The sequence below is a fragment of the Stenella coeruleoalba genome (assembly GCF_951394435.1).
Source record: "Stenella coeruleoalba genome assembly, chromosome: 11".
NCBI classification, from domain to species: Eukaryota; Metazoa; Chordata; class Mammalia; order Artiodactyla; family Delphinidae; genus Stenella; species Stenella coeruleoalba.
This window is the reverse complement of record NC_137157.1, coordinates 25,507,308-26,634,824: the sequence shown is the minus strand read 5'-3', so window position 1 is coordinate 26,634,824 and position 1,127,517 is coordinate 25,507,308. Positions and strand designations below refer to the sequence as shown.

Genomic DNA, 1,127,517 nt, shown 5'->3' with positions numbered 1-1,127,517 from the left:
TATGACAAAAAGAAATAGTCTCCTTTTCTACTTCTCCCTAGCCTGGTGCCTTTTTTTCCCAGAAACCATTTCTCTTTCTAAATTTCAAAGTTTTAAATTTTCTGATGGTTGCCTCCACCTTGATAAATAATTTGCTATAGTGCTGCCCTTTCATGTTGTACCAGCTTTACGCTTTTTACACTGACTTCCTGTTACGATATGAGAGTTTTACTTACTTAATCCCTCCTCTAATCCCTCACCCTTCACATACTTACGTCACTATTTTCAGTTCCCAGGTTTTGAAATTTAAAACACTGTAATTAAATTTCTATTTATCTTATTACATCTTATCAGTTGAAACCAGCTCTTGCTAAAGAGTCAGGCTTTAGAAAAGCAAGGAATAAGAATTGTTCTGGGAATCCAAAAGGAGCAGGGATTAATGCACTGTCTTTAGGGTACTCCCCTATGTGAATCAGTGGGGATTCTTAAATTACCAGGAAGAGAAAGTCTGATTGGCTTACATTGGGCCACACGCTCACCCACTGGCTAGAGAGTGTAGGTCATGTGGATGAACAGTCTCACTGAGCCTGTATGTTGTGGAGGAGAAATGACCCAAGGGGAAATTGAGGTGCTAGTACTAGCAGAGGGGGTTAAGGATGCTGGGTACTATACTCCTCGATTTGTAAGGCATCCTATATTACATAGTCACCCCTTCCTTCCTTTCACCTCTCTCTTTCCTTCTTACATCTCTCATTTGAATTTGTAATTTTACACTAACAAGATTCATAATACTCCTGGTCTTTTCTGTGTGTGCTTTGTCTTGCTGATTTTAAAAATTAGAAATCATTAGAGTCTTTACAGTATTATCTTTCTGGAGAGCAGAGTAGTGTGCTATGATTACATTTATCTTCTTACAGTTTCTAATTTTTCCTGGAATTTCTAATTGCCTTAATTTTTGTATTCTCTGCCTTTATCATCTGCTTATGCTCCTAAAATGTCTCCAGCATACTGTGTAGTTTATGGAGGTTCTTTTCTCCCCGGAGCCTTCCTCCTGGAACTCTCCATTTACCTACCTCCTCTAATGTAGCCTGATGGTCTTCTGGGACCGATAATTAGCTGTTGTTTTCCTCCCCTTTGGTTCTCCTTTAAATCGGGCACACCATCCCCTGGATCTTATGACTTACTGTTTCTTTTTTTTTTTTTTTTGCGGTACGTGGGCCTCTCACTGTTGTGTCCTCTCCCATTGTGGAGTACAGGCTCTGGACGCGCAGGCTCAGCAGCCATGGCTCACGGGCCCAGATGCTCCGCGGCATGTGGGATCTTCCTGGACCGGGGCACGAACCCGTGTCCCCTGCATCGGCAGGTGGACTCTCAACCACTGCGCTACCAGGGAAGCCCAACTTCCTCTTTCTTGATTTACTTCCTCGTTTGACTGGAGCACATCTTCTCAAGTAACTCTCAACTGCAGAATGGATAGGAGGTAAACTTTCTGAGCCCTGCATATATAAAGATATCCTGCCATCATTATTTAATGACATTTTATCTGGGATAGAACTCAAATCAAAGACCATTTTTCTTCAGTTTTAAAGATATTGTTCCATTTTCTTTCAGCACCCAGTGCTGCTATGCCCATCGGTTTCTTTCTTTTTCCTTTGTAGATGACCCTTTTCTCTCTCTGAAGCTTTTAGGGTCTTTATTTTTGGTGTTCTGAAATTTCACAGAGATGTATCTAGGAAGGGTCTTTTTAAATTCTCACCTTTCAGTATAGAAACTCTTGTCCTCCATCTTGGGAAATTAATTTGTATTATTTCTTTCTCTCCTATTTCTCTGTTCTCTCTCTGGAACTCCTATTGGTCACATGTTGGATTTTCTGCATTGATCCTCCATGGTGCTGATTTTTTTCTCTCAGATTTTAGGGAATTCATACCAAGCGAAGGAGACAGTGGTGTCATGGAGCGTAGCACATATAGAGTTGGATGACTCACTCAACATACCTTCTAGTTCACCTTCCTCTGCTACAGAGTCTGGACAACTAAAACGTACGTTTCCCAGAACCCCTTGTGGCTAGATGTCAGGTACGTAGCCTACATTCTTCTAATTGGTTGTGCTAGTACAGGCGGAGGTGGAAGTGATCAACGTGAGATTGCAGCAGTGCACGGGTGATGGGATCTTCTGATGAGGAAAGTGGTAGAGGTGTCTAGTTATTCTGAGGCGGTAGTAGCCATGCTTACATCCTCAGGTCTACACTGGCTGATCAGTGCTAAGCAGCAGCTGTTGCCGTGTTTCTCTCAAGCAGCTGGCGTGGTCGGGCTCTTTCCTGGCTGTTATGTTTAGGTAGGTAGCATTCACACCTGGATCTCCATCCCTCCCCCAAATTCTGGGAGCCACCCAATATCCTTTAACAAGTCACTTTCTGCTTGAACTCCCCAGAATGGGTTTTGTTGTTTGCATAGAGAAAACTTTACATGGAGACATGCTCTAGATTGTATGGTAACAGAGGCAAAGAGGTCTTCTCCTTCCTGAAATGAAAGAAATGATTTCGTAGAATGAATGGCAACTGAGCAGAGACTATTAGGGTGAGTAGAAGTTAGCTGAATGGGCCATGGTAGAAAGAGATTTCAGATAGAAGCGCAAAAGTGAGTGAGCCCATATACATTCATTCATTGTTTATTTAATATTCATGAATACATACTACGTTCTAGATACTGTGCTAGTTTCTTTGCACACAGCAGTGAGTAAGATAACCAGGATTCCTGCCTACGGGATGTTTACATATTTCCAAATTGTGCGTGTAGATTATGTTACCTTGAAAAAATTTAGATATGGAGGTCACAATAAAGGAATTGTGTGTCCCTGTTCCCATTAAGTACTTGCATCTTGGGAGGTAAAGAAGAATAGACTTTCTTACCTGCATTCCTATAAGTAGTGGTGAGATAATTGTCAGAATACTGGGCATATTTGGTTTTATCTGGGTGATTGTCCTTTTCTGAAGAAGGATGGTCTTGTCTGTCTTCCTTAATCAATGTCTTAAGTGTTGTGTGTTGGTGCTGCAGAAAATCAGGGCTAGAGGAAGAAGACAGGCATTGAAGAGAGGGATAAAAACAGGCCAGTGCCAAGGCCCACTTTTCCAAGTCAGGTTTCATAGTGAAAACTAGAATGTTCTCACTATGAAAACTCTGGATGCCCACTCTCATTTCAGTCTCTTGGCTTTGTTTCTTGGACTCCAAATGGCCAAGACCAGTGATGGCATGACAAGCCCCAAGGGACAACACGTGATGACTGGGGCTAATGCTCCTGGATCCAAGGAAATTTTTAAAAAATTTTTAACATCTTTATTGGAGTATAATTGCTTTACAATGGTGTGTTAGTCTCTGCTTTACAACAAAATGAATCAGTTATATATATACATATGTTCCCATATCTCTTCCCTCTTGCATCTCCCTCCCTCCCACCCCTCCAGAAGGTCACAAAGCACGATCCAAGGAAATTTGCAGTCAGTCACCTCTGTGTGCTGATGATCCCCTTTCATACCTTGGCTTCATGCCTTGGCCGGGTTTTGGTTTTTTTATTATTATTTCTGGCCGCGTTGGATCTTCGTTGCTGCGCGCGGGCTTTCTCTAGTTGCGGCGAGCGGGGGCTACTCTTCGTTGTGGTGCGCGGGCTTCTCATTGTGGTGGCTTCTCTTGCTGTGGAGCATGGGCTCTAGGCGTGCGGGCTTCAGTAGTTGTGGCTCGTGGGGCTCTAGAGCGCAGGCTCAGTAGTTGTAGTGCACGGGCTTAGTTGCTCTGCGGCATGTGGGATCTTCCCAGACCATGGATCAAACCTGTATCACCTGCATTGGCAGGCGGATTCTTAACCACTGCGCCACCAGGCAAGTCCCTTGGCTGGGTTTCTAATTCATTAATGACTAGAAAGATTATGTCCCTTCCTGATTCACAATGAGTTATTGTCTATAACACCATCCCTACTTTTCTTTGGCTTTCTCCCTTCTGGAAATTGGCAGTTATATGTTCATTAATTAAATCATGAGAACTGGTGGGGATCCAATGGCATTGGCAATCCACGAGGCAAATTCCAGATTCCAATAGTTAGTTGCAGAATCAAATTTTCAAAGATTTCATTGCTAGGACATTTTGTGAAGCCAGTTTACCAAAAAATAATAGTTAACATTTATAGAATGCTTTTTGAGTGCCAATAGCTGTGATAAGCATTTGTATTCATTTTCACCTTTAATCCTCACAACATCACCATGGCAGAAGTATTCTCACTGTTGCCGTTTTAAGATGATGAGGTTGGGGGTGGTTAAGTTTAAACTGAGTCAGTTAATAAGTGGCAGGGCCAAGATTAGGACCCAGGGCAGTGAACTCTAAGGCCTGAGCTCTGATCCACTCACCTCTGTTGTCTCCTGTGGAGAGCTGGTGTTTTTCTTCTGATAATTTACTCTATGGGACATCCTTCTTCACCCCTGAAATAGAGTTTGAACAAAATTAAGATTTACTTAAGCCAAAGGTTTGATCAAATAAGAATTGACCTTAGTCAGACTAGTTTCATGTGTAGGCATAGCTTAAAATGAAGCACTGAAAGGTCTTTCTCTGATTGCTCTGATGGGCATAAATTCTGCATAAATTACAAAATTTATGGTTCTAAAATAGTTTGGATTTTAACACAATAAATGAAAGAAAAGGCAGTGACACATTCTTGAAATCTAAATTGTAAGTATATCCTCTCTAAGGTACCCTCAGGTTACAGGGTGATATTTTATAATGTTCAGTGATAACCCATGAGTGTTGCTACTATTTTAACATGTAGATTTATTTCCAAGATGTCTAAATGGCATATTGCAGAAAGACAGCTGGATTTTGATTCTTAAAAATCTGGAAATTAAAAAAAAAAATCTGTAAATGATGGAAATGGTTTTTTGGATTTAAGTGAGAACATCCTCCCTGCTAAAACAGCACTCTGATTAGATTCGTTTCTAGAACTGCATTACTAACACATGGAAATGGTATACATTTGTTGCTAAACCATCTGCAGATGGTAGGGGTTTTTTTCCCAGTAAACACCAGGGGCTGTGATAGAGCTCTTTAGAACAAATGGGCTCAATTGTGCAGCCTCTTCATATGTTGCATAGCCATGTCCTGCTCATTGAACTGGGGCCCTAGTTCTTGAAAACAAAGCCTATTTAACATTAGCGACGGCATCTTGAAAATTGAGAGCTTGCTTCATGGTAAAAGATAACTGGTCTACCTTGTCCTATTCAGCAAGATAGGGACTGCCATAACTCGATGAAAAAACAAAGTAACAAACTATTGGAATCACAGACTCTTTTAAGAACTGAAATGTGCAGTACGCATCACCCGGGAGAAACCTCTACAATGTCTGAAAGGTGCTTATTTCCTCTGCTCTGGCTGAATACTTCCGCTGATAAGATACTTACCACCCTGCTGAGATGGTCAACCAGAGTTTATTGAACACCTGTGATGTGACAGGCTCTGTGCTAGGTACTGAGGATTTGGAGGCAAACAGTATACCCATCCCTGTCTTCCTAGCCCCTGCCCTCATGGAGTCAGTGATCTAGTGGGGGAGGAGGCGAGTAAGCAAGCAGTTATGGTACGTGTGGGCTGTTTTAGTCACCTCCTATTCACCCTATTGCTGAAAGAGGGATTCCCGACCTAGGGTTATGGGGTTGGCTGAATATGCAACACTCAGCACTGGACAGCTGAGACTGATAGCAGTTTATCAATCACATATCCTCACAGCCTGGTGGGGGGCAGGGGAAACCACACGCCATACAAGGTCACACAAGGATGGCACTCAGGAGCCGAGTGAACCATCAGGGGCTGTGAGAGGTAGGCTTGTAGTATCAAGAGGGTGAGGAGGCCCCTGGTTCCTGCAAGAGGATGTGATTGGCTTGTTTGACGAGTTCTGTGAGCTGCCAGGAAACTGAAACCCACTGCTCAGGGATTAATGGGAACTGCACCTGGGGGGTTTGATAAGGAGGGCTGTTTGACTAGGGGAATTATCCATGGGAGTAGAGTGGGGAGGGGAACTTGCCATTATGCCGTTTGAGGCCCCCCTGATTTCACCAGACATCAAGGCAGCATGTAATATTGAGTGTCAAATTTAGTTCTTACACCATAGGGGATTCTAAGGAGGGACAATTAAAACAGGACTTGGGGATGGGGCCTGGGTAGGGGAGGCCGGGGCAGACAATCCTAAGAAAGAGAACATTTAAACTGAGACCCAAAGAATGAGTTGCAATCAAACATTCCCAAATGTGGGTTCCCTCTACAGAACAGCAAGGTGAGAGGGAGCCCAGCCTGTGCATATGAGGGGGTGGGATGGGGAGAGGGAGACTGAGAGAAGTTAGCTCCCCAGACTCTCCCCCCAGGCATGTGTCAGGGGAGAGCAGTGAGAGAGGGAACAGGAGCGCCATCAGGGCCCTGTAATGTGGAGCCCACCTGTCGGCATCATCAGACAGGTAGCCTCCGTGAACCAGAGGAAGGGTATATAGCAGGCGTGGCGCAGACTGGGAGAACTGGAACACAAAGCCCCCATCCATGTAGGAGGCCCTTTCCATGTGGGAACCTGTGCCCAGAGTTACCAGATACCCTGATTTTTCAAGAGAAGCCATACGTTTGGATTTGTACACAAAGTTTTCAAAATTATAAACATTGGCTGTACTTGAAATTTAGAAAAGCACTGTGTGAGCCAAGCAAAACCTATCATTCCACAGGCTTCTGGTTTGTAATCTCTAAGGAAAAGCCTTGAAAGCCATGAGAAAGAGTTGCAAGTTTACCCTAAGAGCAACGGGAGATTTAGGAGCAATGGGGATCTACTGCAGAACTTCAGAAGGGACCAGGGCAGGATCACACCTGTATTTTAGTAGGTGGGCACCTATTGAAGACCAGGTGGGAAGCTAAGATGGCAGCGTCTCTGTCTGACCTGGGGAAGTGACTATGAAGATGGAGCAGAGTTATTTTCATTCAAGAAATGTGTAGGAGGTAGAAGTGATAGGACATGGATGTCTGGGGGAAGGTAGGGGAAAGGAGTCAAGTCTTTGACTTATCACATTATCAGGAAGTTATTAAAAATCTCCGTCTAGCAACCTCTGGATGTTGAAAGCCATCAAGACTCACCCTGAGCCTTTTCCTCATTATTCCATATGTAGGGGCTGAGGTAGGTAGTAACTAATGGTGTGAAATGTGCAAAATCCTTTCAGCCTAGAACTTTGAAACCAGAATGAATATGATTTTTTTTTTTTGGCAATAAATTTACTTGCTGAGCTGTAGACCAAGATTTAAGTGAATTTTCGTTTTCTGGGTTCTCACAGAGTGATACAGGGGCCAGGCTATCCCCAGAGGCCTGCTGGGTACCATGGGGATTCCAGACCATGATTAGAAACATACAAGGTAGATAGTTCACATGATGGTTAATCAAATTCCTTATCAGATGTTCATATCAAACTGTTTCCAACTGAAACTGAACATGACTAATTTAGCCATTGCTCTACATTACAGGGAGATGGGAATTTAGCACAATCCCCTCCTCTTCATAAACGCCCTTGATATTATTTAGATTTTGCCCTCAGATACAAATGTATAAGTTGTTTTAGCCTCCCAAGTATAGGCAAGTGAGAGGGCCAGCATCCTGCTTGGATGAAGGAGGGAAGTGCCTTAAATGTACTTTGAGCTGCAAACTCCCAAACCGTGAAGGACAAGAGCCAGTTTAGCAGATAAAAACAGCAGGTTCTATGCAAAGAATATTCTTGGAGGTTTTCTAGAAAGTCCACATCCCAGATATGTGTGGAAGAAGAGGAAGGGTGAAGGATAGTCCAGAGCACACAGGAGATCCTTGGCTTGTCCCAGATCTAACAGGAAAATCAAACACGTGTCAACAGAAACGCCTTCATCCTCGGATTGAAACGGAATAAACCCTGAATGCTGATTATTTTTCATTTTTCTTATTCTATTGTGTTGCTTTTTCTTAACAAAACAAGTTTATTGGAGAAAATTAGAAAATAGTTCATTGTGAAAAATTACAAAAGAAGATACATAGAAAGAAAGAGAAGAAAGCAAAGAAGGGAGGGAGGGAGGAAGGGAGGAAGGAAAGAATAGATTAGAGAGAGGAGAGCTCTAGTAATTCCACTGCCAGAGGCAACCACCTTGAACGTTGGATGTATATCTTTTCAGTGTTTTTTCAGTGGACCCAAGTATTATTAATTTTTTTCCAAGAGTGGAATTCTACTCTTAATAGGATATAAGAATATCAATCAACTCACTCAGGTAACTTAATTTATGTCATAGGCTTGTGTTTTCTTGGGGGAGCAGGGATGGAAATGTAATCTCGGGTCAAAGTCTTCTCACCTGCTTCAGTGCTCAGTCACCAGTCCATACAGTGTGCTGCTGAGCCCTTTCTTGTTGCAAGAACCCCATCCTTTTAGCTATGTTTGTGCCCCTCTTGGGTCATTCCCAGCTGCAAGAAACTCAGTGAGCTTGTCTGAGGGGCCCTATTGACTGCATATCACTCTCAGACACAGAGGTCAGTTCACCAGGGCCCAGGACATGCTCCCTGGTTACCTAAAGCCCTTCCTGCACACACACATCTCTGGACCATTTCTTCTTGCTCTTTACCACCTGCCCAGGCTGTGCCTGGGATGAAAATGCAGGCTCTCCTTTCCCAGGGCCTACAAGTGCCTGTGGAGTCATGATTTTCCTCCTTAGTTGACCCCCTCCACCCAGCATCTGAAGAGAATTCAGAAGAAGCTTTCCTCTTCCTCAAGGGACCTTCCAAATCTATTATTCATCCTCCGAATTTTTGTTGTCGTTGTTGTTCCTCTTAAGGGCACAGCTTTCAAAAGAAAAAGTCAGGAGAGGGTCCCATTTTCTCTCTTCTGCTGTTCAGTTCCCATCACTCAGGCAAAAACTCCAAACAGCCTCCTTTGAAGGGTAGAAGGGCCATGAGATGAACTATTAGGAAGGTGGAAGGAATGCCAGATACAGTTTTACAGCGGGGTCACACCACTGTGCTTATAGGACCCTAGGGGTCCCAGTTCCTCCTAGCAGGCTGGGAGGTCGCAACCTGGAGGACAGCTTTCTAAGAGGAGGCATGGGGGGGGGCGTCCCCTTGGCTGTTCTTTCTACCCAGGTCCTGTGGTCCATGCTCTTGCCCATCTGGATGCAAACACACAGGGGGCTTCCTGGGTCCTAGTCCTTGCCCCTTGGAGCCCAGAACAAAGGTATCCATCCAAGAAGAATCAAGTTTTCTTTTTTTTTTTTTTCGGCTGCATTGGGCCTTCACGGGCTTTCTCTAGTTGCGGCGAGCGGAGGCCACTCCTCGTTGCAGTGCGCGGGCTTCTCACTGCGGGGGCTTCTCGTTACAGAGCCCGGCTCTAGGCGTGTGCGCTTCAGTAGTCGTGGCATGCGGGCTCAGTAGTTGTGGTGCACAGGCTTAGTTGCTTCACGGCATGTGGGATCTTCCCGGACCAGGGATCGAACCCGTGTCCCCTGCATTGGCAGGTGGACTCTTAACCACTGCACCACCAGGGATGTCCCAAGTTTTCTTTTCTCGCCTCTCACCCTCACTGTGGGGATGGAGGTAGGAGGGGAGGCGAGGGGAGGAGGGCAAGCCCTTGAAGGGATATAATCTCCTGGAGAGAAATGCACTTTCTAACACTAATGTAAATATGATTCATGCAACTCCCGCAGCCAGGCTCCTTTTATTTCCCTGACTCGGAAACGCAGGCTGGAGGTTCTTACTTATCTTCCATCCCAGAAGGGGACCCCGAGCAGGGCTTGGTTCTGTTCCAGTATCTGAAGTAGAAACCACAGCCTTGAGACAGTGCCAAGGCAGCCAATTAAGAAGGTGTTGACGACACTTCCCAGGAACATTTTTCTAGATGTTTAACTTTGACCAAAAGTTTAAGCTTCTAATAAACCCCAGGAAGCTCACATTTTCCAGGGAATAGTGCCTGGGCTCTTAAAAACTTCCAAGAAACTCCGATTCTCAGAAGACTGCAGCCTTCGAACTCACCCGCCCATTCAAGAGCTTTCTGGACAAAAACAAAGGCGGTGAAAGCCGTGCTTTCTCATATGCCCTGAGAGTTTACACAACTAAAGTCAGATAAGAAGCCTGGCGCCAATTAGGCCACCGCACTGGCTTTGGGAGGCGAGGCCCCGCCTTCAGTCCCGCGCTTGGCCGCTGGGTAGGACAGGGCTGGCAGTGGCAGACAGCAGCAGTGTCTGTCAGCCTAAGTGGCTGGGGTCGGTGCCGGCCGGGCCTGGCTTCCTTTATCCGGAATTTTCTTAGTGTCCTTACTCAACTTTGTGTCCGATTCAAAGCTACCACAACCTGGCTATTGAAATCTGAACGTATATGCCCATAGACCCGGCAGTCTTACTGGGAGCCCTGCAGGGTGGGCTTCCATCTCCCATCTTACAGATGAGAGAAGTCTCAGAGGAGCTAAGGGGTTCACAAGCCAGAGATGAGACTTGAACCTGGGTGCTGACTCCCACTTGGGAATTCTCAGGACTAGGTGAGAGCAAGAGAAGGTCTTGGCCAGGGAGCTGGGGAGGGTCCTGCTGCACCTGGCACCAATCTCCCCACGTCCTGGGGTGGTCTGGAAAGTGCAAGAGGAGGGGCCAGGCTGAGTGGGAGCAGGGGGGAGGGGGCATTGGGGGTCTCGGGATAGAAGCTTTTTTATCAAGTTGTTCAGAAGTAACTGAATAGTTTCACAACTGGTACAGCCAACCTGGTGTGTAATGGCAAATATGAACCCTGGTCATAAACACATGAATTGGAATATCGAGTAGTGGGATAAAAGTGGGAGGGATCAGCTCTCCAGGTGGGGAGTGGAAAGATTAACAAGATGGTCCATTAAACCATCGGAAGGAGGGGAAGGGAAGGGCATTTCAGGGAGGCTGGAGGGCAACAAGCAACAGGGTCTGCAAACTGTTTGCTGCAGCCAACTGAGGGGGTGGGGCACCAGGGAGAACATTTACAAGACCTGAGACTGGAGGGGTGCCCAGAGACTTGGCACGTGACGTCTTGACTGGGGAATTTTGGTAAAACATTTTATGCTTTGGACACTTGTAGACATTTGTGGGTTGTTTCTTGTCTCTAAGCACAAGTTATTAAACTTTCAAAAACAAAAAGTTTTTAACTGAATATTCTGTAAAAGAGACATCTTCATCCCATGACGATCTCCACTGCATCTTTGGTGACCTGTGTGCCCACTGAGTGGCCCGCTCGCCACTCCTCATTGGCCTTATCCTGCTTCTTCATCTCACCTCCCAACAATCTTGCTGGAACTGGATCCCCTTTAAAACCCCAGACTGCTTAGGTGAGCACCTGACTCCTGCCCACATAGTCCCAAGCCCCCACCACCACCAGGGGCTGGGGGCTGCTCTCCTTCCTCAACCATGGGCTGGGGATTTGCTGTGAATAAAGTTATCACACCATGAATTCCTACCTGCTTTTAATCCCTCCCATCGCCTGGATTCCCACTGCCTCATTCCATCTGATGAATTGGATCCCCTTATACACCAACTCCTGCAGAACGCACACCTGAGGTCAAGATGGGTAACCGTAAAATGTGCTTCCTGCCATTCCTCTCAGGGGCTGGGCTGCAGCCAGGCACATGTCTTCAGTCCTCCACCCCTGTCCCATCAACTCCAGATGTCCCACATATCCTACTCGTCTCCACTCTTGTTAATGAAGACACATCATGCATTGTGTAAGGGTCTCATGAAGTTACAAAACAAGGACAAGCCGAATGGAATCACGCTTATCTGAACAAAATGTCCAACTCTCAATGCAAATATTTAGATGGGTTCCATCTTTGTGAATTTGAGTGCTCTTGAAGGAGAAGGTCAGCAGTGCCCCAGGCAGTTTAAAAGCCAAGTAGAGACATGTCTTCAGTGCAGGGAGGGATGTGATTAAGTCCCTGGCTTTTGCCAGTTGTTCTTTGCTACTCATTTTTAATGCTGATGACCTAGGTTTATAGACTCAGAGAGGAAGTAAGATGTAGTAGGAAAATCACTTGACTGGGTGTCCTGAGGCCTGAAGTTTCGTCCTGGCTATGTGTACCCTAATCCAGCTGTGTTGCTCCACCTCAGATCCCTTCTCCTCTTAAGACTTTTGTTCCTTAGCCTTAAATAAGGGACTGGGGGTTTGATACTCTTTCTAAGCCGGTGATTCTCATTCTTTTTGTGTTTGTAGCCTACTTTCAAATAGCAGACTATGGAGTAGCAATATTAAAAACTTTAAAAGACTCAAAACAACACTAAAAACGTTGGCAATCACCAAATACACTTCAGACTCCAATACAGCAGTGTCTCCCAGTGACTATAAAATCACCCACAGTTACGGTTCAGTCTTCAGCTGTACTTCACCACTTTATGATTTTTTGGGTCTTTGAACTGTTTACTGCCCTGACCTGCTTCTCTTATGGACACAGAGTCAGAGCTCTCACGTGTTCTGGAAGCTCCGTGACTTTTCATTAGCCCGGGCTTGACATCGCACCCGTGCCTCTCAAAGCCTGTTTGCTCCAAGTCACGTGATCCACATATCTCAACGTTCCATCCGACGCCAGAACTAAAGTGACTTAAGGACTCAGATATAACCCAAACTGGTTTTCCACATTGATCAGACTTAGGCTAAATATGGAGACTGCTCTGAGGGCCATGAGAGCTATGAAGTCCTATATTTCCATGAATTAAAACAAAAAAAGTAACATTTTGAGAAAAGAACTAGTTGAGGTGGAGTGCTTAATTAAGGCACTGAGTCCAGACCAGATGAAGAAAAAAATCCTCATGGGTGAGAAAGTGAGCTCAGAGGGCCCAGAGTGGCCTAAGGAGCTTGCAGAGTTTGAGAAGCATTAGCAGAAAGATGAGCGGAAGGAATCACACAGAACGTGAGTAGCCAGACATAGACTCTCAGTTTCTCTGTTTCTAACAGTTATATATATATATATTTTTAGAAGGTGGCATTTAAAGTTTTTGGTAACGGGGCAATTATTTTTAGGTTCTGTTAAAAGATAAACAGGCATATTAGAAATTTTAAGAGTTTTAAAATTTGAGCAATGTTTGAGCAAACATCAGGCAGCATCCAATCCAGCAGATGGGATCCTGGGAACACAGGTGTGTGGGGTGTCCCAGAGGGTCTCACCCTGGTCACTAGAAACTGTAGAGAAGGAAAAATAATTTTCCCTCTATCCTTTATGGTGAATGCCTGGCTGAGACCTTTTCTCTAAGGTGCCTCGTGAATGGATAGGCTTATCCGGGTTAAAAGTTCTCAGCTGTGGCCACTGTAATTAAAGATTTTCCTGGGTAAGGTTAACCTGCTCATTCAGCCTTAAAACAAAATTGTATTCACCTGACGCCTCACGTGAAGGGGCCAGTCCAGCTGAGTCAGAACCGGTCCCACTCTGAACCCAATCCGGTTTTTCAGTCGGACCCACTCCAGCTCTGGCCATTTCCTAACGGAGTCTGGAAAAGAAATGCTCAAAGCCTGAAAGCTCCTCAGGCAGAAGCCACGGAGGCTCTGCGAGGGACGGACCCAGCACCTCCTGAGGCGGGAGAGGCAGCGAGCTCAGGACTCAGCAGGTACCACGTCTGGTTGCTCATTGCTCCTGGGGCCGTCGGGGGTCTCCTTCGGTCCCCGCTTCTTACTGTTACTAACAGAACTGTTAAAAGATAAACTGAGGCATAGTAAACATTTTAAGAGTTTATTTGAGCAAAAGTCAGTTTGAATTGGGCAGCATCTAGTCTAGAAGACAGAAAGGAGCTCCAGGGAGCTGTTGAAAATGAAAGACAGGCAGAAGGGAGCAGGAAAGAGGAAAGTAAACTAGGCCAAGAAGCGGTGGGTTAATGCAGTTACTTTCCTTCAGGGGATGGCAGGGGCCTGTCAGGCAGACAGCCCCACTAGTGCTGATCAGGTGGTTCCTGACTGACTGCTTTAAGGTTCCATTTCTGGCAGAACTGAAACTGAATTAAGTCTCAGTTTGGTGACGGGGGACTTAGCATAAGCGATTCCATTTGGGGCCTGTCGTCTTGTTTTTAAGTTCTTAAATATGATTGTTTTGGGGGTACCGAGTTGTGTGTTCCATTGTATTCCTATAAATTATTTTTCATTTCTTCAAACGCCCTTTCCAGACATTGGCTGGTTGGTTTATGGTTCTGGGCACAGAAAATTATGATCAGTTTAGTGGCTGCTTAATACAGATTGCGTTTCGTTTGTCAGAACGGTGAGGACCAAAGCTTTTCAGAGCTAAGCAGGAGCTAGATCAAAGAAAATCCTTATTTCACTCTCATAGGGTGTGACTTATCTTTAAATAACAGAAAGTGGACATTTGGAATCAGGTTTTTGTCATAAAAATGCTTTCTTCTGGGAAAACAAGTTACCCAGCCACCAACTCACATTTGTGCCAAGAAATGGTGTGGGGTGTAGCAAAGGCTGTGAGCTTTCTTTCCCTCTCTAGTGAGCCTTATGCATTGGTTCAATGATGATATTTTAGTGTCTCCTCTGTGCTAGATGTGTGCCAGGTGCTGGGGGTACCTTGGTAAGTGAAAATGGCCCTCGTGTAGCCCAGCTGGGAAGACGGGCAATTGTGTAAACGATTTCCTTAAACTGTCGGGAGTGTTACAACCAGGGACACAGACACGGAGTCGGGGACAGGAGGAGGGACACTTAACCTGGTCTGGGCAGCCAAGAAGACCTCCATAAACAAACACCTGGGGGCCAGGAGACGTGAATAAGTGAGGGATGGGCAGTGGAACAGCACGTAACAGGGAAAGGAGATGAGGTTCCCAGCAGGAAGTGAGCATGAGAAGTTCGGTCTGGGTGGAACAAAGCATGTCAGATGGCATTGCCAGGAAGGGACCGTGAGGGGGAAGCAGCAGACAGATCACAGAGGCTAACTCATCAGCCAGCTTAGAGTTTGTCCTGTGTTCCAGGAACCATGGGAACCACTGGAGGATGTTAGGTAGGAGACTAACTTGGTTGGATTCGTGTGTTTGAAGATTCCCGGGAGAGGATTGGCGAAATTGTGTGTGTATTGGTAAATCCGAGAGTCTATGTGCAAGGCTGCTTTCTCTCTTTTTTATAGTGAATTATCACTTATGTAAGGAAAAATATATAGTGTGTGTACGCATGGGTCATCTCTGGAAGGACACATAAAAGGCACAATGATTGCTTCCTGGAGGGGAGCTGAGGCCTGAGAGACAGAAGTGGAAGGAGACTGACTTTCCATTGCATACCTTTTAACACTTTAAAAATGATGTGACTCTGTTATCCAATTAAAAAGTGGTTTTAAATCTGAGCATTGAAGAATTCCTTAAAGGGGATCAAGTCCAGTTCCCAAGGCAATGGAGGAATCCTTTCTTCATTTTCCCTGATAGACAGGCGTCTGTGTCCAAACACTTTCTTTGACAGTTTCAGGGCTGAGAAGTCAAACGTCTAAAATTCATTCTGCATTGAGCTAAAGTCCATATTCCCTTCCCCCTCCTCCTCCCCTCTCCCTCCCCCTCCTCCCCCTCCCTCCCTCCCCCTCCCCTCCCCCTCCCTCCCCTCCCCTCCCCCTCCCTCCCCCTCCCCTCCCCCTCCCCCTCCCTCCCCTCCCCATTGGCGCTAGCTCTTTCTCTGCAGTGCTGAGCCAGCCTCTTCCTCTCCCAGCCTTTAAATCATTTGCGGAAGGATATTGTGGTTTTCCCTAGTCAGAGGTAACAAGCAAAAAGCTGGCGGGTCAGGCAGGTGATGTAAATGAGCAAAGCAGGCCTCGCCAAGACCGCGCGGGCAGTGCACCCTTTCACCTGGAGACACGACACAATGAGGGGTGGTGAGCCCTATGGCAGCGAGACAGAGAGAGGTAGCAACTGTTCCTCTCCAAGGAAATACTGCCCTAGAAGGAAGAGGGCCAGATGTTGCCGTATCTTCCCAGGGATGTCAGAAACTGAAAATTTATTTTAAACACCTCAATTTTAAAATGTTGGCAACTAAGTTAGTTTTTTTAAATGCTGAGCAGACCAAACAAAATACATGCATAGCTGGGTGTGGCCACTAGTTTACCATGTGTCCTGTCATCTTTCCTCCGGGTACCATGAGAATTTCTCATTTTGTTGTTGGATTTGCAATGGGATGCTTGTGCCTGCATCATTGTCCAAATTGGCCTATTTATCAGTCTTTCTAGAGCATTAGAGGTAGGAGTCAGGCAGCTGGGTTACAGTTCTGGCCAAAGGCACTGTAGGACCTTGTGGAAACCACAAAAGCACATTTTCCTATGTTTGCGTTTCCTCACTTGTTAACAAAGAGAAGACCTGGATCCTAGTGGGGCTGCTTTACAGACTGTCTCAATGAGTTTCCCCTCTTTGCTGAGCTTCAGAAAGTTCTGGAGCTGGAAGTCTGAGATGGGGGTGCCTGTGTGGTTGGATGAGGCCTCTTTGCAGGGTCACAGACATCTCCTCCTGCCCTCAGCTGGTGGAAGGGCCAGGCTGCTTTCTCTTTTCATTATCCAGCCACAAGTTTGATCGATTTCAGTTGGGGAATTGAAATAGGGCTCTTCATTTGGATAAAATCAGCGAGCAGGGGCTTCTGCTGATGACTAGGTACTGAGCTCCAATTCCCAAGATTTTGAGAGACTGTTAGGCAGTAGCAGGAGACTTATTACTGAACTGTGCTCAGGCACGTGTTTTGCCAAAGCTGCCTCCAGTGCACTGTCAGTCGGCTGCCTGCCTCCTAAGAACCTTCAGGGGAGCCTTGCCCCTTCCTTTCACTGTCCCATGTCTACCCCTCCAGTTCTGGAGAGTTCGTTCCCCAGCCCTAGGCCAGAGGCAATGTGGACGACATTGGTGATGCGGAACCCCAGCTCCCAGCTCCCCCTGCCTCTCTTATACCTGTCTTCTTTCCCATCTTATTCTGTTCTTATCTCTCCAGGCACCCTCACCTACCTCCCATCTGTAAATAGCATCAAGAGTCCCTGAAGACAACTCAGAGCACTTTTTTAGCTGCTTCTAGTTTCCCTTTTCCTCTCTCCTGCTAATCCCTGTTAGGGTTGGGTAAAAACTAGCAATTACAGCATTTATGTACCATCCCTGCCTGGTTGCCATATAGCACAGTAAGGATGACTATGCACATCTGTGATAGTGCATTTTACGTGTCCATTTGATGAATCGAGGGGTACCCAGGCATTTGGTTAAAGGTTATTTCAGGGTGTGACTGTGAGGGTGTTTCCAGAAGAGATTAGCATTTGAATCAGTGGAATGAATAAAGTGGATTGCTGTCCCCCGTGTGCGCATTAGGCAATCCATTGAGGGCCTGAATAGAACAAAAGATGGAGGAAGGGAGGATTGCCTCCCTCTGCCTGACTTCTGAGCGGGACGTGCATCTTCTGCCCTCAGCGCTCCTGGCTCACCAGCTCTCAGCATTCCAGCTGCACCACCAGCGTCCCCAGTTCTCCAGCCTGCGGATGGCAGATGGTGGTACTTCTCGGCCTCCTTCTCAGCCAGTTCCTTATAAAATATCATATATACTTGTGACGTATGTATTAATCATATGATATTTTATATATGTATATACATAGACATATATTTCTTTACGTTTGTATACGTTACGTGTCATGACATTTAGTACAAGGAGTTGACTATAGGCTATATGGGATATGTATCTCCCATTGGTTCCATTTCTCTGGAGAGCCCTGACTAACACAACAGCATTAAGTGTGTTGGATTAATTTGGGCTTCAGTTGATTGGTCATGGTGCCATGTTGCCCATAGATGTTCAGTCTTTGCTGTCATTGCTCATGTAGACTGGCTGTTTTTATACAACTTTAAACAAAATGTAGGGCAAGGGTCACAGTCAGGTCGCAAAGTAGGAGCTAAGCTGCATCCCATCTCAAAAACTGTGGGGCAGTAAAGATGACTGTTAGGTGTATATTAAAGTTATAACGATTAGTGGGCTTCTGGGAGACATCCTGTTGAATGATAAATGAATGAATGAATGAGTGGGAATGGGAAGCTGCAATGCTAAGATTAATACTCATTAACAAAAACAGAGTGAGTCGTGCCCTGGGTTAGTGAGAAACTCCTCCTGGGAGAGGAAAGAATCCAAGTGCCTTCATCGGCACTGGTGCCCTGGTTGATGGCTCAGGGAAGAGAGTTTTTGAATATGATACTGATGGGGCTGTGCAATGAGCCCTTGGCCTCTGAGCTTCTTGTCCCAAGTTATCCTAAAGAAGGGATATAAAAATGGAAAGAGTAGGCTCCCATTTGGAAGTCTAGAAAGCATGATCATATCTTAGGAGCACACCCTCTTCTAAACTCCAGGGCTTTGGCAGGGCTAACAGTGATACAGCAGCAAAGGAAAATGACCAGATCATTTGAACTGTGGGGTTAAGGTAACAGCAGAGATCAAGAGGTGCAGGGGCAGTTGGAGTATAGCAGTAGCCACAGGGGAAGGCAGGAAGCCACACAGGGAATTCTGGAAGAAGGGGAAGTGGCTTGGGGGGCTTGTAGTCTCAATTGTCTCATGGGGTTGAAGATCAGGGTCACTCATATTATGGCTGTCACCAGTGCTTTCAGTCATTCATTTATTTTTAATTTAAAAAAACTTGTTTGAGTATCTTACAAGTGTCAGAAACAGTGGATGTGTTGGCCTAGGCCAGGGGTCAGTGAATTTATTCTGTGAATGGCCAGCTGGTCAACTCTGCTGCTGTGGCACAAAGGCAGCCATAGACAATAAGTAAACAAAGGTTCGCCTGTTGAAAGTATTCCAGTAAAACTTTATTTATAGAAACAGGTGGTGGGCCAGATTTGGCCCATGGGTTATAGTTTGCTAACCCCTAGTTTAGAGAAACAGTGTGCTGGTTATTCTCCGGTGCCTCTCCAGATCTAATCTATAGCCCTTTCCACGTGCTCTCTATCCCAAGAGGCTGACTTCTGCAGACTCTGTCACCCAGACTTCTTGCCCTCTGGCTTCTGATTAGATTTGGCCAATGGGAGGCACTGGCAAGAGATCAGAAGTTGGGAGGGGAGAGAGGTGGAGGAATTTAGTCTCTCTACTTCCTGTCTTCCGGACTGTGCTTTGGCAATGGCTGCGTTCCTCTTCCTGTGGCCACAGCTCTGACTGGTAGTTCATACCTATGGCTACACCTCTCACCCAGGTGCAGTATCGGCTCTTCTCCTTGCCCTTCAGCCCTAAAAGTGGTACTGGTTTCCCACTATTCCCAGCCCTGAGAGCTTCTCCATCCCTTGTTGGTTTCCATACCACTGCCCACACCTCATGTGTGGGTCCCTTCATTAAACTTTCTTCAATTCTCCCTTCAAGTGTGTACTCTCTTCCCTGCTGGGTGGTGTCTGAATATGCCCTTGTTGTGGACATTCACTGTTTCCAGGTGTAACAGTGTTGGTTCCAACCTCAAATCCAGGTTGAAACGTGATCTAGGCCAATAAGCACACTGAATCACCCAAGCCATAGTAATTGGTTCTGAAATGGTCTCATAAACCAAGTTGTCCCCACTGGAGGGAATAACAGTATTTGTGGAGAAGCTACCAAGCAGTGGTGTCTATTCCACTGGATTTGAGCCTGGGAGCCTATGAATTTGGAGCTTCCAGTAGCTATTTAGTGAAACCTGAAGACAAGGCCCAACACCAAAGATGGTAAAGTCCAGAGGTGACCTTGTTTGTGGCCCTGGAACTAAATCCACTCCTCAGTGTTTTTGTCAATGAGACAATAAAGTTCCTTATGTTTTCCTAAGCCAGCTTGGGTTGAAGTTTCTGCCATTTGTATCCTAAAGTTTAACTTAAAAAAACAAAACAAAACCTGGGACCACTTTACACAAATTTCGTTATACTCACTGAATTATCTACACAGAAAACCAGCCTTATTTCATCTTTGGATTAGATACACATTAACACGGTGTAGTGAAACATACTGGATTTCAGTAGTGACAGCAGCTAGGGAGATGGTTTGCCATCATCCCACTTCCAAAGGGAAATAACTGGAGCCCAGCTGCATCTTTGCAGAGATTGCCTCCCGTGCCAGACAGACACACCTCCCAAGCCATAATCCCACCCACTTTGACACTTGACAATAGCAAAAAGAGAAAAATCTTCATCTGAATGAACGGGGAGATTGGTGCTATTGTTGGCAAGACAACAAGTTGAAGCCTGGTGTTTATTAACTGTTGTAAACAAATTGTGAACTGGTGCCAGGAACCAAAATAGAGACAACTGGGCATAATAAACATTAATTCTCAAAGAGATCATCTAACAACCTAAAAGATCTTTCGTGGACTCCAAGGCATTAATTATACTAGACCTTGTTCTGTTCATTAATTCATTTAAGAATTTGCTGAGTAAATGTCAGCCTGATGCAGTACAGGCACGGCAAATAGTTCTCATTTCTTGTGCCAATTGTGGTTGCGGCTGCCCAGTGGGCTGTGTTGAGAAAGATTGTGAGGCCAAATCTGGGTTCAACAAGAATGAATATTATAGTTGATTAAATGTGTCTTTGGTGGAAGTGGAAGAAAGGGGTGCCCAAGGAGTTTGTCATCTCTGTGAGTTGAAAAGGGCCTTGCCTAGAGTAAGAAGGAGTAGATTTTGGGGTAAGTCACTTCCAGTCTATGTGCCTTTATTTCTGCAAATCTGTAAAATCGGGGAATTGATCTAAATAACTTACAATGTACCTCCTTGCTTCCCTTATTCATTTATACATTCTTTTTTAATTGAAGTATAGTTGATGTACAATATTATGTTAGTGTCGGGTGTACTACATAATGATTTGATATTTGCATGCATTATGAAATCACCACAATAAGTCTAGTAACCATCTGTCACCATACAAAGTTACTACAATATTATTGACCACATTCCTTATGCTGTATATTACATCCCCATGACCTATTTATGATGTAACTGGAGAGTTGTACCTCTTAATCCCCTTCACCTGTTTCATACATCTGCTACCCCGCTCCTTTATGGCAACCCATTTGTTCTTTGTATCTATAAGTCTGTTTTCATTTTGGTTTGTGTGTTTTTTGTTTCTTAGATTCCACACGTAAGTGAGATTATGCAATATTTGTCTTTCTCTGTCTGACTTATTTCACTTAGCACAGTGGTTGCGGCCTTTTTGGCACCAGAGACCAGTTTCGTGGAAGACAGTTTTTCCACAGATGGAGGTGGGGTGGGGTGGGGGCGATGCTTCAGGCAGTAATGCAAGCGATGGTTCAGGTGGTGATGCAAGCGATGGGGAGTGATGGGGGGCAGCAGATGAAGCTTCACTCGCTTGCCTGCCTCTCACCTCCTGCTGTGTGGCCTGGTTCCTAACAGGCCACAGACCGGTACCGGTCCGTGCCCGGGGGTTGGGGACCCCTGACTTAGCATAATACCCTCTATATCCATCCATATTGTTGCAAATGGCAAGGTTTCATTATTTTTATGGCTGAGTAATATTCCATTGATTGTACCATATCTTCTTTATCCATTTTTCTATAGATGAACACTTAGGTTGTTTCCATATCTTGGCTATTGTAAATAATGCTGTAATGAACATTGGGGTGCATATATCTTTTTGAGTAAGTGTTTTTGTTTTCCTCAGGTAAATACCCAGAGGTGAAATTGCTGGATCATATGGTAGTTCTATCTTTAATTTTTTGAAGGCTCTCCATACTGTTTTCCACAGTGGCTGCACCAATTTACAGTCCCCCCAACAGTGCACGGGGCTTCCCTTTTCTCCACGTCCTTGCCAACACTGACTACTTGTTGCCTTTTTGATGACGGCCATTCTGACAGGTGTGAGGTGGCATCTCATTGTGGTTTTGATTTGCAAATCCCTCATGATTAGTGATGTTGAGCGTCTTTTCGTGCATCTGTTGGCCATCTATATGTCTTCTTTGGAACATGTCTATTCAGGTCCTCTGCCAATTTTTCAATTGGGTTGTTTTTTTGATGTTGTTGGGTTGTACGAATTCTTTGTACATTTTGGAAGCTATCCCCTTATGAGAGGTATCGTTTGCAGATATCTTCTTCCATTCAGTAGACTGTCTTTTCATTTTGTTTATAGTTTCCTTCGCTGTGCAGAAACTTATATGGTCAATTAATCTGTGACACAGGAGGCAAGAATATATAATGGGGGAAAAGACAGGCTCTTCAATAAATGGTGTTGGGAGAACTTGACAGCTACATGTGAAAGAATCAAACTGGACTACTTTCTCACACCATATACAAAAATAAACTAAAAATGGCTTAAAGGCTTAAATATAAGACCTGAAACCATAAAACTCCTAGAAGAAGATACTTATCCATTCTTTTATTCATTGGCTTATGCTTAGCAGCTAGGGTTGATATTTGTCCTTGTGTTTGGGGTGATACTCCATTTTATGAATGCAGTTCTTTCTAATGTAGAAACCAGAAACTTACTTTCCCACCATCCTATGTAGTAAGAATGCAACCATGGAATCTAGGTCCACCAAATTCAGGCGTATCTGTTCTGAATTTGTTTGGAATCTGGTGATGGTTAGAGGTAAGCTCTGCACAGAATCCATCTGGCAAGGATGAAGACAGAGACATCAGTTTGTTGAAGCTGCAGTCTCAGAGGGTCTGCAGGTAATGTCCAGTGCTTGGCTGTGAAGGGAGCTCCAGCTGGGGGGACCCCTGATGACTTCATGGGAGCAGCTCTGCAGTACAGGTGGAGACATCTTTCCTGGATGCAATCCATCTGTGGGCCTCCTTTAGTGACTTTAGCTGTTTAATTCTTTTTAAAATAAAATCTTTTTACTGCTGAAATGAGCCAGAGTGTGTTTCTTAGTTCTCAAAAAGCTCAACAATTTATGATCAAGAGTGAATGCCTTCAAACAGACTTTTTTTCTCCTTTAAAGGTGAAAATTTTAATTCTCTTTTATGAATTATAAAGAGTATGCTTAGCTAATACTTTATAGTATATTTTGTTCTAATTATCAGTAAGATAATTGTTGCAGATGGATAAATATGAATCTTATGGGGAGATGTTTCTCACTTTTATCTTCTTCATTACTCTAAGTGCACTAAAGAAAACGAAATTCCTTCAGTATTTATGGTTCACAGTTTTAAATTGCGAAAAGGACCCCTCTTCTAATTATTGTTAGTATGATTATCAGCGTTTGCAGGAGTGCTTGGTTAGGTTTCTATACTTCAATTATTTTCTTTCTTTTTTTTTCTGACTACATGTTAGATCTCTTTCTTTTACTTTAACCTTTGCTTTCCACTGCTTTTTTTTTTTTTACATCTTTATTGGAGTATAATTGCTTTACAATGGTGTGTTAGTTTCTGCTGTATAATAAAGTGAATCAGCTATACATATACATATATCCCCATATCTCCTCCCTCTTGCATCTCCCTCCCACCCTCCCTATCCCACCTCTCTAGGTGGTCACAAAGCACTGAGCTGATCTCTCTGTGCTATGCGACTGCTTCCCACTAGCTATCTATTTTACATTTGGTAGTGTATATATGTCCATGCCACTCTCTCATTTTGTCACAGCTTACCCTTCCCCCTCCCCATATCCTCAAGTCCATCCTCTAGTAGGTCTGTGTCTTTATTCCCGTCTTACCCCTAGGTTCTTCATGACATTTTCTTTTTCTTAGATTCCATATATATGTGTTAGCATACAGTATTTGTCTTTCTCTTTCTGACTTACTTCACTCTGTATGACAGACTCTAGGTCCATCCACCTCACTACAAACAACTCAATTTAGTTTCATTTTATGGCTGAGTAATATTCCATTGTATATATGTGCCCCATCTTCTTTATCCATTCATCTGATGATGGACACTTAGGTTGCTTCCATCTCCTGGCTATTGTAAATAGAGCTGCGATGAACATTTTGGTACATGACTCTTTTTGAATTATGGTTTTCTCAGGGTATATGCCCAGTAGTGGGATTGCTGGGTCATATGGTAGTTCTATTTGTACTTTTTTAAGGAACCTCCATACTGTTCTCTATAATGGCTGTACCAATTCACATTCCCACCAGCAGTTCAAGAGTGTTCCCTTTTCTCCACAACCTCTCCAGCATTTATTGTTTGTAGATTTTTTGATGATGGCCATTCTGACTGGTGTGAGATGATATTGTAGTTTTGATTTGCATTTCTCTAATGATTAGTGATGTTGAGCATTCTTTCATGTGTTTGTTGGCACTCTGTATATCTTCTGTGGAGAAATGTCTATTTAGGTCTTCTGCCCATTTTTGGATTGGGTTGTTTGTTTCTTTGTTATTGAGCTGCATGAGCTGCTTGTAAATTTTGGAGATGAATCCTTTGTCAGTTGCTTCATTTGCAAATATTTTCTCCCATTCTGAGGGTTGTCTTTTGGTCTTGTTTATGGTTTCCTTTGCTGTGCAAAAGCTTTTAAGCTTCATTAGGTCCCATTTGTTTATTTTTGTTTTTATTTCCATTTCTCTAGGAGGTGGGTCAAAAAGGATCTTGCTGTGATTTATGTCATAGAGTGTTCTGCCTATGTTTTCCTCTAAGAGTTTGATAGTTTCTGGCCTTATATTTAGGTCTTTAATCCATTTTGAGCTTATTTTTGTGTATGGTGTTAGGGAATGTTCTAATCTCATATTTTTACATGTAGCTGTCCAGTTTTCCCAGCACCACTTATTGAAGAGGCTGTCCTTTCTCCACTGTACATTCCTGCCTCCTTTATCAAACATAAGGTGACCATATGTGTGTGGGTTTATCTCTGGGCTTTCTGTCCTGTTCCATTGATCTATATTTCTTTGTTTGTGCCGGTACCATACTGTCTTGATTACTGTAGCTTTGTAGTATAGTCTGAAGTCAGGGAGCCTGAGTCCTCCAGCTCCGTTTTTATTCCTCAAGATTGCTTTGACTCTTCAGGGTCATTTTTGTTTCCATACAAATTGTGAAATTTTTTGTTCTAGTTCTGTGAAAAATGCCATTGGTAGTTTGATAGGGATTGCATTGAATCTGTAGATTTCTTTGGGTAGTAGAGTCATTTTCACAATGTTGATTCTTCCAATCCAAGAACATGGTATATCTCTCCATCTATTTGTATCATCTTTAATTTCTTTCATCAGTGTCTTATAATTTTCTGCATGCAGGTCTTTTGTCTCCTTAGGTAGGTTTAATCCTAGATATTTTATTCTTTTTGTTGCAGTGGTAAATGGGAGTGTTTTCTTGATTTCACTTTTAGATTTTTCATCATTAATGTATATGAATGCCAGAGATTTCTGTGCATTAATTTTGTATCCTGCAACTTTACCAAATTCATTGATTAGCTCTAGTAGTTTTCTGGTAGCATCTTTAGGATTCTCTATGTATAGTATCATGTCATTTGCTAACAGTGACAGCTTTACTTCTTTTTTTTGAGAAGGATAGGTTTGAGAAGGATAGGTGTTAGCTTTTCTCTACCTCCATTTTCTTTAATTTTCTAATGATTAGAAGTAAATATCTCATGAGGGGGAATTGCCACAGCAAAGAAACTCACTTGACTATTTATCTTTATGAGAGTTTCTTTAGAAAATTTGAAACATACTCCCCAAACTCTATGGGCAAGAAAGACCACATTGCTTCATTTTCTTTAATCAATTGAAATTTCACTTCAACTTCCAGCCTACAATACTGTTGAAAAACAGGTGTTTAGTAGTCATGTGTCAAAGTAAGCTTAAGGTGCTCTCTACCTCCTTCATATTATCCATCAACAAACCATCCTCCCATTTGAAATAGATAATATTTTCTTGACTTTTTATGCTAAAGTGGTATTCACATGCAAATTGAAATTTTTCTAGAACCTGATTGTTGCTCTTTGTGTGTGTGTGTGTGTGTGTGTGTGTGTGTGTGTGTGTGATGTCTGATCTTATTTATTTGTTACTCTTAGAATATCTCATTTTTGACTGGACTCAGAAGGAGAAGCTCTCAGAGAGGACAGCCTCTGTCTCTTGGCATTCTGTTCCTGGCCTTTCTATTTGGCCTTCTTCATTCTCTTGGCCAAAAGGTTAGCATATTCTGAAGCCTCTTCCTTATTTTTCTTAGTACGCTGTTTCTTCAAAGCAATATGCCAAAGTTTGTGTTGCAGAACACGTGGAGTAACAAGACGCTGAATCTTGGGTGCTTTGGTCCTAGGTTTCTTACCTTCTTTGTTTAGGGGCTTTCTCAAAACACACTCTTTAGAGAGATTGAAAAGTTTGTGGATTCTGCTAGCTTTTTTGGGCCCCAGGCGACGAGGCACAGTAGTATCAGTGAGTCCAGGAATATCTTTCTCCCCTTTCTTTACAGTGACCAAATTGAGAATGCTCAGATTGGCATCCACAATGCAACACCATACAGATTTGTGCTTTCTTTCTCCAGTCCTCCTTGGTCTGTAACAGGAATGCCCCTTACTCAGTAGCAGGCGGACTTGGCCATGGGTCAGGACACCCTGCTTCATGGGGAAACCCTGTTTGTCATTCCCACCACTGATTCGGACCACATAACCCTTCCGTTCTTCACCCAGAACATCAGCAGCAACTTCTGTGGCATACGCTTCTCATAAAAGGTACGAAGTTTTCGTTCATCGTCCACTTCAATGAGCTTCTGGCAGCCAGTGGCCAGGAAAGAGATGTTCAGCTTCATTCTGAAGCGGCCAACTGCCACCGAGGCGCCACGAAAAAGAGACCCCCTGATTGTTGCTCTTATGGGAACAACGTATGGGAATTTTGGAGCCTAAACATTAGAGGCTTCTTCCTCCTCTTGTCCTCCTAGCCCTTCCTCCCCTAGGGACTTAGATTCCTAGGGTCCTACAGCAGAGCAAAAACTTAATGGATACAGCTTCCAGTTCCAGCTATGATAGAAAACAGGTATCAGATTGGTTTCAGAAAAATAAGTATCAGATTGGTTTCCCACATCTTTAGGATCTCCTATGCATAGTGTCATGTCATCTAGTATCATAGTATCATAGTAACTAGTAACTAGTATTTTTCCAATTTGTATTCCTTTTATTTCTTTTTCTTCTGTGATTGTCGTGGCTAGGACTTACAAAACTATGTTGAATAACAGTGGTGAGAGTGGGCAGCTTTGTCTTGTTCCTGATCTTAGAGGAAATGGTTTCAGTTTTTCACCATTGAGAATGGTGTTGGCTGTGGGTTTGTCATATATGGCCTTTATTATGTTGGGGTAGGTTCCCTCTATGCCTACTTTCTGGAGAGTTTTTATCATAAATCGGTGTTGAATTTTGTTGAAAGCTTTTTCTGCATCTATTAAGATGATCATATGGTTTTTATCCTTCAATTTGTTAATATGGTATATTACATTGATTGGTTTGCATATATTGACGAATCCTTGCATTCTTGGGATAAACCCCACTTGATCATTGTGTATGATTCTTTTAATGTGCTATTGGATTCTGTTTGCTAGTATTTTGTTGAGGAGCTTTGCCTCTATGTTCATCAGTGATATTGGCCTGTAGTTTTCTCTCTTTGTGACATCTTTGTCTGGTTTTGGTATCAGGGTGATGGTGACCTCGTAGAATGAGTTTGGGAGTGTTCCCCCCTCTGCTATATTTTGGAAGAGTTTGAGAAGGATAGGTGTTAGCTCTTCTCTAAATGTTTGATAGAATTCGCCTGTGAAGCCATCTGGTCCTGGGCTTTTGTTTGTTGGAAGATTTTTAATCACAGTTTCAGTTTCATTACTTGTGATTGGTCTGTTCATATTTTATATTTCTTCCTGGGCTTCCCTGGTGGTGCAGTGGTTGAGAGTCTGCCTGCCAATGCAGGGGACATGGGTTCGTGCCGCAGTCCGGGAAGATCCCACATGCCTCTGAGCGTCTGGGCCCATGAGCCATGGCTGCTGAGCCTGCACATCGGGAGCCTGTGCTCCACAACGGGAGAGGCCACAACAGTGAGAGGCCCATGTACAGCAAAAAAAAAAAAAAAAAAAAAAAAAAAAAAAATATATATATATATATATATATATATATATATATATATATATCTTTCTGGTTCAGTCTCAGAAGGTTGTGCTTTTCTAAGAATTTGTCCATTTCTTCCAGACTGTCCATTTTATTTGCATATAGTTGCTTGTAGTAATCTCTCATGATCCTTTGTATTTCTGCACTGTCAGTTGTTACTTCTTTTTCATTTCTAATTCTGTTGATTTGAGTCGTCTCCCTTTTTTTCTTGATGAGTCTGGCTAATGGTTTATCAATTTTGTTTCTCTTCTCAGAGAACCAGCTTTTAGTTTTACTGATCTTTGCTATCATTTCCTTCATTTCTTTTTCATTTATTTCTGATCTGATCTTTATGATTTCTTTCCTTCTGCTAACTTTGGGGGTTTTTTCCTTCTTTTTCTCTAATTGCTTTAGGTGTAAGGTTAAGTTGTTTATTTGAGATTTTTCTTATTTCTTGAAGTAGGGTTGTATTGCTATAAACTTCCCTCTTAGAACTGCTTTTGCTGCATCCCATAGATTTTGGGTTATCGTGTTTTCATTGTCACTTGTTTCTAGATATTTTCTGATTTCTTCAGTGATCTGTTGGTTATTTAGTAGTACATTGTTTAGCTTCCATGTGTTTGGTTTTTCACAGTTCTCTTTCCTCTAATTGATATCTAGTCTCATAGTGTGTGGTCAGAAAAGATACTTGATACAATTTCAGTTTTCTTAAATTTACCAAGGCTTGATTTGTGACCCAGGATATGGTCTATCCTGGAGAATAGTCCATGAACACTTGAGAAGAAAGTGTATTCTGGTTTTTTTGGATGGAATGTCCTATAAATATCAGTGAAGTCCATCTTGTTTAATGTGTCATCTAAAGCTTGTGTTTCCTTATTTATTTTCATTTTGGATGATCTGTCCATTGGTGAAAGTGGGGTGCTAAAGTCCCTTTGTTGTGTTACTGTTGATTTCCCCTTTTATGGTTGTTAGCATTTGCCTTATGTATTGAGGTGCTTCTAGGTTGGGTGCATATATATTTACAATTGTTATATCTTCTTCTTGGATTGATCCCTTGATCATTATGTAGTTCCTTCTTTGTCTCTTGTAATAGTCTTTATTTTATAGTCTATTTTGTCTGATATGAGAATTGCCACTCCAGCTTTCTTTTGATTTCCATTTGCATGGAATACCTTTTTCCATCCCCTCACTTTCAGTCTGTATGTGTCCCTAGATCTGAAGTGGGTCTCTTGTAGACAGCATATATATGGGTCTCATTTTTGTATCCATTCAGCCAGTCTGTGTCTTTTGGCTGGAGCATTTAATCCATTTACATTTAAGGTAATTATCGATATGTATTTTCCTATTACCATTTTCTTAATTGTTTTCTATTTGTTTTGGTTGTTTTTTAATTTGCATTCAATTTATTAAAATTACAATTTAAATTAGCTCTTAAACCTTCAAAGAGAAATTCTATTTAATAAATGCACATATACATCTAATATTTTTGTTAAAAAACATGCAGTTCTTCCTTGTTCTTTGATCAATGCTCAGTTGAGTTGTAAGTTTCACAGATTAATTTCCCCTATACATTTGGCACCATTTATAAACCTGATTAATTCAATTTCCTTAGACATTTTAAATTACAATTACAAATTTTAACACATCAAAATCCCTCAAGCATTTCAAACACTTAACAAGAAAGATTTACAAATCTAATAAGCAACAACTTCTTAACCACTTCTTTAACCACTGCTTATAAACGTAAGAAGTCTAAATTTCTAGAGTATTAAAGTATCAAATATTTAAATATTGTATACAAACAACTTCTCTTAGTTATCAGTTTAAAATCACAGGTACAAAATGTGCATCCCTCAAATATTTCATCTTGAAATCAAAATTCTAACACCCAATAAATAATCCTGAAAAACCCAAATTACAGCCTGTAAGTTTAATGTCAATCACATTTTCTTTTTTTTTCACACACACACTGTATTTTATTTGTACAAGAGATAACTAAACTGACACCAAGCATTGTAAATGGATGACCACAACAAAACTAACAATGATTGCAATTACCAAACACGAAACACACTCATACTATGTCATAATATTGACATTCAGTCCAGTAATCCTCCACTGAAACAGCTCCTTTACTTTGCAGTGAAAATTGATTGGTATATTTTTTGCCTCTTAGTTCTTGTGGGATTTTTTTTTTTATTGAAACAGAAAGTCAAAAAAATTATAATCATCCTCATCAGTTCACTCAGTCTCATGTAATTAATTTTTTTTGACCTTGATCTTTTGTTAGCACTTTTATGAATTCATCAGTTTTCCGTTAGAGTTCTGAAAATGCTTATTCATTCAGTTCAGCATTATAGTCAATAACCAGAAACTTGTACTTGTCAGAGTCTTTTCCGTGAATTACTTGAGGATGAAACACTTCTATAGGAACATATTTGCAAAAGTATCAGAGTACACCCAGAACTGTCTGTAAATGATAAAAGACTTAAAAATGACCCTGGTTAAAGATTTGATGAAAGTTCATAATAATGCAATTGACAAGGAAATTTAGTTATTTCTGAGGTATGCATTTTAAAGTAGTAACTAGAATTATGACTTACAACATTATATTGGAACATAAGATTTTTAGAAATTTCATGTAATGTCTGAAACATTTATATTAACATATTTCCATACAAATAACCCAAAGAAACTTTAGTATTAGTTGTTTTTTTTGTTTTGCTTTTTTTTATATGGCAGGCTCTTATTAGTCCACAATTTTATACACATCAGTGTATACATGTCAATCCCAATCGCCCAATTCAGCACACCAGCATCCCCACCCCACTGCAGTTTTCCCCCCTTGGTGTCCATACGTTTGTCCTCTACATCTGTGTCTCAACATCTGCCCTGCAAATCGGTTCATCTGTACCATTTTTCTAGGTTCCACATACATGCGTTAATATACGATATTTGTTTTTCTCCTTCTGACTTACTTCGCTCTGTATGACAGTCTCTGGATCCATCCATGTCTCAACAAATGACTCAATTTCGTTCCTTTTTATGGCTGAGTAATATTCCATTGTATATATGTACCACAACTTCTTTATTCATTCATCTGTCTATGGGCATTTAGGTTGCTTCCATGACCTGGCTATTGTAAATAGTGGTGCAATGAACATTGGGGTGCATGTGTCTTTTTGAATTATGGTTTTCTCTGGGTATATGCCCAGTAGTGGGATTGCTGGATCATATGGTAATTCTATGTTTAGTTTTTTAAAGGAACCTCCATAGTGTTCTCCATAGTGGCTGTATCAATTTACATTCCCACCAACAGTGCAGGAGGGTTCCCTTTTCGACACACCGTCTCCAGCATTTGTTGTTTGTAGATTTTCTGATGATGCCCATTCTAACCGGTGTGGGATGATCCCTCATTGTAGTTCTGATTTGCAGTTCTCTAATAATTAGTGATGTTGAGCAGCTTTTCATGTGCTTCTTGGCCATCTGTATGTCTTCTTTGGAGAAATGTCTATTTAGGTCTTCTGCCCATTTTTGGATTAGGTTGTTTGTTTCTTTAATATTGAGCTTCATGAGCTGTTTATATATTTGGGAGATTAATCCTTTGTCCGTTGATTCATTTGCAAATATTTTCTCCTATTCTGAGGGTTGTCTTTTTGTCTTGTTTATGGTTTCCTTTGCTGTGCAAAAGCTTTTAAGTTTCATTAGGTCCCATTTGTTTATTTTTGTTTTTATTTCCATTTCTCTAGGAGGTGGGTCATAAAGGATCTTGCTGTGATTTATGTTAAAGAGTGTTCTTCCTATGTTTTCCTCTAAGAGTTTTGTAGCGTCTGGTCTTACATTTAGATCTCGAACCCATTTTGAATTTATTTCTATGGTGTTAGGGAGTGTTCTAATTTCATGCTTTTACATGTAGCTGTCCAGTTTTCCCAGCACCACTTATTGAAGAGACTGTCTTTTCTCCATTGTATATCCTTGCTTCCTTTGTCGTAGATTAGTTGACCATAGGTGCGTGGGTTTATCTCTGGGCTTTCTATCTTGTTCCATTGATCTATGTTTCTGTGTTTGTGCCAGTACAATATTGTCTTGATTACTGTAGCTTTGTAGTATAGTGTGAAGTCAAGGAGTCTGATTCCTCCTACTCTGTTTTTTTCCCTCAAGACTGCTCTGGCTATTCGGGGTCTTTTGTGTCTCCATACAAATTTTAATATGATTTGTTCTAGTTCCATAAAAAATGCCATTGGTAGGTTGATAGGGATTGCATTGAATCTGTAGATTGAATTGGGTAGTATAGTCATTTCCACAGTATTGATTCTTCCAATCCAAGAACGTGGTATATCTTCCCATCTGTTGGTATCATCTTTAATTTCTTTCATCAGTGTCTTATAGTTTTCTGCATACAGGTCTTTTGTCTCCTTAGGTAGGTTTATTCCTAGGTATTTTATTCTTTTTGTTGCAGTGGTAAATGGGAGTGTTTCCTTAATTTCTCTTTCAGATTTTTCATCATTAGTGTATAGGAATGCAAGAGATTTCTGCATTAATTTTGTATCCTGCTACTTTACCAAATTCATTGATTAGCTCTAGTAGTTTTCTGGTGGCATTTTTAGGATTCTCTGTATATAGTATCATGTCATCTGCAAACAGTGACAGTTTTACTTCTTTTTTTCCAATTTGTATTCCTTTTATTTCTTTTTCTTCTCTCATTGCTGTGGCTAGGACTTCCAAAACTATGTTGAATAATAGTGATGAGAGTGGTCATCCTTGTCTCATTCCTGATCTTAGAGAAAATGCTTTCAGTTTTTCACCTTTGAGAATGATGTTTGCTGTGGGTTTGTCGTATATGGCCTTTATTATGTTGAGGTAGTTTCCCTCTATGCCCACTTTCTGGAGAGTTTTTATCATAAATGGGTTTTGAATTTTGTCAAAAACTTTTTCTGCATCTATTGAGATGATCATATGGTTTTTATTCTTCAATTTGTTAATATGTTGTATCACATTGATTGATTTGCATATATTGAAGAATCCTTGCATCCCTGGGATAAATCCCACTTGATCGTGGTATATGATCCTTTTAATGTGTTGTTGGATTCTGTTTGCTAGTATTTTGTTGAGGATTTTTACATCTATATTCATCAGTGATATTGGTCTGTAATTTTCATTTTTTGTAGTATCTTTGTCTGGTTTTGGTATCAGGGTGATGGTGGCCTCATAGAATGAGTTTGGGAGTGTTCCTTCCTCTGCAATTTTTTGGAAGAGTTTGAGAGGGATGGGTGTTAGCTCTTCTCTAAATGTTTGATACAATTCACCTGTGAAGCCATCTGGTCCCGGACTTTTGTTTGTTGGGAGATTTTTTTAATACAGTTTCAGTTTCATTACTTGCGATTGGTCTGTTCATGTTTTCTGTTTCTTCCTGGTTCAGTCTTGGAAGCTTATACCTTTCTAAGAATTTGTCCATTTCTTCCAGGTTGTCCATTTTATTGGCATAGAGTTGCTTGTAGTAGTCTCTTAGGATGCTTTGTATTTCTGTGGTGTCTGTTGTAACTTCTCCTTTTTCATTTCTAATTTTATTGATATGAGTCCTCTCCCTCTTTTTCTTGATGAGTCTGGCTAATGGTTTATCAATTTTGTTTATCTTCTCAAAGAACCAGCTTTTAGTTTTATTGATCTTTGCTACTGTTTTCTTTGTTTCTATTTCATTTGTTTCTGCTCTGATCTTTATGATTTCTTTCCTACTGCTAACTTTGGGTTTTGTTTGTTCTTCTTTCTCTAGTTCCTTTAGGTGTAAGGTTAGATTGTTTACTTGAGATTTTTTTTCTTTCTTGAGGTAGGCTTGTATAGCTATAATCTTCCCCCTTAGAACTGCTTTTGTTGCAACCCATAGGCTTTGGATCATTGTGTTTTCATTGTCATTTGTCTCTAGGTATTTCTTGATTTCCTCTTTGATTTCTTCAGTGATCTCCTGGTTATTTAGTAACGTATTGTTTAGCCTCCATGTGTTTGTGTTTTTTACATTTTTTTCCCTGTAATTGATTTCTAATCTCATAGCGTTGTGGTCAGAAAAGATGCTTGATATGATTTCAATTTTCTTAAATTTACTGAGGCTTGATTTGTGGCCCAAGATGTGATCTGTCCTGTAGAATGTTCCATGCACACTTGAGAAGAAAGTGTAATCTGCTTTTTTTGGATGGAATGTCCTATAAATATCAGTTAAATCTATCTGGTCTGTTGTTTCATTTAAAGCTTCTGTTTCCTTATTTATTTTCATTTTGGATGCTCTGTCCATTGGTGTAAGTGAGGTGTTCAAGTCCCCCACTATTATTGTGTTACTGTCCATTTCCTCTTTTATAGCTGTTAGCTGTTGCCTTATGTATTGAGGTGCTCCTATGTTGGGTGCATATATATTTATAATTGTTATATCTTCTTCTTGAATTGATCCCTTGATCATTATGTAGTGTCCTTCCTTGTCTCTTGTAACATTCTTTATTTTAAAGTCTATTTTATCTGATATGAGTATAGCTACTCCAGCTTTCTTTTGATTTCCATTTGTATGGAATATCTTTTTCCATCCCCTCACTTTCAGTTTGTATGTGTCCCTAGGTCTTAATTGGGTCTCTTGTAGACAGCATATATATGGGTCTTGTTTTTGTATCCATTCCACAAGCCTGTGTCTTTTGGTTGGAGCATTTAATCCATTCACATTTAAGGTAATTATTGATATGTATGTTCCTATGACAATTTTCTTAATTGTTTTGGGTTTGTTTTCATAGGTGTTCGTTTTCTCTTGTGTTTCCCACTTAGAGAAGTTCCTTTAGCATTTGTTGTAGAGCTGGTTTGGTGGTGCTGAATTCTCTTAGCTTTTGCTTGTCTGTATAGCTTTTGATGTCTCCATCAAATCTGAATGAGATCCTTGCTGGGTAGAGTAATCTTGGTTATAGGTTCTTCCCTTTCATCACTTTAAGTATATCATGCCACTCTATTCTGGCTTGTAGAGTTTGTGCTGAGAAATCAGCTGTTAATCTTATGGGAGTTCTCTTGTATGTTATTTGTCATTTTTCTCTTTCAATAATTTGTCCTTAATTTTTGCCAATTTGATTACTATGTGTCTCAGCGTGTTTCTCCTTGGGTTTATCCTGTATGGGACTCTCTGCGCTTCCTGGACTTGGGTGGCTATTTCCTTTCCCATGTTAGGGAAGTTTTCGACTATAATCTCTTCAAATGTTTTCTCGGGTCCTTTCTCTCTCTCTTCTCCTTCTCGGACCCCTATAATGTGAATGTTGTTGCATTTAATGTTTTCCCAGAGGTCTCTTAGGCTGTCTTCATTTCTTTTCATTCTTTTTTCTTTAGTCTGTTCCACAGCATTGAATTCCACCATTCTGTCTTCCAGGTCACTTATCTGTTCTTCTGCCTCAGTTATTCTGCTATTGATTCCTTCTAGTGTAGTTTTCATTTCAGTTATTGTATTGTTCATCTCTGTTTGTTTGTTCTTTAATTCTTCTAGGTCTTTGTTAAACGTTTCTTGCATCTTCTCGATCTTTGCCTCCATTCTTTTTCCAAGGTCCTGGATCATCTTCACTATCATTATTCTGAATTCTTTTTCTGGAAGGTTGCCTCTCTCCACTTCACTTAGTTGTTTTTCTGGGGTTTTATCTTGTTCCTTCATCTGATATCTAGCCCTCTGCCTTTTCATCTTGTCTGTCTTTCTGTGAATGTGGTTTTTGTTCCACAGGCTGCAGGATTGTAGTTCTTCTTGCTTCTACTGTCTGCCCTCTGGTGGATGAGGTTATCTAAGAGGCTTGATGGGAGGGACTGGTGGTGGGAAGACCTGACTGTTGCTCTGGTGGGCAGAGCTCAGTAAAACTTTAAACCACTTGACTGTTGATGTGTGGGGCTGTGTTCCCTCCCTGTTGGTTGTTTGGCCTGAGGCAACCCAACACTGGAGCCTACCTGGGCTCTTTGGTGGGGCCAGTGACAGACTCTGGGAAGTCTCACGCCAAGAAGCACTTCCCAGAAGCTCCGCTGCCAGTGCCCTCATCCCCACAGTGAAACAGAGCCACCACCCGCCTCTGCAGGAGACCCTCCAACACTAGCAGGTAAGCCTGGTTCCGTCTCCCCTGGGGTCACTGCTCCTTCCCCCGGGTCCCGATGCACAGACTACTTTGTGTGTGCCCTCCGAGAGTGGAGACTGTCTTTCCCCCAGTCCTTTTGAAGTCCTGCAATCAATTCCCACTAGGCTTCAAAGTCTGATTCTCTAGGAATTCCTCATCTCCTTGCCAGATCCCCAGTTTGGGGACCCTGAAGTGGGGCTCAGAACCTTCACTCCAGTGGGTGGACTTCTGTGGTATAAGTGTTCGCCAGTCTGTGAGTCACCCACCCACCAGTTATGGGATTTGATTTTATTGTGATTGTGCCCCTCCTACCGTCTCATTGTGGCTTCTCCTTTGTCTTTGGATTTGGGGTATCTTTTTTGGTGAGTTCCAGTGTCTTCCTGTTGGTGATTGTCCAGCAGCTAGTTGTGATTCTGGTGTTCTTACAAGAGGGAATGAGAGCACGTCCTTCTACTCCACCATCTTGGTTCCTCTCTTGGGTGTGTTTTTGTAGGTCTTTTCCTTCTCTTGTGTTTCCTGCCTAGAAAAGTTCCTTTAGCATTTGTTGTAAAGCTGATTTGGTGGTGCTCATTTCTCTTAACTTTTTCTTGTCTCTAATGGTTTTAATTTCTCCATCAGATCTGAATGAGATCCTTGCTGAGTAGAATAATCTTGGTTGTAGGTCTTTCCCTTTCATCACTTTTAATATGTCCTGCCACTCCCTTCTGGCTTGCAGAGTTTCTGCTGCAAGATCAGCTGTTAACCTTATGGGGATTCCCTTGCATGTTATTTGTTGCTTTTCCCTTGCTGCTTTTAATATTTGTTCTTTGTATTTAATTTTTGATAGTTTGATTAATATGTGTCTTGGTGTGTTTCTCCTTGGATTTATCTTGTATGGGACTCTCTGTGCTTCCTGGACTTGATTGACTATTTCCTTTCCCATGTTAGGGAAGTTTTCAACTATAATCTCTTCACATATTTTCTCGGACCCTTTCTTTTTCTGTTCTTCTTCTGGGATCCCTGTAATTTGAATGTTGGTACATTTAATGTTGCCCCAGAGGTCTCTGAGACTGTCATTAATTCTTTTCATTTTTTTTTTATTCTGCTCTGCGGTAGTTATTTCCACTATTTTATCTTCCAGGTCACTTACTCGTTTTTCTGCCTCAGTTTTTCTGCTATTGATTCCTTCTAGAGAATTTTTAATTTCATTTATTGTGCTGTTCATCACTGTTTGTTTGCTCTTTAGTTCTTCTAGGTCCTTGTTAAATGTTTCTTGTATTTTCTCCATTCTCTTTCCAATATTTTGGATCATCTTTACTATTATTAGTCTGAATTCTATTTCAGGTCGACTGCCTATATCCTCTTCATTTGTTTGGTCTGGTGCGTTTTTACCTTGCTCCTTCATCTGCATATTTCTCTGTCTTCTCATTTTGTTTAAATTACTGTGTTTGGTTTCTCCTTTTGCAGGCTCTAGGTTAGTAGTTCCCATTGTTTTTGGTGTCTGCCCCCAGTGAGTGAGGTTGGTTCAGTGGCTTGTGTAGGCTTCCTTGTGGAGGGATCTGGTGCCTGTTTTCTGGTGAGTGGGGCTGGATCTTGTCTTTCTGGTGGGCAGGGCCACCACATCTGGTGGTGTATTTTGGCTGTCTGTGAACTTAGTGTGATTTTAGGCAGCCTCTCTGCTATTGGGTGGGGTTGTGTTCCTGTCTTGCTAGTTGTTTGGCATGGGACATCCAGCACTGGAGTTTGCTGGCCGTTGGGTGGAGTTGGGTCTTAAGGTTGAGACGGAGATCTCTGGGAGAGCTCTCGCCAATTGATATTACGTGGGGCCACAAGGTCTTTGGTGGTTCAGTGTCCTGAACTCGGCTCTCCCACCTCAGAGTCTCAGGCCTGACACCAGGCCGGAGCACCAAGGTCCTGTCAGCCACATGGCTCAGAAGAACAAGGAGAAAAAAAGAAAGGAAAAATAAATAAAAATTTAAAAATAATAAATACAAAAAAAATTTTAATATTAAAATAAAAAAATGAATAATAATAAAAAAGAAGAGTGCAAGCAAACCAATAAACAAATCCACTAATGATAACAAACACTAAACACTAAACTATGATAAACATAAAAATCAGAAACAAATCAGTCGCAAACTGCAAACCCCACATCTAAAGTTGCTCCCAAAGTCCACCATCTCAATTTTGGGTTGATTTGTTGTCTATTCAGGTATTCCACAGATGCAGGGTACATCAAGTTGGTTGTGTGGATTTAATCCCATGCTTCTGAGGCTGCACGGAGAAATTTCCCTTTCTCTTCTGTGTTCGCACAGCTCCTGGGATTCAGCTTTGGTTTTAGCCCCACTTCTGCGTTTAGGTCGCCCTCAGGCATCTGTTCCCTGCCCAGACAGGAGGGGGTTAAAGCAGCGGCTCATTAGGGTGCTCTTGCTCATTTAGGCCAGAGGGCCAGAGGGATACGGTGGTTATAATTGCAACGCGGGGCGAGCCTGCAGCGGCAGAGGCCTGCACAACGTTGCAACAGCCTGGGGCACACCGTGTGTTCTCCCAGGGAAGTTGTCCCTGGATCATGGGACCCTGGCAGTGGCAGGCTGCACAGGCTCCTGGGGTGGGAGGGATGAACTGTGGATAGTGAGGTCCTAGCTGATAGCCACAGCTTGCACCCATCTCTGAAGCTCATGTAGGTGGTGCTCTGAATCCCCTCTCCTCGCGCACCCCGAAACAATGGTCTCTTGCCTCTTAGGCAGGTCCAGACCTTTTCTCGGACTCCCTCCTGGCTAGCTGTGCCACACTAGCCCCCTTCAGGCTGTTTTCATGCAGCCAACCCCAGTCCTCTCCCTGGGATCTGACCTCCGAAACCCGAGCCTCAGCTCCCAGCCCCCACCTGCCCTGACAGGTGAGCAGATAAGACTCTCTGTCTGGTAGTGCTGGTTGGCACCGATCCTCTGTGCGGGAATCTCTCCACCTTGCCCTATTGCTGCACTCTCCTCCATGGCTCTGAAGCTTCCCCCCTGCCCACCCCCGGTCTCTGCCAGTGAAGGGGCTTCCTAGTGTGTGCAAAGTTTTCCTCCTTCACAGCTCCCTCCTAGAGGTGCAGGTCCCATCCGTATTCTTTTGTGTCTGTTCTTTTCTTTTTTCTTTTGCCCTACCCAGGTACGTGGGGAGTTTCTTGCCTTTTGGGAAGTCTGAGATCTTCTGCCAGTGTTCAGTAGGTGTTCTGTAGGAGTTGTTCCACATGGAGATGTATTTTTGATGTATTTTTGATGTATTTGAGGGGAGGAAGGTGATCTTCATGCCTTACTCCTCTGCCATGTTGAAGGTCCCCTTCTGGGGTCTTCATTAATATTACCAAGGACCCTCCCCTTGGGATTCATGGCCTTCCTAGCATAAGAGAGATAAGATGGATACAGCCTGGCTAGAGAATCTTAGAGGACTTCATTGAGTCCATAATGGTGGCATTGTTCCATGTGACCTGCAAGTACACGTGATTTATGACTTAGACCATAGAGGCTATGTCATAGTAGACCATGTGACATCACAACCTCAAGTTAAAGGTATAAACACTCAAAACAGTTTTTACAGGTTAAGCCTCTTTGCCTCACTTAGATGTTTTCTCATACTTGTCTCCTCAACTTGGCCTCCTTATCGTCATCTTAATCACTTACACACCATAGTAAGCGGTGAGGCCATTGTGAGTGGTGATGGTCTCAGCACAGATGAAAACATGACCTCTGCCCCAATTTGGAGATGTCTGTTAATGTTGGGCAGGTCTCACCTGGTGATCTTATTGTCCGAAGGTTTCTCAGCCTCTTGGTACGTACAATATCAGTTTGTAGCATTGGAAAAACCCCAAATGGATCACGAGTCTCCAGATATCTCAGCTGCAAGGACATTATTTAGAACCTCCTGAGTCTTATTCAATATTAAGCCAACTCCAAAGTTTTCATAAACCTTAAATATTCTAGCTCTTTCTGTGTAATCATACTATGATCACAATTGGAGACTGACTATACAACATCATATCTGAAAGGGAATTTGGGTTCTAAACAGTGGTGAAAGCACCCTCCAAGGGAGCCAAGGGAAGGCATACCCACGCCAAGTTGCGTTTTTTACCTACCTCAGCCCTTTTAGCTCGTTCTATTTCCATTTGAGGAGTTCCACTTGTAAAGTGTCCACAGTAGTTACTTTCTTTTGGTCTTTTTTGTGGATGACATAGTAGATGTTCCCTCTCCCAGGAATTTGAACAGTGGAATTGGGTTATGATTCCCTACCCCCCCCCAACCCCCGTTCTAGTCAATGGCCTCTGCTGATGATTGCTAGGCTATTGGCTCAGTTTCTATGGTTTAGTCTTTGGGGTTTTGCTAGAGATATCCTGGCAGTCAGTATCTTCCTATTTTCTGGAGGGAGTTGAGTTTGCTCACTCTCCCCCCACCCCCGATTTGGGTTGATCTATTCTCAGCTTTAATTGCTGCGTTCATGAAATCTTGCCATGATCATTTCTGTAACCTTTGCAGTATTCAGAGATGTTTGACCACAGCAGCCGCCAAGGTTCTGGCTCATGCTTTAGTCATTCCTTGACTGGACCATTCTAAGACTCCTGGCTGCCCTTCCCATTCATTTGTCAAAATGCTATGGCCTATTTCAAGAATTTTTTTTTTTTTCAGTTTCTCTGTAAGTTTCATGTTAACTTGTCCTTTGGTCAGTTTCATTGCTTATCTTTATCTGAAGATTATTTTAACTTCCTACTTGTTGGACAATTGCTATCTCAGGACTGTCACATTGATGTAGTAATCAAATTTTGGCTTGGTGTTCTGGTATATTTCTCATAAATTCTTCTGTTCTATTTCCGCTTCCCTCAGTGACCTTCTCAGCTGATGTCATATTTGGGCCGGTTACCCCAAGAAATGGGAGAAGTTGGATATGATGACACTAAGCAAGCATCCCTAGGCCATGTTGAATTATAGAATGATAGAATCTTAAAGTTGGGAGGGTATCTACAGTTTGGTTAGTTCAACTTGCCTCCCAAAGGTAAGAATTTATTCTACGGCAGCCATAATCCCCTCTTCTGCTTGAATCCTTTCAAGCAGGGTGAACTCATTAGTTTGCTAAGTAAATTGCTCCCTTATTTCCAGTTAACTGATAACGGGAATTTTTCTTTTTCTTTCATCAAAGAAGGTAAGCATTCCTTGATGTGTGGCCACACCACTCAGCCTCTGCCTCCATGGTCATATTGCCTCCTCCTCTTCTTTCTTCTGTGTCTCTTATAAAGACACATGTCATTGGATAGGTCATAGGGCCCACAGGATAATCCAGGACAATCTCCTCATCCAATATCCTTAAATTAATCATATCTTCAAAATCCTTTTTCCAAATAAGGTCACATCATAGGTTTGGGGAATTAGGACATGGACATACCTTTTTTTTTGGAGGGGGACAGTATTCAACCCACTAGAATGGTGAGTAGTCTTGAGCGTTACAAAGTTCACAACTCAGTTGATTTTTATCTTTAGGATGAACTTGATTTTACGTGTAACCTTTTTCTTTTAGTGATCAAGTGTTTTATATAAACCCAGAACTCAGTGAAGAGATTTCACTTCCACGGTAGCACTTTGTGACTTAAGCAAGTGGCCAAATGTAGGTCCACGCTATCATATCAGGAAAGCAAAAAGAGTAACTATATTACAAACCAAAAAAAAAACAAAAACAAAAACCAAGAAAACCCTCTCCTCTTTTTTACTCTTTTTCCCCATAGGATTTGTGGCTCATCAAGTGTAAATCCTTTTGCTAAGGTTGCTCATTCAGACTATGTTGGTGTTTTTGGAGTTCTCCTTATTAAAAAAGAAGTCAGACTTTCTACTTTATTTAAAATGGAAATTTTCCACCTAACATTGGGTTGACTGAGGTCTTCTGGGAAATTCTCCTGTGCAGCCTCTTTACCTGAAACACAAAGTCTTTATAAAAGATACTCTGTGATTAAAGAAAAATCATCATAATTCCAAAGGACTTGGCCTATAATTAGTTGTATTTTTAAGTGATTTGCTTTACTGTTTTTTGGAAGAATTAAATGTAATTTGTATCTCTGGGGTGAAAAGATCAACTTCTTCATGTATATATTTGTCTTTTGCTAGTGTTTGGTAATCGTTAATGAGGCACATTTTTCTTGTTCACACAAGTCCCTCTTCTTGGTGTGAAAATATACTGACATTTGCTGCCCCTTCTACATCATGTGTAAGTGATGCAGGAAGGGAAAAAGGGAGACTTAGTAATTTGTTGTCATGGAAATGAGTTAGTACAAAGCTGGTGGTTTGAACTATGACTTGAGATGCTTAGGAGGGGGAGGAGAAAGGATGACAACATCTATATCATCATGAAGCCAAAATCCTTAGAGAAATACTGGCAGGTTTTTGTCCCCTCTCTCTCTCTGTTCCCCTCATGTGAATATTCAGCTGTTGAGCCTTCGTTGATCTAACAGAACCAGACAAGGTCCCCAGTGTTCTTAAGCCCTCTGAGCGTGGCACAGCCAAGTGTGGTATTGAGCAGAGACAGCATTCAGTCTGTGTGTTTTTTGGACAAGTGCAACTCCAGTAAAAGACCAAACATGGAGACATTTGTATCAGCTCCCCTTCACTCCCTGCAATTAGATTGAATGCCTGACTTCCAATGATACCCCTTTTTCTAGGAATGACCCTAAATCACAGAGCTGTCCTCTGTGGCCGTGTCTGGATGATTGGCCTTGACTTTTATCATTAGATACCACTGGTACAGGGCTGGCACCCTGAATATGGGCCCAAATTCAAGTTGGCCAGTCGTGATAATTTGTCTTTCTGGTCGTGGTAGTTGGTCTGGGAGTGGCTCTCTAAGCCAAACCAGACCAGCCAAAATTGTTCCCCAGAACTTTTCAAGCTGGAATTAAGACCATTGGCTCTAATTTGGAAGTAAAGATGTGAGATGTGAGTCCTGGCACCTGAAAGTGGCCATGTTGAACACCTTTTCAAAGGAATCCTTATAAGAGAATGAAGTGTAGAGTGGCAGATGAGAGCTGGAGACAAAACTCTACCGACAGATTCTAAGTCCCCCATCCAGTTGTCCCCAAGGTCCAGCTGCACTTCTATCCTTGCCTCAGTTATGAGACTGTACCTGTAATAAAGTCCTGTTGCTTGACCAGGTGATTTAGAGATGGAATTCTATCCCTGGAAATCATGAGAGTTTTAACACTTCTCATCTTTTTTGGCTGTGACTGAAAGCAGAGCTCTTTATATTTTTCATATCTCCTACAGCACTTTCACAGCCATTATCATATTCTACCCCTGAAGAGCTCTTGGAGGTAAGTGAAGCCAAGTGTCACCATTGCCATGTTAAAAGGAGGAGGCAGCTGCATTCCAGAAGGATTAAGTGTTTTGTTCAAGGCTGCTGAGTTAGTCCAGGACAAAACCAGCCTAAAAATTGGGTTGCCTGACTCTCAGAACTTTATCTTTGCTCTACTCACATTTGGCTGAAAACAAATGGGTCTTGTGGCTTTCTCTTCTGGCTCTTAGTCTGAGGAAACAGAGAAATGGACCTGGGAAATGCCCCTCTAGCTGTCATATGTGGACTTGTAACAGCCATACAAAGATCATGATGGGACATAGGGGCAAGGCCCTTTCTTCTGCCTTCTCACCAAGTGGAATGAAAGAATTAGATGCTCAATACGAACATAGTCTGGTGAAGGAGGTCAAGAATATGACAAGAGCAATGTGGGTTAAGGCTGAGGAGGATAATCTGACCTGAGGGAAAAAAGCAAAAAATGTATGTTTCTACCATCCATATATGCCTCAGGAGAGGTTGCCATCATGGCTGGGGCCATTTTCCAAATGAGGAGAAGGGATGTCTCCTTGCCAGGAGGGCTCGGCAGGCTCCTAGGAGGCAGACATTTGCCTGAAGAATTACTTGGCTGTATTGTTAGATGTGGTCAACTACATTTCCCTTTCAAAAAGGTAAGGAATCAGAAAGGGCTAGGGTTTACAGACAGTTCTTCCCAGCCACACCCCTGAGAAAAGGAGCCACTGAGACTCCATTAGCAGGGGAAAGAAACAGTTGGAGGGTGTCTTCTGCCAGTGATGAAAACCAGGTGGACCTAGGAATATACTGTGAGGCTCCTCTTTCTAACTCAGGGCCCTGAAAAGAGAAAGAAGCTTTATTGATAGTAGTTGACTTGTTGGTTTTTAAGGGCCCCCAAAATTCGGAAATGAGAGCAATGGGACTGACTTTCTGAGTGCTAAACTTTAATAACAATATATGTTAGATTAGATGGGAAAGGTCAATGAGAAAAGACAGGCTGGCTTCCAAGGCTCTTGATCTGGCTGGGAGACACGGGACTCCTCTGATGCTCTGATGGCCAGTTTTGGCTTGAGAACTCCGTAGCTGCCTAGGCAAACCTTCTTTAGACAGCATGGCAGTTTAGAATGCTTCCATCCAACCTTCCTTCTCACTCCCCTTCACTCAGAGTCAGATTTTCATCTTATTTCTTACACATACAGTCTTATCTCGGTATCTGCTTCTCAAATGCCCCCAGATTAACAATGAGGCATGTACACGGCCAGGATTCCAGCAGGAAAGAGATGAAGCACTCATATTGGGATCCTTTGAGTAGAGTTTGATAAAGAAGCTATTTTCAAAGGTATGGGCAGGGTATAGAGAAACCACAAGGGAGAGTGTAGTTGCTCAGGGCCTTGTAAGGCACTCTTCCCCATCTTAGGCCTGAAGGAGCAAGGAGAGGGAGGGGGCACTCACTGGAATCCAGAGATTGAGAGGCCCGTGGAGAGAGACTTGCCTTATGGGAGCTGGAAACTGCAAAAGGAGGCAGCCCTCAGCAAGACCCCCAGCTGGAGGAGCTAAAGGAATCAGTACTCTTGCTTCACTGTCTTTCTCCCTCCCATCTCTTGCTGGTGCTCCCATTGGCCCAACCTAACCGGAAACTGCAGGGAAGGTAGGCCTGTTGATGCAGTTCTTAGAGGTCAGCTGTATGCATCCTGCAACAGGGAGGAGAAAGACGGGGAGTGGATCCGGAAGACCTAGAGGGACATCTCTAGCTAACAGACAATAGCAACCTTTTGTGTGGTGATAGCAAACCTTCCCTCTAGGCTTCCCTGCAGCAGCGGCGGCAAAAGAGAGCCGCAGCCTGGCAAATTAAAGTGCTCTGGCACTCTTCCCACTGCATCTCTTAGCCTCAAACTCCCCCCTGTGGTAGCTTTATCCTCAGGCTAGTGGGTTGATAACCGTAGCCATTTCTGGTGTCATATCCAGTCCCTACAGTGTCCGGAGATAGAAAAGGCCATCTCTTGTGATTCACTTAGGCATGAGAAAACCTTTCTAGAAGACCCCTAAGGGAATCCCCTAGGCACATGGCCACCCAGAGGAGGGAGATTTCTGAACAAGCTTGGGGTTCTGCTAGGAAGGAGGAAGGGGCTGCTACATCCATTTTCTACATAGCAAACAGTGCTCATTCAAATGCACGAATGTGAGCAGATCACTTCCTGCTTAAAATCCTTCACTGGCTCCCACTACTCTCCTGCAAAAACCCCACATTTTTATATGAGCACATGAGGCCCTTCATGCTATGGCGCTAGTCTACCTCCTCAGCCTCCTTGGCCTGGGCTCCATCCTGCAGTCATATCGAACCACTTGCTCACACAAATCAGCTATGCTCGCTCCTCTATCACTTGCTTCTGGGCTTCCGCTGTGTCTTCTGTCTGGAGAACACACTGCTGCTTCTGCTTTTCTCAGCTTATCTTGGGAAACGCCCCACAGCTATCACTTATTCTTGGGAGACTTCCCCGGCCCTGCTGTGTGCTCATGACACACTGTGCTTTCCCTTATGGTATCTGTCTGTATTCAGATGAGCAGGAATCTCTCCTTCTGGGATCTATGCTTCAAGAGGGAGAATTTTGTACCTACTAAGAGGAGCTTCTGATGTCCAGGCTGAGAGCTGAGGTTCTAGCATCAGACAGCCTAGATTTGACTCTTGGCTTCACTACTCATAGCTAGTGACCTTGGGCAAGTTATTTAAACTCTCTGGGCTTCTATTTCCTCATCTGTAAAGAAGGAACCATAATAGTAACTACTTCATAGGATTATTGTGAGGGTCAAATGAGATGATTCGTGTAAAGCACACTGGCTGGTACCAGGTCCGTGCTCCGTAACTATTTGTGTGATGAATGGTCATATGGTAAATGGAGCTGGGCCTTTCCCACTGTTCTGGGAGTGCTACGGGGTACTCTGATATTCTTGTCCAGACAGGAGACTTCCATGACCAATCTTAAGTATGTGATTGAGGAGAATACAGGAGTATGTTGGCCTCTCAAATAACTCTCTTACTAGTCTGTCAGGTTGCTCAAATTCTGCCGTTACAGATTGATTCTTTAAAATTAGCGATCAGTCCATACTAGCTCACTCCCCGCTCCAAAAGACACAGCCTTGTCCAATTGGTCAAGGTATAGGCGCCAAGTGCTACTGGACTTCAAAGGGGAAGAACTCTACATTGAACTGGGAGGACAGGTGGTATTTAGACAGGTGGAGAGGGAAGGAGACAATGACCCAGATAATGAGGAGAAAATCAAGGGCAGGAGAGTTCATGGGTAGCATGTGACCTCTGGGTGACTGGAGGGTCCCATAGGGAAATACTTGGACACAAAGGTACCCCCCTTGAAAAACGTGAATTCACTTAAAGTTGATATCACAGAATTTTAGATCCCGAAAGGAAATTTTTAATCCCCTTATTTGAAGAAACTGGATCTCAGAGACATTAAATATCTTGACCCAAATCACCAAGCTGGCAAGAGAGAAAGACTATAAATCCAGATCCGCTACCAAACCGGCTCTTAATTAGCTTAGTTTCATTTCTTCTTAATAAGCAGCTGAGATAATGGAGTGAGAGAAATTGGGGTATCATTGTGGGTGGGGAGAAAAGCGGAATCTTCGAGGAAGTGGAGAGGTAGGGAACGTGAGTCTCTAACGTTAAGCCTCTTTTTCTAATACCCTTGTCTTTCTGAACCGTCTAATCAGTGTGTTCCCACTGAGGCGTGAATGACCCCAAAGCCCAAATCACCGCGCTCCAGGGGTCTGTCGTCAGGAGGAATCTATGTTGCAGGGACCAGCACTGAGGAAATCTTGAGTTCTAGTCAGTTTGTCCGTGGATCATGCTATAGCCTCGGAAAAGACATTTAGCCAGTGGAACCACATAAAACATTTTACAGGGATAATTCTTAAGACATTTGGGGACAGTCGCTCTATTACAACCCCCTTCCCGCCCCGAAGGCTTCAGTTCTTCCAGTTGAACCCCTCCCATTCTTTATGGTTTTTAGTTTCCAGTTTAGCCTTGTTGCCCTCCTCTGGTTGGGTTGCAATCTGTCAGGGTCTCTGTTCAAGGCACCATGAATGGCACATAAAAATTGCAGGTGTGTAGGGGCTTCCCTAGTGGCGCAGTGGTTGAGAGTCCGCCTGCCGATGCAGGGGACACGGGTTCGTGCCCCGGTCCGGGAGGATCCCACATGCCGCGGAGCGAAAAAAAAAATTGCAGGTGTGCAAAGGATGAGTACAGTCCTCTCTTTGTCATGCACTCTGTACTTCCATTAATGGTGGGTAAGTACTGGGCCTGTTGGACAATTTTGTCTTATCCGTACTTTCTTGCCATGTGCTGATCCACTTGGCTACATATGTATCCCTCCAGCTGGGCTGTCATGGACTACAGATCCCTCCAATCTCTCCAAAAACAAATTCAGAAGAACTTTGTTAAATGCCTTGCAGACATTCAGAGCTGTTATGTGAACAAAAGTACCTCGGTTTACCTGTCTACAGTCACAATCAAAATAGGAATTGATATCTATCTATCTATTTATTGCTATTTATTTAGGCCGTGTTGGGTCTTCGTTGCTGCGAGCGTACTTTCTCTAGTTGCGGCGAGCGGGCTTCTCCTTGCAGTGGCTTCTCTTGTTGCAGAGCATGGGCTCTAGGCCAGCGGGCTTCATACTTGTGGTTCGCAGGCTCTAGAGCGCAGGCTCAGTAGCTGTGGCACACGGGCTTAGTTGCTCCGCGGCATGTAGGGATCTTCCCGGACTAGGGCTCAAACCTGTGTTCCCTGCGTTGGCAGGCGGATTCTTAACCACTGCACCACCAGGGAAGCCCAGGAATTGCTGTTTGTTCTTTGTGAGCTTACCTTGGTTCCCGCTGGTCTTCTTCCCCTTTTCTAATACTCAAGGATCTTCCTGTATAAAACGGGAAGGTGCTGGATCACCTCCAGGCTCACCAGGCTCTCATTGTCAAGACCCACCTGCTTCTCCTCTTTTAATAAATTGTTTCCTGCCTTTGGTTGTCTCTAGTTTTCTGACATCACCTCTATTTTTCTGATCATCAAGAGGATTACCCAAAGCAGTTCAATCATCTCACTGCAAAATGCCTGATTATGTGACATGCAATTTTTAATACATTCCTTGTAGAAGTTAGTATATAATAGGGGCAGGTGTTGTAACAAAGACCCCAAATAACAGTGAATTAGAAAAGATAGACACTCTCCTCCACCCCCAGTAATGGCCCAGGTGTAAGCAGTCCTATCCTTATGACAGTGCCAAGGATCAGAATCCTTCAATCTTGCTATCGAGTTGCATCTCTATAGAGTGGCCCTTGCCCACATGGTTCAAAATGGCTCATCACATCACCTCAGATGCCATCTATGTAGCAGAAGGAGAAAAAAGGGAAGAGGAAGGTACATACCTTCTCTCTGAGTACAAACCTGAACTTGCACATGTCGTTTCCACTTAACAGCCCATTGGCAAGAATTTACAGACCTGGGCATCCAGCTGCAGAGGAAACTTGAAAACGTTGTTTTTACGTCAGCTGTAATGCACCCATCTAAAAATGTGCGGCTCTGGTTTTATAGCAGAAGACGGATATTGAGCAGAAACTGCCGTACTCCAATCCTGCTTCCTTTCTGTATCTCTTAAAACTTCCTCCATTCTCTCAGATCTGAAACTAAAGCGTTAATTCTACTTTTTCTATGTCTTTTCTGGTCACTCACAAAATCCTGTTCATTTTATTATATTTTAATCAATTCTTAAAATATTTTTTAGCCATGCCTTTTTTCTATTTCACACTTATCGCCATCTGAATACAGATTCTCATCCTTCTTTGGCTTTGTCATCCCCATCCAGAGGTCCAGACTGATCACCTTCCATCTGCTGACTGCTTGGTAGGAAGGGATACAGGCACAGTCTCTCCATTGGCAAATGGTATTGGGCAGAGTTTTCTGCCGCCTTTAATGTGGATGCCTCCTTGAGTTTGGAATTGGGGGCAGTGGATGTTCTGACTTGGTCCCTCCTCAGGAGGGATAAGGAATCACTGCTTCTACCACTATGACCTTCTGCCCACATTCAGCTAATTCCCAATGACCCTGGCTCCACCCCGAGTTCCTCCCAGAGAACGGTGCCCCAACAGTTTGTCATTCTTTTGCCCCCTTTGGGAAATTGTGTTTTCCCGTTTTGTCATTTCTTGTCCAGACTACAAGAGCCTATTAACTCATGTCTCTGAAGACATACTGTCCTCTAATCCACTCTGTTCTGAGCCAAATTAATCGCCTTAAAGTACTGATTACATTTTTTAAAACTCTTCCACTTAAACATTTCTAAATGGTGGGTCATTTATCACAGCATGCATGGCAAATGCATGTTGCCTCGTTCAAGGCCAACCTCACTAATCAAGATACTCTTTCCTGCTTGACCTAGATGAAGCTTTAGAATCCTTTTTCCACAGTTGGTACTACCAACTAATTGGAATTGGCGTGGGAGATAAATCTGATTTATCACCTCTAGCCTACAAAATTATTTCCAAAAGTTGGGTTTTAACAGTCTTCCATCTCTGAACATGAATTATATGCTGTTCAACAAAATCTTGCCGTTCAACATATGCGGATCCTGTTTCCTCCAATAGACTATACGTTCCTCATTCTGTTTTTGTTTTTTTCATTACATGTCTGGGTCCTGCTCACAGAGTTGAGGCAGGTGCCGTTTGCAGGCATCCTCAGGTCAAAGAGGAGATGCTGAAGGTGCTGAAACCTGAGCTGATGGATGAAGGAAACAAGACCATAAGGAAAAATCTAAATTCTCTCAAGAAAGGCAGTGCCAGGCTGTAATTAGAAAACTGGTGCCAGGTGTGGAGTCCAAGGACCGAGGCAAGGTCACATGTGGAGAAGGCAGAGCCCAGGGGTCAGAAGGGAAGCGAGCTGGATTGCAGAGTTCAAGTAGGGACAAGGCAAATGATTCAGAACTAAGCTTGTGGGACTACTTCTTGGAACTGTCAGAACTGCCGCTGTGCAGGATCAGCTGATAACACAGAATCATGCATGTAACATGCATTAATGCAGAGATAAATAAAGATAATCATAAAGTAATCCCTTCCAATCCTATGTTGAAACACCATGTTGAACAATAAATTTCTGTCGTTTCAGTCTCTTATATCCAGTTTTACACAAAAATATTGACTGGGCAACTTTCCTTTAAATTCTCATCTCTCTCGCTTCTTAAAGACTGTATTTAAAGCCAGAGTGGAAAAGGTAGCTCTCAACATATGCGCTAATAATAAAGCAGACCCTAAGTGGCAGATGGAAACAGGACCGGCTCTACCCAGGGACTTTTGCAGATTAGACCCCCACGAAGCCTTTGTTGCCCCTCTGCTCCTGCCAAGCCTGAGGGACAGGCTTCTTGCTGCAGCCGCCTTTGCAAAAATTAACATCTTGCTCCTGCCAAGAAAGCAGGTGACGCACTCAGCAGCTCTTCTTGGGTTTGCTTTTTTCCACGGCAGGAACATGTGCCCCGCTGAGTGGGCATTTGTTTGTATAATCAGTAGGATGGCAAAAGCAAAGGTAAGGAGACGAAGGTGAGTCAGGAAGGAGACAACAGCACCAGGGAGCCAAATAAAACACCAAACAGCCAGGTGATGGAAACAGAGCCAGCCAGCATTCCCTCAAGTGAATGGAAGCAAGTTGACTCATGCAACCCTGGGAACAGCTAAGAATGTTTGTATGCACACAATGAATCCTCTAACGTGTAAGTCAAGCCACCAGCTATAAGTAATCTTGTGCATTAAAGCAAATTTGAGTATTTTTTTAACATCTTTATTGGGGTATAATTGCTTTACAATGGTGTGTTAGTTTCTGCTTTATAACAAAGTGAATCAGTTATACATATACATATGTTCCCATATCTCTTCCCTCTTGCGTCTCCCTCCCTCCCACCCTCCCTATCCCACCCCTCCAGGCGGTCACAAAGCACCGAGCTGATCTCCCTGTGCTATGCGGCTGCTTCCCACTAGCTGTCTACCTTACGTTTTGTAGTGTATATGTGTCCATACCTCTCTCTCGCTTTGTCACAGCTCACCCTTCCCCCTCCCCATATCCTCAAGTCCGTTCTCCAGTAGGTCTGTGTCTTTATTCCTGTCTTACCCCTAGGTTCTTCATGACATTTTTTTTTCTTAAATTCCATATATATGTGTTAGCATACGGTATTTGTCTTTCTCTTTCTGACTTACTTCACTCTGTATGACAGACTCTAGGTCTATCCACCTCATTACAAGTAGCTCAATTTCGTTTCTTTTTATGGCTGAGTAATATTCCATTGTATGGATGTGCCACATCTTCTTTATCCGTTCATCCGATGAAAATTTGAGTATTTTGAACATGAGCTAATGAGATTCACCTGTATGGTCATGTAGCGCTCAGAGCTGGGTAAGCACGGCAAGGTTAAAGGAGGAATCTGGGGATGTCCTCAGGAAGTGCCTTTCTTCGTGGCCTGCAGTTTCAGCCACGTGGTGCTCCATGTGGTGTGTGAACATTGGCAGTAGGTTGGGCTGGATGGTGTTTGCCCCACCCTACGCTGCCCTCAAGTCCTCCTTTATTTACAGTGCTGTGACCGGGACAATGCCTTCTGGATACAAGGACTAGAAGGGGTGCTTATGGTTCTTTCCACTTTGCAATGGACTTTCATACTGATTGTGGAATGTAATGCGCTAGGATGACCTGCTGCTGGTTGTTATTGGTCAAACTGGTAGTGGACGTTTGTTGGCTTTTGGCAGGCTAACATCTATTCCATATTCCCTTGATAGTAACACCTGGCTCCTTTTGAAGATCTATTTCTCTGCCGTGGGTACAGCTTGATAAGACTGTAATCAAGGTGCCCTGCTCTGCCTCAGCTGTGGAGCAGGCACATGACCCATGCCACTCATTCCATACAGCAGTGGCTCCCAGGAAAGAAAGCCAGGTGTTCTTGACACCGTAAAGGTCTATAAGGTTTCTCTGGTGGCAGGATTGGTTCTCCAGCCATTTCTGAATTTGGTTCTAAGCGTCTATTCTTTTTTGCTCTTTCATATCCTTCCAAAAATCTCCCTTTTTGCTTAAGTTGCCAAGAGTTGGTTTCTACTGCTTGTAACTGGAGACTCCTAACTGATATAGATTCATGCACCCAAAGTTTCCACTACAACAAAGATGCTCACCGGAAGGGAGATTATTAGTAAACCCAGCAAGCTGATTACATCTACGTGTTCTACAAGGCTTGTTACACCAAGTCTTCTCTTCCTTACTATTCCTGCCTTGAAGTTTCTTTTCTGATTAATTTGTTGTTTATTTCAAATCTTTTATCAAATATTACCCAAGCTATAATAAATGGGCAGTATGTCATCTGAAACCTTGCTTATCCACAAATATCTTTCACCCTGACGGGTCTTGCAGGGGTAGGGGTGGAGGGTATTTTGTTTCTTATAATATATGAGGTACGTATTTGACTATCAGTGTGTAAAAAGAAAGGTAATCACTTGTGGAATAGAAAAATACAGCAAAACATCCAAAAATAATGAAGAAAAGGAAACAAGAAATAATAATAACACATTTTATTGAATTAAAGGCATCATCAGTTGTCAGAAACTCTATGTACTACTAAGAAAGAAAAAAAGGGTTACCAATCAGTTTAAGGGACGCTATCCCAACTTCAGAGGTGTTGCAACAAATGCAAAAAGAGTATGTTTTAAAGGGGTGAAGTTTGGTAATAAAAATGATAACTAAATGTGTGGAGCCCTAACTATATAATATATCCTGTTCTAAATGTTTCACATGTTATAAATTCATTTAATCCTAACAATCTGATGAGGTATTATGATGTGGTAACACCACTAACATCTATAGGTAGCCAAACAGACAGCTTAGGCTTAATGAAAATTCAAATTAAAGATTTTATCTGAACTGACAATTTTATGTTTTAATCAAAGCAACAATTAAAATTGTGTGAGAGGGCTTCCCTGGTGGCGCAGTGGTTGAGAGTCCGCCTGCCGATGCAGGGGACGCGGGTTCGTGCCCCGGTCCGGGAAGATCCCACGTGCCGCGGAGCGGCTGGGCCCGTGAGCCATGGCCGCTGAGCCTGCGCGTCCGGAGCCTGTGCTCCGCAACGGGAGAGGCCACAACAGTGAGAGGCCCGCTATCGCAAAAAAAAAAAAAAAAAAAAAAAAAATTGTGTGAGAAAGTATTGCTCTGACGTTTTCTTTCAGGAGATCAATTTCTAAAATGTAACCTTATTTCATGCTCAAAAATTCATTCTTAGTTTTGTTTCAGTCCTTACCATTTAAAAAAAATATATGCCATTGTTTCTAATCTCTGTTCTATAAACCTTAAAAGCCCTTGGGCCAAAAGCAACAAATATTTTAATTCCCTACCTCCATTCCTCGTTGTGTGCATTGAAAAGCAGTGTTACTCAGCCATTCTCTAAAGATACTACTGGTGTGAAGGGGTTGTGCTGTAACCTGAATAAATCCCAGGGCTCCAGTGGCCGGTCTCAACACAGTGAACATTCAGAGAAACACAGTCCAGTAATGAGGTGTGATTGCTATCTTTCCCTTTCTTGCATTTCTCAAAAGACATTGAGAGACCTAATTCATAGTTCACAACATCATTTCTTAAATTTTTCTTTTCCTGATTCTTCTCCTTCTAAAATTGTCTCACATCTCAAAGCTTCCCCAAGACCTCTCCCATTCTTTATATTCGGCTCCTCCCAAACCATCTGGATTCCCCTACACTTGTAGGATCTTCACTTTTCCTCCTCTCCTCCTTCCTTTCCATTATTTTAAATTTCTTTCAAGAAAGCTGCAGCCCTGCCTGATGGCAATTACCTGTTCCAGTTACTGAGTCTTCCACCCTTATGGGTAGTTTGGTTTGTGTAGGAAGAACCATGAGGTGAATATCAAATTCAGGGAGAGATGCTGAATAAACTTAGTGAGAAGTTTTCATAGAGGGTACAGGTCAGGAAAGAGGCAGGACATTTCCTTCTACCTTAATGATATTTTGTTTCTTCCTTAAAAAAATGTATCGTCACTTATATTGATAAACACTAGGTACCTCTTCAAGATTACATTAGCATATTAAAAGCACTGAGAAGTCTTGCAATAAAGAGTTCTATTTATCTTTGTTTTATCCAGTATTTCTCAAATGTGTTTAAAAATGAATCTGTTTTAAGATTGACCCCACCCCCTCCCACATACACACATAAGTACCCATGCAATGCCATTTGGATAAAGTGGCCTTAAATTACAAAAGATATAACAGAAGTAATTGAAGGCACACTTGGAACATACACATAGAATGGTAGGATGGATGTTTCAATGAGGATAGCCATAGTTTGAATGTGACCTGCCCTTTTCACACAACATGGAAAGCAGTGCCACGTGGCCTCTCATCTTGCAGTTGTGACAAGATAACTTTGCTAGAATAACCACTGACTGAGTTTGTCTGGCCAATATTTACACAGATCCCAACTGGTTCTGGAGAGCAGTTGTCCTTGAATTTGATTTTGCCAAGATGTTTTGTGTTATTACCTTCCTGGGTATCTTGATTTACCTTGGACACTAGCCAGACCCTAGAGCTAATGTTGGATATTAGCCCATTAGCTCATTAGCTGTTAAATAAATGTAATGTCCTCGGGTGTGGAGGGTATGATTAGACTGTAGATGGGCTTGTCCATAGCTAGAGGTAATAGGTACCTCGGTGTCTGAGCAGGTCTCCATGTGGGATCATCTGGAATAGATTGGGAAATAGCACCTGAAGCCACATGTGCCCACTTAGGCATCCAAAGAATTGCATAGATTCAGAAGGAGGGGCAACAGCTGATGAATAATTTTCAAACTGGTGAAGTTTTTGCTGGATCTAATCACACTGGAAATCTTCCTGTACAAAGGTGTAGCCGATTGGTTGTTAAGTTTAAAAAAAAAAAAAAAAGAATAGATAAACAAGTTTTAGACAATCTAAGAAGCAGATTTGAATAATAAGACTCTTTTATTGCCTACTTTACTTTGAGCTATTGTTATTTGGAGCAATGCTGGAGGCCAAGACGCATTCCCATATCACTGCTTGAGCTCGTAATTTGTTTAAGTTTTGTGCCAAGTCAGTATAAATGACTGTATTCACTAACATTTTCATCTGAAATTCTTTGGAAGTTATTGGATATCTTAAAGAAATACACAACCAAAAAGTTATTCAACTTAATGCAAAATTTGGAAAAAATGTCCAAAAATAGTGTTTACTATGTTATTTGTTTACTATGTTATATCCATATATGGTAATCATAGTGCTATCCACAAAACGTTTCTGGTTTTTCTTCGGTACACATGGCAGGATTACATTTCTTTGCCCACTTTATGTTAAGTGAGGCCACAAAACTAGCTTTAGCCAAAGAAATGTAAACAGCAGAAAAACAAATAACATGATGCTTCTAGGCGGAAATTTTAAAGACCATTGTGTAATTTTCCATGGTCACTTTTCCTTCTGCCTGGTCCTAGAGTGAGAACACTATGTAATACAGCCCCTAGCTGACCCACAATAGACAAATAGAGTGAGCAAGAAATTAAGTTGTTTTAAGTCACTGAGATTTGGGGGGTGTTTGTTACTGCAGCTTAACCTGTTCTGGCTGATATACTGTGCAATGGAACACTGAACAGTCCATGAAAATCACAGAGTAGAAAAATACTAGATAATGAGAAAATGTACAGTACTATATTAAGTAGAAATATTAATTTTAACAAACTTTTATTCAGTCATTGCAAAACATACATGAAATAGGGGTTCCGGGGGTAGATGGGATCTTCAGAATTTTAAAGTTGGAAAATATTCCATTAAAATGGTGCCTCTGTGGTGAAGACTAAAGGTTGATCTTTGGGTTTAACTGCCTCTTTGGGGACACTTTTAGATTTGGATCTGAAAGGCAACTGTATATTCTTTTTCCTTGGAAAAAAATCATGGTCTCTTTCTGGGATCAGGAGAGGGCACTGGACCTCTCCTCCAAGGGGTGGTGAAGCTGATGATTCCTGGTGTCAGGGAGTGAGCCCACCCTGGCCACAGAGGAGTCAGTTGGTGGCCAGGCAGGAACCATCCTGGCCATGGACTCTGAACCCAGACCTCAAGCTGAGACTCTAACAAGAGCCAGCTGACCTAGGAATTGGAGGGCCTGTCTTGCAGTTTGAAGGAAATAGCCAAGGAATGAGTGTTTCCCTTCCTTAGGCTCCCTGTGGACATGTAAAATCAGTCAACCACAAAGGATATCTGACTGCAGCAGGGCCAGCAGGGGAGGGTTCAGCCTGAGAGAAAAAGAATGGAGGACCCTCAGCAAGGGTGATGTTCGAAGTATTAAAATTCAGAAGTCCCAGGGAGATACAGGCAATACTCAACATCCAGTGGGTGTGCACTCATCCCTTTCTCTAGGGGACAATTCTCAGCTCTCAAAGTGCCCTGAGACATGTTGTCACAATGACAAGGCAGGAGAAAGGAGGTATATGACTGGGCTGTACCCTGTCTCACTTTTGTGCTCTCCCTGGAGGCAAAAGAGGATGACAAGTAAGAAAAGCTCACCACGGGATGCTCTTCTCTGAGAACACAGGCAGTCCCAACAACATAAAGAGAAAATAATTATCTGGAAAGGCTTCAGTTAATAGTGTCAGATGTAACCTTTGTTCCAATATGAAATGTCTGCACTAAGACATCACCCAAGACCTAGTGCTGTCTCTACAGGAAAGCTTTTGAACTTAGAGGCGGAAGTCAGTACTCACCCCATCTTCTCAGAGGACGGTGTTCTTTCTAAGGCAGCCTGCCAAGGACCCCCAAATTAAGCAGGGGTCTTGAGGCTCTGTCTCCTAACTGTTAGCAAATTAGCCCTTTCTGTATTGCTCTCAAAAATCCTACTGCTAAACTCGTGCAATTGCCACTTCTGATGTACATTAAAAATGTGAAATAATTACCTCAAAGCCATGGCTATGAAGCAAAAATAATCAAAATACAAGTTGGAGAATTGGTGTGAATAAAATGTCACGTGAACGGCAAAGGTGGAGAGTACGTATGCATGTGCATGTGTGTGCGTGTGTGTGTATTTAATAGAGAAATATCCATTCAAGAGAGCATTAACAGTAGCTCCAAGAGCTTATATTTGGGAGTGAGAGTGGAAATCCACATTTTAGTGATTTTCTTTTCCTTCTTCACAGACAAATGACATTTTTTCAAACATCTATTCTGCAAGCAAAAAGGAGAGGGACGTACATCAGTGTTAAGTGCTTAGAAGTGGAATCATGGAGAAAGGCTACCCACTTAACTGATCTCAGCTCTATGAAAGATTGTAGGGTTTGAACTATTTCTGGCCACATCGAGCATCTGTGATAAGTGGGAGCGAAGTCCTTAAGTGGACTGGGCATTTATGCATTTGGTAATTTGCCTTGAGTCAGAAAGTCTAGATACCCCCTTCCCCCTGGAAATGTCAAAACTGTGGTTCATTACTATGACCTTCAGGACACTTTTGAAACAGGAGAGGCAAAGACCATCTGGAAGACCCCTGAAGTGAATAGGCCCAGTAGATCTCGATTCAGGCACCTAAAGCAAAGTGAAGGCGCAGTGATCTGACATCTGGTTCCCACAGGGGCCGGGCCTCACCTGACCGGGGGAGAGGCAGCCTGAGGGTCCAAGACTCCAGCTAGATCTGGGCACCACCAACTTCCTACCTGGGCAACGTGGGAATGGTAATTTAGTCTCTCTGTGCCTCAGTTCGTTCATCTAGCAAGCAGGCACAATCATTTTAACAGCTGGAACAGCTAACATTTTTGAAGAACAGCCTATGTGCCAGGCACCAGAATAAATGCTTATTCATTTACTCTTCTTGGCAACCCTGTGAGGTAGGAAATATTAGTATATTTTACCGATTCTGAGATGTTCATTTTCTTCTTTCATATTTTAACATTGCCTGTTATCGGGATGCATCACATAATTGATAAGAAAACATATATTTCATAGCTTAATTTATATTTTAAGTTTTTTCTTAGTTGCACATACACAGGTGGTGTGTTGGTTTCTATGAGGAAACCGAGGCCCAGATAAGTTAAATAACTCTGGAGAGTTAGGACTTGAATCCAGGCTGTTCTAGAGTTGACTTTCTTGTAAGGAGCTAGAGCTCCTGGTTCCTCCACTTACTAGCTGTGTGATCTTGGGCAAGTTCTTAACTTCTCTGTGCCTCAATTTTTTCATCTGTAAAATGGTGATAATAATAATAGTAATGCTGCGTAGGATTGTTATGGAGATTAAGCAAGTCCATACACATAAAGCTCAAAATAGTGCCTGATGTGGTAAGTGTTCAATAACATTTAGCTATTATTAGCTTTAATTAAAGTGAAAACCAGCATCACTTGTGAATAGAAGGCAATAGGAAAAAAAGGGTGTAATTAGTAAAAGAAGAATATGTTTATCGGTGTGGCCCTAAAATCCTCTGGGATAGAGGTGTTTACCATAGTTCGGGAAGTGGTTTTTTGTTCTGTCTCTCTAAAACTGAGAGAGCAGGTAACAGTGAAATGGGAGAATGGGCTGAGGGGGATGGTCCTTAGAGGTGAGGGAGAAGGGGGAGGTGAGACACAGGATTTGCCTGAGGAGTGGGAATAGCATCGGTGCTCATGCTGGACGTGGGCACAGCTGTTTGGGAGGAGATGTGCCGCAAAAAACGGTGGCTGGACCCCGACCAGAACGAAAAAGTGTTTTCAATCTGCAGATTAATATTCATTAGTAAGTCAAGGAATCCATGTGGTGGATCATAACCAGCATGTTTAGAAATACAGGAAACAGGAAAGGAAGTGAACACAAGGGAAGGCAAGTATCAGAGGGTATCATGTATCATCACAATAAACATTGGTTTTGGGAACTTGGATTTCACTTAAGAATAAATAGGTGTTTGCAGTGGGTTCTGATGTAAAATGTATTTCTCTTGTGGGTCTCAGTTCAGAAGTTTGAAAGCTAGCGGATTAAAGGATACAAGAGTAGGTGTTGGCTGAAAAATAAATACACGGTTTATGTTTAGTGTGTTTTCTATTAAGAACCCCTGCTTCTGCAAGAGTGTAGCCTTCTGAAAGCAATCAGGGACTCAGACACACCTTAAGGCCCCTATAAAAGAGTACCCCAGGGGCTTCCCTGGGGCTTCCCTGGTGGTGCAGTGGTTGAGAGTCCGCCTGCCGATGCAGGGGACACGGGTTCGTGCCCCGGTCTGGGAAGATCCCACGTGCCGCGGAGCGGCTGGGCCCGTGAGCCATGGCGGCTGGGCCCGTGAGCCATGAACGCTGAGCCCGCGCATCCGGAACCTGTGCTCCGCAACGGGAGAGGCCACAACAGTGAGAGGCCACAACAGTGAGAGGCCCGCATACCGCAAAAAAAAAAAAGAGTCTCCCATTTTGCATCTCTGCCTTGAGGAAACTCACCATCCCTCCCCCATTCTGCGGCTGACTTTGCCTCTCCTCGGCTCAGCCTTTTTGCTTTAGACCCAGTTCCTGCCCATGCTTCCCACATCCCTTCCGATGTCATACTCCAAGCCTAACCTGCCCTAGGACAAGGCCAGCTCTTGTTGATCCACAGAGCCTGGAACCTCCACACAGGATGCTTGGTTACCTTGGGAGGCTGAGCTGTTTGCCCTCTTTTAAGATTTTGTCAATGTCATTGAAGTATAAAGGGAAAAGAGATGGAGAAGTCACACTCCCCAGGAGTGATACCAACTCAGGGGGCCCGAGTCTGAACAGCTTGATTTAGCTGTCATATCAAGGGGTAGATGGGAGTGGGTCCTAAACCAAGAACCGTCTCTCAGATTAGAAACAGGTAAAGCAGCTGTGGAAGCATAGGTCTAACCTTATGTATACTAAACAGTGACTAATCACAAGTATTAAGTCTTCATCTGCCACTGAAATTACCATTGTTTTAAATGTGCACAAGCAAATTTCAGAATAACATGGGGTGAAAATGCCTGTTAAAATTTTGGGAGGCTCCTTTACTGGAACATAGCACAAGGCCGAGTGCAAATGGTATGAAGCTACTCTCAGCAAGATGCAGGGCATGGAATCAGCCATTCCCTCCTTCGCTCCTAAGGCCATGTGATGCTGCACTATTCAAGCTACAAGAACTTGTGTGTTTTCTGAATTATTTTTATCTTCCAGGTAAAACAATTACTGGAAATTATCAGTCAACCTCATAGGGGGGTCCCATAAGAAAAAGCAGTGAAAACTTGTCAATATGTAAAATTGGAGGTTGTCAGACTATCTTGCAGAAGGTGAATGAAACACAGACATTGGCAGATTCAGATTAGTTCATTAAAATCCCCCCAAGATTAAAGAAAATGCAAAACCTGTACATCACTGAGTATAACAAAGACTTCACATGCAAGAATTCCATAATGGAGGCATTTAAAACTCAGCCACTGTAAGTTCATGTTGTCTGTAATTCAATTAGACATTATTATCAGGTGACTTCTTTTTGGTTAGTATTACACCATTAACCTTTTTCCATTAACTATTTATTCTTCCTATTAATATGAAACAAGAATAAAATTAACTTCTAGAACATATCCCTTTTTGTTTAAGAGAAAATTGTTTCTTAGATAAGCATTTAAAAGTTTGCACATATAGGAACCTAATTATTGAGTAAATTGAGAAATGACTGTATTCTTAAGTCTTGTGAGAAATCCAGGTAGAAGTTGGCAGCAGGCAGGAGAAAACTTTGGCTAAATCTCTGGGCTCTTAAGGGATAAAGGGCAAGCTATTCCAACCTGAGGAGCTGAGCTCGGAGGAGACCCATGTTCCTTTATGGACATTCCTCAAAAGCATTTCTGGAACTCCTCATTTGTAAGCTCCTTTAGAGCCTGCAGCACATTCTGAGGGATTTCTTTGGAGGTGACCAAACTTCATCCTTTGAGAATGGGTTTCAATTTTTTGAAATGGCCAGAAGTTAAGTTAGAGTCAGATCAGGTGAAACCTGGTCAGGTGGGTTAAAACAAGCTACAACTTCGAAGTGACAAAGACTGTCCTCATCTAGTTCATAAACAGACCCTGTAGGAAGGAATACACCAGTTCATTAAGGTGCATGGAAAATGGCCTGAGGGTAGGAGGAGGGAATAACCAAGGAAAATATTAATCTCAGTGGCGTGCAGCCATGATGAAAGTGAATAAAACTGACATCACGTTTTTCTGTGTGCCTTTAAAGTTTAACAACAAGGGGGAAAATGAAAATAAGGAATGCATTCCATCTCTCTAATGAGATCTGAGTTCCAGGACAACCAAAAATTCTAGAACTGAGAGTCAGGAAGCTCTCCCAACAATGTTCCGTTCTGTGGGTAACTCTTCCTCTTCAGGACTGAGGAATGACCAACTCAAATTAGGGAAGGACAATGGGAAGAGAAAAGCAAAGTTCAGCACTTTCTTGGTTGACATAAGCACACATGATATAATAGGGAAAATTGGAAAATAGAGATAAGAAAAGCCTGGCACCAAAGGATAAAACCTGTTAATATGTTTTGGTATACTTCCTTCAAAATGTTTATATATAATTTGTAAGTGTAAATATATATATATGTACATATAAGTAGACATATACACATAAAATGTATTTTCCTCCCAAATGGTGCACTATAGGTGCTTTTTAATAGTTTTGCTTTTCCATTAACAATAAAATGTGAATATTTTACGTCATTATAATTTTAGATGGCTACTTTGCAGTATATTCATTGATGGATCATAATTTATTTAACCAAATCCTAATTTAAGACATATTTTTTACAGGTTTTTACTGTTTATAAATAATAAATGAGGTTTCCCTATTTGGGCATAGAGCTTTAAGCATTTTTCCAATTTCTTCCTCCCCACAATGAAGAAAAGTCTATTGTGTTTTCCTTCCCATATAAATTGAACATATTCATTGCCAAAAACAACAATAAAAAAAATCAAACAGTACCTTGAGAAAAAACTAAAAGTCACCTGAAATCCACCTTTCTGAGAGAAAAACTATTAACATCTCTGTTACCATCCTTTCCCATAATTCTTTATGTATTATGTACACGTAGATATATTTTTACAGATGCACACATGCATATACTATTCACATAAGGTTTTAGAGGGCATTTTGAAAGGGGTTGGTGGTATATAATTCTCTGTATCTTAACAGCATATAATGGAAATTTCCCCTGGTTAAGTAGTATCTAGATCATTAATTTTTAATTCTTGCATAATAATCTACTGTAAGTATTATTACAATTCATTCAGCAATTTTTTTATTAATGGACTTTTGATTTGCTACCAGCTTTTTATTATTAAAAATAATTCTGCAATAATCATCCTCGAATATGTGTACTTAAATACTAGAGCATTTATTTCTATTCTATAGAATCCCAGGAGTGGGATTGCTGGGTTGAATTGTATATGCATTTAAATTTTTAACAGACATCATGAATTGCCTTTTCTCATTTCCACCAGTGATGTGCGAGAGTGCCCTGCCTTGCCTCCCATCTCTGCTAATAATAGGTGCTATTACACTTTTATGTTTGCCACTCTGATGGGTAGCCTCATGGTAATTTAAATTTTCATTTCTCTGTCTATTGTGAGAAGGTTGAACATTTTAGTATACTTGCTTTTCTGTCAATTGCCTCTTCATATCCCCAACCCCAGTTTTGCTACTGGTTGATGGTCTTTATCTTATTAAATTATGAGCTTTCTGTATAGCATAGGTAGTAATTTTTATCTGGCATTTGAATTTAAACTATTTCCCCTAAATTGTTTGCCTAGTGACTTTGATTTTATATCTCTTGCACTACAAATACCCCAAATTTGATGTGTATGTGTGAGAGCAATATTTATGTGTGTATATGTACTTCACATATTCTTGTCTTAGAAAGATTTCTCCAGTGCCTAGGAGTACTGAAGGTACTCATTTTTTTCCCTAAAATTGTTATCATTTATTTTTACTTTCTATAATACATCAGGAATTTATTTTTGGAATTAATGTAAACCAGGGGTCTCAAGTTAATTTTCTTGTAGGAGTATAACCAATTGTGATGAGACTATTAATTAAATTTCTCCACCATGAAATACACACACACATCTCTAATACTGAGTTCTCTATTATGTTTTACTGATTTTTTGGTACAGTCCTATGCTACTACTGTATTTTTTTTATTATAATGGCTTTTAAGTAGTTTTAACTTAGTGTTTTAATACCACCATTCTTTATTCATCAATTTAAGAGCATTTTATCCAATTAAAAATAACATTGGGGGCTTCCCTGGTGGCGCAGTGGTTGAGAGTCCGCCTGCCGATGCAGGGGAAAAGGGTTCGTGCCCCGGTCCGGGAGGATCCCACATGCCGCGGAGCAGCTGGGCCCGTGAGCCATGGCCGCTGAGCCTGCGCGTCTGGAGCCTGTGCTCCACAACGGGAGAGGGCACAACAGTGAGAGGCCCGCGTACCACAAAAAAAATTAAAAAATAAATAAAAATAACATTGGGAATCTACTGGAGTTGCACCAAATTTATATCTGTTCAGGAGAACAGATTTTTTTATAATAATAAGTATTCCTTTCCAAGAGGATAGTATAGATTTCTATTCATTCAGATCAGATTTTTGCCCTCCAGTAGGATTTTATTTATTTTTATATAAATCCTGTTTCTTTCTTGTATAATTACCTATCTATTTTATGATTTTTGGCACTATTATGAGAGGACTATCTTCCTCATTTCCATTTTTATATGGGTGTTGCTCATACAGAAAATGCTAATAATTTTATATCTTTATTTTGTATCCACGCAGTTTATCAAATTCTTTAATTACCTCTACTTGTTTTTTCATTAGAGTTTCTTAGTGATAGCAGGTATGAAATGATATTATCAGCAAAAAATTTCACCTCCTTTTTTCCATATTTCTATAGTGAATTTTGTGTTTATTGCATTTACTAAACTCTCCAGACAGTATTAAATAATCATGATGATAGTAGGCATTCCTGTCTTGTTTTTGATTTTAATGGAAACAGCTTTAACCATATAAATACAAACATATTAGCCCCATATTATTAATTAATTATGCTGCAATAACAGAACAACTCTAAAATATCAGGGCTTCATAGCAACACAAGTTTAGTTTTAGCTCACATAACACATTGGCTGCTAATAGGTTGTGGTTCTGTTCCATGAGTCTTTTTTTTTTTTTTTTTTTTGCAGGGGGATCTAAACTAAAGAGAGAGTATCTATCTGGGATGTGTCATTCTGTAATAAAAAGAAAACATCAATGGCCATACCGTGAAATGGTTCTTAATGCTTCTGCTCAGAAGTGACATACATCATTTCTACTCACATTCATGGGCCACAGCAAATCACAAGACGAGGCTTAATGTCAATGTCATTCGAAAGAATACCCCAAAGAGGGAGAGCAGCAAATAACTGGAAATAAGAATACAATCTACCATGTCTACCCCCAGGTCAAAAATATTTTCTTTCCTCCCTTTCATTCACAAAATAAACATACCCATTCTTCCCCAAAAGTCCCATCTAATTATGAGTGTCAAGTCTATTCAAGATTTTGTAGTAGTCCCTACATCATATTTGGATGTGGCTCCTCTTGATCTTGAAGCCTATAAACTACCAAAAAAATCTACCTGTCTCTCTCCATATATATACATATACACCCTCAATACTCCCAACATACAGTGGTAGAAAACAGACATGGGACAACCTCTATTCACACTCCCATTGAAAGGTGGGAAGATACATTGGTCACTGACCCATAGCAATTCTGAAATCCCACCCAGGAAATGCTGCAAGGACCTCAAATCCTGGGTAAAGGAGTTCTTTTTAAAAAAAAATTTTATTGAATGAAAGATTCTTTAAATTCTACAGTGTTTTACAATTTTCAGAAGTTTCACACACATGATTTCCTATAATCCCATAATAACCCTAAAGGGGAAGTTCTTGATGAGACCTTATCTCTGCTCCCCATAAGTAGCTTTCCAGTCCAAGTAATTATTGATAGGTGTGTACTTATTGACATTTGTTCATTATTTTCTGGGTAGTCTTCTAGTTCTTCTTTCTTCCTTTCTTCTTCTTTTGCTCTCTTCCCTTGTGATTTGATGACTATCTTTCATGTTATGTTTGGATTCCTTTTTCTTTTTGGTGTGTGTATCTATTATAGATTTTTGCTTTATGGTTACTATGACGTTCATGTATAACAACATATGTATACATATATATATGATTATTTTAAGTTGGTGCTCTCTTAAGTTCAAACACATTCTAAGAACCTTGCATTTTTACTCTCCCACCCCACTTTTAATGTTTTTGACATTATATTTTACATCTTTTTATTTTGTGTATCCCTTAACTACTTATTGTAAATATAGATGATTTTACTCCTTTTGTCTTTTAACCTTCCTACTAGCTTTATAAGTGGTTGATCTACTACCTTTACTGTATTTTTGCCTTTACCGATGAGAATTTTCCTTTCATAATTTTTCTATTTCTAGTTGTAGTCCTTTTCTTTTCTCCTTAGGGAAGTCCCTTTAACATCTATTGTAAAGCCAGTTTAGGGGTGCTGAACTCTTAATTTTTACTTGTCTGTAAAACTCGATCTCTCCCTCAAATCTGAATGATAGCCCTTCTGGGTAGAGTATTCATGGTTGAGGGTTTTTTCTTTCATCACTTTGAATGTATTGTGCCACTATTTTCTGGTCTGCAATTCTTCTGCTGAAATATCAGCTAATAGTCTTATGAGAGTTTCCTTGTACATTGCTAGTTGTTTTTCTCTTGCTGCTTTTAAGATTCTCTCTTTAATTTTTGCCATTTTAATTATAATGTGTCTTGGTATGGACCCTCTTTGAATTCATCTTGTTTGATACTCTCTGTGCTTTCTGGACCTGGATGTCTGTTTCCTTTCCCAGATTAGGGAAGTTTTCAGCTATTATGTTTTTTAATAAGTTCTCTCCTCCTTTCTCTCTCTCTTCTCCTTCTGGGACCCCTATAATGAAAATGTTAGTATGCATGAAGTTGTCCCAGAGGTCTCTTAAACTATACTCATTTTTTTTTAATGTTGAGCCTTCTTTTAATTTATTTATTTTTATTTTTGGCTGTGTTGGGTCTTTGTTTCTGTGTAAGGGCTTTCTCTAGTTGTGGCAAGTGGGGGCCACTCTTCATCGCAGCGCGCGGGCCTCTCAATGTCATGGCCTCTCTCGTTGAGAAGCATAGGCTCCAGACGCGCAGGCTCAGTAGTTGTGGCTCACGGGCCTAGTTGCTCCACGGCATGTGGGATCTTCCCAGACCAGGGCTCGAACCCGTGTCCCCTGCATTAGCAGGCAGATTCTCAACCACTGCACCACCAGGGAAGCCCTATGCTCATTTTTAAAAATCCTTTTTTCTGTTCAGCTAGAGTGCTTTTCACTACTCTTTCTTCCAGTCTGCTGATTCATTCCTGTGTATCATCTAATCTATTATTGATTCCTTCTAGTGTATTTTTTATATCAGTTGTTGTATTCTTTGGCTCTGTTTAGTTCTTTTTTATATTTTCTAACTCTGTTCATCATCTTTCTTCTCCCAAATTTATTAAGCATCTTTATGGTCATTACCTTGAACTCTTTATCAGGTAGATTGCTTATCTCCACTTTGCTTAGTTCTTCTGGGGTTTTGTCTTATTCCTTTTTTCAGAGCATAGTCCCTGTCTCCTCATTTTATCTAATTCTCTGTGTTTATTTCTATGTATTAGGTAGGTCAGTTACATTTCCCAATCTTGGAGAAGTGGTCTTATGTAGGAGACATCTTATGGGGCCCCACAGCACATTCCCCTTTGGTCACCAGAGTTGGATGCTCCAGGCGTGCTCCCTACGTTGGCTTTGTGGGCCCTTCCGTTCTGGCGGAGCTGACTACTGTGGACACACTGGTAAATGGGGCTACCCCAGCCTGGTTGACTACCAGGCCCAGTCTCATGTGGTGGCCGCTGGCCTGCTGGTAGGCTGGGCCAGGTCCTGGGGCTGCTGGCTGCCTGGCCCAAGGGGGACAGAGCTAGCGCCAGCCTGCTGGTGGGCACATAAGCCCTCAATGCTGATAGGCTAGAGGTAGGACTATAAAAAGCACTTGCCAGCACCATTGTCCTCATAGTAGATTGAGCTCCCCCAAATAGCTGCCACCAGTGTCTATATCCCCAGGGAGAGTCCCAGTTGCCTCCTGCCTCTCTGGGAGGTTATCCAAGTTAAGCAAGTGACTCTGACCCAGACTTCTTTCAAATTACTGCCTCTACTCTGGTATTCAGAGCATGTGAGATTTTGTGCACACCCTTGAAGAGCAGAGTCTTTGTTTCCTACAGCCCTCTGGCTCTCCCATATACAAACCCTGCTGGCCTTCAAAGCCAGACGTTTTGGGGGCTTATCTTCTCGGTGCAAGACCCCCAATCTGGGGAGCCTGATGTGGGGCTCAGACCCCTTGTTCCTCGGGAAAACTTGTGCAGTTGTGATTATCCATCCATTTGTGGGTTGCCTACCCAGGATATGGGTCTTGACTATACCGTGTCTCCACCCCTTCTACCCAGCTTACTGTGGTTCCTTCTTTATACCTTTAGTTGTGGAAAATCTTTTCTGCTAGTCTGCAGGTCATTCTCGTATATAGTTGCTCTGTAAATAGTTGTAATTTTGGTGTGCTCGTGGGAGGAGGTGAGCTCAGGATCTTCCCACTCCATTATCTTGGCCACACTTCCATTTGCATTAAATTCTTGGTAGTTTATTAACATCCATTTTATTAGTCTCATTTTTTATCTTCAGACACACTAAAATTAAACTTACATGTTTTCTTTATGACTAATCTCATATACTCTCATGATTCAAGCTACGACTACTTTTAAACTGAAGCCTTCCACATTTTCCTGAAGCTTCAGGCTCAGATATTCAACGTGCCTTATGGATACAACTAGCTCAATATGCCTGAACTTGTTAACATTTCTCTAAATCAATAATGACTATATTTTTCTCAATTATTTGTACCACTACCCTTCTGCATGTAGATGCTCAAGCTAGACACATAGGATTAATCCTTAACCCCTACCTGCTCCTCTCATCCATATCCAATTAAACACCAAATCCTGATTATACCTTCTAAATAAAATTTACCTTCCATCTTCTCCATCTCTGCTGTTGCTGTCCCCATTTTACCTTCACATCTATAGCAGATCATTATAAATGTGCAAGACTTTCCTTCCTTCTCCCTGCTGCCAGCCCCATCCCACCCCAGATATATCCCACAAAACCTCTGGGTTGATTTATCTAAAAAGCACATCTCACCATATGGTAACCTCACTTAAAAATCCCTCAATGCTCCCTATTTTCTACACAACCTCGATGTAGCCTATAAGGGCTTTTATATCCCCTCCTGAAGAGGAAATCAGCTAACATTAATAAATTAGTGTGAACCATTTAATGAGTTATTCCATTAATGTGTCTTTGTACTTAAATACACATGGAAAGCATTGGGTAGAGAAAGGGGCTAACATGCATTCTCTGCCTACTGTGAACCAAGTCCTGTGCTAAGGTTTTATCATTTCATTTAATCATTATAACATGTTTGTGAGATGGGCAGTTAGGAATGCTTTCAACTACAAGAATCAGAATATCTCACTGATGGTAGTTTAAACCTCAAAGACAGTTAATTCCCTCACATTACAATAAATGTAGAAGTTGGCATTTCGTCAGTTCTATGATGCCATCAAAGACTCCCAGAGTCTTTCTACTTTTCCATTCTGCTATACCTAGCAAATTGGCTTTTCATCCTTATTCATGTTTCTTCATAATACAAGATGGCTAATGAAGCCCCAAGTTTCAGAGAAAAGAAAGAAAAGAGGTAATACCAGTGAACTCTCTTTTCAGGCCTGGCCCCTTTACAAGGAAGCAAGAGTTCTCTCAGAAGCCCCCACCAGGTTTCCATTTACTTCTAATTGGCCAGAACAGGGTCAATGGCTACCCCTGTCTGCAAAGGAGAGGAGAGAGCAAGAACTTCGGGTCTTCCAGCCTCTATAGTGAATTGCAATAAGAGACAGGGGGAGTGGGAGTGTCCAGAAAGTAGACCCAGGTTAGTGATTCCACAGGTATCATTATCTCCAGTTTATAGATGAGGTCAAGGTTGCCCAAAGTTCTACTGCTGGTTAGTGATAGGTTCTGGATTATGAATTGAGTTTTGTTTCCAAAGTTTGTACTGTCTTCTTTATACTACTGCAGTCTCTCCATATACTCTAAGAGTAGAATTTCCGATATTTACACATGATTCAGTGACATTTCTTGGCACCTGCTATTTCCCCAAAATCACACCACAACATATTCTCAGGCATTGGATGGAATCACCTAGAATGTTCCAAAGATGAAGCACCCTCCTGCCTCTTTGATGAAGCCACATGTAAACTGTGTTCCTTTTGTAAATGGAAACATTAGGGACTACATTAAGCCTGTATTAGATTGGCATTGAATTATAATACTTAAAAAGAAATTACATTCAAAGTATTTAAACCCGTACAGCATGCATTCTCTAACCTTCCTGATCCCCAACTGAGAATCCTTGCCAAAATTCATCATTTAGTTGTGAGTAAGGTTTGGGACATAGTCATCCTGACCTTTGGACAATTCACTTAGCCTAATGAATAGCCTGTAACTTATTTAGCAATGATAGTTAAACCTCCTCTACTATATCAAAGAAAAAAAATTTTAATACTCACCTTAGGGGCAGATTCATTTCAACATATAATTTCTAAGGAGGGAAAATCTGCATATGAAAATTTATATCTTACGGTTCTTTCATTCTTGCTTTCATAAAATGAGAATCCACAGGGCAATAGTCCAATTTTTGGCTTCTGAATCACTAGGATTTACACCTTTTATTAGTTATTGTGCAATGATTGTGACATCACAATGGAAAGATCATGACTTCAGCTCCTAAGAAGTGGAAGAAGTGTATGTGTACAGTAAAAACATAAAATGTGTGCTAATTCTAACTCCCCTGGAAATCATTCTTTCCTGACAGTAATTTTCAGTTCCACCTGCCGAAAACTAATTTTAAATAAAAATGAAACTGCAGGCAACTTAACAGTCAGGGTTACAAAAAAGGTCTCAGGAACTTGTAGATGGGAAATTTTTTCATATCTCAAATCTTTTTTCTTCTGAAGCAAACCAATCTCAGCCATTAAAATGGACTAAAGAGACCTGCATTCATCATCAAAGACTGGATAATCAAGAACCTTCATGCCACTGTCTGAGCACCATTAGGTTAAAAATTCGTGCATTGTTTCCAGCCTTACTAATAGTTTTAATGATGTCCTCATTTTTCTTTCAAACTTAGTCAATTTTCCTATGATGGAAACATATTACTATTGAAGAAATAAAATGCCTCGCATAGAAATTTACAGCTTTGAATGGGGAATAGTTATTTCTTTATGCAGTTCTTTTTCACAAAATCATTTGAAAGAATTGAGTTTCTATTGTTATGTGAGTTTTCTCGTGAGAATGATGTTAGAAAATACAATTAAAACAGGCATATACATAATATATAAAATCTTGAGACTCTCTGTAATAGATGGTACAGAGGTAAAAGAAACACATTACAGAAGCAAACCCTGCAGCATTCTTCAAACTTAGTTTATGCCACAACAAAATGTTGCTATAGGAACATTAAATCTTCAACAGTATTCCTGGAAGTTAAAGTTCTGCCTGCATACTTGCTTCCAGATGCTGTCTTCCTTGCTTGTTCAATAAAATTTGGCATTTATCATATAGAAGATTTTATCTTGAAACATACTATGAAAACTACCTGGGACCTTGAATGCAGTGCTCACAATGGGGAGGAAAATATTAATGTAACGAGAATGTCTAGTCTGGTAGATGTCTCAGGATTTTGGATTCAGTGCCTGTCAGCCTGATGGTTTTTCCTCTTCCCTCATCAACACTCCCTATAAAGAAGTAGCTCTAATATAGGATTAATCCTTAATAACTGGGTGATGGGAAATCACTCTGTTCATGCAATTGTTCATCCCTGTTAAGCAGGTTAAGTCTTCTGAGTACCAGTGAGAAAATCAAGTTTTCCTATAATTCAGGGGCTTTCTTTAAGAGTAATTTTCCTCTAGTAATTATACAGCAGTTTGATCTCAGAAAACAGACTGATTAATTAGGAAGCAGCTAAATGAGTTCTTTTAAAATGTCTAAAAGTGTTCCTGCTTCTTCTTTTCTAATCCTCTTCAGTCAGCTTTTTAAAAATCCCCTTAAATAGTGAACGCATAACAATTACATTGGAACTCAAAGAATTACCACTGGCCTTAGTTTAAGAAGGGATTTAAAATCATATAGAAGAGGAATACTCTATTTATTTAAAGTCCCTCTGTCAGATATTTCCCACCACAGACACCACTCACTTCTCTAACTTCCTCTCATCCTATTGTTTTACCTCATTTGACTGCTTTGACCACTACTGGAGAAAACCAGCCCATCTCCATCTGAGCATTTGTCCTCAGGCTGGGAGCTCAGCCTTCCACTGAGATAATAACTTCTTTCCTTGCCACCTCTTGCTCACAATCACAGAATATCCAAATTTTAATAAACATATATACATACAGTAGAAGGTATTGTGTCTTGTGCCCTTGAAAAAAGGGGGGAGCCCCATTCCTGAAGTGTGGGTTGTATATAGTGACTTCCTTCCAAAAAGTACAGTATGGAAAGGAGTGGGGTGGGGGGGCAAAAGAGTGATCTTATAGTGGAGAAACCGGATAAACTCTACTTCAAGGCAGGTAATCAAGGTCAGCATCAACAGTCGTAAATCACATTAACAGTATGTACCATTGATATGATATGATGAAAATGGCTCTAACCTCTGATCTCATTCCGCCAAAACTTATAACGCTAGGCTAATCATGAGGGAAACATCAGAAAAACCCCAGTAGTGGGGTATCCCATAATATGACTAACCAGTACTCCTCAAAACCATCAAGGTCACCAAAAACAGGGAAAGTCTGAAAAACTGTCACAGCCATGAGGAGCCTAAGAGGACATAATGACTAAATGTAATGTGGCATCCTGGGACAGAAAAAGTACGTTAGGTAACAATTAAGGAAATCTGAGGGAACTATAGACTTCAGTCAATAATAATTTACTGACATTCATTCATCCATTGTAACAAATGTACCACACTGATGTAAGATGTTAATAAGAGGGAAACTGTGTGCCTGCTGGCAACTGTCTGTACTCTCTGCTCAATTTTCTGTCAATCTAAAACTGTTCTATAAATACATTCTATTAATAAAAATAAGGGACAGATGGGAAAGGCTGGGGAGTATGGGTAGCTAACAAGGTATACAAAGCTTAGTGTTTGCTGTCATTGAATTTGGGACCAAAGTGGGTCTCTGGGAGGATGTGAGGCACCAAGTCCCACTGGGGACCTGGTCTGGCTGAGGTAGACTAGACGCAGGTAAGGATGAGAACCAAGTGTTCTCCATCTCTGTGCCTCCAGTCCAGCACAAAACCATCAACATGAGCACTGGCATTCATCAGGTATCCACTATGGACCTGACACTGCACTAAGTGCGTTAGGTACATCGTCTTACACAGGTATTAACCTTAGTGTACATGTGAGGGCCACCGTGGTATAGAGAAGTTAAGTAGCTTACCCAAGGAAACAGCTGGTAAATGGCAGAGCCAGGATTTGAACTCAGGCAGTTTGACTTGAGAGTACCGTACTGTGTACCACCAGCAGCAGACTCCCAATAATTGCTGGCAGTATGAAATGATTTTCTGTTGTCACGTGTTACGTTTCAGGTGTGAATCACTGGTTTTGAGCACTAAAATTCCCAGACTACCTTTGGCAGACCCAGTTGATCCTCAGCAACAGAAGATTTAGAGTTCTGGGGTTTGGCTATGGAGACAGGTCACTAAAAGTCTGTGACATATAGCAATTTATGATATCACTGAGACATTGACCAGAATTGCCCTGCTGTGAGGCTGGATGGTGAGGTTCTGTTTAACAGCGGTCACTTATTTTGGGTGTTCTCAGATCTAACCCCTGAAAACCTGGATCCTCAGATCCGACCTCCTTGGCTACAGCATTCAGCAGTTCAGCATCCCGATGGAGGGTTACTCTTCAGTGCAAGGGCTTCGGAGTGATACTAATGACAAATGTGTACATGGATGTCTTACCTTGATGCCTAACTGACGGTTCTCACAGCATTCACTGCACATGTCATTAAATAGATATGAGCTGTAATTGAACACGTGACCAAATACTTTTCCTGTATGCTTGGGCATCGTGGTTTCCCCAGGACAATCCATCTTATGACTGTTAGCCCCACATAATTATTAACAGTGCCCTCTTTAGCTTTCAAAAGTGTCCAAGTTTGAATGATAACTTACAGAGCCACCATATCTGTAACACAGAGATAATCTGTCACTCCCCAGCTAAAAACTCTAGAGACCATGCCAACTGCTGTTGCAATATATCGGTGACAGCTGGGCCTCTTGCTCCTAGAACTTCGGCAGAGTGAGTTCATCTGAAAAAAAGTGATTTTGAAAAACAAATCAGGATTTTCAGGGGTGTGATTATTCATTCATTCCACATGAGTTAATGGTTTTGCAACTTTCATCAATTTCAACTATATTTCTTTTGCAACCAAAGAGTGTAACCATTGCAAAAAGCATATTTATTAAAAAAAAAGAAATATACTTTGTGACCATCACCTGAGCTCCAAAACCTAGATGGCTGCCCTTAAGAAGTGACCGATGACATCGTCCTCTTTGAGGATGGTCAGCATGGTCATGTGTGACGCCACACCGAGCACCAGGGCATTAACAGCTAGCCTCTTGGAACAGGGCCAAAAGCAAGGAAACGCTTTAGTACAACCCGAATTGTCTTCTCTTTTAAAAGTGTTGGCAGTTCTCATATTTGACATACATCCTAAATTTCTTTTCTGGGCTCATGTACCTGGTCTTATACTGAGTGTACAAAATTTGAGAGTGCTGCCCCATCACCTATCATCATAGACCTCTTCTCTAGTTCTTTACATTTCTATCTAGGTCATTTTGCCCTGTCCATCTCTATCATTTGCAAGATTAACAAGACTGCTGAACATTATGGGGTTTCACTTACGAAATCTTTTAAGCTATGTACCAGCTGTTAATTCCTATAATTTGCTTTCTCTCAATAATTTTAAGATTTGGTGCAAAAGCCTCTTCTCCCAGGGTCACAAATTTGTAGCAGCCTCCAAGAAATCCAAATACACACTCACTTCTAAGCCTCAGCTAAAGCTGTTGATAAAATGTTGTCTTCTGTGTGGTAAAGGCCCCTGCTGCTAACTAACTAATTGTAAAATATAGATCAGACCAAGCTCTGGAGACGGTAATGGTTGTACAATAATGTGAATGTACTTGATACCACTGAACTATACACTTAAAGTGGTTAAAATGTATATTTTACCACAATTTAAAAAAAAATATATATATATATACATATATTTATCACATTAGTCAGGAGCGGTGGGACACAAGGACCGTGTGTGTGTGTGTGTGTGTGTGTGTGTGTGTGTGTGTGTGTGTGTGTGTGTATGTAGATGCCACCCAGCTTGGATGAAACAAAACAGCCAAGAATGAGAAAGGGGCAGTCGTCCCCGGAGACTCATTTGCCGACTGTTAGATGACCTAAGCATGCGAGGAACTTTTATAAGGATAGATTTGAAAATTGTCTTACAGGGCCAAACAAATGATTGGTTAAAGGCTGTCATGGAGCCGCAAAAGACAAAAGTAGATAGACATCATCCTAAAGATGCCACCAGCTGGTAAATGTTCAACAAATATTTATTGCACTCTTGCTACCATATTTCATCAGATCTAACACAGTATAAATTATTAAGCCATTTATGGAGTACACATGTGTTTATTATATGACTTTCTGTTTTCTTGTATTTCTGAAATACTCAACTATTTAAAAGCTCTAATACTATCACAAATACCTTGTGTCCTGGTGTGATGTAAATTTACTTTATTTACATAGAACCCAAACAGGAAGGGTGTATAGAATATCACAAAGAAGCTAAGGAAATAAACAGAAGCTCTAGCTGTGGAATGGAGAACAGTTGGAAGGTAGGGGAGAAAGTGCAGTTAACAGTTAAACTTTGCCTAAGAAATTTCCTAGAAAATACCTATTTTTTGCATGAAATAAAATCAGATGTTTTTGACATGTTCTAGGAAAAGGTAGCTGGCTAAAAAATCCTAAGGTCCAATACAAATCTAGACATAGCATCTTCTAACTCAAAGCCCAGGGCTCATGAAGCTAAAACAAGTGGCTACACAGAAATCTAAAGGGGAAAAAATGTGTCACAGGTCACAATAATACCCATCACCATGGACTCCAGAATATCAAAGTTACAAAGGCTCATATGTAAGAATCCAAAATAAATCACTAATGATCTAATGATTAACTGCATGGGCTTTGGTATCATACAGACCAGTGATAAATCTAGGTTTAATTGCTCAATTGCTGGGGTTTTAGAGAAGTTACTTAAAGTTAACTCTCTAAACTTAGTTAATTCATCTGGAGAGTTAACAGCTCTCCCTATGTACCTCATAGGATCGTGGGGAAGCTTATACATGAAGATATATATGCAGCATCTAACACACAGCGCCGGGTACATAGTAAGTGCTCAATAAATGTTAACTAGCATTGTTAATATGCTAAGACATTATTCATGTAAGGTGCTTAGTCTAGCACCTGGCACATAGTACGTGTCTTATAAATGCTAGTTGCTGTTGTTATTATCCCATGTCATAAGCAGACTGATCTTGGTCACTGTCTTTTATTCTTTCTATTTCATTGCATATGTACTGCGTTTCCTACATCATAATCCAAAATTAGGGCTCGGGTTTAAGGAAATAGAAAAGAAATATTAGCTTTCATACTAAAAATGGTTGCTCAGACCAGCTTTGATCAGGGCTCTCTAGCTGGAGTATCAGCAACTGTTCCTGCCAAAAGTGAAGTAGTACTTTAATTATCATTTGCCTAATTAGCACATTTCTCCTTGTTGATATAGATTCATCAAGAATTTGTGGGTGGAAGCAGAGTTAGTAGGACAAGCACTCCTAGATCCTTGGCCTAAATACTATTCATTCATGATTGGAGCAAATATTATTTGCCAGCCATTGTTTTAGGTACTGGGATTCAGCAGAGAACAACAACAAAAAAATATTACTCCATTCATATTCCTTACTTGGTGCTTTTATATACCTTTAAAAGGACCTATATTCTATATTACTAATTCTCATTCCAGCTGTATCTAATCTATTAACTCACCCATTGAGAGTTTAATTCTAGCCATTTTGTTTTTCTCTTCTAGAAATTCTATTTGTTTTATTTCTAAATCCTCCTAGTCTTTTTTTATAGTGTTAGTTGCTTTCTTGTGCTTTCAATTCCTTTTTATTTTGCTTGAAATATTTTAAATATAACTAATTTTTATATCCTGTGTTGGATAATTTCGTTTCCTGAAGTTCTTGGAGAAGGTGTGTGGTCCTCCTTCTATTACTTGTTGTTTCTGCCGGTAGTAGCTTACTTGTACATGTTTGCAACTTTGGATTGTGAGCACAAGTTAACTGAGTTTTATCTGTAGGAATCCTCTGAATCTTGGACTGAAAGTTTATCCCTCCAGGAAAAATGTTTTTCTCCTCTGCTAAAAGCCTGGGAATATTATAAAGCTGTGGTCACTTTATATTAATTTCCTGCTTTAGAATTTCCAGGACAATGTGGTATAAATGTGAATCCAAACCCACGTGCTAACAGGTATATATGGTCACTACTTTTGACGGGATGTTTTTACTCACTCAGAACCTTGGCCAAGACAGACACGTTTATTTCTCATCTCCCTTGTGGAGCAAATGTTTTCTAGCCCACTCTTTCATGGAATGTGTACCTGTAAGGGTCCCAGATTTATACAGCATTCTCAGAACCACCCCTGACTTTTGCAAGGCTAGGATCTTGTCAGTTATGACAAACATGATAGGTTCCTTGCTCTCGCATATCCCAGCCTTGCAAGCATGAGTGTTGGCACTGTTGCTTGGGTTAAGGAGACACATCACCCAATTAAGCAGCAAGAACTTAGTGAAATACATTTGAAAGTTAGAGCAAGAAAGTCATCTAAGAAAAAAAGCCTTTTAAGTAATGAAGGAGAGATGTTCAGATGTCACTCAGACCAGGTTATATTCATTTCCCAATCAAAGTTGCAAAATCCTCTAGAATCTTCACATCGCAGGGGAGCGCATCTTATAAGTAGTGTTTTTCATGGAGGGAGTTATCTGACCTATAGATGTCAGAATCATCTCAGAAGTCTGCTTTAAAAAGTAGAGTTCTGGGGCTTCCCTGGTGGCGCAGTGATTGAGAGTCCGCCTGCTGATGCAGGGGACACGGGTTCGTGCCCCGGTCCAGAAAGATCCCACGTGCCGCGGAGCGGCTGGGCGCATAAGCCATGGCCACTGAGCCTGCGCGTCGGGAGCCTGTGCTCCGAAACGGGAGAGGCCACAACAGTGAGAGGCCCGCGTACCGCAAAAAAAAAAAAAAGTAGAATTCTGAACTCCACTCTCCCATATTCTGATTCAGTAGTCAGAAGTGGAATCTGGAAATCTGTGTTTTTTAACAAGCACCTCCCTCTGGTGACTATTAAGCACAGTGAAGTGGGAGAAGCCCTAGCGCAGAGTATGTTTGCATTTGAAAGAGTATGTTGCCATAATTTCAGGATCCCCGCTGATTCATGCAGTAGGAATAGAAAGGGCCAAACAATAGAAGATCTGGGTTAGTTCTTGAGGTTTAAAGTCTCTAAGTCTCTGCTGTATTAACACCTAAACTCTGAGCCATTACAGAGAGAAACAGAGCCAGACAGACAGACAGAAAGCCCACTGTAGTAAGTTCAACAGCCTTGATCCAAACACGTGCCCATCTGGATTCTCATGACATCAGACTTGGACCACTGGAGGTTGAAAAATGCCTAACAAGAGTCAGAGAAATATACCCAGGACCATAAAAGAAGAGCTTCTGGAGTAAGAACAACACTGAAACCTCACTCCAGGCCCTCCTGCAGAGAATCTGTCCGCACTGTAATTCAGAAGGGGATTGGCCATTAGTGCCAAAATCGTACTGCCTCTAAAGCCATCTGTCATTTACTGTCTGTTTCATACAGCATATTTTGTTTAACCATTACTTAACAACATGTATTTCCTCCCATTATGTGATTTTAATCCTTATCCCTAAATTAGGTGTTTATAAAATCTAAGCTAAAAGCATACCTTCTGGAAAATTTATATAGCAACACCCAGAATCCCTGTAATGCTGCCCAGAGCAGGTACATCTCCTGAAATGGTGACCAAATAGGGACCCCTGGGGCACTAGTAGGAAGGAAAATGCTGCATATTATGTGAAGTGTGGGAGGAGAGGACGGACCCATAATCAATAGGATTAGGCAGGTGATTAGGTTTATAAAAAAAAAAAAATTGCAAGTGCAATGGTCCTTTAAGGAATGCCATTAAAATGAAGTATTTTAAAGAGTGCCATCCATTCGGAATCATTTTGGGAAAAATTTGAGAGGAATTTCAGATGAAGAACCTTGCTGTGATTGTTGCCTTAGGCCCCATTTTTGGTTTACAAATTACATGCCATTTTACAGACAACTAAAGAAACACGATCCCACTCTATTATTCTGTGACCCCGTGTTTTAACAGTTCCATATGGTTAATATCAGTTGGCTGATTTCTTTAGAAACCATTAAAAATCTTGCCAGACACACAGGAAGAAAGCATGTGAGCGTGTTTTCCTGTTGCTGGTGACACTTCATCTCCTGCCCATCCCTTCAGTCTCTAACAAATTACTCAGCCTGCTGGAGCAGGATCCATCAAAGGCTGGGGAATGACAGCCCTTGTCTGAGACATCCTCTCTTGCCACAACTAAAATTGGGCCTTTAGGCAAACGATAACACAGAAAGAGGTCTGCTTTGTTTCTGTGGCACCAAATGACAGTATTAAGAAATGAAGCCAATGTGAAAACCAGCTTGAAATGCAGTACACCATTCAAGGTAACGGAATGGACAATACGTCAATAATATGTAGACTCATTTGGGAGGATGTATTGGCAAGTTAGGCTAGATTTTGCTGTAGTAACACCCATCCCCAAATCCCAGGGACATGATTACTAGGGTTTACTTCTCACTCATGCTTTCCGTCAGCGTAGGGGCAAGTGCAACTCACTGCCAAGTCATTACTCTGAGCCCCAGGCTGACAAAGAAGGAATTATCTGGAAAGTTGTTAAGCAGCATGGCAGAGGGAAAGGGAGTGTCCTAGGTTTTTTACATACATTGTCTTGTTTAACCTACCAGCCATCCAGTGAGATAGGTAGTAATATCCCTATTTTGTAGATGAGGAAATACATTTAGAGCAATCAAAGAACTTATTCAAGGTTACCACCTAATGAGTGGCAAAGGGAAAATTCAATTCTAGGTCTGTCTGAATGTGGCAGGCAGGCTCTAGGATGGCCCTCAATAATCCCCACACCCTGGGATTCATATCCTTGTGTAATTCCCTCCCCCTGAACGTGGACTGGACCTAGTCCCTTGCTTGCAATGAATAGCATATGGCAATGTTGCTGTTGTGATAGAATGTTGCTGCCAGTTTAGGTTATGAGAGATGGTCACTTTCACCCTACTTGCAGACCCTCTTGGCTTTCCCTTGCTAGCTTTGACGAAGCAAGTGGCCAGATTGGGTAAACCCACGTGGCAAAAACTAAGGGAAACCTCTGTCCAAGAGCCCTAAAGGAGCTGAATCCTGCCAACAGCTATGTAAGTGGGATTGGAACGTGATCCTTCCCCAGTTGAGCCTTCAAATGAGACCTCAGTCCTGTTCAGTACCTTCATTGCAGCCTTGTGAGAGACCCTAAATTAGAGAATCCAGCTGAGCCATATGCAGATTCCTGACCCACAAAACTTTGAAATAATAAGTATGTGTTGCTTTAAGCCACTAAGTCTGTGGTGACGTGTCACGCAGCAATAGGGAGACCATGCTGTTTCCGCTGCATGAATTCGCCTCTTTTTGCCAGAGCATCCCACCCAAGACTGTTCTCCTTCTTACATTCCTTGTTTTGGTTGGTGATCTTTATAGCTGTTCTTCTAAGTCATCAACTTGCGAGTTACCCTAGATTTCACCCACTGCCTCCCTTTCCACATATAAAGAGTCACCAAATCTTGTAGACACTAGGTCCTGTACATCTAAAATCCTGTTTCCTCTTCAGTCCCACAGTTTAAGTCAGGGCATAATCATCTCTCTTGCCTAGACTTTTTCCATGGTCCTGAATGGAGACACCTGCACCCAGACTTGCTCCCCTCGAATCCATCCTCAGACGTATCACTGCCTCCCACACTACTTCTAGGACAAGTCTACACTTTATGGCATCCTAGTATGACATTGTAATTCGATGATGTATTGTGCTACAGACTTCCTGTTACCTCCAGAACCTTCCTCGCATCCAGGCCCCAGAAAAAAATGTTCTATATACTGCTTCAGGGAAGGATTGTGAGACTGAAACAGGAAAACAAAGTCATCAAAATCCTGGCTTTAAGAATTTGGACCAAAATCTTGAAGGACTCAGAGCATATATTTAATACCATGTAGTTTTTAAAGGATATATGCTAGGTCCCAATCCGTTTTCCCCACCCTAGACTAGATAAAGCTTCTGTAGACTGAGGCACAGGAAGGATGCAGGGAAAGTGTGAGACCTAAGATATCTGTGTTGCTGAGAAGGGGCTCCACTTCCTGACTCACTGTCCCCATCTCAGTCCTGGAGAGAAGAATAATAGAAACCACAGGTGGGTTTGGGGGATCAGAGAACAGAGAGACCTGCACCTGGATTCCAGGACTGGGAGGAGGGGGCAAACAGAGGGCAAGCCTGGCAGAGTTCCCTAGCACCAAGCCCTGCCTATGAGCACGAGAGACACAGCTGAGTATGGTGCCTAGAAAGACAGACAGGTGGCCATCTAAGTAGACTCTTGATAGGAGACCACATGGAAAGGAGGGAATATTAGTGGATGCCAGTATAGACAGATGGAGAGGAAGGACAGCCTCCCTTTCCACATGTAAAGGCCACTCCCAGTCTCTCTGCCCTCCAAACTTAGACACAACCTAGGGAATGGGGAAGGGTCCCCAATTAATGGAGATTTAGCATCCACTCCTGGGCAGGAGAGAGATTTGAAATATAGGTTTCACCCTCTCACCAAGATTTTTCTAAAACTCTTTCTGTTTCTCCCCCTACTTGGAGAGAAAGCATTTGAGAAGCCAAGTGTCATCCTAAAAGGTTGGTGCTTTGGGTAGGAATTTTATTCTTGAGACTTGTAGAATGATGTGAGAAGACTCAAGAAAAAGAATCACCCCAAGACTCAGCCCCAGACATCCTGCCTCCTCCAGCCCTTCCCTAAGAATTGTCTCTACCACATCCCTTCCCTGCCTGCTCCTCCTTTGGCCCCAGGGACTTGCCCCATGAATTCTACTCCATCCATCTATAGAGTCCTGGAAAGAATCACATCCATGAAAACCACTTAAGGTCACACTCCACTTGTCTCTTCTATTTGGTGCAAGAAACAGGCAGGGAAGAGGACACTCAGGCTCCTTCTATTTCTTTTTTTACCCTTTACCACAAAACTCTCTATTGCCCAAACTATGACTAGCAAGCCAGACATTTCCTTGTAAGCAACCCCAATTCCTTGGCTCCCACTGGGCTTTTGTAAGAATCTAGGGGCCTAAGGAGCCCAGAGTGGAATTTTCTGGATTTGAAAGGAAGTTGGAATCGCAGCCCCTGGGGAGTTGTGTCTATCACTGTTTCTGCGATGACATGTCCAGAGCACAGGGACAGAAGGGTTTATGGGCTATTAGAAAATAGGAAAAAAACAAGCCAGATAACTATTCAGTTAGAAGTTAATTCCTGATGCTCCTAACCACTCCATCCAATGACCTTTCCATGGGAGAGAATGATGGATCCTGTACAACATAATCAACAAGCACAGTTTCAGTGAGACATCTGATACTTGGTCTTTTGGTCTGGTCCTAACAAGTATTTAGATGCTTGTGTGATTATAAACCTGGGACCATAAAGGAAACAGTGGAGAAGGTGTGCTGTCGTTGGTGTGTGCGTGTGTGCGCGCACGTGTGCATGTGTGGGCATGTATGTGTCATCCCCATTAACTAAGGAAACCTAACGGCAATGTCAGCCTCAGTACAGGATAACTAGCTGCTGTTTCTGTTTCCTCCTGTCATGGACCTGATTTCCCTTTTTTCCCTGACCTTCTCATCCACTTTTAACCTGCATTCCTCCTCCACCTCAAGGCAAATCCAAACTCCTCTCAACCACAGTTCTCACTCACTTCTTCTAGTCTCTGTCTTCTCATTCATCACATTTTGGAGAGTGAAACAACCCTTCCTCACTCCCTCCCTTGTCCCCTCCTAAAGGGGGTCTGCTCTGTAGCCAACCAGCTCTGCTTTTCAGAGAAACTGCCCTGTGGAGCCAGAATCCCTGTATTCGTTTCCGGTGTCTGCTGTACCTAAGTACCCAACCAGGTGGCTTGAAAACAACAGAAACTTATTGTCTCACAGTTCTGGAGGCTGGAATTCCAAAATCAAAGTGTCAGCAGAGCCATGCACTTAGCACCCTCCGAAGGCTCTAGGGGAGACTCCTCCCTTGCCTCTTCCAGCTTCTGGTGATGGACATCAGTCCTCTGCATTCCTTGGCAATGACATCAGTCCTCTGCATTCCAGCTGCATCCCTCCAAGCTCTGCCTCTGTCATCACCTGCTGTTCTCCCTGCATCTCTGTGTCTTCATGCAGCATCCTCCTCTCTGTATGTGTCTGTGTCTAAATGTCCCTCTTCTTTTTTTTTTTTTTTTTGCGGTACACGGGCCTCTCACTGTTGTGGCCTCTCCCGCTGCAGAGCACAGGCTCTGGACGTGCAGGCTCAGCGGCCATGGCTCACGGGCCCAGCTGCGGGATCTTCCCGGACCGGGGCATGAACCCGTGTCCCCTGCATCGGCAGGCGGACTCTCAACCACTGCGCCACCAGGGAAGCACTGTCCCTCTTTTTATAAGGGCTCTAGTCATAATGGATTAGGGCTGACCCTAATGACCTCATCTTAACTCTACATCTTAACAAGATTATATCTGCAAAGACCCTATTTCCAAATAAGGTCACATTCACAGATACCAGGGTTTAGAACTTCAACAATTCAACCCTCACAGACCCCATATCCATCTCTGAGTTAAATTAAAAACAAACTAACAGAGACTCATCAGGATGCTGATTCAAGAGCAGAAGGCTATGCAGGCCCAGGCAGGAAGCTGGAAGTCTTTGGTCAGGGAATTCTAGGAAGTGCCCTAATAGGGATCTAGAAAAGAAGGAGTCTAGGCTCTTGATGGGCACAGCCTCTCAACCCATAGACGCTGTACCCTGTAAGGATGAGTGCAAAAGGGAGAGGATCTGCACAGGGCCCTCCAACGAATGCCCACCCAAGATACAGTCCTAGGAGGACTGCATCAGCATCACCTGGGAGCTCCTTAGAAATGCAGAATCCCAGGTCCCACCCCAGACCAATTAAATCTGAATCTTTGGAAGTGAAGGCTGGGGTAGGTAGCAAGTATCTGGGTGTTCCCCAAGCTCTGCTATAATTCTTACGCATGCTAAAGCTTGAGTGCTGCTGCTTGGAAGCTTGGTTCCCAAGACACAGTCCATCTTGTCCCTCTAAGGGTCTATGAGCATCTCTAACGGAAGATGCACATCCTCTGCTAGCCACTCAAGTGATGGGGATGTCATTATGTAAAAAGGCAGCCCAGTGCTTTGGTGAAAACATCTCTAGAGGCAAAATTGCATTTCTTGTGTTGAGCAAGAATCTGCATCCCTGTAATTTCTACCTCTTGGTTAATGTTATTCTCTGGAACTCCAAAAGAAATCCGTTCTTTTTTCCAAAAAGAACAGATTGAAGGTATTCAAAAATAGCTGTCATGTCCTCAATTTTTTCCTCCAAAGTCCACCTTTCTACACCCATGTTTTTTAATGTAGAGGAGGAAGGTATGACGTAAGGAGTATATCAGGATGGAGTGCAGAACATTGTTGAGTTTGTTTTTGGTGAAGACATTTGATTTGAAACCTTAAATGATATTAAAGCAGAATATGAGGTATTTATTTATTTTGGGCTGCATTGGGTCTTCATTGCCGTGGCGGGCTTTCTCTAGTTGTGGCGAGCGGGGGCTACTCTTCATTGCGGTGCACGGGCTTCTCATTGCGGTGGCTTCTCTTGTTGTGGAGCATGGACTATAGGCGTGCAGGCTTCAGTAGTTGCAGCACGTGGGCTCAGTCGTTGCAGCATGCGGGCTGTAGGGTGCGCGGGCTTCAGTAGTTGTGGCGTGCAGGCTCAGTAGTTGTGGCTCGTGGGCTCTAGAGCACAGGCTCAGTAGTTGTGGTGCACAGGCTTTGTTGCTCCGCAGCACGTGGGATCTTCCTGGACCAGGGATCGAACCCATGTCCCCTGCATTGGCAGGCGGATTCTTAACCACTGCGCCACAAGGGAAGTCCCAAGGTATTTTTTAAATGTTTATCAAAAAGGACCATATGTTAGAAATGACCTTCTTAGTTAGATGACAGAAGGGATAAGGATCCCAACTCTTTTTTCCCAGATCCCTGCTCACAGAGGCAAAAAAAAATCTAAGACTTACTCAGCTACATACCTACAAAGATGAGAAATATTGGAGAGAAAAATGTGGGAGATTTTGAAATGGGAAGAAGGCATTACTGGCTATCTTTTATGTGGAGTGTCAATGACCATCAGATTCCTTAAATGTGCATGCCTTTGTTTGTCTTTGACTAGGCTGTATACAACCCTGCAGAGACAGAAGTTAACTTGTAGAGAATAGACAGTAATGCAAATAATTCTTGTCATAGAAATGCTAGTTTTGTCCACTGGAATGCAACTGATGTTAGTCTCTCTGCATATTGCCCCATTCTGCTCTTTACATTATAAATTCGTTTCCCAAATTCCTTAGCAGTCCATATATATGTGGTATATTTGAAAAAGAGGTTATAATACCTTCCTGGTTCCTTCATTGATTAATGAGTTAAATAAATCTTAGACACTTGTTTATTTTTTATTTGGATGAAAGCCACAACTGTACCTTATTTTGAAAATTATCCTTTAGCAATGGTTTTCCTTATAACCACTCATCTCTCCATCCATCTTTTAGCTTTTTTAATTGCTCACACTTTGTAGATATAGAAGTACCTAAAATTCCAATACTATTATTGTTATTGAAAGGAGACCACTTCCAGGGCCCAAGAGTGGGCTGTCGTCTAAAACTCAGAAATCAGTTATCTGAGGAGACACACGTACTGACAAAGCAACAGACTTTATTGGGAAGGGGCACCTGGGCAGAGAACAGGAGAATAAGGGAACCCAGGAGCCCTGCTCTGTCACGTGGCTCGCAGCCTCAAGTTTTATGGTAATGGGGCTAGCTTTCTGGGTTGTCTCTGGCCAATAATCTTGCTTGTGGGGCTTCCCTCGTGGCGCAGTGGTTGGGAGTCGGCCTGCTGATGCGGGGTACACGGGTTCGTGCCCCGGTCCGGGAAGATCCCACATGCCGCGGAGCGGCTGGGCCCATGAGCCATGGCCGCTGAGCCCGCGCGTCCGGAGCCTGTGCTCCACAACGGGAGAGGCCACAGCAGCGAGAGGCCCGCGTACCGCAAAAAAAAAAAAAAGAAAGAAAGAAAGAAAGAAAAAATCTTGCTTGTGCACATGTTTGGTCCAATTCCTGGAGGCACGCACATCTCTCAGTCAAGATGGTTTCCAGTGCGAGGGTTTCTGGGAGGTTGGCAGGACATATTATGGGCTGGCAACGCCCCCCTCCTTTGGGCCCCTCCCGAATTCTTCCAGCTGGCTGTAGCTTGTCAGTTCTTTGTTCCTTATCGGGACCTCCTGTTGTGACATAACTAATGCAAGCAGTCATTATACTGCTTGGCCAGGGCAGGTGGTTTCAGTCAATGGTTCCCTAGTATTATCAGCTGGAACTGGGCTGCCTGAGCTCAAAATCCAGAACCTTAGTCAAATTACTTGACCTCTCTGTGCCTCAGTTTCCTCACAAGGTTTTGTGATGAATAAATGAGTTACATAAGTAAAGTATTTAGAAAAGGTGTGTGGAACATAGAAAAAAAAGCCTGTTACTTTTTTCTCCTTCAGGCTGCAAGGAGAAAGAGAATTTGTCTCTCACTCTGGACCTGCTGCTTCTTATGGGTCCTAAAACCATGGCCAGCTCCTCTGTTTTTTCTGTGAATGAAGACCAATTTCTAATTGAGGACCCTTTTGGTATCACTACTTTCTAATTTTCTCCTCTGTCAGGGTGTTAATATCAAGTAAGGATTTATATCACAGTTTTTATCTGAGGGAACTCAATCTTTTTTTTTAACAGAATGAATTTATCAAATCACTACTCACCCTTATAATAGCCCTTCAGATGGATCAGATGCCTTTACTACCTTTCCTTATTCTGAACATCCCATTGTAGCAGCTGCCAGGAGCCTGCACTCACCTGGGCAGGAACATCAGTCACCCTAGTAAAAGTGGGAAAACGCTGCTGTCTTTTAGGTGTAAGATTAGGGAACCCACCTGAATTGTCCTGTTGGGGGAACAAGGAAAAAGAGTTTGTTTTAGCTTCCTTAATCTGTTTCTGAGCTACGGAACTCCTCCAGAATTGAGCTCTTAGATTCAAGTCTCCAGCAAAGACTGTTCCTGGAATAGTATTCCAAGTCTCCGGTCCCAGTTTTATCACTCAGGATGGGCTTGGCTTTGTTACTGTAACAAAAAAGAACCCAATCTCAGTGCCTTGAACAACAAAGGTTTATTTCTAGCTGATGCTACATGTCCAGCAGGTATCGGTAGTGGTCTTGCTCTGTGGCATCCCCCCAATCCAGGACCCGGGCTGACAGAAGTGCTACCATTTGGGGATTCTCTGGACTCCCAGCACAATGAAGAGAACTTGGAAAATCGCAGAATGGCTCTTACATATTTTTGTCCCGAAGTGACCAAGATCACCTCTGCTCACCTTTCACGGCCATGCCTAATTTCAAGTGTGGGCCAGTGTGCCTCTCCCATGTGCTCCGAATGGAGGGGAACGGGATATTAGACTTTGATGGACGTGGTAACGTTTACCACACCAGCTATGGCTCCTAAGCGTTGACTGCCTTACCGCTCTTGTCCGGATTTCTTTGCTTCACTCTCAGCATTTGGCACAGGATGTAATTTCGTTTCCCTTGGCCTTGCTTCTAACTTGACAACAGCCCTGGTATTATCTGAAATCTGTGGGGACTGAGCTCCCCAACAGTACACATTTGCGTCTTCAAACTTCAAGCGTTCTCTAGCAGGCGCCTTTGGTATTGTCGAGTGTAAGCTTGTTTTTCCTTCCAAGCTCTGCCTCACCCAGCCCCAACCTGGGTCTAATTGTAAAATGCATCTGCATGTTTTAAAGCTCATTATGTAAATGTCTCAGAGTCCATGTCCATCAACAGATAATTAAGGGACTACATACATATTTATGAGTTGGCTTAATATTGCTTTAATGAGGAGGTTTACTAGAAGTACCAAATCAAGGAGGCGAGAAGAGAAATGATGGTAACGAAGAGTTTCATCAGTTTCTGGTAGTCCTGAGGGCCGTCAGAACACTCGGCACCTCACATTTCCTATCTGCCCACCATACATGGGAGGAAGAACCTGGGAAAGAGGTAGATAATGTCAGTCAACGCTTCTTTGAAAATAAGGCTGTACGTCTTTTTTCCTGAATAAAAGCTATTTGAGGAGCCAGAGTCTCATGTTTTCACCACCTGTAAAAGCAATGTCACTGCGGGGGCGTGGTCAGAGACTTGACGTGGCAGCCCCCAGCTGATGCAAAACCTGCAGAGATGAAGCCCTCACACTAGCTCAGGTGGCTTCTCTGTGCAAATTAGAAAGGAGAGGAGGAAAACCAACGGGAAACCCGTGCCTCCCTCTAGCAGGCAAAGCCCTCCAGGTGCATGGCTTAGTGAGGAGACGGTGCTTTATGGAGAGACGTTAAGTGACCTTGCCCCAGGTAGATGAAGCCTAGTAGTGCCAGGACACACGGCTAGGTGAGCAGAGAGTGGGCTAGAGTTTAGGCTTTCCTTACCCTGCCAGCCAGGCTCCTTTGTACAGCACATAATCCACACAACCACAGAGGCAGCCCTGTCTAGAAAACTCGGACGGAGCGACTCCCACCGAGAGCTGGCCTGAGTTTATAGGAACAGAAGACCCTGCCCCACTCTACCTCCCAACTTGTCCCTTCAGTTTACCCAGTGGCAGCTCACCCCCACCTTTGGGGCCCCTCTATTGTCCCTCTCTTCTCTACCCACACACAGTCCATCGGCCAGGACTCCGTCAGGTGGCTCCGCCAGGTCACAGAGGAAGCTGGGAATTGTAGTCTTGCTGGGTGACCGGGAGGACAAGGAAACGGGGTTTCTTGGCCACAGAGCACTGGCTCTGCCACCGTCCACCCATCTTTTCACTCTCTGTTCATCCATTTCCATTATGACCCTCACGCAGAAAGTACAGCCCTCATCCTGAGTAAAGCACCCCAAAGGCCATCCAGTGATGCAACCAGCTCCAGGGGCTGATCTTGGTGACGCTGTGCGGTCCTCTTCACCAGGTCCAGATGTGGCTCCTGCAAGCTGGTGACCAGGGAACTAGAAGGCAAGTCATCTGCCTGCACCACTCCCCACACGCTGGAGGAGTAGGGACAGGAAGGTAAAACTCCCATTCAGTAAAGGGAAGGATGGAAGAAGGAGTCCTTGACCACAGCAATTCTGAAGTTTCTTGACTTGATCTAATTCTGGTCTCTGGGAAACACTGCCTTGTCTGTCATCCTCCCTGGCATGTCTGAACTAGATGCTGACAAGCACGGTCTCCTTGGAGGCTCCCCAGCTTTGGGACCCTGATTCTTCCTGGAGTGAGTTTAGAGGCCTGAGATTGTTTTACAACCTCGACAATCAAAGAGCTTTTCTTCTTTTCTTTTAAATTCAGGCTTGTGGTTTCTCTGACAAATGTAGTAGCTCTTCTATTTGTATTTAGTCAGTGTTACATGTCAGGGACCACATCCACCTCCTTCCTAGACGTACTTCTCTAACCTGATTTATGTCTTTGCTTCCTTATACCTCCCGGTCTGTCTGTCTGTCTCTCCCTCTCTTTTAGTAAAAGGCACACATCACGTCTTCCCACATTCCCACATTCCATTGGCCAGAATTCACATGTTCCATTTAATTGCAACAGAGCCGGGAAAATAGGGTGTCACTATGAGTCCAAAAGGAAACAGAAATGGGGTTTGAATCCATATCATTGCTTCTTCCTCATCTGACCTGGGAGGTAAGTTATCCTGATTGGTAGCCTCTATTCAAAGCACATATTTGGAGTGAGGTAAGCCTTCTCTGAGAGAAGAGGGGTATTGTTTCTAGAAGAAAATAGGATTTGAAGTAGATAAACAGATTCCAACCCGGATAGAGCTTAAATATTTTGAAGGGCAGAAAGACCTAGCATGGAATCTTGACTTCAATATTTATGAGGCTTGGAGGTCTGTAAGAGAGTTACAAGAACTTTCTGGGCCTCAGTTGCCTCATCTGTAGAATGGGGGTAATAACATAGACTGTTGTAAACTTAGATAATGTTTGTCACGTACTTGGCACAACACGATGCAAGAGGAAACATCAGTATATGAGAGAGTAGAGGAGGGTACAAGCCTCAGTCTATGTATTCAGTTGTGTTAAGAAATATAACTTTATTTTCCTATATCTGAACCTAATGTCTATCTTAAATCCCCCTTTCCTTCTGATGATGGAAACTTCATCTCAGTCGATTCACAGCTTCTCCCTGGGTTCTGTGTAAGTTGCAGGGAGCTAATGTGGATTCAGGATGGCAGGGTGAGAAGGCAGCCATCCTTCTGTGTTGTTGCTTGTCTGTGGTGGCATCCACTGAGATGACTTTGCATGTCATTTAGTCTTTGTTCTGTGTGAGTCAGAGCTGGGCCCTCCCTTCTTCCTAGCCACCAAGCATCTGCAGATCTGTCAACTCCCTTGTGTCATGTCTGGGTTACTCCACAGTACACAGGATACACAGTATTGCCAACGACATCCTGGGACCCCAGAAACCTCTGTAAGTTTGCCTTGGACCTGTCTTGACTCACTGAACAAATATACCTTCTGCTTTCATGCCTTATTGGCTTAGGGACTTCTGGAGTCTTCCCATCCCCCAGCAATGAGGCTCACATCCATTCTGCTCTTGGTTCCCCAATCTTATCTGCAGAGTCCATCATTCAGCGTCAACCAACTTCCTGGGGAAATGTCCTAGCAGAATCTAAGACTGAGCTGCCCAGTGCAGTGATCATTCAAATTTAAATTGGGTAAAATATGCTAAATTAGCAACACTAACCACATCTCAAGTGCTCCGTAGCCGTACGTGGCTGGTGGCTACCACAATGTTTGTTATAGAACACCTCCATCGTCCCGGAAAGTTCTGTTGACAACACTGCTCTAGGACCTCTTCCTTGTCTGGTCCTACCGCCATCCCCCGCCATCTCAGAATCTGTATCTGGCCTGGGGTGGAAGCCTTGCTCTTACATGATCGTACAATCTCACACCATGCTGTTTCATATCTAGGTCTAGGCTTTGAAACTCAGAAGCCAAGAACTGACTCTTTTGTTCTCTGTGTTCTACTGCGTCATCTCTTCCCTGAGGCACAGAGGATGGGATGCCTATATTACCAATAGAGTGAGCAACTGGTCCAGTTTGCCGGGACTGAGGGGATTCTTGGGACATGAGACTTTTGGTTTGAAAACCAGGAAAGTCCCAGATGATCCAGGACAAGTTGGTCACCTCGGTTACAAAGAACCACAAGTTACCAAGGAATGCGGAAAAAAATACCAGTCTTTATAACTCACAGTTACTTCAGCTCTGTAGCTAATATTAATCTGATGAGGATTTCACTTTACCCTTCAAAGTTAGATTTGGATATTATATTTCTTCTTCTCTTTCTACAAGCTTTCCTGCCTCTCTCCCTCCCTAGCCCTGTCACTTGCACGGATTTCATTGGTTCCACCTGGTATTTATTAGCTGTACATCTTCAGATCACCTTTCCCCTTGCCCACCTCCCTAGGGTAACTGTTTGAATATCTGATAGTTTGCCCTTTCTGGAAATCTATCGATCCTGGGGTCATAGGAAGGAGTGAGCCACATAAAAGACTTCTATAAGGCAGACAGAGCCAGCTCCAAAGAACCCCTTTGGGCATTAAAGTAAGACCTTCAGTAGATTGTTAATAGCTACCTTTTGGCCCATTTCTAACTCACACAGTGACAGTTTCAAACACAGAAGCTATTACAGGGCTCAGGTCTAAGAGAAGAGACTGCCATGAACTGCTGTCACTCGCCGTGTCCCTCTCCATCCTCTCTCTGACATTTTCCTGCTCTGGCTTATTAGTTTGTGTGAACTGTCTAAAAATACCTTGATAGCAGAAGCTCAGAGGGTTGAAGAAGGAAAAGGAGTCATTCAGTAAGACCGTGAATGTTCTTCTTTCACCCACTTCCTTCCCTCAGCAAGATTCAGACCTGAGGAGACTTAAGTTCTATCAGACACTCTGACCCATGAATGTGACCTGTGCTGTTCTCTGTTCCTGGAAAGTCTCTCTCCCTCCATTAACTTTAACCTGTAAGGTGCAGAAAACATGCATTTTTAGCAAACGCTCCAGATACTTCTTTAAAAATAAATTTACTGCTATATAGGTCACATCCCATCCAATTCACCCATTCAAAGTATACAATTCAATGGCTTTTAGTATACGCAACCGTTACCACAATCAATTTTAAAAACTTTTATTATCCCCCCAGAAAACTCCAGATGCTTTGGTTATCACTCCTCAATTCCCACTCCTCTGTCTCTGCTGTAGGCGATCACTGATCTCTTTCTGTTTCTATAGATTTACCCATGCTGGACGTTTCATATAAATGAAATCCTGCAATACGTGGTCCTTTGTGACTGCCTTCTTTCACTTAACATAATGTTTTCAGTGTTCTTCCACGTTGAAGCATGCATCAGTACTTCATTTCTCTTCATGCCTGAACAATATTCCATATTTTATTTTCCCATTCATCAGTTAATGGATATTTGCGTTGTTTTACCACGTATAATATTGCCTATTATAAATAATACTACTATGAAGACTTGGGTACAAGTTTTTGTGGGGACATATGTCTTCATTTCTCCTGGTTATATGTCTGGGGATGTAATTGCTGGGTCATGGGGGTAATTCTATGTCTAACTTTCTGAGGAACCGTCAGATTGTTTTCCTCAGTAGCCGCACCATTTTACATTCTCACTAGCAGAGAACAAGGGTTCAGATTTCTCCACATCCTTACCTGCCTTTCTAAATTCTAATCATCCTAGCGGGTGCGAAATGGTATCTCATTTTTGTTCTGATTTACATTTCCCTAACGGCTAACGCAGGTTCTTCTTATACTCACTGAAGTTTGAGAACCTTTGATATACTGCCCCGTAGTATGTGATGGAGTTACCTGCTTTATGGTCCTTACTAGAGAGTAAACTTGCAGAAGGCCTGGAGTGCATTACATGGCTACCTGGGTCCCCTGGGAAACAGTGTTTCCCCAGTGCCTGGCCCATTATAGATGCTCCATAAGTAAGAGCTAACTTCTATTGAGGGCCTGCACTGTGTCAGGCGTAGGTTACACAAATCAATTCATTTAATCACAACAACAACCCTTTGCGGTAGGACCTAGCATTACTGCCATTTTACAGATGAAACAATGGAGGCACAGAAAAGTTAAATAACTTGCCTGTATTTGAATTCTTGTTGCATGATGCCAGACTGAACTGCCTCCTGCAGTAAATATCTCTTGAATAAAAGAATGAATTCCAAACTCTGAAAGAAGGAGGAGACAGCAGACTGAGAGGCAGACTCCCTCCGCTCTCCATTCGCCTGAACAGCCTTCTTTCCGGAAGAACAGCACTAGGAATTTGAGGTGCCTTTTCCTCTAAGTGACATCATTACACTTCGCAAAACCCCAATTCCTAATGAAGGACATATAAAGGGGCACAGGCTTGGATTTTTTTAAGCCAGGTGTATGCTAATGCTGAGTCCCAAGCCCATCAGGAAGTAGCCGTGGTGGAGAATGGAAACAGACGCATTCTGGTGCAGACTTGGATTCTAGGGATGCGTTGGCAGTGAGGTTGAAAGGTAGGAAGACGTCTTTATAGCTTTGAATTGAGCTATTTCATATCAAATGTCTCCTTTTGAGAGCAGGCATGCTAAAGATCAGCTCCGAATAACCAACATGATTTTCCACATCCTGTACAGGGTAAATCCTTCAACACATCCTACCAAGGGCAAATTAGAAAAAGGTGCTCCTTCAGTCCAAGCCAAGGTGCATGGGTTAGTAAACTGAGCATGGGCTGGATTTCAGCCCACACCAGCCCACTTGGCTGGGCACCTTTGTGCAGTGCCCAACCTGACCAACCATAAGTGGTCTGTAACTCTCTGTATAGTAAAGAGTCTAGCCCTGGTGAATGCGGGAATCTTGGCAATTAGGGAGCCACTAACCATAAATCAAGTAATGGATTGATCAAAACCTCCTAGCTCTTTATAATCCAGGTGAAAGAATCAACTATAGGAGCCAGCAACAAATGATTGATAGAGCCTTTGACACAATGGGGTACAGAAGCCAACTAAACCCATGCAGACAGAATCCAAGCCAAAGCCGTAACTCAAAGCCAACTCATTCATCTTGACTTCAGTACCTAATCCAGAAAGCCAGGGTGCCCTTGGAGCCCTGAAAGATAGAATACAACACCAACGAAGAACTGAAGATTTGGAGCTCAGGACTGCAGGCAAACTGCTTGCCATGGAGCCAGACCAACTTCCAGAACACATCTTGCTTCTTGGGCAATTGACAGAGCCATCTATGACACAGGCTTTGCGAGGTGGCCGCGCCCAACACCATGTATGCCTGCCAGGAAGCAACTCCAGGAAGCAGGCCATGGGGAATGGGAGTGGGTGAGAGGCTGTGCGAGGTGCTCGAGCATCTGTCAGAGGAAATGATGACATGGCGCAGCATCCACTGCTATCTGTGTCTCTCCAAACGCCCAAGCCCACTGACACACAACTCCAAATGACGTGGCGTAATTGTGGCTTGCCGAGGGACTGTGGTCACAGACGGAATAGCAGCGTTCAGAGAGAGAAAGAGAAAGACGGGCAGATTCCACATGGACAGAGAGGAAGAGCTATATGTTGTAGTGGGCAGTACACAAACAGACCCAAATCTAATGACAAGAATATTTATAATAAATAATAAAATGACGAATAATTTGCTAAAGCTGTGCTATGCCCTTTATTCATATTATCTCACCTGTATTTTAAGGCACATAACAGTCCTAAGAAGTGAGTATTATTTGTAAGCTTCTTATAAGTGAGGAAACTGAAGCACAGAGAGGGTAAAAACTTAACCAAGATCACACAGCTTATAAGTAGTAGAGCCTGGATTTGGAGCCCTGCAGTCTCACTCTAAAACCCAAGCTCTTAACTGCATCCTTATTTTGCTTTGCAAAGGACTATCTGTTGGTATATATGAGGTCTCACCTATGGGTATATGAAGCCAAAATGGGTCTTTGAAGCCACTATCATACACACTGTGCATTTTATACATACATACAAACACACATAAACACATATATCTTTTCAAGAAATATTTATTGTGTTCTGCCCTTTGATGTGTTTAATATTGCCGACAACTCTAGGTTGTTAGGAAGGAAACATGGTCCCTGCCTACGACAAATTGTTTCTAGACATGGCTGCAATAGTGGCTTTCATCACTCATGTCTTTTGCAATGAGACTCCGTCAATCCTCTCATCAGTAGGTGGAGTCTATTTACCCTCACCTTGAATCTGGCTTGGCGGTGTGACTTGCTTTGCTCAATAGAATACAGTAGAAGAGATATTCTGAGACACTAAAGTACAAAGTTTAAGAGCACTGGCAGCTTTCACTTTTCTTACATCTCAGCTGCCATGTAATCTGACTACCCTGAGACTGCCATGCTGTGAGGAAGCCCAAGCTAGCCATGTGAAGAGAGGGTGGCCACGTGGAAGAGAACCAAGGCACCAGATATCTGGGTGGACTTCATGGACCTTTCAATCTATAGTCAGAGTTCTCCAGAGAAACAGAACCAACAGAAGGTAGGTAGGTAGGTACATAGGTAGGTAGGCAGATAGGTAGGTAGATAGACAGGCAGACTAATCTAAGGAATGGGTTCACATGATTATGGAGGCTGGCAAGCCCAAAATCTGCAAGGTAAGCCAGCAGGGGAGACCCAGGGAAGAGCCAGTGTTGTGGTTCAAGTCTGAAGACCATCAGGCTGGAGACCAGGGTAGTACATATGTTTCAGTTCAAGTTCAAATGTCATCTAGTAGAGAATTCCTTCTTGCTTAGGGGAGGTCATTGTTTTGTTCTATTCAGACTGATTGGATGAGGCCCACCCACATTATAGAGGGCAGTCTGCTTTACTCAAAATCCACTGATTTAAATGTTAATGTCATCCAAAAAACCTTTGTAGAAACATCAGAATAATGTCTGACCAAATATCTGGGCACCACAGTCCAGCCAAGTTGACACACAAAATTAATCACTACATAGTCCAACCCAACCACCGGCATAATGCAGTTGAGTGAGCCCTGCCTGACACCGTGTGGAAGGAAAGACCCAACCAGCTGAGCCCTGCCCGAATCCCTGATTCACAGAATCATGAGAAACAGTAAATTACTGGTTTCAAGCCATTGAGTTTTAGGGCTGTTTTTCATAGAGCAATAGAAAACTGCCCTAATGGAACTTATAATTTAGTAACCTTAACAAGTAAGAAAACACATAGATGTATACTTATACATTTAATACATAGTAAGGGGGGAAGAACAGAATGGAACTGTTCCTTCATTGCATTTATTAAACACCTAATAAGTAAAAATTTCAGGGCATTGGTAACAAGATCATCCTTTTCCAGTCTCTGACTCTTAACTTGCAGTGATTACTGGCAAATCACCTTTCTGGACCTTGGTTTCTCCATCTGTGAAATGGGCACAGTAGCAGTCATCCTCTCTGCCTCATAGGCTCTTGTGAAGATGAAATGAGACAAGAAACAAAAGTGCTATGATTGCTGAAAAGTCCTCAGCAAGCTGTATCATAACAAGATAAACGTTTCCTTGTGCTAAAAATGCAAAATTGCTTTAAAATTTATGGCTGAAATGGAAACATCTGGCCAAGGAAACTTGAAAGAAGCAGAAACCTTTCTGACCAAAGCAATTGCATATAATAGCTGGTCCCTGGAGTCTCCTCCTTCAGCTCTGATTTGCCCATTACTTTGAGTTGTATTTTGAAATATGTCAGCCTTGCTTGTTTGCACATCTGCTTTTTCTATTTTTACTTTTGACCAGAATAGAGAAAGAAAGCATTATAAATGGTAAATATCCATTCTTGGGCATTCGTCATATATATATATATACATATATATATATATATATATATATATATCTCCATGAATTTATTCACCAATATATCTTTTAATTGTAGTTGTAGAGCAAAATGGAGTGAAGCATAATTGTATAGGCATTTTATAAGCAGCCTCAGCAAGCAATTCTACAGGTGAATGAGATTTCCACCTGCGTTATGAAACAGTGAATCCAGGAGCCAAATCCAACCATGCCTTGTCCCTGTTTAAAAACTCCTTAGTGACATCCCTATGCCCTCTGTATAAAGACCAAGTTCCTTGTCATAGCATTGAGGTCCTCCATGATCTGGCTGTTGCTTTCCTCTCCAGCCTTGCCTCTCACTACTCACGTTCTTGGGTTTCATGACCTGTTAATGCAGGTGTCTCATCTCCAGCCTTTGCATAAGCTTTTTCCTTCTCCCTAGCACACCAGCCCCCTTCCGTCTTTGCCAAACTAACTCCTTCATCCTTCTTGTCTAGCTTTAGATGATCTGTCTGAGAAATCTTCCCTAAACCCCAAGACTGGGTTTGGTATCCCTCATCTGTGACCCCTTAGCACCTTACCTCTAAGGTAGTTTCACATTATAATTTCCAGAAGGCTAAAGACACAACTCTCACACAAATACATCATGAACCTATGTCAAAGATTCATTTAATTCATTAATGAGGGTGCCAGCAGGGTAATAAAGCTGGATCAAAGGAACATAAGAGAAACTGATTTATACGGGGTCAGTGAAAGAAACAATGCTGATGTAAGATTGCTATCTTAGATCCAAAATTGGATGTAATATAATGTCCCATAGGCAATAAAATCATAACCCTTAGGAGCTGTCTTTTCCAATGGACAGAAATCATCTACATCTTTACCGGACAAAAATGATTTGCAATGTATCAATTTCCTACCAATTAAGATCTAACCTTTCAAGGACTAGATCCTAACTTATGTAGTAATAGTTAGCCAAATCAAGGCTGTCAGAAGACCTACGGGCTGGCCTATTAGACAATACTTTAGTATGACATTGAAAGGATACACTGTCATCTTTCTGGAAGTTTTCTTTTTATTACCAGTAGCATTCAGACTCTGTATTATAATGACCTGTTATCTTGTCTGAAATTCCCAGCAAACTGAAAAGCTTCTTAGGGACGAGGTTGTGTTTTGGGTCACTCTTGTAGCCTCTGATCTTAGCTGAGTCTGTAGTAGGCGCTCAGATTATTGTTGGATGAGTTAAAAGATTTCTTCTTGGAGGATTAAAGTAACCCCCTCTTAGGAGTCTCCCACAGATCAGGCTGCGAGCGATAGAAATCTGTGCAGTGATCGCAGCCCCCGTACCTCTCCAAACCCAGCTGAGTGTGGCCCGAAGCCCCTTAAGCATTTCTCCAGCTTCCCACGGCTGCACAAGCCCAAATTGTTGCCCTGATGGTCAGACGTGGAAAGCAAACTAAAAGAAGCTCATCTCCTGTACTGTGTCTCCATTTAAGAATCAGGAAAAATGGGGTCCTTCCCTGTCAAGCCCCCTGCCCATCCACAGTCCCAGCAGGAAGGCTAGAAAGCTCAGCCCTCCCAAGCTGGCTGCCTCACATCTTTGTGCCGCTGCTGGGAGCACGAGGGCTCGTGCTATTCCTGGATTCACCTCCCCGGGGACAGCTATTGGGGCTGCAGGTACACCACTCATCCTCCTAATAGGCATATGGGGCAGCCCGGTTTTCTCGCAGATAATGAGCCTGTACAATTTAAATCAAGACTAATTTATGCATTTCAAATACTTGTTGCCAGGATAGGGAAACCGCCCTATTTGTGACTTGTTTTTATTAGCACAGGAGGCAGATAAAACATCGTCAACTGATGGGAGGAGGGGCGGAGGCAGGCCTGATTTTCAGTTATTCAGGGTCAGGAGTGTCCAGAAAAAGGAGGGAGTAGGGGTGGGGTATGCTCCAAATAATTTTAAGTTTTGAGGGGTCAGTCTGGAAAAAAAACAGACTCAAAACAGCGTAAGTGAGGGTGACTATCACCTTACATAACACCTTTGTCAATCTTGTGGAGAAATTGGAAAGATGTCAGGAAAGCAGCGAGTTATCTGGGCAAGAGTTTGAGACTTTTTGCCAAAGGGTAGGTTCCAGTAAGCCCACGGGCACTGGTAGAAGGTAGATTGGGACCATGTGAAAGGAGAGAAAGCAGAGAAAGAACAAAAACACAGGAACAAAGGCCTGTATTTCTTAGGAGCAGAGTAGATAGATAACTCAAAATCTAGGGAGTGGGTGAGGTTTGCCATTAGAGCACCCAGTTTCTCATTCTGGGCCTTTCCCTACCCTAGGGAACCCCTTGCACCCTGTGTGCTCCTTCCTATGCCCTCTCCCAAAACCCTAGCCATTTGCCCCTTCACTGTGAATTGAAAGCTGTGAGTTCTCCTCTTGCAGTGGTACTCACCCTTCAGGTTTTTCTCTCTGAAAAAGCATTCAAGTGGCCATAGAATTTATCATCCCTCCAGGGGTATTTTTAGCATCCTTTAAAATTACACCAGAACAGTAGGTATAAACCAGAACTGTCCCAGAAGGGTCCTGGGCAAACCAAACCTAAGGTCATCCTAGAAATGCAAGGCTCCTGTTTAAGGAATTGTGGGCATCACTGAGCATGTGGAAAGAGGTCTTTGATTCTTTCCCAAGGAGAGGGTAATGAAAGGAAGTGGAAGGGAGCAGAGATGTATTAGGATGCTCCCAATTGCACATAACAGAGTATTCAGCTACTGTGGGCTTAAATTAAAAGGATTTAATTTTTTCACATAACAGCTGATCTAGAGGGAGATGATTCCAAGCAAGATCAGTGCCTCAACCTTGTCAGGCCTTCTCTGAGGATCTCTTGCCACTCTCCCTCATTATTGCAAGATGGCTGCCAAGGCTCCAAACATCACGTCTTAACAAAAGCATATTCAAAGGTAAGAAGAAGGAGATGCGGCTTTTCCTCATATCTCTTTTATCAGACAGATTTTATCTTGCCCAGAATTCCCCCAGCAGAGTTCCCCTCTGTTATCAGTTTAATTGGCCGATATTGGGTCACGTGACTATTGCCAGAGCTGCAAGGGCAGCTGTAAAAGTAAGAACCTACATTTTCTGCCTCTGTAATAGGCAATGGATTCTGCTGGCTTGAAGAAAGTTTGAGCAACTGACAGTGTCTACAGCAGTGAGTTGCTGGGAGGTTCAAAGGGGACAATTCATAGAAAGCTCCCTGCATATTTTTTGACATAAATGTCGATTCAATAAGGTTGGCAATTTATATCAATTTATACAGTCCTGGACAGAGAAATTTTTTAAAGAATGAGAGCTAGGAGTATAGATCTAAAGGCAGGTAATTTTGCTTTCTCTGCCTGTCCTTCTCCATTTTGCAACCAAGAAGGCAGGCAAGATTCAGCCTACACTCAGCCTTTGTGCCCACCCCACTTCAAGACAACCTCTGGCTACAGAGCTCTTATCTTTCACAGACACCAAATTTTCCATCTCAGCCTGCATGAACGGAACACGAGAACGCCCTACAGCCTGTATTTGCTGCGTGTTTCTGCGGATGCCAGTAAAGCAGGACTTCTAGTAATGGGATCAGTAACCTGAGGAAGAGAACTGAAAAGGCAAGTCTGAATCTATCCCGCCTGTTATGTTCCAGTGAACAATGAAAGCGCAGTAATGAGAAACACTGCCTTCTGACATGTTTGAGCCCGTCCACCCCTGCTAGGTACTATTATTAGCAGCAATATTAATAAGTGCTTCTGACAGGCAGTAAAGGTTCAGAGTGCTGGAGAGTCGCAGAGTGTGCCAGACACATAAACCGCCTGCCCCAGGCGGCTCACGATCATGAAGGATACAAGACAAGGCCCAGATGTCAGAAAACACAATGACCAGGGAGCAGTTCTTGCGGGTGAAGCAGGGAGATTCTTTCAGAGCTGTGCTGGGAGCGAGAGAGGCTTTAGCGCCGGCTAGCTGGCTGGCCATCTCACTAGAGGAGCTCTTCTTGGGAAACCATTGGAGAGATGATAGCAGACAAGTGACAGTCCACTTTGAATGTCACCTCTACCACCTTGGAGCCTTGAGGGAAGAGCTAAAGATGAGTCCAGGGCTTCCCTGCTGGCGCAGTGGTTGGGAATCCACCTGCCAATGCAGGCGTTGCGGGTTCAAGCCCTGGTCTGGGAAGATCCCACATGCCACGGAGCAACTAAACCCGTGCGCCAGAACTGCTGAGCCTGCGCTCTAGAGCCAGCGAGCCACAACTGCTGGGCCCACGTGCCACAACTACTGAAGCCCACGCACCGCAAAGAAGAGTGGCCCCCGCTCGCCGCAACTAAAGGAAAGCCTGCGCACAGCAATGAAGACCCAAAGCAGCCAAAAATTAATTAATTAATTAAAAAAAAAAAAGATGAGTCCAGCCCTCTAGCTAACTGAGGTTAGGCTGGGACAGAGACTGCTAACTGTTCCCCAGAGGCTAGACTCTTTCTAACTTTTAAAAACACAACTCTCTGAGTTAGCAGGGAACTCTTGGAAATTGGACTCCTCAAGTGATAGCTAGAGACCACCTGTCCTAGACGCTGACCTCCGACCAGTGGGTTGAGAACAGAAGTCATGCCTGTGCCTTGCAAATCACGGCTTTTTTATACGGGAGCTCCAGGCCTCCATTTTTTCCCCCGCCCCTGCTGTCACCTGCTGGGGGATGGTACCACCTGGGGCTACTGCCTCAGACCCAGAGAAGGAACCCACAGTCAAAGATGGCAGCTCTGTCCTCTCAGCATCCAGTCCTCCCAGCTCCCACCCTCTCACCCTCCTCTGCTCCATCAGATGGAAGAAAAACAAACTTCTGCCCTACTTAAGCCACTGTATTTTGTGGTCTCTTTCTTATAAGAGCTTATCTCATACCGCATTCCCAGGCCTGGCTCTGAACTCAAGGAAGAGAGCCAAGACTTACATTCGTAGGGGGTTAATAGTTTACACACATCACCTTTATCCTACTCTCCTCTTGCTCCCTCACCCACCCAGCTCCCCTGAACTGCCTGCTCTTCTGTTCCTTGAACTCATTTCTTTCCCATCTCAGAGCCCTTGCCCTCTGCATTTGTTTGCTAGGGCTGCAGTACCACAGACTGGGTGGCTTAAATAACAGAAATCTCTTGTCTCACAGTTCTGGGGTCTGCAAGGCCAAAATCAAGGTGTCAGCAAGGTGGGTTCCTTCTGAGGTCTGTGAGGGAAGTGTCTGCTCCAGAGCTCTCTCCTTGGCTTGTAGATGCCATCTTCTCCCTGTGTCTCTTCATATTGTCTTCTCTCTACGTCTGCCTGTGTTCACATTTCCCCCATTTATAAGGACACCAGTCGTATTGGGTTAGGCCCCACCCTACTGACCTTATTTTTACATAATTACCTCTGTAAAGACTCTCTCTCCAAATAAGGTCACATTCTGAGGTACTGGAGGTTAGGACTTTAACATATGAATGTGGGGGAGATACAACTCAGACCATAACAGCCCTTCCTTTAGAACATGAACTTCATTCACTGGTACAGAGAAGGTAGTCATTAATTTTTACAGAATGAATCAATATATAAATATTCATCATTTTTATTATATCAACATCATGATCATTTTCAATTAGATGTCTTTAACTGGCATTTCTATACTTCTGTAGTTGATATTAATTGATATTTACTTGACACATAATAATTAATATGAATAATAATATCCTGGAATTATGGAAAGATCCCAAAATGCAATTTGAATAATTGGACAGGGATTACACTAAGCTCAGTATAATTTTAATGTTGATTGTATTTTATTAATATAAAATTTGGTCATTCGTGGATGGTTTTATAATAACCACCAAATATCAAGAATGTTTGTTTTTACTCTAGTCTAAAAGAACTTGAGGGTTTAAGTAACATACCAAAAACAGGATTTCAATAAAATGAGAATAAAAACAGATAAAGTTGGATTAAGCAAAAAGAAAGAAAAAAAGAGCAAATGTTCTGACCATCAGAGTCATTATAATTGCTCTACTAATATGTGGAATCTAAAATATGACACAAATGAACCTATCTATGAAACAGCAACGGAATCATGGACATAGAGAACAGACTGGTGGTTGCCAAGGGGGAGGGGGTTGGGCGAGGGTGGAGTGGAAGTTGGGGTCAGCAGATGTGAGCTTTTATATACAGAATGAATAAACAACAAGGTCCTGCTGTATAGCACAGAGAACTGTATTCAATATCCTATGATAAACCATAATGGAAAAGAACACCTTTTTTTTTTTTTTGTGGTACGCGGGCCTCTCACTGTTGTGGCCTTTCCCGTTGCGGAGCATAGGCTCCAGACGTGCAGGCTCAGCGATCAGCAGGCAGACTCTCAACCACTGCGCCACCAGGGAAGCCCGAAAAGAATACTTTGTAAAAGGAATGTGTATATACATATAACTGAATCACTTTGCTGTATAGCAGAAATTAACACAACATTGTAAATCAACTATACTTCAATAAATAAATAAAAATTGCTCTACTAGAGCATAAAATTATATTCAACATTTGGGCAACACAGCAGCAGATACAAACAATACCTGAGAGGAAGATTTATAGCAGTACTTCAGGAGACAGAAGATTTTTACCTCATAGAGAACTCAGAGAAGTTTCCACAGGGGCCAGTCTAGAGGGCATAGCTGTCCCCTGCATCATTCAGTATCTTCTACACCAGTTTTATTCAGAATTCAGAAGAGGAATTTAAGCTGTTTCTTGTACCCAATGTCATAAAAGTCAAGCAACTACATTAAAACGTAATTTAGCGAAGGTGCATAGTGCAAGTATGAGGCCTTCCACCCAAGAGTAGCACTTAGAATACACAAAAGAGTAGCTACAGGGCTTCCCTGGTGGCGCAGTGGTTGAGAGTCCGCCTGCCGATGCAGGGGACACGGATTTGTGCCCCGGTCCGGGAAGATCCCACATGCCGCGGAGCGGCTGGGCCGGTGAGCCATGGCCACTGAGCCTGCGCGTCCGGAGCCTGTGCTCCGCAACGGGAGAGGCCACAACAGTGAGAGGCCTGTGTACCGCAAAAAAAAAAAAAAAAAAGAGTAGCTACATACCACATCCCTTAAATTCTCTCTCCTAAATCTCATTTCCATTCAACCTGGCTCTTTGCAGGAATGGGCTCAAGTGCAGTGCTTAAGGGAATCAGACATCTGGATTTGAATCCAAGCTCCACCACATCTGAGCTGAGTGACTTCAGGTAAGTTACTTACGTATAAAATGAGGATGATTATAATGCTTATTTTATAGGTTTCTGGTGAGGATTAAATTAGATAACGTACATGAAGCTCTTAATACAATACCTGGCACATGGTGAGAACTCAATAATGTTCGTGGTTATTAATAGCAGTCTATTCTTGGATCACAGGTACATAAATATACTTTGGAAACCACATGGGTGAGTGGTAGAGTTCACATTCCCTTATGAAAATCAAAGTGCTCCAGTGGGCTTCCTGCTTGGATGGAAGTCTCCATGGTTATGTAAAGGAAGGGTACTGCAGAATCTGTTCTCCTTTCACCAGAACACCTCATTCTCTGACAGAAAACAGGGTGTTCACTCCATTGACAACTTTCCAACAGTAATGCCCTCATTATAACCCCTAGTTTCATTTCTTGGCATTAATTTACTTGATTAAATAGAAAGCAAAGAGACTGTAATTTACCCAAGTCTAATTAAACACACACACACACACACACACACACACACACACACACACACGTACACACTTTAGTATAGATAACCCATCTGTTGTACAGCAAAGAATTTGACTTGCCTTTGTCCCTGGATCCTGGGAGGGAGACTCTGATGGGGAATTCCCCATGTAATAGGATTGTCTTTGTTATTCATGAGCATTTTGGATCACAACTAAGGTTAATCTAAATGCTGAAATGATTGAGGCTGGGAGCTGAAAGATCAGAAAGATCAACCATGTGATTAGAAGGTTGGGGCTCTGAGCCCCTTCTGTCAGTGGGAAAGGTGTGTCTGTTTCATAACCTCCGTGGCCAGGGAGTTACACATAATCAATTTTGTTCACGTTCCTCTGATAAGAACTAGTTGTGTGGCCTCATCTGGATGCAGGTGGGGCTGGGAAATGTAATTCTTGTCGGCGCTGCTCTTCCCAGAGTTCTATAATTTGGGAAAGTGGGCATAAATTTTGGTGGACTGTTAGCCATCAGAAATCGGTTAAAGGGTAGACCCATGACGTGACCCAAACAACCAATCAGAGGACGCCTGTGGGATTGATATTGGAAAGCTAGGAGAAAAAGAGAAGCTTTGGGGGTGGGGTGGGCAGAGGAGATCTGAATTTGGACTTTTGTAGCCATGTTCTCTGCGATGAGGTCAAGGTGTCTGCAAAATGAAAACAGGCAGAGAGGAAGAGACAGAGACAGAGGGAGAGATTCAGAGGAGGAGACAGAGAGACAGAATTTGAAAACGAGTGAATCCGGGTGGCCACAAGAGAACTGGGGCTTTGTCAGTGACTAAATTAGTGGCCTTGAACAAATTACTTGACATCTGAGATCCACCGAGATCTGCTGATACCAGTTTTCTTATTTGTTTCAATACCCTCATCAGCCTTTTTTATTCTGTTGTGTCCTTTCCAATGTCCACCTGCATAATAATGCATCTTTCATTCATCATGCCTCCATTTTTAAGGTGGAGCTCAGCTGAGAACTACAAATGTATTTTTATTTTAATGTTGCCTTCTTATTGCTGCGTATGCAGAACCTGCGTGAATTGTTGGGTTTTCTTTATGCCCCCAGCGCATGGAGGGCATCAGTCCTTCTGTGTGGCTCACTCGCTCCGGTGCCCCCGGGATGCAGGCGACGTTGATCCCCGCTCCACGTGGTCTCAGATCGCTGTGCTCTGAAGTCGGGTTTGTGTCTCTAGCAGCGCTACCCATTCCCTCGGCCAGCCTGCTGTCACTTCTCGCTGCTGCTAATCTCCTCCCTAACAAATGCTCAGTTGCTTAGAACAAGGTCCAAGAATGTGTCCTTGTCTGCCCTCCCTTCGAGTAAAGTACAACTATGCCCCCAGAGACCCTTTCCATTGACTTCAAAGTTAAGTTCTAGGTGCTTGGTGGCCGGCATTCCTAGAAATATGATCCCAGAGAAGCAGGGCATTATTGAAATGCCTGCCTGTTTACCTATTTAGCAAAAATACGACATGCAAGTCATAAGACTAAGTTTACAAACCACTCTCTTCTTAAGCGATTAGGCTTCCAGAAATCTTTGGCCCCTGAAAGTTTTCCATGAACCCGGACAGCCGATTGGAAGAGAGACAGACAGATGCCTGCTGAAGATTTAATATATACTCTTCATCCTCAGTAGGGCTTGGAGGTCCTCCCCTCAGGGCTCTCTGGAGAAAGCCCACACTCGTGTGCTGTCAACAAGGTCAAAATGAGCATCAGATCTCTTGGGGGATATTTAGAAATAGAGATCTGAGAGTTAGAATGAGTCAAAGGAGGTGAAATAGTACATGTTTATAGAGTGGTCCTCTCTCCCTGAGAAAGGGTGGGTAGTGATGGAGAAGTTGTGTTTACTAAAGAGCCAGATAGTAAATATGTTTTAGGCGTTGCATTCTATACACAGTCTTGGTTGCATATTCTTCTTACTCTTATTCCTCTTTTTTTTGGTGTTTTGTTTTTTTTTAAACAACGCTTTAAACTGTAAAAATGATTAGCTCATGGGATGTACCGAAACAGGCCAGATTCTGCCCACAGGCTGTAGTTTGCTGACTCATGTTGGAGCACTGAGATGTGAGTCCTGGACTCGCCACCGCTGGCTGTATGTATGTAAGCTTTCCAAGACTCAGTGTCATCACCTGTAAAATGAGAGTATCACAGGCTTTTGACTGGGGGGCTCTATCACAATGCCCAGCACCTAGTGGCATTCAGTCCATGAAGAGTGGCTGGTGTTGCTATTTCCTGATTTGCCACAGAGTCTTGTTTTAATGTGGTAAATCCATACAGTGGAATATTATACAGCCTTAAAAAGGAAGGAGATTCTGACCCATGCTACAACATGGATGAACTTTGAGGACATTATGCTAAATGAAATAAGCTGGTCACAAAAAGGCAAATCTAGTACGATTCCACTTATAGGAGGTGCCTAGAGTAGTCCAGTTCATAGAGACAGAAAATAGAATGGTGGTTGCCAGAGGCTGTGGGGGAGGGGGAATGGGGAGTTATTGTTTAACGGCGACAGAGTTTCAGTTTTGCAAGATAAAGAGTTCTGGAGGTGATGGCAGTGACGGTTGCACAGCAGTGTGAATGTACTTGATGCCGCTTAGCTGTACACTCAGAAATGGTTAAGATGTTATGTTTATTTTATGACAATTTGAAAAACACATAGGAGATATATATCTCATATATGGAAAAATAAAATAGGGGAGTAGGGAGTGTTATAAGGGGTGTGAAGTTTTAAACAGGGTGATTGAGGGAGGCTTCCCTGAGGAGATATTTGAGAAAAGACCTGAAGGACGGAGGGGAGAAACCATATGGGTTTGGTGAGCAGAAGGGTGTTCTAGGTAGTGGGTATAGTAAGTGCAAAGGCCCTGAGGTAGGAGTGTGCCTGGGGGATTGGTGGGCTGGAGCAGAGCAAGTGAAAGGAAGATGAGATCCAAGAAGGAAGAGGAGTATCAAGGTGGGAGACTGAGGGGACAGTTGCACAGGATTTGGGCCACTAGAGGCACCTGACTCTTCCTGTCAGTGAAATGGTCAGGTATTGCAGGTTTTGAGCAGAGGAGTAACGAGAGCTGACCTATATTTTTTTTTATTGAGGCATAATTGACGTACAATATTACATTAGTTTCGGGTGTACATCATAGTGCTTCAATATCTATATGTGTTTCTAAATGGGTGCTGACCTATGTTTTAACAGAATCTCTCTGACCACTATGTTGAGAGAAGACCCGGGGACCAAAGGTGAGGCTGGGAGACCAGCCAGGAGATTATAGCAATTATCGAAGCCAGGGATGATGGAGGAGTGAACAGGGTGAGAGTGAAGGAGAGACTTGGTGGGATTAGGGGTATATTTTGAGACAGAGTCAACAGGATGTGCTGAAGGATTGGATGTGATGGGTGAGAGAAAGAGAGGAGTCAAGGATTTCTCCCAAGTTTGGGACCTGAGCCCAAATTTCCGTGGTTTACATGACACATTCATATTAATTATCTCATTTGCATCTCACAGTCAAGGCCTCATAGAGGTCGCAATTCCAGGGCTCAGGCTTGGGAGCTGCCAGGCCTGGGTTAGAACCCTGTTTCTGGTACTCGCTAGCAGGGTGGCCTAGGCCAAGACCCTTAACATCTTTGAGGCTCAGTTTCCCCACCTGTAAAACGGAGATGCTGACATTTAACTGATTTGTTATTGTGAGGCCTGCAGCCCCTGGGACCCAGGAATTGGTCACTTGTGGAGCTGTTATTCTTTTTTCCACACAACTGGAATTAGAACATGGCCCTTTGCCCCCAGTCCAGTGTTCTTTCCCCGAGTTCTCTTTTCTCCATTTCTCTTTTCTCAATTGATCATTCTTGGGAATAACATTCCATTTTCAACATTTTAATTATACTCGATCTCATTGAAGAAATGTTTTCTTAACCAATAGACTCTTTTCTGGGAGTCCAGGACAGTTCTGGAGTTGGGGCATGGTTATGTGTGTGCTTGGGGGTGAGGGGGCAGCTCTTTGAATGAGTTTTACTTGGTTTCACCCCTTTTCAAGCAGAAACAACAATGCTCCAGCCTCTTCTCCCCTGGCTTAGGGCGTTGGGCTGAATTGACCAGACATTTTAACATTTATCAAGCACTGCCTCACTCTGACCAAAGACTTAGTTCCAGAATAACAGAACAGAGAACACTTGCCTCTCCCTCCTCCCATAATTTAGTGCACAGACAAGGAGATGGGAAGAAATATTGACACCATCACACGGTGGACCATGTGGGGCTTGAAGGAGGGGTGTGGGGGGTGGGTAAGCAGAATGAGCACTGCACTGGGAGTCTTGGCCCCTGGTGCACGCTAGCTGTCAGTCACAAATTGCAGCCTTTCCGAGTTTTCGAGTCTTTGACCATAAAATGAGAATTACAGTATCTGCCCCTGAACCTCATGGAGGATCAAATTAGAGAAAGTAGGTGAATGAAAGCTGTCATAGGTCATGAATAATAATATTGATTAAATTCAAATGCATAGGCCATAATCCCAAGCATCTTCTGCTGTATCTCACATCTCCTTCATTAGGGTTACCTGGGGTTGCTTAATAAAGTGCTGAATTCTAGGGCCCAGTCTGGCCCAAGTCTCCTGTCCTCTCCTCCCACCCCATTCCCACCGCCACCCGGCACGAAGCAATTCTTAAACACGTTAACGCTTAGATCTACTGGTCCAGGAGCTAACTTTGATGGAATAGAAAAAGGGATAAGGTATAATTAAGTGCCCGGAGATTCCTGGCATTCACATACCTGTAATACAAATGATGGATTTTATTCATCACATTTGAATCTTCCCAGTGGGTGGTACATAGAGTTCCATTTAAAATAGCTGGGTAAGGCCACTCGTCAGAATTTTAAAGAGGCAATGTGAATTGTTACACGCTTCCCTTCTGAAGGGACGAAAGGGAATGTAGAGCCTTTTTTCTAAAGATGAATTTCCAATGTTCTTTCCATGTGTTCCTTCTTATGCCCCAGAACACTCAGCCCTGGCTTTTCTTGGTACTTTGCCAAGTGCCACAAAATCAAGGACTTGCTGCTTTTATGCCAGCGTTTCAGAACTGGGCTCTTCTCCCACAGCCATTCCATCGCTGTGGCCAAATTAGCGATCACACCTGCCTATTGATCTGGGCAGGTGCCCAGAGGACAGCCTGTCCTGGTTGAAAGCAGGCCCTGAAGTTTTTGCTGCACTCTGACTCGTCAGGACCCAGAGGCCTCCAAAAGCCAGATGGGTGGGCCCTGGGGGTTTCTAAACCCTCCGCCTGCAATCTTTTAACCAGACAACAGGCCCATCAGTTCAGTGGCCAATCCCCAAGTTTTCAGCTGGGCATTTCTCCATCTACTCAGGAGACAAGAAGCTTTGTGGACACACAGATACTCCAGAATCTACCTGGAATACATGTGGCAGAGGAAGAGGGCGGGGGGGTTGTAAGAATGGCTTGCAGCACTTAGAGATTTGTTCCTCGTACGGTAGGCACAGGTCCTTTGCTTCTCTGAGCCTGTGAGCCCATGTGAAATGCCCAGCGACTTCTCTCCGCAGATACCACATGCACACACACGCATGCACACACTGCCAAGCGCTATAGATGCAAAGAGGCAGCCCTTGGCTGCCTGATCATGGGCCATCTCATTGGTCCCTAGAAATGAGGAGAAACAGACACGCTGCCTGCTGAAACAGAGCCCAGAGCCTGGGGTGACCTGAGGAAGATAACACCCCTTCACTCAGGACACACAGAAACCTTAGAAAAGGTGTGAACGTACGCTTGTGTTGAGGTTATCTCGATATCTGGGGGCCAGGATCACCCAACACATAGCTGCTTTACATTATTGTTTTATTATTATTTTCACAGCTCCCATGGATCCACTGTGGGCCCCCCCACGCACATTGCCCCCCATCTGGAATGCCCTCCTTCTCCCTAGCTGAGCCTTCTCCATCCTCCTCAGGGCTCGCCTCCGCCATGCTCTCTTCCCAGGCCACCGGAGGCCCCACTGACCTCCCACATCCAAGAGGTCCTACGGGTCATCTTCCTCATATTTTTCTGTGCATGTGACCCTTCCATTCCCAACTAGGTTCTGTGGCAGGCACCGCGCCCGGTGTCCTTTGTTCCCTCCCGTCCCCAGCACGACATTCAGCCCCAGCGGCTGCTTTCTCAATGCCTGCTGACTCATGAGCACGAGCTGGGACATGGAAACAATCTTTAACAACCGAATGGAGTAAGGCAATAGGCTTTGTGAACATAAGATACTACCTGAATGAAAGATGAGAAACAAACCTTGGCAAAACCAACCCAGTAGGATTATTCCATCATTCTGCACCTAAAAGAATGAGAGGCAGAGAGCAAAATGCAAGTCCCAGTGACATCAGCCTTGGCAGTCCCTAATGGAAAGTGACCCTGCCAGGGCCCTGCTCCCTCATTCAATCTGGGAACGCTTTCCATTAACGCTGTTAACCCTGCACAGCGGTCAGGGGCAGAGCCGGCCAGGCCAAATGTGCTCTGTTCCAGTTGCTGAATCATCTCCATCTCGTTTGCCCTTCCTAATACCTTCAAGAATTAGAAGAAGCAAAGGAGGGGGAGAGAAGCACGGAGGACTATCAACTTTAGCAAATCCTTAATTGGAAGCAGTTTGGCCGGTTCCTTCCATCCCTGGGAACTCTTTCCATTAAAAACATTTCTCTACCACAGCCGTGTTTTAGAATTACCATTGTATCCTCAGCCCAAAGGAAAATTCTCTCCACCCCCGACCACATACTGTGAGCGATTTCCTTCTAAGGGCGTAAAATCACTCTTCTCAGTGTACCGCTGGATGACTTGACATCAACCAAGAAACCCAGTAACATCCTGACCTTCTGAAAGCAGAGTGGAAGATCAGAGAAGGCTTTCCTTGCTGCCCCCAGGACTCACCACCATCAAAAGGCACACAGAGGCCCCAGAACTGAAGTTGGATGAAAACACCAAGGAGGAAATGAAAGTCAGATATAACCGGGAAGTAGGCAAATTCAGTCTTCTCTGAGCTGGAAAATTAGAGCCAAGGGAATTCTATTATTAGGGGAAGCTCAGTGACCTCTGTTCTCAAGTCTGGGTGGGGGAAGGTTGCAAAGAAGACTACACTGCCCTCTATTGGGGGCCTATAGGCGCGCAGCTAAGGGCTTTTCATTCATGGTCTCGACTGATTGATTAGCCATTGCACAACCCTTGGGAACGCTTATTAGCTGAAACAGACAAACAAAAACAAAAAAAAACAACTGAGAACATAGACATCAAGCAACTTGCCCAAGGTCACGTAACTAAGATGCAGCACAAGCAAGGATGCTAAACCAGGGATAAAGGACTTCAAGTTTCGTTTTCTTGCCATTTATCTTTATAGATAATCTTTCCATCTTGGACTCAGATAGCTCATGCTCTGAGAGTCTGCCAGCGATTCTCTCTGGCATGGTGGTTCTCAAAGGTAGCTGCGTATTCGAATCACCTGGAAATGCAGCACTAACCTGCGGAGTACTCAAGCCCCACAGCCGGAAAGTCTGACTTCAATGGATCTGGGGTGGATCCTGGCTTAAGTGAGTTGTAAGAGTTCTCCAGGTGATTCTGATATGTAGCCGGTACTAAGAATGTCTGCTCCAGCTGCAGAAGGGATGGAGACAGAAATAGATGGCCCTCTCAAACCTAGGACATAATAGTTAATAGAGAGCAGGTTTGGAGGGCTTCTTTAAAGAAAAATCACTTTTGAAGGATGCGAGCTCAATAGTGGAATGTCACAGTTATGCTTTGTGATGTTGTGGTAGGTGAAAAATAGATCCCCAGAGAGCTCCACGTCCTATTCCCTGGAGCCTATAAATATGTTACCTTTCACGGAAAAAGGGACTTTACCAATGTGGTTAACTTAAAGATCCTGAGAGGGGGAGATTAGCCTGAATTATCTGGGCGGCCCTGATGTAATCACAGGGTCCTAATAGGGAGGCAGGGGAATCAGAGTTAGAGAAGGAGATGTGATGACAGAAGCAGAGGTTGGAAGGTGTGAGGAAGGGATCCGAGGATGTGGCAGCCTCTAGAAGCTGGAGAGGCTCCAGAAGGAATAGCCTTGCCAACACCTTGACTTTAGCCCAGTAAGACTGCTTTTGGACTTGTGACCTCCAGATCTGTAAGAATAAATAAATTTGTATTGTTTTAAGCCACTAGGTTTATGGTCATTTGTTGACCATTGGTCTATAGGAAAAAATGCAGATCCTGTGTAACTTACTCCACTTCTCAGAGGTTCTGTTTCCCCATCTCTAAAATGGGATCATCTGACGGCAGTAGGGTAGTTTTGAGGGTTAAATACATTGATTAGAAACAAAATGCTTGGTACGATGGCTTATAAACAGGGCTTACTGTGATGACCATGGATAGAGGTCTCATGAGGCAGAAAGTGATGTGAGAAGAGAGACTTCCAGCTGCGCCCAAGTACATTTCTACAGGACAAGGGATTGAGGCAAATGGAACAAAATTAGCAAAAACTGGTGCAAAAGAGCAGCGGCAGCAGGATTTCTCAGCCCGTTGGCCTTTGGGAGATGTTTGCACCTGCCTATTCTGAACATCTGACCATATTCCCAGAGCTATTGGGTCTACCCCCCGGACCTCATCTCCTTCACTGTAAAATACACACAACAAGAGAGAAAAGGGATAGGAATCATCAAGACACCAAAAAGACTCTACGATACAGGTTCCCCAGTATTTCATTCACAGTCCATATCCAGCCAGCAGGTCAATTTCTGAGCTTATAGACAATTTGGGGTTCTTAAACCCTCTCAAGAATAAAATATGTTTTCTACCTATTTAGTTTTGGTGGAATTATAACTAGTAATGTGTACTGTACCACTCACTAGACGCGTGACCTTGGACAAATGACTCTGTTCCTCAGCTTCGTCATCTGTAAAATGGGGCCAAGGATAACACCCACGTGTAGCGTTGTTATAAGCATTAAATGCTTTCTCCATGCAGAGGGCATTGTGAAGTGCCTGGCACACTTTCGAGTGCTCAGCAAGTTAGCTATTAACTTTCCTATCAGGGTCATTTTTATTTGGGGCAAAGAAGTGAGGGCAGGTGAAGGGAACCACCCACTTAGAAGACCTGACATGAAAAACAGTAATTTCCACACCCTTTGATTGTTTTACTCAGTTTCTTTTAAGGAGCTACAAGAGAAAGTAGTCTAAAATCAGAGCCATATACAGTCACTTATTGAGTGCCTATCATGTACCAGGAATTCTTCTAGGACCTGGGAACCTAAAGATAAACAAGATCCATTTCCTATTCTCAAGGAATGTCCAGTCTAATGGTGGGAAGAGGCACAGTGAATTTCCATCACAAGACAGCAAGATACATGCTAGAATTGGGGTAGGTAGGGTGTGATGAAGATGTGCTTAGGAGAGACCTAAAACTTCATGTGGAGGAGGGGGCATCAGGGAGGCTTCCTGGAGAAAGGACATCTAAGCTGGTGGAGTGAGATACTATGTGAAGAGTTTTAGAAGGAGCCAGCTCTTCTGAAGACTTGAGGTCAAGAGCAAGCAGTGTTTTTAGGAAACAGCAAAGAGTCAATATGAGCATGATGCATGGGGCCACGGCCAGAAAAGTTGGGGTGAAGGTGGGGTATTGAGAGATTTGGCTGGAGATCTAAGGGCCATTCAGAGCACAGAGCGACTTAAGAACCATGATAAGAAGTTTGGATTTTAGCTTGAGGACATTGAGGAGTTGCTGAGATTCTGTAATAAGACACGAACTTCAGAAAGATCACTCTCAGAGGAACAGTGGAAGAGGGACAAGATGAAAGTCAAAAGATAATGGGAGGTGACTGCAATAATCCTGGTGGGAGAGAACGGACAATGGAGCCGAAGTACTGGCAGTGGGGGTGATCAGAGGTGGATAGATTTAGACATATTAGGGCAATAGTGCTGCAGAGTGTGTGGTGAGATAAGAGAAAGGGAGGAGAAAACCCCCTGATATCCACTAAGTCAGGAAATGCAGGAACCAGCAGTTTGAGTGTCAAGTGATAAGCTCCAATTTAGACATGTTGATCTGAACACAGTGAAGGCCTGGAGGACCTTCAAGTGGTTTTATGTAGTTGGCAGTAAGACATGAGTCTGGAGTTCAAGAGAGAGATCTAGGATGAAGACCTAGGTCTGAGAATCATCAGTCCATAGGTGATCTACTTGAAACTACAGAAGTAATGAGACCACACAGGGAGAGTGAAGAGCAGGTAGAGAAGATGGTCAATGATCTAAGGTCGGGCAAAGGAAGAAAGGACAGTCAGAAAAGGGAGACTAAGCCTAAACACCCCAAGAGATCGGGGCAGCCAGGAAGTCCAGGAAGTGAGTGCTTTAAAGGAAGGAGTGGTTCACAGTGCTGAGTGCTTCATTGAGGCCAAAGGAAACAGGGATATGGACTTGACTAATTCAAGGCCATTACCAACTTTGGCAAGAGTGGTTCCAGTAGAGGGATTGGGGTGAAAAAGCCTGATGGATGTGGGCGAGAAGTAGAAGACAAGCAAGTGGAGAGGGCAAATGGGGACCTCTCAAGACGAAGACATGACATTCTCTTGCAAGAGCTTTGTCTGAGAAGGACAGCAGAGAGATAAAGTAGTAATTGGAGGGAAGCAGGAGGTAGAGGGTTTTCTTTAACATATGAAAAACTTGAGAATATTGAAATGCTGCTGATGAGGAAAAAGGGAAGAAAGGAAGGGTTGATAGTACCATGGATCTTCATTATTATCAGATTCTGTATTTGCAAATTCTCCTACTTGCTAAAATTCACTTGTAACCCCAAAAGCAATACTTGCAGCACCCTCATGGTCATTCCTGGACATGTACATGCTCAGAACAGCAAAAAGTATGAGTCTCCCAATACGCTTCTTTCCAGCTGAGGTTGAACAACTGATGTTCTGCCTTCTTGCTCCAGCTCTCATGCTGTAAACGAGCATCCTTTTCACAGTATATATAGTGCTGTGTTTTTCATATTTTGGTGCTTTTTGTTGGTGATGTCACTCTTTAAAGTTGCCTCAAGTGTGGCGCTAAAGTATTATCAAGTGTTCCTTAGTGCGGGAGGGCCATGATGTGCCTTATGGAAAAAAATACATGTGTGAGATAAGCTTCTTTCAGGCCTCAGTTATAGAGCTTTTGGTTATGAGTTCAATGTTAATGATTCAACAGTATATATTAAGTAAGGTGTCTCTGAACAGAAACACACATAGAACTAGGTTATATGTTGAATGGTTGATAAAAATGTTGTGACCAGAGGCTCACAGGAACCTAACCCTGTATTCCCTCTAGGAGCAGTGGTGCAGGATTCACGAATTCAGTGTTCACGGTGACCTTATAGAACATAAATATTGTGAATAATGAAAGTTGGCTCTCTAAGAGAAAAGGAGAGTCGGGAAGAGGTCTCAGAAGTGGACTTGGGGTGGGCATGCTTTTGGGTAATGGAATGGTCATCTAGAGTCCCCGATCTTGTCATCCAATAAGTTTACTAGACCAAAACATTCCTTTCCAATAAAAACACAGGCAATAAAAACACATGGATAAAGAAGATGTGGCACATATATACAATGGAATATTCCTCAGCCATAAAAAGGAACGGAATTAGGTCATTTGTAGAGACATGGATGGACCTAGAGACTGTCATACAGAGTAAAGTAAGTCAGAGAGAGAAAAGCAAATATCGTATAATAACGCATGTATGTGGAATCTAGAAAAATGGTACAGATGACCCGTTTGCAAAGCAGGAATAGAGATATAGATGTAGAACAAATGTATGGATACCAAGGGGGAAAGGGGTGGGGAGAGAGGAATTGGGAGACTGGGATTGACACATATACATTATTGATACTAGGTATAATATTGATACTAGGTATAAAATAGACAACTGATGGGAACATACTGTATAGCACAGGGAACCCTACCTAATGCACTGTGGTAACCTAAATGGGAGGGAAGCCCAAAAGGGAGGGAGTATCTGTATGTGCATGGCTGATTCATTTTGTTGTGCGGTGGAGGCTAACACAACATTGTAAGGCAACCATACTCCCAAGAAAAATTTTAAAACACAAAACAAACAAAAAAAAACACAGGGAGATAGTTGTCAACCGGGCTTACTCTGAACAAGCGGTCCTGGTATATGAAGAGCAAGAGGATGAGGAAAGGAGGGAAGTGATATCAATAAAAGGACATTGAAACTAAGACGTGGGGAGAGAGGGGAGGTCTCCTTTTGTTGTTCTCTCTCTACATTGTACAATTTATCAAGCTAAAGTTTATCAAGTTAAAAATCCTTTTCTGAGGATTTCCCAGGGAGTCTCAGGTTTTACCTTCCTGCCCTTCTGGTGACACCATATTTGTTTTGACCCCTCCTCTAAAACAGTGTTGTTCAGTCTTGTCTTTGCCCATACCCGGATTAAGGAGGAAGTTAACTGCAGACGTTGAGACTTGGTGTTACACAGTAATCTCTTTTTTATTAACTCATCCCAGCAGTTGAAAACATTGGAAAAATACTATTAAAACACTGGAAACAAAAACAAAAACAAAATACTTCGCAACCAAGCACATATCCTGTGGGAAACGCTAAGAGCCTTTCTCTTCCCGCCACCCTTATCCTATATTACAAGAGCAAGTCTTCTCTAACTACTCCCAAAGTGAGGTCAAAATCAAGGGGAAAAACTACTTTGTGTTAAATGGTGTCGTGCACATTTTGAAGATAGGAACAGGACGTCAGACAGGAAGAAAACGAGTTCTCAAATATTGATCATCCTTGCTAAGCTAGGTGAAGTTACAGTGAAGTTTTAATATTGGGGGAAACGGACACCTGATGTATTTCCATGTCCGGTCACAAAAGGCGGATTCCTTCTGTTGAGAAGTATAGGAAATCACACTTAATCACACTTAAACCACACAATCATAAATTGTGATTTATGATTATTCAGAGAGGATGGGCCAAAGCTCACTTTTGTTCTACTGTATAAAATCTTTTCTTAGCAGATTATCAGTGTAAACAAGTTCAATTTATTTAACAAAATATACCTTTTGGGGGAAGATCATAAATTTAATAGACTGGTAATACTGAGGAACCTTTTTGATCTTTTTTAATTAACAGACTTTATTTTTTAGAGCAGTTTTAGGTTTATAGAAAAATTGAACAGAAAGTACAGAGAGTTCCCGTATTCCCCTTCTCCCTGCCCTCAGAGACAATTTCCCCTACTATGAACATCTTGCATGTCCAAATGTGGTACATTTGTTACAATTGACAAACTGATATTGATACATTTTTATTATTAATAAACCAGGGTCCGTAGTTTACATTAGGATTCACTCTTTGTGTACAAAATATATTTTTAATGTGTTTTAGAAGCATAGAAGTCAGAATAGTAAAGCTAACCATTTATAGAGGCATCTCTAGGTCGCAATGCACTGTCACTTAAAGGGAGCTGAAGTTCAGAGAAGCCAGTGACCTGCACACAGCTGTTTAGTAGGAGAGACAAGATAAGAACCCAGGTCTTCTTACTTCGTCTCCAGTTATGCTGGTGCGAATATTTAAGATACCAGTCTTAACCCCATGTCTTCCTTAAATTCAGGTTTACATTTCTAAGCAGAGGATTTAGGTGCACTGCTAGTGTTTCCACTGAGAAACCACTGTGACAAGGTGAACAAGATGACACTTGGTCAAAGGCTTGGCAGGTGGGGGGACACAAGTGTTAATCCGTCTTTTGGGCTTGAGTATTTAGGGTCCATACTTGCTGCCAATTTATGTGTCTGTTTCCTCCTCTCCACAGGACACTTTAGGAGAAAAGGAACCAGGTCTATCTTGTTTACTGTTGTCTCCTTTTTGCTTGCATATTACTTGGAATATAATAGTACGCAAACAACAGTTATTAAGCAAATGAATGAAAGGATGAATGAAGCATGTATATTAATCAGGGTTTTCCAGAGAAGTGGAACCCATAGTGTGTGGTGTGTGTGTGTGTGTGTGTGTGTGTGTGTGTGTGTGTGTGTACAGAGAGAAAGAAAGAGAGATTGATTTATTATGAAGGATTGGCTCACCTGATTATAGAGGCTGAGAAATCCCGTGATCTGCCATCTGCAAGCTAGAGGCCCAGGAAAGCTGATGGTGTCGCTCCCACTCAAAGCTGAAGGCCAGAGAACCAGGGGAACCAATGGAGTCAGTCCCGGTCTGAGTCCCAAGGCCCAAGAACCAGAAGCACCAACGTGTGAGGGCAGGAGAAGGTGGATGTCTCAGCTCAGGCAGACAGGAAATTCACCCTTCCTCGGCCTTTTTGTTCTATTCAGACCCTCAGTGTATTGAAAAATGCCCACCCGGATCCGTGAGGGCCACCTTCTTTACTCAGTCTCCTAATTCAAATGCTAATCTCTTCCAGAGACAGCCTCACAGACACACCCAGAAATAATGTTTGACCAACTCTCTGGGTATCCCTTAGCCCAGTCAAACTGACACGTAAGATTAACCAGCACAGATGAATGCTGTCATCTGTAAGTGATAATAGCCATGTGTAATTGCCCCTGGGATCCCTTTCTGATATTTTCCCTTTTGCTTTTCTGATTGTTTTCCAATTACTATTTCAAATGACCTTTTCTACTTCTTACGATATTTTGGTCCTTACAATTTCAACCACATCCTATAATTGCAAGATAACTTGAACCAACACCAAATTTCCCAGTCATTTTCTTTCCTTGCTATATAACAAGGTTCAGACACAAGCTACCATTTCTCTTAAGATAATATTTATACCTTTGAGCTGCTTCCAGTACCAAAATCCATGTGCATGTGGGCACGTCAATGCAAATAACTTTTGCCTGGTGCCCTCTCGTTACTATGAATGGCAGAAGGAGCTGATGGAAGACGTACCCTGTGCAGAGTCAGCAAATCTATGTTCTAAATCTAAGTTGTACTTACAGCTCTCTTAAGTAATGGAAACTTGTTTCCCTTTGGTTTCCTTAACCACAAAATAAAGATAATATCACGCATGCTTAGGATACCCCCTAAAACTATTTTTCCCATATAAATGTTCAAAAAGGGATGTTAAAATGCTTTGGGTATTTCATTAAGCTGTTTATTAGTTTTAGTAAACACTGACTCCAAGGCGCTAAAGCAAAGGTTACAAACTGGTAACTTGAGGGACCACATTGAGTCAATAGAAGTGTTTTGTTGGTCCAGTAGTGCTAATTTTTAAATTTAAGTCAGTTACTGAAAGGATTAAGATTTGAGAGACTTCACATTTATATTCCGGCTTCCTTTGAAAAATCTGAAGATTTGGCACCCTCAGTCCACATTGCTGCTTGGCAACAACTTGCTGGAGCTAAGCAATGATTGCTTCCTTGTAAAGGCATAGGAGCCCTGTAATTTGCCACAGCCCCCACCACTCCGTAGTCTACAACACCTAGTCTTGGCCACAGCCCCCACCACTCCCTAGTCTACAACACCTAGTCTTGACCACAGTCCCCACCACTCCCTAGTCTACAACACCTAGTCTTGACCACAGTCCCCACAACTCCCTAGTCTACAACACCTAGTCTTGGCCACAACCCCCACCACTCCCTAGTCTACAACACCTAGTCTTGGCCACAGTCCCCACCACTCCCTGGTCTACAACACTTAGTCTTGGCCACAGCCCCCAATACTCCCTGTTTTATTGCATCCAGTTGCTCAACTCACTTCTTTTGCTGTCTGGTTCCTGAAGGCATTTGAATTTGGAAGTTTCCTGTTTTAAAGGGATATTACACAGCACATAGTTGACTGCCCAAGTTGCAGCTATCAGATTGATCCTATTCACAAATAGTTCCAAAGAAGAAAATCTATAATATTACCTGGTAATCCATTGGGACATTGGAACGTCTCCCTTCTATCCAGAAATTTTTCGTCACCATAAATAAACCAACAAGAATAATACAAGTTTAGAGCTAGATGACATCTTCTAGCTCATCTGGTCCAATCCCTTTATATACCAGTTGAGAAGACTAAAGTACTAGATAGTGAAGATGCTTGCTTAAAGCCCAGTAGCCCAACAGATGCAGAACTAAAGCCACAACTAGACCCCCAGTGGAAAGCTTTCCAGGGTAGGCATAGAAAACAGCTGCTTACTTTTCTTTATGAAAAACACATTAAGCTTGGACTCAAGAACAATAAGTGTTTTTTCTCTTGTTCTAGGCTTTAGATTCTCAGACAGCTGATTTTCCTAACCTTAAATACCATGAACACTCTCCTTTGAACCCTGTATTCGTTTCCCAGGGCTACCATAGCCAAATGCCACAAACCAGGCAGCTCAAAACTGCAGAAACCTGTTCTCCCACAGTTCCTCTAGGGGCTAGAATTATGAAATGAAGATGTCAGCGGGGCCACGCCCCCTTTGAAGTCTCTCAGAGTGACTCCTTCCTTGCCTCTTCCTAACTTCTGGTGGCTTCCTTGCCTTTCTGGGCTCGTAGCTACATCCCTCCAATCTCTGCCTCTGTTGTCACATGGCCCTCTTCCTTGTGTCTGTCTCTGTGTCCTCTCTCTCATAAAGACATCAGTCATTGGGGCTTCCCTGGTGGCGCAGTGGTTGAGAGTCCGCCTGCCGATGCAGGGGACACGGGTTCGTGCCCCGGTCCGGGAAGACCCCACGTGTCGCGGAGTGGCTGGGCCCATGAGCCATGGCCGCTGAGCCTGCACGTCCGGAGCCTGTGCTCCGCAATGGGAGAGGCCACAACAGTGAGAGCCGCTCTGTGGCATGTGGGATCTGCCCGGACCGGGGCACGAACCCGTGTCCCCTGTATCGGCAGGTGGACTCTCAACCACTGCGCCACCAGGGAAGCCCTACCTTCATTTTAATCATGGTGAAGAAGGTGTTTTTTTTCCTTTTCAGAAGTAAGTGGGGCACAACTAAACAAATAGACTATGCATGTTTCCTAAAATACGCCAGCTACGGATGAGATGCCCTCCTAGATCCGTGATCCTTGATCTTTCCTCTAAACACGCACAGCACCCTCCTGACGGTACCACCCATCACCCCCCCCCCCCATAAATCAAGGTGAGGGTGGAGAGAAGATGACACGTGACAGTCTGCCTACAGGAGCACATCAGAATCCTCAGGGCTGTGCCAAGAGCTGCTAGTGATTCTGACCTACATCCAGTCCTGCTTTGGTCTCCTTTCTATGCCCAGGAGAGCGACTTGCACACAGTAAGCCTCAATAAATTGTTCCCGGAGATGACTGAGAATAATACAAAATTAGGCATAAACATCTGGAAGGGACCCTGGCAATGAACAACTCTGGGGTTTGAGCTTCACTACCCGCTAGGTGTAAGCGTATTGTCTGGCCAATGAGAAGTGAACAGAAGTGCCGTGTGAGACTTCCCAGAAATCTCCTTAAAGGGAAGGAGCACGCCTTTCTTCCTTCCTTCCTCCACCTCACTGCCTGGAACTCACCTATGATGGCTGGGGCTCCAGCAACCATCTTGGGCCAAGAAAGATGGGTCAAAGGACCCTCAAGAGCCCAAATGGTAGGACAGAAAGTCGAAGGATTTCAAGTCTCTGATGACTTTGTGAAGCTGCCTGCAGCCCAGGCTGCTTCCCTCCCAGACTTCCTTGTGTGTGAGAAGAGAAAGCCTGGGGGTCTTTATTCTTAGGGCTCTCTTATAGTCAGCCGAACACAGTTCCTCACTGATACAGCATCATAAAGTGATCCCTATAGGAAGGTTATAGATCAGGGAAGGGATGCAAGTCATAAAACGAGCCCAGGCCTGGAGGTTAGAACCCCTCTTTCCGGTCTTTGCTATGCTAATTATGCCTTTAGCTCCATGAACTTAAGCAACACACTTCACCTCTATTTACTCAAATCTTCTCTTTAAAAATAAATAAATAAAACTTCCTCCCACAGAGTTATGATGGCTAAATGACATAAAGATGGGAAAGTTGGGTTTTTTAAAATAAGTATATTTATTTATTTTTGGCCATGTTGGGTCTTCATTGCTGTGCGTGGGTTTTCTCTAGTTGCGGCGAGCGGGGGCTACTCTTCGTTGTGGTGCACGGGCTCCTCATCGTGGTGGCTTCTCTTGTTGTGGAGCACGGGCTCTAGGCGCACGGGCTTCAGTAGTTGTGGCTCGTGGGCTCTAGAGCTCAGGCTCAGTAGTTGTGGTACACAGTCTCTGTAGTTGTGGCTCACGGGCTCTAGAGCGCAGGCTCAGTAGCTGTGGAGCGTGGGCTTAGTTGTTCCGCGGCAAGTGGGATCTTCCCGGACCAGGGCTCAAACCCGTGTCCCCTGCATTGGCAGGCGGGTTCTTAACCACTGCACCACCAGGAAAGTCTCTGGAAAGTCTTTTGAGATGGTAAAACCATTCACCATTGTTACGGTTGGTTGTAGTAATGATGCTCTACAGAATAATCCTTCCATTAGCCCATTTCCTGTTAAATGGGTCAATTCTAGACTCCCATGTTCTGGGCAGTGATGTTGACATTAAAACTGAAACCATAGAGCTTAAGAAATCACAAGTCATTTTGATAGAGCACAGACAGTTTTGCAAGGACCTTTCTCTTCACTGGGGAGTGACCGTCTTCTCATCAAGGGAGGCAGAATCATCAACGATGATCAATCCTTTTACGCTGACATTTACATGGAAGATGGCTTAATAAAGCAAATTGGTGACAGTCTGATTACCCCTGGAGGAGTGAAGACCCTCAAGGCCTGTGGGAAGATAGTGATCCCTGGAGGCACAGATATTAAAAAAAAAAGAACTGAACAGTGGTTAACAAAGCTAGAATTCTTTCTAAAGAAAAGAAGGTGGGAGAAAAGCGGGCATTTTGAAAGTCTTCAAATTATAAAGTAGTTGTAAAGAGTGATCAGCTGTTTGCTATGACCTCCAAGGATGCAGGCTTCTGGTTAGAAGAATAAGTGTTCCCTGCTTGGGCACTGTCTTCGACCTGGTTCCCTAAAAGCAGAGATTGGTGGTCTTCTGGGAGAGATTTCGGGAGGAGAAAGTAAGGCACTTAGGGAAGTGGGTTAGAGCAGGAGAAGAAGATAAAGATGTGGGTTCCCCTCAAGTCCAGCCTCAGCCTGATCCCCAAGGGGACTCTGGAGTTTACATAACATCAAGGAATTGTGTCACCTCAAGGCAAGAGGACCAGAATTTTAGACCTCAGTATCAATCAGGCACTGGGGCAGACCACCCCTGAGAGGGTGAGGGGACAATAATCTCCCAAGTGTCTCTGAGTGAGGAGGTCCCCGTGGGCTGAGGACAATTCTTGAGGAGGGTGCAGCTGAGATCCCATAGCCAACACTTACAGCAGCTATGGGATGCATGCACTGGCCCATGACGGGGGAGCTGGGTTGTGTCCCCCGGCGTCTACTATAGGAACAGAACACTGAAACACTGGAGTGGGTTATGGAGGAAGCATCTGTCTACTTCTCTAGAGACCCTGAAAAGTAGAACCAACTCACCTGTGTGGCAGAGTGAAAATAAATGGGCTTGCCCTGAAGAGATGGGTGGATGAGACACTCTCACAAGAGACCGTGGGGCTCTGCAGTTCTGTTTCCCGGCATCCTGGGAATTCAACTGCAAACCTGGCAGAAATGAGAACGTGTGGGACTCGAGAGCTCCATCCTGAGAGTGCCCCCCGATAGAGAAGAGAGATGAATCAGGGAAGCCTTTTCTCCTTATGCCTTATTCTTCTTTCCCCGATAGTCAGTGGCCACTGTCAGAGGCAGTTTGGAGTAATCATTAAAAAGGCAAAGTCTACAGTCAACCCCCTGTTTGTTCTGCCCTTAGACTAGTTAGCTCAGCCCCCTAAGCCTTGCTCTCTCCAGCTGTAATAAGGACAGTTCTTGTGGCAGAGGCGGCTGGCTGGCCACCCATCCACAGTGCAGGTGTGTGGCTGCCCAGTCAGCACCTACATTTCCAAGTCCCCCTTGTGGCCACATGTGACCGATTCTCACCAATGGGGTGTGAGCAGAAGTGACTGTCCCTGACCAGAGTGGTTAAGAAGTAGGTGATTCCCCTACCAATTCTTTCCCCAACCAACTACTGAAAGGAGAGAATTCTGAAAACTTAGAGGAAGGCATAGGCATAGGTGGAAGGAGCCTAGATTCCTACATCACACAGAAGGCTGCGTACCCAGGATTACTCAGAATAGACTGAAGTGAGTGAGAAATCAGCTTTTCATCCTGTTAGAACTCAGAGATTTGGGGATTTGTTAAAACTAGTGTTAACCCAAACTAAAACAATTGTAAATTCCTACTTTAAGTTTGTCATGGATTGAGATGACATCTGTAAAGAATTTTAGGCCCCTTGATAATGTCTATCATCTTTCCTCACAAAGTACCCCCAAATGAACTGAGTCTATTGAAAGGTGATAGGTGGGTGTTTCTCAATATTTTGTTGAAGAATATGCAAATGCGGCCACAAGACAAATTCCCTAGCCCCTCTTAAAGTCTGATATATAGAAATTCTGGAGCACTGAGCACTGCTTAGCAACCTGGCAGATAATCAGCACTTATAATTGTTAGTTAAGAGTATTAACAGAGAAGGGATAGAATTTTTATGCAAACAATAAGAAAAATCAATAGCTACTGAATGTTTACTATATATTAGATACCATACTAAGAAGTTGTGTATGTTATTTATTTAATTCTAGCCATAAAGTGATTGAGGGAGAGACACTTTATCCCCATTTTACAGATACGAAAACTGAGATTCAAAAAAGTTAAGTAACTTGCTGAGTTAGTAAGTAGCAGAACTGGCTTTGAATCCAGGTCTGTTCATTCCCAAAGCTGTGTCCTTTCCTCTCTACTATGATGTATCTGGTTCCAGGGCTGCCCCTCAGAGTGTAAGGACTCTAGTCCCTGGGGGTAATTTAATCACCACAAAACCATAGCCAGATCCCTGTCCCGTGACAGATTTTTTTTTTTTATCCCCTTAAAGTCAGCCGCCAGTCCCAGAAAGTTTTTTTAAAGTCATGATTTATATAGGTCACCTCACGGCAACATTTTCAATCTTAATTTTAATCACCCTCCCCGCCACGCCACGAGAAAACTTACAAGGGGAAAGCTTGGAGAGGTTAGTGATTTCTGACCCCCACATTAAAGACACTGTCCTCAGAAGTCCCCTCTGGCTTCCCAAGTGAGCTCTTGGCGTCTGTGATTTTCCGCATCACCGCTGAGAGCTGAAAAGGTTTGGACTCTGCCAGACGTCTCTGCACGGGAGGGTGACCTAGACAGGCCCTTGGGCCAGCTCAGTAAATCAGAGGAAAACAGAAGGCCCAGATGCTCTATGTCACACTGGGAAAGGTAAAGGCCTTCTCAGACCATGAGTGTATCTATCACGGGTGGCGCAGTGTGACAGACAAGAGAAGATGGGTGGAGGGGGCAGGGGGCCAAAGCACTGTCTCCTCCTAAAGAACACAGGGGGCAGTGTTCTCTGCAGAGAACCTGGCTTGAGTCCACCGAGCTTTCCTATTCCAATCGTTTGTACCTTTAAACCTTCACAACATTGCTTTTGTAGAGAATAGGTGTGCTCTCAGTGCTAAATTCTGACCTTGGTCTTTAATAGCAACTCAAGGCAAGGGAAACAAGGAAAGTGTTACTGACACTTATACTTGGCATTTCACTTCCTGAGTTTCTCCACAGCATTGGGGGTTTAAGGGTGTAAATGAATCCTGTTTCTCCTCCCCTCTGGATTCTGAACCAATGGGGAAGTAATACACAAGAATCAAAGATCACATGGATGACCTTCTTGCCGAGAAGGCTGGTTTGAAGACCTGGCTGGGATCCAAGGCCCAAAGAAGCATCTTCTCCTCCCACTAAGAGGAAACCACGCACTGGTCACAGGATAAACGACCATGGGGCATCGCATACAGGACCCGCGGCAGAGTGGAGGAAAACTGGGGACCTGTGGGCAGGCAGAAGTGCTGAGCAAGGTGGGTAGGCACCATGCCGCCTCCCCATCTTCCCCAGGAAGCCTAGAAAGAAGGGCTGGGACTGTTCCTCCAGTTATATTCGCCAGGGAGGAGTGGAGGAAGGGTCCGCTCTTTTGTAGGGAGTGGGGCAAATAAGCTTTCCTTCCAACAGACTGCTGAAGACAAGGAGAAAGGATCCTTGAATTCCGGAGGCGGTTTAGAAGCCCTGGTGGACGCCCAGAGCAAGAAAGCCCATCTGGACCTCGGAATTAGCCACACCATCTCCATCTGCCAGCCGCCCCAGGTCTCCTTTTCTGCACCAAGAAGCTGACCAGATTTGCAACTGTTGGCTGACTAGCTGGGACACATCAGCATCGATGGATCCAAGTCACCTCTGTCAGGCTCCTCCAGCCGGCGCCTGCTGGCTGTCTTGCCACGTCCCCTCTCCTGAAAGCATTGCGCAGCACTGACATTTTGAAGTAGTGTTTTTCCTGAATTTACTGCATTTTCCCTTCTTGGAGGTAATAGATGGGCTGCTTGGCTTCCCTTCGATGCAGACACTGCTCTGTGGTCGCCACAGCTCCAGAATGTGTGAGCAGATTAGGCAGGGTGAGAATTACAGCATCCTGGGCTCCACATGCTTCCCTGATTGGCGTGTCATTTTCCAATCTGCTAGCACTTCACAAACAAAACATTATTTTAATTACTTTGAGCTATACTGATGGGTCAGATTTTTCTCTGCTTTTTTTCCTTTCTGCTCCGTGTGGCATCCCTGTGCTGTCTCCCGTAATGACAGACCTCCGGTTACAAGGCGTGCCGTGGGAGGCCAAGGAAAGGCCCCTTCCCATGCCTTCTCCCAGGACCTTGGGATCTTAAGAAACTGGTCCTGGCTCCTGGCCAAGGGTTGCCCCGTTGAGCTTGTTTTGATACCCAAAGAATGAAAGATTTCCAAAGCAGGCTTGACTTGCAGGTTTGGTTGATCTGATCTTCTACCCACCATAAATGATCTCTTACTTAAAATACTATGCATTTTAAACTGTCCTGTTGCCCAAGCAGGGTGGAATGTTACAGAAGACGCCACGTACGTGCAGGGGTTTAACGCAATGGGTTCCTCCTTGTGCGATGGCCATATTCCTGAGAGGCCAGGCTGCTGCTGGGGAGTCCAGGGGAGCCAGATCCCACGGGAGCCAACAAGAATTGTAGACAAATATCCTTAGGCTGAATAATAGCGATAGTATCTTGAGTTTGTCTCGCTTCCAGAAACTTCATAAGAACAAAGGGGTGTTTTACCTACATGTGATCTCCCCTTCACAGATTTTTTTTTTTTTTTTTTTTTAATGAGAAAGTATCTTCTAAAGAGTCTTTAAAACATCCCCTCAGCCCGCCCAAGTTCAGGCCTGGGCTGTTTCTCACCTGGATTAGCCCCAGGTCCCCCCCTCAGCTCTTGCCCCCCGCCCTCCCTCCCTCTCACGGATGCCAGCTTTAATCTCCTAGTGCCCAGTGTTAATCATATCTGTCTCCCGGTTAACACTTGTCAGAGGCTCACCTTCCTAAAGGGAGTACAGGTGCCCCAGTGTTGGTCCAAGGCCTGCCATGAAGTCGCCCTGACAGCTTCCTCCACTGTGCCCGCCCCACCAGCACTCAGCCCTGCTCAGGGGTAAGACTCCATCTGTCCTCCAGACACGCACCGTGCACCCCTCATCCTGCCTGGACAGCCCCCGGTCCCTCCTCCTCCCAGAATCCTGCCCATTGTTCTAAGCCAAAAGCACCACCCTCTTCCAAAAGCCTAGCCTGTTCTTCTAGGCAGACAATTTCTTCAGGTGTCCGTGTGGATGCACTATATTCTATTTCCATTCTCTGTCCATCTGTGTGCATGTCTTAACCTTCTCTCTCAGGGCATTTTCTCCATCTGTTCATCTCATGTCCTCCATGGCATCCAGCACAGCTTCTTACACTTAATTGTTGCTCAATAAGTAGTAATTGAATTGATTTGGACTTAGCGTCGATACTTTCTTATCATGTGCACTGAAGTACTATCTCCCTGAGTATTTTCTATCCTGGGTTCAGAAATTATAAGACCCATTTCCAAATGGCATCAAGATAGAAAACTTGTACTCTTTAGTTTAGAGAATAATTTCTGTTCTTTTCATCAGATTTTAGGAAGCGGAGAGGCAGGGGGTGGGGTAGGGGGCTAGCAACTTCGTGGGAATTTCAAGAGCTTTGAAGTTAGGTTTGAATCCCTGCTCCATCCCTGACCACCTGTGTGACGTTGAGCAAGTTCCTTAATCTCTCTGAACCTCAGTTTCTCTTCTCTGAAATGGAGACAAAAGTACCTATTTTATAAGTTTATTTATGAGAATTAAATTCGAAAGTTTCTGTTAAGCTCTGACCCAGTGCCTAGTATATAGTAAGTGTAAATCATTCCCATCATCATCCTAATCCTAGGTGTAAATTAGTTTTCATAATATGACAAGATTATAACCTGATTGAATTGGAGGATATTAGCGCAAGAACACTCATTGAACTGTGCCATAGGCAGGTGTTCAAACGTGTGTTAAAAGGTACAAGAGATTTGCTGAAGTCAAAGTGAGATGCAGTATAATCGTGGCAATGAGACACCCTGTTGCTGGGACCCTGCTCTCCCGGGGTCGTCCACAGACTGACTGGAGCCTTATGTCGGCATCTGACTCTGCAGGCGCCTGGCTTCACAAGCCAAGCCCCTGCGGTTGACCCAGCCTGGCCGCCCTCCACTCCCGCACTTAGAAGGACCCCAGGCTTGGCTTAATGCTCTGCTGTCATCAACTTGAAATTCTCCCTCATTTTCTAATGGGCTCTGCATTTGCATTTTGCACCAGGTCCCAAATTCTGTAGCCAGTCCTGCTTACAGGAATGTGAGGGGTTATACTTACTTCATTTTCTGCCCCTACTGCCTGACACATCATGCGCTCATACCTGGAATGCATGAATTTCACTTCCACAGCCATCTGGGTGACAGCTGCTCATACACCTGCTTTTACCTAAAGTTTTACATTTAAAACTGACAAAGTTAGGTATGTTTGTGCCTCAGACTTTGAATTTGGTGAAATAGGACATTTGCAATTTTCTGCAGAATCTCCATACAGAAGGAAGAGAGCAGCTAGAATGTGGGGGACTTCGCCACCTGTTTTAAACATCTCAGTTTTACCTTTTTTTTTTGTAAGACCTCCAACTTTATTTCTCTTTTACTATTTTTTTTTTTTAAGACACATTTTTGGACTAGAAGAGTAGTTTCCTGTCATGGCACATGGCTGAAATTCTATTATCAGATGCATTTCTTTTTTTAATTTAAAGCTTTGACTCTAGGGAAAGTTAGCCCGCTAAACCTTCAATTCAGCAAGTGCTTATTGCTTGCTAGATGGATACGGCACCGGGAAGATGCTAACGTAAATGATGTTGCACATGCCTGAGAGGATGTGAGTCTGACTGCAGCATTGGTTACCACATGAATCCACTGAACTGACTCCATTGACCTGGCCGGCTGGACTGGCGTCTCCTTATTTCCTCATATACATTCTTTCTAAAGTTTATTTGGAAAGAAAAGTTGAATTTCATGGACTATTTTTTTCATACAAAGTGATTCAGCTTTCTCCTGCCATTAGGAAAGTGTGTAAACAAAATTTATAGGAACATGTAAGTAGTAGTTAATTCCAACTTAAAGGATCATTACCTGTTCTTTTTATTCACTGGATTGTAACCTAGGTTCTCTCCCACTCCAACACACACACACATTCACACACACTCTCCTTTCCTTGAAATTGTTTTGGGACCAACTGGCGCTCTGATGTAAACAACTTTATAGCAGACATTTTAAAAGCAATTCAACTACAATTTCTGACGGCTGCTAGACAAGTAAAAGATACATCTGAAAAGCGATTCAGATATACATTTTTTACATTTGTGGATATATACATTTGTGGTAAAATACACGTAACATAAAATTTACCCTTTTAACCATTTAAAAGTTTACAACTCAGTAGCATTAAGTACGTTCACATCGTTACGCTGTCAGCACTCCATGCATCTCCGGAACTTTCCCATCATCCCCAGCTGAAACCTTGTACAATAGTCCCCCATTCCTCTCTCCCTCCAGCCCCCGGTGACCACTATTCTACTTTCTGTCTCTATGAATTTGACTATTCTGCATATCTCACATAAGTGGAATTGTACAATACTTGTGCTTCGGGGTCTGTCTTGTTTTACTTAGCGTGATGTCTTCAAAGTTTATCCATGTTGGAGTATGTATCAGAATTTCATTCCTTTTTAAGGCTGAATAATATTTTACTATAGGTACATACCACATTTTGTTTATCCATTCATCTGTCAGTGGAAATTTAGGTTGTTTCATATATATATATGCATGCCACAGTATTCCCTTAGAGCCTTTAAATTTTACAATATGCAAATCTTTCTGATGATGTGTCCCATTTCTCTCAGCGCCAGTGAGCCAGACAGCCCTTCTTTCCCCCTCACAGCCTCAGAGGTCTTCTGTGATAATGAAGAAAGGAGAAAAGAACACCTCTCCAGAGGGAGGTCTTTGGTCAAACCTGAGCTTATTAGAGGTGTCTCAGAAATGTCCATTTACAGGGAACTATATTCAATATCTTGTAATAATCTATAATGAAAAAGAATATGAGAAACTATATATATATATACACACATATATATCTATATATATGTGTGTGTGTATATATATATAACTGAATCACTTTGCTGTACACCAAAAACTAACACAACACTGTAAATCCACTATACTTCAATTAAAAAAAACAGAAATATCCACCGAGCCCCTACCCAGCAGGAACACAAGCCTTATGAAACAGACCCAGATGCTTTCATCAATGGCCTTACACTCCCTAGAGATCACTTCCGCACAACCCCAATGGACCCCAAACCATGGCATCAGGTTTGCAATGAAGCTGACTCGGGCAAGTGGGATATGGAGCTCCTCTCTGAGGCAGGAGAGTAGTTTTTCATACCTGGAGCTTGGGATACATGTGAGATGGGAGTGGGTGGCGATAGTTGAAGTAAATACCCGTGTCAATGGCTTCTCTGTCCTGGAATGTGCCAGCTGTGACCACAGCCAAGTCAGGACGAGGCCTCAACAGGCCAACCACCCACCCGAACACTGAATAGTGTCTTTGACGGAGTTTGGTGATAGTTCTTCTCCTTCTCCTCCACTCAGTCCCATTCATCACATATCTGCAAGCACCTGCTGCTTACAGGCATGCTTCCCGGCATCCAGACTTGGCTGGTGCCTCTGTCTAGGTGGGATGTGCACCCTGCACGGGCAATACCCTGGGGTGGGGTAGGGGTGGGGGTGGGGGTGAGCGGGTGAAGCTGCATCGCCTCCTTCATGGGGAATTGCTCCTCCCTATTCCATGTGTCCAGTATATAGTTGGACGGTCACATCCAAAGCTCAGAAGAGAAAATGTATGTGGAAATACAGATTTAGAAGCATAGGTGTAGGCGGCACCTGAAGTCTTGAAATGGAATCAAAAGTCTTGGGGAATGTATGTGAAATGACAAGAGAAGAGCAAAAACTGATCTCTAGGAAACATCAACATTTCAGGGTGAGCAGGATAAGAAGAAACAGGGGACAGGGTAGAGAGGGCCAGGGGAGAGGCATGACCAAGGAGGGGGGAGAGTCTATCAAGAAAAAGGGCATGGCCAACAGTGCCAACTAGAAGTCCACCGCCAGAAGCTGCACTGTGAATCCAGCTGGTGATCCAACCATTGGCTGGTACTCACTGTTGCCCAGGCAACGACATCCTGTTCTTTGAATAGGTCTGGCTTTGTGTACTGAGGTAGCAGGGAGAACAGGAAGATACCAGAGGTGTAGGACATAAAATTGGTGAAGATTCTGATGAAGGTTAACCTCAGCAAAGTTAGTAAAGGACTGTAGGAATTGGCCAGCTGCCAAGAATGGAGGAGAAAATATTCCAGACTGAGTGGGTGGTAAGGAAACATCCTGGGAACTGCCAGTAGTCTAATGCGCCTGGATTGTTGGGTGCATGTGGAAAAGGCATGAGAGATGAGGCTAGAGAAGATACTGGGGTGAGATGACAACAGGGCTTTTAGTCTTGCTAAGGAGTTTGCATTTTCTTTCAAGGCAATAGGGATCCCCAAGGCATTTTACGCAGAGGGCTGATATGAGCACATTTGCATCTTGGACTGATCACCCTGGCAACAGACAGAGGCCGTTGAGTTAATGCAAGGTGAGAAATTACGAAGGGCTGTGGCATTGAGGATGGATTTGTGATATATTAAGGAAGAAGAATTGTCAGGGTATTTTATACGTAGTGGCAAAAATTAAAATTTGACCCCTTAAGTCAGGCTCAATGGCAAAGACTGCTAGTAACAGAATCTGTAGTTTTGACTCCCCCAGCTAAAACCTGTATATCCCATCTTCCTTGCAATTATAAGGGCCATGTATCTAAGTTCTGTCCAATAACTTATAAGTGGATGAGTCTTATTCTGGGAACCTTCTTTATAAGTTATCTACCATCCACCCTTTGCCCCTCTTCGTTATCCTTTTCCCCCTCCTGCTGGATGTGATGGCTGGAACTGGAGCAACCGTCTTGGACCTTGAGAAGACCATGACCTTAGGAATGGAGGTTCAGCATAGCAGGGAAATTAGACAGAAGGAGTCCCCGGGTCCCTGAGAGCTTCTTGGAGCAGAGCTGTCCCATCAATCCGAGAGTACCTAGCTTCAGACTTTCACAGTACAGATCAGCTTTTTTCTATCTTGTTTAAGCCACTGTTATGTTGAACTTCTTTTAGCCTTTTACCGAATTAACTGGCCCTGATCCTAACTAATAAAGCTCTCACTTTTAGCTGTTCGCAGAGTCTCTAACCCTGGGAGCTGTTAGTCTGTACCACTGCTCAGCCTTTAGCGTATTCCTTCTGTCTCCAGTGCTTTTTTGCATCCTTGGCTGAACATCCAGCCCTATTCCTAGTAGGTGCTTAATAAATACTGAGGAGAAGGAGGAGGCAGTACCCAGAATTGTTGTTTTCAGACCTTGTTAGTCATCGGGCCTCAGGAGAAATTTGTAATGTAAATTTCATCATGCAAACTAGTTAATGCCTTGCCTAGTGGCCCTCAGCCCAGGAGCGTGAAGGAGAAAAGAGGAGAGTCCAGCAAGAGTCTGACTCTATTACCTCACCTGGGGATGTGCAGCCTTGAAGGCACTGACTCATCTTTTCTGGGGCAGGGGTGGGAGACATGATTTGTATCAGTTGGCAGGGAAGACAGCATCAGGGTGAATAAGGAGGAAAGTTGTGTCTAAGGTTCAGGTGAGGGCTTCAGCTGGTTCCCTGCTGGCGCCCTCTCCCAGCAGCCTCTGCTTCTCCTTTGTAGCATATCTCTCAAAACAAATTAATGTTTCCTGCAATTATTTGTTCAGTATATCTCCCCTACTAGAGCATTAGCTCCACCCAAATCAGGAACCAAGCCTGCATTCTTCACCCCAGTATCTGGAGCACAAAAGGCACTCAATAAAATACTTGTTGAGAAATAAATGAATCAGTCCACCTTTTCACGCAAAGAGGAAAGAGCTTAACAAACAAAAGGGTTACATGGGAAATCTCCTTTGCAAATTTTAAAGGAAAGTATTGTATTGATAGAAAAGATTTTTCACTCTGTGGATGAGCCCTAGCAGAAGTCTGGACCCTGAGCCAGCTTCCTTAGCTCCATTTCCATCCAGTCAGGTAAGCTCTCGATTACCCAGCGCTGTAGGAAGTGCAAAGGAATTTTAATATTCACTTAATGTTCACAAGATGAACAGTAAGTCCGCTGGGAGCAAAGGAAACAAGATATTCAAAGGCTATAAGCAAGGTCTGACGGAAGTGACTTTGAAATTATCCCCAGGTTAGGGCTGCAGGCACCTGGGGTTGGAGGTCCAGCCTGGACCAAGCCGGGCCTGGGGCGGGTGACCGGGGAGTGGGTTTGCCCAGCGGGGAGGGGGCGCGGAGGGGGTGCGCCCTCTGCCGGGGGTGAAGGAAAATGCGTCCGCACAGGCGTTGTGTCCGTCCTGTCTGTCCCGAACCTCTCGAGAGTAAATATTAACTTATTCCAGGGGGAAAAGTGGAGGGGAAGAAAAAGCGTCTCAAACTCTCGCCCAGGAAGTGTTCTTCACAAGTGTTTTCCGACTCCCGCCCTTACAGCCCCGAACTTTTCCAGGCTCAAGGGGGACTGACTGCGGTTAATTGCGGGTACTGACGGCCCAGGTCCCGGGAAGCCGGAGTGCTCCCCCCGCTTCTCATCTTTAAAGTCCAAAGAAAAAAGAGACTGCTTGAGACGATCAGAAATGGCAGGTCTTATCGGGCCCTTAGGACCCTCTTGTGACCGCGTCATCTTCCCCTTTCTGGGGTCTGGGGCGCAGAAGCAGGTGCCTTTTCCGTGCCGGAAAAGAGGCTAAGAACGCCCCAAGCCCCTGGAACTGGTCCTGGGGGCACACTGCGGTGCAGGCCCCGGGACCAGCCGGGACACCCTCTAGGCCAGGAGGCGGGGCCCACCTGTGCCTCCTGGCAGCAGCCCAAAGCTGGGAGGGGCGCTCGCACCCACGTGGGCGCCGAAGCCGGCTCTGTTCCCCGCCCTCCGCTCTGGTTGCAAAATCTGGAGACTGAATTAGATGGTCAGGTGGCCCTAACCCTAGAAGTTCTCGATTCTGTTGTCGTTTTTTTAGACCCAGATTGTGTCAGTGGAGGGAGTTGAGGAACAGGGGATGCCTTGGAGTGTGAACCAGAAGAAAACAATGGGTGGGGGTCATCTAACCAGCTCCCTTCACTAGAAAAGCCTAAACTGCTTTCCAAGATCCGGGGCTCTCTTTACTGAATCGGGAGTGACACCTAGTGGCTGGTTCTCCGCGGGATTTCCGAGGCGGCACTTGCCCACTGATCGCTAAAAGCCTTGGGAGCATCGGGTACCATTGATGTTTCCCGTTTTCTGGCCCCCATCAACAGCACTTTTCGTGCAACTTAGGCAACTCTAATGAAAATGCTCTTCTTACCTGGAGACCTGGCTTGGGCAGCTGGCTCACTCTCAGGCGGCAAATACAGCATGTATTGAGCTGGATGCTGTTGTAGATGCTGGGGATACAAAGATGACCAGGGCTTAGTTCCGGCCCTCAAGAAATTCACAGCCCAGCTGGGGGGAAATGGAGAGGTTAGAACAGTGGACAAATTTTAAGTGTGTTGGATGCTGTGGGGGAATCAGAGGTGGACCTAAGTGCCTAGAGGCATTGAGGAAGGCAGAAATCCTTGAGCTAAATTTTGAAGATTAGGTGGTATGGTAGGCAGAATTCTAAGATGGCCCCCAAAGTTCTCAGCTCCCCCTGAGCCCCACCCCCACATTCCCCCAGTTATTCAATCAAATACCAATTTAGGTGCTGTGGTAAGAGATTTTGCAGATGCAATTAAGGTCCCAAATCAACTGATCTTAAAATCTGGAAATTATCCTTGGTGGACCTGACCTAATCAGGTGAGCCTTGAAAAGCAAGTAGGCTTTTCCTGGCAAAAGAGATTTGAAGCATGGAAAGGATTTATCACGGGCAAGATTCTCCTTTGCTAGCTTTAGAGATGAAGGGGGCCAGTGGCAAGGAAACTGGGCAGCCTTTAGGAGCTGAGAGCAACCCCTGGCTGACAGCCAGCAAGGAAAGAAGAGAAATTAAATTCTACCAACAACCAGTGAGCTTGGAAAAGAGCCCTGAGCTCCATGTGAGAACACAGCCCTGGCTAACACCTTGCCTGTAGCTTTGTGGGAACCTAAACAGAGAACCAGCCACACTGTGCCCAGCTGCTGACTTTGTGGTAATTTGTTACACAGCCATAGAAAACGAATACAGATGGTCATTAGAAAGAGAGCGACTGCCTGGACAAAGGTTCAGAGGCATAGAGCAACAAGGTGTACTTGGAGAACTGAAGTCATTCGGTACAGGCGGACCATGGGGAGCAAAGGAGATGGTGAAATGTAATATCAAGAACCGGGCTTTGTCACAGAGAGACTGTGCCCTCGGGCTAGTTAACTTAGCTCTCTGCGCCTCAATCTTCTTAAAGGTAAAATGGGGCTAATGATAGTAGTTAAAATAAAGAGTTGTTTAGTGGGACAAATGCACATGGAGGATTCAACACAGTCTTCAGATATGGTGAGTGTTTAAGAAATGTTGGGTAGTAATAGTTGCAGTAATTAATCATGTGGAGAATGGATGAGAACAAGAAGAGGCTAAGTGATGTCGTTTCTTACAGAGTCATTGGGGACACCCATATTGCGATCACCCAGGGGGGCTTATTAAACATGCAGACGCCTGAATCCTGAGTCCAGGCTGAACTAGACTCTCTGGGGCTGGGGACTGAGAATCTGCACTTTCAAGAAGCATCCCAGGTGATCTTTCTGAGAATCACTGAGCAGGAGATAAGAAGACTTGTAACCAGGCCATTGTAATAATCTAGGGGAGAGTGAGTGACAGACGGAAGCAGCCAGGGCATTGGCGGTGAGAATGGGAAGGGGGGGGGGGCGGCAGACTTTGAGGTGGGTAGAATCAACGGGGCTGGAAAACGGATCGGAAGGGATGGCGAGGAAGAGGGAGGGCAGAGGATGAGAAGGTAGGTGGAGGCGGTTATGTTGACTCAGATGGTGTCACAAGAGTCCAGGCATCCGTGGGGCATCCAGGTAGAAAGGCAGGTAGACAGTTGGAGAGTCTAAAATGGAGGAGATAAGATGGGGCTGGAAATGCAATTTGGAATGTCCATGAGTACAGGAACCATGGGCTGATGCCCACAGAATGAGAAGATGGTCAAGAACAGACCTTACAGTGTACCGGTGTTGGGGGCAGGGGTCTAGGATCCCGAGACAGGGCCATCAGAAAGGCTGACGGGGTGCTCTGTGGGGAGGGGTCCGAGAAGGTGGCTGTCCCCAGTGTCCCCACCTTGGAGCAGTCCAGATGGAGAAAGTGTGAATGCGTCCCTGAGCCCCAGCTACTAGCAGCTCCAGGGCAGGATCAGTGAGGCCCACTTCAGTGGGGTGAGGAGGGAGGAGGCCAGACCCATGGGAAGCGAGGCAGGGGGTACTGTGCTTCAGAAACGTGGCTGTGAAGAAAAGGAGAGGATAGGACCTAGAGGGCTCGCAGCCCTTCCCCTCGCATTCCACGCTGTGAACCCGACACAGAACCCACATACGTGGCTGCAGCTGGGCCTGTGCCTGCCAGACTGTGCAGGGAAGCGGGCAGGGGAGGGTCTCGAAGAAAGAAGGGGTGCCTAGATGCCAAGGTCGAGGATGCAGATACATTTATGAGTGGGACCCACGAGGCAGAAAGAGGAGTGAGGTGGAGACATCCTTGACTCTTCGGAGAACGAGACATGGAAAAGATGAGAATCAACAGGCCCGAGGATGGCTGAGCTGCGTCAAGGGCCCAGCTGGGCTAAGAGAAAAAGAATCCTGTGGGGAGTAACTGTGCGATTTGGGGGAAAGTGCCTCGATTATGCTTTGCCTCGAGTAGCTCAGCGGTACTGTGGGAACAAGGGTACCACTTACCTTGGAGCGTTGCTGCAAGAGTTCCCTGCTGGCACCCGTGGTGACTGGCACAGCAGCGCTAATAAACGGCAGCTGTCCTGAGGATTCTAACAGTTGTCATTTCATAAGTCAGAGAATGGCCGTCTGTTCAGGACCCTCTGATCGCTTCCCATCCCACACAGAGTGAAAGCCAGTGTCCTTAACTCTGACCGGATCCTACTGTCTCTGGTCAGTTCTCTCTGCTCCAGCCACGTAGGTCTGGGTACCGTTCACCAAGCACGTCAGAGCCTTTGCCCTCACTGTTCCTTCTCCCTGCAACACTCTTGTCCCGGTCATCCCCCTGGTTCACTCCCTCCCCTCCTTCAGGACTTTGCTCAGATGTCACCTTCTCAGCGACACCTTCCTTGATCTCCCCAGTTTGGCTCGCAACACCCTTGTCCATGCCCCTCCCCCCTCCCCTGCTATATTTTGCACCAGAGTGCTTTCCGCCATCGCCACGCTCCAGGTTTTTTCATTGGTCTCTCCTCAAAGGGACGCGCATCTTCTGTTCACTGCAGTATCCCCAGAGCCTACAGCAGTGCCCAGCATCTAGTTGGCACTCAGCAAATATCTGTCGGGCAGGAAGGAGTGATCCCTTCTCTAAGCTCTTGGCTCAAATGTCACCTCTTCAGAGGGCCCTCCCGCTGCCATTTAAATAGCACCCCCTGCTGTCACTCTCTGTACCCTCTCTTTACTTTGCTTTTCTTCCTCAAACTTCTCCACACCTGGTATTATTTTATATTTGTCTGTTTGCTCATCGTCTCCTCAGCTGAGTCAGCTCCCAGAGGGCAAGGATTTAGTTTAGTTCACTGTATATCCCAAGTGCCCATCACAGCACCGGCTACAAAGTAAGCACGTGACATGTATTTGTTGAATGACAGTGTTATCATTGGTTTTTTTTTTACTATTAATAATAATAGTAATAGTTTTACTATTATTAGTAATAATAATTTACTGTATTGTTGGAAAGCAGAAGGTAAGGAGCGGCTGCCCTGTGAAGAGTGGACCAGGGCAGAGGGAGGAAGGCGGCCTCTGGGCAGGACATCCTAAATGCATTGTCTGGTGGAAACTAGGAGAGGGAACGAGGATCCTCACCCCCGTCCCCAGCCTGGCTAAATCCCCACACCCAGCACCCTGGGTACAAAAGGCATGGACGGCACCACAGGCAGCAGCCAGAGGGGTTTCTTTTCTCTTCTCCTTCTCCTGGGAATCCTGGAACGGCACACACTCGTGCTCTATAGATGTTCGTGCATTGAATACACAGCAACTCCCTGGAATTTTTTAGAAGGAGTAGCATGAACACCAACATCCAGTCGGTCTTCTCTTGGACAGGTACCAAGCAGCACTTCATTTTCAGAGTGAAATTCAGTAGCTAAGGCAAGCCCTGGGGTCCCCCACTCAAGAGAGGAGAGCAAGGACGCAGAGAACAGATACGAGAACCCCTGCCTTGTTCAAACACTAGATCCACAGCCTACCTGGATGATGTCTCTGTGTCTCAGCTTCCTCATCTGTAAATGAGGATAATAGCAATACCTACCTCATGAGGATGTTAACAAATATATGTTATATATAAATATTTGTATACTGATTTTTTAAAAACAGTTCCTGGTATATGCCAAGAACTATGAAAGCCGTGAGGATTTACCCTACTCGTAAGCTAACAGAATTGCCTGCTACTCTTTTGTAAATGCTGACTGATGACACAAGACTCCTGGTCAGAGGCAAAGAATGAAGGACTTTATTACTTAACAACAATAGCAATAGACAGAGCGTCAGCCCTTGTGCCAGTTCCCTGACTTTGATTCCCACAGAGGAATGCAAAGATGGTAACTGCACATACAGTGGGATGCATTACAGGAGTGGAACCCTGGGCTTAGGGAACCCAGATATTTTGTAACAGGCAGGAACCATGCCTGCTCTTTGCTCCAGAAGGAGACACAACCTCTAACTCCCAAGGCTGTTCACTAACAAATATCTTTGAAAAGATATGTCAGAACAAAGGGAGTCAGTGCCCCTGCTTAGGAGATACGCAGAAATACAAGAGATCCATGGAGAATTGTTTCCCAAGAGCACGTGGTGAGAACTATTATTATTATTAATAGTAATAATACTATGGGAAAATGTACCCATACTACATAACTTCACTTCTTTTGGTGACTCTGAAATTATTACAAAGCAAGACATGGACTAAAGAGAAGTTACAAAGAGTAATGACAAGTCATGGCATTCGAGTTAAGGTTCAGCGGCTAGACTACCAGGTGCATTTCACAAATGGGTTTCTGTGGGGGGAAAAAACTGCTGTCAGTAGTTGATTATGATATTGGGCAAATAAGTCTGCAATTTCATGCTGAATAATCTATCACTCCCTATCTTAAAAACTCAGGCACTCACTCAATCTTTTTTGACAGGCAGCATGTATATTCTATTGCCAGAAAGGAAGGCAGTCGTCAAATTCCAATTTTTCTCTTTGAAAAGTGAACATTTAACTCAAATATAAGATCTGGAGGAACACATAGACCTTAATTACAAAGCGCAATTCAAGATTTGTGATAATTAATAAGCTGATGAAAAATTCATTGGAATTCAGAGAAGAATGAAGGGGATAAATTGACCAGTGTTAATACTGAGTTCAAGAAATGTTTAAGTCTATTCAAACAGGCAGCTACTCCTCTGTCATAATTTAATCATTCATATGATTATTTCATTTTGCATATCAAAAATTACGCAGAGAGGGACTTCCCTGGTGGCACAGTGGTTAAGAATTGCCTGCCAATGCAGGGGACACGGATTCGAGCCCTGGTCCGGGAAGATCCCACATGCCACGGAGCAACTAAGCCCGTGCGCCACAACTACTGAGCCCGCGCTCTAGAGCCCACAAGCCACAACTACTGAAGCCCGTGCGCCTAGAGCCCATGCTCCGCAACAAGAGAAGCCACCGCAATGAGAAGCCTGCGCACCGCAACGAAGAGTAGCCCCTTCTCGCTGCAACTAGAGAAAGCCCGCGGGCAGCAACGAAGACCCAACACAGCCAAAAGTAAATAAATATAATTTTTTTTTAAATTATGCCGGGAGAATATTTCTTTAAACTTTGTGATTTCTAACAGTTATACTACCATGTTAGAGATTTTTGAAGAAGACCAGCTTAGCTACCTGAAACAGGAACTTTTTTAAAGAGGTGAGAGAAGACATCAGTTTGAATCCTGGCTTTCGCCATTCACTAGCTGTGACCTCCAGCAAATTCTCTGAGCTCTTCGAGCCTGTTTCCCTATTCAAATGAGGATGATAGAGATGCATGAGGTTGTGATGAAGGTGAATGACTGTTATTGTGAATTAATCACATGCCTCCTCCCTTCCAGATTCTTAACCAAACCAGACCAGGAACCAGATGGAGATTGAAATGTAGGAACTGGCTTGTTATCAATACAGCTTGATTGCTGAATAAGATGGTACCCAGGCTGAAACTGGACTTCCTGAATCCACCCTCCCCCTCCCACACCAGCTGCCCACCCACCCATCCAGTCCTGGGACCTGGCTGCGGGGAGAGTGGGTCTGCGGCGTGACATCCAGACGGCCGCAGGGAGAGTGCTAGGCTGTCTCACCCCTTGTGGGGAGCAGGAAAGAGAGCAGCCAGCGAGAGGGTGAGCCTGTTATTTTTCTGTCCTTCCTGTAGAATGTTCCGTCTTCTTGAATATCCATTGGTGCATTCAATTTCATTCATTCATTCAAATTATTGCAGTGTCTCTCCAAGAATCAGTAGAGGAGATTATACCAAAAAAACAAAAAAACTGTGAAACACCAGAAGTACCTGGCCCATACTAAGCACTTTTAAGTATTGGGTATTATTATTATCATCATCATCATCCAACTTTGTGATTTTGCCATATCCTAATAGCACTTGGTCTATCATTAATATTTTCTTTAAATCAAATTCACCAGCCTCAACACATATATATGGAGTCCAAAAATCATGATTCTGAAGAACGTAGGGGCAGGACAGGAATAAAGATGCAGACGTAGAGAATGGACTTGAGGACACGGGGAGGGGGAAGGGTAAGCTGGGACGAAGTGAGAGAGTGGCATGGATACTACCTAATGTGAAATAGATAGCTAGTGGGAAGCAGCCGCATAGCACAGGGAGATCAGCCCAGTGCTTTGTGACCACCTAGAGGGATGGGATCGGGAGGGTGGGAGGGAGACACGAGAGGGAGTGGATATGGGGATATATGTATATGTATAGCTGATTCACTTTGTTATACAGCAGCAACTAACACACCATTGTAAAGCAATTATACTCCAAAAAAGATGTTTAAAAAAATAAATAAAAGGGAAGAACAAATTCACCAGCCTCCTGAGCAAGTGTCTGAAGTTGCAGGTTGGAAAGGCTAGTTATGTTATATAATACACAAGAAAATAAAATACATAATTATTGAAATAAAACCTGATCATCTGAAGACCTTCCACAATCATTTCCACTCCCAGCACACCTGGAGAAACACTATTCTATGCAGCAGTTCGATCACACGTCCATCTGCCTGCAGAGATGGTACGCTGCGTGGGGACCGGCACCAAAGCTTGGTTCATTTTTTAGTTTGCAAATAGTTTGCAAGTACACGTGACAGTTCATCCACCCTCAATAACTGTTTGCGGGATAAATGAATGAATGTAATTAAATGCATCAACCGATGTTCAAGAAGCCAGAACATTCTACACAAAGGACAGAAAGTAACAGGCAAATCGAGAAGCGCAGTGAGGCACCCTCTCCCTCTCGGCACCACCAGCCCCGGGAAGACTGAAATGACCTGCCCTCCCATTTTCTCTCTCCTCTTACAACAAACTAACCTCCTGGCTTATTTGACAGCAAGGTGGAGGGGGGTTTAGGTTGGAGTGAATCTTGCAGTTGTAATGAATCAAAAATGGGAGGAGAAATCAGATTTCAGCAATAGCAGAATACTCTCACTGTTTAAAAAGCCCTCGCCCCGGAGGCTGGAGAAGATTAGAAACGGATAATTTATGTTGAAATCTGGCGAAGCCCTCCACAAAGTCCTAGTGCTTGTCCCTGCCTTTTGACTGACAGATATGAAAATAGAAACTGATTTGAAAACCTAGGGCTATTTAACTAGAGCAGCATTAATTTCTCTGTTAGAAACAAAGAAATTGCCTGGGGTGGGGCGGGCAGTCACCACAAAGAAACGGATGACGCTGGTAGAAGGCCACGCCTTTTTCCAAATATTACAAAACTCACACCAGCTCTTCAAGTTTGCGTGACCTTTCTAAGCTTCCCAGACCTCACACTGGCAAAAATCATTTTTTTTCCATGCTAGTTAAAATGCCCTCAAGCTACAGTCATTAGATCTGCTGGACAGCGGCATCATTCTGATATTATCGGCTCTGTCTTCCTGTTTTCATGAATAATGTATAACAAGGAGCTATCGGAAATGGATTCTTCCACGGCTGACGGTCTTGCCACCAGACAGGTCCCTGAATTCTCAGTCATTTCATCTGCAGCAGCAGCAGACCTCCTTCCTCTCCTCCTGGCTACCTCTGGCTGCTTGCTAGGCACGGAGACCCTTCCAAAGACACCCCATCCCTGCTTCTCCCTGGATAGTAAGAAAATTGGGGGGCGCAGGAAGCGGTGCCCACCACCTTCCTTCCTTTTCATTGTTGCTCCGTGTCAGAGGAGTAGTGCCGGAGCTACTGATGCCAAGCTCATGCGGTTTCATTCCTGGCCCTGCCCTGTGTGGGCCAAGCCAGCCTTGCTCTGTACTCAGAAGCCTGCCAAGAAAATGCTTCTCCTTGGGCACAGGGGCAGCTGCAAGAGAACCTCTACCTGTGTGTTCTCATCCATGTCTCTATGTGCTCGCATCTGTCATATCTTCACAAAGAAGAGAACCATCTTTCAGCCCCATCCCTTCACCCACTCGTTCATTCAACATATTTTTATAACCTGCGAGGCTTGCAGTGACCGTAGATTACAGAAATGACTAGAAAATGTACAAAGAAGAGCATCGATTGTGAGAGTGTATAACAGAGGGAAGTAGCCGAGTCGGGGAAGGCAGTAAAGGATGTGAGACAAGGGCCCATACGGCAGTGGATGTGGGTTAGGGGTGGCTAGGCGGTAGCGTGTGCAAAGGGCCTGCCGCGGGAGGGGCAGGGCCTCGTTACAGGAACTAGAAGAAGATGCGGCCCGAGAGCACAGTTTGCGGACGGGTGCTGGGGCTTCTCTGCCCCTTTGATCCTGGTCTGCTTTCACCTTCCCGACACTCTCCCCACCCCTGGAGTCTGAGAACTGCTGAGTTCTGACTGAGAACACGAGCATGGTCTCCATCCTGAGGAACTGCTTTTATAAATTTTTAAGAAAGTTTTCTAAAACAAGATGGAAGAACGGAGCAGCCATCATCACTCCAGGAAGACAAGGACGCCTTCTCTGCCCGTGTCAGGAGGGGAGCTCCAACCAGCAGCTTCGTGACGTTACCTGCTAAGGGTGCCAAGGACTGAACCTTGAGGAAAGTCTGTATGTCATTTACACCCGAGGCAAGGTGCTGGGAACAAGGGCTCCTTCTTGTCCGCGTCTATTACTCTGGAGTGGAACACTCTTTGTACCGTTCACTTTATAGAAGCTAGTCCCACCCCCCACCCCCGCCGGCCCCGCTCGTTCACAGTCACTTCATCCCAGCCCTCCTGTGGGTCCACTTCCAAGGAGTTTCTTCCCCTGGACTCAGCCCTCAAGCATTCTAACTGAAAATGCCACCTCCTCCAGCACCCCGGGTCTGAAGCCTGGCTCCGCTACCTGCTGCTTCGTACCCAAAACAGGGGCTTCGGATTAAACCACAGAAAAAGCGCCAGCCAGCGTGAGCAAGAAAGCAGCAGGAGCCCGAGGCCTCCTGTGAACAAAGAGTCTGATTGTTTTCATGCAAATTGTTTTTAGTAGGAGGGAGATAACAGGCAAATGAAATATGGGAGATAGGCAGAGATTTTTTTTCTAAACCAATGGAAGGGGCGGGGAGTTTTTTAATAAAACCACAGCTCGTCGTTTAACAGTGAAACATCCAGCTCCCACGTTTCTTATCAAGTGCAAGAGAATTTCTCCTCTCTACTCTGCCTCCCCTTCCTCCCCTCCCAGCCCAGCACCAACATGTCTCTTTCTGCTTCCCCGACAGTCCGTCTTAGCCTTGTCTGAAACAGTCTGTTTCAGAATGTTAGTGCTTTCTAATAATGAAAAGTGTATCACGAGAGAATGATTTGAAGTTGTAGGCAGAATGAGCAATATTAATTCTACTAGTTGTTTATTTTTAACGTACTTAGGAAACACTGTGTCTAGCACATCAAATCCGTGATTTTATTATAGGCTGTGGCAGCCTCCGTTTTAAAAAGCGCGTTAATATAGAGCCAATAAAGAGAAAAGTATTAAATACATCATGATACGAGTGGTATACAAACGTGCTAAAAACTGTAAAGTGGTGCATGCGTGTATGACGGTTGGAAAACATGAGTGGGAATTCTTCTGCACATCCAAGGCGGTTCCTGGGGAACGGCCAGAAAAGCCCATGGTTCGTTGCAGTAACTTAGATACAGACATTTGCATTTCCTTTTGGATCCTAAGTGAGTCTTTACAATTATGAATCCCGGGACATCCTGAAGTCTAAGATCTGAGTTCTCAAGCTGGTAGAGTGTGTCTCAAGCAGGGAGGAGTGTATTGTTTTAAAACTCAGGGCATCTCACATAAAATTCAGGTTTCCTGTTCTCTTTAAAAACTGGAATGTCGGGCTTTCCTGGTGGCGCAGTAGTTGAGAGTCCGCCTGCCGATGCAGGGGACGCGGGTTCGTGCCCCGGTCTGGGAAGACCCCACATGCCGCGGAGCGGCTGGGCCCGTGAGCCATGGCCGCTGAGCCTGCGCGTCCGGAGCCTGTGCTCCGTAACGGGAGAGGCCACAACAAGTGAGAGGCCCACGTACAGCAAAAAAAAACACAAAAAAACCGGAAGGTCTAGCATGCTGTGTCTCCATCCCTGCACGGCAATAATCAGGTGACCACAGGCCCTGGGTGCCGCTACTCTCTGATGCAAGGCACTATAGGTTCACTTGTGTGACCGGGGCTGCCCGAAGAGCAAGGGTAGAAAGAGGGTTCCTCTTCTGTAAGTTTCCTCTTCCCCTGCTTCTCAACTTTCTCTTTCTCCCCTAGCAGTCCGTCCCACCCATATACGTGCACTCATAAATGCATCTCCAGGAAATGGATATGAGAGTCAAACTTCCATCTTCTTCCACTGGTTCCCATGGCTATACTTGCCTGAGTGGTGGCCCGAATTCCCTGACAGTTTCTAGGCTGATTATTTATTATCTCTTAGCCATTTGACTCGCAGAAGCTCATTTGAAACCACTTTATATGTTACTTTGGTATAGGATGTGGGGCAGAAGTAAAAATTTAATTTTCCTCCTACTTGTTACATCATAAGAGAAAGGACACATGATTTGGAGCCAGAGGGTCTGAGTTCAAATCCTGATTCTCTCATTTCCTGGCTATGTGATCTTGGGCAAATTATTTAACACTCTGGCACCTCAGTTTCCTCATCTGTAAAAGGGGATAATAGTATCTATTGCCTAGGATTTTTATAAAGATTTATGCGTGAATATATATAAAGTACTTAGAAAAAAGTCTGGCTCACAGTAAAGGTTATAAAAATGTTACCTATTATATGAGTAATAATCTTCCATGCTATGAACTATCACCAGGATAAGCTTTAACTCTGTGCCCTAGATACAATACTATTAGTCATATTTCTTCTATCCAGCAGTGCTTTATTGCTGTCATGTAAGTGTCAGGCATTACCTTGAACATTGAAAATACCAAAAATTAAGATAGTGTCCTTGCCCTTCAAGGAGCTTCCTATCCCTAGTGGATTTGGAATTTAAGATTAAGTTAAACTAACATTATATGATGAGTTTAAATAAATATAAGGTTAAATTAAGCAAACGTCATATGACAATTGTTTAAATAAGTAGGAGTCTTCCAGAGAACAAAGAATTGACTTATTCTAGATTCAGTCTACAAGAATCAATCTCCCAAAGAGTTAGAGGCAAATTAGCGTTTTGAACTTATGACAGAAGAATGGGAGCCAGAGGAAGCTGGTGGGGGCTATCATGAGAGGATGACCACGGGTATGTGAGACAGACAGACAGACACACACACACACACACACACACACACACACACACACACACACACACACACACACACACACACACACACACACACCATGTTTGAGGGAACACAGGCTGGTTTAGGGATTGGGGGGAATGGATCCAAGGTTCAGAACAGCTGGGATCTCTTCAGTTCTATTTCTTTGTGTGACTTAAAGTCAATTGAATTTCCTCTACCTAAGTTTTCCAATAGCAATGGAAGCACGTTACACATGCTTCCATTGGAACATGTTTCTTGTTTATTTGTAGCAATGGAACATGTTTCTTGTTTATTTTTAAGTACTTCGGAATAATCAGGGTGATATGATGCATCTGTCAGGTGGTCACTACCAGGAATGCATAGTCTGAGGGAGGTCAGCTAGCGTTGCATCAGAGACAGCCAACTTCAGAGGCAGCTAGAAGTTTCTCTGTGATCGGTACGTCAATCAACAATCAATGATTTGCGCATTGTTTGCATGTTGAATATCAGCATTTGTTTTCTACTGCTGAAATTAGGGACTTGTTAATTTGCATGATTCATGTGAGAAATAATTCTCATCAAAGACATCTGATTAGGTTTAAATGGTTCAAAGACAGCCCCCCTCCACCTCCCCACTCCCCACCCACACACACCTGGAATGAATAGGGAATAAGAATCCAGCCAAGCCCTAAAACCCTCACCACTGGGACAGCACCTGAGGCTTGATCCCTAATCAGCTTCTGACCATTGGCGTCGGGCATTTCTGATGGCATGATGCCTGCCGGGGGCACAGCATCCGGCCTCAGTAACCAAAAGGGACAGAGAGCTGGAACCTCACAATTACTTCATCAAGGTTTTAGGCCTGTGTGGCTGAAGAATTTTGGTCTGAAAGTCGAAGTGTGGTAGAACTTGGCTTGAACTTTGCCTTCGGTTCAGCCAGGGCGTGAGGTCTGGGGGTAAGAGAGAATTCTCACCATCTCGGCTTCTTCAGTGGCCGCTGTTACCGTCTAAAGAAGATCTAATGTCGGTTCCCAAGAAGGGGTGGGACGATGCAGGCTCCAGGGCCCTGCCCAGATGACCTTCTTTGATTTTTCTCGGGCTTCTCTTTCCACCCAGCCCTACTGTGTGGGTCCTGAAAGGCTCAGAGATGTGACAGCACCTGGCAGAGGTTGGCTGGTGTCTTTCGAGTGCTGGTATGTGAAGGAAAGCTTTCTGTGATCATAATTTGGTCTTCAAAGGTTTTCCATTTGCCCCTGGCTCTTCCCAAGGGTTCAAGGAAGGTCCATGCTGTCCTTGTTGAGACCAGAAAGTCCCTTCCAGGGCTTCCATGATCCAGCTTTACCCAGTGAGGGGCCCACATCAGTGCTTCTCAGTCCATCTCCAGGCTGAATCAGAGAGGGGGTGGGACAGGCCAGAAATAACAGTGACTTATCCCAGCTTGCCCAGGCCTCCCAGTGCACCAACGTTAGAATGCTGTTCTCTAACTGAAATCTGGCCACACTATGGGAAAGATTAACCTCAGTCCACCCCTCAGAAGGTCTAGCATCACCGTCTAACAGAAATTTCCACCATGATGAACAGGTTCTCCATCAGCGCTGTCCAATATGGTAGTCACTCTCACACGAGGCGATCAAGCATTAGAAATGTGACTAGTGTGACTGAGGAACTGAACTTTAAGTTTTATTTCATTGTAATTAATTTAAATCGAATAGCCACATGTAGCCAATGGCTACTGTACTGGGGACCAAGCCCAGAGCCTGGCCACTGTCCCCATCCCTCAGGACCTTCTCTCAATCCTCAATCAGTTTGATCTGCCACCAGACTCTGTCTCCCAATCTCTTGTTGTGACCTGAGTCACCTAGCTCTGTCTTCTCTCTTCAACTCTCTGGAGTGCTCTGGCTTGGGTGGTTAAAGGAAAGAGACCCAGTGCTTCATAAACATTCTCACAACAGAGGTAGGCAAGAGGTTAGGCCTCTAACAAATGGGATATTAATGACATATGGGACTCATAGAATGAACACGCCCCACTTGGCACTAAGGAATCCAAAGGTGTTATTCATAGTAATAGTAATAATGCCTAATACTGGTATCTTTGTATAAATATGCCATCACAATGCATCCTACATATAAGGCAAGCAGAGAAAGAATTAGACTCCCCATGTCAAGGATAAGAAAACTAAAAGTCAGTTCAGCTGCCAGGATCACATAGCAGGTAATGACAGGGATGGGACCAGAACCGGTGTTCAGGCTCCTAACTCCTCACCATTGGAATAGTTGTATCCGCTGTGATTAGAGAGGAAACATGCATGGAAGAAGAGAGAAGACCATATCAGCCCAACAGATTGACAGTGTCTTTAATGAGGCTCTGCTTTGGGACCTGCAGGGAGCCAGTTTGGATATACTGCATATTATTTCATTCTCTGGCATTGTAGAAACCCAGTGGAGTTAGGGGAATCTAGGTGTGTATCTGCCTTCCAGAGCCTCTAATGGGTCACCTTGATCCCTCTTGGATTCTTACTGTATTCTTTGGCATCTTATTAACAAATATCCTTCCAACAGGATATCCTGCCCTTTGCACAACTCCAGAGGGCGCCTTTATACACAATACAATATGCAACGCAGTAGTATCGCTCTAATAGAATTTACTTCTAAATGGAACAAACCAGGTTTCTTTCCTTATGCTTCAGTTAAATTCATTTTCATACTATCTTGGGTGCTCTGATAAAGCACGTGTTAAACTAAGGGGTTTGCAACCTTGGCTGTTCATCTGAAATTATAGTGCTTTTTACAAAATACACATTCCATGTTCCATTCCTTGAGACGCTGGTCTTGAGCCTGAAAACCATCTGGGTTTTCTCTAAGTTCCCTAGATGATTCCAGTGCTGAGAGCTGAGACTCACAGAACAATGGACCAGGAATCAGGACACTCACGTTCTGATTTTCCCCCACGACCACCTCCCTGATCCTGTTTCCTATTCTGTAAAGGAGAGCTATGAGGTCTGCCCTTCTTTTATTAGTTTTAAGCATGAGAGCTTGTGTGAAAGAACTTTCTAAAGTAATCTGTGTATTTATGGTAGGAGGGAGTTAGCAGCTAGTGGTCAAGCCCCACCTGCAAACAGGCCTGGGGTTCAGTCACTTGGAGACATTTTCACATGGCTTCCCACTGCCAGCTTGCTCCGTCACACCATGCTAAAACTGGGCAGAGAGTGGGTGGAGCTCAAAATACTTTGACTAGAGTGTAATTGTGTGGGCAGCTTCCACTTTGGCTAGGTAGTTCTGGACAAATAGAAGCTAGCCTGCAAGCAGCTATATTTATTTCCCAAATAGCTGGTGAGAGCCCGTAGGAATTTTAGACATTCATTTCAGTTTTATCTGTTTTGAGACCTTTAGGCCACGGGGATTAGAAAGCTCCAGGCATGAATCAGGAGAGAGAAGTACACAAGTTGTTTATCGCCAACCTCAGAGGTAATACTCAGGGTAAACCCACAGCCATTTGATGTGGGAATGTTTTAAATGGAGAAATCAAATGCAGGAAAGATACTACCCCCCTTACTTTTCATTTCAAGCATCTCTCTCACACACACAGACACACACACACACACACACACACACACACACACACTCTCTCTCTCTCTCTCTCTCTCTCTCTCTCTCTCTGTCTCACACTCACACACACACACACACTCTCTCTCTCTCTCTCTCTCTCTCTCTCTCTGTCTCACACTCACACACACACACACACACACACACACACACACACACACACTACCCAGAATCGGGCTGCTATTGAACCCTAGCTGTATACATATTATAGACTTACACAAATACTCAAAGATGTTCCCAATACTTTCTTTTCTTTTGAAACTTCATAATTTTACCTCACTGACAAACAGATCTGTTTCATTTCTGTAAATTACATTTTGCGCATTCAGTGCATCACAAATTGGGCATAGCAGGAAAAAGAAATGAATTAAGGATCATAATTTTGCAAAAGATGAAGATACAGGAGCCCCTCCATCCCCTCCAGGGCAGGCTCCATGTGCACTCTGGGCTATTACATAAAAGTGGACCAGGCAGCCTGGCTTCCTGTCTGTCAGTTTCCAGGTGGGACCATTTTATTGTGGTTTACACGGCAAGATCAGAAAACTTCACTTCCTCTTTCTCTTTGCCGTCCTTCCCTAAGTTCTGTTTGTGTTTCCCAGTAATCCAAGGATATTCGCTCTAGGATTCCCTTTTTCATTTTTCCTTTCCTCCATATCTGGCATTTAACTTCAAGACATCCAGTCCATTCCTGTGTCTCACTCTGGGTGTCTGAACCTGTTTGGGGATTTTAGGGTGCTGTTGATAACCCAAAACTTTGAGGTTTTGGCATGTACTTCCTGCCTCATCAGGAAGTTTCAAAAAGGAATTGTTTTTTTACCCTCAAATTCTATCTTTCCCTCCACCTTTACACCCCAGCTGCTGTCAGGGTAACCTCCCCTTTCATTTCCACCCCTTCTCTTTGTAAACCTGATCAAAATAAGGAAGTATATGGTGAGGTAGGGCTGGTTTAAAATTCTCTGGAGGTGGAAGACACAAATCCTAGGATCCTGGAAGAAGCTGTAAGAGAATACAGTGTCTGTTTTGTAATTGTGTGTGTGTGGGGGGGTCACTCTTCTAAGTGCTGGTGTGCTTTTGAGAGACAAGTATCTTGTAGACCAAGTGGATGCCATGCTGGCTGGTGGTAACCTCCTACAGCATTCATTTATTTATTCAGTCATTTATTCCATTCATTCATTCATTCCATTCATTTATTCATGTGTGAATAAATGATACATTCGTTTGTTCCATTTGTGCACTACAGGTACACTGATACATTCATTCATTCACCGAGCATCTAGTATGTGCCAAGAATTTTGCTAGGAGTTGAGGATAATGGGTAACACAACCAATTCCTGCATTTAGGGAGTGAACAGTCTCGTGGTAGAGATACTCAGAGCTGGGTAAACAAAGAATGACCCATGCAATTACACACCATACTAAATGCTCTAAAGGGAAAGAGGGAATAATATGAGGGAACCTAATATGAGTGAGAGGAGGCATGTCTGAGCAGATGCTGAGACCCGGAGGCTGCCGCGTGAAGAGTTGGTGACACTTGTTCCAAGCAACAAGGACAGTAATACAAGGACTGAACTGAAAACCTCTAGGATATAAGTTTCTACCCTTCTTTCTCCCCAACTCCTCAGGTTTCTCTTCATCCTGGCTCTTCGTTATTTCTACTAGTAAAGTACAAGAAACACTGAGCACCATTCCTGGCACGTACAATAACTAACACTATATGCAGGTGTTAGTCTAATCGTGTTACATGCATTCACTCATTTAATCCTCGTAACAACCCCGTGATGGACATTCTGTTCACGTCTCCATTTTACAGAGGAGGAAACTGCACGAGGCAGTATGCAATCATGGTCACTATTAATATTAAAACTAGTAATTTATTCAACAGTGGCATATTAAGCATTGTCAGGTTCCTGGCGGACTGCATTTTGTTCATTTCTAATCTGTTCACTGCCCATTTAGACCCTTTGGAAAATCTATTCTTCAAGTTACTGGTGGTGGAAAATCTTTTAACACTGCTGATCAGGTTTTACAGACAAACCATTTGCTGATTTGTCTAGCCAGCAACACCTTCTTTAATTACATTCAGTTCAGTAAATGTTTATTGAGAACCTAATAATTGTCCAGGAAGACCCTAGAGATTGCCAAGACCGGATCCAGAAATTCAAAATCAAAAAGAAAGAAACACACACAAACAGCTGTAATAGGATAGGATGTACGCGCCGCTTGTCTTATAATTTAAATACCAATACAAGTGAAGACTGCTGACTGGGGAAAAAATGTCCTACATCCAAGTAGATGACCACCCAGCAGATGTGTTCTTTACTTCAGGCTACTTTAAAAAAAAATAATAAGTGTGTCACTAGTCAAAAGACTTTCCAACGTGAAGCTGTAACAACATCATATTTTGGAATGTGTTGCCCTCATAAATCTGATTTGTCTGAGAATTGCCCCTCCAATCACCTAGTTTTTCTGAATTACCTACCGTTTAGATATAGATTTACCATCGAATAGATTTTTACCTTTTTAAACAAAATTTACAGGTGTGGAAGCTAATCTTTGAAGACATACCTTCTAAACGAAACAGTAATTGTTGAAGGAGAATTGGTGTCTGGTGTGCTTATTCCTAAGTGGAGAAGGAACTTCATTTTTGCAAATCCATGAAACAGCGATCCACCCTTCCCAACTGTGTTAGGACACTTCCCTTTGCACTCTCTTCTCCTCTTCTCATTTAGGTAAGGACTTAAAATAAACAGGAAAGGGGAACTGTGCACCAGCCCCATGGCAACCAGCCTGGTCAACTATGATTACGGCTTTGTATTTGAAAAAAGAAAAGATGAAAAATTACAGGAGTTCCTCATTTGTATTTTAATGCACACAAAATTCCCCTTCCAGAGGGACCTGGCCTTGCCGCTCATCCATTTTCAAAGAAGCCTAGCTTCTCTAGGCTAAGAGCATGAATTTCTGCTTCCTGAATCATTGCCTATGTCGGAGATGTCCACATCTGATGAGGCAAGGATACCACAAGGGACTGTCAAGGATCCAGCAACTACTAAATCAGCAGAAAACACAAGAACACCAGTGGAAGAGAAACACATTCCAAGAAGAGTTAATGGGAATGAATTTAATAAAGGTCTTTCCCAACTAGCATCCTCGAAGGGCCCTTTCTCTATTCCTGTTATCGAATCTATCTCCCTAAGAACCTAATTTTTTTAAGGAGCAGAATATAAATTGTAGTATAATTACTTGATGAGGGAAATGCCATTCTAGACCTGTGTCCATCGACAGCAGGAAAACACACACTGACTCTGGCTCTTAACTCCGTCACCAGGTGTTCAAGGGACCTCAGAACAGCAGTTTTTAACTGGGGTCTGTGAACGTGGATGGTAAAGCAAAATGACATCTTTATTTTCTCGAACTGAAATTTAGCATTTCCTTCCATCACGATTGTTGGCAACAAATTGGAATAGCAATAGCAGCACCTGTGACTTTGTCAACACGAGAGAGATCACAGATCTTTTCAAATCACATGACAATTGTTGCCAATACCTTGATTCATACTTATCTCTGCTTTACATCATGATTCAATATTAGAGGTGCTGCTAGATCTTGTTATTTATAATGTTACTAAAAAAGCACATCTGTACCGTGTCATGATTTTATTATTTTGTAACTGTATTTCAACATAGTTGGCTTCCTTTGTAATCCTATGTATTTTTTTAATTTTTGGGAAAAAAAGTTTTAAGATCTAAAACTATTGTGAGAAGAGGCAATACACTTCACTAGATTGTCAAAGAAGTCCATGCCCTTCCCCCTCCCACACACACACAAAATGTTAAGGGCCCCTTAGACTCTCTGCATCGTTCCCCTAGCTTAAGGTGATTTCAGTATTGCCCCATTGCAAAAGCAGAGCTTCCATGCAGAGAGGGGCCTATAAAATGAATCATTTAGTGCATTTCATTGTGCCTTTCCCTTGGTTTAGTTACCTCTTTCCCAATAACACACCTTAACAAAAACCTCAAATGCAGTACAATTGTGAAATACGGAATCATTTGATCTTCAAACCGCTGGTTAAAACTGCATCAGCCTTCAGCTGTTCAAGAGCTGACTATCTGAGCGGTGAATTACCAAGGTCCCCTTTTCTCCCTGGTTTCCTCTTTGGCTGTTTACCATGTGGCTCTTTTACTATAGGTCACAGGTGCACTGACAGATAGGCAGGGCACCCGAGGGGAAATGACATTCAAATCTGACAGTTTTCCTACATCACTAAGGAGTTGTGAATGGGCAGAGGTTGAAAGCATTGATTAAATTAAGATTCTTGGATTACCTGTGGATTTTAATTACCATGCCTTCCCTGTCCCAGTGTGCTCTGTCTCCCCCACCACTGAACTCCTGTAGCTCTAATGAGACACTTATCAGATGCTATTTTGCATCTCTGTTATCTTTGCAGTGCATACGCTCTTTGAGTTCACAGATCCTGTGTTATCCTTCTCTTGGGTTGCCTCTGGTGCTTGGCAGACAATAGACCTGCCATAAGTATATGTGGCTGAATTGAATAGCTGTCGACTGTGCATATTATTGGGCCTTCATGCTTGAAGATGCCAGTGCTAACATGATTATTTTCTATCTCGGATTTGTTTATGCAACATCTATTCCACAAATACTGAACACTTACTATGTGCCAGGCATCATGCTAGACATTAGAGACAAAGACGAATATAACTAATTCCCCCAAGGAGTCTAGAGCCATAGGGACACCAGACCAATACATATTGCAATGGAAGGTAATAAGAGAAAAGATAGGGTTATGAACCAGGTGTGTTGGTGAAACCAAGGAGAGGATGGTCAACTCTGGAAAAAAAAAAGAGAAGATGCTAGAGTGAGAACCCAAAGGATGAGTTGGAATTTAGCCAATGGGAATAGGGAATGAGGAACCATAAATCCATCAGTATTGCAGCAGCATTCTTTACCTACCCAACACCCATTTCCTCCCCTTCCCTCCTACTTCCCTGCTAATAGAACCTTAGTTTCCAATCTGGGATGATCTCAAGGAAGGTAAGCTCCTCCCCCAGACGCAGGCTCATGAGCCAACCAAGCACCAAACACGGTCATCCCTTTCTCTTTGCCAGCGATTGGTCCAGAGTGGGCACATAACCACATTCTAGTCAATGAGTTATAAGGGGAAGTCGGCTCAGGGCCTTGCATTTGTACATAGAAAGACAGACAGAGTCTGGCTAGGAGAAAACTAGCTTTCTCCTTCTTGTCTAGAAAACTGTTATGATATCTGCAGCTGTGGCAGCTATCTTGTGACAGCAGAAAGATAATAAGAGCCCGGGGGGGCTCTTTGATAGTAACACTGAATAGCAACCAATCCTGGCAACTGGACTCCTTGTGTGGGGAAAAAAAATTAACACCTACTTGTCTGTGCTACAGGTATTTAGATTTTTCCCCCCTTATAACTAAACACATCATAACATATACATAGCTTTTGTAAACTATTTTTCACAGGTCTCCCCAGTGGATGCCGATGAGGTCACATGACTAATACCCCTGAGTTTTATTGTCTGATTATCCTCGACCTGCATAATTCTAGATTCAACTTCTTTCTTATTCAATCTCTCCAATCACTTTAGGAAGACCCGAGGAAACATATTTGAACGTGGCTTCCTCCCTGCTACTCTGTATCTCCCCTGACACTGAAACAGTATTCTCTGCAAAGCTAGCAAGAAAGCCCTTCTCTCTGATTTTGTGTTTCACTCTATCACTAGACCCCAAGATGGTGGGGACGCCTTGAATGTCATAGGCCTTCGGTCAAAGTATACCTCCTAGGGCTTCCCTGGTGACGCAGTGGTTGAGAGTCCACCTGCCGATGCAGGGGACACGGGTTCGTGACCCGGTCTGGGAGGATCCCACATGCCGCGGAGCGGCTGGGCCCTTGAGCCATGGCCGCTGAGCCTGCGCGTCCGGAGCCTGTGCTCCGCAACGCGCAACGCGAGAAGCTACAACAGTGAGAGGCCCGCATACCACAAAAAAAAAGTATACCTCCTAGCTCCTGCCTACCCCTGCGCTCTACAGGGGATTGTCTGAGGAACAGGAGGCATACTGTTTTCATCTACTTTTCTTTGTGTCTTTCCACAAAAGCCTAACGTCAGCCTCTTCCTTTAGGCAGAACAGAACAAAACAAAAGCCCCCAGGCATATCAACCAGTGCCAACAGATGCCTCAGAGTTCAGGTTTACTGGCCCTGCACAGTTACTCGCCAATTAGCTCAGCCCAGAGCACAGTTACAGGTGCGCATGAAGGCACGGGAACAGAGTGTTGCAAAGACAGGCAGTCGGGGACCTTATACGTCAAGCTAAGAAGTGTAAGCAGTAATTTCTAAGCCAGAGCTTCCCCAAAAATATGGCATATGGTATGCTGAGATACTACCCTGCCCTCTCAGCCCTTGGGACTGCTGGGCAGAGCCTGGAAGCCAGCACCCTTAGGCTGATCACTTCTAGCAGCAAGTAGCCTTGTGTGGATCTAGGATGGTGGATCCAAGCAGAGTGGAGCCTGATGGGGCCGTGACATAAAAAGACTGGAAAACAATGCAGAGGCCTTGAAGGAGTTTTTAACGGTAAGAAACCTAATCAACTCTCCATCTTGGAAGAAAATGAGAAAGCAATGCGAAAGCTGGACAGGAGGGGGTAGACAAGGAGCCTGAGAGCAGGAATACCAGTCTCACCTACAAAGGCCCAGATGTGAAGCGATGAGGGGCTGCACTAAGGAGTAGGAATGAGAGAACAGAAGGGATCTGGGATATGAGAAGTTGTAAGGAGATGAAAAATCAACAGACTTGGACTTACAAGCTGATTAGATACATTGAGGGACGTATCCAGGATGACTTCCAGGTTTTGGATTGAGAACCTGACTGGACAGTGGTGTCATCCATTAAAACTAGGAATTTGTGGGGGAAAGTAGAAGAAAGCTGGTTTGAGATGCATGTGTAACGTTCAAGGAAGGTGGCCACTAGGCATTTAGACATACAGATCTAATGCTCGAGAGATCACTCTGGTGTAGGGATTTAGAGTCTTCAGCAGGTAAGTGATGGTGGAAGCCCATTGCAATTGGTGATATTGAGAGGGAGGACAGAGCCAGCATAAGAGAGGACCAGAGACAGAGCAAGGGAGAGAGGCTCAACCCAAACCAGCTCAAGTCAAAGGACCAAGACTGAGGACTCAGCCCGGTGGGCCTCAATCAACCTGTGTATGTGTGTGTGTGTCTGTGTCTGTCTGTCTCATCTCTGCTTCTCTTTGAATGTTTGCCTCGTTGCCTCCTATTTCAGACTGGACTTTTCTACTAGGTGGAGGACAAAGTCACTGGTAGCCCCAGATTAAGCTATCCCAGTAAAAGACCTTTTTCTCTCCCACTGTTCATATAATAGTCCCTGGAAAGAACTCTGATTGGCTTTGCTTGGGTCACATGACCTATCCTTAGACCAGCTGTGGGGCATTAGCATTTGCCAGACCTAGGTCATGTGCCCTCATCTGGCTGGGGGTACAGGGACGGGTTCTATTACCAGAAGAACAGTGACAGTAAAGCTTTCAGGGCAGATAAATATAGTTACCATGGTTGCCCACACATCAACACTTAAAGAGGTAGGTAGAAGAAGGGGACCAGTGAAGGAGACAGAAAATTGACATGTCAGAGTAGATGATGGGCTTTTCAGAGGCTGAGAAATGTGTCTTATTCATATCTGTTTCCTCCTTCCCCCCTCTGATATCTAGTGTTATGCCTATAATCAACAAGTGTGTATGGAATGAATTCATAAACGTTCTACATGGCAAGTAGTGGGTATTTTTCAAAAGACATAACAAAGACTGACACCCAGAAAATCTGATTTGGACAATATACAAAAGTGCTTTTTTTTTTTTTTAAGTAGCTGACCACCACCGACATAGTTATTAATAGATTCTCTGAAAAGAGCCAATCTTTTTCATGATTCGGTTGAAGGCACCATATCAATATGGACCAAAATAGTTACAGTTGAGAATTTGATTGTCTAATGGAAATCAGGTGGTGGTATCGTAAAGCATGTTCAGTTTATTGCTCTGTTCTAAGGCTGACTGTAATTTCATGCTGCATTTGCAAGCCTGCAGGCAGACACCTTAATTACTATGGACACCAGACAGAAAGAGGAGTGCTAGTCAAATCTTTATTAATTGGTGACATACTTCCAACTTCGGGGAACAGATGCTAGGAAGGGATGTAAGAAAGCTTGTAATCCACAGCACCCACCACCTCCCCTCAGGTAGTGAATATGGATGTTATTTTCTTATCAAGTACCTTTTATAACCACTAGGGGGAAGCCTAGGGTGTATCAAAACTTGGCTTTTTCTAAGCATAATGGAATGATGTACCCTTGAAAACTTACTTGTCTGTTGGTGGGTGTGACCTCCATGCTGTAAGGGCTCAGAGATCTGGCATATTGTCATATTTTTCAAACAAATTAGAGAATATCATTCAAGGTATGTTAAAGGGTGGCAACTATTTAAATTCTCACTGGATTTAGAAGGCATCCACTAACAACTTTAGATGAAAATTTGTATTATAAACAGAAGTTTCTACCCTGAAAAGGAGGGTCTTTATTTGTTAGAATCTTTGCTTATTAAAAAATAGAGAATGCTGAATCTGTGCCCTTTCGATTTTAAAGAGCTTAATTTTAAATACCTGTTAGGCACTAGTGTGACCTTAAGGCTCAATGGAGTTCTTAAAGTATTATTGGCACTCCGTTGATAATTATTATACTTCTTCTAAGCATGTCTAACATAAGTACAGTATAAGACTCTTCCCTTTTTAACACAGAGCCATTTTCAAACAAAGTTTGAAAGATGCTGTAAATTAACAAATAATCCAAATACAACGCTTGGACTTGAATTCAGTGGTTGCTCCCCCATAGTGTCAATAATATTTTTGTGTGTGTGTGGCTGGATATTGCTTTTTTCCTTTTCTGTTCTCTGCCTCTACAGAGATAATAAATTCACAAACTGGTAAATATGTATTGTACATAAGCTAGATTAAGTCGTTGTATCTGGGGCTGTGAGTTCCCCAAAGAATGACTCCCTGACCCTAGAGTTTACAGTGTGTAGAATGCAATTCAACCGATATGTGTTGACCACTGTGCAAGGCCCAGGAAGCTCCACAGGGAGGGAACCATCGGTCTGGCTCACTGCCACAGCCACAGCCATGAACACGTGCTTAGCACATGGTAGGTTCTCAGGAAGTATTTGTTAAAGGTATGAGCAAGTAAATGAAGGAAAAGTTTGAGGCATAAAGGGAATTATGGCAATAAACTGAATAAGACACCATCCCTGACCTCAAGAAATCTACAGTTGAATAGAAGAACTATATACACAACTATGTATAGTGTAGAATGTAAACTGCAAGATTTAAATATTTTCATAGACTGGCAAAATGCTATTCAAGTTTGGGGGAGGGAATTCACAACCAAGTGGAGAAATCAGTTCGGTTAAACAAATGCAACAGGCAGATTTAAGTACACTGGTAGAAGGGAGCCTGGCAAGGAAGAGATACTCGTTACCATTTTGGAATAAATGAACAAACGTTTACTATACACCAGGCCCTGTGCTAGTTCCTGGGGGCACAAAGATGAATTAGAACTTGATTTCTATTTTAATTTCATTTAAAAAAACCAAAACAAAAAAAAAGCTCATAGTCTAGTACAGAGCTTCTAGTACCCTTTCAAGAATGACTTCCAGGAGAAAGTGGCTTTTACCGGGTCTTGAAGGATGAATAGGAGTTTGCAAGGTGGAGAAGAGGGAAAGGATGTTTTAGATGAAAAGTACAGCATTTGCAAGGGCATGGAGGCATGTAAGGGCCTGGCTTGTTTAAAGAATATCTCATTGCTAAAAATGGAAGATAGTACCAAATATATCCCTAGCTCTTAGCAAAAAAGCCCTATATAGGGAAGTTCCTTAGTAAATACTAGTTGTTTTTGACAATAATGATGGTAAGAGCCAGGAGATGAGCATAAGTCTTAAGTACTTGTCAAACCTAAGTAAATGTGCTCAGTACTGGGTATATGCCCAAGAAATGCTGTTAAAATTCTTTCCTAAGGATGAGACCTGAAATGAGTGTTATGGGCTGAGTTGTGTTCCTCCCACCCAAACCACCCTCAAATTCATCTGTTGAAGTCTTAACCCCCAGTATCTCAAAATGTGACTGTATTTGGATATGGGGTCTTTAAAGAAGTAAAATGAAGGCATCAGGGCAGACCCTAATCTAGTATGACTGGCATCCTTATAAGACAAGGAAATCTGGACATTGTTAGGTACAGAGAGAAGACTACGTGAAGACACAGGGAGGAGATGGCCATCTACAAGCCAAGGAGAGAGGCCTCAGAAGAAACCAACTGCCACACCTCGATCTCAGACTTGTAGGCTCCAGAACTGTGAGGAAATAGATTTCCGTTGTTTAAGCCACCCAGTCAGTGGTACTTTGTTATGGCAGCCCTAGCAGACTAATACTGGGTTAACATAGCATTAGAGCCCTGGTATCTAGTAATGGTAATAATAATGATGATGATGATGTTGTCATTTAATATGCTTGAAAACCCCATGAGGTTAGATGCTACTATTTCCAGGCTACAGTGAGGGGGCTGAGGCTCAGAGAGCCCAAGGCTACATGGTTTTGGGGTGGTAGGGTCACTGGGTCTGGAACCTAGGCCTGACTAAGGCTACCACTAGCCTTATAAAGTCTTTGTGCAGAGAAAAGGCATCTCTTCCTTGGGGCACACCCAACCCCACACCAGGGTCCAGGGCTTGATGAGCAGAAGGCAGGCCAGATTTCAGTTCCTCTTGTCCCCTGGGCCGGAAGCCCTTGTACAGGTCTCACCCTTTGCGGTGGCCCACTCTGCAGCCCAAGCACTGAGTCATTATACTGGGCTTCCCAAGGGGCTGGGGTGGCTAGAGGTAATACCACCAAGGAAGGAAGAGGTGGGCACATAAAGTGATTCTGAGAGCTGGGATTGCAAACCTCACCTACTCCACGGTTGGGCATGCGAGAACTCAGGTCCATGAGTTCTGGGTTCCAGTGGGTGGGCTTCCAGTGGTCCTGCATCCACAAGGGGGCCTTGATTCAGCCCACTTCTGCTAAGTGGCCTCAGAACAGCTCCGTCTCCAGTTCTCAGTAAGCAAGAAATCCAATTTGCTGGGATCACATACCTATCCTATCGCCAATACCCAACCCCCAACCCCCAATCAAAGAGACTGAGAAAAGCATCTTTGACTATTTTGACAATGAATGTAAGTGTGCCTCTCCTCACAATTAAAGCTGAATGTTCCAAATTGCAGCTTTTGTGGTGGGGAAAGAAAAGGCCTCTGACAGTGTAAATATTTAATCACCATTAAGAATGTCCAATAAAGGAGGGGAGTCTGGTTTCAGATTGGCTGGTTCAGACGATTAAAGCACAGAAGTCATAGCAGGGTAAAAATAAAGTACCCACTAAAAAAGTACCGGCCTGGGCTTCCCTGGTGGCGCAGTGGTTGAGAGTCCGTCTGCCGATGCAGGGCACATGGGTTCACGCCCCAGTCTGGGAAGATCCCACATGCCGCGGAGCAGCTGCGCCCGTGAGCCATGGCCGCTGAGCCTGCGCGTCCGGAGCCTGTGCTCCGCAACGGGAGAGGCCACAACAGTGAGAGGCCCGCGTACTGCAAAAAAAAAAAAAAGTACTGGCCTTAGAACTCAAGATGGTTTCTATTTCTACTCCATAGAACACTGTGTGGGTCACCTGTCCTTGAGCCATGAAGGAACCAAGAATATCTGATTTATCTTTAAATATTAGTGGGGGTGGGGTGGGGTGAGGTCTGGAGATGAGGAAGGATGGCAGTCTCTTAATAATCCTGTTTTGGGAATCATGAATAAAAATGGAATTTCTAGACTGTATGGAAGGGACTGCTGAAGTTCAGACTTAAGGAGAAATGTCTAAAAAGGAAAAAGCAGTATGTTCAGTTTCGTGTCTTATTTGAAAATAGACTTCAAGTGTTCAGCAGTGTTTTAGAGATCAGAACCACCGCTGCCCCCCACCACCTCTTGAACCCTTAGCCCCCAGGAGTTCTCGGTTTACTTTTAAGGTAAAGCTTTTAGTTTTATGATTTAGCTGGAAAAAATATATAATCCCACTCAGTCAGGTTGCCATTTGTTTGTATTACCAGGTTGAACTAGCATAGGACAGCCTGTGCAAAAGGAAGAAAAATGGAGTTTTTCCAAATCCAGATTTGGGGGAGCCAACACTTGGAAAGAAAGACCAGGAGTTCTATTGTGCCTAGCAGTGTTTCATGCATTCTATCAGTGGACAGACAGAAGCACAGATCTAAATAGCCTTCTAGGTCACTTCTCCATCCACGCTTGGAGGGAGGTTGGTGCATCGGTTAAGGTTCTGGCAGAAAACAGGTGACACAGGCAAATGGGTTCGTTAATGAAGGGATGGTGGCAGAGGTATGGATGGGATGAAGAGAAACCTCCAAGGGCTGGCAACAGGGGAGGTGTTGGTTCCCACAGGCCTGAGGAGTAGGGTGAGGGACGCTGATAACCCAGAGAAGGCTGGGACTGTAGCTGTGGCTGTAGGATAGGGCTGCCCAGAGGATCTGTGGCCTTTGAGAGGGACACAGCCAAGGCCAATGGACAGATCACTGGGAGAATAAATATCTGGATGTTACCCTAGCCACCCACCCCTGCATTTCCTGCTGGGGCCTCGCATTGGCTGAACCCAACCGGCAGCCAGAAAGCGAGGGAGATGTCCAGAAATGTCAAACTTGTGGGTATAGAGCAGGATGGAGAAGAGTGGGGTCTGTAGAGGTAAATGGAGAATATCCAGCACAAATGGGGAAGAACAAACAAATAGGGAGGATTAGAGAAGGGGCAGAGGGCGAGGTAAATGCTCAGCCTTCCACTGGGTTTGCGCTTGGATTCTGTGCATGAGGCTGTTTGGATGTCCATACTCCCAGCGCCTTCCCCACGGCGGATGACAAGTGGGGTCGCCCTCATCACGGGCACCACGTGCTGAGCTTCCCAACAGCAACAACCCAGGCCCAGAGCTGATGCCAGTTGCTTCTTGTCCACATTGGTGGAAATATTTTCTAGGGAGCGGCAAGGCCATAAAAATGAGAAGGGGGCGCCCGCTTGGTGGCCAGCAGCAGACCACTCACAGCCAAGTCCAGCGACTTTATTGTCAGCTCAAGCATCTCCCTGTCAGAATCTCAAAGAAACAGAAATATGGGTGACTGTGATGTTATCCGCGTGTTTATCTTATCTTCTGCTATTTGTTTCAAGAATTCAAGTTCTTATTAATATGAGAGCCTGGTTTCTGGCAGCTCTTCTCTTTGAATGGGTTTATGCCAAGCTGCCAGTTATCAAAGGATTCAGGGCCGAGAATTACGCTGACGGGGAGCCTCAGAGCTGTGATGGCAGAACAGAGACATGGGAAAAGACACTGTATTAAAGAGGGATCGGCGTTTCGTGTCTAGTCCATGATGCCCTTTTGGCTCCGTATTTCAAAAGAGCAGCAAGAAAAACATGAGCAGGGATAGACCTGAACCTTGTGAAAATCAGAGACAAGCTGGTGACCAAGAGACTGCTCAGCAAGTTACAGAGGTCCCCCAAGCCCGGAGTAATAATTTACAGATGACGTTGTGCGCTCCATGCAGGGTGAACTCCAGTCGGTCTGGAGAAAACACGGCGATGGCTGATGATCTAGCGTATTTTGCTTTCAGCTGTTAATGGTCTCAGACTCTTAACCACTGATGGTTTTGGTGAATGTTTTGGAGAAAGGGATCAAGAGAAACTTCATGACACTGAGTATATTACATGAGAAGGGGGGTACTAGGGTGGCAGGGTGATGTCCTGGACACCACTGTCTCTTAAAAACATCTGGCCTTTTACATCCTTTCCATAGGCAATAGTTCATCTACCCTAAAGCTGAGTGAAGGCCCTTGTTTAGCTTAAAGGGAGTCATTGGATCTTGAGTAAAGAATTGTTACTCTGCACAATTGTATGTCTGCTGGTGAATGACCATGAGGACAACATGATGTCCAAAGGGCAACTGTAATGTTGGGAGTGAACCCAATTCCACCTACTGAAGGAACACCACTGCGCCTTCATCTCTTTAACCAAAGGCACGGGCACCATCACTGAGGTTAAGGGTGATCAGCAATTGTCTGGGGCCATGTTGGGTGGGCAGGGAAGACGAGGCACCGTGTTCCTTCAGCCACATCTTAACTGTGCCTTTGACTGACTTTCCATGTCGATTGAAGTGTATTCACCTCGTCTCTCAGCATCAATTCAAACTTATTAAACGGCTCTTCATCTTATCTGCTTTCAGCCATCTACTCATCAGCAGACTAGAAAGGAGCCTGGCTCATTTCTTTTTCCTGTCAGTCACAAAGGGGGCTAGAGGCTCTGATAAAGTCCTCGATGTGGAAGACCACATAGACTTAGCAAAGCTGTGGAGAAGGGAGTGGCCTGTCTTAAGTCCTAGACGGAGAGCACTGGAACTATTCAACCCACTGGGTGGTGTTTCCCAGATGCCTCCCAGGGGGTTGTAGCTACATAAATAAGGTATAAAGAGAATTCATTGGCCGCCAGAACTAATATTCTTGGTGACTTTTCATCTCTGCTGGCCCAGTCATCCCTACAGACCACTGTCAGAATTTTTTACGTCAGAAAGTAAACTGAAGCACCAATGATAGCCATCTTACGACTGTGACCAACTGCCTGCCGACCGGTTGTTAATGTCCTGAGCCTCAGCAGGAAACCACGGGATCTATAAAGTCCTGTCCGGCAGAAATGAGTCTGGATGTGGATGGTTTGGTTAACCCGGATTGCCTTTGGTGCCTAAGGGAGTTGATATTTTCTCATCATGAAGACTTTCCCATCTAGTGAACGCTACAAATAAAAACTGCTCCGAATCAGTCTGAACTGCCTGTTTCCGTGGTAGCAGGCCTCTGTCTGGAGGATAAATCTGCACCATCTTCCTTTTTTTGGGTTTCAGCCAGTTGTGTTACAAGGAGTTCTGAATGTACGATACGTGACACCCAACAGGATGGGCTCCATCAGCTGGAGAGGGGAGTGTTGTCACCGATGGGATTTGCACCCTTGGCCAGACAGCGGTGTCCAAGAGAAAGTGATCAAAAACATACGGATTCCACATGCCTAAATATTTATTTTGGTTGTTCATGTTTCCCACCGTTTTCAAATGTGAACTTGTGTCCTGAAGGTGGAGCTTTAGTACACAGGAAAATTGGAATGGGGCAAACATGTTTGTACAAAACAGGGTAGAATCAGCAAAGAACACAATAATATGCTTCCTAGTCTTCTATATTTTTCATGCCAAAAAGTAGGCACAGATTCTGATTTCTTTCACCATAGGAGCCTGCATACAATTAAATGGGAGAGAAAAGAAGCCTGCTCTCAGGAGCGGGGCTTATGCCCAGTAGAATGGCAGGAAGCTGTAGCCATCAAAGTCACTTATGCTTCTTGCTGGTAGGATTTTTTGAGATGTTGTTTCTTTTTCAAAACGAGGCAGGAATGAATTGAGTAGTGATCAAAATGCCGCACCACAGAGTATGTTTAATCCAAATAGCTCCCAAGATGGTCGGCTCCTGATTGTACCAACTCTACGGGACTTAGAGAAATGACTTGGTTACCAGTGAAGTCAAACTATCTCCAGAATGGAATTGAACTGTTGCTTCTCAGCACATAACAACACTGCCACAGCCGGCTCATGACAGCAGTGAAGCTCATTGTGTTTCTTCATCATTCACGGGGAACATTGTCAAAATACTGGCACGTACATCCCCTACTATGCTGTGAAGGGTTCTATGAGCTTCTGCAGCTGCTTCTGAGATTTCCGGCAGTGCAGAAATTCTTAAAACATTTCAGGTGGGTAGGGAATGGGGGGAGGAAGGCCTGATTATTCTGGAGCAGAGAGCATCTGATTAGCCTTGCCTAAGATCTCCTGATTCGCATCCACCTGGTAGCTCTAGGCCTTCCCCTTCCTCTCTCCTCACGGGTACCCCACCCGCTCTCACTGTAGCAGAAGGAGCCACCTGACACTCGTGGGAAAGCATTTGCTGCCTCCCGGCAGGCAAACATAATGTTATCCAACTTCAAACAAGGAAATGATGAATGGAAAGATGACCACTCTGAATTCAGAATATGAGCGCTACTGCTGGAATGATGTGAGTCTTTAACTGCACGTCTAGGGCCGAAGCCCCAGTTCCTCTTCTGCTCCTTGCTTCACATCACCCTCCTCTCCTCAAGCCTTCCAGACCTCCTCCTCCTGCCCTATCCCTCAGCACTGGGGAGAACTTGGAGCCCTGCTGTAGAAGTTTCAAACCTGCAACAGCTGCTCCTTCAGGAGCATGTGGAGGAAGCCCACGCACCCCGCCCCACCCCCAAACAGATTCTACCTAGAGCTGGGAAACTGGGAGGGGAAGGAAGAAAGGGGTTGCGACCAATTAACCTCCCTAGGGGCTCTGGCCTGGAAATAGCCTGAGATGGGACAGAGATCCTTTCTCAGGGGTGCATAGGGTCCTCGGGGTCCCCCTGCTGCACCCCCTGGATCACCCGCTAGACGGTAAGGTTGCTGGTGGTGCTATCAGCTGCCTCAGGACGCTGGGAGGTATTGTGCATCCTCTGGGGCCCCTTTCTGAGAAATCATGAACCTACCCCCAGGTGTGCAATGATTCAGATATTCACTGTGCTGCAGAAATTCTTGGTGGTTTGGGGGGCAACCCAGCTGGCACTTGCCCCCTGGGTGAGTTGGTGAGACCTCAGAGTGTCCAAAGGAAAGAGGTGGGAAAGGAGGAGACAGAGGGAGAGCCTCTAGGGAAATAAGGGTACTTGGCTCTGAGATTAGAAGGCTGGGCTGGCGAGGTAGGTTGGAATATTTAACTTGGGGAACTTTTCTGTCTCACCTGCTAAGAATGATCTCCAGGTAGTACTGTTAAGATCACAGGTGGAACTGTGGCTAGAGGGGGTGGTGTAAGCCCTCCTGGAGCTAGATGGAATTCGAATCTCAGTTCCGTTGTTTGCCATCAGTAGGACCCCGGTAAGCTCTGTAACCTTTCCGTGATCATTCTCCTCTCTATTAAATGGAGGTGATAATAACAGTCACTAATTAATAGGGTTGTTACGGGTATTAAACGAGTCTTAATCCACGTAGTGAATTTAGAGCAGGGCCCGGCAAGCAGTAAGTGCTCAATGAATATTAGCCATGATCATTCAGGTTAGATGATGAGTAGAACTTTCAAAGCGCTAGGCTTGAAAGCCTGGGACTCCGTTGCCAAGGGAGATTGGAGAACCTTTTCAAATATGGGAGCTCTGGCCCCAGGGATTGTCCAGACCAGAATCTTGGCCCCTGCCTTTCCTCCACCCCATTCCTCTGACCCGGGGAAACCCATCCCCTGTCACAGGGGCGCCTTGGTCCCTTGAGCCTCCGGCTCGCCACCGTCTCCCGCGCTCCTCCCCAGGGCCTCCCTCCCGCCGCTCCACACCTGTCAGCCGCCCTCGCAGCCTTCCAGTGGCCCGAGATCCGGGCCTCAGCTGCAACCCTTCGGGGTCCTGGGTCCCAGTTCCCCGAGCCTTGCGTATCCCCCCGCCCCCGGCCCCGCTGCTCTCGTAAACAAAACCCGAACGTTGGAACAGCCCCGCAGGCGGACAGGCGCAGGAGCCAGCTCGGTGCACTGTTAGCGCGCCCCGGGAGCCCCGGGCGAGCCAAAGGGCGATGGTGGCGGCCGCGGCGGCAGCGGCAGGCGGCTCAGCTTTGTTATGAATAGATGAAAGAGGCCACCTACACAGTAACCCAAATTACGAGACCTCCCTCCTCCCTATCTCACCGAATCAAGAGGGGAGGGAGATGGGCGTGGAGGGAGGGAGGGAGGGCGGGCGGCTAGGAGGCGGAGGGCGGAGGGCGGAGGAGGAAGAGGATGAGGAAGGGGGCTAGTTGCATCCCACTTTCACAATGGGAAAGTGAAACGCACAAGCGCACCGAACCTCTCCAGCCCTCCCCGCTTTCCTCGCTCCCCTCCGCCCGTCCCCTCCCTTCCCCTCCGCGCCTCCCCTCGAGCGCCAGCGCTGCACAGAGAGGAACTCTCCGGAGAAGGAGGGCGAGGAGGAAGCGGCACCGGAGCGCGCAGGGCTTGCCGCCGCCGCCGCCGCCGCCGCTGCTGCACAGGCTGCCGGAACGAGCCCGCCGCGCGCCGCCCTCCCCGCTCTCCTTCCCGGGCGAGCTGCTGGGATGGGGCGGCCGCAGGAGCCCGAGCGCGCGCAGGAGCCGCCGCCGCCCGCGTCTCAGTCGCCGCGCGCCTGAGCCGCCGTCGCCGCCGCGCGCCCTGCCCGGGGGCGGCCCCCCCAACCCCATGGAGGTCTCCCGGAGGAAGGCACCGCCGCGCCCCCAGCGCCCCGCCGCGCCTCTGCCCTTGCTTGCCTATCTGCTGGCGTTCGCGGCGCCCGGCCGGGGCGCGGACGAGCCCGTGTGGCGGTCGGAGCAAGCCATCGGAGCCATCGCCGTGAGCCGGGAGGACGGCGTGTTCGTGGCGAGCGGCAGCTGCCTGGACCAGCTGGACTACAGCCTGGAGCACAGGCTCTCGCGCCTATACCGGGACCAAGCGGGCAACTGCACGGAGCCCGTCTCGCTGACGCCCCCCGCGCGGCCCCGGCCGGGGAGCAGCTTCAGCAAGCTGCTGCTGCCCTACCGCGAGGGGGCGGCCGGCCTCGGGGGGCTGCTGCTCACCGGCTGGACCTTCGACCGGGGCGCCTGCGAGGTGCGACCCCTGGGTAATCTGAGCCGCAGCTCCCTGCGCAACGGCACCGAGGTGGTGTCGTGTCACCCGCAGGGCTCGACGGCTGGCGTGGTGTACCTCGCGGGCGACACGAACAGCTGGTACCTGGCGGTGGCCGCCACCTACGTGCTGCCCGAGCCCGAGACGGCAAGTCGCTGCAACCCTGCGGCGTCCGACCGCGAAACGGCCATCGCGCTCAAGGACACGGAGGGGCGCAGCCTGGCCACGAAGGAGACGGGACGCCTCAAGCTGCGCGAGGGCGGGGGTAGCCTGCACTTCGTGGACGCCTTTCTCTGGAACGGCAGCGTCTACTTCCCCTACTACCCCTACAACTACACGAGCGGCGCCGCCACCGGCTGGCCCAGTATGGCGCGCATCGCGAAGAGCTCCGAGGTCCTGTTCCAGGGCCAGGCAGCCCTCGACTGCGGCCACGGCCACCCCGACGGCCGCCGCCTGCTGCTCTCCTCCAGCCTGGTGGAGGCCCTGGACGTTTGGGCGGGCGTGTTCAGCGCGGCCACCGGAGGGGACCAGGAGAGGCGCTCCCCCGCCACCACGGCACTCTGCCTCTTCAGGATGAGGGAGATACAGGCGCGCACCAAGACCTGCAGCTGGGACTTCGAGGCTGAGAACCACTGCGTAAGTCCTAACCCCGTGACGCTGCGGGGAGCGCTCCTGCTGCGGAGCCGCCGGCGAGGCAGAGCCGGAGGGAGAGGGTTGACCTTTACCAGGTCCCGGATTTACACAGCCCGGCGGCGGCCGCCCGACGGCCGTTGTCTTACGGTCTCCGAGACCTCGGGCTACTCTAAAGCACGGCCAGAGGTCCCCGAGGGAGTGTAAGAAGGGAGGTGGCGAGGGTAGGAGTTAGGCTCAAAACTCTGGTGGCTGCATCCCATTGCCATCCTTCTCTGTCCAAACATGGGCGCTTGTTTGGGTCTGAGCCTCGCCGCGCCGCTCCCCCGCCCTTCCCTAATCTCTTCCCCAGGTGTGTGGTCTTAGCGGGCGTGTGGCTTTGAGCCTTGCCCTCAACGGCGTTACCAAACACAGTGCCCTAGGCAGAGAAGCCCCAGAACCTAAAGGACTTGCCACACCCCAGTCTTTGTGCCCCCCATCTTCCCCCCACCAACCCCGTAACACGTGTGATGTGGTCTGAGGAGTTGGTAGCCTGTTCGACATGGGTCAGCGCTAGCCTGGAACAGAGGCTCAGGCTTGCGGGAACACAACCCTCAGCGTGACCCCGTGCAAGGGGGCGGGGCTGTGGCTCCGCTGAGCGTGAGCTGTGATCTCCAGCTGGGGGGAGAAGCTGAGCAGGCTGGAGGTGGCTTTGTGGGTAAAAAGCCTCGCCCTAGAGGGGAGAGCAGGAGAAAGTATTAGGGTACTTCAGGCAGTTTCTGGGCTCCAGATTGCCTGACTAGATCGCGCGGCTCAGAGGCACCACCCTCCCAGGCAAACGGCAGAGGTTTCCCCTGGGTTCCCAGGGCAGCCACAGCTTGACTCTTGAGATGGGCATTTCTTTGACTGGAAAATAAAGCGGCGGTTCAAGAGGATTCAGTTGATGGGGATTATGGAGCCATTGTGCAGTTCTCCGTGGCCGTCTTCCTTCCAAGGCTGCTGGCACGTCAAGTCCGCATATGGCTCCTGAGAGGGGAGCCTGCTGAGCGCCTCCTTTATAACTGGACGGAAATCAGAGAGCAGAAATGAACGGCTACAGGTGTTGCCATTGTTTTGATATGAAATGCGTCAGAGAGGAAGGCGAGAAGTCTCCACTTGGAAAAACGTGTTGTGTTGGTACATTTGTTGTGTAAGCATAGAGGGGACGTTGGCTGTAAGGTATATTAATAAGTGTATGGAAAGACACTCCCATCCCCAGCCACGCAGAGCACATCTTACCAAATATTAGCCCTATTACCCAGAAGGAAAAAACAGGTCTCTTGCAAGGCCCCTTAGAATGGTCATTTGCTTCTTCCTCCTTGCCCACTACCTGTGTACTGGGGCACACGCATAATGCCTTCATTTAGTTACTGCTGTAATTATTTTAAAGCATAAATAACACATAATGCTCCCTAAATGACTCCGTCTTGCTATACAAGTATAATTTAACATTTAATATCTGTCTTTGTGAGAGCCTTATTATGTAACAGTTCAAGTTTGGCAAAAATCATCACCTTCGACCTCTCCGTTGAAAGACTTGAAAGTAACCCCTACATATTACTTGGTGTCGAGCTTTAGGCACACTTGGTCTCCGGGGTTAATGACAAGACAGCTCGGAGGCCCGCAGCAGGTGATAACAGTGGAAGTCCAAGCTTTGCCATCTGACAGCTGTGTAGATGCGTGGAGCCAAAACATTTCTCTTTACCGCCTTTCTCTACCCACTGGGGCCTGGAGGACTTAGTTCCCTTCCAAGCCCAGTAGGCACCCTGAATGCACTCACTCAGAAGCCACATTTTGGCTTGATCAGGTGTTCCTGCTTGCGCTGGGATGAGGGGAAGGGAAAGTCAGAGAGCTGTTGATCCATCTTCGCGGGGAGCTTCTGGGAGGTAGCTGCCCCTTGGAAATCAAGCAAGGGATAAACACTTGCGGCCAAAAATCTGGAATTGGAAAAAGAAATAATTAAGGTAGGTCCCTCCACAGCACGCCTTGCTGCTGCTGTTCATGGAGAGCTCCCAGCGTGCTCAGAGCTGCGGATTCTGAAAGACGGGGTCTCTACCCCCTGAGCTTGTCATCCGAGTTAAATAATATACTCCGGTTCAAACAATAGCTTGTCACAGCTGCACAGGTAGGAGCTTGGAGTTTTGCAATGATTCTTTAAGTAAATTCCTTGCTGCTCTTATGAATTAAAAAGCCTTAGTGGGATTGAATTTCAGGAGAGGTTTTGAATGAAAAAAAAAAAGGCGGTCGTTTTGATGAAAACGCTGACAATTTTCTAATCTATTAAATAGGCAGGTAAGAGACTTCCACAAATATTTGTGCTCTGTGCTGGGTGCCACTGATTCTGCCATTGAAAGGACGGTAGCAGGTGGCAGCCCCGTTTAATGGGGCTATGGGATCAGTGTGCCCCTGGTTGTCACTCAGAACAATGATGTCATTGGGTTGCATTTGTTCTGTGTTTTATTTTCAGGTTTTCAGTGTGTTTTGGAAAAGGCATGCTGAATTACAGGTGCCTAAGATAGACAAAACTTGAAACACTCCAGAGGGAGCCTCAGTAGATTCTAACAGTGGTTCCTCCAGAGCAGACACAGTCATTTTAACGGTAATCCTCAGGCAGCAAAGCACCAGGGGCTAGATTTGCTTGCCTCCTCCCGCTACCCCTGGATGACTCGCTCTTATTTTCCATCTTCAGTCAACCATGGGTAGGAAAGTGACAGGAGTGACTGGGTTGTGTTTTCTCATTTCTTGGTTCTCTCCTTATCTCTTGTCGGCTGATTTGCTGGCCCTCAGCTTCTCCCGCTAAAGATTAATTTACAAGATGCTTGTGCAATGAGTGTGTCCTCAGCCGTTCACACGTTGGGCCGTGACTTTGTCTGTCTTGCCTCCAACTTTGAATCTCCTTTCACAACTATCGCGGGAGAGCTTCAGCCTGTGAACGTGCCCAGGCCGCCGAATTCTGTAGACACTCTCTAATAATCCGGCACTTCCTCATACATTACTTCTTTTGAGGCCCTCATCAAGTCTAAGGTTGATTCTCTGAGGAACATTCTCATTTACCTGATGAGGAAGCTGATCACTTAAGCAACTTGCTCAAGAGAGCAAAGGAAGCGTCAGGGCCTCCAGCGTAAACCCAGGTCTCACAATATCTACTTCTGTATTTTTTCCACCACTTTGGTGCTTCAGACTTTCCCTTCAAAGTCCCCTAATTAGCGGCAGTAACCAACCTCCCCTAGGCTATGGGGCTGAGGCTGGAGGGTACCCCTTGAAGTGTGTTTTAAAACTTAAGGTGATTTTTTTTTTCATTCTATTCCATAACATATCTATGTGCTTGGGTTAACATAAAACGTGAATGTTTCAAATGATGTACAAGTTAACTTCCTCTTGTTTCTGAACTCCTGTTACCCTTGGCATATGGTAGAAAAGTGTGTACACTTTTCAGTTTTGAAGTCTGATTGTTCCAGATTGTTTGGCCACCATAGTTGGGTCCTGGGGTTGCTTGTGGTTTAAACGTGGTGGTCACCCCCTCTATAGTTACTGAGGGTGGCATGTTTCCTACTGTGTTGGCCAACAGGACTGACTCTTCTAGTTCATTCTACCACTTGTGGAGGGACACACCTGCTTCCTCCACACTCACATAATTCCAAAGCCTGACATAATTTAACTGTCATGCAGACAACCACAAAACACTCACATGCTCTCCAGCAGACAGTAACCCAAGACACTTCTAGCTACTGCATGCAGAAGTGATGTTCCAGGGCCACTCAGCAGTGACCCCTATTGACCTCAAAATCCACAGCCTTCCTGCAATGTTTATTTCTTCTTTAGTTTCTGTTATGATCCTGTCTAGCCACTTTGCAGTCTACGGACTAGATGGTGAATTTTACCCCCATACACACATGTGATATGCAAGGGAGATTTAAAAAGCCCAACAACCACTTAGAGGGAAAAGCCATCATAGCTCCTACTGCTGGATGACTGTTATGGCCAGGCTTTGTGCTAAGCACTTCACATGCCTTACTTTTGGTTGATTCTCATAATCACCCTATGGGGCAAGGATTGTAGTTTATGTTTATGATTTTATGATGAGGAATTGAGGCCTGGAGAGCTTTGGTTGGTTTCCACAACTGATACATGGTAGAGGATTGAGGATCTGGGCCTGTAACACACAGCCGTGGACAGTCCAGCCTCACAGACATTGGGTTCTGGTGTCAATCCTGTCCTACATGGAGCCTGCTAGGCCCTTGCAACTGCTCTGGGATCAGCTGTTTGCTGGGCATAAGACAATAGAACAGAGAATCCTTGAGTGCCAACGGGGTTTCTGGGTCTGCATGTTTGAGCACTTGAAATTCAGACTTTGGGAGGGTTGTAGTTCCTCAGTGGTCAATTTCTAGGTAGTGCTGGCACCTTTTGTATTCAGGCTTATAAACGACCTCAGAGAGACTTACAGGACCTTAAAGGAGGGCTCCCAGCTTTTGTTCTCAGACAGAAGAACTAGCTCATAAACTAAATCCAGAAATCTCAACCTGTTAAGTCTGGGTTACAGGCGCTCTTGTCTTTATTAGCAGCCACAGTTAAAATACAAGCCCCAGAAGGTCAGGAACCTTGTAACGTTTTGTTCTCTGTTGAACCCAGAGTACCTAGCATAGCACCTTAGGAAATACTTGTTGAATTAGTAAACGGGGGATCATGTTGGGGATGCTACCTGTGGTTGGCAGCCACACTTTCCTGAACCTGGCCACCTCATACTCCCTTAACCATTGTCTTTTTCTTGGTGTCTGATGTGTTGGGGCCTCTTTCTTCCCTAGTCCGAGCCTAACTGGCATCCTCCACTCCTCTGAAATCCCCATTCATTGGGCTCACCAGGCTTCTGGTCCTGCCAATCTGGGAGTTACCTTTGACCATAGAAACCCAGCATGGTTGCCACTTTTGTGGTATAATTTAATTGCGTGATCGTGCTTTTCAGCGGACAAGAGGAGAGGGCTCTGTGGTGTAGGGCACAAAGCCCCTCAAGAACTTGTAGGGTTCTCAAGCGTAGCCTCTGGACCAGCAGCATTCAGCATCACCTGGGAACTTACTAGAAATACAAACTCTTGGGCCCCAATCAGAAACTCAGAGTAGGGTGTGGGACTGGCAATCTGTGGTTTAACAAGCTCTCCAGGTGATTCTAATATACATTCAGCTTTTAGAACCACAGCTGTAAGGTATCAGTTTCCCTTGTCGTCCACCTGAGGCACCTGGGATAAGAATTTGTGCCACTGTTTTCATTGCAGCTTTACTTAGGGTCATCTAAAGTAACCAGCTAATTCCACTACCCTTATATTCCTTATCCTCTTCTAATTGCCCAAAGGAAATACCTAGAAAAACTTCTGAAGTCTTAACTGTTTTTGAGTTTAGAGTCGGAGTCTCAAGAATCTATAGGTCATAGTTAAATTAGCTCCTTCACCCTTTCGGACAGCAGTCTATTTGCATTTCATTCCAGGATGTGGGGTGCGGGGGAAGATGTCTAGAGCCTTCTACTGTGCTGTACACCACACCACAATTCTCTTGAAGGATCTGGTCTTTACGAAAATCAATTCTGATACCAGTTTCAATCCTAATTAGGCACGGTTGGTTGCGTGAAACAAAGATCTACATAAGCAAGCTCAAACAAGGGGATGGGGCATTTAGTGGATGGAAACAGGTGGGATTACATGGAGATCTAGGAGGAGAAGCAGTACTGTGCAGTGGTTGCCTGCACAGACGCGAGCCAGGTCGACTGGGACCACAGCTGCCACTTCCCAGTTGTGTGAACTTGGGCAGATTATCTAACCTTTCTGTGCTTGTTTCTTCATCTAGAAGTAGGGGTCCTATTTGTTTCATAGGATTTGTGTCTGGATTGATGAGTTAATACGTATGAACGCTACCTGACCTATAGTAACTGCTGTGTATGTATTTCCTATCATGACTATTTGGGAGTGCTAGGATGGGGCTGATACAGAGCGGGAAGGGGGTCTGGACTCCCGGCAGTGGAAAGGGGTGTAACAGCAGGAAGTGTGATGGGTGCTCATTCTAAGGTTTCATCGTCAACGTGACTTAGCGTGGCTGCTTCCCTCAGTCCTGCTACGTAGTGACCACCTCGGCTTCCTCACACATCTGCCCCTCACCCCCTCCACCTGAATGTGCCTCAGCCTTACCCGATCCCCCCACTCTGCCTTTCAATAGCATTTAACCCTCTGCATTGGCTACCAACTGGCAACAGCTTTCTCTGTTATTTAGTTCAAATGACCAGGAAAGAGAGAGAATGGGGTCCAGCCCATCCTTTCACTCCAGATTATGAGCCCTCGTTCAGGGTAGGGATTCATTGCCCTTGGGGCAGGTACTGACCCCAGGTGCAGTCAGAAGAAGGAAGCCCATCATGCAGTGGTCCCCAGTAGGCGTGTGGGCGGGCTGCCTTGGAATGGGAAGGTGGAAGAGCCACACCGTGATCGCCATGTTGACTACAGCAGCATGGAATCATCTCTACCTCCCTTCAGGCTTCTCCGTGGCCTACCTCTGTCTTCCTTGAATGTGTGGTGGCACATAGCTGATGATCACTGAGGGCTGCTCAGAGAACAACCGAAGTCCACTGGGGCACAGTCTGTAGGCATCCTGGGCCTAACTTGTTTGTGGGAGCAGGGCACGGTAGTGGGAAGATTTTTTTTTTAATCAATTGCGCGCATAGTTTTTCTTAGCATTTTCATCAAGATAGAAAATTAATACTAATTTATATACTATCACAAAACCAAATAGAAGTGTGACTTAAGTTTTACTGTTTCTGTAGTTGATGGGTTTGACTGTCTAATCAATAGTTACACGTGGTGTCTCCTCAGAGGAGTTACGAGGGGGATTTGACCCCAGCAGTCCCCACTCCACCTCTCTGGCCAATGTTCTTATCGCAGAAGTCGGCAAACTTTTTCTGTAAAGGTCAGATCGTCAATATCGTGGGCTTTGCAGGCCACATACAGTCTCGGTTGCCATTGCTCAACTCTAACACTGAAGTGTGAAAGCAACCCTAGGCAACATATAAATGAACAAGCACGGGGATGTTCCAGTAAAACTTTATGGACACAGAAATCTGAATTTCATGTATAGTTTTCACTTGTCATAAAATATTATTCTTTTGATTTTTTTCAACCATCTAAAAATGTAAAAATGATTAGCTTGGCAGGGGGTCGTTCAGAAAAACAGGCAGCAGGCTAGATTTGGTCCACAGCGGGTGGTTTACCGACGCCTGCTGTAACAGAAGGGGTGAGAGTAAAACAAACCTTCACGTTGCCCTAAGAGATTGTGAGAGATTTAGCAAAAAGGTGGTGCAGAAACCCCAAGAAGGAGTGTCACACTCAGCGTGGGAGGACCTGGGAGGCTTCAGAGAGGTGATGCTGGAGCTGTGGCTTAAAGCCAAGTAGAAGAGGCAAGAAAGGGAGTTCCAGAGACAGGGCACAGCTTGTGCACAAGAGGGAAGTTGAATAAGCTTGTGAACCGCAGGTAGCTCGCCCTGGCTGGGGAGTGTCCAGAAATGAGCATGCAGGGCCAGATGGCAAAGGGCTTAATAAGACTGGCCAAGATGGCTGGATTTTATCCTGATGGTCAGTTGTTTTCAGACTTTCTAAACCTGGGCTTTAAATCTTAAACCAGAGGCTCAGTATGAGAAAAAGGCTAATAAATCATCATTGACCTGCTGTTCTGGGTGAGGCCATTGCCAAGTGCCGGGGCTCAGGGTGAAGCAGGGGTGGGGAGGTTCCCAGAATCCTGCAGCTCGCCCTCCCCCCACCCCCTGCCTGTCCCTGTGGCATCTCAGAGGAACTGGGACTCTGCTGAGCAGGGTGTGAAAGCCATGGCCCATGGCTGATGGAGGACAGCAGCAGGGCTCTAGGCAGACATGATCTGATTGTGTTCTAGAGAGATCACTCAGAAGAATGGATGAGGCAAGATGAGAGGCAAAACCGCTGATTAGAAGGACCAACAAATACTTCTTGAGTTCCTACTATGTGCCAAGCACTGTGAGGAAATATTTGTACCAACGATCAACAGAGTAGACAATAAACATGCAGCAGATAAAGAGGTTATTTTTATATTAAAATGATAGCTAGCACTCCTAGAGCACTCACTTCATACCAAGTATTGTCCTAAGTCAGCACTTTACCAGTATGAACTCGTTTAATCCTCACCACGACTTTATGAGATGGGTAATGTCATTACTTCCACTTTACAGATGAGAGAATTAAGGCCCCGGCTGAGATGGGGGCCCTGAGAGAAATAACAGGACGTAAGAGAGCTGTGTTAGTTGAGGTGTTGGGGAAAGTTCTCTTTAAGGAGGTTGTGCTGCCACCAGGAAGATGAGAAGGGATAGCTGTACACGACCCCAGGGGGAACTGCGGAGCAGTGCAGGGCCTCGAAAGGGGAAATGACTTGGTCATTCTGAAGAAGCAAAGGCTAGTGTGGTCGAGTTAGGGAGGTGGAGAGGGGAGAGTGTCGGGGAAAGAGGTTGGGGAAGGAAGCGGCAGCGGATCCTGTAGTCCTGGTGGGCAGTGGGAAGGAGCTTGTATTTTTTTCTGAAAGCTTAGAAGAGCCTTTGAAGGGAAGCGACACCACTGGATTTGAATTCCTAAATAAATGGCTGCCCTTTGGGGCATGAATGAGAGATTGGCCCCAGCAGAGGCAGGGGGATCTCGAAGTAGTCCAGGTGAGAAATAACGTTGCCTTGGTCTAGAGCAGTGGCCGCAAGGAACGTGGAGAGAAAGAGGTGGATTGCGTGGGCTGCAGTAATCCACGTGAGCATGTTGGAGACCTGAACTGAGGCGGTGGCAGTGCAGGTGGAGAGGAGGGGTTCAATGAAATAGCTTTTTAAGGTGTAGAATTGAGAGGTGTTGGTGACCAATTAGTTTAATTTTCGTCGAGTTTTAGATATCTTTGGGACCTGCAGAAAGGGCCATTAAGCACGCGGTTGGCCAGGAAGTGAGGAATTGGGGATCCACTCTGTCAGCCTCTATGGAGTGCCAGCCGTGGGCCAGGCTCTGTGTTGGGCTCAACACGGTGCCATTGGGGCTGTAACTGCCTTGAGGGGAGTGGCCAGGGGCGTCTCATCAGTGTTTCCCAGGCATCCAGAATGCCGTCTACTGCACGGTGGGCCCTCAGTAAGTATTTGTTGAACTGGAAGGAAGGTGCTCTCCATCTAGTGGAGAAGATGTGGTTACGGCTCGGCGAGATAAGAGCGTCCAAGAGGAGCCCAAGCCCCGGGAGCTGTGTTTATAGGAGGAATAAAAGCCAGGTAGCCTAAAGAGAGGGGAGTTTCCCTGTGACTCCCTCACCAATGAGGCCGGATTCCTGGTCTTTCCCTCCTGCCCCTCCAGCCTGGTCTTGGAAGAGTCTACTCGAGAAGGATATTCTCTAACACATCAACTGTTCCTAATTATTCTGCACTGACGTCCTTCTGAGGTTCCTTTGCCATCAGCGAGCAATCTTAGAAATTGGATTCCACTTGCTGGTCCTTCTCTGAGGCATCAGGAGGGCTAGGTGGCCCAGAGCAGCTGGTAGTTATAGGTGTCACCCAGTCTCAGTCTCCTGGGCTTAGCAACATCTCTGTGCCCCTCCCTCCCGTGGAGCCCTTGTGCTGTGGACCTCTGGGGAAGCCTGTAGATCCCTCCTCAGAGCAGTGGTTTTAAACACATAAAATAAGAAATGAACCAATTATATTGATCTACAGATATATCAAAATGTTTTTTCCAATTTGAAATAGAGTAATATATCTTAGCACATTTAAATAGCAAGACCTAGCAGCGGTAGCTACCATCATTTCAAAGTAGCGATAAGCACAAACGATATTTTGAGATACCTGCAACAACTATAAAATGATATGAAAGTATCTGATTTCTTTTGATGACAAAGTCACAGGTTCAGTTAATATGACTCTGGTCTGCATTCATAATTAAATGAAATGCTGAATTTCAGTCAGAGTTCGCTAAAATAGGATTTTTTTCTCATCTGGTTTCATGGATTCCCGGAATTCTTTGCAGGAACTGTGGATGTCAGTGCGGTCCCCACTCGAAGCACTCATTCCGTTACTGTGTGTGTCAGAAAACCAATGACAAGATGCTGCATTTTGTTTCAAAACTCATTTGATTGGCTTAGTTTGACAATAGGGAGTTCAGTCCCACCTGGATTTTTACAGGTCAGGTTGGCCAAGTGCTCCATAAATGGACTGGATGGAGCAGGTGGGTGGGTGGAGAAGCCTCAGAAAGGTTAAGTGACTGCTTAGAGACAGCTCATAAGTCATAGAGCTTGAACTTGAACCCACATTTTTCTTTACCCTAAATCTCTTGTTCTTTCTACTCTTGCATGCTACCACTTTGTTATTCAATATTTCTATTTTAAAGAGTTAGCCAAATGCAACAGTTCACAGGTTATGCTGTTCTAATCATGGGACAAGAACAGTGCTATTATTCTTCACTTTGGTTAGAGGATACGAAAATACCTAAAGTATTTTGTTTACTTAGAGCCTCATTTTAAGTACACTGAGTCTATAGACTGTCTATAGATGGAGATGGCAAAAGACCTAGGGACTGTCTTTTGCAAACTGTCAGTGAACTATGGATGTGAAATTTAGAGAAGGCCAAGCTACATGGCAGCAGATGTGGGGTAGTTTAGTATTGTTCCCCAAGGCAGAACCAAGGCCCAGTGCTTGCAAGGGACAAATTTTGTAATGAACTTTTGTAGAACTTTGTAATGATTAGACCTACTTAGCAATGTACCAGGGTTGCCTGGTGAGATAATGACTGAAAGCATTCGAATACTGATCCATGTATTCGTTCATTCATTCAATAAATATTTATTGACAGCTAACAACATGCCAGATGCTGAGGTGTATGCTGCAGAGGGTAGAGTAAGATAAACTATTGTAGAGTTTAGAGTCTACTGGGAGACAGACATTAAATAAAAAAATTTAAAGCAATGTAATTATAATTATTTTCAAGGAAACAAATGGAATATTATGATTCAGAATAACTACTGGCATAGGGATAGGATGATCTATAGTCATGTGTCCATGAGGAGGTGACATTGAACTTGAAACCTGAAAGACTTAAAAAAAAAAAACAGCCTACAAGGTGTGAAGAGAGGGGAGGTAGCAGAAATAGCATATGCAAAGGTCCTGAGGCAGAAAGATGGGAACATGTTAAAGAGTCTGAAAGAAAGACACTGTGGGAGCTGAAGCAGAGTGAAGGAAAAGAGTGACAAGGGATGAGTTTGAAGAAGTAGGCAGGGACCAGAGCAGATAGGACCTGGGGAAGCATTTGGGTTTAATTCTAAGTGTGATAGAAAGCCGTTGAAGACTTTTAGTCAAAGAAGTAACGTGGCCTACTTTATACGTTAAAGAATCACTCTGGCTACTGGATGGAGAATAGATTGTAGGTTGAAAGAGAGAAACCAGGAGGCTCTTGCTGTAGATCAGGTGTGAGATGATGGGGGCTCGGACTGGGTGGAAACCATGGAGATGGAGAAGATAGATGTAAGATTGCTGGGAAATTCAGCTGAGATTTTTCAGGTATTGGGTGTGGGGACTGATGGAAAGAGAGGAGCTGAGGGTGGATGTTGGTACCATTCACCATGATGGGGAAGATAGGGAGGGAGAGAGTTGGAGGGAAGAAATGTCTAGATAATCATTTTCTAGCAACTCTGAAATCTTGGGAGCGATTCCACAGGTTCTCAAAGAAGAGGATGCCATTTATTTAGAGGGTATTTAGCAGTGCGAGAGAGGGAGGTTTTGCAGAAGTCAAAATGATGGTGGGGGGGCACTACTGGTATCCTTGGGCAGGTGTCAGGGATGCTAAAAGTCCTGCATCATGGAGGACAGCCCCCATAGTGAAGAAATATGCCATCTAGAATGCCAGTAGCTTCCTCATGGAAGAACATGGTTGAACTGTGTCTCTTCCAACTCTAAGAATCTAGCAGAATGCATTTTTTTACACTATCAGCAATTCATATATTTTTGTGACTTGTTCGAGTCAGGTTGTCTTTTTGTAGGTAATTGACTGAAAGTAGCCACATGGAAGGGATGGAGATTTAGATGGGGGATGGAGTGCAAAGCAGGAAAAAGGAAGGATAAATCTTGGAGAGTGGGACTTTGGCAGTAGGAAGGCCTGGGAGGTTGGAGGACACTGGGGCCTTGGAGGGAGGGAAGCAGGTGGAAGAGCCCGTGGGAGGATGTGAAATACAGACCTCACCACTTTGCATGTTCCCCGTGGCTCAGCTGCACGCCCCCCATGCTTGCCTGGTATAGAGGCTGCCCAGGTATGTCCCTAAACTTCCCTTCTTTATTCCTCCTGCACACTTTGAACTTTTCCTTTGGATCATTTGAGTCCCCAAGGTTAATTCTTCCTTCAGATCATCAGATGCCATAAAGTTAGAACCCGATCAGTGCGGTATACTCTAGAAGAATAAGGAAAAGCGACAGGCGCCTTAACGGCCAAGAAAATCACTATCTACCTTGGGCGAATAGTTGTTCTTTCCATTCTCTAGCTTGATACAGATAGTTTTCCAATTATTTCCACACACATGATTTCATTTGGGCCTCAAGACAATGCTAATAGACAGGGCGTGTGTATTATTGGGTCCATTTTACAGATTCGGTTATTGATGTTCAGGGACTTGCCCAAATCAAGCAGCCTGTCAGGGACGGAGCAGGGCCAGATCTTGGGCATAGGACTCCTGCTGAGGTTTCCTAACTGCAAGTAGGCCCCTGGGTAAGTAATGATGAAGAAACTGCTTCCCTTAAGTGTATGCCAAAGAGGAATAGACTACAAAATTAACCGCCCGAGAGGCTTTTTATCGATGTGTAAGAAGTTCCAGTTGGTATTTGCCCTGGCCCCATAAAGAAAACCCAAAATGAGGAAGTCCTTTCATCACCTTGGGCGATCAAAGACTTGACTTTTGCTGTCTCCCCAACACTTGAGGGGCCACTTTTGTGCACATTTTCTCCAGCTGTTCCCATAATAGCTGCAGCGTGGCTGTGAGCGGCTGTGTGATCCTTGCTGAGTCAGGCCATCTTCCACGTGGTAGGGGCGGGGCCACGTGGTACTCAAATCCAGAGCGTGCCATTCACACCCTAGAGTTCATGGCTGGTGCCCCCTGGAATTGGGCAGTGCACGCTGGGGGGTGTTTATGGTCAATGAAAGATTTATGAAGGAGCTACAAGGAGGTCAAGCTGTTTCCCTTGTGATGTGCCCAGTATTCCCTGAATACTCTCTCTCACACACACACACCCAGCACTCACCCCTTCCCAGTAGCCTTGGTTCCGCTTTGGTGTGTCAAGCCCAAGGCTCTCTCTTTTTTAGCCCAAACATCATTTGAGACAAGGTAGCTTTTTCCTCAAACTGAAAAAAGTTTCCCTCTGAGAGCGGGCTCAAGTGTAGGCGGGACGTGTGGTTAGACACGGCAGGCAGGAGACACAGAGTGACAACTCTGAGGGAACCAAGAAAGCCCAAAGGGGAGACAAGGTTTAGAGCTAAATCAAGATCGGATTTTGTCGCGAGATGCAGAACTGGCAAAGGCATCATTACAAGGCATTAACCTTGTTACACACAGAAGAACAAGCAGAGGCCTGAATTCAGAAATAAATTACACGTAATAAACTAGACAGAATAGGCTGAGAGCAACATTAGTGATTATGCCCTAAAGGGAGAGAAGGGCACGATAGAAAATAGGCCAAAAAAAAAAGAGTGAAAATAATCTCTGGACACAGGGGGCCGACTGCACTATTTTCTCCCTTTTTCTACTTGGCTCCCCAGGTATTAATTTCACTTTTGTGAGCAGGTTTCTCTGGAGCCTGTCTTTCTTTTGTTTGCATTTGCTGAAATGAGCAAAAGGAAGCCATTCAGAGGGTTCCTTTTTCCATTCACAGGGACCTGTCCATTTCTGTGTGTTTCCAGCACAAAAGAAGCCATCTCCATTCAGCCAGAGCAGCCCTTCGAGTTTACTTGAGGTCCAAGCCCGCTCTTTCCTATTTTCTTCCAGGCTCGCTGTTGTAATTGGCTACACAATCCTGACCGTGGCCAGGATCCTCCAGGGTGAGAGGAACAAGCGCTTGGCCGGTTCCTGGTCCTTTGTAGCTGAGGAAAAGCTAGAGTCTAGTGCCATGTCCCCAGCCATGACTCTCATTTCTTACACAGGGACTTGCTTTGCGTTGCAGGCAATTAGCAGTGGCTTAAACCGTAACATCATTGTTAGTAAAAAGTTTAAAGCTTGGAAGTCTGAGCTCAGTGGTGTCCTCAGGAGCTGAGGGTCTTTTGTCCTTCCCTTGCACCAATCTGTTGGTTTTCATCCTCCATCTTGAATGTCATGGAAGCAAAAATGGCTGTCACCACTCTGCACGGGGAGCCTCACATCACAGATTCCGAAGGGAGGAAGTGAGGGAAGAGGGGCAAGTGAGTTCTCCTCAAGAGCCTCCTCTTATCAAGGAGGAAGCTTATTCCCAGAAGCTCCTCCAGTGGATTTCTTGCATCTCACAGACCCAAACTGGGCCACATGGCCACCCCTAGCTCTAAGGGGTAGGAAAGCAAGTACCAGGCAACGGGGAATGGGATTACTGTGTGGCTTAGACTAATCATGGTTTCCCGGGCTTGGGTTTATTGCTACCTGAACAAAATTAGGGTTTTGTGGCAAAGGAGGAGGTGGCCATAACTGCCACAGGGGTGGCATCAACCGTTTGGGTTTTTAAATAAGGTCATGATCGCACACATGGACTGTGTGTTACTCTGTGCCAGACGCTGTTCTTCTAAGCTTTACCTGGGCTTGTGTCTTAACTCATTCAGTCCTCATGATGAGTCTATGACATAAATGCTGCTATCATCACTTCCATTGCATAGAGGAGGAAACTGAGTCACAGAGAAGCTAAATAATGTGCACAAAATTAGTTAGAACGTGACAGAGCCAGGACCGAAAGCCTGGAGGTCCGGCTCACTACCCTATGCTATCCTTATTGAGTCGGAGTATTATAAAATATTCCAAGCAGCACACAGTAGGTGCAAGTTACTAATAATAATAGCAGCTAGCATGTATCAACATGTTATTATTACTGCCATCATTATTATCTCTCCCTCATAACTACCCTACCGATCAGACACCATTGGCCTTATTCACAGCTGAGAAGGCCAATCCCAGCAGGTTCGATAAATTGCCCACCTCACCCAGGGGATGAGAACCAAGCTTGAATGCAAACCTAACTTCTCTGACCCCTAGTCCCAGGTGGTTTGTTCTATGCCACCAGCTCTCAAATTCGGGAACATTGATTTAATGGCCCTACTACTAACCCATGCTATTGATCCAGGACTTAATCTGGAAAACTTCAATTACTGAGAAACAGTCAGAAGCCAGGGAAGGAGGCTAGAGAGGATGGGACAGTAATTTAGAAGCAATCTTCTCCTTGTTCTTCTTCGGCTTTTGAGCCACTTCTGGGATTTTTTGGAGTCAGTCTTTCACAAACAGAATATCTCATCCCGCCTTAGCCAAGGCTAACTGTGATGTCACGGTTCTTAGCTAATCTAAATAGCTACAGTTATTAAGCACCTACTGTATACGTGGGAGGACACTATCCCATTTGGTCCTTGTGGATGGATAATCAACAGTCCACAGTCATTACTCTGTCTGTGTCGTGGGATGAGGGAAAACGGAGTCCTCCAGCCAAGGATAGTGGTGTTAGAACATTCCAGATGCCCGGGCAGAGATGACGTCCAATTCTCTGAGTTAAGCACTTCTGAGATGCTCAAATATTTAATAAAAAGAAGAGGCGTGGTCAGCCGATTTTAAGTTTGAACAATTTTGGTTTTATTTTAAAGCAAGATGTGTGGTGTGGGTTTATTTTTTTTTACATCTAAAGGTCACCGACTTTTCTTTTTTTCTGCTCATGGTCACGAGGTATCCTTACCTAAACAGTGATCTATTGTTCTGATTCTTAGGCCCACAGAGGTTTTTTTTCTCAGCTTCATTTTAACAGGACAGTTCCTCATCTTCCCCGACTGTATGAAAAGTATATTTTTAACAGGAAAAAAAAAAGTCTCCAATGGGTTTTCTAAAAATCTTCTTAAGCTGAGTTCACTATGGAATACTGTATGCAAATAAGCCACGTTCTCTTAGGTTATGACATCTTTTCCTTGAGCAGAGATCACGACATTGGCGAAATCCTTGCCAGCATGTCTTTTCCTCCCAGCGTAACTTCAACAAAGAAATGTAGACGGCACTTTAAAGGCTTCAGAAATCAATTTAGTCCATGAATCCATTTAGTGTAGATGTTAATGAAACTTGGTGGGTTTAAAAATAATGAATATTTAATAAGACATAAATTGAAAGACATAAACACTGTCGGCAGTAATATAATGAGGTTAATAAGTCTTAGCCTCCCCCTTCCTACCTCTCCCCTCTCCAAACGGGGCAGTTTTAGGAGTTGCGGTGATGCTTACAGAAGTTTGCTGGCTCTCCTATTGGTTGAAGCGTAGATGTGCCTTCGCCAACCTTAGTACAGTTGGGAACCAAACTCTGGCAGATAAAGTATGCTATCGCACTGTGTTCAGTAGCTGCAGAAGGCAACGACTCTTTCTAGCTCCTATCTTCCAGAGATTTGTGTAACAAACTCGGTTTCCTGTCGTTGAAAGCAGGAAGCAGCAGGAAGCACTTCATGCCTTTAAACAAGGAAGAAAAAGACATTTTGGTCGACACACTGTCTGCTCTGGATTTAAAGAGGGGCTTTATTTAATGATCAGGAGTGAGCATGTGATTCCATGTGCTCAGAACCTCAGACCGTTTAAATGCCTTCAGGTTGAGAGTTAGGCTTTCCATTTCTTCTTCAAGAACATCAGCACCGGGTCCAGCCCTTGTGCTTGGTTCCTCTTTAGCCCTGCGGCTCTGTCTTACCTACCATCCATGACTCTGTCTTTCCCTCTTTGCCCTCTGAATGACCTACCCTGTCTTTGGGCTAACACACTGCACTCTTCTTATAAATCCAGAGTCCCTCCTCTCTGCCATCACACCCAATAGGATGGTCTGTCTCGTATCTCTGGAAGTGGCTTGTTTAACCTCACAGAAGCCAAACCCTTGTTAAAATAAATTTCAGCATGATCCTGCAAACAGCCATGTATAAGACTGTCTCCCTCCCACTTCAGCGGTGGGCTCTTTTTTGGCAATAAAGGGGAACTCAGTTTCATATATCAGCTGGGGGAGTGTTAAATGGATGGCTAGCTCACTGCTGGCAATCAGTACATGTTAATACACAGTAAACAAATGGCTTTCCATGGGTTGGGCAAGCGTGGTGATTCTGCCGATAAAGGGGATAAAAGGTTGTTCCTGGGGATCTTGTCTAAGAAAATGTATTTGGGGCTCCAGTAAGGATCCTTCCCAGGTGGGCATGAGTGACATTTTATCATCATGAGAATTATCACTGTTAAAAATTATCTTTTTTTTATTTGTGCGTTTGTGTGCATGTTCAGAGTGAGAAGGATCAACCTGAAAGAGTCCAGCCAATCGCGTCATCTACCTTGATCCATTCCGACCTGACGTCCGTTTATGGCACCGTGGTAATGAACAGGACTGTTTTATTCTTGGGGACTGGAAATGGCCAGTTACTTAAGGTTAGTTTTCTGTGCCTTCTTCCATGTCGATTTTAGTATTGATCCATTTTGTGCTTTTGTATTTTGTATTTTTTATTGCTTCTGGGTTATACACAAGACCATACCAACTGCTTTGTGAACTGCTCGGAGACACCTCCCCTCACGGAAATGGCCTGAAAGAAATTTCTGGAAATCTATTTGTAATAACCTCCTACTCATGTATGGAAGTGACAGACCCCTTGATTCCTGGGAACTTGCCAAGACGGTTCCCTTCCTTACTCACAGGCTGCCTGGGTGAGGCACATGGGGACCTGGCCCTTACTGCATCCAGGCTCACCCTCCTAAGACTTTTAACTTTTCAGTTCTATCTCCTTTATAATGGAAATGTACAAAGCACCTGATTTCTCACAACTTCAAAGAGGTAAAAGATTATAGGGCTAAAAAGAAGAAATAAACAGATGTTCCTTCTCCCCAGCCCACCTGCCGCCCGCGGAGGGGGTGGTTCATTTTCTAACCTTCCTACCCACACCCACCACAGAGAGGTTAGAAATCTCAAACCCTCTGAGGCTCCCCTCGCCTTTTATCTCTGAGAACTGTTTATTTCCACTGTGCGGATACACCACTGGCCGAGCTGAGATTTTTTATTCACTGGGGGAAAGGTGCAGGGGGAAGGAGAAGAAAATAAACTCAGAGATAACACATGACTCGTCTGAAATTATATAGCAGTTATCAATTTCTTCAGCAAGCGTTTACGGAGCACCTTCTGTGACCTCCACCAGCATTCGTGGTTGAGAATTGCACTGTTTCTTTCACCCTGGGCGGATTCTCCTTTGCCTTTCTATAGCCAGTCAATTTACTGTCAGCTCGGATTCTAAACTGAATATTAACAGATTTGTTTTCTCAACTGATCTCCCACTGATAACTAGCTGTGTGACTTGAGGTAAATCTCTTAACCTCTCTGAGCCTCCATTTCCTCATCTGTAAAATGAGATTGTACTAGATGACCTAGGAAACCGCTTCCTCTTCTGATCGTCTCTAATTAGCCAAACCTGCTTGCTTGCTTGCTTTCTCCCAATGTGCCTTGTGTGCTGCTCCCACACCTTCGCTCACACTGTACCCCTTTCCTGGATTGCTCTCTCTTTTTCTCTGCTTTACTGAATCCTGCATATCTATGCTTTGGCTCAACTCAAACTCCGCCTCCTCTCTGAGGACTGGGAAGCCTGGAGTGATCACGTTTCTCCCTCATCTCCTGAAATACTCATTGTCTGTGTCATTCTTTTGGCTCATTACAAATGTCTTGCTTTGATGCCTAACCTTTGCACTTGTGTTTGTCTTGCCTTCCCAGCTTGATTTTGAGCTTCTGGAGAAGGGGGCCGGGAATTCCCACAGCCTGATACAGTGCTGAGTGCCTGGTAGATAGATACTTGATTTAATCTGTTTTCTTTGGAGGAAACCCAGTAACATATGGGAGGGGGTTTGTTTGTATACACATGCTTTTAAAATATACGTTGATCATCTTTCCTTTTGTATTAGCTTTATTTCCTGGGGGAAGGTAAATACCCACCAGTCCTTGTATACAAGTTGCTCAGGGCCGTGAGGCAATGTCTGGACCTACACCAAGCTGGTCAGACTCATTGGACCCGTTCGCCTGGCGGAAGAAGTTTCCATCAATCCTTACTGGGTCTCCTTGCCAGTTATCTCTTCAGATTTGGGATATTTTTGACGAGTGTTTTGACAAGAACACTGTTTCCCCAAAGCAGAGCCAACCAAACTGTTAGATGGTAAATTGGAGGTGAAGGAACACTGGCTATAAATAGTTTCCCATGGGACGGCCTGGTTTCGCCTGTCCTGTTTGTTCACCCCAGCAGTTCGTGTGCAGCTGGCCGGTGTTTAGCGATGCTGTGCTACCAAGGGGTGGAACTGAGCTGCAGCTTCAAGGCTGCTGAGGAAGAGACGGCTGACCCAAGTCTCACTTTCCTCGGCATCTGTACGGGCTACCCTTTCCAAAGCCACATCTGTGGCTGTGTTCTTAGGGTTCCAGTAACAAGGGCAGGTTGGTTTTCTGTTTGTTTTGTGACTGCTAACATTTATACAGTGCTCATCACTCTCCCTGTTCTCATTCAGTCCCCTCCACCACTCAGTGAGGTAGACACACTGTTCTCATTTTACAGATAAGGGAACCGGGGCCCAGAGAAGCTGCACCATTTGTCCAAGGTCACCCGTAGCAGAGCAGGGGTTTGAACCAGGAAGCGCTTCAGAGACCACACTGTTATGTCTCAGGCTACACTGACTCGGTAGCTTCTGCCCCAGGCACGGGCAACCACTCTGTGAGAGTCCTCTGGGGGGAGTGGGAAGCATGTTGCTAGGGAGTCACATGGCGGTGGGAGTGGAGCGGGTTCAGGGTTCTTAGAAGCTCAGGGAAGAATCCCAGCTTGAGAAGAAGGCAGACTGTCTGGCTGAGGGAATACCTCACTGGTATGATAACTTCTTGGGAGTCAAACCCCACCCCCAGCTTCCCTCAGGAAGGTTCTACCCCTCAGGAGGAGGTTGGGAGGGGAGAGTGTGAGCTGACTGGGCCCTGTCAGGCTCCCGAGGACAGCCCAGCCATTCCCAAGACTCCCCTATGTATCCTGCGTACAGATGCTTGGGAGCAGCCCCTGAAATCACCCAGAGTCCTGAAGCCCCAGGATTGTGTAGACGATTTGGAAGGCACAGAGGATCTCCAGATCCCTGTATTCAAACACTTCAAGCTTGTCCCTTGCCAGACTCGTCACCAGAACTGTTAGAAAAGACGAACATTGATAGACACAAGCTTGGCTTCTTCAGCCACAGAGTGGAGGTACTAATGAGCAGAGAAAAACAAAGGCCAACCCAAGGCAGCCTGCAGGAGCAGGAGAAGAAGGGGCTTGGATCACCCACAGCCTGACTCTTCAGTTTCCCTGGTGATCAAGAGTTGACGGCCTTTCGACAGACGCCAGGCACTGTACTATATGCCTGGTTGGAGGAGAGGCAGGAAATAGCATTTGGGGGCCAGTTGCTCTTTTTGACCAACACATACACGGACCCTCTGATTTCCTAAATCTCTGAAAACCTCACAGAGTTTTCATAGAGTTTGGTGCAATTTTAAATATCATATTACTGAAATGATTTTTTTCTTATTGTAAAAGTAATGCATGCTCTTGGAGAAAGTTGCAGAGTAGCGGGGTATGAGGGGAAAGCAAAGAAAAAATACCCCTAGTTTTCTTATGTAGAGGCAGCTGCTGTCAGCATTTTAGATTCTTTTTTTTACATAGTTGAGGTCAGACTCTATTCAGTTTTGCATCCTTTTTTTCTTCAGTTAATGAGGGAAAATGCTTATATTAAAAAGTTACGGCAAACTGTAAAGTCTTTTAAAATATCATATATATCATATATGATATATATATATCATATATCATATATATCATATCATATCATATTCTATTATATGGAAACATTATTTTGAGCTTAAGCCGAGATATTGAATCACTTTTAAAGTGACTTTAAAGACATGCACTCTTCCGAGTCATAGTCATCTGGCACTACCTCTGAAGGTAAGATTTTATTGATGATGAGCGGAAAAATTAAAGGTTTCACAATATGCTAATACCTTTACTGCCCTCTTCTACTTTTATTTCTAAATCCCTTTGTAAGGTTTTAGAAAGCCTGAAGGAATTTGGAACTGAAAGCGTCCTTTGCGAATATCTCATCTGCCCCCTTATTGTCGACTTGCCATCCTAGTGGTTGTGAGACAGATGATGTCCAGTCACTTTTTCCTCTGGATATTTCCTCATTTTACTTCCTTTCTGAGCATGATTGCATGCTATAATTTTTCAGTCGTCAGCATCCTCACTGAGATCAGCTGAAAAAGTAGAGCCACACTGAACTCCGTTTTTGGGAATTCACATCCCACGTGTTGTGTGGCCAGGATTCTTGTAAACACGTGCTCTTTCTCCAGCTTGTGGTACAGACTACGGTGCAGTTTGGATTCCTTTGAGCTGACTCTGTTGCATGTAGAAAATGGTCCTTATTTCAAGGGCAGAATTGAATATTTTGAACTTTTCCAGGTGGTAAAATAAGTAATGAAATTTGAAATAACTTCACCCATGCCCATTAACCTTCCTTGTAAGCAAAGAAGAAAAGAAGGCAGTAGGCGAGGAATAATAACAGCTAACATTTCTGAGCTCTTACTATGTGCCGGGCATTAGAACCAGTGTCTGCATGGGTTCACTAGTTCAATACTATTAGCGTTCCCACTTTATACATGAAAAAACCCGAGGCTCTGAGAGGTTAGGTAACTTGCTCAAGGTGATTTGAGTGGAAGCAACCAGTCTCCCAAACAAACTGCACTGATAATTCAGATGTGTTCTCTAGAGCTTGGGAGAGTTTGTGGAACTGGTTTTTATTTTGTATTTTCTAACGTTGGAATATCTGGGTTAACATCAAGATGCAAGTATTTGAGGTTTCTTGAGAAGGTTCTATGGCTTCTGTGGTTTTAGGGACAGCTTGCTGACAACCCAGCTGAGTGCAGACTTCTGTGTTAGAGGAAGGCAGAGCCCTCTCCGCTTGGGGCTACAAGTAGCTCCTGGGAGCCTCTCAACCCCCTTAGGAACCCCTGCTTTTCCCCAGTGGACTCCTTTAGAGCAATGGTAGGAAATCTGTGTTCAAGTTGATTTTTAGAATGGCTCCAGCAACAGGAGGCTAGGGTTGGTTTTCTCCAACATCCTTAGGCCTAAAGCAGGGTTCAGGATTAGGAAGCCGTATCATGCCCTTTCCCCATATCCAGCAGAGAAGCACCACGCCCACGCTGAGTCCGGACTGGCTACCTATGTAGCTCTCCAAACTCTGCTCCTACTAGTGGATGTCATTTATCCAAACCATGGAGTGAGATTCAGCCCATTTCCAGAAAGTTCTTCCTGCCTCCAAAGTGTGTAACCTTTTAAGAGTCTGCCTTTGACGCTGATTTTTAAAGTTTTCGAGTGAAAAATAAGAGAAAACAAAAACAGGTCTTTTCTAAAGCCAAGCTCTATTTATACTCCCACAGAATGTTCAAATAAGGAAGAGGAGGCCATGAGAAGCCCAGGACAGGACCTGGGGTTGGAAGTGGGGGGGGCATGGACGCTGAGCTGAGGGAACAGACCAAAAAGTAAAGGTGGTGGGAACTGTCAGAACTTGAAAGTGGGCTCCGTGGTTGGCTGTTGAGAAAGTCACATTCAAGTTTACCCCCATCTCACTCCTTCCAGTGTGTGAGTGTGCAGGGACTCCCCGATTCGGAACAAATTCGCCCGTGTAATCCACAAATCTAGAACTCATGGTTCAGGCTGTATGCTTCTCTTACTACTTACATCAAAATCAGTAGATTGGAAACCAGAGAGTAATTTGCTTTAATCTTTATATTTCATTTTTATTATTACTCCTACTTACTGAAGCACAGTAAATGCTATTGGATAATTATCTTGCTTTCCTCGTGTGTGTGTGTGTGTGTGTGTGTGTGTGTGTGTGTGTGTGTGTGGTTTAAGTCTCCTTTGCAGCATTTCTTAGAAACTGTTGATGGAAAAAAAAAAATAAGTGAGAATTTTTGGTTTACCCTTTACCTGGTCAGCCTCACAGAGTGAGGTATAAGAAAAGAAATTTGGTGTAAAATATTTTAGCATTTTGAACACCCATGGCTTTCCCATGTCATGTTAATAGTAAAGAAAAAAAAAGAAGTAGTCTTTTGTTTAATTTTTCTCCCCCTCATTTTCCTCACCAGGCTGTCTTTTCCGTGGACGGTGTTGTACTTGTAATGCAGCTAATTGTATGGTGTGGAAGTCTCACACACCATACATTTCAGGACTGTAGCTGGGAGGGTTGTTGTTGGTTTTTTTGTTTTGTTTGTTGGTTGGTTTTTTAGTATGCAGTGAAAATCCCAAGGCTAGTTAATCGCCTGCCATGAGGCTTCAGGAAGATGTCAACAGAAACAATATGTTGACACTCACTGAAGTTCTCCATTGGGGAAAATTTGTTTTCCACATGGGCTGCAGCTGGAAAAATCTGAAGAGCCCTATAAAATCTTGAACGCTACTAGAGTATGTTTTTTCATTTAATAAATATTTATTGGGCACCTTTTATGTGCCAGGCACTGTTCTGGGTGCCAAGGATATAAAAGTGAACAAAACCAACAGTGCCCCTGCTCTCATGGTGGGAAGAAAAAGACAGAAAACAACTAAATGGATTAACCAGTAATGAAGTCATTTCTCATGGTGATAAGTGCTGTGGAGAAAACAGAGTGATGTGTAGAGAGGGACCGTGGGGTACGGTAGAAAGGTGACCAGGGAAGGCTTCTCAGAGGGGGTGACATTTGAGATGGATGAAGGGGTATGTAAGAATATACATGGCAGAGGCTCAGGTTGACTTCAGATTAGATCCATATTAAGGTTGTATGCTGGAAGCAATAGATGAAAATCCACATCATGCCTGAGGAGTGTGTGTGTATTGAATGCATTTTCTCTTATGCAAAATTCAACCCATTTTGGGTTTCTGTGACTCACCGTTACTTCCTGAATCGCTTCACTTATCGTATTCTTTTCCGAGGCAGCCCAGCTCCAGTCTTGCTGGCTTTCTTTTCTGTGTTGATGTTGATGTGACTTTTGCAGTTAGAAGATCTAAGTGTTCCACCGATGCCCCTGTGCTGGGCTGGGCTCTGTGGGTTGGGGGGTGGGGTTGGAGGTGATATTAACAGAAATCCAGAGGAGGAGGAGATCCTTCCTGTAGTCATCTGAGACGAGGGCCGTGCTGAAGCAGAGACCCCAGTCCCTCTGTGCAGCACGTTGCTTTAGTAAAATTAAAGATGTGATGAAAATGGAAACTTCCTTGGGGGTACAGAGATCCTTCTCTGCATAATCTAGAGAAAAGGAAAACCATTGGACCCACTTATCCTCAAACACTTTTAAAATTTAAACTGCATGTATTTATTTTTAAAGACAATACATTAACAGTGTTCAAAACTCAAAAGAACCAAGAAGGTCACCCATTCTTGACTTCTGGGGCAACCAGTGATAATGGTTTAGAGATATTTTATATATGTCTGCGAGCAAAAGGGGGAAGATAGTCTTTCTCCCCTTTTATTAAACATATATGTTATATATGTGTATATACATGTATATATACATATTTAATATAGCATGGTAAACATAACATATAATACATAAAGAGCTTTCTGATTCTTTTCATTGCTAAATAGTATTCCATTGCTTGCACCATAGTTTAGTTAACCAGGTCCCTATTGTTGGACATTTCAGTTGTTTCAGTCTTTTGCTAGAACACATGATGCTGCAATAAATACCTATTACATGTATCATTATATATGTATGTATGAGGGAGGGTGGGATCTAAGGGTATGTGCTTTATAATGTTGAGAGAGAACGCCAAATTACCTTCCAGAGAAGTCTCACTCCCACCACAATGAAGCATACCCCTTTAAACCCAGCACCTGCAGTTATCAGGACAAGCTTCACTGCTGGCCTCTCGAGGTAGCTTGTTCAGGAAACTGGTTGGCAAATCCTGGTACATGTACACTTTGGTAATTTAAAGAGAAAAAAAAGCAAGCAAGAAAGGCTTCCCTGCCATAAGTCCAAGTTCTAGAGAGAATACTGATGCCTCATCTCTAAGGTATCAAGTAAATAAATCTGTATTGACCCAAATAAGATCTTTCTAGCCCCTTACCCATCTGTATCCACCATGCTCCAAAAATAAATAAAATAAAATAAGCTCTAATAACAACTGCAGTGCAGCTCCTAACTCACTTAAAATGGATGAGTGGTGGTGTTTTGTATATTGTTTTTATTTACTTCTAAATTTTAAAGCAAATCCCAGACACTGTGTCATTTCACCCCCTACATATTCCATTATGCATCTCTAAAAAACTATGATCATTTCTTTAAATCACCATAATCATAAAGCTGTGATTGCAAGTAACAAAATCATCAGTAATTCTTCAGAATTATCTAATATCAAGTCCATGTAACTAAATTTTCCTGATTGACTCAAGAATGTCTTTTTAAAATTGTTTGGTCCAAATTGGTATCTGAACAAGGTCCTCAAATGACACTGAGGTTGTTCTGTTTCTCTTAATCTGAGTGACCTCCTCCTATCCTGTGATTCACCTCTGTTGACTTTTTGAGGAAAGGAAGTCTGTTGTCCTGTGGCATGTCTCCCACCGTGGATTTGGCTGTTCGCTTTCTTGTGGCGCCGTTTAGCTCGTTCCTCTGCCCCTTCTGTCTCCTGATGCTAAATGGAGGTTAGCACTAAGGCTTCATCAGATTCGGCTTCAGCTTTGTTGGCAAGAATGCTTCATAGGTGTTTCTGCCAGATGATGGTTTTAACGTGATGAATTCATCAGGAGAGATCTGGGCAGCAGCCTTCTCCTGAGCCTCACTTGAGAATGTTTCTATCGATCTTTAAATCTGGCTTCCTATCTCTCCCCCTCTATACAAGCACTTTCCAAGAACCTGATCAGCTGTTTGAATCTGAGCTGATTAATAAAGAATGTGAATTAGAGATGGGAAGACAGGAGCCTGGCAAGTCCACACTTGGTCAGTGCCTGCCTGATGTCTCCCTGGACTCATAGGTTTCTGTAGGCCAGGGTCTCTAATAGAACTTTCCATGATGATGGAAATGTTCTGTATCCGCACATACAATATGATAGCCACTAGCCATATGTGGCTAGTGATTACTTGAAATGTGGCTAGTGTGACTAAGGAAGTGAATTTTTAAGTTAATTTAAATTTAAATAGCCATGTGTGGCTAACGGCTACCATATTGGATGGTGCAGCTGTAGAGTCATTTATAAATGACTTGAGGCACAGACCTTTCCACCTCCCTTTGGACCTAAACGCTGCTTTTCCTTTTGGAAAAAGTCATACTTAATCTATTTAGTTACATTGATTTTACAGAGCTGCCACTGAACTTAGTGGTTCATGGACTCCTAGTGAGCTACTAGTTGCACCAAATCCACCTGGGTTTGACTCAGAGCAGATAATGGAGGGAAGTCACCATCGCAGGACAAAGCCAGACTCAGGCCACATCCTGAGCGCGTGCGGGATGCTCTCCCTGAGCCAAATTAATTTTTTTTTTTTTTTTTTTTTGCGGTATGCGGGCCTCTCAGTGTTGTGGCATCTCCCGTTGTGGAGCACAGGCTCCGGACGCGCAGGCTCAGCGGCCATGGCTCACGGGCCCAGCCGCTCCATGGCATGTGGGATCTTCCCGGACCGGGGCACGAACCCGTGTCCCCTGCATTGGCAGGGGGACTCTCAACCACTGCGCCACCTGGGAAGCCCTAATTTTTGATTAAATAGCAAAAATGTGCTTGCCATCAGGATGTGTGGTACAGGCATATTATTGCTCAGTAGATGTGTGAAAGTAGACTGAAAAGAATCCCAGGTGCCAGTTTTTTCTTTTCAAATCATATGCCCAATGTAACTGATGTCCACAGTGGTAGAGATATGAATATAGATATCATATCTGGATGTTTTCAAACTGACAAAATGTTGAACATCTTCACTTTCAAAAGCATTGTATTGTCTGGGGCAGAGGGGTAGGTACCAAGATGATTAAGACATGGTCCCTACCCAAGAGGTGCTTGTAATCTAGTAATAGGTTATTATCCATTGAGTATTGTTGATGTGCTAAGCATTATTTGTAATTCTCATTTGATCCTACAACACTGTTTATAAGGAAGGCATTGTTAGTTCCATTTTAGAGGTGAGGAAATTGAGTCCCAGGGAGGTTAAGTAAGTTGCTAGCTCAGAGGAGCACATCTACTTGAAGGGTAGAGCCAGGATGCAAATCTGAGACCAAGCTACCATTATATTTCTCCAGGATTAGGGTAATCATCTTCCGAGGAGTCTTCCTATCCATGCTTCAAACCCCACCTTCTCACCATGTGTTTCCTCTGCTCAAAGCCCTGCAGTGGCTCCGCATCTCTCACCTAGAGTAAGAGGCAAAATCTTTACACAGGCCAACAAGAACCTATATGATCCCCCCTGTTACCTCGCTGTCCACTCCTCTCTACCTCACTTGTTCTGCTCAGGCCATACTGGGCTGCTCTCACTTAGGGCTTTTGCACCAGTGGGTCACTCTTCTAAGAGTATGCTTTATCCACATATATCTAAATGACTCACTCCAGCATCTCCTGTTAGTCTCTAAATAAAACGTCACCTTCTAATGAAACGTAATGCTGAACACACATTTTCCATCTTTTTACCCCACTTAATTTTGACCTATATCACCTGCTAACGTATTTTTTTTTTATATTGGAGTATAGTTGATTTACAGTGTTGTGTTAGTTTCTGGTGTACAGCAAAGAGATTCAGTTGTACATGTATGTAATCTATTCTTTTTCAGATTCTTTTCCATTATAGGTTATTACAGGATATTGAATATAGTTCCCTGTGCTATACTGTTGGTCCTGCTAACATGTTTTTTGTTTTTTGGCTGCGTTGGGTCTTTGTTGCTGCGCACAGGCTTTCTGTAGTCGTGGCGAGCGGGGGCTACTCTTCGTTGCGGTGTGCGGGCTTCTCATTGCATTGCGGTGCCTGCTGACATATTTTATAATTTACTGATTTGTTGTTAATTGTCTATCATTACACTCCCCCCACCCCAGCATGCACATGAATGTAAGTTCTATAGGGCAGGATTTCCCCACCATTTGTTCACTGCATTTTTGCAAACACCTACAATGTGGCAGATACATATAGTGGATGTTCAAGAGATGTTTATTGACTAAAGATGAGTGAAACTCAGGTATGTCCAACTTCAAAGCCACACTTACTTGTATTTTATATATAAATATGTACCTACTCGTTTAGGTCTGTTAAGTTGTCCTGGTTACTTGAAAACACAGAACTGTGTAGACCCATAGAGGAGAATCAGAGTAACCCATGCGGGTACCTGTCAGGCTGCCTGCCTTTAGTTTTAAGATCACTTGGCATAGCACTAATGACGCTGTCACTTGTGGCTTCTCATAAGACCAGTTTTGGACAAAGAGCTTCCACATATGAGGATACTGCCTCAGCGCCGAAGAGTGGCTTTGTGTGTGTGTGTCCGTGCACCATGACTTTGTCCCCTACAAAAGCAGAAATCCAAGCTTGTTATCACCAGCCTTGTTGAAGGCTGAGATATGAGCCGATGATTAAGGAACGTGGTACCTTAGCCAGTGTATGTAGTGCAGAAGAAAGGATGTAATCTTAGGATTAAGCCATAAGTTTTGCCACCCTGAAATTCAGATTATTTAATAGAAGTCATATTTCTCTTTTTTAAAAAATAGGTTATTCTTGGTGAGAATTTGACTTCTAATTGTCCGGAGGTTATCTATGAAATCAAAGAAGAAACACCTGTTTTCTACAAACTCGTTCCTCATCCTAAGAAGAATATCTACATCTATCTAACAGCTGGAAAAGAGGTAGGCAGAAATACTAGTTACTCTTTCTGTCTTATGAATACAAATTGTTTAATTGGTGTCATTATCGAGTGGTGAAGCTTTTCCTTTGAGCTACTGAGTTTAAACACTGCTGCAGGCTTCAAGAAGACGCGCAGTGGTTCACAGACATGGAATTAAAAACCTTACTGTCAGTAAGTAAGCAAGAATTATTACCTATGTAGACAATTTTATTATTGGCTATATTTACAGTGCAAAGTTTTCAGAGAAAGGTATGCTTGCAAATGGCAGTGTAATCAGCGAGGTAACTGAATTTACACATTGATCGTGTGGGCATTGAATGGCTAGATGCATTTATGAATATACCCGATGGGATTGGCTTTGGAATTCGGGGTTAATATCAGGCCATAGTCTCATACACATTCATGAACCGGGAAATATGTGGCACTCACCCTCCCTCTCTTAATTTATCTGGCTGTTTTAGTTTTGCTTCTTGCTTCAGCTTACTGAAATAAAAAGGAAACCTTTTTACATTTTATTCATTTTTACAAAGTGCTTTCACCAAGGGAAGGAGGAGGGAAACTAATTGTTACTGAGTCCCTACTGATGCTGTGCTAGTTACTCTTCCAAAGAGGGTCTCTCTAGATGCATAGAATTGTACACACACACACACACACACACACACACACACACACACACACACCGCAAAGTATAATAAACAATGTTAATGAAATCTGTCAATAATCTAGTGAGATAAAAATTAACCTTGTTTTATATATGAAGAACTAGGACTAAGAGAGGTTAAATATCTTCTCAAGGATATAGATAGAGCCTTGTCAGGGCCAGGACTTAAATTCTACCTGATGTTAAAGCCCATGATAAATAGGATCAAACCCCAAATTTGTGAAAACCGAACAGGCAATTCTGGCATGGTTGTTTTGACCCATGACCATTTGAACATACAAGTGCAAAGAAGATAAGTGAGACGTACATAATTACATAATGGATATAACAGATGCCCTCGGCCCACCCTCATTTTCCATTCTTTTCCTCTCAGTCATCCTATGGAGAAGAGCAATGACATCCATCTCCATGTGCTGGCCACGTCGCAGCACTTTTTCGCTTCTGACACTCCTAAAAAGGCTGTATTGCCTTTTGCATGTTGAAATGCCAGTTACTCAAAATGACCGCATTGAGATGGCCAGTGGATCTCATATACCTTTGTTCTTCACCATACAGAACCTTTTTGACGAGCTTGCTTCAACATTTAAACACTGTCTATTATATTTCTTCCCCAGGGTTCTCGTATTTGAAAGAATTTTGTCTACTCAACAAACTGCACTTATTAAGTAACAATTCCCATTCTCAGGCGTTATTTTTCAAGGGCATCTCAAAACGGCCACTCAGAGCGCTGACTGTGCTACCACACGGAGCTGATAAAATTCCAGCTCAAAGCAAAGACACTTGCAGCCTTGCCTGGTCTGTGCATGTTTTTCCAATCCGCTTTTTGAAACATTGCAAATAGCTCATAAATCCTTTCCCAGACCCCAAACCTGTAGGCTGAGAACCACAGTGAGAACCACCAGTAGTTGATAGGTCCTCACTTTCTGAAGGTGAAGAGTTCTAGTCTGGCCATTCAAAGCCTGAAGTCCGGAGAAGAGTTTTCCGCTGGGCATCAAAGCAGGTTATTCTTACCGTCTTCACTTAGATTCACTGCTAGAGATCCTATTAGTAAGACTTTGGTTCTCTGGTTGAGCCAGTATAAGCCCTAGAGAGACAAAACCTAAGGAAGGTCCCTTCCTAGACTCTTGGGGAGATAGTAACAGCCAAACTAAAATGCCCTGCTACATCCATGGAATACTTGGTCATTAAAACAACCGTATGGAAATAGATGCATTGCTGTGGAATAGGCCCTGTAAGTGTGTTCAGTTAGAGAAGCAGGTCCAATGTAGTATTTATGGTGGCCTTTCTTTCACATAGTTATTTGTTTGTGTGTTTAAGTACATGTAGAGTCGTTCTCCTAGAATGTTCTAGAGACTCATTTTCCACTCAATGTTCTGAGCAAAAGTGGTCCCAGGAGCAGATGATACTTACTGTACCACTCCTAGAGTATCATAATAGAGCATTCAAAGGCTCTCAGAAGCCTTGTGCTAAGGAAACGTTTGCTTTTTCCCTGTGAGGTTTCACAGGTTCGTTGGACCGTGGAAACTTTTTCTCATGTGGTAGCAATAGCCAGCATTTATTGAGCGTTTATTATGTGCCGGGCAATGTTGGTAATAACCCCGCAAAGTCAGCAGCACTATCACCGTTTCACACATGAGAAAACAAGGTTGGAGAGATTCCGTGACATTTGTGAAAATCCCCCAGAATTACGAAGATGTGCTGTGAGCTACAGGGAAGTGTCCACATTCTGGTTAATTCTGGCTCAGGCTGGTGGTCCGCCCGCCACATCTGTCAGCGGCGCCGGGGACTGTGAGCTGATGGGCGGTGGTTATCCTCCACGACGTCAGCTTGGAATGGAAGGGTATTCCTCGGGATAGCCCCTGCTTTTCTCACAAACCCCTTCTAGAACTCTCTATTTCTCTATATGTTTTAAGAAGTTACTTATGCTTTCTAGCAGGTACAACTTCCTGGCTTAATGAATTCCACAGGTTTCCTGACTACGCTGTGGGATTTTGCCTGCAGAAAACGCAGCATGTGAGGCTCAGGTCCTCCCTGCCTCCCCCGCAACCCTGTTTGGAGGCTCTGCCGGCCTCCAGGGCGTGGGTCTGCCCAGCACCCGCGCCCACCTCAGGGGCTGCTGTTTTCTGACAACCGGAAGAGGCAGCTCTAGGGGCCAGGAATGATTGGAAAACTCCCCGTTTCTTTGATTTTCACCTCCAGTGGAGGGAGTGTGAGCGGGGAGCCAGGAGCGGAGGTGATGGGTCACCCCTAGGAGGGGTGTGGGAGGGTGGTCCTCATTTCCATGTCAAGTGCCAACCTCGTGCCGACACTCCAGGGCAGAGCCTCTTGCTTTCCCCAGACGCTCATCTTCAAGGTGCCATTGACTGTTGCTGAAAACCAGGTGACCTGATTCCACGATCCTTGAAAATCACTACCGGCAGATCAGAAACCTGACTGTGGATCAGGCTCACCTGGGAGAGCTCTTGAAAAGGCAGATTCCTAGGCCCCACCCCAGACCTACTCAGCTAGAGCCTCAGCGGCAGGGGTTCTGGGAATCTGCCCTTTCCAAAGCTCCCCAGGAGACGCTGATAAACTGCTTCATACCCTAGAACTTGAGAACCGCTGCCCCATGTCATTACACGGATGTTCGGCGTCTGAGTGGATAAATGTCTCTTTGTGGCCCTTCATCAGATAAGGTGTTGTAGTTTTTCTGGTGTTGCTCATAATTCCGTCTGAACTGCTGTCACCTTTATTTTTAGGTGAGGAGAATTCGTGTCGCGAACTGCAGTAAACATAAGTCCTGTTCGGAGTGTGTAGCAGCGACAGACCCTCACTGCGGTTGGTGCCGTTTGCTGCAGAGGTATTTCCTGAGTTCTTTCTCACCAACTCACGATTTCGAAACAGTGGCATGCGGCTGCACACTTGTTGCCCTACTTTAAGGATCCGTGCCAGTGACCTGGGGGAACTGATCTCTGCGCCAACTAAAATACCAGTGTGTAATCTGAATTAATTCTCAGTGATGTTCCCAGTTGTGTCGGTGCCACTGAATCATTTGACCTGAACCACTGAGAGGGTCCCCAACGTGGAGGGCAGAGGTTGAGGGGGGTTGGGGGAAGGATACCGGCGTAAGTTGGAGCTGTCCCTGTAGCTTTTACTTTCTACAGAGTTCTCCAAGACTGGAGAGAGATGCAAAATGTTCTCTGTCAGAGGACATAAAAGAATAGGCGTGTTTGAAAATTTTCAGATGAATCCTCGTGATGTCACGTGTTTGGTTGGCTCCGTGGAAGCCTGATTATTGATGATGTTGTCTCTGGGTGCGCTGTACAGCTGTGCACAGGCCTGATGTGCAGTCTCAGTCTCCGGGCAGAATCTGCCCAGCCTGGTCTTGAATTACGATGTTCACGACCCATCTAGGCCCAGGGCGACTTGTAGCGGCTTCCTCGCCATGGCAGCTCCCAACGTCGCTGGGACCGGCCTGGTTGGATTCGCTGTTGCCATGGCAACCCAGTACTCGGGCTTTTGCTATAGAAGCAAGGAAGAGAGAGCCTGAGCTGCAGCTCAGGCAGGGGGAAAAAAAAAAACACATAACAGTGTCTGTCAGTTTGGTGCTTTCAGTTTTTAAAGGTGAAAAAAATAAGAAAGAGTAGAACAGGTGCAGAGAAGCTGAAGGCTAAACAAGGGGCAATTTAGGGAGAGAGAAGAAGACTGGGGGTAGAATTGGGGAGCCTTTGGGGGAAGAAGGCAAGAGCAATGAAGGGAGAGGGGGAAAATACAATATAAGCAAGAGGTTCGGGAAACAAACTAAAAATATGGGGCTGGAATTAATTAAGAGTTCATGGAGGAAGTCTGAAGCTGAGATGCAGCGAGACACATGATTGCCCTTCCTTTTGCTGGGCCTCCTTGCCGGGCTGTTTGCTTCAGAATCATCGGCAGACAAAAGAGGCAAGGCCAGAAAGATTCTCATGAATAATTGTAATTGGGTGGGAACGTTTTCTTCTTGTCGCTTGCCTAAGACTAGAGTTTAAGAAATTAACCGATCGTGAGCAGCACTGCATCGCCACACACCCACCAAGCAGGTCTGCCATAATCTTTCTGATCTGTTCCATTTATGTAGCTTCTCTGTCTATATTTGTAGAGCTCTGTGCAGGAGTTAATTCAGTGACAGCAGTGGAGATGGTGGTGATGGTCACAGTGGTGATGGTGATTAAATAGCCACGCGTAGCAGCTAGTGGCTACTCTTTCGGCAAACACAGGTCTGGCGTTCATAGGAGATGTCCGAGCTGGTGATAGGACTTTGGGGGTTAGTAGTATTCTGATGGTACGTCGTGAAGTCTTCAGACCAGATGAGGGAGGGAGTGTAGATTGAGAGGAGGATTAGTTGGAAAACTGAGCATTGAGGCGGTACAGTGTTTAGGGGTCAAGGAGATGAAGAAGTAACAGATAGGGAGAGAACAACCAGAGGGGAAGCGGAGAGACTAAAGAAGGTGGCCTGCTAGAAGCCCAGGGAGGAAAGGAGGATGGGAGTGGTCCATTGTGCCAGATGGTGCAGAGAGGTCAGGCAAGAGAGGAAGAGAATTGAGCCACTGGGCTTAGCAGGCGTTGACTGGTACGGTGGCAAGGACAGGAAGTGTTGCTAAAGCTGTAAGAGAAAATTAGAAAATTAGAAAATTTCCTCAGCTGAGAAAGCAGAAAAATGGAGTAGACGTTGGAGGAAAAGGTGGAGTCCAGAGAGCTTTGGGGTTTTCTTTAAGATACATGAAATAGCAGTGTGTTTTTGTACTGTCGGGAAAGTTCCAGTAGAGAGAGAGAAACTGACGATACAGGAGAGAGAAGGGAGAATTGTGGGGTGTTGTCTTTCAGCAGATGAAAGAAAATATGATCTTGTGTACCCGCGGGGGACCCAGCCTCAGCCAGGAGCATGGGACCCTTCATCCTTGGTCATGGGAGGGAAGGTGAAGAATATGGGCTCAGGAGCAGGTCGGTGATGGAAGCACGCACAGTGTCTTTGCATGTGGCTTTACGTCATTTTCAGTAATGTAAGATGGGTGAGGTGAGGGAGGAAGCCCTGGAGTTGGAAGGGAGAAGAGAGAGAAGGTATGGGACAGAGTGGAAGAGAGAACAGAGCCGGGAAAGGGAGAACAGTTGCCAGACGACATCAGGGCTCACTTGAAGTTAGTGGTCTTGCTTTTGAAGTGAGAGCAGTAAGCATGGGTTTGCTTCCACAAGCCATGTTTGGCTCCGTGGGCATAGAGGTAGGGTAGTGGAGAGTTAGATTAGCCAGAGATGGGGCTTTGCCAGGAAATACATTCAAGCGGGGAAAGCGGGGCCCAGAGCTGAGGGTGCCTACGAGGGATGGACAGTGATATGGATTGGGGTACTTACAATAGTGGACCCTGGGCTTCAAGCCAGAAGTGAGCTCTAGGGAGGGACGTGAGGACACGAGAGGAGTGAGAGTTGTGGAAAGGTAGCCAGCTCTGTGCAGAGGAGGTTGTTTTGGGGTTTAAAACTTGTTGGAGGGCTTCGCTGGTGGCACAGTGGTTGAGAGTCCGCCTGCCGATGCGGGGGACGCGGGTTTGTGCCCCGGTCCGGGAAGATCCCACATGCCGTGGAGCGGCTGGGCCCGTGAGCCATGGCCGCTGAGCCTGGGCGTCTGGAGCCTGTGCTCCACAACGGGAGAGGCCACGGCAGTGAGAGGCCTGTGTACCGCAAAACAAAAACAAAAACAAAAACAAAAACAAAAAAAACTTGTTCGACCTGGGGAACTGGAGAAGCGGTAGTGGTCAGACTATGGGGAACTTGAAATTAAGGTCATGGTGGGGGCGGAGTTATTGGTACTGGCAAGGTCTGGGGTGTGATTGTGTAGCTGAAATAGGATGAAGGACAAGATCATTGGAGAGAGGGTCAGGGAACTGAGGAGGGGTCAGAGTGTTCGGTGGACCAGTCACCAAGAAGGACTATGGGAGCAATGTTGGAGAGACCAAGGAGGCACACAGTCCAGAAAAGAAAGGAATTGCCCATGGGCGGGGTGGGCCATGGATGCTCTTGACGAGGAGAGGCCGGGGGGTCTGGCAGGTGGCCCGATGGTGTGAGCTTCCGAGCTGGGGAGTGCAGGGGATGGGGCCAGGCTTGGAAAGAAGGGAAGAAGATTCATCCCGAAGAGGCAGCAAGAGACAAGGAGGACCACTGTGATGAGGGAGAGGAAACAGCCAGCCCTTGGTGGGCTGCAGGGAAGCAGGGTCCTCGGGGAGAGAGCGTGGTAAGCAAGTCCAGCAAGATGGTGAATGGAACAACTGGAGAAGTTGAAGACATCAGGACTGTTATTGATGATGGGCTGTGATAAAGGGATCCAACCTTCTGGAAAAGCCTGCTCACGGCTTCCGCTGCTTCTGCTCTTGTCCCCTCACCCCCACCCCAAGAGGAGTGGTCTTGTAAAAATCTAAACCGGATCATTTTACTCCCCAGCTTAAAAACCTCCACTGGCCTCCGTCGCAGAATTCAGTCTGACTCCCTTGCTCCCAGGGCCTGAATACAGGGCTTCCCAGAATCGGGTCCTTGGTTATTCTCAGACCTCTCATGCCACCCTCTCCTTCGTTCACTCGACCCCAGCCACACGGGCTTTCTTTCTGACTTAAGAATATGGCAGGCTTTTTCCTGCCTCAGGGACTTTTCACCTGCTGTTTCCTCAGTCTAGAAAATTCTTCCCCAAATGCTTCCACGGCTGGCTCTTTCTTGCTCATCAGGTCCCAGCATACATGTCTCCCTGCAATGACCCAGTCTGAAGTAGCCTCACCTCAGTCACAGTGACGTCACTGTTTAGAGGCTTCCTGGCCCCATCACTATTTGAAATGATCTTTCTCTGCCTCTTCCTTTATTAAAATGTAAGTTGCATGGGAATCTCGTCTTGTTCATGACTGTATCCCCAGAATCTAGAATGGTACGTGGTGTATAATAGGTGCTTAAAAAATATATGTTAAATGAATGGAGTACACTGAGTGATTGGGAATCTCTACCAATGGCAGGCCGAGACGTGTGCATTAAGTATGTTAAAACATTCCGGATTTGTGGACTGATGGCCCTTCCCAGCCACGTCGCATCACTTGGTTTCAAACTGGCTTGGTTCTGACCTGAGATGAAATAAAACTAAGCCTCAGATCCGTGACTCATGTTAAGCTGTTAGTACCATTCAAAATTAGGAATTCTAAAAGGGGTTGTTTTCTTATAACTGTAGAGCATCCCACTGTGTTTATTGTAAGTGTCACAGATTTATTTAGAAAAATAATTTACGTTCTCTGTTGAGAAGGTTGGGCTTTATTTCATACACGTCTAGAAAGTGGATTTGTTGAGGTGGGGGGGGGGTGCAAGAAAATGATCTTAACTTTCTTTTGATCGGACGTTAAGAATAGGCATCCAGTATAAGCAGACAAAAAGCAATTAGATAAACAATGAGCTCTAAAAAGTCTAGTATTTTATTGTTGGAACCGCAAATCCAACCTATGCTGAATTTGTCTGTGTGGGTGGAAAGTGAATTTTTTGCAGGCTGAATATCTTGGGTTTGGAAGCAGCTTCTCAGTTTCTCCCATATTGCAAAGCACAGCACATGTGTTTAGTTATGGATTTCCACAAAACTGGCAATCCGGAACCAATGAGCGGGTGAGGTTCCAAAAGTTCATTTGCAAGTTTGTTTGGCACTCGGAGTGCATTTTCCCATAGAAACAATGTCATAAATTAAGGACTGATTCCCAAGTCAGCCCACAAAATTCAGTTTATCTAATTTCAACAAACATTTATTGAATCTCTACCAAGAACCCAAGAACCCAACGTGGGAAGTGAGATAACTAGGTGATACTGAGAGAAATCAGATGCCGTTCTCGGCCTTAAGGAATTCACATGCCAGCTAGGGAGACGGAGACGTCCATGGCCAACGTTCATTCATTCAGTCATACATCCCATCGACAGATATTTACTGAGCGCCTACTGTGTGCTTGGGATACTGTTCTTTCTTGCCCGCATGGAGCTTGCAGTCTAGTGAGGGATAGAGACAGTGTTGGTAGTCAGGTTTCTGCTCCAGTAATACTGTGTTAACAAACAGATTGTTAGTGACTTAGAAGACCAAAAATTTGTTTTTCTTGATCGTGGGTCAGCTTCAGCAGTGGCTGCAGGTGGAGGGTTTGATTCAGGTCTCCTTCACATGTCTCTCATCCTGCACATACTCTCCTCAAGGCAGGCAGCAGAAGCACAAGAGCCCAAGCTAAACTCTGCAGCACATTCAGAGCCTCCGCTCATGCCGTGTTTGCTGATATTCCATTGGCAAGCAAGCCACACAGCCAAGCCCAGCATCAGCGGGGTAGCGAAACATACGCTTTCTGCTCTAGTGGCCAAGGGTATGGGTGTGTTATTCCAGTACAGGAGAGATTGCAGAACTGGGAACAATAATCCGGTCTACCCTAAAAAGTTAAGGAGCTACCAATCTACTAATAAGTAAATAGAGAATAATAGGGTTAGCACAGAGGACGTGGAGGATTCCACGGGGACACATAAAAAAAAACAAACAAACATCTAACCACCAAATAGCAAGTGTTGGCGAGGGCGTGGAGAAAAGGGAACCTAGTGCACTGTTGGTGGGAATGGACGTTCGTGCAGCCGCTATGGAGAACACTTTGGAGGTTACTCAAAAAACTAAAAATAGAACCACCAGGTGATCCAGCAATTTCACTTCTAAGTATTTTTCTGAAGAAGATGAAACACTAGTTCAAAAAGATACATTCATCCCTATGTTCACTGCAGCAGTATTCACAATAGACAAGATATGGAAGCAGCCTAAGTGTCCGTCGATAGACGAATGGATAAAGAAGATGTGGTGTATATATGCACAGTGGAATACTACTCAGCCGTTAAAAAAATGAAATCTTGCCATTTGCAGCAACATGCATGGACCTAGAGGGCATTATGCTAAGTGAAATAAGTCAAAGAAAGACAAATATTGTATGATTTCACTTATATGTGGAATCTAAAAAACAAAACAGATGAACAAAAATAACAAAACAGAAACAGAGTCGTAGGTACAGAAACAGGTGGTGGCCCAGGAGGAAGGGGTTAGGGGGATGAGTGAACTTGGTGAGGGAGATTAAGAGGTACAAACTTCCAGTACAAAAAAATTAGTCATGGGAATGAAATGTACAGCATGGAGAATATAGTCAATAATATGGTAATAACTTTGTATGGCAATGGATGGTAACTAGACTTGTCGTGGTGATTATTTTGTAATGTATAGAAATACCCAAATGCGCCTGGAGCTAACATAGTGTTATAGGTCAGTTATACTTCAGTTACAAAGACAACAACAGGTACAGCGAAAATGAATCAATCAAAGAAAAGTAACCTAAACTTAAGGTCAGAGAAGGCTTCCTGGAGGAAGGGATGTCTAAGCTGAGCCTGAAGTGTGAGCAGATATCATCCAGGTAAAGAGGAAGCGGGGGAAGCTGAGGGAACAGACGGTGCCAAGGCTGGAAGCTGGAGGAGCGCCTGGCCTAATGGACAGTAGGGGAAGCGTGCGGTCTAAAGAGCGTTGGTTAATGAGGGCGGCCTGGTAGGCAGGGGCAGGGGAGGAGGGGTCTTAAAACCCACGTTAAAGCATTTGAATTTCGTTGGAAAGAGTTTGGGAAGCCATCCCAGGGTTTCAGTCAGAAGACAGACTAGATCATTTGTGTGTTTCAGAACAAGCATTCTGGTGCAAGGTAGACTACAGATGACACCGCTGGAAGCCAGCAGGTCCCTTAGAAGGTGGTTGTAAACCAGGAAGAGATTGGGGTATGGATAGTGGGTATGGAAAGAAGTAGGTGGACTTAAGAGCTATTTGGAAGATAGAATTGACAGGACTTAGGGATTAATTGGATCCCCCCTTGAGTCTGACACACTAAAAATAGGGCCATAAAATGAAAAATACAATATCAAAGTGGCCACCGTTTTTCTGGAAGATGTATTCTTTCTCCCTCGATCTGAGTCCTCACAAAGAAAGTAAAGAAATGATACCAAACATACACTGGATTCCTACTGTGTTCCAGGCCTTGTACGAGGCACTAGGTTGGAGCCCAAAGCATGGGTACCCAAGTCAGATGGAGAAGGACTCCCAAGAGATGTGGAGCTGAGTCTCATAGGTGCAGGGGCTTTGCTGTTGAGATGATAGGGCAAAGAGTGTGGGTATCTGCCTTGTGTACCAGAGGGACAGAGGTGTCACTGACCGAGCCGGAATGTCGGAGAACTAGCCAGCTTGGGGTGCCCAGTGATGCAGGGGGATGACTTCCACACTGGCAGCAGGAAGAACGCAGACCTGGAGCCAGTGTGTGGTGTCGAATCCAGGCTTCTTTGTGACCTGCAATTTCTTATCTTCCCTGTGCCAGATCTCCTCTTCTGTAAAGCAGGGCTAGTAACGGTGCCTCCCTTGCAGGGTTGCTGAGAGAATTAAACCGGATGATGTGCATAAAGTCCTAGGCACAGTGCCTGTTCATAGCAAGCACTCAAGTCATGTTAGCTACTACTATGGCGGAAGCCCAGAGGAAGGAGCCGTTGGTTGTAACCTAGGTTGGGAAAGGCTTCAGAGAGGAGGTGGCATTAAAATTGGGTCCTGGGGAAGAGGAAAAAAATGGGTCTTGGGGCCTGAGTAGACGTTCCCTGAGGGAAGGAGCGGGTGAGAGGTAGTTCAGGGAGCGGAACCAGCACAATAAAGAGATCATTTTATTCTATTGTTTTGGCCATGCGACCTGTGGGATCTTAGCTCTCCGACCAGGGATCGAACCCGCACCCCCTGTAGTGGAAGCACAGAGTCTTAACCACTGGACCACCAGGGAAGTCACTACTATAAGAGATCTTTTAGGGGATGGCAAATTGAATCATGTTACCCCAGCGCTGGCTTTGGAAGCAAGGAAGTAGATGGGAGGGACCACGATGGGAAGGGCTCTGAGTTTGGACTCTATTAGTTGGTGCTGGGAACTTATTAAAGGGTTTTCAACAGAGGACTGGCACGATAATATTTGTGTTTTTAAAAGATGATCCTGATGGCATTGTATATAGAACATGAAGTGCGTTAACCCAAGCATTAATTGTACCACACCTGCCACTCCTACCCCCTCTAGGGTCACTGTCTTCTAGTATATTTTATAAAGAGTGAGTTGATCTCACTTCTCTTCCTGAGTCATCTACTTAGCGGCTGTTTCTCCAAATTTCACATACCTCTCCACTTCTCCCACCACCACCATGGGCTCCACTTGCGGTCCCAATCACGTAATGGAACCAGGGCTGGGTCCTCTTCAGAAAATGGGCCACATAGGAGAGGCCACACTCATCTTTATTGTCCATCCCAGAATGCCCCACCCTGCCCAGGATGTGTTCAGGGCGGGGACAAAGCCCCCAGGTGTGCGAATTATAAGGTATCTGTGCGCTTCCCTCACTTGTTTGTATAAATTTAACATTTACTCATATCCTTCTGCATGCTTCCACGTTTACAGTTAGAAGACTTCCAAGCAGCCCCTGGTAGCAGTTTTTAGGTTTTCATCTGCTGGCTGGCTGTTCAACACGTGACACTGTGAACGAGGTCATTTCTCAACCTGGTCTGACAACAGACTTTCTGAAAGCGTTGGGGTAGCAGAAGGGGATTTGAACACTGGAGAGAAAAACTAAAATCTGCCTGCTAAACATATTCATCCTCAATACCCCAGAGTAATAAGCAAAAAGAATTCAATGATTTGCTTATGGACAAATCCAGTTCCTTGCATTGCTCTCCTGTCTTGAGGTCTGTCTTCCCTCTCTCTCCCAAGAGACATTCCTTCCTCAAGCCTCCCCAGGGCCAATCAACCACCCTAAGGCCTATGAGCTGCTATTGCCTGAAAACTTGACCAAGACAACGCCTGGTGCATGGTAACCCATCGCCACATTCTTCTGAAACCTGAGTTACTCTGGTTCAGTCTGCCATCGTGAGACGCGGGCATTATGTAGCAGAGAAGGCCCCTGAGGGCTTTTCAGTAGAGGAATCCATCAGAATGTGGCCACTTATCCTTCAGAAAGCTATTACAGGGCCCCTTCTCCAGGAAGCCTGCCTTGAGTCCAGGCCCAGCCAGGAGGCAGGGTCACCATGCATGGAGGAGAATATGCTTATCACACATCAGATGCTGTGCCCTGAATGTTCCATGCATGTTCCGTTTAGTCCTCCTGGTACCTTGTGAAGAAAGTACTATTACAATTCCCACTTTTGAGAAGAGAAAACAGCCTTAGGTTTCTATATTCATTTCCTACTGCTGCGGTAGCAAATCACCACAACCTTGCTGGCCTAAAACAACATACATTTATTATCTTGCAGTTCTGGAGGTCAGAAGTCCACGGTGGGTTTCACCTTGGGCTAAAACCAAGGTGTAGAAAGGTCTTCATTCCTTCTGGAGGCTGTTAGGGAGAATCCGTTTCCTTGTCTTTTCTAGTATCTGGAGGCAGCCTATGTTCCTTGGCTTGTGGCCTCTTCTTGCATCTTCAAAGCCAGCAGTCTAGCCTCTTCAGATCTTTCTGGCTCTGAATTCTGTTTCCGTCATCACGTCTCTTTTGCTGACTCTGACCCTCCTGCCTCCTCTCATGCAGCCTCTTGTGATTACTTTGAGCCCACTTGGATAATCCAAGATAATCTCCCCATTTTGAGATCCTTAATCACATCTTTGAAGTCCTTTTTGCCATGTAAGGTAACAAGTCCCAGAGATTAGGACATAGACATCGTTGGGGGCCATTAATCTGCTTACTACAGGTTGTGTAAGTAGTGGAACCAGATTTCAAATCTAGGCTCAGCTCTAACTCCCAAGCCAGTACCTTTCCCTACCACTATAGTGAAAGGGAGGAGAAACAAAGGAGACATTATCCCTCATGGTGGTGGGAGGAGAGGGCAGAGCCTGGTCCAAATGGACCCACCATGGATGACTGGTTTAAATATGGAACTCCGGGCCAACCTGAGTTATAGAAACCCTTCCAGCTTGAAAGTTTAAGCATCCGTGCATTCACTTAACAGATCTTTACTGAGTACCTAGTGTGTGTCAGACACTGTTCTAAGCACCAGGATTCTCTAGCAGTGAACAGCTCAGCCCCAAATCTTTGCCCTCATGGAGGTCCTTCTAGTGAGCCGTGTTAGTTTCCTAGAGCTGCCATAGCAAGTGGTCACCAACTCAGTGGTTTCAAACAATGCAGATTTACTCTCTCACAGTTCTGGAGGCTGGAAATCCAAAATCAAGCTGTTAGCAGGGCCACTTTCCCTCTGAAGGCTCGAGGGCTGAAACCTTCCTCTGCTCTTCCAGCTCCTGGTGGCTCCTGGTGTTTCTTGCCTCTGGCAGCATATCTCCAACCTCTGCCTCCATCTTTATGTGGCCTTAAATGTCCTTCTCCTCTCTCTTGGCAGAACACTAGTCATTGAACACCTTAAATCCAGGACGATTTCATCTTGAGATCCTTAACTCGTTACATCTGCGAAGGCCCTGTTTCCAAATAAGGTCACATTCTGAGGTTCCGGGTGGATGTGAATTGTGGGGACCACATTATTCGACCCACTACGTGAGGGGGGATGGACAGTGTGAAAATAAAGAAGAAAATAGCATGTCAGATGCAATCACTGTTAGGAAGAAAAATAAAGCAAGGAGAGGGTAGGGCATGCTGACTGGAGGCAGGGGAGGTTAGTTTCAACCGGAGGATCCTGGAAAGCCTCACGGAGAAGGGGACAGCTGAGCAAAGACCCAAAGGAGCACACTCCACTTTGGGGATGGCCCCCTTCGTAGGCTATGACCTCATCTAGCCGAGTGGCTGGGAAGACAGTTTGAGGTGAAAGGTGGTTCTAATTCTGCATCTGTCCCTCCTTTCCTTCTAATCCGGGATGTGTCCTCGTGCCTGAAGTCTGTGCAGTGACACTCCTTTATGGTCCAGTGCAGCTCTAATGGCAGCGTTCATCATAATAATGGGGTTTTGGGGTGGCCCCACCTCCTTGTGTGAGGACCCCATTGTGCCAGCTAATTGTGTAGAAGCAAGTAGGACAGCTGTCTGTGGGGTGGAAGCAGTGGGGAGCAGAGAGGAATATGTTATTCGGGCCTGGGGGCATCACTGAATTACCCTGGCAGAGGCCAAACCCGGGCATCTGGGTTACCGAAGATGCTGAAAGGGATTTGGGGGCCTTCTCACGCTGGGAGGGGCGGGTCTTGGGTGGACATGAATCCCCTGGGTTCTTCATCATCTTTGTCAGCTGTTAGAAGAGCTGGGAGTATTTCAAAGCAGAAGGTGAAGAGGGGTTGAAACTATGAAGGCGCCCAGCTCTTTGCGCCTGGACAGCTGACAGTGGCTGGCACAGGGAGAACGCTTACCGTACTCAGAAGCCAGTTTTGTTTTTGGTCCAACCTCAGCCTCCAAACTACTTATCTTCGCATCTCTTTAATTGATGTAGCCTGACTCAAGCAGGTACCGTTAGGAACACTCCTTTTAGTAAATATATGTTTTAATGGAATAGATTTTTTGTTTTGAAATGACCTTATCTCAGGCAGCAAGCAATTTTGTAAGTATGTATCGATTGGCTTTTAAAAATTCTTCAAATGTTTTCACTTGTCTTGGTGACCTAGTACTTGTCCTGTTCCCAGCAACTCCTCCACATTCAAACAGATGTTCATATCTTCATTGGAAGCCTTCCTGCCAGTCTTTTGTGTTTTTGCTCTTGTGATGTTTTGTAACATTTGGGCACTTGTATCCCGCTCTATGGAGAATGGACCATTCCTGAAATGCCCCATGTGGGATTCAGTATTGCTCTCTGGAAGATGGGGTTGTTACCGCTGCCAGCTGTTTACTGGTGGGGAAACTGAGGTCCTAAGAGGCTAAGGAATGTGTTCACTGTTACAGAACAAATGTGTGGGAGAGCAGTTTGGAACCCAGATCTTCCTGACTCAAGAGACATCATTTTCCCATCTTTATTTCCTTGCTACCTGTTTTTTACGAATGCCTCCCTTAAATTCTTCAGTTCAGGGTTTGCGTTTGGAAATTAAATCACCAATTTTTAGTGCACTCATCACCCACCAAAGAACCACATGGGGTGAAGGCCACAGCTCCCTTTTGTGTGAGTGTTTCAGTCTGCAGATGTGTTTTACGTGTGCTAAATAGCTCCAAGTTTCAAGACAAAGGTTGGTTTTCCACCACGCCAGTTAACTGGCCAGCCCAGTGAACAAAAATCAATGAAACAACTTAATGCTGGTATCATGGAGACATAGACAAGAATTTAGTGACTTGAAAATTTAATTCTTAATCCAATTTAGCTAACGCTTGTTGAATACCAGGCCAGATACTAGGCCCTGGGGAAACAAAAATGAATGAGGCTCTGCCTTGGAGAAGCTCACAGGTTAGTGTGGGAAGCAGGCACTGACCAAATAATTTCAATACGCCATGGGAGGTGCTCTCATAGCTGGGGCTCAAGGCATAGGGAGACCCGAAGAACCCTTGGGAGGAGGAGGGTTGTGATTAAGAAACTTCCAAGGGGCTTCCCTGGTGGCGCAGTGGTTAAGAGTCCGCCTGCCAATGCAGGGTACATGGGTTTGAGCCCTGGTCCGGGAAGATCCCACATGCCACAGAGCAAATAAGCCCGTGCACCACAACTACTGAGCCTGCGAGCCACAACTACTGAACCCACAAGCCACAACTACTGAGCCCGCGAGCCACAAAGCCTGCACACGTAGCCCATGCTCTGCGACAAGAGAAGCCACCGCAATGAGGAGACTGCACACTGCAACGAAGAGTAGCCCCCACTCGCCTCAACTAGAGAAAGCCTGTGTGCAGCAACAAAGACCCAACACAGCCAAAAATAAATAAAAATAAAATAAATAAATTTATTTTTAAAAAAAAGGAACTTCCAAGAAGCCGTGAGCTGTGTCTGCCTCCTTACATGGAAAAGGCAGGATGATTGTTGACCTGGTGTACGTGAGCAATGCAGAAGGCAGTCTGGTTACCCCTATTGCCCAGATCCCTCTTGCATCTCTATGATTTTGTGTGTGTGTTTGGCTTATGTCATCCAAACCTTTTACCTAAATTCTGTTTCACTTGCCTGTGTAATAAATATAATAACAACGATTTACTGAGGCATTATTGGAAGCCTCAGTTAAATAGATGTACGTTTTTGAAACAGCTCCATGAGATAGAAACAATTATGATCTGCGTTTCTACAGTTGGAAAGCCGGAGACACAAGTGTGAGGGCATGTGATTTGCCCAAGGTCACTGGCTTGTAACTGGCAGACCCACTCTACTCTCCCCTTCCTTCACTGAAGTCTAGCCAGTCTGGTCTTTAATCAGTTCCTTGCAGAGACCAAGCTTTCAGTGAACTCAGGGTCTTGGCACACGCTGTTCCTTCTGCCTGGAATGCTGTTCCCACTACTCTTGATGTGGCTGGATTGTTTTCATCCTTGAAATCTGAGCTGAAATGCCATCTTTCTTGACCAGCCTATCTGAAGTAGTTCCTTCCTGCTATATTTTTGATTTCTGCAGAAGACTTACCTCAGTTTGAAACTATTTAAATTATTGTCTGCTTGTTTGGTTTTTGTCTGTGTGCCTCAACAGAATATAAGCTCATTAAGAGGGGAGCTTTAACTGGCTTAGGTATTCATGTGTCCCCAGTGCCCAGTGTTTGATGTCTTGTGGGCACTCAGACAATATTTGTAGAAGGAATACTAGATATGGCACTAGGCCCTGGGGGTGCCAAGGTGAATAAGGTTAGCCTTTTCCTTGGGGATCTTATAGTCTGGTCAGAGAGACAGGCAATTAGCAACCAATGCATTGTGCTTTGTAACATTTGTAAGGTGCCCATGGGGACACAGAGGAGGGCACGACTGCTTTGCCTGGAGTCTGGGTAGGTATGGAGGAGGTGACATTGAACTAGGAACACCATTTCACCAGTATTGCAGGCCCTGGGGCATTCTGCACATGCCAGGAAGAGCTGGGCAGTTTTCACTGCATGTGTTTATTAAGTAACTGCTCTCTGTGAGGCACCACGCACTAGATATTAGCGACCGTTGTATTTAGGAGCTTGTAGGCTAGAGAGACAGACTTATCAACCCATGATTGCCTGGGGATGAGTTTGGAGAGGAAAGCAGGAGCTCGATCATGGTATTGAGTACTGAGATGAGTGTGGAAATGTGTGTTCTAGGCCACCGGTCATGAAAGTGATGTAAGTAGAGGCGTTTGGTGTAAGTGAAAGGGTGCCACTGAGGGTTCCTAAGTAGGAAGTGGTGTGATCAGTTCTGTCCTTGAGAATACCTAGATGTTGTTGTGGAGGCTGACTGTAGGCAGGGAGGAGGGAGGCCCATCAGAAGGCTGCTGCAGGAGCCTAGGTGAGAAGTGATGGGTGAGGCGGACTGCAGGAGATAGTATAGAGAAATGCTTGGAATTAATAGGTCACAATCAACTGGTATGAGAGACGAGAAAAAAAGAGTAAAAAAAGGTCCGAAGTTTTCTAATTTGATCTTCCGTTTGGATTATTACTCATTAACTGAGATCAGGCAGTGTTTCCCAACGTGCATGGCTAGAACTTCTAATCCCTCAACAAAAACGTTGGAAGATGGTGCATCATCTGTTTCTGTCTTGGAAAGTTACAAAGCGCACAGGCATATTCAAGGCTCTGAGAAGTCCTGCAATAGAGAAGACCATTAATTTTATTTAGTGTTTCCCAAATTTCTTGACCCTCCTTTAACACTAACACCTAAAACAACCCGAAGGACACACTTTGAGAAATGCTGAGAAGTGGAATAAAACCTATATTTTCCCGTAAGGCCCAAGCTCTGGGAGGACATATTTACTTTTATCTTGGCATTCATGACATTGCTGTGCCGGAAACCTTTGAACATTTTGAGGCATTGGCACAGTAGTAAGAGTATGGATACCAGTGCCAGACTGCTGAGATTCATAGCATGCTAACCTCTCCGTGCCTCAGTTTCCTTGTCTTTGAAATGGAGCCGATAACAATACCTACTCCCTGAGGTGGTTGTAGGATCAACGAGTTAAGTCCCGGAAAGTCTAGAAACAGTGCCTGGCCCCTGGGGAGGGCTCAGTGAGTGAGAGCCCTTATGAGGGGCATTACAGGGTAGGAGATGAGACCATGGACTCGGAAGCTGCACTGCCTGGTTTGGTATCTCAGCCGCTCTGCTTCCTAACTCTGTGACCTTGGGAGAACAATATGGAGGCTTCCGTGCCTCAGTTTCCCCCAGCTGTAAAGCAGGGAAATTTGTTGTACCTACTTCATAGCTTTGTGAAGAATAAGTGGATCGAATCATGTGAAAGAACGTCTCTTGGCAGGTGAGGTGTTTTCACTTAAAAAAAACAAATCTTCTAAATTGTCTCTGTTATTAGCATCATTTTCTTATGTAGACTGGATCTTCATCACTGGAGCTGAAATTCAGTTTTTCAGCTTTCCCGGCAAGTTATTTTGGTCTCGTATTTTGGCATCCCCCTTGGCTGACTCTGGAGGCCTGCAATTCAGAGTTTAGTTTTTCACAGTGACTTCCAATTCTCTTCTTTTCAGTCGAGATTGGTTTCTCCATCTTGTGGACTGACAGCATTAATGAAAGCCCCCTGATTCTGGGGACCACGTGGCCCTTCCTCTGGACTCCGTGCCTTTCTGAAAAATGCAGACAGCTGTTTCAAATCACTTAGCGGAAGACCTTTGCTCTTGTGGCAAAAATCTACCCACAGGATGGACACAGTCTCCTGTTTCCTGAGAGAGAGGCTGGATTGTTTCCTTGTTAAAAGTTTTCTGATATTGTATCGGTAGAGAATCTTTGGAACAGGTCACACCACTGCTCCCATTCAAGCCAATTACCAGATATTTAGTTATCAGTTTACTTCAGGGATTGTCTGCTCTTGGTGAACAATTAGATTAGAAGATGCTGATGAAATTCGAGTGGCAGGAAGTAGAAGTTACATTTCTGAGTTCAGAGTTTCTATTTCAAGTTTGAGTAAGTGCTAACTTCTTACCGAGAGATTTTAGCCTAATAGAGTCAGATTCTCAAGGTCCCCCAGCCCATCCCGTGGGCATTTCACCTGCCTGGAAACTTCAGCTCATTTCCAGAGGTGGGTCTCCCTGTTCTTTATGTTGGCATGAAAACAATAATTTAAGCCATCCCCATTAAAAAAAAAATAGAAATACTGTATAAATACAATACTGTAACAATAAATTTAAAAGTCGATCCAGCTGGGCACTGTTCCCAGACTACCAGCTGAGCAGAAACACAAATAAGTAAAGAAGAAAAACTGCTATACGAAGCAAATGGCTTCAATCTCGTTGTTTTCTGCTACTCTTATACTGCAGATAGATAGAACTGAAGTTACATTACAGATAAACAGGTTTTGTGGGCTAACCTGGAGACCTAATCACTGTTTATAACATTTCTGTGGGGAGAAAAGTGTATTCCATATTACAAACAGATGGTTTGCAAGCAAACTTCTGGAACACAATAGATTTGTGAGTTGGGGCCTCCTGGAATTTTAACCTCTAGTTGGATGTTTTGTATTCAGGGCTAGTGATGTGTAAAAATTCAAGGCCTCTCAGGTTCCCCCCCACCCCGCCCCTGTTTTCCTCCCGAATCCTTGCTTCCCCTCTTCGTCCTGGATGCGCTGTCTCACCTTCTCTATTCATCTGTTCCTGGGGTCCTCATCTCTGTCGCCTCATCCTGGCACAGCCCCCTCTCCAACCACTGTTGGGGCCCCAGGAAGCCAGGAGGAACTCTACATGTCATCGTGTTTGTGCACCTTATTAAATGGCAGTTAGGGCTCACAGGAGGCCCTGCAGCCAAGGGGCCAAGCGTGGGGCTCTGAAACCAGACTTCAGCCACTTGGGGCTGTGCACCCCTGGCACGTTATTGCACCTCTCTGAGCCTCCGTTTCACCCCTGTAGAATGAGGTGGTTGTGAGGACTAATGGGGGAAGACTAACTGTAAACACTCAGAACAGTGCCAGGCATGGGGCAGTGTTCCTTCCAGGCAGGTACATGGTGGAGTAGTTACTCAGGGACATCAGGGTTTAGACAGATTTCCACAAACTCAGGAAGCAAACCCACTGTATGCAAATGCTTTCTGAATTCCAAACAGCAAACTTAGAAACAAGTGTCTGGAATCTCCCTGTTCATGAGTCGGGGCCGGGGTAGGTTTTGAATGAACGTTACGAGTTAGGGGTCTGGGAGGGTTGGTCCACGTACTCGAATAGTGTGAGTGACAATCTCAAACTCTTATTATTTTGAATAGATTAAGCTCTACAGCAGATTTTATGAACAAGCCTGTTAAATAGTTTCATTCACTAAATTGCATCCACGGTTCTTTAACCTAGCAAAGGTTTTTTTAAATTAACTTTTGGGTTTGGGGATTTTTTTTTTTCTTCAGGCAGTTTTTTTCTTTGCATTTGAGCTGGCTGTTTCCTAATTTGCAAGTAGGCTAGTGTCTGCACATTGGCCTTATTTTGTAGGCAAGAGAGCTAGCTGGAAGTAAGGACTAGAAAAATAAAGTACTGGTTGGGAGGCGTAGGACTTTTGGAGAGATCCTCCGTAGAGAGTGGGGCAATAGCATAAGATAAGAAAAGCAAACATATCTCTGCCATTTTTTTCCAGAATGCGCTCATTCTAATTTGAATCCCATTTTCCTCCTATCTGTGGCCTGAAGAAATTGTAATGAAGCCAGTTAAGAAATCAGCCTATTTGAGACGGCTTCATTGAGGATCCGCCTCACCGAGAGCCGAGTCTGACAATGAGATTTTAATTGTATTTGGGCAAAGGCTTAAGTGTCTATGCACTTGACCCTTGCTTTCGTGGATGTATAGGAATAAGAGTGATGGCTTTCAAAAGGGACCATTTCAAAGTAACTGGTTTTGTTTACTAAAACGTGGGAGCTGTAAGATCTGTTCCCCCTCCTGAAGAAATCTGTGTGGGTAACGTGCTGTCGTGAAGATTTTATAATCTGCCGTACTGGAGAAGTAATAAGATATTGTTGTTGGTTGACCATCTGGTTATTCATTCTTGGTGTCACAGTTTGCTTTTTTATTTTTATTTTTCAGCTGGTGAGAAGCAAGGAATGAGAGTTTAGAAATCTCAGAGGTGTTTTATAAACCAGGAATTTATGTTTAGTTGCTTAACATGGTTAAATTTTGTTTTCACCTTATACAAAATAGGAATTGAAAGGTCCATGTATATATTTTTTTTCTTCTTTTTTTTCCCCCCAAAAAGACAAACTGAAAACCTCAACTTCTAATCTGTTGCCTCTCTGGCCCCAGATTCAAACTTTTAGCTTACATTAAAGATAGTCTCTTGACTGCAAGTATAAGTCAGACATAAATCATAAGGAAACTCTAGAAAGAAAAATCACCTACAGAAAGGACCTGTAGAGATTTCATGTTTCATCCATTCATTCAAAAATATTTATTGAAACCCTAGTATTTGCATACCATGCTGCCAGACACTGAAGGATTTATAGAAGAAATATTAAAGACACTTTCCTTTCCTTTGAGGATCTTACAGCTTACTTGGGGGGAAATGACACAGACATATGAAACAGTTAAGTTGTAATTCAAGGCAGCATATGATTAAATACCCAAATGTGTGGTGCTGACAAGAGATGCCATAGGAGGTCAGAAAAGGGACTGATAATTCAGTGGCACTACCGTTTTCTGCCTACAAATTGGCAAATTGTAGCACTATTTGTATGAAATATTTTACACTTGTTTTTTTGGCAGCCTTAGGCCTTGACTCCCAGGCAGTATTAAGAGCCTACAAAAATATTTGTACGCCAGTCACTCTAGAACTGACTTTTTTCTCTTTTTTTTTTTGCCTTTTTTTAGGCAGAGGAAGTGCCTTATACAAACCAGAATGCCTCTGAGAGGCAGGTAGTTTTTGACAGTCATCATCACTTCCAAATACAAAATAGGAAACCAACCTCATCATTCCGTGTTTCTATCCAGCCGTACGTGTACCTCCATCGCAAACTCTCCCTGATGTTGAAAAGGAGGTTTAATTTGAACTTAATGTCTGTGATGGACGAAGTAGTCATCAAGGGTCAGGTGAATTTATGGCTTTGGAGAATTGCTGATGAAAGTCCCCGCGGTCATGAGAAGGAGAAGGAGATGACACAGGTGGAGGAGAGTTTGGGCACAGATGTGCTCCCTGAAAGCAGGGCTCCCCAGGATGGTAGAATATGATGACATGCTGAAAGTATTGCACTTGGGGGTGATGGTTAATGAAACTCGCTGGCTTCCTGTTCTATTTTTGTCATATTCAAATTAGCTCAGCGCTCAAAGATGAAGCCATGGGGCCTAAATTCTTAAGAATTAAAAAAAAGAGAGAGAAGAGGAAGAAGAAGAAATAAAATGCTTGTGAAGTCAAATGCACTGTTGGGGACCACACCTCACTCCACTCACATCCTTTCAGGGACTCCCCAGAGCTGAATGTGGTTATTATTTAGTTGCTTTTCAATCTCACATGATTCATGAATTTTCGGTTTTTTTAAAAACTTACTGTCACTAGTTCTCCTCCACCCCTTCGTTTTAACCTTGGGCCTCGAGGAGGCAGAGGTAACAGATGTTTTGTTCTTTTCCTTGATACCGTTCAGGGGATGTCTGTGGAGCCCAACACCATTCGGAAATCACAGGGCCCTTGGTGTTCATTCTTCTTGTTAAGTTGGCGGCCCTGCTGGTGAGGCAAGAGTTTCCAAGTTCGCGTGACCTAGAGTGACAGAGACAGGTGTCAAGCAAAGCGGTGATCTCACCTTTCAGCTTATGATGGTGTTTATCAAAGTAGTTGGCCCTGAAAAAAAAAAAAAAAAAGTAGTTGGCCCTGACCCCAGCCTAACATTTATTTGGGGGCATCCTCTGAGCTGGCCGACTTGGCAAAGCGGCCCTGGCAAATGTTTTACCCAGTATCTTTTGATATAATTTGACATCTGTCGAAATAAATGTTATGTAGCAGATGGTTCTGGAATGTCTTATCAAATTCTTGGGAAGACTCTGCCCTTGCAATATGTTTATTTGATTATCATACTGCAAAGCACAAAATGGTCGCTTTCATTTTTTTTTAACAACAAAAAAAGTTACACAATGGGTTGATATTCTAGAAATGAATCGCAAACCTAAAATGTATACAATGTGTGAACCCTTTCTTGAGCTGTTCTGTACCAGGTTTTTCTAGAAGGGGGCTCTTTAATTGTAGGATGCAGGGGAAGCTGTGTTTTGGATGTATTTGGCAATGTTATCTTGAGAGAGATGGCTCAGGAGTCTAAGTTCAACATGTCCACATTTGTTCTCTGCTCTGAGACATGATGGAAAAAATGCTCTGCTGGTTTCCTGTTGCTTTTCATGGTTTTCGCATCGTGTTCTTATTCTTTCTTGAAATCAGTAATCCACTATATAAAGCCTGGCATTTTGAACCGAAGCCAAGTATGAGAAAGTTTTAACTGATGCATGTGTGCTGCTACCCCCCCTTTTTTTTCTTTTTTGATAGGTGTACTTTTAAAGAAGATTGTGTGCATTTAAAGAACTCAGAAAACTGGCTGGATATTTCATCTGGAGCTAAAAAGTGCCCTGAAATTTACCTGTTTCGAAGCAGTAAAGATAAGGTAAGAGGAAAGATTTTTAACTGGTCTCTACTGTCTCATTTTACACAACTGACGCCAGCTTCCTTCTGTGTGTAAAATATCCATTAGTGATCAAATAAGCTTAGTTATGAGATCCTCATTGTCAAATTATCAAACTCATTTAGTTAACTGATACTTAGTGCCCACCAGATGCCATACACTCTGCAAGGTGATGGGGAGGTAGCAGAGAATAAGACACATCATGGGCCTGCCCTCATGGAGTTTGTCATCTTACACAGCTAAAGATGACCTTTATTTGTTGAAATTAAGGAAAAGATGGACTACTAATGTCTCAGAAAAATACATTGATAGGGACTTCCCTGGCAGTCCAGTGGTTAAGACTTTTGCCTTCCAATGCAAGAGGTGCGGGTTGCAATCCCTGGTTGGGGAGCTAAGATCCCACATGCCTCGTGGCCAAAAAACCAAAATGTAGAACAGAAGCAGTATTGTAACAAATTCAATAAAGACTTTTAAAAATGGTCCACATCAAAAAAAAAAAATCTTAAAAAAAAAACCCACATTGATTAAAAAAGAGAGAAAAAAAATAAGTTCAGATTCATGGTCAAGATTCCTTAAATGTGTCTTAAGTGTCGAATTTTGCTGTTTTATGGTTTCTTTTCCTGATGTGTTCAGACTTCTCTTGACAACTGTCTTATGTGCATGGCTTCAGGTGATGTTGACAGAGAGGGAGAGAAAGCAATGTGGGCAGTGAATATCCCAAGGGGGTGTTCCCTGGAAAGTCCATGGGCTCTTGCTATGGCAGTCCCGCCATGGGCAGCACGGCAGCCCTGTCATTGGATGAGAGAAAGGTAGCAACGTGAGCATATTCAGGCATTTTCTGATTCACATACCAACTGCGCCCCATGGGAGAATGGAATTCCTGCCTTGCAGTCTCGGTGGCTGGAAGGAGACATTTTCTCCCTAATTACAGCTCTTGTATTATGGATAACTGTACAGAATCACCATCAGCAGCCTTGACCTGTCTGTCGAGCTCACTCTGTTTTATTTGAGTGCCACATTAACAAGGAGATGGGTCACTTTCTCTTTCTCCTTACACTTTGCCATTTCAAATAGCAAGAACCGTACCACTTAAGATGATTTAACATTTAATAAAGGAGAGCCAGAGCATTTAATGAGGGATAAATAATAAAAAGAATCAAGCTTTCAGGTCATAACTGATCAGAACTCATGGATTTCAAGTTATCTGACTGTTGTCACTTTCTGTTGTCCTCGTGTGGGTGGCAGTGTGGAGGATGGGGGGGGGGGCAAAAAAAACCTGTCGAAGCCTTCATCCAAGCCTCCATCAGCCCTGCACCAGAATGAATAGATTCTGTGAAAAGGATGCTTACGCATCGAAGTATAGGTATGGCCAAACTTTTATTTCTCTTATCAGTCTGCAGAATAGCCGACTTTAGTGCTGATAGAGACTGGTAGAAAATACCATGATCATTGAATACACCCAGGACTCCGATGAGTTAAGATTACACAAAGCTTTTTTTCTTTTATCATTTTGAAAATGTTAAGGGTAGTACTTCGGCTCAGTGAGGTGAGGGAAAGTAACTTGTTCATTGACTGAAAAGTGCTGCTTTGCACAATTTGCTGACCTATCCTTGGGTTCACTAGTATAAGTTAATCACCATTCACATCTAGTCTGGAACATTACAAAAGATGTTTACCACCCAGAGAACTATGGGTGCTTTCTTCCCCACCCCGAGTCCCACTGTGGTTTGCCCTAATCCCTCTAGAGTCTTCCCACAAAGCCTTTACCTCACTCTCTCCAGCTAACCACCACTCTCAAGGTAAAGGAGATAAGAGTTTAGTAATTTGAGTAAAGCTATTCTTTGAACCCAACTTTGGGCTGATTATTTTAGTAATTTCGATAAGATGTCAGTCTCCATTTCTTGGTCATATTATTTCAAAATATTTCCTATCTTGATTGTTAGCTGTGACTTGCCTGAAAGTCTTAGATCTTTGGTTATTTAAATAATTCCTTATCCCAGACCCATAGAGATGGAAGTCTATGGTTTTCCCCGATTCTATCTATTAGCTTGGTTCAAAGAGTGTTTGCTCACTGCCCATCATATACCTAATAACATTCTAGTAACTTTCATGGTATGGGAAAAAAAGACCCATATAGTACAGAGACTCTGTTTCCAAGAAGCTTTGTCTCTTTACACAAGACAATGAGAAGACAGTGTATCCTCATCCTCGTTATGAAATTGGCATTAAAAAGAAAGAATTAGAGCAATTCCGATTGTCTTGGAGGGACTTCATGAGATTTTGTTGAGTAAAATCATCAAGATGCAGAAAAGTATGTATAGCATGATCTTGTATTGATCCAAAAAATGTCCCTGTGTATGTTCATGTATGTATGGCTCTATATGGTTATTTGAGCATGGAGAAAAACATGGAAGAATTCGTGCTAAGTTGTAAACATAGGCTCCCCTGATGGAATGATTCATGTGGTGGAGGAAAGGTCAGAGACAAGTAAAAACAAACAAACAAAAACACAAACAACTGAAATCCTCATACACACAGACAAACACAAAAAGGGATGCGTGACATCTCATTTTGCATTATGTAAAATTACATGTTTGTATACCTATAAAGAGATTTTTAACAGTCAGTAAAAATGGCTTATACTGATAAAAACAGAAAAAATGTAGGAATAAAAGTATTTCCCACAAACAGCATGGTTCCTAAAGGAGAGACTAGAAATGTTCTTTTACACATCAGAACAGAAACATCAATTCCATCACTGATACAACCAACATTGTTTCTAAAGTTGTGTCCCGTGTAGTAATACAAGAAACAAGTAATAGAAATAATTATTAGAATGGAATAGACAAAAATATCATTATTTGCTAATCTTAAGTGGTTGTATATCTGTAAAATCTAAATATATTAGCGTTTAAAACTTTAATTGTTCAGTAAACATTCAAGTAACAATAACCTTACTACATGTAAGACAAACTGTTAACATCCATTAATGAAAGATCCCATTCATTAAAAACAACAGAAGTACTCAGGCACAAACTTGAAGAATGAGGTATATACCCTGTATTTTCAAATCATTTTTACTAGGAGATACATGTTGAAGCCAGCTACAAAAATAGTGATTTTGGCCATGCGACAGCTTGTCTTAAGCAATAGTAATAGTAATTAGATAGTGAGGCAGTGGTCTATTGATGCTATTTATAATTCATAATAGGAAAACCTTATCAATTAAAAGCATAAGCAAATATAAAAACAAAGACACATAAGGTATTTTCTTGGAAGATATGAAAAACATCTTAAATATATCCAGACATATACTATGTTTCTTGGTGGGAAGAGATCATAAAAATGTCACTACTTCCTCAATCTATTTTCTAGATTTCATGCCATCCCAGTGAAAATTTGAATAGACTGTCTTAAAATTAATATAAAGTTCATCTGGAATAATAATATGAACTGGTCAAGAATATCCAAGATATATCTTGAAAAAATAAAATTATTTAAGCAAGACCATTTCCATATGATTGTAAACACATATATAGTGGCAATAATTTGGCCCATGACTCTGGTTTAAAAATAAGAATATAGATCCATGGAATAGAGTAGAAAGCTCAGAAATAGATGTAAAAATTTTGGGGCTTCCCTGGTGGCGCAGTGGTTGAGAGTCCGCCTGCCGATGCAGGGGACACGGGTTCGTGCCCCTGTCCGGGAGGATCCCACATGCCGCGGAGCGGCTGGGCCCGTGAGCCATGGCCGCTGAGCCTGTGCGTCTGGAGCCTGTGCTCCGCAACGGGAGAGGCCACGACAGTGAGAGGCCCGCGTACCAAAAAAAAAAAAAAAAAAAGATGTAAAAATTTTAAAGAGCATTGTCGTAAGAGGAAACAAAAGAATTATTTCATGAAAGTTGATGAAATAACTGGCTTACAATGTGGAAACATAGTTTAATTCACCTTTTTTACTTTAAATATAAAATAAATTTTAGGCTAATTAAGAAATTCATCTAAAAACCTAACAGAAACTAACTGAGCATCAGATAATTTGGAAGTATAATTTTCTGGCTCTGAAGGAATATATTCTGTAATAGCAAGAGAAAAATATTCATATACTTGACTTTTTAAAAAAATCTATACAAGGAAAAATAAGAGATGACTAAAGCACATACTTCAGGAAAAACATTTATGACAGGCAAAATATTAATCGCTAGATATGAAAGCTAGGAGAAAGTAAAAAGAAAAATCTAGAGACACCAAAAAGTAAGTGGGCAGAAGTGTATATTCTCACAAGAGGAGGTTTAGAGGGTTGGATATAGATATGGAAGTATGTTCAGCTTCACCAGATATCAAATAAGTACAAATTAAAGTGAAAATAAGGTTTGCTGACACCTAGTGATGGCGATGCCAATTAACACAACCTTTTTGGAAAGCAATTTGGCGATATGTTTCAGAAGTCATAAATATATTCATTCTGCTTGAAGCACTAATTCCAGGCTTAGGCTTCTGAAGAAGTAATTTGAAAGAAAACCCATAAGCTTACAGATGTTATTGCAGCGGCATTTATAGACTTAGAAACTTGGAAATAACCAAACTGGCAATAAGAGGAAAGGTTACGTAAAGTAAGGTCTGTCGATAGAATGATAGAACGTTATGCGGCAAGAAGTTCTTTGGCCCCATGGACATTACTAGATAATTGACACTCAAACTTCATATCTCATCTGATTCTTTGGGTCTTCATTCCGTCTTTATCCAACTTAACTCAAGACAGAGTTATTAACTTGGCAAGGATTCCCACGTTGGGTTCATCAAGCCAAGGTCTCAGCTTTTTAACCATGCTTGCCTGGAAGCCAAAGTCGCACAAAAATACCTTCAACTCCCTGGCTATCCTCTTCTTCCACGGCTTGAAAACACTTACTGTCTCCTATTTTCAGATCAACTCCAACTTCTTCTGCCCCATTGTTCCCCTGAAACTGAACTCCATGGAGCCATTCCAGCAGACACTATAAGTCCTCATCTTACTTGGCCTCTTGGCTGCATTTTTGAAACTCTGTCTTCCATCACCTTCCATGGTGCACCTTCTCCATGCTCTCTTCTTTCCTTCTTGACTATGCCTCGACCTCCTTTGCTGGCTCCTTCTCTCCCTGACTCTAAATGTTGGAGTTATTTCAGCCCCAGGTTTGGCTCTTCCTCTCTTCTGACTCTGTACTTTGTCCACAGACAATCTTATCCACTCCCATGGCTTGATATACCATCTATATGTTGATGTCTCCTTTATCTCCCACCCAGATTGCTTCTGGGCTCCAGGCTTATTATATCTTCTTAATTATCACACAAGCATCTTGAACTACACACATCCAAAAATTGAAGTCTTGATTTTTCCACCCAGGGTCTGCCTCCTGCTCGTGTGTCCCATTGCAATATACAGTACCTCTGTGTCCAGCCATTTGCTTACCACATCCACATGCCCCACTTCCAGTCCTGCCCCATGCTACCTCTAATGGGTATATTGAAGCTGTCAATTCTTTCCATTTCTATTGTACCATCCTAGCCCAGGCTTCTATCCTCTCTTAATGATCTCCATCCCGTGTGACCCTCCGGTTTTCATCTAGCAGACTTTCCCACACTTCTGCTAGACTATAAGCTCCTTGAGGGCAAGGACGGTAGCCGCTTGCTTCACTGAAGTAATCAGTGCCTTGTGTAGCACATGGCACCTCCTAACAGCTTGATAAATGTTTATGGAATAAATTAATGCAATGATTACAGTTATGTAAATGCTATGTATATGAGAACTGGAAGGCAATGTGGAAAATTTAAAACAGTTAGTGAAAATAGGACTTTAACAAGCTTTCCGGTGCTTTTGTTATGATGTTTGAGCAATGAATTCAGTTTAAGACATACATGTGTACAGGATAACAGGTGATAACGGTCATGCGCTGAGATGTGCGGTACAGGGAGAAATGCAGGGGTGAAGCATGCGTGAGAGTTCAGCCAGGTGTTGAAGATGAGCTGCTGGGGATGGTCTGGGGTTCAGTAATATGTTCAGGTCCCCTGGAGAGGGTTGGACTTCAGTCCAGTGGAAGTTGGACTCTAAGAACTTGCGTTCCAGCATGATCCTATGGCTCAGAAACAGGATTTTTTGAAAATGGAAAGATGGGGGTGAGATCCCAGGGCTAGAAGAGATTTAGCAAGCGTATCAGAAGATGAGAGACAGTGGTCTTAGCTGGCTGTGCAGAGTCTGGGCAGAGGTCTGAAGTATAACAGAAGATGGACACCTATCACTCTCCATCGTGGGTGATAAGGTTACCACTTCCTATGGTCCCAGCTTCCTAAAATTTAGCCCACCTCCTCACCAGATCCCCTGCATGCACGTGATGCAGAAGTGGTCTCCCATTGGCATATTATTTTTAACTTTCCTTTTTCTTTTTCTTCTTCTTCCTCTTTTTCCTTTTTCTTCCTTCTTTCCTCCCTCCCTCCCTCCACCCCTCCCTCCTTCCTTTCTCTCTCTCTCTCTCTTTCTTTCTTTCTTCTTCTCCTCCTCCCTCCTAAACATAAACAAATGAAAAAAAATTGTGTATTTGGATGAGAATACTTAATATCATAAAGATATAAAATCCCCTAAAATTAATGCATGTATTAGTACAATTCCAGTTAAACTCACAGTCCCCACACCCCATTTGCGTAAAATGATCTTAAAGTTCATATGGAAGAATAATGTTTAGGAAATGCTAAGAAAATTATGAAAATAAAAATAGAGAGAGTTGGGCTTCCCTGGTGGTGCAGTGGTTGAGAGTCCGCCTGCCGATGCAGGGAACGCGGGTTCGTGCCCCGGTCCGGGAAGATCCCACATGCCGCGGAGCGGCTGGGCCCGTGAGCCATGGCCGCTGAGCCTGCGCGTCCGGAGCCTGTGCTCCGCAGTGGGAGAGGCCACGGCAGTGAGAGGCCCACGTACCGCAAAAAAAAAAAAAAAAGACAGTTGCCATAAATATATTTAAATCCACAGTAGTAAAAATTTGATGACATTGGAATAGAATTAGATCAATAGATAATTGGAACAGTGCAAAGTTCAGAAATAGCTTGCAGGTATATGGTGATTTAATATATGACAAAAGGGGTAGTTCAGTGGGAAAAGGAATTTTTTTTTTTTAGTAAATGGTTGTGACATAGCTGATTAACCATCTGGATAAAAATAAAGTTCGACCCTTATCTTACACTATACATAAAAATAAATTCCAGATGGATTAAAGACATAGTTTAAAAAATAAAGCAACAAAGATGGTGGAACAATATTATATTTGTCCACAAGCAAGACTTTGGGAGGAACTTTATAACCAAGACAAGAAACCCTGCATTTGATTACATAAAAACACATTGTGTAGGGTAAAAGATAACACACATACAAATTGCAAGACAAACAGATCAGGAGAAAATATGTCAGAAATACAACAGATAAGGATTAATATCTGTACTATACAGAGAGCTCTTAAAATTGATAAGAAAAATACACACAAAGCAGAAGAAATGGTCCAAGGATATGAATATGCGATTCACAAAAGAGCAAATTAAATAGCCAACAAAACATCTCTTACTTTATATTGGCAATCTAAGAAATTCTCCTTCTATGGCAAGTCAGAGGTGAGTTCATTTAAGGCTCTAGGATGGATGGAAATGATGGAAAAAGACCATAATTTGGTTCCTGAAATTTCTTCCCCACACAGACGACTGTGACTGTGGTGGGAAGCTTCTCTCCAAGACACTCGGAGTGCATGGTGCAGAACGTGGACACCGGCAGGATGCTCTGCAAGGGCAAAAGTGTATCCAATGAGACCTGCACCTGCAGCATCCCGACCAGAGCAACCTACAAAGGCAAGTGGACTCTTGCTGTTTTTTTTGTTGTTGTTGTTAGAAAATGAAGCAGGCAGGAGAAACTTCTGAGTCCAGATTGCCCAGGAAACAAGTTAAATGACAGAATCTGAATAGTCCCACGCTGTAGACTCTCTCTCCCCCTACCCCTTGCTTCCCACTTTTCCCCTCAGTCCCGCTCACCTCTGCTCCACTCATCACAGGAGTGCAGGACCCCACAGTCACATGTGGCTGGAGAATGGTAAGTTGGTTAGGTGAGTGGAGTCAAGCCAGAGACCTTTGGGCTGACCTTACATGGATGGTTCAGATATTTCAGAGATCTGAACATCTGGGAATGCCCTTGATGAGATGAGAAAACAGAACGGCCAATATTTTATCATCTTAAGTTCATTGCATTCGTTCATTCATACAGGACGTATTTATTGAGCATCTACGTGCCAGACACTGTGCTAAATGGTAGGGAGTCAGTGACCGAAAACACTCACCTGGTCCTTGTTCACAGTATTTAGAGCCTCTTGGGGTAGAGATGAGTAAACAGCACCTTACAGTGCAGTGGGTAGCATGCAGGGAACATAGCACACCATGGGGAGCACATGAAAAGGGCACCTAACTGGACTTGTGGGGGCAGGTGAGGATGCAAGGAAAACTTTCTGGAGGATGAATAGGGTTGAGCTGGACAAAGAAGAAGGGGAAGAGTAATGCAGTCACAGAACAACTAGTGTGATGGCCAAAAGGAGAGAAAAAGCTTTGTCTGAGGAGCCAGAAGAGGTTCTATATGGCCAAGGCAAATAAGGTAGAAAGCAGAATGATAGAAAATGGATACCAAAGAAGGTACAAAGTGTCTGGCACAAAGTAGCCATTGATGATCAATAAATTTCTGTTGAATGAATGGCCGCAGGTGGAGAATGGGACAGGAGGAGGGAAGGGCTGAGTTCTGAAAGGTCAGAGAGAAGGGAAGCTGTGGCAGTGACGGGGTGATGGGACTGAGAGCTGGAACTGTTGAAGACAGGTAAGGGTGGAGCGAAGTGGGTGGATTCAAAGGATGGTTAGGAGTTAATACAATGGACAGACTGAGGATTCATGAGTCCCTCTGGGTCTCATGAATATGAATATGCGATTCACAAGTCTTGCTCACCTGTAACATAAGCTTCGGAAGTATTTGATTTTTTTTTTTTTCTTTTTTTTGCGGTACGCGGGCCTCTCACTATTGTGGCCTCTCCCGTTGCGGAGCACAGGCTCCGGACGCGCAGGCTCAGCGGCCATGGCTCACGGGCCCAGCCGCTCCGCGGCATGTGGGATCTTCCCGGACCGGGGCACGAACCCGTGTCCCCTTCATCAGCAGGTGGACTCTCAACCACTGCGCCACCAGGGAAGCCCCGGAAGTATTTGAGATCACCTTGGAAAGCTAGTTGATTGCTTTTTAAAATTTTTTTAAATCTTTTTAAAAAACTTGAAATATAGTTGATTTACAGTGTAGTTGATTGTTTTTACAGCCTCCGTCAACTGAACCCAACCCTTTGTCTGCCCTTTTCTCTGGATGCCTTCCATATTCTGAGCAGGCAAACAAAACCACTTCCCACCTCTTGCATTCAGCCAGCCAGTGGCCATTGCCAAACCTTTGTCTGTGGCCTGTAGTGGCTTTGCCTCTTTCACCAAATCCTGTCTCCCTTCTGCTTTGAAAAGTCACCTCTTCCGTATAGCCTTGACAGATTCTGCTCTAATCATCCCGATCGTTCCAGCACCCTCTGGGTTCCCCACCTGCACCCCAATCTTGGTACCCAGGTGCTGCATGGAACTTGAACCACTCAGAGGGTGTTTCCTTGACTATACTGTCACTGTGCTTTTTCACCTAAGTTATTTTATCTCTTCTAGAATAACTGCGAATGCTTCCAGAGCAGAGAGCATATATATTCGTTTCCTTGTGATATTTCCCAGTAGTGTTTTGTGCACAGTTGATACTCAGGAAAGTACAACTCTTGCTAGTCTCCATCACTGGACACTTGTTGATTCCATTGATATGTGTTTTCCCTGGGAGTCCCTCAGTACTTACTGTCCATATGTTCATGCTACTAACAGTTATCAAGTGTCTGTTCAAATGCTCTTGCTGAGAGGTCACGCCAGCCCTCCAAACCTTCTTGTCTTTGGAACAGAGGATTATCATTTCACATATACCCGCTTTATGTGAGCAGAATTTTATGTGGCATCCTGGCTTTCAGAATGAATATTCCTGCTGAAGAGAACCCCTTAAAGTAAGGGTTCTCAGACTTTTGGACTCATATACTAATAATATTTCAGTTGAAAAATGAGGGGTGCCAACAAAGTTAGGCCAACTTCTTAATTTGTCAAGGAAAGACTTTTCATTTTAAAAGCATCATCTGCTCTCCCCGTTAACTCATAAAAGGAAGAAGATATTAATCCAGAATGGGTGACAATGAAGATATCACAGAGTAGCACTGGTCCCTGGCCACAACAGGATTTGAAAGGCACCGCTCCAGGCGGCCGCATCAAAACCTGGCTATACACAGTCAGTACATGGGGAGATTACAGACAGATTCCGGACATCCCCCAGCTCTGCTGAGTCAGCATATCTAGGAGTGTGGCTCTGGAATCTATATTTTCACCAATTTCTCAAGTGATTCTGATACACAACCAGATTTAGGGATCACCTAGGGTAGAGTATGTAGGTTAAAGAGGTACAGGAAATATGCCATTTCTCTCATGCTGATTTAGCAGAGTTTTTATCTTATTACTTTATTCTTCGGGGGTTTTCGAACCCATGGGTAGGTTTTCGAAAGCAAATAAGAAAACCTTCATCATAGATTTGGCAACAGTTGACTCCAAGAAGATCATGGCTCTCAGCCCATGGGAACCACACTTTGGAGTTTGTTAGGTAAATATCCGTAGTATGGATTTTTCTGAAGGTGCAGGATTTCTTCTCTAACATTCCGGTTATCATGTTCTAGGCAGTTCTTGCTCGGTGACTTGTTTTATTCTTATGCTGTGGCCAATTACAAGCTGAGATAGTGATCCCAGGGAGAGTACGAGCTGTAAATGGGCTGTGAAATGGCTTTTTCTTAGTGATTATCCGTGGGAGGCCTGGAACGCGAGGTGGGCCCGGGTCTGTTTGGAGGCGTGTGCTGTGCACTTCGGCTGCCTGACGTGAATGGCCCCCGGGAAGGAGCCACGTACCGATTGAAATGTTAGCGAACAGCTGGCACACCCCGCCCTCTTTGTGGAGGAGGCAAAAAATATTTAATTTTTGCATTTACAGCTTTGCTTGATGATAGCAGGGCTCCACCGTCAATGACTTCTTTTTCCCCTTTGCTCCAGATGTTCTAGTTGTCAACGTGACGTTCTCCTTCAGTTCCTGGAGTGTGTCAAAAAGATTCAACTTTACCAACTGCTCATCATTAAGAGAGTAAGATTTTATTTAACATGTGAATATTCTCTCATTGGTTTTAATGTATTTATTTGCTTTACTCTTCGATTTCCTGAAGACCTCTTTTGTGGAGGAGAACTTTCCAAGGTGCCTTTTGGAGCACGGCCTAACGGGAGACAGGAGAGCCTCTGAGCTAATAAGCTGACTTGTTCAAGCCCTGCCAAGTGAGGTGGAGCAGAGAAGAGGCCAACAGCTGTGCTTGGGTGTATTTTACCCACAGGGAAATGCATCCCTCCAACCAAGCGGTGGCCTTGAAGTAACAGGCGAAGGGGTGCCGCTAGGTTCTCACCTGATCAGACTGGCTTTGGGAATTTGAGTCAAGGAAGAGAGTCTGAGCATGAGATAAGGGGAAGTCACGGTCAAGGAGAAGCACAAGAGGAAGTCTCTGTCATCAAAAGAACATGTTAATTGTGACCCACGTTTTTGTACTGCGTTTGGCCCTGTTGAGCTACGTACCCCCCTGAGTTAGGACCACACTTCACTCCTTGCTTCTAAAGCAGACGGAAGACAGAGGAAATATGTCTCCCAGATTCCTGGTTTTCCAGCTGCAAGATGGGATGGATGTTCCCATGGAAACAGTGGGAAGCTGTATTATTAGTGATTCTATAGCTCTTTCAGTGGTTTGCTTGACCAACTGTGTGAGTACCAAACGTGGGTTTCTTTGGGTCTGGTCTGGGAACCATTGTTTCTTCAGGGTAAAGGCATTTGAACTCGATGCTGAGTTGGGAGGTCACCCTACAGCTATATGAACAGGAGCCGCTGGACTTCACCTTTACCACCGCGGCACTTTGAAAGAGGGATTGAATTCAGTGATTTCTAACAAGCAGAACGAATTCAGGGAGGAAAAACACCAAACTTGATACAGAGAGTCCATGAAAATGGGGAAGAAAAAGAAAAAGGGGGAGAGTTACATAGATCTGTGTAGCTCAAGGAGAGTTTAAACAGAACACAGCTCCTGCACCCACGCCTGTAAGGCCTGGTGAGAGGAAGCGCCTTGCCCCAGGTCCGCAGCTAGGTAATTAAGAACCAGACCTCAGACCCACAGCTCCCCAGAGGGGGAGCACCCTTTCCTTGGGTACCTACTTCCCCTTCGAAAAGCACTTAATAAAGTCATCACACTTGAGGGGTAGCGATAAGAGCGCACGTCACAAACCTGCTTCTAGCGCACTTCGGTGGCGGGTGAACCCTTAGGCGAGCCTGTGCTTTCTTCTCCCACCGAGACTGCCATTTCTGTAGGTCAGAGTCTCAGGATGCCTTGGCATTTCTGGAACAATACATGAAATGCACATGTGTCCCCTCTCCCTGATCTAGTCCTCTCACTGTCCCCGGGCTGAGCCTTCCTTTTGCCTCCTTTGGCTACCTTTCCAAACCCACCTCGATTTCCATTTTTATTGTTCTTGCTTTAACACTGATTATCCTATTAAGTGCTTTTCAAGTCTTCCGCTGTTATCCATGCATGGTTGTTTGATTAGTAGACACAGTTCTTCCTTAATTTGATTAAAAAGCAAACACTGGCACCCTGTTTTCTCTGCTCGCCAGGTAGCACTTTTAGTTTCCCGTCTTCCAGGCATTTGGCAGTGTTTCTGCTCCAGTGAGTAAGGGTGGGTTTATGGGGGGGCTGGGGGAGATCAGTCTCCAGAGGGAAACTTACCTGAAGGTAGACAAATAGCAGAACTGGATTCAGAAACAGATTCAGTGGGTTCCTGTTATCTACTGACATACCCGGTGACCCCAGCTTCAGGTTTCCATGGCAACCCCCCAGCAAGTGTAATGATGGTCCGTCAGCCCCGAGGGCTGCCCAGAGCAGGGCATAAAGTCAGTACTATATCCCTAGCCCCAAAGGACTGTCCTCTCTCCCCTGGGTGCCTCACAGTCTATCCAGGGATTTTTTTTCTTCTTTTAAATGCTCGCATGCAGCATCACAGAGGGAAATTCTAGGATATGAACGTTTTCCTAAAAATGTGGGAATTAAGTTGGTTTTCTGTGTTGCCAGATGCCCAGTATGTATTGGAACTGGCTGTGCTTGGTGTGAAAGTGAGAGAAAATGTATCCATCCCTTCACAGCTTGCGACCCTTCTGATTACAAGAGGAACCAGGTAAGGTGACATTTTCAGTATTACAGGGTTTAACCAAAAATAAATATTTGTGACCACCTAGCCCCAGCCTGTCTTTTGCCTTTATTTCAAACTTCGAATTTCCACCAGTTCGGATGTTGAAGGGATATTCTTCATTTCAGGACCTCTGTCCAGTGGCTTCTGAGAAAGGGGCCCCACCCAAGACAGCAGGAGGAGGAGAATCCAAGGAGAAGACAAGTAACAGAACCACCCAGGGCTTGCAGGTCAGACCCTGTTTTCATATCGATAATGGGAAAATCCCCCTTTGAATGGCAATAACATCTCCTGCTACTTTGGGTTCCTTTTAAAAATTCCCTATTTTACTTTCTACCCAAATTCCCTTTTTTACCTTTGGTTTTTAACCAAGTTGCATTTAATTGGTCAATACATCAGAAGCTGCACACTCGCATAAAATAAATTAAAAATCTGTAATTATGAAAAATGAAGGCCCGGTAAAAGTAAAATTTTAAATCTGACTTCGTGGCTCTCAGGGAGAGTTAGAAGGAAGTATAGAGCACACAGCACTGAGGGGATTTCAATGTTTAACCACATGTTATGATTGCATTTTGGGGGGGGCGGGGTATGTGAGGGCTAGGTGTGTCTATGCAAAATATATAAACGAATCTCTTTGGATTATTTTTCTTTGCAGAGATGATCTAACCAGTAGTCAGTAGTGTCAAAACAAAGAGTTGTGTCTATGTAATAAATATACATTTCTCTTCACTTCTCAAAACTGTTTTTCATGGAAAAATACTTTCCATGAAATTTCTTTGGAAATTCCTCTTATTTTCTTCACAGTAAATCACCAAGCTCAACTGACAGACGTGTTTGAAAAGAGAGAACATGACCATGTAAACATTTCCGGGTAGATGCATTTAGTACACAAATGCTGACTTCATTCATTTGATGGAAGTTAATTGAGCATCTACTATGTGGTGAAAAACAAAAAAAGGACAAGTTCTTGTTCTTATTAACCTTGGGTCTAGTGGGAGCAGACAAATTAAAAACAGTAACATGCTTTGTTCTTAAAGGCTCAGTTTTCTGTTTCTTGGCTAATCTGTGGCTTTGATGTATCCATTTGCTGCTACTTAAGGTCAGGTGCCAATATAAATAAGTAGCACATTTGTAATCACTACCAAAATGTTGAGAGTAACTTTAGGTGAATTTAGCAACAAGCAAAGGGAATGTGAATCAAAATGGATTATGAAGTTAATTAAAGGCATTAGAAAAGCTTGGTATGCCAGTATCTTCAGACTTTTATTAAAGTCTTTGAGGTTTTATTAAGTGATGAGCCGCATTTCTCTTCCCATTGGTTTATGAAACTAAGGCATAGTGACAGGTGTTTGAATCAGAAAGGCAGTGGCTTTTAAAAAAAAAATTAAACTTCTCTTTTGTTGTTGTTTCAGTTGTTTTTTTAAAATTTCGGTAAAATACACATAACATAAAATTTACCATATTTAAGTGTACAAGTTCAGTAGAGTTAAGTACATTCACATTGGTGAGCAAGCATCACCACCATCCATCTTCAGAACATGTTTCATCTTGCAAAACTGAAACCTCGTACCCATTAAACAATAACTCCTCATCTTCTCTTCTCCCAGCCCTGGCAGCTACCATTCTCCTTTCTGTCTCTATGAATTTGACTGCTCTAGGTACCTCAGTTAAGTGGAATCAAACAGGATTTGTCTTTTTTGTGACTGGCTTATTTCACTTAACATAATGTCTTCAAGGTGCATCCATATTGTAGCATGGGTCAGAGTGTCCTTTAAGGCTGAATAATGTTCCATTGTTTGTATATATTACATTTGCTTATCCAGTCATCCATTGATGGACACTTGAGTCGCATCCAGCTTTTGGCTATTGTAACTCATACTGCTATAAACAGGTGTGTACAAACACCTCTTCAAGACCCTGTTTCAGTTCTTTTGGGTAGGTACCCAGAAGTGGAGTTGCTGGATCATATGGTAATACTATTTTTAATTTTTTGAGGAACACCATTCTGTTTTCCTTATTGCTCTGACGTTTTACATCCCCACCACCAACAGCGTATGAGCGTTCCACGTTCTTTCCAGCACTTGGCTGTTTTCGTTTTTTTATAGTATCCGTCTTAAATGGGTATAAGGTGGTATTCTCTTGTGGTTTTGATTTGCATTTCCCTACTGATTAGTGATATTGAGACTCTTTTCGTGTGCTTATTGGCCATTTGTGTGCCTTCTATGGAGGAATGTCTATTCAAGTGTTTTGTCCATTTTATAATCAGGTTTTTTTGTTGCTGTTGAATGGTAGGAGGTCTTTATATATTTTAGATATCAACCTCATATCAGATATATGATTTGCAAATATTTTCTCTTATTCTATAAGCTGCCTTTTCACTCTGTTGATTGTATCCTTTGATGCAGAGAGGTTTTTAATTTTATTGAAGTGCAGTTTATTTTTTTATTTTCTTGCCTGTGCTTTGGGTGTCATATCCAAGAAATCATTGCCAAATCCGATGTCATAAAGCTCTTATTCTAAGAGTTCTATAGTTTTAAGCCTTATATTTAGGTCTTTGATCCATTCTGAGTTAATTTTCATATATGGTGTAAGGTAAAGATTCAACTTCATGTCTGTGTGGGTATTCAGTTTTCCCAAGACTGTTTGTTGAAAAAAACTGTCCTTTCCCCCATTAAATATTCTTGGCACCCTTATCAAAAATCATTTGACTATATATGCAACAGTTTACTTCTGTGCTATATATCCTATTCCGTTGATCTATATGTCTGTTCTCTTTTGTAATAAGACACTGTTTTGTAATAAGTTTTGAAATCAGAAAGTGTAAGTCCTTCAACTCTGTTCTTCTTTTTCATGATTGTTTTGGAAGAAAAATAATTTATTTTGAGGTAACTGTAGATTCACATGTAGTTGTGAGAAAATAATACAGAGAGATCTCATGTATCTTTTACCCAGTTTCCCCCAATAGTAACATCTTGCGAAACAATAGCACAATATCACAACCAGGATATTGACAGTGACAACAGTCAAGATCCAGAACAGCCCTGTCACCTCAAGTCTCCCCCACGTTGCCTGTCTATAGTCACACCCACTTTCTCCCTCCCACTCTCTATTTCTGACCCCGGGCTACCACTAATCTATTCTGCATTTCTATAATTTTATCATGTCAAAGACTTTAAACAAATGGTATCACCCAGAGGTACCCTTTGGGGATTGGCCTTTTTAACTCAACATAATTCTCTGGAAATTCATCCAGTTCTTTTTTTTTTTAATTTTTTAAATTTATTTTACTTTTGGTTGTGTTGGGTCTTCGTTGCTGTGCACGGACTTTCTCTGGTTGTGGCGAGCGGGGGCTACTCTTTGTTGCGGTGCGCGGCTTCTCATTGCGGTGGCTTCTCTTGTTGCGGAGCATGGGCTCTAGGCACGCAGGCTTCGGTAGTTGTGGTTCGCGGGCTCAGTAGTTATGGCTCGTGGGCTCTAGAGCGCAGGCTCAGTAGCTGTGGTACATGGGCTTAGTTGCTCCGTGGCATGTGGGATCTTCCCAGACCAGGGCTCGAACCCGTGTCCCCTGCATTGGCAGGCAGATTCTTAACCACTGCGCCACCAGGGAAGCCCCATCCAGTTCTTTTATGCATCAATAGTGTCTTCCTTTCTATCGCTAAGTTGTGGTTCAGACAATGACTTTTTACATTTTTATTTTAAAGGAAAAAGTAAGGTCACAGCATCCTGGTTTCCTGTATTGTGTCTTACGGAACCTTTTGACACCATGTGGTTAAAAGAACTGGGGCCACCAAGGGAGCAGGAGGCGGCGGTAATGAACAAAGCCCAGACCTGTCTTCAGTGCTTCTCTGTGAATAACCTTTGTAGAAAGACATCTTTTATTTTTAATTAATTTTCATTGGAGTAGAGTTGATTTACAATGATGTGTTAGTTTCTGCTGTACAACAAATGAATCAGTTATACATATACTTATATCCACTCTTTTAAAAATTCTTTTCCCATATAGGTCATTACAGAGTATTGAGTAGAGTTCCCTGTGCTGTACAGAAGGTCCTTATTTTATATTGGGTTGGCCAAAAGGTTTGTTCGGGTTTTTCTTTAACATCTTACGGAGAACAAAACCTGAACGAACTTTTTGGCCAATTCAATGTATAGCAGTGTGTACATGTCAATCCCAATCTCCCAATTCACCCCCCCTCCCCCGCTTTCCCCATTGGTAACCATAGGTTTGTTTTCTACACCTGTGACTCTATTTCTGTTTTGGAAATAGGTTCATTTGTACCATTTTTTAAGATTCCACATATAAGCAATATCATATTGGAGAAAGACATCGTGTTGATACTGAAATGTTTTCTTTAAATACGTGACTCAGTTGAGAAACTCAGTTTTGGTTAATAGGGAGTGGAGTAGTATTTGTCTCCGGAGGGATTTCTCATGCTTTGTGAGACACTGCTGTCTTCTCATCATCATGCGGAATGTGTAAATCCAGGTTTCCAGTTTGATGCTCATGCTGGCCTTGAATGAAGCACTGAACACTCTATTCCTAGCAGAGAAGCTTCGAGGGCTTTCATTCAGTGCATCGCCCACATCACATACATACTGAGTGCTTCCTCCGTGCCGGGCATGGGGACGCGAAATGTGAATGATACAGACATAGTCTTGGGCTTCCTGATGCTGAGCTAGGGTTGATTCTTTCTGCAGGTGTTTATCGAGCACCTAGTAGATACCATTACACTGAGCTCCGTGGATACCACGGGGGGTGGGGGGGGGCATGTCTTGTCCTCAGTCTCAAGAATCTTATATGTACATGAGCACATAGATAAGAATACAAGATAAGAAAATATTAACCTAGGGAAGGTACCAGGCCGTATACAAACCCAGAGAACCTCTCTGTGCCTGGCTTAGTCATTCCTGATCATTTAAACCCAGTGCCTGGCGGGTGAAAGCGCTTAATCAGTGTGGTTGGATAAGTCTTTGATTGATGGATGGATGGATTGACACAAGATGGCATTTCAGCCAGCAGTTGAGGGAAGGGACATGTGGAGACAGAGGAGTGGGTCTTCTAAGCAGAGGGGCTAGCACTGCAGAAGCATAGTGGGTCACCAGAAAATTCCAGGGTACCCATTACGGGAGACCCTAAGTGATTCGATTTGGCTGGAGCAGAAGGATGCAGGAAATTATGGGACAAAACAAGATTGAGGGCTTCCCTGGTGGCGCAGTGGTTGAGAGTCCGCCTGCCGATGCAGGGGACACGGGTTCGTGCCCCGGTCCGGGAAGATCCCATGTGCAGCAGAGTGGCTGGGCCCGTGGGCCACGGCCGCTGAGCCTGCGCGTCCGGAGCCTGTGCTCCGCAATGGGAGAGGCCACAGCAGTGAGAGGCCCGCGTACCGCAAAAAAAAAAAAAAAAACAAGATTGAAATGACCCTGGAGCCTACACCAAGCACAGGGCTCTTCAAGACATTTTTTTTTAATGCATGAATTTGCTCATCCATGGATGTGGCATTTATGAGAGAGGGTTCCTGGCTCAACCCCTGTTATGCCCTGTTGCCCTCACACTGTTTCATGACCCTATGTCCCATCCCTTGACCGTGACCTAAAAGCACATATTGTCATGTACCCGGGGGCTGCGTTAGGAAAAGCATCACCAGAACAGGGAAAATAACTCAAAAATCTACATTTGCCCTTTGGATGGGCAGTATTTTCAGCTGTAAGGGCCAGTCTCTGTCAGAGACGGTTGGCCCTGTCGCCCTGCCCTAACCTCTTTTCCTTCCTTTTCGGAACAATCTTATATCTGGTGCCTCCACCTGCTGAGAGAAGAGGTGGCTGCTCTTCTTTCCTGTTGTCAAGGAAAGGTTGTGGAGATCTGTGATATGATGTTGTTCTAATATTTGTTACGCTTATCGCCGCCGGGTAGAAATACACCATACAAAATCATGTTCTCCTGCTCTCGGAGAATATATATTCTTTCTCTTCCTTGTGACTTCTCTTCTCTTCCTCCATCACTTTTGATTGCATTTTAACTTCTCCCAGGCAATCCAAATCACCTCTTTCAGGGTCCTTGCCTTGAAAATGAAATCAACTTTATTATATACCTTGTTGAGTAGCTTCTGTGGGCCTAGCACTGTGCTGGGTGCCGTGGGGTTCACTGCCAATTGCTCCTTTATTCACTCATTCGTTCATTCATTCATTCAAAAAGTGTTTATTAAGCACCTACTATGTGCTGGGCAGGTAGGCAAAGTGTGTGCCCTTTGGAGTTTACGTTGTAGAACTTATAATATTTTAAAGGAAGTAAGATTCATTTTCATGAAGCATCTGAGTGTGCGCAATGGAAAGAGTTACGCACAGGAAGGCCAGAATGTGCTAAACTGAGTAGTGGCGACCCGTATTTGTGCAGCCTGTGCTATATCCTGAGCTCAAAGTGCCTCTTTATTTGAGCCTCACGATGGACCTGTTTTCCCCATTTGATAGACAAATGTTGACTTGCACAGGGTCAGTAGGTAGTAAATGATAGACATGCGATTTGAACCCAGGCAATCTGACTCCAGGGCCCACAGCTTTAATCACTGCTCTATACTGTGTGACCTCAGTGTAGTATTGATGATAGAAGTCAGTCTGGAAGGGACTTCTTCTCTTGGCATTAGGCTGGCACGGCCTGCCCCATCCATGGCCTGGGCAGGCTGTCAGGGGGGTGCGTTAGCATTGAAGCCCTTGGGACGAGGGGGGTGGGCTGGGGCACAGTCAGAGTGAAGGAGTTGGACCCAGGCAAGGCTGGCATCTTTTCCAAGACGGGGAGAGCAGAAGAGCCTTCAGATGGGAAACTGAGGCCTTCAGGAGAGGGGAGTGGCAAGTGTCTCACGGTGAAGTTGCAACTCAGCAAGGGGGTGGGGTTTGAGTGGTGGGGTCTCTGCTAGAGGGGAGACGCTACCCTCCCTGGTCACAGAGTCCTGGGCACCCCGTCCGGGTCTCAGGAGTCCCATTCGGGAAGATCAGTGACGAAGAGTAACTACTTTATAAACTGGCCTCGGCAGCCTCGCCTTCAAGTCCCCCAGGTCACAGAAGCAAGCCTTAATCTCTCTGCACAGGGCCTTGGTCTGTCACCTTCTTATCTCCAGGTCCATCTCAGTTGGCATTCTAACTCTTGACAATTCCTGGACCAAATTGCATTCCAGTCTCCCAAGGACCTGTCCCTGGGGCCCCCACCAAGGGGCATTCACCTGGGGGCCGAGCAGCGGATGGACACAGCCTTTTCGTTCTATTTACCGCTTTCATTTTTCCTCGGCGGGATTGTATTTTGCTGTTTTCTTTCCACGTCTCACCTCCTTTTACACTTTACCGTCTCCACTGCTGGTTACCACTCTTCTCAATTTATACATTTCATTAATATATTACTTCCATCCTTTTCGGTCATTAATAAAGATGTTAAATAATTCTGAACCGAATACCCCTGTGGGGCCCTACAGGACACTTTCCTTTAATTAGTTGTGCTACCTTTCATCTCTCTAATGTCCTTTGGTTTCAGATTTCCAGCTGGTTTTCAATTCATGTGACTTTTTATCCGGTCCCGTTTGAACTAATTTCGCAAGTGAAAATCTGAGAGATGTTTTACTGAGTGTTGATTCAGGTCCGGGGCTATGGAGAGCTTTGCTATATTCAGATTTTTTTTTTTAAGAAACAGAATAAGAGAGTACAATTTGGTCTTAATAAACTGAGCCTTCCTAATGTACCTCTTTCCGAGATACATTCTTTTCAATCATCGTGGTAGTTTCTCCATTAATGTCATGGTAATTTGAATTGTGTTGACGTCAGACTTCACAAAAAGTGCTCTTACTGTCAGGAGTAATCCTCTTAGACCTTTCCAAAGATAACTAGTTCTTAGTGATTGTGCTATTTCCAGTGTCTTATAATGACTTTGTTTTTTAAAAATAAATAAAAATAACTGGCTATTCTGTAATTACCTAGTTAGCCAGTTTCTAATGTGCTTTTTTATACCAAACAGGGAGTGATTTAAACTTGTGAGCAACCCGAGCTCATAGTATTTTATGAAATAATTTTAAATTGTGCAGCCGTTTAAAAATAACTCTTAAGTCTTTAAAATGTAACTGACAGGAAGTGGACTATTCTGAGGTTAATTGCTGGGCAACCCAGGGCGATAAGGGTTACAGCCAATGGTATTTTGATTTGATAAATAAATGGAAATCCTTGGACATAGGATGAGGGAGGAATTTCACTGTAGGGCTGTAAGGAATTATCTCTTTGCATCAAGCTAGATTATGTTTTTAAATTAACCCCTTGTATGTGTCAGTTTATGGGACCTGCTACTTCATTTCGGGTTGTGAATTAATTTTTGATTAAAATACAGAAATAGATCTAAAATGTTGAGTGTGTGGAGAGATCATTCTTGGCCTTTTGTCTGTAATAGATTTTTAAAGGATATTTATCAGTAAAAATAGAAAATGTTTTATTTCTAAGACTTGTTGTAGCCAGGTAGTACAGCCATATAAGAACCCTGTTTTTTTTTTTTCTCCTTGTATACCTGTGCTGTTTATTTAGTGAGATCCCCTTGGTAGCTCTTTACTGCACTTATTAAGATTAAAAGGGGTTCTCCAAGCAAGCAAAGGACAACTAATCTGACCCTCTTTCCAAGCAGACAAGAAGCATCTGCTTTCATGAGATAGGCCAGGGCTGGATCCCATCCTAGACAGCCAGTGGAAACTTCTTGAAACAATAAGGTTTTAAAACCAAATCCTTTTGAAGCTGTCTCTACCCAAGAGGAAATAAAAAGTTAATGAGGCGTGGGGCTTCCCTGGTGGTGCAGTGGTTAGGAATCCGCCTGCCAATGCAGGGAACACAGGTTAGAGCCCTGGTCCGGGAAGATCCCACATGCCGCAGAGCAACTAAGCCCGTGTACCACAACTACTGAGCCTGGGCTCTGGAGCCTGCGAGCCACAACTACTGAGCCCACGTGCCACAACTACTGAAGCCCATGAGCCTAGAGCCCGTGCTCCGCAACGAGAAGCCACTGCAGTTAGAAGCCCGCGCACCTCAACAAAGAGTAGCCCCCGCTCGCTGCAACTAGAGAAAGCCCACGTGCAGCAACAAAGACCCAACACAGCCAAAAATAAATAAATTAAATAAATAAATTTATTTTTAAAAAGTTAATGAGATGACGTGGCGGGTCCTCTGATGGTATTTGTAGAGCCGTTTAAGGAGCAAAATATAATCCCCTTTAGAAAATCTGTTTTAGGTTAGTTATAAGGCTCTCTTCAGCCTCTCATGAGAGCGAAGAAGTAGCATTTACTGGGCATGTTTGAAATTTTGCGTGAGCAGACATCAACAGTCTAAGAAGTGAGAAGGGCTATCTTCAAAGAAACCTGAGAATCATAGCTGACTTGGATATAAATGTGAGTCTGCACTGAGGTTTAACATAAAGCCTCTTGCCTCCCTAAGAAGACAGTGGATCCTCTAGTACAGGGGTTGGCAAGATTTTTTTCTTCAAAGAGCCAGACAGTTAATATTTTAGGCTTTGCAAACCACATGATCTCTGTCGCAGAGACTCGGCTCTGCCGTTGTAGTACAAAAGCGGTGACAGACAGTGCATAAATGACGGGCGTGGCTCTGTTCCCAAAAAACTTTATTTATGGACACTGAAATTTGAATTTCATGTGTTTACACATGTCATGGAATATTATTCTTCTTTTGACAGTTTTTCCATAGGCTGTACAAGAACGAGCAACGGACTGAATTTGATTTGCTCCAGGCAAATCCAGGAGTTTGCCCACCCCTGATCTAGTGCACGCAGAGGTTATGTGTCCTCCACAACACCTAGCGCTGTGCTAGGGATCCTGTAGGTGTTTAACAAATACCTGTTCACTTAGCTGTCATCATGTCAGAGCAAAGAGTAAGCCTTTTGCTATCCAACACACACTTGGCATTTGCAAGGGATTTATCTTGAAGTCTTCGCTAATCCCCCCCCATTCCAAGTACCACTCTTGCAGATAATTTCCCCCATAAAATGCAGTCAACTCTAACAGCATAATTAAAGTGACCCTTTCGGGCCCTTTGTGATTCTATAAATACGGGGCTCAAGTCCTTTACTAAAGTGATTAAAATAAATTCTGCCACCGAAATCAATTCTCTGTCGTATTACATCATTACTGTGATGACATACACAATGAATTTACCTCAATCTGCAAAACCGATCCATGGTGATAATGAGTGATGGTGACTGCTTTACCATATAGCACGTGGGTTTCTCAAGGACCAGAATGATAAAACATCCTTTCAGCAGGATGGGCAGCCCCAGCAGTGCAGCAAGTCCGTCGTGATGAGCATTATACATACAAAGGAGCAAAGGACCCTGGGCTGCTTGAAGAAGCAGGTGGTAGGCAGGTGCTGGATGTGACTAAAGCTCCCCCAGTGCCTTAAGTGGCTTCCTCCTAGACGTTATCCTCTAAGTGGATACACTCTGTGTTTATGATTTAAGCCGAATTTCACATGATTAAGCATCTCTGGACCTGGGGGTCGTTTTCAAATATCAAGAGTGCGAGTATGAAAATTCACTCATGCTAAAGATCCGCTGAGCTTTCTATTGGCTAGAATCTTAGAATCTTGTCCTGTCTGGTCCATATTGTAGAAGAACATAGACTTTCTGGAAATGGTCTACAAAACAACTACTAAATGATCAGAAAGACGGTGGCATCTGTAGAGAAAAGTGAAAGAAATCAGGATTGTTTTGTCTTTGAAAGGGAAAATGATTCTTGCCATCAAATAGAGGGCTTTTTTAAAAAGGAGAATTTGATTAAACGTTGCAAATAGAGAAGTAAGGTGCATAAATCTACATGAGATGGGGCCCCAGGTACGAGGGATTCCAAGGGAGACTTTCTTGATAAAGAAAGGCCTGATAAAGCTTGTGATGGGTACCAAAGAGAAGATGGTATCTGCAAACCAGAGAATGGAAATGGTTGGCCCCAGTGGTTTAGGCATGCAACTACTTGATATTAGGTGACTTAGTTGATTTCCTGAGATTTTTTTTTTCGCTGCAGTATACTCCTTGATTCAAATAACCTACTGAAACAAACAAAAACTAGGAACTGCTTTCTTGGGAATTAAATTTATCCAGAATGACATTTATTCCAACTTAGTGATGAGTCTGGTGCTGACTTACAGTCAGTGGACTGCTCGTCTTTTCCTTCATTTTGCTATGTTGTGAGCCTGCAGAGGCTGGAAGGCAGTGAGCAGTTTTGAGACTCTAGTGATAGCTCACTCTTCAGACAGAATGTCAGACTCTTCAACTGTATTTTCAACTGTCTCGTGAGACAAAGACTAATTGGTTTGACCTCATGCTGTCGCATGTTGAGAGACATGAGTCTTCAGCCCTCTCCCTTGAATTCACTGATTTCATTAAACACTGTCTGCTTGTGTTTGCAAAATGTTGTAATTTCCCAGTGATTTCTTCGAACTGCAGCACATAAACAGATTTTTTCAAACAGTGCCATTTCTTAGCTTTGATCTTGTGTTTGAATCTTTTCCTTCCAATAGGTCTTCTACATTGAGTCCATTGAGCCACAGAAAATATCAACCTTAGGGAAAAGTAATGTGATCGTCACGGGAGCAAACTTTACCCAGGCATCGGATATCACAATGATCCTGAAAGGAACCAGTACTTGTGATAAGGATGTGTGAGTTGAAATATGAGTAATTTATTCTTCGTAATGTAGTGAAAAGCTAAAACTTACATCAAAGGAATAGCACTGTGATTAGAATCTTTATATAGTTAATTTATTTCCATGTGCCAATTTGAGCCAATTAGTCTGCATATTTGATATAACATAATTTCAATAAGTGAAATAATTTAAGCACCACATTTAAAGTTAATTGTGGGAGAATCTGTCCCATGTTACCCGCAAAATCTCAGTATACAATAATTCCAGGATGTTGCCTCTTGGGGTCTTATTTTGTTTTCATGAACAAAATCAAGTGATTTGAGTAGCAAACATCATTTTGAAGATGATCCACTTAGAAAAATAGTTGAGCACTTTGGAATTTTACAGGAAAATAGGACGACACTTTCAATGTATTACAGTTGAAAAAAAGAAATTTTCTGATCCATTGTATGCTTTTTATTTATTTTTATTTATTTATTTTTAATTTTTTTGCGGTACGCGGGCCTCTCAACAACTGTTGTGGCCTCTCCCGTTGTGGAGCACAGGCTCCGGACGCGCAGGCTCAGCAGCCATGGCTCACGGGCCCAGCCGCTCCGCGGCATGTGGGATCTTCCTGGACCGGGGCACGAACCTGCGTCCCCTGCATCGGCAGGCAGACTCTCAACCACTGTGCCACCAGGGAAGCACCCATTGTATTCTTTTTGGGCTTCTCTTTATTGGATTGGTTTCAGGCTCGAATAATAACTCAGTGGAACATACATTAATTTAAAAAAGAAGAAGGAAAACAAAACACCCCAACACTAATATCTGGTCAGTGTACCATTTGAACATCATTATTTCTATGACCTGTTTCCCCTAACACATCCTTTCAATGAAGCTTTGAGAGAAGAAAGTCTCAGTATTTCACTAACACTCTTGTGCAAATGCTACCCCACAAAAAGAGAGAAAATAATAATAACATAATAGGGCTTCCCTGGTGGCGCAGTGGTTGAGAGTCCACCTGCCGATGCAGGGGACACGGGTTCGTGCCCCGGTCCGGGAAGATCCCACATGCCGCGGAGCGGCTGGGTCCGTACGTAAGCCATGGCCGCTGAGCCTGCGCGTCCGGAGCCTGTGCTCCGCAACGGGACACGCCACAACAGTGAGAGGCCCGCGTACCGCAAAAAAAAAAAAATAAGAATAATAACATAATAGATAATTTGAGTTTTCTGCTTGTTAGTGTTTATAATTGTGAGCTAAGTTGAAGTAAAAGATGTTGCAGTCTACGTGAAGTGTAATACTGACTTTGTTCTCATCGTGGGAACGCGCTGAAGACAGTCCACTGAAGCGTGGTGTTTTGGTTCTTAACTACTGAAACAGATTTGTACAGTGTTTGAATCTGCCACACTTACTGAGTTTTCTGTTTTAATTCATTTGCTGCATTTAACTGCCACCCCCTTCCCCTCCTAGCAGTAAATTTGGGATGTCTGTCATTTTGATGGAAAAAGCTGCTCACTGGGGGCTCTGCTCTGTTCTGCTATTTACCAGAATTATCAGGCACACATTAGTGGCTGTATTTGTGCGACCCAGGTATTTTTGTACCATTTATCCTGGCTAAATACCCCCCTGCAAAAATCTTTCATTTTGTGTAGCAAAATCTGTGAAGTTAGACACCTGTGTGTTCACTGAAAGGCAATCAAATTCACTGGAAAATAAGTCGTTTTTCCTAGCATTACCGTGTTTCTGACTGTTTATGCTCTCATTCCAATTCCGAATGTGTCTTGAGATACTGCAGTTATTAAATTAAATGACTAAGAGAGACCTTTCTGCATGTAGCATTTCAGTAACCACATCTGTGTGGTGAACCCAAGTTCATGAGCAGTAAACATAATACCCAGTTAATCCCATATCTGAGTTCATGCCATAATCCTAAAACTCTTTTATTATGGTATTTTGTAATGCCTAATTACTCTGAAGAGAAAAATATAAGGATAGTAGTGGAAGGACCCATATTTCTGCCTCCTTCAAAAATTGATAAATAAGTGTGAATATTAATGATCAGCCATTTTACAATGAATTTCCTAGAGCTTTGCTCTGAATATAAAATCTTAGAATGTAAATTTGAGGTGGTATAAGTACAAACCGACTCAAATTTTTTTGAATTTGCCTTATTGTTAGAATCTGTTATTACTACTTAAAGGCTACGTGCATTAAAGTAGATAATCGTGCACGTAGCCTTTAAGTAATAATAATAGATTCTCACGTGGCATAATTATACTGAGCATTATTCAGACAGAACCCATCTTCATGACTTGCGCTTTAGAGGCTCATTGTAGACGGGATGTACAGAGGAAGCTGCAGGTTACAGAGGGAGTGTTGTAGAAGGCTTTGTTTTGACTGCTGAAAGGTGTTGAGGGCACACTCTGCAGATTTCAGGAGCACCTAGGACAGTCCCAGCTAAATTCCAGTCTGGAGCTCCTCGGGAGGCAGCTTGGTTCTGATGCTGATTGATTCTGAGACCCCTGGGCTCTTGGCATGGACTTTAGTTTTGCGCCCTCTGCTCTTTGAACAGCAGAATCCCCATCTCTGCCTGGGGTTGGGTTCTACCACACCCCTGCCCCGGTGCTTGACTGGGACTTCTCTTTTTTCAAGCTTTTCATCATGGAAATTTCCAGTCATACACAAGAGAAAAGAGTGTAACAAACCTCTCTGTACCCTTCCTCCAGCTTCAAAACTTAACATTCTGCCAATTTTGTTTCATCTATCTCCTCCGCATTTTTGGAAGTGAAGGAAGGATGGCGGCTGGAGTTTTTAAAAGATGTACCAGGACTTCCCTGGTGGCGCAGTGGTTAAGAATCCACCTGCCAATGCAGGGGACACCGGTTTGAGCCCTGGTCCGGGAAGATCCCACATGCCGCGGAGCAACTAAGCCCGTGTGCCACAACTACTGAGCCTACGCTCTACAGCCCACGAGCCACAACTACTGAGCCCGCGTGCCACAACTATTAAAGCCCGCACGCCTAGAGCCCGTGCTCCGCAACAAGAGAAGCCACCACAGTGAGAAGTCCGTGCACCGCAATGAAGAGTAGCCCCCGCTCGCTGTAGCTAGAGAAAGCCCATGCGCAGCGATGAAGACCCAATGCAGCCAAAAATAAATAAATAAATTTTTAAAAATTAAAAAAAAAAAAGTAAAAGCATATCCCAGGATATCTCACCATATCCTTTCACTCATAAGTACAATACTTCAGTATATATGTCTAACATATAGCCTTAGCATACTCAACAAAATTAATGACAGTTCCTTAGTATACTTTAATACCTAGTCCACGTTCCACTTCCTATTAGGGCTTCTTAAAGGCAAGGGTTACGTTTCCTTCTTTCCCCACTTCTAAGGGAAATGCAAATAAAAACATAAAAATGCACAAAAGAAAGAGGAACCCAGCCCCCAGAGAATACCCATACTGAGTAAGTGGACCCTGATTAATCGGCAGTTGCCTGCGGCTGTTCCGATAGTTTGGGAGCTGTTGTAGTTCAAGTGAAATTCATATCCTGTCCCCTTGGGTAATCAATTGCACTAAGGTCCGTGTCATTGAAGAGTTCTTTTCTACCCCTTTCTAGGATACAGGTTAGCCACGTGCTAAATGACACCCATATGAAATTCTCTCTTCCATCAAGCCGAAAAGAAATGAAGGATGTGTGTATCCAGTTCGATGGCGGGAGCTGTTCTTCGGCGGGATACTTGTCTTATATCGCTCTGCCCCTCTGTTCCCTCATATATCCTGCTACCACCTGGATCAGGTACTTTCTAGAGCATATTTTTCTCTTGTTGTGGTTAACAAGGTCATATGCATAAAGATCATGGATTTCACGCAAATAAATATAGAAATGATAGTCATATCTAAATTCTCCTCACAGAATTTCCTCTGTAGGATTTATTCTTAGGAAACAAAGGTATACCTGATAAGCAGCTTGCTTTCCGTTGTCACAGTAAACACTATGAGTACATCTTGTTTTACTCTTAGCTGTGGCTGCTGGGAAACTCACAGCTAAAATGTTTGCTCAGACTCTGCTTTACGTTCAGATCGTATTAAACCTTAGGCATTTGAAAATTTATGTTCAATTGTAGTAACTAAACCTAGGTTTCTGTTACAAATACATAACCCTCTTCATTACATTTCATTCCTGCCCATGACACAAAGCTGCTTCTTTCTTACATCTTTCAATTTATAACCTTTAGAGTAAGCTGTTTTGAATAATTTGAGGAAATATTGGGAGCTATCTAATGCAAAACAGTATCTACATTTCAAAGATGTGCCCTAAGTGAGAGACGGACATTCCAGAGAAGCTCTTGTCAGGTGACTCTTACATTAAGAAAAAAAAAACAACAACTCCCCCTTAGCTGAATTTAAATTCACATTCAGATTTTAGAATAGAACCCTAAAGATAGTTTCTCCTCCTAACACAGCATGAAGCTAACTTTCAAAGTACTGTCTAGGTGAAACTACAGATGCAGCTTTGTTTTAAAAAAAAAAAGAAAAAGAAAAAGAAGAAAATCACTTCTGATATTGCTGTTTAAGATGAAGTGAGCGGTGGATGTATTAGGCTGCTAGGGCTGCCATAACAGAGCCACAGACTGGGTGGCTAAATCACACAAATGTATTGCGTCACATTTCTGGAAGCTAGAAGTCCAAGAGCAAGGCGCTTCCAGGGTTGATTTATTCTGAGGCCTCTCTCCTAGGCTGGTAGAGGGCCATCCTCTGTCTGTGCCTTCACAATGGTCCTCCCTCTGTGCTTGCCTGTGTCCTAATCTTTTTTTATAAGGACACCTGTCGTGTTGCATTAGGGCACACCCTAATGGCCTCATTTAACCTTAATTACCTCTTTCAGGGTCGTATCTCCAAATATAGTCACATGCTGAGGTACTGGGTGTTGGGACTTCGATTCTGCCTGTAATAGTGGCATGAGGAAAGCTGAAATGTCCAAACCGATGCTCCAGCATGGCACTCTCTGCCGTGGGTCTCAATCCTTCCTATAAATAAAAGCAAACATCGATGCGGCACTCCCCACATGCCTGGTGTGTTGGATCTGTTGACTCAGAAATCCTCACAAGCCTAAGGGGTCCGCTATGAGTAGCCCTTTTTGCCAATGAGGAAACTGAGGTGGGGAGCGTTCAGACAACTTGCAGGTTCGGGGCAGTCTGGCCCAGGGTGCTGTGCTCTGAGCCACCAGTGTTCTCCTTCGTTGTAAAATAAGAGGATTCTTTGTTGTGGCCTCTCCTGTTGCGGAGCACAGGCTCCGGCCGCGCAGGCTCAGCGGCCATGGCTCACGGGCCCAGCCGCTCCGCGGCATGTGGGATCCTCCCCGACCGGGGCACAAACCCGCGTCCCCTGCATCGGCAGGCGGACTCTCAACCACTGCGCCACCAGGGAAGCCCAACATGAGGATTCTTAATGTCCAGTCACCTGTGACATTCTGAGCCCGTGTCTCTTGGCAGAACATGGCTCTGCAGTCTGACCGGTGGTGGAGCACACTTGGCCTTGGTTTTCTAGTAATGGTGACAGGCTGGCACGAGGCCAGCTCAGCTCTTCCCTCTTGTGGCTGGAAGGTTCAGGGCTTAATGTCGTCCCTCTGCCCTACACAAATTGGCCTGCTCGTGCCCACCTCCTGGTCTTGTCATCATGGGCTCGGCTGGCCGATGGAGCTGACCTATCCAGGCTCCTGTCCCCTGGAATGAGCGTCTCAGTGACCTATGTGAACGGGAAAGGGTGGCCAGAGCTGTGGACAGCTGTTTATTTCACATCTAATGACCACTTTGCTTAAATGCAATTATGTGCTAAGAATATGTGAAATTATTTGGCTTAGTTTCAGAGAGATAGGACATAAATGTTACTTATGTGGTTTACCAATAGGAATTTAGACTTATAATGTCATTTATAATTTTACCTTGTCCAAAGTATTCCCTGTCTCCCTACATAAAATATAATCGGTAGGTTGGGAGTTTGATTTTGAAAGCTGTTAGATTGAAGTCTTCATATAGATTAAACAGTAATCAAACAAAATTCTATTTAGTGAAATCTTTTCAAGGTACAGCTGATGATCTAATTATATGTGGAAACATGACACAGCAAAACTCAAAATTCTATACAAGAATTTGGACATTTTCTTAGACTTAAAACGGGATCCAACCTGAATTTTTATATTTATGTATCTTAAAAACTGTCAGTATCATGAAAAGACTTTTTAAGCTGTCGTGCGTTTGAAATTAGAATTTATTAATTTGCTCTCAAACATAACTGAGTTTAATATTGAGTACGAATAAATGGATGGTTTTATTCATAAATGCAAAATGCCTGTGTGTTTATCTATGAAACTCCTCTCATTGCTTTTTGCCTTGCAGTGGTGGTCAAAATATAACCATCATGGGTCGAAATTTTGATGTAATTGACAACTTAATCATTTCACACGAGCTAAAAGGAAACATAAATGTAAGTCTTCAGCTGCTTTGTAATAATAGTTATTTTCAAGGATGATTTTGTTTTCATCTCACTCAGATATGTGGGGGTGTATTTTTTGTTCCTGTGCCTTTGTGCTGTCATCAGCTTTTACCTGTTGCATGATCTATAATAAATACCATCTGTACTATAATGGAAATAATAAGACCTCAGACTTGGAGTTGAGAGTTTCGAGGTGTGGCACAGAGGGAAGAGAGGTGATACGACAAGACCTGCCATCTCCTCCCTGTGTAACGAGTCACCTTGATGAGACAGTGTTTGTGAATACGTGTGAGAATGCCTTGTGAGTGGCTGAGGTGTGATGGAAGGAAGAGCATTCCTGTGGAGAGTAGGTGGTAGTGGTCCCACCACACAGAGCACGCTGTGGTTCAGAGGTGAGGTGACCTGTGGAAGTCCCAGAGATGCTGTCAAGTGCTTCTCCTTCTCTTGCCCTTGTCTCTTTGACCTGGCTTGGTGCCTTCCTTCTGACCTCACCTCCTCTTGCCTTTCCTGTCCCCGCACAGGGGTCTGGCCCTCAGCCCCACTTAGTTCTTAGCCCAACACGATTCACACACGGGCCTCGTTGTGGGAAATGATGAACTTCAGAGACAAGTCGGGGCCTCTGAGTGCACTTCTAGGCTCTTCTCGAAGGCTCTCCCCATTCTCTCTTCCCCTTTCTGTCCCTCCTTCATGAGAGATGTGAAGATAACAGCCTCTCTGAGGCCCAGCCGGACCACTACCTGCCAAAGCTGGCAGGCATGTTAGTGGCCACAGACCCGGCCTCCGCTTGGAACCAGGGTGGCTTCAGGTCTAGGTCCAGGAGGCCTTCCTAAGTCCTCCTAGATCCTTGTCATACACATGTCCGAGTCCTGACACCCTTCAGAGCCAGTTCCAAGCCTCATGTTGTATCTGATTCCAGGCCCCATCTCCATGATGTCAACACATCCTGTTGAGTGGTTCGTAGAGACTGACCCTCTTACCAGAGGCATTGCCTGCATTTGTGAGTGAACTTGCTCTCCCTTCCCAGTGCTGTCCCTATATCAAGTAGAATTCACTGAGCACCTACTGTGGGCCAAACATTTTCCTGGCTGCAGGGACAAAAGGTAAAAAAGAGAGTCACGCTGCCTTCACCGAGGGAGACGGGTAATCTACACTGGGATGGAAAGCTGAGCGCACAGGCCGTGTTGAAGTTCTAGGTCCTCCGGTTCCCTTCCAGCTCAGATACCCCACTGTGTGTTTTCACATGAAAGAGAAATTAAACTAGAGCAGATTTCAGCATGTCTGTGGAGTGGAGCGGTATGAGCAGGTAGAAGCAGGGGGGCAGAGGAGACACTCACTCACAGGCCCCTGATGGGAATATTGGTGAGTCCTGCTCTGCTGGAGCCGAGAGGATGGGTCGGGAATGAGCCAGAGGGACGGCTGCAAAGCCACGCTGGGCCGGAAGAGAGGATCAGACTGAAAAGTCTGCCCTTAACTCTGTAGGCAGTGGGGAGGGATTGAAGATCTTTGAGCAGGGAGTGACGTGAGGATAGGTACCCTTGATGAGGATGATTTTGGCGATGGTGCATAGGATCGTATGGAGAGGCAGTAACTGAAAAAAAGCCTGGGAGACCCATAAGGATGCTCTTGCAGGTATCTAGGGATGGTGGGGAGATGACGGGTCATCTTTGTAGCGTGGTCGTTAGAAGGAGAATGTGAACGACATCCTGGGAGTGGGGGCACAAAGGAAGAAGAAAAGAGCGCCTGAGATGGAATCTTGCAAACAGCTTAATTTTAAGGAGTGAAAGAAAACAAGATGGCCAGTGAAGGTGGCCAAGAAGTTGCTCAGAAACTAGAGAAAAAGAGCATTTCGGATGACACTGGTATGGAAATTTAGAGAGTAGAGAATGAGGTTAGGGTGACCCTATCACCAGGAATCTTTCTAGAAGGCATCTTCAGCAGAAAGCCAGCCTGCTGGGGTTCCGGCTGTTGAGAGGGCTGAGGCAGTGGGTTTTGTGGTTTTCTTCATGTCGCCAGAGATGTGAATGAGAGATTCAGGGCCGTCGTTTGGAAAGGCGTTAAAGGTGAAGGGAGGTTCTGCTTGTCCACATCTCAGTGCCTTGCATCAGGTTTTCCCACCTGTTGCTTCTTCCCACCCTCTTTTTAAAATTCCAACATTAGTTAGACAGCAAATAACATAGAGGAAAAATCCCCATCTGGCAAATTTCCTTTTAGGAGCCTTAGCTGCTCTTCTTGAGAACGTTTGTCAACTTCCCCTCTCCCAGCAGCTTTCTCTGCCCAACTCTCTGCACACCTGAAAATGACAGTATTTACGTTCGCTTGTTTGTTTTAAATAAGCCTGTAAAGTGGGCCACCCTTTCTGCGTGGTTTCCCATCTTCATGCTCTTTCTTTCGTGGGAGCTGTGTTGTCCCTTTTACTTTTGTTTTCCTCTACTTTTTGTTAGGCCTGCAAAGCCTTTTCCTCTTGTGGTTAGTGATTTCTGCTAAAAGCACAGGGGTTCGGCAACACAGAGTGATTGAGCCAGCAGACGCAAGCCTGCAGCCAGCCTTGCCGAAGAACTGGCTCCTCCCTTCCTGTAGTTTCCCAGGACTCAGCCTTGACGTCTTGAAGGACACACAGGCCCGTTGGTGCAGTCTTCCCCTTTCTCTAGCTGACTTCTCTTCCGAGTACCCTTTTTTCCTATTGTATCACCTTCTTCTTTCATTATTACTAATAATATTAATAATCATATTAGCATTTGTTGAGTGCTCTTTTGCATGGATTTGTAAGCATTTTTGCATGGATATTCTCATTTAATTTAGTGAGACCTCATCTCATTTAATTTAGAGTTAATTCAACCCCATGAGGTGGGTATGCTGTTATCCCCATTTTACAGAGGAGAAAACAGAGGCACAGAGAGGTTCAGTTGCCCAGGTCACTTAGCTCTTCAGTCCCAGAGCTGAAATTCATTAATGAAGCTGTCAAAATGCTCTTTCCTTCTCCCTCAGGTCTCTGAATATTGTATGGCGACTCACTGCAGATTTTTAGCCCCCAGTTTAAAGAGTTCAAAAGGGCGTACAAATGTCACTGTGAAGCTCAGGGTCCAGGAGACCTACTTGGATTGTGGAAGCTTGCAGTACCTTGACGACCCCAGATTTACAGGGTACCGGGCTGAGCCTGAGGTGGACACAGAATTGGAAGTCAAAATTCAAGTATGTCTCTCTCATTTCGGGTGGGAGGATGTGCTCCCCTCCACAGGGAAGGTGTCTTATGTTTGTGAGTTTCCACACACGCCTTGACTTCTTCATCTTCACCTTGTTCTTCACAGAAAGAAAATGATAACTTCAACATTTCCAAGAAAGACATTGAAATTACTCTCTTTCATGGAGAAAATGAGCAATTAAATTGCAGTTTTGAAAATATTACTAGAAATCAAGATCTCACCACCATCTTCTGCAAAATTAAAGGCATCACTGCGGCAAACAGCATCGCCACCTCTTCCAAGAAAGTTCGCGTAGGTTGCCTGACAGTCCTACCCGTCAGTTTTACCTTATTTGGTGTGGGGCGGGGGGAGGGGGGATTCCTTGGCTAAACCAGAAGCCAGAATAGAATCTTTTATGGATCGTTAGATCTTCACTTTCAGTGAAGATAAACAAAGCTGGTATTGTAGGCCCAAACGCTATTCCTCCAGAATAGCTTGCAGAACCCACCCCTGTGCCATTGGAATGTCAAAGCACTGAGCACACCATTGTTTGTGACACTAATGAGTCTTGATAGCTTTTGTTCTAGCCATACGTTTAGACCGCAGCCTCTGCAGCAGAATCTCTAGACCCATTGACGAGCGAGCTGTCATTCTTTGCCCAAACGCAGAGGTGGCATGTCTTGGCAGACACCCAGAATGGGGGCTTCCCTGGCACACTGAAAGTGGCAGTGGAGTCTAATGGGGACCAGATAATCTAGGGGTCATGGGCTGCTTCCTCCACCATGAAGTCAGACTCACTGCATTTAATCTCTTCCCAGACACGTTTGAGGGTCCGTCCCATCACTGGTATATTTATGTCCCACAATAAAGACAGGAGACCGTGGTGAAGGGAAACATATTAGAAACCTCCGTTTATAGTATTCATGCCATATGAGACTCTGCACAGTCTATATCCCCCCCTCCAAAATGCTTTATGATCTAGAGTCATAAGTAATTGGGTAAAGGATAAGAAAAAAGAACATCAACTGGAAGGCAAAACAAAATGTGTTTGTGTCTCAGCTGCACCAGTTAATAGCTGTGTGGCCTTAAATAAGTTGGCTTTAGCTGAACCTCCCTTGGTCCGTCTGTTGTACGGTAAAGAGGGTCATAATAATTATAAAATGAATAACAGCAACTAAACTCACAAGGGATCCCACGTGTCTGGTTAGTTGAGAAGAGCAAATGGTAGCACCCTTCATTATCCAGGACTAGTTCCCGAGTGCCTGCACTGGGACATAGGGACATAGCAGAGAAGAAGACAGACCCGCCTACCCCCCCCACCCCCCAAAATATCTGCCTTTATGGATCTTACCTAAAAAGGCAGGTAGTATAGAAAATAAATTGAAGATGTGTTAGATGGTGGTAACTGTTATGAAGAAAAATGAAGCAGGAGGTGAGGGGCAGTGCTGCAAGGTTTACGATGGCGGCCAGAAAAGGGCTCCCTGTAAAGACGACGTTTGAATCAGGACCTCAGGGATACGAGGGGCATGAGCTGTGGGCCATCTGGGGTAGAGTGTTCTAGGCAAAGGGAACCACAGGTTGCAAAGTTCCTGGGTCAGGACCCTCCCTCGTGCTGTTAAAGGGCAACAAGGAGACCAGTGTGGCGGAGTGGAAGGAACAAGGCGGGGAGTATTCCAAGGAGGTGAGAGCATTAACAGGGGGAGCGTGGAGAGCCAATTGGGGGTCATTGTGGGGACTTGGCTCTGAGCTCCAGGAGTCCGCTGGAGAGCTCTGAGCGGGAGTGCCAGGAACTTGCTTACAAACAAATGCCGGCACGTTTCATCTTCACGACAACCCTCCGAAGAGGCGTAACAGCATCGCATTTTAGAGATGGGGAAAGTGAGAGCTGCACGGATAGGTGACTCACGCAAGCTCCTACAGCTGGGAAGGACAGCAAGGGGGAGCTCCCTGGCGGTCCAGTGGTTAGGACTCGTGTTCTCACTGCCGAGGGCCCGGGTTCATTCTCTGGACTGGGACTTAGAACCTGGGCTGTCTGGGCCCGGAGTCTGCACTCTAGCCACTTTGCACAGATACTTCCACAGGGGCAGCCGTGGCTCCCAGGATGGTAATGTTCCTCAATACTTATATGTATGTCAATGCAAAAATAAGGCTTGATATAGAGTTTTTCCCTTTACAAGTTTTACAAACTTTTATAATCAAAACCTAAAATTGGAAAAGCCCCTCAGGGATCATCCTGGCAGCATTGCCAAACTGGTTTTTCCCACAGAATGCTTCCTTCAAAATAGGCCCATCAAGAAAACACAAGATGTAGAAGAGGTTAAAGAGTTGGATTACTTCCTTAGTCCAGGGGTAAGAGGGTGTCTTACCCACAGGTTACTATCTCCTTATCGCCCCCATTCCTGCAGTTTAAAACCCCCAGGGCAAAGAGGACCCAAGTGTAAAATCTGTGGGTCTAGCCCTTCAACTGATTGGAGCTGAATCCAGAAACCAAGGCACAGGGAATGTTCTTGATTGGCTGAAATTCACATAGCTAATCTGCCCAGAGACGGGACTTGAACTCGGATATCCTACCTAGCTTGCCACCTCTTTTTGTATCTTGGAGAAAACCATTTGGGGGGAAAAATTGTGTACCTAGATGTGGTCCCCACCTCGACCCCACCTCTTTGTCCCCTTAGGTCAAACTGGGAAACCTGGAACTGTACGTCGAGCGGGAATCGGTTATTTCCACTTGGTATTTTCTGATTGGGCTGCCCGTCTTGCTAGTGATTGTCATTTTTGGTAAGTGCCCTGTTTAATTTTGTCAGAGAAATTATTCCCTGGGGCCTCGGCAGGCAGGAAGGCTTTCAGCCTTCAGGGGCTGTTTGCTTCAGTTAAGTATCAATGGATGAAAACCCAGATCAAAACTTTGGGAAAAGACTAATAGGTACACGTGGAGGACTTTCTAAACATTTTTTAGGATGCTTCATTGATAAAAGGCTGGATTACAAAGATGGTTGGTATCTTGGTGTTTGAGAAATATAATCCACTTTGCTTCCCTGAACCTGTGAATTGTGATGACAAATGTCCCATTTACATTATTTCCTCAGAATTCCTCTGGGATTTGGGGCTCTAAGACTTGGTCATCTCATCCTGCCTTCTCATCCCAGCAAACCCCGCCCCTCACCCCTACCCCAGCCCTGTCTTTCCTGGCAGAACTGTGTTTTGGAAGTGTGATCTGTACCATCTATTAAAATGTTCCAAGGCTCATCCAAGCACAGTGATCCCATGGTGGTTGCTCACTGGGTGAAATCTGGCCAACCGATGTGTTTTGTTTGGCCCACTTAGCATTTTTAAAAATTTGAAGTAATTGACAACATTTTAAAATTAGGCGATTCTTGAAAATTTGAAAGATCTGGATCATTGGATCCTAATTTTTCCATAATATCAGTTTGCTGGAGCTGAGGAGCAGCTACCCCTAGAGAGAGGGCAGGTGTTCACTGAGCTTTTGCCATAGTCTCCACCACTCCCTACTGTCTCCATCCAGGCCACTTACCTCATCTGAGGACCTGGTCCCTGCAGCCATTCAGTTTTTGACCTCTGTTTCTGAGCTGCTTTTCATTTTAAGTCTGTTTCCTCTTGTCCTCCTTAAAAAAGAGAACTCTCCTCCAAAGCTATGGAGCCCATCATATTCCTTGATTTAATGCAGGCATCGCCTCTCTAATGGTTTTCGGTTAATAGTTGCTAAGGTCTCCTTCCGTATACTCACTCACTCACTCACTCATTCATCTATCCCTGCACGCACTTACCTGACGTTTATTGAGCACCTGTTATGTTGCTGATAGCTGTGCAAGGCTTTGGACTTAGGGAAGATGAGTTCAGTCCTGGTCCTTTCTCTTGGCTAGTTCCCAGTCCAGTGAAGGAAGGATTTGTGTGTATTGTTAACTAGCCTAATGGAATGAATTCATTTTGCAGAGACCCTGTTTTGTACTGTTGATGATCATTTCAGGTATTTTTAAAGCTCTCTCCAAGTTATCCACCACTCTTAATGCAGCTAGAATCCAGAATTGGGCCTGATATTTTAATAAAGTCCTGGCCGGTGCTGGCTTCAAATAAGATTACTTGTAAATTCTAAACGCTGAGCTCGATTTTGAGAATCCGCTGCTGTCAGGCAGCTCTAGGTAGAGCAGTCTCATCATGGAGTCACATCTACTTTGTGACTTCCCAGAAACCTCTGATCTCTTCCTGGGCTCTCTGCGCATCTTCATTCCTCTCCCTTCACTTTGTCGGTAGAGATTGTTTATGCTCTTTCAGGTGAAGTGGGCTCCATCTGACACATCACTTTTGGTTTCATTGGTATCTGCAAAGCTGTTTAAAATTCTCCTCCCCTTCTTACCATGATTCCATGGAGGCATGTGTCCTTAGCAGCTTGAGTAAGTGTACTCTTCAGACCATCGATCACATCATTAGTGAAAACACTATACACACCTGGTCTAAGGCTGCCACCTACAAAACACCCCCTGTAGCTTCCCCTGGAGATTTCAGCCAGGAAAAACTCCCTGCTTTGTGGGCGTGGCCTGCTAGCTCCATTTTCAGGCAGTGAGCTGGTGCTGCCTAAACGGTGGTCTGAGTGCCAGCGGTCCCAAGTGATGCTCCTGGAAAGAGGGCTCCACAGTCAAGCAAATTTGAGAATCCCTGCCTGCTCCACCCTCTCTTGAAGATACATGATGCACGTTATGATTAAGACTGTTGACTTTATGAAGTGGTCCAGCACACAGCTGTATTGAATTTTGTTTCCTCCAGCATCATTCACATCTAGCAGGATCCTTTTATCATGAAATTTCTATTAAAAGAGGAAAAACTTCCGAGAATAATAATGAGAGTTGACAATTGCTACATATGCTTTTTTAAAAATAAGATCTAAATGTTTTCTGTGAGTTACCTCCTAGAATCCTGTCAGTGTCACGAGGAGGCAGGCACTTTACTAGATAAGGCAGCCAGGCACAGAGATGCTAAGGAACTTCCCTGAGGTCGCACAGCTAGTTAATGACAGAGCGGGGACATGAACCCGAGTGCCGCACTTGTTCGGTTTACTGCATCTACAGCATAGTTAGAAGCAAAATGAAGTGGAGAAAGAAGCAATATCCAGATACAAGCGTTCACTGGGGACCACTCATCCTGTCACCCCATTTGATCTATGCAAGTTTGGCTCATGTAACTCACTGTGGATGTGTGGGGTTTTTTTCTGCATTTAAGGCTCAACTTTATTTCTCTAGGGATGTTTAGAAACATTAAAAAAGAACAGAACAATATTAAGTGGCCTGTGGCTGTAGGGAAACTTGGCTTGTTTCATTCCTTTTCAGCCAGCTGGGATCTTTGGTTCCAAGTGAAGGTTATTGGATTTAGTTTTTTACTTTGAAGATGAGTAGGGGTTTTTGGGGGGTTTTCTGTTGCATTTGAGCATCTTCATCTGTAGAGTGACCCCTCACTGGGAATCTTTCTTCTTAGAAATTCCACCTCTTCCAGGCTAGCCTTTCTCGCTCTCCCTCCGCCGCCTCTTCTGTAAAGGACTGTACAGGTTGGTTCTGTTTTCCTTTTTGTCAGTCTCTTGCTGGATCTCTGTCTCCACAGCGGCTGTGGGAGTGACCAGGCACAAATCGAAGGAACTGAGTCGCAAACAGAGCCAACAGCTGGAGCTCCTGGAGAGCGAGCTCCGGAAAGAGATACGTGACGGTAGGCTCCAAAATTTTATTTGTAGAAAAACAAGCCCCCCCCTTTTTTTTTTTAACCCTTAAACGGAACCAGCCACAGTAATGAGAGCTGTTTGTATAGAAGACAACTGAACAGCAGGGTCTAGGCCTGGCTTTGTGTTTTATTTCAGCTCTTCTCTGCAGCCAACCAAGTAATTATCTACTGTTTCTTCTTTAATGAAAACCAAGGTCATACTCCGTGTTAGACAAAACAGCAGAAGATCTTATCCATTGTTTTCTGAGTTAAAATATTGCTCTTGGGATTCTGTTTTGCAGGCTTTGCTGAGCTGCAGATGGATAAATTGGATGTGGTTGATAGTTTTGGAACTGTTCCCTTCCTTGACTACAAACATTTTGCTCTGAGAACTTTCTTCCCTGAGGTAAAAGAGCATCGATCATATTCCTAAGGTTGAGTCTTGAATAATAATGAAGGTGCTTGTTGCTACTGTCAAAAACTGTGTTTCCTTCCAAGGCAGCGGTAGATAATGTGCTTGGTACAGAATAATGGCTTAAATCTCAGCAGAGCAGGGAGGAGGATAACTATTAATTGGATTGATTAGGGTATAAAGCAGTGATGGGTCACTGGCAATTACTCGTTGTCCAGTAACAAAAACCTAGGAGGGACACAAGTTCAAAGTGATGATTTTTTTGCTTTATTTTACTACCAGTTTAGAAGTGAATTTGTAGCTGGGAAGTGAGCTAGTTTATTTAAAAATCAATAAATCGTGGGCTGGCCAGTTTGTTGTGTTTATCTGCATGACTTACATTGCAGCTACTAGATTATTCACTATTACTTCTCAATTGGAAATGAAAAGTACTGTTGGCCAAGAGGGAGAAAAGTAGACACGTGTAGAATCTGAGTTAATAGCAGCCATTTTTAGCAATGTAGAGTTTTTATGGTTCTCTCCAGCAGTTATTCTTCAGCTGATCAGTTTGTGTCATCCTCATTTAGTGGAAATAGCTGCATGAAATGATTAATTAATTTGTTCTGGGATCCGAGGAGTCGTCTGCTTAACCCTTTGGGTTTTCGGTCTCACGTTCTAACACCTCCATTTTCTCACCCACTCGCATAGTCTTCCTCATTTACCCTCCCAAGTCTTTGGCGAGGTACACTCATCCTCCTACCATCACCTCCAAGTCCCTGTACCCCAGTTCCTCCATATTGCCCTCTTTTTTTTTTGTCCAGAACGGGTGACCACAGCAAGGCCCAACCTCTGGAACACATCAATACCAATTACATATGACATTTAAATCTAGACTTCTAAGCAAAGCCAGAAAATCTCTCCAGGCCAAAAGAGAGCTTGTATCACCTTACCATCAGCTTCTCAGCTACATTTGGCCAGAAGCCTAGAGTTCAGAAACCCAGACACATGCAGTAAGCAGTTTCCAGTTTCTCTATAATTCCAGAAGCAGACACCATGATATGTGATGCTGTGTCTGGAGGGTGGGAATACCTCCACAAAACACCCACCATATTTTCTTTTTTTTGTCCAAGCCTTAGTGTTGTAAATCAAGAAGGCTAGAAATAAGACTTTAGCTTTTAGTACTTGTATTTTTTTTTAAGTTATCCTCCAATAATAGCAGGCACCACGACTTGCCATTTGCCACCTCCTTCATTTCTATGGCAGAATACTGCCTAGGGAGGGGAGTTTAATTCCCTGAATCATGATGACTGTGCAGGGCCTCAGCAAAGGTTGCACCAAGAGTCCTATTTCCCAGCTATCTGAGATCCCCATTAAGAATTTAATAGCAATAAAAGGAGAGATTTCTACCATCTACAGGAGTACTCTGTGGGCTTTTATAGTTAATGATTGCCCTTGAGTGCTGAAGAGAGTAATCTGTGGCCTGAAAGAAAAAGTTTTCCTATCTTCTAAATTCGGTCATCAAGAGCAAGGTAGAGTGATGAATGCAAAGGAATGCTGTTGCGAGTGTTTAAAAAAAAAAAAAAATTCCTAGGAACAATGCTGTGTTATCTCAGAAGAGAGAGGTGCAAGAAGGCAAACTGATTTAACTCAGGGTTATGTAGAATCTTGAAAGACAACTGGGAAAACTATAGAAACTGATGTCAGAAGAAGACACAGGAAAAACAAGCATACATTTTTCAGAACCCTATTGAGAAGACCTAAGTTAAAACTGAATTTGTCACAATTAAGAAAAGATCTAGAGAACAAGGGAAGATACTCCATTAGAACAACACCAGTTGAAATGCGTTCTAGGCTGAAGGTAGGTCCTGCTGTTGAGCGGCCCTTTACTGATAGATCAGGAGCCACATCCTCTAGGCCTGGAGGTTGGGTGGCGGAGGGAGACCTTGGGTGATCAACACCTACTCGGTTAACAATAGGCAAAGCCCAGAGGAGATGGTAGCTTCTCAGAGACCAAGGCATTACCGGTAGTTCTTTGCCCTGCTAGTTGGTTTTTGGCTTTTAAAGCCTTGCTTTTCATTATATTGGCATCTTTGTTGTGCTGAAAATAGAAGAAATAAGGGTAAGCAGAGCACCTAACCACCTAGAGGAGAAGAATTTGAATGAAAGGAGGAAGGAACATTGAAACCCAGGGAGCCAGAGCGGTATTTCTCTATTTAAGGTCAAGAATCAGTCTGGTTTTTTTTTAAGTTTTTTCTTTAATTAATTAATTTTTGGCTGCGTTGCATCTTCGTTGCAGGGCACGTGCTTCTCATTGCGGTGGCTTCTCTTGTTGTGGAGCACGGGCTCTAGGCGCACGGGCTTCAGTAGTTGTGGCTCATGGGCTCTAGAGCGCAGGCTTAGTAGTCGTGGCGCACAGGCTTAGTTGCTCTGCGGCATGTGGGATCTTCCCGGACCAGGGCTCGAACCCGTGTCCCCTGCATTGGCAGGCGGATTCTTAACCACTGTGCCACCAGGGAAGTCCTCAATCTGTTTAAATTGCCTATTGGCATAAGGTTGGTTCAGCAGAAAAATATGAGGAACTAGAAACTGCAAACCCAGGGTCTGATTTTTCTGCTTATTACCAGGGGAGAGTATGAGGTAATAGTTTGAGGTCTTCTACTTGGGCTAACAAATTTGAAACTATAAGGCAAAAATTCTCTGCAGAAGAAATTTACTTAAATAAGATATAAAAGTAGCCCAAAGTTTCAAGTATTACCAAAAAATTTTTAAATAAATGAATGTTTGAATTTATATTTTCATCCTGTTGACTCATTTAAAGTGTTAGCATGCTTTTTAAAATGTAGTCGTTTGATTCCAATATGATTTATGATATTGTACATTAAAGGAAACCCCAAAGTTTATATTCAAGAGCTACAGAGCATAACACTTTAAAATATTTTTACAAACCAGCAGGGCAACAGCATTGTGGTCTAGTTTGCTGTAAATTAGTGATTAAAAAAAGAAAGCAAAAACCGATAATGATAGCTGACATGAAGAACTTACTGTGTATTCATTCATTTTATTTTCACACCTAACCCGTGAGGTGAGAATCATTATTGTTCCCATTTTTCAGATGAGGAAAGTCAGGCACAGAGAGGTTCAATGACTTGTCCAAAGTCATGTGACCAGTAGGTGATTAAAACCAGGATTGGAACCCAAGTTGTTTGACTCCAGGTTCTAGCTTTTACCCACCCCCCTCCACCCCTTCTTGAATGACAATGTGTATCCAGACAGTAAATGCTTCTGAGCTAAGACTTGTATAAACTTACCAACACAACTCAGTATTTATCCTTAGAAGGTAAATTGCTTGAGGAGTGGTCTGTACATTTGCATAATCTTTCACCACCACTTCTTTAACTTTTGAGTCAGTTCTTTTAAAGTGGGAGATGCCTTCACCTACCAAAACCAGAACTGATGCAATGATAAATATTCTTAGAGGCTTTCAGAAGTCACTGGTGTTTCTTGAGAGCTGAACAATTATTTATTATGTAGAAGATATGCTGTGAACATAAGCCCAGGGGCTCTTCAGATTAGCAAATAGTGTCTCTATTAAAATGGACTCGGGTATTGTGACAAAAATACACTCTTCATTTCCTTTGGTTGTTATGAATAATAAAAGTGTCTCCTTCCTCTCAGTCAGGTGGCTTCACACACATCTTCACCGAAGATATGCATGTAAGTCTATAAGTTTTCATTTTTCGCTCATGACTGCCTGACTTTCATAGTGTTATCATCATCTCCATTATTACTTTGAATTGTTATTGTGGGTATTTTGGGATCACGAATTTGATATTAAATAATTCATTGTCTTGGAAAACCCATTGTGGATCTACTTTCTAACTTTAAGTTTATATATTATCTATATTATGTTATATTTTTTTCAGAACAGAGATGCCAACAACAAGAATGAAAGTCTCACAGCTTTGGATGCCCTAATTTGTAATAAAAGTTTCCTTGTTACTGTCATCCACACTCTTGAAAAGCAGAAGAACTTTTCAGTGAAGGACAGGTATCAGCCCATTTGTTTATACTTTGAAAGCCATTAAGCAGAAAGAATAAAACCTGAGCCTCTCATTTTGTTTTGGAACTACAACCTGAGCTTGGTATCTGAGGACATGCATCTCTCCAGAGGCTGGTTGATTTGGGTCACCATGCAGTCCTGATGTTTCTTTCCATTTCAGATCACAACGCTCTAACACAAATTCTATTTTGAAGACACACACACATGTGACACCCCCCCTCAAAAAGCACCCTAAAAAAACCCAATACCAAGAAAACACATGAGTCCTGAGTCAAAAAGCAGAAGTGTGCTGTTTTCTATTTTTAAAAACACCCTGAAAATTCAGGGAAGACATTCACTTCTTGTTACCGCTCTAGTTTAAAGTCAACTAGAAAATGCTGAAAACCATATAAAATGACCGGAAGTTAACATTGCTGTGTGGTTTTTATGGATCGAGGACAAAGGTAGTTGAAACTTAGATGTTAAAAAAAAGCACCCACAGGGCAGCACCCCGTTAGCATCCCATTGCCTGACCCCTCAAGTTTCCTTGGAAACTGCTATCGGCACCAGGCAAGCCACAGCTGATGATTAACCTGCTTAATCAAGACTCTGGTTTTTTTCAATATGCTTTTTTTCCATCATCTGTATATCTTCTTTTTTTTTCTCTTTCAGTTTTATTGGGATATAATTGATATACAGCACCGTATAGGTTTAAGGTGTACAGCATGATAACCACAAACATCTCTTTTTCTGAGTTTGAGGTTTGTTTTGTTTTTTTTCAGATCCCACATATAAGTGAGATCATACAGTATTTGTCTTTCTCTATTTCATTTCGCATGATGCCCTCAAGGTCCATCCATGTTGCTGCCAACGGCAGGATTTCCTTCTTTTTAGGGCTGAATAGTATTCCATTGTATATATGTACCACATCTTCTGATCCATCCGTCTGTTGATGGACACTTAGGTTGCTTCCGTGTCTTGGCTGTTGTAACCAAGGCTCTATTTTTAAATAGGTGTCTGTTTGCTTCCTTCTTAACCATTGCACTGCAAACTAAGCTGGTCTACCTAACCAGCATCCTCGAGGTGCTGACCAGGGACTTGATGGAGCAGTGCAGTAACATGCAGCCTAAGCTCATGCTGAGACGCACAGAGTCCGTGGTGGAAAAGCTCCTCACAAACTGGATGTCCGTCTGCCTTTCTGGTTTTCTGCGGGTAAGTGTCGCATCCCTTGGTGGCGTCAGAGCTGACTGTATAGGCAGCTGTTTTTAGCAGATGCTGATGTCTTTGCCAGGATAAATCCTGAGCACTCTGTGGTGTCAGCATTTAACCACTTTTAGTCTTGGTCCTTACTAGGAGCACATGGAGGGGAAAATAAAATTTGTTTTTTGCTGTAACTGGCCTAGGCAAGTACAATTCATTTAGAATTTCCTCGAGTAAGACTTTTTAAAAATTTTATTGTAGTGAGGACAATTAACGTGAGACCTACCCTCTTAACAGATTTTTCAGTGTACAAAACGGCGTCATCTATTGGCACAATGTCGTATGATAGATTTCTAGAACTTACCTTACATAACTGAAACTTTATACCCCTTGACTTTTGCATCCACCTTCACGTGGTTAATGAACGTGTGCTGAGTGGAGGGCATATTTCAAATGCTGATGGAAACACACTGTTTTCAGGGCCTCTGAAGCATCTTGGAAATAGCCATTTACCTACCGCTACGCTCTCTGTAAGCTAATTACATTCAATTCCAACCAGTTATCCCATATGAAAGCAAGTCTCCAAAAAGCCGCCCGCCCCTTGAGTTCACTTTGTTACAGTTAAGTGAACATGGTTATAATCTAATTGAATCTTAAAATCTTTTCAAATGTGAACTTGGCACAGATTCCATTGGTTAAGAGGATAGGCCCTGGAGCCCGCTGCCCGGTTTGAATCTAGACTCCATCCGCTTACCAGAGGCCCCAAGCAGGTTTCTTGACCTGCCTGAGCCTTGGGTTTATAACCTGTACAACTGGAGGAAGAATATTTTAGGGCTGTTCTGAAGCACTGATGAGAAAATGTATCCAATTGCTTGGCACTGAGTAAGCACTCCATAAATGATGCCCATTATTATTATGAAATATTAGTAGGAAAGGAAGTGTGTTCTGTTGAACCCAGGCTTCATTCAGCCCTCCGAGGCCCCTGGTGCAGGACGCTCTTATCCTTCTTCAATTTCACCAGCCATCCAGATTCCAGCAAAACTACATAATTGTGTGTTTGTAGCTAGTTCTGAAATCTAATTAAAGTTTGAATAAGATACACTGCTGTGCCACAGGTTTTAACAGTGCTACTTAAGTTTAGATCCAAAAAGCAGTGCCTTAAATAGACTGTGCTTAGTTTAATGTTTAATGTAATCTTACAAGTAGATGCACAACCTTTTTTTTTTTAACCAACCCTTTTCTCTCCCAAGGCAATGCCTATTTATTAAGATTAATGAAATCTGCCTTCTTTGCTGTTTACTTGGTATAAATCATCACACACTTTGGGGAGATGTGGAGCGCTTATTTCTGGGGTGAATATTTTTGGCTTCCTCCATCCTAGCTTCAGCCGCAGCTGCTCTGAAACAGAGGCAGCAGGACCCTCACCCAGTTCCTGGGTCTCAGTCTCAAAAGGCAGCTCCTGCCTCACCACCTACCGTGCCACTGAGTCAGAAGCTCAGGGTGGGGCGCAGCAGTCAACGTTTCCAAATTCCTGCAGGTGGTTGCACCACCCAGCCTTTGAGAACCTGGGGGCAGTGGGAGGAGCGCTGGCCTAGGAGTCTTGGTTAGAAGCAGCAGGTTCGGGCTGTAAGTTCATCTCGGCCCCAGCTTGCTGCGTGGCTCCAGGTACGGCCCTTTCCATCTGGGCATCCGTTTTCTACCCACCAAATGAGGCGCGTGGCCATTGGTTTTAACTCCCTTTCCAGTTCTTTCTCTGGGACCTTGTGATTCTTTTTCTGAGCCCTCGAAGCCTAGTCAGAGCCTTGCCCTTGCTGCTCTTGGGCGTTAAAAAGGCGAGGCGTCCCCAGAATCTGCGCTCTGAGTCCAAATGGCCCCCTTGAGCAGAGGATTCCTCGTCAAGGTTTTGCAGTGCTGACTCAGGAGTGTCTTGGGCACTTGGGGTGGTGAGGGGCCAGCGTGCTCCCTGGGAGGAAGTGGCATCCGGCCCGTCGGCGATACTTTCATTTTCAGTGGAATAATTCCCTCTGACGTGCAGGGCCGGACCTCCCCAACCAGGTGCCCAAGGGTGTGGGACTCTGACGGCCTGGCCCTCCTGCTCTACCCATCCTCCCAAACATCGGCCTGGGTGCCACGAGCACTGTGACCTCCAGGTAACTTCCTCCTCTGTGCCTCCAAGGCCCTGTGGGTCAAGTAATCATAATAACTACCATTTATTGAATGTGCCAGCCACCATGCTAAGAGCTTTGCTTCCTTTTTCTCACTGAATCCCGTGAGGTGAGAACCTTTAGGACCGTTTTGCGTACTGGGGAATTGGGGCACACAGGATAGACAAGACTTCCTCCCATAGAGGAAGATCCCATAGCTCGTGTGACAGCACCAGGGAGCTCTTAGCCACCCGGCTTAATGCCTCCCCAGGAAGGCAGCTCACTTCTTCCAGGCTTAGGGAGGGATTTGGGGCTGGAATGAGGTCACAGGTGCAGAAGCCTACAGCTCAGCCGTGGTCAGAGAGTCTGGTCTCACGAAGGAAAGGATGGTGAAGGGGCCAAGCTTAATTCCCATCACAGGATGGGAAGGGCAGGGTTGGTTCCATACACGGGGCTCTGCCCCAGGCCGGCTCCCTGGGAAGCTGTGTGCACCCTGGTCTGATGAGACGCCCAAGCCGCCAGCAGGTATGACTAACTTAGAACTTGTGTTCAGCGGTGACAAAGAAACGTCGTGGCTCCGTCGTTTCCTAAGCTGGCCACGCATCCGGATCCCCCGGCAGGTGTTAAAACTACAGATGCCCAGGCCTCATCTCCAGAGATTCCGTGTCTAGAGTAGGGCCCAGATATCTGAATTCTTCATAAGAGTCCCAAGGGATTCTGGTGATGATTATCCAGGTTTAGAACCACGGGTGTGGGTAACGGTGCCAGATGAGATGTTACTAATCTGAGTCTAGCTGCAAGCTTGTGGAGAATTCTTACCACAGAGCCATCGAGTCTGGAGCTGTCACTCCACACAGCCCAGAAGAGCCCACCGGCCCCCTAACGCCGACCTCTGCAGGTGCCTCCAGCCCCCTCCCAAGGGCACTTACCCCCATCTCTGATGTGGGCTGGAAGCAAAGAGAGAAGTGAGGTTCTAGGTTTACGGTCGGGATATTACCTAAGGGGGTGGAGGGAGAGAGACGAGAGCAGTGTGGTTGTGAACCTCTAAATAAAGGAAGTTTCTCATAAGAATTGAAATGTCATGTTCTAGTCCCAGCGCTCTCCCCACCTGGGAAATTTTTGAACATTCCAACCCTGTCCTACAGTAAGGAAGCGACTCCAGGACATGTCAGGAGGGGAGAGGAAAGTGATACAGGGCCCCAGTGGCAGGGAGGGCAGCAGAGGAGTGACAGGAAGCCCGGGACCAGGGAGGGCTGTGCTTTTGCAGTCAGTATAGAGGATGGTACGGGGCGGGTAGGGGTGGGATCCAAGAGACCTCAAAGACGTCTTAGCTTACCTCTTCAAGGGAAAACAGGTGAGAGAGCCAGTGGAACCCTCCTTTCCAAGCCAGATGCATTGGCTGTGAAGCTTGACTTTGTAAACTGGTGCTTCAAGCCCTAGTCACGTGGCTGGCTTCTCGTCATCACTGAGGCAGTTGGACTTGCTGGTTCTGGGCCTGGCTCTTCTTCCCCCTTAAATTCAGTTTAATGTCCTTTTGATTACAGAGGGTTTATTTACTTAGCAAATACTACACGATGGATCGTCAAGCCAGGGCGACATGCTTTGAGAGGCTGCATGAAAGCAGGAACACACAAGCCTCCCCCTTGGGCTCCTCAGGGTCCATTCAAGCGCGAAGTGACTACAGAGTTCAGGCGTTTCAATAACAGCAGGGGTGGCCACCCCTGGTCCAGAAAAAGGTGCAGAAGGAAGTCATCAGGATGGGCCAGATGCTTGGGAAGATCCTTAGAGTAAGGATCTGGAATCGGCTCTGGCCCAGGGGAAGGAGGTGCGGTACACTGTGGCCTGTACCAGCAAAGGTGCCCGGGTGGGACTGTGCAGGCTGGGTCTGGGAAGGAGCCGGGGCTGGCCGCCTCACGGTCAGGAGGGGAGGCTGCAGACTGCAACTGAAGGCCACCTCCTTCGTGAGAAGCTGTTGACACCCAAAAGCTTCCTCCTAGGTAAATGTATAAAATGTTTTTATGTTTATTCTGGTTACCAAGGCTAATCGTTCTGCATTTTTTTACATGCCATTTATTTTTAGCGCGCTGAAAAAAAAAAGGGCAGTTAAATAGGAATGTAAAGAAAGGTTAAATCTCTACCAACTGTTCTTAGGCCAACTGATGAGCACTGGGCTACCACAGAGAAGCTTAAGCATAAAAGAATGATCACCTCTGTAAATGCCATGAGAGTGTGCATGTGCGTGTGCGAACACGCGTGTGTGTTGGGGGAGAAGAGGCAGTTTCCTGAGTTTTGCTCCTAGTCCTAAGTGGAGCAAAGTGTATTTTCTTGGGAGGTGCATGTTGACTGTTAGAAAACACTGCCGCCTGTCTCCTGTCGTAGGGCCATAAACTGAAACTTTGATCCTCTGGAAAGTACAGTGGATTCTGCCGAAAGCTAACTGTCACTTTTGCGTCTTTTCCAAGGAGACTGTTGGAGAACCGTTCTATTTGCTGGTGACGACTCTGAACCAGAAGATAAACAAGGGCCCCGTCGATGTAATCACTTGCAAAGCCCTGTACACGCTTAATGAGGACTGGCTGCTGTGGCAGGTTCCGGAATTCAGCACTGTGGTGAGTTTACGATGAAGCTGGTGGGGTAGAGAGTGAGTTGGGAAGCGTCGCTTGAAATGATCATTCCTACCACAGGAGGCCTCATACGTTCAGTTTATTAAAACCGTAGTTGATAAAATATTAACACGTGTTCACATAATAGATTTTAATTACTCGGATTGGGGGAGAAAGTATTGTCATGATGCCTGGGGTACTCCTCCATTTCCAAAGATTTTAATATCAGGATGGTTTGTAGCTTTCAGCATCGGCAAAGGAACTGCAAAGCACTCCCTACTCAGCGCTTATAATTGCAATCAGAATTTCTCAAACGGCTCTGCTCTGGAAGACAATGTGTGAAGATATATTTCAACCAAATTGAGGCCGTCTTATTTTAGAACGATAACACAAGACAAATTCCACTGTGTTCCCCCTGCAACATGACGCCCTTACTTTATTTTCATGGATTAGTTACAAATGTTTGGTGTCATGCACTTATCGTTCTGTGATCTCACAGATATTTTTAGAGGAATGCTGTAAATCACGACAGGAAGATGATTGCTTGGCTGCTGGAGGGTTTCACCCATTTAAGATCTTCCTTTTCACCCGTCCCCACTCCACCCGCCCACTCTCTTCCTTTCCTAAAGGAAAAGAGACCAATTTTTTGCACATTCAGGAATTTGAGAGAGAGAGAGCCAAGCATGGCAAGTATCTCCAAAATTACTTAGGATTTTTTTGTGCTTTTCTGTTAACAGAGACTTGGAAAAGGGATTGCTGTATTTTGGTTTGATCTTTAGCTTTTGCAGAGATTCCGGGCTGCTTCACAATCTCATTAGTGGGGAAGGAGGAAAAAATTACAGTGGGGTTTTTGTGTTGCTCAGTAAAGGGGCCGAGGCTCCTGCGGCTTTGCTCTGGATGGCAAGCACTGCGGTGTCATCCTGGAAGAATTCATCCCCTAATTGGAGAAGGCACTATGGTGCTGTAGGCTATGTTATGGTTGTGTCCTCTGGTGGGAGAAGAGTCCCTACATCAGCTCTTTCGAGTCCTCGGTCACCGCTGGATGGAGCTGACCCTCCACTGAACATGGCACATGCTTGGCCGCCATCCACAAGGTGGGAGGCGGAGCAGAAGGTCACCAGGTCTGACTCCTGTCTGTTACTCCCATCTGTGTCTGAGGGGGGGTGGAGTGCGGTGGTTCTCTGATGTTAGCATGCATCAGAGTCCCCGAGAGCTTATTAAATGCCAGTTGGGAGGCAGCACCCCAGGGTTTCTAATTGCGTGGGTCTGGGGTGTGGCCCAAGAATTTGCATTTCTGAAGAGCTTTCTGCAGCTGCCGCTGGTCCAGGGCCACACAGGGAGAACTACTGATATAGTTGTTACTGAGTGTGGACTCTGGAGCCAGGCAGGTTTGAATCAAGCCTCTGCCACTGGCTAGCTGTGCGACTTTGGGCAACTTTGGAAACCTCTCTGTGCTTCCGTCTCTTCACTTGTAAAATGGGGATGATGATCATGGTACCTGCCTATCTCATGGATGTTGTGAGAATTAAGAGTTGATATTCTGTAAAGTACTTAGACCATTGCCGGGCACATGAGTGTAAAGAGTTATTAAATTTAATTCAAATCTCCTCGGGCGCTTGTTAGAAATGCAGATCCAGATAGACCCATGCCTGGGCCTTCCGTCTGGACTGACTACATCAGAATCTCTGGGGGTGGAGCCCAGGCACGGATAGATGTTTTAAATGCTCCAGGTAATTCTAATGTGCATCCTGCAGGAGGAACCCCACTGGTACCCTGGAGGACAAATGATGAACTTGCATCAGGGCCTATTGACTCTCCTTTTACTGATTCAGGGTCTTGTCTTCAAACCCAGGGCCTTGGTCCTAATGCAGGTGTTCATGCTTTTACTTTGAGACATTTTAGGAGCCCCACAGGTTCCCAAAGAGAAATATTTGCAAGTGAATATAGGTCAGGGGAATCCAGCAGTGTTTCACTTTCATGAAAACACGAACCCGCACAGGAAGGAGAGGAGAGCAGAAGACGGAACTGGGAGTGGGGAGGACTCAAATGCCTGGAGCAACTTTTGAGGTTTGAGTCCTTTCTAATGCTTTACGTCGGAACACTTTTCCCCCTTTCATTTTGGAACGTTATTTATTTCACAGTCAATTAAGACCATGTGTTTCTGATGTGTTAACACTCAACTCATCATCAAAATGTTTCTTGATGCTGAAGACATTTGTGTCGACTTGGATTCTTTTTTTCCTTTGTAGCCCCTGGGGAAAAGGTTGACGGAAAATTATGTTTTAAGAAATCCACATAAATCTTCCTTTCCGAACACGGATTTGCCGGTAGATAGCGTTGAGACTGGGAGAGGGGTGGGCCACTTGTTTCTAGAGCCCTTGACTTTGAAATTGAGTTTTAATGCCTTTCCTTGGACCCGCCCCAAACCTCTTTCATGGTGGATGGTTATACTGGAAGCTCCAGAGCAGCTTGATCCGGTCTGTGCTTGTGTGACAAAATGTTAGCAGAAGGTCGATATAAAAAATTTAAGGTTTTTCATTTCCTTTCAGGCAAGTCCCCTCAGCCTTAACCATCATCTTTTAAATTTTCTTCCTTCCTCTCTTTCCCACCTCCCCCTGCCCTTTCTCACTTTACCCGCCTTCCCCACGCATGTACACCCAGTGATCTGAAGTCTTGACTTTCTAAATTTGCTGAGATGGTTTATGTATTTGAAAACCAAGGTGTGGTGAACGAATTCGATTGTGTGTGTGTGTGTGTGTGTGTGTGTGTGTGTGTGTGTGTAAATATTTTCAAGGAAAAAAAAGGCAGGGAAAAAAAATCAAGAGCAGCCACCCAAACAACTTGAAATGACAGAGCCTGGTACCGTGGCTGGGACACATTTAAAAAGAGGCCCCCAAACTCCTGTTTGGCCAAATGGTGAAAACCACAGCGCCTCATCTAACAGCCTCAAAGTCAGGTTTCACTCCTCTAAAATTAGGATGTGTTCTCCCTGAGGTGTAGGGTGTTTTCTAGAACATAAAGGCAACATGCCAGTTGCTTATACATGAAATCATTATACTAACACATGGGCTCCAAGAAGTAATTCTTTGTTTGCTGTGCCCTGGGAGGAAAATTCCTCTGCCATTTCTTAAATGTAAGCAAAGCCCCATAAAGTCACTTCCTCTAGGGCCAGAAGAAACCATCCTCCGCCAGCAAGGCACTGCAGGCTGGTGTTCAGTGAGGCAAACTGCCATTACATTCTCCTGCTCCGGGCTAGGAGCATCAGGGGAGGGTTTGTACACACACACACACACGCACGCGCGCGCGCACACACACACGACTCCTCTAACATCCAGGGATTCCGAGTTGACAGCTAGAAGAGAGATAAGCCCTATTGCTCTAAGGTTTTTCCTCCTTTGCAAACTTTCAGGCACGTTCGATTTTGTGGCTGAAGGATCTCGGGCTCTCCCTTAGGGTGGGCTGTGTCTATAGAGTCGTTCTGGAGCGGATCGCCTGAAACTTCGGAGAATCGAGTGAAGGTTGAGGATTTCAGTTCCGGGAAAGTGTACCACATGGGAGAAAGGACATTTGCTTCACTTTCAGGAGGCGACGAGAAAACCCAATAACTCATGGCAAGTGTGCTGAATTAGCAAGAGAAGGTTGACTTATAATCAAAGTTAAGCGAGAAATGGTTTTTTGAACTCTTAAACCCAGGAAATGAGCCTGCCAATCGACTGTATCAGAGATAGCATCTTGGCGCCCTGGGAAACAGTGTTCTGACAAACATAATATTGCCCTCGTTCTCATATCTATGAGAAAGTCTTTAAGATTATTAGAAAGTCTTGGAAAAGCACAGATACTCGCTTACAGAAATCTTGATGCCTCAGCTATGATTTATTGAACGTTTCCACCAGCCCACACTAGGCTTTTCCCCCAATAGTTACCACGTTGCGGACAATCCTGGTTTGTAAAATATTTCACCTCTGACACAGCCCTAGCTATCCCTAGCAAGAGTTCCTCATCTGCAAGCTTCCTTCAACGCGGCCGCTGGGCCCTCCACTCCCCAGCTCCTTCTGTTCCATTTAGTTGGTCCTTTCAGAAGATCCATTATCCCCATAATTAAACAACCCACCGTCCCGATTAAGTCATTCTCTGTTACTTCAATTACATCCCATTGTTCATTAAACCCTGATGTTTGCACTTCAGCAATCTTGTTTTTAATACTCCTAGCATTTGTGGAGAAACAGTAAAGTTAATTAACAATTCTTGAGCTTTGTTTTTCTTTTTCTCTCTACCATAGTGCAGATCATTTCCATTATGACTTGCAATAATACTGAAACCATTACTAACTCCATAGTTACTGTTCTGAGCTTCTGATCAGAGAAGCGAAACCATTTTTTATAATCATTTGAGGTAAGTCATCCTACTTGACGGCAGGCAGTGGAAAATGAAAAATTAACCTTAAATGAGTGCTTTAAATGATTCTCCTCTTCATATTCTTTCTTCTCACACCCATAGTCTTGGGATTAGAAAATAATTTCATTACCTGAATACACACGTACTTAATTTTCCTCTTTATGGCTCAAATATGACTCTGTTACTTCATCGTTAAGGATTCTTATTTATACTTGTTCCCCTCAGAGAATGGTAACTTTTATAGCAAACCATGGTGGAGATAAAGGCATTTTTAATTTATTTATTTATTATAAAATTTGTTTTATTCATTTATTTTTGGCTGCACTGGGTCTTCGTTGCTGTGCATGGGCTTTTTTCTAGTTGCAGCGAGCAGGGGCTGCTCTTTGTTGCGGTGCGCGGGCTTCTCATTGCGGTGGCTTCTCTTGTTGCACAGCACAGTCTCTAGGCACGCAGGCTCAGTAGTTGTGGCTTGCAGCCTTTTAGAGTGCAGGCTCAGTGGTTGTGGCTCGCGGGCTCTAGAGCGCAGGCTCAGTAGTTGTGGCGCACGGGCTTAGTTGCTCCGTGGCATGTGGTATCTTCCCAGACCAGGGCTTGAACCCATGTCCCCTGCATTGGCAGGCGGATTCTTAACCACTGCACCACGAGGGAAGCCCAAGGCATTGTTTTAGATTTGTCTTTTATGGCATTGTCAAAGTCAGCATTCCATTTGAAGTTACTGTTATCTAGAGCAGGAATCAGCAAACAACCACCTGTGGGTCAAATGTGGCCCTGCTGCCTATTGTTATAAATAAAGTTTTATTGGCACACAGCCATACCCATTCATTCACTATTGTCTATGGCTGTTTTCCTGCTGCAGTGGCAGAGTTGAGTAGTTGCAATAGAGATGATAACAGACCTCAAAGTCCTAAATGTTTAGTATCTGGCCTTTTACAGAAATTTTGCTATCCCTTAATCTAGAGCTTGACATAATAGAGAAAAAAAACCCTAGAATCCACTCTGCTGCTCACCCCCCAAAATCTTGGCCTGTTTCCTCTCCTTCTAGGGACACAGCAGTGGAACTGCCTCACCACTATCCACAAAGCTGAAACTTATGGGCACTCTGCCAAAAAAACCCAGAAAACTGTGAAATACATTAAACCTAAAATACTGGAATCAATCATTTTGGGCTAAATTGGACAGATTCTCACTTGATTTTTGCATGAATAAGTGTTAGTAAATGCTAGCAAGTGTATAAGACTGGTGAGAGAAACTTAAATTTGAGGAAATTCTCTCCATTAACTTAATTTTTTTCTTCAAAATGGAAAAGGCCTTTCTCCCTCAGTATTCTGTCAGAGGGTTAAATACCCTGACCCAGGAAGCGTGGGGCTCTCAGTCTTTGGTGGGGAAAGGAAAAGGCGGGTGGGGGAGGGGAGGTCGGGCCGGCAAGAGCAGCGTTAGAGGGGCGGCTGGTAGAATGTCCCAGGGCTGACTCAGCTTGAGAAAAACCTCAGGTCAGAAGCTTTTCTGAGACTTGGACTTTTAACTCTGGGCTCTTGCTGCTTCTACTGAACTTCTGGAAGTGGTTTTCTTCTCTCTAATTCAGTTTAGTATAAGAACCAGACTTTTCTCTTGACCTTCATTTGGCTCTGCAGTGAAATTCGAAATGTATTTTATAGGTTTTATTTAACGAAAGCAATTATTGGCCTAAGACCGTCTATGATAAAGTCGCTGGCTTGTAATAAATTCTTTTAAAATTGATTTGTAGGTTTTAGAAGGTACTACAGAAAGGATGCAGCAACATCCCTGCCCTTATTAGCTGAGAATGTGGCTGATGAGTTAGTGAGGTAGCTGCATCAGCCTTTCCCCACTAAACTGGGGAAAATGGGCGGCCATGCCTCTTCCCCCGCTTTTGATGTGTCCTCTTAGCCCTCTGCAGCTTGTTTTTTCTGCCTCCCCAATGCCTGAAACTGCCAAGTTGTGTGAAGGGCCCATGGGTAAAGCTGCTAGTAAAGCAGGAATGTGGTTGTATGTCGGGGTGCTGTGTTGTTCAGCTCAGAAGAGGTGGGGTTTGGAGTCTGACCGTCTTGGGTGTGAATCCAGGCTCAGCCGCGTTACAAACTGGCTGTGTGACCTTGGGCAAGTCACTCAACCTCTCTAAACCTGTTTCCTCATCTTTAAACAGGTGGATTATTTTAATTAAACCCTAACCTTGTACATTTTTTATGAGGTCAGGAAATAATATCTGTAAGATGTCTAGCCATCATGCCACGGAGTAGGTACTCATTATTTATTTATAACAGCTTTTCTCGTCTGAGCTGTTTTTCTTATCAACAGTATGGTTGAAGCAGAAACGGTCCCCTCAGCATTGGTTGGTTATTTGGTTGGTTGGTTATTGATGATGGGTGATGCAGGGCAGTTGATTAGCTGCATCCGTTGTCATTAAAAGCTTATGTCACTATTGAAAATGTTACTCATAACCCCTACATGTGGGCTTTTACAACCTATAGCAGACAGTATCCCCCTGGACAGATGTGAACAGGAGACCACAATGACACACCTGCCCAGCTAACTTGGACTGCAATCCTGCACATCTAAAAGGGCTGGACTGTGACCTGCTGCAAAGGACTGGGTCCTTCCAGTCTGGTCCTTTCTCTGGCTTTGGTCCCTGTGCCTTCAAGATAGCCTTGCCCTTCTAAGAACCCTTCTTGATAATAGAGAAGGCATTGTTCCTGAATCCATTGTTCCTTGAGACCCAAGATACCTGTGGCTGAAGCAACAGCGGAGTTTCTCTCTCTCCCACATGAAGTTCTGAGGTGGGCAGCCCAGCACTGGTGGGCGCCTCTGCTGGGATGTCCTCGCAGACCCCAGCTCCTCTCTTGCTGTCCTGAGGTCACCTCATGATCTAAGGTGTTTGCTCCCTGCCAGCCTCCTTCCACATTCCAGCCAGCAGGACATATGCTGAGCTATAGAAAAGTTGACCGACGGTCACCAGCTGTCTTTTAAGGAAGTTTCCCAGGGGCTGCCACATAACACATCTGCTTAATTTCATTGACCTAAACTTAATCACATGGCCATACCGAGCTGCAGCAGAGGCTGGGAAAGGTCGTCTTTATTCTAGGTGAACGTGAGCCCCATAAAAATTCCTGTCAGTGGGGCCCAAACCACAGGGTGCTCCAGATTGAGTGGGTTCCATGGGGTCCCATGCCAGCCAAGGTAAGGAGGTGGAGCCTCCTCTGCTGTGCCCAACCTGTCTGCTTGGATAGCGTTTATTGAGAACCTCAGGCAGATTGGGACTGCCCTTCGGAAGTTGATCACCTCGACTGGCCTTTGGCTTTGCAGTTAAGAGTGTGGACGTATCCTAGTTATGACCCTCAGCAGCTCTGCGATCTTGGACACGTTTCTGAACCTCTGTGTCTCAGCTTCTTCATCTGTTAAATGACACTAATAATAGCGCCCTCTTCAGACAGCAGTCATGAGGATTAAATGAATTAGCAAAGCACACCCAGCACATGGTGAGTGTTCAGTAAGTGTTGGCTATTATTATTAGAAACCTCAAATTGTATTACCTTCCTCAGCTTTTGTTTCTGTAAATAGTACAGGGCTTCTCCCTGACATGGAAGGTGGTGGTTTTGGAAAGGCAAGCATGGTTCTTCAAGTCCTCTACCCTCTATTCTCCCCAAAGGAAATGGGATTCTTTATCTAGACTTCCTAACCTCATAGCCTGAGTAAGAGATTGAAGCTTGCCGCACATCAGTCTAATAAGAGTTGAAGCCAAGTATCTCCATGGTCCAGAGGCCTCCTCCTGTACTGTTGTACATGTTGCTCCTTTCCAGACCCAGTTCAAGTGGCCCTTCCTCCATGCAGCCTTCCTTGATTTCTCTCCCTTTGAAAACCCTCCTCCAAGCTAGAGGTAATATCTCTCTGAACCTCTAAAGCACTCCATCTATACCTACTGTTTTCTTCCTGGTATTAGAATTTGTCGTGTATATCCCACAGTTGTTGTATCAGTCTTCAAATACTTCCCAGGCAGGATCAGTGCCAGCTTCTATTGTATATCACCTGCAATGCTCTGCACACAGTACGTGCCAAGTAGGTGGGTATCAATGAAAGTAGGTGGGTATCAATGAATGACTTTGTCTACCTCAGCGTCAACAAAATGAGCTCTGTCAGATTGGGTGCAGGCAGATGTAAGTAAGAGAAAATATGACTATTGGTGTGTGAAATCCTAAGAGCATGGAATTGCACTTAGAGCGGGAAGTCTGGAGGTAAGCAGTCCGAAGGTAGGTCCATGTACTCAGCAGTGTCAGGGCTCTGGGTCACCATCTCCTTGCTCCTCTTGGCCCTTCCTCTTAGTCACAAAATAGCCGCCACAGCTCTAAGCACTGCTCTCCCCTTTTGTAGAAATGCTTTCCCTTTATGTTTCATTGGGTTTCATGACCAGTCCCTGGTGAATGAGGAGAAGGGAGCTGCCGCCAGAAGAAGGAAGAGAGAAGGCTGCTGATTGTACAGTCAACCATATCTGTCGCCCCAGCTTTGCTGACACTTTCGTAGCCAGAGCAGTTCCTCTTAACAGAGGGGCAGAACTGGGGGGAAGAGACCAGGGTGCCTTTTAGGATGCTTTTGCCTTTTGTGGGTCTTGACAATTAATCACCGTTCCATAGGTTTGAACCGTGCTTAGTTTACAAAACATTTTCAGGCTTTGAAAGGCAGGCTCAGCAAATATTTAAAAACATGGAGCTTGAGTTCCTGCTTCTACCTTTTTCTTGCTGGGTGATCTTGTACAATGTACTTAATCTCTCTGTACCTCAGTTTCTCATCTGTAAAATGGGAATAATAATAGGATATGTTCTATGTCATAGGGTTGTTCCTGAGATGAATTTATGTATATTAATACACATCATTTGTCCTGGTGCTTGGCACACAGGAAGCACTCCTTAATTTTCTGTTATTACATGTCATGATTTAGTGATCCTGTCACTCCTTCGAGATAAGAACAATGAGAATTTTGAGGCTCAGAAGAGCTAGAGGACTTGCCCACGCTCCCACAGCTAGCTAGCAGGAGAAGGGGATGATCCAGGTGGCCTGGTGCCAGTGCTGGGGACCCTCAACCCTCCTGTCCTCTCTGCTCAAATTCTCTGGACACTTACTGAGAGTGAAAGAGTTGCGTCTGGTGGCTGAATATTGCTTCAGAGGCGGTGCTTTGGTTCCCAAGTATATTGTGAATCATCTGAGAACGAGGACCGTGTCTCATGGTCTCTCCTAACCCCGGCCCCTAACACTGAGTAGCGCACAGGAAGGACTCTGGTTAAGTGGGTTTTGAAGGGGAGGTAGCACTTCTGGGGGGATCTTCCTTGATGGGGAACAGAGGCCCAGCGTGAGCTTTTCAAGCCTGGGGGTCGGGTTAAGAGGCAGGGCCTGCTCTGAGATCCCCCCGCTACTCTTACACATTCAGAAATTGCTGTTGGGGCGCTAAGCGTTAGCGGCATAAAAAATGAACACAAATCAATTTGTGTCTGAATTTACTCTCAGAATTCCCTGCGGACGCTATAGAAGGCCATTTTACCTTTTTCCCACCCAGCTAGCTGTGAAGGCAGTGGCAGATTTACATTATTTTACATCCAGTTAAGGGTTTTTTCCCCTTTTGGTTATGTTTTAAAGGAGAACATTTATTGCCTGTAAAGAGGTGTTTTTGTTGAAGACAATAGTGCCCTTTAGGTAGTCACAGACTGTTATTTCGCAAATACCTATAAAACTATTAAACAGGCTGGGGTCGCTGTAGCCCTGATTAAAAGGGCCTTTTCATTTGTCTTTATCTTTGGAAGCCCTGTGAAATACATTAACCACCACTACTGCTACTGGCGAGACCAACTCATAGAGAAATACAGGGAGACACGGGCAAGTATACTCAGACCGTACAGGGCAGGACTGACGTTTGCCCCTCCAGGAATCCCGTTTGTGCTGGGAATGCAGCTTAGGACTTTGGTTATAGTCTGATCTAAGGTTCCTGGCGGTCCAGAGGGTTCCTGGGCTGTAGGTGGGACAGAGAGGAGGAGGGAGGGCCCAGGGGGTGGGAGGGACCGAAGCTGAGTGGTTCAAGTTGCCACCCCTGGCTCTCCATTTACAAGCCGGGTCCCTAGAGGCACAGGCCTCTGTTTCCTCACTCAAAAAGTGGGTATAATAATAATACACCCTCCTGCCCCAGGATATTGGGAAGATTAAAAGAATCGTGTCTTGAAATGTGTTTGGCAGGGTGCCAATAAATGTCACTAAAAAAGGAGGTGAGGAGAGGGCTCTGGCCTGAGGCTTCTCTGCCGTGGTTCTCAACCTCCACCCTGCTTCTCGCCCACCCAGTATGTCAGTGTTTGCTAGCTATCAGGAGTCCCGCATCCCTGCCCAGTGAGCCACTGGCCCAGAACACCAATGTGCTCTGAGAACAGGCAAGGGAGCCACTCTCTGTCCCAGAAAAAAGAAACTCTCACAGGCCAGACCGAGACCACCACTTAACCTCAGACTCCAGCCTCCACTGATTCGGAGTTTCATCTGAAACTCGGTGAGGACTGCACCAAGGTTTACGCTCGCATAATTATAGACTGGATTGGAGGGGCAAGATGTAAAGGCAGTAAAAAGAAGTCGTGCCTCTGAGCACCTCCCCAGAGCTTCAGAAGCCCCTTCTCCGTGTCTGGGGTCCTTAAGTCCTATCTCCTGAGTCAGACACTGTTCTAGGCGCGACGTGATTAATTCAGTTCATCATCACGGGAACCCCGGGAGGCAGTTACTGTTGTTGTTCTGACTTTACAGGTGAGAAATCTGAGATACAGAGAGATTACCCAGCTAGTTAGCGGTGGGCTGGGCTTGAACCCAGGAGTCTGACCCTGGAGCAGGTGCTCTGCCCCGTTCTCCTTCGGGCAGCTTGCTCTTTACTCTGATAGAGATACTGACCGTGGAGTCAGGGTCCCAGCTGCTCAAGGCCGCCTGAGTCTGTTTCCACATGAAGGCATACTAATACTAACAATAATCATAGTGATAAGTTATATGAAATAATAACATGCCTTTTATTATTACTGTTATCATTATCATCACCATCGAGCCTTTCCCAGCAGCCTGCCCCGTGCCAAGCCTTTGGCATGCGTGATCTTATTTAATCTCGATAGAAACACTAGAGGCCAGGTACTGTTCTTTTTTTTGTTTGTTTTTGCGGTACGCGGGCCTCTCACTGTTGTGGCCTCTCCCGTTGTGGAGTACAGGCTCCAGACGCGCAGGCTCAGTGGCCATGGCTCACGGGCCCAGCCGCTCCGCGGCATGTGGGATCCTCCTGGACCGGGGCACGAACCCGTGTCCCGAACCCGTGTCCCCTGCATCGGCAGGCGGACTCCCAACCACCGTGCCACCAGGGAAGCCCCAGGTACTATTCTTATACCCATTTTAAAGTTGAGTTAACCCTAAGGGTCCCCATTTTCCACATTATTTGTGTTTTCATTTTTTAAACATTTCCATTAGTTAATCATTTTACATTCCCTCACTGCAGCCAGGCTCAAACACACGAAATAATCGTGCATTTCACACCACACCCAGGTCCCTCTGGCTCCATGATTACCAGGGTGGCTTAGAATCTAAACTGTATATTGTGCTAATTACAAAATACTCTCAGCACTTCCCTGAATCAGTTCCCCCAAGGATCCTGAGTATGTAACTTTGTTGTTTTAGATCGCTTTATTCTTAGGCAAAGTAAACCTGAAATTGCTCTTAAATTCCTTTTGAAATATTCCCTAGTTCTGTGTTTTCACACATTCACCAAGGCCTTACTTCTCCCATTAGACTGATTCTGAGGTTTTGCTGCACTGGGAGAATGTTAACTGACAAAACCATAAGTAATGGCACTGAAATGTAATTAATGCAAGAATTACAGTACAGGGTGGGGATCTCAGTGTTTTAATGAGAGCTCAAGAAACTGCCTGTCTGAAGCAGTTGAAAGTGGAGGGGGAGAGGCACGTTACTGTAGGTAATGCTGCATATTATGAAGTGACCTCTTTGGCATGATCAATACGGAGACCTCATAACCTACTAGGACTCTGTGGTCCTGTAATTTAAAAGATAGTCACCAGTCTGCCCTCATCTACTGTGGAAGCTTTCCAATTTTTTTCTTTTTTTGAGGATGAAATTAGAAATCACCGTTTTTAGAGTATTTATATGTGTGTGTGTGTGTGTATATATATATATATGCATATATATATATATTTTACTCTCAGATATATTTATTCAATGCTTGCTCTGTAATGAGAGTTTTACCTTTCTGTTTTCCTTTCCATTATCCCCGAAAAGAATGGATTATGGAAAAAAGTTTAAAGTGGTATAATGCGATACGGTGTTTGCTAATGTGCTGTCAGAGGTATTAGTAGGACTCGCCAAGGTTTGTGTCTTTTATGATTGCCTTTCCGATTGCAATTATCTAATAGACTTGGAAACCTGTTTGTGTTCTTGCAGGCATTAACCGTCACCTTTGAAAAAATCCCAGAAAATGAGAGTGCAGATGTCTGTCGGAATATTTCAGTCAACGTTCTTGATTGTGATACCATAGGTCAAGCCAAGGAGAAGATTTTCCAAGCATTCCTAAGCAAAAACGGCTCTCCTTACGGACTTCAGCTGAATGAAATTGGTCTTGGTAAGGTGATACGGGAGCTGTTTTGTCCCAATCCCCTGATGAGCATCCTTTCCACCTTCCCTCCTTCCTGGCCCCCCGCATGTAAGCTCTGTTTGGTGAAGCTTACTAGCCTGGGTTGTTCCCAAACGGCATGTCTAGAGGCCAGGAGACTGCATGGTTCTCCCATAGGTATCATGACTCCTTTTCCTAGAAAGCAGGATCCTTCAAAGATGCTGTTTTGTTTTTTGTTTTTTCTTCAATATTATGTTTGTAAATCAGATTCATGAGATTGCTAACCCTGAGACCAAATGAATTCACCTTGCACCAAGAAGTACAGAAAGGTGTCAACCTCAGGCCCTCTGTATGTGTTGTGTTTCACATTGGCATTTGATTTGTTTGTTGTGACACTGAGTGTGTCATTAGCGGGTGGCTCAGACTCTGGGTGTGAAGGCTAGAAAGGTCATCTTCCTCTCTGCTAATCACATCCTGCATTAAGTATAGTCTCCATCCTCCCCCAACATGAAACAGCATCTGCTCTGAATTCATTTTCGGGCTCTATTGGTATACTGCAAAGGCGAGCATATGCGTGAGCGAGCTAACAGGGCTCCACTTCACTCAAATGTTCATCAACATTTTAAAGTTGAGCTCCACGCAGCCCTCCCAGGAGACTGTCGTGGGATTTTATAGCAGATAATGGGACAGGAAAAAAGAGTAAAATCGCCAACAGTGACAGACAGCATAACAAGGTTCATCTCTCTTCCACGTACAGTTGTAGCCTCCACTAAGCAGGCAATTAAAATCATCCCACCGGGCCCTCTAAGTCAGACTCTCTGCTGAAAGGCCATTGCGAGAAGCCTGGGGGCGGGGTCCGGCACATTTGAGTGAAACCATGCAAATGTATAGCAACCCCAAGACCTGGCTTCAAGGAAAGCAAGGCCACTAAAGCACCTCTCAGCCACCTCTCTTCTGCTTCCTTCGGTTGGCTGGACTATTGGGCACTTCAAGACCATGTGAGCTCATTTGGGTAGACGCAGGGGCAAAGGGCAGCCCCGGCCAGGAAACCATGACGTGACCCAGGGCCATCAACTTCCTTGCCCTGAGCCTACGTCTCGAAGTATTGCTCTGACTACCAAGGAGGTGCCCGCTTGGAGCAGAGGACTATGGGAAAACGGCCCGGTGGCCTCAGTCCTGCCACTGCCTGGTCCGTAGTATCATCCTCACACCATCCAGGGTTTGTGCCCATCAGGTGTTCCTGGCCTCCAATGTAGCAGAGGCAGGGAGCAGGACGAGCCCACTAGAAGCTTCCCGTTACAGTCTGATGGCAAATGGCTTCTGCATGTCTGCTCATCTTCCAAACTACCTCCGCGGCTAGCCCCAGAAAACTAAGGCAAAGCCTTAGAAACCAGCCATAAATTGTGTTAAAATCCAATACGAGAAGCAGCTGTGCTGAGACCTCTTATAGCAGAGGCTCACAAACTCCAATGCCCAGAGGGGCAGGAAGTATTATAAATAAGGGGTGTCAGCCCACCTGGGATAATGGGAAGTGGTGGGACCCGACTTAACTGGAAAAAGACACCTGCCACGTAAGGGGGCAGTGCTACTTAGCTTCAGCCCATGATTGCCACGGGGGGCCGGTGTGGTCAGTGTTACCAGATGATCCAGTTTTTTAAAAGAGAAATCACAGATCCTAATTTTTATGTGCAATCTTCCAGTCTTTAAATGTTGGTGCTGAATTGACATTAGAATAGTAATAAATGAAACATGGTGCAGGTTCACAACAAGAAAAAAACCCACATCCATGGGCCACATTCTGACCCTAGGGCACAAGTTGGCCACCTCTGTAAAGGAGTTGAAGCCCATGGCGTTGGCATACGAGCCCACCAGCGCACCGCACACGGGGACCGACGGAAGATAGTTCCCAGAGCACCTGCTTGTGAACACACAGGTGTGGGCATACAAGCTTGCTTTTGGAATTTTCTGAAGAGCTGAGTCTCTCTGAGGATGCCTTATTTCGTCTTCCTTTCCAGGCTTGGCCTCAGAGTAAAAGCTTCAGGGAAAAGTGGTCTTACACGTCAGAGCCCTAAACACAAAACAAAACCGAAGTCAGGCTACCAGTCTGGCTGATATGTCTTCCAAACCACTTTATTTGTTGTAGCTAGTTAGCAACATAAATAATAATTGCAAAAGTGACAGGGTAGCATTTTACATTCCTCATTGTCATGTTAAAAGAGAACAACATGCTCTTTCTTTTTTTTTTATTCCCAGAGCTTCAAGTGGGCACACGACACAAAGAGCTTCTGGATATTGACAGCTCCTCTGTAATTCTTGAAGATGGAATAACCAAGCTAAATACCATTGGCCACTACGAGGTAGGAAAAGATTTAGCACCCACCAGCTCCTTCCTCATCCCCAACCCTAACCGGATTAGATCATCAACAGGACCACATAAATTCTTATTACGAGACTCTCACCCATTTTCTGGAATCATTTGCAGGTTGCTTATTTCTGGGTCAGAAGTTTTCCTTAGTTGCTCGTGCTCTGCTCATTTCCCGGTACCCCCTCTCCCAGAGCTGCGATTTTCATGTAACCCAGTCATTCTCCATCCTGCGGTTTAGGTCGGAAACTTCACCCTTACCAGATTCTCTGGCCTGTTCAGTGGAAGGGGTACTGTTCAGCTTGACACTGAACAGAGCCTCTAAAAGTTCTAAGTTGCACTGCTGTTCATCAGTGAACTTTGTGTAGGGTCCTTGGTTTCTGAAGAAGATCTCCATTTCCTGTTTGTTTGAAACATTCAGCGATGCCTCCTTGGCCTCTGACCCACATGCTGGGTGAGTGTTGAGGTGGGTGAGGGGAGTACGTGAGCTGTCAGAGAGCTGAGTGCCCGAGAAGCCTGCCCAGAACCAGAGAGGGGACGCAGGGCAGGTTTCGGAACACTCCGGCAGGCTGGGAGTCATTCAGCAACATTATCAAATCTTTGTTGAGTACCTACTCTGCACTAAGAGCTGGGGCTGCACGCAAGAGGAACAGAGGCCAAGTCTCTGACCTCACGGAGCCCTTGGCCCCGGAGAGAAGGGGTGGAAAGGGAAGAGGAGACGAGGAGTAAGGCAACACCTTACTACTACTAATACTAGCACTGTTACTACAACACGGTGTGATAGTGCTGTGACTCGGAGCATCCGAGAAGGCTTCCTGCAGGAAGCAGTGACTCAGCTGAGACCTGAAGAGTGAGCAGAACTTAACCAGGCCAGCATACCCAGCAGGGAAGGGAGTGCATGCTGCTTCTTCTGCAGTAAGACTTTTAGACTGGCTAGAACTTGAGAGGGACAGGGGTAGCAGTGAGAACCAATAACAGCCAATGTTTACGGAGCCCCTACGCTGTGTCAGGTGCTGGCCTCTGCCTTTCCCTTTATTTCAGCTCATTCTATCCACAGCGGTCCTACGAGACAGGGACTACTACTAACCTGCTTTATAGATGGGTGCACTGAGGCTCGGGGAGGCTTCCTAATAGCTAGTCCGTGGCAGAGGCAAGATTGGGATCCAGATTGTTGGGCTCTAGGGTCCACGGCTTAACCAGTACCTGCCGTGGTTTCTCACGGAAGAAGGCCAGAGAAGTGGGGAGGGAGGGGAGAAGGGGACCGTGCAGGCCCAGCAGCTTCTTCAGGAGTCTGGATTTTATCCCCAGCACAGTGGAAAGCCATTGGGAGATCTTAAACAGGGGAGATTTGCGTCTCAGAAAATGACTGTGGCTGTGCGTGGAACATGGATATAAGAGGTGCAAACCTGGAAACAGGGAGACTCGTTAGAAGAACCTCAGGTGAGAAATGATGTTGACCAGGAATGACACAGTGGCCCTGGAGATGGAGCCAAGCAGATGGGCAGAAGGTGGACACCATGAGCTGTGTGGCTGGGAGAGAGACTGCGGCAGGGGAGGGGTCAGGAAGGCATGGGGCTGGCTGGGCAGATGCACAGGTGCTCTTGCGGAGACGGAGAAGACAGGGGAGTGGCTTCCCAGGCCCCTTGGAGAGTAGGCGCCCCGCCTTTCATGGCTCTAAGTCCCAGGGAGATGTGTCTGCACCAAGAAGGTGTTTGGGGCCTGCCCGGCTTTCCCCTCACCCGGAAAGAAGCTGAGGCTTCTCCTTGAGCAGAGCTTCCTGGACGGCAGCTGGGAACAGAGGGCACCGCAGCCTTGGGCTCCTTGGCTGAACGGGTCTCAGAGCCGGTTTGGAAATAGTTGCTTTGGGTGACCCGTGGGTGGGTGGTGCCCCTGCAGCCTTTGCTGGAGGGCACCAAGCAGAGAACGTGGCAGGTTAACAACTTGCTCCTGTGCTCCCCCTTCTGCAGCTTAGACTTTCCAACCTTGGGATCATCTTGCCGAGAGCTGTCGAGCTTAGCCTTGGGAGTTTATAAAAATCCCCAGGGAACTTTCTGAAAGTATGTATTCCTGTCGGCGGGCCACATTCGGACAAGCAGTGCCCCAGGGGAAATATAATGGATGGAAGGAGTCAGAGGTGGAAGTGCCTAGGGGAGGGGGCTTATTATGGCATCAGTCTGAAGTTCAGAGTTGCAGCCCGGCTGCAGTCTCCTCCTCTCCCTGTATCTGGGGAGTGAGCTTGTCTTGGCAAGCCTGGCAGAAACACAGCCACAAATGCCCTCCTTTCGCGTCTTGACTAATGTGCTGGCGTTGCTCAGCTGTGCAGGGAGGGCTGGACCACCCTGGTCAGGCTTCTCAGCGTCCCCTGGCAACTGTGTGGTTGCTCAGCTGTGCAGGGAGGGCTGGACCACCCTGGTCAGGCTTCTCAGCGTCCCCTGGCAACTGTGTGGCATGGGGTGGGCCCCAAAGGAAGGGGGTGTGGCCACTCACTGGCATTAATAGGAAAAGGCAGGCCAAGACACTCCAGCAGGGAGAACGAAGAACCACCACCGCCGTCTGCAAGGCAAGGGGAAGACTGTCAGGGGAGATAGGACATCAGTCTTCACTGGAGACATCGGCTGCACTAGACACCTATCTGCTTAAGGATGATAATGAAATTAATCTGGCCTGTAGTCACTTCCCATCCAAATGATTTATTGGCCTCATACCCTAGCATTGCCACATGGTGGTAATAAATGACAAGACTAGGACACAAGGGCTTAAAGGATTCTCCTTATGTTGAAAAAGCTAAGCCGTAAGGCAAATAAACGCAGAGAGCTTGAAGGAAACTGGGGAGGTCATCGGCGCCGTGCTCTCTGTGCCTGGACCATCTCAAATGCCCTGGTTCTCAAAGGCTGCTTGAACGAAAGCGCCCAGCACCGCCCTCGGCCGCCTGCATCTGCGCTCCATGTGGCAGCACCCCTGCACAGTCAACGTTTGGAGTCATTTGACAGGGCTGAGCCGAAGCTCGCTTTTGCCCCTGTTTCATTAAAGAAAAATCTTCTCCTCAAACACATTTCCCTCCAAAGAGACAGGATGCTAATTATCACTCTTATTCATTTACTAAAGCGCTCTAGTTTGAATCACTGTAGGTGCTTGAAAGTGAAAAACTATATTTCAGTTAAAAATAGGGTCTAACTCAGAGTTTTAAGTGATTAAGACTCATCTCCCTCCAATTAGCCCAAATTAGTTAGGTTTTAAAGTTAATCTTTAGTGACGGCCAGTTCCTCCTGCTATCTAAACAAAGTCCCCTCTGCTGGAGTGCGAGCCTCTCTCTTCTTGCCTTGTTCTGTCCTTAGGGCAAATAGAGTGTAGCTGGTCTCCTCTGAATGATTTACTGTCTGTATATTTGAAGAACAGGTTTCTAGAGGGGATCTGAAGGCAGAGCAAAAACATAGCATCTCATGGACCAGATTGCCAGCAATGCCCTGTCACCAGCAGGATGGCATCCTTGCCAACCCTGGGCGTCGGCACAGTTGCTCTCCACAATGATGACAGTGGCAGCTGGTACCCAGCACTTGTCGTGTGCATAAGCGTGATTCACGTTGACACAACCTGTGATGAAGGTGCTTTGATTACCCTCATTCTCCATCAGATGAGCACGGAAGAGGACAGATTTCTGCTCCAGTCTCGTTCTGTCCCGGGCAGACAAGGGGTAAAGCCGATGCCTTTACAAACACGTGAAGCCACAGGCGTTTTCTCCACTATAAAGCACTCCGCCCTGGTGCTTCCTTAACCGGCCACCTCTGTGTGTGTGTTCCCTGTGAAGGGGACTGTGCTGTGCTCTGGAGCTGACGAGATCAGTTGTGTGTGTCTGTGTGCGTGTATAGAGGGTGTGGGGATGCTTGCCCGGTGGGACTGAAGCAGGGTGGCTTCTCCCAGTCCAGGCTTTCTGCACCTGCCCCGCCGTGTGCCCTCTTGCTGGACCATGTTATTGCACCCACACGCAGCTGTGGGGTAGCATCAAGTGTGCAGGACAGGTGTTGTGTCCGGCAGGAAATGTTCTCTACAGATCACACTTCTCGTTCTGAGCTGTGAGGTTTTGAGGGCAGAAGATACGTTTAACCACCGTGTCACTGAAGCATGTTCCTCCTAACGGGAGCGCGCCGGTGCCCAAGTGGTCACTTCTAACGCCAAAGTTGTCATTCACATGACATTTAAAGCTCATAGGAATGTTCCAAAGGGTCTGCTTGGGTGAAGTCAGTGGTTCTTCAGGTCAGGTGTCTCATCTGTGACTCTAAGGGGCTTGGACTGTCTCTAAAGGTCTCTTACAGCATGAATGACTTCAGATTCGTACTTACTAGACACATGGAGTGCTTCCTGTATACTGGGCACTGTTCTAGAAGCTCTTACAAAGAGTAAGTCCTTTAGTCCTCTGTATAGCCCAGTGAGGTAGACACTGTCATTATTCCCATTCTGAGGCCCAGGGAGGCTGAGAAACTTGGCCATGCTGCCATGCTCTCCTCAGTGACGGCCCGAGGCTGGAAGCAGATGAAAAAGGAATTGCACAGAGACCATGGCTCTGCTCAGGGCCACAGGGATAACCTTGCTCAGAGCCAGCCTTGCAGCTTGTGCTCCTAGCCTCTGAAGCAGCCTGGCTGGAGAGCTTATGAGAAATTCTGGTAGTTGCCTTCTGTGATGTCAAAATTAAAAGGGTAACCTCTTTTCAGATCTTATGATGAATCTCACGTCTGTGAGTTTATCAAAATGCTTCCTTCTAATCCCACTCTGACATCCTTTAAGGCCAATATTCCTTGAAGGCGACAGTAGTTACCTTCTTTCAGAAGGGAGGCCTCTTTCAGGCATCCAAGAGCTGACAGCTCCAGCCCAAAAAACGCCTGGGGAGCTCAGGTTCCCAATCGCCCGCACACTGGTGGAGGCCAAGCTCCCTCCCTGAGACTAGCTCAGGGTTCCAGCAGTCCTCAAAGGGGTGTTTGCTTCTGGCCCAAGGCTAATTCCAGGCACACAAGAGAGAAGCAGGAGCTGTACTGTCATTTTCACTAGTTTCAAGAATCCTTCAGAGCTCTGTCCTGGGTGTCAGGAACATCCTGGGTGATTTGACGTGTCTGTTGAGAATGTTCTGATGGGCCCCTTCCAAACAGTCCAATGAGCACCGAGCCTCCTTTTCTGAAGAACTGAGCAAGGTTATCCCTCTGGCCCTGAAGAAGAAAATAGATTCCTTTTTCAGCTGCCTCCAGCCTTGGGGTGTCAGTGAGAAGAGCTGAGGGGAAGGCGGGGAGAGCAGTATTGATGAGTGGTTGCTGGGACAACACGAGTTGAATAGGATTCTGTTTTCACAAAATACCATTTTAGGAATGAGAGACACCAGTAAGGGCTTCCACGTGGTGCTTTGTATTGACTATTGTGTTTTTAGACTTAAGGAAAAAGTATCATGGTATTTCAGACCCTATTCATAATTTTCCATAAAACTCTTAGGCTAAAGTTCCAGCTTTCCTCTTGGGCTCAGTCATTTGAAATGGCCAATATCTGACCATTTTTTACTTACAAAGATGGCAGTTTCATCAGGTTAAGTATAAGTCCAACCTTCCATTTCTAGAAAATCTGTTTTTATGGCATCATCTTCAACTTGTGGCATACAGATAGTATTTTACCACGAAGAAATCCCGCCTTTACTTGCAAATGGTTTGGGGGATATGTAGCTTCTGTTTGTTTGTTTTTAATAAATTTGTTTTTATTTTTGGCTGCGTTGGGACTTTGTTGCCGCACGCGGGCTTTCTCTAGTTGCGGTGAGCGGGGGCTACTCTTCGTTGCAGTGCGCAGGCTTCTCACTACGGTGGCTTCTCTTGTTGTGGAGCACAGGCTCTAGGTGCGCGGGCTTCAGTAGTTGTGACACGCAGGCTCAGTCGTTGTGGCTCGCGGGCTCTAGAGCGCAGGCTCAGTAGCTGTGGCGCACGGGCTTAGTCGCTTTGCGGCGTGTGGGATCTTCCTGGACCAGGGATCAAACCCGTGTCCCCTGCATTGGCAGGCGGATTCTTAACCACTGTGCCCCCAGGGAAGTCCATAGCTTCTGTTTATTTCAGGAGCAACTTTAAATTGATGACATGGGTCCATCTCTCCCTTTGTGGTCACAGCTCATAATTCTGATGGTGGAAAAGTCTGCAGTCCTCTCCACCTCTTTCCGACACGGGCCAGCCATCACTGGAGGGGTGTGGCCTCGTCGTCGTTTTGAATCTTGGAGCATCATGAGACTGGAAGGAATTGAATTTGAAATTGCCTGTGTACCAGTTCTGCTCTGGGCTGGAGAAACATTCCTGCCACAGATCCATCTAGTGACATTAATCTTTCGTTGATTTAATTTGGTTTTCATTCTTAAAGTAGGGGCCAAGAGGACGCTCCCTGCCTCACGGGAGTACAGGAGGATTAATGATCCACTCTTAGGAAAGCATTTGGAGCTCCTCAGATGGAACAAACAGCATCATAGTTTTAACACTTCGGATTCTGTGGCACTTTTCAAAAAGGCATTTCTGTCCTTAACTGAGCAGCAGCTGACTTTTGTGCCAAATAGAAAATGGAAACCTCTCCCCCCACAAACATCTGTAAACAAACTAGTTTTCTGTCTTTACAACAATGTTAAAGTGTCACGTGGGGGAAAAATGTTCCAGCCCTAGAGCAGCTGTGAAAGTTAGCAGTACACTTGCACACATACATGCTCAAACACACACACAACTCAGCCGCTAATAAAATGCTTTTACACTTGCTCTCAGGAGATGATTTCAGAGTAAAATTTCCCCGGTACAGGCTGCGTGTGCGATGTCTTAATGCCCGAGCGCTGTGTCAGCAGCGAGTCGTTGTCAGCTCTTGAAAAGACGTTTGAACTCTTGGCTGTGCTCCTCCTTGGAAGGTCCATCCGTGGTGTCTGGGACTATAAAGCAAGGGTGCTTGCTTTTGGAGAAACAAAGCATCTGACAGTAGCAGAGTATTGGCGTAACACTCATCAGGGTCCATTTGGGATTCATTCTTTGACAATTACCCAGAATGAATCACCAGCTTCCTTTTTTAAAAAGGTATTTATTGGCTTAGAAACAGAGCATATCCAGCTCTTCATGGGGAGGAATTCTGTAACTATGTTCAAACATTCTCATAAACTCGGCGTCTGAGTATTGCTAGGGGGGTGCCTGCACAGAGCGTTTACTTTAATTGCATCAAATATGGAGGAGAGCTGACAAATCAGCCAACAGGGTCGCTCAGTGAATAGCTCAAGGGGAGAAGAGAGGACGTTTGGTAATAATGGCAGAGTCCAGGAGCTCAATAAGAGTTTAGAATCCGTGCTCGAGATACTTTGCAGAGGCCAGAGGGCCCCTGCCAGCCCCTGCCCAGAGCCCCCTCCCTACAAGATGTCCTGAACACCAGGAGTTGGAGGCCTCTGGCCTATACTTAGTGGCTGGCTGGACCCTGTGCTCAGGGGCCCCCTCTAGGGCTGGCTCTCGTGCGTGTGCCTTCCTCTGTGGGGACAACCTGCAAGAGATTAGGCTTTAATCCTTTGGTGTTTGCTGAACAGGTTTGTACATTCTGATAACCGGTGTGCTGCAGGCCAGAAGAGAAATTCTAAGGTTCTACTTTTTTCCAAGCGGAGGGAGGCCAGGTCCAAATGAATATTAGAATTCAGAGCAGCCTTCGCGCTTTCAAGTGCGATGTTCAGAAATGACAGGGTTGATCTTTCAGCCACATCCCAGAATGAAGGTGAAGATTTGTGTATCCCTGACCTGCCTCTTCTTATGGCCCATTTGTCTTAACATTTTTGTGGACCAGCCCCTCAAAACAGTTTACTCCTCCCAGGAAGCAAGGCCTGCTCTCTTGTCTCTCAGCATCTAGTCCCCCTTGGCCTGAAGAGGCCTTCTTCCCCTGGTTGGGTGTGGGGAAGGGGTGCACAGAAGGCCATTGGGGCCCGGCTTCCACGGTCCCAAAAAGCCTCAGATGAGAACTCTTGACCTTATCTCCAAAAGAGGCTATACATTGGTGTTGAAATTGTGTGTCAGTGTGGTAAAAGCATTTATTTGTCAACTGCGTACATTTAAAATCTGTGACAGTTTTTTAACAGCTGTGTTGAGATATAATTTATATACCACAAAGGTCACCTCTTCAAAGTGTACAATTCAGTGGTTCTTGGAACATTTGTGGAGTTGTGCAATCATCACCACAGTCTAATTTTAGAACATTTTCATCAACTCAAATAGAAACCCTGAACTCATTCAGCGTCATTCCTCATTCTTCCAACTCCTGTTTTAGGCAACTAGTAACCTACCTTCTGTTTGTATACATTTGCCTATTCTGTACAGAATTGGATCTTTTGTGCCTGGTTTCTTTCCCTTAGCAATGTTTTTGAGGTCCATTCATGTAGCATGTGTCAATACTTCTTTCCTTTTATTGTATAGCAATTTTTTTTGTAGTGTATTCATTCAGCAGAATAATAGTAATTTAAAAAGGATGAACTACTGGTCGCTGCAACACCACAGATGAACGCTGTAGACCTTATATGGACCCCATGCTGAATGATTCCATTTACATGAAGTTCAAGAACAGATAAAACTAATCAATGGCAATGGAAGTCAGAAAAGTGATTACCCCTGGATGAAGATGGGGTGCTTACTGATTGAGAAGCATAATAGGGGTACTTCTTGGGACCTTGAAATATAATTTTATATCTTGATGTGGGCGGTGGTTACACGGTATGTACTTAAGTGAACGTTCTTGAGCTGTACACTTAATAGTAGCACTTTCCTGTAAGTCATGCTTCAATTTTAAAGTTTTTATTTAAAAGTACATGCATTTTTATGATTTTTACAAGATTCTTTTAAAAAATAAGCAATACCTGCAGAAAAGAAAACAAATTGTAAGTGTACTACTGGATGAATTATAAAGTGAGCCTATCTTATTTATAACTTCCACTCAGGTCAAGAAACAGAGCACTGTGGGCACCACAGAAGCTCCCTCCTGGACGTTCCTAATCACCACCCCCCTTTCTCTTCTCCAAACAGTTAAATCATAGTTTCGACTGTTTTAGCTAAATGAGAATGGAATCACACGGTATGCATTCCATTTTGTCAGGCTTCTTTGGCTCACCGTTCATCACTGTGAGGTTCATGCATGTGGCAAGTAGCAGTAATTTGCTCACTTTCATTGTTTTATCATAGCCTGTTTTATGAATATACCCCAAATTATTTATTCATTCTACTGTTGATGGTTATTTCCAGTACGGGGTGTTTACAAAGTTTATCTCAGGATATGTACAGGTGTATACCTAGATGTGAAACTGCTCTGTTACCAGTTTATAGGTTTTTGAAAACTTGTTTCAGCATTTCTTAATATAGTAGTAACCCCCAAAATGAAAACGGCCCGAACATCTCCTGTCCCCTAGAAGCTGAGATGCCTCCCAGCACAGCTGGGTCCTCCCCTGGTCCAGGGCTGGCCCACCTCCTATCGGCCCCACAGCATCCTTTGAGCACTTGCCTCCCTGTATCTCATGGCCTCGGTCTGCCACCTTCACAGGACCGCAGACTCTTTGAGGGCAGAGACAGTGTCTTGCTTATCATTATAGCCCCAGCCTCCAGTGCCCAAAACATAGGAATTCTTAAATATTTGATAGAATAAGTGAGAGAATATAAGATCCACCCAGCCATCTAATTCCTGGGTAAAGTTGAGAAATACATCAAATTTTGAAAACTCATCTATTTTTTATCTTTGCTTTCAGATATCAAATGGATCCTCTATAAAAGTTTTTAAGAAGATAGCAAATTTTACTTCAGGTAACAGACATAATGCTATTAACCTTTTGTTCTCACCCCACTTTATAAAGCATCACTTTTTGCCTCTCTCGGATGTACTGTCACAAAGATGAGATTGAGTGGTTGCCAGGTAATTCTCTGAGAGAGTGGAGGAAAGCATTTAGATCTGTTTCTGGTTCTGAGAATGTGAAACCTGCAAAGAGGGGGACAGGAAACTGTAAACAGTGGTTGCCCCGGCTGCCCGACACTGAGGAAGTTGCTGTCATTAACCACCCTAAGCTCAGGGCAGAATCTTAGCCACTGTAACTCTTTTCCAACTCCTCAGTAGGATGGGGGCTAACCGAGGGGATCCCCCTGGCAAGCTGAGCGAAGCCCGCAGATTATCACACAGCCCTGGAAGCTCTGAACACACAAGATAATTCACTTAGCCCAAATCTCCTAGTGACAGACCAACTACAGAGGGGGCTTTGTGAAAAATTACTAGGCCAGTCTCTGAACTCTCTTCTACCTCCCCGCCAGCCTTGGGGCAGGAAAACACTGTGACAGTGCCTTGAGGAAATCCCTAGGTCCAGGTTCCAGGTTTGTCTCCAGAGAAATTATATCCACGCAAGACAGTCAGTCCTCAGCCCCCAGAAAGGTTCTGGGTCTCACCAGCAGGACCTGTTCACACACACAGCTGGAGGTGGGACTTTCTGATTCCTGGATTCAGTGCTAGGAGCAGCCTGGTAGGTCCCAACATCTGGTGAGTGCAAATGAAGAATGCAGGGCTCCCAATTAAATAGGATAACTTGGTAGGTTGTAGGACACCCTGTGGGGAACCCTGCCCACCCCACATTCCCCCATCCATCATTACGTCAGGCTATAGTGAGAAACCACCTTGCAGAAGGCGGCTATCTTTCTGGTCTAGGGGGATTGGTGTCTTTGTGCTGTTAATAAGTGCAAGAGCTGTGTATTTTAGGCTTTAATGACTGGTTTTTTGAGAGCTTGTTATTTAGAGATCTTGCATTTGGATCACTTAATGGGACTTCAAGGCAGTCAAAAACACCTCTGCCTCCTCCCTGTCCAATCCAGTGGACACTGGATCACCCTCCAAACCCTTGCCCCTCTGTCCTTTCATCACCCACTGCGTGACAGTCCCAACCCAGCCCTGGATGAACCCAACTTCTCACCTTTCCCGACCCTACAGCTGGGCAGCCACAGGGGAAAGGCCCACGACAGCACAGTTGGAGTCACAGTAAATTCCCGTCTTGACCAGGACCCTCCACGTAGCCTGTTCCCCCCCCCCCCGTGCTTCTGCTTCTCGAAGCAACCGACTGTGTTCTCCATAATCCCACCTTCTCTCCTCGAAGCTCTGACGCCCCACTGCTCCCCTGACTATCAGCAGATGACTTCACCCAGTGCTTCACAGAGAAAACAGAAATCAGAATTCCCTCAACAGTGTGCACTAACCCTGCCTCCCTGCCTGTGCCATTCCCTCCTCCTTGCTCCCCTGACATTCCAGGGCTGCCCTTCCTCCCAGCAAGGCCTGTCTCTCACCTGGGCTTTGGATCCCACCCTCCTTTCCGACCTTCTGAGCATTCCTACGCCACCACCAGTGATCTCTCCTCTCACCTGCACTTGCTTTCCTTCGCTCGCTACTGTATTTTTCCACAAGCATTTCAAGGTATTCTAGTCTCTAATCTTCAAAACAAAAAACCAAGTGCTTTAATCCTTCCCTTCCCTGCATTTGCCACTCCCTTCACAACCTCGTTTCTTCCCAGAGTGTCCTCACTCTGTGCTGCTCTCCCACCTGCTCTATGACCTCCGCCTTGCTGCCCTTCTCTCAGATCCGAGATCGCCTTCTCTCCCACCACAGGGCCTTTGTACCCATTCTCCTCCCCCATTGGCCTGGCTCATTATCCATTCATTTAGGTTCAGTCCCGACATCCCTTCCTCAGAGAACCTCCCAGGCTAGGTTCGTCTCTTGTTACATACTTTCCTAGCATATAATTCTTCTCCACAGTTCTTATCACAAGGATATGAATTAAATAATTAATTGTGTAATTAGTAAGTCTCTCTCATTGGCTAGGATGTGAGTTCCATTAGGTGAGAGCTAGGTCTGTCTTATTCATTGCTGTTTGCCTAGTAGCCCCTGGCACACAGTAGGTGCCCCAGCTCTAGCTGACCTGAACCTCTCCTACCCCACCCTGAAGTGATCGGTCAGCCTGTTCCAGGGACAAGGAACCTGCTTCCCACTCCAGTCCCTGGCCCATCCTGTCTTCAATAATGTTCTTAAGGTCTTAAGACACAGCAAGGAGGTTGGGGGGGGGTGCTGTAGCTATGAAGAGCTCAAGTAGGAGGGCTCAAGTAACCTCTTCTGTTTATAGCACAAATGGGGCATCTTATGAGAAGGCCAGTTACCGTGGCTGTTGTTTTAATGGACTGTTTCTCTCCCTCTTTCTGTGGCGTTCAGATGTGGAATACTCAGAAGACCACTGCCATTTGGTGAGTTCAGGCTTTCTTGTGCTCCTGCTGAAGCGGATGCCTTCTGCAGCACGAACGGTCTCCTTGGGTAATGCTTCTTCTACTCTGTCTTCCCTTTAGATTTTACCAGATTCGGAAGCATTCCAAGATGTGCAGGGAAAGAGACATCGAGGGAAGCACAAGTTCAAAGTTAAAGAAATGTATCTGACAAAGCTGCTGTCGACCAAGGTAAACTCACTGTTCTGGGAGCGCTTTTACGGCTACCTTGGGGGTGTATGATGTGTTTGACTTCATTTCCACTGAAGTGTGAAAATGCTACAAATCCCTTGTGCCTTCTAGCAAAGCAAAATGAAAGTTTGAATTGTAAACACTTCCTACCCCCTTCTTCTTCTGTTTTTACAAACTGCAAAGATAAAGCACTTTACAAATTTCCACCATAACATCTTCAGTCAGGGATTTAATATTGTTCCCAGTCCCTTTACCCACCATTGCACTATTGTTATATTTTTAGGTGGACAGCATAATTATTCCTTTTTGTTTACTTGTTATTATAGGTGAGCAATAAAACTCCCTCTTTGAGTTGCAAATAAAATGAAGAGGGGGGAGGTCATTTTAAAACTAAGAATTCTGTTCGCATATAAAAGTGTCAGATATGAAAGCCCATGGAATACCAAATTGGGAGCAAATTTTACTTTATCTGGCTTTTAGTGGGATTAATGGAAGTCTGTGGTGATCCTTTTTTTTTTTTTTTCTGAAATGACTCGCAATGTAAATGCTATTATCTAGTGGGTAGAGGACAGCCAGAGCCTCTTGATTTTCTCATCTGTCCCACAGAGCTCTGCCTATTTTGTTTTAGTAAAACACTCAAATGCTTTGGAAAGTACACAATAAAACCCTATGATGGAAATACATGCAACAGGAAAAGTTCTGGGAACCGAGCAATACCACTTGAGTTTTTCTAGGCTGAACATAATAAAAGCCAACCGTCTGGGGCTTCTTGGTTTATGTATACAGACCTCCAACTTACATTTCAACTGCTAGAGATGTCTAAGGTAGCCTCCCTGTTGACTAAACAGTGTTATCAGCAAGAAGCTTATGAAGCAGATCTAAACCTGGGCATGGATTTTCAGGACCTTTGTCTAATACTGTGAGTGTTGGCCTCATTTGTCGATTTTACATACTTTCTGTTTTGTAACTTAGATTTCATTTTTCATTGTGTTTTCAAAACCACCACCCTATTTTTTTAAATCTTCCAAGTCTGATGTGCTCTGTCTTTCAGGTGGCAATTCACTCTGTGCTCGAAAAACTTTTTAGAAGCATTTGGAGTTTACCCAACAGCAGAGCCCCGTTTGCTATAAAATACTTTTTTGACTTTTTGGATGCCCAGGCTGAAAGCAAAAAAATCACAGATCCTGATGTTGTACATATTTGGAAAACAAACAGGTGGGAACAAACAGTAGGTGATTACTGTTTTCAAGAACCTGGGTCAGAATCTTAACTAAAAGAAGGGCATGGATGGTTACAGAAGGATTCATTTATCCCTATCTTAGAGTTTTTTGGCTTGGTAAGCTATCATGTCAAAGCAGTTTCTTGTTGTTACTATTTTTAAACAATAAACAAAACCATTCCTGTGCTGAGACTCCTAGTCTTTAGGACAAAGAAAATAATTATCTTTAAACAAGTTTAGCTTGACCAGTAAAAGATGAGAAATTAATATTTTGTGGTTTTATCATACAATTTTCCATTAGAGAAGACTCTTAAATTTGTCCCTCAGAGAATTACTCTTTGCGGTTTCCAAGCTGTCTATTTTGTATAGAAATTTCTCCTTTTATTTGATCAAATGCCATGAGAATTAGTCAAAGGGGGGGTGTATTTTGTTTTGTTTTTTAATACTTTAAGCTGAGGCAAGGCATCCAAATTAAAATTTCTCCTCAGTAAAGAAACATGGCTCATTACCTCTAATTGAAATACTCTGTGCATGAGGTGAATGAGAGTTAGTTATGATGTAATAGAACTTCTCAGTGCAGCCTCAAGCCCTTCTAAGCATTGGGGTGAAGCCAGACCATTTTAAATAAGTGTTAAAAGCTCCAGGTCTATCCTAAGTCTCTACTCTGGCTCCCTCCCTCCCTTTGTTCTAGCCCCTCCTTCCCAGGCCCTGCTTCTCCCACACCAGGCTCCGGTGCTGCAGGCGACAATTTCACTGTGAAGACAGCAGCACACGAGCAGGGGCACTAGTCAGGACAGGAGAGCTACCGAGAGGCCCAGCAGCCCATATGATGGAGGGAATTAGCTAGGCCACAGGACCCTGAATGACTTCCAAGTTCATATGCAAATATCTGAGTACCGACTGTATACCAAGTACTGTTTGTTAGGTGTTGGAGATAAAGTAATAAACAGACAGAAATCCGTGTTCTTACAGCGCTTGCATTTTAACAGGTAAATTGTAGTACGTTAGAAGTCGATTAGTGCAGTGCACAGAGTGGGGAAAAAAGGACAGAGACAGGATAGGTGGTCAGAGGCCTCAGGAGATGACATTTGGATCAGGTCTTCAAAGAGGGCACAAACCATGAGGCCGTCTGGGGCGAGACCGTTTCAGAAAGACAGACAAAAGCGAAGTCCTGAGGCACAAGCCTGCCTGGTATGCATGAAGAAGAGGAGTGACGAGGCCAGTGGAGTTGGGGCGAGTAAGGTGAAGAGTAGTAGATGAGGGCCCAGGCCTAGGTCATGCAGGGGTTTTCTCCAGAGAGGGGTGGAGAGCCACAGAGGGTTTGGAACAGAGGAGACACAGGACCTGATTCTGCTAGTACCTGTGGGAGAATTAACTTTTGGGAACTGGGGGGTAATAATCTAGGTGAGAGATGACAGTGGCTTAGGCCAGGGTGTAGCACTTAGAGGGGGTGAGAAGAGGTCAGGTTCTAGAGATCTGATGAGACGTTCTCATTGGTAACCATTAGCTAATATAATCTGGAACTTTTTGTGGAGAAAGTTCTTGTCTTGTCAAGGGCCACTTTCAGACTTCTCCAGTCCTCCCTTTCAGTAGCTCTGACAGTTTAACCCTTTCTTGTGCTGAGTGATGCTGCCATCTGTTGCTTGGTATATTTGGCAAAGCAGACTTGCATACTTCAATGACAAGGACAAAAACACCCGTTTACAAACTGTGATAAACAGAGCATCTGCCTCATATGAATGGCTGTATTTGAAGAGAGATTTCTCTCTTTTGGAACAGCCTCCCTCTTCGCTTCTGGGTAAATATCCTGAAGAACCCTCAGTTTGTCTTTGACATTAAGAAGACACCACACATAGATGGCTGTTTGTCAGTGATCGCCCAGGCGTTCATGGATGCGTTCTCCCTCACAGAGCAGCAACTTGGAAAGGTAAGGCCCAGCTTTAGGATTTCCTGTATGTATTTCTGTCTTCCTCGTAAACATTCAAATAATAAACCATACCAGCTAAAAAGAAAGTCAGTGATAGTCACTGAAAATTTGCTTTTCTTCAAAAAATCTCTCATTTATTTCTATTTTTAACCTAGTTTAAGTGAAAACCAAAATAGATCATCTCCACCCTACTGCAGACTCCGCCTGTGAAAACCTTTTGTTTTTCTTTGTTTCCTAGAAAAATCATCTACAGGCACTAATAAACTATGAACCCGAAGTATGAAACTATTGAAATTTGCCTAAATTAATTCCATCTGAATATACCTAAAAGCGTCTATTTGAATACAACAAATTTCTGATGGGGAAGAAAATCTTGCCTGAGATTTCTAATACCTCTAGTTTGTCAGTTTACAATCAAATCAATATTGTAATAACACCCTGAAAGGAATTCAAGGCAAAGATCAGGATGAGGCATTCTGTGCTCTGGGGAAACTGGCAGAACTGGCCCTCAGTTAGATATTTTCAAGAGAAAATTTTATGAACTCAGTTTCTTGAAATCTTCCCATACTTAGTTAATGGTTTTAGTGCATTTCTAAGATATCTGTTCCTCACAAATAGCAGTAAACTTCAACCAAGATGTGCACATTTGACTGCACATCCCCCCTCCCTCAGATCACATATACAGGCCTCCCCCCCTTACCTCTTCCAAACAGTGCTCACAGCTTTCTGAGAGGCTATCTCCTGGGTCATAATCCTCAGGTTGGCCTGAATACATTTTTCCATTTCTTTCTTAGATTGACTATTTATTAATTTTTCTTTGACAGTAGATGTTAATTTTGTCAAAATTATAACTTTTAAAAACAAATCTTCATTTAAATTTTAATATCACTGTTAAAATTACTTAAAAACATTCAAACTGCCAGGGAATTTTTGCAAAATGAGACATCAGAGCCACCAATACTAATGACCATGCTCTTTCCTGAGGACACTGGAAGAGCTTTATAATCTAATAAAATAGAAGGGACAAGCAGGAAAATCTGCCACTGCCAGTTACCTACCACGTTCATGGTTATATAAAGGGCTCAATCAGACCCACACTCAAACCTTTTATAAATGCCAGAATTCACTGGTGGGTGAGGATGAGAGCAAACGTTTTAATTCAGGCTTTTTACAACTATTAGTAATGAACTATGATTGCAGTAAGTTCCATTGTTACAGTAACTCAAAATCATGCAAAAATAATAATTTCAGTTCTTTTATAAGAGGAAGGCAGAATATATTAGCATTTAATCTGCCTGAAAATAACAGTGACTCACCAGAAGTATCTGGATAGCAGTCAGTCAGGCAGTCAACAACGTTTATGAAGGCCTGCTGTGTGAAGAGTCCTTGTTACCACGAGATAATCGTGGTGGAGGTTCAGCTACACTGGTACTCTTATCAATTCCCTATGGTTTTTTAAAAACTCTTTTGGCGGTGGTTGTTTTTCAGGAAGCACCAACTAATAAACTTCTCTATGCCAAGGATATCCCAACCTACAAAGAGGAAGTCAAGTCTTATTACAAAGCAATCAGGGATTTGCCTCCATTGTCATCTTCAGAGATGGAAGAATTCTTAACTCAGGAATCTAAGGTATTGTTACAAAGTAAAAAGACTGTATTTGGATATTTCTTAAAAAAAAAAAAAAAGCCACTGCAGAATCTCTCAACAAGGCTTTATTTCTTTAAGAAACATGAAAATGAATTTAATGAAGAAGTGGCCTTGACAGAAATCTACAAATACATCGTAAAATATTTTGATGAGGTAAGATTTTAAATAACATTTTAAAGAATAGATATGAATCAGTCACCAGAATTTGGTTATAAAGCATTCTGTAGGTCTCAGGACAGCTCTGGCATCCCAAATGGCCAGAAAGGGAGGCCAGGAAGCCTGTGTGAGATGGGGGATCCTGGCACCAAGCCAGACCCTGCGCGTGGCTGCTGCCCCTCATAGTTTTATTATGCTGCTCGCCTTTGGACCAACCATTTAAATTTGAGTTAATGGGGCCTGTAGCCATACTGGCATACTTAACTTTGATGAGTAAGTAGTGGTCCTAATAAAAGGGGCCTGCTTATGCTTGGTTGTAATCTGCTAAAATGAAAGCTAAGCTTGTTAAATCGCCTAGATTCTGTATTCAGTAGTTAAAGTATGACATATTTTCTAACTTAAGCAACTATTTCAATAAACCATTCTCCTTTATGATTAATCCTCCTTAATCTGGATTTTTTTCTTTGGGAATTCACACAGACACAGTCATCAGATGCGCTGTTTCCAAATATGTTAATTCCCCCTTCCCTGATTCCCCCCACTCAGTCATGCTGGGACAGGCTATCCATGTCAATGGTGAGAATAGCTCACCAATTCCATTTGCTACTTGAAGATCAAGTGAAGCACTAAGGTAGGGTAGAGGCAATGAGTTCCTTGAACATGATAAGCATCCCTCTTTCCAGGGGTCAGGGGTTAGAAGGGAAGCACTGGGGAAGGGAGGGGAGAGGAGGGACTACACTGCCCAGGAGGGGAGGGGAGGGAAGGGAAGGGAAGTAGACGTCTCTGACCAGGATGCCCCTGCCTGCTGCATTTAAGAAGAAATACTTGCCTGCATGTTGGCTGCCCAGGAATGCTTGCTGTGCTTGGAATGGCTGTAACATAATGCATAAAACAGGGCCTTGAAATTCTGGCCCTATATTTATAAGCAAATAGTTTGGAATTTCTTGTGAGCTTCTATTTTAAACCTAAGCGTTGTTGATCCTGTGATAATGACTTAGCAAAACAACTTGCAAAGTGAGTATTAAATGATTGAAGAAAATGTTGGCATCTGTTTCATACAGATTTTACCACTCACAGCATCAGGAATGCAAAAAAAAAAAAACAAAATTGTAATGCTAAAACCACAATATCTAAAATAACTGTTCTAATTGTCAACAGATTCTAAATAAACTAGAAAGAGAACGAGGGCTGGAAGAAGCTCAGAAACAACTCTTGCATGTAAAAGTCTTATTTGATGAAAAGAAGAAATGCAAGTGGATGTAAGCACTCTGGGGCCTGGCTTAATCTGGTAAAGTTCTTCAGACGACTTGGGAGCAAAATGGCTGCTTAAGCTACTCTGTGTCGTTAATTTTTTAAGTTTGCACATAGGTTCCACTTTGAGCACTGTCTTTTTTAAGAGAGCAAGGCACATGCACAGCTTTTAGAAAGCATACCAAGCACTGTGCCTGTGTGTGTACTGTGGGAGTGCTTCTGTACATAGAGTTGGAGTGGTTGTCACAAACAGCCTCCTTGTTCACAGAGAATACAGGGCCAGTAAGCAAGGGTCGGTATTGTAACTACAGTCTCCACTTAAGCACAATGATATACGTGGTTTTGTTTGAAAACTACAGCTGTGTAGCACTTGTGACTACACTGCACCTCTGCAGACAAGGGACATTGCCAGTGATCAAAACAAAATGTGAAATGAGTCATCTGGAAACAAGGTAGGGGTGTTAGGGCAACCTTGAGGACTTGCAGCATTGAAACTTTCCCCGGTAGTTCTTGGAAAAGCTGACCGCAGAATTTGGTAGTGTGTACACTTAGCATTTGTGAGTGTGTGTGTGTTTTTAAACCAAAAACTAACAGTGTTGCAACATTTTGAAAGGGCTCGTGTTTTTTCAGTGGTCACCGACTGTACTCCATCAAACTCGCCTCCATTTCACTAAGGAACTCTAGAGCAAGGAGAGGGAGTAGGCTTCTTTAAATGCGACAGCATTTTACCCAGACACTTTAAAGTATGTACGTTTTCTTCATTTTATTTTTTTCATATTAAATGTATTTGATAGTGGACAGGTTGGCTATTGTAAAAAAAAAAAAAAAATCAGTAGCTTCTTTCTGTCTAAACACTTCGATCAGAACTGTCTGTGGAAGAGTAACTCACTCCTCTAATCCTACATCTCTATATTACTATCTCCTTGCTTTAGATTTCTGGTGAACCCTGTGGTTATAAATACTTGTGTGTGATTAAAAAAAAAATACATTTTACATTTCATGAAATTGCTGTTCACACTGGAGTATTATATATGAATATATATATTTGAGGCCCATGGCCTGAAAAATATTAGTATACAACTTGGTATCTTAGTCTTACGATGTACTTTTTGAGAGTATTCCTCACAAGAGAAAGAGTTTAAAAAAACCTGTTTTATTCATGCCTTTTTTTAAAAGAATTCCCTATCTAGTTATACTGTAGTCTTTTTATTGCTGATTTTTTATTCCTGAATTTTTGCTGCTCATGACCAACTTTAATACCACTGTGTTTTCCTTCTATTAAACCAGAAGTAAAAAGTGTAATTGGCAACTCTCAAACTTTCCTTGTGGCACCTTTACCCTTGGTGCTCGAAATCCCAGATTGAGGAAAGAAATTTTTTCAAGTAGCAAATAAAACATTGATCACACATTCCTTAAAATCATTTACCAACACTGTATGGGATATCAGGATTTAAATGTGAGTTTGTCTTAAATGAATGCAGTTCTTTTTGCGCCTCACTCTCTGGTAAAGGGTGAGAGGTGACACCTCACAAACTGATCAGAGAAAATAAGCATTTATTGCCCTGATTGATAGGCACCTTCCCAATCCTGTCGCTTTCGACTATTATCTGTCCAATGGACACACCTCAAAAATACTACCAAATAGGTTATTTATAAAGGTGAGAGGTCTGGTCCCCATCTAAGGCTGCTATAGTCTTGATGTGAAGGGGTTCACAATAGTAGGAGAGTTGAGAGCCAAGGGTAGGAGAGTTGCCCAGAAGACTTCCCTTCTTTAGGGTACAGAAATGCTAAGAAATCTCAAAGGATCAGTTACAGCTTTATCTAAGTATTCAGTAAATGCTACATGAGGGTGTCCCTGTCCAGCTCTCTGGCACATGAGTCCTGTGTGGAGACTTACCTTCTTTTCCAGGGACTGTGCTGCTGGGAACTTTGGGCAAGTCACTTACCTCTTTGTGCCTCAATTTCTGTATAATATTTCTAACCTACCTCACTGAGGTGGTGTGAAGATTCACTAATGTATGTAGCGTGTTTGTCAATCCTCCAGTGAAGAGCACTATCTGGACCACATTAGCCAAATGCAGTAAATGGCCAAATTAGATGTGTGCTGAAGACAATCAGTCACTGGGTCTATATTAAACAGCAACCAGAGAAACAAATGGCAAACATTGTCTATTTTCAAGTTTCTTTGCATATTTTTTTGGTGCAAAACCATTTATAAACAACTTTCTTTTTCTAACACTAGTGTCTACAGCAGCATTTAAAAATTAATTCTGTTACCTTTTTCTGTATTAGGGATTTAAAGTCTATTTCTTATTGTATACCTGATTGAAGCCGTTCTTGGAGATGAATGTTTTAAATGTCTATATCCAAAAATAAACATTTTGATGTAAATGTGGACTGTTTTTGTCTTTTTCCTCCTTCAAAATTTCTAGTTATAATAGATTTTTAAATTCTGAGTGGCTCCATGGAAATTAATTATTTTTCAAAAACAAAGTGTCACTGGATACGCTCTGTAAATTAGCAGCTATATATATAGTAAGTAAATCTAGTTTCTTCTAAATGATGTTAAGGCTGTGCAATTTCACTCCTGGCCTCCACTATCAATTAACTTTGACTTTTGAATGTGAGGACTACTGGATAATGAACATTCCACTTAGTCCGGCAGACTTGAGCTTTGCCTTGTTGACGTGAAGTTATTCCAGCAGAATGCCTTAAAAATGTTACATAAAAAAGCAAAAGGGGGAGGGGGGGCTTCCCTGGTGGCACAGTGGTTGAGAATCTGCCTGCCAATGCAGGGGACACGGGTTCGAGCCCTGGTCTGGGAAGATCCCACATGCCACGGAGCAACTAGGCCCGTGAGCCACAACTACTGAGCCTGCACGTCTGGAGCTTGTGCTCCACAACAAGAGAGGCCGCAAGAGTGAGAGGCCCATGCACCGCGATGAGGAGTGGCCCCCGCTCGCCGCAACTAGAGAAAGCCCGCGCACAGAAACGAAGACCCAACACAGCAAAAATAAATAAATAAATAAATAAAATTTAAAAAAACCAAAAAGCAAATGGGGACTTACCTGGTGGCACAGTGGTGAAGAATCCACCTGCCAATGCAGGGGACACGGGTTCGAGCCCTGGTCCAGAAAGATCCCACATGCTGCGGAGCAACTAAGCCCGTGCACCACAACTACTGAAGCCCGCGCCCCTAGAGTCCGTGCTCCACAACAAGAGAAGCCACCGCAATGAGAAGCCCACGCACTGCAATGAACAGTAGTCCCTGCTCCTGCAACTAGAGAAAGCCCACACGCAGCAACGAAGACCCAATGCAGCCACAGAAATAAAACATTTATAACAGTTTGGTTAGATCCAAAACAGGAGGAGGAAAAGTTAAAAACCAGCAATATTTCTAAAGGGACCCCACTGGGTGCAAGTTTTACAATGAATGGCCCTTGTTTTATACAGCCACAGGATTTAATTTGTACTTTGTTATTTCCTATCAATCCTAACCCAACGAAGCCAAAATTAGTGAGATCTTCTACACTGTATGGTTAAAACAAAATTAAACACAAAACAATGCAGTTAGAAAAATGTTAAGTTCTTTAATAAATTATGTGCACACAGCTTTTAGAAAAGGTAGTGTTTTATAATATATATCTAGATATCTTATTTTTTTATACTAACTTTAAAATTGTCATTTTTCAAGAACTAGAGGTTTATAACTCATATATAGTAAACCAGAAAATGTTCACTGACCCTGTTATTGCCAAGCATCTCAAAGAAGAGGAAGAGGGAATTCAAGATGGGCATGTTTTAGGCAAAATGCCAAAAAATTCAACAAAGTAAGATTAATAAAATAATTTAAAAACTTGATTCCCTAATGAGTTCCTTTTATTCATTTATTTCACATTCTCAAAGGGTTGTCAATAATATTCTAAGTATCTCTGAAGCTGCTTTAGTGCTTCACTTATCATTAGTATAACCCTAAAATCCTGACATTCATTCAATACATCATGTACTGGTACCTTCTCTTGAGGCATATTCAAGTGTTTTGGCAAACAGTAATGAAGTATCTAAATACCACATACGTTAAAACTTCAAGCCTTATTGAGTCACTGATTTCATCCCTTTTGATCTGCCTTTTCTCCAAGAAAATCATTCCCCAGGAAATCCAAGTTCCTCTAGTTGTTTTCTTTGTGTTGTTTCTAGTTCTTCTAGTCTTTTGCGAAGTAGAGAGAGTTCTCTTTGATGCTGCTCCTCCTTAAAAGCACAGAAAGAGGGGAAAAAAAAGAAAAGAAAAAGCACACCAAAAAAGACTTAGAAAAACTGGTGGAAAAATAACCGTTAGGCAGTGGCCTCAGTGCCTCTTTTATTCAGGCCTGCAACACCTGGCAAGAAAAGGATGACCATTTTAGCAGTCTAAGAACACCAGCATGGTCTAGACTACCAACTAGTCCTTGCTTCTCTCCTGCCTCTGGCTGTAGCCTTCAGCAAAAACCCGAAGTCTGTTCCTCTCTAGGTGTAAAATTCACCAGGGAGTGAATTAGATAACAGTAATGTAGGGCCCAGCTGTACTTATATGGCAACTTTCTAATGTGATGAGAGTTTAATAGCAGTTTATTATATAAACAAAGCACTTCGTTTGAGATTCAATTCGGTGACTTACAACATTAAAAATCTTCAGTGCTTTCAACATTACAAAATGTCATTGCTTAATAACAGTTCATCTTCTGAAAATCATCCAATCAATTTGATTCCATCAACATCTCAGGGATCTGATAAAGTAGAACCATCTCAGGTTTTGGGATTAGATTTAGGTATGAAATTCAACTCTCACTTAGCTATGACCTTAGTCAAGTCACTTCACCTCTCTGACTCAGCTTCCTCACCTGCAAATTGGGAATACCAATACCTTCCCTCAAAGCATTTTTCATTAGGATTAAATATTGTATGGAAAATACATAGTGCAGTACATTTGCGTAAATGTTGGTAGTAATTAGCATTGTATGAGTGACTACAAACTCAACAGTTATTCAAAGACTTATCAGTTAAGCTTCTTCCTTTCAACTGCCCAACAGGAGACTTTACTCGTAGCACCATCGCTAAAGGATAGGATAGACTCAAATCCACTATGCCTCTCAGCAGACTTTTCTGGTAAAGATTTAGGTTTTTAACTATTTAAAGAGGTAAAAACGTATGGAAATATTTATCTAACTTTCTTCCCTAAAATAAATGCTCATACCTGCATATGAGGAGGAAAGGATAGTTCCATGCCTGGAATCACAGTTGGTGACTGAAAGCTTCCAGGATTGATGGATGCTGTTGAAGGTATGTTAGGACCCAAAATTAAACTTCGAAATTCATTATGTCTTCTCTGTATATCCTTTAGTCTTTTTTGAAGCCTTGTATGTTCTTCAAATGGAACATTTTGTCTTAAAAAGAAAAAGTGTTTCTGTTGTTTAATACAGTTACATTCTATTGAAGAACGGTATGAGTCATAGAACATAATTTTAATTGGAAGAAAAGAATTTCTAAATTATAAGATTTATCTATATATAATATACACATAAAATTTGGTTTATCTAGAAAGATAAACAGAAACATGATATGACATCTTAATTATATACGTTATTGTTGGCCCTGCAGGCTATCAACTGATTTTAAAGTTTTATTTGCCAATTAATCAAAGATTAAAAATCTTTTGATACTTTTACTTTCATTTCCACTTTACTCCACCAACCCATGAATCCTAAAACTAAAAGGAGACTCCTTAAACCAAAAGGGTGCCTTATTTTACTGCAGGAATCAAATAGAAATAGAGAAAATGCCAGGTTGAATCTTTTTTTTTAAAGGGAATTATTTGTTTGTTTGTTTATTTATGGCTGTGTTGGGTCTTCATTGCTGCATGTGGGCTTTCTCTAGTTGCAGTGAGTGGGAGCTACTCTTTTTTGGGGGGGGCTACTCTTTATTGCAGTATGTGGGCTTCTCATTGCAGTGCATTCTCTTGTTGCAGAGCACAGACTCTAGGGCTTCAGTAGTTGTGGCGCACGGGCTCTAGAGTGCAGGCTGAGTAGTTGTGGTACACGGGCTCTAGAGCACAGGCTCAGTAGTTGTGGCACACGGGCTTAGTTGCTCCACAGCATGTGGGATCTTCCTGGACCAGGGCTCGAACCCGTGTCCCCTGCATTGGCAGGCAGATTCTTAAACACTGCACCACCAGGGAAGCCCTAGGTTGAATCTTATGAATGCCATTTTTGTAGGTGAAATATGGTCAATTTTCACAGATCACCACCTTTTTGGACATAAATTTCCTGACGATTAATCACACCAGTAATCAAATATAGTTTCAAAACCATTCGAAGTTCTAGGCCATCTGTGCCATAGCTGCCCAATCTTGAATTGGTAACACCTCCTCCATAACCATTCATTTTGAAATATTAAGTTGAATTTTGTTTTAGAATGAATTTGGTGGCTTCTTACTTTGGAACAGAGAGTATTATAAAGTTGGCATTTATTCCACAGTCTAGAAACCTCTTGGATGTTCTAAAAAAAACACAACTGTTCACATTTTGGTAATAATTATACCCAAGAAGACCAGTGCACATTATAAAAAAACATCACTGCTTGCTATACAGGCAATTCCCATTACAGAAAAGTCTGATACTGTCTAAATGCTGAAGACAACTACTAATTACCTGAATTTGAAAAGATTTTATTAACTTGAATCACATGGGTCATACACTGCCACTACCACTATCTTAATATGGTAAATCTTCTCTGCTCAAAAATGCTAATGATGCAGATCATTAGCTGTGCTTGGATGTAAATGAAAAACGAGAAGCTACTGCCCAATATTTTCCATACCAAAAAATAAAAAAACTGAACTTTGATTCAAAGTTGTGGCCACAATTTTAGAACTTGTAATCACTAAACTGTCTCGTCTCAGCAGCAAGGATTCACACCACTCCTGGCTACCAAAGCCAGTGACTGACCTCTCCTGTCAGTCCCAGCTGTAATACAAATGCATGTGTTAAAGACCTTTTGGTTTGAAGAAACATTCAATCAGAAAAAAAAAGCAAAGATAATGAATTAGGAGTCTAATGCATAGTTTTAGAATTCTTTTCAATGTATATTTTAAAAGAAACCCAAGTGCATTATACTCAAACAAAGTTGTATAATATCGAAATAGCCACATGGGGTATGTATACACACAAACACATTACCTATTTAACACCTGATTTTCTGTTTCTAATTCTTCTCTCTTTGCCTCCAAGACTTCTACCTTTTCCTGCATTCTCTTCAACTTGTTTTCATGGAGAGATTTTCTCTAGAAAAAGAGAAACAATTAATATGAGCAAGTATGGTAATACATACTCTCCTATTTGAACAAAGCTATATAGTGAATATTTTACTCACCAAAAAAATTTTACTTAGAGACGAGTATTTTCAGGGAATACTAGGAGCAAAGATTAGTAGATATGATGCTTACTAAAAATTTTAAAGATAATAAAACACAGATCTACCTCATATCCTCAACGTGACAAACAGAACCATTATAAATGTCAAACCAGAAAATTGATATCAATAAGGAAATTGTGCAAATAAAAAATCTAGGAAGGGAAGGAGTCAAATTTTACTAATGAGTTTACCTGTCACCTCATAATCATGACTGTTCATTTTCCCAGAAGATTATCATGGGTTTAAAACAACTATAAATTTAAAATTTAAAAGCATGTTTGCAACTGATAAATTGCTACCAAAGTAGTAAATTAAAGGATCAGACAGATAAGATTGATTATGGATGCATCTCAGTTTGAAAGCATGCCTTTCTAAATATTAAAAAGAAAAAAATTTAAACTTCACAAAGGAAAAATTTTCTAATATGGAAAAATCTATGTATAATGCAAAAGTAGTAAATGAAAAAAGGTAACACTTTTTCAGTTTTATAAACAGGTCGTTTTTATTTATTTATTTTTTTTTTACAGAAAAACACCTATAAATGTTGACCATCACTTAGTAGCTCCAGACCTTTTAGATTTCTGGTTTCTCACTCTTTACCTAAGTATAACAGGCTTACAGAAAAATGCACATAATGTAAATGTAAAGCAAAATGTAAAACCACGAAGCAAATGCTGGTGTTGTTACCTCACAGGTCAAGAGCACTGCCGTACCAAAAGGGCCCCTACCCTTCCCTCCTTTCAATCTCTACCCCCTCTGTCCTCTGAAAAGGTAACCAACTAATTTACTTCCAAAGCTGTAGTTTTGTGTATTTTTGAACTGCATACAAATGGAGTCACAGTGCACATTCTTTTACAGATGGCTTTTTTCTTTCACTCAATACTGCGAGATTTATTCATGTTACTGCTTACGGGTATAGCTCATTCATCGCCTACCCTGGCCCAGGAACCACCCTTCTGTCCTTTATTAGCACAAGTATGTATATATGTACAGGTGACTCAGGACTCTGTCTATTCATTCACCCGCCCACATCAAAGAAATCATACACTATATACACTTCTGTTTCTGGATTTTTTGGTGGTTGTTCAACATTTTATCCCTATGACTAAGCCATGTTATTGCATGTCACAGTTCCTCTCTACTGTTATGCTGTTATCCATTTTACAAACACACTATATTTTATCCCTTCTCCTACTGATAAGAATTTGAATTGTTTTCTACTTTGAAGCTACTATGAATCAAGTTTTATGAACATTCCTGAATATGCTTTTGGTAGATATATGTCCTCATTTCTCTTTGAGTATATACCCAGGAATGAGTCATACAGTATACATATGTTTTATCTTTAGTAAAAACTGTCAGTTTTCTAAAGTGGTTCTAACTAATTACTAATTACAGGCCCACCAGCAATATACAACAGTTCTAATTGCTCTACATCCTTACCAACACTTGGTGTGGTCGGTCTTTGAAAATTTTAGCTACTCTGGTGGAATAGAATAATATGTCACTGTAGCTTTAATGTGCATTTTCCTGTTAGCTAATGAGGGTGATTACCTTTTCTTATGCATACTGACCATCTGGATTTCCTTTTTTTGTGAAGTGTTGTCTTAGTCTTTTGCCTGTTTAAAAAAAATTTTTTTTGAGTAATCTGTTTCTTATTTGTAGGAGTTCTTTATATATTCAGAATACGAATCCTTTGTCAGATATTTGTGTTGCAGATTGACCTTCTCTCAGTGTGTGGTAACATTTTTTCCCATAAGAGTGTCGTGTTATAAAAAGAAGTCCTTAATTGTAATAAAATCCAAATTATCAACCATATCTTTTACAGTTAGTGCTTTTTATGTCCTGTTTAAAAAAACTTATCCCAAGATCTTAAGATTTTCTCCCCAAGTTTTTTTCTAGCAGCTTTATTTTTTTACTTGTCACATTTGGGTCTGTGGTTCATTTTTATCTAATTAGGTTGGGTTAATGATAACCAATTGACTCCACATCATTAAAGGACTATCCTTTCCCTATTGAAAGGCAGTGGTACTTTGTGGTAAGTCAGGTGTTCATATACTATTCCTGGACTGTATTCTGTTCCATTTGTCTGTCTATCCTTATGCCGATACCACACTGTTTTAATGACTGTAGCTTAAAGTAAATCTTGATACCTAGTAGTGTTAAGTCCTCCAGCTTTGTTATTTTTCTTCAAGATTGCCTTGGTTGTTCTAGTCCTTTGTACTTTCATATGAATTTTAGAATCTACTTTCCAATTTCCACAAGGAAAACTAATGAAATTTTGATTAGGACTGCATTCAATCTACAGATCAGTTTGGGAAGAACTGACATCTTAATAATATTGAGTCTTTCAAATCAAGCGTGGTATAGTTTCCCTTTATCTAGGTCTTCTTTAGTTTTTCTTAGCAATATTTGCCTATCTTTTATTAGATTTGTTCCTAAATATTTTATATTTTTTATGCTAATGTAAATGGTATATATTTTATTTTCTAATTGTGTATGTAAAGAAAGAACTGATCATCACAGAAATGCAAGTCAAAACCACAATGAGATTATCACCTTACAACTGTCAGAATGGCTATTCTCAAAAAGACAAGAAACAACAAGTGTTGGTGAGAATGTGGAGAAAAGGGAACTCTCACGCACTGTCGGTGGGAATGTAAATTTATGCAGCCACTATGGAAAATAACACGAAGGTTCCTCAAAAAATTAAAAATAGAACTACCAGCAATTCCACTTCTGGGTATTTAGTGAAAAAAAACAAAAACACTAACTTGAAAAGGCATATGCACCCCCCATGTTCATTGCAGCAGTATTTACAACAGCCAAGACATGGAAGCAACCTAAGTATCCATCAATGGATAAATGGATAAAGAAGATGTGATATACACACTGGAATATTATTCAGCCATAAAAGAGAAGAAAATCTTGCCATTTGTGACAACATGGATGGACCTTAAGGGCATTTTGCTAAGTGAAATAAACCAGACTGAGAAAGAAAAAATACCACATAATCTCACTTACATGTGGAATCTTTAAAAAAAAAAAAAAATAAATAAGATCAAAGATACAGAGAACAGACTGGCAGTTGCCAGAGGCAGGGACTGGGGGCTGGGTGAAATGGGTGAAGGAGGTCAGAAGGTACAAACTTCCAGTTATAAAATAAATAAGTTCTGTGGATGTAAAGTACAGCATGGTGACTATAGTTAATGATACGCATTGCAATATTTGAAAGTTACTGAGCGATATCTTAAAAGTTCTCATTACAAGAAAAAAATTCTGTAGCTATATATGGTAATGGATGTTAACTAGACTTATTGTGGTAATCATTTTGCAATATATATATATAAATACCAAATTTTCTCTATGGAAGGTTTTAAATTAAGGAGTCCATTTCCCTAATGGATACAGGACTATTTAGATTTCCTAATTATTCTTGTATTAGTTTTGTTGAGATGTTCAAGGAATTTGTTCATTTCATCAACATTGCATAATTAACACAGTTGTTCTTGTAATAGTCTTTTTGTTTTAATATCTATAAGATGTATAGTGATACCCCTTTTTCATTCATTATATTGTCCATTTGTGTTTATTCATCTACCTACCTACCTACTTTATGAGGAGTTTGGGGAGAAGCCATTTTATCAATCTTTTCAGATTGATCAGCTCTTGGCAAGTTAAATTTTCTCTATTGTATTACCTCTGCTTCATTGATTTCTGCTCATGCCTTGCGGAGGCAGATGAGGATGCTGTTAAATCTATACACAGAGTTCATAATTCAGTTACTGTGTTTTTTAGTTCTAAGCCTGCCATTTTAAAAAATGTCTTCTAGTTTACTGATCAATTCTCAAGCATTTATTTCTGAGCATCTACAACACGGTAATTTTAAATTCTGTATCTGATAACTCCATTACCTGGATCCCCTATGGGGGGTTTCTTTATATTGATTGTTACTTCTCTTGATTTTCAATGTTATTTCCTCATGCAGCTATTTTTAAAATTATTAATAGAAATTTGTTAAAATTGATAAACCAATACTGATACATTATTATCAACTAAAGTCCAGTTTACATTGTCACTCTTTGTGTTGTTCAGTTCTATGGTTTTGTCAAATGCATACTGTCCTGTACGCACTATTGCGGTACCATACAGAATAGTTTCACTGCCCTAAAAATTCCCTGTGCTCTACCTATTCATCCCTACTTCCTACCCCACAAACTGTCAATCACTGATTTTTTTTGTCTCCATAGTTTTGCCTTTTCCAGAATGTCATATATTTGAAATCTTTCAGTATATATAGTCTTTTCAGACTGGCTTTTTTCATTTAGCAATATGCATTTAAGGTTCTTCCATGTCTTCGCATGGCTTAATAGCTCATTTCTTTTTGTCACTGGATAATATTCTCTTGTATGGATACAGCAAAGTTTTTTAACCTTCACCTACTGAAGGACATATTGCTTGCTTCCAACTTTTGGCAATAATGAATAAAGCTGATACAGACGTTTGTGTGCAGTTTTTTTATGTGTGTGAACATACATTTTCAACTCATCTGAATGAATACCTAGGAGCATGACTGCTGGACTGTATGGCCAGACTACATTTTAACTTTGTAAGAATCTGCCGAAGTGTCTTCCAAAATGGCTGTACCATTTTACAACCCCACCAGCAATAAATGAAAGTTTCTATTGTTCCATATCCTTACCAGCATTTGGTTCTGTCAGTGTTTTGGATTTTAGCCATTTTAATGGATGTGCAGTAGTATCTCTGTTTATTTTTTATTTAGAGCTAGACACTACATTTTAAAAACTGAGGAAATAACTGAAGCCTACAATGCTAGTTTCCCTTAAAGCAGATTTACATTTGTTTCTTGCAGGCAGCTAGGAACACTAACAACAGGGGTTAATTTAATCTAATTTTAAGGACAGATGATCTGAAGCTGTGCTTCAATACTTGCAAGGGCCAGGCTATTTGCAGTTAGTTCACTCTTAGTCCAAGGGCATACCCCCTTCATGGTCTCAACCCACAGCACTAGTAGACTCAGACCTGAGACCCTCTCTCTGGCAGATTCTGAACTCCAATTTTTGGTCCCCAAGCCCTATGAGGTTGTCAAAAGCTTTGCTTCACTTCTCAGCCTCTCAAGCTGTCTCTTCCAGAACTGGCAGCTTCCTCTAAGGGAAAAGCAGCCCCAAATGCTGAGCTCACCTCTCCAGGTTTCCCATCTCTCCAGGATCTTGGCCTCTTAATTCTTCACTGCCCTTCATGGAGATATTTTTAAAAATATTTTGTCTGATTCTTCTAGTTCTCATGTGGAGAGCTGATCCACATATTTCCTAGTCTGTCATTATCAAAAGCATATGCTCCTTTTAGGTATTTTAGTTCAACTAACAGCAGACATTTTAAAGATCGAAATGCTTAATACTTCATTATTATATGATTATATAAAGCTGCAATCTTAAAATCTAGTTCTATTTCTCCATTTGTACTGCTCATTTAAATTGTAGTAAAATACCAATTTTTTCACTATCATCTTCAAATCTTAAGCATGTATATTTATACACACACACACACAGAGTGCACACTTAACTGGGCCCTATATTAACCATAGTTAATACAAAATACAGGGATTTCTGAAGGGAATTCCAGTCATAAAATACAAAATCTTGAGAAAAGGCTTTTTTAGAAAGGATAAGAAATGAATTAAGAAGAATCTGTAATTCTATAGGAATGTGGATTCCCCTGATGGTTCTCCAGCAGGGGAACTGATGGGTGAAAGCATTGTTTTGAAAAGATTAATATGGTATCAGTGTATAGGATGGACTCTGAAGTTTGCCTCTTAAGAGGCAAATCTGGAGATAAGCTTCCTGAAGACAGGGTTCAGGACAATGTTGCCCCATCCTCATCACTGTAAAAACAACCAGCCATTTACTGAGCACTACTCTTTGCCAGGAACTGAGTTAGAATGCAGCAAAAGAACTGGATAGCTGGTTGACTAGTAGACCCAATGAATGCCTTAGACCCTAACATTATAATCATTTCTTTGCAGCACCCTCATTATCTTGACCCAAGCCAAGCCTCCTTCTTCTTCTTCTAACACACACACACACACACACACACACACACACACACACACACACACACACACACACACACACACACACACACACACACACACTCTGACCGGTCTCACCTTAAATTAACCAGCACTAACTTCAAATGGGCCCCCCTATTGGTACCTGGAAATCCTACTAATTTCCCTAATCCAATCACTCTCCCAAACTCTTACATTCTTTCACAACTTCTTGTCTCTTCTCAAATCTGTTAGACCTCCACTCTTCACAGTCTGAGCTGGTGACCCAGATTCTTTTTTGCATTGAGAAAACAGCAGCCATCAGTAGAGAATTTCCACTACATCCATGAATTTATCAGGAACTTACAATCATATATTTTGTCTTTTTTCCAGGTACAATAGATACATTGTGTTTCTATCCCTTCCCTCTCTGAATTGAATCTAATGCCCTTCTGCCTACTAAAAGATATCATCCCTTCATTTGCCCCCTCTTTCTCCTGCATCATCAATTTTCCCCTTGCTACTGAATCATCCTATAATTTCTCCCTTCTTAAAGGAAGCCTTTGCTCCCACAATGCTAGCTATTACCCCAGTTCTCTGTTCTTCACAACAAAATTCCTTCGACAAACTATACTCCATTTCAATCAGACCTGCATACCTACTACTCCACAGAAACAACTCTTGACAAAGCCACCAACAATTACCATATAGTCAAATGGATTCTTAGTCTTCATCTTACTATTTTATCATCTTACCACTGTGAAATAAAATTCATATTTATGGCAAGACAAGAAAAATTTAAACATAAAAATTCTTCTCTGCGCTTTGGCCTCCCCTCTCCCCTCACTGTGCCTTGTGTATCTGCATTATGCATTGACCATACCTCCCCCATCAGCAGGAATACCTGCTCAACCATAAACAGCAACATTCTCCTAGCATCAGCAAGACAATGCCTTAAAAGAGAACATTCCTTCTAGATTATAAAGGGTCACATGACCCACCACAATGGCACTAAAATCTGGATTTTGTAAACTGTCAATAATAGGTCATTTAATGTACAGCCCTCTGTCTCAAAAAGCTTATATAAACTGTATCTTGACTTCTAACGGGCGGAACAGTTCTCAGAGCTTTCTGAGATGCTCTTCTTGGGTTTTAACCCTCAACTTTGTCTTGAATAAAATTTTCCAATTCTTTCTTAGGTCGCCTGATTAATTTTTCGTCGACACTATAATGTCATTCGACACAGCTAATCCTTCTTGAAGCATTTTTCTTCATTTGGCATCTAGTACTCTCTTGGTTCTTTTCCTATCATATTGGCCACTCCTTCTCAGTCTCCTCCTTAACTTCCCAACTTCTAAAGTCTGGAATTCCTCAAAACTCAAACCTGTTCTTTTCTGTCTTCCTTCACTTTCTAGGTGACCTTATTTTTTAATCCCATTGCTTTCAGTATCACTTACATGCCGGTAAGTCCCAAATCTTTATCTCTAGCCTAGTCCTCTTCCCTGAAGCCCTGATTCATGTATTCACCAGAATGCTTAGTATCTCCACTTGGAAGTCTAATGGGCATCTCAAAGAGTTAATGTGTCCAAAAGAGGCATCTTTATTTTATCCCTAAACCTGTTCCTTCCAAGGTCTTTCCCATGTCAGTAAACAGCAATTCTATTTTAACCACGTGCTCAAGCCCAACATCTTAGGCATCTTTGATTTATCTCTTTAATACCCTGTAACCATTGTAAGTTCTACCTTTAAAAATATACAGAATCTGACCACAAGTCTGCTACTAGCTCTCTACATCTCTCATCTGAACTACCAAAAAGTGGTCTTCCTGAGTCCTGTTTGCCCCTCTACACAACAGCCAGAGATTCTCCTGAAGATATAATTCAGATTACAGCATTTCTCAATTCAAAACTCTCCAGTGTGTTCCTATCTCATTCAGAATAAAACCCAAAAAAAGCCCCTACATCACCTAGCCTCCTACTACTTCTGTCCATTCCAGTTACCCAGGTCTCCCTCCTTGTATTCCTTCAACATACCAAGCAGACCCCTGCCTCTTTTACTTTCTATTCCCTCTGGAACATTCTTCCCCTACATACAAAATATGGCCTCCCCCTTCTTTCCCCGAGGTCTCTGCTCAAACGTTACTTTATCAGAGGCTTCTCTGATCACCTATATAAATGCCCTCTATCCCCCTTAGTTTTCCTCTTAGCACGCATCTCCACCTGACACTTGTTCCTTTACCCCGTGTCTCCCATCCACTACAACATAAGCTCCTCAGTGCAGAGTCTTTATTTCTGTATCCCTGTGAATAAAACAGTACCTGGTATAATACACAGTAGGTTCTCAATAAATCTGTTGAGTAAACTGCCTAAACGAATATAGAGAAACCTCATAGTGAAGAGAGTCTGAGCTAGGATGTTGCAATAAGAATAAAAAGAAATGAGGTGGGGAAAACGTGAGATACATTATAAAGGAAGAATTCACAGGCTCTAGTGACTGTACTGGGTAGAACAGTGTCTCCGAAATATTTATGTTTACTCAGAATCTCAGAATGTGACTATGATATAAGAAGAAATATATCTGGTCTTTGCCCTGGGCTTCTGGCACAGAGCTCCTAAAACACATGGAATTTCCTGAGTCATAGGAGCATCTTTTGCTATTCATAACCAGCCCTTTTCAATCATACCTGAGTTAATACTAATGAGTTAACTTAGGGTGGGACCCCTAGGTAATCTCAAAATAGAGCTAGTCACTAGAAAGACCAAGTGGTAAGAAGGTAGGAACTTGCAGCACTATTCCCACCTCCCACTCTCCACCCTCCACTTCTGGGAGTGGCAGTACTGGAGATTGATATCTATTAAAAACTCTTGAACAAGGATACCTGGAAAGCTTCCAGGATAGTGAATACATTGATTTGCTAGAAGGGTGGCACTCCCAGAGAGGGCACCCCTCCCCCTCCATACCTCGCCCTATACATCTCTTCTATTTGGCTGTCCCTGAGTTGTATCCTTTCTAATAAACCAGTAAATACAAGTAAAATGTTTTCCTGAGTTCTATGAACCTGGGTGGGGGGTGTTATGGGTACCCCAATTTATAGTCATTGGTCAGCAGTGCAGATGGCTAAGGACCTGACACCTGACATGGAGTTAGTCTTGAGGCTGAACCCTTTAATTTGTGGAATCTGATGTAGTGTCAGAATTTAATTGAATTATTGGCACCCAGTTGGTGTCCAGAGAATTAGATAATTGGTTCTTGGTGTTGGAAAACACTCCAGAGTGACCTTATCTGAAAAAAGGGTAAAGTTAAGATGAGGTTATACTGGATTAGGGTGGGCCCTAAATCCAATATTGACTTGTGCCCTTAGGAAAAGGGAAAAATCTGGATACAGAGACAGACACACACCACGTGAAGAGAGAGGCACAGACTGAAGTGATGTGTCTGCAAGCCAAGGAACACCAAGGATTGCTAGCAACCACCACAAGCTAGGAGAGAGGCATGGAACAGATCCTTCCCCAGAGCCTTTGGAGGGAGCATGGCCCTATCAGCACCTTGATTTTGGACTTCTAACTTCCAGAACTGTGAGATTATAAATTTGTTGTTTTAAGCCACACAGTTTGTAGTAATTTGTTATAGCAGACCTAGGAAACGAATACAGTGACTGATTATATTTGGGGAAAGGGAGCCCTTAGGATGAATCAAAGGTTTGAAGACAAAGTAACTGGAAGAATGATATTCTACTGAAAGAAATGAAAGTCCACAGGACAAAGTGGCTGTAAGAAATGATTGTAATTTTGATTTTATCAGTCCAATACAATCACAGGTCTATCAAATGGATGCCTTAGTGTTACACACATTACAACACAAAAGAGTTAAAGAAAAATCAAAAGAATACTGATGCAAGAATCAAAGCTGAAATTTTCCTTTTATCACCTTCTAGCCAAATTCAATGAACTCTCTTTAATAATAACGACCATTTACCTTTGATTCCTTTCTTTTCCTGTGGCTTCTATAACACCATACTATAGCTTCTACTTCTATGACCATTCCTCTACTAAATCCAGCTCCTCTTTCCAAGTCAACTTAGTTCTTAGTCCTTTTATTCTTCAACAGTTCTCAAAATCTCAAGTGTCTAATTATACATCCCTAAGCTGAATTACTGATCTCCACGCTTTACATTCCATTATTTCTGTTAATCTACATGATATCTTCACTTAACAGTCTAGGACAGGACTTCCCTAGCGGTCCAGTGGTTAGGACTCTGTGCTTCCACTGCAGGGGGCACGGGTTTGATCCCTGGTCAGGGAAGTTCCACATGCTGCACAGTGCAGCCAAAAAAAAAAAAAAAAAAAAGTCTATATGGATGCACTACCATCAGTTCATACCTGACATGTGTTTAGTCAAATGTATCTTCTCTTTCTGCTCAACTGACACATGGTCTTTATTCCATCATGACAACTCCTCTGTATCCTCTCATAGCTAAAATACTTTGTATTTTTCTCTTTCTTCTTATTTAGCACTATATTCTGTTCATTTTTTCCTTTGGAATACTTCTAGGAGTCATCCTTCACCTTCATTCTATATTGCAAGCCCAAATTCCAGACTTCTTACCTCATTTTAAGATTATTATAAATAGCTTCCTGACTAGTCTCCCTGTCTTAAGGCTTTCTTCTCTCTAGCACAGTAGTTCTCAAACTTTAGTGTCCACACAGATCACATGGAAATGACTAATAGATTCTTTAGGTACTGCATGCTATTTTATTTCTCCAATTAGATTATATGGTCATCAAGGGCAGGAATTAATCATGGCTTCTATTTTCCCCTCGGTGTATAACATAATGCCAGGCCACACAGCATATTCAATAGATATTTTATAACTTCAAGACTATGGTTCATTTCTTTCTCAAAACCGTTCATAACATCTAACCAAGAATTATTTTAGAGATATACCTTAGAATAAAAATAACAAGTTCTCATTTCAAGCACCTCAAAAGGAAAAGCACAACTCATTGTCCTCATACCAAGAGATCTCTCTTCATACTCACATTTCAACAGAGTGTGGGGAACAACATACAGAGAAGTCATCAATTACAGAAGGACATTCCAACTCAAGATACCCGGTCCAACTTTTCCAAACAAATCAACACAGCAAAATATCATTGAACAAAGACTCTACCTAAAAACACTTACCAGAAATGACATAATCTCTGTGCTTAGGAGGTTGGAGCTGTAAATGAAGCCATCTTACCTAGCCTGGGGAAAAAAAAATAAAGCTGCTACTCCCCAGTTGTAAGAACCTCTCACAGGAAAGTAACTCTAAAGGACTATGATTTCCGCCCTAGAGTTAATATTTTGTGACTTAATTGAAGTCTTACTACACAAGAAAGTTATGATCTTTGTCATCTAAGAAACTTAAAAAAGTCTGTTGCAATTTTACGAATAATATTTATGTAATCTTATAGCCAACAGTTTCATACAGAAGCACTATATTTAACTTGAATGGGAGAAGGGTTTTGAGTTTTAAAAATTAATTTTATAGTGATCATTCTGCCACAGGAAATAAGACTCATGTGGATTATGGTTATAATGAAGAGAAAAGCAGTAAAGTATCTCGAATCAAAGAAAGGGGGAAATTAAAAGAGTTAACAGTGCAGAAAAAGCACAGGATTAAGAATAGAAAAATGTAGACTTTAGTCACAGCGTTCCTAACTAGTCAATGATCTTGGCTCCCTACCACTTCAGTTTTCAAATCTGTAAAAACTATCTGAATGCTAAGATCCCCCAGCCCTAAAATTATACATACTTATATACTTTTTACAGTATTTCTATGTCACATGTACTATCTGCTTTTCCACTTTAATTGAGGTAAAGTTGTAAGCCTACAGGGCAGTGCTCCACATAATGGGACAGCTCTGGGTCATAATTTTTACTGAATTGAGTTTAACAATTTCCTGCAACTTAAAACCATTATCCACAGGTCACATTTTTAAAAGTAAAACAGGTGTTTACTATATTCACCCCCATAATTTGGCAGTTATTTCAGTAGGAAAAACATTCATCCTAGGTCAATACTGATGAAAGGTTACTTCGCACGTTTCTTAAAATATCACCTCCTGGGCTTCCCTGGTGGTGCAGTGGTTGAGAGTCTGCCTGCCAATGCAGGGGACATGGGTTTGAGCCCTGGTCTGGGAAGATCCCACATGCCGCAGAGCAACAAAGCCCGTGAGCCAAAACTACTGAGCCTGCGTGTCTGGAGCCTGTGCTCCGCAACAAGAGAGGCCGCGACAGTGAGAGGCCCGCGCACCGCGATGAAGAGTGCCCCCCGCTCGCCGCAATTAGAGAAAGCCCGCGCACAGAAACGAAGACCCAACACAGCCAAAAATAAATAAATAAAATTAAAAAAAAAAAAAAATCACCTCCTCCCCTTTCTGGTATACCTATGATTAGTTGATAACCTCTCTCACCACTGGATGTCACTTTTGCTCCAAAAGAAGTCAACCCAACCTAGCCTCAATAATTAGAATCTGATCTCTAAGACACTTATCTCTAAAACCCCAACAAAAAAGTTTTTTCTGTGAAAGATAAAATCAGCTCTTACAATTTCTTATGATTTCTAGCTAATCTGGCATCAGATGCTTTTAGGCTTCAAACAGTACAAGGAAGCATAAGTAGGATTTCGGAGATCATTCCAAGCCATGAAATAACTTCACTAAAATCCCATCAATACCCATACGCTGCTCAGTACTTATATGGAAAGAAAGAGAGAGAAGTGATACAGGGGGAAAAAACAATGAAACAACAACATAAGTATTTATATTTGAGTATAAAACGCTGGGATCCTATATCGTTAAGTGCTATTTTCTAATCTCAATGTTATACTACTTTTAGCATAATGGAAAGAGAAAAGCAGCATTCATAAAGCAAGAAAGTGGGGAAGTAATGACTTTAAGACTTCTCATGTTGTCACTCCAACTATCAGGATGAATTTGGCAGTTATATCTAATAATGTAAACAGGTAACTAAAAACTGTGTCCTTGATTTCCAAATTCAGAATATGTAAATGATACACAGTTCTCTTCTCTTATGCAAATATGAACAGCTAACCTTACCAATAAACATACAGACATTAAGACACCGGTGTGCCTATGTCTAGAGTACAAATTCCTCTCATTTCAGACCTCCTCACTTCCCCACAACCAATGCCACTACTAAAGGAACTTATAAAATGGAGACATATCCAAATCATTTGTGGGATTTTTTTTTAAAATACTTCCTTTCCCTTCCCCCAACACACATGCGCCAATCTTACTAAAAATAACTGCTGAATCGCTGCCATGGAGAGCCATGGTTACTGATGGGGCTATGCTACATTCCTTGGGTTTGTTGAGTAGAAAAAAAGTTGTAAACCACTGACTTAGATGAATCATCTGGTTACATTAGTTCCATGATGCCCTGGATTAGTTCCAAGAAAAGAAAGTTTTTAGGTTCTGGAGAAAATATGCCTGCAAAGATGAAACTTTAAAAAGATCATGGCTGTGGGAACTATCATGGCTGTTTCAGAAGCCAGGGGAGTCCTAGTTCCTTCTGCTGGGGCAATGAGATACTTGCTTCTATATTCCTGAGTTGGAAACAAAAAAGTATTGTAACCACAAAAACAATGTTAAAAGTATTAGTTAAGCACAGTTGAAACAGGCCTAATCACCCTGTAATTTAAGTGCGAATGAGTTAAATGACACTTGTATGGGCTGGTCTAGAAACTTTATCAATGAAAACCACTGTCTCTGTGGAAAAATGCATACTCTGAAAAACTGACTTGTACACAACATTTAGAAATAAACCTGTTGAGCAGTTTGCATTTTCCCAATTTATCTTTACAATGTGACAGCAAAATGTCATGTTTAAATACCAAACTGAACATACCCGTAAAGTCTCAATTTTAATTATACATCTTATTCTCCTAAAATAGTTATGCTTTTACTCTATAGAAATCACTTTAATGAGAACCACTTGCCTTTTTTTGGGCAATTGCAGCTCGCTGCAATTTCTCCTTAGCTTGATTATACTTTTCTTCTCTGTCAGTGATACGTTCATGAAGCCTATGCTTTTCTTCCAACCACTGTATTTGCTTCTCTTCCAATGCCCTGTCAGAAGAACGTACGCAAAACATGAGATGTTAACTCTTAGAAGAGATATTCCCGCAAGTATAATCAAATCACTACCTACTTCACCCACAGCCTTCATAATCCAACACAGGCATTCTTGCATGGCCACGTATCTGCTATCACCACCATTACTGAGTATTTCCTATGAGCCAGCCACTGGGCTTAGAACAGTACGTGTACTACATCATTTATTCTTCACAGTAACCCCTGAGTTAGGTACGTCTATCATTTCCATTTTATAGCTGAGGAAACTGAGGCTTAGAGCTGTTAACTAACTTGCTTAAAGACTTATACCTAGTTAACGGGGGGACAGGACAAACAACTGATAATCAGCTTGAAACCATGATACCACCAAGCTATTAAAAACTGGGCCTAATAAAGATGGTTTAAAATCAACCTTGGTATCAAGTCTTAATGTGGTATGTTTCCTGGCTAGAGTAAAATTCATATAAATGGTATTTTATAGTAACATCATAACAACTTACATCTTTAAAGCTCTTCTGTATACTTTATGATTTTTAGTATCATCACTACAGGCAGTACAAATGAGATATACAAACCCTGAGGAGTCAGACTGCATGACTAAGGTCAAACAGATTTTAAGTATCTTAGCTGGGATCAAAATCACATTCTATTGACCCCAAGTCCAGCTATTTTCTGCTATATAATCCTATGAATAACATTCAGAAACCAATAAGTTAGTTACATTTGCTAGCTATACTATGACTGGAATTCTTAAGCACATTTCAAATCACTTGAGGATCCCAAGATACAAATTCCTATTATTTGCAAAATATAAGCAAAATAATTTGGACCCTGTGGAACATCACAACACATTATGAACAGTTATCTTGCTTACTTCCTTTTCTTGAAATTCAACCACATATATGAGTCCATGGACAAGCCTTAAAATATTAAATAATAGAAAAATAAGGAAAAGGTTTTATGTGGCAAGGTAGCCTTCAGAAGAAAAACTGTGAAAATAATGTTTCATAGATTCAAAAACTTATAATAATGACATGTTATAATAACAAAGCAAATACAAAATAGTAGTTTTCTACCATATATAAACAACATTTTCCAGGGAATATAAGATCTTGGTCACCAAATTCATCTCCCTACCAGTTTACTAGACTGTCTACTACTAAGAGATTTCAAAATCAAAAAATATAAACAAGTAAATGAACTTTTCAAAGGGAAAATCCAAAAGATTATAACTGTAATTCTAAGAAGTAAGCTATACACATCAAAAATTTTGTTTCTGTTCTCTGGCATTCAGAAGAATTTAGATATTTGAAGTAAGAAATGTATTGATTTACTCAATGAATACATAAGTGTTTCTTTGAAGGTTTTCCTAATACTGTGGGGTCAGGCAGAATTTTAAAAGGTTTTCTTCCTTAGATGTCTATTTTCTTTTCTTTTTTTTTTTTTAAATCAATTCAAGAGTCCATAAAGCTCATCTCTAGAAACAGAAAATACATTACCTAAGACCACTGTACACTGTCAATGCGGTATTTGTAACTAGTTCCCAAAATACAGTCAACACTGGAATCATCATTAAAAGAACTATATATAATATAGCAGAAAGAAGAAACAGTTTGTACATAAAAAAAAAAGAGCAAACTCTACTTTTCAACTTCTAGTTGTGCTTTTTCAGCTTGGCTTCTTAAATTTCGGCATTCCTGTTTTAACCTCTCCACCATTTCCTTCAGTGTTTGGTTTGAATTCAGCAACTCATTCTCTGACTGTGCAAGTGAGGTCACTTGGATCTGCAAACTACTGATTTGCTTAAAAGAGAAGAAAGAAGAGAAATATAAGGCCACTAAACAAATGCAATAGAATATGAGAGACACAGAGGACACTAAGCATCTTCCCTCACATATGCCACACCCAACTGATGTGCCCTTCAGGACACCCTGAAATGAAATTATAAAAAGCACCAGCATTAGAGAAATGCAAATCAAAACTACAAGGCGATATCATCTCACACCGGTCAGAATGGCCATCATCAAAAAATCTACAAACAACAAATGCTGGAGAGGGGGTGGAGAAAAGGGAACCCTCTTGCACTGTTGGTGGGAATGTAAATTGATACAGCCACTATGGAGAACAGTATGGAGGTTCCTTAAAAAACTAAAAATAGAACTACCATACGGTCCAGCAATCCCACTACTGGGCATATACCCTGAGAAAACCATAATTCAAAAAGAGTCATGTACCACAATGTTCACTGCAGCTCTATTTACAAAAGCCAGGACATGGAAGCAACCTATGTGTCCATCGACAGACGAATGGATAAAGAAGATGTGGCACATATATACAACGGAATACTACTCAGACATAAAAAGAAAGGAAACTGAGTTATTTGTAGTGAGGTGGATGGACCTAGAGTCTGTCATACAGAGTGAAGTCAGAAAGAGAAAAACAAATACCATATGCTAACACATATATATGGAATCTAAAAAAAAAAAAAAAAAGGTCATGAAGCACCTAGGGGCAAGACGGGAATAAAGATGCAGACCTACTAGAGAATGGACTTGAGGACACGGGGAGGGGGAAGGGTAAGCTGGGACGAAGTGAGAGAGTGGCATGGACATATATACACTACGAAATGTGAAATAGATAGCTAGTGGGAAGCAGGCGCATAGCACAGGGAGATCAGCTTGGTGCTCTGTGACCAGCTACAGGGTGGGATAGGGAGGGAGGGAGATGCAAGAGGGAGGAGATATGGGGACATATGTATATGTATAACTGATTCATTTTGTTATAAAGCAGAAACTAACACACTATTGTAAAGCAATTATACCCCAATAAAAACGTTAAAAAAAAAAAAAGGCAGCAGCATTAGGATCGTATCTTAATATAACCAGAGACCATCAAGAACCCTATTCCTCAATCTGCCACTGAGTCCTCTCTCTTCTTCCCCAAATAAGCAGGCCAGAAGAGGTACTAGAAATGGGGAGAAGTGTCATTAGAAGGAGAGCAGGGAGGTGAACAAAGAGAATCCAAATATTAGTCTCCTAGCCTCCGAGGAAAGAACAGATTTTAAAAGGTAAGCTGGGAAAGCTACTAAGAAAATCCATTCTCCCACTCCTACAACATTGTGATTAGCAACCCTTCCAAAGGTTCTGCTCTCTGAATAGTCAGGAATCATAAATGCAGGTAGGATCATTCTCACATTGTTTTTGAGTAGTTTTTAAGCATTTTATAGAGTGTTGGGCAGAAGAAAGATGCTCTGAGAAACCTAATGAATGGTAGGGATTCCTTGGCCTCTAGAACCATTTATCAAACTGGGAAATGTCAGGCTTCTTCATCCCAGTTTACCTTTATCTGGGAGTACTTTTTCTCATTAAAAGTAGCTAATTATCTAGTTACAGATTAACAGGCTAGGAGATTCACATTGCTCTTAAGTCTTATCCAAATAATTCATTTGGGACATATTTACACCTAATTCTTGCAAAAGCCATTTTACCAATTAATAAACAAGTATTCATTTTTCTTTCACTTTCTTCTACCTCTCTAAGCCATTCTCTTGAGAGAAGTTTGGAGGCAGAGAGTCAAGTGACTTCAGATCAAAAGAATCCATTACAAGACTCAAGAGCCAAAAGAAACCAGATTCTTTACGCAATAAATGGGAAATAATTCCATTACTTCCTGATGGTAGCAAAGCCACATACAGAACTGTATAGGTCCAAAGAGCAACTGTCAGAAGAATAAAGTAAAAAGGTATGTCTCAGATTTCTATTTTGGAATGAATTTCTCCATGAAGAACTATTCAGTCCTTTTAACTGCAGCGGTAAATATAAAACCTGTATTACAGCTGGTTGAACAAGCAACTTTCAAAGAGCTTAATACTTCTCCATATCTACAGGATGACAGAAAGCCCAATGTCAATGAAACTAGATAACTTCTCTCAGAGTATCACACATTATGCCCTCCTACTTGGAACTTAGAAACCATAACTATACATGCAAAGCAATGCCAGCTAGCATGCAAGCATAAATCCTAAAAATGGAATTTTCACTCCTCATAATTTGTTTTGCCCATATAAATCTTTCCCGAACCCAAACAACTTTAATTAAAATATGAATTTCCTTCCATAAATACAACTCTTAGATTTCATAGGGATATAATAAAAAATAGCTCATGGAATAAGAAATGCAAAGTTACAAGTCAATCACACAAGTAATTCAAAATACTGCCCTTTAAACTATAATTTTAAAAAAATTCATCATGAGCCACAGCATATAAATATCTTAAGAAAAACAAAAGAAGCTTACTAAACAAGAGCTTAAAGAGGTCTAAACACTTTATCTTTACATATCAACTTCATCAATTCATTATCAATTGGAGTGATATTTTCAGAATATTTATATATACAATTCCAATAAAGATTCAAAAACAGATTTAAAGAAGCACTTAAAAAAATAAAAGCAAAATGTTTGCTAAAATAATACCTGTTTCAGGTCAGAATTTTCATTTTTTTCTTTCTCTGCATTTTCAATATTCACAATTTGTTGTTGAAGTTTTAACCTAAAAATCACAACCCAACAAAAGACATTATTAAAAATCCATAGTTCATATATTTCACTGAATTAGACAATCATATTATTGAGTGCCCATATTGACACAAGGCACTGTGCTATATAAAGTGATAGATTCAAAGACAAAGATTTTGACTTCAGGCAACTAAGCTGTGTCCACATATAATTAAAATGTAACAAATTTCTGCTTTTGCTATGGAAAAATCTACAAACTATGGGCATAGAGAAGATGAGAAATCAAGTCTATCTCGAAGGATGAGAGACTACTACATGGAGATAAAACTCTGGTGGGTAGGATCTTGATAAACACAGGGAACAGCCTGAAAAAATGGCTTTGGTGGAGGAGTGCCTAGTGGGTCAGTAAGGCAGGAGAAAGGAGTCCAGTTTAGGAGAAGCTATCTTATAGCCATACAGTATTTCACAATTTACAAAATGCTGTCAGATATACTGCTACTTCACCTTCACTCTACTGGGTTATAGAGCTCCTAAATGTATCCTAAATGCCTACCATGATGTCTATAGTATAACAGGCATTTAATTAAGGTTGGCCAGTTGTAATAATTTCTCATAACAGTTGTATGGAAGTAAGCAGAGTCACCTTTATAATTCCAGATAATACAGAAGAAGAGGTTGAGGCTTAGCAAAGTTAGGCCCAAATCACACAGCTACCAAGTAGCCAAATCAAGATAAGACCCAGGTCTTCTCACACCCAAGTAAGTATCTCTGTCTCCCACTTCATTATGCCGTAATTATACTGATTTTAAATTCAGAATTTAAAAGAAAACTATCTAGTACAGACACCATACTGTATTCTATAAAATATGAGTTTTCATCCCTGAGATGAATGCACACTTACACAATTTGTGTCCTTTTCAAAAGGAATGATACATTCTCAGCCAAAACCTTAAAACACAGTGTATCCCTGGTGACCAAGGGACTAACTAACCTCATGAGAGAGACTATACACTTAATTAGCTCTGACAGGATAAGCCCTCAAACTTCCCTTTTAAAAATCCTTCATTTACCTCAAATATAATTTGCTTGGCACGTACTAGATATAGTTTAGCATTATTAGCATGCCTTTTCAACCCAATTAGAAATGCTTCTTGGGAAGACAATATTCTCAAAGGCCTAGGGCTGTGCTTTAAACACTAATACCCTGAGAAAACCATAATTCAAAAAGAGACATGCACCACAATGTTCACTGCAGTACTATTTATAATAGCCAGGACATGGAACCAACCTAAATGACCACTGACAGATGAACGGATAAAGAAGATGTGGCACATATACAAAATGGAATATTACTCAGCCATAAAAAGAAACAAAATTGAGTTATTTGTAGTGAGGTGGATGGACCTAGAGTCTGTCACACAGAGTGAAGTCAGAAAGAGGAAAACAAATACAGTATGCTAACGCATATATATGGAATCTAAAAAAAAAAAAAGGTACTGATGAACTTAGTTGCAGGGCAGGAATAAAGAGGTAGACATAGAGAACAGACTTGATGACATGGGGTGGGAGGGTGAAGCTGGGGCGAAGTGAGAGTAACATCGACATATATACACTACCAAATGCAAAATAGTTGGCTGGTGGGAAACAGCAGCATAGCACAGGGAGGTCGGCTCGGTGCTTTGCGATGACCTAGAGGGGTGGGATAGACACGGTGGGAGGGAGGCTCAAGAGGGAGGGGATATGGGGGCATGTGTATGCATATGGCTGATTGGCTTTGTTGTGCTACAGAAACTAACATGGTATTGTGAAGCAATTATACTCCAATAAAGATCTATTAAAAAAAAATTCAGTAAGTATCTGTTGTTGGACTGAATGAACCAACCCAAATCCTGGATTACACATTTTAAATGCACAAGGTGGTTGGACAATATGATATGGAAGAAACAATAAAATACACTGCTCCTGAGATATTTACATACAAACACCAGAAACAATGGACCTAAAGGAAGAGGACCAGTCTTGCTCTTCCTGTGCTCCTTTGACAGTACCAATCATACTCTTATTCTGTAATTCTAGCTATACTATTACTCCCTCAAACTTTCTGGGCATTTCTCCCTTAAATGTTTAAGGTTGTTATTAACTTGGAGCTTTTAGGTTACCAAGTTAATAAAGGTTTCTTTCTACAAAACCATGGAGATGAAAATAGGGGAGAAAACACCATGGGTCCTACCTCCAGTCCAGAGTTAGAAAACTTAGGCCCCAAGTATATCTCAGCTCTGGTCGAGATTTTGGATACACATGATAAATCAACAAGAAACAAGACCGAGTTATGAAAGCGTTAGTGGCCTGAATACTTTCTAAATAATTATGTAGATATGAAGAGAAACAAAAATGCCCTACCTATAAAAACTGAAGCCAAAGAAACCATTGGTGAAGAGTATCTGACTATCATTAAACATGAAAGGAGTAAGAACACCATTTTGGCAGACTATAAGAGATGATCTACAAAATTTTCTTCAGTTCACTTTGCTGAAGCAGTGCTGGGTTAGAATTCATAACTGATAGGAGATTTTTTATTTTTTTTAAGAAGAAAATTAGTCCATGATTTAAGATCATTACATTTAGGATTCTAAGGGATAATTACATAAGTAACCTTAGGGGCTTCTCTGGTGGCGCAGTGGTTGAGAGTCCGCCTGCCGATGCAGGGGACACGGGTTCATGCCCCGGTCCGGGAATATCCCACATGCCGCGGAGCGGCTGGGCCTGTGAGCCATGGCCGCTGAGCCTGTGCGTACAGAGCCTGTGCTCCGCAATGAGTTAACATACTGCTCAAGAAACTATCATTCAAATCTTTTTTTTGTGTGTGATACGCAGGCCTCTCACTGTTGTGGCCTCTCCCGTTGTGGGAGAGGTATTGTAATTACCTGTATTACCTGTAATTACCTGTATTAAAAGGTATTGTAATATTTTTGTCCATAAGGGACACATTTAAAATAAAACAATAAATAAAGCTGAAAATAAAGTGAAAAGATGTACCACAAATATGAACAAAAGGAAAGAAACAGTAGAAATGTTAATATTAAACCATATAAAATTCAAGATAAAACATTAAAGGAAAAATAACAAGTAGCCATGAATATATATGCACCTAAAAAAATCTACAGCAACAGTTGTCAGAAATCTATGAAAAAACAGATCAACAATTGTAAAATAAAACAGGAGTAATAACAATATCAAACAAGGTGGAATTCAAGCAAAAAAAATTAAATGACAAAAAGAAAAGTGCTTTTAAATGCTAAAAGCCACAATTCATAATTAAAGTATAACTGTTATGATTATCTATATACCAAATAATATATCAATCACCTACGAAGCAAAAAAATTACAAGAAATTTAAGGAGTCATAGATAGAAACACACTAACACAATAATAGGAGACTAATATATCACTCTTTGTACAAGACACATGAAGTGGACAAAAAAAAGTATACAGAAGACCTGAACATCATAGTTAGTAAGGTAGATCTTATGGATGTATATTTCAAACTTTATACTCATAATTGAGTACTTTCTTTACTAGTCCTTATGTAACACTCATAAAAATCAATCATGTATTACAGGTCTGAGACTGAGATAAGGCAAGTGAGGTGCCCAGAGTGAAAAATTTAAGGAGACTCACCCCAGGTTTCCTGCAAGTCCAATGTCAACACATAAGAGTGAGTACCTCTTTAAATTTTGCACCCTGGGTGCCTCACTGGCTTTACCGTAGTCCTGGCCTTGATATATTAGGTCACAAGGAAAACATTAGAGTGTTCCATAAAGCAGAAATAACAGAATCAATACTCTGACCACAATGAAATAAAACTAAAATTTAACAACAAAATAAACAAGAAAGCCCTATCACCTGGAAATTCAAAATCCTTCAATCACTTACCCGTGATTGTATTTGGAGACAAGGCCTTTAAAGAGGTAACGAAGGTTAAATGAGGTTATATGGGTGGGTCCTAATCCTACGACTGGTGTCCTTATAAGAGGGAGAAGTACCAGGGATACATGCACACAGAGGAAAGCCCCTGTGAGGACACAGTAAGAAGGCAACCAATCTGCAAGCCAAGGAGACAGGCCTTAGGAGAAACTAAATCTGCTAACACATTGAGCTCTGAGGCTTCTAGCCTCCAGAACTGTAAGAAAATTAATTTCTGTTGTTTAAACTACCCTGTCTATGGTATTTTGTTGTGGCAGCCCTAGAAAACTATTAGTTTCACCTTCTATTAAACAACTATACCTTCTATTGCTTCTTGGGTGAAAAGGAAGATGCAAATTGAAATTAGGGAATTTCTAAAAAATAATGATAATTAAAACACTGCATATCAAAATCTATATGATACATTTAAAAAGCAGTGATAAGAAAATTCTCAGCATGATACTTTTACCAATAAAGATGAAAGAATGAACATTAGTTGAATTAAATTCCCAACTCAAAAAATTTTACTCCAATAAAGATCTATTGAAAAAAATACTATCAAAAAAATAAAACCTACTTAAACCCTCAAAAAAACACACCAAAACCAAAAAATGAACAAGTAAACTAAAAGGAAATACAATATACAACATGACGTTAGAAAACTAAGAACCCACAAAGCAGCTAGTAGAAAATACGTGACTTCCGTAAGGTCATAGGATACAAGGTCAATACATAAAAATCAACTATATTTCTTAAACATTTTTTATTTCTTTAATGTTGTATCTATTTTATTTATTTTATTTTTGGCTGCACTGGGTCTTTGTTGCTGTGCGCGGGCTTTCTCTAGTTGCAGCGAGCGGGGGCCACTCCTCGTTGCAGTGTATGGGCTTCTCATTGTAGTGGCCTCTCCCGTTGCGAAGCATGGGCTCTAGGAGTGCAGGCTTCAGTAGCTGTGGCACACAGGCTCAGCAGTCGTGGCTCACGGGCTCTAGAGTGCAGGCTCAGTAGTTGCGGCACACAGGCTTAGTTGCTCTGTGGCATGTGGGATCTTCCCAGACCAGGGCTCGAACCGGTGTCCCCTGAGTTGGCAGGCGGATTCTTAACCATTGTGCCACCAGGGAAGCCCCTCAACTATATTTCTATATGTCAGCAATAAACAATTAGAAAGTAAAATTTTAAAACATAACTCCACTGATAATTGCATAAAAATGCTTAGAATTATAATGTAACACAATATGAGCATGATATATACAATGAACACTACAGAACTCTGATGACAGAAATTAAAGATGACCTGAATACATGGAGAGATAGGCCATATTCATGGATTGGACAGACTCAAAACTGTTGAGATGACAACTCTTCTCAAACTGAGCTACAAATTCAGTGCAATCCCAATCAAAATCTTAAGCCTTTTTGAAAATGGTTATAAGCTGATTATTTACAAGGAAAGGCAAAGGACCTAGAAGAGCCAAAACAATCTTGCCAAAAAAGAACAAGGTAGAAGACTTGCACTACCTGAATCAAACTTACCATGAAGCTACAGTAGTCAAGAGAGTGTGATATTGGTGTCAAGACAGACATACAGATAAATGGAATAGAACAGAGTCCAGAAACAGACACACTCACATATGGCCAACTGAAACCAACAAAGGTATCAAAATAATTCAGATATGGAGATCTGGGTGAAAATTATATGGGAATACTCTGTACTAGTTTTACAATGTTTTGTTGGCTATGAGATTATTTCAAAATGAAGTTTAAAAAAATATGCATATATAACCTAATACTCTGAAGTTCCCTCCTGGCCGACTCTTCTGCCATCTGTGAAGCTCGCAATCTCTCTTCACACTGATCCTTTTCAGATTGCCTCCTGACATCATGTTCCACTTTCATTTTCTCTAAATCCGCTAATCTGCTCTCAAGTTCTAGCCTAAAACAACAGATGATAATTATATTACAAGAACTACAATAAGGATGATATGACAGCAAAATGTTTTCATTTGCAAGGAGATTTAACACAAAATAAGGTAATTAGGTACTTACTTTTCATTTTGTAATACCACAAGTTTTTGGTAACCTTCTTCTTTGGCAGCTTGTACTTTACGTATTAATTCACGGTCCTTTTCTACTAAAAGCACTTTGTGGTGTTCAACAGCTGATGTGAGAATTTCATTGTCTGACTGTAATCCTAGTATTTTTTTTTAAAGGAGAAAACTGTACTGTATTCAATGTTATTAAGAAGAAAAATTGCAATTAACAGCAAATATTCGTAAGCTGATAAGACAAAAGAATATAGAAAGTAAGTCTCTCCAGATACACATCTCAAAGATCTTTACTTTGTTGGTAAACTTTTCTTAACGAAAAAGACTACTACTCAGACTTAATTTGTCATTTTATTAAGCACTCACACAGAAACACTTTAACAAAAGGTTATATACATTTACTCATTTGGATCGTGAGAGCTGGGGACATCAACCTGGGTAATACTGAAAGAGGTTTAAATACTTAACTTTTAAAAGGGTTCTGTAACCTAAATCCCACAGACAGCATCATCATAAAGCTAGCTGGAAAGCAGAATGAATAAAATCACAGAAGCTTTTGAAACTTATCAGAACTGTTAGATATCTAATACAAATTGGACACTTTCAAGTTTGTCCAATGAATTCACAAATTTTCCTCGTAATGAAATGACAAGTATTTTGCATATGGAATAACTAAGACAAATTCATATCTAACTCAAAGTTTAAAAAGAATGCAAAACTGGATCTCAAACTCTTTAAGTTCCAAAGAAAATATGCTCCCTAACTCTGTGAAAATCCATGAGTCAACATCAAGTAGAAATTAATAATGAAAATAGTCACTCATCATAAGCTCTGTCTGAAGCTGAAACTAGAGGCCAGTTCAACTAGAGACCAACTTCATGACAGCTGCAGGTCCAGGCAGCTTATTTAAGTACTTAATAAAAGTCAGAAATAATATAATTTCTGAGAAATCTTGATGAGAAGGACATTCTAAGACTAAATTGGAGTTTAAAAATAAGCTTAGGCTGAACTAGGCCCAATAACTGGCCTAGGGTCTACATAAAAAAAATTTTAAACTTAAAAATTGGACCTGGAACCCACTTATATATTCTTTAGATTTTAAATGGTCTGATATTAATAATCACATGATCTAAACAGATTTTAAGTTATATACCCAGGAAGTATGGAATCCTATCTATAAAGTTTCACTTAATTTATGTATTAATCAAATAACAATGATATAACCATAAGATTGTTTTTTTAAAAGTTACATCACAGAATGAACATTTAACATACAAATAAAAACAATAGATATGTGTGCTCTAAAATTTAAATTCAATTAAGCTTAAAATTGGAAATAAACTTCAGTTTGATCTATTTTAGTAATTTGAGTTTATATGTGAAAGTAACAGTAAAAAGCATGGGAAATCATATATTACCATCCAGTTCAGTTTGAATTTTATTCCTTTCTCTTTCTAGCTCACTCTTAGCTCTTGCTGCCTCCAGTTTGATGTCTGTTATTTCTAGTTTGTTTGAATGTTTAAGTTCTTTTACCTGTTGATAATTAGAAATTGCAATTACTATTGGTCATTTTCTTGCCACTAAATGCTAACCCAAAAACATTAGTAGAAATGAGAAAACACTTTGGTAGCAGAGTATAGAGTATAAGCACCTTCCAGTAGGGAAGATGCTTCAGTTCCTGGAACAGTACTCAGCACCAAGAAAACAGTCTCTTCCTAACAGAATTGAGTCATTTCTTTCAATAGCAGGTGGGGTCATCGGGCTTAATCTTGCCTTTAAAGGCTTAACTGCAAGTACCTATAATCTAATAGTCAATGACTGAAACATCCTCAGGGAAAAAAAAATTGAAACCTTCCTCTAAAAAAAACTGCTGGTGACAAAATGGCATTTTAGGTATAAGGAACAGCATATAAAATGTTATAAAGGTAGAACGCCACCTGGTCTGCTTGGAAAACAATGAACAATGTGTCATAGATAGAGCAGAGGAAGATGTGAAAACTGTGGAGTGGCAGGGAATAAACTTTATATGCCATACAAAAGGGTTGTATATCCTCTTAGCTGCTGAAGGTGGCACAATCAACTTTGTTTCAGAAAGTTAACTCTAATTGCAAGTGTGCTGGATTAAGAAACTGAAAGTAAAGAAACCAATTAAGAGGCAAAGGACTAACAAAGGGGACAAGAAAGAATAATCTATTGAAGTTGGTGACTAAATAGTGTGTGTGTGTGTGTATGCTGGTAGTGGGATAAACAAGTACAAAATGTATGAATCTAATTTAAACCTTTATTGCCAAAACCTGATTCTTTTAAAGCCCCAAGGTGAATGTAACTAACTGTCAATATTTTCCATATAATTAACCACATACCAATCTCAGCTTTTCCCTGAGACATTCCTTTTGAAAGCTGAATAATTATAGTTCATAAGTGGTATTCCTTAGGCTTCCCTCGAGGTGCAGTGGTTAAGAATCTGCCTGCCAATGCAGGGGACACGGGTTTGAGCCCTGGTCCGGGAAGATCCCTCATGCTGCGGAGCAACTAAGCCTGTGCGCCACAACTACTGAGCCTGCACTCTAGAGCCCGCAAGCCACAACTACTGAGCCCACGTGCCACAACTACTGAAGCCCACGTGACCTACAGCCCATGCTCCACAACAAGAGAAGCCACTGAAATGAGAAGCCCGCACACCGCAACGTAGAGTAGCCCCTGCTCACCGCAACTAGAGAAAGCCCGCATGCAGCAACGAAGACACAATGCAGCCAAAAATAAACAAAAAAATTTTTTAAAGTAGTATTCCTTTGTTCATTCAATAAATATTTATTGAGCACCTATTATGTGCCCTAGCACTGTCTTAGGAGCTGGGGATACAGCAGCGAACAAGAAAGCTTTGTCTCTCTAATCATCTGTACTACTCTCTTAACAGTTTCCATATCCCTGCCCTTTGGTGAGGGGCTTCTAAAATTAGGTACAGTACTATATAATGAGGATTTAACCAGTACGGATATAAAGGTTAGATAAACCTGCATTCTGACATATTATACTAATGTATAAAACCATGAAATCAGAGGAGAAAATCACAAATATATACAAGCCAAATCTGTAAAATATAAGATGGTGGTAACAAGAGGGTAAAGGATAATTTACTTGAGTGCAATAAAAGGCTATAAAAACTAGAGATGGGAGTTAGAAATAAATCAGGAAGAGGTCCTAGAGCCAAAGAGGGTGAAGATGAGAAACAAGTGTCTTACTGGAGGAGACTCCACCTATGAAAGGTCTTGGAAACATAACAAGGTTTCCTGCAAATTCCTCACTTAAAGGAAACAAGAAAGTCAAGTACTGTGCTGCCTTTGTACTGCTAATAACCACACTAAGACACAAATTAACCTGTAGATTTTCAAATGACACAACACAAAATGAATACCTTGTGCTGACATCAGATTTGCATTTTTAAATCTTTCTGAAGTTCTTTTCTATGAAAGCAAGTCTCATTGAACAATGTTTACAAAGCAGCTTTGAAATACTTTCAGAGCAGCTAAAAAATTGTATTTATTTTAAAATTTAAACTTTCTATAGATTGGGTTTTTATAATTTCATGGACAGAATTTATAAATGCTTTAAAATTTGGAAGAAATACAACTACAATGAAAATCTACTTTCTATGACAAATGTAATCATAACCTGCTATTATACACTAACTGTAGAAGGTTTGAATGACACAGCAGTTCATTAGCAAACCACATTGTAGCTGCTTTATATATGAGGTGGAAAATCAGAGCCATCTTATTTTGTAGAATCTTTCAACGAGAAGAACTACAAAATATATAAAAAACATATTTCTTAATTCATTCACTGAGATTTACTGAAATGAGAAAACATTTTTCAATTAAACTATAATCAGTGAAACTGAAAGAACACTGATCGGAAGTCAAACGACAAGTCTATCTTCAGAACTACTTCTATTATTAAAGTAGTGGTATATGCTCAAGCAACATGCATTCAAATTAACTTATTTATGGACCCGGATGAGTTTTTCTTTAGTGCCACATTTCTAAAATACTGAATGCACTCACACTAATAGTAATTAACTTCCAAAATGATATTAAAATTATTTTATTTATTAAAAATGGAAAAACGTATATGAATATTTATTAGATATGATGAATAAAAACACTTTCTATGAGTAATATGAACCAAATCCCAAATAGTTATAATAAAGTTTCTTTCTGCCTCTAGATTCCTAGTTCTTAACTTTTGTAATCAAGCATCAAAAATCCTAGGAAAACTAGGGATCTTTTCTTAAATAAAATGCACAATGTTAAAATGCTGAAAATAATTTGAAGAGATTTACACTTCCGTGTGCCAAGCTACCCTGTTCTGCTTTTATTTTTCCACAATATGTTTTCCATGTAGATTCTGGTCTTTACATTGTGAATTTGCTTTATGCTTTTGATACAACAGAAGTACTCAGAATATTAGCTAGTACTAATAAAACTTTAAGAAATGTAACAAAGTAGCAACAGTAAGCATTTTATAAGGGTTCAGAATCTATTACACACACACACACACACACACACACACACACAGAGAAAACAATATACATAAGCCAGAAGTTCAAATAAAGTTGAAAAAATGTATTACTCAAGAAGCTCTTGATGTAAATTCCAAAGAGACAGTACTCAAACTCTGATCTTTTTCAAAGGTCTGAGATGGTATGACCTCATAAACTTAGCTAATAAGGTAATTCTGTGGGATGACTTCCTTAAAACTGTACATTTTATTGGAGTTCTAAAGCTCAAACACCTCATAACAGGAAGAATTTATCTCATTGAATATTAGATATCTTTAAGGTCATCATTTTTAGGCCATCTTTGGTAATACTTTTTAATCCAAGACACCGATAGTCACAATGACATAACTCTGTTCAAAAACCTAACAAACATTTACAAATTTGAATAACTTAGACAAATACACCCCAGGTGTTCCTCTGCATTGCAAACAACCATTTGTGAGAATTGCAAAATGTGGATGAAAATTTCAAGTTGCAAAGATAACTGTGACAATGTTTGAAACATTATTTTAAAATTTAACCTTCCAATGAAATCTTTTTATATGCAAGATCTCAAATGAAAACTTGGTTTGTCTGAAGTTGGTGGGTGGTTTTTAATAAACCATTTATATGCATAACAATGCAAGTATGCCTTTAAAAAGACAGGCAACTCTTAGCAATGTGTGTTAATAAACATACAATCTGGAAGTGTAAAAGAGTATGTATTTGCCATAGAAAAAACTGGGTAGACTATCTCCCAAGGGTGGCATCTAATACATCTAATATTATGGCTTTGGCTTTTCAGGCACAGAAATCAAATTTTGTCACCACACTTAAAGACCACTCTCAAGGTTGAACTCACATTACTAAAGTTTACAAAGAGTGATCTATAAAACCAGAATGTCAGTTTATTAATTGCGAGAAAAAACTATAATGGAAACTAGAATACTCTAACTCTGAAGAACCAGTGCGTTCTCTCTCCCTGTAGACAAAATTACAGAGGAAATCACATAACAGTCAGAAAGTTGCTTAGGGCTCATGCAGTCAGAACAAAAGGAATGGGATGAATCGATTATTTCATGGCCACAAACTAAAATAGATTGAGGTATTCCTTTCCACAGTAAGAATGATCTCTTCAATGGGACCAGAATACTCACACTCTGCCAACTAAAACTCTCTCTTGCCTCTGTCATAAACACTGTTTGACTGTGGACAAGGAATTTACGATGAACGCATTACTCCTCTAGATAAGTTCATATATTTTTACTAGGCTACAATAAATTCCCTCTGGTCTAGAAACCATTTTGTTTTTTAAGGTGATTTTACATAACTCTGCTCTGACAGAAATATAATACATGATCTCACTGATTCAGACATCAGTCTTATTTTCAAGTTCTTAGAGCTGACCCAAGTACTACTAATAATAGCTAATATTCAGGTGATTATATATTAGACCTTATGCTAAGTGCTTTATGCATAATATCTCATTTAATCTCTGCCACACTCTATAAAGTAGGTATTAGTCTGTTTTATAAAGGAAAATGCTAAAGTCTTCAGAGAGAAATTAAATTGCCCAGGTCACACAGCTAGCAAGGGGAAGAAATGGAATTTGAATATGTCTGACTCCAGAACTGATATTCACTGCGGTATTCTATAAAATACTTTCATCATTGCTATCCTACTTCTGGTTACTGGATTCCTTATATACATTGCATTTGAGGGGGAAAAAAACCTCTAAGTTCCTGGGAAAAAGGTGTTCAAACCATTATATTCTTTTAAAAATAACAAATGCGGGCTTCCCTGGTGGCGCAGTGGTTGAGAATCCACCTGACGATGCGGGGGACACGGGTTCGTGCCCCGGTCTGGGAAGATCCCATGTGCCGTGGAGCAGCTGGGCCCGTGAGCCATGGCCGCTAAGCCTACGCATCCGGAGCCTGTGCTCCGCAACGGGAGAGGCCACAACAGTGAGAGGCCCGCGTACCGCAAAAAAAAAAATAAATAAAATAAAATAACAAATGCAGATCATGCTGCTGCTATTAATTTACTCATTTAACAAATATTTATTGTCTACTGTGTGCCAGCACTGTTCCAGGAGCCAGAGATACAACAGTAATAAAAGCAATGTCCCTGCTGTCTTGGAGCTTATATTTGAGGCAAAGGGAGAAGAAAAGACAAAAATAAACAAATATATCAGATGGTGTTAAGAGCTATGAAGAAATATAAAGCAGGTAAAAAAGATAGAGAATAAGGCAGAGGAAGAAGGAAGATGGTATTTTACAAAGTGAAGAAAAAAAAGTCCTCTCTGATAAGGCAACATCAGAAATGGGTGAGGAGGGGCTTCCCTGGTGGTGCAGTGGTTAAGAATCCACCTTCCACTTCAACTATGAATGTTGACTACAAACCATCGTAGTATTAACAGTACCTGCGACAGATATTTTCATATCATATTACATTTTTTGTAGATATTTCAAAATATCATTAATACTTATCACTGCTTCAAAATTACAGTAATTTTTAAACTCATCATGAGATTTGGTTTTAATGCATTAATAAACATATTTCTGTATCAAAAAAACAAACAAACAAACAAAACACAGAATCCACCTGCCAATGCAGGGGTCACGGGTTCGATCCCTGGTCCGGGAAGATCCCACACGCTGTGGAGCAACTAAGCCTGTGCACCACAACTACTGAGCCTGCGCTCTAGAGCCTGTGAGCCACAACTGCTGAGCCTATGTGCCACAACTACTGAAGCCCACATGCCTAGAGCCCATGCTCCGCAACAAGAGAAACCACCTCAATGAGAAGCCTGCGCACCACAACGAAGAGTAGCCCCCGCTCGCCACAACTAGAGAAAAGCCCGCATGCAGCAACGAAGACTCAACGTGAGCAAAAATAAATTAATTAATTAAAAAAAAAGAGAAATGGGTGAGGAAGAAAGCTATATACATATGTGAGGGAAGACCATGCAAGGCGGGCAAGTGCAAAGGCCCTGAGGTAGAAGTAAGCTTGCTCAAAGAAGAGTGAGAAGGCCTGTGAGGCTAGAGCAAAGTGAACGGGAGGGAAAATGGACTATGACGGCTGAGCAAAGATTGCAGGGGCCAGATCACACAGAGCTCTGACAGGGTAGAGAGTAAAGAGACCAATTAGGAGGCTATTGTAAAAACTGGACTAGAGTGGTCACAATGAAAGCCGTTAAGAATTGGTCAGGGGCTTCCCTGGTGGTGCAGTGGTTAAGAATCCGCCTGCCAATGCAGGGGACACAGGTTCAAGCCCTGGTCCGGGAAGTTCCCACACGCTGCAGAGCAATGAAGCCCGTGCGCCACAACTACTAAGCCTGCACTCTAGAGCCCCAAAGCCACAACTACTGAGTCCTCGTGCCCCAACTACTGAATCCCGCACGCCTAGAGCCCGTGCTCCGCAACAAGAGAAGCCACCGCAATGAGAAGCCCACGCACCGCAAGGAAGAGTAGCCCCTGCTCACCGCAAGTGGAGAAAGCACGCACGCAGCAAGGAAGACCCAACACAGCCAAAAATAAATAAATAAATTAAAAAAAAAAAAGAACTGGTCAGTTTCTACATGTATTTGGAAGGTAGAATAAGATCAAAAAAGAGACTTCAATGTAGGGAACTAAGCTACTGAAACACAAAATTCCTTTGTCATTATACAGTCTCAAGCATTCTAAAGAATAAAGCAAATACTTAAGACAACTTACTTTACTGGTCAATGTATTTATTTCCCGTTCAGCTTTATGCAATTTACTAATTAAAGTAGTGTTTTGTTCATTGCTTGATTGTAGCTCTTTTTCCAAGCGTTCAGCCTGTAGTTTAGCTGACTGTTTTTCAGCCTTTTATTAAAATAAAATATTTTAAAATTTGTTGACAATTTTTCAATTATATAAAAACAAAATAAACACTATTTAAATAAATGTAATAATCATACTACCCAAAATTATTCAAAACCTCAACAATATTAACATATACCGAAGTAACAAGAGTTTTCACAAAGCAATTGGTAGAATTCATATGCAAGATATTTGCTCCAGGAAATATGCAACGAAGTTATCTGGACAAACAACTTATCAACAGCCTCCACCAAGATAAAACCCACACACTTCTCTCATGAGAGAGAGAACCTAACACACTCACTTGATACCTATTTACTACTATTGTGGACATAATTCAAACAAGCATTTTGGTGGATTTCAAGTACACAGCAGATATGAAAAAGCATATTACAAGGTAGAGGGGAGGGCTTACGTGTAGTAGTAAGAAGTGAGAACTGAAAATCTAAAATCAATGGAGATTAGAAAACAATCCCCAAGAGATTAAAAATTCAAAATCCTCGACTAATCTGGAGCTTCTGGAAGTATGGGCAAAGAACTCAATAGCTCCTGAACTCATCACATAATATTCTTAATGAAGTAAGCTGTCAAGAAAATTTCCAGTTGGTAATACTCATAGTACTCTTTAATTAGAAAGGGAAAACTAAATGCTTTTTAAAAATACTTCTATTCAAAATAGTTAAAATGAAAACATTTTGCATTTAAAGGATAAGCTTCAGTTCTGCAACAGCTCATTTCCTATATATCTTAAATATGATAAGGAGTGTATTCAACAAATAATTCAGAAAAAAAAACCCCTATTTTCCTCACATAAAAAATGATACTCTTCAGGCACAATGATAGACAAAAAAAAAAAATCAAAGAAAGGCAGGCTACCTGTCATGTGCATATTTTCATTTCATCTGACAAATGATAAAATGAAATACAGGCTCTTGTGAAAGAACCTCCCATCTTTTGTCATCATTCAACTGGTCCTGAAAATAATCACTCTAAATGACCTCAATGCAAAGTTTCACATTGAGATCACATACCATACTCAATCGCAGTCATCCCACTGTCACTGTGTAAATACGTTAAGGATAGAAGGATGGCAACATAAACACTTCATTCTGAACTGCCTCACGTCTAAGGTCCAATGATACTGACAATTTAAATTCAGGAAACCACTAAATACTGCCAGAAGCTTCATCCAAAAAATAAAAAGGTGACTTCTACTCTTCAAAACATATTAATGTACTTCTTGTACCAGTTTGCTGTCCAGAAAAAAATCACTACTTTGGATTTGGATATTGGATTTTAATTACAAACTAGGTGCACACTAATTTCCCTCCAGTTCAAATTACCTCACAACTATTCTGAAGAAAACAAAACATTTTGGACTGCTCAAAATAAAATTTTAAAAACTATCAAACTAGTATATTTGCTACACGTAAGACACTAAGGACTAGGAGGAATAAGCATTATCTCAATAAAACTGTAAAGGGGTCCAGAATATGCCACTGTGGAATAAGAATTATTTGGAGCTGAAGGTTTCTGAGAATCAACAGACACAGGACAAAGTTTTTTCCTGAACTCCTCTTATCTGTCTAAAAGTAGAGCCTCTAAAAAGAATGTAAGTGTTAGAAGTCCCCTCCGCAGGGGTTTCATAACTAGGGAAGGCCAACTTCTATCACAGAAGACAAGAAGTCAACACCAGGATAAGAAAGCACCTACACAAACAACATCACAAAATTATCATATCTGCCATTTGTTTTCCTAAGGGCCCGTTTATCTTTCCTAAAAGTCATTTCTTTTCCTGTAAGTGTCCTTTCTCCCCCTCTCTTTTCCTTATTAGAATGGTATATACGCCCCAAACTACTACTGCCTCTTTGAGTCACATTTTTCTGTGAACTCCTGTTTACGTACATGAATAAAAATCTATCTTTTCTCTTGCTAATCTGTCTGTTGTCCGTTTAATTCACAACCCTTAAACTCTGAACCTAAGAGGGTAAAAGAAAAGTTTTTCCTCTCCAACGACAGAAACAAGAACTTTCATAGGAGAATACCTCTAGGAGTACCAGCTTAGCTCTGCCAGCTCTTTTCTTTCTCTAATGAACTCAGGGAAATAATTCAGTAAAGGCTTATATGCATTAGTAGCCAAGTTCAATTTTGTAACTCCGGCAAGAAGCTGTCATAATATAAGTATGGTATTTCTGTTGAAACAGGATTTATGATTTTAAGATCTTGAATCCCAGTGTAAGGAAATAACTAGAAAGAAATTGCTCTTTCTGGTTTGAGATGACTTTAGTCTTCAGAAACTCCATTTTTTTTTGAATTTTGCATATTCTACTCTGTGGCACTGTAAAAGTTAAATCATTTCAGATAGGCAACGTGACTCCCAAAGAATAAATAATCCCCTTGTAAATATGGTAGCATAGCTATTGCTTATGAATCAAGAGCTTTCTTCTTTACAAAAAGTATATATACTCTTGGGATTCCACAAATGCGTCAGCGTTAGATTGGTGAGCAGACATTTATGCCCTAAAAAATCAAAGGCTTGGGCTTCCCTGGTGGCGCAGTGGTTGAGAGTCCGCCTGCCGATGCAGGGGACACCGGTTCGTGCCCTGGTCCGGGAAGATCCCACATGCCACGGAGCGGCTGGGCCCATGAGCCATGGCTGCTGAGCCTGCGCGTCTGGAGCCTGTGCTCCGCAACGGGAGAGGCCACAACAGTGAGAGGCCCGCATACCGCAAAAAAAAAAAAAAAAAAAAAAAAAAAATCAAAGGCTTGTCAACTGCACTTTAAAAAAAGTACGCGATAGTCTACCGGGAAGCAATTAAAACCTTACCTCCAGGGATCTGACTGTAGCCTGCATCTCAGCCAACTGCCGCACCTGAATTCTCTGGACATTTTCTACCTGAGCACCAGAATTTTCTTTTTCAGCTCTCAATTCTGCTACTTCAGCCTCTAAACCTTTTAATTTCTGACACAAATGGACTTTTTCTCGAACAAGTTGCTCCACTCGTTTGCTGTCTCTTGTGGGGTCAACACTAAGCAGCTGGTTATGTAGTTCTTCTTTATCTTTCTCCAGTCTTGCAATCTGATGACAATTTGAAAGAAAGCATACAACCTTAAATTATCGAATTTTCAGCCATGAACATGCTTTACAAGTCAGTAAATTAAAATTTAGAATTGTACAATATGAAAAAAAAAGCTCAGGTGGTAAAATGAAGTAAAAAGGAAAAAAATCCTAAAATGTCACATTCTTCATTCTGTACTTGGCATGACTCAAATGTGAGGGCAAGGACCTTGTCCTATTTTCCCTCCATCTCCCCGTGGTGCCTAGCACAGGGCTTCATCAGTTGCTGACTAAAATTCAAAATTATAAGTAATACTATAAAATAATAATTAAAAATATGTCAAGTATTTTTAAATTCATCAGAACATTATAAGGGTTTATGCAAGATCATATTGATCTTGCATAAACTGATTACTCCTAAGCTTTTCCTCATGTGACAGTAATTCTTGGGCTATATCTATACTAATAAAATCATCTATTCCAAGGCAACTTAATTTACAAAAAAAGCTGCTTGTCCATATAAGTAACAACAAATGTGACTGATGAGAGCTTTTAAATAATAGCTGAGAGTTTCTTAAAGCCCTAGTTGTAGTGATGGCCTAGTTCTTAATTCTCAGATCCAAGAAAGAGCTGAAAATCATTACTCCAGGGCATGTAGACAAATCACCAAGGAACTTGTTGAACAAAAATACCAGTGGTCTTCTCATTCACGCCAACCATCACTGACAGAGCTCATGTGCCCCCAAATCAGGGGATTTCAAACTGCTTCCTAACCTCTGAGGCACTTCAGAGGCCCCTTACCTCCAGGAATGAGGGTCCAAACAATCACAGTAAAACTCATTCTTTTGGGCTTCCCTGGTGGCGCAGGGGACACGGGTTCGTGCCCCGGTCCGGAAAGATCCCACATGCCGCGGAGCGGCTGTGCCCGTGAGCCATGGCCGCTGAGCCTGCGCGTCCGGAGCCTGTGCTCCGCAACGGGAGAGGCCACAGCAGTGAGAGGCCCGCGTACCGCAAAAAAAAAAAAAAAAAAAAAAAAAAAAACAAACCTCATTCTTTCCCTCTGCTGATCTCGCCAACTCCCTATCCCCTACTATCACCACCAACAAACCTTTGTTGTTAACCACAGCAGCTCCTCTTTTTAGTCTCTTTTTATATATGGGGTTTCTTCAGGTGATTTAACTTAAAGATTCAGTTGTTTAAAAAAAAGAAAAAAGAAAGTTAGAAGCCACTGCTATAAACAGCACCAGGGGTTGTTGTAGCCAGGAGGAGCTTAGCAGGCTCACTCTAAGCCAAAAGGACTTAAAGTAATGCTCTGCAGCCTGGGCAAAAATGGCCCAAGGGACAACTGATTGCTCACTTTGCTATAAGTGAATCTAAGAAGTGTGAGACCTCCACCCCAGGGCAGAATGTGTTCCTCATCTGTAAAATGGGAGGTTAGAATGAGGCCCTCTAAGATCCTATTCAGTTCTAACATGTAGTGATTCCAGTTAGGTTTTGGACATTAAACTGAAGCTGAATTAAAGATGTCAATGGGAAATACAGGTAGAGCTATCCACAGAAGGCAAATGCCATTTCTTACCAGAAAATAAAATTTATTATAGAAGGCAGCTGTAAAATTCAGGGTCAAGCCCTCAAAAACTCAACTAATTAGTGTCTCCTATTTTTCCTCCCATCCTTTACATAAACATTACCCCCAAGGTTTGGTCCCCAACTACCTTTTTCCCTCCATATTCTCTTTCCTTCAGCCAGGTGTGTGACTTTGTGGAAGTCACTTTTTCACTTTGGCATCAGTTAAAATGAAGGGCTGGGCTGGAAGATCTTTAAGAAACCACTTAGCTTTTGCATGAGGAAATCCAAATATTGTTCCACTGTGCTATATCAGAGGTGTGGCAGCTCATCGATATGAAACTCGGGTTCAAACAATGGTGCCCTTTACTGAGTACTTAATATGGATCAAGTGCTGAGCTAAGTGTTATATATAAAATTGCATTTAGTAACCATAATTTATCCTGTAGTCTTCATTTTACATATGGGATCAGACAGCTAATGTTCATGACCAGCATGCTTCCTATGTTATTGCTTCCTCCAGTAGTTTTAAAAGGCATCTATGTGATAGTTGAAGTGAGAGCTGAAGCTCTGGACTGAGCTAGCTAATACCAAATTCAGGATTAGATCTCACATTTATGACTCCTTAACAAGAGTTCTCTACCAAGTCACTCCTCCCAAAACTGGTAATCACTGCCTTCTAACTTCTCTATTCATTCGTTCATGCAACAAATATTTATTGACTACTTACTGCATAGGCAGCACTGCTCTAGGTATTAAGGGTGCATTAGAGAACCTAGCAGATAAGCAGAGACAGCCAGCCGGCTCTCAGTATCTAACAGGATTGGTTCCAGGACCTGCTACAGATACCAAAAACCAAGGGCTCAAATCAGTCCTCTGTATGGGCGGGTTCTACATCTGCCGATTTGACCAACCATGGATTGTGTAGTTGACCCTTGAACAACATGGGTTTGAACGGTGCAGGTCCACTTATATGCAGTATTGTATGTGTATTTATTTTTTAAAATCCAGGTATAAGTGGACCCGCACCGTTCAAACCCCATGTTGTTCAAGGGTCAACTACAATCATAAAACCTCTGTTCTGGAGGAGCTCATATTCAATCACTGCTATCCATCCTCTGGGTAAAGATCGTGGACACAGCCTCCACTCTCCCCTTTTCCTCCAATCTCAGATTCACATGTCCTCTCCCTTGAAGTCCTGAATTCCCTAATGACATATGATGTTCAACATCTTTTCAGGTGCTAAGTTGCCATCTGTATATCTTCTTTTTTTTTTTTTTTTTTTTTTTGCTGTACGCAGGCCTCTCACCGTTGTGGCCTCTCCCATTGTGGAGCACAGGCTCGGGACACGCAGGCTCAGAGGCCATGGCTCATGGGCCCAGCCGCTCCGCGGCATGTGGGATCCTCCCGGACCGGGGCACGAACCCGTGTCCCCTGCATCGGCAGGCGGACTCTCAACCACTGCGCCACCAGGGAAGCCCTGTATATCTTCTTTGGTGAGATGTTTGTTAAGGTCTTTGGCCCATTTTTTTAATCCAGTTGTTTGTTTTCTTATTGTTGAGTTTGAGTTCGTTGTATATTTTGGGTAACAGTCTTTTATCAGATATATCTTTTTCAAATATTTTCTCCCAGCCTATGGCTTCTCTTCTCATTCTCTAGAGTGTCTTTCAGGGCTTCCCTGGTGGCGCAGTGGTTGGGAGTCCGCCTGCCGATGCAGGGGACGTGGGTTCATGCCCCGGTCCAGGAGGATCCCGCATGCCGCGGAGCGGCTGGGCCCATGGGCCATGGCCGCTGGGCCTGCATGTCTGGAGCCTGTGCTCCGCAGCGGGAGAGGCCACAGCAGTGAGAGGCCCGCGTAACGCAAAAAAAAAAAAAAAAAAAAAAAAAATAGAATGTCTTTCAGAGTGGAAAGTTTTTACTTCAATGAAGTCTAACTTATTATTTCTTTCATGTATCAAGTACCATATCTTGGTGGTGTATCTAAGTCATCACCAAACCCAAGGTCATCTAGGTTTTTCCCTACATTATCTTCTAGGAGTCTGATAATTTTAAGTTTTACATTTAGGTCTATAATCTATTTTGTGTTAATTTCTGGAAAGTTGTATGGTCTGTGTCTAGATCCACTTTTTTTTTTTTGCATTTGCATGTCTAGTTGTTTTAGCATCATTTGTTGAAAAGATAATTCTTCTCTACTCTGCCTTTTCTCCTCTGTCAAAGAACAGATGATGCTATTTCTATGGGTCTATTTCTCAACTCTCTGGTCTGTTCTATTAATCCGTTTGTCTGTTCTTTTGCCAACAGCACACTGTCTTGATTACCATAGCTTTATAGTCAGTCCTTCAACTTTGTTCTTCAATATTGTGCTGGCTATTCTGGGTCTTTTGCCGCTCTCTATAAGCTTTAGAATCAGTTTGCCAATATCCACAAAACTTGCTGGGGTTTTGATTGGGATTGTACTTAATCTACAGATTAAGCTGGGAAGCACAGACATCTTGGCAACATTAAGTCTTCCTCTCCATGAAGGTGAAATACCACTCCATTCATCCTTTGATTATGTTCATCAGATCTTCATTTAGATCTTCTACATATTTTTTTAAGTATTTCATTTGGAGGGGGTGCTAATGCAAATGATGTTTTTAATTTGATTCCACTTGTTGATTACTGTCATATAGGAAAGTGACTGCCATTTGTATATTAACCTTGTATCCTGCAACTCCACTGTAAAAGCTGGATTAGTTCCAGGAGTTTTTTATTGATTGTTTCAGATTTTCTGCACAATCATGTATCTATAAGCAAAGACAGCTCTATTTCTTCCTTCCAAATTTGTATGTCTTTTATTTCCTTTTCTTGTCTTATTGTATTAGCTAAGACTCCAGTACAATACTGAAAAGGAGTGGTAAGAGGGGACATCCTTGCCTTGTTCCCTGATTTTAGTGGGACAGCTTCTGGTTTCACACCACTAAGTATGACGTTAGTTGTACTTTTTTTTATAGATGTTCTTTATCAAGTTGAGGTAGCTCTCCTCTAGCCCTAGTTTGCTGACAGTTTTATCATGAATGGGTGTTGGCTTTTATCAACAACTTTTTCTGTATCTATTGATATGATGATGTGATTTTTCTTCTTTGGCCTACTGATGTGATGAATTACATTAGTTCATTTTCTAATGTTGAACCAGCTTTGAACGCCTGAAATAAATCCTACTTGTTCATGATGCATTATTATTTTTATACATTGTTGATTTCAATTTGCTAATATTTTGCTGAGGATTCTTTATTATTTTTTAATTTTATTTTACTTATTTTTGGCTGCATTGGGCCTTCGTCACTGCACACGGGCTTGCTCTAGCTGTAGTGAGTGGGGGCTACTCTTCGCTGTGGTGTGCGGGCTTCTCATTTTGGTGGTTTCTCTTGTTACGGAGCACGGGCTCCAGTAGTTGTGGCTCCCAGGCTCTACAGCACAGGCTCAGGAGCTGTGGCACACGGGCTTAGCTGCTCCACGGCATGTGGGATCTAACGACGTGGCATCGAGCATTCTTGCATCTTTGTTCATGGGAGAGTCTGGTCTATAGTCTTCTTGTAACGTCTTTGTTTGGATTAGGTATTAGGGTAATGCTGGCTTCATGGAATGAATTAAGAAGATTCCTTCTGATTCTATCTTTTGAAAGAAATTGTAAAGACGGGGTATAATTTCTTCCTTAAATGTTTGGTAGAATACAACTATGAACCCAGTCCTTTTATCCTGGATGTCAGACATTCTGAAGTTTATTTTTATTTTATTTCATTTTAATGTTAGGTTCTTTTGTATTCCTTTAGGTACATTTAAATCTTTGTTCTATTATTCAGTTAAGTTACTTAGGAATAGTTTGATCCTTTCAAATCTTTCTTTTACACTTGTTAGGCAGAACCAGAGTAGCCACTATTGTGGGGCTAATTTGGCCCTACTACTGAGATAAAATCCTTCTGAGTCTTCTATGCAATGCACCACGCATTAGGCGGCCTTTCCACTCTGGTGGACATAAGATGAGGCAATCTCTCAGAGCTCATTTTATTTGTTTCCTTCTTTTAGGGATCACTGCCTAGTACGTACTACCTGTTTTCTAGTGTCTGAAAACCACAGCTTCCTATATTTTGTCCCAGTTTTTAGTCAGTACCTTAAGTTAAATTCAGTCCCTAAAACTCTACGATGGCCAGAAGCAGAAACCCCCAGACTACCTAGATTTGATTCCTGGCTCTACCACCTACTAGCTGTCCAACCTTGAACCAGTCTCTCAGTGCTTCATGAGCGTTTTCTCATTTATAAAATGGGAATAATGATTATCTAATCTCTAGGGTTGCTGACAAAATTCCAAGAATTATAAAGTGCTTCTCCCAGTAAATTAAATACAAATTTGTTTTCTTTCACTTCTTCAACTTCTGTAGCTTCTCACTTACAAATATGAAATCTATTTAAAAATATCTACTATATTTATTATGAAAATTAGTACTATGATTAATGCTGTCAGGTACTAATAGTGATAATACCATTAATTTGAATGTTTACTATTTGTCAGGCATTATGGTAAACATTTGGCACATGAAATTTCAAGTTCCCTGATCTTTGTTTCTAAAGTCAAGTTAGCTTACCTTTTTATATTCCTATTATTCCAAGTTTCCCCTTTTCCCCTATATGTATTAGAATTGATTTTTCCTATATCAATGATGGAAAACAAAACCATTTTCTCATTTATTTACACTAAGAAGAAGGTAGCACTTAAATTATTTACAGATTTAAGTTCATATTTTAATCTAATTTTGGAAGATAACATCTCCTTTCCTTAAACTCCTTACTTTCTCCTAGTAAGAGAAAGACAGTACTAAGAACTTTCTCCCCATGACTATGTATTTGCCTCCAGACATAAATATGGAAAGATCAGACGATGGGATGCAAGAACTGTTGGGAAATGAGGTGATGTTCAGTGTCTTTAGAAGAATTCTACTCAAACTGAACAAGAGAATAGGGATAATAAACACATGCCTTTTTCAGGCCCCGAGAGGTCATGAGTGTAGTAAAAGATAACTAACTGTGACTGATAGGAAAAGCTAGGGCAGAGAGCACCTGAAAGCAGAGCAGTCAGAATGATGGTGAGATGAAGATGGGGGATGCAAGCACTGTAATGAGATATGTGCCCTCAAAATACTTAGAGGATCTAAGTGCAGACCTGACACTGAAAACTCTAACATGCTCAAGTAAAGGACAAGATCATACACTCAAGAAATCTGAGCACGTGGAAATTTAAATAATGATAATAGCAACTACCATTTATTGAAGGCTTACTATGTGTGGTCTAAGCACTTTACACACATTAATTTATTAAATCCTCAAAACAACTCCATGAGATAGATACTACTGACAACACCATTTTATAGATGAGGACACTGATGCACAGAGAAGTTAAGTCCGTTCCCCATGTCATGCTAAATGAACATCTGAAATGTTTAAAATTTTACAGGCAAAAAGTTAAGTTTTTGAGATATTCAAAACTGCTTTCACAGAAAAGTTTAATGAGTAAAATTTCACAAAGCCCTTCTTAAAAGTTTGCTAAAATCAATTCCAGAGAATTCCAACTGTGAAGTAATTTAATTTTAATTTGGGAGACTTTTATCTATTGTAATGTATCAATAGTTCAGAGTAATCTGAGAAGGGTGTAAGTTAGAGAACTTGGAATATTTCAGATAACGGAACCCACCGGGACCTAAAGCAGCACTCCAGATAGAACTTCAAAACCTATCAGAACAAAAAAGAAGTGTTTTGAGAGATTTCATGATGTCTACCGACATACATGTCAGGATAAGGACCCAAAGAAGGAGCGCATTATCAAGTTCTGTGCTACCAGTGCTATAATAAAAAAACAGCATGTGGTAACAGGGACCCAAAGAAGTTCTCCTTCTTTGCCATAGGAAATTTGGCTTCTCACCAGCCCCATACAAGCCAAGGTAGAGCTCAGCCAGTTTGGAAAGCATGATGGAATAATCTCGGAGACCTGTCACTATGTACTGTGTCACTGACAGGTCTTCATATGATGCAGTGCTCACTGCCCTCTCTCAAGATCTTAGTATCTCCACTGGATTACTCTTTCACTCATTCAGGCTACATTACAATCATCTGTACCTAAAACTCTTTGTACTGCTCTTCATTACTATTTGCAGAATAATATAAAATCAGAGTCCTAATAAAATATAAACACACTAGTACCACTTCCAAATAACAACTATATATGTAACTTCAGAATTTCATCTGTATACAGTCAAATGCACTGAGAAATCATGCCATTATCTTTTTCATAAAGATATCTTCTTTCATATACTTTTTAAACTTCAAAATATCATGAGGGACATGTGAATTCCTAGAGTGCTCCTCAGGAAAACACTGACAAAATCTTCCTCAAGTATTCCCCTATGAAACAAAACACTAAAGAATATTCAGTTATTTCTTTTATCTGTAGAAGTGAAAATGTACAGTATTGTGTGATTCCTTAATTAATGCAAGAAAATCCAATTATTTTTAATACACCAAGCTAATATATTTTATACCAGTTAAAATTGTAAAGTTGATAGATGGCAAGAGTAGGCTTTACTTTGAAGTTTTACTGCTGTTTTGTGTCCACATCATCTCACTAGTTTTTACTTTAACTGTAAAGAGAAACTGGAGTGTAAAGATAAGTGATGGAATGAAAGCAGACACCCAATTATCCACTAATTAATATTACTCCTGCATAATCAACTAGGAAGTAGAAAGGAGAAAACTTCAGTCTTTTTTTTCCCCCACAACTCACACACACACTGTATTTTATTTTTACAAGAGATAAGCTGACACCAAGTATTGTAAATGGATGACCACAACAAAAGCAACGATGACTGCAATTATCAAACATGAAACACACTCATACGAGAACTTCAGTCTTATTAGAAAGTTTTACTTTTCTAGCCTTTACTAATCATAGCTTCTTAGCTAGCCATTTATCTCCAGATTTCTAAGAATGTCATAAGACATTCCAATTAGAAAATTATTTAAGATGCCACTGGCACCTTAAAATTTTTAATGAATATCATTTGGTCTTTCATGGGTGAAAAACAGAATAGGCATCAGGTTTCAGATGCAGGTTTCATTCTTTAAAAACACAATAAAACTAGAAACTACAGAATACAAATAATCATTACCAGATAAACATCAACATTAGACTTTAAAAGCAAAGTATAAAATAAAGCATCACTATCTTCAGCCTCAGTAGTTACTCTTCAATATACTAAACCCACATTTTAGGTTGGAAATCTTTTTATCATTCTTTTTTTTCCACAGGAAAATTTTTATATGTAGTTCCTTTAAGTCTATCATAATTACAGACTCAAAATCTTTCACAATCTTACATAATATAAATCAATTGATCTCTCTACAATATTACAGTGGTTAGATGGCCCCTAATTAGCATAGCAACCTCAAATCATTAATAATTTGAAGCTTAAAACTCTGGGTAGGAGTTGGGGTACCTGAGCTCTACTGTTAACTTGGCTCCTGAGTTTCTGTGAGACTTTGGGCAAGTCACTTATCTCGTGCTTCAGTGTCGCCATTTAAAATGGAAAAAATAAGACGGTCCTGCTCCATATCACTGACCATAATGGACATGAGATCATATGTAAAAAAAAATAAATAATTTTTTTAATGAAAAAGACTATAATTATTTATAGTTTTTTGGTACCAAATTCTTAATGGACTCAAATGATCCAAAGTTCATTCAACTTCTTACTTTTCGAACAATCATGGAGGAATTTGCTCACTGATAAGAAGAAATCAGTCTGATCCAATTAGTAATTGGTAAAGGAAGGAGAGTATATTTTAGCTCTTAATTCCAAATAAAGTCAATGCAATAAATGTATTATGAAGATGTGTTTGTACATAGAATGCTTCATGTAAGTACGGACAACAAGCTATTTTTTAATAAATTCAACTAGCATTAGATTTCTTATTTGAATATAGCAACATAAAACTGATATTTCTCTCTTTCCATCCTGAAAAATCACCTAAAAGCAACATGAAGAATAAGAGACACAAACCTCGTTTTTGGCAAAATTAGGAGACAAACGACAAAATGAGAAGAGAGGCTGCCAAACTTAATAGATAGAGAATAGGGGTATAGGCTATAGGCATCAGAGACAGAATGTTGCAGTTGTAGATGCCAGAAAGAACGAAGTGATGGTGATGGGCACACCCTAATGTATAAACCCCTTGTTTGTATCAGTGGAAACAAGGAGCATGGGCTGAGAGCCAGAGCTCTCCTGAACATGGTTTGATTCCAATAAGTAGAGGGGAACAGTGCTAAATAAGCAATCACACAGACAAACTGTATTTGCAAAGAGAAGTCTGTCTCTGCTATCTATCTCCACTGACTGGGGCAAAATAAATTTTCTTCATCTTTTCCTCTTTTAACAGTCCAAAAAGAACATTCATCAGAAAAATGTTGCTATAGAGCAGATGAAAATCATGACAAATACTTAACCATTAATTAATAAAACAATTATGCAATCAACTTTAGGTTGAGATTCACAAAAAATATAAAATCATAAAATTTTATTGACTAGCAGGATAAAGACTAAACTAGTATAATCAGTCACTCACCTCTGATTCATATTTTATTTTTTCTTCTTCTAAAATACGTGCACATTCTTCTTTCTGGTGTTCAAATTCTGATTTGAGAAATGTATGCTCATAGCGAAGTTTATTATATTCAGCTCTATACTTTTCTACTTCCTAAATTAAAAGAAGATTATAATTTATCACAAATTTATAAATGAAATTTGTACTCACTTCAAAAATCACCTTTTCAAAAATTTTAAATTGTTTTATATTAAGAGCCATTCTAAAAGTAAAAAATTAAGCTTAACAGAAGTATAAACAAATCTTGGAAAAGTTCTCATGACAAGAATGCTACAAACAGAACTAGCATACTCCTGAAAAGGTATCAGTAAAACAAATTACTCTTCAATTAATCTTATTTCCTCACTGATTCTAATAATAAAAATGTATTAGCATGTCAAAACTTTTGACCTCTGGGCTTAATAAAATAATATTTAAAAATGTAGCACACCTTTCAAAATAGATTTTAAAAATTAATTCTGTAATAAAATATAAAATACCCCCTTAAAAGTCAAAAAGGATGAATTTTAAGTAGGTAAATGATTATTTGAATGTTTAGTACAGTAACTCAAGGTTCAGTCAAATGTTACAATGATAGTCCAATTCAACACACTAGTCTGAAGTATATATGTAGCACCAACTCTCCTGACTAACCAAGAACACATGCAATGCCTATGCTCTAAAATTCTGCTGCCTAACACTTCAAAAGCTGCTGGCATTCTGAATCTCAATAAAAACTCAGGTAACAGAGCAGGAAGACGGAGACACTATTCCAACATACATCAAGGAATTAACAAGGAAAGCATGCCTCCTAAAATACTCAGCTCACTATAAATCTTTAGTTGAAAGATTTCTAAGCCTGTTTACAAACCAAGAAAGTGGGTTTTGTGATTTTATCAGAAACATACTTTTTAAAAAAAAAAAAAACATGCTTTTACTTAACTTGATCACCTACCTCAGATTTAAGTAATTTTTTATAATCCAAAATCAAATCTACTCCTAAACCATAATGCTCTGGTTACCCATCAGGATGATATTGAAAAGATGACTTTATCAAGCCAGAAAATCATTTATAAAAGAGGATTCCCACAACTGTTTTGTGCAATGACAGCATCACTAGTCTACAACTTTCCAAAGGGGACCATTTTGAGGGGGACAATATTCATTCGTATGTATAAGGCCCAGTATGTTTATTAAATAAGATAACGTATAAAATGTCTAGGATAGTACATAATATAGTCAATATCTGTCATCTCTTCCTGTTCCCTTTATTAAACATTCAGTCACATCATACCAACATTTCATATGAGGAGACTGATCTCAATCTGAAGAAAAACTAACAAATTTTTACTTTTCTGAGGCTGCATGAAATTCATTCTTTCATTCAGCAAACATTAATTGAGCACCTGTTGTATGCTAGGAAGTGTTTTAGGAACGTGGACTCTAACAGTGAACAAAACCAGATAAAGGTTCCTCCTTTCATACAACTTACATTCTAACAGTTGTAAAAGGGAAAATTTTTAAAATAAGCACAATAAATATTATATAGCATATTAGAAGATTATAAATACTAGAGAAAAATAAAAAGTAGAGCAGGGTAAATGGGTATCCAAAAGTCTAAAGAGTGACAGGAAAGGCAAGTTGCAATATTAAAAGGAGGCAGGGGTTGGTCAAAGTAGGTCCTACTGGAAAGGTGAAATTTCAGCAGACTTGAAAAAGATGAGAATATTAGCCAAGAGATATGTGGCAGGAATAACAGCTAGGGCAAAGACTTGAACTGCACCGTTTCTGAAGTGCCAAAGAAACACCAAGAAGGCCAAATGTGGACACAAGAATGGGATCTGATCGTGTGCAGTCTTAAAGGCTGCTATAAGGACTCTGAGTAAGAACGGAAGCTGTTGCAGGGCTTCTGAGTAGGAGAATGATGCTTTTCCTCAAGCTTTTCACAGTCACATGTAGATAAATGCACAGTCCTTCTATACAAATTACTTACTTCATCCAGATGCCTAAAACATTCTCTCATTGGAGTTTCTAGTTCTTGTTGTATTTCAGCTCGTAACAATTCCAACTTTTGTGGACTTAATACCTAATATGTAGAGAAATATAGAACAATTCTAAATATGAAATCACAAATATTAAATTGAAGAATCAGACAAATTTCAAAGCTTCTCTCCTAATTATGACAATGAAATTAAACTAATAGAAATTTCATGATATACCTAATTTTACAATAACCATTATATAAATAGAACCATCATTTGAAACAAAGAAACTCAATTTCAAGCTCTCAGAGATGTCCAAAATTCCATTAACATGAGGTAAAGACAATTACTGATTATTATTATTGTTATTAATAGGAAAAACTATGTTGGCAGCTAAGATTATCATGTTGGATACAGTGGCTGATTCTATTTTCTAAAGCAAGCAAAATAAAGGTATAACAATTTGGTATACCACAGGAAATTCTTCAGACTTATTTTCAATCAGAGAAAGCTGATATTTACCAGCAAAATTACTTTAGGCTCCTCCATGTTATACTCTTATAGAACTCATATTTCAATAAGTATTTACGTAAGCTCCTTAAAAGAACACACAGTTAGTCTTTAGTCATCATGTGTTCCCAAAACCTCGCACTACTGCCTAGCACAAAGGAAACACTCGATTATTTCTTGAATCAATTAATTAATGAATACTAGTTGTAAAAAAAAAAAAAAAGACCTAGTTTGTATTTACATTAATCTCTGAAAACTAAGAATAATATTTATTTGTTTATTCATCAATACTCCAAATATTCGAAAAACTTTACTGAATGAATGCCTACTATATGTAAAGCATTGTGCAACATACTATAATCTACATAACATACTGTTCTAAATTCCTTACATGCATTAGTTTATTTAATCCCTACAACAATCCAGAATATAAGCTACATTATCATACCCCTTTTTATCAAAACTGAAACACACAGAGTCAAACTTGCTAAAGATTACAAAACCTCAAAGGAAGTATATCTCTCCCCATAAAAAGTTCACACTTTCAAGTGAAAAATAATTTATACATACGAATACCTATAAAAATAGGCAATACAGGCTTACCAGAAAGGTAAAGATGAACAAAAAAGATATTTAGGACAGAAAGAATGGCACATCAAAGGAATGGGAAAACTAAAGCTTAGGTAGAACCCAAAACCGAAAAATGGATAAAATATTAAATTCCCTGGGGAGAAAAATGATCCTCAAAGGTGACCTAAAGGCATTTTAGGTAGAACCACCCTAAGCACTACAGAAAATTTAGAATCCTGCGCCCCTGTGTTAATGTTGGTAGTAATCTCTAGACTCTGTGACACCAAGGCCATGCTGACACACTTCCATTAAACGCCACCTTGGAGAGCTGCATCCTGGCTGGAAACAAAAGGAAAAGAGGTGGGAGCCACATAGTGGAAGCTTCCTGAACACCAAGTTCATATTCTTATAATTTACTCAGTATTTAAAAATTTTTTCCTTTTACTTAAAATGAATAAATTACATAAATAAAATAATTCAAACAAAATAAAATATAATATTAAAAAACTAAGTCTTCTCACTTCAGTCATCTAGTTTCCCTCTTAGGAAGCAACCACTGTCAATAATTTATGTACCCTTCTTGAAGCAGTACACAGATATATAAGCATATATACTACTTCTAATTTTTCTATAAAGAAAGGCATACCATACACATTTTTCTGTACCTTGCTTATTCACTGAAGGTGAATAAGCATTACCATATGTATATTTTAGGAAGAAGCAAGATGAATCAAAAGTTTTGGTGGGAGAGAACTGGTGGCTATGGGAAGGAGAGGCAGTGAATGGGGCTAAAGAAACCAGATGGAAAGATCCTGTTATTATGGTTTATGATGTCAAGAGTCTATAATAATTTCAAGTCCAAAGTGAGAAGGAATGGTAATTAAAAAAGAATAAGTAAATGTTATTTGGATGCTTTTTCAAACAAACCAACTTTAAAAATAACAACAAACAAGCAAAACTGTGAGAAAATTAGGAATACGTGAACAAAGACACAACACTAAGAGGTTCAAAGAAATAAGTACTTTAGGTATGTAAATGGTATTGTGGAAACACTTTTGAGGAACTGCTTTGGTATATAATAGAGATGTACACTAAAATATTTAGGGTTGAGATGATATGATTTGCTTCAAAATAATCCAGAGGGGTTGAGAGACAGAGGCAGAAGTGTTAGAAGATAAAACAAGACTGGCTCAGAGATGGTAATTACTGATGCTGGGTGATGGGTATGTGGGGATGCATCGTACCACTCACTATACTTCTGTACTTGTTTGAGATTGCCATAATTAATTAAAATATTTTAATTAAAAATAAAAGTGCTGGGCTTCCCTGGTGGCGCAGCGGTTCAGAGTCTGCCTGCCAATGAAGGGGACACGGGTTCGTGCCCCGGTCCGGGAAGATCCCACATGCTGCGGAGTGGCTGGGTCCATGAGCCATGGCCGCTGAGCTTGCGCGTCCGGAGCCTGTGCTCCACAACGGGAGAGGCCACAACAGTGAGAGGCCCGCATACCGCAAAAAAAAAAAAAAAAGTGCTTCCACTGCCAGCAGATGGCATAGAGACCAGGTTTACCCTCCTGCCTGAAACAAACAAAAGACTGAACAAAAAAAACCACGATGGTTTTCAAGACATTGGACATAATGAAGCAAGGAAGATCCCTAAGAGACAGAAAACACAGAAGGTGAGCTTTGCAAAAGCTTCCTGGCCATGGCAAAGGACCACCTGAAAGGATTAGAGGGATGAGTATTTAGAGCTCTCACAGAGTTCCTTTTCCCAAAAGCCAGACTTAAAACTTCATTCCAGAGAGATACGAGTAGAGTACTCAGAAGGCTCTCAGTAGTGGGAATAATTAGCACTAAACACTAATCTGTTCTCACTTAACAAATCTTAAAAACAAATCTCAGAATGATAAAACTGTTTCCAAGGAACTGTGTCCCAGAACAAAGCTTAAGAATATTTACCAGAATACAAAAATATCTAGCACTCACCAAAGTAAAATTCACAATGTCTAGCATCCAATAAATATTTACCAGGCATAAAAGACCTAAGAATAAATTTGACCAAGGACGGGAAAAACTGTACACTGAAAACTATAAGACACAGATGAAAAAAACTGAAGATACTCAAAAAATGGAAAAATATTCCATGCTCATGGATTGGAAGAATATTGTTAAAATATGCATACTACCCAAAGCAATCTACAGATTCAGTGCAATCCCTACAAAATGCCAGTGGCAGATTTCACAGAACCAGAAGAAATAATTCTAAAGTTTGTACGGAATGACAAAAGACTCTGAATAGCCAAAACAATCTTGAGAAATAAGAACAAAGCTGGTGGTATCACACTCCCTGATTTCAAACTATACTACACAGCTATAGTAATCAAAACAGTATGATACCGGCACAAAAACAGACACATAGATCAATGGAACAGAATATAGAGAGCCCAGAAACAAGCCCATGCATATATGGACATTTAATCTATGACAAAAGAAAAAAATACACTGCAGAAAGGACAGTCTCTTCAATAAGTGATACTGGTGGGAAAACTGGACCACCACATGCAAAAAAATAAAACTAGACGACTATCTTACACCATATACAAATTAACTCAAAATGGATTACAGACTGGAATTCAAGGCCTGAAACAGCCTCTTCAATAAATGATATTGGGGAGGAGACTGGTTCAAGATGGTGGAGCAGAAGGATGTGCGCTCACTCCCTCTTGCGAGAGCACCGAAATCACAACTAACTGTTGAACAATCATCAACAGGTAGACACTGGAATTCACCAAAAATGATACCCCACATCCAAAGACAAAGGAGAAGCCTCAATGAGACGGTAGGAGGGGTGCAATCACAATAAAATCAAATCCCGTAATTGCTGGGTGGGTGACTCACAAACTGGAGAACACTTATACCACAGAAGTCCACCCACTGCAGTGAAGGTTCTGAGCTCCATGTCAGGCTTCCCAACCTGGGAGTCTGTCAAGAGGAGGAGGAATTCCCAGAGAATCAGACTTTGAAGGCTAGCGGGATTTGATTGCAGGACTTTGACAGGACTGGGGGAAAAAGAGAGTCCACTCTTGGAGGGCACACACAAAGTAGTGTGCACATCGGGACCCAGGGGAAGGAGCAGTGACACCACAGGAGACTGAACCAGACCTACCTGCTAGTGTTGGAGGGTCTCCTGCAGAGGCGGGGAGTGGCTGTGTCTCACTGTGAGTACAAGGACACTGCTTCAGAGCCTGTGCTCTGCAATGGGAGAGGCCACAACAGTGAGAGGCCCGTGTACCACACACACACACACACACACACACACACACACACACACACAAAGAAAGCTGGAATAGCAATACTCATAGCAGATAAAATAGACTTTAAAACAAAGAATGTTACAAGAGACAAGGAAGGACATTACATAATGATCAAGGGGTCAATCCAAGAAGAAGATGTAACAATTATAAATATATATGCACCCAACACAGGAGCACCTCAATACATAAGGCAACTGCTAACAGCTATAAGAGAAGAAATCGACAGTAACACAATAGTAGTGGGGGACTTCAACACCCCACTTACACCAATGGACAGATCATCCAAACAGAAAATTAATAAGGAAACACAAGCTTTAAATGACACAAAAGACCAGATTTAATTGATATTTACAGGACATTCCATCCAAAAACAGCAGATTACACTTTCTTCTCAAGTGTGCATGGAACATTCTCCAGGACAGATCACATCTTGGGTCACAAATCAAGCTTGAGTAATTTAAGAAAACTGAACTCTTACCAAGCATCTTTTCTGACCACAACGCTATTAGATTAGAAATCAATTACAGGGGAAAAAAACATAAAAAAACACAAATACATGGAGGCTAAACAATACGCTATGAAATAACCAAGAGATCAGTGAAGAAATCAAAGAGGAAATCAAAAAATACCTAGAGACAAATGACAATAAAAACATGACGATCCAAAACCTATGGGATGCAGCAAAAGCAGTTCTAAGAGTGAAGTTTATAGCAATACAATTCTACCACAAGAAACAACAAACATCTCAAATAAACAATCTAACATTACACCTAAAGGAACTAGAGAAAGAAGAACAAACAAAACCCAAAGTTAGCAGAACGAAAGAAATCATAAAGATCAGAGCAGAAATAAATGAAATAGAAACAAAGAAAACAATAGCAAAGATCAATAAAACTAAAAGCTGCTTCTTTGAGAAGATAAAATTGATAAACCATTAGCCAGACTCATCAAGAAAAAGAGGGAGAGGACTCAAATCAATAAAATGAGAAATGAAGAAGTTACAACAGACACCGCAGAAATACAAAGCATCCTAAGAGACTACTACAAGTAACTCCATGCCAATGAAATGGACAACCTGGAAGAAATGGACAAATTCTTAGAAAGATATAACCTTCCAAGACTGAACCAAGAAGAAATACAAAATATGAACAGACCAATCACAAGTAATGAAATTGAAACTGTAATGAAAAATCTTCCAACAAACAAAAATCCAGCACCAGATGGCTTCACAGGTGAATTCTATCAAACATTTACAGAAGCGTTAACACAAATCCTTCTCAAACTCCTGCAAAAAGTTGCAGAGGAAGGAACACTCCCAAACTCATTCTATGAGGCCACCATCACCCTGTTCACTGTCACTAAAACCAGACAAAGATACTACAAAAAATGAAAATTATAGACCAATATCACTGATGAATATAGATGCAAAAATCCTCAACAAAATACTAGCAAACAGAATCCAACAACACATTAAAAGGATCATACACCATGATCAAGTGGGATTTATCCCAGGGATGCAAGGATTCTTCAATATACGCAAATCAATCAATGTAATACACCATATTAACAAACTGAAGAATAAAAACCATATGATCATCTCAATAGATGCAGAAAAAGCTTTTGACAAAATTCAACATCATTTATGATAAAAACTCTCCAAAAAGTAGGCACAGAGGGAACCTACCTCAACATAATAAAGGCCATATACAACAAACCCACAGCAAACATCATTCTCAATGGTGAAAAACTGAAAGCATTTCCTCTAAGATCAGGAACAAGATAAGGATGTCCACTCTCGCCACTATTATTCAAGATAGCTTTAGAAGTCCTAGCTATGGCAATCAGAGAAGAAAAAGAAATAACAGGAATACAACTTGGAAAAGAAGAAGTAAAACCGTCACTGTTTGCAGATGACATGATACTATACATAGAGAATCTTAATGATGCCACCGGAAAACTACTAGAGCTAATCAATGAATCTGGTAAAGTTGCAGGATACAAAATTAGTGCACAGAAATCTCTTGCATTCCTATATACGAATGATGAAAAATCTGAAAGAGAAATGAAGGAAACACTCCCATTTACCATTGCAACAAAAATAATAAAATACCTAGGAATAAACCTGCCTAAGGAGGTGAAAGACTTGTCCTCAGAAAACTATAAAACACTGATGAAAGAAATCAAAGATGACATAAACAGATGGAGAAATATACCACGTTCTTGGATGGGAAGAATCAATACTGTGAAAATAACTATACTACCCAATACAATCTACAGATTCAGTGCAGTCCCTATCAAATTACCAATGACATTTTTTACAAAACTAGAACAAAAATTCTTAAAATTTGAATGGAGACACAAAAGACCCCGAATAGCCAAAGTGGTCTTGAGGGAAAAAAACGGACCTGGAGGAATCAGACTCCCTGACTTCAGACTATACTACAAAGCTACAGTAATCAAGACAATATGGTAACTGGCACAAAAACAGAAATATAGATCAATGGAACAGGATAGAAAGCCCAGAGATAAACCCATGCACCTACGGTCAACTAATCTATGACAAAGGAGGCAAGGATATACAATGGAGAAAAGACAGCCTCTTCAATAAGTGGTGCTGGGAAAACTGGACAGCTACAGGTAAAAGAATGAAATTAGAACAGTCCCTAACACCATACACAAAAATAAACTCAAAATGGTTTAGAGACCTAAATGTAAGACCGGACACTATAAAACTCTTAGAGGAAAACACAGAAAGAACACTCTTTGACATAAATCACAGCAAGATTTTTTTTGATCCACCTCCTAGAGTAATGGAAATAAAAACAAAAATAGACAAATGGGACCTAATGAAACTTAAGTTTTTACACAGCAAAGGAAACTACAAATAGGATGGAAAGACAGCGCTCAGAATGGTAGAAAATATTTGCAAACAAATCAACGGACAAAGAATTAATCTCCAAAATATATAAACAGCTCATGGAGCTCAATATTAAAAAAACAAACAACCCAATCCAAAAATGGGCAGAAGACCTAGATAGACATTTCTCCAAAGAAGACATACAGATGGCCAAGAAGCACATGAAAAGCTGCTCAACATCACTACTTACTAGAGAAATGCAAATCAGAACTACAATGAGGTATCACCTCACACCAGTCAGAATGGGCATCATCAGAAAATCTACTAACAACAAATGCTGGAGAGGGTGTGGAGAAAAGGGAACCCTCTTGCACTCTTGGTGGGAATGTAAATTGATACAGCCACTATGGAGAACAGTATGGAGGTTCCTTAAAAAACTAAAAATAGATTTACCATATGATCCAGCAATCCCACTACTGGGTATATACCCAGAGAAAACCATAATTCAAAAAGACACATGCACCCCAATGTTCATTGCAGCACTATTTACAAAAGCCAGGTCATGGAAGCAACCTAAATGCCCATCGACAGATGAATGGATAAAGAAGATGTGGCACATATATACAATGGAATATTACTCAGCCATAAAAAGGAACGAAATTGGGTCATTTGTAGAGACATGGATGCATCTAGAGACTGTCATACAGAGTGAAGTAAGTCAGAAAGAGAAAAACAAATATATTAATGCATATATGTGGAACCTAGAAAAATGGTACAGATGAACCAGTTTGCAAGGCAGAAATTGAGATACAGATGTAGAGAACAGACATATGGACACCTAGGGGTGAAGTGACGGCAGGGAGGGGGGATGATAGTGTAATGAACTGGGAGATTGGGATTGACATATATACACTAATATGTATAAAATGGATAACTAATTAGAGCCTGCTGTATAAACAAATAAATAAAATAAAATTCAAAAAAAAATGATACTGGGAAAAAAGTCAGTCTCTTCAGTCAATGATACTGTGAAAACTGGACAGCCACATGCAAAAAATATTAAAAGCTAGACCACCATCTTACACCATACACAAAATTAACTCAAAATGGAATAAAGACTTGAATTCAAGACCTGAAACCATAAAATTCCTAGAAGAAAACATAAGTGGCAACCTTACTGATATTAATCTTACCAATGTTTCAGTGGATCAGACTTCAAAGGAAAGAGAAACCAAAGCAAAAAACAAACATCAAACTGAAAAGCTTCTGTACAGCAAAGGAAACCATAATCAAAACAAAAGGCAGCTTACTAAATGGGAGAAGTTATTTGCAAATCACCTATCTACAACTCAACAACAAGAAAAAACCAAGCAAGCCAACTTAAAAATGGGCAGAGAATGTGAATAAACATTTTTCCAAAGAAGACATAAGGCTGGTCAACAGGCACATAAAAAGATGCTCAACATCACTAATCATCAGGAAAATGCATATCAAAACCATGAGATATCACCTCATACCTGTCAGAAATGGTGATTATCAAAGAACAATGAATAACGAGGGTTGATGAGTATACGGAGCAAAGAGAACCCTGTTACACTGTTGGTGAGAATGTAAATTGGTGCAGCAACTATGGAAAACAGTATAGAGCTTCCTTAAAAAAATTAAAAATAGAACTACTATATGATCCAGCAATTCCACTTCTGGGTATTTATCTAAAGAACATGAAAACACTAATTCAAAAAGATATATGAACCCTTATGTCCACTGCAGCATTATTTACAATAGCCAAGATATGCAAACAACCTAAGTGCCCACTGATGGATGAATGGATAAAGAGAACATTATGCATACACACACATACACAAACACACACAAACAACAAAATACTACTCAGCCATAAAAAAGTGAAATCCTGCCATTTATAACATGGTTGGACCTTGAGGGTATGATGCTAAGTATGATGCTAAGTTTCTTTGTCTGAAATAAATCAGACAAAGAAAGACAAATACCATATGATTTCATTCATATGTGGAATCAAAACACACACCAATGAACAAACAAACAAAATCAAACAAAAGCAAACTCAGAGATACAGAGAACAGATTAGTGGTTACCAGAGAAGAAGGGGGTTGGGAGGTGAGCAAAATGGATGAAGGGGGTCAGCTGTATGGCGATGGATGATAACTAGACTTGTGGTGGTGGTAACTCTAGTCTATACAGAGGTTGAACCATAGTGCTCTACACCTGAAACTTAAATACAAAAAATTTTTTTTTAATTTAGCAGATATGTAAAGAAGCCTGAAAATACTACCCACAATAAATAGGAAAAGAAAATCAACCAACCAACACCAACCCAGAAGTGACTGAGATGCTAAAATTAGCAAAGACATTAATATAGTTACTATAACTGAATTCCACATAAAGCTACAGTAAAGATTGAACATGTCAAGGAAAATATGAAAAAAATCAAAATTGGACTTCAGGATAAAAACTACAATTTCTGAGATGAAAAATGCACTATAAAATGACTGGCAGATTAGACACTGCAGGAAAAAAGATCAGAGAACTTAAAGACATGACAACAGAAACTATCCAAAATGAAACAAAGAGACAAAAAAGATTAAAAATAAATAAACAGGGATTTCCCCTGGTGGTCCAGTGGTAAAGAATCCGCCTTAAAATGCAGGGGACACGGGTTTGATCCCTGGTCAGGGAACTAAGATCCCACATGCTGAGGGGCAAATGAGCCCACACGCCACAACTACTGAGCTCATGTGCCTCAACTAGAGAGCCTGCATGCCGCAAACTACAGAGCCCACATGCCACAACTAAAGAAGAGAAAAAGCTGCACGCCACAACTAGAGAGAAGCCTGCATGCCGCAACCAAGAGCTCATGCGCCGCAATGAAAGATCCCGCGTGCCGCAACTAAGACCCAACACAGACATAAATAAATAAATTTAAAAATAAATCTTTAAAAATAAACAAACAGAACATCAGTGAGTTATGGGAGAACTTTCAGTGGCCTACTAGCAAAGTCCCCAAAGGAAATCAAATAGGAGGCAGAAAAAAATATTGAGATAAAGTATCTAAAATTTTTCTAAATTTGATGAAAACTATAAACCCACAGACTCAAGAAGCTCATTAAACCTCAAGCACCAGAAACATGAAGATATGTGCAAAGGCAGGTCAAATTACTGAAAAGCAATAAAGAAAAAATCTTAAGAGCTGACAAGAAAAAAAGACACACTAGATAAAGAGAACAAAGATAAAGCTAACAACAAATTTCTTATGTGACACATAAGTGAGAAGACAGAAGAGCAACATCTTTAAAGTATTAGGGGAAAAAACTGTCAATCTAGAATTCAATACTCAGCTGAAATACCTTTAAACACCATTTCTTACATATACATACAAAAGCTGAAAAAATTCTCACCAGTATTTCTGTACTATAAGAAATGTTAAAGTCCATAAGATGGAAGGAAAATGATACTGATGGAAAAATGTATCTACACAAAGGAAAAAACAACACTGCAATTGGTAACTACACAGGAGTCTTGTGATCAATGAGGTCTCTGATAAAGAAAAAAATCTATGGTTAGAGATGCTTATCTCATAAGAAACTTATTAACAACAAGCACACACATTAAAAAATCTATCTTCCTCCCCTCTCCCTCTCTCTCAAAGCTGACATACACCAAAGACATAGAATTAGAGGGTTAACTCAATGTCATATTAGGAGGAAATTATGCTGTGTCTTACATTTCTAATGGAATACTGCCACTGCTTGTCTGAAAAGAAACTTAAAAGAATGCTCTGTCATACAACCGTCTATGTGTCATTACCTATACTAAATATATAAAAAATCTTCAATACTCCAACATTTGTCATATTAATAATACAAAACAATATTAACGCATATATGTGGAATCTAGAAAAATGGTATAGATTAACCTATTTGCAGGGCAGGAAAAGAAACACAGATGTAGAGAACAGATGTGTGGACACAGCAGGGGAAGGGGCGGGTGGGATGAACTGGAAGATAAGGTTTGACATAAATACACTACCATGTGTAAAACATGTGTAAAACAGATAGCTAGTGGGAACCTGCTGTATAGCACAGGGAGCTCGGCCTGGTGCTCTGTGATGACCTAGATGGGTGGGATGGGGGGTGGGGGGAGGGAGGTACAAGAGGGAGGGGATATATGTATACATATAGTTGATTCAGTACATTGTACAACAGAAACTAACATAACATTGTAAAGCAATTATACTCCAATAAAAAAATAATAATAATACAAAACAGACCAGAATTTTTCAAAGAATATTTTGATTTAAGGGGGCAAATATTGCTGTGCCAGAGACTCTTAAAAGATTAATGACAAACTGAGTATTAAATTTTGCTCTGAGCTTCCTAGCAGCCAAATAAAATGGTAAACATACTGGTTTACACAGTTTTCATTACCTGGCACAAAGAAAGCATATAAATGTTTGGCAAAGTAATTTTTTAAAACTTTTTTCAGAAACATATAAAATGACTCCCATATCTTTAAAAAAGGTTTTGCTCACATGTTACATAACAACAATGTAATAGCTAACTTGTTGTAACCACTTACGACATCAAAGCACCATACTAATAATTTCTAATCATTGATTCATTGCAACTTTACAATCATCCTATGAGCTAGGCACTATTATTATCCCCATTCACTACAACTGCACAAGTGATGCAGAAATATTCTTTAAATGAATGTCTTTTACATTGTTTTTCTATGAAGCCAGAGATACTAAATTCTAAATGTGAAAAGGCATTTTGCAGGTAGACAATACATGTGTATTTTTAAAATAATCATCTTTCATAAAACCTTCATTGAAGTATTTCTTGCTGATTTTACTTTGCTGAATTTACTTAACTCACAATTTGTACAAATTGCAAACACCCCCTGAAGCAAATAGCTAAACTGCTTCAATACATGTATTTATGTATAAATGCTTCTTTCAGTTATTTCTGCCAGGTAAATATCACATAGAAATCAGATATGTTTATTTTGAAAAACAAACTTTAACAGATAAATTTTATTTATCAGCAAACATTTGGGAAGCTATCACATGAAGAAATATCCAGAGTTATTTTGTGTAGGTCCAAGGAACACTGCAATAACCAACAGGGAGGCTACAGGGAGGATGATTTCCTTTCAATATGATAGAGAAAATGCTTAACATCCTCCAATCCATAAATGGAAGTGTATCACTTTACAATTCACTAGGTTCTCTAGCACTGAAAGCACTGAAGCACAGAATGAAGAGCTCTGTGTCCTAAGAGTTCCAAATGGGAATTCTGTTTTGAAATTTATTGCCTCACAGTTCTGGAAGCCAGAAGTCCAAAATCAAGGTGTCAGCTAAGTGTTCCCTCTGAAAATTGTAGGAAGAACCCTTCCTTGCCCTGTCCTAGCTTGTCTTGATGTGCTGGCAATCCTTGGCATTCCCTGGCAGCTGCCACACTTCAATCTCTGCTTCTGTCATCATAGGACGTTCTCTCTGCTCCACCACCACCCGTGTGTTTCCGTCTCTATGTCTTTTCTCTTCTTCTTATTAAGGACATCAGTCATATTATATTAAGGGCCTGTCATACTTCAGTACGACCTTATCTTAACCTAAGTAATTTCATCTGTAAAACCCTATTTCCAAATAAAGTCACATTCTGAGGTACTGGGAGTTAGAACTTCAACTTATCTTTTCGGGGACACAATTCAATTCATGACAGATATGAAAGAGAACTAGATGATTATCAACTCTAAGATGCTAAGGCTCTAGATACCTATGAGACAACAAGTGCAACATTATACTATATATGAATAGAACAATCCCAACTCGCTCATTTATTCTACTTATTCATGTCATTCATTTAACAAATACTTGCTAGGCACCATCCTGAGCACTGGAGACACACTCCACCTGCCGTCGTGGAGTCTGTATTCCAACAGAATAAAAATTGCCATCATTTATGAGTAGCTACTATGTGCCAGACACCGTACTGAAAATATACAGGTTATAATCTCATTAGTCCTTACAGCAACCCGTTAGATAAAAACCTTTATGCCCTTTATCACGTGAGAAAACTAAGGAATAGAAACATAACTATTTGTTGAAGGTCATCACCTTCCTGGTGAAATGACCCTTTTTTTTGGTTATAAAAACGTTCTTTTTATCTTTAATGATACTCTTTGTCTTGAAGTCTATTTTATCTGATATTAATATAGCCACTCTAGTCTTCTTAGGCTATTTTGCATGTGCTTATTACAAATAAGCATGTCTACATGTTACTCTCAAGAAACAGTGATTACACCTTCAATGCCTGAAAAGAATACTTTGAATACCTTGGGTTTAGTGCTCACAGACTGCATTCATATAGGCCTCAATTTCTGCAAAACAAATTAATCCACCAATTCTAAAGGTTTAAATTATATTTCCCTCTTCAACTCACATTTCAGAGGTTTTTATTTGTTTAAATGTCCTAAATATGTATACGTAGGAATGAAACAGTAAACATGGTGGAGGGTCCAACCCAAGCTTAAGTGGTGGTGTTTCCAACAATGGAAGATTTCGAGATAATACGGAATGACAAACTCCTTTAACACTGCTGTCAAAAGAATACATGAATTGGATAATATGCCACACTGGATGACTTGAAAGATGGCTTTTCACTCTATCAACCCATGACTCCAATATTAATAATGCCTTCTTGTAACAAGCACTAGATCAATACTTAAATCCTATACACCTTTATTTTTAAAAATATTTTTAAATTGTGAATTTTTATCAATACAAACTGGCCTTTCCTCCAATTATTCTGAAGAGTAAGATATTATTTAAATCAGAACAGGAAATATAATACAAACTTACCTAAAATAACAGTTTTGTGGCTAAACCCTACAGGGTAGCTAACATTCTAGAGTATATGAAAGAAGATTAAGTTATACCACCTAGAGATACAACAAAATATTCATTAAGAATATAGGGAAAATTTACCAAATTTACCAAAATTATTTATTTCCACTAAATATCTGACTACTTTTATACTAATTTGAATATATTTTCTTACCTGCAGCTTCATTTCTTCTAAGTCTTTAGTTTTCTCTACTAACTCCCCTCGTAGCTCTTCAAGCAGCAGCTGAAATTTTTCCTGGTGAGTTTGCTTTTCATTTAATAGGCGCTTGAGCTCATTTTGTGACTTTATGTACTCATCCTGCAACCTGATTTTTTAAAAAGAAGAATTTAAGTGTATCCTTTGCTTTCTAATCGCATTACTTTATGTGAAGTCAACCAAAACTACAGAGCAAGATCAACATCATATATTTATTAAACTTACAAATATAATTGCTTTACAGTTTCATTTATTATTAACACTGTAATTTCTGAATGCAATTTTACTTTGAAGGGAAAAAAACATATTTAGCCACCTAGATACATTTAATTTTATATGTCTTGCTACTTTCAAAACAAGACTTTTACAAATTTATAATCCACTTGATTTAAAGAAAATTTACTTGTATTTTAAAAGTTTTAAATGTATATTGTATACTGCAAAATAACAAAATTATACTGTATGTTCCAGAGCAAACATTTAGAGAAAATAAAAAATTTTAATCAAGCCTCTCACTTCCAAATTTAAGTAATTTATTTACCTTGTGTGTTCAGCTTTCAGAGTCTGATAATTAGTTTTATGATGTTCACATCGTAACCGTTCATCAATTAACATTTTTTGGAACTCAGATTGAGAACTTGTCAGCCCACTGTCTCCACCAGGAGGAAAAATGGTGGGAAAAGTGTCCATATTGGTAAGTGAGCTGACAACCATGTAAAAGCAAGTCTTGCTTTCTTATTGTCTTAGTTTTCTTTTCAAGAGTATTTTTCACTTTCTTCGTGCTAAGACAGAATCTCGGGAGGCCAAATTATACCTGAAGAGAGAAATACACTTAATTAGTGATCAGTGAACTCCTTCAGTATTATATACTTTTTATCACTTATTATTCTCCTTATCATTTCTATAACAAACACAATTTTCAGATTTTCAGTTGTTCATAAAATTCAAGAATAAAGTTGAATCATACCTTAAATTTTCTTTACTTCCATGCAGTTTCTGTGCCCATCAAGGTCATATTTTCAAGTATTAGCCTAACTAGATGTAACGACTCTTCCAGTATAGGTAGTCCCAGAGTCACAAATCACCAATGTTTCCTGAAGTTACTGAGGTAAACTTCAAGAGTGGATTCTGGTACGAAATCCATACTCTGAAACCAGGGGAAAAGCTATTTGGAACTTGATAAGTGTCTGGGGAGAATCACAGTCTTCACAAAGATGACCTTCAGCATGTAATTATGTCTGTGATTAATGCTACAAAGGATCTTTTATTTGACACAAGGTGACTGCACTCAGGCTGCAGATTCAGAGAATAAATCAGTCAACATATAAATATTGATCATCTATGTATTATGCACTGTGCTAAGAACAGGAAAGTCAATCACCTCAGCTATCCCCAAAAGCACCAATCCAGGATTATGAAAGTAACCAAATATTTGCTCTATCTAGAAGTAAAATATGACACAGTGTTCTTACTGTAAATAATTAAAAACAAAAAATTTAATCAAAACAATTCTGTCCCTTTTAACTTCATTCATCTTTTTCAAAACTATTATATATATTTTTTCCTAACAGTACCTCCCTTAGTCATGGGTAATTATGAATTACCTTTTCTTACTACAAGAGACCATCTTTAGCCTACACAACCCCACCATTAAATTACTGAGTCTTGCTTGAACTACATCATTTCTGATAAATTAACGTGATGTCTACGTATTACATAAGAACACTTTTAAACTAAAATTGAGGTTGCTTTGGTTTCCTGCTTTATCTATTTTAACAGAGGGGTAAAAGTCCTTCAAGGACACTTTACTCCTTATTCTTCGGTTAAATGTGCACAAGGATTCAACCTTTGCAAATGCAGAGTGCACTGTTTGTAGTAGCAGCTGCCACAACATTATCCTGTCAAGAATATACATTTGCCATGGAATTAATAAACTGGATCATAAAAGTGGCATGTAATTTTTTTTAATTAATTAATTTTATTTATTTATTTTCAGCTGTGTTGGGTCTTCGTTGCTGTGCACAGGCTTTCTCTAGTTGCAGCAAGCAGGGGCTACTCTTCGTTGCGGTGCCCGACCTTCTCATTGCAGTGGCTTCTCTTGTTGCGGAGCACGGGCTCTAGTCGCGTGGGCTTCAGTAGTTGTGGCATGCGGGCTCAGTAGTTGTGGCTCGCGGGCTCTAGAGCACAGGCTCTGTAGTTGTGGCGCATGGGCTTAGTCGCTCCGCAGCATGTGGGATCTTCCCAGACCAGGGCTCGAACTCGTGTCCCCTGCATTGGCAGACGGATTCTTAACCACTGCACCACCAGGGAAGCCCTGGCATGTAATTTTGATTCTGCTCTTTGATGCAAATTAATTTTTAAGAGACAGAAATATACAATAAACATATCTAATACTTTCTAATAATATCACCAAAAGGCATTATGAGGTTTTAGTTTTAATTAGCTAAAAGCTTACAAGTCAAAAGTTACCCTTCAGTCCTACTACTAGTAAAAGAAAGATTTCCAAGGTAAAATGAGTATCTTTTTTCCTCTGTATTCCAATTAACTTGACAGTGAACATTCTCACTGACCCCTACCCTAAAATGAGAGTTAAGTCCTCACAGAAATAAAATTTACAAAGACCTGAAAGTTTCTGGAAAATAAAATTAAAATGATTTATCTCCTTCCCTCTTGGCACTGAAATATTTACTAGACGTACTTTCCAGGACTTCACTAATTTCAGAATATCCCTTTGTCAATCACCACCACCATTACTTCATCTCCAATTCTAGTTTCTATGCAAGCATACGTGTACTGCCCCCTTGTATTTTCCCAAGCCAGGAGGATTTCTCCTGTTCCAAGTTGATGTTTGCAATTTCATTACTTTTTAATATGTTAATTTTTTGAATAATAAAGCTAGAATATACCAACATACATCACCAGTAGGTACTACACCCAAATGCATGATATACTTTCCCCTCATACCACAAAAAATACGTTAATTTGCGTGCGTGCGCACGCGCGCGCGCACACACACACACACACACCCCTATAGTAAGCTTTCTGCAAAGTTACCTGTATCAAAATGATAAATCTGCTTATCCCCTGGCCCAATCCTAGGAATTTATTCTATGACAATAGCTGGATGAGTACCCAAATGTAATTATAAGAATTTTCTTTGTGACTTTTTTTAATTAAAAAAATGAAAAAATCAGAAATAAGCTAAACTTCCATAAATAAAGGTTTATCTATACTATACATTAAAAAGGACAAGTTAGATCTGTCCCCACAGCATGGTGAAGAGTATAAATGACAGATACACACACACATATGTTTACATACACATAAAAAGAGTCAAATAGTGGTACAGCAAGCAGCGAATAGTGGTAACTTCTGGGGAAATAATAATGGGGGGACTCCCTGACAGGAAAACTTGCACCTTGCACTTTCAACATTTTACTGTTAAATTTTATTTTTAACAACTACAAACTGTTTTCCAGATAATGAACAATTCTATCACCCTGTATTCAAATTATCTTAAACCAAATTCATTACCCTTGCTTTCAATCTACCTTCAACATCCTTACTTTCCAGCTTCTGATATTGATACCAGTATTATGCTACCATTCATCCACACTTACAACCTCAAAGTCTTCTCTGCTTTCTCTCTCAACTTCCCATGTATGAACAACAAATACTCTTTCTTTAAAATGCATTCCATTCTCTCCATTCCTACTTATCCACAAAAAGTCAAGCTTGTATCATCTCATAACTAGACTATTAGAGCTTTTTATTATCCCTGCTTCCAATATTTTCTCCTAGTCTACCCTCCAAACACTGCCAGATTAACAGTCAGAAACTGTTATTTGATCTCTCATTCTCACTCAAAAGCTCCCATATATGAGACAAAATCAAAACACCCAGTCTTGCAAAGCAATACACAATCAGCCCCAATCTACCTTGTGTAATCTCATCTCCTACCATCTGCCAAGAATATTCTACTCCAGCTAGCCCCTGAATAAACATGCACATCACACCTTTGTTCACACAGATTTTGTCTTAGTTTGTGAACCCTATACTAATGAAAATGGACTCTAGTATGCACGATAATCACTAACTGTTCTCTATTTCTGTGATGACTGAATATAAATAGGCTTAAACACAGTAGTTAGATACTGGAAAGAAATCCTTGACTCAAAGTTATGAGCCCCTGGGTTGCATTTGCCAATAGCCTTTTCCAGAATTTTCTCCTCTAGGAATAGTTAAGAATTACAGAAAACTATCTGCCAATTTGTGTGAAACTAACCAAGGTCAGAATGAATTTTTTATCTGTTTTCAAGTACTCTGCACATATAACATATCCAGTTCTCTAATTCAGTAGTAATCAACTTATCAATAATAATCTTGAAAAATATAGTATGGTAGTCCTCCAAATAGATATCTAGTGTCATAGATAGAAAGGCCTCATAAAATAATTCTTTCTCTGACCTTCAAAAGTGGTCCATCATTCTATATTCAAGGTTACAAAGAAAGAACTTCTATTTTTTTATACTAATTATATAAGGACGTTTTAAATGGAAACGTCCTTAGCTAAAAATGGAAAACCCCAACTCAGTTACCATATAATCTATCTCTTATACCAAGAAATCTGAAGACAGTCTTCTATTACCAGTAATAGAGGATTAAGTAATTTGGATCAAGCCTCCCGCTAAGGACAGCAAGAAAAGCTGGATACATACTTTTTTTAAATCAGCTTGAAGACACTGGAAAACAAAAGAATAAATATTTACTGAGATGGGAACGGGGAAAGATATGGATGCAGAAAGATGAGACTGGCACTTGGAACCACCATTCCCCTAGAGGTATCTGCCAATTCCAGAGAGGTAGCTGGGAGACTGAATGCCCTGGGACAGTCTTTAAATTCAACGAAAGATATATTAAGTCAGCAAGGAGTGGAGAAGCCCTGGTGAACACCCTTCATTTCGGATAGAGACTTCAAAGGCTGCCTCTTAGGAATAAGGGTAATTCAGAAGAAAGATATTAGACTAGACCTCAAATTGCTCTAAAAAATAAATATGTGACACATACACACATGTAAAAGTTCATGGGAAGATAAGGTAACATGAATTAAAGCCACAGAAACAACAGACGACAAGCAGACACACAGGGTCTCACTATTAAAGAGTCATCAGACAATGGATCTAAAAGAATTTTTTAAATTCTAATTGTGTACAAAACAATAGAAAAGAAGGTTGAGAAATTTGGGAAAGGATTAGAAACCATAAAAAGAAACCAATGGAAACTCTAAACTTGAAAAATGTGATAACCAAAATCAAGAGCTCAACTGAGTGGGTAAACCAGCCCAGATTAGACATAGTTTAGGAAGTAATTGGAAGACAGCTTAAAAGAATATGTTCAAGAAAAAGTAGAAAGATAAACAAGGATGGAAAATATAGAAAAGAAGGAAAGAAATAGAGAATAAAGTTAAAACGTCACTTTAACAGACATGAAATTGGAGTCCCAGAAAGAAAGGAGAGAACAGAGCAGAAGCAATACCTCAAAAAAAAAAAGAAACAAACCAGTTTGACATCATCCCCAAACTGAGGAAAGGTTTGACATCATCCCCAAACTGAGGAAAGGTATCAATTCTCAGATATAAAAAGTCCTACAGGGACTTCCCTGGTGGTCCAGTGGCTAAGACTCCACGATCCCAATGCAGAGCGTCCAGTTTCAATCCCTAGTCAGGGAACTAGATCCTACATGCCACAACTAAGAGTTCACATGCCGCAACTAAAGATCCCGCATGCCACAACTAAAAAGATAATATTGTATATGTTGCAACTAAAGATCCCACGTGCCTTAACTAAGACCCGACACTGCCAAATGAATAAATACCAAAAAAGAAAGTCCTACAATCCCCAAGCACATAAATAAAAAGAAATCCACACCTACGCACATCACATTAAGACAGCTAAAAACAAAAATAAAGGGAAGATCTTAAAATCAGGCAGAAAGAGACAAGGTGCCTGTAAATAAGAGCAACAAAAAGACAGAAGTGACTTCAACAGTGAAGGCCAGAAGACAATGTACAGTGCTGAAAGAAAACAACTGCCAAACTAACATTCGATAAATACAGCAATACTACAACTTTGAAAAATGATGGTAAAACAAAGACATTTTCAGAGAAACAAAATAAATTCATCCCTAAAGATGTACACTAAAGAAACAGTCAAGGACGTTTCATACACAATGAAAATTCTTAGATGTGAACTTGACAATGCAGAAAGGAAGATTAAAGGAAACCATAAATATATGCATAATTTGAATTGAATATTAATTGCATAAAATATTGATAATAGCTTGTGGGATTTTAACATATACTGACTTAAAATACATGATATAAATGGTATATAAGACAATAAAGGTAGAATTACAAGTGCAAAAGAGTCCTTGCACTGTATGGGAGAAGAGTAAAAGTATCAATTAACATTCTATTTTGATAAGTCAACAATACACATTGTAAAGGAAATGGGTTGGCAAACTACACTCCATGGGCCAAAGTTGGCCTGTAGCCCTTTTTGTATGGCCCCAAGCTAAAAAATGTCACCTCCTTTTTTAAGAGTTAAAATAAAAAGAATGAAAATAGATGTAAAAATCCTCAACAAAATATTAGCAAATCAAATACAGCATGTTTAAAAAGAAGTATACACCATGACCAAGGAGGATTTATTCCAGGCATGCAAGGTTGGTTCAATATTCAAAAAAATCAATTACTATAATCCATTACATCAACAGCCTAACGCAGAAAAATCACATGATCATATCAATAGATGCAGAAAAAGCATCTGACTTTTTGCATCTGACAATGCAACACCTATTCATGATAAAAACTCTCAACAAATAAGGGACAGACAGATACTTCCTCAATTCGATAAAGAACATCTACAAAAAATCTACAGCTAACAGCATACTTAATGGTGAGAAAAATAGCATTCCCAGTAAGAACAAGAACAAGCAAGGCTGTCCCTTCTCACCACTCCTTTTCAAAACTGTAGTGGATGGCACTCAGCTAACATAGTAAGAAAAGTAAAAGGGATACAGGAAGAAAAGGAAGAAATAAAACTATCTTTGTTTGCAGATCACATGATCGTTCACAAAGGAGAGCCAAAAGAGTCAATTAAAAAAGCAATTGCCCTAGGGTCTTCCATGGTGGCACAGTGGTTAAGAATCCGCCTGCCAATGCAGGGGACACGGATTCAAGCCCTGGTCCAGGAAGATCCCACATGCTGCGGAGCAACTAAGCCCATGTGCCACAACTACTGAGCCTGCGCTCTAGAGCCCTCATGCCAGAACTACTGAAGCCCACACACCTAGAGGCTGTGCTCTGCAACAAGAGAAGCCACTGCAATGAGAAGCTCGCACACTGCAACAAAGAGTAGCCCCCGCTCACTGCAACTAGAGAAAGCCCAGGCGCAGCAACGAAGACCCAAAGCAGCCAAAAATAAATAAATTAATTTTTTTAAAAAAGGCAATTCCCCAAACTAATAAGCAATTACAGCACAATTGCAGGATAGAAGATTAATATACAAAAGTCACTTTCTTCCAACAGCAATAAAAAAATGGAATTTGAAACTTAAAACAATACCATACACATTAAAACCCCCCAAAAATGAAACAGGTATAAATCTAAAAAGATATGTATAAGACTTATGTGAGGAAAATGATAAAACTTTGATGAAAGAAGTCAAAGAATAAACAATAAATTATTTTAAACATCTTTACTGGAATATAACTATTTTACATTGCTGTGTTAGTATCTGCTGTGTAACAAGTGAATCAGCTATATATGTACATATATCCCCACATCCCCTTCCTCTTGCGTCTCCCTCGAACTCTCCCTATCCCACCCCTCTAGGTGGTCACAAAGCACTGAGCTGATCTCCCTGTTTTGTGGGGCTGCTTCCCACTAGCTATCTATTTTACATTTGGTAGTGTATATATGTCCATTCCACTCTCTCACTTCGTCCCAGTTTACCCTTCCCCCACCCCGTGTCCTAAAATCCATTCTCCATGTCTACATCTTCACTCCTTTCCTGCCCCTAGGTTCTTCTGAACCACTTTTTTTTTTAGATTCCATATATATGTGTTACCATATTGTATTTGTTTTTCTCTTTCTGACTTACTTCACTCTGTATGACAGACTCTAGGTCCATCCACCTCACTACAAATAACTCAATTTCGTTTCTCTTTATGGCTGAGTAATATTCCATTGTATATATGTGCCACATCTCCTTTACCCATTCATCTGTCGATGGACACTTAGGTTGCTTCCATGTCCTGGCTACTGTAAACACAGCTGCAATGAACACTGCGGTACATGACTCATTTTGAATTATGGTTTTCAAAGGGTATATGCGCAGTAGCCGGATTGCTGGCTCGTACGGTACTTCTACTTTTAGTTTCTTGAGGAACCTCCGTACTGTTCTCAATAGTGGCTGCATCAATTTATATTCCCACCAAGAGTGCAAGAGGGTTCCCTTTTCTCCACACCCTCTCCAGCATTTATTGTTTGTAGATTTTTTGATGATGGCCATTCTGACTGGTATGTGGTGATACCTCAATGTAGTTTTGATTTGCATTTTGCTAATGATTAGTGATGCTGAGCAACCTTTCATGTGTTTGTTGGCAATCTGTATATCTTCTTTAGAGAAATGTCTATTTAGGTGTTCTGCCCATTTTTGGATTGGGTTGTTTGTTTTATTGATATTGAGCTGCATGAGCTGCTTGTATATTTTGGAGATTAATCCTTTGCCTGTTGATTCATTTGCAAATATTTTCTCCCATTCGGAGGGTTGTCTTTTTGTCTTGTTTATGGTTTCCTTTGCTGTGCAAAAGCGTTTAAGTTTCATTAGGTCCCATTTGTTTATTTTTGTTTTTAGTTCCATTTCTCTAGGAGGTGGGTCAAAAAAATCTTCCTGTGATTTATGTCATAGAGTGCTCTATGTTTTCCTCTAAGAGTTTTATACTGTCTGGCCTTATATTTAGGTCTCTAATCCATTTTGAGTTTTTTTGTGTGTATGGTGTTAGAGAGTGTTCTAATTTCATTCTTTTACATGTAGTTGTCCAGTTTTCCCAGCACCAATTATTGAAGAGGCTGTCTTTTCTCCATTGTATATTCTTGCCTCCTTTGACACAGATTAGTTGACCATAGGTGTGTGGGTTTATCTCTGGGCTTTCTATTCTGTTCCATTGATCTATATTTCTGTTTTTGTGCCAGTACCATACTGTCTTGATTACTGTAGCTTTGTAGTGTAGTATGAAGTCAGGGAGCCTGATTCCTCCAGCTCCATTTTTCTTTCTCAAGATTGCTTTGGCTATTCGGGGTCTTCTGTGTTTCCATACAAATTGTAAAACTTTTGGTTCTACTTCTCTGAAAAATGCCATTGGTAGGTTGATAGGGATTGCATTGAATCTGTAGATTGCTTTGGGTAATATAGTCATTTTCACAATACTGATTCTTCCGATCCAAGAACATGGTATATCTCACCATCTGTTTGTATCAACTTTAATTTCTTTCATCAGTGTCTTATAGTTTTCTGAATACAGGTCTTTTGTCTCCTTAGGTAGGTTTATTCCTAGGTATTTTATTCTTTTTGTTACAATGGTAAATGGGAGTGTTTCCTTAATTTCTCTTTCAGATTTTTCATCATTAGTGTATAGGAATGCAAGGGATTTCTGTGCATTAATTTTGTATCCTGCAACTTTATCAAATTCATTGATTAGCTCTAGTAGTTTTCTGGTAGCATCTTTAGGATTCTCTGTGTATAATATCACGTCATCTGCAAACAATGACAGTTTTGCTTCTTTTCCGATTTGGATTCCATTTATTTGTTTTCTGTCTGTGACTGCTGTGGCTAAAACTTCCAAAACTATGTTGAATAATGGTGGTGAGAGTGGGCAACCTTGTCTTGTTCCTGATCTTAGTGGAAATGATTTCAGTTTTTCACCATTGAGAATGTTGGCTGTGGGTTTGTCATATATGGCCTTTATTATGTTGAGGTAAGTTCCCTTATGCCTACTTTCTGGTGGGTTTTTATCATAAATCAGTGTTGAATTTTGTCGAAAGATTATTCTGCATCTATGGAGATGATCATATGGTTTTTATCCTTCAATTTGTTAATATGGTGTATCACATTTATTGATTTGCATATATTGAAGAATCTTTGCATTCCTGGGATAAACCCAACTTGATCGTGGTGTATGATCCTTTTAATGTGCTGCTGGATTCTGTTTGCTAGTATTTTGTTGAGGAGCTTTGAATTTATATTAATCAGTGATATCGGCCAGTAGTCTTCTTTTTTTGTGACACCTTTGCCTAGTTTTGGTATCAGGGTGATGGTAGCCTCACAGAATGAGTTTGGGAGTGTTTCTCCCTCTACTACATTTTGGAAGAGTTTGAGAAGGATAGGTGTTAACTCTTCTCTAAACGTTTGATAGAATTCGCCTGTGAAGCCATCTGGTCCTGGGCTTCTGTTTGTTGGAAGACTTTTCATCAGAGTTTCAATTTCAGTGCTTGGGAATGGTCTGTTTATATTTCCTATTTCTTCCTGGTTCAGTCTCAGAAGGCTGTGTTTTTCTAAGAATTTGTCCATTTCTTCCAGGTTGTCCATTTTATTGGCATATAGTTGCCTATAGTAGTCTCTCATGATCCTTTATATTTCTGCAGTGTCAGGTGTTACTTCTCCTTTTTCATTTCTAATTCTGTTGATTTGAGTCTTCTCCTTTTCTTGATGAATCTGGCTAATGGTTTATCAATTTTGTTTATCTTCTCAAAGAACTAGCTTTTAGTTTTATTGATCTTTGCTATTGTTTCCTTCATTTCTTTTTCATTTATTTCTGATCTGATCTTTAAGATGATTTCTTTCCTTCTGCAAACTTTGGGGCTTTTTTTGTTCTTCTTTCTCTAATTGCTTTAGGTATAAGGTTAGGTTGTTTGAGATTTTTCTTGTTTCTTGAGGTAGGATTGTATTGCTATAAACTTCCCTCTTAGAACTGCTTTTGCTGCCTTCCATAGGTTTTGGGCCATCGTGTTTTCATTGTCATTTGCTTCCAGGTATTTTCTGATTTCCTCTTTGATTTCTTCAGTGATCTCTTGGTTATTTAGTAACGTATTGTTTAGCCTCTGTGTGTTTGTATTTTTTACAGTGCTTTTTCCCTGTAATTGACATCTTGTCTCACGGCAATGTGGTGGGAAAAGATACTTGATACAATTTCAATTTTCTTAAATTTACCAAGGCTTGATTTGTGACCCAAGATATGATCTATCCTGGAGGATGTTCCATGAGTGCTTGAGAAGAACGTGTATTCTGTTGTTTTTACATGGAATGTCCTATAAATATCAGTTAAGTCTATCTTGTTCAATGTCTCATTTAAAGCTTGTATTTCCTTATTTATTTTCATTTTGATTGATCTGTCCATTGGTGAAAGTGGAGTATTAAAGTCCTATACTATGACTGTGTTACTGTCAATTTCTCCTTTTATAGCTGTTAGCATTTGCCTTACGCATTGAGGTGCTCCTATGTTGAATGCATATTTACAATTGTTACATCTTTTTCTTGGACTGATCCCTTGATCATTATGTAATGTCCTTGTCTCTTGTAATAGTCTTCATTTTAAAGTCCATTTTGTCTGATATGAGAATTGCTACTCCAGCTTTCTTCTGATTTCCATTTGCATGGAATATCTTTTTCCATCCCCTAACTTTTAGTCTATATGTGTCCCTAGGTCTGAAGTGGATCTCTTGTAGACAGCATATATATGGGTCTAGTTTCTGTATCCATTCAGCCAGTCTATGTCTTTTGGTGGGAGCACTTAATCCGTTTACATTTAAGGTAATTATCCATAGGTATGTTCCTATTACCATTTTAATTGTTTTGGGTTTGTTATTGTAGGTCTTTTCCTTCTCTTGTGTTTCCTGCCTAGAGAAGTTCCTTTAGCATTTGTTGTAAAGCTGGTTTGGTGGTGGTGAATTCTCTTAGCTTTTGCTTGTCTGTTAAGGTTTTAATTTCTCCATCGAATCTGAATGAGATCCTTGCTGGGTAGAGTAATCTTGGTTGTAGGTTTTTCCCTTTCATCACTTTTAATATGTCCTGCCACTCCCTTCTGGCTTGCAGAGCTTCTGCTGCAAGATCAGCTGTTAACCTTATGGGGATTCCCTTGCATGTTATTTGTTGCTTTTCCCTTGCTGCTTTTAATATTTGTTCTTTGTATTTAATGTTTGATAGTTTGATTAATATGTGTCTTGGTGTGTTTCTCCTTGGATTTTTCCTGTATGGGACTCTCTGTGCTTCCTGGACTTGACTATTTTCTTTCCCACATTAGGGAAGTTTTCAACTATAATCTCTTCAAATATTTTCTCAGTCCCTTTCTTTTTCTCTTCTTCTTCTGAGACCCCTATAATTCGAATGTTGGTGCATTTAATGTTGTCCCAGAGGTCTCTGAGACTGTCCTCAGTTCTTTTCATTCTTTTTTCTTTATTCTGCTCTGCAGTAATCATTTCCACTATTTTATCTTCCAGATCACTTATCCGTTCTCCTGCGCCTCAGTTATTCTGCTATTGATTCCTCTTAGAGAATTTTTAATTTCATTTATTGTGTTGTTCATCATTGTTTGTTTGCTCTTTAATTCTTCTAGGTCCTTGTTAAACGTTTCTTGTATTTTCTCCATTCTATTTCCAAGATTTTGGATCATCTTTACTATCATTACTTTGAATTCTTTTTCAGGTAGGCTGCCTATTTCCTCTTTATTTGTTTGGTCTGGTGGGTTTTTACCTTGCTCCTTCATCTGCTGGGTATTTGTCTGTCTTCTCACTTTGCTTAACTTACTGTGTTTGGGGTCTCCTTTTTGCAGGCTGCAGGTTCGTAGTTCCCACTGCTTTTGGTGTGTGCCCCCAGTGGGTAAGGTTGGTTCAGTGGGTTGTGTAGGCTTCCTGGTGGAGGGGACTGGTTCCTGTGTGTTCTGGTGGATGAGGCTGGATCTTGTCTTTCTGGTGGGCAGGAACGATTTTAGGCAGGCTCTCTGCTAATAGGTGGGGTTGTGTTCCTGTCTTGCTAGTTGTTTGGCATGGGGTGTCCAGCACTGGAGCTTTCTGGTCATTGAGTGGAGCTGGGTCTTAGCATTGAGACAGGGATCTCTGGGAGAGCTCTCGCCGACTGATGTTACGTGGGGCCGGGAGGTCTCTGGTGGTCCAATGTCCTGAACTTGGCTCTCCCACCTCGGAGGCTCAGGCCTGACACCCAGCCACAGCACCAAGACCCTGTCAGCCGCACGGCTCATATAAGTGGCATCATACGGTATTTGTCGTTTTGTTACTGGCTTATTCCATTTAGTACAATGTCCTCAAGGTTCATCCATGTTGTAGCATATGTCAGAATTGCCTTCCTCAGGAGTCTCCTCAACAGTCCACTTGGCCAGCGTGTTCCTCTCCCCAGCCTCACAGAAGTAACCTTTGTTCTCTCCGTTCCTTTCACTCTTTGGCCTTACCGTAATAGAGACTTTCCACGCCTTAACTATTTTTTTTTTTTGCTCTGGGTATCCCTCACAGCACGTGCTCTTTGCCAGTGGTTACCAACTTCCTTTACAGTTCCTGTGCTAGGCTCTGAGGAGCCTCCTCCCTCCCACCTCGGGGCAAAGGGCAGGCAACAATAAAATGTTTATATTCATGGATAGGAAGACTAAATATGGCCAAGATGTCAGTTCTTCCCAACTTGGTAGATGAATTCTATACCATCCCAACAAGTTATCATGTGGATATCAAGAAACTGATTCTAATATTTATATGGAAAGGCAAAAGATCTAGAATAGCCAACATAATATTAAAGAAGAACAAAGTTAGAGAACTGACACTACCCAACTTCAAGACTTACTATATAAGCAACAATAATCAAGACAATATATCAGCCAAAGAATAGGCAAATGGATCAATGGAAAAGAACAGAGAGTCCAGAAACAGACTAAATTATAGTCAACTGATCTTTGACAAAAGAGCACATGCAAAAATAACACACATAAATAATATGTGGATCTAGGCACAGACTTTACACCTTTCACATAATTAGCTCAAATGGACTACACACCTCAATGTAAAATGCAAAACTATCAAATTCTGAGAACATAGGAGAAAATCTACATGACCTTAAGTATAGCAATGACTTTTTAGATACAACACTATAGGCAAGATTCATGAAAAAATATTGACAAGTTAGACTTCATTAAAATTAAAAATTTCTACTCTACAAAAGGCACTGTCAAGAGAATAAGAAGAGAAGCCACAGACTGGGAGAAAATATTTGCAAAAGATATATCTGATAAAGGACTGTTATCCAAAATATACAAAGAACTCAAACTCAACAATAAGAAAACAACTGGATTAAAAAATGAGCCAAACATCTCACCAAAGAAAATATACAAAGGCAAATAAGCACATGAAAAGATACTGCACATCACATGTCATCAGTGAATTACAAATTAAAGCAACAATGAGATACCACCATGCACCTATTAGAATGAACTAAACCTAAACACTGACAACGCCAAATGCTAGTGAGGATGTGGAGCAACAGAAACCCTAATTCATTGTTCTTACCATACAATCCAGCAACTGCACTCCTTGGTATTTACCCAAATGAGCTGAAAACTTACATCCAACAAAAACTGGCACACAGATGTTTATAGCAGCTTTATTCATAATTACCAAACCTTGAAAGCAACCAACGTGTCCTTCAGTAAGTGAATGGATAAACTGTGGTATATCCAGACAATGGAATATTATCCAGCCTTAAAAAGAAATGAGCCATGAAAAGATATGGAGGAATCTTAAATGCATGTTACTAAGTGAAAGAAGCCCATCTAAAAAAGGATACATATTGTAGGATTCCCATATATTCTGGAAATGACCAAACTATGGAGACATTAAAAAGATCACTGGTTGCCAAGGGTTAGGGGAAAAAAGGGGATGAATAGGCAGAGCAGAAAGGATTTTTAAAGCAGTGAAACTATTCTGTATGATACTATAATTATAGAATACATGCCAATATACATTTGTTAAAACCCACAGAATGTACAACACCAAGAGTGAACCGTAATGTAAACTCTGGACTATGGGTAATAATGACATGTCAATGTACCACTCGGCTGTGGGATGTTAACAGTGCAGGAGGCTGTGCATGCAGGGGCAAGTAGTGGGTACATTGGAGCCCTCTGTACTTTCTGTTTGATTCTGATGTAAATCTAAAACAGCTCTATAAAAGGAATGAAGGAAGGGAGGAAGGGAGAAAAGAATACATAACAGAAACCATGCATGGCCTGAAGAGCCTAAAATATTTGCTATGTGACTCTTCATAATAAAAGCTTGCGAACCTTTCTCTAGGATAACCATTAACGCATGCTAAAAGGGTGGAAAAATTAAAATTACTCAAATACTCTAAAAAAGGGTTTCTCAACATAGAAGAGAAGTTTGGAAGGAAAACCATAACTCAACTATATGACTTTTTTATAAGACAATTGTAAAACATAAGGGCACAGAAAGGTTGAGATAAAGATAATACAAACATCAATCAAAAGAGATGGTGGAACTATATTAATGTCAAATAAAGTTGATTTTAAGGCAAAATGTACTACTAAAGATGAAGGATACATTAATAATGATAAAAGGTTAAGTACACCAAAAAGATGTGACAATTTTAATTTATATACAGTAAATGAAGAGGTCAGAACTACAAGGAAAAAGAGACAAATTCACACTCTTAGGGGGAGAATTTAACCACTATTCTTGGTAACCAATAGAACAAGCAGAAAAAAATAATCAGTAAGAATACAGACAATTTAAACAACACAATTAATCAACCTGACCTACTGACATATATAGAAAACTGTATCCCATAACTATAGAATACACATTCCTTGTAAGCATACACATAACATTCAGAAATGACCACATGCTGGGTCTTAAAAATATCTCACATTTTTTAAAAAAGCAAACTTATACAGAATGTTTTCTGACTACAGTGCAATTAAACTAGAACTCAATACCACAAGATAACTGGAAAATTATATATGCTTAGAAATAATACATTTCTAAATAACTTATAAACCAAAGAAAAGGTCACAATAAAAATTAGAAAATATCTAGAACTAAAGAAAACAGATTAAAACTTGAGGGATAAAGACATCTGCTTCCAGGAAGATGGAGCAGGTGTACATTACCCTAATCCCACTAATACAACTAAAAGTCCCAAATAGTATATATATGACATACATAACATGACTCTGAAAAACGGAGACTAGAAGGCAGACCAGCCAAGGACCCCGGACATAAGAACCAACACAATGGCATGCTCCCTGGGTTTTCTTTTTCCCTCACTTATGCCCAACTTGGAACTGAAGAAGCTGGCAGTGGGTTCACATACACCACCACCCCAAAAAAAACCCTGTTTCTCTAGCCAAAGTAACAAGAAAGGGGAAGCCCAGCAAGACAAAAAAATTTTAGACAGTATCAACTTACTACAGGCAAATACAACCAAAAAAGTTGTGGTTTCACCCCCATCCACGCAAGCAAAGGCCAAGTGGAGAGGCCAGGTTGTAATGAGTTACCCCAATACCCTACCTGGATAATCTACAAGCAGTAGGAAGTTGGGACTTTCATCTCTGCTGAGAAGTAATAAAGCCCCATGCTCCTGCAATGTTAGTGGAGACCACATGGGTCACCTGAACTTTCACCCCACCAACAATAATAAGGATTAGCACATTCCTCAATCTGCTGAACTGTCAGAGAAGGTCTAGTGGAGAGTAAGGGCTGGCACTACCACTCAGTAATAACAAGGCTACCCTTTCTACGGTGTCAGTAGAGACCACATGGGAAGCAAGAAGTCCTCGCCACCCAACAAGAAAATGATGATCTTCCATAACTCAGGTGTCAACAGAGGCCAAATGGGAAAACTAGACTTTTACTCTCATCTGGCAATAATGAGGTAGCATTTCCCCCCTTTTCTCCCACCAGAGAGGTGTCATGAAAAGCCAGCTAAAACAGGTTTAAATAGGATCCAAAGTCTCATAACATAAAACCCCAAAGGTCCAGGTTTCAATAGAAAATCACTGGTCATACCAAGAATGAGGAAGGTCTCAAATTAAATGCAAAAAGACAACTGCTAGATGCCAACACTGAGAAGACAGAGATGTTAAAGTTATCTGACAAAGATTTTAAAGAAGTCATGATTAAAATGCTTCAGTGAGCAATTACAAACAAGCTTGAAATACATGAAAAAAGAAAAAGTCACAGCAAACAGATACAAGTCTCAGCAAAGAATTGAAGATATAAAGAAGAACCAATGGAAATCTTAGAAATCAAAAATACAATGACCAAAATAAAAATCTAAGTATGAGCTCAACAGTAGAAATAAAGATAGACAAAGAGGAAAGAATGAACTAGTAGAATAGAAATTACTCAGCTTAAACAACAGATAGAAAATAGACAAAAATAACAGATGCTCAGGGACCTGTAGGAATAAAATAAAACGTCTACCATTCATGTCATCAAAGTCTGATTCCATTTATATGGAATATCCAAAATAGGTAAATCCATAGAGACAAAGCAGACTGGCAGCTGCCAGGGGCTGGGGGGAGGGAATAGGGTAATGGGCACAGAGTTTTCTTTGATGTGATAAAATGTTTTGGAACTAGATAGAGGTGGTAGTTGTACAACGTCGTGATTGTACTAAACGCCACTGAATTGCGGTTTTGTTTTATGAATTTCACCTCAATTATAAAAAACTTCAGCAAACTAGGAACTAAAAGGCACATCAATTTGATAAAAGGTGTGTTCAAAAAGAATACAGCAAACACCATGACTGATTTCAAAATCTTCAATGCCTGCCTTTGAGAATGCAATCAAGACAAGGATGTCCAATATCACCAATTTTATTCAACTTTGTACTGAAGATCTGGAAAAAGACAAAGGTATAAAAGGTTAAGAGAAAACTGGAAAAGGAAAAATAAAACTTTATCTACAGATGTTCTGATGGTGTATACAGAAAATCCAAAAGAATTTACAGAGAAATCATTAGAAAAAGCAAGTTAGTAAGGTTGCTAAGTAGATTAACATACAAAAATTAATTGCATTCTACATACCACCAACAAAATATTTTAAAGACATTCTTTGTTTATGGGTCCTCTGGGTATTCTCTTTTGTGAAATGTTTATTTGAATCTTTTGCCCAATTTTTTCTACTATCTTTTTATGTACTAATGTGTAGGAATTCTTTATAAAATTAAAATCACAATGAGAAAACCAAAAAGGTTGATGGTAACAAGGTCAGAGAGAATGGGAAGCATGATAGCATATCCACTTTGGGAAAAAAGCAAGCATTATCTAAAGTTAAAGAAATGCATATATATTATGACTCAGCAATTCCTCTACTTGATATATAACTAACTGATATGTGAGTACAAGTACACCAAGAGATTTCTGTTGGAATAATACTGTTCACAGCAGTATTATTCCTAACTGAAACCTAGAAACGAATTTCCATGAACAGCTGAAGAACCAAACTATGGTATAAAGGAACTAGTACTATATGGCAATGTAAAGCCACAGATGGACTCTATATAGGTGGATATCACAAATACACTATGCAAAAGAAAGACACACACACAAAAGTACTCAATTATTCCAAACAACTAAACTTCAGAAAAAATAAAAAACAGACAAAACGACAGTATTTGGAGAATACATGCCTGGGTATGTTTAGGTTGTGATTAACACAGAAAGTCAGGATAATGTTACCTGAGGAAGGCTGGTAGTGTTCTACTTCTTGATCTTTGTTGAGGTTACACTTTGGTTTGCTTTGTAAATCCCTCAGATGGACATTTTTCTGCATTTTTTTTTACATGTATATTATAATCAACTTTTTAAAGAGGTCAAAATTTTCCATTTTTAAATTCAAAATTCTAAATTTTCATTCAAAAATTAGTCTCAGTATTATCAAGGACCCTGGTCTTTCCCATTCTTCTGCCAACATCCTGCTGTCTTAATTCTCCTCTCAGTTGTGAGGGTACCACAGTTTCAGATATCACATGGATACACAACAATGTGTAAAAGGACCATTTCTTCCACCAATTCTGTTTATTTAGTCTTTTTGTTTCTAAAGTAAAATGTACATATAATGAAATGCATAAATTTTAAGTATACAATTCCATGAGCTCACAAAGGAAGAACCTAAGACTATTCCATTGTTTAAATATAACACATTTTGTTCTCTTACTGATGGGCATTTGGATTGTTTCTGGTTATTATGAATAAAGCTGCTTGTACAAGACTTTTTGTAGACACGTTTTCAGTTGGTGACAAGTGTAAATATATGAGTGGAACTGCTAGATCATGGAGTATATGTTTATAACAAACTGACAAATCTTTTTCCAAGTAGTTGTACCATTTTCCATTTCAATCAACATGAGAGTCGTTTCCTCCACATTTTTGCCAACATTTGGCGCTGTCAGTTGTTAAAAGACAAACTGAGGCACATTAAAATTTTCAAGAGTTTATTTGAGCATACATCCATTCCAATTGGGCACCACCTAACCGAAAGCAGTAGGAGCATACCACCAATAGGAGCTAGTGCAGAGGGTTTTACAGAGATGCGGAACCAAAGCAAGGAAAGCATTTGGTTGGCTACAGGTTGAGGAGTTTTCTTATTTGGAAAACCCTAGTTGGCTGTAATTGGTTGTTCTTAAATTTCACTTTCTGGGATTCAAGTGCATTGATTCTGGCTTAGGTTTTGGTTTGCTTACATAGGCTACCAAGGCATTACAGCCACCACAGTCTAATGGCCTCTTTAATTACTTTAACATTGTCTTTTTTTTTTTTTTTAACATGGTCTTTTTAATTTTAGCTATTCTAGGGGAAGTATCTCATTGCGGTTTTAATTTGCACTTCCCTGAGGCATCTTTTTTTTTTTTTTTTTTTTTTTTGTGGTACACGGGCCTCTCACTGTTGTGGCCTCTCCCGTTGCAGAACACAATGCGCAGGCTCAGCAGCCATGGCTCACGGGCCCAGCCGCTCCGCGGCATGTGGGATCTTCCCGGACCGGGGCACGAACCTGCATCCCCTGCATCGGCAGGCGGACTCTCAACCACTGCGCCACCAGGGAAGCCCTGAGGCATCTTTTTTACGTATTTAATGGCCATTCACAGATCTTCTCAATGAAAAGATCTTTGCTTTAAGAAGGATCACAACAAAGACTGTCTACCTTGCAACTTACTAGAAACAAAACAAATTTTAAATTCATCTCAGTGCCCTGACTTACTGGTGGCTTCGTGAGCACAAACTGCTGTTTTCTACCTCCATATCTTAGCAAATACTAATTTCCTTGCCCTGAAGGTCTTTTCTATCCCCTCTGCACTCTGATCTAGTGAATTCCCAGTCAGCCTTCAAAACCTTGCTCAGGAATGCATTACTTCCTCCATGAAGTATTCCTGACTCTCGCAAACTTATTATGTAATTATTCTATCTTCTATCTTGTAATTTTTTAATATATGTAACACAGGCAATGTAACTTCGCCCAAGGGAAGAAAACCTGTCTTACTCATATTTATAACCCCCACACCTAAAACAAACACAGGTACATACTGGCTCAAAAATAGTAAATGAATGTGTTCACCATTCTATGCTACTTTAGCCTCAATTCACTTCTCTCATCCATATTCAGTAACTGAGGCTTCTGTATTGGGCTGAATGCTGGCCCAAAAAGCTATGTCACTTCTTAATCTCTGTAACTTATGACAATGATATTATATGTCAAAAAATGTGATTAAATTAAGGATCTTAAAAGGAGGAGCTTATCCTTAATTATATGAGTGGGCCCTAAATACAATGACAGGTATCCTTATGAGAAAGACTAAAGGAGGAGTCAATATGACCAAGAAGGCAGAGATCAGAGAAATGCAGCCACAAACCAAGGAATGCCTTAAACCACAAGCTGGAAGAAGCAAGGAAAGGATTCTCCCCTAGAGCCTTTAGAGGGAGTGTGGCCCTTGATTTCAGACTTCTGGACTCCAAACTGTAAGAGAATAAACTGTTGCTGTTTTAAGCCACCTAGTATGTGGTAATCTGTTACAGTAGCCACAACTAACCAATACCCTGGCTCTCTCTTCAGTCTACTTTTTCATAATGAATTTTAGCCAGTCTGAAAATTTCCATCAGTTTTAAATTCTTACCACAGTCAGACTTTTTGGATTTTAGCCAGTCAATAGACAGGTATCAATTACTCACAGAACATCTAAATATGTATTAGGCATTTGAACTATATAATAAAACAAACAATTCCTATTGTGTGGAGTCTATCAAATAAAGAAACTCATAATGCAAATGTTTTAAAGTACACAATTCAAACAATAATGAAAGGTAAAGCAGATTATTTTGATCAGCCTGTTAATCAGTAAGCACTTATGAGATGGACTAGTCTCTGTGAAAGGCAATTTTTAAGACTCAGCATAACCCTTCTCCAAATACATCTTCCTATCTTTGCAACTATTACTATCACATAACCACACCCACGTCCTTCCTCCCATATCTTTAGACCAGTCCCAGCTCCACAGACCCACACATGACATTTTCTTTTGCACAGGAGCTGTATTTCTTAAGCAGTGGTACAATGTCTGCCCAAGAGGATGGTAATTCAAAATATTCTAAAAGCACAGCTGCTGATGCTCATGGAAAGCTTCCAAAACACATTCCATTAAAAAGCACATGCTACGCCTTTGAACATTTCAAAACAATGCTCTAAATACTACATGCCCCCAAAGTGAATGTTGTTTTTTAAAAACAACATTAAAAGTCTAGAGAGAACCTACATCCAGCATTACTTCACTTATAAACAGAACATTAAAAATGAGTTTCCTTAATATCCAGAGAGAATCCTATACTAGTCACCCAAACAGCCTTTGGACGGCCATCCTAGGATGTCTTGTATACAAAAAATGTCACCACCTGACACCCTGCCAAAACCTGAAGTGCAGCTGGGAGCAGACCCTTCAAAGTCCTGGAAAGGCGCCAGGCCCTGTGATTGTGATTTAGAAAGAAACGGGAGGGTAAGGAAGGAGAAAGGGAAAAAGGTATGTATTAGAGTGGTTAGCAATCAACCACCAAAGCACTCTGAATTAAAATGTTATTCTATTCTTATAATTGCACTGTCTGCCTCCGCATAGCTTAATTCGCACAAAAGAATTCTGGAAAGTATGATATAGTAACCAGTCAACCTCAAATGCTTAGAAATAAATTATAAAAGTCTCTGAAAAGGTGTGATCTGAAAAACAAGGATGACGCTTGCACAAACCATACTTCAAATTCATTTCCATGTTTCTTAGTGTAAGCTCTATTACATATAATAGAGGGGACTTTGCAAAAGAGTTATGAGTACTTAATACCTTTGTGCGAGCTACAGAGTCTTCTTTGCTCACAGTCCCGTATTTCTCCTGAAATAGAAAAGGCTACCATATGGCTCCTAACACAAAATGAAGGTTGTCTACTGATCCAACAACATGTCCTGGAAATTATTTGTTTTTTAAATAAATTCTGATTTAATTTATTTCCATGAGATTTATGCATTATTCTGAAAAGTTAAATAAACTTTAAAAATTGATGAGTTTAACTGATATTTTTACTGGAGTTAATGTAAACATTCCCTTTTTCATATTTGAGAATCTGCCAGAAAGAAAGTATAAAGTTTTTCAGAGCCAGAAAAGGGAGATAAATACAAGTCACACAATACAGGTTAACCTTAAAACCATTTATTTAAAAGAAAAAAAAAAAAAGCAATTAAACAATCAGTACCTACTGAGTGGCTACTATATCATATTTACTGAGTGGTCCACTTCCTAACAGGGTTCTGAGGGAGATACGTAAATATGCAGACCATCAAGTCCAGCTGACTTCTCAGCAAGGAAGAACCTGCCCATATTCAGAGTACTATGGACATTTTCTAAGTGCCTATTCTATGCCAGACACTTTGTTGGGTAGAGATACAGAAATAAATAAAAGAAAATTTGTGCCCTCAAAGAGTTCATAGTGGGGCTTCCCTGGTGGCGCAGTGGTTGACAGTCCGCCTGCTGATGCAGGGGACACGGGTTCGTGCTCCGGTCCGGGAAGATCCCACATGCCGCGGAGCGGCTGGGCCCGTGAGCCATGGCCGCTGAGCCTGCGCGTCCGGAGCCTGCGCTCCGCAACGGGAGAGGCCGCAACAGTGAGAGGCCCGCGTACCGCAAAAAAAAAAGAGTTCATAGTGGTCAAGGAAACATACATGTTGATCAACAACTGCTAACTAAACAAAAATAAGAGAAAATTTACAATTTATTAAACCCTTACTGTACTTAAAAAAATTTTTTTTTGCCATGTGGGGATATTACCTATTTAAAATAAGTGAATTCAGAAAGTGTCAAAACTATAAAGCACTGTAATATATTTATAGGTAGTATGGGTGCACTTGAAAGAGAGGCAAAATTCTGCTGGAGAAGCTGTCAGGGACGACTTCACAAAGAAGGAAATCCTGAGTTAAGACAAAGAAAGGGATGCAGGGAAGAAACACCAAGTACAAAGGCACGGAGATGGAGAGAAGATCACTGGAGGTGCAGGGGAGAGATGTGGGGAAGCATTATCAGCCTGAAGAGGTGGGGCAGAGCCTTGAAGGCAATGTGCAGAAGACGGGAGTTCATCCTGGGGTCTAGGAGAGCCAAGGAAAGGTTTTAAGCTTGTGGTAGATGACCGACAGTACAGGGTAGTTTCAGATTTGTACTTCACAAAAATAACTACCTTATCCAAGGGGCAGAAGAGATTTGAGGTGGGGTGGGGAGTAAGAAAATGAAAAAGAGATCAAAAGTCCAGGAAAGCAATGATGAACGCCTGAACAAAAATAGTGGCAGCAGGTAGTCAACAGGCAATAGTCCTGAAAATGAATTTGGAGGCAGAAGTAACAGGAGTTTGTAGTTAGATATTGACACACCTCTCAAAAAAAGAAAAACAAAAAACAAACAAAAAAACCACCTCTTTCAAAGACACTAATTAAAAAGGAAATCAGGACAGTTTTTTGTTTTGTTTTAAATAAAGTACAATCCAGTTAAAGCAGAAGACAGACTGTTTCAAAGATTACAATTACTTCAAACACTAATCTTTCATATGAACAAAGAATCAAGCACAGGGACCTTTGCAAAAGCATCCGAGTAAATGCAAATATCATCACAGTATCTCTAAATACCTACTTTTCTTCTATAGGGATTTCACAAGCAGAGGGGTAAACGCTAAAGCTGGCTCTGTCAGGAACAAAGACATAAAATAAGTATTTTGTTCCTTGAATGTCCACCTGCTGTTACTCCTCCTCATTCTTTCCTTCAAACCATCATCTCTATAGCAACACACTCTTAAGACATTTGTGGGTGGAAGGCATATGTTTTTGCAAAAACATGAGAACTCAAGAACAGGAGCTACTTAATTTTTTCCTTTAATACAAGAGATATACAATATATCTTAAAAGACAACTGCAAAACATGAAACAGAAAAAAAAACCCAGACTTAAAAACACAGGAAATGTAAAAATTGGTGTTGCACATATTTACATGGAATTTATTTTTATAGGTTACAATGACACCTTGTGGTAAGACTTTTTAAATTATGTAAGTTATCTTGGAAAATATTTTATAACAGAGATAATAAAACTGGTTTAGAAAATAGGAAAGACCAAGACCACAGTCTTGAGGCAGTATGAACATGTACAATAATCCATCTGGAAAATTAAGGACACAGAGGTTCCTCAAAAAATTAAAAACAGAGCTACCATATGATCCAGCAATTCCACTTCTGGGTATCTATCTGAGGAAAACAAAAACACTAACTCGAAAAGACATATGTAACCCTATGTTTACTGCAGCATTATTTACAAGACTCAAGACACAGAAACAACCTAAGTGGCCATTCATGGGTGAATGAATAAAGAAAATGTGGTGTATGTATGTACAATGGAGTATGACTCAGCCATAAAAAAGAAGGAAATCTTGACATTTTCAACAACATGGATGGACCCTGATGGCACTATGCTAAGTGAAATAAGTCAGAGAGAAAAATAACATGATCTCTTATATGTGAAATCTACACACACACACACACACACACACACAAAAACAAGCTCATAGATACAGAGAACAGATTGGTGGTTGAAGTTGGGTGTGGCGGTGAGGGGAGTAATGAGTAAACTGGCTGGGTTTTTTTTTTAAGTTTAATTAAAAGAAACAATTAAGGGCAAAAAAATAAAACTTAAAAAAAATGCCACAATATTAGGGAGGCAAAAGCATCTTACAAAACTATAATTATAAAGTCATATACTATTCCCTTCACTTGAGCTAATAAAATTATTAGTATAAGTTTTGTTTTGTTTTTAATGATGCAAAAATAAACTACTTTTGTAATCTGGGACAAAAGTGATAATGTTGGCAATACCTTTACATGAGAGTATAGACACATGGCTTATAAACTATGAAAATAACTGTGTCATTATTCCTTTCTTACCAACTGAACATAACAGATAATAACATGAAAAATTTCAATCTTAATCCAATAATTAAGAGAATAATTTAAACTATCTTTCATCAAGAGTTTACTACGTTTACTAAGCTATGCTAAACACTAGTAAACATAAAGAAACCTTATCAAGGCAGTTTGCACATAATCACCCTTAAGAACCTCTTTGAAATATTCTTCTCTTAGCATATACAAACCATGATCACCTCCTATCTCTCTGACCCTTCTTGTTCACCCTTGTATGTTCTTTCTCCCATTCACCATGAGAATCTCTAGTCTGTTGTTCCATCTCTACAAGAAAAGTCAACGGACTTCCCTCGTGGCGCAGCGGTTAAGAATCTGCCTGCCAATGCTGGGGACACGGGTTCGAGCCCTGGTCCGGGAAGATCCCACATGCTGCGGAGCAACTAAGCCTGTGCGTCACAACTGCTGAGCCTGCGCTCTAGAGCCCGCGAGCCACAACTACTGAGCCCATGCGCTGCAACTACTGAAGTCCGCGTGCCCACAGCCCGTACTCCGCAACAAGAGAAGCCACCACAATGAGAAGCCTGTGCACTGCAACAAAGAGTAGCCTCCGCTTGCCACAGCTACAGAAAGCCTGCACGCAGCGACAAAGACCCAACGCAGCCAAAAAAATTTAAAGAAAAAGTCAAGTTGCCTCTCTCACAGCTTGATTTATTACATCTTATTGAATGACACTCAAATTTATAACCACGTTCCTAACCTCTCTCTCAGCTCAAAACTCTTACTCTACTACATGTCCCATCTATAACGGAAGCTTGGCATAACAAGAATGAAACCCTTTAACTTCAAATTTTCTACCTGCCTCCTTAAAAAAAAAAAAAATCACTACTACCCTCCCCTTATTTCTTAGCACACAACTTATTCCCCCTCTCCTATCAGTAATACATTATTAATCCTGTTGATTCTTCATCTGTCTGTTGATTTTAACCATTCTTTCCCACCACCCTCTAGTGCAAAAATCTCAAATATTTTACATTTGGTTTATTTTAACAGAAGCCTCCTCAATAGTGTCCTGGATTTTGGTCTTTCCTCATCCTTACATAGACTGCAAATTATCCACCAGGACAATCTTGCTCATGAACTGTTTCCATTATTATAACTCCTAATTATAATCCTTCCTATTGTTTACTGAATCAAATCTACACTTCTCAGCCAAACTCAAAGCCCTGCATTAGCCAGCTCCCTATACAAATGCAAACAATTTCATTTTGCTGCCCCACAGGACCCCTTTGCTAGAGCAAATTAAGTTGCTTCTCTCTCATACACATGTTGCTTATTCTTACCTTCACAATATCGTTCATATACTTATGCCAAATTAAAATACCTCCTTAACTTTTCAACTAATCCACAAATCAAGGTCAGAGTCAAACCTAAAACCCTACAGTCTGAACAATCATGAAACTATTTTCAGAGTTGATAGTTAACTCTAAAAGTGAATGTAAACAATAGCTTCTGCCCTTCTTTCTGCTTTCCTTGGGCTTGCCTCAGGATATTTATTCTAAATTCTATCACATGGGTATTTTTCCCTTCTAGTGATTTATAACTATGTAAACTATCTTTCCAAAGAGACTATGAGTTCCTCAAAAGAAAACTACAATCGCCTTCATTTTTGGTTATCTCCATAGCTCCCAATTCCAATAAATCTAGTTAATGACAGAAAAGTGATCCACAAAATTTCTGTGATATGAATCCTACTTTCCCATAGGCTTACAGTGTAATTTAAGAGAAAACTTGGGGAAGAATGTCATCAAGAACACCATTTGCTAATCAATTATGCATGCCTTATGATAGTTATCAATCAAGATATTTCTGCCTCAAAAAACCAAAATTCTAGGGAAGTGTCTAATAATCAAAAGCTTTAAAAATGAACATATCCTTTGACCTAGCAATTCCACACATAGGAAGTACTCTTAAGAAACTAATCAGAAATATGCACAAATATATATGTTCAGGAACCTTCTTCATTTATTGTTTAATAACTGTTTACTGAGTGCATTCAAAGAGCCAGGAAGGAGTGGAAGACAGAATTAGGTCCCTGCCACCATGATGCTTACATCACAGTGCTATTTATAATGGAAAAAGAGGCTATAAAAAAGCATGTTTAATAGCAAAATATACCATATTCATGGATCAAATTACTCAATATTAAGATGTTAATTTCTCCCAAATTCAACGCAATGCCATTCAAAATTCCAGCCGACTTTTTAAAAATAGAAATTAACAAGCCAGTTATAAAATTTATAGAAAAACACAAAGGACCTGGAATTGCCAAAACTTTGAAAAAGAACAAAGTAGAGAACTTGCACTGACTTCATGACTTATTAAAATGCTACAGAAATCAAAACAGTGTGACATTCATATCATGACAGACACATAAACCCATTAAAAAGAGAGGAGAGTTCAGAAACAGACACAAATATACATGGTCAATTAATTTTTGACAAATAGCACAGTCATTTTTATGGAGAAAGGATAGTCTTTTCAACAAATGGTCCTGGGACAACTGCCTGTCCACATGCAAAAACATAAACTTCAAGTCGTACCTCACACCATACACAAAACTGAATCAAAATGTGTATGTAAACACAAACATAATACAATAAAACTCTTAGAAGCAAACACAGAAAATTATTTTGATCCTGAGTTAAATATTTGAGTTAAATATTTCTTAGATACAACACCAAAAGCATAATCCATAAGAGAAAAAATTGAAAAACTGGACTTTAAAATTAAGAACTTCTTTAAAAGACACTGTAATGAAAATGAACAGATAAGCAGGGCTGAAGGAATAATTTATAAATCATATATCGATAAAGGACTTGCATCCAGAATACATAAAAAATTATCAAAACTTAATAACAGGGGGACTTCCCTGGTGGCGTGGTGGTTAAGAATCCGTCTGCCAATGCAGGGGACACGGGTTCGAGCCCTGGTCTGGGAAGATCCCACATGCCACGGAGCAACTAAGCCCGTGTGCCACAACTACTGAGCCTGCACTCTAGAGCCCGCGTGCCATAGCTACTGAAGCCCGCACACCTAGAGCCCGTGCTCCGCAACAAGGGAAGCCACCGCAATGAGAAGCCTGCGCACTGCAACAAAGAGAAGCCCCCGCTTGCCACAGCTAGAGAAAGCTGGCGCACAGCAACAAAGACCCAACGCAGCCAAAACTAAATAAATAAAGCTAAATAACAAGAAAACACCTCAATTTAGCAAAACAAACAAAACAATGGGCAAAAGATTTGAATAGACACTTCACCAAGGAAGATACATGGTTAAACACGTGAAAAAATGTTAAATATCATTAGTCTTTAGTGAAGTGCAAATTAAAAACACAATGCCATACTACTTACTATACACCTATTAGAATGGCTAAAATTTAAAAGGCTGATCACAGCAAGTTATTAACTAGAATGCAGAGGAACTGGAACTGTCATAAACTAGTGATGGAAATGTAAAATAGGAAAATCGTTTGGGGAGACACTTTGTCAGTTACTTAAAAATTAATCATACACTTACCATATAATCCAGCCATTTCATTTACAGGTATTTAACCAAGAGAAATGAAAACAGAGACTTTTACACAAATGTTCATAGCAGCTTTGTGACTCAAACATGGTCCAACAGAGGTAAATGGATAAACAAATTGTGATATATCCATACAATGGAACTATTCAGTAATAAAGGGATGCATTAATGTGGGTGAATCTCAAAAATAATTATGCTAAGTGAAAAAAATCTAGACAAAAAAGAGTATATGTTACATGATTCCATTTACATAAAATTCCAGGATATGCAAACTAATCACAGTGACAGAAAGCAGATAGGTGGTTGTTTGGGAATAGGAGTGAGTGGCTGGTGGAGGTGGGGGAAGGAGGAAAAGATCACTAATGAGGAAACTTTAGGTCATGACGAATATATTTAATACCTTGATTGTGGTAATAGTTTCACAGGTGTATATGTATAACAAAACAAGTTGTTTACTTTTAAAATGTACGATTTATCAATTTATCAATAGATAAAGCTATTTTTAAAAACAAACAGCATGGGGGCTTCCCTGGTGGCGCAGTGGTTGAGAGTCCACCTGCCGATGCAGGGGACACGGGTTCGTGCCCCGGTCCGGGAAGATCCCACATGCCGCGAGCGGCTGGGCCCGTGAGCCATGGCCGCTGAGCCTGCGTGTCCGGAGCCTGTGCCCCGCAACGGGAGAGGCCACAACAGTGAGAGGCCCACATACCACAAAAAAAAAAAAAAAAAAAAACAGTATTAACTTTAGAAAAAAGATTTTCCTAAAAGAAAACTCTAGGCCCAGATGATGTCACAGTTAAATTTTTCTTTAAAAAAAAAAAGTTATGAAAGAATATTTAATAACACTGGTAAATGTTTGTTACAGAAGTAGAAAAAGCAATTATAAAATGTTGTATAATCCTTATTTTGTAAAAAGTATATTAAATGACTATATATGCACAGGAAAAGATACAGGATAGGCACTAAAATATTACAATTACCTCTGGATGATATGTTTGATTTTATTAATTGTTCATTTCCTGAACTTTTCTTATTTTACAACAAACATAGGTTATGTTTATAATCAGAGGGAAAATGTCACTGAGGAAAAAGGAGGAACCTCAAAGTCTACTTGAAGACCAAAGGAGGAGGAAAAAAGTATCCCCTTTTCAGATCAGAAAACAGTGACCAAATATAAAAGATTAAGATGAAGTTCCAGCCCCCACTTCAGGAAATAACCCAGAAGTCCTCAAATTCCATTCCCTTCTATGCAAGTTTATGCCATAAATACTCAAAAATATACTAAAAAAAAAAAGTGGTTGTTGTCAGCCTCAAATCCATACTCTACAAAATTAACCAAATCTATGGCTCAGCTTATTTCCCTTATCAATATAACTGCCTGTTATCTAAATACAATAGTAGTTTTCAAACAATTTTAGCAATAAGTTTTTTTTTAAATTAAATCTTATAGAATCCAATATTTAGAAACACTATATCATTTTATTCATGTATATTAACAAAAATTTAAGGTCATAAGATGTTATTCTAAAGACATATCAGATCTTTTATTCTCTATCAGTTAATATGCTGCTGGTCTCTAGTGTTTTAAAATCCAGCTCATAGCACATCTGAAATACACACACACCCCCAGAGTCTTTTATTGTGGCTTTGGAAGTAGTTGAAAATGTAATTAAACAAAATTCAAATCAAACTTTGACAGAATCCTAAAGTACTTTCCAATCACAGTTTTGCAGAATTGGTCAATAAAGGTTAATCCAAGCTTTTTAATATAGTATACAAAACCCTTCAAAATCTGGGCCCTCTCTACCCTTCCATCCTTATCTCTTACAACTCCCTGATATGTACTTATGCCCCAACATTAAACTGCTTATAGTTCATTGAACACACCACACGTTTTCTCACCCCATGCTGATCTCTCTTCCTAGAACACAATCTCCTAATCTCACCCTTCACTCATCTTCATATTCAATTCAGTCATTACTTCCTTCTGAAAGTCTTTCCTGGATGCTTCCCTTTTTCTTCCCCCCCAATCCATTCTGAGTTAAGTATCCTTGAGAGCTCTTCCATAATGCCACATATTTATCCCTATCAATGTATTTACTTCACCACATTATAATCAGCTATTTGAATACCAATCTCCTTCACTAGGCAAAGACCTCCTTGGGATCAGAGATTATGTCTTAGTCATCTTTATACCCCAAAACCCTACGCAATAGCTGGAACATGACAGGTAGTCAATAAACACTTGTTGAATGAACAGTAAGCAGTTCCTTCCACTGATCAAAAGGATAAGGAAAGCAAGAAACTACTTAGAGCTTGTAATTCCCCAGCCCTAAATGCCATATAATTCGATGCTTGAAGAAAATCAGGAAATTTAACTCAAGTACATTTGGAGCGATCAATAAATGTCTAATGCTGTGCAAAGGATTATGAGTAATATAAAAGAAAGATGGGACTTTATCCTCCTGAGAGAAGAATTCCACACATAAACCAAAAAACAGGCCTCTGATTTCCAGCATGAGAGAAGGAGCAGGTCAACAAATCCTCTCCACAAAACAGCCAAAAATCAACCATATCAGTGCTCTGGAATTCAATCAAAGGCATTCAACAAACTGAGAAGTGTTTATTCACAAAAATAACTGAACTCTGGGTAAGAACATGAGTCTACAGCATTCTTACCTTTTGGGTGCTTAGGAGTTTAACAAGGGTAGGGCAGACTAAAACAGCAGCTTCACCACCACTACTTGAAGGTAATCTGTTGAGCCAGTGCATTGTCAATTAAAGCAGAGATCTCTATGGCAGCTAACAGTGAGGGCCAGTGGCACCTTTAGCCTGAGGTTGCAGGACTCCAAGTAGCAAGCAACAAACTGGCAGACTAGCTGGGAATTTTACAGGAGTTTTGGGAGGTGAGAAAGCCTAAGGGGTTTAATAAATTATTTACCAGCCCACATTAAACAAAGACTGTAAAGACAAAAACAAAGACAGTCAAGACAAAAACAAAGGCAGTCTCTTGTGCCCCAGAAACTGGAGCAAGCCCAGGTCACTCACACATCCTTAGCCAACAGAGCACATGCACAGAAGAGATGCAAGAGAGGTTGGTGGAAAGTAAAATCCAGGGCAGACATGAACATGACCTGTGTTTGAATACAATGCCCAGTCCACACAGATCCATCAGCAGTATTAGCCATATTAGTACTAGTGCTGGCCATATTAGTCCAGGCTGTTTGAACACAACCTCTGCCCAATCCTCGGCTGAACACTAAGTTATGCAGAAATAGTAAGCCAGGTTTAAAAATAAAGAAATAAAACAGCAGAGACATCAGGAACCACACAATGTAGGGGGAAAAGACTTCACAAATTTAGACCAGACAAGTTACTAAACAAATGAACAGAAAAAAACATCAACCTCTGAGAGAAAGGTCAAAACACAGAGTTGCTTCAAACTATTATCTAAAATGTCCAGGAGAGAATTCCCTGGTGGTCCAGTGGTTAGGACCCTACACTCTTACTGCCAAGGGCCTGGGTTCAATCCCTGGTCAGGGAACTAAGATCCCACAAGCCATGCAGTGTGGCCAAAAGAAAAAAAAGCCCAGTATTCAAAAAAAATTATAAGCAAAAACAAAAAAACAGTATGACCCATTCCCAAGAAGGAAAACAGCAAATAGAAGCTGTCCCTGGGTATTCCCAAATATTAAATTTGGCAGACAGAAAGTTCAAAGAAACTATAATAAGTATGTTCAAAGAACTAAAGGAAACCATATTTAAAGAATTCAATGAAAGTATAATGACAATGACTCAGGACTGAAAATCTCAAAGAGGAGACAGAAACAGTTTTTTTAAACGGAGATTCTGAAGTTGAAAAGTATAATTATTGAAATAAAAACTTAGGCGGGGTTCAACAGCAGACCTGAGATGACAGAAGGCAGAAGCAATGAACCTGAAGATAGATTAGGAAAAAGTATCCACCCTCAAGAACAGAGGAAAATAAAAGAGATTGAAGAGAAATGAATTGAACTTCAGAGATCTGAAAGACAATACAAAGTGTATCAACATACATGTAATGAGAGTTCCAGAAGAAGAAAAAAGAGACACAAATGCATAAAAGACCTTGAAAAATTAATGGCTGAAAACATCCCAAATTTAAAATATTAATTTATCTATCCAAGAAGCCCAGAAAATCCAACACAGAGATCAACACTAAGACACACCACAGTCAAAAGGCTAACAGACAAAGATAAAGAAAAAATCTTAAAAGGAGCAAGAGAAAAATGACTCATCCGATATAAGAGAATAATAATATGATTAACAGGTGGCATCCCATCAGAAACAATGAGTCCAGGGAGGGAAAAATGGAATTTAAAACAAACAAACAAAAAAGCTTTCAAATAAAAATTCTATATTCAACAAAATGGTTCTTCAAAAATGATGGTGAATTAAAGATATTTCCAGGTAAAGACTGAGAGAACTTGTTGCTGTCAGAAATGCCTGATGTGAAATACTTAAGGAAGATTTTCTGGCTGAAAAAAAAATCACCAGAAAGTAACAAATCCACTTTTATTTTAAAAGAAATAAAACATGCTGGAAATTGTAATTATATAGGTAAATGCAAAAAAAATAAAAAACTTCTAAAAATATAATTGCTCTCATTTCTTTTAAACAAATAATTAAATTAATTAGCAAATTAGCATTAATTAAAATACTGTGTTGTTGGGTTTTTAATATGCATGCATAAAAAAGGAAGAGGAAGGACTTCCCTGGTGGTCCAGTGGTTAACACTCTGTGCTTCCACTGTAGGGGGTGTGGGTTCGGTCCCTGATTGGGGAAGTTCCACATGCCACAGTGTGGGTCAAAAAAAAAAAAGGAAGAGATAAAAAGACCTATACTGGAGCAAAGTTTCTATAATTTACCAGAATTAATTTAGTACTATTCTGAAGAAGACTGTAATAGGTTAAAACACATATTATAATCCCTAAAGCAACCACAATGAAAATAACATAATATAGTAAAAGAAATCAACAGAGGAATTAGAATGGCACAATTAAGATAACTGATAGAACACTCTACCCAAAGGCTGCAGAATTCACATTCTTTTCAAACACACATGGAACACACTCCATCATACACTATATGTTGGGCCATAAGTCTCAATAAATTTAAAAAAATAAAATCATTAAAGTAAGTTATCTGATCATGATGGATTTAGAGATCCACAATAGAAAGATATCTGGGAGCACTCCCAAATATTGGTAAATTCAACAACACACGTCTAAGTACCCATGGATCAAAGAAATTACAAGAAAAATTTTCAAAATATATTTTGAATTGAAGTAAAACAAAAAACAGCATATCAAAATGTACAAAATGCAGTTAAAGCAGTGCCTAGAGGGAAATTTACAGCTTTAAACACATATCAGGAAAGAAGAAAGGTTTCATTCAATAGTCTAGGTTTCCACCTTAGAAAACTAGGAGGGAAAAAACAGCACACTAAGCCCAAAGCAAGGAGAAGAAAGAAAAAAGGAAATATCAGAGTGGAAATCAATGAAACAGGGGAAAAAAAAAATCAATGAAATAAAAGGTTGATTCTTTGAAAACATAAGCAAAGTTGACAAACAGCTAGATTCACCAAGAAAATAACAGAAAAGATATAAATTGCCAAAATAAAGAATGAAAGAGGGAACATCATTACCAACCTTACAGTAATTTAAAGGACTTTTTAAAAATATGAACTTTATATCAACAACAACTTAGACAATTTATATGAACTGGACTAACTCCTGGAAACAAAAATATCAAAACTCAAAAAAAAATAAAATAAAGAAAATCTGAATAGAAATATAACAAGTGAGGAAACCAAATTCGTGATTTAAAATCTTGCCACAAAGAAAAGCCCAGGTTCCCACAGTTTCACTGATAAATGTCATCAAATAATTAGAGAAGTAATAGCAATCTTTTGGAAACTACTTCAAAAAAATAAAAGGGGAAACACCATGCAACTCCTTCTATGAGGCCAATGTTGCCCTGATACCAAAGCTAGACAGAGGCATCATGAGAAATGAAACCAACAGACTAAAATCCTTCATGAACATAGAAACAGAATTTCTTAACAAAATTTAGGAAAACTAAACTCAGCAATATATAAAAGATTATATAGCATGAGTAAATGAAACTGATCCTGGGAATATGGGCTTAAGCTCTGAAAGTCAATTAAAGTAATATACCATATTAACAGGATAAAGGATAAAAACCATATGATCATCTCATTGGGTGCAGAGGAAAATCTGACAAAATCCAATACCCATTCATGCCTAAAATCTCTCAACAAATTATGAACAGAAGGAAACTTCCTCAACCTAATAGAGAGAAATCTACAGAAAATGTACAGGTAACATCACACTTAATAGTGAAAATCTGTGTACCTTTCCCCCAAGACCAGGAGCACTCTCAACACTTCTATTCATCTCTCACTGGAGAGTCTAGCCCATAAGATAAGGCAAAAATAAATGACAAAATGTAGTAACATTCAGATTGGAAAGAAAGTAGAAATGATTTATTCACAGACATGATCACCTATGTAGAAACAATATATAAAAGTTGATTGTATTTTTAGGTACTAGCAATGAACAATCTAAAAATCAAACTACAAAAACTCCATTCTCATTAGAATCAAAAACTATCAAATTCTTAGGAATAAATTTAATATAAGTACAAGACATATAGAAAATTTTAAAACAGCATTGAGAGAAATTAAGATCTAAATAATTGGGAGACATTACATGTTCATGAATTGGAAGACCCAATTTTAAGTTACCAATTCTTCCCACGTTGATCTATAGATTCAATGCAAATTCTATCAAATCCCAGCTAATTTTTTGGTAGAAATTGACAAGCTGATCCTAAATTTCATATGTAAATAGAAAGGATCTAGAATCACTTTTGAAAGAGTTAGGGGATTTAGACTACCCATTTTGAAACTTAGTATATAACACTACAGGAATCTAGACAGTGTGGTACTGGAATTAAGTACAGGAGTATACATAGAACATAATTAAGACTAGCAATAAACTCAAGTTATAAGCAACTGATTTTTTACCAAGGTACCAATACAATCCAAGGCGGAAAAGAATAGCCATTTTAACAAATAGTGCTAGGACAAGTTGGCATCCACGTGGCATGAAAATAAAAAAGAACTTAGACCTTATCTTATACCATACATAAAATTTATTTCAATATGGATCCTAAATCTAAATGAAGGAGCTAAAAAAAAAACAAACCGGGCTTCCCTAGTGGCACAGTGGTTGAGAATCTGCCTGCCAATGCAGCGGACACGGGTTCGAGCCCTGGTCTGGGAGGATCCCACATGCCGCGGAGCGACATGAGCCACAATTACTGAGCCTGCACGTATGGAGCCTGTGCTCCGCGACAAGAGAGGCCGCGATAGTGAGAGGCCCACACACCGCGATGAAGAGTGGCCCCAGCCTGCCACAACTAGAGACAGCCCTTGCACAGAAACGAAGACCCAACACAGCCATAAATAAATAAATAAATAAATTTTAAAAAAGAAAAGACTAATTTTAATAAAAACAGGAGAAATCTTTGTGACCTTGAGTTAGGCAAAAAGTTCTGAAACACAAAATCAAAAGTATAAGCCATCAAACTAAAAAATGATAAATTAAGCTTCATTGAAAACTTTGCACTTCAAGGACACCATTAAGAATAAAAAAACAACAAGCCACAAACTGGCAGAAAATCTTTGTAAATCTCTGATAAAAGACCCTTATCAGGAATATATAAAAAACTTCTACAACTCAATAAGAAAAAAAAAAACAGCTAAAAAAATGGGCAAGCGTCTTGAATAGATGTTCCACCAAAGAAGACTTAATAAATGGCTAATAAGCACATGAACAACTCAACATCATTTGTATTTAGGGAAATGTAAATTAAAATCACAAGACTCTACTAGTCACCCAGTGGAAGGGCTATAATCAAAAAGGCAGATGATACCACGTGCTGATGAGACTGTGGAGAAACTGGAATCCTTGTACATTTTTGACTGGAATGTAATTGGTCACTTTCGAAAACAATTTGGCAGTTTCTCAAAAGATTAAAAACTAATTCTGAACTGTTGTTAGAACACTTCTGTAGAGTTTTCCTCCCATCAACTAATTCTCCAACTATCCTCCATACACCAACTTGAGTGTCCTAAATTTTTTTTTTTTTTAATATTTAGTTTGGCTGCACTGGGTCTTAGCTGCAGCACATGGGATCTTCGTTGCGGCATGTTTCAGTTGTGGCACGCGGACTTCTTAGTTGCGGCATGCATGTGGGATCTAGTTCCCCAATCAGGGATCGAACCCAGGCCCCCTGCACTGGGAGCATGGAGTCTTACCCACTAGACCACCAGGGAAGTCCCCAGTAGTCATTCAATTTAATTCAGTTCTGACACTACCCAGAAGTATTGCAGACCCCACAGTTTAAGGGCTCAGTTTCACAAGGCTGCTCCCATTTCAGACACAAGTCCCGGGTTGCTACCTACACTTCTGACCAACCAGCTGTAAGTCAGGGGTTCCACAACCCTCTCCTCAGGTTTTATAATTTGCTAAAACGGCTCACAGAACTCAAAACACTTTACTTACTATCACTGCTTTATTATAAAGGATACAACTCAGGAGCAGCCTAATGTAAGGGTTGCATGGTGCAAGGTATGGGGAAAGAGGCACAGAGCTTCTGCCCTCTGGGAATGCCACTCTTTCAACACCGGTATTCATCAATTCAGAACCTCTTGGAATTGCACTGTTCAAGAGTTTTTATAGTAGTCTCCATTCCCTTTTCCCAGAGGTTAGTGGGTAAGGTTGAAAATTCCAGCCATCTCATTACTTGGTCTTTCTGGTGACCTGTCCCTTCTGAGGTGATCTAGGGATCCCTTCTAAATCACCACATTAGCATAAACTTAGGTGTGATCAAAAGGGGCTCATTATGAATAACAAAAGATATTCCTTATCACTCAACAAATTCCAAGGGGTTTTGGAAGCTCTGTGTCAGCATTCAGGGACAAAGACCAAATATATCCTACAACTTACCATATGACTCAGCAATTCCACTCCAAGGAATCTACCCAAGAGAAATGAAAATATATGTTCACACAAACACTTATGCAAATCTTCATGGCAGCATTATTCATAATAGCCAAAAAGTGGAAACAATCCAAAATGTCCATCAACTGATAAATGGATAAATGTGACATATCTATACAAGAGAATACTATTCAGCAATAAAAAAGAACAAAATACTGATACATGCTACACAGATGAACCTCAAAAATATTAACTGAAAGAAGCCAGATGCAAAAGACTAGTATACATATTTTTTATTCCATTTATATGAAATGTCCAGAAAAGACAAATGGATAGAGACAGAAAGCAGCTAAATGGTTTGCTGGGACTAGGTTGGGAGGTGGATTGACTGCATACATGCTTGGGAGAAACTGGGGAGGTTTAATGAAAATGTTCTGAAACTGTCTTGTGATCATGGCTGTATAACTCTATAAATGTACTAAAGATCACTGAATTGTATGCTCACAATTGGGTAGAAAAGTTATCTCTTCTGAACTTTAGAAAATGTGATGATTGGACTGCTGTAATCAAGCCAAAGTTCAAATAGCCAAGCAAACAGAAAGAATCCAGGTTCTTAATGATGTCACTGAGCCACTGATTTGATAATCCTAGAACCACCTATCTGCAGACTTCTTATACATGAGTCAATAAAACTTCCTTAAGGTTAAAAATAAAAGGATATGAAAGTTCTGAGGGATAGAAGAATATGTTCATTTCATTACAGAAAATTTGGAATTATCATCTGTATAGAAAGGCATCAAGGAAAAGGCAGGAATTCGGGTGGATCTTGAAGGATAAAAGATTATGATGAGGGGTACAGGGGTGGGGAGAAGAGGCAAAAAAGAAAGGTGTTTAGAAGAGTGTAACAGTGGAATGGATAAAAATTAACATTTAACAAGTGCCCACTATAATTGAGTCAGGTATTACAACATGTATCTTTTAATCCATATGACTCATGTGGGAAAAAAAAAAAAAGTATCATTTTACATATGAAGACATTGAGGACCCTAAAATTAAGTAATTTTTCCAAAAAGCCAAGCAGCTAGTAAAGTGGTGGAGCCAAGATTTTAATCTTCAATCTCAGGATTCAGGCTCCAAAACATATACTTCTTCCTCTATGTTATGATGCTAACCAAAGACTTAAGCCATCCCCATTCGCAAGTTCAGATCTTTGTAGAAAGCATCTTTGCAAAGATGGGTTTGCAGTTATAGTGCTACACAATGTTTCTTGACTAGCAACTTTCACTTAATCAGTATACTAAATGTGATATTCATTCCTCCCTTGGCTTCCAAAACTCTACCCTTCTCTGGTTTTCCTTCCTATTCTCTTTCTCCACCTCCTTATTACATGCTGATGTTCACCAGCTCTTGTCTACACCCAGGATTTTAAATACCACTATGGCTGATGACTTCTGACTCTGTCTCTCCAATTCAGAGAAACTCCCCAGTTTTCCTTGATGGATTAACTCCCTCCAGGCCAGGTTGAATACTTCTCTGTACACTCTCAAATTACCCTTACATAATTCTAATGAGGCATTCCTCAGTCATAATGTATCATGTCTGCAGTTCTAAGTCAGATGTCCTCCCTACATGCCCCCAGAACACACCCTTATTTATCTTTATAGCACTTCCCAGGTTATATTACAAATAATGACTTAATCCATTTCTCCTACCAAACACGCTGCTTGAGACTTGGCACTATGTCTTATTCACAATCTAGTACCTAGCATAGTGCAAGACACATAATGGGCACTCAAACATTGACTAAACCAATGAATAGAAGAAATAAAATTTGCTTTAAATTGGAAGGATACAGTTTCTCAAAGAAATCTTCAGGAATTTATTTTTTGAAATGGGAAAATAGGCCAAGAAAGGTTAAGTAACTAACTTAGTCAAGCCATGGTCACCTGAGTCATAATTCTCTTCCCATAAAATCATGGTGCCTATTAATTCATGCTTATTAATCTATGCTCTCTATGAACCTCCAGAAGTAATATAAAAATGTTTTCTAGAGAAGAACCATTTCAAATTCATCCACTCCAGCTCTGGCTGGCTGTATCAGTTGTGTAGAACTCTGATGTTAATTATTACTTAACAGTTTTTCTGTCCAGAATAGACTAATCTTTAATTGAACCAGTCTTTTCACATGTCCTTCACACACCATAATTCAATATATATTTATCATGCATCTCTAGGAGGAAAACATGAAAGTTATAATTTGTCAGTACTCAAAAAATATATACTTAATTATATTATACACAATTTCAGTTTAACAATACCTCAAATGTCTGCCTTAATGCGATTCAGTTGAGAAAGACAGACTGAATGTGAACACTAGAGATACACGCTGCAACTTCATGGGGAAAATCCCTGGAGTCCAATGCTACTGTTGCCAATGGTTGCTATGCTATACTGCACAACAACTCAGAAGCTGAGACAGCCAGCTCACTAAGAAACAACTGAATCGAACCAAGATTTATAAATGTACTCTGAGACTCAACTTTTTTATACCTTTAACTGAAGTAACTGTTTGTCATAAGCATCAGATACAGGATTTACAACAAGACTATAAAAATTACCTAGAATTTATTTAAGGACATATTTGGAGAGTGATAAGCACTTTCCAGAAGAGAATGGTTAGGTTTAGGTTCCTTCTAATTCCATGAATTTTAATCCAAAAGTGATTTGAAGTTACAATATACAGAAAACAAATAACTGGACACTTCATGACTTTAATTTCTTTCTTCCTGGATTATATCTCAAACTTAAAAAAAAAATAGTGCTAGACTACAGTCTATGATCCTTCCATGACCCAGAGAGGCACTCCTGACAGAAAAATATAAAACTTAGAACTGCTAATTTATGAGGGCCAAATAAAAGTACTAATATAATTTCATAAATTAAGTCTTTACTAGGTAAAATGGAAAAGGGCAAAATGGGGAAATAGGAAGAGAGGAATGGAAGGAGACAGGGAGGAGGAAAGAAAGGAAAGAGCGGGGGAAGTATTTTTTTTAAACCCAGATTCTACTAAGGAAGAACCAGGAAACTGACCAAACTCCCAAGCCCACTAGGGAACAGTGCTAGCATTCCTGAGGGAGTCCTTACTGCTGACATGGTAATGGGAAATTCTCAACTATTCACACTTTCTAGTAACAGAAACTTTACCTCTAATTCCAGTGAATCCCGCCTCTTTAATCCCCTTTCTTATGGTTAACAGTTGCCCTTCCTCCCTCAGTTACTCTCAAAAGATTTTCTTTTAGTTGCACTACATTATGGGAGGAAGGAAAAAAGTAGAAATATACATTCCTTATCTCTAATAAACATTCATTCAGCAACTTCTATTTGGAAGAGATTAAAGATACAGCTCACTGAGATCTGATTTCCTGTGCCTAAAAAGCTTATAATCTAGTTAGCAAGATAAGACATACATAGAAATGATAAAACAATACAATATAAAGTATCAAATGGTAGGACTGACAAATACACTCTACAGGATTTCAGAGGTGGAGTTTAGGACATGTTACCCCCAAATCTGCCGCTCTGGTATACTGACGTAGTTAAAGGCACTTGAGAAACAGCAGATACAAGAGGAGCACTCTGACCCTCCTTTTTCTTCCAGAAAGCAGGAGATAAAACTCCCATGTGAAAGGTGCCAGCCCTGTACCAGGAGGACAAAAGACATTCTTATTGCCAGAGATGGGGAATCAAAGCCGAGAAATGTGTACAAACTTGTTAAACTAACCCTTATCTTCCTAGTCATTTCTCTACAATTTACTCCTCCTAGCCCAAAACTCTGTCTTGTCAATGTTTCACAAACTTGTTCTTTGTCTAAAAGATATAGACTGTCCCCAACTTAGGAGTTTTTCAACTTTACAATAGTGCGAAAGCAATTCACGTTCAGTAGAAACCATACTTCAAATTTTTAATTTTGATCTTTCCCCAGCCTAGCGATATGCAATACAATACTCTCTCATGATTCTGGGTGGCAGCAGGAGCAGCGAGCTGCAGCTCCCAGCAATCAAGAGGGTAAACAACCGATACACTTACAACTGCTCTGGACCCATACAACCATTCTGTTTTCACTTTCAGTACAGTATTCAATAAGTAACATGAGATAATCAACACTTTATTATAAAACAGGCTGTAGGTTAGATGATTTTGCCCAACTGTAGGCTGATATAGGTGCTCTGAGCATGTTTAAGGTAGGCTAGACTAAGCTATGATGTTGAGTAGATTGGGTAGGTTAGGTATATTAAACCCATCAACTTATGATAGGGGAGGTAACCCCACTGTAAGTCGAGGAAGACCTGTAAAAGCTTTCTGCTCTGGTCTTCATTCTGCATGTACATGTAAAAAATTTTTAAAACGTGTATGCTTTTCTCCTGTTAATCTATATCAATTTAATTCTTAGGCCCAGCCACAGACCCTAACAGGGTAGAGAATTTTTCCTCCCCTGCAGAGTTGAACTTTATAGAAAGGGTACAATTCAGATTTTAGGAAAGAAGGAAAGAAATCAGGCAGTGACATGAAGACTGGTAAGGAGAGCAGAAAGCACATAGTAGGTTTAGAGGACGGTGAAGAAACCAGTCTGGTCAGAGTACAGCTTTTCTGTAAAGAACATAAACTTGAAAAGGCAGAGTGTGATGAGATTCTGAAGAGTTCAGATTAAGAAATGTGAACTTCAGTCAGCAGGAAAGAGTACTTCTGGAAAATTTTTACACAGATACATATAAACATTCCCTAAAAGTACACACAGATTAGACAACTTGAGAAAATTACTTGCTGAACCTAATACATTATGTATGACAAAGTTAAAATAAAACTCATTTTCTTTAGGCAGAGAGAGTACCTAGAAAACACACATACACACACAAAATTCTGACCATTCACTAATCTGTTAAGATTTCATTCTTCTAAGCTTCTTGAATTAGAACTTCTCATGACAAAATGCTGACTTCTGATTACTAAGGATTTTATCACACAACGTGCATGAATCATTCTTGATTTTTCTTCTTTGCTTGTCTTTCCCATTCTTGAATATTTCATTACTTCAACATCAGCATGCAGGAAAAAGAGGGAAAGGACTAAAACAGAATCTACGGATTTTTGAAATACAGTCAGGGCACGATGTAAAGAATATAAAACTTCAAGTTCCGATTCCCATTACTAATAGTTTGATTTCAAAGAAGTCATTCAGTCTCACGGTGTCTCAAATGTTCTCACCTACTTTCTTACATACTTGAAAGGTTACTGCATTCAAAATATCACAAAAAAGTGGTCTAAAAACTAACTACCAGGGCTTCCCTGGTGGCGCAGTGGTTGAGAGTCCGCCTGCCGATGCAGGGGACGCGGGTTCGTGCCCCAGTCCGGGAAGGTCCCACGTGCCGCGGGGCGGCTGGGCCCGTGAGCCGTGGCCGCTGAGTCTGCGCGTCCGGAGCCTGTGCTCCACAACGGGAGAGGCCACAGCAGTGAGAGGCTCGCGAACCAAAAAAAAAAAAAAAAAAAAACCAGCATAACTCATTTTATTGTGCTTCACTTTATTGCACTTCAGACACTGCATTTTTTACATATTGTAGGTTTGTTGCAACCCTGCATTGTCAAATGATGGTTAGCACTTTTTAGCAATACAGTATTTTTTAAATTAAGGTATGTACTTTTTTTTTTTTTTTTTTTTTTTTTGCGGTACGCGGGCCTCTCACTGTTGTGGCCTCTCCCGTTGCGGAGCACAGGCTCCGGACGCGCAGGCTCAGCGGCCATGGCTCACGGGCCCAGCTGCTCCGCGGCACGTGGGATCTTCCCAGACCGGGGCACGTACCCGTGTCCCCTGCTTCGGCAGGCGGACTCTCAACCACTGTGCCACCAGGGAAGCCCCCGTGGTATGTACATTTTTTAGACACAATGCACATTGCACACTTAATAGACTACAGTATAGTGTAAACATAACTTTTATATGCACTGGAAAGCAAAAACAAAAAATTCATGTGACTCGCTTTACTGCAGTCGTCTGGAACCAAACCCACAATATCTCCAAGGTATGCCTTTACTTGCCATACAAATTATATCATTAAGGGTTCAATGAGTAGAGTAAGAGTGAGATTACTGGCTAAACCAAGGTTTAAAAACCACCTGTGAGGGCTTCCCTGGTGGCGCAGTGGTTGAGTCCGCCTGCCGATGCAGGAGACGCGCGTTCGTGCCTCGGTCCGGGAAGATCCCACGTGCCGCGGAGCGGCTGGGCCCGTGAGCCATGGCCGCTGAGCCTGCGCGTCCGGAGCCTGTGCTCCGCAACGGGAGAGGCCACAACAGGGAGAGACCCAAGCAAAAAAAAAAAAAAAAAAACCACCTGTGAGCAATAAGTGTTCTCTCAATGCTCTATGTTACCCTAAATTGGTATCACCCTACTAGTTGATACAATTCCTAAATATAACCACACTTCACCTGGTTAGAAAATACTCAAAGGAAGGGGAACACCTGACATAGTATGTCCCCAAAAACCAAAGGGTAACTCAAATCCATTTTTAACTCTCTGTAGAGTCCTATACGACTCTAAAATGTAAAGCATTCTAATAATCCTAAACAAAATGCGTTTGAAATCACAGCTCAGTACAAAAGGTGAGTATGAACTATAACCACCTACAGGCTAAACTATGAATTCAGAGAACTCTGAATCCGGATAATTGCAGGATAGATACATTTAATTATATTCTAGTTGAATATTAGACTTGTTTACAGAGATGTTGCTTGGTAACAAAAGCTGTGCTTTAACAACCCACTCAGTTTTAGATCTACTCAAGTATTTTATGCTCATAGTCTGAACACATTATGAACTGTATACTACTGATATGAGAAACTAAGGACAAGTTTCTTGTTATCCTAGACATCTTGGAGATTTTACTAAAATAGTTTCATCGTTACAACTAATGTGACCAAAGGCTTTTAAAATACTTGACAATAGTTATTTTTAAGAGCTAAGTACCCATTTTTTTGGCCAAAGTTGGACACTAAGGATACATCAAAATGTCCATGAGAGCCCAGCATGCATTCACATATTCTAACGTTATCTTTGTAATGACAGCCAACATCACTGTTAGAATTGTCTTCAGGGTCAACGAAAATGGCAGCTTATTTTTTTTCACAAATGAAACTGGAGGTACCACACGTTTAGCCAGCTTTTAAACTGAGGCTACCCAAGCACCACTGGAGTTCATCAAAAAGCCCCACAGAGTTTCACGTGCATTTAATCGGCTACAGAACATCCTCCCAGCCTACTTTTCTAACACCCGCTCCACCTGCTTTACGGGAAAAATAAAAGAAGAATTCAAGGGCAAGTTGTAAAGAAAAAAGCCATGAGCATTCCAAACCACGGACAAGACAGCGTTACGTACCAGACTCACACTCGGACCTTGCAACGTGCGCACAGAAAACTTAACAGTGACCGGTGTTCCGGCCGCACTCGCCAGGTGGACACCTCCACTGCTCCAGCCACGGGCGCCTACGGCACTCTTCCCGCCGGGGCACTGGGGCCACGGGAGACGGTCCCGCACGCGGGGTGCAGGCCCAGCCCGTCACGCCTGGCGAGGTCTCGGCGGCCGCTCGCGGCGCAGGCTGAAGAGCAGGAGCCGCAGGGCCAAGAGCGCCCCTCGGGCTCCCGACCCCTGGAAATGTGGGGTATCCCGAGAGAGCTCCGAAGGCGAAAAAGGCAGCGGCGGCAATGGAGATAAACCCCGCTCCTTCTCGGTGGACTGGCCTTCTCTGGGGTGCGGGGCCGGAGCCGAAGTCCGACTAGGAAACAACCCCGAGCCCGCCGCCCGCCACCCTTCAAACCCCGCAGAGCGGGCTGAGTCCAGAGACCTAAGGGCGCGCGAAGCAGGAAGTCCCGCCCCCACGTCGACGTCACCGACGCCGCGGACGCCAGCCGCGGCCAGAGGCAGTTAAGAGGGAGGCGGCGAGCGAGCCGAGGCTGGGGTAGTGGCCAACCATAGTGGGAACGGCGGGGCCAGGTTGGCGCTCCGAGAAGCCTCTTGGGGCCGCGGAGATCCCTAGAGCCGAAGGGAACGCACAGTCCGGGGCCCGGCACTTGCCTCAGGGAGCCAGAGTGACGCGCGCGGTTGAGCGGGAAGCCGCTCCCCCTCGCCTCCTCCCCACGCAACGTCTCGGCGGTTTCTCCCAGTTTCGCGCTTCTCCTGCGCTCCGCTGGCTCTTCCGACACTTTTTCTTCCCTGAGGGCACTGATAGTGGTCCTGCCGCCACCGCCGCCTGCCTTCGTGTCCGACCGTGCAGACAGAATGAGTCTCGAAGTCTCCTGCCTACCGCGTCGGCCATGGGGCCTGGGCCCACGAGTGCGGAGCCGGCGCAGCTTGCCAGGCGGAAACGGCCAGGTCAGGAAAGAGGCCCATGCGCGAGTCCCTCCCCGCACCGCACGCTCCAAATCTCAAAACGTGTTAGCTCGAGTACAGGGCCCACTGGGCTCAGTGGTATCAATGAACTATATGTTACAAATCATTGGTCAGTGGGAAAAAGATGATCTGAGGAATTACTAAACGCTGGGGCCCGGCTTTACATCTGTTTCATTTGTTTAATACCAGATGACAAGAATTTAAATGTAAAGAATGAAACCATAAAAATATTACAAGGAGATCTAGGTGACTATAATCTTGAGCTGAGAAAGGCCTTTTCTAAGTATGAAGCAATAACCAGAAACCATTAAAGAAAAAACTCGATAAAAACCACATAAAGATTATTATCTACACACAAAATGGAATATAAATTTGTATCATGTGGAAAAAGAAGGAAAATATTCCTAATACACAAAAAGCTCATAGAATATCAATTTTAAAACTTAACACAATAAATAAAATTGGCAAAGGATATCAGTAGGACGTTCTTAAACCAAGAAAAACAAACTTCTAATTAAATGAAAAGATGTTCAACTTGCAAACATCCTTTTTGTCTATCAGTGCAGATAGGAGGTGGGGATACAATTACTGTCATGCCTAACTGGTGTGACCTTGAAACTGGTACACGTTAATTACCAAAATTTAACAAAATAATTAGGCTTTGCCCCACCAAACTCATTTTCTAGTCATGCGCTCTAAAGAAAAGAAAAAGAAAACAGATTTACGAGGATGTTCCTCACCCCCTTTTTATAATAGGTGCTTATGGAAACAATGTAAGTACCATCACTAGGACACTAGTTAAATACGTTATGGTACCTACATACAATGAAATACCCTTGAGCCATTAAAAACGATGATGTAAATCTCTTTATTTACACAAAAATACGTCCACAGCATATAGGTTTGTTTTTCCCCCTAAAAAGCAGAGTACAGTTTAGCACGAACAGTGCTTCACCCAAACATGAGTATGCATGTGTATGTATGTGAATGTAAATACAAAAAGATCAAGAAGGATGTCAGCCAAAATGCAACTGATTTTTATTTTATCTTTTGACCTTTTCTATCTTGTTTGAATTTTGTATAATGAATATATCATTTTTACAAAAACAAAATTGTTTTAATTAAAGATGCCAGTGAAAAAGGGCCAGTTTACTACAGACCCTCACAGGTGGATAACCAATGTGAAGTAATTATATTTGGGATCTAAGTCTCAGCTTTTTAAGTGTCCACAGATTTGGTTACATTAATTTACCTAGAGTTGGACAAACTTTTGTCATTTGGACATCCTGATCTGACTCCCAGATTGGACTGGGTATCCTTCCTGTGTGCTCTCTCTATGCCTCTCATGGCATTTGCCACAATGAACTATAATTCCCTCTTTCTGTCACTAGACTGTTTACTCCTACCACACACACACGTCCTTTTTCTGCCATGTTATGTGCTTATTTTCCCCTGATTCCTTTTCTGTCATCTACTTTATTTTTCTGTGCATAAGTTTTCATTTTAATGTAATTACACAGATATTAAAGGGATAATTTCAACAACTTTATGCCAAAAAACTTAAGTGAAATGGACACATCAAAGTCTAATAATAACACAAATATGAATTCCAGCTGCTTCAAATTGTGATATTTACATTGCTAGTGTGAGTGTAAAATTTAGGGCAGTGAAAATATTCTGTACAAAATTGTAATGATGGATTATGTTATTATACATTTGTCCAAACCCAGAGAATGTACAACACCAAGACTGAATCCTAAGGTTAATTATGGATTTTGGGTGATTAGATGTGTCAATGTCAGTTCAGCCTTGGTAAAAAAAATGCACCATTCTGGTGAATGATGTTGATAATGGGGGAGGATATACATGTGTAGAGTGGGGGGGTATATGGGAAATCTCTGTACCTTCATCTCAATTTTGTTGTAAACCTAAAACTGCTCTTTTAAAGTCTTTTTATAAAATGAACATCTAAGATGTGTGCATTTTATTCTATGTTAATCATACCACAATAAAATATATATTTTAAGTGCTGATAAAGATGATTCCTTTCTGTTAACTGAAATACCAATGTCTGCTAGCAAGGTCACTTAATTCCTTATATCAAGATATCTGAGAAATCTAACTAGTAATCATAAAGTTGTTAGGTGCACCCATATTCAGAGCAAAGGAAAGTATATGGTCCTGAGGGGTAAATCCAAACTGCAGAAAAGCTTGATAAGCTATCAAGCAACAACAAATGTGTTTGTTTACCATGGCAGATAAATGAAAGAAATAACTGCTATAAAAATGAAGGCTTTGATATCATGGAGCTAATAAATTTGCATTACACATACAAGAGTGGAATAATGGGGTCCTTAGGAACCTAATAGGAAATTGTTTTATAAGTTTAAATTTTAAATGAGAGAAAGTGAGGACATGTGGAGTATTTGATTAAGAAAGAGTGATTTAGGATATGGGAATTCTTTCGATAAAAAGAAGGCATTCCAGTATTGCTTTTCACATTTAATACTTTGTTGCCAAAGCCAGAAATAATGTAAGAAGAATAAGCTTGTATTTCAGAATGTCAAGGAAAAAAAGTTATATGTCGTATGGCTCAGTGGTAGACAGAACTATTTTTGTCTTCTTAAAATTTCACATACCTTCTCATTTTCTCATCTCTCCTTTCCTATTTCTCTTTCATCATTCTACTTTTCCTTCTTGTTCTCTTTCATCCTATTCATTTTTTCTCTTTTTCCTCCTTTAGATCAGGCTTTTTAACTTTAGTTTCATGATTGACCTCCTAAGGAGTCATTTTAGGCATTTTTATCCTAATTTTCCCCCCTACCCACTATGAGATCTTAAACCACAGATATCCTGTATATCTGTTTATCTACTGTGGCTCTTTGGAGGGCCACAAACAATTGTAATAACTAAGGTTTTTTGCCCATTGAGAATGCATGCTCCAGATAATAAGCTCTTTGAGGGGAAGGATCACGTTCTGTTTACTACGGTATGTTCTCTGCTTAACATGTAATGCTTGGGACATAGTAGGCAATAAATATTTTAGATGATTATTTATTGAATTAAAAGTGAAAATGATCTCTGCTACAAACTTATGGGTCAACTAAACTAAAATTCTTGGATCTTTTTCAGACAGTGCTACATACTACTGACTACTCCACAATACCTCCACATTCCAAGAATGTCTTCCTGAGACTATATGCTTGTGACTTGATAGAAACTTGGAAAGCATGGAAAGCACTCTAATCACAAAAGCAGTACTTTTGTAGCCAATTCCAAGAGCGGGTTACTTATACAGGAGCTAATTTCATCTATCATAAATGATCTTTCTCCCTAGCTTCAGTTTCAGAAGGTGATCATTTCCTAAATTTTTCTTTAAATTCTGAGGCTATACAGCCTCTCTGGTACTTAAAACCCACTATTCAAGTTTATCAGTTTCAGCTGAGGTCCAAGAATTAGATTAGAGAATGAAAAGAAGGGGAAGACACTGTAGGAGAGGGAGAAAATAGAGAAATCATTAAACTTTTCTGTTTCTTAATTGTTTTACATGTAAGAGCTCTTCTAGCTCTAAAATTTTGATCTTGATGATTATGCTCTAAGTGGTTCTCAATAGAAGCATTTTGGCAATCTGTGAAGGTGTCATTAGTTACCTCAAGATTGGGGGGACAGTGCTACCAGCATTTGTGGGTAAGGCCAGGGATGCTAAACATCCTGCAATACATGGGACTTTGTTCAGATCAGGTCCTTGGAAAAGTAGATGCCAAGACAAATTAGGTATGCAAGAGATTTACTGGGGGAAAATAACTGTTAAGAAAAAAGGAGAGGGCTTCCCTGGTGGCGCAGTGGTTGAGAGTCCGCCTGCCGATGCAGGGGACACAGGTTCGTGCCCCGGTCCGGGAAGATCCCACATGCCGCGGAGCGGCTGGGCCCCGTGAGCCATAGCCGCTGAGCCTGCGCATCCAGAGCCTGTGCTCCGCAACGGGGAGGCCACGACAGTGAGAGGCCCGCGTACCGCAAAAAAAAAAAAAACTGGTATGCAAACCCTGATAAGATAGTTACTTAAAAAAAAAAAGAAGTAAAAAAAGAAAAAAGGAGAGAGGAAGTAGTAGGCCAGGAGTGCCTTCAGACTGATGCAGTTCTGCTACCCATGAAACGAGCGAGAGAAGGAAGCAAGGACAGGTAGGAAGAGCCTCAGACTGCCATTCGGCTCTGAGAAGTCTTGGCCAGACCAGTGAGGAGTCTCAGAACAAAGACTGACCATTTGAAGGGTCCCAATTTGGGCAGGCGTGGCCTGGCTCTAATACACCTGCTGTGCTCAGTTTTTTTTTTTTTTTTTTAATTAATTTTATTTTTGGCTGAGTTGGGTCTTCATTGCTGCACACGGGCTTTCTCTAGTTGCGAGGAGCGGGGGCTACTCTTCATTGCGGTGCTCAGGCTTCTCATTGCGGTGGCTTCTCTTTGTTGGAGCGAAAGCTTAGAAGAAGGAGGTTATTGGGACAAACTACATCCCCATTACTCAGTTGGTCTCAGGGACGTAACTGCTACGCATCTTCCTCCTCCTCCCTTATCCAGTTCAAAATCTACTATTCTTTACCTGTCACCTCCACAGGTCTTAGTAGCTTACCTGGGTATGACCCAAATGCCCTCTTAATGAGAACGTATATTTACTGGTAATTAGACACTTCTCAGGCTGGGATTGCTGCACATGTCCTTCCACAGTTCCAATTAAGTATCAATAAACTTCCAGATGGATCACATGGAGTCCACATATATTTTTCCTTCCCATTATATGAAAGCAGCCCCTCCTCTTCCTGTTGGTCCAGGTCAGTTACTCTTGTCAAGATGGGGACTCCTCTTCTTGCCCCCTGGTGCCTGGACACAAAGAGTTCAAAGTGCCCAAACAGTAGCCATAGCTATTACTTCAATGGAACCCTTGTGTTCCCTGACAAAAATGCACTCCCTTTGGGGACCAAGACTTCTAAACCTGCAAAGCCCAGAGTTTTGGGAACAGGAAGCACAAAGTCTCTCAATGACTCAATGAGGTGTTAAGTGGGGCCACTTCTGCTCCCTCCCCTGGACTCATATATTCTTCCTATTAGGGGCAGTGTCATTCAGAGGTCTCTGATTTAATGTATGTACTGCATCCTGAAGGATGGCCCTCCATCCTTGCAGAATACTGCCTCTAAACTGGCAGCTTACCTGTACCTTCAGTAGGTTGTCCAGTGTTCTTATCAGGCTGGCAGCTTCTGGATAGTGTAATAGGTGATACAACCAGTAGATGCCTTGGTCATGAGCTCATACTCAAATCACCTTTACTGTGAAGTGGTTCCCCTTTTCTGATGCTATGTTGAGCTGGATCTCATGCCAGTGGATCTGGCCTTCTGCAAGCTCCTAGATAGTGGTACAGCTGAGGCTGTGCAGGCAAAAAAGGCAAACCCATAACCAGCAGAGGCATTTATCCCTATGAAGGTGAACCAGTGGTCACTCCAGAATGGAAAGGGCTCAGTATTGTTGACTTGCCACCAAATGGCTGCTTTATCTCCTCAAATAATAGTGCCATGTCAGGGACTCCGTGTTGGTCTCTGTTGCTGGCAAGCTAGACCTTCAAAGGCAGAAGTAGCTCAACTTGGCCTTGGTAAGTGGGAATTCATGTTGTTGGGCTCATGTGTAGCTTCTATATCTGCAAACATGGCCATTCCACTCATGTGCCCACTGTGCCAGTTCTGGGGTAGGCTATGACAACACGTGGCTGACATCAACTGGTAGAATCTTTTCGTCTACTTGGTTGTTTCATTCCTTTTCCATAGTTAATGCTTTCTGGTCAGAATGAATATAAGATACAAAAATCTTCACTCTTAGGCCCACTCTGTTTGACCACATGCCTCTACTCCAGACCTCCCTGTCTCCAATCTAGGCATCTGTATAAATTCTCACCACCAGTCACTTCCTCTTCCACTCAAAGCAGATGACCAGCTATACTGCTTGAAGCTCTGCCCTTTAGGAAGCTTTTCTCTCTCCACTGTCTTTTAGGGACACCACTGAATGTGTTGTAATGTGCTGCCGTCCATTTTTCAGGTCCCACCCATATACCAAGCCAACCCATTCATAATCAAGCTTGAGTTTTTTTCTCCTCCCTCAGCTGGTCAAATATGACCCCCTATGTAGCCATACAGCCTGAGCATGGGGTACTGGTGCAAGCATAGTGGGTGGTACGGGGGTCTGGACTACTAGCTCATGTTGTTTACTCATGCCTTCTCGTCCTATTGGAGTTTGATTGTGAATGCATCATTTCCATATTATGATGAACTGCTGCCGGGCCCATCAACTTTATGACTGGGCATATCTGACAGAACTCAGCTCATGATGGGTACTTCCAGACACATGATAACTTGATGCCCCACAGTCAAGCTTTCTGGCTCTACTAGGGCCCAGTACCATGCCCGGGGCGGTTTCTTGAAAGGAGTAAAGTCCTCTGCTGCAGATGGCATCGCCTTGCTCTAAAATCCCAGAGGCCTATATTGTGATCTCCCACTGGGACTTGCTGTAAGTTCCACACTGACTGCTGCAGAGCCCAATGCTGTTCCAGGCTGCACAGAACTGTCACCCAGGACATGAGCCAGAGCAATATTCCTAGGTGTGGAATTCGCGCTTCCAGAACCCAAAGAGGCCCATCAGATATCGTGCTTCATTATAGTAGGTGACGCAAGATATAAAAATGTGTCTTTTACTCTGGAGGGGATGATATTCAAAAGTAAAAATTGAGTATAAATACATTTGAGGACTAGTTTATAAAGTAAAGGAGTTAAATTGAGCACCTATATTCCCCTTCCTGTCCAAATTGTATTTCCTATACAAATATTTGAAGAGAAAGTTTTAATTTCAAGTAATAAATACAGAAAAAATTATAAAAATTAGAATATTACCATTTTGCATCTCTTAGGGAAATAATGAACAGAGGCCATGATCAAGTGGCTGCTAAGACCATTAGGTAAAGGGCTGCTCGTAAACACTGATACAGAAGAGCTCATGCTGTCAGCATTTGAACCCACTAATCAGCCTTTACATCAGAAAAACAGCCAGATATTGATGCGCTTTCTGGTGTGATACAATGAGCAGGGCATAGCACCACCTGTGAAATACCCCTGACAAAAAAATCAAACTTGACTATGATCAAGCCTCTAGATCTAACAGCTAGATTACAGTAAATACAGAGGTAGAGGGAACATGACAAAACAACAACATAGGGACACAATCAGCAAAATCCTGAACGTGGGAAACTCTGTGACAAATGATCCAGTTTCTTTAACAAATAAATGGCAGGAAATAAAAAAAGAGAAAAATCATCATAGATTAAGAGAGTTTTAAGAGACATATCAACCTAGGGCAGTGTTTGAACTGACTCAAACGAATCAAGTATAAAAAGACACATGAAAATCTGAGAAAATGTAAAACTCTCAATATTTGCTGATATTCAGGAATTATAACTTGTTAGCTGACATAGTGGTATGTGATTATGGGTTTTTTAAGTAAAATATTTGTGAATGAAATAATATATGAGTGTTATCTGGGCTTTGCCTTCAATAATCTGAGAAGGTGGGGAATGTTGTGTAGATCAGTGGTTCTCAAACTTTAGTGGAGCTACAAATCAGCTGGAGAGATTGTTAAAACACAAATTCCTGGGCCCTGCCGCAGAGATTCTGGTTCAGTGGTCTGAGGTAATGCTAATGAATTTGATAAAAACGATTGGCCATTTATAACTGATCACAGTTGAAGCTGGGTTCTGATAAGTACGTAGTTCATTATACTTTAATATGATTCTGAACCCAATTTCAGTTGTGTGTATGGTGAGTGGGGGAAGGAGTTCCCACAGCACCGAGCAATTCTCCAGACATTAGCTGGGTGGCCTACAATTCAACTCAATTCTGACACAGCCTACCCAGAGACAGCATCAGATTCCACAGGTTAAGGGCTCAGTTCCACAGACTGAGCAAACGCCCTTCCTTCAGAGGCCAATCACAAGCCCAGGTTACCACCTGTACTTCTGACTGACTGGCTATAGACTGGAGGTTCCCGTGACCCCTTCATCAGATTAGATTAATTTGCTAGAGAGGCTCACAGAACTCACAGAAACATTTTACTTACTAGATTACCGGTTTATTATAAAAGGAGGTAGCTTAAGAACAGCCAGATAGAAGAGATGCATGGGGCAAGGTTTGAGGAAAGGTCACAGAAATTCCATGCCCTCTCAGAGTGCACCACTCTCCCCAAATTTCTCTGTGTTCACCAACCCAGAATCTCTCTGAACCCCATCCTTTTGGGTTTTTATGGAGGCTGCATCACATAGGCGCGACTAATCATTGGCCATTGGCAACAGGTTCAACCTCCAGCCCCTCTGTCCTACTCGGAGGTAGGGGGAGGGGCAGGACTGAACGTTCCAACCCTCTAATCACCTGTAGCTCCTCTGGTGACCAGCCCCCATCCGTAGGTACTTTCCCAAAGTTGCCTCATTAACATAACAAAAGACACCTTTGCTGATCTCTTAAGAAATTCCAAGGGTTTTAGGAGTTCTATGCCAGAAATGGGATGAAGACCAAATATGTTTCTTGTTGTAAATCACAGTATCACAATTCTATTCTCTCTACTTCAGCATGTTTGAAATTTTTCATAATAAAAATTTTTTATAAAATGCATACGCCAACACCTGACAACTTCATTATACCTGCCAATTTTTTCCCAAGGACTTACATATTTTAATACGATATTTATTACAAATTAACCTCATTTTATTTATCCTTTATAATACAGGTAGGGCATTAAATTGATTTTTTTTAATGATGTACGTAGGCAGATTGCACTATATATGTGTTTCATTTGCAGACGGTTAAAAATATTTATTATAAAATGGGAATATTGAGTCCAATAAGGGTGACAGCTGCTAATCTAAGACAGTCTGTGGAGAAAGGAAGGCTATGGAGAAGAGCAAGCCTTGGCAGCTGAATGGGCAGCTTCAGTGGTAACCAAAGCAGGTACCTCACCAGACCTGCCAGGATTTCTACTTTCCTAAAAAAGAGGCTTAACAATTCAAAGTATCTTGAGTTCTCCCAGGACATTTTCTTGTTCACCATTTGGGATTTCCTAACTATTCAAGATGGGAAAATCATTCTGAAGACAAATTGATTCTTCTCCAAATAGCAGCAGGCTAGTTATTAACACTCCAGAAACTTGTCAGAGAGCTTCATTTTCAATAGACGACTACCCAGCCCCAGACAAGAAACAGCTGAGAACTGTTTGGGACAGATAGTCAAAGGCAGTGCCTGCACTTTGGAATCATCAAGGGAACTTAAAAAAATACTTATATCTGGGTCTCACCCTTCTGACTTAATTGATCAAGAGTAATTAGGCATTGGAAAATTTAAGTTACTCAGGTGATTCTAACCTGCGACCAAGACTGAGAACCATTGCTAGAAGACTGAAGCAGTGGTTCTCAAAATTTAGAGGGAATCCAAATCACCTGGAGGGGGTATTTTTGAACAAGTTCCCAGGTGATACTGAGGCTGCTGGTTTGGAGACCACATTTTGAGAACATAAAGCACTCTGCTGCACACTCTAAGGACAATGGCTGTCTCAGGGAAAAGCACTTGTGCAGTTGAGTGCTGAACTTGACACTTTTTTATAGAACACCATTTTTATTTGAAAGAACGCTGACAAAAGTTGTACAGACTTGGGTATTTGGGAGACATTTTCTCAAAAAGTGTGCCAGTCACTTCAAGGAAAATAAGTGATGCTATTTGATGCCAATGACAAAATTCGAACTTGCAAGTGGAAACTAGAAATTTGGAAAACTTGCATCCACCATCATGCACTTGACTACATACCAGTACTTGAAAGATTTCTGTGGTAAGGTTGGTAGTGAGATTAGTGAATGTGATTTTTTTTGATATTATATAATGAAATGTGTCAATATTTGGAAAATCTGCATAACTCAGTGAACCAGTATTTTCCAAACGAATGGTGCATAATGTTCCCAAATCATGTATGGGTGACAGAGTCATTCAAAGAACAAGTTAGACCAACTGATTTTAATGTCACAGAATATGATATAGTTTTAGATTCCACATTGCAACTAACCTTTAAAAACTAGTACCTGTGGAGGTCTGGTATAGTACAAAGAATATCCACAGTTATCTGAAAAGGCCACTAAAATAGGGCCCCTTTTCCAACTACATTTCTGTGTGGGGCCAGATTTTCTTCATATACTTAACCCTCTGGGGGCAGAAAACGTTTCCCTTTGTCCATTCTACGTTCTTTGGCTGGCCTAATATTAAACTGACATAAGACTGATTAGCAGGAGAAAACTTTAATTTTGTACGTACGGGAGCCCACATAGACCTGAGAGACTCTTCAGCTGTCAGGTAATTAATGCTTATATACCATCCTGAGCTAAGGAGAAGAGGATAGGGGTGTGAGGTCTCAAAGGGAAGGAAGATAATTCACAGGAAGACAAGAAGAGCAGATCTATGGTGAATAAATGTTTGCCATGCCATGCAGATAAGTCTTTAGGATATAAAAAGTTATTTTTGGTAACAGTGCTCTTCTTGGTACAAGTTCCCTATCGGAATGGTTTTAGGCAGTTCAAGGGGAGGTAAAAAGCTCTTCCTGAGTCCACTGGGCCTCGACTGTCTTCAGCTCTTAATAATTCACATGCTTGCCCTGTACCCCCCAAAACGAAAAGCAGAATATCACAACAGACTGAATGCAGAATCAGATATGAGAAACCAGTTGTCTTCTATTAAACCAGACATTAAAGAGATTTGAAAAAAATTTGTGAAATATCACTCTTCTCACTTTTTTTTGTTTTGGCAAATGTTTAATCTTCATAAAGTTTCCTTTAGGTTACATGCAGTAACTTACTGTTATTTTAAAGTAAATTAATAGGGAATCCCAGGTGGTCCAATGGTTAGGACTCTGTGCTCTTGCTGCCAGGACCCGGGGTTCAATCCCTGGTCAGGGAACTAAAATCTCATAAGCTGCATGGTGTGGCCAGAAATAAATTAATTAATAAATATTTTTGTAAATTCTGTTTTAATTTCTAATAATGTAAATATTGCCAGATATAGGCCATATAAACATAAGCTCATTGAAGTCCTCAATAACTTTTAAAAGCATAAGGGAGTCCTAAGACCAAAAAATGGAAATGCTGTTCTAGAGTTACAGGAGTATTCTATTTCTTGAAATTGCAGCTACATAGATATTTGTTTTACAGTTATTTCTTAAAATATGTGTACAAATTTTATGTACTTTTGTGAATGTTGTATTTCGCAATTTTTTTTTTTTTAGTTGCAAGTAAGGAATTTGCCTCTTAGTTTACTAGAAAAAGCAGGGTTTTGGAAGTAAAAGATTTATGATTCAAGTTCTCTATCTGTGTTAACCTGTTGTATGGTTTGGGGACCAAGAAGAAAAAATAGAATGCTGTAACACCACCTTCTGTAAAGCATGAAAGTGCTTTATGAACTATAAAGTGGTATGCAAATATTGGCTACTATTATTATTGCAGAGTATCAACATATATATCAGTTTAAAAGTTTCTCTCTTCTAATCAACCTGCCTGTGGCCTTGAAGCAGACTTTTGAGAATTCCTTAAACCATCAGGTTTTCCATTTTTATTTGACTTCCAAACTACTTGGAGTTAAATTTTTTGCACAGTGTTAACAACGCTATTGTATGTTTGTTACGGATTACTTCTCCTCCAAATAGTATTTAATCTTCTTGATTTACCTTTTTAAAACTGCCTAACTTATATGTATCTTAATATTGTCGAAGACCTCAAATACTTTATGGAAAAAAGAGGAAGAGAGTAAATCTTATATAAATTATAAAGGATACTGACAGTATGAGAGAGGAGACGGCCCTCACATGTCCTGTTTCCAAAGGTTGTGAGGCAACATTTGTGGCAGTCTCGTTTCCCTCTTTCTGTAGCACATCACCCTCACATAAATAAATAAAGCACAGGACTTTCATTTCCAGGCAGTTGTCATAGCAACTTTTGACTATCCACAGCAGAAGGAATTCTCATATCTTAAGCCCTGATTCCAGCAGAGCTAAGACACAAAGACTAAAAGGAACATTAAAGAATGATTGCAAGATGTAATGAAACTGGATATCTGTTATTCAGAACTTTTCCACTAAATGTATGTACTTTTCCCCCCTGACATATATTCCCCCTTATAGGTTTCAGAACTCAACAGCAGTAAATGGAATAGCTACCATTTATCACTCATTACATGCCAGATACATAGAACATTACATACGTTGCTTTTTTTTAAAAATACTTCCAACAACACTATAAGTGTGGTACTATTTTTGTCCACATTTTACTTTATGAGGAAATTGAGTTAGATAGATAGATGAAGTAACTTACTCAAAGCCACACAAGTAAGTGTTCAGCCTTTCAGCCTTCAACAGGGTTGACCACTTCTTAAAACATTCTCAAGTTTTCTGGATTTCCTCCTGCTTTACTGACCAGACACTTTGCTAGCTCCTTTGTTTCTGCCTGATCTTTAAATGTTGGCTTGCCCACGACTTGGACCTGAGCACTCTTCTCTACCCAGATGATCTCTTCTAGTCCTGTAGCTTTAAATGCCTTGTATGTGTTGATAATTCCCAAACGTGTATCTCCCACCCCAGATATCAACATGCACTTCAGACTCATGTATGCAACTGCCTGTTTGACACAGGTTTCTAATAGGTATTTCAAAGAAAATAAATCTTAAACAGCTCCCGTCCTTCAGTCTTCCCTGCCTCAGCAAATGACAACATTGTCTATCCCAGACGCTCAAGCCAAAATCCCCGAGTCATCCTTGATTTCTGCCCTTTCCTCACACCCCACTGCTAATGTATAAACAAGTTATGTCAGATTTATACCCCAAATCTATCTTAAATCCACCTCTTTTCATCTCCATTGCCATCACTCTTGCCAGCTTTACAAGAGCAATGGCTTCCCATTGCTCTTGGAATATGATTTGAGCTCCTGACTATAGCCTAGAAGACCCTGCATGGTCTAGCCCCTCCTTCCTGCCCCAGTCTCCTATAGCTGTCCCCTACCATCACTCTTCTTTACTCACAATATCGTCCTTTCCTTCCCTCAAACACATCAAGTTCTTTTTGCCTCTGGGATTTTGTAGTATAAACAATATGAACTGTCTCAAACTTCTCTCAGCTCATCTTCCTAGCTGGCTCTTTTTCATCCTTCACGTTTTAGCTCAAATATCTTCTTTGGGATTACCTTATCTACAATTGGCTTCCTGTCAGAGTTTTCAACCACCCACATCATTTTTATTAATAGCACTTACCAGTATCAGAAATCTTTACTATCTTCGCCCCTCTCATTTATGTAAGCTCCATGGGGTCCGGGACGCCTACTGTCTTTTTCACTTCTACATTCTCAAAGCTTAGGAGCATATAGGACGTGCTCAGTAAACACTCACTGATGGAGGAAAGGAAGGAAAAACAAAATTCAATGCCAGGTTCCCATCCAGGATTGTTTTACTCTAAAACTGCTTTTAACTACCTCTCTATTTTTATTTATTCATTTATTATTTTTATTTCCTTTTTTAAACTGAGATATAATTGACATACAATATCATGTTACTTTGAGGTGTATATCATAGTGATTTGATATTTATATGCATTTCAAAATAGTCACCATGATAAGTCTAGTTACCAACTGTCACCATACAAAGTTGTTACAATATTATTGACTATATTCTCTATGCTGTACATTACATCCCCATGACTTATTTATTTTATACTTGCAAGTCTGTACCTCTTAATCCCTTCACCTATTTTGCCCTCCACCCCAAGCTCTGTTCTCTATATCTGAGTCTGTGCCTGTTTCGTTTTTGCATTTATTCTGTTTTCTAGATTCCACAAATAAATGAAATCATATAGTAATTGCCTTTGTCTGACTTATTTCACTTAGCATAATATCCTCTAAGTCAATTCATGTTGTTGTAAATGGCAAGATTTCTTTCTTTTTCATGGCTAATATTCCTCTAGATAGATAGATAGATAGATAGACAGATAGATAGATAGATAGATAGATAGATAGATAGATATAGATAGATATGTATCTCACATCTTCTTTATCCATTCGTCTATTGATGGAAACTTAGGTTGCTTCCATATCTTAGCTATTGTAAATAGAGCTGCAATGAACATAGCGATGCCTGTATCTATTCAACTTAGTGTTTTCGTTTTCTTCAGATAAATACCCAAAAGTGGAATTGCTGGATCATATGGTAATGCTAATTTTAATTTTTTGAGGAACTTCCAAAATATTTTCCATAGTGGCCATACCAATTTATATTCCCATCAACAGTGCATGACGGTTCCCTTTTCTCCACATCCTTAACAACAGTTATTTGTGGTCATTTTGATATTTGCCATTCTGACATGTGTGAGGTGATATCTTATTGTGAGTTCTATTTCCCTGATAATTAGTGATGTTGAGCATCTTTTCATGTGTCTGTTGGCCATTTGTATGTCTTTTTTGGAAAAATGTCTTTTCAGGTCCTCTGCCAATTTTTTATTCAAGTTGTTTGTCTTCTTGATATTAAGTTGTATAAGTTCTTTATATATTTTGGATATTAACCCCTTATCAGATATATAATTTACTAACATCTCCCATCCAGTAGGCTGCCTTTTCGTTTTATTGATAATTTCCTTCACTGTGCAAAAAGCTTTTTAGTTTGATGTATTTAGTCCCATTTGTTTAGTTTTGCTTTTGTTTCCCTTGCCTGAGGAGACAGGCCCAAAAATATATCACTAAGACTGATGCTAAAGAGTGTACTGCCCATGTTTTCTTCTAGGAGTTTTATGGTTTCAGTCTTACATTCAAGTCTTTAACCCTTTTTTTTTTTTTTTTTTTTTTTTTTTTTTGCAGTACGTGGACCTCTCACTGTTGTGGCCTCTCCCTTTGTGGAGCACAGGCTCTGGACACGCAGGCTCAGCAGCCATGGCTCACAGGCCTAGCCGCTCCATGGCATGTGGGATCTTCCCAGACCGGGGCACAAACCCGTGTCCCCTGCATCGGGAAGCGGACTCTCAACCACTGTGCCACCAGGGAAGCCCTTTAATCCATTTTTAAATTTATTTTTGTATATGGTGTAAGACAGTGGTCCAGTTTCACGCATTTGCATGTGGCTGTCCAGTTTTCCCAACACCATTTATTAAAAAAACTCTCATTTTTCCACTGTATATTCTTGCCTCCTTTGTAATAGATTAATTGACCCTATATGCGTGGGTTAATTTCTGAGGTCTTTATTCTATTTCATTGATCTATGTGTCTGTTTTCATGCCAGTTCCAAACTGTTTTGATTACTGTAATTTTGAAGTATAGTCTGAAATCAAGGAGTGTAACACCTCCAGCTTTTTTCATTTTTCTCAAGATTGTTTTAGCTATTCAGGGTCTTTTGTAGTTCCATACAAATTTTAGGATTGTTTGTTCTACTTCTGTGAAAAATGCCATGGTATTTTGATAGGGATTGCAGTGAACTTTTAGACTGCTTTTAGATAGCTTGACAATATTAATTCTTTCAATCCACAAGTGTGATATATATTTCCATTTATTTGTGTCATATTCAATTTCCTTCACCAATGTCTTAGAGTTTTCAGAGTGCAGGTCTTTCACCTTCTTGGTTAAATTTATTCCTAAGTATTTTTTTTTGATGCAATTGTAAATGGGATTGTTTTCTCAATTTCTCTTTCTGATAGCTCACTATTAGTGTGTAGAAACACAATGGATTTCTGTATATTAATGTTGTATCCTACAACTTTGCTGAATTCATTTATTAGTTCGAACAGTTTTTTTGTGGAGTCTTTACATATATTACCATGTTATCTACAAATATTGACTGTTTTACTTCTTCCTTTCCAATCTGAATTCCTTTTACTTCTTTTTCTTGCTTAATTGCTGTGGCTAGGACTTCCAATACTATGTGGAATAAAAGTGGTCATAGTGGGCATCCTTGTCTTGTTCCTGATCTTAGAGGAAAAGCTTTCAGCTTTTCACTGTTGAGTATGATGTTAGCCGTGGGTATGTCATTTGTGGCTCTCATTATGTTGAGGTACATTCCCTCTATACCCTCTTTGTTGAGAATTTTTATCATAAATCGCTGTTGAATTTTGTCAAATGTATTCTCTGCATCTATTGAGATGATCATATGATTTTTATTCTTTGTTTTGTTAATGTAGGATATCATGTTGATTGATTTACAGATGTTGAACCATCCTTGCATCCCTGGAATAAATCCCACTTGATCATGGTGTATGATCCTTTTAATGAATTGTTGAATTCAGTTTGCTAATATTTCATTGAGGATTTTCCTTCCTATTTTAGCTTTTCAAGATGATTTCCAGTTATATTATTTTGCTCTAACTCAAGACTAATGCCTGGGGGCTTCCCTGGTGGCACAGTGGTTAAGAATCTGCCTGCCAATGCAGGGGACACGGGTTTGAGCCCTGGTCCGGGAAGATCCCACATGCCACAGAGCAACTAAGCCCATGCGCCACAGCTACTGAGCTCGTGCTCTAGAGCCCATGAGCCACAACTACTGAGCCCATGCACCACAACTACTGAAACCCACATGCCTAGAGCCCGTGCTCCGTAACAAGAGAAGCCACCGCAATGAGACGCCCATGCACCACAACAAAGCGTAGAAAGCCTGCGTGCAGCAACGAGGACCCAACGCAACCCAACAATAAATAGATAGATAGATAAATAAATAAATAAATAGATAGATCGATAAATAAATAATGCCTGAATCCCCCAAGACCCTAAGTTTGAGATGAGAGTGAAAGAAGATGGGCTGTGACAGAATGGAATTGGAAGAGCTCCCAAACAACTGCAAACCTACCTTATCCTACTATAAATTCTTTTAGCTTTGTGGGGGAGGAAAAAAAGATAGAGGACACTATGGCACAGTTTTTAATCCCTCAGAAATGAGGGTTGAATTCCTTGAAACAAGAAAACATAGTCCGCATCACATCCTTCCCCACCAAATTCCCAAGGTGTTTAGGAAGTTGTTTATAAGCAAAGAACATTATTCCAAAATGTTAACTTTGGGGATAGAATTGACAATTATACCAGATTACTGCCTCTCATTTTCATTCATTTATTATTGACACCAAAATTATATCTAAATAACCCTTGAGGAAGAAAGACAGAAGGAAGGCACAGGATATCAAAACCTGAAGCATTAGGAGGCTAAGGACAGCCTGAGGAAATTACTGGATGTAGGGGAGGAAAAGTATCCTTTTCCTCTACGCTACCAAGTTCTAGGCTGGGGACTCTGTAACAAAAGACAAGTTAACAAGAGAAAAGCATACAAATTCAGTTAATATAAGTTTTACACAGCATGGGAGGCTTCATAAGGAAGTGAAGACCTGACCTAGTGGTTAAACCTGAGTATTTTTATGGTAGGTTTGATGAAGTGTGGAAAGTCATGAAAAAATGTGATAGGACAAAGTGTGTCTGCAAAGCATAGTAAACTGGTGGTGACTTAGCAAGACCTGTTCATTCAGATTCTTCTCTGTGTCCTTTGTCTTCAGAGATAAGGATGCTCTTTTTCTCCAAGATTAGGGAGGGCACCTCTCATATGAGGGGTTTATGACCTGCTTCAGTGGAAGGTCAGAAAATTCTTCCTGCACAGGCCATTTCTCAAATTCCTTCAACTTACAATAGTCAACATGCTAAGGCACCATATTTTATGTTAGGGTGTCCTCAACCGTGTCATGGATGTTTCTCACAGCTGATCCCCCTGCACTAACTCAAAATTGGTTGTAAAGTCCAGCAAGTTCCTAGGGAAAGGAATAGGGAAAATGATTCAAGGATATTCTTCCACGCAGAATATAATTTTAATTTATACAAGTTTCCAAAAAATCTAAATCTCAAATATCTCACTCTACTTCTGGCATCAAAAAGGAGCATGCCAAGGCCTGAGAGAGATAAATTATTATAATTTGCATGTTAGCTGGCTTTCAATAACCTTGGCTCCTGAGCCTTTTAAATGTCAAGGGTTTTAGCATTAAAACACTTAGCTTTCAACACTTTAGAAGCTCTCAGTGCTAATGTTTTTGTTTTGTATTTTAACTAACAGTTCTCTGGCTGAAGTCGTTCATCTTCAAAACACTTAAATTCCTAATACATAAAAAACTTGCAGGCAGTTTGAAGAGTTTGGGCCATAGTGATAGACTGAAAATGAAATTTGCTCTTGACCTTGATATTGACTTTGCTGTGACTGTACAAAAATCATTTATCTTCCTGAAGTTTCAGTTTTTTAATTATTAAACATTAAAAACTATAGGGACGTTATTTTGAGATCATTGGAGAAAATGGACGAGTCTAGGTTATTTGTAGGTATACTCATATCTAATCCAATTATGTAAATGCTATTTTAAAATATCTTTCTAATTCTGTACTATATAAGTTTCATACAATGAAAACAAAATTTAATTTGATAGTTTGTCAAAATCTAATATCTCCAGTTTCCTTTCAATTAGGGTGAAAGAGCCATGCTAAAATTGAAATAATAGAACCTCCAGACTTAATTTTGTCTTTTCTTGTGCTGCACAGAACCATACCTCTTTACTCTGTCTGAAAAGTTTTCATTAGTCAAGGCTCCACTCTCACACCCCTGACCTTGGATCTACAAACACCACAATTTTATATGAAAAGACATTTTATGTAAGAAAAAATACAAACATCAAAAAACATGAAAATTCTTGTAAACAAAGAATGCAAACTAAAATTAGATAATTTTTTCACCTAGCCATCTGGCAAATATTAAAATTAAAATTGGAAAATATTAAAACATAGTTTTCATTATGGGCTAAGGTGTAAGGAAACAGGATTTTCGTAGAATGCTAGTGGGTGTATATATTGTTAAGTCCTTTTTGAGGAGCAATTTGGTAATACCTATCACAAGTTTCTAATTGTACTTCGATCAGCATGGTAGTAGACAAAGATACAAAAATAAATATCAAGTGTCAGTGGGAATGTAAAGTCATTGGAACACTTTTACACTGCTGGTGGGAATGTAAGCTGGCACGTCCACTTCTGAAAACAGTTTGATGTTATCTGATGAGGTTGAAGATGTGCATATCTCATGACCCAGCAGTTCCACTCCTGGGCATGTAGTCAAGAGAAACTCTTGTTCATATCCACACTGTTTGTAAGACCAAGAAAACAGAAACAATCCCCACTGTCAACCAACAGTGCAATAAATAAATAAACACAGCAGTGAAAATGGATGCTCTCAAGAACACTGTTGTGAGAAAATAGTAAGTCACAGAATAATGTATACAGGATGATTCCATTTGTATAAAACTCAAAAACATGCAAAAACTAATTCCTATGTAGTTTAGAGAAACAAATATATGTGGTAAAACTAAAAACAAGGTAATGATGAGCATAAATTCAGGATAGGGGTTACCTCTGAGGGAGAGGAAGGAGCACAAGTTGGAGAGAGGCACACAAGAGACTCTAAAGGTAACAAAAATATTGAGTTTTTTCCCTTAAACTTGATGATGAGTTATGGGTGTTTGGTGAGAAATATGCTTCTTTTTACTTCATAAATATTTTTTTATCTAGTCAATGGTTAATAAAAACAATTTAAAAATTTAAACTAATTGTTAGTTAACATGAATACAATGATTTTGTTGATATAAAACTTATTAGGTATATAAACTGCATAAAAGGTGTCTGCAAGGGCATACTCTAATGTTATAATCACCATTATCACCCAGTGATTGAATTTGGGCTAATTTTGCTCTCTTTGTTTTACTTTACTATGTTGTTTGTTTTGTTTTATAAAGGACATGCATTCTTTTTTTTTTTTTCTTCCTTTTTTGCGGTATGCGGGCCTCTCACTGTTGTGGCCTCTCCCGTTGCGGAGCACAGGCTCCGGACACACAGGCTCAGCAGCCATGGCTCACGGGCCCAGCTGCTCCGCGGCATGTGGGATCCTCCCGGACCAGGGCACAAACCCGTGTCCCCTGCATCAGCAGGCGGACTCTCAACCACTGTGCCACCAGGGAAGGCCCATTCATTTTTATAAAGACAAAAAAGCTACTTTTTCAAAAAAGATACAACTATTAGGGTGTTCATCACAGTATTATGTATCAATATATTATATACTGAGAAGTAAAGAATTAACGTTATCCAAAGATAGGTCTGGTCTTTGCTCTCAGCTTCTGTGAAGTAACCTCTAAGCCCTTGGAATGTCCTGCCTGGTAAGAGTGCCTTTGCTTATCTGGGGCCTTTGGGCTACACCAGATTGTCAGTGCTAACAATGAATTGACGGTTGGGGCCTTGAGCCACGTTGTATCAGCTTAAACCCTATAGGAGCTGGAGGCTAAGGTCAGCCATGTAGGTAGTAGACCATATCTCTGTGACCAAGCCCCAGTAAAAACTCTGGACATCAAGGCTCAAGTGAGCTTCCCTGGTGGGCAATGCTTATGGAGTATTGTCATGTACATTGTTTCTGAGAGGAGCTAGGGCTGCCCATGACTCCACTGGGAGAAGACAACTGGAAGCTTACTGCTTGGAACTCTCATGGACTCTGCCCCATGTGCCTCTTTCCATGGTTGATTTTAATCTGCACCCTTCCACTCTAACAAACTATAAGCATGAGGGTAACAGCTTTCACCTAGTTCTGTCAGTCCTTCCAGCAAATTATTGAACCTGAGAGTGGTCTTGGGGACCTCCAAACTTTCAGTTGGTATCAGAAGTGGCATTGGTCTTGAGGAGGCCCAAAATTTACACATATATGTTATCAATTATAAGCAAAACAAACAAACAAACCCTGGAAGCCACCTAAATGTCTACCAACAGAAAATTAGTTAAATAAATTTTGGTATATTCATATCTTAGGATACTATTGTCATTAAAATCCTATAAAAGAGTGTTAAAATGATATATTAAGAAAACAAGCACTAAGACAATCATATTTCTTTTTTAGTAAAATGTGTGTGTGTGTTTGTGTGTATAATTCTGTGAGGGATGAATCAGACAGAGATTCTGCCTTAAATAGAGTCCAATAACAGAGATTTTTTAATAAGTGCACACATATTCACCCAAAATCCTCTCCTGAGTTCCCTGTGTCTGTGAATAGCACTCCCTTCTTTAGTTAACTTCTCTCCCTCTTACACCAACCATGTGGTTCCAGCTACATTACCAAGTTCTTAATGGTCCCATCCTCCTGCTCTTAGCCCATTAGTCTAGAGTGGACCCCTAATCTAGGTTGGGCCTGTCATGGTACGCTACCCCACTGACCACAGTTGACTGGTTGGGGAATGAGTCAGCGAGAGCTCTACCACAGAACTTATAAAAAACAGTTGTAAAAAACTGAAGATAGGAAAAACCAGTTGTCCCTACATTGGAAATTTAGGAACTGCCAGTGGCAGTAAAGTTAGGAAAACAAACTGACAGAGAAAGTACAGCCAATTCTCAAAAAGACATATAGTAAAGAGAATTTTAGAGTCATGGTCATGTTTAAGACTAGATCCAGTTTTCCTAAGACCGAAATGCATTCCCTTCCCTTTTGCCCGTTGGTTATACAAGCCTTCAATTATCTGATCTTTCCCATTATCTTTCCAATCAGTTTCCCTATTGCTTAGGCTTCTTGAGATGGAGTTATGTGCATTTAAGGGTATTAATTAATAAAAAATTGGCCAACTCAGAAACATGAAATATCTTTGACTTCTTTCTCTTATTTCCCACATATAAGCAATCACTAAGTTTTCTTTATATTCCCACATAGTACCTCTACTATCTGGTCACTTCAGCCACTTCTCTCAATCTTCACTGCCATTGCCTTAGGTCAGGTCACCATCCCTCCTGCTCCCCTTCTCCCACTTTTTATTACAACAGCCTCCTAACTATCTCCTTATTCATTAATTCACTTATTCAGTAAATACGTATTGAGTGCCTAGTATATACCAAGCACTGTTTTAGGCGCTGAAGAGATAAGTAGTAAACAAAACAAAGCCCTTGTCTTCATGAGGGCTCTATACTCCTCATGTAGAGGATACAGTTAATTGATGAACAAATGTATAGTATAATATCTAATGGTGATAAGTGCTATGAAGAATCTATGCCCCAATATTGTAGTAATGGTCCCCAGTAATGCCTCCCAGTATCCACACCCTTGAGTATTTTCCTCCCACAATGACTCTGGCTCAACTATATGACATGTTTTAGCCAACATGACATCAGCAAATGAGGTGCAAACAAGATACTGAAAAGTACTTGTGTAGTGGACTTGCTTTCTCTGGCTTCTGAGAATTCTTCTGCTACCATATGAACAAGTATTATCCCAGCCATTTCAACTATTCCAGCTAAGATCCTATACATGTGAGTGAGGCCATTGAGACCATCTGGCCACAGCCAAACCAGCCCCAACCAGAAGAACTGCCCAACCAACCCACAGAATGTCAAAAAATAATAATGTTTGTTGTTTTAAGACACTAGGTTCGGGTATGGTTTGTTACACAGCAAAAGCTAACTAATAGAGCGTTATAATGGAGCAGAGTGATGGGGAGCTGCTACTTAAATGGGGTAATCAGAGAAGTCCTCCTTGAAGAGATGACATTTGAACAGAGGACTGAATGAAAAGAGGAACTGAACCATCTGGCTATCTGAGGGAACAGCATTTCAGGTGGAGAGAACAGCATTCCAGGCAGAGGGAATAGCATGTGAGTAGCTTTGAGGCAGGAGCAATGCTTGGCATATTAGAAATAGTAGGTTTGTCAATTGAGTTTAGTGTCCAAGGGAAAAGAGCAATAAGAAATTAGAGGTGGTTGTGGGGCAGTCATATCTTGCTATTGCAAACAATGCTGAAGTTAATACATTTTTATAGATGTTTTACATAAGCGACATTATAGCTATAAGGTAAGTTCACATAATTAAATGGCTGTGTCAAAAGGTTTGTGCTTTGGTATTTTTCACAAGTGTTGCTAGATTGCCTTCCATTAAGGTTGTAACAAGTTACTATGCCACCAGCAATATGTTACTTGCATTATCAGAGTATTATCTAACGCATTGATCTTTGCCAATCTGATAGGTGGAAAAATGGTTTTAATTTGCATGTTTCTTATGAATGAGGCTGAGCAATTATTTTACACACTTCAGAGCCATTTGTGGTTTTTTTCAATGAATTGCCTATTTATCTTATTTACCCATTTTCCTACTGGATTGTCAACCTTTTTCTAGCCCTTCACATACTAGGAGAACGAGGCTGTGTCTGTGATGGAGTCACATTTTGAAAGAAATCTGGCTGCTGTAAGGGATAGACTGATGGGGCAGGCATGGCAGCTGGCAGACCTGTTAGGAGGTTACCCTAATGATCCAGGTAAAAGAAGATGGTGGCCAGGGTTAGAAATGTAGAGGTAGAGGTGGTGAGAAGTGGTCAGACTCAGGAGAATATTGTAATAATATCTAATGTTTATTGAAGGTTTACTTTGTATTAGGCACTGTGATAATGACCCTATAAGCATTTTCTCATTCTACTTTTCCAATAATTCTATGAGGGAGGTGCAATTTTCTTCCACTTACAGAAGCAGGTTAAGTGGGTTTGACTCCAAAGCCCAAGTTCTTACCCACGATGCCATATTCTCCATAGCCTCCTACAGCCTGTAGTCCTGCAATCCATTCTCTTTGAGTCAAAGTGATCTTTCTGAAATGCAAGTGTGTTCTTGTCGCTCTCTTGCTTAAACACCCTAAGGTGGCTCCCCAAGCCTTAGGCATCCAGCATCTGCAGAGCTTTCAAGATTTAGCCCCAGTTAACTGTTGCTACGCCTCCCCACCGGGGCTCCTCCATCCCCTTACACAGAACTGCTCACAGTTTGGAGCCCAGGACACTGCGCTCCACCGTCAGACCCAGGCTGTGGCCTCCTCCATCAACAACATCCTTCCCAATCCCCAGACTTTCCCAGACTAAGTCGCACTGGCCCTTCAGTCTCAGCTTAGACATTGGCTCCTCTGGGAAACTGTGCAGGAAATACACTTCCTCAAAAAAAAATCCTGGGTTAGGTGGCCCTTGTATGTTTTACCAAAGGATCCTGTAGTCTCCCCTTCACTAGTATCCATAACTACTGTCCATAACTAGTGTCCATAATTTCCCCACAATTCCTCCCAACTGGACTATAAACAGAATGGAGACAGAAGCAATATTTACTTTTTTGTTAAATATTTCTATACAATGATTTTAAAAGGTAAAAAGACTTAGGTTTAGGTAAAACGATTTACATTGCTTACACATCAGAGTATAAAACGGTATTCCCTCACTATCTACGAGAGAATGATTCCAGGACACTCCCACCCCACCCCCGCCACTGCCCTGCCCTGCGTTACCAAAGTCTGAGGATGCTCAAGTCCCTTACCTAAAATGGCATAATATTTGCATATAACCTACACACATTTTCCTGCATACTTTACATCAACTCTAGATTGCTTATAATACCTAAATACAACGTACATGCTATGTACATGGTTGCCAGTGTGTGCCAAATTCAAGTCTTGCTCTTTGGAAATTTATGGAATTTTAAATATTTTCAATTCATGATTAGTTGACTCTTCAGATGGTATGAAAGATTCACTGTACAGTGAAAAGTCTCTTTCCCCTCCCCATCATCCCCCATTGACTTTGTTTTCTTCCTTTACAAGTAGCTATTATAGTTTCTGTTTACCCACCTGAAAAATGTTTATGCGTGATCCAAGACTAAACATATATGTGTATGTGTGCGTGTGTGTATTCATTTCTCCTGCAAACATTCCACACAAATGGTAGCATACTATACACATTTTTTCTGCACCTTTTTTTTACTTAGAATATATTGGGGACCTTTCCGCATCAATACATAAGGAGCTTCCTCTTCTGTGTGTGTGTATGTATGTGTGGGGAAGGCATGAACTACATTTTGTTCACTGTTACATTCCTCACTGCCTCAGCACAGGGTCTGGCACATGCTAGAGTTTTATATGACTGTTTTATTGAATTGAATTAAATTATAATATAGGAAGTTGATAATAGTTAAGTGCTGAGGATATAAAAATGACTAATAAGCACACAAAAACATGCTCATCACCATTATTCAGCAGGGATACGCCTATTGAAAGCACAGTGAGATTTTACTACCCACCCACCAGAAAGGCTAAAATAAATAAAATGAAATATCTGGCAACAGCAGGTGTTGGCTAAGACATGTACAAATGGAGCTCCTCTACTGCTAGTGAGAATGTAAATAAACTGATACAGCCACTTTGGAAAACTGTTGATAATAACCACTAAAGCATAACTCATATGCATGAGTTATGACACAGCAACTCTATTCCTCCATATATGTCCATCAGAAATGCTACATATATTCACCAAAAGACACATACAAGTAAGTATGCAATAATGGCTTACCCTTGCCCAAACAAAGGTTTGCTTCTTGAGCAGCTCCTAGGAGGTAACCTCTAAGCCCTTGGAAGGTCTTGACTGGGGGCTTTAGGATATTCCAGATCATCTATGCCAGGGGTCCTCAACCCCCCTGGACCGCATATTCGTACTGGTCCGCGGCCTGTTAGGAACCGAACCACACAGCAGGAGGTGAGAGGCAAGCGAGCGAAGCTTCATCTGCTGCTCCCCATCGCTCACATTACCACCTGAACGATCCCCCCAACCCCCGTCCATGGAAAAATTGTCTTCCACGAAACTGGTCCCTGGTGCCAAAAAGGTTGGGGACCACTGATCTATGCTAGCAATGTGATTTATGGTCAGGGCCTCGGGCCACATGGTATCAGATTGACCTCTGGAGGACTTGGAGATTAATGACACTCACGTGGGCAGTCACCATATCTACATGACCCCCAATAAAGTCTCTGGACACCAAGGCTGGGGTGAGCTTCCCTGGTTGGCAATAATCCACACATACTGCCACACATCACTGCTGGGAGAAGCAAGTGCTGTCACTGGGAGAGGACAACAGAAGCTCACACCTGAAACTCTCCTGGACCCTGCCCTATGAACCTTTTCCCATTGATGATTTTAGTTTGTATTCTTTCACTATAATAAACCATAACTGAGTATAATAGCTTTCTTTCTGAGATCTGTGAGTCCTTCTAGTGAATTATTGAACCAGATGGTGGTCTTGGGTACCTTCCCAATGGCCATGAGAATATTCACAGAAGCATCACTCATAAAAGACAAAAACTGGAAACAACCCAAAAGAAAACAGTTCAATAAATTGTGGTATATTCATACAATGGAATGCTCAACAGCAAGAAAATAGACAAACTATAACTACATACGACAGCATGGATGAACCTCTCAAACATAATATTGAGCAAAAGAAGCCACATAAAGGAGTATAAGTGTATGATCTTATTTATAGAAGGTCCAAAAATTAATCTATGGTGAAAGAAGTCAAAATAAGGTTGCCTTTAGTATGGAGCAGAGAGAGAGAAAGCAAGCTCTCTAGTGTCTCTTCTTATAAAGGCACTAATCCCATTCAGGAGGACTCCATTCTCATGACCTAATCACTTCCCCAAGGCCCCACCTCCTAATACCGTCACATTGCAGGTTAGGATTTCAAAACATGCATTGGCAGAGGGGGAGCCACATTTACTCCACAGCACAGGGAGAGGGCACAGGGTTGTTCCTGGGGCACTGGTAATGCTCTGATTTCTGATTGGGATGGTGGTTACAAGGATGCATTCACTTTGTAAAAGTTCATCAAGCTTGACACAGGATTTGTGCGCTTTTCTGTAAGTATTATACCTCAACAAAAAGTTCACTCCCCTACACACCTATTATAATGCCAGTGAAAGAAAAAACGAAAGGGAGAGAGGGAGAGGGAGAGGGAAGGAGGGAAGAGAAGAAGGAAGCACACTGGCAAGGATGCAGAGTAACTAGAATTCATTGCTGGATGGGCATGCAAAACGGTACAGCCACTTTGGAGGACAGCTTGACAGTTTCTTACAAAGTTAAACATGCATGTACCATGTAACCCAGCAATTCCGCTCCAAAGTGTCACCCAAGAGGAAGGAAAACTTACAGTCACACAAAAACTTGTATACAGGGACTTCCCTGGTGGGGCAGTGGTTAAGAATCCGCCTGCCAGTGCAGGGGACACGGGTTCGAGCCCTGGTCCAGGAAGATCCCACGTGCCGTGGAGCAACTAAGCCCACGCGCCACAACTACTGAGCCTGCGCTCTAGAACACGCGAGCCACAACTACTGAAGCCCGCATGCCTAGAGCCAGTGCTCCACGACAAGAGAAGCCACCGCAATGAGGAGCATGTGCACCGCAACGAAGAGCAGCCCCCGCTCGCCACCAACTAGAGAAAGCCCACGCACAGCAAGGAAGACCCAATGCAGCCAAAAATGAATAAATAAATAAATAAATTAGGGCTTTCCTGGTGGCGCAGTGGTTGGGAGTCCGCCTGCCGATGCAGGGGACGTGGGTTCGTGCCCTGGTCCGGGAGGATCCCCCATGCCGCGGAGCGGCTAGGCCCGTGAGCCACGGCCGCTGAGCCTGCGCGTCCGGAGCCTGTGCTCCGCAACGGGAGAGGCCACAACAGGGAGAGGCCCACGTACCGCAAAAAAAAAAATTAATTAATAATTAATTAAAAACAAAAAAACTTGTATACAAACGAGCAGCTTTACTCATTATCTTAAAAAAAACTGGAAGAACCCAAATGTTCTTCAACAGGTGAATGGATAAATGAACTGTGATGCATCCAATAAAGGGATACTATTGTTGTACTCAGCGCTGAAAAGCAGTGAACTGCTGATCCGTGCACCGACCTGGGTGAATTTCATGTAAGTGAAAGAAGTCAGACTCAAAAGGCAACACATGGTATGATTCAATTTATGTGACAGACCAGGTTGCCTAGGTTTTGTGGAAGGGGTTGACTGCAAAGGGGCACAAGGGAATTATTGGGGGTTGGATATGTTATATAACTTCATTATGGTCCTGGTGGTTATACCATTAAATGTGTTCGTCAAAACTCAGAAATGTACACTAAAAATTAGCGTGAGTTTTACCGTACAAAAAGTATACCTTGATAAGTCTGACTAAAAGATACATAAAAATGTTCAAAGCTTACTTTAAAATGATAACAATAGGTGCCACAAGAGATGTAAGGATGAAGCACAGAATATGGAAATTTTATTTCCAAGTGAGAATCAGGAAGGCTTCATGGAAATGCACATATTTAAGCTGGGCCTGCAATGTAAATAATATCTGGGCCATCACGATTTTGAAGAACTAATTTCCAACTTGAATTTATAGGAGAAAATATCAGAGAAGATCAGATTTATGCACCTTTGCCATCAGTACATCCCACAGCAACACAAACCAACTAGAATCTGAGAGTCACTCGGCCCAACCTGTCATCACACAAACAGTCACACTGCTTCTGCTTAAGAAATGGTTCAGGGGCTTAAAAAAGAAGAGTCCTTGGGTCTTCCAGGGAGTTCCAAACTTCCTCCACAATGTTTATCCCTTCAGAGTAAGAAGAAATGACCCATTAATAACAAAAGCTAACACTCACACAGCACTTACTATGCACTAGACCCTGTTCATCATTTTATATATATATATATAAAATATGTATAACATACTTAATATATATAAAGTATATGTATAAAATAAATATATAAACATTGACAAATATGCATATATATGTATACATGTATATATTTATACAATATAAATATGTGTATATTTATATACAGATATAATTTTATATATTTAATATATAATTTATTAATATGGTTAATACATTAAAAGTATATGTATAAAATAATAAATATGTAATATATAAATTTTTTAAAATTGAAATTTTTTTGTATCGATATATGCGTTTGTGTATATGTATATATTATGTATAATCAATCCTCACGACAACACTATGAGGTAGGTAATTTTACTACCAACCTCATTTTACAGATGGGAGACTGAAGAATGGTGTGGTTAAGGAACGCACTCAGGGTGTGACATTCATAAGCAGTGGAGCCAGAATTGGAACCTGAGCACCCTGGCTCCAGAGCCCCTGTCCTGACCACCGAGCCCTCCTCACACAAGCGCAGCTGGAGTTAGATCCCTTCCGAAGCCCTAGCTCTGCGCCTGGTGTGGAAGGAGACACTCGCTTCCTGGCTGCCCTTCCACAGTCCTAAGTGTAGAGGGCAAAGCCGCCAGGAGATGCTCCTTTCTCCATGGAAATTCAGCTGCCCCCAGTGACCAGAGCTGTCTCTGCTAAGTGATAAGGAAGCCTGCATCACCAGCTGGAAGGGATTTAGCAGAGCGGCTCACAAGTGCTAACCAGAGTCAGACAGCCTTCCCTTACACCCTGCCTTCCCCCTTCAGTCACTCAGGGACTCGGAGCAAGGGATTTCTTAACCTCTCTGTGCTTAGGCTTCTTCTTCTGTCATGGAAGAAAACTAAGACTACCTGCCAAGTGAGATAATACAAGTAGAAACTTAGAACAGTGCCTGGCACGGTCAGTGCTTCCGAAATGCTATTATAATAAGTCGGCTGCTTGTGGAAAACATTTCCCCTGTGGTCCTGACATTGTGAAGGCCATCCTTCCCACCCCCCGGCTTTATTGAGATGCCCTTGACATATAACATTGTGTAAGTGTAATGTGTAACAACCTGTTGATTTGACACCCTTACATATTGCAGAATGATTACCGCCACAGACTTAGATGACACCTCCATCCCATCATATAATTACCATTTCTTTTCTGTGGTAAGAACACTTAAGATCTACTCTTCCAGCAACTTTCAAGTATATAATACAGTATTAGTAGCTACAATCACCATGCCGTATGTTAGATCCCCAAAACAAGCTAATCGTGTAGCTGGAAGTTTGTACCCATTTACCAATATCTCCCCATTTCCCCCAGCACCCCCGGCCCCTGGTAACCACCAGTCTACTCCCTGTTGCTCTGAGTTTGGCTTTTTTTGGATTCCACATAAAAGGGCAGGAAGGCCTCCCTTGACCTGTTGGCTGCTGTCTACCTTGACCTGTTGGCCACTGTCTCTTTCTGCCTCTGACAAAGGTCTTTTTCTGTCCTGCTGTCAGTCTAGGGCGGCTTCTCCACTGCTTTAGCCCTGCCAGTGGTTTTCCCAATCACTTCCTCCGCCTGCACTTTTTCCTTTTTCTAGCAATCATCACGTTCTCCTTCACTTCAAAAATCCAGCATTAAAAAATCATTGGCTCCTTTCCTTTTCCCATCTCACACCGCTGTACTGTGTCCCTAAGGAACAGGAGTCTAGGCCCAACTGCAGGCTGGGATAGGGAACAGGAAAATGAATTCTTTTGTGGCAACATTTTCCTTGATGCTGTTTTCAGAAGGGGAAGCCTGCACTTTCTGCTCCCTGCAGCTTTGTGTCAGGGCTATGATTTCAGGCCTTTTTATTATTATTATTTTTTTTTTTTTTTTGCGGTACGCAGGCCTCTCACTGTTGTGGCCTCTCCCATTGCGGAGCACAGGCTCCGGACGCGCAGGCTCAGCGGCCGTGGCTCACGGGCCCAGCCGCTCCGCGGCATGTGGGATCTTCCCGGACCGGGGCACGAACCCATGTCCCCTGCATCGGCAGGCAGACTCTCAACCACTGTGCCACCAGGGAAGCCCGATTTCAGGCCTTTTTAGGACTGCAAATAGGTCTGACCCATCTGGCAAATCTCAGAGTCAGCTTTCCTAGAGTACACCACTGCTTCGAACTGGAGTCATTGAAATTCAACTTCCCCCCTGACCTGGAGGAGAACAGACACCCCAGTGTTGTTTAAGTGTTCAAACCAAGATCCTGCTGCTGCTGCTGAGAAGGAGGTGAGCAGGAGGGGACGCGAGAGGAGATTCAGTTTTCCTGGATCATTTGCATATTGTGTAATGTACTAGAAGAATTAATTTGGAAGAACCCTTTGAACCTGAAAGAATGTCCCCAAAGTAAGTCTGGGTTTTTAAAGAAAATCTGTACTCCTCTTCCTCCCCATTTAAAATTTCACCTCTCTCTATGAGGCAGATACAATCCCTTAGCCATCCCTGTACCTTCTCCTTTCTTCCATGTCATCAAACTCGATTTACAGAGTCTTGATAGAGTCTGAAAAGGTCACATATTTGCTTTCTCACCTCTCCGGCAGCCCAGCATGGGCATGTGACCTAATTCAGGCAATGAAATATGGTGAAATCGAATAAAGGGGTTCTAAGAAAGATTTCTTTCCTAATGAAAAAGGGGCACATGAAGAGAAAGGCGCCCGTCCCTTGTTTGTTGGCACATGTCTGCCTGCATGTGACATCTGGTCTTCATCCTTTCTCTTAAATGCAGGACCCTTCCCCTGGGGTCAGGCCTGGCTCTGTGCCCACCCTTAGAAATCTCAATCACACATGGTTCCACCTATCACCTCCCTGCACTGTTTCAACAAATATTTATTGAGCACCTACCTTGTGCCATATTCTAGAAGCTAGAACAAGACAGGTAAGGTCTCGACTCTCATGAAATTTAATCCAGTGGGCTCCTCCTAGCACCATGTCTTCAATTGTCTCCACTGGACACTGCTGTTTGATGGTCCCACCATCCCTGACACAGCAATCTGAAGTCAAATTCACTCTCTTTCTTTCCAAAACTGACTTCCCCGGCACCCTCCATTTCTTTTGAGTCATTGAGTCTACTCCTGTTGAGTGCCAGGGGCTGGAGCTACAAAGATATAGCCTCTGATGCACGCAAATAATCACAGTACAGTGTAAGATGTGCCACAATAGAGGTATGTCCAAGATAGGTGGGAGGAGGAAGGGTCTGAACTCTTCTGAGGCAGCCAAAGAAGGAGAAAATGCGGACAGGAAGAAGAGACTGAGCCGAAAACTGAACCTTGGAAAGTACTAATAGTTAGAGGGCAGAACAGTGTCAAATGCAGCAGATAATAAGGCACGAAAAGATCTTCGGCTTGGTAAACAAGGAGTGAGTGATCTTGGTGAGAACAGTTTCCATGGAGCGGTGGGTTAGTCTGTGGTAGGTGGAAGAATGAACGGAAAGCAGTGAGAAGGACTAGTTTTATATTCTCAGCCTCTAGCCTCCCTTCCGATAACAGTCTTGATTTCCCTTTGGGACCACCCCTCTCCCTCTGTCAGTGGTTGGGTGGAGTTGGCCCCACCCCCAGGGCCAGAACCTAGCCAATCAGATCACCACATATCCATTGCCATGGAGATATGCTCAGGGATGGGCTCATGATTAAACCTGGACCAAGAGAAATCAGCTGGTGAAAGTCTCAGGAAAGAAGTGCTCTGTCCTACACCAGTTGGAAGCCCAGGCTCTTATCCCGTCAGAGCTGGACTACTGCACCAGTCTTTTCACTGGTCCCCTTGACTCCTAATTCTTCACACTGACCAAAGCTTCCAAGCTGTTCTTCTCAGCATTGCTTTCACATTATTCAAAAACTCTTGAGCAGCCACTATTAAATTCCTTGCATCTAATGTTTCATATTCATACTCTACAACCTGTATCAAATTTACCTTTCCTTGTACCTTCCTGTCATCAAGGTTTTAATTATCTTCCCTCTTCCTGGGCTGCCCACCCCTTTCCTTTCTATTATTCAAACCTTCTCATCTCTCAGTGTCCCAGCTCAAATGCCATCTTCCCTGACTCGCTCGCATTTGGCATCAGTATGAACTGATGGTAATTTTTGGAAAACATGATTTATTGTGTAGTTACCTCTCATTTTACATATTAGTTTTTTCTCTTTCAAATTACCTCGGAGGGAAGTTAAAGACAAAGACTGTGTCAAATTATTGGTATACTGTGTAGCATTTATGACAGGACTCTGCACAGGCAGCACTCAAAAATTTTCATAGAATGATTGATAGACATTTCCCAGTTCGGCAGTGGAAATGGAGCTGAATGTAGAAATGCAATTTAAATGATGAGAAGAAACGTGGTCAGCAGGCACGAGGGGAAAAAGCTTAATGGATGCAAATAGTCTGGTCAGGAAGACAAAGCTTGGAATGTGAAAAATGGAAAGTTCTTGTATAAAGCCAAACTTGACAAGGCAAGGAGACAAACCCAAACAAACACAGGATGGGGACCACGGGGACAAGCTCTGAAAACTCTGGACAATCTGTGATCCAAAGGGAAACCCTAGGAAAAGCTAAGTGACCTAGTTGAAGGAATCAATGCTGTGACCTCAGCAGCAAGGTCTCAGATGACTCAGCGGGTAGAAGATAAAAGATCCTTGGAAGTAGCACTCATTGGACTTAGGACACTTACTTTCTTACTCTCTTCAACTCTCTCCCTTTGGGAGAATAAAGGAAAGCTCTCCGAACTGACTTCCCAATTTATGTGGAAGAGTGATGAGGAACCAGTCTTGATAAGGACCCAGGAGACCTCCCCATTGTCATTCTTATGGTGATTTCCAATCTTCCTTACTTGACGACTCCCTCCTCCTGAACTGTTCTGTTCATGAACCGTCTCTTTCAGGATTGTGCTCCTAATGAACTGGCCCTTCACTCTCAATCTCATTTGCTGGGTCATCTTCATCTTCCTGGCCTCTGAGCATCAGAGTGCCCCCGGCCTTCCTCCTTAGACCTCTTCTTGTCTAGATTTCTGTTTAGGTCATGGGGGAATCTCATCCAGATCTAGGGCTTTAAATCCAGGGCTTTTATGAACATAGGACACCTAATTTTGTACCTCAAGCCCTAACTTCTCTCCTCCCCCTTGAACTCTAGATTTGTATATCCATAGTCTATATCTCCACTTGGAAGTCTAATAATCATTCCAAACTTGATATGTTCAGAATTAAACTTTAACACATACACACACACACACACACAAACACACACACACACAGTGCCGAATCCCACTTCACCTGCATCCTTGGCCATTTCTGTGAATTACTGCCTCACTCTACAAGTTGTCAGACACAACTCCTTTGATCATCCTTGCCTGTACTCTTTCTCATATCCGAAACCCAATCCCTCAGCAAATTTGGTTAGCTCTGCCTTTGGAATACATCTTGATCCTGAAATCTCTCATCATTTCCAGCACTGCCACCTGAGTCTAGTCCACCGTCATTTCTCATCTGGACTTACAATGGCCTTGGGATTGGTCTTTGCATTTCTGCCTTTGTTGCCTACAGTCTCTTTCCACAAAGCACCCAGAGTTATCCTTTTGCAGTGTAAGTAAAGTCATCTCACTCCTCAGCTCAAAACCCTCCAATGAAATTCTGACCCTTACTACAACACAGGTGAACCTTAAGGACTTTATGCTGAGTGAAATAAGCTAGACATGAAAGGATAAATATTATCCGATTTCACTTATATGAGGTACCTAAAATAGTCAAACTCACAGAGACAGAAAGTAGAACTGTGTTCACCAGGGGCTGGAGGGAGAGGGAAATGGGAAGTTATTATTCAATGGATACAAAGTTTCGATTTGTGATGATGAAAATGTTCTGGAGATGAACAGTGATAACTGTTGCACAACGACATGAACGTACTTAAGGCCACTGAACTGTACACTTAAAATGGTTAAAATGGTAAATTTTATCCCCTCCAAAATTTTTAACCCTCCAATAGCTTCCCATCTTACTCAAGGTCAAATCCAACGTCCTTACCAAGGCCTGTAAGGCCCTACACCCTGGAGCTCCTGTCACCTCTCTAACCTCCTCTGCTACCACTCTCTACTCCATCACTCTGCTCCAGCCACACTGACCTCCTTGCTATTCCTCAAATAAGCTATAGACATGGCCACTCAAACATGCCAAGCCCTGTCCTGCCTCAGGGCCTTTGCATATGCTGTTCTTTCTTTCTAGAATATTCCCCCCGCAGAAGTCCATGTGGTTATCTCCTTTATTTCATCTAGTTCTCTACTCAAATGACTCCTTTAGAGCAGCAATCCCTAAACTATCATCCCAAACCACTTCCATTGTTCACAATCCCTTTACCCAGCTTTATTCTTTACAGCACTTATCAAAACTAACATGTTTCTTTATTTGTTCAGCTATTGTCTGACTCTCTCCATTAGAATATAAGCTGAGAACAAGGATGTTGTCTGTTCCACTGACAGATCCTAGTTTCCTAGAACAGTGTCTAAAATACAGTAGGCACTCAAAAAATATTTGTTGAATGAATAATTAAGTGAACTTTACCCATTCTCAGCAAGTGCCAAAAGATAGTAAACAAAGAGGCTATTTAGGTGACTGACTAATATCTGGATAAGTAAAAAGGATTCTCTTTGAGGAGGTACGCCAAACCCAGTTGCTTTGTGTTTTTTGTTTTATTTTTCTAAGTGTGAAAAACATGTTCATTATCAAAAATTTGGATAACAGCAAAAAGTAAAGAAGAAAATAAAAGCTGCGTGCTTCCACAGTTACCACTATTGATATTAGGGAGTTTCATCCAAATTTTTAAATTTATATGCGTTTTTCTTAGCCTGGCTGCTCTGAGAAGCGGAACCAAGGATTGCAGTGCTGACACTTTATTTAGGAGAGGCCAGCACTCGGCTGAAGGGTGAAGAGAAGAGACAGCACGAGGCAAGGAAAGATGCAGAGTAATGTAGTGCGAAGCTTTATCGTGCCGGCCATCTCTTCGTGACAAGCTACAATGAGACAGAGCAAGTCATGTTGCAGATGTGTTCACTTAGCATGAGGGACTTTGGGAGGCTTTCAAAGACAAACCACGCTGGAACAACCCAAGGAATGGAGAAATCTTGGGAAAGTATCACGGAATTCCTTCTGATTCCATCCTGTCTCCTAATTTCTATTCATCAAAGCTCGCCCACATGGAACTAACTTTCCTCAGCTTCCAAGTTACGTCACGTAGCCCCTTGGTGGCTTCATGTGAAGCCAGATCCTATGTCTCATGGTGACATTTCAATGGAGTCTGGAGGTAAAGAGGTGACTTGGTGTGGGGCACCAATCAACAAAGAGAAAGGAGAAGGCAGTCAGGGGATTTTGAGAAGTTGCACAAGATCTGTATCAAATAGGATATTTTAAACAAAACTGGAATCATACTATTCACAGTTTGTTTTCATTGACACACAATTCACACGCCATCAAATTCACCCTTTTACAGTATACAATTCAGTGGCATTTAGGACAGTCACAAAGCTTTGCAACCACCACCACCACTGTCTAATTCCAGAACATTTTCATCAATCTAAAGAAATCTCACACCCATTAGCAATCACTCCCCAAACCCCCTCCCCTCAAATCCCCCAAAACCACTCATTTACATTCTGTCGGTATGGACTGGCCCCCCCTGGATATTTTCCGTAAGTGGAATCATACACCACATGGCTTTCTGTGTCTGGCTTCTTCCACTCAGCGTGTTTCCAGGTGCATCGTGTTGGAGCTCGCATCAGTAATGCATTCCTGTTTATGGCTGGATAGTATTCTATGGTAAGGATAGACCACACTTCATTTATCTACTCATCAGTCGATAGAAATTTGGGGTATTACCACTTTTTTGCTTATTATGAATAATGCTTCTATGAACATTCAAGTACAAGGTTTTTTTTTGTTTGGTTGGTTTTTTTTTTTGCGGTACGCGGGCCTCTCACTGTTGTGGCCTCTCCCGTTGCGGAGCACAGGCTCCAGACGCGCACGCTCAGCGGCCATGGCTCACGGGCCCAGCCGCTCTGCGGCATGTGGGATCTTCCCGGACCGGGGCACAAACCCGTGTCCCCTGCATCGGCAGGCGTACTCTCAACCACTGCGCCACCAGGGAAGCCCAAGTACAAGTTTTTCTGTGAACATATATTTTCAATTCTCTCGAGTATATACCTAAGAGTGTCACATTACCTTAGGGGTTTTTTTCATATATATATATTTTTGAAAACTGAACGTTTTAAGAAATATAATGAAATAACTCTGGAAATACCAGGTTTTGTTGGTGTTCTCGCTCCTGACTGTTGTTGTCTGGGGACTTTCTGAGCTGGTCTATAAAGTCTATTCTTTGTTGTATGTGGCCACTGAAGTATCTGCTTGGTGTAGTGGCCGATTTCTTTAGATGCCTAGAGCCAAGAAGTTCCCCAGCCTTTGTCGAACGGCTCTATGTGCGCACTGGGGCATGCTTTCAACACTCAGTTGAAAGGCAGTTCCCAACTCCACCTTGGCCTTCACTTACTGCTGACACAGAGCCTCAAGGTGAGCCAGAGGGGAGAGCGCAGGCCCCCCTCTTGCCTACCTGAGCTCACACACAGCCCTGGTCGGATGCACAGCCATAGCACGCACACGGCCTTCTTAGATTACCAGTAATATCTTGGAGCTTTTCAAAGGCCCCTGTAGGCATCGCATTCCCTAGACTTTTGTTCAGGCTTTTGGTTATGGTTTGCCCAAAGTTATCCAACACCTGAGGCAGCCAGTGGTTTTGCCTCTGACTGCTCTTGAAAACACCCCTGGGGAAAGGCTCTTCATGCTGGGCAACCTCTGGATGAAGTCAAATAAAGACAGCCTTGTACGTGGGGTCTTCCAGCGAACCAACCACCAGACAGGTCAAATAATGACACTCTCTGGGGATGGGGCTTTGAAGGAGCTCCAGCTCTGTTCTGCTTCCTCTGGTGGCTGCCAGGCTACTGGTTTTCAACATGATTGTGTGATGTTCGTTTTCAAGGCTACTGCAGAACTGGGAAGAAGAGGATGGAATACAGCTAATTAAAATGCCACAAAGCTCACTGCTTTTACTGAAATCCAGTCACTTTTCTTGAATCAACATTCTCTCGTTGATTCTGACAATTTTCCCAGTTTTCTCATTGCTTTAATGGGACTGAGGATTTTTTAGAAGTCTTTACTCTGCTATTTTCTCAGACATCACTCACAGGTTTTTTTGTTTTTGTTTTTAAATGGTGCATAATTATGGACTATATTCCCCACACTGTACATTTTATTCCCTTGAATCATTTATTTTGCAACTGGAAGTCTGTACCTCCCTCACCTATTTCTCCCCTCCCCACAACTCCCTCTCCTCTGGAAACCCACCTGTTTGTTTTCTGTATCTATGATTCTGTTTTGTTTATTTGTTTTATTTTTTAGATTCCACATAGAAGTGAAATCATACAGTGTTTGTCTTTTTCTGTCTGACGTTTTTCACTTAGCATAGTATCCTCTAGGTCCACCATGTTGTCACAAATGGCAAGATTTCATTATTTTTTATGGCTGAATAATATTTCATTGTGTGTGTATATATACATATATATATACACACATACATACATACATACCACATCTTCTTTATCCATTCATCTATTGATGGGCACTTAGGTTGCTTTCATATCTTGGCTATTATAAATAATGCTGCAGTGAACAGAGGGGTGCATATATCTTTTCTAATTAGTGTTTTTGTTTTCTTTGGATAAACACCCAGAAGTGGAAATGCTGGATCATATGGTAGTTCTATTTTTAATTTCTTGAGGAATCTACGTACTGTTTTCCATAGTGGCTGCACCAATTTACAATCCCATCAACAGTGCTCAAGAGTTCTCTTTTCTTTATATCCTCACCAACACCTGTTATTTTTGGTCTTTTTTTTTTTTTTTTTTTTTTTTTTGTGGTACGCGGGCCTCTCACTGTTGTGGCCTCTCCCGTTGCGGAGCACGGGCTCCAGACGCGCAGGCTCAGCAGCCATGGCTCACGGGCCCAGCCGCTCCGTGGCATGTGGGATCTTCCCGGACTGGGGCATGAACCCGTGTCCCCTGCATCGGCAGGCAGACTCTCAGCCACTGCGCCACCAGGGAAGCCCTGTGGTCTTTTTGATAACTGCCACTCTGAAAGGTGTGAGGTGATATCTCATTGTGGTTTTGATTTGCATTTCCCTGATGATTAGTGATGTTAATTAAGCATCTTTTTATGTACCTGTCGGTCATCTGTATGTCTTCTTTAGAAAAATGTCTACTCGTATCCTCTGCCCATTTTTTACTTGGGTTGTTTGGGTTTTCTGATGTTGAGTTGTATGAGTTCTTTGTAATATTTTGGGTATAAAGTCCTTATTGGATATATCATTTGCAAATATCTTCTCTCATTCAGTAGGCAGTCTTTTCATTTTGTTGATAGTTTCCTTTGCTGGGCAAAAACTTTTTTGTTTGATGTAGTCTCATTTGTTTATTGTTGCTTTTGTTTCCCTTGCCTGAGGTGACATATCCAAAAAACACAGCTAAGACCAATGTTAAAAAGCATACTGCCTATGTTTTCTTCTAGAAATTTTGTGGTTTCAGGTCTTACACTTAACCCTCTAATCTATTTTGAATTTATTTTTGTAAATAGTGTGAGAAAGTAGTCTAGTTTGATTCTTTTGCATGTAGCTGTCCAGTTTTCCCAACATCCTTTAGTGAAGAGGCTGTCTTTTCCTCATTGTATATCCTTGCCTCCTTTGTCATAGATTAATTGCCCATATACAAGTGGGTTCATTTCTGGGCCCTCTATTCTGTTCCATTTATCTAATGTGTCTGCTTTTGTGCCAGTACCATACAGTTTTGATTACTGTAGCTTTGTAGTATAGTTTGAAACCAGGGAGCATGCTACCTCCAGCTTTGTTCTTCTTTCTCAATATTATTTTGGCTATTTGGGATCTTTAGTGTTTCCATACAAATTTTAGAATTACTTGTTCTAGTTTTGTGAAAAATGCCATTGGTATTTTGATAGGGATTGCATTGAATTTGTATGGATAGATTGCCTTGGGTAGTATGGACATTTTAACAAAATATTAATTCTTCCAATCCATGAGCACAGTATATGTCTCCATTTGTTTGTGTCATCTTCAATTTCTTTCATCAGTGTGTTATAGTTTTCTGAGTATAGATCTTTCATCTCCTTAGTTAGGTTTTATTTCTAGGTATTTTATTCTTTTGATGCAATTATAAATGGGATTGTTTTCTTAATTTCTCTTTCTGATAGTTCGTTCTTAGTGTATAGAGATGCAACAGATTTCTGTATATTGATTTTGTATCCTACAACTTTACCAAATTCATTGATGAGTTCTAGGAGTTATTTGGTGGCATCTTTAGGATTTTCTATATATAGTATTAATATTATGTCACCTGCAAACAGTGACAGTTTTACTTCTTCCATTCCAATTTGAATTCCTTTTATTTCTCTTCCTTGTCTAATTGCTGTGGCTAGGACTTCCAATACTATGTTGAAGAAGACTGGTGAGAGTAGGCATCCTTGTCTTGTTCCTAATCTTAGAGGAAATGCTTTCAGTTTATCACTGTTGAGTATGATGTTATCTGTGAGCGTGTCATATATGGCCACTATTATGTTGAGGTACATTCTCTCTATACCCACTTAGTTGAGAGTTTTTATCATAAATGGATGTTGAATTTTGTCAGACACTTTTTCTGCATCTATTGAGACACATCTATTGATATGAGATGGTCATATGATTTTTATTCTTTAATTTGTTAATGTGGTTGATTTGCAGATATTGAACTATCCTTGCACCCCTGAGATAAATCCCACTTGACCATGGTGTATGAACATTTTAATGTATTGTTGAATTCAGTTTGCTAATATTCAGTTTGCTAATGGATTTCACATCTAGGTTAATCAGTGATATTAGCCTTAATTTTCTTCTTTGTGATATCTTTGTCTGGTTTTGGTATGACGGTGGTACTGGCCTCATAGAATGAGACCTCTGCAGTTTTTTGTGTTTTTTAATTTTAAATTTTATTTTTGTTTATTTATTTTTGGTTGCATTGGGTCTTTGTTGCTGTGTGCAGGCTTTCTCTAGTTGTGGTGAGCGGGGGCTACTCTTCGATGTGGTGCGTGGGCTTCTCATTGCGGTGGCTTCTCTTGTTGAGGAGCACAGGCTAGCTGCGTGGGCTTCAGCAGTTGTGGCACATGGGCAGTAGTTGTGGCTCACGGGCTCTAGAGCGCAGGGTCAGTAGTTGTGGCACACGGCCTTAGTTGCTCCATGGCACATGGGTTCTTCCTGGACCAGGGATCAAACCCGTGTCCCCTGCATTGCACCACCAGGGAAGTCCCCGCAGTTTTTGAAAAATTTGGGAAGGATAGGTGTTTACTCTTCTCTAAATGTTTCGTTGAAATCCCCTGTGAATTTTATATATTAATTTTTTTTATTCATAAGCATTTTCCGTATCCTTAAATATTCTCCAAAAAAATAAATGTTAACAGATGCATAATGTCATCCTATTGATATTTTATATAATCATTTTTTATACTGAACTTTTAGATTATTTTCTGTTATTCCTCTTTATAGCTAAATGCCTTGATAAACATCCTTTGACTATATCTTGGATTACTTTCTGAATCTAAGTTGATGAAAATGGGACTACTGGGTTAAAGTATATGAACATTTTTTTAAAGTAAGTTAGGAAGTAATAGAATGTCAGCTGCAAGTAACAGAAAAGCTAACTAACAACTGGGATATTTATTGCTTATATAACTAAGATGTCTGAAAGAAGGCAGGAAAACTCAATGATGTCATCAAGAAATCAGACTCTTTTATTTTTTTCTCTAACATCCTCAGAATATTGACTTTTCATCCTTGTGCTTGTTGCTCATGATTGCAAGATGGCTGTAAGCATCACACTGTCACACAACCAAAATTCAGGAAAGCAGGAATATATGAAGTCAGGAAAGTGAGAGACTCTCCTCATATACAGCTATCCTTTAGTTAGAAAAGAAAATCCTTCCCACAAACCCTCTATGAGAATTTCCTCACTGGCTTATTCCCAGTACTGTATCAAATGGCCATCACTAACTGTTGGGAGGCTAGGAAAACAATATCTTTCCCTTTCCAGATTCAACAATGAAATAAGAGGTTTGATATAGCTTCTGTGTAGTCAACTGTATGACACAGCAGAAGTCACAATAGTGCTGTGTAACAAATCACCCCAGAATTTAGAGGTAAAAAACAATAAACATTTTTTCTTGACCACATCTTGGATCAATTAAATGGCTAAGCTAGATTGGATTTGGCTAGACTTGCCTATGGTTGGGCTCAGGTCTGCTCTATGTTTGGTCATTTTTGTTTATTTTTGTTTTCACTTTTCACTGTAAAATAAAAATAAAGAAAATGATACAAAATAAATATATATCTTAGTGAATTATTATAAAACAAACACCCTTGTAACCACCACCCAGGTTAAGAAATAGAACTTTGCCAGACACCCAGAACTCTCCCTATATGCCCCATCACAAATATACCCCTCTCCTTCCCCACAAATAACCACAATTCTGACTCTTACAGTAATCACTTCCTTGCATTGGTTTATGGCTTAATCATTCATGTACATATCCATAGACCCTATGGTTTAGTATTTTTTTAATTGACATATCATTTAAGTCCTTTTTAATATACCATTTCCTTCTCTATATTTTTCTTTTCTTATAATTTATCTGTTTAAGAACCTGGGCCTATTTATCTATAGAATGTCCCACAGCCTGGATTTTGCTGATTGCATATTCATAGTACAACTCAGCACATTCCTTTGTCCTTCATATTTCCTGCAAATAGGCAGCTGAATCTAGAGGCTTGAATAGAATCAGGTTTAACCTGCTTTTACTTTATGGCAAGTCTATAGGTGATACCTGTTTTTCACTGCTTTTTTTTTATGTTACCAGCCTTTAATGCTCAATGCCTACACCGATTAATTCATTTGAGTTGCAAAATGATAATAAGTCTATCGTTTCACCTTACTTATTAAATAAATTACTTTTTAAGAGAAAACACATCCTCTCATCTCCTAATGGCTACCCAGTGGTACAGCTTATATGGGAAAGGCGGGATAATGCTTGTTTCTTTTCTTTTATTTATCTAGTTTTCAAAATAATGAATTAACTCCCTATTATCCTCCAAAGGAGGCCAATTCGTTTATTATTATGAATTCATGAATTTGAATATATTCAGTGTGTTTTGATCCATGGCAATTCTTATCCTTATTGCAGCTTAAATTTTCTTATCTTTGACCCCTGGGAACTTCTTCAAGTTGACTTCTATGCCACTTTGACATAACCCAAATTGTTTTTGACAGATTTCTTGCTGTCTGATATGACAAAATATTCCAGGATAATTTTTGCCATAGATTTGGAATCAGTCATTTCTTCAAGAAGTGCCGGTTTTCTTTTAGTGGAAAATGGCATTTCATAACCACAATCTCTTATGCTATTGGATGGGTTGGTCAATATTTCTCGTCTTTTATAGTGAACAGAACTAGGAAATATATTTTTTAAGATGAAACATTTCATGAGTTCACAGTGATACTTCCAATCCAAATTCAGGACTACGGGGCTATTCTTTAATCTCTTTTATATTACTCCTGAATCTCCTTTATCTATAACAAGAATTCTGGTATGGTTCTCAAGGACATAAGGAATGACAGAATATCCCATGATTGCTCATTTACTTTATCCTACATTATACACAGAATGGTTTCAGAATAGTAATACTCAGAATAAGCACCACCAACTATGTTACTAGAAACAATTTTTTTAAATTTTGCATACCCTACCCCCATCTCACTTCATTTTTCTTTTAATTGTACTACATCCATATTGTCAAAACATACAATCATCACATACTATATTCTCTCTTTTACTCTTATTTGGTCTTCAACTACAAGTAACTATATATGTAATGCTCACCATAATTCCTTATATCAAAGTCTCTCTAGTCATTTTGGTTACCTAAAGCTTGTTCTCTAATAGATTCCTGAGGAAAAACTCATAGGAAGAATATTCCCTAAGTTCCTTCATGTTCATAACAGCTTCTCTGTGTTCTTGAAAGTCACATTTTCTTTACTTGGATGTCACAATATATAATACTATTCCATTTTCTTCTGACATAAAGTGCTACAATCAAAAAGTCTAATAACAATCTTCCTTCCCTTATAAGCCACATGTTCTTTCAACCTAGATGCCTAAAGAAGTTTTTTTCCTTTTTCTTTAAAATCCAGAAATTTCACTAAAATTTCTCTTGGTATTGGTCATTCAGTTCAATATTCTCATATGCGTAGTGTGCTCTTTTAATATGTACTATTGAGTTTATTTCAGAAAATTTTTTCTTGAATTATATTTAGTATTTGTTCAATTCTCTTGCTTTTCTTCTTCAGGAACTTCTGTTCACCATACGCTGGATCTTCTTTGTTTATATTTATTGAATAGTTGTATTGTTTCTCAAATCTTTATCTCTTTCTTAATTTATTTTTAAAAATTTCCTCATTTTCACCTTCTATTTCTCTTAAGGCATTATCTGTGTATTTATTCACTGGATTCGTTGTAGCTTAGCCTTCATTTATTTTACTTCTATGTTTTTCCTAATTTCTGTCACTTCATTTCTGAGTTTTTCTATTTCTCATTAATTTAGTCTTTCATATTTTGTATCATTTCTTAATGTCTTTTAGCTCATTTTGAAATAGTACATTAAATTTTTCTTCTTTTTCTTTCTTATTTTTTTAAAGCAAATATTTCTGGCCTGCTTTCATTACCTGTAGGGATATTATTCTGCTCCTTATTCTAATTTTTCTTAGAATAACTTTGTATAAGATTTGACCTCTTACAAGGAGGTTTTTACCAAGGATAACTTTTTTAACTTCACAAAGGTACTTATTCTGTTGTGCTTCATGTAGTGCAAAAATATAACAGCTTGCTTTGTAAGAGTTCCTGGATATGTTCCCCTCATCCACTTTTATCTGGACTTTCTTTCCTTCATCGCTACAGTGCCTGTTCTGCTCAGTTTTGTTTTTTTTTTTAACATCTTTATTGGGGTATAATTGCTTTACAATGGTGTCTGCTCAGTTTTAATCCCACTCCCAGCAGTATCCTCAGGGAAGGGCCCTGTCCTCAAAGGGAGCCCTCGCTGGTGAGTTTTGAGAGTTCACAGGGGCTAGACCACTCCACACCTTTCAGGACTTACTCCAGGCCTGTGTACTCACCTGCTAATTGTAGTCGGCACAGAGTTTCAGCTGTTGTCCTAAAACTAGCTTGCTGAGCTTTCCAGTGAATACCTGTTAGATATTTTAGGGGTTTCTTGTTCTCAGGTTTGTTAGATGTCCCACTGCTTTTCTTGTGACTATCAATGATTTCTCCTCACCTGCTTGTATTTCAGAGTCCACAGGGATCCCTTCTCACCTGGTTTTGTTGGAAAAGATCTGTGGGTTTTTGGTTTTGCTACTCAAGTGCTCTCTGTTTCTATGTGGAGATTACTCAAGTTCCAAACACTATTCTGTCACTGCCATTTCCATCCTCCCAAATCCACGTATTCACTCTGGGTCTCAGACTGAAGGGGCAGGAGCACACAGGGGAAGTTCTTCTTGTGGTAAAACGAGAAATGCGAGAGAACAAACTTGACACCAGAGGATGCTGAAGCCTCTGCTTGCAGGACACATTTGTTAACACTCCACCGGCCAAAAACAGGCCACAAGCCAAGCACAATGTCAATATGCAAGAAAGTACACTTTGCTTCTAGGAAAAGGAACTACAGAATCACGCAAAGAGCATGATGAGGAATTGGGAACAATAATGCAGTGTTCCACACCAACCAACTGCATCTGCCCCAAAGGCTTTCTCTAAATCTTGCTAAATTACATTCAAAAAATGGTTTGTTAATTATACTTCCATACATAGATATGAGAGTGCCCATCCCACTACTACACTCATCATGATTGAATATTTTAATACATTGTTGTTAATTTAATAAGTAAAAAATACGTATGTGGTTTAATATTCAGATTGCACTTTTCATTTTTGTGAAGTCTAATCTTTTCCCATTAGTTTATTAAGCCATTTCTTTTTCTTCCTTAAGGACTTATCTCCTCATGTCCTATAGCCATTTCTCTGTGGCAGATGTTGCTTTTCTTGTTGATTTATAAGACCTCATTTCATAATAAAGATTTTAATCTTTATCTTTCATATTTCTTGCACAGACTTGTTCCAATTTGTCATTTTCATTTTGCATCATTTATCTAATTCTGCCTAACAAATCGCCTTAAAACTTTGTGTTCTAAACCAGAAAACATTTACTATTGCTTACAAATCTATGGGTCAGCAAGATGTAGCTGATGACCTGGACCAGGTGTAGCTGATCTCGGCTGGGCTCATTCATGCATCTGCTGTCAGCTGGTGGCATAGCTGGGGAACAGATGGTCTAGGATGGTCTCACTCACATACTGGCTGTTGGCTCACTGTCAGCTGGCGCAATGGGGATTAATGGGCCATGTTACCACCATACTTTTTACCGTATTTATATTATTTAAATATAAAAAGTGTATACATTTTTAAATTTTATATATTCAAAGTTATCATGTTTTCTTATGTGATTTCTTTATTGTTGTTATGTTTTTAAAGTTATTCCCCAATCTCAAGGTCTGGTAAATATTTACTTACATTTTCTTCTGCATTTTTATTCTTTTATTTATTACCTCTAAGTCTTTAATCCATTGGAAATTGATGGGTATGAAGTGAGAATTTAAATGTTTTTGTTTTTCCACATGTAGTTAACCAATTATCCAAGCACTATTTATGGAATATTCTTTCCTCTTCCCATGAATTGATGACATCATCTTTTATCACAGAGTGGATTGTGATATAGTCCTTGGTTCCATTTTTGGGCTTTTGCCTTTGTTCCACTGATATATCTGTCTATGGGTTCTTGTACTGCCCAAATCTATATAGTCAATGGGTGGAAGGAACTCAGAGTTGGGGGGAGACTATCATAATTATTTCTGCAAATTAAGTTCATACTGTGTTAGCCATTCTGAAGCCCAGGGTTCAAGATGAGCTCTGAAAGTTCAGGGGGGAGATGGAGGGGATTAATCCAGACCTCTCAGAGGGCAGAAGTCTTTGAGCAGAGGGAGGGCGCTTAAGAAGACAAATATCCTAACCTAGCATTTGTTGTGAAAGCAGAAGAAAGACATATAATTACAATCTTGATAAGAAGAGAAACCCTTGGCGTTTTCCGCCATTATCTGAGGTACCCAAGATGCTCCTGCAAGACCCAGGTCCTGGAGAGCCTTGTTACCAACGCATGCGCAGGATGTAACTGTGCAGTTTGGAACAGCGGGCTCCAGTCTTTCACCTGTGGCAGAATATGTATTATTTATTGATTTTCCTTTGAGCAACAGGTTTAGTGGAGATTGTCAATTGTCTGGAGGAATAAACATGAAAAGGATTCTCCCCCCTCAAAAAAGATCTATCAGTTATGCTCTGTGGAACCGCCTTTTCCCACTGGGTAGCAGGCTCCATTAGCTATGTATATACCAGTCTGATTCTATAATTTTTCATCATTTTAGTTATCAAGATGGTTCCTCTTCAGTTATTAAGCTTCAGCTCTGTTCAATTTAAAATTTCAATCTTTATTTGATCCAAAGCTTTCCTCTTAGCCTCTAACGCAGACTAGGTCACAGGCTTTAGAAGGTTTGGGAGTGGGGAAGTGGAGGGGAGACAGGGTCTTCTCTTCCCCACTCCCCTCCCTCCCTATGCTAACCCTTCTGGCTTTGGAGGAAGAGGAAGAAAAGCCAAAGCTCAGTATGCCTCTTTGTGATTGCCAGTGGCAGGACTGCTGTTCCCTGTGGCTGGCCAAGTGGCCCTGGCGCGTGCTCTGGCACAGTGCCAGTAGGCTTCTGGTGGTCCTTTAAGGAACACATGACTTCTTCCAGCCAACCCCCAGGTGACAGCCTTGGACAGCATTTGTCCAATGCACAGGTTTGTCTGCCCAACATATGGCCATCCTCCTGCACGTCTATGGCCCCCAAACTCTAGGGCCCGTGAGCAGGAGAGGGATCCATCCATATTCTTAAACCCAGAGCTTGACAGGATAATTCTACTCAGGTCACACCAGCCTGTTACATTTCCGTACTACAGAAACTTCCTTCTTCTGAACCCAGTGCCAGGTTCCTGCAAATCTCAAGGCTGATGATAGCCCTGGACTCTACGTTAATCTGGGCTCTTGATGCCCCAAGTCTCTAACATACAGGTTATACTATATTTATTTTGACTGCCTGAGTTATTCAGTACTTGCCTCACTATAAGATCTTAGGTTTCAACAGAGAGGTGGACTCACTTTCCTAAGACTATGGACCAAATCAGCACCATGCTCAGATTAGAATGTAAAGTGTCAGAACATATGACCCAGGATTTTTCCATCAGTAGAGGACTGCTCGGGCTTCCAGAATGACAGGAGCTAAGAACCTGGGCTTTGGTGTCAGATCTCAGTCTGAGTCTTGGAAGAACCACTTCCTAGCTAGCTAATCTTGGACAACTTACTTAACCCCTCTTAGTTTCAGTTTCCTCAATTGGAAAATAAAGATAATAATAATAGTATCTATCTTATAGGGTTATATTGCTTAAGTGAGATCATGCAAGAAAACCTCAGTGCCTGGTACCTAATGAGTTCTCATTTATGGTAGTTATTGTTTTGTTTGTTTTGGGTTGTTTTTTTTAAAATTGAGGTCTAATTGACATATAACAATATATTAGTTTCAGGTGCATTACATAATGATACAATGTTTGTACATTTTTCAAAATGATCACCGGAATAAGGCTAGTTAATATTCATCACCACACATAGTCCCAAAAGTTTCTTTCCCCTGGGGATGAGAACTTTGAAGATCTACTCTCTTAGCAACTTTCAAACACGCAGTACAGTGTTATTAACTATAGTCATATGGTAGTTACTAGTGTTCTAAACAAGAGAATCTCCTCAGGCCACTGTAGATTCAAACATGCCTAAATGTCACTGCCTTAACAGATGGCTGAGTCGCGTGTTATTGGGGTTAACTCCCAAGCAAGGGATCAGCGTGTAGCTGTTGTCCTTCCACCTCTGCAGTGCTTGTTCCATTCTGGTGGTGAGACAGCATGGGAGCGGGTGTGAGGAGGAGTGTCTATGGGTCAGTACGTGATCACATTAATCTGCATATATATGTGCAGATGTATATTTAATGTATATATATCTATTTCTCAATGTTTTTCAGCAGCAGAAACTATGTACTAGAAAACCATTAAAATATTACTTGGCATTTCTCAATACTGAGACCTACTGCCGTACGACAAATTGCCATGTAGCGGTCAAGAGAAGAACAAAGATTATGAGACAAATGACCCTTTAAAAAAGTCATTCGTGGGATGTTCATTATTCACATTGCATCCGCTCTCAATCCACCCCCTGGGTTTCTTATTTTATACTTATTTCCAGATTAACAGCCCAATTAGAAACCTATTGACTAAGAAGCTATTAAAGGCAATGACCCTCCTTCCTGCTATCAGCTCGCCCCTCTAAAATCGTCCTTAAAAGCACAGGAAAGCGGCACGGGCGCTCCCATTCCTGGACAAACTCTGCCCCCTAGTGTTCATTCGCACACGTGCGCACCAGCAACGCAGCGTCTCCTTTGTTATTTTTTCCTCCTGGGACTGGAACAGAAGAGGCCTGTCACCACCACACCCCTGCCTCCCATCAGCCTATTCTGTGTAGATAATCCACCAAAAGGCTTAGATGTCATTTCTGTCTCGCGTGTTTGAAATTAATATAGCCCATCAATCTCACTCTGTGGTAGAAAGTGTTTCTCCGCAGATTGCTAAGGATACGTCTCCGTGCGGGCGGGATTGCAGAGGGGGTGTCTGAGGTCTCCTAGACCTCCCGGGGGAGCCGGGTTAAGGCGTGCCCAGGAAGTGGAGCCTCGGCCAGGCCACGTGACCCGTCTCGGACCTTGGTTCCCTCGAGTGCAAGAGGAGCAGAGCAAGCGCCACCACGTAGAAGGAGAACCGCGGATGCCTGGGCTGTCGTGAAAAGGATATTTATTGGGAGTGGGGACAAGGGCACGTGGCTAAAGCTGTGGGACCTTGAATTAGAAATTCACCTTTCTCAGCCTTGAGCTTTTCATCTTACTAAATGGAAACAAGGACTTCGTCCTGCCAATGGCATCATCTTCTTGTGAAGAGAGAGAGAGAGGGGCAGCAGGGGCTCCCCTATGTGTGCTCTAGGAGCCCCCGGTGAATAGTCACGGGGTTCTTCACGGCGCAGATTCCTGCGCTCCACCCCAGGAGACAGACTCAGAACCTTGGGGTGCAGAATACCGAACCCCCAAAGATGTCTATGTCCCAATCCCCAGGACATGTGACTATGTGACCTTACATGGCAAAAGGGACTTTTCAGGTGTGACTAGATTTAGGATCTTGAGATGGGAGATTAACCTGGACTATTCAGAGGGGCCCCATGTAATCACAAGGGTCCTTAGAAGGGAAAGAAGGAGGCAGGGGAGGCAGAGAAGATGTGATGACAGAAGCAGGGATCCAAGCGATGCAGCCATGAGCAAAGGAAAGCCGGCAGCCTTGAGAAGCCGGAAGAGACAAGAAACGGATTCTCCCCAAGAGCCTCCAGAAGGAACTCAGCTCTGCTAACACCCTGCTTTTACGTCTGTAAGACCCACTTGAGGACTTCTTACCTCCAGAGCTTTAGATAATAAACTTGTGCTGTCTTAAGCCACTACGTTTGTGGTAATTAGTTACATCAGCCTTAGGACACTAATAGGGCGTTGGGGGGGCAGTCAGTATCATAAATCTGCATTTTTCACAGACCCCTTGGTGAGATCTTTGTGGAACACTAAATTTAGAAACCAGAAGTGTGGTGGGAAGAGGCTGGGGACCAGGAGGTCTGGATTCAGTCTAGCTCTGGTGTCGTTAGCTGTGTGACTTTGGCAAGGTTGCTGAGCCTTGGTTTCCCCATCTGTAAAAGGGGGCAGTTTGGGGGGATGCTGTCTAAGTATTCTTCTGGCAGGAGCATTCTGAGAGTCTGAAAGAAAATAAAGAGAAGCTCTTTGAAAAGAGTCACGTCTGCTCAGTGTGGGTATTAGTCCTCGAATCTCCTAGAAGAGATCCTGTTAATTCTTTGAACAGGTACTTTTTATACAGCACTTCCTGTGTGTCAGGTCTTGGTCTAAGCTTTCCACTTACAGGAACAGCTATCTGTGGGGTTATCTTGACACAGCAATTATTAATGTGCAATTAATAATTAAACGCTTTGGGGGGATGATTTCTAATCAGGATCTGATCAATAAGCCAGTAAAGGGGGGGAGCGGTAGGCACCATCTTCAGCTAATTAAGGGGGCGACTGTGTGTCTCTCCTCTGAAAAGAAAAATGTCACCAAACATTACAAGCAGCCTGAGGGGTCTGGATAGAAGGGGGAAGGGGCTGCTGTTGCTAGGCAACGAGCTCCTCATCACTAATCATGTGCAGAAAGCCTGGGGTCCTGTTCTCAGCACAGCCAGTGGGCCTCCCGCCTTCTCCCACCCCCTGCTTCTGACAGTTGTCCTCTGGGCTCTTGTTCCAGACACCTGGACCCTGAAACAGGCCCAGGGCCCCCTCAGTATTCCAGGGTCAATTCTGCTGCTAAAAAAGCAAAATGACATAGAAAAGACTCTTTTTTTTTTTTTTTTTTTTGCAGTACGCAGGCCTCTCACTGCTGTGGACTCTCCTGTTGCGGAGCACAGGCTCCGGATGCGCAGGCTCAGCGGCCATGGCTCACGGGCCCAGCCGCTCCGCGGCATGTGGGATCTTCCCAGACCGGGGCATGAACCCATGTCCCCTGCATCGGCAGGCGGACTCCCAACCACTGTGCCACCAGGGAAGCCCCAGAAAAGACTCTTTATGTCCATCTCAGATGAGCTAAGCCCTGGCACCAATATTCCAGAATACCCTTTCCTCCACTGCAGCCTTTGAATGAGCCATCACCCCAGAGGCTGGTTTAGATTTGAGAAAATCCCTTTCTGACCCCTGCATTCAAGGGAGGCTCTCGCTGTTTGCCATGTGGATGCTGAGCAAACATGTGGGTCCCTGGGCTGGCTTTCAATGTGCTCTGTAAACACTTCTCTCTGGATACAGCCAACTGTCCAATTATGCAAGATGCAACCCTCTTCCCCTGGGGATTTGTTGTCTTAAAAAGCGAGGACCCAGTGTGATCAGAGAGTTTACATAGCACGTGTCATACAGAGAAGATGCACCCACTGGGGCAGCTGCAGTCCCATGGGGCCAGCCATCATTCAGAAGAGAAGCACAGAAGGCTGCTTCATCTGCAACTCCTTCCGGAACGCACAGGCTCAGGAATAGCCAAAAATGGAAGAGGTGTTTGCATCTGTTTCCTTCCAGGATACACAGGCTCTCTAGGAGAACGGAGGGCTGCTTTTGTGCTATGGGAGCAAATGCTACATTTGGGATGTGGCACTGGAGTTATCAGAGGGATCCCTTGGTCCTGGAAGGTTATTTCAGAGAAACGTCATTACAGGCATCAGCTAAAAAGACAGACGTCATTGCACAATGTAGAATGGACTAACCCGTTTACCTTGCACAGTTCTAAAGCTGGAGCTGTCCTGTGCTAAAGTCAGAAAGGGGGCTGGTCTTTCCCAGGAACCCTGAGGAGTTGACACCACCACCAGTGCCCAGGCAGGCTGCACAGCTCCTGGAGAAGGGCTGTGCAATGCGGGGACACAGCTCAGCCACCTGTCACAGTCCCTCCCTCTCTCGGCTTGAGCCACACTGGCCTCCCTGCTGCCTGCTCAGAACTACCTCCTTCAGGCCTTTACACGCGGCCCCTGGATGCTCAGCCCGATACCTGGATGACAGGAGACCTTCTCTGACCACCATCCTGTCTAAGATAATAGATCTCCCACCTGTATGTACTCTCCAATGCCATTTTTAATTTTCTACAAAGTGCCTTCCTCTCTCTCTCTTCCTCTTTCTCTCTCTCTCTTTCCATCTGTCTGTCTCTCCCTTTCTCCCCCTCCATCTGTCTGTCCATCTTTATATTTTATTTGTTCATTGCCTGTTTCCTTCACTAGGGTGTAAGTTCTGTGAGGGCAGGGCACTTGTCTGTCTTACGAACTGCTGGGTCCCTGGCACCTGCCACCGTGCCTCCCATAAGGCCAGCCCTCAATTAACATTTGCTGAGTTGACCCCAATTACTGTGACTCCACTCTTTTTCGGGAAGGCACAAGGCTCTTTACTTCCATCCTCATCCCTCAGGTACCCACAGCTTTCCTCTGGAGGCAACTAATATATGAGTTTCCGATGTAACTTTATTGACATGTTATGCTTGTTCTAACAATACACACAGGGATAGCTTCCTCCCACCCATCCTTTTTAAAACAGTAATAGTGGATAGAGTACTTTATATTTCTTCTACATCTTGCTTTTTTCACTTTATATATCTTGATGATCATTTCATGTCAGCTGACAAAACAAACTTCTTTATCTTTTTCTACAGCTGAGTAATATTCCGAGGTATGGGTATACAGTAATTTATTTCTTTGGTCCCTTCTAGATGGACATGTGGGTTGTCTCCCATCTTTTGTTATTGCAAAGAGTGCTGCACATAATCTTGTCTATATGTCATATCATGGGTATGTGACCACATCTACTGGATAAATTCTTAGAAGTCAGATTCCTGAGTCAAAGGGTATATATGTGCTTGTAATTTGGGGAGATATTGCCAAACTGCTCTCCACAGAAATCGTATCTACACTCCTACCAACAACTTATGAGAAAGCTTGTTTCCCTGCATCTTTACAGACTTTCTTTTATCTCTGCCAATCTGATCTCTGGAAAGTGATATTGCACTGCTATCCTATTTTGCATTTTCTTATTGTGAATAAGGTTGAACATCTCTCCATATGTCTCAGCGCCATCTGTATCTCCTTTCTCATGAACTGCCTATTTTTCTAGTAGCTTGTTGGTTTTTTTCAAAAATCGATGTATAGTAACTCTGATATATTAGGAAAATTAATCTCTGGCTGTGATATAAGTTACAGATATTTTCCCCTATATGTCATTTGTCTTTGGATAAAACCATTGTATGTTTTCTGCCTTTTATATTTTTAGTCTAATTTCTGCATCTGTGTATGTATGTGTGTGACTGCCACCTTTTAATTTGCATTTTATCTTATGTCATCATATGTTTGCCAGTATTCTTGGAAAATGCACCTTTTCCAGTTTCATTTAAGTTGATGCTTCCCTGATGGGGCTTTTAGGATCCACTCTCAACTCTTGATGAATTGGGAGGCTACCCTATTCCTTGAGGAATCCTGAGAGATTTGGAAAGCACTCAAACTGCGAGAACCTTCATCTGTTCCATGTCAGCTCTTATAAGTCTGTTTCAGAGATGTTGACAAATTTTTGACTTTTTCAGGATTCCAGAACCTACCACCTGTCTTAGTCTTTAATCATCTCTCCACTCATTACAGGTACAGGAGGTGGAAGCAGCTGCAAAGCATCTGTTCCCCGAGAGAAGGAGCCCCTCTCTCAACGTCACTCTGCTTGACCAGAACCCACCAGGCACCGTCAACCACGACGGACCTGCCCTCCCCTCACCCGGATCCCCGTCCTCCATCATCAGCACCGCCACCTCCTTCCTGCTCCACTTCCAGCCCTGACACCCCTCTTCTCCACCTCTGCTCCAGGCAGGCCACTCATTCCCACCTTGTCACTGCAGCCTGAGCATGGGGGCTGATCCAGGTTTACTGGGGCCTGAATCGGGTTCACTCTTTGAAAGAACGTGAATGCAAAATGACAAGTACAAAACTAAACGCAAAAATGAATAGGAGAAAATAAATCATTACAAACTTTGAAAAGTGGGAAAATACAAAACACAAAATATAGAAAAATAAGCTATTCGTTAGTGTTAACGAGCTGTCTGGCACACTTCTAAAATACTAGTTTTCTTCCTTTTTGGCTGCATGCTCTTTGATTGTCTCTTCATATGACAGTAAGCTAGAAATACCATTGTCCAGAGAGGGAATGGAAAGAGAGTTCAGGGTTTTGTTTTGTTTTGTTTTTTCCAGTACGCGGGCCTCTCACTGCTGTGGCCTCTCCCGCTGCGGAGCACAGGCTCCGGACGCGCAGGCTCAGCGGCCATGGCTCACGGGCCCAGCCGCTCCGCGGCATGTGGGATCTTCCTGGACCAGGGCACGAACCCGTGTCCCCTGCATTGGCAGGCGGACTCTCAACCACTGCGCCACCAGGGAAGTCCAGAGTTCAGGTTTTTATCCAGCATGGTTGACCATTTAGAAAGGTTGATTTTAGCTTCACAACCTGTTATTGGTAATGTCTTGGTAAGACGTAGTCCGATACATTAGGAGACATGAATCATGCGACTTCCCATACAGGCATGTCCACTATTGTTTACCTCCCACAGGATTAAATTCCATTTGCCACAATTTCCATCAAAAAAGAAAAAAAAAGTATAATATGTTTCTGTAGCTTTATCTGGTATATTCCTGCAGGGGACAGTTTCAATTTTGATCAGAAGTCAAGAATTCAGTCCTCCATTTCACAATTTTCCACATCTGATAATTGGAAGAATTTTTTAACAGACCAATCTTCAGCTCTGTACGTTTCCAACTTGTTTCTCCTACACTTCCCACAAATTTCTGGAGGTGAGCACCGTGGGACACAGTCTTATCGTGACATGACCACTAGCTCTGCACCTTCTTGTCACCTGGCAGGGTGAGTCAGGCAGTGCGAGTACTCCTAAAACCATTTCTACACCCAGCCAACGAGTAAACTTAATGAAACAATTGGAAGTCACATAAAAATATCCATTTAACACACTGTAAATGTATCCTCAGCTCAATTTCCCCCTAGTTGGTTTTCAAAAATGCCCACGGTCATGTCAAAACTGGGTGGAGGGAGGATTTAATCGAGGGGAAGTTGAAATGGAAAGAGACTGATGTGGTCTTAATAATTGCAGCTAATGCATCTCCTAAAAACTCTGCAAAAATATATGAACATGACTCCCACCCAGAGTGGTGGAGGAACTCTTGAGTGAGTAGCCTTGAAACTTAAGCGTCATTAGCCTCGAGATAGATTCCCCTCTGCTCACACTGTCTCCCCACCCCTCCCCCACTGCCTAGCCTTCATTTATTTAATTTTCTTCTTGGCCACGCCCCGCGGCATGTGGGATCTTAGTTCCCCGACCAGAGATCGAACCCGCGTCCCCTGCATTGGAAGCACGGAGTCTTAACCATTGGACCACCAGGGAGGTCCCTAGCCTTCATTTAAAATAGGTTCTGAGGGGCTTCCCTGGTGGCGCAGTGGTTGAGAGTCCGCCTGCCAATGCAGGGGACACGGGTTCGTGCCCCGGTCCAGGAAGATCCCACATGCCGCGGAGCAGCTGGGCCCGTGAGCCATGGCCGCTGAGCCTGCGCATCCGGAGCCTGTGCTCCGCAACGGCAGAGGCCACAAGAGTGAGAGGTCTGTGTACCGCAAAAAAAAAAAAAAGCCAGGGAACAGATTCTCCCATATTGCCGGTGGAAGGATTGTAGCTTTGCCAAGGTTTGGTTTTAGGACTTACAGAACCGTAAGAAAACGAATGTGTGTTGTTTAAGCTAATAAATTTGTGGCAATTTATTACAGTAGCAACAGCAAACTAATACACGTGCTGAGAAGATAACAAAATATAAGCCCACTGTACCCTTTCTCTCTTCCTTCCTAGACCTACCCATCTGTTATAGGCTGAACAGTGCCCTCTCCAAATTCATACGTTGAGGTCCTAACCCCCCACGCCTCAGAATATTTGGAGATAGGGCCTTTAAAGAGGTAATTAAGGTAAAATGAGGTGCTGTGAGTGGGCCCTAATACAATATGACTTATGAGAAAAGGCGATTAGGGGCACAGACACACACAAAAGGAAGATGATGTAAAGACACAGGGAGAAGAATGCCACCAAGGAGAGAGGCTTCAGAAGAAACAAACCTTGCAGACACCTTGATCTCTGACTTCCAGCCTCCAGAACTGTGAGAAACTAAACTTCTGTTGTTTAAGTCACCCATTCTGTGATATTGTGTTATGGCAGCTCTAGCAAATGAATACACCATCCTTCAAGGCAGAAGTGAAATTCAACCTCCTTTCTCCAACTGTCTTGATCAGACTAGCAACAGTGTAACCATGGTCTTGGGAAACCTAGTGGCTGAGAAGGAAGGACAGCCTGCCATTTGCAACAACATGGATGGACCTTGAGCACATTATGCTAAGCGAGATAAGTCAGACAGAGAAAGATTGCACTTATACGTAGAATCTAAAAGAGTCAAACTCATAAAAACAGAGAGTAAAATGGTGGTTACCCAGGAATGAGGAGCTGGGGAAAGGACAGATGATGTTTAAGGGTACAAACTTACAACCAGTAGCAAATAAACCCTAGAAATGTCACGTACAGTATGGTGAATATAGACAACAATACTGTATTACAATCATCAAACTTGCTAAGAGACTAGAACTTAATTATTCCAACCACTAAAAAGAAAGGAAAATTATGTAATGTGATCGAGGTGTTAATTATCACTACAATGGCAATCACATTAAAATATATCAATGTGTATCAAACTTAAAAAGGAAACAACTGAGTGTCTGTCACCTCAGTTTAATGCAAGGGTCACAAACCAAATCCCTGCGCGGCCAGGAAGAGAACTGATATGAGGGAACTGGCTAAGTGTAAGGAACATAGTGCCTGTAAATTACACGTAAGTGATATACACCATCACAAAAATAGGCCCACTCCCAGGTCTGCCTTTTGCTTTCCCACCTTTAATAGAGGATGGGAAACATTCTCCTCTCTCTCCCTGGCAGCGCTACGGGTTGAGGTGGCAGTACACGGGGAGAGAGGCACTGGCCCTCGGCCCTCATTCTACATGTCCAGGAGCCCATGAGGGCAGGGGCCAAGGGAGCTGGGTACAGCCCTGCCCTGTGTAAAGGGGCAGCTGCAGCCCAGCTCCAGCCAGTTGTCACCAGGGCCAAGTCCAGGCCCCAGGGCTGCTAGAACTTTGCAAATTTTCAAAAGAAACTGGAAATTTAGATTAAAAAGATAAGAAAGCTGATTTTTAAGCATTGGCAACCAATTAAAAATTTTTTCTTGGGCTTCCCTGGTGGCACAGTGGTTGAGAGTCTGCCTGCCGACGCAGGGGACATGGGTCCGTGCCCCGGTCTGGGAGGATCCCACATGCCGCAGAGCGGCTGGGCCTGTGAGCCATGGCCGCTGAGCCTGCACGTCCGGAGCCTGTGCTCCTCAACGGCAGAGGCCACAATGGTGAGAGGCCCGCGTACCACAAAAAAAAAAAAAATTTTTTTCTTATTTGTGCTGGCCACTTGATTAGGATGACTACCATCAAAAAAACCAGAACATTAATTGTTGACAAGGATGTGGAGAAACTGGAACCCTGTGCACAGTTGGTGAGACAAAAAGACAAATACTGCATGATTCAATTCATATGAGGTACCCAGAGTAGTTAAATCATACAGATAGAGAATAGAATGGTGCTTGCCAGGGGCTGGAGCTGGGAAGGGGGGTTGGGGAGTTATGGTTTCATGGGAACAGAGTTTCAGTTCTGCAAGATGAAAAGAATTCTGGACGGTGGTGATGGTTGCACAATATGAATGTACTTAATGTCACTGAACTGTACATGTAAAAATGATCAAGATAGTAAATTTTGTGTTAGGTACATTTTGCCACAGTAAAAAAACTGGGAGAAAAAAACCTGTGCTAGATAAAATCGTTATTGCCAAACAAGACACACTTAAGGGCTCCATTCAGCCCACAGGCCTCCAGTTTGCAACCTATTGTTTAACACTTAATTTTTCGAGTTGTTTTGTGCGTTTATGTCTCATTCACTCAACTAGGAAGTAAAATGCTATGAAAGTAGGAGCTGTGTCTTAACCTCCTTTGATGTCCTGCAGGCAGGAGCTCTGGGCTCTGCAGCCGGCAAATCATAGGTGCCCTGCCAAGTATCTGATGACACACACACTCACACACATACACACTCAACTCACACACTCCACTAGCAACTAATTATTAAAAAGCCGCACGGTACGTGGAGCTGTGAGCCCAGGGGGCTGCATCATAGCAGCTCAGGAGTGAGAGGGGGCACCGCGTTGGGAGCACTGAAAGGACGTCACCAGACAAGAAGGTGGAGATGCTGTGTCAGGAGAGACAGGCTGAGGGTGGGCAAGTGGGGAAAGTGGGCCTTGTCAGCCGTGTTTCTGGAGGTTCACCCTCATCGCAGTGGTGATGGGAAAGCACTGCAGGCTCTTAAGCAGACAGTGACAAGATTGGAGCTGATTTTGGGATAAATCCTAAAAACTAGAGCCTGGAACACCCTGGCTGAGGGACTCAGGACAAAGCTGTGTCCCCAACAGATCTCTGGGGCCTCACACGTGTGTGGGAAGAATGAGGAGACTGGGACCCCGGGAAGCACTGGGGGAGCTCGGGGGGCTTCAGTGAGAGGGGTGATGACTTGGCTGCGTGCCCCATTCAGAGCGAATTGCTGTGTGTGTGTGTGTGTGTGTGTGTGTGTGTGTGTGTGTGTGTGTACACGTGCGTGTGCACACCAATAGCTGGAGTAATTCTCAGGTGGATCTGGGCAAGCCGACTGCCCACAGGTTCAACCTGTTTCCCTCTGTCAGGGAAGAAGACATTTTCCTCTACTTTTCCAGGTTCTTCTGGCTTGTCTAAGAATTAAGTTCACATGAGACCGATGAACAGGAGAAAATCAAACAAAACTTAAAAATGTATACATGGGGGCTTCCCTGGTGGCGCAGTGGTTGAGAGTCCGCCTGCCGATTGGGGGGACACGGGTTCGTGTCCCGGTCCAGGAGGATCCCACATGCCGCGGAGTGGCTGGGCCCGTGAGCCATGGTCGCTGAGCCTGGGCGTCCGGAGCCTGTGCTCCGCAACGGGAGAGGCCACAACAGTGAGAGGCCCGCGTACCGCCAAAAAAAAAAAAAAAGTATACATGGGAGAGAGCCAGGAAAACTGTGTAACTCACCAAAATGGCTAAAACCCTCACCTTAAATACCATCTTCAGCTAAAGACATAAGAGGATGTTGGGGGTAGTGGTTTGGGAACTCAAAGGGGAAGCAGATAATTGACATGGAGATGGAAAGCAGATGTTTGGTAAACAAACATTTGCTGGGTAGGCAGAGAAGGTGGGCCAAGAGGGGGATTTTAACAGACGTTGCTAGGTTCCTCCCTCCTCCACCCCTGGTTCACACTGCAGTTATCTACGGTGATGGCTCCCTTCCTGGGACGGGCCCCAGTTAGGGGGAAGGTCAACGTTTCTTCCTGAGTCTTTTGGGTCATGATTGTTTTCAGCTCGAGATAATTTGCATAGGAAAGAGACACTCTGGGGGGACAAATTTTGCTCCCCTCCACTTCCTTTACATGCTTGCTAACCAGTTCCAGGCCCTGATCAGAAAAGGATGGTGTCCTGAGGTCCAGCCATCAGATCATCTTTGCCCCCTGAGGACAGAGGAAATAATAAGTGCTCTCACTTTAAACTGATCCCAGACAGGGTCCCACGCACTCAGTAACCCGTGGCAACCCCTAGAGGCTGCTACAACCTCAGCAATGAGGAGGACTGTATGCAGGGAACTTACTGGTTCCCCAGATGCAGAAATGACTGAGCCCTGGTGACCACCGGCAGTCTAAACGTGCACGGAACTCTCAGGCTGACGAGGTCTGAAGGGGCAAAGGCCCAGTCCCCTAACACCCTTCTCTGAGGGAAAGAAGAATCTTAGAAGAAATGATATGAACAAAAGAGAATACTTCTCGGGTGGTTCTCTGGCGGCCAACAGTGACTGAATGTTTATTAAGTGTATTTCTCTCTGGTTGCTCAAGGGCAGCTCTTCACCTCTGGGACTTGAAACAATTTCTTCAGAAATAATTAACCAGCCACAATTGGTGGTACCTCATAAAGCCTGGAAAATGCAGTGGTCAGAAGAGCCGCATTGAAGGGGCAGTCTGGGGAAGCTGGAGGCACAGGGATGGGACCACTGACGTCAGAGGTGGAGTTACTAAGAACTGGGTGACGTCTGGACTGCTGGCCCCAGGGATTTTGAACTTAGTAACGGAGGCGTAATTCTTCATTCCCAAACTTGACCAGTGGTAAAGATGCCAGGATGCCCACGATTGCTCAACTGATAGTCATCAACACATCCTCAAATCAATGTGCACTTCTGAATATGAACAGGGATGCTTCCAAAGGGGCTAGAGTTCTGCGGAGCCCCCATTAGCCTCTGGGCCCCCTACACGCTGGATCTCATCCTTGTTGCCTCTGCCACTGGCACAGTAGGGATTCTGCCTGGTGCTTCCCCTAAGCAAACAAGAGCAGCCACTAGAAGCACCTATAGTTCCAAGACCAGTTCCCCAGCCCCGGCCTCCAACCAGATTACCACTCCTACACCCCAAGATGGTCTTTGGAGCTCAGCGCAGGAGATGGCCATGATCCCTGTATGATGTGGAGGCAGTCATGTTATGGGCTTCATGTTATAGGTGACCTAAGAGAGGTCTCAGAGGTGCCCTGGGAGCAAAGAGGCTAGTTGAGAAGGAGACCAGGAATGCCCCAGCTAAATGGCGCTCCCCCGCTCAATCTGGGAAAGAAGTGTTCCCATCTTCCCTAAGCCAGGCATTTGACATATCTTGCTCCCATCTTACTCTCACATCACCCGTTCTCTGCATTCATTTGGCTCCCATGTTAGCCCAACCCAGGCTCCAGGCAGTTCCCACACACTCAGCCAAACTGGACCACTTGCTGCAGCCTTACCCCCCTCCACATATTCCTGCCTCTACACGTCTTTACCCAAAATGCACATGTGATGGAGGCCTATTTCATGTGACCATTTTGACCCAGATGTTTGATGTGACCAGATTAAAATACCCTCCACAAAGGTACTCAAAACACTACTTTATCTTAAAAATTGCAGTCCTAACTGAAAGGAAACCAACAAAGGACAGGGTGTGGGTTCATATAGATAGAAGCACATGATATCTGTTAAAGACATTACTCAGTTATAACAATAAAAAACTAAATATTTAATCATTTGTTTCTCCCCCCAGCTACCTAAAAATACACTTCACGCTAAAATAGCCGCTTTAGGATCACTATGACAACATGGCACAAGTTTGCTCATACTGCTTCCTCTATCCTCCCACTGTCTGTGTCAGTTAGGAATGCCTTATGATGTAATTAGCAGCCACTAAGAGAGCTTAAGCAGGAAAGACATTTATGACCTCACACCACAAGAAGTCTGCAGGTAGATGATTCCTGGCATTGACTCAGATGCTCAACAGAGCTGACAGGGACACAACCTCTTTCCATATTTCTACTGCCATCCTTACGCTGGCTATCAGTTCTCACTCTCATCACCTCATGGTCACGATATGGCTGCCACAGTTCCAGGCATCGTCTCCTCATACAAGGTAGGGAATAAAGAGAAAGGGACAGTAGTTAAAGAGGCTATTACAACTGTCCTGGGACGAACTGAACCATAACCAACCTAGTGGCAGCCGAGATGGAAACATGACAAATCTGAGACATATTTAGAAGGTAGAATTGACATGACTCTATGGTAGCAATGATGAGGAAGACGGATCAGAGGTTTCTAGCTTGGGTGACTAGGTAGGTGGTAGTGGTGGTGGTGACTTCAGTGGAAGCAAGGAGTACAGAAAGAATAGATCTGGTATAAGGGAAGAACAATGACCTTAGTTTTTTTAGTTTGAGGTGCTCTAGGGACATCTATATACATACAGATATTTTATAGGAAACCTAAAATTGGATCCATGGCTCAGAAAAGAGGTAAGCACTAACTATGTAATTGGGGTAGTACCTGTCAAACAGGTGATGCTGAAATCGTAGACAGTGTGTAGAAAGCAGGTAGAGTGGAGATAATGGAGCCCCAGAACTCTGAAGAGGGGTGGAGAAGTAAAAGGACATCCAGGGGCATGGTGTTAAGGAGACCCCCTAAGGGAGGAGACAGCATCAAAGAGCAGGGAGAGATCTGCACTGTCGAATGAACTAGAAATCAAGTAAGACCAGGGCTGTGAAATATATGTACTGGTTTTGGCAATTAGGCAATTGATGACCTCACTGACAGCAGTTTATGGGAGGGAGGCACTGATTGTACTTTATCGTGGTTTGAGGAGCCTTAGGAAACAAGGAAGTGGAGACTATTCCCTCAGGAAACATGCTGTGAGGTGTGGCCATATGACTGACTCTGGCCCAGGAGTTATAAGGTTGGTCTTGTTGGGGGCCTAGAGATGAGATTTTCCTCTCTGTACAAGGCAAGGAGTGAGGAGAGCCTGCAACTCCTGTCGTGTTCTTCTGTGTGAGGATGTGATGGCTGGGTCTGAGGCAGCCATCTTATGGTCAGGAGGACAGACATCATTGCCATAACTGAGGCTCAGCAGAGCAGAAGGATGGGATGAGCTTGGCCCTTGGCCTTCACTGAGCTGATGAACTATCCCTGCAGCCACCTACCTCCCAACTTCTTTTTAGGTGAGGAAAATAAATCCTTGTTGCTGAAGCCACTTTTACTCTGCTTCTAACTGGCATGTTGAGCACACTGCTCATGAGATGTGATAAAAATGAACTCTACTACTGTTTCCCACCATCCCTGGAAACTCTTCAGTGGGGATAATATCTCCCTATTCCTAGATGAAAACTCTGGCAGACCCATGACTTTTGTCCTCACCCTTAGGTAACGGTCTAAAGTCTCCTCCTACAGTAAACATGGTTGTAATTTTGGAATTAAAATGGCCAAAGACTAAATCTGAACCTGATTTTGCATCAAATCTCCCCTCCATCACCAGGCCTGTGTCAGGCCCAAAGCCCGAGGTGGAGGGGCCACAAGGCTGGCTTCTCTCTTTCTCCACCTCACACTCTTCCTCCTTCACCCAACGCTTATCTCTACCTGCCTAGGGTCAGGGTGTGGGGTGATGAATGCTAAGGCCACTGAACAGGTCCTGCTGTCAGCCGGCTGTGGCTCTCTGGTCCTGGCAGAGGTGAAAGCTGACCTTCTTGTGGGTGCTTTCTGTGCGCTCTTAGAAGCTTCCCATCCCTGGGGATGCTTGCAGTTCCCTTGGCCTGAGGGCTCCTTCCTCAGCCACAGGAAGGCTGTGCCCACCTCTAGCTTCCTTCTGCTGTGCCGCCCCCCAGCCCCACCCACTGGCTCAATCCGACTCATACCACGCAGATTTGTCTGCGGCGTGGCCACGTCAGGCCCGTGGGAAACACTGGGCGTCTCTGTAGCTGACCCCGACGCAGCCCTCCTCTCCCGGGCAGCCACAGGCCACTTCAGCCGTCTTACTTGTCAGTCAAAGTCCTCTTGGGGACCTGCTTTCAGGTGAGGGCAGTAGAACACCCACCACAGACACCTCAGAAGAAATCCAAGGAAAGAAAGAACTCAAGAACACCCTCTTTCTTGCCCCTCTCTCAATCCTTTTTTTGTTCTGGAATTGGCGAGGGGCTCAGGAGCACAAGGAGAGGTTCCCAATCACTCCCTTCGGAGGTTCTACTAGAGTGACCTGGCTTTGGAATTTCATCTTTTGTATTCTGACAACTTGCTCAAAACTTTGGTTTAGCTGCCCACCTCTGAGATGCTTCTTAGTGAGAAAAATAAACCTCTATTGTTTCAGCTCAGTAGTCTATCACCAGGCATGGAAAGCAGCTGAACCACTTCAGCTGGCTTCATGACTCTCCTGACACGATAAAGTCAAAGCTGGTGATTTATAACAGTAAAGAATTAGAAACGTCCAACCACAGGAGATCCAACACGTGAAACATGCATACGATGGAAAATTATACAGCCTTTTAAAATGATACTTTGAGGGACTTCTCTAGTGGCCCAGTGGTTAAGAATCCGCCTTCCAATGCAGGGGATGCGGGTTCAATCCCTGGTTGGGGAAAAAAGATCCCACATGTCGCGGGACAACTAATTCTGCGTGCCGCAACTACTGAGCCCGTGTTCTCTGTAGCCTGCTCTCCACAACTAGAGAGAAGCCCACACGCTGCAACGAAAAATCCCGCGTGCCGCAACTAAGACCCAACGCAGCCAAAAATAGATAAATAAATAAATAAATATTTTTAAAAAATGATACTTTGGAAGAATACAAATATAGGAACATAGGAAAATGTTCATATTTTGTTAAATTATATATATGCAGAGGAAAAAGACTAACAGGAAATGTCAGAAAGGTCAAAGTCCAATATGGCTGAAAGAAAATAAAACACACACATGTTATATATGCATAGAAAATAGCTGGGTGGATATACAAGACATAGGTATCAGCAGCTGCCTCTGGGGAGGGGCCCTGGGCATGGAGGAGGCGGCAGGGGGCGTGATTCCTGAAGTTTCCAGCCATATGCATGTGTTCCTTTTTCAGCTAAAGAAACTGAATAGTGTTGTTGTTATTTTTTGTTTGTTTGTTTGACACTTTTAGAGGGAAAAGGATAATAATAGTTTTCTCTGGGTGGAAGATTTAATGGAGATGTAAAACATCTTTTTGTTTGTTTATTCTGTATTTCCAAATCACCATGTATTACTAAAATAACCAGGAAAACACACACACACACACACACACACACACACACACACACACACAGTAAAATGCCCTCCCTCTCCCTGTTTCCTGCCCTTCCCTCCCTGAACAGTTTGGTTCCAAAGCCATGAGTGATGAGTGGACACAGAAGGTCGGGCTCCGTGGGGGGAAGGGGATGGCCTAGAGCAAGGTGGCACAGTTCAAGCAGGGGGACAGGACCTGGTGGGGGGGTAGCCTGGCAGAGGCAATCAGAGCCCCGGAGGGTGAGGAGGGCTTCCTCGTGCGTCACAGCCAGAGCAGGGTGGGGAGGACATCCATGCACTGGGGTGACCCGGTCAGTGTGCCTGAGACTGCAGCAGGGTGAGGAGAGAGACCCAGTGGAGAGGCAGCCTGGTGTTGAGTGCCAGCACCCCAAACCCACCCACATCTGGGAGGGGTGGGAAGCAGAGATGGGGAGTCACTTACACATGGGGGTTGGGCAAGTGAGTAGGTATATTAGAGACCATGGAAGGCAGTGTTTCACTGTTGGAGAAGGGTGTGCAAATACAGAAAGGAAGACAATTTGAATGCGCTCGTGGGGTTGGACTGGGGTCAGAAGGGTTGGTGTAAACTCATGGTCTTCAACGTACAGACAGATACAGAAATAAGCAGAGATCTAAATGTATATCTATGTGAATATACGTATATAAGCAAATATAGATGCTGTCTTAGTCAGCTCAGCCTGCAGCAATAAAATACCATAAATTGCGTGGCTTAATAGGGTTTTTTTCACAGTTCTTGGAAACTAGGAAATCCAAGATCAAGGGTACAGATTTGACGTCTGGTGAGGGCCCTCTTCCTGGCTTGTAGATGGCCACCTCCTCACCGTGTGCTAACCTGGCCTTTCCTCGGTGCATGTGCCCCTTCTGCTTACAAAGCCTCTGATCTCATCATGAGGAAACCACTCTAATGACTTCATCCAACCCTAATCACCTCCCAAAGGCCCCATCTCCAAATACCATCACCTCAGGTTAGGGCTTTGACACATGAATTTGGGGGACACGCACAAATGCGTGTGTTCCCTACTTCTGTCCACTGAGAGGGCCTGCGAGTGGTGACACTCCGATGGCAAAGAGCAAAGCTAGCAAAGCTAGCACCCAGAGCTTGGCTTTTCCATACTGTTTTCCACTAAAAGGAATCCGGATTCCTTGAAAAAACTGCCAGTTGCAGGTCTAGGGTGGGGAAAGCACAAGACGAACCTGGAACATCTTGTGCCAAAAAACAAAGGGTGCTCAGAGAACGATGAGGACGCGCCAAAAGGACACAAAAGACAGCGTGAATGAGTTCCCACTCGCCACTCAGGGGACAGCATGTCATTAAAATGAACAGTCAGCATCATGGATTATAACCCTTTGGATAAAACAGAAAGCCATGATCCCATACTGAGAGAAGTAAATTAATGAATACATTGAAAGTTTGCTGAGGAACAGGAGGTATGAAATACCTTCCCACGAAATACTTATTAATTACCAAGGGGAAAAAATGTCTTTACAGTGACATCACCTTAATCAAGAGTTCAAAAAAAAAAAAAAAAAAGAGGCAAAAGCATCCATAATGAGACACAGCAAAACTGCAGCCCATCTGATAGGATGCAGTGAGAATACGGCGTCGCTTCTGTGATATTCCTGCCAGAGGTGGATACGCTGAATCTAATCATAAGGAAACACCAGCTTGGGGGACATTATACAAATAACTGTAAACTTCAAATGCTCCAAGATCATGAAAGTCAGGGAAAGATGGAGGAACTATTTCAGACAGAAGGAGACAGAAAAGACAACTAAATGCAGTTCATCCTTCCGGACCAGATCCTCTGGCTGCAAAAGACATTATTGGGACAACTGGTGAAAGCTGAATGGGGTCTGAGGATGGGAGGTCAGTAACACATCTATCTAACTTCCTGATTTTGATGGTTGTATTGTGGTCATGTAGGAGAATGTCCTTATTTTTAGGAATCACACAAAAAAGGGTGTGTAGGTGATAGGACTTCAGGTTGGAAACTTACTCCCAAACGGTTCAGGAAAAATAAAATTCTTTGTACTAAACATCCAACTTTTCTCTAAGTTTGTGATCATTTAAAAATTTTTAAAAACCCAATAAATTCTATTTACATATATGAATTAAATATCCCTAAGTATAGAATCGGGGTGGTTATATACTACATAGTTATTTTATTTGTGTACTAATAGGGCATATACATATACAAATACAGAGCACTGGGACCTACAAGCAGACCTGGACCTCCTTGTGCTGAATGGGGGCTGCAGCCCCTGGAGATCCAAAGAGGCTCTGGAGATATGGGCCAGCCTCTGGGGGCCGCCTGACTATAGCTGGAAGCTGGGCCCCTCCCTAGAACATCTAGCCCCCCTGTTCTGAGATAATGGCTTCCAAACGTCCTAGAAAATTCAGAAATCAGAAATTCATAATTCCTGGCCTGAGAAATCATTGAAATCCCAGACATTCTTCTATTTCAGGATCCCCAGGGCGCGTCCCAGACAGTCTCATGTCCCTGATGGTGGTACCCATCATGGCCTGATGATGTGGAGTCAGACAGAGGAGGCTCTGCCTTCCAGCCCCGCCAAGTTTGTGCCTCAGTTCCTCCACGTGTAAGACGAGAAGAGCGCTGTGGTGGGGAAGAGGTGACATAATCCATAAACCCCCCAGGCCCTGTGCCGGGTAAATGACATGCTTGGTGACAGGAACTGCTTTTCTTTATCAGTTAAAAGTTCATGTTTCTTTGTTTAGATTCCAGAAATGTGGTCACCATTTCGATAAAAGCCAGCAGTACCAAACGCCAGTAGGGCTGGGCTCCGAGGTGTACTCTATTTTCAGCCATGTGGACTTCAGACCCCAGCGAAGTTTTATGAAACGCGCTTTATGGCCCCAGACTTCCTTCTGATACTGGGAGAATGGCAGGGTGAGGTGACGGTCAGACCAGGGAAAGTCAAGCTGAAGGGAAGCTTTCCAAAAGCGGCATTGTTCCCGTTAGATATCCTCATCCTTTTGCATTGGGAGGGGTTTCTGGTAGAAAGTGTGAGTAATCCTGATTCCATACTCAGTAATATGTATTAAACACCAAGTGTCCAGGAACCGCAGATACAGAAGAAAGAGATGCAGCCCACCAAGTGCTCACAATCTAGTGGGGAAGGAAGGCAGCTCCATTGTTACATTATCTGGCCTCTTTGTTCATTGAATCTATTGATTACCACCCACGTGCGTGGCACTCAGTGAGGTCCAGGGGAAGAACCAGATGAGGAGAAAATGGCTCGGGCTATAAGGAACTCACTGTCTACTACTGGGACAGACATAAACCAAACCCTCCCTGATCACTAGGATAAAGGGATCATAACAGGGCATTCCTTTACAGAATACAGAGTGGGGAAGGGAAGCACAGGAGGTCTTCACAAAGCAGATACGTGAGAGGGTCATGAGGAAAGGAAGGAGAAGAAATGCGATCACAGGCAGAAGAAAGCACTCAGGCATTGCCTGAGGATATGAAATAGCAAAGTGGGTTCAGGGCCGGATGTGTGGAGCTGGGGCAGGAGGCTGGGAAGTTGGGTTGGCTCCAGTACATCAAGGACCTCATGCAGCTTTGTTCAGAAATTCAGCCTTGACCCTGTGGGCAGTGGGAACCCCTGAAGGGTTTAAACAGTGGAACAGGGTGATCTGATTTGCATTTTAGAAAGATCACACTGGCAGTCACATGGGTTGGGGGGGGGGCGGTCAAAACCAGGCCAGGGGAACCACTGAGGAGCCTGTTACAACTGTCCTGGGAGAAATAATGGTGCCCTGAACCACAGTAGTAGCAAGTGGGATAGAGTGAGGTGAACAATTGGCAGGTTTATTGAGAAGGTGGAAATGATACGACTTGGTGGTGCTGGTGAGGAAAAGGAGGAGGGCTCTGAGGTTTCTGGTTTGGGTGGGTGAGTGGATGGTAGTGGTGTCTTTACGAAATTAGGAAGTGAACAGGAACTCGGCAAAACACCGAGCTTGGTTTTGTGATCTGAGGTGCCCTCAGGATATCTCTGTAGAGACGAAGGGTGAGTCATTGGAAATAGGGGTCTGTGGCTAAAAAAAACAGGCAGGTACTCACTACATGGAGCTGGTAGTTATTAGTCAGAGATGATGGCTGAGTCACGGGGAGTCTGTACAAAGCAGGTGAAATGTAGATAATGCAGCCAAAGAAGACTAGCGAATGGTCGAGACGTGGTAGGAGAAGCAGAAGAGTGGCAGCAAGGAAACACCCAATGAGAGCAAAACGTTTTGGCCAAGTGTGAGCATCACAGTGGCAAACGATGTAGGAATTAAGTAAAGATACAGGCTGCAAAGGATGCATCAGATAAGCAAACGGGTCATTGGAGAGAAGTGTTCTGTAAGTTTGGGGGCTTATACTAGTTTTTAGTGGATTAAGGAGTCCGGGGAGAGTGGAGTGGAGACTATAATTTTAAGAAACATGGTGAGGGGACTTCCCTGTTGGCACAGTGGTTAAGAATCCACCTGCCAGTTCAGGGGACACGTGTTCGAGCCCTGGTCCGGGAAGATCCCACATGTCGCGGAGCAACTAAGCCCGTGTGCCACAACTACTGAGCCTGCGTTCTAGAGCCCGAGAGCCGCAACTACTGAGCCCAAGTGCTGCAACTACTGAAGACCACGCGTCTAGAGCCCATGCTCGCTCTGCAACAAGAGAAGCCACCGCAATGAGAAGCCCACGCACCGCAACAAAGTGTAGCCCCCGCTCACCGCAACTAGAGAAAGCCCGCGTGCAGCAACGAAGACCCAACGCAGCCAAAAAAAAATAAATTAATTAATTTAAAAAGAAAGAAACATGGTGAGGGGAGAAGAAGGAGTGGTGAGCTGAGGAAAGGCAGAATCCAAAAAAGTGGGTTCAGGATAGCAGCAGTGTGGACAGTTGTGTAGGCTGAAATGAATCCATGGAAAAACAGGCATGGATGGTACCAGACTTGATGACAGAGGAGCAAGATCTCTGGAGAGGCGGGGCGGGGAGAAAGTGGGCACAGGTAGGAGGGTCATCTTGGACCAATGCGGGGGTGTGGGGACAGAGGAGAGCAAAGAACGGGAAGAGGAGGGAACCGCTGAGCAAGTTTAGGCCTAGGCCCAATGAGTAGGGGTCCCAGTGCTCTGTGGAGGGAGAGCTACCAGGGGAGGGAGTGTTTTCCTTGGCACCGGCTGCAGGTAGGCACACTGAGGCCCCAGGTGGTGGGGACGCCCCAGGCTTCCGGGGATGTGGGTTCATCAGCTGAACCCCTGGGTGCAGGTGCAGGGAGCAGCTGGCCTGTCCCAGGGTTGTGCCTGGGGAAGGGTGGCATGGGTAAGGGCCTGGGGTCAGGGCCCAGAGGCTGCCAGTGAGAAGCTCCTAGGGGTCCGGAGGAGCTAGCGGGGAGCTGTGTGTCTGCTCAGGGCTCAGCATCCCGCAGACGGGTTACTCACTGCTGACTCAGGTCCAGGTGCTCATTGGCATGTTATTCATTTCAAGCCAAAAAGAAAAAAAAAAAAAAGAGCAGGAATACTAAGAGCATCTCATCCTCCTTCCAAATGGAACCACCCCGGATATTCCCAGCACTCCTGCTGTCGTGCTGAGTTTCACTGACCTAGAAATCTTTCCACTTTGGAGGGCTCTCCTCAGTCAAGCCCACATGGCTGTCTGTGACACTGAGCTGGGAAAAAAGCACTCAGAAGTTCATTTCTGGGCTTCCCTGGTGGCTCAGTGGTTAAGAATCTGCCTGCCAGTTAAGGGGACACGGGTTCGAGCCCTGGTCTGGGAAGATCCCACATGCTGTGGAGCAACTAAGCCCGTGCACCACAACTACTGAGCCTGTGCTCTAGAGCCCGTGAGCCACAACTACTGAGCCCAAGTGCTGCAACTACTGAAGCCCGCGCGCCTAGAGCCCGTGCTCTGCAACAAGAGAAGCCACCTGGGCTTCCCTGGTGGCGCAGTGGTTGAGAGTCCCCCTGCTGATGCAGGGCACACGGGTTCGTGCCCCAGTCTGGGAAGATCCCACATGCCGCGGAGCAGCTGGGCCCGTGAGCCATGGCCGCTGAGCCTGCGCGTCCGGAGCCTGTGCTCTGCAACGGGAGAGGCCAGAACAGTGAGAGGCCCACGTACCGAAAAAAAAAAAAAAGAGAAGCCACCGTAATGAGAAGTCCGCGCACCGCAACAAAGAGTAGCGCCCACTCCGCGCAACTAGAGAAAGCCCGCGGGCAGCAACGAAGACCCAACACAGCCATAAATAAATAAATAAATAAAGATTTTTTTTTTAAAGTTCATTTCCTCTCTAAGAGTATCAAGGTAAGTTTTAATTTTAGGTTAAATGCTCAGTGCACGGCCATTACTGCTGCCAAATATTCTATTTTTGTTTGTCGTCGTCTCCTCCCACTAGAGTGTAACCCCCGCGAGGAGAGGGACATTGTTTCATATCTCTGTGCCTAGAACAGTGCCTGACACATGGTAGGTGCTCAATAAATACATTAAATGACTGAAGACCCTGTTCCAAGTACTTTTTCTAAGCCTTACCACCCTAGGCATGTTCCAGGTTAGGACAGGGAAGTTCAGAGAGGTTAAACATTTTCCCCGGGTTCATCAGATTGCGGGTAGGAAGAAAGCCCCCAGAGTTTCAGGCTGGCCTGCCCACACGTCACGCAGTCATTCAGACTCTGCTTGATTAGTCTATTAGGTGACCACGCCTGTGAAAATGATTCATGCTAACCCAACTCCGACAAGACATGCTGACAAGAAGCAGCAAATGTGCTGATTTCCATTCAAATATAGAGAGCTGCCCAGGAGCTGAAATGCCCTAACCAGCTGCATGGCTCAGTCCATCCCCTGTAGGACAGGCCTGTGACTGAGGGAGCCAGAGGAACATCCCCCAGCTTGGCCAGGAGCCTGGGCGGGGTCCAGTGCTCTCAGGGAGACCGTGAGCCCACTCTGGGAACTGGACACCAGGAGACCCACTGGGCTGACCGGTCAGGATCCTTCCTTCTCAAGCAGCGACACGCTGCTGCCCGCCCTCCACTAGCCAGGAGAGCCAGCCGCCAGCCTTCAGCCTCCTTGGGTCCTTCCCAGCTTCTCCCTTTGAGAAGTGCTTGTTGAACGATGAATGGGCCTCCTCCCTTCCAGCTCTATATACGGTTTTCATCAACTCTTAGGTGACTGCTTCTTGTTGATAAGGGGAAACCCTACGCATAGCAGGAAATCACCTGGGAAAAATTCTGACTCCCGTGTCTGGGGAAAGCCATCTCTCTGTGAATCCAGGCCTGTTTGAGTTCCTGCTGGCTTGAGCCACTGCGGGTGTTTATGTCCTGCCTGTGGCCCGAATGTTGGGGGTCTGTCTTATAGTTCTCTGTTCCCTGCAGCTAAGAGGACCTGGGCTTCAAACCACAGGGAAGTGTGATGATGGAAGAGCAATCAAAACCACTCTGGGGAGGAAACACCCAGCTTGGAGAGCACCACTGTTTGTAATGTGGACCGTCTGAGATCAGAGTAGAAACCAGGCCTCTGAGAGTTTCTTTAGTAAATGGAGTCCCTTAACTATCAGTAGAGACTGAGGCATGACTTTGCTTCTTTTCTACTACTTGGTAGCTATTTTTAAGCAGAACAGAAGAAAAAAAATCCAATTGCCATACCTGGCCCGGAGTGGTGTAACCACCACCAACACATGGCTGATACTCGCTCCCGTTAACTTCTTTAGTCAAGTTAAAGGCCTGGCAGGGGAGAAATTCTGGCTGGCTTAGCAAGGAGAGGAATTTGAGAGTAGCCATCACAGACGGTTGGTAGCAGATACTCCAGAGCACAGGGCAGAAGCCACCAGGGACCTCACCCTCTCAGAGCTAAGCAGAAAAGCTGATAAATACTCAGCCAAACCAACTGCCCATCACACAGCCCAAGAAGCTCAGGCAGCCAGGGAGGGTGTAGAAGTTTCTTTAGTTAACAGCTTTCCATTCTGTTCAACCACAAATCTGTCAGCCCATGTGTTTTCAAAGATCTAGGATATCGGCTTCAGGTAACCATCCTCACCATAATATGTCCAAAGAGCAGAGGTGTAAACGCACGATTTGCAACTGTGGTAATCTGCAACGGCGGTACTGACTGTTCCAGTCCTGGGGCTAAGTGACCCCTTTTAGGGCTCCAGGAGAGTCATCTGCCTCGCAGGAGCTGGGAGCTACCGAGTAACTAGAAGGCAATCGCTCAGTCCTTCCGTTACAGCACAGGGGAGTGGTTACCAGTGTAGGCTTGAGTCATACAAGTTGGGGCTGAACAAACAGCCCACAATTACCCACTTCCTGATGCTGCTAGTTTTTTAGTCACTCTGAACCTCAGTTTCCTCATCTGTTAAGCAGGGACAATAGTGTCTGACTTACTGGGTGTCGGAACAATTATGTTTGATAGTGAATGCAAAGCATTTGGCACATAGCATAGTACACAGTAAATGCTCAAAAAATGTTAGCTGTCATTCCACAGCGATGAAAGCCCAGAAGGTGCTGTTTGGCACTGCCATGGTCCTTCTGTGTCCTATAAATTCCTGCATCTCATGGTCATACCTATCAGAAGGTAACTGTATGCAGGGCTGCAGGTAATCTGCAACCTTATGACTGTAAATTAACAAAAGCTACTATTATGAACTGCTATGAAGATTGGAAGTTACTTGGTTAAATTGTGACTATGGGTGTTCTCAGGTGTCCACGATCATTTTTTCTATTAGAGGTCCATGTATGATTCAAAATCGGAAAGCACTGCTTTATTGTGTGGCAGTATCTTTCATTATTAGCTATAATCTAACTCATCAAAAATTTTCTCCACCTCTCTTTTTAAGGAAATACAGACTTGGTGTTTTCCCTAAAGTGACACTTGGGAATATGCCGGATTGGTCACACATTTAATATAATCAGGTCTATTTTCTGTGTGTACATCTTCAGACATCAAATAACAATGGGTGTGCAAAATAACAACAGGGTCCCAAAAGATTTCCAAAGATTCAAATATGCAAATAACCAGGGCAAGGAATGAGCTGACGTATTTACGAATGTCTCCATCACCTAAACGTGCTAGTTATTTTGTTAGTACAGGGGGCGTGAGTGCTGGATGACCAGAGGAGAAACTGCTTAGGACATCGAGCTGAGTGGAAGTAGATTAAAAGGCAGGAGAAGGCAAAGGCAAAGAGAGCTCAGCTTCCTCCTTCACTAGCTGTGACCTTGGGAAAAGTGTCTGACTTCAATTCGACCCATATACCAGGGATAACGATGCTTATGGCATAGGACTGGCTCAGATAAGTTACCGCACTAGGAAAATAAAGTGCTTCGTCAGCACGAAAGCACCATACAATGGAGAGAGATGACACTAAACAGGCTGCTTCTTCAGAGGGTCTGCTCACTCCTGTGCCCACACCTGTCCTGGTGTTGCCCTCCTTCTTGTCTGTCTTGCTCCAGCTCAGGACGGCTCTGCCTTGCCCTCAACATCCTACCACACCTCTTCCCACAACACCAGGGAACATCTCCTAGAATTCCAGGTACTGTGACAAACCGTCCTTCCCTCTCCCACCAGGCTCAAGGAATGGGCACATGGACAACTTTGCACAGGGTAGACTTGAAATTAGTTTAAACATTGATTGGGGATGGGTGGGGAGAGGGAAGGATGAATAGGCAGAGGATTTTTAGGGCAGTGTCACTATTCTGTATGACACTATAATTAAAGGTGGATGCATGTCATTACACACTTGTCCAAAGCCATAGAATATACAGGAGTGAACCCTAATGTAAACTAGGGACTTTGGGTGATAATGACGTATCAGTGTAGGTTCCCCCTACATTGTACCCCCTGTTGGGGGATGTTGACAGCAGGGGAGGCTGTACATGTGTGGGGACAGGGGGTGTATGGAAATCTCTGTAACCTTCCAATGAAGATTTTTGTGAGCCTAAAACTGCCCTAAAATAGTCTATTTTAAAAAATGATTATACAGACACACAAACAGATCTGCTACTGAGATGGGCTCTGACAAATGTGAAAATTTAAGAAATCTAGCTCTTTTTTTTTTTATAAATTTATTTATCTGTTTGTTTATTTTTTGGCTGCGTTGGGTCTTCATTGCTGCACATGGGCTTTTCTCTAGTTGAGGGGAGCGGGGGCTGCTCTTCGTTGCGGTGCGCAGGCTTCTCATTGCGGTGGCTTCTCTTCTTGTGGAGCACGGGCTCTAGGTGCGCGGGCTTCAGTAGTTGTGGCACGCGAGCTCAGTAGTTGTGGTTCACGGGCTCCGGAGCGAAGGCTCAGTAGTTGTGGCGCACGGGCTTAGCTGCTTCGCGGCATGGGAGATCTTCCTGGACCAGGGCTTGAACGCGTGTCCCCTGCATTGGCAGGTGGACTCCCAACCACTGCGCCACCAGGGAAGCCTCTAGCTCTTGGTTTAACATCAAAGCCAACATCGTGTTTATTTAAAAAAATGATGGCACCTGCTTTGAATGTGGTGAAGGTCTACAGGGAATTTACAATGTTAGGCTGACAGGAAACTATATGATATCCCACAAAACAGAAATTCTACAACAGACCTCACAATGAACATTTCCAGTTTCTATGCTCGGAGCCACTAACTACTGCCTAAACACATCTTAAAAAGCGACCACGTTTTGTTGAAACATTTCTCTAAGGACAAATACAGCAGACAAGCTTTAAATAAAGTTGCAACACATAAATCATTCCTAAAACAATCAAGGTACTTACTTCCCAGCTTCTTATAAACAGAGAATTGTATTGACTTCAGAAAATTATAAATCTGCTTTTATACCCTCTGGGTTATCACTCCTGTTAAATGTACCTTTCTTTTTAAAAAAGCTTCTTAACTACTTTTAATAAAAATAGGCCAATTTCATTCTTTTCAGTGATTTATCTTTTTAGACCAACTCTTTCCTTAGCACATGTGCTAAACTTCTTATACACCTCTCTCCAGATAGTCTTGAATTTTAAATAATGCCATTTCATCCTACCCCCGGTTTCTCAAAATTATAGAAATAGGCATAATAGGTTCTTTAATCATGCATGTTCATATTAGTAAGTATATTTGAATGTTTTCCCAAACCAATACAACTATATTTGGATTCAATGCAAAAATGTTCCATGTGAGGCAAAATAATTTGGTATTTAAGAAACAAAGAAAAAGGATCTAAGTGAGTAGTTGCCCGAGGGAAGCTAGTTCCTCTCACTATTATTGAACCCATAATTAAACCTGATACACTAGAAAAATGACAGGGTGAGAAACATACATAGTGGGGAAATATTTAAATGAATACAAGAGTGACAAATCAGGAGAAGGGCTAAAATCGCATGGATGCTAACTGACAGAGAAGGATAATAATAGCATTATGGGCTGCAATGGAAAGGGGAGGAGTTTCAGACGATTTCAATTTATCAATAGATCACAGCAACCATATAAGCAGAACAACTAACTATACATGCTGTAAATTTGGGACGAATGCTACTTTTTTTTTTCTTTTGAACAGGAATTTCTATGCTTTTACTATAAGTGGGTGAAAGATTTACAATAATTTCTTTACATAATAAAATGTAGTTATTAGAAAGAATAAAACAGGACTTCCCAGGTGGCGCAGTGGTTAAGAATCCGCCTGCCAATGCAGGGGACACAGGTTCGAGCCCTGGTCCAGGAAGATCCCACATGTTGCGGAGCAACTAAGCCCATGCAACATAACTACTGAGCCTGTGCTCTAGAGCCCGCGAGCCACAACTACTGAGCCCATGTGCCACAACTACTGAAGCCCACACGCCTAGAGCCTGTGCTCGGCAACAAGAGAAGCCACCGCAATGAGAAGCCCACGTACCACAACGAAGAGTAGCCTCCGCTCGACACAACTAGAGAAAGTCCATGTGCAGGAACAAAGACCCAACGCAGCCAAAAATAAATTTAAAAAACAAAAAGAATAAGACAGCTGTATGTACTGATACTTAATATATTTAAATAACAAATGCTACTTTCACTGTCCAAAATCAGCAACATAGAGAGGCGGGGTCAAGATGGTGGTGTGGGAAGACACGGAATTAGCGTCTCCCCACAACTAAGGTGCCTGCCAGCCGCTGGTGGAAGACTCGGACGCCCAAGGAGATGGGAGGAACCCCAGAGTGAAACTGTAGGACGCAGGGGGACTGAGGGGGGAGGAGAAGCGGAGGCCAGACAGGATCAGCGCCCCCAAGGCTGCGGATATCATGAGAGGCAAGCAGGAGGGGCCCTCCCAGAGCGGAGGAGCAGGAGAGGAGAGGAGGGCGTTTGCCCCACCCACTCTAGCCCAGGAAGCCTGCTGGGCTCCCAGGTGAGGTCCCCTGCCCTCTGAGCCCAGGGGTGGGGGGCACACCTGGGCCCCTTCTGTTCCTTGAGCCTAAGCCCCACTCCGCCATGGCCCCCAGGGCCTTTTCCATCTCTGTGGGTCCTGAGCAGTGGCCCCGCCCACTGCCCAAACCTCACCCTTGCTTAGGCCCCGCCTTCCACAGCCAAGGCCTTCCCCCGCCCCTACCCTTTGTTTTTTTTCTTTTCCCTCCTCCTCCTTTTTTTACTATTGTGGTACTGATGTACCTTCTGGTTGTTGATCCATCTATATTTTTATTTTTATATTCTTTCTAACATATCTGTTAGTTTCCTAGTATAATTTTATTTTTTACTTTGTTATTGTTCTTTTAGTTTAGTTTTTTTTTTTTTTGGCCGCCCCACATGGCTTACAGGATCTTGTTTCATGAGCTGGGGGTTGGGCCGAAGCTCCTGTGGTGGGAGCTCCGAGTCCAAACCACTGGACTAACAGAGAACCTCACATGCCAGGGAATATTCATCGGAGTGAGGTCTCACAGAGTTCCTCATCTCAGCACCAAGACCCAGGTCTACCCAATAGCCTACAAACTCCAGCGCTGGAAGCCTCCGGCAAAATAACCAGGAAGATAGGAACACAATCCTAATCATAAAAAAAAAAAAAAGAGATGGCAAAAAAATATTTCACAGATGAAGGAGCAAGGTAAAACCTACAACACCAAATAAATGAAGAGGAAATAGGCAATCTACATGAAAAAGAATTCAGAGTAATGATAGCAAAGCTGATTCAGAATCTCAGAAACAGAATGGAGGCATGGATGGAGAAAATACAAGAAATGTTTAACCAAGATCTAGAAGAACTAAAGAACAAACAGAGATGAACAACACAATAACTGAAATGAAAAATACACTAGAAGGAATCAATAACAGAATAACTGAGGCAGAAGAACGAGTAAGTGAGCTGGAAGACAAAATGGTGGAAATAACTGCAGAGGAGCAGAATAAAGAAAAAAGAATGAAAAGAATTGAGGACAGTCTCAGAGACCTCTGGGAGAACACTAAATGCACCAACATTGGAATTATAGGGGTCCCAGAAGAAGAGAAAAAGAAAGGGTCTGAGAAAATATTTGAAGAGATTAGGTTGAAAATTTCCCTAACATGGGAAAGGAAATAGTCATCTAAGTCCAGGAAGCACAGAGAGTCCCATACAGGAAAAACACACCAATATGCATATTAATCAAACTAACAAAAATTAAATTCTAAGAAATATGAAAAGCAGCAAGGAAAAAACAAAAAATAACATACAAAGGAATCCCCATAAGGTTATCAGCTGATTTTTCATTGGAAACTCTGCAGGCCAGAAGGAGTGGCAGGATATACTTAAAGTGATGAAAGAAAAAAACCTACAACCAAGATTGATCTACCCAGCAAGGATCTCATTCAGATTTGATGGAGAAATCAAAAGCTTTTCAGACAAGCAAAAGCTAAGCAAATTCAGCACCACCAAACCAGCTTTACAAAAAATGCTAAAGAAACTTCTCTAAGCGGGAAACCCACAAAAGCAAACCCAAAACAATTAAGAAAGTGGTAATAGGAACATATATATTGATAATAACCTTGAAAGTAAATGGATAAATGCCCCAACCAAAAGACACAGACTGGTTGAATGGATACAAAAACAAGACCCATATATATGCTGTCTACAAAAGACCCATTTCAGACCTAGGGACACATACAGACTGAAAGTGAAGGGATAGAAAAAGATATTCCATGCAAATGTAAATCAAAAGACAGCTGGGGTAGCAATACTCATATCAGATAAAATAGACTTTAAAATAAAGACTGTTATAAGAGATAAGGAGAGACACTACCTAATGATCAAAGGATCAATCCAAGAAGATATAACAATTATAAATGCTTATGCACCCAGCATAGGAGCACCTCAATCCATAAGGCAAATGCTAACAACCATGAAAGGAGAAATCTACAGTAACACAGTAATAGTAGGGAACTTGAACACCCCACTTACAACCATGGACAGATCATCCAAACAGAAAATAAATAAGGAAATACAAGCTTTAAATGACACAATAGACCAGATAGATCTAACTGATATTTATAGAACATTCCACCTAAAAGTGGCAGAATACACTTTCTTCTCAAGTGCACATGGAACATTCTCCAGGATAGATCACATCTTGGGTCACAAATCACGCATCGGAAAATTTAAGAAAATTGAAATCGTATCAAGCATCTTTTCTGACCACAATGCTATGAGATTGGAAATCAATTACAGGAAAAAAAAACTGTAAAAAACACAAATACATGGAGGATAACAGTGCACTACAAAATAACCAAGAGATCACTGAAGAAATCAAAGAAGAAATTAAAAAATACATAGAAACAAATGATAGCAAAACCACGACAACCCAAAACCTATGGGACGCAGCAGAAGTAGTTCTAAGAGGGAAGTTTATAGCAATTCAATCTCACCTCAAGAAACAAGAAAAATCTCAAATAAACAATCTATCCCTACGCTTAAAACAACTAGAGAAAGAAGAACAAAGAAAACCCAAAGTCAGTAGAAGGAAAGAAATCATAAGATCAGAGCAGAAATAAATGAAATAGAAACGAAGAGAACAATAGCAAAGATCAATAAAACTAAAAGCTGGTTCTTTGAGAAGATAAATAAAATTGATAAACCCTTAGCCAGACTCATCAAGAAAAAAAAGGGAGAGGACACAAATCAATAAAATTAGAAATGAAAAAGGAGAAATCACAACTGACACTGCAGAAATACAAAGGATTATAGGAGACTGCTACAAACAACTATAGGCCAATAAAATGGACAACCTGGAAGAAATGGACAAATTCTTGGAACGATACAATTTTCCCAGACTGAACCAGGAAGAATTAGAAAATATAGACAGACCTATCGCAAGTAATGAAATTGAAACCGTAACTAAAAATCTTCCAATAGACAAAAGTCCAGGACTAGATGGCTTCACAGGTGAATTTATCAAACATTTAGAGAAGAGCTAACACTGATCCTTCTGAAACTCTTCCAAAAAATTGCAGAGGGAGAAACACTCCCATATTCATTCTACGAAGCCACCATCACCCTGATACCAAAGCCAGAAAAAGATATTACAAAAAAAGAATATTATAGACCAATATCACTGATGAACATAGATGCAAAAATCCGGAACAAAATACTAGCAAACAGAATCCAACAGCACATTAAAAGGATCATACACCATGATCAAGTGGGATTTATCCCAGGGATGCAAGGATTCTTCAATACACGTAAAACAATCAATGTGATACACCACTTTAACAAATTAAGGAATAAAAACCATATGATCATCTGAATACATGCAGAAAAAGCCTTTGACAAAATTCAACATCCATTTATGATAAAAACTCTCCAGAAAATGGGCACAGAGGGAACCTACCTCAACATAATAAAGGCCATATATGACAAACCCACAGCAAGCATCATACTCAATGATGAAAAACTGAAAGCATTTCCACTAAGATCAGGAACAAGACAAGGATGTCCACTCTCGCCACTCTTATTCAACAGTTTTGGCAGTCCTAGCCACGGTAATCAGAAAAGAAAAAGAAATAAAAGGAATACAAATTGGAAAAGAAGTAAAACTGTCACCGTTTGCTGATGACATGATACTATACATAAAGAATCCTAAAGATGCCACCAGAAAACTACTAGAACTAATCAATGAATTTGGTAAGGCTGCAGGATACAAAATTAATGCACAGAAATCTCTGGCGTTCCTATACACCAACAACGAAAAATCTGAAAGAGAAATTAAGGAAACAATCCCATTTGCAATTGCAACAAAAAGAATAAAATGCCTAGGAATAAACCTGCCTAAGGAGGTGAAAGACTTGTCCTCAGAAAACTATAAAACACTGATGAAAGAAATCAAAGATGACATAAACAAATGGAGAAATATACCATGTTCTTGGATGGGAAGAATCAATACTGTGAAAATAACTATACTACCCAAAGCAATCTACAGATTCAATGAAATCCCTCTCAAACTACCGGTGGCATTCTTCACAGAATTAGAACAAATAATTTTACAATTCATATGGAAACACAAAAGACCCTGCATAGACAAAGCAATCTTGAGAAAGAAAAATGGAGTTGGAGGAATCAGGCTCCCCGACTTCAAACTATGCCACAAAGCCACAGTAATCAAGACAGTAATGGTACTGGCACAAAAACGGAAATATAGATTAATGGTACAGGACAGAATGCCCAGAGATAAACCCACACATATATGGGCACCTCATTTACGACAAAGGAGGCAAGAAAATACAATGGAGAGAAGACAGCCTCTTCAGTACGTGGGGCTGGGAAAACTGGACAGCTACATGTAAAAGAATGAAATTAGAACACTCCCTGACACCATACACAAAAATAAACTCCAAATGGATTAAAGACTTAAATGTAACACCAGACATTATCAAACTCTTAGAGGAAAACATAGGAAAAACACTCTTTGACATAAACCACAGCAAGATCTTTTTTGACCCACCTCCTAGAGTAATGAAAATAAAAACAAAAATAAACAAATGGGACTTAAAATCTTTTGCACAGCAAAGGAAACCATAAATAAGACAAAAAGACAACCCTCAGAATGGGAGAAAATATTTGCAAATGAAACAACAAAGGATTAATCTCCAGAATATACAAACAGCTCATGGAGCTCAATATCAAAAAAGCAAACAATCCAGTTAAAAAATGGGTGGAAGACCTAAATAGACTTTTCACCAAGGAAGACATATAGATGGTCAAGAGGCACATGAAAAGATGCTTAACATCACTAATTATTAGAGAAATGCAAATCAAAACTACAATGCGGTATTACCTCACACCGGTCAGAATGGCCATTATCAAAAAATCTAGAAACAATAAATGCTGGAAAGAGTGTGCTGAAAAGGAACCCTCTTGCACTGTTGGTGGGAATGTAAATTGATACAGCCACTATGGAGAACAGTATGGAGATTCCTTAAAAAACTAAAAATAGAACTACCCTATGACCCAGCAATTCCACTACTGGGCATATACCCTGAGAAAACCATAATTCAAAAAGAGGCATGTACCACAATGTTCATTGCAGCACTATTTACAATAGCCAGGACATGGAACCAACTTAAATGTCCATTGACAGATGAATGTATAAAGAAGATGTGGGGGCTTCCCTAGTGGCTCAGTGGTTGAGAGTCTGCCTGCCGATGCAGGGGACACGGGTTCGTGCCCCGGTCCGGGAAGATCCCACATGCTGCAGAGCGGCTGGGTCCGTAAGCCATGGCCGCTGAGCCTGCGCGTCCGGAGCCAGTGCTCCGCAACGGGAGAGGCCACAACAGTGAGAGGCCCGCGTACCGCAAAACAAAAAAAAAAGATGTGGTACATATATACAATGGAATATTACTCAGCCATAAAAAGAAACGAAACTGAGTTATTTGTAGTGAGGTGGATGGACCTAGAGTCTGTCATACAGAGTGAAGTCTGAAAAACAAATACAGTATGCTAACACATATATATGGAATCTAAAAAATAAAAAAGAAATGGTACAGATGAATCTAGTTGCAGGGCAGGAATAAAGAGGTAGACATAGAGAATGGACCTGAGGACGTGGGGTGGGAGCGCGAAGCTGGGGCGAAGTGAGAGTAGCATTGACATATATACACTACCGAATGTAAAATAGTTGGCTGGTGGGAAGCAACAGCATAGCACGGGGAGATCGGCTCGGTGCTTTGCGATGACCTAGAGGGGTGGGATAGGGAGGGTGGGAGGGAGGCTCAAGAGGGAGGGGATGTGGGGACATGTGTATGCATATGGCTGATTCACTTTGTTGTGCAACAGAGACTAACACAGTATTGTGAAGCACTTATACTCCAATAAAGATCTATTAAAAAAAAGAATCAGCAATGGAATATTTTTATTTACTGCTACATTATGGGTTTATATTTTTTTGGTGGGGGGGGAATGAGTGGGGGGGATGTTTTGTTCCGACTCAATCATACTCAAAGTATAAGCTGGAATAACCAATTCAAAACCCACAAGAGTATTCTTAGGTTTTTGTTTTGTCCTCAGCAAACTATCATTATCCTGGTGATCATGAAAATGACATGCACCAAACAATCCAGGGTTAGAACCCAATGTCCAGCATCTTCAACCACTCAGTTAAGTTCGCTGAGGGAGCCGGCGCTTACCCACCCCACCGCTGGCTTTCATCTCTAGGTACGCACATGATGCTGACTGCCAACGAAAGGTGGGGAAGAGGATTCGTTAAATGTATATTGAATATCCAACTCCAGGGTATGTCATAGCTAGAGCACTATTTTCATTGTATATTTATAACATTTTATTTAATCTCCTTGGAGTGAAAAGCAGCAACAGTGGGAAAGTTTATTCTTTAAGAAGAAAATAATAAACTGCGGAGAGTGAAAGTCTCCTTGGAGGATATCATCTTATTAAAAAGCTTCATGAACTTGCAATGAGACTCTAAAATAAATACACTGTGTAGGTTGAGCATCTCCAAGTGAAAACAAGGTTTCTGAAATCTAATGAGAATCACCAGAAATATGAATTCTTTAAAAAACAAAAAGAATTCATGATCAGGTGGGATGATTTAGATCCTACAGTATTTCAGAAGAGAGTCAGTTTCAAGCAGCTTCTATTAACAGCTCCAGCCTGGAGGGGGTGAATTGTGTTGCTTTCTTCTCCACCTTTCTCCCCGGGGAGGAGACACACTGATCACAGGTCTGGCTGAGCGACGGAGCAGAGTGTTGGGGCGTGAGAAGGAGGCCCATGCCTACCGGGAGGGAAGGGCCAGGGATCTCACTCTTTCTCTCTAAACCACCAGCGGCATCTACACCTACCCTACTGCCTGGCACCTCCAAAGTGCCTCAGAAACGTTCAGAGAAATCAAGAGGAGCCCATCCAGGAGCCATCTTGATTCAAGGGCCTAAGTTACACCCGGCCCTCAGCCCGCATGGAGACTGAAGCCCACAGACAACAGGGAATGCTGGTCATGAAAACGGAAAAGCAAAAAGCAGCACAACATTGCTCCTCTCTCCCTTCCCTGGATCTGCAACCTGTTTCTGTCCCCTGGACTGGATGGACCACAGTGTATTTACAGCCAACTTGGGAGACCAGGGGAGAGCCTGGCAGTGCAAGGGGACACAGCCATGAGATGGGGTGGGACTCCCTCTTCCCTGAATGCAAGATACTTTAAGCCAAAGATTTTGTGAAATGATGTTTATTGTTTTAAAAAGCTCGAGTCTGGAATTAGATAGTAATGATAGTTGCCTAAGTGTGAATTGACTAAAACCACTGAATTGTAAACTTAAAAAAAAGCAAGCTTAAGTTGTATGAGACTCACCCACACTGGACTTGTACCAAACGCCTGACTATTCCATTCCCTCAAACCATGGCTTATGTCACATTTTTTTCAGGAGATTTCCCTAAGAGCAGCTATTTGCAAATTATTACACTTAAAATTTAAATCCAGACGATTTGATGTTTTCTGGAAGAAAATGTACACTAACATGCTTCTTTATGCCTTCAGATAACAAAACAGCTGGTGTGAGAAGGGGCTGAACAACAGTTTCCATTAGATTCTCATAGGACTTCCTTTTTGTTATATACGCAGAGAAACAGATCTAAAGGAAAATATAATCTGGGCTCAAGGTAGTGAATGGCATCCCCCAAACAGACCAAAGATGTTGACTTTCCATGGAGTGAAAGTGTGGCCACTCCACGTATTACCTCAGAACTTATCCTAAGAGAGAGATGGCAACCTTGGCTCAGACACTGCATCTAATTTATTTTATTCCTGCTGGTCTTTCAGGGTCTGACGAGGACCCTCCCTCAATCTTCATCCAGGTGACCTGCACCCACTCATCTAGCTGCCACCCAGTTAGATCACACGTCATATTTTCTTCCCCTTTTCCAGTGTACCTACCTCAGGGCACTTTAGCTTTATAAGCTACGATGCTGTTGTCCTTGAAGAGAAACAGAAACACTGCAACACGAGCAACCTTTTCCTTTTACTGAGTAAGCTTTGCTATCCCTCACAGACTGAATAAAGTGAATCACATCGCAGAGGGGCGCATCACAGCGAAGATGTGCCCAAACGCAAACCTCCAGTGTAGTGCTTATCAGACATCAACTTCACGTTAAAGATGCTTTGGAAGCATCTCTACATGCCTTGAAGGTGGTGCATAAGACAACCAGTGAATGTGAAATCAGGAGTGCGGCTCCCTGGGTATAAGAAGGTAAGGTCCATTCATAAATATTCATGTCTTACCATTTAAAGAGAAACCGAACACTTAAGTTAGACTTTTGATGGATCAACAGGTGTGTTATAAGATTTCCATGTGATAGAGAGTCACGAACAGTTGACCACTGTGGACACTGGGCACACATGGGACCTATGGTCATCAGTGAACAGTGGGGCGGATTACACGGGATTTACTGTGCTTCCACGGGCCACACGTGCTCACATGGGCAACGCCTATGCTTCTTCACCTCCCCAAGTCATGCCACACCCTTGCTGCTTATAGGACGCGGGGAAAACACAACCGCCAGCAAGAGTGCAGCTCAATTTTGACAGAGACTTAAGAGAGAGAGATTTAAAATCCCTTCTGGGTCACTAATCACACCAAGTGCTCAGCAACCAGAGGCTGACCATGCTGGACTAGGCAGGTGGGCAGGAAGCCTGGTCTGATTAAGGCAGTGAGCAACGTGGTGAGAGCATGGAAACAGATTCACGGTAACCACGTACAGGGACCCAGCTGGCAAGTGCTACCGAGAGAAGAGAACTGCAGTTATTTACAACGCGCAGCCGTGGCCCTTGTAACCTTCCGTCGGCACAAACGTTCATTTTAAAATCTGGTAGTATGCAGAGAATTTTCTCCAAAATAAAAACTTGAAAGAACATGAGGACAGGAACCAGCGGCTTCATCTTGGTATTATTATCCTTTCTATGGCACAGAGAATATGGTCCCAGTTTTTACAGAATATTGCCAGGAGAGTCACAGCGAAGAAGGTGCCGAGAATGTGGAAGCGGCTCTTCATCATGGGTGAGATGAACTTGGCGATGGTGGACACACACACCAGGATGACAGTCATGAAGGCCAGGACCACATTGATGCATTTCCCCAGGAGGACCTTGGCGTTCACGGTGTCTGTCTGCAGGGCTTGCTGCTCCTGCTGGTGGAGCTCCAACTTAGAAATGCGAGTCTGGCAGGACTCCAAGGCTTCCTGTGGGCGAGAGGGAGAGCGAGGATCAAATGCTGTTGAGATCACCCGCAACACGTGAGCGTGAGCTGGGACGTGCGCGAGGGCCACCCAGCTCAGGATGCTGCTGCCTGTGCAGCTTCGAACTGACGATGATAACGATGACGATGGTGATGACAGACAGAGAAGTAAGACAAGAATCCCAAGGCTCACGTTATCCTGTCCTTCACAGACAGAACGCGCATGTATCTACAACCATGAAGTACCATGAATGAGGAATTACGGTTAGGTATTTTTGACTCCACCTATATTTAAAATAAAGTGCATAAAATACTGGCATCTGGTGGAACCATCAGAGACAAACCAGAAGAGGGGTGGGATTCCGTTTTGTGACAGGTGACTAACTCCAGTCACGGGGCAGGTGACATCTCCAACTGCTAGTCCTTTTGTTGTTTTCTTTTTGGCTGTGCCACACGGCATGTGGGATCTTAGTTCCCTGACCAGGGATCGAACCGGGGCTCCCTGCAGTGGAAGCACAGAGTCCTAACCACTGGACTGCCAGGGAAGTCCCACCAACTGCTAGTCCTTATTCCACTGCTCAGTCCATGTGCACCTGTTACAGACCAGTGGAGAACGGAGGGAGGGATGGGGCCCGGCTGACTGTGGGGCTCTCATGGCTGCTCTTCGAACGCTGCGTTACCAGGGCGCTATCTGAAGCTACAGCTTCTCCCCAGATCTCATTCTTGCCAAGGCTTTGATTACTAGACACGGACGACTCCAAGTATCTCCAGTCCAGCTGTCTCTCTTGAGATTGACTCATGTGTCTACATGCGTCCTGGACATCTCCACTTTGAGCTTCTTAAAAGCACCTCAAATGCACCATGGCCAGTTGTGGATTCATATCTGCACCTTCCCTGCTCCTGCCATCAACCGTGTCCCTTCCAATTCCTCTTCTCAGAAAACAGCACCTGATGCACCGAGTTGTCATGTGAGAAACGTGAGAGGCATGCCTTGACACCCCTCTCGTCTAATCCAGCACCCGGCCCCTCCGATGCAACATCTGGTATTTAGCTTAACTGGTCCATTTCTCTCTCCTCCCACAGTAACCCCCCACCTCAGTCATCAGGGTCTCCACCTGCAGTAACTTTCCACTCATTTCTCTTCACACCCTCTTGGTCTTCAACCTCATGAATCCACTTTCCACACAGCAGCCCAAGTGATCTTTGAAGGACGCATATCTGATGTCACTCCTTCTTGTAGAAACTTTTAAATCTTTAACGTGGTCCAGGCCCAGCCACTGTCTCCTGCCTTGCTTACCTGGTAAGCCTCCTCCCCCCTCACTGTGTTCTGGCCATACCGGCTTTTTGAAGTTCTGAAAAGGACCATGCTCAGGGCCTTTGCACACGCAGTGTGCTGTGGCCGAAAGGTTTGCCTCCCCACACACCATTCCCCTCTACCTTTCAGGTCCCACATTGATGGTCACATCCTGAGGGACACCCTCCTGGACCCACCAGACTATGTCAAGTCTCCCTCTGGCCCTTGTCCCTAACCAAGGGACCACACCTGCACCGCGCAGGAGGTACGTGCTGGCAGCAGGAGGTACGTGCTGGCTGAATGCTCCAGACTGGATGCCAGTAATGGGATATGAGGCTTGAGAGAGAAAAACCTTACACCTCTCGGGAGAAAAGGATCGAAGTAGAGGTGGTACAAGGAGCTCCTTTTAGTTCACGAGTCTGTTTTCCAACCCATTTACCAATATGTGTTTGCTCAATTAAAATCCAGTCATGTTTTCAGGTTTTAAACGAGCATAATGGCTCCAAAACTTATTTACTTTCCTTCTGCTGAACATACTCTATGGGCCAAGGGTTCTCTGTTACTATAGGAACTTCCATTACACAGGTTACCAACAAAAAAGGTACAACTTCTTCAGATCTCACATTCTAAAAAGTTCCGGCTTTCTATAATGACAGGCGAGTGCCCCCAATATCATGCATTCTTTTCAAACACTTAGGCCCATGGTGTCCTCTCTTTTAGGCATGGCATGGAAAAGGTGATAGGACAGGATAAAAGATCAACACTTTAGGCAAATTCATTCATCTGTGATTGGGTTGATGAATTACATACACAAATAGACTAATCCTAGAACTGCCTTAGAACTTCTGTCAAATTTTTTACCAAAAGGAAAATCCAAGAAAATTAAGCAGTGAATTCGTAAGGAATTTTGGTCACAGCACCCACTAAGAGATATACAGACCCACAATCTTTAGTACTTCCTCGGGCCCAGTATTTAACTTATTGGGGATAAGGACAGAGGACAGGATTGTCTTTAAACTCTTCTAATTGAGAATTCAGGGTTAAAAAACTCATTTGTGTTTTAAAACAACAACAAAACCCTTGCATCCCTATAGGCAACAGTCACCCTCATCTATACGACTCCATCATCTTGTATAACCCTGCTTATAAGAACAAAAGAAACAAGAAATAAAGAGGAAGCTGAGCAGGTCCAACTGCCAAAAGCCTCAAGAAATATGGCTACTCATACATAATAAATACAAAAACTGGCCAATATTTATTTTTATCCGCTTATTATGTGTCAGGTAAAGATTTAAGTACTTTACATGTCTTATCCCATTTAATCCTCCTGACAGCCTTTTGAGGTAGAGCTCATTAATATTTCCATTATATAGATGAGGAAACTGAGGCACAGCGTTGATGTTGCAGGTTTATGGTAAGAGGCAGAGCCAGGATTCTAACTATCCTAACAAGGAAGACCCTCCAGCCACTCACACAGGCATCCTCTTTGCACTTCTGAGCTACAAGGTGAAACTAGAAAATGCTGAAATGAACTCTTCTACATTTTTAAGCTCTCTTTGTGAAGTCCCTCCCTTTATCTTACCCCTCCATCTCTAAAGTATGTTTCTTTAAAAAAAGGAATAATAATATAAACCCAAACAATCCTCTAAATAAGAAAACCATATATTTAAACATCAGTTAGTGGCATCCCAGACATATTCTAAAACAGAATGCTCTAATAAAACAGACTGCACTGTCCACCTGGCAACACTTCACATTTAAACGGGTTCCCATTTTTTAAACCAGTCAGCAGTGAAGTTAAGTCTCCTAGCCCAGAGCAGTGGCAGAAATCCCCCAAGTGTCTTCTGCACCAGGGTCCTCAGAGGCGAACAAGTCTGATCTGTGGCTCCCAGAAGTGTCCAAGTAGACGTCTGGGATTAGCACAGGCTCAGCCCCAGACACAGTGTGGAACAAAACGTGGGTGGCTAAAAGTCTGGCTTACACACTGTGGGAGAAATCTCTCCTTCTGTTTCAGCCCCTTGTAAAGTGGGGCTGGAGAAAGTAAGCACTGCCTACGAAGAAAATGTGTAAAACTGAAGCTGAGCATGACTGCGAGAGTATACTTCTTTGTTTTTTTCTTTAAAGAGGTGATCAATGGGCATGTAAATCACTGCAGCCATTATGGAAAACACTATAGAGGTTCCTCCAAAAATTAAAAATAGAACTACAATACGACACAGCAATCCCACTTCTCTGTATATACCTGAAGGAAATTAAATCAGTACCTAGAAGAGAAATCCACACCCTCATATTTATTGCAGCATTATTGACAATAGCCAAGACATGGAAACAACCCAAGTGTCCACTGATGGACGAACAAAGAAAATGAGGTACACATACACACACACACAGACACACACAGGCACACTATGCAGCCGTGAGAAAGAAAGAAATAGTTCCATGTGCAGCAACATGGATGGACCTAAAGGGTATTTTGCTAAGTGAAATGAGTCAGACAGAGACAAATAACTACTGTATGATCTCACTTATCTGGCAGAATCTAAAAGGGGAAGGGAGGTAAAATGGATGAAAGGGATCAAAAGGCACAAACTTCCAGTGATAAGGTGAATAAGTCCTGGGGAATGTACTGTACAGCTTGGTCACTATAGTTAACAACACTGTATTGTATATTTGAAACTTGCTAAGGGAGTAAGCCTTAAAAGTTCTCATCATAAGAGAACAAATTTGTAACTATGTGAGGTGATGAATGTTAACTAAACTTATTGTGGTGATAATTTTGCAATATGTACACATACCAAATATTATATTGTACACCTTAAACTAATACCATTATATGTCAGTCAATGATATCAGAATAAAAACTGGGGGGAAAAGAGATCCTCTAGTACCCCTAAAAAAAGGAGCTCAAGAAGCCTAGGGTTGCTTCACTACAGCGTTAGTATCACATTAATACTGGAGCATGCCTTTGTTTATACTGATCCAGTTACCCCTTCCCTCCATCCATCAGGATCCCACCCACCTTCAAGTCCCACCTCCTCCAGGACATTTATTCACATTCATTACTCAAGGATTATCTGCAAGACCTTGGTCAAGTCACTTAACCTCTCTGTGCCTTGGTCTCCACATCTGAGAAATTAAGAGAATAACAAAAACTACCTCAAAGGGCTGTTGTGAGGAACAGATGGGGAAATTAGACATGTAAAGTGCTTTGATAGTGCTTGGAACACGGTATGCACTCAACTGCTTGAAATTCCCACAAATATGAAAGCTATTATTTTAGAGATGAGCAAATAGACTTAAGGCTTGCTCAGGACCATGAAGCTGGTAAATGGCTGGGACTGAAGTCCAGTGTCTGACCACTAAGTGGACCCCTGCCCCACTTGTCCATAGCTTGCTGGGCACTGCACGCCTAAATTTCTGAGGCTTTCAGAGTCTGCGTCACGTGATTTGGCCCTTGTTCACATTGTCTTGAGCCAAGTGGCAGTTGTGTTACTTCTGACCCTCCACCTAGGCGAGCATGCCGAAGGCAAGATTTATCCAATGTTTTAAAATTTGTAAAAACTGTGGTGATGGTGGGGAGAGTAGAGTATCGGTGATAGGCTTGGGGTAGATAATAAATATTTGCTAACTAATTTAGGCAGAAAGTAAACAGAACATAGCTTAATGTCTATAACATGAGCTAATGGGGTTAATATGGTGAAGAATAAATGTTTGCTCCACATGCCAGAAATCCCTTCAGGCTTGGGGGTAATGCACTTAGTTTGTTAAATGAATGAAAGGCTGGGAAGAGCCCACGTGAGCTCTAGTGGGGAGAGGAAAGGCACCTGGATGTCCCGTGACCGCTCGTGGGCCTGGTAGGCCACCTTCTCCTCGATGCTGGCCAGCTCCTGCTTCAGGTTGGACGTCTCGTGCTGATGCAGGTCCGTGAGGTCATGCAGCTGGTCTTCCAGTCGCTCGTACCTTTCCAAAGAGAGGAGGTGATTCTGAACGTGACATTTCAAAGGTGTTCTGACAGCACTTAGAAAACGGCATCCTTTGTGTCTCACTGTCACCAGTGCCCCTTGGCTTGCTCTCATCCCCAGGCAGACTGTGCTTCCAAAAAAGTAAGTCAAGCTGTGGGGAACATGCTTTTGGAAAACACTGAACTCTAGCTCCAGAAAGGACTGGTCTCTGCAGTCTTAACTCTGTCCGCACCGCTGAGGGTTCATGCAAACCAAACCTGGCTTTTCCACCCACATCAGACCAACACCTGGCTGTGGGGACAACAGGACAGGCCTTATCACTGGCACATTCACCAGGGCTGGTCAGGAGACAGGGCTGTCAATCCTCCTGCTAAAGGCGAGGACCCACTGGCATCCCGGTGCTCTTCCCTCTTCCGACCCCACAGTGCCTAATGGTTCACGGCCACAGCTCTCATGCGCCAGAGAGGCTGTAAGGAAATGACCGATTTCTACGCTGGAGCCAATTCCACTTATTTCCCAGTGCACACAGTGATTCCGAATACATGTGTCAGCGCTTAGGACTTAAGTGTCAATTAAAAAATCATGCTTCTTGCAAATTAAAGATGGCTTATCAGGTGGCACTTCCGAAAGTCCAAATCTAAAGTAACAGAACCACAAAGATTCCCATTCCCACCCCCAATCCCCTCAGAGAAGGGAATTTTGTATTGTATTTGAAACCCTGTAATATTTATTTGGAAACAGGAAGCACTATTTGGGGAAGGTGCATTAGCCTGGATGACTTCGATCAACGCCAGTTTTAGACGCTTAGTCACCTCATAGAATCATTTTAAAAAACACTTTGATATAGATTTAATGATTTTTCTCAGGTAGGATTTCACAGGTGCCCAATGTTGGTGTTTTGTAAGCAAGCCTTTAAAAAATCTCTTGACAGATGAATGGATAAAGAAGACAGGGTACATATATACAAAGGAATATTACTCAGCCATAAAAAAAAGTATGAAATAATGACATTTGCAGCAACATGGATGGACCTAGAGATTATCATACTAAGTGAAGTAATAAGTCAGACTGAGAAAGACAAACATCATATGCTATCACTTATATGTGGACTCTAAAAAAAAATGATACAAATGAACTTACTTATAAAACAGAAACAGACTCACAGACTTAGAAAACAAACTGATGATTTCCAAAGGGGAAAGGTGGCAGGGAGGGATGAATTAGGAGTTTGGGATTAATGTCTACACACTACTATACATAAAATAGATAATCAACAAGGACCTACTATATGGCACAGGGAACTCTACTCAATACTCTTAATAACCTATATGGGAAAAGAAGCTGAAAAAGAATAGATATATGTATAACTGAATCACTTTGCTGTATACCTGAAACTAACACAACATTATTAGTCACCTATACTCCAATGTAAAATAAAAACTAAAAAAAAAAAAAAAATCTCTTAAAGGAAGTAATACAGTGAGTGACCAAATCATGGAGATCACAAACATGTTATATAACAAATGAGAGCCAAAGCTGTCCTAACGGATGCTTGTGACTTGAAATAAAGGGATCCAAAGGGTGCTGTATCCCAAACTATCTGAATGGAATTAAAGTCAATATTATCTGGAAAAACTGTGACGCAGAAACACTTCTTATGTGACAAAGAATCCAAAGTCAAAGATGTAGGTGGAAAGTTTTTAAAAAATCATTTCATAAAATATGACAGCCGAAAAAAGCCACATCTCTAAATTAACACATATATAAAATCATATATCACATAAAAAACGTGTAAAGTAAATTTAAATTTTAACTCTTACCATATGTAATAGGCATTCACTTTTTTTTTTTTGCGGTACGCGGGCCTCTCACTGTTGTGGCCTCTCCCGTTGCGGAGCACAGGCTCCGAACGCGCAGGCTCAGCGGCCATGGCTCACGGGCCCAGCCGCTCCGCGGCATGTGGGATCTTCCCAGACTGGGGCACGAACCCGTGTCCCCTGCATCGGCAGGCGGACTCTCAACCACTGCGCCACCAGGGAAGCCCTAGGCATTCACTTTTTAATCTACATTTTTAGAAGTTAACATTTATTTGACAAAAAAACTTGGGGGTGCATATTTTTACTGGGAAAATGGTGGAAAATCACCTCATACTTGGGCATACACACTAGTTAAGCTAGAGGCACCTAAAAGCCAGCCTACACAACACCGGACTTTAAAAATTAGCTAATATAATCCACGAGATTTGAATTTATTATTGATTATACTTATAATCTTAAGATTCCTTTTGAAAGCTCTTCATTTAGGGCGAAAGTTTACTGAGCAAAATACAATATCATAAAAAAATACACTATATAAAGACTTCAAGATTTATGTACCAAATAAAAGCTACCTAGCTGGACAATGAATTCGTTTTTTACTTGACAGTTATTATGGAGGGAAATCAAATACAGATCTACGAATTGGTGTACCGAGACCTCATAACAGCAGCCTACTGAGTCAGGAGCTCAGTATGCACGAGTCATCGACTATATAGTGATATTTTAACAGACCCACATGTATAAGGTCTTTCTCTAAGCTGTCAGGCTTCAAGTCACAAATTACAAAACTAAGAATCACAAGGTATGGCAAGAACTACCGATTCCTAAATGCCTTTTGACCTATATCCATATTTACAGAAAATACAACCACTAGCATATCACCTTCGAGCAATCTCTCCGCAGGTAGTAACTCGTACTTCTGAAAGAATGTGAAGAGAAGAGCATGAAATACCTGTATGTCTCCTCTTGCAGGGTCTGAGAGATGAAGCCATACTCCCTCTTGAACTGCGCCTTCAGTGCCTCAATGTCCTCGGCCAGCTGCGCCTGGGTGTCCTTGATCTCCCTGAGCTCCTCCAGGATGGCCGTGAGCTTGCCCTGGCTGTCCAGTGCGCCAGTGCCCCCGGCCCCAAACGACTGGTTCCCGTTGCTATCGGCGGAGCCTGACGTGCCGCTCGAGCACTCGTCGTCGCTGCCGTACTTGGGCTTGTTCACGATGGTGGCGCTGCCCCCGTAGGCCCTGGCGCTGGTCTCGGGCCGGAACTCCTCCAAGGAGTTTCTTAGGTGAGCGATATTGTCGGCACTGCCAAACTTATTCCGGATCAAGTTGGCGAACTCTCTGGGCTTGCTGAAGACGAACACGGGTGGGGTGAGGGACACCCCCGGCAGGCCCGACTTACTGCTCTCCAGGCTGTGGGGAGCGGTGCGAGCCTTGGCCTGGGCATCCTTCAGAGGGGACTGGATGTCCTTCAAGTTGTCCTTGGCAATGTCCTTTGAGCTCCTGGGGGCCCCATTCTGCTCGAGCTCCCGGAGCTTTCTGTGATACTGCTCTAACTTCTTCTGCAGCTGGGCAATGGATTGAGCCGACTTCTGATTCTTCTTCTCAAAGACCTGCTTGATGCGGCCAGCCTGCTGCTTGTCTGCGCTGCTGACTAGTTCCAGATACTCTGCGACATTCCCATCGCGGGACGTTTGCTCGATTCTTATCTGCTCTGTGACCTTTAGAATTTTCTGCTTCAGGCTGTCCGCGCTGAGTTTGACCTTGTGGAAGTCCAGGATGCCATCTGGTACATCAAAGTTGAGGTTGGTGTCCGACCCGCCTCGGCGGATGTTCAGGGGAAGGCTTAGGGTATTCATGTCATGACGTTCTACCTGGAGGAGACAGGGAAGAAGCACTTTCAGACTAGAAGTCGAAGAGACAGTCGCTGTGATGGAATCTGTGCACACACAACAGACATACTTTACGCCCCAGATTTTCAAACTGCAAGTATTCGAAAGATAAAAACTCCCTACTATCCTCTCAAGTTGAATGCAGAACAAGCCAACTCCTCCTGCACCCATGTATACGAACGATGAGATTCACCTCTGCCAGGGTATCTGACTTTCTGCCTGATTAGACAGTAACTCTTGGTTGCCAGGATAGAAAATACATAATGAGATGAGGTTATCAAGTCTGTTCTGGTTTCCCAAAGTGCCCAGGTAACTGGGATGCCTGCCATGCCCCATTCACAGTGAACTTCACCATTATGGGAAATGAACCCAATTCGGTACTCAATCATTTAAAAGGAAAATGAAAGAAAAAAAAAAAAAAAAGGAAGGGAGGGAGGGAGGGAGGGAAGGAAGGAAGGAAGGAAGCAAAGTCCCAGTAGGTACATTCGTCAACACAAGAAATTATTTTCTTAATGGAATGATTAAACAGATATGATGGAATAATATGGAGCAAGATTAATTTTAATAATTGAGTAATAAAACAACAGTATTCAGATATGGAAACAAATAACCCAAAACTCAACCAAAGTGATTAAAAACAACAATGGGGAGGGGGAAGGGGAAGCTGGGACGAAGTGAGAGAGTAGCACTGACATACATACACTACCAAATGTAAAACCGATAGCTAGTGGGAAGCAGCCGCATAGCACAGGGAAATCAGCTCGGTGCTTTGTGACCACGTAGAGGGGTGGGATAGGGAAGGTGGGAGGGAGAAGAAAGAGGGAGGGGATATGGGGATATATGTATATGTATAGCTGATTCACTCTGTTGTACAGCAGAAACTAACACACCATGTAAAGCAACTATACTCCAATAAAGATGTTAAAAACAACAACAACAGTGACAATATTAAGACCATGTGAAATAGCTTTCTCACTCAAGGGCCACCTGGAAAAAAGGAATTGCAAAGCATCATTGAGCACCCTGGCAAAGGGGGTGGCTAGATTGTGCTCTAAAAGGGAAAGGCATGCACCCCAATGTTCACTGCAGCACTATTTACAATAGCCAGGGCATGGAAGCAACCTAAATGCCCATTGACAGACAAATGGATAAAGAAGTTTTGGTACATATATACAATGGAATATTACTCAGCCATAAAAAGGAACAAAATTGGGTCATTTGTTGAGGTGTGGATGGATCTAGAGACTGTCATACAGAGTGAAGTAAGTCAGAAAGAGAAAAACAAATACCGTATATTAACGCATGTATGTGGAACCTAGAAAAATGGTACAGATGAACTGGTTTGCAGGGCAGAAATTGAGACACAGATGCAGAGGACAAACGTATGGACACCAAGCGGGGAAAGCGGCGGGGGGTGGGGGGGGTGGTGTGATGAATTGGGCGACTGGGATTGACATGTATACACTGATGTGTATAAAATTAATGACTAATAAGAACCTGCTGTATAAAAAAGTAAATAAAATAAAATTCAAAAATTAAAAAAAAAACCATACTAGGAAACTTGGAAGGATTTCCATGAGGTATTGTTGAGTGAGGTATTGTTGCTGACAATAATGAATGAATGAATGAATGAATGGGAAAGGCAAATGTGGTCTGCGCGCCAGGCACTGAATGTCCACAGGGTCTGCCTTGCCTGAGCCTCACCACCATGGCAGGCAAAGAATGTGTTACATCCATATAACATGTAGAAACAGAGACTTAAAGAGCTAGGATTTGAATCCAAGTCACCCTAACGCTGGTCCTTTTTCCACCTCAGGACACTCTACTACTCTTGTCCCCAGAGGACTAAAAACAGGTCTTTACAGAGTCTGAACACAATCTCTAAACAAAAATACTTAAGATCTAAACTGAAGCATCTTATTTTTCAAGTTAACAACCCTTTGATTAGCAAAGTGCCTTGATATAGAGTCTTGACAGAAAAAATGGGAGACAGGACAATATTCAGCTCAAGTTAGCTTTTTTTTTTTTTTTTTTTTTTTGCGGTACGCGGGCCTCTCACTGTTGTGGCCTCTCCCGTTGCGGAGCACAGGCTCCGGACGCACAGGCTTAGCGGCCATGGCTCCCGGGCCCAGCTGCTCTGCGACATGTGGGATCTTCCCGGACCGGGGCACGAACCCGTGTCCCCTGCTTTGGCAGGTGGACTCTCAACCACTGCGCCACCAGGGAAGCCCTCAAGTTAGCTTTTTTTAAGGAGAGAAGAGGCTGACATAGTAAAAAATCGCTAAGATAATAACAGACCTCATACTGCCAAAGTGACTCAGGCTCAAATGTGGACCATTTCCAACAGTGAGCATTAACATTCTGCCACATGAAAAAGGCTACCCAGGGCTTTTTCCGAAAGGGGGGAGCCCAATGGTACAGTGGGACACAATCCCAGGTCGGCGGGTCAGGCCTCTTTCACAACTTACAAAAGTTTGTTAGCGTTATTTCTCGACCCCTCTCTTCCCACACACAGCTTTGTCATGAGAGACCCTGGTTGCTTTATCTGGCAGAAGAGCATCACATAGGAAAGGCTGGAAGGAAATAAATGCCAAATCAGTGTAAGACTAGAAAAAGGGATAAAGGAATTGTGACTTCACCTGGTCAGGGGGAGGACGGGTGCAGAGACTAAAGAAGGCACATAATCATCACCTTCAGGTCCTGGAGAGATGACCGCAGGAAGTTCATGGAAGCCAAGCAGCTATGGCTCACCAGGGGACCCAAACAGGAATGGGCTCAAATTACAGTAACAAAGGATGCACTAAGCCCAGGAAATGTTTGTTTTGGGCAGACAGGGTAATTAACGGTAACGGTACAACCATGAGGCTGGAAATTCGATTTCACTGAAGATATCCAATCTGATTGTGCTACTCTACTTCACAGAAAATCTCTTTGGCTCCCTAGTGCCTCCCAAATTATGTAACACAACTTGGTCACTGTTCAGTCCACAGCTTACCTTTCAGGCCTCACCTTGCACCTGATGGATGCCAGTCATCTTAAGGGAGCCACGCAACCTAAAGTTCACATGCATGATATTCACAATGCCGGCCATCCATCCACTTGTTTATCAAACTCCAACATACTATCTATCTATCTATTTATTTATGGCTGCATCGGATCTTAGTTGCGGCACGTGGGCTTCTCCCTAGTTGTGGCATGCGGGCTTAGCTGCCCCAAGACATGTGGGATCTTAGCTCCCCGACCAGGCATCGAACCCACGTCCCCTGCATTGGAAGGTCCCAAAATCCAACATACTCTTCACAATCCATTTCAAGTGCTACTTTTTCCATGAATCTTTTCCTAGTCCCGCCAGAAAGCTGCCTGTCCTTTCTGTGATTCCCCCATGGTGCTCTTGTGGCACTTTATCCCTCCTTTTATCGCTCATCTGCTCCTTCAGGGGAGAGGTGGTACCACACCTGCACCCAGCTAGTAGAGCTAGCACTGCCCCTTATTCACAGGAGGCTGTCAATTAAATGTTTGCTGAACTAAAGCGACATCATTCTTTATTTCCAGGAGAATCTACACTGAAATCATTTAAGATACATTTGAGGAGAATAAAAAAATGACCATAGCAGTTCAGTCCACATAGACACGACCATTCCAGGTAAAGATGTTTTCTTAATACCTAGGTAGTAAGTTAGTTCTACATCATTTCAACCCGATTCAACTAAACAGAGTTTTTTTAGTATCAATGAGCAACTTGATACACAAATAAAGACTTAAACTTTAGTTGAAGTTTCATTTACATGCAGAAAAGAGCACATCTAAAAAGAATAAAACTCAAATCTTCACAAACTGTGAAACTAGTGTAACCAGGACCCAGTTTTAAAAAAGAAGAACAGAAGCTCCCCTTGTGCCCCCTTCAGTCATAACAACATCACCCCCATCTCCAGAGGTAACCACGAACCTGACTTCTAACAGAATACACTAGTTTTTTGTTGTTGTTGTTGTTTTTGCGGTATGCGGGCCTCTCACCCTTGTGGCCTCTCCCGTTGCGGAGCACAGGCTCCGGACGCGCAGGCTCAGCGGCCATGGCTCACGGGCCCAGCCGCTCCGCGGCATGTGGGATCTTCCCGGACCAGGGCACGAACCCGTGTCCCCTGCATTGGCAGGCGGACTCTCAACCACTGCGCCGCCAGGGAAGCCCAGAATACACTAGTTTTGATTAATGTATCATGTGTTCCTCTTGTCTTTCTTTTGCTCCACATTGTAAGAGTCATAAGAAGGAGGGCTCCTGCCCTCCTGGAGCTCTGATAAGATCAGATTAGGTTGTTTAAAAAAAACCCACCTGCTTGATAGCCCCTATTAGGAAGTCCACCAAACCTCTGAAGATACAGAGGCTTGTAAATCTTACCTTACCAAACACAGCAAGAAGGCATCACCGCATCACCTGCTCCTCTTCCTTTAATTCTCAAGCCCATGGCAGCTGGCCACCCAGCCCCAACATCTCAGGGCAAGGGCCCAGTTCTCTCACAGACGCTGGGCCAGGCCAGCCGTGTACGCAGGAATGTTTACTCACGGATGGCTGGCTGACTTCTGGCTTACTGTCAAGCTACAACAATGCCTGGCATGTCCCCGAGAGTCCAGGTGGAGGAAAGCAAGAGCGTTTAAAGCTCAATCAATCAATCTTACTGCTGGTTGGCAAATCTCAGTTAGAAATGTCTGATGAGGGTGGAAAGCCGGAACTATTGCTGGGCTGCACGCTTCAGCCTTTTGCAGCCCTAGCTCTGCAGGATAATTAAGATCCAGCTAACACGTATCACTAGCTGCCCATCCATTTCCCTGAACTCAAACTGGGATTTCAGGTATATGCTGGAAGAAAGCTGTGGGAGTCCTCCGTCCTCCATTTCATCTGGACTCGGCACGGAGGTCACCAGTACAACGCAGCTGCTTCAGGGCTGGGGCCCAGGGAGGAAGACAAAGGTCCACAGATGGCCCAGAGTCAATCAGCAGGTGGATCGTGGGACACGTGCTCCAGTTTTGGCACTAACATTTACCAGCTATATGTCCTCGGGTATATCTAATCACCTGTGTGGTCTTTGATGTCCTAATCTATAGAATGAGGAGACAGAACCAGACAACTCAGAGCTAACACTGCAAAATGCCATGAAGTGTACTCCAAGCTATCTTGACTGTGAGACAGTGCCATACACAGGATAGTCAAAACCCTGGGCTCAGGAGACAGACTGCTTTGGTTTCCATCTTGGCACCACTCTTATGAGCTGTGTGACCTTGGAAAAATGACTTAGCCTCTCTGTGCTTCAGTGTCCTCTTCTGTAAAATGGAGATAATGATTCTTTGAAGAGTCGTGAGAAATAAATGAGATAATGCGCATGAAGTACTTAAAGACTTCCTGGCACAGAAAATGGTTTCAGTAGAGGTTTGCTATTGTTTATCATCCTGATCTCATTTAAAAAATGTACCTGTACGAAAAATCTAACAGAAAAACAAGCTCCAAATTGTTACCAATGGCTATCTTTGCACCGTGGCATTGTAAGGAGTCATTCTTTTTATTATGCTGTTGTATTTTCCAATTTTAAAAAAATAAGGAAGCTGGACTTCCCTGGCGGTCCAGTGGTTAAGACTCCGCACTTCCACTGCAGGGGGAACGGGTTCCATCCCTGGTCGGGGAAGTAAGATGCTTTATAGCACAGCCAAAAAATTTTAAAAATAATAAAATAAAAAAATGAAGTTGAATTACCGATTTGGCAGAAAAGATGCTGTCTTTAAAAATGACTGCTAACCTCCTTCAGTTCTCTCCGAATTACCCGTCTATTATTACCTTACGTGAAAAGCAGACCACCAGCATGCTAGTGAAAAGCCATTCCTAATGGTGTTTTCCTTCTGGCAGCAGAAACATTTCCACTGTCATCTCAGTGTTCTGGAACAAAGGCAAGGAAAAGCTTTAAGCCCTGGACAGATGTCAAAACCTGACACTGAATCATCTCTGCTCCAACCCAAGATTCCAGCACCATTACCCCCGGGAGCTCACCTTCCTCACTGGGATGCCAAGCACATCTCGGTCGTTATCAGTGCTGCTCAGACACATGGCTCAAGCTTCCAGAGAGGGCTGCCCCCCATGACATGTCATGTGTGCCCCCTGAAGCTCCAGAGAGACATGAACAAAAAGGGCAGCGTAGCCAAGCAGAGCACACCATCCAAACCAGGAGAACTGGAAAGGGGAATGCAGGCTCCTGTGGACACCGGGAGGGCGTGGACTGCGGCAGGAGAGCCTGGGGCTCTGGGGTCACAGAGTGGCCAGAAGGTGCAGGGGCCGAGAGATCAGGACCAGCGGACAGATAACAACCAGCTGCTTAGTCCCGAGGCCAGATAACAACCACCTGCTTAGTCCCAAGGCCAGATATGGTAAACTTTTGCCTCAAGGAAAGCTGCTTGAGCTCGGTCATGTAAGGAAAGGGTCAGGTCCTTCAAACCGGTGGTCACTGCCCAGGCAACAGGTATTTCAGAGCACACACGAGAGCGGTGTTACAGACAGGCCCACAAAGGAGCTCCAGGTTCAGGACCCAAAGGCTTTTGCAGGTATTTGTGGCCTAAGTGTCCAAGCCAACACAGCTGACATTCTGCAATCTTACTCATTTCAGCTGAAATCTAACTTTAGGTGTAGCATCAAGGCTGTTCCTCTGGTGTGCCAGTCAGAATGCGCTAGGCTTTGCTGGGGTAACCATCGACGTCAAAATCCCAGGGGCTTGAAAAAAGGGAAAGGCTTCTCTCTCGCTCATGCTAACAAGCCTGCTGCTGGTAGGCTGAGGGACCCAGGCTGTGATGGAGCCCCTACCATCAGGAACGCTGCTGGTGGCCACGGCAGGGGCAGGGAACTTGGCGAATCGTCCACTGGTTCCTAAAGATTGCCCCAGAAGGGACTCCTGGGCTTCCTGAACTCACTGCACTGGCCCTACCTAACTTCAATCCTACCACACGCCCGGGAGGAAAAAGTATCCTGTTAGTGACACGTGCTATATCCTATTGGCTAAAAAATCTGAGACAGGTTCTACTATTAGTACCATTTTACAAATGAGAAAACTAGATGCAGAGAAGCTAAGTAAATTGCCTAGTAAACATCAGAGATAGGACTGAAATCCAGGCCGTCTGTCTTCAGAGCATGCTTCCCTGACAATACTGACCGAGTACTTTGATTATGAGTCAGGCATTATGCTAAATATTTTTTATGTATTCACATATTCTTCACACCAGCCCTATTTTACGAGAAAAGCAAGCCTCATAAAGAATATGTATGTTTCTTGAAATCCCCAGAAAATAAACAGCTTAGCTGGGGCTCCACTCGGTTTATATGAACTATGCAAGACTCTGGGAGATCTGTACAAGCCACCAACCGCGTGAGCACCCGTTCTGTAGTGTCCCTCACATGGTCACCCGGACTTCTGTGGGCACTCCAGGTTCGGTCCAGACCCAACCCTCAGGCTGAGCTTGAAATCTTCATCCACGTGACTTCCTACCAAGGCCCTGGTGTTGCCACCTGAAGCCACACCCCTCTCGGGTTTGGCACGGCCTGTAAAGTCCATTCCACTTCATCCATGCTCTAAAAGGCAGACAGTGACTGAGGCAAAATAATTTTATGAGGATAAAAAAGCTATTGCTTTTATCAGAATCATGCCCATGCATTTACAATCACAAAGAGAAGAAGGAGAAGGAGAAAAATGGTAAAAACCAGAAAAGCAAGTAAGACAAGGAGCCTATAAAGAAGATGCTGGGGCCTTACAAGTGAAGAGTTGATATCTAGATATATACAGGAACAGGCGCTCAGCAGATAAGCCATGGACTTGCCCGGAGAGAAGGGAAGACACCCTTCCCTAGGCTGGGTGACAGAGCTGAGAAAACAAGGCACTGCTCAGCATGGCCCTGAAGGGGGGAACTTTGTACGTTCTATCAGAAGAATGTGAGCTTTATATCACTTTCTTTTTCTTTTTTTAATGTATTTATTACTTTTGACTGCGTTGGGTCTTCGTTGCTGAGCGTGGGCTCTCTCTAACGGCTGCGAGCGGGGGCTACTCTGTTGCGGTGTGCGGGCTTCTTATTGCGGTGGCTTCTCTTGTCGCGGAGCACGGGCTCTAGGCACGCGGGCTCAGTAGTTGTGGCGCATGGGCTTAGTTGCTTCGCGGCATGTGGGATCTTCCTGGACCAGGGCTCGAACTCATGTCCCCTGCACTGGCAGGTGGATTCTTAACCATTGTGCCACCAGGGAAGTCCCTATATCACTTCCTTACTGGTAATATACATGATGCTACCAAGCCATCTTCCCTCTTGCTACACTGTGGTCACCTGATATGCACTTGCAAAATGTCTAGCCACTCAGTGAATATGGAACCCAGGGAAGCCAACCCATTCACGGGACCCTAGCATCAAACATCTGGTTTTCTTGCTAACTGAGCCAATCTGTACTGGAAAAATAACTCTGAAGGCTCAATAAGCATCCTTATCAAGACGTCACTACTCCAGATACCTATACAGAATATTCAAGACCTATATTTGAGAAGAAAGCTACTTCTCCACACTACATGCTCAAAATGAAAAAGCCGAAAAGACCCTCATGTGGTATCCAAAAGGATATGTTATTAGTAAAGTGTCTTAGTACAATGTTTGTTCTAATTTGTTTAGACAAAGAGCACTTCCTTTCATAGTCCATTTCTGACAGTGGTACATTCTGTTCACGGTGTACGGAACAGGAATTGAGTCACTAGTTTTTACCATAAAGGTTTTATTTCTCCCCACCTCTTCCTCTTGGTATCCCTGAAAAAAGAAAATCTGTAGCATCAAAAGTTCTCTTTCTTGACTGCAGGTAAAGTAAACCTGGAATCAAGGATCCTTTGGAACCGGGGCTGGAATACACGTACTTTTGAAAGCCCAATCCTTTATCCACAGATACTGCTAATTAACAGTGTAAGGGAGATTAGGCAAAGTGTTCAGGGTTCTCAAAAACAAATTCTTCAAATATCTTCAAGCACTTACAAACACTTGATACTGTAATTAGAAATAATTGTCTTCTCATTTAACCTCTACCAGGCAACAGTGGTAGGGAAACTACTTTGAGTTACATACACTAGGAAAAATACCTATTTCTTCAAAAGAGCTTTCAATTAATGCAAACTAATCCCTTACCTGGTAAGGATTTACTGTGTACTTTATAATCTACACAAGAATTAAATTAAAGGAGGGGGGAGGCCAGATTAAAAAAGACTGTGCCTTGAAGAGCAGAAGGGGAAGGGTATGGTAATGAAAATACCAATCTACACTGAGAACCACGGGCAGCTAAAGGACAGCCATGTCCCCGAGGGAGGGAGCGGTGGAGGCTGTGAGGAGACCTGAGAAAAGGGTGCTACTGAGAGGAGGAAGGACTCTCTGGGAACCCCATGTACCTCAAAAACAGGCAAGTTTAGGGACGGGAAGTGAGCCCCTAACGCCAGCCCCTCACCTCTACCAAGAACTCCGCCTTCCTGATGGAAGGGGTCACAGTTCCTTCTTGCGGGGAGACGCGGGACGGTGAGTCCTAAAGAAGGGGAAACAGGAAGCCCCAAACTTAGGAGTAAACTAGAATAAGCGTCATTGAGGCTTTTAGTTCCTATACCCAGAACAAACCAAGGGAAGGGGTGAGTGAGAACCCCTGGGCACTAACCTAACAACTTCGGAGGGGTTCTGGGATCCGTCCCCACCATGGTTATTCCCCGTCCGTTCCTAGCAGCGTCTGTCAGCAAAACCTTCCCAGGAAAGGGACCTGAGCACTCGCTTTGAGGGTTAAGGGAGAAGGGATGTTCTGCTCCAGGAGAAGCACCCCCAGGAACTGAGGGAGCAGAGGCAGCTCTAAGGGGCAAAAACTGGTTCCCAAGGCCCTGATCCAGTGGGCAGAGCAGAATGTCTGGAAAGGAAGCCTGCGGGCAGAAGGCCTGCCTCCCCCCAGGGCCGAGGCCTAACCTTCTCCTTTTCCTATAGCATTTATTCACTGCCTCTCCTACCCCCGAAACATGGAGGGTGAGTGTTCTTGGCAGGGACGTGTGCGTAAGCTAAGCTTCTGAGCGATAACTACGAATCCCAGGCCTGTCCTGCTGTCTTCCGGCATCTCCAATCTGAACAAGGGGTCTGAAGGACACGCATCACCCTCTTAGACACACAGTGATGGATAACTTCGTATGAGTGGCAGTCACCCGCAACAGAAGTTACTTTCAGAGGTGGACGGATCCTTGGAGATCTCACTTGGCCTAATGCCTGCTTTTAAAAGAAGCAGCCTGAATACATACCCGAGGAACTTTTCATTTCAATCTATGCTCTGTTCATTACAGGTGTCCTACATAAAAGGGAAGGCAATTTGTCTACTAAAGTATAGCTTCTTGGATCAATACATAAAGTGGATATAACAGTAAATATGATAGGGGTGTCTATCAGATACCAATAATCATGTTTCCCTTTTTGCTGTGGATACTAGGAGGTTCAGAACCAAACTGAGAGTAACTGTTAGACTTGACAATGAGCCTATTTGCTTTTCCTTCCTTTTTTAGAACTTTGGGGTATTATGGCTACTCCACCTATATTTTCCATGTGCCTATCATAACCTGATTTTCATTGGAAGGAGGTAGGTGAACTTTAATCTAAAGATGCTAGGTATGTCAGGCTGCCTGGAGATGAAACTAGACTCACTCCCAAATGTAACTGGGGGAATGTGGTCAAACACACTGAGCTTATAAGTTGGCACAGCTCTTTCCATCCTCCTTTCCCAGGGCACCCAGAGAAAGCAGGGTCACAACTTGGTCCATGTCCTTTGAAAAGATGCTATATTAAGACTGAGCCAGACAATGGCATTTGGTACTCAGGCCCTAAAGCACATTCCCTAAGCAAACCTAAGCCTCATAATTGAACTATTCCCTGCAGACCAGGGGTTTAATTTGTTTTTGGTACTATAACAAATACGGGGTAGGGGCATATGTACTGGATGACCTGTAGTATAGAATTCTGTTTTAAATGGATCAGAACACTACTAGACATCACACAGGGCTTAGAAATAACATAGCTAAGTTATGAGGGAGCAAAGGAAAATTGATCTATATTCATTTCTTTCCCTTTTGCAATACTGAAGTTATTTCCCTTGAGCAACTTTATTTTTTCTAATGTAAGCCAGCAGCATTTTCACCAAATAGCAATTGGAAATAAAAAGCTGCTTTCAGTTCTACCAAAATTATAAACAGCATTACATTTAAAGAAACAACCTCTAGATGTCCATGAAAAATGCATTCAATCAACATTTTGATATTTATTAGTATGGAAAAAACAACCTTACTTTGAAGCCATGCTGGACCTTCAAATGAGACAATCAATATAACAACTCTGACTTCTTTGGACTGAATAAAATTATCTTTTTATTTTTTAGTTTTTTAAAATACGGAACGCTTCATGAATTTGCGTGTCATCCTTGCGCAGGGGCCATGCTAATCTTCTCTGTATCGTTTCAATTTTAGTATATGTGCTGCTGAAGCGAGCACAAAATTATCTTTTTAAAAGATAAAACAGGGCTTCCCTGGTGGCGCAGTGGTTGAGAGTCCGCCTGCTGATGCAGGGGACACGGGTTTGTGCCCCGGTCCGGGAAGATCCCACATGCTGCGCAGCGGCTGGGCCCGTGAGCCATGGCCGCTGAGCCTGCGCGTCCGGAGCCTGTGCTCCGCAGCGGGAGAGGCCACAGCAGTGAGAGGCCCGCGTACCGCAAAAAAAAAAAAAAAAAGATAAAACAGACCATGTCCTGTTCCTTCTCAAAAATCTTTTAAGTTCCCTAAAGTATGAAATCCTTAGCGAAGAATTTAAAATGCTCTTGATCAGGGTCCTGTCTTACCCTATACCAGCAGACTCATCCGTAATGCTACTGTGAGCACATCTACGCACCAGCACCAGAGTAAGAATGCAGCTTGATACACGCTCTCCTTTAATCCCCGCAGCTCCATGAAGTAGGCACCATTAGCTTTGCTTTACAGATTTGGAAGTGAGGAGACATCAGATAAGTCATGGTTACAGCTAATAAGACACAGAACCAAGATTTGTACCAAGCTCTAAAGCTTTTAACCTTCACTGCATTCCATTAGTCCAATAAACCCCAGAATGCTTCCCGCACTCTCCTAAATCTCCGTGTTAAGTACCTCACCCTGGCCTTCCATACCTCCATCCCCAGGTACCTTCCAAGGACCAACCCAAACACTGTCTCTTCCACAAAGCCCCCCCCATTCCCATGCCCAGCTTCCTTTATACTCTCCCCCTAATCTGCATGTTCCCCTTTTCCAGTACTTCTTCTCTAGGTCTGGTAAGCATTTGTGTAACATTTGTTCCCCCACTGTCCTGAAGCCTGGAGGGGAGGGAATGTCTCCTAAGCCACCTGTGTCCTGCCCCACATTCCTTCCTCGATAGGACCTTGTTATCTGTTGCGTGAATCAATGGTTGACAGAGCCAACTGGGGCAGCCAGTTGTCCCACATGTTTAACATCCTCTCAGCTGCTTGCAACGAGATCAAGAAGAACCTACAGCTGAGGTGGTGCTGGACTGCTTTCAAGACAGACTGGACTTTGGACTGTTAATTAATGGCTGTGATTCATGCAAGAGATCAGATATTCAGGAGACGAATGTGTCTCACGGCTCTTAGCTGCTCCAAGCAGAATACAGGCAACCAATTATCAAACGACAGATTCTAAGACCCACAATGTACAGAACATGCAGGTGTACTCCCTTCCTAAGTGACATTTCCGCTGCGGTTACCATCCTAACTGTTGCAGAGAACTAGGTGCCTGCTCCTTCTAACACATCCATGTCTGAGCTCAATCCATTATCTGTGGTAGCATATAAGGAAGCAGTCTTGTATTGCATTAGATGAAAAACTTTAAAAAAGAATTTAGCCAATACACCAGCAAGAATGTCAAGGGTACAGATGATCCCTGAACAACATGGGTTTGAAATGCACAGGTCCACTTACACACAGATTTGTTTTCAATCAATACTAGGGCACTACACAACCTGTGGCTGAACCTGCGGAAGCTGGGGCCGACTACAGGACTTGATCATCCAAGGATTTCGGTATTCAAGGCGGGTCCTGGAAACAACGCCCCAGGGATACCAACGGACGATTATAGCTCCTTGTGCCTTAGGAAATCACAGTTCAATAGAATAGGAACACAAAAGTAAAGGAGCCCTTTTATCCTCTGAAGTCTAAGAAGGCAATGATTTGTTTAAGGCCAAAAGCAGGCATCAAGAAGAATGGTCCAAAAGAGGACAGGATCTTGGCAAGATAGTTCAAATTTATTTTAAAAAGAGAAGCTACTAGTTACGAAGGACGTATTAAGTATCGTATAATTTTCTAAATGCTTCACATACATTATTTTATTTTTCCTTTTAAGAATCTGAGATTACAACAATTATTCTCATTTCCAGATCGAAAAAGTAAGGGACTTATCTGAAGTCATAAAGCTCGCATGTAGAAGAGCTGTGACTCCACCTGGCTCCAAGGGCTGGGCTTTCATAATATTTCCAACCTCTACTGAGATCCTACTGCATATACCAGACCCTTTCCTAGACATGAACATGTTTTCCATAACCCTTACAATGCCTAAAAGTTCCTTTACTTAAATCACTGTGCTACCGTTAAATATTACAAAGTAAAAAGTATGCATGGTAGAGAAACCAGAAGGGAGAATACTAACGGACGGCTTTGGACAGTTCTTGGTGCTATAAGGCAATTACTGGAGATATTCCAAATTTGACATTTAATAAGTAAAACGAAACACTAGCTTAAATCCCAAGATATCCTGTGTAATAAAAAATGTAGGCTGCTTCTGTTTTAACCATTTTAAAAATGATTCTCAATGCCAGGGGAACATGCCAGCTTACACATCAACTCCCTCTTTTGGCTAAAGCTCTAGTGGATACTGTAATCATTAGAGGCTCTGCTACCAAGATGCAGATAAGAGGAGGCTTCCTTCTCCCACAGCTACAGCAGTTCACAAGCACCAGAGTCATGTTTCAGAGAGACAATAGTCCTCTAGGAACTTATTGTTTTGTAATCTGGGAGGAAGGAAACTGCAAGAAATGAATTGAATTGTGGATTGTGATTTTTAAGATAAACACTATACCATGACCCTTCTTAGAATCCAAGTCTGTATTTGGGTTGACTGTATTTCCAAATGGAGGCAACAGCCTTCTAGGGCCACTCACAATACTTGCAGCAACTAGCCAGCTCAGATTCACAGGAAAAGCCCTGATTCCAAAGCCGTGTGTCCTAAACAGAGCTTAACTGTGGCACAGTGGTAGCCTAAGCTAGTGGTTTAAGAGCACAGATTCAGAGCCAGACTATGCAGGTTCAAATCCCAGCTCTGCCATGTTAATTGTATCCCCTTGGGCAAGTAGTTACTTACTCTATGACTCAGTTTCCTCGTCTGTGAAGCGGGGGCAGGTGTCGACTTCACAGGGTGACTGTGAGTATGCAATGAATTAATATTTATGAAGTGCTTGGAACAGGGCCTTGTACAGAATAAGTGCTGTAAGTGTGAGCTATCGTTTATGAAACACAACATACCCCCAATAGGTGGGAACTTCGGAAAAGTCCAGAGCCAAGAACAATGGTGCTGCTGTTGTCATGATTAAGCTCTTCCAGTGGAAGCTGAGCACTGCCACCCCATGGAATCTGCTTGTGCGTGCATCTGCATCTTGCCGCAGAGAGGGAGGAATCTCAAACTCACGCCAGGAAGTGCCTTAAGGATCAAGTTTCGATGAACCTGAACAGCAAAGCTAATACTTCTTAAAACTGCCCACCAACCCAAAAGCAGACGACCTAGTATTCGAGTGATTTAATCTAACTTTTAAAAAGGTACAGTACCTCTAATGACTAAAATGTTAAATCTCAATATCTGGTCCTTAATTTTTAAATAAGTGTCATTAATCTTCTAGGTTGCTATTTTCAGTAAAACCAGAACTCTAAATTAAGACCCTAAAGACAGATGTCTAACATTTCCTATCTCTAAGTCTTTAGGCAAAACAAGGGGAAATTGTATTAGAAAAGCTTATCTAATGACCATAACTTGCTACTTTCTCTAAAAAACCTCCTAAATTATTTCTTGAGAGTATTATGTCATGGAAGCTTGACTTTATAAAGTGTGAGATTTTTTTTCAATCGGGCTATAGTTAATCCCATGACCTTATCTATCAATGGCTTCATTCTCTAATTTTACCAGGTCCTCTCTCCTTCATCCCTTATTCAAGCTGCCACCAAATTCTGTTATTTCTTTGTCTAGCAATTTCTCTCTAGATTGACACTTCCTTGCTATTTCCGGGTCCATCTACCTAAATCCGGCCCCCAACTCCCTACCTCACATATACAAAGGGCAATGGTTTAATCGGGTTTCATTGCTTTCAACATTTTACTTCTATCTATCTAGTCCATGGCGAATCCTTACACTCGTCTTCTAAACTTCCACTTACATCATGTTACAAAATGCTCAAGATGTACGATTCTTCTTTTTAATAAAGGAATTGGGTTCTTCCTCCTGTTGGTATTTAATCTGAGTAATTTTTCCCATTCCAGTTCTCCAATGTCTTCCTCCTTTCTTCCAACCTCCACCAGACAGATCCCAGCATTGTAGAACACAATACATTTCTGTACTTTTTTTTTTAACCTCAGTAGTTACATCGTTCCCTTTGGACACAACATTTCCAAGGCCTCTCTGTCTTATCCAAATCTTACCATTCCTTCAAAAATCTCTTCCTTGAGGCCCATGTCACTTCCTATCCTTTCTGATCCATTTTGGCTCTTATTTATACTGTTGAGTGGGGGTCCCTACCTGTTTTATCTTCCTGGTTGGATTTTTAGATTACTAGAAGTATTCATTTTTTAGACACCACACAATACTCAGCTCAAAACTAGCAGTATCACTGGGTAGCAAATACTTATTATAACCAACTTTCCTATGCTATAAAGCAGTATATTCCCAATTCTGAATGAGACCCATAGTAAGAAATACATATGTACCACTACATACATACATATGTGCACATGTATACACACATACATAACTGAAACACAAATTTTATCAAACACTTATCTTTATACATGCAACAGTATTTTAAAAAAACACAGTTGGTTAGCTCATTTTTTAGACAACTGCGTATTAGGAAATTACAATTAATTTTGTTAGGCATGTTAATTTTATTATATAGGAAAAGTCCTTATTTTTAGATACATATCAGAAAAGATATGCCCTGATATCTGTATGTAACATACATATACGCAGACACAAAGCAAATGTGAAAATGTTTGTTGAATCTGGGTAACACAGATGGGTATCTGCCGTACTCTTCCTTCTGCCTTTCCGTCTAAAAATATAAAATGATAGTTGCTATTCATTAAATCTATTTCATAACCAACTAATGGGTTTCAATTCTGTTTGAAAACCAGTGCTTTATAATTAGGAAAAAAGATAAGCCACTTGTTTCTATGTTTACTGATTATATTGAAGGAGGCTCTAGCATTCTGAAGAATGTTAGTAAGGGATTTAATCTTCCATTGCTTTGGGTCCACTAATCTCTTCTTTAAAAGCCTTCCTATGGAACTTTCTATGAATCACTACTACCTTAGCAGAAAGGTATAAGATTAAGGACTACTTTTTTACTTACAGAGATCACAGAATCAGAATTTACCCTAAGACTTCTCATCCTAAAAATAATCTTTGTGGTTTTCATTGAGGCTTTAAAAGAACAACATCCGGGAACGGCAGAAGTTCAAGATGATGCATTGAAACTGAAAACATCACAATAAACACGCACATTGGTTTAAACGTTCCCCTTCCTTCTCCTTTAAGCACTGGTTCTAATAAAAGAAGAAGCTCCATAAACAGAATCAGTAACACCTCAAGTTAATTGACACAAAGAGGGAAGTACAATATTATAGATGAATGAAAGAAATTTCCAGATAACTGAAATTCTTACCATTTATGGGCCAACGTATTAAGTCTTGCTGATGACTGATTTCTAAACTACTAGCTTCCCAAGACTGCTTTCCTGTTAACTGGGATCATCCATGTGACCAAGTCTGAATTGTGACGCAGCATGTTGACCTCAGGAAGAAACCTGGTCTAGATCCACGCGGGACCTGGGGTCTAGTTAACCCTCCAGTCTTAGGTCCCTCATTTGAGAAAATGAAGTGGCTGAACTCTGCAACCTCTAAGCCTTTGCAGCTCTTCTTCTCGACAGTTCTATCGCTAGTAGGTCTGTAAAGCTGGCAGCCCTCAGCACATACCAATTAACACATATTGAATATTTACACTTCCGTATAATGAATCTTATTCACCAAAATGAAAATGAAGCAAAAAGCAGTTAAAAGTAATATGCAGCAAGTAAAAAGAAGGAACAATTATTAACACACAACATAAGTGAATCTCAATAATGTCATTCTTAATGAAAGAAACTATATACCCAAAAGGACATGCTCTATGATTCCAAGGATAGGGAGGTCAGAACTGGTTACACTCGTGGGGAAGCAGGGGAAGGGAGAATGATCTGCCAGAAGGTGGCACAAGGGAGTGCTGGGTACGGACAACACTGACACAGGGGACAGTTACATGGTGCGACACAGGTAAAAATCATCCAACTGTACATTTAAGATGTATGCGTGTTACTACAAGTTATTCCACAAAATAGTTTAAAAAATTAAGTAAATAAAATACAAAAAAATCATAGAAAATACAAATTCAGGAGCTGTCGAAACTACTATTTTATCTTTACAGTACCTGTAACATATAAGTACTCAATAAATGCATGTTGATTAACATACAAACTTGTTCAGTTCTAGCAGGAAAAGAACTTTAATTTCAATGGTGTGTCAATTCATATTGCACTTTGTCAGCTCTTTAACATATTTAAAGTTTCGGAAATTTTCATGATACTCTCTAATAAATATTTGTTTTCAGTACCAGAATATAGAAGAGCAAATGTACAAAATACAGAAAAGGAGTAGAAATCTGTATGGTATACTAGCAGGGCACTAATACCTATGGTGTAACTAAATACATCAGATTTAGTCACGAAAATATTTAATCTTACATTCTGCAAAAGGCAGCAAAATCCTAAATACCATGTTGATGCAGATTGAAAATGACCTGGTTCATTACATAATAGTTATTTAGAAAGCCAATGCTTCTCAAAGAGGCTGAATTTAACTAAAAGCACACAAAGTACGACTAAGGCTTACTCACTGAGCCCCAATTGTTTTTATGACAGTTAAAGGAACTGATTAATTTAGGTTCCAAGCCAGGCACCCTAAGATACAGAACTGACACTTAAAAAATGTTTTTCTGGGCATTTTTTGTGAGCCAGGCAGTATCCTAAAAGCACTGGAGTCAGAAAGATGAATATGCTAAATTTTAGTCTAGGAGTTGTTGGGCTGGGAGACATACAGAACTATACAACTGTAGAAAAATGTAATATGGACTACAGGAAACAAAGAAGTGGAAATAAGTAAGGCTTCAGTGAGACACCTGCTAAGAAGATGATATTTGACGTGGCCTTAGAAGAGGAGGCTCAAAAACCAGCCAAGAGAACCGTATCCACAGAGGCAAACAGTAGAATATTTAGGAAACGAAAAGTTTCTTTGGGTGTCTAGAATTTAGAGCTAAATGGGTCATCCTAGGTCAGGGTTTGATCGAGGGCTGGGGCAAAAAAGAGGTACAGGGCAAGTATTTCTAAAGGGAGGAGGCATGAAACTCTGAAGAATACAGACAGCCTGTGGCAGGCTCTATGTAAACCATGCTAGACTTGACACTTTATCATGCAGGCAAGGGGAAATTTTTTTAATCATAAAAATAAAATATTGAGAAACAGAGAAGTTGAAATAGCAAAATGAGTAGGGGGAAAATCACCCATAACCCCCCTTAAATATAGACACTGCTTAGATTCTTATTAATTTTTTAACAACACAGAACCATGACTATACTGTACATATAGGGATTTCAGACTTGGTTCATGTACTGCGCATAGTCACATAAGGATTTAGTAATGAATTTGGAAGACTTCATCATTATGTGCCTGTACACTCACACTGCACTGCACAGCAACACTAAGTGGGTCTCTGTCTGGGATGCAGGGATCAGGTAACCAGATCTACTATTAAAAAAATCATGTGAAGTTAAGGGCTGTTGAATTCTCACCTGAAGTAACCGTATCCATCACATGATGGAAGATCAGACATTTTGTCTCAGAAATACATGATTGATTATTTATTCCATCTCTACTCATCTGAAATGCTAAACTAATTATCACAGTGCCCGGTGCTTTTTATCAGAAGGGTCGGACAGATGACAAAGGGCAAAATTTTTACCTAGGATGAAAGAAAAGGCAAGAATTATAAAACAACTCCCCTGAAGGATACACTTCTTTTTGTCTTTTATTTACGGATTGAAAAAAGAAATCCTTCAACATATGCATGTTGCAAATCATATTCTCCTCTCTGTAAGCCACAGTTACAGAAAACAACTCAAGATTCTTCTGACTGTAGGAAGGCACCACAGTACACCTAATCTACACTGTGTTATCTATTATGACTCAAATTCTGTAGGAAAAATATTTAAAAATCCAAATTAGATTTGTAAAAGGTAAAAAAAAAAAAAGCCTGTGAAGGATAGAAGGTAGTTTGGGAAAGCTTCAATGACAGATGCTTTTTTTCTCTCTTTACTGGGAACTGGAACCAAATCATGGGCCTGTACCTGGCTTAGTGCCCTAACTTCCCAACGAGACTGCAAAAACTCTCAGACAGGACACCTGCTCTGAGCTGATTACAGAACTGCCTTGTGCAGAATTACCATTGGAAAACATTAACTTTGTGCCCAAATGGAAGAGTGCCTACTTCCCTAAGATATATGAATGGTAGGGTTTTCTTTTGCCTTACTTTGGGAAAGCTGATGAACTAATAAGACTCCAAGGGCTGCTAACTACACACTAATACTCCAGTGTGGTACACTTTATTAATTTGACTCAGTCCATCTACCTTATTCAGCATTCCAAAATGTTAGAGAACCATCTGTTCAAGATTCACCAACTGAGAACACTATGAAACCTCATTCAGCCCAAGACGTTATTGAATTTGATGAACTGAAACTTCTTTGATTTCTATACTTGATGATGCCTGTGATGTCATCCTTACTTTAGATGTTCCTTTGACTGATGTTTTATTAATAAGGCCACTGTAAATGTATCTGCAAGGACCATAATCCCTGTGTCAGAAAATTTTGCTCAGCTGCTTTTCATACTAGGTTAACATGCAGTCAACAATTACTGAACGTATACTTCATATTACAGGGCTGACTCAAAGTGTTCAATCATATCTAATCAGAGGCAAGGGTATGTTTATTTTATTAAGTCTCACATCCTTCAAAGAAACCAAATATTATATATAAACAGTGGGAAAGTGATGAACATAATTAGGCAAGAATTAAATGACAAGCAGAGTTGGGCATTATCATTTTTTTACCACTAATATAGCATCTTTCATTGAAAATTTCGATAAATCTTGCCAAATGTTCTTGCCCCAACCTAGGATATGATTATCTGAAAGTGTTCCAAGTCAGTTCTGAATTTCACACTGAACAACTGACAGGCATTCAGGTTTTTGAGGCTCACTGCTAAGTCTTTCCTCCCCCTTGCCTCACACATCACTAAGTTCTCTTTCTTTTTTGATGTTCTAACACCTAACCCTTCCTTTCTTTCCAACATCTGATACCTGCTCGGTTCAGGTCTTCTATACTGCATATCTGGACTCCTGTAACCATCTCTTAACTCATCTCACTGTCTCCAGGCTGCGCCCCCGTCAATGGTCACCGCAGTTGTCTATAGGATGAGGTCCAAATTCCATTACTTGAAAAGTCAAGGTCTTCCATGTCTTGACCCAATCCTGTCTCTCTCCAGATTTTGTACACACACCTTCTTACCTAGACCAAATGACCTGATCCAGTGATCTCTGACCAGATCAAGAACAACATACCCAGATCACTTCTACTAACTCACCTTACCTTTGTTCATGCGCACCCCACAACATGCAGTCCAGCCACACCTTCCACCTCCACCATCTACCTGGTGCCTGCCACGTGCCCGTCAGCATGACAGATGTTTGACATATTTTGTCTCTAATCCCCACCCCAATCCTACAAGTTATGTTTAGTCTATCATGATGAGTATCAAAGAAATCAAAGACTTTGACAAGTTCACAAACTAGTGAGTGATGAGCCTAAGCTCAAGCTCAGGTCTGATTCCATAGCCTATGTTCTTTCTAAAACTTCAGGCTTCCTGGAATACCATCCCCAACTCTCTACTTACCAAAACCTTGGGATTCCTTCAGAGTCTGACTCAGTTTAACCTCTTCCACACAGAGGTGTTTCTTATCACCTCCAATCTAGTAAACAGTGCTTACTCAGAACCCCTGCTGCTCTTACTGTCTGAGTCCCTCTGGTTGCACTGAATTCATTACTGCCTCATATCATTAGTTGCCTTATTCTTTTTCCCCCTTGTTTGCAGTCCCACAGCCTCATATTGCCTCTTGAACACAGTAGGCACTCAACTGTCCTATAACTGAGTTCTCTACTTTGACAGCATTTCCTATGGATAAAATTCCACATCAGGTAGGATAATTTCAGTAACTGGATAAAAGACGTTCAATAATAAGGGCACTTATGATGTCACAAACTAAGAAGATCAGCGGACAGGGCTAATTTGGTGGCTTAAAAATGTTATCAGGGGGCTTCCCTGGTGGTGCAGTGGTTGAGAATCCGCCTGCCAATGCAGGGGATACTGGGTTGGAGCCCTGGACCGGGAAGATCCCACGTGCTGCAGAGCAACTAAGCTTGCGCACCACGACTACTGAGCCTGCACTCTACAGCCCGAGAGCCACAACTACTGAGCCTGTGGGCCACAACGACTGAAGCCCATGCGCTTAGAGCCCGTGCTCCACAACAAGAGAAGGCATCGCAATGAGAAGCCCGCGCACCGCAACAAAGAGTAGCCCCCGCTCGCCACAACTAGAGAAAGCCCACACGCAGCAACTAGAGAAAGCCCGCGTGCAGCAATGAAGACCAAACTCAGCCAAAAATAAATAAATAAATAAAGAATGTTATCAAAGATCCAAGCTCTTTCCAATTCTTCATTAGACTATCTTCAGGGCATTTGCAAGTTCTCTCATGGAGGCAAGTGAGCTACTGCAGTTTTAAGAATCACATGTAGACAATTTCTGGCTATATATGAGAATACTGCTCTTCTTTCATATTTTGTTAGGAAGGAAAATATTTTCCAGAAACTCCTCAGCAGATTTCTCCTTAGGTCCCTCTGGCCGGGCCTGGGTCATATGTCCATGCGCTAGCTGCAAGGGAGGCTGTGGAAGCAGTATCTAACATTTTCAGCCTCTACTGTACGGGCTCTGCCAGCCAGGCAGAAAGGGAAGGAAAATGATGTTTGGATAGGCAACCAACACCTTTAGAGAAATATTAATGCAATGATAAGCTCTGTTTAACGAAAGTCCTCCACGGTCCCAAGAGATTAATTATCTTAAGAAAGGTTTGCTAATCAGGTTATGAGAAATACTCCTGTTACAATAAGGTGCTGTTTGCACTAGAAGTAGGAGAGAAGAGGACTGGAATCTCCCAGCTCTTTAGCCAACAAATTGTAAACACATTCCTTTCCCTCATATCCTTAAATATCGCAATCTCTTCCAGCACTATGACCATCACAAGGAAGGAAAGGCAAGCAGAAAAAAAACTTGTTCTCTTCAGCTTCCATACAGTTCTCCAAACACATTAAAACAGGTAAAAAAAAAAAAAAATTTGAGAGATTTAAAGAACAGAAGTGAAGATGAAAATATTTATGTCTTTGCCTCCTTCTCCTATTCTTTGCTTCTTCTAACAGGACAGTCTGCCTTAATCACCACCATCACCACTACCACCACCATTACGTTTCCAATTCTGGAATCAGCTTAGATATCCATTAATGGAGAGCCACTTAAAAAACTATTACAATGGAAAACGATGCAGACGCTAAAATAGAGGTGGATCTCAACTGGCTACTACGGGAAGCTGTCCAAACTAAATTGTTAAGCAAGAAAGATACAGAGCTATATATCTATAGTACACACTCATTTGTGCTTTAAAAGAGGGGCAGTGGTGGGGTCTATATAAATGTGATACAAGTGTACTCTTTGTAGAGAAATTTCTAGAAGGATGTCTTAGGAATTGTGGATGGTAATTACCACTGGGGAATAGGATTGGGAATCTGGGACCAGAGATACTTTTTGTTTTATATTCTCTTTTTGGTATAGTTTGGTTTTTCCCCACCTTGTATTGTCATATATTTTTTATTTTTATTATTTATTTATTTATTTTTTGCAGTAGGAAGGCCTCTCACTGTTGTGGCCTCTCCTGTTGCGGAGCACAGGCTCCGGACGCGCAGGCTCAGCGGCCATTGCTCACGGGCCCAGCCGCTCTGCAGCATGCGGGATCTTCCCGGACCGGGGCACGAACCCGTGTCCCCTGCATCGGCAGGCGGACTCTCAACCACTGCGCCACCAGGGAAGCCCATGTCATATTTTTTTTAAACCCACTTTGAGGTTGAGTCTGCAACCTCAAAGCAAATACCTACAAAATTTCATTAGCTCACTTAACATACTTCTTTGTTTCCTCTTAGGACCTGTGATTTTAATAATAATAGCAAAATAACTGGCCTCAATATTCAGGATAGTATTTTTGTAACTCAAACTAACTTGATTTAGTTTACGTAATTACTTTTACTCCCTACTGAAAAGAGGGCTTTTAAATCCAATTTCCCAAGGAAGTAAGACCACGTCTCAAAAGGTAGTTCTTTAAAAAAAGTTGTGGAACTAAGCTGGAATTACCAAGTCATAATTAGCAGTTTTCAAACGAAAATCCCATAAAAAATAATGTATACTAATGTTACACCACTTTTATATGATGTAACCAAAATACCATCTCTTCAAGGGACAAATCCTACTGAAACATTTCTATTGAGAACTCAGTTTCCTAATGCTCACAGCTTCGAATCTATTCCATGTGGGCAATGATTTTTCCCACAGAGGGTCTTCACTGAGAACACCACAGACGCGGATGACACCAGTGTGTGACAGGCATATGCAGGTGTCCCTTGGCATCGTAAGGAATGGTTCCAGGGGCGCCCCTCATGATGCCCAAGTCCCGTATGTTAAATGGTTTTGCGTTCACAGGGTTGGAGAGCCAACTCTACGTATTCACTCATCTGTGGTAGCTGAACAGACTCACAGGGTCCATCGAGCGACAGTTTACACGTGGCTCATGTGACTCTGGAGGGCTAGATTGTTTTATTTGTGATTCTCAGGTTCTAAAGGTTGATTTTTGCCCTTCAAAATGGTTTCTGTAACAGCTACGAAAAGCATTAAAGCTATCTCCTTAAGGTTGAAGTTGCTCAGGACCCAAAACAAGGCAGGACTACTTCCATTAAAAAATGTTTTGATGGTCCTAGCATTTATTTTTAAATGAAGCAATGGAATTGGATTCCAAGATATATCTGAAATGTTTACATTTACTGAATTCTTAAAACATGAAAAATTGTTTGGCATTTGAACATACACAAGCTCTAGAGACCCAGAAATTCCATTCCTAAGAACAAGTGCCCACGTTAGGACAGTGCATGAAAAATATTCATAGCAGCAATGTCCACAACAGAAAACAACAGTAACGACCACCCAAAATAACCCAAAGGTCTACAGGCAATAGAATGGATACACGTACCTTGTGTGCCTTTGTACAGTGGAATGAAATGAACCAGAGCTTCAAGACTTAAAGTGGATAAGTTTTAAAAGCAGCAAGTCAAAGAAGAACACATGCAGTATGAACTCCACTTTATAAAGTTCAAATGCTGGCAAACTCTTGTTTAGGTATAAACACGCAGGTAGTAAACGATAGAGAAAAAGCAAGGGGACGGTTAACACAAACCTGGGGACAGCATCACCTCCTGGGTGAGGAGGCTTGTGATAGCGGGATATGAATCAGGGAAAAGGTCAGAGGGTCAAGTCTGATTTCCTGCCCTGGGTTTTAGGTGCAGGGGTGTTTCATGTTACTTTCTAAAATAGAGTATCTTCTATATATAATATTTTACAAACACTTAAAAATAAAAACTATGGAATAAATTACACAGTAAAATAAACTGAGTGTGCGTGTGTGCGTGTGTGTACACGTTTAAGTTATATGATAAATAACATCTTCTTTTAATCCCATTGCTTTTATCTCTGGGTCTATACTTAACTCTTTGGGTAATAATGTTAAAATCTAAATTTGAGGCCCTACTTAAATTGTGACCTGGATTCAAAGGCCCTCAGGCCACCTCCTGCAATAAATAGGTCCAGACTTAAGTCTCCCTGGGTCATTATCCTCAGTGGCTCACACCCTGGAATGTGAAGGATGTAGTCAGGAGAGAGCCCCAAATTCCCCCCAGGCTACAAAGTAACCGCCAGGCAGCCTGCAAACAACCCATGTTTGTACTTTAGGTAACCGACTGAGCTCTTCAGTGGCCGCAACAGGGGAACAGAGAGGAGGAAGAGCCTGGGGGGAGCGGCTGGCCGGCGTTGCAAGGGCTTCTCCAGAAGAGCCCGTCAACCGGCGGCTGGCAAGAAGAGACCCATTCCTAGCCTTGCACAGACGGCAGCTATAGTTGTTTCACAAGCTGTGCTCTAGCAGTTTGGGTGGTAATTTCTCCCTTTCATTCCAACTGAAACCGTGCACATCAATCTCTGTCAATCACTGCGCTCACAATGCTATGAAGCTATTAAGATGCTCTGCTGTCAGAACAACTAGCCCTCCAATTATTTTTGCAACTAGCCCTCCAATTTTTTTTTAACAACAGAAATTTAATCTCCAAGATTCAAAGGATCACACAATAAGCAGCAAACTCCTCCAACTCTCCACACCCCTCACCCCCCACCCACCCAAGCTGTTTGTTTCCAAAGGTTGGGGATCATTATCAACAACAAGCCCACCTTTGTGACATTCCAGGTAAACATTTAATACAGAACTAACTGGTGGAAAAATGACCTGAATTCATAAAAGTGTTCAAAATATTTTAACGTCCAGGAAATGAAAGACTATTTATTTTGCAGCAATATCCGAAAGTCTTCGCTGACACAGATGCACACACACAACCACAAATTGAATACGGATTTCCCATGAGCTCAAGCAGCTCTTATAGGCAGAGTTCAGGTGATGTGGAACCTTCTCTGTCCCACAGGGGGCACTGCATCCACCACCACGGGGTGGCTGAGGACAGCCGGCGGGGGAGCCCTGATTCTTCAGATCACGACGCTCCCCCTCCGCTGCTTGCTCTCCCAACCACAGCCACCACACCACACGCTGTCTCGCAGTCAGTTCTGTGGAGTCTGAAGTTTCAAGGAGGGATGTCCGCTTGTCAACAGATCGGGTGTTAAAGTACAACGTTAGACTCCAACTCCGCCTGGTCAGACCCGGGATCACTTTCAAAATGACAGGGAAGTAAGAGGAGAACTGGCTCTTTTCCAGCCAGTAGCCGGCAGGCTCCTACTCAGTCAGATACTTGCTCACCTCTTAAATCAAACTCACTGAATTTACATTTTTAAAGGACCGAACGATAAGGATTTTGGTGGCTCATTAGGAGTTTCAGCAGCTTAAGTATCTAGAAATCCAGTGAGAGATCACGGAAGGACTCGGCCAAGCATAAAGACAACTATTAAAAGCCCCCAAATAACCTGTATGTCTTTCAAGCATCTCATAGGATACAAATTACTACACAGCTCTACGATACATATTCACACAGCCTGGTTGAAACCGCAGAGCGGGGAGGAGACTTACCAAACGCCGCACCACAAATCAGGGAGCAGACTGGGATCAGCAAACAGTTCACTCCCCACCCTGTCTGAGAGGCATCTGAGCCTGTAAGGCAGGCAGGCTGGATAGTCAAACAGCTCCTACCATGACTCACCCTGAGCTTTGGAGATACTGCTCACGTATCTCTGGGTATTCCCGTGTTTGTCTCCGAGAAACTCCACACCCTGCACTGTAACCAATGCTACTGCCCGCAATAATACACTGTATTCAACCCACTGCTGACAAACGGGCTCTTGGTACTGTCAGAAGAAAAGATATGCATTCTGTATATTTGGAGAGAGGCAGACTAGAACAAAGTCCTGTTGTCACACAACTCTGGGGGTGGGAGAGGACCTTAGAGGATGTCCAGCCTGGCACTCCTGATTTACCGACTAGGAAACAGGCTCAATTCAACAAACTCCAGTTGGGCAGAGCCAATGCAAAGCAGTGAACCGAGCACAGGAAACCCCAACATGGATGAAGGCAGGGCGAGCGGTAAGCGGTCCAAGCGCGTAGGGAAGGGCAGTGAGTGGGGTCAGGAGACTCTTTCCTCTGTTGCTTCATTCATGAGACACATGCTCGCCGGTGCCTTCGAGTCTCAGATGCAGCGAGGCGTGCTGGAGTTGCAAAGGGATGAGTGCCATAGGAGGTGTACACGGTGCTAGAAGGCAGCACTTGGGAGGGGTAGCCAGGGTGGGGGGCGCAGAGGAGGGGGAGGAAGGCAGGAGAGGAAACAAGGCTGGTGCAAGGCAGGAAGAAAGAGACTTGTCAGTCAGAAGGTGCTTCAGGTAGTGCGCTCTGATTCATTCGGCCAGACGGCATGTGAAGATGTGAAGGGTACTGGGCACGGCCAAGGAGGCAGGAGAACTGGGTCAGCAGACAGGGATGAGATTTTGAGGGCTCCAGTTACATCACGCCAAGGCGTTTAGATTTCAGCTGATAGGACAGGTGGCAGCCGCTAAAGGGATTAGGATAATCAGATCCCTGTTTCAGACAAATCCTTCTGAAAAAGCAGGAGAGCAAATGCATCTCAGTGGAGCAGACTGGAGCCAGCTGTAGTCATCTAAGGCGAGAGCTGGTGACGGCTGGATGCAGGGTGGTCCTGGGAAAGGAGAGAACAGCGTCTGAAGCAGACGAAGGAGGCAGCATCAAAAGGGCGTGATACCAATCGGATGGGCGGTGAACGGCAGAGTCACGGAAAACCCCACTTGTTTCATCCCTTCTGGTGGCCAAAAGATCAAGCCAAGCACAAGGCAGGCAACTGAGGAGAGGTAGGAGAAGGAAGAGATTTGGGGTAGCGGAGGATTCAGCATCAGACATAATGAATCCGAGGCTCCTGTGGGACATTTAAGCACAGGTGTCCAGAGGGGCACTCAGAGAGACAGGGGCTTAAGAAAGAGAACTGGAGCCCATCAGTGACAGTGCCTTGGGGCAGCTCACCAATACTTCCGTGTCAGGCAGACCTGATCAAATCCCCAGTCTGCCACTTAGCAGCTGTATGACCTCCGGCAAGTAAATTAACCTTTTTGAAACTGTAGTCTCATATGAGGAAATTCCTCCTGGAATGTAATAAGATCAGTAAAGAACCTTATGTCAGGCCAGACACAAATATTAAATATTTTTCTCTTGCCCTTTTGTGATCATATACTGCTTTTTATTATAATAATTTGAGTACTAACCTCTGCAACAGATTACAAGTTGCCTTGCTGTCAGTCACCCGTCTTTGAATCCCCTTTGACCTTCCTGGCATGAAGAGATTCTCAAATATTTGAACTGCCATAAGTCAAATGAAAATCTCAGGCCAGAATGAGTCTAGGAGACCAGGGTTTCTTGCCCTTGACATTAAATAACTAACGCAAAGATCTCAAAATGGTTATGTGGTTTATACGGTACTGATTTAATTCTGTGATGGGGGTGTGATGGGGGGAGAAAAGGGCAATGGGGGTTCGCAAAAGAAAGAAAATTTTGTCGGGTCTAATAAAGCCCTGTCAAAGTCACAGAACTTTACTCTTTGCGTAAAACTATACCGTAATGTTTAAGAGGAAGAGTGTCTACTGATGTTAGTATTTACACAGCCTCTATCCTCTGGCTCAGTTCAAGTAAAGGTCTTAAATTAAATTTTAAATAATGAATTCTAGCAAATGGGTCTTGCCTTAAACCAAATTTTAAATCAACAGTATACTCTGTATATAACAAGAAATATATACTTTCTTTGTTAGGCTCATTTTGCTTTATTTATAACTCTTAAATGGACATTTAAAAACTACAATAAGGGGGACTTCCTTGCTGGTCCAGTGGTTAAGAATCTGCCTTCCAATGCAGGGGACTCAGGTTCGATCTCTGGTCAGGGAACTAAGATCTCACATGCCACAGAGCAACTAAGCCTGCACGCCGCAACTACTGAGCCCGTGTGCCACAACTAGAGAGAAGCCTGTGCACCACAACGAAGAGCCCGTGTGCCGCAACAAAGATCCCATGTGCCACAACTAAGACCCGACACAGCCAAATTAAACAAACAGAAAAAAACTACAATAAGGGACTTCCCTGGTGGTCCAGTGGGTAAGACTGTGCTCCCAATGCAGGGGACCCGGGTTTGATCCCTGGTCGGGGAACTAGATCCTGCATGCATGCCGCAATTAAAAGGAAAAAAAAAAAGACCCCCACATGCCGCAACTAAGGATCCCACGGGCTGCAATGAAGATCCTGCATACCGCAACTAAGACCCAGAGCAGCCTAAATAAATATTAACAAAAAAAAAAAACTACAATAAGATTTAAAAATCATACTGACCACTAAGGCACACAGAATTCAACTCCACATAGCCAAGCTTGTTCAGTTTTCTCCTGGTTTTGCCTTCAAATTTAGGCTCTAATTTGCCTTACCCATTTTTTAAAATTTTATTTATTCATTTATTTAATTTTTGGCTGCATTGGGTCTTCGCTGCTGCACGCAGGCTTTCACTAGTTGCAGTGAGCGGGGGCTACTCTTTGTTGCGGGGCGCAGGCTTCTCATTGTGGTGGCTTCTCTTGTTGCAGAGCACAGGCTCTAGGCGCACGGGCTTCAGCAGTTGTGGCACAAGGGCTTCAGCAGTTGTGGCTCGCGGGCTCTAGAGCACAGGCTCAGTAGTTTTGGCGCACGGGCTTAGTTGCTCTGCAGCATGTGGGATCTTCCCGGACCAGGGCTCGAACCCGTGTCCCCTGCATTGGCAGGCGGATTCTTAACCACTGAACCACCAGGGAAGCCCTGTCTTACCCATTTTTATGGCTGCCTCCCTAGTCTGAAAACATCTTGGTCACTGGATATTTTATTTCGTCTCCAACTTACTTGGCTGAAACACATTAACGATCACCTCTTCCTTGCTTCCTGATCCTTCCCTGGTAGCTTTCGATATGCTCATTCTTTCATCGACAGCCTAGTTTAGCATACCTACTTCATGTTCTGTGTCTAGTCATAAATATCTCCAAAAAATTCTCACAGGTTTCCAATATAAATTTGTTTTACGATTGTCTCAAAGTTCTCTAGTTGTTTGGCTCATTTAACTATTCTGATTCAAGACAGAGAATGATCCAATTCACAGCTACGGTCTTCGGGACTTGTTTAATTCCCAGCTGCCTTCGACTCGGCCACAGGTGGTACGGCTCAAGCATGACCAATTTTAGAGGGCACTTGGGTACCTACGCGCTGAGCAAGAACATGTATCCCTCTCCCCAACATGCCCAGCCCTAACCCGAGGTTCTTGCTGCTCTTAGATTGTCTGGACTCCGGATGGCTCCCTTTAAACTCACACAATACAGCCGGCCATCCCTCTTTAGCCAATATCTAAGATTCTGACTCCTCACTGACATACCGACCCCCTCCGAGATACCCCCCAGTCCTTCCCTGCCTTGAATGGACTTGAACTTCCCAGACTTGAATAGACTCAACTAATTTTCTGTGTGTCTATAAGATCCTCTCCTATCTTGCTGTCACTAGGAGGCAAAATGAAGGCAGAGAGACAGAGCCAGGCCGTATGGCAACGGCCACTAAACCAGCACAATCCCCCTGCCACCTGGCTCCTGACCTGCATTAAGGAGATGCACACACATCTGACTGACAGACTACTGAGATGTAATTCTTTCCATTTAGACGTTACTTTGAAACACACATTACACACACCTAACTACTACACCATGACTGCCAATAGACGTGTTTAAAATGAAGAGCATCTCATCACAATGCTTCACCCAAAACTGCCCTACGGCATCTACTGAAGGAGCAGGTCAGATCCAGGAAACCGTTTACCATAATCTAGAGCATGATTTTCTCATTATCACATTCTGCTGCAGGGCTGCCTGACTCGCTTCCCAACCCAGTTCAGGTTCTGTGAGCTCGTGCTGGCAAATGGAGTGTTAGTTACTTGCTTTGCCAAGCCATTCTCTATTCTCTTCTCCCTCTGAAAACCCGAGATATCTTTTTAATTATTCTCTTTCTCAAGAAATATCTCATTTAATTCCTTCAACCAGAGGCCCTGGTGACACAGGTTTTGAGTAAACAAGGAGAGTTAGCTGCTTATCTGCTGCATCAGAACCAACTGGGGCAGGAAAGCCTTTTGAAAATAAAAGATTTCCCCGGTAAACTGGTACAACCCTCTGGAAGGACATCTTGTTCCCATCTATCCCTATTTAAAAGACACATGCCCTTTAACCCAACAATTTTGCTTTTAGAAATTTATCCATATACGGTTACAGAAAAACAGATGTACAAAAATACTCAGTACAGTATTACGAGGCAAAACAAACATGGAAAAAAGCACTCTAGAAGGAACTTAAATTGTATTATCAGTAGGAGACTGGTTAAATAAATGATATATATAGGTTTTGTGAGAACATTGTTTGAGAGAACATTTCTGTAAAGATACATAAGAAACTTAACATCACTTATCTCTGGGGATGAGGATGAGAAGTTGGAAAGAGACTGCATTTTCTACCATGTGCCCTTTAGTACTATGGGATTTTTTTCCTATGAACTTGCACTTTTTAAGTGTAGCTAGTTAATAGGAAAACACAGTGAACCTTCATAATTTGGGCTTACATGGATGATCTACAAGACACTTCATCTAACAATGTCATTCAATCTTCGTTAAAAAGGAAATAGAACGAGGAACAAACAGAAACTCTATAGAGCAGATATACATTAAAATGTGTTTGCTCCAGCAGGTAATGATCTCATCATTACACTTTAGGAACCCTTGTCTTAGCCTCTCAGAAGACCAGGCTTCTTTTCTCCAAAGTACCTGCTGTATGTGTTATAGACTCTTCCATAATCTAAGTGGCTCGATTTAACCATCACCCTTGTGCTACACATGTGTGCTGACACTTAAACTTAGTTTTACTCTGGAAATTGGGGTGAGGTTGGGAGGAGCCCACAACTTTTGTCAAAACCTTGGAAAGAAAAAAAAAAAAAAAAAGACTGATGCTCAAGCTCCAGATAGGATTTACTGACTCTTCGGGTCTGGGAGTCCAATTCCTGTATTTTTTAACCAGCTCTCCAGGTAATTTCTACACTGCTGGTCCTACCTCACGCACACCAGAAGTAACCATGCTTAGCAAACACTGTGTCTTATCCAAACGAAACTACACACGACAGAGTAGAAAATTCTATAAACAAAGGTGTTCACTATTGCATCACGCCACGATTTTAAAACAATTTTTTTCGAACACTGATATGGAGTTTGGAGCCAGCGCTGGCTGTAAGCAGAACCCGCCAGGCCCTCCCATCAAAGCTTCTGGCTTATCTGAGGTGGGGTACGGCGGGGGGGAACATGTAGAAAAGCCACCTTTGGGGCTGGAAGGGACCTCGCGTAGTGTAGACTGATTGATGTTTCACAGATCGTGGCTGCGATCACCTGATCACACATCCTCCTTTCTTCCTCCCACCCCCACCCCATTCTCATGTCCAAATAAAGTCTGACAACTACCGAGCTCTTCTGGTATTTCCTGAACATCCAACTGTAAGATCACCTAGGGCCCCTGCTGTCCTTGCCCCACCCTAGACCTAGTGAATCAGAATCTCTAATAGAGGTTCTAGATGTTAAACCAGTGACCCAGGTTGTTCTCATAAACAGGGAATTCTGGGAATCACCAATTCCAGTCAAACTCATTTTAAGATAAGGAAGTCAAGGCTCAAGGTGTTAAATAAGTTTCCCAAGGACTTACCAGCTGATTAATCATAGCTGGGACACCTGAAACCTGGTGATCTATTTCTTGCCTCTTATATCAATATTACTTACTATTATGTTTATCATGAGTATCTATGAAATTTCTGATTCACCATGATGAAGCCCCAAGTAAGTGACTAATGAAGTCTGAAGGCAGAGGGTGTGTCATTACATGCCACTGGTTTAAAGAATAACTATTGCTATAAGGCTGTCCAACATCTAGCTACCTGCCGCTTTCACTTTCAGTATCAGGATGAGGGGACACATAAAACAGCACATCTGATAGAAAAGGAAATACAGTCCCACACATTTATAACCAGGTGAGGGAGATTCAAAGTCCTCTGATCTCACTACTTGATCAAATATTAGAAACTTTAGCAAAAGAAGTCTAATAATCACACTTTCATTTATAGCAACAGCCTGCACCTTGCTGTTGGGAGAGAGAAGAAGACAGCTCCTACAGAGATTCCACAACCTTGCCCAGAAACCAGTATCTCTAAACCCATCAACAAGAAACAATGATGGGAAACTAAACCCCCAGCTTGGAAAGCACACAGCAAGCTTTAATTCAGGGAGGGTTCAATCAAGTTATAATTGCCTCTAATTGGTCCTCCCACAGGTCTCACAATTTACAGCTGTAATCAGTTCCACAAAGAATGTGCTAAATTTCTTTTCTACCTTTGAAGTCAGAATTCTCTCCCGCTAGGTTCTTACAACATTGCTGTTTTGATTCAAAAAACAAAACAAAACAAAAAAAACCAAGATACAGAAAAGAATGAATGAGTGAATAAAAAGCAAAGATGCAGACAGATCTTTTGGCAATAAGCACTGACCCCTCTGACCTAATGATAACCCAGTGAGATTGAAATTTGTAATGGAGACTGATGCCAGTTTGGGAAACCTTTCTGTTCCAGGGCACAGGATCCAAAAAACACATTCATCTGGTCAGACATTTTCCATACTCTGATTTTTATCTTTCTTGGCATGCTCTATCCTCCCCTAATAAAGTCACAACCCTTTGTTGCCATGGAACCCAATCAGACATGGAGCCTGTTACTATGACTGCCCCGAAGGTCTAAAGAAAGATCTAGTGACCAAAAGAACAGCCCTTTAAAAAAAAAAAAATTTCTAAGGCAAAGAGCTCCAAAAAGGACCTTTTTTTATTTCAGGCAGGTTAACTTGAACTCCTGAGCCAAAGCTAAACAGTGTTTCATAAAAATTTTTCCGCTGGGACTTTCCCAAGAAGATGGTTTTATAAATAAGTACCTGGCAAAGAGGATGAAAATATTCTTAGGATTTCTTCCTTTTTTTTCCCTTCCAGGTAAGTTTCCTGAAATTTGAGTAGCTGTTTAGCAAATAATGTGTCAATCAGCAGCTACCAAATTGCAATATTCATTTCCACCAATAATTAATTTTTGCCAAGAGCTCATGATTTCTCTGTAAAGAAGAGATAAGCTAAACAGTACAACCAACCCTGTGTTCTGTTGTATCTGGAGCTGGACGAAACCTGTAGGAAAAATACCTGAGACTAATAGCAGAGCTACTTAAGGAAAGAGAATTAACATTTGTTGAGTGCCTACCATGAGCTGTGCACTTTTTAGGTCATCCCGAGAACCCAGCAACAGAGGCATTTCCCTGTCTCTGTTTTGCAGCTAAGGGACCAAGGCTCAGAGAGCTTCAACAGCTTGCTCCAAGCTGCCATATTAGAATGTTGTCTGGAGCCCAAAGCCAATCATTTGTTCACCCAACATCTATTTCTGGCCTCATAGGTGGTTTGCATTTTGTTCCGTTCCTTGTTCTTTACAATAAAATCTGCAGCCTACAAAGCTTGTCTGTAAAGAGGGCATGGAGTCTCTCTTTACTGGAGCAAGGGGCCAGTTCTGGCTGTCCCCACTTATAATAACCACCACATCTGCCCAGCAGCAGCTAACCCTTGGGAGAATCATGAGCAAATGCCCTCCCTGGTCACTTACCTAAGTTGACATGGGCCAGACACCTACTACATCCCTCAAAAGGCTGGCTGCTGACAAGGCCTTCCAACCCTGGACTCTGTGGCATGGGGAGGACCAGGAAGCTCTAGGTACTTGTTCTTGTGCAATTTCAGCAACGAAGTAAAAGCCAAGCCATGAAAACTCAACGACAATTATTCTATCCAACCCTGGTTTTGGATACACAGCTTCGAGAAATGACTAGTAAGAAGGAATGTGGTAAAGCATGGAAGTTAATTTCAAAGTTGTATTATTAATCATAGCAGCCTTGCAGCTAAAGGTATTTTATCCATCTCCTCATATAATGAATACAACTACGTTCATTAAAAGAAATTTCAAAAACCAACACAAAACCATAATGAGATACCACTTCACAACCACTAGGATGACCACAATCAAAAGATATATAATAACAAGTGTTAGCAGAGATAGGGAGAAAACAGAACCCTCATAAACTGCTGGCAGGAAAAAAAGATGGCGCAGCTGCTGTGGAAAACACTCTAGCAGTTCCTCAAAAGGTTAAATATGGAATTAGCATATAACCCAGCAATTCCACCCTTAGGTATGTTCTCAAGAGGAATGAAAACAAACGCCTACACAAAAACTTGTACACACGTGTAGAGCAGCACTAATCATAACAGCCAAAAGATGGGCGCAACCCAAATGTCCATCCACTGGATAAATAAAATGTGATACATCCAGGCGCTGAAATATTATTTGGCAATAAAACGATATGAAGTACTGACACATGCTACACCATGGAAGAACCCTGACATCATCCTGACTGAAAGAAGCCGGACACAAAGACCGCATTATATCTGATTCCGTTTACAAAAAATGTCCAAAACAGGCAAATCCACAGAGACAAAACGTAAATTAGTGGTTGCCTCGGCTTGGGGAGTCTGGGGAGGGAGGAAATGGAGAATGACTGCTAGTGGATATGGAGTTTCTTTTGGGGGTGATGAAAATGTTCTAAAATTGACTGTAGTGGTGATTTCACAACTCTGTGAGTATACATGTCATTCACTTGTACACTTTAAAATGGGTCAATTGTACGGTATATGAATTATATCTCAATAAAGCTGTTATTTTTTTTAAAAAAGGAAAAACCAACACAACTCCTTTTTGGTTTTTGGTTGTCCTATTAAATAAAAAATAACCCAACTGACAAGACCACCTGACCCTGGACAAGTTACTTTGTCTCTGGAGTCTCTGTACCTTTTCAAGGAAACAAGGCTCATGCCTGAACCCCATGTTCTCTTCTGCTGCCCCATGAGCAAAAGAATCTGACTTTTTGAGGGGAAAAACCACTTGGAGGAAACCTCTCAGGTAGTGTCCAAACAGGGGAATCAGACCCCATCTGTCAGCCAGGCCAAGCTCCATCCCACTCTCGCCGACTCTCTTCAGGTTCCCTCTCTGGGTTCTTCCTTTCACCCCAGGCTCCGTGCCCCAGCTGATTCCTGAACATGTGCCATGTGCAAGGTTCAAGAACAGACTCAGGTAGATTATGCAAGGTGATCAGGGTTGCACAGCTGCACAGTAGCAGAGATGAGATTTGAACTCAGAACCAAAGTCTGAGCTGCTTCTCTTATTCCTACACCTGAGTTTTCCAAACTGGGTCCACAGACGTATTCTTGGGGTTCCATGAGTTTGCTACAGACAATTTACAAGAATGTGCTTATTTAGATGGTAAAAAATATTTATATAATATGGAGGATCACAGAGATAACCATCTGCTAACCAAGTACCTCGAAATCCTGGGGTTTCAAGGCTTTCTGTATTTCTACTCACGCTGGGTCCAGGTATTAGTACTTCTTTAGTTGTCGTGGGTGGATAGGAAACGTGTCGGCTAACTGTATTGGTTTTCTAGGACTGCCGTAACAAGGTACCCCAAACTGGGTGGCTTAAAACAACAGATATGTATTGTCTCACGGTTATGGAGGCCTGAAATCAAGGCGTCAGCAAGGCCATGCTCCTTCTGCAGGTCCTGGGGAAGGAGCCATTGCATGTCTCTCTCCCAGCTTCTCAGACATTCCTTGACTTGTAGTTTCCTCCACTAATCCTCTGTCTTCACATCGTCTTTCCTCTGTGCATGTCTGTCTCCAAATTCCCCCATTTCAAAGAACACCAGTCATGGTGGATTAAGGCCCTCCCGAACAACTGACTTCCTTTTAACATGTGTGGACGAAGAATGTCAACTGCCACATCGGTAAACAAAGGATGGGGGCACCTAGAGGCCAGTGAGCCATCAGCCACCGCAGCCTCCCCCAACTTTGCACCCTGAGGGGATCCAGGATGGAGAAAAACAGGATACTAGTCCCAGATAAAGTGCATATCAAAGGAATGATTTCAACCAGCCCAGCCTCTTCCATCTTCCCCAAAAGAGAAAAGTGCTAAATTCATTAACTTGACGTGTCTGGTTTTCTTTAACTATGATCTCTTGATGTTCCAATTCTCGAGTTTTTGTTGCAAAAACTCCTATACCTCCTGGCTCCCAGCAGTCCCTCAGGGCTATCTGAGAGGCTGCCTCCCAGGCTTGAGTCCTCAGAAAGTCCGCTGAATAAAACATAATTCTCAACTTTCAGGCTGTGCATTTTTCTTCAGTTGACACATCATTGTCTCTGTAAAGACCCTATTTCCAAGGAAGGTAGTGTTCTGAGGAGCCGGGGGCTAGGACATTATACGGGAAACACTCACAAGGACTACCACACTTCTGGTCACCTAGTGTTGCAGCTGGGGGTGGGGGGAGGTTCCCACACCAAACAGTTCTTCTCCATCAGCAGGGTGTCCTACAAATCAACTCCTTCTGACACTATCTACCCGGAGATGGCATCAGATCCCACAGCTTAAGGACTCAGTCCCCGGAACTGTCTCCTCCCCCGACTTCAGACACCAGGCTCAAGTCCACACTGTTACCTGTGCTTCTGAATGACCAGCTCTAAACTGGAGGTTCCCACAGCCCTCTTTTCGGGTTGATTAATTTGCTCGAGAGGCTCACAGAACTCAGGAAAACACTTACTTAATGGATCACCAGTTTATAATAAAAGGATGTAACTCAGAACAGCCAGACGGAAGAGATGTACCGGGCAACGCATGTGGAAAGGGCAAGGATATTCCATGCTCTCTGGGCACCACTCTCCCAGAACCTCCGCAGGTTCACCAACCCAGGGACCCTCTGAACCCCATCCTTTTGGGTCTCTATGGAGACTTCATTAAAAAGTCATGACAGATTGAATCACTGGCCATAGGTGATGAATGCAACCTCCAGCCCTTCTCCCCTCCCCACAAGTGGGACTTAAAAGTTCCCCTGGCAACCTGCCCCCATCTTTAGGGGCTTTCCAAAGTTAACATAAGCTCAGGTGTGGCTGAAAGACGTTTGTTATATGAATTAACAAAAGACACCCATTTCACCTTTATCACTCTTATCACTTAGGAAATTCCTAAGGTTTTAGGAGCTTTGTGTCAGAAACACGGGGATGAAGACCAAATATATATATTTCTTACTGTAAATCACCATTATCACAGACTTCAACACATCTCTTTGAGGAGACAGAATTCAACCTATTCAACACTGACTTTACATATAAATGATGCAGAAATCCCAGATGAAAGTCAAACAATCTCACAATGAACAAAGGTGTCACACAGAATTCTTCTCACAGAGAAGTTACAGATTAAGCCTTTCCATATCATGGAAAATGATATAGGTAATAGAGTCATCCAAACTCAAACAACAACAACAAAAAAAACCTGCCCTGAAGTCACTGCTATACCAACATTGTGAGTGATTCAGACCATCTGTATATTAAGTTAATGTTAATAGAAATTGCTATTACCTTTGTATTTTTTTCTCTGTATCATTCCGATTTTTTAGTGTATGTGCTGCTGAAGCAAGTACTACCTTTGTATTTTGTACGTATTTGTTTGAAATTTTTCACAATAAAACGTTGGAGGAAAACTTCCTTAGACTCTTGATGGAACCTGTTAACAAAACATTTCTTCTTAGAGAACACCTAAGTAAAAACACCAGTTAGGATCTTCGAATAAGCATTTCTCTACACAAGTGGAGAGAAGATAATTTTTTTTTTAAATAAACTTATTTATTTTTGGCTGCATTGGGTCTTCACTGCTGTGCAAGCGCTTCCTCTAGTTGCCACAAGCGGGGGCTACTCTTTGTTGCGGTGCGCGGGCTTCTCATTGTGGTGGCTTCTGATGTGGAGCATGGGCTCTAGGCACGTGGGTTTCAGTAGTTGTGACACATAGGCTCAGTAGTTGTGGCTCACGGGCTCTAGACCGCAGGCTCAGTAGTTGTGGCACACAGGCTTAGTTGCTCCACAGCATGTGGGATCCCAGACCAGGGCTCGAACCTGTGTCCCCTGCATTGGCAGGGGGATTCTTAACCACTGTGCCATCAGGGAAGTCCCTTAAATTTTAAAATATGGAAATAAGAGTACATTACTTGTCTTCCCTAATGAGACCTATTTAAATAAGAAATGTAGCCAAAGCCTTAACCATTTGACGTCCTCAAATATTGACCTCTGAACAGAAAAAGTCCTACAGTCTGTTGGAACGTGTGAACTCAAATATTACACTAATACCTATGCATGAAATCTTTCCTTCCTTGCATCCTTCTATTTCTCTATCCATCCAAACATATACTGTGCATTATGTGTGAAGCCCTGGAGATACAATCCCCGCCCGCTTTCCAGGGGGAGACAGACAAGTGAACCACACATGAGAAGAACACGAAGAAGGCTCACAACAGACTTGGGTACCAGTCTGGTCAGGGAGCACCCAGGCTGGGGATGAGCTGAGAAGGGGAGTCAGGGAAGACCCCTTCAGTTCAGGATCTTACAGAAGCCTTCAACATCTTTATAAGACAAGAATTACACTTATTTTTTCACATGAGGAAACTGATGCTCAGATGGGTTGGGCAAACTGTCTACGATGAGTCCACACAGTTTGTAAGTGGCAGAACCAGGATTTAAAAACCAGGCCCGTGGTCCTCAGAGCCCTGACACTGAGCTGCCCCTCTGAGCTCTAACACGCCGAAGAAGGGCTTGAAAATGGCCTGTTCTGAATCTAGCAGCCCAGGTGATCCTTGTTAAACATGAACTGCCCCATGAACTGGCCTGCCCCTGCCTCTTGGATCTCACGTTCTAAATGATTCCTCAACTCCTTGCTCGCCCTGTCCGGCCACGTGGCCTCTTTGATGTGCCTCAAACACAACAGGCACACGCTTCTTGCAGGGAGTCTGCATTTGCTGTTCTCTCTCCCTGGAGCGCTCATCCCCTGCACAGCTGAATAGCTTTCTTCCTCGGGCCCATCCTCAGCGGCATCTCTGAGTAGAGCTGACCTTGAGCCTCCTACTTGAAACTGCTTTCCTCTATCCCACCCACAGCCCACCACACACACACACACCTTGGGCCTCCCCAGCCCTTTCTTCCATGCTTTCTTTCTCAACATTGCATTTATCACCACTTAATATACCATGTAATTTACCTATTGGTCTGGGCTCTCTGCCTCGACCTACCTGAATATAAGCTTGGTGAGAGTAGGGAAATTTCTTCTGTTCCCTGGGATGCCGGGCATGGAGCAAGGTACTCAACACGTATGTGTTGAATTAGGCTGAAAGCAGAATTGTTGCAGGCATGACACATACCTGTACTGCTTACGCGTGGACAGTGGCCCGACATCTCCCACATGAGATGCTGCCGACTTGGTGGAAGGGGGTCAGAAGAAACCAGCCCAGGGGCTACAGGGAGCTCATTCTTAAATCAGTGCCATGCAAAGGTGCCCGAGTGAGTCCTCTTCCCTGGCATGTGCTGAGGAGACGCAGACACTACCCGCCTGGATGCTACTACCCAAGGAGGCCCATCAGGGCTCTCGATCTCAAGGTGTGGTCCTGGGTGAAGGGGACACCTCAGACCAAGAAGTTAGGGGAAGTGAAGTGTAGCCTATGTTTCTGCCTTCTCCCAAAGTGCTAAAAAACAAAAAAACTCTGCCTAGCCACTCAAGGAGGTCCTTATTCTCCCAAGTTAAGCTCCACCTGTTTGCAGAAGGGCTCTCTTCTTACACTGGCCTTTTGTACCCCAGGTTTAGGAAACCTCACCAAAGCTACTGAAAGAAAACCATAACGGTTCAATCCTCCAGGAGTTCTCAGACAGCAAAGGGTGGACTCTCAACCTGCCTACAGAGTGACTGCAGGAGTGAGATGTTCTAAGCATCTTGGTGTCTGCTGAGTCTAGAGAGGGATGAATGGTGAAGACCGAAGCACAAAAAAGATCGCACAAGGTCAAACAGCAAACGCATTCAAGGGGAGGGAGAGTGTACACTTTTCATCAGGGAGAAGCTCGTGCCACAGAGTGTATAACGTCTCCCAAACTCCAAATGCAACCTCAGGCTAATCCCTCATATCAGTAAAAATCCTGGCCACGTAGATTAAACTGGGGTGAGGTGGGGGTGGAAACGAGGGTGATGCGTAATAATAATGCAAAAGCCCTAAGTACTGACTTCACAAAATCCTAAGGCACTTAAAGGGTGACTTTCATAAGTGAAATTCTACAAAGGAACCCAAACCACTGCAAGACAGTTTCCAAAAAGCAAACAAAACCTCACTGAGAGATGGGACTATAATTTCTGGAGTTTGCATCAGTCTGTTTTCTGTAGTTAGGAACTAAGGGTGTCTGGTTTGGGTTACAAAGGCAGTGTTCCACTATAAAAACCTGCTGGTTGCCATGACAACGAACAACTCTGTTCCTCCCTTTTCGGCAGCATCCTGCTTACATCTGAGTCAAATCAAAGGACCTATCTGTGATGCCCAGGGTTTAGTATTTCCTCTGCACGAGGATGTAACGATACATACACACACATATACTCACATACAAAGCACATCATCAAAGGGCTAATCAGAGGGGAACCAAAACCTCAAAAATGGGTACCACCTGTCCTTCTCTCCCAATCACATCCTACAAACATCTATCAGGAGACACTCATGCAGGAGAGTGTGAGCATGAAGGGAGGTGGGCCAGGAAGCCTTAACAGCGGACACCTACTCCTTCCCGTCTAGAGCCTCTCAGGGTGGACTCTGGGTCAATTCTTTCCAGAAAGGCCCGTGAGAGGTCAGGGCTCCCTGGAGCACTGCCATTTTCTGTGTGCAAGTCTGTCCTCCTGAGCCTGAGCACCTCCAGGGCAGTGCCCACGTCTGACCGGTCTTAGGGCCCAGCCCAGCGCTGAGCACCCAGTGAAGCTCTTAGGACAATGAAGGGGGAACTGGAATAAGGCAGCCTCTCCTCATATTTTCTACGGAGACCTCGAGTTGGAACACATCCTGCTTCAAATCATCCCTGCCTAGGAAGAAAGCCAGGCAATTCTAGATCCATGCTCTAGGGTGTGCAGCGTGGGACCTACAATGCAGCGCTGCTACTGGTTTCTGTCACTGGGGTCACAAGTCTTGACCACTGACCCTTCCCCAGACCTGGGGCAAAACAAAGAGTAAATGAGAAAGTTATAGCATTACTGTGGTTTATCTTCTCCTTTTCAGGACAAAGGCTGCTCATCATGTAGCTAGATTTAACTGCAAAACAATGTTTGTTTTAGAAAAGCTATGAAAATACCAAAAAGCCAGCGGAAGAAAAATAAAGCACCCAACGCTCTACTTACCCAGAGGTAACCAGTGTCTAGATTTGGGTTTCTATGTCACTATCCTTTCAGCGGTTGTTGCAGTTCTGCCTAATGGTTAGAGGCAAAGGCTCGTGAAGGCAGACCAATCAGGGTTGAAGTTCCAGCCTTTCCATTTCTTACTGGTATGATCATGCTTGAGTTATTTACCCCTGTTTGAGCCTCAGTTCTTCATCCATAAAATGCGGATAACTGTACCTACTTTTTGGTACTGTTGTAAAAATTATCGTAACCCACGTAAGCCCTTGTCACACTGCCAGCAGAACTACTCACTTCTGCTAGCTTTATTCACGTTCTATTTGTATGTGCCACTTTACAAACAAAAATGGTATCTTCTGTGCACATATTTTGAAAACTTTTTCAATCAACGTAAAAGCATGACCTCTTGACATGTCAATGAATATACTTCTATAAACTGATGGCTTTAATTCTAAAACAAGAGCTTTGACAGACATTAACGAGAGTATAGATGCTTAAGTTCTTGGCGTGGTCCAAAAAACTGCCTACTAGCAAACTCAAAATAACTTTATATGTGCTTTCAGAAAAAATTAAAATGCGTACAAACTTTAAACAAATACTATTCAACATCTACATAAAATCTAACATCATTCTGAAAATCTTCTATGACAAATATTAAAACATGACTTTAAGAAATCACTCCTGTAAATAAAGTTACTTGACAAAGCTATTTAAGAATAGATGGTAAGGTTGAAGATATTCTTTTTCCTCTGCCCCAGGAATGTCACTTCTAAGTATCTTTGCTAGAGAAACCCTCCCACAAGTATACAGACCTTCTCAGAATCAACCTGCCTGTCCACCATTAGGAGAATGGCTATCAACAGACTCTGGTTTACTCATATACTGAAATAATGTACAGCAGTAAAAAATGGAAATGAAGTTGAATAAGTGTATAAACACCATGTTGGAAAAAATAACCAGTTACAAAAGATTGCATTTATATAAATATTTAATCCAAAATACAAACTATACATTGCTTACGGATTCTCGCAATGTATGAAAACATACAAAGGAATGAAACACAACAAATTCAGCTTACAGAGACCTCTGAGGAAACAGGAAGGGAGAAGACATCCAGACATTGTATCTGGGACCATTTATCTCTTAAAAACAAGTGACAGAAATCTGGTGTAAACATGGCAAAATGTTAACACCTGTTACATCTAGGAGGTAGGTCTATGAGCACCACACTTTAAAAAAAGGTCTTCTCCATATCTGAAGCATTTGGTAATTAAAAATAAAGTTGTCTACTATTTAACCAGAACTTTGGTTAATGATTTGACACAGGTTTTCCTCATGCTCAGAACATCCTTCCCTGGTTTACTTTTAAAATATGGTGTAAGTTGCTGTTTCTGATGGGCCATTTCATTACCATATAATTTTGGAATCTGATGTCACTGCATTTACTTCCATAGGACATTAACTTCAACCTTAAATTAAATTTAACAAGCAAAGCAAGCATAAACTTAAGAAAATTAAAATCCACTGAGAGTTTAATAAGCTAGCTGCCCTAGAAAAACATCCAGGCTCATTTTAGGCTACTGTACAAATAAACTAAGGAGCAATTACTTTAAAGAATTATTTAACAAAGTAATTGTGATTTCTGAAATGTCCAAAGTATCACAAAATAAAATAATCTTTGTATACAGATTTAGTATCTCTGTCTTTCAACAATATATGTATTATTCTTATTTAGCAAATCTGTTACCATTAAAATCACCCCAAATTTGCAACAAATTATTTCAGAAATGAAGGCTGAGAAGGCATCAACGTTAATTTAAAGGAAGCTACATAAATACAAGATTATTTCATTCATCTATTTGCCCAAAGAAAAGTTTCAAAATATGTCTGTTGGAATGGTGGGCTCAGTTGCAAAACCATCCTTTAAACAGCACAAGGCTGAAGAGCTCTCCTTTTAACTCCTTCTTTAAAAATAAGAGCTTAGGGACTTCTCTGGTGGCACAGTGGTTAAGACTCTGCGTTCCCAATGCAGGGGGCCCAGGTTCAATCCCTGGTCAGGGAACTAGAACCCACATACATGCCACAACTAAGGAGCTGGTGACCCACAACTAAGGAGCCCACCTGCCGCAACTAAGGAGCCCGTCTGCCACAACTAAGACCCAGCGCAACCAAATAAACAAATAAATATTTTCAAAAAATAAGAGCTTAATCCAAGCCCTGAGTCCTTTAAAAACTTTCTTGCTATTAGACCATTTTTAAATGGCCAGAGTGCTAGTCAAATTTCTCGACAGAACTTAATGTTCCCACCTACCCAAACAGTAGGAACACTTCGGGATATTAGAAACAGAAAATGATTTGGTGTTAAGTAAGAGCCCTATGGCTCCCCAGGTTGTAACAAGACATAAATGGGCCACCTGAATGAAAGAAGACTCTCACTTTAATTCTGGTGCCCACGTAGCCAACAGATGCCAATTCAGTGAGTACCTCTAAACTGCTCAGCACATGAGGTAAATTTTGGCTGGCTTTATACAACAAATATTACTTGATAATTTGCTTAAGTCAGGAGGTTTTGACAAGCACAGTGCCTTTCCAAAATGAAAATACACGTAACAAAAGCACACTCATTCCACCATTAACATGCTCTTGGGTCAGCTTATGAAATGTTAAAGTGTTCATTTCGGGGCACAATCAACAGTTTCAACCTCCCTCTGTGTCAGACACAGGGATTATAAGCCATGTGAACCTCTCAATCATTAACTTAGGTGCACAGAACAACCCCTAAACATCTACTGATATTAACAAGCCACAGGAGTAACCTACAAATAAGGATAATTAAGCCAAACAAAGCAACAGCTCATTACCTACAAACATGAAATCTTGTTTTATTTATTTTAACGTGAGTCATAAACCAACTTAAATTCCTAGTACCGAGGACAGCATAAGGGTGCTATATATGCTTACTAAGTGAGAGGGCCACAAGCTTGAAAGTAGTCTGCTGAAAGTCATTCCTGCTCTTTCATCTCCAGAGCTAGGATGGTGGACCACAATGATTAAGGCAGCACAGAGGGCTTAGGAAACAACACCACATACTCTTTATACTGTAAAGAATATGTAGAACTTGTTGAGAGGTAACATCTACTTCAAAAGAATTGAAAGCAAATTTTTTTTTTAAATGACAAACTTTACCATCGCTTCTCCTTTACCTGTTGGTCTTTCCTTACAGTAGGTGATACTGGAATCATGCCTGTTGAAAGTTTCTAAATGCATGAGCTACAGTTCTCAAAACGCTCATTTCAAATCCTGGATGAAGGTGTGGGAGGGAGGGGGGATACCAACCCAGAATAAATGAACCAAAATTATAACCTTTGATTCAATACTTTTAAAACAGGAGAAAGAAATTTATAAAAATGAAACTCTACATATGGACAGCAGTGTATTTTTAAAGAGAAGTAACTATGCAAAAAATGGTGCAGGGATAACTATGTCATTTATGTGTAGACATCTTAAAGAGAATCAAATTCTAACTAGATCAAGATTAAAATACATAAAAACAAAAATCATAAAACGTATTTAAAAAACATGGTGTTTTGGTTTTTTAAAGGCTCTTAAAATCTGGAAGGCCATTCTAAGAATGACACAAACCTGTAAGCACTAAAATTTTTAAATTTCTTCATGGCAAAGTCTGGTTAATATTTATTTGGTGTTTGGTATATGCTAGCTCTATACACACACAACGTGTCATTAAATCAGTGTGGAAGGCAGAATTCTAAGAGAGCCCCCAAGATTCCTACCCACTGGTGTATACACCCTGTCAGATAACCTCTCCTTGTATATGAGCAAGACGTGTGACTATGATGGGATTTTACTCCCATAATTAGGTTACATTACATGGCAAGGGTGAAAGAATTTTGCAGATTTAATTAAGGTTCCTAATCAGTTGATTTTAGTTCATCAAAAGATGGAATAACTGAGTGGGCCTGGCCCATCAGGTAAGCCCTCTGAAAGAGCCCTTGTCTGGAGGTAATGCCACAGAGGCGCTCTCCTATTGGCCTTGAAGAAACAGCCTACCATGTTGTGGAGAGGGCCACATGGCAGGGAATAGTAGGCAACCTCTGGGGGCTGACGGCCTCAGTCCTACAGCTGCAAGGAACTTAACTGGGTAAACAACCAGTGAGCTTGGAAAAGTATTCCAAGCCTCAGACGAAACTGTGGGCCTGGCTGACACCTTGATTTTAGGCTGATGAAACAGAGCAGAGGATGCAGGTAAGCTGGGTCTGGACTCTTGGCCCATGGAAACCGTGAGATGATAAATGGGTGTTGTTTTAAGTTGCTAGATTTGTAGTAATTTGTTATGCAACAGAAAATTAACAGTCAGAAATGACAAACTGGAAAAAATGTAGGTGCAAACAACCTACTTAATAAGAAACTTCTACAAATCAAACTAAGAGATGAATAACCCAATAGATAAATGGCCAGAATACATAAACAGGTAGTTCACAATAAAGACAAATGTTTTTTAAGTGTGTGAAAATATAATTAACACATTGTACTACAATTACATAAGATGTAACCCTTGGGAGAATCCGGGTTGGGTAGAGGGGTGGTACACGGACATTTCTGTACTATTTTTTTGCAACTTCCTGTGGGTCTGTAATTATTTCAAAATAAAAATTTAAAACTACAATCAACCTCATTCGTATCAGGAAAAATATAAATTAAAATGAGGTACCAGTTTTCACCTACCAGATTGGTGAAGATCAACAAACTTGACAGTACACTGTGTGTCGGAAACATGTGAGCTGAGGCATGTTCATACACTGACCGTAACATAAACTGTATCAGTTTCGCTCTCTGCTGCACAGGGGCGGTGTTCAATTTCACAATAGCATGATTTAAAACGCACACACCCTTTGATGAACAATCCCACGTTTAAGAATTTAGCCTATTAACATATTCTTCACGCGTGGGAAAAGAAGCATGCCAAGGGCAGTCAATGAGGTGCCTATAATAATCAAAGATTGGAAGTAATACAAGTATCCTTTAGTAAGGAAATGGTTCAATAAATTATGGAATACCCATATAGTGGAGTCCTGTACAGCAATTATAACAAGGTCGATTAATCTGCACTGATACGGATCAAGAGTAGAATACACTTTCCAGCTTCTGAAGTCCTGTAGAGCACACCCACACCCACTCCTTCGGTCAGTATTCACAAGCCCCAACTTCGTACCACCCTCCATGTCTGGATAAAAAACATAACCATCCCCATGTGAGAGGATGAAGCAAGTGCCCAAGGCAGAAAGGGGAGGCACAGGAGCCCACAAAGAAAGGAGACCAGAGCTCAAGGGCAGAGAGAGGGAGAAAGACAAAGGTCAGATGAAGAGGCTCTGGTGTCAGGGTAAGAAGCTGGGATTCTGTCCTGCTGAAGGATTTAAAGCAAGATATTGACAAGACACTATGCAAAGCATACAGTTACTCTAAAAATAAAGCAGTGGTCCAGCTGGAGAAGCTCATGATCAGGAGACCATGCATGATTTCACGAGAGGTGTCTTAAGGTACCTCAACTTGAGCACTTGCGGTAAGCTGAGTCGCCCAGGCACACCCCTTCACCTCACGCCTGTCGATGTGCTGAGACCTGCAGAGCCAGGAGGACAGCATGAAGTCCTCTTGAAACATGCCAGCTTGTGGGGTGGATTCAAAGGACGTACGTAAGACATCTTCCTCACTTGGAGAAATATTTACAAGCAGATGTCTCAAGCATCTAGACAAGCTTTCCTTAACCACGTTCCTTTACAGCTCTTCACCCAATATTTAAGAATGGAGTCAAAGCAGCAAACTATTCGACTGCGTTTCTTCAACCCTCCTCTGTCTCCTGTGCTTTTAATGGTTGAAGCTTTCGAGCACTTTGCCTGATGCCAATGCACAGCCTGAACAGCTCTTACTGAATGGGCCTCATATGTTCAGATAAATTAAAATCGATGCCAACTAGTGATTCAGTCTCAAATCGAGGCCACCTGTTCCAATTAGTGAGATTAAAATAGTACGCCACTGAAGCCGAGTTCCAAGCCTTCTGGATTATGACAACATCTTTACAAAGACAGAGAAAGAGGGACTTTCGGTCCCAACACACACTTGCACACACATGAGTAAATATACCGAGGTGTTGAAGCATAGCTTTCACTAAGGGCAGACTTTATTTTTGGACAAGTGCTTATATCAGATTTTCTGAGAAAGGATGCAGCTCAAGGCATCATTTAGTTTCCTTACGTTACAACAAGCCTACAGATACAGCTTAATTAGATTCAACTTTACTTCAGAGAAACACAGAGCTTAAATTTCTTCTCCACCCACTTTCTGTCCTTGCCTGAATCTCCCAAAGAATCCGCATCTTCTGGGTATCCATTCTTTAGCCTCAGGCCTTCCCTCGGTCATGGGAAGACTAGAAACACAGCCTGGAACACAACTCTTGTCTTCCCAACCTCTCCCAAGTATCCCTACCCAGACAAGGCTGTCTTCAACTCAACAGGGTGCACTTTTGTTCATCCCAAAACATTCAATTATTCAAATTTTCACAATCCATGAGAAGAAAATATATATATTTCTAAGCATTTTCTAGGCAGACGGTCTAAGAGAACTGTTTCATAAAGGAAGGGAGATGATACATGAACACCAGTGTTTTCCTCAATGATTCTGAATCATTTTAGGAGGACAAAAATGAAAGCGTTAAACACACAGAATCACCGGGAGCGAGTCAGTCCCTTGAAAACAGCCCTCAATCCAACACAGCTGCTTCAGTCCAGGAGAAAGTCTTGTTCTGCACTAACAGCTCCCTGACAAAGCTCCCGCATTTGCTAATCTTTTTCATCTGTGCTGCAGGCCTCAGAGGCCCAGACAGTATTCAGCTAGAGTAGTCACATGGATACTGTAAAGATAAAATTTTAAGGAGTGAATTGATTTAGAAATATTAAGTAAATAAGGGTACAGGTGGCCCGAAGCTGTTAGGAGGAGGCGTGGGAATGAGTGAAGTCTGGGGAACTCTGCGGTAGACAAAGAATGACTCAATGTCAGAAAAACAAACGCTGTGATGGGTTTCCCAATGCCACTTCTCACAGTCATTCACACAGCTGGTAGGTGGAGAAGTTGACATTCCAGCTTGGCTCCAAAGTCCAGACTCTGAACCCTTCACTCCAGCCCTCAAATCTAGAAGTAAACTGCGTTAAGTGAGGTTGGGGATAAAAAGGAAAAAGTGGTTGAGAAAATTTAAGAAGTAAACCACTGGATGTGGTGGACGAGGGGGGCTGATTGACAGGGCTTCCCATGCATCCAGTTTGGGGGCTGGCTGTATGGGAAAAGTATTCATCAGGAATTGCGGGGGATTGGAGAGAACGAGTTAAGTCTGACACACAGACTTCGAGGTGCCTGTGGAACATCTGGGTACGCTGGGGTAAAGCCACACCTAGGTTGGGCTCTCAAGTCAGCATGTTAAGACAGGAACCACACACACTTTCACTCAGGGAGGCATGTCCCTGGGATGGGCACTGGACGTGCCATCTCTCAAAAGGCCGATGGACCCCATCCCCGTCTTCCCCCGGGGTTGCAGCACATGACTACTTCTTCAGCGAAGAACCAGATGATGTTTTCGGTTTGTGTTTACAGGCTCTGTTATATGGAAATTATATATACCAAAGCCACTTGGTGCTGGAAGATGCTCTCAAAAGAGACTCACAGGAACGGAGAGCTTCAGAGGTGACAGAAGACTGGGGATGAATTCTAAGTGAAGTCCGTATATGATATATTCCAAGACTTCTGCATGTGGTATACGTTTTTTCCCACTACCCTTACCCAACAGGTAGAAGGTCAGACAAAGATGAACTCACTTCTCAAAACTTTATTTTGGAAAAAAAAAAATGACAATAAAAGTGACCTCAGAAAAGATAATTTTTAAAAAGTGGCGGCAGATCCAGTGCAGCTAAGTAGTTTGATATATGAACTGTTACCCCTCCTCTTCACTCCAGCCCCACCAAAAATCTGGAAATAAATTCAGAAGGATAATGGCCCAACACTAAATCATTCAAAGTCAGCCTTTTTCACCTAAAAATCACAAAATTTTAAATCTGTTCATCAATTAATTCTCTACTGAAAATAGTTAGAAATTCCCATTTCACCCGAGTTCAATTTTGAGATGTTTATCACACGTAACTTAGCAATTAACTTGGTATTTAACAATGTTTTAAGCAGTTTTCTTTAAAGAAATTCTCTTCTAAGAGAGAAGCTGGTATAATGGTTAGTCCTAATCAGTCTGTATTAGTTACGTAATTTCACCGGTTACAGTCTGGCTGGATGTCACTTTCCTACTTCTGCAAGTGGAATGGTCTGGAGTTAATGTCTGAATTCTCCTTCAGTTCTAACACGGGGAAACCTTTGAGTCTAAGTTACCAACCTTCTGCCTTAAGTATGAGAAGCGTATGCCTTCAGCTCAGTGAAGTTCAAGTCCTACAGGGAGATCTTGTGAGGCCAGAACGTGACTCAGTTGTCACAGGGAGGAACGACCCTCGTGTACTTCAACTGCTCATCCTCCAGAGACCAAAGACCAGGTAGAAGATTCCTTGACAATGTCTTTAAATCATAAGCTTATTTAACAGCCTTGAAGATGTTCCCAACTACTGTCAAAATTCTTACATCTTAGGCATTATAAAAAGTTCATAAATCGTGCATTCTCCAAATGCTTACTGGGAACATACAACTATCTGCAAAGCACTGGCAAAGTGCTGTGTCCTAAGAATCCCGAGCGCACAATTTTGGCTGGGCACCCTGTGGAAGTTGAGCAATCCATCCCCAAGCAATCAGCAGGCTTATTAGGACTGAACTGCTCGTACTTCCCTGGTGGCGCAGTGGTTAGGAGTCCACCTGCCAATGCAGGGGACACGGGTCTGATCCCTGGTCGGGAAGATCCCACATGCTGCAGAGCAACTGAGCCTGTGTGCCACAACTACTAAGCCTGCGCTCTAGGGCCTGTGTGCCCCAACTGCTGAGCCCACGTGCTGCAACTACTTGAAGCCCGCGCGCCTAGAGCTCACGCTCCGCAACAAGAGAAGCCACCGCAGTGAGAAGCGTAGCCCCAGCTCGCCGCAACTAGAGAAAGCCCGCATGCAGCAATGAAGACCGAACGCAGACAAAAAAATAAAATAAGACTGAGCTGCTCTCCAATACTCAGCTCAAAAGCACAAGATTGGGAAGTGGTTAAAATGCCAGCTCTGTTATTAGATCTGGGTTCATCAAACCCTGGTTCCACCATTTCCTAATAGCCACAGGGCCTTGGACAAATTACTTAACCCATCTGGGCCTTAACTTCCTCATCCGTAAAATGGAACTATAAATAGGATATTGTGAGGATTAAGGAGGTAGTGCATTTAAAGTGCTTAATATTGTGCCTGGTGTATAGTAAGGAATTGGTACACGTTGGCTATTATCACCATTGCTGCATTCTTTTCTTCATTTACGTACTTTTTGCCTTCTTACAGAGGAATAATCAACACACACACTACATTCTCCTTCAAGTAGCATCTCCCTCCCCCAAGTCAGTGGAAGCAGCTGGATTATGCACAGATCATGCACAACTATGACGCTCCTTTTCTGAGGAATGTGAAGTCCTCATTCTGATTCACAGTACAGTGATCCATGGTTCTCTTCTCTCTCACCACCCGCCTCTCTGCTGAAAACATGAAAACACAGTTAAGAAACAGCAGGGCTGAAAGCTACAGCCTCTCCTAAGTTAAGACTTGGGCAATATCCACCTAGAAAGATGAGGCTGATTTCTGACCTTAAGAGCAGCCCTGGAAATCCAGGCGGTGGATCTGAAGCAAAGAAGTCCTGCGATCCAACTTGGTAGGAGCTGTTTTGGTGTTCTACAGTGGATGTGACAAGCAAGCATGCTGGTGGACTGCAGTACGCTCCGATCTAAAGGGAGAACCGGTGAGACTGCAGCAAAGCATCGCTCAAAAAACATGCACCGCATCAATCGTTCGTGTTGCACTTAAGAAAATTCTGACTTGGACATTCATCTATTCACCGTTCCTTTAATTAACTCTTGAGAATAAAACAAATCACTGATTAAAAGTGTACTCACACATCACTTACTCAGCTTACCACTTCACCAGGTCAGTGTCACCTACAACAGAAGTTCAGTTTCCACTCACTCCGGTTCCTGCCCAGGGAGTAAGCATGCGATCATCAACTTACTACACCACTGCCCAACCATTTCCATGGTGAGAAGGGATCTGACATCTGCTTCTTCCTGACTGCCTCTGGCCATTACTCAACTTACTACACCACTGCCCAACCATTTCCGTGGTGAGAAGGGATCTGACATCCGCTTCTTCCTGACTGCCTCTGGCCATTACTCATCGTGCAATTCTGGATCAATTTCCAAACCACAGCATGTATAAAGATGTACTGCAGGTAGCAACCATGCCCAACACAGGTTTTACTTCAGATGCTAGAGGCTACTTACTATCATCATTTCCTCCTGTAAAAGAGAAGGGTATTTCCTGGGGCCACAAGTATAAATAAGATACACTCACCAGATACTAAGTTTCCAGAGGGGCCAGACTGTTTCATTCACCCTTATATTCCTGATGCCTGCAGCTAGCCCAGAGAAGGTGCTCACAAATATTTGCTGAATGAAACTTCTTGCTCTCAAAGTGCCAGTGTCTATAGTTTATAAACATGTAAACAATCAACTGATGAGGAATGTGCAATGGAGGGAGGTACCAAATGCTAAAAGTGCCAGAAAAGTCTCTATATTCTATATTCACAAAATTAGAGTCTTTTCATTTCCAAGCTTATGAATATGTCTTACATAGTAATAACAAAAACTGGCCACTATCTATTGAGTTGTCACTGTGGACCTGGCATTTTTAGACATTACTCATTTATTACTCACAACACCTCTATGGTGTGGAAGAGGAAACTAAGACTTAGGATGACTATAAGGTCCAAGGTGACATGGTTAGGAAGCAGCACTACTAGCATAGAATCTGTCTTCTGCGGGCAGCCCAATGAAAGTGCTTCTGTAGACAGAACAGTCTGGTCCTTGCAGGCTAGATGGATAGAAGTTGATGACATCAGAGACCAAAGAGGAAGCTAACGTACCAGTTATCTCTTCCTGAGGTCTTAAGTGGCTAAACTAAGGTGGGATAACTGGGGAACATGGAAGGAACCAATTCCAGAGAAATGTCAAAGATCCAGTGGCATGGCTGACAGACTAGAGATGGGGGGAAGGCAGGCACTCAGGACAACTAGCAGTTCTGATTAGTGGTATCAACAGAGCAAGAAAAAAAAATTATCCACCTTACATATATGGAGAAAAACAGCTAATACCTGAGTATACACAACCATTGTTTTTACAAATTCTCTTATTGAAGACTCATAATCACTCCCCAAAGTAGGGATTATTATCACCTTTTATAGATGGGGAACTGGAGGCTCAGAAAGGTGAGACCCTGCTCCAGCCGTCACCCAGCTGGGAAGTGTGAAGAGCCAGAATACGATCCAAGTCTTCTGCTCCCAGGGCCACAGCTGTTCACCACTGATACCCAAGTGGCTGAAGATGGTATTTTAGGACATTTAAAATTAGGACTAACAAAAATTTGATTCAGACATAATTGATGAATAAAGACCAGTTGCTGTCTAGAAAGCAGACTGCCTATATTCTTAAAAAGATAATAGGGGGCTTCCCTGGTAGTCCAGTGGCTAAGACTCCATGCTCCCAATGCAGGGGGCCTGGGTTTGATCCCTGGTCAGGGAACTAGATCCCACATGCCGCAACAAAGGGTTCGCGTGCCGCAACTAAAGATCCCGTGTGCGGCAACTAAGACCCAGTGCAGCCAAATAAATAAATATTTTTAAAATATAAATAAATAAAAAGATAATAGGCTTTAACTATCTAGGACATAAAAAAAGAAAGCAGGATTCTAATTACAGATGCTCTTTATTTTAAAGCAGAGGGATATTACATTGAGTGCATTGAGTTTTAACATGTACCATTTCTGAGTTTTACCCAGATGAAGTTTAAAAATGTGAACGATCCTGACTTGTCAGCTTAGAGACAACCACAGAATTCATCAGTTATATTAAATTTTCACTGAGGGGGGAAAAATTTAGGTTAATCCACCTGGCTGTAAAAATAGACTTGTACACTGTTAAAATAGTACACTGCCTCATTATTATTCCAGTCTCAAAGGCTTAAACAAGCTCAGCAAGAGAGATGTGTATGTTCCCTGTTTTCTCAACAAAGTATCAATTCTGAACTCAAAAAATGACCTTTCGGTAACCGAGAACTTGATCTCATAGTCTTAGCCCCTGCCTGGGAGGAATCTGCATATCTCTGAAAGTTTACCAGCTCTTCACATGCACCTCCAGTTCTCATTATAGTGTTTTTAGGGGAGCTCATTTACCAAATGAGTCCATAAAAAAGTTATTTTTAAATCCTGTACTAGATGGTTTATTGCTAAGTCAAGAAGGTGACATCAAGAAATTAAACCTTAATGCCACTTGATGTTTTCCCTCGGCATTATACACATTCGAAGTGTAAAGAAAATAAATCTTTACAGCTACATCTAAGTGAGTTCCACAAAAGAGGAATTAGAATCATCTAATGGGCTACCTGCTGCACAGGAAACTTACTGCTACCTTTCCTTCATTACAGCAGACTTATTGCTGCCTTCAGGACAGACCAAAATTACATCAGCCCCACTTGAGAAAGGCTCTTAGGAGTTTTCAAAAATGCCACTCATTCTTTCTATTCCCCACTGTCTCAACAATAAATACCCTAAAAGCAGACAGTCAAGAAGTTTAAACGGGGATCTCAGCATCATCAGTGCTGTAGAACCTGTGATCCCTGTCCACTGAAGCTCTAGCCTTCTTTGATCCAATTTCTTCCAGCCCTCACCAGATTTCATTTGCCCAATAAGCTCATTTAGAATAATCAGTACATATAATGTCTAACTCAGTTTTAATACGCGGTCTATATAAAAACCAGGTATCTCCATGCTAACAAAACAATGTAGTAGTTTGATACTGTGGGTAGAATTTTAAACAAAATAAGAAACACCCTTCACATAAGGTTGCGGTCCTTTAACAGAAAACATGGCTGTGGAAATGGAACAATGGCAAATACAGGAGAGATAAAGTCTTCAGCTGACTTACACATCTGCTTTGCCACTTTCCATCTCAGTAGTAAAAAGAGTGAGTTTTGGAAAGTTCCGTGAGTTTTGCCAAATTGCTTAAATGGGCTCAGTGAGCCATCCATCCCTCAAAGATTACTAATCCTGTTGTTTACGCGAAGATCACCACAGTTGTGACAAGAGAAACCCAGCTTCCACATTTTTTTTCAAATCTGAAATTTCTTCTGTCAGCTACAACATTATGAGCCACCCCTCCCAATTACAAACGCGTTAGAAAAAGATCTTCACCTTTCTTCGCATTTAACACTGTATTCACCAGCAGCCATCCCTCCAAAAACTTCTAACTGTAGGTAACCAAAGATCTTTTATCAATGTTTTCTTCCAAATGGAGTTTCTAGTTATTTTCATGACAAACTGTATGGAACTTTTAAAGAAAGTTTAAAAGATTAAGAGAATTATTTGGGGGGAGGGTAGAGTGAACTGGATGCAGGAGGTAAGTATTATTCCACTAAATATATTTAATCCGAAAAAATTTAAATCATTCTGTTAAACTGATTAACCGATGCGAGCACGACCCTACCTCCGTGAACTTGATGCAGGGAGGCTGGCACTCAAAGGCTGAGATCGGACAAGTGAGCAGTCAGAGCAAAGAACACCCCCAGGTATCCCCCGCCCGAACAAATGCCAGGGTGGAGGAGCTGCTGTTCTAAACGGCACTTCAATCAGCCAAGGGGAGAGTGAAGTGTCGAGCCTGGAGGATTGAACACCTCAGGAGAATAAAGGTATCCCCGAGGGACCAGCGCTCAGGCTGAGGCCTCCCTCTACGTTCAAGCACTGTACGGCTCGTCTCCGCTGCATACTCTGAAAAGCTATTTTCGCCCACAGCCAAAATCAGCAACAGCAAATTACCCTGCAAACAATGGAGAGGGCGCCGGCTCCGCACGGCTAAAAACTCTGAAGAAGCAGCGCGCAGAATGACTTTTCACTGGGGCAGAGCCGGGAGGAGCGGCCGCGGGAAACCGGGAAGCTGGTCCGCCGCCCCTCCGCGCTCCGGCCGCGCGCAGCGCGCGGGCTCCGGCCACCAGCCCCGAGCCCGAAATCCCCGACGGCTGCGGAGACGCGGCGGCAGCACCGGAGCTTACAAAGAGGGAAGGAGGCCGTCCTCCGCGAACACGGTGCCGCGGATGGCGGGATCCCCTCGCGTCCCCCACCGCGCGGCGGGCGCTGCCTGGCAGAGAGGGCGGCGGAGCACCGGCCGTCGGGGAGACCCGGGCGTGCTGGGACCGACGAGCGGAAGAGGACGGCGGGCGGTGCTTTGCGCCACCCCCGCCCGGGAGGGGGACCTGGGATCTCGGAACCGCGGGCCGGGCTCCCACTCCCCACTTCCCAAGCCCGTCAGCTCGAACTGAGCGGGGAAGCCCGGACTCGGGGCCGCCGGGAAGAGAGGGAGGGAGGCGGAGAAACGCGCAGGGCGACGTCGTTCCCGCGGGAGCCCAAGCCCACCCGGCCTCGCCCCTCGGCCGGGCGCCCCCACCGCCACTCCGCGCGCGCCTCTCACCCGGCTCTTGCAGCGGTGGTGCCGGCCCGGGTCGGAGTAGGTCCGGTCCACGGTGAGCGCCGTGTCGCTGCCCGGCATCTCGGCGCTCGCGCTGGGAACTTTCCCGGGGCCCCGTGCCGCCGCGCCGCGAGCTGCCTGCCGTGCTCGGGCTCGGGCTCGCCGGGGGTGAGCCTCGGCCAGGGGGCGGCGCGGGCTACCGCAGATGCTACAGACAGCCTGGCGGCCGCCCTGCGCCGCCACCGCCGCCGCCGCCTTGGGGGGGGGGGGGGGAAGGCGGGGCAGGGACGCAAGAGTCTCCTCCCCCTTCCCCTCTCCGCCCCTCCCCCTGCGCGCCCCGCCCGCACGAGACTACTCTCCAGGTGCTGCTGTTTGCCTCCCTCCCTGGCTGAAACTTGATTCCACCCCCTCCCACACTGCCCTTTTTCCTCAAGAGATGAGCGACATCTCCACTACTTGTTGACTTAATCTGTATGTTTATGATAAAAGATGGATTTTTGGCAAGATGTTGTGAGGCTTGCCTTAAATGCTTCCTTTCGTGTTACTCTTATTCCAAATGCACTTACGGGACATCTTCTATGTGCCAGGCCCTGGAGTAGGGACCAGAGTTGGGTTTTCTTGTTTTTTGGGGGGTTTTTTAAGCACATATTTTTCTTCTTCTGATTCCACTGAGCAAAGAATACACTTCCCCCTAAACAACGATCTGTGGTGTTGTGTATTTTAATTTTGCATGTCTGGCTCACCTTTATGTTGGAAGCTGCTTAAAAGTCAAGACATATCTTTTCAGTTTAGTATTCCCTATTTCCAGGGAAGAGTCCCTGCTCACAAGAAATATGGCGTCTAGAAGAGACATTCAGAACACCTGGTCTGGTTATGAAGGGTGTACTAGTGGGAGACTGAGTTGAAATATTTAAAGTGCAGTGCACATGACCAGTCTAGAAGGAAGGAGGGATGTGCTCCTCCCCTTCAATGCGTTGAGCAGGGAGGGAAGTGCAGGCAGAAGAAAAATACTGAGCATAAAAACAAGGGTACATTTGGAAAACCTCAAGTCATCAGTTTAGAGAGTCTCTTCAGGAACAGAAAGACGAAAAAGTAGGTGGACACCATGTGGTGCAGGGCTCTACTTTCAAGGCTAAGAAGTTCAGCCCTATTCTTGGGTATTGGGCAGCTGCTGGAGGTTTCTGAATGGGGACATGACAGTATCAGGATGGAAATTTAAGAAGAGGAAATATCTGATAACTGTGTGAAACACTGATTAAAGATGGGTAAGGGACACTGGTTAGAAGGCCACTGCAAAAATTGAGAACAACCTCAATGTCCTTCAGAAGGAGACTAAGTATCAATAAATTATGATAGGGTTTCCCTGGTGGCGCAGTGGTTGAGAGCCCGCCTGCCGATGCAGGGGACACGGGTTTGTGCCCCGTGCCCCGGGAAGATCCCACATGCCGCGGAGCGGCTAGGCCCGTGAGCCACGGCCGCTGAGCCTGCGCGTCCGGAGCCTGTGCTCCGCAACGGGAGAGGCCACAACAGTGAGAGGCCCGTGCACCGCAATAAATAAATTATGATACAGGCATCCAGTGGAGTGTTAGGTACCTGTAATAGAATGGCAGCTCTCTATGTATAGCTACAGAAATATCTCTAACATATACAATTAAGTGAAAAAAGCAATGTGCAGAATAATATATGTGGTATTCCACCATTTATATAAAAACAATATATGTATATGCTTAAATATGCATAGCATATTTCTGGGAGGATTAACATGAAACTAGGGAAATAGACAAGAAACTGATGGAAGGAGAGAGGAACTAGGTAGCTAAAAGGAGGGTTGGGGATTAATTTCTCACTGTATATGTTTTTTAAACTTGAATGCTTGAACTGTGTACATATATTAACCATTCAAAAAGTAAAATAAAAAGATATATTTTTAAATAAAAAGGATAAACTTATTAAAACTAATTTAAGAAGAAATAGAAAAGCCCATACAATCCTAAAACCGTTCAAAACATTAAATCAACACTTTAAAATACTCCCCCCACCCCCCACCGTATATGATACAACTGCACCAGGCCCAGGGAGTGTTTCAGGTAAGTTACTCCAAAGCAGAGAAGAGAGATATGAAATGTGAGTGCGCGTGTGTGATTTTAGCTAGGGTGGCCAGGGAAGGCCTCCCTGATAAGGTGACATCTGAGCAGAGACTTGGGAAAAAGACAGCCAGCCATGTAAATATCTGAACACTGCAGAAAGAAGGAACAGCAAGTACAAAGGCCCTGAAGCAGGAACATTTGGGAGTGTTCAAGAAAGAGCAAGGAGGCTAGTGTTCTCTGGAACAACAGTAGATGAAATCAGAGACATTTCAAAGGACTAGATCACATAGGGCCATTTAGGCCATTTTAAGAACTCTGAGGAAAATGGGAAGATTTGGAAATTTTTAAGCAAAGGAATGGAGTGACGTGCTCTGCCTTTTCACTTGGGGGAAAAAAAAAAATGGATCCCTACCTCAAGGCATACACAAAAAATCAATGCCAGATAGGTTAGAGACCTAAAGGAGAAAACACAATTTTTAAAACTGCCAGAAGAAAATGGAAGAATATCATTATGATCTCAAGTCATAAAAAGCAGTTCACAAAAAAGCATAAAGATTCAACAACATTAACGTTTTAAAACTTCTGCTTATGAAAAGAAATAATAAAAACAAAACTTGAGCTAAGAAAATCAATATGGATGAATTTCACCAACGATACTGAGAAACAAAAAAAGCAAGCCACGTAAAATTACCTGTTGTGAGATTCTATTCAGATAAAGTTAAAATATGAAGGATAAATGACAATTTTTAGGAGCCCTAAGATATATAAACTATTAAGAAACGTAAGAACATCCTATACACAAATTTCAGGGCAGTATTTACCTCTGGTGGGGGCTAAAGAAGGATACAGTAGGAGAGGAATACAAGATTATAAATACTGCCATATTTAATGAATGGCTATTTTTTTGAATATTATTTTATGTATTTATTTTTTATTTTTCGGCCACACTGCGCAGCATGTGGGATCTTAGTTCCCCGACCAGGGATAGAACCCGGGCCCCCTGCATTGGAAGTATGGAGTCTTAACCACTGGGACCACCAGGGAATTCCCTAATGAAAGACTATTGGTATACTGGCTATGTATTCACTCCTACACACATACACAATATTTCATAATTTAAAATTTTAAAGACAACAAAGACTCAAAGGACACATGCAATGATGGTATTCTTAATCCTGGATTTAAGTCACCAGTGGTGGTGGTATCATCTCAAATACACAAAAGTAATAGCACTTTTACAGGTATAAATTTTGATACAAAGGCAAGACAGTCTGTTATTATTAAGTCTTTATGTCAATTTAATCTTATAAAGATCCATTCTGAGATCTATAAGAGTCTATCTCTGGGTTCCCCTCCCCCATTTGCCTGATACCTCATTTATTCCAGGTACTTAGGACTATAGAAATTATATTGCTCAAGTGTATGTGTGTACATGTGTGTGTGTAACTGTGTCTGTGTGTAACTTTCGAGAGGGCAGACCTAAGTAAGGTCCCTGACAAATCAAGGTTGGGCATTGGTTGGTGTGACAACAGTCATATACTTTCCATTTCTATTACTGTCTTGGTATTGCTTAGAAGAGCTCCATTCTGGAAATGCTGACCCTCCGTAAAAAGGATGAATTAAAATTTTATTAGGCTCATTTCAGTTTTAATTAACAGAGGATGTTGTTTTTTAGATCATTTAGATCTATTTTATAAGCTAGTTGCCCAAAAGCTGCTCTACTGGGCACTCATACAAAATAATGTTTTTAAAAGCCCAAATTAAACAGCACAAGAGCAAGCTCCCCAGAAAAGAAAGAAAACAAGCAGTGCTGATCACCATTTGGCTCTCCTATTTGGAATTAGGATCCACGGGGAAAAGAGACCATGCACCTTCTTTTGGAGGCAATGCCCAGGATTTTGTCAGACCCATAGAGAGAGAGAGACAGAGAGACAGAGACAGAACACTTCAATTCTTCTTCAATGTAAGAAATTGTTTGTGCCTCTGATAATAACCTCCAAAAGCCTCTATGAAAAAAGTAATTTTTTAAAAAATCACAATTTTTAAAGTAGCGAATGCAGTCAGAACAATAAGGAAGACAAAAGTACAAAATCTAGGGTGTGAAATAAGAATTTACTTCCAAAGTGTAAGTGGCACAATAAGGCGGCACAGGCTAAGCACAAAAGAATCGGAACAGGTCTTTTGAGCTGTAAGAGTTTAAAGTTTGGAATGATGAGAAAAGGTTCATAAAAGAGGTATGGCGTTTCTGGAAGCTTGGCCGCAGCCACCGTGGTGGGAAGCGGGCTGAGGATGGCCGGGGGCCTGGAGACCAGCTTGCAGACAACCTCAGACCCGGAGCGGCCAGGCTTGGCAGGCACCTGTCCAGTGCCCAGACTTCAGTGGCCGCAATGCTGCCATCAGCACAGGGCTGGGTGGGCGGGAGCCGGGAACGGGCTGCAGGAGGCCCAGGGCCCTGAGGCTCAGAGAGGACCTTCAAGATGGTGGAGGAGTAAGACGTGGAGATCACCTTCCTCCCCACAAATACATCAAAAATACATCTACATGTGGAACAGCTCCTACAGAACACCTACTGAATGCTGGCAGAAGACCTCAGACTTCCCAAAAGCCAAGAAACTCCCCCACATACCTGGCCGTGTGGCTGACAAGGTCTTGGGGCTCCGGCCAGGTGTCAGGCCTGAGCCTCTGAGGTGGGAGAGCCGAGTTCAGGACATTGGACCACCAGAGACCTCCTGGCCCCACATAATATCAATCAGTGAGAAATCTCCCAGAGATCTCTGTCTCAACGTTAAGACCCAGCTCCAATCAACAACCAGCAAGCTCCAGTGCTGGACACCCCATGGCAAACAACTAATAAGTCAGGAACACAACCCTACCCATTAGCAGAGAGCCTGCCAAAAATCATAATAAGGTCACAAACACGCCAAAACACACCACCAGATGCAGTCCTGACCACCAGAAAGACAAGATCCAGGCTTATCCACCAGAACACAGGCACCAGTCCCCTCCACCAGGAAGCCTACACAACCCACTGTACCAACCTTACCCGCTGGGGGCAGACACCAAAAACAATGGGAACTATGAACCTGCAGGCTGCAAAAAGGAGACGCCAAACACAGTATGTTAAGCAAAATGAGAAGACAGAGAAATACACAGCAGATGAAGGAGCAAGGCAATGACCCACCAGACCTAACAAATGAAGAGGAAATAGGCAGTCTACCTGAAAAAGAATTCAGAGTAATGAGAGTAAAGATGATCCAAAATCTTGGAAATAGAATGGAGAAAATACATGAAACGTTTAACAAGGACCTAGAAGAACTAAAGAGCAAACAAACAATGATGAACAACACACTAAATAAACTTAAAAATTCTCTAGAAAGAATCAATAGCAGAATAATTGAGGCAGAAGAATGGATAAGTGACCTGGAAGATAAAAGAGTGGAAATAACTACTGCAGAGCAGAATAAAGAAAGAAGAATGAAAAGAATTGAGGACAGTCTCAGAGACTTCTGGAACAACATTAAACACACCAGCATTCGAATTATAGGGGTCCCAGAAGAAGAAGAGAAAAAGAAAGGGACTCAAAAAATATTTTAAGAGATTATAGTTGAAAACTTCCCTAAAATGGAAAAGCAGAGAGTCAATCAAGTCCAGGAAGCACAGAGAGTCCCATACAGGATAAATCCAAGGAGAAACACGCTGAGACACATAAAATCAAACTATCAAAAATTAAATACAAAAAAATCTTAAAAGTAGCAAGGGAAAAGCAACAAGTAACATACAAGGGAATCCCTATAAGGTTAACAGCTAATCTTTCAGCAGAAACTCTGCAAGCCAGAAGGGAGTGGCAGGACATATTTAAAGTGCTGAAAGGGAAAAACCTACAACCAAGATTACTCTACCCAGCAAGGATCTCATTCAGATTCCAGATTCGATGAAGAAATTTAAATGTTTACAGACAAGCAAAACAAAAGTTAAGAGAATTCAGCACCACCAAACCAGCTTTACTACAAATGCTAAAGGAACTTCTCTAGGCATGAAACACAAGAGAAGGAAACCGCCTACAAAAACAAACCCAAAACAATTAACAAAATGGTAATACGAACATACATATCAATAATTACCTTAAATGTAAATGGATTAAATGCTCCATCCAAAAGACACAGACTGGCTGAATGGATACAAAAACAAGACCCATATATATGCTGTCTACAAGAGACCCACTTCAGACCTAGGGACACAGACAAACTGAAAGTGATATTCCATGCAAATGGAAATCAAAAGAAAGCTGCAGAAGCAATTCTCATATCAGACAAAACAGACTTTAAAATAAAGGCTATTACAAGAGACAAAGAAGGACGCTCCATAATAATGAAGGGATGATGGATGATCTTGGATGATGAAGGGATCAATCCAAGAAGAAGATAAAGCAATTTTAAATATTTATGCACCCAACACAGGAGCACTTCAATACATAAGGCAAATGCTAACAATCATAAAAGGGGAAATTGACAGTAACACAATCATAGTAGGAGACTTTAACACCCCACTTTCACCAATGGACAGATCATCCAAAATGAAAATATGGAAACACAAGCTTTAAATGACACATTGAACAAGATGGACTTAACTGATATTTATAGGACATTGCATCCAAAAACAACGGAATACACTTTATTCTCAACTGCTCATGGAATATTCTCCAGGATAGATCATATCTTGGGTCACAAATCAAGCCTTGGTAAATTTAAGAAAATTAAAATCATATCAAGTATCTTTTCCGACCACAACACTATGAGACTAGACATCGATTACAGGAAAAAAAACTGTAAAAATTACAAACGCATGGAGGCTATATAATACACTACTAAATAACCAAGAGATCACTGAATAAATCAAAGAGGAAATAAAAGAATACTTAGGAACAAATGACAATGAAAACATGACAACCCGAAACCTATGGGAGGCAGCAAAAGCAGTTCTAAGAGGGAAGTTTAGAGCAATACAATCCTAACTCAAGAAACAAGAAACATCTCAAATAAACAACCTAACCTTACACCTAAAGCAATTAAGAAAGAAGAACCAAAAAAACCCAAAGTTAGCAGAAGGAAAGAAATCATCATAAAGATCAGAAATGAAAAAGAAATGAAGGAAACAATAGCAAAGATCAATAAAACTAAAAGCTGGTTCTTTGAGAAGATAAACAAAGTCAATAAACTATTAGCCAGACTCATCAAGAAAAAAAGGGAGAAGACTCAAATCAATAGAATTAGAAATGAAAAAAGGATGGGCTTCTCTGGTGGCACAGTGGTTGAGAGTCCATCTACCGATGCAGGGGACACGGGTTCGTGCCCTGGTCCAGGAGGATCCCACATGCCGTGGAGTGGCTGGGCCCGTGAGCCATGGCTACTGAGCCTGCACATCCGGAGCCTGTGCTCTGCAATGGGAGAAGCCACAACAGTGAGAGGCCACGTACCACAAAAAAAAAAAAAAAAAGAAATGAAAAAGGAGAAGTAACAGCTGACACTGCAGAAATACAAAGGATCATTAGAGATTACTACAAGCAACCATATACCAATAAAATAGAAAACCTGGAAGAAATGGACAAATTCTTAGAAAAGCACAACCTTCTGAGACTGAACAAGGAAGAAATAGAAAATATAAACATAACAATCACAAGCACTGAAATTGAAACTGTGATTAAAAATCTTCCAACAAACAAAAGCCCAGGACCAGATGGCTTCACAGGCGAATTCTATCAAACATTTAGAGAAGAGCTAACACCTATCCTTCTCAAACTCTTCCAAAATGTAGCGGATGGAGGGACACTCCCAAACTCATTCTACGAGGCCACCATCACCCTGACACCAAAACCAGAGAAAGATGTCACGAAAAAAGAAAATTACAGGCTAATATCACTGATGAACATAGATGCAGAAATCCTCAACAAAATACTGGCAAACAGAATCCAACAGCACATTAAAAGGATCATACACCATGATCAAGCAGGATTTACCCCAGTAATGCAAGGATTCCTCAATATACGTAAATCAATCAATGTGATACACCATATTTGCAAATTGAAGGATAAAAACCATATGATAATCTCAATAGATGCAGAAAAGCTTTTGACAAAATTCAACACCCATTTATAAAAACCCTCCAGAAAGTAGGCACAGAGGGAACCTCCCTCAACATAATAAAGGCCATATATGACAAACCCACAGCCAACATCATTTTCAATGGTGAAAAACTGAAAGTGTTTCCTCTAAGATCAGGAACAATACTGGTGCCCACTCTCACCAGTATTATTCAACATAGTTTTGGAAGTTTTAGCCACAGCAATGGGAGAAGAAAAAGAAATAAAAGGAATCCAAACTGGAAAAGAAGAAGTAACACTGTCACTGTTTGCAGGACATGATACTATACATAGAGAATCCCAAAGATGCTACCAGAAAACTACTAGAGCTAATCAATGAATTTGGTAAAGTAGCAGGATACAAAATTAATGCACAGAAATCTCTTGCATTCTTATACACTAATGATGAAAATTCTGAAAGAGGAATGAAGGAAACACTCCCATTTACCAGTGCAACAAAAAGATAAAATACCTAGGAATAAACCTACCTAAGGAGACAAAAGACCTGTATGCAGAAAACTATAAGACACTGATGAAAGAAATTAAAGATGAAACAAACAGATGGAGAGATATACCATGTTCTTGGATTGGAAGAATCAATACTGTGAAAATGACTATACTACCCCAAGCAATCTTCAGATTCAATGCACTCCCTATCAAACTACCAATGGCATTTTTCAGAGAACTAGAACAAAAAATTTCACACTTCGTATGGAAACACAAAGACCCAGAATAGCCAAAGCAATCTTGAGAAAGAAAAATGGAGCTGGAGGAATGAGGCTCCCAGACTTCAGACTATACTTCAAAGCTACAGTAATCAAGACAGTATGGTACTGGAACAGAAACAGAAATATAGATCAATGGAACAGGATAGAAAGCACAGAGATAAACCCATGCACATATGGTCACATTATCTTTGATAAAGGAGGCAAGAATATACAATGGAGAAAAGGCAGCCTCTCCAATAAGTGGTGCTGGGCAAACTGGACAGGTACATGTAAAAGAATGAAATTAGAACACTCGCTGACACCATACAGAAAAATAAACTCACAATGGATTAAAGACCTAAATGTAAGACCAGACACTATAAAACTCTTAGAGGAAAACATTTTGGCAGAACACTCTATGATATAAATCAAAGCAAGATCATTTCTGACCCACCTCCTAGAGAAATGGAAATAAAAAATATACAAGCAGCTCATGCAGCTCAATATCAAAAAAACAAACAAGCCAATCCAAAAACAGGCAGAAGATCTAAATAGACATTTCTCCAAAGAAGACATACAGATTGCCAACGAACACATGAAAGGATGTTCAACATCACTAATCATTAGAGAAATGCAAATCAAAAGTACAATGAGGTATCACCTCACTCCGGTCAGAATGGCCATCAACAAAAAATCTACAAACAATAAATGCTGGAGAAGGTGTGGAGAAAAGGAAACCCTCTTGCACTGTTGGTGGGAATGTAAATTGATACAGCCACTATGGAAAACAGTATGGAGGTTCCTTAAAAAACTAAAAATAGAACTACCATATAGCCCAGCAATCCCACTACTGGGCATATACCCTGAGAAAACCATAATTGAGAAAGAGTCATGTACCACAATGCCCATTGCAGCACTACTTACAATAGCCAGGACATGGAAGCAACCTAAGTGTCCATCAACAGATGAATGGATAAAGGACATGTGGCACATATATACAATGGAATATTACTCAGCCATAAAAAGAAACGAAATTGATTTATTTGTAGTGAGGTGGATGGACCTAGAGCCTGTCATACAGAGTGACGTAAGTCAGAAAGAGAAAAACAAATACCCTTTGCTAACACATATATATGGAATCTAAAAAAAGAAAATGGTTCTGAAGAACCTACGGGCAGGACAGGAATAAAGACACAGACCTACTAGAGAATGGACTTGAGGACATGGGGAGGGGGAAGGGTAAGCTGGGACAAAGTGAGAGAGTGGCATGGACATATATACACTACCAAATGTAAAACAGATAGCTAGTGGGAAGCAGCTGCATAGAACAGGGAGATCAGCTCAGTGCTTTGTGACCACCTAGAGGGATGAGATAGGGAGGGTGGGAGGGAGACGCAAGAGGGAACAGATATGGGGATATATGTATACGTATAGCTGATTCACTTTGCTATACAGCAGAAACTAATACAACATTGTAAAGCAATTATACTCTAGTAAAGATGTTTAAAAAAAAAAAAAAGAGGTAGGATTATACTTGACTCTTACAGTACATATTTGTTGTTTTTGTCTGCCTAGCATCCAGTCCATTATTCTCAAAATACTGCCTGGATTTTTCTTTTGGGACCCATCCCACCCCCACCCTCAGTCCAAGAGGTTTAGGTGAGGCTGACCATGCACGACCCCTGGCTCCAGGAAGAGGCATATGATCCAGCCTTGGCCAATCAGAGTCACTGTAAGTTGTGCAGAAATAGACATGTGACCCAGTCAGAGCCAATCAGAGTTTCCCCTGAGACTTTTGCTGTAACTACTGGGAAAGAACTATGCCCTTCCAGTAGGCATGGTTAAGCTGGTAGACTATAAGCCTGCTGCTATGGTGGGCGGCCCTGCTGTATGTGGTGGACATACAAAGACAGCCTCCTCCAAGAGGAAAACAGAGCCATGGAAGGAGAAAGACTCATTACTGAATTGTGAGAGCACTAGATCCAGCTTTTTCCACCATCTATTGCTGCATGACAAATCACCCTAAAACATACCGACTTACAACGACTACCATTCATTTGCTCATGATTCTGCATTTTGAGCAAGCCTCCAAGGGGGATGGCTTTTCTCTGCTCTTCTAACACTGTCTGGGGCAGGAGTATCCAAGATGGCTTCCCTCATATGTCAGCACCTACAGGAATGGGGGTGGCTGGAATGCATGGGGCTGGCCAGGTCTCTGTCTCTATTTGTATATGTTTATACATTTAAACAAAATATTTTATATTTTATAGTCTCTTCTTCCAGTGCTCCCCCCTCTCTACCAGGGTAGTTGGACTTCGTTACATGGTGACTGGTTTCTGAGAGATTAAAAATAAAAGGTGCCAAACCTCTTTAAGGCCTAGCCTGGAGCTGGCAGAATACCACTTCTGTCACATTCTACTGGTCAAAATGAGTCAAAAGTCCAGCCCACACTCAAGGGGAAGAGAAACAGTATCTACCACTTGATGGAAGGAGTAGGGAGTAGTGTGCGCATACAGGGATGGGAGAATCGTTGGCTGCCATCATGGCAGACGACCCACCACGTCAGATGTGGTTAGACCCCCCTTTCTGGTTATAGGAGGCAAGGCATTCCTCTTTTTACTTAAACCCGTTTTAAAAATCCTAATACAACATTCAATGCTGGGTCTGGGTAGAAAGAAAACAATGAAAAGGGTGGTATTTCAAGAGAAAGCAGGAAATGCGGAAAGCATGAATAGAGGGAAAGTGAGCAGAAAATTCTAGTGGGGGCAGAGGATTTTCTCAGACCACTAGGTAGAGAGCCTTCCTTGGTCAGTCCATGCCAGATGACCTCCTGCAGACTCTTTAGCTAATTATATTCTGTACCTCTCATTTTAACACAAAAGTTATAATATCTTATCATGCTATTTAAATATTTTATGTGGTAATTTATAGGTGCCCTCCCCCCAACTAGATTGTAGGTTACCTGAAGGAAAAGACAATACCTTCTAGGTAAGTGTGTATATTCCTGGTTCCTAACATAGTATCATGTATTCAGTCCATACTTGCTGAGTATGAATGGATAGATTCTACATTTATGAAATGCCTAGTTATTTTCCAAGCGATAAGGTTTTAAGAAACGAGTAAGACGTAAGCAAAAGATAGCTTTTGCCCTCAAGGGGTTGGAGCAAACAATATGTAAGGATGAAAATTTGCTGAACAATGAACGCTGCCATTTTTCAGATACTGACTGGTTACTGAAGTTTGTGAACTCTGAAATTACTTAGTGAGCACCTTTCATTTGATGGGCTCTGTTCTTGGTGCTGGGGATTATAAAAACAAATAAGACATGGTCCGATCCTGAAAGGCCATCCCATTTAGACAGGGAGACAGACTGCCAAAAAAAAGTTGCTAGAGATGCAAGGATAGTTACATCCTTGGTACAGTGGTAGGGCAAAGGAAGAAAATGGTCTCCTGGTGAAAGTCAGCTCCTTAGGTATGTTAGGCTTCGTGTCATTATAGCAGGGAGAAGGAAATAAACATAAAGGAAAGTCTGACTTTAAAGATGAAAATGTAAGCCTCTTATAAAGTAAAGGATAGTGAATTTCCTTTCATATTCCATTTTTATTTAATAATATAGGAAAAGTGTTCCTTCTGCAGGGAAAATTTATAGGACAAAAAATACAGAAGGCTTTTTTTTTCCCCCAAAGGATTTAAGGACAGAGCGTGGAAAGAGAAGAATAAATCAGATTTTAAACATTTATTCAGGGACTTCTCTGGTGGCGCAGTGGTTAAGAATCCGCCTGCCAATGCAGGGGACACGGGTTCAAGCCCGGGTCTGGGAAGATCCCACATGCCGCGAAGCAACTAAGCCCGTGTGCAACAAGTGCTGAGCCTGCGTGCCACAACTACTGAAGCCCGTACGCCTAGAGCCCACACTCCTCAACAAGAGAAGCCACTGCAATGAGAAGGTCGGGCACTGCAACAAAGAGTAGCCCCCGCTCTCAGCAACTAGAGAAAGCCTGCGCACAGCAACAAAGACCCAACACAGCCAAAAGTTAATTAATTAATTAATTTAAAATTTATATCTATATAAAAATTTGTTTATACTGCAGGTCAGAAGCTTCCAGGGCTGAGGCGAATATGAATTTCTAATTTTAACTGCCTGATTTACAGCCAACTGGAAATGAGCACTCCTGATGTTTATATTTAATTTTTAAGATAACATGTTCTATATGACTGTAAGAAAACAATCACTGCTATTTATTTAGCATTAGCAATCATCTGGCACAGAAGCTCAAAACTTCCACTTGCCAAGATTTTGATGAAAACAGGAAAGTAGAAAGACTCAAACTCTGCAGGCTAGTGAACTTGCCTTCTAAAATTCCTTTTTTAGAAAACGCAACAATTTCATGCAATTGATTTCTCAAGAGCAATGAATCTTAAAGAGGATTCGACAGGGAGACTTCAAGTGTTCAGGAAACTGGTCTCTAACATTTATCTTCCCTGTAGACATGAAACTACATTAAGAAGTATACAAATGGGGCTTCCCTGGTGGCGCAGTGGTTGAGAGTCCGCCTGCCGCTACAGGGGACACGGGTTCGTGCCCCCGTCCGGGAAGATCCCACATGCCGCGGAGCGGCTGGGCCCGTGAGCCATGGCCGCTGAGCCTGTGCGTCCGGAGCCTGTGCTCCGCAACGGGAGAGGCCACGACAGTGAGAGGCCCACGTACCGCAAAAAAAAAGAAGTACAAAAATGTATTTTATCTCATCAAAATGAAAAACTTTTACTTTGTGAAGACCTTGTTAAGAGGATGAAAAGACAAGATACAGATGGGGAAAAATATTTGCAAAACCACAATCCAACAAATTAGTTGGATTAGTATCCAGAATATATAAAGAACTCTCAAATCTCAGTAGTAAAAAAATAAACAATCCAACTGAAAAATGGGCAAAAGACATGAAAACACGTTTCATCAAAGAAGATAACAGATGGCAAGCAACACATGAAAAGATGTTCAATGTCATTAACCATTACGGAAATGCAAATTAAAACCTCAATGAGACATCACTACATACTACAAACCTCAATGAGACATCAGAATGGTTAAAATAAAAAATAGTGATATCACTAAACGCTGGCAAGGATATGGAAAAACTAGATAATTCATACAGTTCTGGCAGCATTGCAAAACGGTACAGCCTCTCTGGAAAATACTTTGGCATTTTCCTATAAAACTAAACACGCAAATACCATTTGACTCAGCAATTGCACTCGTGGGCATTTATCCCAGAGAAAAGAATACTTATGTTCACATAAAAACCTGCAGGGCTTCCCTGGTGGCGCAGTGGTTGAGAGTCCGCCTGCCGATGCAGGGGACACGGGTTCATGCCCCGGTCCGGGAAGATCCCACACGCCGTGGAGCAGCTGGGCCCGTGAGCCATGGCCGCTGACCCTGCGCGTCCGGAGCCTGTGCTCTGCAACGGGAGAGGCCACAAGAGTGAGAGGCCTGCGTACCGCAAAAAAACCCAAAAAACAAAAACAAAACCTGCACAAAAATGTTCACAGTAGCTTTATTCATAAAAGCCAAAAACTAGAAATGGCCCAGATGGCCTTCAGCAGGTGAACAGTTCAACAAACTGTTGGCCGTCCATGCTATGGAATACTATTCAGCCATAAAAAGGTACACACTACTGATATACGACAACTTGGGTGAGTGCTGAGGGAATTATGTTGTGTGAGAAAAGCTACACTCCAGAGGTTATATACCATGTGATTTCATTCATTTAGCATTCTTGAAATGACAAAATGATAGAAATGGAGACGAGCTTGGTGATTGCCAAGGATTAGGAACTGGGCCTGGAGGGAGGGGGTTGCAGGAGGAGGTGGATATGGTGATAAAAGGGCAACGCCACCAGGGATCCTGTGGTGATGGAAGTCTTCTGCATCTTGAGTGCAGTGGTGGACAGTACTCACCCATATGATAAAACTGCAAGGAACTAAACACACACACACACACACACACACACACACACACAGTCATCCCTCCGTATCCAGTGCCCTCCGTATCCACAGGGCATTGCTTCCAGGACCCGCTGCAGATACCAAAATCCAGAGATGCTCAAGTCCCAGTCAGCCCCTAGTATCTGCAGTTCCACATCCTCGGATTCAACCAACTGCAGGTTGTGTAGTACTGAGTGTTCATTGAAGAAAATCTGCATATAAGTGGACGCATGCAGTTCAAACCCGTGTTGTTCAATGATCAACTATACAAGCAACTCTGAAAAAATCTGAGTAAGACTGTGAACTGTGTCAATGTTAACATGTTATCTGTACTACTAGTTTTGCAAGATGTTACCTTTGGGGAAACTAGGTAAAATATACATGGGATCTCTCTGTATTATTCCCACAACTGCATGTGACTGTACAATTAAAAATTTAAAAAAAATTTTAATTAAAATTTAACTAAAAATTTAATTTTAAATGTAGGTGCAATTGGGATAATTTTCACAGGAAAATCTTTGGGTTTGGGGAGGGGGAGAAAACACAGCAAGTAGGAGTGGGTGGTACAGGGAATTTTTTCTCTGGAGAAATGGTCCACAGAGCAGAGTTCTTTCAGGTTCTGGCCCCTCGCTGCACCAGAAGAGGGGACCAGCTGTAGACATCGAGGGGCAAGGGCAAGACTGTGGGTGGTGCTCATTATGCGACCCCCAATATCAGCACCTGGCTGCAGCGATACCGTATCTGAAAGCTCTAGTCAACCGTGAAGACTTTGAGGCCAAGGGCAGAGTCCTTTATCCTGGGCCAGCCAGTGCTGAGCATCACACCTGGCACAGAGCTGTCATTCTATAAGGTTTTTGTTGAATAAATGACTGACAAGTCCTGATATGGTTGGAAGAGTATATATCAAAGTTCATAGATTTGGTTCATGTTCAAAAAGACTCATTACATACTGAGTTGTTCAGTAAAAATGTACATTGTTAGTAAAATGCAAACATTTACATTCTCTACATTGAATAGAGAATTCCACAAATTCCCTGTTCTGCAGTGGGGTTCCCATATTGGCTTGAGTCTTTGTATTGCATCATGTAACACGCAGATGAGAACATGAGCGCTATGTTATTTCTAACCTCTTGACCCTACCATTTACTAGGAAAGGGTTGCACTGTGTGATCATTGTGTATGACTCTTGGCTGTCTGCTCCTGCAGATTCCCAGAAGTCACAACAATGACAGAAAACAAACATAGAGGAAAATGCCTCACTTTGTACTCGGCACAGAGTGTTCCGTTCGGTTGAGTCTTTAACCGGAGCTGTGATGCTGAAGGTTCCTACTGTCCTCCACCACAGAGGCAGCAGTGTTCTGGAGATTTCTAGCTGATTCCACCCTATGCATGACCAGCCAAGGAGACTTCTTTCTCATCAAACACATACCGAGCCTGAAGGATGAGCTAGCTGCACTTCAGAAGGAACGCAGTGTCTGTGAATTCACTTTGCATTTGATCAATTCACTTTGCAAGATAAGGATGCTGAGAGATGATACTGCCAGAGAAATCTGATGTGATGTCTAAAAAACACTCCAAGTCACAGTCCAACCAAAAGGGAAGATGCTGCTTGCTGAAGCCTTCCTCGTGCACTCCGGTCCACACTCATCTATCCCCTCTCTGAATTCTGACGGTATCTATTGCTTCTATTAGTCGCATAAACATTAAGTAGAAATGCTCTTATACTGTTGCAGGGAGACGGTATGGTACACTGGAGACACATTGCCTGGATTCAAATCTTGACGTTGCTACCTACTTAGCTATAAATCTTTGGTCCTCTCATTCGTAAGCTGAGAATAATAAGAGAATCCACCTCATTGTTGTGAGGATTAACAGATAATATATGTAAAGCATTTCCAAATAACAGCTCAATAAATGCCTACAGAAAACAAAATAAAACCTAAAATCTGTCTTCACGTGATATGTTTTTCTCCTTATCAGTAAGACTTCAAGGATTGCTGTTTTCCTGGAAAGTGTCCTATTAAGGAAGAGGGTGCATTCCAATGTCACACCTCACCTTCACAAATTTCAGTAACAGAACTAAGAAGAAACTAGGAGCCTCTGGCTAAGCTCTGGACCAAGAAAGCAAACTTCTTCCCTTTACACTAATCTTTGATTCCCTTTGTCCTCAAGGCACCTATGCCCACTTAAAACAGTTTCTTTTTGCTTGTACAGTTTGACTAAATAATTCCAAATCTAGGACTCTATCCTAAAAAAAAAATTAAATACAGGAAAGGTTTTACAGATGAAGATTGCCCATCACAGTGTTTTATCATTCTGAAAAGTTTGAAGCAATCTAAAGGATTGTTTATGAAGCAGTTGTTTATTGTTTATAAAAAATAAAGGGTTAATTATATAAATTATGATAGTCATACAAAAAATACAGTATCCCTATTGCAAATTATACTTAGGAAGAATGTGTAATCATATGGGGAAATGTTTACTTAATAATACTATACCAAAAAAATCAGGATAACCCTACCAGAATGACAGAAATTATGAAGTATTATAGTATTTAGTGCTGGCAAAGATCTGAAGCAGCAGGAACTCTCACACATTGGAGGTGGGAACATAAACAGGTATGACCCCTCTGAAGCACGATGGGGCATCATCTCATAAAGCTGAAGTCATGCCTACCCTATCACCCAAACTCTCCACTCCTCCGTATATATCCTAGAGCAGAGGTCCCCAACCCCCGGTCCCCTTAGGAACCGGCCGCACAGCAGGCGGTGAACAGCGGGCGGGCGAGCGAGCAAGGCTTCATCTGCTGCTCCCCAACGCTCGCATTTCCTCCTGAACCGTCCCTCCCATCACTCGCATTGCTGCCTAAACCATCCCTGCTCACCCACCCCGACCCCGTTCGGGGAAAAATAGTCTTCCACCAAACCGGTCCCTGTTGCCAAAAAGGTTGGGGACCACTGTCCTAGAGGACACAAGTCAACCAGGACACACAGACAAGGATGTTCATGGTGGTAAGAGTCCCCATGGGGAAACAACCCAGCTGTCATCAACAAATGGATAAACTGTGGTACTTGTATTTGGAAATTGTATTTATTTTCCAGTTAATGTCAGTCATCTGTTTCTGAAAATCAAATGCATGAACATGCTAACTAGAGCCTATTTCCCATTGTCTTAACTCATTTTACAATGTTAGGTTTTTCTGTTGTATGTAGCCGAGCCTAATACTGACTGACCCAGAGCCTAACCAAATGCCGGGTATAAAGCACCACAAATGCTAACACTCCCTGACCCGCCACCCCCACTCCACCCCTCAAACGTTCAGAGCAAAATGGTCAGCAGAAGCCCCAAAATATTTTGCTACTGAAGAGTAAGAACACAATCTTCCTCCATTTCTTTTGTGTCTTCCTGCAGCATCTCTCTCGTACTCTGTACGGAGTCAGCAAAGGACAACAGTTATTTATTTAGCCTACTCCATCTGCACCAGAACTTTAAGTACATCAACTCTGAGTTATGCCAAACCCCTTTCCTGCCCCACCTCTGTGATAGTAGGTGCTATTAGTTTTTCATTTTACTGAGTAGCAATAGGGTCTCTGATTACATTAAGTTATTTGACCAAGGGTACTCAGCTAGTAAATGGCAAAAGTGGAGTCCAAATTCCAGGCCCATTTGATGCCAAAGCTCACTTACTAAGTATATGTCCTTGAACAATTTATTTAACCTTTATAGGCCTCAGTTTCCTCACCTGTAGAATGGGGATAATTGCACCCATTAAACAATAACTGTCTCTTAACAAAAGGCTTATGCTGGCATCACTGAGACTAGGAACAGGGAAGAACCTCAGTGCATCTGGAAACTCCACTGTTGCATGGCCCCTCACTTAACACTTAGCTCATATGAACTTGACCTGCCCCCACCCCCTGCTTGACCTTTTCCTGCTTCTCCCAAACAGTTTAATGAACAGCAGCATTCCTAAGAGCCCCATGAAGATGATTTCTATATTCTTCATGTTTCCTGTTCTTTCCTTGATGAAAGAAAATGAACAGGGCTTTTGAAATTCAAAATTACATCATTTTTACTTTATCTGAAGGCTCCTGTAAATCTTCCTCTTTTTTTTTTAATAATTTCCAAGCACTTCTATATTTCCAATTTTGCATTTCAAGTTTCACAAAGTGAGAACTCAATTCTCATATCACTGTGGAATGAAGGTTAAATTTCCTACCAGTATTTTGAAGTACTCACCATCCTAGCTGACAGTTTTGAAAGGTATCCTATAGTTCTATTATTTCTCATTGCTCCTTGCCAGATCAGCTGGGGCTGATGTACTTCTAGTTAATATTTCTGACATTCCATTGAAGGAATGTCTTTCACTAAAGGAAGAAACTGCTACCCCAGGCACAAGATTTAAAATATCTAATATGAGGCTTCCCATAAATATATATATTGTGTGTGTGTGTGTGTGGTACGCGGGCCTCTCACTGTTGTGGCCTCTCCCGTCGCGGAGCACAGGCTCCGGACGCACAGGGTCAGCAGCCATGGCTCACGGGCCCAGCCGCTCCGCGGCACGTGGGAATTTCCCGGACCGGGGCACGAACCCGTGTCCCCTGCATCGGCAGGCAGACTCTCAACCACTGCGCCACCAGGGAAGCCCTCCCTTATTTAGATAAAGATTAATTGTATAACAAATGACTGTCTAATACAGTAGACACTAGCCACATGTGGCCAGTGAGCACTTGAAATGTGCCTACTGGGACTGAGGAAATGAATTCTTAATTTTATTTAACTTTAATTAAATTACATTTTGAAGACTTAGGACCCCCAAAATGCAAAATATCATTAATATTTTTTATACTGACTACATGCCAACATAAACAACAAAGGCCACTTTTATTTAGTTGCCAAAATATGAAAACATAGAGGCTGACACGTATTCTCTATATCTCATTACAGAAAATATGAGACAAATATAAACATACTAATACTCATATTATGCATAGCTCTTTCCCCCCAAATGATCTCTTAGGTCAAAATTAATCTTCCTTCCCGGCTAACATGTTATGTATAATTTTACTATAGTATTTATGACAGCCTCCTTTTTTTGGGGGGTGGAGCAGCACACCATGTGGCTTGTGGAATCTTAGTTCCCGGACCAGGGATTGAACCTGGGCCCTCGGCAGTGAAAGTATGGAGCCTTAACCACTGGACCACCAGGGAATTTCTACAATCTAATTTATATCTAATTTATATTAAATAAATTGTCTGTATGTCTACCACAACCCTCTCTACTAGACTGTGAGCTTTTTGAGATAGGAGGGCTAACTTGCTCATTATAAAAATCCATCAGTACCCAATGTGGTTCTTACAATGGAAATCCTTTCATAAACGTTTGGGAACTTGAATATAGTATACACGAGTGGGTTTTTAAAAAATTCATTCTTCTATAAGAGAAAGCCTAAAACTAATATTGAGGTAGTCCATGCTCATGGAGGGAAAGATGCCATATCAACTAGATGTCAATTTCCCCTAAATCAACTGAGAAATGAAACAGAATCTGATCAAAAAGGGCTTTTTCCTAAACTTGACAAGGTTACTTTAAAATTCAGCGGAAGAAAACATCTAACTTTGGGGAAAAAATATGGTGAGTGGGGACACACAGGGTGAATTCTCCTTTCTAGGTATCAATTCATTTTATAAGCAGTAGTATTCAGTTACCATGACCAGGAAAAAGACCAACAGAGAGAGAGCTCAGAAAGAGACCCAAGCATATTTGGAAGCATAATCCATGGCAGAGGCAGCATTATAAATCAATAGGGAAAGAAAAGTATCGGCAGTTCACATGGAGAAAAGTAAAGCAGCAGTAGATCCCTATCTCACACCAAAACAAAAAATTCTGGTGCAATTCATCTCTGAAAATTATGTCATATTTTCTGTGATGATTCACTGACAATTCCAAGCGAACTATGCAACATATGAGTTATATTAATACACTGTTCCTACCCATTGGAAATAAAAAGGAACAAAAATGAAGTTTTTTTTGTTTGTTTTGTTTTTTGCGGTATGCGGGCCTCTCACTGTTGTGGCCTCTCCCGTTGCGGAGCACAGGCTCCGGACGCGCAGGCTCAGCGGCCATGGCTCACGGGCCCAGCCGCTCCGCGGCACGTGGGAATTTCCCGGACCGGGGCACGAACCCGTGTCCCCTGCATCGGCAGGCGGACTCTCAACCACTGCGCCACCAGGGAAGCCCAAAATGAAGGTTTTGTAAGGACATATTTTAAAGACGCCCACAAAACAGGGTACGTAAAACACATTTTTTTCTTCTTTAATATACTGAATCAAGCCAGCAGTCACTGTGGCTTTATGCAAGTCAAAACTGCAGAACTGAGGTGGAGGCCAGTAAATCCATGGAGGGACTCAGTTACTGTATAAAGTACTTCTAAAGACTTGTTTGAAGCTAACTCCATAAAGCTGGAACCAAAATCCAGCTGCACGGTGACAGTGCGCCATGCTCTTGAACAGCACCTCTTGACTCACCCCCATCTGGGTTGGTTCACTGAGGCAAGCTCAGTGTGACCCTCACTCTCACCCAGATCTAAGCCGGTTACTCTCAGAGTAACTCCACGCAGCAGACATTCAGAGCATCAGTGTGGAGGCAGCACTCTTCGGATGCTGCTAGGTTTGCTCACACTTCTGTAGTTCTGAGCCTGGCATGGAATTTCTTCCCTGACTTCCAGGGAGGCCCAAACCCCAAAACTGGGCGTGGAAAGAAAACGAATCTTCCAAACACGTTTCATATCAGTATCACATATGCTCCAGATCACCTCTCCAGTGAGTTTATTTCCTGCTGGAGAGGTGTTTCACCCTGTTTTCTAGATCTCATATATTGGATTCTCCTGTTTGATCCTGCAGTGACCTCATAACACAGATGTGGTGTTACTATAACCATTTATAGTAGTTTGTGGGCCTGTCATGACACAATACCTTCAATGATAGAGTGGTTTCAATAATAGAAACTTATTTTCTCCCAGTTCTGGAGGCTCGAAGTCCAAGATCAAGGGACCAACAGGGCTGGTTTCCTCTGAGGCCAATCTCCTTGGCCTCCAGATGGCAGCCCCCTTGCTGCTTTGCCTTTCCCCACGGTCATTCCCCTGTGCACTCGCACCCCTGGTGTCTCGGTGTGTTCAAACTTCCTCTTCTTAGAAGGACACCAGTCAGATTGGAACAGGGCCCAACCTAACGGCCTCAACTTAATCACCTCATTGAAGACCCTATCTTCCAACACAGTCACATTCTTTTTTTTTTTTTTTTTCTTTTTGGCTGCGCAGCTTGTGGGATTTTAGTTCCCTGACCAGGGATCGAACCCAGACCCTTGGCAGTGAGAGTGCAGAGTCCTAACCACTGGACCACCAGGGAATTCCCCAACACAGTCACATCCTGAAGTTCAAAAGTTTAGGGCTTCAACACGTGAATTTTAGGGGGACACAGTGCAGCCCCAAACACCACTTGCGGTATGATTAATTTGGTAAATATATGTAAGCAGCTGTGCTGTGAGGCCAGGAGGAACAGCAGCTGGGAAGTGGAAGAGAAGGGATCTCTAAGCCCACAGAGAAACTCCACAGCCTGGGAAATAAAACCCAGATTTCTTCTGTAGAAAACTGCTCATTCTCATTAGGTACTCTCTTAAACTCCTACTTCGCATAGAGAGAGAGTCACATAAAGGATTTCATCCAAAGAGGTAACGGTCCATTAAATGCCTTTAGCAGCTCCTGCAAAGTATCCAGCCTTTTCTCCTTCTGAGCCAGCCCAATTCTCAATATGCCATCCCTCTGTGTAAGACATATGTGTAGGGCCTAGTGATAAATGGGCAGAAAGCAAGAGTGTGGGGTGAGAAACAGAAGAGATGGGAGAAAAGGGAAACCGGTGAATTGAGACTTTTAAAGAAAGAAGTACAGTAAGAAAAATAAAATACACTATTGAGAGGTAAGAACGTTCAGCAATGGCGCTTCTCTGAATGAAAAGCTAGGTCAGGATGGACCAAGTGAATCTCAGGTGTGAAAAAGAGGTAACGGGAAGGAAAAAGAAATATAAAGTTGTTATAAAACTCAGGAATTCACTTTCGAAATGAGACATGATCTACTTAAAAGGACCCGGGAGATAAGGAGAGCATGGAGGTATCAGAGGAGATGATGCCACAGCAACCACGCGGGGGTGGGGCAGGAGGAAGTTCTGCCATTGCTGGGTCACATGAGGAGTGGGTTTTTCAGGTCAAATAAACAGAACTGAATCTGAGGTTAGCAAAGGACTCTACAGTCCCAGATTCTGGTGTTAAAAGTCTATACCAGGCCTAAGTAAATATATTTAAAGAGCTGTGGCCAAAGATGGGATTTTATAATTACATACTGATTTATATTGGACTTCTTGGTCTGCTGCAGAGTTTGGAATCTCTCCAGGAGTACTTCCCTGCCAATTTCTAGGTAGCTTATAGCAATTTCAAAGTACCTCCAAATATACATTTTCAACAGATGGGATTATTAAATACTTAGTGCAAACAATGATCCTTAGATGTGTTACCACCCACCAGCAGACAAAGCAGATCTTCTCTTGCTCCACTCTCATTCCAATAAATATTTATATCCTTCCATTTTACTCATTTCAAGACTGCAGAATATGGAAGCTCATTGCTCTTTTAAAGTGAATGCAAGAAATTATTGATGCTTTCTGGATTTTCCAATTAACTTCCTCTCAGAAGAATTTACTTTTAGCGTAAATACAGTTCACGGTCTGTAGATTCTTTCATTTACAGATCAGTCATAATTCTCAGTACGGTACCAATATTTTTTTTCCAGGTAGGAACCCTTTTTTAAAGTATTTATACATTTAAAGCCTAGAATTGTAGAACTTTTCAGAATCTTCAAGAGTGTATGGTCTAGCCTTTTTTTTTTTGATGAGGAAACTGAGGCACAGATGTGTAAAATGACTCGCTAAATCAGTGAGGGGGCTGGAGGAAGAAGTGGGAGAAGAGAGAGAAGAGAGACTGCAGTTACTGTGGGCACTGGTCAGGTCAATGTCCACACACTTTTACACACATACCTCACAGCATCCTTGTCACAGTCCTGGGACAGGGGGCTTGAGACTGAGAGATGCCCACTGTCACATGAAGTGACTGATTTAAACCCAAGTCTGTCTGATACCACACACCAATGCTTCCCCATTTCCCTACACTTTCAAAGAAAATAAACAGACCAAGTTATACTTAGTTCAAAACTGAAACTTATAATGGCATTATATAAAATTAGATTCAAGAGCTTCTCAAAACCTTGGGTTTATTTCCTACTATTCAATCTCTGGATTGTTACTGGTTTCTGTTTTGGCAGCATAATTGACATTTACTTAAGAAAGTACGAATTAATACATCTCTAGGTATAGGACTTCCCTGGTAGTGTAGTGGTTAAGAATCCGCCTGCCGGGCTTCCTTGGTGGCGCAGTGGTTGAGAGTCCGCCTGGCAATGCAGGGGACACAGGTTCGTGCCCTGGTCCAGGAAGATCCCACATGTCGCGGAGCGGCTGGGCCCGTGAGCCATGGCCGCTGAGCCTGCGTGTCCGGAGCCTGTGCTCCGCAACAGAAGAGGCCACAACAATGAGAGGTCCGCGTACCGCAAAAAAAAAAAAAAAAAAAAAAAAGAATCCGCCTGCCAATGTAGGGAACACGGGTTCGAGACCTGGTCCGAGAAGATCTCATATGCCGCGGAGCCACTAAGCCCATGCTCCACAACTACTGAGCCTGCGCTCTAAAGCCTGCGAGCCAAAATTACAGAGCCTGCGTGCGACAACTGCTGAAGCCCGCGTGCGTAGAGCCTGTGCTCCGCAACAAGAGAAGCCACCGCAATGAGAAGCCCGCGCACCGCAACGAAGAAGAGTAGCCCCCGCTCGCCACAACTAGAGAAAGCCCGCGCACAGCAACGAAGACCCAACACAGCCAAAAAAACAAAAACAAAAAATCTCTAGGTATAAATCAAGTGAAATCCTGGCTGTCTGACCTTAATTAGTCAGTGATGAAAAATTCCATAATCTTTTGAAGTATTACTTCAAAATTACTATTTGAAAGAAATGCAATGCAGACACTTCAGCATGTCTTACCTGAATGGGAAATTTACTGAGTACATCTTACATACCCATCACCTGATGTTCATGGTGAGAGACCCAAAAAGGTACAAGAATTAGCTAGTAACTGATGTAAACTCAAGACTACCTGGCACCAGAAACCAAGCCAAGGAAGGCAGAATGTACATTTAAAATATACCAAGCATATTTAAATGTGAAAGCTTCTTAGAACTTTGTATTTGTTTCACAGAACTTATAGTCTTTTTGGGAAACGTTTCATCAAACTGAGTCCTGGTGCTCAATTTCTGTGGTCCTGTTAATTGGAAATAGTTTTATTTGGCAGACAGAATAAATAATTTACATTTATTTAAAATAGTTTGGTAACTACGTACCTACAACTCAACACTCTTGAACCCCAGGGCTAATGAGACCTGATGCTTCACACCTGTTGACTCAAAGTGCTGTGAGCACGAAGGTCATCCTTAAATCTCCGTTTGGTAAATCTGAATTGCATGAGTGATTAGGTAAGAGTGTGACCCATTACCTATTACTGTAATAAAAAACGACTCAAAGAGCATGTACTTTTACTACTGTAGGAGCCCCGTGGCGTAATATTATTTTTCAACAGATGGCAAGTAATATTCATTAGCAGACTTTTTGTGTCCTTCTGCTCACATTTAATGCATGAGGTTACAGCCTAAGGTTAAAGCTGTTTTTCCTTAAAATACTCAATTTTCTTTCAGAACACTTTGAAAATCTAAATCTGCCCTTGGGTCAGCCTCACTAGAATGGACATTGGGAAGGGAATGATTGCTTTTGTTTTTATGTCACCACGTCCATAATTAGGTGGTATTTTTAAAAAGAAAAGAATCAATAAGTTCCAGGCACGATACCCTTGTAACCTTGTGCAGTTTTGTAACCCAAAGTGGTATACTGACAAACCTGGTAATTATTCTTTTTAAATCTCAGATAGCCTTCTCTCAGTTGCCAAGAGTATATTCAGTAAATCAAATCTACTTCCTTCAGTATTTGAAATCCCATTTGCATCCCGGTAGGAACACACATTTCCTGAAGAAAAGGGCCAACGTTTTAAAAAGGAAGCTGAAGTCTTTAAGCTTGGGTTAACTCTTTTAAAAATGGAAAAAACTTTTCCAAAAATCCAGGGAGGATTTGAGCGCCTCCTACACCAATGGAAATGAGGAAAGCATCCCTTATTTCATGGACATTACTATACAAATTATAAAACATACTGGTACCACAGCAACGAACTCCACAGAGTGTGTCTGCAGTTTCTGATAGCAATCTGGGCAGGGGGAGGGAAAAGTAACTTGTTTTTTCAATGAAAGTATAGTTGATGTAGGATATTATATAAGTTACAGGTATACAATACAGTGATTCACAACTGTTAAAGGTTATATTCCATTTATGTTATTGTAAAATATTGGCTATATTCCCTGTGTTGTACAATATACCCTTGTAGCTTATTTCATACATAATAGTTTGTACCTCTTATTTCCCTACCCCAGGAGACCTAACCAGATCTAGCAGCTGAGAAGGATTCCCAGATAAAGAGACATTTAAGTCGAAGCTTAAAGAAAGAACAGCTTTCAAGGGGGTGCACAAGGAATAGAGAAAGACAGCTGAGGGGAGAGTGGTGTATATTTGAGAAATGGAGATAAATCTATCGCAGCTGGAAAAAGTAAGGGATAAAGCTGGAGAGAAGGCAAGTACCAGATCATATAGAGCCTGGTGGGCCAGAGGAGGGAATCTAGAATTGATTGCCAGGGCAATTAGAAACCACTGATCCATTCTAAGCAGAGAAGTCATATGATCTGATTGTTATTATTGTTTGTGGTCATTTTAGGTCACTCCTGCTACAGTTGGGGTGGAAGTAGAGAATCTAGTTTCTTTCTTCTGATAAAACTAAATAAAGAAGAGAACATGCGTAGGTACCACACCCACTCCACCTCCTTTTTTTAATTAAAAAAATCTCTAATTACGTAGCAGGGTCCTCTGAGTAGCAGGATGTAGGTACAAAACTATTATTCAAAACCAGATGTTAATAAGCTTCCTGTGGTCAAGGGAAAACGTTACAATTCATATCTGGGGTTTGCCCAGGTATGATAATAAAGAAAAGCATTCTTTATTCTGAGAAGTAGCATTCTAGTCATGCAAATGTTAGTGGGATACCTACTGTCTTTGGGTAGCTCTCCAAGCCAGTAACATAATCCAAAAGCAAACGCTTCAGATGTTATTGTGTCCCCTTTACTAACTGAAAAGGCTGTTCCACTGTGAGAAAGGCACATCTTTACAGAAAAAAAAAATTTCTACTGCTTCTCATAGAGTTCTACATTTTTGTGGAAAATATCATTTAACAAGCCAGTGGTAGCTGGAGGGGCTGAGTAGGTTCAGTTACCAGCTAGGAGGTTACTGCTCTCTACTAGGCTTGGAATAGAGTGGAGAATTCAGCTGAGAAATGCTGTGGGATAGAAAGAATAGGACTTACTGATTCCCCAGATATGGTGTTCTAAAGGGTTGGAGGAGGACTCCTGAGCAATTGGTTGGGTGACAGGTGCAACCCCAGAGGAGCCAGAGGGGACGTGCAGGAGTGTAGGTACATTCGGACAGACTGAGTGGCCATCGAGTGCAGATGGAAGTAAACAGATGGATAAGTAAGACTGGAGGTCAGAAGAAAGGGAGGAACAAGAGAGTTGAGTGCGGGAGCTGTAGGCACTTCGATGGTCTTTGAAGCCAAGCGTGGTCTGGAAGAGAGAGCAAGATGAGAGGGGAAGGGTCTGCAACAGACCCAGAGAGATGCTGGACTATCTCGATAGCCTCCTAACCAGCTCCCTGCCTCCACCCTTGCCCCCAATAGTCTATTCTCCAAACACAATCCAGGGTGATTATTTTAAAACTAAAGTCACTCTTTTGCTCAAAACCCTCCAATGGCCTCTAAGTTCACTCGAAGTAAAGCGAAGTCCTTACAATGCCTGAAAAATGCCTCAGGATCTGCTCTGCCCCTCTCTTCACCCCAGGCTGCTTCTCCGACTTCATCTCCATGTCTACCCCTCTCCTGCTGGCCTCACTCTGCTCCAGCCTCACCGATTTCTTGCTGTTCCTCAAATGTACCAAGTACTTTCCACCTCAGGGCCTTTGCACTTGCTGTTCCCTTTGCCTGAATGGTCTTCTAGATATTCTACGTGTATTACTTCCCACTTCCTGAGATCTCTAGTTAAATATAAGCCAACCAGTGAGGACTTCCCTGAGCGGCCTATCCTAAATTGAAGCATTCATCCATTCCCCTTTCCCTGCTTTCTAAAGCTTATTAATATCTGATATATAACCACTTGACATATAGTTCATTATATATAATATAGTATTATATAACATAGTAGTATATGCTATATACTATATTTATATTTACTATATGTCAATCACCATCTGGTATAGTATATATTAATTTTTATAATTTCCCAGCTCCAAATGTAACTCCACGAAGCCAGCAACTTAATTTTATTCACTGCTGGATTCCGAGAGCCAAGAAAATTTCCTGGCAAGAAATATGCACTTGCTAAATGATTTGTGGAATAAATTCCAACATTTCATGATACCATAGAAAAGTAGAAGGGATTGAAGGTGTTAAGAGGAAAACAAGAAAACAGTGTCACTGAAACCAAGGAAGAGTGTGCTGCTAAGAGCAATGGTTAACATTTATTATTGCTTATCGCTGTAGGAGACACTGTGCTAACTACTTCTCATGAACTATCTCATTTAGACCCCGCTACAATCCTATGAGGAAGTTAAGTAAATTTCCCAAGGTCACTATGTATACTAAATTCTGCTGAGAGAGGAATTAAATTGTGTCCTAAAAACTGCCCACTGAATTGATTCACATGGAGACCACTGGTGAGCTTAAGAAAAACCTGGCAGTGTCCAGACTGGAGAAGAGTGAGAGGTGAGAGGGAGCGGAGGAAACGAGGACAGGGAAGCAGCCAGGTCTCCCCAAAGTTGGCCTGTGAAGGAGAGGATGGAGAGAGAGCTAGGGCTACAGTTAAAGGGAAGGTGGTTTTTTTTCTGTTCTTTTTTAAATTGAAGTATAGTTAATATACAATATTATGTAAGTTACAGGTGTACAATATAGTGATTCACAATTTTTAAAGATTATACTCCGTTTATAATTATAAAATAATGGCTGTATTCCCTGTGCTGTACAATATATCCTTGTAGCTTATTTTATACAAAAGAGTTTGTTCTTCTTACTCCCCCACCCCTATCTTGCCCCTCCTCCCTTCCATCTCCCCACTGGTAACCACTAGTTTGTTCTCTGTATCTGAGAGTCTGCTTCTGTTTTGTTACATTCACTAGTTTGTTGTATTTTTTAGATTCCACATATAAGTGGTATCATACGGCATTTGTCCTTCTCTGACTTATTTCACATAGCATAACACCCTCCAAGTCCTTCCGTGTTGCTGCAAATGGGAAAATTTCATTCTTTTTTATGGCTGAGTAGTATTCCACTGTGTGTATATGTGTGTGTGTGTGTGTGTGTGTGTGTGTGTGTGTGTGTGTGTATCTATCTATCTATCTATATATCATCTTCTTTATCCATTCATCTGTTGATGGACATTTAGGTTGTTTCCATATCTTGGCTATTGAAAATAATGCTGCTATGAACATTGGGGTGCATGTATCTTTTTGAATTAGTGTTTTGGTTTTTTTTCCAGAGATGTACCCAGGAGTGGGTATATGGGAGTTCTATTTTTAGGTTTTTGCAAAACCTCCATACTGTTTTCCACAGTAGCTACACTAATTTAGAATCAAGGTGGGTTTTATTTTAGGTGACAACAAGATAATTTGAATTTCTAAAACACAATCCCTTTTAGAGTTTTGCTTAGCAACTCTATGGGAGCGATCAGCATAGATAAGGTATTTGTTTTCCCTGTTTCCTGCTCCAAAGAAATTCAGATTTTTGCTTACAAAGTTGGTTTTTAAAAATCCTTGGCTATGCATAAAAATTGCTTGCCACATCCTACAGGATGGAGAAATCTATAGAAAAGATGTGTAATTAGGTCAACATAAAAAAGAAACAAAAAGACCTGCTCCAGTTCTCTTGGGAAGCTGAAAAATCAGGGCTTTAGAAGACTCAATGGAGCCACACTATCCTGTGACAACGCGCAGGAGAGGCCCACACATTGGACCTCCGAGGCAGAAAGCCCAGCTGGCTGGTCCTTCTGGGCTAGCCGCCGTTGAACTTTGCCACCCTGTGCAATCTGCCCAACTTCAGTGTCAGGATAATGTTTATTATGGCTCTCTTGGCTCTGGGCAGAAGCAGATGAGGGGAGCCAGTAAAGGCCTTAAACAAATGCAAGGTATTGCCAGTATTTCCTGTGATTGAAGGTAAGTAAGCATCAAATGATACTTACTATAATGTATGCAGCCTGGAAGCAACCTGTTTGGATATGTGTACAAACATTCACCAACTGATTCAAGGGAACAAAAAAAAAATGCAGCGGTTTCTTAACAATTCCACAAGGTCATTTATTTAGACCTGCATATTTACCTTTCCTTCCTACAACTGGTGCTGTGGAAGCTGACTGACTGTGAATCAGGTTAAACCAGGCCTAAGCTTGAAGTGCTGTCTGCTCTCTGAAAATGCTGACTGTGACATACTTACTTTCAGTTTGCTCTGAATCTGACAATGTAGCAATTCTGTACCCAAATCCTGGCACATCTAAATGCTTGTGCATTTACTAACCAAAGAAAAACCAGTACAGCCAGTCTAATTATAGACTAAACAAGCTTCCAGCCTCTCTCCTAAACACTTCCCAATTGAGGCCTTACTTAGGGCAAGATCACACATGACTCCAGCCCTGTACCAACTCCCTGAATGCGTTCATTTCTTATGGAGACATGGACATGGCCACCTCCAATTAGAGGGACAAAGAAGAGAACGGTTAGGGCTTTACTTTTAATTTTTAAAATGTGAAACATCAAGTCCTGCCCTTTAGCTATCACTGTATGTTACAAACATTGAAAATGTTGAACGGGGTGGGGGGGGCGGAGATGGTGGATTAAGTGTTACAGAGACCAAATGCATCAGGCGTCTCACTTATGTAACATTCTGGGCTCCAAGAACCTCTGAGTAGGAGTGAATCAATCCCACATTCAAGCAGATACCAGCTAAGTCACCCTTTCCACACAATTCTTCCCGGCATCCTCCCCTCTCTCTGCAAAGCAAGATTGGTTCTCCTTCCTTTCTCTGACCCCCAGGGCCTGGGGTCCTCTGCTGCCCAATGATAGTAACACTCAAATTGCACCATCTGGGCTCCTGCGGCTGTAGCTAGCAACAGCCAAGGTGGGGCTGGGGAGAGTAGAACTTCGGTGATGCACTGGTGACTTCTAAAAGAGTTGCCTTCTAAGGCTGCCAGGGAATTCTTGCCTCCAAATCGGCCCTGACTAGGATATTGAGTATTTTCAACGGAAAAAAAGGGAGAAGGGCTTCCCTGGTGGCGCAGTGGTTGAGAGTCCGCCTACCGATGCAGGGGACACGGGTTCATGCCCCGGTCCGGGAGGATTCCACATGCCGCGGAGCGGCTGGGCCCGTGAGCCATGGCCGCTGAGCCTGCGCGTCCGGAGCCTGTGCTCCGCAACGGGAGAGGCCACGACAGTGAGAGGCCCGCGTACCGCAAAAAAAAAAAAAAAAAAAAAAAAGGGAGGAGTCGGGTGGGAGAGGAAAAAGAAGGCAGTACAATTCTGCTTTACTGGGTGTTTGGCACCCGAGACTGAAGTTGGACTAGGAAATAAATATAATTGAAACCAAGTCCCCCTAAAACTAAGTTCCCTTACCAAGTTGATGATTAAACACTCTCTCCAAAACTGTAGTCCCATTCTTGTCCCCTCTGACCTCAATTCTGTGCTAACTGAACACTAATCAACCAGTCAGACGACTAAGATTGCTGTTGTCAATAACATTGTTAATGTACTAAAATTGCTATTCTAGATGTCATCTTTAATGTACAAACTCAGGTTGTTTCTCTAGGGCAAGATGAGCTCACAGACCCCCAAGCCATGGACCACCCAGACAGAGAATGGTAAACCAGAGACATACTGACTTCCGAAAGCACCATTAAGAAATGTCACAAGACGATGATGACCAGGTTCTTTGTTCTTCTTAAAATGACCCCTAACTCAAAGACCAAGCTGGAGTGTATCTGAGGCTTGTCTCCCACTCCCTGGCTTGGCGCTCTGCAAGAAGTCCTTACTTTGCTGCAAACTCCTGCTGTCAGTTTGGCTTCCGCGCTGCGGGCACACAAGCCCTTTGCTCGGTCACATGATGATTATCACCATCGGTGAACCTCCACAGACTACCTCCGACCAGACTTTCCCTCCTCCCCTTCTGCAGCTGGCCCACCCTCCGTGCCTCAGCCATCCTGCATCGCTCACCATTCCCTACACGTGCTACCCTGCCCCATCTCCATGCTTTGCACTCCCGCTGATGGGATAACCCCTCCTCTCTCACAGAAACCCCACCCTCTGGGCCCAGATCAAATGCTCCTCCCCAAAGAAGTCTTCCTCAATTATTAGAAGCAATAACTTCTTCCTCTCACCCCAAATAACATTTTGTCTACATCAGTAAGTAAAGTTGGTAATAAGCTTACTTACTGAGCACACACTATGGGACAGGAATCATGCAACTTTATACATTTTATTTCCTTTAATCCTCACAATGACCTCCATGAGGACACACCGTTATTATTATTGTTCCCTTTTGTAGATGAGAAAACTGAGGCAGAGAAAGGTTAGGTACTTTAAAAGGGCAGTGGGGGCACTGGACTGGGGCCGGTTTGACTCCAGAGCTCACATGTTCTACTGCATCTTGCCTTGTATTGTAATGATTTGTGCACGTGTCCCACCTGCTCTATTAATTTCTGAGGTCATATATCTTTGGATATCCCATTATATTAACTCAGGGCCTGGCTCAAAGTGGGTGCCTGAATTTGAGCAAAAGTAATTTGGTGTGGTTTTATGCATCTCTAGATAGATCCCTGTGCCTGATTTTCCCAGGCATATGATCCCTCTCGACTGCATCCGGCATAAAGGCTTTAGGACAAGTCAAGAGCAGCAATTATAACTGGCCGTCCAAAGTCAAGAATCCAAGACCTAGGGAAGTAGGAGAAATATGACCCTTGAAACTTTCAAGCAGCTTCAAAGGGGCCCACAGGACATGGGTACCACTGTTTCCTAATTTTAGTGACCAGGTATCTGAGACATATAAGAACTCTTAGAATGGCGAGTCCTAGGACGGTCTTTCTTTGCAGGTAAGTTTATTATAAATGTATGTGTGTTGCAGTCAATGTTTCTTCATATTCTCTGTTTTCAGTCTCGTGGAGAAAGATAAATTCTTGTTGGGAGCACAAGCCGATATGGCTCAAACAGCAGATGGGCTTTCATGTTAAGTGGACTTGGTCTGAATGTTCTGTGGAGAAGGAAAAAGTCTTCCTCGACCCTCTTAGGGTCCCTGGCTGGGCCTGAAAAGTAAACTGACAGGAGAAAAGCATACATGTTTATTTAACATAAGTTTTACATGACACGAGAGCCTTCATATGGAAATGAAGGCCCCACAAAACAATTAAGCCTGAGTATGCTTACGCCAGGTTTGGTGGAGATTGTACAGTGGTGGAGGAATATGATAGGTTAAGGAGTGTGAGGTAACTGCAATAAACTGGGGGAAACCTGGCAAATCCTGTTTGTTCAGGTTCTCTCCGAGGTCCCTTTGTCTTTGGAGATAAGGATGCTCCTTTCCTCCAGGTGTAGGGAAGACACCTCTCCCCTGAGGGTTTTAGAACCTGTGTCAGGGGAGAACACAGAGGAAAGGTCAGGGTGACCCTCCTGCTTGTGCTGTTTTCTCAAATTCCTTCAGCTAAAAATATTCAATATGCCAAGTGCCATACTTTGGGGTAGCGTGTCCTGAACCCCATCAGTCCCAAGTCTGCCCCACTTTTGCGACTTAACATTTGTGCCTGGGTCTCCCTGTCTGATAACGGAGGTAACATCGGCACCTATTCATCCGTAAGGTGACCGGAGGACAGAATGGGATAATGCCTATAAAACACCCAGCACTGTATAGTCAGGGAACGTTAGCTCTTATTATTTAGCAATTACTATTATTAATATTAAATGGCTACTGTTGGAAGTCATGGTTTATAGCTCACAGGAACACTTTTTTCATCTGAAAAATTCCTCACTGAAGTTTATTGGTTAGTGTTCTTTTTTTCTGCTCTACAGAGCTAACAGTGAATATAGACACCCACACCTCTGAACATGAAGAATGAGGAGAGATAAACTGTAGCAGGACCATCGAACAATTAAAGCTGCTTGAAATCTGAGACTGTTAGCAGCCCCCCTTTCTGTACCCAAGGGAAGATGCCTCATATGGATGTTGCCTGTGGTTCAACTTCAGCCCCCTAAGGTCCTACTTTTAAGAGCCTAGCCACTTTCCCCAGCTACTTACAATGCTGATTCTCAAACTTTAGAGGCCATAAGAATCACTTAGGGTGTTTAACAAATGCATATTCCCAGGCCCACCACAAAGCATTATGATTTTTTTAATTTAATTTAATTTTTTTTTTGCGGTAGTCGGGCCTCTCACTGCTGTGGCCTCTCCCGTTGTGGAGCACAGGCTCCGGACGCGCAGGCTCAGCGGCCATGGCTCACAGGCCCAGCTGCTCCACGGCATGTGGGATCTTCCCAGACCGGGGCACAAACCCGTGTCCCCTGCATCGGCAGGCGGACTCTCAACCACTGCGCCACCAGGGAAGCCCAAGCATTATGATTTAATAAAGAGCATCCCAGGTGATTCCAATAAAAGTGGTGCGAAGTAACTGACACCTTAGAAATACTTAACATGGGTAAGTTTATTTCCTGCATTAGAAAAAGACGGAAAAACTTCTTTTAATTTTCTAACTATCTACATTTAAAAAAAAAACGAATGTTGGGGCTTCCCTGGTGTCACAGTGGTTAATAATCCTCCTGCCAATGCAGGGGACACGGGTTTGATCCCTGTTCCGGGAAGATCCCACATGCCGCAGAGCAACTAAACCCGTGCGCCACAACTACTGAGCCTGTGCTCTAGCGCCTGCGAGCCACAACTACTGAGCCCACATGCCTAAAGCCCATGCTCCGCAACAAGAGAAGCCACTGCAATGAGAAGCCCACACACTGCAACTAGAGAAAGCCCACATGCAGCAATGAAGACCCAACGCAGCCAAAAATAAATAAATAAGTGGGTGTGTCTATTAGCTATGACTTATTCTGGTGAGTAATTTTTAAAGTCTCCCTTAACTTCTTGTTGCTGATGAAACACTGAACAGTTACTCTATTGTTCCTTCCCAAGGTTGTAGACTGGTGTATTATTTTAAGACAGGCCAAGATCTTAACATGGTTCTTCTGATTCTGGGACAGGGGGCCTGAGTTTACTATTACTAACAAACTCTGTGGCTTCCCTTCCAAATGGCTACAGTCAGGGTGGTGATGGTGATTACAGAGAACATGATATAAAGAGATGGCTGCAGTCTCTGAAGCAGAGTGCTCACAAACCTAAAATTCAGTAACATCTGATATATAACCATCTGACAGATATACATACATATATATATATATACAAATATATATATATATATATATGTATGTGTATATATATATATATATATATATATATATATATAAAATCAATCCCCAGAGATCTGGAACAGAGGACATCAGGAGAGAATGCAGTTGCAAATACTAGATCTGCTCCAGGACCAACCAATCAGAGCATTCATTCCTTTCCCTTGACTCCAGTGACTGGGGGCAGCATAGTACTTAAGACCAATAAGACCACAAACTCTAGGGGTAGACTGCCTGAGTTTCAAATCCAGCTCCTCTACTCACTACTGTGTGATCCTGGGCAAGTTACATAACCTCTCTGTGTCTTGATTTCTTCATCTATAAAATGGGATGTTGTAAAAATAGAGTTGGTTCATAGTAAGTGTTATCATTATTAGATGCTATTATTGGATGGTCATGTGACCCAAACCAAGCCAATGACATTCAGTCCGAGGACTTTTGCTGGAGATACTTCTGCTAGAGTTGCTAAATTGGTGAAAATATAAGCTGAGAACTGCCAGGGGCCACCTGTGGAGAAAGTCTTCCTGAGACTGAAGCTCCCACAGAGGAGAGCTGAGAGACAGAGCAGGCACCTGGGGTTTAATGTTATTGTTTGAGACCAGAACCTAGTCAGGCCTGGACATCTAGTGTGGGACTTTTCAATGACATGGGCTGTTAACTCCCCCTTTTTTTTAAGTTGGTTTGAGTTGGTTCCAATTAGCTGCAAACAAAAGAATTCTGACCTAGCTTTATTGAGACATAATCCACATGCTATACAATCCCCCCATTTAAAGTATACAATTCAATGGTTTTTAGTACGTTCACAGAGTTGTGCAACCATCACTATGGTGTAGGAGTTTTGATCCAAAACTCCTCAGAGATGGCTCAGTAGGCATGAGGTGTGAATGGTGGTGAAGACGGACATGTACAAATCTGCTTTCAAAGTCGCCACAATTTTGAAACTACTTTTAAAGTTGGAATCAACCAACTTTTTGATTTGGAAGTGGCTTACAGCTCAGCACAGTATAATGGAAAAGAAGTGAACTGGAAATTAGAACCCCTAGTTTCTTTTGAAGCAAATTATCAAATCCCTATGATCCCTTCATACTCCACATAATTTTATAGTTTTAGTCAAATCCTGTCATTTTTCATGATAAAACTGAGGACCAGACAGGTTAAGCCAACTGCCCAAGCTGACAGAGGGATCTACTGTTAGACACATTCAAGAATACAGTTCAGTTTTCTCTGTTGCTAGTTTCAAGAAGTTCTTACTTTTTCTGCAGGATTTCATAACTCAAGATCCAGGTCAATCCCTTGAAATGCTTGGAGGTTAAGAGAGTCTTTGAAATACTAATCAAATATTTATTCATTCATTCTAGAAATACACTGCGATTAAGGGTATTCTCCAAACTTATGTTCAATTTCAGTGTTGTCTCTCTTTAGATAAGATAGTGTTCTACCTATAACCAAGAGGAAAATTAATATACTTTCTTTAAAGCAGGATATGATAGTTAATGGTAAAAATATTCTATGGTGTTTAGTATGTTAAGTAGATCATGGACTGGCAAGTTTCTACACACGGTTGTGCAATAATCTTGGTTTGCAGAACCAGGAGGTTTAATTACAAAAAAAGTCCTGCTGGGGATAAGGATGGATGATGGTTAAGGGAATAACTGCACTCTTCATCTAATAAAAAGAAAGAGACTTGATAACCAAACTGAAAATTTAGAATAATTTCAGCTCTAACAGCCCGAGGGCCTTTAGATGAGTTAGCAAAGACATAAAGAACCCTTTAGTTGTTAATAATTACAAATCTGTCCATCTGGGCACAAAAGAACTCTCTGTACAGGCTTTTGAAAGTTTTAGAAACACACTTCCTGGAAGAACCTGAGAGTTTGGATCTGGCCAACAAAACGTAATGCAGTCTGGGGCAGGACGCATCGTACTTGAACATATTCAGGGACAGAAAGGCATTTGCTTTATCTGGGATATCCTGTGAAAACACATTAAGAACACCCAGGGAAATATCATCAGCAGGGGTATTATTTGTGGTCATCGTTGTTTTTTTTTTGTTTTTTTTTTTTAACATCTTTATTGGAGTATAATTGCTCTACAATGGTGTGTTAGTTTCTGCTTTATAACAAAGTGAATCAGTTATACATATACATATATTCCCATATCTCTTCCCTCTTGCGTCTCCCTCCCTCCCACCCTCCCTATCCCACCTCTCTAGGTGGTCACAAAGCACAGAGCTGATCTCCCTGTGCTATGCGGCTGCTTCCCACTAGCTATCTATTTTACGTTTGGTAGTGTATATATGTCCATGCTACTCTCTCACTTTGTCACAGCTTACCCTTCCCCCTCCCCATGTCCTCAAGTCCATTCTCTAGTAGGTCTGTGTCTTTATTCCCATCTTAGTCATCGTTGTTTTTAATGCATGTTTTTTCCTCTGTGACTCTAGATAAAATTAGTTGAACCCTGTAAAAGAGTATACTAGATGTTTTATTTAAGTTACAAGCAAGAGGTAGTAGAATTTTTACACGGAGTTCAGTGGTGAGATCTTTGTATGGGCTTCAAGGGGAAAATAGTGAAAAAGAAAGGAAAAATTGTCCATAATTCCACCAGCCTGATACAACTATTATGAGGGCTTTGATGCATTTTCGTTTGCTTTTCTCCTAAGTAGTCACTGTATACACTTGCAGTTGAGAGGAGAAAAAGCTCTAAGATGTCCTGGCGAGACCTGCCTTTACCGAACTATCTTCCTTCCCAGCACATATATTCTCAGCCTTCAAAACCAACAAGCCCCATCCCATCACCTCAGCTAAGGTGGTTAATACAAGCCCAGGACTCCCAGGGATGCAGGCAAATAAGCATCATCACCAGGCTGTCACCCCCATACAGTTCTGACAGCCCAGTACCCCAAACCTCTCCACTCTGTCCTCAGAACCCTAGTACTTCATCAGCAAATTCCTCTCTATCCTCAAACTTTGAACATTTTCTTCACTTTCTTATTCTAATTGAAACCTTCGGTCACTGCTTCCTCTGCTGTTTTCGCCCCCACTCTCATCGTGCTATTGCCCCTTGGCCTCCTTGCTCCTCTGTGTCAAACATCTTCCTTTCTCTCTATACTCACCAGCTTTTTTATTTATTTATTTATTTTGGGGCGGTACATGGGCCTCTCACTGCTGTGGCCTCTCCCGTTGCGGAGCACAGGCTCCAGATGCGCAGGCTCAGCGGCCATGGCTCACGGGCCCAGCTTCTCCGTGGCATGTGGGATTTTCCCGGACCGGGGCACGAACCCGTGTCCCCTGCATCGGCAGGCGGACTTTCAACCACTGCGCCACCAGGGAAGCCCTATACTCACCACCTTTTAAGAGTTGTCATTAGACTCGACCACAGGCTGCTTCTCCTCGCTGCAGTTACCAAGAGAAAGTCACCCCCTATCACTCTCCTCTCATTCTTTTTTTTTTGGCCATGCTGCACGGGCCTGGGGGATCCTAGTTCCCCAACCCGGGATTGAACCCGGGCCCTTGGCAGTGAGAGCACGGAGTCCTAATAACCGGACTGCCGGGGAACTCCCCATCTCCTCTCATTCCTTAAAGATTTTAGCCCCTGACTCACTGTTACCTTTGCCAACATTACTTATGTTATAAAATACTTCGTGATTTCCAAATCCACACGGGAGCTTCCCAATAGCCCTGCCTCTAGATTCCTTGACCACTTTTCCATCAAATATCTTGTCCTCCACCCTACCTCAGCTTCCCCCACAGTCATGCTCTAGACCGTGTCATTGCCAAAACCCCGCTGCCTCTCTCATCCATTTCAAGCATCCCAGCCACCACTTCCTTGATTTCCAGCTCACTCCCTTCAGTACCCTCCCAATCCACGGAGACCTATGATGCACTGATCGTACCATCTGTTCACTATCATTAATATCCTCCATATCTCCACTTAGCTTCTTAAAGCAGCTTATCATTCACTTACTTATATCGCCAACTCCCTTGCCTCTCCTTCCCTTCATAGTATTCACCCAGCAAAACCACTGCCTTGGTTAAATCTGACTCTCCCCTTACTCTGTGCCTGCACGAGTGTAGCTCAGCATGGCTGGAAAAGAACATACCCATGTGGCTGCTCTCATCTTAGATCCATGACCAGAAACCAGGATTGCCACCTGGTAATCCTACATTTCCCTGGTCCCTCTGCTCTCCCTCTCTCCTAGACGGTTAATTCATGCTCCTCTCTCTTCAAACCTCCAATACCTCCTCCTCCCCCGTCCTCACCCTTGGCTCATGATTTTGCTTTACATTTCTCTGAAAAAAAAAAAAAAAAAAAAAAGTAGCAACCAGGAGAGAACTTCCACAAGTTCCCACTGCCACATCGACCCACCATGTGCATCGGTGCCCATACACACACTGTACTTTCCCTCCTGTCGCAGATGAATTGTCTGTGATCCTGAGGCCAACCCTCTCTTCCCGCTCTGCATCCCAAGCCCCCTTCCCTACTCCAGGGCGTCTCGCCGGCGATTCTCCCCTCTCTTTCCTGCATCATCTTATTTTCTCCCTCACGGATTGTTTACAACAGCGCACAAACATGTTGTTATCTTCCCATTCTTAAAAATCCCTCTCTTGACCTCATTAACCTCCATTAAGACTAAGTCAAATCTTGTCCATCCGGCTTAAAACCCCTGACATAGCTCCCATCCCACTCAGAAAAAGGCCAAAATCCACCAAAGACCTCCACAGCTGGACCTCACCTACTCCTTCACCCTCTGTGCCTCGGCTCTTCAGTTTTCCAAGCACACATGCCCAGCATGCTTTACTGGGGCCTTTGTACTTGCTGTTCCCTCAGGCTGAACACCCATTCCCTCACTTCACACCTTTAACCAAATGTGTCATCTCAGTGAGGCTTTCCTTGGCCTCCCTGTGTAAAACTGCAATGCGACCACACTCTCGACACTCCGTTCCCTGTTTTATTTTCCTTCTTTGCGCTTACCGCTTTCTAACATATAACGTACTTACTTGTTAGGTTTATTGACTGTTTTCCCCAGTCAATATCCACAGAGCTGGAATATAAACCCTGTAAGAACAAGAATTTTTTTTTTGTCTACTTCGTTTACTGCCAATGTATCCTCAGCACTGCAGTGCTTGGCACGTAGTAGGTGCTCAATAACTATCAGTTGAATGAATGAATGGTTAAAATTAAAGACACCAGCATAATGTCTTATAATTTTAAAGTTTTCACAATCATGTTTATTTACAATTCTCCTACAGCATCTGCATTAGAGTTCTCTGAATCAAACACAAGGACCTTCGTTTTATCATGTTCTACTGTAAACATGTCCTTGTCTTTCAAATAGAAATTGATTTCAGAATGGGAAAAGTGAAAATCTTGGAGCACCTTCAGTAATTCACCGAGTCTCTTTCCCTGCTTTAATTTTGGTTTATACTGAGTTTGGTTTGGAGGGAGGAAGCCTTTGTCTTGGGGAGTAGAGAAGACCGTGGGAGGATTTAAGAAAGAATACCTGGCAACAGAAAGCATCATTCAGAGCTTAGAAAGAAACCCGTTCAGAGAGTAAGGGGAAAAAAAATAGTCACTGGAAAGAGAAGGTGGAATCAGTCACATACCACCTGAGAATATGGTTCTCTGAGTCAGAAGAACACTGTGGCCCAAAGCAGCTTCCAAGATCAAAGGAAAAGTGGCATTCCACAATAGAAATAAAGATTTTAGCCATGATTAAAAGTAAAAATAAAAACAAACCCACAACAGAGATTCCAAAACAACAGGGAGACAGCGAGCTCTGAAGCTGGAAAGACCTCAGTCTGAGGCTGGTCCCCCCACTTCCCAGCGCTGGGAGGTAGTTCTAAGCGCTGCCTGGGAAACGGGAGGGGCTGCGCGGATGTTAGCTCCTCCCCCACCCCAACCCCCCACTGTGTCCCCAGAGCCCAGCATGGGCTGTAAGACACTGAGCGGATGCCGAACAAATAACACTTTAGTGCACAAATTCATAACCCAGGAGAAGGAACTTCTCAAATCGAGCTGCCTCTACCTTTGCACCAGACTTCACAGAATTTGCTTGTTTCTGTTTATTTTTTTTCTCACTTCACTGCACCCTCTCACCGTCTCCTTAACCCACTCCTGAAATCATCTTCCCATTTGTTGTTTGTGTCTCCACTCCACAATGGAGCTGGCGTTGGAGACATCAGTCTCTCAGCTACCAAACATTAATTTCCATTTAAAAACAGTGTTTTAGCAGAGAAATGGGACTCAGGAGGCACCGTGCACCCTGGGCTCCTCCACTTATTACTCCAGGCTGACAGATTTTTCATCAAGTTATTGTTTTTCTCCTCTGGAGGAAAGCTTATTTCCATAGAAGGATTTCCCCCCTTTGTGCTCATTCTTGGTTCACAGTTTCAGTGTTTACTTTTGCTTTTTATCTTTGCATAATCCTTTCAGTTTCAAGAATCTAAAGAGATTCTGGATTGGAATCCCTTGCCCTTCCCTGAAAATATCTCTGGTTCCTGCCAATAGGGGTTGACACATTTCCCTAGTGTTCCTTTCACATCTTTGTAATGCGAAAGGGTGCTGGTAAATTGTGTGGACAAGCCTCAGATAACCTGGTGTTTGTTTATGGGATATTTTTCAAGTCTTCAGCCAAGACTGTGCAACAGTAAGTTCGTTTCAATGGAGTTCCTGGAGAGAGGGTTCCAGATCCGTCTGGACTACGTAACCAGTGACCTATTCAGAAGTCCAGCAGAGTTAAAGAGGTGCAGGGTCTCTTTGCTTGGAAGGCTGGGAAGCCCATTCCTCAGAGAACAGCTATGCCCACTGAAGCAAGAGGCTGCTCTCCCCAAGCAAAAGAGGGAGGGGGACTTGGGAACTGCTTGGTAAACACTGGAGCAGCAAAAAAAGTGACGTGAGGAGGGCACCCCCAGCAGAATATAATCTCCATGAATGAAGGCAGAGGCCTCTTCTTGTTTTGTTCACAATGTCTCCAGCACCTAACTATGTGCACAAGTAATAATTACTGTTCAATAAATATTTATGGAATGAATGAATGAATCAGGTAGAAGGACAGGGCACCACGAGCATCCTCTTGAATAAAAAGGGCAGTTTTGGAAGGTGTTAAATATGCTGTTGCCATGTTAAGTTTTACTAGAAAATGTTTGTAATTCTACTGAAACCCCCGGTTGCTGTGGCCTGGAGAATAAAATGAGTCACCAAAGCTTTTTTTTTTTGCCATATATGACAAACCAAAAAAGGGGGCTTCAATCAAAAACTATAGGGCTTAGTATGGGCCAAATATGGTGCTAGGCAGGAGATGAAAAACTAAGATAATGACTCTTATACACAGAGCTATATCTATGTGTTATTATGTATGTGTATATAGAAATATACAGTTACTATTTATCATCACTTGCCTCATGTCAGACTCCGGTTAATTCTTCTAATACCACTAAGATGTTGTAGCATTATTGTTTCCATTTTACAGACACAGAAATAGAGGCCAAGAAGTTTAAAAAAAGGCTGAATATAAGGCAACCTTGACAATAAGGTGATTCTTCCTTTCCCCAATGAAAAAATTACCCTCTTCCCAAGATTCTTGGCTAACTTGAATAAGAAAGCTTTTAGAAACGACAGTACAAAATCTCTTATATGCACTATTCAAAATAAGGAACCCACCAGAGTCACTTACTTAATTCTTCTTTTGGCCAGAAGAAGAAAAGACAGAAATAAACTTTGAGGATCCCTTTCTTGAAAAGATAATCAAAACTTTATATAACCTTGGGAGCTATAGTTACCAATTTGAATAATGTTACCCCACGACAATTAATTGACAGGTAATGTTATTTGCATTGGAGATACTATTAAATTTTAGAAAATCTGGATGTCTCCAAGTGGGTTTCTTAGAGACAACTCTAAAAAGGTGTTTAATGGTTACTAAAAACAGAGTAGGATTTTATTATGGGAAGGTTTTCAGCCTTCAACTTTATCCAACAGCTTTCCCTTCTAAACTGCCTTACTGTTTAACTCTCAGTCTCTGTACTTACATTAACACCCTCTCTTGCAGGCCTAGGGTTTTTTTAACCAGCAATTGCTAAAAAGGAAAACTGTTGTTTCAGGCCACAGACAAGATTTCTTTGCTGAATCTGAGTCAGAAACATGGAAAGTAAATCTAAGCCTAAACCAAAGAATATGAGAATAAATAGATTTTAGGAAGGAATGTAAGACCTATAATATTTCTCTTCTAGGGAGGTGAATAATATGTAATCAATATCTATTAACATTTATCAATTTGATTCAATACACATATTTCAAATGTCGTCTTCATCACTATAGCTACTTGAGTCAACTAATAGTTTCCTGCAGTCTTTACTATGTCTACCTTGTTTCCTTAGTAGAAACACACGACTACAAACATAGCTCCTTTCCCCATCATGTTGTTCAAACAGCTGCATATTATTGCAAAACATATTTACCAATTCTCAGAACTGAACACTGGATTGTTTCTAAATGCTCAATATTACAAAGGACATTGAAATAAACATCCTTAAGGATAAGCCTGTGCATATGTTCTTAATGATGTCTATAGGATATTGCTAGGTCATAAAACTGAAGGGGACCCTATGGGGTCTTCCGAGACAGGCCCCCCCCCCCCCCCACCCATCCCCACCTCCCTGTGTCTCCAGCCTCTTCCTTGTAAAAAAGCTTTAGCCTCCCAGGCCTTCCCCAAGTTCCAAAGAGCAAATTTAATCAGAAAAGTTACAAAATCAGAAATAAACCAAACAAAGTCAAACAAGACAAAATTATGACAGTTTAACCATAAAACAAAGTTAAGGATCTTTAGTTCCTCCTCAAGGGCCATAGGTAATATCCTGAGCCATATCTTTGAGTTGTTTTATAGATACTAAAACCCCCATCAGGTGGAAGAAGTTAACTGCATGCTAACCAACAGCACATAGACCCCAGACTGGTTAAAATCAGAAAGTTGATGATTGAGATTCCCAAAACATCACCCTGTTACCTCACTATCAACCAATCAGAGAACTGAACACAATCTGATCACACACCCCATGACCCTCTCCCTCACACTTTCTTTAAAAACCCCTCCCTGAAAGCCACTGGGGAGTTTGGGTCTTTTGAGCATGAGCTGCCCATTCTCCTTGCTTGGTGCCCTACCATAAACACTGTACTTTCCTTCACCACAACCCAGTGTCAATAGATTGGCTTTGCTGCAAGTCAGGCTAGCAGATACTAGTTTGGGTCAGTAACAGTCAAAGGTGTGCTTATTCCTAAGGTTTTGTTTTGTTTTTTAACATCTTTACTGGAGTATAAAAAAAAATGTACTGATTTTGACTAGTTGAAGCCTCACACTTCTCTGAGAAGAATATCTTACTATGTTCAGTTTATAAATAAGTGAACTGAGACTTTTTTTTTTTTTCCCCGGTACGCGAGCCTCTCACTGTTGTGGCCTCTCCCGTTGCGGAGCGACAGGCTCCGGACGCGCAGGCTCAGCAGCCATGGCTCATAGGCCCAGCCGCTCTGCGGCATGTGGGATCTTCCTGGACCGGGGCACGAACCCATGTCCCCTGCCTCGGCAGGCGGACTCTCAACCACTGCACCACCAGGGAAGCCCTGAACTGAGACTTTTAAGAGTTCTGGCTGAGACAGTGAATCAGCTTCAAAGGTTCTGTGGAAGTACCAACGCCAATTCTTTGTCCTCCAACTAAACGATTGCCAGAGACCCTTCCACATGTGCACTTATAAAAGTGATTTGTAACTGTCTACCTGGTGGATCCAGCCATCTGTTGAACAGCTGGAGCCAAGAATGTCAGATCCCGCACAAATGCCAAGAAGCGCGAGAAATGGTCTGCAATCCTCCTCACCATTCCCCAGTCACGCCCAGGGTCAGAAGTAGTGCCGAATACCTTCCAGCTGCCCCTCAGGATCTGCTCTACCTTCCCTGGGAGCCCAATCTACATGGGCTGCAGCAGCAGCCTCCAGGTGGGCTCACCGCTGGGGAGCACCGGCAGGAGAGGGGAAAGAAGAGTGAGGCTGGGGTATTCATTCCCCTGGTTTCTATGGCTCACTGTAAGCTGGCTGCATCCTTTAACCAAGTCACAGCTCTGGTCAGGCAGCCCCTCACACAGCCTCTTGTCCCCGGGTACTGGGGGCCACTCCCTTCCTCTTCAGCTCTAGGGCTGGTATCAGCCCTTCCGTTACCAGCCTGAAGTAGCCCTGCACATCTCCTGCATTTCCTCTCCACCTCTGTAAGGAGTTTCTTTATTAATTCTCTTGAAATTATGTGTGTGTGTCTCTTCACAGATGTGTGTGTGTCATCTACTTCCTGTTTGGACTCTAGTTGATACTGTAGTCTTGTCAAAGGCCCAAGCTGAAGCCTTCACAGTAAATGAAAAGAAGGACACCACGAGGGCTTCCCTGGTGGCGCAGTGGTAGAGTCCGCCTGCCGATGCAGGAGACACGGGTTCGTGCCCCGGTCCGGGAGGATCCCACATGCTGTGGAGCCGCTGAGCCTGCGCGTCCGGAGCCTGTGCTCCGCAACGGGAGAAGCCACAACAGTGAGAGGCCCACGTACCGCAAAAAAAAAAAAAAAAAGGGACATATAGAATCTTAGGAAGCCTGGAGGAGGAACAAGAATGAATGGGCTTTCCCAATCAACCCATAAACAAACTTCCCACAAAGAGTTGGTGGTTCCCTCAACATGTAGTAGCACCTATTATGCGGTAGGCCTGGTGCAGGGACTTTCACATACGTCATGTCATCATGTGCTGTGTAGTCTTGAGCAGACTTGCAACCTCTCTGCATCGCAGTTTTTCATCTGTAAAATAAGAAAAATAATAGGACCTACCTTGTAGTGTTATTGAGAGAACTAAATGAGATAATACATGTAAAGTGCCCAAGACAGGACATAATACACGTTCAGTAAATGTTAGCTATTAATAGCAATGATTTAGATGAGACAATAGTTACGATAAGAAGAATAAACAACTCTTAAAACAATCTTCTGAGGTAGATATCATTTCCCTCATTTTAAAGACGAGTAAACTCAGGCCTCATGAGCTACACCACAAAGAAGAGGCAGAAGAGAAATTAACCTGGGGGCTGCTTCTTGATAGTGGGGATAGAAAAGACCACAGTGACCTGCTGACTATGCTTTCTATGTGAGAATGAATTCTTTAATGAGCCCAAAAGACAACTAACCTGTTAGTCAACTAAAATATAAATACCGCCGTCCCTCAGTATCACCCGGGATTGGTTCCAGGAGCCCTGCATATACCAAAATCCAAGGATGCTCAAGTCCCTTATAGGAAATGGCTTAATATATATGGAATTTTAAAAAGCGGTACCGATGAACCTAGCGGCAGGGCAGGAATAAAGACGCAGATGTAGAGACGGACTTGAGGACACGGGGTGGGAAGGGGAAGTTGGGATGAAGTGAGAGAGTGGCATGGACATATATACACTACCAAATGTAAAACAGATAGCTAGTGGGAAGCAGCCGCATAGCACAGGGAGATCAGCTCCGTGCTTTGTGACCACCTAGAGGGGTGGGATAGGGAGGGTGGGAGGGAGACGCAGAGGGAGGGGATATGGGGACATATGTATACATGTAGCTGATTCACTGTTGTACAGCAGAAACTAACACAACACTGTAAAGCATTTATACTCCAATAAAGATGTGGGGGAAAAAAAAAAAAAGAAAGAAAATGGCTTAGTATAGTCAGCCCTCCGTATTCACAGATGTGAAACCCGAGGATACTGGAGAGCCAACTGTACATTTATTGAAAAAAATCCCCATACAAATAGACAAACTATTCAAATTATCCAAAACTATTCACAGGTTTGTACAGTTCAAACCTGTGTTGTTCAAGGGTCAATTGTACATACGTGTATATGTGTACACAACACATACGGAAAACTAAAATAAAAACCATGATATTTTTTAACCAAGTACCACTGATTTTTTTTGAGTCTTCGATTATTAACAAAATATCTTATGCTTACTGAATTCAATTACTGAATTCACTTGTGCAAAACGAAGTGGCTGATGCTTTCTCAAAACATCCTGTGAAGAGCTATGGCACCAGAGGTCTCAGACCTTCATCTGAAGATAAAGGTTTCCTCAGGGAGTTATAGGGAATCTATAATTTTAAAACCATATAAAGATGGAAAAAACACTTATGTAAAAGTGATGACATTCTTTAAAATTGATCAACATCTTCTCATTGTTCATACAACATTTAAGTAATCCTAAAGAAGTTTTATTACTTTCATGTTTCAAAAATAATACACAACATATATTTAGGATCTTAAAATCTCCTGTCATTTTATAGATACCTTCTTTCTACACCTTCCGTTATCTTGCTTTAAATAAAAATTAATTAATTTTTTTATGAAAGGAGAGAAATTAATTCGAATCCTGTTGATACCAAATCTGTATCTATTCCACCTCCCATGTGCCACAATTCACGGTCTACATAAGGGATAACATATGTGACCCACTGCTCTCACACTCTACTCCCCGAATGAGTAATGAAAGAGGGTCCTCTTTCTAGCTGACTCTCAGAATTCCTCCTAACATACTTCCCTAAGCAGCCACTAACAGTCAATCAGAGTTGAGCTGTGACAGAAACCTCATCTGCTATCTCTGAAGGAAAACAGCAATTCAGATGAACAGGACAAAATCAGATTCAAAAAGAATGTTCACTCCACAGATCAGGAACTTTGCTTTTTTCACTCTGGTTTCTCCAGGGCCTAGAATGATGCCTGGTACATAGGAGGCACTCAGTAAATGTTTGTTGAATGAATGAATGAATGAAAGCTGTGATCTATAAAAGCGAGTATCATGCCTTCCGGGAGTTTACAGACAATGAAGATGGACAAAAAGAAGAATATAAACAACCCTAATGCAGATTAGCCTAAGATAGATATCAGAAAAGCGCAGCAAACTGTGGGTGAAACGAGAAAAGAGAGTGGTCTGAATTAGTCTGAGTAACACAGCATTTAAAGAGACACATGGCATAGCTTTCAAGTATCTTACTCTAGGCCCACAGCCTTCTGAGGCAGACATTCTAACGAAATTGCTTTAAGAAGCAGATAAAAATCATTTATAATTAGTAACACCATTTGTCTTAAAGTGTTTACAATTAAAGTTGATAAATAAATCTTCTTTTTGGAGTAAGCAAATGGGACCTTCAACCCAATTTCTGTGTGGGTAAATCTGAATGAATGAGATTTTAAACTATTTGAACATGAGCCCCAGGGGCTATCACTTGTCCTTTTCCCACTGAAACCTACAGTGCCCTTGTACAGTTTTTTTTTTTCCTTAGACCCTAACATGGACATATCTTTAATTTTATAATTTTAATTATAAAAGCCATATATACACATCTGTCCGTGAAAGTTCTCAAAATACAAAAGTTTAGAAAGTAGAAGGCAGAGGACTTCCCTGGTGGCACAGTGGTTAAGAATCTGCCTGCTAACGCAGGGGAAGTGGGTTCGAGCCATGGTCCGGGAAGATCCCATATGCCGTGGAGCAACTAAGCCCATGTGCTACAACTACTGAGCCCGCGAGCCACAACTACTGAGCCCGTGTGCCACAACTACTGAAGCCCGTGTGCCTAGAGCCCGTGCTCTGCAGCAAGAGAAGCCACTGCAATGAGAAGCCCAGGCACCACAACGAAGAGTAGCCTCCGCTTGCCACAACTAGAGAAAGCCCGTGTGCAGCAACAAAGACCCGACGCAGCCATAAGTAAATAAATAAATAAATAAATTTTAAGAAAAAAGTAGAAGGCAGAAAGCAAGCCACTTCCTCTCCTACCCACCCCTGCCCCCTCCCTCATCATCCAACTCCTCCCCCACCCAAACCACAACAGAGGTAGCAAACTACGGCCCAAGGGCCAAATCCAGCCCGCCACTTGTTTACACACAGCCTGTGAGCTAAAACAACGTTTTTTACATTTTTTAATAGTTGAAAAAACGTCAAAAGAAGAAGAATATTTAGTGGCACATGAAAATCCCATGTAATTCAGTTTGCAATCTCCATAAATAAAGTTCCACTGGCACACAGCGACATCCATTTGTTTGTGTGCTGTCTGTGGCTATTTTTTCACCAGAGTTGCAGAGCTGAGGAGCATCCCTGGTCTAACAGAACAGATCCTATCAGCCTTTCTAAAAACACCTCTTTTTCTAACTCACTATCTTTTATTCATCCATCTCTATATCAAACAAATTGCTTGACACATTACCTTCTATTTGTCTGCCCACCAGCTTTTCTCCATTCAACTGTATATATTGGCCATCCTAAGGTTTCATAGACCCACTGACTTTCTAATAGGTATTTCACCACTGGCTAAAGCCCTTAAGTGTCTCACAGGCATTTTACCACCAGCCATGCATTCAAGGGCATTTCTTCCCCTCCTCGCTTATCTTGCATACTAAGCACAGGAAGTACCAACTGGAAAGAGTTCAGGAGAAATGGGAGCAATAATCCTGTGATTTCCCTTTAAAGTAAACACACCACCCTGGTAATCAATCACTCTCCAACTGGGCTGGCCAGTTCTGGTGGAACGCACCCTACGTAATTGTGCTGTCTGGTTGGGAAAATATTTGCCAAACAAATGTCTTGAGTGAGTGGGGAGCCCTGAACAAAAATGTTAGATTTTATTCTTCTGCCCTTCTAGCTAAAGTGAGTAACTAACTTTAGACTGTGTAGTCCTTATACCTAATTCCCAGCAATTCACAGATTCACTTAGAATCTGACTTTACATTGACTCAGGTTCCACAATTAGTCTGATGGTACTTTGTTGACATTCAATTAGCAAATGTGCTTTTTCTTACAAGATTCCAATTTAGTCAGTAAATCTGTGCAATTAATGCAAAAATAATTTCTGGGATTATTTTCAGGGATGGTTTGAATTAAGAGTTAAGTTTTTTCTAGAGGAGACTTCCTGTAATAACACATTAAAGAAGATGATACTTTGTTGACATTTGATTCTAGTTTACATTGGTTAAGCAAAGTTGGCAGGTGTTCCAGTTACCTACTGCTGCACAACATACCACGCCAAAATTTAGTGGCTTAAAACAAAGATAGTCATTTATTTTGCTCATGAATTCTGCAATCTGGGCAGTGTTCAGTGGAGACATCTCATCTGTGTTCCATGTGGCACTAACTGGGGTCACTCAGCAGAGGCTGGAGGATCCACTTGCAAGATGACTCACTCACGTGGTTGGTGTGCTGGTGCTGACTGTAACAAGCGTCCTTTTCTCCTTTCCATGGGGGCCTCTTGGTGGGGTGCCTTGGGCTTCCTCATGGCATGGCTTCTAAGACTCAGTGTCCGAAGAAACCAAGGCAGATGCTGCAAGCCTTCTAATAGTTCACCTCGTATGTCACACAGTGTCATTTCCACTTCACTCTACCAATTAAGCAAACCAGCTCAAATTCAAGGGGAGGGGAACTTGATCCCATATCTCAGTAAAAGGAGTTGCAAGGAATTTATGGCCACCTTTAACCTACCATAGCACATAAAAGAAACAGTGTAAGTGTGTCTCTGAAAATCATGTTTTGGATATCGGACTGGCAGCAAAGAGAAGCCAAGAACAGAATTAGAGTATCTCATGACTGAACCAACTCTCCTGGGAGGAACTAAATCATAGCAGTCAGGCGTACAGGCCACCTGGGTGTGATTCCCAGCTCATGTACCAGCTATAGGACCATGAGTAACTTGCTTGACCTTTCCATGTCCTCACAGCCTCATCTACAAAATAGGGGAAAATAATGATGTCTACTGCATCGGGTTTGCACAGGCAAACCAAGATTCTGCTTTCTGATTCATTAAAAAAACTTCTAAAGCTGAACTATAACAAATGCACAGAAAATACAAAATAAAAAAGTAATCGATGCATTTTCACAAACTAAACACACTCATCTGACCACCACCAGGATTGGGGAACAATACGGAGTGGTAGGGACTTTGGCAAACAAGAAAGCATCTGTCCCCTCTCAGGGAGACTCTTGGCTTTTGCCAGTGGTTGCCATGTGGGGATAAAGGTGGAGTGTGCAGGCTGAATAAAACATGGTAGAGGGCCAGACTTCGCCCAGGGTCCCTGTCTGGGACTTTGCAGGAGGTTTTGGGACAGAGGTAAGGGGATGAGAAGACCAAAGTGGGCAGAACAAGGGATGTGAGCATTAGAAAGGTTGACATTTTAGGCGTAGCCAAGCATGGCAGGGATAACGGGTATGGAATTAACTGGGCACAAGGTTCTGAAAGGAACCTTGGCTTGAACTTGTCCTAACACAGGAAGGCTGGGAAAGACTCAGAGACAAACCAGCCAAATGCTCACCCTTCATACGCGCCACCTATTTTAATCACTAAAGCCCCTTCAGAAGCTCCACTCCCATGAAACTGTCCTCAGTCTTGCTCCTTTCCACACAAAGGGAGACTCTGATGTTCTCTCCTTTCCTCACTGTCTTGTCTTGCTTTCTTACATGCTGCCCTTCTGCGTGGAGGTCCTAAGGTTCTCCCTCTTATGAAATGTCTCGTGGCACACATCCTACTGGAAGATCAAATCCTTTTTGGAAAGAGGCAGACACATATCAGTGAAATGAAGACAAAGTCCTACTCACTGTTCTGTCTATGAAATCTGAGGCACCTGGTAGACCTGTTCAAACAATCGCGAGTCCTCCGCACTCTGGCTGTGGTGCGTGGTTTAAGCAGTGGCTGATGGAATACTGAGCTTGGTGGGAGGAGGCGACATCTAGGATCATTAACAACTAACTGTATAACTGGCAGATCTAGGGAATGGTTGCCCATGGGATGCAGCTGGTGAGAGCAACATCAGGAAGAGGACTGACTTACTCAGAAATATTTAGATCAAACTGCCATCTGAACATTATACCCATGTCTGCAGCTTACTAGACGAGACCGTGCACACAGTAAGCATTTAAGCTCAGTGCTGGGCAAAGAGCAGGTGACCTGTAAACCCTTGCCTTCTCCCCATCCCTCTTCCTCTCTTCCATTTCTCTATCAGGCTGTATGTGGCTACATGAAGCTTTATCTACACAAGAATCCAGCTAGTTATAGTCAGCTCTTTTTCTCAAGCTCTATGCCCTGACTGATCTGAATGACATGACCACATTGGTTTTCCACTGAGTAGGAAGAAAGATGACTTTGAATCGCTTCATTCGTTAAAGGTGAAGTGTCTAGTTCAGAGACCTTGAGTGTTTCTGGATGTACATTCTGTCATTTATAAATCATCCTTATCTTGGAGGCAGTGTGATACAGCTGATTTGTTCATCTGTGTGTACACACTTTTGTGCTCAGCACGCATTCTATTGAGAAATTCAGGTACTTTAAATACATTTGGAAAGAGGCAAGACATAAATTAATGAAATCAAATTGAAGAACAAAAGTTTACTTAAAGTGTCTTTTTTTTCACCCTATATCCTTATTTATAGTGCTTTTTAGTAAGCACTGTCTGGGTGTTTTTTTTTTTTTTTTTTTTGGTCACACCACGTGGCTTGTGGGATCTTAGTTCCCCAACCAGGGATCGAACCAAGGCCCCTGGCAGTGAAAGCATGGAGTCCTAACCACTGGACAGCCAGGGAATTCCCTGGGGTATTTTAAATTACTGTAGCATAAAATAAAACTAAAGAATGATAACCATTTATTGGTTTCTCTTTGGTTAAGACAGCACTAGATTCTTCACACTGAATACAAATCTTTACTCAATAATTTAGGATGGGGGACTTTCCTGGTGGTACAGTGGTTAAGAATCCGCCTGCCAATGCAAGGGGACACGGGTTTGAGCCCTGGTCTGGGAAGATCCCACATGCCACGGAGCAACTAAGCCTGTGCGCCACAACTACTGAGCCTGCGCTCTAGAGCCCATGAGCCACAACTACTAAGCCCGCACGCCACAACTACTGAAGCCTGCGCACCTAGACGTGCTCCACAACAAGAGAAGCCACCGCAATGAGAAGGCCACGCGCAACAACAAAGAGTAGCCCCCGCTTGGTGCAACTAGAGAAAGCCCGCGTGCAGCAACAAAGACCCAACACAGCCAAAAATAAATTAATTAATTACTTTTAAAAAAATTTAGGATGAGCTATAACTTTTTTTTTTTTTTGTGGTACGCGGGCCTCTCACTGTTGTGGCCTCTCCCGTTGCGGAGCACAGGCTCCGGACGCGCAGGCTCAGCGGCCATGGCTCACGGGCCCAGCCGCTCCGCGGCATGTGGGATCTTCCCGGACCGGGGCACGAACCCGTGTCCCCTACATTGGCAGGCGGACTCTCAACCACTGCGCCACCAGGGAAGCTCAACTAGCACTTCTTGACTAAAGAAAAAGGGCTGCTTCTGGCTGCTGAGAGTCACTTAGATCATGTTCCACTTGGCAACACGACTTTAATTCCTTCTGCAAATAGAGATACTTATAGCTACTCCAAGTTCCAAGCAATACGTTAATGACAACAGGAAAAACATATCCACAAAGGGACATATATGTATGTGTGTGTATATATATATATATATGGGCAGGAGGCCAGCTATTTATATAAAGTCCAATAACTATTTTATTATTTAATCTAGTTAATCTTTCTTAAATTAGGACTTATCTGTCAAATACTGGCTGGAGATCACTTTAAGCAAAACATCTGAAATCCAAAAGCCCTCTCCCCAAGTATTTTATCACTTTAAATATGAAACAGTACCTCATATTCATGGATGTGACCTGGTGCTCCAAGTTCATTATTTCCTATTCCAAGCCTAATTTGCCTCATATTCATTATTTCTGTCCAATGGCAGGGCTACCTTGCCAGGTACTCAGGCTGAACACTATGACATAATCTTTATTTCTCTTCCTCCTTTACCCTCTGTATCCAATCAATTGCCAAATCCTGGGGATTGTTCTTTCTTAGTTTTTTTTTTTAATATAAATAACTGTTTATTTTAGAATAGTTGTAGATTTACAACAAAGTTGCAAAGCTAGTACAGTGTTCCCATATTCTCCTGACCTAGATCCCCCTAATGTTCACATCTTACGTTACCATGGGACATCTGTCACAACTAAGGAAACAACATGATCCAGGGCTGTTAATTAAACTCCACACTTTATTCAGACGTCACTACTTTCCCCCTCATGTCCTTCTTCTGTGCCAGGACCCCATCTCCAGGATACAGTACATTTAGCCATCGCGTCTCCTTAGTCTACTCTGGTCTGTGACAGTTGCTCAGATTGGCCTTGTTTTTGATGACTTGGACAGCTTTGAGGAATACTAGTCAGGTATTTTGTAGAACGTCCCTCAATTTAGGTTGGTCTGATGTTTTTTCATGTTTGACTGCGGTTATGACTTTCTTGGAGGATGACCACAGAGGTAAAGTGCCGTTTTCATCGCATATCAAGGGTACATGCTATCAACATGACTTATCTTTGATGATGTGAACCTTGATCACCTGGCAGAGACAATGTTCACCAGGTCTCTCCTCTCTAGCGTTACTTTTCCCCCACTCCCACTTTCCACACTCATTTTACAGATGAGGAAACTGAAGTTAGAAGTCAAATGACTACAAACATCAAGGTTAGAAAGTAGTACAACTGAAATTGCAACATAAAGCTTCTCACTCCTAGTTCTGCATTTCTTCCACAATACCAGGGGTTGGTAAACTATGAAGATACGTGGGTCGAATCCTACCCACTGACTGTTTTTATAAAGCCTACAAGCTAAGCATGGCTTTTGTATTTCAAATGGTTAAAACAATCAAAAGAAGAATATTTTCTAATATGTAAAACTTCCATGAAACTCAAATTTCAGTGTCCATAAATCTAGGTTACTGGAACACAGCTATGCTCACTTGTTTTTATATTTGCCCATAGGCACTTTAATGATATCTCAACTGAGTTGAATAGTTGTGACAGAGATCATATGACCCACAGAACTTTAAATATTTACTATATGGCCCTTTTTAGAAAACATCTGACAACCCTGCACTATACCATGATGCTACTACTCACGAAGCAACCTCATTTTTGTCAGGGGATGGAGAAAAGAAGAGGCCCTTTATCCCTAAGAAGGTTTGTTAATTGTGCAATTTACAAAGTGTAAAACAAGACCCTCTGAAACGTTTCTTTAGGTTTGCTGTGTTTTCCCACTCCTAGTGATGAACTCACATATGTGGGGTGAGGGGGTGGGTGGGAATGAGGTGGAGATGAGGAGATAGGGACACAGAGCAGAAAAAGACAGGAAACGTACATTATTATGGATGTTGGGACGTGGGTGGGGAGGATCCCTCAATGAACAGATGGTACATAAAATTAGTGCAATGAGTCAAAAATCTGTACCATGGGAGACTGTGTGACAGGCCAGGGGTCTTTCAATGCAAGCATCGAGATCCTCCTCCTACACGTACAGCAAAGGCATTCTTAGAAACGTTCCCTGCATGTTTCCCAGCCTCAGCTGCTCTAGTATATTCCAGAGAAAGCCCCTCCCAGCCTGCTCCCTTGCTAGGACCGTGACCCCCATCATTCCTACCTATAAATGACAAGGCTGGCTACTTGCCCAACTCTAAAACTGTTCTCTATTTCTAACTCTAGGAAAGGACAGACATGTCTCATGATAACTGTATTCTGGGGCATTATTTTTAGAATCTAATTTTTATTGTGTATCCAATAAAGAAAATTATTTTTGATTTTTTCTCAATCTTTTATGAATAGTCCTTTATTTTCTTTCTAAGTTCATATCAAATGCTTATGAAATTTCTGAGTTAGGAGGCCCCTCCTTTTGAAGAGCTGTTGTTTTTTTTTTAACATCTTTATTGGAGTATGATTGCTTTATATTGTTGTGTTAGTTTCTGCTGTATAAGAAAGTGAATCAGCTATATGTATACATATATCCCCATATCCCCTCCCTCTTGCATCTTTGAAGAGTTTTGTTTTTGTTTTTTTTTTGCGGTACACAGGCCTCTCACTGTCGTGGCCTCTCCCGTTGCGGAGCACAGGCTCCGGACGCGCAGGCTCAGCGGCCATGGCTCACGGGCCCAACCGCTCCGCGGCATGTGGGATCCTCCCAGACCAGGGCACGAACCCGTGTCCCCGGCATCGGCAGGCGGACTCTCAACCACTGCGCCACCAGGGAAGCCCTGAAGAGTTTTTTACAAAGCAGATAAGAAGCTGGCACTGATCAAGAATCAGGAAAATGGGATCATCTTTGGGGAAGAAGATGCAACTGTCGCAAAAAGACAAAGGGCAAAGGGAGGGTCATTTGAGGATAACTTTATGAAAGGAGGTAATAAGCAACACAGCTGACCTCAGAAAGTTCAAGTTAAGGGCACTGCTGAGGCTGTGTAACCATGTTGACCTAAAGAACTCTACAACTGTTCAACACTTTATACTTTTCTAAATATGTTTAGCATAGCAATCCTGTGAGGTTAAGAATTAGCCTTGTTTTTCAAGTAAATCCCAGAGAAGTGAAATGGTTCATTTAAGTTATCTCCATGAGGTCAGGGCTCAGAATGTTGGATTCATCACTATATACACAGAAGCTACCTTCATGCCTTGGGACATAGCAAGTATTCAATAAACAACTGTTGGGAAAATGTCGATTGGCCAGTTGACCAATCCCCAAATCTTGTGTCTCCAGCTCTTCACACTGCTCATGGATGAAGAAGACCCCTTGCTGCAATAAATGGCCCTTCCCCTTCTATTCTACCTTTAAAGTGCAATTTGTTGATTCATGACTTGCCAGCTTGGGCATCACCTAAGGGCAGCTCTGTCACTAGAGAGTCAGCAGTAGATACAGAGAACCAGGACAGGGACTCGACATCCCATTTCCTAAGCATTTTAAGTTAATTCCAAATCAGTGGGTGGATTATTTTAATCTCAAAAGGCAAATGTGGACAACACAGTATTTATAGAGGATCAGTATTTAGAGAGGAGATGTTACCTTTTAATAATTAAGTCTTAAAGCTGTTTTCCAAGCCTACAGATGGGACTGCCTTTACTTAACAGTTTAGCGATAAGAAAATGAAATGCAAAATAAGAATTCTGCAGAATTCTCTAGCCTAGCCTTCTTGTAAAAGCCATATCTGTAAAACCAAAGAGTATGAGGATGCACAAAAAAAGCAGAAGAAAAATCCAGCTGTCTTTGTGTTATTTTCTCATAAAAGCGGCCAAATTCTCAGTCACTTTATATTTTGTGCAACTGATTCATTAACCCCTATTTACATAATGATGCAAGTATTTGAGGCTACAATTTTCCTTGTAGGAGGCATGGTTTGAAAGCAAATACCATCACGATGCTACATAAGGCAGGGGGATACCGAGTAGACAGTGTCACAGGTTTGCCGAGCCCCTTTTAAAACTTTCCCCTTTCAATCTCTGGAATGAATAGAGACTTCTGGCAGTGCCACCTAACTTTGTATTTTAGAGACATATAGGGAATAACAAGACATGAAATTGCTTTGCAAAAGAAATCATTTTTCTGATTCAGTAAGTGATGTGGTGGGTGGTGAAAAGTTCCATTCAATAACTGGTCTGAATTAGGGAGAGTAACGAAAATCTTTAATGCTTTTCAAGTTAATCCTGGACTGAGATAATGGTTCTGGGAGATGATGAGAAAAGAAAACCTAGGAGCCCTTGGTCACGAGAGAGAGTGATTTTGTTATTCCCAAGAAACCAGTATATTGTCCCCAGAATTTGCTACAGGCCACCCAGTCATGATGGGATAAGTGGATATATAAAACCTAGTGTCTGCCAAGGGCAAACTGGTTCCTCAGGCAAAGCACTAATAAGTCACTGGCTGAATGGTGGAAACAGCAGCAGTTTTTTACTAAGACAACAGACAGCTCATAGTCCCCAGAGGGAGAAGTTACTTTCTTGCCAACTCTGGTCAAAAGCACAATTCTTGGGCTTCCCTGGTGGCGCAGTGGTTGAGAGTCCGCCTGCCGATGCGGGGGACGCGGGTTCGTGCCCCGGTCCGGGAAGATCCCACATACCGCGGAGCGGCTGGGCCCGTGAGCCATGGCCGCTGAGCCTGCGCGTCTGGAGCCTCCGCAACGGGAGAGGCCACGACAGTGAGAGGCCCGCGTACCGCAAAAAAAAGGTACAATTCTTTAGAAACAGTTCAGCAAAGGATTCCTCTCCCCTCCCCACCCAGGCAGGCAATAGAATTTTATTTCTAAAATGAATGAATGTTTTAATAATACTTATATTTTTTTGATAAATGTGATCATAAAAGTGATTTCTCTTTGCTTTGTGAAATGAAGACACACTGAAATTGACTGCTTGTGGAGATTTTGTTTATTTAATATCCTGTATATGCTATGAAATCTCAAAATTACTGGACTACAAGGAACTTGGGGAGCTCATTGGATCCACAGTATATCCCCTTATTTCAAAGTGTGGCCCTTGGACCAGTGGCATCAGCATTATCCTACAGCCTGTTAGAAATGCAGAAGCTTGGGCCCCATCCCAGATCTAATGAGTTAGAATCTGCTTTATTACAAGATCCCCAGGTGGTTTGAATGCACATTTGTAACCTCTCTTCTTCAGCTGTAACTCTCTTGAGTTTGAGAAGCACTCATCTAGCCTGCAGACACTTTAGTGGTGGTGTCTGAGAATCGGAATTGCTTTGCCCATTGGTAGGACGGGCGCCTGGGTACCATGCTTACCCCTGGAGGAAGGCAGGGAGTCAGACCATGTGGACTGACTGTTGAGGAAGAAAATCGATCAAGGTGCTATTATGAGAACAGGGAATGAATGATGGGCAAGCAAATCAAAAGATATTCCTTTAAGTGACCAGTTGTTAGGGATGAGCACCTGACCCAAGCCAGGTCAATGAGGCTCATTTGTGGGACCTTTGTTGTATCTACCGAAAAGGAGAAGCTCTTTGTTCTGAGGTTACAAAGGTGATTAAAATAGAAACCTAGAGCTACCAGGGTGACTGCTTAGAGAGGGCCTGCCTGACAACGACGTAAACCCCAAGAAAACAGGGCTAAGAAGTGGAGAGAGACCAAGTCCCCATGACTTCAACTGTGCCCCCAAGCATAGGCCACTAATTCCAGGGCCACATCACACTGTTTTCTGATACAACCTGAATGCGCCCCCTGGAGCTGTGCAACAACACGGCAGCCCTTCGTGGATGCAGTTATGCCTCATCCACACGTTCACTCTGGACTCCTGTTATATGTGTCAATAAATGCCTCCACTTAAAAAAAAAATTTTGTTTGAGGTAGATTTTCTATGACCTGTAACCAACTAAAAGACGGCTAACACCCATGGGGTAAGTTTCAAACATACTCAGGCTCATATCCAGCACAAAACTTTCTCCCCTACGACAGACAGACTGATATGGCCTAGGCAGGGGTGGGGATGAGGGGAAGACACACAGAGTGTGCATTCTTATGCATTCCTGGGAAGGTGTAAATGCATAAATCCTGTTTAGAAGGGCAATTTGGCAATTTCTGTTAGTATTAAAAGGGATAAGCCCTATAAAATAAATAAGTCATGGGATGTAATATACAGCATAGCAACTGAAAGTTACTAAGAGAATAGATTTAAAAGTTCTCATTACAAGAAAAAAAATTCTGTAACTATGTATGGTGACAGATATTAACTAGACATTGTGGTGATCATTTTGCAAATATATACAAATATCAAATCATTTTGTTGTACACCTGAAACAAAAAGAAGGGAGACATACAAATGTCTAATAAATAGAACAAAACAAAAAGGATATACCATTTGGCCTAGTAATTCTACTTCTGCAAACTGATTCTAGCGATAAATTAGCACATGTGCTCAAAGATATATATTCAAGGATATTCAATTAAGTATTATCGGGATGGCAAAAGATTATACAGCCAAACTATGCAACAATAAAAGGCTGAAGTTAATGGTTTAGACGGTCCATTTGAACGATGGAACAAACATTCCGTAGCTATTAAAAAGAACGTGGCAGCTCTACATGTGCTATCCTGGAACAATTCTCAAGATAAACGAAAAAGTAAGGTATGGAATACCTATTATTCCAGAGTATGCTACCATTTATATAAATAACGAGGATAAATAATTAAATATGTGTATGTGTATTATGTGTGTATATGCATATATGAAAAATATGTACAATATGTACATATTTTTACATATGAATAGAATATATATAGAATATATATATAGAATATATAGAATATCTTTACATATGAATAGAATATCTTTGTAGGAGTAGGCAAACTTAATAGTAGTTGTTTCTGGGGTGGTTACAGGATTAGAAAGAGATCTATTCTATATCCTTTACATTTTGTAACTACTATATGCATCAATTATATATTCATTGCCTTGGCATTTCTGGAACATTTCCTTCCTCCTTCTTTAAGAACTACGGGCCTGGAGAAGATGAGGATGCATGTACCAGGCAACCGGTCTGGAGACTGAGTGATCTGCAGCTCCTTCCTTTCTAATTAGACCAGGCGCTGAGCATATCATAGCCACTCAAAAATTCTTGAAAAATCACTCAAAGAACTGAATGTAATCAGGAAGGGTGGACCTGCACGAACAGGAATGAGAGTTATTTTCCCCAGGAGCACAAGTGTACAAAGGTTGGGCCTTGGGAACATCTGTCTTGCTGTTAGCATGCTGCAGGGCAGGAAAGGTTCCCAGCTGCCCAACCATCAAAGCAATCCTATCCGTGATTTCTTTCTCTCATGTGGCCTGAATCCTCACTGGCCTCCGTCCTTTCCTGTTGGCCATTCAGAATTCCTGAGCCCTCCTTCAGGACACCACTTTAATTTCTGAAGACCTTCCCCTCTAATGCATGCACACCCAGAAACATTAAAAACTTCGAACACAATTTAAATGAAAAGTGTAAGCAAACTATGCATTGGGTCTGAAGCCCTGACTCTCCTAATGAACTGAGGGTTAGATGGTCACTGGCATGAGTCCGGGATGTTCTGCAGAGGCCACCGTGTGTTCGTTAACAGTGAAACACAGGAACACAGGGTGACCTGAGACACTCACGGCCAAGTCCACCCTCACAGGGACAGCTGTTGGTGGGGGAAGCTCGGGGACTGGCACTGGAGTTCGCGATCACTTTACTGCTTTAAAATGTGCAACTCAAGCGTGACAACGCTGTTGTTTCCATTAAGCTGTAACTCACCTACAAATTAACCTCGCTGCACTGATTCAGTTAAATGATGTTTTAGAAATAGTTCTGATCCCATCCTTTGGAAACAGAAACTCATTCTCCCTTTTTCCCAGCACAAAGCATCTCCCTCACTGCCCAAAATTTCATATCTTACTGGTTAGCCTTCTTTTTTTAAAAAAAATAGATTTTTTTATGTATTTATTTTTGGCTGTGTTGGGTCTTTGTTGCTGCGCGCGGGCTTTCTCTTGTTGCAGCGAGCGGGGGCTACTGTTCGTTGTGGTGCGTGGGCTTCTCATTGCAGTGGCTTCTCTTGTTGCAGAGCATGGGTTCTAGGCGCGCGGGCTTCAGTAATTGTGGCATGCGGGCTCAGTAGTTGTGGCTCGTGGGCTCTAGAGTACAGGCTCAGTAGTTGTGGTGCACCAGCTTAGTTGCCCTGCGGCATGTGGGATATTCCCTGATCAGGGCTCGAACCCGTGTCTCCTGCGCTGGCAGGCAGATTCTTAACCACTGCGCCACCAGGGAAACTGATGTGTATCTATGTGTGTGTATATGTATGGGGTGGTAGCGGGTGAGTGGGGAAGGTGGCACATGTTTGCTATCAGAGAGCACAGAATTGATTTTAGTGCTTTCTCTAATGAACACTCAAACTGTGCACTTCATACCTTTCCAGGCCTCAGACGACTTCTCATCTGCCCACCCTCCCTGGGGAATGAGATGGATGGTCTCAGATTTTCTTGCATTGCACCATCAAAGACTGGACCAAAAGCACCCAAAGAGAAGGGGTGGCATCTAAAAGAGCTAGGTTTTGTTGTTGTTTTGATTATTATGGTTGGAGTTGACCGTGTTTTGACCTTTCACAATGCCTATCTGGGGAAAGGCTTAGTAAATACTTATTGAACTGAGCAACCTTTGTCTCCACTCCAGCTGCCTATAGAACTGTGTGTATGTTCAGTTGAAACATTAAAAAAAGAGCGCAAGTGTGAAATTTTGCAGAAACACAATTTAAATGTATTCAAAATGGACTAGAGTCTATTATTCATTATTGTTGTTTGATGAGCTGAGAGGAAAATGCGGTTCTTTTCATTTCGGGAGATTTAAAAAGTCACCCAGGCAGTTCCAGTTGAAACACACTTGCAAGGGGCCTCCTGTGTCTGGGCAGACTGTGACGCAAGCCCAAGAGGGCTACCCGTTGTGCTCGGTGTCTGGGGAAATGCCTCACCTGGGCTCCACTCTAAGCCCACCCCCATCCCTCACTACCCCACAGGACAAGATGCAAACTCACAACACATGCCAGATGCTCCATCTGTCCTGAGATTTCTTTATGCAGAGCAGTCTGGGCCACCACAGACAAATCTGACCCCGTTCACATGACATGGGGTCAGTTAGCATGTAGTTGGGTTAGACTGGATTACCATCCTAACCAGAAAATGTCCTGAATAATCTGTGATCAAGTCTGAGTCAATTTATACCTCCGGCAACAATGCCAATGCTTGGTAGGGACCCAGTAAGAAGTCCTTTGAATGAATGAATGAAGTGAAAAACCAGACGATATCCTAAATTTTTAAGGAAGCTTTTAAGCCAAATCCACAGCAGCATCTAATCTGAATCCTATGAAGTGAGTTTTAAGAGCTCACGGCGGGCAGCGGGGGATGAGAGCATTGGCTAATGCTTCCTTACGTGTGTAAACTACTTGGCACTTTTCCGTGATCTCACTTAATTCTAACAACAACCTTATGATGTTGGTTAAATAAGTATTATTATCCTTATTTTACATATGGGGAAACTGAGGCCCAGAGAAGTTGTGATTTGTTTAATGTCATTATATTAAACAGAGCTAGGATACAAATTCTGATGTCCTTCTACCTCACTAGTACATAGGAAGCTATAGTTACTATTGTTTATCTTTTAAAATTAAACTACATATAAACATAGACTCATATAAGTACACGGCACTCAGAACATCTTCCTTCAGCAATGTTTCCACACAGGAAATCAACTGACCTTGGAGGCAGACAAACCTGGATCTGTCCCCACATATATCTATGTGACTTTGAACAAGTAATCTCTCTAAGGCTTTGCTTCTGCATCTAGAAAATAAGAATAACAAGACTTACCTCAAAGGGTTACTTTGAGGACTAAATGAGAATACAGTTAAAAGTGCTTAATACAAAGATTAACACATTGTCAACAACAGTGAGTGACAGCTCTCTTCATTATTATGACGAAATGAAGGAAAGAAAAGGTAAACTGGGACTATGAGTTTGAATGGAAGGTTTTACAGCCTAGTTTGTAGTAACGCGTACATAGTTTCAGGCTGGATTCCCAATTGAAGGAGTTTAGAATCACTGAGTGCAAGCCATACAAAACAAGAATCCAGGAATGTACTGAGATTTTCATATTTTTAAAGCAGAGCATGTATACATGCATTTGAAACATATTCATACACACTTATGCATGTTGGGGAAACATACACTTTTACACATTATAGCAAACTTCATGATGAATTGTAAAATTGACTTAGCAAAAATAACAGCTCAGTGGATTTCCTTTCAGCACAAACAACACTGCAAGTGACAGAATAAGATTCATTCTGATACGACTCTAGACACACTACAGGTAAAATTTCAACCCCTGAAGGTACCAACACACCATAAAGATTTGATCAATTTTCTGTAAGTCTGGAAATCAGTTCTAATCCCCAACTGCACTATGATATTATATCTTAAAAACTCTTCAACATGTTTCACAGCTTGAAAATCCAACGGACTCCAGGGATACTGATGGTTAACAATAATTAACCATCTTTTTCTCTCTTAAAAACTGGAAGCTGCTAATACAATATATCAATGAGCCAACAGATTTCTTAGTAATAATTCCATAATGAGCACAGGTTCTGGAATTGGATTATCTGAGTTTAAATCCAGATTTGTACCACTTTTTCGCTCTGTGATTCCCAGTAAATTACTTCATCTTTCTGTGCTTCAGTTCCCGATCTACAAAAGGCAACTAATAAGAGCACATACTTCATAGGATTTGCTATGAATATTAAATGAGACAACTAGTATAAAATTCTTAGAAAGGTACTTAGCACAGGGTAATGAATCAGTAAATGGTACCTAGCATTACTGTATACATACACAAAACATGCCTATTTAAAAACACTAATCATAGATCCATCCTTCCTCAATGACCAACCTCAGAATTTCCACCCAGACAGCGATGTGAAAACTGATTTATCTTGCATTCTCTGCTCCCAAAGGCTGGGTGCTATGACTGGCACAGAGCAGTTACTCTGAAAATATTTGATAAGAGAATGAAATGATGATAGCAATATTTTAAAGCACTTTGAAAATATGTCATGAAAAGCATGATATACTCTGTGATCCTCAAGGGTAAGGGAGAAAGAGAAGTTATTCCAAGCTTAGATTGTCTTTCTCCCATTGGGATAAAAGGGAAATGAAAAACAGTGGCTATTCCAAGAAGCAGTGGAATTAAATTATGTCAACTTCCCAGCATGATAACAGACAGCTCCATCATGGAAGTGAGGCTGGTCACCTATTCATCCACTCTATTCTTTTTTTTTTTTTAAATGCTCTATTCTTTTAAAAAACAAACCATCCTCTCACAAATCTTCTCTCTTAAGGATCGATGTACATGAGATACTGAGAATTCACATTATGTAACATCACAAAAAAAAGCAACAGGAATTCAACAATGCTTTTTCTAGCGCTCACAAATATTTGGCCCCCAAACAGTAGGCATTAGAGAGCTGAGTTTCCAACAGGTTTTACAACTGCTGTCTGACAGCAAAATCCTATGGAGAGGGTTGGGGCCAATGCTTCATATGGGGATCCTATGCCAGGAAAGGTTCATAATCAGAAGAGTGGGAGCTGCCCAAGACTTGCAATGAAAACTCTGATCAAAGCCCACAGAAATTCCAGGTTTCAAACACAGGCAGTCCCCACAAAAAGCCAAAATTATCCCCTGCGGTGTAGAAGCTACACTGTTACAGAAGCAAAAAACTTTAGGGAAAAAAAATCATCAACTGATCCAATATAAAACTAAATGGCAAAATGTCCATGATATATTAAGTTCCCCTCCCCACCAAAAAAGAAAGTTGTAGACCAACATGTGCAGTGACTCTATTTAGTTAAATAAAAACAAAACAAAAACTTCACTACCCTTCTTTCTCTCTGTAATTTATACACAGAAAAATTTCTGAGAAAAAAATGTCTAATTGTTAATGCTGATTAACACTAGAGGGTCAGTGAAGGGGAGACTTTTATTTAACTTTTCATGATAGAAAAATAAATAGGTTAATAAACCCCTACGTACCCCTTACTCAGCTTCACCAATGATCTATTCATGTCAAATTTTGTTTCATCTATATTTCCCCTGAACTTCCTCTGTCCTGCATTATTTTGGAGCAAATCCCAGATATCATATTATTTTATCTGTAAATATTTCACTATGTATTGCTAATAGACAAAGACTCTTTCTTTAAAAACATAAAGACCATACCATTATTATACCTAAAAAAAAATCAATAATATCACCCTAATACTTCAAATATCCAGTGCTTAAACTTCCCATAAATTAAGTTTTGGGGTTTTTTTTAGCAGTTTGTTTGAACCAGGATTCAAATAAGGTCTACATATAGTGATTGACTGATAAGTCTTTTAAGGTCTTTTAAGTCTCCCATTCTATAGGGGTCCGCCTATCTTATTATTTTATTGTAACTTACTTGTTACTTAAAAATTTTTATATATCTATTTATTTTATTTTATTTTTGACTATCAGCAAATTGGTTTTTGAAAAAATTTTTTTTGGATTTACAATGTTGTGTTAGTTTCAGGTGTACAGCAAAGTGAATCAGTTATACATATACATATATCCACTCTTTTTTTTAGATTCTTTTCCCATATAGGACATTACAGAATATTGAGTAGAGTTCCCTGTGCTGTACAGTAGGTCCTTACTAGTTATCTATTTTATATATATTTATATAAATATATATATTATATATATATCTATTTTATATCACTGTTATATCTATTCATTTTAAATTGACCACAAATATGTATTTTTTTTTACATGTCAAGAGGAGGAGAATATTAAATGGATGGCAGTACTGAGTTCCTTCACTGCTCAAAAAATAAACAAGTAGTGGTAAAAGCTGCAGTTACATTAGATGATATTTCTCTGTCTCCCATAAAACAACTAGATAAGAGTGGGCCAATATATAAAAACTGCTTAAAAAGTAAATTTAAAAACCAGTGAGTTATCAGTAGTATAATATTACCAGTAGTGCAAGGTATCATCAGAGATCTATTCGAAGCAACAGACAGATTAGCTTAGCTGTGGGTCTTGGTTCAGCCCTATTAAGAATGTCTACTTTCCTAGATAAATAACTTCCAGACAATGTGGATGCTATGATTAAATGTTAGTAGACATTTTTTGTTATTTTTTATTACAAATGTAACCCATGCAAACAATTTAGCAAATACAGTTAAATAATTGATAAAATGAAACCTATAACCCCACCACCCCAAAATAACCACCATATTGATCACTAAGGAATCTTTTGGCTCTAAGTCAAAGAAGACCTAAATCAAACTGGCTTAAATATAAAGGGAAGTAATACATTTGGAAAGTCCAGAGGTAGTTTTGGCTCCAGGCAAAGTTTAATCTAGCAGCTAGGTGACGTCACCAGAGACCCAACTTTCTCTATTTCTCCACTGTCATTCTTAGTGTCAGCTCATTCTGAAACTAGTCTTATCATAGTTGCATGACAGCTACCACTTACAGCTCCCAGGACCTCAAATTTCTTGCTCAAGTCGAACAAGAAGAATACTCCTTTACCCCAGCCTTCTCAGTGACAATCCAGAAATGCGCTCTGATCAGTCTAGATCAGGTCATGTGATGTTGCCCTCACAGCGGCAAGGGGGATATAATATACAAACTAGCTTAGCCGAACACACACACTCTACCGCCTTATCAAGGTACAGTCAGCTTCCCCAGAAACTCATAGATTCCCTAAATGGCAATGGGGGCTAGATAGAAAGAAGACAGAAAGCAGAAATCATGTTGGGGTTCAACCAATAGATGTCCACTGCCATCACTGTTTATATTTGCTGTGCTGTGACTCTGTTTTTAAATGTAGAAGATGCTGCCGATGCTGAGACTAATTTCCAATATGTAGAAGTTTAGGGAAGAGAAGGTTTTCAATAGATAAAACACAGGATGATGGCCTCACATTTGTTAGGTAGTAAAATCATTTGTTGAATTGAAATAGCTTAAAAAGTCTTAAAGACAGAATACCCAACGATGCTTCCCAAAGTATGAGACCAAGAAAAGCAAACTTACAGGCTCTCCATGGCACTAAAAAACATAGTCCTGGGACTTCCCTGGTGGCGCAGTGGTTGACTCCGCACTCCCAATGCAGGGGGCCCAGGTTCAATCCCTGGTCAGGGAACTAGATCCCACATGCATGCCACAACTAAGAGTTCACATGCCACAACTAAGAAGCTCACCTACCACAACTATGGAGCCCACGTGCCACAACTAAGGAGCCAGCAAGCCGCAACTAAGGAGCTTGCCTGCTGCAACTAAGACCTGATGCAACCAAATTAAAAAAAAAAAACATAGTCCTTATTTACATAAATGTTTGAATCTCTTGGTTGGTTATACAAACAAGTATCCCTCAGTTGTCCAAATATTTGTCATGGTTTCTTTCCTTATAATAGAAATCAAAGAACCATAACAACCCAAGTTTCTCATACTTGGGGAGAGGGGCAATAACCCTTTAAAAAATAACATCCTACGATGCACCACATACCTTAATCAAATGAAAGTTGGGTTAGACCTGCTGAAATAAGAGTGGGGGACTTGAAGCCCACGTACTTCCCCCCCCTCCGCACTTCATACTAGTAACTCTTCTACCATGTCAGCTCGAATACATCTAAGTAACAGGGAGTTCACCATCTCACAAAACATACTCTTATTCTAATTTCGATTCCTGATGCCAAAACAGTTTCTTACTACTGGACAAAAGTCTGATTCCCTGTAATGTCTACTCCGTGGGCCAAAACACCCTTTCACAAGCTGACATTTCAAGTACCGCTCAGCCATCCTGCCTTCTTCAGGCTCAACATCCTCAGGTCTTTAACTACTGCTCACTGGACACGGTCTCTGTTCTTTTCATCACCCTGCTCACCTCCTACTGCGTGTTCTGCTGCAGCTTTGAGAATATGCCCTTGACCCAGGGAAGTGTGCCAATTGCTCAGTGTCTTCGGAATTTATTTCTCAACTGACTTTTAACAACACATGCATGTTCTATCTCTGTCAGGCAACTCTGTTTCTACCTTTTGATGCTCATATCTCAGCAGCATGACAAATGCTCATCCAAACTCAGCTCTTGACCCTTTGCTCTTCTCTCTGGACTTGAAGTATCTTCTCCCCTCCATCCACTGTGTTCTTCCCAAACTGCTAATTCACAGCAAATGTTTGTGCCTGTGATCTGCTCCCGCAGACAGTAGTGCCTGGGCATAGGTCGCCTGTCTTGACACTGCTACCCTTCCCAGCTCACTCCAAAGGCCTGGAAAAGACTGTCTGCTCTCATCTGAGTCCTCCTGAAATGGAATCAACATTCTACATGTGCCTTGATCAGCTCAGAGTTCAGGGGGCCTGTGCTTTCCCTGCTCTATGCAGTGCTTTTCAGGATGGATGATATTAGTCAATGTGCTTATGGGTTTGATTTTTAGCAGCTTCCCTTCTCTGTCACATTATCTCAAGATTAGATTTGACTGTCACTGGCCACAGCCCCACCCAGTTGTCTCCAGCGGGGTGGCCACCTCCAGATTAAGTGAGGCTCTGAGTCAGTGACAACCAGGATTGATGATACAGTAAGACAATGGCTGTCAATGCTGGCTGCACATTAGAATCATCTGGAGAGCTTTAAAAACTCCAGAGATTCTGGTTCAATTGATCTGAGTATCTTTTAAAAATCAGTATTTTTTAAAAAGCTCCCATGATTCTAATGTACAGACGGGATTCAAAGTCACTGCAATAGGAAATCCCTCTTAATAGGTAAATACGTTCTGGAATTTGTCTGCAGCTCCCCTATCTGTAAATAGAGCCTAGAGTGCCTGACAGGACTTCTACAAAACAATTCAGTAACTGCACTAAGCATTTAGTAAACCACATTCAATTCTCCCAACAATTCTGGGAAGCAGATTTTATTACCATTCCCATTGAACAGACGCAAAATCCAAGCCTCAGAAATGTCAAGTAACCTGTCCCAGGCACGCATAGGAAGAAAGGGGGGCAGGGGATACAGAATATTTCTGCAGATTCCAAAGATGTGCCCCTAACCCTGGTATACTTTCCCCAGTGCAGCTCCATCCCTTGGCCTTATTGAAATGTTTCACTTCTTCCTGCAGCCCTGAGAGTTGGGCCTGGAGTCCCATCCTGAACCTCCACCTAATTCCTACCAGCCCTTCTCATCTATTGCTTCTGATACCATTTTCTTCATCTTAAAGGAACTCTGTCCATTATAGCTTGGATACTTCAAAATCCAGTCATAGGTCATTCCCTTGGATACAACTCCGTCGGCCATTGACCTCCCCTGCCCACTCCGCCCCAATCCAACCTCTCACTCTCTCCCAGACGCTGCCCACAGTCAGTCCTGGGTGACTCCCAGCTGTCTGCATGCTATGCCAATGACAGCGTCAATTAAATCCCTCTGGGTTTTTTTTTTTTGTTTTTTTTTTTCACATGAACTGCCATGAAGCTGTTCCTCTTTCATCTTGCATGTTTATGATTATTCCTTTAAACCTAAATATAGGACTAATTGTTGCTATTTAATTTAAAAAATATTTTTAGTTTTATTAGTTTGGGCCCATTATTCCAGCACTTCCATATAATTCTGAAACTAAATTACCATTTATCATAATGAAGTCTCCTTTTAATCAAAAGGAGAGTCTCTTGACCATGGGCTCTATGTTTTTTCCCAAGTTCCTAATAAAAATGGTTCTTTGCTATTACCCTTCCTTTTGTGTGGCCTAAAACCAACAGAATCAACATTCTCTAGCAAAAATCACTCACTGGGCTATCTCCAGCTAATTGTACAATCTTATTTTCAAAAATTCGAAATGGGATTTTGTGAGTGCTTTGTTGAAATTAAGATTCAGTAACTCTATATTATTCTCTGAGTCAAGTTACCACAATGAATGTTTTTTTTTTTTTTTTTTCTCTTTTGCGGTATGCGGGCCTCTCACTATTGTGGCCTCTCCCGTTGCGGAGCACAGGCTCCAGACGCGCAGGCTCAGTGGCCATGGCTCACGGGCCCAGCTGCTCCGCGGCATGTGGGATCTTCCCAGACCGGGGCACGAACCCGTGTCTGCTGCATCGACAGGCGGACTCTCAACCACTGCGCCACCAGGGAAGCCCTCCTAGTGATCTCTTTCTTTTTTTCTAATTACTGTCATCTATTTGAGAATCTATTCTAAACTTGTCAGGGATTAAGAGAAATGTGAAAGACCATCTGTGAAAAATGGAACAGGATTTTCCCATTTTTTGGCAATGCTCCTATTCTCCACAACTTCTCAAAATTTACTAATAGTTGCCCTAAGGTCAGCTCCCTTACATCTGGGATGTAATCGGACTGGGCTTTGTTACCATCTCTCCACCTATCCAGGGTTTCAGTGTCCTTTTAACTCATTTATCTTTTATTTAATTGAAAATTTTATTGAGATAATTGTAGATTCACATACAGTTGTAAGAAATGATAGAGACCCCTGTACACTTTGTCCAGTTTCCCCCAATGGTTTTTCCAAAACTGTAGTATAATATCACAACCAGGATACTGACATCGATAAATCACCCTGTCTTCCTCAGACTTCCTCAGTTTTACTTGTATTCATTGTGTGTGTGTGTGTGTGTGTGTGTGTGTGTGTGTGTGTGTGTGTGAACTTCTGTACATCATTACCTGTGTAGAATCATGTATCCAGTCAAGATACAGAACGAACAGTTCTAACACCACAAGGGTCCCTTGTGTCGCCTATCCATTAATCTTTGAAACATGCTTGCTCTGCTCTTTTCGGTCTTTAGATCAATTGCGATAAAGGAAATAAGTGATGCAAAATAAGAGTTGAGAAGTGCCTTCACTGGGCTATTTGTTAACATTACTGCTTCTTCCTCCTTTCGTGCATGATTTCTTAAAACTGCATAAACTTGCTTTTTTAATACTATTACTATGCCTTCCTAGATTAAAAAAAATGCTTTTAAGTCCTTAGGTGTTCTTTATCTGAGATTCATTTTTATAATTTCTTTGGAATGAAGCATGATAAATGGATGCAGAGGCTTTTTTCATCCTACTTTGTAGTGGAAGGGAAGATGCCTTCCAATTATAAGCATTTATGAGACATTTCATTTGTGTAGTAAACTGTAACCAGCAACTGTAGATAATCTTAACATATTACAGTATCATTTTCCCCAGTAATCTCTTTGAGGAATAGGACCACATCCTACACTTCTTTTGTGTTTAGAGTGACTGCTGTCCTTGACTCTCCAACACCCATACATCCCAGATGATTAGTCAAAGCCAAGGGTCAGCCGTTTTCCGGTAAAGGGCAGACAGTAAATATTTTAGGCTTTGCCAGAAGATCTCTGTTGCAACTACTCAATTCTTCTGCTGTACTGTGAAACAATTTTGTAAATGACTGGGCATGGCTTATGCCAATTACATTTCAGTCATAAAAAAAAAACAGGTGGGGAGCAGCAGTTTGCCAACCCCTGGCCTGAGCCAATTATGGTAACTCCATTTCCTCAGCCAGTGACTAGCTTACAAATGGACAATGGGACCCAATCCTGGTGCATGCGATGTGAGGAAAGTTTGCTGAGGGGCTTCTAGGAAAGACTGTTTCACAGTTCAGACACTCAAGGAAGAGACAACCCTCCTATTTCCTTTGGATATTAGCAGATCTGGATGTGATGCCTGGAATCACTGCAGTCATCTTGCTCCTGACCTAAAGATGAAGCCAAAATAGGAGGGCAGAGGCATGAGAATCACAGAGGACAGCAGAAATTGGACATACTGTGCCTGGAAGCTGCCCTACTTCTTCTTATGTAAGACAACACATTTCTTTATTGCTTAAGTCAATGAGTTGGCCAAAAAGCATCCTAATTACTGTACCCCCTTCAGTGCTTAGCAAAGTACTTCACAGAGGAAAGATGTTCAGTGAACATTTTGTTGATCTGGCTGACAAACTGAACCATAAGCTTATACAAATCAGAATTCTTGCCATTGTAAATAACAACCTAGCTCCTTTTAAAATACAAGTTCACTTTTCTTGGAAAAATCAATAACAGTAACACCAAGAGGAAACAATAGTAAACCTCATATTATTTAAGATGAATAGAAAACCAAAATATGTGACAGTTTTTCATTTTTCTCAAAATAAGTGTGTTTCAAGATTATCCATTCAGTGCAGTTTTCCTCCTGTTACTTTAAGCCTTTCTCTCCCTGGCTGGCCCTTGGAAGGCAAGCTGCATGCAAATGTCTGTACACTCATCAGCCTTATTAGGCATGGTTCCAACTGGCCACCCCACATGAACACAATTAAAAGTTAAACATCAATTAAAATTCATGAAATCCATTTAGCTCTCTGAAAAAGCACTAAATAACTGTCCATATTTGGGGCCCAAATTAATCTAAATTGTTTTCCATCGCTCTTTAGTTATCAAACATACTGGGCCTCATTTTAGACTCTGCTAATTGCTCATTCAGCTTTCACGGAGTAGGCGATGAAAGATGAGCCCAGGATAAAAAATAAAGACGTGGAATGAAATGCCACCCTGGGTCAAGTTCAGTCAGTCGGGTAGTCTGTTAGTGACGGCGGCACTGGAGAAATTCTGCGAGAGGGCAAGCCCTATCCAGGGTGAGGGGACACACAGATGATTTCTCCTCTGAGACTTCCGCTGATTTATTCATCTGCTTATTCGACATAGACTTGGATGTCTAATTGGCATCTCAAGTTTTGACATGTCCAAAACAGAATGCATAATTTCCCCCAAGTCTATTTCTGGTCCTGTCTTCCCCATATCAATGAATGGCACCCAACTGCATAAGCCCAAATTCAGCATCACCCTTGATTTCCTTTTTTCTGTACCTCTACAACCATGCCATCAGCAATTCTTGCTGACTCTGTAACCAAAATCTGTTCGGTCCTCTCCATCGCACGCCACCACCTTAATCTGGGCCTCTGTCACGTCTCTTTTGAGATTACTGCCACCACCTCCTAAATGGCTTCCCTGATGCCCTTTCTGCCTCTCCAAAACCCATTCTTTTAAAAACAAAATACCATCCCATCACTCCCCTGCTTAAAACCCTTCAATAGCTTCCAACTGCATGTGTTTCTTTTTGTTTTTTTTTTTGGCGGTACGCAGGCCTCTCCCTGCTGTGGCCTCTCCCGTTGCGGAGCACAGGCTCCGGACGCGCAGGCTCAGCGGCCATGGCTCACAGGCCCAGCCGCTCCGCAGCCATGTGGGATCCCCCCGGGCCCAGGCACGAACCCGTGTCCCCTGCATCGGCAGGCAGACTCTCAACCGCTGCGCCACCAGGGAAGCCCAATGTGGACCATTTTTAAAGTCTTTAGCGAATTTGTTACAATATTGCTTCCTTTTTTTTTATGTTGTGGTCTTATTGGTCCTGAGGTATAGTGGGATCTTAGCTCCCCGACCAGCGATCGAACCCGCAACCCCTGCATTGCAAGACGAAGTCTTAACCACTGGACCACCAGGGAAGTCCCCCGACCACATTTTAGAATTAGAAACCTATACGAGTTTCCTATTGCAGCTGTAACAAATTATCATAATTTGGTGACTTACAACTGCATGCTCTTACAGTTCTGGAAATCAGAAGTGTAAAATCAAGGTGTCAACAGGGCTGTGTTCCTTCTGGAGGCGTCAGAGGAGAGTCTGTTTCCTCGCCTTTTTTAGCTTCTAGAGCTTCCTATATTCCTCGGCTTGTGGCGCCTCCCTCACCTTCTCTGATCCTCCTGCCTCCCTCTTATAAGGACCTTTGTGATGACATTGGGCCCACCTAGGTCACCCAGGATGATCGCCCCATCACAAGATCTTTAACTTAATCACATCTACAAAGTTTCTTTTACCACATAAGGTGACATATTTACAGGTTCAGGGACTAGGACATGGATAATTTAGGAGGGCCCTTATTCAGCCTATCATAAAAACAAAAATCAAAACACAACACAGGGCTTCCTTGGTGGCGCAGTGGTTGGGAGTCCGCCTGCCAATGCAGGGAACAGCGGTTCGAACCCTGGTCTGGGAAGATCCCACATGCCGTGGAGCAGCTGAGCCCGTGAGCCAAAACTGCTGAGCCTGCACTCTGGAGCCCGCGTGCCACAACTACTAAGCCCACGTGCCACAACTGCCGAAGCCTGCGTGCCTAGAGCCTGTGCTCTGAAGCGGGAGAGGCCACCGCAGTGAGAAGCCCCTGTGCCGCAGCGGAGGGTGGCCCCCGCTCACCGCAACTAGAGAAAGCCCGCATCCAGCAACGAAGACCCAACACAGCCAAAAATAAATAAATTTATTTTTAAAAAAATTAAGGATTAAAAAACACAAAAAAACGGAATACCTTCCATTTCACATTTATTATGTCATTTAATCTTCACAGGAATCTGGTGTGTGTGTGCATGTGTATATGTGTGGGTATGATTTACACTATTTTACTGTATTAAAAAAATCACAGTCAATGCTTCTGATCCTGTTGAAATATATTCATGCAGCTTGGGTGTATTTCATATTTTAAATACGATCCCAGATTTTTAAATTAGGTTATTAAAATAAGTACCAATTAAAATGTGGGTACAAAGCAAACGGCGGGATCTGCGGCGGCGATAGCGGGAGCATGGCCGCGCTCTACGGGGGTGTAGAGGGGGGAGGCACACGATCCAAGGTCCTTTTACTCTCAGAGGATGTGCAGATCCTGCCAGAAGTGGAAGGACTCAGCACAAACCACTGGCTGACCGGGACAGACAAGTGTGTGGAGAGGATCAACGAGACGGTGAACGGGGCCAAACGGAAAGCAGGGGTGGATCTCTGGTGCCTCTACGAAGCCTGGGCTTATCCCTCCTGAGCGGTGGGGATCAGGAGGACGTCGTGCGGATCCTGATGGAGGAGCTGAGGGACCGATTTCCCTACCTGAGTGAAAGCTACTTAATCACCACCGACGCCGCCGGCTCCATCGCCACTGTTAACGCCGGGTGGTGGGATCGTGCTCATCTCTGGGACAAGCTCCAACTGCAGGCTCATCAACCCCGATGGGTCTGAGAGTGGCCGCGGTGGCTGGGGTCACATGATGCGAGATGAGGGCTCAGCCTACTGGACTGCACACCAAGCAGTGAAAATAATGTTTGACTCCATCGACAACATAGAGGCGGCTCCTCATGACAGGGGCTGTGTCCATGTTCAACTATTTCCAGGTGCCAGATCGGCTAGGAATCCTCACCTACCTGTACAGGGACTTTGATAAATGCAGGTTTGCTGGGTTTTGCAGGAAAGTTGCAGAAGGTGCTCAGCAGGGAGATCCCCTTTCCTGTTATATCTTCAGGAAGGCTGGGGAGATGCTGGGCAGACATGTTGTGGCAGTGTTGCCTGAGATTGACCCGGTCTTGTTCCAACAGGAGATTGGTCTCCCCATCCCGTGTGTGGGCTCTGTGTGGAAGAGCTGGGAGCTGCTGAGGGAAGGTTTCCTTTTGGCGCTGACCCAGGAGAGAGAGATCCAGGCTCAGAACTCCTTCTCCAGCTTCACCCTGTTGAAGCTGCGGCACTCCTCCGCCCTGGGCGGGGTCAGCCTAGGGGCCAGGCACGTGGGGCACCTCCTCCCCATGGACTAAAGCCCAGTGGACATTGGGTGCTGGAGCTTTTTCTCCTTTTCCTTGTTTTTTTTGAAAAAGAAACACCTATAGAAGAAAATAAATGTACTTTACCCACTCATCCCCACCCCCCAAAATAAATAAATAAATAAATAAAATGTAGGTCTCTTGCCATGTAACAGGGCTGGTTTCATCTTCATTTTACATCTGTGTAAACTGAGGCTCATAGAGACACAGTTGTAGAGAACAAATATATGGATACCAAGGGGGAAGGGGGGGTGGGAGGAACTGGGAGATTGGGATTGACATATATACACTACTATGTATGAAATAGATAACTAATGAGAACCTACTGTATAGCACAGGGAACTCTACTCAATGCTCCGTGGTGTCCTGAATGGGAAGGAAATCCAAAAACGAGGGGATATATGTATACGCGTAGTTGATTCACTTTGCTGTAGAGTAGAAACTAACACAATATTGTAAAGTAACTATACTCCAATAAAAATTAAAAAAAAAAGAAACCGAGGCTCAGAAGATATACGTAAAGTGACAGGATCTCAGTCAGAACCTGGGACTTTCTAAGTCTGAGTGTTTCCCTTTATCCCACATTCCTTCCTCATTCTAGTTTGGGAAACAACATAAATTCCTGAGAAGTTAAATAAAAATACAAGATTTAATGTTTAAAGAAGCCCCAGAATACCTCCTTACCATGGTTTACCAGCCCAATGTAACCCAGCCGTGACCAACTCTCTCAGCCTTGTCTCTCACTTACATTCTCCTACTCAGGCCTCCTGTCTGCTCCTTCAATGTGCCAGGCTTTCTCTCACCCTAGAGTCATCACTCTTGCTGTTGCCTCCACCTGGGGCATTCTTTCCCCAGAAGTTCACACAGCTGGTTCATTCTTGAGAGCTCAGTTGTGATTTTCTCACTTATCACCATCCGAGATCACCTCCTTGACTTATATTCTCCCTGTCAATAAGTCAACTCCAAGGGGAGATCCTCTGTTTTGCTCACTGTACCACCTGGAACAGTGACTGACACATGTAGCAGCTTAATATTTGTTGAAGGAATGAACTCTATGACTTCAAAAAGTCGTTGATTTCCCCATAACACGACTTCATAACCCATTCTGGTTTTATAATCCATAGGTTTAAACAAATGCTTTTTAAACCCATCCACATTTTCATCCTATATCAGCTGGCAGGATAAGACTAAACGAGATGAAATGTAATAAAAACAACTGTGAAGCCTACAAAATATTGGGAGGTGGGGGAAATGGGAGGTGTAGTGAGGGGATAGGGCTGAAAAAAATACGAGTAACATAATATTTAAAGTAGACTTAGAGGGAGTAATTATAAATGACTTTTAACTCAATATGACTTGTTGCAAGAATGCAGCTACCGAAAACATGACCTTCTGTGCAATGGAGGTTTTCAAGCAAAAAGGGGAAAACTACTTCTTGGACATACTTTATTAACAAAAATAGCTAGCATTTCTCAAAATGAACATTTGAGAAACTGTTCTGTAAAGGATAATAAAGCTTTATCTGTTACACATGTGGCATGATTTTTCTCCATTATCATTTATCTTTTACTCTATGTGATGTTTCTCTATACGGCTTTTAAATCATGTATTCAAATCTCTCAGTATTTTCCCTTAAAGTTTAGTAATTCAGAGTCAGAAGTACTGACTCTGAAATCATACTTGCTTGGTTTGAATTCTGGCACCACCACTTGTTCGACCTTGGGAAAATTACTTAACCTCTCTGTGCCTCAATTTTATCATCTAGAAAATGGGAAGAATAAATAGTAAATACAAGAAAAAATGGCTAGCATTTACCAAGGGTATAATATGAACTAGGCACTGTAGTGAAAGCTTTACATGAAATATCTCATTTAATCTTCAAAATACTGTTATGTTAGAGGCACTGTTAATACTTCTCATTTCATAGACGAGAGAAATACAGTTCAAAGGAGTCAGGTAACTTGCCCAAATTTACAGAATTAGTATGTGTTAGAGTCAGGATTCACGAGTCCAAAGCCTGGTTTTTAAACTTAATTCACTACTGCACTAGCTTTTATTGATTATCCTGGACCCAGCGAAGGGTTGGTAAGAAAGCACTACCTGCTCTTAAGAAGCTGTGGGATTCAGCGATCTCAGCAGCTGGGCCTGTGCAGCCTGGTGAAGCTTATGACCCATAAACCAGAAGATGAAGCCCTTAATTTATAACTGTAGAATATCCACGTGTTCATTAGCTCCCCAAACACCACTACTTACTACTTACTAATACACTAATTACACCAGTAATTCAGGCTCCACATTTCAAACATCATCTCACTCTTCCTTCTCCTTCATCCTCGTCTCTAATGAGTCATAAAGTCCAGCTATCAATTCTTCTAATTTTTCTTTTTATAATTATTGTATTGCAAAAGAAAAATACCTACTCATGGTAAGACAGTCGAATGCTATACAAAGATAGATAATAAGAAGTAAGTCTGCCTCCCATTCTAGACCCCAAGTGCCCTTTTCTGGAGACAACTGTTACTGATAAAAACACACACAAATGGGAAAGGGAATGACAGGATCAGATGCGGGTCACTCTGGATATAGCGGAGGGAGGATTAGGGCGGGTGAGGCTAAACACCAAGAGATGAGCATGGAGGCTACTGCAATGGTTCTGGTGGCTAATGATGAGATCATGAAATAGGACCATGGCAACCTGAAGAATCTGTGAGATACATGGGGGATGGGTCATTTAGAGATAGCAGCGCTTGGATTTGGGGAGGAAAGAGAGTGAAGAGTCTGGGATGACTCCTGCCTGCCTGGCTTGATACTGGTGTTGTTTCACTGAGATCAGAATATGAAGCACCAGTTCACAAGTTCAGCCAGGGATGCATTCATGGCATCTGGGAGACAGAGCAGATAGAAATGAGGGTCTAGAGCTCAAGAGAGAAGTCAGGCTGCAGCAAAAGGGGGCTGTTGATGCCATGCACAGGATGAGTTCGCTGAGCTGGGTGAGAGCATCACTATCTTGAGGGACAGGCAGAGGAAGCACCATCTCTGGTGTCATTACCATCGATTGCATGGACAATAGAGGGCTCTCCAGAAACCTAGTTTTACCTGGAGACATATTTTGGCACTTGGTTATATTCAGTTCTGTTGTGTGCCTCTATCATTTCATATATGTATGTCCTGCTGTCCTGTAACATTTGCCATCCGTTCCAAGGTAGAGACTTGCCAGGTTTCATGCGTAAGGGATGCAGCTTTTTTTCTTTGGTCATTTTAGTCACATTTTCTTAAATTAGGATATGTAGCCACTCGCAGTCAGACTGCATCTGAACAATATAACAACGGCAGGCGGGGTTGGGGGGGCTTGACATGTGCTGCTCTGCTCACTTTGCTGCCTTGTGTTTCTGCGGCAGCCAAGAGAAGAACGACCCCAGTCCAACCTAGGCTCAGAGTAAGCACATGAACGGAGCAGAATCGCCCCGGCTGATCCACAGACACGCGAGGGAGCAATAAATGCTTACTGTCTATTACCTGGCACTGAGATTTTGTGGTTGTTATGCAACAGCTGTTCCTTTTCCTTGTATACGATGAAATGTTTAGACCTTAAATACATCTTCAATTGGTTTTGACAAAGGTATTCACCTGTGTAGCTCACACCCCTGGCAAGACACAGAACACTGCCATAACCCCAGAAAGCGACCTGCTGGTCCTTCTGAGTCAATCCCCACCTCACGCCCAAAAGCAAACACTGATTTACTCTATCATCATAGCTTAGTTTTAAGACTTCTATCATTGCAGCCTAGTTTTGTGGTAAGTTGATAAGGACCAGGGATTAGCCAAATCCAGCCCACGGCCCATTTTTGTATGACCCATGAGCTAAGAATGGTTTTTACATTTTTCAACAGTTTAAAAAATATCAAAAGAGGAATAATACTTTGTGACATGTGAACATTTTACGAACTTCAAATTTCAGTGCCTACGAGGAGGTTTGACGGGCACGCAGCCAGCTCCATCTATTTACGTATCTATGGCTGCTTCTGCCCTACCGCCGCAGAGGTGAGGAGCTGAGACTGAGAACATATGCGCCAAAAGCCTGAAGTATTTACTACCGGGCCCATCACAGACAATGTCTGCCCATCCCTAGGGAACTTGCCTCTCTCTCCATCACACGTGTGGACCCAAGTGCTGAAGCCAGAGTTGAAAACCAGGTGTTCTGAGTGCTGTTTTAATTGCGTTCATTCAAATCACACATACAAATCATACATGTTCATGAAACGTCTAAATACTGTCAAAATACACAGTGTGGAAAGTGAGAACCTCTCAGAAGCCCAGCTCTCAGGGAGAACACGCTAAGATTTCAAAGAAAACTAAAGCTAAGTTACAACTAATGTGTAATCGTTACTGTCCTGTATCATTTTCACACGAGGGTTGGCATCGCTAAGATCTGTTGTTACTGAAACGGAAGCAGCGAAGCTGTAAATAGGGACAGGCCAAAATCAGATGGAAGAGGTAGGGTGAGTGCCAACATCTCCCCTGTGAACTACAAGGGAAGACAGGAAGGAGTCAGATCCCCAGAGTCACACTGCATTAAATGCCCAATTCCAGCCAGGCTAGACTCACAAGTCCATGGGCACATCAGGCATCCACGGAAAAAAGCCGCGGTCCCAGACGGGGACCTGAGCCACCACACACTGTGCTGGCTGGAGTTTGCCAGCTTAGGGTTGTGCATGGCTGCCTTAGAAACAGCGTGGATCTTATCCTAGAATGCAAAGTATGCTCCTTCTTAGCTAATAAAGTGCAATGCTATTCTTCTGCTGGGAACATTGGTAGCACTTACATTATGCTTTTAGGAATAACGCCATCTGGAGATACCCTTGAAGTATATGGCTTTGGTCAATAACTCCAACTCTAGAAGCCCATCTCTTCAAGTTTTGCCCAACTACCTCAGCCTCCTTTAATGGAAATACTTCCCTTTTTCACTGAATGATTTCTTCTCTAATTAAGAACCATTTCGCTACTCTAGAAGGGATGGGGGTTGGGGGGAAGGCTAGATCGGAATATCTGCAGGGCTTTGTTATGCTGAGTGGCAAGCACAAGTAGGGATCAGAGTACAATTTCTGGGACGACAGTGGAAAAGCTGACGCCATCTTCTCATGCCATCCCTTTAAGTACATGCTGCACCACTATTCAAAATGATTACTTCAAAGGGTATCAATTGATTAGCCAGCTGTGGATGTCCACATGTTTCTGTTTGTTTTCTGGGTGGGGGGTGGTTGATGAGTATCTCAGGAAACCTATGGATTCTTTCCCCAGAAAAACACACATGTTCCCCCCCCCCCACACACACACACATTCATGGGGCTTTCAGGCTCTGAGTGCCTGGCGAGGGATCCCAAGTTTAAAAGACTCAGCTATAGGAGGTGAGTGTACCTTGAGGGGCTGTAGTAGAGACAGTCAATAATGACAATGTTCTCACAGTCTGACTACCTGTGGAGTTTGCCCCAGATGCACTGGACTTCAGACCATGGTTTTTTGGGGATAAAATGACTAAGCAGGCTCCTAATTTGTAGCTTAGCTGGTCTTTGGGGAAAAAAAATGCAAGTATTTGATTTGAGAGTGAATAAATTGGTATTTTAATACTGTGTGTGCCTGCATGTGTAGGTGCATGTAGATGTGTGTGTTGTGTGTGTGTGTGTGTGTGTGTGTGTGTGTGTGTGCGTTTACATCAGTCCACCCCTGAGGTACCGTCCTCCCAGGTTTAGCAGCTGAGGTGAATTCAACCAGGTAAGAGCCAGCTGATGGGGCCCCAGGCAGCTTGCCCCTGGGGAGCTCTGTTAACCACTTCCCACCTACAACTGCCCCATCCTCATGGCCACCATCAAGTTGAGGACACCAGCCCACGTTGAGGCCTTGCCAGCAGCTGTGAACAGTTCCAGTTCCTTCTAATCACAGAGGACTGATCTGCTGCTTACCGCGCAAGCTCCTTAAACTACATCCCACTGTGTGGCCTAAAGGGGATTACAGCTGTCGTGTAGCTTTTATCTTGCCACCTACCCAGCAGCAGACAGGAGAGCTCAAAATGTGACAGAAATAAGAACTAAGAGTAAAGAAATTCCCAGAGGGGTGAGTCTGTGTCTCTCCGAGGCACTGAAAGCATCCTACGCAAAAGTAAAACATGAATCTTGGGTTTCCTGAATTCTCCTCTGTCTTCTCTTGGCTGAATGCATGAGACTGATAAGTCAGTGTCTGCCAACTTCCAGCTCTGGCCAGCAAAGAAAATCAGATGGGGAAAGGCGGGCGCCTGAGCATGGGCCTGCTAGCAAGCAAACACGCACACGCCAGACATGCGGAGAAAGGAAAGAAAAGGCCGCCACCCTTCCTGACTTTTCAGAGACAGGCCTACAATTGTTTCGGAGGGTAGTCCAGACAACACAGGAACTCCTGAGAGTTCAGCTAAGGAAAGAGCACATGTACACTCCACAGGATCATCAGGCCCGGCTCTATTTCTGTGTTCACGTCCACACGGAGACGGGCCAAGGGTTCTGCTGTCCTACGGCAGCAAAGGCCAGGCTGCCACCAGCACTCTGGGTTATCTTCCTGGGTCTGACGTCTATTCCAGGAACGCTTGGGACCAACAGACTGATCAGCAGAGGAAGAAAAAAAGAACGTTTTATAGTGCAAAGCCCCAAATCAGCCCCAGATAACTTGGAAAACTGTGCATCGTTTAAAGTCTTCCAGTGGATTCCCACTTCCCTGAGGATAAATTCTCAGTTCCCTATGTTGGCCTTTACGTAGGGAGGATCATGTACTTTAATGGTCCAAACAGGAGCACTTTCGAGAGTGAAAGACACTGCGATTCATAACAATGCTGGGCCAACAGCCGTAAACCAGGACTGTCTCCCCTGAGAGACCAGACTCTGGGCATACTGTGACTTAGCCCTGGGACCCACCCTCTTCCCTCTCACCATCTGTCTGCGGGCTTTCTCCTCCAGTTTCCCGGAAGGAGCCGGTTTTCCCTCACCTCCTCACCCCTGACAAGCACTTTCCTCTCCCCGTTCCACATATCTGCAGCTTCCTCACCTGCCCCATGCCCACTCATCCTTCTTCAGCCTCAGTCTGGACATAACACGGGCAGGGAGGCCTCCTCTGACCTCTGAGACAAGGTTGGCTCCCTCTTACGGGCTCCCAGGGCACCCCTTTGAGATGCTTCCTTTAGCTCCCACACCATCCCCAAGCCATGGAAGTTAAGGGCCATCCCGGGCGCTCCCGGGACCCCAGGCTGCCTCTGACACACGCCGCTGACATGACCCGCTCAGCACTCTGAGCCCCTTCGAGGCAGAGACTGTGGTCCATTCATCCAGGCACAGTGTGGTTGTTGAGGAGGAGGCCGGGAAACAACGAGAGGGCCACGATCCCTCGTCTGAAACCTTGGGTCCAGGTACGTTTCAGAATTCAGAATTTTTCATTTGAAAATGATAATACGATGCGGTAGTGCCAGTGGAGCTGGGGCAGCATCCTGTAATCTGCCACACTGATATTTCTGCAGCAAAATGTGTGAATATTCACATAAGTGGCTAAATACAGCCTCAAAATATCCTCACATCCTTTCGGGTCAGGCTTTGAAAGTCATTGAGTTCAGAGCAGGTCAGAATTTTCTGCCAAAATTATGAAGAAATTTTGGTTGTCAAGAGCTTTTGGGTTTTTTTAATTGTGGAAAAGAGACTATGGACTCATGATAGCTTACATTTCATGAATACTCATCTTCCAGGCACTGTTCCAAGTTTATATACAATTATACATAACATTATATATTCTCTATATATTACATTAATATACGTTATAAGTAATATATATAGGCTGTATCTATAAAATCTCATTTAATGCTCAAAGCCATCCTATAACGTAAGTGTCATCACTTTATTTTTTAGATAAGGAAACTGAGGCACAGAGAGGACAAGGAATGCGCAGAAGGTAAGCAGCAGATCACAAAACCAACACACGCTCCACAGCTGGTGCTCAGCGATCCCTGAGTAAATGAATCAATGAAACTCGAGTGTGCATGTGTTACACGTAGCAAGGCGGAGCAGTTAAGCGGCAAAACTGCTGACGTGGCCTTGTCAGTTCCTTGGGGTTATCTGCCTCAAACCTCTTTTCTAGGCATTGCTTCTACCTCAATTTAAATGCTTACTGAAAGTGCATTACAAGTAGCCCAGCCCCCTGGACACAGATCCTGCCTGGTGCAGGGGTAGGCTCCTGACTCAAATTAGGGCAATCGTGACAATTCCCTGAGACTTGGGAACTGGCATCACAAAGTCATTCTCTTCTGGGCGCCTGGACAATAAAACACAAACGTGTTTCAGAGGAAAACAGGAAACACCATAGACAGCCTAAATATCCAACTCCAGCCTGACATATTTTAGTGTGTAGCCTGTGATTTCTTTTTAAATAAAACATTGGCTGGCGCACAGGAACTAGCAGGCCAGTGGGGACTGCCTCTGCTGATACTTAACTAATGACTGTCGAGTCACTGGCCATTAAATTATTCAACCAAGGCTTACTGTGCACCTACTGTGGGCCAGGTATTCTACTAAGCAGATGATAAACAAGACGGGTGTGGTGCACGCCCTCCCAGGTCACACGACTACAGTGAAAAGTCAAATAGCAACAGTGTGAGTATCACGATCCAGGGAATATGTGGGGAGCAGAGAGGATACACAGCAGTAGATTTAAATCAATTTGTAATTGGATCTGAAGTGGAACAAAAATTAATTATACTATTTATGAGCTGTTCAAGTTTAATTCCCACAAATTTAGATTATAAAACGAAATGATTGTGAAGAATTACTGACGCAAGCAGTGGAGATATGTGCACTGAGTCAAGCACGGACCATCCAGACTGACTGTTATCATTAACAGAAGATTAACAAGATTTGCATATATATTGTGAATGTTTGATTAAATAGCTCAATCGTGGAAAAACTAGTACAATTTGGGAGTATGGTTTCCAGAAAACACTTAGTCCAGCCAATATCTTTTGTCCATTTAGAGTCAGGGTTATCTGCAGGGTAAAACTGAATTCTGCAGAAAGCACTTTGCAAAAGTATTAGAATACTTCTGAGTTTCAAGAGAAAAAAGAACAACACTAAAGCGTTTATGGCAAGAGTAAATATGATTGAGTAGCTGCGGCAACAGAAACACATTTGATGTAACATATGACAGACCCTGTTAGCTGTGAATGCACTTACTCTTACTCCTTTCTTTCTTGTAAACATAACCCCAATTTTGTTCAGTACTCTACCATGCCGTGCTAAATATACTCTTTCCCGGCCGCCCTTGAAGTCACAGATGTCCATAGATCATGGTTCTGGTGAATAAAACCTAAGTAAAAGTCTGTTTCTGGTTCCTAATAAAAGGAGACAGTTGGCAAGAGGAACCCTTTTCCAACCCGTCTTCTCACCTAGATGCAGACGTAATGCCGGAGCTGTAGCCACCATGCTGTCACCGTGAGGGCGAAAGCCAACGTGCCAAGTGGCTCTGATGAGGAGTTGAACCAGCCTACCTCTAGCCTTCCTATTATGTGAGGAAAAAACACACTCTTATTTGTTTTAACCACCGTTCTTCGATATTTCTGTTCTTTGCAACCAAACATTACTAATAGAATAGAACAAGACGGAAGGTTGTCCTTAAAAGTGTGAACCTTGGGTAACTGTAGCTACCAAGACCCAGAATTCTGTGTAATTAGTGACTCAGTGCAGATAGCAGGAAATAACCAGTCCGGTGTGGAGCAGCATAAAATACTGATCATCGTGGGACACCAGGTCAGGATGGTGGCAGAGGCTGTTGGTTGTTACCCAATGTATGTCCCTGTCTTCTTTCTCACCAACATGCCCTTTCCCAGCCCCAGGGCAAGTCCCATTTCAGTCACCTGGTTAAAGCGTAATAGGACCGGAAAGTTACTGATAGTTCAGGGGCTGTGCTCTGCCAACTGTGTAGACAGTTAAGCTTCTTCCAGCCTCCACCTTAGACACAAGAGATTTCGATATGGGATGCAGACTTAACCTGGTTTACTTCAGGGCATGTCCAATTGCACTGTCAGAACCTTCAGGCCTTTTTCTTTTTCTTTTCTTTTTTTTTTGGTAGAAGTAGGTTTCTAGGTGTCTGGTATATTTGATACAAGGTTATTACTATTTTTGGACTCAATGGCAGCTTTTTAAGTAGACACCACAGAGGTAGATACATTTCCCCTGAACCTAATGACCTCACCTTTCCCCCTTCTGAATTTGAGAAGCAGTTTACGCTTTTTTACTCACTCTGTGTTAACGCTTTGTTTGTAAATAATAAAACCTTATTTATTTATTTTTTTCTTAAAAAGAAGGCATGGAGGGGAGTCTTGGAGAACAAGGCATACTCAGAAATTCTAAGGCTGGAGAGAACCAAGAGCTGAGGTTTCTTAGACCGGCAGGTAGGTGTGGGAGAGTTCTGTGCCTCACACACTGAGGTCTGACTTTTATTCCAATGGCACTGAGGAGCCACTGAAGGAGTTTAATCAAGGAACTGAAATAACCAGATTTTTTATTTAGAAAGATCACATGGATTGCACTATAGGGAAGCAAATTGCAAGGTGGCACAAGAGGCCAGTTACAAATTAGTAAGAAACGGTGCAGGCCTGAATTAAGGCCATGGCAATGGACAAATTCGAGAGGCATTAAGGGAAAGCGTTTCATGCCCAATTAGATTTATTTGGTACGGGACAGGAAAGCAATAAGGCGGCTCGCAGATTTAATAGGGGGTAGTTGTTGATATCATTCACAGAGATAGAGCATGCTGGGGGGTCAGGTGAATGGGGGTGCCTCAGGGGAGACAGGCAATGGCCCATGCAGTTCTGTGCACAGTGGGACATCTCTTGGAGATATACTGCTAGGCAGCAGAATACATGGGTCAGGCACTCAGATCTGAACAGTAACTGAATCTGAATGCAAACGGATAACAACTGAAGTCATGGGACTCACTGAGATTATCTAAAGAAAATGAGCAAAATGGGAAGATGCATCAGTGAAATCACAAAGCACACTAATAGCAGCGGTGGAGGATGAAAGCAGCAGCGTCCACAAAGACGGGAACGGCCAGCGGGGCCGAGAAAGAATCACGGAGGAGGCGGGGTGGGGAGCGTGATGGGAAGCCCGGGGAGGAAGCTGGGAGGCCTGAGTGGTCTGCAGCGTCCACCACCAGAGAGAGCAGAGCCCACACGGACGGCTCAAGGCTGCTCTTCCCCAGCATATGTGGGCTTTGACCCGCCCCAAGTGTGCGTGTGACCCTGCTCCCCTGCCACGGCTCACTGGTCAGGAGGTGATTGCTGACCCAAGCACAGAAACCAGCGCTGGGAGCCTGGAGTGTCCCCCGCCCCTGCCACGTGGACTGGGAAGCCAGCAGGCTGAGAATGGGGAGCCGGAACAGTGTGCCCTGGTCTGGGAAGACAGCTCCTCCTGTCCTGATAAATGACTGTTATGTTAATGCTGGTTCCGGCTGGTTTCTCTTACTTGTAACTATAAAAATGCCAATCTGGGGATTCCCTGGTGGCGCAGTGGTTGAGAGTCCTCCTGCCGATGCAGGGGACACGGGTTCGTGCCCCGGTCCGGGAAGATCCCACATGCCGTGGAGCTGCTGGGCCCGTGAGCCATGGCCGCTGAGCCTGCGCGTCCGGGGCCTGTGCTCCGCAATGGGAGAGGCCACAACAGTGAGAGGCCCGCGTACCGCAAAAAAAAAAAAAAAAAGTCATGTACCAAAATGTTCATTGCAGCTCTATTTACAATAGCCAGGACACGGAAGCAACCTAAGTGTCCATCGACAGATGAATGGATAAAGAAGATGTGGCACATATATACAATGGAATATTACTCAGCCATAAAAAGGAACGAAATTAAGTTATTTGTAGTGAGGTGGATGGACCTAGAGTCTGTCATACAGAGTGAAGTAAGTCAGAAAGAGAAAGACAAATACCGTATGCTAACACATATATATGGAATTTAAGAAAAGAAAATGTCATGAAGAACCTAGGGGTAAGACAGGAATAAAGACACAGACCTACTAGAGAATGGACTTGAGGAAATGAGGAGGGGGAAGGGTAAGCTGTGACAAAGCGAGAGAGTGGCATGGACATATATACACTACCAAACGTAAAATAGATAGGTAGTGGGAAGCAGCCGCATAGCACAGGGAGATCAGCTTGGTGCTTTGTGACCACGTAGAGGGGTGGGATTGGGAGGGTGGGAGGGAGGGAGACGCAAGAGGGAAGAGATATGGGAACATATGTATATGTATAACTGATTCACTTTGTTATAAAGCAGAAACTAACACACCATTGTAAAGCAATTATACTCCAATAAAGATGTAAAAAAACAAAACAAAACATGTAACCATTTTAAGTGTCCAGTTCAGTGGCATTAAGTGCATTTCTACTGTTTGTGCAAACATCACCACCATGGATCCCCAGAACTTTTCATCTTCGCAAACTGCAATTCTGTACCCGTTAAACACTAACTCCCATTCCCGCCTCCCCCCACCTACCTGTACCCACCATGCCACTTTCTGTCTCCATCAAGTTTATTATTCTAGGCACCTCAGGAAGTGGAATCCTACAGTAATAAATCTTTTAGAAACAACTTACGTTTAAATGTGCTTTAAACTGTAAACATTTACCAACTGTTATCGCTTCCTCCTCCTGAGGTGGGCAGGGCAAGGACCATGGCTCCGGCTTTGGAGGCTGGGGAAGCTAGGGCTCAGGAAAGTTAAATGATTCGCCCAAGCCTCGGCTTCAAGGGATCACAGGGCCCCACGCCCCACGAAGTGCCAGGCTCGGCTAACCCTCTCACACACTCCAGGGAGGCTGCTTCCAAAACTGGACTGTTGAAGGCCATTATCCCAACCCACACCCCATACCAGCGGGCCTTCCTTTTCTGTGCCCGGAGGTGGGTGGTTTGAGCACTTCACTAAGGATTAGCAATCAGAACAGGAAATAGCCAATGCAGTAGGGTGGAGACTAGAAGGATTTAACCTTAGGCCAGGGTGTGGCTTTCTATGGTCGGATGCTCCCTGCTCCCTGTTCAGGAGGGAGACAGCTCAGAGAGGTCAAAGCCATTGCCAGCGTGAATTATTCATCTGCACACTTGTTTGCAGTGCACCTGAGTAGGCAGCACAGTAGAGTCAGGGCAGAAAGTGTTAAATGATTAATCCTCCTCCTGCCTGAGTCCTCGGCTCCTGGGCCGGCTCTCTTACTACTGGACATCTGGAGAGAGGTCTTGCTTTCCATTCTCAGGTCAGAAGGTTTGCTCACTTTTGTTTTCTGCACAGTAATGGTCAACCCTAATGACCTATTTGCAAGCTGCCAAGAGATGTAAGGTTTCTTCAGGTTGGTTAGTTTGCTGGAATTGGAAATGGTTCAAGCTGTGCATTCCTTACTTTCTAAATCAATGTAAAAAGCTCTTAGTTAGCCTAAAGAAAATGAGCCTCATGCATTCTGTTCTCATCAATACCTACTAAAATAATTTATCAGGTGCTGTGTGTGTGTGTGTGAACGTGCATACATAGGATCTAACCTTAAAAGCTGGAGACAGTTGTTAAAACATACTATAAATTTACCTGCAGGACAGAATCAAAAGCTAATTAGTTTGACCCCATGTGGCTCAGCTGTGCTTAAGACCTAAGGAAGATTATGTCTTAGAATTTAAGGATTTCCCTTGGGGCTGGTTTAAAGGTGGAAATCCTGTCTCACCTTAAGACTCTGTAAGTAAACTGGAGTGGCTGGGGGACAGGTGTGGAGGAACCAAGGAGACTGAAGAAGGAGCCTGGGAGCTGGAGCAGGAAGACCTAGATTGACAACCTGCCACCCACTTACTACACGGTGCTCTAGGGCAAGTTGCTTTATCTGAGCCTCAGTTCCTCATCTGTGAAAAGGGATCATAACTTTATCTACGAAGGAGGGACAGTGCAGAGATTAAATAAAATAAGAACTGTAATAGCAGCAACAATTCACTGAGTGCTCACAATGACTCAGGCACCCTTCTGTGGAAAAATTACTGTAAGGGACTTTACAAACATTAGTTGTAATAACAACTTTATTATTGTTGTTCTTTACTGACAATTCAAAGGGCTTCAATAAGTGTAGAGAATGTGGGCAGGTTTCTTCCACTTTATTCTTTTTTTTTTTTTTTTTTTTTTTTTGCGGTACGTGGGCCTCTCACTGCTGTGGCCTCTCCCGTTGCGGAGCACAGGCTCCGGACGCGCAGGCTCAGCAGCCATGGCTCACGGGCCCAGCCACTCCACGGCATGTGGGATCTTCCTGGACCGGGGCACGAACCCACGTCCCCTGCATCGGCAGGCGGACTCTCAACCACTGCGCCACCAGGGAAGCCCGTTTTTGGCTTTTTTTGCGCACTTTATTCTTATTTTAAAAGTCTAAAATCCCATACTGTTTGAGTACCAAGGGTCTCATCTCCCAAATGCCACTTTGAGCCCATAAGGATCTTCTTCCCTTCTGTCCTCTCTTTGAGGGAAGAGGGGAGAAACTGAACCAGCAGGAAGAGGACGAGGAGCTAACATATGTTAACTGAGGTGCCAAACTTCTGTGGCCAGAAACTTAACCAAGATAACATATAGGAGTAATGTTAAAATCTATCACTGTGCTTTTTTCCCCCTTTTGCATTTGAGGGCTGGTGGACTGCCAGCGTGCAGGGAGGGACCTGGAAGCTAGTGGCGAATGGCCAGCCCAGGGCCCCCCATGGTTGTTGCCAACACACCATCCTGAGAAGCCAGGCAGCACCAGAGGCATTTCTGCCACTACCTTCCAGGGAGCAGGCCGCCCCAGGCACAGACAGGGACTCCGAAGGCTCAGTATGCGGCCCCTTATCCAGGCCACTGTGCAGCCGTGAACCCACTCTTCCCTGCTAGTCTCAGGTGCCCCCTTAAGGAGGAGCTGGAGTGAGGACAGGGCTCTGAAAGACGGAGGCCTCCAGACAAAACCAAGTTACCTAAAGAGCCCATTTCAGCTGTTGGATGAGACCAAGTCATCCAACTGCAGTAAGACGTGGTTGTCCTCTGTTACCCAGTGTGGGTGAGAAGAAGGAGCTCAAGTGAAGACTGAGTTTTCTCTAGAAAAATAAGTTTTCTTTGCAAACACAGGCGGTGTGAATAAATCCAATATTAGTACCCTGCAGCCCTCAGACACGTGCTTTGGGAAAGGCGGTAATTACTTTCCTCTGCCTGGGCAGCTTCCCCCCATCTTTCTGCACCCCTCTTCCTAGCTAACAGCCTTTTCAGATGCTGGCTTGGCATGAGTTCCTGAGGGAAACCTCCCTTGGAATATACCCCCATCCCCAAGGCCAGGTCAGTGCTCACACCCCTCTCCCCATACAGCCATGTTCCCAAGCCTGCCCTTATCAAAGCAGGGATCCCCCTGTGTTGTAAGTGCTTGTTTATTCATTTGCCTCCCCAGCCTGTGTACACTTTTCAAGTCAAGGACTGTGTCTTGTTCACCATTATATTCTTGGTGCCTAACACAGTGTCTGACAATAAATATATGTTCAATACCAATGGACGCCATCTTGCAGCAACATGGATGCAACTAGAGATTATCACACGAAGTGAAGTAAGTCAGACAGAGACAACTACCATAAGATATCACTTAGACGTGGAATCGGAAATATGGCACAAATGAACCTATCTGCAAAACAAATAGACTCACAGACACAGAGAACAGACTTGTGGTTGCCAAGGGGGGGCGGGAGGGAGAGGGATAGACTGGGAGTTTGGGGTTGGTAGACGCAAACTATTACATTTAGAACGGGTAAACAACAAGGTCCTAATAGCACAGGGAATTATACTCAGTGTACTGTGATAAACCGTAATGGAAAAGAATACAGAAAAAGAATGTCTATATGTGTGTAAAACTGAGTCACTTTGCTGTACAGCAGAGATTGGCACAGCATTGCATATCAACTATACGTCGATAAAAGTAAATAAATAAATGTAATTATTGACCAATTAAAAAATATATCAATTGACAAGTGACTCACTGATGTCCCTGCAAGGAATATGTACCACCTTAGGTATCAACAATTTGAACGTGGGAAGACAACTGTCTGTCAGGGAATGCCAAGCACAATACAGAAGGAAGATGAGGAAGCGGGGATGTGGTTGGTTAGGAGGTTTTATTTTATTTTATTAATTAATTAAATTAATTAATTTATTTATTTTTGGCTGTGTTGGGTCTTTGTTGCGGTGCAGGGGCCTCTCATTGTGGTGACTTCTCTTGTTGTGGAGCACGAGCTCTAGGCATGCGGGCTTCAGTAGTTGTGGCACGTGGGCTCAGTAGTTGTGGCTCGCGGGCTCTAGAGCGCAGGCTCAGTAGCTGTGGCGCACGGGCTTAGTTGCTCCACGGCATGTGGGATCTTCCCGGACTAGGGCTCGAACCTGTGTCCCCTGCATTGGCAGGCGGATTCTTAACCACTGTGCCACCAGGGAAGTCCTGGTTAGGAGTTTTTAAAAGACTATGCTCATTTTGAAAAGGGTCCAGAGCTAAAGCAATTTTTTTTTTTTTTTAAAGCATAGTATAAATCTTCATAGATGCCACACCTGGCACCTGGCCAAGTTCTACCTCTAACTGGATGTGGGACTTGGGGCAGGTTCCTCATCATTTACTTGAGTTACATGTAATCCCATCATCAGAGCTTCAGGGTTCTTAAGGTGATGACAGAGAGTTAAAGAGAGTTCTTTTAACTCTGTATTGTAGAAAACTTTGAAAATATAAAATAAGAAAATGAACTATTCAGGAGTAGAATTTTGGAGTATTTCTTTCTGGTTTTCTAAAATTCATGTAATTACCCTTTTTGTGTTACATATTCTAATGAGCCCCATGTCCACGGACAGCTGCCACCTCTGGGTACCTCTACTTCCCCTGCCCCATCAGCTCCCATTCACTCTAGGGCCCAAGGAGGCATCTGGAGTTGGCTGTCCCCAGAGGTATCAGAGGGTATACTGTCACGCAGGGCTTCTCATATTTATTTCCAGTAAGTATTTTGTTACCAGTCTTTTAAATGTTATTCAAGTTTTTTTTTTCTTGTGAAAGCTTTCAAAGATAAACAAGGTGAAGGCAATAGTGTAAAGAACCCCATATACTCCTTGCCCATCTTATTGCATACCCTCCCACACATGGTGTGTGTGTTGGAGCATTTTAAAGCAGATACTATGTATCGTATCTTAAACACAGTTTTTAACTGTCCCTGTGTGCTGAGGCTGCCTTCGGAAGGGACAGGACCTCAGAAATGCACAGAACGTATAAAGAGCACTGGGGGTAAAGGTTGCTTGTGGATGCCCACTCTCACAGCAGCACAGTGCTTTTTTCTCATTGACCTGCACGAAAGGGAAAGCTTCCAATTAACTGCTTAAAAACACATTCAGAGCAAACAAAGCCTTTGATCCCTGTGGAAAACTTAGAAGGAACGGGGCAATTTTCCAAAAGCATCACGCTCCAAATAAGCCAGGTCAAGTGGACATTTCTGCCTGATACCCAGTTACTCCAGGTGTCACCTCTCCGGTTACTTAATTTCCCTGCTTCATTCCCTCCGGATTGTGGAAGGAGCCTTGCTCACTAACCAGCACTGCCTTTGTCTTTTTCCTCATGTGAACGAAAGGGGAGTGTTAATTACAGGTGTCCTGAAAGCAAGTGAGAGAACATGTGATCTCGTCTAGACACAGAGGCAACGGGCCCTGGGCTCTCTGAATGCTGACCCAGTCAGGGACGGACACACAGACATAACTGAGACTTGCTCAAGCCCACTGCCTGCAAGCATGAAATGAACTAATGAGTGAATGAGTAGGAACTAAAGAGGCTGGAAGCCCCGTGAAATGAACGCTGGAGCCTGGACCACCCAGGCCAGGTATTGGGAGCACCAAGCAACTAAAACAAAACCTCAAAAACAACACATTAAAATGAGTTTCAAAAATGTATCACCTCCACTTTTTTCTTTCTGTCATTTATTTTTTTCCCCCATTGTGATGTTTGGTGATGTTAAATTTAAAATGTAGTTTTAAATAAAGTTTGGACTTACATGTTAAAAAAAAAAAAAGTATCACCTCAATACAAGAGTTACTTTCCTTCTTCCACTGAATTTCTAGTCTCGGTCCTCGGTAGATTCATTTCTACACAGCTGAAATCACGGCATACGGGCAATTTTATACGTGCTCTTCCTCACTTAACATATCAAACACATCCCCAGAATTCTTTTAAATGGCTGTAGGTATGTGTATAAACCCAAACGTAATTCTCTGCTCTTCTCCTTTCCTCTTTCTTCAGTTATTCATCTTTCTTTTTAGGGGAGGAGTCCTGAAAACTGCTCTTTTTGCCTTATCTCCAACCCCTCTTGCCAAGAGGCGCCTGACCACTGAGGTCCCCCTGCTCTAGGAACTGGCACATGCTAATGCCTCTGCGGGTAACACTGCCACAGCCCACTCTCCACCTGGCCTATTCCTACCTCCATGTCAGGGCTCAGATTAAGAGTCATTTATTCCAGGAAGCCTTCCTTGACCCTCCTGACTGCCGTAACTTCCTGGACTTCAAGGGTCAAGGCACCCATCACACTCTGTATGTTGTAACTGTCTTGTGATCTGTCAGGTCACTAGAACGCGAGCAGAAGCCATTTTTCTGAGCCTTGATAGCTGGGTGGTCTTGTCTCCCTTGAGCCTCAGTTTTCTCATCTGTGGGAGAAGACAGTTATGCAGTCTCTCCCACCTACCAACAAGGATGCTGTGAAGATCACATGAGGCAGTATGGCAAAGATTCTTGGTGCAGCATAAAGGGCTGTAACAATGTTGATAAATATTACTGATGATATATCTGAAACCTAATTCTATGGCATAGAAAGTCGTCGCATAATTTTAGCTTTTCGAGGATGGCAGATGAAGAGTGATAGCTAACAGTTACTGAATGTTCATGGACACTGTACCAGGCAGTTTACATGCATCTTCTCATTGTATCCTCATGCGAATGAATGGGGTAAGATCTCTTATTATTCTCATTTTCCAGAGGCTCAGAAGACTAAATTATTTTCCTGGGGCCACACTGGAATAGGATGCTAAGGACTCAGTGCAAGACTCCTCAAAAGATGCCCCTACCCACATCCATACAAAACAGTGCATACAACTTCCAGAAGTTCACGGATCCCCTAAAGCCCATGTTCTCTGGGCCCCTGTTCAAGGCCCTGCATGCAGAAAAGTGAATTTTGCAGAAAAAGTTCAAAGATTGACACACTTCACAGATCTGGGTGGGTATGAGAATAAACTGTGTCAGCAAGAATTCTAGAGCCTGGGAACAGGTGGTAAATCCTGAAGTCCCAGCAGACATTGTTTCCTTGGCAATTTAAGTCACTGGATGATTGAATACTCTTGGCCCAAAAGCCACATGGCATGAATATTGCACTCTGATAAATCGGGTGCTGAGGGAAGGTGATGGTACCCGCTGTCAAACTCTAGCCACTGGCAGCAACGGCCAGACCCTTCAGGGTGCAAATAGTTTCTGAAGACACTCACTGCTTGATGGAGTCCACAAACTGGAAAAGCAACTGCTATCAGAACATAAGAGGCTGCAAGGAACCAAAGTGGGAACAGAAACAAGAGTTTGTCGAACCATCTGGCTTCGGCCTGTCCTCATCTCAGAAAGGCTTTGGAAACGGTGAGGCATCACCGTGGGTGTAAGAAGTGCATGCGTCTCACACCGAGGAGGGTGAGAGACAGCAGCCCGGTCACCAGGCATGGCGAAACCCATCCCTCTGCAGAAAAATCCTTGGGACTGTGCCGCAAGTCAAAATAAGCAATTAAAATGTGAAAGCAAACTCGTGGGCCAGACTGCATTTTTCAGCGTGGCACCGTGTGGGCAAAGCCTCAGAGGCCACCTGGGAATGGACTGAGATGAGCCAAAATGGTTGCCATGGTGAAGGCTCCCAGAACCAAGGAACAAAGGCTTAGGGAGTATGTGGCTTAGAGAAAAGCAGCCTGCTGGGTAGTGTGAAGTGTGACAGTCCTCACAAAGACAACGGTGGAAACTGGCTGTTCAGATCCACTCAGGAGAGAGAGCAAAGGGAATGTGGCTGAGGAACTGGTTGGGGTTAGGGTTAGGGAGAGCAGCCTGAGGGAGTTCCCCACCCCGGGAACTGTCAGGTGTGGAACTAAGCTACAAAGGAAACACGTGCGCGCACGCGTGCACACACACACACAAGAGTGCAGCCCCCTAAATGTCAAGGAGGCAGACCCCTCCTCGGAAACAAAGTTTATTTTGCTTTTAACAAAGGGCATGAGGGTCCTCTATCAAACATAATGTTAGTGGTCCACAAGTTCAACTTCTACCAGTGCAAAGAGGGAGGAAATTATAGGCCCCAGATTCCTTACCTGTAATTCTGAAACCCAGAAAGCTCTGAATTATGAAAGCTTTTTCCTAAATGTGTGCAACTCATCTGGTAACAAAAATCTGACCCGAAGTGACACATATTTATAGTGTTTCCTTAATAACAGTTAAGTCGAACCACAGATATATTAACATGTCTGATTGCAGAGCACGACCCCAGTCCCACTGGGGGTCTGATGCAACATAAGATGTAATGAGCAAAGCATTTCCTTACAGATTTCAGATAAGTGATTATGGACATATATCTCCTTTTCTACACATCAGTAGAAATGAAAGAAATGTTTGACCATTTGGGATGGGATGAATATAATCAAAAAGAAACCTGCAAGATCTTGTTTAGACTCTTGGTAGGAACACGGCTTTGGGGCAATTTGTGGGTCCTCATAGGGTCCATGGACGAGCCTATCCTTATGTTTCTGGTCCTAGTTCAGAGTTTACCTATGACGTTTAATTCTGTTAGACTCTAGCTCTGCACCCATATAAATCCAGAGCAACACCAGGCTTTCCATGCATGTAGCGAAATCTGGAAGCCTTTCTACCTCGATGGTAAGAATGGATAACAAGTCGGCCATTGCCTGCTCCTCCCCCAAAAGCAAGTGAACTGGGGACTTAATCCCTTTCATCTCTAAGGGTCTATGATTTTAAAAGAGGAGAATAAAACAAAGTAAAAGATGAGGTGTTTTCTTGAGGATGTGAAGAGTGTTTTCAATGAACAAAGGAACTCTGAGCTTTTCTATCAGATGATCTACTTTTCCTGTTCCATAGCGGAAGGACCGTTTTGGGCGCCTGGGGACAGGAAAGAGGATCAAAAAAGGGAGTAAAGATGGTTTATTAACAAAAAGACTTGGATTCAAAGCCACACACTGCCACTTAATAGCTGTGTGACCTTGGAAAGTTTACCTCCCTGAGGCCAAATATCATCTAGAACCTGGAGGAAAACAGTACGTTCCTCATAGGGTTTTTATGAGGATTAAATGACATGTAAAACACCCAATATATAGTAGCTATTACTGGGGTTGCAATTAGATTCTGGAACTTGAACAGGGCCTGGCTTCACCTCTGATTTCACCAGATTGCCTGGCTCAGCAGAATGCAGGGGATATTGACTTCACGAGCACAGAGCCAGTGGATAATAAACACACAGTGCAACAAATCACATTAGTAAACCAATCTCCCTCCGCTAATAACTGCTTCCCAGGCTCCTGCATTTGCTTTGTTCGAGGAACTAAATAGGTCCTGAAGGCTATGAAACCAAATCTTCTAGAAGAGTGTGAATTTCATCAGAATCAGAGTTTCTGTTAAGGGCCTGGTACTGTGAGAGAGTCCATTCAAAGCCAACCCTTTTAAAGGAGGCCAAGCCAAACAATACACAGGTCACACTGGAATCGACTAGAGGCACTTCTGTAACTTGGCATGTTTTCTGAGGCTTATCTTACTCTACCCATCCTGTCAGGTGACAAACATTCCCTGAGATGCACTATGCACCATATTAAGTGCTGGGGCACAAAGATGAAAAGATATGGTCCCTTCCCCTTTAGGAACTCAGGCCTGCAAGTGAGACAGGCGCATGCATCAGTTAGTATGGTCATGCTGTCACTGCTAATGAGAGAGGCAAATGTGAACAGACTTTCTAAAATAAACAAAGATCCATCTTTTGTATTTCCTTAATGTAAGGTATTTCCATAATGTTGGTATTTTATATAGTGAACATGGGTTGCTTGTGAAATCAGAAAAAAAAACCAACCTTATAGGAAAAATAAAGAGCTCAGTGATGTAGTGGTGAGACTGATTACCTAACAAACATTCAGATACTGGCGTGAGTGCCAAAATTTGGGAAGGAACCAGAACTTTGGTGGGACCCTTGAGAAGAAAGGAGGGGCACCCACGCTGCCTGAGGTAAAGGTGACAAGTCAGGCTTCCCTAAGATAGTGACACTGAAGGTGAGACAAAGACTTAATGATGGTGATGAGAGTGTAAATTAGCGTAAGTATAGCCTCTTTAGAGAGCAATCTCTAAATATTTACGGTATTTAAAATGTGCAGACCCCTTGACCCAGAAGTTCCTCTTCTACTGAGAAGAATTCCAGGAAACATACACAAAGGTCTGTGTAAACAGACGTTTACTGCATCACTGTACAAGATGACACTGGAAATGACTTAAATGTCCACCAAGAGCGGACTGTTTAAATAAAGTATGATGTACACCAGAATATAATCATGAAAAAAATGAAATAAAACTTACAAATAGCATATTAAGTTTTAAAAGGCAAGTTATAGAACAGTGTGATCTTATTTTTGTAGAAATAATTTTATATATATTTTGTTTGCATATCAATAGGGAAAGTCTGAAAAGATACACAACAAGCCATATTAGGCATATTAGAGCTGGTGGGGTGGGGTGGGTTCGTGCCCTGGTCCGGTAGGATTCCACATGCCGCAGAGCGGCTGGGCCCGTGAGCCATGGCCGCTGAGCCTGAGCGTCCGGAGCCTGTGCTCCGCAACGGGAGAGGCCACAACAGTGAGAGGCCCGCGTACCGCAATAAATAAATAAATAAATAAATAAATAAATAAATTGAAAAGTGTTAAGCAATTTATATACACACACCCATACCCCATCATATACATTGAAAAACTATCTGTAATTCTCTTCAAAATACTCTGGCAGAAACAGTGTGATATATATGTGTGAGTTTTAATTGATATCCTAGGAGTAAGCAGTTAGTTAGCATTTGAAAGACTCTAAAGTTGACACTCCAGAGGTGGCTATTAAAAGGCTTCAACTACCTTTATCTTTGATCAATATCAGAGGGTTTGATAATAACTATAATGGATATTGGAAACGGTTTTTATTGATAAAAAGAAAGGTGTTGAAAACACATGGATCCACCTGAAATGCAATACAGGCAACTAGGCCGTGACCAGGGTATGAGAATTAGGCAAGCCCAGCTGCCTACATCCCTGCAGCGCATGTGACGGTGGGTTCTGTGACCTGAGCAGCCTGGGATGCTGGCTGAATCCTACAGCCGCAGTGCTGACACTGTTCATCCCACAGGCTTTTTCACTCAAGGTGCTGCTCTGAGTGCCTAGAAGGCCAGGAGTCAGGGGCTCACCAGCAATTCCCAGAATGGGCTGTGTGCCCGTTTGGTGACGCGTGTGTGTCCCTGTAGCAGGATTTGGTTCAGAGAACGGCTTTTGATTTACCCTTCTACCTCCTAGGGAGGCTGTGGGAGTGGAGACCCATGGTCCTCACCTCCAAGGATCTGTAATCATTGGAGGCAACTGATATCTTCCAAGCGTGAGCTTATTAATTGTGAACTACTGAGCTGGCTTTGGTCAGTGTGCAACCAATGCGTCATATGCCAGAACTTCAGCAGTGATTACCTGTGGATGGTGGGACCATGTGACTCCCACCCACGCTTCTCTAATGAGCTTTCTAACTTTTCCTGTAATGAACAGGTAGTATATGTTTTCTAAATAATAAATAAATAAAAGGAAACAAGCTGCAGAGACAGCACTGTCACCACCTGCTGGCAAACACTTAGAAAGACCACTCAGTTAAATGCAGACTCAGTAACAGTAAACAGCAGACTTGTCGTTCTACTCATTGGTTTCAAGCTGCTTTTAACTCAGAAGTGTAACATTTGGGTTATTTGGGGAAAAGATCATCTCTTGTCATGGACAACATACTTTAAAGTAGGAAGCTCTCTTTAAGCATATTACATTAAAAGAATTCTGACTTTCCAAAGAAAAATATAGTTCTGTTGACTGTGGTTTAACTATAAAGAAAATCATACTCTGCTGGATGTAACATTATTCATTTGGTCATCTAATAGTCCATATGTTCTTAAATGCATTCCTCCCAAATATCAATATCTAGAGTAAAAGATATGTCTACTGGAACCTTCTTCACAAAAACATCTATTAATTGATGGCCATAAGTTAGGTCTTTATTCCCCTACTAGTTGTCAATCTGCATTGCCTCCTGACTTTTTCCCATTGCTCTGTAGCATTCCCATGTCTCCATCAGCACCATCTATTGCCACTACTGTGCAACACTGTCTGAACAGAAAGTATAAAGATAGCCCTTACCAATACTACTACCCATGTGCTGTGTGACAATCTGAAGGTTTACTTCTCAGCGCACCATTTCCCAAACAAATGTTCTCCTATATCTTCATTCATGCTTTTCTTACCACAGGATCACATATCCTTACCGTCTACCCGCCACCCCACACCATCTTCTCAGGGCCCATATCAAATGTCAACAAAGCCTTGTTTAATTTCTCCACCGAGAAGTAAATGTTTCTTGCTCTGCGGTCCTAGAATATCGTGTTGATCCCTTTCTAGCAGTACTTGTTTCACCCTAACATACACGATATTGTTGCAAACGTGAGTTGTATGAATGAGCAGACATGGACACACACCATTCACGGAGCACCCCTCCCACCGTGATGCTTGACAGGGGCTCCATAAATATCCCCTGAGTATTTGCTGAGTTGAAAGTGTGGCCCTTTGATTACATGGCTCAGATTTAAACAGCCACTGACTTGGACATGTGCACAAACACACATATATACCATGGATATAACCAGCTCGGACGGCGAGAGATGATACCAACCACACAGTAAGAATGTCGTCAAGGGCAACAGCTTCAAATGCAAACACTGACCATGGGTTACATCCAGTTTAAATCATTTTAAGGGTCTGGTTCTTTGGATTTTTTTTTTTTTTTTTTTTTTGGTGGTACGCGGGCCTCTCACTGTTGTGGCCTCTCCCGTTGCAGAGCACAAGCTCCAGATGCACAGGCTCAGCGGCCATGGCTCACGGGCCCAGCCGCTCCGTGGCATGTGGGATCTTCCCGGACCGGGGCACGAACCCGTGTCCCCTGCATCGGCAGGCGGACTCCCAACCACTGCGCCACCAGGGAAGCTCCTCTTTGGATGTTTTTAATCAGGTACTTGCCAAAACTGACTCAATCAGTAAGCTATAATCTCTCCAGTCTTAATATCTCTGCTGAATTTCTAACAGGAATGTAAGAGTCTTAGCCTCAGGGTTTGGGTTCTATAAGCAAAGCAAATCCGGCACAGACACAAATGGAAGGAAAAGGCAGCAGCTACAGCAACGCTGCCACAGGACAACGTTTTCCTGGGCCGTTGCCTGGGTGACAGAGGCCTCCTGGTGCTCAGCAGCCCTTGACTTGTGGATCCTTCCACAGATGACCGGCCTGTCTCTCCCCTGCCAACCTCTGCTCTCTTCCTTACCGGGCCCCAAGCACCTCACCTCAGGCAACAGGAAGGAAAGCTGCTGCCCTCAGAATGTCCATTCTGCCACCTCAGAGCCACCAGCCTCAGACCCCTCCCAACCCTTTCTTCCCTCCAACTGAAGATGCTACAGGAACATCCCACCCCCACCTCCACCGTCTCTCTCTCCCATTACACCCCTCATGCACTACTGATCATTTCTATAAATTATTTACACATCCTCTTTCGTTATAAATATGGTACTTGGAATCCCTACTTGAAATAAATGGAAAACACACAAATCCTTTTAACAGAAAGGATGGGGACCAGGGGACCACTGTGCGCACATGCACGCACGCGCGCGCACACACACACGCACACACACACACACACACACACACACACACACACAATGGCTATTCACACAGGGCACACAAGATTTTACCTGCACCTATTAAATCCACTCTCCACGCTGGAAAGGACCACGAAGGTCCTCTAATTTCAGTGGGGCTCAGACTTTCGGATTCCAAGGCAGGTGAAACTGCCTCCTCCACCCACCACCATCCCCACATAATTCAAAGGGAAGGAATAAGACGGAGCTGCCAACACTTTATTTTGCCAAGTTGAGGACTTTTTAAAATCACCATCTATTCTGGAAAAGGATACTTTAATACCAAAAGAGGACATGCTATCAGAATGATAATGATTAAATTTAGCTTTATGAAACTGACTTCATTCACTCTGTCATGGACCTGAACTGGTTTGGGGATGGACTCTGGGGAACCAGTGACCTTCTAGACTATTCCAAAATTTCAGATCCTCCAAGAACCAAAATTTCAGACATTCAAGAATCACCACCATATCATAACTGTACATTATTTCCTTACTATTTTTCGTTAAATAAACGCACATTTTTACTTATACAGTTTTATTTTAAAAGAAAACTTTGGATCAGGTCCATAAAGGAAAAATCAATATCCCTTGCCACAAATGAAAGCAACCACGAATGAATGCAATAAAAACAAAGCATGTTATTAAATTCCAGCTAGATAGTGTTGCCTGATCTCTCTCTGCATTGCCAAGGGAGACTGGCAAGTGTTAGAGCAGTTATTAAAGACTAAGCCAAACTTTTCTCTTTGACAAAATCAGGATTGAAATTAAGTTGCAAAGAAATTACTTTCACACACGATGATGCAATATTATTTAGTGCTGGATCCAGGCCCCATCTAAAATCATCTCTAGCAGTTCATGTCCCACTCTTAGAGTCATACGAATCAACACACTTTGATGGCTGAATCTAATTCATTCATTCATTCATTTAACACACCTATTGAGCACCTACTATGTTCCAAGCACTGTACACAATAGAACGAACAAAACAGACGTGGTACATTTTGCAAAAAGCTCACCTTCTAGTGGTGAAACATACGTCAAACAAATGGTGACACAAATTAATTTGTGTTGTTTTACATAAACATGTGTGTATATACATGTGAAATGTATACGATATACATGTGATAAGTTGTGCATGTTTACACACACACACATGCCTAAACTTGGTAAGTGCTATAAAGGAAAAATACAAGGTGTTATGGTATAATTTTAATAGTAAGACCCTCTTTAAATAAGGGGGTCAGGAAAGACCTATATGAGGTTATAACAATTAGGCTGAGACCTATAGGAAGAAAAAGATTTAGCAGGCTGAAGTTTTGGGCAGAGGTGACAACTGTGGAAAAGAGCTTGGCTCCTTTGGGGAACTGGAAAAAAGAAGCATGGCTGGAGTATAGCAAGTAAGAGAAAGAGTGGGATGAGAAAAGACGATGAGCAGTCTCCCAGCCTCTGCCTAGTGACCAGAACCTTTCTACCGCTCTCCGCAAAGATGTCTTCCCATCTCTGCACCGCTCCCTGGAAATGTCTCCTTATGCTAAAGAGAAACCTGTCTCTCTCTCGGGTTTACACATTAATACAGCAGTTCATCCCCTTTGCATCACACACAGAAACAATGCAATCCCCCTTCCACATGATAGCCCTTTATATATCTGCAGACAGCTAGCATGTTACTCCTGAACTTTCTCTTTCAAGCTGAACAACACCCAACTTTCTATGCTGCGTGTGGTCTGTGCCACTCTTACATGGAAGGTAGATTTTCCAAGGCCTGTTTCTCTCATGGCATTAGAATTTCCTTCTCCACATATAATCCAAAGTTGATTTTCAGCCTTGGATATTGTTTTATTTTGCTCTTTCTGGATAACACCCAAAATAAGTTATGGTCAGGCCTGAATTTCTTAAGAACAAGGAAATCTCAAATGCATGCCATCAGTAATATCTATTTCTTCTTTCATGTCTCTTTCCCACATCTTGGAAGACAAATTGCATTTGTGAGGGCGGGCTAAGGATCTTTTCCAAATAATGAAGTGGTAGTAGATATTTATCTAAGCTAAATTCAAAGATACCATACTCAAAGTTTGTGGTGAAAAAACACACAGTAATTACTGTTCAAACTGCCCAACCATTTATTTGGGAGGCCCAGGGAAGGTGCATATAATGCAAGAAAACTGCTCTTCACCGCTTCAGCTACAGACCCAGATTCCCCCGAAACTAGGGCAAAGGTACAAGGGATGGTGTTGTGTAAGCAGGGCATTCAGCCAAGCAGGGATCACGTACCTCCACCTCACAACTGGAGCGGAAAAATATACTAAAACTTTCATGAATAAACATAGCATCCTTGGCATGCTGGATGCAAGTTAAGTGGCCTTTATTAACACATTTTATCCAAATAAGCTGAAGTCTCTCAATATTCCTACCCCCTTCCTCCCTGCCCTCTCCCCTCTTTTATCACATTAGGTCAGATTTCTAGCTGCTTCCTGCTGCAAGGTGAATTGTCCCAGGGAAGAAGGGTTGGCTTCCAGGGGATCTGTTATTCCTAAAGCTTCCTCCACTCTGTGGCTGCCATATTGCCCATTATGTCTTCATGAGGCGTGGCAGTGTGGCCTCAGGAAGAGCAGGAGAGATTCAAAGCAGACAAGTTGTCTCTCCCTATCAGTTCTAATACCTTTGGGGTAGGTAGTCAAAGAAACTGAATAGAATGGACAATGTCTGTCCTCTCCTCATTAGCCTGCCTATTAGAGCTCTGCTTCTGGACATAATCAGAAGAAGTAACATTCATGAAAAAAGTCTTCACATATGAGTAAAATTATATCACAAATGGCATGAAAACTCAGCAGATTTAAGTGACAGATGAAAGGGCTTCTCTGTCTCATGGGAAGCACCCAACGTGTAAAGCTGTAGGGAACAGTGTTCCCATGAAACTATCAACTCCTACAGGGCAGAGACCACGTTTATTCATCTTTATGCTACTTCAGTGGTTGACATAACCTATGGATTAGTTGTTCAACAAAATACGTTACATGCATTTGATTTTTAAGACTAATAACACATACAGGCATTGAAAAACATTAAGAGTTATCTTTTGGGTGGTAGAACTACAATGAATTTTATTTCTGTTTTTGCCTTTTCTACACACTCCTGATTTTCTCTAATGAACACGAATATACTTAGTCAGAAAGTTATCATTAAAAAGAAAATGTTTGGAACTGGAAGGGACCGGAGAAATCAGCTCAATTCTCTTATTACTTACCTATGGAAATTGAGAAGCTAAATGACCTGCCCAAAGGCGCACAGCTTGTCAGTGAGAAAGCTGAAATAAAACGGAGGTGAGCTCACTCACTCTTCTCAGCCCAGTGCCCTTTCTCTCACTACACCATTGTCTTCCCTGAAAAGACGCTGTTTTGGTGAGGCTCTAATCTAATGTTTTTTTTTTAAGTCTCCAACCCAATCTAAAAACAAACTATGCCACCCAGTGAACTTATTCCCTTAGAAAACATTATTTTAGAAAGTACAAAGTGGAGTATAGTTTAAATATAACACCCTTTGCTGTTTTTATAGCAAAACACTTCTCCACTCCTTGCTGACAGATGACCTCAAAACAGCCTCTGAAAGGAAGCTTAACATCTGTGAGCAGTTGAATAGTGAACAGGAGGGTTTATTATGCATTAGTTTGCTTCTCAAGTAGTAAGAAGACTTACGAGAAATTTTCTGGGGCCTCATCTTCCACCGAACTCTTATTGGTACATGAAGTTCAAACTTTTTTTTTTTTTTTTTTGCGGTACGCGGGCCTCTCACTGTTGTGGCCTCTCCCGTTGCGGAGCACAGGCTCCGGATGCGCAGGCTCAGCAGCCATGGCTCACGGGCACAGCCGTTCCGCGGCATGTGGGATCTTCCCAGACCGGGGCACGAACCCGTGTCCCCTGCATCGGCAGGCGGACTCCCAACCACTGCGCCACCAGGGAAGCCTCAAACTTTTTATTATAAAAATTTCAAACACACAAAAGAGAAAGACTAGAGAGGTGAAGTAACTTGTTCAAGGTTGCCCAGCAGTGGGACGAAGTGAGAGAGTAGCATGGACATATATATACACTACCAAATGTAAAATAGATGGCTAGGGGGAAGCAGCCGCATAGCACAGGGAGATCAGCTCGGTGCTTTGTTACCACCTAGAGGGGTGGGATAGGGAGGGTGGGAGGGAGACGCAAGAGGGAGGGGATATGGGGATATATGTATGTGTATAGCTGATTCACTTTGTTATACAGCAGAAACCAACACAACAATGTAAAGCAATTATACTCCAATAAAGATTAAAAAAAAAGGTTGCCCAGCAGCACATAGCAGAGGCAGGATTTGATCCCAGGTCTAGCTGACTCTGCAGTCCAAGCCCTTAACTGCAGCACCGTGCTACCATCCTACCGCCTCCTTCTGACATGTTCATTGGTTCCAAAGTACAGGTAAAAGTTAAAGTCCTTCTGAATTTAGTGTGTGTTGGGAGTGGGGGGTTAGATGGAAAAGGACATAAATAACTCTCCTCCCCAAGGTCTGGGGGTGTCCCTGAGGCAGGCAGGGACCCAGAAAACAACTACAAACATGCCCTCAAGTGCATCAGCCTTCCCCAGACCCCACCATGGAACCATGGTTACCGGTACCTATTCGGGAAAGTCCCTCTAACCAACAAGGCCACTCTGGGCTGTGGACCCTGATCCCCTGTTCAGTCAGAACATCCCCAATCCCACCAGGAGGAAGGTGGATTATCAGACAAGTGTTCCCACTACAAACAGATGGCAAATTCAGACCATACGATCTAAGTGAGATTACTAAAGGGTTTGTTTACAAAGGTGTGGGTAGGGTATTGGGCCAGAACTCATGACCTTAGGGACTGTCACCACCCCAGGCTTGACCGGGTAAATAGAGGGGCTGTTGACGGCCCCAGAAGGAGAGAGGAACGTGGAGAGAAGCTCCTTGACTGGGGCTGAAACCTGTGGTTAAGGGACTCAGGAGCCAGGGGTGATGTAAGAGGGAGGAAGTTGGGGAAACTTACTCCAATATGACCCTTCTCTCCCGACCACTCTTGCTGGCCTCCCCGCAGTGGCTGAAACCAACGGGAGACCAGAGGATGAGGGAGCCTGGTAACTGGTTCACGGAAGTCAACCTCCCAGCGCTCAGAGCAAGATGGGGAAGGGAGATCTGGGGCCGCCAATGGAAGCTGTCAGGCACACAGGGGCTCACAGCCACCTTCTTGACTGTACTGAGCCATGGCTTAAGCGGACAAGTACTTGGCAATGCCAAGGACTCCAGCTCTCCAAATACTCAATGGGCAGCCCTCTCTCCACAGCTACCTCTGACAATGGTAGATAGTGAGCAGCTGAAGTGATCAGAGCATGCATGCCACAACTCGGTTCAAAATCCTCCAACAGCTTCCATCTCATTTAGAATAAAGTCCAAGTCCTATCATGGCCTGAGCAGCCTTTAGGATCTGGCAACTGCCTCACTCTCTAACCTTATTGCCCGATTCCCACGTGCGAACACGGGTGTATGTTGAATGAATTAATGTACACATGCAAGCATGGGAAACAGAAACGCTTTGTTTCAGCTGAGCTCTATTCCTGAGTTCTCACCTCAGCTAAGCTGCACTTTTATTATGCCTGTTGTTAACGGTTTTTCATAACTACAAAGGTGATTCATGTTCACCGTAGAAAATTTTGGAATCCACAAAAGGACAAAAATCTGTAGAATAAAATAATTCACAGATAGCCACTGCCAGCATAGTTTTTAATGCATATATTTAGTATACAAAATTGGAATACTATTATGATTTTGTGACCTACTCTTTTCATTTAACAATGTGGCATTAAATTCTCTTCCAAAACATACTGTTTCAAGACTGCACTGTATTTCACTGAATGTCCAGACGAGGTTGTCACTAATCCCCTATTTCTGCACATTTCATTTGTTTCCCTTTTTCTGGCTATCATAAAAAACCAATAATAAACATTCTTTCACATCAATGTACATTTCCATTATTATATGCTATAGATGGATTCCTATAAGTGAAACTGCTTGACAAACAGAAATACAAATTAGAGCATTTGTAAGTATTACTAAATTGCTCTCCAGAACAACGGCATCAATTAATACTCCCAGCGTCAGTGTTTAATTTGTGTTAAACACTGGGTGTTAATATTTTCTAAAAAATATATAATACCATGTTGAAACAGTCTTGTTACTTTTCTAACTCTATTAGATCACAGATTTCTTGAGAATGAGAACTATGTCTTTTACTTCTGTTTACTTCTGATACATAGCAGGCAACTGTTGGTGGATGGGTGGATGGGTGGATGGACTGGATGAATTGTATTGGATGGATGGAGGATGGACTGGATGGACTGGATGGGTGAATGGATGGAGGATGGATTGGATGGACTGGATGGATGGACTGGATAGATCAGATAGATGAATTCTGTCACGGAGTACCAAGAAAGACACTGAGCCACATGAATAAGTTGTCTTTTTCCAGTTTCTAGGACGCTCCTGACTGATTTGTGTATTTATCATGGGGACAGTCCCTCCTCCCTGGTTAAATTCCACTGAGCATCCCTCTGCTTTTGATTATGAAGCATTAGGTTCACATCCCAGCAGATCTGGCTCTCCCTCCCTTTTGGCTTCAGCAGAAGAGGTATTAAAATTACTAATTTGGGCTTACATGTTTACTGTCTCAAGTATAACTAATTAATGTTTTAACAGCAGAATAACAAGTCCCAGATTTCCCTTAGCAAAGCAAAACTGAAAGTAAACACTGTAATGGACTGCTTCATAGCATCCAAACCTACCGACTGGAAAAATACAAGCACCAGGGGCTGAAGGTGACCCAGAAATTGTGCTAAGAGAAATTTAACCCAGTAATGCCATGATGAGGAGCTGCCTGGTATCCATTCACCCCATGTGTAGACCCCAACTTGTCACTCCTCAGGAATCACTAAGGGGTGGGACTAGAGTCTTGTTTGTTGGTGTAGCGCCTGTGTCCAGCATTGTTTAATATATAGTAAATATCTGCTAAATGTCTAGTGAATAAGCAGACACCAAAGAGAGGGAATATGGGATAAGAAGATTCATGGAAGCCTGGTTATAGTGAGTGGGCTATATAGCTCATAAATTCTGGGGGTGGCAAATAAACCAGATTTGGACCTAGGTCAGAAACAACCCCATTCACATTCTCTGTTCTATGCTGCCTTCCCTCATTAATGAACAATGTTTAATGCCCTCTATCTGAAAATCTGTGTTGCAGTAAATGATCTGAATCGCAGTTTCAAATTTTAAATGCCTCGAATAATCAACCATATTTTGGCTACTATGAAGAGGTTCTCACAGCAACATTCTCCCTGCTTCAAATAACCCCAGTATGTTAAAAAGATATGGAAGCAAGAACTACTGTCTACCCAGAAAGCAAAATGAACAATATACTCTCCAACTTGCTTTTGTTTTTTTTAATATGTACCCTCTTTGGCTGGAGATAAGAGTTAATCACTGTAACGACATCAAGTGCCAATAACAAGTTATGTGCAAACATAGCAGAGGGAGCTGTATAACTTATCCATTCATTTATTTGGCATAGGCACCATGGAAACAAAGATAGTATGTTCCTCCCTACCCTCATGACTGTCAGTAGGGGAGATCTATAAGCAATCTATCATAGTACAACATGGAAAAAGCAAAAAGAGGCCCATGCCTATGTTACAGGAAGTTCCTGACCAGGTTTCTCAAGGGAGTGAGAAGTTATGGCAATAAGGAAAAAGAATGGACTGTTAGAAAGCAAGAAGAACCAAGAATTATATTAGTTGAGAATATATTAATAACACTAGCAGTTACCCATTTATTGAGTGCCCTACTATGAACCAAGTACCCGTAAGAACTCATTGAGGTAGCATCTATTATTATCCCTATCTTAGAGAGGAGGAAACTGAAGCTTAGTTTAAATAATTTACCCCGCTAGTAAGTACCTAAACATGAGAAGAAGAAACCGGAAGTAAAGATGTATAACAATCAAGGCCCCAAATATCACTTGAAAATTAGGGGCACACCTATTGATTATCTGCTGTTACGTAACAAGTTACTCTCAAAACTTAGTGGTAAAAAACAACAAACATTTACTACCTTATAGTTTCTGTGGGTCAAGAATTCAGGAGCAGCTTAGCTAGGCTGTTCTGGCTCAAGATCTCTCAGGAATTTGCAGTAGAGATGGCAAATGGGGCTCTGCTCATCTGAAAGCTTGACGGGGGCTGGAAGATCCACTTCCAAGATGGCGGCTGGCAGGAAGCCTCCATTTTCTTGCTATGTGAGCCTCTCCACAGGATTCAACATCCTCACGACATGGGAGTTGGCTTCCCCCTAGAACTAGTAATCTAAAGGAGAGCAACATAGAAGCCACCATGCCTTTTATGACTTGGTCCCCAACGTCTAACACCATCACTTCCTCAACTTTCTATTAATTAGAAGCGAGTTGTTAAGCACAGCCCATAAGCACAGAATTGGTGGACATATTTTAAAACCACCATTAGACCTCAGACTGGAAACTAGAATTGATTGCTAGGACCCTATCCAGAGAAAAAGGTTTGCATTTCAGAAAGAAGAGGGGTGGCAAATAAACCAGATCCCAGGTGCTGGGAAGGTAAGATGGCACTTATAGGCCAGCAAAGGGCTAGGAGGTTGCTCACATCTATTAAGTAATTATTTTAGGGGAAGTGTAATTATTTTAGGGGAAGTGTAATTATTTTAGGGGAAGGGGTTAGGGGCATGGTAAAAGTCATAGTTTTAGAAATAGAAACATGCAGTTAAAAAAATACTTCTTTACTGGTATTAATTTCTTTTGGTTTTCCCTGCCGTTGAGCAAAAGTGCTTTTGAAAATGTTAACTTACTTCTTAGGTGTGCCCCAAGAAAGGTATTTGGGCTGGAGAGAAACAAGGGAATTAGGATCTCGTATTGGGAGGAGAGTGGCAGCAGGAATCAAAGGGAGGGAGACCAGGAGGGCTGAGGAGGAAGAGCAGGGTCCCCTGGGTACGTTGCTCCCCCGCAGTCTCCTTCAGGGCTCTCCTGGGCATGTTGCAGACTTGTGAACATTTTGTGCTCTGCTCAAAAGGGAGAGAGAGGCTCCTCCTTTTCAGAGCATGAAGAAACTGGATGGAAGTGAACCTCCTAGCACAGAAAGCTGAATGTAAAAAAATCAATTTACATGACCTCGCCAATGCAAAATACAGACCATGAAAGGGTCTTAACATATTGCAGGCAGCGTCTGCACTGAGTTAGAGAAAAACAGAGGCTGCAAAGCCAAGAGAAAGCCTAGCATCGTGGCTAAATGAATGATGTTCAGCTGGACCCGGGTTCAAATTCGAGTGGTGTCTTGTACCAGCTGTGACATGGTGGGAACGCTAATCTTTCTCAAATTTGATCTCCTTATTGTAAAGATGGGGAGTACTAGTAATTTCCTGACAGGGCAGTGAGAGTTTAATGAGAGATGTAAGCATTCAACGAAGGTCACCTTATTAATGCATGACAGGGGCTAAGATATGAAGTTGACCTTTAGGAATAAAAATAAACATTTGCTCATTTTTTGCATCTGGGTGTATGGTTTACGAGAAATCCTCTAGAGCACTGTTCAGAGAACAGATGGTGAGTCAGGCACCTCCTCTCCCTCTCCCCGCCTCCCTGACCTCCCATCACTTTGCTCCAGGGCAAGGGGACGGCCCCACCACCCTGGCTGGAAGGAGAAACACAAAGAGCTGCTGTCCCCGGAACACCAGCAGCATTTCCAGAAGCGGTAAGTTCTGGGAAGGAGCTGGAACAGTGAATTCCCGTGGTTCCCTCACTCCCATATTTCCATGGGGTTTTTGCACAGCAACAGCCCTATTCAACAGCAGCTTTTTCACATCCCAGAAATTAGGCACCAGGGCGGCACTATGGGCCTCCTGGAATTCTAGGGAAAGGGACGCTGGGACAGGTTTAAGGGTAGGTGAGGACCCTCTCTGGAGCGCAGGGTGGGAAATCATCCCTACGGGGTTATTATTACTTCAGCCTCAGGTCACAAGTCACAGACCAATATAAGCTCATGACCAGCAGGGCTGTGTGCCTATGTCTAGCAGCACAGTTTTAAGGCCTTTATAGAAAAGAAAACCATTACACAGGTGTTACAAGTACATTTAAAAAAGCTGATGACAACATGGATGCAACTAGAGAGTATCACACTTAGTGAAGTAAATCAGAGAGAGAAAGACAAAGACCATTATGACATAACTTCTATGTGGAATCTACAGTATGGCACAAATGAACTTATCTACAAAACAGAAACAGACTCACAGACACAGAGATCAGACTTGTGGTTGCCAAGACGGGGAGAGAGAGAGGGATGGACTAGGAATTTGGGGTTGGTAGATGCAAACTATCACATTTAGAATGGATGAACAACAAGGTCCTACGGTACAGCACAGGGAACTATATCCAATCTCCAGGGATAAACCATAACGGAAAAGAATATTTAAAAAAGAATGTATATATGGGGAGGGGGAAGGGTAAGCTGTGACAAAGTGAGAGAGTGGCATGGACATATATACACTACCAAACGTAAAATAGATAGCTAGTGGGAAGCAGCCGCATAGCACAGGGAGATCAGCTCTGTGCTTTGTGACCGCCTGGAGGGGTGGGATCGGGAGGGTGGGAGGGAGGGAGACGCAAGAGGGAAGAGATATGGGAACATATGTATATGTATAGCTGATTCACTTTGTTATAAAGCAGAAACTAACACACCATTGTAAAGCAATTATACTCCAAAAAAGATGTTAAAAAAAAAAAAGAATGTATAGGGAATTCCCTGGCAGTCCAGTGGTTAGGACTCTGCGCTTTCACTGCTGAGACTGCGGGTTCAATTCCTGGTCGGAGAACTAAGATTCCCACAAGCTGTGTGGCTCAGCCAAAAAAACAAAATTAAAAATTAAATTAAAAAAAAATTTTTTAATAAAAAATAATGAATATATGTGTATAACTGAGTCACCTTGCTGTACAGCAGGGATTGGCACAGCATTGTAAATCAAATATACTTCAATTAAAAAAAAGCTGATGAAAGGATAATTGCCATTTCCCACATTACATGATCGAGCGACAACAGGTCAGCTGGCCATCTTGGTCCCTCGCTCCCATTTTCCAGTGGGGAAGGCGATGAGCTCCTGCCCAAGGCTGGCAGAACGCTAAGGGCAGAAACAGGCTGAAATTCCCTTTCCAGGCCCCCGGCCTTTATCGTTTCCCATGCCTCATCAGGGAAACACCCCTAGACCTCCTCAATACCTTGCCAGGCAAACAGGAAACTTCAGGCCCACGCAGCCTTACCCCGTTAATGACTGAAGCACTTTCCTAAAAGCAGGCAAGCCCGGCTTTATTAAGGATCCAATCAGCAAATACAAAACCCTTCATAAAACGATTCATGCCTCCCTGGGGCTTAGCTGGGACTTCCCGAGAGCGCAGGGAAGGCCGGCGCTGAGTGACAACTACCTGGGAAGTCAATTTATTCTGGATTCTTGGAGGAAGAATAAAGTGTGTTGCTATTTACTTTTAATAACAAAACTGCCCAGCACTTTAAGCCTGTCTCTCAGTCAAAGAAAATTGTGATTGTTGTTACAGGCGAAGGCCTGGCCCTAAGGACTGCCAGATATACGTGCACGGGGCACCTTAGATGGACCCTCTCAGGAGTGTGGTAAGCCGTGGGTGCACACCCAGGAGGCTTCCAAGACCGACGCCAGGCCGGCAGCTCTGGCCCTTCCCGAGCAGTAGGAATTTTTAAAGTTCTCTGTGCAATACTTTCCTCAGCCTCAAGTATAATAACAACAACAGCCAACGCTTACTGAGCACTTGTGACGTGGCAGGTACTGTCCTGATATGAATTATCTCTTTCCTTTCACAGCTACCCTGAGGGGTAGGTTCTATCACTGTCGCCATATTCTACAAATGCAGAAAGTGAGGCACAGGGAGGTGAAATAAGGAAGTTGTCCAAGGGCCCCCAGGTGAAAAAGCTGTAGAGCTGGGATCCACAGCCACAGTCTGGTCTCAGAGGCTGTACGCTTCACTAGGTCATGCACACTTGCTTGCTGCGTTCTATAGGTGTTCCTGGTTTTTTTCATGACATGTGAGGATGAAGCCCCTCTCCCCTTCTTTGGAATCCTAGCAAAACACCGGGTGGACTTAGATGGTGGCCTTCTCACGCTTATTGGTCAGTGTCTACCCTCAGTGGCTTCTACACTGGAGAAGACAGCTGTTTCATGCCTTAAGAAAACTTAACATTGACTCTTTCAGATTTCTTATCCCAAATGCTATTTTCTAGTAATGATGTAAGTTCATTTCCCTTAAGAAGCAGAATAAAATGGTGGAACATGGTTTTTGAAGACAGAGAGAGAGGTTCCAACTGCCCTTCTGCTACTTCTAGATGAGTAAACTTGGGCAAGTTATTTAATATCTCTGAGTCTTATTATGAGAAACGAAGGATATAAAGTATATAGAGCACCTATTATATGCAATAAAGAGTAATTCCCTGAGACTTTTTCCTGTTGTAAAGGTCTCTGACTATGTAGCTTTATTGCTTGGGTGGTTATACATCTTCAAGGAAGCAAAGGTTTAGGTTTGCTTCATTCTCAAGCATGTCTCTTGGGTGTGGAAAATCTACGAACTACCACTGAGTATCTTCCAGTGCACAGTCCCGTGCTAAGGCCAAGGGACTTCCATCCCAGGGAGCAGTAAAACACAAGTGCGTGGAAGGAGAACCAACTGTTCCAAGAAGTAAATGACTGAAAAGGAGACTAACAGAAGGAGAAGACACTTCCTGCTGGGCCCTGTGTCAGGTTAGATGAGAGAAATTTTTTAGGAAAGAGCAGATTGGGACAGGCAGAGAAGATGAAACAAATTTTCAGCAAGGGCCCAGAGAGAGAGCACAGGGAGGTCTGGGGTGTAAAGATGGGACATCACCAACTATACCCAGTGAACAGTAAGACAGCTGGCCAGGCAGCAGAGTTAATGGCAGGAAGTCGGGGTTAACTAAGTAATTGATGGTGGACATGTTATTGTTACATTTTTCTTTACCCAGTGCTTGACATATGTGACCCTACTTTTAATCCTTACAAGGGCAATGCTAAACTGGCATTATCTCCACTTTGCAGTTGAGGAAACATACTCCCAGAGAGTCAGATTCATGTTATTTCCACATTTGATCCTCGAAATAATTCTGAGAGATAGGTAAGTCTCTATCTCCACTTACAATGCCACCTTTATTGTCCTGAAATAAAATCAAACTCATAAATAACGTAACACCCATAACTGTGACAACTAAAACTGCCCCCACAAATATACAAAGCGCTGTCTAGGGGATAGGATGCCCTAGGCTAAGACCCATCCAAAGTCAAAGGTAGGGCCAGGTCTCAAACTCAGGTCTCCAGACTTTTGGAACAAGGTTCATCCTCCTTGAAAAGGTGGGACGCGGCCGGAGTAGAGGACACAGATCACCAGAGCTATGAATGGGAAGGCTGAACTTCGGTGAGGTCAGGCCTGCAGCTTCTTGTCCTTCTGACATTGGCCACCGGTACTGAGAAAACAGACATTTACGTCTGTTACACTCACCTCCATCCTTAGGTCTTTAATCTCTAAAACTCATCTTGCTGAAATAGAAATTTTGTCTTCTATTCTGTTATGGTAGTCCATATCCTAGTTCTAACAAAAAGTTTAAAAACACAGGATTCTTCACGGCCAGCTCAAGGTATCGTACAAAACACAACATTCGTTTTCAAAGTCTGTGCTTGGTGCTGAATTAGGTGTATCTTCCTCTGGGTCAAGCCACCTGACAGGATGATGGCTTTGATTAACCTTGCTAAGAAAAAGCAAAAAGACATCCGGAGCTCACATTCTGGAGGTGCTGCTGGCAGACTCCGGACTGACAATTTTACGCACAGATTGTCAGGAAGAGAAGCCAAACATTATTTTCATTCTTGCAATTTAATTCACGTGCTTCAATGCCATGTTAGCATGCTTGTAAACCGATGTCATGATCAATCGGACAGTAAGAAGCAGTATGCACTTCTCTCAGCTAGTTGTGCAACATCCTCTCAGCAGACATGAAATAACAAGACAAACTACCACGTAGGAGCTGCTTTCCTGTGGCTCATGTCCTGAAGTTCTGTCTACCCAGAATTATTTGTTCAACAAATGATCAATAAGCATCTACACAGTGCAAGGCACCATGAGAAGTTGAAAGCTGTCCTCGGTCCTCCCAGGATCCTACAGTCTGATGAAGAAAAGGAGCCAGGTACCCAGGCACAAGGTCCTGTGAGAGAGGGACCACAAAGACCACGGGAGAGTTAAAGGAGAGCCCAGTCAATGTTTGACCACGTCGTAACCAAAGCCAGGAACGGCATGGATAAATAAAACCCACAGACAACCCCCAATTTAAATTAATTAAACAGGTCAAAGCTTTTCAAAAGATTAACAGGTAAATCTCTCTTAATTAGCCTTAAACACACCTACTGGGACCTAAGACTGGCTTCTTAGAGGAAAGAAGGACTACTGGTCCTATCAAAGGTCAGCAGAGCAGCAGAGACCATACACCAACTGAGGGAGAAGAGAATGATATGCAAAAAGGAAATAACTTTAGGTCGGAAGTTTCTGGTGCTTATAGTATAGGACAGACATATATATAGTGACATGGGTGCGCATTGCCTGGTGTACAAAATCTCAGACAGAAAGACTTACGAACCAAGGGAAAGACAGAACAAAAATACCTTTCAGGTTTGTTAAAGTCCTCTGATGCAAACCTCAGTTTTATGAACTCTGTCCTCACTTGTGAAAGGACAAAATGCTACAGTTTAGGAAACGGATAAATAGTGCCAAAATTTGTTTTATTTCTTACAACCTTGGGAAACAAAATATTTTAATTTCCTTGTTTCCTTTATTTTCAATGGCCAAATTCCCTAATTTCTTCTCCAAAAAGAGTACAGCATTCTACTTTATGGAGGGTAAAAAAAAGACTGCTTTCATGATATGCCATCCTCATCTTGTTTGGAATGCTGGGATACTGCTGCTAAAGGTGTTTTTTAACAGCTTCACTGGGATATTACTTACATACCATAAAGTTTACCCACGTAAAGTACACAGTTCAGTGGGGCTTAGTATGGTTATTATATTGCAACCATCACCATGATCTAATTTTAGACATTTTCATCCCCAAACAAAATCTTAAACCCATCAGTAGTGAGTCTCTATTCTCCCCGTCCCCTGGCAACTATACCTCCTCATAGGGAATTAAGTGAAATAAGTACATGAGAAGAGCTCAAGAAACACAGCTATTACCATCAAGATGACTTTTTTAATAGAAAGGAGTAGAGTAAGAAAAGAATTGAGAAAATCATTTGATCCTTGCCATTTGCTTTTACTTCGGTCTCAACTTTCAGCCTAAACATGAAATATTCATGTCTAATAAATGATAATGTCTGAAACACTTAAATTGTTAATGTAGCCTCTTTTATATGAACATGTGTTATCAGTTAGGGTTAGATTCAGCTGTGAGGAACAGAGACCTGAGACAATGATTTAAGCAAAATAAAAATGCATTTCTCTTGTATGGAAAAGTCCAGAGGCAGGCAGCACAGCGCCGAGCATGCTAGCTCCGGTCCATAAAGTCCTCACAGACTCAAAAATCTTCTAGGTCACCATTTGTACACCCTTTGGGTATTGGCCTTGTTCTCATGATTCAGCATGGTGGCTAGAGCTCGAGTCATCATAACTGTGGTCTAGGGACAAGGGTGGGAGAAGGGATAAACAAGAAAGAGAAGGCAAAGAGCGCACACCAGTTTCCAAAAGCATCCTGCAAGCTCCCAAACAACCCTTCTACTCACATTCTATCATCCAGAACTAGCCACCTGGCCTCCTCTGGTTGCATGGGAGGCTGGGAAATGTAGACTTTATTCTGGATGGCCTGTGCCCAACTAAGAGCTGTGAGTTCTGATAAGAAGAGAATGAATATTAAGTGTAACTAGCAGTCTCTGCCACAACACGCAATACGCTAGAAACTCAAAATATAATAAATGGGTATTTTAAAAGGAGGGTATCACTGACATCACTAAGTGCTAATTATGAGAATTTTGCAGAACTCAGCTGTAAAGAGTTACAAAAACAGTGGAAGAACTAGTACTCAGAGGTGAGTCACAAAGGAGATGAAAAGCTGTTGATAAACTGCTTGGAGATAACTAGTTCATCAACAGTTCTTCTCATCTCCTTTGTGGATGAGGACATGAAAGAAAGATCATTGATGCTTCAGAAAGTAACGCAGTGGTAAAAGTGGTCCTATTTTTTGATCCAATAGAACCATTTCCTGCATTGTCTTCAACAGTGAAGTAAACTACATGCACAAATACGTTTGTTGAAGAATATTCAGTAAGAGAAAATAAATAACTGTACAGCTGAATTGAATTACTAAACAAAACACAGTACTATATTATATAGCCATTAAAAATAAAACCACATAGGGACTTCCCTGGTGGCGCAGTGGTTAAGAATTCGCCTGCCAATGCAGGGAACACAGGTTCGATCCCTGGCCCAGGAAGATCCCACATGCTGGGGAGCAACTAAGCCTGTGCACCGTAACTACTGAGCCTGCGCTCTAGAGCCCGTGAGCCACAACTACTAAGCCCGCACGCCACAACTGCTGAAGCCCGCACACCTAGAGCCCATGCTCCACAACAAGAGAAGCCACTGCAATGAGAAGCCTGCGCACCACAACTACTGAGCCTGCGCTCTAGAGCCCGTGAGTCACAACTACTGAGCCCGCACGCCACAACTGCTGAAGCCCGCACACCTAGAGCCCGTGCTCCACAACAAGAGAAGCCACTGCAATGAGAAGCCCGCGCACCGCAACGAAGAGTAGCCCCCGCTCGCCGCAACTAGAGAAAGCACACGCACAGCAACAAAGACCCAACGCAGCCAAAAAATAAATAAATAAATAAAATAAAACCACAGACAAACTTTATCCTATGAAACGAACAGAAATTTTTTTATTGATTATAATTAGATATACATTAAATGTATATAATGAGGCCATGAATTTAACTTTGTAACACTGACCAACTGGGTTTGGGGCTCCAATCCCCAGCTCAGTAGAAAGCTAGATGAGCTTTACGTAAAGTCAAGTTTTTAAAAATATAAACAATTCTCTGTTCTGTGGTCTTGAAGAATAAAAAAGAAATTTAAATCAACACATAACACCAACCTAGCTAAAATGACGTATCATGTATGACTTTAACCAGAACTGTAATAAGGTACAAAGCTAACTCTTCTGAATTTACCTCCTTTCCTTTCCCTGTATCCCTTAATGGCACTAAAAATGAATAGATCACTGACAACGTGGAGACTATGAGGCAAAGGAGAAACTCTAACAGTTAAAGAAAAAAACAGGGGAAAGAAGCAAACTGATCAAAATTAAATCATCAGCTCCAGAATAACAACAGTTAAAACTGCAATCTTTTAGAAAAGGTTTGCCTCCTCTGAGACACTTGTTTGTGCTCTTCTTTCCCAAAGTGTGAGTTATGTGCCTTATCATGTTCCATCTTTTGCCATGGCTGCCAGGAGGCTCCATTGTAAAATGGCCTATTTTAACACTTACGGCTAGCATTTTAGCATTCCCTTCTTTTCCTTGGTTCTGATTTTCAATTTCTAGATGCACTTTACTAGCTTCATTATTATACATCTGTTGAGAGTCACTTCAAGTTCTTTATAGGAAGGAGCAGGGTAAGTAAAATAAACAGACTCCCTGGAATCTTTTATATTCCACCAAAAATACCATATTGTCTAGCTCCTCCTATGTGAGCTCATCAGAAGTAACCACGGCTCAAAGCTCTTATGACAGACTCTGCTTGACTCCGCTGTGCCAGCTGACACCTTCATGATCTCCCCAAGGAGACATCTGGCTTTAAAACACAAACACCAAAAAAAAAAAAAACCAAAAAAACACAAACACCATGCTTCATCCTGATGTAGGGCCTGTGGTTAGAAAGTGATTGCTATCATTTTCTATTCATGTTTTCTCATTAGAAAAAACAAGTACATTGTATTCTAACTCTTCATCACAGATATTTCAAACCATCTAATGCATGCCCTTTATAACACTGAACTAGCTGCCTTTGTAAAGACTATAGATTTTTATCCTGTACAAATTATTTTACAACACAGAGTACAAAGGGAAAAATACCAGGAGATTCAATCACTCTCTCTGGTTTTATTTAAAGGAAAAATTCTCTTCCCTCCACCAAATGATGATTTTTTTCTTTTCTATCCATGCCATTGTATCACGTTTTGAAAATCATATAAAATACAAACAATCCCAAACCAAGCAAAATACATCATTTGGTGTCACATTCACTTATTAACTCTTTCAGTAAATATTCATGAAGAACCTACTATGTGCCAGGCCCTAGACAAGGCATAGACCCTGTTTGCCCTTTTCCTAAGAGTATCATTTTGGGCAACACAAAGGGTTTTGTTCAGAGTTGATGTTCTGCTTGCACACTGCAGTATGGTTGTGCCAGTTCTTTTTCACGTTTTCTTGTACCTCAAGTGTCTTCTGTGTCCCCCTGCCAACTGGTCTCTTCTTCAGCACCCAGATCTCCTCTGTGAACTCACACTGGCACACACAGTGCCTAGGGCACTACTCCAGTAGTTATGGACTAGTACCTGTTTTGTATCACTTGATAAATACTTTTAACACAGCCCCAGTTTTGCTTCTCCTTATTTCCGCTTGACCCACAGATGCAGCACTGCAGCCTCATTCACCCACCTCACCCATTGCTTCCCACCTTCTCATGCCACCTCTTCCCCTCTCCTGGACACAGCACATCTTCAGGAGATCAAAGACTTTTCCTCTTCACCTCTCAAGGGGATCAGAGTCTCTGTTTCTCCATTTGACTATAAGTGAGTAAGACAATCTGGGGCTTTCAACCTTTCCCCCAAGGGATGTTCAAAGTGTCTTCTTTGTCAGTGGTATCAAGCAGGTTTTCTCTTATTATTTTGACAAATTTGAAATCGTCACAGGGACTCTGCTTAAAACAAAAATGTGCCAGGAAAAAAAAAGTAACTGTGGGTGACTAGACAGTCCACACCAGGGTTTGAAAATGATTAAAAACAGTAACTAGATCTTTGCTTGGGCAGAATCCCAAACTAAGGCACTGGAGGGCAAGAGTGACAGATGCAAAATCTGAGGAACGGTTCCCTCGATGATTATGCAAAACACCACTGGCCTTTCACGCTTTGATGGAGAGGCACTCGTTTCTCCAACTTCCATCACACTAAATTCAAGCGTAGTTTACAGACAGCAACTGGATTGAAAGGTAATTGGGAGCTGAAAATAGAGAATTTGCCTCATTATAATAATCCTTTACCAGAAATGTTTGCTTTGTGAAAAAGCACTGTTCTCTGGGCACCTGTTGAAAGGAATAGCCATTAAAGATTTTCAGGGGGTTACCATTTACAGTGTTTTTAAGCTATGAATGCTAAAAAGCCTATAAAAAATAAATACCTTTGCATTTATTTTTAAAAATTCTATTCTGATCAGGGGCCCAGGATGACTGAATCCCATTTCAGGTAAATAAGATGTGAGAGCAATAAATTCAAACCATAAGCCTAGTCTGATCACCTGACTTCCCTCTAATGCCACTTTTTTTTTCTACTTCTCTTTTCCTTTCCACTCCTAACACTCCTTCCTCAATATCAGGCACTCCACCATGCCTTGTACAACCTTTTATAAGAGGCAGGGTATATATACTGAGGAAGGGAAGAGACAAAATCCTTCAACAGTTCTTCTCTTCTGCCACCCCTGTAATCTGACCAGCCCCTGGAGATACCCTGAGGGTGATGATGATGGTGGGGGTAATGATGACAGTGACTACCACTATGTATCTACTCTGTTCCAGACATGTTAAAAATATAGTCTCTCTAATTCTCATAAGAGCTCAATAAGGAATAAATACTTTTAAAATCATTTTTTGATTGCAAGTAATAGAAAACATGGCTAATGGGAACATACATAAATAGGGGCCTATTTTCCTTGCATAACAAGAAATATGGCTATAAACAGTTCCACAGATGCTTAGGGGGCTCAGTAATGGTAGGACTTGTGGTTGACATCTCTGACTTTCCTGGTCTTCTGCCTCACAGTCACAAAATGGCTGCAGCAGTTCCAAGCATCACATCCTAGCACAGTTGCATTCAAAGCAGGAAGCAGAGAGTAGCATGGGCAGAGGTCCTCCTCCTCTACCTCCCTTTTACCCAGGGAAAAAAATCTTCTCCCAGAAGACTTTCCCTTACATTTCATAGACCAGAAGCTCACATGTCTGGCCCTAAAGCCAGGGGCAAGCCCCATCCTTCCAGAGTTTAAGTGACCTCTGCCTGGTTTTGTTAACAAGGAAGGAAAGAGTAATGGCTTTGGGGCAAGCAACAAACAATCTGACACAGTACTACCATCTCTAAACTACAACTGAGGAGACTGGATCTCAGTGAGGCAATATAACCTGCCAAAGGTCACAGCCAGTAGTAAGGGGCAGAACAAGGATTCAAAACTGGAGATCAGGCTGTTTTCTAATCCCCTGAGCAACCTCTGACTGCAACAGTCCCTCCTGCTGGGACCTAATTCCCTCTGTCTAGAGTGCTCCCCTCCTTTTTTTCTTTCATTCTACATATTTTTTCTTACAATAACCATACTGAGTCTCTGAATTCAAATTTCACCCAGGACTGTTGAGGTCAGCCCCTTGCCACACATTTGTAAGAACTTAGTTCAAATCCGACAGGTCCAGAGCCCCTGAGGTACAGTGTCTGCTCTGCAGAAAACAGCCACTCCCTAATTATCCTGTATCAGGGGCTGGCGACTTGCTCTCCCCAGGATCACCAGGAGAGCCTCCATCCTGTTAATGGAGCCACTGAGACGTGGGGCAAGCAGAGCCTGACAAAGATGTCACCCTCAAAACCACAAAGGGGCGAAAAAAAGCCTTTCGTAAACCTGAAAATGTCAGGCCTGTGCCTCCACGTCAGTCCCAGGTGGGGTGGATTTAGCCTTCACCGCAACTGGCCCTGGAGGCAGCAGGGGAGGGAGGGCAGATTCCCAGGGCGGGCACTTCCTGCCCGCGTAGATTTCCTAACCCTCTGTGCGCCACTGTCCTTAACTGTACAATGGAGATGACAACGGACTCTATCTCCCAGCACTTTTTGAGACTTATAAGACATAATATACGTGAAGGGATTAACAAACTGCTCACTCGATGAACGCCAGTGCTTTAGCAGGAGTGGCGGCAGCGGCATCAGTAGGAGAAAGAAACAGAACCAAAGTGCTTGTCCTGTTACCACCAGGGTTTTTTGTTTTGTTTTGTTTTTTTAACATCTTTACTGGAGTGTAATTGCTTTACAATGGTGTGTTAGTTTCTGCTTTATAACACAGTGAATCAGTTATACATATACATATATTCCCATATCTCTTCCCTCTTGCGTCTCCCTCCCTCCCACCCTCCCGATCCCACCCCTCCACGCGGTCACAAAGCACCAAGCTGATCTCCCTGTGCTATGCGGCTGCTTCCCACTAGCTATCTATTTTACGTTTGGTAGTGTATATATGTCCATGCCTCTCTCTCGCTTTGTCACAGCTTACCCTTCCCCCTCCCCATTTCCTCAAGTCCATTCTCTAGTAGGTCTGTGTCTTTATTCCTGTCTCACCCCTAGGTTCTTCATGACATTTTTTTTTCTTAAATTCCATATATATGTGTTAGCATACGGTATTTGTCTTTCTCTTTCTGACTTACTTCACTCTGTATGACAGACTCTAGGTCTATCCACCTCATTACAAATAGCTCAGTTTCGTTTCTTTTTATGGCTGAGTAATATTCCATTATATATATGTGCCACATCTTCTTTATCCATTCATCCAATGATGGACACTTAGGTTGTTTCCATCTCCAGGCTATTGTAAATAGAGCTGCAATAAACATTTTGGTACATGACTCTTTTTGAATTATGGTTTTCTCAGGGTATATGCCCAGTAGTGGGATTGCTGGGTCATATGGTAGTTCTATTCTTAGTTTTTTAAGGAACCTCCATACTGTTCTCCATAGTGGCTGGACCAATTTACATTCCCACCAGCAGTGCAAGAGGGTTCCCTTTTCTCCACACCCTCTCCAGCATTGATTGTACCACCAGGGTTTTAAAGATGCAAAGGTGCTACCAAACTGCCTCGCTGTCCACTCAGCCTACTGTCTCCCTAAATTCACTCAACTATCAACAATCACCCAAAACCACACACACAGAAAGTATGAAATTTGATAGCACACATCTCGTTTTACTTTTATTTTATGCTGTGTATATGTTTTTCTTGTATATTTATTTTGTGTGTGTGGGGGGGGTATATCCCAAGGAATCAAGAGAATGTACATAACAGGTACCGCATTGAAAGTAAAAACAAATAAGAAACACCCCCGTACCCATCCCACAGTTTAAGAAATAGAATAAAAATCAGGATCTTTGAAGCCCTTTTTGTCCTTCTATGATTCCCAGCCCTTCCTTGCCTCCCCCCACCCCACCTGCTCCCACCCAGCACAGGCAAACGCCAATCTGAAATTTGAATGAATCATTCCTTTGCTTTTCTTTATAGTTTCACCATCTATCTATCTATCTATCCCTAAGCAATAAATCACTTAATTTTGCTTTATTAAACTTCATGTAAATGAAATTATACAGTAGGTATTCTTCTGCAACTTGCTTTTTCATTCAATATTTATTTTTTGAGTTTTATCCATGTTTATACACATAACTATACTTCCTTCATTTGCATTGCTATTAATAATAATCCGTTGTAGGAATATAACACAATTAACTTACACATTCTCCTGTTTATGGATATTTGCCCTGGTTCTAGTCTAAAGCTCCTAACCTCAAGATAGGCTTACACAGTTCCCAAATATTCAGGATAACCATATAATTTGTTGTCCAAACTGAGACACACTTGAGAGTGAAAGGAAATGCTATTAATAATTATAGTAGGACAAGACGCATAAACTATTTTGTGTGTCACCCTATAAATACTGAATATTATCAAAGGATTTCTTTTTTTTTTTTGCAGTACACGGGCCTCTCACTGTTGTGGCCTCTCCCATTGCGGAGCACAGGCTCCGGACGCGCAGGCTCAGCGGCCATGGCTCACGGGCCCAGCCGCTCCGCGGCATGTGGGATCTTCCCAGACCGGGGCACGAACCCGTGTCCCCTGCACCGGCAGGCGGACTCTCAACCACTGCGCCACCAGGGAAGCCCTATCGAAGGATTTCTTAATCAGCCCCCCAAGGTGAAGATCGAGGCATTTAAGTCAATCCTGATGGTTCACATTTCAAAAGCTGTTAGCATCTGCATCTGGAAGTATAACCCTGACCGAGAGCCCTAACAGCTAATTATTTCTTCTAACCTGGGAAGAAGAAAAGCAAACTCTTTAAGAGGTAAGATGGAGAAAAGGCACAGCTTCCCAGCCTCTGCTGTCTCAGACATTCACAGTTTAATTATCATTGCTTAAAGAAAATTCCAGCTACCATGATAACAACAACAAAGATAACATTTGAGAGGCCTTAAAATCCAAATCCTTTTTCTGAGCCAGTGTGAGGCTAAAGGCCCAGCATCTACTGCCTCATTTAATCTTTACTACATCCGTGGGTGGCAGGTATGAAGCTCAGAGAGTTGGAGTAACTTGTTTAAGGTCACAATGCATGTAAGCGGCAGAGCCTCAAAGATCGTTTCTCAGTGGTTGACCATATAATTTACTGCACAAATCAGGACATTTCTGGGAGTGAGAAGGGGGTGCTATTAACAACTGTGCCAGGAAAGCAGGTGTAAATGGCACCATGACACGGGGTCGCTCTAGTTCTAACTTTCCCATCTAGTCTCATAATCTTCCAAGTTCAGATACAATTAACTTGGGGGACTGACCAGATTTTGGACCCTAATCTCTGGTGTTCACACTCCTTTTGGGTAGAGATGCACCTCCCTGGAAGGATACACAGAATCCCTCCCCTGTTCCTCTTCAGTACACCTGGAAGACCTGAGAGACAACCCAGAAGCATCCTTCCATCCAGCACAGCAGGTTGGAGAGGGTCATCATTTGCTTCCCTGAGATTCATAATTAAATTAGAGCAACATTCCTCCTCCCAAAACATTCTGCCTGGAGCTGCCAGCAGCAGAGTTAACGTCCCATTCAGTGGAGCAATCATCACTCAGAGAGGCTGCAACCACATTCTCTGACTGGAGGATCTGAAGCCCTTTCCTTCAGAAGGTCCACTGAGACCCCCAGCACTTGCTCCTTTCTGCGTATGTATGTATATGTGTGCTTTCTCACTCCATATTTATCTCTGGCTCTCACACACATACACGTTGCTTTTTTTTTTTTAATTTAATAAAATGTACAATTGGTGGGACCTGTTTCTGCATCTTCACCAGCAGCCGGGGCATCTCCACCCTTGGTTTTTCTGGTGTAAATTACTTGAGCTCTGTTCTGTGAAACCATTTTAATAAGTCCTTTACTAAGGAGCTCCTAAAGGGCTGCCCTGGCCAGGGAAGAGTGTTTTTTTTTAATGTTTTAGGCATGGAAAAATAGAGAACTACGGAACAGTATCCCCTGAGGAACACGTGTGCCTTTGCTACACAAAAATGTTCACATCCACATTATTCGGAAACAACACAAATGTCCAACAAGAGTAAGATGATAAACTGTGGTATAGTCATACAATAGGAATGCTTTCCATCAATAAAAATGCACAAATTACTGCTACACACAATAAATTAATCTCACAATCAAAATGTTGAGGGAAAGAAGCAAAAAAAAAAAAGAGGGGAGGAGTTTTACATACTATGATTTCATTTATATAAGGTTCAAAAATGGGTAAGAATAACCTACAATGTTAGAAATGAGGAGGAGGTGAAGGATATTGATTAGGTTGATAATATTCCATTTCTTCATCTGGATTGTGGTAACTACGCTAATTCATCAAGTAATACCATTGAAGGCGTATGCATGCACTTTTCTGTATGTATGTTACACTTAGAAAAAGCTTTACTTTTAAAAAACCTAAAACTAAAGCCTTTTAGTCAAGTACTCTGTTACTTGTACCAAAATTATCTTCACTGTTAAACTATCTGTGTGACCTTGGGCGAGTCATTTAACTTCTGTGTATCTATTTCTTTATCTGTAATAGCACCTGATGTGTAGCGTCTACATGAGAAGTACGTGATACAAACATATGAGATATGCTTAGCAAGCGCTTGGCACACAAGTAGGTACTCAAAAATGTTAGCTGTTTGAATTAGTGGTATCCTATCTATACCTGCCTTCCTCATATTTGGGACCTGTATCTCCATTTATCATCTCCTCTGGACTGAGTGAGGACATACTGAAATAGACAAGTCCACCTACCCCGTTGGGGGGCTATAGAGAGGAATGGGTAAATCCCTTCCAGAGGACAATCTGGCCATATGTACCAAGAGCCCAGAAAAATATTTGCTCCCAGTAATTCCATTCTAGTATCCTAAGGAGATGAGACATGCAAACAAGATTCTTATGTGCTGCAATGCATTTTATTTATAAAAGTGGAAAACTTGAAACAATATATTACCTCAGGAAATAAGTAAATAAAATAATGCCAATGAGAGGTTTCAAGACATGAAAAAGTTAAATATAAAAGCAAGAGGCCTATGGGTACCCATTAAAAAAGTAACAAATATACAGAGAAGAAAAATTAGAAGAAATTAAACCAAAATTTAAGCTAATTATCTCTAGATGATTGTACTACAGGGATTTATGTTTTTCTTCCTTATATTTTTCTGTTTTTTTTCAATATTTTTCTATGAGTATATGTTACCTTCTATAACTGTACATATAAATGTGAAACAAATAGTTTGTGTCTCCTTCTCCAAAAGCCTTTATCTCTGTTGTCAAGGTGACAGCCAGTTGCAATCCATCATATTTTAGGAAGGACACCACCACAAAATGGAAGGTGTCAGAAGGAAGGCGACTGCCAGCTTGGCAAAGGACTCCAACAAGGGCTTCCCTGGTGGCGCAGTGGTTGGGAGTCCACCTGCCGATGCAGGGGACGTGGGTTCGTGCCCCAGTCTGGGAGGATCCCGCGTGCCACGGAGCGTCTGGGCCCGTGGGCCGTGGCCACTGAGCCTGCGCGTCCGGAGCCTGTGCTCCGCAACGGGAGAGGCCGCAGCGGTGAGAGGTCCGCGTACCGCAAAAAAACAGTAAACAAGAATCAACAAAGGGCTCCATCAACAAGCCTCATGAGGAACGGCTGAAGGAGTGGGGATGTGTACCTCGAGGAAAACTAGTCAACAGGATAGCTTTCTTGGAACATCTGTCACGTGGAAGAGGGATTACCCTTCTCTACTAGGACCCAGAGGTCAGAACCAAGACCAGTGGATCAACCGTACAAGGAGGAGAGAAGGGGAGGATGAAGATTTAGCTCAAGCAGCAAGCACGCTGTATGATCACACTGTAAACCTCAGGCTTCCTTCCTGCCCTACAGTAAGGAACTCCTCTGGAGGTGTCCAGTGAATTATTTGTTAACCTTTCGGCAACCACACAGCTCCATCCTGAGGCCATCCTCTACTAGCCTCCCAGACCAGTCTACTCTGTGGACAATCACATGAGTTACTATCTCTGAAATTCATCACCTTTTAATCCCTCTCTCTTGCCCTGTAGAAAGTTCTTTAAACTGTACACAAATTGGGCCACTCCTCTCCATTTTTTCCACTCAACCATCTTATTTTATTTTTTTATTATTATTATTTTTTTGTGGTACATGGGCCTCTCCCTGTTGTGGCCTCTCCCGTTGCGGAGCACAGGCTCCGGACACACAGGCTCAGCGGCCATGGCTCACGGGCCCAGCCGCTCCGCGGCATGTGGGATCTTCCCGGACCGGGGCACAAACCCGTGTCCCCTGCATCGGCAGGCGGACTCTCAACCACTGCGCCACCAGGGAAGCCCTCCACTCAACCATCTTAGTCCAAGGCATCATCACCTATCTCTTCCCTGTACTACGAAGGCGTCACAACTGGTTTCTTTGTTCTACTGTTGCCCCCAGTCCCTTTGCTACAAAGAAGCTCAAGTAATGGTTTTCTTAGACTAAAGTCAAAAATCTTTAACATGACTTCAAGACTCAGAGTGCAGGCTCAAGCCTTCGACAGGGCCCTTCTCCATCACTCCCTGCACTCCAACCAAGCTGGCTATCTCTTAGGTTCGTCATTCACACCCAACTCTTCCCACCTCAGGGCATTTGCACGTGCTGAAACACTCTCCATTCCTCACTGGGTTGACCCTTCTACAACTCAAATCTCAGATGTCACTCCCCAGTTTTAATCCTACAATGGCATCTCAAGGCCATAAGGAAACTTTATGTGGTTTATAGGATTTTTTGTGAGCTTCTCAGAACTGACCAGTCTGCACCCACTGCCTCCAGGCTCTCAACCAAGCAGAATGCCCCTGAGTTCCTCAAATGTACGAGCATTCCCTTTGTCCATCAGTTTTTGTGTAGGTTGCTTCCTCTGCCTGGAAAAATCTTCTTGTGGCTAATTTCTGTCACCTTCAGGACTCACCCTGAATGTTACATTTCTCAGGAAGCCTTCCCTTCCCTCCAGATACTGGGTTAGGTACCTTCCCAATGCGTGCCTACAGCCCCCGTAATTATTCCATCACAGCGTTCACTATCCTCAACTGTATTGGTATTTGTAGTTCTTGCTATTTGGTAAACTATATGGAGGCAGGATTGCACTTATATTTCTCAGAACAATTGAATGAATGACTTCATTTTAAAAATATGACTTTTCCCCCAAGAAAGAGCAAATTAAGGTTAAAAAAATAGGAAAATAACAGATCGCAACAGGAACCATTCTAATACGTGGTATTTTCTTCCTAGTATAATGAAGCAGATCTAGACTTCACTCAGTTCCCTGTCCTAAGCAAGGGTTCGTGTGTTGTCACTTTTATTTTCACTAGCTGGCAAAGTATTCTTTACCAGCACTTGAACGCCCTGGGCAATCTTCGGCGTGCACACAAAAAGGACCGATAGGTACTAAACAGACTAAAAAGATGTATAACGTTGAATTTGTAAAATGGCAGGACATCTAAGAAAAGTAAATCAAGAAAACACTGGAGGACAGAAGACTAATCCGTGCAAAAAAAAAAAAAATCTTCCATAGTCTGCTTTCCCAAAGGCATGAACAGCTCCTGTTCATTTGATAAAACTGCTTCATGTGAAGGATCTTCAGAAGCCCAAAGCCAGAGCCCTGGTCTGGCCTCAGTGTGGATTCAGGGTAGAGGTACAGAGGCCCATGCCCTGAGTTCCTGCCGCTGATGGCCTCGTGGAGCCGTCATAACTAACTCTGGACTGCCTACCTCCAAACTCCCTTACATTCAAGAGAAATACACTTCTATCTCATTTCATATCAGACAGCTTCATACAAAAGATTTTCCTTGACCTTTATCCCAAATCAGCCTATATGAAGGCAATGGTCCTGACTCTCTCCTCTGGAGGAAGACATTCCAGTTTGTCCCCCTTTACATGCCAGCCCTACAACTGCCTAGAAACACTGTGGGATTTGGTCTAAGAAAACCTGGATTCCCGTGTGATCTTGCGCAAGTTGTTTAAGTGCTCTGAGCCTTATTCTTTAGCCACAAAGTGAAGACTCCTTCCTTCTATCTTCCCTAGAAAGATGGTTTACAGAGAAGAGCATAGATTTTTGAGTCAGATACAGATTCAAATCACTTAATAGCTATGTGATCTTGGGCAGCTACTTAACCTCTCTGAGCCTCAGTTTTCTCATCTTTAAAATATCTTACTTCATAAGGCATTTTAAGGATTGGATGAGATACTGAATGTGAAGCACTTAGCACAGAGGCTGGCATTTATAAGCCAGTGAGTTACTATAAAACAGTAGGGAGTTTCTATAAAACAGTAGCTATTATCATCTCCTTTTCCATTTTGCAGCGCTGTAGGTTATGGTAACAACAACTAACAACTAACAATTACTAAGCACTCCTGTGTCAGGCACTGCTCAAACACCTTTCATGGACTAAGGATTTATTCTCACAATGATGTAAGTACTATTATTATCTCCATTCTACAGATGAGGAAAATGAGGTACAAGATATCAACTAATGTGGGAAGGTCACACAGCTTGTCCAGCTTGAGACATGAGTCCAGGCCGTCTGACACCAGGACCTCTGCTCTTTACTGCCAAAATACACCATATTGCTTGCTGTCTGGGGGTAGTTGTCATGTCTCCCCAAGCAACTGGAGAGCTTCCTCAGGACATGGCCTGTACTGTATACATCTCATTGACCGCCATGGCAGCTAGCAGGGAACCTTACCCACCATGAGCCCTCCAAGCACCTGTGATATCTGATTGGCCGGCAAGACACAACTGATCAATTTCCAAAACACCTATTTTGTCAAATGACCTTGAAGCAGACCACCTGTCTACTGAACCAAGGTGGGACACAGAGGGTCTCTGCCACAGGAATGGAAGCTCCCTACCCCAATACAGCTCTTGGGTTTTCAGAGTCAGATCCTTAAAGGCTTGAAAAACTCTGAGAACAGTCTGACCAATGTTCATATACTCCTAGAGTTTGAACTGTCTGAGTTTAAGGCCTCTGTGATTCATTCGAACTAAAATACCTGCCAGACAGAATGAAATGTGCCCCAGAGTTTGTTGATCTGTAGAGAGCTACCATTTCCCCCTTAGCACCAATGGACAACAGAACTCTTCATGTTGTCATCACCACGGACACTTTTACTGAGTATGTCACTGTGGAAACTAGGTGCTAGGGACGCATATAATAGGACACAAACCTCATTAACATGGACTCCATTCATTTGGAATATGTGATAATTCTTAGTGTTGAATTTTACTTTTTCATTATCTGTAAAGGAATACAATATGCCTAAGACATGAATAAACAAAATCTATTCATCCATTCTATAAATATTTATTGTGAATCATTTATGTCCCAGCACTAGGGTAGCAGTCAGAGACATTATTTTGTATAATTCTCATTAAAAGAGAACCCTGCAGTGCAAGAAGTAATGTATCTATTTAAAATAAGTTAGAACACTGGAACATTAAATTATGGTACATCCATACAGTGGAATGCTATGCAACTATAATAAAACCACTGGGGTAGATCAGTTGGTGCTAACATATTAACAAGAGCGATTGCTGAATGAAAAAAGCAAGAGGTGGAACCCTCTTTAAAAGTATCCCAGGGCTTCCCTGGTGGCGCAGTGGTTGGGAGTCCGCCTGCCAATGCAGGGGACGCGGGTTCGTGCCCCAGTCTGGGAGGATCCCACGTGCCGTGGAGCGGCCGGGCCCGTGGGCCATGGCCGCTGGGCCTGCGCGTCCAGAGCCTGTGCTCCGCAACGGGAGAGGCCGCAGCAGTGAGAGACCCGCATACCGAAAAATAAAAAATAAAAAAAGTATCCCATTTATTTGAAAAATAACAAGATGATGAATAAGAAGCTACATACATAAGTAGATATGCAGTGAAATTCTCAGGAAGTAAAGTCAAGAAAATCAGATGAGATGGTCTGGCATGGAAAAGCAACCCATTTTTTACTGTACTTTTGTAACATGGAATTTTTTTTCCATTTTCATAATATTAAAGCTAATCAAAAGAGCTTAGCATAAATTATTATTTATTGGTATGTCTGGCACATAATTGGAATTCCAGTATTTATTGCATGAATGTAAATAAATAATGCTATTAATTACCATTTAAACACATTAGTCTTTTCTATTCACTACATCAGGTCTCATCCTAGTAATACAGGCCAGAACACTTCGGAGTGAGTTCAAGTCCATGTATGTGCTTAAGGAAATAAAATTGCAACAATTCTGAAAAATATTCTGTAACTCACACTTTTCCTTTATGCTCCCTGCCCTCTTCTATCTCAAGCTCTTCTCTATACACACACGTGCATGTGAACGCGTGCACGCACGCACACACACACACGCACACACGCTGCGGCAGGAAAACAGTTCACTGACAAAAAAGAAAGACGGAAAGGAAGGTTTGGAATTAAGAAATGCTTTGCTGCTATTGCTAAAGGTTTAGGCTCGTCAATAATTTTTTAAGCAGATGCTGATTTGAGGAAGGCAAACCTATAACCTCACGATACCACTTAATTGGCTCTGTCGATTAATTTTTGGAGTATATTTTGAAGAGTTAGTTGGTGCAGATCCATTTGAAAACATCTGCATTATTCCTAACAGCACACCACAAAGATGTTCTACATAGTGAGAGTAACCCTTAAGCATCTTGAAGGCCTATCAACACTAAGCCCCTGGGTAGAAAGCCCTTCGGTAACCCTGGCCCGTCCAGCTGCCTCCACTCGCTGCTACCTTCCTGCATGAGTGGTGGCGAGCTGGGGAACTGGAAATGGAGAGTTCTACTTTTTCAGTGCTGATGAAAGGGGAACAAATTATGTATTTGGTCTGAGTGCGCAGTACGTTGTTTTAAGTTGTTTTGTTGGAGTTTTTCCCAGTAGCAGCAAGTATGGGGGGGGAAAAAAGACATCTGGTAACTTCTTTAAGAAAATTCAAACACATTTGTGGGTATAACTCTACTCAATCTGTTTCATAAATAAACCCCAGGCAATGCCATCAATTAAATATCTTTTTAGAGATGGTTTTAACAAGAGCAATACCCTGGAAACTAAAATTCCAATATCCTAATAATCTTAAGAACCACCATGTATGGAAGACTCATTAGGTCCTGGCAGGCACTGTGCAAAGCACTTTATAGGCAAGCAACATTTTAATTCTCACAACTCAATAGGGTGTTATTACTATCCACATTTTGCAGATGAAGAAACTGAGACTCACTGAGAATTAACTTGCCCAAAGTCACACAGCTAGTGAGTGGAAGAACTGGGATTCTTCAGTTTTTGAAGAACTCCCGGGCGTCCTGAAGCACTATGCTCACCTGGCTTATCAGAGAGAGAAAGGTAAGAATTTGGGGGTCAAGGAAGGAGCCACTCTCTCCATGCACTAGATTTGACCTTCTATGACTTTCAGCACCTTTGGCAGAGCAGGCCAGGTGCGGCAGACAAAACAACAGGCCTGGCGCTTCGAAGCCCAGGTTTGTCCTGGTTCTACCATGAGCAAACCTGCTAGCATCACTTAACCTGTCCAAGTCTTGCTCTCCACAGATATGAGATGAGGCGGCTGGACTAGAATATCCTTCAGTTCTAAAACTGCACATCTTTGAGCACGGGTGTAGAGAAATCATTTTCGGTAAAGTAGAAAAAAGTCAAATCTAAGCTGCAGAGTGTACAGTTGAGTCCACTTTGCAGAGAAAAGTCCTGACAGATGGCATTAACCAGCAGTCAGCTTCCAATGCAATTGCACTCATGACCTCCAGTGGCCATTACTAAAGCCAGAGGTCCACTTCTGGTCATCCTGACTGACTGAGCGATCAGCGGCATTTGACAGAGTCAACACACTCTCCTCTTTGAAACCTTTTCTTCACTTGACTTCCAAGATACTACTCTCTTCTAGATTTTCCTCTACCTCATTGTGAGGCTCCTTCCAAGTCTGCTTTGCTGCTTCATCCTCGCCTCCCCAACTCATACAGTGCCTCAGGGTTTAGTCCCAGACCTCTCTGTCTACACTAATTCTCTGGGTGCTCTCATCCGGTTTCATGGATTTAAATGCAATCTGCATGCTGCTGACTCCCAAAAGTGTATCTCTATCCTGGAACTCCAGACTTTTACATTCAGCTGCCTACTCTGCTAGGATGTCTAATGGGCATTTCATGCCCCCCAGATGAGCTCTTATTTCCCACCTACCTCTGCCCTTAGCAAAGACCCACTGCAGTAAATGGGCACTACACCCTTCTCGGTGCTCAGGCCAGGGTCTCTCTGACTCCCACTTTACTGAGGGTTAAAGGCAAAGTCCTTACAATACTTACGAGTCCTTCCACGTTCTTATCATCACTCATTTCCAATGATCTCTCTGCCTTCGTCTCCAGTTAGTCTTCCCGACTCCCGGCCACTCTAGCCAGCCCAGTTTAGGCGCTTACTATTCCCTCTACTTGGAGCACTTCCCTGGGTACCCACAGGCTCACTCCCTCACCTTTCTTACATATTGGCTCAAATATCACTTACCCTGAGCATTCTAAATTGCAAACTGCTCCTCAAAGCACTCTCTTCCCCTCTACCCTGCTTTATTTCTCTCCATAAAACTTCACCATCTGGGCTTCCCTGGTGGCGCAGTGGTTAAGAATCCGCCTGCCAATGCAGGAGACACAGGTTTGAGCCCTGGTCCGGGAAGATCCCACATGCTGCGGAGCAACTAAGTCTGCCCGCCACAACTACTGAAGTCCGCACACCTTAGAGCCCGCGCTCTGCAGCGGGAGAAGCCACCGCAATGAGAAGCCTGCGCACCGTAACGAAGAGCAGCCCCCGCTCGCCGCTACTAGAGAAAGCCCGCGCACAGCAACGAAGACCCAATGCAGCCAAAAATAAATAAATAAAAATTTAAAAAAAACAAAAACAAAAAACGTCACCATCTGATGTATTTTATATTTTACTCATGTATTTCTTTACTGCCTATATTCCCCAACCAGAATGTAAGCTCCAGGGAGGGAGGAAGGTTTATTGTGTTAGTTATTGACATATCTCCAACACCTAGAACACTGCCTAGAATATAGTAGGCATTCTTTGTGGAAAAAAATGATTTAATCTTTAATGCGCCATGCATAGCTTGTGAAGAGTAGCAGAACAGGCCATCCCAAAATAAGCTACTTTAACATCACGATTATTCTGAGCTGAAGACAAATGAGAAGAAGCAGATTCAAGAAAAATCCTCTGCCTTCCCCCTATTTGCCTAAGAGCAAGACATAAACTTGTAAAGGTGTCCCCACCCCCTCCTCCCTACCAGGAAGGACAGAAGTTAATCACTGAGACACTCTAGACCCTTATCAGCCCAAGAAGGCACCGGAGAACTCTATATAACTATCCTTGCTAAAACTAGCCCTTATCTGCCGTTAGTTTCCTTATACGTTTACCTTCCCACAAGTTGCCAACCCTAGAAGCACAAGGTCCTTTTCCTTTGTCTTGTCACTTCTCTAGAAATTTACTGTTCTCCTATTAAAATGCTATATAATCCCTTCAGTTACTCATCTCTGAGTGCTCCCATGTATGCATGATGCACATGTTAATAAACTTTTGTTTGCTTTTCTCTTATTAATCTGCCTTTTGTCGGTCTAATTTACAGGGCCCAGCTGGAAAACATAGGAGGGTGGAGGAAACAAGTTTTTTTCCTCCCCCTACATTTGGGTACACCGGAGCACACACAGTAGCCATTTCTCTGTGAGAGGGAAGAAAATGATGAAATACTGTCTCAGACACTAGTTTCTTTTCCTCTCGTCTAAAAACCTGGGTCATTTTAGCATTTAAGGGGAAGCATATATTGTGGTGTCTCATTTAAACTTCACAGTCCTGAAAAACAAAGAGGAAATATGAAATCTTTAAACTAACTTTTAAAAAGTATCTGAATTAGGATTAGTACATTGTTTCAATTATACGTAAATTAATTTTTAACATATATATTTTTTTAAGTTGGGGAACTAATCATGCCAGGATTCCTATGGTACTCTTGAAACTGTCTTTACGTATCAACAGCCTATGTTATTGTTTTTATCTTTGGCAGGTTGTACTGTCTGATTTTTTTTTCTTTCTTTTTTTTTTTTTTGGTTTTTCAAATTTGAAATCTGTCTTTCACCCACCATGATTCTGTAATGGCAAATGATGTCACCAAGTAAAAAAGTCAAAGCTCAGACACTAGCATGAAAGAACCTAAGGGTCTAAGTCACAGGTCCACTGCTCTACTATCTAGAAGGATTTTGCCAACTTATTTAACTTCCCAGATCCTTGGTTTGCTCATCTGTGAAAGGATAAGTTAGCCACCTAGTAAGATTTCTGTAAGGATCAATGAGATAATCCACATAAAACACTTAGCGCAGTGCTTGGCAAAGAGGAAGCACTCAATATATATTAACTATTATTATTATTAGACTTTATCTGAAGGCTTTGGGTCTCAAAATTTGGAGGGCTTATATATCCCAAACTCAAGTCCTACCTGCTGCAGTAAAATATTCCCTTCTTCAGTTTGTGCCTAATGACAATGTATTCATTTTCTAATAAAGACTAACAAATCAGGCCACCTTAAACGTTCTAACAAGATATGTGAATGTCGGTTTTAAAGGCAAAAGTCTTGAGGGGTCAAGAACTGGCTGATAGGTAAATGAACCAGCTGTTCAGATCTAAAATAACACAGAGAGAGATAGCCAACTGGAAGAAAAGAGGAAGGATAAGAAAAAGACACTATCTAGAAAAAAGGGTGAATCTGAAAGGATGACTTCAGCATTCAGGACAGTGTCAGCTTTATTCCCTTCTTAAATAGGGTTATTGGACAGATAAATCAGGAGAAAGCTAATTATTCTACGCTTACCAATGCAGTACTTTATAACAACAAGAAGTAACATTTACATAGATTGCACTTACCACGTGCCAGACGTTGTTCCAAGGGCTTTATGTGGATTGCCCACTTCATCCTCACAACACCCTCTGAGTGGGCACCATCATTATTCCCCTTTACAGCTGGGGAAACTGAGGCACAAAGAGTAACGTGCCCAAGGTCCAACAGCTGGCAAGTGTCAGAGCCAGGGTTTGAACCCAGGCAGTGCAGTTCCAGAGCCTGTGCTCATAACCACTATGGTACACTCTCCCTGATGCACGTTTCCTGATTTCAGAGAGATGGGTGTGTGTTGTTATTCTTTTGGGAATTGCTCCTCTCCCTCAACTCTATGTGACTCTGGACAGGTTGAATCTGCCCCCTACCTTACCCTCAGCCACAAAAGTGGGCACATGTGACCCAAAATAACCAGGCAGAGTCCAGCTCTGAGATTTATTCTATTGAAGCTAGGAAGAAACTGTCCTTATCCTCTCTTGGACTGACAGCTGCAAGGTTATGACTTCAAAGTGGTGAGGGCCCTTGTACCTCACTATACGGAGGCATAAAAAAGTGCTTAGAGCAGAGGGGCCAACGTTGGACAGGGGCCAAAATGAGAGATGACTAGATAGAAAGAGGTATGGAATAGGATGTATGAGTCCCTGGATCTACCTGTACCTGAAGCATGTGCTAATTCCTGCTTTTCTAAGTCTTGTATACATGAGTCAATTAATTTCTACCTTATTATTTAAGCTATTAGTCCCTATAACTTGCAGCAGAAGAAGCCCAAGGAATAAATTTAACTAGGCATTTAACATCATCAGGATGAACTGAAGAAATATAAGCTACATCCTAAACAATAAGGTAGATTTACAGCTAAAGGAACATATATGTTCATAGATTACACATGCATCTTCTGAGCACCCATTCTGTGTCAGGTACTGTGCTAGTCACAGGGGAATAATGACAAATAAGACACTGCCTTTGTTCTAAAGGAACTCACAGTCTAAGGAAGCAGGGCACATAAGGAAACAAATACTTACAATACAGTGAGCAAGCTGGTTAATATAGTCCCTACCTCAGGGCCTTTGCACTTGCTGTTTCCTCTGCTGGAAACACTATATTCCCAGACCCATAACTTTCCAAGGCTGGTACATGAGTTTCCTAGGGCTGTTGTAACAAAGTATCACAAACTGGGTGATTTAAACAACAGAAATGTATTGTCTCATAGTTCTGAAGGCTAGAAGTTCAAGATCAAGATGTCAGCAAGGTTGGTTCTTTCTGAAGTCTGAGAGAGGAGAATCTGCTCATCTTCCCTCCTAGCTTCTGGTAATTTGCTGGCAATCTCAGGTATGCCTTGGCTTGTAGATCTCTGCCTTCACCTTCAAACGGCCTTCTCCCTGTGTGTTGTCTGTGTTCAAATTTCCGCTTTTTATGAGAATACCAGTCACATTGGAGTAGAGGTCCACTCTACTCCATTATGATCTCACCTCAACTAGTTAGAGCTGCAATGACCTTATTCCCAAATAAAGTCACATTCAGAGGTACTGGGGGGTAGAACTTCAACATATGATTTTTTTAGGGTGTACAATTCAACCCATAAGAACTGGCTTTTTCTCATTATTGAAGTCTCAGTCCAAGTATCACCTTCACAGAGAGGCCTTCCCTGACCACCCATTTGAAAGTGGTTCTCCCCCAGCCGACCGTCACTCTATCTCAATGCCTTACTTTATTTTCCTTGTACACTTACCACTACCAGAAATGACCCTACTTGTTTATTTGGTTTCCATCTGCCTCTCCACACTAGAACGTAGACCCCATGAAATCAGGGACTTGGTCTTGTCCACTTGTCTCCCAAGCCTAGAGCAGTGCCTGGCACGTGGTAGTATTCAATCAGCATCAGTTGAATAAATGAATATCACTCGCCCATTCATAAATATAATGCCACAGAGTGCCCCAGCTATGAAGGAAAATAAAGCAAAGTAAGAGGATAGAGGAAGATGTGCCATTTTGAATAGGCTGGTGAGGGAAGGCTTCTGAGTGCTGACACTGAAGCAGAAAAGAGCAGTTTCAATGACAGTGAGGGAGACAGTGTGACAGGAGTGAGGTCCAGGCGTGAACAGGATGTGAGGAAGCAGAGGGCAGCAAGAAGACATGCAATAAAGGAAGCTGAGAGTGGGGGGCCTGCACTTACTACCCTCTGTCTGGACCTCCAGCTAACAAAATGCTGTGGTATGTCTGGAAAAAAAGCTTTCCCTTATTTTTACCACAGCCCTAAGCCCTCCCTCCTCTGTCCTCTGGGCATTTTGTCCTTTCTTCTACTGCAGCACTTTTATTTTTTTTTAACATCTTTTTTGGAGTATAATTGCTTTAAAATGGTGTGTTACTTTCTGCTTTATAACAAAATGAATCAGCTGTACGTATACATATATCCCCCTATCTGCTCCCTCTTGCTACTGCAGCACTTTTAGCATTTCTGTGGAATTGTAAGTTTTCCATTCTACCTGCCTTTTGTCCCCTCCAGTGAGCTCCTTGAGGGCAGGGACCCCACTGGGTACCCAACAGATATGGAAGAAAGGGAGCATTTGTCTGGTGCTTCTCCTTGTAGATGCCCCTTCTGCTACAAAGACCAAGTTTTCCCCATTTAACACAAGGCTTTCAGGAGTGATGTCATACAAAATGGCACAGCAGAAAGCTCTAGGGGTCTTCCCTCCACCCAAGCAACACTGAGGTGGAAGAAGTGATCAGAATCAACTATGTGGGAAGCCTGGAACCTAACTGGACACTTACAATGCCTGACGAAGAGAGAGGCTGTTGAGCTTTCATAAGTGAGCACCGTGGGTAAACCGGCTACCAGCCATTCCTCAGGCCCGTCACAGCTGTGGGGAGAGCAGTTCACATTCCTAGAATGGCAGGCTGGTGCCAGGATAGGCAGTGGGGACCTCATCCTCTAAAATTTGGGGTTATGCTTTCTGGTTGGCCTGGTGGTGCTTGAGGGACTGACACAGATGCTTGCCTTGGTTGTAGCCCTCTCAGCGGCAGCAGCTTCTACTGGTGGCATCCACTGGAAAATTTTAAGAGACACATACACACACACACAAAAATCCCTCTTTTTTTTTTTTTTGGCCACACCATGTGTGGCATGTGGAACTTCCCTGACTGGGGATCAAACCCATGCCCCCTGCGGTGGAAGCACAGAGCGTTAACCACTGGACCACCAAGGAAGTCCCAATCCCTCCTTTTTGGAGCTACACATTTAAAGATACCTTTGTCAGGCCACTGACTGACCTCCAAGATAATTCAGTGAGCAGACACAACAAGAAATGCATATTTGCAAAAAAATAGTGTGGAAAAGTCACAAATGGAGAGCGTCAGCCCTCAACAACACCAACGAAAAAATCAGCAATCCCTGAGGAGCGGGAGAATGAGATTTCCAGAGTTACCATGGTATACTACTATATATTTTTAAAAATCTATTCAATGAACTAAAAGAAACTATGAACAAATCATTAAAAGAAATAAGAAAAATATGGTATGAACAAAATGAGAATATCAACAAAAAGACAAAAATTATAAAAAGGAAGTCAATTCTGGAGGTTAAAAGTATAATGACTGAGATGAAAAATTCACTAGAGGGATTCAACAGCAGATTTGAACAAGCAGAAAAAAGAATCAGCAAACTTGAAAACTGGAAAAATTGAAATGATCAAATCTGAGCAGCAGGAAGAGGGAAGAAAAGTGAACAGAGCCTACGGGAGCTGTGGGACACCATCAGGCAAACCAACATGTGCACTGTGGAAATCCCAGAAGAAGAGAAAGGAGCAGAAAGTGTATCTAAAGAAATAACAGCCAAAACGTTTCCTAAGTCTGAATATATACATGCAAGAAGCACAACAAACTCCAAGAAAGATAGAGTCAAAGAGATCCACATGGAAACACATTATAGGCAAAATGTCAAAACCCAAAGAAATAGAGAAAAATTTAAGAGCATAGAGAAGTGACTCTTCATGTACAAGGGAGTGTCAATAAATTAACAGCTGATTTGTCATCAGAAATCATGGAGGCCAGAAAACAGTGGAATAATATTTAAAGTCCTGAAAGAAAAAATAGTCAACCAAGAATTCTACGTCTGACAAAACTATCCTCCAAGAATGAAAGAGAAATTATGTCTATATAAACGAAAGATAAAAGAGTTCATTACTTGGGCTTCCCTGGTGGCACAGTGGTTGAGAGTCCACCTGCCGATGCAGGGGACACGGGTTTGTGCCCCGGTCCGGGAAGATCCCACATGCCTTCCCTGAGAAATGATAAAAGGCTAAAATGAAAAGAAACTCCAAGCCATAAGAAGAAATAAAGAACACTGGTAAAGGTAACCACACAGGTAAATATAAAAACCAGCATTACTGTACTTTTGATTTATAACTCCTCTTTTTTCCTATATTACTTATAAGGCAAGTACACAAGACAAATCTATGTTATTGGCCACACACGTATAAAGGGGTATCTGTGACAATAACAACGTAAAGGGGGAGGAACAGAGATGTAGAGGAGCAAAGTGTATACTACTGAAACTAGGTTGGTATTAGTCAAACTAGATTATTGTAAGTTTTCTTTCTTTTTTTTTTAGTATTTTTTAACATCTTTATTGGAGTATAATTGCTTTACAATGGCGTGTTAGTTTCTGCTTTAAAACAAAGTGAATCAGCTATACATATACATATATCCCCATATCTCTTCCCTCTTGCATCTCCCTCCCTCCCACCCTCCCTATCCCACCTCTCTAGGTGGTCACAAAGCACTGAGTTGATCTCCCTGTGCTATGTGGCTGCTTGTAAATTTTCTTTCAATTTCAAATGCTAATTTTAAAATAAAGTTTATAAGAAATATGGTGTCACTGTGGAAAAATTATTAAATCAAATAAGAAAAAAGGTTGAAATCACCTCAAACCATACCAGCTTTATCCTGATTGAGTTGAAAAAAAATCTTTTAAAATATTTATTTATTTATTTGGTTGTGCCGGGTCTTAGTTGCGGCATGCGGGATCTTCATTGCAGCATGTGGGATCTTTAGTTGCGGCATGTGAACTCTTAGTTGTGGCATGTGGGAATCTATTGTAGTTCCCTGACCAGGGATTGAACCTGGGCCCCCTGCGTTGTGAGCGCAGAGTCTTACCCACTGGACCACCAGGGAAGTCCCTGAAAAAATTTTTAGTATTTTCTAGATATTTAGATATTTTCTAGAAGAGCCAGACTATAGAGGGGTGCATTTCAGACAGAGGGAATAATATGAGAGGAGAAGAGTGGCAGAAAATATTTTTTTTCTTTTTCCTCAAAGAAATAGGCTCTCCTTTGCTTAACAAGATTTTTCAAAGTACTCTGAATATCAAAGACACTAGAGTACAAGAATAAAGAAACAGATTTGTGCTAACCTACCCAGGTTTTAATTTGGATCTATCATTTACTGCCTGTGTAATTTTGGGCAATCGTTCAATACCTCAGTTTCTTTATCTGTAAAATGGGAATAATAATAGTACCTACTTCATGAGGCTGTTGTGAGGAATAAATGTGGATACATGTAAAGCACTTAGAACCAACCCTGGAACACAGGTAAAGTCTACTAAATATTAGCTCTTCTTATAATCATACAATCATCTAAAAAAGTCCTGAGAGGCATAACTGAGGTTCTAGCAAGGTCTACAGCTGTAGCAATAAATAAAATTTAATATTCTTTACCTTATTCCACAGTCAAATCAATCCATTTCCTATCAGATGCAGATAATTCTTATCTAAGATTTAGAACAAGTGTAAAACCTAATCAATATTTTGGTATTTCTTTTTTTTTTAAAGTCTTCCATCAGAGTTGCCAACTAAAGAATGCCGTCCAGCTCTACAAGGATTAGGTCACTGCAGCAGCTGACCTTTAACACAGCCTGAAAGGAGTTCAGGGAGGAGATCAGGAAAGAGGCGCTCTGTGCTCTGGGAAAACTGGCAGAACAGGCCTTCAAATAGATATTTTCAGGAGAAACTTTTTATAAACCTGGATTCTTTCATCTTCCCATGCTTGGAAAAGCACTAAAGCCATAAACTAAGATGTCTGTTCCTCCTGACCATCGGCAAGCTCCTACCAGGATGTGTGCTTGGTTGCACGTACCCCCTTCGCCAAAATCACATACTAACCTCCCCACCTCTTCGCAGTGGTTCCTGAGAGCTATCTGAGAGGTTGTCTCCCGGGCTATAGTTCTCAGAAAGTCCCCAGATAAAACTGAAACTCACAGCTTTCACACTGTGCATTTTTATTTCAGTCGACAGAGTAATAATGCAGTTAGCTCCTAAAGCTTTCTTCTAAACCAGAATTAGTGTGTCTGTGTCTTTCCATCATTGCTGTAGCCACAGGATATATAACAGGATATAAACTCCCATGTTGCTACCGAGAAAGCTAAAATGGTTAGCCATATGAGATTTATTCATTCATTTAGTCATCTGTTCAACAAATACTGAGTACCTTTAATGTGCCAAGTACTGGGGAAACAGGAATAAACATTACAGACAAAAACCTAAGTTTACATTCTGATAGGTAATCATAGATGGAGAAGGAAGTGGGTCACTGAAGCTCGGGGGTTTTGGGCAGAGGCAGGAACGGGGTTACTATTCTTATCTTGAGTCATTCCAGGCCCCTCTGATTTGGAACTATATTATATCACATTGTATTCATGTCAGACTCCTGACCTAGAGGTAAAAACCATGCAAGTTAATTCCTTAAGTCCCTGGTCACTCCTCACCGCCATCATCCAGTCACCCGGGCCAGAGACCTAGGAGCCAAAAATGACCCAAGTCTCTGGGTCATATCCAAAGACAAATCATCACATAAGAGCCACACTAGTAAAGATGAGCTTTTTGTTTCTTCGTTTAATTAGAGCTGTGTACCTAGATGACTTTTTAAAAAAATGATCTCCATCTTCTCAGAATGATTTAACTAGATTCCTGTCTGAGGCAGAAACAAAACCACTGCCTTCCAAAACCAGACTTCCCGATATGAGTCTTGGTTTGGACAAGTCATTCAACCTCTCTGAGATTGAGTTTCCCCGTCTGTTAAATGGGGATAGTAACACACACCTACAGGGCTGTGGTGCTACTTAAATGAGTTAAGGACATGAAAAGTACTTAGAATGCCTGGCATATATGAGGCACTCAACACACACTGAAAAACAAGAACCTCCCAACATTCCTTTCAGTGGTTCATTTTATCTAAGGAGTATCCTACCTTTGAAGAGTACAACCCAACAGATGAATGCATAATTAATTATCACAGCACACAAAGCAGAAAGGTGGATTTGTGGGGTGGGAGAGGCATGTTTCAGGCTACAGTAAGGGCCTGGGTTGGCTGTAAGATTTGGCTCTTCCAAGAGCTCGGAGCCCTACCTACCAACTTAAAATGGCTCTTTGGGGCTTCCCTGGTGGCGCAGTGGTTGAGAGTCCGCCTGCCGATGCAGGGGACACGGGTTCGTGCCCCAGTCCGGGAAGATCCCACATGCCACGGAGCAGCTGGGCCCGTGAGCCATGGCCGCTGAGCCTGCGTGCCCGGAGCCTGTGCTCCGCAACGGGAGAGGCCACAACAGTGAGAGGCCTGCGTACCACAAAAACAAAAACAAAAACAAACAAACAAATAAAATGGCTCTTTGTGCAGAATTTCCCAGGGAGACGCTGCCTCCATACCCCTTCCCCTTCCACTTGTTTTCCTTTAAAGGCTGATTCAACCAAGGAAGCATGGGCTTTGAGGCCAGGGCCTAACATGGGTAACAGGGCCCTGGCCCGGTGTTTCCCATGCAGAATACCCCAAACCCTGTGTCAAAGGAAGCCCATCAGGGGCGAGTGTATTGCCAGCCTTTCTCACTGCTTGTCACAGGAGAACTCCCCGCTGCAGCCTTGGCTTTTGTCTCTCCATCTGTATTACAAAAAGTACCCCTGCCCCTGCCCCGGAGAGGATGCTTCAGGAGATCATTGAGGGGCCTCTGGTATTCTTTCACAGCACGTGGTTTGCTCTCCCTGATGACCCGTCTCTCCAGCGGTCAGAAGCCTGCATTCAGGAGCAGCAACATGCTTCAACCGGAGGCTGGCAGCTCTGGGTGGAATCAAGCCAGGGCTGCAGAACACTTCAAGAGTCATTTGATGGACCTCAAGGACATTACGCTAAGTGAAATAAGTCAGACAGGGAAAGACAAATACTGCATGTTCTCATTTATAGGTGGAATCTTAAAAAGCCAAACTCGTAGAAATAGAGTAAAATGGTGGCTGCCAGAGGCTGAGAGATTGGGAAACTGGGGAGATGCTGGTCAAAGGATACAAATTTCTAGCTGTAAGATGGGGAACTAAGACAAAGCATGGTGACTATAATTAACAGTACTGTATTACATACCTGAAAGTTGTTAAGAGGGTCAATCTTAAATGTTATCACCACACATAAAAAAAGGTAATTATGAGAGGGGATGGAGGTGTTAACTAACCTTATTTTGGCAATCGTTTCACTATATGTATAACATATATACATAGCAAATCATCACATTGTACACCTTAAACTTACATATGTTATACGTCAATAATATCTCAATAAAGCTAGAAAAAAAAAACTAAGACCTGTGGTTTCTACCCAGCTTCCTGTCCCACTGCAGCCTAGAGACTTTTCCTCTTTGACTTTTTAAAATAAAATGCAAGAAATCACTTTCCCTTTCATGGCTTCAGAAATGATAGCTTTGGGTGATTATTCCTCTTCCCCCTTTGATGACATCTCTATGAGGACAGGGACTGTGCCTCAATCATCTTTGTGTTCCTAGCATCAAACACAGAAACCAGCTGTTGAATAAATACATAAGTAAATTCTATTTTTACAGCATCTACTGACATCTAAAAATTCCAAAGTAGAAGTTATAAGATGTAAGATAGATACCTTAAGAAGAAAAAATTAATTGCAAAATCAGTTGTGTACTACATAGTACATAGAATTTTATGAAAATTAGTACTTGCTCCAAATTGGTTTCTTTTCATAAATTTATTTTATTATTTTATTTATTTATTTTTGGCTGTGTTGGGTCTTCACTTCTGTGCGAGGGCTTTCTCTAGTTGCGGCGAGCGGGGACCACTCTTCATCACGGTGCGCGGGCCTCTCACTATCGCGGCCTCTCTTGTTGCGGAGCACAGGCTCCAGACACGCAGGCTCAGTAGCTGTGGCTCACGGGCCTAGTCGCTCCGCAGCATGTGGGATTCTCCCAGACCAGGGCTCGAACCCATGTCCCCTGCATTGGCAGGCAGATTCTCAACAACTGCGCCACCAGGGAAGCCCGCTCCGCATTTTTAAAAAATGTACTGTAAAATATGCTTTGTTATTCATTGGTATGAACACAGAACCAATAATTAATTCTGGCCTTCACTATTATAGAATGCCTATACTTTCCAATTTATAAAGTGCCAAAAATAACAGCTACCTCACTGAATTCTTGTGAGTATTAAATGAGTTAACACATGTACAGTATTATACTTAGGACAGTGCCTGGCAGACAGTGACCACTTAAGAAATGTTAGCTACTATTATTGTTGTCATTATTATCAGGCACTGTCTTGGCTAAGACTATTACCCAAGTTAAATAGAAGTTCATTTAGTTAATCTGCCCAGAAAAGTATTAATAGAAGCAAGATGTACATATAATCTATCCCCTTGACAACAAAATTTGCCCTCAAAGCTTTAGGTATCTCCTAAAAGTCATTCATGGATTCTCATCATGTAAAATTTGCCTGTAAATTATTTGTTTCTTAGAAAGTGATTGTACCTTGAAGCAGAAATAGATATTTAGCAGACCCTAAATGTGTGCCCAAAAGAAGTGAGTTAGCAGCCTCACTGAAAGGTTCCTTTTAAAAAACAATTCAGAGAGTAATTTTTACCTTCTCTACAGGCCAGACAATGGTCCTGATTCGGCAGGTGTGGGGCACTTTCATCTGATAAGGGCCTGCGAGTGTATGAGACTTCAAATGACTACAGTTTGGGTTAAAAATAATCTCTGAGAAACAAAAACTGCGACACAACTGAGAAACAGAAAGCAGAAGTATTTACAAAATTGCTCCATTTGCACTCTCCCACAGTGGGCGTTTCCCTGTTTCTCCAAACACCGTCCTTCAGCCAGAAATTCCCAAAGGGTGTCCTGCAGGCTGCTGGTCCCCAAGGTGCTGGGTCATACAAGGGTCCCAAGGTCAAGTGTGGGAAATACGTACTACATTCTCTTCCTGAAAGCCACAGTGCCCACCAACATATCAAAAGGTCCTGAGCTCCTTCCAAGAAAGAACCCTGTTTAGTTGTGCTTCGTCCACTGGTTGAGAATGTAAAGAAATAAATGTTGCCTGCCATACCAGTTCTATGAGGATCAATCCATTAGCCACTGCAGTTGCCCACTGACAATGTGCCTGAGGGGAATTCAGAATGGAGAAAAACAGGAAGCGTATCCCACTTACTGGCCCCTAGATCTTAAGACACATATCTAAGGAGAAATTTCAATGACCCCAGATTCCCGAATTGTGTCATAAATAGAAAAGCACTTAACTTGAGATGCTGTTCTTTGTGATTAGCAGTAATATTTTCATGTTGAACTACATGGGTTTTTTTCCAGCAAAAATTTCATGTATATTCTGACTCCCCACTTACCTCTTTGGAGCTGTTCCTCAGAGCTATCTGAAAGGCTGTCTCCCAGGCTACAGTCCTCAGTAAGGCCCTCAAATAAAACTTAATTCACAGATTTACATTATGCGTTTTTCTTTCAGTCAACAAGAAACCAACCACACACATGCTTTTTCCCAAAATATACGTACAACAATTTCAGTTTTGGGAATACTGAAACAGTCTAAAATTAACCACTTCTTCCCACTTAGGAATGACTGCAGGCTCATTTGCTTGGCCTGGCAAAGTCAACACTTATTTAAAAGCAGATGGGAAAGAATGTTAACCCTACGCATTCCCATGGCCTCTCATTCAATGCATGTTTTCATGCCTTGGATCAAGTCAAAAAGAAACTATCCTCAGGATACATCTGAGGTGTGTCCCACATCCAGGAAAGCGCCCATAAATTCTAGGAGTGGCTCACAGAAAGCATGATTTCAGAAGATGCTGAGAGTAACAGGAAAGATAATGTAAGAGCAGTCCTGTCAACAAAAAGAATTTAATTCTCCTCCTATTTTTTAAGTCCAGGAGAAGAATGCAGGTGCGTTACAATCTAACCAGAACATGTCCAAAGTCTTTAGGAAGAAATTCACTGAGGTCAGCTTAAATCAGTCCCAAGCAGAGAGGAATGCTCAGGGCTTCCTTGTCAAACTATCTCCAAAGACTCCAATCTCTAGAACATTATCTTAATTCTATAACTGGAAAAAATTTCGGCTTCCCTGGTGGTGCAGTGGTTAAGAATCCGCCTGCCAATGCAGGGGACACAGGTTCGAGACCTGGTCCAGGAGGATCCCCCATGCCGCGGAGCAACTAAGCCTGTGCGCCATAACTACTAAGCCTGCGCTCTAGAGCCTGTGAGCCACAACTACTTAGCCCACATGCCACAACTATTGAAGCCCGCGCGCCTAGAGCCTGTGCTCTGCAACAAGAGAAGCCACGACAATGAGAAGCCCACGCACCACGACGAAGAGTAGCCCCCGCTCGCGGCAACTAGAGAAAGCCCGTGCACCGTAACGAAGACCCAACACAGCCAAAAATAAATAAATTTATAAAAAAAATTTTCCAGAATCCTGAATATCTGTTTGCAATGTAGTTTTATCCCAGCACCCAACACCTCACAGAAAATTAGGGATGTGGGGAAGCATCTTCCCTCCTCCTCAGGTCACTATGATATTCACCCAACCATAACTGTCCAAAAGGGCCCCCTACTGGCCTCCCTAATGACCAAACTTACTAAAAAGGCACAGCAGCAACAGAGACAAATGTGAAATTTGTGAAATAACAAAGAATAAAACCATCCTCGGTTATGTAACTCGTTGTTTCCCAGATTCTAAAGCATTCAAGGTCCTTGAGCCTGAGAATCCCCTAAGTGGGGTAGGACAGGTGTGGGGAAGGGGCTACTTGGATGAGTCTATAGAAAAGACTTATGTCACAGGCTCTGCAGTTGAACAGAAAGTCACATAAAATTGCCCACCATTTTGCTCCAGCACTGTCCAATAGAACTTTCTGCAATGAAGAAAATGTTCTGTATAAGCACAGTTCAGTGTGGTAGCCAGTAGCCACATATGGCTATTCAGCCCTTGAAATGTGGCTCGTACAACTGAGGAACTGAAAGTTCAACTTTAGTTAATTTTAACTTAGATAACTACGTGTGGCCTATGGCTACCTTATTAGATAGTGCAGCTAGCTGATAGACTCAAAGTTCCTTCAACATGAATTCCACAAAAATACAGACAGTCAGGGACCAAGGAAGGTTCTTTTGAGGGTCTGGGAAATAGACTCTTTTACTTATCAAAGGAAGCAGGGAAGGACTGAGTGCACAATCTCATGAATTTTCTCCTACTAAAGGGAGAAACTGAGACATAGATCAAATAATTGATATAAACAGTAATTGCTATTTTTGGAATCTCTACACGTGCAAAGGGTTTTATATGTGATTTTTACAACAATCCTCCAAATACACAGTATTGTCTTTCTCCTACTGATGTGGAAACTGAGGTTCAAGGAGGTTAAGTGGCTTAGGAAATGCCACACAGTAAGTGGAGCTAAGATTTGAACTTCAAGACCCTCCCAAAAAAATACAGTTGAGGTCTTTAGCAAAAATAAATTTTCCTTTCTAGATTTAATCAACAAGTATTTTTTGAGTATCTAGTATACACACAACACCATTCTAAGTGCTGAGGTGAAGTGGTGATACACACACACAAAGGTAAACAAGGAAAACCATCAATACACTGAACCTCAGAGTCCTGTGGGCTTGTTACTCTTCTCTACAAGGTATATTAATTATTCAATTACTCACAGCTAGCTCCTCTTGTATATTACAGCAACCAATCAGCCCAGAATATAAAATAAGCTAATACTTTTAGTACTTCAAAAACATGCAGAACCAGGGCTTCCCTGGTGGCGCAGTGATTAAGAATGTGCCTGCCAATGCAGGGGACACGGGTTCAAGCCGTGGTCCGGGAAGATCCCGTGTGCCACGGAGCAACTAAGCCCGTGCGCAACAACCACTGAACCTGCGCTCCAGAGCCCACAAGCCACAACTCCTGAAGCCCACACGCCTAGAGCCTGTGCTCGGCAACAAGAGAAGCCACTGCAATGAGAAGCCTGCGCACCTCAACGAGGAGTAGCCCCTGCTCGCCGCAACTAGAGAAAGCCCGCGTGCAGCAACGAAGACCCAACACAGCCAAAAATAAATAAATAAAATAAATAAATTTTTAAAAACACACAAACATACAGAACCAAAAGCACAAGTGACAAGAGAAAAAAACAAACAAGTTAGACTTCATCAAAATTTAAAACTTTGGGCATCAATGTAAAAATAGCCATCATCAACAGAGTAAAAAGACAAGATGGCAGGAAATATTTGCAAATCATACATATGACAAGGTACTTGGATCTGAACTGTATTTTTTAAAAACCCTCACAACTCAACAATAAGAAGACAACCCATGCATATTTTTGTGTGGACATACGTTTACATTTCTTTTCGGTCTAAGAGTGGAATGCTGGGCCATATGGTCATTCTACGTTTAGCATTTTGAGGACATACCAATCTGTTTTCCAAAGTGGCTGCACCATTTTACGATCCCACTAGCAGTATATGAAGGCTCAAATTTCCCCAAACCTCATCAATACTTGTTGTTGTCTGTCTTTTTAATTTTAGCCATTCTTGTTGGTGTGAAATGGTCTCTCATTATGGTTCAATTTGCACTTCCCTAAGGACTAGTGATGCTGAATATCTTTTCATGTGTTTATTGGCCATCTGTATATCTTCTCTGGAGAAATGCCTATTCAAATCCTTTGCCTGTTTTTTTTTCCAGGGGTAGGGGGGGAAATCAATCCAGTTCACTGAGGGGCTTCGGGTTGCGGTGTGCGGGGGGGGGTCGAAGTGCCGGGAGGACAGTGAGCTCCGGGTCCAGCGGGATCTCCCCAGCTTCTCAGCTGCTGAAAGCCTTTTTGCCTGTTTTAAAATGGGTTGACTTTACTGTGAAGTTGTAATAGTTCCATATATATTCTGGATACAGTTTCCTTGTCAGATACATGATTTGCAAATATCTTCTCCTGTTTTGAATCTGCTCTTCTATGAGTCAAGTCAGGTTCTCCAGCAAACAGCCCCATTCCTTGCTCAGGAAGGAAAATATCATCTGAAAACATAAAGTACAACTTTTTTTTTTTTTTTTTTTGCGGTACGCGGGCCTCTCACTGTTGTGGCCTCTCCCGTTGCGGAGCACAGGCTCCGGACGCGCAGGCTCAGCGGCCATGGCTCACGGGCCCAGCCGCTCCGCGGCATGTGGGATCTTCCCGGACCGGGGCACGAACCCGTGTCCCCTGCATCGGCAGGCGGACTCTCAACCACTGCGCCACCAGGGAAGCCCCAGTACAACATTTTTTAAAAGAGCATCTCGCTTTCTGATGAGAAGCAGTTGAGAAACCCTCTCAATCCACAGCATGGAAGGGTCAGTCATGACTTGAAAGTAATCATGAGGGCAGCGAGACGGAGCAGACTGGGAAACAAAACTCAGGGCTAAGTTGGTTAAGCACAGACTTTAAAATGAAAAAACTGCCCATCTTTTTCTTCCTCTATTTTGTTTTAAGTCCCTCTTTGTCACTATTTTTCTAAATGGACCTAAGTGCTTCATAATCATCGCTATGTAAGTCATATGGGGCAACGATCTGGAGAACCTGACTCAATCCACAAAAGAGCAGAAATGTGTAACAATGAGCCGTGTTACCCCAGGACCGGAAGGGCCATGGAGGAGTGCATGAACACGTGTGCACAAGTCCAGGTAGCTTGAATCCCTACCATTGGATCTGCATCCTACACAGCTTGCATCATTAGGAACCTGCCCAAACCAAAACATATCTCGGTAGAGAGGACATCCAATGGATGGGAACTAGGTATGCAAACTTCTCTCTCAACAGACAGACCGAAGTTTCTTGGGAAAGAAATAAAAAAGGGAAGAAACAAGATTCAAAGCAATCCCAAAAGACGAATACTGGAGAAAACCCAACAAGATCTACATGGTAAATTCCCAACAGATGCCAGTTATTTGTGTTAACATTAAATAATAATATTAACCGTAAAGTTCTGAATTTATGTTTAAAGCAGCAATTATGTAAAAAGAGACTAATGGAAAACTGACTTCCCTAAAATCCATAGGAGGAAAAAAAATTGGGGTTTTGGTTGACCACAAGCCTAACATATGCCAATAGTGCAATGCAGGTGCTAAATAACTACCACCACAAGGCAGCCCCTGTCTGCATCAAAGAAATTGATAGGCTCACTAAGCTCTACCAGCCAGGCCATGTCTGATGTGTAGGTTTCATGTGGGTACAAAAGATATGGACAATCTAAAGCATATCTAGCAAGAAGTGACCAGAATGGCTATAGGTCGGGAATCCAAATTAAATACAAAATAGTTGATGGAACGGGAGGTATTTGGGCCTCCTGTTTAAGGTAGCTCCACTTAACTATTGAAGAATTGCCAATAAAGAGTGGCACTAAGTTGTTTTGTGCTGCCAAGGGGTGAAAATTACAGGGGAATGTTATGCTCCATATTCGAAATTATTTTCCAGTACTCAAACTCATCCAAGAATTGATCCCCTGGGCTTGAGAAGTTATAAGCTCTCTTTCGCTGGACACGCCAGGCTACTGAACAGGAGGGTTATCTGCCAGCAAGAGCAACCTAAGGATCCTGTGGTGGGTAAAAGGATGTATCCCAAATTTTAAGGTCGCTTCCAAAATTAAGAACCTGCAATTCTGTGATTCTCACTATGGCTGAAATTCATCAAATTAGTAGACAAAACCCAGTGTTAATTAACTCTCCTCCAACCCATCTTTATGTGGTAAATGGTGCACATTTAAAAATATTCTTGGTAGGCCTGGAAAAATGATTAAATAATACTTGAGTCTCAAATATTAACTAATTATTTTTGTTAAATACTTTTCTATTGTATTTAAACCCTATTCCTATCTGCAGAAAGACTTAAATGAGATGATAAAGGTGAATAAACTCTGAAGGCCTCAAAGCAATATAAGGGATTTTTATTCTAAATGATGGTTATCAATAAGCAGAGAAGCACCCACTAACTTTAAAAAAAGAGAACACTTCCATATGTAGCAGTAGTTTCCTCCTTTCTGACTCTCAACTATAAGTTTCCAAGGCAGGTCTAATTTTACCTTCATCTCAAGATTTGGTAACCAGAGTGCCAGATGCCTACACACAAAATTCCAGCAGAGTGCCCATCACAGAATATTAGCAAGAGAACTTGGAGGCTGGGCTTTGCCTTCTGGCCTCAAACAGGAATAAATGCAGGATCCAGGGAGGTTGTGAGAGTGAAAACTGGGGCACCTAAACTAAGAGTAAACCAAAGAGACAGGTTAAAGGCACAGCCCAAGCACAATCTACAAAAGAAAGAAATAGGGCTTCCCTGGTGGCACAGTGGTTGAGAGTCCGCCTGCCCATGCTGGGGACACGGGTTTGTGCCCCGGTCCAGGAAGATCCCACATGCCGCGAAGCGGCTGGGCCCGTGAGCCATGGCTGCTGAGCCTGCGCGTCCGGAGCCTGTGCTCCACAACGGGAGAGGCCACAACAGTAAGAGGCCCGCATGCCACAAAAAAAATAATAAATAAATAAATAAATAAATAAATAGATGAACTGGACTTCATCAAATTTAAAAACCTTTGTTCTTCAAAAGTCACCATTAAGAAAATGAAAAGATAAGCCACGGATGAGAGAAAATATTTAAAAATCACATCTGAAAAGGGACTTGTATTCAGGATATATAAAGAACTCTCATAAAGACAACCCAAGTAAAAACTAGGCAAAAAACTGAATGGATATTTCACCAAAGAAGATATATGAATATCTAATAAGTACATGAAAAGATGCTCAACATCAATAGTGATTAGGGAGATGCAAATTAAAACCACGATGAGATGCCCCCAAACACCCACTAGCATGGCTACAATCAAAGAGACAGTATCAAATTTGTAGAGCCACTGGAGGCCCCCTCATAGCCCAGTACTGGAAGGGTAAAATGGTTCAGCCACGTTGGAAAACAGTTTAACAGTTTCTTCAAAGGTTAAACATACATCTACCATATGTCCCAGCAATTTCACTCTCAGCTATCTATCAAAGAGTAACGATAACATTTGTACATATTAATACACGCACACAAATGACCATAGCAGAAACAAGGCAGATGTCCAACGGAAGCGAATGAACTAACAAAATGTGGTACGATTTGGCGATAAAAAGGAATGAACTATCAATACACATTACAACAGTAGTGAATCTCAAAATCATTATGCTAAGTGAAAAAAAAGGCAAACACAAAAGACCACACATTGAATGATTCCATTTATATGAAATTTCCAGAAAAAGCAAATCTACAGAGAAAGAAGGCAGATTAGTGCTTGCCTAGGAGTGAGAGCAGAGACTGGCTGCAAATAGGTGCAAGGCCACTTTTTGTAGTAACAGAAATGTTCTAAACATGGATTATGGTGATGGTTGCACAGCTCTATAAATTTACTAAAAATTACTGAATTTAAAACCTGAATTTTACAATATGTAAATTATTCCTCAATAAAACTCTTTAAAAAAAATAGTACGGGGCGGGCTTCCCTGGTGGTGGAGTGGTTGAGAGCCCGCCTGCCGATGCGGGGGACACGGGTTCGTGCCCCGGTCCGGGAAGATCCCACATGCCACGCAGCGGCTGGGCCCGTGAGCCATGGCCGCTGAGCCTGCGCGTCCGGAGCCTGTGCTCCGCAACGGGAGAGGCCACAACAGTGAGAGGCCCGTGTACCGCAAAAAAAAAAAAAAAAAAAAATAGTACGGCCCTGAGACCCATGAAACAATAGGCCTGGATCAGAGGGCAGATCTTTTAGTTGCATTCATTAAACACATTATATTCAGTTCAAAGAAACATAATGGAGAAAAAGAACAAGTTTTCTTTTTCTTCTATTTTACTTATTTATCAAAAGCAATTTCTTGAGGTATCTCAAAATTTGAAACTATAAATGCCCAGCTTCTCTTACAATGTGATTTTGGAGGCAGTGTGCCTAGAGGTTAAACACAGGTGGGGACTATGGGCTCAAGCCGTGTCTAAAAGCTGCTCGCACTTACTAGGTGACCCTGAGCAAGGGATTCAACCTGAGTCTCGGTTTCTTGTTTCTGTAAAACAAAACTCACACATACCACACTATCCAGCGCAGGGGAAGTACTCAACAAATGCTGATGCTATTGTTTTTATTATCAACATATCATCATTATCATCACTATGACCCTCGTTCCCTCAGGAGGCATGAAAATGTGACTGATTTATGCATGTTCTCAATATACATTTAGTGCTTCACTACCGTTCTATTCAATTTAATCGGGACTCCCACTGCCCAAACATAAGCAGACTCCTTGTGACCCACATTTGCTATCTTAGAGACTCAGACTTTGAAATAAAGTCCCCAGATCATCTCACTGAAGAGAACAAAAGCTGTCCCATCCCTTGGCAGAAGCAAGATATTTTCCAAGTCAACAACAGGAAAAAAATTTACTAGGTAAGTTTTTGTTGTTTCTAGGTGAACTGGACAAAGAAGAAAATGTCAGCCTTTCCTCAGAGATGCCTGGCAAACAGGGGAACATAACACTAGAAAAATAAAGCCATCTGCCAGAGGAGCTGGCACAGTGACACGATTACCAGGCCCTGCCCCAGAGGATCACCAACACCCACAGAGTAAAGAAGGGGCCGTGGTTCAGTGCTGGCTGCTTCTTCGGTCAACAGCTGGAACCCAGCCAAGAGCAAAAACCACTTTCTTTCTTATGTTTTTTTAAGTCTGTATGAAAGGGCAAGGGAAACTCCATGGGAGTGAACTCCTGTTCTGTGAGACAAGCATCTTCTGGTTCTCCTTTTCTTCCTGCTGGGCAAGGGTAGGGGGACAGGACCCCGGAAAAGGATCTGTGGTACCAGGTAGACCGCTTCACCACCAATGTCTGGAAAAGGACAGTGGTTGCCTCTGGCTCAATCAGCCCGCTCCCCTCCTCTGGCCCACCAGCACCCACTGCCCCTAAAGAATCCAAGTCTCCCAGCACATCCCTCTAGCCACACACCTCAGAGGACAACTGGGAAGAGACCACAACAACATGACCAGGGGCCGGGCGCCTGCACCAGAAAGGGGCACATGGCCTTCAGTCTCCATACCTGCTGGTCAGCCACAAAAGTCCCAAGACCTCAAAGTATTCTAAGGAAGTATGTCATGGGATTTACCTATCATGAGGACTGCTTTAACTCGGCATCCAAGAAGACCTCACGGCCCCTGTGGGGACTTCTCCTGCTCATTTAAATAGCAGTAAAATAACAGCAATAAAAATAATAAGGAAAACAACTTCCTCACATGAAATGAGGGCCAAATGTAAATGCCCTGAAATCTGAATGAATAACGTTTCTGTCATCCTGGATCTGTCTTTTTTTTTTTTTTTTTTTTGTGGTACGCGGGCCTCTCACTGTTGTGGCCTCTCTCATTGTGAAGCTCAGGCTCCGGACGCGCAGGCTCAGCGGCCGTGGCTCACGGGCCCAGCCGCTCCACGGCATGTGGGATCTTCCCGGACCAGGGCACGAACCCGTGTCCCCTGCATCGGCAGGCGGACTCTCAACCACTGTGCCACCAGGGAAGCCCCTGGATCTGTCTTTTAATGCTACTTCTGTTCTGCTTTTTTCCATTACAAAGCCATAGAACTTGAGAGCTGAGAAGGCCCATGGGGGCCCAGAGAGGTGAAGTAACTTACCAAAGGCCACAGAGCATGGAAGTGACCAAGCCAAGACTAACACCCAACTTTATCCACAAAAACTGGAAAATACTGTTGTTCTGGATTACAATCCACCCTCTCCATTAAAGAGCATGTCCCTAACCCAGAAAGAAAGTGCTCACAAGGGGACTCTGAAGGGAGCTGATGACAAGTTCAAATCCAGTTCTGTCCCTTACCAAAGTGTGTGACTCTAGGCAACTTCCTTAATCTCGGTTCCTCATCCATCATATGAGGCTAATAAAAGCACCAACCCTGTAGACTATTCTTAGAATGAAATGTACCGATATAGTTTCCAAAATAGTGTCTGATGTAACCAGTATAAAACTCAACATCATCACCATCCTAAAACAGAGAGGAAATGAGAGTAGAGATGGGGGTTAAATGAAAAATGATAGAAAGTGCGTTCATTAAATAAGTAAAACACCAATCGTTTAACTTCAAAAAATTTAAAGACACACCAAGAGTCATGTTAACAGTAGCTAGTGGGAAAATGAAAGCAAAACAAGAACGTGTTATAAAATATTAGGTACTATACGACTCCGATTATGTTAAATAATCATACACACACACACACACACACACACACATATATACACACACACTTCAAAAAGAGAATGAAAGAAAAATGAAACATTAACAGCCATTCTCTGGGCAGGAGGATTATGGTTGCCTTTTATTATCTTCTCTATTTCCAGAGTCTTACGCAGCAGGCATGTATTACTTCAGAAATCAAAATAAAGGCAAGTTTGCATAAAAAAGAATGAAATAATGCCATTTGCAGCAACACGGATGCAACTAGAGATTGTCATACTGAGTGACGTTAAGTCAGACAAAGACAAATATCATATGATATTGCTTATATGTGGAATCTAAAAAAAGGGTACAAATGAACTTATCTACAAAACAGAGTCACAAATGTAGAAAACAAACTGATGGTTACCAGGGGGTATGGGGGGGAGGGGTAAATTGGGAGCCTGGGATTGACACTACTATATATAAAACAGATAACTAATAAGGACCTACTGTATAGCACAGGGAACTCTACTCAATACTCTGTAATGGCCTATTATGGGAAAAGAATCTAAAAAAGAGTGGATATATGTATAACTGATTCACTTTGCTGTACACCTGAAACTAACACAACATTGCAAATCAACTATGCTCCAATAAAAATTTTAAAAAGAGAAGAGGAAATGAATATTTTTGAACACACACACACACACACACACACACACACACACACACACACACAAAATAAATAAATAAATAAAGGCAAGTTTGAAAGATTATTTTTAAAGAAGAAACTTGACACCAGGCCCAGGCCAGGTCTCAAATTGCTGAAGGGCTGTTACATAGCAGCTACAATGGGGTGAGGGGAACCCGAAGAAGCAGGGCCTGTGTTTTGGCCTGTGTTTGGAGGGGAGCAAGATGTGGAGAAGAGGGACACTCAAACCACCAAGCAAATATGAAATTTGATGCCTAAAAGTATCAGGTCAGGGAGGGGCAGAGCTCTGCAAATAGGACTGAATTTCAAAAAGAAAAGAAAGTGGTAGTGATGACTTCAGCAGTCCCTAGTTTTTTTTTTGTTTTTTTTTTTTGTGGTACGTGGGCCTCTCACTGTTGTGGCCTCTCCCGTTGCAGAGCACAGGCTCCATACGCGCAGGCTCAGTGGCCATGGCTCACGGGCCCAGCCGCTCCACGGCACATGGGATCCTCCCGGACCGGGGCACGAACCTGTGTCCCCTGCATCAGCAGGCGGACTCTCAACCACTGCGCCACCAGGGAAGCCCAGCAGTCCCTAGTTTAAATGAGAGAGGTTATGAAGGCCTAGAGAAAAGGGAGAAAAGAGAAGAATCCCGGAGAAAGATAACCAGCAGCCCACTTTCTTTCTCTGGCTGAGACAGATGAGTTGCCAAAACTGAAAAGCAAAAGACCAAATGGCTACACAAAGGGACAGCGGGCCCCTGCTGGAGACAAGGTTGGGACAAGCCATCCAGGCTTGGGGCTCCCAGCTATCCTCCAAGTCTGAGACCATCCCCTGATCCCAGTGAGGACCAAGAACTTCCTTCTTCCCAGCATCCAGATGGGAGAAATGGATCTACTGACTCTGGGGCTGCTGACACGGACATAAGCCGGAGTCCAGAAAGAACTTCCCAAGGGGTTTAAGAAGACTGAGTTAGCCTGGGATCTTTCTCTGCACATATTCCTGGCTTGTCTTCAGTCCCCACTTCTTTCAGCTTGAGTTCTCAACCCCTTGTAGCTCATGGGAAGGGCAGACGGACGGAACAGGAGAACAAAATACGCGAAAGAGGGCAGCATCACCCTCTCCCCAACGGCTCCTGTTCAGGGTCCCATTCTCCTCTGAGAAGCCTCTGACGCTGTGATAAGCTGAACCAGGGTACATCGCCCCAGCCCTAGCATCTCTGCATCTTTCCCACTAGCTGCTCTTCTTGAGCAGCAACCTAGGATCAGTGCATGTTAAGGTTCATCCAAACCACCCACCTAGTTTCCCTATTTCATGAGAAAAAAGAGGCAGGAAAAAGAGGACTGTGTGTCTGTGCCTACCAAAGTCAGATGAGATAATGCACTACCTCAAGACCATCTGATCCACAGCCTCGCCCGAGGTCACAAATCTTTGTAGTGACAGAACCGGGATGAGAAGGTAATTATCCTGCTGGCTGCCCCTTCTTCTGGCCGTGGACTGGACTGCACTCTCCACTGCTCACTGTGAAAGCTCCTCCTGGGCAGATGTCAACAAATAAACTAATCCAGAAGCCTAAATCAAATCCAGGTGTAATGGACAGGGGTGACTCTTCACTTTTTCTAAGGGGCAATTATAACAGGAAGTGTCTCAGTCCAAGAAGTGGCCCTGCCAGGGTAGACTGTTACCACCTGTGATGACCTATGGATGAAACATTATGGATATTTGCATCATCTTAGAGTATCTCCCCCAAAATATTAATAAACATGAATAAAGGTATTACTAATTACTGTGGTTGTTTTAAAATGTGCCCACAAATTCCTTGAGACTCCTCCCTCTAGGAGATGGAGATTAAATTCCCTCCCTCCCCTAAGTATGGGTTGGTCTCAGTGATTTCTCTTCTAAGGAACAGATTATGGAAAGGAAAAAATAGTCATTTAACAGCAGCAAAAACCTGGCAGACACCACCTCATGACCAAGTGATCAAGTTTAACATCACCAGTGGTGAGTCATGTTGATGCCATGTACTTCCTGACATGATGCGGTGACAAGGGTGTATCACCTCTGCTGCACTCACCCCTAAAATCCATAACCTCAGTCTAACCATGAGAAAACACTAGACAAACCTAAATCAAGGGACATCCTGCCAAGTACCTGACCACTACTCTTCAAAAGTGTCAAGGTCATATAAGACAAAGGAAGATGAAACTGGAGGAGAATCACCAGACATGACAATTAAATGCAACATGAACTGGATCCTGGAACAGAAAAGAATATTAGCAGAAAAACTGGGGAAATCTGAATAAAGTCTATAGTTAATAACTAAAGTTAGCATTATTATACCAATGTAAATTTCTTAGCTTTGACAAATGCACCAGGGTTATGTAAAATGTTAATGTTAGGGGAAGGCAAGGGAAGGATATTCAAAAACTCTCTGTACTACATTGGCAAAATCTTCTGTAAATCTAAGATAACTTCAAAATAAAAAAGTTTTAAAATGAAACAAAAGTGATGCTCCAGCAAGATGCATCATGTTTATGCTAAAGGCTTCAGGTCCCCGCAAAACCCCTAAGTATTTGAGAAGCATCGCATCTCTCAGTTACCAACTCTTTCCTAATGCCATAGCTGTGGTGATTACACATCAAGAAGAAATGGCATGTATCATCTTAATTATTCAGCTGAGTTTTTACACCAAGGACCCTTTCTAAATTCCATTCTTACAAAGAACAGGATGAAAATGGTGAAAGGGCTCTGAGCCTGGCGAGGCTCCAGTCTGTCTGCTTCTGGCTATGGTCCCATCACTCAGCACTTTCCTAGGTCCTACACAGGATGAGTTACTGACACACCCAGAGGACAAATTCTGAGTGTGCATCAATACTGATTCATTTACAGAGATGGTTTTGCTTCCCTCCCCTCCTTCTAAAAACAGTTTGATTTAAATGCTTAGTGCTACCCCAAGAGATAAGCTGTCACTAAACCCTCAACCAGACACAACTGAGAAGAAAGATAAAATCTTCCCAGTAACCCTGAAGGAAAACATTTAAAAGTTCTCATCACCTAAATATATACTTTTTACTTCATAGTTTATTTCTATAATCTTTGGGTATGGCTCTTTTGTTTTGTTCCTTCTTCATTTTTAAGAAGAAGTAACAGATTGCTTGCAAAAATGGCCCCAAATTCTACACCCCTCTTATATCCACACCCACTTTCAGCATGATTATGTGGCTTCTTTCACCAAGGGTATGGGGGTAGTGACTGTTATTTCCCTACCTCTTGAAGCTGGGCTGGCCTTGTAACTTGCTTTGGCCAATAAAATGTGGCAGAATTAACAGTGTGCTGTTTGTGAACCTAGACCCAAGAGGCTTTGCTTACTCTGCCCACTCTCTTAGAACCCTGTTCAACAGCCATGAGACGAAGCCAGGGCTAGCCAGCTATAGAATGAGAAAACTTGTAGCATGAAGATGAGGTCCCCAGCTAGACCTCAGCCAACCCAGCAGCTGACTAAGATACATGAGCAATTCTAGCCAAGAACAGAACTGCCCACCTGACTGTGAGGCCACCTGAGCCCAGCCCAAACTGCTGACCTATAGAATCACGAACTAAGTGAATAAATTAAGTTACTAAATTTGGGGATAGTTTATTACACAGCACAATCTAGCCAATACAATGGAAATGTGTAATTTTAATGCTATTAATTTTTCTGATTTTAAAGGCATTACATACTTATTGGGAAAAGTCAGAAAAAAAAAAAAGAGAAAATTACCCATAATTTAGCACTACAGGAAAAGCAGTACTCTGGTATATTTCTTCCCAATCTTCAGTGTGTATGAGTGAATGAAAATGGGATCAGTTTAGTTATAATTCTGTATCTTGCTTCTCCCTCACAAACATTGTAGAGTTTTTTTTATGCCGTGAAAACATAATTTTTAATAATTTCATATTATCATAGATATACAATAATTTAAACCTATGCCATATATTTTTGTAGTTGCTGTAACTGTATAACTATTAACTAATGAAGTTATTTTTTCATTATTGTAAATAATAGTGTTCATTTGAGTACAGAAACCAGTCCTCCTGCATATATACACACACATACCCCATACACACACACACACACACACACACACACACACACACACACACGCACACACACACCGCCTTTGCTGGCAGAGACCCAATTTGTTCAGTTCACCCCGCACTCTACCATGTGCTCAGAATGGGAGCCTCTCCCCAGCAAAGGAAAGAATGGAGACCCTTGATCAGTCTAAAGTTGCAGGCTAAATCCAGCTCACCACCTGTTACTGTATGGGCCATTTAATACCATCCTGGTCTGTGAGATAGGAGAAATCTTTTGGGAAGCTTTGGAAAAGCTTTTCCTTATAAAAAGATACCTGTGCAGGGACTTCCCTCGTGGTCCAGTGGTTAAGACTCCGTGCTTCCACTGCAGGGGGCATGCGTTCAATCCCTGGTCAGGGAACTAAGGATCCCACATGCCACGTGGCAGCAGACAAAAGAAAAGGATACATGTGCAGGAAGGAATGGTCCTTTTTCTCAGCTCCAGCTATCAGTGTGTGAGGATGTGTTGCCTAGAACTGACGCAGCCCTCTTGTGACTATTAGGAGCCAAGCAGAGGGGAAAAGCCAATAGGGTAAAGATAGCAAAGCAGGATAAGGAAAGAACCCATGTCCTTTGTGCTGGGGTTGAGCCACTGAATTCCCTGGAAACGTGCCACCTCTGGACAGCAAGACAATAAACCTAAACCTCTTGCTGTTTAAACCATTTTTAGCCAAGTTTTCTGTTTCTTGAGGCCAAAGGGACAGAGACTCTTTTCAAAGACTGTAGCAATGGACCTCTTCTTCAGCACTCTATGGGCTTATGTAAAATCTATAAAATAACTGGGGGTAAAGGACAAACGTAAAATATTCAATATTCTAACATCCAGAGAACTGATGTACTTCTCATTTGCTCAAATTAAAAAATATATATCTCCTAGTAAATTCCTTTATTTACCTAACTCCAACAATGTGTTGTGAGACTTTTTCTTTGGGTTTTGTGCTTTTGGTGCTACTGTGAATGGGAGCATTTTCCCATTACAGCCAACAGATTGTTACTGGTATATTATACAGGTATTATCTCTCATGTATATACTCACAAGTTTACTGATCTCTCATTAAATCTAAGAGTGTCACCACCTGGAGTGCTTTTATTGGTATGTAATTATGTTGTTTATTACAAAAAACTTCTTCTGGGCTTCCCTGGTGGCACAGTGGTTAAGAATCCGCCTGCCAATGCAGGGGACACGCGTTCGAGTCCTGGTCCAGGAAGATCCCACATGCCGCAGAGCAACTAAGCCCGTGTGCCACAACTTACTGAGCCTGTGCTCTAGAGCCCGTGAGCCACAACTACTGAGGCCCTGTGCCACAACTACTGACGCCCATGTGCCTAGAGCCCATGCTCCACAACAAGAGAAGCCACCACAATGAGAAGCCTGTGCACCACAACGAAGAGTAGCCCCCGCTTGCCGTAACCAGAGAAAAGCTCGCATGCAGCAACGAAGACCCAATGCAGCCAAAACTAAAATAAATAAAATAAATAAATTTATAAAAAACAAAAAAAAACTTCTTATTGTCAGCTACACTTTAAATGTATGTTTCATGCTTTATTGCACAGGCAAGCAACGTCAGAACAATGATGAATATCATCTTGAGTTTTTTAAGTGGAAATCTCTAATGTTTCCACTAAGCAAGATGTTAGATATTAGTTTAAGATATATGTACATGTGTGGATACACAAACACACATTTTATTTTGGGGTTTATAGAAAGTATTTAAGGAAATGTCCTATTTCTCTAAGAATTTTATTTTTAAGGTAAGAATGGGTATGCATATGGTTTGTCATACTGGAACAAGTGACTATAGGGTCTAATTTACAGACTTCCTAAAAAAATTTCTTTATATTTCTGGAATAAAATGTTATGCTAACATCCTGAATGATTTTTCTATTGGGCTTTTCTAACTTTTTTTTTTTGAGTTTTTGAATTTTATTTTATTTTCTTTTATACAGCAGGTTCTTAATAGTTATCCATTTTATACATATTAATGTATATATGTCAATCCCAATATCCCTATTCATCACACACACCACCCCCACCCCCCCACCGCCACTTTCCCCACTTGGTGTCCACACGTTTGTTCTCTACATCTGTGTCTCTATTTCTGCCCTGCAAAACAGTTCATCTGTAACATTTTTTCTAGGTTCCACATATAGGCATTAATATACAATATTTTTCTCTTTCTAACTTACTTCACTCTGTATGACAGTCTCTAGATCCATCCATGTCTCTACAAATGACCCAATTTCGTTCCTTTTTATGGCTGAGTAATATTCCATTGTATATATATACCACATCTTCTTTATCCATTCATCTGTCGATGGGCATTTAGGTTGCTTCCATGACCTGACTATTGTAAATAGTGCTGCAGTGAACATTGGGGTGCATGTGTCTTTTTGAATTATAGTTTTCTCTGGGTATATGCCCAGTAGTGGGATTGCTGGGTCATATGGTAATTCTATTTTTAGTTTTTTAAGGAACCTCCATACTGTTCTCCATAGTGGCTGTATCAATTTACATTCCCACCAACAGTGCAAGAGGGTTCCCTTTTCTCCACACCTTCTCCAGCATTTGTTGTTTGTAGATGTTCTGATGATGCCCATTCTAACTGGTGTGATACCTCACTGGAGTTTTGATTTGCATTTCTCTAACAATCAGTGATGTTGAGCAGCTTTTCATATGCTTCTTGGCCATCTGATGTCTTCTCTGGAGAAATGTCTATTTAGGTCTTCTGCCCATTTTTTGATAGGGTTGTTCGTTTTTTTAATACTGAGCTGCATGAGCTGTTTACATATTTTGGAGATTAATCCTTTGTCCATGGATTCGTTTGCAAATATTTTCTCCCATTCTGAGGGCTGTCTTTTCGTCTTGTTTGTAGTTTCCTTTGCTTTGCAAAAGATTTTAAGTTTCATTAGGTCCCATTTGTTTATTTTTGTTTTTATTCCCATTATTCTAGGAGGTGGATCAATAACAATCTTGCTGTGATTTATGTCAGAGAGTGTTCTTCCTATGTTTTCCTCTAAGAGTTTTATAGTGTCCAGTCTTACATTTAGGCCTCTAATCCATTTTGACTTTATTTTTGTGTATGGTGTTAGGGACTGTTCTAATTTCATTCTTTTACCTGTAGCTGTCCAGTTTTCCCAGCACCACTTATTGAACAGGCTGTCTTTTCTCCATTGTATATCCTTGCCTCCTTTGTCATAGATTAGTTGACCATAGGTGCATGGGTTTATCTCTGGGCTTTCTATCCTGTTCCATTGATCGATATTTCTGTTTTTGTGCCAGTACCATACTGTCTTGATTACTGTAGCTTTGCAGTATAGTCTGAAGTCAGGGAGTCTGATTCCTCCAGCTTCGTTTTTTTCCCTCAAGACTGCTTTGGCTATTCGGGGTCTTTTGTGTCTCCATACAAATTTTAAGATTTTTTTTGTTCTAGTTCTGTAAAAAATGCCATTGGTAATTTGATAGGGATTGCATTGAATCTGTAGATTGCTTTGGGTAGTACAGTCATTTTCACAATACTGATTCTTCCAATCCAAGAACATGGTATAACTGTCCATCTGTTTGTGTCATCTTTAATTGCTTTCATCAGTGTCTTACAGTTTTCTGCATACAGGTCTTTTGTCTCCCTAGGTAGGTTTATTCCTAGGTATTTTACTCTTTTTGTTGCAATTGTAAATGGGAGTGTTTCCTTAATTTCTCTTTCAGATTTTTCATCATTAGTGTATAGGAATGCAAGAGAAGTCTGCGTATTAATTTTGTATCCTGCAACTTCACCAAATTCACTGATTAGCTCTAGGAGCTTTCTGGTGGCATCTTTAGGATTCTCTGCGTATAGTATCATGCCATCTGCAAACAGTGATAGTTTTACTTCTTTTCCAATTTGTATTCCTTTTTGTTTGTTTTTTGTTTTTGGATTTTTTTTGCGGTACATGGGCCTCTCACTGTTGTGGCCTCTCCCATTGCGGAGCACAGGCTCCGGACGTGCAGGCTCAGCAGCCATGGCTCAGGGGCCCAGCCGCTCCGCGGCATGTGGGATCTTCCCAGACCAGGACACGAACCCGTGTCCCCTGCATCGGCAGGCGGACTCTCAACCACTGCACCACCAGGGAAGCCCCTGTATTCCTTTTATTTCTTTTTCTTCTCTGATTGCCATGGCTAGGACTTCCAAAACTATGTTGAATAATAGTGGAGAGTGGACATCCTTGTCTTGTTAATGATCTTAGAGGAAATGCTTTCAGTTTTTCACCATTGAGAATGATGTTTGCTGTGGGTTTGTCATATATGGCCTTTATTATGTTGAGGTAGGTTCCCTCTATGCCCACTTTCTGGAGAGTTTTTATCATAAATGGGTGTTGAATTTTGTCAAAAGCTTTTTCTGCATTTTTTGAGATGATCATATGGTTTTTCTTCTTCAGTCTGTTAATATAGTGTATCACATTGATTGATCTGCATATATTGAAGAATTCTTGCATCCCTGGGATAAATCCCACTTGATCGTGGTGTATGATCCTTTTAATGTGTTGTTGGATTCTGTTTGCTAGCATTTTGTTGAGGATTTTGGCATCTATATACAGCAGTGATATTGGTCTGTAATTTTCTTTTTTTGTAGTATCTTTGTCTGGTTTTGGTATCTGGGTGATGGTGGCCTCAAAGAATGAGTTTGGGAGTGTTCCTTCCTCTGCAATTTTTTGGAAGAGTTTGAGAAGGATGGGTGTTAGCTCTTCTCTAAATTTTTGATAGAATTCACCTGTGAAGCCATCTGGTCCTGAACTTTGGTTTGTTGGAAGATTTTTAGTCAATTTCAATTTCATTACTTGTGATTGGTCTGTTCATATTTTCTATTTCTTCCTGGTTCAGTCATGGAAGGTTGTACCTTTCTAAGAATTTGTCCATTTCTTCCAGGTTGTCCATTTTATTGGCACAGAGTTGCTTGTAGTAGTCTCTTATGCTTTGTATTTCTGAGGTGCCTGTTGTAACTTCTCCTTTTTCATTTCTAATTTTATTGATTTGAGTCCTCTTCCTCTTTTTCTTGATGAGTCTGGCTAATGGTTTATCAATTTTGTTTATCTTCTCAAAGAACCAGCTTTTTCTTTTATTCAAACAGAAAGTCACAAAAATTATAATCATCCTCATCAGTTCACTCAGTCTCATAGAACCAACTTTTAGTTTTATTGATCTTTGCTATTGTTTTCTTTGTTTCTATTTCATTTATTTCTGCTCTGATCTTTAAGATTTCTTTCCTTCTAGTAACTTTGGGTTTTGTTTGTTCTTTCTCTAGTTCCTTTAGGTGTAAGGTTACATTGTTTATTTGAGATTTTTCTTGTTTCTTGAGGTAGGCTTGTATTGCTATAAACTTCCCTCTTAGAACTGCTTTTGCTGCATCCCATAGGTTTTGGATTGTTGTGTTTTCGTTGTCATTTGTCTCTAGGTATTTTTTGATTTCCTCTTTGATTTCTTCAGTGATCTCTTGGTTATTTAGTAATGTATTGCTTAGCCTCCATGTGTTTGTGTTTTTTACATTTTTTTCCCTGTAATTGATTTCTAATCTCATAGTGTTGTGGTCAGAAAAGGTGCTTGATATGATTTCAATTTTCTTAAATTTACTGAGGCTTAATTTGTGACCCAAGACGTGATCTATCCTGGAGAATGTTCCATGTGCACTTGAGAAAGTGTAATCTGCTGTTTTTGGATGGAAAGTCCTATAAATATCAATTAAATCCATCTGGTCTATTATGTCATTTAAAACTTGTGTTTCCTTATTAATTTTCTGTTTGGATGATCTGTCCATTGGTGTAAGTGAGGTGTTAAAGTCCCCCACTATTATTGTGTTACTGTCGATTCCTCTTTTATAGCTGTTAGCAGTTGCCTTAAGTATTGAGGTGCTCCTATGTTGGGTGCATATATATTTATAATTGTTATATCTTCTTCTTGGATTGATCTCTTGATCATTATGTAGTGTCCTTCCTTGTCTCTTGTAACATTATTTTAAAGTGTATTTTATCTGATATGAGTATTGCTACTCCAGGTTTCTTTTGATGTCCATTTGCATGGAATATCTTTTTCCATCCCCTCACTTTCAGTCTGTATGTGTCCCTAGGTCTGAAGTGGGTCTCTTGTAGACACCATATATATGGGTCTTGTTTTTGTATCCATTCAGCGAGACTGTGTATTTTGGTTGGCACATTTAATACATTCACATTTAAGGTAATTATCGACATGTATGTTCCTATTACCATTTTCTTAATTATTATGGGTTTGTTTTGGTAGGTCCTTTCTTTCTCTTGTGTTTCCCACTTAGAGAAGTTCCTTTAGCATTTGCTGTAGAGCTGGTTTGGTGGTGCTGAATTCTCTTAGCTTTTGCTTGTCTGTAAAGCTTTTGATTTCTCTGTCAAATCTGTATGAGATCCTTGCTGAGTAGAGTAATCTTGGCTGTAGCTTCTTCCCTTTCATCACTTTAAATATGTCATGCCACTCCCTTCTGGCTTGTAGAGCTTCTGCTGAGAAATCAGCTGTTAACCTTATGGGAGTTCCTTTGTATGTTATTTGTCATTTTTCCCTTGCTGCTTTCAATAATTTTTCTTTGTCTTTAATTTTTGTCAGTTTGATTACTATGTGTCTCAGCGTGTTTCTCCTTGGGTTTATCCTGCCTGGGCCTCTCTGTGCTTCCTGGACATGGGTGGTATTTCATTTCCCATGTTAGGGAAGTTTTCAACTATAATCTCTTCATATATTTTCTCAGGTCGTTTCTCTCTCTCTTCTCCTTCTGGGACCCCTATAATGCGAATGCTGTTGCGTTTAATGTTGTCCTAGAGGTCTCTTAGGCTGTCTTCATTTCTTTTCATTCTTTATCTTTATTCTGTTCTGCAGCAGTGAATTCCACCATTCTGTCTTCCAGGTCACTTATCCGTTCTTCTGCCTCAGTTATTCTGCTATTGATTCCTTCTTGTATATTTTTCATTTCAGTTATTGCATTGTTCATCTCTGTTTGTTTGTTCTTTAATTCTTCTAGGTGTTTGTTCTTTAATTCTTCCAAGTGTTTGTTAAACATTTCTTGCATCTTCTCGATCTTTGCCTCCATTCTTTCTCGAGGTCCTGGATCATGTTCACTATCATTATTCTGAATCCTTTTTCTGGAAGGTTTACTATCTCCACTTCATTTAGTTTTTTTCCGGGGTTTTATCTTTTTCCTTCATCTGGTACATAGCCCTCTGCCTTTTCATCTTGTCTATTTCTGTGAATGTCATTTTTGTTCCACATGCTGCAGGATTGTAGTTCTTCTTGTTTCTCTTTTCTAACTTTTTCATTCACTTCATGAGGCTTTTTTAAATCATGACTACGGCAGCTCTTCAACTTGAGCGTGATAGCAATTATATAACATGGAAATTGTCTGATATTTGGAAATTTAAATAAGTTCATAAGTAAAACTGCATTAGGAACCCATTACCTTATAGTAAGAGGGGGAAAATCCCAACAGATTATGTTAAATAGTTTAGAGAGAAGGAAGGAGGGACAATCTTTGAAATGCTAGTATTATAGTATACTGACATTGCTAGAGCTCCTACTAGATACAAAACTATATAATACTTTCCTGATGCTGGGACTTAGCCCTGGCTTTTTGTTGTCTTGTTTTACTTTGTTCTGTCGCACCAGAAACACTTCTCCATGTTTCAGACAGTATTATATAGGAGGGCAAAGAAAACCTTAGTTTCTCCGTGTCTGGACACAGAACCAATCACATGTCCATTTCTCACAATCCCCATAAGTATCAGTTATACACTTACACAATAATGCTGCAGAAAAAGCAATTCAACAACATCACTGGTATACAACAGTAAGTGCTTAAAGCTCTTACTGTGAGGTGTGGTGGCCAGTTAGGTGGCTCTCCTGATCTTGGCTGGGATTACTTACCCTGGTATAATTATTACCTTGGGGTCAGCTGGTTTAGGAAGTCCTTGGCTAGGAAAACTAGGGTCATTTGGCTCTGCTCTGAAAATGTTCTCATGGTAATGGTGGAAGCACAAGAGATCAAGCAGAAACACACAATGCCTCTCGAGGCCTGAGCTGGGAACTGGCACACCATTCATCACTACTACAGTACCCTGATGGCCAAAGCCAAAATCACAAGCCCAGGCCAGACTCCAGGGGTGAGGAAATGGACTCTGGAACTGAAAACGGCCTGGTGGATACAGGGAGAGGTGGAGAACTAGCCATGCTTGCAATCAACCACACTATAACTCCTCTGTCTTCAGCTCTCGATGTCTAAATGTCAGTGACCCTGCATCCTTTCCTCTCATATCTCCCTACTGCAATGTCTGACCACAAGTCACCCTGTCCCCCCAGAAGAGACAGGTTGTCTTTTCACCCCAACACTTTAGCTGTCTCAGGGACCCAAGGAAGCAGCTGGGCCTTCTGCTCAGGGTAAGGAGCAAGAACTGCTAAGTGAGCTGTTTAAAGATGTCCCAGGGGAGAGGGCAGGGAAGAGAGAGAACAGAGACTCCATGGCAGACCACAGAGATGTGGCTGGTTATGGCTCATGGGGGAGTGACTGTTGGGGAACCATGTTCCACATCTCTACCCTTCAGTGAGTCAGGAATATAGAAAAATTAAGGTTGGGACTACAGAGTAATTCCCTTAGAGGTGGAGCCTTCTCCATGTCAGTAGCATGTGTCAAGTTGGGCAAGTCTGAGTTAAAGGCTGTGGCATCACTAGCTGCCTGACCCTGGGTAGGCTGTAAACCTCTTAGGACAGTGGTCCCCAACCTTTCTGGCATCAGGGATCAGTCTTGTGGAAGACAATTTTTCCCGGACCGGGGGTAGGGGAGGATGGTTCAGGCGGTAATGCGAGCGATGGGGAGCAGCAGATGCAAGCTTCACTCGCTCACCCACCACTCACCTCCTGCTGTGTGGCCTGGTTCCTACAGGTAGCGGACCGGTACCAGTCCGTGGCCTGGGGGTTGGGGACCCCTTTCTTAGGACACTGATAAAAACAAGGAGTTGGACAATTCTCAGTGAACCTTCTGGCACCAACATTCCAGGGTTGTGCATTTTATTTTGTTACCCAGCTAAACTCTCTTCATGTATATTCATTCTTCAGATCAACCTATAGTATGACTGCTAACAATTTTAAAAATCAGGAGGAACACTACCAACATCATAACATTAAACCCGACCTCTCAAGACAGCATTCTACCACCCTAGATGATCAAAAGATGCCAAAGGATTATTATTCTGTCAAAGTACCTTCGTGTGAAGGAAACCAAATTGTGTACATTTTTCAGGGCAGCACAGGTTCACTTATGATTAAAGAAAGACTCAGATCTATTTCAAGCAATAACATCTTTGAATTTTCTCACACTGAGAATTACTATTATTTCTCCCATTTTAGTTCTTTTTTAAAAATTCAATTTATTTTTTGAACAGGTGATACATGCACATGGAACTAAACTCATAAGTTACAAGTAATACAAAGTAAAAAGAAAGTTTCCCTAGCATCCCTATTCCTAAGATACTCAATTACCCGCCTCAGTGACAACCATAGTTACCAGTATTCTATACATACAACAAGTTCAAGCACCTGTGTATTCATGTGTGCACTCTCCAGCAGACACACACACACACACACACACTATTCCTTTTAAAAACCAATAAATGGTATTATAATAAATATGTTGTTTTACACCTTGTTTTTTTCCTTCTTAATGGCATATCTCAGGCATTATGCCATATACAGCTGCCTCATTCTTTTAAAAGACTCTACTAAGATGTTCCCACTGTTGTTCTTTAAAGTTGACTTCAATCAGTGTCCTTTTTATTAATATTATGATTAATGGCATCCTAGCCAGTCTAATGTGTAATTTCCATACAGATAAGTTCTTTTTTTTTTTTGCGGTACGCGGGCCTCTCACTGTTGTGGTGGAGCACAGGCTCCGGACGCGCAGGCTCAGTGGCCATGGCTCATGAGCCTAGCTGCTCCGCGGCACGTGGGATCTTCCCGGACCGGGGCACAAACCCACGTCCCCTGCATCGGCAGGCAGACTCTCATCCACTGCACCACCAGGGAAGCCCTTCAGATAAGTTCTTAAACTCAATGTTTTAAAACACAGTTGCATCTGGAGTCTAATGTCTTATTAGTTCTCCAAAATTGCAATTTTTCTTAAAAAAAAAAAAAGACTCTATTATATTCTGCTGTATGTATATTCTATTACTTAACCAGTTCTCATTAATGAATATTTAGGTTGTTTCCAATATTTTGGCATTTCAAACTAAGCTACTCTGAGTAACTTTGTACACAGGCTATTTTGCATAGATACAAGCATATCTGTGGATGAATTCCTCCCATAAGTGAGGATAAATTGCTCAACCTGTACATAACTGTGCGTCTGTAACTTGGACAGACAAAGCCAAACCACCTTCCAGATCAGGCATTGGCAAATTATGATCCACAGGCCAAACCCAGCCATGAACTAAAGATGTTTTTGCATTTTTAAAGAGTTGTTTTTTTAAAAAGGAGGAGGAGGAAGTGGGCGTGGGGGAGAGTATGTGAAAGAACTTCATGTGACCCTTAATGCTTAAAATATTTACTATCAGGTCCTCTACGGAAAAAGCTTGTTGACCCCTCCACTTGGCCAATTTACACCCCCACTAGCAATGTATGACACAGTGTTTCTCCACTATTTCAGTTGTAATCTTTGGTCAAATTAAGATTTAAAGTAATGCTTCAGGTTTTGTGTCAGCTGAAGAAAAAGTTGAAGCATCTATAATACACTGGCACTATCATTTTTCCAGGAAAAACACATCTTGTTTCAGGATGCAAACATCACAGTCACAAGTGGCAAGAAAAGGCTGTAATTCCCAGCTATTAGAATTGAAAGGAATGGGCTTCCCTGGTGGCGCAGTGGTTAAGAATCCGCCTGCCAATGCACGGGACATGGGTTTGAGCCCTGGTCCGGGAAGATCCCACATGCTGCGGAGCAACTAAGCTCGTGCGCCCCAACTACTGAGTCTGCGCTCTAGAGCCCGCAAGCCACAACTACAGAGCCCACGTGCCACAACTACTGAAGCCCACGTACCTAGAGCCTGTACTCTGCAACAAGAGAAGCCACTGCAACGAGAAGCCCGCGCACCACAATGAAGAGTAGTCTCCACTCGCTGCAGCTAGAGAAAGCTCGCACGCAGCAACAATGACCCAACACAGCCAAAAATAAATAAACAAATAAATAAATATATTTTAAAAAAAAAGAATTGAAAGGAACTTTAAAGGTTATCTGGTCTGAGTATCATGGATTCTGTATACCATTAAAATTTCAAAAAGAATTTAAAGGATTCAATTCAATTTTTTACCTTGCCAAGTTAAGTCTTTAAATAATAAATACAATCCAACCACCATCTACCTACTTTCACCATCACTTCATAAAAGAAAGGAATGTAACATCAAAAAGTAAGACATACCCAAGCTTAGAATAAAAGAGAATCCACTAGACTGAGTACACTTAGCTACATGACAAGCCAAATTTGCTTCAGATTGAGGAAAACTCCATGTCAAATCCATGTCTGAGAACCAACATTATTGTTTTCTAAACGATCTAAAGCCTCCACATCCAAATGGCATGCTCCAGGTGCAATTCCACTGGCAACGAACTGGCAGCAGATTCAGAACTAGAACCCAGGACTTCCGTCTCCCAGTCTCATATCTTTCCCCTAAACCACAATTCCTCATGTGTCCAGAATCACAAAACAAATAAATAGCACAACGGGTCCAACCAACACCCCAGCCCACTCTCTCCCTTCCCCATCTCACTGAGGTCTTAGGTCTGATCTGTTCATTTCTCATCCAAAATGTGTTTTTAGTCCTCTTCATTGGGTTGGGGGTCAGGGGGAGTCAGGGTATGACAGCAACAACGGAATAGAAAAACTTCTCTCTTCTAAGTAGCTGGAGAATTCTAAATTCATGCAGGACCAAACAACAATGATCCATCCATTCTAAATGTGTCTTTTTCCCATCGATCCTCATGAATAGCCTCCACCTCACTCTCTTTCTTTATGCTGCCAGAGCCTGGCTGCTTCTGTAGTGCCCATGGTGGAGAGTGAGAGGGGCTCTGGAAATACATGCAGGAGTTTTTGTAGACACTTAAGAGTTAATCGGCTGTGTTGGTTAATTTCATGTTGTCAACTTGACTGGGCTAAAGGATGCCCACAGAGCTGGTAAAAATTTCTGGGTGTGTCTCTGACGGTGTTTCTGGAAGAGATGAGCGTTTGAATTGATGAACTGAGTAAAGCAGATGGCCCTCCCCAGTGTGAGTGGGCATCAGCCAATCAGTTGAGGGCCTGAAAAGAACAAAAAAGGCAGAGAACGGCAACTTCCCTCTCTCTGCTTGAGCTGAGACATCCATCTTCTCCTGCTCTTGGATATCACATCGGTGCTTCTGATTCTCTGGATTTCAGACTCAGATCAGGATTTAACACCATCAGCCGACTCTAAGGCCTTGGGGATCGGACTGAATTATACCACTGGCTTTCTTGGTTCTCCAGCCTACAGATAGCAAATCATAGAACTTCTCCGTCTCTATAACCACATTAGCTAATTTTATAATAAATCTCGTATACATACATACTTACACATATCCTATTGGTCTGTTTCTCTGGAGAACCCTGACATACATCAGCTTCCACTGAATTTCAGAGCCAAGTAAACCTCAATGGCCTTGGATACGGAGCCAGAAAAACACTACATCTCTATCAGATCCAAGCCCTGGCCTTCCTCTGCGCTCCCTGGTCCCCTTTCATTCAGCACTCATCTTTCTCCGGTGGGCCAGGCACTGCTCGCTTGCCCCCGTAACTGCTCTCCCAGGACTTCAGATAGGAGGCAGCCTCATTAAGCACCACCTGCCACGTGGGCGCAACACTCCTGGCGCAGATACACCAGCCTCTGCTACTCAGACACCCAGACTCTGGTCTATGCCTGCTGGGCACTGTTGTTTCCAGCTAGCCCTGCGGCTAAAGCTAACGATGCTCTGGACAGCAGAGCTTCCTGTAGTCCTTCCAGCATCATAAAAAGAATGCATTTGAGAGCAGTCAGCACTGATAATAGTTTTAATAAATACAATCTGCTCTATTTTCAATTAAGATTTTAGCTTTCACCCAGCAGGGCTTTAATAGAAGTGCTAAACCTGGGAGTAGGTCATTGATAATGTATAATACCTTTTTCTAAAAAACTAAATTTATTTATTTATTTGTTTGTTTATTTATTTTTGGCTGCGTTGGGTCTTCGTTGCTGCGCGCAGGTTTTCTCTAGTTGTGGCGAGCGGGGGCTACTCTTCACTGCGGTGTGCAGGCTTCTCATTGCAGTGGCTTCTCTTGTACAGCACAGGCTCTAGGCACGCGGGCTTCAGTAGTTGTAGCACGTGGGCTCAGCAGTTGTGGCTCGCGGGCTCTAGAGCACAGGCTCAGTAGTTGTGGCACACAGGCTTAGCTGCTCCACGGCATGTGGGATCTTCCCGGACCAGGGATCGAACCCACGTCCCCTGCATTGGCAGGCGGATTCTTAACCGCTGTGCCACCAGGGAAGCCCCAATACCTTTTTTTAATGAACCAAATAGCAGGACTTTTGCTGTCATCCTAGGTTTCTTCTTCTTTTTGTAAAAGCCTTCCCGCCTCTCATCATTCTGACGCACAGCTGAAGATAATTCTGCTCCCTTGCAACACCAGGTACTGCCTCCCCTCCACTAACTGCTATGATACCTCAGGTTTTTGTTCCCTTGTAAGGCTTTTTAACAGAACTAGTAATATAAGAGAGAACCAAGTAGTAGATGGATTTTTTTTGTTCCTTGTTAATAGGCTGTGGTCAAAAACATGCAAATTCTCACCAGGACACCAGGAAATGAGACTTTTATCCCAAGCAGATTCGACCCGGGGAAAGCGGATGTGGTCTGTCTCTGCCGATACTTCGTGCTTCTCTCAAAATGACCTCTTCAGGTTTTGGCAGCATCACGTCTCTATAAATCAGCTCAGTCACGCAGATATGATTTAGTTATTTATTTCCCAGAACAACAGGAGGTTTGGTTGACGTCTGGAGATAAATGAGGAGGTCAGTCCTAGAGATGGCCTAGCTCCACGTTAGGGGGCCAAACAACTATCCTGCCTACTACAGCAGGTGTTAGCTTCCTGGCTTGTAGTTGACATTTTTAAGGCGTCTCTCATTAAAGAGATGAGCTTGAGATGGCATGGTTCAAACAGGCCCTCAGAGTCATGCCGTGGTAGAGGTTGAAGATGTCATAGGGGTTATCAGGAAAAGCACTGAGTTAAATGGACACAGCAACAGAACAGTGAATAAAATAGGGCAGATATGTACATATAAATGCGTACGTTTGTGACATGCCACATGGTTAGTAGCCTTTTCTCAAAATTTTATTCATTCATCTATTCACTCATTCAATGAATAGTTACTGAGTACTTACTGGGTGCCGGGTATGAGTACTAGGAACCAGGGAAATGATGGTAAACTAGATAACTCCTTATGTAGCTTACAGTCTAGGGTTTACAGCTTAGTTAATAAACAAAATTATAACTGCTGCCCATTAAAAAACCCCAAATAGTTGGGGAAAGTTGATATCCTAGACAATTGAGAATTACCATATATACCATAAATGGTTTCTCAATTTACAAATAAGTAGACTTACCTATAAGTAGTCTACTTATAAATGAGTAAACCTACTTAAAAATGAATAATAGTTCTGATCATTCAGAAAAAAAATGTTTATTGAGGACAAGCTATGTGCTAGTCACTGAATTAAAAGCTGGGTTACAAAAGTGACTGATAAAATTGGTACCTTTAATGAGCTCACAATCTAAGTGAAAAGTTGAAAAAAAAATTAACAAAGAGCTTCAATATAGGTGACAAAGGCTTTAATGAAAGGTGGAAAAAATCTTTAAGAATGGGAGTGGGGAAAGTAATAAGGGCTGGAAAGAGGGCAGCACTTAAGACTGAGCTGAGTCTTGAAGAATGATGAGTAAGGCGATGCCAGGCAGGCAAGGGGTCAGGGAGTTCACTTCAGATGGAGGGAACAGCACGTACATTCCCAACTGAAAACAGTGTCTTCAGCGTGAGCAGAGAGTGTATCTGGGCAGCAGCCAAAGATAAGCCTAGAAAGGGAAACAGAATCCAGGTCTTGACAGGCTCTGTATATCCTGACAACATAGCTGCACTTTATCAGGCAGGCGATGGAAAGCCTCTGCTGTGTTTTGAGCATGAATGGCCTACATGATTAGATTTGTCTGTTGAAACATTACTCAGGCTGAAGGAACATGCACTTCACACATTTCTGAAGGTGCGCCTGAAGGCGTACAGACTTGAGGAAGGTAAGCAATGACAGCGCACTGGCAGGAGGATAGTAATCATCATTTGTTCTTCCTAGTTTGACTCCCAATCAAAGGGAGTGTAATTGAAAATTGAAGAAACACATCTCAAAAGAGGACATACATGACAACTCTGTCCAGACTCTTCATTAAAGCAAAACAAAACAAAACACAACCTAGCATCATATTACTAGATGAATAAAACTGCTGGTACATTTCGACCTATTTATTGCATTAAGAGATGCCCAAGAAAACAATCTTGATGAGAGAAAAATAACTTCGTTCAAAGGAGTTTTTAACTCTACTACTCAAATAGCCAACAAATGAAAATAGTCCAAATGTCTAAAAATAAGGGACAGTTTAAGCCAAATGTCATCTATCAACATGACTAAGTACTACATAAATATTAAAACAACTATAGCCATAACTATCCCCATACACTATGCCGGGGGGGAGGCAAACTTCAGAACAATATACATACAATGACCACAACCATACGTGCCTACTATGTGTTGGGCCCAGTGCTAGGTTCTGAGAACACAGAAATAAGCCAGACATGGTCCCTGTCCTCCAAGATCTCACAGTCCACTGGGAAAGCCAGATTCACACAGTTATAACAATGTGAGGAGTTCCAGAAAAAGTTGGTCACCTCATGGTGCTGGAGAGAGGACTTGCCCAACTCAGAGCCAACACACAAACACAGCACAAATGTAGACATTCGAATCAGTGGCAGAACTCAGCTACAAATCTGGAAGATCCCAAACCTGTACCTATTGATTTCATTAGATTATCCTGGACATGAAAATAGAAATTGGGAAACAGGATGAAGAACACTCAAATCCTCAAGACCCTGGTTTGCGAGACAAAGATCTAGAAGTAGGAGGATGGCAGTGGAAGGGAAAAGATGACAAAGAGTCACCCAACAGAATTCAGCTCCTGATTAGGACGGAGAGTCAGAGATGATGTCAAGACTGAAGCCTTGGCATCTGGGAGAATGGTAATGGGGCTCCCTGAAACAAGAAACCCAAGAAGAAGATCAGGTTTGAGAGTAAGAAAATAAGCTCCATTTGTTGAGACTGAGTTTGAGGAACACTTGGGAGAAGAAAGGTAGAAGTATGCAGGACTTTGCTGGATATTTATCTCTGGAGATTTGGAGCCACAGGGTAAAGACACAGTATCCAAGTCACCTTGTGGAGACAGCTGAGGCTAGAAACGAATACTGAACAACAGGTAAGAACGTATCTAACTAAAAGTACTAAATGCAGAAGATATACCCTTTTTAGTCCCTCATATATTTAAGCATCTACTTACTTTCAAACTAGTATCTCTATCAAATTAGTAAAATAATAAATGGAATAAATAATAAAGGATAATAATACATTACAATAAATTATGGAATGAAGGATCAGGCTACACACAGAGTAGATACATTGATCCCATATTTTTCCATGGCATAAATTCTCTACTATTATAATGAATATAATTTGGAAATATGATTTGATTTGTATAATTAACATGAAAGCTAACTTTTCCTGCAGCGATATAATCATGACCATCCTCCTACCAAGCCTGTGAACCTCTGAGATAAGGACTGTGGGTCTATGCTTATGGAAATTTCTAACAAGGTATCTGGAGAATAGCAAATACTTAATATTTGTGGAAGGAATTTTGCTGAGAGGGGAATACTTTGTATGGCTCTCAAACATGAGGAAGTTGCAAAGTACTATAAGAGAGCATTTGTGTGTACGTACATACTACTGAGTTCTACTGTTGAAAACAATCTGGGCTGCCAATGTGGAGGTGGTAGATGATTTCACTCATTTGAAATCTACAATTACTCATATGTAAATTAGAGGCAAGGCAGCGAATGTGAGAAATTCAGACTCAATTTATCTTTTTAGTACTACTGAGATTCTTTTTGTGTTTGTGATCTGTATGTGCCAACACTACAATTGTGTTAGTTCCAGAAATAACTCGGAAAAACATTTTTAATGATGAACTTTGAGTGGCAAAACTGGAAAGGATATTGTCGATCTGTTGTACATTCTTGGTGTGCTTAATCTCATGCTCTTTCTTTCACACACATGCTTCAGGGCACAGAAGAAAGTGAAAACAACACTGTAAATCTCATGGCTGCAGAGGGAGAGCTGAAGGAGGAGAAACACAATTTGGGTTCTTACACTGGGTTGGATATCAAATCTCCAGTTCTCCTTCTATTTCCACTTACTGAAACAGATATTCCCAGGAAGATAAACTGAAGATAATTCTTGTTCTTCCTGATCCTCTGTCTTTTGATTCCCTTATTGTCTGTGAAGATAAATGGCATGAACTTTTAAGGGGGAAGTCCAAGCTAGGATTACAAGGGAAGTTTAGGTTTTCTTAAATCCATCAACTGAGACGTATGAACAAAACCAAGCTTCCCAAACACATCATAATTACCTATGGAACCTGTTAAAAATACAGACTTCTAGGCGCTCTCAGAGAAATTCTGATTCAGTAAGTCTGGGGTGAGACTGGAAATCTGTATTTTCCCAATGCCCCTCCCCCTGCCACCCACTCCCACAGTGATTCTAATAAGCAGCCAGGTTTGTGAGCCATGAACAAGAGACTGCACTCAGACTAAGCAAATAACAGTAACCGCTTTCATTTGGACAGCATTTCAAAACTGCATTCACATAGACTATTTTATCCCCATTTCACAGATGAGGAAAATGAAGCTCAGAGTGGTCCAAGGTCCACAAGCCTGTATATGTCGCACCTCAGTTCAGATGCCACAGTGTAATGCTATATCTCCACTGCACCGTTATTCAAGCACCAAATCTCTGAGCACTGGTGAACTCTAACCTGATCTTGGGTCTCATTGCACAGAACACCCATGCACCAACCAGCAAATTGCTGTGGTGCTCCTGGACAATTCTTGCACCTGCCCATAGTTCAGGAAGACTACCTGCATCCCAAATAACCACTTCTTACTATATAAGCACTAAAAGGTATCTATTAAATGGAATTTTAATAAATTTGTAGAATGCACAGTTTGTAACATTCTAATTTCATTTTATAACTTGTAACGATAAATTATCTGAAGATAAAGAAAACAAAGGTATCCACTTCTGCAAAGAAAGCAATGTCCATAGCCTCACTACTAATTTCCATAATAAATTTCCATAATTCTAGTTAATAAAGCTCATTAGGATCCCGGAGCATGGAAACGAGATCCCTTGTAATTAGGAAAGGGTGCCATGAACAGCAGGTAAAGGCAGGTGGGTGGTTGTGTGTATATGTGCACGAGGAGGCGGCGAGTGAGGCAAGCAGGGAAATGAAATATGAAATATCTTGGTTTGCAATGGGTTTCTGGTTTTCTGTCCATGGAGCTCTGCATAACTTCTGAGTATGACGATGGGCCATGGCGGAAAATGCTGCTTCACATACTGGAAAACAAACTGCAGACATACCCGGGACACAGGGAAAACTCTAACGCTACAGGAAAATTATGGCCAAATCCAGCCACCTGGTGTGTGTGTGTGTGTGTGTGTGTGTGTGTGTGTGATCCATAAGAATGGTTTTAACATGTTTAAATGATTGGAAAAATCAGAAGAATTATATTTTGTGACCTGTGAAAATTATCTGAAATTTAGATTTCACTGTCCATAAATAAAGTTTTTTTTTAATAAATTTATTTATTTATTTATTTTTGGCTGTGTTGGGTCTTTGTTTCTGTGCGAGGGCTTTCTCTAGTTGTGGCAAGCGGGGGCCAGTCTTCATCGCGGTGCGCGGGCCTCTGACTATCGCGGCCTCTCTTGTTGAGGAGCACAGGCTCCAGACGCGCAGGCTCAGTAGTTGTGGCTCACGGGCCTAGTTGCTCTGTGGCATGTGGGATCTTCCCAGACCAGGGCTCGAACCCATGTCCCCAGCATTAGCAGGCAGACTCTCAACCACTGCGCCACCAGGGAAGCCCCATAAATAAAGTTTTATTGGGACACAGCCACACATTCATTTTATGTCATTCTATGTATTACCTATGGCTGTTTTCACATTACAATGGCAGAGTTAAGTAACTGTGACAAGAATCCGTATGACCCACGAAGCCTAAAACATTTACTCTCTGGCCCCTCAAAGCAAAAGTCTGTCAATCCCTGCTTTAGGGGAGGTATTAGATTACTTCCTGAAAAATGACTCTGATCATTTGTCAAATATGAAATAAAATACTGAACTTAGAAGCATCTCAGATATATTTTCCTTGCTATTAACCTAAAAAGCATACCACAGTCTAGTTACCTCTACCCGAGTGTCCCAATATTGAATTGAGATTATTTCTGTGGCTTCCTAATCCAGAAGTAGGGGCAGGGAAGGGTTTCTGCACACTCAATTCCATTATTAGAATGACGGACGCATGAAGAGGCAGCCGAGCATACTAATCCAGCAGGGTCCACTGCATGGGCCGTGTCTGAGACTTCCTTTTATTGAGGGATGGAGAGCTTTACCCTGTCAACAAATATCTCAAGCAGTGTTGCCATTTTCCCAGCATTAATATTCACAAATCAGAAGTGCAGTGTACAAAGCATAATTCAAAGGAGAATGGAAGAAGCTGCTGTCCTCCCTTCCACTGAGGCAGGAGGGTGGCCTGTCACAGTCCAGACAATTCTGGTCTATTATCAGCAGCCTAGTTTCTGCCATCTCTGAAGGCAACACAAATTATGTATAAAGTGTTTGCTACTGTTGCACCAATCAGCTAATTCAATTGTCAGAACATTTCAAACCCCGTAATTTACACTAGGAAAAGGGGGAAGCCTCGCTCCTTTGAACTGCCTGCTTGACTATACCAGGTCACAGCTTGCTTGGGGGTAGAAATAAAATATTCTCCATTAGAAAATTAATGTAAATACCCTGGAAAGCCAAATAAGCATAATGGTTTAGGAGAAAAGTAACCAGAGTGATTTATTATTCACATCACAAGTACACATTTAATCCGTGGCTTTATCACACGCATTGATTGCTGGTACAACTCTTTTTTCTTTTTTTTAAGTGTTTGACTTTGGGTTTTTGTTTGGCTGGTTGTGTGTATTGGTTCAATTCTTATTTTACTCACATTTCAAACAACACCTAACCTAGCCCTCTTTCCCAGTGTTTTTACCTAAACCCTCTGTGAACAACAGTTCCCAGTTTCATAACATACCCAGTCCTTAGATGCCAAGGTAACAAAGAAGGTGCTCTTATACTGAACAACTCCGTGGGCTGATTTCCCTGTTGAAAACCTCAATATGCTTTCACGAGCCATTACACTAGTGTGAATCCCGGCTCTGCCAGGTACTAGCTGCACGTGCACGGAGACCACACTTCATTTCCCTGAGCCGCAGTCTGCACCCATCAATTGGGGGTTAATACTTTTTTTTTTTTTTTTGCGGTACGCGGGCCTCTCACTGTTGTGGCCTCTCCCGTTGCGGAGCACAGGCTCCGGACGCGCAGGCTCAGCGGCCATGGCTCACGGGCCCAGCCGCTCCACAGCACGACCAGGACCAGGGCACGAACCCGTGTCCCCGGCATCGGCAGGCGGACTCTCAACCACTGCGCCACCAGGGAAGCCCTACTTTTTTTTTTTAATTAACTTATTTTATTTTACTTATTTTTGGCTGTGTTGGGTCTTTGTTGCTGTGTGCGGACTTTCTCTAGTTGCGGCAAGCGGGGGCTACTCTTTGTTGTGGTGCGCGGGCTTCTCATTGCGGTGGCTTCTTTGTTGCAGAGCACAGGCTCTAGGCACACGGGCTACAGCAGTTGTGGCTTGTGGGCTCTAGAATGCAGGCTCAGTAGTTGTGTCACATGGGCTCAGTAGTGTGGCCTGTGGGCTCTAGAGCGCAGGCTCAGTAGTTGTGGCGCACGGGCTTAGTTACTCCGCGGCATGTGGGATCCTCCCGGACCAGGGCTCGAACCCATGTCCCTTGCACTGGCAGGCAGATTCTTAACCACTGTGCCACCAGGGAAGCCCGTTACTACTACTTTCAGTGACGATTTTGACTCAGGAAATTTACTAAAAGATCAGTGAATTATACACTCAACATTGAGCAATTTCAAAGTATGTAAATCATTCCTCAATAAAGTTGCTAAAAAGTTAATTTTTAAAAATTGTGGTTAAAGGAGGAAGCCATTGGTGAATAAGGAAGTGGGGAGACATGCTCGTTGAGAAGGAGAGGGCAGCTGAAGATTGGAGTAAACAGATCAAGCCAGAGGCCCAGATAGAGGCCTTCAAGAGTGTTCCCAGTGGTCATGTCCTATTTAAAACCCTCTTCCTAGACTCCCCTGACACCGCAACTCCTCTCTTCTGCCCCTCAGAGTTAATCATGCTCTTTTCTAGACTGTATTTTGGATATGTTTTTGTAAATGCAATCATCACACTGCACAGCCACTATTTCTTTAAAAGTCTGCCCTTCACCAAACTGTGAGTTCCTGGAGTTGGCAGCCCTGTTCTCTAATTCAGTCCAATAAGGCTCAAGAAGATTAGATGAATGAAAAAATGAATAACTACTGCTTACTGCAAAAAGTTTTTTTTTAAAAAAGATGGTTTTGAAGAGTCAATGAACTATACATGTATATGCAAAGCACTTAGCACAATGCTTTGCATGTAGCAAGCATTAAGTAAATAGTGGTTCTTTTTATTAACAAAACACGGCAAGAACTACACTACAGCAAGAAGTGTATTTCGAAGTTACACTAGCCTGCAAAATAAAGACGTCCAAATGCACAGAAGACCTAGTTTTAGAGGACCCTCTCTCCTATTTCCAAGGGTTAAGGGCCCAGTTATTGGCCAGACTCCAAAAGGCCTCACAGAGCCATCTACAATTTGTGGTCAGAATCCTCCAAGGTCACAATTAGCAGCAATTCCACTCTCACTAAACGTTGTACTCGCAGGTTGTAGCTATACTGAGTAGTAGTTGTTGGGCTGGGTGAGGATTCATTCTTCTAGATTTTGGTCTGAATGAGAAGATACAAAAAGCAACAGAGAGCAAGGGAGGGCAGAAGCAAGAGACAGTGTTTCCGACTGCCTTCTCTCCTCTCCCCACAGGTAAACCACCGTCCAGCATGTCAGGAACTGCTGGACTACCGACTTAGCAGGTACCCGATGAGATTCCTTCAGTCATTCAATAGATATTTATTGATCCCCTACTATGGGTCTGCCATTGTTCGAGGCACTAGATACATCAAAACATTTAAGCATACTCAAGAGCAACAAGGTAAGGTGACTCTACTGCCTGATATCAGGAGTTAGTATAAATAAGTAGTAACCGAGATCTGAATAAAGAGCCCACAGGCTCATCCACATATGGAAACTTGATAAATGCCAAAAGGTGGCACTGCACATTGGTGAGGAAAGGATGGGTATTCAGTAAGTGTTGCTGGAACGACTGGCTGTCAATATGGGGGAAAAACTGAATTACTACCTCACTTAAAATATTGAATTTAATATCAAGTGGGTTAATGGTCTAAATATTAAAGGCAAAAACTCTTTTTAGGAAACATAGGTAAATATCTTTAGTTTGCAGACTAAGGAAGGATCCCTTATGAAGCAAAGGGATCCCTTATGAAGCAAAAAGCACAAAACTCAAATATTATACCTTAAAATTCATCAAAATATTCCATAAAAAAAAGACAAACGGGGGGCTTTCCTGGTGGTCCAGTGGTTAAGACTCCACTTCCACTGCAGCGAGCATGGGTTTGATCCCTGGTTGGGGAACTAAGATCCCACATGCTGTCGGAAGAGGACAAAAAATTAAAAAATTTTAAAAACTTTAAAAATAAATTAATTAAAAAGAAAGACAAACTGGAAAAATGTATTTGCAACTCAGAAAAAGACAATATAGAAAAGAAATGAGCAAAAGATATGAACTGATATTTCACAGAAGAGGAAACTTGAATGGCCAAAGAATACGTAAAAATATCTTCAACCACACTTGAAATCAGGGAACCACAAATTAAAACCACAGTGAGATAATATTTCGCCCCTGTCTAATTTGCAAAAAAATTTAAAGTCTGACAGTACCAAGTGTCTGGTAAAAATACAGACCATTCACAAACTGCTGATAAATCTCCTTGGAGAAGAGTATGGCAATATCAGAGTTGACAGCACGCTTGTCCCGCGGCCCCACGATCCCACCCCTAATGCCCCGGCACTCACAAACAAGCAGATACACAACACGATAGCAGCAATGCTTTGAAACAACCTAAACACATGGCAGAAAGAGAAAGGATAACTCAAGTATGTAGTAGTTCATTTCGTGATATACTGAGGCCTAAAAATGCATGATCAGCTACTCGTATCAAATGGATAAATCTCACACACATAATGCAAAAAAGCAAGTTACAAGAATACATAACTCGTTCATACACACATATGTGTGTATATATGTTGTGATATATACAAAGTTCAAAGACAGGCAAAATAACAGTATATCTTGCTTAAGGACATATGCACATGTAATAAAAATATTAAAGGGCATAGACATGTTATATTCAGGAGAGAAGTTAACTTTGGTTGGAAGGAAAGTACTGGGAGAGCTCCATCTCTGTTGTTGGGTGTTTTTGTTTTTGTTTTTTGGGGGGTTACAGTCTTTTATCAAGGTATAATTTACATATAATGATATATACACCCATGTAAACTGCACCCCTATCAAGAAGTAGACCATTTTCATCACCTCAGAAAATTCCTCATGCCTCTTCCTAGTCAATCCCCACCAGCAACCACTGTTTTGATTCCTATCACCATAATTTAGTTTTTCCTGTTCTAGAACTTCATATAACCAAAATCATACAGTATGTACTTCTGTGTCTAGCTTGTGATTCATCCATGTTTATGCATATAAAGTAGACTGTCCCTTTTTATGGCTGAGCTGTATTCCATGTTATAAATATACCAGTGTATCTTAGTAAAAAAATTTTTTTTAAGCTGTGGTGGATACACAGATGTCAATGTATTAATCTTTATATCTTTTTACATATTAGACATTTCCTTTTTTTTAAAGTGTAGGTCAGAGGGTGGTAGAGATCCTCCAGGGCATATACCTAAGAGTGAGGTAGCTGGCTTGTAGTTTATGCATTATTGCCAACTCTACACATTGCAGATTCCAGTTGCTGACCACAGACCTACTGAATCAGCAGCTTAGGAGGTTGCCCAGGAATCTGCATTTTTAATAAACCCCCCAAGTGATTCTTATTTTTCTTTAAAACCTGATGGGTTCTTTTTAAAAATATTTATTTATTCACTTATTTATTTATGGCTGCATCGGGTCTTAGTTGCAGCACGCAGGCTCTTCGTTGTGGCGCAGGCTTCTCTCTAGTTGTGGCGTGTGGGCTCCAGAGTGCAAGGCTCAGTAGTTGCGGTGCGTGGGCTCCATAGTTGTGGCGCACGGGCTTAGTTGCCCTGCGGCATGTGGGATCTTAGCTCCCCAACCAGGGATCAGACCCGCATCCCGTGCATTGGAAGGCAGGTTCTCAACCACCGGACCACCAGGGAAGTCCCCAGGTGATTCTTATGTACACAGATTTTGTGAAACACTGTTTGTAAATACATTGTCTGTTGTGTCATTCCAATGGCTTCCATTACTATCACCTATATGCCTCAAACTCAAAGTGTACAGAACAGAAGCAATCTTCCCAAGTCCCACGCCTTGGTTTTTCCTCCAGAGTTTTATGTCTCAGTTCATGGCACCACCATACACCCAGTTTCCAAGCCAGAAACCGGGGAGTCTGTCATCCTTAACCTCTGTCCTCCCTGATCCTCTGCATCCTATCAGTCACGAAGTCCTACTGATTCTACTGCTAAAACATCTCTTGAATAGAACAGGTCTCTCCTTTCCCTTTACTATCTCCCTGGTCCAGGTCATCTGGATCAATGACTATAACAGACTCCTAACCAGGCTTCCTATCCTAGTCTTGCCTCTCCAGTCCATTCTCCACCTTGTGGCCAAAGGAACCTGCTGAAGCAAGTATCTGATTTTCAAAAATCTGCTCAGAACCTCTCAGTGGCTTTCCGTTGCCCTTCAGACACTTCTCAACATGACCTACACAGCCCTTATGACCTGGCCTTTCCCTATCTTTCCCTCCTCAACTCTTGCCGTTTACTCTTTTGTGTTCTATGCACTTAGCTACTCTAGACGCCTCTTGCTTCTTTCAATGCGCTTCTCCTCTCCCCCTTTTGCACAGGCTGTTCATCCCACCTGGAACTCAATCCTCCTCCTCTTCCCTGGCTGCCCTGCTCACCATTCAAGTCTCAGCTAATAGTCACTTTGTCTGGAAGGCTTTTATGAACCTTCCCTCTGCCCCCGACCCGACTAGATAAGGAACTCCCACTACGACCCCTACCACCTTCTTCTTCCTTTGCAACAGCATACCACCATTCACAGAACTGCTTCACTACCTACTTAGACAGACCCCAACCCTCTGAGGAGATTGGGGCCATGCAGAGCTTGCTCACTCACAATGGGTGTGTAGCACACAATGAGGTTCATTTGAAATATCTGTTCCATGAGAGTTACCACATTACATTTAGTCCACGTACAAACAAAGCTTACGAAACTGCCTCAGTTGTTTCCTTCAACTTGAAGAGACACACGGTTCTAAATTCAAAAAGCTACGTATTATCTGTAGTGTTTATATTTTATTCTCTCTGCCGCTCTGGCAAGCGTTGTCTGCCACCGGAGAAGCAATCCATCAAAAGGAGCAAGAGGTGGCAAGACTCAGAACTAGACAGCTTGACTGTCAAACCTTAAAAAAAAAGCCCCATGGGACTTCCCTGGTGGCACAATGGTTGGGAGTCCACCTGCCGATGCAGGGGACACGGGTACGAGCCCTGGTCCGGGAAGATCCCACATGCCGTGGAGCAACTAGGCCCGTGCGCCACAACTACTAAGCCCTCATGCCACAGATACTGGAGCCCGTGCGCCTGGAGCCCGTGCTCCGCAACGGGAGAGGCCGCCGCAGTGAGAGGCCTGCGCACCGAAGCGAGGAGCAGCCCCCGCTCGCCGCAACTACAGAAAAGCCTGCGCAGCAACGGAGACCCAACGCAGCCAAAAATTAATTAATTAATTAATTAATACAGTAAAAGAAAAAAAGCCCCATATATTTTCAAAGGTCACACCTCAGTTACAAGAGAGGCACAAGGCCTGAAACCTTGTTAGGATTCTACCGTAACTGAAGTGGAAAGGCTTTTGGCAAAAGGGTTGAAAGTATATTTTTTTGTGTGCTAGGATTTTCGGTCTAAGGCTCAGGTGGCTACACTCAGCGGCTGCTGAGGATGGATGGAGGCTGCATGTGAGTTTACCAGCAGTTTACCTAGAGCAGAAGCTCTCAATTTTAAATCCCCAACCTTCCACCCCATTTTTTTTTCCCTTTTTTTTAGCATAAACATTAAGAACCCAGACTCTGGTGCCAGAATGCCTGGTTTAAAATCCCTGCCACGTCATTTATTGGCTGTGGGTGCCTGGCACATTACTTAGCTATTCAGTGTCCAGCTTCCTCACTTGAACACGGGAACAAAATGGAACTTATTTCAGAGGTCTGTGGAGGATTAAATGAGCTAATTACACATAAGGCACTTCGAGTAAGGGCTCAGTAAATGTCAGACATATCTCGGGGCGTAGGAATAGGTTTGGAGGAGCAAGGATGTAAAACAGAACGGAGAAGACAGAAGCAAAGGTAATCTGCTACGTAATAATAATAGAGCACTTTGAACAGATTATTATCCAGCCCTCAGAAAAACCCTTTAAGGCAGGTTAGCCAATCCGAGTCACACAGCTAATAAACAGCTGAGCTGGATTGGAATCCAGGCAGTCTGTCTCCAGAGAGCAAGTCCTGAACCACAATGAAATAATGTCTCCTACCTTCACATCTGTCCCTTGGGGAATGGAATTTCTGCTTTGTAAGGGAGAAAGTGAAGCAAAAAGATGTTAAGGAATGAAAAGAAGAAAGAATTAAAAAAATAAGGTCAGACAACTATTTTCTGAATTTAAAAGTGACAAGTTTCCCTTTATCATCCCTTTGCAAACATAACAGAGCCCACTGTCTCTGTGGACACTTTACTTTGAATCCAGTAGGCCAGGATGAAATCAAAGTCACTAGGAAAGACTACAGCAGATTGACAGATCCCTCTCAACCTAGTAAGACCCAAATGTGAAGTGGAAATGAGAGGCATGAAATGAGAGGGTGGGCGGGAGAGCAGTGGCTGAAACATCAGGGACACAGAAATCATACCTCTGTCTAGAGCAGCAAGATAAGCTGAGGTGCTCTAGAGTCAGATGCACAAATGATTCACACCGTTGTTTGGTCTGTAGCATCAGAAAAAAGGACTTGACATCTCTGAGCATCACTTCTTCCATCTTTAAAATGGGAACAAGAACACCCGCCTCTCCACGGATAAATCACTTTACTACAATGTTAGGAAGAAACAGGAAGACAGCACTCTCACACGTTGCTGTGGAGGTGAAAAGTGAGGGCAACTTGGTCATACCTCTCTTTTTTTTTTTTTCAGTTTAACAAACTTACAATGTGCCAGGTACTGTACTTGTCACTTTACAATTATTAACTCATTCCATTTTTGTAACTTTACAATTATTAACTTATTCATTTATTGACTTATGCCATTAACTTATTCAAGATTGTTTGCAAAAATGGCAGCAATGATTCCCCTCACTGTATCCTTGTCCTTGGAGAGTCCCCTCCCACATGGACTCTGAGCTTGGTGGGATACCTGCTTTGGTCAGTGGGACAACAGTAAATGTGACACAAGCAGAGATTTGAAAAATGCTTGTGCTTTGGGGTTTGCCATCTCTTGCTGTTTTTTTGCACCCAGAGACCCCCATGTGAAGAAACCTGCTGTCCCAAATGAGGTCCCCACAGCCCAACTCACTTGTCCACTGTCAGATACATGAATGAGGCCATCCTAGATCCTCCAGCTACCAGCTGATCCACCAGGACCACAGAAGCATGAGAGAACTTAGCAGAGCTCAGCTGGGTTGGCCGGCCAAGAAAAGCCAACCTACCCACTCAAAAGCCGAGTACAATTTGTCTTAAGCCACTAAGTTTTGGGGTGATTAACAAATCAACACAGACTAACTGATAGAATCTTCATAACAATCCTATCAGGTAGGCAGTATTCTTATTCTTATTTTACAAGTCAGGCCACGGAGTTAAAGAGAGGTTAAGTGACTTACACAGCGTGTGAATGGCAGAGTCAAGATTCAACCACCAGGAAGTCCGGCTCCCAAGTCTGTGCTATATTTATGTATCTATATATTTCTATAAATATCTCCCCAATACTATGCTGCTTCACCTAACATAAGTAAAGACGTTCGTATCAGTTGACCCAGAAATTTATCACACAGATATACTCACATACATATAAAATCATGTATGTATAAGATTATTCAGCACAGCACTGCTGATAGTAGCAAAAGACTAGAAACACCACTTCTAGTAGATCCATATAAAGGTATCCTATATGCAGCCATAAAAAGAACCGGCAGATCTACAAACACTGATCTTGTGTACAGGGAAAAAAGCAAGGTGCGCTCGTATGGTACCACTTACATTTACATTTGTGTGTAAAAAAAAAAAAAAAGGGGGGGCGGGGGAGTGTGAATATATACCTGCTATGTATCTGCATAGATTATTCCTGGAAGTACACAAGAAATGGGTTTAACATCAATTATTTCTAGGGGAAGGGAAGCAGCTAGCTGGGAAACAGGGTAGGAGGAACAATGTTCACTGTAAACTTCTCCATATCTTTTAAATTTATATTGTGTAAATGTATCACCTATTAATTGTAACTTAAAAGGTTGTTATGAACATGAAGGGAGATAATAGATGCCTGGCACAAAGAAAGCACTCAATAAATAGGAGCTACCACTGTAATTATTTTTTCACAGCTGATTTCTAACTCTAATACAAATAATTTTTTAAAGTAACCAATCCTCTGAAACCCTTGGCTCTGCATAGGAAAGAGCTCATTTTGGATGCAAAAATAGAGAACAAAACATTAGCTAGCTATGTGAAGAAGTGAAAGAAGAATCCAGCCCATGGCTTCTCTGGTGGTCACATGAGGTTCAAAGCACCGGGCAGAGTGGTAATGCACCAGGTCAGCCTCTCCTCGGAGAAACCCAGTTATTGGGCATCTTCTGTGCTCCCATTTTGAACATTCCCTATGCACCCTTTCATTCAGGAACACCAATGAAAATAGCCATTACTTTCCATTCTAGTAGAATGTCTTCCCTTCCTCTGCATTTACTGATCTACAACAGCTAAAAGGTTGCCACGTGCATCTTCTGAACAGCTAAATTATCTCTTCGGAAACAGAAAAGGTCTGAGGCAGGAGCAGGCAATCTGTAGGCAGCAGAACATAGTGGCAAGAGCCAGGGCTTTGGGGTAGGCAAACCCAGGTACAATTCCAGGTCCAACACTCAGCTGAGTGGCCTATAGCAACATACTCAACCTTTCTGAGCTTGTTACTACCACATCTGTAGAATGGTGACAATAGTTGCTATTTCACAAGACTCTTGCTTAATACATGTACCACAGAAAACGTTCACTGACTGTTAACTATCTTCATTATCATTGGGGCATTCCAACCAAGGCCCAACCACCTTCTTTTCTCCACTTCTCTTTTTCTCTCTCTTGCGCGCACGCACTCCCACATACTCACACGCAATTAGCAACCTTAAATGTACATGAGAGGAGTCCTACCCCTTCCTTCCTCCCACATCAGCAAGTTCAGTTGACTCTACCTCCGAAATATCTCCCCCTCTCTCCATCACTACTGCACTCAAAGGTGATCTCCCTTTACCACTACCATCCCCATTCCATAATCCATTCTATGCACAATAGCCAAACTGATCTTCAAACAAGTAAACCAGACCACATCATTCTACTCTTCTCCTTAAAATTCTCTAAATAGCATCCCTCTGCATTTAGGCTTAAATCTACATTTCTTACCATGGCCAAGAAGGTCCTATAGAACTTGGTCCCTTCATTCCACTTTCCCCACCCCTTATGCACCCCACTCTGCTTCAACTCTGATATCTTCTCTCTGTTTCTCACACAGGCCAAGCCTGTTCCTGACTCAGGGCCTTCGCATTTGACGTTCCTCAGCCTGCAGCACTTTCCCTGAAACTTTGCATAACTGACTTCTTTTCATCGTGTAATTCACAGTTCAAATGTCAACTGTTAGAAGTGTCTTCCTTGCCCACACACACTAAAATGGCTTCACTGCCTGATTCACTCCCCTTCCTGTAACAGAGAAGAAAAAACCTCACTCCATACTGACCTATTCCTTTAGCTCTAAACTTTGTGCTCTGTTGCCTGTGCTTAAGTCATGCTGGCTCTGATCCTTTTATAACAGAATGTTGCCTATAGCCTGAAATATACAGGATAGCCGATTCCCAAGGCTCTGACCTTTAAAGGTATAACACTTTCCCACTCATATAGAGATAAAAAGTTGCAGAACAGAAAAAAACATTTGTCTTGTTGAAGGTTTATAGGAACATTGTGACCAGACCTACAAGGACAGCTGCAAGAACAAGGTATTCCGGCACCAAGAAGTTAGCAACAACCAGCCACACCTCCTCCCCTTTTAGTATAAAAGCAGCCTGAACTCTAACTCAGGTTAAGATGGTTCTTTGGGACACCAGTCCACCATCTTCTCAGTCTGCCGGCTTTCTGAATAAAGTTGCTGTTCCTTGTCCCAACACCTCGTCTCTCAGTTTACTGGCCTGTCTTGCGGCCAGCAGTACAAGCTTGGACTCAGTAACTTTTCCATTATCCTGCTTTATTTTCTTCACAGCACTCGTCACTCTGTAAAATTATTTGAATATTTGTTTACTTCTGTACTGTCAAATTTCTCACCTAGAATGCAGTCTCCAAGAGAACAAGGCTCTTAGCTGTCATCTGCCCTCTGTACTCCTAGAGCTCAGCACAGTGCCTACTACACGTAGTGTTTAATACGTATGCCTTAAGGTGGTGGTGGGCGCTCAACGTGTAAATTGCTGAGCTCCAGTCCTAGAGGCTCTGATATAATAGGACTGAGGTAGAGCCCAGAAATCTGCATTTCTAGTGAGCATTCGTGGCTTCCATCCTAAAGCAGGTGATATGCAAATCTCATTTTAAAATACTCTGGTCAATGCCCTCCATCTCCAAATCTAGATTCTCCACCTAACACATCTTACTTAGGCCTACAGATCCCACCCCAGCTGCCTTCCTTAAGAACCCCAGTGGCACTCAAAGTAAAAGGAGGTTGCTGACCCCTAAATTTGGAGTTCAAACAACTAGCCCCTCCAATTTCCATTTCTGCTGCTCCACCGATGCCAGGCATGCCAACTAGCTGGCCAGTCTGGCTGCAATCCTATTCTCCCCCAAAACACCTGAGCAGGTTTGGACTCACTCCAAAGGTAAGCCAGGTAAATTTCCATGTCAGCTCACTAACAGGCTTTCCAGAGGCAGCTGGGGCCAATTCACACTTGCTCTACATATATTCACGCCAAACACCACCCACCCCCACCAAACAGAACACCTAATAACCTGGCATCATCTGCAAAACAACAGGCCAGAGTTCCCTTTGAAGCAACCCAGCCCCCGAGAGGAAGAAATCTTTGGAAGGGCCACTCAGGGGACCAAATTAATGGGCACATACCTTAGTAACAAGGCAACCCCAAACTCCAAGCCAGAGACATTCACAGGCTCTGGTGAGAGTCTTAATCTGTTTTTCCCATTTCCTCTCTCAGCCTCGTCTCTTCAGAAAACACCCAACACCCTTTCTTTGGCACATAAACTGTCATCAGGGTTGGCCTTAGGAGGTCTGGGGAAATGTCACGGATATCTACCTGGATCTCCTTGAGTTTCCTCCACCCCTTCTTCTCCCTATAAGTGCCGAGATCCCGCGTTCGATCCAAGCAGCCTCTGTCCCCAAGATTAAAATCCAACCGCATAGTGGTACTGGTAACTCATGAAACCACCAACACTTTCGTGTCAGCCAGCTCCCTCAGACACGCAAGACCAAGCTGTGCAGGACCTGTGCGCGCGTGCTCTCCGGGGCGGACAACAAGCATCACCAACCTCAGGCTGTCCCTTGAGGTGGAATAAACCCTGCAGTTCAGCCTCTAGATTGGAGTTTTTCCACCAAGGGCTCTGGCCGGAGGGGAAAGGGTGTGCGCAGGGCCCTCACACCTGCCGTTTGCGAAGGAGCCGCTGCCGAGGGCGCCCCCAGCCCACGCGCAGGGCTGGGAGCCGGCCTCCGGGACTCGGCGCGGGTTCCGGTCGGCGAGCAGCGAGCGCCTGCCTCCCTCGCGCCGAAGGAGTGACTCGAGTTCACACTGCCTTGCGCCTAACAAACGCCGGAAGCGAGCGCGTGTCTAGAGGCGAGGGGTGACGACCACCTCCCCGAAACTCACACCCACGTCACGGCACTCTCACCCGCCCGACTCTGGGGCCCACCCCTCCCTGGAGTGTGCGCCGCGGGAGCCCGACCCGCGCCCGCCCGCAAAGTTTACGAGGCTCCCGAGGGAGGAGCGAGGCGCCAAGCTCAGAACGCAGCGGCGAGCCGAGCCGGCTTGGGGGGCGCGGGGGAAGGGGTTCCCCCCAAAACAGAGGCGCGGGGTGCGGGGGGAACAGCCCACCGCGGCCCCGGGGAGGCGCGGGCAGAGAGCCCCGACGTGTCCGCGCCGCCGCAGGTGCCGGATGAGCCCGATGCCCTCGGGAGAGGAGAGACGCCAGGGCCCCCTGTAGCCCGCCGACGCTGTCCTTAGGGCGCCTCCCCCTACGCCAAGGCCACGGCCGCGGCCCAGCGAGACCGGCCGCCCAGCCCTCAGCCCTTCCCGCCCGGTTCCCCCGCGAGGCTCTCCCATCGCTCCCGGCGGCCCTGAGCCGGGCTGGAGGGGAGCGCTCTCACGCTCGCCGGCCCCCTCCCGCCTTCGAGGCGGGGCGCACTCACCCTCCGCATGGTGCCGGGACGGCCCGGGTCGGGTTCGGCGGCGCGGGCGCGAGGCGGTGGGTCGGGCGCTGCGCACGGCCGGCCAGGGAGTGTCGCGCTGCCCCGTCCTGCATACGCGTGCGCCGCGGCCGGCGAGCAGGCGGCGGCCTCCGCGGGGGCGGGGCGGGGGCGAGCCGACCGCAGGGTCCCCGGGTCCGCCCCGCCGCGGGCCGAGCTCAGGTGCCTTCCTCCCCCGTCGCGGCGTCCCCACCTTCCCGGGCCGCTTCGCCCCTCTCCTCACCCGGAGAGGAGCCGATCCCCACGGCCACCCCAGCGCTGCGAGACGGTTGGAGTTGAACGTCCACCCTGCCGGGGACCCAGTTTGAGGAGCAAGAGGGGATTGTGGAGAACGGAGGAGGGAGTTCTCACCACTCTGAGAGGATTGATGCTTCTGTTCTCCCCGATGGATGGGAGGATGCCTGCCAGTGTCCCATCCTACTTTATAGATTCAGCGACTGTCTTTTGGAAGTCCTGAGCATTCATAAACCTTTTGGGGGGAGGGTTGGGGTGAGAGTTAAGAGTGGGAGACAGCAGATCAACCCGCGGCAGGAGGAAAGACAACCTCTCGAAACAAAGATGGTCTAGTTTTGTCCAGACGAACGAGCTCAGTGGGGGAAGGGGTCTGCATCCTCATTACGGAAGAACCCACAGGTCTTCCTGGCAAACCCCTGCCTGCAAAGCTTCCTCTTCACAGACAGCCTCCCCATGCCCACTCCAACTTCTTCAAACAACAGGGAAAGCCCATCCCTAAATGTTAATGCTGCTGGGAAAAGGATGATGGAGAGGAGATATATTCCTCCTGATCACGGAAACACAGCACACCTTGAGCCAGGGTATGCAGGATCCCAATCCTCAAGGATAAAAGTAGGATGGAATGATGTGTGAGGGTCTTCGGGTAGAAACCTGGCCTTTCTCTTTGGGGTTTCTACTGCTGAACAAAGTAAATCAAAGCACAGAACGCAAGGCAGCCTGAATTCAATATAGAAAAAAACATCCCTTGTTTACCAAAAGATCCTTTGAAAAGCATACAAAGACGCTTGTGTTTTCAAATCGGGCTGTGCCAGGTAAGCAGGCAGACAGCAGTAGGAAAGCTTGTGCTGGGTAAACACTTGTGAGAACGTTTCAGCTTTTACATTGCCTGGCTGCCAATTATTCTGGCAGATCACCACTTACCACTGTCAAAGATATACTGTTATAATTTTCTAACATTGATAGAGTGTCAGCAGCACTATAGAGACCAAATAGTAAACAGACTAAGTACTTCTATGATCAAATGAATAAAAATATTTTGTCTGGATTTCTCTTGGGTGCCTACCAGCACAGCTGAGAGTAGGGGTGACTGATGCGGTAGGAGAAAAAGTAAAGGAAGGAAATTAATGAAATCCGCTCACCCCCCTTTTACTTTAATTTATGACCTGCATACATAAATACATGGGTTTTTTGCTCCCTTGATTTCAATCCCTTCAGATTGGTCTTTGATGTTTTGCCTTTGGGGAAGTAACAGTTGTAGCAAATGTACTTACTTATGCACCAAGGGCTTTACCTATGTTACCACTTTCAATCCATACAAACCTATGCAGTGTACTATGATTTTATGGTTTTTCAGAGAGAGCTACTAAGGCTCAGAGAGGGTAAGTAATTTGTCCAAGGTCACACAGCTTGTTAGTGGCACAGTCAGGATTTGAACTCAGGTTGTCTGACTCCAGGACCCATCCACTTAATCCCCACGCTTTACTGCCCTCCTGTGCTCTGCTTCACATAAAAGGTATAGCAGTGAAAAGTGTTATTCAAAGTAAATATATGAGTTCTTGTCATAGATCAAATTAGTTGCTTCCCATCTCTGTGCCTTGGCTTCCTCATCTGTAAGATGAGAACTTGGACTAAATAGATATGTTAAAGACCTATCCAGAAGTAAAGTTTTAGTTTTAGAGTATTACCATGTGAATATTTTGTGCTCAGCATTGTGGGAAATCTTAACCTGGGGGAACAGTGTTAGTAACGTCATTGGTTTGTATAATATCTCACCACAGCCCCTTGTTTTACACTGCTTATGCTGCTTTCTACAACACCACCTCTCTCTCCTCCTTCCAGTGAATGTTCTTTCCTTTGTGAATGCAATTTCTAATCCAATTAATGTTAATTTCTTACTAAAGTTGAATATAACTCCTGGTGTGTGGTGTGAGGGAGTTTCAGTTAAGTAATTGTTAGGGTGATCTTCAAGCATTAGTTAGCCAGAATAATTTTTAAACTCCCCTCAGAAACCAACAATTATTCAGCTGTGTCAAATAAATGACAACATATCAGATGCTAATGGAACATAGTCATACTGCTCATCTATGGAAATCCCCATGTTTCCAATACTATCATTAACTAACTTGAAGAACCAATTTAGAAGTGGAAGTAGATTGAATCAGATTTTCCTCTTTTTTGCAGGGGAGGGTGAAGAGGAGGGTCTTTATTTCCTTTATATATTTAAAGCATCTTAAAAGTGTTTGAATGATAAGTTATATCACTAGTTCGTATTATCACACCTCCATTAATCTTCTAAACTCAGATGTATTACTGTTTGTTTCCTTGAAAACCACCAAATATTTGAAAATATAGTATATTTTTTTCCCCATTTTCTTTTTCTCAATTGTGTAACAATATCTCCACCAGTCACAAACAGTGATATTTAGCCCTCTTGATCGTCAGGCCAGATTTTTAGGTCCTCATCTTAAATACAGCAGGAAATGTACTAGGATTAGGAGGCCAACTTCTTTCATTATTTATTAACGTAGATAGGTATTTGATATAAAATTGGGCAAAAATGAATCAGTTTATAATTTCACATACATAGTAAATGAGAAATGAATAATTTGTCTATTTTTTGTCGATAAGAAATGTTACCAATTAGCATAACTTCTTACCAGTCTGTCATCCTCCATTTGGAAATTCATTAGTAATGGAATATTGTTTTTCTTTGCCAATGTTCTTAAATCAGAACCCTTCAGAAGGCATCTATTAAATACCTACTGTAAAGGACATACATTATTGGTTGAATCGATCCATAGTTCCCCGAAACAGATCAAGAATAATTTCAAGGAAAAGATATGGTCACAACTACATATACTGAATACTTCATATGCCCCAGGCACCATGACGAGCCATTTTACATATATCAATCTGTTTCATCCTCACAAAACCCTACCAGACAGTTGTTATTATGTCCATGTGATAGGTTAGGAAACTAAGGTCTATCGTGATTAAACACCTTCCATAGGTTGCATGGCTAATAAGTAGTGCAGATCTAACCCAGATCTGTCTAACTCCAGAGCCTATGAGATTAACCAGTGACAGGTGGATGCTAATGTATCACAGACTCTTCTCTCTCTCTTGAACTTCTTCAAAGCAGTGGAAATGTGAGCCAAGAATTTTACATCCAGTAAAACTGATTTTCAAGTATTTATACTAGAATAGAATGGCGTTAACTAAGAAAGGGTTCTTGAAGAAGATGAGTCCTTGTCTTTTAAAAAAAGTACAAGATTTGAATTAAAAGAGTGAAGAATATTCTTGATAGGGGACAGCAGAATGGCCAACAAGCTGGAGGTGGTGACAGTAAAAAAAACAAAAAACAACCAGATCTCCTAGGGAGTCCCGGGGCACATGACTGGGGAGGTATGCCTGGTGGCCCGTTAATAAGAGGCTGGGGATACTCATCAGGGTACGATTATACACATTCCCTCCATTTTTATTTGCATTATCATAATCACTCAAAAATATCCATTTATTTTGCTGTGGAAGGTCTGCGAGGCTGCTATGCCATTGTTTTTCTTCTTGCCCTGGTCAAGCCCTCTTTGACTTCTCTGAGCCACAACCTAGGAATTGGGCATTCCATTAAAAAAATTTTTTTTTTTTTTTTGGTGGCCTGAGGATGCATGGATGGATAGTGGGGAAGAGCTTACCTGGAGCTGTGTGTAGCCTTTGTTGGAGGAATTTGATTCTGCTTTCTTCTCTGAGGTTCTGTACAGGGTTCATTCCCTAACAGGTATTTAAAAAGACAAAATTCACCCACACTCCCACCCCTGATATTGTTTACAAATTTCCATATCCTTTCCCAGTCTCAGCTCAAATGCATATCTGCTTGCAATCTGTTTACATGGCTTTCTCTTCTGCTAGACTCTTTTAGAGAAGGCTCCTTAAAGAAGGAAGGGACTGTCTTAATAATTCTTACATCTCTACAGCCTATCACAGAATAGGCTCACAAAACAGGTACTCAGTACATGTTTAACAAAAGAATGAATGATGTTAAAACCATATTGGGACTTCCTTGGTGGCACAGTGGTTAAAAATCTGCCTGCCAATGCAGGGGACAGAGGTTCGAGCCCTGGTCCAGGAAGATCCCACATGCCGCGGAGCAGCTAAGCCCGTGCACCACAACTACTGAGCCTGTGCTCTAGAGCCCATGCTCCTCAACAAGAGAAGCCACTGCAGTGAGAAGCCTGGGCACCACAATGAAGAGTAGCCTCCACTCGCACGCAACTAGAGAAAGCTCGTCACGCAACGAAGACCCAACGCAGCCAATAATTAATTAATTAATTAATTTTAAAAATACACATATTGTAGCCTGCTCCTTTCCATCGACAAAAAGTTTTCTATATTTTTACATGGCCTTAATAATTACCTTTATTGCTGCTTCTATGGACATCTCACTGATATATTTTATCATTTAACCATCCCTTCAAGTTGTTATTTGAGTTGTTTCTACTCTTTAGAAATTCTTTGTGAGTTAGTAAGTAGGGACATGACTTGATATAAACCAAGATTTAGAGGAGGATAATATGAATGTGGTTGGTCAAATGGTCCAGTTGTAGGGAGGCCAGTTAGGAAGCTCACTTCAGTCACACAAAATGGTGCTGATGAGGTGGCTAAGGCCAGGATTAGAATGGTGGTTGTGGAATTGGAAAGGGAAAAACAGTTTCTGCATCTGTTGCTAAAGCTGGAAAGATGTAATCATGGGTTTATCCCTATTTGGGGCTAAATATATGACAGACACTGGGGACATTGTTCTGTGTTGAAGGGCATTGTTTTAGCACCACGGACAGCTCCTGGGTTGTCAGGCAAGGGCTCTGGGTGGTGTGGGGCCATTATCGCTGTCTGATGGCTCCTTTTAATAAAAAGCAATAAATAACATTGATCACATACTCAGTGAAAGCTTTACATGCATTAAGGTATTTAACTGTCACAAGGAAGCAGGCACAAAAAGGACCCCCAAAGTCAGACGATGGCAAGTAAGGCAGAGCTAATTTCTGAACCTAGGTGTTCTGGCTCCAAAATCTATTGCACCATATTGTAAAAGAAGATTACAATTAAGTATGATAAATTATATGACAGAAAAATCAAAAAAGAGGGGTATCTGAACTACATAATGAAGGAAAAGGAAGGGAGGAGTATTCTGGGAAATTTTCCCAGAGAAGAGAACACTGGAACTAAGTTTTGAAGGATGAATGAGATTTAACTAGAGAAGATAGCTAATAGGCTACCTGAAGCCCTGTGTTGAGAAGGGTTCCGAGGCCAGATCCAAGCTCAGCAAAAAGCCTCCTGTGATCAATTAACGAATGAGGTAGAGAATGATAGGAGACCTGAGCTAGGGAGGTATGTGGGCCAAATAATGAGGGACCTTGGATGTAAGTTAAGATGTTTACACATTTTCCCTAAAAGCTATGAGAAACCACCAAAGAGTTTTAAGAAAGATGTGGCAGGATAAAATTTGCATTTTAGGAAAAGCATCCTAAGATGTCCTAATACCTAATGTAATGAACAAAAACTAGCTCAGAGAGAAGGCAACACGTTCATCCTAGATAAGGTGGGAACAGGGGCAAAGAGACCACATCCACTCTATAATAGTTACAAAAAGATCTGATTGGAGCCGCCTTTATTAAACAAGAGTGAGATGAAAATAAACTACATGGTGACCATGTAAATATGGTACAGTCAAACAAGGGAGGGATGGGGAGGAAGGAAGGTAATAGATGAACTATGAAGAAACCAGTCTGGAAGAAAACATAACACCAAGATACAGGAGATCCCCAGGGAGTGCATTGCACAAAAAGGCCTTAATAAGAAAATGAATCTGAGAAAATAAGATCTCAAAATTGAGACGCTAAAATGACAGAGGGAGAATAAAGAGATTTCAGAGCTAAGGAAATGAATCAAGAACTGAAACAACACCATTATATATCTAATACATAAATTAGAAATGCCAAAGTAACAGGAAAGACATGATTGAAAATTGAATTAATGGCATGGATAAAAGGCTTGAGATAATTATGGCAAGTACAAAGGGAAAACGCAGAGGGAGTAAAGCAATTAGGGAGAAGATAATAAGGAGATAATAAGAGAACCAAGAGACAATCAAACATAAGGATAATTGGTATCCCTAACTGTTGTATAAAATCCAATAAATGCAACAAAATATTCATTCAGAAACACAATACAGGGACGTTTTTCCTAAAATGAAGGAAGAACTGAATCTGCAGAAGAAATTTTCCACTGTATACCAAGGGAAAAAAACTGCTTTGAACAAACATCAAGATATAGCCTGGTTGTTACTAACTTTCTAGGGGAAATAATTATTTAGACATTGGGCAGAAAAGGCAAATCATCCATGGAGGTGGAGGTGAGTAGGGGTGGAATCAAGCTGGATACAAACTTTTCCAAACAGCCTCAACACCAGAAGACAATAAAACAATGTCTAGAGAGTTTGGAGAGAAAAAAGTATGACCTAGGAATATTACACCTAGCCACAGGTAGATTCTCATGCATGAAAGAACAGAGTAAAATACCCATGAGTCTTTCTTAAAAAAAAAAAAAAAATTAACCAATCAGGACCAAGAAGTGAATTTTTTAAAAAAGAAGCAGGAACAGAAGACACCAAGGTAAGAATTAAAAGTAAAAGAGGGGCTTCCCTGGTGGCGCAGTGGTTGAGAGTCCGCCTGCCTATGCAGGGGACACGGGTTCGTGCCTGGGCCCGAGGGGATCCCACATGGCTGCGGAGTGGCTAGGCCCGTGAGCCATGGCCGCTGAGCCTGCGCGTCCGGAGCCTGTGCTCCGCAGCGGGAGAGGCCACAACAGTGAGAGGCCCGCGTATTGCAAAAAAAAAAAAAAAAAGTAAAAGAGCCTGGGACTTCCCTGGTGGCACAGTGGTTAAGATGCTGCGCTCCCAACACAGGGGGCCCGGGTTTGATCCCTGGTCTGGGAACTAGATCCCACATGCATGCTGCAAATAAGAGTTCACATGCCACAACTAAGGAGCCAGTGAGCCTCAACCAAGTACCGACGCAAGCAAATAAATATTTTTTTAAAAATGTGACTGGTTCTAATTGAGATGTGCTAAGTAAAAAATACACAATGGATTAAAAAAAAAAAAGTAAAAGAGCCTGATGATGGACAGGTAAGCTATTTACATACAGAACTAAGACAAAGAACTGATGGAATTCTAGCTATGGAACAAAACGTAGATGTTACGAATCCTGACAAAAATAATAGAAAGATTTTACAAATCAGGAGGTGGGAGAAGGAGAGAGGGAAGACGTAAAATGCTAATTACCTCATCTTTCACCTGCAGGGAACCAACTGCCATCATCTAAAATTGAAGCATAAATCAAGAGAAATATTGTAACTTCAACTTCTTAATGATTTCCTAAACTTCAACTTCTTAATGATTTCCTAAACTTCAACTTCTTAATGACTTCCTAACTTTTTTCTTAACCTCAGGAATGTCTTATAAAACACTTCTCCCATGGTGGGGATAAAAAGTTATCTGAAACTGCATTACTTCAGTTTAATTTTAGTTTTTTTCTTCTGTAAAAGTCAAACTTAAATTCAGTACTTCAATTAAAATAACTTTGGTAAATAATCATGAAATACTCTCTCTCCATCTGTCTGTCTGTCTCTCTCTCCTCTTCCAGCTTTATATATAAATAAAAGAGACCTTGAATTATGTTATTATTTCTGGGTGGTGAGATGTTTTTCCAGTTTTATTGACATATAATTGACATATAACACTGTATTAGTTTAAGGTGTACAACATATTGATTTGATATACATATATATTGCAAAATGATTATCACAATACGTTTAGATAACACCACCTCACATAGTTATAATGGCATGATTTCCTTCTTTTATGGGTGGTGAGATTTTGAGGAATGTGCTGCTTTTATTCTTTGTACCTTTCTGTATTGCCTGAAATTTTTGGTAAGGAACAGGTATTTTTATTTAAAAATAATTACCTTTTTATCATAAATGAATATGGCTGCTCTATATGACTGGACATGGAAAGATGTCCATGACATACTGCTGAGTGAAAATATTGCTAGTTTCAAAACTGTATCTACAGTATATTGTCATTTAGGTAAAACCTACATAACATTCATGCTAATATAAAAGTCTGAAAAGACAAACACCAAAATGGTAACCGTATTTATCTCTGAAGTTGGGATAAAGAATTAAGAGAAGCGCTTATAATTTCAGTATCATTTAAAAAATCTTTTTAATTGAAAATGAAACACAGATACAAACACAAACAAAAAGCAAATGTGCAGCTTTTTAAGTTACTAAGGCGAACATCCTTGTAACCACCGCCCAAGTCAACAAATATAACTTTGTCAGTAACCCAGAAATCCCTCTGGTGCCCCATCCCCTTTCCTCCCCACAAAAAATTAATATTATCCTGACTTTTAAAGTACTGATATCCTTACATTTCTTTATGGTTTTATCACTCAAGTACACATGTTCTTAAAAACACTGATATGTTGTTTGTCTCTTTTAATCTACAGATTCCTCCTCCATTCCTTTCTTTTCCTACATCGGTTGAAAAACCCTGGGGCATTTGTCTTGAGTTTTCCACAGTCTGGATTTGGCTGCTTGCACATTATAGTGCACTTTAATTTGTTCCTCCGTCCTCTGTATTTCCTACAGAATGGCAACTGGATCCACATTCTCTTTGGCAAGACTACAGGTGGTATTGCGCTTTTATCAAGAGGCATAGCATGTCTGCTTGTCTCTCTTTGGGTGATGTTAGCAGCAATTGATCAATACCTTAATCCGTTGACTTTATAAGGACTGCAAAATATTTCTACATACCTCAATAAAAATAAGAACTATAAAAAAAAAAGATTTCTGGGGAATTCCCTGGCGGTCCAGTAGTTAGGGCTCCACGCTTCTACTGCAGGGGGCACAGGTTCAATTCCTGGTTGGGGAACTAAGATCCCACAAAAAGGTTTCTAGTTCTACACTTCTTTCTCATCCATTAATTGAAATGCTTTTATATAGAGATAATTTCCCCCATTGGTTACCCAGTGTTACAATTCATACAGAAAAGGCAAGATAATTATTTGACTCGGCTTTCTTTACCGGTTCTCAAGATAATGAATTGGTTCCCTATCATCGTCTGAAAGTAATAAATTATTTTTTAATATTTATATGAATTCATTGGTTAAACATATTTGGTGGATTTTAATCAATTGCAATTATTATCCTTTCTGAAGGCTCCAATTGTCTCACCTCTGGCCAGTAAGAGCCTCTTCAATTCAGCTTCTGAGATTTTTTTGTTTTGCCTTGTCCCTAGAAGTATTTGATACCTTCCTCGCTATCAGGTATGACAGAATGGTCCAGGCTCAACTGGTACATTTTCTGTCCCAGATAGGAACCAGCTATTTCTCTGAGACTTAACCATTTCTCCAAGAAGCCTTAATTTAATTGAGTGGTAAACTGTATTTCAAGACCACAACATTGGTACTAGGCATGCTCCATGTTTCTGCTTTCCTCACAAATTTTAGGCGTCTGGATGTATATGATTTATATATAGCCTTATAGTCTTAGCTCTGTCCCCTGAAGAGGCCTAAAATCTATATACAATCTACAGACGACAGGCTATATAAACATAAGTCATGTAGACTAAAGACTCTCTCTCCGCTTAACTCTGGGCTGTTTTTCCCTTCTCTACTGTCTACCTCCACAGTTTCTCTTCAAGGCAATGTCCTATCCTGAAAAGGATCCCTGGCCTGGTCAGTTCTGAGAATCTGTAAAGGTTACACTGCTCCAGCTCTTTCCATTTTTACTGCGAACCCACTCCATTCTCCTGCTACTGGAGTTGGCGGATCTCTTCCCCGTTACAGCTGCTGTTCTCAGATTAGCCTGCCATGCTTTCCAGTGAACATATGTTGACTGTTTGGGATTCTCCTGCTCTTAGATCCATCAGATGTCCCCCTGCTTCCCCCTCCTTTCTCTGCACAGATGTTGATACCATGCAGGTCTTCATGTTCACAGGTTTTGGATTTAGCCATCTAGTTTCTCTATCTGTCTGTATGTGGCAATTCAGAGAAATTTCAAAAACTATACTGCAGCTACCACTATCCCAGCTCATTTTTATTTTACTACATTTTTACTAAGGCTATGTTTAGGACATTATGTTTTCTGGGGGAAAAAAGCAACAATATTTCCATTTGGGGAAGGAAGAAAAGAAAAGGTTAAGTCTGACTGCATTGTACTGTTTGGCTTTGGGGGAATTAAACAGATACAATCAGCTGGTATGCACTAGTACAGCTATACCATTGTTAAAATATTTAAGTACTTCCATTTCAACTAGTAAGTACCACTATTCCAACCCCGAGTTCTCCTACCTTGAATGTTCCTTCCCTATGTCTCCCAGATCTGAAGAGTTAATGTCTGTTACAGGAAGGGTCCTTCAGGATCCTGTTCCAGCTCACTGGCTGGTTGGTCAGTGTCTAGGCTGCGCTGTTGGTTAAATATCTTGACTATGACCTCTGGGCAGGCTACACAGTATGTGGGAGATGAGAGAGAGGATGACAAGGGTGTGTGCCTCAGCTGAATAATTCAACCAGTATGTCTTAAGCATTTCCTATGTGCTAGGCACTAAGCTAGGCCAAGAGGGTAAAAAGACGATAAGACAAAGTTCATGCCATTGAGGAGCCCACAAGGTACTGTGCCCTGGGGCCACCGAGAGGATGCCAGTTTTGTCATACTGGGGTACAGACTTCAGTCCCCGAGCAGAAATGAGAGGAGAAAGAAAAGTGCAGACCCAAGGTTCTTACTTAAGCCATCACCTTAACAAGCTCAAATCTCTCCACCTTTGGAACAGTGACTGCCATGAAAGGCTGGGCAGCTAATTAAAACACATGGTAAATAAGCTGGGCAAGGAACAGTCCTTGTACACAATGAATCAAGCAGTTTCCTTAGACACAAAAACCTGTATCCTTATCTATAGAGTGAATCAGTTATTTAACAATTCATATTCTGTGTCCTAATTGGACTAGCAATGGTTTCTTTGAATACGGAGGAAAAAGAGACCTGGAGTAAAAGCAGGCTGGAAGCATAGTATTTGTCTAAATAATTACAACATTTTTTCTTAAGAAAGACTTTTACACTCAGGAATGCAATGCATTGAGAAGATGCTCTAATTTTTGTTTGCCCAGTTACTGAAAGCACAAATCTCTTGGAGGAAAAAAAAAAAAAAAATTAAATAGGACTAGCTACACACTGCCAGAGCCCAAAAAGCACCCTGAAGGAAAAAAAATTACCTGACACCTTCATTTCCCCAGTCAATAAATTCCAACTGATCACATGTATTAAGCAAATACATATTAAGCACCTGCTACGTGTCAAGTGTAGTCCCTACTATTACCAAATTCCACTTTACCCATCAGGTAAGTTAATATGCAGAGGAAAAGCTCAGCCTTGCTTCTGTAGAAGAGGTATAGAAATTCAACGTTTCCCACAGTGGAGGTAATACTTAAACAGGAACCAGACATATATTGTGAGTAGGACATTATTGTTTATACCTTCAGTTGGGGCTTCTGAGAGAATGAACACAGTCATAGCAGTTTGATTAGTCTGTAGGAGTTTATGATACATTTGGGAACCCCCTATTTCCGAAGCAGAAGAATCAGACCCTATAAATTATCAGCTGACAAAATGAGAATGTTACATTGGCAGCTGCTACCATCAACTTCTAGTGATACAGTGGTTTGCAAGATGGGAAGGGGATGTATCAAAAATCTTGGTGGGGTGGCAGAGGGAAATAAAAGGACCATTTTCAAATTACACATCCCCTCTAAATAAGAGATTTTTATGTGGAAATGGTTATGAGCATAGGCTTTGGAGTCAGCCTGCCTAAATTCAAATCCTGGCTCTAATACTTATTAGTTGTGTGACTCTATATAAATTGTGCAACCGCTACATGACTCACTTTTTCCATCTGTAAAATGGGAACGATGACATTTGTAGTATGTGAATTAACATGTGAATGTGAAGTAACGTGTGAATTCACGTAGCTAAAGTCCTTAGCAAAGTGCCTCCCTCTCAGGTCCCTTTCTACTGCTGCCTCTTGCTGACCTAAGCTGACCATATAGGGAGTGCCCCAAGCCTCAGACCATGACAGAATCAAGAGAAGGAAGAAATCTTGGAGGCTATCTGCTCTTATTCACTCTGGAATTTTCTCTCTGAAATCTTGGCCAAGTTACCTGGCCCCTACTTGAACACACTGAAAACCCTGTCCCATCTCTGGACATTTGAAAGGTCTCTCTTGCACTGCGCTGGGGTCTGTTTCTGTCTCCTCTGGCTGTTGCTCTGGCTGTCGGAATCAGAGGTAACAAGGTTATTAATATCCCTTTAAATAAGGGAGGACAGCTAATGGTGCACAGTTAAGCCTGAGGGCAGACTGCGTGGATGGAGTCTCAGCTTCCCATTTTACTGGTTGTGTCATCTTGGGCGACTTTATCTTTCTGTGCCGCAGATTCCTCATTTGCAAAACGGACATGCTAATACTACCAATTTCCTAAGGTTGTTGTGAGGATTGAATAAAATACCATATGTAAGGAACCTGGTTCTTAAGACTCAATAAATGTCATCAACACTGATGCTGTTAATATCCCTCTTGGGCATTTGCTTCTTCAGGCTAAACATCCCTATTTCCTTCACTTGTTCCTGATACAATTCCCAATACCATCTCAGCCCTTCCCTCTGAGTGAGCTCCAGTCACCAGTAATCCAGTGTTCCTCTCCAGTGTTTCAGCTCCAGTAATCCTCTTTAACTGTATCCCCAGGATGGAGCCCAGGACTCTGGTGGGTTCCTGTCCACAAAGAACAGGGTGAGCCATCCTCTCCCTTGTTTGGTTGTTTGTTCATCCACGGATTCATTCACAAATGATTTTAAGCATTTATATTTTTATAAATGGATCCTAAGGGAGAATTGGCTTTTTTAGTGAGCACATCATGGTCTTGACTCACACTGAATGCACAGTGGACTCGATCAGGGGTTGGTAAATATTTTCAACTTTGCAGTCCATACCGTCTCTGCTGCAACTACTCAGCTCTGCTGTTGTAGTATGAAAGCAGCCACAGACAATATGTAAAACTTTATTTACAGAAACAGGCTACTGGCTGAATGTGGCTGATGAGCCATAGTTTACCAACTCCTGAATTAACACATAATATAAATAAGTCTTTTTTACCATATGATCCAGTAATTCCAGTTCTGAGTAGTTACCCAAAGAAAATGAAGTCTCAAAAAGATACCTACATACAGCTCAATATCAAAAAAAAAACCCAATCAAAAAATGGGCAGAAAATCTAAATAGACATTTCTCCAAAGAAGACATACAGATGGCCAAGAGGCACATGAAAAGATGCTCAACATCACTAATCATTAGAGAAACGCAAATCAAAACTACAATGAGGCATCACCTCACACTGGTCAGAATGGTCATCATCAAAAAATCTACAAACAATAAATGCTGGAGAGGGTGTGGAGAAAAGGGAACCCTCCTACACTGCTGGTGGGAATGTAAATTGGTACAGCCACTATGGAGAACAGTATGGCGATCCCTTAAAAAACTAAAAGTAGAGCTACCATATAATCCAACAATCCCACTCCTGGGCATATATTGGGAGAAAACCATAATTCAAAAGGATACATGCACCCCAATGTTCATTGCAGCACTATTTACAATAGCCAGAACATGGAAGCAACCTAAATGTCCATCGATGGAGGAATGGATAAAGAAGATGTGGTACCAAAAAAAAAAAGAAGATGTGGTACATATATACTATGGAATACTACTCAGCTACAAAAAAGAATGAAATAATGCCATTTGCAGCAACATGGATGGATCTAGAGATTATCATACTAAGTGAAGTAAGTCAGAGGAAGACAAATATCATGATATCACTTATATATGGAATCTAAAAAAAATGGTACAAATGAACCTATTTACAAAACAGAAATTGAGTCACAAATGTAGAAAACAAAGTTATGGTTACCAAGGGGGAAAGGGGGGTATAAATTGGGAGATTGGGATTGACAGGTACACACTACTATATATAAAAGATAACTAATAGGAACCTACTGTATAGCACAGGGAACTCTATTCAGTGCTCTGTAATGACCTATATGGGAATGGAGTCTAGAAGAGAGTGGATATGTGTATATATACAGCTGATTCACTTTGCTGTACAGCAGAAACTAACACAACACTGTAAATCAACTATACACCAATAAAGAAATTAATTTTTTTAAAAAAGGTATCTGCACCCCCATGTTCACTGCAGCATTATTTACAATAGCCAAGAAGACATGGAAACAACCTAAGTGTCCATTGATGGATGAATGGATAAAGAAAATATTCCATTATACACACACACACACACACACACACACACACACACACACACACACACACACACTAGAATATTATTCAGCCATTAAAAAAGGAAAGAAATTTTGCCATTTGAAACAACATGGATGGACCTTGAGGACATTTTGCTAGGTTAAATAAGTCAGACAGAGAAAGACAAATACTCTATGCTCTCACTTATATGTGGAATCTTAAAAAAACGAAAAAACAAACTCATAGGTACAGAGAACAGATTGATGGTTGCCAGAGGTGGAGAGCTGGGTGATGGGTGAAATGGGTAAAGGTAGTTAAAAGGTACAAACTCCTAGTTACAAGATAAATAAGATGTGAGGATGTTATGTACTGCATGGTGACTAGTTAACAATACTGTTTTGTATATTTGAAAGTTGCTAAGAAAGTAGATCTTAGAAGCTCTCATCACACAGACAAAAAAATGTAACTATTTGTGGTGATGGATGTTAACTAAATTTATTGTGTGGATTGTTTCCTAATACTTACATAAATCATTATGTTGTGCCCCTAAAACTAACATAATGTTATGTCAATAGTATCTCGGTTAAAAAAAGATAATTTTTTACATGTCTTTTCCCCACCTCTCACCCCCTGCCCAGCTTGTGTAGCTGATTGTTTTTGTTGTTACTTTGTTTTGTTTTTTAACACACATGCAAGGCCTTTCATTGACCTCTCTTCAGCTTTATTTTGTTGGACCTGGTCCTTTCTACATCCTGCCAAGATCTGAGCCCTGATTTTGCCACTGTGCAAAGTAAACCACTATCTCTCTTAACTTTGTAACATCTGCCAATAGTGCCTTATATATATATTCATCCAAGTACTTGATTAAAATTTTGAACTGGAAAGATCTGGGGACAGGGTCTTAAAGCATGCAATAAGTAATCTCTCTCCTTGTTAACTCTGCTGTGTCCTCCAGAATTTGGCCTGGTTTCAGCTTCCAGAAAGTTATTCTTACAACTCCTCTCCCTTCCCAAGCCTTCCTGCCCAGACTGAGGAGGACGCCCATATTAGTCTGCGTTATCCAGCAAAATAGAACCAGTAGGATACCTATCTATCTATCTATTGACCAATCAAGATTTACTTTAAGAATTGGCTCCCATGATTATGGAGGCTGAGAAGTCCAAGATCTGCAATCAGCAAGCAGAGAGAGAATTCTTTCTTAGCCTTTTCTTCTATTCAGGCTTTCAACAGATTGAATTGGATGAAGCCCACTCACGATGGGGAAGGCCGTCTGCTTTACTCAGTCTACCGATTCAGATGATAATCTCATCCAGAAACACCTTCACAGATACTCTCAGAACAATGTTTAAACAAACAGCTGGGTTCCCCACGGCGCAGTCAAATTGATCCTTAAAATTAACCATCACGATGCCCTTTGAATTTGGCCCATAATACCCTACACATACCTCCACCGCAGCACTATGACTGCTCTATAATTGTGTCTCCCCAACTAGACTACATGCTCCATCTCAGGGCACGGCACACAGTCAGTACTCAATGACTGTTGGCAGAACAAATGAATGAATGAATGTGTGGCTTTGTGTATGTGTCTTCCTTAGCTTCTTCCCTTCATCAAAAATTACTTCTCTCTTAGTAAGTCAGATAGAAAGGACAAATATCATATGATATTGCTTATATGTGGAATCTAAAAAAATGGTACAAATGAACTTATTTACAAAACAGAAACATTCACAGACTTAGAGAACAAACTTATGGTTACCAGAGGGAAAGGATGGAGGTCGGGGGGAAGGGACCGACATGTACACACTACTATTTAAAATAGATAACCAGGACTTCCCTGGTGGTACAGTGGTTAGGAATCCGCCTGCCAATGCAGGGGACACAGGTTCGATCTCTGGTCCGGGAAGATCCCACATGCCACGGAGCAACTAAGCCCGTGCACCACAACTACCGAAGCCCCTACGCCTAGAGCTCGTGCTCCGCAGCAAGAGAAACTACCACGATGAGAAGCCCGCAAGGAGTAGCCTCCGCTCACCGCATCTAGAGAAAGCCTACGTGCGGCAACTAAGACCCAACGCAGCCAAAAATAAATAAATTAAAAAAAATAATAAAGTAGATAATCAACAAGGACCTACTGTACAGCATAGGGAACTTGGCTCGATATTCTGTAATAACCTCAATGGGAAAAGAATTTGAAAAAGAATGGATACTTGTATGGGTGTAACTGGATCACTTTGCTGTACACCTGTAACTAACACATCATCATTAATCAACTATACTCCAATATAAAATAAAAATTAAAAAAATTACTTCTTTCTTATTATCTTCCTTTGAAGACCAGCTAGATCACTGGAATTTGATAAACTAATTGGAGATAAGGTGTAAGTGAGAGATAACGGCTCAGTGCCCCATATCTTCCAGGATTGCTTGAGAGGTGTTATTTTAAGAAGGGTGTCTAGTGTCCTTATCACAAAGGTCTAAGTAATATGGCAATTTCAGGTATCACAGAAGAGAGATTTTGGAAAAAGGATGCGAATACTTAGTCATCCTCCCCAAAGCACATCACGTTATCTTTTCCTTATTATGCCCATAGAGTTTTTTAATAATTTATTATCAATGACAGTAACATAACAGCAGCTTTATCTTTATTTATTGTCATTTATTTTCCAGATAAGACTATATTCAAGACAGGCAACTTTCTGGTGATTGAACAGCATGATATTGGTTTCAAAGGTGAGGATATGAGTTGCTTTGTTAGAGATTCTCTGGGGACAAGTCTGAAAAAACTGTATGGGCCACAGATGGTATTTATGGATATTATTTTCAGTCTATAAACATTTGTGTATATTCTCCAAAGAACCTGTGTCCAGGCTTTTCTTATACAAAGGCATAATAAGGAAAAGATAACATGGTGTGTTTGAGGCTATTGTTATTAAACTAACTGATCATGTGTGCATGTGTACATATACTATATTTTATTTTGTTAAATATCCTTTTGTAACACCATATGCCATGTGTAAAAGTTTATTTCTCTGAGGACAGTGCAGACAGAGACCAGAGTTGATCATTAGTAGCTGTGTCTTCAGAAGCAGGACCAGACGGGAAGGAGCAGCAGGAAACTGACTGCCTCTTAAAAATTCCAGACTAGGGCTTCCCTGGTGGCGCAGTGGTTGAGAATCCGCCTGCCAATGCAGGGGACACGGGTTCGAGCCCTGGTCTGGGAAGATCCCACATGCCGCGGAGCAACTAGCCCCATGAGCCACAACTACTGAGCCTGCACGTCTGGAGCCTGTGCTCCGCAACAAGAGAGGCCACGATAGTGAGAGGCCCGCGCACCGCGATGAAGAGTGATCCCCGCTTGCCGCAACTAGAGAAAGCCCTCACACGGAAACGAAGACCCAACACAGCCAAAAATAAATAAATAAACAAATGTGGGGTTTAAAAAAAATATATATATATATATATATATATATATATATATGATTAAAAATTCCAGACTAAAAATTCGTTTATCCCTCCCTTGTGTTCTCAACAGGGATCAAATGAAGCTGAGATCGTGATGGCCCCACAAACTAGTGATCTTATTGTGTCTTTAGGAACATCCACCTTTCCTCAATTCACTTGTTTCTGAGGGCTTACTGCTATGCTCCATGCTGAAATACTGAGCCACACAGTTCCTGCCCTCCTGGCGCTTAGAATCTAGAGACAAAGCAAGTTCTTTCCTTTTGAATTCCATTTACCCAGAATTTCAAATATTTCTGGCAGTCATTTTCAAACATAAAATGTTTTTGAAACAGAGATAGATTGTATCTTCAGAAGTATCTAGATCCCAGGATGCTATGGACTGAATTGTGTCCCTGCCAAATTCATATCTTGAAGTCCTAACCCCCATGTGACTATATACTGGACATGGGGCCTTTAAGGAGGATTAAGGTTAAGTGAGGTCATAACAATAGAGTCCTGATCTGATAGAACTGGTGCCCTTATAAGAAGAGGAAGAGATACTGGAATTCTCTCTGCGTGTGCACGCACTGAGGAAAGGCCATGTGGGCACATAGCAAGAAGGCAGCCCTGTGCAAGCCAGGAAGAGGGTTCTCACCAGAACTCAACCTTTCTGGCAACCACACCTTAGACTTCCAGCCCCCAGAATTATGAGAAAATAAATCACTGTTTAAGCGACCCAGCCTGTAGTATTTTGTTATGGCAGCTCTAGCAAACTTATACCTGCGGTGTAGGTGATATTATCTTGTTTAGAGTAATTAAGGGTACAAAAGTATCGGTATGAAAATAGCATCACTCAGGGAATTCCCTGGTGGTCCAGTGGTTAGGGCTCCACGCTTTCACTGCAGAGGCCATGGGTTCGATCCCTGGTTAGGGGACTAAGATCTCACGAGCTGCAGCATGGCAAAAAAAAAAAAAAAAAAAAATAGCATCACTCAGAGGCTCCTCATAAGTTCAGGGGCTTAGTGGGAATCTGTTATTTTGTCTGCTCTTCCCTGACATCTTTGGGGAACTCCGCATCGCCAGTCCATAGAGTTCATGTGGAGTAGTCAATCACAATTTACTGCCCTGTGCTGGCCATGGGCTTGCTTATCATGGTACCCAATCATCCTGACAGCAGTGATTGTAACTGGCACAGCAGTGAGCACACCACATAGACAGGACCTGGCAGAGCCCTTCTCTACGTTTATATGCAGTACTTACCATGGACATTTAATACACATTGAGAGAACCCGCTTTTTCTGCTAGTCTGGCTGAGCTGGGATCATAAAAGCCTGGCTGAATGTAGGAAGCCTGACTTCCTACATAATGGGAAGGGAAGGAGTACTGACACACAAAGGAGAGCAAAGAAGAGAGAGAGTGCATGTTACATAAATGGCAGATTCCAGCCATGACTCAAGCCTACTCCTGGCTCCCCAGTTAGATAAACCAGTGTATTTGCTTCTCTTTCAGCTTAAGCTAGCTTGAATTTGATTTCTGTCACTTGCACCCAAGAATCTTGACTTATACAAAAGATTCACTAGTCCCTTTGAGTCCTTTGCTGGCCAGATTTGACCAGAACCCAGTCTCAGAGTTGCTTTCATCCTCCAACTCAGACTGTGCTGATCCTTTTCTCTTCAAAACATGGGAAGGGCAGGGTTGGTTATCACCAGACTTCCCATGACCCAGAAATATGCTTTGCCTGCTCTCTCCTCCAGGTTTTCCCAGGTAAAAACCTCAGTTTTCTTATCTTTAAAATGGGAACAGTCACCTGTAAAAATACTGAATCGCTATGCTGTATACCTGAAACTAATATAATATTGTAAATCAACTATACTTCAATTTTAAAAAATTGGAAGAGTTGCTGTGAAATAATTTCATAAAGTGTCTAGCACACTGTTGAGCAGTAGTAGGTGCTTGGGGATATTAGCTCCTATCATGGAAAATTCTCTATATGGTGCCCAAGGCCCTCCCCTAGGCTGCCGTGAGCAATCTTTTCTTTATCCTCATGAAAAGCAAAAGCAATGAACAGATCGAGAGCAACATCTATTGTTTTTACAGTGAGGTCTTAGTTCCCTCCGAGAGAAAGGTTGCCTATCTGTAACAAGGGAGAAGAACCTATGTACCTAAATGCTCTGCTTAAAATCACACTTTGTTTAGAGATCATTCCTGCCTACTTTTCTTCTTCAACTCAAGAATGGGAAGAAACCATTCCTTCTGTGTCCAGGAAGGAGAGGTGAAATTAATGGTCACTGTGGCACTCAATTTCTGCTCTGAGGAAACTAACAAACAGGCCTAGCAAGCCTGCCTTCCCTGGCACGGTCACTTGGATGGGCTTGCAAAGACTTGGTTGGCTCCTGGGCAAACTCCTCTGCCGTGTGCGTTCACCAACAAATGGGAGATATCACACCCCGGGGGTGGGGGGCAGGATAGTTTGGAAAATGGAAGAACCCATGTTCAGGCTGAAGACAGGAACAGTAGGGCTGTTACCTGAATGGTGCAGCTGATGTAATCAGGGATAAAGGAAGTGCAAAACCCTTCTGACTGATCTCAGCTTCCTGGGATCCTGCAATTTCCATTAGTTGTGATAAAAAAGAATTGCAGTACAAACTGCCCAACAGGGGAGAAGCTTGCTAAATAACCAACCAGAGCAGGGCAATGCTTACGTAGGCTTGGCAAACCATTAAACCATCACACTCAGTGGGCCAGCCTCAGCCAGGGCGGCCAGGCTTCCTGCCGCGGACAGAGTTCTGAGTCATGTGGCCCTTAGGGAAAGCTTTCCACCACCCCTGACAGCAACATTACCCCATCTCTGCCTGGTGTTGAGACTTTCACTTCCCCTCCCGTCTGGCCCCACCAGCAATGGGAAACCAGCACTACATGTTCCAGACACTGTGCACGCGCTTAATTGGTTTAGTTCCTACCCTGCGAAGTGGGTACTTATCCCCATCATATAGAGGAAGAAACTGAGGCTTAGAGATATAGGTGACCAGTTGGTAAGTGGAAGAACTACAACACCCACATTCCTCCCCACTGCAAAAAAGTTTCCACATATTTAAGACTTTTTTTTTTTGCAGTACGCAGGCCTCTCACTGTTGTGGCCTCTCCCATTGTGGAGCACAGGCTCCGGACGCGCAGGCCCAGCAGTCATGGCTCACAGGCCCAGCCGCTCCGTGGCATGTGGGATCTTCCCGGACCGGGGCACGAACCCGTGTCCCCAGCATCGGCAGGCGGACTCTCAACCACTGCACCACCAGAGAAGCCCTTTAAGACTTTTGTTCCTAAGGCCTGCAATGAGGGGAATAGGCCAGCACACCCCCAATTAACGTTATGGGCTTCGTCTTTCTAATAACCTTCATCTCTTTCACTCTTAAACAGAAAGCTATCCTATGAGCACCATTCAAAATACTTACTCTCCTGAGAGAGAAGAGACTGTTCTCCAGTGTTTCCTCAATCAATCTGAAGAGTGCCTGGTACATCATTCCTCAGTAATTGTAAGCCGCCTTCATCTGCATCTGTTCATTTGCTGAACAGGTCAGGCCTCTTTTTGCAACATCCTACTGTCCTCAGAGTGGCCTGCAGCCCTTATTGTTATCCCTCAGTTGACCTGGCCACAGACCAAAGCAGATGGTCCAGCTCTGGGGGTTGAGACCTCCTCTGGTTTCCCCACTCCAAGACCAGTTAGGAACCTGCCATAGTCCATGCTTCTTGCTCTTCCATACAAATGATACCTAAATGCACATTTCATCACAGCGCTTCTTGAGAAACCTCTGGTTTGCAACGTTCTGAAAACTTTTCAAACAACCGTCACTTGTGCTTCCACTCAGAAGCTGAAGAATCAGCCTGGGAGGAGAGAAAGTCAGGGCGATGTTTGTTGTCCTGTGATTGCTGCATTTATTTCACTAATTTCAGTTATTGGCAGCAGGATGGGCATAAATGGTTGGTGTTTGCTTCTTAATTGGTTTAGAGCCTTCGCTCACTCTGTGCCCAGTCTCATTCATCAGTAACTGGAGACAGCTATCTACAAGGGATTTTTTTAATGGCATTTTAATGTCATTTTACTTTCCTAGAATGTCAGTTGGACGGGCAAGGAAATTTCCCCCTAGAGTCCTTGGAGGCTGTTCTGAGCTGAAATAACCGCCACCATGGTCGGCTGAGCTCTAAATGAAAAACAGAGTTATACGTCAAGTTCATATTTTAGGGAAGAAAATGTGCAAACCCACACCGGCACCTCTGCCAGCATGATCTCAAGCTTTAGCCACAAAGCCGCAGAGTGACGACTGAGGGCCAGAGTCACTCATGGCCATCAGTAAGGGAGCCGAAGTTCAAGAGAGGGACAGAATGAATAATGGTGACTAGCTTTCTGTTCACCCACTGTGGCAGATTAGATGCCAAGAGAAGGCGGGAGTGATGACATTTTTAAATGGATTCATTTTGTGAGAAGACTGCTGGGTGAAAAGCAGTGGGTCAGGGCTTATTAGAAACCACAGCTGAAGCCATAAGAAAAAAAAATAAAACACTGTAGAAGAATAATGATGACGAGAGATAAAGCAGCTTGACAAAAGCAGTTCACAAAACTGAACGTACAATATTGTCACTGACTGGTTTGGCGTCTGTAGTTTAAAAAGCTTCCCAGGTTGTTCTGATGCACTGTTGGCATTGAGAACAGCTAGTATATGCAGAGAAAATTTAAAAACCAGAGATAGCTTTATGGGGTATTTCTGATTTAATTTTTTTCCTGTGGTTTTTCTGTTTCTACATATTGTTCTATGAACATGCATTACACCTACCATCAGAAAAGGTTATTAATAAAAATTATAACTGAACTTATTAGCAAAAATCGTCCCAGGCAAGAACAAGAAATAATAATAACAACTAACATTTATGAAGTGCTTCCTGAGAGCCAGACACGGGTTTCTGTTTTTTGGCCGCACGGAATGTGGGATCTTAGTTCCCCGATCAGGGATCAAACCCATGCCTCCTGCCGTGGAAGCACAGACTCTTAACCACTGGACCGCCAGGGAAGTCCCAGACATGGTTTTATTAATGTTGACACTTAGTCCTTACAACAACTCTGACCGAGGCACTAGTATTTCAGCCATTTTACTGATGAGGAAAGCAGAGGTCCAGGAGGTTCTAGCTCAGACAACAAGAGAGTGACAGACAAAGTACGAACCCAGGGACAGTTACTTGAGAACCTGAGGCTCACCTTTACGTGCTGCTTTGTTCCAGCTGGAAGAGTCCTGTGTGGTCCAAAGGGCTCCCCTCCAGTCACACCATCATGGGCCCTCTGGATCCTGGGTCTCACCTGTGTGTGCTTTGGGATTCCCAGAGGTCATGGGAAGTTTCCTCTCTGCATTCCCATCAATGTGCTATTTCTTCCGGAGACTTCCCAGAGTTTGCTACTCCCCTCAAGGGATAACTCTGTTACCATGCAAGCTAGAGAAAGGGAAAAAGAAAGAAGAAATTGAACACTGCCGGATCCTGGCTGGCAATTAAGACGTATCATAAGAATCCTTTTTAAAAAGTCTTAATTGGTTTTTTATTGGAGAGCAGAATGGAGTTCTATGAGGTGCCCCAGGCCATTATACATGAGGGTACGGATGTGAAATTCTACAGGGTTTTCCCCTGGAGAGAGGACAGAGTGCTCATCAGATTATTTCCCCATTTCGCAGATGGTGGTGTCAAGTCATTAAGAAACTCTGTGAAAGAGAAAAAAAGGAGTTGATGCCCCAGCCAGAACCAAAGACCTTTCTAGTCCACAAGCAGTTTGTGGATTTTAAAAGATTTTAAAAAATCAGCAGCTATTTAAATTCATTCTCCTTCATGGTAAGGTTTCCGATAAAACACAGCATGTCCAGTTAGATTTGAATTTCAGATAAATAATTTTTTGGTAAAAGATGTCCCAAATGGTGCATGGAACACCTTTATACTAAAAAATTATTCACTGTTTAATTTTAGATAAACTTTAACTGGGAGTCCTATACTTTTATTTGTTAAATATGACAGACCTATTTCATGAGAAACGTGATTTTATTTTCTCCTTGGAGACTGTTTTCCCTTCTCAGTGTCATTAGCTCAGTGATTTGAAGGAAAATAGACCAGAAAATTAATCCCAGCCCAACCTTTTGTGCCAAACACCCACTGAGCCAACTCCTCTGGTAGTCAGTAAGCGTTACATCTTCCAAAGGCACACATGCACACACACCTTACACACATGCATTCACATACACACACACACCGTCAGACACGCACAGGCACACATTTTCTCATATATGTATATATATGCACACATGCAGGGTACAAATAGCTTCTCCTAACATTTTAAATTGCAAAGCCCTCACTCTCTGCTCAGATTTTCATGGCTTTCCAAAAACATTTTTTTGGGGGCGGCGGGGTCAGTTCTTGTCTATTCAAGGAGACAGTCACGTCTCCAGCTTGTTTTGTATGCTGGGCTACACTGATTGGGCTTCCCACAGAGAGGGTTGGCAATAAGACCTAATCGCTCTCTCTCTTTTTTTTTATTTTATTTATTTTAGTTTTGGAAGCGTTGGGTCTTCGTTGCTGCGCACGGGCTTTCTCTAGCTGTGGCGAGCGGGGGCTACTCCTGGTTGCGGTGTGCGGGCTTCTCATTGCGGTGGCTTCTCTTGTTGCAGAGCATGGGCTCTAGGCACGTGGGCTTCTGTAGTTGTAGCGCACAGGCTCAGCAGTTGTGGTGCGCAGGCTCTAGAGCTCAGGCTCAATAGTTGTGGCGCATGCGCTTAGTTGCTCCACGGCATGTGGGATCTTCCCAGACCAGGGCTTGAACCCGTGTCCCCTGCATTGGCAGGCAGATTCTTAACCACTGCACCACCAGGGAAGCCCAAGACCTTATCTCTTGTATTTCAGAAAATTTGAATTTTTCTTTTCTTGCCATTGCATTAAACTGCCTATTTTAGCGAAAAGGGGATGATAGTTGTCTTATGGTCAGACACTGAATGCAACTTAATAACAAGGAAAAATATAAACTGCAAATTGAAAAATTGAGCCATGTAATATAAATATTTGAAAATGAGAGAGAAGAAAAAAATTTAAAGTATTTAAGAAGCAGTATAGAATAGTGGTTAAAAGAGTAATTCCTATAGCTAAGCTACTTGAGTTACTAGCTGGACAAGTTACTTAACTTTAGATGTAAAGTGGAAATAACAACATTTTCTGCCTCATGAGGTTGTTGTGATGTTTAAGTAAATATATAAAAGATGTATGAAATAGTGGCTGACACATATTATTTACCATTACAATTACCTCTTATTTGCCATACACAGGGGTAGCCTATTTACATATATAATTCCATTCAATTGTCAAATGAATGTGAGATACATGGACATAAGGAAACTGAGGCTCAGAGAGGTTAAGAGACTTGCCCGAGGTCACACAGCTAGCATGCAACAAAGCCAAGATTTAAATACTAATCTCAGTACAAAGCCACTGTTCTCTTGATTACCCAATTTTAAAATAACAAGTGGATACTGGGCATATACCCTGAGAAAACCATAACTCACAAAGAGACATGTACCACAATGTTCATTGCAGCATTATTTACAATAGCCAGGACATGAAACCAATCTAAATGTCCATTGATGGATAAAGAAGATATTGCACACATATACAATGGAATATTACTCAGCCATAAAAAGAAACAAAATTGAGTTATCTGTAGTGAGGTGGATGGACATACAGTCTATCACACAGAGTGAAGTAAGTCAGAAAGAGAAAAACAAATACCGTATGCTAACGCATATATATGCAATCTAAAAAAAAAAAAAACATGGTACTGATGAACCTAGTTGCAGGGCAGGAATAAAGAGGTAGAAATAGAGACTTGAGGACATGGGGTGGGGGAAGGGTAAGCTGGGACGAAGTGACAGTAGCACCGACATATATACACTACCGAATGTAAAATAGTTGGCTGGTGGGAAGCAGCAGCATAGCGCAGGGAGATCGGCTCAGTGCTTTGCGATGACCTAGAGGGGTGGGATAGGCACGGTGGGAGGGAGGCTCAAGAGGGAGGTATATGGGGACATGTGTATGCATATGGCTGATCCACTTTGTTGTGTAACGGAAACTAACACAGTATTGTGAAGCAATTGTACTCCAATAAAGATCTATTTAAAAAAATAAATAAATAAAGTCATGGGGATGTAATGTACAGCACAGGAAATAGTCAATAACACTGCAATAACTTTGTATGGTGACAGATGGTTACTAGACTTAGTGTGGTGATCAATCTGTAACGCAGATAAATCAAATCACTATGTTGTACACCTGGAACTAATATATATTGTATGTCAATTATACTTCAATAAAAAAAGAATACATCTTTTAAAAAAATAAAATAAAATAAAAGTGGAAAGTACACAGGTGGCCAGGTAGTAGCTCTTCAGGAAGGAGACAGAATCACGGCTATGGTCGCTGCTTCTGTGGGGTTGAGGGGTGAGTGTCAGGAGAGGTTTAGACTGGTGCATTTGGTGGAGAGTACAGAACTTTTTGTTTAGTTACAGACCTCACCCAAACATCTGCCAACCAGGTTAGGACCTTACTTTCTTGTTACCTCTCTAAATAAATCCCCAGAAGGTGGAAAGCCCTGATCCCGGGCTCTGCCTGACTCTCCATCATTAAGGCAATGTAAGGCAGGGTTGACGCGTCAGCATTGGGTGTGTTCTAACAGTAGCCCCAAGGACTCTGTCCTTGACTCACAACTGTCTACTCAGCATTTCCACTTGGATATCTAATACACATCTCAGACTTAACAAGTCCAGAACAGGATTTTATCCCCAAAACTGGCTTTACCTCTAGTGGCCCTAGTTCAATAGATGACAACTCCATTCTTCCAGTTGAGGAGACCTAAAGACGTGGAGTTGTCCTTCATGTACCTCTTTCTCATGCCTCTGATATCCAATCCATTGGCCATCCCTCATCCAATCCTGATGGTCCTACCTGCAAAATACATCCAGAATCAGACCACCTCCCTCCATCTCCACCCCTACCATCCTGGTCCATGCATCTCATCTTCATCAGGATCACTGCAGTAGACTCGTAGCTGATCTCCCTGCTTCCACCCTTGCCTCCTGCCATGGTGTAGTCTTCACACAGCAGCCAGAGTACTTTTGTTAAACATGCCACAAATCACCGCACTCCTCTGCTCAAACTCCTCCAGAGTCTTTCATCTTGGAGAGCCTGAAAAGCCCGTCATGATCCACAGCTCTCCCCCAGCTCTCTTGGACCTCCCCTCACACCACTAACCCCAGCTCCCTCTCCCTTAACCCGCCTTATTTTTTCCACAGCATTTATCCTTTCCTGATGTGCTCTATTCATCTATTTGCTTACTGTCTCTACCCTCTAGAAGGGAAGATCCATGTGGATAGGGATTTTGTCTGTATTACTGACTGCTATTTCTGTATCCTCAGGGCCTAGAAGACGATGTACACACAGCAGGTGCACAATAAATATTTGGCGAATGAGTGAACAGAGAGAGCCTTGTGTCGGCTGAACAGGACACCTCTGCTGACTGCTTCAGCTTCCCTACCCTAAAATCAGCCTTTGAGAGGACTCTCCATTCTGCATTCTTTTCCACCTTAGGAGTCAAAACTCCAGGATGATCCTGAACAAATCTTTTCTGGCTGGCGTGCTTCTGTGTTTTGTAGCTCTGCCCAGTTGGGTTGGGCAGAACAGACTGATGGACAAAGCCACGTGCAAGGCTCCCGGCAGGTCTCCAGCTCGCCATGTGCTCTCAATGGAAACATGTCTGGGGACACTATTCTAAAGGCTCCAAACCAACGCAGCAAATGATGAAAACCTCATCGCTCAAGTAGAGAAGAAAACAAATCCATCCACCCCGATGCCCACTTGCATGGAAACTCTGCATTAGTTCAAAGGGCCAGTACTGGCAATACTTTCGGCTTTTATGACCCTCTTTTGTCGTTCCAGGGATTGTGTTTGGCACATGCTGGGAGGAGGTGGCCTTTCAAATTGAATGCACCAAGCAGGAAGCTTTCCAAAGACCGAATTAATTACCTTCAGCAGCATCTGAACAATTATTATTTTGTGAGGAGTTTGCCAGTCAGAGACTTTGGCACATCCATTAGGGACCCTGAAACCAAGCCAAGGACTCAGCCTCTCACTGCAGAAATCCCTTCACCCTCCCCAAATAAGCAAGGCTATTAGAGAAGGGCTTTGCTGACCCAGGTGGGAGGCCTCACCCAATCCTCTGGCTTCTGCGGCATCTCCTAACAGCTGAAGTGTTGCCTACAGAAGCCTAGCACAAACACTGAACACTGTAAGGGTTGAACACTAGAATATGCAGCATCTAAATGTTCAAGTATCTCTTCCTAAAAGGATTCAGGTATATCCAATCGTACTGTGTTAATTAATCATTTCTCCAGAATTACACTGGCAAAACTATCAATAAGGCTAGAGTGCCTCTTAATGGGTCCCAGGTTCAAGTACGCACATTCTACTCACATGAAGAGGACAACGTACCAGTGGAAACGCCTGAACTCTGTGGTTTTTCTGACACTTGGATCAGCCAGGTCCCCTCTAGGATTCCTGAACATTCAACCAGCCCAAATGTCTAGTTCATCTTTTAGGTATATTTATGGACATGGACACCATACTTTAACTTGTCAGCCATTTTAAGATGCACCGTTATTTTATGTAAAGCTAAGAAAGAAAATGATTCTGTAAACTAAATTAGAACAAGCCATTGATTATAGGTTGGGTCCCGATCAGAGATAAGTTGTAAAAAATTGTGTATCTTACAATCATGTGTGTGTGTGCGTGCATGTGTAGGGGGAAAGAAAAAGATGTAGTTGGGGGAAAAAAACTCATGTAAGTTGTTTGGAGCAGTTTTGATATTTAATATTTTCACCATTTCTAAAATTAAAGAAAATTACTATATTGCTTGCAAAATTCTACTTGGGGATTTTAATAGAATTTTTAAAATTATGAACTGTATGAAGTTATTTCTATTTTAGACTCTGCTGATCAGGCACTGAGTTCTCTAACATGAAAATGAATTATGTAATTGCTCTTTCTGCTGGCTCTTCTTGCAAAGGGCCAAACCAGGTTCAGTGTTGCTGCCTCAGCAGAGCACATAGGATTAAGTAATGTGGCAAATGGCCACCATTCTAAGATCTTGAGTTCACTCATGCACTCACTCACTCTTTCATGACTGCCTTCCAACCTCTGGTCAGTGGTAATTCTCTGAGTTTATCACTAATTTCTCATTTGCAGAATGAGAGGCTAGAACTAGATTGATTTCTAAGCACCCTTTCTGCTTTCACATTCAGCTTTATACTAATTCCAGTTTGACTTTATTTTTTTATTATTTATTTATTTAAAGGAGATGTTGGGGGTAGGAGTTTATTAATTAATTAATTTATTTTTGCTGTGTTGGGCCTTCGTTTCTATGCGAGGGCTTTCTCTAGTTGTGGCAAGTGGGGGCCACTCTTCATCGTGGTGCGCGGGGCTCTCACTATCGTGGCCTCTCTTGTTGCGGAGCACAGGCTCCAGACGTGCAGGCTCAGTAGTTGTGGCTCAAGGTCCTAGTTGCCCCGTGGCATGTGGGATCCTCCCAGACCAGGGCTCGAACCTGTGTCCCCTACATTAGCAGGCAGATTCTCAACCACTGCGCCACCAGGAAATGGAAATAAAAACAAAAATAAACAAATGGGACCTAATTAAACTTAAAAGCTTTTGCACAGCAAAGGAAACCATAAACAAAACAAAAAGACAACCCACAGAATGGGAGAAAATGTTTGCAAATGCTGCAACCTGACAAGCGATTAATCTCCAAAATATACAAACAGTTCATGCAGCTCAATATCAAAAAAACAAATAACCCAATCCAAAAATGGGCAGAAGATCCAAACAGACATTTCTCCAAAGAAGACATGCAGATGGCCAAAAAGCATGAAAAGATGCTCAACATCGCTCATTATTAGAGAAATGCAAATCAAAACTATGATGAGGTTATCACCTCACACCAGTTAGAATGGCCATCATCAAAAAGCCTACAAACAGGGACTTCCCTGGTGGCGCAGTGGTTAAGAACCCACCTGCCAATGCAGGGGACATTGGTTAGATCCTTGGTCTGGGAAGATCTCACATGCCGTGGAGCAACTAAGCCCGTGTGCCACAACTACTGAGCCTGCACTCTAGACCCTGTGAGCCACAAGAGCTGAAGCCCACGCATCTAGAGCCCGTGATCTGCAAGAAGAGAAGCCACCACAATGAGAAGCCTGCACAGCACAACGAAGAGTAGCCCCTGCTCACCACAACTAGAGAAAGCCCACGCGCAGCAACGAAGACCCAACGCAGCCAAAAATAAATAAATAATTTAATTTTAGAAAAAGAATGCTTTAAAAATAAAAAGGAATGCTTTAAAAAAAAAAGTCTGCAAACAATAAATGCTGGGAGGGTGTAGAGAAAAGGGAACCCTCCTACACTGTTGGTGGGAATGTAAATTGGTACAGCCACTATGGAGAACAGTATGGCAGTTCCTTAAAAAACTACAGAGTTACCATATGATTCAGCAATCCCACTCCTGAGCATATATCCAGAGAAAACCGTAATTTGAAAAAGATACATGCACCCCAATATTGACTGCAGCACTATTTACAATAGCCAAGAAATGGAAGCAACCTAAATGTCCATTGACAGATGAGTGGATAAAGAAGATGTGGCACATATATACAATGGAATATTACTCAGCCATAAAAAGGAATGGGGCTTCCCTGGTGGCACAGTGGTTGAGAGTCTGCCTGCCGATGCAGGGGACGCGGGTTTGTGCCCCGGTCCGGGAAGATCCCACATGCTGCGGAGCGGCTGGGCCCGTGAGCCATGGCTGCTGAGCCCGTGCATCCGGAGCCTGTGCTCCGCAAGGGGAGAGGCCACAGCAGTGAGAGGCCTGCGTACCGCAAAAAAAAAAAAAAAAAAAAGGAATGAAACAATGCCATTTGTAGCAACATGGGTGGACCTAGAAATTATCACACTAAGTGAAGTAAGTTAGACAGAGAAAGACAAATATCATATGATATCATTTATATGTGGAATCTATAAAATGATACAAGTGAACTTATTTACGAAACAGAAACAGACTCACAGACTTAGAGAACAAATTTATGGTTACCGAAGGGGAAAGGTGAGGGGAAGGGATAAATTAGGAGGTTGGGATTAACATATACACACTAATATATATAAAACAGATAATCAACGAGGACCTGCTGCCTAGCACAGGGAACTCTACTCAATACTCTGTAATAACCTATATGGGAAAAGAATCTGAAAAAGAATCGATATATGTATACGTATAACTGAATCAATTTGCTGTACACCTGAAACTGAGACAACATTGTAAATCAACTATACTCCAATATAAAATTTTTAAAGCTTTAAATAATTTAAAAGATAAAGTAAAAAATAAACAAAACAATAGCAGACAATATAAGACAACAGAGGAGACAAAAGTGTGACAAGACGGATATCCCTTCCTTCCCAGTTTTCCTGCTCTTCTTGGCCTGCACGTGGATGTTTAGAAAGTGCACAGAGGCATCTGGGTTCCGAGCAGCCCCCCAGCCCCACTCACTCTTGCACACTCTGCAGCTCGCTCAGAGCTATAAAACTGTAAAGAGAAGAAGCAGGTAACTTTCCTGGCCCTTTTCGGCCAAAGAGGGGACAGATTATCGTCTCACTTCTGTACCGAGTCTTGAGCTGACAAAGCATTCCTCAAACGTCTCCAAGCCACAGCTGGAGGCTCTCCCTTCCTATATGTACCCTGGCTGGAAGTTTCAGTCTCTCTTTGAACTCAAACAGCTGCAAATCTTCTCACCGTAAAGGCCAGCCACCTTGCCCTGGTATGTGGAAGGACATAGGGCTTGGAGGCACCTTGCAGAGGTGACTGTGCTGGATATTCTCTATTGGTTCCACACCATCTTCTGCCCTCCTCCACCTGCTCTGGGCCCTGAAGGCTGCTCTCTGGGGCTGCATCACCCAGGCTCCCTCACCCTGTTAGACCCAGGCAGCTGCTTGCAGAAGATGGGAGGGCAGGAAGATGGAGAGCCTGGTGTCTTCAGTCTCTGGCCCCTCTCTCTCCCTTGGGTCTAGGGCTGGTAGCAGCTGCCTTCTGTTGCTAGTTTCTGGATGTCTCACCATCCCTTTACGGTTCCCTGAATCTTTCCCAAACCTTTGAAAATCATCTCTCTGTTAATTCCTCTGTGTTTTGTTTTGTTTTTTTTAAATTTTAGCTGCACTGGGTCTTCGTTGTGGTGCACGGGCTTCTCTAGCTGTGACGCAAGAGCTTATTTGCCCCGCGGCATGTGGGATCTTATTTCCCCAACCAGGGATCAAATCCGCGTCACCTGCATTGGAAGGTGGATTCTTAACCACTAGACCACCAGGCAAGTCCCCATCTCTCCATTAATTCCTTTTCACTTAAATTCTTGTGAGTCATCTGTTTGACATCTGTCATCTGCTTCTGCTAGGACAGCTAACAGCCTTCAAAGCTAGCTACTCACAGCTACAGCAGCCTTCAAAGATTCATGCCAAAAGGGGTAGGCAGACAACAAGCTCTACCTACCCCAATATCCAGCTTCCTTCTCCCGTAATAAAGAAACACTTTATTTGTAGCTGGGCACGTGGCTATTCTTAATGAAGATCTAGTTTCCCAGACTCCACTGCAATGAGTTATGACCACATGACTCAGTTCTGCCTGCTAAGATGTAAGCATAAGTAAAATACACCAGTTTCCGGGAAACCTTAAAAGATAGCTAGATCATGTCATTTGGACTTTTCTTCTGCATTCCTTCCTCTACTCTACTACTTAGAACATGATTATGATGGTTGGAGTTCCAGAAGCTGTCTTAGACCATGAGAATGAAGGTTACACCTTAGTTACGGTGGGATGGAAGCCTGACAGAGCTTGGGTCCCTGCATGTATAGAGCTTCCATACCAGCTTGGACTGCCTATTTCTGATCCTCTTGTATGGGCTGGCCAAAAAGTTTTTTCGGGTTTTTCCATAAGATGTTACAGAAAACCCAAACGAACATTTTGGCCAACCCAATACAACCCATGCTTGCTTATGCCGTTGTTATTTTTGGCTATCTGTAAGATGTGGCTGAATTCAATCCTAACTGAAACTGGTGAGTGAGATTGGAAAAGAAGTATGGTTTAGCAGAAAGAACCCTAGATCTAAGGGCAGAAGATGCTGGTTCAACTTGCAGCTCTTCTACTAAGAGCTGTAGAGAAAATCATCTGATCTTTCTGAGACTTGATTCCCTATCCATTAAGCTGAAAAAAGAGAGCATCCACCTCACATAATCATTGAGAAGATTATATAAGATAACACATGTTTCAGTGTCCAGCACACAGCAAGCACGTGGTTTTAAGTGTATGGCTCTAGAGTTAGACTGGGAGTTGAAATCCTGCCTCCACCACTTACTAGCTGTGTGCCTTTGGGAAAGCCATTCGAATTCTCTGGGCCTCCGCTCTCTCATCTTTAAAAGTGCTTGATAATAATACATGCTTCATAGGACTTTGAGGTTAAAATTAGCGAATTCATGTAATTATTTTATTACCTAGCACATAGTAAACGTTCATTAAATGAATAACTACTGTTATTAATATTTTCTAGTCATTATCCTCTAATCATTTTTAAATATTCTTGTGATGATTATTTTCATTTTAAGTCTTGGATTGCGTATTCCTATGACAAAAGAATGTCGTCTATATACTGTTATAGACTTCACAGATCCTAGCTCTATGCCAGACCCGGAAGTACTTGATTAAACAGCTAACAAATCATCTTGCATGTCAGCTGAAGAGGTTCAGTTCTTGAGTGGGGTTGAGAGTCCTGTTCTTAGAAACAGCCAGATTTACCAAAGAAGAATGAGATGGGGTGGGGCTGGGGAAGGAGGCTGAGAAGCTGTTGAGATTTCAGAATTAGTAGGGCATCATATAAATCAAGAGTCTCTGTTGCAGACAGCAGAATTCACTCTGGCTCGCTTAAGCAGAAATAAGTACATGAAAGAAACTAAAGAGCTCACAGAATCTTTGGCAAGACCAGAGAACCATGACTGAATGCAATGCAGTTGGAAAAAAATGCCCTACCACAACATGGAAATGTTTTAATGTAGGCCCACAAAGAACCAAACCAAGCTTTGCAGAGAATCTGCTCTCTCTCCCTTTCTCTCCCTCTCTTTGGGCTCAGCTGCGATCTTACATCTATGCCACGTAAGTTGGCAGAAACTATCACAAGTCTCAATCTATCTGCAAGGGAGTCTAAGAATGTACATTTTAGCTTTCTTCACAGAAAGGGGTTGGAATGTGTGTTTAGTGAGCCAACTTACAGTATCTGCCACACGAATTTTAGGGCTTTCTATGTGCCTGTGGCTTTACCAATATGACATGTCAGAAAGACCATGATCGTGAAAAGATCATGTGCCGTGAAAAGATCATGTGCCGTAAAAAAGATTTAAAGATAAATGTGGTTTCTTTCTTTTCCTTGGACAGACCAAATTTGTTCCTATCTTAGGGTCATTGCATATGTTCATTTTTTACCTGGAACTCTCTGCCCCTATATCTTCTCATGGTTCATGCCTACTCGTCTTCAAGTTCCAGCATGAATGTTGCCTCCTCAGACAGGCCTTTCCTGACCACCCCATCTACACTGTCCCATCTCACCCAGCTTCCTATCATATCATTCTTTTATTTTCTTTTTAGCATTTAGCTGCTATTTTCTTATTCTTTGTTGTTGTTTTTATGGTCTGTACTCCTCTTACCTCTAAATAGAATGGAAATTCCATAAGAGCAGAGACTTTGTCTTGTTCACAGCTGTATCCCTGGAGTCCTGAAGAGTGGCTAACACATGATAATAATAGCATGGATTTTATATATATATATGGCAGTCTGGCTCTAGAGCCTGAGCTCTTAACTGCTACAGCATGCTGAATATAGCAGGTGCTCAAAAAATAATTTATGGATACATGAGTGAATGGACATCTTTTAGTCATCTCATTGACCCTCTCTGTTGTATTTAACACTGCTAATTCTCTCTTTCTCTGTCTCCTCCATGGGCTTCTCCTCCTCAATCCCCTGTCCCCCTTCCTTTACCTACCGGTGTTCTACAGAATTCCATCCTGTGTCAACTGCTCTTTTTACCACATGGTCATATTTAGAATCATGGGTCATGACCATTGGGTCATATTTAGAATCATGATTGAATGACCATATTTTATGCTGATGCGTCCCAGGTCTACCATAAATCTCTAGTGTTGATTCTCCCAGAGGGACAGAATTAAATGCTCTTAGCTTCCTGGACACCACCATTTGAGCATCCTCTAGGTATCTCAAACTCAACAAACACAAAGTTGACTTCATCTGCTACACGTACAATCAAGTTAGCCTCAACCAGTCTGTGGAGAGGGTGCCATTTCATTTTCTCCCCAAAATCTGCTCTTCCCACTTCCCCAATCTCAGTCAATATCACCACCATTTAGCCAGCCTTCAAGGCCAACAATCTAGAAGTCACTTTAGAATTTTCCTCCCTCTCCTCATAGCCAATCTATGACCAACTCCTGTGGATTCTACCTCTTAAATAGTTCTTCAGTCCATCCCTCCTCTTTATTTCTGCTCCCAACAGGACTTCTGAACCTCCTTCCAAGAATATATATTGCAATAGTGTCCTAACTACTGTACCTGCCTCTGGTCTTGCTCCCTCAAATCCATTTCTGAATACCACCAGTGTGATCTAACTACAATAAAATTTTGTTTGCTCTATGCTACACTCTTTAGTGGTTCTGCCATTCACTGCCTTCAGGATAAAGTTCCTGCTTGTTAAAAATCCACCTTGAGGGACTTCCCTCATGGTCCAGTGGTTAAGAATCCATCTTCCAATGCAGGGGACGCAGGTTCGATCTCTGGTTGGGAAACTAAGATCCCACATGCCGTGGGGCAACTAAGCCCGTGTGCCACAACTAGAGAGAAGCTCACATGCCGCAACAAGGAGCTGCATGCTGTAGCAGAGGATCCTGCATGCCACAACAAAGATCCTGTGTACCGCAACTAAGACCCAACGCAGCCAAAAATAAAATAAATATTCTTCAAAAATCAACCTTGATCTGGCTCTTGACCACATCCCAAATCTACATAAAGCCCCTTCCCTACTCCCAACCTTCACCATCACCTATGCTTCAGAAATGGCCAGTTGGCCAGTTCACCGCATTTCCCCAGCAAAGCCCACATATAGAGCCCCGTTTTTCTCCTTGTGGAGTAGGGATAGGGGAAAGCCAGTCAACTCGAGAGTAGAGGAAACGTTATGGCAGCTTTTCAGTCCCCTAGTTTCTTCTTGAAGCCCAGCTGCAGCCCTGCCATTTCATTTCTCCAGACACTCCAAGAGCTTTATAATTCAGTCTCTTTATTCACTACTGCTGGCTCACGTTGATGTCTGCTACTTGAAACCAAAAGAGTTCCAACAAATGCACTGATGAACTGAAAGAAAAGGCATCTATTTACATAAGATGATTTGCATGAGAGGAAGGAAAGAGCCCTGTCACAAGAAGAGGGAGAGGACTGGGGAGGCTGGCCCGGCCAACCCCAGGGATTCATGTCTGAGCAGTGAGTGCAGCAAGAGAAGCTGCAAACAGATGATGAAGCCTCTATTTTACAAAGGCTCCCTCCTGAAGAAGCAAAGCTTTTGTGTCCAAGTGACAAAGTACCGCACAGGGCAGAGCCTTCTCCCTGTTCTGTGAGGGATGCAGCCCAGCCGTGGCACATTTTGGGTTCCAGGGAACACAGAACTGCTCTGACACCCCAGGCTGGATGGCTGGGGATCATTGAAAGACGGCATTCTTGGCACAATCCTCAGAGTTATCACCATGGACACCAGCAGCATGGGTGAAGAAAGGGACCCTCCCCAAATGGCTCAGTGGGCAACAAATAGCATTGTGGGGAGGTGATCAGAGCATGGGAAGAAGACGTCATGAATGCCCCTTGGTAACTGTAGTGGACAGACTGGTTTGCAATACACCCACTGGGGAATCCCAAAAATAACTGAATGAGACTTGAATGGGGGCACTCAAGGCTCTGAGACTTGAAGATGTGAGATAAATTCAGCAAAATGTGGGTTATCACCCTCCATAGGCCCCCACTGCAACCCACAGGACAGGGAAACCTGAGGAAATTGAAGTTCATGGTATTAGATCTACTTAAAAATTTTTTTAAGTGAAGGAATAAAATAACCTAGGAAAACTAAGATGGAATTACTTATGGGACTTTCCTTCAAAGCCTTGTCTAGAATTCACAAGCTGTTTATGAAATATCATCCATTAAAAGAAACAGTTCATAATTTAGTGTGCTGAGATTTCCTATAAATTCAGCAAAGTAGAAGGGGACAACAGAAAGCTTATATTCCAGGATTACAAGTCAGAAAGTCCCCTTTATATAATTAGGGTCTCTGGGTAGTTAGCCACAGAGATCTTGTCAATTATTCTTGAGCTCATTTGGGAAAGAAGGAGACCGACATTTTTATAAGCTTACTTTTAATTCTGCATTTCACATGGAGAGCTTGACCCAGTTGTGAAATGACACACTTTCCATAGCCTGGTTGGGATTAACCTGACTGAACATATAGCAAATCAATTCACCCAAGGAATGGATGTCAACCTAGCCTTAGAGAGAAATTTTCTCTCTAAAGAAAACTTTGTACTAAATTCAACTTGATACTTATACAACTTTCATGATCGTCAATTCTTTTCCATTCTTATAAGTGATGATACTGAGTTTCAAATTGAAGCTGATGAGTTATAAAAATCTCCATTTAAAACATTCTAACTATGTTTACAGATATTTTTATGACACCCAGGAGACATGAAATGCAGGATCATTAGTTCACTGGAAGATGAAGACTTGGGGAATTAAAATGCTTCTCAAACATAAATTTTCAAGTAAATGAAATCCAAAAATCAAACTTCCTATATGATAGGAATTGTTCAAAGCAATTAACAAAATATGAGATAGATATAATTTTTTCCCTATGTCATAGATGAAGAAATATAAGCATGGAGAGCTTAAGTAACTTGCCTAAGAGCTCACAGCTAGTAAGTAGCAGGGCAGGGATTTAAGGCAAACTGACTAGAGAGAACACATGTGATAACCAGCATAAATATACAGCTTCCCAGCTTCTGCTACTTCCCTTCTTTAGTTGGCATGTGTATCTTTGGGCTGTTTGGTACCAACTCTGATCCCATCTCTATGTGACCTTATCTTTCAAGCATCTAACCCCTTCTCTAGCAAGTCTCACTGGCTTAGCTTGGATTAGTGTCTTCACTGTGGGTTTTTTTACTTTAACACAAACAAGCAATTCCTTAATTCTCAGCAGACACTGACTGGGTCCTGGGTGTCCTAATTTAACTCATTTCTGGTACTATCTACCTGGACATAGCATCAGATCCCACAGGTTGAGGGCTCTGTCCAAAACACTCCCTCGACCCCACCCCCAAACTTCAGATGCCAATCGCAAGTCCAGGTTGTCACCTGTGCATCTGACCTGCTAGCTAGAGATCCTCTGATCTCCTGCAACCGAATCCTTGGGTTCGATTAACTTGCTAGAACAGCTCACATAAAGATTTTACCTCCTAGATAACTGGTTTATTATGAAAGGATATAACTCAGGAACAGCCAGATGGAAGAGATTCACAGGACAAGGTATGAGGAAGGGGCTCAGGTTTTCCATGCTCTCTTGGTGCACCACTCTCCCAGCACTTCCATGTGATCACCAATCGGGAAACTCCAAATCCTGTCCTTTTGGGTTTGTTTGTTTGTTTTTGCACACCGCACAGCTTGTGGGATCTCAGTTTCCTGACCAGGGATTGGGCCACGGCAGTGAAAGCACCGAATCCTAAACGCTAGACCACCAGGGAACTTCCCCGTCCTTTGGGGGTTTTGTGGAGGCTTCGTTACATAGGCATGTCTGATGAAATCTGTGGCCATTGGCAAATAATTCAACCCCCAGTTCTTCTCCCCTCCCCAGAGGTGGAGGGGGCGTGGGGCTGAAAGTTCCAACCCACTAATTACCTGGTCTTTTCCCCTGGCAAACACCCTCCATCCTTAGGTGCTTTCCAAAAGTCACTTCATTAATATAAACTCATGTGTGGTTCAGAAGGGTTTGTTATGAGTATTAAGACACCTTTATCACTTAGGAAAGTCCAAGGGTTTTAGGAGCTCAGTGCCGGAAAGGGGCACAGGGACTGAATATATATTTCTTATTATAAATCACAAACGTCACAGTTTTCATGTTTAAGTTGTCAGGACATTAACTGGAAAACCACTCGAATGCACCTGCTACATCTCAATGAGTTCTTTACAATCAAGACTTGAGAAACAACCACAGGCAATAATATTAGGGAAGTAGAAGTGGGAGGATTACCAGTATTGATTACCTACTATGTACCAGGCACTATAAGTTCTAAATGCATTACCTCATTTATCTTTGTAACAACACAACTAAATGAGGTCAAAGACTATCAAAGGGTCAGTCAGAACAATCAACAGTGTTAAAGAACAATGACAATACGAGATATTAGAAGACCGCAACAGCCTAAGAGGATTGAGCACAGAAAGATGGTCCATGGGAAAAGCCTCAGAAAAACGGATTTAAATTTTTCTTAATTTATATTTTGAATGGGTATTATATGCAAAATTCAAAAGGTACATAAGAGGGTTTTTTGTTTGTTTGTTTTATATAGTCAAAATAGTTTATCGATTGGGACCATAAGCTTTTCTTTCATAAGAGTTTTGTAATGGCCATTTTTCATTTGTGTCTGCCCCACATCTTTTCTTTGTAGTTCTTCTATATTATGAATTCTCCTTTCCACAGATAGAGACAAACAAAGACAACGCATATCCTAAAACCCTTTGCTGCTAGGATATAGACATGTGACTCTATTCCAACAAACCCCAAACTTAAGCAAGACTTGGGATACAGGCGAAAACTTACACACACACTATTCTCCTAGTAAGTATGGCCCTGGGGCATTTGCTTTTCTGCAGGAACTGCAATGGGGATACTGGTGCTCAGTGCAGGTTTTATAGATGTTGAGCATCCCTTGGCAGCCACAGCAGGATTTCTGCTAGAACACCCCTGTGGTGTGTTTGGACATTTGTGATGTAGTTGGACACGTTTCCTGGCTGCTTTGCTTCTGACTGTATGACATGCAGGCTTTGTTTGTCGGCCCTCCCAGAAATTCTAGTTAATACTGTGCGATAATTTTTTACTGAAACTAGCTGGAATGGATTCTTTCTTTGAAACAGGTCCCAAGGTATTGGGAATCTGGGATGGACTAGGTGACCTGGTTGGATAAGAAAAGAGTAGGGATGCGATACAGGTAAAACACTGGCACCCGGTAGTGAAAGAGTCATGAAAACTATTGTAATACAAGTTAGGATGATACTGTTTCTTCCTTAGTTTAGGGAGATGCATCAATAGATTATATCTCAGGATGCCAAAATAAGAGTGAGCCCAGCCCCAGACCTCAACCTCCCCCGTTAGGCAGAATTTACAGGGCAGGAAGAAGAACCTGCCCTACATCTCCTGGGCTTCTCAAAGAAATCAAGGATGTAAAAGGGGGTCAGAGAGATGATTTGGAGAAAATGATTGAGGAGATCTTTTTTGAAGAGGCTTCTGCTCTGCTTTAAGTCCTCTCTCCTTTGGACAAAGCGGGGGTGCGGGGCGGGGTGCTAGGTGCTATCTCCCCACCTCAAGCCTAGTGAGAGAATTTCCAGTAGACCACAGGGTAAGTTATGAAATGAAGCCCCCTGCAGCTGGAAGGCATAGAGGACCAGGGTCTGACTACTGACCAAGAAAGCACAATCAAGTCATGGACTGAAGTCTAACTCCTCCATCAAAATACAGAATGTTTAGAAGGGTTAAATGCTCTGGAGATACAGGACCCAGGAGGGCTGCTACATTGCAATCATCAGGCACTCCCGGAGTTTGCTGGCGCAGGGGATGAGATTTCCCGTAACTACATGTGGGTTAAAAAGGAGAAAGCCTTGGATCCTAATGATAGGTCTTTTTAGAAGGACGTTGGCAATAAAAGCTGAGCGTGCACTGCTGGATATCCAGGGGCTGAGGAAAGAGTTGAAAGGAACCATCCAGAATAGAGATACATCCACTGGAATCGAGGGAACTGCCGGAGAGGCGGCCTGTAGGGGGCGTCCGAAATTCCTACGCAACTGCCCTGAGAGACGAATCAGCTTGAGCATCCTACAGGCCCCCCAGGGGTCACCAGCTTTAATCATCTGCAAGGCCCAGAGAACACGAAGCCACCAGATCAAGTCATAACTCACTCGCCTCTTTCCCTCTCATCTCTACCCTACCTTCAACCTGAGAGAAAAAGAAAATGACAGCTAGCACGTAGAGGTGAAGGTAGTCAGGGAGAGCAAGAAAGGCCAGAGAAGCTGTCAGAAGTTCCATCCGGGGGTAGAGGAAGACCTTCTTCTCCTTCAACCCTGAATGAAGTTGAAAGAGTTGGTGGTAAATATAAAATTGCATTTTGATTATATCATGAGTTGTGTTTATATTAGTCCATGGCTCCCAGTGGCAAAACACCAAAATGATCAACTATAGTCGCACAGAATGAAATGCCAGTGAAAGCAAGGCTCTGGCAGGTGGAGAAGGAAGGAATAAAAAGGCTCTGAGGTGAGCCATTCCATTTAACTGCACGATAAAATTTAAAGAAAAAAAATCACAAGCTTAGGCGTTTACATTCTCACTTCAGAGCACGGTCAGTGAATGAGAAAGGTTCTGTGGCTTCCCTAAAATACTTTTGTATTTCTTGCAGGCACTGAGCTAATGAAGCTGCAAAGTCGGAGGCAGAGACGGAGTCTGAAGATCGACGAATTACAGAACAGACTGAGTTCAAGTCTCACCAGGTCTTTCAGGGCATTTATCGAGAAAAAGTGGCTCTTCCCCCGAGTACTGGAACGGACATATTTTGGAGGTGTCAGACAGCCCCAAGAATCTAAAGCCCTAGAACTCACAGAGCTTCCTGGACCAACAAAAGCAGCCCCTCCTCCCATTCTGATGAGGCTGGTCCTGTGCTGTTCAAAGACACCAGCTTCACTCGCTGGTCACCTTGCAAGGGGATGTCCTCATGGCCCACCCCTTCCTCTGTTCATTGACTCCAGACCCAAAGCTAGAGGCTGATTCTAGCACGCCCTGAAATCAAAATCAGACCTAGGAGGAGAAGGCAGACACACCAAAAGCCTTGCAGGATTATGGGAAAGTATTCTGAGAGTGTTAGGAAGAGAAGGTCAGAATTTTAGATTGGATCAAGCTCATCTTATAGGTGCCCTCACCGAAAATGCTGGATACAACGTGCTAGATTGAACAACGGGAAGAGGCGTCAACTTCTGGACTGGTTGTCTGAGACTGAGTCTCAGCGGCGGCCTGTGCATGTGAAGTTCAGATGCCATACATTCCTTGATGGAACATACAGAAGGGAATCCAAAGACTTACAGAGACAGGAATGACAGTGGATTTATAATAGCTTTGAAAACTACTCACCCAGTTTCAGAAGAAAAATCCACTGATGAGAAGAGCATGAGCAAGCCTGAAAAGTACTTGCCTTCCATAGGCCAGGGATGATAGCAGGAGATGCCTCCATGGGAAAAGGTTTCCTGAAGGAGTAGATGTCAGCTTTAACCTTCACAGTGGGTCCACATTCCTGAAATAGGCAGAAGGCTTGGGTGTGATTATCAGAAGGATTTGATTCTTAGGGATGTTGGAGAGTGCATAATAGATTGTAGGGTCTTTGGGGCTGAAATACATGGATACCAAAGTGTGACTAAATTTCTATAACAACAACAATAACAAAATCTAAGTCTGGGGAACAGGGTCTGATTTTTGTCACAAAGATAGAGAGTCACAGTCCTTTACCCAATTCCCAGACCCAAGTCACTTAAAAGACCCTTGGAAAAAAGGAACACAAGATACTCTTTAGGAGTAACCCAGCAGGGGCAACACAGGTGTACACCAAGGTCCCCCTCCTCCAGCAGGGGCACGGCGGGTGTACACCAAGGTCCCCCTCCTCCAGCAGGGGCACCGCGGGTGTACACCAAGGTCCCCCTCCTCCAGCAGGGGCACGGCGGGTGTACACCAAGGTCCCCCTCCTCCAGCTGGGGCACAGTGGGTGTACACCAATGTCTTCCTCCTTCCCTTTAACAAATGCACTTGGAGCCACCTACTAGGGTAACTGGGCCCTGGGAAAAGGGCTTGCATTGGTCTTTCAGGATTTTTATTATTATTCCCAGCTGATGCTAAGATCTGGAGGCTCTAAATGCCATTTGCGGTTCTCTGGTTGGTGTAAGGGAGTTTATGGAATACAGGTGCTAGTGGGGCTCACCCACAGCAGGACCATTTATAGTGGATCCTAGTGGATCCTTGAATCCCCTCTATAGTTATTTCCTCAGTTCTTGAGTGCTTAGTTGTAGCCAAAGTACGGACAGAATAGACATACTGGGTCCCTGACCAGTGATGTGTTACAATGGTAGGAAGGGTCAAGTCAGGGGGTTAAATACACAGAAGTTGAAGTCAGACAACACGGGTTCAAATCTCAGTTACTGCTGAAGACCTTATGCAAGCTTCTTATATTCTCTTTGGCTCAATTTCCCCCATTTGTAAAATGATAGTCCTTACTTATAGCATTATTATAAAGATGAAATGAGTTAACATGTATGTACAGTGCCTGGAAAATAGTGTTTGCTATTATTACCTTCCCTGTTTTATCAAGTATATATTTATGCAGTTAACTGATTGTCTATTTTATTTCCTTCTGCTTTTCTCCTACTATTTTATATAGACTGTATTAATGATGGTTAACCTTAAAACTTAGTCCAGAGATTATAGAATAACAAGATGGGCTTGTTACTAAACTTGAGGAGGCATGTTCATTTCTCAGAAATCCTGGACTTGGAGTCAGATTCAGGGACTGCTAAGACTTTAGGGCTCTCCTTTTGGAGAGAGGGTGAGCATGTCCTCGCTTTTTTTGGAGGGGTGGGGGGGCTTATCACGTGGCATGCGGGATCTCAGTTCCCTGACCAGGGATCAAACCCATGCTTCCTGCAATGGAAGCATGGAGTCTTAACCACTGGACCCCCAGGGAAGTCCCTGTCCTCACTTTTATAGGGAATGGTGGCATTATCTCAGGCTATGAGAAACTTCATGGCTTAAAGGTAGATTTTCTATGGATGCTTTGCTGAAAAAATATTATGACTATAGTGAATGTTCAATAATATTCATGTATAGGTATCCAGTTAGTTCTATTGAATTCTGATGGTAGTATTAAAATACAGAGTTCATGTAATAGTTACTTGTTTAATGTCATTCCAATGTGTTTTTTCCAACCCCACTAAGCAATTCTCCAGTTCTCAGCAGAGACTAACTGGGTGTCCTACAAATTTAACTCAATTCTGACACTACCTACCTGCAGATAGTGTCAGATCCTACAGGTTAAGGGCTCCATCCTATACACTGCTTCCACTTCAGATGCCAATCATGAGTCTAAGCTGTCACCTGTGCTTCTGGCTGACTAGCTATAAACCAAAGGTCCCCACTACCCCCTCCTCAGGTTTGATTAATTTACTATAGCAGCTCACAGAACTCAGAGAAATATCTGCTTATGTTTATCATTCATTATAAAGGATATTATAAAGGATACAGATAAACAGCCAGATGAAGAGGTCCGAGCTCAGGAACCGGGGTGCACCACCCTCCTGGTATGTGAATGTATACATCAAACCAGAAGCTCATTAAATCTTGTTGTTCAACAGCTTCTATAAGGCGGAATTTTTATAAGGGGAAGGCACACCACCACATTTCCCTGTCTAGAGATCAGTGGGTAGAGCTGAAAGCTCCGACCTTCTAATCACAAGTTTTCCTGGTGACCAGCCCCATCCTGAGGCTATCTAGGGACCCCTAAGCTACCTTATTAGTAAAAACACAGGTCTGCTCAGAAGGGGTTCCTTATGAATAACAAAAAACTCTCCTATCACTCAGGAAATTCCAAGGGTTTTAGGAGCTCTGTGCCCGTAACCAGGGATGAAGACCAAATATATATTTCTTAACATAGATCACCGTATCACATACACCCCAATGTTTATAGCAGCATTATTTACAATTGCCAAGATATGGAAGCAGGCTAAGTGTTCATCAACAGATGAATGTATAAAGGAGATGTGGTGTATATATATATATATATATATATATATATATATATATATATATATATACACAATGGAATACTACTCAGCCGTAAAAAAGAATGAAATTTTGCCACTTGCAACAACATGCATGGACTTGGAGGGTATTATGCTAAGTGAAGTAAGTCAGACAGAGAAAGACACATACTGTATGATATCACTTATGTGTGGAATCTAAAAATTAAAACAAACTAGTGAATATAACAAAAAGGAAACAGACTCACAGATATAGAGAACAAACTAGTGGTTACCAGTGGGGAGAAGTGGTGGTGGTGGGGCAAGATAGGGATAGGGGATCAAGAGGTACAAACTATTATGTATTAAAAAATAAGCTACTAGGATATATTGTACAACACAGGGGAGGTAACCAATATTTTATAATATAAATGGAGTATTACCTTTAAAAATTATAAATCACTATGTTATATACCCGTAACTTATATAATAACGTACATCAACTATACCTCAGTAAAACAAAAAATCACAATATCACAGTCATCCATTTCGTTAGACTGTAAGCTCCATGAAGATCCATTTTCTCTCTTGTTCACCACAGTATCCCCAGAGCTAGTGCAGGCTTCTCTGTACATGGGATTCTCTCAATAAACATTGGCATAAATGACTTGATTTTGAATATGATAATTGTATTGTTAATTATCTATTGCTAGATAACAAATTGCTTCAGATTTAGAAACTTAATTGATGAAGCAAGTGGCCATGTTGTGAACCTCCCCCATGAAGAGGCCCACGTGGCAGAAACTGAAGGTAACTTCAACTGACAGACAGCAAGGAACCAGGGCCCTCAGTCCAACAACCCTCAAGGTGCTGAATTCTGCCAACAATCATGTGAGCTTATAAGTGGATCCTTCCCCAGTCAAACCTTGAGCTAAGATTGCAGCCCTGGCCAAGACTGATTGCAGCTTTCAGATGGGACCCTGGAGTAGAGACCCAACAAAGTCTTGCCTGGACTCCTGACTCACAGAAACTGTGAGATAATTAATGTGTGCATGTAATCACATGCATTCCATTACCTATTGATTAGAGACAAGTCACAGGACCTACCCACACTCAGAGGGAGAGAATTACACAAGAGCATGGATTCTAGGAGGCAAAGATCATTGGGGTCACCTTACAATCTGTCTGCCTCAGTGACTCACCAAATACCCTTATCAAATCAGTTAAGCTGTAGCCATTCTCTAAAGAAGGCCAGACAGTTAATGTCTATGAAATGCCAGAGGGTTCTCATTAGCTCAGCCCTTATTACCCAAGTCCCTGCTATTGTCAAGTTACATAGGGAAGCAAAGGTCATCTTAAGATAAAAATATTCACTAATATCAAACTTGTTCCCCCTCGAAAATCACTTCTCCTCTTAATGCTAGTACATGTCCTCTTACACCTCTTTTTGCCAGAGCGCCTCCTGCTAATTATGTGAGTCTGCAATGCAAATACAATCAAAACCAATTGCACGGGCACTTCAAAAGAAAATTATTTGAATTATCAGAGGCTTAGGAGAGGCCCTTGGGAAAACTGACGAAGCCCTCAAATAATTTTGTAAAAATAGTCTTATTTGGATCACGTTGGGAAATTTGAGTATGAAATATTATGTATCCGGTTGTCATACCATATTTGGAAAAATATTATGAAAAAATGTCAGCAAAATATTTTTTTTTCATTCTAAGAAAGTTGCCTAGATGCAAAATAAAGTAACCTAACCTTAAATATAAGAGAAAATCGCATAGTCCCATAATTTTATTTTTATTTGGATCTCTTGTGGCCTGGGTTCAAATCCTAGCTATGTCAATCACTAGCTGTGTGATAGGCAAGTTAATTTTTCTGTGCCTCAGATCACACATCCATAACATGGAGATGCTAGTAATAATAGTACCTAAATCACCTTGTACTTCATTTGACCCTAACGACAACCCAGGAGGCCAGTGTTGAGGCAGGTGCCCTTGACAGGGTTAATGACTGTGATTGGGTAAGATGACCAGAGGTCCCTTTTTTTGCCTCCAAAATTCTGGGCCTCAGCAGCATTAACCAGAGTGGCCAACTAATTAAGGTCAGGGGAATCCACACACTTAGGATAACTTCCTCATCTAAATGGTTTTTGAAAAAGTCCATCTAACATGAATCCACGTAAAGACCAGATGATATACTGTGCACGTCACAAGATATAAGAGCATTTAAGTAACTTTCAGAAGGTCAATAGATTAAAAGCGGTGTATTCAGAGCCAGGTGTAACTAACTCCAAAGCCCACGCTGATGCTTTTTTCATACCCTTCTCTTTGTACAGCCCCGTAGATAGCAGGATGAGCACCAGGGAAGAGTGATCCAGAATGGTAGAAATGCCCAGCGCTCAGAAAATAAGGGTCAGATCCCTAGCCAACCCCAGAGAATCACTAGCCTTGCTCCCCCACCCCCTCCTCTTCCTCAACTAACCCTTTCCTTCCTTAGCTCTCTCCTCCCTTCCCCATACCGCTTGTGTTCCTCCAGGCTGCTGCTTAAGAAGGTTTTTGAGATCTCAAGGGTAGGAAAAAAGAAACAGTCTAAATCAAAAAAGCAAATCAACATTGCACCATCTTCTAGCTGTCCTATCTGAACAGAGAGAGGAACTCAAAGCAAGCCCCAGGAGTGTTGAGTTCATTTTCAAAGCACATATAGTGTTCATTCTTAATAAACCAATGGAGTGAGACAGAATGTAGAGAGACTGAGGGAAGGGTCACTGCTTAACAGATCAATGCCACGAACAGAAGCAGCTGAGTTCACACGCGTACAAACAGATTGAGGTGCTGCATGGGTCTAGGAAGGGTCAACAGTACCTTTGGAACTTGAGGTTCCGAGCGTGAAGGAAGGTTCTGGCCTTCCCACTTGAAGCAAGTCACCGAGTCTCTTCTTCAGATGTGAGGTAGAGAATAATCAAAATCCTTAGAGGCCAAGCTGGGGATGGAAAAGAAAATGAAATGCTGAGATCCAAGTGGTATTGCCTTGGAAAATAATCATTGTGAGGGAAGGGAAGTATTATTCCATAGCTGGTGCTGGGTACATTCTGAAGAATGAAATGAATTCCTGCCACTGTAGAAATAGTTTGATTCCTCTTTGACTGAAACGAAAAGGACTATAGGTAACATGCTACATGGTATTTAATGGTAAGGCGCGAGAGGCAAATCTCATGAACAAAAGTACACGGAGCATTCCAAATCCTGAGGTTACATTACTCTTCTCAGTACAATGATGAAAGGGGATTAGAGAATATTTACACCCCAGAAACCTCAAAAAACAAGGAACAATAAATATCATCCAGTTGGGTCAACTATCTTAAGTTAAAAAATTCTTATCTCGGGCTTCCCTGGTGGCGCGGTGGTTGAGGGTCCGCCTGCCGAGGCAGGGGATGCGGGTTCGTGGCCCGGTCCGAGAGGATCCCACGTGCTGTGGAGCAGCTGGGCCCATGAGCCATGGCCGCTGAGGCTGTATGTCCGGAGTCTGTGCTCCGCAGCAGGAGGGGCCACAACAGTGAGAGGCCGGGGTACCGCAAAAAAAAAAAAAAAATTCTTATCTCTAATAATCCTGCTCAATACAGTTTCAGTATTTAAGGGTAAAAAACTCTCCAACATAGTTAACAGTGTATTACACATTTGTTTAAACTCTTGAAAATAGAACCTTTGATCTTGAGTCTATGTCTACAAAGTTTGTAAGACATGTTTGTTACATACATTAGATTATAAATTATGTGTATTAGAATGTTACTTAAATTAGATTTTCTCACTGTCTCAGATCACATTCCCTAGAAGCAGAGCCTGAGACAGGGTTTGGGGTGCATACGGTTTAGTGAAGGAGGACTCAGGAGGAAGAGTGAGGGAGAGGAACAGGGCAGGAGGAGGAACTAAGCACGGGGAGGACCTCAGCCAGAGATGAACTTCAGGATGATTCCACGGGGAAGCACGGCAGCATAAATAGCATCGCAAAGCTGATCCCACCTTGAGGCAAGGGGGTCAGCCTTTTGTACCCCGTGTCAATCAGTCACTGGCTGCTGGTTATGACCCAGGCGTCGGGAGGGGCATAGGTGTAGTTTCCTGGGTGGAGTGGCTCCCTTTGGGCTGAGGGCAATTCTCTGGAGAAGGAGGTATCTGTGAATGCTTAGCAGCCCAAACTCACAGTACCTGGGGGATGGATGCACGAGTCAGGAGAAGGTATGTGGCCAGTGGGCCAGCAGCATCCAGTACACTCACAACAGCTGTGAAATGAACTCACCTGCCTGCGATAAGCAACCCCATACCTAGACCCTCCCTAGCCTTCTATTAAGGAATCTTATCACTAACAATATGGTACAGATTTCTTGGGGGTCAGTCACTGGTATTGGCTTTCTCCATTTAAGCCTGTTTGAAATAAATACTTTCTCTGGTAGAGTCAAATCTAAATATAATGGGAATCTTCATTTTTCCACAGACGAAAGCAATTCAAGACGGATAAGAGTAAATAACAGGGCTTCCCTGGTGGCGCAGTGGTTGAGAGTCCGCCTGGGGCGGCTGGGCCCGTGATCCATGGCCGCTGAGCCTGTGCGTCCGGAGCCTGTGCTCCGCAACGGGAGAGGCCGCAGCGGTGAGAGGCCCGCGTACCGCAAAAAAAAAAAAAAAAAAAAAAGTAAATAACAATTTAAAAAATCAAACACTGGAAAACAGGAAGAAGATCTAATTAAATATGTATTATCATTCTCAAAGGAGGATGTTTTTTTAAGCCTGGATGTAAGGAAAAAATCATAAAGGAAAACATCAGCAGGTTTTACTGCATAAAAGCATAAAGCTTCTAACCATCAGGGGAAAAACAAAACCAGCTCTGCATAAACAAAATAAAAAGGTAAACAACAGGAAAGAATATTTCTGCAAATGTGAAAAGAAAATTCCTTGACAAATGATGGTTGCTAATTCAGCAAGGGTAAGATGTTCACAGCATGCTTATCGGCCAGATTCTGGAATAAAATCCCCACCCAGCAAAAGGGATTGAAAAGAGATTAAAATGTCTTTTTTTCAAGTGCCACACGTGACCAGCTATAACCTTGGGCAGCTTACTTCATTGTTTTTTATCTCAGTTTCTTTATCTCTAATATGGAGAAAATAATAGTGCCTACATCTTTTTTGTTATCATTCTTAGGGCTGCAAGAGCCAGATGTCCTACTAGGAATTAACTGTCCACACTCATAAAAAGAAGAAGTGTTAGAAAGAGAAGAAGGAGCTACAGGGGGTGACAGAGCAGAACTATTAGGGAAGAGTAAGTGGAGATGGAGTTGATAGAATCAGGGCAGCGTATCTAGCTAGGTTCCACCACGCTCTGGCATGAAACTACCTTTGGCAGAGCTAAAGCTCTACAACTTAGGCCAAGGAGTTGTTAGAGGACCCTTGATGCCCACGGAGAATTCCTTCTTACCTACTTTGAGAGAGACAAGCTCTCTTTCTTCTTCTCTGGCTCCCTTGCCATTAGGTGCTGTCATACAACCAAATTCTAGCTTATGGAGTATGAGTGGGAGTGACGTGTGCCATTTCTGGGCACACACACATCATACTCATCTATGTTCTCCATTCCTCTTCAACTGCTGGAAACTGGATGTGGTGACTTAACCTGGGCCACGCAGATGACAACAGACCCTAACACAGGGCAGAGCCACTAGGTGGAAAGAGCTTGAGTCCCAGAATTACTCTGTGCAGCAGAGCCACCTAGAATACCCACACTGGATATGTGGGATAAATTATGTGGGGTAATAATGTAAATTATTACATTTCATGAGCAGGAAACAAACTTCCTTATTCATGCCACTAAATTATTGGGTCTTGTTACAATTAAGTCTACACTCATTCAGCAATGCTGAACTAAGTCTATTGATAAATGCCACTTAAAGCCTTTCCCATGAAACACCCAAGGCACACCGGAACAGTGACCCTACCAGCAAACAGCAGGAGACAACACATGTAGGTTAAAGGCTACACAAACAATTTGAAGGCTGCTGCCCAAACATTTCCCGTCTTGGCCTGCAATAGGGGCTGGCAAACTTCTGAAAAAAAGGACAGATAGGAGATACTGTAGATGGCTTTGTGGGCCATACAGCCTCTGTTAAAACTGCTCTGCCTCTTTGTAGCACAAAGGCCATCATAGACAATACCTAAACGAATGGGCATGGCTGTGTTCCAGTAAGTGATTATTTACAAAAACAAGGCGTAGGCTGTATTTGGCCTGCAGGCCATAGTTTGCTGACCCCTGACCAGAAGGACCCCTGGAATTCCTGTTGTTAGAGGATCATTTGTTTGGCCTATACTTAGCAGAGTCTTATTAAAATGTACACATAGGCGGTAAACCAAAGCTTAAAAGGTGGCATTGTTTGTAGCCTTACACTGTACCTGATTGTCTTGAAGAAGCTATATTATAATGGGTTTGACATTCCTGATCAAGAGCCTAAAGTTAACCTTTTATAAAAATGATGGGCCTCCTATTTAATCAATTATTAACTCTTTAACTGCCCAGTTTAAAATTTTCTAGACTAGATAAGCATCAATTTAACAGGACAATATTGAAAATGCTCTTATCAATTTTATTTAGGATACTACTAGCTTTTCAAGATGGTGCCGAAAGTGAGGCAGGAAACCCCTGTCCCTCCCAAAGCTGAGGCCAAAGCAAACACTTTGAAGGCCAAGAGAACAGTGCTGAAAGGTGTCTTTAGCCCCACAAAAAATGATCCACACCTCATCTACCTCCTGACAGCCCAAGGTACTGCAGCTTGAAGGCAGCCCAAATATCCTTGGAAGAGCACCCCTAGGAGAAACAAGCTTGACCACTACACCACTGTTAAGTTCCCTCTGACCACCACATCAGCCTTGAAGAAGACAGAAGACGACACACTGTGTTCTTTGTGGGTGTCAAGGCCAACAAGCACCAGATCAACCAGGCTGTGAAGAAGCTCTGTGACACTGACGTGGCCAAGGTCACACCCTGATCAGGCCTGATGGAAAGGAGGCATATGTTCGACTGGCTCATGACTTTGGATGTTGCCAACAAATGGGATCATCTCAACTGAGTCCAGCTGGCTAATTCTAAATATATCTATATCTATATCTATAGATAGATATAGATATATAATATAGATATATAAATATAGATACATATATATATATTCACCATGAAAAAAGATTATCTCTAGAGAAAGTTATGATTGAGTCGTTGATTGACTCGCTGATAAGGGTACTTGAGATACATTATCTCCCATCATCACAATAGCTTCCAATGTGCCTTACCAAGGGGAACACTGAGGCTCAGAGAGGTAAGTAATTTTCTAAGATCATCCAACTGATACAGAGAGATGTGCCTAGCTTTGAAGCTTCTATTCTCATACCACCGCCCCTGGCTAGAAGAAGGAAGGGCACGGGCAGAGATTTTGATGGAAAACTAGAGGCTGGCCAGGAGAGGAGGCCACTGGGCTCTGGACCTAGAGGGATAGGCTTATGTGGTCAAGAGTATCAGGAAGCAGAAGCTTGACCACTGTGTGTTGTCAGTGGGTCATAACACGAATAACTGGCTGAATAGTCCAAGTGTGGATTGTTGTAAGTACAGCACGTAGCCTACAAAGAGCAGCTATGAAATTATTACATTTACTGAGTACTTCCTATGTGATAGGCAGCATGCCAAATACTTTTCATGGACCCTATCATGTAATCTTCACAATAACCCTTTGAAGTAAGTACTATTATTATGATCTCCATTTTATAGTTCAGGAACTGAGGCACAAAGAGATTTAAGCAACTCGTCTAAGGTCAAAAGGTTTAGAAATGGCAGAGCTAATATTAATCTTGTCAGGCCTCAAAGCTCACATCTTAATCCCTTACACTATGCTGTTTCCTAAAACAGCAAATAATAAAATTTCATGCTATAATTATCCTTATCACTGTCCCTGTTCATTTCTCCAGAGAACTCTATTATAATCTGCAATGATGCATATTTTTGCTTTCTTTCTTGTCTCTTTAACTAAACAGTAAGCACAATGAAGACAGAACCCATGTCTATTTTATCCAACAGGGCCTAGTGCCTAGTACAATGCCTAGCACCTCACAGGTATTTGGTAAATTTTTGCTGAATGGATTAATGGGTAAATGACATGCCAACAGGGGAACTCAAGATGGCATAATACCTGTGCAGTGGGAAGTGGTTCTCTTCCTATTAAATGTCAAAACAAAGAAACAAACAAACAAAAAAACCAAACGAACCAGAGTTGAAACCATCATGCATTACTGGTGGGGATATAAAATGGTGTAACCGTTTTGGAAAACAGTTTAGTGGTTCCTCAAGAAGTTAAACATAAAATTACCATATAATCCAGCAATTCCACTCCTAGGTGTATACACAAAAGAATAGAAAGCAGGGACTCACACAGATACTTGTACACCAATGTTCATAGCAACATGATCCACAGTAACCAAAAGGTAGAAACAACCCAAACGTCCATGGATGGATAAACAAAATGTGGTATATACATACAGTGGACTATTATTCCACTTTACATACGAGTGAAATTCTGATACATACTGACGAATCTTGAAAATATTGTGCTAAGTGAAATAAGCCAGACATAGGACAAATATTGTATGATTCCACCTACATGAATAGGCCAGTTCACAGAGGCGGAAAGTAAATTAGACGTTACCAGGGGTTAAGGGAGGGTGGGTGGGGACTTTTTTTTAATAAACACAGAAATTTCAGTTTGGGATGATGAAACCATTCTGGAGATGGATAGATGTGATGGTTGCACAACAATGTGAATATACTTAGTGCCACCGAATAGTTAAAATGGTACATTTTGTGTCATGTATATTTTACCAAAGAAAAAGTCTCCACACGACAGAAGATGTGAATTTGCATTTGCCATCACGTCACTCTGAGGTCAGAGAGAATAGCAGGAGCCCTAGGGGTCCATGGGTCTCAGAGACAACAGCCTTCCTGAGGCCAAGGATGCTGGTGTCCGCACTGCAGAGCCCAAGAGGACCAGGAGACGAGAGGGAATCTCTGGCAACACAGATGATACTTATTCTACTTGACAGTTAAATCTCAGCCTTTACTAACAGCTCCCAGGACATGCTCAGTCATTACAATACTGTCCTAGGCACCGGGAGTGGGCATTTCAGTGCAAAGTGAATGGTAAACTGTGAAGGTTCACAAGACCCTGAGGAGGAGAAAATTTCCATAGGGTGGGATGGGAACAGAGATGTTTCTTTCTTTGTTTTTTTTTTTTTTTTTTTTTTGGCAACACCATGTGGCAGGCGGGATTTTAGTTCCCCCGACCAGGGATCGAACCCGTGCCACCTGCAGTGGAAGCATGGAGTCTTAACCACTGGACCTCCAGGGAAGTCCCCAGAGATGTTTCTTTTAACCACCCCTGGTTTCCACCAATCCCCCAGTGAAAACGGATTGAAGGCTCACGTCAGAACCCACTGAATGAGACAGAACATTGTCTGAGTGAGTCTTACTGATGTCAGAGACTACTGAACACTGCCCATAGTACCATAGTACTTTTTTGCCACTAATACTCATGCATGAATTAGCTTGCGAAGAAATAAGCAAGCTAATGACTTCCCATGACAAGAAGAAAGGTTCAGATGAATAAATTCTGTAGGGGAAAAGGACGTGGTTGGGAAGAAGAAAAGGTAGAACCAAAGTGGGCAGAGCCAGCGTAAAGCCCGAGAGAGTTGGAGGCCGGGGAGAGGAGGCCCTGAAATAACAAAAGGGATCCGTGAAAGAAACCTCAGAGGGCACAGGAGTTGAGATCTTGATTCTTTCCAAACTGTAATGTTGTCCATGAAATTGAGCCATCCCTACTCCACAGACAGGTGCCCCTTCCTACCTAAACCCGGGGCCCCCGAAGGGCCCTGCAGTCATTGGTACATTTGGGCAAATATCTCTCTTGCTTTTCTGTCTCATAGATGAATATAGGTGGCACAGTGTAATGCCAAGAGGAAAAGTGTCAGCACTTTGGAGCTAGTCTTGGAGATGAACGCTGCTTCTTTAACTTACTGGCTTAGAAATTACTTACCTCCCATGAGAGGCAAGTTCCTCATCTATAGAACAGTTCAACTATTAAGGTAACACCATATGCCATGCAGTAATACCTGTTAGGTAAGCAGGTAATACCTACGAGAAAATACCTATTAAGGTAATACCTAATAGCATGACCAGCACACAGCTATATGTTCCATAGAGGATCACTTTCTTCCCTCATCTGTAATTCTAGTCCTGAACTCTGCCTACTCCAAGTGAGCAGAAATTGCCAAGTTTCATTCATTGTGCTGCCTGGCTGTGAGCCGTCAGAGGTCAGCGCCTCTCCTTCCTCTTGCTAGCAGTGTCACAATTTGCATCCTTTATTTTCATGCTGCCCCTCCCCACCACCCCCGAGGATCTCTAAGGACTTGGCAAACTCCACAGGGGAAACATAAACCATTTTTATGTTACCAAAAGGGAAGTTAGGACACAATGAAAGATTAGCGGTTTTTCCAGAAAAAAATTAAGAGACATCCCAAATTGTCTTCCTTTCCCACAGTCCATCCCGCTGTTTGAATTGCTTCCCTGGACACCAAATGAAAGCAACTGGCAATCAGGGACCATGGTCCATAGGGAATGCTTATCAAGGGCTGGCTGGGGTCAGATTTTCAGTTGTCTCATATTCTGAAACCCTCTCAAACCGCCTGTCGTGAATGACAGCAGTTTCAGCACAAGAGTCATTTCATCCTGAAACAATTGCCAAGCACCAGGTGTACCCAGCCTGTGGCGCTGGATACGAGTGAGTGACGTGCTTCCTCTGATTTACATCTATCCCTTTGAGGAAACGCTCCTTGCTGGGTGATGTTAACCTCCTGTATCAGCCTCTATTTTTAGCCTCTGAATGAGTGATGAATCAGGTTATAATCTGACAGTATGCTTAAAGACATATTAAAGTCAAATTAAATTACAGTGCCTCAGGGCTTCCCTGGTGGCACAGTGGTTAAGAATCTGCCTGCCAATGCAGGGGACATGGGTTCGAGCCCTGGTCTGGGAAGATCCCACATGCTACAGAGCAACAAAGCCCGTGCACCACAACTACTGAGCCTGCGCTCTAGAGCCTGGGAGCCACAACTACTGAGCCCACGTGCCACAACTACTGAAGCCCGCGCGCCTAGAGCCCGTGCTCTGCAACAAGAGAAGCCACCCGGTGAGAAATCCGCGCATCACAACGAAGAGTAGCCCCCACTCGCGCGACTAGAGAAAGCCCGCGCACAGCAAGGAAGACCCAATGCAGCCAAAAAATAAATAATTAATTTAAAAAAAAATTAGAGTGCCTCAGACATCACACATATTTCTAAAGAACAGAGCCAGAATGCATTATCCCTGCCCGTTTTCAATCCACACCCATTATAACCTAAATTATTCTTATTATGTATCCCATTATAAATATATCAGATGGTTAAATATGACTCTACGATTAAGTTTCCTCCAATTTTAATCAAGCCTCACAAACGAAGGCAGCTCATTCCAAAAGCTGGAGATAGAAACGATTTCTCTTGAATATTATCATTATGCTGTGAGCTCAGACACTGCTGGTAGAATCAATACTCGCGATCATTCAGATACACCTGGGACACCTACTACGTGGCAGGCACTGCCTTGGGCACTGGGGAGACAACGGCAAACAAGAGCAAGACATAATTCTTACCCTTGTGGAACTAGATTAGTGAGGAGCTAGATATTAACCAAATAATCAAATAAGCAAATGGTTAGGATTGAAATTATGTTATTAAGTTTCTGATTCTGTCTCTCTCTCCATCCGTCTCTTAGCTCTGCTGTCTTCTGTTTGGCTTCCTGTTTTAGCAGCATCTCTCTATGTGACTAAGACAACCACTTGCAGCTCCTGATGATCCTAAAAGAACAGTTGTCCCTAGAGCTCCAGCAAAGTCCCAGAGAGGATGCTGATTGGCCTGGTTCAGATCACATGCTACTTCCTATAATGGTATGGAGAACTGGGAAAGTAATATTCTGATTGGCCAGCCCAGGTCACATGTGCACTCAATGTGGAGAAGGGAGGGGTGGTGTTAGTGTCCCTGGTACCATATGGCTAAGCAGGATTCCTAGGCATGGGACGCAGTAGTTTCCCAAGTGAAAGGATGATGGGCCAATGAATGTTTGTCCATGGAAGTGTCAGAAGGTTGATGTATAAAGTCGGTCAAGCAAAAGAAGAAAAAGAGTAGCAACGTAAGTTATACTTTCTCTATATTCCTCTAAGTGCCAGGGACTGCAGCATGCAGCACAGTAGAAAGAGAGGGCTTCAGAACCAGACAGATGTGGGCTCATATCCTGCCTCCACCACATCTTAGTGGCTACGTGGCCTCGGGAAAATCATCTAATCCTCTAAAACAGTTTCTTCACTGGTAGCACGGGGATAATAATTCCACCCCAATAGGATTGTTGGGGAGATGAAATTATACAATGTAAACAAAGAGGTGCAGTGATGGGAGCATTGGAGCTACTTGATGGATGATGGGTACTTAGAAATCTCCCCGAGGCACCATATTGTATAACAAATATTGTAGACAGGGTCCTAAGTTGTGGAATGGAGGGAGGGAATGGTGTTTGGAGGCAAGAGGAAGAAACAAAATATGAACAACTAAATAAACAAGCATACATTCATATTTTGAAAAATGCTCTGATGGAAATAAACAAGGTAATAAAAAAACAAGGGAAAAACAAATATAATAGAGTAATAAGAGTGGAGGCCTCCTTTAGATGGGATAGGCCAGGAAGGCCTCCTTGAGAAGGTGACATGTGAACAAAGTCCTGAAGGGTGAAAAAGAGATTGACATGCAAGCAGTTTAGGGAGAAGGTTCTAGACAGAGGGAACAGCAAGTGCAAAGGCCCAGAGGCAGGAAAGGGACAGGCGTTTTCAAGGAACAGAAGGAAGGACAGTGGTTGGAATGGTGAGATTAAAGAGAAACAGGAAACAGATCATAGTAGGCCTTTCAGGCCATAGTAAGAAGTTCAAGTTGCATACTGAATGATATATCTGGTTAAAAATTCTAATAAGATAATTAGGGTTGTTGGGTGGAGAATAGAATGGATAAGGGCATGTGTGGAAAGACCAGTTAGGAGACCATTGCAATCAGCTAGGTAAGAGACAGTGGGGACCTAGCCTAATGAGGTGATAGTGGAGATGGGGATAAATGGATGGATTAAAGACATATTTTGGGGGCTTCCCTGGTGGAGCAGTGGTTGAGGGTCCGCCTGCCGATGCAGGGGACACGGGTTCGTGCCCCGGTCCGGGAGGATCCCACGTGCCGCGGAGAGGCTGGGCCCGTGAGCCATGGCCGCTGAGCCTGCGCATCTGGAGCCTGCGCGTCCGGAGCCTGTGCTCCGCAGCGGGAGAGGCCACAGCAGTGAGAGGCCCACGTACTGCAAAAAAAAAAGACATATTTTGGATGTAGAACCAGAAAGATCCCGAGATGGATTTGTATGTGGGAGATGAAGGAAATGGAGGAATTAAAGATAAATCTTGCCTCTGGGGGTTGAGCAACTACTTGGGCAAATGTGGGCCATTCACTGAGCTGGGGAAGCCTTGGGAAGAAACAGATTTAAGATATTGAGTTTGAGGTGCCTATAGGGACCCGGGTGGCAGGATGGATGAGACAGTTAGACAGACAAGTGTGGGTCTTAAGGGAGAGGCCAGGGCTGGGGTACAAATTTGAAGCCATGGGACTGGATGAGATCATCCAGGAAAGAGGGGAGATAAGAAGAGAGAAGAGAAGGAAGAAGGTCCCTGCATGAGCCTTGAGACTCACAGAGGAAGAGTCAGCAAGGAAGAGAAGCCATGACCCAGGAGAGAAACCAGAAAGTCACAGTGATAGAGGCCAGGAGAGGAAATTATTTCAAAAAGAAGGAAGCAGTCAACTCTGGTGAAAGCTGTTGAGAGATTAGTAATGAGGACAAGGAAATGAACTTTAAATTTAGAAACAAGTAAACAAACAGAAATCCACCCCTGACGGTGGTACTCTCAAATTCATCTTTCCAAAACAAATCTGATATTACTCCCTTGATTACAAAACTCAGCTGCTCATCACCAGGTCCTTAGCAAGGTACATTGGACCACTCCTTCCTAGCACGGCCTCCATCTGTTCTCATCCACTCCCCACTCCTTTGTCTGTGCTTCCTGGGAGCAGTGACCACAGATGGTCCTGCCTCTCTGAGCAGCCCCTGCTCTCCAGGTCTCTGTCCACCGTTTCTCAGACCTGCACTACCCTTCCCTTGCTCCTGGAGGATGCCACATCCCTGACCCAGCCCTGATTCCATCTCCATACAGTGCTGTTTGAGCCACAAATCCCCTCCTTAGATCTCTAATACAGCACTTCTCGGACTACATTAGAATTGTTTTCCTATTCATGGCACCTACTAGACTATGAGTGAGATCCTTCACAGTTGGGACTTTGTTTGGTCATCTGTATGCTCAGCACAATACCTAATGCATAGAAGCTGCCTACCAGGTATTTGTTGAGTAAGTTCCCTAAAGACAAATAGACGTTTTAACTACTCTTTAAAAAAGCAAAGTTAAAATATATCTTTTGAGCCTGAATGCATATACAAGTTCCCCTCACTCAAAAAGTCATTAAAAAGGGTACAAAAACATGAACAATCCTGTCATTGGTTGAATAGTGCCCCTCCCCCCAAAAAAAAGGTATGTTGGAGTCTTAACTCTCAGTACCTCAGAATGGGACCTTAATTGGAAATTAAGTTAAAACGAGCTCAGTTGGGTGGGCCCTAGTCCAATATAACTGGTATCCTTATAAAAAGGTAAAATTTGGACATGGACATGGATGCACACAGAGGAAAGACCATGTGAAGATGCAGGGAGAGCGCCACGTAAAGACAGAGGATCGGAGTGATGTGTCTACAAGCCAAGGAATGCCTGAGGCCACGAGAAGCTAGGAGAGAGGCCTGGAATTGTTCCTTCCCAGCACCTTCAGAGGGAACATGGCCCTACTAGCACTTTGATTGTGGACTTCTGGCCTCCAGAATTGAGAAAATAAATTTGTCATTTTACTCCATGCAGGTTTTGGTGCATTGTTTTGGCAACACTAGGAAACCAATACATCCCCTGACATGGAGGAAGCCCAAAATGTATTTTTTTTGGTCACTTTGGCACTCCATAAGTTGAACTCAACTCGTTATGCTGAAAATTTTTTAAATACAGGAAAAAAGAAAATAGCACTCTCTTCAATTTTGCCAAACAGGGAATTAAGAAGAATCTCCAAAGACCTCACTTTAATCAGGTTTAAATTAATCTACACTTTGTATTTATAGTAATATTAAATTAACCAAATGCATTTTTAAAATAATATATTCTGAAGGATGGATATTGGATTATATTAATCTGAGTGCTCTATTTTTATTTAGTAAAAGAAAGTTATGCATTTTCTTCTGCTCATTTTATAACCCTGGGTGAGCTTCATAATAAAATAATATAGTCTCTTAATCAAAAAATACTCTATGAAAACGATAAAGTTCTGGAGTGAAAGAGTGAGATAGTGTGATGGTTAATTTTATATGTCAACTTGACTGGGAAAAGAAATGCCCAAATAGCTGGTAAAACATTATTTCTGGATATGTCTGTGTGGGTGCTTTCAGAAGGGATCAGCATTTGAGCTGGGAGGCTGAGTAAAGAAGATCACCCTCACCAGAGCAGGTGGGCATCACCCAATCCGTTGGGGGCATGAATAGAACAAAAAGGAAAAGGAAGGGCAATGTGCTCTTTGTTTAAGCTGGGATGTCCATCTCCTCCTGCCCTCAGATATTGATGCTCCTGATTCTTGGACCTTTGAACTCAGCCTGAATTACACCACCGGCTTTCTTGGATCTCCAGCCTGCAGACAGCAGATCAGGGGACTTCTAGGCCTCCATAACCATATGAACCAATTCCTATAATAAATCTCTTGAGATATATATCTATATATACCTATATCTATATATCTATATCTATCTATATCTATAACTATATCTATATATATATATATCCTATTGGTTCTGTTTCTCTGGAGAAACCTGATTAATACAGATGGGGAGGTGGCAGAGAAATTATCATTGACTTAGTTGAGTAGAGAAGAGAAAAGTAAAGAAGCTGAGCTGATACTCTGGGGAGGCATTAGTCAATTTAACCAAGAAAACAGAAGCCACTTTAAGTGTTTAAACAGAAGGAATTTAATACAGGGGATTGGTGACACATAACGGAACAGCTAAGCACCAGACAGAACAATGAGGCGAACCTGAGATGAGCAATGGAAGGAGCCACTACGGCCCTTAGGCTAGAGCAGGTTTCTCAACCTTGGGACTATTGGTATTTTGGGCCAGCTGATCCTTTGGTGTGAGGGGCTGTCCTGGGCATCATAGGATGTTTAGTCTTTATGTCTGGCCTTCAGCCACTAGATGCCAGTAGCACCCCCCCTCACCTAAGCTGTAACAACCAAAAATGTTTCCAGACATTGCTAAATGTCCCTTGAGTAGAGGGGGTGGGGAGTAGGCAGAAACGTCCCTGGGTGAGAACCACTCAATTGGAAGGACAAAAGGAGGAGGTGGTGTTACTGGAACTTAGGTACAGGGTCACCCAGGAAAAGCTGGAACCATGAAGCAAGAGGTCCATCCAGTGAGAGTTAGAGACATGGAGAAGAGGCCTCAGGCAGAGAGGGAGAGGGAGAAATACCCTGGCTTCTTTCCTATCCCCTCAATCTCCTGCAGACTGGCATTGGCCTTCTGAGATACAGAGCAGAGCAAGCAAAAGGCAAGGAATGGTTCTAAGGGTGCAGAATCAGTGCAGGGATTCCCTTAAAACTTTAGCACTGAATAAGGACAAAAATTTAAATTCGAGGTCCAACTTTGAGACTGGTGTTCATTCAGTGTGCCAGATCCCCAGATAATTGCTGCATATTACACAGAGGCAACTTACTGTGAAACCAAAGAAATCCCTCGTTTGCATGGGCCCCCTCCAAGGTGCCAGAAGGGCTCTAGTAATGTGTTCAATGGGGTCTCATGTTTTAGTAAAATCTGCATCACATTTCCCCTCATGCTGGGTGGAACTGGAGTGGGTGTGGGCACTTTGGAGATCTGGTTAAAGGAAATTTGAGATGGTATCAGCACGGCCTTTGGTCCTGAGCAACAGGAGCTCCTGCCCTGGGCCTTACACATCAGAGAGCCTCACTGTGACTCTCCTCCTGCTGCACCCCTCCCCTCTAGATGAGAAGTCTGCAGGGTCCAGGGGCTGTGCCCACCAGGAATTTACACCCTTCCCTTCTTCCCATAATTTGAGTACCCAGGACTACAAAATTCCCTGTCCAAATGGTCCTGAACCCGCTCCCAGGATCTACATGGGCCTCTCCCCTGAGTCCAGACTTCCAAGAGTGGACCATGCTATAGGAATGCACACCCCTAGGCCCAAGAAGTGGCCAAGGCACAGCAGTTTGCTGGAGGCTATGGATAAAGCTTGGTTGTATGGACTGGAGTGTCCACATATGTGAGAGGCCCTGCAGGGTGCAGAAGGGAGCTAGGTAGGAATGGGAAGAGAAGGGGAGTCATAAATAAGCAATTTTTTTTTTCAGATTATATCCAAAGTAGTAATTCATAAAGAGGAAGAGAGAAGTTTTGAATAGAAGTAAAGAATAAGCTTCTATATTGTTTGATATCTGTTTCTTCTTGATCTAGCATAAAATACTGACATCATAATCCACCAGAACAATGGGGTTATCAATGACAAATGGGTTAATGAGGGTCATTAATTCAAAAAGTACTGAAGAGTAGTCCCTGTGCAACAAAACTTGAAACATGCATGAAATCTTACAGCTTCTATATGAAAGAAAGCTGATGTAGGATTTCCCAAATTTGACAACAATTTAAAAAAATTACATGGTTTACCAGTAACCAGTTCTGAGGTTGAAAACCCTTTTCTAACATATCAATAAAGAAATTTATTCAACCATGCTAGAGGAAAGACTGAGTAATCTTTTGGTAGAAAATGATGTTACAAAATCATTGTCATAAGAAGTGTATAGAGGTATGTCACCAAACAATAGAGAGGATATTAGATGTGTCAAGCCATCAAATAATGAAGATATTATTTTTCTAGATTTTTGTAGTATTTGTCAGCCTTTTATTTTTATTTTATTTATTTATTTTTTAAATTTTTTGGCCATGCTACGCAGCCTACGGAATCTTAAGTTTCCCAACCAGGGATCGAACCCACACCCCCTGCAGTGGAAGTGTGGAGTCTTTACCACTGGACCACCAAGGAAGTTCCTGTCAGCTTTTTAAATTTTGTGACTGGCTGTAATTTCTTTTCCCATTTTATGTAAATATTCGACTTCATTGTTTACAATTTTGCATTCTTTTTCCTAAAGAAGGAGCCCACCTCCCTCTAAATTGTGTAAGCTTTGGTTTCCACAAAACCCAGCTCTTCTCCGGCCTCATAATTTATTATGTGAGTTGTTTCGGTGTGGAGAGGTGAAGTAAGAGGGGCATGGGGCCTCTGTCTGGAGAAATTTATAGAAAATTATCTGAATGGGTAGCTCATCCTGACCCCCAAGATGTCAAGATGTATTATTTCAAGGTAAGTGAGTCAGTAACTGGCATTTCCCACACGCCATTTTCAGATGGCTGAATTACATCCTTGTTTCTCCTTGTTTTTGTTCTGTAGTCACGGTGGCAGTGATGATAAGAGAGTGAGGTGATGAGGGGCAGATGATTGTTTAGCTGTGACTCCACAACCTCTCACACGGTAGAGAACAAAGAGAGACAATTAAAAAAGAAAAAAAAAAAGCCCACCAGAACACGCCTGCAATTCTGACAAAGAGCTGGTATCCGTTTGGGAGCCCCAAGGGCAATCCCAAAGTAGACAAAGCAGGGGTGTGGGTGGAAGGTCGCAGGAACCGAAGCAAGGTGGTTTCATTTGTGAGCCATGACTATTCGTCTCATTGAACAAAGAACAGGGATTAATTCTTAGTATGTAATTTATTATTTCTTTCAGAAGGAAGACATTTCACCCTGAAGAGTAATAGGTGTCTGAGTACTCACATTTCTTCGAAAATAGTTACTGGGATTTGCGGATGTAATTTCTACGTAGGTTGGTGTAGTTCAGGGACTTGTAAAAGATGGACTGGCCAGGCAAGGCTGCCTGTGCATTTTCCAGCAAAGGTTTTTTGATTCCTCAAAGGCTTTATGGTTAAAGTGGGTTGAACACAGGCTTATTATCATTTCTCCCTTCTACAATCCCAATAACATGACTGAAAAAGAATAAAATAGGAAAAATCCACAAGGACAAAAAGAATGAGAGATGATGGCAGCAGACTAGAGATCCAACAATTCTGGAGACTGTAGTGCTGGAAAGTGGGACTCAGCAGAAAGGGAAAGGTGGATCAGAAATACTCCCCCTACCCCTATCACTTTTAGGCCAGAACAGAACTCGCACAAAGTAATTTTGAACTGATATATTATGAGGCTATTTTCTTTTATAATATGAATCACCTAAGGTTAAAGAATGGAGAGCTTTCATTTACTAAATAGAGCGAGTTAATCAGGAGCAAGTCAGTTGTTACCCCAGATCCACCCTCTGTCCCTGGCCAAGAGGTTCTCTTTCTGGAGAGATGGAACCAGCAAATCTGGATTCAGAGAGGGCTTAGGTGAGATGTCAGACCAAAAGCAGATGTAAAGGTGGAGTCAGCTGTGTCCGAAACACATACGCTGAAGGAAGGGGGGGGACGATTTCCCCAGAGGAAAGTTGGGGTAATAGGGACAACAGTTCACACATACACTATGTACGGGGCAGTTTTTGAAACACTTTATACACATTAACTCATTTAATTCCTACAAGAACCATATGCTAGAGGTACAATTATCATATTATGTACAAGGAACTCAAGGCACAGAGAGTTGAAGTACATCCTCCAAGGTCACACAGCCAATAAGTGGCAGAGCAGGAGATGAACCCTGACAGCCTGGCTATATTGAGAGGGAGACGTGGATCCTGGGTGGCAAAACTGCAAAAGCCTACCACAGGGAGAACCGTGACTTATATTCCAAAATTTTCATAGATTGTGTGGGCTGTATGCAGTTTTATCATATTTCCAGTAGGTACCATGAGAGACAAGCAAATGACATAATGCCAAGCTCATTTGTTTTGAGCAGATCCTTTTCTGCAGTAGCAGGTCCCCCTATAGCTATAGGTCTACAGTAGCCTGATTAGTGACCCCCCAAAAGATGTCATGTCTCAATCCCTGGAACCTGTTACCTTACGTGGTAAAAGGGACTCTGCAGGTGTGACTAAATCAAGGATCTTGATGGGGATCCTCCAATCCTCACAGGACATTCCAGGTCCCTTTGTACTTCCTCAGCTCAGACCACTAGGTGAGGGGCTCACAGACTAGACACCCCTCTGCAAATACCACACACAGCCCACATCATGATTCCACTCACTGGTAAGAACCCGCTGACAAAGGTGAGTGGGACCTCAGATGGATCTGTCTCTGAGCTGGGATATCAACTGAAAGTTGGCACTGATTACACACCACATAGGATACAGAAAGCTCTCCTGTTAAAAACAGGATAAATATATTACATTTGTAGAGCTCAAACGCTGGTACAAATGGATTTTGTTCAGGAATCGGAATTTCTAGAGTGCCAAAGATGTTGCTGTGGTTTCGAGGAAAGAATCGTGAATAAAGCTTGGCTCAGCTGTGTCTATAAAAAGGATGAAACTTTATTAGCCGTGGATGGGGACTGGTGGGTGATCAACAGTCCACCTGTTCTCTTGGTAGAAATCATGTCTATTCGTGTTTAAGCGATTTTGATATTGTAAATTATAATCCTAAAATGACCGTTGTAGCTGGGGAAGGAGGAAGGAACACCACTGGGACACCTGAATGAGCCACCGGAAACTTGAGCAGATGGAAGCAGCAAATAATATAAGCCGGGAAGGGGGGGCCAAGCAAATCACTTGTCTGAGGGTATGTCAGTCATTTCAGATCTGCAAGAGGACTATGAACACAATGTGTTCCTTAGACAAGAAGCAGAAGGTTATTGGGTGCACCCGTAAGTCAACCAGGAAAAGATACATTCAGCCAGGAGCTGCAGAGAGGCATCTGAAAGGCTATGACTGCTGGAGGAGCTAGGCTCAGACCTTGACTTAGAACACTGATAGAAAAAACATAAGGTACATGGTCTCTCCATCCCATGCCCACGGCAGACATCACTAAGTGATCACTGCACACTTTCTTGCTGAAGCCAGAGGCAACCTCAGAATCTTTCTTAGCACAGATCTCAGTCCTAATACTTATTGATCATAGTTGACCGGCAAGATAAAATCTACTTGCTATCCCTGGTTTAGAACAAGAGGTAAAGGAACCAAATGTTGGTTAGAATAGAATCTTCATTAGTATCTTTTTTCTTTTTTTTCAATTTTTTGGCCGTGCTGCGCAGCATGTGGGATCTTAGTTCCCCGACCTGGGATTGAACCTGTGTCCCCTGCAGTGGAAGGGAGGAGTCTTAACTACTGGACCACTAGGGAAGTCCCTGCATTAGTATCTTGAAAAAGCACTAGGGGCAAGTTGGGTAGAACAGAGAGATCTGGGCAAGAAAAAAAGAAAGGACTTCAGGGGCTGAAGCCAAGGGGGCATCTAGGAAGTTGCAGGAGATGACACTAGCCAGGCTGAAGTCTGGATGAAGAACTTAGCAAATACTTCCTCATGTCTCTATGGCCTAAATGGGGTCATGTGCCCATCCTGAACCAATCACTGTAGTCAGATGTGGGCTTTGCTGATTGGTTTCAGTTAATCAGAGCCCACCTGTGGAGCGAAGGGCATTCCCACCTAAATCTCATGACTAAGAGTCAGGGAGAGGTGGCTCCCCTAAGGAATTGGGGTACTCCTACCATGAAGGAAGAGACTCAATGCTGAGGAATAAACAATAGGTGTTACCTACACTAGGTAGGATTTACAAGGACTGGAGTTGGAGAGCTCTTCTTGAAGGGCAGGTGAGGCATCCATAAAGTAGGTGCAGAATGGCCAAAAGCCCACAGAAATAATTTCTGGGGACCAGGTGAGAAGTTCTTTCCTCCTCTAAAAAGACCTAAGGGACTTCCCTGGTGGCGCAGTGGTTAAGAATCCGCCTATGAATGCAGGGGACACAGGTTCGAGCCCTAGTCCGGGAGGATCCCACACGCTGCAGAGCCACTAAGCCCCATGCACCACAACTTCTGAGCCTGCACTCTAGAGCCCGTGAGCCACAACTACTGAGCCCACATGCCACAACTACTGAGCCCGCGTGCCACAACTACTGAAGCCCACACGCCTAGAGCCCGTGCTCCTCAACAAGACAAGCCACCGCAATGAGAAGCCCGCACACCGCAACAAAGAGTAGCCCCCACTCGCCACAACTAGAGAAAGCCCGCGCACAGAAACGAGGACCCAACACAGCCAAAAATAAATAAATAAATAATAATTTTTTAAAAATAAATAAATAAAAATTTTAAAAATGAAAAGACCTAAGAATCCATACCTGCCACAAAAATGAGGAAGCAAGTTTAGATTGCAACTCAGAATGTCCCCAGACCTACCAAAGGCGCCAACTTGAATTTCCTGGGCTAAGTACTTTAGGCCAACTTTCCAATGTCATATGAGGATGACACCTTGGAACCAGCCAGGAACTAGGTCCTACGGCCCAAAGACAATAACAGCAAGTGCTTTCTGCAACCCTGCACAAACCCTGTGTTTGTAATTTTGGTGCCCTGTATATTTCCCCAAAGTGCGCAGCAACAAATTCCTGAGGTCTGAACATCCCAAGTGCTTGCCTCCTATAAAAGGAAAGAAGAAGGAAACTGGGGGATTGTGTCCTATTTCTTTGTCACTCCTGGAAACAGAAAATCTCCCAGGCCTGGAGAAGGGGTTGTGGCAGCTTTGAAAAGAAAGGGAGTTTGAGATATTTGGGATGCATGGAAAAGAGGAAAGGTGCAGAAAGGCAGTAATGAGAAGCAGATTGTGGGTTCAATGGGCAGAAAACCCAGGGGTTACAGAAGAAGAAGAATTTGTAAATAAGAAGAAGGCCATCAATGGAAAGAAAGCTGTAAGTTTGCTGCAGTTTCTTTACAAATGGCATGAGTTATGGTAAGTATCTTTCAGGTATAAGCATTAGAAAACCTTCTCCAAATTGGCTTAGAAAGAAAAATAATTTATTAGTTCACATATTTGAAAGGGACAAATGTAGAAGGGATTTTGGGCAAGATTTGATCCAGCAACTCAAAGGATTCTGTTTCTTCCCATCTCTACTCTCTTCATCCTAAGGCTGGCTCTTCTCATTGTTGCCAGATGTCTACCAGTAGCTCCTGGGGGAAAGGGGACATGCTTCCTCATTAACATCAAACAGAAGAGAAAGGACTCTGTGCCCCAGAATCCCTATCAAAGGACCACTGATTGGACTTGCTTAAGTCCTGTGACTGTCTTTGAACCAATCGCTGTGTCTAGGAAGAGAGAAATCAGGTAGTAATCAGAGGTGGCTGTGGAGCCCCTCACATCAGTTCTGCATGGCTGAGAATGGTGTAAGAGACCGTTTCCTAAAGTAAACAGGTTATTGTCATCATGAAGGAAGGGGAATAGAGGCTGGACAGCCAACAGCAGGTCTCCTCTTATCACACTTACAGAGAAAGGAGGAATGTATTTAGAATAAAATCAAAGATAAAGGCAAATAGCAAAAATCTCTCTTCTGGAAGTGACTTTTTTTAAGGCCCAGTGTTGATAGGTTTGTTTTTCAAGAGAAAGCAGAAATCTAGATTATTATGTGTAATCTCCCAATTTTTAAACATGGGCCACACGTTCTATATTTTTAGCCCCAAAATAAGCCTGTCCTGGTTAGGAATTCTGTTCAGCTGCTAGTAACACAGATGAGAAATAATACGGCTGATGGTAAAGCCTTAGTTCTGTCTCACCTGAAAGAAGTTCAGAGGTCAGCAGTCCAGGGCTGTGGGAAGCTCCATAAGGTCATCATGTTTGAATCACTTGGCTTGGGTTTCTTTCTAACAGTTGCTAGAATACACTGGAACTTGAATTCAAGGTTAACTAGCTGAAGATCCCTGGGCACAGCCGTTTATCTTTCTATGCCTGTTTCCTCATTTGTAAGATGGACCAGAACAGTACCTACCTCACAAGGTGGTTGTGAGAATCAAAAGAGATAATACATGAAAAGAACCTGGAGCACAGTGGGCCCCATAAATGTTGTGTAAGACACAATGAGCCCCATCCCCACTCTTTGACAACCTGGACCCTTCTACACTGTAATGACAAAGCAGTCCTTAGATATGCAAAGAGAGCTGGGCATAGGATAGATAAGAGCTGAATTGTTCTGTATTTTAAAATAAGAAGAACTCAGTTTCCTTTTTTTTTCCCCCATCTTAGAGCAGGAAATGACAGGAAAGAGAAGGGAAGAGAGGAGAAACAAGCAACATAGCAGAGTGCAGAAGGACAGTTACGAATATCTGATATTAATTTTGACATTGATAATCTTTTTGAAACGTAAGACCATCTGTCACCCCAAATCTTTAAAGTCTGTTAGGCACTAAAATATCTATCATGAGTAACTTTTAAAGGAAATATAAGAAGGGGGTGAGTACTACGGTGTGTTGATGTAGGATACAAATGGACAGCACATATAGGACTGTATATATATATATATTTTGTGGTACATGGGCCTCTCCCTGCTGTGGCCTCTCCCCTTGAGAGCACAGGCTCCAGACGCGCAGGCCCAGCGGCCATGGCTCACAGGCCCAGCCGCTCCGCGGCATGTGGGATCCTCCCAGACCGGGGCACGAACCCGTGTCCCCTGCATTGGCAGGCAGACTCCCAACCACTGTGCCACCAGGGAGGCCCAGGACTGTATATTCTAATGAATGAACTAATTCAACAGAAATGGGAAGGACTGGAAGTTTGGGGTTAGCAGATGCAAACTATTATATATAGGATGGATAAACAGTAAGGTCCTAGTGTATAGCACAGGGAGCTATATTCAATATCCTGTGATAAACCATAATGGAAAAATATATGAAAAAGAATATATATATGTATAACTGAATCACTTTGCTGTACAGCAGAAATTAACACAACACTGTAAATCAACTATACTTCAATTAAAATAAAAAAAAGAAAGAAATGGGAATCTGAGGCCAGAGGTTAACCTGCAACAACATAAACTCCTCCCTTCCCCAATCCTTGGATAGACTGTCGGACTTTCTTCAAATGTAAAAGGAGGGGTGAGAGTTTTAAGTCCATTTCATCTAGATCTAAAGGAGCAGGAATACCCTAACAGCCATTTGACTTGCACAGCTATTACCTACCCTCTCCCAGTCAACCACACTCCTCATGACCCTTAACAAAATTGAACGGGAATCTTCTGACATTGCCTCTACATTCGCAATAATCTTCTTCAAGTCAGGAAGAGCTTGAGTTGACTGTAATTCTAAAGGATGAATGGATGCTGATGGTGTTTCCTAGCAACAGCTGAAAAGAGATCAATATTATGTGATCTAAGCGCCACGAGTAGAAGCAAAAGATCCACTGAGACACAGTCAGAAGTAACATGGATTAGGTACCGACTGTCAGACCAGAACTGGCAATTGTAAGCTGATCTAACGTTAGGAGGCTGCACAGATGAAGCAAGAGCAAGAGCTGAGTTAGGCTAAAGGAGGCCTCATAAAAGGGACCCCCAAATCACAACGCCCCGTCAAAGCTCAGGTTTGGCACGACAGCCTTCGCCAGAGAAAACCAGTTCATCTGTCGAAAACTGAAGGTCATAGAAGGCTGTCAAATAAATCTCTTTGATCTAGTTACAATGACATTTATTCCTATAAAGCCACATAGTATTAAATCAGACACTAATAATCATATCTCAGAAGAATAAAAACGACTCTCAAATGCTACTCTGTTCGTAAATGTGGAAAGCACTGATTGTTAACCAAGTACCAGCTGAAGAATACTAATGTTCTATTGCATTTGTTGGGGGTACTTTTTACTGTCAACACACGAAATTCAGCTTGAACTTCACAAGCAAAAAGGGGATTGGGGGGAAGGAGTAAGTAATGGAATCAAAGAAGGTATCTAGGAATTACAGCAGCTCTGAGGAGCTAGAAACCAGGGATTAACACGCCTGGGACTCTTTCTCTTTCTGCTTTTATGGGTTCTTTATTTCCTTGGGCTTTTCTCTGAGGCTAAATCATGTCTGGTAACAACCCTGGAGCTCTATATAGTTTTGTGGTCCCAGGAGGAAAGAGAACTTACTAGCTTCACTTAGAAAAAATCCCAGGGGAGGATTTGTTACCCTAGGCTGGGCTGCATGCCTTCTCGTAGGCTACTAGCTGGGGCCAGGACGACGGTGCTAGCACTGGTCAGGCCTGGGCCACATGCTCATCCCTGGTGTAAGGACAGGAGGTAGGATACTCTGGTTAGCAGGGCTGGGATGGGAAGAAGTCCCTCAAAGAAAGGGGATGCTGTATTCTCCAAAAGAGAAAAAACTGGCACTGAGCAGACAATAACACAGGTCCACCACGTTTATTGAACTGGCGATGAGAGTGATTTTCATAACCTGCTAGTATCCTTAGCTTGTCTAAGTTGTCTTGGCAAAGGCAAAACATTACAGGATCCACAGCTGTCTGGGATGTACTATGGATTCGGTTAAACCTTCCTAAATCATTTATAATTAGCCACCACAGGAAGTGGGACTTCAGCTGTACATCTCTGAAAATATCAAATCCCATTTTTCCCATAAATAAAAGGAAGGTATGATAAAGACAAAATCTAATATAATAGCTACATTTTGAACTTTGTTTCCAAATAGAATATTTATATTTATTAGGGATTTTTTTAATCAGTAAAATAATTCAAAATTAAGTTATTAAAATTTAAAGGAATGTTACATAAAATAACTTAAAAAAGTATCTCTCATTCTTGTACAGTGATCAGTATTGACGTTTAGTATTAGCTGAACTAGTTAATATTTATGATTCTATTTATTTAAAATGAGTAATAGTAAAAAGGCCTAAAATTGATCATGCTTTCGAGAGTTGTAAATCAGTAAACTAAATCATTACTATGTAAACATTTTTGTTAGGTTTTTGGATCTTTTGCCTATGGTTCTACCAAGATAATTAAGGTAGGATGATAATAATACTAGTGGCTACTAGGTGTCAGTTGCTTTACCTGACAACTCTGTTAGGGGGGTTTGATTATCCCTGTTACAGATGAGGAAACTGAGGTCCTAGAAGCTGTTAGTTGCCCAAAGCTAAAGTTAGTTGGCTAAAGGTCAACACTAGAGTCAATTATCTCTCCAATCTTACCAGGCTGCTTCCCTGATTCAGCAGTGCTGGAAAGAAGAACAAAACTGTGTGGGATATTGTTAATAAAATAGGAGTCTAACAATTGAGTGTCTGAAACAATTCTTGAATCATAAATTGTATAAATGTGTCTTATAGTTGGGCAAAAAAGTTAATTTCTAAGATTTCAAAGTGTTCTCCAAAAACCAGAGTAGACACATTTGTGGTGTGCAAAATGAGACAGTTGCTAATTCTAGGACCCTAAGAGAAATCTCAACATCAAACTTGATACGAGAAAACACTGATCAACAAGAAAAGAAGGCAAGGAAGCCATTACTCAGTCAAAAGTCAGGGAACGACTGTGCCCCAAAAGACCACGAAAGAAAATGTGAGAATAAGATCTTAGCTCTTCTTCACCGATGGGAAACTAGTTAAGGGGGGTTTTAATTTAGGGTGTGGGGACTGTAAGGGAGCTTGGGCGAGCACAGCTATATGACAAATATTAATGTCCATCGCAATTCTCAAACTGAAAAATTCAGGTCAGCCTGGAGGTGAAGCTACCTCCAAAGGCAGCAGCCTTGTTTGGGACTTGCTGGTAAAGCCCTGCCTCAGCAAGGGAAGTCATCTGAGGCTACAGAGACATCCACAGTCCAAAACAAAGAGACGTTTGTCAATAGAGAACAGACTTGTGGTCGCCAACGGGGAGGGTGGGGGAGGGAAGGATTGGGAGTTGGGGATTAATAGATGCAAACTAGTATATATAGGATAAATAAACAACAAGGTCCTATGGAATAGCACAGGAAGCTATATTCAAGATCTTGTGATAAACCATAACAGAAAAGAATATGAAAAAGAATATATATATATGTATAACTGAGTCACTCTGCCATACAGTAGAAATTAACACAACATTGTAAATCAACTATGATTCAGTAAAATTAAGGTAAAAAAAAGAAGTGTTTGTCAAAGTTTCTCTATATTTTAGGACAAAGCCCCAGTAGATTTTTCTGAGATTCTACCCAAGCCAGAGATTCTTCCAGCCTCTTCTATTTGCTAACCAACTTTTGTGTGGCCTCATAATGCTCAAAAGCTTGGCATCCCTATCCTCTTTTTCCTCCCCCCCCACTTCCTTTCCACCCCCCAACTGCCCACCAGACCTTTACTCCAAGCCTCATCCACCCTCAAGCCACACGGCACTTACCTTCAGGTAATGGAATTTGTAGAAAGAGACTCAGCTTGATCTATATTAAGCACAATTGCAAAAAGGTGGACTAATCATATGGTGCTTGCCCAGGGACAAGGTAGTTTTTAGGAGGATCTCTAGTGGGGTGAATGTCACTTTCTTTTATGCTGAGGACACAGGATTACTGTCAATAACCTATTAGAATTGAGTTTTTAAAAAATTGAGATAACAGTCAAATAGCATAAAATTCACCTTATAAACCATTTTAAAGTGTACAATTCAGTAGTTTTCAGTATATTTACAATGTTGTGCCAACACCATCACTGTCTCATCCTAGAACACTATCTCATTCCATCATTCTCCCTCCCTTCCAGAAAAAAATCCCAGGCCTGTTAGTAGTCGATCCCCATTCTCAACCCTTTTTTAACTCACATGTCCTAACAGATTTTTACTGAGTTTTGTTTCTTGTAGTTTATATTATGAAAATAATAGGGTGAATTGTTTTATTCATTTTTCCAGCACAAAATTATGTTTTATTATTGTTTGTGCTTTTTCAAACTATAGGTGCCTCCCAGATTCTGTTGAGCAAACCTGTCTCCTGTGGGCATCCTCTCCTAGCAACTGGATTTGGCGCTATTAGATTCGATGATATTTGTGAGGTACATATTTTGTGTGGATGGCTTTTGTATGGTCAACTGCTTCTTCCATGAGTAAGTTTTTGTTTTTTCCACGTAGCTCAAGTTAGAGTTAATGTTCCTAGTGATTTAGACGAAACTCTTAACATTAAAAATTTATGGATCCTACTTGCAAAAAATTGCTTTTCATAAATGAACTATTTTTCATGATAACTTAATATGTAAATTTCAAATTAGGACACAGATTTTTCTGTCACATATTTTTTTCATCCTCTTTCTATTGCTTTGAAAGGAGTATCATAAATCCCTTAAAATCTTGGGGTTGATGCTTAGCCTTATTTATTGAGGTAAAAATGACTGTCCACTTTTTAGCAATTTTATTGTGGCTTAAAGTTCCAAGTCCAGGCTACATGAAGTCAGATCTGCAGACCTTTCTAACCGTAATCATCCAGTAGAACCATAACATACATGAATTTTAAAGACCTGGATATATCCTCCAATGCACATGCAGACACTTCATGGAATGTGGGCATCCACTTCAACGCAAACTTTAAGTTTTTAAAATAAAGTTTTTTATTAGTTTATAGTACTAAATCCTAACAAACACTACTGGCCTATAAAATACCCATATTTATGAATCAAAAATTCCTAATCAGGGTCACATCTAATAAGGAAGACGATGCATACCAATAACAAATTTCATTACTACAGAGGAGAAGTAATAAAGTCATAAGGATGTTATAACCGTGAGGACATTCAGTTCCAAGTGAAAGAAGCCTAAATCAATCTAGATTCAGGAAAAAACCAAAACCAAAACCGAAACTCCCCCCAAAAAACCAGGGAAATCTAGTGGTTCACGTAACTGAAAAGTCTAAGTGAATTCCAGCCTCAGGCACGTCTGGAGCCAGGTGTTAAACACTGTAATAAATCTGTCTTGTGCCTTATCTTGGCTCCACTTTCCTTTTCATTGACTTCACTTTCAGGCTCCCTGCCTTGGTGCAGGGCTCCCCAGCCACATCTGGCATCTATCCTCCAAGCTTCAAGTGTTACAGAATGAGGAATTCTATTTTCCAGTGTTTCCAACTAAAGTCCTGAGTTTCACTGGTCTGTCTTCAGGCACTTATTCATTCCTGAACCAGTCACTAAAGCCAGTGGGATACAATACTGAGAATTATTAGAGAGTGCATACATATCCACTGAAATATGGACTGAAAGCAGGGGAAGGATGGTCCTCAAGATAAGTCAGGATTCTATGCCAGAAGAAAGGAAAAGGGATGCGGGGCAAGCACAAACAGATGCCCACACATATGCCTTCCAGGAACTGGATTAACTCCCCCATACATCTTGGTGGGTAAACCAGAACTGACGTGTGGCACAACTCCAGGGGACACCATTCATACTGTACTCACGTAGGTGAAATGCGCAACACAGTAGCGATTGTGTCTCCCCTTTGCCCTGGGACAGGAGGGCTAGATCAACACCAGACATCAACCTGGGAAACCACTTTTCTAAGGCCAGTACTGTCCCAAAGAATTTGTTAGACAATCTACCACTACATGTTCACTTCTGTAATTCCATTATTTCCCTAAGTCTTAGACAGACATTACTTTCCTGGAGCCAGTGCTAACAAATGTGGCTTGATTACGGTGCGCTAATGACGCAACTGCATTTCATACTTGTGGACCTTGGTACCAGTGGCTAAATTAACTCATATTTGAGAAGAATGTTATAAACAGGTTTTTTCTGTGGAAGCATGATTTAAAACAGGGATGCAGGCCTAGAGGTCTTTGCAAACCGATCACACAAGTGATTACAAACCCTTGATATAATCACCAGCCTTTTTGGAAACACAGCACGACATCATGGCAATTACTGTACTTTTTTCTTTCTCCTATAAAAATCGCTCAATGGGGCTTCCCTGCTGGCGCAGTGGTTGAGAGTCCACCTGCCGATGCAGGGGACACGGGTTCATGCCCCAGTCCGGGAAGATCCCGCTGGGGCTGTGAGCCATGGCCGCTGGGCCTGCACGTCCGGAGCCTGTGCTCCGCAACGGGAGGGGCCGCAACAGTGAGAGGCCCGCGTACCGCAAAAAAAAAAAAAAAAAAAAAATCGCTCAATGAAACATTTTCAGTTCTCTATTTATAATTATTTGCATGCTTTAATGTTATTCCCAAGTGCTTTTACTTCCTAAAATTTTAGAATTTGCTATTCAGGGCTGCTGCTGTTTGACTTCAGTCATCTCACCTCTAGCAACAATATTAAATCTGATCAATACTGTTTTACTTCAGGTGATAGCAGGTGTTCAGTAAATGCCGAATACACAGATTACTTCCTGGAATAAGTTTGTTCATGTCATTTCTCAAAAAGGAACGATAAATACTATGAAGAAAATAAAATAAGCACATTTATATAAATAGAATTTTTAAATAATAGGAAGTTTCAAGGGAGCTACTTTAGATTACATGGACACAGAACATCTTGCTGTGGAGGTGATATTGGTAAAGTGAGACATCAGTGATACAAAAGAGGAAGTAACACAAAGGTGTTACTATTCCAGGCAGAAGGAAGAGTAAGTGCAAAGGCCCCAACACAAGAATGAATCTGGTTCTTTAAAGAAAAGAAAGAAGGCTAGTGTGACTGACATGTGGTGTGTGATAGAGGGAGAAAACAAGAAAGATGATGTCTGAGAAATAGGGGCACGTCAGGAACACAAGCAGGGGCTCCCACAGACATTGGTTCATTGCTTCTTTTCTGTGAAGTTTTCTGCGTTTCTTGACCAGGGGGAGGGACTCTTCTGTGTATGACAAAGCAGAAGGCATTCTAAGCCCATGAATGTTAAGTGTTGGCCAAGGTATGATAGGATCCACGCTGAGAATAACTGCCTATTTCCATGGAAACAGATCATAGCTCTCTCCAAAATGGAAGAAGTCCAATGAAATGAACTTGTCACCAAGAGGCTGCTGGACTTACACGTGTTTTACGTTGGGTTCCCCCAGAGGCTGACACTAAGACAAGGATTTGTGCTCAGGAGGTGAGCCCTGGAAGTACTTGGATGCTTTGTTCTAAATCTTCTTAAGTTCTAGGTTCCATCCTCAAGGTTCATTGGCAAAGCCCTTCCCAAAACTTTCACACCAATTTTCAATGTTTTTTTTTTTAAGCCTCTGACCACATAGCCAGTGATTGTTTTAGAGCCTGACTCAGGTCATGCTTTCTTCAAGCCAAAGTACATGATTGAAATCCTGCCTGAATGCTTTGCTTGAAACACTTGAAAATTGCTTGAAAAGCATTTTGAAATCCTGCCTGAATGCATTGCTTGAAATCCTGCCTGATGAGATTTGCTCTTCAAGACAACCGCGAATAGGGGCTGCGGTATACAATAGTACACTTCCAGCTGGTAGTTCATATTGTTCAACAACATCTATAAGCCAGGCTTGACTTTTTCCCTTCTCAATTAATTGGCCAACAACTCTCCACAAGGGCAAAGGGACAGACTGCTAGGGGCAGAGTGGGAATAGGGTAGTTAAAGGCACAGAGTGGGGAGAAGTCTGCTTACACAAAGTTAAAGCGCCTTCATGACCTGCTCTGGTCCCATCTAACGGAGTGCTACTGGAAATGGCAACTTTATGAGTAGGTGGATTAGATAGCAGCTTATGTCTCAGGGTCTCCAACATACCAGCAGCAAATGGGAGCTGTTTTGCAAAAGGAAAATGGTAATCTTCCTGAAGGGGGTATGGCCTTGTTCCAAAATCCTGTGGGCTTCCATTGTGATTCTCCTGGAGAGACTTGTTTCTGACTTCAGTATAGTATTCCAATCTTCCAGACACTTTGAGAGGGCTGAGGAGCAGAGCTTCTTGGACTACAGCCTGGGCCACCTAAAGAGACTGGTTTTGCACTGCCAACTTTTTAGGTCACCTGGTAAAAAAATAGGTGCAGAACACCTGTATGCTATTTGCTGTCTCTAAAATCCAGGGCACCTCGGGTACCGTGCCTTTCTTACTTGTAGAACAGGCAAGGTATAGCAATTTGTCCTTAACACTGAAGGGGCTATCTCAACATGTGCTAGACCACTGAATCCCTGAGAAATTCACTAGGGAATCAAGTCCCTATATTTCTATGAGATTCAGATTCTATACTTGGCATATTTGTGTCTTACCAAGGCATTTGGGTATCTGATATTTCCTGCTCTGCATCAACATAGTGGACTAATGTGACATCCTATGGTTTGGTGAGGCATTAAATGTCCTCGTGTAGCAAATGGCTAGAATTGACATCCATTGGACAGATTTGTCAAGCTATTTCTGTCCCTGCCAGGTAAAAGCAAACAACTGCTGATGGACTCTACAAACCAAGATGGGTAGAAATGCAGCGGTTAGACCAATAGTTAACATATCAAATGCCAGATACTGTATCAAGTTGCTCTAAGAAAGAGAACATTGAATAGCATCTACAATTCAGATCGTCTCAAGATTAAGTCTTATCTTATAGGCTGCTGTCATCCTCCAAGACCTATCAATCTTTCTCACTGGTCAAATGGAAGAACACTGTATATTTGGGGATGACAGGAATGACCACATTTGTATCTTTCTACCCTTTGATGGTTGTATTTAACTCTGTAATAACCCCAAAGATACACTGCTTTTTCACTTATTATTTTGGTAAGGAAGGAATGCTCCAGTGGCTTCCCCTTGGCCTCCTACCAGAAGAACACTTACTCTCCTCAGGGCAAGGAGCCAACGTTGAGATTCTGCAAAGGGTGTCCAACCACCTACACTTAGGAACCGAAGAAATAAAACAAGGGGTGGGGGAAAGGGAAGGAGTTCAGTTGTTCCCATGGGCTTATGGTGAAATGGGGTCCAATCTGCTGCCCATAGCCTGTATTTTGATCAGTGGGCCATGGTGCTCTCAATCCCCCCAAAGTTGGTGCTAATTTGGAACAAGCATCCACTGAAACTTTGGATATTTCTTTTTTCTAAGTACACATATCTATTCATATCACACAGCCCTTAAGTCAAGAGTTCTAGCCCTGAGAATTAACTCAGGTGTGAGAATTAAGAGAGAAGCTGTGATCTAGCTCGATTCAAGTGACTATAACCCAGACCTGCAAAGTTGGCTTTAAAAAAAAAATTGGATTAAGAACTAAGGTAGCTGCCTGTTGCTTTCATTCCTAGAGGCCCTACAATAACTTTACCACAGTCAGAGATTGTTGCAGATCAGACCATTTCCTAATTACCACCTCTGTCCACCTTCTCCCTCCCCATGAGAACCACACCCATTTTTTTTTTCTAATAGGTGAACCTCCAGCATACCCGACCCAGAAGGAACTGCAGCCAGGACAGAATTTCTAACTGCTCACAAGTTTCCCTTGCCAATCTATTCCTAATAGCATTAGAAAGCAACGTTTTAGGCCCTGACAGAAAAGTCAGTGAAGTGGTAGACAGAGCATACGAAATCTCAGTCTAGCACAGGCCAGCTTTTAGTGTGTGGTGCTGCACTATACCGGTCAATCAGCAAATTGCAGACAGCTCCCCAGAATGACACATTGAACATAGTTATCTCCTGAGGGCACCAAATTCAACCTGAATTCAACCCTAAGTAAGGGATACTCAGCAGTGAGGCTGTGGGAAAACTTTAATTTCTTATGATTAAGTTTCAGAACTCTTTTTCTTCAGAACTAGTTTGGTGTGTTTTTTTCTTTCGCTCAGTGGTTTCAGAACCTTGGCTGCAATGGAATTATTGAGGGGTGGGGAAGGTAGAAGGGGAGGCTTTAACAAATATCGATGCCTGGATCCCACCCTCAGAGATGCTGGTTTAATATCTTGGGCCACTAGAGCTTAAAAAACGCCCCCAGGGGGCTTCCCTGGTGGCGCAGTGGTTGAGAGTCCGCCTGCCAATGCAGGGAACACGTGTTTGTGCCCTGGTCCGGGAAGATCCCACATGCCGCGGAGCGGCTGGGCCCATGAGCCATGGCCGCTGAGCCTGTGCGTCCGGAGCCTGTGCTCCGCAACGGGAGAGGCCACAACAGTGAGAGGCCCGTGTATCGCAAAAAAAAAAACAAAAAAAAAACCAAAAACAAAAACGCCCCCAAGTGACTAATGTGCAGCCAAAAGACATTCTAATTCCTTCCAGATATCCCTATACCAACAGTTAGCTCCCCATTCTATCCCTTAATTTTCACATAAGAAACCTGAGTAGTTAGCCAGGTCATACACTGCCCTGGGTTTCACAATGCCTTGAGTCGAGATTTGGGGATTAAGGTTCACTCTCTCCCTTAAGTTATTCAGCGCCCTTGAAAGCAACCATCTGACTCCAAAATCCTTGCATTCTTTTTCCATCACTAAATTGTTCTATGGTGGCTGCTAACCAGTATCCAAGGACCTTATCCTCAGGGGCCTCGTGGATCCTGGCGACTAAGGACAAGAGCTTGATAAGCTGATTACTGCAGCTGCTAGCTTTCCATCCAGAATACAGAGGGGAGGTGGCACTGCCTTTTCATCCTACCCAACGTAACCAGTTCAAAGATTCCTTATTTCCCTGAAGGTCTTTTGCCTACAACCCATTCTTTGGAACCAATCTGGACATTAGTTAAAGCTCTTTTGTTTGCAAGCAAAAAAAAAAAAAAAAAAAAAAGTCAGTGATCTTACTTAGCTTAAAGAAATAAAAATATATTAGAATAGATGGATCCTGGGATAGTTCACAGATGCAAATAAACTATGAAAGAACCAAAACTCAGGAAATGGGACACCTCTGATAAACTTCTCCTTGCGGTGCTACCATAAAAGTCATCCAACTCTGATGTCTCAGCCCCTCTGTCTCTCAAGTTTCAAATTCCCACGGGAAAATCTGTTTGGCTCAGCTCAGCGTTAGGTCTTCCCCTATCAATCAGCTGTGGCAGCACAGCAGGGCTGAAGCACAGACGCCACCACGCAGGCAAGAGGGAAATGTAAATGACGTAGCCGCCCCAACAGAAGTCTACTTCAATTTCCCACGTTTGTGAGCTTCTATTTTGCAGTTGACAAATGACAAAGTTAAGGGCAAAAAAGCACAACAGACATTGCTTAATCAAATAACTTTAATCAAGTTAACAGCAAGCAGCAGAAGTACAATTACAGGAAAAGCCCCATATTTTACATGTAAATTGTTTTTCCTTGTCTTTACTTGTAAGGTGTTGAAGGTGGGACCCACTCCTGAATCTTCTTTCTAGTGGTGGAATAAGGTACGTATTGTTGTGGAGTGCCACTCACGTTGAATTTATGGTTTGTCCAGATGAATTTACGAGCAGTAGGTGGTTTTGTTGTTGGAGGATCATCAGTCATAGAGTGAAGCCAACGATGCCTTAAAGAGGGAAAAAAAGACAATTATGAACAGGCAGCATAGTGTAGTGGGAGGAGGGTTAAGAGAGCAGTTCTCGAGCTACTGTGTTGCTTGAGCTCAAATCTCAGCTCCATCACTAACTAGCTGAAATTTTCTACGCCTGGGTTTTTTCATCTGAACATTCTTACTAAGAATGGTGTAAGGATTAAATGAGACAATACACATAAAGCACCTAGAAAAATTCTTGTGCATAGTAGGTACTCAACAAATGTTAGCTATTGCTGTTATAATTATTGTATTTCATCAAATCTAGGACACCATCCATTTTAAGATACACCATTATTTTATGTATCTCTAAGAAAGAAAAAATCCTGCTAACTAAACTATGACACTATTGATTATAACATGTATCCTAATTTTACGCATAAAAATGTATTTTAGGTCTTCCCTGGTGGCGCAGTGGTTGAGAGTCCACCTGCCGATGCAGGGGACGCGGGTTCATGCCCCGATCTGGGAAGATCCCACATGCCGCGGAGCGGCTGGGCCTGTGAGCCATGGCCGCTGAGCCTGCATGTCCAGAGCCTGTGCTCCGCAACGGGAGAGGCCACAACAGTGAGAGGCCCACGTACAGCAAAAAACAAAAACAAAAACAATAAAAACAAATGTATTTTAGAACTGATGACGTACAGTATTACTGTTAGATGCTAGAGGCTGATTCCGGAGTTTCAGGATGCTCTGGTTCATGAAGCTCTAGTTTGAAACCTATGAGGCTCCTGCTGAAGAAGAGGGTCTCTGCATGCATCTTAAATCCAAGCTTAAGTCCGAACACTGGAGGACATACAGTTTGTTATAATAAAATTATTAAATCACAGCCCAAAGTTCATGAGTGTTTCAGCTTCAAGTGTTTGTCAAAAGATGTTTGCTTGGAGGTGCCAGAAATCTGGCCTAAAGAAGAAAGCAAGGCGTTTCCTTGGAGTATAGAGAACTGTCTCTCTAATAACAGAGAAAAGAAAGAATCAAAGTCCAAGGGACAAAGAGTAGAACTGAGCAGAAAGCCAAGCTGAATTTATAAGGGAAAGGAAGGGGAGAGAGAATTCATAACAAGACTCAGAGCTCACAAGACAAAGATGACCCTATGGGAAAAGGGAATGAGGTGACAGGCACAGAATTGCAGTTCCAAGAAAAAAAAAAGGGGGGGTGGAGGATTGCCCAGCTACAGAGGAAGGGGCAAGTTTCAGTAAAATAACTAAGACTAAAGCTAATGAGAAAAATTTATGATACTATGTAAGTTTAAGAATATTTGCTAACAGGGCTTCCCTGGTGGCATAGTGGTTGAGAGTCCACCTGCCAATGCAGGGCACATGGGTTTGTGCCCCGGTCCGGGAGGATCCCACATGCCGCGGAGAGGCTGGGCCCATGAGCCATGGCCGCTGAGCCTGCACGTCCGGAGCCTGTGCTCCGCAGCGGGAGAGGCCACAACAGTGAGAAGCCCGCGTACTGCAAAAAAAAAAAAGAATATTTGCTAACAGTAATTGATAGATATAGCTAGGTAATTGGCTAAGACCTATGAGAGTAGAGATAAAACATTATTACTGTTGCTATATTTGTGTCTAAAGATAATTATATCATGATCAGCTAACACAATAAAGAATGAAGAAGTCTGTACACACTGGGCTGGTTTCTCTCTTACATCCTCCAAAGGAAACTGGATTAGTGAAAAGTAACCTGGACCAATAAACAACTACTAACATGAGCTCTGAAACCTAGCGAGGCAGTGGTGGCGAGACAGGCTCCACGAGCTACTCGAAGGCGGGATTAGCTGTCAAAACCAAGGCTCTTATTTATCAAGGGGCTTTGTGTAAGTTCAGGCATAGAAGAAATATTTAACTTTTGCCATTTGAGTCAGCTTAAGTAACTAAAGAAGATTTGTATTCAAATAATTGCCATCGAGATTCCTGAAAGTTAAAATATTTAAGGAACCACAGTCCAAAGCTTTCATAAGCCTATTTAGTTACTTAACTGAGAGCTCATGGAGAAATAGAAAACATTCAAGGAAACTAAAAGAGGGGAAATTCTCTGGTGGTCCAGTGGTTAGGACTCAGTGCTTTCATTGCCTGGTTCAATACCTGGTTGGGGAACTAAGATCCTGCAAGCTGCATGGCATGGCAAGAAAGAAAGAAAGAAAAGAAAGAAAGAAAGAAAAAAAGAAAGAAAGAAAGAAAGAAAGAAAACTAAAAGAAATTTTTTACCACCAACACATAAAATCTGAAAATATTCATCCAGTAAGGCTACTGGCCAGAGTTAGGGAATGACTAAACAGCAATTTATTCTCATTATGTTAGAATAAGAAACTATAAAATAAGAAAATGTTTATAGTATGCTAGGCTAATATAACCCTTCTGTTATATTATTAAATAAAGCCTAAAGAAATAATACCTTTTAGATTTCCACACCAGAGTTTTTGTAAAACAGGTTTTCATCTGGGTCATTTTCCTTCCAATTAATTAAAGATGCTAATGGACTAAGAGTATTGTCTAGAAAACTGTGTTGAGCTGGCATCAGACCCACTTCAATTTTATATCACTGTTATTATCTTACAGGACAAAATATAAAATTACTTAAACTTGATAAAGTCAGCGTGACTACAAATAAGGAGACTGGCGGAAAGGCAAAAAGTTATAAATACTAAAGAGATAAATATAATGAAAATAGATTACACTTTGGAAAAAACTCAGTACTCAAATACATTCAAGTGTGTCAAAATCTTTTTTTTTTAAATTAGTTTATTTATTTTTGGCTGTGTTGGGTATTTGTTGCAGTATGAGGGCTTCTCATTGCAGTGGCTTCTCTTGTTGAGGAGCACAGGCTCTAGGCACATGGGCTTCAGTAGTTGTGGCACGCAGGCTCAGTAGTTGTGGCTCGTGGGCTCTAGAGCGCAGCCTCAGTAGTTGTGGCGTATGGGCTTAGTTGCTCCACGGCATGTGGGATCTTCCTGGACCAGGGATCCAACCCATGTCTCTTGCATTGGCAGGCGGATTCTTAACCACTGCACCACCAGGGAAGTCCTCAAAATAATATCTTTTTTTTTTTTTTTTTTTAAGAGAGAAGGCTTGAATTTTTTTTTTAAAGAAGATGTTGGGGGTAGGAGTTTATTAATTAATTAATTTATTTTTGCTGTGTTGGGTCTTCGTTTCTGTGCGAGGGCTTTCTCTAGTTGTGGCAAGCGGGGGCCACTCTTCATTGCGGTGCGCGGGCCTCTCGCTGTAGAGGCCTCTCTTGTTGCAGAGCACAAGCTCCAGACGCGCAGGCTCAGTAATTGTGGCTCACAGGCCTAGTTGCTCCATGGCATGTGGGATCCTCCCAGACCAGGGCTCCAACCTGTGTCCCCTGCATCAGCAGGCAGATTCTCAACCACTGCGCCACCAGGGAAGCCCTCAAAATATCTTTAATAACAAAAATATTAAATCACAATTACAACACAACTCAAATGGAAATAAATCCCATAAGTGGCTGATCTAATTCTCAGTTATATACGAGGAAAAACTGTGGAAAGGAAGAGGAAAAGAATACTTTCCCCTTCTTTGAAAATATACTACTTCACTTAAGTTTGAGGTTGTTAGCCATTCAAAGTACAAAATGGAGCGATTTATTTGTGAAGAAAGAATTAAACAGCCTAATAGGAAATTTAAGAAATAAAAATATATACTATATAAAATATATTTTAAAAAAATCACTGTAGGGACTTCCCTGGTGGTGCAGTGGTTAAGAATCCGCCTGCCAATGCAGGGGACATGGGTTGGATCCCTGGTCCAGGAAGATCCCACATGCCGTGGAGCAACTAAGCCCATACGCCACAACTACTGAGGCTGCGCTCTAGAGCCCACGAGCCACAACTACTGAGCCTGCGTGCCACAACTACTGAAGTCCACGCACCTAGAGCCCATGCTCTGCAACAAGAGAAGCCACGACGATGAGAAGCTCACGCACTATGATGAAGAGTAGCCCCCCACTCACCACAACTAGAGGAAGCCTGCGCGCAGCAACAAAGACCTAACACAGCCAAAAATAAATAAATAAAATTTTAAGAATAAAAAATAAAAAATCACTGCAAATGAAAACAGTCTTTAAGATGGATATTAATAACAAAGATAAAAGTTTAATTTTCCCTTTCAGAAAATTTCCAGAAATAAAATATTAACAAATAACAACCAACAACAACAAAAATATAGGCAGTTTTGAATTTTTTCCTTGGATAGTATACATTATTAATTTTGGGAATCAAGGCTGGCTCCTATGTTCATGTTTCAGATGGTTTCACTTAACATTACTGAGCCAAGAAATACTAAAGATTTTTCAATTTTTCAAAAAATGTAATAGACTAAAAAAAAAAACCCGCTCCAGATTGTTTTTTGATGTAAAAATATTCATTATACTAAAACTATTATTACTCCATCCCACTTTAGTTTACGAAACATTCTCATGCATATCACTCAGTCACTTATTTAATACTAAGTATTTCATATTTTAAAATTGTGGAAACAGAATTGAAATGACTTTCCCAAGGTCCCACAGCATGTATGTTACACACTGAGGCTTGAACACAGTTTCCCAATGGCTGAAGAGAATATTTTGATCAGGACCTTAATTACAATTAATAGATGAAAACTGGTTGGGATTATGATAGCACTTAAATATCTGTCAAAATCCTGAGATCCATCTAACCACAGGATAAGACTGATACACTTAATGCAATAAAAACCAAAGACAGTTCATTACAAGATAGCCAACTCAAACTTTGTTAGCTCAGTAATTATTCTTTTTAATTAAATGCAATCTGAATCAAAATCTCAATAGGGTTTGACAATTATAATTCTAAGGATCAGCTGCACGTCTATCTTAAGAACATTCTGAAAACTCACAACAATCAGGAAGGCCAGTATTACCAGACATTAAAGTCACAAACATTAGAATGGTATAAAAATTGGCACAAAAATTTTGTACCAAGATTTTGGTACAAAAGTACAATAATAAAACAGAAAAAAATCCCCCAGACTAAAGGATATATAAGGTAAGTTTGGCATTTCAAATCATTGGGGAAAGTAAACATTTCTCAACAAATTATGCTAGGATAATTAATTTTGTTGAAAAAAATTATTAGGTTTCCCCAGCCATATATCAGGATAGATTGCAGACAGATTAATAGTGCACTGATACAAATGTGTGAATATTTATATTCATAAGATATATTGATATTTATAGAATATGAAGGACCATTTTCTAAGCTTAATATCAAAGGCCAAAGCCATAAAGAAAAAAATGGTAATTTTACTACATAAAAATTGAAGTGTTTATGTACTAAAACTCTGAAAACAAGATTAAAAAATAAAAGAAACAGGGAAATATTTGTAACATACAGAAAAGTAGTTCATCTATCATTACAAATCAGAAAGAAAAAGTCAAACATCCAATAGAAAAATAGATAAAAGGTGTTAAAAGATAAGTCATAAAAAGAAAAAGTAAAAATGGCAAACAACAAAAAGGAAGTTTAATCAAGGAAATACAAATGAAAACAAGATATAACTTTTTACTTGCTAAACTGGCAAAGATTTTAACAAATAATAATAATACCCAGTATTTGTGAAGTTACAGAGAAATCCAACTCATATACAGCTGAATGTATTTACCCTGAGAATGTAAATTGAAGGTAATTTGGCAGTAGGTACCAAACACTTATACAACACGTACACTTCTGGATGCAGCAATTTTACTTGTAGGAATCTGCCATAAGGAAATAAGGATGTGTGGGAACAGGCTTACATACAAGGATGCTGACCAAAGCTTTATATATAACAGAGAAAACATGGAAAGAACAAAACCAAGAATAATATAGGGAATACTTAAATAACTCAGGGCACATCCACATGACAGAATATTAAAGCCTCATTAAATATTATGTTACAGAGAATATTTTATGACTTGAGAAAATGCTCACCATATGTTAAGCTTAAAAAGCAGGTTATTTAGTTAATTTACTTAATGATACTAAATAGCATTTATAAGTCATGGGCACTGTTCTAAACACTTTACAAATACTAACTCATTTAATTCTTAACTCTATGAGACAGATGTTATTATCCCAATTTAATAAATGAGGAAACTAGAGCACCGAGAGTCTAAATAACTTGCCCATGATAGTGATGCTAGGATTCAAAACTGGGCTACTTCTTCAAAAAGTAACCCACTTACATGAAAAACAAAAACAAGGGATACATATGCATAGGAAAAGAGGAGATGGAAAGAATATGTATCAAAATATTAACAGTAGTTTATCTTGGTGTGGTAGGATAATAGGTTACTTTTATTTGCTTTGTTATTTTCTGAATTTTCTGTAATAAATATGTACTACTTTGTAAGATAAAACAAAGCTATTAGAAAGAAAAGTCCTTCTAATTCAAAACAACTAGAGATGGTTTTAAAATCCTGCTCAATTCATCTGTCATTTATTTGAGACTCTAAGTAGGTTCTTCTACTTCTAACCTCATTTCATCCCACTTTAAGCCATCACTTAAAAAAAAAAAATCACTCTCTTTAAAGTACTAAATGTTTTAGTAGCAGGTAAACTGTTTCTCTCAGTCTACCTTAATGGAAATTTTTCCTACGTCAATTCCACCGCACAAACGTCATTCACTACAGTTACATAGAAAAGGTTCAAACTGTTTTTTTTAAATCTAGAAACCTCAAATTTTTCTATATGACTATCTCTAGCATATATTACATATATAACATCTTATGGAAAAACCCAAACAAACTTTTTGGCCAACCCACTGGATGGCCAAAAATAAATTGCTAACCTGTGAACACAATACAGATTTATTCTGGAAATTGGAATCAAGAGTAGTTCCTTGTTCACCAAAAGTAATACATAGTTTATTTCCACACTCCAGGTATAAAATTTTCCAACAACTCATCTTTGTAAAATGTTAGAATCAGAAGCACTGAATAGTAAGTGAAATGTGTTAAACAAAAGCTGAATTTTAAAAATCAAAACAATCTTGTCTTCTGCTTATAATTAGCACATTTTAAAAGAGAAAGGTTATAAAGTAACATTCTGTAACACAGGAATATCTACTTAAACATGCAGTTTATAGTTTCTTAGAACATAGCCTCTTATATTCTAATTTTCCAGAGCAGAAAATAAATATTAGGAAGGATCTATTTTGAAAAGAAGCTTGCAACACATTGTACTGAATAACACTCATTTTAATTCAAATCAGAGTATTTTACACAACACCTACTACCTGAAAAAGGATAGATTAAGCAGATACATCAAGGGGAAGAAGACAATATTCTCTGGCATTGAGAGATGGCCATTTATTTAGGAAAATAATATTTTAAAAGACTATAAGATACAATTCAGTGGGACAAGGTATTAAAAAGGCCGGGTTGAAGTTCGAGTGGAATTTAAAGGTAAATATGAGCTTCAAATTCATACAAAAGCTATAAAAGAAGTGACAAGACATACCATTTTTGGATCAGCTACCAGAAGCAAATAAAATTACTGTATCCCAAAAGCAAAATAACAGTTGTTTCAAGTAAAACAGTATGTCCCCTTTTATTCAACAAATATTTACTGAGCAACTACCATGTGCTAAACACTGGTTTAGGCGTTAGCAACACAACAGTGAACAAAGTTCTTACCATCAAGAAGTATGGTAGTTGGAGAAACAATAAATTAAATACTACGCAATAAAATGCCAGGCAGAGATAAGTGCTACCAAGGAAAAAACGAGAGCAGGGGAAGGGGACACAGTGTGAGAGAAGGACAGGGCTCTTTTAGCCAGGCAGTCTGAGCATGAGCCATGCCACACCTGGGGAAATAGCTAGTGCAAAGTGACTGAGGTGGGAGTGTGCTCACCGCTCGAGGAAAAGCCAGCAGACCGATGTGGCTAATAAGTCAAAAGTTAGCAGGGCAAAAAAAAAAAAAAAAAAAAGTTAGCAGGGCAGTGAACAGGGCAGTGTACGCAGAACTGGAAGGGCCAGGATCACATTCCAACTCCTTGCAGACCATGTAAGGAGTCGGAATTTTAACTCTCACCATGATGGAAAGCCAGTGGAGAGTTCTGAGCAGAGGTTTGATGTGATGCGAGTTACATTTTAAAATAATCACCCTAATCACTTAGTATGTTGGGAATACTGGTGTATTGTAAGAATGTAAGCAAACCAGTTGGGCAGTTGTAGAAGTCCAGGCAAGAGATTACTGTGGTTTGGACTGGGGTAACAGCCACAGGTATATCAGGCATGGGATATATTCAGAAAGTAAAGCAGAAAGAACATGCTGATAGGCTGGTTATTAGAGAAAGAGTTGAGGAGGACCCTTAAATTTTTGGCTAGCATAAACAAGAGTCATTTAAGGGCTTAGGGACATTTTGCTTGATAGGTTCATTAATCTACCTACACTGGGCATTTGAAGATATTTAAAAAATCAAATATATTACATTTATAAATGTGCCCTAAAATGCTTAAAGGGATGTAATTAACTAAACTTGCAAATGGAGATAACTCTTTAGGAGAATTTAATCCTTTCCATTAAAGTTTATCAAACATTCACCAAAGAACAAGAGACTATGATTGCTCTTTATCTTTCTGCAAAAATACTCAATTTACTAATCTTGTTATCCTATTTATAAACAGAATCTCAAAGCTTAAGAACAACTGTGTTTTAAAATTTGCAGCTATAGTAAATAGAATATTCATTTTAAACCCAAACTGCCATTAATCCTGTCTATATACAAAGCCCCTAAGATACTAAAACACTCAAACTGACAAGTAGAATATGAAGTGAAATGGGGAAAACATCTGTGATATATTAAGTGAGGGGAAGGGGAAGAGAAACAAAATATTGTGTATAATAAAGAAATACATATGTATACACACATATATCTATATATAGTTATTTCTAATCACAAACCTTCTTCTAAAGAAGGTGTGACCAATAAACTATAACCTGTTCTCTACACTGTGAACCTTTAAAAACATTCCTTCTCTACTCAAAAGCAGACACTCAGGTATTTGTTGAATCAGTGAACAAATGTTAACAGTGCTTATTTCTTGGCCAAGGAATTAGAGTTTATTTTTGTTTGTACCTTGTATTTCTCTGGATTTTCCAAGTTTTCTATAACAACTGTACATTTTTATAATCAGAAAACATATTTTAATGATGGTTATAAGGACTGTTTTAATAGCACGGAAGATCGCTTACATTATCTACAGAAAAAGCAGAAAATAAAACTGACTGATTATGAACACAACAACTACACAAAAATTTATTTAAAAGGACTAAAGGAAATATGCCGAATGTTGACAGTGGTTGCCTCTTAGGGGTGTATATGGATTATCCCTGCCCCCTGACAGATTCTTTGAAACTTTTCTGATCTCTCCACATTTTTTTCAAGAACAGATTCCATTCAGATTCGATGAAGTTCATATTGCCAAATCCATGTGGACACTTCTCTGTCCTTATCTTACTTAACCTCTCAGCAAACATCAATAGTTAGACTTCCCATGTTTGTTGAAATGCTAACCTCTCTTGCCTTCCTTCTTACTTTGCTAGTAGCTACTATTCTTCTTTGCTGGCTTGACCTGTCCTAAGCTCCAGATTTATCTATCCTGCTGTTTACTTAACACAACCATTCATTTGGATTTCCGACAGGTATCTCAAACTTAGTACACCCAAAAAAGAAGCTTCTGATTCCTATCCTCCACCCTCACAACCTACCCTTCTCCCAGTCTTCCCATCTGAATGAATGGTACCACCATCTACCCAACCTCTCAAGCCCCAAATCTAAGAATCATCCTTGATTCTTCTCTGTCACCTCCAAGTAATCCTCCTCATCTGCCACCTTATTCCTCTACAAGGCTTCTAGAACATATTGTCAACTAAAAAAAAGCTGACCACAACGATGTTAAGTATCCTAAATTAACCCTACAAGAGAAAAACCGATATCAATGTCACCATGGCACTGGAAAAATCTTCAAGGGCAAAATTAAGTTCTGTAAAAAAAAAAAGCAAAAACTTCTTAACATATGCTGTAATTTTTTAAAAAAAGTACTTATGCATTACTTGAGTAATTTAAACATTAATTTTAATAAGAAAAATTAATATATGAGGTGAGACTAGTGCACTACACGGAGGAAGGAAAGACATATTACTTAAAATGAACAGAAGGTGCCACCAAGTGGGAAAAAAGTACATACACGGTAAAGAAAAATCCAGGCGAGCCATGGTTTTTTTTAACTTGGTTCAAAGGATTTCAGAGTTCCAATACTCCAAACCACACACACAAAAAACTTTGTTTCGGGCTTCCCTGGTGGCGCAGTGGTTGAGAGTCCGCCTGCCGACGCAGGGGACACGGCTTTGTGCCCCGGTCCGGGAGGATCCCGCATGCCGCGGAGCGGCTGTGCCCGTGGGCCATGGCCACTGAGCCTACGCGTCCGGAGCCTGTGCTCCGCAACGGGAGAGGCCACAACAGTGAGAGGCCCGCGCACAGCAAAAAAAAAAAAAAAAAAAAAAAAAAAGTGGTATAAAATAGTACTTGTAATCTACTGAAATACTTTGAGTATTCTATTCAATCAAGTTAAATAAGAAGAAATTAAAATCTCATTGCTGACCCCATAAATGAAGAAATTGAAGGGACTATAACAAAGAAAAATAACAGACACTAAGTTATAGTATAGTATTAGTCTACCAGTTAGTATTCATTAAAGTGACTATAAACTCCAAGAGAGGATCATATATTTTGTTCACTACTATGAATATATAAACCCATCAATGCCTGACACATAGTGGGGTGCTCAATAAATATTCATTTAATGGAATGAACTATATGTAAGCTGGGTGCTGTCCTAGGTTCTAGGCAATAATTTTTTTTAATTTTTTATTTTCAAGGTTTGTGTAGCTCCCCTGCCCATCCCAGACATTTGCACCACCATGAATACTTTTTGTTTATCTATTGGTAGACCTAACAGCTTTACCGACTGCTGACACATTCAAAGAAAATGAAAGCCTTGAGACAAAACAGACAAACCCACAAGATTTCTAATGTTCCCACAAGATCAGGGAACGTTATGTGAGCCCCAGAAGTTCATTAAAGATATTCCCTTGTTCTACCAAAAACACTGATGGCTCTGAAGAGAGCCTTCCCCAGGTGAGACTATGTAGCTACTGAACAGACTCAAAGACCATCATAGGCCACACTGGGCACCAGAAAACTCAGAAGGACAGAGGACAGGAACCACAGCTTGCCAGCTGGGAAGCATCAGGTGTTCCTCTCACTGGGAGACTTTGCAGTAGTTCATGCAGGTGACAGCCCACCTAGCCATCCAGGAGCTATTTTCTTTGACTCCCTAGATGACAGAGCACAGGCTCAAGGGAGATGAGAGCCACATCAGGCAGGTGCAGGAGCTGCCCTGACTTAAAAGCTTCATGTCCACAAAAGCTAACATCTCTACTAACAACAACTCTATGGGCGTGGCTTCAGGATTGCCATTGCCACAAGGGCCAAGCTAGTTCTAAGAGCAGCAAGACAGGGAAGCCCAAACATAGCTAACTCATCAGGCATTCATAAATCCTCTCAATCTAGATGCAGTTTATCAGTCAGGAATCAGTTTTATCCAGCAATGATTGATACAATCTCATCTGGTTTCCAGGGTAACATTTAACTGAGAAGATCAGATTCTCTCAAACCTTTTACAGATGATTTACGAACACTGCACACTACACTAGGTGAAATCTCATTTCAAGTCCCATCTCTAGCACCAACCTCTATTCTGACCTCTGGACTAGTGTTTTCAACTGTCTACCCACCACGTTCACTTGGCTGTCTAACAGGCATCTCGGAGAGAACTCTTGATTACCCCTTCCATTCTGCTTCCCCCATCCTGCCTGCTCTTCCTCTTCTCAGTAAATGTGCCACAAATAGTTCAGGCCAAAAACACTGAAGTTACCCTCTTCTCTCAAAATCCAAACCATCAGCAAATCCTGTTGAGTCCATCTTACTTCAAAATATGTCTCTGCGGTAGGCAGCCTCTAAGACAGCCTCCAATGACGACATCCTCCTGGTGTTCACACCCTTGTGTAATCCCCTCTCGAGTATGGGCTAGACTTACTGACTCATTTCTAAAAAACAGAATACAGCAGCAGCGTGGGATGTCGCTTCTGAGATTAGGTTTAAAAAGACTGTGGCTTCCATCCAGGGTGCTCTCTGTCATTTACTCTCAGATTGTAACTCTGGGAAAGCCAGCTGTCATGTCATGAGGTGGCCTTGTGGAGAGGCCCACGTGAGTGTTCTCGGAAGCAAGTTTCCTGAGGTCTGTCTGCAGACATGTGAATGAGTTTGACAGTGGATCCTTCCAAATGCAAACCTCGAGATGACTGCAGCCCCAGATGATATCTTCTTTGTAGCCTTGTGAGATTCTAAGCCAGAAGCATCCAGCTAAGCTGTACTCAAATTCCTTACCCACAGAAATGGTGAGATAATGTTTATTGTTTTAAACTAAATTTAAAAAATCTATTACACAGTAGTGGACAACTGATACAATTCCAAATCTCACAACCTACATTACTGACACCTTATCCAACTTCCATCATCTCTGGATGGAGCTGGCCCAGACAACTACATAAATAGTTCCCCAAGTAATCAGCCTACTTCCACAAGGCTCCCTTCCTCTATTCACAGCAATCACAGAGATGCTTTAAACATTTAAATCAGAGTCCAAGAGCCATTAGGTGGGGCCAATCAAGGTAGGCATCTGTCTTTGCTTGGCATGGGGGGTGCCATGAGGTGTGTGGCAACAGCCCAGTAAGGTGACAGAGCCTGAATGGGGAGAGGAGGGCAGCCACATGGGGGGAGGGGTGTGGCAAGCTGATGTGGGGTGCTGGAGGCAAAGTGAGGTAAGAAGGGAGGCCAGTGGTGGGGAGGTGGGAAGGCAGCAATAGGAACTTTGTTACCTACAGTGGAATTCATCAAATAAGTAACTCCATTAAATAGAAGAGAAACAGATACATATACAGAAAAGGAGAAAACTAGAACATAACCTGCAGTGTTGGACTGGATTCAGTGGCATTGCTGTCAACTTATGGTTTTCAATATATAAGGTGAAAAAGAGAGATATAGAAATAGAAATGTACACACACACACACACACACAATCATTACAGCCATCTGAGCTTGTCCACTGAGATGCCCCAACACCAATGAACATACCTTGCACTCAGATATTAGTTTCTAAATACTATTCTCTACTGAAAAATAGCAAGTAAGAAAATAAAACAAACACAGGGCTCCTCAGAGAAATGGCTGTTTTCATGGGTGAGGCAGGGAAAATATAAGATGAACCTGGAACACCTTTTGTCAGAAAGCAAGAAAGTGCTCCAAGAATAAGGGGGATATTTCAAAAGGACCCCAAATGCAGACTGAAAGGGTTCCCACTGGTCAAACTGAGTTCAATCTGAGCAATAAAATAACGAATTATAGTAATGGATTACAACACATTGATTAAAATGACAGTTCATATTGATATAAATAAAGTTTGACGAGTAACTGGATAGTTGCATAACCTCAAAGTATCTCCCCACAAAATGCCAATTAACTGTAAAGGGAAAATGAGTAACTTTAGAATGGAGAAATCTGGCGCACACACCCTAATCAAGTGATAGAAATTTTCAGTAATGAGACAAATCAAAACTAGATGCCATTTAATAGAACGCAACAAGAAGAAGCTGACACTGCTTCTGTGACATTCCTGCCAAAGATGCGTAGCCTCCATCTAGTCATGAGGAAACACTGCAAATCTATACCGAGGGACATTCTACAACACCACTGGCCTGTAATTTTCCAAAGTGTTACGATCATAAAAATCAAGGAAAAGCTGAGGAACCAAACCACGGTGAAAGAAGCTAGAGAGAAATGAGGTCCACATAAAATGCATGACCAGATTCCCTTGCTAGAAAGACACTGCTGGGACAACTGATGAAACTTGAAGAGGGTCTGATGGTTAGACAGCAGTGGTGTATCACTGTTAATTTCCTAACTTCGATGGTTATATTGTGGTTATGTAGAAGAATGTCCTTGGCTGTAGGAATTACACTCTAAAGTATTCAGCCATGATATGACATCATTTTCGCAACTCTGAAATGATTCAAATACTTGTAACTTTTCAAAAAGTTTGAGATTTTCCCCAATTTAAAAAAAATTGTAAAACAGGTCACATCCTACCTAACCTTCCAGTGACTTCCAGAGAACTTTAGAAAAAAAGCCAACGGATCTAGCCATGGTTTACAAGATCTACATGTAGATGTAGCTATTGAAAGCCCTAGCTATTTCTCCTACCTTATTTCCTGACATCTTCCCCTCACTCATTCCATTCCAGCCAAACTGGCCATATTGCTGTTCTATGAATACAAGCAATACATCTCAAACACACAGGACTTTTGCACCGGTGGTTTCTGCTGCCTGGAGCTCTTCATCCCTCACCCCCGACTCCTCCCCTCTTCAAATGTCAGTCCCTCAATGAAACCTTCCCTAACGCCTATGTAAAACAGCCACGTCCCCTACAAGAGAGGGCCACTGCTCTTTATCCCTTTATGAATTCCTTGCATTTACTGTTGCCTAAAATATATAACACATTTGTTTTTCTGCTTCCCTTCATGAGAGCAAGGACTTTGTTTTACTCACTGTTGTATCCCCAGTGCCCAAAATAGTTCTTGGCACCTGGTAGGTATACAATAATTATGTAAATGAATAAAGATGACAAATTGTATTTGTAATTCATTACGCTATATGTAAGATAATACCTGGCTCTCTAATAAAAGATAAATCAACCCAACTTCAAATGTATTCATGGATCAAATCAAAGGTAAGGTTAGAATTCTACAATGTATTGCACTCACTCAGCAAACACAAACAGCTGAGCTTATCTGAACCACTTCTCCCTACAAAGACTCATCACAAGCCTTTAAGCTTCCCTTACAAGCAAGGGTCATCAAAGGTACTCAGACCTTAGGAGGCTCCACTCCACAAAGAAACTCAGCTTTGTATCCTCAACTGCCCTCAGGCATCACCCCAGCAGGTGATGTTATCTTCTACAGCTTTCAGCTTCTTTTTTTATGTGATCTCAGATCTTATATATAAAAGGACTTGCTTGGCTGCATAGTACTTTTATCATTTCAGATTTTTAACTATTTAATAATTTAAAATGTGTTTCAGCCCACATAATTTTCCCTCCCCCAGCCCCCAATCTAGATGGGTGCTTTGAAGGAGATGGCCATCAGTCTGAACATGGCAGCCCACAGGCCTTCCACACGCTCTTAGGACCAACTCCTCCCCCAAAACAACCAAACAAATGAAAACTAGCAGGATACCTCGCCTCCTAAAGCCAACACTCCACTTTGAGATCTTGGTCTCAAACAGTGCCAACGTATATACAGAATGCCCCTTCGAGAAAGCAGACAGCTCCAAAGCTAAAATCACAGCTCCTCAGATTTTAACAGACCATAGGTTATTATTTCCCATTAAAAAGAGCACAAAAATCCAGCCTCAAATGTAACATCAGTGCTGCTTTCTCATGTTAAGAGCCAATGAGTTTTATTAAAGACACAATCCAATACTGTGGTCTTCAAACTACATCACCGAGCTTCCCTGGTGGCGCAGTGGTTGAGAATCTGCCTGCTAATGCAGGGGACACGGGTTCGAGCCCTGGTCTGGGAGGATCCTACATGCCGCGAAGCAACTAGGCCCGTGAGCCACAACTACTGAGCCTGCGCGTCTGGAGCCTGTGCTCTGCAACAAGAGAGGCCGCAATAGTGAGATGCCTGCGCACTGTGATGAAGAGTGGCCCCTGCTTGCCACAACTAGAGAAAGCCCTCGCACAGAAATGAAGACGCAACACAGCAAAAATACATAAATTAATTAATCAACTCCTACTCCCAACATCTTTAAAAAAAAAAAAAATACGCCCTTAAAAAAAAAAACTACATCACCAACATGAGTATGAGTAAATGCTTCTAATTAGTCCAAGTAGTGGACCAGAGGTAGGCGAAATCTTACAAACATATTTTGCTTAGCTCACATACTATTTTAAAAAATTATTCTGTCCAATCAAGTAGCCTATTCAATTTATCCTTTTAATTTAACTTTTTATAGATTTAATTAATTAATCATTATTTATTTTTGGCTGTGCTGGGTCTTCGTTGCTGCACGCAGTCTTCCTCTAGTTGCAGTGAGCGGGGGCTACTCTTTGTTGCAGTGCGCGTGCTTCTCATTGCGGTGGCTTCTCTTACTGCAGAGCACAGGTTCTAGGCACGCGGGCTTCAGTAGTTGCGGCACGCAGGCTAAGTAGTTGTGGCTCGGGGGCTCTAGATCGCAGGCTCAGTAGTTGTGGCGCACGGGCTTAGCTGCTCCGCAGCATGTGGTATCTGCCTGGACCAGGGCTTGAACCCATGTCTCCTGCATTGGCAGGTGGATTCTTAACCACTGCGCCACCAGGGAAGCCCAGCCTATTCAATTTAAATAAAATAAATTCACTTCCTTAGTTGCATTACCCACATTTCAAAGTGCTCTGGGCCACGTGGGGTTGGTGGCTACCCTATTGGACAGCACAGATATAGAACATTTCCATCATCACGGTAAGTGCTATTGGACAGTGCTGTATTTAAACTGACAAATTCTTTAAAATAAACATTTAAAAACAACAAGTCTCACAAAGAAATACAGATTTCCACTTTCTCTTGAAAAATCATATCTAGGAACCCTTGGCTGAATTCTTACCTGATGGAACTAGAGAGAAGTGAACAGGGCCGCTGCCCTCTTTGATGGAATATGTGCTTTTCAGTTCAATACAGTCCCCAATAGCCCCAACTGTCTCACATCTGTACTTCCCTCACTTATGTTACATGCCTGGATTTCTACTTGAGCCTTCAGAATGAAAGTGAATACTCTGAGATTATCCTAGTTTCTACTCAATAGAACACAAAACTATTTCTGATGATCAAGTTCAACTAAAATAAAATATCACAGCTAACCTGATACTTATTTTTAGTTTTTTTGTGTGAGATTTTCTAGACCAACTAGAAAGGCTCTCTAGAGTTTAAATGTGTATCAATCAACAACCTGTGAAACAGATATAAATACTTGCTTTGAAATAGTTTATTAAAAATTTGGTAATTCAAGTAAGAGCATTTAAAATTTCATTTCAAAATAGGCATATTAAAAATCACAGTTTTTACAGACCTAAGGAATTTGGGGGCTCTCAATTTACAGATGAGAAATCCAAGCTCCAGAGAGGTTAAGGAATGCTTTAAGTCAAACTGCCAAATAAGATCAGAGCCAGAGTTCTTTGAGCCTTTCTCTTCACTATGGCCAGGTGATACTACAGCACACTGTTTTCCCTCAAAGACAGACACACTATTATATATCCCAACATATAATATGATTGGTGACACCCCTCCATCAAGAGATAGTCTGTAACCTCTCTGGCTGAACATGGGCAGAGTTTTCTAATTGCCTTGACCAAGGGAATGCGGACTCAGTACTGGATGATTTCCAAGACTGAGTCAGATAAGGCCACATGGCTTCTGCCTGGTCTCAGAGCATTTGCCTGAGCAGGCTCAGGCTACCGGAGGGTGTTCCAATCCAACACCCCAGCCACGCCCCCAGCTAAACTGCCAGCACTAACTGCCAGACACCAAGTGAACACACCTTCAGACCGTTGCCAGAGCTGCTCCAGGTCTTTGCTCAAACCCTCCAACTCCCACCTCTGGCAGGAGTGTCCTTGATCAAAACCTGCCACCCCCCTCCACCTCACCCCTGCCTCTAGCAGGAGAGAATATGAATCCTTCAGTTAAAGGGTCCAGAGATAAGAAAGGAAGCTACAAACAAAAACCCAGATGGAACCAGATGGCACCAGCCAATGCATCTGACCTCCAACAGACCCAGAGTCTGATTATACACTGATTTTTTCTACATTAGCATATTATATGACACACCTACTGGCAGCCATGACCAGACATTAAAGACCAAAAAAGGATCAAAAGGGAGTGGCACCCCACACCCTGAGGTTCTGGGGAGCCCTGCCCTTCCCGGTAGACTAATGCATCTGCCTCCCTATCACTAGCCTCACTCCTCCTCCCTTTGTCTTTACTCTATAAAATTAAATCCCTCTTGCCACCTGGGCAAGAAGTTGATCTGTGAACATAGTTCCCACTTCTCCATTCTTTGGCCACTGAGTAAAGCTTGTGCTGTGTCCATCTAAATCAGGGTCCACAGGACATAATTCAGTAACAAGATGATTCTACTATCCAGCCTTTGAGTCTTCCACTTGAAGCCTCAGACATCCTGGAGCAGAGATAAGCCATCCCTGATGTGGCTTGTCTGAATTCCTGACCCACAAAAACTATGAAATAAATACTTATTGTTGTTTTAAGGTACTAAGTTTTAGGGTAACTAGTCATGCAGCCATCGCAATTGGGACAGATGTTTTCAGAACAACATTAACTTAAGAATAAGTTAACTTAAGAATTAACTTAAGAATAACTTAATAATAGATATACAACAAATATTTGTGTAATGAAACAAATATTGCCAAGTGAAATAAAATAAAATGTTGATATAGCTCACCATTCAGGGGGCACCATGCTTCCATCCACATCCCAGAATGTGTTTTTGCCATTCATTTCAGTAGTATATATAACCCATCGGTGACGGCCTGGATGGAAAGATCAAAATGTAGTTTAGAGAGATGTGAGGAAATAAAAACAACCTTTTTAAAAAATTATAATTGCGTAACATCAAAGAAGACAACCTTTTTTATTAAGAAAAGACTTTTATATGCTCTTACATAAGAGAAATGTTAGACAACTAGAGCCCTGGGTGTATTACTGAAGGGAAACTCCAGGAAGTGTATGGCAAGCTTTTATCAACAACCTAGTGGCCGCCTCAGCAAAATCCCTGCATGGGGACTGAGACTCACTCTGTGGGTAGGGCTCAGCCCTTTCATGGTGGAGAACCCTCACTTCTCCCCCAGCTCCCCCTCCAAGGGGGTATCAGAGAGGGAAGGGGAGGGAATATGTTTCCAGCTGTTCTGGGTATTCAGGAGAAAAAGTGCTCCTCCTAAGACTGGGGCAGGAGAAATGTATTCACAGCAATCACACTTGAATTATATGTTTCCATATAAATATTTTTAAACAAACCACGAGATCCTTTCGGAAATGGGTGATTATTACATAATAAGCAAACACTATATATGATGGTTAGATAAGCAGAACATCTCATGTTATCAAAACAGTATGCTGCATTCTTTAAAAAATTTCTGTGAAATAGTTGAGCATAACCACAATTTACAAAACTGTTAGGCAAAGACCTGGATTTTAATGAAGACTGTCATTTTTTTCTTTTTTTTAATTTTTATTGTGGTGTAGTTGATTTAATGTTGTGTTAGTTTCAGGTGTACAACAAAGTGAATCACTTATACATATATCCACTCTTTTTTAGGTTCTTTTCCCATATAGGCCATTACAGAGTACTGAGTAGAGTTCCCTGCACTATACAAGACTGTCACTTATTATCAGTGTATATTAGGCAAGTTTTATGAAACTCAGTCTCTTTACCTATTAAAAGTGTATGATTAGGGCTTCCCTGGTGGTGCAGTGGTTGAGAATCTGCCTGCCAATGTGTGGGACAATGGGTTCAAGCCCCGGTCAGGGAAGATCCCACATGTTGCAGAGCACCGAGGCTCGTGCGTCACAACTACTGAGCCTGCGCTCTACAGCCTGCATGCCACAACTACTGAGCCCACGTGCTACAACTACTGAAGCCCACGCGCCTAGAGCCTGTGCTCCGCAACAGAAGCCACCACAATGAGAAGCCTGTGCACCGCAACGAAGAGTAGCCCCCATTCGCCGCAACTAGAGAAAGCCTGTACACAGCAACAAAGACCCAATGCAGCCAAAAATAAATAAATAAAATAAATAATTTTTTTTAAAAAAGTGGATGATTATACCTACATCTTAAGGTTGCTATGAAAATTAAATATCACACACACACAACTAGTTCAGTACTGGGCACGTAAGTACATAATACACATTAATTCCTTCCATCTCTTCTTCATTGCCTTCATCCCCACAGAGGGAATACAGAATTCATCCCTGTAATGAATTTTAAGCCAATAAGCAAAACGTAATCTGCATTTACAGAGTTTTCCTAGGTAAACATATAATCAAAAAATACCGACTAATACTATTTAAACATGAACTTATCTATTAAAGAGATTGAAAAGATTTCAGCCAGGATTTGTTTCTTTTATGAGAGAAACCAATCTTGAGAATAAGAAACTAAAAGTAAACTATAATCTTATGAGGCAGGGGAATATGAAGGCAGATGGAGGAAACCTTGGGAAAGGTTTCATAGAGTTAGGCCATAATGACAGAGCTGGGCTTCAACAATCTCATTATATATATATATATAAATTTTAAATGTGCATACTCAGACTCAGCAATACCACTTATAGGAATTTATTTTTAGAATATTTAAACAATTGAATGCAGACATAGTTACAAGCAAGTTCACTGCAGCACTGTCTCTAATAATAAAAAGTTGAAGGCAATGTAAATGTCTACCAATAGTAAACTGTTTGATAAAATAATGGTTCTTCCATACAGTGGAATAGAGTGTTGCTATTAAAAAGAATGGTGTGGGGGACTTCCCTGGTGGCACAGCAGTTAAGAATCCACCTGCCAATGCAGGGGACACGGCTTCCAGCCCTGGTCCGGGAAGATCCCACGTGCCACGGAGCCACTAAGCCTGTGCACCACAACTACTGAGCCTGCACTCTAGAGCCCACGAGTCACAACTACTGAGTCCACGTGCCACAATTACTGAAGCCCGCGTGCCTAGAGTCCACGCTCCACAAGAGAAGCCACCGCAATGAGAAGCCTGTGCACCGCAATGAAGAGTAACCCCCACTCCCCACGACTAGAGAAAGCCCATGTGCAGCAACGAAGACCCAAAGCAGCCAAAAATAAATAAATAAATTTATTTTTTTAAAAAAGCATATATTTTCTCCCTGTGAGGATATCAAACATTGTTCTGCAACTAGAGTTTTTCATGTTACACATATCTTTGATATATTTCTATACAACGAAGTATTCTAAAAAATGTACAATTCATCAGTATCCAATTGATGCACAACTAATGTGGCTTTTAGAATTTACTACTAAAACAATGCTGCAATGGGTGTCTTTGTTTTGCAAGAATATTTGAGATGAATTCCTAGAAGTGTTGGGACAAAAGATATGTGCAATGTAAATTTTAACAAAATTTACCAACTGTCCTCCAAAAGGACTATGTTAATCCATATATTCTTATGGCATTTCCCCAGTTGGAATTTATCAGATTGGCAAATACTTCAAAATTTGATAGGTGAAAAAAGATAACGCTGTTTTTTGAGCTGCATTTCTGTAATTACAAGTGAGGATGAGAGGGATAAATCAGGAGTCTGTAATTACAATATACACACTACTATATATAAAACAGATAACCAAAAAGGACCTACTGTATAGCATAGATATCTATACTAAATATGTTGTAATAACCTATAATGGAAGAGAATATTAAAAAAAGGAATTAAAAAAGTGAATCACTTTGCTGTACACCTGAAACTAACACAACATTGTAAATCAACTATATTTCAATAAAAATTAAAAATTTTTTTAAATAATGTATTCTTTTTAAAAAAAAGTGAAGATGAGCACGTTTTCATGCCTTTGTTGGTCATTTAGTTTTCTTTTCCTGTGAATTATCTTTTTCTTTTTTCTATCGAGTTCTTCATCCTCTTACAAGTACTTTGTAAAAGTTCCTTGTACATTACAGAAAACAAAGTCAAATCAAATCCCAATCTCATTCCCATTATTTATACCAAAAAATACTGAACTCACCAAAAAACTGCTTGTTGTCTTCGTAGTATTTGTTTCCATATTTGTCTTCCCCCACTAATGTGCCAACCCTCACATCGTTTGCCCTGGGAATGTCCAAAAGAAAACAGACATTTTAGGAAGACTGTTCATAACACACACATAAAGTGAGAATACCAACTTTCACAAACATAAGCAGCTGTGCCAGCTAGAAAAACGAGGAGGTGCTGGGTATGGTCACTGGTTGTATACTTCTAGCGTTCATCCCCACATTCACGGCCACTCATTGTCAGAGAATCAGCTTTCAGGTAAGAGCGCTAGAATCCCTGCTCTTGTTGTCCTAGTACCATTACAGCACAAGAAAAGAGAAACTGACCTAACTGATGTGCCTAAAGTACACTAAATAGATAGATGCAATATCGTCAAATTACAAGACTACTTTTATCTACTATCCCTAGGCCATGAGGCAATGGAGTTAGCAAAAAACTTCAGGAAATCTGGAAGCTCAAGTATTTCACTGTGCTCACCTCGCTCAACTCCTTACAGTACATGGAAGGCAAGTGAAGGCCAGCGAAGGAGAAAAAAAAAACTTTCCCAAGGTCACGCAGTGACTGTTTGGCAATGCTCACTGCTCTCCAGGAAGCAGAGCAGGGGTGCAGCCCATATGCTCTCGCCTCCACGTCACGGCTCTGTCTCTAGAGCCGGCTTTGGTCCTGTCTCCGGGAGACCCCTAGACAGAGACTTCGGCCCGGGGGAAGCGGGCAAAGCTGTCCTTGAGAAGGGCTGCGGATTCTCCAAGGTGACCCAAGCCCAGGCCACTTTCCAAGAAACCAGCCAGCGCAAGTCCAGCCCCAGAGGCCAAGAGCATGGCTCTGGCCGCTTACCTAAAGAAAACCCGTAGATAGCCGCGGAGGCCGCCGTGTCCGCTGACCTGCTCCAGCCCGCGCTTCAGGACCTGCAGCAACTCCATCTCGTCCCGCAGGCCCCGCCTCTCTGGCGCGCTGCGGAAAACCCACCGGGGGGAAGCGGCCATTCGGCAGCAGGGAGCCGACCACAGAAGGTTCCCTCGCACGCGCAGCACGCGGAAGTGGTTTTGCGCATGCGCGGGTCTGGAGCGCGCGGGTCTGGAGCTCCCCCGTCAGGCCTCTTCCCGCTTTCCAGAAAAGGTGCGGTTTGTTGATTTCCCTCCGAAGCAAAATTTTCAAAGATTGCATTTAGAAGGCAGGACATGCAGTGGAAAGCTCACCTAAACTAGGCTTTCCCAGGTGAAGGTTCCTCCTTTGGGGACCTCAGTTTCCTTATCTAAAGTGATTGCCTGACTACTCCAAAAATGCTTTCTAGAGCCAAGATTCTTTGGAAACAAGATACCATTAAGGAATTCAATATTAAGCACGAAATGATACTGCACATTCAGAAGTAAGCACATTCCACACCAGCGTTGTGGTAGGCGACTGAGGAGGAGGAATAGAAAAGTACGAGATTAAATATCTACTCTCAAGTATTTAATGATTTAGTTGCAAGTTTAAAATTAAAAATTTAGATATTTAAAGTGTATTTGAAAGGCATATTTAAATTTTTTAAACAATAAAGGGAATGAAATGAACGCTATTATTTATAATTTTCTAGCAGCTAACTTTACAACTTTCAATATGCTTTAAAACCTATATTTCTTGATCCATCAGTTTGGAAGTCTCTGATTGCCAACTATTTGAGATGAGAAACTTAGCACATGGTCACTTCCTTCACCTCATCCCATCCTTTGCTCTTCCAGACTCGTCTACCATATCATTTCTTTAAAAAGGTCAAGATTTATATTCTAATCCATAACTGAAAGTTTTCATAATTGTCTAAAGAGTTTTATAAATTGAAACACAACATTATTTCTTGAGAGGACCAAGAAATAAGACTGGACCCAGAGAAGAGATGTAATTTTATGCTACTAAATCTTCAACCCCAAAAGAAAAACCTCCAAATATTAGGATCAAATTTTCTTTTCTTAGATTCTATCAGTTGCTCAAAATCCAATGTCACATTGGAATTTATTTTATGTTGAACTGTGGCTTGTTTTCCTGTTTAAAAAAACCTCTATCTGAATTATTCCAATATATATCTAAGAACTGTTTTAAAAACATAACCATATTACCATTATCTCACCTCAAAAAGTTAATAATTTCTTAATATGAAATATCCTCTGAGGAGGGTCAAATTTGCCCAATCGTTTCATAATTTTTTTAGTTTGTCCAAGTAAGGTCCGTATGTTGATTTTCTTTTAAATTTCTCTTAATGTATGGGATTCCCTTATTGTCCACCCCCTTTTTTTGTCTTTCCAATTTATTTGACAAAGAAACTGGTAATTTCTCCTGTAGAGTTTCCACTGTCTGGATTTTGTTGATTGTGTCCCTGTGTTCCTCTATCCCCTGTATTCCATATGTTAGTAATTAAACCTTGGTGCTTGACAAAATTTGGGTTCTTTTTTTTTATATATACATTATTATTATTTTTTTGGCTGCATTGGGTCTTTGTTGCTGCGTGCGGGCTTTCTCTAGTTGCGGAGAGCAGGGGCTACTCTTCTTTGCACGGGCTTTTCGTTGCAGTGGCTTCTCTTGTTGCGGAACACGGGCTCTAGGCACACGGGCTTCAGTAGTTGTGGCTCACAGGCTTCCGTAGTTGTGGCTCACGGGCTTCAGTACTTGTGGTTCGCGGGCTGTAGAGCGCAGGTTCAGTAGTTGTGGCTCATGGCCTTAGTTGCTCCGTGGCATGTGGGATCTTCCTGGACCAGGGCTTGAACCCGTGTGCCCTGCATTGGCAGGTGGATTCTTAACCACTGCGCCACCAGGGAAGCCCTGGGTTCTTTTTTTAGTTGTTAAGTACATTTTCATAGGTGATGATATCCTTCTATTAAGGAGTACACAGGGTGTCTGCTTGTTTCATTTCCTGTGATTGTAGCAGCCACTGCTGAGCATTGCCTAAATAATTTCATTCCTTCTTTATTTATTAGCTACAAATCTATAAAGAGAAAACCCCTCAACTGTTTGGTTCCTGAAATACAGTTCATACAGGAAAGGCAGGAAAGATGCATGATTCTCTCCCTTATTTAACAGTTTTCAAAATTACAGTTTGGTTTCCTAGCATCTTTGAGGGGTGTGTGTGTGTGTGGCAAAAAACACAGAACATAAAATTTACCACCTTGATTGTCTTTAAGTATACAATACAGTAGTGTTAACTATGTGCACATTGTTGTGCAACAGATCTCTATTTTTCGTCTTGCAAAACTGAAACTCTGTGCCCATAGAACAGTACTCCCCTTCCCCTCTACCCCCAACCCCCAGCAACCACCATTCTACTTTCTAAGTGTTTGATACCTGCTATAAATGGAATCATGTAGGGCTTGTCTTTTTGCAACTGGCTTAAGTTTCATCCACGTTGTATCATGTGACAGGATTTCCTTTTTAGGCTGAATAATATTCCACTGTGTGTACATATCACATTTTCTTTATCCATTCATCTTTTGATGGGTGTTTTTAGTTGCTTCTACCTCTTGGCTATTGCAAATAATGCTGCAATGAACATGGGAGTGCAAATATCTCTTCTAGATCCTGTTTTCAATTCCCTGGGATATATACCCAGAAATGTGTGTGTGTGTGTGTGTGTGTGTGTGTGTGTGTGTGTGTGTACACATATATACACACATATCACATATGCTGGATCATGTAGTAATTCTTTTTTTTTTGAAGAAGCAGCTCCACAGTTTTCCATAATGGCTGCACCATGTTACATTTCTATCAACAATGCAGAAGAGTTCCAATTTTTCCACATCTTCACCAACACTTGTTATTTTCTGTTTTTTTATTGATAGTGGCCATCCTAATGGGTATAAGGTGATATCTTACTGTGGCTTTGATTTGCATTTCCCTGATGATGAATGATGTTGAGTACCTTCTTATATGCTTGAGGCCATTTGTATTTCTTCTTTGGAGCAATGTTTATTCAAATTCTTTGCTTCTGAAAAAAATTTTTGTTGTTGTTCTTGGTGGTGGTGGTGACTTGTAGGATTTCTTATACATAATGGATATTAACCCCTTATCAGATACATGGTTTGCAAATATTTTCTCTCATTCTGTAGGTTGCCTTCTCACTGTTGTACTTTGCTGTGCAGAAGTTTCTAAGTTTGATATAGTCCCGTATTTGTCTATTTTTGCTTTTGTTGCCTCTGCTTTTGGTGTCATACCCATGAAATTATTGCCAAATCCAATGTCATGAAGCTTTTCCCATAAGTTTTCTTCTAGGAGTTTTATAGTTTTCTGTCTTATGTATAGTCTTTCATTGATTTTGAGTGATTTTTTTTTTTTTTTTTTTTTGTGGTACGCAGGCCTCTCACTGTTGTGGCCTCTCCCGTTGCGGAGCACAGGCTCCGGACGCGCAGGCTCAGAGGCCACGGCTCATGGGCCCAGCCGCTCCGCGGCATGTGGGATCTTCCCGGACTGGGCACAAACCCGTGTCCCCTGCATTGTCAGGCGGACTCTCAACCACTGCGCCACCAGGGAAGCCCCCAGAGTGATTTTTATATTTGGTGTAAGGTAAGGGTTCAACTTCATTCCTTTGCTTGTAGATATCCAGTTTTTCCAACACCATTTGCTGAAGAACTATCCTTTACCTACAGGGTATCCTTGGCATCCTTGTTTAAGATCGTTTGACCATATACTTGAGAGTTTATTTTGGAGTTCTCTATTCTGTTGCATTGATCACCATACTGTTTTGATTACTGTAGACTGTAATAAAATTTGAAATCAGGAAATGTGAGGCCTCTAGCTTTGTTTGAAGCCATCTGGGCTTTTCTTTATTGGGAGATTTTTATTACTTATCAAATGTCCTTGATAGTTACAGGTCCATTCATATTTTTTATTTCTTCAAGATTCAGCTTTGGTAGGCTGTGTTTCTAGGAATTTATCCATCTAGTTTGTTGGCATGTAATTGTTCACATTATAATGACTCTTAAAATCCTTTATATTTCTGTGGCATCAGTTGTAATGTCTCCCTTTCATTGCTGATTTTTGTTGTCTTTTATTTTTTTCTTAGTCTAGCTAAGGGTTTGCTATACTTGTTGATCTTTTAAAAAAAACAACTCTTGGGACTTCCCTGGTGGTCCAGTGGGTAAGACTCCATGCTCCCAATGCAGGGGCCCTGGTCAGGGAACTAGATCCTACGTGCACGCTGCAATTAAGAAGTCCACATGCCACAACTAAGAGTCCACATGCCACAACTAAGAAGACCGCATACCACAACAAAGATCCCATGTGCTGCAACTAAGATCCAGTACAGCCAAAATAAATAAATATTTTTAAAATGTTTAAAAAAACCCTCTTAGTTTCACTGATTTTTTTCCTATTCTTTATTTCATTTATTTCTGCTCTAATCTACTACTTCCTTCCCTCTGCTAACTTTGGGTTTGGTTTGTTCTTCTTTTTCTATTTTCTTGAGGTGTAAATACTGATAGGGAAGGACTTACTATTGCCATTTTGTTAATTGTTTTCTGCGTGTCTTGTTATTTTGTTCCTTTTTTCCTCTCTTGCTGCCTTATTTTGTGTTTTATTTTTTGTAGTGACTTACTTTGATTACTTTCTCATTTTTTTGTGTGTATCTTCTATAGGTATTTTCTTTGTGTTCACCATGTCCTTAGCACTTTTAAAGTATCATTATGAACTCATGGATTTAAATATGTTATGTTGCAATCTATTACAGCTACTACTCTAATTAATTACCAAGTTATCTTATCTCTGGCAATTAGAAACCTTGAGATGCTTGAGTCCTTGAGACACAACCCAGTGATTTTTGTTAGCTTTCTTCCTTCTGGTGTGAGATGTCTCTATACTTACCTTGAAAGTATGTTTCCTGCCCTAGATCTACAATCAGCTATTTCTCTAGGGAGACCTTCCCTAGGGTTTTTTACTTGTTCAAACCTTAGCTCTATCACTTCCTAGCTAGCTATATTGGGCACGTTGCTTAGCATCTATAAACCTCAGTTTACTCATTTGTAACACAGGGCTAATAATATTACCTACCTCAAGGGACTTTGTGAGGATTAAAAAAGAGAAGGCACAGAAAATACTTAACCCAGTGCTAGTTCTCAATAAATGTTAGTTTGATAAATTACTTCTTAATAACAGAAGAGGCATATGCCTTCTTGAATAAAGTTTTCACAGATTATTTTGATTTCCTATCCTGTGCTTCTAGGTGAATGAATCTTACTACATCTTTGATCCTACATACTTTTCTTTCTTAGAATGCCATCATTTGTTTGCTTGTTTTTGTTTTGTTTGTATTTGTTTTGGTGGAGTACATTATTGAGGCATTCTTTTTCCCAAAAATGCATTTTGGAAATAAAATTTACCTCTTTATTACCTAGACATAGAGTTCTAAGTTCAAAATGATTTCTCCATATAACTTAGGAAGCATTGGTACATTGACCTCTAATATCTAATATAGTTGATAAGAATCTTGCTGCCAATCTGATACTTATTCCATTGCAGGAAATGTGTTTTTCAGATACTTCTTTCTCTTTAAAGTTCTGAAATTTCATGAGGATTTATCTTGGGCTTTTTTTTTTTTTTTTTTTTTTGCGGTACGCGGGCCTCTCACTGCTGTGGCCTCTCCCATTGCGGAGCACAGGCTCCGGACGCGCAGGCTCAGTGGCCATGGCTCACGGGCCCAGCCGTTCCGCGGCATGTGGGATCTTCCCGGACAGGGGCACGAACCTGCGTCCCCTGCATCGGCAGGTGGACTCTCAACCACTATGCCACCAGGGAAGCCCTATCTTGGGCTTTTTTTGGTTGATCCTTGTTGGAATTCAACACTGTCTTTATGGAGATGGGTCATTCTTAGTTATAGAAATTGTTCTTTCAATAATTTTCCCACTCCATCTTCTGTTTCTTCTTTTCAGAATCTGGATATAAGGTAAACACTGGCCCTTCTGGATTGATCTGTCATATCTCTTAACTTTACTTGCATATTTTCCATTTCCACCTTTGTGGATTACATTCTGAGCCACTTTTTCACCTTTATGTACCAGTTCACTAATTTGTTTCTTATTTAGGTACAGTATATTCAGTCTTGATACACAATTTTTTCCCCAGTTCAATGCTGATAGTTTTGATTTCAAGGACTCTTTCTTGATGTCTGATTGCTCCTTTTTCATAACATCCTGTTCTGATTTTTGTCATTGACTTAATATTATTACAAAGCCAAAAAAAAAAAAAAAAGCCAAAGAGATATGCAGAATCCATTCAGATAATATTGCCTTGCTCATGTGAACAAAAATATTGCCAGAAATCTTTATTCTATCTTCCGCAATCTAATCTGCTGTTTAGCTCATCCATTTATTTTTCTTCTTTTAAATTTAGTCCATTGAACAGATGTACTTGGTTGAAAGAATCATAAAGGTCTGCCTCTGGACCCAATTTCCAACCCCCTAAAACAGTTGGGAATTGTTTCAACTCTTTAGCTGCTTATCTTTTTTTGTTTTGTTTTGTTTATCTTATATTCACTACCATATCTAAAAATTACATGCTTATATTATTTCTAGATTTTTCTGATTTTAGGCATTATCTGACTTCCCAACATAGAAGACAAGGATTTAGCTGTTTTGCAACACACACACACACTATGTCCCATTCTCCAATATAGTTTACTGAATTTTTTGGTACGTATCCATGTAAGGGCCAGTTTATGCTTACAACTTCTCAAGAACTTACTTCTCTCCCCTGGATACAGGGAATTTTGGAGATCTGAAGGTCTAAAATTACCTAATTTTTTTAAACAAGGCTTATTTATTTTTTATCAAATATTGTGAATAATACATACTAAAGTCTAAGTCTAGGGCTTCCCTGGCGGCGCAGTGGTTAAGAATCCGCCAGCCAATGCAGTGGACACAGGGTCGAGCCCTGGTGCAGGAAAATCCCACATGCCATGGAGCAACCAAGCCCGTGCACCACAACTACTGGGCCTGCACTCTAGATCCCGTGAGCCATAACTAAGGAGCCTGCAAGCCACAACTACTGAACCCACGTGCCTAGAGCCCGTGCTCCGCAACAAGAGAAGCCACCACAATGAGAAGCCCGCATACCGCAATGAGTAACCCCTGCTCACTGCAACCAGAGAAAGCCCGTGCACAGCAATGAAGACCCAACGCAGCCAAAAATAAATAAATAAAATACATTTATTTAAAAAAAGTAATAAATAAAGTCTAAGTCTATTTAATCTTAAGAATGTACAACCAAGCTTAAGAAATATAATACTATCTGTAACAGATTTTCTTAAAAAATGGCTGCAAAAAAATTCTGGTTCCCTATACTCTTCCAGAATTTTGCCATTCCCCATCAAGAGGAACAGTTTATTTCCCCCTGAATTTGGGAGGCCTTTGTGTCTGCCTCAATGAATAAAATTATATGGAAGCAATGCTGCTTGGTTTCTGAGTGCTGTGGTCTGGATGTGTCTCCCCGAAGTTCATGCTGAAATCCTAACCCCCAAAGGTGATGGTATTAGTAGGTGGGGCCTTTGAGAGATACTTAAGTCATAAGGGCTGACCCTCATGAATGGTAGTAGTGCCTTTTAAAAGAGGCTCCTTAGCCCTTTCCACCATGGGAGGACACTGCAGGAAGTCAGCAGTCTGCAACATGCAAGCTGGCCTTTACAAGAACCTCGCTGACCATGTTGGCTCCTTGATCTTGAACTTGCAGCCTCCAGAACTGTGAGGAAACAAATGTCTGTTGTTTATGAGCCACCCAGTTTATGGTATTTTATTATGAATATGACAAAATCATATGGCTACAAAATGACACAGCTAGAATTTAAACTCAGCTCTACCTCTCTGGCTTCCACTGGCTCTCTATATCAACACTTGCCCCAAAAGCCATGTGGAAATTACCCTTCATTTCTCACAAAATGGAGCCCATGTCTGTAGCTGAGTAGTTTTTTCAGCTTTCTTCCTGCCCACAGAAGTTTGAAGGTCCAAAAGCCTTTATACTTTGCACTGTTCTGTATCTTTTAGCCCAAGATGACACAATTGTTTTAACTTCTTGCAGTTTCTTATGTATCAATTTATAAAGCAACCTCATTAGACAAAAGGCATACAAACCAGCAAATCTTGTCAAGATAAGCCTTTGTCTATACTGGGCTTCTAGTGAGGCTGCCGAGATACATCCTTTTCTAAAAATGGCTACAACACTTCTGGTTCCACACACTCTTCTAGGAGTTTGCCACTTCTGCACAGAGCTTTGTGACATCTTTGATGCAGAAATCAGAGCCAATATGAAAGCCTTCTAGTTTTAGCCTCACCTGAAGTCCCAGCAGATAGCCACTACGTGTCTTCCAGACACATGTGTGAGTGATTCCAAAGATTCCAACCCCTGCCCACTGAGCTGACCCAGCTGTGGCTGCATGGATCAGATAAGCTGTCCCTGCCAAGCTCTGACCTCGCAGATTAGAGCACAATACATTTTGTTGTTTTAAACCACCACTTTTTGGGGTGGTTTGTTACAAAGCAATAGAGAACTGGAGCACCACGTACACTCTGGTAGCCCCTTGTCCTACCCTGTCTGCATCCTGCTCCTACTCCTCCAGAAGTAGTACAGGCTGTTTTCTTGTTCTTACAATGCGAACATGAACATTTTTGTATGCCTCATGATACACACATAAGAGTTTCTCTAGGGCAAATAACGATACATGCATGTTAAACTTTACTATATAATGTAAAGTGACTGGAGATGATTGTTATCAACCGACACTGCCACCATCAATGTACAAGGTTGCTCCATACACTCTACACTTGGTATTGCCAAACTGGGTGCAAATCAGGTTGCTTCTCAGATTTACCCACTGAAGCTAAGTCTGCTGAGTTGATCACAACTAATATTTTTTCCAGCTTTCAAAATTTTGTGGCTCTCATTTCTCTCACAGTATTTTTGTGTATATGAGATAATGCCTTAAAAAAATCCTTGGCTGTGCTTCAATGTAGTTTTAGGAAGGGGTTTGAATCATGTATGTGTTGAAGGCATAGTCTTTCACCATGGATTGATTTTTAAGATTTCACCAAGTTTTTTTAAATTTCTAAATGTTGCTTCTGCTTGCTTTAACGTCTGTTTGGTCATCTTTGTTGTTCCTGTTTCTTGCGTACTTTTTGATTCCATTTTTTTCTTCTTAAGACGTATCATGTGCAGTTATAATCATGTACAATTTCAATATCTAACATTATCATTCAGGGTCCATATATATTGCTTATGCTGGCTCACTCAAGTGGCTTGTTTCCTTGTGAGTGTGATAATTTTGTGAGCTCATATTTGGTTGAGCTTAATCTGTGACAGTTGAGGTTCTAAATTAGAGTTCAGCAAACTACACCCCAAGGGCCAGGTCCAGTTCACTACCTGATTTTGTAAATGTTTTATTGGACCACTGCCATGCTCACTCATTTATGTATAGTCTATATAGCTGCTTTTGCACAACAGCAGGGTAGTTGCTTCAGACATGGTAAGGTCCTCAAAGTCAAAATAATGACATTCTGGCCCTTTACAGAAAAGTGTGCAAAACTCTGATCTAAATTATGAATGCTTTCTCCAGAGATTTTTATTTGCCTCTGCCAGGACCAGGGAGGGTTCGTGACCTGCAACAACCTTAGCTTCTTTGAGAACTCATGCCACTTCTTGTGAGCCCAGCAATAGATCAGAGGCCTTCAGAGTATCTATTCCACAATACTGCTAGAAGCAGCAATACATTATCTTCTTTGATTATACTGTTCTGATTTCAAGAATGGTATGGATCTTCTTTCATTTAACGGGTCAATCTTTCAACCTAAGAGGCACAAGTCCTGTGGAACTTTTCTTGTATTATTTAATAATTTCCTTACTTCAAGTCTTTTCTCTTAGATTCTTACTATTAAAATGTTAGCCATCCTGCTCTGATTCTCTAATTTTGTCTTTTCTCATTTTCTATTTCTTTGTTTTGGTTATACAGTCGACCCTTGAACAACACGGGTTTCAACTGTGTGGGTCCACTTATACGCAGATTTTTTCAATAAATACATACTATAGTACTACAGGATTTGCAGTTGGTTGTATGCCTAACACCTGTGTTGTTCAAAGGTCAACTGTACTTTCAGGGTGCGTTCCTCAACAATTTTATCTTCCAACCCTTCTAATGAACTGCTTTGGCTATCACTTTAAATTTCCAGAAAATTTGCTCCACATTTTCCTTTTCCTTTTCAAAGCATCCTGTTTTCATTTAATGAATACATCTACTTTCTTTCAAAATATTAATTATATTTGGGGGTACTTTACTGATCACTGCATTGTATCTGCCCCCACCCATCAGATTATATCTGATCTCTTATGTATTAGAAATTTTCCTCAAATATCTGATGATCCTGGTTCTATGTTCATATTTAATAGTAGGCACTAGAAAGCTGAATGGAAACCTCATGACATATATGACTTGGAAATACTGGGACTCACTGAAGAGTGATAAAATGGCAAGTAGTCTTCTTATCAAGGCACAACCAAAAGCGAGTGTCTGGAGATCTTTTCTCTAGGGTCGATTAGTTTCTCCAAAGAGAAAAATCCTGGCAGAGAAGCCTATACCCAGTAGGCAGCATTCTGGGAACATGCTTAGGGCACCCATATTCAATGCAGACTTCCACTTAATCCGTATTTTCAACACTATCTAATCCAAGCCTTCTGTTATCCCTGGTATCCTATAAATCCTATGATCTTCTGGTTTAGTTACTCAAGGTTATTAACCTCTGGCCTCCTGCTTGAAAAGGCTGAAGGATTAAAAGTGGTCACCTGGGGACTTCTCTGGCGGTCCAGTGGTTAAGATTCCGCATTTCCACTGTAGGGGACATGGATGTGATCCCTGGTAGGGAGAACTAAGACTCCGCATGCCGCGGCCAAAAAAAGAAAAAAAAAAAAAAAAAGAAAGAAACTGGTCACCTGACTTAAGTAAGCATAGAGAAAGATAGTTCAATGATTCTGTCAACAGATTTGCAACCAATCCTTTTTTTATGCCCCAAGTACCATCTCTGAAAATGAGCACTTGGATCCTCCGGGTACTGAACGTTGTTTCTGGACATTGGTATACTGGCTTCTTCTCAATGTACCACCTTTTGCAGGCATTCAGTTTCCTTGGTTCTGGCTCTGTTAAGTCAGTCTTTCTTTACCTGCATTTTGTTTTCCAAAAATTTATTCAACTCTCTTATCCTTTGATTTCTTCTCTCCTGTTTCATTTGTCATTGTGTGGTTACACTTTACTGAGATTTCAGGAGAGAAAGATTTTTAAGGAATAGTCAAACTGCAATATTTGCAAGTCTTCAAACTGAATTGTAAATCATCCTAAAATATTGGGATATGAAAATGTTTTCCATACTCCTCCCTTCCTGAAAGTACTGTAATAAATCTTACCAGAGATTTCTTAACAATGGAACAAACAAACAAAAGGATGACCAGACACTGAAGAAACAGGACTCTGAAATCAAATATATTGGCAGAAAACAGAAATTTGTAATGCAGGTCACATTTTAATATAGTTTTAAAAAACACTTCCAAATATAACTATAATCAGGAAAAATACCTGAAACATGTATCTTAATTAACCATTAGTACATTATTTAAAAGAATTTTTTCTTGAATCCCTGGCTTACTTCACTGGGTTTATAAAGATATAAACCTACTGATTATTCCATCTAAGTATTTTGTACTAAATGTAGTTTTCCCAGCTGATAATTATAAATAAACCTGTTGACAAAATTCATGTTTTAAATAGGGAAAAATGTTTCCCTTAATAAGTTGATAAAGACTGTAAATTGATACTTTAAAACTTCTTATTTACTATAAAGTAACTATTAGTAAAATCCATATCCTTCTCCCAAATTCTGCTTCTCTTCTATTGCAAAAATCTTTATAAAAAATGTACTCTGAGTGCAATAAAATCTCCATATTTAAAAAAAAGCCAACAAATAGACATACCAAAATAATTCATCATGAAATTATAGCAAAGAAATATTTAACAGTATTAGGTTTTGCTAAGGAAAACATTACTGTGGAAGACATCCAAGGAGCCTAAAATGCTTCTGCTGTGGTAGTAACAAGGCAGCACTTCAGGCTGATGCTCACACTATTGTTAAAACAGCCCTTCCCCATTTTACAGTGAAAAATCAGTGCATATTCCTTTATATGCTAAAAACCTGAAGTCTTAAAAAATTATCAATTGCTTTAAAATAATTGTCTAACTCATCTTGAAAACACAGATTGGCTACAATAAATCCATTATTTCACAAAGTAGGTATTTCTAATGATCTAAAAGAAATTGTCTAAAACCCACAGAAGGGTCAGGAAACTATAAATGCAGGTCAGAAAAGAGGGAGAGATGATAGACGCTTTCTGTGGAATGGAAGAGCAACAATTTTAATATCTATTTTGAAATATTGAAACATTTGGGGCTCAATCAGTCTCTGCTACTTTTATAACACAGTAAACCAAAAATATTAAAACATGAACCCTCTTATTCTCAAAAACAATTTTCTGCTACATACATAAATAAAAAGTGCTTATAACTAATAATATACAACACTAAAAGGATCACAAATGGCCTATGTCTCATTGCCAGCAATGAGAGTGATATATGCTAATGCTGCCATGATATGTACAAAAGACAAAAAAATACCTATATTCACTTATTATTTCCTATAGTTCTAATGTTATCATAATACCACCGAGCATAAAATAATCTTCTTTTGACAGGTAATTAAAACAAACAGATTATAATATAGAAGAGTAAAATGCAAGAAAATCCTCCTTAGGGGTTTCTGACCATTAAGTGTTTGTAGTAGTTCATAATGAAGTTAAACATGAATAGAACACAATTCTGGGAAAAAAAGAGAGACTTATTTATTTGTTTTATAAAATAAAAGGAGATATCTTAGTCAAGAGGTGACGGCTCTAGGTGTCATCTCAGCCAAGAATAAATTCATAGTATTTTTTACTCACTCAAATAAGACAGGAAGGGAAATTCTAATTCCTGCTACCTGCCTAGTCACTTCAAAAATTCTTCTTAAGGAAGATAAAAATATCTTGGTTTTTGGTTACTCTTTAAAGTAAAAACTTCCAGATGCCCTGGAAGCAATGAGTTCAATTTGGTGTCTTCTTGTGTTCCAGTAAGAAAGAACAATCAGTTTAAACTGAGATCTCAGCTTTCAAATGCTGTGACCAATTATTTGTGAGTTATAATCTGCAGGTTCCATTTTTAAAATATGTGGGATGACACTGTCAATTCGCACATTGCCAATGAGACCTTTGAAAAACAATTCTTCGGTGATAGTAGCGTTCATCAACCTCAAAGCTGGCAATCTGAGTAGGAGTCTGGACAACCTCAAAAGACAAAAGGAAGGGGGAACAAGGCTGTAAATCAAAGAGTGATTTAGTAGAAAGATATAAGTAATTTCTGCATGAATACTGTCTGTGGCCTGATTTAATAAAGATCTAGTTTTCAGAACTTAAAATAAAACCTTTAGGGCTTCCCTGGTGGCACAGTGATTGAGAGTCCGCCTGCCGATGCAGGGGACACGGGTTCGTGCCCCGGTCCAGGAAGATCCCACATGCCGCAGAGCGGCTAGGCCCATGAGCCATGGCCGCTGAGCCTGCGCGTCTGGAGCCTGTGCGTCTGGAGCCTGTGCTCCGCAGCAGGAGAGGCCACAACAGTGAGAGGCCCGCGTACCGCAAAAATAAATAAATAAATAAATAAAACCTTTAGTATTCTCAAGCCTTAGAGTGTATGACAATCACCTGGATATATATGCAGTCTGTCAGACTTCATTGGAAAGCCTTGCTCTTAACTGCTATGCTGTGCTACCTCCAGTTGGTTTTACGGACCATGGAACTAAGTTATTAAACTGTGGATCAAGTTATAAATATAACAGCTTAGGAACTCATTCGAGGTTATAAGAACAGCAATGTTTTATGTTATCAGGATACATGAGGCTCAATGATTACAGTTTTCTTGGTTTTGCTTTTCAAAAAAGTACTGGGAATAGTAAAATAGGCAATAGTTGTTATTACTGGGAAGAGCATAAATTATGGAATCAAAACCATTAGATCCAAATCCTGATTCAATTACCCCTTAGCTATGTGAATGCATGTAAGCCATCACTCCCTGTCTCTTTCACAGTGTTGTGACAATCAACAAAATGATCCTTGCCAGTTTCTGTGCTAGTGAGGTTCTTAAAGGCAGGACAATGTCTTGTGTGAAAGTACATTATAAGCTGAAAACTGCTATCTAAAGATAATGTATTATTTTAAAATAACTAGGAATGTAAGAAACTAAGAAAGAGTTCCAGAGGTCCAAGAACCTGGAACCTAATCGAACAGAGATCAGCAAGCAGCTGTTATGTCAAAAAGGAGGAACATTTTAAATACTGTATTTATTTGTATAATGATGTATAAGACAACTTTTGAAACTTTAAAAAATTGAAAAAAAAGTCATAACAAAACCAACACCAAAAGAACCACCTTTCTGAAAAGTTGGTGGCACATTTATCCTTCCTCTTTTCTAAGGCCTTCGACTCTTAACACTTGAGAACAAGTGAAACCAGCAGCCTCAGAATTAAGTAACCTTTCTGTAGCCATGCACTCCACTGCTCAAACTACTCATTTCCTGTCTGTTCCCACCAGCTGAGCTATATACACAGAATTGGTAGGAGGCGGCATAGGAAAACTGGTTAGATAAACTACAGCTGATTTTCATGATGGATCTGACTTATAAACATGTTATTTAACATATGTAAAATATTATTATATGTAAAATATAATAAGTTATGAAGTTTGAAGTATGTTAAATTAATAATACTAGTAAACACATTTATATAGCCCTTACTTTGTAAAAGGCACTACTCTAAGCTCTTTGACTATATATTAACTGACTTAATCCTTATACTAATTATAAAAGGTGGGTACCATTATCTGCATTTTACAGGTAAAGAAACTGAAACAGAAGTTAAATAACTTGCCCAAAGCCATACTGCTAGTAAGTGACAGGGTTGGGCATCAAACCCACGTACTCTGGCTCTGATGCCAAATGCTTAGTTACTCAAAAATTGAGTTTATTTAAAAAGTGATTTTTTTTCTGAAAGAACAATGGTAAATACCTTGTTAGAAATATCATAAGCCAAATTCCAAAATTAATTATCAAATAGTCTAATGGTGTTTTATTATTCATCATTTTTTATCCCTTTTACTAATAAAATCCATTATTTCAACTGAAGAAAGAGTTTGGGTGTGAGAGTCAGACTACCTGGCTCTGCTGTTTATTGTGTGACTTTGAGCGAGTTACTTAACCTCTCTGTGCTAAAGTCTCCTTACATAAAATATTACATGTAAAGTACTTGCAACACTACACTACCACTTTTAATAGCATTAACTATTTCAAAGGTCAAAGTTGACTAAATTTAATTACACTTGGAATGGAAAATAATGAAATAAGATTCACAAAAAATTTTAAGATGAATTTAATTAAACAGTATTTAACTTCTAGATACCTGTAGGTGTCATCTGGATATGTTTTGGTTATATAATCTTGGAATTCCACATAAGCCTTTTCCTGAAATTTCTCAATCTGTTGCATGTTTTCTAGGCCTGGATGATCTGAAACATTAAGGAATATATTGTTACTTTAGTTCTGAATACTCATTTAATAAGGCACCAAGTGGAGATGGAAGGGGGTGGGAAAAATAATTCAGTCAAAAAAAAAGCCCCATCATATGTGTGGCTCTTTCATTCCACAAATAATATATTTAATAACCCAACCACTAAACACCAGGCATTGTACTTTAAACCCTTAAAACTATTTTATCTCATACATGTATCCTAACATCTAATAAAAACTGAAACCACTGGGTTCAAATAAAATAAATAGGTTTTTCTATTCCAAAAGTGGTGGAAGGGATTTTGATCAGTTTGCTTTCAACAGAAACAAAAAAATGACTTAGCTTAGTTAAAAGTATTTTTTTTTTAACATCTTTACTGGAGTATAATTGCTTTACAATGGTGTGTCAGTTTCTGCTTTATATAACAAAGTAAATCAGCTATACATATACATATATCCCCATATCCCCTCCCTCCTGCGTCTCCCTCTCACCCTCCCTATCCCACCCCTCTAGGTGGTCACAAAGCACCGAGCTGATCTCCCTGTGCTATGTGGCTGCTTCCCACTAGCCATCTATTTTACATTTGGTAGTGTATATAAGTCCATGCCACTCTCTCACTTCGTCCCAGCTTACCCTGTGCCCTCCCCATGTCCTCAAGTCCATTCTCTATGTCTGCGTCTTTATTCCTGTCCTGCCCGTAGGTTCTTCAGAACCATTTTTTTTTTAGATTCTATATATATGTGTTAGCATACAGTATTGAAAGTATTTTTAACCAATGAAATATCTGCAGATTATATTCTTTAAAATTTTTAAAATTAAAATAATATATATTTTAACTGAAGTATAATTGACATACATTATATCTGTTTAAGGTATACAAGATAATGATTTGACATTTGTATACACTGCAAAATGATCACCACAATAAGTCTAGTTACCATCTGTTACATTCAAAGTTGCAAAACATTTTTTTCTTATGACGAGAACTTTTAAGATTTACTTTCTAGCAACTTTCAAGTTTATAATATAGTGACTATTGTCACCTAGCTGTAAATTACATCACTGTGACTTATTTATTTTATAACTGGAAGTTTGTACCTCTTGATCCTCCTTCACCCATTTCACCCACCCCTCATGAAGATTATATTCTATATTTTTTTAGTAAGAAAACCTTCTTTTCACCATGGTTAGGTTAAAAAAATACTTATAAAATTATGAAACTCTGAACATCATCTCTATCAAAAGAATATACCAACATGAAATAATCTATATAAATATTTCACTAAAATGGAAATGTTAAAAGAATTTCATAAAACTTATGCCTAAAATATGGAAAGTGCTGCCCTGACTGAAGAGAATAAAAAAAGTAGCAAATAGAAATAGAATACTTAGTAAAACAAAATTACATTATAATTCTATTGTTGAATCTATGTTCTTTCAATTTTAAGGAAAATGAAAGTGGCAAATTGGTTGTGATAAAAATGGTGATACATGTTATTAACTTACCTGAACATTAAGAGAAATAGTACAAAAAAGCTTTAATTATCTTACTGATATCATTGAAGGTAAGAAGCAGGTTTCCTCAGATAATTTTATCATACACAGTAACAGAAATACATATCAAAATGAAAAACTACAGAGCCTAAGAGAACAGCCAATTTTTCGTATTCTAAAATTGATTGTTAGCTTTACTGTCATTTTACTATACATGAAAACTAGAAACTGGCAGAAAGATAAGAGATCCATTTTTCTATTTGCTGGAAACTCTAATAAGATGTTTGGAAATTTAACCCATTAACAAAGCAATCCTCACCTCTCTTTTTGCCTTTTAATGATGCCTAGCAAAATATATCTAAACATTCAAGTGTTGAACAAGACTGAAAGTCTATGATGTCATTTCACTGATTTCTTCAATTTTCCTTTTCATACCCAGATGTCTAACATCCATAAATTTCACCAATTTAAAGTATACAATTCAATAGTTCTTTTAATATATTCACAGAGCTGTGCAACCATCACCGCAATCTAATTTTAGAACATTTTTGTTCACCCTAAAAGAAACTGTACCCATTAGCAGTCACTCTCCACTCTCCCCTCTCCTTAGTCCCTGGTAGCCACTAATCTCTCTACAGATTTGCCTATTCTAGACACTTCAGATAAACGGAATCATATAATATGTGGTCTTTTGTGACGGGTTTCTTTCACTTGCATACTGTTTTCAAGGTTCATCCATGGTGGCATGTATCAGAATTTCATTACTTTTTATGGCTGAATGATATTCCATTTTATCTATATATTATATTTTGTTTATTCATTCGTTTGATGGACACTTGGGTTGTTTCCACTTTGCATCAATGTACAGTCCCAAGCAATGTATGAGGGTTCTAATTTCTCCACATCCTCAAACACTGTATTTTAAAGAAGAAGTAAATGTTTACATACCTGGACTGAAGAGTACTATTGCCTTCAGGTAGGCATATTCATATCCATCAATGCAGAGTTTTACCATGCTGTTACAAAACTCCTGTAGTTTGAAGATGTGTTCCATCAATAATTTTCTTCTTTCTGTTGACATTTTATCTTTAATTAAAAACAAAGAAACAAACAAAAGCTTCCAATTTTCAGCAAAAATGCATGACTATTTTTATCCAATATATTTCTTTCTAATTTCCAGCTCTGTATATAACCAATTTTTAAAATGTTTAAAATTCAGTATCTCTGCAAGTTTAAAATGAAACTAATTAATGATCTTCAGACGTTGTTCAAAAAAAACAAAACAGGCTGTTAATATAAAATACCCTAAATGTAATGTTTCCTTTCAAGATATACCTTTGAAAAGATAAGCTATAAAGACTAAAAAACTGGCCAACCAACCAAAGTACAGAAGACTCAAATTTTGGTAACAGGATTTTATTTAAGCTTATATATTGGTTGAAATAAATAAGCAAAACCATCTAGATTTTTAAGTTACCCATACTACTACAACAAAAACAAATAGCAAAAAATACTGCCAAGATCAAAGAAAATCTGAGTAAAATAAAATTTTATAACTTTTAAAATTTGTTGTGTTTATATAGTACTGCCTTCTGGTAGATCTACTGTTGATGAGATTTTAAGGTTATTTCTCTGCCCTTAAATAAGAGAAGGAAGCAGATATTTTAAAAATAATGTAAAACAATGGGAAATGGAATATGCAAAGGAAGTAAATGTAATTCTCAACTTATAAATTATTCCTGAACTCAAAAAAGTAGTTCTTCCCACTTGAGGATGGGGCACCTTCTTGGTTAGTCACAAGCCATTCTGAAGCTAAACATTTATAAATCAGTGCCTGCCTGCCTGTCTCTGCAAATGAATGGGAGTTGTAATCACCTTGGCATCAAGAAAAGGAAAAAGACTTAGGATTGTTCTGTGACTCTTTAGTACCGTTTAAGTAAGAGAATACATCCTGATGAATTGATTAAAAAAAAAAGTTTAGCCTATCTTGGGATTCAAAGGGCTACAATGAAGAAAGGCAGTTTAAAAACTGGTGGGGGGACTTCCCTGGTGGTGCAGTGGTTAAGAATCCGCCAGCCAATGCAGGGGACACCGGTTTGATCCCTGGTCTGGGAAGATCCCACATGCCGCGGAGCAACTAAGCCCGTGCACCACAACTACTGAGCCTGTGCTCTAGAGCCCACAAGCCACAACTACTGAGCCTGCCTGCCTAGAGCCCGTGCTCCGCAACAAGAGAAGCCACCGCAATGAGAAGAGTGTGCACCGCAACAAAGAGTAGCCCCTGCTCGCCGCAACTAGAGAAAGCCCACGCACAGCAACGAAGACCCAACACAGCACCCCCACCAAAAAAAAAAAAACTGGTGGGAAGTACACATTTATAAATATTTGATCATCTCTATATAAACTTACCCTGGATTCTTTGGAATGTATATCCAAGTACAAAAAATTCACGAGGCCTGATCAGAAATAGCACTTAAATACGCTTGTTTCAGTTTTGTTGAGCTCTCATTTAAAACTATTTTGGGGTGAGAATGAGTTTATCAAAATGTAAAAATTATCTAAAGTAAAAAGAATGTTGGTATCTTTTAATACCTAATTTTAAACATAATACTATAAAACTGATGCCCCCCCTTATATCCTAGCAAAGGAAATAAGTAAGGTGCTTTTTACCTTGTTGAAGGCTACTGTGAAGACAATTGACAAATGTCGCTAATATAGTTGCTACATTCATCACTTGCCAGCACTGGGCAAGACCAAGAGTAAAAAGTTCATTCCAGTAGGCTTTCACCAATAATATACTGTTTTCTTGCCTATAAAAACAAAATAAACAAATATCAAATATTAAAATACATTTTATAAAACTTTACAACTGACTCATATATTTAAAAATACAATGTTACTGAACTAAAATTATTCTAAATGGCCAACCGGGAATGGACTTGATCAATTCTTTATTTTGTGTACCTGACTTTAGTTGATAAGGTTTAGAAATTTAATTTGCTAGTTCATTAATCAATCAGCCAGTTTATAAGAACAGTTGCAAGTAGTATTTCAAACTAAATGTTGGGGCTTTAAGCCCACATTTCATGGAAACAGATGGAGTAAAGGTGTTTAAAAAAAAATTAAAAGCAAAAGCATACATTTAAAAACCTTCTTAAAAAGGGCAGTTAGAATTATCTGATGATAGATAACCAACCAATTTCCTGGGAGAATTGGTTTATTCTATGTTTCAGACAAGATATAAGTATCCCATAAATGAGACACCAAAGATTTTGCTAGGAGTAGCAAAGATAAGAAAGGTCAGAAGGCTTTTCCTGAGTTTCTGAATAAAAAAATCTCAGCAGCTTGAGCAAGTAAAACAAGTACTGGAATAGGAGTCAAGTCACCATGGTTATAAACCCTAGATCCACTGACTGAAATTAGGCAAATAAGAGTCCTGGGTCTCAGCTGCTTAACTATATAAAATACAGAGACACTATATGCCCTATATCTTGCTCAAAGAGTTGTTATGAGACACAAATATAAGAATTATGTGAATAGGCCATAACAATAAAGTATATGCCAGGTACTGTTCTAGGCACTGGAGAAAAAGCAATAAACAAGATGAATAAAGTCTGCCTTCATGAAACAGAAGGGAAACATAATAAAAAAAATCACTTCAAATATTTTATATAAATATTATACACACACATATATATGCGGTTATACAAACATTAGTTTTGGTAATGAAAATTCTACATTGCTATAAAGTAGGATGATGCATTGGAAAATGGGGTGGGAGTAGAGAGAAGGCCTTTCTGAGGGGCTGACATCTAAGTAGAGAAAGATGGGAAAGAACTTAAACACAAACAAAAAAACCCAGGAAGAGGGAAGAACAATAGTAAACTTGTTGAGGTGATAACCAGCATGTAGTAGGTGTTCAATAAAAACTGATGACTGAATTACTAAATGCTGCCCTCCCTTCTTGGAATGTGCTTTCCCCAATTTGTTTTACTGGCTAATTCCTATTTATCCCTCAAAATATAACTCAGAGCTCACTTTTTTTTTTTGCTGTGCTGCACAGCATGTGGGATGTGAATTCTCCGATCAGGGATTGAAACTGTGCCCCCTGCAATGGAAGCACAGAGCCTTAACCACTGGTCCGCCAGGGAAGTCCCAGAGCTCACTTTTTAACTGAAACATTCTCTTACCACATTCTTCTCCCCAAGATAGTTAATTACACCCCTTCAGTGCCATAAATACACTTACATTTTATACTTATTTCATGGTATTCTAATTTATTGGTTTAGGAATCTGTCTCCTATACTGGATTAAAACCTCATTGAATGCACAGACTCCTTTATTCATTTCTGTATCTCAGTGAACAGCACAGAAGACAGCATATAAAATGAATCTGCAAATGATTTCTGATTATAGGGGATACAGAATAGGCAGAAGTGAGAACTCACAACCATTTTCCATTTAAGTAATCTTTAAACCAAGAACTATATACTTTATTATAAACAAGGTAACAAAAGAATGAGATTTCTTTTCCCTTTCTCTAAAGAGATTTAAGGTGCTAAGAACATCTTATAGGAAATATGTACATCCTGATAAAAGGCACTTAAACTTTTTTCTTAATAAATCTTTAAAATTAGGATAATCGATAGGATAATCAGCATGTTTAACATAAATCGTTCATCAAGTTAAGGACCATAGCCACCTTTACAACATTACATTTTATTTAAGAATTGAATATATTCAAACAAATGCTAATATTGTCAACTTCAGAGTACAGAAAGTAATTTTTTTCACTGGGAAGTATTCAGGTGAAATTTTATCTCCAAGCTGATCTCTCATTTCCATTCAGTATCTGAGAAGAATTACTTGCCATAAGAAATTGGCTATCAAAATCTATTTGAAAGTAAAGTTTAAATGAAGAGAAAATCAGTATTTTTAAATCTCCATATAGGGCTTCCCTGATGGCACAGTGGTTAAGAATCCACCTGCCAATGCAGGGGACATGGGTTCGAGCCCTAGTCAGGGAAGATCCCATATGCCACGGAGTAACTAAGCCCATGTGCCACAACTACTGAGCCTGTGCTCTAGAACCCACAAGCCACAACTACTGAAGCCTGCATGTCACAACTACTGAAGCCCACACTCCACAACAAAGAGTAGCCCCTGCCCCCCACAACTAGAGAAAGCCTGTGTGCAGCAACAAAGATCCAACACAGCCAAAAATAAATTTAAAAAAAATCTCCATATAAAAATGATTAAAATTTCAATCTTGGAAATTCCCTGGTGGTCCAGTGGTTAGGACTCCATGCTCTCACTGCCAAGGACCCGGGTTCAATCCCTGGTCAGGGAACTAAGATCCTGCAAGCTGCATGACCAAAAAAAAAAACAAAAAGAAAGAAAAAAAGAAAAAGATTCAATTTCAAACTAAATCAAATGAAATAAAAGATAACAAGATATTACTTTCATTTATCAGAAAAGATGGATAAAATCCAGTATTCAGAAGGGTGTGAGGAAATAAGCATTCATTCTCATTCATTGCTTGTATGAGCATAAACTGACTGAATAGCTTTCTGGAGGACAATTTGGTAGTACCTGCCAAAAAACTATAATGTATATACCCTCTTAGACTCAACAATTCCACTTGTAAGAAGCTATTTTGTAGAAATACTAACACAAGTAGGAAAATATATATATATAATGCTACAACGCTTACTGTAGCTTTGGATATAACATGACCACCAGAAAACACTAGCCAACAACCCAAATGTTTACTAATAAGGGATAAGTAAACTATAATAAATCCATAAAATGGAATACTTAAGTAGCCATTAAGAAGAATAGGAGAATACACGTGCTGATATAAGATGTCCATTATATAAGTGTAAAAAGAAAGGCAAAGAATAGGATGTGTAAGTGTTTGTGTATTTGATTGAATGTGGCATGGAAAAGATCTGGTAGGAAACCAAACTTTAACAGTGGGGTTAGTTACCTCGGGAGAGTAAAGTTTTACTTTATATTGCTATACGTAAGTATTACTTTAACATTTTACAAACATGAGGAAAAGGTTAAAAGCAAACATGATGGAAAAGTCTGAAGTAATTCGGTTTTCACCTTACCGCTGATTCTGAAGTTTAAAAGAGGAAACAGCTAACCAAGGTAATCAACCAGTGAACAAAGAACAGGGAAAAGAACAGAGCCAACTGATTAAAAAAGCCAAAGTTTTTAATGGCCTGTGCTACAGCTCTTAGTAAGAAAATATGTTGGCATTGTTGAGGATGACTTAGAGAAAACGTTAAGGAGTATCAGTGCAAAGGATGAGTACCCCTAAGGAAAAAAGATGAAAAGTGGCAACTGAGGAATTAACCACCAGATTATTTTGTTTCCAAAGGAAAAGTGAAAGAGTTAAATGCAGAGATCAATTATAGAAAGATATCTATTTACATTTTTTTAAGATTTTTTTTTGATGTGGACCATTTTTAAAGTCTTTATTGAATTTGTTACAGTATTGCTTCTGTTTTATGTTGTAGTTTTTTGGCCACGAAGCACGTGCGATCTTAGCTCCCAGCCCAGGGATCAAACCCGCACCCCCTGCATTGGAAGACAAAGTCTTAACCACTGGACCTCCAGGGAAGTCCCTCTATTTACACTTTTTATCCAAAACATAAAATCCTTGTAGTACACTTAGCTACATTGTTCAAGTATGTTTCTTCAAAGTTCATTCAGAAAGAAAAACAGCAAGTCTCCTTTAGAAAGAAGGTTCCTAAGAGTATGAAGGAAAGTGAGCATTTACTATCTACTTTGTCAGCAGCACTGTGTTGAAGAAGTTTACACCGATCAGCTCCCTTAAGTAGCATGAAGCATTTCTGCTAATTTACAGATGTAGAAGTGGAGCCTCAGTTAAATAACAGAGCTAGCAAACGAATAAATCCAGAATTTGAACCAAGGTGGTCAAAGTCTACGCTTTTTTAAAATAAATCATTACAAATTTTAGGAAGTAAAATGCTAAAGTCACATTTCTCAGCAGAGACCTCCTCCATTCAAGGCTAATATCTGTGGTGTAAGGGCATGTGTGCTGCCAGTTTTTTCTTGTTAGGGAAAACAAACAAATGACGATTGTAGTCACATTATACCACCTATTTTCAAAACACCTTTCCTTTGAGAAGCAAAAAGAGCTGGGTAGAGGAGGCAGTCAGGTGCAACGCAAGTGTTAATAAATAAAATAAGTTGCATAACAGTAAACATAACTTCTTTCACAAATAGATATAGGTATTTTCCTCTAACAATTGTACTACATTGTTAATGTTCATTAAAATATGTATGTAGTACTCATAATCAGAGATCAGATCATCGTTTACACTATTTATTTTGATAAAGGAATATGACTTTTGAACTCACCTATACCTGGGGATAACCTAACCATTTGGCTTTATATAAGCAAGGCATTATACTTTACCTGGTAGCATCTGTTTTTTCCTTAGGGAAAAGTAGTGATATGGCAAGAGAACTGGTTTCAAACCCACAGTTATAGTAAACATTACTCTGTTTCAGTGGGATTTTAAGAGTCAACTTTCAGGGTTAGCATTTAATGGAAGGTTTTTAAATTATTCAGTAAAGTCTCCTGTAGCAAATGGTGATAGCTTGGAACTTTTGGTTACAAGAATCTAGTTAAAGCGGACTGCTGCCTTTACTCCAGACAAATCATGTCCAGTGCCCCTCCCCCCAAATGAGTCTATTACTGTAGTCACTTACCTAAATTATGCAGATAGAACTGAAAAACAACTGAATTCCTGTAAGTATTGAAACTACAAATCTTAAACAGAAAAGTAACATCCTTGTAAAACAGAGGAAGATTGTAAAATACAAATAGTATTAACTACCCACTGTATAAGAGTCTTTAAACTACTGTTCCCCTCCATTAAATTGACCAAAACAAACTTGACTTTTAGAAAATGAGTAACGTTGCTTTGTTTCTCTCTGTAAAATTAGGGCTTTGTTTCCAAGTTTTGTATCCAGAGATAAAAATGCAAGCAATGCCAGTTTCTAGGAGACTCAGAATAGCTTTTATTACAGCATAAAAGAATTTCCCATCATTAGTACTTAGTTGTCATCCATCTGATTAATTCAAACTATAAATTATCTAGATAGTGATAATAAATTAGAGTTTACGTAGCAATTAATGACTTCAAATGCTACACAATAGTTAATTCTAATTGCAAAGAGTTCTGTGGCAGTTATATTGAAACTGATTTTTCAATACAGATCACAGGGAATTGTGGCTGCCACTATAAAATTATAACTGGAAACTCCAGGCTTCATTTCTGGTTTCTCCAACATTCGGACTATTTCTATAGGATAATCACACTCAATTTAACAGACATACTTAAGATCAATGGTGTTATAACCAACTCAAGGAATTCAAATCACTCCCTGCTACATCTTTCGTTTTGTTTTTTACTATAATAATTGATAACCTATTATGAAAAATATCACCAGGTTACTTTTCAAGGCATATGTATGCCAGTTACAAGCTTAAGGAATCACGTTTAATGCTTTAAAATAAATAAACTGTTAACATGTAAATTTACATTGTATTTTAATTTTTTCTTAAGCAGACTGGAGAAATCCTAAAAGTTAAATGTTATTTTGAGAGAGAGGGCTATCAATCATTTTAAATTGAAGGTTAACCATTCTAAATCAGGCTTTTAGTCTATGCAACTATATTATTTAAGTACATGATTTAATGCATGGTACATCCAACACTAATTAATAAGTCAAATTATAGTGGGGTTCTATATACGCCTTTTACAGTCATGATTCAGATATGTTTTTTAGTTATATTCAAAATATTCTCTAAGGATAAAGAATGAGCAGTTATTATTCCTATTTGGCGAATGGGAAAACAGATGTACAGGATATGAAACTGAACTGTTTATGAAATCATATTGTAGAGTAAGGTCCTACAACTCAAACAATACTTTTCTAACTATGGGCTTAACTTTTTTCATGGTCTCTTTGCTTCTTCATCCCAGTTACTTTAAAGCAATATAAGTAAATCTGGCAAGCTTTAGATAAAGCTTGGGTTCCTTAGAGTAGACCATTTTCCATTACCATCTAATTCAAACAGAGTACAGATGTGCCCTTTAGTGGCAAACCAAATTTCCAAATCATCACAGTGGTGGTATGGGATAATTTAAATTTTCTTACCCTTTTTGTTGGGCAACCACATGATTCTATTTTCAAACATATTCAGTGTATACAAGTTTCAGCACCTTATTAACAAGCCTGAGGTGACACTGAAACAGTGGTGGTGGAGGGAAACAACAACCCCAAGACATCCCTAGAGCCTCCCTAATTTAAGCCAATCAAAGATGGCCTATTACAGGGCTTCCCTGGTGGCACAGTGGTTGAGAGTCCGCCTGCCGATGCAGGGGACACAGGTTCGTGCCCCGGTTTGGGAGGATCCCACATGCCGCGGAGCGGCTGGGCCTGTGAGCCATGGCCGCTAAGCCTGCGCGTCCGGAGCCTGTGCTCCACAGCGGGAGAGGCCACAACAGTGAGAGGCCCGCGTACCGCAAAAAAAAAAAAAAAAAAGATGGCCTATTACAAATGCTGGCCATGATTTATCAGCTCCACTGCATTTACTTCATTCAAATTATTAACTTAGTCAAATTATGAAGTTCAGATAATCTTCCACATAAAAATAATATACAGTAAATACCACCTGCCATGATTCATCATATAAATGACAAAATTTCAAGTTATAATGTTATATAATTTCCCCCCCCTTTAATCAAATCCTCCCAAAATAAAAGTTCTTGCCTAATGTACGTCTGTACTAGAAAATCACACTTATATTCAAGGACTTCAAGACACTTACCCTAGAGCCTGGAAGGAAGGAATCGAAAGTGCCCAGTGCATTGATAAGAACAGCAGTCTGGAGGCAGACTCCCCAATGTAGTGCACATTCAGGTACTCAGGCATAGGAGATGGCATGGTGAGCTAGTGCGAACAGGGACTGAGGTAAGTTATCTTACGTCGGACAATTCTAAATCATCATTTCTTTGAAAAACTTAAATGTAAACATATCAAATAACTAATATATTAACCCAAAGGCAAATCTTGAAATAATCCAAGTCACTAGATTTTACAGCTAAAAATAGGATTTAGAATAAATGAGAAGACCACAGTTTCTAACAAAGCAAATTCAGATAAAGCAGAATTCCACTTAACAAATACTAACCATGACATCTGGTTGTTTTTTAAAATTTATTTTTTGTCTTGGTCTAATAACATGTCTTTTCCTTCCCTCCCTTCATTAACAGTGATATACAACAAATTCAGTTTAAGGAGCAATCCTTTATGTTAAATGTCCCTTTCATTTAGGCTACGGGGATAACAAATTCAAATGCTTACAGGGTCAGGAGAATAATGAGTGAAGTGAGCCTGCTGATGCCGTTTGGAAAGTGCATATTCCCAGATAAAGGGCATGACTGTGACTTGAATTCAACACACTGAAAACTTATGGGAATTTGGGCTCAGTACTACCAGCTCTTTCAATTTTTCAAAGAGCAGCTTCTTTGTAAAATCTCCCCATTTAATCTACAGGTAAAACAAAATGTGTCTGTGGCCATAATGCTCACAGGCTATCTATCAGTCTGTACTGCAGACCGTAGGTAATTATTTTAAATGTGTTGGAAATAAATATCCTACATCAAAATACTTCTAAAAGCATTTTTGAAAATCTTGTTAAAGAGAACTTTTATTGCTATAAATGAAATGTAATTTCATCCATAAGAAACTTTTTTTCTATTTTAAAATTATTAAAATGATCAATAATATCAAGCATAGGTGACGATACAGGGAAACACATACTTCTGAGTATTGGTAAAGTGAAGGGCAATTTGGCTGTATCTATCAAAATTTTAAAATTGAGTTTATCCTATGACCTAACCATGCCACTTCTAAATCTCTATTCCAAAAAGATACTTGCATACATCCACAAAAAAGCACATATAAGGATGTCCATTTCAGCACCACTCTTAACAGAGAAATTAAATGCTGGCAATAACCCAATCTTCTATCTCTAAGAAAAAGAATAATCCATGCTATAAGGTACCCTGTAGGCATTAAAATTAGTAAGATAAACTGAGATAGCATAGGAAAAACATTTCACAGACATCTACGTAGAAAAAAACAGCAAAATAATATGTAGATGACCCAATTTATGTTAAGAAGAGAGTATGTGTATATACATATACATTTTATATGTATTATATTATATATATGTGACAGGAGGAGATACACCACACAGTTAACAGTGGCTACCTCTATAGTGGGATGGGTGGATACGTCCATATGTATTTTTCTGGGGAAGGCATATATAGCTTTTATCAGATTCTCAAAGGTGTCTACGATGCCAAACAGATCAAAGGTTTTCATCAAAATGATATCAAAGTTCTCTGGAAATGTTATATAAAAATGCAAAAAATATTAACTTCCTTTGTTCAATATTAGCCACAAATGGTTTATCTACTTATAAATGGTGTCAAGTAATAAAACAACAGGGCAACTGACAGTTGAAATTCCATGTGTGAAAAGATAATTTTTTAAATGTTTAAGAAATGTTTACTGGAGCAGTAAATTAAAATAACATTACTTAAGACAATTCTTAAAAGAACTGTAGGTAAGCAGATATTAAGCATGATAAATATAATTATTAGGATGCAACGGTTTCTGCACATAAGTATATGAAAAACAAATTGGGAACTATCATACATTTTCAGGACTGTCTAAGGTGAGTAGGGGAAAAAAAGCCTGAAAAGTCGGGGATTACCAAAGATGACTAGTTTTAAGGGGGGGAGGAATAAGATGCAAAAACAAGATTACCCTTTGCTAAGTAGTTTAAAATCACTTTTAAACAAATGAAATACTTATAATATGTAAAAACTGGATATAAGGGCTAAAAGTACAGATGCACCCTGATTTACACAACAGTGGTGACAACGTTGCAAAGTCTCTGTTGCTCTATCATAAAACTGAAACCACTTGCAATATATACTAGAAGAATTCATTATTCAAGACTGCCATGTTGTATTATTTTATATAGAGAGGAAATGGCTTGTAATTTATCTATTTTACATACTTAATTTTCTTAAAGCAAGATATACCTCTAGCAATATCAATCAGAAAGCCAATGCTAGCTGAAGAAACAATTCATTCAACAGGTCTTTTAGACTGAAAAGACAAAGATTTCTTCCTCTGTACAGAGAAGGTAAATTTCTACTACAAAGGTGTTAAAGTTTCCCAAAAATGCCTGTGGATTTTCAGGTTTATAAATTGAATTAAACACATTTTTCAAATTATGCACATTTATTATATTAAGATGACTTTTAAAAAGAGTGTTGACAGGAACTAAACTTGGCTACCCATTTTAGAAGTAATTACTTGCCTGCAATTACCTTTCTAGCAGTTCTGAAAACAGGCTGAATGATACAGCTTCTAAAAAGCTATCTGGGGACTTCCCTGGTGGTGCAGTGGTTAAGAATCCGCCTGCCAGTGCATGGGACATGGGTTTGAGCCCTGGTCTGGAAGATCCACATGCTGCGGAGCAACTAAGCCCGTGTGCCACAACTACTGAGGCTGTGCTCTAGAGCCTGCAAGCCACAACTACTGAGCTCGCATGCCAAAACTACTGAAGCCCACGCGCCTAGAGCCTGTGCTCCGCAACAAGAGAAACCACTGCAATGAGAAGCCCGTGCACTGCATCGAAGAGTAGCCCCCACTCGCCACAACTAGAGAAAGCCCCCGCGCAGCAACAAAGACCCATAGCATCCAAAATAAATAAATAAATATAAATAAATAAATAAAATAAAAAATCATTTGACTTGAATTAGCAGACCTGGATTCTATAATACTTTCAACTTGTCATTAATTAGCTGTGTGACCCTGGATTACATAGTAATTCAGCAACCATATTACTGCATCTTTCACTGTGATCCACTAAGCTAGGTGTTGTAGTCTCAACAGAGGAATAAAATGGAAACTGAATGAGCTATAGAGAGGGCCAAGAAAGGGGCAGGCATGTCTGAGAAACGATGGGCAATGGAAAACTACTGAAGAATTTTAGGCAGCACAGAAGCATAACTGGATTGTTTATTTAACAAATATCACTCTGCTACCAGTGCACAGGACAAGATGAGGAGACTGGAAGCAAAGGTTAATTACTATTAACAGTTTAAGTAAAAAATTTGTAAAGGAATGAAATATGGCAGTAAAAATGAAGAGGAAGCGAGAAATTCAACAATAGAATGGTTAGGATTCTGTCATGGAATGGAAGGTAGTGAGGTTTGGGGAGAATGATAATGTCTCCCAAACATCAAACATGGTGACTAGAAGGACTGTGATTCTAATATTGAGATAATGAACATCAGAGAGGAACAGTTTTAGAAATACCTACCTCTGTCTCATATGCTTATTTTTAAATGGTAATTCTATCCACCTTGATTATTTGTATAGGAAATTTAAAAAAATCAAGTGGAATAAAGTATATGAAATCACACCAGAAACTAAAGTTTAATAAAAATGTTAAATATTACTATTGTTCTAGATTCTTCAGAATCAAAATGCAAGTTACATATTAGACTATTTCTTCTTAATGTCTAGAATGCTTTCAATAAGACAACGAAAGCCTCCAAACCTCTTCTCATTTACAAAACGACAATAAAAATCCAAAGCTTCTCAACAGACCGTGGTGAGGCTCAAATGAAAGAATGTGCATGAAAGCAGGTGCAAACTGCACTGTACACAAAAATGCCAGAGAGAAACAAAATGCTAGTTAGTTCAGCAATTGAGAGGACTGAATTTTTGATTATAGATATCAGGGCTTGAAACTCATGACAATAAAATCTCAGTGAGAGAACTAATCATGACAGTACCAGGCTGGGAACTCACTGAAAAGTAAAACTCAAGAGGCTGTAAATAAGAATCAGAGAAGAAAGGAGCTGTCCTTTCCAGGAGAGCAAGAAACTTCATAGTGCTGATTCTGAGGATACCCAGAGTATGGTGGGTCAAAGACAGAATGAAAAAAACCAATTCTAGAAGGGAAAAAAAAGTTCTAATTTCCCCAATTCACCTGTCCAAAACAAATTTTTAAAGAATGACACTGATTATTCCCACTGCCTGTTCTTAGAGCCCCCATAAATTTTTTTCTTGTAAAGTGCAAGTAAAACATTTCTAATTTTTTCCATGTAAATTATCTTTGGTGAAATGTTCCATAAAGACTGGTTTCACTGATATGTTTTATTGCCTATATCAAATTACAGAATTATTTAAGTCACTGTGAGGTTTCTCTGGGCCATTTCTACAAGTCAAATTTTACAAGAATAAATTTTATCATATGCAGTTCTGGCCAGTGTTAGATTTATTTTGTGTTCATTATTTCTGCCAGTAGCACACATATCTATTTGATAACTGTGCATATTTTTGTAAGAAATCCATGGAAATTTATAATCTATAGTAAAGTTAAGAGCAACTACCCTCAGGTATTCCAGGACTGCTATGCATTGCTAATTGAAATCTCCTAAGTACTTGCAATCACTTGCATATGATTCGCTGACAGTACTCAGAGCTGGCAGAGCAAAGATAAAGAGTGGTTAAAATGGACGGGTCAAAACAGCAGGGTCTTAATGTAGGGCCTCAATGGTCAGCCTATCTATAGCTGTGGTCCAAATATTATTTGAATGACAAATCAAATGCCAGAAAGTTATTTTCTAATATTCTACATGCATTGTTTCTAGTATTCCACATGTATTGTTTCCATCATAAATTAACATATTTAAGGAAGCAAAAAAGAAATTACAAATGTATCTTCTCCAAGTGGTTAAAGTACAAAAAGTTAAAAAACAGAAGTTAGAATTAAATAATTTTAACCTTCTTAAAATAAAGCTGAGAGCTTCCCTGGTGGCGCAGTGGTTGAGAGTCCGCCTGCCGATGCAGGGGACATGGGTTCGTGCCCCGGTTCGTGAAGATCCCACATGCCACAGAGCAGCTGGGCCCATGGGCCATGGCCGCTGAGCCTGCACGTCCGGAGCCTGTGCTCCGCAGCGGGAGAGGCCACAACAGTGAGAGGCCCGCGTACCGCAAAAAAATAAAATAAAATAAAAAATAATAAAAAAAATAAAGCTGAGAGCTAGCTAATTGGGGCAATATATAATTAATTGTGTTCTTTGTAGTTACTTGGTAAAAGCAGAATATCTGGGTCTTAGATAACTGGTTTACACTAAAGTAGTAGCAGCTAGGCGCTGGATAAACCAGTGGATTCAACACAGCACAAATGCCAATACTTAAGTTAAAAATACCACCATCAATAAAACTATATTTAATAGAGTCTAAATGAAAAAAATGTCTAAATGTTCTAAAAGCTAACTTTTATACTCTTAATCACATTATTTGATATAATGACTATGATTTATAAACAGGATGTTTTATTGAGCCATTATTTTGTATGTTTTAGCTGCTGTCTCAAATTCTATCAGGGGTATTTCTGACTTTAAAAGCACAACAAATATACTTTGATTTTTGAAAGGACAATTAAAATCAAAATGGTAACCAACATAAAAATTATGAAATATATATATATATACATATATATAGAAATACCCTGAAAGCTACATGTGAATCGCTGAGAAGTGGCCCCTCTTTTTCGATGTAATTTATGCTTGAGTCTCCAGCAATTAGATGTACGTTTCCTTCCATGCCCTCTACTGAGCTCTGACAGGCTGTGCTCTCTCCAGGATTCAATGCTTTTGCAAGAGTGTCAAATGCCCTATAAGGAGACATCAGAAGCTGTGAGCTTGGCCAATCTCCACAATAAAATGAAAATTCTATATAAAATTCTGAAGTTAAGATTTAGGCCTTAAAAATTGTTTAGAAAATAGAACTTTGGTGTATCACTGAGCATTCTATTTCAGTGATGTCTTTGACTCACTCTCTCCAAAAGCAACAAATTAAACTTCAAATATATCGTATGAAAAACTATATTATTATATTAATGTATTTTACCAGAGGATTAAAGTCTTTTAAAAAAACTTATGTAATTTAAGGGGAGAAAAATTCTTATGCTTTGGTATGAAAATATGCTTTTACAAGTTATACGTTTGATACTACAAGGTATCAGCCCATTTATTTTACATACATAAGTTATTTAGAAAACCAAGGGCAAGAACTTATGTTGACTTTATTGTATTCTACACAACACAAAGTTAGGTTTTAATTTTGTTTAAAAATTCAGAGAATACTTTAAAACTTATGGTAACACAGCTATATCTGAACTATAAGAATTTGAGATCAGGATGGCAAATAATATTAGCAAATTAACTAGTCAAAATAGCTCCCCATATTTTACAATGAAATGCCTTCTACAGCTCTTTAAAATCTCATATTTAACAAAGTACTTATTTGAGACTCTTAAATGCAGTTTCTTCAATATTTCAGAAGATGAATAGTGTGAAAAAAGCCTGAAAAAATCTGGTTTCTGCATCCTAAGTATTAATACCAAAAGAAGGAAAAGTAGAATTCTGATACGAGTTTCCTGAAGTGTAAACTTAAAATCGTAATTGATTCCACTAAGTTTTTAGAATCTATTTTCATCACTAGAAATTGGTGGGGAAAATGAACATGACTGCCTAGAAAGACAAATATTTAACTTTAAATACACAAAAGATAAAATCTGGCAACTAAGATATCTGAAAAATCAGACCCAAATTATCATCTTTATTGAAAAAAAAATTCCTGAATTTTATGACTACATTTCTAATCTTATCTTATTCACTTATGGCTCACTGTTGACAATGTAACCTGCTGGACATTTTATATTGAATAGAATTTTTCAATTAAAATTTACTTATGCCTTAAGTTTTCTAAGTCTAATAGAAATATGTTTTTTGAAACTTCTATAAATAATATTTAACATAAACATATTTTAAGAAATACTAAAGGACACTTGAGCAAAAGGACACATAATCAAAACAGACCTTACCTTGAAACATCACCATTAGTCTGCATTTCTTGATGAAATTCACACAAAGAGGTATCACCATTGCTTAAGCTTTCAATCATAGACATTTCGTTACTATTTTGAGAAAGATCTTTAGTTTTTCCAAGGTTTGCTAATGATGTAACCACACTTGCCAATGTACTTAAATCTCCCTGACATGATTCAGCCTTTAAAAAAAAAAAAAAAATTAAAATTCTGCAAATTGGTTATCAGTAAACTTTTAAATCTGAAATACCTAATTCTAGAGTATGAAATGCCAAAAGAAAAGTACTCTAAGATAAATGAAATCCAAAAAGTAAAATCAAAGAGCTCTGAGCTTTGAGGTAACTTGAGGAAACTACAAGTTTAAAAATATCAGGTACATTTCCTAGGAAATGTTTATACAAAAGTTACCTTAAACTAAAAACTGCACTTACTGGCTAATCTATCCATGTAACAATTGCTTTCTCTGTAAAAGGACATTACATTAGATGATCTTTCAAGTCCTTTTTAGCATTAAAATTCTGATAATATTATTACAGTAATTTCCAAAACTTATTATACAAACTTTAAAGTTATATCGGATAAAATTAATGTTTTATTAATGAAAAGAGAAAAAAAAGGAAAGTGGATTATTGAACAGACTTCTAGGATGCCAACTTTTACCAGCCACTGTGTTAAATGCATTGAACATCAGGCACTGTGTAGCTGGAAAGTCTCTTTACATATTTAAGATATTGGGCTTTTGTTATACATTGCACGTTTTCCTATTTGTCTTCAGCTTTTATTTTTGTTAATGTGTATTTTTATGCATATAAACTATAATTCTTTTATAAAAAAACTTTCTATCCTTAACTCTCTGACTACCCAAAAATATAATCTGTACAGGAAAGGCAGGTAAGTGCTTGATTTTTCTTCCTTTTACTTACCTATTTTTAGAGCAATGAATCAATGCCATAGCAACTTCTCATGATGAAGGATGAATTCTGAGTATCATTTTAAATTCAGATTTTTATAAATTTTATGTGCTTCATTTCATTAGTTATTCTTTTATAAATGCTCTAATTATTCTACCCTAACCTAATGAAAGGCCCTTCGTTGCCTTCTATGGCCTATTGATAGGACCACAGATATTTAAAATTATTCATTATAGCTTTTTTTTTTTTCTTCCTTTTTTGGCTCTATTGGGTCTTAGTTGCAGCATATGGGGGATCTTCATTGAGGCACGCGGGCTCTTCATTGTGGTGCACGGGCTTCTCTCTAGTTGCAGCATGCGGGTCTTCTCTCTCTGGTAGTGGCGCACAGGCTCCAGGGCACGTGGGCTCTATAGCTTGTGGCACGTGGGCTCTAGTTGAGGCATGCGAGCTCAGCAGTTGTGGCACGCGGCTTAGTTGCCCCATGGCATGTGGGATCTTAGTTCCCTGACCAGGGATCGAACCCGTGTCCCCTGCATTGTAAGGCAGATTCTTTACCACTGGACCACCGAGAAAGTCCCCTCATTATACCCTTACGGTTTTTGTTTTTAGTGTTATTAATCGTAAGAGGATAGATATGTTTCCTTGAATTTCATTTCTTTTTTTTTTTTTAATTTAAATATTATTTATTTTTTGGGGCTGTGTTGGGTCTTCACTGCTGTGCGGGGCTATCTCTAGTTGCAGTGAGTGGGGGTTACTCTTCATTGCAGTGCACGGGCTCTAGGAGCACGGATTTCAGTGGTTGCAGCACATGGGCTCAGTAGTTGCAGCATGTGGGCTCTAGGGTGCGTGGGCTTCAGTAGTTGTGGCGCATGGGCTCAGTAGTTGTGGCTGGCAGGCTCTAGTGCACAGGCTCAGCAGTCGTGGCTCCCGGGCTTAGTTGCTCCGTGGCATGTGGGATCTTCCTGCCCCAGGGATCGAACCCGTGTCCCCTGAATTGGCAGGCAGATTCTTAACTACTGCACCACCAGGGAAGTCCTGAACTTCATTTCTTCTATCAATTCTTTAGTTTATGCGAAATTGATTTCACTGAATAGGTAGGCAAGTAAGTTTTGTGCTCTCCCCAAATTAATGAATGGTCCTAGAATCATTTACTCAGTAATCCACTAGTTACTGAGTTTCTTACAGGATTGCTACTTACATGTTTTTTACTTAATCCTCACAACCCTGTGAAATAGGAATCATCATCCCTTTATTATTCATAAGAAGAATTACCCATTGTCACTCCAGCAGTAAGCAGTGGAGGCAGGATGGGAAGTCAGACTGTCTGACTGGAAAGCCCATGCTCCTAACCACTGCTCCAGCCTTCTTTTATATATATGAGTAAAAGGAGTTAACATTTTTAGGTATTCTTATTTTCAACTAAAACTTAAACACTTATATAATCTCTTCCATTTCATAACCTATGTATCTAACTAGATGTTTAATGTGGAAAGATCTCATATTGTAACTTGACAGTTTTGGGACCATTCGTCAGAAACTAACCGCACAAGACTGTTAATACAATTTAATATAAAAACATATAGAAAACTACAGTGTCTGGGCAAATAGTAATTTTTCAACAAAACTTAGTTCTCTTCCTTTCCTAATGGAGGTAATGTCAATGAAATTGTAACCACCATTCTAAGCACAAACCATGTAGATAAGGATAAGTGAAATCTTGTATGTAATTTCTCACGATGTATATTTATGGTAAGATACCAAATCTCCTCAATTAATAACAACATGCTAAAGCTCAGCCTGTAAGGTAGACACTCTTATTATCCCTTATTTTACAGATGAGGAAAGAAACTGAGGCACTAAGAGGTCAAATAACTTGCCCAAGGTTATGCAGCTAGTAAATGGCAGATGAAATTTGACTCCAGAGCACAAGTATTAAGAGTGCCTTAAAGTATCAAGCAACAAATAACAGCATAAATCTGGCCATATATAGACTGAATAATCTTATGGGGCATATGAAACCAGATCACATTATAGCCTGAGAGAAACACTATTCATAGTCTCTCTGAAATCTGTCTTCAGGAAAAATGTTTAACACTAGAGAAACTCTACATGCTGGATCTAAATAAGCAAACCTTTTTTCTTTCAGACGCCTTGCTCAATAAAGAGCTGCTCCAACTCTCTAAGAGAACCCAGATGACCTGGATACATAATATGAGAGCTCATGCAACCCTACTCCTATTTTTGACTCAAGTCAATGTTTTGAGAGGTGTGCTAGGAATTTCTCTTCACCTGAAATATTTTAAGTATTTTAACACTAAAATCTGTAGGAGAACACAAAAGGAATATAAAGAATTTTATACTTATACATTTCTATTTCTGAGGACTTTTATTTCAAGATGAAAGAAACCTGGAAGAGGGCTTCCCTGGTGGTACAGTGGTTAAGAATCTGCCTGCCAATGCACAGGACACGGGTTCGATCCCTGGCCCACGAAGATCCCACATGCCACGGAGCAACTAAGCTCGTGTGCCACAAATACTAAGCCTGCGCTCTAGAGCCCGTGAGCCACAACTACTGAGCCCGTGTGCCACAACTACTAAAGCCCATGCGCCTAGAGCCCATGCTCTGCAACAAGAGAGGCCACCACAATGAGGAGCCTGCGCGCCGCAACAAAGAGTAGCCCCTGCTCACCACAACCAGAGAAAAGCCCGCGTGCAGTGAAGACCCAATGCAACCAAAAATAAAATAAATAAAATAAAATAAATAAATTTATATATTAAAAAAAAGAAACCTGGAAGACATTTAAATGTTTGTCATTTTCACATTGAAGCTATAATTGTTCTAGTGGAATAATGAACATTTCTACTGATAAAGTTAATTTGTATTACCAGGACTCGCAAAACGGAGGCTGCTCTAGTGACCTGGTCCACTTCACAAACCTAAACCTAAGTCAGTTTGCACTTAAAGGAAACACCTTTCAAGGAAACCTATCATACACCAGTCACAATCCTCCTGCTCCAGCTTTAGTGAGCTCACCTTACTCTAGACAACAGGACTCGATAGATTCACAAGAGAATCCCCAACCTCTGTGCCAATTAAGCCGTTTCCTCACTGCTGCTTCAAATGCTCTATAAAACTCACTCTTGACTAAATTTCCTCTTCCTCTTCCTCTGGAAGAGTGTTCCACTGCTTGTGAGCACTGTAATCTGCTAATCCATGGATTGTTTTCCCTTAAATAAGGGACATTAAACTCATCACTAAAATCTTTTAGTTTTGTCATTTGACACTACCAAATCGTTGATGATAATTTGTTAAAAAAAAAAAAAAGCAATTTGTAACAGGGAATATTTAAGACCAAATCTATTGGCCAAATTGATGGAGGAGAAAAGGAAAAAATTTTAAAAGCTTAAAAAAATTTAAGCTTTAAATTAATTGTACTAAACACACCTTATCTGGTGTCATCAGCATAGTTGACTCAGTTTTTAGGCCAGACTGATGAATATTCACAAACATTCCTGAATCTAACAGTCCTGCTGACCTGTAACAAATAAGTACAAATTTTAGCCTTAGTTTCACTGGGAAGAAAAACAAATTACCAGCTCCTTAATATATGTGGTTTTTGGTTGTTTTTACTATACCTTGCAGTTTCACTATCTGTTACAAAAGTTGGAGTTGCAGCTAATGGGCTTCGAAGGTCTTTTCGAATGTAGATTTTTTCTGTTGAAGCGGCACAGTTGGAAGATTTTTCTCTTGATACTTCAATGGGTTTTCTTTCACACTGAACAGCTACAAAAATGTGTCAAACTTATATCACAATGCAGAATTTACAGGCAATTACAAATGTAAGCTTTAGGTCAGCAATGCTGCTAATGGGAGACATGGTTACTGTAACTGAACTCCAAAGATAACCATCAATCTTTAGAAATTATTTGCAAGTTCAACAAAGTTGCTTCAAAAGAGTAAAACTGGCCAATGTGCATCTCTTGTTCTCTTTCCTCTCCCTGCCCCAGCCGTGGCAGAAATGTAGAACTCCTATTTTTTAAAAGCTCACTGTCAAAAAGGAAACCTGAAGTTAGGAGTCCTTTAATTACCTATATAAGAGTATTAAAAAATGAAGTAATATTTAACCAACTGAAAACAATACTAATAGAGAACCACAAATAGACCGAAGTTAAATCTTTTTTCAGTTAAGGGCAGGGAGACTTTTGAGAAGCAATTCAATTGCTTAGTCTTCATTTATAAAACAGAGGTAATATATTTAATTTATTTTATAGCAATTTTATTTCATGATACTTAGGAGGTGGTATACTGTAGCTGTTAAATATACATTTTCTGAGAAAAAATAAACTGCCAAGATTAAAGTCCAAGTTCTGCCACTTATTAGTTGTGTGACCTTGGGCAAGTTACTAAATTTCCTCTGTTCACTCAAATGTAAAATGGATAACAGCAGCATCTACTGAGAATTTTGCTGTGAGAACAAATAAGTTAATTCATACGCTATACACAGAGTAAAGCATAATGAGAACTCAATACTAGCTATTTTCATTACCTTATTAATCACTTTAGTATTGATAGTTTAATCAAAAACTAAACATGTATCTATTACCATGTTCAAACTAAAAATACATGCCTAGCATATAGTCACTCAATAAAGATTTGTTGAATGTATAAAAAATACATACATATTCACATATTTCTATATTTCTAGTTGGAAAACTTTAAATTAAAAACCATATATATTTGACATATTTTAACATGTTAATTTTAACACACTTCTAAGAGTGTGCCTGAATTCTTAAAAAGTATTCTCTCCTTTAAAGCTAATACATACAGTCTTGTTTCATTCCAAACGCAATACATCTTTGTAACCTGCAGTATTGACAACGATTTCGATGGTGTTTATTAATAATACAGTCCTTTGATCCTCGACATGAATAAACTAAATTTTTTCGGATACTTCTTTTAAAAAATCCTTTGCAGCCTTCACAAGTTACTGCTCCATAATGACGCCCTAAAGACAAAATGTTTAAGAAAACACAAAAGTCACATATTTCAGCACTGAAATGAAATAAGCCCATTTCTTCCCTTTAAACATGAGATGAAACTGAGATTTCTGAGTATATGACATAAAAATTTTTTTTAGGAATTACCAAACAGAGAATGGCGCAAACTTATTCTCTGATAAAATATATTACAGTATGAGTTTTTAAATTTTGTAAAGTAATCTTAACAATGGCATGGAAAATTTGGGAAGGAGAAGAAACAAAATCACCCATAACCCCATGATATAAAAACTATTTTCACTTCTGAGATCACTTACAAATTATAGTTCTGTTATATACTTTGAAAAGTTATTTTATTCTAAAAACTTTGCTCCAAAAAAAGAATATAATGTCAGTTAGTATTTGAAATCTAATAATCTTTCCTCATTGTGAGTTCCACTTTTAAATTTCTGGAGAAATCTGTTATACTTTGATAAGCCTATCGTTTCACAAACCATCTCTTTGGCACAACTATTAACAAACTGAATATACTCCTGGAAAAGCTCTAGTGGAGGTTTTTTTTAATGAAGCTATGGAAAAGATAAAAAAGATTAAAGAAAACAAGCCGGGCCCTTAAACTTATCCCACTGGCACTTGTGAATCTATAGGAATAAATATGGGTGTGTATTTCTGGCATGAAGGAACTAAAATGGCATAACCCTGAGTACTAGAAATAGGCTTGGAGAAGTGCCTGCTCAGCTATGCAGAGCATTACACAGAGGTTAACCAGAGCCTTTCCACCTCAATAATCTGTTACTCTGTATTCCTGGAATGAGAACAGGACTCAACAGGTAGATTAACAACCTAATTATACATGTTATTAAGGATCACAACTAATTTTTAAGCAATTCCTTTGACAAAACTGGTTTCACATTCAGAAAAATTTCCACATGTTCGGTTTACTTTCAAAAAGTGAAACTGTCTTTCATAACTCTTTGAAATATGCATTTTATGTCATTGCAAGATCACATTAAACTGCACTGAAATAAAAAACCTTTAGGAGAATAAAAAGCTCTGGGGAAAAATCAGTTAAATTTCATAGGCTACAAATATGAATCATAAAAACAACCTGCTTCTTTTTCTTTTTACTTTCAGTAGAAGAAACATGGTAATGAGATAGTTATTTTAACAAGAGAACACATATAGGAGGTTATTTTTAATGTTACCTGATGCTTTGTCTCCACATACTACGCAAAGATCAAAAACCTTATTTGGTCCTTGTTCGGAGGAAGAATTATCTGTTAAGAGCTAAAGAAAACCCCCCCAAACAAACAAACAAACAAAAACACAATAATTTGTTGTTACTTAGTAATATTCTCATGTAAAAAATTAAAAGAACATTCAGTCAATCTTACTTTTTGCTTTCTTTTTCAAAAGTTATTCTAAAACTTTGAACTCTATTAGGCATGCATCGATTAAAGTATTCTTAATTTTCTTTACATATAGATTAAGACTCCCATGTTATAAAAAGCACAGACAGAAATAATACCTTTTTAATTTGTTCAATGATAATTTGTTCCATAACAATTTCATTGAAGTAAACAGAGTCTTAAAACACACAAATACATGAGCATTTTTTACTGTATCTCACCCATTACGTATTTATTATTCATATGGAACACATTAAAGTACTGCAGCAGTTATCAGTCCTATCATGACATTCGTCTTTGAATAACTCAGAACATTTCCATATGGAATGACATGACTAAAATAAGCTATAACAGCATAAAAAGATAAATCTGAATTTTTTAAATAGAAAAGGAGTTATAAAGAAAAAAATATGTTAAAGCATTTACTTATAACTATGGAACATGACTGATATACAAAGGTATAAACTTTTCGAGCTGTCTAAGGTTTGAGTTAGGTGTAGAGGTTGAGAGCATGGACTCTGGAGTCTGTTAATGACAGCAAGTTAGTGGGGACTAGGTGGGATGGCCTTGGGCAAATCACCAAACCTCTTTAAATTATATTAAGAGCTCATCACTAGGTACAGCTAATGTAATACTGGCAAAGAAATACTAGTTTCTTCTTTCAGATTTATCCTTCAATCTTTCTGTCATTTTTTTCAATCTTTTGAAATGTGAACAAATTAAATTCAAGCCAAAAAATGCGTCATTTAGTAAACATCTTCCCCTGCTTTAAAACAGCCCACAAAATAAACCTCTACTTTGACTCTTTTTCTTCTCTTAGGGGTGTGAATGCCTTCAGGAATAATTCTGATTTTAAAAACTTTAAACAGTCATTAAAATACCTGTCCCAGGGAATTCCCTGGCAGTCTAATGGTTATGACTCCGCACTTTCACTGCCAAGCGTGCGGGTTCAATCCCTGGGTAGGGGAACTAAGGTCCTGCAAGCCAAGTGGCACAGCCAAAAAAAATTTAAAAATAAAATAAAATAGCAGTCCCTTACTATGTTATAGTGGCATCATTTCTTCTTATATCACCATAAAAATCAGTCTTCAATGAAAACTTAAACAAATAAACGAACAATTTCTGGTATTAGATGTCCTTTGAAAGCATCTATGACAAGTATCACTCTTTTCTTTAACAGCATATCTATTGCAAATGGTGCTAATATTTTATCTGCTATTATTCCTAAGGGTGGAAGAGACACTGAGAGGTTAATGGGCTTGCCCACATCCCATCTTGGTCACCAGACCAGAAATCAAATCTTTTTGGTCCAGGAGATTCTATCCTATACCTGGTTTCTCTTTCATTGCTCTCAGAGATGATCCATAACGTAGGCAAAGTACCAATATCATCTTAATTTTTAAATAGAGAAAGTCTTTTGAAAAAGAGTAACTTTAGAGTGAAGAAATCTTATATCACCTCTTAAGCCAGGTAATGTCACCAGTCATAAAACATGATGATAATAAGTACCCCTGATATGATATGATGAGAATGGCACTTAACCTCTGTGATCCTCCTCCCCAAAACCCACAACCCCAGTCTAACCATGAAAAAAAAAAAAGAATATCAAAGTCCCACAATGGGGCAACCTATAATATACCTGACCATTATACTTCAAAACTGTCAAAATCATCAAATACAAGGAAAGTCTGAGAAACTGTCACAGCTAAGAAGAGTCTAAGAAAACATGACAAATGTAGTATGGTATCCTGGAACAAAAAAGGATATTAAGTAAAAATTAGGGAAAGCTATGGACTGCAGTTGATGTATAAATACTACTAGTTCATTAATTATAACAATTGTATCACACTAATGTAGAATATTAATAATATGAGAAACTGTGTGTTCGGAGATTATATGGGAACTCTCTATACTAAATGCTCAATATTTCTGTAAACACAAAACTGTTCTAAAAAAAAAAATCAAGTCTGTTAATTAAGAAAATAAAGAAATTAAGGTATGGATAATGTTATACATTTTTTTAGTGACTTCCATCTTTCTGATAAGATAACTTTATATATCCTATCCATTTTCTACCGTAGCTGTTTCTAAAAATAATACAAATTATGTAATTGGAAGAATAATAGAACCAATCAGGATATATAGGCATAATTTTGTATCTTATGTATTTGGAGTTTTTCAATCCTAAAAGGGATTTTCTTTGATCAGTGTTTTCATCACAAAATACAGAACCCAATTTTAAGTTGGCATTCATTCTCCTCAAAGTCTCTGGAGGCAAACTTAAGGGTTCATTGTATTTGTATTCAAACATAGCAACCAGTGGTAAAAACAGCTGCATAACCATGATAGACTGCTTGCTACATCAATGAAGACGTAGTTGATTGACAAAAGAGGAAGCAAAAGTGACAAAGCTGGCAGCTAGAATATCAACTTCTTGATTTGGCAGCTGCTTGTTCAAGGCACAGGCATCTTGGTCCTGGAAACTGCAGCTACAGAATTCTATAGATGCTCCTGATTTGGAAGTTTCCTAACTGTGCAGATGCAGAAGGTCACTTAGAAGAAGTTCTGAAGCATGTTCCAGTAGTTATTCTTGGAAACCTGACCTACAAGTGTTTCTTCAGCCTTTCTAACAGTTCTTTGAGCTCTCTACATTCTTTGTTAAATCCTTTCCTGCCCAAACTAGCCAGATTGGCTCTTACTGTGAGCCACTAAAAACCCACCAAAATATATGGGTGTGAGGATGTTTGAGGAAAAGAATAGTGGCTCATAGGCAAGGGCAGCACATAATTTTATGCAAGATTTTTTCCTATTGAACATGCAGGACATAAAGTCTTAATGTCAGGACTTACACTTATGATATGCTTTTTATGTTTTTCAAGGGTAAGATAAAAAGAAACTCTAGTTATTTACCTGGAGGTGTTGTGCAGACAAATCAGGAGTTGTAAAAATAAACTGGTTGACACCTGTTGCATCTGGGGTTGTGAGGAAAACTTTTCCTGGAGTAGAATCTTGCCTGGCCAGAATGACTTTGCTTGGAGTAGAGCCACTGTGATTTGTCAGAATGAACTGTTTGCCTTGGGTATTATGATCAAGTGCTGTCACAATCTGGATTTTCTGGCCAGTCTGCTGCTCTGTAACAATCTAACACAATCATGTCATTAGTAATCAAGTCAACTTAATCTTTTTTCTTCTCTAAGCACAATTTTCTCATACCTTGAGACAAAGCTAGACTAGAAAAGCATACTATTATATACATATGTTCAATATAATACACGTACACACACCATTAAATCTACCAATTCTAATTCGACATCCTATCCTACAGAAATAAACAAATGTGCAAATAAAGCTACAATAGTAAGAACACATGGATCTCACTATTTTGATTCCTTCCCTTCCTCTCCTTTTCCCCTTCCATTTACACAAACATATATTGGGTACATTCTATTTGCCAATCACTGCTCTGAGTCCTTGGATACAGCAATAAACAAAACAAAATTTTTATTCTCATAAAGCTTTTATTTTAGTGAGGAAAGGCAGATAAAAACCAAATAAGCAAATAATATTGTCAGGTGGTATTAGTGCTACAAAGTAAAATAAAGCAGAATAAGGTGAGAGTCATTGATGGAATGACAGTGATGAGGAGATGACATTTTTGCACAGACCTGAGTGAAGTAGCAGACCAAGGCTTAGAACTAGCTAGGGGAAGTGCATCCCAGGTAGAAGCAGCAGCCTGTGGGGCAGGAAGAGTGTGTTCCATACATCTGAGGCAAGAGCACACGGAGAGCTGTGTGAGTGAAATAGAATGGGAGAGAGAGATTTATGGTAGGAGGTGGGATCTGAGAGACAAAAGGGGCCAGACTGAATAGGACTTTGTAGGCCATAAAATGACTGATTTCCTACTGGATGACATGGAGATCCATCCACTGAAGGGTTTACAGAGAAGAGAAGTGGCAGGATCTTTTGCAGATAGGATCATTCTAGATTTAGTGCGAAGACCAGACTATGAATGTTCAAGAACAGAATTAAGGGAGACCAGATAGGATGCTATTGCACAGATACTGGCAGCACTTGGGTATCGTACATGGGCAGAGATATAGGCTGAGATCAGGGTAGCAGCCATGCTAGTGGTGAAAAATGATTAAATCTGGGATATTTTATAAGGGAGAGCTGACAAGATATGTTGATGGATTGGAAGTGGAATATGAGGAAAGAAGAGTCGAGGATGACTATAAAATTTTGGCCTGACCAACTGGGAGGACAGAATTGCCATCTACTGAGATGGAGTAGTCTGGGGAAGAGCAAGTTCATGAACAAAAAGAACAGCCTAGCATTGACGGTTTTTGTTGTTGCTAGGCAAATATTTTACAGAATAAACTCATTAAGCCAATTAAATTCCTTGATTCAATTTTAAAATGGCAAAGCTGGTTTCCAACTTTTTTCTATTTCTCTGAAATTATTTTCATCAAGACTATTTTCTATGCAAAATTTACAGCAAAGTTCTGAATCACTAATCAGTTACTCTCTAGAGCAGACGCTATTGATTATGGCTGCTGCCAATTTGAGTTTCCTTTGTCGACCATTATTTCTACCATATCCTGTTTTTCTGGCTGCAGTTTTAACTGTTGTCAATTTTATTTTGCATAGGTTATTTCTACCAAGTCTAGTCTCCATCTTCCTCTCTCACAATTTCTGCAATTTTCAATAACTATAAGATGTGACTTTGAATCAGTTCATCTATAATTTTATCATGTAAAGTTTATGTTGTTGTAAATTTTATTTTAGAATATTTCTATCAGAAATATCCATTGTAAACTGAATAAAAATCTAATGGCTCACAGTTATTTTTTAGAGACAAGCATCAGGTACATGCAGGGTCCAACTGTTATTGGGTTGAAACCCTTTGCTTAGATGGGTAAAAGTATGTTTACTGCAGCATAATAATTATAATTGGAAACTGAAGCAATCCAAATGGCCTTCAATAAGGACCAGTAAATAGATTATGGGGAAAAAAATAGATTATGGAAATAGTTCTCAGGTCTCAGGACCCCTTTACACACCAAAAAAAAAAAGTCACTGAGAGCCCAAAGAACTTCTGTTTATGTAGGTTGTATCTATTGATATTTACCGTATTACAAATTCAAATAGAAAAATATTTTTAATATTTATTAATTCATTTAAAAATAACCCAGGGACTTCCCTGGTGGCACAGCGGTTAAGAATCCGGCTGCCAATGCAGGGGACACGGGTTCGAGCCCTGGTCTGGGAAGATCCCACATGCCGCAGAGCAACTAAGCTCGTGTGCCACAACTACTGAGCCTGCCCTCTAGAGCCCGTGAGCCACAACTACTGGAGCCCGCACACCTAGAGCCCGTGCTCCGCAACAAGAGAAGCCACTGCAATGAGAAGCACACACACCACAATGAAGAGTAGCCCTGCTTCCTGCAACTGGAGAAAGTCCGCATGCAACAACAAAGACCGACCCAATGCAGCCAAAAATAAATAATAAAATAAATTTATTTAAAAAATAAATAAAACAACCCATTAAATGTTAACATAAGTAACATATTTAATGAAAAATAAATAATTTTCCAAACAAAAGAAAAATCAATGGGAAGAGTGGCAATGATTTACATTTTTGCAAACTGCTTTAATATCTGGCTTAATAGAAGCTAGATTCTCATACCTACCTGGGCATTCAATCTGCTGCAATATGTTGTTTTGGTTAAAATATATAAAGAAAATCAAGCCTTACATTTACTAGGTAAAAGAGGGAAGAATATCTTAACTGTTTCTTCAAACTGTGTAAACTGTTCTTTAATATGACACCAAAACTTGACAAGTGATAGCTTTTTTAGAGGTTAGTTGCAATGTGGAATCAGAAACTATATATTAAAATCTATCCGGCAATGTAAATCCTTTACTCATGAGTGATTGTGTAACATCGTGCATTGGTCATTTGGGAAACACTGGTTCAGTGAGTTATGTACACCTTTTAAATGTTGACATATTTCATCATACAATATCACATGACATGCAGCCTCTGGAAAACTGCACCATATACTTGTGACAGAATGATAGTGAAAAGGCAAATACTGTAACATTTTAGTATTATTATGAGAATGGTTTTGACCTTGCTGACTCTCTGAAAGAGTTCCTAGATGATACTTTGTAAACCTTTAGATTATGGTACCTCTTACTAGGACATAACTTGTAAAAAAAATGAAGACCTATCTATTGACATGGATGTCCTTCTACTGGTCTATTAAACCTCAGATTCCACACCTGTCAGAAACATTCCCTGGCTAGATCCTCACTCTACCACAACTCTTCATTAGTTGTTTTTCTTCTGTGCTCCCATAACACCCTATAGAATTATCACAGCACTTACCATATCCTATTATGATTGTCCAATTATTCAACTGTCTCTCACTAGATCAAAGCGAACTTTTTATTTTTAGTTTTTTTTTTAACATCTTTACTGGAGTATAATTGCTTTACCTTGCTGTGTTAGTTTCTGTATAACAAAGTGAATCAGCTATACGTATACATATTCCCATATCCCCTCCCTCTTGCGTCTCCCTCCCACCCTCCCTATCCCACCCCTCTACGTGGTCACAAAGCACGGAGCTGATCTCCCTGTGCTATGCGGCTGCTTCCCACCAGCTATCTATTTTACATTTGGTAGTGTATATATGTCAATGTCACTCTCTCACTTCGTCCCAGCTTACCCTTCCCCCTCTCCATGTCAAGTCCATTCTCTACGTCTGCGTCTTTGTTCCTGTCCCGTCCCTAGGTTCCTCAGAACCATTTTTTTTTTTTTTTTAGATTCCATATATATATGTTAGCATACAGTATTTGTTTTTCTCTTTCGGATTTACTTGATCAAAGTGCACTTAAATTCAAGGGTATCTTTTATCTCTGTACCACCAAACCCTAGCATATACTACACTTGGTATAAATAAGTTTGGTGAAGCAGTGAATGAACGGTAAACTAGACATACCTCTCCCATCTGTTGTTCAATAATTTGATGTGCAATTTCTTCTATGGTTGCCATGATTTAATTGCCAAGTGTCCTGCCAAAAGTAAAAAGATGCTTTTTTACAGTTATACCCATAAAACGTATTTACTGAAGAATTTAAAAATGGAATTATATGTTAGGATTTGCTTCAAAATAATCCAGCTGTGTGGGTGGGGGTGAGAAGGAATAAACAAAACAAGAATGGCCATGTGCTGACAATTACTGAAGACTGCTAAAGTTTATACAGCGTTCATAAAACTATTCACTGTGCTTTTATAAATTCTGAAAACGTCTATTAAAAAAACCCAAACTATTCAATACCAAACAATTTCACTTTTCAAAGATACTGAAGCCTAAGCTGCAGACCTGATATAGATTAGGAGTAGTTTATTAACTGAATAAGGGCAACCCAGCCTGTAAAAAAAAACCACATCCTTGTAGTCATTTAACACACTTTTAAAGCAGTATATTGTAAACGCCGACAAAATAACTGCATTCATTCAGAGGGCTAGATTTCTCTAGAATTTTGTAATTGTTCTTCCTTGTTCTATTAATTTGAATTTTAATGTAAAACTGTCTTCAAATGGATTTGAGAGCCAGTAAGATTAATGGGTTGACTTCGGCTTTTGCATTTTCTCTGTATCAGGTAGTCAAGAATACAAAAATTATTTCTGACTTTATCATATTATATACTATGATAAATTCACTAATATTCTGTAATTATAATTAATATTAATTGCCAAATTGTCTGAATTATTTCTTTCAATTACTTTTAAAACCTTAAATCCTTCAATTACTTGTTCTAAAAGCAATACACAATATTTAGATTAATTACTCAACTCTCTCTCACTAGATTGAAAAGTAGTGCCCTCAACCTCTCTGGAACCAACCAAGGAGACAGTTACTTCCCAGGTCTGTGTGCTCTGGGTCCATGATGGCAGTGGCAGCTCTCCCAAACTCTGACCCATCTTTGGGGGGTCATTCTTCCCTTTTCTTGAAGGATAACACATGTTCAAAACTGAATGGCTCTATTGCCCATCCAGTAGAGTCCCAGAAATCCAACAGCCTTCATTCATTTCATCCCATCTCTGTCCCCTTCAGTCCAAGATGGCAGCATTTCTGCTGGCATGAAATTCCCAGAAGTCTTGCTGCCTCCCATGCAGTTCATGGGGGTCCAAGCCATCAGACAAGAGAGTCCTGAACAGATCTCTTCTGGATAACTCCATCTCTATTCCTGGCTTGTGCTGTATGTAGATCTCAAGGACACTGCTAATGTTGCAGTCTTCTGAACAAGGCCGCGTATTTTCTCCCACAAGAAAAACTCTTCCTCTGAGATTCATTTAAGCCAGTTACACTACAGTTTTTAGTGACTTTTATTGTCATTCATTCATTTCTGTTCCAATTTCATTACTCATTGATGATCTGACACTGATTGTTGTCCCTTTCCTGCCATTCTCCCAGTTTCCTGACCTCAAAGTCCATTAATGTTCACCCAAATGCTACTTTAATATTGTGCTGTCAGATTGCTCTAACATATATATTTAATAAAATTTTAGCTCTTAATATTCTTCAAAGCCTTTCCTTTAACTATAGGACATGAGGTGTCCATTTATGTATTTGTTTGTTTATTTATTTATGGCTCTGTTGGGTCTTCGTTGCTGTGCAGGCTTTCTCTAGTTGCGTCGAGCAGGGGCTATGCTTCCTTGCGGTGCACGGGCTTCTCACTGCGGTGGCTTCTCTTGTTGCGGAGCACAGGCTCTAGGCGCGTGGGCTCAGTAGTTGTGGCTCGCAGGCTCTAGAGCGCAGGCTCAGTAGTTGTGGTGCACGGGCTTAGTTGCTCCATGGCATGTGGGATCTTCCCGGACCAGGGCTTGAACCCGTGTCCTCTGCATTGGCAGGTGGATTCTTAACCACTGTGCCACCAGGGAAGCCCATGGACGTGATGTGTCATTTGTTAAACCTTACATTCTAGCCATATGCACTACTTGTATCCTTGAATTTACCATGTTGCTTTGTGTTTCCATGTCTTTGCTAATGGCTTCTCTACCATGAATGCTATGGAATCACTAGATCAACATGTTTGTTTTCCAAGACGAAATTTAACTCAAAAAACTGAGGAAAAATGAGCATTCTTTACATATTGTTGATGTAAGTATAAATTGTTATATTTCTAGAAAGAAATTTGCCTGTGTCTATGAAGTGCCTTAAAAATGTTCATACTCATTGATCCAATAATTCATTCAATATTCTTCCATTCAACAAATACTTGTTGAGTGCTTACTATGAGCCAGGCATTTTTCTAAATGTTAGGGATTGAGCAGGGAGTATTAAAACAAACGTCCCCTTGTAAAATTTATATTTTGGTGGGGTGAAACAGACAACAAATTTCAGCTACTCCCAGAACTGACTTTCCTGGATGATTATTTAATATATACAAACTGTGCATATGAAAAGCCCCTAGAAGGCAAGAATCAACTTTGTGTCAGCACCTTTGACAAATAGCAAGATCTCAGGATGCTTACAGAACTGAAACGCATCCTCAGTCTCCTGTTTCAGAAGTACCAATGTCTCTTTAATGGTCAAAGAATAAAGTTTCAGCCCTTCTCCTGGTATTTTTTCAGTATTTACTAAGCCCCTATAACATGCCTGCCACTGCAGACACAAAGCAGCATTCCTTTATAGTCTGACTTCCTCATCTTCTCATTTTATCTCCTACCAGTCCCAGAGGGGCCTCTGTTTAGGACAACTGGAATGTTGTTTATTCCCCAATATACAGTGCCAAGCTCCTCTTCCCTCATTTAAGTTTCTCACCTTTAAAACTCACTTCTAATTTTTTTTTGTTTTTAATCCAATCTTTCTAGATGAGTACAGCATTTATTGTGTATACTAAGGCTGTTAACAAGGCCTCAAGAACAAACGTCTGTTTACTTCTAATACTGTATGCAAAATTTTATGGGAAGGTGCATTTTTCTAGCGAGAGTCCATGGCCTTCATAAAAGATTTTAAGAGGGTGCAGAGGGTCCTATATGACTTTTAAAAGTTACATGATTATATATACTGTTAATCCTTTATCATACGCGGTTTCTTTTGTCTTTTCTATTCCCCAGGAGTAGGAATTATATTTTGTGTAGCAGACATACAAACAGTAGATATTCTGGGAATGTCTGCTGCCTCTGATTTCCTAAAAAAAGACTGAGATGTCCCTACAAAGAATGATGAAATTACATTTTATGCGATCCACTTTTTAATAAGAATAAATAGAAATATCTCCTTTAGATCTACCAAATTGACACACAAGCAAAATCTAAAATCAATCATTGTGTATCAACCAACCGCAGAGCAGTCACTGTTCAAAATCCCTCCAAAGTCGAAGGCCTATTTACAAGTTCCGGAGGCACAAAACCCCTAAAGGGCTTAATTTCAAGTCTTTTTGCTTTTCCTTTCCAGTTATTATTATTATTTTTTAAACAGCTGACGTATTTAGTGAACGTTACGAGACAGGTTTGGCAACATTTGACATTCGTAAAACGGCATCTGCTGGAGTCGGAGGTACAATTTAACAAAAGAGCTACTGGAAGCTTGGACATGCCCACTGCACTGAGGACCCTTGGCCGTTCCATTTTATTTCTCAAAAGATACAGGTCCAAAGGCAGCGGCCACTCCCGTCCCCGTCGGTCGTGAAAGTTGAGAGCATTATTCCGTCCGTCCTGTGTAAGCACGAGTACTAGCCAGAGGCTCGGGGTGAAAGGGATCCGGGCCTCGGCTCGCGACCACTCGCAGCCAGGCCGGCCTCTCAGCATCCCGCCGGCGCTCGAGCCCAAGCGGCGCCCCGGGCCCGGGGGCGGCGCGCGGCTTCCTCAGGCGGGGGAAGCGGCAGCGCCGCCGAGACGGAAGCTTTTCCTGTAGGTGAAAGGTCAGAGGCGCCGCGGGAGAGGCTGCAGTGCGCGCCGAGCCGCTCGGGGACTCCCTCTCGCGCCCGCCGCCCCAGCCCCTATCCGGGCTCCCGGCCCCGCGCCGAGCTCCGGCTCCGGCCTCGGCCTCTCTCGGAGCCCCGGGCACTCGGTCCCGCTGCTGCGGCCGCTCTCTGCGCTCCCAGCCCGCCCCGAGCAGCGCGCCGCGGCACTGCCGGAGGGCGGGTTCCGCCGGCCGAAGCCGCAGGCTGTTGGGAACGCTGGGGGCGCGTCCGTTGGCACCTGGGAGGAAGGGACCTCCCCACGGTACCCGCTCCGGGCGCCGCTGCAGCCGCTTTTCTCCTCACCCGTCCCTTCTTACCGGCGCTTCTCCGCCGAGCTACGTCCTTCGCCGGGCGTAGACGACAGCCCCGCTGCAGCTGCTGCTGGGCGGCGGGGGGGGCTCCGGGAAGAGACAGGTTGGAGAAAGCTGAAGGGGGGAGGGCCAAAAAAATGGGGGCAGGGAGCTTTCTGGGTTTGGGTATTTGGGGGGGGTCAGAGTTCGTGACCCCTCCCTCAGCTCCTCGGTGCGCGCTCCCGTCCGCGCCTGCGCACGAGTGCAGTGGAGAGGCGGCGAGAGGAGGTAGTGACGTTCCCCGAGTAGAGGGATGAGAGAACCCAGCCTGTGGAGGTCGACTGTCCCCTATCGAATGGGAGGGAGAATGCTTTGCCGCAGCTGCGCGTCCCTATGCGGGACTTCGAGAAGCCGCGTGGCCTTAGCGTTCCGTTTGCAAAAGGCGGTCGTTAAACGAAGTTTTGAGACTGTTCAGATTTGAGCCAGGATAGATAACCCAATCAGTTTTAGACAGTTCGGTTTCTAATTTGTGGTGAAGTGGGCTCTGTTTCAGCCTCTTAGCTTGGACTAAACGGCTTATTAGAGGACTAACAAAACTGGGTAGATCCCGATAAAGTATTTTAAATAACCTTAAATAAAACAAGCTGGGGCATAGTCCTCTATAGTAAGGCTAAGTTTTACTTATAAAGTCTTGTGAGTAAATAAGCATAAGGGCTAAATGGAGCTAGAATTTAATATCACTTAGAATGAAAGCTTCCGAAGACTGGCTTTAGTCTGTTTCATTCAGCGGTGTATTCCCAAGCTTATAGGACAGTGCCTAATGGTCAATGAAGATTCGAGAAATGAGGCATTGATGGAACTTCACGTTCTGATAGTGGCTCCTGAGGCCCCGAGGTGTGGCAGCCAGGGCTGCCCTGTGTGCAAAGCACTGTGTAGTTTAGATGTTAAGAGAAGGGGGTCCTCAAAATGTCTTTTAGTTTTGATTGGCACTAGAAAAGCAGTCACGGATTCAGGCCAGAAACCCAAGTCAGGGAAAACAAAAGTGCACTGGTAAGGAGAACATCTCCTCTCTCAGTTCCCTCTGGAACTAGGCGGCTGGACAAAGAAAAGGGGCAAGCAGAAACCGCTAACAAGTAAAAATATGCTCTATGCCTCATTCTCTGGAAGTCTCCCTGTTCCTTTTAGTACCGTTTGTCGTGTGTTTGGTGGTTTTAAGGCAGCCCCTCCTCCGTCCACCCAAATTTGGGATCAAATCGTTAAGTGTGTCCCAAAGACAAAAGCTATAGGTCCAATGGGAAAAGGCAATCTGAGACCTTTCCTCTATTCTTAGTGCCTAACATGCCATTTGGGGAGTATCTTTTGTGGGTGAGAAAGAGCTTCCCCTAATTATGATTCAGGAAAACAGGTCAGTGTGGTTCATCTTTGAATGTGTGGTTCATGGTCAGTGTGGTTCATCTTTGAATATATGGTTCATGGTCAGTGTGGTTCATCTTTAAATTTTTTTAACTATAAAAAATTATGGTTTAGGGTCTTCCCTGGTGGCACAGTGGTTGAGAGTCCGCCTGCTGGTGCAGGGGACACGGGTTCGTGCCCCGGTACGGGAGGATCCCACATGCTGCGGAGCGGCTGGGCCCATGAGCCGTGGCCGCCGAGCCTGCGCGTCCGGAGCCTGTGTTCCGCAACGGGAGAGGCCTCGGCATTGGGAGGCCCGTGTACCGCAAAAAAAAATTATGGTTTAAAAGACATCATCGGGCTTTCCTGGTGGCGCAGTGGTTCAGAGTCCGCCTGCCGATGCAGGGGACTCAGGTTTATGCCCCGGTCCGGGAAGATCCCACATGCTGCGGAGCGGCTGGGCCCGTGAGCCATGGCCGCTGAGCCTGTGCGTCCGGAGCCTGTGCTCCGCAACGGGAGAGGCCACAACAGTCAGAGGCCCGCGTACTGCAAACAAACAAACAAACAAGACATCATCACACCAATAGTAGATTTAGTAAATTTATTGTGTATAAATATAATATTAACATTATTTACAGTGCTAATATTTTATTTATAAAGGATCTACATATGTGGACAATAAGATACAAACTATATTATCATTTTAAGTAAAAAGTGTTTCTATAAATTTGTCATTTAAAAAAATAGTATTTCAGGCTTCCCTGATGGCGCAGTGGTTGAGAGTCCGCCTGCCGATGCAGGGGACACGGGTTCGTGCCCCAGTCCGGGAAGATCCCACATGCCGAGGAGCGGCTGGGCCCGTGAGCCATGGCCGCTGAGCCTGCGCGTCCGGAGCCTGTGCTCCGCAACGGGAGAGGCCGCACAGTGAGAGGCCCGCGTACCGCAAAAAAAAAAAAAAAAAAAAAAGTATTTCAAGATTGGTTCTTAACATGCTGTATGACCAACTCATATAAAAGAACCCCCCCCCCCAAAAAAAGAGAGGGATTTGATATTGAGGCTTTTTGAAAATTTACTACTACGTTTATCTTAAAACAAAACAAAAATCCTACTAGAAAATTTCCATTCGAAAATAACATTAAAAGTGGCATAGGCTCCAGAATGATTTGTGTATTAGAGGCATTCAAAAAAAAAAAAAAAGATCCATTTGAATTAATTTAACTCACCAAATACTGGGTGTCCAGTTCATGCAAGGCACTCTGCCAGATGCTGAGGAGGAATCTCAAATGAACAAGATATAGTTGTTGGTCTCAAGGCTAGGATGTGATAAGCACCATAAAAAAGTCTGTTTAGGAGCTAAAGGCTACGGAAGCATAGAGGAAGGAGACAGTAGGTCTAAGGAGGAACAGAGAGAAAGCCTAGGATCAACTATTACAGAGAAGTCTTGGATAAATAGGCAGAAATGGAGGTGGGGGAAAGGATAAAGAAAAACAAAATGATGTGAACAGAGAAAGGTTGGGTTGGGGTTACCTGCTGTGTATGATACCTGAGGAAAAGTGTTCCACACCAAGCCACTCGGAAGCCAATGAAGGTTGTAAAGAGCAGGGATGAAACTAGATTAGAACTATGCCTTACAAGATGGCTCTGGCAATGTTTAAAATGGGACCATGCAAAGAAGGCATTGGAATTAGAAGAAAAGTTATGCCAGTCACTGGGAAGAGGTAACAGGGACTTGATCTAGGGCAGATGCAATAACAGAAGGACAACGAAGACAGAAAGGATACAAAGGCAATTGTAGAGGGTCCCGTTGACACTTGGAGGCAGATTCTGGAGCCTAGAATGGTGTTTTTCCATTGCAGAAGAAAATATACAGATTTGAATGAAAAGAAATTGAGTTGAGTTTTAGGCATGTAAAGTTTAAAGTGCTTAAGATGTAGATGTCCAACAGGTACTTGCAAATATGGACTTGCAGGATGGTGGAAAGAGCAGGTCTAAGATCTGAGTTATAATGAGGGCACTTTGGGGACTCTGATTTGGAGATGACCAGAATCCTGTCCTTACTTTCTTCAACAAATATTTTCACTTAAAAGACACAGGGTAGGTATTTTGTGAGAAACTGACATATTAGATATAGTATCTGTCTTCAAGGAGTGGGCAGTGTAGTAAGACAAATAGGATTTATCTCTCTGGAAGTTCCAGTGACGATATTTAACTACAATGGATCTCAAATTTCAAAACCTGAGTACAATGAAAGCACAGTCTGAGACATATCAACATACGCTGTGATAACATTTACATTTTAACTAAATTACTAAATAGCAGGCTTTCCCTATTTCCAGATGTATTTTACGAACCAAATATAACACATACCTTTGGCTAACAAAACTACACTTTAAAGTTGTCATCTTCAATTAGTTGTTTCATTACAGCTTTCTATTAAACAAAGGTTGCTCTGATGATCTCATTTTAAGAAATGCTACTACATACTCAAAGAATCAAGGTTTTGGTTAAAAAGGAAGTATCTTGGGCAAAGGACAGTAGGAGGATACTGGGTACATTAGGGAACAGGGGAAAAGGTTGGGGAGAGGTTCAAAAACGTGGGATGATGCCAAAGATAACCTTTCTCATTCTCCTAGACTCTGGAGGGTCCTCTGCATTTACAGCTGCCACAGATAAAGGAGGAACACTAGTTGTAAACACGTACTAAGAAGGCCAGCCTTCCCCTAGCTTGACCTGGCATCTCTTGTCTAGGTTTCCTTCAGCATCCTTTTGGGCTTAACATTATAACTGCTCTTTTCTCCTCCTTATGAATAAAAGGAGATACTTGAAAAGGATTTGATGGAAGCACATGTATCAGTGTAGTAAATACAGTACTCTTGGGATCTAAGTACTATTTATTTATTTATTAAAGTCTTTATTGAATTTGTTACAATATTGCTTCTGTTTTATGTTTTGGTTTTCTTGGCCGAGAGGCATGTGGGATCTTAGCTCTCCAACCAGGGATCAAACCCACACTCCCTGCTTTGGAAGGGGAAGTCCTAACGACTGGACCACCAGGGAAGTCCCTCTAAGTACTATTTATACCTTCTCCTCATTTACAGAATGCATCCAATTTTTTTTTTTGCTAAAATATTAGCTATCAAGAGAGGTTTTTGAAAGTAGCTTTACAAGAAAATGTATATAATTAGGTTTCTCATTTGACATTGAATGAGCAAGGTTAAATAACTGATCAGCTTCAGTGAAGTTATGAAGGATTGATAAGGGGGAAAGGGAATGTTACTATTCCACATTTAAAACATCTTGGCGGGGAAAGTGGTTCAAGACGGCGGAGTAGAAGGATGTGCGCTCACTCCCTCTTGTGAGAGCACTGGAATCACAACTAACTGCTCAACAATCATTGACGGGAAGACACTAGAACTCACCAAAAAAGATACCCCACATCCAAAGACAAAGCAGAAGCCACAGTGAGACAGTAGGAGGGGCGCAATCACAATAAAATCAAATCCCATAACTGCCATGTGGGTGACTCACAAACTGGAGAGCACTTATACCACAGAAGTCCACCCAACTGGAGTGAAGGTTCTGAGCCCCACATCAGGCTTCCCAACCTGGGGGTCCGGCAACAGGAAGAGGAATTCCTAGAGAATCAGACTTTGAAGGCTAGCGGGATTTGACTGCAGGACTTCGACAGGACTGGGGGAAACAGAGACTCCACTCTTGGAGGGCACACACAAAGTAGTGTGCTCATCGGGACCCAGGGGAAGAAGCAGTGACCCCACAGGAGACTGAACCAGACCTACCTGCTAGTGTTGGAGGGTCTCCTGCAGAGGCAGGGGTGGCTGTGGCTCACGGTGGGGACAAAGACACTGGCAGCAGAAGTTCTGGGAAGTATTCCTTGGCATGAGCCCTCCCAGAGTCCACCAAAGAGCTGGGTAGGCTCCAGTGTTGGGTCACTTCAGGCCAAACAACCAACAGGGAGGGAACCCAGCCCCACCCATCAGCAGACAAGTGGATTAAAATTTTACTGAGCTCTGCCCACCAGAGCAACACCCAGCTCTACCCACCACCAGTCCCTCACATCAGGAAACTTGCACAAGCCTCTTAGATAGCCTCATTCACCAGAGGGCAGACAGCAGACGCAAGAAGAACAACGATCCAGCAGCCTGTGGAACAAAAACCACAATCACAGAAAGATAAACAAGATGAAAAGGCAAAGGGCTATGTACCAGATGAATGAACAAGATAAAACCCCAGAAAAACTAAATGGAGTGAAGATAGGAAACCTTCCAGAAAAAGAATTCAGAATAATGATAGTAGAGATGATCCAGGACCTCAAAAAAAGAATGGAGGCAAAGATTGAGAAGATGCAAGAAATGTTTAACAAAGACCTAGAAGAATTATAGAACAAACAGAGATGAACAATACAATAACTGACATGAAAAATACACTAGGCGGAATCAATAGCAGAATAACTGAGGCAGAAGCAAGGATAAGTGACCTGGAAGACAGACTGGTGGAATTCACTGCTGCGGAACAGAAAAAGGAAAGAGAATGGAAAGAAACGAAGACAGCCTAAGAGACCTCTGGGACAACATTAAATGCAACAACATCCGCATTATAGGGGTCCCAGAGGGAGAAGAGAGAAAAAAAGACCCAAGAAAATATTTGAAGAGCTTATAGTCGAAAACTTCCCTAACATGGGAAAGCAAATAGCCACCCAAGTCCAGGAAGTGCAGACAGTCCCAGGCAGGATAAACCCAAGGAGAAACACGCCGAGACACATAGTAATCAAATTGACAAAAATTAAAAACAAAGAAAAATTATTGAAAGCAACAAGGGAAAAACGACAAATAACATACAAAGGAGGGGCTTCCCTGGTGGCACAGTGGTTGGGAGTCCGCCTGCCGATGCAGGGGACACGGGTTTGTGCCCCAGTCCAGGAGGATCCCACGTGCTGTGGAGCGGCTGGGCCCGTGGGCCATGGCTGCTGGGCCCGTGTGTCAGGAACCTGTGCTCCGCAACGGGAGAGGCCACAGCAGTGAGAGGCCTGCGTACTGCCAAAAAAAAAAAAAAAAAAAAAAATACAAGGGAACTCCCATAAGGTTAATAGAAGCTCTACAAGCCAGAAGGGAGTGGTATGATTTATTTAAAGAGATGAAAGGGAAGAACCTACAACCAAGATTACTCTACCCAGCAAGGATCTCATTCAGATTCAACGGAGAAATCAAAAGCTTTACAGACAAGCAAAAGCTAAGAGAATTCAGCACCACCAAACCAGCTCTACAACAAATGCTAAAGGAACTTCTCTAAGTGGGAAACACAAGAGAAGAAAAGGACCTACAAAAACAAACCCATAACAATTCAGAAAATGTAACAGGAACATACATATTGATAATTACCTTAAATGTGAATGGATTAAATGCTCACACCAAAAGACACAGGCTCGCTGAATGTATACAAAAACAAGACACATATATATGCCGTCTACAAGAGACCAACTTCAGACCTAGGGACACATACAGAATGAAAGTGAGGGGATGGAAAAAGATATTCCATGCAAATGGAAATCAAAAGAAAGCTGGAGTAGCAATACTCATATCAGATAAAATAGACTTTAAAATAATGTTACAAGAGACAAGGAAGGACACTACATAATGATCAAGAGATCAATCCAAGAAGAAGACATAACAATTATAAATTTTTATGCACCCAACATAGGAGCACCTCAATACATAAGGCAACTGCTAAGAGCTATAAAAGAGGAAATCCACAGTAACACAATAATAGTGGGGGACTTTAACACCTCACTATACCAATGGACAGATCATACAAACAGAAAATTTATAAGGAAACACAAGCTTTAAACGACACAACAGACCAGATAGATTTAATCGATATTTATAGGGCATTCCATCCAAAAACAGCAGATTACACTTTCTTCTCAAGTGCACATGGAATATTCTCCAGGATAGATCACGTCTTGGGTCACAAATCAAGCCTCAGTAAATTTAAGAAAATTGAAATCATATCAAGCATCTTTTCTCACCACAACGTTATGAGATTAGAAATCAATTACAGGGAAAAAAAACTAAAAAACACAAACACATGGAGGCTAAGCAATACGTTACTAGATAACCAAGAGATCACTGAAGAAATCAAAGAGGAAATCAAAAAATACCTAGAGACAAATGACAATGAAAACATGACGATCCAAAACCTATGGGATGCAGCAAAAGCAGCTCTAAGAGGGAAGTTTACAGCAATACAAGCCAACCTCAAGAAACAAGAAAAATCTCAAATGAACAATCTAACCTTACACCTAAAGTAACTAGAGAAAGAAGAACAAACAAAACCCAAAGTTAGCAGAAGGAAAGAAATCTTAAAGATCAGAGCAGAAATAAATGAAACAGAAACAAAGAAAACAATAGCAAAGATCAATAAAACTGAAAGCTGGTTCTTTGAGAAGATAAACAAAATTGATAAACCATTAGCCAGACTCATCAAGAAAAAGAGGGAGAGGACTCAAATCAATAAAATTAGAAATGAAAAAGGAGAAGTTACAACAGACACCGCAGAAATACAAAGCATCCTAAGAGACTACTACAAGTAACTCCATGCCAATAAAATGGACAACCTGGAAGAAATGGACAAATCCTTACAAAGGCATAACCTTCCAAGACTGAACCAGGAAGAAATAGATAATATGAACAGACCAATCACAAGTAATGAAATTGAAACTGATTAAAAATCTTCCAACAAACAAAAGTACAGGACCAGATGGCTTCACAGCTGAATTCTATCAAACATTTAGAAAAGAGCTAACACCCATCCTTCTCAAACTCTTCCAAAAAATTGCAGAGGCAGGAACACTCCCAAACTCATTCTATGAGGCCACCATCACCCTGATACCAAAAGAAAATTACAGACCAACATCACTGATGAATATAGATGCAAAAATCCTCAACAAAATACTAGCAAACAGAATACAACAACACATTAAAAGGATCATACACCAAGATCAAGTGGGATTTATCCCAGGGATGCAAGGATTTTTCAGTATACACAAATCAATCAATGTGATACACCATATTAACAAATTGAAGAATAAAAACCATAGGATCATCTCAATAGATGCAGAAAAAGCTTTTGACAAAATTCAACACCCATTTATAATAAAAACTATCCAGAAAGTGGGCATAGAGGGAACCTACCTCAACATAATAAAGGCCATATACGACAAACCCACAGCAAACATCATTCTCAATGGTGAAAAACTAAAAGCATTTCCTCTAAGATCAAGAACAAGACAAGGATGTCCACTCTCGTCACTATTATTCAACATAGTTTTGGAAGCCACAGCAATCAGAGAAGAAAAAGAAACAAAAGGAATACAAATTGGAAAAGAAGAAGTAAAACTGTCACTGCTTGCAGGTGACATGATACTATACAAAGAGAATCCTAAAGATGCCACCAGAAAACTACTAGAGCTAATCAATGAATTTGGTGAAGTTGCAGGATACACAGAAATCTCTTGCATTCCTATACACTAATGATGAAAAGTCTGAGAGAGAAACTAAGGAAACACTCCCACTTACCACTGCAAGAAAAAGGATAAAATACCTAGGAATAAGCCTACCTAGGGAGACAAGACCTGTATGCAGAAAACTATAAGACACTGATGAAAGAAATTAAAGATGATATAAACAGATGGAGAGACATACCATGTTCTTGGATTGGAAGAATCAACATTGTGAAAATGACTATACTACCCAAAGCAATCTACAGATTCAATGCAATCCCTATCAAATTACCAATGGCATTTTTTACAGAACTAGAACAAAAAATCTTAAAATTTGTATGGAGACACAAAAGACCCCAAATAGCCAAAGCAGTCTTGAAGGAAAAAAACAGAGCTGGAGGAATCAGACTCCCTGACTTTAGACTATACTACAAAGCTACAGTAATCAAGACAATATGGTACTGGCACCAAAACAGAAATATAGATCAATGGAACAGGATAGAAAGCCCAGAGATAAACCCATGCACCTATGGTCAACTAAACTATGACAAAGGAGGCAAGGATATACAATGGAGAAAAGACAGCCTCTTCAATAAGTGTGCTGGGAAAACTGGACAGCTACATGTAAAAGAATGAAATTAGAACAGTCCCTAACACCATACACAGAAATAAACTCAGAATGGATTAGAGACTTAAATGTAAGACCGGACAGTATAAAACTCTTAGAGGAAAACATAGGAAGAACACTCTTTGACATAAATCACAGCAAGATCTTTTTTGATCCACCTCCTAGAGTAATGGAAATAAAAACAAAAATAAACAAATGGGACCCTATGAAACTTAAAAGCTTTCGCAAAGCAAAGGAAACTACAAACAAGACGAAAAGACAACCCTCAGAATGGGGGAAAGTATTTGCAGACGAATCAATGGACAAAGGATTAATCTCCAAAATATATAAACAGCTCATGCAGCTCAATATTAAAAGAACAAACAACCCAACCAAGAAATGGGCAGAAGACCTAGACATTTGTCCAAAGAAGACATACATATGGCCAAGAAGCACATGAAAAGCTGCTCTACATCACTAATTATTAGAGACATGCAAATCAAAACTACAATGAGGTATCACGTCACACCCGTTAGAATGGACATCATCAGAAAATCTACAAACAACAAATACTGGAGAGGGTGTGGAGAAAAGGGAACCCTCTTGCACTCTTGGTGGGAATGTAAATTGATACAGCCACTATGGAGAACAGTATGGAGGTTCCTTAAAAAACTAAAAATAGAATTACCATATGACCCAGCAATCCCACTACTGGGCATATACCCAGAGAAAACTATAATTCAAAAAGGCATATGCACCCCAATGTTCACTGCAGCACTATTTACAATAGCCAGGTCATGGAAGCAACCTAAATGCCCATCGACAGACGAATGGATAAAAAAGATGTGGTACATATATACAATGGAATATTACTCAGTCATAAAAAGGAACGAAGTTGGGTCATTTGTAGAGACGTGGATGGATCTAGAGACTGTCATACAGTGTAAAGTAAGTCAGAAAGAAGAAAACAAATATTGTATATTAATGCATATATGTGGAACCTAGAAAAATGGTACAGATGAACCAGTTTGCAGGGCAGAAAAAGAGCCACAGATGTAGAGAACAAACGTATGGACACCAAGGGGGCAAAGTGGTGGGGGTGGGGGGTGTGATGAATTGGGAGATTGGGATTGACATATATACACTAATATAAATGTATAAAATGGATAACTAATAAGAACCTGCTGTATAAAAAAATAAATAAAATTAAAAAATTAAAAAAAAATCTTGGCAGAGGGTTGCTGGTAATCTGATAGCTTCCTCAAAAGGCGCTATATTTTTTAATTTTCAAAGCCCTCCATGGGGCTAAGCCAATAGCTAGCGTAATCATACATGAGTTTCACATGTAATTAGGAGAATTACTAGAAGTTTATGCAATGTTTCTTGTATTTAAATGTTTAACTGGTTCTTGATTCAGCCAACAGTTGGAAGACAGAATAGCCTTGGTTGATAGTTTTCAGATTCAGATTAAACCAAATCTTGTAGTCAGAAGGTTGAGAGCTCAAGAGGAGGAGGGAGGAACTCCAATAACTTGTTGTTTTGCAAAATGCTAGTCCCAATGAAATAGAAGGAAACACTGTATAAGGCATAACCTTGGTCTCCAAAAAGGACACACTAAAAACTGCAGGGATTTAACATGGAAGCCTTATTTATGCTATCTTGGTTAAAATTAATGAGCTGCAAAGAAGTGTTAATTTACCTACAGTGACAAAAAGATTTGGGAGATAGCATGTGAGGATTTTATGTGAGGTTGCAAGAGGATTCAAAGTGATTCCACAGCAAGCAATACCCAAAAAACTGCAGCAGCCAACTCTAGGTCTAGTAGATACCCTGGTGCTGCAACAAACATTCAGAAGGCTTCAGAAGGCACTGAGTAATTCTCTTGGCAATCATAAATATAATACTGAGTTAGGAAATCCTTTACATAGAAGCAGAAGGGAAATTTATTTTGCCCTTTAATGAAATATTCTATGGATAACCTTGCCTTTTAAGATAATTTATATTTAGTTTAAGCTCAGTCAATAAATGTATATTTTGAACATCAGGAATGACTTTAATCATAGTGTTAATTTCATTTTACTTCTGCTAATCAATTTTATATATAAAGTAGTTCATATGTTAAACAGTATGTGAACCAAAATTAGGAATATAAACCCTTCCTAATGAGGTACGCTGACAGTTGGTTAAAGAAAAATATACTTTTTTAATTACCAGAGAGGACATAACACAAAGTGGTATTAGAAAACCTTTAAAAAATGATACTATACAATTTCCGCTAATACTGGCTTTGAATTTGTGGTTTTTGATATGATAATTCCAGTTCATTTAAAAAAAATCACAATATTATAGAAAATGTAACATTCTTTTTAGATACAAATACCACCATTGACTTGGACTCAGAATACTTACAATAGCAAGGGACATCATGTAATATAATGCTTGCCATATTTTGCTTTTTAAAGAAATAATACACTTATGTTTGTGTTGAAATGTTAGTTTTTTAAAAAAAGATTAGACTTAATGTAAAGGCCATAGAGTTGATTATTTGTGCTCCCCTGCAAATGGAAACATCCTTTTTCCTACTCATTGTTGAGTTAGATGAAAATTCAGATTCTATCCCTTTGCTATAATTCCTTGATGATGTAACATTATCTCATACCAAAAGAGGTACATAACAGTAGAAATACTTTTGATAATTTACTGGAATTTCATTTCACAGTTACTGAGGTAGAAACTGGCCATGTGTTTTTCCATTAAAAGATACAAAAATTCATCTAAATTTATTGATTCAAAGACATGCGTTTTTTTCACCAGCTGTTTTATAATCATAATTTCCAAACCAAACACTGCATGGAAATTTGCTCCTTGATGTGCGTTTTTTATTTACAAAGACTTACCACTAGTGAGAATGTTACAAAGTAACACTGTAAAACACACTGAGAAAACAGTATGGACTGTGTCACAAACAGCTAGGGACTTTAGAATTCAGTGTGAGTCTCAGAAATAACTCTGACCATTAAGTAAACATCAAATTTTTAATAAATAACATACATGAAAAACAAACATTTTATAAAAATTACCTTATACCTAACAAAATAATTTCTTTGATGAAGATTTTGGTTGGATTTATCCTGGCAGTGTTCACTTATATAAAATTTTTGTACTGCATTTACTCTATTCTGATGAAATTCCACCCTTTTGGAATCACACAAGAGATGAAACAAATACAGCTACAATATTGTGCCTTCTTGAAATGCTTCTATCCACCTATAAGAGAAATTTGTTAGATTTTAAAATACAATCATCCAATATATGTTAAGACAGTATAGATAATAGCTGTGCCTGTGGATCCAATTACTCTAACAAGTATATTTAAGATCTTTCTTATAGCAAATGAGAATTCTGTATGTATAGAACTACCCTTTATTTGGTAATTGGGACCAAACTTTGGCCTGAAAAGTGCATCTCTTACTTCTTTCTCTTTTTTGGCCATACCACACAGCTTGCAGGATCTCAGTTCCCCAACCAGGGATACAGCCCGGGCCCTGACAGTGAAAGCGCCGAGTCATAACCACTGGACCACCAGGGAATTCCTGTGCATCTCTTATTTCTTTGAAGCATGAGGAAGGGGCCATTTCATGTATAGGCTCTATGAAGTTCTACTGACCCCATTTAATTGATTTCGGAAGTGGATATATCTGCAGAGGCCTTTATTTCAACCCCCTTTCTGCCTTTGGGAATACTAGCTCTGTCCCTGTCTCCTCATCTCTTAATTCTACCAACCAGAGACTCCTTGGGCATCTGTAGTCCAGACCTATTCTAATATTTTCAGTGAAAGGGAATCTAGCATCTAGTAGTCTACTCCCAGTTGATCTAAAGTTTGCATGCAATATAAAAGTGTCTCACTTTCACAGAAGTCTTTCTAAAATTCTTTTGCCTCAAAAGTTTTATTTGACAATATACACAGCTACAATTATTCAGAAGACACTTGGAGGTAGTTTCTTTGTACCTCCCCAGTAGTGTAATGGCTTCTAAACTTACCATGAACACTTGAAATCATTCAATGTAGTTAGTAAAAGTAGCCCGTAGCAGATTTATCTCACATTTTAAGGATGGAATTTAAAAAAATTTTAAAATGCAAATGGCATATAATTTATACCATAATAAAAAGGCTTTTTAAAAGTCAAAAGTTTCCATTAAAATTAACACATTTTAATATTCTATAATATTCTATAATGTGTTTAATATTCTATATAACACATTTTAATATTCTATAATTTTAATATTCTATAATTTTAATATTCTATAATATTCTATAACACATTTTAATATTCTATATTTAAAATTCTATAATTCTATAATATTCTATAATTCTATATTCTATAAATTTAATATTCTATATATTCTATATAATATTCTATAATTTATAATTCTATAATTTTAATATTCTATAATTCTATAATATAATGTATAACGTATTCTAAATACAGCAACGCATATGATATTAACCTAAAGAGAAATTTATAAATTAGCCTGTATTAATTCTAAATAACAAGTAAGCTCATACCCTTCACCCAACTACATTCAGCTCTGTCTTGAAGGGCTTTCTATCTTGTCAACTTAATGACATAAAGATATATATTCAAAAGCTTATCAGCTTGATGATGAATTCAGGTAAAAATGATGAGAAATATAATATCCAACAGAATTTTAGGGCAATTACTATTTTACCCAAGTAACTATTTTTTAAAGAAACAATAGTTGTGTCATAATTTAAAAATATTCTTCAGTACTCAAAAGTACCTGATTATTATTCAGGAACATATATAATTCTGGTACATTAATTTTAACTACCTAAAGAAATGACAAGCCTGGCTTATTTAAAGTATTCTTTTTGATCTGCATGCACTTTTAAAGCCTATTGAGAAAACATGAGCACCTCTTAGTGAAAACAAAATGTATATTTTGTGAGGCCAAAATGAAAATCAAATGAAAGGGAGGCGAACTGAATTGTTTTGTTCAGAAAGGACCTCAGTTTCACAGAGATATGCTTCTCTATGTTAAGCCATCTCATGACATCTAAATAAATATTCTTGTTGGAATTTTGAAGAGACTATTTCAGCCTTTTCCACCTAAAATGATATCCATTTCTTTCTACTCAGTCATTGGGAACAGCATGGGAGCCTCTTAATGTGTTTGACCTTTTCCCCAAAGGAGTAAGTCAGCAAGCAGCTGTTTAAACCCCTGCTGTTCCATGGCACAATTGAATCATTGGATTGCCAAAGTCCCAGAATGTTTCAAGAGAAGATTCTTAACCTCATTGGAGGAGAGGTCAAATAACCTCAGCTTCCCTTCCTTTCAGCAGAGGAGAATCATGCTGCTTCCTTGAAGGTCATGTGTACACAAAATATTTTGGACAGAACTACCTATTTTCTTTTCCTCTCTGCCTCCTGAAAATATTCCAGATACTCTTGCCTGTCTTTAAAACAATTCTAAAGAGTTTGAATAATACGTTAAATTCTTTCTAAATTGTACGTCTGATTTAAATTCTTCGTTGTTTCCATGCATGGAAGTAGGTTATTTTTAAAATCAATCAGTTAAAGTAACAACTTGAAATCTAATGTATGAAAGAAAAATATGTCTAAATTACTTACTTCTGAGCCGAGTGAGCATCATCTGCTTTGAATACATAAAATAACATGTTTTTGTGCAGTAACTGAAATACTCTCGACTCTGAATTCTCATCTTTGACTTGAGTGACAGTGAATCCTAGTAAAGGTTGACTCTCCAAAGCTGCCACATCCTAAATTTACAAAGACACAAAAGGAGATGGGTTTCTAAGTTGATACAAAATTCAGATCTGCAAACTCTTGATCTATATAACTCTAACTTAATTTCAAATACATATATATAAAACAATGGTAATTCTAGCAACTTATTCACCTTTCATTTATTCAACGATATTTATTGGGACACCCCTGCCCCACCTACACCATGAGCCAGACACTGTGCCAGACAGTTTTCAGCGTGTTCATACCCACTGAATTTCACATTATTTCTCTACAACCACAGGAGGTAAGTAATTATATTACTTTCATTTTATGGATGTAGAAAATGTAGCTCAGAAAGGCGATATATCCCGGTCCCACCGAACCTCTGCCTTTAGTGAAGTAGTCAGTAGTCACATGACACTCCCCAAACTTACATTTTAACACTATGGAAAATTCCTAACATTTCTGAGTAAGAGCTCTTTAGATACAAAACAAGGACCCTGTTCATGTCAAAAATAACAGCAACATCTCCCCCCCTCCCAAAGCAAAGTAAAACAAAAAACAGAGACAAAACAAATAAATTAGGCAAACATTGTAATTATTTCCAGGTAGCATTATAAAACAAGACCCTCAAATTATTCATGTTTAGATTTCAGATCTTACCTCACTTGCAGCATACGTATATAGCACTTTATTTTTTATGACAAACCACAAGTGTTTCCAAGGTTTTTTATTGCCCTTTGATCTGTACAAGTAGCCACTCATAGAAGAATCTTCTGTGTTCGCTGATACCTAGGTAAGCAAACCCCACACACAGTTTAATAGTTTTCATACAAAAACAAAATTTAAAATCACAAAGTTGCTTTTGATCATTGGTGCTGAAAGCAATAACCATAATAAGAATATCATGTTTCAGAATGAAATTGTTTATTTTCAAAATCTGCTACTGTACAAATTGAATACTGCCATGCCATGAGCATAAAATCCTTCCTTTTAGAAGCAATTCCAGAATTTTACCTGGTTTAACTGTGCTTGCATGTATGTGTTTCTTTGCGGGTTCACCTGTATTTTCTCGGTTGCCAGAAGATGAATAATAATTCCACATGTCAAAAATGCCTTTTATTTTTTTTTAAGATCCATCCACTTTATTTTTTAACATCTTTATTGGAGTATAATTGCTTCACAGTATTTTTTTTTTTTTTTTTTTTTTTTTTGCGGTACGCGGCCCTCTCACTGTTGTGGCCTCTCCCGTTGCGGAGCACAGGCTCTGGACACGCAGGCTCAGCAGCCATGGTTCACAGGCCCAGCCGCTCCACGGCATGTGGGATCTTCCCGGACCGGGACACGAACCCATGTCCCCTGCATCGGCAGGCAGACTCTCAACCACTGCGCCACCAGGGAAGCCCCGCTTTACAGTATTGTGTTAGTTTCTGCTGTACAACAAAGTGAATCAGCTATACATATACATATATCCCCATATCTCCTCCCTCTTGCATCTCCCTCCCACCCTCCCTATCCCACCCCTCTAAGTCGTCACAAAGCACTGAGCTGATCTTGCTGTGCTATGTGGCTGCTTCCTACTAGCTATCTATTTTACATTTGGTAGTGTATATATGTCCATGCCACTCTCCTCTCACTTCGTCCCAGCTTACCCTTCCCACTCCCCATGTCAAGTCCATTCTCTACGTCTGCATCTTTATTCCTGTCCTGCCCCTAGGTTCTTCAGAACCATTTTTTTTTTAGATTCCATATATACGTGTTAGCATACGGTATTTGTTTTTCTCTTTCTGACTTACTTCACTCTGTATGACAGACTCTAGGTCCATCCACCTCAGTACAAATAATTTCATTTCTTTTTATGGCTGAGAAATATTCCATTGTGTATATGTGCTGCTTCCATGTCCCGGCTATTGTAAATAGAGCTGCAATGAACATTGTGGTACATGACTCTTTTTGAATTATGGTTTTCTCAGGGTATATGCCCAGTAGTGGGATTGCTGGGTCATATGGTAGTTCTATTTTTAGTTTTTTAAGGAACCTCCATACTGTTCTCCATAGTGGCTGTATCAATTTACATTCCCACCAACAGTGCAAGAGGGTTCCCTTTTCTCCACACCCACTCCAGAAAAATGCCTTTTTAAAGCTGTATTTTGGGACAGTATATATTCTTTATTGCTCCTCTTATTTTGGGTGTTAGGGAAAATTACTTAAACCTTTAACTCAGTTCCTGAAATAACTTTCTGGATTTCTAAAAACTTTATCAATAAAAAAGTAAATAGAAAATTCTTTTTTTTTTTTTTTGGCCATGCCTGCATGGCTTGCGGGACCTTAGTTTCCTGACCAGGGATCAAACCCAGGCCCTGGCAGTGAAAGCACAGAGTCCTAACCACTGGACCACCAGGGAATTCCCAGAAAATTCTACTATTAATGGTGATTGTTTTAAAAAAAACGATTTATTTATTTATTATTTTTGGCTGTGTCGGGTCTTATTGCGGCACGCAGGATCTTTTGTTGCCGCATGAGGGCTCTTCGTTGCAGCACTCGGGCTTCTATCTAGTTGTGGCTCTTGGGCTCCAGAGCATGTGGGCTCTGTAGTTGTGGCACGCGGGCTTAGTTGCCCCGTGACATGTGTGATCTTTGTTCCCTGACCAGGGATCGAACCCAAGTCCCCTGTATTGGAAGGCAAATTCTTAACCACTGGACTACGACGGAAGTCCCTTAATGGTGACTTTAAGGATCAGTTTCTGCTCCCCAAATTTTGGTCTAAAAGAAAAGAAGCTTGTTTTGCTTCATAAAAGGCTGAAAGTGTTTCAATCTCTAGGTAAAAGACACTAAGCCTTCAGTGATTATAATATGGCAGTTGAAACTTTTCTCTTTTTAAATATAGGAAAAATAGAGATATAAAAGCCAAGTTTAGGAACTGCCTTATTGGTGGTATGGTGAACAGACTCCCAAGGTGGCTTCCCACTGAGAATCAGGCTGTCGTAGCATCTCCTCCCCTCCAGTGTGGGCAGGACCTGTGACTGCTCCTAACCAACAGAATATGGTGAAGGTGATGGGCTATCACTCCCATGATTATATTACATTACATAAGACTCTATCTTGCTAGCAGACTGGCTCTAGAGACTTTCTACCATGCTGGCTTTGAAGAAGTAAGCAGACGTGTGCGGAGGCCCACGTGGCAAGGAGCTAAGGGCAGCACCTAGGAGCAGGGTAGATCTTTCCCTAGTCAGCCTCCAGATGAGAACTCAATGCTGGCCAACACCTTGACTGCCGCCCTAAAGAGATCCCATCTAAGCTCCTGAGATAATAAATGTGTGTTGTTTTAAGCCACTACATTTGTGGTAATTTGGTACAAAGCAATAGAAGACTAATAGAGATGCGGTCTATGAATTTTAAAGTATATCTTTAATCATGTAGTAATTGTATTAATTTCTTATACATTTCATAAAAAGGATGATATATTGTTTAGTGGAAATTTTATTTATTTATTTATTGGCCACACCGGGTGGCATGTGGCATCTTAGTTCCCTGACCAGGGATCGAACCCGTGCCCCCTGCATTGGGAGCGTGGAGTCTTAACCACTGGACTGCCAGAGAAGTCCCAAGTGGAAAATTTATATCTAATGTTAAATTAGAAATATCTCTCAAGTAAATTTGTATACAGAAATAACATCCCTGTATAAGACTACTAAGTAATTAAAAAAAAAAAAACTAAAATGTTTACATTCAAAGGAGTTTTCTCTTAAAATGTAGTCACATTGGGATACCCACTATGTACTTATGTTAAGTGTTACTATCATTGCCCAAAATATTTTGTACATTACTCTTTTGGAATATTTTACAATTAATTTATTAGCCATAAAAGATTAATCCCAATACTAAATAGTCATACATAGTCCTCTAAATAATCTTTTTAAAAGCAAAGTTGGTGTTAACCAGCTTAATCACCTAATTGATTCACAAAACTTTCCTTCCAATGATTTATTTAAAAAATAAATGGGTTTCCCTGGTGGTGCAGTGGTTAAGAATCCGCCTGCCAATGCAGGGGATACGGTTTTGAGCACTGGTCTGGGAATATCCCACATGCCACAGAGCAACTAAGCCCGTGTGCCACAACTACTGAGCCTGCGCTCTAGAGCCCACGAGCCACAATTAGTTAGCCCATGAGCCACAACTACTGAAGCCCGCGTGCCTAGAGCCCGTGTTCTGCAACAATAGAAGCCACCGCTATGAGAAGCCCGCGCACCGCACCAAAGAGTAGCCCCCGCTTGCAGCAACTAGAGAAAGCCATGCACAGCAACGAAGAACCAAAGCAGCCAAAAATAAATAAATTAAATAAATAAATTTTAAAAAATAAAAAATAAATGAAATCCAACTCAAGAGACGCAGCCCGCCATTACTGAGGGTGCTGAGGCTCTGAATGTATGTAATTCTAAAAAAGAGGAATTTCTAAAAATGTACTGAACATCACTAGAATAAGAACACAACTTCCTAATTCCTCAAAAAGTTAAACACAGAATTACTGTATGATCAAGCAATTTCACTCCTAGGTATATAACCAAGACAAATGGAAACATAAGTCCACATGGAAATCTGCACACAAATGTTTATAGGAGCATTATTCACAATAGCCAAAAGGTGGAAACAACCCAAGTGTCCATCAACCGATGAATGGCTAAGTTGTAGTACATACATAAAAAGGAGTACTATGCAGACATAAAAAGAAACAAAGTGCTGATACATGCTATAACTTAGATGAACCTCAAAAACACTGTGCTAAGTGAAAGAAGCCAGACACAAGGGTCATATATTGTATGACTCCTTTTATATGATAGATCCAGAATAGGCAAATACATAGAGCAGATCCATGGTTGCCAGGGGTTGGAGGGAGGGGGTAGTGGGGACTGATTACTTAGCAGACACAGGGTATTCTTATGAGGTGATGAAAAAGTTTTGAAATTGGAGCAATATGGCAGTTACACATCACTGTGAATACACCAAATACTACTGAATTGTATATTTTAAAATGGTTAATTATATGTTATGTGAATTTCACCTCAGTTTTTTAAAAAAAGACCAAAAAAACACAGCTTTCTGAGGAGACTACTTTGACTTTTATAGCACTTAACTGGATAAATTTCCCCGTGTGACCACAAAGGAGCAAGGCAATGGCCCTCAAACTTTAGTACACATATATCTGAATCACCAAGAATGCTGGTTAAAGTTTCTGATTCCATACAGTGTGGGTGGGCCCAGGAATCTGCATTTCTATAAGTTCCCAGGCGGTGCTGCTGCCGCTCTGGAGGATGCTTTGAGAACCAGTGGAGCCAAGGGAGAAATGGCTGCAGCCAGGAAGGCCTGTTTGTGTGGCTGGGTGGAAAGATGTACAAAAAAGGATTGGAATTAGGTTGAGTCTAGTCTACAAACCATAACGAGTTTTGGTAGCCAGTGGAGTTTCGACTAAAGAGGGGAGCACAGGTAAGAATTATATTTATAAAATGTGACATCAGCATGGAGAGGTGAAAAATTACAGAGAACTTAATTTGGTTGGTTAAGAACCTTAAGGTTTTTGAATGTACATTTAGATTCAGGAACTGTGTGATGGAAGAAATACAGTTCAGGGGTATTCATTCAGTTGGCTTACCCAGTTCCACATGAAACTTGGCAAATGGAACTGTATGTAAGTCCTATTTTTACTATATCATGAGATTGGCTATAAATCACTTCCTAGTGTTTCAATGGCCATGATGAAATACACTCAACTTTACATGAGAAACATGATCCTGGTCAAATTTTTAGAGCTGTTTGCTCTTCCATGATAGAAGACCTCCACAGCAACCAAGCAAGAGAACAGAATTTAAAACTACTCTCCTGGCCACAAAACTAGCATGGGTAGAACTAATTAACAAAAATCAAAATAGGAGTGACCAGAAAGGCAGGACTGTCTGAATTCTTGACACTGGCTGACTGAACACCTGAATTTGAGGAACTGGGATAGGATATCATTGATGCCTGTGGATTTACTCCAATGGCAGGTCTAACTCTATAGTCTATTATCACTTAAAATTTTTTTCTTTTAAGTTAAAGGAAGAACAACATACTATCAGTGATATCAGCTGTATATAACCAACTAATGCCTATAAAAAACAAGCCATGCAGATGAGTAAATGCTAATAAAATGCCCCAAATATTCTATAGACTTCTTCCCTCACCTCAAAGGAGAAAGGAAGGGGTCTCCTCAAAGTAATTTTAAAAATTCACACATGTCCCAGTTATCTTTCCTTTCTATCATTGCTATAAAATGTTCTCCAAACCTTTCAACAGGCATTTTCTAAATGACTCAGGTCATAAGGGAGATCAAGCAAGATCGTGAGGCCTCAACCACATCCATCACCAGTATTACAATGCATGTCTTAATAGTGCTGGGAAATGACGTCTTCCTTTATGAAAGAAAAATATTGTATTATAAGTGTATGAATAATTCAGCCTCTATCAGGTTGCAAGTCTAATGGAAACACTTACTTCTTTGAGAGCAGCTGGGATTTTTTTCTGTTTCCTCCCTGATGGAATACTATGTAAGACTGATGATAAGGTGCTTGAAGGAGATTTGTGATTTCCAGGAGATCCAATCTTAGGAGAGTGCTGGTGATCTAAAACAAATCAGGTACACTTATATAACCAATGGTAAGCATTCTGCAATTCAATTTAATCCAAATCAATAAACGTTGTTGCATAAATATCCATGGAAGGATACTTAAGAAACTTATGATACTTCCCCAGGCTGGAAGCTGAGTGGGAGGAAGACTTCCCACTGTCTATGATTTTATACTTTTTTAACTGCAAGCCATATGAACGGATTGACCTTTTGTGCCTTAAGAATTCTGAAACATGTTTATGTACTACCAACTTTAAAAAAAATTGAAAAAATTTCCCTCCTGACTTTAAAAAAAACCCAAACTGACAACATCATTTAGTATCTAGATACATGACCAAATAATATTACAATGAACAAAATGCTAGAAAAGGGACTATAAGACAAGATGAGGAAGTAATTAATTTTCACTGCAGAGGTTCAAGGAAAGCTGGGAAAATGAGAGTTTTGAGTTAGCATTAAGGTATAAGTAGGAGTTTGCCAAGCTAAAAAGCGGAGGAAGAACAGTCCATGAAGACAAGTCAGCATAAGCAAAAGCACACAGATATGAAATTAGTTCATCTATTTGGAGGTGAGGCTGGGAAAAAAATGGCTGGTTCTAAGGACTGTCTTTTAGGCAGTGGGAAATCAAAGAAAGGCCTTTTGGGCTGGGAAGTAACACGAGCAGACTGAATTTAGAAAAATAAATCTGGCAGTAGGAAAGAGGAAGGATTTGCAGCAGAAAAACCTGTTAGGAAATTAGGACAGTAGTCCACATGAAAGATAATGAAGGCTTTGTTAAGGCTGAGGTGGATAAAGAATTCAAGAGCAAGACAGGTTTTTCAAACATAAATTTGACAAGATTTACTGACCAAATGGGTGTGTGTGATGAGGGAGGAGTATTCAAAAATGAATTTTGAATGTTTGAGCCTATATTATATACCCGGAGAACAAAGGGAGGAACATAAGGGTGGCAAAAGATTAGGTGAACGTGTCTTTTTGGAAAATGTATACAGATAATAACAAACAATTCCTCTATAAATATATGGATTCTGAAATGGCATATCATCTAGTTATTCATTTAGATATTCTCATTGATGATGAAAAGCTATTCTTCATCAACATGAAGGATAATCTTTTAAAAATTTAGATCCTTTAAGTTTCAGGATCTCGTCCCAAAATATAGACCTGAACTGCATTCCCCTTAACTGTAGGGATGGATACTTGCAAATAACGAACAGGCAGATTTGATTTATCATTTTGTAGTTGGCGAAAAGCCGCACATTTAGATGTAAAATAAAACCTCACTACATCAGTCCAAGTGATTAGAATAAGGCTAACAAAGTGCCACCTAGTATGTTTCCATAGAGAATTACTTTACTAATACGATAAAAATGATTTGTAATGAGCACACAGTTGTGAAACTAGAAACTTGAAAATTATTTGGAAGTTAAAGTTCCCCTGTAACTACTCCAAGCATTTTATCCTGTGATTACATTTCTACAATCAGGATCCTCAGCAAAACCGTTTTCAGAGTAAAAATAAGTTTCAGTCCAACCTTTCTTGGAATTACCACAAAATATGAGTTAAGAAAGCTTCACTAAGTTAAGAAAGCAAGATACTTAATATTTTGAGAGAAGTATCACCAATCATATTGCTAATGTGCCTAAGATGATTCTTTCAGAAGGTTGTCTGAAAGTATCTGGGGAATAATGGAATTTTCAATTAAATCTTTACTTATATATTACCTAATTTCTGCAGTTCTTGGAAACAATGTTCACATACTCTTGCTGGTTGATTTTTCAGGTAATCTAATCCATATTTATTGGATGAACAAGCTTGGCATACAATCTGAAAACACATTGGAATTATTTCATTTAGAATAACCTTTGTATCTAAACCATCAGTTATGTTACAATTTATAGTTCTGTCTAGTTTTCAAAACCTTTTCATAGTCACTGAGTCTGAATAAAAATTCAGTGGAGCTCAGGCTTGTAGGGGACTCACACACAATACCACACTTGAAGAGGCCACAGATTATTACTGAGTGCTTACTACAGATAATAATATACTAAAGGAGTTAACATGTGCAAAATGTTTAGAACAGTGCCCGGTGCGTAGGAATTCCTGTGTTAGCTGTATTTATCATCTTCGTCATCATCGTCATTGTCATCGTCACTGCTGCAACTATGAACACCTCTGCTGTGCCTCTTCCCAGTGTCTGGCCCAGATTAAATGCTGTCTAAATAAGACCCATTAAATCTTTATAGTAACTCTCTGATGTCATTGTTACAATGCTCATTTTACTAAAAACATCACAAAGACTCAGAAACATCACTAGTGATAACTTCAACACTGAAAGTTTCCTCCTACTAAGAACTTAGTATTTAGATAAATGCAGTTTCAATAATTATCTGTAAATGTGAGCATCTATTTAATTTGAATTTATTAGTTTTTTAAAAAATGAACATGATCTATTATGGACATTCTGAAGTAATCTTGGGCTAGGAAGAGCTAAGTTCCCTAATAAGATTGCCTTGTGCCTAAATATGTAGAGGAGATACCACCTACGATTCAATGTCTCCCCCGACCCCCAATGGTTTACAAGGAGAAACATGCTTCTTCGTTATGTACAGCTTAGAGCTATTGAAAATCACAAGGGAGGTGAGTGTGATCCTCTCTAACCTTTCCACAGGCCCGACAGTGATGTCGTCTCCAGGTCAGAGTAAATTCACTTGTGCAGATCATACACATCGTAGCTCTGGTATCAGGAATCCAGATGGGAGCCTTGGATCCAAGAGGACTAACTTCGTCTTTATTTTCTGAGTCAGCCTGTGGAAGAACGACTTCTGATTATCTCTATGCACACTGCCTGCTACAGCATCAAGCCTTTTTATTTGGACTGGCAGCTCACAATGCTGATGGTATCATTAAGGATGTGGATGAAATATGAGCTATCATATTTTTCATGTTATTAGGATATTAAGATTAGCTACATTCCAACAATCCTCTAGTGCAAAATTAACTTTAAAAGATGCCTGAGGTAGTGCAATAACAGCCAATTAGTTTCTTCCTTAAACTATACTGTATTTTCTACAATGAGGTTTTATAACTAGAAAAAATATGAATGCACTATATGCTATCATAGACTGGTAGTTAGACATTAACAGAATGAATATTTAGCTCTGAAATTACGCACACACCTCCAATCCTTCTGTGAAACACATGTTGCTTTTCTAAACCCCTGGGAAAAGTTTCTTTAAGGTAAAAACTATTTGAAATGCACTGCAAAAACATAAGAAGGAAAAGACAATACCTCATCAAGACTCCTACTGGGACAGAATGTGATTCTTTTCTTGGCATACTCTTCTATTGACCTGGAAATTGCTTCTAGCCATTCATCCCTTTCTGGGGCAGAACTGTTGGGGGCAAAAGAAAGTTCTATCAACCAGATGTCAGCTTTTATTCTTTGCCTTTTTCTTACGTCTTTTCCTTCTGCCATGGCAACAGATTCCACCACCCTCCAACAATGCTAGTCACAGGCAACAATTCTGAGGTTTACGTGCACAAATAATCAGAGCAGGCATTAGAGAACACACGGCATTTTAGCAAACACAATGCTTTTTTTCTTTCCAAAAATACCGCTTTCTACTGAATGGCTTTTGAAGTCTTCTAAATTTGGAGGTATTTTTGTTTGGTTTAAGGGCTATTCATGCAATTAATAGTTATGATTATTTATATAACCAAGGAGTTTCCTGAGATATAATCCTAGAATTTAAAAATATTCCAAGAAATCAAGTTTCAAATCCAAATTTACAGCACAGAATACTAAATATTTTTAGGTTACTAAATATTCTAGAAAGGGCACTGGAGTAAAGGAAACGTATTTTTGGTGTCATAAATAGATGTTGAAGGAGTGGTTAATAAGGGAAATAGCCTTCAGTGGTTGTTAGGGTTCCTCTACCTATTCGGCCCATCACATTTTCTGTTCTTAACCCTCAGTTCATCAGGAGCTATGCAACTCGAATGTAGATGGAAATGGGCGAAATAGGGGGAAAGCCTGCTCAGAAAAACACATTCTTGTTCTCTGTTTTTGCAACCACACCTCCCTCTAAAACAAATTCTATGGTAACTCAGAATCATCACTGGTATCGCCCATTTTGTTTTGCATACTCAAGAGGGAGAGGCACATTTTAGGTATTGTGTGTGTATGTGTGTGTGTTTGTAGAGAGACAGAATTTAATAATAAATTTAAATCTCTATCATGATAAAACCCATCATAATAATGAGAATGTGATTGTATAAGAAAATGTGCACTCTCCTTTTTTTAAGAGAAGCATATACTAAAGTAGGTAGGAGTAAAATGACTGGATATTTGCAATTTGTTTTGAAGTACTTTAGAAAACAGGAAAATTTGTGGCAGAATCTTGGTAATTTTTGAGTCTGGGTGACTGAATATGCAGTTTCATTGTATTATTCATTCTAATTTTAAGTATATTTTAACTTTTAAATAATGACTCTAAAATGAAAAATTCCATCACAGAAAATGATACAAATAGGCCTATTTTGATGAATCCAGAGCAGGTCAAGGAGCTAACTTTAAAAACCACTCACCTTCCCCACAATAATCATTCTCAGAAATGTATCTTCCTACTAAATGGCTTCAGTGCCTTTTAGAAAATGCACTCATATGGATGTTAAAAGGAAGATATCCAGTTTACAAATAAAATTTTAAAACTAGTATATTTCTCAAAGTTTCATTATATACCAAAACCAAAATAAAATAGAACAGCCCCTCTCTCTCTAAACCAAACAAAACCTGCCTCAGTTACCTCTACTATTCTATCATCGCTGCCCCAACTAGCTGCCGCTGATTTAACATTTACTACGTATCAGCCAACTATGCTGAATGCTTTCTTTGCAAATATCATCACTTCTCATCCTCAGAGGTACCCCATGGAATATACATTGGATCTTACACCCCATTCCCCCAATCCCAACGTCACACACCATCACCATTTACAGAAAAGCCATGTGAGGATTTGAACTGTTAGATAATTTGCTTTAGATAACAGGCTCTGTACTAAATGGTGACTTGGTATCAGATCCAAGTGTGGCTAAGGATGGAACCCTTCACCACCATGTCACCTCTGGCCTCTGTTCCTGTTCTCTGAAGGACTACGCTATGAGAACACAGGCTCAGGTTCCAAGTAAACATTCATAAAATATTACTGTCTCCCCTGCCCTCTCTCCCTCCCCAACTTTTCACTGGAAAAAGGAACAGAAAGTCAAGAGGCAGATGGCTAATTTGAGGATTGCCGTCTGATTTTTCTGGAGCCCTGGGAGCACGTGGAATGTGACTCGACTGTGCAAATCATGTCACATATGCTGTTCTTTCATTTAATCATTCCTGGCTCTCTCTTGTGTGGGGTTCTGCCAAAACAATGTTTATCAGCTGATAACACATTTCTCATAGACCACACACACTTGCCTACAGCGTCGAGTGGAGACGTTCTAGCTCTGCCTTTGTGACATGGCTAGTAGAAGAATCAGCATCTTCCTCACAGAAAAAGACAGTTAAGCCAAGTATTCTTTTCTTTATGGAATGTGGACATTACCAGATAGCAAATTTGCATTAAACAAGCACCATTTCCCCAATGAATGGAAATAATTTCTAAGGGAAAAACTCTCCAACAGAAGAGATTTCTGGTGTGTTAGACCTTGCCACACTATTTACTTCTTGTGTTAACTGTGGGATGCAACTCTGAGGTCCAAAGGCCACATCACTTCAGTTTATTTGAGTAACATTTACTGGGAGCCTTCTATGGGCCAGGTACTACACCATGAACTGGGCACACAAAGTACACTTCACTTGCAAGGGCTCACATCTAATTGACGTGAGACATAAAGTCAGGTAAAAATTACCGTATGATATAATAAATGTAAGATAGATAAGTAACATAGAAGTAGTTAACTACCTTATTTGGGTAGCAGGGAAGGCTTTGCAGAGGTGATGGATAAGGTGCTATTGGAACAACTACAGGTGTTTGACAGGGAGCTCTGTGGTCTCCCTGTGCACCCTCAGCCAGTCTCCTAGCTTTGGTCATCATCTCGAGGCTGATGACTCCTCAGGATATGCCTCTAGTCCCGTCTTCCTTCTGACATCCAGCTCCTGACATCAACTGCCTCCTTGATGACCCCATTTTGACGATTTATAGGCACCACACATTCAATATGCACATCTGAACCTAAATTCCTGATTTTTCTCCTAAAGCTGCACCTTTCCCAGTTTTCCTTATCACAGCAATCCAATACGCTGTACAGGCTGGAGACTCACTCCTTCTGCCTCTCTCTGTCCCATTACTCGCCTCCTTCAGTTCCCCTCCCAAACCATCCTCCACAGAGCAACCAGATATTCTTTTAAGAAATGCCAAAACGATCACATCATTCCCTTGTACAAACCTTTCAGTGGTTTCCTGTGGCTCTTAGGCTAAAGACCAAAATCCACAAGACGGTTCTGCATAATCTTTCTCCCTGGCCCTCCAGGTTTATCTTGGGTCTCTCTCCCTCTCATTTGCTATGTTCATGACACACTGGCCTTTTAGTTCTTTGAATACACCATGTCCCTTTCCACCTCAGGGCCTTTGTACACACTGTTCCTAATGGCCAGGAGCCTCCTCCTTTTCTCTCTGCCTAGCTATCCAACACCTACTTATCCTTCTTAACTCAATGGACACAGGACTTTAGGGAAGCTACCCCTAACTGCCCTTTTTCCACCAAATCTAATTTAAGATCCCTTGTTTTACAGCCTCATAGCACCTGGTAGTTTCCCTGTATACTACTTAATCTCCCTGATAATTGACGGTGGTAATACTTGCTAAGTGTATGTCTTTCCTAATGGACTGTAAGCTCAGGGAAGGAAAGGCCCTTTTCATTGTCCACTGTATCCTGATGCCTAGCAAAGTGCCTGGCCCAGGGTAGACGCTCCATATTACTTCTTGAACAAAGGGATGCATTCTAGGTGGAGGAGGCCACCTGTGCAAGGAAGAAGGATGTGAAGCAGGCTGGCATGCATGGAGAATCAATCGCAGATCCATGCTGATGGAACATGCCATGCTTTGGTGGGGTTGGTGACACGGAGAGTGAATGGAGATCAGGCTGGTGAGGCAGATAGGAGCAAGATCACAAGAGGCCTCCATCCCTTTTTTACCTGTTACACAGTACCTCAGTGTGGTTGGGGGAATTCAGAAGGAGAGCCTGGCATATGGGTGGCATTTAGTATGTGTTTGTTCCCTTTCTTGCATGCCACCTTAACCCTCCTGTGGAAATTTACTTTTCTTTTATCAACAACTTTCCAGTTTTATCATTCTCCTGCATACCCCACATTCACTCCATCCTGATTGGCTCTACCTGATTGAACCATTTCTTACAGCTATAGCCCAGACATCACCATCTACAACCTCCTACCTGGTCTTCCAACTTCTACTCTAGTCTCTGGTGGTCTGCTTCTACAAGGCAGACAGTGTGTGCTTTTAAAAATAAAAATGAGGGCTTCCCTGGTGGCGCAGTGGCTGGGAGTCCGCCTGCCGATGCAGGGGACACGGGTTCGTGCCCCGGTCTGGGAAGATCCCACATGCCACGGAGCGGCTGGGCCCGTGAGCCATGGCCACTGAGCCTGCGCGTCCGGAGCCTGTGCTCCGCAACGGGAGAGGCCAGAACAGTGAGAGGCCCGCGTACCGCAAAAAAAAAATAAATAAAAAAATAAAAAAATAAAATAAAAATGAGGTCACACCAATTCTTAGCTTAAAACCTTTGGATGGTTTCCCATCATACTTAAAAATCCAATGATCTTACTAAGGTCTAGGAGGCCCATCTGAAAAAACACTCGACATCCAGATATTTACCTGATAGGCAACCAAAGAAAGATCAACCATCATTTCCTGAATTGTTTAATTTTTAATAAACAGAATTTTGTTTTTATAAAAGCCTATTTTAGTTAGAAAACTTAAGTGTAACTGAAAACTTAACTTCCCTATAGGCATGTCCTCTTCGGATCTTTGAAAATAACTCTTGATTTTAAGAACCAGGCTTAAGTATTTGCCAGGAGCCTGATGTACAGGGACTTGATGTTCTTTGCACTTTTGTTCAAACTCAAGAAAGAAAGAAAAGGGTATAGTTCCAGGTGATCAAGCATTTACTTTTTTTTTTGGACGTATGGGATCCTCATTCCATGACCAGGGATCAAACCCATGCCCTCTACAGTGGAAGTGCGGAGTCCTAACCACTGGGCCGCCAGGGAATTCCCCTACTTTCACTTTCTAAATACTGATCTGGAGGATGCTTCAGGTGCCCCCTCCCTTGACGGAACCCTGCTTGCTTTCGCTGGTAGCTGGGAAGCACTTGACAAACCCTGAATACAGGAATTTGTCTTCTCCTGTCATCCTGAGATTTGGTGTCAGGCAGCAGTGGCCATTCCATTTCAGAAGAGTGACACGACCCAGGGAGATGCTCTTGCGGTCTGATTTGGGAAGTTAGCACATTTGGTCTGAGTCCTTGACATCCACAGACACAGGCAATATCAGAATGGTTAAAAGATGAATTTTAGTGTCAAATTTCAGCTCCACTGCTCTGCTACTTAACAGCTGGTTGGCTTTTTTCACCATAAAATGGGTATAATAGTAGTAACTTACCTTAAAAGGTTATTGTGAAGATTTGATGAATTAATACACAGAAAGTGCTCAGGATAGTAGTCCCTGGCACAAAGTAAGCGCTACATCAATGTTTGCTCTATTTTTATTATGTCAAAGGTGAGATCTGAGAGCCGCCCAGACTTGTTATGCAGATTCAGCAATGGAGCAAGCTGTGGCTGTTGGCGGCTCTCCCTTCACCAGTCAAATCCTCCCACACATGCACTTCTACCACTCAGCCAAAACTGAATAATATGCGTGTATGAGTCACACAGCCCCAGGTTTCCTCAGTACTTGATTTACATTATGGTAATATATTTTGACTTACACATATGTCACTGTAGGTTCTGATTTGAGGCAATGTGGTATGTCATAATAACAACAGATTTAAAAGCAGAAAGTTTCTACCTGTATCCTGACTTTGCCAGCTATGCATCCTTAAGAAAGCAACTCAATTTTTCTGTAACTTAGTCTTCCTCCTTTTTATGACACCTACCTCAGTAGATTTGTTATGACCTCTGAATGCTACATGAAAACTTCCTAGTAAACTATAAAGCAATAGATGTTTTTAAAAACATTACGTATCACTGTAAAATGACTTGAAATAACCACTTTAAAAAAATGATCAGCAAAGCACTTTTCGTCATTATTATTCCATTCAGAGGAACATTTTAGTCTTTGTACTTCTAGCACACTATTGCATCAGCTTTTAGACATCCCACCTACATGGTAAATCAAGAGTAAACTGCATGGTATTAGGAGAGAAAAGAAAGGAAAAAAAATAAGTTTACTAGTTAACCTAAATGTGAAAACTGCTGGAAAATGTTTGACTCCGCAATACTGACAAATGTTCACCTATACATTTTTAAAATTTACCTGGCTGAGAGTATGAAGGAACGTTCTACACTTTCAATCTTTAGTTCATTCTGATATGCCTCTTGGGTGGGTTTTCTGACCTGGAAGAAAACAAAATGATTGAGCAGACTCATCCAATTGAAAACCTCACTGCTGAAGCATAGCTAAAATTGCCCAATGCCCCCACTGCTGACAGCCACCCCCAGCCTTTATATGCAGCTTGATCTACCATCACTCTCCCTCATCTGCTCTGTGCTCCAGATGAATTTAAATACCCACATACATGAAGGCCCAACTTCCCCACCTTCAGGCCTTTGCTCACACTATTCCCTGTACCTAGAATGCCTTTCCCTACATCTCAGCGAGGCCAAATGTGACCAATTCTGTAAGGCTCTTGGCTCTTCCTCCAAAAAGACTTCCTCAAGTCTCCCTCTTCCTAACTACCACCAATCCCTCTACCATGTCCCACCAAAAGCTGCACGTTCTTTATTTTCTGAGCTCCCACAAACTTTAACTGTGCCTTTATAGTGATGTGTATTACTATCTATTTTATAGGTATTGATATGCAGCGTATTAGCTTCCCAACTAGTTGCTAAACTCCTGGAGGGATTGGAGTAGAGGTGGAGACAAAAGAATCATGCTTCAATTCATCTTTATATTTTTCACTAAACCGATAACACATTTTGTTTATAGTAGTTCTCAGTATAGTAGTTCTCAATATCTTATGACTCAATTAATGTATGAGGGAACAAGTAACTACAAAAATGAATAAATGAACAGTAACACATGGTGAGAGAAGAGATAGGGATATGAGAAGATGATTATCTTAGGGCTTTTTCTCTAAATACATTTGGGTAAAAAAATATCTTCTGCAAAAAAAAAAAAAATATATATATATATATCTTCTAACAGATGCACAGACCTTCATTCCTGCCAACGAGAGCATGTTGTTCAGTTTGTACATCCCGGACTGCACCGGTGTTGTATACAACAGAGCATCATTAAACTGAAAGTAGAAACATTTCATAGGACAAAGTAAAGCAACAAATTTCAGCTACAAAGATATTGGTAAGATACAGGAATAAAGGAACAATATTACCTCTTTGTTTAAATCTCTGAATATAATACTTATATTCTGCTTATAAAACCAGAACCACCTAGAATGTTCTATTAGAATATTACTAGAAGGCAACTTCTAGAAAATATGCTTTCTTTCCAAGTTCTGTAACAGATTTAACGTTTTCTAAATTCTAAATCCCACCTAAGGTATTATAATCTGCCAAAACAAATCACTGATTGAATCAATTTTTCCAAATCAGAGATGAAATAAACTAATTCAAAAAGGAAGTGAATTTCTAGTTATGTATCATACAAGACTTTGTTTCCTATACTTGACATGCAAACAAGCAATCCAGCCAGTCAAAGATCCTACTAAAACTGCTGTCTGAATGTGCCAATCTTATCTGTCCTGAACAACCGTCTCCTTTCATTAAGCAATTATCCCTGCCTCGGGCTCAACAGAAACACACGTGGCCACTTACCAGGAAAAACATTCGGGGCTGCATGACTTTCCGAGATAGCTTCATCAGAATTCCTTCTTTGAGAAAAACCTGATTCATCCAAACAAACATCCATTTAGTACCCTCCCAACACAACTACAATATACATATACATGTAATTTCCTTTTCGACCTTCGTTCCCCAGAATTATTTTGTGTGGAGGCTGGGCAGACATAGTTTCCTTGTTACTTTTTACAGCCATGGCTTCTTTTTAAACCCTGTAAGTCATTTAGGAATTGGATAAGCCAGCAGAGTTTCATAACTCCAATACTGAGCCCAGGGGTACCATATGGTTTGAAATGTAATTGACTGAGTGTGTACTTGATCTTGAGGCATAGCCAACATCCTGACAATTGCACTTTGTAATTTCCCTGAATTCATTCCCTCAGTCACTTTTGTGCTCTATGAAGAACATCAAAATACCAATTTTCTCCCTCCCCTCATAATCTTCTCTTACATTAAAGATTTTAATTGAAATTGTCTTTAAAGCTGTGTGAGGTCAGCTAGCATTACACAATAAAATGATCCTATTTGATCAGATACTCTGTGGGGTCCCTTGCCGTTCTCCTAATTGAATTGGACTTCGTGTCACAATGACTTAAATCATGAATGTTTTGAAAGGATAGAATGAACTTAGTTGATCCAGATTGGGTCACTGAAGAGTAACAATAACAAATAACCTATTTTCATAACTCAAATGAAAACAGCTACAAACGGTGCCTAAATCCATTGTATTAAGTTTGCAAAATGCAGTCTAAAACACTTACCCGTCCAGGCTGAACTATTTCATGGTGTCCATTTAAGCTGTACTGAATTTGCATAAGTTTCTGAAAGTTGTCCTACAGAAAGAGAATGCACAGCATATGAAGGCACGGGCTCCCAGGTTCAACAGTACAGCAGCCGTTGAAATGAAGATACTTACTCCTTGCTTCATGGTGTCATTGGCGTGGTTGGCTACCTCTATAACAACGGCAAGGGCATCTAAAATATGTAGGAACAGAAGGGGCATTCAATCACTATCATTACCAATGAATTGCAACACTGAGCAACTCCAGACAACAAGACGGCTAGTTCACAGCCACGGACCACTGCAGGAGATCAGTTAACCGTGAGTGGGCAGAAATATAGGCAATGCGGTTCAATGAGAACAAAACCAAGGAAAAACAGTACTTATGAAACAATGGGCCAAAGAAAGACTCTAAAGATACATTACAGACCATGTGTATCAATAGTATGAACATCAGGGTTGTTTTGTGCTGAGAGTTGATTATTCTGTTGAAGTTTACAAGGATGAATAGGTTTTTACCTGGAAGCTGAGGACCATTCCAGGATAAACTGCCTTGGGAGAGAAGGATCCTGGGATAGGAAACCAGAATTATGAGGACCAGCTATTTAAGAGGGTCAGGGCTTAGCTGCCTTCTCTTAGTCTGATCCCAAGAGGGAAGAAATGCCACAAGGAAGCATACTAGACCTTAGGAAATTACATACATTATTTTGTGAGTTGGGTTATTTAGCTTCACCTGTGTCTTATTCTTTTTACTAACCTTTTGCCTTTATTAAATGTTTTTGAATGCTTCAGTCTTGTCATCTTCATAACTAGATATAAAGGAAAAAGTCTGTGCTTTGTCTCCTTTTGGGCTACAGTTGTTCTCAATTCAAGACAGTAGTGTTCCCCTAGGGACACTTGGACATGTATAAGATAATTTTCGGTTGTCACAATGACTGGGAAGGTCCACTGGCCTTTAATGGGTAGGAGCCAGGGATGTTAAACATCCTGCAGTGCTAATTAGAAATCCACACAAAGACGGTTATCTGGTATGACAGAAGCCCTACGATTGAGAAAAACTGGTAAGAGTGTTAAAGAAGGAAGCATGCCCTTCTGAGGCTGGTGTGGCAATGACAGTAATCATCACTAAAAGGACTATTAAAAAAAAAAAATCAATTTCCAGAAAGGGTTTGAGGTGTTTTGGTCCAGCTACTATACCTACCAAGGGATACTCTTTCTGGTACCAACCCTGGAGGTTTCTATAGTCTTTAAATGTATTATTATCATCATTATTAAAGGAAAGCTGTATATCCTTATAGAGACTCAAACCACATATCAGAATTTACTGTATCTGGCACTCATCATGGCAGATATTCAAGAGGTGACCCTGGACACATTCCCTGCTTTCTGGCCTGCTTGAACCTCCAGCAGACAGGGATAAAAGCTTTAAAATTTAATGAATGGATGAAGTAATAAAGCTGCTGCTATTTGGTCACCTGGCCTCCAAGCTCTGACCTCCCCCATCCATTCTGCAATTCTACTTTCCTCATATCATCCCTTTAAGAGGCCCTGGTGACTCTGTTCCTTTAACTCTTCTGCTTATCTTCCGAAGGTATATTAGTCTCATTTTCCCTCACCTTTGGGCAATCTCATCACTTTACTGCATTGCCTCTGGCCATACAGTGCACATCACTGTTCATTGCTTATCCTAAGCCATGTCTTTGCTGAAGTGTGTAATTTTCTTTAAACAAGCTCCTTAATTTCTGGCCCTGTATTTGTTTTTCCTGCAAAATGGAGCTAATAACTCACTTTCCTTGAAGGCAGAAGCCCTGGGACAGATGTTTTCTTGAGGCCCGATCTGCTAAAATCTGTCTAAGATATTTATCTTCATGAGACAGACTCTGACCTGGAATGCCCACTCTTCCTCTCGTCCACCATCTCTCATCAACTCATCTCTGGTTCTACTTCCCTCTAAGCAAAGCTCTGCCTCTTCAATCCTCACACTTTCCTCCGTCTTCCAAATGATTCTATACTGCTAAGTGCATCCTTACTTTAAAGCTATCTGCTTTGTTCTTTATCTGACGGGTATCATAGACTCTTCTCTTTTTTTTTTAATATTTCTTTATTTATTTTGTTATGCCGGTTCTTAGTTGCGGCACGTGGGTTCCCAAGTTGCAGCATGCGAACTCTTAGCTGCAGCATGCATGCGGGATGCAGCTCCCCAGCCAGGGATCGAACCCAGGCCCCCTGCATTGGGAGCGTGAGTCAGAACCACTGCACCACCAGGGAAGTCCCTATCACAGACTTTCTTCTTCAACTAAATTATATGTTAACCAGAGACAAGAAGCATGTCATGTCCCCCACTCCAAACTTTTCCTTTAAAAAAGCACCTTTAAAAGCATAACACTTGCGAATAAAAGATGTTACAGAAGAAGTAAAAATGATTAATAGAATGAATAAGAATCTCTACAAAAATGGGTTAAAAACCTTTCAGCTTTGTAATCTGATAATGTAAAGGATGCACAAGAATGTGATCAAAATTCATAAAATGAATGGCGTGGAGATGGATTTGTCTAATGTGTTTCTGTAGATTAGAACCAGGGATATACCTATGACATTTAAAAGAAACACTACTCTCCTAAACAGAACTAAATCCTCGTGTGTGTGTGTGTGTGTGTGTGTGTGTGTGTGTGTGTGTGTGTGAGAGAGAGAGAGAGAGAGAGAGAGAGAGAGAGAGAGAGAGAGCAGACATACATGCACACACACACAGACACAGACACACACAGTGCAGTATCCCATGAATATCAATGAGTCCCTTGTATTGTAATGGACTGTTTCCCTTAAGTACTACTGGAGTGAGGGGGTGGAAGGATGGTAAGGCTAATGCCCATCATTAAGCAGTCCCAGAATAATAGACTATTTTAGACCTTATCTCTAATTTGTGTTGTTTGGTCACTTCACGGACTCATGATTTTAAAGCTTGAAAGAACCTTGCAGATCAACTGGTTCAATCTCTGTTTTTGAAAGCAGTGGACATCTAGAGAAGGTGAATGCACCCCAGCACAGACAGACTGAGCCCAGGAGGATGAAGCTCCCTGACAACAGACTATGCTGGGACCACTGTCTCAGGAGGCTGGCTCCAATGGCTGCCTGACCATGGGCATCTTTTGCCCCTATAATTTCACCTGCATCCAGCACCACTTTATCTAGTTCTATTTTAATTTGCCTAAAACAGAGTTTAAAAAGTCTTCTTAAGAATAAAACACAGTTTTGTATACGGGTTTTGTTACGTTTTTACTTTCCAGGTTCAAATGAACATAATATAAAAACTTCTATAACACATGAGACCACAAAAATTGTTTACCTTGAGTGTCTCTGTAATCTCCAGCGTCTTCTAAGAGATTTTTTAAATAGTCTAGAAAAGGAAAAAAAGTTATGGTATTTAGTACAATTAAGCACTAAGGAAAAAACATTTGTCTTTCTTATTTAATACTCTAGTCAGCCTTATTGGTTAATATACATCTTCATTCTGTTTGTGCTACCTTTCTAAAAATGAAAGAATAAAGCCCTGGGGTCAATTTGAAATCAGGACACAAAATCAGAGCTAGAAAGAGCCTGAGAGGTTGCACTGGTGATTTTAGAGATGAGGAATCAGGCTACCGAGGACACGGTCTCACTCAAGTAATACAACCTCTTTGTGGCAGAGCTAGGACCAGAACCCGAACCCAGGTCTCCTGATGCCCAGTTCAGCTCCTTAACTCCAACACGCACAAAGTACCTTAATCTCAAGATCAGATGCATGTTTTAGTACCAAATTTCAAGCATCAATAGATTGAATGTCTAAGGAACTCTGAGATCTGGCAATCTTAAGAGTCTAACAATGCCCAGAACACCAGAAAAATGCAATACATGTGTCTAGACCAGTGGTACTCAAATGGGGTCAGGTTTGCCCCCCAGGAGAAATTTAGAAATGTCTGAAGACATTTCTGATTATCACAACTGGGGGAGAGGGGAGGCCACTGGCATATAGTGGTTAGAGGCCAGAGACGCTGCTAAACATCCTACAAATGCACAGGACAGCCCTACAACAAAGAATTATCTGCACCAAAATGTCAATAGGGCTGCAGTTGAGAAACCCTGGTCTAGATGAAGATGGTCTGGGGCGCTTCCCTGGTGGCACAGTGGTTGAGAGTCCGCCTGCCGATGCAGGGGAGACGGGTTCGTGCCCCGGTCCAGGAGGATCCCACATGCCACAGAGCGGCTGGGCCCGTGAGCCATGGCCGCTGAGCCTGCGCGTCCGGAGCCTGTGCTCCGCAACGGGAGAGGCCACAACAGTGAGAGGCCCGCGTACCACAAAAAAAAAAAAAAAAAAAAGATGGTCTGTAAACGAGCAACATGGTATATAGTGCTTCTAGTAATATGAAAAAAATTTAAGGCAATAGGCTATATTTCATAAATCCTGTAACCAAGGAATGTTACAGGATTTCAAGGTAATACTTCCTTCTCTGTTGAGAAATGTTGGATAACTTCCCATTAACTCTCAGATTAAAACAAATTCTATTTCCTGGAATTTCAAGTCCCTGCTACACGGTCCCTGTTGACTTTTCTGCTTTTCTCTCTTGCTACTGCCTTACACAGGCCCTTTGTTCTTAAGTCTGATTCTGCACAATTCCTTAAACACTTCCCATGTGTTCCCTGGCTCCATACTTTTTGTCTTTAATGTTCCCTTCTTCTGAATCCTTTCTCTGTCTCTGCGTATAAAAATTCTACTCATAATTCTTCAAGGCTCATCTCAAATTCCTCCTCTCTTACCAAACTTTCCATTTGAAAGAAATATTCTTTCCCTTTGAATAACACATCACACAGCAGTTACTGTATGCCTTCTATCATTTTCTTTTTCACTAGACTCAAGGCTCCTGTGGGCAGGGCCTGCCTACATCTGATTCATCTTTCTATCTCTCATAGCACTTAGCCAGAGACTTTGCATGCAAGGGACAAGAAATGCTTAATGAATTTTAAAAAATGATTTTTTTTTAGACAGGATTGTGTCTTATTTTAGGTAAAAGGCAATAAAGGCTGAAACCAATCCTAATGCCCATGGGAGTTGGGAAATGGAAAGAGGAAAGGCATATTAAAAGACTGAATGCATTTTTATCAGATCCAATCTCCATTTAGCAATATTATGGAACAGATATAATTTCAACCCATGGATTTATTAAGTCATGCTCAAAGGCACAAAGGGGAACTTGGACGTTAGTGCCAGATTTTCAAACTTAATAGACGACTAACATACAGACCCAACTGCTGAAACTATACATCTTTGACACAGTGATCCAAGAACGTGTGTGAGTCTAGACATGCACATTATAAATAACCAGCCCTGGCAACAAGCCACAGCGAGATATCGTGTATGACGACGTTAAGCTTCTGTGCACCACGGCATAGGTTCTACCTTGCCAGAGACCATCACAAGCAATTTAGATCTGAAAGTAATCTGAACATAAAAGTTGGAGAGCAATTCTTCCAACCAAATAAATAAGAAACCCACAAAAATCAACAAAATACATTGATTATACACAACACTTAGACTCATCTGGAGATGAAAAATGAACTTAATCTCACTCTGACCCCACTCAGAATGCATTCCATATATAAGCCATGTTTAGTGAATCCAAATATTTAACTTTTGCATGACAGCGACAGGGTTAGGGAGAAAACCTTACTCTTCTTGGGCTACTTCACTAATCAAAAGGGATGTTCCTTAAAGCTGCAGGTCGCTGAAGAGTGTGGAAATGAAAGCAGATTTACCTAAGTATCAGATTCATAGCAAGTTCCCATTTTGTCTTCAGTTCTTGTCCTTTAATACAGAAGCATATCCATGCAAGCTGAGACATTTCTCTAAACCAAAAGAGGTCACTGGAAGATGTCCATATTAGGAAATCCTGACCTCAGAATCACTGTGCTGAGCCCAATAAGCTTCTGAGTCGCATTTTCTTTCCTTGTACTCAAGCTCAGCTGCTGCTCGCCAACCTAAACTTTTAGGAGCAAAGTGGAAATACACAAACTGGCTGTGCAGAAAACCCAGGATGAAAATGTTGCAAAATCATGTTATTAATCAAGGAGAAAATGGGGTTAAGGTTTACTTTCCTTGCCAATTAAAAAAAAAATCTTAAAACTCAACTTGCAAAATTCACCTTTCCAAAACTGAATTTTAGAAATTCAACTTTCTCATGTATTCATCCATATTTTCAGGGCATCTCACTGCAGTACATACTCCTTTTGAGAACTTTTACCTTTTACCTTTTCTAGGAAGACAAGACCATGATCCCCTCAGTTAAGAATCACTAGTGCCTTAACTACAGAATAAGAACGAGAATAATCACCCTCTGAGTCAGATGGAATGAGCAATGAAATCACCAGCTGCCCCAGTGACTGTCATAACCCAGGTGAAACGCAGGAAGGGAAACCAGACAGACACTCCTGCATTGGTCATTTGGAATTGTTTACTACATATCATTTAGGTCCTAGCATCCTGCTGGAGCTTCATTAAAAAATCAAGGAGAGCAGAGGAGTCATCTCAATTTGCCATGTTGGACTTGTAGTATTCTATGACTTTCCTGTTTCCACCACACCAAACAAGGATTCTTCAAAACTTCAGTAATAAAAATGCCTCAAATGCTACTGAGGTTATTTATATCAAAGAAAAAAAGGTTGGTACAGCATGCCTGGACACCACAAAATGTACTTTCTGGCCACCAGGTGGCATCGTTGATTAAAAGTTAATCAGTCCCCATCATCACCATCATCCAACATTAGCAGCACAAAACTAACCAAAACATAGCATGTGCAGACTCAACAGCTATGCAAGTTAACTTTGTCCTCATATATGAGACCCAGAGTGAAAGAATGAGGACCCAACAAATACCATATCTTGTTAGAGGTCTAAGTTTTCAATACATGGGCTCCTAGTAAGTCTTAACAATCCCGCGATTGCCCAATCAACGAATAATCAACTTACAGCAGAAAATGATTCACAGGTACAGTATTCATTTCCTAAAAATGAGTCATCTGTGGGAATCAGGGACTTTAAAATTCAACAGCACCCAGTAAGATTCCTGGACTGTGTGCTCAGAAACGGTTGATGGCAGAGCACAGAGGAAATTAGCATATAGGACCGGGTAACGTTCCAAGGTCAAGTGTTTTGAATTTAACGACATGTCTTGCTTTGTATTATCTAGATTTCTTCTTTCCTCCCTAAATATGTAATGAACTCAGCAACAAAATACAGAATTATGAGATCCAGAGAATAATAAGTCTAGTCAATGAAAGCCTGTTTGCCAAAATTTCAAATGTTAAAAGAAGCCACCTAAAATTATCCTGACTTGTGAAACAGAGTAGAGGTTATTTTAAATACCAAAATAAAGATCAACTATCAGGTTGTAAGACACACTGCTGCCATCTTGAAGGTGGCTTGACGAAGAGCTCAAGAGCCCTTGTTGGGAGTGAGAAGACAGATTCTTACTTTCTTTGTCCAGCCATGTCTAGCAGAGGTATGTATGTGACTGACCATGTCCTGTGGCATTTCTGGGTGTCAGTATCCCCATACATAAAATAAGCAGGCTTGACCCAGACTGAAAAACTAATGACTCTCATTCTAAAGTATCATGAAGCATACCATGAACATCTCTCTAAAACAACTATTTATTTTGAAGTATTTCCTTCTATTTTTTTTTTTTTTTTTTTTTTTTTTGCGGTACGCGGGCCTCTCACTGTTGTGGCCTCTCCCGTTGCGGAGCACAGGCTCCGGACGCGCAGGCTCAGCGGCCATGGCTTACGGGCCCAGCCGCTCTGCGGCATGTGGGATCTTCCCAGACCGGGGCATGAACCCGTGTCCCCTGCATCGGCAGGCGGACTCTCAACCACTGCGCCACCAGGGAAGCCCTTTCCTTCTATTTTTATAAATGTTTGACTTTACTTAATTTTAATAATATATAGAATTTTATAGCACATTTAAAGTATTCTAACCCGCACATTTTTTTTTAATACATAGGAGTAGCAAACATGCCACTCCAGGGATATATGATATGGGACTTAGGTACTCTATTATTAGACTTAAGTCATTTTTTAGTTATCTTGTTTTGGCTGTTATAAATTGGATGGCCATACATCCTAATTTGCCCATATGATTCTGCCATATACCTGTTGTCCAGGTATTACTATAAATACTGCCCCTTGCACTCTTTAAAGGTACTGGGTTTGAATAATAAATTGTGTGATTATTTTAATTACAAGTAACAGTGGTCAATGTCTTGATATATTTGTCTTTTTCTATACTTCATATTTTGGGTGTGTACGTGGAGGGGGCAGAATATCAATGGGAACGAAAATGTTTTTGTTTTTTTTAAGTACTTTATATATATCATGAGAAACCTTTCCTAAAAGGATATACCAATTTAAAATATCATTATTTATATATGAAAATACCAGCTTCATTAAATGATTGCCAGTTTTGTGTATTGTAGTTTTTTATTGCTAATGTAGTAGGGGGGACTGATAACTTATTTTAATTGATATTTATGATTCAGAGGATCTTAAACAGCCACAGTGTACTTATGTATACTTTTTCTGAGTGAACTGTTTGTTCATATTTTTAGTCCAGATATCTATAAAAGTTTTAATATTCTTAGTGAAATAGTATTTTTCATATTTGCTACAAATATGTTTTCTGGTGTACTGTTTCTTTTTATTTCAACTATATTTTAAACCTTTATAATGTTTTTATTATATAGAAGCATTGAAAGGTGTCAATATTTTCCTTTATAATTTCTTTAATTTGGGGGTCTTAGAAAATCATCTCTCCTCCTCTCCCTACCCTGAGAGTTTTAATAAATAACCAATTTTATTTTTTCCCTGGTTTTCCTATAGTTTAATGCTTCATATGTAAATTTTTATTTTTAAGTTAAGACTTTATGCAGTTTTATGTTTAGAGCAGTTGAGGGAAAGGTACAAAGATTTTCCATATACCTTCTGCTTACACACATGCACAGCCTCCCTCAGTATCAACATTACCCACCAGAGTTGGGCATTTATTACAACTGATGAACCTACATCAACACATCATTAGCATCTAGAGCCCACAGTTTACATTACGGCTCACTTTGGTGTACATTCTATGAGTTTGGACAAATATATACAATGAAATGTATCCATCATTATGGTATCATACAGAGTATTTTTACTACCCTAAAAATCCTCTGTGCTCTGCCTATTTATATTTAGTTGTTTTTTTTTCTTTTTTTGCGGTACGCGGGCCTCTCACTGTCGTGTCCCCTCTCATTGCAGAGCACAGGCTCTGGACGCGCAGGCCCAGTGGCCATGGCTCATGGGCCCAGCCACTCCGCAGCATGTGGGATCTTCCCGGACCGGGGCACGAACCCGTGTCCCCTGCTTTGGCAGGCGGACTCTCAACCACCGCGCCACCAGGGAAGCCCTATATCTAGTTTTGATTTTATTTTTAGTGTAACCAATAATGTATGAATTTTAATTAGTTTTTCAAATTTTAACAGGTTATTCACCAAATAATCCTTTCTATTGTCTTGCACTTCCTACTTTGTCAACACTAGATTCTTATAAACAACAGTCTATTTCAAGTTACCTCCCTATTCCAATGGCAGAATAATAATTATTATTTTTAATCAATAGGTCTGTTTTTGCAATGGTATTACATGTCTTTAACTGCTGATGTTTTAAAATACGTATTGACTGATGTTTCCCTCTCAGAATATTCTTTAATGATGTACTCTATTTATTACTATACACAAAATCATTTTGATATGTATGGATAAAATTGCAAACTAAGTTAACCTTAATGAGAATATGGAGTGCCAGCAAACTAGTTAAAAGCTAAGTTAATGGTTCTATAGTGTCAAGTATCCCTTTAAGCACAAATGCTAAACCATGGGCTTCAGGAGGACCAGGAGCCTGAATTAATTATCCTTATATCCCCCAGCACCTAGAACAAGGTCTGGTGCATATTCAACAAATGTTTCCTTAATTTATGATGGACTAAATGACACTCATTTAGGGTTACCACTTCTTGCTCCATATTTTACTAAGCAGTTGAGATGATATTCTGCGGGTCTAATTAAAAAGTGCTCCAGTCTCTGCTCTAATTCTGCTTCTCAAATATTAGGTCAGTTCTGGCCTCTGAAAATGTGGCCCAGAGATGCCTAAGTTAGAAAAGTGACCTTTCCGGGCTCTCAGGTTCACAGATTCATGTTCTTGGAAAGCTGGCAATGCCTTTCTGTAAATTAAAAAGGCCACTTCTCCTGGGCTGATGCAGCCCCTCGCACACAATATGGCAAGCGGAGCACTGGCTGGACTGAGAGGGCACACAATATGGCAAGCGGAGCACTGGCTGGACTTAGAACTCAGCCGGGAGCCCTTGTCAGGGCATAGCCACACGAGGCAGCCCTGGCCTGTCTTACTTTGATAAGTCTGGTCCAGAGGTGGCATGCCCAAAGGACTCACAAACCAAACCTGATGCCAGGCTCGTCCTAGGACAAAATTTTGGATCAGATCTTACAATGGACAGAATCTCCCTTTGGTCCCTTTTTAGCGGGACATGTTGGCTTGGCATATACAGAATGCCCTTAGGGGAGTCAGACCCACAGGAAAGTCAACAAATGTAAACATTCATTATCTTGACTTCACTGAGACTGCTTTTCTTTGTGGATACATTTAAGCCTGCCAGTTTATCAAGTGAGAATCTCACACGTACAGAAATGGCCTTGATGCAGGCAAGTCTAACTTAAGGAACCTCTTATCCAAATTTGGTCCCCACTACCCTAATTATTGAGGTTTGGGGAGATAAGTATATTTTACTACCCAAAGAACTGCTAAGTGAAGAATAAAGCAAATATAAACACCAAAGTGAATTGAAGTTTGACTGAATTTCAGTGTTTTCTCCAACTGGAACAGTTCCTTTTTTTTTTTTTTTAAATGGCCGTGCAGCTTGTGGGATCTTAGTTCCCTTACCAGGGATCAAACCTGTACACCTTCTTTGGAAGGGCAGAGTCCTAAACAATGGACAACGAGGGAATTCCCTGGAACAGTTCCTGATGTGAGCCCATGATTCTGACACATACTAAGAGGGAAACTCTTTGGCAACAGAGTCAGCTTGCTAGATCTTTGGCAAGGCCCGTTCCAGCAACAGAGGCATTCGGTTACTTGCAGGGAATCCGAGTCAAATCTATACTGAGAATTGGAAAAAGAATGGCTTTGCAGTAATGTCTATGGGTAGAATTCAGAGGGTCTACAAACTTGGACAGGCAAAACCAAAAAATCTTTCTATTAATCTCTAAGTGAAATACGGAATTTCCTTCCATTATGAATGTAGTCAACACATCACAGTATTGTCAATGACACCAGGGCCTTATCACCATAGAAATCGCATGTTTTTAATATGACATTACGGTTGTTGCAGGCATCTCAAAATATTGTTTACTCTCACCAGTACTTCAAAATCATGACAGTTCCTAGATCCACACCACCTCTTCCTGTTTAATGTATTACCTAAAGAAGCACATGTATTACTCTGTCACTCTTCAAAATTATTTTAATAACTTTATTTCAGGCCAATTGGTTTCCTCTTAATCTTACGAATTCTATTTTGTAACTTCAAAAATTACTCCGAGACAAGAGCCATAGGATTCACCACATTCCCAGAGGGATTCTGGCTTAACCTTAAAAAGGTTAAGAACACTTGTTTTATACAGAAAGTGAGATTACATTTAAAAGCTATAATTTAATAGAACAGGCAGATAAAATGTGCTTACCTCTTATATCCTGAAGTCTTTCTGTAGTATTAAAATACTTCATGGACATAATTTATTACATATCATCTCTCAAAATACCTTATTCACAACTATGATTAAAAATGAATTGCAACAGAACAAGAGCTGAGCTAATTATCACCCTCCCATTTTACATGGATGGAGCTGCTTTATATCAGGGACTTTGGGTTCCTCAGAAAATAAATTCTTTGGCTGGTGTCCAGGACAGTCTCACCTTTCATCAAGTTCTGCTCTAGAGAAAGTGTTAGAATGATTTTAGCCTATGGTTTTCAAACAAACACTTGCTAACCAGAAGTTTGAATTTTCAGAAGCAAAAGTTTCAATTTTCAGGAAGGGATTTTTAAAAGTCATGCATTAATTTGATTCTGATCTTTTGTCAAATCTGCTTATTAGCCTGTTCCTAACTCAAATTTATAGCTTCAGAACAGAACAGATGTTTTTAATATCCCATTTTCTACCAACATGGGAAATCCTGGATTTCTAAAACCTAGAGGGAGTTAATGCCATCCCAGATTAAAGGCAAAGATTATAGGAAAAGTAATATAATATGTTGTTAAAGTCACTTATAAATATTTTGAAGAAGATCAAAGAAACTACCTGATCCAAATTTAATCAAAGTTCAAAAGCCTTTCTTCCCCTCTGCAAATACAGAAATGGAAAAAATACTTCAGAGGAATTTTTAAATTATATTTTTCATTATATTTTCTCCACTATGATCCCCACTGATTGACCTTGTTTCAACACCAATGTAGTAGCTTTCCACAAATAAAAGGCTTTTCACTGAAAAACTTATAATACATATAACACACAAAAAAGACAATAAAAAACAAAAACAAAAAAAACCCCACCTAACAAAAAAACACCAACCCTAAAAGGATATATGATAGTCACCCCTGGATGGTAGAAGATGAACTTTGTTTTTTTATAATATGTAACATATTTTTTATAGGCACAAAAGATCCCTTCAAAAAAAAAAAAAAAGTGACCCCTACAAAAATAAATCCTCAGAATATTCTCACTCAAACAAGTGACCAGGAACTTCCCTGGTGGCACAGTGGATAAGACTACATGTTCCCAATGCAGAGGGCCTGGGCTCGATCCCTGGCCAGGGAATTATATCCCACATGCATGCTGCAACTAAGAGGTTGCATGCCGCAACTAAGGAGCCCACCTGCCACAACTAAGGAGCCCACGAGCTGCAACTAAGGAGCCTGTGTGCTGCAACTAAGCCCTAGCGCAACCAAATAAATAAATAAATGAATTAATTAATTTAAAAAAATACCAGGGACTTCCCTGGTGGTGCAGTTGTTGAAAATCCGCCTGATAATGCAGGAGACTCGGGTTCGAGCCCTGCTCCAGGAAGATCCCACATGTCGTGGAGCAACTAAGCCTGTGCGCCACGACTACTGAGCCTGAGCTCTAGAGCCCGTGAGCCACAACTACTGAGCCCGCGTGCCACAACTACTGAAGTCCGTGTGCCCAGAACCCGTGCTCTGCAACAAGAGAAGCCACCACAAGGAGAAGCCCGTGCACCGCAATGAAGAGCAGCCCCCGCTCACCGCAACTAGAGAAAGCCTGCGTGCAGCAACAAAGCCCCAATGCAGCCAAAAATAAAATAAGTTAATAAATATTAAAAAAAAAAAAAAAAAGACCTGGAGGAAAAGAAATGGGTTAAACTTAAAAAAAAAAAAAAAAAAAAAAGGTGACCAGATCAATATAAATTTTAGGAACTGAGAAGAGGAAGAGCTGGGAGGGACCCTGAGGGGTTGGGTGTGGCCCCGAAGAGTAGGACTGTAAGCTCCATAAAGGCAGGGACCACCACTGTGTTGTCTGCCAGTGTATACAGGTGCCCAGCTCAGCGCCAGCCTGTATCAATACTGGTTGAATGAGTAGGTGATTGATTAATGGAGGTGAGAATCTGGCCTTGAAAGTCAGGTTTCAGGAGAGGGTAAGAAAATGAATGCAGCTAGAACAAAGGAAAATAAGGTTTGGGCAATTCTTTGGTTATATTCAACAGGTTTATAATTGTGGTCTTTATACTGTGGATAAATCATTTTTTTTTCTAAAGTAAGATTTAACTTTTCAGAGCAGTTTTACATTTATAGCAAAATTGAGGGGAAGGTATGAAGACTTCCCATACATCTCCTGCCCCCACAAATGCACAGCCTCCCCCGTCATCAACATACCCCATCAGGGTGGTCCATTTGTTACAATGGATGAACCTACACTGACACATCATGATCACCCACAATCCACAGTTTACATTAGAGTTCATTCTTGGTGGTGTACATTCTGTGGGTTTGGATAAATGTGTAATGACATGTATCCATCATTATGGTAGGATAAGCAGGTTTTCAACTTTCCTAATAAGCAGAATAAAAGTATATCTGTGGCCTTCCCTGGTGGCGCAGTGGTTGAGAGTCCGCCTGCCGAAGCAGGGGACACGGGTTTGTGCCCCAGTCCGGGAAGATCCCACATGCCGCAGAGCGGCTAGGCCCGTAAACCATGGCCGCTGAGCCTGCGCGTACGGAGCCTGTGCTCCGCAACGGGAGAGGCCACAACAGTGAGAGGCCCGCGTACCACAAAAAAAAAAAAAAAGTATATCTGTGAAATGATAGAAAACATATACAGAGTTATCCCTTGGTATCTGCGGGGATTAGTTCCAGCACTCCTCTCAGATACCAGGATCTGTGGATGCTCAATTCCCTTATATAAAGTGGTGTAGTACAGTCAGCCCTCCCTATCCATAGGTTCCGAATCTGCTGATATCAAGGGCCAACTGTAGGGTCTCTGGCCCTGGTTCCTTGCACAGAGCTCCCCAAATCTTTGTAATTTTCTGAGAGATAAGAGCACTAGGAGTGGGACTCCCCTGGTGGCGCAGAGGTTAAGAATCTGCCTGCCAATGCAGGGGACACGGGTTCAAGCCCTGGTCCAGGAAGATCCCACGTGCTGCGGAGCAACTAAGCCTGTGTGCCACAGCTACTGAGCCTGCACTCTAGAGCCCGCGAGCCACAACTACTGAAGCCCACATGCCTAGAGCCCGTGCTCTGCAACAAGAGAACCCACCGCAATGAGAAGCCCATGCACTGACTGCAACAAAGACTCAATGCAGCCAAAAATAAATAAATAAATAAATTTATTAAAATATATCATAGCAAAAATTCATTTAAAAAAAAGGGCAGTAGGTGCATCTTTTGTTCTAATATCTGGTCTTTGACCCTAGTTCTGACACAAAGCCGCCTTGGAATTTCCTAAGTGACAGTAGTGTCCTTTGTTATAATGATGTGACTCTTGGTCGGCTCCTAGATGGGGACTGGTCACCACAAAGACCAAGCCATGATTAAAAGCTTAAAACTTTCAGCCCTACTCTCCATCCTCCAGGAAGGGGAGAGGTGCTAGAAGTGGAGTTAATGATGGGTCATTACGTGATGAATCCTCTATAAAACCTCCAGAATACAGGGTTTGGTGAGGTTCTAGGGAGCTGGTGTGCCCAGAGAGGGCATGGGAGTTCCACCCTCCATACCTTGCCCTATGTATCTCTTCCATATGAAGTTCATTTTTATCTTTTAGCATACCCTTTTATAATAAACTAGTAAACATAAACAGGTGTTCCCCTGAGTTCTGTGAGCCATTCTAGCAAACTTTCAAACCCAAGGAGAAAGCCATGGGAACCGAGATTTACAGTCGGTCGGTCAGAAATATAGGTTACAGCCTGGGACTTGCGAATGGCATCTGAAGTTTGGAAGGGTCAGGCTTCTGGAACTGAGCCCACTATCTCCAGGTAGACAGTGTCAGAATTGAATTGAATTATAGGACACGTAGCTGGTGTTGAAGAGAGTCGCTTGGTGTGGGAAAAAACCTATATATCTGGTGTCAGAAGTGTTGAGCGTGGTAGTGTGAGAGCAAAGTGGAGACATGGGAGGAGTGTGTTTTTTCTATGGTCTTCTTGGAAGCAGGCGTGATAAAGGGAGCATGACCAATAGGAAGATACTGCCACAACTTGGCGTGAGTTTAGAAAGGCCTGGCCTGGAGCATAACAAGGGAAATGGAAAGGGCAGGAAGCAGAAGCAGAGGAAAACTAGTCAGCAGATCTTATGATGGAGGAAAGACAAGGAAAGAGAAGCATTTTAGTCCTTTCCACAGTTTTGTTTCTGGGTAACTGGAAGAGTGTTTTTACTCTTAAAAGCAATTTTTCAATCCATCCATCCATCAAATGTTCACAGGCATCACTGCATAGGGATTCTCAACCTCATAAAAAGGAACAACGTTTACTTCCCTAAGCCTTTCAGTTTACTGAGGCCCTGTTATGTGCCAGAATCTATGCAGACACTGAGTTAGGATAAAAAAAGATAGACTCTACCCTGAACTGATGAGGAGGAAGGAAATAAGCAGTGGTAAAAAATTAATGTTGCTCCTTTAGCAGCATCTGTTCACTTTTTAAAAATTGCTCCCTCAGTACTGCCTCAAGATCCCCCTTTGTCCTAACTTCACATAGGATGTGGGCCCCACACAGATGGAAAGATCTGGCCAGATCCACTGCTCTTAGGTGGCCAAAATAAAGGTAAAATTTACAAGTTTTTCCTGCTTAAATTAAGTAAATCACTTTCTTTACTACTTAAAAAAAAACAATTCTAATCTTAAGCATTTCATTATGCAACATACACATTTTCTTTGATCCTATTTTGAGCTGAGCTTAAAAAAATATTACCAAGAATTCAGTTGGAAATTTATTACTACAACGAAGAAAGAAATAGCCTAAGTAAAATACCCACTAGAAACTCATATTAGGTCCTGAAGAAAACACTGCAGACAATAGGATGCTTGTTTGAACAGTAGGGGCAGGACTGCTATATCTGGGGATTTCCACTTACCTTTCTCTAAAGGACTCCAAAAGAAACTATCTTACCTTATCTGTACTTCATCCCTGCATTTCTCAATCTTCCCTTCCCAAGAAGCCAAGGTGGGCACAAACCTACTTACATCAAGCCAGGTAGAAATCCCTTTCTCTGCCTGAAACTCAATAAATCGAAGTTGTCAGGAGTTGCCTGAAATAATCTCACTCTTTCTCTCTGTTCCTGTATACTCTGTGCCCCTGGAATTATTCCAAATTCTAAAATGGAAATAAAAGTATCAAGACTTCCCTCACAAGGTTGTGTGGAGGATTAAATCATTGAGCTTGTTTATCCAAAGATGAGGATCCAGAGTTAATTCACATGTTTGAACAGATGCAAACCTAAGACTTAAAATCCAACTTCTAAAAATCTAAGTGCGTAGATAAGGGCACTTTGATAACAGAAGTAGAAATATCTTGCGGAGTATAGAGAAATCAGAACACAACAAAAAGGAGTATTGGAAAATACGAGTTTTAAATAAAAATACGTATAAAAGGGCTTCCCTGGTGGCGCAGTGGTTGAGAGTCCGCCTGCCGATGCAGGGGACACGGGTTCGTGCCCCAGTCCGGGAGGATCCCACATGCCACGCGGAGCGGCTGGGCCCGTGAGCCGTGGCCGCTGGGCCTGTGTGTCTGGAGCCTGTGCTCCGCAACGGGAGAGGGCACAGCAGTGAGAGGCCCGCGTACCACACACACACACACAAAAACAAAAAATATATAAAACAAACTTTTGGTACCAACCCCCATATGTCCTTAGGATTATATGACCACAGGTGCTTCAACTAATAGACACTATTTGTGTTGCTGGGGCAAGACACTTCACCTCTCTGGAGGAGAGACTCTCTGAAATTCTCTCTCTCAATGTTGTCCTTTAATTAAGCTACAGATATTCTGGTTAAAGGGATGTTTTAAATGTAGCTTAAAACCAACCAAAATTATTTCCTAAACAGCTTCCAAGCTATCCCAAAGGGACCCAGATATACTGGGGTGCACTAAATTATTAATTAAAAGACTCACTCCTTGACCTCAAAGAGTTTATAATCATATTAAGGAATCAGGGCTTCCCTGGTGGCACAGTGGTTGAGAGTCCGCCTGCCAATGCAGGGGACACAGGTTCGTGCCCCAGTCCGGGAAGATCCCACATGTCGCGGAGCGGCTGGGCCCGTGAGCCATGGCCGCTGAGCCTGCGTGTCCGGGGCCTGTGCTCCGCAACGGGAGAGGCCACAACAGTGAGAGGCCCGCATACTGCAAAAAAAAATTAAGGAATCAACATTCAAGTCATATAAATATTAGCAAATTCACAAGGCATCAAATAAATATTTACTAAGTCACACTGCACCAATACAAAGGGTTAAGGAGAACTGGAGTAATCAGAGATGGCTTTGGAGGTAATGGTGGACTTCAGGTTAGGGGAGGAAGGGAAGAATTTGAATCAATGGAAGAAAAGTCATAGAATGAATCGTCAGTTATTGCTTTACAAAGTCTATGTTCTTTCTTTAACTTCAGTCCTGACTTTGTAACCTTGAACAAATAAATCCACTAAGGGTCTGCTATATATAAAGTATGGTACATCATTTAAATAATGGAGATTTTCCAAGTTAAGGGTGGGGAGGGCTTTGAGATTAAAGAAGACAAAGCTCAAAACTAATCCCAAGCTCATATCATGTTGGTTATAAAACAAATGAAATCTGTTCTCTTAAAGAGAATTTTTAAAACTTGCCATTGCTATTGTACCATTAATCAATTAAAATCAAACTCAGTATGAAACCTACATTAAACACATGTGTAACTCTTTTACTTAGATCAGTCACTGTGGGAAAAAAAATATTTTTACATGAAAATTTCAGAACCTTGCTCTATCCTTCTCTCATTTGAAACCATAGTCTTTTGCCACTAAAAACAGTACTTAATTCGATAGCTGTAGAAATAGCCTAAGCCATTCAATAGCTCATTTATGATACAGCATTGAATTTATCTAGCAAAAACACAACACATGCATGGGCACTTCCTTTTGCCCTGTATAGTCTAAATCTCTGCCAAATGCAGAGGAAAGAAAGTACAGATGGACAGGATATCCTCAAATTATGTGGTTTGCCTATGTCATTCCAGAGAGAAATCTAGTGCCTGATTCACAGTTAGAAATTCAAATTAAGTAGAAATACCTAGGGTAGCCAGTCCTGGGGCTGAAAGGCAGGCCCTCCTCATCAGCAGTTCACTAGGCAAGCTTGGAAGGTATGAAGGCTTCCAGAATTCACCTACCTCATTCAGTATAGCTCTTGGCTTAAGAGAAAGTGATTAAGGATTAAAGCAGGGGTGCCATTGCTTAAGAACACTAATAGGAACCAAGTACGTCAAAATCTATTTGCATAAAATTACAACTGATTGAATTTAGAGTGGTAGTGGCATTTGAATATTCTTGTGCATTTGGACACAATTCTTCAATTCTTTATTTATTTATCTAGATACTTATCTATCTATTTATTTATTTATTTTGGCCATGTCTTGTACCATCTATCTAGCTATCCATTTATTTATTTAGGCCATGCCGTGCAGCCTGCAGGATCTTAGTCCCCCAACCAGGGATCAAACCTGTGCCCCCTGCATTGGAAGTGCAAAGTCTTAACCACTGGACCACCAGGGAAGTCCTTGACATAGTTCTTAATGCACATTATATATGTATATTAAGTCACTGCATATCCAATCCATCTCGGCAAATACCACAGAGGACCTAGTAGTAGTATGTGTTGGATACTATGCTTGGTACTGAGACTATACTCGCTTTTCATGATGCCAGACCACTCAATCACTATAAGCCTGTTATTTCATCTATGTAAATAATATTGTGATATATGCATAGCTATGGTGAAGACTTAAAGACCCAATGAATATAAAGTCCTGAGCACAGTGTGTGCCTTCACTCAAATCATAGCTTTCTTTTTCTTTTTTTAACTATTACAGTGGTAAACTAGACACACAGTCCTGTAATCCTGAAGCTCCAGTAGAAGATACAGACAATGACCAGACATAATGACAATCATGATGATAAGGATATGGATACTACAATAATAGCAGCTAATACTTATTTAGAACTTACTATGACCAAGGCACTATTCTAAGCACATAGCTCATCAATCAATCCTTATAACAACCCTTTGAAGTAAGTAACTAGAGGGCCATGGTAGTTGATATACAAATATGTGGGAGTGACCCTCTAAACCTCATTCTTTTTTTTTTTTTTTTTTTTAAACCTCATTCTTGAGTGGCTGGGAAAGTACCTTCTTGGAATTAATAATATTAACCAGGTAAAACGACACAGCCTTGTGGGGCTGAGACCGTAAAAGAAGTTCTGAGCAAAAGGAATTAACACATATGAATGCCTAGAGCAGAGAATGCACATGGATGACCAAAGAACTAAAGAAGTTCAGTGCCAGCAATGTCTACGTGAGGCTGCCAGCAATGTATAAATTCATGTGTTAGGAAAATAGGCTACCGGATAGAAAAAGAGAGGTGTTCTTAGGAAAGGCAGGGTTTCCTAAGAATGACAGGAGTTGCTTGGTTGGTAATCTGCCAGAGAAGCCCACCTGTTAGCAGCAGCCTGTACTGGGGGATCCTCTGAACCGGCTTGAGCAGGTAGTGCTTGAGGGCCAGATTAGCACAGCGTGGGCTCATCTGAAAGGAAAAGGCATCCAAAGTAAACACACGCATTTTCCTAAGAAGCAAGGGACCCAGATCCAAGTGCTCGGGAAGCCGAACTTTAAATAGCCAGCAACTCTGGGATTCGTGGAGAAGCTCCCTTCAAGGCACAGCTCCTATGCTGAGTGGGAAACCAGAACCACTCACCATGGAGTCTACACCCTCTTGTAGATACATCTCTGAAAGCACTGACTCATTGGGAAATTCACAGCCCTCTCGCAGAAGGTGGAGGGTGGAGGCTGCAGTCTGAGTTGTAGGCCAATCAGAGGCAGCAGCTACCACTTAGAAAAGCATCTACCAATGTATTCATGAACATACACCAACCCAACAACCAAGAAGGAAATGCCTGGCCCCCAAAATAAGGTGGCAGAAATAAAACTACTGGGAACTGGATTCAAATAACCATCAGAGCCTATCATCAATATACTCATAATAACAACAGTTGGTGCTGGGGAGAATGCAGAAATTAAGGACAATGTGAAAAGCAGCCTTGCTAAGCAAACCTCGTCTTATAAGCCTGAAGAATGTAAACTTTCTCAGATGAATGGCTACAAAACACAGCCCCCAAATCACACTGTATATGGGAACATTTGATTCTGGAAACCTTTCGACTTGACCACAAGGACATTTGATTCTGCCGAAAGTTTTTTTCTTAGTATGTACAACAGATACTGGTGCCCATTCCTGAGCCTCTCCTCCTATCTCCAATAAAGGTATTTACTGTGCGGTGACATCAAAATGGCCAAGTGAAAATGTCCCTGCCTTCTAAGATGTCCTGGTGTTCTTACACAGCTCAAGTGGGAAGAAAAGAGTTTTTTCAAATATGATGGTTCTATCTTTTTCTAAATATGTACATCCAGGGTCTGGTATGTAGAATAATTATGAAGGTATAATGACAATGCATGTTAAGAAAGCATCGAGGGACTCCCCTGGTGGCACAGTGGTTAAGAATCCGCCTACCAATGCGGGGGACACGGGTTCGAGCCCTGGTCCAGGAAGATCCCACATGCCGCGGAACAGCTAAGCCCGTGTGACACAACTACTGAGGCCGTGTGCCACAACTACTGAAGCCCACGTGCCTAGAGCCCATACCCAGTAACAAGAGAAGCCCGCACACCATAACTAAGAGTAGCTCCCACTCGCCGCAACTAGAGAAAGCTCGCGCATAGCAAAGAGGACCCAATACAGCCAAAAATAAAAATAAATAAATACACTTATTTTAAAAAAAGAAAAAAGAAATGAGAAGTAATGAGACATAAGCTTTAAAAAAAAAAAAAGGGCTTCTCTGGTGGCGCAGTGGTTGAGAGTCCGCCTGCCGATGCAGGGGACATGGGTTCATGCCCTGGTCTGGGAAGATCCCACATGCCGCGGAGCGGCTGGGCCCATGAGCCATGGCCGCTGAGCCTGTGCGTCCAGAGCCTGTGCTCCGCAACGGGATAAGCCGCAACAGTGAGAGGCCCGCGTACCACAAAAAAAAAAAAAAAAAAAAGCATCGATCATGCAAGCATCATTAGATATTAGACAGCTAACTTTCTCCGTCACGTTTTCTTTTGCTGCCAAGGCAACAGAACAACTCACTGGACACTGATGAAAACCTGGGTCAATTATCAGTTGCCATAGCTGTATGTACCACACTTCCATTCTTAATATCAATAGCATGAAGACTTCAGAAGAAAGGAAAAGAGGAAAGAAAAGACGACAAATGATTTTCAAGTTTAATTACCGTACAAATTAGAAATCAGTCATACCTTAATACTACTAAAACTTTTCTAGTTTGCTGTAACTGGAATTCACTAATATTTTTAGTTTCAAAACAGAGAAATGGTAGCAAAACAGAGGACGGTAGCAAAAATACCTCAAATTCTCTAACAACAGCAGCAAAACCTGGGTTTTTCTTGTACTGCTCATCCAACAAAGCTATATTCTTATCAAATTCCTTGATATATGTGGAATACATTTTTAGATATGGTCCCTTCTTTACAAAGATATCAGCAATTCTTTGTTGTTCCGTCCTAAGGATAGAGAAGAGATAGACAAAAACAGAAAAAGAGTCATTACGGTATCCAAAACATATCCAATGATGAGCAGAGCCCCATTTCCAAGCCATCAACTTACCTTTTTTTTCCTCTTCTTGTAAGAAATATCCCCAAATGCCCACTCTTTCCCATTTCCATTATTGCTACCATTAATTACATCTTGCCTGGACTCTGCCAGTCCTCTGACTGGTCTCCCTGCTTTCACCATCTCATGCTTCTGCACAGCCAGAGACTGTTCAGAAAATTCAGATGAACTTTTAAGATAACTTTTTATAAGAGTAATGATAAAGTATGGACAGGAAAACACTTTTTAATTATGTTTTATTTTATCATGCTTTTAAAAAATAGCTTTTAATCATTCCTCAGCCCTTAAACTCTGTGTAATTTTATACTTAGGATGCAGCTAATTATTAATCACTATTTAGCATATTTTCCCAACATGCAGAAGCAAGATATCTGCAAAACAGGCAGAGGTATTTTCCTGGATTATGTATAAAGAAAGCTTAGAGGGAAATTTTCATCATTTTTATCATGAAAGTAGATGATACACTATGTTGTTATTTTGGGTTCCCCACGGACTTCAACAATAAATTCAATCCCCCTAGACCAAACTGTACACATTTCCAAAGATGTCACCAAAGTTTCTGTTACTGTCTAAAGACCAGTAAAAGCAGTTAACCTTTGGTATTCTTTTCCTGTTCTAAAATCTACAACATCTGCAATGATGTCATATATGTGTAAATTTTCTAAACCAAATAACAAATCTTCCTATTATCTCGGTGAATGCCCTCCTTTCCAAAATGCCGTTTCCTGGCTCGAAGCTCCAAAAAGATAGATGAGACATTTAAAAATGTTTCCAATGTGAATACATCAACTAAAGTCTCCCAATTTCAAAAATCCTGATTATAAAGGTCACCTATAGAAAGTTAAATTGGCTGACTATAGGCCCTTCCTGCTTTTGAGGCAACATTGCCAAAGAATTTAAAAATTTAGAGTACCGAGCTAGGTGCAACAGAGAATTCTGGCCATCCGAAGTGATCAAGCCACAGGTAACTGCCAAGAAAACTCAATATACTGAAAAAACACAATGTCAGGAACAATGCCTCTGTCATACGCAGGGCCCTTATGGCCTCATCTAAACTTGGAAACTGGGAAAGCTGGTCAGTCCATTTTTACCAGTTCAACATTCTTTCCTCCAGTTCCTTCAGGAGATCCCGATTGAGCTCGTACAGCTGAGGCAAGTAGTATAGGATCTGATTTAGGATCCGGTCCTCAATCACTGGTTTCCCAAGTTGCCTGGAAGCATGGGCTACTGCATCCCGGAAATCCTGTTACAGTTCAGAGGAGGAAAAACAATATACATACGTATGTAACTTAATAAAAAGCTTTTTCCCCAGTCACTCTCTTCCCTAAAACAATATAAACTGCAAATTGTATTTCCCACGAAGAACTCAAATTGAAAAGTACCCACTTCCTCCTATCCCACTTACTTGGATAGGACACACACACACAAAATGGCTGGGGTGGATATTTGGTTTTAAAACAGACTGTGATATTTCTCTTAAATCTTTTAGTTTGATCTCCAAACTTAGTAATTATACTAAGGGGGTATCTGGAAATTGTATTGCAACTCTAAGTAGTCCTTAAAATTATTCCAATACTACTATATGAACAAAATCCATTTATTTTAAAAGTCTCCAGATCTTAATTTTATTTTGGAAGTGTCCCTTTGTCCACTTTCAGTAATTATTTCCCAAATGCTGGAGCATTCTAAGTGAGGCATGTGGAGGGTAGTGCATTCTTGATAATCAGAGAATACTGGATCCAAGCCCTTACTCCTAGAATACTGTGCTTGTTTGAGCTAGCTCCATTTTCCTCATCTGTTACATGGGTTATGAGACTTTAATTAGATACGGCACACAAAGCTTCTTACAATGTATTTGACACACAGAATCAACAAAACATTTTAACTCTGGACCTTAAACTCTTTCCTCCCTCTATCCAACCTCCCCATAAATTCACCAGAATCTATACTTTTCACAAATAAAAACTTTTCTCATCACATAGCACTTTTCCCTGGAAGACTATTTATATCATGTTTTAAGACAGGCCCACCCCACCCCACCCTATCACTCCAGAGGATTTGGAAAGGGTGGGGTTGGAGACGGTACTTCTCTAGATTTCACTATATCTTGAAGCCTACCCCCAGGGGATAAGTAAAACAATGGTGGACTCTGTTCTACAGTCCTGAGGATTCAGCAACAAAGGTTATTCCTTCTTAGAAACAGGAGGTTTAATTAAAACTGCAAAGCAAAGGTTGGGTAAAGCAGACTCTCTACTACGCTTTATCTTCTTTCTCCTTTCTAACTGCTTTCCCTTCAGGAATTCACTGGGCAAATCAAATAAACAAAAAAAGACCCTGATTTCTTCCCTGATCCTTTCAGCACCTACCCCTTACAAACATACAGTAACCATTAGTATTTCTTATGCTTCTTGTGAAGGGCAACAACCTCATACCTAATTTAAAAGTACACAAAAAGCTCCTAGAGTAATGAAAATAAAAACAAAAATAAACAAATGGGATCTAATTAAACGTGAAAGCTTCTGCACAACAAAGGAAACTATAAACAAAACAAAAAGACAACCCACAGAATGGGAGAAAATATTTGCAAACAAAGCAACCAACAAGGGATTAATCTCCAAAATATAGAAACAGCTCATGCAGCTCTATGTCAAAAAAGCAAACAATCCAATCAAAAAATGGGCAGAAGATCTAAATAGACGTTTCTCCAAAGAAGACCTACAGATGGCAGAGAGGCACATGAAAAGATGCTCAACATCACTAATTATCGGAGAAATGCAAATCAAAACTACAGTGAGGTACCACCTCACACTGGTCAGAATGGCCATGATCAAAAAGTCTACAAACAATAAATGCTAGAAAGGGTGTGGAGAAAAGAGAACCCTCCTAACACTGTTGGTGGGAATGTAAATTGGTACAGCCAGTATGGAGAACAGTATGGAGGTTCCTTAAAAAAACTAAAAATAGAACTACCATATGATCCAGCAATCCCACTCCTGGGCATATATGAGAAGAAAACCATACTTCAGAAGGATACATGCACCCCAATGTTCATTGTAGCACTATTTACAATAGCCAGGACATGGAGGGGACTTCCCTGGTAGTCCAGTGGTTAAGACGCCACACTTCCATTGCAGGGGGCACAGATGCAATCCCTGGCCAGGGAACTAAGATTCCCACAGGCCTTGTGGTGCAGACACACACACACACACACACACACACACACACACACACACACACACACAAGACATGGAAGCAAACTAAATATCCATCAACAGATGAATGGATAAAGAAGATGTTTATATGTGTGTGTGTGTGTACAAATACAATGGAGTATTACTCAGCCATTAAAAAAAAGAATGAAATAATGTCATTTACAGCAACATGGATGGACCTAGAGAGTATCATACTAAGTAAAGTCAGACAGAGAAAGACAAATATCATATGATATCACTCATATGTGGAATCTAATTTAAAAAACAATACAAATGAACTTATTTACAAAACAAAAAAACTTACAGATATTGAAAACAAACTTATGGTGATCAAAGGGGAAATGTGAGGGGGAGGGATAAATCAGGAGCTTGGGATGAACACACACACTACTATATATAAGACAGATAACCAACAAGGACCTACTGTATAGCACAGGGAACTCCACTCAATATTCTGTGATAACCTATACGAGAAAAGAATCTAAAAAAGAATGAATATATGTATATGTAAAAAAATAAATAAAAGTACACAAAAAGATTCCTCTTCTGGGAATTCCCTGGTGGTCCAGTGGTAAGGACTCCACCTCTGGGCTTCCACTGTAGGGGCATGGGTTCTATCCCTGGTCAGGGAACTAAGATACCACATGCCGCGATCCCGCATGCCGTGAGGGGTGGCCAAAAAAAAATTAAAAAACGATTCGTCTTCTAAGGTGTATTTTAGACAAGTCAAATCCTATGTTCAACAAGTGCTAATAAACCCTTCACTTAGGCCTCAGTACCTGGGACTAACTTTATCAGCCCAAAACCGTCATATTAACCCAAAGGAACCAACTAGTTAGACCAGTAACTAAAGAACTACTTTGACAACTAATTACTTTAATATAAAATAAGAATTCGTTACTTGTATAAACTACAATCCAGAAAACCACACAAAACTGCTCCAGAAACCAAATGGATCTGGGCCAAATTCCATGTCCCAACAGCTTGTTTCTATCAGCATTCATATTTACTGAGAGAAAATAGAGCCAACTTAACACTTTCGAAAGTCATTAGACCTGCCATCAGACAGAACTATACAGAATATATTTACATACCACGAATAACATCCTCAATTGTAAATGTATTCAAAGCACAACAGTTAAACATCTTCCATAGCATTTTTTTTATTTTACCAGTTTAATGATTAATATAATTTAGAGGCAAGAGTTTCCTTGTTCAGCAAAACAAGCAGCACTGCCCTTTCTTCTGGTAGGATAAATGATGAATATGTTTGTCCCTTGGCAGCAGGATGACTTTTATTTTCCAGTTGGAAGGCATTTCCTCAGCCAGGACAGTGACAGCAGACATTAGCTGCTAAGTAGCTAAAGGACCCTGTTTGACACAGCTTTTGCTAGACTCTGTATTCCATATGTCTGCCACCATTGCCAAAAAGGAAACTGGTTTATTTAAGACACATGCGACAGACACTAGCCAAATCCACACTGCACTGACCAGTGAGGTGGCCACCTCTAACTGGAGGACACTGTCACATACCAGGCAAAACTTTAGTTTTTTTCCAGTACTACTGGGTGGTGTCGACAGCTCTAGAGGAATGAATGGGCTATGATGCCTTTTTTAAAATTATGAGTAGCGTGTCAGAGTAAAAGAGAAATATAAGTGCAAAAGAAGAACGTTTAACAAAGACAATAGGAATTTAGAGAGTTTGTACTCAGCTATTAAATATTATTCCTAAGACCCAGAGAGTTACATATTTTAAACAAGTACTACGAGGGCCATTGTTAGTCTTCACTGTGGATTTTTGAAAACAGAAAAGAGCACCCCTTCCTCCAGGCCAGTGCAACTCAGACCAAGGGCCTTACTCGTAACTGATGGCCTTCTTAACTGCACAGCACAGCCCTGGCCCCAATTCATTCCCTCACCTCGTGGGCTACCATCCCCTGAAAGCCATGTGCAATGGTCCCAGTGCCAGATGCAACTAATTCACACAGGAACTACACGCAATCTCTAACTTCTCAGCTCTTCACGAACCTCAACCATTTCCAAACTCGTGCCACTGGAAGGAGGAAACTTTTTTTTTTTTAAATAGAAAGGATGATTACAACATATGTCTGGTTATTTTTCTAAATGCTAACAGCCAGGATAATTTGGGAAAGTGTGATGACACTTAAGAGCCAGAGGCAAAACTATTTTGAGGCAGAAGAATCCAAATTTACCAGCACCCCCTTGACTAAATCAGTGAGGATGCAAGACCACAGGACTGGCACTTTCAATTAGATCCAAAGTATACTTTTTCGCACTGGAAAAGGTGGCTAAGTAAAATAAAAGAGGTGAGGGAGCTAGAGTGTAAAAATGTTAGGTACGCGGGTGAGTTTTTTGTTTGTTTGCTTTTTTGCGGTACGTGGGCCTCTCACTGTTGTGGCCTCTCCCGTTGCAGAGCACAGGCTCCGGACGCGCAGGCTCAGCGGCCATGGCTCACGGGCCCAGCCGCTCCGCAGCATGTGGGATCTTCCTGGACCGGGGCATGAACCCGTGTTCCCTGCATCGGCAGGCGGACTCTCAACCACTGCACCACCAGGGAAGCCCAACGGGTGAGTTTTTTGATATCAACTACATATACTTCAATCTATTGCTCTAACATAAAACCTACCAAAGATTCTGTATGCAAAACTGAACCATCTACACTCTAGTTTCTGATCAACAACAACTTGGCCTTTTTAGAAACAGAAATGGGCTTCTGGATTAAAAAGCATACCATAATAGTATTCTTAATAATTCCAAGAAAACCTACAAATAAGAACCAGATCAACATAAAAAAAACTCAGCTCCTTTGAGGTATTAACATACTAGCCTTACCAGCTCTGATCACTTGGGCAAGAGCAAGCAAAAATCAATGCAAATAAAATCAAGTCTGAACATCTGAAGCCAACGAAGCACAAAACAGATGGCCTTGTTTCTCAGGTCAGGCTTTATATCTCCAGGACCAAAGAGAAGTAAGTGAGTTAATAACCAGCTGTCCTAACTGGGCTTCCTGACCTTAGGGCATTACTTAACCACTATGATGACACAGTGAATTACGAGACTAAATGGGCATATGAGCAGACAGGGAGCTCTGCAGGGCTCCCTGCCTACATGAAGGGCATTAAGAATCACTTCATATTAAGCAAAAGCAAAGCAGCTGCTAAGGTCAAAGAGCTTTGAAAAATATACAGAAAGCAGTGTGATACTATTAAGTTAAAGGGGGTGGGGGAAGGCTCCACGTTAACAATTTGATTTTGTTCTAAAATGAAAATATTTGACCAATGAAGTTACTTCTCCCTCTATGTTCAGACCTAGTGATATCATGTACAATCATCAATGCAAAACTGTATAAAACATGGATGAAACCTATCCTTTGTCTCAAATCTCCAACCCCTGCTTAATAACATTAAGAAATAATCATCATAATATATCCTAAATGATCATCTTTAGAAGATGAAAAACTAGAACTTCTCCAGTTTCCTGGCCCAACTGAAAGAATTCTGAATGCAAGCCAATATACTCAAAGATACACTGTACCCTACACAGCATGGCAGAGATTTCAAGTAACAATTTTTAATCAATTTCTGAACATTCATTTAGGGCAAGGGCTCAAACAGACCAGGGTTCAAAGTCTGGCTTTGCCATTTAATGGGTTTTGCCATTTAGTGGGTTACTTTTGGCAGTTAGCTTACTTTCTTCATTTAAAAAAACAGAAATGACATCTATCTGATAGGGTGGTTATGAGGATTAAAATAGATAATTTGTGTAACATATGCTGCGAGGTACACAGAGAGCACTCAATAAGGCCATTTATTTAATTAAAGGAGATTTGGTTATCTTAAATGATACATGACCACCATTTAAGATCCACAAGTCCCTGGAAGCTTGGAAAGAGAGCCCTCAAACAGAGGTCTATAAACAGAAGGAAACATTATACCAAACCAAGGTAAGGGAAACAAACACCTCAGCAGCAAGACAAAGGCACTCTTAACAATGAACTTCAGGGACTTCTCTAGCGGTCCAGTGGTTAAGACTCCATGCTCCCAGTACAGAGGGCACAGGTTTGATCCCTGATTGGGGAACTAAGTTCACGCATGCCGCAAGATGAGGTCAAAAATTAAAACAAACAAACCAAAAAAAAACAATGAACTTCATTCAGTGAAGGATAGTCCTCATGCGAAGGAAGCTGCTCAGAAGTGAAAGTCTGGTAGCCATGTCAATAGACACTAAAGGCGGATTCTTTATAACTAAAGAACAAACGATACTTAAATGGTTCTCAAAACTGAAAAGACAAGGTGTATTCAGTAGAACAAGATGAAGTCATTTTAAGATGGTAAAAACTGGAGGCTTCTATGAAAAAGTCTTTTATTATTTTATTTATTTATTAATTTATTTATTTAATTTATTTATTTTTGGTTGTGTTGGGTCTTCGTTGCTGCGTGCAGGCTTTCTCTAGTTGTGGTGAATGGGGGCTACTCTTTGTTGCAGTGCACGGGCTTCTCATTGCGGTGGCTTCTCTTGTTGCAGAGCATGGGCTCTAGGCGCACGGGCTTTGGTAGCTGTGGTTCACGGGCTCTAGAGCGCCGGCTCAGTAGTTGCGCACAGGCTTAGTTGCTCCACGGCATGTGGGATCTTCCCAGATCAGGGCTCGAACCCGTGTCCCCTGCATTGGCAGGCGGATTCTTAACCACTGTGCCATCAGGGAAGCCCAAGGAAGTCTTTTATAATGCATTTAAAAAAAAGACATATTCTATTTACTAACAGACATCTGAATGTCCAAGTAGTTTTGCCTCTAACTCTATGGATTTTAATTGGGAGTCTCTCAAATTTTCAAGGTAACGTATATCCCAGTCTAAGGCAATTGGTAGAACAAAGATGCTTCATTACGAGTACCACTTACCTACTGCTTAACCAGCCCATCTTTGTCAAAAAGACCTAAAGTCTCTAATCATTTTCTTTCAAAATATATATTTTAAATCGTGCTATTTAGACATTTAAAAAATAAGCTTATAGATATGTCTATTAAACCGGTCTCCCATCAGAAAGCAAATAAGATAACAAAAGCAAAAAAACACTGTATCATTTGTACTTAATTATATTAGATGTCTAAGTTGTTTTATCTGGAAAATGGCATTTATATACAATATAATAGCAACCTCTGCATTGGACAACTTCTGCTACAAAAGAGGAGAAGAAATATAAACAACTAGAGTTTCACCAAACCAAGTATTATTCATCAGTTTCCTATCATTCATTTAACATACTAATTTAGTACGATACCAATAAACAAAACAGATAAAAATCCCTGCTTTCATGGAGCTTACTTTCTAATGGAAGAAGAAACCTAGTAGGCTATTTTTCGGGAACAAATTCTATTTTGATTGATTTTAGTAAAAGCTTACTAAGATAATATTAAAACTAAATAGTATGGATTTTAACTGACATAACATTCTAAATAACAGCACTTTATCTTGAAGGACCTCCACTTAGCCTGCAGCTAAAACTAATTGGTGCCTAACGGGTTTTTTTTTTTTTTTTTTTTTTTTTGCGTTACGCGGGCCTCTCACTGTTGTGGCCTCTCCTGTTGCGGAGCACAGGCTCCGGACGCACAGGCTCAGCAGCCATGGCTCACGGGCCCAGCGGCTCCGTGGCATGTGGGATCGTCCTGGACCGGGGCATGAACCTGTGTCCCCTGCATCGGCAGGCGGACTCTCAACCACTGTGCCACCAGGGAAGCCCCCTAACAGTTTTTTGTATGATCACATTTAACCATTACACCAACTTTATGTGGTTATTATATTTTCCAGAAGAAAACGAGGCTTCATTAACTTGCCCAAGAGCACACAGTTAGTGGCAGAAGCAGAATTCTTAACCACTAACCAATTAGTCCCATTCATTCATTCAATTAACATTTACTGGGGGCCTTCCACTGAACAGGAATGATGGGAGACTCTGAAGATACAGGATGTCTGCCCTCACCTAGCTTACATGTTAGTACAGGAGACCAAAAACAAACAAGTAAACAAACAGATATACAAAACATATGAAGTATCAAGAAGAAAAGAAACACAGGAAAGTTGAAGAGAAAAGGATGTCAGTGAAGACCTCTCTGAAGAAGTCACATTGAGCCCAGACTGGAAGGATAAAGAAAGAACTAGCTATGAACAAAGGAAGGAAGGATGAACATTCCAGGAAACTGCATTGGCAAAATCTCTGAGCAGAAATAACCTCAGCACTGAACTAAGAACTGAAAGGAGGCTGGTATGGCCAGAACATGGTCTGCAAGTGAGAGAATGCCTTTCTCTCTTTGACCAACATTTCACCTCACTACTAAAGGCCAAATCACAGAGCGCCTTACAGGCAGGGGGAACCATAATTTACTATCCAAACTGGATCATTTTTGACAGTAAAAGGGAGCTCTATTAATAAGATTATGCTAAGACAATAACCAAGATGGTCAAAAGCAGACTAGGACAGATGGTCATCCTACTTACAGGACTTGGAAAATAGCATGGTTTTTACTATATAATGCAATGAGAACCATTTAAAGAGTTTTAAGCAGGGGAGTGACATGATCTAATATATATATGTTAAGAAAATCACTCCTAATATTTTATATGAAAAAAATCTTTTAAGGAACAGATTGAAGGGGGGTAAGAATGGACATAGGAAGCCCAGTTAAAAGGCTGGTGCTGTTTTGAGTATGAGATGCTATTCTGGACTAGGCTGGTAGCAGTAAAGAGGAAATAAAATCAGCAGGTTTGCTGATAGTTCGGCTGGAGAGGTGACAGGGAGAAATGAAGAACAAATCCTAGTTTTCTGGCTTTGGCAGCTATATGGATGGCACTACTATTTTGAAAAGGGAAAGACTGCCTTTTAAGAATCTCTTTTTTCTCTGGACTCAACAGGGCATTGACTTAGAGTCAATGTGTATACTGGACCTTTTTTCAAATCCAGGTCAAAGTCCAAGAGCTCATGGTAGGTACTGCAGAGTGAGGACCATATAAAACATTACTTATAGTCTTGCTACTGCCTCTGCAGGCCCAATTCTTTCTCACAAACATCAGAAGAATCAAAGCCCTCAGCTAAGTGCACTAATTCTTAGAACCTTAAGTATATTTTAAATCACATAACCTCTACCCAAATCTAATTCCTCCCGATGTAATATGATAAAATTCATTAGATTTAAAAACACTTTTATGAGCTATAGCACCTGGTTCAGGAAATTCAAAACAAAGAAGTGATAGTGAGCTACAGTAACATATTAAAGTGATCTATAAAATGTTAACAAACTACTCTGATATATTAAACTTTTTAAAGTATGGCTACTCTATTGGACAGTGCTGATACCGAACATTTCTGTTTCACAGAAAGATCTGTTAGTGCTATTCTAGAGTCTCTAATATGGAAGACTATTAATGGGAAATCATATATAACTAAACAATAGCTTCTCCCAAGCCACGTGGATACCTGGCCGATTTCCAAAAATACCCACTGGGTTATCTAAAGCCTGTTAGATATTTTAAAGCAGTCATATTCTATCATATAACACAGAAGCTAATGCATTTAGAGGAAATCAGATAGCAGGAGTGCTCAGGATTAAAACAATCCACATGCTACCTTTATGGGGTACTTCTGGTAGAAGAGTAAATATGAGCCTTAGCAGCATAGTGGGAGTGCTGGCTTGAAACAAACAAGATGCTTTTGGCTTCACCCACATTATCCTAACCTGGTGACAAACCCCTCCTAGTAATGGCTGAGAACCTGTTTAATGCTTGGTTGTTAAGATACCCGCTAATGTTGGGCTCTAGTGAGTTAACATTTGGACATACCAGACAGGATGCTAACATGAGGTTGGCAGATGACCTACTCTCAGTCCTACATTAAAGGCTTAGGAGGTTTTCAAGATGTGCAAATCAAGGTGGGTTATGGATGATTCACTCTGTTCAACAGCAGCGGGGAAGAGGCCAAGGCCATCAATCAGATCTGAGATAAGGGAAATATTTTGGTCTAATTGTCTATTTTTATAGGGCTTATGCTTTGCTCCAAAAATATATAGGTAAGAACCAGGATATATATATATATTTTTAAATCAAATAAACATACTGGTAAAGCTTTTAATTGCTTCTCTACCCACTGGAATCAGAACTTCCTTCATTAAAATGAAATTTTAATACGGGGGGAACAGGGCATTTGAAAGGGACAGAATCGTGAAAAGTCTACTGCCTGGTAATATTAAAATGAATACTTCCAGGCTTCCCTGGTGGCACAGTGGTTGAGAGTCCACCTGCTGATGCAGGGGACACGGGTTCGTGCCCCAGTCTGGGAAGCGAGCCATGGCCGCTCAGCCTGTGCGTCTGGAGCCTGTGCTCTGCAACGGAAGAGACCACAACAGTGAGAGGCCCGCGTATTGGAAAAAAAAAAAAAAAAGAATACTTCCCATTCACTGATGCTCTACAAGGGAAGAAGAAGAAGAAAATGTAACAGCAATTTGAGACCCTACCATATATTGCACAATACCAGGTTCTTTCACATACTTTATTCCACTGATTCCTCACAACCTGAGAGATGGGTATTTTTATCCCCATTTTACAAATGAGGAAAGCTAGACCTAACAGGTCAAACTTTTTTTTTTTTTTGCACACACCACGCAGCTTGTGGGATCTTAGTTTCCCAACCGGGGATCGAACCTGGGCCCTTGGAAGTGAAAGTGCAGAGTCCTAACCAGTGGACCACCGGGAAATTCCCCAAACTATTGTCTAAAATTCACATACTTGGTAAGAAATACAATCTACTAAGCCAATGCTTCTCCAAGTGTGGTCTATAAATTGTTATTCGTATGCAAGTTTTGATCAAATCGAACAGTGAAGTTAAACATAGCAAGTTTTTGCCTCTACAAGTTTACTCATTCACTTGCAGATGCTTAAAATTTCCCTGGAGTGGTCCTATTTGTATTTAAACATGTCTATCAGAAAATATGTCCAATAGATACAGTTTGCTCATCCTAGAGATATGTTCTAAGTTTTCCAGAAAAACAGCAGTTTAGCATTTTCTTCTCCCCCTGCAATTGCTTGTACAATAGAGAAGGTTGGGGCATAACAGCAAATGTATATGGAGTTTATTTTGCTAAGTCATTTATATTTATCAAGCTTATCATTAATTTTGGAATTGACAATATGCTTTTCAATAACTCTGGGTGACCAAATATTGCCATATATATATATATATATATATATATATATATGAATTTTAAAAGGGAAATTTCCAATATAGTCAAGAGTTATATGAGGAGCTATTCATGGGAAAATAACTTCTCAAAACAAATTAGCAATGTTAAGAAATTTTTAAGAAAAAATTTCCAAAGCTAGAGATTTTTCACACAGGAATTAGGCCTCCCCGTGTCTATCGGATCAAGTGCAGAGCACAAGGGGATCATTTGGTGAATGATCTCACCTCTAAGTATAACCCATTTTTCATGTTTATATATCTATTAAAAAAAAACACTGAAAATCATACTCTTTGCAGAGACATAAATGGGTGTATATTTTGTAAACCTACCGTTTTTCAGCAATTCAGTTTAATATGATGTTAATAATTACCATATAAGTAAACTTCTTGGATGGTAATTCAAGTCACTTCCATTTCTTTTTTTACTGTTTCCTCTACTTCAACCTTTTCTTTTGTTAAGTCTTAATATCTTGCCCAAATATAATTAAAATAAAGTAACACTAAAAGCATTTTAACTGCCAATGAGTAATGAAACTTGTGAAAACTTGCAGGTACAAAGGAGTGCATGAGAAAAATGAATATGCATTCAGACACATAATTGTTTCCCAACAGGTTTGTTCAAGTTCACAATTAAAAAAACTGAACAGAACTTTAAAAAGTTAGTTGTAAAAATGTCTATTTTAAGTGTCTTTCTAGGAGCTTGTTCAGTTAGAACAGTTTTAAACACTGATCATGACATTCTTTACCCATTGCTATGCAAAATTCTACTGTAGCAGACAACTTCTGCAAAATGCCCAAGAAGAAATATTATCCTTTTAATAACTCTTTATTATGAAGATAGAAAGTTTAAAGACTTTGGAAATACAGATATAAAGGCTCTATGTTTCAGAAATCATCTGGGTATACTATACATACATGAGATTAATGCATTTTAGAAAATTTCTCTCTTCACGTATGTGTGAATTTTAAAATATAATCATGTATTAGAAAGCACATACATGTATATACATGTTAATTTAAATATATTTAAGTTAATTATGCTGAACATATTGAGGGACAGGGAAAGATGTAAAAGTGGATAGTCTCAGACTTCAAGAAAATATTAGCAGATACTTACAATATGCAAAAGTTTTAACACGTCCACAAACCTGTAAAAAACAGCAATGAGACATGTTTTAAATGAGTCAATGGGGAAACAAATAGTCTTCTGAATTGGAAACTGGATACCTACACTTTCTCTGAGCTCATGATCTCCTTGGCAATATGATGGACTTTACTTTTCATCCCAGTATCTTCACCCTGTGATAAGAGTGCATTAAGAAAACATGAACTCATAAAAGGATAATGAAGATCAGCTTGGAGCTAGTTAGACGTACATTCAAGCTCTGATACTTATAGGTTTCAATTAGAACACATTTCATACTATATAATGTCTCAGATGGCAAACGTGGAGGTTTAGATGTGGTTATTAAACCACGATACACGATTTGCTGAGAGCAATCGGTAATCCTCACCACTATCAACAGTGGACTGATAGACTGCCCCAGGAGCCCCAGAGCCCTGGTGGGGCATACTGTCCAATGGTTCAAAACTGAAGCCACATTCTGCAGCCACTGAAGCCTACAGATATCCCATGATGTGAGTTCCTGGGGTGCACACAAGTAATTTAAGATTAGGAAAGATTCAATAGGCATGTATAAGAGCACTTCACCCTTAGTAAAGCCACTCTAAATCAGGCAACCTAAGTGCCATCTGAAAAGTGCTCTTCACAGTCTATACCACACACAGGCCAACAGCCACAGGCACTCTCAACTTACTTAAAATCCCTTTTAGAAATATGCTCTTACAGTCAAGGCAGTTTTATTCTAAAGAGCTGAAAAGAATATATTTTAATATGTATTGTATGGTGTGAAAATTAAAAGCTCTAGCAGGGACAAAAAATGTACACTTTTGAAAAAAAGAGAGGTGATTATGAATGAGGTCTCAATATTTATGAGAGATTATTGTTGTAGTTGTTTTCATTTAAACACTGATAGAGCTGGCTTTGACTCCAGGGCAGCAGAGGAAAGGTGAAGAGTTTCTCTCCATTTCTATTCTGGTGAAAGATCTGAACACTACATTTACAGAGTGAAGGGCAAGAGAGTAAACAAGGAACAAGCAGTGATAAAATTTCAGGTACTACATGTAAGGTGAAAATTATGACTGCTGCCATTAGAAGGAAAGTGCACTGATGTTTCTGTTGAAGAAATGTCAGATCTGGTTTTAGAAAGAGGCCTCTACATTCATGCTGGCATTGACAATACCAGGACCCAGTTATTTTGTGCTGCACAGAGTGCAGTTGGACAAGGCAATGTCACAATAAGGGTAAAAAGTGACCATGACAGTCCAGTAGTCAGTCACTAATAAAATGACAGGAAAAAAATAATGGTAGTGACTAATTCTTATTTATTTATTTAGGAAGTGAACTCTCAGATTATCTCAAAGTTTTACCCAATGTTTAAGTCTCTAAAAATAATAATAGTAACAGTGTGAAATCGTCTTCTTTTCTAAACTGAAATCATGGCTAGGATGCTAGCACATCTGCTTACCTGAGCATCAAGGAAAGGACTACCTTCTTTTTTTTGTATCCATTTGCTTCCTCACACTGTCAGTCTTTCCCCATCCCCACCAGGATAGAACAGCGCTGCATGTGGTGGCCACGGGGGTGGCCCCGCTCAGACAGCCCGTCAAGGGAACCTGCTGCAGGGAGCCAGGCTGACCGAGAGCCTCTAGCTGTTGCACATTCAGAGTCACCACAGCAAGAACATCAGGCCACGAGTCCCGCAGGCTGCCCCCAGCAAGGCTGACCAGGAAAGGGTACTAGAGCCAGGCCCCCCTGCCTGATGCAGACCCCTTAGCAGCCTGATCAAGACTTTCTCAGAACTGCCTTGGCCTGAGGCTGCTCCCCCCCCAGTCCCTCCTCCCCTCTCTCCTAGCAGAGGCCACACCTGCAGGGAAGTCAAAGGCTTTTCCTACCACTCCTGCTTCCTCCCTCCCTCTCTCCCTCTTTCCCCTCAAGGCAATTGCCCCAGTAAGTCTCCTGCAAGTCCTGCTGCTGGTCTAACCTTCTTGGCATCTATGCCTAGAACACTGTAGGCAGTCAACAACTACTGTGTGAACGAACAAACCTCTAGAGAGAGTGAGGCTGTGGAAAGTACATGAACTGTAAGTTGCAAGGATAGAAGTTTCGGTTTCTGCTCTGCCATACGTTATTTGTAACCTTAGGAAAGTTTCTGAGACCTGAGCCACAGCTTCATCATCTGTAAAATGAAGATAATACTACCTCTGGCAAGGGTTGTCAGAAGGATTAAACGAAATAGTTTACCTAAGTTCCCTAACAAAAGGTCTCATGAACAACTGAGAGCTCATTCTGCTCCTACCATTTAATGTAGCTACTTCTAAGAATCCTTTGCCTTTCCCCTTCACCAAACTAAATACAGCCCCAAATAATCCTATACACCCACTAGTGAATCCCTTGTCCAATTGAGCCTAAGTGATGAATAAACTTTATTTTCATTCTTGACTTGCCTAGGAGAGGCTTAGTGTTTATTTTACTAGATTTTAGAAAGTGAAATCTCATTAGAGATAGGTATCTTAATACTCTGAAACTTAAGCTATTTCCCTAAAGCTTTAAGTAAAACATGCTTTAAAACAAACACACCAATATAAAATCTGAAACTGCAGTTCAGTATCAACTTCTTATGCCTGAGATTTTTAGAGCCACTTTAAAAAATTTTTTAGGGGGACTTCCCTGGTGGTCCAGTGGTTAAGAATCCACCTTCCAATGCAGGGGACATGGGTTCCATCCCTGGTGGGAACTAAGATCCCACATGGTGCAGGGCAATGAAGCCCCAGCACCGCAACTAGAAAGCCGACCTCGTGCCTCAACTACAGAGCCCACGTGCTCTGGAGCTTGCACACAGCAACTAGAGAGGAGCCCACGCACCGCAAGGAAAGATCCCACGTGCCACAGCTAAGACCTGACACAGCCAAAAATAAATAAATAAATAAAATTTTTTAGGACTTCCCTGGCAGTCCAGCGGTTAAGACTCCGTGCTTCCACTGCAGGGTACACAGGATCCATCCCTGGTCGGGAGCTAAGATCCCACATGCTGTGTGGCCTGGCTCAGCCAAAGAAAAAAAAATTTTTTTTAAAGTCTGTAGCCTTCTGGATTATGGTGTTTTCCAAGAAGATCCAGCACACAGTGACTTTGTGTAGATTTCAATGTAGCAGTTTTTAGAGAAAGACTTAAGCATGATAATGTATGCACTTGAATGTGCATCCTATTGTAAAAAGCCTCCAAGTGGATAAACTAAATTATTAGCGGTAGTCACTCACAGCGGGGGGGGGGGGGGGGGGGGGGGGGGGCTGGATTAGGAGGTGTGAGGATGAGGGAATCTTTTGTATGCTTCAGTTTTTACAGGATTGGCTACGTAAGTTGCAGGTCTGATGCAAAGTGAAATGTAGGCATCTTGTTCAAAATTATTAAGCATATCAAGATTGTGACAGTAGAGCATTAAACGAAGTGAGGGCCCTGTGTGACTGTACAGGTTGCTGGCTCATGACGCTGCCCCCAAGCCTTTATAATTTTTATTAACCTAATTTTTTATTGAGGTAGAGTTGATTTACAATATTATATTAGCTTCAGGTGTACAACATAGTGATTCAAAAATTTTATAGATTATACTCAATTTAAAGGAATTATAAAATATTGGCTATATCCCCTGTGCTGTGCAATATATCCTTGTAGCTTATTTATTTTGTACATAGTAGTTTGTGCCTCTTAATCCCCTACCCCTATCTTGCCTTACTTCATTATCTGCAAAAAAAATTGTTTTTACCTGTTTCCAGAATTTCAGTGTCAGAACCAATGTATAAAAATAGATGCAGTTTAATAAAGGATGCTCAACATCACTAAGCATTAGAGAAATGCAAATCAGAACTACAATGAGGTATCACCTCACAGCGGTCAGAATGGCCATCATCAAAAAATCTACAAACAATAAATGCTGGAGAGGGTGTGGAGAAAAGGGAAGCCTCTTGCACTGTTGGTGGGAATGTAAATTGATACAGCCACTATGGAGAACAGTATGGAGGTTCCTTAAAAAACTAAAAATAGAATTATCATATGACCTAGCCATCCCACTACTGGGCATATACCCTGAGAAAACCATAATTCAAAAAGAGTCATATACTACAATGTTCACTGCAGCACTATTTACAATAGCCAAGACATGGAAGCAACCTAAGTGTCCATCCAACAGATGAATGGATAAAGAAGATGTGGCACATATATACAATGGAATATAACTCAGCCATAAAAAGAAATGAAATTGAGTTGTTTGTAGTGAGGTGGATGGACCTAGAGCTTGTCATACAGAGTGAAGTAAGTCAGAAAGAGAAAAACAAATACCGTATGCTAAAACATATATGGAATCTGAAAAAAAAAAAGATTCTGAAGAACGTAGGGGCAGGACAGGAATAAAGATGCAGATGTAAAGAATGGACTTGAGGACACGGGGAGGGGGAAGGGTAAGCTGGGACGAAGTGAGAGAGTGGCATGGACATATATACACTACCAAATGTAAAATAGCTAGTGGGAAGCAGCCGCATAGCACAGGGAGATCAGCTCAGCGCTCTGTGTCCACCTAGAGGGGTGGGATAGGGAAGGTGGGAGGGAGATGCAAGAGGGAGGAGATATGGGAACATATGTATATGTATAAGCTGATTCACTTTGTTATACAGCAGAAACTAACACACCATTGTAAAGCAATTATACTCCAATAAAGATGTTAAGAAAAAGTTATTATTAAAAAGAAACAGATGCAGTTTAACAATGAATGAAGCTCTTCTGAAAATTACAGTTTAATGATTTTTTAAAGTATGTCTGTTTATGTTCTGTATACATTAAAACACTTTTATTAACTCAAAGCACTGGTGACATTTAAATGAGTAAATAGGAAGAGGATTCCTCAAGGTTTTACACCATGCTAAAATTTAGGTTTTTTAAATTATAATCATTTCTATGTTCATAAGAAGTCACACAGATATAGATATAAAATATAAGAACTTTATTTTTAGATTTCTTTTTTTAGCGTATCACAAACCACTGAATCGAACATGGTAGTAGAAGTCCTGGAAGTGAAGGAGATGAAACACAAGGAATATATAAAGTGAGAATTGGACCAAGAGCAGAATCCCAAAGAACACCCATTTAAAACAGGGATTTGCCAAGCTTCAAAGTTGATTATTAGCAGAGTTGGGACGAGAACACAGATTTCCCAGTATCTATCCAAGAAATCCTATTACACACTGAATCTCTCTTCATTATCTACTGCTAATCACTGCTACACATATACCCACGTATATCTCCTCTCCTCTCCCCTCAAGATTTTACAAATCCAAACATTCTGCAATCTTTGGTTTAAATCTTTTTATGAAACAAATTATTATATATAACATTAAAGTTCCCCTCCTTCTCCAGGAGTAAACACTAACATCACAGTGTGCATTTGTTGCTTCCATGTTTGCATATTTTACTACAGAAGCATTTACATACAATATAAAGAAATCCTAACCCTCCATCAGAATATAAGTATTGTCATCCAAAAAATATTCAAAGTAAGCTATGAAATCAACTACTTACAAAAATAATCTTTTTTTTTTTTTTTTGGCCGTGCCACGCATCATGCGGGATCTTAGTTTCTTGACCAGGGATTGAACCCGTGCGCCTGCATTGGAAGCACGCAGTCTTAACCACTCGACCGCCAGGGAAGTCCCCAAAAATAATCTTTAAAGAACAATCAGTTATTAATTCAGTGTGAGTAATAGTCTGGTCTAATTAGCCTTGCTACTTGACTTTAGCTCCCAAACTCTGTTTTTTAAAGGGACAATTAGATAGATGAATTTGACCCCTATCCCCCATGCATTCCTCTTTTCTAAGACAGGTTGTTGAATGACTGTTACTAACAGGTTGGATAAATTCTGCTCAACTGAACAACTCCATTCACTTACCTTTTAAATGACATGTAGATAACATTCCTCAGGAAGCGGTCCTAAGCACAGCCTTATCTTAAAGACCATGTATCAGTCATGCACTAATAACCATGGCTATGTATGCCATACACGTATACACACACAGATAACTGTTATTTTGCAAAATATTTTAGCAAATCAATGCTTTCTAACTATTATAATGATTTCTCTATGTCGTCTGTAGCTAGGAAGGAAGTTTAAGATTTGTAAAATACAGTATGCCTTTTAAAAATTAGAAAGCCAGAAGAAATGCATTAAAAATTAAAAACAGAAACCTAAACCACCGAAAGAACTGAAGCCTTGGTACTGCACGCTCCATTTTCAAATGATGTGAGGTCCCTTAAAGGTCAAGAGGAGGTTTTATTACTAGCTTTAAATAAATCTAGGCACACTACAGGTGCTGAAACATTTAATAAGTAGAACCACTTAAAATGTATATCAGCTCTATACAAAATTTTCAAGTAGATGTACTTCATTTTTGGCATCTACCTTTTATTTCCTTTTCTCTTTTTATCACTCTCCCCTTGTTAAGACTCTACTCTGAACCTTTCTTTTCCCCCCTCTTCAGGACCTTGCTCTGCCGGGGCCTGGGTTAAAGAGAATTGTGCAGAGTGACTCTATAATAATGTTATCCCTAGGCAGATATTATAGCAGGGGACAACAATACTTTAACTTAGGAGAACAACTATGGTGGGCCTGAGATTCCTCATCTGTAAAATTAGAGTGTTGAACTTTCAACCTTAAAATTCTGATATTTAAACATTAAATATCTCAGATCTCAGGTGTTGCATGGCAACTCAGTGAGACAAAGGGTGACAGTGATTCAGAGGCAGCACTGAGAGTGGTGACTATATAGTATGTGTTTCTTTTCTAGAAGCTGAGATTATAAATTTTGGGGAAAAAAATGGTAGGTACTGGCATAAAGACAGATGTGTAGATCAATAGGAAAAAAATTGAGAGAAGTAAACCCTTAAATTTATGGTCAATGGATTTTTTTTAATTTCTTTTTTTAATGTATTTATTTATTTATTTGGTTGCCCCGGGTCTTAGTTGTGGCTTGCAGGCTCGTTAGTTGTGGCATGTGAACTCTTAGTTGTGGCATGCATGTGGGATCTAGTTCCCCAACCAGGGATCGAACTTTGGCCCAATGGAAAGATAGTTGGGGGTATTTTCTTTATTTTCAACAAATGGTTGAACATTGCTGGAACAACTGGATATCCACAAGCAAAAAGATGAATTTATACTCTACCTGACACCATATACAAAAATTAACTGAAAATTTATCATAGAGTTAAATGTAAGACCTAAAGTTATAAAGCTTCTAGAAGAAAATCTTTGTGACTTTGGTTTAGGCTAACAGTTTTTAGATACAACACCAAAATCATGATCCATTAAAAAAAATATATTGATAGACTGAACGTCATACGTTAAAATTTTTTATGCTTCAAAAGATACCATAAAGAAAATAAAAACAGGGCTTCCCTGGTGGCACAGTGGTTGAGAGCCCACCTGCCAATGCAGGGGACACGGGTTCGTGCCCCGGTCCGGGAAGATCCCACATGCTGCAGAGCGGCTAGGCCCATGAGCCATGGCCGCTGAGCCTGCACGTCCGGAGCCTGTGCTCCGCAACGGGAGAGGCCACAACAGTGAGAGGCCCGCGTACCGCAAAAATAAAATAAAATAAAATAAAAAGATATGCCATAGGTGAGAAAAAATACTTGTAAATCATGAATTTTGTATCCCGAATACATAAAAATTCTTATAATTCAATAAAACTCTGTTAAAAATGGGTAAAAGAGGTGAATAGACATTTCACTAAAGAAGATATAAGAAGAGCCAATAAGTATATGAAAGATGTTTAACATAATTAGTCATCAGGGAAATGCATTAAAACCACAATGAGATATCACTTCATACCCACAGAATGGTATAATCAGAATTCAGAAAATAGCGAGTATTGGTGAGGATATGGAGAAACTGGAACCTCATGGTAGCCCTTACTCACATATTGTGATTTAGGGTTTTAGCTGTCTCCTAACATCACTGAAGGCAGAGTTTATATTTCTTATCCTCCTTGTTATTCTGAGATCATTCCCAAAAGGAAGAATGTACCATTTTTACTCCATCATTTAAAAATCTGACGTTAGTAATTCAATATCCATAATTTGATGGCAAGGTTAGTAGTAGAAAACAGCTCCACCGTCAGCTAATTCACTGCTCTACAGCTGTCTGAAAACATTACTGATCACTAAAACCACCAGGCAGCTCTTAAATTTCAGCTTCCTAGGTAACTGTCTTGGAAATTCTGATTTCGTAGTTCTGAAACGGGGCATGAAAGTAGATGTTAGAAGAGGAGATTAAAGATAAATAAGAAATAGCTCCAGCCTTCAAGAAGTGAACAAGGGATCAAACCATATATACAAATAACTATACATAAGGACAACTATGAAATGTGCTGATATCTTGAAGGAGGGAAGGATCATAATCAGCGAGTGGTGTAATCATAATCAGGAAAAGATTCATAAGAAATAAAGCATTTTAGGGGCACGACAGGAATAAAGACGCAGATGTAGAGAATGGACTTGAGGACATGGGGAGGGGGAAGGGTAAGCTGGGACAAAGTGAGAGAGTGGCACGGCCTTATATACACTACCAAAGGTAAAACAGATAGCTAGTGGGAAGCAGCCGCATAGCACAGGGAGATCAGCTCGGTGCTTTGTGACCACCTAGAGGGGTGGGATAGGGAGGGTGGGAGGAAGATGCAAGAGGCAGGAGATATGGGGATATATGTATATGTACAGCTGATTCACTTTGTTATAAAGCAGAAACTAACACACCACTGTAAAGCATTATACTCCAATAAAGATGTTAAAAAAAAAAAAAAAGAATACAGCATTTGATGGCCTTCAGTCACTCGTTGCTACGTACTGTATATACCTACTGACCAAAGCCAGAAACCTGGATTCTACCTTCTTCTCCACACTCTATGATCACAATTAAGTTATCAAGCCCTGTTGATTTGTGCTTCTGAATATTTTATTAATCCTTTCCTCTCCTTCCATATTGCTTCCTTATTTCTTGCCTACATTACTGCAGTAACCTAGGAAGTGGCTTCCTTGCTCTAGATTTACCCCACTGTAACCCATTCTCTCCACTGCCACCAGAGGTACTAGCTCTAAAATGCAAATATAATCACATTAGTTCTCAGGTTGAGCTACATTAGCAGCTCCCTATCACCTATGGGCAACAAAGACTGAACTTTCTTTGCTATGTTTAGAAGACACTCCACATTGTGTCTAGTTATCTTCACTAGTTTCATTCCTACTCCTCCACACTGTGTATCCAGCCAAATTGCAACCACGTTGCAACTCCAAGTGTGCTCTGCCCTTACATGTCTGTCCTTCTGCTTCAACATCCCTCCTCACCACCTCCCCCTCTCCCAAAGATTTCTGCTTGGCATATTTCAACTCATCCTTTAAGGTGACAGGCACTCAAAGGATCCCTCCTTTATGAAGGCTGCCTTGATATTCTCTCCCTACCATCCCCAAATGACAAGATTATTCCCTTTTTTTTTTTTAATTTTTTTTGGCCGTACCGCTCAGCATGCAGGATCTTAGTTCCCCAACCAGGGATTGAAACCGTGCCCCTTGCAGTGGAAGTGCAGAGTCTTTAACTGCTGGACTGCCAGGGAAGTCCCAAGATTATTCTCTTATTAGTGGAGAACTTTTAGGGCTTAACCCAGTGGACTGCGTTTAGTTGCTGACACATCTGGATTCTCTCTAGTCTGTGATCTTATTCACCCTTGCCCCCTTCTGTGCAGAGCGCAGCGCCTGGTTCACTATGCACTTAAGATGCCTGAATAAGCAAGTGTACAAGGGTGGCTGCCACCTTCTCAGAATCTAAGATCAGAGCACATTGCTTCTGAATATGTGTTGAGTAACATGAATATGTCAACTGAAACAAACGAAAAGCTCATTATAGCTATTTCATCATGTAAAAGGGTAGGGTGTTGGACTAGATGATTAAGGCCTTTTGCAATTCTAAAATTCTAGGAATCTGTGTATTCTATTGTCTACTTTACGGGCCCGGCCACTCCGCGGCATGTGGGATCTTCCCGGACCAGGGCATGAACCCGTGTCCCCTGCATCGGCAGGCGGACTCTCAACCACTGCGCCGCCAGGGAAGCCCTGTCTACTTTACCTTTTAAAGTAGGAAGACTACAGAGCTAAAGAAGGACAGTCACTATCAGAAAATGATTCAGTGGATTACAATCATTTTCAAAACAGAAAGTCAAAGATAACCAAAACAAAATAAAAAGCTCTATATTAACTTCAACTTGTAAGAACAACGATTCTGACCCAAGTCAAACAATGATGTGAAACTGCGCGAGAGAGGCTTTATTTGGTATCTTAACTTTTCAGTTAATGAAAGTCCTCACTTAAATTACAACGCATTTCAAAGGAGACTACCTGTTAAATAAATGCATCTGCCTAAAGTAGACAGTCATGGAAGTTGAAACATGGACCACAAATGAAATTACTTTGTCAAGGCCATAAAATAATTCAAACAAATTCCAAAACAGAACCTTTGATCTGAAATCCAGTTTTATGTTCCGATCTCCTGATAACAGCCCAGACCCAGCTTTGTAAATTCTTAACTCTGTTCTCCTCTTTTCATATTTGTTCACTACAAGTAAAATTCAGTGAAATTTATCCATTACTTTTAAAGAGAATTCATAAAAGGCCTCTGCTATATTACCCAAGAGTTCTACTAAAAAGCAAAAAACTGAACAACCAGATCCGCCTGAGAAACATCTCCTTATCATTAAATTATCCCCAAAATGAGGTGACACATGATTAACTTCTAAAAAACAATATTCTCTTAGGTTTTCGCCTCTCTTTGTGAGTGTATATATCAGATGAGCTATTTTACAAAGAAAATTTGGGGGTAAAAAAGGCAGGGAAGTCAATATTTAGGAGGGGTGAACAGTGGTGATATCCTAACCACAATGAAGCAGAATGAATAGATCTCATTTTTAAACAATCATTTATTAAGCACTGAAAGTAAAGACCAAAAAATACAAAACTAAAAACTTGGAGAAAAAAAAAAAAATTAGCATGGCTATTCACCCCCACCCCAAACATGTTCCATCAACATCAGTCAGATTCTGGGGACTTCCCTGGTGGTCCAGTGGCTAAGACTCTGTGTTCCCAATGCAGGGGGCCCGGGTTCGATTCCTGGTCAGGGAACTAGATCCTGCATGCCGCAACTAGGAGCCTACATGCCACAACAAAAGATCCCGCAGGCTGCAACTAAAGATCCCGCAGGGTGCAACTAAAAGATCCATGCGCCACAACTAAAGTTCCCGCATGCCTCAACTAAAGATCCCACATGCTGCAACTAAGACCAGGTGCAGCCAAATAAATAAATAAATATTTAAAAACAAACAAACAAAAAAAATCATTCAGATTCTGGGACTTACACCAAGTTATTAGCAGAGACAGATTTTGGTTAAAAACCTCACTTCAGGAGGTTCCAAGGCAAGTTATAAACTCCTTTTCTTCATGTGAAAAGGAGAAAAACAGTACATATGTTAGATCTATATCCTAGGATGATTTTGAAGATTCAATGTAATAACCTGCACATAGATAAGCACAGACACACAGGTGTGGTGCAGGGGTAATTTTCTTCCTTTAATGGTGGTACTTTTATCTTTCCAGGAATAACTTTTTGAACATCAGCTTGCTTTTCCCTCACAAAGTTAAGACAAGGGCACAGCAGCACATCTTCTTTCTTTTCTCCTCCTACTAAGACTGAGTCTGGCACTTTCATGACGGAATGTTACTGGCATCTAGACACATATCAGTAATATGCCCATTATATGTCCATGGAATATAGTACCTGTTATGGTTTGAATTATGTCCCTCCAAAATAAATGTTCAAGTCTTAAGCCCCAGGACCTCAGAATGTGACCTTATTTGGAAACACGGCTGTTTCAGATGTAATCAGTAAGTTAAAATGAGGTCATATTGGACTATGGTGGGCACCTAATCTAATCTGATTGTTGTCCTTACAAGAAGAGGAGACACAGACACACACACATGAAGGGAGCACACCACGTGACGATGGAGGCAGAGACTGAAGTGCTGTGGCTATAAGCCAAGGAACTCCAAGGACTGCCGGCAAACTACAAGGAAGAGGAAAGAAAAGATTCTCCCTTACAGGTTTCAGAGAGAGCATGGCCTTGCCGACATGTTGATTTTGGAATTCTGATCTCCAGAGCTGTTAAACAATATATTTCTGTTTTCAAGCCACTCGGTTTGTGGTAGTTTGTGACGACTTCCCTAGGAAACTAATACAACCTACCACAAACACAATTATAGAAGTATATTATACATGTTTTTTTTAAATTAATTAATTAATTTATTTTTGCCTGCATTAGGTCTTCGTTGCTGTGCAAGGGCTTTCTCTAGTTGCAGCAAGCAAGGGCTACTCTTGGTTGTGGTGTGCAGGCTTCTCGTTGCAGTGGCTTCTCTTATTGTGGAGCACGGGCTCTAGGGTGCACGGGCTTCAGTAGTTGTGGCACGCAGGCTCAGTAGTTGTGGCTCGTGGGCTCTAGAGTGCAGACTCAGTAGTTGTGGTGCACGGGCTTAGTTGCTCTGCGGCATGTGGGATCTTCCCGGACCAGGGCTCAAACCCGTGTCCCCTGCATTGGCAGGCAGATTCTTAACCACTGCGCCACCAGAGAAGCCCTATACATGTTTAATGTACATAAACTTTCTTGACTTACGAAGTGTTTTGGCAACTATTATCCTGTTTGAGCCTCAGAACAACATTACAGTCCCATTGTATAAACTGAGAAATTGAAAATCAAAGAAGTTACAAAAGAAGGTCTCTTCCTATGCTTCTACACCAAAGACTTCTTCTTTTAGAAACTATCACCTTCTTTCCTTGAGTTATTAGTTGGCTAAAGCCACATTTGTGGCCCATCCTGGGCTGATGTACATAGGACTACATGATATGCATGACTCTGTACTAATCTTCCACTTAGCACTATCATTTTCCCTTTATCAGGATTTTTAATTTTCTTTAACACCTTTATTGAGATATAATTTGCATTCCATACAATATATTTTTGCACTTCTAAAATGTATAATTCAATGGTTTTTAATATATTCAGGGTTGTGCAACCATCACTGCAATCTAACTTCAGAACATTTAGAACAGGGATTTTATGTTAATAAAATCATGTTAATAAATATTACTTCTGAGTGTCCTGAGAGGCCAACAAACGCAAAAGTAGAAATATTTAAATACCAACAACATACTTGTTTATCTTCCAGCAGGTCAGGCTCCCCTTTACTAGAAGCAGAGCTGACATTGTCTTCATCAGAACTGTTGATGACTTCCTCTTCATCTGAAGGAAGGTCACTAAGATGAAGGTCCAGATCATTGGGTCCCTCCTGGGATGCTCCAGAACTGCTGCAATAGAGAGCATCTCATTAGTCACCTTTGAGAACAAGGAATGCTACCAAAAACAAACTATGTGATGTAAGCAAGGCACATCTAAGGGATTTGGAGGGATAAAAAGGGTCAGATCAACAAAAGTCTCCCTTCCCTTTCCCTATCTCAGTTGTCCAAAACCCAAATTACTTTTGGGTTTAAAATGGATCATCTTGAAAAACATGCATTTTTACAAAAAACTAGTGAATGTAACATAAAAGAAGCAGACTCACAGATACAGAGAACAAACTAGTGGTTACTAGTGGCAGGGGGCAGGTACAATATATTGGGTGTAAAATAGACTCAAATGTATTATACAACACGTGGAATATAGCCAAATGTTTTGTAGTAACTGTAGATGGAAAGTGACCTTTAAAAATTATATAAATTTTAAAAATTAAAAAAACCAACATGTATTTCTGTGATAGGAAGGTGGGTAAGGAGCAAGTTTCCCAGCTGCCCCCAACCTATCCCTTAACTCTAGACAATCAGGTCTCTACTAGCACAAACCAAAAAGCCTCACAGGAGGTGAGCTGGGTTACCAACCATGTTCATGTTCCAACATTAGAAGAGGTGCTGCTTCTTTGGGCCTCAGTGGTTTGCTTTCGTTTTTTTTTTAAAGCAAGTAACAAATCTCCAAGGACTGGGAGGTAATGATGATGATCATAATGTACTATTGTGGACATGTGCCCATGCCCATCTCTCTGGTTATCACCAATTGCCTTTCATGTAAGCACATCACAAGACATGGGAAGGAATGAGGATGGGCACAAATTCTCCAGTTTACTCTAGACCTGCTAAATCAGAAACCCTAGAGGTGCAGGACCCCTAAGTGATACAGGCTAAAGTTTGAAAACCCCTGTACCAGGCCATTTACCAACTGCTTCTCGCCAGCCTGTCATCAACAACATTTCTCAGATCTAACATTTTTTAGATCTCTTGAATCTAAAAGCCACTGTTGCAGTCCAATCTGTGGGGGGAAATTCCATAGGAAAGTTCCCAAGAAAGGCAACAGAAATAATTCTTTCTAGCTTTAGTTGTAAAGAGTCAGGAACAAGTTGCCTGTAGCAACTGCTTTCCTGTCTGCAGTCAACAAGAATACCTGCAGAGGACTTCCCTGGTGGTGCTGTGGTTAATAATCCGCCTGCCAATGCAGGGGACACAGGTTTGCGCCCTGGGCCGGGAAGCTCCCACATGCTGTGGAGCAACGAAGCCCATGTGCCACAACTACTGAGCCCACGTGCCACAACTGCTGAAGCCCACGTGCCTAGAGCCCGTGCTCCACAACAAGAGAAGCCACGACAATGAGAAGCCCGCACACTGCAACGAAGAGTAGCCCCCGCTCGCCGAAACTAGAGAAAGCCCGTTGGCGGCAACAAAGATCCAATGCAGCCAAAAATAAAGAAAGAAAGAATACCTGCAGAATAGAAGAGTCAGGAAAAGATCCACAGAAAATCGTCAGGGGAAATACTCAGGCAGAATAAAGAGACAGTTGCATTTCACTCTAGCAGGTTCCTTTCTCAGGTCATGGGCAGGTCACTCAACTGCCAAGCTTCCTACAAGTTATGAGAATTTCTACTGGGAATCTTAAAAGCTGAAGATAAATTTTCTTCCAGTTCCTGATTACACATTGTAGGATACAGACTTGCCTCAGAAGCCATTCCTGGAGCCTGACAGTTACACAAACTAGTTGGATGGAGGCAGAATGCCAAAAGGAACACTTCCTTCTGGTAAAGATGGGGCTTCCTATTACTCAGTGGCTGGGGGCCTCAGGGAATCATATCACAACCTCAATTAGGTGGGTGCATATCTTATCATAGCTCCCCATGACATGGAGAAGACTCACCCCTGGGGTGGGGTTGGGGGGGGGGGTGGAGAACAGAAGCTTTCTAGTCAAATCACTGGCAAGATTCGCTTGTCTCTGGGTTCAGGGATGGGAGCCCAACCCAGCCGGGAAATTAGTTGATTTAGATGACTGACAGTAAATGAGAGTTAGGATGTACAGACTGCAGGATCCATCCATATAAATAGAAGAAAATATACCTTCAACCTGTTTTTATCTTAATTCTTTATCTCTTCAACTCTAAAGAGATACTCTGAAACTCTGCTACTCAAAACATATTCAATCTATCAGCAGCTTCAGCATCACCAGGAAGCTTTTTAGAAAAATAAAACCTCAGTCCCTGTCCCACCCCACTGAATCAGAATCTGGTTGTAACAAAACCCCAGTAATTTGATTTTTTGGATCAGCCCATCTGTGAGCTCTTTTGGACTCAACAGTGTAAAAATTTCGAATAATCAGTAATAGGGCCGTGGCACCTGTGAGGAAATGTAGGTTTATTTTGTCTAAAGAGCGCTGAGAGGTGTTTCCTGGATCAACATTCGGAGAGCTATTATTAAGAAGATAGTAACCAGTTAGTTGCCACATCCATTTAGGGATATAAATGTTTACAAAAGTTAACAGTTAAGAACAAGGGGACAAATAAATAAATAAATAAGCTTTAAATATTAAAAACATGGATCAAAACATACCACCATAAAACTTTGGGAGATTTTAGTTCTGAAAATCGCTTACCTAAAGAAAACCTTCCCTGACTGCCCCCTCCCTATCACAAATTAGTTTACCTGGCTTTTCTCAATCTTACGTGATCTTACTCAGTGGTATATTTGTTTCTCTCATGAAAATGTAAACTCCCAAGGACAAGGAGATTCTCTTTTTCAGTTGAATCCCCAGCATACTACTTGATATGTAATAGGCACACAACAAATTTTTACTGAATGAACAAAATGATATTAGAAACCAATGTGTATTATATTTCAGAACTTCCAATAGTATATATGGTAGTGGTGATCACAAAGAAGGGTTTGGGGGGGAATACTGGAAAAACTGTATGGTTTAAAGGAGAAGGGACATCTGGACATCATAATCAATGGTGTAGAAGTGGGAATGTTGGTATTCACAAAACAAACAAAAACATTTTGGCTACAAGTGGAATCTCCTGTAAGTAATTAATGGAAAACAAGCTTGGAGAAGACGACAGGTGCCAGGCTGTCAAGGAGCATGAACAATAGCTAAGGAGTTTATACTCATCTTGTAGGCCTTCAACAAGGAGACTCAAATCTTCCAGTAGACCTCAAAGATTTCCTTACTATACCTCCAAGCTTGTCACTACCACACTTCTTTCTTGTTAGTGCCAACAGAGATGAGAAGGGCACCTCCTCGGTCAGTCAAGCTTTGTAAGCACAGCACCTTCCACCCCACCCCCCACCAATCAGAGGAAAGGATATCCTTGTTTATTAGCATCAGTGAGATCACCTTGATGATCTCACAGCTTAAGTGGAAGCTAAAGGAGCTCCCCACATACCTGAATGGTAAACAGTAGAAACCAATTATGATTTCTCAAGCTTAGGAGGGAGGAAAGTGAGTACAGCAAAATATGGTTTTAAGAGTATTAATCTTATAACCCAAAACCAATGAACTAAGGGTGAAATGGAGGTAGGCACAGTGACAGAAGTGGAGGAAGATCTAGGAGTTAATTTCAATAGTGCAGGCAGCCTGCGCCAGGGTGGCTACATCAGGAATTGAGAGGAAGGGTTGTATGTAAGAAGAAGAAAAATCACCAGAGCTAGGGTAAAGAGGAGGGGGAGAAACTCGAGTCTTCCTTCGAGGTTTCGTGAACAGTCACCAGCAAAATAAGGGTGACATCAATTGAAACAGAAATATGTCAACAAAGGATCTGATTTTAAAGGAAAGATAATGGGGTCAGCAATAAAATCAGGAAAGACGGTACCTAGTATCCACATACATGTTCAGCTCTAAATAATTAAACAGAAAAAACCTGTTGATTAATCTATTTTCCCATATAACCGTGAACCGCCTTCTAAGGCATCTAATAATTTTAGATTCCTGATAATGAAACATGGATTCTTTACCTATGCCGCTCCTCCATTCCTTACACTTCCTTCCCACTGTCAGAAGATAAATCCTAATACAGTCTACTTTTAGGGTTAAAGGAACAGGACATAGTGTTTCCTGCACACTTTCCTGCCTAGTTATTACATAATTTGATAAATGAAGTAGAGGACAGTAAGCTGCAACAACAACCAGAAAGAGCCACAGCTGGGTTCTCCTTCCCCAGCCCATCCTTTCCAAGTTAGATTTGCTTCTAACAGGGAAGAAGCCTGGTTTCCAGAAAATACTATTTTTTCCAAGTACACGGGGATAAAAACAGAGACAAGTAAAGCCAGAAGTAAATTTCTACTCATTAGGCAACTGTTCCTTCAATTCCACATGCCAAGGATCCTTGCATTTGGAGTGATGATTATTTACTGCCATCACTTTTTTAAAAAATTACTTATGTTATTTTCTTTTTCAAAAGATTTAATTTTATTTATTTTTGGCTGCATTGGGTCTTCCCTGCTGCGCACGGGCTTTCTCTAGTTGCAGTGAGAGGGGGCTACTCTTTGTTGCGGTACACGGGCCTCTCATTGCAGTGGCTTCTCTTGTTGCAGAGCGCGGGTTCTAGGCGCGCGGGCTTTAGTACTTGCGGCACATGGGCTCAGTAGTTGTGGCATGCAGGCTCAGCTGCTCTGTGGCATGTGGGATATTCCCAGACCAGGGATCAAACCAATGTCCCCCACACTGCCAGGCTGATTCCCAACCACTGCGCCACCAGGGAAGTCCCAAAAATTACTTATGTTATTTTCTATATATAAACAGCACATCTTACACTGGAAGTACATCAATTTCTATTTCAGGTAAGATGTCACATCAAGGATGATCTCATTTTCAAAAGAAACTGTCTTTTAAAAAATAATCCATTTCCTCGAAGAGTTTTTAGGAACATAAAACCTTCACAGTGCCAAGCCAGGCATAAAAGTTGCCAGGTTCAACTTGTGAAACTCTATTAAATTAAAGAGTCCAGCAAGGGGAGGAAAGAGGCCAAGGATGGCACAAAAAGGAAAAGGGGAGCAAAGTTAACTGAAGAATGCGTTCAAAGCACTGAAGCCTGTTCTCAGTTGTTGACAAATCCAGTTATCTTTTTCCTCTCTTGCCTGTGATTTTATTCTGAGCTCCATTTAATTCCTCCCAAATGTGAAGAAAGAAGTTCATTCCAGTATTCTCACCTTCAAAGTTTCTTTCTCATTTCCAAGTCACAACATATAAATCTAAACTTCTGGCATCTCTCTCCACCTCTTCTTTCTACTCCTGGACCAAACTGAACAGAACCTGCTAGTCCTCAGGATGTCAAAATTCTTTTGCAAATGCTGTCTCATTACGACTTGGTGATTACATGTTTCCTTTGGCTGCTTTCATGTTTATCACAGAATGAGCGGGAAAAGCTACCAAGGAAAACTTGAAGGATGAACAACACTCCATGGAAAAATTAGCAGAAAAATTTAAAAATAAGTTCTGTATTATAATATGCCAAGTATATAAAATAGGTTTACAATTTTCACTGGAAAATTGTTTCTATTTAGTTTCCCCAGAAAACTTTTTACTCTTTTACTTCAATTCCCTTATGGAACTGCAGATTCCAGTGTCAGGTTGAAAATCATGCATCAAATCAACAAAAAACAATTTAAAAACCATTCCTCTTCTTATTTTCAGGTCCTCTTCTCAATTATGCAGTACATGTGGAATTTTCTCTACCGCCTACTCACATGATTTTCCTAGGAACTACCCCTAAAATAAGCAAGTTTTCTCTCTACTTCTTTCAGGAAACATGGCACAACTTGGGAATCAGCCCTACACAGGCATTTTCATCCTCTAATAAAGCGAGACTCATATATTCATGTCATGTTTTTACGTTTTCCAAACGCAGGATCTTGCATAATTATTACTATTAATTTTTAATTTATTTTTATTTTATTTATTTTATTCTTGGCTGCGTTGGGTCTTCGTTGCTGCACATGGGCTTTCTCTAGTTGTGGCGAGCGGTGGCTTCTCTTGTTGTGGAACACGGGCTCTAGGCACACGGGCTTCAGTAGTTGTGGTACGCAGGCTCAGCAGTCGTGGCTCGTGGGCTCTAGAGCACAGGATCAGTTGTGGTGCACAGGCTTAGTTGTTCCGCGGCATGTGGGATCTCCCCAGACCAGGGCTCGAACCCGTGTCCCCTGCATTGGCAGGGGGATTCTTAACCACTGCGCCACCAGGGAAGCCCACATAATTATTTTAAGTCCATGCAGAGCCAGGGTGACAGAACATAAAAGCCAAGAAATAACACAGAGTCTGAAACAAACTTATCTGACTTCAACAAAAATCAGGTTTATCAAGTGTGACCCTCTGTGCTGAGAGGTAAACCAAATCATCTGATAGGTCTTCCCCATTACTAGCTGCTTTGACTAAAAATAAACACTGATGCTTCCATAATATGTAAGACTATAGATGGCTGATGTTACGACAGCTGAAGAGCAGAAATCCCCACCCCCTTCCCCTCCACCCCCTCACCCCAGTATCTTAGAGTGCCTAAAGTTTAGGGCAAACTTTAATTTAAAAAATTAATTTTATTATCTTGATTTCAATAAAAAATATATATATAATTTAACGTATATTAACTTTTTGGAATTAAACATTTTGATTAATAACCACAGAATAGGGACTTCCCTCGCTGTCCAGTGGTTAAGACTTCGCCTTCCAATGCAGGTGTACAGGTTCGATCCATGGTCAGGGAGCTAAGATCCCACATGCCCCACGGCCAAAAAATCAAAACATAAAACAGAAGCAATATTGTAACAAATTCAAAGACTTTAAAAAAAATGGTTCACACTAAAAAAAAAAAAAAAAAAAAAAATCTAAAAAAAAAAACCACACACAATACAAATAAATAAAATCACTAAAATAAGAGATAGCACAGCAGGAATTTGTTACCAAAAATAAGTGTAAAAACAAAAACTTGCAGTGTAAAATGTACACAATTAGTGTTTTTACTCATTGGTTCATTAATTTTAGAGGTGTTAACCACCAAGCCTTTAAAACTAGCAAGCTGCAGTTCTATGGCTTCAAAAAGAGAAAACACAGGAAAATATCCAGTATCCCCTGAAATATAGACTAGAGGATTATTTTAAAACTGGCTTTGGAAAAAAGCAAAACAAAACAAATAAAAACACCACCACCAACAACAAAAAACCTGGTTTTGGGTGACTCTGTAGGAAGGAAAACCAGGCTTTAGTGATGAACTCTGAAAAACAGGCCTGCTTAATATTACAGGGGCAACTTCTACCCTTATAAATACCATTACCATCCCCTTCCCCAGAAATGCATTTATTACTAGGATTCTTAAAATTGTACTCTACTGACAAAAACAAAATCAGGATAAGTACCTGAGGCTGCTATTTAAAATACAGTCATCGAAGAAAAACTCTGAAAACTGGTTAAAAACCAAATGGAATTCAAAATTCCTTAAAGTAGAAGAGAACCTACCCAGATGTTCACACCCACTTTATGTAAGCAGATTTTAGAGTCAGTAAGGTTTAAGGACAAATAAGCAGTTTTAAAAGGAGTTTCCATCAATGGCCATTAATAGGAGACTGGTTAAATAAATTGGGCACATCCATACAATGAATTACTAAACAGCTGTTTAAAAAATGAAATAGGTCTATGTACAATGATACAGGTTGCTCTCCAAGAATACTGCTAGATTAAAAAGTCAAGGCACATAGCAGTGTGTATCCATCTGTGTAAAAAGGAAAAACACACATATATATGTGTGCATATGTGTATATACATATATATGTATGCATATAAAATGTAGACACACAGGCAGGCAAACACAAATATGCTGATAGATATCTCTAGAAAGAGTCAGAAGAAAGTGATAACAATGGTTGCCTCTGAGACCCTGGTCTGAGATAAGACAGAGACTTCATTACTTACCCTTTGGTGCTTTTACGATGAAAACATTTCTATTTACTTTTTCAAAGACAACACACACACACACACATCCCACAAACTCAGAAACTTTGAAAAGTTTTATAAAAGATGGTTCAGAGCACCAACTCTTTAGAGATAGCTTATTTCTTCACAGGGAGATGAGAATTATATTTAGAAAAAAAAAGAGAAAGAAAAGGAAGTAAGGAAGAAAAAGAGAAACTCCTGTTCCTTTCTCCCCACACCCCAGGTTTAGATTTCTGAACTTTTTTTTTTTTTTTTTTAACCGTGCCATAGTGCTGTCAGGGTTGTAGAATTCCTGGCCTGGATCTTAATTCCCCGACCAGATATTGAACCCGTGTCCTCTGCAGTGGAAGCACAGAGTCTTAACCACTGGACCACCAGGGAAGTCCCAGGTGTCTGCACATATTCAAGATTGCCTTTATTTTTTCCCTTTTAACTACTTCTTATGTGGGAAAGTTACATAGACTATGCCTTCGCTTACAGCCTGTAGGGGCTTATTTAGGAAAGCCATTAGCATGAGTCTCTAGATAATAGGTAGGAGGACTGACCTTCTGGCTAGCCAGTTGACAGCTTTAAAAAGAGAAAAAGATATTGTAAAGGGATTGTTCAACAGTCTGTAGGGGCCACAGAGTAACCACACAACTGTTGAGGAGACCACAGTAAACAGCACCATGCTATTAGGCATCTCCCGCAGTGCTGTCTGGATTGTGGCAGAACTCCTGGCCTGTAAGGATCATGCCCTCCAGGGTTCCTGGTCCAATCTTAAGGACAAAGAAGGAGCCCAAGGCCAATCACAATCCAACAGACCCTCCTGCCCCTCAGGCTCAGCTGGGAGGTGTCTGGTTAGCGCCTGAGCTGTTCCTAGCCACAGTGGAATAACTTGTTATTAACATGCCTACTGAAACAAGGACTAGCTAAAATAAGTACCAAACATTTAATTACCAGCAATTTTGCTTTCTTAGGGGGCTTGAGGAATGATTCTTTAAAATGCTCTTCAAGAAATATAGATAGAAATTTGTAATACAAATAGAAAAGCATTCTACTGAGCTAAGAATTGCCTCCAAGTAAAATGTATAGCAGGTTCCCAATCCACTTTTCTCATTGTGGCAAAGATGGTATTTATTTTGCTTAAAAAATTTTTAAATGTTTAAATAAAGTTAGAGATATTGACCCAACATCATTTCTTCTCTTTACCTCCTCATTATGTAATGTGTAACTCATTAGTACCAGACCAAATAAAGGCCACTAGAAATAATGAGGTTGGGATGAATACACGCAGACACTTCATATTTAGACATACACACGCATTTATTGTACCTATATACATATATTTTCACATATCTATTTTATAATATTTAATAGATATAAAACTACTATGCCATTTATTTCAATAAATATTTACTGTGGACTTATTATGCATCATTTTTTAGGGGTTGGATGAAGATAATCTAATAGAATTAGTCATAGATAATGTTCAAACTGTAAATGCTATTGGTTGCTTTTCTTTTCACCTGCTAATTGAAACTTTCTTAAACTGATAAAGGCAAAAGGAATCAGTATAACCACAGTAAGTAGGGTAAAGGCAGGGACCATTTTCTAAACAGAGAACAACTAAAAGTAAGTGTATGCTAAATGCTAAAGGCAGTGCACAGGCACTAAGGGCTACAGAACCAGAGAAAGAAGTAGCCCATGCAGACTGGGGCAGTCAGAGAGATGGCAGGGTACAGGCACATGGGAGAGAGGACTCCAGTGAATGAAAGGAGGAGCAAAGGCCTCCTAAGTGGGAGAGGACTGGAGGAGCAAAGCTCACAGCTTTACTGTGAGCAAAGGCTTGGAGGTAGGAATGGAAGTGATGTGGAGGGTGATGACGGGCGAGAGGCGAGTGCATTTCTGTATGATGAGAAGTTGGAGATTCACTAGTTAGAAAGAGGTTCCTACTGCTAACATGGCTGGCAAGCAGGCAAGACAGAAGAGACACCATCCATCCATGAAGGGAGCTGGGGATCCAAACCCAACCCCTCCCCTTGGCTTCATCAAGTTCTAACACTAGAGCAGGGAACCTAGCGGGGGAGTCAGGCTAGGGGAGTGAGAGTGGGTGGCAAGTAGGAAGAGATGAACAGCTCCCCCTCTGACTACCATCTCTAACAGGGTGGCCATGTGTTTTTGTGTCCATCATTGTGTCAATCATCACACACCACATTGCTTCTGCTAATATCTCTTCATCATAATCCTAAGTCACTGAAAAGGTGGTGAGACTTTTGGAAAATATGACCAGGCCCTCTGCCCATGCTCTTGATTGTGACTCAGTACGAAACCACTATGGTGTTCTGCCTTGACATCTGGGGAAAACCAAGAGGGCCCAGAGGGCCTAACTACAAGCTGCTCTTCCCGCTCTGCTCCCTCAGATAAGGTCCCCAAGCCAAACAACCTTCCTTACCACAGGGACTGCTCTGGCTTATCCCTGAGTAGAGGATTTTAATTCCTTGCCAATGTGTGGAATTAGTCAAACTAGTCAATCACATCCTCCCCTGGAAACCAAGGGTCACCTCATCCTCTTGATACTACAAAGTCTGCCTACTACAGCCCCTGGTGGTTCCCTCTGTCCCCAAGTGCAACCTCCATGTGGCCCTGTGTGGCATGCTATGTCCTCCTCCCCTAAGCTGTGTGTGACTGACAAACTGCTATCAATCTCATCTGTCCAGTGTCATGTGTTTGACCATCCTCAACCCTCCCTCACCAACAGAGTGAATAGGACATAATTAAAACAACCACCAAAGAGGGTGCCATTTTCTGGGATCCTTAAGTACAAAGCAGGTGCACTGGTGGTTTCTAATAGGATTATCCTGAGAAATCATATCGAAGGGTATATGAACTGAGCTTCATGAATACCTAATCATACTTTGCATATACATCTAAACAGACTCTGCCTGGATAAACTCAAGCCATTCTCAAGTTAAAGGTATTACTGTTATGTGTTACAGAAATATGACATAGTCCATGCTACACAAAATTAAATGTTACATTACATATAGACTCCACTATAATAAAATAGTGGGGAATTAACAAGGAAACCAGTAGTTAAACCAAAAGGACATCTGCTTAGAGTCCTAGATCTTATTTTATCCAAGCCTACTTGAATGTTCCCATTTTCTAACAGGAACCACAACCTGTAATTCGGATTTCCCACTGACATGGAAAAAGATAGTAGGCTTCTTGGGAGCCCATAAGTAGCTAGAGAGGGGAAGGTTAAACTATCGTTCATGAATAAATCAGTCCATTTCCTTATTTAAAACCATATGTGGGAACTTCCCTGGTGGCACAGTGGTTAAGAATCTGCCTGCCAGTGCAGGGTACACGGGTTTGAGCCCTGGTCCAGGAAGATCCCACATGCCGCAGAGCAACTAAGCCCGGGCATCACAACTACCAAGCCTGCACTCTAGAGCCCGTGAGCCACAACTACTGAGCCCAAGCACCACAACTACTGAAGCCCACGCGCTCTAGGGCCCATGCTCCACAACAAGAGAAGCCACCGCAATGAGAAGCCTGTGCACTGCAACGAAGAGTAGCCCCCACTTGCCACAACTAGAGAAAGCCCGCGCGCAGCAACGAAGACCCAACGCAGCCAAAAAATAAATAAATAAATAAATAAAAGCATACATGAACAATTCTATTTACCATTTCTCTTCCTCAGGCACTATCCACAAAATAACTGTCTTAAAGGTCTACTCTATACCGCTATGAATCATCAACAACCGCAAAGACCCATATGGAACCCATTTCTTTCTCAGAGTACACTGGGAATACACGTCCATTTTTCCAAGACTGAGAGGCTGCAGACAGCATCAGGCAAGGACATGCGTTTTGTCCTCCACTCTTAGCATCAGTGTATCTTTCCACTAGTTACACTGTTGACCAGCTCCTTGCTTATCTTTAGCTGCCTTGATTGGAAAAAAAAATCACAACATTTCTATCAAACTTGTTACCCAATCTTCTAAAGCCAGAGTCAGAGAATACAGAAGGGAAGTAAAAATAAACATGCATTCAAGAAGGGAAGTAAAAATAAACATGCATTCAAGAAGTGAGATAAACAGATTCACTTCTAACAGGGTCACAAACATTTCATCATAGTTTCATACACTTCTAGAAGTAGATGCTCGAAATGCTCTGCTTTGGAGCAAAACTGCCTGTTTGAATCTTAGCTCAGCCACTTACTAGCTAAGTGAAACTGACTCTTAACCTCACTATGCCTTCATTCCTCATCCATAAAATGGGGATAATCATAATGCCTACCTGACAGGGCTTTATGAGGATTAAATGAATTAATACAAATAATGCTCTAACAATGCCTGAGACATAGAAAGCTCACTTGCCGTGTGTACTCTCTTTCTCCTCATATATATATTTAGGGGGTCATCTTTAATATTAAAAAAAATAAATTAGTATTCTAGACACTTAAAAGTCTAGACTTGTAGCAAAAAAGACAGCAGAGAGAAGCTTCTGCATTATCAGTCATGTGAAACAGCTCATCACCAGCGCACACTTCTGAGTAAAGAACTCCTCCAGTGCACACGTCTGAGTAAAGAACTCCTGCAGTGAGATCATGTGAGCTGTGGTTTTGCAGGTCACTCCTGGGCTTCCATGTTTAATTTCACTGCTTCTTTGTGGTAGCTTACTACCTGTACAGTTAAGATCCAAAGCTCAGAATAATAATGGTTTCACGCCTATCACAATACAGTCTCCTGTTTATAAAAGAATTTCCATCACCAACATAAATGACTTAAAGGTATCCTGCTAGGTCTCAAAATACTTTTTAAAGTATCTTTCTAAAACCTAGCTTTGGACTTCCCAGGTGGTCCAGTGTTTACGACTCTGTGCTTCCACTGCTGGAGGCATGGGTTCGATCCCTGGTCGGGGAACTAAGATCCCGCATGCCACGCAGCCAAATAAATAAATAAATAGCTTCATCCCTCTTTGGTACATAATGATCACAATGATGACAACCTCAAAGACCAAACAGGCTGAAATGGCCTATGAATGACATAAGAAGCAAGTGTCACTTATGGAATGAAGTTGCTGATTTCTTTGCTAATATGAACTTCACTTCGCAATGTAAAGCCAAGTACCCGTACAGACTTTCATATGGGACTAAATAGCAGAAAGAGTCTAGTAGACAGCCCTTCAAAACACTGATCATCTGCTCTGAGCCATTAGCTAAAAGCACAAAAAAAGAAGAGAGGAGGGAAGTAAGGAGAAATTAAGATACCAGGAAAGAGGGGAAGAGGAGAAAAATAAGGAGCAGGTTAAAAAGACAAAGTGTCATCCGCTCTTCCATCTGTGATGTGTGTTACCCTGGCCATTTACTGAGCTCCTGGTGGGTTAGGCTTGGTTTTAGGTACTGAGGTGACAGGCAAGAAGGAAGACACTGTTCCTGCCAAGGGGGAAATAGGACTGACAGCCTCTGCCTTTCTCACATACCTCCAAGATAACAATAGCCTCCTAGGGACAGAGATGAACTACCCCTAAACTTTCCATTTATCCTAAAACTTTCCATATTAAAAAGCAAACAAACAAACAAAACCCCTTCCTCTCAACTGGAATGTAGGGGGACAATGAGAGGGAAAGGAGGGAGCATTTTACTTCTCACTTTATGTACATTTGACTTTTTTTTTTAAAGGATTCTATATACCTTTTATAATTAAAAAATAATAATATGTAAAGGATTGAAAACCCCCATTCTCCCTTCTCCAAGCTTACTTATCTGAATTATTTCAAGCATTCCTCATAAACAGTATTTTTTTTTTAATACTTAGGAAGGAAAGGTCAAAGGCAAGAGAAAGGATGGACTGGAGACAGTCATCCTCATCTGGACCTCCACCAAAATGCAAAAAAAAAATCAGACCATGCTGACATGTGGATTACGGCAATGATTTTTAGTGTGTTTCCTGTAGACAGCTTATAAATGAACACACTTCTAACTTTCTGTAGTGTCTAGTGTTTCCCTATCAGGGAAAAAGATAAGTTCCCTGTAAGGCAAACGCAGGGAAGAAAGAATGTTTTTACCTTAGCATCAGGTAAGTATAGTGAAATGGAGGCTTCTATAAACTCCAACACCTCTGTTCATACTCAGATTTCACTCATGGATCCACCCCACAGAGCTTTTCCACTTTCCATTAGTGGAAAGGCCAGCAGAAATATTTACTGGGGCCAAAATTTCAATGAGTAGGCAGAGAAGACATTAACTTGTTGAGTTATAGAAGAGCCTACAAAAATACTTTGTTTCTTAACAGTGAAAGGGCTCAATATGAATTAAAGTGGCTTAGAATTCCTACCATCAAGGGCCAATCTAATGAAGCCACATTCCAGAAAATGGCTAAGATCTCATTTTAGCCTACAGTATGAAAGCATCAACAGTTATTCAAATAACTGGGTATAAAAACGTACTTAAAGTCATTTTACCATCAAAACAACTCTTGAACCTATTAGAGCTGATGTATTTTCTTACTTTTATAGAATTTAAATTTTGTCCTACAAAAAGATTTCATGCATTTTTATTAAGATGAAAACCCATTTCTTTGATAGTCATAGAAAACTTTAACCCTCTAGATCTTTATTTTACATTCTTCACTAAAACCTTCATATCAGTTTTCATTTTAAGAGTTCTTTTTATACTCCCTCAAATATGGTTCCCAGCACACAGTCAACGTGAAGTAAGTACCTGTTAACTAGAAACAGTACGTAATACATTGAGGAAAGATGTAATCTATTAAATAGCTTTCACAGGTTATCTGTGCAAATCCATAAGCATATTTTACCTAGCTTCTTAACAGCTAAGACATGGGATTTTACCTGTTACAGAGTGAGAATTCTAAAAGATAAATGTAAGGAGTTTTCTTAAGTTAATACTTTTCTAAAAGATTTCATAACTTTCTTAGGTAAGACTCTTACATCTTTCCCATCTGGATACCCAACGAGTCCATACTGGGATTCATAACACACTTTATTTGGAGACAGTGGAGCAAAGAGTCTGAAATAATATATTCCAGCAGACAGATGTTCAAATCCTGGGACAATTTTATGAATAATTCACCTTATAAGGGAAAACATGTTTTCTGTAGCTAAACCGTTTGAGCATTTCCCCATATATATCAAAATAAAAACTGCATCAAAAAATATACAAATTGGGGCTTCCCTGGTGGCGCAGTGGTTGAGAATCTGCCTGCTAATGCAGGGGACACAGGTTCGAGCCCTGGTCTGGGAGGATCCCACATGCCGCAGAGCAACTAGGCCCGTGAGCCACAACTACTGAGCCTGCTCATCTGGAGCCTGTGCTCTGCAACAAGAGAGGCCACGATAGTGAGAGGCCCGCGCACCGCGATGAAGACTGGCCCCCGCTTGCCACAACTAGAGAAAGCCCTCGCACAGAAACGAAGACCCAACACAGCAAAAATAAATAAATAAAATTAAAAAAAAAAAGTTCAACCCAATTAAAAAAAAATATATATATATATATATATACAAATCAATTTTCACTGCAAAGTAAAGGAGCTGTTACAGTGGAGGACTACTGTACTGAATGTCAATATTATGACATAGTATGAGTGTGTTTCGTGTTTGGTAATTGCAATCATTGTTGCTTTTGTTGTGGTCATCCATTTACAATCCTTGGCATCAGTTTATTTATCTCTTGTAAAAATAAAATACAGTGTGTGTGTGAATAAATAAATAAATAAAAATTTAAAAAACAAAACAACAGCAAAGATCAATAAAAATAAATAAATAAAAACCTTATTTTCTAGCAAATATGGATGCCTTACATTCTGCCTCTGATTTTTTAGGCCAGAAAGACTATGGGTTTTATCTTTTTTTATTTTTTTAGGATTTTATCCTTTACACAATGCAGACTTTAGCCAGCACTCAAGCTAAAGCTGAAGAATGTGTAACCACTTCCAAGTATTGCCTTGCCTTCAGAACCTGCTGCCTTTGGATAATTTTTGTAAGTTTGTGTGTGCATTTTTCTTTAAATTATATTTGCTATCTGTGGCATAGCTGGGTCTGGTAGGAACTACTTAACCGGGTAATAAGCAAAAGTCTTTATCCTTTTACTTGTGACCTATCTGAGTTTTAAAATTTTAAGTAAATTTTGTGTGGACAGCTCTTAAAAAGAATAAAAAAATAAAAAGCTGCATCAGGCCCTTTACAAGGCTTTTGACTTTGGGATATCTTAGTACATTTCTGCTACCTCCAAAGGTACCTACAGACTGCCCAGATATTTTTACTTTCAGTTTTACATGTAAGACACAGGGACAGTTCTTTCATCTAAGAAGAGTTTTATAAAACTTTGATTTTTTTAGTGATACAATTGTCTGTGTTTTCTGAATAGCATATGAAGATCTTAAGATCTGTACTACTTAAGAAATTGTTAAAAACTGCTTTTGATTGACATGGGAATTTAGACTCCATGGCTTCCTTCTGTAGGTTTGATAAAAGGACTAGTGGAATGAGAGTTGGAATGTTTCCTGTGTCACCAATCCATCACATGGAAGGGTGCTCACTACGTAATTAATAAAGACAGATGCATGTGAGGCCTTTTAACTCCACTTCTCTTCTCCAAGGAAGCTTTGTTTTAGTGAACAGCAGTAATTCTCCAAATCAGTGTAATTGCTTTCCAAAATTAACAGGTGTTTCCTGTGCATTCTGGAAGCCTGGTTTACTCAAAATGCAGCTGGATTCTGACCTCACGCAAGTAAAAGCAATATATAACCTGACAACTATTTACTCAGATGTGACCACCTATGGTCACCTGGCTTGTGCCAGGAATGTGCTGGGGCCAGGGATACAAATGTGCTTATAATCTCTTACACTATTTATTCTTATATTTCATGTACCTCATGTTTCCTCTTTTGGAGGGAGCAGTAAGAGTAAGGTTAATAAAGAAGGATAAGTTAGTGTTGTGCAATCACTGAACAAGGAAAGGTGTGCCTTGTACTGCTTAGTATACAGTCAGTACAGTAAATGTTAGCTATTACTTTTATAATGCTACAAACAGGATATGCCAGGCAATATGCTATGGAAGGGAGTGGCAACACAAGTATCCACAAATTCACTTGCTCATTCAGTCCTTCAATAAACATTTACTATGTGCCTACTGTATGCCAAGCACTGTTCTAGGCACTGGGGATAAATCAATGTAACAAAATTAAGTGCCTCTCACATGGAGAAAAGGGAACCCTCCTACACTGTTGGTGGGAATGTAAATGGGCACAGCCACTACAGAGAATAGTATGGAGGTTCCTTAAAAAACTAAAAATGGGGCTTCCCTGGTGGTGCAGTGGTTGAGAGTCCGCCTGCCGATGCAGGGGACACGGGTTTATGCCCCAGTCTGGGAAGATCCCACATGCCGCGGAGCGGCTGGGCCCATGAGCCATGGCCGCTGAGCCTGCGCGTCCGGAGCCTGTGCTCCGCAACGGGAGAGGCCACAACAGTGAGAGGCCCGCGTACCGCAAAAAGAAAAAAAAAAAAACTAAAAATAGAGTCACCATATGATGCAGAAATCCTACTCCTGGGGATATATCCAAAGAAAACCATAATTTGAAAAGATACATGCACCCCAATGTTCACAGCAGCACTATTTACAATAGCCAAGACATGAAAGCAAACTAAGTACCCATCAACAGACGAGTGGATAAAGAAGATGTGTGTGTGTGTGCGTGCGTGTGTGTGTACACACACACACACACACACACACACGCACACACACAATGGAGTATTACTCAGCCATAAAAAAGAATGAAATAATGCCACTTGCAGAAACATGGACGGACCTAGAGATTATCATACTAAGTGAAATAAGTTAGACAAAGACAAATGTCATATGATATCACTTACATGTGGAATCTAAAAAAATATACAAATAAACTCATTTCCAAAACAGAAATAGACTCACAGACATAGAAAACAAACTTATGGTTACCACTGGGGAAATGGGACTGGGGGGTGGGAAGGGCTAAATTAGGAATTTGGGATTAACAGATACACACTACTATATATAAAAGAGATAAACAACAAGGATTTACTGTATAGCACAAGGAACTATATTCAATATCTTGTAATAACCTATAATGGAAAAGAATCTGAAAAAATATATATATTTAAATGAATCACTTTGCTGTATACCTGAAACTAATAAAACATTGTAAATCAACTATACTTCAATAAAAAAAAACTAAGTGCCTTTCATTCATGTAGGCCATACTCTAGTAGGTGAGACAGATGAGCAAATAAATAAATAGATATTACTGACAGGAATAGGAAGTACTGGAAAGAAAAACAGAACTGAGTAGATGGATAAGTAGCTAAGTGGAACTAGAGGTATTTTGTTACCTTTCCTACTTTGGAAGAGGAGACCTCCTTGAGAGGTAGCTTTTGAATAAGGTCTACAGGGTTGAGAGATAATCTGTCTGGGGGAAAGGGTATGTCAGGTAGTAGAACAAAACTATGAAAAGGAACAGGGTGTTTACGAATGTTGGTCAATCTTATATAAATGGGTAAGATCATGAGATTAGAAAGGCCAGACCACAAAAAGTCTTATATACTAAGCTAGGGAGTTTGAATTTTATCATCCAGGGAATAGGCCACCAAATGATGCTTAATTACAAAATAATTCTTTAAAACACAAAACCAGAATTCTCATTAGAAAATGGGCAGAAGAAACAGATTTCACCTTAGAAGAAATACAAATAGCAAATATGCACATGAAAAGATATTTAACATCATTAGCCATTAAGGAAATGCAAATTGCACCATAATGGGATGTCACTACACACTTATCAGAATGGCTACAATAAAAAAGTGACAAACACCAAGTGCTGGTGAGGATACAGAGATACTGGATCACTCACACATTGCTGGTGGGAAAGTAAAACGACATAGCTACTCTGGAAAACAACCTGGCAGCTTCTTAAAAACGAAACATACAGTTACCATATAACCTACAATTGTACCTCTGGGCATTGATCCTAGAGAAATAAAAATATATGTTCTCACAAACACCTTTACATGAATGTCCGTTATAGCTTTATTTGTAAGCGCCAAACAGTGGAAATGGCCCTTTAACTGGATGTCCTTTAACTGGAATATTACTCAATAATAGAAAGGAAAGAGCTATTGATGCAATGCAACACCATGGATGAATCTCCAAGGAATTATGCTAAATGAAAAAAGTCAATCCCAAAGGGTTACATATTGTATGATTCTATTATATATAACATTTTTGAAATGAGTATTGATAGCCAAGGATTGGGGAGTGAGGTAGGTGGGAGGTGGGTGTGGTTATAAAAGGGCAACAAGGAGTTTTGTGGTGATGGGATTGTATGGTATCTCAACTGTGATTGTGTATATACAAACCTACACACCTGATAAAATTATATAGAACTAAATACATATACACACACTGAGTATAAGTAAAACTGAGCATATTTAAGTAAGGTCAGTGGATTGTATCTGTTAATATCCTAGTTGTGCTATTTTACTATATAGTTGGGCAAAATGTTCCCAGTAAGGGAATCTTGCTAAAGTATAGCTAGTTTTTCTTACAACTGCATGTGAATCTACAGTTATGTCAATAACAATTTCAATTAAAAAACAGTAAACCAGATTGTAAATTCCTTGTGGATAGGAAATTAATGTCCTTAATTTCTCTGACTTCTAGTCTGATTCCACCTCACTCCTGCAATTTCCAAATGCTGAGACCAGCCTGAGAGAAGGGAACAATAAGAGGTAACAGTAACTATTTGGTTTCTGGTTTATCCAAAGGAAAATTAAGATTATCAATTTCTATAAAAGTAAAAACCTATATTTTACTAAAAGTCTCCATATAAATTCTATAAAATGAAATCTAAAAACCCAACTCTCTCTAAAGTCACTGATTAGCCACTTGGGAATAAAATCACTTGGAAGTATCCCTCTAGCAGTTAAAATGTCACTATGTCTACATGAGAACCAGACACCTTTGAAAGCAACTGTCATTAGGTAGGAGTCTCTGGGCATCAGAGTCATGGAAAAGTGGCAGACTGAGGCCATGGGATTTCAGCTGGCTCCTAGAACAAAAGCCTTCAAAGCAGTACCACTCCACTGTCCCTTTTCCATCTTCTGTTTTAGCATAAAACATGGAGAAGAGGAGAGGCAGCAAACATGTGATGTAGAGCAGTGAAACATATATGTATCTACGTTTGTAGACTAAAAACTTGATTTACGTGCCTTTGACAATGAAACATCCTGATGATGAAGCCAATTGTGTAGCTATTTCTGGGTAGATTTTTAATTTGGATTAAATTGAGAGAAAAAAACTTAAAATTCATTAAACATTAGAATTATAGGATATTGAACATGAAATAGTTTGAGTACTTTCATATACACGTATCTACCTTTAACAGCCAAGTAGAGGTTTTACCAGGCTTGCTTCAGAGAAGTCTGTTATAAGCACTGTAATTATTTTATGCCAACACAGTATTGAAATCTCCAGCAGGATGTGCACAGAAGGAATTTAAATGTTTTCTATAATATGATTTATACCATTATTTGCTTAAAATGAAGACTAGCCAGGTTTAGTTGAGCCTAGACAGGATGAACATAGATGCTGAATTAGAAAGTCACAAAGAGGCATCTCAATCAGTTTCCCCTTGGAGGTAGATTCTGCCAGCCCGCAGGTGGAGAGGGTCAGTGATTGTGACCCGTGTCAGCGGTCCCAGCAATGATGTTAGAAAAGCTTTATCTAAGAATTTCTTTCAACCTACAGCCCAACTGAATGTGCTCTCTTGCCCAGTTTCCAGGTCTTATACTTTCATAACTCAAAAGGCTCCAGAAATCCTACCTCCTCTAATCTTCAACTAGGGAGACTGTATTATCACCTGCCTCTTTGGGGAAAAAACCCTACCATTACTTAAATCTAATTTTTCATTAAGATAATAAGGATATTATGTTATCATAAGAGGTATTTCAGCCCTACAAAATTATTTACTTTGGAGAATCCATAAATAGTAATTAATATTAAACTACAGTGCTTTAGAGCTCAGAAAGTACTTGACAGAAAATGAAATGAGGAACTGGGATAACAGATAAAAAAGCAAGTATCATGTAAATCAGTGGGGAAATATGAGACATGCATGATTCTTTTCTGTGTCATTGATGTCCACATGCAACTGGTAAATGACAGAAACCATTTTAACTTTTGAATAGTAACCACTACTAACCTGACCAAATGCAAACATGGCAATGATTACTTCCATTTTCAATGACTGAAGTATCTATTTTCTAATGATAAAACCTTTCCAATTCACAAGCTCTTTTTGCATGCTGCTCTGAAACTGCTCATTAAATTCTATACATATCACTGCAGGTGTCCCCGTGTCTTCCCTCTAGACAGTGAACAAATTAGGGACAGTAATATTTTTTCAATCATGGTCCCCTGGGTAGACAGAACTCTATAATATGAACATGTTCTGATTTAAAATCATTATGTCTCAGGATCAGAAAACTTGGTTCCATACTGAGTTTATCTAAATATCAGCTATGTGCCCCTGGGCAAGTTACTAAACCTCATTAAAGTGTTAGTTTCCTCATCTGTAATAGAAGATAATATCTATCTTATAGGATAATAGGGACTAAATAATTCTTGTGAGAGATCCTAGCATGTCAGAAATACGGAGTAAATCGTAGCTGTTAGTATTAAACATGGAATCCATGCTATCTGCTGTTAACAGCATTTCTTATCCTTGATATTGTCTGATAAATAAAGTTTCGGTGAAGTGGGGAAAAAACTGGATTGATGGTGAGAATCAGAGAGTTGAAGGGAAGAAATACTCATATACTAACATATATTAGCAGCATCAGATACTTGTTGGCTGGAAGTTTCCGCTTAGTTTGAACACTCAACCTCCCTGAAATCACCGTTTAAAAAACAGGAGTCATATAATCCTGTGCTCATATGCAGCTGTGCAGCAGCCCTCCTTCCTGATAGAGGGAACAATATCTGTCATAGCAGGAGAAAAAAAAGGCAATGGTACAAGCAATCCTGAAACTTTTTGCAACTAAGATCTCTTGAGTTTTCTAAATCTTGCTGTCTCTGTAATGCTTCCACAGCAGCGTTAGAAGTGGCGTGGTATTTTGAAGCACCAGGTTGGAGCCATGGTTTTGCAATTTCCCATCTCTGTGGTGTGGGAAAGTCAACAAATCTTGCTGTGCTTGGTCTTATCAGTGAATGAGGAGGTTGGGTTGAATGATTTGTAATGACTCCTTTAGTTTTAAACTTTAATGATTCTATGACTACATTTGACCTAAAGTCACTAAAAGACATACTTTCCAAATTTTTCAAACTATCCCAAAGGCCCTCATTTAAATGTCTTCACCCCAACTTTTGCTAACAAATAAATCATACCTGGACTAGTGAACGATCTCATCATTTACCCCTCCCTCCCCTCTCCGGAGTCCTTCCCGCAACCTAGCAACCTAACAGAGCGTTAGAGAGGAACTGTGCTTCATTCTCCTGTTTCTAATAGTGGAGCTATTGAAAGAAAAATTAAGTAGTGAAAAAACTACTCATTTAAATTGAAATCTCTGTTTACTTATGACTGTAGATACATCTAAAGACCAACAGAAAGAGGGGAAAAAACAGTTACCAGTTAATCCTTATTTATTCATTATATCTTCTTTCCTGGATTTGAAATTACAGTTGCCATTCAATTCAAATCAGAACTGCCTATCAGATTAAGGGGAAAAAAACAAAACAAAACCACGCTATTCTAAGTTTATTAAAAACCAAGTCTATACTTTAATTCCTAATGTTTCAAGTGATAATAACATATGCCAAAGTATATCAACTGTTATAAATATGTTACCAAGAAACTGACTTTAAAAAAATACATGATCTAAGTAAAACAAAGTTTTCAACAGAATCCACAGGAGCTAAAAGAACAAGCAGTTACATTATTTCAAACAGAAAAAGGCTAAATGTGTTTGTTTTCCTTTTATTTTTTATCCAAACATTCAGGGGAAACTGACTTGCTTTGTTCAGTGTTTATTATTTTACCTTTCCTGAAGCAGAAACCAAAACACTTTGATAAACGGGATAGTCTGGTAAACAGACCCTTGAATGTTACGGCTCAGAACCACTAATCCAGTTGCATTTCCATCTTTGCCCCTTTTTCCTGAAGTCACCACCACTATGCTTCAGTTTCTTTATATATAAAAGGGTAATAACACCTAAAACAGCCTTACTCCAATTCACACTTACATGGAACCAGAATGGATGCATGTAAATATGAAGGGATGAGAAAACTGAATGAAAACTGCAGAAGACAGCTGTCCTTTCTGGAAATACTATCACAGTACTTTACTCCACGGAGAGTCTATTTTACAGACACAATTTTTATAGCCCCAGTGATAGGCTGTCTTTGCCTGATGTCAAAACTACTTGCAAATACTCTTTTCCCTCCACAGATCCACAATTACCAGACCCAGACCAAACCACCAAAGTAGTTTTTCCATACCACCCAGAAGAAATTCGGCAGTTCCATTCTTGAACTTAACTTTTAAACTCAGTCTTTAATAAAAAGGTCAGCACTGCTTTGTAGCTTCCCACACCCAAAAGTACCATGACTCGACCTTCTCTTTGTACCTAATATAGTTTCAATAAAGTATTAAAATAAACAGGCTCATATAAACATGTCTATTTTTTAAATACAGGGCTTTCCCTAAATACCAAATTAATCTATGCAACTCCAGGAAAAGATGATGCATTTAAAAGAAATGTCTGGGAGAACACAGAAAGCTTACCAAAGTATCATACAAGCACAGGCATTACTTATGAATACCTGAAATCTGAATACACTCATCCCCTTATGTCTGAACAGGAGGCTGCATCTGGAATTCCCCTGAACCACCTGGAGGACTGGTGAGCCAAAGGTCATCTTCTCCACCTCTTCATCCTGTTCCCTCCTCCCTTAATATTTTCCTCATCAACACATTGACCTTTTCCTCTTTGGACACACCAGCATTTAAGAGTCATAAAAACGATTTATTTAACTTTATTGTTCTGTTTTAATGCTATTGTCCCAGTCTCACTTCCTGTTACTTTCCATTGCGTTTTTCATATACTAACGATGCTCTTATGGGCTGGCCGGGAACCCAATTCCTACTCTGGTTATTTCTACTGCAAAAATTCATTAGGTTCCAAATATGCGACTAATATGATTAATCCATTCACAGACTGATGGATTGCCTGATTATCTTTATCTATCAGGTCCTTACAGGAATTAAAAATGCTTAGGAACAGAATGAAGGCCCTCTTTGTCATCCTTCCCACATCTGCCCTTTCCCAAAAAGTTCATGTTGGGAACATTTCTCCAGAAAACAGGTCAGAATCTCACTTTGCAAAGCAATTTCTATCTCACTGATATAATTTTTTTTCAAGATTAAATCAAAGCCTTTATTAAACATACCTCCTTCAAACCACCTGCATTTAAACCTATACCCCTCTCCCAACTTGCGAACTGTTAGGGCTATGTGTGTGTCATTGTCACCTGGAGGGTCAGATCCAGTTGGACCGTGCAATGCTGATGCTGAAAAGCCACGCCAAGATACACCACACTGGACACACATCCATGGTCCTGTGCCCCAGCTCCACCTCCTTGTTCAGTGTGTTCATTTTTGAAAATCACTAATTTTTTTTTTTTTTTTTTTGCGGTACGCGGGCCTCTCACCGTTGTGGCCTCTCCCGTGGTGGAGCACAAGCTCCGGACGCGCAGGCTCAGTGGCCATGGCTCACAGGCCCAGCCGCTCCACAGCATGTGGGATCCTCCCGGACCGGGGCACCAACCCGTGTCCCCTGCATCGGCAGGCGGACTCTCAACTACTGCGCCACCAGGGAAGCCCCACTGATATAATTTCTAATTGCAATTTTATGAAAACAAAATGAGAACCTTGGCTAAATTTTTAAAATACATATTTGATTTTTACTATTCAAAATTTAATAAAAACCTAGCAATGGAAAAACAATCATTTATCTCAAAAAATAATGCCACCTTTTTTCCCCTAAATGTGCAAATGTAAGCTATCTCAAAACAATATATTTTTACCAAGGAAGACAGGATGCGTGTGTGTGTGTGTGTGTGTGTGTGTACACACAATCACAATGTAGGATGTTTGTTTTTCCATCTCTGGCTAAAAATATGCACTCTAAAAGTATAAAGTGACGTTCTATCACTTAAAAACATATATATTTGATAAAATATCACTTAATCTGTTTTGGCAAGAATGAAACCAAAGTAATGTAGTTGGACAAAATACTGCACTTTAACTAATTCCTAATACGTATTTAAAAGGAAAAAAGAAAAGCTTTACTGCCAAGAAATAAAATCCGCAGTTTCAAATGTAGGGTAAGTGTGTAAACAAATAGATTTGCCAAACCTGTGTGGCTATGGTTCCAACACAAGAAACACAGAGTTAAAGAGCCATACAAATGTTTGATATTTCCTGAGCTGATGCTGAAAATAACTTACAGGAAAGGGCTGCTGTTGAGACACATGAGTCCCAACCCTCACCTTCTAAGCGAGCTTAATCTCAGTGGTGCTATGACAACCATGGAAATGCTCACTAGGGGTTATTAATTTATACTTTCATCATTATATTAAAACCCAACAATACCACTAGATGGTAAATGCAACCCAAGAGAGATAGCTTCTAGACTGGGTCTGAAGATTTATGACACAAATGCCACAATGGGATTTGAGACTTGAAATACCATTCGGCAGCTCTTTAAGCCCAGTTTTGTGTTTAAAATAGGGAGAAAACAAACAATGAAGCTGCTCTTACCCAGGTTAGAAAATGACCTCCTAAATGCCAAATCCAATCATGTCCATTTTATAAGCCTTAGGTCAAGTGTCACCATCTCTGTGAAGTCACGCACCCTGCGTCGGATATAACTCAGACAAAGCTTGGATTACCAAAACCATGTGTCCTATAACTGAGCCACCTCACTGGGCAGAAACTCCTAGGGAGGAGCACCCCCTTCCACCTTTGAATGCACAGTGCTTGACACATGGTCAGCCTTGTGCAGTAAATAAACTGAGGACTTGCTACATTACCCAGGAAAACCCAATTACCACACATTTTCTTCCAAGTGCTTGTAATAAGGACAAACTAAAACAACGGAGGAAAACCCTGGAATGTTTCCAGGGAAAATTTTTCTTGGTTATAGAATCAAGAAATCGGCTACACTTTTAAGAGGAAAATTCCAATGTTTGGGCACGAATAGTTTGCGATTTGTCCCTAACTCTTTAATATCAGAGGCCCAAACTTGAGGAACTTCCTTATGGAAATCACACTTCTTAAATAACAGTAGTAAATGAGCACTCATCACCTGCATGCCAGTGAGAGAAAAAGGCCCACTGTCTGATAGTTGTTTTAGATTTATCATGTCTGAAACATATCAAGGAAGAGGGTAACTATACCCCAAACGCACTGGAATACTCCAAAGTGGCTCACAATCTTACTTCAGACAAAATTGCTTCTGAGAACCCAGAGCAATGGCCCAATGATGACTTACCTGGGAATACCTAAAGCTATGTTTCGTTGGCTTCACCCTCCTTCCCCTTGAGATTTGGCCGCTCAGCCTTCCTAGTGCCACTCCTTACCATCCAGGCCCCCTCCCTCAGTTTCTTACACTCAGGAGAAAGGAGACTGGGGAGGGTGAAAGGGGAGGGATAGGAATAATAAAGAAGAAAAGAGGGAAAGCAAATCCACTGCAGCCTAATTCCCAACCACCCAGCCCTTCCCTTCTCCTTATCACTCGCAGTGCCTTCAGTGCCTGACAGTCTTTCTCACCGCAAGCCCAGCCCCCAATTTCCTCATTTTTCCTTAGTCACCTCACCCTTTCCACAAACCCTGTAGCCTCAGAAGCAGCAGATTTGCTCCACTGACATCCCGGTGCTCAACTCCACCCTGGCCAACTCTCCTGCATCAGCACAAAGCACAGAGAGGAAGAATTTTCCTGGGAAGAGGGAAGGGGAAGCCAGTACCGTAATGGTTAATATAATTGGGGGACTAAACTGGGACCTTTACCACCATTTCCACAACTGTTTCCTTGGAAAACTCATGCTGAGTTCCAAATTATCATGAACTTTTAGAACACAATCCTTTTTGGAATTGGGGCTGCCTGTAATTCTTTCCTGATAAGTTATAAACACGTTGTTATAAATTTGTAAATGTTAAGTAGTTGGATTCATGAAACATCTATACTCTAAAGAAGGTGACCATATGGGCTACCCCAAGCTTGGCCAATGTCTGTTTACTAATCCAGAATCTTCTTGGTTATATATGTAGACTCAGTAAAACTAGTGAGTCTGTGAATCAGTCCCCTCTGTAAGATCCAAAACCTCTTCCCCGAGGCCTAAGAAACTGTTAAAGACACTCTCTTGATTCACTTCAGCAGAAGAATCTTAAACAGGGTTCATCTGTGTTTTTTCTTATCATTTTAGAAAACTAGGGTGTTGGATTCTGAGTTAATTACTCTAAAACACAGGTCTATATTTGCAACAGCCATATTCCCAAACAGGATTCCACATGGATCCACTCAGCTCACCTGAAACGGATGCCCCACTTCTCATTTACCTTATTCTGGGCTGGCCAGGTGTCCTCCTCATGAAGGCTTGAATTTTGCTTTCTCCTTCTACGTGATGTTGTTTACAAAAGGTACAACCTCCCAGGCAGAACTGTTAGTATGGCCCTATGACTTAAGGCTTTTGATTCAGCTGGCACATTTTAGGAATCTCAAGCCAGTTTAGGCCTCCCCGCTCCAGGCCTAAACAAAAATCTCCATGGAAAGCAAAATTCAAAAGCAGAGCTCACCCACTCCTCACCAGGCTGCCCTACTTGACAGCTTCAACCTGTCCAAAGCCGCCCTCGGTTTCCTGTGGCCTTGAGAAAGAACCCTCCTTATGAATGCCATCCAGCTGCACTGGCTGGCTGTGAACCTTAACTCCTTCCATGCTGGTTCCCCCCACCCGAGCAGCAGTGCCCTAAAGGCAAAAGAACAAGTTCTAGAAGTTTATTGTGTTAGAGATAATGACAAACCCTTCAGATTAAGCCTGAGGGCCAACAGGAAACTTGACACTAAGGGCCAAACCTCCAATTTCAAGGAAAAACTCTATCTTAGCTAAGGATAGTAGTATGTCACAAAGAAGCCAAATTCATTCCTTACATACACAAACACACACAAAATAATACACAAAAACTTGTTAAAAGGAGGGCAGTACCAACAAAATTGTTCCATGGTGAGAAAAGCAGGCATGAAAATAGACTTTTTTTTTTTAAGTTGGATACTTAACTCCACTCTCCATTGAAATGTTTATGCCAAGGGAGAGGCTTTTGCCTAGGTACTAACATTCAGAGAGTAGACAGTTGTAAACAGAATGAAATCAGATATGAGAAAAGGAAGTAAGACAAGGAAGGTAAGTCTTTTATGGGTTAAAGGAGGAAGGGCAGAGAGGATTGAGTAAAGAAAAGTGCTAGGAGACCATCTGAAAGTGAAAACAACAATTCACTTTACTTGATGCGATTTTTGCTTAATAATTTGATTTATTCAATTCACCCAATAATCCTTTTTTTTGAGCCTCTGCTATGTGCCACATGTGTTCTATTTCTACAGAAGTCCTATTTTAAGACCTAAGCACTCAAAGGCTTGAAGTTAGTAACCTAAGAATATGAAGACTTCAAAAAGGGTCTGTGTACTTCGTGTTAAACACAAAACACGTTAAGTACAATGCCAAGGCTCCCGTTGTGACTACGGAGAGAGAAGGAAGCTGCTTCCACAGTTACCTCCTTTCCTTCTCTTTCACTCATTCTCTCACTTACTCAACCAACATCTACTGATTCCTACTAAGACCCTTGCTTGGCCTTATGCAGGACAAAAAGATATGACCAGAACGCTTAGAGCTTAAAACCGAATACCAATCAGACAATTCTACCATAAATCAGACTGAGATAAAGGATACCACAGCATAACTGGGAAGTCAGAATAGGAAATAAACACTTCCCACTAAGTAAGTGTAGCAGCTTCATGATGCAAAGGGTTGCTGAGCAGGACCATCAAGAATGTGCAAGGTTTCGAAAACAAACAAACAAACAAACAAAAAACCACATGGAAGGGCTTCCCTGGTGGCGCAGTGGTTGAGAGTCCGCCTGCCGATGCGAAGATCCCACACGATGCGAAGATCCCACACGCCGCGGAGCGGCTGGGCCCGTGAGCCATGGCCGCTGAGCCTGCGCGTCTGGAGCCTGTGCTCCACAACGAGAGAGGCCACAGGTTTCAGTTAAGACAGATGAAGTCGGTACACCAGAGGTAGGAAGTACACGTACAAAAGTGAGAAAGGACAGTAATTATGTTTTTCCTGCATTTTTCCTATGTCTATCTGAAGTTGTTAATTAGCCTTCAACAAGTAAAATAACTAATCCTCAAAGAGTAGTGAATTTTGCAAATTTAGAGGTTTTACCTGACAAGGGCAACATAGGTAAACACAGATTTCAAAAACTTCACAGATTTCTTACACCTAGCAAATAAACCTCATTGAATTGGCCAATTTCCTCCCGTAGGTTCTTGCTATGACTTCCAAGTTGGCGCTTTAGAGGAACTGGGATGTTTCTGTTCTAGGTGTTCCTTGTAGTACCTATACTACTACTACCACTGGTTCAAATTCTTTGAATCAGCTACTAAAATAAGTCAACTACATAAAGGCTGCATTGCAAACACCCATCCCGACTATATGATAAAAAGAGACTGCACTTTGGAAACAATTTAACATACGCTTAACTAAACCACTCCCTCAGGAAGTGATTTTTTTCCAACGTATGCGATCTTAACCTACCTCACAGGGCTGCTGAAGGTTAATTTCAGTGATGCAAGCAAAAGGGTGGTATCTGTCTGACACCTAAGTGTTACCTGGAATGCTGATGTCTGGGTGCAAGTTGCAGCTGGCCATCTGGAGCTTCATATGGCTCTTCTACCTCATACACATTTGCATCAGTGTCCTCCACACTGCTGGAATTCTGCCATTCCAGCTCTGGAGTTTTCCCCACAGTCATAATAAATGGCAAGTTCTCATACTCTGGTATTTCCTCATAATGGCGTATATTTTCATACTCCGGCGCACAGCCACTTATAACAGATTTGCAAGGTGCCTGCGAGGATGACTCCCTGGAGAGCATTTGTTCATCCAAAGACTCAGCTCTTGGTCCATTAGCTGCACTGGTCTGGCCCCGCGACTTCTTCCTCTTCTTTTGGGATTCCAGGCTATAGTTATCTGCCGAATATGCCTTAATGGGTTTATTTCTCTTTTCTTCTACCAACAAGCCATGCCAATCACTTTCACTCCCTTTTCTCTCCCCACCCGCAAGGCTGCCTGAGGTTGTGTCTCCGAGTTGGCTACTCTTGGACCAAAATTTCTGGAAGTCACTCTTCATGAAACAGATGGACAGCTTCATGTTGAGCAACTTCTTTAAAGAGTTCTTCTTTTGAGAGTCTTTGCAAGGCTTAGTGCACCTTTCCACATCCACAGCAGATAATGATTTTGCTCTAGGCTTGGTCAGGGCAGTGGGAGGCTCACTGTTTGAGGATACAGTAACAGACTTTAAGGATTCTGGGTTCCCTGAAAAGGGTATAATAGGATGAGGTAATTTCCACACTGGCTTCTCTGAAGCCCGTTTAGGCATATCAAAGGAGGATGACACACCACGGTTTTGGGCACATAAATGCTGAAGGTGATTTCTTTCTAAACCCTTCTCTGAACTTTTTTCTTCGTTTGAGGGATAAGAACTTTTCTCCACAAGCTCCTCTGAGGCAGCCTTTTTAAGCACTCCTGCAGCAGGTAAGCTGTGTCTTTGAGGTTTTTTGGGGACAATTCTTGAGGAACTTTCATCTTTTATCATAGATTCCTTTTGCAGTTGAGGGGCAGACACTCCCCGGTTACAGGCAGTAGGCAAATGTTCGGTGCAGGTTAATTTGAGTTGCTTGGGCAGGCTCATAGATAGAGTACTGCATCTTATAAAACTGGTCCTTTTGTCCACAGCAGGTGACATACTAGAACCATCTCCTGTCTTGTCAGAATTCAAATTAGAGTCTGTCTCTAAAGGAGATGGCATATTTTCAAAGGAAGATGTTTCAGGACTCAAAGGTTTTTGTGAATTGATTAAGTTTTGTCTGTCACCGTTAAAGTCCACATTCAATTCACTTTTATTTCCTGGCTTCACTTTGTCCACCTGTTCCTGGTTACACAAAACATTCCGATGAAAAACACTGATTTTATTGTTTTTCAAACTATCTTCAAAAAGACAAAGAGAGCTACTGTCTACATTCTCTGGTTCTTCGTTACTTTCGCTAGGAGTATCTATCTGTTTCTGGCGTAATAGGCGTGCAGCACGTGTCTTTCTGGGCTTGGGAGTTGGAAATTTGGGGGTGTATGGCACTAAGTGAATTTCCAAGGGACCAAGGTCTTTGACTTCTGATTTCTTAATATCTCCATCTGAAGATAAAAAAGTACTCCTTTTACCATTTTCTAGAGCTTCTTGTTCAGATGAATGAAAGTGAGTGTTGCTTTTTTCATTGTCACCCTGATTAGCTTCAAAATTTTGAAATTCATCACTAGGAAGTTGTAGGTGGCAATGGTGATGATCAGAAACTTTTTCGAAGCTGGACAGGGACGGTGACAAATCTGCAAATTCAATTCTGAATTGTCTGTTGGAATTACAGCCATCACTCATTTCTGGACTGTCTGTGAATCTGTGCTTCTGTGGAAAAATAAAAGGTGACGTTCGTTGCGTTAAAACATCTTTGAGCTTCTCTTCCAGGATGCTTGCCTTTAAAACTACTTCACTCTGGCTCTTGATCTTTTCATCATTAGAATCACATTTACGCTGAGTTTTTATAGCTGAAGAGGACTCACCAATTTTATTATTTTCTAAATTTTCATGCATTTCCAGGGGCCCTAAGACAAGCTGCTTGACACACAAATTTTCTCTATTTCCAAGCTTATGGTTACACTCAGAACGGCAGGAACACATTGGTAAAATATAATCACTGCTCTGATGCCCTCTGTTTTTGCAGCTAGAGTTGTCAATGCTTTCAGGGGATTCCTGTTTATGCTCTTCCAGGTTCACGATGATTTTCCTTGATGGTGACCGCCTGATGTCTTGAACGGGTGAGGCCTTCAGCACTTTTGGTTTCGGAGCTATTGCTGGTTTGGTTTTCTTTGTTGACTGTGGAACACTAGAAACCACGATCTCAGGTTTAGGTGCAACAGGAGGTGGAGCTGGCTTATTATTTGCCACCACAAACTTTGGCTTGGGGGCCACTGGTGGCTTCTTAATCTCTAGAAAGGAAAAAAAAAATCTGATAACCAAAAAACCAAAGCATAAGATAAATGATTAAATTTGATGACATTTTTACTTTTGACAATATGCTGAACTTGCATTTTACTAGGTAGTTTATATTATATTATTCAGAGTCTATTATTACTCTTGAAAATTCCTTAAATTGCCCTCCAGTTCCAGTACACATAGCTTTGCATATATTGTACATTGCTTAATAAGTCCAATACAGTTTTTCTTCTAACTCTGGAATGGATTACCATATCTTCAGGCAACACTAAATGAAATACAGTAACTGGCTTCTGCTTGAGATCCGTATGTAGGAGAAGGTACTTCAGTTCATTTGCTGAGTGCTAAGAGTTGAATCTGCCTAAGGTTTATGTAGGATGCAACTCTTTAAGCTTCTCATGTGAATAAGCAGTACATATTCTTCTACCTCAATGACATACAGTAGAATTGTATGAATGCCCTTTATCAATGACCTATTCCACTAGAACCACAAAATAACCTAAAAAGGAATACAGAAATCAGAAATTTTCCAAACTGAAAAGTAATGATACTATAATATTTGAGGCTCTTGATAAGGTTGGCATTTTTTCTGTGCAGGGGTTGTCAAATCGGAATTTTCACTATAATCCTTCACTGAGCTTTATTTTTAAAAAGTCAAGGCCTACGCTCTACCCCAGGTGATTACGCTGTGTACTCTTCATTTATAACCACTATTCTAGTGCATTTAAAAGATGACCATAATTCCTATTGTAGCAATTCTTTCTTGGCATTATGTAAAAAGAACTCAATGAGCACCTATTACACTGTGCTAGATTTGCAAAGATCTGCTACTAACCTACAGGAACCTAAATAAAAGGTACACAGGGCCTCCCTGGTGGCGCAGTGGTTGACAGTCCACCTGCCGATACAGCGGACACGGGTTCGTGCCCCGGTCTGGGAAGATCCCATGTGCTGCGCAGCGGCTGGGCATCCGGAGCCTGTGCTCCGCAACGGGAGAGGCCACAACAGTGAGAGGCCTGCGTACCGCAAAAAGAAAAAAAAAAAAAGCTTCACACAAAAGACCTATAAAATGAAGTTACACAGATTCTGAACATCCTCATTTTAAACGTTCTTTTATGTTTTTCTACCTACACTATCACTTATCACCCCATATTTCCCAAAACAAGGTAAAACATATTTTATCTTATACTTCTTATACTTATGTTTGTTCCTCCAACAGGATCTAACGCTTAATGAAAACTTAGTTAGTGAAAAACATAAACATAAACCTTTCAAAATATCATCTGCTGGACATTGTTTAAGTACTTGAATACACAGAGGCTTCAATTCTTCACTTGGTGAGGAGTTTCTTTTCAACAAAGGAAATTAGTCATAACACTCCAACCCGGGAAGATATTACAGGGACATGAGTAGTGAGGAAAAAAAAAAGAGTAGGGTGCTCTACTTCCTTTTACCAACCGAGGAAGAATTTCTCAAACCCCTAATACTCTGTTCAACCAAGATCACCTGATGACAGATGCCTTCTCATTCAATTCCTCAGGATAATGTTATAATAAAAAAGATATGAAGTATTTCCAAAATGACAATACAAATTCCCAACACCATGCAATTTCGTTGTGTTCAATAAGCGTGTTATTATTGTTTTCTTAGGTAGAAAAAATTTTAAAACCATTCAAAGCCTAATGATAAAGCTTGGTGTAATGGTCTATTAAACTCCTGACATATAAAGTCAAGTCTTAAGAAAAAGTATGAATGCCCTAGGCCTCTTACCTCCCATCTTACTCAAGATAAGGAAAACAGACAGACCATCACACTGATTTCATTTCTGTAAGCATTCTGAAAACATCCTACCTCTGGGCATTTTGAAGGAATTAAAAAAAAAAAAAAGAAATCAGTTCTGTAACATGGAAAGAGTTCTGGAGATTGGCTGCACAGCAGTATGAATGTACTTAACGCTACTGAACTGTACACTTAAAAATAGTACAGACGGGGGCTTCCCTGGTAGCGCAGTGGTTGAGAGTCCGCCTGCCGATGCAGGGGACACGGGTTCGTGACCCGGTCTGGGAAGATCCCACGTGCCGCGGAGCAGCTGGGCCCGTGAGCCATGGCCGCTGAGCCTGCACGTCCGGAGCCTGTGCTCTGCAATGGGAGAGGCCACAACAGTGACAGGCCCGCGTACCCTAAAAAAAAAAAAAAAAATAGTACAGATTGGGGGCTTCCCTGGTGGCGCTGCGGTTGAGAGTCTGCCTGCCAATGCAAGGGACGCAGGTTCAAGCCCTGGTCTGGGAGGATCCTACATGCCGCGGAAGAACTGGGCCCGTGAGCCACAACTACTGAGCCTGCGCGTCTGGAGCCTGTGCTCCGCAACAAGAGAGGCCGCGACAGTGAGAGGCCCGCATACCGCGATGAAGAGTGGCCCCCACTCGCACAACTAGAGAAAGCCCTCGCACAGAAACGAAGACCCAACACAGCCAAAATAAATAAAATAAAATAAATAGTATAGATGGTAAATTTATGTTAGGTGTATTTTACAAAAACTAAAAACAACAAACAAAAAAAACCCTGTCTCATTAATCTTTTACTTTCTGAATCTTAGAGCCTTTTCAAAAGCTTCAGGGTCATTTACCCAACCAATTTTTGCTATTTTAGTTCAATCATTTTCCATAAATCTCTGTTCTTAGTGTACCTAACTGCCTCAACACATACTCACTGAATTAAACAAAGAACTGCGAGCTTTGGCTTAGCTAACCGTGTATTGGAGGAGGCCAATAACATAACTGGGTGTGCCTCTGTGGAGAACTGGTTGCCTCAGTTTCCTTACTTGCAAATGAGGGAGCTGAACAGATCTCTAAAGCCTAAATGATTCTGAGATGATAACTTCAGGAGATATCTGCTTCAGGAGAACCCTTAGATTCTCTAGCCACTTTGCCCTGTGTGATTTTTCTTCCATGTACCTCCCTCTGTCTTCACCACTAGAAGGCAAGCTCCAGGAGGGCAGGTACTTTGTCTCTTTGCTGTATCCCCAATGCTAAACATAGGGCCTGGGAACAGTCAGAGCTGCCACATACGCATAGTCTTTACTATATCTCAATAACAAGATATTTCTTTAAATAGAAATCAATATCCACTTAAATGTAGAATATTTTGAAAAGTTAACAGGAATCAACTTCAATAGGATTACTGAATAAGTTCTTCTTTTTTAAAATTTATTTATTTATGGCTGCGTTGGGTCTTCGTTGCTGCGCACAGGTTTTCTCTAGTTGCGGAGAGTGGGGGTTATTCTTTTTTTGGGGGGGGTTATTCTTCTTAGTGGTGTGCGGGCTTCTCATTGTGGTGACTTCTCTTGTCGTGGAGCACGGGCTCTAGGCACGCGGGCTTCAGTAATTGTGGCACGTGGGCTCAGCGGTTGTGGCTTGTGGGCTCTAGAGTGCAGGCTCAGTAGTTGTGGCGCCACGGGCTTAGTTGCTCCACAGCATGTGGGATCTTCCCAGACCAGGGCTTGAACCAGTGTCCCCTGCATTGGCAGGTGGATTCTTAACCACTGTGCCACCAGGGAAGTCCCTAAGTTCTTAATTATTAGTAGGAACAAGTGTTCAACTAAGTCATAGAATAGCAATATTTGAAGTCCTTCATCATTATTATTTTTTTATTTTAAAATTATTTCTTTATGTTTTAGTGGCTCTATTTTGAAAGAAACACAGCTCAAAAAATAACAAGCCTTTATATTACGGTCTGCTCCAATGTCAAACTCTTGAAATAAGTGCACGATGTTTGGAAATGGATCCAGCACCTTTGGATATTAATACTGTATCAACAGTCAGACCCAAAGCTTTTTAGAGCATAGCAGCAAATCTTTTATTTACACAGCTGTTTGGCTCCAGGGAAAAATAAGGTAAGAAGTAAAGCACTAGTACCATTTTACTAACAATTACAAACACACTCATCATCTATTACACACAGATGGCGGCGGTCCACGTGCAACACTTTCTTAGCTATTGGACCAGCCAAAAAGCAAAGCACAGCACATGTACACCGAGACCTGTACATGTTCAAAAATATATGAAATATATTTCTATAATTATCTCTCCTTTTTTCATATACTGATTACAATAATTCTAAAATCTCTATTGTGGGCCTACTCTTTCACAGACACAGAAAAACAAAGCAAGCTCTTCTTCAGGATACATATATCTTAGATGTTCTACATTTTTCTTATTGCCTTAAATTAAGCCAACCATCCCAAATACCACAGATTAGAGTCCCTGTAAACAAACATCCCCTCCCCCAACTTCAAATAACATTCCTAAAGTTTTAATGAATTCTGAATACTGTTCCAAAGAGCATCATAAACAGCTTGTAAGAATGATGAACACATAATTTTATAAGAATAGGATACAAATAAAACCCCAGTTCTTTTCCATATTCTCCATTTAGACATGAGAAAAAATAATAAATCTTAACAGATGGGAGAATGAAAAAGTAGTTAATGCTTCTCAGCAAACCGTGCTAAAAACCAACTAACTCAGCTAAACACAGGAAGTGTCCCTCTTTTAAACACCACAAAAATGTCTGTGGACTTCTTTAATTATAAAGTTGATAAAATATAAAAATAGTCTGCATTATTCGAGGGTCATTCAAATGAAAGAATAATAAAATTCCAGACTGAGACCTAGATCCAGTTTACATATTTAAATGTAGAATTAAATGCTTCTGTATGGGTTCATTATAAACTGTTAGGACTGGAACTGAAAACTGATACATATAAGGTATGAATTTTAAATGTGTTTGACACTGGAGAGGAGAGTTAAAGTTGGCTGGAAGGATTTTAAAATCTCCAACCACTTTAAATTGAAATTAAATTAGACTTGTTCCTTAATAAAACTTAAAGTGAGGCACAGAAATTTAGGATGAAAATAATTCACCTCAAGTAAGTAGAAAGCCTCCCTCTGGTAAGGAAAAGAGAGTTTATAAATAACATAATTCCCAGTACACGATGACATATCTCCTGCACACACATATAGCATCAAAAAGGAAAGATCCACAACATCTTCCTCAGGAATACTATTATGGGAACATTTCATCCCTTGCTTTCTTATTCCTATTGGCTAAACTTCTTGCCTCGTTAGTTGTAATCTGACTACACCTAGCCGTACAACCTCCAATATATCTAGGCTTTAGAAAGAATACAAACCAGAATATTTAGAGTGCTGTTTGACAGTTACAAGATGCAGGAATTTAAAATAAATGCCAAGAAAAGCTAAGAAAATTTAATCTGATACTTACATGCTGGTTCTAGAAGTAACTGTGGTGAAGCTTTACACTATTTTACTATAAAATGTCTAATGAAAGCTTATTTATTACAACGTGGGCAAAAATGTTTCTTAATACTGAATACGTTATTAAGTTCTGGCTTAAAAATTAACCTATGTTCTTATAAGTGGATTTAACACCACTTTAGTAATTATTTTGGAAAATAGGAACTGTTCCTTCAGAATGTTTAGAAATACAACGTCCAGAATTCTTCAAAGTCTACACAAAGGTAATACAACAGGCTTTGCCATTTGGATAAAGGGAAACGGCGACAGGAGGCAGACAAAAAATCAGGCTTTGTCTACACTAACCAGGTAGAAATAGGGGGGAAAATCCATTAAAAATTGGATGAAGATGAACCAAAACCTTGGCATCGGCAATTCTACTCCTCTGCTCCTCAAGGTAACCGGGGGAAAACCACCAAAACAGGAGTAAAAATGTCTAAACCTCTTTACTTAATAAGGGTCAGGGTTTCCAGTCGACATTAGGGGTTAAAGCCACTCAGTCTAGTCGCCGAGTTCAACACTCCGGGAACACTGCCCTTTCCTAGAATAACTGATTTCTTAACATGGGAATCTAAACTATTTTCATACGCAAAGGCAAAGTCGCTCAAATTTTAGGAGAGAAAAGTAAACGCCCTCTTTACATTTCCCGTTTCACCTGGCGCTAAGAGCCCCCAACACGGTCTTCTTTTAAAAGGAGGTCCCAAGAGACACACTATTTCCAAAGAGCCCCTCTTGGCACGAAGGGACGAAAAAATCCGGCAGCAAACACCGTCTCCTCCGCACAGTCCTGAGGAAAGGTAGAGGGAATATCGCTAACCCATCCAGGAGGACAAAGTTGCTCCGAGCCCGAGACCTGCAGCGCTCGCTACAAACTTTCCAGCGGCAGCGCGAGCGCCGTCACTTACCGGCGGCAGAAGTCATGATTCCCCCGTGCAGCTCGCTTCCCCGCTCGCCCCCCTCAATCCCCGCTCCCCTTACAGTCCATTGTTTCAACAGTTTGGGCAGAAGAGAAAAGCCCCGGCAGAGCCCACATTCCGTCCCGCGGCCCCGAGGCGCAACCCCAGCGCCGCACAAAGGACGCGGCCGGCTCCGGGGACCCGGCGGCGCTCCCGGGCGCGAGCCGCCGGCGACGGGCGGGCGGGCACGAGCGCCGCCCAGCCGAGCTCCCGGCAGACGGCCACGCGCGCACACGAGCAGTGCTCACCGCGGCTTCGCCGGCGCGCGCCCTTCTCCAGCTCCAAAAAAAAAAATCAGAGCTCCAGGCGCCCCCTGCTAGTCGCGGCCGTAAAAAGCGGACAAAAGCCCCAGCCTCCTCCAATCAGGGGGCCCGAGTTTCCGCCCGTTCCCGCCCCTCCCGCCCCCACGTTCAAGCTCAGCGCCAATGAGCGGGCCTGAAAAAGGGGCGTGAGCTGTGAGGCATGCTGGGAATTGTAGTTTTCTGGACTCACGGGACCTTCAGAAGCAGACGCCTGGGCGCATGCAGCCGGTTCTCCCGCCTTCATTTCCCATCGTGCTGAGGCGGGTGGCATGGCGGAGAAGGATGACACCGGATTTTGACGAAGAGGTGGTTTTTGAGGTAAGGGGAAAATGGCGGTGCGTGTGAATTGCCTTTGTTTGATTAGGACGAGGGAGAAGGCGAGGAGGCCGGGCGAGAGGCAGATCCCGGGGCGAGGAATCGGGTGACGCTCCTGCCGGCCTCGCTCACCGAATCTCGGCAATTTCCGGGCCTAATGTTGGACGCAGCCTGACAGGTGTAGCCTGAGGCTCTCTCGCCGCGCCCGGCCTCTGCCTCGGGCCCTCCCAGAATTCCCAGCCAGGCCGGTGTACTAGAACCCTGCTTGTTCCTACTCACCCGTACGATTTAGCCTCCCCCTTTTTAGTCCCCGATTTGTTCGGGTCAGTATCCAGAAATGCCCCAGGTCACAGTTCGCGGTCGAGGCGTGGCCCTCGGAATGGAGGCAGCAGGTGCTAGTTTTTGTTTTTGTTTTTGTTTTCTTATACCGTGGTTTAAGATCTGTGTGTGGGACCTACTGTGGGTGATTTGGGCCGGGGCATCTCAGCATCTAATTCTTTTGTCCTTTGCTTTGCGCTAGGTGTAGCTAGTTCTTCTGATTCGAGGCTCGGGTGTGAGTGCTTTTGTGTGGGACTATTTTAAGACGTTCTCTGCCATCTTGAATGAAAACAAAAACAAACAAAAAAACAGTCTAGTGTTTTTGTTGCCATTTGTCTATCAGACACAGGTGAAAAGTCACACCCCTGTATAAGGCATGTATGTATACTTTACTAAAATCCATTCATCCGACAAGATTTTAAGAAATTTAAGAAAAGAAACGGCTCATTCCATACCATCAGAGAGCTACGCAATAAATAGTACAGAATGGTAAATGTTGAAACATATACAAACTGTCATTGGAGGATTGATTTGGAAACCGCTGTCTGTTCTTGTGGCCTCGGAGACACTACACCCAGTATATGGATATTGGAGGTGGATCTTGAACTGTGAATATGTTTAGAGAGATGGAAGGGAGAAAATGCATTATAAGGAAAGAGAACAGTATCTCAAGGTTGGGAGGTGTGAAAGTACCTGGTGTAGATTTTTCAGGGACTTGAGTGTGGAGTGTCGCTATATAAAGTGGTTTGATGGGGCTGGAATGAAGAAGTAGTGGAAGATAGGGCTCTTTTACCAAAAGGGAGTGCCTGGATTTGAGGAGGTCAGTAGGGAAGGCAAGCGCCTGAGTTCTGGAAAAGAGAGAAGAAATAATTGAATAATGGCTTGGACAGATACTTCTAAGGTAAAATCGAGGAAACAGTTACAAGATAGAATGTGGGAGATGAAGAAGAGACAAAAATCTATGTTGCTTAGATTGCTAGAGAGAGGAAAGTGGGTGGATACTTTTTTACCCTATTCTTAGATATCTGAGTATAATAGTAATACATGCTCAAAGAACATTTCATTGTAGAAAACAAGCCACAAAATTAAAATCACTCATTTTCCTGCCACCCACAGATGGCCACTGTTAACATTATAGTATGTGTTCTTACAGACTTTTTTCTATTCAAATGTATGTTTGATATTTTTTAAAACACAAAAAATATACCACATAGAATTTTATATGTATTTTTCAGTGAGTCTTTTCCTATTCATTACTCCTTGAAAACAATAACATAATATCCAATCATGTATGTGTATCATAATATAACTATTTTCCCATTCTTGGTTATATTGTTTCAAAATACAATTGTAATCAGCACTGACATAAGTCCATCTTTTACTGCATCTCTGATTTTTCCTTATAGTAATTTCTAGAAGGGAAACTAGTGGGTCAAAGGATATGAACATTTTTTAAGACTTATGCAGAAAGGTTATACCTATCAAGTTTCCATTAGGAGTATTTTCACCAAATCCTCAGCAGCAACCTTATTAGTTTCCTTTAATCTTTGTTAATTTTATAGGAAAAATAGCATTCTGTTGTTCTAATTTACATTTTGTGCATTTACTGGGAACATTTTTATTTCTTTCTTGAGCATTTTTTTGTAGTTTTTGCTCATTTTACTATTGGATGTTAGCTTCTTACGACTTGCATGTGTTTTACTTTGTTTGTTTTTTCATGTGAACCCGGTGTAAAGTCTTTATTGAATTTGTTGCAATATTGCTTCTGTTTTATGTTTTGGTTTTCTGGCTGTGAGGCATGTGGGATCTTAGCTCCCTGACCAGGGATCAAACCTGCAACCCCTGCATTGGAAGGTGAAGTTTCAACCACTGGACCGCCAGGGAAGTCCCTTGCATACGTTTTTCATATGTTACTTAACCGTACTATACTTCTAGAAATTTTTTTTAGTTTGTAGTTTAATTTATTTGCTTTTTGTCACATACATTAATTTTTATTGCAGCATGATATTCGTAAGAAAAGTGCACAAATCATAAATGTGCAGATTGATGAATTTTCACATGTTGAATACATCCATGTAACCAGTACCCATGTTAAGAAACTGAACGTCAACCAGCACACCAGAAACTCCCTTTTACTCCCTTTCAGTCACTTCTCCCCACCCCAAAGATAACCACAATTCAGACTTGTAATAACTAACTTAGATTCCTTTTGTCTATTTTTATAGTTTACACACTGGGCAATTCCATTTGTATATGCTCTTTTTGCTCTGACTTTTTGCTCTCTGGTTTTGTTTGTTAGATTCATCCATATGGTCATGTGAGCATTTTTTATTTCTCTGTAGTATTCCATGTGAATGCATGACCATTTTTAAATCCACTCTACTATTAATGGTCTTCGGGTGATTTCCAGTTTGAGACTATTATGAACAGTGCTAGTATGAACCTTTTAGTATATATGTCTTATTGAACATATTTCTGTTGAGTATATACTTAGACGTGGAACTGCTAAGTCATAGGAAATATATACATTCACCTGTGTAGATATTGCCAAACACTATTCCAAAGTGGTTGTACCAATTTATATTCCTACCAGCAGTACAGGAGAGGTCCAGTTGCTCTACAGCCTCACCAACACTTGCTAATTTCAGTTTCTCTTTTTACCATTCTGGTAGGTGTGTACTGGTATCTCCTCTTGGCTTTAATTTGCATTTCTCTGATAAGGAAAGGGGGAGTCTTTTTATATGTTTAAGGACCAGTTTTGTATCCACTTTAGTGAAGCCAATTCAAGTTTGTTGCATATTTTCCTTTTGGATTATCTCTTCTTGTTACTGATTTGAAGGAGTTCTTTACATATACTGGATATAAGTCCTTTGTTGGATCTGTGTACCTCAAATATCTCAGGAGGTGTGTGGCACTCTCTTAATAGTGTCTTTCAATGAACAGAAGCTCTTAACTTTATCATAATCCAAATAAACCTTTTTCTTTTATGGTTAGTGCCTTTAAAGAAATATTTGCCTGATCTAAGGTGACAAAGATTATTTTCTCTAAAAGCTTTATTTTACCTTTTGCTTCTAGATCTGCTATCCGTCTGGAACTGACTTTTGTATGGTATCAAGTAAAGGTCAACATATGTTTTTTTCCCACATGGATGTCTAGTTAACCTGGCATTTTCTTTTTTTTTTTTTTCTTTTTTTTTTAAGAAGGAATTTCCATCTTCAGGAAACAACTTTATTTATTTATTTATAAATTTATTTATTTTTGGCTGTGTTGGGTTTTCATTGCTGTGTGCCAGCTTTCTGTAGTTGTGGCAAGCGGGTGCTACTCTTCATTGCGGTGCGCGGGCTTCTCACTGTGGTGGCTTCTCTTGCTGTGGAGCACGGGCTCGGGGCACACGGGCTTCAGTAGCTATGGCACGTGGGCTCAGTAGTTGTGGCTTGCGGGCTCTAGAGCACAGGCTCAGTAGTTGTGGCACATGGGCTTCGTTGCTCCGAGGCATGTGGGATCTTCCCAGACCAGGGCTTGAACCTGTGTCCCCTGCATTGGCAGGCAGATTCTTAACCGCTGCGTCACCAGGGAAGTCCTAGCCTGGCATTTTCTGAACAGACCATCCTTTCCTCGCTGAACTACAATGTTGCCTTTGTGATAAATCAGGATACCTTGTATGTGTGGCCTTGTTTTTGGGTATTCTCTTTTCCATTGGTTAATTTGATCATTCTTGTGCCTATACGACATTATTTTAATTACTTTTTAACTTTATAATACATACTAGTGTCTGATAGAATAAAACCAGCCAGCTTTATTTTCCTTCAAGATTGCTTTGGCTATTTTTAGCCCTTTGTATTTCTGAATGAATTTTAGAATCAGCCTATCATTTTCACTTTAGAAAAAGGAAACTACCAAGATTTGATTGGAATTGCTTTGAATCTATGGATTAATTTGGAGAGACCTGACATCTTTACAGTATTGAATATTCCAATAGCATTTTTATTGCTTGCCTCCTAAATGAGTCAAGCAGCTTCCCATCACTTTCTGTGCTCTAGGACCGATTTTACAAACTGGGAATACAGGGGAGGAAAAACAATTTTCCCTCTACCTTTTGAGTTCTTGGCTGAGACCCCTGTCATAAAAGATAGATTAACAAAAGAAAAACAAAAGTTTATTAACATTGTTAGGAAACAAAATTCAACTGGAGTAAATTTAAAAGATCTTACTGGTTTTCTTCAACGATTCATGAATTAGGCAGCGTCCCATCCAGCAGACAGAAAGGATCTTCTTCCCAGGATCTGTAAAAGATGAAAGACTTGTAGGCAGAAGGGAGTGGGACAAGGAAGTTAGGCTAGCAAAGAGTGGATTGGTCAATCCCAATCTCCCAATTCATCCCACCACCACCACCCACCCCTGCCACTTTCCCCCCTTGGTGTTCATACATTTGTTCTCTGCATCTGTGTCTCTATTTCTGCCCTGCAAACCGGTTCATCTGTACCATTTTTCTAGGTTCCACATATATGCATTAATATACGATATTTTTCTCTTTCTGACTTACTTCACTCTGTATGACAGTCTCTAGATTCATCCACGTCTCTACAAATGACCCAATGTCGTTCCTTTTTATGGCTGGGATTGACATATATACACTAATATGTATAAAATAGATAACTAATAAGAACCTGCTGTATAAAAATATAAATTTAAAAAAAAGAGTGGATTGTTTGTGTCAAGGTCACGTTCTTTTAGGGGATGGCACGGGTCTGTCAGGCAGATTACCTCACTAGTGTTGATTGGGTAGTTCCTGACTGACTGGCTTAAGATTCTATTTCTGTTACCGAACGCAGGTTCCTGTGACTGACGCCCAGTAAGGCCAAACAAACCGAAAAGTCGAAGTTTGGAGCAGAGAAAGCTTTGTTGCAGGGGCATGCAAGGAGAACAGGTGGCTCGTGCCCCAAAAAAACCCCTAACTCCTTGAAGGGTTTCAGCAAAGCATTTTTAAAGGTCAGGGGAGGGGAGGGGCATCCCAGGGTATGTGCTGGCATCTCAGTTCATGCACAATTCTCTGATTGGTTGATCTTGAGGTAACAGGGCAGTTAACATTATCAATCCTTAGGTACCAGTAGGTCTGGGGGCTACAGGCTCATGATCATCAAGTAGCTAATTTCTTCCATGTGGTGGTGGTTTTAGCATCTGAAAAGCTCAGGAAATATGCATGGAATACTGTTATCTTGGCACTTGTAAGAGGAGCTACAGCAGAAGATATGGGGGAGGGGCTCTGTCCTGGGAAGGCTCCACAGGTCCTGTTCAGTTACATTTCTTGGAAAGGCCAAAAGTGTAATTAAGTCTTGATTTGGTAAGGTGGATCTTAGTATAAGTGACTCCGTTTGGGGCCTGTTGTCCTGTTTTTAACAACACGTATACTGCATATATACATGGGAGATACTGTTTAAAAAAACAAAACAAAACAGAGCTAGACAGTAGTTAAGGCAGTTAAACGTATTTTATTCAGGACATACAATAGGGGGAAAGAGACCTCAGTATAGAACTGGGTTCTATTGCAAATACAGCATGGATAAATGGGAATTTAATTACTAAGAGGAAACACGGGGTCAGGAGGGGTTTTGGCTAAACCAATATAACGGGATTCTTGGTGAAGACAGGCTAGGGTAGTCAGACATTACCTCTGTTACCTCAGACACCAAGGTTTGCAGCAGAGAGTTTATTCACAAAGCAGCCAAGGGAGGAGAACAAGTCTGAAATCCACCCTCCCAAAGGTGGGATATTTATGGGGTAAAGGATCAGGGTGGTCTTAGGTGTGAGGAAAGGTGATTGGAGGTAGGGGAAAAGTGAGGTAGTCGGTGTTCTGTGCAGATACATCTTGGTTATATGCTTCTTCCAGGGATGCATGTTAAAAAATGGAGGTGCTTAGCATGATTTGGGGGTGGAGGTTTTGGCCCTCTGACAACAAAAGAGCATTCATCCAACACCTGTGCAGGCCCAGTGTTAGGGCCCGTGGTCCCAACCAGTCTTAGCTCGAACTGAACAAGAGCTGACTCTAAGTTCCGAAAAAACAACTTAAGTCTCTGCCCCCGTTACCATAGCAACCCCATACATCCGAGGTGTTATCTGTGGGGTGGTTAAGGTGTCTTGTGGTGTATTACCTAAGCTATGTGAAGCTTGGAGGGTATGCAGTTAAGGAGAGGGGAAAAAACTAAAGCAAGCTGATCAGTGAAGGCAGTTTATAAGCAGAGAGGTTTTAACAAGCTGTTCCCTTATCTGTTGTTCTGTAAGACAAGCTCAAGAATCTCTATTAGTCACTAGCTTCTGTTACCCCTATGGGGCATGATTACACCTAGGGGAATGGTAGAAGATGAGGAACCCAATATTGAGGGTGATCAGTTGTGGCGGATGGGAGACGCTTGCTAAACTGGCATACCAGGGTTCTTGTTAAAACTAGATTTTGCAAGGAAGTGCACAGGTAGGCCTAGGAGAAATTTCAGGAGCCTGACTAAAGTTTGATTAAAGAAAGAATCTTTGTCGATACCCAGGGGAATCTAACACTCGATGGCTTGGAATTCAGGCTCAGATAGCATCTATATGGGGGGGAGGGGGTGTAGACCTCTTAGGGAAGAGTAAATGTTTACTTAGGAAAGATAAATGGACCCTTAGAAGAACAGATGGGAGATACGACAAAATTTGTCTGGGTGTAGCCTCCTCTCCTGTGATGACTCAATCTTCTCTAGTTGATGAAACTCCCAGGGAAGGGATTTATGATAATTGAGTTCCTTTTGGAAGATTTGTCTTTAGGCAGAATAAGGGGGAGAGTTCAGAGAAAGTTTTCCCCTTCATGTGCTGTTTTTCAAGTGCCTACAGCTCAAAATAATCAATATGCCCAATGACATAATTTTGGGGGGACATATTCTGCTACCTTTCAGGAATGATCTATTCCTTGAGGGCATAGCTAAAATTGGCCCTTAAACTGTCTAGGCCAGCAGTCCCCAACCTTTTTGGCACCAGGGATCGGTTTCGTGGAAGACAGTTTTTCCACAGACCGGGCGGCAGGGCAGGGTGGGGGGAGTAGGGGTGGGGTGGGGAATGAAGTGTGGGGATGGTGCGGGTGGTAATGCGAGTGATGGGGAGCGGCAGATGAAGCTTCTCTCACTCGCCTGCTGTGCAGCCCAGCTCCTAACAGGCCACGGACCGGTACTGGTCTGTGGCTCTGGGGGTTGGGGACCCCTGGTCTAGGCCTTTGCTGGGGATATGGGGAATGGATGATGTCCATTGGTTCCTTTTCTTTTATGGTTATTGCTTAGTTCCAGTTTTCTATTTGGGGGGATATTTTGATAGTCTTTTTTTATTCTGAAAGGGCGTGTAATACAGTTGTCAAAGGAACAGACTCGAGTTGGACAGCATGGGAAATCCTAGCTCCAGTACATAATAGTTAGTGTGATTTTGAGCAGTTTACTTAACTTCTCTGTGTTTCAGTTTTCTCAATATTAAGTAGAAATGACAGTATCAATCTCATAGAGCAGTTGTGAGTATTAAATGACTTAATGTAAGTGACCTAATTAGGTCTTATTACTTATGTTATTCATGGCTTCTCTTTTTTTTTTTTTTTTTGCGGTACGCGGGCCTCTCACTGCTGTAGCCTCTCCCGTTGCGAAGCACAGGCTCCGGGCACGCAGGCTCAGCGGCCATGGCTCACAGGCCCAGCCGCTCCGCGGCATGTGGGATCCTCCCGGACCGGGGCACGAACCCGTGTCCCCTGCATTGGCAGGCGGACTCTCAACCACTGCGCCACCAGGGAAGCCCTGTTTGTAGATTTTTTGATGATGGCCATTCTGACCTGTGTGAGGTGATACCTCATTGTAGTTCTGATTTGCATTTCTCTAATGATTAGTGATGTTGAGCATCCTTTCATGTGTTTGTTGGCAATCTGTATATCTTCTTTGGAGAAATGTCTATTTACGTCTTCTGCCCATTTTTGAATTGGGCTGTTTGTTTTTTTTGATATTGAGCTGCATGAGCTGCTTGTATATTTCGGAGATTAATCTTTTGTCAGTTGCTTTGTTTGCAAATATTTTCTCCCATCCTGAGAGTTGTCTTTTAGTCTTGTTTATGGTTTCCTTTGCTGTGTAAAAGCTTTTAAGTTTCATTAGGTCCCATTTGTTTATTTTTGTTTTTATTTCCATTTCTCTAGGAGGTGGGTCAAAAAGGATCTTGCTGTGATTTATGTCATGGAGTGTTCTGCCTATGTTTTCCTCTAAGAGTTTTACAGTGTCTGGCCTTACATTTAGGTCTTTAATCCATTTTGAGTTTATTATTGTGTATGGTGTTAGGAAGTGTTCTAATTTCATTCTTTTACATGTAGCTGTCCAGTTTTCCCAGCACCACTTAATTGAAGAGGCTGTATTTTCTCCAACCTTTGTGTACTCTTGCCTCCTTTATCAAAGGTAAGGTGACCATATGTGCATGGGTTTATCTCTGGGCTTTCTATCCTGTTCCATTGTTCTATATTCTGGTTTTGTGCCAGTACCATACTATCTTGATTACTGTAGCTTTGTAGTGTAGTATGACGTCAGGGAGCCTGATTCCTCCGGCTCCGTTTTTCTTTCTCAAGATTGCTTTGGCTATTTGGGGTCTTTTGTGTTTCCATTACAAATTGTGAAATTTTTTGTTCTAGTTCTGTGAAAAATTCCAGTGGTAGTTTGATAGGGATTGCACTGAATCTGTAGATTGCTTTGGGTAGTAGAGTCATTTTCACAATGTTGATTCTTCCAATCCAAGAACATGGTATATCTCTCCATCTGTTTGTATCATCTTTAATTTCTTTCATCAGAGTCTTATAGTTTTCTGCATACAGCTCTTTTGTCTCCTTAGGTAGGTTTATTCCTAGGTATTTTATTCTTTTTGTTGCAATGGTAAATGGGAGTGTTTCCTTAATTTGTCTTTCAGATTTCTCATCATTAGTGTATAGGAATGCAAGAGATTTCTGTGCATTAATTTTGTATCCTGCTACTTTACCAAATTAATTGATTAGCTCTGGTAGTTTTCTGGTAGCATCTTTAGGATTCTCTATGTATAGCACATGTCATCTGCAAACAGTGACAGTTTTACGTCTTCTTTTCTGATTTGGATTCCTTTTATTTCTTTTTCTTCTCTGCTTGCTGTGGCTAAAATTTCCAAAACTATGTTGAATAATAGTGGTGAGAGTGGGCAACCTTGTCTTGTTCCTGATCTTAGAGGAAATGGTTTCAGTTTTACACTGTTGAGAACAATGTTGGCTGTGGGTTTGTCATATATGGCCTTTATTATGTTAAGGTAGGTTCTCTCTTTGCCTACTTTCTGTAGAGTTTTTATCATAAATGGGTGTTGAATTTTGTTGAAAGCTTTTTCTGCATTTGTTGAGATGATCATATGGTTTTTATTCTTCAATTTGTTAATATGGTGTATCACATTGATTGATTTGCGTATGTTGAAGAATCCTTGCATTCCTGGAATAAACCCCACTTGATCATGGTGTGTGATCCTTTTAATGTGCTGTTGGATTCTGTTTGCTAGTATTTTGTTGAGGATTTTTGCATCTATGTCAATCAGTGATATTGGCCTGTAGTTTTCTTTCTTTGTGACATCTTTGTCTGGTTTTGGTATCAGTGTGATGGTGGCCTTGTAGAATGAGTTTGGGAGTGTTCCTCCCTCTGCTATATTTTGGAAGAGTTTGAGAAGGATAGGTGTTAGCTCTTCTCTAAATGTTTGATAGAATTCTCCTGTGAAGCCCTCTGGTCCTGTGCTTTTGTTTGTTGGAAGATTTTTTAATCACAGTTTCAATTTCAGTGCTTGTGATTGGTTTGTTTATATTTTCTATTTCTACCTGGTTCAGTCTTGGAAGGTTGTACTTTTCTAAGAATTTGTCCATTTCTTCCAGGTTGTCTCTTTTATTGGCATATAGTTGCTTTTAGTAATGTCTCACAATCCTTTGTATTTCTGCAGTGTCAGCTGTTACTTTTCCTTTTTCATTTCTATTTCTGTTGATTTGAGTCTTGTCCCTTTTTTTCTTGATGAGTCTGGCTAATGGTTTATCAATTTTGTTTATCTTATCAAGGAACCAGGTTTTAGTTTTACTGATTTTTGCTCTTGTTTCCTTCATTTCTTTTTCATTTATTTCTGATCTGATCTTTATGATTTCTTTCCTTCTGCTAACTTTGGGGTTTTCTTGTTCTTCTTTCTCTAATTGCTTTAGGTGTAAGGTTAGGTATTTTTTTTTGAGGTGTTTCTTGAGGTAGGATTGTATTGCTGTAAACTTCCCTCTTAGAACTGCTTTTGCTGCATCCCATAGGTTTTGGGTCATCGTGTTTCCATTGTCATTTGTTTCTAGGTATTTTTTGATTTCCTCTTTGATTTCTTCAGTAATCTCTTGGTTATTTAGTAGTGTATTGTTTAGCCTCCATGTGTTTGTATTTTTTACAGTTTTTTTTTTCCTGTAATTGATATCTAGTCTCATAGCATTGTGGTCGGAAAAGATACTTGATACGATTTCAATTTTCTTAAATTTACCAAGGCTTGATTTGTGACCCAAGGTATGGTCTATCCTGGAGAATGTTCCATGAGCACTTGAGAAGAAAGTGTATTGTCTTGTTTTTGGATGGAATGTCCTATAAATATCAATTAAGTCCATTTTGTTTAATGTGTCATTTAAAGCTTGTGTTTCCTTATTTATTTTCATTTTGGATGATCTGTCCATTAGTGAAAGTGGGGTGTTAAAATCCCCTTCTATTATTGTGTTTCTGTCGATTTCTTCTTTTATGGCTGTTAGCACTTGCCTTATGTATTGAGTTGCTCCTATGTTGGGTGCATAAATGTTTACAATTGTTACACCTTCTTCTTGGATTGATCCCTTGGTCATTATGTAGTGTCCTTCCTTGTCTCTTGTAACGTTCTTTATTTTAAAGTCTATTTTGTCTGATATGAGAATTACTACTCCAGCTTTCTTTTGATTTCCATTTGCATGGATATCTTTTTCCATCCCCTCACTTTCAGTCTGTATGTGTCCCTAGGTCTGAAGTGGGTCTCCTGTAGACAGCATATGTCCAGGTCTTGTTTTTGTATCCATTCAGCCAGTCTGTGTCTTTTGGTTGGAGCATTTAATCCATTTACATTTAAGGTAATTATCGATAGGTATGTTCCTATTACCATTTTCTTAATTGTTTTGGGTTTGTTTTTGTAGGTCTTTTCCTTTTCTTGTGTTTCCTGCCTAGGGAAGTTCCTTTAGCATTTGTTGTAAAGCTGATTTGGTGGTGCTGAATTCTCTTACCTTTTGATTGTTTGTAAAGGTTTTAATTTCTCCATCGAATCTGAATGAGATCCTTGCTGGGTTGAACAATCTTGGTTGTAGGTTTTTCCCTTTCATCACTATAAATATGTCTTGCCAGTCCCTTCTGGCTTGCAGAGTTTCTGCTGAAAGATCTGCTGTTAACCTTATGGGGATTCCCTTGCATGTTATTTGCTGCTTTTCCCTTGCTGCTTTTAATATTTTTTCTTTGTATTTAATTATTGATAGTTTGATTAATATGTGTCTCGGTGTGTTTCTCTTTGGGTTTATCCTGTATGGGACTCTCTGCGCTTCCTGGACTTGATTGACTATTTCCTGTCCCGTGTTAGGGAAGTTTTCGACTATAATCTCTTAAAATATTTTCTCAGACCCTTTCTTTTCTTCTTCTGGGACCCCTGTAATTCAAATGCTGGTGCGTTTAGTGTTGTCCCAGAGGTCTCTGAGACTGTCCTAAATTCTTTTCATTCTTTTTTCCTTATTCTGCTCCCTGGCAGTTATTTCCACCATTGTATCTTCCAGCTCAGTTATCCATTCTTTTGCCTCAGTTATTCTGCTATTGATTCCTTCTAGAGTATTTTTAATTTCAGTAATTGTGTTGTTCATCACCATTTGTTTGCTCTTTAGTTCTTCTAGACCCTTGTTAAATGTTTCTTGTGTTTTTCCATTCTGTTTCTGAGATTTTGGATCATCTTCATTATCATTTCTCTGGATTCTTTGTCAGGTAGTTTGCCTATTTCATCTTATTTGGTCTTGTAGGTTTTTACCTTGTTTTTTCGTCTGTAACATACTTTTGTCCTTTCTTTCTTTTTTTTTTTTTTTGATGGGTGGGGCTGTATTCTTGTCTTATTGGTTGTTTGGCCTGAGGCATCCAGCACTGGAGTTTTCAGGCAGTTGGATAGAGCCGGGTCTTGGTGCTGAGAGTAGGACCTCCAGGAGGCCTCACTCCAGTTAATATTACCTGGGGCTGAGGTTCTCTGTTAGTCCAGCAATTTGGACTAGCAGCTCCCACCACAGGAGCTCAGGCCCAACCTCTGGCCTGGGAACCGAGATCCCGCAAGCTTCATGGCATGGCAGAAAAGAAACAAACAAACAAAAAAAACGTGTAGTACAATATGAAAGAATAAAAAATAAAATTAGAAAGATAAAATATATATTAGGAAAAATAAAAATATAATTGAAACAACAGCAACAAGGTAAAATAAAACCACAACAGAAAAAAGAAAAATAAAGTGGGGGGTGGGGCAGGGAGAAACAAGCCAAAAGGAGAGGACAATAACAAAGTATAAAGAATAAAATAGGGCTTCCCTGGTGGCGCAGTGGTTGAGAGTCCACCTGCCGATGCAGGGGACACGGGTTCGTGCCCCAGTCCAGGAAGATCCCACGTGCCGCTGAGCCTGTGCGTCCGGAGCCTGTGCTCCGCAACAGGAGAGGCCACAACAGTGAGAGGCCCACGTACCGCAAAAAAAAAAAAAAAAGAAAGAAAGAAATAAAATTAGAAAAATAAAAGATTTATTAGGAAAAATATAAATGAATCAACAGCGAGTCAGCAAGGTAAAATAGACCCCCAATCTAAATGAGGAAAAAAGAAGGGAAAAAAAAAAGCCTTGGCTATGGGGATGGAGTTTAGGCAGGGGCAGGGTTTAGGGTGGGGCGGGACCTAGGCGGGTGGTGGGGGGCGACGTTGAAGCGTGGGGTGGGGCCTCTGCTTAGGACCTGCTCGGAAGGGGAGGGGCAGCTGTGGAAAGGGGGGCCTCTGGAGTGTGGAGTTCCAGGGTTTGGAGGTAGAGCCCTGGGTGAGGGTGTCGGGGAGGGGGGGGCTTGGGCCCAGCACGTTGGATGGGGTCTCCAAGTGTAGAGGTGGGGCCCTGGGTTGGGGTGTAGGGGCAGGGCTTGGGTTCTGTGGGGCAGGAGGGAGGTTCCGAGGGCAGAACATCAGGCCCAGGAGCCCAACAGGCTCCCCGGTGCCTAAGTGGACAGGGAAAGCGCTGGCCCCGTTCCTTTCTGTTCCTTCGTGCCCCTCCCCCACCATCTCCCCCAGGGAACCCCCCATTGCTGCTGGACCCCTAACCATGGGTGGGTCTGGCTGGGTGTAGGAACTCCTCCCCTCCCCCAGCACCCCCTCAGGGTCCAGCCTTTACTTTTGCTCCCCGTTCCCTCCCTCCCGCTCCCTCAGGACCTGCACGGCTGGAGGGGGCCTAGGTGGGCAGAGGATCAGGCCCGATCTCAGCAGGTTCCTGGGGGCCCAAGTGGGCAGGGGACACCTGGCCACACTCCCTTTTGATCCTCTGGTCCCCCAACTTACCCCTTCGGGTGTGGGATCCCTTCCCCTTCCCCAGCCGCCCCTCAACGTTGCCAGTCCCCTCCCACCTCCACTTCTTCTCTCCCTTCACACCCCCCCACGCCCCATTTCCTACCTGGTTGCTGACAGTTCTTCCCTTCCCCTTAGGTGTCCGTGGTCCCGTACCGGTGCCTGGTAGGTCCCCTAGTTGTGTGGAGACATGAATTCCACATCCTCCTAGTCCGCCATCTTGACTCCACCCGCAACTGGGATGTTTTTAGTATACGGTGTAATACTGTTATTTTAATGATTTTCAGAATCGGAAATCAGACTCGTTTATGTCTTAAAACTAACTCAGAGAGTCATGTGCTGTGTTAAAATTTTAATTTTAAATCAAGCAAAGTTTTGGAAACTATTCTAATCACATCCTTTCCCTATTTAAAACCTTTTTGAAATGGCTTGGTTTAATACCAATTTCCTTGATTATTGGTCAATTTTACTATCTTCTAATCTTGGTCTTTTGTATTCTCCCTCCAGAAGTCACCTTTGAGTCCTCCTAGTCTGGAAGGACTGGGGATGGTCTGAAAGAAAAGGAAGGAAGAGTGAGGTTCCCAGGCCCAACTTCTGGTCCTCTGGCCCTTGCCCTAGAATCTGACCACTTTCATTTCTTCAAGGCTAGATTCCGTATATAACTTCAAAGTTAGTTCCTTTATCTTGGAGCCTGACTACCCCCTGGAGACTGAAGTGGGAAGGACAACATAACCTCACACTCAGGCTGAGCAGCAACAGGACAAAGTTTAGAAAATGATGGACTCCATATCTAACGTGGGTATTAAGCAAGATAAATACTGATACCAGTGTTGTCATTTTGCTCTGTTATTGTAATTTCTAATTAAGATGTTTTGAGAGTAAAAATTCTCTAGTCACCTTAGGAGACTAGTTCTGATATTGCTCATTCATAGCTGTTGGATTTTTTCATCATAGATTAATTGCAGAAATTTTGAGTCATTTATCCTATCTTGAATCCTTCTACTCCTAGAGGGAAGAGTACCTGAAAATAAGAACTAATTATTTAAAGGACTAATATTTCTGCCTCTTTGCATTATTTGTAGTGCATCTAAACCATTTTTTGGTAACTTTCTTAGAGGGACAGTGTTGTTCTCAAGGGACTTTTTTACTCTATGAACTCTCCATCCATGGTAACCCTTTTCTGTAGTTGAATTCCTTTTGATATTTGTTGAAATTCATTCTTTTTTCCCTTGTTCATGACTGGGGAAAGTAACTGTTCAGAACTGGGAAAGCCCCTCTTGTCTTGACTTCTTTCCCTCCTTCATCCTTCTCAGTAAATTATTAAATGTCAACCCTTTGTTGGCAGTGTGTTCAGCTTGGCAGGTTTAGCTTCCCCTGACCCTCAGCGCTAAATCAGTCAAATGAATGTGAGATGGCTCTCACATAATCTCCCACATTTAAAAGAAAGTTACAAAAAAATCCTCTCTTGCTTGAAAGATTCTCCTTTCTTTATATTTTTAAAGGTTATTTTACATCTCTAAAGAACAGTAAGGCATGTTTTATAAGTAACGTTTGTAGATTCTTTCCTACTTGCAATAGTGATTTGACTAATGGAAGGAAATTGTTTTCGTCTGTGTATGTATACATTGACAGTATTTGCTATTTTGACAATGGAGCTTGCTGTCTGGAAAAATGATACATATAAAATTGTAGGTATTGTTGTGTCATCTTATTTTTCCTTAAAATGCATTTTCAGTTACCCGTAGTACATAAAGCTTTACAGTTGTATTTTGTAATTTACTTCTGAATAGCAGCTGAGATCAGAAGCATAGCAAAATTCCTGCTTTTATCAGTATCTGTAATAGAAAGGAAATTTATTAATAGAGATATTAAATCTGAACCTATTGACATACAAGATTGACCATTAAGTCCAAAGCTAGTTTATTACCACATATGCAAGAATAAATTTGTTTAAAATGAATTGTACAAATTTTTCTTGAGGGACAAGTCTTTGCTTTTTTTCTGTCTGGGTCATGTTGTTTTTACTATTTTGGCTTCATCATGTATCCTCAGAGCTCCAATATAGATTTTAACATTTTAAAAAATATGTAAACATCACAAAAGGTAGTAAATTAGTCTCTCTCTCTTTTATGTATTTTTATTGCATTTATTAGAATGCAGGTTCCTTTGTCTCAAGCTATGATACACAGTTCTTAAATTACTTTTAATTACTTATGTAGCTATATTAATAGCTTTCTTTTTTTTAATTTTTTTATTTATTTTTTATTTTTTTATTTTTTGGTTGTGTTGGGTCTTCGTTGCTGCACGCAGGCTTTCTCTAGTGGCGGCTAGTGGGGACTAGTCTTCTCACTGCGGTGGCTTTTCGTTGTGGAGTATGGCCTCTAGGCGCATGGGCTTCAGTAGTTGCAGCACACGGGCTCAGTAGTTGTGGCTCGCGGGCTCTAGAGTGCAGGCTCAGTAGTTGTGGCGCACAGGCTTAGTTGCTCCGCGGCATGTGGGATCTTCCCGGACCAGGGCTCGAACCCGTGTCCCCTGCCTTGACTGGCGGATTCTTTAACCACTGCGCCACCAGGGAAGCCCTACAGCTTTCATTTTTTGAAAACATTGTGGAAAGGGAACTAGACTAGTAATCAAGAGACTAAGATTGATTAGCAATGATATCTTGAGTGAATCACTTAATTTCTCTAAAGCTTGTTTCCCATCTGTTATAAAGGAGTTATACCAGATCATCCTTTAGTATTAAATTTTTCTTGAATCTGGTAGGTTGGTTTACTAAATGACAGTAGGCCCCTAGGGGCTTCCATTAATTAGGAAATACAGGAAGAGATTCTGCTCATTTCCTGTCTGCTTTTATTTTTTTATTTATTTTATTTTATTTTATTTATTTATTTTTGGCTGCATTGGGTCTTTGCTGCTATTTGGGGGCTATTCGGGGGCTATTCTGTTGCCAAGAGCGGGCTTCTCATTGCGGTGGCTTCTTTTGTTGCGGAGCGTGGGCTCTAGGTGCATGGGCTTCAGTAGTTGTGGCACATGGGCTCAGTAGTTGTGGCACATGGGCTTAGTTGCTCCGCGGCATGTGGGATCTTCCCGGACCAGGGCTCAAACCCATGTTCCCTGCATTGGCAGGCGGATTCTTAACCCCCATGCCACCAGGGAAGCCCTCCAATCTATTTTTAGATCAAAAACCTTGGCTCAATTTTAGTTTTCCTGGTTCTCTACCAGGTGTTCTCTGAGTTCCCAGGAGCAAATCATGCCTTAAGGAGTTAGGAGAAAAGGCCCAAAGCTCAGTGTACTCCACAGGGCTATAGTGTTAGTGTACTGACTTCATTGCCTCTGGATTTTTAGAGTATTGCTATCACATGTATTGTTACTCCCACTACAGAAGATCGAATGCCTATTCATCTTTATTTGAAATATTTGAGGACATCCTTTATTTTTAAATCCACTTTGTAATTTATTTTGCTGACAGAATCTGGCCAACTATATCCTATTGTGGGATTTTGCTGATAAATCCACAATCGTTAACCTCATATCTCTTTAACACGTTTATTAAAGTGGATTTTCTACTTTAGTATATATTTTGCCATGTTCTTTTGGTTTTACTTTTCCTTGCAGAATCTCCCTGATGATAGGGAATAATGAATCATTTTGAGATAAAGACCTCCCCTCTGTCTCTTAACAGAACCACAAATTCTGTCTCCACCTTTTTTATTATTATTATTATTTGGAATAAGGAAAAAAGAAAATAAGGTTGGATGTGATCTAATAATGTCCAAACCTCATTTTAATGTTTACTGCACGTTCTTCTCACACCCAACATTTTGCCAGTGTGTTTAACCTGGCTCTAATTTTTTTTCTAACGCAGTTAAAAATGATAGTTTTCCTTTCTCATCTTGCTTCTGCTGTACATTCAGTAAGTGCCCAATATATGCCAGTTGATGAACCATATACTGAATAACATTAAGGGTAGCCTAAGAACTAGAGAGAGCTCAATCAGGATCACTTTCTTCTCTTTCCTTAGTTAAGACCAAGTCACTATTGCTCTTTGTTTTTAATCAGTTGAACCTATAAGCTGTGTGAGTTTTCTCCCTTTGCATCTCTTCATCTTTCTTTTGATGAATATGTTTTGTTTTGGACTAGATGCTATTGTACTTAAGTATATTTGTACTATTATATAGGAAAAATGTAAAGTTAATGTTTTTAAAGCTTTTTGTTGTTTATAACATTTCATGAAAGATTAATTGGATAGGATGAATTTCTATTGGAAAATATCAGAAGCCTGCAGCCAGGAAAATTTATGAATATATGTCTTATCTGCTGTTGGTTTTTAAAAAAAACCTAAGTAAATGTAAATATTAAGTAATATTCTCTAATGGTATTTTTTAAACACCACTATCCCTATTACTACTTCTGCAGTTATGGAGTAATACTGAGTGGCACTGAAGAAATTATGTTCAGGTTTTTTCAAAGAACTGCTTCTGATAGGAAAATGCTTAGTAATGATGAAGACACGCCCTCCAGTACAGTGGCCATTTTGTACGGTAGTGCTGGAGAAACAAGTGGGAACCATCAAAGAAAGAAGTGTATGGATCAAAGGAATATGGTCAAGAGGCAGTAAATTTTTCCTCTAGGTCAAGCGGAGAAATTAGAACTATGCTGCCTGTGAGTAGTTTAATTCATTGGACCAATTTTAAAGAACCCTTTTAGCTTACTTAATCTTTTTAAGTTTTATGATTAGATTTTGCTTTGCTGATAATGAGGAACAATTAAATTAACACATGGATTTGGGGCTTTTGGAATAGTAATTTAGAAGTTATACTGAAATGTGTATACTCCAAAAAGTATTTCCTGTTATTTTATAATATCTTTAATTTTGCAAGGTACTTTTCTATGATATTATTCAAGGTTTAAGGTGGGGGGGCAATAAGTAGTTATTTTTAAATTATACTTTGTGATTGTCTACTGATTAAAGATAAGTGAAAGGTCTATAGAAATTCTGTATATTGGCATTATAATTAATAGTAGTGGAGAAATTTATTTCCCTTTGTAGGGTTTTGTTAACTGTGACGGTTTTAGCTCTTTATATACCAAAAGCTTCTTCATTAAAAATAGAGAAAATAGCTACCTTGTGTAATTTGGTAATGACAGTCTTGTCTTCCTCATCAGCTTATTTTGTGGGGTTCTGCAGTTAGCTGGGAAGAAATAAGGAAATCATAGCAACTGACAACGGGAGTTCATCCTTTTCAATCATATTTTCCAAAAAAAATGCTGTTCTATATTGATAATCACATTTAGACCTACAGCTTTAAGCAATATTCAGATAAAAGACTTTTAAAATATTTTAATAGCTAATAAATAATTGTTTTCAGGCAAATATTCTCCATCAGATTCCTTTTACAGATATCTTTTTCCTTAAAGATTTTGTTTTGAATAAAAGATCTTTTAGAGGTTCTACTGGTATGATAGAAACTTTTTAAAGTATGTAACTTAAATTATAGTAGTTTTTTCCTGAAGAAACTAAAAATTGATACAGACTTTTAAAATAAAGTTACCTGTAAGTAATTTGATAAATTCTATTAACAAGGGAATGGAAATTAAAGGCTTCTAAGCACAGATTTATATCATTGTAAAGTCTTCATTAACAGTTACTTCTACATCACACAATTTCAGGTTTCTATGCCAATGCTTCCTGCCTCCTACTACCTTCTGTTAGTAGCTAACTATTTTCCTATTGCTTTTTGTGTTTAATATAGACTTGCAGAGATCACATAACATCTGATAGTAGTTAGCATTTTGCTTTGATATAGTACTGATGCTGTAAATAAAGGAACTGTGTAATAGTCAAGTAGATCATTAGTTTTGATATAGAAAAGTGCTCGGGATCATTCTATTCATTTGCTAAATTAAGAATTCAGCATCTTTTTAATCAGACCTTACGTTGGGCACCTTTTTCCACACAAATAACACACATGAATATATTGTCATTGTAATAACACTCTACCCTTTCAAACCACTTTTAAGTCCAGCTCATCGGATTTTTAAAACAAGATTCTTTGTAGCCAGCTTCTAGGCTTGTGTAATCTGAGGCAAATGCATATGAATTATCGCTCATCTGAAAGAGAAATGATTGGTAATAAATGTAGATATTATCGGGAGACTTATCCTGACCTGTTTTGAATTTTCTAACTTAATCTGTTAAGTAATTTAAAAATTACAAGTTCTGTTTCTGGTTAAAAAATATGCAAACTATACAAAATACTATATTAGACCAAGTTAATGAACTTATTTACTTTAAGTTATTTGCAATGTAGTGGAGTAAATAACAGCTTTAACTCTGTCAGGCTGCCTAGGTTCAAATCCTGGCTCTACCATTTACTGTTTCTGTGACCTTGGCCAAGTTACTTGGTCTCTCTGTGCCTTAGTTTCCTCTTATCTTAAATGAGTTCTGCCATAAAAGGTTATTGTAAAGATGAGAGTTAGTACATAAAAATGCTTAGAACAATGCCTGGCAGTGTGGTTACTCAGTAAATGTTCAGTGCTGCTGTTCGGGGAGGAATTTGTGGGGAAGGAATCAACAAACAGATGAGAGTCTACACTGATCATCCTCTTGTGAGAAAAAAGTGCAGCTGGTAGCATCAAACAGAATTAGCAGCCTCCACTGACATTTCCAAACCAGAGGTAAACACTGCTTTAGCCTGAGAAATGGGCAGAGGGAGCAAGTCAAGGGCTATTTCCAGATGTCCACTACCTATGGCCCCCATAGCCTGTGGGAAACTGGAACCCTGGAATGAGTAAACAGAAAAATCATGGAGCCTATAGATCATAAGAATACCAATTCTGTGAAGTTTTGGAGGAGCTGCCATTTTCTAAAATATACTCACAGGAAAAAAAATCCAGATTTGTTTTCCGGATTTAAGAGACTGTAGTTCTGTGAAACTTAGAGCCACCAGTGAAAGGGGAATAATTTGAGATGAGGACAGCCTCAAGAGAGGGGGGGAAATATATAAGTGAATTAAAAATTGTACCATGCAGGGTCTGCATTTTAGACCTTACAGAATATAAAATCTGACATATATTAGCCATCTCTTTACTTTCTGTATTCTGATGCATTTAACAACTTGGAGCCTTGCTGACCTTGGAGGGATTGCGCCTCCCAGGTTACTAAATGATAGTACACTACTCACCTGGCTACTATCTATCTGCCTAATCATACCGGGGTCAGGTACCAGACCCTACTAGGGACAGGCCCTATGCTCCAGAGACTGCTGAAATCATCCATTTCGCCAGCCTTAAGCCTGCTTACCTTGCCTTGCCCATTCGCCCATTCCTTCCCACAGAAAGCACAATAAAGGCTCTCTCCCATAATTTCCCTCCTCTCCCTCCTGACTGACCCTGGTGCTGCCCACATGCCCATCCCTCCCTTGTGGCACAACCTGCTCCCTTCTCTCGGGATCTGTAATATAACAAACTGTCTTTCCAATGGCAGTTGTCTGCTGATCTGTTGGCCTCACCACACCTGTACAATAAAACCTATATTTTAGGGGCTTCTCTGGTGGCACAGTGGTTAAGAATCCACCTGCCAATGCAGGGGATATGGGTTTGAGCCCTGGTCTGGGAAGATCCCGCATGCTGCGAAGCAACTAAGCCCGTGGGCCACAACTACTGAGCCTGCGTGCCACAACTACTGAAACCCGTGCTCTGCAAGAAGAGAAACCCACACACCACAACGAAGAGTAGCCCCCCACTCGCCGCAACCAGAGAAAAGCCTGCACACAACAATGAAGACCCAGTGCAGCCAAAAATAAAGTAAATAAATTTTTTTTAACCTGTATTTTAAAATAGTAAGACAAATTTGTGAGAGAAGGGTTAGTGGTTCCTTTTAGATCTCAGGCAATTTTGTGTTATGGTTAAGGGTGTAGGCTTTGGACTCAGACCAGCTAGCTTCACATTCTGCTGGGTGACCTTGGACAAGTTATTTAACCTCCATATACCCCAGTTTCCTTCTAAAATGGGGGTGGTAGTAATAATACCTCTTTAGAAGTTCGTTGTTAGGAGTAAATGAGGTATTATAAAATATGCTTAGCTTAATGTTTAACATATAATAAACTCAACAAATCTTAACTATTTTTACTGTTACTCTTATTATTTTCCAGCTTCACTCTCTTCTAAAATATTGATCTCTCTTAGGGCCCTCTTGTCTTCTTACACTATGTGTTATCTTTAGCTGATCTCATTTACTCCATGTGTTTCCATACCTATATGCTATTGTATGGGTTTGCCACCATACCTGTTTGCCAAAAAATCTATTCATTCAGACTAGGCCATTCTCCTGCTCTCCAAATATTTTAGGTCCAAGTTACTCACATTTGAATATCTCACAGGTGCCTGTAACTCATTGCCTCCCTCTTCAGACTTGTTCCTCTGCTGCTATTTTATATTTCAGTAAATAGTACCACCTACTTGTTCAAACCAAAAATCTAGGAGTCATCTTAGTCATCTCTATTGACAGCCACTTTCAATCATAAATGGATACCAAATTTGGGGGGAAGAATTCACAAACTAAAGAATGCTTATTACATTTTGGGAGAAGGCGTAGGGATTAGGGGTAGGAAAAAAAGTTTTTTCACATTTTATATCTTTTTGTACTGTTTGAATTTTTAATTTAAAAACAGTAAGAAAAAAAATCCATAAAGTTGAGCTGTTGAACTCAGTTTCCTTTTATAGGTAAAGCAAAGTTAACTTTTCCTTGAATATATTCTGGGAGAAGTTAATGGTAGAAAATTACTATAACTGTAGTTAGTATAGTAGGTGCTCAATAAATATCTGGTTAGTGGTAGATGAACAAATGATGATTGCCATTTAAGTTTCCCTTTTGCTAAATTTTTCTAGTGGAATGCTGTTAGCAGTCAATCACTAGCATCTAGAAGACAGAGCAAATAGTTGATGAGGAGCCAGAATCAGAATTTGGCCAGTAGTTGTTGCAGACTACAGATTGCTTTTCTAAAAAGGTATATAACTCTTCTGAGAGAGCTCTTCTGGGGAAGAGAAGGAGAGTGTCCAGAGGGTACATCAGGATTAGTTTGGAAAGAGCATCTTAGGGTTCTGCTGGCTGTTTTCTCAGCCTGATGCAGGTGCTTGCTTGTGGGCCTATAGCATTGACAGGTGTGCCAGTAGCCAAAGGAAACCACTTCTTAGTAAGATGCCATTTGTGGAAGAAGCTAAATTTATTTAGATATCTAACTTTCCTAGTTACATATGTGGCCCAGTTAGTCACATATATATTTCTTATATATAAGAAATATATATGTTGAGACCCCAACAGAAATTTTTTAAAAGGAAATTATTTTATTGGAAAACTGAGGTTCAGTTAGACGAACAAGAAGTTCATTTAGAAATAATCTCCTAATATAACCAAGTGCTGTAATTATTTTGGTTTTATATAATATTGGTGGCTGGTTAAAATTTTAATGCATGAACTCTGATACAGTTATTTTGAAGGTAACTTATTTCACTGTTGGAGAGCCTATTGAGTTTTTAGATTGCAAGTCATGGAAAAATAACTAATTTTCCATTTTGGTTTTTGAATCATTTTCCCAAAGTAAGAAGTAAGTAATGAAAGCAGCTGCTGGGTTACTTATTTGGGGGGAATTTTTTCAACCTGTGATTCCTTATACTCTAAAACAGGGTTTCTCAACCTCAGCATTGTTGACAGTTTGAGCTGCATAACTTGTGGGGTTACTACTCAGCATTTTCCTTGGTACTGTTGAAAGCCGAGTGTACCATGGTTTTTTTTGGGGTTTTTTTGGGTTTTTTTGCGGTACGTGGGCCTCTCACTGTTGTGGCCTCTCCCGTTGCGGAGCACAGGCTCCGGACGCGCAGGCTCAGCGGCCATGGCTCACGGGCCCAGCCGCTCCGCGGCATGTGGGATCTTCCCGGACCGGGGCACAAACCCGTGTCCCCTGCATCGGCAGGCGGACTCTCAACTACTGCGCCACCAGGGAAGCCCCGTACCATGGTTTTATCAGAAGTGTCATAGGATGAAACTTTTTTAGCAAAGACCTCACCTGTTTTGTTTTCTCCCCTGTGCCTACATATTACCTGCTACATGGAGGATATTTAATTAGTATTTATTATTATGAGTTGTCTAATTCTGCCAGGTTTGGCCTACTCTTCCCTTTCTGGGCTAGAACCTGAACGGTTATAACTTGTTCTATCCGTAAGGGTTTAAAGCGGTTTAGGATAGCAAACCTAATAATAAAAGCATTTTACTCGTCACCTCCATTTCTGCACCAGTTAATCTTCCTTTCTAAATACAAACCAGCAATAATGGTACTGGCACTTCTATAGAATGCACCATGAATCATGCAGAAAATAAACAATGCATTAAAATACATTCAAACTTGATCCATTAGTGTGGGATCTGATATCTTGGGGGGAGCATGAAGTGCAGGTAGTCTGGGACTTAAAGAGTCATTTTATTGCAGTGCTTGTTCGGCAAAAATATTGGGGTTTCCTGTCTATTTTTGTTTATTTTTCTTACAAAAATATATTTCAGTTATCAGAACAATCTTAGCACAACCAAGGACTGTTGGCATTTTTTCACTGAGCAAAATTCTTTCTGGTGCTATGATGTGTGTTTTCTGTCAGCTAAAATTTACAGGAATAGTGAACCACAAGGATTTCCTGAGGAGAAGCTCCCACATGCTGTGTCTGGGATTTCTCATATTTCTTTTGGCAACAGTAACATTCTCCAATACTACAGAATTACAGTTTGAGTCCAGTGCTAATAATTTCTCTTCAAGAAAACAACTTAACTGAAACATTTGTGGTTCTGTTTCGCTTGAACCAAGGAAAAAGTTATAACAGAGAAAATTACCTATCACCACCTACTCTGCCTTACCCTCCACACACACACAAAAAAGTCTCTTTCTAAAGCTGGATCAACCTATAATAATACTCATTATATGAATCATAGAAATTTCTGTGTGTTCGTTTTTACGCCTAATAGCTGCAAACCTCCAAATATAGTGGTTAAGGCTGTTGCAGTAGGGAGCCTCACCTTGCTGTAAAAGAAAAAGTATTTTATATTGGGTGATCATGTTTTATACGAAGACATTATTTGCCTCTTTCTCATTCTGACATGCATGTGCAGAGTATGAAAAGCTAATCAATATGGTTTCGTATTGCCTGTTAAAATTAACCTTTTCAAAATTATCACTTGTCGGGGCTTCCCTGGTGGCGCAGTGGTTGAGAATCTGCCTGCTAATGCAGGGAACACGGGTTCGAGCCCTGGTCTGGGAGGATCCCACATGCCACGGAGCGACTAGGCCCGTGAGCCACTACTACTGATCCTGCACGTCTGGAGGCTGTGCTCCACAGCAAGAGAGGCCGCGATAATGAGAGGCCCGCGCACCGCAATGAAGAGTGGCCCCCGCTTGCCACAACTAGAGAAAGCCCTCGCACAGAAATGAAGACCCAACACAGCAAAAATAAATAAATTAATTAATAAACTCCTACCCCCAACATCTAAAAAAATAATAAATAAATAAAATAGTTGGGTGGGAAGATATCACTCTTCATTTTAAAAAAAAAGTTATCACTTGTCAAGTTTGGTATGGCTATTCTTTGATAACACAGTTATCAGAAAAGACTTAAAATACTCCTCCATTTCCAACTACATATCTGTTTAAGGTCTGATTTTCTTTATATACTTCATCCAAAATAAAAAATTACAACTGATTCAATACAGAAGTGGATATAAGAATCCAGCTACCTCCTGTTAAGGTAGACTTTAAGAGATGTGCAAAAATATAAAACAGTCCACTTTTAATAAATTTCTTTCATTGTGGAAAAAAATTTTTCATTAAAATTATGTTGTTTACATAAATTTATAATGGGTTTATTGTTATTTTAGGTAAGTTAATAAATGTTTCAATTTTTTAGTTTCAATTTCTAATATGGTAAATATTGTTAGACAGCCACATAAACAGAAGCTCTTTGAGAGCTTCAATAATTTTTAAGACCATAAAGGGGTCTTGAGACCAAAACAATTTGAGAACCACTGGTCGTGATTTGGTTATCTGAGATCTTTCAAGTAGTGCACAGGTTATTTGGCAGTTTCAGAGAAAAAGATAATTTTATCTGCCAGACATTTTTAAAATTAATATAAAATAATAACTTTACTAAAAATCCCTTTGCATTCTTAAAAATTGCTTATGTGCTACAAGGTCTATCATTGTTCTTCTTGGCTAATGTTCAGTTTGTTAACCAAAGGATGTTTGTTTTTCATTTGTGTGTTATCATTGGTTAAATTTTTTTAATTAATTTTGGGCTGCGTTGGGTCTTTGTTGCTGCGTGCAGGCTTTCTCTAGTTGCGGCGAGCGGGGGCTGCTCTTCTTTGGCGGTGTGCAGGCTTCCCATTGCAGTGGCTTCTCTTTGTTGCAGCACATGGGCTCTAGGCACGCATGGGCTTCAGTAGTTGTGGCACACAGGCTCAGTAGTTGTGGCTCACGGCCTTAGTTGCAGTGCGGCATGTGGGATCATCCCGGACCAGGGCTCAAACCTGTGTCCCCTCTTAACCACTGCGCCACCAGGGAAGTCCCATCATTGGTTAAATTTAAAATTTTCTTTTGGCTCAAAGGTGATTGAATCGTAAAAGTGGAAATAAAATAGTAAAATAAATGCTACAACTCAGAATACTATCATAAACATAGTACAGCTTTAGTGTTCATATAGTCTGAGTTTATATGTGTTAGAAAGTGATATGATTTGCATTAACAGCCAAAAAGAGAAGAGTGCAGACATGAAATACGATGATGACTGGAATTAACCTTTTATTGGACCTGCAGTACCTTCATCCCTTGTCTCCAGAGGTGGTCTACTCTGAAATTTTGCCAAAAACTTAGTTACATAAAGTCATGAAACAAAGTACAATGATGGCCTTGGCAAGCCAGAATTTTCCAGAACTGTAAAACAGTGCTTTCTAGGCTGAAAGTGATGAATTCTATCACTAAAGATGAGGAAGGAACCAGAACTACTAAGGCATCATTCATAGTTGCGTAGCACAAATGGGTATGTATGTCACACCTTTGACCAGAAGCTTATGAACCAGCCAAAAAGTTATTGAGAAGTTTTTTTTGGAGAAAAGTCAGAATAAGTTACTGGTAGAATTACTATCAAAAGACACTGTTGGGGCTTCCCTGGTGGCGCATCGGTTAAGAATCCACCTGCCAGTACAGGGGACACAGGTTCAAGCCCTGGCCTGGGAAGATCCCACATGCCGTGGAGCAACTAAGCCCGTGCGCCACAACTACTGAGCCTGTGCTCTAGAGCCCATGAGCCACAACTACTGAAGCCTGTGCGCCTAGAGCCCGTGCTTTGCAACAAAAGAAGCCACGGCAATGAGAAGCCCGCGCATCACAACAGAGTAGCTCCCGCTCGCCGCAACTAGAGAAAACCTGTGCACAGCAACGAAGACCCAACACAGCCATAAATAAATAAATAAATAAATATTTTTTAAAAAAAGACACTGTTGGACATTATCAGTAGTACACAAGGTAAACAATTAATGCTGCTGTTTTGTGAAATATGAAATAGCAAGTGTTCCAGACTATGGTGATCCAAACTGTGTATGCTCTTAATGTGTAAACAAAAAGGGAGAACAAAGTATTCATTGTATCTCTTCTGTGTAATCACTTCTTAAAAATCTGTGTTACAGATACTCCATTTTGTTATTTTGTGAGCTGTGACATAAGCTGGAAAATGAAGGGATATTGTGGTCAGTGCTGACTTAGCATCAGCTAAGTGTGCTGTAAAGAAGGACATTACAGTTTGAATAAAAAGAGGTTTGGGGGCTTCCCTGGTGGCGCAGTGGTTGAGAGTCCGCCTGCCGATGCAGGGGAAATGGGTCCATGCCCCGGTCCAGGAAGATCCCACATGCGGCGGAGCGGCTGGGCCCGTGAGCCATGGCCGCTGAGCCTGCGCGTCCGGAGCCTGTGCTCCGCAACTGAAGAGGCCACAACAGTGAGAGGCCTGCGTACCACAAAAAAAAAAAAAAAGAAAAAAAGAGGTTTGGCCCCATCCCCAGACCCCAGGCCTCCTCCCAGAGAACAATTAGCAGGCAAGAGTGTACCTCATGATCTTAATTGAGTTGGGAGTCAACAAACTAAGGCTGTTGGGCCAATTTGTATTCCCTCTGTGCCTTTTTATATGGCTGGTGAATAAAGAATGGTGTTTTACGTTGTTTTTTGTTTTTTGTGTTTTTTTTTTTGGCGATACGTGGGCCTCTCACTGTTGTGGCCTCTCCCGTTGCGGAGCACAGGCTCCGGACGCGCAGGCTCAGCGGCCATGGCTCACGGGGCCCAGCCACTCCGCGGCATGTGGGATCTTCCCGGACCGGGGCACGAACCCGTGTCCCGAACCCGTGTCCCCTGCATTGGCAGGCGGACTCTCAGCCACTGCGCCACCAGGGAAACCCGTTTTACGTTTTTTTAATGGTTGGGGAAAATATCAAAAGAATGATATTTTGTGATGCATGAAAATTATAAAGTTTGGTATTTCCATAAATAAGGTTTTACTGGAACATAACCACATTCATTGGTCTATATATTGTCCGTGGCTGCGTTCACACTACTGCAACGGACTTGATGAGTTGCAACAGAGACCATATGGCCTGCAAAGCCTAAAATATTTACTATCTGGCCTTTTACAGAAGAAGTTTGATGACCCTTGAATTAGAGTAACTCCACTTTGATCCATCTTATTTATTGTTCTTCCCCATGGGAGTTCATTTGAAGAAAGGGTTCTACTGCCTTAAAAACAAGTTTTGGGTTTTTTTCTAAAGTATGTAACCTTTTCCAAAGGTCAGCCCAAAGAGCTAGCGTTCTTGTTCTTTTGCCACTCTGGGGGCAGACCAGGGTGGGGTTCACAGTTCAGTTTGAAAATACAGATTGGGTAACTCAAGGCAATATTTGAAGATACATTATGGGTGATGAAAAAATTAACCATTTGTGCCACCAGAGATTTTAAGTCTGATAACAGGGATAAGACAGTAAATTCTTCCTGCTTATTTTTAAAATTTTTGCATATTTTTCTCAAAAGAGAAATTAAACATAGCTTAAAAGGAAGGCATCTGACTCATCTTCCTGTTCCCTCAAATTAATAGCCAGTGAATTGCTACCAGTCCAGCAAATTCCCACTCTTCCTCATTTTTCCATACTCAAAGATATATTCCCTAAAAGTGTTGGTCTAATTTAGCTACCTCTCCTCTGTTTCCATAGCAACCAGTACATTCCTGTAATTATTAATTTGCTTCCTGTCTCTGTACTAAACTATAAGTAAGCTTCTTTGGTGTCTTCCTCTCTAAACACAGGAGGGAGTATTTGTAATTTTAGGTAATATAGCACAATATTTCAGAGCACTGGCTTTGGAGTCAGACCTATCCAGCTTTCTCTAGCTGAGTGAATCTTTCCTCATCTATGAAATGGGAATAACAGTAGTAATGATGATGGTAATTTAGTTTGTTGTAAACCTTAACTGAGACGATGCATGTAAAATGCTTAGTTGAGGTGTTGCCACATAGCACTATGTCATCTGAGTGGCTGTTGTTATTGTATCTCTAATATCTGACATAATGTCTTTTTTAAGTATTAAAAATCTTGTTGAATGGAATCAAGGTTTATTTTAAACATTTACCAACTTTGTGCTTTAGAAAAGGCTAAAAGTTAAAATTAAAACTTGCCACTTATCTAGAAAGAGTTGTCCCATGGATTTTCATTCAATAGTGATGATGATGTTTCTGTTTGATGTTCTTTTTTTTTTTTTTTTTGGTCTGTTCCAAAACCTGTGCTCTTTCCACATAGCTCTTATAAAGTTGAGGTATAAATTGAATGCTTACTATGTGCCAAGGACTGTTCTAAATGCTTTATATTTATTTAGTCCTCGTAAGAACCCTATGTGTTAGGTATTAGTTATTATTCCTGTTTTTAGATGAGACAGCCAAAGCAGAGAAGGATCATAATTTGCCATGGGTTACCAAGCTAGTAAGAGGCAGAATTGGGATTTGAATCCGCAGTCTGGCTCCAGAGTTTGTGTTCTTAACCTGCACAAACCTACCTCTCTTATTTGCTATATGCTTTATATAGCCATATTTTAGGTAACTTTCTTGGAGTTTTAAGTTTGTTTACAGTGCTGGCATATGATACATAATACTCATTTGTGCCTGAATGAATTAATCAATATGATGGTATGATAAATTTATATTTGATATAGTATGATCATTGATTAATTCTTCTTGGCTTCAAGTAATAACTATTTTTAACTGTAGGTCCTTTTCGGAGCTATCTTTAGCCAGGATTAGCTATTATGAAGCAATCTATTCTAATACTACAAAAATTTGGACAAAGAAATTGCTTAACAAATCTACTTATATTCCTGAATTCATTTTTTCTTGCTGGTACTCACTCAAAAGAAAAAGTCTGTGTTTTATTTAGTTTTTCCTTTTTTGGGTTACTCTGTTGAATTGTTTGTTGATTTTTTTTTTTTAATGTTACGTGGCATTGTGACAGACAATTCAGTTCTTTATAGAAGAAGCCTTAAAGAATTTGGGCATACTGTCATAATGTTGAATTTGCCCTCTAAAACTTCTGAAATACAGTTGACCTTTGAAACAGGGGAGTTAGAGGCACCCACCCGCGTATAACTTCACAGTCAGCCCTCTCTGTTCTCAGTTCCTCTTCCTGGTCTTCAACCAACCCTCCATTGTGTAGTGCTATAATATGTATTTATTTTTAAAAATCTTCATCAAAGTGGAACCCCACAGTTCAAACCCTTATTGTTAAAGGGTCAACTGTAGTAATGATCTTGAAATTTACTTTATATCTCTTTCAGAATTCTCCACTTTACCAGTACTTACAGGATCTGGGACACACAGACTTCGAAGTATGTTCTTCTCTGTCACCAAAACCAGAAAAATGCACAGTGACAGAGGGACAACAAAAGCCTCCTGCAAGAGCCCTGCCAAAAGTAAGAAGGCATACTCATTCTCTTTGACTCAATCTTTTGTTCTTTACTGACTATTTAAACTGCCTTTACCCTTATGCTTGCAAAAAACAAAAAAACACCTTGTTGGCACCTTCATGTTCTCCCTTGCACTGGTAAGACTTTAATTTTTATTTCATCAGTAGTATGTGTCTGTTTAGATAAACATGAATCCTTGCTGTTTTGGACTATCTCATGGGGTAGTTTGTATAATGAATTAAAATTAATATGATTGAAGATTAAAATATATTACATATTTAAACATTGAAGTTATCTGGAAGGAACCAGAAAAATAAACTAAAACCTTAATGAGAACCCAACTATAGGATTCCTATAGTAACTACAATTTTTTTCTTTGAGAGAGATTGGGATTGACATATATACACTAATATGTATAAAATAGATAACTAATTTTAAAAAAAAGAAAAAATAGTGGGATAGCAAGTGTAGAAAAAACAAAAAAAATTTTTTAAAGAGAATGCAAATTATAAGAAAGCAAATTAATACTTAATAAACAGTTTCAAGGATATATGATGGAGTGGGTGTATTTACAATTTCTGATGCCCTTTATATCTGCGGTATCATTTACTTTTATACAGTAAATATTTCATAGTTGATGTACCTCATTGTGAGGCTGAGATACTAGAAGAAGCCACCAATAATTATGTTCTATAAAATACATTTACTAGATTGATTCATGTTTTATTAGCTGTATTTATTAAAATAAGAAAAATTCCAGTATATTTCAGTTTTAACAAAAGGAATTCTAATTTAACAGAAAAAACTATAACCAGATTACCTCATTTCTCAAGCATTCTAGTTTAATCAGTGTTTTATTATAATTCAAGTTCCTTTTGGGAGAAGGATTTTAAAGTTTTCAATTAGTCATTTACTCTGTGTGATAGAAAGGAAAAGATCTTTCCTTCTGTACATCTTAGAAAAACTCTAAAATGTGAGGTAAACAAGCTGGGCCCAATTGCAACAGCAGAGTAAACACCAAAGAAATGTGGGTTTTTTTCCCACTAACACTCACAAGGTGGGAGTTAGGGGAGCAAGAGTCCTCTGTACTTAAACCCTTTCTTCTCCTTGCTCCTTTCAAATATGAATGTTCCTGGGAAAAGTTTTGAAAGCAAAACCTAAAGATATATCTAAAAGATTATTGGGACTTCCCTGGTGGTCCAGTGGCTAAGACTTCGCGCTCCCAATGCAGGGGGCCTGGGTTCAATCCCTGGTTGGGGAACTAGATATCACATGCTGCAACTAAGAGTTTGCATGCCGCAACTGAAGATCCTGCATGCCACAGTGGGGATCCTGAGTGCCGCAACTAAGACCCGGCATGGCCAAATAAATAAATATTTTTTAAAAATAATAAAAATAAAAGATTATTTACAGACTAAAATTTGAATTTGAGATTACTTGGCAACAAAAGACAAAGAATGGGCCAAGGGATAGTGCTAGGGCAGGAAATGGACATTGACCTCTTGTGTGTGTGAGTGTGTGTGTGTAAACTTGGGTTTTGTAAGTATTTAATTTTCATTTATGACAGGTATTTTTACATATAGAAATGTTGTTATTAATTTATAAATAAATGAGAGTTTAAAATTTCATCCTCTTAGAAACAGAGGAACAGTAAAAAGCATAGCCAGAGGGTGTTTTTCAAAATTACCACGTCTAGAAAATTCATTCAGTCTTCATATTACACATTTCAACTGTACAAGCTATATCTTTCTAGAATGGAGTTTTTCTAGATATGAAGCAGCTAAATTTTAGAAAGATTTGTTATTCCTTCTTAGGGGATATATTTTTAGAATTGCCCCCCAAATTCTGTTCAAGCTATGAAATAGCAGTTATTTTCTTTGGAAAGCAAATTTTCTGTATGAGTTCATGATGAAACAGTTATTAGCATTAATCACCCTTTTTAAACTTTTTTTTTAATGTGATTGTTAAAGTACTTATTGAGTAGTCTGTACTGGTATTCTTTTCATGAATATTCATTCTCTGTATATTTTTCTGGTTTCTGTTCCTGTGATTATTCTTAAACATTCCTCCCACAAAGTTTCAGCATCAGTCCTCTTTGCTTGATCTGTTTTCTCTGAGCTATCTCATCTACTTTCTTACCCTCATTGGCCACTTTTGTTTATTTTCCATTTTCACTGAGTTCCAGATACCTGTTAGACATTTCCATTTGCCTGTGCTCCAGGCAACTCAGATTCAACATGTCTAAAACAACTTTTTTTTCTCAGCATTCCTGAAACAAAATATTCTTTCTGTATTCCCAAATTACCACCCTCTCAATTATCTTGCAATTTCCCATCACTCCCACATTGATTTGGTCATTAAGTGACTCAACTTCTTTGTCTCTAAAAGCCAATCCTTACTTATTACCATTTTTGCTACCCTAGTTCAAGGCTTTATCATTATTTAGCTGGGCTGTTGTATATCCTTCTAATCATGCTTCTTGGCAGAGCTCATTCCCTGCTAGTACAGCCTCTGCACTGTTGCCAGTTATTTTTCTAAAGTGCTGATTTTTATTGTTTCACTTCCTTATATAAAAACCTTTGGTGACTCCTCACCGTCTATAGGATAAATTCTAAACTGTTATTAAGACCACAGTCTTTTACAATCTCAGTGTACCTTTTAAACTTCATTATTCTTCCCTTGGGTCTTAACTGTCCCAAACTATGCCACCATCCCCAATGGCATGTACTTCCATGGCTCTCTCCTTTATTCATCCTTTCCCCTTGCCTGGAGTGTTCTTCCCTCCGTTGTTATTAAATTCCTATTCATCTATTAGGGCTTAGCTCCAGTGTCAGCTCCTCTTGACCTCCTTTTTCCCACACTTTTTCAGATTTTACATTGGTTTGTAATTATTTGTACTGTCTCTTCTAAGTTCTTGAAAACAGCAGTTATGTATATTCATCTTTGTTCCCATGACCCTTTTTCAGTACCTGGAATATAATAGTCACTCAATGAAAGTAAACTCCATTTACTGGCCTGCTCAGGAAATGGGCTATTAAGGTAAATTGAATTTTTGATTGATTCAATAATATAACTTTTATTTCAATATGAGACAGTTTTTCTAAAATTGATTAAAATATCTTTCTGCCTTAGTATTATAGAATGAAATGCTCTTAATATTTGAGAACTTGGAGTACTTGGTTTTCATTTTGAAATACATACCCAATACCACCGTCATGTGGACATAGGTAGTATATAGTGTACCCAAGATACGTAGGTTTATAGGTCTCATTCCAAACTCACTGAATCTGAATCTTTAGTTGGGGGGCCCAGGAGTATGTTTCTGACTGAATCCTCCAGGTGATTCTGATGTGTGAGTAAATTGGGGATCTAATAAGGAGGCTGCAACACGCTGGCAAAGCATATAATATAACCTAGATGACTTTTTTCTTTTTCTGATAAAAATTATGATTAATTAGAGGTAAGTTATTTGAAGTTTTTCTGCTATTGAGGTGTGGTTTAATAATCCTTTACAATGTCATTCATCTCCTTCAGCGAGGCATCCTGTTAAAAGTGGCTGAAACCATCAAAAGCTGGATTTTGGTTCAGTGCAGTAAGAATGATGACTTACTTCACAAGTTGGTGAGTGTTCACTTCTTTTTTGTCACTTTTCAGGACTCCGGTTTATTAGTGAGAAAATTGATGAATCCGAATTTGCTTTGCTACTGATTTAGGCAGTGATTGATTTTGATTAGAAATTCTGGGCTGTTCTTCAAAAGGAGACTGATCTGCTTCATGAAGTGTTAAAGTTTGTTTGTATCACCTAAGGGGAAAAAAAAAAGGAAAGGAAGTTCTTCAGTAACTGGAGATCTTTGCATTTGGACTCATTAGTATTATCTTCTAAGAGGTTATTAGCCACTGAGAATAGTATATTCTGGTAATTATTGAAGCCCTATTTGTTAGATTACTCATTTCCTGCTGCCGTCTTCCTCCATTGACAGGTATTCCTCTCCGTGAGGAAGGGAATAGATCTATTAGTGGGATCCTCCCCCTTTTTATTAGGAACCTGACTGTCTCTATTCCACAGCCTATGTTTACAAAGTTTGGGCAAAATCAAGAGTGGTTCCTCCCTAATTTATTTATCATTAATCTACCATTCTCTGACTTCATATATAAAAGTTGGTCTTCCGGGACTGATAAATCACAGAATTTCCCAAAGACTAGCTTGATCTCTGAGCCCCAAGAGGGAGTACATCTTAACAATATGAAGTTTAGGTAATATAGCTAAAAAAATTAAAGTTTTAAAATTCTTATGACTCTCACAAGTAAGCAGATTTCAGAATCTTCTGCTGCCCTGTGACCTTAAGATGATAATTATCATTCTTGTAAACTATCATTTGTCAAAGGATGTTTACAAAGTGCTTTCACATTTTGATTTGTTAATCCAAATGCTATATAAGGTTTAGTGTGTTCTACCATTTGGAAGCCTGAGGTTCAGACATTTCAGTTTGGTTAAGAATACTTATTAAGTGAATTGTTGAAGAATGTTCAGCTAGAAAGTGAATCAGAATTTGAACTCGGGTCTCCTGGTTTCAAATCCCAGGTTCTTTTCATTATAATGTACCACCTTTCTAACTTGAGTATTACTATGTTTTGACTGACTAAAATTACTTTTTTAGCAATCTATATGGGCAAGTTCTCTGCTCAGGGTTTCGTCTTCATAGGTGCGTTGAAAAGGTCAATGAAGTGTCTTGTCATCTACGTAGACATCATCTCTAGCCAGGTGGAGCCATCCTTATTCTTCAGTGATACTAGGACTGTGGTAAGGTATACGGATCCATATACATTTTTCTGTGGTTTAATCATAGTCTGCATAGTCCTGATCTTTTCATTCTTGGTTCTTTATCACTGGCCACATGCTTCATGTCATATTTCACTGTAAAGTACCAGCTTCTGAATGCATCCCTTTTGTGCCTATATTATGCAGAATTGTAGGAAGTACATTCCTGAGAAATAGTTTACTAGTAATGGAACAAGGAATTGACCAGTTAGCATCTGGCATGAGATTGCTTGACTTTTCCCCTTGATTATGAAATATTTTAAAATTTGTTATCTATACAGACATTGAACCAGTCTCTTCCTTTTATAAAGATACTGGCAATTGCTCCATGATATCTGAACATTTTACCATTGTTCATTTTCATTAACGTAATACTTTTCTTCTTAAAGGTTAAAAAAAAAATTCCTTTATAGCAAGTATGATGTTAGTGGTATTGGCACTTTTTAAGTGCTTTTTAGCCTATAAAGTGCTATCATACATTATTTCACTTGATCCTCATCAGCTTTATTAAATAGCACTATATATTAAAAAGCGTGTAAGATCATTGAAGTATATTGACACATGAATAAGTTCTCTTCTCCATCCCTAGGGGCCAAAATAGAAATCTCTTTATTCTTTAGCTGTGCTTCTCATAGTCTTTTCATTCCATCCAAGCGGAATTCTTCCTAAGTTATCTTCTCATGCTATTTCTCTGTTTAAATTCTAAAAAGATCCCTACTACCTATCAAATCAAGTCCAATTCATCACTTTGGCCGGCATGAAAGAGTCTGCGTAATTTGGCCCTAATCTACCTTTCCAGCTTTATCCCCCAATATTTTCATCAGCCCAATACACTCTTCCTCTTCCTTTATTCCTTGCCTATTCTCTATGTCTATATTTGTACTATTATACTGTGAAATTTGTTCCATTTTTCTATTTTTGGAATCTTTCCAATAAGCAGTACTAGCTCTTCCTCAAGGCCTTTCCTAGAAACTTCAGTCTGTTGGATCTCTTATTTTCTGCAGCCACCTTATAATAATTATCTGTGCTATGTTCTGTAAGTTTTTGTATTCTGTGAGCTTTTCTTTATTGTATTTTTAATTATTTCATATGTACTAACAACACTAACAGCTAACACTTACATAGCGCTTACTGTGCGCCAGATATTCTTAGTAGTTTATAAATACTTACTTATTTAATCCTTGCAACAACCCTGTGAAGTGGGTACTGTTATTATCCTCACTTTGCAGATGAGGAAACTGGAACAGAAAGGTTATATTAACTTGCTTAAGTTGTGGGACCAAAATATAAACCCAGGCACTAAGTCTTGATACTTGTTGGGGGCGAGCCAAAGTTCATGTAGCACACCTCCCCCCCAGCACAGAGCACCCATACTATTAATACTGCCTCGAATCACACTGGTTTTGGGGAGGCTTTATCCCAGTTCTGCAACAGGTCTGATGCCAAGGAGTGGTGTTGAAGAAAGTGAGTTCCTGATTAAGCGGCATGCCCATAAGAGGGTCTGTGAAGAGGAAGAGTTCCCAATCTGCATTAACAGCCTCCCCCCTCTGTCAGCCTTAGCCTTCATTTAATTAGGCTTCTTTAAACTTACCCCTATACAATTACTTAGAGGTCTCATAAAAGGCCTGATTTCAAGTTTTTGTAGCAAAAGTTTTATTTTTAGTACTTGTATTTGAATATGGTCATGTCTGATTGGGGAATCCAAACCAAATTATAAGGCCAATATGTGAAGGTTTATTTTAAGGATTACTGGAAAAGCTACCATGCTCCACCCCCTGCCCTCCTGCCTTCCATTGCCCACCTGCTGTTGCTACCCTGCAGCCCACTTCCCCCTCTTCACCCCTAACAGTAACATAAAGTGAGTTGTGCTGTTCTCTCTTTATGAAAGTGGGGTGGAATGTCGAAAAACTAAGTAGTTCCTAATGTTAGGATTGTAAGAGAGAGGAGGCAGTAGTTCAAATATGAACCATAAAAGTGCTGCAGAGGTATGTGCAGGGTGTATCAGTAGATGGTAAAAAAGCCTTATAGGCTAAGAGGAAGATCAGCATTCCACTGAGATTTTTTTTTTTTAGATAATTAAAAGAAATATATCCAAATAGTCCTAATACTAAAAATATTCTTCTCCTTCTGTAAAAGTGATGTATAGCCCATGACCAAGAGGATATGTGCTCTTAGCGTATGGATCACTGCATAGTGTATGGATCTGTAGTGTATAGATCACTGCTTAAGTCCTCATGGTTAGCTCGGGCTAGAATCTGTGGTGTGGGAATGATTAAGAAGAGCAAACCCACTGCCCTCAAACCCTAGACCTAACTGGTTTTACTTTCTTTGCTAAGGGTCTTGTCCATTAGAAATTCTCTTTATTTTTATCATACAATAGTATCTCCCTATTCCTAAGTTTAATACAACATAAAACTAAATTTTCTGGTAGAGAAGACTATATTCAGGGAAGAAGAATCAACTACCAAAGACTTAGGGTTTGAAATCATAATCCTGGAAAGTTACTTAATCTCTTTGAGCTTCAGTTTTCTCCTCTATAGAATGGACAGGAGGATGATAAAGTACATCACAGGGTTACTGTGAGAATTGCTCTAACATTGCTATCTCATCTCTCACCCCTCCACCAGGTACACGCTGCAAAAACTAATATTGGTGACTTGCAGGTCCCCAAACTAGAAGAGACTTCCTTTCATTCTGTCTCATCCCATTCTTCCAACTCTTTCATCTGGTTCATCCTTTAAGATTCAGTTTAGGCATCACCTCTTTTACTTTCTCTTTGTTGCAGGTTTTGTTCCTTCTGTGCCGTTTTCATAATAACCTAGTTATACCTCATCACACTTCTTTGCACTTATTTTTCAGTCCTCTGCGTTAGACTATGAACTCTCTAAGAGTAAAGTCTTGTATGTCTTGTTCATTTTTTTATGCTTTTGATGTCAAGCATGTTGCCTGGTATGTATTCCTTGATAGGTGGGTAGAAGGAAAAGAGGGAGGAATAAATAAGCTGGTATATGTGAAAGCATTTTGTAAACTATAAAGTGCTATTTGTCATTTTGTATTATATTCCTTAATGATGTATTTTTAATACATTCTAAATGTCCATTTTTAGAAAGCCTTGATCCTGCTGATGTAATTCTTAGATATTGGCTATATTGTTACAGCATCCAGGGACAGCATCTTCTGTTACAGGATTATATTTTCCATGTTGTTTTCCAACAATTTAATTAATTAGGCTTAACTCAACAGGTTTATTAATCTGTAATTACTTCACATCTGTTTATTAAAAATATATATTTCACTCACATGTGGCTCCATAATGTCTACCTCAGTCTTTATTGTTTCACATTTATAATGAAAATAAAACCCTCTCCATCATACTGAAAATAGATTGACTATTGTTTCTTCTTCTTGGAATCTGTACTAAAAATAAACACCTCTAATTTTATTAGCATGGTAGGAGCTTAATATTTAATACAAAATTATGCATGTATTAATACCTCTCTTCCGGTCTTTTAATGTCAAGGATATTGGATTCCGACTCGACTCACTACATACCATCCTGCAACAGGAAGTCCTGTTACAAGAGGATGTGGAACTGATTGAGCTACTTGATCCCAGTGTCCTGTCTGCAGGGCAACCTCAACAACAGGAAAATGGACACCTTCCAACACTTTGCTCCCTGGCGACCCCTAATATTTGGTACTGTCCAGAAAACATCTATCCGTTGCTTACATACAGAGTATTACCAGAGGAAATCCATCATCACGCTCTCCATTATAAAGGCATTATAAACATTTTAGCATTTTAATTAATGTAATGATATGCCAGAGGTTAAAAAAAAAAGTCCCTTTCTAAAGTAAATACTATTTCAAGTGAAGGTGGAAAAAATATCCAGTTTGATTATTATATATTTTCAACTCAGTATAGTTAGTGCTGTGTTTAACAACCCAATAAGCAAGTATAACATATGCCAAAAAAAAAAATCTCTCTTACCCATATACCTATACACATGTGCTCATGAAGGCCTAGCCAGTGCTTTATGTTTCTTTACCATTAATAGATTATGTAGTAATTACATTGTAGAGGCACCAAGGATAGGACATGGGGCATGGAGGTAAACAGTTGATTCCTGCTTTGTTGGGTGAGAAGAGATCATAGACAATAGACAATTCAAACTATCTTAAAACTTGTCAGCCACTTAAAGTATTTGGGTCTAATGCAGAAGTCTCAGACCATAATCTGTTAAAAAGAAATATATATGTATAGTAAAAAGGGATTATATATACAGAACTATAAATATCCTCTTCCTATTAAAGTATGAGTTTATTAAGTGAACTAAATTATTGCTCGAACTGTTCAAGTTATATGGGCAGTTACATTCATTGGCCTCAGTGCTCTGAATTTATGTCTTTCCTGTCACATTGACAAATGCTTCATATTGTAATAGATAGCAAAGTATGGTGTTTTCCAAATATGTAGTCACTCAGATATCATGATGAAGTAAAGCATCTTATCCTTTAAAAATATAAGAACTTAAGGAGCTGCTAGAAGGAAGCATAGGTTTTAAGAATTTTATAACTTTATATTCAAGTTTTCTTTGACCTCAAATGTCATTAAGCAATTCTGAGCCCTATAAATATGTTATAGACTTTGCTATAACTACATAAAAGTATATGATGAGATTTTGCTTTATGATATTACCAATATTGTCTAACAGTAAAAGATTCCAAGGGGGGCTTCCCTGGTGGCGCAGTGGTTGAGAATCCGCCTGCCGATGCAGGGGACACGGGTTCGTGCCCCGGTCCGGGAAGATCCCACATGCCGTGGAGCAGCTGGGTCCGTGACCCATGGCTGCTGAGCCTGTGCGTCCGGAGCCTGTGCTCCGCAACGGGAGAGGCCACAACAGTGAGAGGCCCGCGTACCACAAAAAAAAAAAAAAAAAAAAAAGATTCCAAGGGAAATTAGGGCAGGCAAATATTTATTAAGAAGCATTCTTACATTTTCTTTATAGTTTGACTATATAACTGTCTTCAAGTAGTGTTGATGTTGTTTTTCAGATATCCTCAGATACAGCTCCCCTCTATTTACCTCTTTCTATATTTTCACATTTTCATCTAAGCCTTCATTGCTTGAATGATGTATGTTAGTCTGTAGATTTGTAATTGACCTAAATTTTAAAAATTTCATATATATTTTGACTTCAGTTAAAGCAGTGTAAAAATACAAAGCTTGTCCATATTACGGTCAGCAATAAATATGTATATTTCCAGAATTGCGGTGATGGTTATTTAAAATTAATGATAAAATAAAAAATAAAATTAATGATAAAATAAGATGGGGCTTCCCTGGTGGCGCAGTGGTTGAGAGTCTGCCTGCTGATGCAGGGGACACGAGTTCGTGCCCTGGTCTGGGAAGATCCCACATGCTGCGGAGTGGCTGGGCCCGTGAGCCATGGCCGCTGAGCCTGCGCGTCCGGAGCCTGTGCTCCGCAACGGGAGAGGCCACAACAGTGAGAGGCCCGCGTACTGCAAAAAATAAATAAATAAATAAAAATAAAATAAAATAAAATAAGATGACTTTATTCAAAGCAATTACTCATGAAGTATATATTATTTCTAATTGGAAAAATGCTTATATTTTCTTGAGGTATTATATGTTTTTGCACAGATAATTAAAGTCTAATTTTAGGGGAAAAGACCTCATGATATCTCCAAATATTAAAGATTTTTAGTATTAAAAATTAGTAAAAATTAAAGTTTTTTTAAATTTTATATTTGTAAAATCAGATTTTAAAATCTGTAATTTGTTTTTAGGTTAAAGAGCACATATCTTAAAAAAAAAAAAAGGTTTTTTCAGAAGATACCTATTTATGTCCTTTACCTAAACTGATTAGCTCTAGACAGTGGGTGTCTAGCAACTAGACAGTGGTGCTAGATATTTTTTAACTGTTTCATATTACTTTTTAAAATGTCATATTTTATAAAGTCATACTTTATAAAGAAGCTAGCATTTTATCTATTTTAGGAAACCTGAATTGCTGACTAAAGTAACTCATCTTTCTCTGGACTGATGGATATCATTTTTTTGGCTTTTCTATTCTAGGGATGTCTCAGTGCTATTTGCCTTCATTAGTTTGCTCATTATGCTTCCCACTTGGTGGATTGTATCTTCCTGGCTGCTATGGGGAGTGATTCTATTTGTTTATCTGATCATAAGAGCTTTGAGATTATGGAGGACAGCAAAACTACAAATAACCCTAAAAAAATACAATGTCCATTTGGAAGATATAGCAACAAATAGCCGAGGTTTTACTAACCTCGTGAGAAAAGCTTTACGTCTCATTCAAGAAACTGAAGTCATTTCCAGAGGATTTACACTGTGAGTTCATTTTTCATTTTATTTTTTAAATAATTCTTTTCTACTACATAGTTAAATTAGAATGTTTATTACCTATTTTCATTTTTGTTTTGCATTTACAGAAAAAACTAGGTTTCTCTTTAGCACTTATTAAAGTCTGTTAACTGCTAAGTGAAGGAATAAATACATTATATATTAGATTTAATAAGTGGTATGATTCTTTTTCCTACTTTGAGAAACCAAAGTGCTTTGAGAATCATGATTATTTCTGTGTGTTACCATGTGATTACATAAGATAACATAGAGAGCCTTGATCCTCGCATGCAGTAGTTACCCAATAAATACTTGTTCTCTTTACTCACCGTCAGATGCTCTCTTTACTCAGTTTACATGATAGATGTATCTGACAAGAATTCATTTGGAAAACTCTTGCCATGTATTAATAATATTCTTTAGGTTAATAGTAGTAGATATTTTGGCACTGATACTCTCAGATACTCTCACTGATATTTAATACGGGAAATTAAATATTCAACAGTCTAGCTCTAAGTGTATCAAGCTACCAGATGGATAGACTATTTATTCTATTATTAAAGGGAAAACACCAATTATGTTCCATATTCTATGCCAGACAATTTTGCATACAACTGAAGGCATACAATTATAAGCGGTAGAGCAAATGTTAAAGTTCATTCCATCTGCCTCTAAAGCTTATTTCCCGTACACTAGGCTGCCAGCTAAGCACTTACAGATGACAGTTGTAGTATAATATATTTAATAATTTATATAACTCATATAACGTCTGCAACCTATAGGTGGGAGAAAGTAAGTATATGGCAGAGAATAATTGTTGCTCTTAATTAGTTGTATCTGGAAAGTCATGAAAAGAGGGGGGCAGAAGAACCTTGGGTAGTCATTGCATCCTCCACTCTGCTCACTCTAGAGTAGTACCTAAACAATCTTGACATAAAAGCTGTATTTGGAATATCATGAAACAGGAAAGTAGAAGAATCTCCAGTAATCCTCTCATTCTTCACTCTGTTGTGTTCTGGAACAGTGTTGTAAACTCCAGAGACATGAGAGAGATTTTATAACTTCTCTTTCTGCTTAATTCAAAATGTAACAGTCCTTAGTGTCTGTTAATTTTGGTCCTTCCATTGTAGTTAAAGTCCACTTTTGTTGATAGAGCGTAGCAAATACTGAGTGTCAAATTTTAAAAGTTAAAAATCGTACTAAGTAAGTAATATAGCTCCTTTTCATTCTGGACTTGCACAACAAGAGGACTGACAGATTAAGCAAAGTGGCTCTGTGTCCAATTAATGCTTAGGCCTGTATAGAGGATTCTGTGCCTTTTGTCATTGTCCCACTTTTACCCATATGTCTAGAATTGGCATGAAGAGCTAAAATGGGCCCGTTAGGCATGATTTCCCTCTGGATTATGACTTCTGTCTATTCAAATGCAGACAGACAGAAAAATTTTTGGAACAATTGTACTTCACTTGTCTCCATCTAACTGGAAAATGGATTGAAAAAATTATGAGGAATAATAAATTTTGAATCATAATTTTTTAGAAATATTTTCATTTTTAAGACTGAGTAAAATGGAATACAAACAATAGTGTCCATATATTGAAAATATTAGTGCTGTTGTATTCTTCCTCAACTTTTCCTCTCTAGCAAATAATTTAACCCTTCTTTGCCTCATTTCTTTGTTTTAAAATAAGCCTATCCGTCATTGTCCTGTTTTTTATAGATTTTTAATGCCTGAATATGTTTAGTTTGGTTTAACATTTTTTTAAGTTTTGAGTTAGATGTCTTATTTTACAAATTTGTGGTTATAGTGTAAGAAATTTATAAATTCCAAATACTTTGTTTTACTATTAGGAGAGGTTACTAGTTAGGTGAAAAACTTACTGTCTGGAAAACTATGTAATATGAAATCACTCATAGTTTCATTTATAAAAGCATAATATGTTACATGGTGTTGTTGCAAATAGGTACTCCCCATTTATCTTTGGAAAAGTGCTTATGAAATGTGCCTCCTCTTGAACAGTTTTGAGAGTAGCTATGCTACTACGTAGTAACCCTTACTTTGCCTTTCTACTTGCATTCCCCTGTTGGCCACTGGTCCTGTTATCTTTCTGCGTCCCCTACTTCATTTTGAGTAGGTAAGTGCCAGTGGCTGCAGGTGGGTAAGTCATTTTACCCTACTTTTATGAATGTACAGAATGTATTTCTATACAGTATTTGATTGTTCTGTACAAATGACCAAAAATACGATTGATGAACGTATGTAAATGCATATTAAGAATGTGAAAGTGTTTATAATTAAGGCTTTCATACTTACTGTAGACATAGGTTTTGAAAACTAATGTAAAGTAGTACCACTTTAGTATATTCTGGCAGATAGAGTGTCTATATCAAAAAGTTACAGTTGCTTACATAAATATTCCTACAGTGCTACTATATTTCAATTAAAATTTGTTGTTTCCCCATATCAGAGGAAGCCTTTATTCTTTGAGATTTTAATTTTTCATTTGTCTTTTTTCTGGTGGCTATATATGTGTCAGGGAAATATCTATTTATGAGACCTGAGTTGGGATATTTATAAGCATTTTCTAATGAAAATCATGAAAAAGGAATTTTTTTTCCTAAGTTTAATAGAATTGTGGATTTAGAAAACAAAAACTTTAGGACACCTGTACAGTTGTATCACATTTTACTTTTCAAGTTTGCTTGACAGGGTCAGTGCTGCTTGCCCATTTAATAAAGCTGGACAGCATCCCAGTCAGCATCTCATCGGTCTTCGGAAAGCTGTCTACAGAACTGTAAGAGCCAACTTTCAAGCAGCAAGGCTAGCTACCCTATATATGCTGAAAAAATATCCTTTTCTGTCTATATGTAAGAATAAGCAATGTTTCCAGAGTCCTGAATATAGATATCATAGCTGCATCCTATAAAAGTTAACTGTAAACTGAAATTGCCTATTTTGAAGCTGATTTCCATCATCACTTTTATTTTAAAACTTAGGGGAATGACAATAATAGACAGGAAGAAAGTTCTGCTCTCATGTGGCTCATTTTTAACAAGGAAAACACTTGAAGTCCCTCCCTTCACTGGTCCAAAGAATAAAGTCAAAAGAACCTGGCTTCTCTAGGTCAGACATTTTTTCAAATTACTGAACATGACAAATTTGCATCATGACATGGAAATAAACTGGCAACAGGAAATCCTTCCCCTTTCAAAAAACAGAGGCTCTAGGGTCAGATTGGCTGTCTAAATTTTGGCTGAATCAGTTACTGTGTAGGTGACCATAAGCAAGTTTCTTCACTCTCTGTACCTTGCTTTATTTATTGGTAAACTGACAATAATAACAAAATCTTCCTGACTGCTTTTGTTAGACCAAATGAATTGATGCATATAAAGTGCTTAGGCAGTGTCTGGTATATAATAAGCACTTAAAGACTGCATGACGATAAGTCTGTCTCTTAAATTTACTAAGTCAGGAAATTAGGTCTGTTAGAAAATAAAAGTGTATAAGATCTTTATTTTAGTTAAAATTTTGTTAGGTAAGTTATGAGTAAATGGGATGCAAAAACTATTTTGTACCTTCAGGATGCTGAGTACTGTAACATTGATAAATATAATGCTTAAAAGTTTACAGAGTGCTTTATGTTCTATCATTATATCCTTATACAGACCTTTCCATGTAGATTTTCTTATCTCCACTTTATGAGAAAACTAAATAAAATCTCTACTTTATATGGGATTTACCCAGTGTCACACAGTAAGAGGTGAAATTGTGTCTTGACTGTAGGACTTAGGACTTTAAACCTTTTCTATATATGTATAGATTTACTATATCTAGATACACACACACACACACATACATACATACACATACTGTACTGTATTACCTCTTTGGAAATTGGGAGAAAGCACTTTCATTTTAGTCAAGAACTTGTCTGTTCAATTTGTTTACTACCTAAATACCTGCCTGCAATGTGCTAGGAAGACAGAACAAAAACCTGTACTACCTACTTTTAAAGATTTTTGAGTGTAGTCAGTAGATATTCATAATACAGTATAAGTGCCCAGGGTGCATTCCAGCATAGCAGGACAATGTCCTTGACCTGTGACTTCTGTGAAAACACAGAAGGCTTTCAGGGAAGCGACACCTGAGTTGACCCTCAAGGAATGAGTAGGAGTTGACCTTGAGGATAAAAGTGTGCATTGCAAGTAGAAGGAAGAAAAGATATAGAAGGAAATAGAGATATGACAGTGTGGAATGTTAACTGCAAGTAGTTATTCATTCAGTGAATATTATGCCAAGCAGTTTGCTAGTCACTAGATATACAGTGGTCCACATAATAGACATGGTCCCTGCCTCGGGGAGCCTATAGTTTAGTGAGGGATTGGGAGTGAGGTGGGCTGAGAGGGCCCTAACAAAGATTGCAGATGGTATGAATTCCGTGGGCCAGTCACTTATCTAGATACTGGTAACCTAGCAGCGAACAAGATAGAAAAGATCCTTGTTCTTATGGAGTTTGCCTTCTAGTGGATGATATAATTAATAAAAACTGAACAGAATATTTTCAGATATTTGCTATAAAGGGGGAAAACCCCAGGGGAATAGGATAGAGAGTGATTGGTGGGTTGCTGTTTTTGATTGGATGATAGGGGAAGGCCTGCAATTTAAACTTAGAATTGAGATGGAGTTCCAGTCAGATGGACCAGCGAGTATAAAGATCTTGTGACAGGAGTGAATTTAGTATGATTGGAGTACAGAAAAAGGACCATCATACTCGAAGACTGCAGCACAGTAAGTTGGGAGTCAGAGTATGAGATGAGATTCAGAAGTAGGCAGGGGCCGGATCATATTCTCCATATAAGAAACCTTAAGGAATTAAAAAAGTATCCACCAACTATTTCTTTGGAAAGACCAGTAAGTTATATAAACCCTCGTGTGCCTGATCAAAGTAAAAAGAATAGAAATATACAAGATTAGTAATGAGAACAGAGCAAGAAATTAAAGTTATTGTAAGGGGATAGTTTTGTAACTTTGTGGCCACAACTTTGAAACTGTAGGGAGAAATGGATCATTTCATATCAAAACACAAATCTCTAAAACTGACCTAGAAAGAATTCAGACACTGGAGATTAATAAAAAGAATTCCATTTAAAAAAAGAAAGCACCTGGTTATATATGTAAACAATGGAAAATGTGCAGCTGTAAAAAAGTGATAAAAGGTCTTGATGCACTATTGTGGAATGATCTCCAAATTATGTTGTTAAATGAAAAAAAAAAAACGAAGTGCACAGAGCAGTATTTATACTACCCTTCCATTTGTGCATAGAAGGGATTGTATATATGAGGGGATAAATAAGAGTGTGTGCATGTGTATATACACATATATATATATCCCCACATACACCCACATTTATATTTGGATTTCCTTTTATGTATGTACATAACCATAAAATATCTTGAAGTATACACCAGATACTGGTAACAGTGATTGCCTTTGCCTTTGGGTAGGTGAACTAGGTGGCTAAGGGATAGAGGTAGGAAGCAGTTTTTACTATACCCCTTAATACCTTATAAATTTTTAATTTTGAATATATTACTTATTCAAAAACTAAGTGAATGAAAAAATTTTTATCTCGTCCAGATGATTTTGTAGTTTTAAAAAAAAAACTATTTCAGGGACTTCCCTGGTGGCACAGTTGTTGAGAGTCTGCCTGCCGATGCAGGGGACACAGGTTTGTACCCCGGTCCAGGAAGATCCCACATGCCGCAGAGCGTCTGGTCCTGTAAGCCATGGCCGCTGAGCCTGCGCGTCCGGAGCCTGTGCTTCGCAACGGGAGAGGCCACAACAGTGAGCGGCCCGCGTACCGCAAAAAAAAAAACAAAAAACTATTTCAGACCATAGAAAAGTTTAGATAGTAAGCTACAGTACATCATTTTATTTATGCAGATACTATAATCTCAGTTCCAAATAAAAACCAATCTCACAAATAGAATATTTATAGATTCTGCCTAGTACTATATCAAAAGATTATTATAATACGACAAAATAGGGATATGTTATAAATGCATGAAGAGTTCAAATATCAAGAATTGTATGGATATAATTCTTTACAAAAACAATGAAAGAGGAGGAAGTCACATAATAATGTTGATAGATGCGCATGAGGAAGAGGAAGGCAGAAACAGCAGCAGTCTATGTCAGCAACCTTGATGGAACAGGCTTAGTGTTACTTACATCAGTAGTTCATGTTTTCAGGTAACGGTCAGGTAATGATGTCCTGCAGTGTGCAGACTTGGAGGAAAAGAGGAAGTATTTGCTGTAGAGTGGTAAGGGCCTGAGCCACGATACAATAAAGTACATAATACAGTTTCAAAAGGTAGATGCGAAAAATAACTAAATTAGCACTTTAGCGCTTGTGAAGAGTTGAACTTTTAATTCTCCAGCTATAAAGACATTTTATTCTCAAGTATCCTGTAAGATTTGAGGTATATTAATATATTAGATTTTAAGATTAGTTTCTTTTTTAAAAAACTGATGTAAATCTCCTCAAAGTTCAGAACAAAGATAAGTAAAGGTAATTTTGGACAGTTTTATTGTACTCTTTATGCTTTAATGAAAAGGCTTTGTTGATTGCCTTAACCTAATTTAACCTACCCCCTGAACTCTGAGAGTGACAATGTAACCAACTACATCTGTGTGGTGCCTTTTAAGGAGCTGGGCCTTGGACTTAGTGAAGAGCAGATTTCAGAAGAAGAAGCACATAACCTTACAGATGGCTTCAGCCTGCCTGCATTGAAGGTAATCCATTCATGGATGGGAAGGGCTGAAAAGATAGATGCATTTGGATTGTGCCTGTGCTTTCTGAATATAAATGGTGCACCTGTTTCTTTTGTTGTTTGCTGGATACCATTACCATAATAGCCTTACTGATGTTTTTGAAACTGCCTTTAAAGAGGGACAGCACTGTGAAGATTGGATGAAGAGTGGGAATTCCCTGGCGGTCCAGTGGTTAGCACTCTGCGCTTCCACTGCAGGGGGCACAGGTTCCATCCCCAGTCAGGGAACCAAGATACCACATGCTGTGCAGTGCAGCCATAAATAAATGAATCAATGAATGAATAGAGGAGATCCTTATATTCTGATATTGAAATACTTTAAATTCTTACTATAGGCATTTCTTATATTAAATTAGAGTTTGAAGATAAATGAATTTAGTAGGAACCCAATATATGAGTGATTTTATTTACTAGCCATTTGTTTCAACAAACATGGGTAAAAAACCTACAAGATCAGCACCTTTCCTTGGAAAATCTCCAAAATTCTTATATGGAACAAGAATTTTTTCATATATTAAAAACCACATAAAAGGATATATTTGACTACATAAGAATTAAACTTCTAAACTTTAAATGCTGTATATATATATATTTTTTAATTTTATTTATTTATTTTTGGCTGCATTGGGTCTTCGTTGCTGCACGTGGGCTTTCTCTAGTTGCGGCGAGCGGGGGCTACTCTTTGTTGCGGTGCACAGGCTTCTCACTGTGGTGGCTTCTCCTGTTGTGGAGCACGGGCTCTAGGCTTGCAGGCTCAGTAATTGTGGCTCGTGGGCTCTAGAGCACAGGCTCAGTAGTTGTGGCGCATGGGCTTTGTTGCTCCGTGGCACGTGGGATCTTCCCAGACCAGGGCTCGAACCAGTGTTCCCTGCATTGGCAGATGGATTCTTTTTTTGTTTTCTTTTGTTTGTTTGTTTATTTACTTATTTATTTATTTATTTATGGCTGCATTGGGTCTTCAGTGCTGCGTGCAGGCTTTCTCTAGTTGTGGTAAGGGGGGGCTACTCTTCGTTGCGGTGCGCAGGCTTCTCATTTCTCATTGTAGTGGCTTCTCTTGCTGCTGAGCACGGGCTGTAGGCACGTGGGCTTCAGTAGTTGCAGGACATGGGCTCAGTAGTTGTGGCTCGCGGGCTGTAGAGCACAGGCTCAGTAGTTGTGGTGCATGGGCTTTGTTGCTCCGCAGCATGTGGGATCTTCCCGGACCAGGGCTCAAACCCGGGTCCCCTGCATTGGCAGATGGATTCTTAACCACTGCCCCACCAGAGAAGCCCCAAATGCTGTATACTTTAAATGTAAATAAGCTCAGGGAAAAAATTGCAGTGATTTATAAACAAAGGGCTTGAATTCTTTCTATATAAAGAGCACTAAGGTATGTGAAACCTATTGAAGATAGGTCAGGTGTGTGAATTGCCAGTTCACAAAAACCAGAAATGGCCAATAAATGTGATAAAAATTTTCAGCCTTACTAGTATGCTTCACTTCAGCTGTGAATACCATTCTTCACAAAGGTATGTACCCTTTACGCCAGCAATTTTAAGCTCACAGATTCATCTCAGGAAGTAATCAAAGATATACGTTCATAATATTACTACAGCAGCAAATCTTCGAAACGAGTTAAAAGTTCAGTGATTTGAGATTGGTAATGAGATTTATGGTACATTCATTTAATGAACTCCTTTGGAGTTAGTAGTAGAAAAAAATAACATGAAAAAACATAAGTTAAAGCATCTTAAAAAACTAACTGTATGCATTGTAAGATTCCAGTAGTATTTTTAAAAAGTCAAGCCAAATGTCTTTAACTTCCTTTTCAGTATTTAGCAAACTCCACTTAGATATTTTTTTATTTCTAGCCTCTAAACTTCACTTGATACCATGGAAATCAGTGCAAGTGTAGTTAACAGCATATTTTTCAAGATTCATTTTGTTTTGAACCGCATAAACTTTTACATCTTTAAAATTTTCAGATCCACATAAAAACTCTAGTTCTCCTGTTTTTCTTTCCAGTCACTTGAAATTTGCCTTGATTGACTTTTAACCTCATTCTAACCCATCTTAATAAATGGCATCATACAACTTATTAAGCTAGAAACCTGGGCACTATCCTTCTTATCCATAACTCTTTTTACCCTTCACATATAAGCTATGAGTAGATTTTTGTGTTGGTTCCACCTTCAAAATACATTTTAAACTCATTCACTTTTTTTCATGTCATTTCCCACCATTCTAGTCCCAGCTGCCATCATTCTTACTGAGGCTGCTACAATAGTTTTCTTACTGGTTTCCTTAGTTCCCTAAAGTTTGTTTCAGAATGCAGTTTGACATTTAAAGTACCTTAAAAATGTTATATGCTTTAAATCAGTAATTCCACTTCTGTAAATCTTTCTTAAGGAAATGATTTCAAATATATTAAAGCTTTATATACCAGGTTGCTTATTAGTTTTGCTTATGATAGTGAAAAATGGAACACAGCCTAAATGTGCAGCAGTAGAGGAATAGCTGCATGAATCACAGTAAGTCCAACATGGTGAACCATTGTATACCAGCTACAACTTGCTTATGAAGATTTTGTAAAAACTTGGAGAAACCAGTGAAACAATCAGGATACATAAATATATATTTAGTAACTCTGTGTTTAGAAAAAGCCCATGAGAAAATACTAATATACCAATAGCTACTCTTTAGTGTGGTTGCACTGTAGGTAATTCCATTTACTTCCAAATTCAATACCACGACCATGCTTTACTCTATGATGGAAATAAAGTTATTTTCAAAGAACAATTTGGGAGATTCTTAATGATGAAAAAGCAGCGACTTTGGAATTGAGCAGACATGGGTTTATATTTTAGCCCTGACACTGACTGGTCATTTGACCTTGAGTGACTTGTTCTTTGAACTTACCTAATCTGTAAAAAGGAGTTACCATACCTGCCCTACAAGGTGTTAGATTAAATGAGAAAACAAACAAAATACCTACAACAGGGCTTGTTGTATAATGGTTAACCCAAAATGGTAATAGCTGTTACTCTTTAAGAAGGGTTTGGAGAAAGAATTATGGTCATATTTCTTAATTTCCCTTTTAACTTATTTTTTTGTTTACTCATCAAGATGTCTCAGTGATTTCCCTATTTCTTTATGCTTTTTAAAAAGCTTGTTAAATCCTGGATTATATTTTGGCCAAAGTACAGGCAGCAAAAAGAAACAGTGGGCCTCCTGGAGTCAGACTTTCTAGGTTTGACTCTCACCTGACTGCTAATGTGGACTTGAGCAAGTCATTGTTTCTGCGTTCATAAAATGAGATAACCATAATGCTGATCACTAAAGGATTAAATATTTGCCAGTCCAATACCTGGGAGAGAGTGAGTGATTAATAAATGTTATCTGATTTTTTAAATTGCATCTGACATGACCTACTCTAAACTGTGGGACTTGTTCGCTTGTTATCTCTCTACTCCACCACCAATGGTACTGGTTGTAGCTGGATCCTTTTTGCTCACCCATATTATTTTACAAGTCAGACAAACTTTAGTATTTTAATTCTGCTTTATTTTGACATATAACTAATCTATAACTAAACCTGATGATTGTGTTGCATTGTTACCAGGAATATCGGACTCCAAAAGAAGCCTATCTTGAGATTTACAGAGTTTATAAACTGCTGAAAATCCCTGTAATGTTCAAAAACTGTGTAGTGCCACCTTGTACAGTTGGCATTATATCCAGATAAAGAATTTTTAAATGGATTTTGTAAGTTAAATTTTAAAATTCTTTCTCAAAAGAGCAACACTAACTAAAGCTTTTTTAAAAATGTAGTGAAAGATGGTTTACAAATAAATCGGGGCCTCTTGTTTTCCTTTGTAATCTTCGTTGTGTCCTCTAAAGAAAATACATTTGGGGGTTGTTTTTTTTTTAATTGTTCACATATCTTCCCTTAGGAGAACTTAGGAATTGTAAGTGCTGCATCTTTGAAAAGGAAAGAAACTTCCTAATTGCATCCTGAGGAGAGACTTGTGAAATATCTAGTACAGAGTCCTTACCTCTCTTTTTTTCTTAGTTTAAAACTCTTAGTTTTTTTATAAAATTATTATTATTATAAAGAGTGTATTTCCTGCTTTAAAAAACAAATCTGCATTTTGTGAAAAGACTTTTTTTTTTTTTTTTTTTGCCATGCTGTGTGTCTTACAGGATCTTAGTTCCCCGACCAGGGATCGAACCTGGGCCATAGCAGTGAAAACACCGAGTCCAAACTACTGGACTGTCAGGGAATTCCCTGAAAATGCTTTAAATCAAAATTTCCTAATTGCCCATAAACTGTGGTTATCCCCTCATCCAGAGCGGCTTCCCTTATTCAAAGAACAAACAGAAAAAAATGTGTATTTCTGAGTTTTGGTTTAATTGTATAATATGGCAGTGATTAGATAATAAATTGGTCTTTTTTAAAATGGCAGTAAGCTATGCCAACTTGATTTTTTAATTTCTGTGGTCTGAAACTCTGGACTCATCCTTGTTAACACCTTTCCTCATAAACAGTCTGTCAAGAGATTCTGTCACTTGTCTCACCGCTGCTTACCTCTTACCACCAACCACTATGGTATGAGCTACCATGTTAACTCCCACCTGGATTATTGCAGTAATCTCCTGTCTTCGCTTGTGCTCACCTCCCTATGATCTCTCAACACAGGATGATCTTGTTAAAGCTTAACTCAGATAATATTACTCTTCTGCTTAGAATCCTTCAGTGGCTCCCCATTTCTCTTAGAGTAAAAACCAGAGTTACTTCAGTAACTTCATCACTTACCATGCTCCCCCTTGCTTACTGTATCCCAGCCGCATGGACCTAGCTGTTCCTCAGATGTGCCAAGTATACTCCTACTACAGGACTTTGCACTTGAACCTTCTACTCCCTGGAACTCTTTCCTCATAGTGGCTCAGTTCCTTCAGATGAATTTAGAGACCCTCCTAGCCACCCCTCCTTCCCTTTGCTTCTCTCTCCCTCTTCTTCCCCTCACATATACACACACAAACCCGCATTTGCTGTTCCCCTTCTCTGCTGTATTTTCCCCATACCCCATCAGACAAGAAACTTATTTTACTTTTTAATATCTATTACTCCCCCTACTTGAATATAAGCTTCATCAGGGCAGGGATATTTTTCACTTTTGTTCTCTGCTGTATTATCAGCACCTAGAGTACTGCCTGGCACATCATAGGTGCTCAAGAAATACTTGGTGAATTAAAAAATAAAGGATAAAGAAAATCATTTTAGTAACAAAATTTAATGGTTAAATAAGACTTGTGAGATACCTTGTATTTATATTTAAGAACCCCTAGATAGTGTATCTTCAGTGATTTAGAATTTTGGCCTTGCTCATTTAAAAAAAAAAATGAGTTAATAGTAAAATAGGTTTACATTAAATTATCTTACTTCATTATTTGCATAATGTTAAAATTCATTTAATAAAACAGTTTAAATAATGTCCATTTTCATGGTTATAAAAAACTGAAATCTAAATTATCCAGAGTGGTAAATTATCCTCTTTTTATTGTCTGCTAACTCCTGTTCAGACTAGATTGTATTTGTTTGTTTGATATTGTCCTCTTGAATAGTACTATCTGGAGGAATCCTTTGCTGCCAGACTCCGGGTGTGTCTTTTGAGAATGTGTGTTGTAGTTTCTCATGCCAGACATTCCTGAGTATGATCACTCTGGGACTGATTTTTATGTTTTTTCTTAGCTATTTCCTAGGCCAAAATAATGGTATAGTTTGAAGCCCAAACTCTGGCTCCGTCAATGAGTTGTTTCTTTGGACTTACATAGGTCCATCATTCCTGCTGTCTCCTTTTCTCCTTTGTGTACATTTTTTTCTTTTTTTTTTTTGCGGTAAGCTGGCCTCTCACTGTTGTGGCCTCTCCCGTTGCAGAGCACAGGCTCCAGATGCGCAGGCTCAGCGGCCATGGCTCACGGGCCCAGCCGCTCCGTGGCATGTGGGATCTTCCCAGACCGGGGCACAAACCCAAGTCCCCTGCATCAGCAGGCAGACTCTCAACCACTGTGCCACCAGGGAAGCCCTGTGTACATTTTTAAAATAATTCATCAAAGAACATTCATTTCTAATTAGCTGTGTCTCATTCCATCAGCATCTCTCGTTTAGGACAGAACTGTACTAAATTATATACTGGTATTAGCTGCTATATTATGATCAGAAGTTCCCGTGTGCCATGACTATATAATTTGACGTAACATTCTTGGCTACTCTTAGAGTTAGTTCAAACTCAGCTATATTCATTACTTAGAATAAAGTGAAAAGTTTAAACCAGAAGTTAAGATAAACAAATCTGTAGTTTGTTTTCTTGTTTTGAATGTTGACCAATATTTTTTATTGATCTAGTCCTTTTTTCTTGTTTTTTTTTTTTTTTTTTTTAGGTTTTGTTCCAACTCTGGGTGGCACAGAGTTCAGAGTTCTTCAGGCGGTTAGCCCTGTTACTTTCTACGGCTAATTCACCTCCTGGGCCCTTACTTACTCCAGCACTTTTGCCTCATCATATTCTATCTGATGTGACTCAAGGTCTACCTCATGCTCATTCTGCCTGTTTGGAAGAGCTTAAGCGCAGCTATGAGTTCTATCGGTACTTTGAAACTCAGCACCAGTCAGTAGTACCCCAGCGTTTATCCAAAACTCAGCAGAAGTCAAGAGAACTGAATAATGTTCACACAGCAGTACGCAGCTTGCAGCTCCATCTGAAAGCATTACTGAATGAGTAAGTTTAGAAGCCATGTAAGAAAATGTCCCCATGATTAGCAAGCTTCAGTCTTGTGCCATTGTGGTCGTTGGCTTGTGTCCTAGCTAAAAAGCAGCAGCAAAATTGAGACATTGCAGCCTAAACGATGGTTTAAAGGTACAAATGTAGCAGACAAACAGTGATTTGTAAGTACTGTAATTTGGGGGAGCCATTTATGTAGTTTTTACTTTACCTGATGTCAACAGAAAACCTAGAAAGATAGGACAAAAGCAGAGAAGTATTATTACATACAGTTGATGAGAAAAATGTTGCTGTTTTTCTGAATAAATCAGAGCAGGTTTGGACATTTTTCTATAGCATAGAACAAGTTTTTTGGCCCCAGTTGAATAATAAAAATGTAGAATCCATAGTTTGATACTCCGCCTTAGTGAAATGTAGGGTCCAGTCATTTCAGTGAAATTTTTCTGTAACAGATACTCATAGTATAGGACTGGATCAAATGAATGATTGGGTTCATGTTGTAATCAGGGGAAGGTCACAGGAATTTAATGAGTTGAGAAGATTGTAGTTGATGTACTTGACCCTGGATACCAGGCAAGAAGTAGAAGGGGGAGGGCAGCAATTGATTTTGTAAGATAAGAAAATGGGCCAAAAGGACTTGAAGTCTCAGTAAAATCAAAAAGCTAATTTACTGGAGTGAAGAAGGAGGTGATGCACAAGGATAGGAAATTAAGTTCAGAAAGACATTTTAAGAAGAGAAGTTTTTACCCATCAGTTCAAGGTCTGAGATAGGTATTTAAGTTTGATGTAAAGATTACAGCATAGTGTAAAACTAAGAAACTGTGAGGCAGGGATGTTCCAGTGGTCTGTTGCTGCCGTTCTAAGAAAACCCTGTCTCCCACAGGAAATAATGGGAGATAAGGCAATCTCCACTTGAGTGGGTGGCAAAAGTTGGATCATCATGAGAGATTTCAGTGGAAAGGCTGTGTTAGGCAAAGCCAGGGTCTATAAAGAATTAATGTTTGGCAATAGAATCAGAAATATACAGGGCGTAATGGAATGCATTAGCATGAGGGAAGGTGGCTCGAGAAGGAGGAGTGCTACACTGGATGGACATGAAAATGATAAAGAAGGGCTTTTTACCTTGGTCAGGGATTATGAATGATGCATGGGAAGTATGTTTCCTATTTAAAAATGAAATATTCTATGTATGCTACTACATGTCACCTTTCAAAATACTTTCACTAGAGAGCAAACCAGTCACAAACCATCATATCTGATTTGCCCTTTAGCACTGCCACACACAACTTTTAAAAGTGTTATCTAAAAAATTTTGTGTTTCATCCCTCCCTCTCGCTTGTCCCCTTTGATATTCCCACTCTCGCTTGCCTACCCTAGGACATTAACCCTTTAACTGTTCTCCTGGCCTCTAGAGTGCAAGATTAATGTTTCTGAGGCATATATATGCTTTCTTACTTATCTGAAAATTTTCACTGATTTTGGACTATAACAGCTTAGACTAAAGTCTGTATAAAACATTCTACAGAAAGGGTTTGTCATAACCTGACTACAGGCTGCTTTCTGTCTTTATTTCTCACTTCTTTCCTTCAGTCCAGCCAAACTGTATAAATGCCTTTCCCCATGTACCATCTAGAATGACTTTCCTTGTCTTCTGTACATGCTCCGATTTTATCCATGCTTCAGTGCTACCTCAGAAGTACCTCTTCCTTAGCTGTTCCCTGTCTATACCCATAGCTGGTGGTAACTTCCTCCTCTTCTGAATTCTTATAAGCCTGTCTTTATCTCTCAGTCATTTTGTGCCTGGATTTAGCCCAGCTTCACAGCTTACCAGCTCTATGACCTGGGCAAGTTTCTTCAACTCTCTAGACCTAATTTGGAATGGAAATAAAATGTTAATTTTAATTTTTTATGATATTGTATTGTATATGTATAATTTCCCTGATTTGATTTAAGTTTCTTATAAGTAGGAAATGGGTTTAATTTATCCTTTCAGTTTGTAAAATGCCTGGTATGTATGCAAGAAATACTTGTTGAATAAATGTATGAATACTCTTTATAAGCTTTTTTAAAAATTGTGGTAAAATGCACATAACATGAAATTTACCATTTAACCATTTTTAAGCATACAGTTAAGTGGCATTAAATACATATATATTGTTGTGCAGCCATCACCACCTTCCATGTCCAGAGCTTTTTTCATCTTATAAACTTATTTCTTAAATCAACCTTGCGAATTATACATTTCAGTTCATAGTTTAGAAATCTGTTGCTGTTTTTCTTTATTACTCAGGGTAATAATTTTTGAAGATGAACTTGAAAAGCTTGTTTGTACTAAAGAAACACAAGAACTAGTGTCAGAAGCTTATCAAATCCTAGAAGAGAAATTAAAGTTGATTCAGCCTCATGTTCAAGCGAGCAACAATTGCTGGGAAGAGGCCATTTCTCAAGTGGACAAGTTGCTACGAAGAAACACAGATAAAAAAGGTACTTATGAGAGAGTTCTTTTGCGTACCCTTATCAGATATGCTTATTCTTCTCTGGCAAGATTTTATTAGGTGTACTTCTTATCTATGTGATGAAACTGACTTGACAAAATTACTTAGTTTACTAAAAAAAAGTTAATTTATATGTACAAATTGACACTGAATATAAAGTCTTGGCTCTTATTTTTGTAAATAAAAAATGAATATGCTTTGAAAGTTCCCTGAATCATATACCTCCTTTTTAAAAAAATTAATTAAACAAATAGATTTTAATAGTATTATTCCATTATTAGGACTTCCAGAAACTCTTTTCCAGTTAGGGTAATAATGAGTTTGGTAATCAGGGGCCAGAAATTCAGTTTACTTTTAAGATAAAATACGTCAGTCATTTAAAAATAGTATACAAGGGCTTCCCTGGTGGCGCAGTGGTTGAGAGTCCATCTCCCGATGCAGGGGACACAGGTTTGTGACCTGGTCCGGGAAGATCCCACATGCCGCGGAGCGGCTAGGCCCGTGAGCCATGGCCGCTGAGGCTGCGCGTCCAGAGCCTGTGCTCCGCAACAGGAGAGGCCACAACAGTGAGAGGCCCACGTACTGCAAAAAAAAAAAAAAATTAGTATACAAATGCTATGTTAGCTGGTACTGCATATTTGTTATTAAAAAGAGTCATGTACCACAGTGTTCATTGCAGCACTGTTTACAATAGCCAGGACATGGAAACAACCTAAGTGTCCATCGACAGATGAATGGATAAAGAAGATGTGGCACATATATACAATGGAATATTCCTCAGCCATAAAAAGAAACGAAATTGGGTTATTTGTGGTGAGGTGGATGGACCTAGAGTCTGTTATACAGAGTGAAGAAGTCAGAAAGAGAAAAACAAATACCGTATGCTAACACATGTATGTGGAATCTAAAAAAAAAAAAAGGTTCTGATGAACCTAGGGGCAAGACAGGAATAAAGACACAGACATAGAGAATGGACTTGAGGACACGGGGAGGGGGCAGGGTAAGCTGAGACGAGGTGAGAGAGTAACATTGACATATATACACTACCAAATGTAAAAGAGATAGCTAATGGGAAGCAGCTGCATAGCACAGGGAGCTCAGCTTGGTGCTTTACGACCACCTACAGGGGTGGGATAAGGAGGGTTGGAGGGAGATGCAAGAGGGAGGGGATATGGGGATATACGTATGCATGTAGATGATTCACTTTGTTATACAGCAGAAACTAACACACCACTGTAAAGCAATTATACTCCAATACAGATGTTAAAAAAAAAGAAAATGTGTTAAAATGTGCCGTTATTTAATAGGAACATCAGAGTGCCTTGTACTGCTAGGTAAAAAGGCAGTCTTGAAACTTTCGGCAAAACTGCTTTCCTTTGGACCCAGATTTTATACTTGTTTTTACTAATTGCACTAATTCCATTGTAAATGGTTGACATATTAATCTTTAAACTTATGCTGCAAGTCAATACCATGTTTATCCCTTGGAACCTTATTATGAGGTTAATCAGATTTATGTATAGAAATTGTATTGCTGCCAAAGGTGAGTAATGCTTTATCATCCTGTTAGTCATTGTTTTGTTTACAGCTAGATCTGTAATACTTTAATGTCTTAAACAAACTAAGTCCTTAGATAGTAAAAGTGTTAACTTTTTTCAAAGGAAATGTTAACAAGCTAATTACCAATATACTACCAATAGATTTCCTTTATATCTCAAATGTAAATGGTGAATAATTCTTTCTCCAAAGGATAAATTTGCCAAGAATTTTTAGTATGTGCAAATATTTATACATATTAAACTTTTTGATATGACTCTGGAGCTTTTAAGTGTATTTTCCATAAATAGAAACACTCAGAAGACCACTGACCATCTCATTCACCCCTCCCTTGGCATACTCTGAGATGTTGAATCTTAGTCACTCAAACATGATTGTTAAAATTGTCTCCAAATCATTGGGCAGATGATAAGCGATTTCATGATGGCCTCTGTGTATGTGGCTTTTGCTCATAGGTGATAATGACATGAAGTAAGATACAAGTATTCACAAACTTTTCTCACTAAAATGCCCATAGTAGCCTTGGCTACACAACTTGAAATAAAACTGTTCGTTTGAATTTTTTTAAGAAGCAGGTGCTTTTAGTTTGCCATATCTTTTTTTTTTTTTAGTTATTTCAAAATTATAAGAATATCACGAGAATAATAATTCTAAATACCGTTCATCCAGATTCCCCAGTTGTTGACATTCTACCACATTTGCTTTATCTCTCTGTGTATCTGTCTTTAAATTCTTTTGGTGGTATTATTCTGAACCATTTGAGAGTAAGATACGGACATGAAACCCCATTACCCCTAAATAGTTCTGTTCACATTTTTGAAAAACAGACATTCTTTTACATACCCGTAGTATGCCATCAAAATCAGGAAATAGCCCAAGGCTCCTTCAGCTGATGAATAGGTAAGCCATTATATCCACGCATACGGTGGAATACTACTCAGAAATAAAAAAGAAGTGAACTACTGATACATTAATAAGATGGAAGATGCACTATGCTAATCAGAAGAGGACAGACTCAAATCACTACATACTGTATGATTCCATTTATATGACATTCTGAAAATGATAAAATTTAATAGGAACAGGAAACATATCAATGGTTACTAGGAGTTGGATATGGAGGGAGGAGTAGGGTACAAAGAGGCAGCATAAGTAAATGTTTTGACGTAATAGAACTATTCTGTATCATGATTGTGGTGGTAGAGGTGATTACATGACTCTAATTTGTCTAAACTTATAAAATTGTATATACAAAAAAGAGTGAATTTTATGAGTGAATAGAATAAATTAGCTTAAAATTTTTTCACCCACTAGTTTTAGCATCCATTGATAGTTCTTGCTTGAATTGGGTATTACTGTGATGGTTGCCAAATGGTAATTTTCTACTTCCATTTTCCATTTACACTTACTAGTTGACACTCTATTTTAAGGTTAAGCATCGCTCCCCCTTTCCACTTATTTACTTATTTATATCAGTGTGGATATATGGATTCTTATTTTATTCAGTAGATCATAGTTTGTTACTTTTATGTTATATTGTTGCCCAGGTTGTCCAAAGATTGACCAGAGGGAGCCCATTCAAGGTGATTCGTGTCACCATCATTCTTTGAGCACTTCTTTACTTTGTCTCATATTTTCCCTGCCTCCAGCCATAACATCAGCCTTGTCTCCAAGAAGCCCTCATTCCTTTTAATGGAAAATGACATTTAGAAACCAAGATCTAGGTGCTGGGTATGCTCAGAGCCATTGGGATGTTACTCCTTTTACCACTTCTCAGTGTACAGAGCTGTGAAATACATCTCTGTATATACATGTGTACACTCCATCTCTCTTTCTGTATCTGTCTATCCATATATGTTGTAAGCCATGAGTTCATACCAATACCTCCAATTCAATTCTAATACCACATAGTTTATTCTGGCCTTCCCCCCTGTATATTTGTTCCTCTCTTTTGTGATTATGAGAAGCTTGGCTGTCATTAGTTTCAATATATTTACTTATTTATTCAATCCTTTGTATGTAACCAGTCGCCTGCTGCTGTGGACTAAGTCACATTTCTGCTGACTCACACCTACTGAAGGTTCTTCCCACCCCAGCCTAGCTTGCTTTGACCACACCAGCCCATGCCAGCTGAGAGTCCCCCCAGCTCTGTTCCCAACCATGTATCTATCATTACTCTTGAAAGGTAAAAACCTAGAGGCTTAACCCCTGCTTCTTGAAAGTAGAGAGATAATGATAAAAGATAGAGAGCTGGACATGAGGCCAAGTAACCCTGAGATTAGATGCCAAACACCAATTTTAAATAATTAAAGTTAAGCTCACCTGGGTGATCTTTTCAATCTATTTACTTGTGAAACTCATTTCCAATCCTAACTGCTCCTGAGAATAAAAATAGCTTAAGCGAAGTACAAGATCAAAGTTTGTTTTTGTAGGGAACAGTGGGTCTGTCTTGAGCCTGTTTCTGTGCAATGAACAAAGTTGATTGTTCAGCAAGTATTTAGAGTACCTACTGTGTGACAGATACTATGGTAAGGTGAAAAGGGGAGAGAAAAAACAGGTTTTTCTTCTCCAAGAGTTTAACTTAAATTGTAAGTCTATAGATATTACCTTTGTTAACTTTAATAGATGTTCACTCATTTCTGTGTTTCTTTTCAAGGCAAACCTGAAATGGCGTGTGAAAACCCACACTGTACTGTGGTACCTCTGATGCAGCCTCCTCTACACATTGCAGACAAGGATCCAATCCCTGAGGAGCAGGTAAGGGTGAAAATTGCTTTTTTTTCCCCTAAAGAGTTTCACGTACATAACTTACCTACCTTTCTCTGTAAGTGACATGGATAAGTTCACGTAAGTTGTTGAATTTATATTTCTAGTGAACTTCAGAATCACAATACAATTTATTGAATTTATATCATATCATTAGTTCTTAGTGCCTTGAATTTGGATCCATTGAATCTACCCACACATTTTCCTGTTTATATCTAATTGTCCATTTTTTAAATACTCAAAAGTGATGAAATGCATTAAAAGTTAGTGCATTAGCAAAGGTACCTTCTGGGATGCTGGAAATGTTTTTATCTTGATCAGAGTGGTGGTTTACCAGTCTCTGTGCCTGTGTAAAAATCCTGTACATTTAAGATTTGTGCATTTGGCTGCATGTGTGTATGCTATACCCTTTATAAAATACTTTTTTAAATGATTGTGTTAGTTGTTGACAACAGATTGCTCATTCTGAAGAAGGCTTCTTTTCCTTAGGTCATAGTGCCTATTCAGTATTCTTAACTGCAAAGGGAGACCAACCCTACTTAGTTTAACCTACAAGAAATTTGTTTAAAAACATTACATAGCTGACAGAATATTTCAGAGGTCCAGATAATCAGGCTTGAAGCACGTTGGGGTAAACAGCCAAAATCACTCAAAAGAACTGTTCCAGTGGCAACATCACTGCTAAGTCACTGGGTGCAGATGTTGCCACCTGCTCCATCAATGTTGAATAATGAAAACTATCTTCAGAACCTCTACCTCTGGAAACTTGATCTGCCACCATCCTTGCCGGAATGGATTCCTCAAAATGCCTATTTCTTTCTTTTTTTTTTTTTTAAAACATCTTTATTGGAGTATAATTGCTTTACAATGATGTGTTAGTTTCTGCTTTATAACAAAGTGAATCAGCTATACATATATCCCCATATCTCCTCTCTCTTGCATCTCCCTCCCTCCCTCCCTCCCTATCCCACCCCTCTAGGTGGTCACAAAGCACTGAGCTGATCTCCCTGTGCTATGCGGCTGCTTCCCACTAGCTATCTATTTTACATTTGGTAGTATGCCTATTTCTTTTATAACAAACTTCTGAATCAGATCTGATCCAGGTACACCCGATTAGAGGATCTCAACTCATTTTCCTTAACCATAACTGCAAGGGAAGCTGAGTAAGCAAGGATCCTACCCTCTCCCTTAGAGATAAGGAGAACCATAAGATGAGGTGTTCCCCAATCCTAGCAATAGTGTTCAAACTTGCTGGGAAGTCAGAAAGAACCACAGATGTCTACCAAAGAAGACTAACATACCTGACCACCTCCCCAAACCACCAGCCCTGCTAATTTTGATTGGTTTTGACAAAGCTAAAGCTGTAATCTTGACTAGATCTATAGAATGGTATCAGAGTAGAAAAATAACAATCGAAGTTGTTAAACTTCTCATCCACAACCCTCTTCGTATCAGGTAAGTTTTTTTAAGATTTCAATTTATCTATGTTTGCTTTGTTCGCCCAACTGTGCTTTAATGACCTGTGCCAGGAGTCATTTTTTTTAATCTTGGAGATCAATAGGTGCAAGTAAATGAATGCTACTAGAAAATTGTCCTCTCGAAGTACAGTGCTTTTTCTTTTATTCATTTTCAGGAGTTAGAAGCTTATGTAGATGATATTGATATGGACAGTGATTTCAGAAAGGATGACTTTTATTACTTGTCTCAAGAAGACAGAGAGAGACAGGAGCGTGAGCATGAAGAATCCAAGAGGGTACTCCAAGAACTAAAATCTGTGCTGGGATTTAAAGCATCAGAGGCAGAAAGGCAGAAGTGGAAGCAGCTTCTATTTAGTGATCATGGTAAGCACTGACTTCAGAGTAAAACGTTATTTCAATGTAAGGGATTCTTTTTTCTTGAACTATAAATCTTATTTTAGGTATAGACTTCTTATGGTTTTAATTCTAGGGATCCACCAGTAAGTATAGTACTTTTTCTTCTAGACACAAAATTAATTTGATCAATAAAAGAGTGGGTATATAATCAGATTGGGAATACGAAATTAGACTTTTTCATCAGTTATTTGATTTTTTTTTACTAAATTTGTTTTGAAATGGGTAGTGAGTTGTGAATAAATTGATGTTTTCAAATTCAGTGAATTTGAGATTCTAAACTCTGTCCTATGTTTATTTTATAATTACTTTAATAAAACACAAAATTAATAAGTATGTTCACTATTAAAACAAATGAGTTAAAACCTAGGGCCTTAACTATATCATTATGTTACTTAATTGATCTGAGCACTTTAGTAGATGGGAAGCAGAGATGCTTCTGTGCACGCTGTCTCCATACTTGGATTTGGACAAAGTTGGATGACTGGTAATACCTAAGATTACCCTTAAACTTCTTTATGTTAACCACCCTTCATTTCTTTAGTCGAACTTCATGGGAGGCAGGAGAGGGAAAGAGGGGAAGCTTAGTACTTGACAATATCAAACTAGCTAATTCGTAATTCAGGAATTAATTCCTATGGATTTCTAAGAAGGTAGAGTGGGACTTCCCTTCCATTTTAGAGTATGTGGAGCCTCAGACTCAACTGCCTTCTCTTCCTTTTCTCTTTTTCACTAGAAGTATATAGATTACCTATACTCTGGAAGGTTCCTCCTCGTTCTCTTTTCTTCTCTTAGGAGCACTACCATCCTCCCTTGTCCAGATGTACACTTCTTGATTTTTTTTTTAATTTATTCATTTTTGGCTGTGTTGGATCTTCGTTGCCACGTGCAGGCTTTCTCTAGTCGCGGTGAGCGGGGGCTACTCTTCGTTGCAGTGCGCGGACTTCTCATTGCAGTGGCTTCTGTTGTTGCAGAGCATGGGCTCTAGGTGCACGGACTTCAGTAGTTGTGGCTCACGGGCTGCAGAGCACAGGCTCAGTAGTTGTGGCACACAGGCTTAGCTGCTCCATGGCATGTGGGATATTCCCAGACCAGGGCTCGAACCCATGTCCCCTGCATTGGCAGGCAGATTCTTAGCCACTGTGCCACCAGGGAAACCCCCAGTTCTTGATTTTATCCTTCTTTCTTCCCATTGGCCCCCTTTGTAGCCCAGGTCCTCATAAGATTATGGTCGTATATTGTGATAGCCTCTTAGTTGACTTGCATTTTCAATACCTTTTTCTTCTAAGCTATTCTTAGAAGATAGCTTCTAAGTTTTTAGGATAGCTTATATCTATCCTTGAAAGCTACTTAGATTTTTCTCAAACAGCACACTGATAATAGCTCTCTATCTTAAAAACCTATGGTGGTTCCCCCTTTCTAATTGTATTGAATCTAAACTCCTTTTCCTGGTTTCAAGCCTCTCCATCAGGAGTTCATCATCCAGTTATATTCCCCACTGTTTCTAATATAGATATCTTCCTTTACTTATATCTATCCAATTAGATGATGGTTGCTGTTTTTATTAATGAAGAACATATATGGTGATCCCTTTACCAGGAATGCTGTCCTCTCCACCAGTCTCTCCTCCATGAGTCCCCCTCTTACTGCTCCAGTCCTACCACCTCTCCCACCACTACGGACCCTCACACCTGAGGGCACTCTAGTGAAATGAAAGGACATCTTGAGCAACAAAGCATGTAGTAGATGAAGAACTTCCTAGAAGCAGCGGTAAAAACAGAGTTCCTGAAACTTGCTTGTCCATATATTTATGGCCTACATAAATCAGAGATTAAGAGTATTATATTTTAGACACTGTTGTTTCCTATGCGTTCAATTTTTTTTTGTTTCTGTAATTAAATTGGTCTTAAATAGGGGCTTTATTATCCCCCACAGTATTCATTTAGTAAATTACTCAGTCAACAAGTAGATATTAAGATACTGTTTACTGCTGTATCCCTAGCACATAGATCGAGAGACAAAAATCCCCATACTCCTGAAGGTTTATATTCTAACACAGAGTTAACACACTAGTCAGTTGATGCATTATACAGATTACCTGCCCCCATTTAATTAACAATAATCAGGAATATCAATCAACTTCTAATATATGTTGCATTCTTTAAGAATTAGCAGATTTATAGACTAACACTGTACATGAAATCTGAAAATAACATTGTATGTGAACTTATATCCTTTTTTATTGTTTAGTATTTTCTTCATGTGGCTTTAAAATTATCTTCTTGACAGTATGGGTAAAGATATAATAATGAGAGAAATGTGTCTCTTTTTCAGGTATGTGTTTTCCATAGTTTACATTTGAAAAGGCAATAATGCTAATTTAGTTTGTGAAAATAAATAAAAAGCTGAAACCTTAAAATGCTTTGCCCATGAAAAATTTCAGTACATCTTCCAGAGTTGTTTTCGTCTCTGCCTACAGGGGTAAAGTCCGAATGGAATTAGAGAGGGAAATTCTACACTGCAACCTGCTGTGGCCATTTTTTTCTGTTGTTGCTGCTTCTCTAGTGGAGTTACTGCAGCTTAGGGACCTGTTTCTTGGAAATGGACATGTTTTACAAAATTATTTTTTAAATAAACGCCAGATCTTCAAGACGTGCTTTTTCTTTCTTCCGTCATGCTTCATAACATATTGTATTGTACTAACCCCTCATAATGGGAGGAGAGACTGCCTAGCAAGCAACCCACTGCCTACTAACATCAAGAGGGGCTAAATAAAACTTCATTTTCCTTGAAAGGACAACTTCTGCCGTATGGATATAATATTTATGTATTACGCTGTACAGTAGTTGATCTGGAATGCAGGTTTTATTTAATTTTATATTTTTCTGTGGCATTACAAAATGTGTACAAGTTTTGCCTTTATTTTCATCAGGGTCTTGTTAGGTGGTTGGCAAGTGAGTTGAATTGTATGTTGCATTTTTTTTCCCATGCTGTTTTAACTTGTAAATATATATGTCTTGATGATAGGATGATTACCTGGATTACTCTTAGGTGTTTGATCTGACATACTACTAGTGAAAACCATGCTGCTTATTCTTTAGTACAGTGGTTCTCAAACTTTAGTGTGCATCAGAATCCAGTGGAGGGCTTGTATAACATAGCCAGTCCTCACTCAGTTTCCAGTTCAGTAGGTGTGGGATGGAGCCGAAGAATTTGAATTTCTACCAAATTCCTAGGTGATGCTGACTGATGCTATTGGTTCAAGGGCCACACCTTGAGAACCACTGCTTTAATATTTTGAATAAGAGATATGTGAGGTGTTGTAAAATATTCATCAGAACTCCATCTCATTTCATATCTTAGGCATTTTATCTCATAAAGTTCTCTGGTTTTATAAATTTACATTGATTTACTGGCAAGTTTTATTTAGCTTTTATTTATTTATTGTTCTTTATAAGAAAAAACTACTGGGAGTTTAAATTAAAGTTTAAATCATTGCTGGGTTTTTAGTTATTTTCTTTCTTTCTTTCTTCCTTTCTTTCTTTTCTTTCTTTCTTTCTTTCTTTCTTTGTTTTTTTCCTTTGAAGCTGTGTTGAAATCCTTGTGTCCTGTAGATCCAGTGGAACCCATAAGTAATTCAGAACCATCAGTGGATTCAGATATGGGGAAAGTTTGTAAAAATGATACTGAAGAGGAAAATAATAAACCCTCTACAACCGACAATGAAATAAGTAATAGGACTGAGTATTTATGTGAATACCCTCTAGATGGTAAAAATAAAGACAATTCTGCAAATGAAGTCTTCCTCCAAGGAGCTGAAGAAAGAATGTATTACCAATGTGAGAGCGAAGATGAGTCCCAGCAGGCTGATGCAGGTGGCCTGGCCCCTGCCCACCCAACCCACGGGGCCTCATTGCAGCCCTCCATCAAGCAGAGGCTGGCACAGCTACAGCTGTCACCGGATTTTACCTTCACTGCTGGCCTCGCTGCAGAAGTGGCTGCTAGATCTCTCTCCTTTACTACCATGCAGGAACAGACTTTTGGTGATGAGGAAGAAGAACAAATAATGCAAGAAAATGAAAATGAGGTAGAAGAAAAGTAAGAACCAAGATTTCCATTAAGGATTTTAAATTGTTCTTTTTTGTGAAAGTGTTTTAACTTCAAGACTAGATATTCCACTGGAAAGGGAAAATGAGTGTAAGTTTACTATATTTAAAGCTAAGATGTGAATTTACAGGAAGAACCCTGGTTTTGAACAGCTGATCTGAAAATAGTAGTTTACCTGTAAATGGCAGATCTTTTAGGAAAATAAGAGAAAGGTAAGGGCTCTTTTGAATAAACTGCTATTTTATTTTCAGCACAACTGATTGATCTTGGAAATTCTTTAAGTATCTTTAATAACAAATGAATTTATCATTTCTTGCCAGAATTTACTACCATAAAATGACTGGGGTAATTCTGTTGCAAGAATATTAACATTTAGTATGGCTCCTTTTTACTGTATTCTTGCAGTTAATGACTGCAGCTATCATGTCAGTAACAAGTTGTTTGTATTTTATTTTTGTTTATACCAGTCTTAAAACAAAGATACACGTCTGAATAAAAAAAAAATTGAATTCATGCAATTGATGTGTACTGGGGTTTGGAACTAAAATGTAGTTTCAGAATTACTTGGCTTATAACGTGTCTTATGTTTCCTTGTTCGTATGTGTATTCAGTGGTTAATTTTAAGATTTCTAAATGATCTTTTAAAAAAACACATTGTTCCTTTTTAAGAATTACCCTTTCAGTTTTGTGTGTTTTATCTTTTTCTGTTCTTGTTGCAACGAAAAGAGATGATATCAAAGTGGGATCCCTATAAGTCTGAGGCCTCATCCTCAACTTTGCAAAAAACGTTCCTTTAATCAGTTTGCCTAGAGATAATGGGTGCCATTAACACAAGCAGGTCACCGTGCTGCTGATTTCTAGCCTGAAGCTGTACACCTCTCCACCTTAATAAGATTCTGGAAACATCCTGTCGGCTTCCTGGAAAGCATCCTTGTCTCCTTAATACTTTATTTACAAACTACCTCTTAAAAGGGGTTGCTTTCCAAATTGTCCAATCTCATCTGTTTTGTGTTGTGATTACATTTTCAAAGAGTGATATTTCCAGGAGTATATTGTTTTTTAATACCTATAGCTCCTATGCAGTGACGTAGTTTATAGACATTATTTGAGGAAAATGTAGGAAAAACTCAATTTATGCTGCTGTCCTAGAAAGGAAGTTGTGAATCTAGTATGCCTTTGGAGTTAAAAAACACTTTTGAATTCCTGTAACTTAGCACTTCAAGTGAGTAAATTTTCATATACCAAAGGGGATTTTTTTTCACTAATCTAAGGAAATTTATTTTTTATCCCGAGGAAAAACTTGGTTATGTTTTATATGAATAGTAGTGATCCTTTGTACTATAAGTGATTCTGCCTGTTGCTAAATATTCTAGGACTTAACCCATAATTAAGCTCTTAGGAGCAATATCTTAGGGTGGGCCTAGTTTACCACTTAGATAGTTAGCTAAATTTCAAGAAAAAATCTTGTGTTGTAACTGACTATTATATTCTTACATAACAATGCTTAAAGTTTATTTTCATTTTAAATTGCTTAGTTTGCCAGACTCCTTTTTTCCTTGAATTTAGAAGAATTATGGAAAAACTTGGTAATCTTTCTCTTAATCTGTAACCTTATATAAGAAGAATTAGAGTTTAATAATTTTTAATTCTTTTATTATATATGATTTTTATTATACCAGCTTGGGGAAAATATCTCCATAGTATTATATCAGTTTTATTTAATGCTTTCTAAGGTGATACTTTTTAATATTGAAAGACTAATTTTAATCAGAAATTCCTAACCTTCCAGTCTGATGTTTTATTCACTGGTTGTTACTTAGTTCCATGAAAATTCTACTTACTGAAACCATGAAATAAGGATCTTGGAATTTTAATTGAATGTTCTTTTTATGTAGTTTTCAAAATTTGTCATCTTTTAGAATATTTCCGAGATAAAATATCTTCCCTGTGAAAATTCCTAATTTTCTCTTATAATAGTCTAAAAGTCGTTGTTTTTCTGTTTTTTTCATGGGGCCACCTGCATTAGAATAAATCGTAGGTCTTATTTTTTTAATACAGATATGGGGCCATACTCCCAATTATTCTTAGTTGGTCATTTTGAAATGAGACCTAGCTGATGTTTATACCCGGTAAAATCTAAGAACTTCTGTCTAGGACTTTATTCTTCTTGCCGTGAATACCTTAGGAAATAAAACAAATAAGTCCATGTAATATAACTAGATATTCTTGTTACTTTTCAAATAATATTTCACTTTTTCTTATCAGGCTTGTGACTGGTTTTAATAGCTGCCACCCTATGTCCAAAAGAAGCCCTCTGGGGAAAATACTTTGTGGGGAAAATTTGTAATTGTGCTTTCCAAATTTAACATTGGTATCTTGACAGAATAATTCTTGTAAGGAGTAATATCCTAACAGCTTTTAATATGAACGTTTCCATCGTTTATTTTAAAACTAGTACTTAAGGTAAGAATATATGAAAAGAGGCATTTAGATCACTCCTGAAGACAAGATTTTTGCCCTTTGCTTACCGTTAGGAAAGTCATGGCAGTAAATGATCTGGTGACAGTTATCATATCTTAAATCCCCCTCCCCCGCCTTTTTTCCCCCCAGCTTTCAGTAAAAGTCTACATATCTGGCCTATCTAGGGCGAGATTCTTGCTGGTCTTTGATTTGCAGTCTGCTGCTTATTTTCACAAGTTGTCTGTTTTTATCTGACTTCATAAGTTAAGACCTCATTAAAATTAATTGTACTTAA

The 1,127,517-nt window shown here is 41.6% G+C and overlaps 7 protein-coding genes, 1 long non-coding RNA gene and 2 pseudogenes across 33 annotated transcripts; 3 read left to right on the top strand and 7 right to left on the bottom strand.

Moving 5' to 3' along the window:
- Nucleotides 1-25,849: 25,849 nt before the first annotated feature.
- On the bottom strand, nucleotides 25,850-26,577 carry LOC307194572 (small ribosomal subunit protein eS6-like; annotated as a pseudogene). Its single transcript has one exon. The product of its transcript is annotated as a small ribosomal subunit protein eS6-like (transcript).
- A 97,535-nt stretch (nucleotides 26,578-124,112) lies between these two features.
- On the bottom strand, nucleotides 124,113-138,194 carry LOC307194509. The gene is made up of 3 exons (XR_013830571.1): nucleotides 138,107-138,194; nucleotides 135,588-135,666; nucleotides 124,113-124,210 (listed from the first exon to the last, which is right to left on the bottom strand). It is a non-coding gene; the product is annotated as an uncharacterized lncRNA (long non-coding RNA).
- Nucleotides 138,195-169,025: 30,831 nt separating this feature from the next.
- On the top strand, nucleotides 169,026-310,907 carry PLXNC1 (plexin C1). The gene is made up of 31 exons (XM_079937189.1): nucleotides 169,026-170,347; nucleotides 187,846-187,986; nucleotides 199,289-199,423; nucleotides 202,822-202,922; nucleotides 223,570-223,684; nucleotides 231,408-231,555; nucleotides 234,883-234,970; nucleotides 236,985-237,087; nucleotides 237,228-237,329; nucleotides 248,635-248,774; nucleotides 252,357-252,536; nucleotides 255,136-255,223; nucleotides 258,218-258,421; nucleotides 258,538-258,723; nucleotides 261,087-261,189; nucleotides 264,019-264,120; nucleotides 264,414-264,517; nucleotides 268,178-268,216; nucleotides 268,426-268,550; nucleotides 269,555-269,753; nucleotides 274,348-274,494; nucleotides 287,344-287,521; nucleotides 289,766-289,869; nucleotides 299,620-299,674; nucleotides 302,106-302,137; nucleotides 302,237-302,344; nucleotides 303,396-303,559; nucleotides 305,343-305,490; nucleotides 306,979-307,119; nucleotides 307,216-307,290; nucleotides 308,452-310,907. The coding sequence occupies exons 1-31, from the start codon at nucleotides 169,289-169,291 to the stop codon at nucleotides 308,554-308,556; spliced, it is 4,719 nt and encodes a 1,572-aa protein (XP_079793315.1). The 5' UTR covers nucleotides 169,026-169,288; the 3' UTR covers nucleotides 308,557-310,907.
- A 174-nt stretch (nucleotides 310,908-311,081) lies between these two features.
- CEP83 (centrosomal protein 83) lies at nucleotides 311,082-424,539 on the bottom strand. Of its 3 annotated transcripts, XM_079937177.1 has the most exons (18): nucleotides 424,403-424,485; nucleotides 380,845-381,036; nucleotides 379,736-379,915; nucleotides 379,310-379,582; nucleotides 378,727-378,877; nucleotides 364,390-364,482; nucleotides 362,379-362,510; nucleotides 351,933-352,184; nucleotides 348,977-349,108; nucleotides 342,139-342,253; nucleotides 340,722-340,866; nucleotides 340,459-340,608; nucleotides 334,671-334,746; nucleotides 331,843-332,000; nucleotides 330,063-330,192; nucleotides 315,756-315,859; nucleotides 313,775-313,964; nucleotides 311,082-312,792 (listed from the first exon to the last, which is right to left on the bottom strand). In XM_079937177.1, the coding sequence occupies exons 4-18, from the start codon at nucleotides 379,480-379,482 to the stop codon at nucleotides 312,688-312,690; spliced, it is 2,106 nt and encodes a 701-aa protein (XP_079793303.1). In that variant the 5' UTR covers nucleotides 379,483-379,582; nucleotides 379,736-379,915; nucleotides 380,845-381,036; nucleotides 424,403-424,485; the 3' UTR covers nucleotides 311,082-312,687. The 3 variants fall into 3 exon arrangements, with proteins under 3 accessions (XP_079793303.1, XP_079793304.1, XP_079793305.1); XM_079937178.1 differs by lacking the exon at nucleotides 380,845-381,036 and having other exon boundaries at nucleotides 424,403-424,506; XM_079937179.1 differs by lacking the exons at nucleotides 379,736-379,915; nucleotides 380,845-381,036 and having other exon boundaries at nucleotides 424,403-424,539.
- Nucleotides 424,540-427,726: 3,187 nt separating this feature from the next.
- TMCC3 (transmembrane and coiled-coil domain family 3) lies at nucleotides 427,727-824,641 on the bottom strand. 10 transcript variants are annotated; one of them, XR_013830535.1, is made up of 7 exons: nucleotides 578,883-579,131; nucleotides 573,961-574,097; nucleotides 520,421-521,337; nucleotides 517,514-517,649; nucleotides 450,880-451,033; nucleotides 438,763-438,896; nucleotides 427,727-430,826 (listed from the first exon to the last, which is right to left on the bottom strand). XR_013830535.1 is itself a non-coding variant. In XM_079937184.1 (7 exons), the coding sequence occupies exons 5-7, from the start codon at nucleotides 521,320-521,322 to the stop codon at nucleotides 512,097-512,099; spliced, it is 1,341 nt and encodes a 446-aa protein (XP_079793310.1). In that variant the 5' UTR covers nucleotides 521,323-521,337; nucleotides 625,299-625,364; nucleotides 799,284-799,513; nucleotides 818,674-818,833; nucleotides 824,186-824,641; the 3' UTR covers nucleotides 509,760-512,096. The 10 variants fall into 10 exon arrangements, 9 of the variants coding, with proteins under 9 accessions (XP_079793314.1, XP_079793307.1, XP_079793310.1 ...); XM_079937184.1 differs by lacking the exons at nucleotides 427,727-430,826; nucleotides 438,763-438,896; nucleotides 450,880-451,033; nucleotides 573,961-574,097; nucleotides 578,883-579,131 and adding exons at nucleotides 509,760-512,399; nucleotides 625,299-625,364; nucleotides 799,284-799,513; nucleotides 818,674-818,833; nucleotides 824,186-824,641; XM_079937185.1 differs by lacking the exons at nucleotides 427,727-430,826; nucleotides 438,763-438,896; nucleotides 450,880-451,033; nucleotides 573,961-574,097; nucleotides 578,883-579,131 and adding exons at nucleotides 509,760-512,399; nucleotides 625,299-625,364; nucleotides 799,284-799,513; nucleotides 802,904-802,957.
- LOC307194810 (N-acetyl-D-glucosamine kinase-like) lies at nucleotides 654,599-655,625 on the top strand (annotated as a pseudogene). Its single transcript has one exon. The product of its transcript is annotated as an N-acetyl-D-glucosamine kinase-like (transcript).
- Nucleotides 824,642-857,609: 32,968 nt separating the features above from the next.
- NDUFA12 (NADH:ubiquinone oxidoreductase subunit A12) lies at nucleotides 857,610-881,246 on the bottom strand. 2 transcript variants are annotated; one of them, XM_079938166.1, is made up of 5 exons: nucleotides 880,710-881,246; nucleotides 879,850-879,932; nucleotides 876,536-876,623; nucleotides 871,735-871,818; nucleotides 857,610-857,886 (listed from the first exon to the last, which is right to left on the bottom strand). In XM_079938166.1, exons 1-5 carry the CDS (start codon nucleotides 880,856-880,858, stop codon nucleotides 857,706-857,708), a joined length of 585 nt encoding a protein of 194 aa, XP_079794292.1. In that variant the 5' UTR covers nucleotides 880,859-881,246; the 3' UTR covers nucleotides 857,610-857,705. The 2 variants fall into 2 exon arrangements, with proteins under 2 accessions (XP_079794292.1, XP_079794291.1); XM_079938165.1 differs by lacking the exon at nucleotides 871,735-871,818 and having other exon boundaries at nucleotides 880,710-881,024.
- A 10,994-nt stretch (nucleotides 881,247-892,240) lies between these two features.
- NR2C1 (nuclear receptor subfamily 2 group C member 1) lies at nucleotides 892,241-933,796 on the bottom strand. 3 transcript variants are annotated; one of them, XM_079938432.1, is made up of 14 exons: nucleotides 933,651-933,796; nucleotides 929,361-929,433; nucleotides 925,267-925,497; nucleotides 922,153-922,234; nucleotides 920,776-920,955; nucleotides 919,583-919,730; nucleotides 919,392-919,482; nucleotides 915,033-915,217; nucleotides 913,655-913,820; nucleotides 907,875-907,996; nucleotides 900,668-900,807; nucleotides 898,946-899,083; nucleotides 896,396-896,501; nucleotides 892,241-894,233 (listed from the first exon to the last, which is right to left on the bottom strand). In XM_079938432.1, exons 2-14 carry the CDS (start codon nucleotides 929,412-929,414, stop codon nucleotides 894,059-894,061), a joined length of 1,818 nt encoding a protein of 605 aa, XP_079794558.1. In that variant the 5' UTR covers nucleotides 929,415-929,433; nucleotides 933,651-933,796; the 3' UTR covers nucleotides 892,241-894,058. The 3 variants fall into 3 exon arrangements, with proteins under 3 accessions (XP_079794558.1, XP_079794560.1, XP_079794559.1); XM_079938434.1 differs by having other exon boundaries at nucleotides 898,946-899,068; XM_079938433.1 differs by having other exon boundaries at nucleotides 913,667-913,820.
- A 10,058-nt stretch (nucleotides 933,797-943,854) lies between these two features.
- On the bottom strand, nucleotides 943,855-1,055,644 carry FGD6 (FYVE, RhoGEF and PH domain containing 6). 2 transcript variants are annotated; one of them, XM_079936000.1, is made up of 21 exons: nucleotides 1,055,541-1,055,644; nucleotides 1,046,889-1,049,313; nucleotides 1,016,832-1,016,985; nucleotides 1,003,660-1,003,727; nucleotides 1,003,546-1,003,576; nucleotides 991,062-991,213; nucleotides 989,705-989,861; nucleotides 987,738-987,825; nucleotides 970,775-970,825; nucleotides 967,567-967,625; nucleotides 967,412-967,483; nucleotides 966,627-966,695; nucleotides 966,008-966,091; nucleotides 965,107-965,186; nucleotides 958,860-958,962; nucleotides 958,229-958,375; nucleotides 957,292-957,394; nucleotides 955,435-955,562; nucleotides 949,573-949,701; nucleotides 948,793-948,941; nucleotides 943,855-946,405 (listed from the first exon to the last, which is right to left on the bottom strand). In XM_079936000.1, exons 1-21 carry the CDS (start codon nucleotides 1,055,554-1,055,556, stop codon nucleotides 946,369-946,371), a joined length of 4,302 nt encoding a protein of 1,433 aa, XP_079792126.1. In that variant the 5' UTR covers nucleotides 1,055,557-1,055,644; the 3' UTR covers nucleotides 943,855-946,368. The 2 variants fall into 2 exon arrangements, with proteins under 2 accessions (XP_079792126.1, XP_079792127.1); XM_079936001.1 differs by having other exon boundaries at nucleotides 1,016,832-1,016,982.
- Nucleotides 1,055,645-1,056,088: 444 nt separating this feature from the next.
- On the top strand, nucleotides 1,056,089-1,126,312 carry VEZT (vezatin, adherens junctions transmembrane protein). 9 transcript variants are annotated; one of them, XM_079936192.1, is made up of 13 exons: nucleotides 1,056,089-1,056,211; nucleotides 1,087,039-1,087,173; nucleotides 1,090,702-1,090,788; nucleotides 1,091,930-1,091,968; nucleotides 1,095,507-1,095,682; nucleotides 1,098,086-1,098,361; nucleotides 1,101,084-1,101,221; nucleotides 1,105,023-1,105,170; nucleotides 1,111,629-1,111,963; nucleotides 1,114,257-1,114,450; nucleotides 1,118,675-1,118,775; nucleotides 1,120,418-1,120,625; nucleotides 1,124,243-1,126,312. In XM_079936192.1, exons 1-13 carry the CDS (start codon nucleotides 1,056,113-1,056,115, stop codon nucleotides 1,124,755-1,124,757), a joined length of 2,451 nt encoding a protein of 816 aa, XP_079792318.1. In that variant the 5' UTR covers nucleotides 1,056,089-1,056,112; the 3' UTR covers nucleotides 1,124,758-1,126,312. The 9 variants fall into 9 exon arrangements, with proteins under 9 accessions (XP_079792318.1, XP_079792317.1, XP_079792315.1 ...); XM_079936191.1 differs by having other exon boundaries at nucleotides 1,091,855-1,091,968; nucleotides 1,101,072-1,101,221; XM_079936189.1 differs by lacking the exon at nucleotides 1,091,930-1,091,968 and having other exon boundaries at nucleotides 1,101,084-1,101,168; nucleotides 1,105,084-1,105,170.
- Nucleotides 1,126,313-1,127,517: the final 1,205 nt, after the last annotated feature.

Bases quoted from the DNA above. Each gene is read 5' to 3' on its own strand.
- NDUFA12 (XM_079938166.1), bottom strand. From the start codon at position 880,858: ATGGCCGCTTCCCCCCGGTGGGTTTTCCGCAGCGCGCCAGAGAGGCGG. The intron at 876,624-879,849 runs GTGAGTTCAGTA...CTTTCCATCCAG, and splicing joins AGACAACAAGCAGTTTTTTG to GCCGTCACCGATGGGTTATA. The intron at 857,887-871,734 runs GTAGAATGTCCC...TCCCTCTTTAAG, and splicing joins AATTACAGGCCAGTGGTGTT to GCATCGTTGGCTTCACTCTA.
- FGD6 (XM_079936000.1), bottom strand. The intron at 958,963-965,106 runs GTAAATTTTAAA...TGCCCCCAACAG, and splicing joins TCCTTCATACTCTCAGCCAG to TTCTGCCCCAGAAAGGGATG. The intron at 958,376-958,859 runs GTATTGTCTTTT...GTTCTTCCACAG, and splicing joins CCAGTAGGAGTCTTGATGAG to GCTGACTCAGAAAATAAAGA.
- NR2C1 (XM_079938432.1), bottom strand. From the start codon at position 929,414: ATGGCAACCATAGAAGAAATTGCACATCAAATTATTGAACAACAGATG. The intron at 919,731-920,775 runs GTATGTATTAGC...ACATTTTTGTAG, and splicing joins GTTTGGAATGAAACAAGACT to CTGTTCAGTGTGAAAGAAAA. The intron at 896,502-898,945 runs GTATGTAAACAT...TTAATGTTTCAG, and splicing joins AATAGTACTCTTCAGTCCAG to ATCATCCAGGCCTAGAAAAC.
- CEP83 (XM_079937179.1), bottom strand. From the start codon at position 379,482: ATGGTTGTCAGCTCACTTACCAATATGGACACTTTTCCCACCATTTTT. The intron at 349,109-351,932 runs GTAAGGTTTTAA...TTTTAATAAAAG, and splicing joins CTACAGTCAGATCCCTGGAG to GCTGAAAAACAGTCAGCTAA. The intron at 340,609-340,721 runs GTAAGTACCTAA...CTGTTGTTTTAG, and splicing joins GTGGTATTACAAAATGAAAA to GCTAGAACTTGAGAGCAGAT.
- PLXNC1 (XM_079937189.1), top strand. From the start codon at position 169,289: ATGGAGGTCTCCCGGAGGAAGGCACCGCCGCGCCCCCAGCGCCCCGCC. The intron at 170,348-187,845 runs GTAAGTCCTAAC...GTGCATGTTCAG, and splicing joins TCGAGGCTGAGAACCACTGC to AGTGAGAAGGATCAACCTGA. The intron at 269,754-274,347 runs GTAAGTGTCGCA...GTCTTTTCCAAG, and splicing joins GCCTTTCTGGTTTTCTGCGG to GAGACTGTTGGAGAACCGTT.
- VEZT (XM_079936191.1), top strand. From the start codon at position 1,056,113: ATGCAGCCGGTTCTCCCGCCTTCATTTCCCATCGTGCTGAGGCGGGTG. The intron at 1,095,683-1,098,085 runs GTACTGTCCAGA...TTTCTATTCTAG, and splicing joins CTGGCGACCCCTAATATTTG to GGATGTCTCAGTGCTATTTG. The intron at 1,101,222-1,105,022 runs ATATCCTTTTCT...ACCTAATTTAAC, and splicing joins ACCCTATATATGCTGAAAAA to CTACCCCCTGAACTCTGAGA.
- TMCC3 (XM_079937180.1), bottom strand. From the start codon at position 574,071: ATGCTTGCTTGTCACATCCACTGTAGAACACCAAAACAGCTCCTACCA. The intron at 521,338-573,960 runs GTCAGAAATCAG...TGTCTCCTCCAG, and splicing joins TTTCCAGGGCTGCTCTTAAG to GTAGAACGTCATGACATGAA. The intron at 512,400-517,513 runs GTGCCTTTCCTC...TCTCGCCCACAG, and splicing joins AGCGGTCACGGGACATCCAG to GAAGCCTTGGAGTCCTGCCA.